General features: G+C 44.9%; 1 protein-coding gene and 2 pseudogenes across 6 annotated transcripts; 2 read left to right on the top strand and 1 right to left on the bottom strand.

Moving 5' to 3' along the window:
• Nucleotides 1-166,793: 166,793 nt before the first annotated feature.
• Nucleotides 166,794-660,831, top strand: EDAR (ectodysplasin A receptor). Of its 6 annotated transcripts, none has more exons than XM_086934280.1 (13): nt 166,794-166,976; nt 168,726-168,770; nt 433,145-433,214; nt 435,475-435,597; nt 458,566-458,747; nt 473,591-473,676; nt 581,248-581,334; nt 599,683-599,811; nt 599,905-599,979; nt 604,349-604,418; nt 610,415-610,574; nt 649,583-649,643; nt 658,381-660,831. In XM_086934280.1, exons 1-13 carry the CDS (start codon nt 166,906-166,908, stop codon nt 658,716-658,718), a joined length of 1,497 nt encoding a protein of 498 aa, XP_086790406.1. In that variant the 5' UTR covers nt 166,794-166,905; the 3' UTR covers nt 658,719-660,831. The 6 variants fall into 6 exon arrangements, with proteins under 6 accessions (XP_086790406.1, XP_086790407.1, XP_086790410.1 ...); XM_086934281.1 differs by having other exon boundaries at nt 599,686-599,811; XM_086934285.1 differs by lacking the exons at nt 166,794-166,976; nt 168,726-168,770 and adding exons at nt 318,012-318,107; nt 412,307-412,369.
• LOC147697211 (metal transporter CNNM2-like) lies at nt 436,622-452,733 on the bottom strand (annotated as a pseudogene).
• Nucleotides 660,832-848,676: 187,845 nt separating the features above from the next.
• Nucleotides 848,677-852,902, top strand: LOC147697212 (uncharacterized; annotated as a pseudogene).
• Nucleotides 852,903-883,831: the final 30,929 nt, after the last annotated feature.

Here is an 883,831-nt window from a genome sequence, read left to right on the forward strand (position 1 = left end):
AAGGTGAGATATAGTGTATAACAGTCTTTTTTTATTGTTTTACCTATTTTTTTAGGTACACTGTACTACACTATATTTGCCCTTAAAACAGACTATGGACCTTATTATGATGCAGCCCAGAAAGGCTGTATCTTGGTTTAATTTCCGACCGCTGCATTATAATGCTGGCAGTCGGAAATTAAACCAGCCAGTCATTCCGGCTGACTTCCGACTGTGAGGGAATGTTTGAAGAAAGAAGGGTGAAGAGCATAGAAAAAATTCTACCTGGTTGAAATGGGGAGGAGGGAGAGTGAAAAGTGTAAATAGTAGCTAAGTGGGAGACATGGGGTAATGTTCGGTTAAGTAGACTTGTTATAGCGGGAGGTAGAAATTATCAGAGCACGGAGTTTAGTAAGATGGTTGCGAAGGAGGATTGGGGGAAAGGTTGACAACGAAGGGAGGGCACTCACGGCGAGATAGTGGGGGAAGAGGGAAGACGCAGAGGAATGGGGAATATGGGGAATATGGAGCCAACAGGGAAAGGAAGGTTCACTTCGATAATGAAAGTTTGATAACTTGCAATGATGTCGATTTAGGAAATGCTGTAATTAAGTATATACATTTGTGCAATCACTGATGAGTATGTTTTAATTAATTTCACAGTTACCCCTGACGAAGGACCCTGTGTGGTCTGAAATGCATTGGGTTTATTAAACTGCTTTTTAATGAACTTTGCCTCAGTACGTGTTATTGGAAAGAGGTTCGGATGGCCCGCGATAACATGAGAAAACCCAGAAAATTGCAGAATCTTGCAGGAGGAGTTAAAAGCATGAGATTGAGAATTTGTGAAGGTTTAAAAGGACGAAAAATAATTTTGAAAAATGGAACAGTAAAAGAAAGTGATGCAATTGCAAAAAGAAAAAAAGCTGTCGCCACCGGTGTTGGGGCGAAAGCAGCCCCAAGTTTTGATGCTGTTGGCTTCCAACTGGCCCAAAGATGCCCAATGACCAGTCGGGGGCCAGCTCGTAATCCCAAAGGGTGGCCTTTCTACCCTTGAGATTACGATACTCGGTCTCCGGCATGCTTTCCATACTGGACTTTCTGACATGGAAAGCTTGTAGGAGAGTGAGTGTGGGGGCCCCTAGCAGTTACCCCTTGCCTCTGCTGCCTCCGGTTAGGGGCCGAGGGAGCACCTATGGTGCCTCCCTGTTCATCCCTTTACACGGTATATGGATGAACACTGACTACCATTCCTCTATGGTAGGTTGCGTTATGGGCAGTTTATGACTGTAACACAAGCTCCAATAGGGGAATGGGAGTATGAGACAGAGCACTGTTCAGTCGCATAGTAATCAGGTGCTCAGGACGGCCAACAAAAGGTCGGTCAGTCCCGTTTCCATGCCAGGCGTACTTCGTAATCATCCCCATAGTGTAAAATAAAAAATAATAATTTTAAAATGTTATTTTTTCCATATTAAATTTTTTAGGTCGAGTAATTTATTACTCGAAACTATTGTGTTGAAACCAACTCTTAAAACCAAGGGCTTTGGGAGACGGATAACGCACAGTGCGTGTGCCCGTGCACGCGCTTTTCTCCCGAGCCTCGGCATCACACTTCAAAGGAATTCCTTCCGCTCCTTATCTCCTCAGGCACTTAGCGTCTATGTGTGTCTCCCAGGCTCCTCACAGTGCCATATGTCCTCAGGGCATCACACTTCTAACGTGAACGACCGTCTTCTCCTTGGAATGCTGGCATGGTTGCCCAGTGCTGCCTGATCTTCTTCAAAGGCAGCTTGTAACTAACCATGGGTGAATTTTGCGAATCTCGCGTTCGTGAATTTTGCGGATTTGCAAACTCGCAATCTGCAAAATCCGCGAATTCTTGCGAATTTGCGGCTTTTTTTTTTGTGTTCGCAAGGATTTCTGCCAGTTCGCGAGGGTTTCGTACCAGTTCGCAATTGCGAACTTACATTTCGGCGCGCAACGGTCGCGATTAGGTTGTTTCTACGTCTGGTTCATCATCACAGGTTCCCAGCACCCTCTGTTTCACCACTGCAACCCTCTGTTACATCAATGCCACCCTCTGGTTCATCATTACTGTAGATTATGGGGGGGAAAAGCAAGCACACCAGCCCTGCTTCAACTGAGATGAATTAATTTGGGGTTAGTTTATTAATGTGTCACTGTTTTAAAATTCCAGTCTGGCACCTGCTTCCTTATCTGTAATTTTGCTTTCTGTTGCAGTGCATTTTTTTTCCCTAGGACCTTTGTGGCCTACTTGTAGCTATTCTATGAGCCTGCTGTGAGGGGGGTCAGAGCAGGGTCATACAATTGTTGCAACTAGTAACTGAATTCTGGAGGGGCCCCAGTCAGGAAGCACTACAGGGAATTGTTACTAATGATGAGTTTGAACTCTTGCCCCTGCCGAGTGCTTTCAGTTTTGAAAAACTCGTTTTTCTGCAATTTCACGGGGTTCGCGGGGCGCGAACACGCGCAAGATCGGATTCGGAAGCCGCAAATTTGTGCGAATATGCAATTTGTTTTTTTTGCGGCGTGTTAGTTGGCAAGGTTTTGTGCGTTTTTGCGAGCCGCTCGTAGCGCAAGGCGCGAAGTTACCCTCGCGGTCGTTCAAGGGCGCAGCCATCTTGTTTGCCTGACGTATTTCCGTTTCCGGGCGCGAAGTGTAATCTCGCAAAGTCTGCAGCTTGCCAGTACAGTTTCGCGCGTGTTCGCAAGGAAAATCTCGCGCGAACTTACCCGCGCGGTCGTGAACGGGCGCGGCCATCTTGTTTCTCATTCATTGCTATGGTTCTGGGCATGGTCTTTGTATCCTCTGTCAATCTCTGCCATCCTTTGCTTGTTTGAAGTTTTTTTTAATCTATTTTACTTATTATCTATCCCTCTATTTTTCTAGCCCTATATGTTTGTGTTTACTGCTACTTTTGGTTAATTTTAAACTACTTTTGTAAACTCTTTTCTTTTCTTCTCTTCCCTATTCTATTTTCTTTATTCCTTTCTGCCCAGACCATGGTGAAGGGAGCCGGGAAGCATCCCGAGAAGGGGAAGGGTCCCGCACCCCGTGTCAGGCTCCCGTGCGGGCGTTTTGAGGGGGGAGCTAGTGATGCCACGGGAGATCTTTACCCCGGAGGAGGTGGGCCAACTCGTTTTTTATGTTCAGCGCCGCCTCCCCAGGACCATCATGGGAGGCGGCAAGATCAGTGCCGGGTACGGGGCCCGGGAGCGCCGGAAGCGGTGGCAGAAGGTGTGCCAGGCCATTTACCACCACTCTCGGGTCTGGCGCACCTATAACCAGGCCACCCACCGCTGGACGGATGTCCTGACCCGTGAGCGAGATCTGCTCGACCTCCTTGGCCTTGAGATCCCCAGGCTTGGTGAGTAGTAGTAGCTATTTCTTTACTACTATGTTTTCTCCTGCTGTGTTATTATATTGCAAATTTTTGTTTTTTACCAAGAGCAATAATGCTGCTCATTACATTGTAGGTAAATTATATTTCAAAATCTTCTGTGCATTTCAGGTACACTGCTCTCCTTCTTCTCAGTAGTGTTTCTACTATGCTTATTTGTTTTAGATTTTGTGTTCATTTCATTGGCCTGTGAAATTATGTATGAGTGTAGTTTAAAGAACTGCGTAATGCTACACACTAAGGTTCAGATTTTTAATTACCGGCGCATCCCTGCAAAGTAGCAGGGATGCGCCAGTAATTGTGTGTCACGCCACCATCACCCATGGTGCGCCGTATTTACAATGCGGCACACCATGGGCCCAAACGTCACCAAAGCGTTACGCATCTGTGCCGTAAAGGCGGCGCATTGCTGGAGTTGCGTCGCAACGATGGTGCAGCTCCATCAATGCTCTGGGGTGCCCTATCTCCCCAATGCTGCGTCAAGCCGTACGTGTGCTTCAAGCAGGCGCAGGGTTTGAGTCACGCATCATTGTCCTCAAAGTGACTGATTGAAATCTTGTAGATTTCCCTCAGCCACTTTTAGGATGCGTTCCTGCTGTGTTATTATATTGCAAATTTTTGTTTTTTACCAAGAGCAATAATGCTGCTCATTACATTGTAGGTAAATTATATTTCAAAATCTTCTGTGCATTTCAGGTACACTGCTCTCCTTCTTCTCAGTAGTGTTGCTACTATGCTTATTTGTTTTAGATTTTGTGTTCATTTCATTGGCCTGTGAAATTATGTATGAGTGTAGTTTAAAGAACTGCGTAATGCTACACACTAAGGTTCAGATTTTTAATTACCGGCGCATCCCTGCAAAGTAGCAGGGATGCGCCAGTAATTGTGTGTCACGCCACCATCACCCATGGTGCGCCGTATTTACAATGCGGCGCACCATGGGCCCAAACGTCACCAAAGCGTTACGCATCTGTGCCGTAAAGGCGGCGCATTGCTGGAGTTGCGTCGCAACGATGGTGCAGCTCCATCAATGCTCTGGGGTGCCCTATCTCCCCAATGCTGCGTCAAGCCGTACGTGTGCTTCAAGCAGGCGCAGGGTTTGAGTCACGCATCATTGTCCTCAAAGTGACTGATTGAAATCTTGTAGATTTCCCTCAGCCACTTTTAGGATGCGTTCCTGCTGTGTTATTATATTGCAAATTTTTGTTTTTTACCAAGAGCAATAATGCTGCTCATTACATTGTAGGTAAATTATATTTCAAAATCTTCTGTGCATTTCAGGTACACTGCTCTCCTTCTTCTCAGTAGTGTTGCTACTATGCTTATTTGTTTTAGATTTTGTGTTCATTTCATTGGCCTGTGAAATTATGTATGAGTGTAGTTTAAAGAACTGCGTAATGCTACACACTAAGGTTCATATTTTTAATTACCGGCGCATCCCTGCAAAGTAGCAGGGATGCGCCAGTAATTGTGTGTCACGCCACCATCACCCATGGTGCGCCGTATTTACAAAGCGGCACACCATGGGCCCAAAACGTCACCAAAACGTTACGCATCTGTGCCGTAAAGGCGGCGCATTGCTGGAGTTGCGTCGCAACGATGGTGCAGCTCCATCAATGCTCTGGGGTGCCCTATCTCCCCAATGCTGCGTCAAGCCGTACGTGTGCTTCAAGCAGGCGCAGGGTTTGAGTCACGCATCATTGTCCTCAAAGTGACTGATTGAAATCTTGTAGATTTCCCTCAGCCACTTTTAGGATGCGTTCCTGCGCAGGAACGCCCTCCCTTGCGCCGGAACGCCCCCTATTGGCGCAGGGCTTTACAACGTGATGCATCTCCCATATGCGTCACGTTGTTAATATACGCCGCACCATTGCGCCTCTTTTGTGCTGTCGCTGCGTCACAAAAGTCACGCAACAATGGAGCAAAAGAGCCGCAAGGGGCTTCTAAATCAGCCCCTACAGACTCAAGTCCAGTCCTTCCTTTGTATACATGGCGATAAGAAGAAATAGTGGTGGTGGATTAATAGTTTGAGTATTTTAATGACTGGTTAATGTAGTAGGAAACTTTAGTGTTGTCGCTGATCTTCAATCACGATGGACTTTGGCTGTCACTTTGCGTGCTGCGGACTGCTGCCTGCCAATCCTAGGCAAACCTTTTTAGTACTTTGTTTAGTGAGTTACATAGGGTAGTTTCCAATTCGACGGTCCGCAAATCAAGCAATACTAAAGTAATGACGTAGTCGACCACATGAGATTGGTCAATAATATATCCCGTGGAGTCGTTCCCTCTTTGCTATTTCGCAAAAATATTTTGTTAGTTCTTTTGAAATGTTTGATTTGGTTGAGAAATATCATCCATGTTTTCTGTTTTTCTTTCTTTCATGTTGTACATCAGCTTCCTCGGCGGAGATGGGTAGGTGTTTCCACGCGGTCACGGGCTGATTAAGCTAAACCTGAAGGCTTAACCCCGAAGTACTGACCCGCCGACCACTCATGTGGCTCTTAGACCCTGACCATTAGGCATAGGACTTTCCACAGAGGTAAAATATACCTACACCACATACATGACACTGGCATGTTATTGAGTTCATTTATTTATTATTTTTTCACTCCTATAAGGTCCTGATGAATCGCAGGTGATTTACCCAATTGCGAGAAACATGTTGACCAATTGTTCTTCAAGGCTCTTCTAGGGTCACTCTACCTAACGTGGTGACACCTAGCGAGCCATTTTCACGGTTTTAATTGTAGTAGGGGGACCTCCAGAATAAAGTGGTTTCCGGCACCCCCTGCTGCATTTTAATCACTACACCAGGCAAACCTGCTATCCCGCCCACACACCCGCACTTCACTACAAGGCAGTTGGATACAAAAGATCTCCGCCAAAGAGCCCCTCTTTGAGGTGAGCCCGTCGGGGATTGCACCGCCTCCCCGACGAGGAGCAACCGCCAATGATGAAGCATGACACCCTTTTGGGTGTGTGAGGCAAATACATCCAAAAAAATGGATGCCCAAAGGTGCAATACTCACACCTTCGGTCACGCCAGCTTTACCTAACTTTCCCCTTCTTTTAGGAACAGTTCAGCACTCCTCTTGTTGAAGTACATCAGCTTCCCCCAGGGGCAAGAGGAGGACACAGGAGGAGGAGGAGGAGGGTGCTGTTGACGATGCAGGCCAGGACCGGGCAGGCGAGGGCTCCTTTGCTGGCCCCAGTAAGTTTTAATTTTATTATAGAGTACTTATTTTTTCCTAGTGTTCCTCATTCGATTTTTTCTAAATCGTCTTTGATCTTCTTGTAGACAGGATCTAAATTCTTATCCTGCCTCGACTATGACTCCGTGTGGTATTACTAGATTATTCTTATTAGTCTGTCTGTGTAGCTAACTAAGATTGCACATTTGGCATTTCCATTGGACTCCCATTCTAGTCAGCAATAGCTCTATGCACTGAGTGCAGTCCTCTGGGATTGTCCATAATGTCTTTTCAAGTATTCTAAATGTTTATGCTTTGACCATTGCCAACAATAAAAAGGTGAATGACCACCAAGAAAGAATAAGATACTACTTTACTTTTGGTTTGGATAGGAGGACAATCCATTCTACTACTGTTGCAGGGACAAATCTGCACAAACAGAACTATGGACACTAAATAATGCATTGCTTAGCTTATCAATTATAATAGGTGCTGTTAGACTTTCCACATACCTCAGTGATAACAGACTTTGTAGTTGAACCCCCAATCTCCTTACTGACTAGATAGTGTGGCAGAGTCATTTAGCTCCCAAAGTCACCGATGGCAGAGGCACGGACTCATGCTCATCCACTCTAGTCTGGAGGACTAAAAACCACAGAGTCTATTTAAGTTTAAAAGCTTTATTAAAAGTAAACACATTTATTAAAATCAAGTTTGTCATAAAAGTGAACGTGTAACTGAAAATGGAAAAGTGCTTAGTGCTGACGATTAATTGGACACATTTCTTGTGGTCGAGCCAAGCTCTCACCTGGTTTGAACTTGATCCTGCTCGTGTTCTTAGAAGTCAAGCTTCTGTCTGTTAGGAGAAAAAGTGGTGCGTGTTAAAAAGTAAAAAGCAAACATTCATCAGTTGTGCCAAAAAGTGCAGCAAGACAACAGCCTTCCCTGGAAAAAGGGACATTTTTACTCTAGAGTACACAGTCATAAATTATTAAATTGTATACTGTTTTTTTCACATTTCTTTCTTCCTCCTAGACCAAATATTATATAGTAGTGAGTGGTGTATTCTAACATTATTAAATGTACTTTGTAGGTGGAACATCTGGAGACGGGGCCAGCGCGGAGGTGGTGGTGGCATTGGACGAGGAGGACAACTCTGGGGAGGAGGCGGTGCAAGTGCCGGACAAGGACATGCCTGTTAGGGTTCACACGGTGGTGGCGGGCAGAGGTAAGCTATACATTCCTTAGTCATTGAGATTGAAGACTGCAGAGTGTGCTTTCTGCACGGGTGTATTATAAATAAACCAGGTAGTAGCCTCCTCTAAATGTACTTCGACTTAGCTGTGAAGTTTTTGGCGAGAAGAATCCCAATCAGATCTGAGGTGAACTTGATGGATGGGATGAACGAAAAGCGAAAGAAGGGTGTAAGTAAGTGTGGAAGCACGAGAAATGTAATGATGACTGGCAAAGAAGAATGATATGTGTTTGCTTGGTCCCCGAGGTGGCTGGGAAGGAAAGAAAATGGTATGGTGCATGGCTGGGTGAATGATGAAGCAAGGATGGGTGGAAGGAGAACAGCCTGGGTGGGTGAGACAGAAACTGTATGTGTGCATATACTTTGAATGGATGGATGCCTGGATCATTCATGGTACTATCTGACTCTTAGATAGCATATGTGTATCTAGAGAGAGTAGACGGTCACTGGATGAACTAAGTGTTACTTTGAAGAGCATGTAACACCGCACCCGCACGTCCGTTCCAGTGTAGGAAAGGCAAGGAAAAGAAGTTGTAACGTTGTCCAAATACTACCATGAATAGTAGCAGTAGTTTGTATTGCAACTGCAAGCACAGCATATATCAGGTTATTACGGTGGACACTCCCTACCTCTCTTAATAACTTTAGTTTAGTAGTAGTACGTCATTCATGTGTGGGGGTATCACTGTTCACTCAATAATAAGCAAAGCACCTAAAGTCATCCCATATGTCATCAAATACATCCCATGTGAAGTGATAGATAATCAGATAATTTAGCTTCTTCATTTTCCTTTTCTAATACTCATTTGCACTGTAGGGTGAAAGCTAAATAATTAAGCAGTACCCCTTTTAACAGAGTATTCTCAGTGCCACCCATAATAGAAAAGTAAGAGCTTCACCACCTGCATGTACTGGACCGGTACAGTAACGCAAGTCTGTCTCACTCACCATGGTGTGCGTCTGGTTTTCTCGGGTGCAAGTTCACTGCGCTGGCATTATGCCGGCTTGCATAAGATAACGTACCAATTTTCCTAAACAAGAGAGAAGAAGAAGAATAAGAGTGGTGTACTGTCATAGTCGACTGTAATGGAAGTCCATAGTGCTCGTAGAATTTGTTACTGAAACTCCCACTAATGTTAGAGCAAGGATGAAGAAGTCGGAGGTTACATAGATACTGTCCTCAATAGTTATGTACTGTGCTTTCAATTTGCTACTTGTACTGTGACAACTTTCTGCTCAATCATTTTGTGTTAATCTTAAGGAGCATTGGTTACAGACTATGTCTTTCTTTTTTCATGTAGTTGCTCCTTCCAAATCCAAGACACCATCAAGGAGGAAGGAGCTGGCTCGAATGGCCCGGCAACGGAGGCTGGATGCCACTGTCGCTGAATATCGGCGGCTGGTGGCCCTGGAGGAGGAGGAGACGCAGTCTGGTACAACAACAACGTCCACTGGGACAGCTGCATCCTCCTCCGTACGGGCTGCCAGCCAGCGCAGTGCTCCAGCGGTACGGAGCCGGGCTACCAAAGCCAAACGCCACCGCCGAGCAGCAAAGAAAGCAGCTGCCCCTCACAGGATTTGCAAGGCACACCGGCGCCCCTTATCCCTCAGACTGTCCTACCTGGAGCAGGAGGTCCATAACTATAAGAACTTGGTGGAGGGCCTCCGCTTCGAACTTGCCACCCTCCGCAAGGAGCATGATGCCCTGGCTGCTAATTCCAACAGCACACTGCCATAGTGTCCCTTGCCCCTTTTTTAGAGACTTTTGGGGGGTGGGAATTGGGAGTTGGGATTTTTGGGGACTTTTGAAGGACAATCGTTGGGGTTAGGGAGGGTCTTGCGGGAGATTCTTTTGTTAGGGCTATAAAAATATACTTTTTGAAACTTTATCTGACCATACCTGTTTTTTACTGCTTTTGAGTCTGGTGGGTGGGGGTTTAACAGTAAGTTTGTTTTCCTGAATAGTCCTAGGACTTTAGTAGTACTACCGTCAATCCAATCTCTCGTCTCTCCTAATACTCCATTATACTACCTCCAACCAAACGCCTATCTTACCTGTAATTTCTGTTTGCAAGTAGGGCTAGGCCCAGGGCTGGCTCCACGGGAAACAGCGAATAAGGTTGGCAATCCTGGGCGGATAAAATTTCCTCATAGCGGTGGTACTAGTGGTGTGACACAGTGGCAGTTGCATGCCTATGAAAAAAAAGAAAATGAAATCTGGTTTGTCCTCCTGAGCAATACAACAGTACAATAGAGAATATAGCAGGTGACAGAAGTACACTAGAACAGTGCCACATTGTAGCCTAACAAATGTTAAAGTATAACTAATTCGGTTGAAGTTCTTTGACATTAGCCATGGGTCTTTGTCAAGCAGAGTAAGAATATATCCTCGGATTTCTTCACCAGCCTGTTGCTATCACCTTATCCTCCCCAGCAAGTGTGTGGATTTATTGCTATAATTTAGTCACACATCAATGAAAACCACACAGCCCGGGGGAAGAGGGTTAGGGTTTGAAAAATTGATGGGTACGGGGGTTTTTGGGAAAGGTTTTGGGAGACAAGAAAAAATAGCACAGCATGGACAAACAATTATGAACATAAACAAATCTTTGGGTACAAACCTATCCATCAATCTTTGAAAGTGCATGCACTACTGCATGCATGTCAGTGAAAAGTAAGTAGTACTTTCGACAACTGTGGAAGAAAGAATGCGACAGTACAGGGCGTGTGTGGAATTATTGATAACTATATTCAATTTAAGGTCTCTGTTGCCAGATACCTGAGAGCCTTGCTGGTCACTATAAATCCATTCACAACACTCAATGGGTTGGTCTGGAAGGTATAGTAGATAGAAAAGGAGAAATTGCTATTTTTCTAGGTGTCCCCTCACTCACCAGGGTTGCCCCTTGGTGACATGCTTCATCATTGGGGCCATCCCAGTCCTCTACGGGCTGGGACGTGCTGCGACTTGCGAATTACGTAGGAGCACTTACAAATGACTATGTGTGGTGCAGATGGGATAGTGGAGTGGCCTAAGTGATGTGTTAAGGGATCAATTTAGAAGCAGAGAGAGATCCAAGAAATGCAGTCACAGTCTGAGAAAAAGACAAACGATACTGTATCTGTATGTTGTTGTAGTTGTCCTGTTGAATTTGGTAAGTAAGTTGCCTGCAGAAAAAAAATCCTCTTATTAGCGGCACTCCTCCATTGCAGCTGACGCTTCGTCCATCGATGTTGGTGACCAGAAGACACCCTGTCCACTGCCTGCCTGATGCTGAATTGTGGCTCGCTAATGTGAAGCCTGACTCCATCCTTTTTTCCCCATTGCACAGACTGAAACCCGGCCTGTAATTATTCAACGAAAAACAGGAAGTGATATAATATTACAACACCACTGATAAATAAATATAAGGGGCCTTATTTATGAAGGACTTGCGCCGCCGATGCGTCACTTTTTCCCATGTTAAAAGTGACGCACCGGTGGCGCAAGGCCTTCATAAATAAGGCCCAAGGTATGTAGGCTGTGGAGTGCAAAAAGTCACACTTTGATTTTCCTAGTAGACAGTACAATATTTTTGAAAGTGCGTACTCTGTCAGAGTCACCTTTTGAAGGATAAATAAGTATGGGCAAATTAATGTAGCGGATCTTTCCCCTCAAGCTAGGTGTCCTGTAAACTGTGTTTTAGAACAAAATTAGATCTTCCCAGCAGTGCTCCCATCCAGACCCTTACTAAAGCCAGTCGCAAAAATGTAGAAGACCCCCAATCAAATCTCAAAAAACTAGGCCTAGCAGAAAACTGGTGACAAAACGTACTTTGAAAGTAAAAGTAGGCCCAAGTACCCCCTTACCCACCGTGGATTGCATTCAAACCACTTGCAAGCAACCAAGCAAAAGTATCCATAGCCAGCATCGCTCCAAGACTCGAAAACCCCCCCACCCAAACACATGCAATAGAAATACTGCTAACCCTAATGAACCCTAAGTTAAGAACAGTGGCAAAGGCTTTCTTTAACTATGCCAAATCCCCCCTTTCCCACCATGGATTTTCTTCAAATGACTTGCAACCAAAATTACACATTCTCACGAGTGCTCTAAGACCCCAGAACTCAGTTGCAAAAATCTAGAACACCCCGAATCACATGCAATCCTGCTGCTAGGGCTAACCCTAACGAACCCTAAGTTACAAAAAGTGCCAAAAGGCTTTTCCGCGAGGATTTTGTCCCAACCACTTCTACCCGGTATTAGACCTTCCCAGGAATGCCCCAAGACCCGCCAACCCACCCGCCAAGAAGCATAACACCCCCAAACCGGCCAAAAGCAAAATCTCATACTTGCAATATTTCTCGGCCTTCGGTCCAAACGCGCTGCGTAGCTAGGCCATAAGTCGGGGTTGCCACCACGGATTTCCTGAAAAGCAAATGCAATCAAGATTAGAGTGTCCCAGCAGTGCTCCCAGACCCCGAAACTCACCCACAAACACCAGGAAGCCCCCCAAACAGGTCCCCGAAAACGCTACATTGAGCAAAATGTCAGAAATAGCAAAAAAGAAATCGGCCTGGATTTTGTCCCAACCACTTCTACCCGGTATTAGACCTTCCCAGGAATGCCCCAAGACCCGCCAACCCACCCGCCAAGAAGCATAACACCCCCAAACAGGCCAAAAGCAAAATCTCATACTTGCAATATTTCTCGGCCTTCGGTCCAAACGCGCTGCGTGGCTAGGCCATAAGTCGGGGTTGCCACCACGGATTTCCTGAAAAGCAAATGCAATCAAGATTAGAGTGTCCCAGCAGTGCTCCCAGTCCCCGAAACTCACCCACAAACACCAGGAAGCCCCCCAAACAGGCCCCCGAAAACGCTACATTGAGCAAAATGTCAGAAATAGCACAAAAAAAATCGGCCTGGATTTTGTCCCAACCACTTCTACCCGGTATTAGACCTTCCCAGGAATGCCCCAAGACCCGCCAACCCACCCGCCAAGAAGCATAACACCCCCAAACCGGCCAAAAGCAAAATCTCATACTTGCAATATTTCTCGGCCTTCGGTCCAAACGCGCTGCATAGCTAGGCCATAAGTCGGGGTTGCCACCACGGATTTCCTGAAGAGCAAATGCAATCAAGATTAGAGTGTCCCAGCAGTGCTCCCAGACCCCGAAACTCACCCACAAACACCAGGAAGCCCCCGAAAACGCTACATTGAGCAAAATGTCAGAAATAGCACAAAAAAATCGGCCTGGATTTTGTCCCAACCACTCCTACCCGGTATTAGACCTTCCCAGGAATGCCCCAAGACCCGCCAACCCACCCGCCAAGAAGCATAACACCCCCAAACAGGCCAAAAGCAAAATCTCATACTTGCAATATTTCTCGGCCTTCAGTCCAAACGCGCTGCGTAGCTAGGCCATAAGTCGGGGTTGCCACCACGGATTTCCTGAAAAGCAAATGCAATCAAGATTAGAGTGTCCCAGCAGTGCTCCCAGACCCCGAAACTCACCCACAAACACCAGGAAGCTCCCCAAACAGGCCCCCGAAAACACTACATTGAGCAAAATGTCAGAAATAGCAAAAAAATAATCGGCGTGGATTTTGTCCCAACCACTTTTATCCGGTATTAGAGCTTCCCAGCAATGGCCCCAGAGCCGTCAACCCAGGAGAAAACGAGTAGAAGACCCCCAAACAGCCAAAGAGCAAAAGTAAAAAAATGGGGACTTAGTCATTTTTTTCCAAATTTCCCAAATCACTCCGCGCGCGCTCTGCAGCTAGGCCCTAACTCCCCTCTGCCACCATGGATTTGCTTCAAACCTCTTGCAAAGTAAAGTATATATAGCCAGCAGTGCGCCCAGACCCCCAAACCCACCCACAAACACCAGGAAGCCCCCCAAACAGGCCCCCGAAAACGCTACATAGAGCAAAATGTCAGAAATAGCAACAACAAAAAATCGGCCTGGATTTTGTCCCAACCACTTCTACCCGGTATTAGACCTTCCCAGGAATGCCCCAAGACCCGCCAACCCACCCGCCAAGAAGCATAACACCCCCAAACAGGCCAAAAGCAAAATCTCATACTTGCAATATTTCTCGGCCTTCGGTCCAAACGCGCTGCGTAGCTGGGCCATAAGTCGGGGTTGCCACCACGGATTTCCTGAAAAGCAAATGCAATCAAGATTAGAGTGTCCCAGCAGTGCTCCCAGACCCCGAAACTCACCCACAAACAGACGGAACCCCCCCTTACAGCACCTCAAAGGCAAGCAAGTCAGCAAAAACACTAAAAAATGTGCGCCTCGGATTTGGTCCAAACCACTTTTATCCGGTATTAGAGCTTCCCAACAATGGTCCCAGAGCCGTCAACTCACCTGCAAAGAGGTAGAACAACACCCCCACAAGTGCTGAGTCTTTCTTCATTGGGCGTAAACCAGCCCTCTGGTTTGATGGAAATAGGAGTCTGGAGGAGGAGGATAGAGGAGCATGTTCTTCTGAACTTGTGAACCTGAGGAATGCAGACTGCGGCAACTTCAAATCAATTAGCAAACCAGTGAAGACAGTTCTGCTGATGGGCTTGTTTTTGTGATTATCTGATTAAAGTTTGAAATATATTAACTGTGCACAACAAAGAAAGACAGACACACAGGAATAAAAGTGAATAAGGACGAAAAAGAAAGTTATTGATTCGTTGTCTCATTTTCAGGGCTCGGTATCACGGTCCAGGAATGAGAATAAGGCTTCGTCATCATACTCTGCGAATTCAGGCAGGGTGAGCTCAGTGTCACCTGACAGAGTAGAAATTCCCTCATCTATGTTGCTGGCCACCTCGTCTTCATCCGGCGCGCTTTCTCGTACTCTGAAATCTGGTGGTATGAGGTGCTGATTCATCTTGATCATTGTTAACCTCTCCACATTTTTGGGCGAGAGGCGGCTCCGTTTGGGAGTTACAATGCCACCAGCAGCACTGAAAACACGTTCAGAAGACACGCTTGCGAGTGGGCAAGACAAGTAGTTTAAAGCCAGGTTGGTGAGCTGTGGCCACAATTCTTTTTTCCCATGCCAATACGCCAATGGGTCAGAATTAACATAGACCTCTGTTGAGTCATTCAGATATCCTTCACCATCGACTCAAGGTCCTCATCCAAGGTTCCTCCACTTTGCTTAGCTGTTGCTGTGCCTCTGACCTTTTGAGAACCAAACCCACGCAGAGCTAGCCAATCCTCTTCAGCCTCCAATGTTTCTGTTGTGTGTGATGCAGATGATCCGGTTGCCGGTGTCTTTAACAGCTGAGAGGTCACTTGTGCCACAGCCACAGGTGCAGAAGTGGATTGTTTTGACTGGGGATGGCCTGCTGATGTACTGCCATTTCCTTCAATTTTCTGCCGTTCTCTTTCAAACCTCTTGGCTGACAAGGCTAGCCAACGTTTGTACTTTGGAACATGTTCATCATCAAAAGGAAAGAATGCTTGGCCTGCCAGCGCCTTTTTGTAGCGTGGATCCAGAATAGTAGCACAAATGTAATGCTCTTCTGAGTGGATCATTTTAAGACGTTCATCACCTTGTAGGAGCTCTAATAATTTCTCAGCCAGAACAAAAGAGTCTTGGTTTTTTACATCTTTTTCAAACACAGAACACACCTCCTTCAGTTGGTGCTCCAGCATGTACAACAATGGTATAGCTTTTCCCAAATTACAGTCCTCCTTGCTGACTGCACGCGTGAAGAACTCAAAAGGACGAAGCATGCGTGTCAGGCTTTGAACTATGTTCCATTGCACCGCACCCATCCTCAGGTCATCCTGAGCTGTACCCTCTGTTAAGAAATATTAATCGAGTACCGTATACTGCTCATACAGACGCTCAAGCATGTAGAAGGTTGAGTTCCAACGTGTTACCACCTCCTGGATGAGTGCTTTCACTGGCATTTGACGTTGATATAGCAGGCTCCTCAGCTGCTTCCGGGCCTTAAAAGAATGGCTGAAATGGTTGCACATTTTTCCGCAGGTGTCCAATACTCTGTACGCTGCACTGCCTTTATTACCCAAGAATTTTTGGACAACCAGGTTTATACAGTGCGCCAAACACGGCACTCTGAAATAGTTACCCAGCCTCATGGCCTTAACTATATTGGCGCCATTGTCCGTGGAAACATAACCAACCTGGCGTTTTTTGGGGGACAGCCAGTTAAGGACCTTTGTGTTAAAGACTTCCAAAATGTTTTTTGCTGTGTGACGTTTCTCCAAACCAAACATGGCTAGTGTTGCATGTTTCCGAGCAGCTTTAAAAACAATGTCCGGGTCAACACCTGTGTTTAGCTTTGCTTTAGCCCCTGAAAAAGAGACCCAGTGTGCAGTGATGCACATGTAATCAGCGCCTGCGCCACTGGTCCACATGTCTGTTGTCAGATGTATAGTGTGAACAGCACTCTTCTGCAAAGCTGCCCCAATCACCTTCAGAACATCTTCATGTAGTGCTGGAACCGCAACTCGGGCAAAATAGAACCGGCTAGGAACCTGCCACTAATTCTAGAAAACCAACCCCTTCTACAAAAGAAAAAGGGAGAAGGTCCAGAGCTAGCATTTTAGCCATCTTAGTGTTATACAGACGCGTCAGTGAGTGGTTGCGTTCATATTGCGCTTCTGTAAACAACATCTTTTTAATGTTGCCCTGGACCAAGGATTTACGGGATGATGATGATATCTTCGACCCAGTTACGCTCGCTGATGAACTTTTCCGCATTGATGTCTCACTCTCTCCCACACTCTTAGTGTGCCTCACATGGGGTGTGCTGCTGACAGGGGTACTGGGTGTAAGTGAAGTGTTTGAATCGTCTTCTTCCTCCTCGTCATCATCAGATGAAAAATCAACGTTTTCATTACGTGCAATTCGGGCTTCCTTGACCGCCTCTAGGTGCGCAAACCATTGGACAGGGTGCACTCTCCTAAGATGACCTCTCTGGCCTCCGGTACCATAGTTGGTACCAAACTTACCACGACTAACTCGAAGCTTACACATGCTACAAATGGCTACGTTTTCCATTCTTGGGCAAACACTAAAGAAGTCCCAAACTGGAGACTTGAAATGTCTTTGTGGGCCGGAGGAGGCGGCAATACTGGTGGTGGTGGTCCTGCTGCTAATGCCAGATGAAGTGGAGGATGTGGATTGCCGAACTTCAGTACGTTTTGCACTTTCACCACCACGACTTGAGGTCGAGGTGGATGGAGGTCCCTTCTTGCGAGAAAGAAATATGGAAGCGGTAGGTGTTGGTGTACTAGTTAACTCCAAATCTAATGATTGTTGTGTTTCCATTTCCATTGCCTCCTCGTCGACATCATCATCACGCTCAGCAGCTTCTCGGGATAGGGTCAAAATGTCTCTTTGCTGCATGCCCGCTGGGGCTGCAGTGACCTTTATGATGACTGGCTCGTCGTCATCGTGAGAGGCTTCACCAGCAGCAGTATGCGTCACTTCTTGGTGTGCCTCATCACACTCCATAGCTATGAGTTTTTCGACGACCTTCCTTTTACGCTTAGGTATCTTTGTCAGATCATGGTGTGCCTCACTCTCAGGCTGCCGTGGTGGTACCCATTCGTCATCCAGATCATCAGAAGGGCGGTGGGCTTGAAGAAGATGTAGACACCAACCTTGATCTTTTCCTTGCTAGGGATGTGGAAGACCATGAATAATCATCAGGAGGAGTGGCTTCCAATGATACCTCGGCTTGATTGTCGATTTCCTGATGTGCCCCTACTTCGGGAGGGACAACTATTGTGGGAACTTGTTGTGACCCTCCATGCACCTCTGCTTGCGCATCTCCTTGCGCTGCCTCTCCTTCCACATGTACTTGGGCTTGTACTACTTGCACATGTTGTTGTTGCGGCTGTGGTTGTTCAACACTTGTCAGATGAGTTACAACAACCTGTGTTGATTCAGGGACATTGCTGCTACTTTCTTGCGATGAGCCAACATCACTGGTCGATGGTGATTGGAGAAGTACACTGACTGCCTCTGAAGCACTCAAGGGCTTTGACTTAAGTTGGCGTGGTGGTGGAGGCACTGAACCCAATGGAGCGGGGGTGCTGCTCCCAGCTTGGTCCCCAGCAGATCCTGCTGCTGCAGGCGTACTTTTTTTTTTGCTCCCAAAAAACGTGGCGGTTGGCACACCAGCCTCCTTGGTAACTTGCTTCTTCTGCTCCTTACTAGCAACTTTCTTGCTAGAGGAACTACGGAGACCTTTTTTTGGGGCCATCTTCTTCAGAGCAGGTCAGACAGCAGGCCGCAGTTGCACGAATTGTAGAGTTGTCTGAGGCCAGACGTGACGTCGCGTGACGTTATGCTGCACACACACACCGCTGCAGGACTTCTTCCTGGCACTGGTGGTTCTCTTGAGTCTTGTGCACCTAAAAACAATGGAAGACAGAGGAACATCAGTTCAGTTATACACCCCAAAAACATCGAAAAAAAACCAGAAAAATCAGCACAATCCCATTCCATCCATGCCCTCCATGATGTTTAAGTTCAAGACACCCCACAGAAAGACTAGGCCCATGCAAGACTCAATACCCCTGGTAAAAAGGCCACAAGTACAGCCCCAAAAAACGAAAATCACTGAAAAATCAGCACAATCCCATTCCATCCATGCCCTCCATGATGTTTAAGTTCAAGACACCCCACGGAAAGACTAGGCCCATGCAAGACTCAATACCCCTGGTGAAAAGGCCACAAGTACAGCCCCAAAAAACGAAAATCACTGAAAAATCAGGACAATCCCATTCCACCCATGCCCTCCATGATGTTTAAGTTCAAGACACCCCACAGAAAGACTAGGCCCATGCTAGACTCAAATACCCCTGGTGAAAAGGCCACAAGTCCAGCCCCAAAAAACGAAAATCACTCAAAAATCAGCACAATCCCATTCCATCCATGCCCTCCATGATGTTTAAGTTCAAGACACCCCACAGAAAGACTAGGCCCATGCTAGACTCAAATTCCCCTGGTGAAAAGGCCACAAGTACAGCCCCCAAAAACGAAAATCACTGAAAAATCAGCACAATCCCATTCCATCCATGCCCTCCATGATGTTTAAATTCAAGACAACCCACAGAAAGACTAGACCCATGCAAGACTCACTACCCCTGGGCATAAAGGTTGAAAAGTAGGCAAAATGGCTGCAGGCCTAACAACAATGCCTACATTCAAAATGGCCACTTGCCTCCCAGCACATGGCCAGGGCCTGTAGCAGCACTCAAAATGGCCCCCAGCCACATGGCCTGTCCCTCCCCATGAACACCCCCAAAAATCGAAAAACGCTGCTAAATCAGCACAATCCCATTCCATCCATGCCCTCCATGATGTTTAAGTTCAAGACACCCCACAGAAAGACTAGGCTCATGCAAGACTCAATACCCCTGGTGAAAAGGCCACAAGTACAGCCCCCAAAAACGAAAATCACTGAAAAATCAGCACAATCCCATTCCATCCATGCCCTCCATGATGTTTAAGTTCAAGACACCCCACAGAAAGACTAGGCCCATGCAAGACTCAATACCCCTGGTGAAAAGGCCACAAGTACAGCCCCAAAAAACGAAAATCACTGAAAAATCAGCACAATCCCATTCCATCCATGCCCTCCATGATGTTTAAGTTCAAGACACCCCACAGAAAGACTAGGCCCATGCTAGACTCAAATACCCCTGGTGAAAAGGCCACAAGTACAGCCCCCAAAAACGAAAATCACTGAAAAATCAGCACAATCCCATTCCATCCATGCCCTCCATGATGTTTAAATTCAAGACAACCCACAGAAAGACTAGGCCCATGCAAGACTCACTACCCCTGGGCATAAAGGTTGAAAAGTAGGCAAAATGGTTGCAGGCCTAACAACAATGCCTACATTCAAAATGGCCACTTGCCTCCCTGCACATGGCCAGGGCCTGTAGCAGCACTCAAAATGGCCCTCAGCCACATGGCCTGTCCCTCCCCATGAACACCCCCAAAAATCGAAAATCACTGAAAAATCAGCACAATCCCATTCCATCCATGCCCTCCATGATGTTTAAGTTCAAGACACCCCACAAAAACACTAGGCCCATGCTAGACTCAATACCCCCTGGTGAAAAGGCCACAAGTACAGCCCCAAAAAACGAAAATCACTGAAAAATCAGCACAATCCCATTCCATCCATGCCCTCCATGATGTTTAAGTTCAAGACACCACACAGAAAGACTAGGCCCATGCTAGACTCAAATACCCCTGGTGAAAAGGCCACAAGTACAGCCCCAAAAAACGAAAATCACTGAAAAATCAGCACAATCCCAATCCATCCATGCCCTCCATGATGTTTAAGTTCAAGACAACCCACAGAAAGACTCAGTCCACCCACCACTGAGTACCCCTGGGCAAAAGGGCCCAAAACAGCCCAAAAATCGAAAATTCCAAAATTGTAGTTGCAGCAACTGTAATGCCCCAAACAAACTTACTTGTAAAATTTCTAATCCAACAGTGATCCAAAGAAAGTCAAAAAGGCCTCAAATCCAAATATCCAGCAGCATCCACAAAAAGTAATCCTTCCAGCTCCAGATCCAAATGAAAAGTGACCAGGAGATGGACAAAGCACTGAGAGGAGCCTGCTGGACAGGAACAGGAAGTTGAAGACTGTGGGGCACTTCCTTCCTCCCACCCCCCTCCCCCCCTCCCCAAAATGGACTCCTCGCTAAAAAAGTGCAGGCAAATGTCAACCTAAGGAGTTATTCAGATAAAAATCATCATTTCAAGAAGGTTTATGCTGCTTGCTGGTGGATTTCTTGTTCAGAATTGCAAATTTTATATTTTCGCTTGTGCGAGATTGTTGCTGCTCGCCACATCTCAAATCTCGCAATTGCGAAGTACCGCGAGACGTGATCTCGCCGTACTCGCGTTGACAAACTCTCGCTGTGCAAGTTGGCAAGCCGCGATGACGTAATCGCGCTCGCCAAATTCCCGCGGGATCACACAGCAAGATCCAAAATGGCGCAGCACTTGCAAAATATCGAGAAAAACAACTCGGCAAACGAGGATAAACGCCGCGCGCCGCAAAAATTGTATCACCATCGTCGCGCGCCGCAAAATTGTATCAGCAAGAAAAAAAATATCCGCTGCGTGCGAATTTGCGGATTTTGCGGGAAATTCGCAAATCTCGCGGATTGCGAATTTACCGAAAACCTGCAAAATCCGCGAGCGTAACGGATTTTCCGCCCATACTTACTTGTAACCCGAGCTGCCCTCTGCCTTTGCATTCTGAACTCTTTCTTGGATTTCACACACAGTCCATAGCGCTTCCTTCTACCTTTCACCAGGCACACACACACACCACCAGCCATCAGTGCACGCTTTCACCAGGCGCGCACACACACACACCACCAGCCATCAGTGCACGCATTCACCAGGCATACACACCACCGGCCGTCAGTGCACTCTCTCACCAGGCACACACACACACACACACACCACCAGCCATCAGTGCACGCATTCACCAGGCATACACACCACCAGCCGTCAGTGCACGCTTTCTCCAGGCACACACACACCACCAGCCATCAGTGCACGCTTTCACCAGGCATACACACCACGGCCCTCAGTGCACACTCTCACCAGGCACAGACACCATCAGCCATCAGTGCTGGCATTCACCAGGCATACACACCACCGCCGTCAGTGCACGCTTTCACCAGGCACACATACCACCAGCCGTCAGTTCACGCTTTCACCAGGCACACACCACCAGCTGTCAGTGCACGCTTTCACCAGAGACACACACTACCAGCCATCAGTGCACGCTTCCACCAGGCACACACACCACAAGCCGGACAGGCACACACACACCACAAGCCATCATTGCATGCTTTCAACCAACACACACACACCCCCAGCCATCAGTGCACGCTTTCACCAGGCATACACACTACCGGCCGTCGGTGCACACTTTCACCGGGCACAGACACCATCAGTCATCAGTGCACGCTTCCACCAGGCATACACCACCAGCCGTCAGTGCACGCTTTCACCAGGCACACACACACACCGCCAGCCATCAGTACACGTTTTCACCAGGCATACACACCACCGGCCATCAGTGCACACTTTCACCAGGCACACACACACACACACCACCAGCCATCAGTGCACGCTTTCACCAGGCATACACACCACCAGGCGTCAGTGCACGCTTTCACCAGGCACACACACACACCACCAGCCATCAGTGCACACTTTCGCCAGGCATACATACCACCGGCCGTCAGTGCACGCTTTCACCAGGCACACAGACACACCACCCGCCATCAGTGCACGCTTTCACCAGACATACACACCACCGGCCGTCAGTGCACACTCTCACCAGGCACAGGCGCTATCAGTGCACACATTCACCAGGCATACACACCACCGGCCATCAGAGGCACACACACACCACGAGCCATCAGTGCATGCTTTCACCAGGCACACACACATCACCAGCCATCAGTGCATGCTTTCACCAGGCACACACACACACCACCAGACATCAGTGCACGCTTTCACCAGGAATACACACACACCACCAGCCATCAGTGCACCCTTTCACCAGGCACACACACACACACCACCAGCCATCAGTGCACGCTTACACCAGACACACACACACACACACACCACCAGCCATCAGTGCACGCTTTCACCAGGCATACACACCACCGGCCATCAGTGCACGCATTCACCAGGCACACACACCACCGGCCGTCAGTGCACGCTTTCACCAGGCACACACACCACCAGCCATCAGTGCACGCTTTCACCAGGCACACACACCACCGGCCGTCAGTGCACGCTTTCACCAGGCACACACACAAACACCACCAGCCATCAGTGCACGCTTTCACCAGGCATACACACCACCGCCCGTCAGTGCACGCTTTCACCTGGCACACACACCACCAGTCGTCAGTGCACGATTTCACCAGGCATACACACCACTGGCCGTCAGTGCACACTCTCACCAGGTACAGACACCATCAGTCATCAGTGCACGCATTCACTAGGCATACACGCCACCGGCCGTCAGTGCATGCTTTCACCAGGCACACACACACACCACCAACCATCAGTGCACGCTTCCACCAGGGATACACACCAACGGCCCTAAGTGCACACTCTCACCAGGCACAGACACCATCAGCCATCAGTGCACACATTCACCAGGCATACACACCACCGCCGCCAGTGCACAGTTTCTCCAGGCACACACACACACACCACCAGCCATCAGTGCACGCTTTCACCAGGCATACACACCACCGGCCATCAGTGGACAATCTCAACAGGCACAGACACCATCAGTCATCAGTGCACGCTTTCACTGGGCACAAACACTACCAGCCATCAGTACACGATTCCACCAGGCACACACACCACCAAACGGCAGTGCACGCTTTCACCAGGCACACACACCACCAGCCGTCAGTGCACGCTTTCACCAGGCACACACCACCAGCTGTCAGTGCACGCTATCACCAGGCACACACACACAGCACCAGCCATCAGTGCTCGTTTCAGCAGGCATACACACCACCGGCCGTCAGTGCACGCTTTCACCAGGCACACACGCACACCACCAGCCATCAGTGCATGCTTTCACCAGGCATACACACCACCGGCCGTCAGTGCACACTCTCAACAGGCACAGACACCATCAGTCATCAGTGCACGCTTTCACGGGGCACAAACACCACCAGCCGTCAGTACACGCTTCCGCCGGGCACACACACCACCAAACAGCAGTGGAAGCTTTCACTAGGCACACACACCACCAGCCATCAGTGCACGCTTTCACCAGGCACACATCACCAAACAGCAGTGGAAGCTTTCACTAGGCACACACACCACCAGCCATCAGTGCACGCTTTCACCAAGCATGCACACCACCGGCCATCAGTGCACACTCTCAATAGGTACAGACACCATCAGTCATCAGTGCACGCTTTCACTGGGCACAAAAACCACCAGCCGTCAGTACACGCTTCCGCCAGGCACACACACCACCAAACGGCAGTGCAAGCTTTCACTAGGCACACACACCACCAGCCATCAGTGCACGCTTTCACCAGGCACACACCACCAGCTGTCAGTGCACGCTTTCAGCAAGCATACACACCGCTGGCCGTCAGTGCATGCTTTCACCAGGCACATACACACACACCACCAGCCATCAGTGCACGCTTTCACCAGGCATACACACCACCGGCCGTCAGTTCACGCTTTCACCAGGCACACACCACCAGCCATCAGTGCACGCTTTCACCAGGCATACACACCACCGGCCGTCAGTGCACACTCTCACCAGGCACAGACACCATCAGTCAACAGTGCACGCTTTCACCGGGCACACACCACCAGCCGCCAGTGCACACTTTCACCAGGCACACACACACACACCACCAGCCATCAGTGCACGCTTTCACCAGGCATACACACCACCGGCCGTCAGTGCACGCTTTCACCAGGCACACACACACACATCACCAGTCATCAGTGCACCCTTTCACCGGGCACAAACACCACCAGCCGTCAGTGCACGCTTTCACCAGGCAAAAACACCACCAGCCGTCAGTGCACGATTCCTCCAGGCACACACCACCAGATGTCAGTGGACGCTTTAAGCAGGCACACACACCACCAGCCGTCAGTGCGCTCTTTCACCAGGCACACATCACCAGCCATCAGTGCATGCTTCCACCAGGCACAGGCACACACACCGCCAGTCATCAGTGCATGCTTTCACCAGGCACACACACCACCAGCCGTCAGTGCACGCTTTCACCAGGCACACACACCACCAGCCATCAGTGCACGCTTCCACCAGGCACACACCCCACCAGCCGGCCAGGCCCACACACACCACCAGCCGTCAGTGCACGCTTTCACCAGGCACACACACCACCAGCCATCAGTGCACCATTTCTACAGGCACACACACCACCAGCCATCAGTGCACACATCAATTGTTAACGCATCCACAATTAACTATTGTAGCAATCGCAGTATGGCACACTTTACTTTTAAACATATTCATCTAAAGCGCAGCATGCCACCATTCCCTCACACTCAGCACCCTCACACACTCTGCAATGGAACATACACTCCAAATACCACTCAGTGCCACATAATTGCACGCTACATAATTACACTGCACTCAATGCAACATACACTTCAAATACCACTCAGTGCCACATAATTTCACTCCACATAATTACACTGCACTCAATGCAACATACACTCCAAATACCACTCAGTGCCCCATAATTACACACCACATAATTACACTCTACTGAATGCAACATACACTCCACACAATACCACTCAGTGCTACATAATTATATGCTGCATAATTACACTGCACTCATGCAACATACACTCCAAACAATACCACTCAGTGCCACATAATTTCACTCCACGTAATTACACTGCACTCAATGCAACATACATTCCATATACCACTCAGTGCCACATAGTTATATGCAACATAATTACACTGCACACAATGCAACATACACTCCAAATACCACTCAGTGCCACATAATTACACGTCACACAATTACACTCTACTGAATACAACATACACTCCCCACACAATACCACTCAGTGCCACATAATTATATGCTTCTTAATTACACTGCGCTCACCGCAACATACACTCCAAATACCACTCAGTGCCACATAATTACACGCCACATAATTACACTGCACTCAATGCAACATACACTCCAAATACCACTCAGTACCACATAATTACACGCCACATAATTACACTCTACTGAATGCAACACACACTCCACACAATACCACTCAGTGCCACATAATTATATGCTACATAATTACACTGCACTCAATGCAACATACACTCCAAATTCCACTCAGTGCCACATAATTAAACACCACATAATTACACTCTACTGAATGCAACACACACTCCACACAATACCACTCAGTGCCACATAATTATATGCTACATAATTACACAGCACTCAATGCAACATACACTCCAAATACCTCTCAGTGTCACATAGTTATATGCAACATAATTACACTGCACACAATGCAACAAACACTCAAAATACCATTCAGTGCCACATAATTACACACCACATAATTACACTCTACTGAATACAACAAACACTCCACATAATACCACTCAGTGCCACATAATTATATGGTACATAATTACACTGCACTCAACGCAACATACACTCCAAATACCACTCAGTGCCACATAATTACACGCCACATAATTACACTGCACTCAATGCAACGTACATTCCAAATACTACTCAGTGCCACATAATTACACGCCACATATTTACACTGCACTTAATGCAACATACACTCCAAATACCACTCAGTGCCACATAATTACACGCCACATAATTACACTGCTCTCAATGCAACAGACACTCCACACAATACCACTCAGTGCCACATAATTATATGCTTCATAATTACACTGTGCTCAACGCAACATACTCTCCAAATACCACTCAGTGCCACATAATTACACGCCACATAATTACACTGCACTCAATGCAATATACACTCCAAATAACACTCAGTGCCACATAGTTACGAGCCAAATAATTACACTGCACTCAATGCAACATACACTCCAAATACCACTCAGTACCACATAAATACACGCCTCATAATTACACTCTACTGAATACAACATACACTCCCCACACAATACCACTCAGTGCCACATAATTATATGCTTCTTAATTACACTGCGCTCACCGCAACATACACTCCAAATACCACTCAGTGCCACATAATTAAACGCCACATAATTACACTGCACTCAATGCAACATACACTCCAAATACCACTCAGTACCACATAATTACACGCCACATAATTACACTCTACTGAATGCAACACACACTCCACACAATACCACTCAGTGCCACATAATTATATGCTACATAATTACACAGCACTCAATGCAACATACACTCCAAATACCTCTCAGTGTCACATAGTTATATGCAACATAATTACACTGCACACAATGCAACAAACACTCAAAATACCACTCAGTGCCACATAATTACACACCACATAATTACACTCTACTGAATACAACAAACACTCCACATAATACCACTCAGTGCCACATAATTATATGCTACATAATTACACTGCACTCAACGCAACATACACTCCAAATACCACTCAGTGCCACATAATTACACGCCACATAATTACACTGCACTCAATGCAACGTACATTCCAAATACTACTCAGTGCCACATAATTACACGCCACATATTTACACTGCACTTAATGCAACATACACTCCAAATACCACTCAGTGCCACATAATTACACGCCACATAATTACACTGCTCTCAATGCAACAGACACTCCACACAATACCACTCAGTGCCACATAATTATATGCTACATAATTACACTGCACTCAACGCAACATACACTCCAAATACCACTCAGTGCCACATAATTACACGCCACATAATTACACTGCACTCAATGCAACGTACATTCCAAATACTACTCAGTGCCACATAATTACACGCCACATATTTACACTGCACTTAATGCAACATACACTCCAAATACCACTCAGTGCCACATAATTACACGCCACATAATTACACTGCTCTCAATGCAACAGACACTCCACACAATACCACTCAGTGCCACATAATTATATGCTTCATAATTACACTGCGCTCAACGCAACATACTCTCCAAATACCACTCAGTGCCACATAATTACACGCCACATAATTACACTGCACTCAATGCAATATACACTCCAAATAACACTCAGTGCCACATAGTTACGAGCCAAATAATTACACTGCACTCAATGCAACATACACTCCAAATACCACTCAGTACCACATAAATACACGCCTCATAATTACACTCTACTGAATACAACATACACTCCACACAATATCACTCAGTGCCACATAATTATATGCTACATAATTACACTGCACTCAACGCAATATACACTCCAAATACCACTCAGTGCCACATAATTACACGCCACATAATTACACTGCACTCAATGCAACATACACTCCAAATACCACTCAGTGCCACATAATTAAACTCCACATAATTACTCTGCACTCAATGCAAAGTACATTCCAAATACCACTCAGTGCCACATAATTACACGCCACATATTTACACTGCACTTAATGCAACATACACTTCAAATACCACTCAGTGCCACATAATTACACGCCACATAATTACACTGCACTCAATGCAACAGACACTCCACACAATACCACTCAGTGCCACATAATTATATGCTACATAATTACACTGCACTCAATGCAACATACACTCCAAATTCCACTCAGAGCCACATAATTAAACACCACATAATTACACTCTACTGAATGCAACACACACTCCACACAATATCACTCAGTGCCACATAATTATATGATACATAATCACACTGCACTCAATGCAACATACACTCCTAATTCCACTCAGAGCCACATAATTAAACACCACATAATTACACTCTACTGAATGCAACACACACTCCACACAATACCACTCAGTGCCACATAATTATATGCTACATAATTACACAGCACTCAATGCAACATACACTCCAAATACCTCTCAGTGCCACATAGTTATATGCAACATAATTACACTCTACACAATGCAACATACACTCCAAATACCACTCAGTGCCACATAATTACACACCACATAATTACACTCTACTGAATACAACACACACTCCACACAATACCACTCAGTGCCACATAATTATATGCTACATAATTACACTGCACTCAATGCAACATACACTCCAAATACCACTCAGTGCCACATAATTACACGGCACACAATTACACTCTACTGAATACAATATAGACTGCCCATATTACCACTCAGTGCCATATAATTACATGCCTCACACTTACAAATGCTATAGGTGTCACATTTGCGAAAGTTAAAACTATTGGCATTGTAAATGACAAAGCTATTCAATTCACTATTTTCCAAACCAACACATAAATAAAAAAATTGTCATTTACAATACCAATAGCTCAAACTTTCCTAATGCGAGACCTATTGCATTGCAAATGCTTGTTTAAAGTAGTGAGGTAATTTTTACGGTAGTACCAAAGGGAAACAGTCGGAACACTGCAGCCTCAGCCATGCGTGTTCCAACTATGCAAGCGCTACCATGCTTGCCTTAACTACACATATGCCTTAACCACACATATGCATGGTTATGGCAGTGTGCGGTCTAGCTGGAAGCAGGAAGCAGCCAAGCGGCACAAAGGATCGGGAGAGGACGCAACGCAGTAAGGTAACTGGGGCTGGGTTTTGCGGGGTAGTTTGTATGGTTGGATGTAGGCTCGAGTTAGTTTTCAGGGCTGGGGTTTGGGGAAGTTTTCAGGGGTGGGGTGTTCAGGGTAGTTTTCAGGGTGGGGGTTTGGGGTACTTTTCAGGACTAGGGGGTTTGGGGTACTTTTCAGGGCTGGAGGCGGTTTGGGGGTCGTTTTCAGGGTTTGTGGTAGTTTTCAGGGCTGGGGGTTCAGGGTAGCTTTCAGGGCTGGGGGGTTTGGGATAGGTGTCAAGATTGGGGAAGTTCAGGTTTTTTGTCAGGGCTGGGTGGGTCGAGGTAGTTTTCAGGGCCAGGGGGTCGTTTTCATGGCTGTTGGAGGGGTTGTTTTGTAGGAAGGAGGGGTCGTTTTAGGGGTCAGGTCGGGGCTTGGGTCGTAATACTTTTTAAGGTTTAGGGGGTAGGGTAGTTTTTTGGGCTTGGGGGGTTGGGTCGGGCTGGAGACAGGGATGTTTCTAGGGCTCAGGTGAAGGGTTTGGTTTTCATGAGGGAGGGGGTAGTGTTAGGTCTCAGGGCGGGAGCAGTGGTCAGGGGATGAAGACTTACCTGGCAAGTCTTAACCACGGATATGTGTTTACCATACATGCCTTATCAACGCATATTTCATTGCAAAGACATGCGTTATAAAGGCATATTCGTAGTTAAGACTTGAGTTGTAGAGACTGCGTGGAACTGACATGCGCGGTAAAAGCATGCGTGGTTCCATCCCACAACCAGTACCAAGTACTGCATGATTTCCTTTTTATTAAATATGTAAAAAAACAAAAAACCCTATAGTAAAAAGCACTATAGTACACTATCTTTGTAAAGTAGTGTATTTTGATGTTTTTTTTTTACATATAATCTTTTTTTAGCATTTTTTCAGTTCTGCAGTACTCCATAAACTTTTTTTAAATATAAAGGAAAATATAAATAATTTTCCCTACCTATTACAACTTTAATAAAGTGGTAATAGGTAGGGAAAAACGATAAAACCTACTGATTACCTATATGTAAGGCCCTAACCCAGAGCACAGCTTAAACTCTGTAAAAACAACATGACTGTCTTTTTCTTTGGGGCGTGACCAAGAGGCAGATGGGACCAGAAGCGTGAGCGACGAGCTCCGCGCCGACGCCGACCCTGATCCTGCAGAGGGGCTATGAAAGAAGCCCCTCCTAATTACATGTGGTGGGAGATAAAGGTCCCTGGAAGCCCCGGCGAGGGAAATTAGGCGGCCGCTGGACGCTGCGGCAGAGAGAACGGTGGTAAAACCTGCGCTGCGGACCGAGCCTAAGATGGCGGCGAGGGGGCCCTGAGCTCCGGTGGGCTGTGGGAGCTGTGCGGCCCATGAGGATTGCGGGGAGCCCGAAGCCGTGGGGCTAGTCTGGCACTGGTGGCAATCGAGCCAGGTACCGGAGGTGAGGCAATGGCGGGGCGCCGAGGGCCAGGGAACCCGACGGCTCTGGCGGCCTTCTATACATAACATGGCGGCCGCTTTGACTGGACCAGGGCCTACGGCGGTGAGATCCTGGAGCAGACGGCGGGGCTGAGAGACCTGCATACCGCTGTGGTGCCCAGGCGACTGACGGGAGGTCTGCGCAGGCGGCACGGTTCAAGAAGTGAGAGGGGCTCGGCAGCGGGTGGCCCATCCCCCCCTTTACTCTTCACACTGGGAGCGGCAGTAGAGGCGCTGAGAGGGACCGTGAGGCCAGACACTGCTGGCGCTGACAGGGAGCTGAGATAAGTGTGGGTCTGCTCGCGGATCCCCTCCAGGACTTTGCCTGCATTTCGGAGGGCCCTCCAGAGGGGGGGGGGGTTGTAGTGGCCACTGAGAGAACTGCCTGGGACCAGGCTCTGGGACATGTGGCAAAACTGAATTGCTGTGGGCACGGTAGAGGTTCCCTGTTCAAGGGGTCGAGGACCAACAAGGGGACAGCAGAGAGCAAGAAGTAGCTGTACCGGTGCTGGGAGCGCCTGGCGACTCCACTGTTGAATTTGAGGCCCGGGAAGGGGCATAACTGCGGAGCCAATGGAACTCTGGGTGACCCTTTGGAGTGTGCGGGGGGGCTAACGGGCCTCCTGCGAAGCAGCCTGACCGCTGGACAGTGGGGCCTTGGAGGGCAGCTCGGCCACGCGGGATTTATGGGAAGTGCAGTGACTGGAATCCTGCGCACAGTTGGCTGCTACTACTAGAATGTTCCTGTGCCCTCCCCATCTTGGAGCCTTCGCAGACAACAGCGTTGTAACGGGCAGGAGGGAGGAGGGGGGGCGCCTAGCGGGTCAGTGGAGCACTGCAGAGGGGCACAGCGGACCCATAGCCGGGAGAAGGTGAGAGGGCGGCCCTCAGTAAGAGACCTCGGTGAGGAGTGGGCCGAGTGGCGCTGCTACTGAAGGGGACACTAGCTGGAACAGGCAGGGATAGGCGCAACCTAGCGGCTCACACAGACGTGGAGTGGGGCTGCCTCCATAAACAGTGGGTGAGACGCAAACGAGAAGAGCACGATCACCACTGATATATGAGGAGGAGCCTCGCTGGACCCTGCAAGGAGGGGGGACGCGGTGTCTACAGATGGTAAGCCTTGAGTGGGCCGCTCTTCCGGGCAGGAGCCTTGGAGGCCCGGCTGGGACTCGGCCTGGGCTGAAGGCTGGACCGGGGGCAGTGACGGAATCTGGCAGAGAGCAGAGAGTGCGACTCCAACCGAGGTGTGCCCCTGGAGGGGGCATTGAGCATCAAGGGGCAGGCGAGCTGTCGCGCTGGCCTTAGCTGGAGAGCGGGGACCCGCTGAAGGATTGTGACGTGGAGTGGGGACTCCCCTGGAGACGTGCGGGATTAACGACCTGTGAAGCATGGGTAAGCCAAGAGGGAAGCAGGTGGGAGCGCCAGTGGAGCAGGAGGAGGAGTCAGCGACTGGGGAGGCCTCAAAGGGACTGCAAGTGCAGCCAGAGGGGATGCACCAGCAGCAGGTCGATCAAATACTAAAAGCCACAACGGATACCAGGGAGGCTCTGCAGTTGGACATTGCGCATGTGACGCAGGGACTGGGGCTGCTTCGGGCGGACCATGCCAAGCTGGCAGATAGGGTTAAACAAACGGAAACAGCTGTGGAAAGCCTGGGTCCTGCTCAGAAGTCCGTGGAGGCGAGGGTGTCGGAAATTCAAGCCCGGCTGCAGACGCTGGAGAGGCAGGCAGAGGATGCACAATGCAGGAACCGGAGAAATAATATTTGTGTGGTGGGGCTGCCTGAAGGAGCAGAGGGGGCCAACATGGTAGACTTTCTGGAGGAGTGGCTGAAGGGAACTGTTGCACCGGAGGGCCTGTCATCTTTCTTTACATTGGAGAGGGCTCACAGAGTGCCGGTCAAGCCCTTGGCCCCTGGGAGACCGCCGAGGCCGGTGGTGGCCAGATTGCTCCATTATAAAGGCAGGGATCTCCTACTGAACAGAGCAAGGACGGCGGGCCCCTACACAGTGGACAATAGCAAGTTAACTCGGTTCCCGGACTATACACTCGAGTTTCAGCGCCACAGGGTGTCTTTTGTGGCAGTTAAACGAGCGCTACGGGATGAAGGTATTCAATACTCTCTGATCTACCCGGCGCGCTTAAAGATCATGGTGGATGGCAAGGTGTCCTTTCATAATAGCTCGGAGGGGGACTGGACTGGTTGGAGTTGTACAAAGGGGGTATCAGAGAACCAGGAAGTGGTGTGAGAGCTGAGGCAGAGGGGCCTCGCCCTCGCAGAGTGAGGCGCAATCGGAGACGTCAGCCAGCGGCCCAGAGACCGACAGAGACTCAAACGGAAAAGGAGAGGGCGGAGGCGTTGCAGACTGTTACGGCCATCTCACAGATGAAGGGGCACCCCCCGGCAAGGTCGGAGTCGGACGGAGGATCACTGGGCGAGGACGACAAGCTTTCGGAGGCTGGGAGCTTGAAGTTGCCTCAAGTGACTGCTGGAAAATCGGGTGAGATCGTAGATGGGTGATGTAGACTCTGGCTGGACATGTGGGGGCTCCGGTTGGGAGGGGAGGGCAGGGAGGGGGGCTAATAGGAGGAGGGGCTGGCACAAACTGGTTTGCTGAGGTCCGAGACATGTTGGGGGGCGGCAGAAAATGTGTTGTAAAAGACTGGAAGATATGTGGTCCCAAAGGGGGCTGGTGTATTCTACTGGGGATTGAGCGCGGGCTGGAGGTCTATAAGGCGTCCGGTTCTCTCAAGCTGAGGGCTCACCTCCCGTAAGTTTGGGTGGGAGTAGCTCCCTGAGAGTATCAGGGGAGTGTTTGAGTGGTAGTTTGGATGGGTTTTAATGTTGTAGCGCCTGTTCTGGGGGGAGGGAACTGAGGGGGATGGGTTAGGTTTGCGGGCAGTTAGGACTACTGGTGTGCTCTTTGATAGAGGGTGTGTGCGGGGAATGGTCTGCTCGACTCATGGGGACGCTGCATGATTTGAAATGTATAACTTGGAATGGGCGGGGGCTTCACTCCATGCAGAAGCGCCACAAGGTGCATGCCTACCTAGTAAGGCGGGGAGTGCAGGTGGCGCTCCTCCAGCAAACGCATATTAGCCGTTCCGAGGGGATAGCACTGAGGAAGAGAGGGCAGGTATTTTGCACCAACGCAGCAGCTTATTGACCCAGAGGGGAGTTTTGTGGCAGTGATGGGGAGGCTAAATAGCATGGATGGTACCCTGTGTAGTGTGTACGCCCCGAATGTTGACCAGCCGTCCTTTTTTGAGAGTTTATCGGGGAGCTTGGCACCATATCTGACCAGGGCGACTACACTGGGGGGGGATTTTAACTCCATAGCAGTGGTGGATAAAGACAGGTCCCACCCTCCGCTCTCAGGTGTACCAGAATATCGGAACTCTAAGGCGAGGAGAAAGTGGCATTCTAATTGGGGACTTATCGACACTTGGCGGGCAAAGCACTTGGAGGAGAAGGACTACTCTTACTACTCTAGTATGCATGACCTACATGTGCAACTAGATGCCATATTGTGCACCCCGGACGTCCATGCTAAGGTGATGGATGGTGAGTACTTAGCGAGGACAATCTCTGACCATAATCCACTGTTAGTGCAGATACAATGGAGCCGGGAGATATCGCTTATACCGACCTGGCGGCTCCGCCCGGAGGCATTGGAAGATCCGGTCTTTGGTGAAGAATTGATATTTTGAGGAGAACAGGGGTCGGCGACATTGGCGGCAATGGGATGGGATGCATTTAAGGTTGTGGTCAGGGGAGTGTGCATTGGCAAGGTGGTGGGGGTCAGGAAAACGTTACTAGTAGACCTAGAAACATTGCAGGGCAGACTGAGGGGAGCGGAGAGGGACCGACCTGGGAGACCCGGGGCAGGCACTGAGGTGCTTGTAGCCAAGGAAGCAGTTGCGGTGCAGTTGGAGAGATTGCGCTAGTTCAATTACAAGAATTATAGGGCATGGATACACGCTTAGGGGGATAAATCGAGCACTCTGCTGGCATGGCTGGCCAACCCACTACCAAGGGGTGAACCGATCTTAGGCTTGAGGGCGGCCTCAGGGCAGATGCTGCACACGCAGAAAGGGATTAATGGGCGGTTCCTAGAGTATTGTGCAGATTTATATTGCACTCAGCTGGCCGTGAATGCAGAGGGCATAGAGGGGTATCTGGAAGGACTTGCGATGCTGAGCTTGAGTAAGGAGCTGGGAGATTTACTGAGTGGTGAGATCACAGTGGGCGAGATCAGATGCGCGATTAAGGACATGGCCCATAACAAGACACCTGGGGTGGATGATTTGCCTATTGAATTTTATTCCACGTATGTGGACTCTCTGGCTCCGCGACTGCAAGAAGTCTATAAGGAGGCATTCACAGTGGGGAGACTGCCTGGGTCCACCAATGCAAACTCTTGTTTGCATTGGCAATTGAGCCACTAGCGGTGCAGGCCAGGTCGGGGAAATATTACCCTGGGATAGAGGTCTGTGGGGAGGTACATTATATATCGTTTTACGCGGATGACCTAGTGCTGTTTCTGGCCGAACCCGCTGATGTAGGCACGGGGGCAACGGAGCTCTTGCGGACGTTTGGGGAGGTGTCAGGGTTATGTGGGAACTGGGAGAAGACTTGCCGTTTCCCGGCGTGCAGGACAATGGTAGCTCTCGCAGGACTGGAGAGGCCGAGATGGGAACCTAGTTGCCTACAGTACTTGGAAACTAACGTCTATCATGAACAGGCGGACATGTTGGAGGGCAATGTGAATAGAGCGGTTCGAGGGATGAAGGGGAGTATGGCGTTTTGGGGCACTCTGCCTCTCTCGGTTGCGGGTCGAGTGGCGCTGCTGAAGATGGTAGCACAGCCTAGACTTTTATATTACTTCAGGACGCTGCCGGTCGATGATTAGGCCTAGGGGTGCAGGAGGATGGGCGGTTCCGGACTTGGAAGGGTATTATTTGGCGGCTCAGCTGCAGTGGCTTACGCAAGCAGTGGCTAGAGAATTTAGGGGGCTGGATGGACCAAAGGACAGGTGGCCGCTGAGGCACATTCTCTCATTTGTGGTGTTAGCACAACGATTGCGACTCGATTCCTTGACAAGTGAAGAGAAAACGCTCAGGGCAAGTTTTGAACAGATACACGCGTAAGTGTGGCGTACCACGCCCGTATGCGCCTGGGCCTTCCCGCATGGGGGGGACTGGTCTGCATTGGCGGAGTGGTAAGATCTAGGACTACAGATGATTGGGGACTTATATGAGGAGGGGGTCCTCCTGCATTTCCAGGCGCTGCAGGATAGGTATGACCTGCCTAGGGGTGGCTATTTGTTACATGCAGCTCTGCTGGCCGTGATTCAGAAATATTGGTGAACGGGGCTGCTGGAGCCACAGACGTCCTTGACGTGTCAATATGTAGTGATGGCAGCGGGGACGGTGAAAGTAGTGACATGTCTATACAGGCGAATGGTGGAGGAGGGGCTTCAGCCACTGATGCAGCTGCGCGAAAAATGGGAAACGGACCTGGGAAAGAATATTCCTGAGATGGCATGGACCAAAATAGTGGAAAGGGCATGGAAGGGTATGCGGAATGCCAGGTTTCAGCTCATTCATTTCTACGTTGTACATAGGGCCTACTTAACCGCCGAGCGGATAGCTACGTATTTTCACGTAGACACGGCGTGTTGTCCCAGGTGCAGCACAAGAGCGGCGGATTTCCTACATATGATGTGGAGTTACCCGCAGCGGGGAACGTATTGGGAGGAGGTGATGGAGGTCCTGTGCGGGGTAACGGACAGTCAGGTAGAGCCCGACATGGGGGCGTGCATATTGCACTGGTTTCCACACACAAAGCGCACTAAGATCACAAGCAAGTTTATATGCACGGAGATCTTCCCCTCCTTGTCAGAGATCTCTACATAGAAAAGAAATGAGACACAAATTGTAGTTCTCCACTGAAAGGTTTGTAAATAGCATAATACAGTATGTGCTTAGTACTACTTTTTTTTACTACTTCACATACTACAAAATGCAGTTTGTGAATAGGCCCCTTAATATTCAAGCATTTATTCATCCGCCACCTTTTGTCATCTGTGTGTTACTTACAATCTGACTTTAACTCTCATCTAACCAATCAGAGGACATATAGATGAAGTAATAGTCTGTGAAGCTAGAGGACAGTCTTTAAGACTGAGACAGTCTTTAAGACTGTAACAGTATGAAAAATCTTTGACAAAGCCAATAAGTCCTGCCTTTATGGCTTTGCCAATGCTTGTTTGTAAAGCATTATAAAAACAAAAGTAAAATAGGGAAAACATTCAAACATACGGAAAGAAAAGAAAACACATATATTTTTGTATCTTGTAACTCAACTTTGAATTTAATATTTTCACTCGTTATAAATAGATTTGTGTATGTTTTTAATACTTTCAATCAGCAAATTATAAACAGAATTGTAAGAACCTGCTGCTCTTGATCCAATTTAAACATAAAACAGAGGACTAATTGTAGGTACTTAAAAATACATAATAGTAGTCTGAGGCCAAAAATAAGAAATATTGGAATTTAATATAAAATGTTTGCCAATGCCTAATTTTCTTTCCATGTGACTCAGAACTAGAATAAATGCTCTGTCTATGTGGTCCTCTGTAGCAGCCTGGGAAGTGGATTTATGGGCCTTTGGAGAAGAAAGATCTCTTTTCGAGTCATGTTGAGTACTCTTTCTGCCTCAAACATAAGTTGAGTGGGGGCAGCACCCCCCTCCAAGCGCCATAATGTTGCCTTAGTGTGCCAATGTCTATTCTTTCATACAGTATGTGGAATGGAGTCTTGGCTTTTGTCACACTGTGGCAACAATCTACCTATGGCTGTACTTTTACAGACAAGCTGGTATGCCCTAGGGAGCAGTACAGAGCGTGGGAGGGGCAGCACACCGCAGAGACTGGAGTGCTGAATGAAAAAGAAAAAAAATAGTTTCATGATGTGAGCTGTGAAAGGTTACCACATGCAACACTAGCACAGAATAAACACGGAATGCTGCAAAAAAAGGAATGGTGCGTCCATTGATACAAAATGCTGAGGGTGCAGCATTGCAGATGGTGTGCTTTCCCTGTTGTGGTTTGTAGTGTACTTTTTGGTGGTATGTGTCTGTGTCCTAGGGTGACCAACTGGCATTGGTGCAAATTCAGGACGGTGAGTGTAAAAATTCAGGACAAAGGGTCAAAATTCAGGACACAAATTAGGACAGGAAGTCAAAATTCAGGACAAAACTTCAGGACAATTGGATAAGTTTTACAGACACATCAGAGTCGCACAATAGTATATAAGTAATCCCAGCCATATCCAAACATATTCAACTATTTGCAAACCTATCCATCATGTATCCTTCCATCTGTCATTTCACTCATCCATCCCTTCATCCATCCTTTCACTCATCCATCCATTATCCGTCCATCCACCCTTTCCCCTATCCATCTGTACACTCATCCATCCACTCTTCTAACCATCCATCCCTTCACTCATCCATCCAGCCATTTACGCTTTCACCCATCCAGCCATCATTCACTTACTCATCCATCCACCCAGTCACTCATACTTCCACCCATCCACCCTTTCAGTCATCCATCCATCCTCCCTTTCTCTCTCCATCGACCCTTTTACTTAGCAATCCTTCCTCCCATCCATCCACCCACCCATCCATCTACTCATCCACTCATGAATCCATCCATTGACCCTATCACTCATCCATCCTTTCTCTCATCCATTTATCCTTTCACTCCTTCACTCATCTATTCATCCTTTTGTCCATCTACCCTCCCTTTCACTCACTCATCCATCCTTACATCCACCCTTTCACTCATCCATCCATCCATTCACCCTTGCACTTATCAATTCATCAATCCATCCATCATTTCACTCATCCATCCACCCACTCACTCACTCATTATCCACCTTTTCACTCATCCATCCACCCTTTTACCCATCCAGCTACCCTTCCACCCATACATCCAGCTATTTACCTTTTCTCTCTTCCATCCTTCCACTCACTCATCAATCCATCCATCCTCTCTCATTATCCATCTATTCAATCTTTCATTCATCCATTCACCCTTCAATCAATCAATCAATCACATACCTTGTAAAGTGCACTACTTACCCGTGAGGGTTCCAAGGCGCTGGGAGGTGGGGGGGGGGGAGTTACTGCTGCTATTAGTCGAAGAGCCAGGTCTGGAGTTGTCTCCTGAAGGTCAGCAGGTCATCGGTTTGTCGCAGATAGAGGGGGAGGGTGTTCCAGGTCCTGGCGGTGCGATTAGGAGAAGGATCTGCCTCCGGAAGTAGTTCTCCAGATGCGTGGGACCGTGGCGAAGGCGTGGTCGGCGGAGCTGAGTTTCCTGTTGGGTACGTAGAAGGAGAGTTGACTGTTGAGATAGGCTGGGCTGGTTTTGTGGAGTGCCTTGTGTGCGAGGATCAGGAGCTTGAAGGAGATTCTTTTGTCAACGGAGAGCCAGTGTAGGTTCCTCAGGTGGGGGGTGATGTGGTCGCGGCGCAGGATGTCGAGGATAAGGCGTGCAGAGGCATTCTGGATTCTCTGTAGTCTGCTGATGAGCCTGGACGAGGCTCTGGCATAGAGGGCGTTTCCGTAGTCGAGTCTAATGCTGACTAGGGCCTGGATGACTGTTTTCCTCTTGTTTGTCGGGATCCATCTGTAGATCTTGTGGAGAATGCGGAGGGTGTTGAAACAGGTGGAGGAGACTGCGTTGACTTGTGTGGTCATGGAGAGTTTAGAGTCGAGGATGACTCCCAGGTTGCGTGCGTGGTCGGTGGGGGCTGGGGGTACCCCAGTGACGTGGGCCACCAAGAGTCGTCCCATGTGGAGGGGTTGGACCCGAGGATGAGGATTTCCATCTTGCCTGTGTTCAGTTTGAGGCAGCTGTCCTCCATCCAGTCTGTGACGGCCTTCATTCCCTGGTGGAGGCTGGATTTGGCGGTGCAGGAGTCCTTGGTGAGGGAGAGGATCAGCTGAGTGTCGTCGGCGTAGGAGATTATGTTGAGGTCATGCTGTCGGGCGTTGCGTGCTCGTTCCTCGCCGGAAAAACCCAGAGAGTCTGCCTCACCCCGTTTAGATCCGAGGCCACCCAAGTCATCTGCGGCGTACCACAAGGATCATCACTCAGCCCAACCCTCTTCAACGTCTACATGAGCCCTCTCGCAGCCATCGCACGCCAACAACACCTCAACATCATCTCCTACGCCGACGACACCCAGCTGATCCTCTCCCTCACCAACGACCCCGCCACCGCCAGAGCCAACCTACACGAAGGGATGAAAGACGTCGCCGAGTGGATGAAGAACAGCCGCCTGAAACTGAACTCAGACAAGACGGAAGTCCTCATCCTGGGATCGTCACCCTCTGCCTGGGACGACTCCTGGTGGCCCCCTGCCCTGGGCACTACTCCCAAACCAACGGCCACGCACGCAACCTGGGCTTCATCCTGGACTCCTCCCTCTCGATGACCAGACAAGTCAACGCCGTCTCATCATCGTTCTTCAACACCCTGCGCATGCTCCGTAAGATCTTCCAATGGATCTCCACCGAAACCAGGAAGACGGTCACCCAGGCGCTCGTCACCAGTCGACTGGACTACGGAAACACCCTCTACGCCGGAACCACAGCCAAACTACAGAAAAGACTCCAGCGCATACAGAACGCCTCCGCACGACTCGTACTGGACATCCCCCGACACAGCCACATCTCCAGCCACCTGAGAGACCTGCACTGGCTCCCCGTCAGCAAGAGGATCACGTTCAAACTCCTCCCCCGCGTAGACAAGTCTCTCCATGACCTGGGCCCTAAGTACCTCAACAACCGCCTGACTTTCTACACGCCCACCCGCCAGCTACGATCGACCAGCCTCGCCCTCGCCACCGTACCACGCATTCGTAGAGTCACCACCGGAGGAAGATCCTTCTCCTACCAGGCGGCTAAGACATGGAACTCCCTCCCCATCCACCTTCGGCTGACCCAGGACCATCTCTCCTTCAGGAAGCAACTCAAGACCTGGCTTTTCGAGCAGTAACGGACCCCACCCCCCCAGCGCCTTGAGACCCTACCGGGTGAGTAGTGCGCTATACAAATTCTGTGATTGATTGATTGATTTAGAGACGTTGAACAGCGTCGGGCTGAGGGAAGATCCTTGAGGGATGCCGCAGATGATCTCGGAGGCATCTGATCGGAACGGGGGGCGGCGGACTCTCTGAGTTCTGCTGGAGAGGAAGGAGGTGGTCCAGTCCAGGGCCTTGTCTCGGATCCCTGCGTCATGGAGGCGTGTGCATAGTGTGTGATGGCAGACGGTGTCGAAGGCGGCGGAGAGGTCCAGGAGGATGAGGGCGCGGTCTTGCCGTTGTCTAGTAGGATCCTGATGTCGTCTGCGGCGACGATGAAGGCGGTCTCGTTGCTGTGGTTGCTGTGGAAACCTGATTGGGACGGGTCCAGGATGTTGTTGTCTTCGATGGGTGAGCTGGATGTTTACTATCTTCTTGATTACCTTTGCTGGGAACGGAAGCAGGGAGATGGGACAGAAGTTCTGGAGGTCGCTCGAATCCGCCTTGGGTTTCTTCAGTAAGGCGTTGATCTCTGCGTGCTTCCAGTTCTCAGGGAAGGTGGCGGTCTCGAAGGAGAGGTTGATGATTTTGTGCAGGTGGGGTGCGATGGAATTGCTGGCTTTGTTGACGATGTGGTGCGGGAGAGGGTCGGATGGGGAACCGGAGTGGATTGTTCCCATGGTCTTGATTGTTTCCTCGATGCTCAAGTTGGCCCAGGTTGTCAGGGTTTCGTAGGCGGTGAGGTGAGGGGGGTTCGGTGCGGTGTGGTCGGCAGGGGGTCGTCCGGGGTCTGAAACCATCATGGATGTTGGTGATCTTCCGATGAAAGAAGGTGGCGAGGGAGTCGCACAGGGCTTGCGATGGTGGGATTGGCATTGGAGCTGGGTTTGGAGAGTTCCTTCATGGTGAAGAGTTCCTTGCTGTTGTGTGCGTTGTTGTCAAGGCGGTTAGTGAAGGAGGTTCTTTTGGCAGTCCTGATGAGGTGGTGGTGGTTGCGGACAGCGTCTTTGTGGGCAGTGCAGCTGTCTGGCGTCTTGTCGCTGTGCCATATGTTTTCCAGTTTCCGGCAGGTGCGTTTTGAGTCTAGGAGTTCCGGGGTGAACCAGCTGACACTTCTGCTGGTGTTTCTGCGGGTGGTGTTTTTCAGCAGGGCGACTGTGTTGGCGCAGTAGTTAATCCAGCGTTCGAGGGTGAGTGCACCTTCATCTGGATTGGTGGGGATTGTCGATCAGGGTGGAGGAGTTACTCTCGTTGTTCTCCAGGTGAAAGTTCAGGTCTCCGAGGAGGATGTAGTCGGTGGAGGTCAGCACGTGCGTGCTGATGAGGTCGGTGATGGAGTCGCAGAATTGGGGCCAGGGTCCTGGTGTTCTTTAGACGAGGGTGCCTCTTAGGGTGGTCTTGGGGTCCATGTGGATCTGGAAGTGCATGTGTTCAGCGGTGCTGAGGGTGTCGTTGGTGTTTGTTGATACCCTGATGGTGGTTTTTGTGGACAATGGCGATTCCCCCTCAGGCCCTATTGATGCGGTCTCTGTGGGTGATCTTGTACCTGTCTGGGATGGCTATGGCGATGTCTGGCGAGGAGGTTTCGTTCATCCAGGTCTCGGTCAGGAAGGCGACATCCGGTGATGTGGTTTCGAGTAGGTCCCAGAGTTCGACGGTGTGTTTGTGTGCGGAGCGGGTGTTGATCAGGATGCATCTAAGCCGGTTGGGCTCCGGCGTGGCAGGCGTCTTCGCGCTTTCGAGGCAGGAGAAGTTGCAGTTCCGGCAGGTGAAGGGGCCGTGGTTGCGCTTCGGGCGGCCTTGCAGCAGGTGTGGGTTCTTCCTGGGTTGAGAGCGACGAGGGTGCTGGCGTCGTAATGGAGGCGGTCTTCGTGGCTGGTGCGGGGGCCAGGGGTTCTGGCGCTGGGTGCAGTCCAGGAGTGGACGGGCGCAGACGGGCTTGCCTTAGGCGCGCCTTTGGCGCGCCAGCGGTGTGGCCTCACAGCGGCCGCCATATATGAGGAGGTGGGGAGGGAGGAGCAACTGAGAGGCGGGAGGCAAGGGACGGGAGAACGAATGGGTGTGGCCGGGCCACAGGGGAGGCTGCGGTGGGGATGGGGGACAGGAGACCGGCGAGGGGCACATAAGAGAAAAAGGGGCCAAAATCAAGGGGCACAGAGGCACACGTCAGCACAGAGGTACAAAATAAAAGGGGCACAGAATCAGAGCTACGAGCGGGGGGCAGGGGGCACAGACAGTTACAAAGCAGGCACAAAGCAACAGGCAGCAAGTGAAGCATACCTAAGGCCACCACTGGCCACCAGGGATGAGGCGCAGGTGGAGACTGAGGGTGGTGGAGGGCCTCGATACACCGGCGGCAGCATGAGACAGCAGAGTGACTGCGGAGCTGCAGCAGGTGGGAGCGACCTACCAGGATGGTCAAGGGCCACTCTATACACCGCGCAGCGGCCGCCATATATGGGGAGGTGGGGAGGGAGGAGCAGCTGGGAGGTGGGAGGCGAGAGACGGGGGAACGAATGGGTGCGGAGGGGGCGGGCCACCGGGGAGGCAGCAGTTGGGACGGGGGACAGGAGACTGGCGCGGGGCACAGAAGAGAAAAAGGTGACAAAATCAAGGGGCAGAGAGGCAGAAGTCAGCACAGGGGTACAAAGAATGGCAAGGGGTACAGAATAAAAGGGTGCACAGAATCAGAGCGCCGGGTGGGGGGCTGGGGGCACAGACAGTTACAAAGCAGGCACAAAGCAACAGGCAGCAAGCAAAGCGTACCTAAGGCCACCACTGGCCACCAGGGATGAGGCGTAGGTGGAGCCTGCGGGTGGTGGAGGGCCTCGATACACCGGCGGCAGCAGGAGTCAGCGGGGTGACGGCGGAGCTGTAGCGGGGAGGAGCGACCTACCAGGAAGGTCAAGGGTTGCTCCTTTCACTAATTCATCCAGCCATCCCTTCACTTACTCACTCGCCCAATTTTTCATATTAATTTTGAGTTGAGCCTTTTTGAGAAGAGGCCCATCAAGAACTTCACCCTTGCTGCAGGAGCCATTCCAGGACTGGGACAGAAGCCACCCAGGATATCCACCACAGGGTGGGACAGGAGCCATCACAGGTGGGGGGGGCAGGAGCCACCACATGGGGGGACAGGAGCCATCACTAGGGGGGGCAGGAACCATCACAGGAGGAGGGGGAACAGGATCCACCAAGGTGGGCACAGGGGGGCATGCAGTATTCTAGTATCATCCTGGTCTCTTCCAGGGTGGGATATGTCTTCTCAAACCCTCCTGGACAAGACAACGAGAAGACAGGCTATCTTTCCAAAATTTTAGTTTTGCCATCCCTCACTGTGATGTACAGCACTTGAAGGAGATACTCCAAGAGAACTGATTTAACTGATTGTCCTCCATACTCTGTTAATCAGTGTGGGTGTGATTTTGCCATTTCTTTATTTTATGACATTATAGACTGCATGTTTGTAAACAAACCTTGGTTTTTCAATTTAGTGACAGTAATTAAGCTCTGTGAAGAGAAGCACGTGCTGCCTCGGTGTAATCAGGGCCGGTTCTAGGGTGTTTGGGGCCCTGGGCAGAAAGGGAATGTGCTAGGCCCCTCTAAATTGCAGAGACATGATGCATTCAGAGCAGTTTTCATCTGAATAGATGTCCCTGCTCCTGAAGCTGCAGCCCCTCCCTCTCAGTCACCTTCAAGCACCTATTAACAGCTCATCAAGGGCTGGAGGTGTGAGGGTTGCTATCCCGCTGTGCCTCTCCAGTGCTGCTGGTTATCTCTGCTTTGGTACTGCCTCAGAGTCTGTTACACCCGACCTCAACAAAGAATCGGAGTCAAGAAGGGAGGTGGGTGGAGATGTGCAGCTTTAGGGTGGTGCGACCAGTTAAAATTACGGACAAATGGCGTCCGCTAAAGAACCCTTAACGGACAACGGACAGACGTCCAAAATTACAGACTGCGCTTGCCCGAGGCCACGCAGTGGCCATCAAGAGGGCGGGCTCCTTGTCACGGAGGGCTGCCCCCGCCCACCTTGTGGCCAGCCACTCCTCATCTGGGCAGGTATTGCCCAGTCGGAGGTAGGCGAGTCGCTGACGCACGTCCGGGGCGGCTGGGAGGAGCCTCAGGGGGTACATTACCCCCTTGCACCATTGTGGAGTCCTCTTTGCCGCTCCGGACGTCGCGCTACAGCTTCGGGACACTCTTTTGTCCTCGTCTTTCTGGCTTGGGTGGTCGCGTCGAGGAGTTGCCGTGATATTAGGACGTCGGGTCCCGGGTCTGTCTCGTGCATGTGGTGAGTGGCGGGGCATCCCAGCCTCCTCCCGTCGTCCCCCGTTCGTGGGGACATGGGAGGAGTGGGCCGGTGTTGTACGGTCTTTTTGGTTAAATGTGGGCCGTTTTTTGCGCTTCATTGGCATTGGGGGCATTTGGGTGCCCGTCCGGTTTCTCGCATGCTTTGGAGCAATAGAGAGTGTTTTGGCAGAGGGAACGGAACGGTTTGGTTGGGGCACTGTGCCCTCGGCGGTTGCAGGGAGAAGTGTGGCTCATGGGTTAGAGCAGCTGACTCTGAAACAGTGAATGGGCCTGGGGCCAGGGTTCGAGTCCCGGCGCGGCAGGGATAATTCTCGCCTCGGCGCCTACTCTTCAAGACTGGCAGATTAAAATTGTTGAAATGGCATATACGACGAACACTTTAGGTGTTCGCTAGTTTGAAAATAGGTGGGTTCCGGCGTCCATGCTGTTGATTTCGAGCGGATCGCTTGTGCACATGGCTTTAAGGGTTAAGCAAGGCTAGTTCTGGAGCTGTTTACTGTTGCTTAAGTAAGCCGGATCTTGCGTCGGGGAAAGTTAGAGAATACAGCACACTGTGTGGTACTACGCGACCTAGTGCCTGGCCAGATAGCATTTACGGATGAACGTTTTGGAGGCACTCGGCAGTTATCTGTAATATATGGTATGTTTACAGCGGATCAGTGAGCGTTGCTTTTCTTTCAGTATTGCCCGCCTTGCACACAGCTCACAAAAAACGGTCCTCCGAGGCGTGTATCTCCACGTGTCCAATTCTTAAGTGTATGATTTTATAGGGTGATCTTGTTAGCTATGCCCCAGCGTGAGGTTGTTTCTCCTAGTATGGCGACAAGTAGTTCCTGGAAGGGTAAGGACTAGGAATTAGCCGTATGTGATGGCCTGAACACCTTGGAACACTGCGGAACATTAGCAGCTCAATCCGTCCGGGCACGTGTTTGGGTAGTTGTGTGAGTGCTGGTGCGGGTTCATGGGAGGACTCTGAGGGGCAGATGCTGCTTTCCACCGTTGTGGGAGCGTAAGATCGCATCTCCGAAGTTGCGGTGCCTTTCAGCCCGGGTGGTCATCCGGTTCGCGGCCTCCGTATGTCGGGGGCTGGCGGGGCATGAGTATTTTAGATTTGAGGGACTTTGGTCTGGTTACACTGGAAAGGCTACTGTAGTTCGGAGCGGCTTGTCTTTCTCCGGAGTCGCGCGCATAAGTATTGTCCTATCCCCGTTAGTACAACTGGGGGGTGACTTTGCCCCGGAGCGGTTTTTCCCTTGGCAAAACATATTTAGACCGCCGGTAGGAACGCTTCTAGCTTAGGCCCGCGGTGCCTGAGTTACGAGTAGCCATGTCCCCGCTTCGCGGGCAGACTTGCAGCGCTCCGATGGCGCGTCGGTGAACAGGGCAGGGGAGTCACGGGCATCGCTGAGCTGCAGTTTTGCCGCACGCTACACGGGGTGTCGACGTGGTTGGTTAACGAGTTGCGCCTTGTTATTGGGGGTACCTGTCATTCACAGGGTGAAGCGGATGTAGAAAACGGTGTTAGTGATGGTGTTCATCCACCGTTCGTTTAGTTTAACTATGTTCATTGGGGCAGTGTTGTGTTTTATCCACAGGGTGGCACTGCCTCAACTACGACCACCGCACACGCCAAATGTTAACTTTGATATGTTGGGATGTTTTCTCCAGCTTCTCACCAACAGCACGGTATACAGTACTCATAGCTAGGCATGCCTTCTCCCTAGTGGCCTGGCGCAAGATGCGCGGGTCATTGTCGGCTCCTTTACACGTTTCTGGTGCACCCAGGGGATACATCGCACATTTTGTTTCTCATGTAGTGCGGCTTGCGACACATTGCCAAACTTGGAACAAACTAGAAGAGGTAGCACATTGTTGGTGGTAGGCCGGGCTTGGCTTGGGTGTCACACTTTTGACTGCCCTGGCTACACGTTGGTTCTGTGTTTTCTCTGTTCACGGGAGCCAGATGTCCCTCAGCACCCGCCCCTCATGTTTCTCTGGTGGCATGCAATAACGGCAGCGGGCAGCCATGTTTTGTGACCGGAATGATAAGAGTGATACCCCACCGTCGGGCTCTGTGATGCATGCCCATTGTGTACCAGGTCGCGGTAGCTGGTCAGGGCGCAGGATTATCTTCACAGTTTCTGGGGAGGGGGGTTCTAGGCGCACTGGGACAGGGCCGAGGCCGACTTCCCCTCCCCTTCCTAGCGCAAACACCACCCCAAGATGCCCGGGGCGCCTGAGACACAGAGGCCTGGTTCTACCGCTCCGGAGACATCTGGGCCTTCTGAAAAGGCAAACACTTTTATCTCCCGCTGGCCATCCATGAGCACAACCTTTTAGAGGCCATGCATGCGCCCAAGCAAATCATTCTTTCTATCTTGGGGTCAGTGAGGTCGGCGCCGCGCTCCTACAGCTAGATATGCAGCGCCCCTCTGAGGCCGTTTGACTGAAGAGCTAGGGGTTCCCTCTTCTACCCTGGGTTCGGCAGAAGCCGTTTATGGACCACGCTGTACCCCAACACGTTTGGAAATGGTTTTCCGTGCCACTTTTTCGTTAGCTAATTGGTCATCTACTTTGAACCAATCTGCTTTCCACTGTATTTAAGAAAGACCGAGCGAGGTCACTAGCGATTTAGTACCTATTACCGGGGGCCGCAATGCACTTGCAATGGCTCCACGGGGGCAGGTGTATCTGCCCATGTCCTACATTTTGCTTATGCGCCCAATGCCTCTGGAACACTAGTTACATTAGCAGGGTCATCTGTAACACACTGCTTCACACCCTGAGCCCCTTTTCTTAAGCTCTCTTACATGGGTTTCGTCAGGTCTTGCCCTTTAGCAGCAGCAGTCATAACTGTAGCAGAACAATCATTCTCCCGACATCTCAACTACTAGGGGTAAGCGTATTAAGGTTATTAAATTGCAGATGAGGAACTAAACTACTAATGCACCAAGTTCCAGTTGCGAACGAATGCTTTCCTAATCCATTTCTCCACAACATTATACTTATGTTAGGTAATACTGGTTTGCTGAAATAACTTTTTCTGGTTATTGTTCCCATGTACCTGTGTTATGAAAATGACAAGCTATTTATAAAGAAAGGCACAATACGATTTTGAATGAGGGATGACAGAGCACTACTGATCTTATTGGGAGGGTCAGCTGTGACTGTGCTAATCCTTAATACCTGTTACTTCTTTATAGTCTCACCCCACAACGGTTGTGCCTTCCTTTCTCCACAACATTATACTTATGTTAGGTAATACTGGTTTGCTGAAATAACTTTTTCTGGTTATTGTTCCCATGTACCTGTGTTATGAAAATGACAAGCTATTTATAAAGAAAGGCACAATACGATTTTGAATGAGGGATGACAGAGCACTACTGATCTTATTGGGAGGGTCAGCTGTGACTGTGCTAATCCTTAATACCTGTTACTTCTTTATAGTCTCACCCCACAACGGTTGTGCCTTCCTTTCAAGTCTCCAGGAACAGGTGCGAGTGCACAAGCCTTAAAACGTCACCAGTATTGTTCATTTTGTAGGATGTGTTGTTATGAATTTTTTCAAATTCATTGTCTCCTGTACGCCAATTTGCTCCTGTTTGGGAGCACGGCATAGTGGGAATTTGACGTTAATGTGCGACATCCTGTCCCACTGGTATCTTGCTATAAGTTGTCCAACCATTACACTACAATGTGAGGCATTTAGGTGGCAAATGACATGCCGACGATCATATTATCCAAGATAAATATTGGATATTCTTCCAGCTTCATCAGGAGTTTAGCAGAACAGTTACACTGTCTGCGATGGAGGGTGCGAGTGGTTCATTATAGACTTATATTGAAAGCGATCCTTTCTTCGATCCCTGCTTCTATTACTAATAATCTTTTACTTTAAGTCTCTATGTCCTATCCTGTACCCTGAATATTGTCATACCCTCCAGCTTTACAGAGTATTAGTTTGATCCTCTTATTACAAGCCCGCGAGTTAAGGAGTGCACTAGCACGGCTCACTTGCATACCCTTGCTATAGTCTTCCAATTTTGTACCACATATAGGTTTGTCGATGGCATCATATTCTTTCAGCAAGTTTTTTCGCATCTGTAGCATAGTGTCAATTTAGAAATGGGTAATATAATCCTGGTTGGCATCCTCATCTTTTTACTACACACCAGTAATTCCTCGTTTCAAAGTGTTTGAGGTCGCTGATAGGTATGATAGGCCCAGCGCTCCTTTATGTATATATGCTTTTGGTGACCATCAGTATACATGGCTGACTTCCAGCCCAACAAGAGAATTATTTGAGTTCTCTTACCAGCTGTTGAATCACTTCTTGAGTAATTTTATATTGGGAGTCTTCTAGGGACCTTCTTCTTCAGGTATTTCATTGGCAGTACAGGCTCAGGCTGAGGTTTCAACAGTTCCTCCACTTTTAAGTGAAATGAGCGTAACATTGCAGGTTGTAGACCCTACATTCCACTGAGCAGCAGGTGCTCCTAAACTGATGGCACAGCAGTTGGCTGCCTTCCAGATTCCAGAGCCTTGGATAAGCAGACAGACAACAACAGTATTGTGGAAGAGCAAATTGACTATTGTCATGTGACCTTTTCTTCTCATAGGTTAAATTAACATCAGTGCAGGTCCCGGGCTTGTCCATATAACAAGTTTTTAACTGCACCTCGTGTTTAAGGCCCCAGGAGATTGACATGCGTATGGGGTTATTTTGGATCCTATTAGCAAAGGGTAAGACCTTGAATTTGCCTAATTATCCTAATTTTAGCACAGCCTAAGACGGACTTCCATACAGTCAATCCTTCGCCATGACAGCACAGTCAAGCTAATACCCTATAGAACTGAGTTCATACAGAATAGCTACGTTAGCTACCTGGGCCAGGCTGCACCAGGGAGTATCGCAGGGATGGGGGATATAACTTAGCGCACTGTGTGATGGGGTATGCCCCCTTTTACTTGTCTAAGAGTAGTCTTTGCATACAAGTTGCTATTTTTCCCAAGCACATGTCCTGGCAGGCTCCACTTGTGCATCCACGGCGCTCGGCCACTTTTCTCTCCTCACTTCTCCAGCCTATAAGCAGCGCTTTGGCCTTTTCCTGTGTCTGCACCTATGAGCATTGACATCTGAAAGGTACCGAACATATGCTATTGATGAGCCCAGTGAGAACAGCCTTTGGATGTTTATCACGTGTTGTTGGCCGGGAAAGTGGGCCAACAAGTTGCTATTTTTCCCAAGCACATGTCCTGGCAGGCTCCACTTGTGCATCCACGGCGTTCGGCCACTTTTCTCTCCTCACTTCTCCAGCCTATAAGCAGCGCTTTGGCCTTTTCCTGTGTCTGCACCTATGAGCATTAACATCTGAAAGGTACCGAACATATGCTATTGATGAGCCCAGTGAGAACAGCCTTTGGATGTTTATCACGTGTTGTTGGCCGGGAAAGTGGGCCACTTCTCCGAGGGGCCCCGGGGCCACATGGTGGTCCCAACCCTCCCTGCTGGTAGACAGGCCTACCCAGGAATGAATGGTTATGCAGGCGTTAGTGTCACTGGTGCTTGTCAGGTAACCAATCGTTGCTTTAGTAGCACATAGTGGTTACAAGAGGTTAGTATAAGTGCATGTCACTACGAGTTATTCCTGGTAGGAGATCACTTGACAGTTGTCAGACTCTCCTCAACACGATCGCACTGGGAAGACACTTCCACACTCTAGGCAAGTAGAATTACTAGAAGTGTAGGTCCGCCACCAATTATGGGAAAGGGCATGTAGTATCAGTGGAAGTGTCTCTTTTTGGGGAAATCTTGTCTGTCAGTTTGAAAGCCCACGCCTTCACCTTTCTTATGCAGTAGGCGCTGTAGGCACTCAAGCTCTTGTCCACTGTGACTTAGAGTTAGTGACGCGTGCTTGTTGGTAGAGAGAGAGTATTCTCTGTACCTGGCAGACTCTTTCCTTGGGTTAACAATGGGAGGCCTCTTAGTAAAGGAGATCTCTTCCATCATTTAGGTCCTCTTCAGATGAGAGAGGGCCTGTAGTTTTGGGAGGTGTCTTTAAGGCGTAGAACCTTTTTTGTGCCACACCCTACTCCTTCTTCCAGGTGGGGGCGACTTAGTGCTCGGGCCGTACACCTAATCTGACCTCTGTCGCGTGGGGGCGGTATCGGCGGCCTGTGTCCTTTATGTTAGTAGACAGTGTGGCCTGTCTCAGTTGCCCCCTTTCCTGGGCTTTGAGATCTCCCCCCTGACTGTACTGCAGCTGGTCTGCATGGGCTTGCACAGTGATTGGGCACCTGTATCCATGGCATCCTGCGAGGCAGCTAGGATACAAAAGTATATTGAGTATAGCGACATCCCATTACTCCAGGAATCACGCACAGCGTTGTTTAACACCTTGGCTGCTAGAGGACTTTAAATTCCTTTATACCCCTCCCAAAGTGAGAGGCTGGCCTGACGTTTGATGTCGTCAACCTGTGCCCCCCCCCCCCCTTGGTTCAGTTTATCATCCCTTAGGGGGGTCGTAAGTCAACCTTAAAGACAAGCTATCCTCGAGGTAGCATGGACTTGCAGCCTTCAGGCTAAACTAGGGGGCATGTGATTCCGGCTGTTACCTTGGCAATCCTGTATATCACATGTAAGTCCACCTCGCAAGTTTTATACCAATAGATGCTTTGCGCACTGCAGTAGACTTATGTATTCTTCGTGAGTTTAGTTGCACAAGCGTAAACATAGCAGTTACAGTTGAATTTTGAGAACTGCGCTTCGGCAGAAGTCGTACATCATTGGGTGTAGTTTGCTGATGCTTTGTGTGAAGGTGTGTAGTGTGTCTCAGTGACATGCGCTGGTTCCCCTATTGTATGGTTAGGGAGGGATACCAGCAGGGGAGGCCCCCTCATCACCTGGTCTCTTGCCAGGGGTATGACCTCACGTACCTGGGATAGTCTACACTATTGCTGTAAAGGGATTGTACCCGGGTGGATATGCTGTTTAGTGTCAGAGTGGCATTGGTTTCTACAGGCGGGTCTTTATGCAGGTCAGGAGCTTAAGGGGCACTTGGTTTCAGTCACAGCTATCCCTTGGTGGTGGTCATAAGTCAACCTACAGACTAGCTAACTTAGTGGTAGCATGGCCTAAGCTGCTTCCAGACTAAAACCCAAGAGGGCAGGTGATGCCTGCTGTAATTCCTGTTAAATCCTGTATTTAGCTTACGATGGGACTTCGCCCAAGTTATATAGTCTATTATGTATTGATCCCCCCCAATTCCCCTGTGCTCTTTTGAGGATAGCAGCACAAGCGTTCAACGTAAGCACACTTTCATGATGATTGTGCAGAGGATGGGGTTGCAGCAGTAGCTGTAACTTCACCTGGGTGTAGTCTTCTTACGCTTTGTGTGAGGTGTGGGGTTGAGTTCCAGTGGCATGTGCTGGACAGCCTATTTATGATACGAAGGGCATTCAGCAGTAGGGGCCCTCCTCTCCCTTGGTCTTTTCCTGGTAGTATGGCCTCAGGAACTGGGGATGGTTACTCTAATTTGGTGAAAGGACCCGGGGGGATCTGCAGATTAGTGGCAGAGGGGCCTTTCATTCCTTCAGGCATGTAATGTTCATGTCAGGAGCTATAGTCTCTTTGGGGTGGAGAGGGTCCCCGCACCTGTCGTTTGGTCTTGTTCCCTGGACTGACGAGAAGCTCTGCTGAGCTAAGGTTGGAGGTCAGGGGTTATTTGTGGCAGATGGTGTTCATCTCACGCCTGTAGGCTTAGACCTGTTCCGCCTCTATCTGAAGGAAGCACTTGTGAGCAAAGGTTGCAGGTAAAGAGTAGTAGCAGTGGTGGGGGGCCCGTGCGGCAGCGGGAACCACCGCACGGGCTGTGGCGGAGTTACTGGGCGATCTGGAAGAAGAGAGGTGCAAACACTGTACTTCAGCTGGCACATAGGGGTGTCAGAGCCTAACCTGTAACTTCATGGGAGGTGCAGGAACTCGTGTCGGCGCCCCAGTAGTCCTTCGGGCGGTTGTGGGCCTGTGCAGCCGGGGTTTGCAAAGTCACGCCCTGCAAGGGGCGTGTGTAGTATAATTATAATAATTGTGCAGCAGTTGGGTGGTTCGCCACTGTGCTGATTGGCTCAACAAGCGGGCCCGTGGCGAGAATGCGGCCTGCCCTTGGATCGCCCGTAAGATAACCCACCATCCTTACATATGTTGTATGTAATAAACCTGCAACATTTTTTCCCAAACTTAACACTTGTGTCTGTGTGTTATTCGCGGGTTTGGGCATCACGGGGCGGGGGGTTCTGTGGCCCTGATGTGACTATGCGCTTGCCCGAGGCCACGCAGTGGCCATCAAGAGGGCGGGCTCCTAGTCACGGAGGGCTGCCCCAGCCCACCTTGTGGCCAGCCACTCCTCACCTGGGCAGGTATCGCCCAGTAGGAGGTAGGCGGGTCGCTGACGCACGTCCGGGGCGGCTGGGAGGAGCCTCAGGGGGTACATTACCCCCTTGCACCATTGTGGAGGCCTCTTTGCCGCTCCGGACGTCGCTCTACAGCTTCTGGACACTCTTTTCCCGCCCTTCCTCGAGCCCAGAGTGTCTGCTTGAGGTGGGCTCCGGGGGGAGCTTTAATGTGTTCCTTTTTCATTGCAGGCGGAGTTACTGGGTGATCCGGAAGAAGAGAGGTGCAAACACTGTACTTCAGCGGGCACATAGGGGTGCCAGAGCCTAACCTGTAACCTCATGGGAGGTGCAGGAACTCGTGTTGGCGCCCCAGTAGTCCTTCGGGCGGTTGTGGGCCTGTGCAGCCGGGGGTTTGCCAAGTCACGCCCTGCAAGGGGCGTGTGTAGTATAATTATAATAATTGTGCAGCAGTTGGGTGGTTCGCCACTGTGCTGATTGGCTCAACAGGCGGGCAGGTGGCGAGAATGCGGCCTGCCCTTGGATCGCCCGTAAGATAACCCACCATCATTACATATGTTGTATGTAATAAACCTGCAGCATTTTTTCCCAAACTTAACACTTGTGTCTGTGTGTTATTTGCGGGTTTGGGCATCACGGGGGCGGGGGTTCTGTGGCCCTGATGTGACTATGTCCGTGAAATGTACGGACGGTTGGTCACCCTACTGTGTCCTGTGCCTCCCTTCCTTATATTTGCGTGGGGCCCATTCTTGTGACTTTGCCGAGAGTGATGACGTATCCTTTCATCTACAAAGTGTTAAGGGTTTTTTTTTATGGTGGACAACAGCTGCTCGATCGTCGTTGTCACCTTTTTATATAAACCCCATGGTGGTGACTACTATGCATATACTGGCAACATTATTACGTCTTGCTGGCAACATATGTGCTTGCGTGATTTACTTAGCCCCTTATTTCAGACAGTGGGGTAACCTCTGAACTGCTGAGATTTAAATAGAAAGCACCGTTATAAATATTGCTAGACCAATAGAACCATTACATTTTAAATTACAGTACTGAAACGATTCAAAATTAAATCTATGAGATGTTTGCCCTCTTGTTGTGCGGCATATACATTATGAGTTAAAAGCTGCACGTATGTCTTGAACAGTAACATAATTATCCACAACCCGAGGTCTTATTTTAATACGGAACTATAGTTCAAGGAAGACCGTGGGCGTATTTGGGAATATAGTTATACAGAGCCCAGAATAAATAAATACATTTAAAAATAAATAAATGGCAGAGCGTGGGTAGAACAGCCAATCACAAGTGGAGCAAAACAACGGAAATAATTAACATTTTAAAATATTTTTTAAAAGGACCGAAACAGACAGATAGAACGAAAAGCACTTAGCACGCGCGTTTGAATCAACAGACCATGCTGCCAAAGCGCGCGCCTGCGTCCTTAGCAAGACGTCACTGCGACAGGAAGGGGCTATTGTTCAGCAGAATTAATTGCTTGCTCCAGTCAACCATGTTTCTAGCTCCCTGTCTTTCAGTTTGGTCAGTCACTTTGGTAAGCATACTGTGTTCGTGTTATGTAATTAATCGTGTACTTCTCGAGCCGACCAGGAGGTCAGACACATCTAATAATGTTTTTAAAAATGTTTTATGAAACTAGACTCTGGCTAGTCATTGTCCCCAGATCATGAAAAGACCCGTAAATCCTGCTGTCAGTCATACCGGTGGAAGCCTGCGTGAACCTTGCCACCTGCCGTTGGTGAATTTAACAGCTGAGTCCTGCTTGCATCGCGCTGATTGGTCCCGAGGGACTGAGCGCGCCAGTAGCAGATGTTAATCAAATCTGGCCTCTTTGATGCTGAAATGTCATTTATATAGTAGGAAATAAGTAATGCGTCTCCCCAGAGGACTTAAACACACACGTATTTCCTGTTCGTTATCCTTGAATTACAAGGGTAATTTTTTTTTAGAAAACAGTAGGCCCTACTGTCTCACTTTTGGTTGATCCTACCAAAAGTTGTGTTTGTACTCTCCATAAAGAATAGATAGACTGTTGTTGCTTTACCTATTAAGTGGCATTTCTTTTTTTAAACACTGAAAATTCCAGGATTATAATAAATTGAGAAGGCGGTGCCAAAGAGACAGTGTGGCTTAAATTAAATATTAATGATTGTGGCGTGTTCAGCACAAAATTGATAAATGTGGCAGGTGATGTTAAATAGCATTTCTTTCTTTTTTTTACATTGCAAAAAAAGGATTATAATATTTAAAAGGGCATGCCTGTAGGACTGTGTGATATAAATGAGATACCACTGAAAGCGACTGGCTCAACACAAATTTGATAAATGTGGTGGATCATGTAAATTTGAGTCATGCTGTCTGGCACATAACAGGAAGGGTAGCAGGTGGCACGTCTAGACATAGCGAGTGGCTGAGAACTCTGCTGCATCTTCTGCTGCAGTGGTCGTTGCTGCAGCTGCTCTTCACGTCCCTGCTGGCGCGAATGAGCGATCTTACTCTTCAAGGATTTGGGTGCATCGCCTTGACAGCTGCAGAAAGAGCCATCAGCAGGAGACGATACAATCCTGTCCATGACCGACGCGTGATACGCTTGTGCATTTGGACATTGGGAAGAGCCAACGCCTGGAGGAATGGCTTTTTCACTCCTATTGTTTACTTGGACACTGCTGGTCACAACCTGTGCCCCTTCCGCTCAGGAGTTCTCTTCCGGGCATCCTCGGTTCACCAACTGCAGATCACCAGAACTTGAAACATTTACCTGTCGATGGACCTACGGCGATTTCCACAACTTGACTGGTGCTGCAAAAGTGATTTTTATGGTGAGGAATGATTTGATAATGAGAGAGTGTCCTGATTATGAATCTGCTGGCGAAAACAGCTGTTTCTTCAACTCTTCCTACACCTCCACAGGGCCTGGATATTGTCTCAGGCTTGTACACGAGAACACCACTCTTGATGAATACTGCTTCACAGTTGAAGACATATTTCAACCAGATCCCCCCATTGGCCTTAACTGGACTTTATTGAATCACAGTATAGTAGGGGCTTATTCACTTCTCCAAGTAAGATGGAAACCACCAGCTTCCTTTGTCCGCCACGATTGGATAGATCTTGTTTATGAACTCCAGTACAAAGACGTAAACAAGACGGAATGGAACAAACTGGATATTGTCAATGCCACCAGTATCGATGTGGACTTTTTAAGGGTGGACCGAGAATATGAATTCAGAGTGAGGTGCCGTGGAACTTACTCTGATAACTTTGGGGAATTTAGCAAAATACGCTACTTATCCATGGCTCAATTTTCCTCAGGGCGTTTGCTCGACGAACAAGAATTTCCTTGGCCTCTTTTCATCATCTTTGGAACACTTGGTGGTGCAGGGGTGTTGCTTTTAATTCGGTTCACGAAGCAGAGAGGGTTCCGACCGTGCACAAAGCGAAAATTTGTGCAAAGAGGCGCAGGAACATATGCATGAAGGAAATAGCGCCAACTTTGGAGAACACATTTCCCCATCTTCCTCCTCCCCTCCAACCTTTAGTGCTAGGCATGGGCTTTATTCTGTGTTTTAAATAAGCAAGCACTACACTTTTCAATAGGAATACTATGCATTTAACATTTCTAGTGCATCCTATAAGCACAGCCCATTTCAGACTCTGCCCTAAATTCCAACCATGCTTTTCCCATGGGAAATTGTTAGCAGTGAGCATGTCAAACATGCACCATTCCTTCCATCGTCAATTTAAAATGTGCTATTTGAGGGATCGAATTATTTTTACATTTCTTGACTTGTACTGCATGTGAGGACTGAAAACGCCATCTGTGAACGTTTTCACAAGTGACACAATCCCGTATGTCAAGTATGTTTTTAATTTGCTGTTTTCTTGTATATTTTCAGTGCGGAGAGCATAATACATTTCTCTTTCAGCGCTCGGAATTTTTTTGCAGCACCTGGCCCTCGGCCGTGGTGTTTTTGTTGTTTACCGTGGAAAAATATGTGTCGTCGTGATTGCTAGCACTTGTAACCTATGAACATATACAATAAATTAGGCATGTTTCATGACTTTACATTTGAATGTTCGAGATATCGGTTGTTTATCATTGTAGGGCACTTTAAAAATAGAAAGAAAGCGATATTGCTGTGATGGGCTATGTCTGATGTATAAAAATACCGTATTTCTCAAATACCGTATTCTCTAGTATGAGCAACAAAAAAGACCTCGCCCCCTGTACTCTGGAAATTAAGTAACCATAGACAATTAACTATATCGGGGTATATGCGATGTAACACGGGGCATATTTTGAGGAAAATGGCAGGTAACATAACACCGGAAATGGACGGTTTTAAAACAATACCGAAACGGTTTATGAGTCTTCGGACAATAACAGCTCTTTGAGTGGTTTTGAGCATATGCATAACAGTTGTCTCAGCTACAATTGGCATGTCTAGCTTCTTTCAAGCCAACAGACAGAGAACGCCCACCTTCTTCTAATGAATATCTTGTTTTCATTCCCCTCTCTGCCCTCTCAAGACTAGATAAGGATTTCTCCCTTCTCCACACTTATGATGTGATGTGTGTCGGTGTGGAGAAAGAGTGAGAAGGAACATTTGTGCATGCCTCTACGTCACAGGGAACAAAGTCTTATCTGTGTACCGAATTTGTAAACCTTTGGTTTGATCAGTACCTAAGAAAGATATGTCTATTTCTATCGACGATTAATTCATTTTAATACTGTACTTCTGCCCAGTAAATGAGACCCGAGCTAGGGACAGTGTAGTAAAGTTCAGTTACTCCACCTCACAATCAAGCTGCACAATTTCATACCTTGATCTCGCGACTTACCATTTCCACTACCCACAAGAACACGTGTAACACTCAGTTGTATAGATAATTGATGAGGTCACAGGTGTGCTGGGCCATATATTCGAATGAATCTAATTGCATTAACTGTGTGTTGTAAGTCGTTGGTTGCATATGCAATGCTCTCTATATCTGAATGACTCCTGAACATTACAAACCACACCACAAGTGTGGATGTGGTTTCTCACGCTACACCTCTCAACATGACAGTACAACATCACCAGGCTTATTGATGCTCTCGGCTTTGATTTGAGTTTATTCACACGCCCCTTTGTGATTCCTTGGAATAGCACATTAGGAACTAGTATACCTGACAATGTTGAGAACTGTCTTACTTAACTTGGTCAATTTGGGAAATGATCAATAAGTATGCAGTTGGCCACCTTCATCTGAACTCTATCTTCGGTGCTGTTTGACAGCGATATTTTATACATACCCATAATAAAGCAAAGATGCTTTTTAAAAACTAGCATTGGAAAAGGCAATATATCTCACCTCTAAAAGGCGTTAGCTGACGTATTGGATTTGCCAATGCTTGTTATCGATGGTGAACATAAATGGAAACAAAAAACATATTATTTTGTCTTTCCCCAATGTTGTTCAGCCCCAGGGAGTGGGCGGAAGGAGGGAGGGGAGAAAAGGTCCCATCCCAGTGTGTTGTATTTGCATGCATGCGTTATCGCGCATGTGCCCATTAAGCATCAATGATGCTGATGTGGCCAATTGTTTTTTTTTTTTAATGTGGTCAGACCGTTGAAATGTAGCCAGGCTTCACGCATCACATATGCATCACCCTGAGACTGGCGTTTTTTTGTTGTTTACCTTGCATTTACTTTTCTAATATTTTGGATGCCAAACTTGGAGCAATACATTTAAAAAACGTTGGCAAAAACAGTAAGAACCAGTCTGGTAACAAACTGCAACTGAGAAAAAGAAAAATGTTAAATTAAAACAATTAGAAAGTGATATTTGAAGGTAGGATGTAGCTTGGGTTTACTTCACAGCATGGCTGTAAATTGAATGGGGCAACTAGTGTAGAGAAATTGTTCAAATACAGGCCACAGTGGCATATCTAATATATACAGACAAAGCAAATAGGGCCTGATTACGAGTTTAGCTGTGCGGGAGTAGGGCGGCAGGCCACCGCCCCGCTCCCGCACTGCCAAAATCGACCGCCGGCCGACCGCTAGATTACGAGTTCTCTTGTTGTCTGGCGGGCAGTCTTTTGGCGTTCCCACAGTAGTGCCTTTGAAAAAGGCACCACAATGGGAACTCCAAAATCCTTTCCTGCACGGCGTGGACTGGGAAGTCCATGCCGTGCAGGAAAGGGGGTGCAAGCAGGCACGGCCCGTGCCGGGCGTATACTGGGGCGGTGACGTCAGGCAGGGGAGGGTCAGGGTGGGGGGTTGTAAAATGCGGGATATGGACCATTAGAGGTAAGTACCGAAAAAAGAAAAGAAAACAAATTTCGTTGCCCAGGCTGCATCACATTTGGCGATGCATCGTGGGCAACAAAATTAGTTTTATATATTTTTTTCGGTACTTACCGCTAATGGTCCATATCTCGCATTTTACAACCTCCCACCCTGACCCTCCCCTGTCTGACATCACCGCCCCAGTATAACGCCCGGCACGGGCCGTGCCTGGGTGCATGCACCCAAGGGGGCACACCATGTGCCCCCCTGCGTGCCCCCAATGGCCCAGAGGCAACACAGAGCCCTTTAGGGCCTCTTTTGTTTCCTCACCACCAGAACTTCATGGCGTGAACACCGCCATGAAATTCTGGAGGTGAGGAAAACTCACAATTTGCTTGGCAGTGCTGTAGTGGCACCACCAGCATGTTGCGTGCCTCTGACCGCCACGCCACAGCCAGGAAACGCGGTTCCCTGGCAGTTGTAGCGGTCCCATGGCGGTTCAACCCCCATAGTTGTAACATAGCAGTTGGACCACTGTTGCGGCGGTCCCCGACCGCCACTGCACATTCACTACGGGTTCATGCCGACCTCGTAATCAGGCCCAAAGTGTTAGCATAAAAATTCACACATATTCAATATTTACATGCACGTATGGGTCAGGCCCACCCACTGGCCAAGCACCATTTACATAAGAAATAATCATGCAAGGACATGACCTTCTGGTGAATACAGAGTAGTGTATTTACAAACCCATACCCGGGAAACCACGTCTTGCACCAACCCTGCTCGTGGCATCATGTGACCAACATTGATCACACTTTGTAAAAGATCATACTGTGGGTAACCTGGTAGATAGGACTAAAAGGTCTGAATCATCAACAGGCGATCCAACCTTTAACCAGCTGCCCCATACCAAATTAAGACTCTCATGAAGAGGGTTGAGATACATCAAAGGAAGGGGTTTGAGCTCCTAAAAAGTTATTTTTTTGGCATGTTTATTGCCACTATGCCTAACAGGCTGTTGTGTAAGCAGTGGGTCTGGGTGGGTAGGTATTCATGTAGCCAGGTACAGCCTTGGGTGGGGCGGGGGGACAAAAGAGGGTTACCTGGGCAGTTGTATAGGCTTTTAACCCCTTACCATTCTCATATGATGCTAAACACTTCTAGCTGAAAGCAATGCCTTTCAAGAAGTGACTGCCTGAAGAAGAAAAGATGTTTGTGCACAGGGGTAGTCAAGCACCCTCTACCTTCCATCTTTGAAGCATGACTAATGAGCTTGTCTGCAATCCGCAGAGGTGCTTGCAACAGTATACGTACATGAGCAGTGTCCTGGACTCACATCCCTCACCAAGTTAGAAAACAAGCATTGGCAAAGTCAATAAGCCTCACCCATAAGAGCTATTGACTTTGGCAATGTTTTGTAGCCATGCGGTACAGGTGCACGTATGTTTTGCAGTGTGGTTAAACTCGTTTTTAAAAGTGCTATGACATAGCCAGGAATAATACCCTTTTTTTACAATGCATTTGCTCTACATACATCATAGTCCATTTTTATTATTATTTTTAGCCATGCTGCACAGCAGCCACGGTGCTATACATCACGGCTACACATCATTTCCAAACTCAGCAATGCCCATGCTGTACAGCAGGAGCAAAAGGCAATGAAAGAGTCAATCATCTCTAAGGCAAGATCCATTGGCTTTGCCAATGCTTGCTAAGTCTCGACACAACACCCCTGTGATTCTTAGCAAATCAGTTCACATCCCCTTGTGTGAATAGGAAATAAAATATGACAGCTGGCAAAAAATTCTATTACAAAAAGAAAATAATTACCCCCCTGTCCATGTCCTAGTTAATATACATTTGGAAGCAGATAACGTCTGTTGTAACAATAAAAGCAGATAACATTGGTGGCAAAGGAAACATTTATTTCAAAGGAGAAAAAGGCTTCTTTTAAGTGTGTGGCATAGTAAAAAAATATCTACAAATGGCTAGAGGTTCATCAAGAACAACAGAGAAAAATAAAAAATAAAAGTAGTACCTCAATCACAGCACGATGAGCGGAGGTAGAGCAATCAAGCTAAACCAATCAGTACTTGGAACATGATCCAGCTAGAAAAAGAGGAAGTGGAGCCGGAACATGATCCAGCTAGAAAAAGAGGAAGTGAAGCCAGCACACACTGGCCTATTAGAAGACAGCAAATAAGACTGACACTGAAGCCATTGAATGTTAAAGCAATGGGCAGGCGGCAAAGAACCTTGTTCTAAACAGTATATCTTGCAAACGAGAACGTATGCCACGCATGCGCTGTCGCAGGCAATACCTAACAGGAGGCTGGCAAGTTTGTGGTATTCAATTGTATGACATAATTTAAATATTACATCACAACATAATGTTAAATGTATGGTACAAGTAGTACAGATTGGTTTTTGACATAAAGACACAGAGTAACAAATCATACACAGCACGACAAAACAAATAGTGTCTCATTCACAAAGGTAAACTTACACCTCTGAAATGTGCATCAGACACTGGACAAGTCAGAGGTAGCAGACTTAAAAGGGCAGAAGTCATGGTTGCCAGAGTCAAGCTATGTTTAGATTTTGAAACACAACTGTGCTTCTTTAACACAGCTTTTGGTGGTTGTACCTATTTACAGGAATGGAATCCGCACACTTTTGTTGCTGCTTGTCATGCTATGCTTTAAGGGGTGTTCCAACATATGACCAGAATGTGAACATTGGAAAATTAGCCGGCGTGCAAGGTTATGTATCTTTGAAAACTATCATTAAAAAAGGGTAAAAATGAGGAAAAAATTAGGGAATACTCTACTACAGTGTTTTCCAAACTGGGGTCCGCGAACCCCAGGGGTCCGTGACACATTCCCTGGGGGTCCGTAGGCAACCGTTTTAAAAGCACAGAAAAGTTTCTTGTATAAATAGCAGCTTTCCAGCAACAATAAAAGTGTCGAGATCATGCCAGTGATTAATGTGCCTGCTGGAGCGTGAGGAGAGTTTTGTTCAGTGGCAGCTTTGACTTAACTAATGTAGCACAGAGGGTTAATGTGCCTACTGCAAAGAACATTTAACATGCTGTGCATAGGTTCGTGGTTACTACTTTTGTCACAGAGATTTCTTCGTTACTGTGCACTTCACAAGTGACAATTGTAATGTAGCGGAGGGACCTATAAATTGTCATCAAAGAGCTGCTTGCAAACTGCATGGTACCAGTTAGTAACTTATGTTTTTCCCCAGTTATTCATTATCCTGATGCTGCTAAAAAGGTTTATTTGGGTGGAAATACATTTTTAATGTTACAGTCAGTGCTAGCCACCGTGTTATGTTCTGAATCCTGAGTTTGTGCTTTTCCAGACCAAGCACTCTTTAAACATTTTATATACACACTGATTTACATGTATGATTCAATGTCTCTATATGTGTGTGATGTAAAGTGTTCTGGCATCCTACAATGGTATGAGAGATGCTATAAAACAAATGAAATGCATGTGACAGAGGGGCTATTACTTCAATATAAAATACTAAGGACCAGATGTATGATCCGTTTTTATATGTGCGAGCGGGTTCGCGAACCCGTTTGCGCATGCAAAAACTTATTCGGCCATGTACATTGCCTATTTTGCAAGTCGCAATTTTTTTGCTACTCGCTAAAAACGTTTTGCAACTTGCTATTTGGAAGGGGCATTTCCTTCCAAATAGCGAGTCTCAAAACCATGTACAAATATTGGGCAGGCATTGGTCCCAGGAACCTCTGCCTGCTCTTAGACAATGAAACGAAAATGTTTCATTTCCTTTTTCTTTAAATGCATGGTAAATAGGCTGCATTTTCTTTTTAAAACTGCTTTATTTAAAAGCAGTCCCAGACGTGGTTGCCTGCAGAGCCCAGCAGGCCACCATACCTGGGAGGGCTGGCATTCCTGATGGGCTCTCAAATTGCTAGAGGCTCATTAATATTAATGAACCTTGCAATTTGCGACCCCATTGGGAATCCCAAACAGTGTTAAACACACTGTTGTACTTTTCATGGAGCGACTCGCAATTTACCACTTGCCATGTGTCGCCAATTGCGAGGCACTAAATGAAATGGTCGTACATCTGTCCCCAAAATCCTTAGTACTTTGAGTATTTAAAAAAAGTAGAAAACAAAACCTGATTTGGAGGCGTGGTGGAGCAAAGGGAGAGCAGAAGGAGGATGTTAATGCCGCAGATAAGTGGCTGTTAGAAGGAGGGGGCAGAGGAGGAGCCCAGGGGGTAATATAAGAAAATTAAAGAGTGATTTGTTTTGCTGTTGCCATTAATGATGTAAAAACAAAAATTGATGGACAGAATGCAGAACAATGTCATACATTCACCTCAGTACAGAGATCTGGGCCTAAATCCATCGTTTTTTTCCACTCCACACCACCCCAGTTCAGACATGGCCATATGCAAATCAGCCTTGACCCTGTGCCTCATGGGAACAGTCCAGCCCGAACTGCCAAGCCATGTCTTTCCTGGACCGGAGTCAAGCATCCTAGGACCGGTTTCTGGCTATCAGCCGTCTTCAGCCAGGATAGCTTGACTCCAGTGGTGTGGAGAGCATGGGACTCACGCAAAAACAACTATTGATGGACAGAATGCAGAACAACGTCATACATTCACCTCAGTACAGAGATCTGGGCCTAAATCCATCGTTTTTTTCCACTCCACACCACCCCAGTTCAGACATGACCATATGCAAATCAGCCTTGACCCTGTGCCTCATGGGAACAGTCCAGCCCTAACTGCCAGGCCGTTTCTTTCCTGGACCGGAGTCAAGCATCCTAGGACCGGTTTCTGGCTATCAGCCGTCTTCCGCCAGCATAGCTTGACTTCAGTGGTGTGGAGAGCATGGGACTCACGTCTGAGCATACCCATCCCACTCGGGGTGACAAATGCAAAAACAACAATTGATGGACGGAATGCAGAACAATGTCATACATTCACCCCAGTACAGAGATCAGTGCCTAAATCCATCGTTTTTTTGCACTCCACACCACCCCAGTTCAGACATGGCCATTTGCAAATCAGCCTTGACCCTGTGCCTCATGGGAGCAGTCCAGCCCGAACTGCCAAGACGGCTGATAGCCAGAAACCGGTCCTAGGATGCTTGAAATAAAAATTTGTATACATTTTTTACAAAAACCATCTGGGATTAGCCTTGTTCCTTGATCTGTGTTGCGAGCAACAATAACGTTAAACCTGTGGGTATCTATAGCACCTTTACAGTATTGATATACCAGAACTTCTTTGCCTTTTACCTTTTTTCCATACCCTAACATCACAAGATAGGCCTGTCTTGTGCCCTGAGGTTTGATACATCTAATTGTTTAGACAGTGGCCCTTTTGCTTAGCTCTTGGGCCTGTAAAGTGGGACACCCCGTGATTTTTTCATTTATTTTCCCCCTGGTCCCAGACAAACCCAAAGAGGGGGCTTCCTTACTTTTTTTAATAGGTCCTGGGCTGCTCCTTCAGATCAAATTAGGGCCCAGATTTCCAAATGTTTTGTGTCGGGGTTGCGCCACTTTTGTTGTACAGCCCCAACGTAAAATCCATGTTGTTCCAAAATCAGAATTTGTGTGCTTTCAGTGTAATTTTATCCCAAAAGTAACACAAGGCAATAATTGGGGGGGGGGGGGGGGGGCATCAAAAGTAGTCCTTGGCAAGCGGGCCTGGGAAGGCAAGCCGGACCGGATGGGGGTCCACAGGTAACCCCTGCCAGCAGCAAGTACCCGGGAAGTACTGCAGGCATGCCCGTGAAAAAAGACGCATTTGATTGGATGCATTTTTTAAAATACAGGAATTGCCCAATGGAAACAGGAGGGCGGGGAGGCCAAGGATGTCATAAGAGGGCATGGGGATCCCTTCTTGGCCATAGCTGAACTCACCCCCTTTCAACATCGGAATCCACCGACCCACACCAGAAAGAAGGTGGCATTCGCAGCCGCAGGGGGCATGGGAAAGGGGCAGGCAGAGGCAGCACAGAAAGAGACCCAAAATGAGGAGGAACCTAGGTAGAAAAGAAGCTCAAACAGTGTCCCTGGGATGCTTCAAGGCAGAGACACGGGGAGCAGATGGCAGCACACAATGACAGCAAGAATAGATGAGCTGCTCAACTATTGTGCTTGGGGTGTCCTTGGGGTGTCACACAGCAGGGGCAGCACTTGCAGCCCAGGCCAGGACTGGAAGCCACCCACAAGGTCGGTAGCAAGGTAAGCCTAGAACCCGCAAAACCTGAGACACCTGCAAAGGGGCACAGTGCAAGGTCAGTGCTGTCAGCCAGTAATGGATAGAAAACATAGGGACAATGTATAAGCAAGAATTGGAATATGTAACAAACAAACATGGGTCACGAATAACCAACCAGGAAGTTGCGATATGTTTGATCCATGTTGTGTAATGAACTGCAACCTTTATGCACCACAAACTGCGTCCCCTGAATATTTGAAGTGGGGGATGATGCTTGATACGACCATAAGGCAGGGGTGAATTTATATGCTTGGGAGGGGTTATCATTACGATCCCCTTTCACCGTCCACTGAACCATCTCAATTTATCCTCCGGACACAAAATTGTTCTTAAAGGGGTTACTCAGAATCCCGATTGAGGCACAAACTTCTATTTATGCCTTAATTGGGATTTACACAGAGGTACAAATGAGACCCTTTATTCCTAATGGTTTTACTGTGTGTGGACAAGCGCATGCCATACTTCCTAAATGGGGTAAAAACCTCACAAGCACTAAGCGGGCTTCTTAATATTAGGTTGAGTGGAGGAAGAGTGATGGGGCCGAAGAGTGAGGCAGGGTATGTCTTCTGTGGAAGAAAACAGACAGCGCGTGTACAATGCAAACAAAGATCCTTCCCCATCCCCTTCCACGTGCAACAAATCCTGACACCCTAGCGACAAAGAGCTACATACTATGGGATCATCACCAGCAGAGATGTTTTAAAGCATTGGCAAAGTGGGACCTGGCCCAGGGCCCCAGCCTCTCAGGGGGGCCCTGATAGAGCAAGCTATGTACTACAGGGAGTCTTGCCCTGATGACCTTGAATAATTTTAAAACAGATTGTTGTACATAATGTTATTCTATCATTTAGTTTTAATGTGTGAAAGTCTATTACAGGCATTTCGCAGACAAAATGTGTTTATGTTTCATACAACATCCATGTAAAAAGTTTCTTTTAGAACAATACAGTACCTCACTTAGGAGAAATGGGAGGATGTGACGGAACTTATTCGCAGTAATTTTTAGTGAGCTGCTGCTGTGTTACAATACTGAAAACACAGATCACTATCCCTGAATATCAGATGTACACACATTTAGTATTTGACCAAAGAAGGCATGAAAGAGCTGAAACTGGATAATAAAATAAAAGCTGTTCCAAACAGGGGCCCCCAAAATACATTTGGCCCAGGGCACCCAAAATCCTTAAAACGTCCAAGCTTGCCTTTTTTTTTACGGAGTTTTATATAGTGCGAACTTGAACCGAATCGGGTATCAGAGCACTTTACATAGCACCAGTTACGTTACATGAGGACAACACATTCATTTTTGTTAGGCACGGGGAGATTAAGTGATTTGCCCAGAATCACAGGATGTCCAACGCCATTGCCGATACTCGAGCCCAGTTCCCCGGATTCAAGGTCGACCGCCCTAGCCGTTAGGCCAACTCCATTACAATTCACATTCTCAGGTGTGTCTTTTATATATCAAGTAGGGAATATCGTGGGAAGTTAATATAGTAGGCGGAATATTGAGGGACAAGATATCAAAAGGTAAGTATGTATACATTATCCAAACCTAACTCCACATATATGTACCTTGAAAATATGTATACTATAAATCTTCAAGGCATTCAGATGTGGATTTAAGAACAGTAAATATATACTTGCTCTATATGCACTTACCTTTCAATGTTTTCAGTGCTTGAAACGGAAAAATAGAAGTGCGGGTACTCTGTACCAGAATGCTTGCTTGTTTCTAAGTAGTGCCTGTATTCCATGGGCGGCCGGCAGGGCTCGTGGGTGGGGTGGGCAAGCGCGGGGGCTCGCAGGCTGCTTAAATTTTTTTTATAATAATAACAAATTAAAAATTACCTTGCCGTTGCCGCTGGGTCCCTTGTCTTCTCTCCTGCTGGCCTGTATTTGACTCTAGGTCGGAACAGAAACCAGGCATTAGCCTGCCACACCTAAGCCAATCATAACACTCCGATGGAGCGTTGTGATTGGTCTGAGTGCCGTGACCCGGTGCTCAGCCAGAGGCTGTAGGGGTGGGCGTGTTCTCCATGCAGGCTGTAATACAGCCTGCATGGAGAACATGGGAGTGCGCATGACTGTTTTGGGCTGCCCGAGAGGGCTGACCAAACAGTCATTGCGCACAGGAGTATTCTACCAGTCCTCCCCTGCACCTCCTCCTGCCCCCTCATGCACTGATGCAGCAGGAGGAACAAACAAAATGATAATAACATTTAGTTATTATCATTCTATGTTTTCCTTTCTTTGCTGATCCTGGCGGTGGGGCTACGCTCCTGCGCCTTAGCGGAGGAGCCAACACTGCGGTATTCTCCAATTAAAAGCATTGGGCCTGATTCATAGAATGAACTTAAGACTCAATCCTAAACTTACTACTATTTTGGTATTCACAGAATGCACTTACTACTTTTGGCATTCACAGAATGAACTTACTACTTTTGGTATTCACAGAAGTTAGGATTTTGTCTTAAGTTTCTCTTAAGACAGACTTAAGACAGACTTAGGACAGACTTAAGACAAAATCCTAACCTAAGTCTGTCTTAAGTCTGTCTTAAGTTTGTCAAGTTTGTCTTAAGACAGACTTAAGACAGACTTAAGACAGACTTAGGACAGACTTAAGACAAAATCCTAACCTAAGTCTGTCTTAAGTCTGTCTTAAGTTTGTCTTAAGTTTGTCTTAAGACAAACTTAAGACAAAATCCTAACTTCTGTGAATACCAAAAGTAGTAAGTGCATTCTGTGAATGCCAAAAGAAGTAAGTGCATTCTGTGAATGCCAAAAGTAGTAAGTGCATTCTGTGAATACCAAAATAGTAGTAAGTTTAGGATTGAGTCTTAAGTTCATTCTGTGAATCGGGCCCATTATGTCTCTCTTGAGAAGCGCAGGTACTCTCCCTCTCAAAATAAAAAAGCGCCATTACAAAGTACCGGATAGTACCGGCCCTCTTAAAGCTCTGGATGCAGGTGCGGCCAGTACTGGTAAGAGCGACGGGGCGGGGGAAGTTGGCATACTACGGGACAGGGAAAATAAAATAAATAACATGGCTTACCATGCGCTCACTGTATCCCGACTCGCCGATGCGGAGAGCGCAAGGTAAGTGGATACTTCGATCGTCCTATGCTCAATATTCCCTGGTGTGATCTAGTCTCAGAATCCAAAGTGCTGTTGGCTAAAAAGTCAGGACGGGGTGGCATTGCCAGGTGGGTGCTATTAAACACTTCCGGAAATCCTGCACTTAAGATGGCGATCCTTGGCACCCTTAACCAGGGACCTATCTGCTCCTTCACTTTCTTCTCTTGCCAGATCATAAGGGTTTCGGGAATAGGGGAGAAGTACCTACGGCGTTTGTGGGAATGTGTGGGAGTGAAATATACGCTGCTTCCAGCCCCTTTGTTATTTTAATTACATGACTTTGAAAAAAATATGAATATTTTGATGTGTGAGAGATTAAAGGGAGACACGGCGGATTTTTGTGTTGGTTCTCGAGGCACACGAGCAAGCAGCTGCAGCATGTAACTCTTCATTTTCACATATACTTCGGTTTTTCCAATCACGAATTCATATCTCCGGGCGGTTTTGTGTTATTTAGGTAGAAATTAATTAAAATCAAAAGCCACGAACAGGGACTGACTTTCCTTTCCCCCTTTCCGCTCACCCCTTGGCGAAGCCAGCAGTTACTGTTTGTTTACATCATCTGAGCGGGTCGCCGGAGGCTCGCTTTTGCCTCAACCCCGGCCTAGTTTACAGCTAAAATGATATAAAACGGCCTTGAACTGCAAAACGAAGAGATTAAATATGAATGGACACACGCCACTTATAGCAGGAGCCCTACAGTGCGGGCTGGGAGGCGTCCTTCACAAAAATAGGACACACATCCCATCCAGTTCAGGGACATATTCCCTGGCTATATAAACTGGTGAAATGAACGAATAAATTAAATTAGCGTTTGTGAAGTACTGGAGCGGGCGTGGGAGGGCTCAGTGCATGCTCGGCTGAGGTAGTTTCTCATTTCGCTAGGCCTGCGGCCTACTTACTGGAGCTTTTGTAGCACATCTCTCTCCCTCGACAATTATATTCCGCGTGAAATGACCCCTGGCCGTGTGTTCCTGTTCCCTTGCAGAAAAAAATAAGGCTGCAGTGAGCCATCTTGTCACTACTTACTGGTAAGCCTACTCCATACTGCCAACTTGAAGAACAATCTCACAGTGTGAGGAGGGGGTGGGGCCCTGAAGGGTGGCGGCCTCGTGTCCAGAAGTACCTAGGGCCTTATTTATGAAGGCCTTGCGCCGCCGGTGCGTCACTTTTAACATGGGAAATAGTAACGCAACGGTGGCGCAAGGCTTTCATAAATGAGGCCCCTGGGAGGTACTTTTGAACCCCACCCTGCCCACAAGCTCTGTCCTCCCCCAAAAAAAGCTTACCAAGGCTGGTGCTGATGAAGTGGGGTGTTTTCACACCCCATTATGGATGCTGGCAGTTCAAAGCCTGTTGAAAACGAGCTGGAAAACCACTATTTACAGTGGTTTTCAGCTTGTTTTCCCTGCCACAGTGTGATATCTGCTCCACACCAGGTGACTGTGTCATGGGAGCCGATATCGTGAGTCACAAGTTGGCAGGTATGCTACTCTATTCCGGAACCACCACTTCATGTGTTCATTAATGCGCCCCATGCGGCGCACTGCGTAGGACCCTCCCATGATCGATACGTAATGTCAAGTTTTCAGACTGCATATGTGTGAAATATCCCTGCGTTCAGTGTGCCTATGAGTGACATTCTACTGTCAACTGTGGGAAACTTTGAGTTAAACTTTCTCATGAGAAAATGAAAGAAAGCAATGACCAGTCGGGGTTCTCCTCTGTTAGTTTTCTATTATGGTTTCAATCCAAATAATAAACTCACATGAACACCGCTCAAATTAATTTCAAATCCTCCTGTACTAATTTACCATTAATCCTTTTTGGGTTCAGGAGAAGCGGGCTACTTGCTGAAAAGCATTCGACTCTTCATCAGGGGTAGTAAGCGCTATATAAATTTAATTACAATTGTAATTACATATACCACAACAATCAACATACCCGTAAGGAAACCAGATCTATGGCTGTTGCCAGTGCTTGTTTCCAGTATCAGATAAATCAGTAATAGCCGTGATTTTGCTGTGAATAGTTGTAATTGAAAATGTTTCACTTTTGAAAATATGAGAATGTGAGTTAAACATTGGGGAAGAGGGCAGCAGCACAGACCACTGACAACAGGTTTGTGTGGAAAGGCCGGTTTATTGAAAAAGGTGCATATCACAAAAACAACCTTTGCCTTACAAAACTACACCTTCACTATGCAAAGTTACTCACCTATGTTACGCTACACCAACCTCTAAAGAATCCCTTCTCCCTCACCACAACTTACTCCAACAATATCGGTCAACTGCAAAAGATACCTTTAAAATCCCTTCTCTCTTTACTCCATCTATTAACTTATTAACCAATTAAACTTCCTACAGCACCTTAAACTTACTGGCTCATCCAGGCTTGAAAATTGGTCCCTGACTAATTTGGCTTGAGATAAATAAAATTTCAGTTAATATGTGTTGTGTAAAAAGCTACAACCCTGGTAGTCAATACCTAGAACAACCTCTTCCATATATGCAGCCAATACCTTGTTTATGCATTTGCTGAAAGTGAAAGTTTCAGAGATACCACACAAGAAGAAAGAGCCACAGAAACCTGATACCATTTGCATCACATTTATTACTTCAATGAAACACAACTTCGGAGTCTATCGAGCAGCAACGGAGCACAGCGGTTTAACTAGTACAAGGAAAGTGATTTTTCACTCGAATCTTGTCAAAAACATAAGTTGGAGGATATTGGAATCCCTGCTAACCGCGGATCCCAGTTGTTTTGGCGAATTTCAGCCAACATTGATCCCTTATTGATTCTTCCTACGATCCTGAGTAGCCAGTCCTGGCACCAGGAATAGGTTGCCAATTCCTGTCCTGATGAAGACTCACAGCTGAGGTCCAAATTTCCCTCATTGCATTAGTCGAGTCGAAACGTCAACGCTCTTCACCATCCAAGACCTGTACCAGTTTCCCACCTGACATATCTTGAAAGTGCATTGATGCATGTTTGCAAACTACAGAATCAAGTGTATACTATGTTTCAATAACGGACAGGTCTTCCTAAACTGGTCTGTTTACCAATAATTACCGAACAAATTAAATTGTTTTACCTTCACTTCTATGACTTTTACTCTCAATACCCATCACTACCACTACCCCAACTCTCCATTTCTTCCCCTCGTGCAACCTATTATCAGTTTATCAACTGAAGTTGTGTTTCATTGAAGTAATAAATGTGATGCAAATGATATCAGGTTTCTGTGGCGCTTTCTTCTTGTGTGGTATCTCTGAAACTTTCACTTTCAGCAAATACATTCATAAACAAGGTATTGACTGCATATATGGAAGTGGTTGTTCTATGTATTGACTACCAGTGTTGTAGCTTTTTACACAACACATATTAACTGAAATTGAATTTATCTCATGCCAAATTAGTCACGGACCAATTTTGAATTCCCGTACTGCACGCAGGTCCGTTGACTTGTTGCGTTACCCCATTTTTTCATAATGATCATCCAGGCTTGAGCTTGCCTACCCGTTCCCTTTCAGCCTGAACTACAGCTGACAACAACAGTAAGCTTCGGTAAACCATGGCAACTTCTCTGTAAACTGCCTATGCACCTGCTTCAAAGTGACAAATCTAACAACATAACCCCTTTGTACACCTGTATTCCACAAAGCTTGCCCAACCCGAAACCTAAGAATTGGGATGGGAGGGTGGTACAAAATTGCTATCTACCAGGTACCATTCACCATATCACCAAGACAAAATGGTGGTTGGTACCTCAAAATAGCAGTATATATACTCCTGGGCTACAAGGTAGCCTAAAAATAGCCCAAACCCTGAGGAGTCGTCCAACTGATCCACTTCCCCAAAATATCCGGGGGGCAGACCTCCCTATGGTCGGCTGCCCCCCCACATCCCCCTTACTAAGGCCTGTGGTCTTCGGGGTGCCTTAATCACTCACATTGTGGGCTGAATAGAGTGCATTTTCAGCTCTTGTTTGGTGCCTGTGCACAGCTGACATCAATTACATAGGGTAAAAATATCCCAGGACGTCAGCGACACACTGAGAAGCTTTTCTTTTGGTGGGGTTAGAAATTCCTCACAAGCTGTGCTAAAAAAAATCTCCTCTAAGGCCCCACTCTCTCCTCACATAGTGAAAAATGTTCAGAAGCTAGCACATCTGATGCTATGCAATGTGGGCTGAGGGTACAGGGTCCCTGGATAAGTGTGCAAGTGTTCTGCTTAGTCATTGAGAGAGATGTCAGAATTAGGCCTACCTACCCACACGATCCTGCCGTGTGATACATAGTTTAACAACTCCTCCCAGTGCAGCCCATGTGATACACAGTTTCACACCTCATCTCACAGCCACCTAGTAAAGAGGCAGTATCAGATGGTGAGTTGGAAACGCTTTCATAGAATAAGTACCCAGCCCATTGAGCATGCTTTCCACAGCGGACTCAATTTAAGATATCAACAAGATATGGAAGATAGCTCCAGAGGATTCAGCAGAGCAGGTCGTCCAAAGCCCCTCTCGCCATATCCATGCCCCCTTGCTTCGGCTACAGGGCCAGACTGGCCGCAGCGGGTACCAGGAATTTCCCCGGTGTGCCGGAAGGGTGGGGCCGGTCTTGGACCGGTGGGGGCTGTTTTTGTATGGGGGCTGGTTTTGCAGCAGTGCTGCAATATCAGCCCCCTGTACCAAAAGCAGCAGCAGCTGTGCTTCCCACCAGCACCACCGCCGCCCCTCCCCAGTGGCGGGTCCGATTTAATTGCTACGGCCGGTTTGCGTTCCTAGCCCGGCCCTGCCTAACGGCCACACACCTTTTCTGTACGATCACACTGTGAAACTTATCTCATAGTTAGTGGGTATACATTTTCTCAAGGTAGGCGCTTTTTGAATGATTTTATGTGCATGTGTGTGCCGGAGGAGAGACAGAGAGGGAGGTGCGAGTTGGCTGCCGAGTTGGTCATTTGAAAGATATGGATGCAGAAGAGTTTGTCAGATTTAAGAGTGAAGTGAAGATCGAAGGACTCCATTTGGTATTATACTCGCTTTATCAGAAGGCCCTTGGGCACCTCTCCCATATGCTCAGCAACGGGATCTGCAGGTTTCTGTTTTTCATATTGTGTTGCTACTCATTTTTGTCACTAACTTCATTTCAGAGAATATTTACTCTATACCAAGTTTTCCAATTATTTCAATGATGCTTTAATTACTATTTTCGGTATTTTTTAAAGTTTACAATACTTTTCCAAATGGATTGAGGTTACTATGATCAACAGGTTCTTGCGCCACAGTTGCAGTTCAAAGGTCTTAAAAGAGCACAATCACTGTAATGGTGGTTTAGATTTGTGGGACGTTTTTTTAGGTACAAGTGGTTCTGATAATTTTTAGGTCTCACCTACACAGCGCACATGTGCTGGCTAGGAAGAGACCTTTAGTAATCGATTCCCTTTTTCTGCCAAAAACGTGCACGCTTTGCATTGCTTTGAATGGCAACGCTTGCACGTTTGGCGATTCCCTTGCAGGAGCGAGCTTTGAAACCATCTGTTTGTAATTAACAGATGGTTCTAGCTCGCTCCCGCAAGGGAAACAGGCGCAGGCTCCCTCCTCTCTCCCCTCCCCCTGCTGCCTCCTTCTCCCCTCGTCAAGTAACTTTTTTGTTTTTTTCAGCGTGAGGCGCGTACGCTTGTTTTTCGTAGGCACGGGGACATAAAGTGATTGGCCCACAATCACAGAAAGTTGTGCCGACGCCGAGACTCGTACTTGGTTACTTCACGCCAAAGTCAGCAGCTCCGGTCGTTAGGCCACATCCCAAAGCCACGCGCGATCTGAGGACCGATAAGTATACACTTCCATTGAGGATACCACGAAACAAGCACCTAATTTTCTACAAACTGGATTTTACTTCCCGTGACATTTATAAGAAATAAAAGGCATTCTTCTGCAGGTGTTAAGTTATTTCTGGGGATTCTGGAAGCGGCGAGGTGGATAAAGTGTCTCCTCCTTCAGAGGCCTGTTGCCCAGCAACCAGCGTTCCTAGGGAGAGACCTCGTGGAGAGATGCCTCGGTTCAACCCGCTGCAGTCCTTAGAGGCTCGAGCCGCACGCTGCAATGCTTCATGCTGCTGCACGCCGCTGCACATGAGAGGCATACCAAGAAGCCCTCGAGCCGGCAGTGGGACAGGCCGCGCTCCAGCAGACAGCTTCTCGTGGAGACATCTAGTCCTTTCTGGAAAGCTTCAGCTTCAGAGGTAAATTAGGCAATACGAGGTTTTAGTAGTGCATTATTACTTCATGCGAAGGACGGCTTGCTAGGTAAAACTTAAACATGGTGTCTGACTCCTCGTGCACACAAATCAAGAATAATTTCAATTTTTTTAGGAATACTTTGTCCATTCGTGTATTTGTAGTTTTGCACATGTATGTTCGTACTAGTTTTATTTCTAAAGCACACCAATGCCAGATGACAGTTCACAATCAAGGTGTATGCAGATACAACTACAAACAACCTACAAAACACCGTAAAGACCAATGAGTAGAATCACCTACAAAAACACACTCTCAAGACAATGACATCAAATAACATCAGGACCTACATAAACTTTTAGTAACAACTGCCACAACTAATGGGCGCAGAGCCCCAGGCCTAGAAACATTAAAAGTCGGACTGCATAAACATTGCATTAGTTCAAATATTCAATAAATGCTTTGTAGAAATTGTTTGTTGGTTCCATAGCTAAGACAATTTGGCAAAACTAGGCCGAAATTACATAAACTTAATCTTTTGCGCTGTTTCTACTGGAGCAAACAGATTTGCACTTGACCATTTTGCAAAAATAAATTCGTAACAAGGCCAAATTGAAAAAGGAATGCGAAACCATTACAAACAAGTTAAAAAAAAAAGCAAGTCACATATCATTTTAATAGAGCAGTGCAGATGCTTAAGATGTACTTAAAACAGGTGCAGATTACCCTTTTTAGTTTTTATGCACCTCAGAAAAATATGATCCTTACTGGTGTTAAGGAAAGGTGTTCTTGGCTTTAAATTATTGCAACATACATGAATAGTTTAAACACACAAGAATGAAAAGAATAAAAAATAAGATAAATAATTAAAAGAAAAGAGCATTGGTAAAGTTAGTAAAGGCCCACCAGACCTGGCACTGAAGTGCACTTCTTTTTATGTGGATGTGCACTCATACCTCAGCCAGAAGAAGGATAGCATCTTGATGCTTTGGCAAACAAAGATAGGTAATGATAAAGTGGACATTTTCTATCTCTCTAACTCATGTGCTTCGCTATCCTCCAAATACCTGACAACCCAGCTCCATGTTGCTCTCCTCCTCATGTGCTATTCCGTCTCATGTGCTTCTCCCCCAACACATTGTTCTTTGCTGTTCTCTCCTTTATGTGCTGCTTTACTCCTCCCATCACCCATGTTTTTCATTTATCTCCACTCCCCCACTCCCAGTTGCTTCCCCCATCTACTCCTTCCTTGCTCCATCACTCCTCACAGGTATTTAGCAAGCATAGGCATAGCTAATAGGTCTAGCCTTTGGGACCTTATAAGTGTTTAGTTATCCAGCACAATATCCTTGGTTCAACAACTTCAACTGTTTTATGGATAAACACTATAAGGTCCCAAAAGCGAGACCTATTGGCTATGCCAATGCTTGTTTGTGTTCTTATTGAACTTGCCTGCGGATCCACCTTGCAGGTCTGCAGGCCTAAAAGCCTTTCCTGTGTATTGTTCGGGGGCATGAGGGCATGATCTGTGCATTTGATGGATGCATTACAAAATATTTGTGGTTCCACTAACACATCTGATAACCGTGAGATTGCAGGCCCTGTACATGAGACAGAAGAGATAAATAGATAGATACCACCATATGCAGCTCTGAACCATCACCTCACTTCTGAAATACCAAAGGGCCCTCAAGTCCAGGCTGTTCGAATGAGCCGTCCATGACCGGTAAGCACCTGGATACCCTATCGGGTGATTAGCAGTGCTTTATAAATCTAGATAGATAGATAACATACCGATTGTGCTAAGGAAATAGATAGAACTATAGAGAACGTATAGATAGACAGACAGACAGGCAGGCAGATAGACGGATGGATAGATAGATAGATAGATAGATAGATAGATAGATAGATAGATAGACAGACAGACAGACAGACAGACAGACAGACAGACAGACAGACAGACAGACAGACAGACAGACAGACAGACAGACAGACAGACAGACAGACAGACAGACAGACAGACAGACAGACAGACAGACAGACAGACAGACAGACAGACAGACAGACAGACAGACAGACGGACAGACAGACAGACGGACAGATGGACGGATAGATGGACGGATAGATGGATGGATAGATAGATAACATAGAGATTACCTTGTCCCAGCTATCCACTTAGCTTTTGGTCCCTCAAACAGCCTCCCAATGCTCTCTGCCAATAGCTGCTGCCACCGTTCCACATTTCATGGCCCCCTTCTATCCTCCACTCCTGTTTGCCTTATTCAACTTTTGCCTTTTTCCGTCTTTTACTCCTCTGTTTGAGGCTTTTTGCTTTTCTGCCCTTTTCTGTCCTCTACTCCTGTTGGCCTTATTTGCCTCTTGCCTTTTTCTGTCCTTTACTCCTGTGTTTGCCGCTTATTTCCGCTGCCTTCCCACTCTTGTCCACCTTTGTGCTCCCCTGTTGCCACTCCTGCCTAGATTTTTGCCTCCGCTAACCCTGCCACCCAGTGCCACTCCCACCTCCCATTCCCAGGACCTACTTAATGGAGGCACCAGTGTGACCCCTTTGAGCAGATCCCCTGGCCCAGTTTTCCACATAGCTGTTGGGCCCCCAAACAGCCGCCCATGGCCCTTTGCCAGCTGCCACTCCTACTATTCCTTGACTCCTTCTCTCGTCTACTCCTCTGTTGGCCTTATTGACTTTTTGGCCTTTTTCTGTCCTCTACTCCTCTGTTTCCCTTATTGATCTCTTGCCTATTTCTGTCCTTTACTCCTCTGTTTGCTGTTTTTTTCTGTCTCTACTCATCAGTCTGCCTTGTTTGCCTTTTTCTGTCCTTTACTCCTCTGTTTGCTGTTTTTTGCCTTTTTCTGACTTTTACTCCTCTGTTTGCCACTTGTTTCTGCTGCCTTCCCATTCTTTCCCACACTCACACTCACCTGCTGCAACTCCCACCTAGTTTCCTGCCTCTGGCTAACTCTGTCCTTAGCGACCCAGAGTTCCGCCCACCTCCCATGACCTACTAATTGAAGCCAGAGCGTGGGCATGCAGCCGGAGCGCCAAAGGCTAGCCCCTTGGTCTGTGTTGGCCCCTAGACCATGCCCAGGACCAGGATCCCTGGCTCCCGGCCCACCCACAGGTACTATGAAGGCATCCTCCACACACTGGACACCAGATGCTCCAGTAAACACTGCTACCATGCAGCACCGCACTCTACCATTCTCGTGAACCGGATGCACCTTATCCTGCACCAGCACAAACAACGTCACTTCACAAAACACCATGCCCACTGCTCGCCACACCTCTACAGACGCGACCCACTGTCTCCTATGCATACTCCTCAACACACACTCCATTTGCAAACACTCCACAGAGCTATGGGACCTCATCACCACCCTCACGCCCGACATCGGCTTCCTCACGAGACCTGGCTCAACCCTGCATCTGCCCCTGACATTGCAACAGTGATTCCTGATGGATATAAAATCACTCACCAGGACCAAGAAACAAACAGGGCGAAGGAATAGCTATCATCCACAAAGGGGCCATGCAGTGCACCACCACCATCGACAATACCACCACCACCACCTTGGAACACCCCGACCACAAGCCCCACACAGACAACAAAACAATCATCAGAGGCACCCTTGCATATCGGCCCGCAGGCCTGTGCCACAACTTCTGCAACACGATTGCAGACTTCATTGAGTCCTGGACTCTAATGCCTACATCTTCCTCTATGATCTCAACTTTCACCTCGATGACCGCAATGACAACAACTACACCCCCTTCTCGACAGTATGAGCAGCCCTGGACCAACCTAGATAATCTGCGACCCCATGCACAGAGCAGGACACATGCTGGACCCCATCTTTACCTCCAGCCACTGTGTTGTATACATACATGTCACAGAAATTACATTGAGTGATCACTCCTTAGTCCACTTCAGCATCTCCAGCCCCAGCACTGCTACCCCTAAGTTGACCAGTGCACCCCACCACAACTGGAGCAAAATTTCAGAGATCAGCTGGATAAGCACCCTGAACACCTCCTAGCCAGCCACCGCCACCAGCTGAGAACAAGGAATCGAGAACTTAAACTCCTAGATCACCAATAGTGCTGACAGCATTGCCCCCAGCAGGAGAAACAATCACAGAAGATCCTCCAAAAAGGCCAGATGGTACACCTAAGAACTCAGAACAACAAAGCGCGAAAACAAACAGTGGGAAAGGAGATGGCACACAAGCAAAGACACCACTGACAGGGCTGCTTTCAAGACCTCCCTCAAACTCTATCACCTCCTGGTAAGGGCAATTAAGAAGACAGTCCTAACTGCATGCATCTAAACTAGCGCAACAACAGCAAGGAATTTTTGAACATCGTTAATGAGTTCTCCAACTCGGCTGCCAGCGAAAACAACATCACACCCTCACAGGAGTTGTACGACAGCCTCGCCGACTACTTCCATGAAAAGATCGCAACCATGTACAGAAACATCGCACCCACACCCATGAACTTCATTGACCCATACACTCACACAGCAACCAACACTAACTACAACCTGACCACCTGGAACCAGCTCTCCACCCTCAACACCACCTTCATCATCTTCGAATCCATCCACTCTGGAGCCCCCACAGACCCATGCCTGCACCATATTTTCAACCCCGGAAGTCAAAGATTGACCAGGAACTCACCGCCCTACTCAACACTTCAATCACCACCTCAACTTTTCCCGACACCTGGAAACACACCGAAGTCAGACCACTACTTAAAACACCCTCCGTCAACCCCAATGAACTCAAGAACAACAGGCCAATCTCCCTGCTACCTTTCCCAGCCAAGGTGCGGGAAAAGACTGGCAACTCACTACACTCCTGGAGCAGACTAGACACTCGACTCCTCCAGATCTGGTTTTCGCAGCAACCGCACCACCCAAACAGCCCTGATCGCACCCACGGATGACATCTGAACTCTCCTCGAGCAAGGAGAATCAGTGCTCCTGATCCTCCTCGACCTCTTGGCCAGCCTCAGTACTGTATCCCACTATACACTGATCAAAAGACTCCACCACATCGGCATCCAAGGGAACGCTCTCAGATGGATCACCTCCTACCTCACCGAAAGAACACAGCCAACTTTCACCTCAGAACCCAAGGAAATTATCTGCGGTATCACCCCGGGCCCATCCCTCAGCCCTACATTCTTCTATGCACCCAGGACCCCACTGGCCAGCATTGTTAGATCCCATGGTCTCAACATACTATCCTACACAGACAAAGCCCAACTCATCCTTTCCAATTATCCTACCAGGACCAACTTCCTCAGATGCATGACAAGCTTTGCCAATTGGATGAAGAACAACTGCCTGAAGCTAAACACGGAGAAGATGGAAGTATTAATCTACCGTAACAACAACAACCCCTGGGATGGCTCCTGTTGGCCCTCAGACCTGGTACCTGCACCCTCACCGGCAGACAACACCAGAAACCTGGGAATCATCATTAAAAACAAGCTCAGCATTAAATCACAGCTCAGCGTCATCTCCTCCACCTGCTTCCTCACTCTAAGCATGATACGCAAGAGCTTTAAGTGTCTTTCCTTGCCCAACGTGACACAGGCCCTCATCACCAGGGGACAGGACTTTGGCAACGCTCTCTACATAGGAATCACCAAACATCCCTTACTAGAGATTTTAAAACCTTACAGAACGCTGTAGTCAGATTCATCCTTTACCTCCCCCATTGAACCCACATCAACCGGCCCCCACTAACAATAACCAGCCCCACCAGTCCAAAACAGCCCTCACCCTTCTGGCCCACCGGGGAAACGCCCAGTGCCTGCTAAGGCCAGTCCAGACATGTAACAACCAAGGACCCACCTACATCAACCACCACCTGAGCTTCCACCTACCATCGAGAAAACTACCTTCTGCCTCCCTATCCCTGGCCTGCACTGCTGACATCTACCGAAACAGAAGTGGGGGATGCTCCTTCTCCTACCACCATATGTAGCTCCGAACCATTACCTCACTTCCGAAATTCCGAAGGGCCCTCAAGTCCAGGCTGTTCGAATGAGCCGTCCATGACCGGTAAGCACCTGGATACCCTATCGGGTGATTAGCAGTGTTTTATAAATCTAGATAGATAACATACCGATTGTGCTAGGGAAATAGATAGAACGATAGAGACTGGCTTTCGGGCTCGTACCATTACTATCGATCAGATATTTTGATTCATTTTGCTATATTAGAAGACTGTGGTCTTAGACAAGGGCAGCTTGTATGCTGCCTTTGTGGACTTTAAGTCAGCTTTTGAGCTCGTCTCCCATAGCATTTTATGAGTAGTACTTCAAGGGTTGGGAATGTCTTCCGAGTTGTTATCTCTTATTGCTAGACTCCATGAGGACAATTATGCCCCCTTTCGGTGGGGCATATAGGGTAACGTTACGAATCCTTTCACTTTAGAAAAAGGCAGGCGCCAAAGTTGCGTAATGACACCAACACTATTTTCCTTGTTTATTAACGGGATTGCAAAATTCCTGGAGTCTACTCCTACTGATGCCCCAGCCCTAGCCGGTGTTAAAATCCCCATGTTAATGCTTAATTATCGCAAAAACGCTGAGTGGTCTCCAACAAGCTCTGCTACTTTTTCAGGAGTTCTGTCAACCACGGCCTTGGAAATTAACGTGTCAAAAACGAAATTCATGTCTTTTAACCCTCATAGAGCATTTGGAGGAGGCATAGTACTAAACAAGCGGCCCTTAGAACAAGTCACTGATTTTACATATCTAGGGGTCCTTATGCAGAGGAATATGAGGTGGAACCGGCAGATTGCTATGGCTTAATTGAAGCACCGGAAACTGGTTGGAACCCTCCAAACTGAGTTTAACACCTCTCTCACCAAACCAGTTAGTCCAGTGCTTCAAATATATAGCATGAAAGTTGTCAATTCCGCCTTATATGGGGCCAAGCTTTGGCGGTACGAGAACCTCTCTAAGTTAACTGCAGCAGAAAATAGGTTCTTCCGTAAGATCAATAGCCTCCTGCAAATCACCCCAGTACGCCCACTGCTTTACGATTTAGGCAGGAAGGCATTGGCCGATGTAGTAAGGCTGCGCCCCCTACTGTATTGGCGGAGACTCTGGTCTACAACAGACCTGGCATCCTATGCGGCAGGCCTTAAGGACCTAATTAGGGCTGACCTCTTTAACAAAAGAAAATGACTGCAGGAGGTTAGAGTCTCCCTAACAAGTATTGGTATGGTAGTACTTTGGGAGAATCCAACAAGTACACCGTTCCCCTCTAAGGCGATGGTAAAATAAAAATACTGGGACTGGGTGATCCAAAACACTTATCGGAATAGTGACACCTCTTCACTTATGGGAAGTTTCCTAGAAGTTAAATCATCCCTTAGGTTGGAACATTACTGGGATACCATAACCAAGCCGCATGATCGGAAGTTTTACTTCCAATTCAGGGTAGGTTCATTACCAATAAGATCGTTCACAGCAAGATGGGGCATTCTTGGTGATGAATTTTGTCCCATATGTCACACCCAATTGGAGTCACTGGCCCATCTGTTGTTTGTTTGTCCAGCTTATGCAGCCCCCCCCCCCCGTCGAGTGTGGCTGTCACCAATTTGCAGAACATTGGGCACCAGAAAGAATGATGTCGCGCTGAGATTGTTGCACTCGGAAACTTTAACTCCTATCGTCATTGCATTGGCAAAATCTTTGGGCTTGACATGGGCTATTAGATCACAGGCACTTCCCGTAGGTTATAGGCTTGTATCTGTACTATTCTTTTGCATAAGAATTTATGGCCTTGGATACTCGCATGCTAGATACAGTGGTATAGTTCTGGTATGATCGGGCACGTTAGTGATGTAACGATTTGCGACCCTTCAAAATTGTATAATACCTAGGATTTTAAAGTATTAATTCTTTGGAAGTTTTAAAGTGTTTTATTGTATTTTTATCATCTTTGAGGATAGATTTTTAATTTATTTGATAAACGTGCGTGGGGTTTCAAAAATGTGTTTGATATGAGTTGTAAGAACTAACTCTTGTACCATGCTTTGATGATATATTTATCGAATAAAGCTTATTTGTTGCTGTTGATAGATATAGATATTGCTAGAGAGATAGAACTATTGGGAACAGATAGATAGATAGATGGAAAGCTTTGGGATTGCTAGATAGAAGATAGATAGATAGATAGATAGAGATAGATAGATAGATAGATAGATAGATAGATAGATAGATAGATAGATAGATAGATAGATAGATAGATAGATAGATAGATAGACAGACAGACAGATAGAATAGAGATTGCTAGATAGATGAAAGATAGATAGATATGGAACAGATAGAATGACAGATTGATAGATAGAATATAGATAGATAGATAGATAGATAGATAGATAGATAGATAGAAAGATAGATAGATAGCTGTATATGAAGAAGATAGATATTGCTAGAGAGATAGAAAGTTAGGGAATGAATAGATAGATAGATAGATAGATAGATAGATAGATAGATAGATAGATAGATAGATAGATAGATAGATAGATAGATAGATAGATAGATAGATAGATAGATAGATAGATAGATAGATAGATAGATAGATAGATAGATAGATAGATAGATAGATAATGGTAGATAAAAGAAAGATAGATACATAGATATACAGATAGATAGCTACATAGATAGATCTAGATTGCTGGAGAGATAGAAAGATAGGGGACAGATTGAGATTCCTAGATAGTAGATAGATAGATAGATAGATAGATAGATAGATAGATAGATAGATAGATAGATAGATAGATAGATAGATAGATAGATAGATAAATAGACAGACAGATAGATGACAGATGCATTTGTTAAAAGAATGCCCATGAAGCCACCTACACGACATAAGTAAAGATGCTTTGATTAATAAATGAATGTAAGGCAGAAAACAACACGATAACAGATGTGGCTGCCAGCACCGGCTGTGCTGCAGTGTGGGCTCCGCATTGTACTCGGCTTGTGTCAAGGACTGCGCTCGAATCTGTTCCCTGCTGCCTGCACAGACACGCTGTACTGCATAATTAAAGAATACAGTGTCACAGGGCATTGATTGCGCATTCATGTCGCAGAGCCTCTGCTTTCACACTCCATCCCTTCAGAGAAAACATGCACGCATTTGTTTTCCTATTGAGACACGAATATCCTGAAAGTTATATCTAACATGTGCAAATTCACTGGCTAGCTGTGTGTTGCTCTATCACATTTAAGAGCATATCAACACCCTGGAATGAGCAGCGACACTGATAATACTTGTGAAGCTATAAATAGTCCAGTCTTACCAGTAAACGTGCCCTACTTCCCTGTAGTCCCACTAGAGGCAAGGGAACACTTGCTCGAACATGGATTTTCCTATTACATTTTAATGTCTTCACACCCATCTCAGGTTATGCTTCCAGTTCAAATGCTATGCTTGACAGCACACACACCCCTTTGCACCATGGTGCAATGGTTGTGCGCTAGCATCAGTGAGTAGCGTCAGGCAGCGGCGTAGTGTGGATTGCCAGGGGCAACATTTTAAAAGAAAGTATTGGGCCCCCTAACCCATGTAGCGTTAGTTTCAGGAAGTGCTAATTGTCCACGGGTTACGGGGCGCAATGCTTTCTTTTAACATTTTGCGCCCCCTAAGAGTTTTGCACCCGGCGCAACTGCCCCTGTGGATCACGCTTCGCCACTGGCGGCAGGTCACATTTATTAATATAGCTCTGTGCTACTTTCTCCCCTTTGCACAACACAGCACAGCAACTTTGTCTGCTACCCTGACTTGGACTAAAAATTAATCTGCCCCTTTGTGTGCATGCCTGGCCTGCCCGGCCTTAACCCCCACACTTAGGGTTACTGTGTCATTTCTCTCGCCTTACTTCACCTCATCTTATCTTCCATAATCATGCCTCTTGACCCCTCCCTCTCTCCACTTTCCCATGTACCACCCTCCTCTCTCAATCCCTGCTCTCTTTACCGCACCTTTGCCCACTGCACATCTCTCTCTATTTACCTAAAATACCTTACTTGGCTTGGCTTCAGTTCTACCTCTCTCTCATGACCTTGCATGCTCCTCTCTCTAGCACTCTATGGGGCATATGTTATGTTATTTACATGTAATATTGCGCACAGCTCACCCATGGGCATCTTGGCGCTGGGCCAGTTTTGCAAGTATCAGTAGGGAGATGAGATAGGGAATTCGAATAGGGAGGCTTTCAGCAATTTCCTAAATTTGCAGTAATTAGCACAAGTTTGAACGTTTATCGGAAGCTTGTTCCTATAAAAGGGGGCAAGGTATGGAGAAGCTCTACCCCCACATCTCGTAAGGCGAGTGCGGGGGATGTACAACAGGGCCGTATCACATGATCGTACGGTTCTGCTAGGTGTATATGGATTGATTTTTAATTGAAGGTATCTGGGTGCTGTGCCTTGTAACGCGTTATAAGTAAGAGAGCAGAGCTTAACAATGCACATTTTTTTCACTGTCAGCCATTGCAGTTCCCTTAACATGGGGGCAGAGGAGATACCGGAAGGGAGGTTGAAAATGAGCCTGGTTGCAGTGTTTTGAACTACCTGTAATTTGGCTACCAGTGTTTCATTAGCTGCTGCCAAGAGAGCATTGCCATAGTCTATTCTGATCACTACTAGGGCTTTGACTGACGTTTTTCTGGCGGATGTAGGAAGATATGGAAATATGCTGCACAGAAGGCGCATGTTCTGGTAACATAGTCCGGAAGTGGTCAGAATGTGAACTTTCATTGTAAGAGCTTGATCAATTTTCATCCCAAGATTCTTAATAGATTGTTCTGGGGTAGGCGTAGGCCCCAATTGGAATGGCCACCACTCATCAGGAGCGACCCTTGACCTTCCTGGTATGTCGCTTCCCCCGCTGCAGCTCCGCCATCACCCCGCTGTCTCCTGATTCCGCCGGTGTATCGAGGCCCTCCACCACCCGCAGGCTCCACCTGCGCCTCATCCCTGGTGCCCAGTGGTGGCCTTAGGTACGCTTCGCTTGCTGACTGTTGCTTTGTGCCTGCTTTGTAACTGTCCGTGTCCCCTGCCCCCGCTCACCGCTCTGATTCTGTGCCCCCTTTTATTCTGTACCCCTCTCCGTTCTTTGTACCACTGTGCTGACTTGTGCCTCTGTGCCCCTTGATTTTGTCTCCTTTTTCTCTTCTGTGCCCCGCGCCGGTCTCCTGTCCCCCGTCCCCGCCGCTGCCTCCCCTGCAGCCCCATCCCCTCCGCGCCCATTCGTTCACCCGTCCCTCGCCTCCCGCCTCCCAGCTGCTCCTCCCTTCCCACCTCCCCATATATGGCAGGCGCGCCTAAAGCAAACCCGTCCGCGCCTGGACCGTGCTCAGCGCCAGAACCCCTGGCCCCCGCACCAGCCACGAAGACTGCCTCCGTTACGATGCCAGCACCCGCGTTGCTTTCAACCCAGGAAGAACCCACACCTGCTGCAAGGCTGCCCGAAGCGCACCCACTGCCCCTTCACCTGCCGGAACTGCAGCTTCTCCTTCCTCGAAAGCGCCAAGACGCATGCCACGCCGGAACCCAACCAGCTTAGATGCATCCTGATCAACACCCGCTCAGCACACAAACACGCCGTCGAACTCTGGGACGTACATCACCGGACGCCGCCTTCCTGACCGAGACCTGGATGAACGAAACCTCCTTGCCAGTCATCGCCATAGCCATCCCAGACGGGTACAAGATCACCCGCAGAGACCGCACCAACAGGGCCGGAGGAGGATTCGCCATCGTCCTCAAAAACACCATCAGGGTATAAAGAAATACCAACAATACCCTCAGCACCGCCGAACACATGCACTTCCAGATCCACATGGACCCCAAGACCACCCTAAGAGGCACCCTCGTCTACAGACCACCAGGACCCCAGCCCCAATTCTGCGACTCTATCGCCGACCTCATCAGAACGCACACGCTAACCTCCACCGACTACATCCTCCTCGGAGACCTGAACTTTCACCTGGAGAACAACAACAACAGCAACTCCTCCACCCTGACCGACAATCTCGCCAACCTCGGACTGAAACAGCTCGTCACAACGCCGACCCACAGCACTGGCCGCATGCTAGACGCCATCTTCTCCTCAAGCCCCCACGTCACCTTCAGCCACGCCTCCGAACTCACCTGGACAGACCACCACTGCATCCACTTCTCCTTCCGAAAACCCCTCACACACCACCGCACACTACAGACCCCCCCGCCGCTACTGGGGCAAAGTCACTGAAGAACAACTACAGACAAGCCTTGCACTCAACCCTCCGACGAACCCCACCAACCCAGATGAAGGTGCGCTCACCCTCGAACGCTGGATGAACGACTGCGCCAACACTGTCGCCCCGCTGAAAAACCTCACCAGCAGAAACACCAACAGAAGAGTCAGCTGGTTCACCCCAGAACTCGACTCAAAAACGCACCTGCTGGAAACTGGAAAACATATGGCACAGCGACAAGACGCCAGACAGCCGCACTGCCCACAAAGACGCCATCCGCAACCTCCACCACCTCATCAGGACTGCCAAAAGAACCTCCTTCACAACCGCCTTGACAACAACGCACACAACAGCAAGGAGCTCTTCACCATCGTGAAGGAACTCTCCAACCCCAGCTCCAACGCCAACGACATCCCACCATCGCAAGCCCTGTGCGACTCCCTCGCCACCTTCTTTCATCAGAAGATCACGAACATCCATGACAGCTTCAGACCCCGTACGACCGCTGCTGACCACACCGCACCGAACCTCCCGCACCCCACCGTCCACGACACCCTGACAACCTGGGCCAACGTGAGCATCAAGGACACAATCAAGACCATGGGAACAATCCGCTCCGGTTCCCCATCCGACCCTCTCCCGCACCACATCTTCAACAAAGCCAGCAATTCCATCGCACCCCACCTGCACATAATCATCACCCTCTCCTTCGAGACCGCCACCTTCCCTGAGAACTGGAAGCACGCAGAGATCAACGCCCTACTGAAGAAACCCAAGGCGGATCCGAGCGACCTCAAGAACTTCCGTCCCATCTCCCTGCTTCCGTTCCCAGCAAAGTTCATCGAGAAGATAGTAAACACCCAGCTCACCCATCACCTTGAAGACAACAACATCCTGGACCCGTCCCAATCAGGTTTCTGCCGCAACCACAGCACCAAGACCGCCCTCATCGCCGCCAAAGACGATATCAGGATCCTACTAGACAACGGCGAGACGGCGGCCATCATCCTCCTGGAACTCTCTGCCGCCTTCAACACCATCTTCCATCACACACTACGCACATGCCTCCACGACACAGGAATCCGAGACAAGGCCCTGGACTGGACCTCCTCCTTCCTCTCTGGCAGAACCCAGAGAGTCCGCCTCCCCCCGTTCCGATCCGATGCCTCCGAGATCATCTGCGGCGTCCCTCAAGGTTCTTCCCTCAGCCCGATGCTGTTCAACATCTACATGACTCCACTAGCACGCATCGCCCGACAGCACGGCCTCAATATAATCTCCTACGCCGACGACACTCAGCTGATCCTCTCCCTCACCAAGGACCCCCGCACCGACAAATCCAACCTCCGCCAGGGAATGAAGGCCGTCGCAGACTGGATGGAGGACAGCCGCCTCCAACTGAACCCAGACAAGATGTAAATCCTCATCCTCGGGTCCAACCCCTCCGCATGGGATGACTCTTGGTGGCCCACGTCACTGGGGTCCCCCCCCAACCCCCACCGACCACGCACGCAACCTGCGAGTCATCCTCGACTCGAAACTCTCCATGACCAAACAAGTCAACGCGGTTTCCTCCACCTGTTTCAACACCCTCCGCATGCTCTGCAAGATCTACAGATGGATCCCGACAAACACGAGGAAAACAGTCACCCAGGCCCTAGTCAGCAGCAGACTCGACTACGGAAACACCCTCTACGCCGGAGCCTCGTCCAAGCTTATCAGCAGACTACAGAGAATCCAGAATGCCTCTGCACGCCTGATCCTCGTCATCCCGTGCCGCAACCACATCACCCCCCACCTGAGGAACCTGCACTGGCTCTCCGTCGACAAAAGAATCTCCTTCAAGCTTCTGATCCACGCACACAAGGCACTCCACAAAACCGGCCCAGCCTATCTCAACAGTCGGCTCTCATTCTACGTACCCAACAGGAAACTCCGCTCCGCCGACCATGCCCTGGCCCGGTCCCACGCATCCGGAGAACTACTTCCGGAGGCAGATCCTTCTCCCATCGTGCCGCCAGGACCTGGAACACCCTCCCCCTCTATCTGCGACAAGCCAAAGACCTGCTGACCTTCAGGAGACAACTCAAGACCTGGCTCTTCGACCAATAGCAGCAGCACCCCCCCCCTCCCTCCAGCGCCTTGGAACCCTCACGGGTATGTAGTGCGCTTTACAAGTTATATGATTGATTGAATGATTGATCTGTCAGACAGAGGAGGCCTTGCCAAATAGCATGATCTCCGTCTTGTCTGCATTTATTTGGAGATCATTGTCATTCATCCAGTTGGAGATGGCCAGCATACCCATGGCAAGACGCTTTTCGGTAGTGGCTAGGTCTTATTTCAATTTAAACATCCGCAGAGAATCATCGGCATAGGAGACTATCTCAAATCCAAAAGGCTCTACGATCTTAGCAAGGGAGGACACAAAAATATTAAACAGAGTGGGGCTCAAACAAGATCCCTGTGGGACACCCCTGTCTAGTTGCATTTTGCGAGCTGTATATGGGTCACGGATGACAGTTTGATATCTGTCTTGCAAAAAATAGCAGAACAACTTAAGCACAAGGCCTTTTATCCCAATCTCTTGCAGCCTCTCAGTCATCCTGACATGGGAGATCGTGTTGAATGCCGCTGAGAGGTCTAATAGCACGAGCATGGCCGAGTTACCTGCATCAAATGTGAGTCGCAGGGAGCCAATCACTGCCAAAAGCGCAGTTTCTGTGCTACGGCCTGATCGAAAGCCGAATTGCAAAGAATCTAGGAATTTATTTGATTCCAGGTAGGCTGTTAATTGTTTATTAATTAAACCTCCAAGCAGTTTGCCTAAAAAAAGCAGTAGCAATATGGGGCAGTAGTTTGCCAGGACCTTTTGGTCCAGAGTAGGTTTTTTTCAGTATAGGTAGTACACAGGCAGCCTTCCATTCAGAAGGGATGGTGCCAGTTTCCACTGAGGAATTAAATATCTCTAAGATAGCCAGGGCAGGACAGTTGGATAACAATGCCAAGACTTTGGGGGCTGGGGAGGGGGCAAATGTCCACCATAGAGCCTGATTTGGCAGTAGCCAGTGTTCTACTAACTTCCTCTAAGGCAACGGGTTCAAATCTATCTAAGAAATAAGTCCTATCTATTATCAGACCAGCTTCACTGCTGATATTTTTAGCTATAGTGGGAAGTGAAGTATTACATTTTAGATATATATTGGAGGTTTTCTCCTGTAAGAAATTAGCCAGTGAGTCACAAAGTTCTTGGGACCCTATAGAGAGTTGTGTACGTTCCCGGGGAGAAGTTAAGTCTTGCACAATTTAATAAAGCATTGCCAGAGAATTATCTGCCGGTTCAATTTGCTTAGTGATAAAAGTTTGTTTCGAAATTTTGATGTTTTGATGATATTGAGATAATGCCTGTTTGCAGAAATCCCTATCATAAGGCTTTTTGGTTCCGTGCCATCATCTCTGTAAATTCTTGCACACTGATTTTTCCTGTTTTAGCTCAGGGGTAAACCAAGGTGCCGACGGCTTCCGTGTGGCAGACCAACATTTTTTGTAGGGTACGGTAGAGCCCAGAGCTTCTGTTAAAGCAGAGTTAAACATGTGCAGAGTGGTATTGAGCTCTGAAAATTTGTCCACCAAGCTGAAGTGAAAAGTTTCATTAAAAACTTCAGGAGAGCGCAGGTGCCAAGGTCTGCTCAGATTTTTTGCCTTATTGCCACTTCCATTCAAAGTAGCAATTGAAATGACTGAGCATAGAAAGGAATTAAAAAAATATCAGTCCAGATTAGAGACATAGGAGCCTCACATATAATGTGTTCGGAATTAGTGAATAGTAGATCCGGCAAGTGCCCTTTTATATGAGTAGGGTCGCTTATTCGCAGAGACAAACCAATCGTTTTCTGGTCTTTTGTTAACTTCGCCATTTCTGTGTTGGTATGGTCTTCCCCATAGTAATTAAAATCACCCAGGAGAAGAAAAGTGTTAGTAGCTAAAACATGGGGGGCAATTTCTTCCACCAGTCGTTGGCTGAAACCAGGCTTAGGTCCAGGGAGACGGTAAATCAAGGCTCCTTTCCATCTGTCCACGGCTGACAGATTTATTTTAAAAGTGCCTAGTTCCATGGAGTTTTTGATATTGGTCATAACCCATGTCACATTGAGAGAGTTTTTAAAGATTATTGCAATGCCACCCCCTGTTTTCAAACTTCTATCTAGCTTGATTAGTTTATAGTTATCAGGAATGGCTAACATAATGGCTGGGAGATTTGAAGCATTCAGCCAAGTTTCCATCAAAAAAACAGATATCAGGTGACTTTGTGGTAATTAAATCCCATATTTCGGTCTTGTGCATATGTACAAGGAGTTTAAGCCACCAGAACACCGCTTATTTCGAAATTCTGGTGCCGTTAACTCCTTCGCTTTATTTACACGGCGGCTTTAACCCACTTAACGTGGCTTAACCCCGCCTTGTAAATAATGCCCCGATTCACGCAGCACTTAGCGTGAAAGGGGCGTGCAATGGGTGCTGCAGTGGGAGTTCCGCCACAACACTCATTGCTTTTTGACATTTGCCCCATATCTACAAGGTATAAGGCAGCACCAAAAATAAGACCATAAAATACCTTGTCTTAAACAGGCGATACAAGGAGAAATGTTTTGTTTCTCTTAGTAATTTGCAAATCGCTTGTTAAGATTGTGTATGTGCAGTAAGGGACACCTCATGTGTCCCTTCCTGCACATAAACAATCACCCCTGAGCACAGACACCCTAGCAAAATAGTGCTAGGGTGCCTGCGCTGGTGCCAAGCAGCTTTTTTCACGCTAGGGGAAATGCAGGGCTGAGCCGTAGTTTTGTAAATACAGCGCATCCCTGCATTTTAAAACTGTCGGAGCGCGGCGTTACCAATCTCCGCCAGTTTATTGTAAATATGCCCCTATGCTTATATTTACATCTATCACTTTTGATCCACACTCTACCTCAACTCTTTCTACCCTAACCCTTTCTGTTTACCTCTCTTCACTTTTTCACTCTGACCTCCGTGCTTCTCTAACCCATATAATTAATTTATCACACAATCTCAATTTTATATACAAAAAAGCACATAGAGAGGCAACATACATTTTTCAAGAATGCTTAAATGCAAAATAGGTAACTGTTAGAACTGGGGGTCTCTAGTTGGCAGAGGTAGGTGCCACTGTCCAAATAGGGACCCTTGCTTCTAGTCAGGGTAAGGAGGAAATCCTCTGAGATAACCCCCGCTAACCCCCTTGGTAGCTTGGCACGAGCAGTCAAGGCTTATCAAAGGCAATGTGTAAAGTATTTGTACCAACACTCACAGTAACACAGTGAAAACACCACAAACTGACTCCACTACAGTTTAGAAAAATAAAGGTATTTAATCTAAACTACACAAGACCAAAACGACAAAAATCCAACATACACAGTTCAAGAATATGGTTTCAAAAAGAGTTCTTAAAGTTGCGATCAATAATCCACAGTTGCGTGAAAAGTTCACAGTTGCGTCACGTTTAGCCAACAGTACCTCTAAATGCGACAAAGTTCCAAAACAGAAGCTGGTGCGGTGGAAAATAAGCGATGCGTCACTCCTGACACCTTGGGGAGGCGATGCGACAACCCCGCTGGATGTGGCGGGCGTGTTGCGGTGACTCCGGTCTGTATGGGGAGGGAGGTGATACCTTGTATGGATTCCGGTGCGGAGGTTCCGTAGTGAAAAAGCTCGCAAAGGCATGATGCGATGACCTTTAGGGCTGCGACGATCTCCGGGGCAACGATGAGCGGTCCAGCGGCGATCTTCCTCTCACAGCTCCTCGATGCGATGGCTCTGCCACGACACTCTCAGCGACCTGATGCGGTCCGCAAGCAAGCGGTGCGACGATCTCACCCAGTGACGACAGGCTCTGCGACGATACTTGCAGCAATGGTAATCTTCCCGCACCGGACTGGTGCGTCCAACAAATGAAGGATGCGATGACTCTGGAAACGGCAACAGTCGCTGCGACGATCTCAGCCTTCATAGCGGCGTGAATTTCCTCGCACTGACGGGGAAGTGCTCCGCAAGCGAGCGATGCGACAATACTTGCAGAAAGTCTTTAAAATCTTGGTTTCCAGCTTCCCAACACAGGTACAACTTCCAGAGGCCCCACAACTGGCCCAAGCACTCTAGGACGGACAGAACTCTCTCAGTAGAGTTCAGGGAAGCTGGGGGTGAAGTCCTTTTGTTCCTGGGACTTCTTAATAGGGAACCAGCTCTTCTCAGGCCCTTGGAGATTCCTTCAATCAAGGGGACACAGCACAAAGCAAAGTCCTTCCCCTCTCCTTGGCAGCAAAGCAACAGCAGGTCAGTCCAGCAGAGCAACAGCAGGACAGTCTTCCTTCTTCAGTTTCAGCTTTTTCCTTGGCAGAGGTTCCTTCTTGATTCCAGGTTGATCTAATTTTCTGTAGTCAGGGGTCCTGTACTTATACCCCTAAAAGTCTTTAATCCCTTTGTGCAGGAGGGCTCTGAGCCCGGTCTGAACCAGTTCTGGGTGTTCCTTGAGCACTTTGTTTTCCTGGCCTCTGCTTTCCTTTCAGGGAGAGGGGCAGGGTCGTCAGCCGCCCAGCAGGAGGTGGAGCCAGCATTTTGGAAGGCAGGCACAGCCCTATTCAGGCCCAGGTGCTATCCCCTCCCACCACTCAAGATGCAGATGCAGTCATTCAGCCTAGAGCTGACTCAGCCAGCCTCCTGTGGGCTCCCAGCCTCTGTCACTCTCAAACCAGACAGTCAATTCACAAACATGCCAAGGCACACAGAAAGGTCAGACAAGAGAACAGCAACTTTCTAAAAGTGCTGTTCTCAAACACAGGATTTAAAAACAGCCTTTCCTAAAAGATGTGTTATTAAATTCTGAGTTCAGGGATACCAGACTTGTATGTCCAATCTTGCTCATATGGGAAGATATGCTGGTAGCCACTGTAGCCAGCATTCCCCATGATAGCCTATGGGGCGAGATAGCCTTACAATAGTGAAAAATAAAAATGGCTGTTATTCACTACCAGAGCATGTCACCTGCACAAGTACATGCTCCACCTTTCACATACACTGCACCCTGCCCAAGGGGGTACCCTGGGCCTTCCCGAGGGGTTACCAATGTGTACAGAAAGGGAAGGGTTAGGCCTGGTCAGTGGGGACACTGGCCAGGAGGACATGGCAGTTCACAGACTGCACACAGGCACTGCGGTGGCAGGCCTGAGACACCATTTTAGGCCTACTCATGTGGGTGGCACAATCAGTACTGCAGGCCCACTAGTAGCATTTGTTATCACCAGCCCTGGCACACTCGGTGCACTTTACTAGGGACTTCTTGGTGACACAAATATGCCAATCATGGATAACCAATCACAATAACAATGTACACAGGGAGCACTTGCACTTTGACACTGAACAGCAGTGGCAAAGTGCCCAAAGCATCCAAACTAGCAAAAACGAAATCCAGCACAGCATCAAAAATACAGGAGGTAGAGGCAAAAAGATAGGGGGAAACCATGCCAAAGATGCAAGGTCTAACAGTAACAAAATCCTTCAATTATGTGAAATATGATCTCTTTAATGAATCCTTGAGATATTCATGATGTAAGATGGTCAAGCACAACAGCCGCAATACAGCCAACGTGTTTCGCTCCAATGGGGCTTCCTCAGGGCATAGAACTAAGTCCACCAACGTTATGGTGATCTCTAATGTACCAGGTCACTGTATTTTGGACTTTATGTAGAGAATGGTCTGTGTTTCGTGTTGGGCTGTCGGCGGGTCGAAAGACGAGGCGTCTTACCGGGGCCAGTGAAGAGGTAACACTTTCAATATATGAAGTGTCACATATCACACCCCCTTTTGTAAATCGACATATCACAGTGAACACCAGTGATTTGAGGGACGTCATACAGTTCGAGAACTTTAAGTGTTGAAGCAACTGTGAACTTGTCCGTTTATAGTGTGTGTTATATTGGATATCATCTGGCATTATTACTACATTCTCTACATAAAGGCCAAAATACAGTGACCTGGTACATCAGAGATCACCATAACATTGGTGGACTTAGTTCTATGCCCTGAGGAAGCCCCATTGGGGTGAAACGCGTTGGCTGTATTGCGGCTGTTGTGCTTGACCATCTTACATCGTGAATATCTCAAGGATTCATTAAAGAGATCATATTTCACATCATTGAAGGATATTGTTACCTATTTTGCATTTAAGCATTCTTGAAAAATGTATGTTGCCTCTCTATGTGCTTTTTTGTATATTAAATGTGTATGGTCTTGTGGCAGTGGACCAAAGAGGTGGGCAACTGTAGCTGAATGATATATTTAGAAATTGTATATAGCAAGGTGGTGCAACTTGCTTTTCCCTTACTGTCTATTTCTATGTTCTTACAACCTCAATTGTATCTTTACCTCACCTATCTCTCTCTCCATGTCTCTACTATCTTACCTCTCTCTGTCTCTCTCAGCCCTTTCTCTATCTCACTACTCCCCCACTTCTCCATCTAAACTCTCTGTCTTCTCACACCTCTGTCACTACCTCTTCTCCCTATAACCTATTGTGCTCTCTCTCACTACTTACCCTCTCAATGTACCTCACTATTAGTTTGCTACGTCACTTCTCCACCTCCCCTTTCTCCCATTCTACCTCTGTTCCCTTTGCACACCTCGAAAGAACATAATCATTTCTGGCTATCTCTATTTCTCTAACTTTTATTCTCGATAATGATAATCAGCTCATTTGACTCTCCCTTTCTCTTTCTCTCTCTCACACACTTGTATCTCTCTCTCTGGACCTCATTCTCCAGCTCAACTCACCCTCTGCTCCATAGCTATCTCTCTCAACCTCTTACTCTAACCCTCACCATAACTTCCCCTTCTTCTGTCTAACAGCTCTCTACCTTTTTATAAGCCTCTCATTTCTTTCTCTACTTTACGTATTTCTCTCAGCTTCCTTTTTGTGCTCTACTGCAAATTTATCATTTGATCCTTTAGCTGTCTCTTCAATTTTCTCTCTTCCCCAGTGCCCTATTTACCAGAATCATGTTTGTAAACTACTTTTCCTTTTACTCTCTATATTTCGTCACTTTTTTACCTGTACGTCTCTCTGTCAACATCTACCTCTCACTGCCTTTAATTCTCTCTAATTCACCTTTCTGCACATTATCTCTCTCTTTACCTACCCTCTTGGAGTGCTGTGCTCCTCTGACTCTTTCTACATTTTATTCTAACTATATCACTGTACCTCACTCTTAAAACTTACCTATTTTTCTGCATCTGTTTCTCTACCTTAATCTTCCTCTTTCTACCTCTCTTTATCTTTCCTTTTAACTACCTCATCTTTCTTTCTTTAGTTATACTTATTTCCCCTACCTCTTATATCTCTCTATAACATCTCTATATCTACCCCTTCCACCTCTACTTTACTTCCCTCCCTATATTGTTCTTTTATGTCCCTCTACATTTTGTATTCTGACCCATTCCCTTTAGTTACTCAGCAGGGTCACATGTAACTGCCTAGCCCGAGAAGTGCACACATATGAAGGGGAGAAGATGGACAAGGCAGGGGAAGATAAATTAGGGGAAAGTTATTAGATGCTTACCAATGGAATGATGCAATCCTCAGATCAATGTTTTGATTCTAACAGTTGCAGAAAGAATTCCATGAGTGAAGGGTAATATATTTGTGATTGCAAATTTTCAACAATTACAGCTACAATTCCAAGCGCTATGTGCATATGTCTTACTTTAATACTAAGCACTAGTCCACTAAACCTCTAACAGGTCACCCTTAACGTGCTTTTCCTACAAAATAACTAAGAAGTAGGTTGGACACCGGACTGCACATAAAATGTTGCAGTCGAAATGGCAAAAATCCGAATCGAAACTAAAAGAGAAATGGCTTTGACAATGCTTCTATCAGCTTTATTTGCTGCCACTGGGCTGCAGGGCACCAGGCAACTTGAGCTTTTGACTGATTTTACGTGCACCCATTTGTGAAGGTTTAACATATAATTCAATATAGTTTTTCCTTGCCAGGGCTTGAATGAGACAAAATAGGGTGTTAAATTCAAAGTTGCTTCAAACAGGGGACCCAAGGCCTCCCTAAAAGGGCTCACAGTTCAAAATGACAGGTGAACCAAACATACATTTTCAGCGTATACAGTTGTAGCACCTTGTATATTGGCTGCCATGAAACAGACATTACTTGCATAGGGTATACATGGTCAGGGAAGGCATAAGCCCATCCAGCTAGCAGAATCCGTGGGGACGACACTACAACTCAATTCATCCAGAGGAGAGAACATGCCTATGATAAGGTAGTGAGTGAATAAGTAGGATTTCATAGGGGACCATACATCTCTGGGTTAGGATGCAGGTGTCAAATGCTCCGCGCATAGGTCGAATAAGGCACTACACTACGCAAAGGATCCCAGTCAAGTCTTACATTTTGGATGTTTCACTTTCTCCCTGCATCAGTGTCAGAGTTTTGAATTTCTTGTGGGTGGTGAGGATACCCCCCAACCAAGCAGGGCTATCTTGGGGTCCGTCTGCACCACACATCCAATCATGTCAGTCAACATGGAAATAGCTTCACCCCAGAAGGTCTGGAAAGGCAGCATCTCCGGGCCAGGTGCAGGAAGTGTGCCGCAGAAGTACCGTATTTGCTACAGCTCGAGTACGTCCGGAGTCCATATTTCCATAGGGTCATGGGTGTGTAATATGGTCTGTGCAAAAATTGAAAATGGATAGTGCTAGGCCTGCTGCTTGGGGGGAGAAGGCCAGTCTCTCATGTGATACATTGTTATGACTGTATAACGGCCAGCAACATTTGGGAATTTCCTCACTAGTAGGTGACTTCTGCAGCCTCAAAAATCTGCAAACCCATATATTTTTCAGTAATGATGCAAAAATATGCACATGTTAAGCTTATTCCTGAAATAATCAACGGGACATGAGGTTAGGCATCTACTGTCAGCTTTCTGCTTGAGAAAATATTGTGGTCTGGGATTGACAGATTGCTTTAAGCTCAATTCACAAAGATCTGTTACCAGAACTCGTTCATCTACTATCCCATCCAATCTGTGGGATGTGTTCTTTCAGGCCTTACTCTAGAAACAGTTATTCAAAGTTATTTGGTAGTAACCTTCTTTCGAGGGTGAATGTCCACATTGGCTACCATGGCTGCTGTGCCCGATAAGCTCCACAAGAAACAAGGGACTCATTACTATTCCTGAGTCAAGCCGTGTGTGCTTCGTTATGTACCTCCCCTTTACCATGTGAAGGGGGATTACATCCAGCTTGGGACAATGGACCAGCCTTGTTGCTAGAAAACAATGTATAGACACAGACATGTGCCAGGATCAAACAATTAAAACAGGCGGCCAATGGTAGTTGGTGATTAAAAAAAAAAAAGTCAATGGATGGTAAGAAAAGCATTGGTGAGATCCAAAAAAGTACATACAATGGACATGTTTAATGGGAGTAGAGTTCCCTGTCTTGCTGTTTGCCAAGTTTTTTGCTTCTTCACAAACATTTTACTAATACACAAACCATATTTAGATATAAGAGAATCATGTAGGAGGAGGAATGTGAAATGGTTGCCTTTTTAAAAAATATTTTTCTTCAATCATTGCGATCGCTTAGCTCAGAATTTAAAAATAAAATGGAATGCAACAGAGTAAACAAAATTCTTCATTAAGTGTATATGATTTCTAAAACTTAAATCAACTCATTACTGATGCTGCAAAAATGAAGGCCTATTTTTAGAATGCATCCTGGGTATGAACCAATAATTTAAAAATCAGAATAATTGCTTCTCAAAACACATTACCATAGCGTTAGAGGAGCGGTTACTCACTAATGTCAAATAAAATGTTCCATGCAAGCATCTGCAGATGTCTCTAATTGGGCGTATTATTTTAATGAAAAATGTATGGTCTGCCACATTATGGTTTCTGCTGCTGAAAAAAGCATGGCAAACGCTAATAAAGGTGTTCTTTAAGCAAACTACTAAGTCTTAACACATTAAAAAAATCGCTAAAGGGTTTTTTATAAAAAATAATTAGACTAAGGGGCTTCCGCCAAGAAGTCAAATATTCATTTACACCTTCGCCAACAGATTCAGAGATATTAAAAAGAGCCACTAATGGGCAAGAACTCCGCATGGCATTATGGGTAAATATAGCGGAAAAAGTGTAAATCTTTGCGGAAAAATGTTACAGCTGTACACAAGTGTTCCAAATATTGACTTAATTTCAAAGTGTGTTTCAATAAAAACAGGAATTAACAGTTAATGAGTCAGTAAATTAAAGTGGAGTGTTGTGGAGACGTGAAATAACAATCACTTTCAATTAGTTTATTACATGAAACCATAAATGACAGTGCAAAGGATACATACTGCTAAATTATTACTTGTTTGCTTAGACACATCTAGTTCCTGACAGATACAGAGTTCCTATTGTCGCAGGTGTATCAGTAGTTTTTACAAAAAGTTGGCAGGACACATTTTAACATGCCAACAGGATAATTTATGCTTTGGAATTTTATGTCACTGCAGGGATTCAATACATGTGCCTCAGGTTTTCCTACAAAGGGCTCGATTACGATGCGGTTCGGAAATCATTCCGACCGAATCAGTTTGGGAATGGTTTCCGACTGACTCGGTTCAGGAGAGTCCGACTGACCGATTATGATGCATCCGGATGCTTCCAGATACGATTCGGTCACTGACTTCAATGGGAGCCTATGTTCCGACCGACTGCATAGGCTCCCATTGAAGAAAGGGGTGGCTGGGGAAAATCAGACACCCTTTGGCGGGCACCCCCTGTTGCTTGCCATACTGTGCATGGCTGGGGGACCCATGGGTACCCACACAGGCCCGACTGGGAAGACTCGGGTGCAGGGGGGCCCACTACAGGCCCCCCAAAGTCTGATTCCGACTGCCGATTTGAGTTGGACGGCACAATTCGGAAAAGCCGTCTGACATTCAGCATCGTAATCGGATGTTAAGAAACATGGCACGTAGATTTGTACGAGTCTGCTCCGTACGGCTCGGTATTTCCGAATGCCAGGGCAGGCCAAAGAGTGCAGTGCTTAATTTGAGCTCAGCACCGGCACTTAATTGTCATGACCAGCACTAATGGCAGTCTGCCACATGGTGGCGCTGTCTGTCTAATTTAGAAATGAGCACAACTGTTGTATATTAATTCAATATACATTAAAAATGGCTAATGCCTGCCGCCGAGCCAATCTTTTAGCTTTGGGGGCCAGAAATAATCTGGATTGTCGCACTTGTAAGAGTATAATGATTGTAATCAGGGAAGGCAGGTATATATATATATAATCACTCCAGGGCGACAAGATCTGTGATCCCAAATACGGGAAGAGAAAATCCATATGACTGCAAAGTTGGAACGACTGGCCAGAATCAGTCGGTGTGTACTCTCTTGTCAGTGGAATCAGGACATTCTGGAGTGATTATATATATATGTACCTGCCTTCCCTGATAGACAAGGCGCTGCTTAAAACTAAGCCAAATAATTCAGTAACGGAAGCATATCATACTTTGACCACTCTTCTTGCTCTTTGGACCACTTTCAACATTTACAAGGGTACAACTTTATTGCGCACTGAAGAAGTCCTTTTGTAAAGGACGAAACGTGTCAGCTGTGTTTTGATCATCTTGATCGTGTTTTAAACCTCATTGAAATAAAAGAAGAAATTTGGAAGAATACTTATGGACTCGGATTCTAAAAAAGTCTTTGTCTAAGTCTATTGGTGGTGCATCTGTGTTTTTTGTTTAAATTGCTTTGTAGTTGTGTTGGTACTGTCATTGGCATCGCTGGAAGGGTCAATGGGTAGTGCAAGCTGCAGTGGGATCCTGATGAGGGTTCTGGTACATATATATTTTTTTTACAAATTATGTACTGGGTGAGTGTACGTGGAAGGGGAGATGCTAAGTCACGATGGCTCTATGACTGTGTGGGGGTGCAACAGCAGCCACTGTGTCTGCACACTCCACAAGTAGCTGTGCTCCTCTGCTTGTTTTTCTGGAGGAGGTCTTCTTCATTGTGGTGGTAATGAATGAAGTGGCCCAATCCGAGTCACCCGGGTCACTTACGACCACCTATATGCCTTTTCAATAAATGAAGAGTTAGCAAGACAGTAGAGAATACAAACCAGTTTGTCTATTGGCAAAACGATGCAGCGGAGCCCAGTCTGACCAGTCTCCTGAGATGACTTCTAAGGGGTCTGATCTCCCTCCACACAGTGACACAAATTATACAATTCTAACACCTCCAGAGTCCCGCACAAACTGGAATTTTCCAGCTCAGGCCACGGTGAACAAAGAAGGCACATAAGATGGGCAGTGCCACTTGGACAGCAGCTCGCCAGCTCTCTATCATGTAAAGCTGTGGTAACGAGTGTATCTAACGGTAAAGGTATGCAACAATGAATAGTACATTCATTAGTTGTCAGATCTGTCAGAGTTGATGCTCTTCTTCCAAAAGCACAGGAGCCGAATGTCATAAGTTCCCAATGTCTCACCCAGACCTCTCGGCAACAAACACTGATAGCATGAATGCCAAGGAGGCCTGGGAGGGAAAGGGGATGGGATAGCGAAGAGACTGTCACACTGCGTCTGATTCTTTCTTCAGCTTCAGATGTAGTCTTTTTCTTGTCTTCTTATGCTAACTGGCTTGTACTCAGCTGTACAAGAACTTACTGGTTAACACATTAAAGACCTTTCTTTTTCAGGTTCTGTATTATTGCGACCCCTCTGTGTACCTACCCAGTCTTGACCTGTACTTCTCTTCTATCACAGTTTGTTAGCTTCCAGTGCTGTAAACAAAATGTATAGGTTTATTAGTCCTTATTATGTGTTTCTTCCTAATATAATCTTTCTCTTTAATGTATTTCAGGTTTACTCACCTATTAACTTCACTGCTGCTGTGTTAAATGGATTCTGGAAAGGTGAGTATTCCTTTTAAAAAAAAATATTTTTATTAAGTTTGTTTAGCTCACATAGCACAACACAAAAGCACCACAAAACAAAATCAAGAAAACGGAACAAAGACAATAATCACAATACTTTACAAGATACTTTACAAACCAAAGAAATGTCTGTCCTGGTTTAGGCAGGGAATACATATACCCGACCTACTCCCTGCGAAAAGGAAATACAGTATCATCTTTCCCTCATCCTCTCCTTCCACCCATGAATTGGCTCCCAAATGTTTCTCCCTAGCCCCTTGCTCTTCTGCCCTTCCTGGCATAGATGCCTTTTTCTAAATTGAAGACCCCCATAAGCGTAGCCAACCACTGCTGCAACACCGGGGGTGCTTTGTCCAGCCAAGCCCTAGTGATCACCAATCTGTAAGCCGGCATTGCCACAAACAAAAATTATCCATGCTCACTGAACCCTTCCCCCCCACCCCCAATAAAATCAAGGGAGGCGTTAGAGTGACATTCAAACTGAGTGATCGAACCAAGAAGTCCTCCATGCCTTTAAGAAGAGTGTGGAGTTGAGGGCAGGTAGCGAAGATATGTATACTGTCTGCCTCCAACCCACTGCAGCATGGACAAGTAATCCCCGCGGTCCCCCCCTGCGCAATTCGTGCCGGGGTATAATAAAGTGAGTAGAGTGTCTTGTAATGCTGTGATTGTAGTGAGGCAGAGCAAAGAACTGAACACCCTAGCTCTAAAGACTCGAGGAAATAGCTTGCGTCAATTTCTAACTTTGTAGCCCACTTACTTGCGTGCTTTTCCATGTCATCCAGCTTAAACCCTGCCAGGGCAGCATAAAAACTGCGGATAGAACACTCCCCACCCCCTTCTGTAGCTTCCAAGATGTTATTTTTGGCAAATCCTGCAAATCCGCCTTTCTTATTGCCTAGGAAGCTCCTAACCTGCAAATATTTGAAGAAACTCCATCTGCAAATATGAAATCTTGTCTCCAGGGTGGAGAATTTCACTAATCCCCCATCCGGGCCCAATAAATCCCCTATCTTGACAATCCCCTTCCTTGCCCAATCAGCCATAGTTGCATCAGCGAAAATTGAAGGGGGTAGAGACCTATTTTTGTACAACCGGGTATACCTGTAGAACCTCCCCAAGCCACATTTCTTTAAAAAAGCCGACCAGATGTTATGGGCTGCCATGACCGTCTTAATCCTTGTCCGTTTAAAATAGGAGGAGTCAGTGCAACTAAGAAATGCATTCTCGGTTCCAGAGCCCAAAATAGTTCTATACACCCTAGTCGAGGATGCAGTAATTTTCTGGTCTACCCCACCACCGCCAATCAATCAATCCCTGCATATACTGGAGAGCAGAAGCCCAGTAATAGAATCTAAAATCAGGAACCCCCCACCCTCCCCTTGCCCTAGGTAATGTCATAAACTTATAAGCCCTCCTGGTCTTCCTGTGTGCCCAAATGAATTTATTCAAGATTGCCTCTATCTTATTAAACCAGGAAGCCTCAAATAACAAGGGAATTGTCCTGAAAAAATAGAGAAACTTAGGGAGTATTAACATCTTAATATCACTGATGCATCCTACCAGTGAAAGCCGCAGGTTGTTCATCCTAACCAGGTCCAGGCTAATTTTTGACAGTAGCGGGGTCATATTTCGCTCTACAACCATCCCTAATTCAGCCGCAATCTCTACCCCCAGATAGACTGCTGCTGGGACCACCCGTAAATCGTTACAAATGACATGGGAATTCTTAACTATTAGCCTTTTGTTGCTGTTAAGCCTATATCCTGAAATCCTGCCGAAGCTGAGGGCCTCCCGCTCTACTTCACCTATTGCAATGGACAGGTTAGGAGAGATTTCAGCTATGTCGTCCGCATAGGCCAAAACTTTAATCTGTAACCCATTAATGCTAAGGGCGGGAATTCTAGGGTTATTAATCAGACGCGCAAGAAAGGGTCCATATACAACGCAAACAGAAGGGGAGATTATGGGCAGCCCTGTCTCGTTCCCCTTTTTATCTGCACCACTGAGGTGAGCCCCCTATTAATCCTAATCCTAGCAGATGAAGCATTATACAATACCTGAACCGCTCTGATATAGCCCCCTCCGATTCCAAACGGCCCCATCACCTCCCAAAGATACACCCAGGCGACCCTATCAAACGCCTTCTCCACACCGAGAAAAAGGGCTGCTATAGGGTCGCCTGGGATCTCCATGGCATCAAACGAGGTGATTACCTGCCTAACATGCTCGGTGGTACCCTTCCCCGGAATGAATCCGTGCTGCACCGAAGAAACCATATTCTCAATAATCTTGGCTAATCTCGTTGCTAGAATTTTAGAATATAATTTGGCACCTGAGTTCATTAACGTGATAGGCCTACAGGACCCGGGGACTGTAGGGGGTTTACCTTTCTTCAGAATCCCTATCACTTCCGCACCCCCCCAAGAGTCTATAATTGAGAGCCCCCGCTGTGCTTGAATAACTATGTCTAGCAGTTCTACCCTGAGGGCTTCCTGGAATGTCTTATAAAATTCAACCGGAATCTGATCTGGTCCTGCGGCTTTTGCTGATGGGAGATCCGCGAGAGCTACGGCCAATTCTTCGAGGGTAATTGTGGATTCTAGTCTTTCTTTCTCCTCCATAGGTAGATCTGCAGGATCAAAATGATCTAGATACTCCCTAATGTCATTGCTCTCCCCTTGGTGAGTATTCCTTATTTACATTTCACTCTCTTGCTTCAGCTAAACATTTTCACTTGTGTCTTCTTTTCTGTTTGAATCTTTGTTTTGTCTATACATACATTGTCCTAAGAGTTGCTTCACTCCTATTAATACAATACTATTGACAAGCATAGGCGGCCTGACTTTGTTTGCTTCATAATTGTCTTCTACTTGAGTTTTCTACTCTCTCCTTCTTTAACTTGTGCTGTCTCTGAATTATTTGCCTACTGCTCGCAACTTGCACCGCTAAAGAGCATGCCCAGAAATGTGTCCACTACTCCGATGCACATGACTAGGAACAGAACTTCTCCTCAGAAATAATTATGCGCATGCTCCAACACCACAAATACATTGGAACCGTCTTACTTTGTTTTCAGGCTCCTTCCGTACTCCACTGCAACTAGAAAGGACACCTTTATTTTAAACGCAACACATTTTCCCTGTCTAAGCTTTGCGGCAATTCTCAGGAACGCCCGTTACTCCTCCGGATTCAGGTGAAGTGCTCCACAGCGCGGACTCGACACCTGGTTCCTCGTTATTGAAGTCAAGCACTAAAGCGCTCACTTGCTGTTCGAACATTTCTCTCTTGGCGGCCATCTTTGATTCCTGACTCGCCCTAGGTTTGCCTTATCTATACCTTTTGCACTGTGGTGTCTTGAAGTTTATTGTACTGATCCTGTGCTTCTTGCCATTACGTGACCTGATAGCCCTGACATTAGTACGGCAAAGCTTCAACTTTGAGAAGTACAAGCTGGAGGAGCAGGGCAGCCTTTCTGCAGCATTTATGAGAGAGACACTCGATCTCTGTTACAAAACAACATGGCGTCAATAAAGATGGCGCCATGCATGCTACGTTTACGAGGATAGGGGTTTGAACATAGCAAATTAATCATGTGTATTACGGAAATAACATTTCAAATCTAACGAAACCTCCTTTTAACATGCATGTTAAGAAGCTTTATTGGCGCCATCAAGTTAGGGTCTTAACAATTCTAGATCTGAGAGAAAAAGAGAATATGCATACCTGCAATCAGTATTCGAAGATCCCTTTATCTACATTTAATAAATCCTGGATACCTTGCATCATCATTACTCATGCATTAGAATTTTGCCGCGGGGGATTGGGACGCAGCTTGAACAGTGATGCACAACATGCACCACAAGTAGAGAGACAGTGTATACAAAGGCAACATGTCAGAATCACACCAGCTATAGCAATGAGGAAAGTAAGGATCTTCCACCCCCAAGTGGCAAAAAAAACCAGAACCACCCCGTGAATGACCAGTGTTAAAAATGGGATTCCTGGTTGGCTAAGGTTTGCACCAAAGCCAGGCAGAAACCACCACTCTAGTCAGGATAAGGGAGTTACACTCCTAAAATATCCCCTACTCACCCCCTTGGTAGCTTGGCACGAGCAGTCAGGCTTATCTTAAAGTATTTGCATAAAACCAACAGTAATACAATGTAAGCACTACAAAAGGACACCACACAAGTTTAGAAAAATATCCAATATTTTTATATACTTAAACAAGACCAAATAAGATAAAAAAAATCCACAATACAGTACTTTAAACATAGTTACTTCACCAGATGTCTTTAACTTGCAAAGTTAAGTTGAAAGCACAGTCTGTACGAGTCGGTAAGTCTGTCCAAGTCTACCTTGATGCTGAAAACAACAGGGTCTCACAGTCCTAGCTGACCGCGTCGGTACGGGCCAGCAACAGCGGGACAGACTTGTTTACAGTACCTTTCTTAGGGTGGCTCACACGGAGGTGCGAGTCGGTCTTGGCATCCGTCGCGGTTGCGATATAAAGTGGCAGCGGTGCGCGGTGCGGTGTCCCTCGATGCTGTGCGAGCAGCGGCTCGGTGACGGTCGTCCAGACGGCTTCGGTGAGACCAAGGCGGGCGTGCAGGGTGAGACGGTGCTCGATGCGGTGTTGGCAAGTTGCGGTGCAGGCAACAGAGCCGGTTGGCAAGAATTGGTGCGGGCCAAGCTGAACAGCTGTACGTGACGAGGTGATCATGGGTGTCGAGCCAGCAGCTACTGTGTCGGTGAGCCCAGGCCAGCAAAGTGAAGCGAGGTGATGTAGGATGCGGTGCGAGCAGTGGCTCTGTGACGGTTGTCCAGGATGGCGTCAGTGAGACCAAGGCGGGCGGTGCAGGGCGAGAAGGTGCTTCGATGCAGTCCCTTTAGGACACAAGGCCAGTGGCAGAGTCAGTTGACAGTCGGTCCCGGTTCCCTCTCCTCTGTGGCAACTGAAACAACGGTTCCAGAAGCAGTACCCAGAGGGTGGTGAAGTCTTTGCAGTCCCTGAGACTTCTTAACAGGAGGCCAGCTCGGTTCCAGGTCCTTGGAGATACTCAGCACAATTAGAGAAAGTTCAGTATAGTACTTTCACTGCCCAAGGCAGAAGCAGCAGCTGCAGGCCAACCCAACAAAGCAACAACACAGCAAAGGGGCAGTCCTCCTCCTGGCAGCTCTTCCAGCTCTTCTTCTTGGCAGGTTCCTTGATTCCAGCGAGATCTAAAGTCTTGGGGTCTGGGCCCCAATATTTATACCAGCAAATCCTGAAGGCAGAGGGGCCTGGGCCTAGTTCAAACCAGCTCGGGGTACATTCTTCTAGGGTGTGTCAGGGACCTCAGACGCACCAGGAACCATTATCTTGGTGTATCTCTGAGGCTATCTTATGCAGCTTCTGTATGACAGTGCATGCAGTGGGGACGTGGTGAGGGATATATACACAACAGCTACTACCAATGACGTGGTAGGCCCCACCCTGGTCAGCCAGGATAATGTCTAAAATCATACGGTTTTGAAGAGCAACAAGTCTCGTAGCCTGGACCTCTGCTGTGATGTTGGTAAGTATCCCTGCAGTCATATTAATGACTCCTTCCACCACCCTCGTAAGCCGTCTAATATTGACACTATTGGCTATGGGGCCACAAATGAGTATGATGCCCTTCATGGCATCCGTGAACTGCTGTAACAGGTGTCTGTCTGATCAATGTCATCTGTGTTAACCATTCTCTTAATCCGGGGTACCTTGGCCTCTCTTCCTGGCAAACAATGATCCTTATGATAATAAGGAGGAACTATATACACAGGTGGCAGAAGGTAGGAAAGGTAGCACCTCCCTGACCACCCTCCAGGGAGCCAAACATAACCATGGTGCACACAAACAAAATAAACACTACGTGGAGGGATCAAGAGTGGACTTCTCTTTAGTCTCAAATTATATGTAACATTGTATCTGCTCTCCCCCACCTCTACAGTTCCTACCCCCTAAACACAGAAAGGGGCCATAACATCCACCACTGACAAGGGTATTGGTTTGTCCTCAGTAACATTGAGGGCCTGGAAAGACTGGTAATTTTCCGATGAATTGAATTGTAGGATATTATCTCTCTCTACCTGAGACCAATTCCCGCCTCTCACTCCCATGTATGCCTGCATGCAAGAGCTCAGAAACAACCTGCCAAACAGCTCTCGGCCTGCGGGGACACCAGAGGAAACCCTACGCTGGAAACGCACATTCTGTGTTTAGGCATAGGAACTGGTACTCTTTCGTTCCAATGTGTCAATCTGAGGAAAAGAAGTGACCATGCTCAGTAAAGCAAACCATCCCTCACAGCTATTAACATATGACAAGGGCATGGATAACAAATTCTCACTTTTATGTGTTACAGAAGGCAGTAGTCCACATACCCAATACTTTGTTGTGTTGTAAGCAGCTTGCGCCTGATGCAACGTTTAAATGAAGAAATTATATTTATAAGACTTTCTATGTTCGTCCTTGTGAGGAGACAAAGTAACAAAGATATGCTCAGGGGGATAGGCATAGTGTAAAATGCGAGCCCATATTACTATCGATGGGCTGCTGGCGCAAGTCGCCTCTTAGTTCCCATTCTGAATAGTTACCAAATAAAGAGACAGGCGCTGGAAGCAGGAATCACAAGAACAGGATTTATTACTCATGAGGAGAGCCTGTCATTTCGGACACGAAACACAGTGTCTGTCGGGAGGTGCTCTAACAAAATGAGCTGAGATACCGTCTTTTATACTTTACAGAACACTTGGCATTACAATCAGGACATTGTGACACAAAGAAAAGACATCCCCATAATCCTCGTGTCAATCCTACCCCACATATGTTTACAATAGAGACCCTTGAACTGCCGATAAGAGAAGGGGCAATGACGCAGCTGAGTGTTCCGCTGATTATTAGGATATGTGCGCCTGATCGGATCCCAAGGGGTGGGGAGGCCAGAATCAATAATGGGTTCTTTGAAGAGGAGTGATTCCATACAATAAGGGGCAATAAACAGTATCTTCCGGCTTAGGCGATGGCCTCGGACATGTGTGGACAGTCCATCGCGGAGGGAGGGTTTACCAACAGAGGGGTTATTCATGAAAGGAAAGGAGGTGCTGGTCAGGTGCGGCCGTGACTCCCAAGGACGGGGCCTTGCAGAAGAAGGAGGTTTATGACTTGTCCACGCGAGGGAGGAGGGGAGAGCCAGGGTGCGCACAGGGACAGAGTCGCACAGAGAGAGAGAGATCTTATGACCCGCACATGAGAGAACGGGGGCAGTCAGATACAGCTGGGGGGGTTATGTCAGCTGAGGCAAGGGATGCTTCTTCAAGAAGGAATGGGGGACCTTGCGTGGGTCGAGCAGGAGGGTTGCTTTTCGTAGCAGGGTCGCGCAGAGGGAGAGGGTTTCATGATCTATACATGTGAGTGGGGGGGTTCAAATACGCGCAGGAGGGAAGCCGGGGATTCCGATGAGCGGGCAAGGGGGCCATGGTGTCTAAAATGGCTATCAGGTATATGTAGGCATGGGCTTTTACTGGTGGAGCGGTATGGTTAACATACGGGGAAGGGAATGGGAAAGGGCAAATGAACACTGCTTATGTACATCACGTTTCCTAATTTTCCACAGTCGCCGCTTTTTACATAACAGAGTTCATTTTCCTAGTCTATCTTGTTAATGAGTGTCCATATAAACATGTGTGGTTGATGAATTAGCATTTGTCAATACTAACATATGGCATATAATCATGGACAGTTGATGTGATTGGCAGAATGCAGCATATAGGAAATTGCATTTTGTTGAGTTCCTAACATTTAAACGCACTACATAGCATAAATGCTTTCTGACTTTCTTAAAAATGTGACCAATGAATACTCTGATCAAATAGTCGAGGGAGGAATTCAGTCCGATAAGATCTCTTCGTCACAGTGTCTTTTTAGCAGTGAGCCATCACTGGTAGGCTCTAGTCCATGTCCCTTTCGTTGGCGCTGTTGAGCACCGGCGGTGGAGCTATAGGTCCGGCTCAGATCCATCCTTACGTGTTGCAGGGTGTGGTCAGTCCTCTGCTGTTAGACCACAGTCCTGTTCCCAAAACAATCCTTTTAGTGGTGCCTTATGTTTGGCACCTATATTCCTGTGGCGTAACCCCATTTCCATCTAAATGCTGTTCCTCCTTTCGGCAAAAAGTCACGTGGAAAAGGGGGTATGGTTCAGTAGTCGATGGGAGAGAGAAGGCGGAGTGGGGTCAGATTTCCTGGGACACACCAAAGGGACCAAGGGAGCAAAGGATAATCAGGCAAGCAGGCCCATCAAGCGGGCTTAAAAAGGGGGACGGAGACTTCAGGCATGCATGGATAGGTGGACAAAAGGGCTTCAGGACAGCCTTTCATCCTTTCATTTACCACATTTGAGAGTGCTGCCTCGTCCCGTATTCCTGTTGTGCTGTGGCTCCACCTTTGGTCGAGGTCACATGTGTCTCAAGATCTGCAGCCAGGCTGTGCGTCACGTCCGAACCTTCTCCTCCAGTGATCATATATCTTTGAATAGGTACAAAACAAGCTTTAGAGAACTGGCAGGAGAAGACATTTATGCATGTGAATTCCTCCCTCAATCCTACACACCTGGGCAAATAGTTCATCGGTCACAGTCAGAAGTTTATTATCAAGCAGTGCATATGTCGGCATTTCCTACTGAGCTCATGCCAGGCTTATTCATCGCCTATTCATGACATAAAAATAGATAGAAATTTGACTCCTATCAACTGCGCATTTCGTTACATTCATCCTTCCGGAACCTCCAGCGGAGATTTGTCTTTCAAACCCGGGCCTTAACAGATCTAACATTTCCCTCCAAAGCTGGCTATCTCTTTCAAAACTGTGGTGGGGGCGTTATCGTCGGAGGTCAGGGTAAAAACAACGTTTTCCTGGGGGACAACAGTTACTCATGGTCACTATGTATGTGTCGGGGACAGCAGCTGGGGTCAATCAAGTGGGGTGGGGATGCTATGGGCATTCGCGCTTGGGTGCAAAGGGGGTGGGGCAATCTGGGCGTTGGGGGTCAATCTAGGCGTTGGCGCTTGTCTCTAACGAACTGAAAAATAAGGTGCCATTGACATATAGTTCCCCTATATAGGGCCAGATTTGGGGACCGTAGTCGTCTTACCTGTCCTTTCTTTCTTAGCCAATTCGAGTTCATTCATTTTGCAGAAAGGAGAGGTAGTAGCATGGCGAGATACAATCATTTTAGTTCTGTCAATTTCGCTGAACATCTTCGCGTTCAATAAGTATCCAATCAGACTGGTGCCAGCGAGGCACAATTTTATATACAAAAAGGAAGTTGGAACAGGGGGACTCTCGTAGAGAGTGAGAGTCGTCCGCAACCTAAACGAGCTATTCAGTACACATATGACATGTAGAGAGAGAGAGAGAGAGAGAGAGAGAGAGAGATAGAGAGAAAGAGAGAGATAGAGGGAGAGAGAGATAGAGGGGGGAGAGAGAGAGAGAGACGTGTACGGTAATAGGTCATTTTTAGTGCGCTCACAACACAGAACGACAGGGGTCAGGTAACACGCAAACACAGACAGAGGGAAGACATAAACCCGTACATTACATACACACAAACTCAGACAAGGGAAGACAGTACATGTGTCACATACAAAAGTGTTCACGACAAAACATAAAACAGTCGTTGGCCAAACAAAAATCTCCTTGCGCATGCTGCGCATTTTTAATATCCTATTTATCCATGGGCTGAGCTCTTTTTACCTTTCCTCCTTTTCTTCTCGTTTGCTATTTTTGCGAGCGCTCCCAATTGCCAATACTTATACCTCGGTCAGCCGGTCAGAAATTAACCTGGTCAGGCTATTGCCCATAGGTGGACCTTAAACCACTTTTGAGTTTCTTCTCTTGGTTGGAAGTTCTCCAGGCTGAGGCAACAGAGGGTATTGATCAGGAGAACAGTCAGACAGCTTGGTTATAACTACAAGAGGGTGAGAAGGAGGTGGTACATTTTCGAACATCAACAACGTTTCTAACTTCCAGACGGGTGGTGCCTGGGAATCCTTACCCCAGGACTCTCCTTTGTCCTTTCCCTATCTAGTTAATCGTCATAGTTATATTATCTACGTGCTAATTTGAGTCAATTTCCGTCATACAGTATTTCCGTCATACAGTACCCGTCAAGTTTCTATGTCAGTCCATTCTCCCAGTCGCTACGTTCTAAGGAGGAACAGTCATCTCTAAGTCTAGCATAGGTACTATGCTCAAATCCCCTCCTTCCCTTTCCGTTGGTTTGTTCGATCGTCACTCCTCCATACTTCAGCTGACGTTCCGACGTTACCTGCAGAAGGGAGGAGAAGGAAGGGGGTGGGGCAACATTCAAAATTCATCAACTTGCATAAATCCGAAAATGTTTTTACCTACCACATACTCGACCTATCTCCACGGGCCGCATTCTCTACCATCTCGGCATTTAAGCCCAGAGGGATCAGTAGTATCAGATAGATAATCATCGATGGTCTGTGTATCTACATGGATCACACGATTGTGACCTTATAGGTCGTGTGCAAGGGTGGCGGTCAGGTGGTATTTCCGTGGTATCGCTCAAGGGCGTCTAAAAACACTTTTCCAGCTGTCCGTGACACATAATGTAGCTGCTAAGTAAAGTATCGGACCCTTTTAACCTTCACCCTTAGCCATACTGCATGTGTTTTACTTATGTCGGTGACAATAGCCATATATTTCAATAACATTCATAAATACAAACACTGTGAAAATATTTGCGTTTTCAAAAACTTTAATAAAAAGGGTTGGCGCACAAATACGGGCCTACAACCCAGTGGGCCGGCTACGGAGCAGACTGGAACTGGGCATGAGGAGCGAAGTCGGTGGCCATTTATTTCATAAAGTGCAGTAGTGCAATGAAAATCATATCGAACTTTCTTAAGCGGCAAGTATAAGGCGTGTCAAGCGTTCAATAATATCATCTCATTATCATACTATTTACTCAATACCTAACGGATATCAATTCATTGTTCAAATGCCCAATCAGTGCCTACTTCATACAAATTAATTTCTTCCCACTCATAATTAGTACCCACTCTAAATCAGTTCATCGTCCCAGCGCATAATCAATATCCATCTTATATCGCTTTCTGTTCCAAGCACATACTCAATATCCATCTTATCTACTTTTCATTGTCCAAAAACTGCATACATATCTTGGGGCATCATAAGCTGAGCAACCAGGGTGCAACAATTATTTTTAAAGTCTCATTTCGTATCGGCGCCATTTTGGGCGAGGTCAGGCAAGTCCCAGTATAGTCAGATTGCCTCCACTGACTCGTAGTAGGACCAGAACCTTCCGTTGGTGGTTTCAAAAGTTCTCGCAATGGGTTAACAGTCTGGCAATATGGACCATCAGTCAAAAGAGTGGGGCGGTAACAATTTTCCTACCGGGTCATTCTGGTGTTCTACCGGAACTGAACAAGTCTGTACCTTTGCTGTCTTTTAGCCATTTCCAAACTGAGGCTGGTGCCGGCAGGAGGGCGTCGACGTTGTGGTTCCCAGTGAGGGGGACGGGGGCGCCCATGCGGAGGGGTCGGGGCCCCCCCGGCTCTCATAGAATCTTCAAAGTTGAGGAGAGAAGGCATGGGGCGTGTGGCCGTCCCGGGCAAAAGACCTCTTTTCGATGTGGACCCTCTTTAAGCAAGAGCGTTGGGGTGTCGCTGGAAGCCTCCACCTGGAGGGAGGTGGGGGAGGCTCGTTCGCGCCGCCTCCCCCTTCCAGCGACCCCGCGCCGTTCTTCGGCTCCAGCGCTTCGGTATTGGCCGTGCCAGCTATTGAAGATGGGGGGGGGGTCGGTGGCTGAGGCAAGACATCCCCCCCTTGACATGTGGCGGGACTACCTGCAACTGTCCAGGCGTTGCCGTGTGGCTGGACTACCTGTCACTCTCAGGCGTCGACATGTGGCGGGACTACCTGTAATTTTCAGGCGTGGTCATGTGGCAGAACTACCTGCAACTCTCAGGGTTGTCCGACCTCGCCTTGGCTCCGGTCCTCGTCGATGGCCAGATCAGGCAAGAGAGGGGGAGAGAGAGAGGGGGGGGGGGTGGTCGGTGGCTGAGGCAAGACAGCCCCCCCGTGGCCTGCGGGGCAGCAGAAGAGGGGAAAAGGAGAGACCTCCACGATTCCTCGGGCCGTCCGCCCTACAGCCTCCCCTTCCGATGGCGGCCAGCCAGGCCCTGCTCTGCACACGCTGAGGCCTCGCCTTCCGGATGGGCGTAATTACGGACCTGTTGCACTTCGGGAGCTTCCGGAATGGGGGTAGGTACCTATTGGTTTGTTCCTATTTCATGTGACCGTTATTTGGGCGTGGTGGGCAATGAGGCAGACATGTTGGGAGCAGGAATAGGCAGTGGAGCCTAGCTACCTCGTGGCTGTCTTGCTGTCAAACTTTTCGCCATTTTATATTTCTCATTACGAACTATTCCTAATGTTTCTTATTTTTGGTGAAGTCGGAAGCTCATCAGGGGGTTACTGACTTAGCCCGATTTCTTTTTATTTTTCCTTCTTTTCCTTAGCGTGTTTCGAGCTAAAGTTTTCTGTTAGTAGGGTACGGTGATCACTTCATTTTTATATGTCCTTCCATTAGGGGTACTCCTGGACGGACCAGATGAGTTACCTCCAATAAATGGTCCGGGTGGAACTAGATTATCAATCAGAGGGGAACACATATCCTTCGTTAGGGTATCATCCTGGACGGACCAAATGATGTACCTCCACTTACTAGGGTAGCCTCCTGGACGGACCAGATGGGTTACTTCCAATAAATGGCCAACAAGTGGGGGCATGTGTCCTCCATTAGGGTAGTCTCCTGGACGGACCAGGTGAGCTACCCCCCAAATAATAGTCAATCAGTGGGGAGTGGGTAGGACTGACGGATTACAACGGGGACAAAAGTCTGCATCACCTACCCTTCTCTATCTGCAAAGACTAGACAGAATATTTCTAGTCCACGTTGTTTGCAAACAGAAAATACCTCAAACAAACAATTCCTTGGACAACAATGTCCAGTCAATCAATCAATCAGTGGGGAGAAAAACAGGCATGACGGATTACAACGGGGACAAACGTCTGCATTACCTGCCCTTCGCTATCTGCAAAGGAAGACAGAATATTTCTATTTGTCTCCGTTTGTGGACAGGGAAGATCTCAAAGAGCAACAATCGATTACTAATCGATATCAAACAATCAGTGGGGAGAAAGGTAGGCATGACGGATTACAACGGGGACAAAAGTCTGCATTACCTACCCTTCTCTATCTGCAAAGAGAGACGAGCGTTCCTATTCGCCGCTGTTTGCAAACAGAGAATGTCTCGTCCTCAAGAAGAGAACCAATATTTCAAGTAGCATCCAAAGCTAAATGAACCAATAACCAAACAATATCAGTATTTAAATACCGATTTCCAATACAATCAATCAAACAATCAGATGGATAAAACCATCCTACCAATCAGGCGTAAAACGCCCTACTTAATCTTACCCGGACCGGACCACATGGATAGTTCTTTATCTTCCTCCTCCAGCGCCCGATCGTTCTCTTACTCCATGTAGCATTCCTGTGGGATTCCAGTCAGGACAATAGGTCACTCGAGAGAGGTCCGTTCAGAATCGGTGCCCTCTCAAGGCATACTCCAATCATTTAGATGTTCACTTCTTCGTCTGGATCTCTCTTACTGGACCTTATGTCACTGATGGACCCCGCGTTGGGACGCCAATTGTAAAATGCGAGCCCATATTACTATCGATGCCCGGGCTGCTGGCGCAAGTCGCCTCTTAGTTCCCATTCTGAATAGTTACCAAATAAAGAGACAGGCGCTGGAAGCAGGAATCACAAGAACAGGATTTATTACTCATGAGGAGAGCCTGTCATTTCGGACACGAAACACAGTGTCTGTCGGGAGGTGCTCTAACAAAATGAGCTGAGATACCGTCTTTTATACTTTACAGAACACTTGGCATTACAATCAGGACATTGTGACACAAAGAAAAGACATCCCCATAATCCTCGTGTCAATCCTACCCCACATATGTTTACAATAGAGACCCTTGAACTGCCGATAAGAGAAGGGGCAATGACGCAGCTGAGTGTTCCGCTGATTATTAGGATATGTGCGCCTGATCGGATCCCAAGGGGTGGGGAGGCCAGAATCAATAATGGGTTCTTTGAAGAGGAGTGATTCCATACAATAAGGGGCAATAAACAGTATCTTCCGGCTTAGGCGATGGCCTCGGACATGTGTGGACAGTCCATCGCGGAGGGAGGGTTTACCAACAGAGGGGTTATTCATGAAAGGAAAGGAGGTGCTGGTCAGGTGCGGCCGTGACTCCCAAGGACGGGGCCTTGCAGAAGAAGGAGGTTTATGACTTGTCCACGCGAGGGAGGAGGGGAGAGCCAGGGTGCGCACAGGGACAGAGTCGCACAGAGAGAGAGAGATCTTATGACCCGCACATGAGAGAACGGGGGCAGTCAGATACAGCTGGGGGGGTTATGTCAGCTGAGGCAAGGGATGCTTCTTCAAGAAGGAATGGGGGACCTTGCGTGGGTCGAGCAGGAGGGTTGCTTTTCGTAGCAGGGTCGCGCAGAGGGAGAGGGTTTCATGATCTATACATGTGAGTGGGGGGGTTCAAATACGCGCAGGAGGGAAGCCGGGGATTCCGATGAGCGGGCAAGGGGGCCATGGTGTCTAAAATGGCTATCAGGTATATGTAGGCACGGGCTTTTACTGGTGGAGCGGTATGGTTAACATACGGGGAAGGGAATGGGAAAGGGCAAATGAACACTGCTTATGTACATCACGTTTCCTAATTTTCCACAATAGTACCCATCAAAACACATGCAGGATATTTCTCCTCAAGGTAGTATATCACCCCAAGTACCAGTATCAAAGAGCTCAAGATATTCAGTATGAACACAACCTTCCTTTTAACAGACAAAGTGGGCCAAACTGGCCCATTTTGCTCAGGACACGGAGCTGCGAAAGGCTGCTCCTACTCCTGAATGGGGCGCCCGAAGGGATACATGTATTATGCTATATTCACACAAAAACAACGGAAGAGTCTTATACTTGGAGCTAAGCTGGAATGAAAAGGAAAGACAAAAAAAAACATTAAAAGGAAACCAAGGCAGTCTATTGTTCATTAATCGTTGATACTTTTGAGCACCGGCGGTGGAACTGTTCATGCAGCTTGAATATGGATCTCGCGTTGCAGGGCAGAACAACTTCTGCTCGGAAATACAGTCCCCTTGCCCGGTTCGGTGACTCTTCAAGTACCACTCCAATTACTCTGTCCCTAAACTATTGTTGGTACCACAAGCACGGTAGACGCACTCTATTCTTCAGCACTGCAGTCCATCCCTACTAACCTGACTGACCCTCTGGTGCACTGTTCCGTTTATGGGGACACAAATTGTAGGTCAACACTCCAAGCACAGTAGGGTCGGAAAACAAGGGGTCAGGCTCAAGGGGACCACAAGGCAAAGGGACAGACTCAGGTGGATTAGCAGATTGGGTCTCTACAGGACCTGTCTTAATCAAAGGTGTGCCAACAGGCTGGGGCTACTGGATGGCCTTAATTTCAGGTAATTAAACAACAGGGGGTGGTGATGGACAGAGTTTCTGAATTAAGCAGAATACTCTCACCCAGTCAAGAGATAAGGGCTTAATCCAACACCGTTTTTTAGCTCACTGCACCATCCCAGCTCAGAACCTGGCTATATGCAAATTAGTCTGTCCCTGGCCCAGTGTATCATGGGAACAGGGCAAACCAAACTACCAAGCCAATTCTTTCACTGGGAAGGAAATAAGCTACCGGGGACCGGTTTCTGGCATTTCAGCCGTCTTCGGCCCGGCTTGCTTGAATCCTGATGGTGCAATGAGCAAGGGACTCATGTCTGAGTATACCCTTCAACGCTTATGGTGGACAAAATAATTAAACAACAGGGGGTGTGATGGACAGAGTTTCTGAATTAAGCAGAATACTCTCACCCAGTCAAGAGATCAGGGCTTAATCCAACACCGTTTTTTAGCTCACTGCACCATCCCAGCTCAGAACCTGGCTATATGCAAATTAGTCTGTCCCTGGCCCAGTGTATCATGGGAACAGGGCAAACCAAACTACCAAGCCAATTCTTTCACTGGGAAGGAAACAAGCTACCGGGGACCGGTTTCTGGCATTTCAGCCGTCTTCGGCCCGGCTTGCTTGAATCCTGATGGTGCAATGAGCAAGGGACTCACGTCTGAGTATACCCTTCCACGCTTATGGTGGACAAAATAATTAAACAACAGGAGGTGGTGATGGACAGAGTTTCTGAATTAAGCAGAATACTCTCACCAAGTCAAGAGATCCGGGCTTAATCCAACACCGTTTTTTAGCTCACTGCACCATTCCAGCTCAGAACCTGGCTATATGCAAATTAGTCTGTCCCTGGCCCAGTGTATCGTGGGAACAGGGCAAACCATACTACCAAACCAATTTTTCACTGGGAAGGAAACAAGCTACCGGGGACCGGTTTTTGGCATTTCAGCCGTCTTCGGCCCGGCTTGCTTGAATCCTGATGGTGCAATGAGCAAGGGACTCACGTCTGAGTATACCCTTCCACGCTTATGGTGGAAAAAAAAATTAAACAACAGGGGGTGGTGATGGACAGAGTTTCTGAATTAAGCAGAATACTCTCACCCAGTCAAGAGATCAGGGCTTAATCCAACACCGTTTTTTAGCTCACTGCACCATCCCAGCTCAGATCCTGGCTATATGCAAATTAGTCTGTCCCTGGCCCAGTGTATCATGGGAACAGGGCAAACCAAACTACCAAGCCAATTCTTTCACTGGGAAGGAAACAAGCTACCGGGGACCGGTTTCTGGCATTTCACCCGTCTTCGGCCCTGCTTGCTTGAATCCGGATGGTGCAATGAGCAAGGGACTCACGTCTGAGTATACCCTTCCACGCTTACGGTGGACAAAATATTTAACAACAAGGGGTGGTGATGGACAGAGTTTCTGAATTAAGCATCAATCCATCAGGATTCAAGCAAGCCGGGCTGACGACGGAAGGGTATACTCAGATGTGATGATTCCTTCCCATTGTAAGAATTGGCTTGGTAGTTTGGTTTGCCCTATTCCCATCATGCACTGGGACAGGAATAGACTGATTTGCATATAGCCAGGTTCTGAGCTGGGATGGTGCAGTGAGCTAAATAACGGTGATGGATCAAGCCCTGATCTTTGGACTGGGTAAGAGTGGTCTGCTTAATTCAGACACTCTGTTCATCACCACCCCCTTTTCTGAATCGTTTTTGTCCACTATAGGTGTGGCAGGGTATACTCAGACATGAGTCCCTTGCTCACTGCACCATCATGATTCAAGCAAGCCGGGCCGACGACGGCTGAAATGCCAGAAACCGGTCCCCGGTAGCTTGTCTCCTTTCTGGTGAAGAATTGGCTTGGTAGTTTAGTCTGCCCTGTTCCCATGATGCACTGGGCCAGGGACAGACTGATTTGCATATAGCCAGGTTCTGAGCTGGGATGGTGCAGTGAGCTAAATAACGGTGATGGATCAACCCCCGATCTTTGGACTGGGTAAGAGTGGTCTGCTTAATTCAGACACTCTGTTCATCACCACCCCCTTTCTGAATCGTTTTTGGCCACTATAGGTGTGGCAGGGTATACTCAGACATGAGTCCCTTGCTCACTGCACCATCAGGATTCAAGCAAGCCGGGCCGACGACGGCTGAAATGCCAGAAACCGGTCCCCGGTAGCTTGTCTCCTTTCTGGTGAAGAATTGGCTTGTTAGTTTAGACTGCCCTGTTCCCATGATGCACTGGGCCAGTGACAGACTGATTTGCATATAGCCAGGTTCTGAGCTGGGATGGTGCAGTGAGCTAAATAACGGTGATGGATCAAGCCCTGATCTTTGGACTGGGTAAGAGTGGTCTGCTTAATTCAGACACTCTGTTCATCACCACCCCCTTTTCTGAATCGTTTTTGGCCACTATAGGTGTGGCAGGGTATACTCAGACATGAGTCCCTTGCTCACTGCACCATCAGGGTTCAAGCAAGCCGGGCCGACGACGGCTGAAAAGCCAGAAACCGGTCCCCGGTAGCTTGTCTCCTTTCTGGTGAAGAATTGGCTTGGTAGTTTAGTCTGCCCTGTTCCCATGATGCACTGGGCCAGGGACAGACTGATTTGCATATAACCAGGTTCTGAGCTGGGATGGTGCAGTGAGCTAAATAACGGTGATGGATCAAGCCCTGATCTTTGGACTGGGTAAGAGTTGTCTGCTTAATTCAGACACTCTGTTCATCACCACCCCCTTTTCTGAATCGTTTTTGGCCACTATAGGTGTGGCAGGGTATACTCAGACATGAGTCCCTTGCTCACTGCACCATCAGGATTCAAGCAAGCCGGGCCGACGACGGCTGAAATGCCAGAAACCGGTCCCCGGTAGCTTGTCTCCTTTCTGGTGAAGAATTGGCTTGGTAGTTTAGTCTGCCCTGTTCCCATGATGCACTGGGCCAGGGACAGACTGATTTGCATATAGCCAGGTTCTGAGCTGGGATGGTGCAGTGAGCTAAATAACGGTGATGGATCAAGCCCTGATCTTTGGACTGGGTAAGAGTGGTCTGCTTAATTCAGATACTCTGTTCATCACCACCCCCTTTTCTGAATCGTTTTTGTCCACTATAGGTGTGGCAGGGTATACTCAGACATGAGTCCCTTGCTCACTGCACCATCATGATTCAAGCAAGCCGGGCCGACGACGGCTGAAATGCCAGAAACCGGTCCCCGGTAGCTTGTCTCCTTTCTGGTGAAGAATTGGCTTGGTAGTTTAGTCTGCCCTGTTCCCATGATGCACTGGGCCAGGGACAGACTGATTTGCATATAGCCAGGTTCTGAGCTGGGATGGTGCAGTGAGCTAAATAACGGTGATGGATCAACCCCCGATCTTTGGACTGGGTAAGAGTGGTCTGCTTAATTCAGACACTCTGTTCATCACCACCCCCTTTCTGAATCGTTTTTGGCCACTATAGGTGTGGCAGGGTATACTCAGACATGAGTCCCTTGCTCACTGCACCATCAGGATTCAAGCAAGCCGGGCCGACGACGGCTGAAATGCCAGAAACCGGTCCCCGGTAGCTTGTCTCCTTTCTGGTGAAGAATTGGCTTGTTAGTTTAGACTGCCCTGTTCCCATGATGCACTGGGCCAGTGACAGACTGATTTGCATATAGCCAGGTTCTGAGCTGGGATGGTGCAGTGAGCTAAATAACGGTGATGGATCAAGCCCTGATCTTTGGACTGGGTAAGAGTGGTCTGCTTAATTCAGACACTCTGTTCATCACCACCCCCTTTTCTGAATCGTTTTTGGCCACTATAGGTGTGGCAGGGTATACTCAGACATGAGTCCCTTGCTCACTGCACCATCAGGGTTCAAGCAAGCCGGGCCGACGACGGCTGAAAAGCCAGAAACCGGTCCCCGGTAGCTTGTCTCCTTTCTGGTGAAGAATTGGCTTGGTAGTTTAGTCTGCCCTGTTCCCATGATGCACTGGGCCAGGGACAGACTGATTTGCATATAACCAGGTTCTGAGCTGGGATGGTGCAGTGAGCTAAATAACGGTGATGGATCAAGCCCTGATCTTTGGACTGGGTAAGAGTTGTCTGCTTAATTCAGACACTCTGTTCATCACCACCCCCTTTTCTGAATCGTTTTTGGCCACTATAGGTGTGGCAGGGTATACTCAGACATGAGTCCCTTGCTCACTGCACCATCAGGATTCAAGCAAGCCGGGCCGACGACGGCTGAAATGCCAGAAACCGGTCCCCGGTAGCTTGTCTCCTTTCTGGTGAAGAATTGGCTTGGTAGTTTAGTCTGCCCTGTTCCCATGATGCACTGGGCCAGGGACAGACTGATTTGCATATAGCCAGGTTCTGAGCTGGCATGGTGCAGTGAGCTAAATAACGGTGATGGATCAAGCCCTGATCTTTGGACTGGGTAAGAGTGGTCTGCTTAATTCAGATACTCTGTTCATCACCACCCTCTTTTCTGAATCTTTTTTGGCCACTATAGGTGTGGCAGGGTATACTCAGACATGAGTCCCTTGCTCACTGCACCATCAGGATTCAAGCAAGCCGGGCCGACGACGGCTGAAATGCCAGAAACCGGTCCCCGGTAGCTTGTCTCCTTTCTGGTGAAGAATTGGCTTGGTAGTTTAGTCTTCCCTGTTCCCATGATGCACTGGGCCAGGGACAGACTGATTTGCATATAGCCAGGTTCTGAGCTGGGATGGTGCAGTGAGCTAAATAACGGTGATGGATCAAGCCCTGATCTTTGGACTGGGTAAGAGTGGTCTGCTTAATTCAGACACTCTGTTCATCACCACCCCCTTTTCTGAATCGTTTTTGGCCACTATAGGTGTGGCAGGGTATACTCAGACATGAGTCCCTTGCTCACTGCACCATCAGGATTCAAGCAAGCCGGGCCGACGACGGCTGAAATGCCAGAAACCGGTCCCCGGTAGCTTGTCTCCTTTCTGGTGAAGAATTGGCTTGGTAGTTTAGTCTGCCCTATTCCCATGATGCACTGGGCCAGGGACAGACTGATTTGCATATAGCCAGGTTCTGAGCTGGGATGGTGCAGTGAGCTAAATAATGGTGATGGATCAAGCCCTGATCTTTGGACTGGGTAAAGGTGGTCTGCTTAATTCAGACACTCTGTTCATCACCACCCCCTTTTCTGAATCATTTTTGGCCACTATAGGTGTGGCAGGGTATACTCAGACATAAGTCCCTTGCTCACTGCGCCATCAGGATTCAAGCAAGCCGGGCCGACGACGGCTGAAATGCCAGAAACCGGTCCCCGGTAGCTTGTCTCCTTTCTGGTGAAGAATTGGCTTGGTAGTTTAGTCCGCCCTGTTCCCATGATGCACTGGGCCAAGTACAGACTGATTTGAATATAGCCAGGTTCTGAGCTGGGATGGTGCAGTGAGCTAAAAAACGGTGATGGATCAAGCCCTGATCTTTGGACTGGGTAAGAGTGGTCTGCTTAATTCAGACACTCTGTTCATCACCACCCCCTTTTCTGAATCGTTTTTGGCCACTATATGTGTGGCAGGGTATACTCAGACGTGAGTCCCTTGCTCACTGCACCATCAGGATTCAAGCAAGGCGGGCCGACGACGGCTAAAATGCCAGAAACCGGTCCCCGGTAGCTTGTCTCCTTTCTGGTGAAGAATTGGCTTGGTAGTTTAGTCTGCCCAGTTCCCATGATGCACTGGGCCAGGGACAGACTGATTTGCATATAGCCAGGTTCTGAGCTGGGATGATGCAGTGAGCTAAATAACGGTGATGGATCAAGCCCTGATCTTTGGACTGGGTAAGAGTGGTCTGCTTAATTCAGAAACTCTGTTCATCACCACCCCCTTTTCTGAATCGTTTTTGGCCACTATAGGTGTGGCAGGGTATACTCAGACATGAGTCGCTTGCTCACTGCACCATCAGGATTCAAGCAAGCCGGGCCGACGACTGCTGAAATGCCAGAAACCGGTCCCCGGTAGCTTGTCTCCTTTCAGGTGAAGAATTGGCTTGGTAGTTTAGTCTGCCCTGTTCCCATGATGCACTGGGCCAGGGACAGACTGATTTGCATATAGCCAGGTTCTGAGCTGGGATGGTGCAGTGAGCTAAATAACGGTGATGGATCAAGCCCTGATCTTTGGACTGGGTAAGAGTGGTCTGCTTAATTCAGACACTCTGTTCATCACCACCCCATTTTCTGAATCGTTTTTGGCCACTATAGGTGTGGCAGGGTATACTCAGACATGAGTCCCTTGCTCACTGAACCATCAGGATTCAAGCAAGCCGGGCCGACGACGGCTGAAATGCCAGAAACCGGTCCCCGGTAGCTTGTCTCCTTTCTGGTGAAGAATTGGCGTGGTAGTTTAGTCTGCCCTGTTCCCATGATGCACTGGGCCAGGGACAGACTGATTTGCATATAGCCAGGTTCTGAGCTGGGATGGTGCAGTGAGCTAAATAACGGTGATGGATCATGCCCTGATCTTTGGACTGGGTAAGAGTGGTCTGCTTAATTCAGACACTCTGTTCATCACCACCCCCTTTTCTGAATCTTTTTTGGCCACTATAGGTGTGGCAGGGTATACTCAGACATGAGTCCCTTGCTCACTGCACCATCAGGATTCAAGCAAGCCGGGCCGACGACGGCTGAAATGCCAGAAACCGGTCCCCGGTAGCTTGTCTCCTTTCTGGTGAAGAGTTGGCTTGGTAGCTTAGTCTGCCCTGTTCCCATGATGCACTGAGCCAGGGACAGACTGATTTGCATATAGCCAGGTTCTGAGCTGGGATGGTGCAGTGAGCTAAATAACGGTGCTGGATCAAGCCCTGATCTTTGGACTGGGTAAGAGTGGTCTACTTAATTCAGACACTCTGTTCATCACCACTCCATTTTCTGAATCGTTTTTGGCCACTATAGGTGTGGCAGGGTGTAGTATTGAAGTAGGCTGGACAACAGGTTAGCTTGTAGATCAGGTTTATTCAGCTTAGGAGAAGCACAGCGACAGGGAGCAGACAAAGCTATCAACTGCCAGAAGGCAACATTCTACTACAAAGCCATAGAACATAAGAACACAGGGGTTCTAACTACAGGTGCCAGGAAGGCACAAAACAGTGAATACTACATTATCCTCTTTTCTGTAAAACAAAAGAAGAAGCGTTCGTACTTGGAGAAGGAGGGGAGAAAAGAAAAGAAAAGAAAAGAAGAAGAAAAAGAAAAGAGAAGAGAAGTAACCAGAAAATTAGAATGAAAGCAAGAGGAAAAGGAAAGCACAACTGGTAGTGAAGGAGAAAGATAGAAGCAAAAGGTTATCTGAACCTGGCAGGAATCTTACACACTCTATGGCTCCTGCGAGGTCCTGGAACAGAAGCATCAACAACATTTCTGCCATTTCCGTTAATAGCAACAGTACTGAAACGTTTGTCACTTGAAACAGAGCTGGGATTGGGCTGAGAAACACCAGTGAAAGCATCATCACTACCTACTTTAACAATTTTACAGATGTTCCACCAATCCTTATTATTCACACGTACAGCATTTCCACAGACCTTGTCAACTACAAGTGGCTGAGAGAATTTGCTCCTACCCTTAGTGACATGAACAGGATTTTTAATCCGAACCACATCACCAGCACAGATGTCATGGGCAGCAGATCTCTTCCTTTCATCAAAGTAGGTTTTCTGCTTCTTTTGAGCTTCAGAAACATTGTCTCTGACAAAATCATCAATTCCATCCATAACATTCATTTTTACCCACTTGGACATCCAACCTGGACAAATTTTGGTAGAGGGTTTCCTACCCCTCAGGAGCTCAAAGGGAGAAACCCCAGTAGAAGAATGAGCTGTTGTACGATAAAACCATAACATGGAACGCACAGCATTCTCAACCACACACTTGCTGGCAATGGCCCACTGGATACAGTTGTTGAGAACGCGGTTCATCCTCTCAACGAGGCCATTGGCCTGGGGGTGGTAAAGGGAACTTTTCTTATGTGCCACACCACCTTGTTTGAGGAAAGATTCAAATTCACAACTGACAAATTGGACACCATTGTCAGTCATGACAACTGAAGGAAACCCCTCTCTCAAGAAGATGTCTTTCAAAAAGGAAATTACACTGGCAGAGGAGGCTTCACTGACGAAACGAATTTCCGGCCATTTGGAGTAGTAATCAATGGCAACAATGGCAAAACGGGAACAAGAGGGTAAAAGGTAAAAAGGACCAACCAGATCAACCCCAATCTTTTCCCACGCCCTTTCCGGAAGTTGAACGGGCTCCATAGGGGGAGACCTAACCTTATGACTTTTGTCTGAGGACTTGCAAATGACACAGTTGTCAACCAGAGAATCAACACACACATCCATCTGCGGCCACCAGAACACATCTCTCAACCTACGTTTGGTGAAAGTCTTCCCTAAATGCCCTTCATGTGCACCATCCACCAGACGCTTCCGCAAGCTCTCAGGGGGAATAAGCCTGCCACACCGCATGAGAATGCCATCTTCAACAGTGAGTTCATCAGCAACCTTGACAAAAGTTTGGAAAAGACCAGAAACATTCTTTTCTTTGGGCCACCCAGACTTCAGATAGTTGACAACCTGTAGGAGAACCACATCCTTCAATAACTCCTTTTTCCACTCAACCTCACTGATAGCACACATACCTTCAAGATCCAAAGCCGCAACGAAACAATCCTCTAGATCTTCATCTTTTTCAACTTCGGAGTCATTATCAGTTAAAGGAAAACGAGAAAAATAGTCGGCTCTGACATTCTTAGAGCCCGGAAGATAAACAACCTCAAAGTCATACTGAAGAAGCTTAGTGGACAGCCTTGCAATTCTAGGGGTATGCTCCTTAATCTTTTCCCCGGACAAAATAGAGACTAGGGGACTGTGATCTGTGCGAATAGTGAAATGACTACCCCAGAGATAAGGATTAAACTTCCTGACCGCCCACCAACAAGCCAAGAGCTCTTTCTCAATAACAGAGAAGTTAACCTCTGCCCCACGCAGGACCCTTGAGGCATATGCGATGGTGTTGTCAACTTGTCCATTCCTCTGAGTGAGAACAGCCCCAAGTCCAAACCCACTCGCATCCACAGTCACAACACACTCCTTGTTGGGATCGAAGGGTTTGAGAATACTTTCCCCAACAAGCTGTAATTTGATCCACTTGAAAATTTCTTGACAATTTTCATCCCAAACAAAAGGCACACTTTTCTTTAACATGTTAGTCAAAGGTTGAACTTTTGACGCATAGTCTTTGATAAACCTTGAGTAAAATTCACTGAGTCCAATGAAAGATTTTAACCCAGATTTGTCGGCAGGTGGAGGAGCATGAACAATGGCTTTCACTAAGCCAGGACGTGGTTCCACTCCTGCATGAGAAACAACATGCCCCAGAAACTCCATCTTTTCTTTCAAGAAAACACATTTCTCTCTCTTTAATACAATTCCCTTTTCTTGCATGATTTCCAGGACCTGATTCAAGGAAAAGTCATGATCCGCCTTGTTCTCGCCAAAAATGAAAACATCATCCTGGAAGACAATTACTCCAGGGGTGTCTCTAAACATCTGACTCATCAACCTTTGGAAAACAGCAGCCGCTGACGCAAGGCCAAACGGCATCCTACAGGACTGAAAACTGCCAAAGGGAGAGACGAACGCAGTCAGATGTCTAGAAGATTGACTCAACACCACCTGGTGGTAAGCGGAGGCCAAGTCCAGCTTTGTGTACCACCTTGCCCCCCTGGTAAGGGACAACAAATCTGTGATTTTTGGTAAGGGGTGTGAATCAATCCAGATGTTCTTATTGAGACTGCGCAAATCCACACAGACGCGCAAATCCCCATTCCTTTTTCTGGCGACAACAAGAGGAGACAACCACAAGGACGACTCAATGGGTTCTATGACTCCTTTTCTGCATAAACCCATCAACTCCTTTTCTAAATCATCCCTCACGCTGAAAGGAACACTCCTCACCTTATGTTTTACGGGGATGGCACCATCCTTTACTCTAATTTCGTGGTTGAAACCCTTAATGATGCCAAGGCTATTTCCGAAGACTCTGGGGAATTTGGAAATTAAACTCTCAATATTGTCACCTGAAACAATAACAGCTAAACTCTCTATATTATCGCAAGATTCCTCAATACTGATCTGTTCTTTGGACCCTGGTCTAAGGATCATCTTGAATAAACCCTGGTGGAACCAACCCAAAATGTTTAGGCCCTTCAATGAAACGTATACTTTACCAAAGATCCTCCTTCCCCTGAACTGAATAATGTCTTCAAAAAACCCAAGAAGAGCAATTCTACGCCCTTCATAAGAAACAGGAGTCCTGTCAGGTGGTAGGAGGTTCCTTTCAGGCCAAGTTACATCAAACAATTTTTGTGTAATCATAGTTACTCTAGCCCAGAGTCTACTAAAAGGGTAATTATCTTGTCACCCACACCAAAGTCTTCGAGAGGATCAACACAATCAGACGGATCTCCAATAATGACCCCATCGTCTCGTACAACTACGACCATGTCTCTAAGGTCATCTTGGATGCCATTCATAGAGTCGGAGTCATCATCAGTATTTCCATATGACTCTGAGACATTCCCAATAGTGTTGACGGTACTCAGACCCTGGGACTTGTTGCTGAAAGTAGGATTTCCCTGTTTAGAGACTTGGCAAATTTTTGCGAAATGCCCAAACTTCCCACAGTTCCGACATGTAGAGTTCCTGGCAGGGCAAAACTTGTTGTTTTTGTTATGGGAAGGATTTCCACATCTGTAACAAATGTCATTTCTTGAAAAAGCATTTCTCTCAAAACGCTGAGAACCAGGAGTGTTGTTTCTATCAAAATGTTGACTGCCAACCACTTTACTGTCTTTGTTCTCCTTGGTTCTAACTATTGAAACTCCCTCATCACATTTCTTTTCAAGTTCCTTTACTTCTTTTTTTGACAGTTCTATACTCTTGGCCATACGAATAGTCTCTTCAAGTGTGGGATTGCCCAAAGTTAGAAGCTTCTGCTGAATAGACTTATCGGAGCACTTACAAACATATTGATCCCTAATTAATTGCTCTCGAAAGCCTTCAAATTCACATTCAGCACTTAACTGTCTTAGACAAGAAACATACGTCTCAACATTCTCCCCAGGTAGTTGTTCTCTTTTGAAAAATTTGTGTCTTATAACGACAAGACTTGGCTTGACATCAAAACGTAACTCAAGCCTTAATCTTGTCTCTGTGTATTCATCTACATCTTCTTCAGCGTTGTTTCTTACTAAGGGAGGTAAATGCTTGAAGATTTCTCTTCCCTCGAAACCCAAAGAATGCAGTAGAAGACACTTCTTCCTTTCTGCGCGATACCTGGACGCGCCTATAGCCCCCAAATAAGTCTCAAAGGCATCAAACCATTTTCTCCAGATTATGGGAGGATTGCCTGGGGTCTCGAGAAAAGGGGGAGGAGGAGAAACAGATTGCATACTGGAAAAGATTGGAGATTTCCCTCTTTAATGACTCTGTCGCTGTGGAAATGAAGTTCAGTATGCAAAAAAAATGGATTTTCCTTAAGAAAGGACCATGTGATAATTTTTCCACCACTAGATGGCACCAACGTGTAGATTTTAAAGTCAAACGAACACCTTTCCTTTAGAAAAAGCAATGTCTGTGTAACTATAGATCAATGACACTTTTCCATATGTTCAGGTGTTTTTATTTCCGATGGAACCAGCATGTGGATGGCGAAGACCGCTTTCCAAGACTCCTGAATGGCAAAGCGCGAACAGGCTCAGAGACGCGTTGTCGGGGAGACGCGTCTGGTTGGAGGAGCGCACGTCAGGCGATTGTTATGTATTGCCATGGAGACGCGTCGGACTTGAGAAGCGCGTGTTAGGTGGTTGCGTTAGCAACAAAGCCTCGCGCTGATACTTATGACGTGGCGCGCTCGCGCTGGGAATGACGCTGCAGCTTCCTCGTTTGACAATCTCGCGCTGACACCAATGACGTTGCGCACTCGTAAATTAAGCTGATTGAAGTGCTTAAAGTTAATTAAACTCGCGCAGAAGGAAAACGGACCACTTATCTCACTGATGATCTTCACCAGAGAGTCGAACAGCTGCTCTTCAAGTACACTCGATCCACAGTGTACTCTCCACAGGAATACGAGGAGAAACGAGGTAAGGCAGGTTCTTTTACCTTCTCCTAAGCAGCATCGTCGCCAACAAATTTGTAGTATTGAAGTAGGCTGGACAACAGGTTAGCTTGTAGATCAGGTTTATTCAGCTTAGGAGAAGCACAGCGACAGGGAGCAGACAAAGCTATCAACTGCCAGAAGGCAACATTCTACTACAAAGCCATAGAACATAAGAACACAGGGGTTCAAACTACAGGTGCCAGGAAGGCACAAAACAGTGAATACTACACAGGGTATACTCAGACATGAGTCCCTTGCTCACGGCACCATCAGGATTCAAGCAAGCCGGGCCGACGACGGCTGAAATGCCAGAAACCGGTCCCCGGTAGCTTGTCTCCTTTCTGGTGAAGAATTGGCTTGGTAGTTTAGTCTGCCCTGTTCCCATGATGCCCTGGGCCAGGGACAGACTGATTTGCATATAGCCAGGTTCTGAGCTGGGATGGTGCAGTGAGCTAAATAACGGTGATGGATCAAGCCCTGATCTTTGGACTGGTTAAGGGTGGTCTGCTTAATTCAGACACTCTGTTCATCACCACCCCCTTTTCTGAATCGTTTTTGGCCACTATAGGTGTGGCAGGGTATACTCAGACATAAGTCCCTTGCTCACTGCACCATCAGGATTCAAGCAAGCCGGGCCGACGACGGCTGAAATGCCAGAAACCGGTCCCCGGTAGCTTGTCTCCTTTCTGGTGAAGAATTGGCTTGGTAGTTTAGTCTGCCCTATTCCCATGATGCACTTGGCCAGGGACAGACTGATTTGCATATAGCCAGGTTCTGAGCTGGGATGGTGCAGTGAGCTAAATAACGGTGATGGATCAAGCCCTGATCTTTGGACTGGTTAAGGGTGGTCTGCTTAATTCAGACACTCTGTTCATCACCACCCCCTTTTCTGAATCGTTTTTGGCCACTATAGGTGTGGCAGGGTATACTCAGACATGAGTCCCTTGCTCACTGCGCCATCAGGATTCAAGCAAGCCGGGCCGACGACGGCTGAAATGCCAGAAACCGGTCCCCGGTAGCTTGTCTCCTTTCTGGTGAAGAATTGGCTTGGTAGTTTAGTCCGCCCTGTTCCCATGATGCACTGGGCCAAGTACAGACTGATTTGCATATAGCCAGGTTCTGAGCTGGGATGATGCAGTGAGCTAAATAACGGTGATGGATCAAGCCCTGATCTTTGGACTGGGTAAGAGTGGTCTGCTTAATTCAGACACTCTGTTCATCACCACCCCCTTTTCTGAATCGTTTTTGGCCACTATAGGTGTGGCAGGGTATACTCAGACGTGAGTCCCTTGCTCACTGCACGATCAGGATTCAAGCAAGCCGGGCCGACGACGGCTGAAATGCCAGAAACCGGTCCCCGGTAGCTTGTCTCCTTTCTGGTGAAGTATTGGCTTGGTAGTTTAGTCTGCCCTGTTCCCATGATGCACTGGGCCAGGGACAGACTGATTTGCATATAGCCAGGTTCTGAGCTGGGATGATGCAGTGAGCTAAATAACGGTGATGGATCAAGCCCTGATCTTTGGACTGGGTAAGAGTGGTCTGCTTAATTCAGACACTCTGTTCATCACCACCCCCTTTTCTGAATCGTTTTTGGCCACTGTTAGACCTGTCTGCTTCTGGGGAGACTCAAACCACTATGATTTATTTTTGTCCCCCTTAGCCTCCCAGAGTTTCTATTTTTATTTTTACATGTGTCCATCAGGAATTTTTAATGCTGTCAGGGGGCTAGGTGTTCCTTGGCGATGACGCCATTTTTCCCTCATAACTTGTGAGGCCTAGTCACCCCCTTGAAAATCTAGGGATCTCCAGAGACCTAAAATGGTCTCCACCAACTGCCATAACGGACACTGCTGGAGGACAGGTCCATAGGATAACATTAGGGAACTTTCTGGAATTAACTAGAGACTTCTGCAGGTCTCAGGCCACCCTATATAAGGCCAGTGACCAGCAGCCATTTTGTGCTGACCCCAGAGTAGAGGAGTGAGGCAGTGGTGAGAGGAGGTGGACACACTGAGAGCAGCTAGTTTGTCTCTGAGGCTGACAGTTTCTTCAGAGGATTGTTCCCCCTTCAACCTTTGACCGATCCCTCTCTCAAAACAACAATTGCTGATAAGAACAATAAGCTACTTGAGGAAGAAGATCCTTCTGCACTGGAGCCCCAGTGAATCCTCTCAGGACACCCTTAACTGAGGGTATCCCTGACTTCCCACACCCAGCGCTGCGCTTACCGGTGCTGTGGAGCAGCTGTAGTGAAGGCGGGTGTCTGTGGCACCCTAGCGACCTGAGGAGCGAGGGCGCCGTGTGTGCACATCCTTCCTGAGAGGCCGGAGTGAGAAGCGACTGACCAGGAGCAGCGGCGCTGCTAAGATCGGCTGTGGGACCCCGGGGGCACCAGCCGCGTCGATCCGAGAAGGGAGCGCTGCCGCGCATGCCTTAAGCGCGAACGCTTCCGTGGAGGCAGGAGGGGCCTAGGATCGGGCAGGCCCGGGAGAGCAGCGTCACCGGAAGACCAGCGTCCTCCCTTTGAGTGAGTGCGGAGGCGGGAGAAGAGCGAGCGCTTCCGCGCATGCCCAGCGGAGTAGTGCGCCTGAGGAGAGCCGATCGCGTCAACAAGGAAGCCGTCCGCGTCGGAGCTTCAGGTATTCGTCCCCCCTCCTGAGGAGGCAGAAGCGCCACAGCGGACGTTGCAGTACGGAGCCTTGGGGCCAAGAAAGCTTCTAGTGACCTTCCCCAGCAGCCGTCTGCTGCCAGGCTTCAGCGCGAGTGGAGGAAACACCCGCGACACGCCCACAACCCTTCAAGTAAGCCGGGTAGTGTGGGGACGGGAGGCAGCAGCACCGGGTGAAGGAAACAAGACAGTGGGGCTGCGACTAAGAGCATAAACTGAACTGCCCAGGGAAGCCTGACTGGGGAAAGCGGGCTAGTATACTGCCTAACTCTGATTAAAACATCCCATAAGTGGCACGGAGGAAAGAGAAGGAAGTTGTGTAGGGAATCACAGGGTTCCTGGGTAAAAACCCTTGCAGTATATTGATAATTGAAGAAGTAGATCCTCTACTAGATAGGTGTGCCTGTCAATCAGAGGGAGGGGAACCTTGCTAATATTATTGTGTCTCCCCTTTTAGTACATATCTGGTGGGTTATGCAGTGAAGATCCACAACCAGGTCATTCTGTTGAATTGAGCAGGTGCTTAAGAGCTGTGGGGAAATGTACCTGCTAATGAGTCTTTAAAAACGTATTGCACTGTCAGATTGTATTTTCCTTTCTGTAAATTTATTAGTGAAGTGTATTGTGACCTGAATAACTACAGACCTTAAATGTACCTTTGATTCTCAAATTCTGACCAGGAAAAATATTGAAGTGTGATCTGAATTTCATGTACAAGGTGTAATTTGATTGTCTTTTATCCCTGACTAAAAAGTATAACAAGAAAAGCATATTATTTTTATAAAAGGTAACGGTATTTTTCCAAACAGTGGTGTTGTGTCTTTATTTTAGTGGTTCATCACTGAGTTACTGTGAGTGAGACTTGTAAGTACTTAACCAACGCCTTGAGTTAGCTGTAGCCACTACTGTGCCAAGCTACCTTATGTAGACTTGGGTAATCTAGGTCCAACATAATTGGTGTTTCAGCGGTGGGATAACGGATTTGTACTTACACTCACTTATTAGTAACGCAGTGCCAACCACGAGACCTCCCCTGGAGTTTTCTCCCTGCGGCCCTCCTAATTTAACTTTTGATTTTTCTAAATTGACTTCTGGCGGTGGGTGGAGGTTGACCTCAGGTCACTTTGTGGATTTCTCCTGTGTAGCAGTTTATACTCCAAATAGAAATGGAGATAAATGTGGAAGAGCTAGAAAATTATACTGTGACCCAATTGAAGGAATGGTGTCAGCAGCAGGGGGTGTTTTTCAAGAAAGGCGCCAGAAAAGTTGAGCTGCTGACCAGTATCCGGCCATGGGTAGAGGCTCATTCCGGGGAGGAGGTAGATCCTGAGGAGAGTGACAAGGACACTGTCCTGGAGACCGCAACACTGTACCAGGCGGGAGGGGAGAACCTTGTAACAGGTCCTAGAACACCTTCCAGAGTGGGCAGTAGTGTGTCAGAGAGGGGCCTGACCGACGCCGAGTTAGAAGATAGGAGGGAGGAGAGGAGGATGAGAATAGAACTAGCCAGGATGGACATGGTGAGGGAGGAAAAGAGGTTGGAGCATGAGCGGACCATCAAAGAGATGGATTTGCAAGCCCTAAATTTACGAACCCCCAAACCAGAGAATGGTGGCAGCGATATTCAGACCAACCCCAGGGAACCTAGACCGTACCTACCAAAAGATATTATGGCTTGCTATGTACCCAGTGACGACATTGCTAAATGGCTAGCCGCCTACGAGGTCTCGCTGAGGGCCCATGGGATTCTGGAAGTCCACTGGGGAGGTGGGTTATACAAATACATGCCCCCCACTGGCAGGGATACTTTGTTGGCCCTTGATCAGAGTGAACAGACCTACTACCCGGCTATGAAGTCAGCGCTGCTCAGGAAGTTTGGGTTGACCCCTGAGAAATATAGGCAAAAGTTCCGGGGCAGCTACAAGCTGGGCACGCAAAACTGGGTAGATTTTTTGGACTACTCCAGGAAGGCCCTGGAGGGTTGGGTAAGAGGCAGCGAAGTAGGAGACTATGAGGGACTATATGACCTCATACTCAAGGAGCACCTACTCGAGAAGTGTCTTCCGAACTAAGACAGCATCTGGTGGACAGCAAGCTGACCAGCCCCAGGAAGCTTGCTGAGGAGGCGGACATCTGGGTTAGTACCCGGGTGTCGACTAAGGGGACTGGAGGGAATTCCCAGAAGCAAGGACAGGGCGCCCCCCAGAAGAAAGAGGGAGGGGAAACTAAGAGGGAGTTCTCAAAAGGGCCACAAAATACTTCGCAAGGAAGGGGCAGAGGATTCATCCCCAAGAGTAACCCCCCTCGCAACCCTACCCCTGGCCAAAGCCAGCAGCCAAGGGTTGTTCATTGTTTTGAGTGTGGTGGTGTGGGACACTATAAAGGAGATGTGAGATGCCCAAAAAGACCACCCCCTCCCACTGGAGGAAAAACCCCGGGAATCACTAGTGTAGTGCTCGGGGAGGAGATGCCTTTGGTTAATGGAGGGGAGCGGGCGGGTGTCACTTTAGTGTCCCTGGGAGATAAGGAGATGGTTCCAAAGACCCAACTGCCCTCTAATACTACTAAGTATGAGCAGTGGGTCACCATCAATGGCCGTAGAGGGGAGGCTCTGAGAGACACAGGAGCCAGCATGACTATGGTAAGGAGTCAGCTGGTGTCTCCAGAGCAGGTCATCCCAGATGTACTCCATTCCGCCGTAATGGCTGACGGCAGATTGGGCCACTACCCTGTGGCTGAGGTTCCCTTTGAGTGGGGGGGGGTTGCAGGTCCACTTCGAGTTGCCGTAAGCCCTGCCGTGCCTGTTGACTGCATGTTAGGGAATGATATGGAGCACAATGCTTGGAGGAGGGTGGAGTACCAGACTCACTCTGAGATGCTGGGACCCCCTGACTGGACTTGTGTCAGCACAAGGTCAGCGACTGCCCGAAGGGGGAGTTTACTTACGCTGGAGCCTGGAACAATGGCCCAGCCGGCTGCCAGAGAGGAGAAGGACAGGAGGCCGGAGGACCCTGCCTCGACATCTCCACCTCGTGAGACAGATGGACCACCTGCGGAGGTGGATCTGGAGTCCACAGGGGAGAATGTTGCTTCCTTGGAAAACCTACCCATCCCTACCGAATGGCATGTGGAGGGAGGTCCTTCCCGGGAAGAATTCTGTGAAGCTCAGAAAGAGTGTCCTACTCTCGAGGGGCTGCGGCAACAGGCCAATGCCCAGGCAGCAGGAAACATTGCAGGGAGCTACCGGATTTACTGGGAGGATGGACTCCTCTACAGTGAGCCCAAGGCACCTGGCCATGGTTCAGCCAGAGCCTTGGTGGTCCCTCAATGCTTTAGAGCCTTTCTACTGGAACTGGCTCATGAGATACCATTGGCAGGACATCTAGGACAGGACAAGACCTTTGCCCGGCTTGTCCCCCACTTCTACTGGCCTCGAATGAAAGTGGCGTCTGATACATATTGTCGGACGTGTGTGTCCTGCCAAGCTAGTGGGAAAATAGGAGTGAAGCTTAAAGCTCCCCTGGAACCACTACCTGTCGTTAGCACCCCCTTTGAGAGGGTGGGCATCGACATTGTGGGGCCATTGGATCCACCAACTTCAGCTGGTCACCGGTTCATATTGGTTTTGGTGGATCATGCCACACGGTACCCAGAGGCAATACCTCTGAGGACCATCACTGCACCTGTGGTGGCAAGGGCCCTGATGGGGATCTTCACCCGAGTGGGTTTCCCCAAGGAGGTTGTGTCCGACAGGGGGACTAACTTCCTTTCAGCGTACATGCGGGCTATGTGGAAGGAGTGCGGAGTTTCCTATCGGTTTACCACTCCTTATCACCCACAAACCAATGGTCTTGTGGAAAGGTTTAACAAAACCTTGAAAGGTATGATACGGAGTCTACCTGAGAGCCTGCGGAGGAAATAGGACATCCTCCTACCCTGTCTCTTGTTTTCTTACAGGGAAGTGCCGCAAAAGGGAGTGGGCTTCAGCCCCTTCGAACTTTTGTACGGGCACCCTGTACGGGGACCTCTCAGCCTGGTGAAAGACGGATGGGAACGGACTCCCAGGAAGCTTCCCCAGGACGTGGTGAGCTACATGCTGGCCTTCCGGAGCCAAATGGCTAAGTTGTGGAAGCAAGCTTCAGACAACTTGGAGGCCAGCCAAGCAGTTATGAAAGAGTGGTATGACCACAACGCTCACCCAGTGGAACTGGAGCCTGGACAGAAGGTGTGGGTGATGGAACCTGGAGAGCTAAATGCCCTCCAGGACCGTTGGACAGGCCCCTTTGAGGTTTTGGAGAAAAAGGGGAAGTCTACCTACTTGGTGGATCTTAAGACCCCGAGGCAGCCCCACAGGGTGCTGCATGCCAATCGCCTCAAGCCACATCATGAGAGGCCCGAGGTTGTCTTGATGATGGTAACCGATGGAGCAGAGGAAGAAGAAAGCGAACCTCTCCCTGATCTACTCTCGTCCCAAGAAAAGGATGGGTCGGTGGAGGGAGTAATTCTCTCGCCATCCCTAACTCCTGAACAGCAGAGTGATTGCCGCCAGATCCTGGAGCAATTTTCTTCTCTGTTCTCCCTTGTCCCGGGTAGGACCCACCTGTGTACCCATGACTTGGACACAGGAGACAGCCCACCTGTGAAGTCTAAAATCTACCGGCTGTCGGACAAGGTGAAGGCCAGCATCAAGAGTGAAGTCGCCAAGATGCTGGAGCTGGGAGTGATTGAACCTTCTGGAAGCCCTTGGTCTAGCCCGGTGGTTTTGGTACCAAAAGCTGCCCCCCCAGGCACCACACCTGAATTGAGATTCTGTGTGGACTACCGAGGCTTGAACTCAGTAACCAAAACTGATGCACATCCCATCCCACGGGCGGATGAGCTTATTGACCGGCTGGGAGCTGCTCAATACCTAAGTACCTTTGACCTAACTTCAGGGTACTGGCAGATTTCCCTTACCGAGGAGGCGAAGGAAAGGTCAGCCTTCTCTACACCTCAGGGACACTACCAATTTCGTGTGATGCCCTATGGGCTCAAGAATGCCCCTGCCACTTTTCAGCGGCTGGTGAACAGGGTCCTTTCTGGAATGGAAGCTTTTTCTGCTGCATACCTGGACGACATTGCTGTCTTCAGTAGCAGCTGGGAGGACCATTTGCAGCACCTGCAAGCTGTTCTTCATGCCCTGCAACAGGCTGGCTTGACAATCAAGGCCAGCAAGTGTCAGATCGGACAGGGGTCGGTGGTGTACCTAGGTCACTTGGTGGGCAGAGGGACGGTGCAGCCCCTCCAGGCAAAGATTGAGGCTATCATCGCCTGGGAGCCCCCCAAGACTCAAACAGAGGTCCGAGCCTTCCTGGGCCTCACTGGATACTACCGTCGCTTCGTGAAGGGGTATGGCACTATCGTGGCACCCCTCACTGAACTTACTTCCAAGAAGCAACCCCGACGGGTAGTCTGGACGGAGGCTTGCCAGCGAGCCTTCATGACCTTGAAACAAGCATTGTGTTCCGCTCCCATTCTCAAGGCCCCTGATTTTGCTAGAGAATTCATTGTCCAAACAGATGCGTCAGAACATGGCATTGGGGCAGTGTTATCGCAGCTAAATGATGAGGGCTTGGATCAACCCGTGGTCTTCCTGTCCAGAAGGCTACTCCCCAGGGAAAGGAGGTGGAGTACAATTGAGAGAGAAGCCTTTGCGGTGGTTTGGGCTCTGAAGAAGCTGCGGCCATACTTGTTTGGCTCGCACTTCCTGGTTCAGACTGACCATCGCCCCCTTCGTTGGCTGATGCAAATGAAGGGGGAGAATCCCAAGTTGCTGAGGTGGTCCATCTCCCTACAGGGAATGGACTTTAGGGTGGAACACCGACCTGGGGCGGACCATGCCAACGCAGACGGTCTATCCAGGTATTTCCGCCTTAGTGATGAGGACTCCCAAGGGGTTGGGTAGTTCTCCCCACTTTCAGCTGGGGGGGACGCGTGTTAGACCTGTCTGCTTCTGGGGAGACTCTAACCACTATGATTTATTTTTGTCCCCCTTAGCCTCCCAGAGTTTCTATTTTTATTTTTACATGTGTCCATCAGGAATTTTTAATGCTGTCAGGGGGCTAGGTGTTCCTTGGCGATGACGCCATTTTTCCCTCATAACTTGTGAGGCCTAGTCACCCCCTTGAAAATCTAGGGATCTCCAGAGACCTAAAATGGTGTCCACCAACTGCCATAACGGACACTACTGGAGGACAGGTCCATAGGATAACATTAGGGAACTTTCTGGAATTAACTAGAGACTTCTGCAGGTCTCAGGCCACCCTATATAAGGCCAGTGACCAGCAGCCATTTTGTGCTGACCCCAGAGTAGAGGAGTGAGGCAGTGGTGAGAGGAGGTGGACACACTGAGAGCAGCTAGTTTGTCTCTGAGGCTGACAGTTTCTTCAGAGGATTGTTCCCCCTTCAACCTTTGACCGATCCCTCTCTCAAAACAACAATTGCTGATAAGAACAATAAGCTACTTGAGGAAGAAGATCCTTCTGCACTGGAGCCCCAGTGAATCCTCTCAGGACACCCTTAACTGAGGGTATCCCTGACTTCCCACACCCAGCGCTGCGCTTACCGGTGCTGTGGAGCAGCTGTAGTGAAGGCGGGTGTCTGTGGCACCCTAGCGACCTGAGGAGCGAGGGCGCCGTGTGTGCACATCCTTCCTGAGAGGCCGGAGTGAGAAGCGACTGACCAGGAGCAGCGGCGCTGCTAAGATCGGCTGTGGGACCCCGGGGGCACCAGCCGCGTCGATCCGAGAAGGGAGCGCTGCCGCGCATGCCTTAAGCGCGAACGCTTCCGTGGAGGCAGGAGGGGCCTAGGATCGGGCAGGCCCGGGAGAGCAGCGTCACCGGAAGACCAGCGTCCTCCCTTTGAGTGAGTGCGGAGGCGGGAGAAGAGCGAGCGCTTCCGCGCATGCCCAGCGGAGTAGTGCGCCTGAGGAGAGCCGATCGCGTCAACAAGGAAGCCGTCCGCGTCGGAGCTTCAGGTATTCGTCCCCCCTCCTGAGGAGGCAGAAGCGCCACAGCGGACGTTGCAGTAAGGAGCCTTGGGGCCAAGAAAGCTTCTAGTGACCTTCCCCAGCAGCCGTCTGCTGCCAGGCTTCAGCGCGAGTGGAGGAAACACCCGCGACACGCCCACAACCCTTCAAGTAAGCCGGGTAGTGTGGGGACGGGAGGCAGCAGCACCGGGTGAAGGAAACAAGACAGTGGGGCTGCGACTAAGAGCATAAACTGAACTGCCCAGGGAAGCCTGACTGGGGAAAGCGGGCTAGTATACTGCCTAACTCTGATTAAAACATCCCATAAGTGGCACGGAGGAAAGAGAAGGAAGTTGTGTAGGGAATCACAGGGTTCCTGGGTAAAAACCCTTGCAGTATATTGATAATTGAAGAAGTAGATCCTCTACTAGATAGGTGTGCCTGTCAATCAGAGGGAGGGGAACCTTGCTAATATTATTGTGTCTCCCCTTTTAGTACATATCTGGTGGGTTATGCAGTGAAGATCCACAACCAGGTCATTCTGTTGAATTGAGCAGGTGCTTAAGAGCTGTGGGGAAATGTACCTGCTAATGAGTCTTTAAAAACGTATTGCACTGTCAGATTGTATTTTCCTTTCTGTAAATTTATTAGTGAAGTGTATTGTGACCTGAATAACTACAGACCTTAAATGTACCTTTGATTCTCAAATTCTGACCAGGAAAAATATTGAAGTGTGATCTGAATTTCATGTACAAGGTGTAATTTGATTGTCTTTTATCCCTGACTAAAAAGTATAACAAGAAAAGCATATTATTTTTATAAAAGGTAACGGTATTTTTCCAAACAGTGGTGTTGTGTCTTTATTTTAGTGGTTCATCACTGAGTTACTGTGAGTGAGACTTGTAAGTACTTAACCAACGCCTTGAGTTAGCTGTAGCCACTACTGTGCCAAGCTACCTTATGTAGACTTGGGTAATCTAGGTCCAACAGCCACTATAGGTGTGGCAGGGTATACTCAGACATGAGTCGCTTGCTCTCTGCACCATCAGGATTCAAGCAAGCCGGGCCGACGACGGCTGAAATGCCAGAAACCGGTCCCCGGTAGCTTGTCTCCTTTCAGGTGAAGAATTGGCTTGGTAGTTTAGTCTGCCCTGTTCCCATGATGCACTGGGCCAGGGACAGACTGATTTGCATATAGCCAGGTTCTGAGCTGGGATGGTGCAGTGAGCTAAATAACGGTGATGGATCAAGACCTGATCTTTGGACTGGGTAAGAGTGGTCTGCTTAATTCAGACACTCTGTTCATCACCACCCCATTTTCTGAATCGTTTTTGGCCACTATAGGTGTGGCAGGGTATACTCAGACATGAGTCCCTTGCTCACTGAACCATCAGGATTCAAGCAAGCCGGGCCGACGACGGCTGAAATGCCAGAAACCGGTCCCCGGTAGCTTGTCTCCTTTCTGGTGAAGAATTGGCTTGGTAGTTTAGTCTGCCCTGTTCCCATGATGCACTGGGCCAGGGACAGACTGATTTGCATATAGCCAGGTTCTGAGCTGGGATGGTGCAGTGAGCTAAATAACGGTGATGGATCAAGCCCTGATCTTTGGACTGGGTAAGAGTGGTCTGCTTAATTCAGACACTCTGTTCATCACCACCCCCTTTTCTGAATCGTTTTTGGCCACTATAGGTGTGGCAGGGTATACTCAGACATGAGTCCCTTCCTCACTGCACCATCAGGATTCAAGCAAGCCGGGCCGACGACGGCTGAAATGCCAGAAACCGGTCCCCGGTAGCTTGTCTCCTTTCTGGTGAAGAATTGGCTTGGTAGTTTAGTCTGCCCTCTTCCCATGATGCACTGGGCCAGGGACAGACTGATTTGCATATAGCCAGGTTCTGAGCTGGGATGGTGCAGTGAGCTAAATAACGGTGATGGATCAAGCCCTGATCTTTGGACTGGGTAAGAGTGGTCTGCTTAATTCAGACACTCTGTTCATCCCCACCCCCTTTTCTGAATCTTTTTTGGCCACTATAGGTGTGGCAGGGTATACTCAGACATGAGTCCCTTGCTCACTGCACCATCAGGATTCAAGCAAGCCAGGCCGACAACGGCTGAAATGCCAGAAACCGGTCCCCGGTAGCTTGTCTCCTTTCTGGTGAAGAGTTGGCTTGGTAGCTAAGTCTGCCCTGTTCCCATGATGCACTGAGCCAGGGACAGACTGATTTGCATATAGCCAGGTTCTGAGCTGGGATGGTGCAGTGAGCTAAATAACGGTGATGGATCAAGCCCTGATCTTTGGACTGGGTAAGAGTGGTCTGCTTAATTCAGACACTCTGTTCATCACCACCCCGTTTTCTGAATCGTTTTTGGCCACTATAGGTGTGGCAGGGTATACTCAGACATGAGTCCCTTGCTCACTGCACCATCAGGATTCAAGCAAGCCGGGCCGACGACGGCTGAAATGCCAGAAACCGGTCCCCGGTAGCTTGTCTCCTTTCTGGTGAAGAATTGGCTTGGTAGTTTAGTCTGCCCTGTTCCCATGATGCACTGGGCCAGGGACAGACTGATTTGCATATAGCCAGGTTCTGAGCTGGGATGGTGCAGTGAGCTAAATAACGGTGATGGATCAAGCCCTGATCTTTGGACTGGGTAAGAGTGGTCTGCTTAATTCAGACACTCTGTTCATCACCACCCCCTTTTCTGAATCGTTTTTGGCCACTATAGGTGTGGCAGGGTATACTCAGACATGAGTCCCTTGCTCACGGCACCATCAGGATTCAAGCAAGCCGGGCCGACGACGGCTGAAATGCCAGAAACCGGTGCCCGGTAGCTTGTCTCCTTTCTGGTGAAGAATTGGCTTGGTAGTTTAGTCTGCCCTGTTCCCATGATGCACTGGGCCAGGGACAGACTGATTTGCATATAGCCAGGTTCTGAGCTGGGATGGTGCAGTGAGCTAAATAATGGTGATGGATCAAGCCCTGATCTTTGGACTGGGCAAGAGTGGTCTGCTTAATTCAGACACTCTGTTCATCACCACCCCCTTTTCTGAATCTTTTTTGGCCACTATAGGTGTGGCATGGTATACTCAGACATGAGTCCCTTGCTCGCTGCACCATCAGGATTCAAGCAAGCCTGCCCGACGATGGCTGAAATGCCAGAAACCGGTCCCCGGTAGCTTGTCTCCTTTCTGGTGAAGAATTGGCTTGGTAGTTTAGTCTGCCCTGTTCCCATGATGCACTGGGCCAGGGACAGACTGATTTGCATATAGCCAGGTTCTGAGCTGGGATGGTGCAGTGAGCTAAATAACGGTGATGGATCAAGCCCTGATCTTTGGACTGGGTAAGAGTGGTCTGCTTAATTCAGACACTCTGTTCATCACCACCCCATTTTCTGAATCGTTTTTGGCCACTATAAGTGTGGCATGGTATACTCAGACATGAGTCCCTTGCTCACTGAACCATCAGGATTCAAGCAAGCCGGGCTGACGACGGCTGAAATGCCAGAAACCGGCCCCCAGTAGCTTGTCTCCGTTTTTGGTGAAGAATTGGCTTGGTAGTTTAGTCTGCCCTGTTCCCATGATGCACTGGGCCAGGGACAGACTGATTTGCATATAGCCAGGTTCTGAGCTGGGATGGTGCAGTGAGCTAAGCATCGGTGATGGATCAAGCCCTGATCTTTGGACTGGGTAAGAGTGGTCTGCTTAATTCAGACACTCTGTTCATCACCACCCCCTTTTCTGAATCGTTTTTGGCCACTATAGGTGTGGCAGGGTATACTCAGACATGAGTCCCTTGCTCACTGCACCATCAGGATTCAAGCAAGCCGGGCCGACGACGGCTGAAATGCCAGAAACCGGTCCCCGGTAGCTTGTCTCCTCTCTGGTGAAGAATTGGCTTGGTAGTTTAACCTGCCCTGTTCCCATGATGCACTGGGCCAGGGACAGACTGATTTGCATATAGCCAGGTTCTGAGCTGGGATGGTGCAGTGAGCTAAATAACGGTGATGGATCAAGCCCTGATCTTTCGACTGGGTAAGAGTGGTCTGCTTAATTCAGACACTCTGTTCATCACCACCCCCTTTTCTGAATCGTTTTTGGCCACTATAGGTGTGGCAGGGTATACTCAGACATGAGTCCCTTGCTCACTGCACCATCAGGATTCAAGCAAGCCGGGCCGACGACGGCTGAAATGCCAGAAACCGTTCCCCGGTAGCTTATCTCCTTTCTGGTGAAGAATTGGCTTGGTAGTTTAGTCTGCCCTGTTCCCCTGATGCACTGGGCCAGGGACAGACTGATTTGCCTATAGCCAGGTTCTGAGCTGGGATGGTGCAGTGAGCTAAATAACGGTGATGGATCAAGCCCTGATCTTTGGACTGGGTAAGAGTGGTCTGCTTAATTCAGACACTTTGTTCATCACCACCCCCTTTTCTGAATCGTTTTTGGCCACTATAGGTGTGGCAGGGTGTACTCAGACATGAGTCCCTTGCTCACTGCACCATCAGGATTCAAGCAAGCCGGGCCGACGATGGCTGAAATGCCAGAAACCGGTCCCCGGTAGCTTGTCTCCTTTCTGGTGAAGAATTGGCTTGGTAGTTTAGTCTGCCCTGTTCCCATGATGCACTGGGCCAGTGACAGACTGATTTGCATATAGCCAGGTTCTGAGCTGGGATGGTGCTGTGAGCTAAATAACGGTGATGGATCAAGCCCTGATCTTTGGACTGGGTAAGAGTGGTCTGCTTAATTCAGACACTCTGTTCATCACCACCCCCTTTTCTGAATCGTTTTTGGCCACTATAGGTGTGGCAGGGTATACTCAGACATGAGTCCCTTGCTCACTGCACCATCAGGATTCAAGCAAGCCGGGTTGACGATGGCTGAAATGCCAGAAACCGGTCCCCGGTAGCTTGTCTCCTTTCGGGTGAAGAATTGGCTTGGTAGTTTAGTCTGCCCTGTTCCCATGATGCACTGGGCCAGGGACAGACTGATTTGCATATAGCCAGGTTCTGAACTGGGATGGTGCAGTGAGCTAAATAACGGTGATGGATCAAGCCCTGATCTTTGGACTGGGTAAGAGTGGTCTGCTTAATTCAGACACTCTGTTCATCACCACCCCCTTTTCTGAATCCCCTGTTCAAACAGGCACCTTAGAAGCATCTTTCCGGTCTGCATTTTCAAGGCTCCCGACAGATCCTGAAGAATCTGCGACACAGGACATGGACTTCCAGACATCTCCAAGGCTGACACGAGTCCCCAGTGAAACTGAGACCTGTAGCTATCACGAGAGACATGAGACCAGAACGCCTGGATATCCTGCACATTTGCTAGTGCATCGACTTACCGAGCTTTCTCGAAGTTGTGCATAGGGCTACTTGTAGTCCAAGCCCTGAGCCTCTTTTGCATTGAAGATTGTGGGCCTACACTCCACGAGTGTTCTGTGGGCCCGCTTTCACTATTTCAGCTCAAAGCGCCTTTGCAATCCCAATCCGTTGGCTAGTGGGTCCCCACGAAGGAATCTACTTTGTTTCTAGAGCTTTTATGGTTGCTCCTGATGTGCCCTGACTCCCCTCCAAAGGGTGAGTCCCTCAAACCTTGCTGGTCTGCGCCAAAGCCAATCTTGTCATCTTGCGTGGTTTGCTGTTGCCAAGGCTTGTTGGGTCCAATCCGGATACCAACACTGCAGCACTTGACATCCATCGTGGCACAGCTCGAATCCAGCTCCTGGTTGTCGCCGATGCCTCCTGGACCTCGTGGCTGAAGAGTCAAGCTTCACCTACTGCACCTTAAAGCACCTGACATCGGCTGGAATCTTCTTGTCGCCAGCCTGGTCACTGGCTAGTGACCCAGACTCTATCCCCTCTGCTTTCAGATTCTTCAGATCTCCGATCCACCCTTGGATCCATCCGGACACTCTTCACCTGGACGCTTGCAGCACTTCTTTGCAGCTCTCCATTGAAATCGAAGACGAAACCTGACACAAAAAGACACCTATGCACCTGGCTTCCCTGGTTGAGGTAACATGAGTACTTCAGTGCTCCTGAGGGTCTTGACTCTGGAAGTGTCCAGTACTGAAAGGGTTTTACAGTAGTCACTCCTAAGTGTCCTTAAACTTTAAAACTGTAACTTAAACTTTCTCCATAGAAGTCAATGGTGATTTGCGGCTGTGTTTAAACACTGCACGCGTCCCCCATGGGTCTCCTGCATCCATACCTTGGGTGGTTCCTGGTTGCCCCAGCGGTTCTACAGGCTTTAGGCCTGGTCTCTGTGTTGAGAGCGGTACTTATACCACTTTCTTAGTATATGGTTTGTGAGGCCCCTAGGGCAAAACTTATACTGTGCTAAATTACTGTGTGCTATTTAAGTTCTTGTATTGCACTATTACCTCTAGCCTCATGAAGAGACTAGAGGGGTGTGTTTTAGAATAAATACATGTATTTTATATATATACCTGGTGTGGTGCTCTTTCATTTGATCATTCAAGAGATTATAGACTGGTAAAACAAGCTGCTTTACATTCCTTTAAGACTTAGCCTGAAGGCTGCTCTCCACAGCTACCACTAGGATAGCTTTCTATAAAGGTTGTCTTAAACCTACCATCAATAAGGGTCGTTTGGACTGGTGCAAGGTGCCCACTAGAATAGCAGACATCATATGCCAGGACAACTTCCCACATTGGTGTGCAGCGTGTGGGATTTCAGCTTGCATTGTTTTACCAGATAATCTTGAGAATATCATTTGAAAAACCACTAAAGGTACCACAGGTACATTTAATGCAAGCTTATAATACAGTAAGTTCTGCTTAGAATAGTGGACATCATATGCCAGTCCAACTTCTCACAGACCCTGTGTGAGTAGAATGGGAAAAGGGTGTGTGTTAAAAATGACTAATGGGATCCTAAGACTATTTTTAATATTGGATCTCTTTGTCGTGGATAAAAACGTGGATTGAGCATATGATAGATGTAATGGTCTATCTTACCTACAGTTAGTGTGAGTCGAGGGTGATAGTCTCCACTTTGTAAAGCTTGCTGAACAAAAATGTTTTCCATTCCGGATGTACATTAAGTGGCGAATGTAGAATGGCACTTTTGTTTGACGTTAGACAAACTGGGTGGGACCAGGACTGTGCGCTCAGATTGCTTATAAGCAAACCAATATATTGAAGCTAGCATCACACATTGAACACAATCCATGTTGTCAATGCACTTTTTCACTCCAGGGCTGTTAAGATAAAATATCTTGTTTTCTTGCCATTTACAAGATGCCATCTATAAACAGTTTACAAGATTTGCATGAGATAAAAACATTTTCCAGTTCTTGTCTCTGTTTTCATCAGAAATCTTTTTCACCAAGGATCATGAATCTCACTGCTTTTATTAGCATGGGTTTTAAAAATGTGTGGGAAATGACTTTTGGAAGCTGGGAAACCAACTGGCTTTTTCAATTCACTCAGTTTCATATGAGTCAGTACCTTATGCATAGTGACACAACCAAGAGCTGCATAGTTTTGATACCTTGGTGGGCAGGTTTTTCAGCCATAATGGGCACAAGCTGAAGTGTACATCATATGCCTCTGAGTTAGGGGACAACATTGTGAAGATCATAAGGTCATTTTGCTAGAGTTAGTGAGGACATCTTTCACAAACTATGTGCCCACAAGCTCATTAAGTGCCGAGCTAGGCTGGTATTGAGATCACGCACAATGTTCTTGGGTGCATTCTATATGAAACAGTATTTAATTTTCAGTTTTGGTATGTGGATGTCTTCTATGATATATAACCTAGGATTCCAAAAAAATCCATTCATTTGACGCTGTTTATGTCACCCCTTTGCAATCATCAGTGACCCTCCCATATTGAAAATTACAAAAAACAATTTGATGGACAGAATGTAGATCAATGTCTTACATTCACCCCAGTACAAGGATCTGGGCCTAAATCCATCGTTTTTTGCACTCCACACCACCCTGGGTCAGATAATGGCTTTATGCAAATCAGCTCTGACCCTGTGCCCCATGGGAACAGTCCAGTCCGAACTACAACAGCCATATCTTTCCCAGACCGGAATCAAGCATCCGAGGACCGGACCGGTTTCGAGGTAACACCTCTCATCAGCCCGGCTAGCTTGACTCCAGTGGTGTGGAGGCTCTGGGACCCACGTCTGAGCTACCCCAGTACACTCAGGGAGAAAATTACAAAAAACAATTTGATGGACAGAATGTAGATCAATGTCTTACATTCACCCCAGTACAAGGATCTGGGCCTAAATCCATCGTTTTTTGCACTCCACACCACCCTGGGTCAGATAATGGCTTTATGCAAATCAGCTCTGACCCTGTGCCCCATGGGAACAGTCCAGTCCGAACTACAACAGCCATATCTTTCCCAGACCGGAATCAAGCATCCGAGGACCGGACCGGTTTCGAGGTAACACCTCTCATCAGCCCGGCTAGCTTGACTCCAGTGGTGTGGAGGCTCTGGGACCCACGTCTGAGCTACCCCAGTACACTCAGGGAGAAAATTACAAAAAACAATTTGATGGACAGAATGTAGATCAATGTCTTACATTCACCCCAGTACAAGGATCTGGGCCTAAATCCATCGTTTTTTGCACTCCACACCACCCTGGGTCAGATAATGGCTTTATGCAAATCAGCTCTGACCCTGTGCCCCATGGGAACAGTCCAGTCCGAACTACAACAGCCATATCTTTCCCAGACCGGAATCAAGCATCCGAGGACCGGACCGGTTTCGAGGTAACACCTCTCATCAGCCCGGCTAGCTTGACTCCAGTGGTGTGGAGGCTCTGGGACCCACGTCTGAGCTACCCCAGTACACTCAGGGAGAAAATTACAAAAAACAATTTGATGGACAGAATGTAGATCAATGTCTTACATTCACCCCAGTACAAGGATCTGGGCCTAAATCCATCGTTTTTTGCACTCCACACCACCCTGGGTCAGATATTGGCTTTATGCAAATCAGCTCTGACCCTGTGCCCCATGGGAACAGTCCAGTCCGAACTACAACAGCCATATCTTTCCCAGACCGGAATCAAGCATCCGAGGACCGGACCGGTTTCGAGGTAACACCTCTCATCAGCCCGGCTAGCTTGACTCCAGTGGTGTGGAGGCTCTGGGACCCACGTCTGAGCTACCCCAGTACACTCAGGGAGAAAATTACAAAAAACAATTTGATGGACAGAATGTAGATCAATGTCTTACATTCACCCCAGTACAAGGATCTGGGCCTAAATCCATCGTTTTTTGCACTCCACACCACCCTGGGTAAGATAATGGCTTTATGCAAATCAGCTCTGACCCTGTGCCCCATGGGAACAGTCCAGTCCGAACTACAACAGCCATATCTTTCCCAGTCCGGAATCAAGCATCCGAGGACCGGACCGGTTTCGAGGTAACACCTCTCATCAGCCCGGCTAGCTTGACTCCAGTGGTGTGGAGGCTCTGGGACCCACGTCTGAGCTACCCCAGTACACTCAGGGAGAAAATTACAAAAAACAATTTGATGGACAGAATGTAGATCAATGTCTTACATTCACCCCAGTACAAGGATCTGGGCCTAAATCCATCGTTTTTTGTACTCCACACCACCCTGGGTCAGATAATGGCTTTATGCAAATCAGCTCTGACCCTGTGCCCCATGGGAACAGTCCAGTCCGAACTACAACAGTCATATCTTTCCCAGACCGGAATCAAGCATCCGAGGACCGGACCGGTTTCGAGGTAACACCTCTCATCAGCCCGGCTAGCTTGACTCCAGTGGTGTGGAGGCTCTGGGACCCACGTCTGAGCTACCCCAGTACACTCAGGGAGAAAATTACAAAAAACAATTTGATGGACAGAATGTAGATCAATGTCTTACATTCACCCCAGTACAAGGATCTGGGCCTAAATCCATCGTTTTTTGCACTCCACACCACCCTGGGTCAGATAATGGCTTTATGCAAATCAGCTCTGACCCTGTGCCCCATGGGAACAGTCCAGTCCGAACAACAACAGCCATATCTTTCCCAGACCGGAATCAAGCATCCGAGGACCGGACCGGTTTCGAGGTAACACCTCTCATCAGCCCGGCTAGCTTGACTCCAGTGGTGTGGAGGCTCTGGGACCAACGTCTGAGCTACCCCAGTACACTCAGGGAGAAAATTACAAAAAACAATTTGATGGACAGAATGTAGATCAATGTCTTACATTCACCCCAGTACAAGGATCTGGGCCTAAATCCATCGTTTTTTGCACTCCACACCACCCTGGGTCAGATAATGGCTTTATGCAAATCAGCTCTGACCCTGTGCCCCATGGGAACAGTCCAGTCCGAACTACAACAGCCATATCTTTCCCAGACCGGAATCAAGCATCCGAGGACCGGACCGGTTTCGAGGTAACACCTCTCATCAGCCCGGCTAGCTTGACTCCAGTGGTGTGGAGGCTCTGGGATCCACGTCTGAGCTACCCCAGTACACTCAGGGAGAAAATTACAAAAAACAATTTGATGGACAGAATGTAGATCAATGTCTTACATTCACCCCAGTACAAGGATCTGGGCCTAAATCCATCGTTTTTTGCACTCCACACCACCCTGGGTCAGATAATGGCTTTATGCAAATCAGCTCTGACCCTGTGCCCCATGGGAACAGTCCAGTCCGAACTACAACAGCCATATCTTTCCCAGACCGGAATCAAGCATCCGAGGACCGGACCGGTTTCGAGGTAACACCTCTCATCAGCCCGGCTGGAGTCAAGCTAGCCGGGCTGATGAGAGGTGTTACCTCGAAACCGGTCCGGTCCTCGGATGCTTGATTCCGTTCTGGGAAGGACATGGCTTTTGTAGTTCGGACTGGACTGTTCCCATGGGGCACAGGTTCAGAGCTGATTTGCATATCGCCATTGTCTAACCCGGGGTGGTGTGGAGTGCAAAAAAACGATGGATTAGGGCCCAGATCTTTGGACTGGGTTGAGTGTGTGACATTGATCCACATTCGGTCCATCACCTGTTGTGTTTGCATATTCCGCCCTAAGTGCGCTGGGGATGCCCAGACGTGGGTCCCAGGCACGCCACACCACTGGAGTCAAGCTAGCCGGGCTGATGAGAGGTGTTACCTCGAAACCGGTCCGGTTCTCGGATGCTTGATTCCGTTCTGGGAAGGACATGGCTTATGTAGTTCGGACTGGACTGTTCCCATGGGGCACAGGTTCAGAGCTGATTTGCATATCGCCATTGTCTAACCCGGGGTGGTGTGTAGTGCAAAAAAACGATGGATTAGGGCCCAGATCTTTGGACTGGGTTGAGTGTGTGACATTGATCCACATTCGGTCCATCACCTGTTGTGTTTGCATATTCCGCCCTAAGTGCGCTGGGGATGCCCAGACGTGGGTCCCAGGCACTCCACACCACTGGAGTCAAGCTAGCCGGGCTGATGAGAGGTGTTACCTCGAAACCGGTCCGGTCCTCGGATGCTTGATTCCGTTCTGGGAAGGACATGGCTTTTGTAGTTCGGACTGGACTGTTCCCATGGGGCACAGGTTCAGAGCTGATTTGCATATCGCCATTGTCTAACCCGGGGTGGTGTTGAAGGACTGGGTTCTTTGGACCCAGCGGTGCCAGGGCACAACACCTGAAACCTTCGTGGGTAACCTGCTCCGGCGTACAAATCACAGAGACACGGGACACTTCCTTCGGCGTCAAAGAGTCAAGGTTTATTTACTGCAGGGAACACAGAAGTCACAAGAAGTACATCGAGTGTAGTTCGGGGAGACTGCTTCAAATTGTATTTGTGGATCGCTCCTTTTATACAGTTTCTACCCATAGGATAACATGATACACAATAGTTTACAACCTGGTTCCCACAAGTCGCTCTCAGAGGGGTCGCTTAGATCACTTTGAAACACACAAGATCCGGAACATAAGTGCGGAAACATTTGGCGGTTCCCAACTGTAAAAACCCATCTTCCCACCATTAGTAAATTCCAATCAGCAGTAAAGTAGATCGAAACAGGAACGAAGACAGGTGCAGAGGAAGACGGGGACAGTGGGGAGATCGGAAAGGGTGTAAAAGGGAAGTGTCGAGAAGCACGAGATACAGGCATCAAAGGGACGTGCCTAATGAGATGCACAACTGAGACAATAAGCCCGTGCGGCAAGATGAGCCTCGAGCGGCGCCATCTGCCTTACAGTAGCATCCCCCTTGTCATAAAGACACTTTCAAAGAACATGTGTCTTCCGCAAACATCTTGGGAGTCCCAGGGTCGCGAAGCGGACAGCGTCCGTTCGCTGGCTACTTGAGGGCAAGAGACAAAATGGATGCCGTATCTAAGATGGAACCCGTGGGTACAGATGACAAACCCACATAACAAACGAACGGTTTAAGTTAGCACAGCGAAACTGCGCACACTTGCTAAACTCGTCATTTGCGGTTCATAGATACTAGACTCGACCATATTCGTGTGAGTCGAAAACACCACTTACAATTGTCACGGAACCTCAGACGCTCCTTTTGCCCTCATGTAGGCAAGCACTAGTCGGAATCATACTCGATATTCATCAGACCATCAAGATGTCGTTGTAGCATAGCTCTGTCCAACCGAGTCCCCTTGGTAACAGATAGTTGTCTCATACACGTTGTAGCACAGAGGCCACATAAGGCAGGACCACACTGCACACAAAGGCAACACGTGAACAGGAACACTACCACAACCCCGATGATCGTCAGAATCTTCCAACCCCAAGTCGACACCAGGCCCCAAAACCAACCAAGTAGCGTCCAATCCCCTACATCCACGTGTATGGATTCGGAGATCTTGTGCAACTTCGAGATGGCTTGATAGACAGTAGGAGCATTATCTGGAATGAAAATGCAACAGCTCGAATGGATCACTTTACATACCCCACCGCGATCTGCTAAGACAACATCTAAAACCATACGGTTTTGTAATGTCATAAGTCTCTCCGCCTGAAGTTCTGTGGTGATATTACCAAGGGCACTGGCAGTAATGTTAGCTGTCGATTCTACCACTCGAGTCAAATGTCTCAGGTTCCTACTATTAACCATAGGTCCCCAAAACGGGAGGAAACCCTTGAAAAAGTCTCCTGCCTCTTGACCGGCAGTATCCTCTTCACTAATTACGCCTCGTACAACTCTAGTCTTATGATAATCGGCATCTACAGTAAACGTCGGAGGCAACAGATTTGCAACAAAACATGAGCCCATGAAGTCTGCGGGCAACCATGTGTATGCACGATCATGACAGATGAAGTACGTACCCTTGGCAGCCAGAAGCACAGGGATCGGGGACATTGACAGAACGTAACTTTCAGTGCAAGCACTTACTCCAAGTGAGGCTTGCGAGCCACGACCCACAAGACAAAGATTACCAGTGTGGGGTACGACCCATATTGGAGACGAGCTTTTAAGCTGCTTTTCATTAGTGAACGTACTATATTCCCCTTTATTCGGTGCCCTATAGGCTTGTACCTCTGCCTTAGGGATGAGATAAGCATCATAGATCTCATCTTCCAAATCCTGTATTATCATCGATACCACCCACTGCCATGAGGTAGGACCCGGTTTGGGGGAACGTTCTGGAGAGGGGTGGAAACCTAGTGCGCTTCGAAGCATTGTTTGGTATGCTCGAGCTGACCCTTGGGAACTATACGGTAACACCAGATATGGAATTCCCTTACCCGTAGTATGTGGCATCAACCCACACACCCAACAATTAGTAGTGTTAACCACTAACTGATGCTGATGGAGGAGCTGGATAAAGGAATTGTTGCGGAATTCTACACGTCTAGCCTGTTCGTGTTCTGGTAACATATGAAAGGAATGAGGAGAAGCAGTAGAAGTAATGTTAGGGTAAGGAGTAGGAGTAGGGGTAGGAAGTAAGAAGTAAGACATAGTGTAATACACCCCACCCGCCAAAAATGCGGAAGCAGTTAAAAACAATACAAACAATTGGGATACAAAACATTTCGTACGACTAAGTTTCTGCAGCTTGACTCTATATGCCTGAGCTCCTTCCAAATCATTCAGCTTCAAAAATGCCATTTCCCTACGACCGTCCGCAACGTTTCTTGACGCACTTCGTTCTGTGCAGCAATAGTCAATTCCCAGGAGTTCCTAGGAACCGACGGCCTTTAACCTAGCGTCAAGACCTACTGTCCAGAAGGAGGTACGCGCGCGGCCCTACGGCCCTCAATACACAATATGTATTTATTTAGCACAATAATTCAGCTGTGGAAGGAAAAAGATACAAGGAAGAAGCTTGATATATATATATATACAAAACAATTTTCAATGATACGAATGTTCAAAGTTGATCATGGGAAACGAAGATATTGCAGTTATCAATTTCAGCAAAGCAAGCAAAAAAATTTTTATTTGTCCTTAGTGTGAGATCGCAAAGAATATCGATGTTTCCCGGGACGTGTCTGCACGTCGAACAAAGGATCTGTCGAAGAGACAGCGTCCTGTTGATCAGTTTGCTGATTTGGTCTTGAGTCTTTTGCTGACAATGTTCCAACAATGGCTTTCTGCTGCACTGAGTGTTCACCAACAAGTTGTGCGTCACTGAAAGGTACAAACGCCGGCAATGTCGCTGCTTCTGTTGACGCAATGCCTTTCCTCACCCACGGGTCTGCCGGCAAAGGAATAGGGACTCGCTTACAATGGGTAGCATGTACCCAGTTCTTCCGTCCCTCAAGACGAACGGCAGTCCTCGTGGCCAAAAGCACCTGGTGAGGTCCAACAAAGCGGGGGTCCAGATTCTTCTTGCGCGAAAAATTTCGGGTGACAACCCAATCACCAGGCTGGAGCTGGTGGCCTGGACCCTCCGTCTGCGTCGGCAAGGCGTCGTAAACCTGTTGATGAATTAACCTCAGTTTAGCAGTCAAGTCATGTAAGTAGTCAATCAACATCGGGTACTCAAGATCAACGAATATACCTGGCCTAGGAACCCCCCACACATTCGCAGGACGGCCGAACACTATTTCATAGGGACTAAGCCCTATTCGGGAGTGTACAGTCGCCCTAGTTGACAGTAATGCTAGAGGCAAAGCGTCAGGCCACGAAAGTCCAGTCGTAGCCTGGATCTTCGCTAATTTTAGTTTAAGGGTGCCATTGTACCCTTCAACCAATCCAGCTGACTGGGGATGATTGGCGCTATGGAATTTCTGATTAATTCCAAGGCCCTTACACACACTCCTCATCACACTTCCAACAAACTCACTTCCGTTATCTGACCACACGACTCTAGGCATTCCATACCGAGGAAAGTATTCCTTCAGTAGGATTTTCGCAGTAGACAAGGCAGTATTATCTTTGAGGGGATAGGCCTCGATCCATCGGGAGAATGCGCAAACCACAACCAAAACGTATTTCAGGTTATTGCATCGCTCCATATGGATGAAGTCCAATTGGATCACCTCAAAGGGATACGAAGGAGGAGCAAAACTGCCAGGGGGAGTTGGGGTTCCTTTGCCAGGATTGTACATTATACACACCATACAATTCTTCACCAAACGTTCAGCACACTTAGTAATTCCATCATTCTTCCACACATCAGCCAACAACTTGCAAATACCTTTCGCGCTAATATGTGCTAACCCATGTGCCATTTGCACAACGGCCAGTACATACGCATCAGGCAACATCCATCTTTTCTGATCTGACAAATCAATCCAGCAACCATTCACATCCAACCTTCCCGTACTTTCTTTCCACTTCATCTTTTCAGTGTCGGTGGCCTCATTCTGAATTGCTTTCACACTCTCTATAGTATTCTCACACATACTTGATTCTGTAGGCCACCTAACCGAATTCGTCACATACATTCGAGTGCTAAGGTTCCGGGCAGTCTCCTTAGCAATCTCATCTGCAAACGCATTACCACGACCAACATCATCCGTCACCTTACGATGCGCACTACATTTAACAATTGCAACTTGAGCAGGCAAAGTCAATGCATCCAAAAGATCGTTCACAAGCTGGCCATGCTGTATTTTCGTGCCATGTGACGTCAAGAAACCACGTTCTCGCCACAATCGTCCGAAACTATGCGCTACACCGAAAGCATACTGACTATCGGTGTACACATTCACACGTTTACCTTTTGCTAATACACATGCTCTAGTAAGAGCGATCAGCTCTGCAGCTTGGGCAGAATTCTGATTCAATCTCGCAGTCTCAACAACAGTATTCAATGTCACCACAGCATAAGCAGTAGTCACATCACCATTCGGCAATTTAAAACATGACCCATCCACATACAGGATGCCATCCGGGTCTTCCAATGGGGTGTTTTTAAGGTCCACACGACCTTTTGTTTCCTCCTCTGTCCGCAAGTAACAGTCATGTTCTGTTACTGCATCTGACTCTGCACTAATTGGTAACAAAGTTGCCGGATTTAGGACATTACAACGTTTTATCTGAATGTGGCTTGCCAAGAGCGTCAATTCGTACCCAGATAACCTCGCACTCGTCAAGTGCTGAGTTTTCGTACGGTTCAAAAGAGTATCGACTGCATGCGGAACCATCACCGTAAGCATATTATCCATGACCAATCCTGCTGATTGTCGGATGGAGACCGCAGCTGCCGCAGTTGCTCTCAAACAACTCGGCAATGCTCTAGCTACTGGGTCTAAGGTCGAGGAAAAATATGCACATGGACGTTGCTTACCACCAAAAGGTTGCGTTAAGACGCTTAAAGCACAACCTTCCCTCTCGTGAACATATAACGTGAACGGCTTGCTGTAATCAGGGGTACCTAACACAGGGGCCGAACACAATGAATCACGTAATTCAGAAAAACGTTTCTGACATTCTTCCGTCCATGGTAAAGGAGTCGAAACATCCTTGCACGTAAGAGCCACCAATGGTTTCGCTAGCAATGAAAAATTAGGAATCCACTGCCTGCAGTACGATGTGATACCTAGAAAGGCACGCACATCTCTTTGGGTTTGTGGCACAGCCATGCGCGCAATCGCTGCAATTCTCTCTGGGGTCAATCTCCTTCCCTCCTTTGACAATAAGTGACCTATATAGGTTACTTCTTGACAACAATATTGGAGTTTAGAAGGTGACACCTTGTGATTTAACTCACAGAGATGTTGCAGCAACGACACTGTAGCAATTTTGCAAATGTCCTGAGTATCAGCAGCCACCAATAAGTCGTCGACGTATTGTATTAAAGCCGCACCAACCGGCAACCTAAACGCATCTAGTTGACCCTTCAAAGCTTGACTGTAAATCGATGGACTTTCACAGTAGCCCTGAGGAGCGCGTTTGAACCGGAAGCTACGTCCACCAAGAGAGAAACCGAAAAGGTCCCTGCTCTCTTCGGCAATCGGGATGCTGAAAAACGCATTTTTCAAATCAATCACCGAAAACCATGAAGCCGTAGCTGGAATCAGAGTCAGTAGCGCCGTAATGTCAGGCACAACAGGGAATTGAGGAACCACAATTTTATTCACCTCCCGTAAATCAATAACAAAACGATAAACAGGCGGTTTGGTAGGATCAGTACGTTTAAGAATGGGCAGTACAGGACTATTGCACACGTTTCCCCGAGTTTCTTCAATGACATCTTTCTCGATCAAATCATAGATGATCGCTAACAAAGCTCGTTCACCATCCAGGGAGATACGATATTGGGGAATACGTGGCAATCGCACATTCGATTTCAACTGAACAACATAAGGGGAGATATCAAGTAGGCCCACGTCGTTTGGACCCGTCGCCCACAAAGATGCAGGAAGAGAACTCAATTCCGGTGGAAGCTTATCGAGGGACAAGTACATGGGAGAGACTACCCTCTCTCCTAACGTAAGCTTTATACCCGCAGGAGAACAATACAAAGTCGCATACAAGCGTTTAAGCAAATCCAGACCCAAAAGATTTTCACCACAACCAGTGGTTAAAATCAACGGAGCTTCGAGCTCACGAGGCCCAATTTTAAGGGGCAAAGGGCGCGAAACTGGATTGCTAACGGGGGCGCCAGAGAATCCAACAGATACATTTGTTAAGCCAGACAAAGGTGCGCCAGGGAGTTTCGAATGCATGATAGAACTTTTCGCTGCACCAGTGTCCAACAGAAAAGGCTCAACGACGCCCGATGTAGCAACTGCGACGTAAGGCCCTCTCTGATCAACCGGAACTGATACCACTCCCTCTCCTTGTCTTTGGCTGTCCTAGTAATTACTATCGTCAGTTCCCTGATCGACGTAATAATCGTCTACATTGTACTGCGCAGATCGTCCTTGCGATGATCCACGTTGGTCGAAACAATTATTAGAATTTGACGAGTTATCAGAACAGTCGTTCTGAGCACCACGACCTCTACCACGTGATGCGTGCTGTGCACCACCACGACCTCCTCTAGACGAATTACCACCACTACGGTCATTTAAAGCAGGACAATTGAATTTAATGTGTCCCTCCTGTCTACAATAAGCACATTGGTTGTACCCCAACGAAGATCTCTGAAAAGATGAATCATTACGCGGCTGCGATCGATTTGATTGCGACTGCGATCTATTCTGCTGAGGCGCATTCTGATTAGAACGCGGCGGATATGCTTGTTGTAACAACACTTTAGTTTTCAGCTCTTTCGTCTTTTTATCGGCACGGTCATTTTCCTCTTTTTCTCTATTTTCGTAATATTGTGCCGTAGCCAGAATCTGAGCTGAGGTAGAAACGGCCCATGAACTTTCTGAATTTTTCAATTTATTGCACAAGTCGGGCAATAAGTTCGATACAAATTTATCCACAAACAACCTCTGTCCACCCTCAGTACCCATATCCTGCCCACTATGATCGACGAATGTTTCCTCGAACCTCGTAAAGAAGTCTGAAACACTCTCATCTTTCTTCTGCTTACAGGCTGACAACTTGTCCCAATTTACCCTCATAGCTGGCATAAGCGTTTTCATTAACGTAATGATTCGCTGGGGAAGAAGTTCAATCAACTGATCGGGTTTAGTAGCAGCCACTTGTCCAGCGTCTGCCGCTGTAATGGCAACCCAATCACCACCTAATTCATTCGCGTGATCTTGGTGACGAATCTTGGCCCATACCGGTTACGGTACGACATTGCCAAACAACATGTCGATATCGGCCAGATTCATTATCGTAGCGTCTACGAGCTGCGATAATTCTTTGTAATACCCCGCAGGATTTTTGCGAGGATCAGGCAAAGTTTGTTTCACCTGAAGCACTTCCGATCGTTTCCAAGGGAGGTGTATCCACACTCTCTGGAAATGTGCTGGTATTGGAGCATTAGCATTAGTATTATCAGCGGGTACCCAAACTGGCGGAACTTCTCGCATAGGATATTGGCCAGACCCATCTCGTTGTTCAATGTCCTCAACGAACAATGCATGAGGAATAGGAGCGGGACGAAGAGATAGCAACCGTTCAATAGCACGTCGGACATTAGTGTCGACTATCAGTCCAGTTGCGAACTGAAGCCGGAGTTCAGACAGGGCGGTCAGCACCTCGTCAGGCGCATTGTCCGCTATCTGATCATGTAAGAACTTGCACATTTCATCAAACACATATCTCTGAGTAGGTATGTTGAATTGATCAAACGTTTCGAGGACAACACGAGGTGGATTTCTAACAGGGTTTATCATCCAACCCATCGCCATATTGTATAGCGCAACACGTTCTCTATTACCAGGAAGCTGGCTACGTCTCTGTGGACCATCAGAACCTGCAGACCCAAAAACAGGTCCGAGCGACTGAAAGAAGTTTGTCGCAAGGGGAGAATCACGATTACGAGTAGAGGGAGAAGAGTAAGACACAGGACTAACAAGAGAAGGAGTAGAGACGTTAGCAGCAACAGGGGTTAACAACACAGGAGCAGTAGCGTGAGCAGTAGCGGGAACAGGAGTATGTGGAAGCGGAGGAGCAGTAGGAATAGAAAGAGGCAAAGGAGCAGGAACAGTCGGAAGAGCAAGTGCAGGTTGAGGAACTGGTGGAACAGGTACGGCAGGGACCACAGGAGCTGCGGTACCCTGTACGTACGGAGGTGGCGACTTCATAAGATAGGACATTAAAGAATCCTCAACTGCCTCTTCCTTCTTATCCGACTCCGTAGACAAAACAGGATAGCATTTGTCTATGGACATACGCTGTAATCTCTCAAACACTTCCTTATCCTTATCCTCCTTATCACGCTGAAACTGCTCAGCTTTCTTCACTATAGTAGCAACAGTATCTCGCTGACTACGTTTATTTTGTCTGATCTCTTTCTGTCGGGCTTCTTTGCGCCAGAACCGAAAGGCATCAAACATGGCCGGCCTTGATTTACGTTCGAACAACTTTATTTCCAAATTATCTAAGATCGACGCTTCGAAGCTACCGTGAGGTGGCCAACGAAGATCGCCGTCTTTCTTTGTATATTTGATCCAATAATCGTTAAAAGCAATCGGGCCTAGCCCATGTTTGCTATATAAGTCATATGTAGGAGTTCCAACCGGAGGTATCGGACACGAGTCCTCCAGCAGGGAATCCGCACCACAAGGTCTAAAGCAACTGAACAAAGTACTGCGACCAGGCATCTTGCACACTAGCCGAGTTTCACAAACTTCAAGGGTTACGGGATTTCGGGATTTACCAAGTCCCAGCAAAGAACTAAACCCTCGGTCTTTGGCGGCTGCAGTCGTCAAACAAATACAACAACAACAAAGTACGCTAGCAAAGTGTCACCGACAAAAACACTCACACAGCGTGTACAACAAAGACACCCGCTAAAGTGTCTACAACAAAAACACTCGCTAAAGTGTTTACAACAAAGACACTCGCTAAAGTGTCTACAACAAAGACACTCGCTAAAGTGTCTACAACCAAGAACTCTGGGAGCGACCCACAAATACTTAACTCAAAGATCAATGGCGTCCTCAGGAAGGCCCGTCAATCGTCTCGCTATACCAAGGTCTACGCCAGGCGCCAAAACAGGTCCACAGTCAGGGTAGCAGTCCGTCGCAGCCGTTAGGAGGCGGGAATCTTCGCGGGAAAAGTCTTCGGGCCACTTATTTCGACAACAGGATCGATGAAGCGGGGTGCACCTTCCCTCGGAGATTTCACACGAAGTTCCTCACGATCGTCAGGCTTGGACCGGTACCACTGATGCAGCCCCACGTTGGGCGCCAACTGAAGGACTGGGTTCTTTGGACCCAGCGGTGCCAGGGCACAACACCTGAAACCTTCGTGGGTAACCTGCTCCGGCGTACAAATCACAGAGACACGGGACACTTCCTTCGGCGTCAAAGAGTCAAGGTTTATTTACTGCAGGGAACACAGAAGTCACAAGAAGTACATCGAGTGTAGTTCGGGGAGACTGCTTCAAATTGTATTTGTGGATCGCTCCTTTTATACAGTTTCTACCCATAGGATAACATGATACACAATAGTTTACAACCTGGTTCCCACAAGTCGCTCTCAGAGGGGTCGCTTAGATCACTTTGAAACACACAAGATCCGGAACATAAGTGCGGAAACATTTGGCGGTTCCCAACTGTAAAAACCCATCTTCCCACCATTAGTAAATTCCAATCAGCAGTAAAGTAGATCGAAACAGGAACGAAGACAGGTGCAGAGGAAGACGGGGACAGTGGGGAGATCGGAAAGGGTGTAAAAGGGAAGTGTCGAGAAGCACGAGATACAGGCATCAAAGGGACGTGCCTAATGAGATGCACAACTGAGACAATAAGCCCGTGCGGCAAGATGAGCCTCGAGCGGCGCCATCTGCCTTACAGTAGCATCCCCCTTGTCATAAAGACACTTTCAAAGAACATGTGTCTTCCGCAAACATCTTGGGAGTCCCAGGGTCGCGAAGCGGACAGCGTCCGTTCGCTGGCTACTTGAGGGCAAGAGACAAAATGGATGCCGTATCTAAGATGGAACCCGTGGGTACAGATGACAAACCCACATAACAAACGAACGGTTTAAGTTAGCACAGCGAAACTGCGCACACTTGCTAAACTCGTCATTTGCGGTTCATAGATACTAGACTCGACCATATTCGTGTGAGTCGAAAACACCACTTACAATTGTCACGGAACCTCAGTGTGGAGTGCAAAAAAACGATGGATTAGGGCCCAGATCTTTGGACTGGTTTGAGTGTGTGACATTGATCAACATTCGGTCCATCACCTGTTGTGTTTGCATATTCCGCCCTAAGTGCGCTGGGGATGCCCAGACGTGGGTCCCAGGCACTCCACACCACTGGAGTCAAGCTAGCCGGGTTGATGAGAGGTGTTACCTCGAAACCGGTCCGGTCCTCGGATGCTTGATTCCGTTCTGGGAAGGACATGGCTTTTGTAGTTCGGACTGGACTGTTCCCATGGGGCACAGGTTCAGAGCTGATTTGCATATCGCCATTGTCTAACCCGGGGTGGTGTGGAGTGCAAAAAAACGATGGATTAGGGCCCAGATCTTTGGACTGGGTTGAGTGTGTGACATTGATCCACATTCGGTCCATCACCTGTTGTGTTTGCATATTCCGCCCTAAGTGCGCTGGGGATGCCCAGACGTGGGTCCCAGGCACTCCACACCACTGGAGTCAAGCTAGCCGGGCTGATGAGAGGTGTTACCTCGAAACCGGTCCGGTCCTCGGATGCTTGATTCCGTTCTGGGAAGGACATGGCTTTTGTAGTTCGGACTGGACTGTTCCTATGGGGCACAGGTTCAGAGCTGATTTGCATATCGCCATTGTCTAACCCGGGGTGGTGTGGAGTGCAAAAAAACGATGGATTAGGGCCCAGATCTTTGGACTGGGTTGAGTGTGTGACATTGATCCACATTCGGTCCATCACCTGTTGTGTTTGCATATTCCGCCCTAAGTGCGCTGGGGATGCCCAGACGTGGGTCCCAGGCACTCCACACCACTGGAGTCAAGCTAGCCGGGCTGATGAGAGGTGTTACCTCGAAACCGGTCCGGTCCTCGGATGCTTGATTCCGTTCTGGGAAGGACATGGCTTTTGTAGTTCGGACTGGACTGTTCCCATGGGGCACAGGTTCAGAGCTGATTTGCATATCGCCATTGTCTAACCCGGGGTGGTGTGGAGTGCAAAAAAACGATGGATTAGGGCCCAGATCTTTGGACTGGGTTAAGTGTGTGACATTGATCCACATTCGGTCCATCACCTGTTGTGTTTGCATATTCCGCCCTAAGTGCGCTGGGGATGCCCAGACGTGGGTCCCAGGCACTCCACACCACTGGAGTCAAGCTAGCCGGGCTGATGAGAGGTGTTACCTCGAAACCGGTCCGGTCCTCGGATGCTTGATTCCGTTCTGGGAAGAACATGGCTTTTGTAGTTCGGACTGGACTGTTCCCATGGGGCACAGGTTCAGAGCTGATTTGCATATCGCCATTGTCTAACCCGGGGTGGTGTGGAGTGCAAAAAAACAATGGATTAGGGCCCAGATCTTTGGACTGGGTTGAGTGTGTGACATTGATCCACATTCGGTCCATCACCTGTTGTGTTTGCATATTCCGCCCTAAGTGCGCTGGGGATGCCCAGACGTGGGTCCCAGGCACTCCACACCACTGGAGTCAAGCTAGCCGGGCTGATGAGAGGTGTTACCTCGAAACCGGTCCGGTCCTCGGATGCTTGATTCCGTTCTGGGAAGGACATGGCTTTTGTAGTTCGGACTGGACTGTTCCCATGGGGCACCCGTTCAGAGCTGATTTGCATATCGCCATTGTCTAACCCGGGGTGGTGTGGAGTGCAAAAAAACGATGGATTAGGGCCCAGATCTTTGGACTGGGTTGAGTGTGTGACATTGATCCACATTCGGTCCATCACCTGTTGTGTTTGCATATTCCGCCCTAAGTGCGCTGGGGATGCCCAGACCTGGGTCCCAGGCACTCCTCACCACTGGAGTCAAGCTAGCCGGGTTGATGAGAGGTGTTACCTCGAAACCGGTCCGGTCCTCGGATGCTTGATTCCGTTCTGGGAAGGATATGGCTTTTGTAGTTCGGACTGGACTGTTCCCATGGGGCACAGGTTCAGAGCTGATTTGCATATCGCCATTGTCTAACCCGGGGTGGTGTGGAGTGCAAAAAAACGATGGATTAGGGCCCAGATCTTTGGACTGGGTTGAGTGTGTGACATTGATCCACATTCGGTCCATCACCTGTTGTGTTTGCATATTCCGCCCTAAGTGCGCTGGGGATGCCCAGACGTGGGTCCCAGGCACTCCACACCACTGGAGTCAAGCTAGCCGGGCTGATGAGAGGTGTTACCTCGAAACCGGTCCGGTCCTCGGATGCTTGATTCCGTTCTGGGAAGGACATGGCTTTTGTAGTTCGGACTGGACTGTTCCCATGGGGCACAGGTTCAGAGCTGATTTGCATATCGCCATTGTCTAACCCGGGGTGGTGTGGAGTGCAAAAAAACGATGGATTAGGGCCCAGATCTTTGGACTGGGTTGAGTGTGTGACATTGATCCACATTCGGTCCATCACCTGTTGTGTTTGCATATTCCCCCCTAAGTGCGCTGGGGATGCCCAGACGTGGGTCCCAAGCACTCCACACCACTGGAGTCAAGCTAGCCGGGCTGATGAGAGGTGTTACCTCGAAACCGGTCCGGTCCTCGGATGCTTGATTCCGTTCTGGGAAGGACATGGCTTTTGTAGTTCGGACTGGACTGTTCCCATGGGGCACAGGTTCAGAGCTGATTTGCATATCGCCATTGTCTAACCCGGGGTGGTGTGGAGTGCAAAAAAACGATGGATTAGGGCCCAGATCTTTGGACTGGGTTGAGTGTGTGACATTGATCCACATTCGGTCCATCACCTGTTGTGTTTGCATATTCCGCCCTAAGTGCGCTGGGGATGCCCAGACGTGGGTCCCAGGCACTCCACACCACTGGAGTCAAGCTAGCCGGGCTGATGAGAGGTGTTACCTCGAAACCGGTCCGGTCCTCGGATGCTTGATTCCGTTCTGGGAAGGACATGGCTTTTGTAGTTCGGACTGGACTGTTCCCATGGGGCACAGGTTCAGAGCTGATTTGCATATCGCCATTGTCTAACCCGGGGTGGTGTGGAGTGCAAAAAAACGATGGATTAGGGCCCAGATCTTTGGACTGGGTTGAGTGTGTGACATTGATCCACATTCGGTCCATCACCTGTTGTGTTTGCATATTCCGCCCTAAGTGCGCTGGGGATGCCCAGACGTGGGTCCCAGGCACTCCACACCACTGGAGTCAAGCTAGCCGGGCTGATGAGAGGTGTTACCTCGAAACCGGTCCGGTCCTCGGATGCTTGATTCCGTTCTGGGAAGGACATGGCTTTTGTAGTTCGGACTGGACTGTTCCCATGGGGCACAGGTTCAGAGCTGATTTGCATATCGCCATTGTCTAACCCGGGGTGGTGTGGAGTGCAAAAAAACGATGGATTAGGGCCCAGATCTTTGGACTGGGTTGAGTGTGTGACATTGATCCACATTCGGTCCATCACCTGTTGTGTTTGCATATTCCGCCCTAAGTGCGCTGGGGATGCCCAGACGTGGGTCCCAGGCACTCCACACCACTGGAGTCAAGCTAGCCGGGCTGATGAGAGGTGTTTCCTCGAAACCGGTCCGGTCCTCGGATGCTTGATTCCGTTCTGGGAAGGACATGGCTTTTGTAGTTCGGACTGGACTGTTCCCATGGGGCACAGGTTCAGAGCTGATTTGCATATCGCCATTGTCTAACCCGGGGTGGTGTGGAGTGCAAAAAAACGATGGATTAGGGCCCAGATCTTTGGACTGGGTTGAGTGTGTGACATTGATCCACATTCGGTCCATCACCTGTTGTGTTTGCACCTCCCATATTGAAAACACTCTTTTTGGGGGATGCTTTAAATCAGCTCGATGTTTACAATGTCGCTGTGTTTCGTTAGCAACGGTATAGATTACATTGTGTACATTTTTCTTTGCGAGTCAGTGTGACTACTCTACTGACCGTCTAAAACATTTTGCAGTGCGTTGCACATAGACAAACAGCCTTTGCATTGTTAAAATGACCACAACATGCTTCGCTCTTAAAAACCCTTTCAACTTTATTAAGCAGTAAAAATAGCTTTTATGTTCTCTTGAGTCAGGAAGCAGAACTGGAGGCATTACTTACCCCTAGAAGCCACACAAGCATGGGGGTGATACTCCAAAACAGCTCCCACTGACTTTCTTTCAGTGACAGAAATGCTGGAAGTCATTGCAGAGCGGTGTGTTTGTCAGGACAGTGTGTATGGTGAGAATGTGTGCAGGGGCGGCTCCTCCGCAATGGCGGAGGAGCATCGCCTCACCGGCTCAGAGCCAGCAGCTGAAAAATAAAGCAATATTTTATCATTGTTTAATTTTCACCTGCTGGCTCAGCCACCGTGTGCAGGAAGGGGCAGGGCTGGGGCCATGGGAGGGGGCAGGAGGACTGGTTGGTGCACTTCTAAATGTGCATGTGTGTTTGGCCCTCCGTCTTAGATTTCTCCAACCCAGCAGTATTGCACAGCCAGGTTGGAGAAACAGCACAGACTCCCTGTTCCTGAGTGAACATTAAACCAGCCCGCTCAAGCCAATCCCCATGCTGCTCTCATAACAAGAGAGCAGCACGGGGATTGCACAGGGAGTCTGTTATGCTGTCCTATTGTCTGCTGGGACCAGGAATCACAGGAAGACCGAGGCGTGAGGCAGCCATCAGCTTAAGGTAAGTCTCCTCTTTTTTTATTATCAAACCTACCCCCTGCGCTCCCACCCCGCACTCCCCCTACCACGCTCTCCCACACCCCTTCCCCCTCCCCACCACTTTTTGTTTGTGACGGCCGTCCCTGATGTGTAACACAGCAGCATTCCGAGCAGACACTTCCATCTTGGCTACCTGGGTATAAATTCCCTCGTGGTCCATAGTCAGATGTTAGGTAGTTGTGATAGTTGGTTCAGCCAGGACCGTGCTCCATTGAGCTCATATTTACCTGCCAATAGCAATTGCTTTGCTATGGACTTGTATTGAAGAAAATTTGAAATACAGAGACATATTCAGAAAGCCATCTTGTACTTTGAAAAATGTGCTGAACATTTTTATAATTCATCTAATACTGGAAGTTTTTACATTTCCTAAGGGTTATTCCATGACGGTACAGGAAAGATTCTTGATGTGCACTTTGTGGCTCATGTAATGTATGAATATCAAGTACAAGGTTTTACATTCTAGTACCAACAAATAAATTGCCAAGACTAGGGAACAGCAGACTATTAACTTTGTTGGGTACCTTCCAGTTTTGCAAGAGTCAACTAGAAACTATATCTTATCTTCCACAGGGAATGCATAGTGACTGAGTTTGGGGTAGACACTCACGTAGTAAGCAGAAGTGTTAATGAATTTATATTTAAGGTACTTATTATTTGTGAGTTTAGTATTAAGAAGTTACAAAGTTCTACTTCAAAATAAAGAAAGTTGGTTACGCTAAGGTCTATCGATTTACTAATACAGTAAAGGATACAACCTACCTTGACAAGCAGCCGTGGCCCGTGCAGGTAAGAGTGGTAGGGCAGTGGGGCCGTCTGGGGAGGAATTTCAATTTACTATGACGAGGCAAAATTAATTCATAATTAATTTTCCCTTGTCATCGTCTTTCGAAATCCCCAACCCCCCACCCCACCCCACCTGGTCGGGAAACAACCTTTACAGCGCAACTTTTACACCGCACTACCATTACAACGAAACTTTTACAACGCAACATCCATTACAATGCATGCATTTACAACGCAACCATTACAACGCATGACACTACAACGCACACCACTACAACGCATGCCATTACAACGCAGTCATTACAATGCATACCATTACAACGCATAGCATTACAACACATAGTACCCTTACACTATCCAACACATACCCTACTGTTGCACCCCCTGGAGTTAGAATAGTAATTTTTACCCCTACACTATCCAACACTTACCCTACTGTTGCACCCCCTGGAGTTAGAATAGTAATTTCTACCCCTACACTATCCAATACTTACCTTACATGCAATGTAATGTTATGCGTTGTAATGGTATGCGTTGTAAATGTAGTATGCGTTGTAGTGGAATGTGTTGTAAAGGTAGTTTCAAAGAATTAGTTGTAATGGCATGTGTTGTAATGGTATGCGTTGTAATGGATGTTGCGGTGTAAAAATTGCGTTGTAAAGGTAGGCATTGTAAAAGTATGCGTTGTAACGTCATACACCCCACCTGGCCCCGCCACTCTTACCTGCACAGGCCAGGGCTGATAACAAGGTATTTCTTTGCTGGTAGATATCTGCCACAGTCTGCAGTCATCCTTGATCAGGAGAAGTGACAAGTCAAAGTGATGGAATATAGTGTCCCTCTTTTCTTTCTTATCCCTTCCCTCTTTCACCTTTTCTATCCCTGGCCCTTATATTCCTGTGTGTGTGGTCATTGGTGGAGGCAGTGAGAGACAGAAGAGTCATCATTCCCATTGGATTCCACGAACAAGGTTAGTGCATCCTGACATCCTGCTGGTTGCAAAAGAAAGATGTTTGTACTATAGTGATTAAAGTAACCAACATTGCTATTCACAATGACTTCACGGTAAAGAGTTCTCTTTAAGATCTTATCAATGCTTCCCTCTTTCATGCTAACAGTGCAAGGGCACTATTCTTAACTCAAAGAAAACTGTGATTTCTGCTTCCATTTACAACAGTTTCACAAAATGTTCCAAAACATATTCCACACCGTCAAATAAATCTCTTACTGATCTTTAAATAAAGAGCTATTAAAACCTTTATTTTTTTTAAAGGATTTGTAAAAAATCATTTGGTTCCACATCATAATATTGGCGGTCTATAAAAAACTGTACGTTTGGTGAATAGCTACAAGTTTGCCCCTTCTATGTTTTGTATCTGTAGACAGCCTTTCCTTTACGTGCCATACATTATGGGGTGCACTGAGCTTGGCAGAAGCATGAGCTATAGTGTGCATTGTGTATTGCACAACACAGCTGGCAAATTTCTGGGCTTTGAGGGGCAGATTTACAATTACTGGCGCATCCCTGCATATCGACAGGGATGCACCAGTAATTGTACGCCGCAGCTCCGCCACCCATGATGCGCCGCATTTACAATGCGGCGCACCATGGGGCAAAAAAGTGACGCATTGCTGGAGTTGCGTCGCAAGCGTGACGCAGCTCCAGCAATGATCAGGGGGGCCCTATGTGCACAATGCTGCGTCAATCCTTACGCCTGCTTCAAGCAGGCGCAGGGTTTTGACGCAGCATGGGCCCAAAAGTGGCTGAGTGAAATCTTGTAGATTTCACTCAGTCACTTTTGGGAGGCGTTCCTGCGCCGGAACGCCTTCCCCTGCGATGGTACGCCTCTTCTGACACAGGGCTTTACAACGTGACGCATCTGGGAGATGCGTCACGTTGAAAATACCCCGCACCATGGCGCATCTTTTGCGCCGCTGCTGGGTCACAAAAGTGACGCAACAGCGGCGTAAAAGCGGCGCAAGGGGCTTGTAAATCTGCTCCTTAGTTTTGTCCTCATTGAACCATAACTAACATTTCACTGTGTTTCATTCGATTTTGTGATGCACTGCATTTACCTGCCATGTACCCATTCTGTGCTGTGATTGGCCTCAGCCTTGCCCCGCGCCCAATCCCATTCAGCCCTGCACAGCGGGAGTTGGACACAGGGCCACACCTCGCGCTGGGCTTAATTTAGTAACTGTCAAATGTCACGCTGAGTCATGAAACAGCACCCAAATTATTTATGAATTACATTTTGATTGCCTTTCAATTATCTTTGCCCCTCCCCAGTGGATCAGCTTCAAACGTGACATAACCAACAGAAAGCTAAATGTCTGCCAAATTTCAAGCAGATTTAGCCAAAGGTGCCAAACGTATTAGCAATGGAAGACTTAGTTTAGCCGCTTGTAAAACAGCCCTACATGATGAAGCTGCATGAGAAACTAAGAACAGGATTAACATGTTTCTGCCAAATTTCATGGATATCTATCAAACTGTGCCAAAGTTATCAGTAAATCAAAAATGTTTTGATCCCGTTAACTCTGTACCTTGCTCGGTGGATCAGCACAACTTGCAAAATTCCCCTAACATTTGGTGCAGATGTAGCAAACTGAGCTAGCATTTTAAGCAAATAAAAAGGTAATTCCCGTCTTCCTTACCAGGTTTATTAGTAAGTGATCTACCATCCTTTCTTTTTAATTCCTTCCCTGCCGCTATGGATCTGCAATAATCTGAAACTACCAAGAGTAGTGTGAAAATATTAAATGTCTGCCAAATTTTATATATATTTGTAAAACGAAGCAAATTAGCAAATGGATTTTCAACTGGCAAGATGTCCAAAAGTGACCCTTTCAATCGTTTACAGCATCTTTTAATAACACCAATATCTCAAACAACTAATGAGTGGATTTTCAACAAATCATAAAAAATATGCTTCCAGAGTAAAGTACTACTTTCATGTCAAGTTTGGTGTTAATCCGTTAAGTACTTTCTGCTGTAGCTGTGATCAAAAATTCCTATAGGAACTTAAATGGGAAAACCTACCTTTATTGACCCCCCCTTACCTTTATTCACCTTGGAGGCAGTGCACGAAAGTGGCATGTCAGAACTTAGCTACACATGCTAAGCAATTGCCAAATATAGTGTAGCTCTGTCCATGGGCATCAAATGTTATGGGCAAATCAAAACATGCCTTTTCAATAGAATGTGTAGCTGAAGCATAACTACAGAGCGAGACTGTGTAGTATCTATCTATCTATCTATCTATCTATCTATCTATCTATCTATCTATATTTCTTTTATCTATCTATCTATCTATCTATCTATCTATCTATCTATCTATCTATCTATCTATCTATCTATCTATCTATCTATCTATCTGTCTGTCTATCTATCTATCTATCTATCTATCTATCTATCTATCTATCTATCTATCTATCTGTCTATCTATCTATCTATCTATCTATCTATCTACCTTTCTATCTATCTATCTATCTATCTATCTATCTATCTATCTATCTATATATCTATCTATCTATCTATCTATCTATCTATCTATCTATCTATCTATCTATCTATCTATCTATCTATCTATCTATCTATCTGTCTGTCTGTCTGTCTGTCTGTCTGTCTGTCTGTCTGTCTGATTGTCTGTCTGTCTATCTATCTATTAATTTGTTTAGAGGCACAAGGGTCATGAATCATGTAGGTCCTACACTTCTTCAGCAGTGTTAAGAGTAGTATCAATGTTGTGGCTAGCCAATCAGATCATCTCAGTACCGTGCTACCAGTACCATGGTACCGAAATGGCTCATAAGATTAAAAAAAAAACTCCCTCAACTATTCAGCTCAGTGTGTATTTTTAATTTTGGTACATCAGATGTCGCACGGGACCAACAGCTAAAATATCTCTAACTTTTCCTGAGAGTTAACCCCTTGCATGCCTAACCCAAGCTCCTCTTTAAATTCTTATTATCAAAAACAGCTGAACGGATTTACACCAAATCACAAAAAACATGCTTTCTGAGCAAGGTTCTAACTGGATGGACACCTGCAACAATAGAAACCACCTTAAAATGTTTCAATAGAGAAATCATTGATATTTAGACTAAGGTCTCTCTTCCTTAGTCTGGAGTAAGGGTACCAAATTGTCATGATAACTGTGCTGTTTGAAATGCTGTAAGACCAATATGGTCTCTATCTCCTTCTTCTTTATCTCCTCTCTCTCCTCGCTATTATTGGTTTCTCTCACCTTTGTCCTAATTCTTCTCCTACTTATTAAGTTATTATCGAACTATGATGTATAAATAAAACTGGAAGCGTGTTATCGTAGAAAACCCTATTTTGATAGGCAGCACTGTTTCTATACTTGGAGGATTGTTTGCCTAGCCAGCTGAAGTGCTTCCTATGGTCACCCCCACTTTTTGCTGTGATTCTCTGGTTTTTCGGCTTTAGTGTGGCTGTGGGCCTGCTAATCAGACCCACAGCCCAGCTGTTCTCTCTCTAAATTAATATCAAGTACTTTAGGTACATACCTAATTAGGAATTGGGTCACCTTTGTGAGGCCCTGTATAGTGTACCATAGGTACCCAAGGCATAGGTGCATCCAAGGCCTACCAGGGGCTGCAGCATGTATTATGCCACCCCTGGCTGGCCATCCAAACTGACACCACAGGCTGATCACTCAGCTTGGGCAAGGTGGTGTGATCACCCCTTGCTTAGATATAGTAGACCTATATCTACTCTTATATATAGACACATATATACCTATAAGCCACTCCTATCAGGCCTTGACAATCCTGAAGGCAGAGTGCTTGGTTTTATGTGAGAGGGTGCTCTAGCATGAGCTGAGCCCTTCTGCAGCTTTCGGAACCATCTCCTTATAGCTGTATATTTTTTCTAGAAGAATCAAGATTAAGGGACAGCGTGTCACTGTGATCAATCCAACGGTTCACATACTGGACGCACCAGTTTCTATCGCCCGGAAGAAGTCCCCAGGAGGGACGAAACGCGTTGGGTGTACTGTCCATTGAATAAAGAAACCAAAATTAAGGAACATCTCTTATGTTCTTATTTAAATTGGAAATTTATTTTTGCCTTTGACATTTGTGTGGTGCACCTGTGCTTTTTGTATACTGTTATGTTCCTTTGGAACTAGCACTGTCTTGGTGGGTGCCAATCGGTGTGCACACATATCCCCGCTCTTGATCTAAGGGGTATTCTACGAATGGAGTTATTATAGGTTAGGTGCTGCTCTTGAGAAGGTTCCACTATCTTCTTGTTTTCAACATCTCCTTTTAGCTGTTCTATGATATAGCCATACCATATACTCTTAAGTGCATTATAATCCTCACAATTAATGCTAACAACTTTGGTTTGGCTTTATCAAAACATGTTGTGTAAGGTGTCAAACACTTTGGAATACTGCCCCCCGCAAGTCCTGGCGGCGGGGGTAGCATTACACCCTTCTAGAGGGAGAAGACATGTAGTTACTGCTTTACCCAGTTAAAGTTAAACAGAGCCTCAGCATCACAAAATGGATGCTGGTGCCACAGACACGAGTCTGACCTCCTGCTGCTGGATGAAACTCTGGCAAGGGAGGCCTGGACAATAGGTTTCCTGTTAGGGGAGGTGCTAGCACCTCCCCAGACAGCCTGTAGTGTATTGGGGCAGGGTGGGTTGAATGGAAAGATGCTTTTCCAGACACTGCCTGGGGCACACAAAGTGCTCCATGCATAGCCCTGTTCAAACCAGTTGCTGGGGCACTCCAGCCCCGTTCTGGCGCAAAACTGGACAAAGGGAAAGGGGTGTAACCACCCCCTTCTCAGGGTCCACGCATAGGAGGGACATAGCAGGTAATCCAGCCCCTAAAATCAGTATAAAGATAGGAGCTGTGTCTAGAGACTTTAGATTAATCCTGGAAGAAACTTTGATATGAACTCTTGGACCTTCGACGTTCTATATCGACTAGAAGACTGAAGACATCTCCATTGTGGTCAAGGAGTGACCACCCTGTGCAAACAGGCACTACCAGTAACTTGCCAGTTTGCTTTGTCCACGCTCCTATGGGAACCCGAAGACCCAGCTACTCAGGAACTGGACTTCCAGACTTCTCCGACTCCAACCCACATCCACAGCAAAGCTGAGACCCGTGGCGGACACGAGAGACGTAGGACCGGACACCCTGGACATCCTGCACTTTGCTAACAGTGCAACTACTGAGGCACCCTCGAAGTTGTGCATTGGGGTTTGAGAAGCCCCAGACCCGAGCGCCATTTGCACCAAAGCTCAGCCCTCCACACTCCATGAGTGCCGCGTGGGGCCTGCTCCTGCATTTCAGCTTGACGGGTCTTCCCGGTTGCTAGCCCGTTGGCTCATGAGCCCTCTGAAGATGAACCTCTAACACTAAACTGCTTTCCTGCTTGCTCCAGGCTTGCTTCAGCTTCCCTCCAAAGGAGAAGCTCCCCAGACCTTGCTGGTTTGACTCAAAGCCCATCTTCACTTCCTGCGTGGATTGCGGTTACCAAGGCTTGTTGGGTCCAGTCCGGATACTGACACCGTACTCAACTATATCCTACACGAAACAGCTGGAATACAGCTCCTGGTTGTCGTCAACGCCTCCTGGTCCTCGTGGCTGCAGAGACAAGCTTCACCTCTTCACCTGAATCAACTCGTCATCCCCTGGTTCCTTCCTGGTCACTGGCTAGTGACCCAGACTCTGTCCCCTCTGATTTCAGGTTCTTCCCATCTCTGATCCACCCTTGGATCCACCTGGTCACTTTTCCTCTGGTCGCCTGCAGCACTTCTTCGCAGATCTCCATTGAAAACATCTACGAAACCCGACCCGAAAAGACACCTATGCACCCGGCTTCCCTGGGTGAGGTAACTCAATTACTCCGGTGCTCCCGTGGGTGTTGACTCTTGAAGTGTCCTAGTTCAAAGGGGTTTTACCTTAGTCCATCCGGAAGTGTCTTAAAACTGCAACTTTGTAACTTCTACGTTCTCCATTGTAAGTCAATGGTAACTTGCGACTGTGTTTAGACACTGTACGCGTCTCCCGTAGGTCTCCTACTTCCTAACCTTTGGTTGTCTAGTGTAGCCCCAGCGATTCCCTAGGCCCTAGGCCTACTCCCTATTCCTGAAGTGGTTCTTATACCACTTACTTAGTATATGGTTTGTAAGGCCCCTAGAGCAGAACTGTGTTTGTGCAACTTATAGTATGCTTAATGAGTAACTTGTGATGTATTTCGATCTCTGACCTCATAAAGAGTTCAGAGGGGTTGTGTTAGAAATAAATACATATATATTTGATATATATATATTGTGTGGTGTCCTTTCATTTGGTACTCAAGGGATTATAATTGGTAAAACAGCTGTCTTCACATGCTCTCTGAGGTTTTAGCCTAAGACTGCTGGTCCATGCTACCACTAGGATAGCTTGTCTATAAGGTTGACTTTACAACCACCATCAATAAGGGTCGTTTAGACTGGTGTAAGGTGCCCACTAGAATAGTGGACATCATATGCCAGGCTAACTTCTCACAGTCAACACAAAGAAAGAGGGGAGATCCATCAAGGCCGCAAAAGGTACTTACATTCAGGGAAAAGTGTGAAATGTGTGAGGGAACTACATTTTATTTCTTTTCAGTGTTTTGCTAATTTTATTTCTTCACTGTTTGTCATTAGAGGTTCTATTCTCCATGGCAGAGGTTCAGAGTGGCTCTTCCTGTTACTTTTGTTATTACATGTTCTATTCCCAGAGATTCCAGTCTAAGCCTTTCTCCTTGACTTTGTACTAGATTTCCGATTTATGTAATGATCAGAGTCAAGATCATAGCTGGTTGGGAACGAGTATTTAACTATATTATGCAGGGCATTAAGATTGCAAGTAACCATTCAGTTATCAGAACTGCAGTGCTCCTAGTCTTTATTAGTGTTACTGGCTCTATAAGCTTTAAAATGCTTAATTTACTAAACGTTTCTCTACAAATGTGACCTCTGAGAGTAACTAAACAGTGTTTCATGAAAGGGCACGCCCCGGGAATGTGGGCCACTTTTTTTTGGCAGTGCCCGGGCCAAATTGTGATCACAATCTGACCCTGCCCCCCAGCCTCACAAGGGGGCAGCAAGACATCCCCACCTCAGGCAAAGTGCGAGAGGATAAGGTAGTCACAGACACTGCAACCGAACCAGGAGGAGACGCCCATCGACAGGCAGGTCCACCCAGCAGGGATGGGCCCCAGCAGGGTGACAGCAGGCAGGAAGGAGAGGGCAGCAGGGATGCGCCCCCCAGGCAGTCGAAGCTGCAACGATCAGGAGACCAGAAGCCAGCTGCGTTATGGGAGGAAAGCACATTTGTGATGACGAAGCCCCCCGATAGTCACACACATGAGGGGGTTCCACCCATAAGTGATGTGCGCCATCAGCGCCCTCTCAAGTCGAGCAAGAATCTGGGGTGGCAGGCGCTATGCAGTATCAAAAGTGTTACGAACAACACAAGTCACGAGAAGCAGCATTAACCCCCAGATGCATCAAGCATCCATTTTGTGATTCCTTAGTAGCGAAAAATAACGATTCGCTAATAAGGAATAGCAAAATGCTAAGGAAGAAGAACTCGCTTAAAGAATAGCGATTTCTTAAAATTCCTTAATTGCGACTCGCAAATTGCGAGTCGCAATTAAGGAATACCTCTCCATTCATTCCTATGGGCCTAGAGGCCCATAGGAATGAATGGGAAGACAATCTCAATTTGCGGTTCTCAATTAGAGAATCGCAAATTGAGATTGCAATTTCAAGGGTGCCAGGGTGTCAAAAGGACAACCTGTAGCACTTCTGAAATCTGCATATGGGTACATCTTGCACACACACATGGCCTAAGTGCATGTTTGTGTGTAAAATAGAACTTTGAAAAATGCACTTTAGTGCATTTTTCAAAGTTTTTGCAAATTACCATGAAGTTCAACTTCATGGTAATTTGCAACCCCTATTAGCGAAATCGCAATTTCTTTTTACTGTAATGCATTGCATTTAAGGAATCTCAATTTGATATTCCTTAAATGCAAGTAATTGCTATTTTGGGATTTATTAAAGTGCGATTTTTGCATTTGTGATGATGCATCCCAAATGCAAAAATACCGGTCACAAAGGGGCAGATTCTGAGAATCTTCCCCTTTGCGAGCGGATTTCAGCTTGATGCATCTGTGCCTAGGTCTGCTGTACAGAAAACATCATACATAGCGACAATAAAAGATTGATAAAAAAGGATTTCATGAATGCAAGTCAGTGTTTAATGAAGTTCAAAGGATATCGTCCGCCATCTGGGGGGTCACACTATGCAGCGTGGCGGAACAAAGCCTGAGTGGTTAGGATGTTGAGGAGCCGTCGTCACTGATGGACCTAGAACCATTGCCCTCTGAGTTGGAGGGATGGGTTCAGACTTGAAACGTTACAGCCACCTGCAGTGGCTGTCTCTGTATAATCTGCTCCCGGTCGGGTGAATGCGGCGTCAGGGAAACGTATGCTGAACGGCTGCCCGCCAGTGGCACCATCCATCTAGGGTGACCAACCGTCCGTAAATTTCACGGACAGTCCGTAATTTTGGCTGTCTGTCCGTTGTCCGTGAAGGATTCTTTAACGGACGCCATTTGTCCGTAATTTTAACCGGGCACAGCTTGCCCCCACCTCCCTTCTTGACTCTGATGCTGTATGAAAGCTCAGACCCCCAGCAGCATTGAAGCGTCACAGCGGGATGGCAACCCTCACACCTCCAGCCCTTGATGAGCTGTTAAGAGGGGCTTGAAGGTGACTGAGAGGGAGGGGCTGCAGGTTCAGGAGCAGGGGGCATCCATTCACATGCAAACAGCCCTGAATTCGTCTTGTATCTGCTATTTAGAGGGGGGGCTCACACATTCCATTTCTACCCAGGGCCCCAAACATCCTAGACTAGGCCAGATTACACCCCTGATTACAGCGAGGCAGCACCTGCTTCTCTTCACCGAGCTTAATTACTGTCACTAATTTGTAAGCAAACCTCTGTTCTTCAAACATGCATAATGTAATACAATAAAGAAATGGCACAATCGCACCCACACTGATTAACAAAGTATGGAGGACAATCAGTTCTCTTAGAGTAAGTATCTCCTGTAAGTACTGTATATCACAGTGGGGGATGGCATTTTGGACAGAGAGCCTGTCTTCTCGTTGTCTTGGGCAGGAGGGGGCGAGAAGTCCAAGATGATACTAGAATACTGCATGCCCACCCCTGTGCCCACCCTGGTGGATCACGTTCCCTCTCCTGTGATGACTCCTGCTCCTGTCCCCCCATGTGGTGGCTCCAGTCCACCCCCGCCCTGGGTGGCTTCTGTCCCAGTCCTGGAACGGCGCCTGCAGCGAGGGTGAAGTTCTTGATGGGCCTCTTCTCAAAGGGGCTCAGCTCAAAATTAATATGGAAAGGTGGGCGAGTAAGTAAGTAAAGGGATGTGTGAATGGCTGGATGAATTAGTGAAAGGGTGAATGGATGAATGAAAGATTGAATAAATGGATAATGAGAGAGGATAGATGGATTGATGAGTGAGGGGAAGGATGGAGAGAAAATGTAAATAGCTGGATGTATGGGTGGAAGGGTAGCTGGATGATTGATGAGGGGAAAGATGGACGAGGGGAAGGATGATGGATGGAGGGGAAGGATGGATGGATGGATGAAGGGAAGGATAAATGGATGGGATGGATGGATGGGTGAGGGAAAGGATGGATGAAAGGAAGGATGGATGAAAGGAAGGATGGATGAGGGGAAGGATGATGGATGGAGGGGAAGGATGGATGGATGAGGGGAAGGATGGATGGATGAGGGGAAGGATGGATGGAGGGGAAGGATGGATGGATGAGGGGCAGGATAAATGGATGGGATGGATGGGTGAAGGGAAGGATGGATGAAAGGAAGGATGGATGAAAGGAAGGATGGATGAAAGGAAGGATGGATGAGGGGAAGGATGATGGATGGATGGATGGAGGGGAAGGATGGAGGGGAAGGATGGATGGATGAGGGGCAGGATAAATGGATGGGATGGATGGATGGGTGAGGGGAAGGATGATGGATGAGGAGAAGGATGGATGGATGGATGGATGGAGGGGAAGGATGCATGGATGAGGTGCAGGATAAATGGATGGGATGGATGGATGAGGGGGGAAGGATGGATGGATGGATGGATGATGAGGGGTGGGTGAAAGGATGGATGATGAGGGGAAGGGTGGATGGATGATGAGGGGGTGGGTGAAAGGATGGATGGATGGATGATGAGGGGGGGTGAAAGGATGGATGGATGATGAGGGGAAGGATGGATGGATGATGAGGGGAAGGATGGATGGATGGATGGATGATGAGGGAAAAGGATGGATGGATGATGAGGGGAAGGATGGATGGATGATGAGGGGAGGACAGATGGATGGATGGATGGATGGATGATGAGGGAAAAGGATGGATGGATGATGAGGGGAAGAGTGGATGGATGAGGGGAAGGATGGATGGATGATGAGGGAAAAGGATGGATGGATGATGAGGGGAAGGATGGATGGATGATGAGGGGAAGGATGGATGGATGATGAGGGGATGGATGGATGGATGATGAGGGGAAGGACAGATGGATGGATGGATGGATGATGGGTGGGTGAAAGAATGGATGGATGGAGAGTGGGTGAAAGGATGGATGGATAAGTGGGTGGGTGAAAGGATGGATGGATGGATGATGAGTGGGTGGGTGAAAGGATGGATGGATGAGTGGGTGGGTGGATGGTGGGTGGGTGAAAGGATGGATCAGTGGATTGGATGGTGGGTGGGTGAAAGGATGGATTAGTGGGTGGGTGGATGGTGGGTGGGTGGATGATGGGGGGTAGGTGGATGAGTGAAATGATGGATGGATTGATGGATTGATAAGTGCAAGGGTGAATGAATGGAGATATGAGTGAAAGGGTGGGTGTAAGGATGGATGAGTGAGTGAAAGGGAGGGTAGATGGTCAAAAGGATGAATAGATGTGTGAAAGAGTGAAATGATAGATGGATGAGTGATAGGGGCAATGGATGGATTCATGAGTGGATGAGTAGATGGATGGATGGGTGGGTGAGTGGATGGATGGATGGATGGAAGGAAGGCTAAGGGTCGATGGAGAGAGAGAAAGGGAGGATGGATAGATGACTAAAAGAGTGGATGGGTGGAAGGATTAGTAAGTGAAAGGATGGCTGGATTGGTGAAAGGGTAAATGGCTGAATGGATGAGTGAATGGATGGATGGGATGAAGAATGGATGGATAAGTGTACAGATGGATAGGGTGAAAGGGTGGATGGGTGGATGGATAATGGAGGATGAGTGAAAGGATGGATGAGGGGATGCATGAAGGGATGGATGAGTGAAATGATAGATGGAAGGATACATGATGGATAGGTTTGCAAATGGTTGAATATGTTTGGAAATGGCTGGGCTTACTTATATACTATTGCGCGACCTCTGATGTGTCTGTAAAAAGTACCTATTGTCCTGAAGTTTTGTCCTGAATTTTGACCTCCTGTCCTGAATTTGTGTCCTGAATTTTGACCCTTTGTCCTGAATTTTTACACTCACCGTCCTGAATTTGCACCAATGCCAGTTGGTCACCCTACATCCATCACCCGCATCCCTTGAGTCTGAATCTAGTCTGCGCAATGAGGCACAATACCCAAGTCCACAGCGACCATCAAAAAGTGGGTCTTGCCCTCCGCCAGGACTCCAAGCCGGCTGGAAATAGGAGTGAGTACCTAATGTTTGAGTCACAGAGCAAATGCTTGACAGCAAGGAACGAACTCCGCTGGCTCTGCACCGCCAGTGTGTAAACTGGAAAGAACATTATTTTTGCGTTGTCCACAGTCATATTGTCAAGTTTCCAGACCTCAATCAAGATGAGGTCACAATTTTTGTAGTGCAGATGGCAAACCATAAGTGCAGCACCAGGAGATCCTCGTTGTCGGCACTTGATGCACCCATTTAATAGAGAAGAATGGAAACAGTGCAGAGAAGGGGACAATGCTATGGACCCATGACTCCAGGTAGGACACAGCACCTTGCCCCTCCATGTTCTCAGGCAGGTCCAATACTCAAACATTGGGCCTGCAGGAGCAGCCCTTAGCATCTTCTGCTCCCACCTCCAGCACATGAACGCGATTGCACAATGCATTTAGTTGGGTCTATGTGTCCTGTGCCTGCAGCAGAATGGTGGCCAATGACTGTTCCACAGTGTGGACTCTGTCAGTCAGTTTTCTATGGTTGTCATGCAGCAGGGTGAGTTTGGTTGTGACTGTGTCAATTTTAGTCTCTTTTGGGATTCAGGATTGTTTTATGGCTGCCAGGACACTGTCTAATTTGTCATCTATGGATAGGGACCCCCTGGGGCAGCTCAAAGAGTCGATGGCTTTCGAGGTCAGTGTCGGTGGCTCTGATGAGTGTGGGGCCACTGGATGAGTCTGGAGCCCATTGTCACCAGAGGTCCCAACTCGCATACAGAAGAAAAAGTTACACTTCAGTAGGTGAGGGCTCACTTGTGAGTGGCAAGATCCAATGCAGCATCTCACAGCACGAGCAGCCCAGTAGGTGAAGCGATCTGTGACCCCTCGTGATGTCAAGCTCAGAAATTGCGGGTCAAACTGGGAGGCCCAAGGAGCAGGAAGGAGGTATCCAAGTGTTGGCTGGGGTTATGACGCCAGGTGGGATTAAAGAAGGTCATGTCTGCTACTTCATACCTGGTTGCAGGCACTCTGAGTCAGTGCAGCGAGTTGTAGCACAAGCAGCTTGGTATGTAGTGTGGAATGTAGATCAGCTCCTGTGGCAGCAGAGAGACCTAAGGTCATCAGTGTGTTCTGCCTAGAGTGAGGTTCCCTGGCAGGACCTCATGGCATAACCCATCAGCGATGCCCGCAGCCTCAGTTACACTCTGGAGAGGCTGTGTGTCACAGTCGCTGTCCACTCCACTAGCATCCATCAACAAGTCCTGTGACAGAGGTCTAGTTGTATGGCAGTGCCAGATAGTAGCTCTCCTAAGTCCTCTTCTGCAGTCCACAGTATATGCACTTTGTTGCACCGGGCCCTGTACCTCCACAATTAGGGCACCGGTGGCCCCTGCCGCCAAAGTCAAGGTTCCTGTCTCCACCACTCCATTGATTGCATGGCTGCTGCACCACCTTACGCTCCCCCAGTCCAATAAGGCTTGTAGCTGGCCACAGCCACCCACGTGGTGACTTAGAGGGCCAGACCAGCATTCTTCTGCGTGGTGCCCATCCCGGGCGCAGGTCCCCAGCAAATTATGGCCACTGTCGGGGAGGCCCCAGGAAGCTCAGTTTCTCCTCCTCCAGTCCCCTTTGTTATGTTATGCTATGTTATCAGAAGCTTATAAAGTGCACGGTCACCGAAGGTTTCATGGCGCAGATTTGTTTGATTGCGTTGCGTACAGATTGTTAGTAAGCTTGTTTAAACAGCCAGGTTTTCAAGGCCTTTCTGAAGCACAGTAAATTTTCACCCTATGTTCATCGGTGCGGGCCCCGTCGTGTCTGTCCTCAGGAGTGGGAGCCCCACGTAGTGAGAAAAGGCACTCACGCCTCTCCCAACAGCGGAGCTGCTGGCATGCCGCTGGTGTGGCTGCTGCAAGAGGGCCCGCCCCCCGCACGTCCAGTGGGGATTGACTCAGGCACTGAGCCAGGCCAGACCCCAGTGCACCACGACCAGCAGCAGTCTAGGCCTCAGACCGCATGCCTTTCCCCAGGCGCCCACCCTGACAGCGCCATCAATACTGGGCCACAACCACCAAGGCAATCAGCCCCCGTCAACCCATGTGGTCCATGGCGACCAGCCTCAGACGATTATAGCCGGATGATAGGATTCAATGTGGAGCTCTTTCAGAGAGCGTCCGCCATGTTGGCTGCTGAAGCCACGCCCCCCTTCGCTGCCTTCATTAGCAAAAAAGAATAGTAAGCAGTAAGGTTGAGACAGGGTCATTGCACACTAGCAGAAAGGTATCAGAGTATTGTTTGGACATTACCAGCTCAATTGGAAGTAAATGAAGAAAGCAACTAAAATTGTTTCACTGATGGTTCATCTTCCTGTCTAGCAACTGGGTTCATCACAGATCTTGTCAAATACCGGCATCAGGTTCTAGCTCTGTGCTCACAAATTCAATTTTCACAACTACCCTAATACAATTTCACTATTAAAATACTTGTATATATTTCTTTAACCTGTGCTTGATTGGAATTAATTTACTTAAGGGCAGGGTCACTGCCCTGGAGGACCAAATTATGTAGCATGGTTAGCTAAATTATGTGTCAAGAAAAGGCAAATTATGCAGCATAATGGGGCACATTTTGTGATAATATTGCTTCCGCATGTTGTTACTTTTACACTGGTTAGCACTGTCTGGACATATCTTTCACTTCCTTAGTACCAGTAACACCCAAATACACAATAATCAACAGAAAGGGGAATCACCTTTTGCAAATGGCTTTCTCCACTGCACAGCAACGTATCACTGCAATTTGAGTAACTTTTGATTTGTTTGAGCTAGAAACAAAATGATTTTTTTATTGAAATCTGCAGAATATGCAGCAGATGATGGATTATGGGGCAGCTGCGCCAAATCAATAGTTATGCAGAAAACGCTGTGGCCTTAAAAACCACATAATTCCAGTGGTCCTGCTCTCTTTAGCTTCTCACTAATACATAAGGAGAGATAGTATTTACGAGCAACCTTGCATTCACAATATTTTAAAATATATTTTTGAGGACAGTAAAGATATGCACTTGATTATGTTACAGACTAATATACAGTAATGACAACAGCTGTTCTTTTGTTAATAGTAAAAAAGGTATTTTGCAGTTGTATATCCTGTAATTTTGTGACTCACGCTTATTGCAGCCACAAAATACCTTTGTACATTAAGGCCCAAGGGCCTGATGTACAAAAGGGATTTGCCATTCAGTGTCTATGGGAAAATGTGGTAGTACATATGGGCCAAATCTTGGTAGTTGTGATTTCTTTCTATGTTTAAAAAGGAAAAAATATAAACAGGAATCAGGAAAAGAAATTATATTTTCTGTATTTATTCAAAGGTGAAATTCCATCCTCAGCACTCCCACATAGTATTGTGCTACCCATCTGCGAATGCATTCCAGCGCCATGTCAGGGGTATTGAGCACTAAATTAATGCAACTGCAATACTATACAATGTATAACAGTACATTTTTGGCGACTTTTGGTTTTGTGTGAGTGCCCATTTCTAAATAGAATAATACAGCATTCTGTAAAGTTGTTGAAGGTCAGCCTATTTCACCCTAGAAACAAATTTGCTTAATATCAGTAGAATTTCTAACATCGGGGTAGCCCCAAGCAGTTCCCTTCCTACTTGGGAAATATTTGCTAATTACGGACCCTAATCAGACTAGCAAAATTGGGATCCTTGTCTTGTGGGATTTACTGCAGACTTGGGTTGATGCCCATTTATCAGTAAGTGATTAATAGTTGATCAGGCCAATATGCTTTTTCCAGCTCACGCCTCAAAGGAGGTGGGGCAGATAACCACATGGGGGCAGGACAACCCCAATTAAGATACTACATCTGGTAATTCACTGCTTTGACATAGCAATAGTTAACAATAATATTTGTTACCTACTGTTGCTACTTCCAGGCCAGGCTGGCAAGGCTCTCTGAGGGCTTGTCAGCACAGCACTGCTTGTCTTCTTTGACTGAAAGCAAAAATACAGGTGAAGGAAGGGTAAGAAGGCAGGGACGGTGGTGGGGGTTAGTTAAGGATATTAGATACTTTTTTCACATACTGTACAGGTAGGGGAGACCATATTATGTATGCCCCCCAATACTCCTCTGTGTCAGCCTAGCAGTTATAAGTGTAGCATGATCATTTTGGGGCCATAAATATCATGAAGTTATAGATGGGTAACTGTGAGTTGCAGGGATGTTTTTCACTTCTTGGTTTAGAATGAGATCATGGAAATCTCGCGCTTAGCTCCCGTTGTCTACATGATGTCACGCAGAACCCCTTTGTGAAAACAGCCCGCACCGCACAGTTGCCCGTTTATAATTCTATTTATTGATAGCCCTGAATTCAATACTAACCAACAACTGCTGCCTGATTGCACAGTGTCTACCAGAACACCACCTTAGTTGGGCAAACTGTGACACATGCTTCTTTCAGTAAATAGTGAGGTATTACTGTAGAAGGACAACTCCTGCCACAAAAGGGCTTCATTGACACATATTTTTTGCTTCATAGATATCTTTGCTGAAAGACGAGAAACTAGTTAAGTGAAAATCTACAAAGCCACATGTTTAAAGAAAATATTTTAGAGGCAGATGGAGCCATAAACCGTGCTTTGTGTGATGTGCTCAATCAAGATGAGATTTCTAGTCTGGCTGTTAACCTAGGGCTTTGACCTTCAATATCAACAGGACAGATTGCAAAATAAAGAAGTTACTATTTAAAATCTTGTAGAAGAATGTAATCTTTTAGAAACTCAAGTTTATGAGGCAAATTCAGGCAGAGGTTGGTAAGTGTAGAAGGTTTTGAGAAAAGCAAATGAATTAACATGAAAAATCATTAATCTAGTAGTTGAATGTGCAAGGATAAAAATAAAACGTATTGAAGAAAAGACACATGTTTGAAATGTGCTGGTTTACAATAGGCAGTCATAGTTACCCATGTAGGCCATAGAAGAGCTCTGAAACAAGTTTTCTTTTACTAGAAGCGAACCTAACATTGCTGATATGTGCACAATACGAATTCGAAACTTGACGCTAAAATTGAATGCTTAGAAATACGCTAGCACTGCTTGCTTCATCCAGTGTCCCATTCTGCCCATTTCCACAGAGGGGAAAAAACCTAATCCCTTGTTGCAACAACCAAAAGACTTATGCACTCCATTTTCCATACTATCGAGGCATGCATGATTCATTCCAGCAAACTGACAAAATTGAAAAACTCAATACTGAGTCTGTGCTCTTCTTTCAAAAGGATTTTAAATATACATTTTAGGGTTGCGCTCAATAACACCACTTCTATGTCTATCATTACTTTTGGGACAACATCAATCAATATCACATCTTTTTATGAAAGAGGGGAAACCGTTGGGCCTCTTTTTATTGCTAATCGTTGAGATCCGAGAAGCACTGCTTCATTATGTCATCAATAAAAAAATGTCTAGCAACAAAGAATTTTCAATTCTATTAAGGACACAGTGGCGAGGATTATGCTTTTCTTTGCTTTACTGCAAAAACACAGCAGCCAATAAACAAACTTTAAACATAGCATACCCCCGGAAGTACAACCACCTCCATGGTATGCACAAATCACCTTCAGTCCAATACTGTATATAGTCTGTAAAGAGCTTATCACTCCCTCTTTCTTTGCAACAAACTTTAACACAGTCCACAACTCGACTGCCGAAAACTGGACCTCCGATTCCTTCATCGACGAGAGTCCAAACTTGAACACGAAATTTCCTCCTCCGAAGTTGAGCTGAAGTCACCTACACCTTATGCCGGCTTGTTCTATTCTCCTGAAACGAGAATAGATGTTGTAATATACCATTCACTAGACATATGTAAACAACATAATGGGCGGGATGAATCCCAATATAAAGGCACACAGTCAACATCATTATTCACAAAATGATCAAAGTCAACCAAATATTTCAAAACACAGTTTCATGGGTGGGATAATCCTCGCCTCTGTATCCTTAATAGAATTGAAAATTCTTTGTCACGATAGCTAGAATTTTTTTTATTCTATGTCAGTCCACGGAGGCTCAGATTATGCTAGTTTAAAATTGACCTACCGCATCTACAATTGGCTTGTGATAAAACGTTTTGAATGTAGAATCAGAAGACCAATCCGCCGTAGTTATAATATCCTCTAAACGGGAACCTGTAGCCAGAGCCTAAGAAGCCATAGCTCCCCTCACTGAATGAGCGCCAAAGGCCGAAGTATCAATGCCTGCCAGCTTCAACAATCAGGAGACCTACCTGGCCAGAGTCGCGGCAGAGACTGGGCGGAAAGGTTTCTGTAAAGAAATCAACAACTGTCCTGCCACATCCGTCCTAAACTCTCGAGTGCAACCTCATAACACTTCAAACATTGAACAACACATAGTTCACTGTGATGTGGAAAAGCAGGGTAAGAAATACAATTATAATAAGTCTTAGTACATTTGGAAATAGTAAACGACACCCCCGAAGGAGTGAAAACTCTACCTGCTATGTCCAGAGCACGAACATCAGAGACACGTCTACATGAGATTAAACATAACAAAAGAGTCAATTTGGCCGATAACTGCTTGTGCGAAAGACCTTCATTCGCCGGCCAATTCCTAAGGAAACGTAACACCACATTCACATCCCACAACTGAGAATATCAGGGTGCGGGGGGATTGACCAATCTGATTCCAGGCACCACTTTACAGACCAGTGGATGCTCTCCCACTGGTTTGCCATCCACATGAGGATGACCCGCTGAAAATGCTGATCTGAAATTGAGGATTGTCCTATACTCTAAACCCGTACTTGCCATCTCTGATAAGAAATTAGCAATCATAAGGATACCGTATCCCAAGGGATCCCCTTGCCGTGCAGTACACCAACCAACCTATTTGCGCCAAGCAGACTTATATCGCTTATGTGTAGAAGGCTCCCAAGACTGGGACAAAAAGTACAAAGTGTCCTCCAAAACTCCCGGCATTTGCCAGCGTCTCCGGAAAGTCTCCAGGCCATGAGGGACAGCAGACCCAAAAGGACCAGTGGATGAGATTGACCCACCGGGTCGGTTAGAATCTCTGGAAACGATTGTAGTCGCACTGGGAAGGCACATGACAGGGCCAGCGCTGCTGGGGACTACGCCTGTGCTCTCCAAAGTTACCTCCGCACTCTTTCTGCGGATCAGTGCCAGCGTTCTCTGAATCATGGCAAACGGGGGAAACGCATAAGGCATACCCGTCGTCCATGATTGAAGAAAGGCGTCAGAGTTGCTCGCTTGAGGGTCCGGCCGCCAACTGTAAAACTGGGGCAGTTGTGCATTGAGCCTGGAGGCAAAAAGATCCACTGTACAAGGGCCCCACTTGGCATTGAGTTGATGAAAAACCCTGGGATGAAGGCGCCAATCACTGGAATCCCGCAGGAAGCGGGAGTTCCAGTCCACTACCTCGTTGGTGCAGCCCGGGATGTACTCCGCTGTTACCGATATGTGATTCTGCAGGCAATAATGCCAGAAGTCTTTGGCTATTTCCACCAGTAAACGTGACCTCCTGCCACCCAGACGATTGATATAAAGTACTGCTGAGACATTGTCCATTCGAAGCAGTATGCAACAACTCGCTTTGTGTGGAGACAAGTTTTGAATCGCAAAAGAACCCGCCAAGAGTTTCAGACAATTTATGTGGAGTTCAGCTCCTCCTGGGACCAACGTCCCCCGGTCTATACCGAGCCACATCGGGCTCCCAGCCCCATCTGGTGGCATCCGATTCGATCACTATTTCCTGGGCTTGACGAAAAAATGGCTCTGCCATTCCACGTGTTCATGTGCTCTAACCACCATGAGATCTTTGTCCTCGCCTCCTGCGTTATCAAAATCTGTTCCGTATAACTGAGTCCCTTGCGGAGGTGTAACATTTTCAACCTCTGGAGTGCCCTGTAATGAAGGGGACCAGGAAAAATTGCCTGAATGGATGAGGCTAGCAGACTCACCAGTCTGGCCAAGATCCTCAATGATATAGTCTGAGCAGACAAGGCTTTCCTCAACTCCTTCTTGATGGCAATTCATTTCTTGAGAGGCAACAACAGTTGAGCAGAGACTGAGTCCACCTGGAACCCCAGGAACTCCATCAACTGAGATGGTGTCATGTCAGATTTGTCCGCATTGATGACGAACCCCAACTCCTGAAGGAGTTGCGTCATCAAGGCCAGATGAGGAAGAGCTGTAGTGATACTCTGAGCCATTACCAGGATATTGTCTAAGTAGATGATAAGCCTGACCCCCAGCTCACTGAGATACTGCACTACCATCACTATTTCCGGGCTTGACGAAAAAATGGCTCTGCCATTCCACGTGTCCACGTGTCCATTTGCTCTAACCACCATGAGATCCTCGTCCTCGCCTCCTGCGTTATCAAAATCTGTTCCGTATAACTGAGTCCCTTGGGGAGGTGTAACATTTTCAACCTCTGGAGTGCCCTGTAATGAAGGGGACCAGGAAAAATTGCCTGAATGGATGAGGCTAGCAGACTCATCAGACTGAGTCCACCTGGAACCCCAGGAACTCCATCAACTGAGATGGTGTCATGTCAGATTTGTCTGCATTAATGACGAACCCCAACTCCTGAAGGAGTTGCGTCATCAAGGCCAGATGATGAAGAGCTGTAGTGATACTCTGAGCCATTATCAGGATATTGTCTAAGTAGATGATACGCCTGACCCCCAGCTCACTCAGATACTGCACTACCAGCCTGAGGAGCTTGGTGAAACACCAAGGGGCGGAAGAAAGTCCGAATGGCAGAGCGGCGTATTCGTACCAAATGCCTTCCCACTGAAATTGCAGAAACCACCTGTGGGGTGGAAAAATAGGAACTGCCAAGTAGGCGTCTTTTAGATCGAGACGCACCATTCAATCCCCCTCTAGGAGCAGATCTCGGAGTAAGTGTATGCCCTCCATCTTGAAGTGGCCAAACACTACCCAAGAATTGAACTCTTTTAGATTCAACACCAGAAAATAAAACACAAAAAACACCGTGCTGGTGAAGCAGTGGGCATGCGGTGTAGTTTGCACAATAGCCCCTTTCTGTATCAGAGATGCGACTTCGTCATCTATGAAAGACCTCTCTAAATGGGTAAAATGAAGTGTGTGTGGCACGTGAGTCTGTCTGGGTATGTTGTAAAACTCTATCTGAAAACCTTGAACTGTCTGTAATATCCAAGGGTCGGTTGTCAGGGATCTCCTCCTGTGGAGAAACCCAGCAATTCGACCCCCCACTTTTACCACTCCCCCTTGCAGTAAATGTACCTGAATAAGAGGTGTCTCTGTCATTGTTGTGACCTCTGCATCCTCCTTACTGGGCTCTGCCTCTACCCCCACGATTCCTGGTGGTCTAAAAGTTGGAGCTGTGGGAGCCCCCATGTCCGCTTTGCTCTGAGCCTCTTGAGATCTGATTGAACCCACGACTGGGCGCCCGACCCCTGGAGAGACCGGCCCTGGTAAAAATGCCAGCGTGGAAGACTTTCTGATGTTACTCTGTACCTTGTCGAGAGCTGAGAAGGTGGAGATGTACTTCCCTAATTCCTTCACAAACTTATCTCCGAAGAGCAAGCCATTAGACATGATGCCCGCCTCCGTAGAGGTCATGTCTTCCAGTTGAGGGTCGATATGCATGAGAAACGAATGCCGCAGTTCCATAGACACGGCACAGTTGGCATTACCTAGAAAACAGAGAGCCTTCTGCGCCCATTCCAAGACCTCTGTCGTATCTAGTGGTGTATTGGACTTCTTGGCCTGCACCGCCACGTACAATATTTTCGTGAGGGGTCACACGTCGAGGAGTTTGTCCTGACAGCCCCTCCATGCCCTGTCCAATCCTTTTTTGGGGTCTTTATAGAATTTTTTGAGGAACGTGGCCATATTAGGGTCAAACTCAGGGGTCTCCGTCACCTTGCCCAGTATGGCCAGCCTGGGGCATTCAGATCTCAGAACAGTGCGCAACTTGCGTTCAAAGCCTTGCCTTATATTACCCTGGACATAATGTGCCTCCTCAACACATGGCACCCACTCGGTGGATCTAGGATGAATAATGTTAATGGGATTGAAGAGCAAATTCCTGCTGGGAGAAAGGGAATTTTTGGGGCACAACTTGCGCTTCTTCGTTGCCTTTTTTAGGTGCCTCCGACTGGTCGGAGTCAGAAGTGTCTGGGAGCGAGGAGGAATGGTCATCGTTGTTCCCCTGATACTGCAAGGATGCGCTAGAAGATGGACGAGAGCTCTCATAGCCCCCATGGTCATTAAGGACATTTTCCGCCAAATTGGCAAGCACCTCAGAGGAGTGATGATGTGATGGTCCACCATGGGAAGACTTAAACTTACGCTTACCATAGTTTTGCAGGGGTTGTATAAGAGGTTTTAGGGCATTAATTAATGCCTTATTCACAGAACCCTGGACGTGGGAATCGAGGGCTTCCACCAATTGTTCCTCCAGCTGGTGCTCGTAAGGCACCTCATCATGCTCCACATCATCTGTATACTCTGCCCACTGGTCTGCCTCCTCTGCGAAGTAGGCCATCAGTGCAATCTAGGAGGGTGGAGGAACTTCGGGATGGGGGGAAACCCAGGGGTGACACGGGCAGGCTGTAGCAAACACCAAGAAACAATCAACTTAGTCCAAAAACCTGCCTCAGTCTACTAATAAATAGTTGTGGAGGGAGCCACCCCTATTTCCCCTAAGGGAGAGCCTTCTAACGCTTATGCGCCCCGTCGGGCATTCAGAAGGACTGAGGGTAGAGGCAGCAGCGGTCTGCGAGGCGCGAAAACCTGATAGGCAGTGAAAACCCGATGCGGGAGTTTGCGCATGCGCGGACCGCGTGGCCACCAAAAGACATGTCCCCTCAAGTGCGCAGCACGCGTCTGCCCCGCTCCCACTCCCGATCCACCAAGATGAACTGTTGCCTGCAAAACACCGGAGCGTTATGACCAAAACAAAATCTGAACGCGCGACCCATGCGGAAAACCTCAAAGCGCCGAAGCGCGAACAATATAACAAAAGCAATAAATTAAACGCACACCGCACACACTACACCATCAAAGCACCGAAGCCGAAATACAGGTAGCAATCGCGCAACACTCGCGCCCTGCTAAATACACAATATTATATCAATACAGTTAAAATAGACAAAAAAAGACACTGAACTCTCTGCTGCAGCAGCAAAGAAAGAGGAAGTGATAAGCTCTTTAGAGACTATCAGCCTGATTCATCATTGGGGGGTTTTGCGAGTCTGAAATAGCGATTCATAAGGAATCGCTATTCCAGACTCGAAAAATGGGATACATGTAGGAATCGCTAAAAAAATTGCGATTCCTGCACATTCCTTATTTGCGATTAGCAATAATCGCAAATAAGGAATAACTCCCCATTCATTCCTATGGGCCAAAAGGCCCAAATGAATGAATGGGGAGTATTCCTTATTTGCGATTAGCAATTTGCTAATCGCAAATAAGATAGCGATTTTAAGGGTGCCATGGGTGTCCAAAGGACACCCTGTAGCACCCCTTAAATGCAAATAGAAACAGGTGTTGCGCACACACATGTCCAAAGGACATGTGTGTGTGCAACATGCAACTTAGAAAAATGCTTTTAAAAGCATTTTTCTAAGTTTTCGCTATTTACCACGAGGTTTGACCTCGCGGTAAATAGCGGGCCGAAATTGCGAATTCGCAATTTTTAAATGGATGCTGAATTGCATTCAAGGAATCTCAAATAGAGATTCCTTAAATGTAATTCCTCGCAAAATAGCGAAATCGCTATTACCGATTTTTGCATTTGGGATGATGAATCCGAAAGGGCAAAGGGCCAGATTCTCAGAATCTGGCCCTTTGCGAGCCGATTTCGGCTTGATGAATCAGGCTGTATATACAGTATTGGACTGATGGTGATTGGTGCATACCATGGAGGGGGTTGTACTTCCGGGGGTATGCTATCTATAAAGTTTGTTTATTGGCTGCTGTGTTTTTGCAGTAAAGCAAAGAGAAGCATAATCGGAGCCTCCTGGACTGACATAGAATTAACCAATTTGTCGGTGGCTTCATATACCGCAATGTTTCGCAGTATGTCCTTGATCCAGGATGTGTGAGAATGATTTAGGCCAGCAAACCAAAGACCAAACTTAACCAAGAAAGTTATATAGCAGTTACAGCGTTTCCTCTTTGCCGGTTCTGTTCCCCGTGCCCACTTAATCTAGCTTCCATGCCCTAAAGAGGCCTTTTTTTGTAAAACCATTCCACCTGAGTGTCCTTTCATTGCCAACGTGTTTTAAAACTTTTTCCATTGTAAATGTAAATACAATGACAGAGTTCCATGTACAAATTAGTTCCCTTCCTATATCTGTCCACACTCCTGAGGCGATTGAGCATTCTCTGTGCCACTGAAGTGCCTTTTTTATGAGTAATATTTCATTTTTAATGCCATATCACTCCCCACTTAGATATTTTCTGAAAAGTGTCCCCATTTCAAATACTGGGTCACCTGTCATTCAACATGATAACAAAAAATGCTTATTGTAGTCTCTTTAATGAAAGACACACATTATACCTATACAAAATACCCTTTCAACCAGGTGATCCTTCAGACAATGACACGTCCTAGTTGCTAACAAGGTGCATACGCATTTTAATGTCCAGAATCTTCCAACGTCAGACCCCCAACAATGGATCTGCTCCTTCCTCACCGGCCGAACACAGAGAGTCAGACTACCTCCGTTTCACTCTGAACCCACAAAGATCAGCTGCAGAGTTCCTCAGGGCTCCTCCCTGAGCCCCACTCTCATCGACAACTACATGGCCCATTTGAGGTCAATGTCAGGAATCACAGACTCAACATTGCCTCCTACACCAATGATATCTAGCTGATCCTCTCCCTTACCAACGAACTCACAACTGCCATGAACAATTTCCATGACAGGATGAAGGTTGTCGCTACCTGGATAACGGAAAGCTGCCAAATTCTCTCTAAGAGCTTTTAAGGTACAAGCTCCTCCTCCCTACCCCCTACCCCACCCTTGTTTCCTTTCGCCTTCGGCGGTTGGGATGTCTTTTAACCTGGTTTTTATAGAGATTTTGTGTTCACAAGTAACTTGTGCAGGAATGCCTGGTTCACTCATCACACATTTTCAACCCCGCCTAGAGGTATGTTATGTTGCATGCAAATTAATGCCTGTCTTTCCTCCTCACTTTTTATCCCTCAATTCTTCTATATCTTTTTCCATAACACTTTGCAGGCTCAATGCACACTTGCATAATAACTATACCAGAGATGCATGAGTAAATCAAACTAGAAGAGAGGTATCTGACTACCATAGGTAAGGTCCTGATGAAGGCCTGCACCCGTTAGGACAACGAAGGGTGAAACATGTACAAATAACACGTCTGAACAACATCACCACTTTACCTTTTAACCTCATCCCTATACTCTTCACCCACAGTAACTTCTTATTAAAGGAATAGGAAGTAATTTTATATTCCACTGCACAGATCTCATCAGTACCCTCCTTCAGACGGAGGCAGCACTCACCTGGTGAAGCAAGTACCCAGGTGTGAAACCCAACATTGACATCTCCCAATAAGATTACCTAGTGCTGATCACTTACACCACAAGTGCAATTACTGGTTGAAGTTTTCAGTCCAATACTCAAGGGACCTGGCCCGCAAACACCAGTGTAGTTCACTTTCCTTTGATTAATAAAAGAAGCTTAGAATTGTTGTCATAACTGCAGAATGTTCTGGTTTAACACAAACATTCTCTCATAAGCAATACTCTATTATTTAAATGTCATGAACTTCCTATTTTCTAATGTTTTATATAATGTTTGAATAGGATAACTTGTGTAATTTAAAAAATATTGCTTGAAAAAGGAATGCATTACATAACAGTAAAGACTGACTGTAGCTAACCACATGATAAAGTGTACAAGCCTCATGTATTTTCGTGGGAACAGAGGAGCTGAACCTGCTTACCGAAGAATGCTGCTATCATATTGGTCCATGGAGGAAGAAGCCTGAGACAATGTTTAAACATGTTTTCCTGACAACATTCCAAGATCCATCCAGAAGATAAAGAGCCAAGTCATGAAGCCTTACAATTTGGTTTAAAATCTCCTCTGGCACTCCTTGCTGGTGTATGGTTTTTCCATAAAAGATCTCTTGGGATTGAATCAAATGCTGCTTTCAAATCAATGAAATAAAGAACTGAACAATTGCCAATACTGATACCTTACTCCTGCTCATTCAATTTCGAGAGGTAATGTTGAAAGTCCAACAACATACACCATAGACCACCTTTTTCGTCTGAAATAAATCCTTTTCTTTAATTTGTTTTTACATCTCAAAAATATACATTCTATGAATCATCAAATCATTATATATTGCATCTATAAACAATAATTTAAATTTTTTTACTCATCCGACATTCCATTTCATACATTCATACTCTATTCCCATTCATAATCTATTCTCATTCACTCAACACATCAACATCAATCATCCTATACAAATTAGTTCCTATTTCTTACATACAACCTTTCAAATACATGTACTCATATACGAAAAACGGTGAGGGTGACTAAATCAGCACAGACAAAAACTAAATTCCTGCATACAATAATTGAGAAAATATTAATGATACACTGTCTGCTCAACACCTCATCTGGATCCACCGATAAAATCCAGTAAAGTCCATATTGTATACAAAAGAGATTGAGGGAGCAACCAAATTCCACCACGTAATCAAACGGTTCACAAATGTGAATTCCAAAAAATGTTCTTTTATTTGATGGTATTCAACAGAGATGATGTAAATCTTCATTATTTCATAAGTCAATATACATAACAAACAGCCGACGCTTTTCGTCCACAGATGGACATCATCAGGGCTGTAATTACCAAAAACATAGAAAAAGGAAAAAAATAATAAACTGTGCATACATTAATAAAAAATAATACATCAAATATTACAAATTTATGATCATTGTCTATCAGTGATATATATTAAGACACCTGCCTATATAACAATCTACAAAAATGAAAAAATGGGCATATTAATAATGAACATTTAAACACATTCCCTAGAACTCGCCATGAGAATAACTATTAATAGTGTAAACGTGTTCAGCCTACCTCCTGTTTATATGCACTTTTCAAAAGCGAAATCCGGTCTCAGTATTCGAACAATCCAACTGCAGTACAACCTAATTAGAAATTATTGACAAGCTTAACACATAATATTGATTCAAATAGATCCTAAACATCATACGTACTAATTAATACATAAATTTCTTGTGAATATAGAGTGTCTATATCACTGATAGACAATGATCGTAAATTTGTAATATTTGATGTATTATTTTTTATTAATGTATGCACAGTTTATTAATTTTTTCCTTTTTCTATGTTTTTGGTAATTACAGCCCTGATGATGTCCATCTGTGGACGAAACGCGTTGGCTGTTTGTTATGTATATTGACTTATGAAATAATGAAGATTTACTACTGATCTGATCGTCATCATCTCTGTTGAATACCATCAAATAAAAGAACATTTTCTGGAATTCACATTTGTGAACCGTTTGATTACGTGGTGGAATTTGGTCACTCCCTCAATCTCTTTTGTATACACTTTCAAATACATGCCATAGAAAACAAATTGTAACAAAAATGTACTAAGTTGAAAATATTTGAGTTTGTACACAATTTTTATGGCAGAAAAACAGGTCTACGCGTTTCAAACTCCTTCAATTCTTGGAGTTCTCATCAGGACCTAAATGCTTCACTTTAACCAGAACCTTCAATCTACCTGGCCCAAGAGATGTTACATTAGTGTCTCTAAAGGCCTTCCTCAAGTTCGAAATCGACAGTTCTCAGCCAAAAAATCTCGGGCGTTGGGTTCGTGTCAACTCCACTTGCCCTTGAATATATACTTGATACTGGTCTTTACTTGGGGGGGGCGGCGAGCCTCCTTCGTTTTGGGATCGGGAGCCGCTAAGTATTCTGCGGTCGCGTAATCAGTGTTGTTTTTTGCGAGGTGAGGCGAGTCTCCTCCGTTGCAGGCCAAGTGATGAGGCAAGATATAGGAGGATGTCGTCTGCGTAAAGTGAGATTTGATTTTCCCACCTTTTAGCCCATTTGAGTCCCCTGATGGAGGAATCCCTCCATATCCAGGCCGCAAGCGGCTCGGGGGATAGGGCGAAAAGCAGGGGCGAGAAGGGGCATCCCTGCCGCGCCCCCCTGCCGAGAGCAAATACTTCAGAGATTTTGTTGTTTACTACCACCTGGCCCAGTGGTTCCGTGTATAGGAGCCACACCCATCCGATTAAATTTTGGCTGAAGCCCAACTTTTTAAGGACCACCATCAGATATGCCCATTCAATCATATCGAATGCCATTGTTTCGTTTAACAAAACCACTATTGCATCTTCTTGGATGGTGGCGCGGCGCCCCAAAACTCTATTGAGTCGTCGCAACATTCATCACTATTCAATCATTTATCTTGACCATGATTTGTTTAGCATAGACTTTTTGCAGAATATCTATCAGGCTTATGGGCCTGTAATTTGCGAGGTCACCACTTCTGCCCTTTTTATAAATGGGAACTATCTCTGCCCCCTTCCAGGATTCTGGAATGCGCTCTCCCCTGGCTAATGCAATACACAGCAAATTCACATATGGCACCTACACTTCTGGGGCATGTTTCAGAAGGTCCCGTGGTATCTTATCTGGGCTGGGCGCCTTTGTTGACCTCATGGTAGCTATAGCTAGTGCAGTCTCTTATGCAGATGAGGCTGCGCTTTTATGCGCAATGTAAACGCCTTTCCCTCGTCGGCAGCAACAGGAAGGAATCAGGATGCACCCTGGGACTTGTGGTCCCACCAGGGTGTGCGACGATCTGTCTGGCAGCGAGGAAAACAGCAGATGTGATGGCCTGGGACAGCCGTCCCACCAGGCTGGTCCGGTAAGATGTGCAGTGCCACCACAACACAGGTAAAGAATGACAATTATGAATTATTGACAAATAAAGGGAAAAATTATGTGAGACAAAGCAACCACCTAGACCCACCCAATTTGAAGCGTTAGGCATGTAGGAAAAGGCTGCAAGAGACAGAGAGAAAAATACCATAAAAAGGCAAAGAGAGCAATGCATAATTAGATCCTTGTTGGGTTGAGGAACAGCATAGATGGGGGGAAGTCATAGTAGAAGGCACTAGATTATAGCCAGCAATTTCTGCTGAAATGCCAGAAAAAAGAAAGAAGAAAAATCCTAAAGAAAAAGACAAGGAGGAAAAAGAAGATGAAAATGAGCCAGTGATTCAGGAGGTGATGTATTGGAGGAGATGTTAGCTGCATGACCCCCGCCTAATGCAACTACAACTTATAGCCCTGGAAGTAGTGCCACCGCAAGCAGTACAGTTGTGACAGCTCATATCCCCCATGAATTGAGGAAGCTGTAGGTATTAAAAAAGACAGAAAGCACAGTGCAAGGAATTAGCCAAGAAGCTGAGAGGGGCCAGGGCATGTTGGGACTTAGAATTTTTGGGAACGTATCAAGAAACGTATCAAGAAAAATAAATAAATAATACATAATTTACCTATGTAAAGAAATAACACGAAGAGCAGCAAAAACACATGAGAAATTGGTTGAATTGGCCCAGAAATATGATATTGATATTCCAAAAAGCTCTCCTTAGAGTTATAGGGTACAATTACTTGATGTAGCAATTGAAAAACATGCGTTCTACAGGAATGTGAATACACATTTCCAAATTAGTAAAATATAATAATAAATGGAGCGATTTTGAAAGGTTAGAGAACAAATGGACAAAGAAACAAGAGAAGAAAAGGAAACAGCCAGAAATAGGAAAGGAAAACAAGGACCCAGATGAGAAAGGAGCTTCAGCTTATCCACTTAGGGAAATAGCAGGAGGAGTGTATGTTCATGTGCCTTGGCGGAGAGGTGATGTTGGAGCTTTTCCGAACAAGTTCCCAAAATTAAGAAAGTGCAGTGGTACACACAAGTTGATAGATTTGTGAACATTTCAAAGGTGTTGATGACAGATTTGGAAATAATATTTGATATTGCGGTGCCAAGTGATGTATGGGCTGAGTGTAAGACTACTGTACAATGGCCACATGATGAGCCACCAAGAGATTCAAGCACAAATGCACCATCTCCTGTAGTTATGGAGAAATATGAAGCAGTGATTACCTTTCTGAAAGGCAGAGTGCCTCCAAAGGATTTAGATTGATTGAAAATCAATTGAACCACCCAAGAAGCAAAAGAAGCAGTTCATGAATATTATGAGCGTTTATTGCAGGTGTTTCAAGAACACAGTAAAATACCCTGAAGAAAAGGACATATGGATTTTTGTATCCCAGTTTGTTTTGAGATTAAGACCAGAGATTACTTCCCACAAAACACAAAGTGTAATTTGTTTGCAGAATAAGTCACTTGCTGAGATTCTGTGGTATGCAAAGCATTGCAACAACAAATTGGAAATGAAGTAGAAAAAGGTTAAAGAGAAATTTATGTTGACTTAAAAAGGTTTCCAGAATTCTTCTTTTGCAGGAAATCAAGGAGGTATGCAAAGTGTTGTTGTTCCCAGGGTGGTTTCCAAGGAAATTTGGTATTTCACATGTTAGAGGTAGAGCTGCACCTATAGATCCAGGTTCAGGAATTAAGGTTTCAGCATTAAAGAAACAGATCCCTCACAAGTTCGGCATTGGAAGAGGGAGTGTATATTTAGTCCTGATAATGCAAACGGAAATGTGCCTATGCAGAGGAGAGTTCATATGCAAAATATGCAGTACAGCAGATGCAAGTAGCCAATGCAAAAAGAAGTTGCGGGTGATACAATTCCCACAGGCTCAAATGATCCCATAAAATATGGGAAACCCGAAACTGAATGTGAGCCAGATGCCAAAAGCAAATGCAAATTCCTTCCAGGATTTACATGAAACTGCATTCCAACTGTTCCCTAATGCAGGTCAGAATCCTTTTAGCAATTTCCTGTTTTCAAGAGTGATGGCTCAGACACCTCTCAATGACAGTGCCTGAGAGGGGAGGAAGAATGCATGCTTGGCGCAGTCTTATAGGTAGACCAGAGTGGTCCATTTGTAGCTGGTGAAGTAAATGACCACCCCTTTTCATTTTGGATAGATACTGGTGCTACCAGATCTATCCCTCTTGGGAAAGAAGATGTGAGTTGTAAGAGTTTCAAATAAACAGATTACCAATCCAACTTCTGAGAAGGTCCCAGTAAAATAGGCTCCTTTTGAGGAAAATCATCAATTTGTCATTTGTGACACAATTCCCGTCAATTGCATAGGGAGAGATTTATTGTGCAAGTTAAATTGTACCATTTATTGCACACCACATTGTGTGGAATTACAGTCACATGATGAAGATGAATGATTCAAAATTATTCAACAAAAGACAGCTGTAGGTTTTTTCCCATCAATAATAATTGAAGAATTACCTGCTTACTTGGGAGAAACTGTGAACCCAGAAGTGTGGGATGTCACAATAAACACATAGGGTTGATTAAAGGAGTATAACCAGTCCAGATTACTGTAAAGGCAAATGCGGTATTTCCAAGAACACCGCCATATCATCTGTCCTCAAAAACAATTGCAGGAATTTCACCTGCAATAGAAGACATGATACAAAAAGGAATTTTGAGGAAGCTAATTGGGAGTCTATGTACTCTCTGATCATGGGTTTGCAGAAATTCAATGGGAAAAATTGGATTGTGCAGGACCTGAGGAAAAGGAATGAGATAGTTGTCCCAGGTTATCCCATAGTACTGAATGCAGCCATAATATTGTTTCAAATTCCTTGTACTGCAAATGGTTTACAATCATTGATCTCTGTCTGTCATTTCTTCTCAGTGCCATTGCATGAAGACAGCCGGTTCTTTTTTTAGGTCTCGCCTGAGCCAGCGAATGCGCTGCTCTGGCAAGACTTTTAGTAAGTGGGCTTCAAAAAGCTTACCACACGCTTTTGCTTGTGGCCTAAAGCTTGCGGTTATGCACACAGTAACGCGCACAGGCGCCATCTGGCTTTCCTCTCAGGGCAATTAGACATCGCTCTTCCAGGCGCACGCGCGTGCACCACTCGCAGGCTCACCTCCTGCTCCTCCTCTCAGTTAATAGTTAACTTTCGTGGCCGCAGGGCTGGGCTTATGTTTTAGCGCTTGTTATTTATTAATGGCGCTCGCGTGCTTCAAAATTCTTTCTTGCCTTTCGTCCAAGGCAGTCCCCTCCCACCTCCGAAACAGCATGGTTGAGCGCCTTCATTTATTTAATAACAGCGCCGCTTGCAGACCCCTCCCACTTCCTGACACAGCATGACAGTGAGCCTTTATTTATGTATTAACGGCGCCCATGTACTTCAAAATTATTTCTTGCCTTTCCTCCAAAGCAGCCCCCTCCCACCTCAAAAACAGAATCGCTGAGCCTTTATTTATGTAATAACAGTGCCGCTTTCACTTTGGGGTCGTCTGCTTGGAGTACTGTTTATTGGATTGCCTCAAAAGCACACCCCTCCCACCTCCCAATGCAGAACGCACCTTTATATATTTATCAACAGCCCCACTTTTACTTTACATTTAAGGGATAGAGCTGAGAGCTGCACTTGTCCCTGGAGAAATTTGAATTTAGAGCATTTCCATCAGCTACTGATGAAATACCATCCTTCACCTCCTACTGAAGTCTCCCGGGGCTATGATACTTTCTGCGAATGGCTCAATCAATCCTTAGATATGCTCATTCCGGCCAAGTGGAGCAAGACCAGATCGAGTCCTTCAAGCCCTTGGTACGATGAATCCCTTAAAGCCCTTAAAGTCTCCTGTAAAAAAGCAGAACGCGCTTGGCGTAAAGCGTATGATACTGACCTCAAGGCGGCCTATCGGGCTTGCACTAGAGTGTATCATCGGGCCATATGTACTGCTAGGGCTGCTTTTTACGCTCAGGAGATCAAGAATAGTACTAACCCCTCTAAGGTCATCTTCAGGGTGTGTAAGGACCTTACAAGCAAGAGGACGGACATTGCTACTATTGAGCCCTCCTTGGCACACTGCGAGGATCTAGCCTCGTTTTTTGTTGAAAAGGTGGAGGCCATCTACAGGTCATTTTCTCAGCTTCCCATCAGGGAGGAAATGTCTACATCTTTGGCTCCTAAATCATTGCTAACCATTTCCAGTCCGACCTGGGATGAGTTCTTAGCTTTGACAACAAAAGTCAAATCCGGTTCTCCGGATGATCCCTTGCGACCCGCTCAATTCCGGGAACTTGCTGAATGTTGCTATCCTGCCCTTCACGATCTCATCAATCTGTCTTTTAGTTCGGGCAGTGTTCCCAAGGCCTGGAAACAGGCGATGGTCATTCCGATCCTTAAGAAATCTACCCTCGATCCGACTAAGCCAGAACACTACCGGCCCATTTCCCTTCTTCCCTGGCCAGCCAAGCTAGCGGAAGCACATGCTAACCGTATTCTATCTGCTTACCTGCAAGAAATGAATCTACTGGACATTTCCCAGAACGGATTCCGTGCAGGTCATAGCACCGAAACAGCTCTCTTGGCTGTGGTGGAACATATTAGGAAGATGTTGGATCAGGGTCAGACGGCGGCACTGATCCTTTTGGATCTCAGTGCCGCCTTTGACACGGTGTCCCATCAGATTTTATTACATCGTCTGATGGAGGCTGGAGTCGGAGAGACGGCACTCGAGTGGTTTCGTTCTTTTCTTAAGGATCGAGGTTTCAAAGTGTCCACTCCTCCTTTTGTTTCTGCTTCTCGTCCTATTCTTCAGGGTGTTCCCCAAGGTTCGGCTCTCAGCCCCACTTTATTTAATTTGTATGTTCAGCCTTTGGCGGAGGTAGCCCACAGTTTTGGTCTTTCCTTAGTGTCATACGCCGATGACACGCAGCTGGCGGTGGCACTAAATGGCGACTCAAACATGGACGCCTCCACCTTCCAGTCAGCGTTAAAAGCTGTTTCTGGCTGGATGGCGGACAACCGGCTTCAACTAAATGCCTCTAAGACCGAGGTCATTATTTTCGGTAAGGAAAGTGGTCTATGGGGAGATCAATGGTGGCCTACTGATCTTGGCCCTGTGCCTACCCCTGTGAGTGAAGTCAGAAATCTCGGGGTGTGGTTTGATGACAAGCTTTCATTTATCTCCCATACCAAACGCGTGGCTGGCGTATGTTTTGGTACTTTGCACTGTCTGAGACCCATTTTTAAATTTTTTGATGCTGAGACAAGACAGATTATGGTCCAGGCTCTGGTTCTTACCAGACTGGACTATGCCAATTCTCTGTTTTTGGGTCTAAATCAGGCCGAACTGTCCCGGCTTCAGAGGGTTCAGAACGCGGCTGCTAGGATGCTTGTCGGCCTCCCGAAATTTGTCTCAGCTCGCCAAACCATCCGGAATCTTCATTGGCTTCCGATTGAGCAAAGAGTTAAGTTTAAAGCCCTCTGCTTAACTTTTAAAATTCTTAAACTAGCCTCTCCCCCGATCCTTTCACAGACTATTCTGCACTATGTTCCTGCTAGAGCTCTTCGCTCTGCTGGATTGAACCTCGCCACAGTGCCCCGCTTTAAACGTCTAGAATGGGTGGTCGCTCGTTCTCAGTGCTGGCGGCTGCCCTTTGGAACTCTCTTCCAGCTCCACTCCGTTCAATCCCAGACCTGTTTCTTTTTAGGAAGACCTTGAAGACCTTCCTCTTCTCCACAGTTTAGTCTGTTTTTCTGTCTTTGCCTTCTCATTCGTGTTGTGTTATTCAGATCTCCAAGCGCCGGGACGCCTCTTAGCTGCGGCATCCGTGCGCTATATAAAAAATTAATAACATAACATAATAACATAACATAACTTCAAAACACAGCTTTATTTCTCCACAGCGACACGCAACTCCTTCCTTGGTTGCTTTCCCTCTAGCTCTCACTACAGAGGGGCAGGGGCTGCTGAGTTCCATCTGCTCCTTAATTGTTCTTGTTGATACATTCTAAAGATTCAATGGGTGGCCTGATATGGCGTCCCCCCGCCAGCATCCTGTGCAAACAAACTGCAGCCTGGAACTCTGCCTACTGCTGCTCTGCGCACAGCACATAGGGACTGGAGCAGGGCTGCTGCTGCATTTCACAGCTACCAGTAAGTGCAGGACATCTTAACTACCACGTACTCCATAGCCCCAGTCTACCATCCCACCTCTGTGTGCGTAAAGTGTGCATCCCAGCAGTGCTGTCTCAGAGTCTCAGACTGCAAACCCCGTCAGCCCTGTGTTGTGCCCTCAGTATTAACACAGGCATCCTCGCACATCCAACCCCATAAAATATTGCCATTCAGGGTGGCGTCAATAGCTCTAATTCCCATTGTTATTCAACTAGACCCCATCCATGATGTTTTCGTAGCAAACATACAAACGCAGCAGCAATCTGTCTTTGCCTCCTGCTTCCTGATTTTGAAACATTTCCTCAATGTTTCCGTTAAATTTTCAAACTAATATATTTCGGTGTGTCTATGCCATAGCTTTCATCCCCGGACTCAGTCATAATCACACCGGTCTCCTTTTAAACCACTTTTAATCCCCCGAAGGATGCTTATCTCACTGCCATGTACATACTTAAGCTTTGCCTGAGGGAGACACATTACAAGCTCAAAAACACTGTGTTAAAAAGATCTCAACTGCAGGACCGAGGCATGCTCTCAGTAAGACTTTCAATTCAGTTCCAAAGTCAGCTGATTTACCTGTTACATTACTGCACTGCAATAAAAACAAGTATGTGCAATGCAATAGGTCTCGCATTTACACACGTTTAAGCTATTGGCATTGTAAATAACAATGCATTTTATTTATGTTTCAAAAAACAAAACATAAATAAAAGACATTGTCATTTACAATTCCAATAGCTCAAACTAATGTAAATGCAAGACCTGTTGCATTGCAAATGCTTGTTTCATTTGTGTTTCAGTAGAGGGTTTTGGCATGGTGCTGAATTCCTCAAGGGTATACAGAGAGTTCATCAGTTTTTAACCAGAGCTTGAAAAAGACTCTAGAGTCATTACAGATACCTTATAGATCAGTTCTTGTGCACTATATATTGATGACTACTTGTGGCATCAGAGACACGAGAATCTTGTAAACAAGCTATCATTGCTTTGTTAAATTACCTGGCTGAGAACGGATATAAAGTGTCTCCAGGTAAACTGCAGTACTGTCAGAAAGAAGTTCAATATCTGGAACATATAATTGAAAAGGGATCTAGAAAGTTGTAACCAGAGAGATTGGAACCAATTCTTCAGATGAATCCACCTCCAACTAAGAATTTGTTTCTGGGAATGGTTGGCTACTGTAAGCAGTGAATACCAAACTTTTCCCAACTGGCTAACCCTTTACTGAGGTTGACACATAGGGATGTGTCTGATTCGCTTTCTTGGGAGAACAAACGTTTAAAAGCCTTCATAGAGCTGAAAGAAATTCTTTGTTGTGACCTAGCACTAGGAATGCTAGAGTACAGTAAATAATTATTTCTATTTTGAAGTGAGAGGGAGGGTTGCGCTCTCAGTGCTAAGAAACCGGTGACTTATTTTTGAACCACCCTTGACCCTGTCGCCACAGGTTTGCTAGGCTGATTTAAAGCTGCTGCGGCCGTGAGCAATTGTCTGTAAAAGAGTTAGAGCATAGTGATGGGATATCCAGTAACTGTAATGGTCTCTCACTCTCTGGAGCTTCTATTGAAGAACAAAAACGCAGCACATGACCCATAATCGTTTGACAAAATTTGAGCAGAGAATTTTATCTTCAGAAAATGTTGTAATTAAAAGATGTTAGAATTTAAATCCTGCTACATTGCTTCCTGTAAATGATGATGTGTGTGACAAAACTGAACATAATTGTCAAGATGTCACGTATTTATGCACAAAGCCTTGACCCAATCTCGGAGATAAACCCCTGATTGAGCCTGATCATGTAATTTTTGTGGATGTCTCATTCCTGAGAAATAATGTAGGTACCCTGAGAGCAGATTATGCCATATGTACAATAAATTATGCTATTGAAGCTTCATGGCTACAAAGGGTCACCTCAGCACAAGTTGCAGATTTGATTGCCCTTACCAGAGCATGTAGTTTAACCGCTCAAATAAGAGTGACCATATTTACGGACAGTTAGTATGGCTTTGGTGTTGTCCATGATTTTGGGCACTGATGGTCACAAAAAAGTTTCATGACTTCCTCAAGAGCCCCAATTAGAATGGGGTGCAGGTGAAAGATTTTCTGGCAGTCTAAATTGCAGTTGTTAAATGTGCAGCTCATCAGAATGGGAATGACTACATAGACATGGGAAACAGATATGCCGGCTCAGTAACACGGTATTGTGCTTTGTTGACCTGGCACATTTTTTAATGAAGCTTTCACATGTGAGTCTGAGAAAGACACTTCATTTTCTATGTTAATGAAATTGATGGACACTTGGGATGAGTTGAAAAAGGTAATGCTCCAGAAGCAGAACAACAAAGTTGGATTAAAGCAGATTGTGTGAAAAACGTCAAAGACATTTAAATGCCAGCTGATGGGGACTAGTATAACCTGATAGTTTGTTGTTCCCAATGAGTCGGTATTCATATGGATGCATACATTTTAGTAGGGATGCCATGACTAGACTTTTTCGCCAGAACTGGTTTAATCCCAGATTCAGAATGCTAGCAGAAGCAGTATGTCAAAGATGTGTGACATGTCAACAAATGAATGCACGAAAAAGAACACACGTCACACTGAGTCATATAGGGAGAACAGGTGGTCCTTTCAACAGAATGCAGATGGACTTGGTTGACATGCCTGGTTGTAATGGAATAAGATATGTCCTAGACATTGTAGGCGTCTTCTTATGATGGGTGGAAGCCTACCCAACCAGAAGAAATGACAGTCTCATGGTAGCAAAACTGTTATTGTGAGAATTGATTCCCAGATATGGCATGCTGGTTTATTTGGTCTCAGATTGGGGCACCTTCTTCAATAATGAGGTCTTGATTATGATTTGCATAGCATTACAAATTGAGCAAAGACTACTTTGCAGCTACTGACCTGAAGCTTCTGGCATAGTTGAACAGATGAATGGGACTATCAAGTCTCATTTAGCAACAGTTTGTGCTTCAACGTCACTGAAATGGCAGGATGCTTTATCATTGGTGCCAATGGGTATTCAAAGTATCCCTGATAGAAATACTGCCCTGTGAAATACTGATGGGACGGGCAATGAGATTGCCTGCTGTACATACACATGCAATATTGAATATCACAGATGATATGACACTCGACTACTGCAAAGGATTGGCTGATGTTCTGCATTCTGTTTCTTACCAGGTTGTAGCTGCCACTAAAGATCCACACCAAGAACAGTGCCATAACTCAATCCTGGGGATTGTGTTGTAATCAAGAAACACGTTCAGAAGAATTGTTTGGAGCCAAGGTGGAATGGCCCCTTCTAGGTTATTCTAATGACCAAACCTGCTGTGAAATGAGACTGAGTTCCCAACAAGATGCATGCTTCGAACACCAAAAAAGTGAGTAATCCTAAAGAAGAAATTGTACTCTTTCGTCTTGAACCAATAGCATTGATGACTGTACCACTGCAAGCTGTGAGACCGAATCGAGCAGTGGTACCAGGATCACACCAGCAGCAAGAAGAAAGGAGTGAAGAACTGCAATCAGTAGCCCCAATTCAAATACCTATCAATGCACCATAAGCAAGAAGATACAGGTGAAAAAACAAGCGCTTAACTGAGAAGAGTCACCCATAAAGCTGAATGGCCTCAGACTTGTACTCAATGAAGACTGAAACAAAGCTTGTTAATTGATCGAATTCCATCAACAAAACCAGAAGAAACCAAGACTAGTGATGAAAGTGATGCAGTAAAAAATCAACAAAAGTTGAGAAGATCAAAAAGAGTTAGAGTACCTTGTCGAAGGTATTCAGCACCTGAGTGGTCTTACTATCCAGGCAGAGTAATTAATATCACAATTGATGATCTGTGTGAGGTGAGATCTGAACTGTTCGAACCTCCATGGCATCCTCACAATAAATCTTGCTGGCTAAAAAATATTTGATAAAAACAAACTGTGCATTTTTTTTTTTTAAATCTGTTTATTAGCATAGTAATTGGAGCAGTTACATACATACTCGGGCATAGCAATAATCCGTACGTCATATTCATATGCCTGCTTAATATTCACAAGCGTGTAGTAACCTTGATTTTCCATTTTCGGCTGTAATCACAGCAACTGAACAATCCCCTAACATACCCATTCCCTCCCCCACCCGCTAAAATCCCTCCCGGCACTCCCCCCACATGCGAGTAAATGTGCCATCTACATCCTGGTCACCTGTTGCTCCATAAAGTACAGTGATTCTGACTATTCCTCTTTTCTCCCCACACACAGTGGCCGGCGGCCATAGCATTGTCAATGGTACAGGGTTCCCCGCACCCCAGCACAGTGCATCTTACTTCATGAATGAATGTCCCACGGGGCCGGACCCCATCATCCCGCCTGTATCGAGTCGTCTGTGTCCTCCCCTTCCTCCGCCCCCCCAGTTTCGAAGGCCCCCAGCACCGTGTACCAGTCCAGGGAGATCAGTGTTTTCCTGAGACCTCTGTGCTCTTCTCGTTGTAAAGCTTCGCCCTCTGCCTTGCCCCATCTAATCACCTCTGTTTTCCATAAATCCGGGTCAGGGGGTCTGGGGGACTTCCACCTCATCGTGATTGCTCGTTTTGCTAGTAGTAAGGCCAGGTCCGTGAAACGTGTCGCCACGGTCCTTGTGCGTGTCGATGGACCTAGCCCCAGTAGTGTGTGTTCTATAGTGAGCGATCGGGACAGGGTTCCGGCACTCTCAAGCGAATCAGCTATGGTGGCCCAGTAATGACCCAACTTGGGGCATTGCCAGAGCATGTGTATTAGTGATGCGTCGTCAGCGTCGCACCGGGGGCAGTTGCTGCTTGTGTCGGGGAACATCATATGCAGGCGATGTGGGGTCAAGTGGGCCCTATGCAACAGCATCAGCTGGATAAACTTGTATTTGGGGTTTCTGGCCACCTTAATAATAAATAATAATAATAGAACATTTATTAAGCGCATGGCTGCACAACTGTGTATCCCCGCGCTAATTGCTTTAAACTCTCATCCGAGAATCAAGTTAAAGGGAAGAGTGAGGCAGAATTATTGAGGGAAAAGGTGGGTTTTCAAGTTAGCTCTGAAAAGAGTTTCAGAGGGTTCCATTCTTAGATGAATCGGGAGAGCGTTCCAGAGTTTCACTCCTAGATAACGAAAGGAGCGGCCACCGATTTTTGCTTTGTGAACACGGGGTAGTTTAAAAAGGGACATTCCTGCGGACCTCAGATGACGAGTGGGGCGATGAATGGTCATGAGGCTTCTTAAGTAGGTGGGGCCCTTGTTGTGGGCTATCCTGTGGACATAGCAGAGGCTTTTGAATTTTATTCTTTCCCTTACGGGGAGCCAGTGCAGTTTGGACAGTGCTGTCTTGGCAGAGGTTCTTTTCGGAAGGCCTAATACCAGTCGGGCTGCTGCATTTTGTACACACTGCAGCTGGTGAAGAAGTTTTTGGTTGATGCCCAGAAGAAGGGCATTCCCGTAGTCCAGGTGCGGAGTTATAAGAGCATGCACGATGGTTTTCCTGGCTTTGATAGGTATCAGGTCAATGATTTTTCTAAGAATTCTTAATGTTCCGATGCATTTACCAATGATCTTGTGAAGTTGGGATTTTCCTGAAAGATCGGAGTCGATCATGATCCCGAGGTTCTTGACTTCTTGACCTTCTTGGGGAACTGGAGGATACGTTCCCATTCTTTGTCCCTCAGTGGCCTACCTATGTCTCCTTCCCATGCCGACCTGAGAGTTGTTAGAGGGACCGCCCTCCCCGCCTTTATGTTAGCAGTGAGCCATTTGGTTAGGTGGCTGCCCGTGCCCATGAGGTATTGCATCGTTATCAGGGGGTTGGTGGCTGGCTCCTGTCCCTCAGGCGCCCAGGTGTGTGTTATATAGTGTCTAAGGCCTGCATGTAATAGGAATGAGCCTCTGGGGACGTTATGCACAGCCCTGTAGTCTGTAAAGGACAGCAGGCGTCCCTCTGCGAACAGGTCTCCCACATGGGTCACCCCCGCGTCCTGCAATTGTGTTAGTCTGTTTGTTGTCAGTGTACCCGAGCCCAGTGGGATGCCCAGTAGCGGGATCGTGGGGGCATAAGATGTTGTGGGGGAAGTGTATTTCACTGCCTTCCGCCAGTATGACACCGCTAGTCGGAGGAGTGGCGGGGCATGTCTCGGTATGTCCGAATGGGGGAGGAGCAACTTGTGTATGTCCCCTCTTGCATGTTCCCTCTCTGTCATATTGAGCTCGTGGAGGTTGCGGCCCGCCACCCAGTAGGCCAGCCATTGTAGTTGGCACGCATAGTTGTACGCCCTAAAGTCTGGGAGGCCCATACCACTGGAAGTTGAGGGGAGCTGCAGTTTGGCTAGACCTATACGTCTGCGCCCGTGTCCCCACACAAGTTCTGTAAGCAGTGTGTCGAGATGTTGAAACGTCGCGGCCGGGATCAGGAATGGCAGGTTGGTGAAGTGGTAGACTAGGCGAGGGAGCATTACCATCTTGGAGATGGCCACTCTGCCAGCAACAGAGAGGGGCAGTGTCAGCCAAAACTGAATTTGCGCTTTCAGCGCTCTCATGGCCCTGCCAAGGTTGCCGTCAATCATCATGTCAGCTTCCCTGTAGATGTGTATCCCTAGATACCGGAAGGTGGTACCCGATATTTGGAATTCGTGTGGAGCGAAGGGTAGGGGAGTGGAAGAGTCAGTAGTCCTGAAAGTGCACCCGTACGACTTGGGTTCACTTATAGCAAGGCCTGAGATCTCCCTGAAGTCCTCAAACAATTGGGGTATAGGGCCCATATCTCCTCGTATGTCTCGAAGGTACAGTATAATGTCGTCGGCATAGGCGGACACAATGTTCGTCGTCCCATGTCTCCGGATGCCATAGTGGGGGGCCTTCGCCCTGAGGCTGCACAGCAAAGGTTCGAGGGCAAGGATAAATAGGAGAGGGGAAAGCGGGCAGCCCTTTCGGGTGCCCCCCGCTATAGCTATAGGACCCGAAATATGTCTAGAAGTGCGCACTCTCGCCGTGGGGAGAGTGTACAGAAGCCTGACCCAGGCAACGAATTCGGGCGGTATCCCGAATCTTAAGAGTGTGGCAAACATGTAGTCCCATCTAAGGGAGTCGAACGCCTGTCTCAGGTCTAGCGTGATGCAGCCCTCCTGGCTCGCCCCTCCCGTGTCTCCCAACATCAGTTGGGCCAAGCGTCTGAGATTCATGGCCGTGCTCCGGCCCGGCACAAAACCACATTGGTCCGGATGGATCAACTGGGGTATATACTGAATTAGTCTCGTCGCCAGCACTTTACTCAAGATCTTCGAGTCAGTGTTCAGGAGGGACAGGGGTCTGTAGTCGGCCAGCTGGAGCCCTTCTTTACCCGGTTTTAAGAGAGATGTGATCAATGCCTGCATGGACGATTGCGGCAGGGAGGCAGTTCGGAAGGCTTCCATATAGAGAGTATGTAAACGTGGGGCCAATCGATCTATGAACGTTGTGTAGAATTCGGCCGGGAGGCCGTCGGTCCCCGGGACCTTGTTCCTAGGGAGGGCTCGTATCGCTTGTCTGATTTCCGCTAGTGAGATGTTGCGCTGTAGGGCTTTGCTTTGCATGTCGGTAAGCCGGGGTAGGAACAGGTCCCCCATAAAGGCCTCATAAGCGAACTCCGCTTGGGGCGGGGGGGGGCTATATAGTGCGGTGTAATAATCCCTGAACGCCGTATTAATCCCTATTTGTGTGGTAGCAGGAGTGCCTGTTTGGTCCACAACTTCCAAGATTGGGTGGCATGGCGGGGCATCCCGTAGTATCAGGGCCAGAAGGGTACCAGCTCGGTCTGCCTGCGTATGCTGCCTATTTGTGTGTTCTCTGTAATCCAGGAGTCTCAGGTCTTCTAGAAGCTCTGCGTGTCTGATGTGGGCCTCCTGTAGTGGGGTGAAATGTGCATTAGTGCCCGCTGCCTCACTCTCCAGGGACGCTAGGGAACCCTCCACTTCCTTCAATTGGCTGACGACCTCTTTCTTTCTGCCCACTCGCGCGGCCATCGCCTCTCCCCTTAGGCAGACCTTAAATGCGTCCCATTCGATCTGACGGGTGCTGGCTGTGTTCGCGTTCGTGGTGAAGTATGTGTCTATAGTGTCGGAAAGGGACGATCTAAAAACAGTGTCTTCAAGCAGGTCAGGGGGTAAGCGCCATGTCGGGATTGGGGGCGTCAACTTGCCCCAGTGCCAGGTGAGTTCAACGGGGTTGTGGTCTGACAGGGTTTTTCCCATGTGTTGGGCCTGTACAATTGAGGTCATCAGGGAGCGGGAGCAGAAGACATGGTCGATTTTCGTATGGAGCTGGTGGGGCAGGGAGAAAAAGGTATATTCCCTCTCCTGTGCGTGTGTGCTGCGCCATGCGTCTGCCAAGTCCCAGCCTTCAGCCCAACGTGCCAGGGCTTCCGCCTGCTTTCTGCTCTCAGTGGCCAACAGGGGGGGGTGTGACCTATCCAGTGTAAGATCGAGTACGGCATTGAAATCCCCCCCTATAATCCACTGGTGGTCAGCCCAGTCAGCCAGCATCCCGTTTAGTGTAAGCAAGAATTCAGATTGGCCTGTGTTTGGGGAGTACACACATCCTAACACAATAGCATCCCCATCTAGTGAACCCTGCACAAACACATATCGTCCCTCCTTATCAATCTTTTGTTCTAATGCCTTGAAGGGGACAGAGTTGCGAAGCCAGATCGCCGCCCCCCTTGAGAACGCAGAGTAGGAGGTAGCAAAGAGCTGTTCTCTCCATTTTTTGCGTAACTTCACAGTCTCAGCACTGTTCAAATGTGTCTCTTGCAGACAAGCTATCTGTGTCCCTCTACGGTTAAGTTGGGCCAAGATTCTGTGGCGTTTGTGTATCGAGCCCAGTCCCCGTACATTCCAGGTGCACAAACGATATACATTAAGAGGTTCCATAGCCATCTGTGTGTGGTAGTGGAGTGAAGCTTGCAAGTGACCATGTTAGGTTCGTCGTGGTGCCAGGTAAGAGTGCCTTGTAAACATAAAACCCCTGAACTGAAAGGTTCCCAGGCCAACGGGCTCGGGAGCCAAACAAGGGTGCCCAACGTGGGCACAAGTCAGTGTGTTCCATGTTCAAAACGGGGGAAGAAGGCCTCTGTTGACTGTCTCTTGATGGCCTGCTTTGGCATGGTAGCCCTGAATAGGGTGAGCCCTCCTGCAACCCACCATGTATGAGGAAGAGGGGCCAGTTACACTTTACCACCTGGAGAGGATCAGTCATGCCGGTAGTCAGAACTCCTCTGCCATCTGGGCCGTGATCTTGGGGAACAGCTGTAGGCTGTCCACCGACCCGGAAACCTCAGTGTGGGTGTCGGTGGTGACGGTGCCCCCGTCCACGGTTGCTCCCGCGTCGTGGGCGGCCAGCGCCTCCTCTGTTAATCGCATCCGTGCTGTTGAAGTTGAAGTAGGACCCGCTGTTTGGTCCCCGGGTGATCGAGCGTTCATCTGTGCGCCTCGCGTGGGGTGGTGTCCGGAAGTGGAAGGAGTGCTTCGTCGCCCCTGTGATGCTTTGTGTCCCCCACTGTGGTCATCTGCGAATGGGTCTTGCGAGGCCGGAGGGGTGAGTGTGACTTCCATCCATTCCTCCGCCTCCTCCGGCGAGTCGAAGAAGTGGGATTTATTGCCGTGTAGTATCTTGAGTCTTGCAGGGAATAACAGCGCATATTTCATGTCTCTGTCTCTGAGTTTGCGCTTCACCCCCAGGAAAGTGGACCGGGCTCTCTGTACCGTTGGCGTGAAGTCGGGGTACACTGATATGGTTTTGTCTTCGAAGCGTATAGGTGCCTTCTCCCTTGCCGCTCTTAAAACTGTGTCCCGGTCTCTGAAATGGAGTAGGCGCGCAATCAATGGTCGAGGGGGCGATCCCGGTTGTGGGGGGCGCGATGGCATCCTGTGTGCCTGCTCCACGCTGTACAAGGCCATAAGGTCGTCTTGGCCCACCAGTTTCCGCAGCCAGTCCTCGACGAATCGTGTGGGGTCCCTCCCCTCGCTTCGCTCCGGAATACCTAGGATGCGGACGTTGTTGCGGCGGGCACGTCCCTCCGCATCGTCCACTCTGTCCCATAGCTGTTTGAGCTGCTTCTCCACGGCCTCCAGTTTCGAGGAATGCTCCGTCTGTTGGGGTATGAGGTCATTTAGTGCAAGCTTCTGCTCCGAGACCCGCTCCGCCAGCTTGTTGTGGTCAGCCCGCAGTAGGGATAGGCCGGTCGCCATGCTATCAATGCGTGATTCCAACGCTTCGCGCGTGGCGCGTATTTCGTTGAGGATTAGGTCTAACTTGGCGTCTTGAGATCCTTTCCCCGTCGGCGGTATAATGTCCGCGTTCGAAGAGGCCAGTGGGTCTTCTGAGCCCGTGGACTGCATATCTGCCGGGGCGCCTAAGTCCTGGTTCCTGCCCCTGTGTCTACCCATTGACCTGGTAAGCAGGGCGACGCTGGAGTATTCGTGGCCGCCGGTCTCCCCTATGCAAGTGCTCACGCAAGGGCGTCAGGCTTGAAAGCGGGGTATCCAGATTCCGCTGAGTGCAGGGGATTGCGGCGCAGCCCTCGGGCAGTCGGGAGTGTTTCAGGCCAGTCCGTGTCCGGGTGACGGCGGTCAGTGGGTCGCGGCGCCGTCACAAGGCGGAGTGGGGCTCCGCTGGTGTTCTTGTGAGCCGGTAAGTGCCTGGTTGTGCAGGGTACAGGGGGGAGTCCACAGGCCGGGGAAGGCGATGAGTAGGGGCAGCGTCAACGGCTAGTATCGCGGCAGGCGCTAGGTGTGTAGTGCGATGTCAGGGCTTCACAGGGCGAGTCTTCTTTCCCCCACGTGTGCTTGATGCCCCCCGCTCCAGTCTGTGAGGTCGCAGGTATGTCGCTATGCCAGTAGGTACCAACCTTGGGAGTGGACAGCCTCCCGCACTCCCCCCGCAGAATGTCCGCCTGCACCGGCGTCCGGGTGTGCCAATTGCTGGGATCAAGTTCCCAATGTCCTGGACCCCTCTCCGGGGTGCAACCAAAATGGCGCCTGTAGTACCTTCTTGTTGCCGGGCTTCCCTTCGCCTCCCGGTGCGTTGTGCCGTGAGCAGACCACGCGTGTGCAGTGCCGATGTCGGGCCTCGCCTCTCACAGAACACGTACCACACTCCAGCAGGGGGTCCGGGCTCAGGCGCCGTAGCTCCGTGGCGAGTCTGCTATGTCGGGTCTAGAGTCCCGGCCGGCCAGAGGGTCCCGCAGTAGGGGAGATCAGTGAGTGTCCGGTGGGCCGATGTGGGAGGCAGTGAGGTCACAGGCGGCGCGGGGGGGGCCCCGCAGCATGTCTCGAGGTCGCGGTAAAGCGTCCGCCGATTTTCCAGGCCGAGGTCCCTCTCACAGCCAGTCGATGACCTAGGGTGGGCCTGGGCAGTCCACAAATCGAGGCTGAGGCTTCACTTCGCAGCACAGGCCGCAGCAGCACCACGGTCCCGGCGCCCTCCCGGTGCAAGCTTTGGAGGAGCAGCGCCCGTCCGCTGTATGCCGATCGCCCCCGGGTCTTCTGGGCACCGAGTGCAGGTGGGCTGCAGGTTAGGATAGCAGGATAATCAGCTTATATCACAGGCTAAGGACGGAGCTCCGGAGCTACACGTCCACCATGATCGGCACTTGGCCACGCCAAAACAAACTATGCATTTACAGAAAGATTTTGGAAAGTTTAAAAGAAAGACGAACAAGATACTGAAACTGGCACTGATTGATTTCTATTGTTATTTTACAGAAGATCAACCTAGGCCCAAGTCTGCAGGAGAAGAGTAGAGATAACATTAATAGAAGAACACAGAGTAGAGTTAAGGATTGTCTAAAACTGTTGTGCTGAAGACTAATCATTGAAAGAAGCTGTTTGCAAAGTCTGCATATTGAACTTTAACTGGCCTACATTTAATCTGCGTCTAGAGAAAACATGTGTTGCCTTAGAGACAGATGTAAATATATTATGTGCACAATCTTTGTAATAAAATTAATTATGATTACCATAGTGCTAGTAGGATTTTATTTAAAACCTGAGAATTTTTTTGGAAACACAAATATATTTGAATGATGAAGAGCAAATGAAAGCTTTATTTTTCGCCTAGAACAGAGAGGATTACTCAAATTTTTTTTACACTAGATTAGTACAGGAATATACACAGGCCATGGGAGCCAAGGACTGTTATATCTGCGCTAATTTACCATCATCACATGAGGAGGAAGCACTGGGTTACATTAAATGAAATGTAACCAAAAATATACTGTGTGCAAGTGCTCGTGAAGTTTGTTGACGATGCAAGTGACACGTGAGTGGATATATACAGCGATTGTGGTGGGCGCAACAAAGGGTAAGTGAACATAAAAAGTCTTTACACAATTTGAGATACCCAAACAATTAATGCTACATGGATACAAAGAAGTAAGGTAGGGCATCCACAATGGTAAGGCACCAGGAATTCCGCTGCGGAAGTCGAAGGCGTTTCTGGCCAGTAGACAAGTCAGGCCATCATCAGGACTCGGTTACATAAATATGATAGCAGTGTCACGGAACAAATCCGGCCTGCATCCTATGGGACACGGAATGTCCAATGGCTTGAATGAGGCGCGTGTGATTTGTTCTGCCTCTAATGCAGTCAACTGATGACTAGAAATAGCTTGTGGGAATCCTGAAATTGCCTGATATCCCGCACCACCCTCTGCTCTTTCATTCAAGCGTTGGACATTTACCATCATCAGCATCAGAAGAAGCCACATATGGGAGTGTGGCTTCGGAGCCTTAGGAAATGGCCGCTGTTCCCGGGAGCTGAGGCAAAGAGACAGCTCCAGGCCGCTATTCCTATTCGCAGACCCTGAAATCGCATGAGATAGCTGTCGGAACCTGAGCTTCATTGAATGCGACCACTGGGGGAGCACAGGGTGAGACCAGTGCCTACATTTTAATATATTTACTGGCCGCGACTCAGTGCATCGTTGCGGCTGCCATTTTCTTTTTCGGCGCTGCTGCAATTTCCCGCCTCAAGCTGTGAGATGTTATTTCCTCACAGAAAAACACACACTCTTCGTTATGCCAGCATATTTCTTCCATTTTTGACCACCATTTCGCTCATTTGACCCCCCAATACTTATTTATTTATTCATGCTGCTGACTCCTGGATTAAAGTAGTCTGTTTTCCAACTCATTCACTGACCAGTTTGTCTCTAGTGGTTCTAATTTTTCTTCATATCACATAAGGTGATTCACCTCTCGCTGCTCTTCATGGCAATGCCTCGCACTAACCGTAGTGGAACTCTTCACTCCAACAAAGCGGTTTTAGAGGATTATAACCTGTTTATCGTCCTACAAGATCCCATGGAAGAAAATATCAATAACTCTGTTGGTTCCAAGGGCTCTGCTCCATCTAATCCTTGTCTAGGTGCAAAGCAAGGTTCCAAAATACCCTCTGCGTCGAGGTCTGCATCTGGCAAACGAGTGAAAGTGAATCCACCTTCCCCTACTAATTCGTCATCCTTAATAACCATGGAGCTCATCCTTGATGAAATTTGTGCTCTTAAGCCGCATATGGAGGAAACCAATACCTGACTGCAGAATCTGGAAGCTAACTGGTTGCTCACTGAACAGAGAGTTGGGGACCTAGAAAAGTGTGTTGATTCTGTGCAAGGACTTACAAATTAAGTTCCCCATATATCCAAAGAGATAGAGCAACCTAAGCAGCAGATTGAAAATTTGGAAAACCGCTACAGGCGCAATAATTTACACATTTATGGCCTAGTTAAAGGCCTTGAAGCCTGTAATCCAATATCCTTTTTCAAACTTTCTTGTCAACCCTTCTGGGTCTTCCTGACAGCCCATCTTTGAATATCCAAAATGCGCATCGGCTATGTCAGATCTCTTGTTCTCCATCATCTTCTACGAAACCTAGAGGAGTTATTTTGTATTTTCTAGAGTACACAGATTTGCTCAAGGTCCGCCATGCTGCCAAACAACACAGAAAAATCTCTTGGAATGGTTCTAATCTCTTTTTTGCCCACGACTACGCCAAGATAACTGCGGAACTTCGGAAAAGATTCTTGGAGATGTGACCTGCGTTACGCACCCTGAATGTTAGATATGGCTTGTTCCATCCTTGCCTCTTCAAAGTGACTCGTAATAACAAAACAACTAATTATGAAGATCCTGCGCTCCTCCAACAATTTATGAACAGTTGTAGAGTGTAATCCATGGAAGTACCTTGGCCATGAAAGACTCTTACATCTCAACATGATTCTGTTTGTTATTTGTTTTGTTCTAATTAGTGATCCATCTGCCTCCTTTTGTATTATGTGACATTTTGTGTATTGATATGATCCTTGTTAACTTCTCTCTTTTTTCCATTTACCAGGTAGCGTTCTTGTGGTCCCTCGTCGTTTTCTGCTCTCTTCAATTTTCCTGGAAGCTGTTCCCCTCCTTGCCATCTCATCCTGGGGTCTTCTGATCCAGTGGCGGGTGGTGACATTTGAAAGTAGTGGGGCGTAAAAGTTCAGGATGAGTGTCACCAATTTTGTATTGTGTCTCTATCAATAAGCTGGTGTCTGATGCACACTGGAGCAGCTTTACGCTTGCCCGACCTGCTATATCACTCATAACTGCCCCCGTGGGTCACGCTGCTTGAGGCTTGGACCACAACAGGCACGGGTCTATCATCACAATCGAGATTCCATTAGATGTATATTTAATTAAAGACACAGAAACGTAACAAATAGAAATAAAGAAATGCATAGTCAACTAAACTACTGTAAAACTACACAACACAACAGTGCCACATTACTTATCTTTCCTAAACTACAAAACTTTAAAGATAAATCAGTGTGAGGACCAGCTGCACTTGATACATGTACCGGGTACACGGAGCATGTATCATCAGAGCACTTTACATGCGACGTCGAAGGATACATGTTTTATGGCGCATATGTACAAATGCACAAGCTATCTGTTACTGCAATCCTTTCTGTATGTTCTTCCCATAACAAAATGGCTGCTAAACTGTATTAGAATGAACGTCTTTCATTGAGGCACCACAGTCTACTCAATTAATTGCATACTATTGCTGTGTATGTATGTATGTATGTATGTATAAACCATTTTATAACGCGCTCTGTTACTTGGGAGTATCCTGGCGCGATGGGAACCAGCAGAGAAAGGACCAACGGAAATCAACTTATGCCACACTCCTGAATAGATGAGTTTTCAGATTTTTCTTAAATTGGGCAATGCTTTGAGTGGAGCGCAGGTGGAGGTGGAGAGCATTCCAGGCTCGGGCAGCCACAACAACTATGGACTGGCCCCCTAGTCTAGTTTGCTTAAAGCGAGGGAGAGTCATCTTGAATAAAGAGGATGATCTGAGGGCTCGTGTGGGGGCGTAGAGAACAAATCTCTTCTTCAGGTAGGCAGGTCCCTGATCATGGGTTGCTCTGAACGAGAGCACCAAAGATTTGAACAGGATGCGCTGAGACACTGGCAGCCAATGAAGGCTACACAGCTGGGAGCGAACGCTCTGCCATCTCGGGACATTGAATAAAAGACGGGCAGCGGCGTTCTGGATCACCTGCAAACGTTTAACTAAATACGCGGGGATGCCGCTAAACAGAGCGTTCGCATAATCCAGCCTTGCTAGAATGAGAGCTCGGGCAACAGTCTCCCTTGCTTCTCTAGGAAGCAATGGAAAGAATCTACGTAGCTCTCTCAGAGTAGCAAAGCATGTCCCCGAAAGTTTCTTTATGTGGTCCTCAAATCTTATGTCCTCTCCAAACCATATGCCAAGATTTTTTGCAGGGCCACCCATCGCCTTAGGACAGGGAATATTCGGGGGCCACAGCGAGTCTTTGAAGTCGGAAGGGAAAGAACCATAAAAGAGGACCTCGGATTTGTCCTCATTACATTTCAACTGTGCCATAGTTAGCCAGCGAAAGACTGAGGACAAACATAGCTGGACTACAGAAGTATCCAGATGATCATCAGGCCAGGTGAACAACAGCTGCGTATCATCCGCATACCCTATAATCTTAGCCCCGTACTGTTCCGCTAGATATATCAGGGGAGTGATATAAATGTTGAACAGTAGGGGACTAAGAGTGGATCCCCGTGGGACCCCAGTGATAAGTGGTTTGGGCTGTGAGGCATGAGGCGGCATCCAGACCTGTTGTGTTCTGTCCGCTAAAAAGGACGACAGCCAGGCCAGGGCACCACCACCAATGCCAATAGCAGACAGCCTGGCGAGGAGGAGCTCGTGGGGGACGGTATCGAATGCGGCAGATAGGTCCAGTAAAATAAGGACCGCTCTGCTGCCTCTGTCCAAGCACTCCCGAACCGACTCCGCCATCTCAGCCAGTGCCGTCTCTGTGCTATAGGCCGCTCTAAAGCCTGATTGAGCTGGATGTAGAGCATTGGAGGTCTCCACAAAGCTCTCCAATTGACGGAAGACCACTTTCTCACATATTTTGGCCAGCGCTGGCAAGAGGGATATTGGACGGTAATTCCCAAGGGTATTAACATCTAGCCCAGATTTTTTCAGAAGTGGCAAAAGCTTTGCCTGCTTCCAGCTTAGAGGAACCTCTGCCGAAGATAGAGAGAGATTCACTGTCTGGGTGACCTCACTGCAGACAATACTCGCAACCTCCGAGAGCACCCGAGCAGGGCAGGGGTCAGCAGGAGAGCCCGATTTAAGGGACTGAAAAAGAGGCAGTATGTCGCATTCTTCGGCTGGCGAAAAGCCCGTAAACTGTTGGATATTACTATGGCATGATGAAGAGAAAGGACCAGCCGCTGAACTAACCGCTGGTAACGCAGAAAGTAAGTCCTGCTGAATCTTAGCTATTTTATTAACAAAGAAATTAGATAGGTCCTTGCACCATTGCACAGATGAAGGGAGAGTGGTAGTATCAGCAACGGGGGATACAAAACTTTTCACAATAGAGAAAATCTCTCTGCTGTTATTTTCGGCTTTAGCAATTCTCCCAGCATAGTAGATCCCTTTGACTGTCTTTATAGCGGCATAGTAGTCTTTCTGGCTGCGCGTAGGGCAGACTTTGTTTGTGCAAAACACTCTTCAGCAAAATAGAAAATCTGTTGTATCATCAAGAAGAGGGTGCATTTCCCCGAAGTGCACGGAAGACACAAACGTCTTCCAGACAGTGCATCCCTCTGCAGAAAACCGGCGGCCGCTAGACACGGCGGTGCCTCGCGCCCCTCGGTTACATTGCTTCGCAGCAGCAATCATGATGGTTTAATGAACCGTTTTTATATTTATCTAATGTCACTGTTTGCCTGAACTGTACCCGCGCTGTCCAGCAAAGCCCATTATCTCTATTAGCCTGCCAATAGCAAATCAGCAAAATTGCTTGTTCCTTAATTTTGAGAGAACACGCTCCTCCACCCCTGATAGATTACCCTAGACTAACAGCTGTGAGACCTTCGACGATAATAAATAATAAAATATAATAAAACTTACTTTGGTTTTAGTTCCTGCTTTTCTCCCGAGACTGCAGACTCCCGAATCCCGCCGTCCTGGATTTTGAAAACATCTGGGCTCTCGTCAACAGGAAGGCTGCAGGCAGCCTCCCTCCCCTCCACAGCAGCTAGCGACTTGATTGGTTCAGCCGGCTGCCCTACCTACGTCATTTCTCTCTGTATGCTGCAGCATACAGAGAGCAGGGAGAGTGGGAGGGGTTTCTCGAGGGCAGGGGGGAGCGGCTTGCCCACTGTTCTTAATACTGTCTGTTTGGCAGCCTCTTAGGCTGCCCAAACAGACAGTATTAATAACAGTGGGCAAGCCTCTCCCCCCTGCCCTCGAGTAACAGCGCCGACTCTAACTTCTGCTTTATCGCCGTGCGAGAAGGCAGAAACAAATGGTAGTTATTACGGTAATAACTACCATGTGTTTATGCCTTCTCACTCGGCGAGAAAGCAGTCGGGCGGCGCCCAAACGCCCCCATGGACGAGCCGCCACTGTTCTGTTCAGTGTTCCATCTCCCTTATGTGGCACCACCATCCCCGTTCCTATTGTCTTCCTGTGGTATGTCTTTTGTTAAAGTATTTTTTCATCCAATGTTTCTTATGTTTTGTTCTTTTGTTTTGTGTTATGTTCTTACCTTCTCTCTCTTTCTGTATCCTCTTGCCTTTCACTCAATTTTTCAGTCCTTTCTCTATTTCTTATATTCTTCTCACCCCCTACCTCAATTTCTCTATTTTACTAATTTCTACTATTTCATACTTCTCTGCTTTATTCCGACATTTTTTCTCTATTTCAAGCTTCAATCTCATAAGTTACCATACAATATTTTATTCTTTACTCATGTATATAATTGATCTTCTCAAAGTTTTTAGATACTATTTAGATTTTTAAATGTCATTAAATATAGTATCTTGGAATGTTAAATGTTTGGGTTCTTCCGTTAAGCGACAACGAGTCCTGTCTCATCTAGCAAATTTAAAAGGTGACATTGTGTTATTGCAAGAAATTCATATAAAAGATTTGAAATTACTAAATTAGGTCTTAATTGGGTAGGCCATGTTTTTGCGTCTCCTGGCTCAGGGAAGCGTAAAGGTGTTGCTATTCTCTGCCATAAACGATTAGATATCCAACTCATAAATCAAGATAAGGATTCTGATGGCAGATGGGTTGCAGTCTCTTTGTTGAATAATAAAATTCCTTTAACTATTTTTAATTTGTATGCTCCCACTTTACAAGACAGATTATTTTGGCCCCAGATCCTCTCTTCACTGATGCAATATACTGATGATTATCTCATTTTAGGTGGTGATTGTAACATGATTATGGATACTATTTTAGATAGAAGGTCCAATTCTTGATTCTCACTCTCTCCCATACACCCTCAATTTACCTCTACTATATCTCAAAGATCTCTTCTTGACTCCTGGAGACTTTACCCCCCCTCCCCCCAACGCTACAAGAATACATGTATTATTCACCTGCTCATTCATCCCAATCCCAGATAGATTGTCTCTTTATTTCCAAAGCCTTGACCCAACACATTATCCACTCTGACATAGGCACTATTTTAATCTCTGATCATGCCCCAGTTTCCTTAAGTCTAGATTTACTCCCTCCCATAAAGGGTACTAGGAGGTGGAGGTTTAATAACTCTCTCCTTTTGGATACCAAATTCATATCAGCTTTCCTTGATTTTGCATCCCTGTTTTTACATACAATGAATCTCCTCAGATATCCCCTCAACTGTTATGGGACACTTTTAAAGCTGCTTCTAGAGATTTCATTATTTCATTTGTTGCCCAAAAAAGACGCAAGTGCGCTCAATCCATACAATTAGTTAATACACAAACTAAACAATTGGAGCATTCTTATTACTTAACTAAGAATCAATCTGACTTGGATAAGCTTCTTATGGCCAAATTCTCTTTCAATAAACTTTCTGCAGAATCTGCGAATTTATATTTACTTTAATCTAGTGCTAAATATCACAGCGCGCAAAATAAAGCTGGCAACCTTCTTGCCAATTATCTCAAAGTTAAAAAAGAACACACAAAAATGTAATCTATTGTAACCTCTTCTAACATTACAATCCATAAAGATGAGGATATTCTGACAGAATTCACTGACTTTTATCAAAAACTTTATACTCCGGAATCCCCCCTCTATTATCAAACACTAATCATTATTGGTCCTCCATCCCCTCACCTTCTTTGCCAGAAGTAAATTTCTCCTCATTAGATGCTGATATAAACCCTAAAGATATTCTGGAGTCCATTCAGGTACTTAAAAAAGGAAAATCCCCTGCGCCAGATGGCTTTACTGTAGAATTCTGATTGTGGCTAACCATGTGATAAAGTATATAAACTGCGTGTATTTTTGTGGAAACGGAGGAGGTGAACCTACCTACCGAAGAATGCTGTCATCTTATTGATCCATGGAGAAAGAAGCCTGATACAATGTTTTAACATGTTTTCCTGACTTTTATATTAGTTTGTGTTGCTAGGAAGAGGCAACGCTTTTTAGGCTTTTCCTGTGCCCTAGCCCGACCCATGATGGTTGTGGCTACTACTGCTACTGTTTCTCCATTCTACCTCAATTTGCTACTTGATTTTTAACAGATGCTACTGCAACTGTCTGATAATTTACTTGGATTTATTGAGACTCAGCTGAGTCCTCTGAACTACTCTTAATGGGAAGTTTGTTGTTCTAATTTTATTTTGAAGCTTTATGTTCCTCTGATCTCACTCTTTTCGTTTGAACATAAACTCTTCATGGGTTCTACAAATCTAAAATTCGGATCCTGATCTTACAATAGGGGATTATTCCTTTATGAAACACGCTTAATGCAATATATACTTGATGCTATGTTCTAACCATTTTTTTGATGAGATTTCTGTAAACGTATATGATTTATGGACTAATCAAAATGAAAGCAACAAAAAGAAAAATAGTTTACTAATCTCTTAATGAAAATAAAGGGTTTAGAAAATCATCTCAACTCTCATCATTGATTGAACTTAAAATTGTTGATGCTATTTAAATTTGAGTTGTTGAATTTGCTCCTTAACTCCTAATATAACATTCTAAGATCCATCAGGAGGAAGAAGAAGCCCCTAGCGCAGAATACGGGGCTTAACCCTGTAGATGATAGCAATCTGTGATAGTACTAAACTTATAATTGAAAAGGATTAGGGCCTAGTCTGCATTATCAGTGTATTTAGATCATACCTAGGAATGTACATATATATATGCGTATGGCATTGTGTGCAGTTAATATTATAGGACACGCTTTTTGCAGTGGCGTAGCTACAGCTTTAGATGCCAAGGGAGATCCCTTAGTTTGCCGCCTAGTGCCGTAAGAGGGGGGTGTGATGTGTGGGGGGTGCGGGTGACAGACGAGAACGAGGGGGAGTTGCTGACGTGAATAAGGAAAATACAAAACTTTACCCTCTGCTTACGACTCTCTGTCGCACCCAAAAAAGTGAAGCCTGGGGAGGTCCGCCCCCCCTAGTTACGCCACTGGCTTCGTGTATAGATTAAACTCCCCAATTACTGGGCCTCTTAGTATTTTGGTGCAGAGCTTGTCTGTAATTGTTGGTTCTTCCCACAGGACAGGTCTTCATGCGGGAGGAGGGAATATGTTGTGGATATACCAAGACCCAATCTGCATTAATAAGTATGGTGAGGAATGAGTAGGTGAAGGTGGGTGTGGACCTAGAGGCTTACCATCCAAACCCATGTAGAGTTGATATGTTTTTGTATTGTCTCTGCTTCATATATTGCATTGGTGGTCTTCTGACGGATGTATGACGTTACAACGCATACTTTTACCACGCATGCCTTTACAACGCGGTATTTACAATGAATACCATTACAACGCATAGTGCTTTGGGGTGCTGGATAGTGAATAGTTTAATTTACTATTCCAACTCCAGTCCCTGTGGACACTAGGGAAGGTGTTGGATAGTAAATTAAACTTATTCCCTATCCTAGAGCGCCCCCCAGCGCAATGCGTTGTAATGGTTGTCGTTGTAAATACCACGTTGTAAAGGCACTGTGTTGTAAAAGTTGCGTCGTAAAGGATGTTTCCCTCTTCTGACCTTCTGCCTAGCCAGAGTCAGATGTGGAAGTGTCGCTCACAGATTTTAGACTGACTGCGCACCCCCATACAGCCATTCCTAAGTGATGGTGAGTAACTGTGCTGGTGGGGGGTTACTTTGATCTTTTCTAAAAAGTATTCTGCATGACCCCATGCCCCCAGTTAACGTCTTTTATGTGCATGTGTTCGCTCTTTGTATCTCAATGGCCCTGTTTTATTTCTTGTGGCAGTAGTGGGCCACTGCAAGATAAAGTAGAAACAAATTGCCTTTTCCAAAACTATCATAGGGAATTGCCTTACAACATAATTAAGATTAAAAAAGACACAAAAGGCCAGCAGCCGGCGATGGCGGCAGCTTAGGAGGAGAGCTCCGTAACTGAAGCGGCTCCCAGAGAAATCCGATCATTTATCCTTCCATAAAAATTCCCAGGCGGGAAGGCGACGAAGCCCAGGACCGGGCGGCAGAGATCCAGACCAGCGGGACTTCAATCCGAGGTCGGGAAGAGCAGTTTTGACCGCACCCCGTGTGGGCCTGCGTGAAACATCTGGGCCGGGGAGCAGATTGCGCTGCTGACCTGGCAGGAAGCGGACTGTCCCGGGCAGAGAGACACCGGAAGTGCCCGGCCGCGGCCAGCGACGGCGGAGAGGAAACCGGAGCGTCCAGCTATCGGCACCGGACTTCAGGAGCCCGTAGTGAGTGCCCGAGCGCCCGTCCAAGGTGAGGAGGAGAACGACCCGGACAGCCTGCAGGGACGGGTAAAGGCGCGCAGTGCGGCGACATCGGGACTGGTGTCCGCCATCTTGAGCCGCATTAAAGCCCTGCTTCAGCCGCTGCAGACCCGGCGCGGCAGACAGAGCACTGGGACGGGCGGCGGAAGAACTCGCGCTGCCAAATTGACCGCAGTGTAGCTCCGGGGCCCCTCCGCTGAACAAGGGCGCAGTGCGTGGCGGGGAGCCCGGGCGCGCAAAAGACCTGATTGCGCCTCCTCCCAGTGCGGACCCCGAGAGCAGAAGTGCGTCCACGCGGGACGCTTACCTTAAATCCGGACAGATTGACCTGACGGTGTCACGGGCCCCACAATACCATCAGGGGTACCAGACGGGAGATCCGACGGCCGCAGGACAAGGGCGGCACACGAGGGATTGGAGGGGAGCAGCGGACGCTCTTCCAGGGGGAAAATAGGTTATAGAATGCCCCACGAAGGGGTCTGAGTCTCAGCTGGCAACTTCACCCCACCGTCCCCACTGGAAATTGTAAGAGCACCACCAGACTACGGGGATCCTGCAATACCTGCTGTCGTCACTGGCCGCAGGGGTCACGAACAACTCTCAGGGGCCACGCATAACCTCTGAACGCAGCGTGGGCCCTTGGACTGTGTCCGGTAGCTGTCTGAGGAAGGTACGCTTGGGTCGGCCCCAGAGGAACCTGGTGTAAACACGAACGAAAAGTTAGACCGGCTCAGGAGACTGGGACACTGGCTACATTCACCTTTGGCGAGACCCGCAGCTAGGATGGCCGGCAAGGGGCCGAAAAACGTGGCGGCGCAGTCGCGCCTGGACCGGTTTGCATACGAAAAGCCCGGCTCTCCCTCACCAGACGCCAAATCACAATCGGGCAAGACTGCCGAAGCAGCTGGTGGCAAGAAGGCGACCATAGACGACGTCATGCGGGCCCTCACACAGGTGCAAGCCACGGTGGGGTCGATCTCAGCCGAAATCACACTTATAAGGGCGGACTTTCATAAGATGACGGAGAAGGTGAATAATATGGAGGTGGTGACCAAATCCCTGGTTGAAGACGTATCGGAGCTGCAGATTAGTATGGAACGCATCTCCAAGGAAAATAAGGAACTGCGCGACAAGCTCGATGACCAGGAAGGGCGCTCGAGGTGGAACAACATCCGTATAATAGGTGTGCCGGAATCGGAAGACACGAGGGCGATGGACCTATACGTGGAGAACCTAATCACGCAGACCCTAAAGCCCAAAGGACTCTCCGCCTTCTTCACAGTGGAAAGGGCACACCGGGTCCCGGGGGGACGCCATAAGACGGGCGCTAACCCTAGACCGATCGTGGCGAGGCTCTTCAATTTCAGGCATCGGGACGCCATCCTGCCGGCGGCAAGGAACTCACCCCCTATTAAGATCCAGAACGCCACACTGGCCTTCTTTCCGGACTACACAGCCGAGGTTGCACGGAGGAGGAGAACCTTTTTCAAAGTCAAAAAGGAACTGAGAGCCAGGGAAATCCCGTATTCAATGCTTTTTCCGGCCAAGCTTCGGGTCGTGGCAGACAACAAAACTTGGTTTTTTGATTCCCCGGAGGTGGCGCAGGAATGGCTGGAGGGGTGGAGGACGGCGGGCCTCCCTCGTCGCTCCAACAGGCAGAACAAACACCGTAATGCTGGATCCCGACAGGGCTCACAAGCCAACGACGAGGATGCGGAGATACATTCCCCCTTGACTGATCTTCAAGAGGAGAGCGCTGATGGGGAACAGTGAGTCACTGCTAATGTCTGGCTGAATTGATGACAACGACGACCGGCAGTGCCGCCTTGGACACTGGGCTGAGGGGCCTCCGCGGCCGAGGAAGGGGGCCGCTGACTACGGAGAGTCCTCCACCCCAGCGAGCAAGTACTATGTTTTGGGTTGGGGTCAGGCACTCTGCTGAGTTGGGGGGGGCGGGCAGTTTTGAGTCCGTTGAGCAGGGGGGCAGGGAGGGGGGGAGTTGGGGGTAGGATGTGGTTTTGGTTTTTAGTTTGTACACAGGGTCTAGGAAGATACCATGGGGCACACAAGCGTAGAATGGTAGTGTCGCGGCACAGCACACAGGCTCACTTCACAGGCTGCCTAGTCCTCCATGCGCACAAATTATCCTTCCGCTTATCCACACATGATGGGGGGGGCACTAATATGGGGCAAGCATCCTCGCTAAGCCTTGTGTCCTGGAACGTGAAGGGTCTGGGAGACAAAATTAAACGTGGGCTGGTCCTACAGAGTATAAAAAGGTTGAATCCCGCCCTGGTCCTACTACAGGAAACACACCTCACTGGCACAGCCACACGGGCCCTAGATAGGAAAGGCTACAGCATGGTTGTCCACTCTGAGTTTACAAAAGGGTCCCGGGGTACAGGGATATTAATGCATCGCTCGTCCAGGTTCATAACCCAATCAGTTAGCATTGACACTCAGGGGCGCTTTGCGGCGATACATGGGCAGTGGGAGGGAAAGCCGCTCAACGTGGTCTCGGTGTATATCCCGCCGGCACTGTACACTATAGCTCTCCCAGAACTGGGGAAATTTTTGTTAGACCTTCCAGAAGGGGATCTCATCGTGGGAGGTGATTTCAATGCAGTGGCACACCACTCCCTGGACCGCCACCCAGTGCGTACACAAACACCAGGGCCCTCCAGATTGCATGACTTCATGGAAGCACAGGGTTTAATAGATATATGGAGGCGTTTCCACCCAGAAGACCGGCAATACACATACTATTCGGCAGTTCACGACAGCCTATCACGGATTGACTATTTCCTTACGTTGGGAGGGGGCCTCCTCAATTTCACTGACTCTCAGATCAGACCGCGAGGGGTCTCCGATCACTCCCCGCTGACACTGACTTTGTCCAGTCAGGAACGAACCCACAGACGCGTCTACCCTATCTACCCGGGATACCTCAGGGAACCGGGTATAGCCAGGGCTTTGAAGAGAGGTACGCGATCGTACCTCACCGAAAATGCAGTTTCGGTGGCGTCACATACCATCCTGTGGGAGGCCTACAAGACGGTCCTTCGCGGGCAGGCAATCTCAGTTATCACGCAGCACAAGCGCACACAGCGTCAAGAATTGGTAGAGCTAGAAGAACAACTTGACAAGGCAACACAGGACCACGAGAGGAACCCGACTGGGGTTACCCAACACACGCTCCGACTGTGCCAACAGCGTCATACCGACCATGTACGCCGCAGGGTAATGGACAGTATGGCAGCAACAACGAGTAGGGTGTATGACATAAGAGATAAAGCAGGGAAACTCCTGGCGTGGCTGGAGAAGACACGGGGAGGGCAGAGGGCCATACTGCAACTGAAAGACCCGGCTGGTGAGATACATACCAGTCCGGCGCGAATAGTAGAACTCCTGGCAGACCATTTTCACTCCGTATACTCCCCTGAGTACGTGGTCACGCGGGAGATGACAGAAGGTTCTCTCATAGGGGTACCTACCCGTACTCTCCCACAAGACAAACGGGACGAGCTTGACTCCGACCTGACGGCCGAAGAAATACAGATAGCTATAGCTGCGTTACACCCAGGGAAAGCGCTGGGCCCCAATGGAGTGCCGATAGAATGGTACAAACTCATGTCCGAAACGCTGTCCACACCATTGCTCCATATGTTCAGGGAGTGCCAGGAGCGGGGGCGATTGCCTCCTGATCAGCGCACGGCCACAATCATCGCAATACCACAGCCCGGCAAACCCCCTGAAGAGTGCGGATCATACCGCCCGATCTCCCTCCTCAACGCCGAGAGTAAAATTTTGGAAAAACTATTGGCCACCAGTCTGCTGCCCCATCTGGCACACCTGATACATCCGGACCAGTCGGGCTTTATGCCACACCGGAGTACGGCGCTGAATTTGCGACGGCTGCACTGGGTGCTAGCACGAGCCCCACAGTTGGAGGAGCCGGCAGCGGTGCTGTCATTAGATGCCAAGATGGCGTTTGACATGGTGGAGTGGCGCTATCTCTTTGCGGTCCTGGAACACATGGGTATTGGCTCGAAATTCATATCATGGGTCAGGTTACTGTACACCGAACCCGTGGCAAGGGTGACTGCAAATGGACATATCTCGAGGGAGCTTCCGCTGGCAAGGGGCACGAGACAAGGGTGCCCGCTCTCACCGCTGTTATTCGCCTTAGTGCTGGAACCCCTGGCCACGATTATCAGAACCACCCAGCTGCTGAAAGGCATACAGTGGGGAGGTGGATGGGAAGATAGGGTTTCCCTGTATGCCGACGACATGCTCGTCTACCTCACGGACCTCACAAACGGTATCCCGGTCCTACTGGCACTGTGTGAGAGGCACGGTGCAGCTTCAGGCTATAAACTTAACTGGTCCAAGTCCATAATCTATATGGTGCAGGGCGACCCTCCGGTCCTACCTACGGATTGCCATTTGCTCGTAGAACCCATCTCCTTTAAGTACCTAGGGATTCAAATTACGAGGGAACATACAACCTTTCTAGACCTGAACCTTAAGCCCCAGCTGGACAGGCTGAAGGCAGACGTGCGCCACTGGAAGAATCTCCCCTTGACACTTCTAGGTAGGGCGGCGCTCTTTAAAATGATGGCGTTGCCTCGCTTCCTATATGTCCTGGAAAACACGCCGGCGATGGTCCCCGTATCATTCTTCCGCCACGTGTCGGCGCAATTGTCAGGCCTCCTGTGGGGAGGCAAACCGGCCAGGGTAGCGCAGTTGAAATTAACTAGAGACTGGTACAGCGGGGGGATAGCCCTCCCCAACCTTGAATTGTACTATTGGGCAGCTCACCTTAAGGTGATCAACCAATGGATCCATAGTGCACAAGATGACCCGGCTTACATGGCGGATAGACGCCAACTGGGCACGACCACCCTCCTGGCCCCACTCTACAACAAAGGAATGGTGAGGAAGCTGGAAGGACCTACCAAACACACTGTATCTCTATGGCATAAAGCTCAGAGGCGGCTTGCATGGGAGGGAGTAATCACTAAACTCACACCACTATGGGATACCAAGGCCCTCGGTAACTTGCGCAGTTCTAAAGGGTTTGACCAGTGGGATAACATCGGAATCTCCACGGTGGGCGATCTATGGACGAGAGAGGGCGTGCTCTCCTTTGCGACCCTGAGGGAGCAGTATGACCTTGGGGTAACTGAAACATACAGATACGTACAAATTAGGCACGCACTCATGTCTGTGTTGGAGCCGGGTGTGACAGTTCCGGAGTCGGCTCCGTTAGAGGACCGACTGCTTACAGACTATATGGAGGCAAGTGCAACCTCCCTCACTTACCGCAAACTACTGAACAACCTACCGGATCCACTGGGGAAGCTGAAGGAATATTGGGAGGACGAGATAGGGGACCCGGATGAGGCGGACTGGAATGCAGCTCTGGCATCACCCAGGGAGGCAGGTATATCCACCCGATTCAGATTGGTCCAATTTAAAGTATTACATAGGGTTTACTACACCCGCACGACACTATATAGAATACACAGGGCAGAACACCCATATTGCCTGAGGAATTGTGGGGAGGAGGGTACACTGTTCCACACTGTGTGGACCTGTCCTAATATATAAGAATACTGGAGGCGTGTAACACGCACGATAAGCCAGACCCTACAGAACCCGTTCACGCCTGACCCTAGGGTTTGCCTATTGAATGTATGGGGCCCAACAGACATGTCACTGCATGCGAAACGATGGGTGATCATTGGTGTGATGCTGGCAAAGCGGGACATCGCAAAAAATTGGGGGCACTGGAGACACCGACACTGGCGCAGTGGTGCAGGAACATGGATATGCTTATGGTGACAGAGAGGGCGGTGTACCAACAGAGGCTTAATCCACGCAAATGGAACAACATCTGGACACCCTGGAACACATACAGAGGGGACATTTTTGAGCCTCTGCCTGAAGAGGAAGATGGGGACAGCTCAGGAGAAGACGAGGATATGGAGTAGTGGGTGGGAGCGAGGAGTAGGTATCAGAAGCAGCGCACGACACGAGGCCCTGGGAATTGTAAGTGCAGGCGAGCTTGTTTTTATCAGTAACTGTGTAAAATTCCGTTAGATGCTTCTAGACACGCCAATTGTTATAATGGATTTCTGACACGGATCGTGTACCTTGACCCTTGGAATAGTAAGTTTAAAGTTGGGGGGGTAAAATTTAAAAAGTTGCTCTATTGATTGAAGGCAGCTGAATGTTGACGCTGCACTGAAGAATGATTCACCATTACTGTGTACCATGTGATAGCAACAATAAAAACAAATTTTAAAAAAAAGACACAAAAGCAAAACATGAGAAAGTGCAGAAGTTGCAACACTCAAGTAGTAGAGGTTGAGGTGGCTTGTGAAGGCAATGGAGAAGTTTCAGTAAAATAAGCCTTCCCTTACTGCAATAACTATGAATGGGACAGCATAGCTAAGGAAAATCTGAACTAGCCTAACCAATAAATCACCTAAGAAGCATTGAACAAGAGAAGACAGGCTGCAATGATGTTCTTTTAGAGTACAACATTACTAAACCTGATTTATACTCAATAACAGTTGATGAAAATAGAAAAGTGCAATGTTGAGCTCCATTGTTTGTGAAATGATCAAGTGATCAGAGAGCAAAAAGGTATGCCTTTCAAATCCAAGCACTCCAGACAGAGGGACAAGAGTTATTGCCAAAGTAAATGCTGTAAGAAAGTTGGTTAATAATGTGGGAGGGGTATACCCCTAATAAGGTAATAAGCATACCCTAGTTAGGTTACAACACAGTTCTAAGAGAAACCATGATTTAACCCCTTGCAGGTGTGGCACAAGCAGACATCAATTCCCCGAGGAAATGCTTGTTAAGTTCAAACAACACCAGCAATTTTAGCCCAAGAAAACAACACAGTAAAATGCTGAAATCAGCTCAGGAAAATAAAAAAATGTAATAAGCAAAAAATATCAAAACAAAAAAGGAGAGTCGTAGTCATGATTTAAAAAAACTTTTAAGGTCAAAAGCCCAAGATAACACAAAGCACTAATCAAGTTAATTTCTACCTGACAGCAACAGACTGAGGTTGGTATGGAAAGCAGGTTTCTCCCGTTAACGGTTTTACCTTATCACTTAGTCGACTTTTTGGAGGTCAAAGTTGAAACTTGCAAGGGTCCCTAAAAGTCAGATACATCGTAATCCTGCTTACGCAGAAGCTGTTGGTTTTGGCACCAAAAACGTAAAGCAGGGCAATGCTAAATTCAGCAGCCTCTGAGGTTGTGTCGCTACTTGGTATAGATTTTCCACTTGCCCAAGAATAAAGTTTAGCCTTTGGACTTAGTCACTTTTGGTTCCCAAAGCTCACAAGTAGAGCAAGTCTGGAAGCTGTAACCTGGCAGGACTCCCTGATGTCTGATATATTTACTGCAAGGTCTGGCTGAACCAGTACTCAGAGCTGCACAAAGCTCCAAGGCAGTCAAATATGGTTTTCTTGCTTGCAGGGGGAGCACCCTTCTTGAGAAATCCTCAGCATCTTGCCCCAGTCCTTCAGAGGTGGAGAACATGCAAGTTTTGCTTTTCTCCAACTACTGGGAAAGTTTTTCCAGGTCACTCCTGCAACCCTGGGGTACTCAGTGCAGGGTTAAAGGTTTGCTGTTTCTCTTGAGTCAGGGATCCAGCTGAATTCAGTCCTCAGTGGTCATCTGGGCCTTTACAGTGTCATGAGTTCTTCTTCTTGTGTCCCTGCAGCAGTAACAGACAGTCAACCGTTAGACCCCAGGAGAGCGGCTCCAGTCCCTGAACTGGAACTGCTGGAGGTTGTCCCTCTTGCTGGGTTTGGAAAAAAGTAAGTCTATGATTGCTCTAGGAATAAATGATTGAGGTTCCTGACAGTTCCATAATGAATGTACAAGTAAAGGGAAGACCTGTGAAAAGGCTGCCCTTTATTCTGCCACCTCATCCTGTCCTGCTCCAATATGGCTAGTACTTCCTAAAGGACAACTTGCTGACACTAATCATGCCTTCCTGCTGCCAGAGGGGGTCATTAACACGTCAACAAAGGATGACAATTCAGTCTCTGGAGTAGGGCTGAGAGTCATCCCTGTTCTAAAGTGGTTTACTCGGAGTCAGCAAAAAGTGAATTTTCCAACGTAAAATTGTAACTAAAGTTATTAAACATCTTCTTCTACCAATATATTGTATGTATAAAACTAAGTAGAAAATACTTTTTAATTACCACTTGTAGGCAGCTTGCTGATGTATAGACTCACTGAAAAACCTCAATGTCCCTGAACTACTCTGAGAACAATTAATGGAGACTATTTACTAATGGCATCAAATCAGGGCAATATGGGAAAGAGCGAGAAAGAGAAACACTGGACTGGAGTTCACTCTCAAGCTCGACTGTGCTGGAATCTGGAGCTCTCAGGCTGGACTATGCTGGGATCTGGATCAGTAATAAAGTCCTGGCTGGTAGGAGTGTGGGAATTTGTGGTAGTGGCTGCAATGAAGCAAGAAACCAGAGTATGGGGTATTTTTCTGTGAATATAGCACTAGTGCAACCAATACTAAGGGTTAAAGGTTTCAGTGTTGAATGTTGCTGTGATAAACCCTCTACAGACCAGCATGCCAGGAAGTGGTCCCTCGGCGCCACCACAAACCGAACAGGACAGGAGCAGAATAAGCAAGCAAGAGAAAGAAGAGACCCAGAGGTATCATGAACTTAGGGCAGAGGAAGGGAATCTAAGGTACAGATATTGAAAGGGGAAGCAAACAAACCAGAGAGATGCGATAATGGGTGCCAACGAGTATGACATGAAGAGCTACAATAATTGACAACAAGTTGCCAGGCGTCGTCCCCATGTTTGTTAGTATCTTAAATACCGACCCTACCTCTTTTGTGCCAGCAATGTCTTGAAACAATAAAGTGAGAAAAATTTGTAAGCCAACGACAAGGCTAGTAGTCTAGTGTTTTGAGTACCCACAGTTTTGATTGCAAAGTTTTTCAGAGTCTCCAATCTTGAATCATCTTACGCCTGATCCCATTTTTCCATTGAAACAAAATCCTGAAAGATGCTCCCCTCAATCTCCCCCCAAAGAATGTTCCCTTCCCCTGAGACAAGAGGCTGGTCTTGGTTTTGAGGGGACTGGTTGGGAAGGAAATCTTGCCTGCATTGTAAACAGGCATGTACCCCTGTAATGAGTGTTCAACTGCATGCAAAATTGGTATCCTGACTTTGTTAGGCCCTGTCATCACGCCAGTACAGTGTGTACCCCGTAGCATTGGCCTGTGTCTGGTAATGTGAGGGAATCTGTTCTGTGACCTGGGGGGTTGGGTAGGTGCATGTTCTGGGTGTATCACATAAAGTGGTGGTGGCAGCGTACCATGTTTTAGAATCAGTAGTATGACTAGACATTTTTGTATGTGTCAAGGAGTTGGATTTCTCTCATGTAAAGGTCAGCTGTTATGTGAAACCCAGAAACGTGCACTGACATTCAGTCCACGTGTTGAGTACGTGTTTGTGCAGAGAGTGTGAAGCACAAGTATGGTAATTTGACGGTGTGTTATGAAAGTTATGAGAGTCTGAGCACTTGTCAGGATTTTAAAAGGCTTGTAAGTAGCTCTGGATGCAGGCATTAATCCTACTCTATCCCTATGATGGTAATGGTCTGTGCTTGGTAATCTAGAAATAGGACTACTCTTAGGAGGGAAAAGGGGCATCGACAGAGAGAGAAACAATTCTGGATTCAGTGGAGGGTCCCTCTGGAGCTTCAAAATTTTAGAAAGAATGGAGCATATTTCATGAGTACAGGCAGCCTAAAGTAGGAAGACAAGATAAATTACAGATAGGAATGGGATTCCACTAGCACCTATATGTGTACATTTAAATGCACACATGTGCCTGCCAAAACAGTGTGTGTCTCTGTAACTAGTCCCTAGCTACCTGGAATCAGCCAGAGAATCAAACAGTAAGAAAGATGCCAGTATTTGGAAACCTCGAACCAGAATCCCGTTGTTGAGCTGCCAAACCGAAGGAGAAGGGAAAGAGAATCCAGTATCTACAATAACAAACTAACCAGTTATCTGCAGGTTTGAAGGAATAATTGAAGGCATGGAACCGCAGCAGGGTGAACTAAAGAAGCATGCAGGGGCTGCCAAAGGCTATGGGATATAAGTTCTTAACCTGGAACGTGGGGAAGCTGGGCACATGTACCAAGAGACACAGAGTCCAGTCCTTTCTCCGACGACACAGAGTCTCCATTGCGTGCCTGCAGGAGACCCATCTGAATGATGAGGGAGCCCAAAAATTATGCAAAAAATGGTGGGGTCAGGTGTTTTACTCCTCCTTCTCCACATATGCAAGGGGGGTTCTAATATGGGTGGCCCCAGGAGTTCCTTCGCCATCCAGTATGTGGAGGCGGATATTAATGGTAGGTACCTGCTTCTGCGGGTGAAGTTGGACGGGAGGGATCTATCGATACTGAATTTGTACGTGCCCAATGTAGACGACCCTGACTTCTACTCCCATCTCCAGGAGGTCCTGTTCCGGACCTGGACGCCCCCCTACTTTGGTTTGGGGACTTCAATTGTGTGTTGGACCCCGAGCTGGATAGGTACCCGCCCCGTACGGGCACAATACCACGCATGACAGCGCGACTCCGGGAGGTGATGCAAAACTTGGGAGTCGATGACGTGTGGCGACTGGGTAACCCGACGCAGAAATTGTACACATGTTTTTCCCCCACTCACAACACGCATAGCCAGCTGGACAGGGTTCTTGCTGCTAATGTTGACGTGTCTCTTGTGTTGACGGTCGCGCATCAGGCCCGCTTCCTGTCCGACAATTCACCGGTGGCATGCGTTGCACAATGGGAACACCGACCCGCCCGCCCTTGAGATTGGAGGATGCTGGTGGACCTCTTGCAGGATCAGGTGGGGTGGGACCATGTGGCAACCGCTCTGGCTAACTACTTAGATTTGAACTAGGAGGGGGGTGACATGGCCTTCTCTACCAAATGGGATGCTCTGAAAGCGGTGATAAGCGGCAAATGTATGGGCCTCACTTATGGGGTCTGGAAACAACTACTTGGGGAACTACGGGAGGCGGAAGATGATCTTCTGCGCCGACAACTGTTGTCGGATCCTGATGACTCGGATCTGAATCGGAGCGGGCAGCCCGAGCGTCGGAGCATGATGTATTAAATCGCCTGGACAAATACGCCCTTGGCCAATATCGGCAGCATCTCCATCGAGACGGGGACAAGTCAGGCCGGCTGTTGGCCTGGATTCTTAAGCGAGAGTCTACCCTGGAGAGGATAGTTGCTCTGAGGGGACCTACGGGTGGCATGGTACACTTGGATGCGGGTATTCTCCGAGTCCTCCAGTCCCACCTGCAGACGGCCTATGCCGTGGATCCTTCAGTCACGGAGGCTTCCTACCTGCCTTATCTCCGGGAGATGACCCTCCAGACCCTACCGAGAGAAGCCGCAGAGGAATTGGATGCGGTTTTGTCGCTCCGAGAGGTAAGGATAGCGATGGCCGGCCTGCCGAGGGCTAAGTCCCCGGGGAGCGACGGCTTCCCCTCTGAATTTTGCCAAGCATTCGGGGATGTCCTTCCCCCCCTCCTCCTACAGGTTTACCTAGAGGCGTTTGAATTTGACACCCTTCCACCTACGATGAACCAGAGCAAAATCTGTATGATCCTAAAGCCGGGTGGGGACGGCGGCGACCTCGCGGCAGTCCGGCCCATAACTATGATTAACACAGACGTCAAAATCCTGACTAAGTTGTTGGCCACCCGACTGGTGCCACATATGGCCCGTCTAGTGCACCAAGACCAATGTGGGTTTATCCCGGGCCGAAATACCGCCACGAACCTAAGGAGATTAAACCATATTATCCATGAGGTACGTGGCATGGAGGAGCAACTGGTCCTGGTGTCGATTGGCCTTGCTAAGGAGTTCGACACCGTTGACTGGGGGTACCTGTTGGAGGTCCTGCGGTTGGTGGGGTTGGGCCCCGTCTTCTGCCGCTGGGTCCGGACCCTGTGCAAAGCTCCTCGGGCCAGAGTTAGGCTTGGGTCAGCGCGATCGGAGGAGTGGTCATTGGGCAGGGGCACTCAGCAGGGGTGCCCTCTCTTGCCGCTCCTTTTTGCCCATGCGATTGAGCCTTTGGCGGTCTCTGTCCGCTCAGACATGGCACAGTGGGGGATCACGGTGGGAGACACGGAGAACGTGGTCTCCTTGTATGCGGACGATGCCCTCTTCTACTTGGCAACCCCGATGGAATCATTACCCATTTTGCTCCGGCATTTGGACCGCTTTGGGGCAGCTTCGGGTCTATGAATTAATTCCGGGAAGTCCCTGATCTTCCCCTTAGCGCGTTACGACGCGGGCCCACAGATGGACCTGCCGAACCCAGGGCTGCGATGGGAGCTGGAGGCCTTCCGGTATCTGGGAATCCAGGTGGCTCCATCCGATGCGCAGTCATTGACCCGTAATATTGATAGGGTGCTCCGATCCCTGCATCAGTCTGTGTCCTTCTGGAACTCCATGCCCCTCTCCCTTATGGTTCAGAAAAGGGGGGTGGTGATGGACAGAGTCTTTGAATTAAGCAGAACACTCCTACCCAGTCAACAGATCAGGGCTTGATCCATCACCGTTTTTTAGCTCACTGCACCATCCCAAGCTCAGAACCTGGCTACATGCAAATTAGTCTGTCCCTGGCCCAGTGCATCATGGGAACAGGGCAGACCAAACTACCAAGCCAATTCTATTACTGGAAAGGAAACAAGCTTCCGGTGACCGGTTTCTGGCATTACAGCCGTCTTCGGCCCGGCTTGCTTGAATCCTGATGGTGCAGTGAGCAAGGGACTCACATCTGAGCATACCCTTCCACGCTTATGGTGGACAAAACGATTCAGAAAAGGGGGGTGGTGATGGACAGAGTCTCTGAATTAGGCAGAACACTCCTACCCAGTCAACAGATCAGGGCTTGATCCATCACCGTTTTTTAGCTCACTGCACCATCCCAGCTCAGAACCTGGCTACATGCAAATTAGTCTGTCCCTGGCCCAGTGCATTATGGGAACAGGGCAGACCGAACTACCAAGCCAATTCTTTTACTGGAAAGGAAACCAGCTTCCGGGGACCGGTTTCTGGCATTACAGCCGTCTTCGGCCCGGCTTGCTTGAATCCTGATGGTGCAGTGAGCAAGGGACTCACATCTGAGCTTACCCTTCCACGCTTATGGTGGACAAAACGATTCAGAAAAGGGGGGTGGTGATGGACAGAGTCTCTGAATTAAGCAGAACACTCCTACCCAGTCAACAGATCAGGGCTTGATCCATCACCGTTTTTTAGCTCACTGCACCATCCCAGCTCAGAACCTGGCTACATGCAAATTAGTCTGTCCCTGGCCCAGTGCATCATGGGAACAGCGCATACCAAACTACTAAGCCAATTATTTTACTGGAAAAGAAACAAGCTTCCGGGGACCGGTTTCTGGCATTACAGCCGTCTTCGGCCCGGCTTGCTTGAATCCTGATGGTGCAGTGAGCATGGGACTCACATCTGATTATACCCTTCCACGCTTATGGTGGACAAAACGATTCATAAAAGGGGGGTGGTGATGGACAGAGTCTCTGAATTAAGCAGAACACTCCTACCCAGTCAACAGATTAGGGCTTGATCCATCACCGTTTTTTAGCTCACTGCACCATCCCAGCTCAGAACCTGGCTACATGCAAATTAGTCTGTCCCTGGCCCAGTGCATCATGGGAACAGGGCAGACCAAACTACCAAGCCAATTCTTTTACTGGAAAGGAAACAAGCTTCCGGGGACCGGTTTCTGGCATTACAGCCGTCTTCGGCCCGGCTTGCTTGAATCCTGATGGTGCAGTGAGCAAGGGACTCACATCTGAGCATACCCTTCCACGCTTATGGTGGACAAAACGATTCAGAAAAGGGGGGTGGTGATGGACAGAGTCTCTGAATTAAGCAGAACACTCCTACCCAGTCAACAGATCAGGGCTTGATCCAACACCGTTTTTTAGCTCACTGCACCATCCAAGCTCAGAACCTGGCTACATGCAAATTAGTCTGTCCCTGGCCCAGTGCACCATCAGGATTCAAGCAAGCCGGGCCGAAGACGGCTGTAATGCCAGAAACCGGTCCCCGGAAGCTTGTTTCCTTCCCAGTAAAAGAATTGGCTTGGTAGTTTGGTCTGCCCTGTTCCCATGATGCACTGGGCCAAGGACAGACTAATTTGCATGTGGCCAGGTTCTGAGCTGGGATGGTGCAGTGAGCTAAAAAACGGTGATGGATCAAGCCCTGATCTGTTGACTGGGTACGAGTGTTCTGCTTAATTCAGATACTCTGTCCATCACCACCCCCTTTTCTGACTCTCCCTTATGGGGCGGCTAGCTGTCACTAAGATGGTGATGCTCCCGAGGACGTTAAACATCCTGCAAAATTCTTTGTGCCCGATTCCCCCGTGAGTATTTTGCACGCTTAACTCGCTGCTTACTTCTTTACTCTGGGCAGACCGACGCAGCCGGGTTGCCCTCCACACCACTGTTCAGAGCTGGGAGGAAGGGGGGCTGGAGGCGCCGAGGTTTGACCTGTACTACTATGCGGCACAGCTACTGCCGGCTGCTCGGTGGTTCGCGGGCACAGATAATTGGGAGATGAGACTCCTAGCCGGCAGAGCGGACGGGCGAGCATTGCAGGAGGCCTTGATGCATGGACGGGGGCAGACGAAGCCCTACCGTATGTGGTACACCACAAGGCAGGGGTCTGGCAGCGGTTCGTGGAGAAAATATGGGGGCGAGCCCCCTTTCATAGGGAGTTGCCGATGTGGATCTTGGCCCCCATAGTGGCCATGGAAAAACACATGTCCTTCCGGGACTGGTGAGCGGGAGGTTGTGAGATGTGGACACCAGTTGTATTCTGCAGCTTGTCATTAAATATACTTCTGTTTTCAAAGTTTATTGTGGACATCCAATCTTTTCCACTACAACATTTTGGCGATTTTTTTTTTTAAACCTTTATTATACCTTCACATCCTTACACAGCATGTCGCCAACAACCCCGAAGGGCCGGCCGCTAATCTTGAGAATCACATCGGAACGACAGCCTTAAGTAAATATAGTGCACATGCTGAAGAAGTCATTTCAGTAAGGGTCGCCGGAAGAAGTAATGAAGGACAGAAGCAAATGTTCCAAACAGAGTAAATGAGGTTCTCATTTTCTATTTTTAAAACAAACTAAAAGAACAACCGAACATCGGGAAATCACAGTGCGATCATTGACAACGTACATTGCTAGATAGATACGGGAGTATACCTGGAATAAGACAAAGCCTTTTTCATCCTGGAAGTAACGTAGGGCGTAAAGAAAACATCGCCTCCCCCAATCCCTCCTGAAGGACCCCACCCCACAGCCAACCACCCTCACTCCAACCCATCATCATCATCCGAGTCCATTGGGTCCTCTTCTGGCAGTGGGTCGCAAATGTCGCCCCGATAGGTGTTCCACGGGGACCAGACCTTGTTCCACTTGCCAGGACAGGTATACCGCTCTTTCTGTAACCATCGTTCTGTCCATGTTTGTACACCATTGTGATGCTGTCGGGAGGTCCGCCACCCCCCAACGCTGCGCAATGTCTCGCTTTGCTACCATCATTCCCAGTGTCACCCAGAGGCGGCCGTACTGGGACAAATCTGTTGGTTCCCATACATTAAGGAGGCACCGTCGTGGCTCCGGCAGCACCGAGACCTCCAGCACCTGAGATATAGTACGCAGGACCTGACGCCAATAGTTGTGTATGCGTGGGCAATCCCAGAATGTATGGAAGAAGGTGCCCTCCTCCCCGCAGCCTCGTAAGCAAAAGGGGTTTGGGGTTCGGTGTATGCGGTGTAGCAGTGTTCTAGTGTAGTATGTTCTGTGGAGGACTTTGAGCTGAACTAGCCTCATCCTGGCCGATATGCCCGCTTCCTTAGGGGAAGCCAGTGCCTCATTCCACTCATGCTCATCAAGCGCGCCCACCTCTTGCTCCCACCTTTCCTTGAGGGGCATCAGCGGATCTGGAGAGTTATTGAGGAGCTTCCGGTATGTGAGGGAGGTTGCCTTCTCTACCATATAATCTGTCAGGAGGCGATCCTCCAGCGGGGAGGACTCAGGAAGAGTCGATCCAGCCGGGATGGCCGAGAGTAAGGCGTGGCGGATTTGTATGTATCGGTATGTCTCGTGCGGTCCCAGGTCATAAATCTCTTTCAAACGGGCGAAGGTGATGACCTCCCCACTCTCCCACATGTCCCCCACCGTGGAAATTCCGATGGAATCCCATCGGGAGAACCCCTTACTGAACCGAAGATTGCCCAGTGCACGCGCGTCCCAGAGCGGAGTGAGTTTAGTGAGCGTGCCTTTCCATCCCAGTGCAGCGGTGGCTGCATGCCAAGTGGCTACAGTGAGCCTAGTGGGGCCCACAAGCGGTCTAAGCTTCCTCCGATCATAAAGTGGGGCTAGTATGCTATTGGCGCCCAACTGAGCCCTGTCTGCTTGGAACGCCGGGTCGGATTGCGGTGCATGTAACCACTGGTTAATGGGCCTGAACTGTGCTGCCCAATAATATAGATGCAAGTTCGGGAGTGCAATGCCACCCTCGTACCAGCTTCTGCAGAGTTTGGCTTGGGCTATGCGCGCAGGGCGATTGCCCCATAACAATCCGGAGACCACTGCTGCAACCTTCCTGAAGTATCCCGTTGTCACCGGGAATGGTGTGTTATCCAGGATGTACAGGAAACGGGGTAGGGACTTCATTTTGAACAAAGCAGCTCTCCCCAGCATTGTTAATGGCAACCCCGCCCAGAAGCCTGCGTCTTGTTTGAGCCGATCCAGTGGTGGTAAGAGGTTTAGCCTCTTGTATTCGGAAGGGTCTCTCGTGATGTGAATGCCTAAATATTTAAATGAGGAACCGGCCAGCCGTAGAGGGCAGTCCGGCCCAAGTGTTGGGGGGTCTCCTGCCAGCACATACAACTCCGATTTGTTCCAGTTGATGGTGTAGCCTGAAACTTCGCCGTGGTCATTACAGAGGCGCAAAAGAGCTGGTACGCCATGCTCGGGATCCGTTAGGTACACCAGCATGTCGTCTGCATAGAGAGATATGCGGTCCTCCCACCCCTCCCTCCATTGAATCCCCTTGAGTAGGGGAGTAGTTCTGATGTGAATAGCCAGGGGTTCTAGGGAGAGTGCAAAGAGCAGGGGGGAAAGAGGGCAGCCTTGCCGGGTGCCACGGCCAAGCGGAAACGTGCGTGAGATGTGGCCATTCGCCACCACGTGTGCCACTGGCGCTGTGTAAAGTAACTTTATCCACGAGATGAAGTTTGGGCCAACTCCCATGTGTGAGAGGACTTCAAAGAGGTAGGCCCACTCCACCAGGTCAAAAGCCATCTTCGCGTCCAAAGCCAGTATAGCTGCACTCTGGCCAATGCAATCCGCCCTCGCCAGCACCCCGTGTAACCTTCTAAGATTGAGCGCGGTGTTTCTGTTGGGCATGAATCCTGACTGGTCTGGGTGGATAAGGTCGGCATTAGGCGGTTAGCCAGGAGTTTTGCTAAGATTTTACTTTCCGCATTTAGCAGAGAGATAGGGCGGTAGGATGAGCACTCCTCTGGGGGTTTACCGGGCTTAGGGATAGCCACAATTGTGGCCGTCCGTTGGTCCAGTGGGAGCATCCCTTTTTCTCGACATTCCACATACATTTTAAGTAAGTGCGGGCAAAGAGCGTCAGTGCGCGCCTGGAACCACTCAACCGGAATGCCATTTGGCCCAAGTGCCTTGCCGGTTCGGAGGGCCCCAATGGCTATCCGAAGTTCATCGGTGGTAAACGGTGCCTCCAGATCGGCTACGGCCTCCGGCTGCAGCGAGGGGATGTCTATATTGCTTAATGCACATTGGGCCGCAATCATGGTCACTTCTCGTTCGGGGGTATACACTTTTTCAAAGTGGGATGCCAACGCCTCCACCACTCGATCGGGGTCAGTTAGTATCCTGCCATCGCCATCCTTCATCTGCTGAATCCCCCTGGAGCTACCCCCTCTTCTATCGAGCCAGGCCAGCATCTTCCCTGCCTTGTCCCCCACATCGTATACCCGGTTCTGTGTGTCGGTTATATGTCCCTGTGTCGTGAGGCGTGTATGGTCTGCGTACAGTTGCTGGTGAAGTGTAAGGGTGTGTGCCGTATCTTCCGTGGGGTCGGCTTCGTGGGCATTAGTGGCTTCGCGCAGTCGGAGCTCGAGGGCAGAGTGTTCAGCTGTCTGTTCCTTTCTGTGTGTCGCTATAGAGCCTATCGCCTGTCCCCGCAGCACTGTTTTATAGGCCTCCCAGAGAATTTCAGCAGAGGCCGTAGTTGGGTCATTTTCTGTGAAGTAGTGCTCTGTGGTCTTTTGAAGGGCCTTCCTGATCTTCGGGACTTTAAGGTAGGAGGCATGAATGGGGTATATGCGGCGACGGGACCGTGTCCGTGAGGTAATAGTGAGAGTCAGTGGTGAGTGGTCGAAGATGCCTCGAGGGTGTATATCTACCTCATCTACGCGCTGTAGCCCATCCCCTAAAGCCAAGAAGTAATCAGTGCGAGATAGGCTGTTGTGAACTGTGGAGTGGAACGTGTACTGCCGGACCATCGGGTGAACGTGGCGCCAAACATCCACCAGCCCCAGTGCCTCTAGGAATCGCCGAAACCGGGAGGGGCCCCCCGGTAGGGCGGTCGCCGGAAACTTGTCGAGCTGCGGGTCTGCAGCCGCGTTGAAGTCCCCACCTATAAGCATGTCCCCCTCCGGGAGGGACAGCAGGAAGTCTCCCAGGGCCGGTAGCATCACCGAGTGTAGGGAAGGTGGGATGTATACTGAAACCACTGTTAATGGGCGACCGTCCCACTGCCCTGCCACCGCCGCAAAACAACCCTGAGTGTCGGTTTTAGTACTAAGGGTAATGAAGTGGGAGGATTTTTTGATCAATATGCCCGTGCCCCGTGAGCCAGTAGAAAATTCAGAGTGGACCAGCATTCTATACCCCCTTCTGTCCAAGGCCTTGGTAGCTCCACCCACCAAGTGGGTCTCCTGCAGGAGTATCAAGTCTGGTTTGTAGCGCTTTACCTCGGACAAAACAAGGCCGCATTTTACCTTATCACCCAGGCCTCGCACATTCCAAGCGAGAAGCCAGAGAGTGGAGCCGCCTGTCTGCGTCTCATCCACCCTCGCGGCATTGAGCTGTTCACCCGCCATCAGTATTGATCAGACACACATTTTGTCTATGTAAACTCAATCGCACTAGCAACAGTACATTAACAGTCAAAGCACACTGTACAGTTCGAGATCGACTTTGTGAATTTTCCATGAAAAAGAACCACCCCCCCCTCATCCCTTCCCACCCTGTCTCCCTGCCAGACGGACCTGCAACTGCCCGCCACCCCAACTCAGCAGAGCGCTTATCCCATTCCAAAAACAGAGTACTTGCGCGTCAGGGGAGAGTGTCCCCCAAAGCAGGCGGTCCCTCTGCCGCCCTCGGGATGTCCAGGCCAGCGTCCATGAACGACGAGAACAACCATCCTATAGGAGAAAGCCAGAGTCCAACCAGTCTACCACGTGCGGGTTTCATTCGCCCCCAGCGGCCCCAGAGCGTTCCTGTGATGGCGACTCGCTCGCACTTCCCCTAGCTGAAGACTGTGAGCCCGGTCGGCCGTCGTCTTCAGGCCTGTTGCGTCGACGATTAGAAGTGCGATCCACCGTGCGCCATCCCTCCAGCCAGTCTCTCGCTGACTCGCTGACTCCGCAGAGTCGAAAAACCAGACCTTCTTGTCGGCCACCACTCTCAGTCGGGCCGGGAACAACATGGAGTATGGCAATTCCTGCTCGCGAAGCGTTTTCTTCACCTCCAAGAAAGTTCTCCTCCAGCGGGTGACCTCCGAAGGATACACGAGAGTTCTGAATATGGATAGGTGGTGCCACCCTGGCTGCTTGGAGAATAGTGTCTCGATCTCTAAAATTGAAAAGTCTTGCCAGGATGGGACGCGGGGCAGCCCCCGGCGTGGGTGTCCCGCCGGGCACCCGATGAGCACGCTCCACTGTAAAGAAGTTGGAGAGCCCCTTCGGGGCCAGTTGGGTCTTTATTAGGTCTTCTACGTACAAGTCCATGGCCCCTTTCGTCTCCGATTCCGGGACCCCCAAAATGCGGACGTTGTTGCGTCTGGAGCGTCCCTCATGATCATCCAACTTGCTTTTCAGGAGTTTATTGTCTGCTTGCAGTTTTTCCATAGCCACCTGTAGGTCAGAGACGTCCTCTATGAGCGATTTAGACACTACCTCCACTTGTTTCACTCTTTCACCCATCTTCTGGAGGTCGGCTCTTATGAGGGTCACCTCGGTAGCAGTCGAGCCCACTGTTGCCTGAACTTGTTCCAGAGCACGTAGGACATCATCCAGAGTAGCCTTTTTTGCACCTTCATTGTCCGTGCCCTTGCCAATGGATTTGCGCTGCTCAGGCTGAGTGGGTGCCTGGTTGTCGTAGGCGAATTTGCCGAGTTTTGCCTGAGCGGCGGTTTGCCGTGGCCCTTTCCCCGCCATTTTGGCTCTACGGCGAGACACTTTCTGTGGCAAGGTAAGCAGATCGTCCGTAGACGATCGAGCCGAGGCGGCCGTTCAAGAGGTTTCGTTCGGGAACAGGCCAGTGGTCGCCGTCGATGTTTCCGGCAGCAGCGGACCCGATCCAGCCTCGGCATGCCAGAGCAAGATGGCGGTTGTTGCGCAGTAAGTTACGGGTCTTGGGCGAGTGCCGTTGTGGGGTACTGCCTTGCAGCGCCACTGTATAGGTAACGCTGAAGATCAAGTGTTCGAAGGGGAACCGCCGGTTCGGTGTTTCGCTGGTGTCGAGCGCTGTCGTCAGCGGGCACTTCCGGTCGATCGTGCCGAGGAGGGTCTACTTCCACCCGGCCAAGGGCTCAGCTCGACACCGCGGCTGCACTCGTGTCACTAGGCCCCTCGCCAGTGAAGGACTAAGTTGATGTTTCGTCCTGTTTCCGGGGTCTGAGAGCTCCCAATTTTCTCCTGCGGTTGCCGTTCGGTCGCCGCACCCAGGACACCCCTTCTGGGACGATTAGTGAACGGATAGGCATGCGGATTGTTGCAGGAAGCCGCCTTGCTACGGGAGCCTCTCTAGGTTGCTGCCGCCATCATCGGCTGCTAGCCACGCCCCCTCATTTTGGCGATTTTTGGCTAGCAGAAGATGAAAGAAAACAGAAGGAAAAGCTGAGAAGAAATAACAGATGATGAAAGAAAACAAAGGAAATGCAACAAAAAAAATTATCAAGTGGTGAAGAGAACCACGCGTGATTTGGAAATTTGCTGGAGGAATTGACAGTGAAGTTCAACTATTTCAACTTAGTGCGCTGTAACCGTGTAACTGATGGACAGTTTTGGGAATCAAATGGATTTTAAAAGGTTATGGAAAGTGTCATTAAGAAGCCTTCGTGAAGAACTATACAATGAAACCTACATACATGCGTGAGTAAAGTCTGCGTGTGAATTTATATTCTTTTGGAAATTTATTATTTTCCGATAACGCAGCAGGGCGAGTTACTCAGTGTGCGACATTTAAAAACGGAGTTAACGCTTACCACGAGACTCCGTCTCTCAGAACACTGCCATTGCTATTGTTTCTTGAAGACGCATCGAGTTATGACTCGCCTCGTCACGTCCTAACGTAGTGACGTCTCTGCGTCCAACGTAGTGGCGGCCATTTTGTAAACAAATGGTTGCTGAGCAAAACGCCGAAGGAAACTTGGTGTGAAACGCTGAAGAAAAGCCGGTGTGAAACGCGGCGTAATACTGAGGAAGAAACAAGCTGGGCATTTCGTTTTCGTTCAAAACTGTAATGTTTTCATTTTAAAACTTATTTGAGCAAGAGAAAAGATTATTTTTTTTATTGGGAAAGCTGGTCATTGCGTGTACGAGCATTGAAATTTCCTGCATTCCTACCAAGTGCATGTATTACTGCAAGAATCTGTAACGTTTTTATTTAAAAGCTTTGCTGAGTGAGAGTAAAGAGTAATTTACAGTGGAAATCGAGGTGTGTACTACTACAAGGAAGACAAGGTACACCCTATTAACAAAAATGGATAGCAACAGTGTGGTAATGCCACCATTATTTTTGCAACAAAGCGGCGATCCTCCCATAGAGTGGGAGGAATGGATTGAAGTTTTTGAGAACTATATTGAGGCTATTAATGGAAAAGATTTTAGCGCTACAAGGAAACGAGCATTGCTATTGAGCACTTTGGGGAAAGAGGGCCAGCATGCTTTCAAGTTTTTATCTCCTGGGACAAATGCAAAAGGGAGAGTTATAACTAATGTGTATTTGGAGGCGAAAGCACGTCTAAAAAAAAGATATTCGAAGTAAGTGAATATTGTCATGGCAAGGCACAAGTTCTATACACAACCTCAGCAACAAGATGAAAGTGTTGATCAGTTTGTTACTCGACTACGTGAATTGTCCTTGAAGTGTAATTTTGGAAATATCAGGGATGAAATGATAAGAGACCAACTTATTGTCCGATGCAAGAACAAGAAGATGCAAGAAAAACTGTGGGCAGCAAAGAACCCCTCTTTGCAGAATGCAATTGACATTGCAAAAGTTGTTGAAGAGTCGGGTGCATGCATGAAGGAGATGGAACGCAAGGACAATATGAAGGAGAATGTATCGTGTATTGATTCCTTGGAGGAAGTGGGTGCTGTTGGTAGTAAGAAATCCTATGAAAGGAAAGAGAAGAATGTGGGGAAAAGGTTTAATAATACCTATGGTAGTAATGAATCATACAGAAATAGAGAAAAGATGTGTTCAAGGTGCGGTAGTACATACCATACTGCTGAATACAAAAAATATTTTGCGTTAGACAAGGATTGTATGAAATGTGGGAAGCGGGGACACTTTTCAAGAATGTGCAAGTCTTTGGGAAGAGGAAAGATTGCTGTTGTCCAACAAGAACCGGTGGATGTGGCAACGATTGTTGGCGTAGAGGGAGCTGACAAGATTTTGTGTGTGAGTGATGAGGAGTTAGAGATGAATCCCAGGAGGAAGATGAGACCCAAAGCTATGTTTGTGATTGATAGTGAGCAGGTTGAGTTGATGGTTGATTCTGGGTCATTCTGGACCATCATTCCTTGTTGTTTATTTAGTATGAAGTGGCCTAAGGTTGAGTTAGAACCAAAGGATATCAATCCTGGTGGGTTTCAAGGTGAAAAGATTGATATAATTGGATTTATGTCCGCCAACATTTCATTCAAGGGCAGATCAGTTAGGGGCAAGGTGTATGTTGCTCAATCGGGTCCACCTATATTAGGCTGGGGACATCAGTATGATTTGCATATTGTGTTGAATCCGAGAGCGAAAGACCAGGTGATGGTGGTGGATGAGGTACATACACAGTCGAATGTTGATGGATTGCCTGAGTTGTTTAAGGAAGAGATTGGTGAGTTGAAAGGTTATGCACACAAGATCATGCGGAAACCGGATGCTGTTCCAATGCAACATGAAGTTAGGAAAGTACCCATTGTAGCTAGGTGCGAAGTCAAGAAGATGTTGGGTGAAATGTTGGAACAGGGGATTATCGAGCAGATTGAAACCTCAAGCTGGATTTCGCCAGTTGTGATCACGACCAAATCGGATGGCTAGTACAGATTCTGTGTTGACTTGTGCACATTAAATCGCAACATTATTGTAGATAGTTTTCCCCTTCCGAATATTAATGAGCTGGTACTATTATTAAAGGGAGGGAAGTTTTTCTCCAAATTAGACTTGCGTAGTGCCTACCATCAGATCAAATTGCATGGTGAGTCGAAACATCTTACGGCGTTTATCACATCTGAGGGCATTTTTCAGTTCACAAGGATGCCGTTCGGGTTGGCATCGGCAGCAGGAGTGTTCCAGCGAATGATGGGTTCTGTGTTGAAAGGGGTGAATAATGTGGTACATTTTCAAGACGATGTGTTGCTTTTTGGGAAGACGAAGGAGGAGCATGATGTGATCTTGAAGGAGGTGTTGGACAGGATGGAGTCTGCAGGTTTGACATTGAGGAAGGATAAATGTATGTTTTCTGTGGAAGAGGTAGAGTATTTGGGTTATACCTTGTCAGCTGAGGGAGTGAGACCTAAGCGCGATTTGTTGGAATCTATAAGGAAAGCGCCGGCGCCTGTTGATAGAGATCAGTTGAGGTCATTTTTGGGCCTTATAGAATATTATGCGAAATTTGTCCGGAATTTTGCGGACAAAACAGAAAATAAGAGAGTTACTCAGGAAGGGTTGCAAGTTCAGTTGGAGTGAAGAGCAACAGAGGGCGTTTGAGGGGATTAAAAAAGAGATTTGTGATGCTGGTATTTTAACAACTTTTTATACTAAATTAGAGTCTGTTTTGACTGTGGATGCAAGTGGTGTTGGGTTGGGCGCTGTGCTGGCACAGGTTCACCCTTCAGGAGAAAAGACTGTAGCGTTTGCATCTAGGTCCCTTACCATTTCTGAGAGGAACTACTCTATTATAGAGAGAGAGGCACTTGCCGCTGCATGGGGTTGTGAATACTTCAGGATGGATGTACTTGTGGGGTTTTCATTTCAGATTGCAGACTGATCACAAGCCATTAGTACGGATATTGTCGCCTGGTGGTGCTGGGAAAGGCTCGGCGAGGTTGGCAAGACTGGCGGCAATGCTACAGGAGTTCTTGTACAGAGTGGATTATATCCCTGGTTGGAAGAATAACCAAGCGGATGGTTTGTCGAGACTTCCGTTACCATGGGAGGAAGTTGATCGGTCTGGTGTTGAGTCATTTTTGAGTGAGGGTTCAGTGGCTCCTGTGGGTGATATTGTGGAATTTTGTTCAGGTGCTGTTGGAAAGGTGGAATGGGATGAGAGTATGGCTAGGGATGGTGTGTTGGGTAAAGTAAAGGAATTGATTGTGAAGGGTGTCAGACGTGAGAGTACTCTTGAGAGTGCTGTAAGACCTTTTTTGAAAGTGATTGATGAGTTATCTATTTTGGATAAGGAGGAGAATATACTGATGAAGGGTGTTAAGTTCATACCACCATTGGAATTGAGGTTTACATTATTCAAATTGGCTCACGAAGGCCATTTAGGACAGTCTCTCATGGAAAAAAGGTTAAGGGAATATTTTTGGTGGCTGACAATGGATCAACGGGTGTCTGATTGGGTAGAGAGGTGTTCTGATTGTTTTGAGAGTGAGAAGAGGTTAAAACTTGGCAGTCTTCGCATGGTACTATTGAAGATCCCCATGCTCCTTGGCATTCTGTATGTATGGATTTTATTGGTCCCTTTAATTGTTTGAATGTGGATTTGAGGTTTGCCCTTGTGATGATTGATGTGTACTCTAGATGGTTGATTGTGAAGTTTTGCAAGGAAATAACCACTAAGACGACTATTCACTTATTGACTGAAATCTTTATAGAAGAAGGGTTTCCAATGAAATTGATAACCGACAATGGCACTCAGTTGACCTCAGAAGATATGGGAAAATTCTTGACTGCTTGTGGAATTGTACACTGTAGGACTTCCTTGTACAACCCACAGGGGAACTGCATGGTTGAGAGAGCAAACCGCATGGTCAAGGGTGCAATTCAGATGGCTCTTACCACTGGTAGTGCGGTGAAATGCTTGGTGGATGATTTACTTTGGGCATATCGCACAACAGAGAATTATTCATCTGGCATGATTCCATTTACTGTGATGAGGGGACGCACTGCTGGTACTAAGTTAATTCCAGCCTGGATGAAAGAGTGCATGGGTTTGGGTACTCAAGGTGGTGAAAAGAAGGTGGTGGAAGTGGTGCGTGTTGACACACCAAAAATCAGGGCGAATGATTGGGTCAAAGTGAAACCCGGTCGAATTTGTGGTGGTTTGACGAAGTTTAGGGGGCCATTCCAAGTTAAATCTGTCCATGATAAGTTTGTAACTTTACGTAATGGTGAACATTGGAACCTTAGAAGGGTGGCTCTTTACAAGAAAAATCAAAGTGATGGTGTGAGTGGTGCGATTGTAAGGGGGAAGGATGCGGTTGATGTTTCGACTGAAGTGGGTAGGAGCTTAGCAAGAAGGGTTAGGAAACCCCCTTCTTACTTACGTGACTATTACTGTGATGATTCTTAGTTTGCTTCCTTTCATTTGTTTTTTTTTCTTTCTTCTTCTTTTCTTCCTTCTCTCTTTTTGCATTAAGTGAAGGAAAGAGGATATGTTGTATCTTGATTTACTTATTTAGCACTGTTTCTTTAACCTGTGAATTCTTCATTATCTTTGTGTTCTTTCTCCTTGCTTTGTGAAGGCAGTTGCCTGCTAGCCTGGAGAGGGACACCAGTTGTATTCTGCAGCTTGTCATTAAATATACTTCTGTTTTATAAGTTTATTGTGGACATCCAATCTTTTCCACTACAACATGAGACTTTAGCAGACCTATACCCCGACGACTCCTTTGTGTCAATTGAACAGGCCACAGAGGCCTTCGGGCTGGGAGGAGGGCAGTACCTGCACTACAGGGGCCTTCAAGAGGTGGCGAGAGCGGCTTGGCCCCAGTTCCCAGAGGCGCCCCCGCTGTCCCACACCCTAAACATCCTTATTTCCTGTGGTAGAGGGCGGAGGCTGATATCTTTACTGTACTCTGCCATGAGTCGGGACTCCACCCCGCCGGTTCCACCTTCCTGGGAGGCTTGGGAGACGGACCTTGGGGCTGCCCTAGACCCGGGGCAATGCAAATGTATAGGAACCCTTACGCGCAAGGTGTCGTGCAATGCAAGGTTTAAGCTGATTCATTTTAATTTTATGCATCGTACTTACCTGACCCCGGTCTCCTTACGGCGTATTTCGGAAACCAGGGGGGACAACTGCCCCAGATGTGGAGTGGAGGGAGCGGGGTTCCTGCACCTGGCCTGGGACTGCCCATTGGTCGGGAGCTTTTGGAAGGCAGTGGTTGATCATATACGTGCCGTCACTGGCCTCCGGATTGACTTGACCCCGCCTCATTGCCTATTAGCCTTGGTCCCGAAGCCTAAGCAGAGAAACCTTTCTTATAAAATGTTGCAGCTATTGCTGCTGTTGGCGAGGCGGAGGGTAGCAATTACCTGGATGGGGCAGAGGGCTCCTGAGGTATCGGCCTGGCTTAGGGATGTCAGAGAGTGGTCTTTGGCCAAGGGGACGCACATGCAACGCACGCGCAGAGACGAGAAACTGCAGGAGGATTTGCTTGCATGGCGAGTTATGTGTGCTACGGGGTTGTCAAACAGTGATTCGGATGGCACGAGTGCTGAGCTATATTACATCTGAGGGGTCGGGTCTGATGGAGAGGGAGGTGGGAGCGGGTGGTTGAGTCCGTTCTGGGATAGTGCCCTGTTGGATCCGCACTTATACTTCCGGATGTTATTAAGAATTGCTTTGCTACTGGAAGACGCAGCACAAACTGTGATGTCTGTACCCAAGTGTGCCATAATGAGGTGAACAAACAGTATACACGTATTGTATTATTGATGCCAATTGCGGGGGGGATTGTTTTGCTGTTGCAATAAAAAACTAAAATAACGTTTTTTTTTTAAAAAGAAGCATGCAGGGATGCAGAACGGGTACAAACTCATCAGTGATGGAAAAACCACCAATTATTGTTGTCAGGTGTGAAACCCATGCAGATGAGGCTTTGTATCCTGTCCCTCCTCTTCTTGCCCAAAACATATTCTTGGTCTAACCCAGATATAACTAGATCCATCTCCCTGTGGAGCCGCCCAGCACTGAGCACTAATGTGCTAACCTCACTGCTCCACAACCACCATGATGGAATCTTCCACTTTTTCTGTGTAACTTGCGATGGGAAGTGTGCAGTGACTTGGATTTTGACATCCTGGCAGTAGTAGGGCCAATAAGGTCCATTTTGAATGCCCTTACATTACCATGACACAATATGAAGGATGGACATACTTCCCAAGGACAATGAAAGTGGGGTGCATGCACTCCAGTGGCTGGAGGGTGGACATTCTGGCAAAGAGTTGAGGAAGATTCCTAGAAGGTCCTGCTCTTTTGTTTATTCCAGAGCACTGCTTTAGGGAGGCAGATGACAGCCAGGGTCAGAAACTGCACATTGTATTGTGGTCTTGTTAGGATACACCTTGAAGACAGCCCCATTGCTACCTTCCGTGAGAGCCGTCACCTTGCTCAAAGACATATCCATGATCCAGTTCTAAAGCCTTAGAGAGTAAATCTACGTCCCCTGTCCGGGAAAATGTATATTAAAGTTAGATCCAAAAAGCACTGATCCACAATCTCTATGAATTTTATAGTAGAGCTGCCCAGATTCTTTTGATATATGTATAGTTACTAGTGGTGGACTATTACAGTAAGCTAAAATATTTTGTTACACTACAAAAATTGCCAACAGCTATTGAACTTGCATACAGCTTCCTGGAAAATATTCTTGTCTCTATGGCCTACCAGACCATTTCATCACAGACTGTAGATCTCAGTTTGTGGCTACATTATGGAAAGAACAAATAAAGAGAATAGGTACAGTTCATAACAAGTCTACCAGTTACCATCCGCAGAGAGACAGAGCAATGGTATCAATCCTTATAACAATACATCAGACGTTTTCTCATTAATCATCCTACACAATTGAGCAAAATTGTTCCTTTGCTAAATTGGCATATAGTTGCTAAACAGTTCAATAAGTACTTATCCCTTCTTCTATTCTCACCCACGTATGCTGCTTTTGACCTCTTCGCCTTCCAAACTACCTTCAGCTTATCAACTCTTAAAGACGATCTGAAGTATCAGACAGCATATTTTATATCTTTGGAAAGTCAAAGGGGACTACAAGAAGACAGTGGATGCTCATCTACAAGCAGCCCCCCTCATACAGACGGGCAATAGGGTTTGGCACGTCATACATCATCTGTTCATCCCAGGGACCCATCCTTAATTCACCCCTACATTTACTGTTGAGCCCTTTGAGATTATAGAGCTGGTAGGAGATGCAGGAGTGAGGTTACAATTGCCTGACAAATAGGACCCCCCCCCCTGTTGGAGCACATTTCAAGGGTGAGATCTACTGCGTCGGTGTACGGTACCTATGTTAGTTGATGAGGCCCCAGAATATGAAGTTGAATCCATCCTAGATTCAAGAATGCATCCTGGGCATTTGCAATATTTGATTGATTGAAATGAATATGATGTGGAACTGCAGAAATGTACACCCTACCTTCTAAATATAAGTTATGTGCATTTACATGTAACCTATATATTCAATGTGTATTTACCTTCATTAGCCTGTTGATTTAACCTTAATAAGATGTGTAGTAGGCCATCACTTTTGAGCATGTTAAGAAGAGAGATGCAGCAATTTTGATTTGAAATATAATCAATGTAACCGCATTATACTCTAATAATAATCATTAGATCATTGCAGATTAATAATGTCGCAATGCGCTTCCGCTTTGATTATCGAGTTAACTAGTTTGACTTTTGGCCTTAGCTGAATATTGCACACTGTTTTCTTTCCTCTGTTGGTGTTTTAGCGGGTTCCTTGTTAGTTAGAGAAAACAATTATTGTTATGTATTAGACTGAGAGTCAGATCTGGGAAGATAAAGTGGCAATGGGCATCGAGGGATGACGGTAAAATGAGCCTCCTGTGTCCAGTGTCCAAGGATTACACAACTCTCAAGGACAAGCAGATGTATACCTAACTGTGTGAGGATGGGAATTTAAGGGGTTTTCCCACTCGCAGCAAATGCCATCATGGCCTTGGCTCCGGACCATGGGAGTGTGATATGGATCTTCTGGAACTTTACATACTACTTTTATTTGGTGTTCTATAGTTAGTTAGAGCAGAACTGTATCCCTACTAGAAAAGAGCAGATCTCTCTGTTGGGTTTCCCCCTCAAGTGGAAAGCTTCATGATAGATACTATTTTGTTTCCTCTGAACTTCTAATCAGGTTTGCATTATGCAGACACCTTCCTCTCTTCCTCTTTGGAAAACTCCAACTCTCTTACAATACTTAGTTCAGACAGAGTAATTCTCTTTATGGATTACCTAATTTGGATATTTTGCCTTCCTTTCATATTGGTTGTTACTATTGTACAATACTTAAATTTAGAGAATGTGAACATCTTAGTATTCTGGTTTTATTGATATATTTTCATAATAATTTCCAATTTGCTGATTGATGTTTTGATTGATGTTTGGAAAATAATCCTTTATGGTTGAATACCATCCTCTCTGTCGTTATTGTGAAACCACATTGGTTTCACAGAATTTGAAATGTATTTCCGATGTTAGCTTTCTCTCAATGCTTCAAGTCGACAACCAAAGTTCCATACGATCAGTGGGGGGTTCTCTTTGATGATTTTACCAAGTGATTGAGATTAAATAACTTCCAGCTCTATCAGATGCATCAAACAGCTCTTGGGAACTAGTCTCCGTGATCCATACAGCCTTTCATGCTCAGTAGCCTGAGAATCGTATATGTAACAACACATTTTGAAAAGGGAGTTGTCCGGGGCAAAAGCAGGAATGGCCAAGATTCAGAGTAGAAAACATGCAAGAGATGGGAAGAAATAGACTTCTTTGAACTTCCCCTGCAGGTTTACATCAATAGACAAAGGAAGGAGTGGAGACTGGAGCACTGTGCAGTGGTGAATATAGGAAGGAAAAGACTAGGCCGCTGATTATTTGGGAATCAGTCACTTCCAAGTTGGGCATTCACTTAAGGGGTTGACTATGGCAGTGCAAGTATCTAAACCCTTCAGATTGCTCACAATCTCTTATCTGTTGCAGTTTGCTTATTCTTTTATCTCAACAGGATCACTTTCAGTAATACTTTTCAAATTATGATTTATTCTAGAAGTTCTGGTGTATAAACACAAATTCAAACTCAAATTCCAATGAGATGGAAAGAGTTTGGAGTTTCTTTCGGCCCATAACTAAGCTTGAAACTTGTTATGCCCATGGACAGAACTTGGCCTGTTCTGTGACTGCAATTGAAAATAAATGTATTGATGGATTTGAAGATAGAAATGGGGTGATTAAGCAAATAAAGTATGGCGTCTCTGCTTGCTGACAAGTTTGTCACCTCGTCCAATCATCCCTCCACATTGTTATTATCTTTCCTTTAATTCCCTTGGTTCCATTTTTACAGAGTCTGTGTCTATCTCTCTATTTTTGTGTGCGTCTTGATATTCTGTTTTTATCACTAGTTTCTGCATTACAGCTCCTTTGTATCCTGGGGTTCTCAGCTAATTCCCAGTTGATGATTGCGCTCACTAAAACATCATCCTTGAGGGAGTATGACAAGTGGTTCAAATTCTCTTTTATTTATGCTGTTACTCACCAATATCTCTAATTAATGCTTGGTCCCTTTCTCCTCTGCTTGCAACTTTACACTGGAGGCCCTGTGTGCCCAAAGGCCATGTGACTGAACCATCTCACCCTGTTGGCCAGTGTCTGTGCCTCTTTCCCTTCTTCTACATTTCCCTCGCCTCTGCTTACGGTAGGCTATTATCAGTGATATTTGATTGCTGTAGATCAGGTTTGAGGACTGAGATTCTTTGCTGATCCATCTCCTTCTGTCATGCTTTAAACCTGTAGGTACACTTTCACGTTGACTACTAAATAAAGATCGTTTTTTACACATGACCAAAACACTTTCCTTGCCATTTGACATTGCAGTGCTTTTAAACTGCAGCTCAGTCACAGAACAATGGTGCTTTCTAGAGTGATATATTTTCTGTCACATATTTATGAGGTGTAAATACATAAATGCAGCTTGTTTACGACATTTGGGGCCTTATTATGAGTTTGGCAGTCCGACTGTTGTGAGCTCAGCGGTCCGACTGCCATAATACGAGTTGGGCGGATTGCCTTGGCGAATATCAAGGCTGATCCACCAGGAGACTGCCAACCACTGGGGTCGCGATTGGGGAAAGGCAGCTACCATAGGGTGGTACAGGGGAGCTGCACCACCGTACGTAAGGCCACCGTACATAAGTTGCCTTTTCCATGAGCTGACTACAGCGGTCTGAGCACCTGCTTCAAGGTGGCAGAAACTAAGGATTTGGGGTCCCTTTCTTGTTATTCTAGGTAGAGTCCGACGTGAATCCCTTTCTTCAGGTCCCCCCTTCACAGCAGGATCTTCACCCCCAGGATTACATCCCTGTTTGCAGCGATCTACAGGTAAGCCCTTTTTGTACCATGTACCCATAGCCAGGACTGGCCACATATGGGCCAACTCCCGCAATGAGCAGATGGCATTTTTCCACATGTATCATGCATATGTGTCCATCCGACATGTATGCAGTCAAAATGCACACACAGGCATTGATATATTTGGAGAAAGTACTCACCACAGCCGAAAGATCTCCGCATCCACACACTGCCAGCACCATGGTCAACTTGTAATACATCAGTCTCTAGATTGCCAGCTCTGTGGGCTACTGGCGGGCGCGAATGAGGTTCTTGGGCAGTTGGACCGCCAAACTCGTAATCAAACCTTTAACTACCATGCCACATGTGCATTTCATGTACACTCTAACATGGCCTTACAGGAAAGTTAAATAAGCCAATTAGGTGAAACCAATACACAGTACTGTTTTTAGGGGAAAAGTAGATGTGCTATACCACTGTTTAGCAGTGGTATAACACAAAATGTTCTAAGAACTGCAAAGCCAGTCAAGAGAAAATAGGAGGAGCACAATAAACCAGATGTTCTTCCATAAAAATACTCTACAGTTTGAGATTTGCAGCCATAAAATGAAGTAAAGCATCATCAGAGAATGTTAGAGGACGGTTTTCTGCCATAAAACTAAACCCATACAACTGAGAAAGATTCAAATCACCAGTTACAGGGTGACTGTGAGAGTAAGTCAACAACAACAGTCCTAGTTCTCGTGGCAATTTTCCACTGTAACATTGTAAAACATCTCTGGCCCACGTGCCTAGTCCAAGGGATTTCTTTTAATCTTAAGGAAATCCTATGATGCTTCAATGTATTGCCTTTTAAAACAACAACCTCTCTGATTAAAACAAACAGGACAGCACAAACAAAAATGTGTGAAAAAGCGAGATGGCACCTCACGGGCGCACCACCAATGGGGCCCCTGATTGGTACTCACCATCCTGGTGAGTACCAATCAGGGGCCCCATTGGTGGTGCGCCCGTGAGGTGCCATCTCGCTTTTTCACACATTTTTGTTTGTGCTGTCCTGTTTGTTTTAATCAGAGAGGTTGTTGTTTTAAAAGGCAATACATTGAAGCATCATAGGATTTCCTTAAGATTAAAAGAAATCCCTTGGACTAGGCACGTGGGCCAGAGATGTTTTACAATGTTACAGTGGAAAATTGCCACGAGAACTAGGACTGTTGTTGTTGACTAGCTTTCAGAGTGGAGGGCGTCCTAGTTCGTTTTGTCTTTCCCTCTAGACTCCCATTTTGTGTAGTGACTGTGAGAGTAGACAGAAAACTCTGGAATCTCCACTTACTAAAATTGAAGGACCTCCTCTTTTGTTACTGTACAATTAACATTGTCATCCCGCCTGGTCCTATGATATTATCAACACCTCCTCTGGATAAATGGAAAGAGAATCTACTGATAATTCTTCATAAGAACCACGGCGGACTGACCTAAAGAGCACTCAGACAGTACTTGATGGGCTGGTCTTAATGGTCAATATGGGTATGTGCTTTTTTGGCTGTTATTGGGCCTGTTTTATGGTCTGCTTGGCCAGTTTTTACTATTAATTTCACAAATATAAAAACAAATATTGCCTGCAGCAAGCTCAAATCTATGCTGTCTTCCATACCTTGCAAAAACGTATTCAGCTATTTTTTACAAGTTCAAAGCTGCCCCAATTTGCAAACGAGGGTCACTTTTTGCAGAAATCTTACTAATTAATGGGGGACTCTTTTATTTTGGTACCCAAACCTATTTTCTGTCCCAGCCCCACCCTGATCAGAACTTAGCACAGTGATAAGACCCTGACAATATTTGTCAAATCCAGAGTTAAATATTAATTACTGATATTAAGTTCGAGAAAGGTATCTTTCTGCAATGATGTCCTCTACGGTCGGCTGTGATTAAGATTTTAAATGTTTTAGATGTGGCCTCGGCTAACAGAGTTAGCTAACAGAGATCCCCATCTGCTATGTTTTTACTAATGCAATTCAGGGCTACTAATGTGATTGGCATTTGACCGCACTACAGACTCTTGAAGGAAGTAAGGCTGAATACTCCAATGAATTGTGATGCCTCTGCCCAATTGTTATTCTACTGCCTAAACAAACTGGTGAACAGAATTAAATGCTTCCATCTTTAAAATCTATTAGACTGAACATCTAATCGACAAAAGATGGTATTAGCAATAACTATATTATATTTAACCCCTTGCATGCGCGGCGAATTTTCGCGCTGTGCAGCCGTTTTAAAGAGTGGGCGGGATCATGACGGCCCCCAGCCGTCATCAGCACATGCCCACCGTGATGCATGACGGCCTGGGGCCGTCGTCACCATGGAAGGGGTTAATATAAACTATGAAATCTGATTAAGATCACATGGCAATTATCAAAACAATTTATAAGAAGAGTGGTGGAATAGCACACCTGTATTTATATGAACTTGTGTGTATTTAATCAATGCTATGTATGTTTAGTGTGCTCGATGGTAAGAAGGAGCGTGCCCCGCCCCCCGATTAGAAAAGATACCTAGTACGAGCTCAGGGAAAACCCTGGGCTACCAAGGGCACAACTATAAGGGGCCAAATGGCCTCACCAAGTTAATCAAATTGTGAAATCTATCTTTCTCCAAATTTGAACCAATGGTTTATTTACATTAGTATATTCATCGCATGAGTGACAATATTATTATAACTCAATATATATACATCTCCATACAATTTGTATTTGTACATATGTTGAAAGTTTCAAAAAACGTATTGTCTGTAAGTGCAAAGTAAAAACATTCAAATCAATAGATATATGTTTATATCACATGTATTCAATTTCAGACGTGGTTTCCCAATGCATTTCGGGTTCATGCAGAACCCTTCGTCAGAGGAATATCAAAAAACATGTAAAACAAGTCAATGAATGTTCTGGTGACTGTATTTACACAATCAATATCGAGGTCACTGTGTTCAGAGGTACGGTGTAGCAGGACCTACGAGGCAACAATGATGTACATGTTATGTAAACACATGTCTTTATTTAAATTCAAGATTTACACGCAAGCATGAAGTGAAACGAAGCTTAGGAGTGACGCTGTACCAGTGCTCACCGGGAGGATTTAAGAAACCAGACCAAAACATAATAAGGAAATGGAAAACTAAAGAGGAAAGTCACCAAAGGCTTAGAGGTAAAAACTCCTCTGAGTGATATAGTGGTGAACAAAAATGTGAGTATATTACCAATGCATGTGTGTGACATGCTATATACAGAGTGGTGGTCCTTGGAAGGTGTGCAAGGTTCATAAATAAAAGTCACGACATGCGGACCATAAGGGCCCATGGATACTGAAGTGTCAAAGACTCCCAAGGAAAGAGTAAGTGAAGGTGAAATGTCTCACCGGTCCGGGTCCCCTCGGGGGAACTCGGTGGAAGAGGCTGTGTTTCAAATGGATCAAAACATATCTAAAAATAGAACCAGATGGTCAGCTGAGACTGAGACAGAGACACGAATTCGAGTCTTTAAAAAGTGTGCATATCTGAAGTGGTATCATTACCTGAATATAAACGATAACACCGTCCTTTACAAAAGAGGGTATCTCATCCAAAAACTGTATCTGACAGGTAGAAGCGAGTGGACCCCAGACCAACACTTAACAAGCCTGTAGAGATACGAACAGGCACAGTACTAGATTAATGTCTGCTTTGGAATCAGAAACTCGAACTTAGCCAGAAAAGGAAAACAAAACTTACCCCCACGTGGAGGGTGGTGGCGCTTGTCTGAGTTAGGAACTGGTCACTGGAAACATAAAGGTTTCCGTTAGTACTGGCTCAAGAAGCAAAGTGATTCGCTATGAAAACGACCGGGAAAGTAAAGAACTTACCGGTCTCACTCTGGCTGCACCGTTAATCGAAAGGTAACGCGACTCCGCCCACCTAATCACATGGTGCGGAAGTCGAAAGGGAAATAAATACACGGAGCTGACTGAAAGTGAAAACAGACTGAGGTGTCCCCGTGTTTGGAGAACAGATTCAAACTCCAAATATATTGCATATATCGGGAAACTAAACTATATGCTGTCGCAGCTAACCAGGATAATACAAAATAATTATCTTGTCTGTAATGACACCCTGTGTGTGGAGGAAACGCGATTCCGCCCACGTAATCACGTGGTGTGGATTTTGTGTATGAAGTAAAGGTACTAAAGCTAAAATAAGGACTCGGGCGTCTCCATGTGAGGGAAAAGAAATAAAGACATACTTGGGTACTACACTGATTGAGTGTAACAGTAAAAGGTGAGGGGAATCACGGAAGTCTCGTGCGAAAAGAAAGGGAGAAAAAAAGGAAAGGGACAGTAATACTAATAATGAAGAATAATGACAGAATAAAGAAACCAAATGACAGGACAGACAGCAGAAACCTGCTGGGCTGCGTTATTACCCTGAAACCCCAATCGGGGTCACAGTATCAATAGGTTCAACTCTAATGTGAAAGGAGGAAAACATAGTATAAGGAGGTATGATGGGTAGTGTTTAAATGATCTAAACCATGACAGTGAGAAAGAGGAACAGCGTGCTCCCGTACAATCTATATGTATTGATACAAAATGAGACTCATTTATAGGAAACATAGCAATTCATAATGGTCATTAAGACCTCCTGGACTGACTGTCCCAAGAAATTTTATCCAGTGTGTTTCCCTTCTCGCTAGAGAAGTGTTAAACTCCATGCCGGCTACCTTTTGAACCTTTTCCAAGATTGTGTACCGCAATTGTGGTATGGTGTGTTTTCGCTGCTACCCAGTATCTGGCTAAGGGGGAATGAGTGTTTTGATTTCTAATTCGACTTTTGTGCTCCACTATGCGGGTTTTTACTGCTCTAATTGTCCTGCCTACATATACTAGTCCGCAGGGGCATTTTATAGCGTATATAACGCCTTCAGTGGTACAGTCAGCTTTGTGTTTCAGGAGTATTCCTACTCCAGTATGTGGGTGCATAAATACATTGCCCATGATAACATTGCCACATTGGCCACAGTTGTAGCACTTCATCATTCCCTTTTCTTTGATTCTAGGAAGCAACTTCTTGGGTTTTAGAATTTCCCGTAAATTTTTCGTTCTGGTGTGGGCAAACAGTGGTAAGCCATGGAATACTTCGGCGAAATCTGGTTAATTGGTGATTAATTCCCATCGGTTTCTGATGATAGTCTTAATTCTAGATGCTTGAGCTGAATTCTTTATCACGAATACTTCTCGTTTAAGAGGAATTTTGATTTTCTGAGTTAAAAGTTCTTCACGTGTTTTCTGTGCAACGACAATATTGGCGTGGTTCAGTATCTCCTCAGGGTATCCTCGTTCTTTGTATTCTGCGATCTGTCTGACAATCATTTCTTGACATCGATTAACATCAGAGGTAATTCTCTTCGTACGCATCAGTTGCGAAATAGGAAGGTGTTTCTTCAAACTGTGAGGATGTGCACTTGAGAACCACAAAGAGTTATTCACGTCAGTAGGTTTCCTGTACATTGCTGTTTCCAATCCTGCAGAGGTTCTCTTAATTTCAATATCAAGGAAGTGTACTGTTTCCTTATCAATGACATGGGAGAATTTTATTCGAGGGTTACACGTGTTGAGTGTGCGTCTACTCTCTTCCAACTCATCCCTGGTTCCAGTCCAGAGTACCAAAATGTCATCTATATAACGGAGAAATAGTGCTGCATTAGTTTGCCAAATCGGATTGGATACAATGAATTGTTCTTCAAAATGGGACATAAAGATATTAGCATACGAAGGCGCTCCCAGAAAACCCATAGAGGTTCCGGTGCGCTGGATGTAATATTTCTCTTGCCAAATGAAGTAGCTGTGGTACAGGGCAAAGTGTAACAGTTCCAAAAGGAATATACCTTTGTCATGATCAATCTCCGAGTTCAGTAATCGCCATTCTACCGCTTCTAGACCCTCTTTGTGTGCAATTGAGGTATATAAAGATACCACATCAATAGTGCAGAGCCAAATGTCATCTAGAAAAAGGTGGCGTATGGTTTCCAATTTCTTGAGGCAGTCAGTTGTGTCCTTTACATAAGATGTCCATGTCTGTACCAATGGTTGTAAATGGTGATCCAAGTAATATCCCAATGGTTCGTGGATCGAGCCACACCCGGCCACTATGGGTCGGAATGGAGGTGAAGTCCTGTGTTTATGCACTTTTGGTAACATGTATATGGTGGGAACCTTAGGTGTTGTATTCAGAAGAAACTTCATTGTGTTGTCATCTATGACACCTGCATCCAACGCTTTATGTACAAGGGTGTTTAAGGCTACCATTAATTCCATAGTAGGGTCGTGCTCCATGGGTATGTATGTGTTTTCATCTTGTACATGTTGATTGACATTCATGTTGTAAAAATCTGTGTGTAGTACTACAAGGGCTCCTCCTTTGTCAGCTGGAAGGAACGTGATTGAAGTATCTTGTTTCAGTTTATTAAGTGTCCTCCGCTCTTTGGTGGTAAGATTCAAGTGTGTAGTGGAATCATATTTTATGCTCTCAAGATCATTCTTGACTAGCGTCTCAAATGTGTCCAATGTCTTGTGAGAAATAGGTGCTAAGAATTTACTCTTGGGTCTGAATTTTCGTTGTTCCTCTGTTAAATCCGTGACCCTGGGGTTGATGGTAAAGAACCACCTTAGTCTCATTTTTCTCATGAATTTGAAGAGGGCGACCTCTGTATCAAGTGCATTGGATATATATGTTGGAACGAATGAAATCCCCTTATTAAATACTGATTCTTCCTCTCTACTGAGAGTTCTGTTAGAAATGTTGATGACAAGAGTGTTCATTTCTTCGTTGTTCGTTGTGGTCTGCCAGCTCTGTGGGCTACTGGCGGGCGCAAATGAGGTTCTTGGGCAGTTGGACCGCCAAACTCGTGATCAAACCTTTAACTACCATGGCACATGTGCATTTCATGTGTACTCTAACATGGCCTTACTGGAAAGTTAAATAAGCCAATTAGGTGAAACCAATACACAGTACTGGTTTTCGGGGAAAAGTAGATGTGCTATACCACTGTTTAGCAGTGGTATAACACAAAATGTTCTAAGAACAGCAAAACCAGTCAAGAGGAAATAGGAGGAGCACGACAAACCAGATGTGCTTCCATAAAAATACTCTACAGTTTGAGATTTGCAGCCAGAAAATGAAGTAAAGCATCATCAGAGAATGTTAGAGGACGGTTTTCTGCCTTAAAGCTAAACCCATACAACTGAGAAAGATTCAAATCATCAGTTAGAGGGTGACTGTGAGAGTAGACAGAAAACTCTGGAATCTCCACCTACTAAAATGAAGGACCTCCTCTTTTGTTACCGCACATTTAACATTGTCATCCCACCTGGTCCTATGATATTATCAACACCTCCTCTGGATAAATGGAAAGAGAATCTACTGATAATTCTTCATAAGAACCACGGCGGACTGACCTATAGAGCACTCAGACAGTACCTGATGGGCTGGTCTTAATGGTCAATATGGGTATGTGCTTTTTTGGCTGTTATTGGGCCTGTTTTATGGTCTGCTTGGCCAGTTTTTACTGTTAATTTCACAAATATAAAAACAAATATTGCCTGCAGCAAGCTCAAATCTATGCTGCCTTCCATACCTTGCAAAAACTTATTCAGCTATTTTTTACAAGTTCAAAGCTGCCCCAATTTGCAAACAAGGGCCACTTTTTGCAGAAATCTTACTAATTAATGGGGGACTCTTTTATTTTGGTACCCAAACCTATTTTCTGTCCCAGCCCCACCCTGATCAGAACTTAACACAGTGATAAGACCCTGACAATATTTGTCAAATCCAGAGTTAAATATTAATTACTGATATTAAGTTCGAGAAAGGTATCTTTCTGCAATGATGTCCTCTACGGTCGGCTGTGATTAAGATTTTAAATGTTTTAGATGTGGCCTCGGCTAACAGAGTTAGCTAACAGAGATCCCCATCTGCTACGTTTTTACTAATGCAATTCAGGGCTACTAATGTGATTGGCATTTGACCGCACTATAGACTCTTAAAGGAAGTAAGGCTGAATGCTCCAATGAATTGTGATGCCTCTGCCCAATTGTTATTCTACTGCCTAAACAAACTGGTGAACAGATTTAAATGCTTCCATCTTTAAAATCTATTAGACTGAACATCCAATCGACACAAGATGGTATTAGCAATAACTATATTATATTTAACCCCTTGCATGCGTGGCGAATTTTCGCGCTGTGCAGCCGTTTTAAAGAGTGGGCGGGATCATGACGGCCCCCAGCCGTCATCAGCACACGCCCAACGTGATGCATGACAGCCGGGGCCGTCGTCACCATGGAAGGGGTTAATATAAACTATGAAATCTGATTAAGATCACATGGCAATTATCAAAACAAGGCGGACATGTCACTTAGATGAAGGAGCTGCATTAGTTCACGGTAAATAACCTTTGTCTCTGTCAGAAGCTAAAATCAATGGACTCCATCAAGCATGGTTGTGAGAGTTTCCCCTCTCTTGAAAAGTTCCTTTTCTAGAGCAATTTTGACTTCAATAGTATGCTGGTTGCGAGTGATCAAGACAGAATGCCAAGCCACCACAATAACTTGCATCATAGGAATAATAATCCACCATATTGAGTGGCACCCTACGGGAACTTTCCCATCACTCATATTATAGGTCAGTGTCTGTTGAGTGATGACATGATCAAACCATCATAAACTATTCATGAGTAGTTTATTCCCAAACATTGACATTAAATCTGCATTGTGATCCCTAACATTGTGTGTGTGTGTGTGTGTGTGTGCGTGCGTGTGTGTGTGTGGGGCGGGGATATTTGTGTGCATGCGCGTGTGTGTGTTGGGGGTGTGTATATATACACAAGGGATGTTTAATAAACTCCTAGTGGGTAACACTCTGATATACAGGTTTTCAGAAAACGAGAAATGATTAAGCAATACACTAGGAAATGTTGTGGATTCTCTTTTATTTAGCTTAATAGATCTGGGGCTTTTGAATTTTGCTCCCCTGTGTGAAGGGTTAATTAATTGTTAAAAATAAATGTACCTTGCTGTCCTGCTTCGGTTCCATGTCTGCCTGGTAGGTCCAGAGAGTGTACCACCCAGGTCCAGGCACAATCCTGGGTGTGAGACTAGATTGTGTCACGTACAGTCTGCATGTACGTTGTGCAGTAGGATACTACCAATTTGCCAGCGCTGCCAAACGTGGTGAGATCAATCAACCCACCGGAGATTGTTTTTTGTCAGAGCGTTGCTATGCTTTGTAACGGCCGGGGACACCTAGTGGGTAGGGTCCTCCATGCCTGCTGCAGAGAGAGGGAGACGATCGCTCCATGACGCCATGGTCCATACAAAGATGTTCGCGCAGAACGTGGAGCTGCCTTCACTCTTACTCTGTGAAGTTCTTTCTGAAGTCTCGCAGTACAGCGTCCTTTGCACCAAAGCTGCAATCTGTGCAAAAAACGGTCATGTATTTCATCAAAATTTCCTTTTTTGTTCTGATGCAGCAGTCATCACTACAGCTGAAAGGGTAGGAGGATATAGTTTTTTTTGCAGATTTATATAGAACAAACTTGACCTGAAGGTTACGTTACCGTAAGGACACATTCATTTTTGGTAGGCACAGGGAGATTAAGTGATTTGCCCTGAAACACAGGATATTGAGCTGAAGACTCGCACCTGGTTCTCCAGCACAAAGTTTCGGCAGCGCTAGCGGTTAGGCCGTATCCTCTCCAGAGTTGATATTGCTATCAACCCAGGCGTACCTAAAAATTAATCAATCAATCAATCATAGACATTTATAGAGCGCTCTACTTACCCGGAGGGTCTCAAGGCGCTAGGGGGGGGGGGGCTGCTACTGCCCGAACAGCCAGGTCTTGAGCTTCTTCCTGAAGGCGAGGTGGTCTTGGGTCAGGCGCAGGTCGGTCGGGAGGGAGTTCCAGGTCTTGGCGGCCAGGTAGGAGAAGGACCTTCCTCCTGTTGTCGTTCTTCGGATGCGGGGGACGGCGGCGAGGGCGTGACTGGCTGATCGGATGTGTCGTTTGGGAGCGTAGAAGTTGATGCGGTTGTTGAGGTAGCTCGGGCCTTGATTGTGTAGGGCTTTGTGTGCGTGGGTGAGGAGACGGAAGGTGATTCTCTTGTTGACCGGGAGCCAGTGCAGGTCTCTTAGGTGTCCGGAGATGTGGCTGTGTCGTGGGATGTCGAGGATGAGTCTGGCTGAGGCGTTCTGGATCCGTTGGAGTCTCTTCTGGAGCTTGGTGGTGGTTCCGGCGTAGAGGGCGTTGCCGTAGTCCAGTCGGCTGGTGACGAGGGCCTGGGTGACAGTCTTCCTGGTCTCGGTGGGGATCCACCGGAAGATTTTCCGTAGCATGCGCAGGATGTTGAAGCACGACGAGGAGACTGCATTGACTTGCTTGGTCATGGAGAGGGAGGAGTCCAGGATGAAGCCCAGGTTGCGTGCGTGGTCTGTCGGTTTGGGTGCAGTTCCCAGGGCGGGGGGCCACCAGGAGTCGTCCCAGGCGGAGGGCGAGGATCCCAGGATGAGGACTTCCGTCTTGTCCGAGTTCAGCTTCAGGCGGCTGGTCGACATCCACTCGGCTACTTCTTTCATTCCTTCGTGAAGGTTGGCTCTGGCGGCGGCGGGGTCGTTGGTAAGGGAGAGGATCAGCTGGGTATCGTCGGCGTAGGAGATGATGTTCAGGTTGTGTTGGCATGCGATGGCCGCGAGGGGGCTCATGTAGACGTTGAAGAGGGTTGGGCTCAGCGAGGATCCTTGGGGTACGCCGCAGATGACTTCGGTGGCCTTTGATTTGTACGGTGGTAGGCGGACTCTCTGGGTTCTTCCGTCGAGGAAGGAGATGATCCATTCCAGTGCCTTCTCCTGGATTCCGACGTTGTAGAGGCGCTGCACTAGGGTGCGGTGGCAGACGGTGTCGAAGGCCGCGGAGAGGTCTAGGAGGATGAGGGCCGCTGTTTCTCCGTTATCCATCAGGGTTCGGATGTCATCGGTGGCAGCGATGAGGGCGGTCTCGGTGCTGTGGTTGGCTCGGAAGCCAGACTGTGAGGGGTCGAGGGATCCGTTCGTCTCGAGGAAGGCGGCCAGTTGCTTGTTGACGGTCTTCTCGATGACTTTGGCTGGAAACGGGAGGAGCGAGATGGGGCGGTAATTCTTGAGTTCGGTGGGGTCCGCTGTTGGTTTCTTGAGTAGAGCGCTGAGTTCGGCGTGCTTCCAGCTCTCAGGGAAGGTGGCGGTGTCGAATGAGGTGTTGATGATGTCCCGCAGGTGGGGTGCGATGACAGCGTCGGCCTTGTTGAAGACGTGGTGAGGACAGGGGTCGGTCGGAGATCCGGAGTGGATGGAGTTCATTATGCGGACGGTGTCTTCGGTGCTGATAGGAGTCCAGGCGCGGAGGGTGGTGGTGGGGGGCGGTGGTTCGGTTGAGTCGGACGTGGCGTTTGTCGGTTGGGTGTTGAAGCTGTTGTGTATGTCCGCGATCTTGTTATGGAAGTAGGAGGCGAGGGAGTTGCAGAGTTCTTGCGATGGGGTGATGTCGTTGTTTCCGGCGTTGGGGTTGGAGAGCTCTTTCACGATGTTGAAGAGTTCCTTGCAGTTGTGTGCGTTGTTGTCCAGTCGGTCCTTGAATGCAGTTTTCTTGGTGTCGCGGATCAGCTGGTGGTGCTTCCGGGTGGCAAGCTTGAGGGTGGTCATGTTGTCCGGTGTTGGCTCCCTTCTCCAGGCTTTCTCAAGGGCTCGGCAGTTCTTCTTGGAGCTCTTGAGTTCGTCGGTGAACCATGGGGCCTTCTTGCTGCCGGGTCTGCTGGGCGGGGTCTTCAGTGGGGCGAGTTCGTCCGCGCAGTTGCTGATCCACTTCGTGAGGTTGTCGGCGGCCTGGCTGGGGTTCGCTGAGCTGGCGGGAGGGTGCTGGCTCAGGGTAGCGGCGAGCTGGTCGACTGTGATCTTGCTCCAGTTTCTGCGGGCGACCTGTTGCTGGTGGTGGTGGATTGTCGTTCTTCTGAAGGTGAAGTGGACGCAGCTGTGGTCCGTCCAGTGGAGTCCTGTGGCGTGGCTGAAGGCGATGTCTTTGCTGGATGAGAAGACGGCGTCGAGTGTGTGTCCGGCGAGGTGGGTGGGGGTGGTCACCAGCTGCTTGAGTCCGAGGTTGGCGAGGTTGTCGAGTAGGGTGGTGGTGTTGCGGTCGTTGTTGTTCTCCAGGTGGAAGTTGAGGTCCCCCAAGAGGATGTAGTCAGCGGAGGGGAGGGCATGCGGGCTGACGAAGTCGGCGATGTCCTCGCTGAATTGTGTGCGTGGTCCCGGGGGTCGGTAGATCAGGGTGCCTCTGAGGGTGGTCTTCGGGTCGGTGTGGATCTGGAAGTGTAGGTGTTCGGCGGTAGTCAGGATGTTGCCGGTGTAGGTCGTGATGCGGATGGTGTCCCTGTGGATGATGGCGATGCCTCCTCCCATCTGGTTGGCGGTGCGGTCCCTCAGGGTGATCTTGTAGCCCTCTGGGATGGCGATGTCGGGCGCTGAAGAGGCGTTCATCCAGGTCTCCGTGAGGAAGGCAACGTCAGGAGCTGTGGTGTCGATGAGGTTCCAGAGTTCGATGGCGTGTCTGTGGACTGAGCGGGTGTTGAGCAGGATGCACTTGAGGTGGTTGCTGCTGGTGTTCGTCTTGGCGGGTGCTGGTGCGAGGCAGGTCCGGATGCAGGTGAACCTGCAGGAGCGCCTCGGGGTAGCACGGTAGCATCCCGGGACTCGTCCGTCGTTGAGTGCGATGAGGGTGGCGGCGTCGTACGTCTGGCGGGTGGGCTGGGATCTGCGGGGGCCAGGGGTCCTGGCATTGGGCGCGGTCCAGGCACGGACGGGCGCAGACGGGCTTACCTTTGGCGCACCTTCGGCGCTCAATCGGTGCTCCCGCTGCGCGCGTCCGCTGCGCGCGACCGCTACGCGGTCGCTGAGGGGGCGTCATAAGAAGGGATCCGGGAGGGCGGGTCAGGTGGGAGGCGGGGAGCGCGTGGGCCTATCGGCAGGCGGGGGCGGGGTCGCGTCAAAAATCGGCGCGAAAATCCAGGCGGCCGGCCCTGCGGCGGCTGGGGCGCCGGGCTGGATCGGCGATCGAGGCGGGCGGCCCTGCGGCGGCTGGGGCGCCGGGATGGATCGGCAGCAGGCAGGCAGCAGGTAAGAGGCAGGCAGGAGGCGGGGAGCGAGGGGGCAACCAGGCCGAGGATATTATCACAAAAATGAAGGTAAAATGAGAATGTCACTTCTTCCAACAATGTACACCCATTGTGAACATTTTTACAGTCTACAAACTTTTTAAGAAGGCTCCGAATGCCATAATTCTTTATTGTATTTGGCCACAACCTACCACTGATTTGTAATAGGCAGTTTTTTTGTTGTTTTTTTTAATGACTGGTGCATTTTAATGTCAAAACTGTTTTCATTTGTGACGTTAAATTCCTAAGCATTTCATCAGTGTATTTAATCAGTTTACCAGGCGTGTATTGTAGCGCAGCTCCATGGTTGCAAGGATCTGCTGTTTTATGACGTCCAAGTTACCTAAATGACAAAAGTGAGTGATTGAACATGTCAGACAAAACACCGAGCCTCCCAGCTGCACTCAACTTGATACTCACAGTTAGTACTTGTACAAATGATGGGAGAAGCCTTGAGTTTTATGAAGGACAGATCAGTAACATTATAAGGGTTTTGCGGTCAGTGCAGGTAAGAGTGGTGGAGGCTTGTGGCCCACTGGGGGGGGATTTCAACAGACAATGATGAGGAAAATTAAATAAATAATAATTTTCCCTCTTCATAATCCGTCGAAATCCACCTCCACCGCGCCCCACCGCTCTTACCTGCATGGGCTCCGGCTGGTCCCTGGGCCAAACTAATTTTGTGGGACCCTGTTCAGAAGAGGTTTAAATTTATGATCCAGTTTCAGCTCTTTCATGCCCTCCTTGGCAAAGTCACTGACAGTGCACAGGCATACTCTCCAAATTCTAAATGTGTTTTCATCTAATATTCAGGGATAGTGAGGTATGTTTTATACAGAATATATATATATATATATTCACTGAAAAAAACAGAGGTTTCACACCAGTTATAGTTAGGAATTAGCATTTAAAAAACCTATTAAATTCACTGAAAAAACCAGAGGTTTCACACCAGTTATAGTTAGCTGGAAATTTTACTGACATAGAACCATTGAAATTCCCACGTTATAGTTAGTCGGACTCACTATAACTTGCGCGTGCAATCCACTGCTGATGACATCACATATTACATCACTCATGACATGGTCAGTGACATCACTCATGACATCACTGATGACACCATCCAGTGAATGTGTGTCTTTCTGAAAAATAAATATGTTTTATATATGTATATGTAAAGGTCGATGGAAGAATAAATGTTTAAATTATTGTCTTAATTAATGTTTTTTTTTTATTGATTGGTTAACTGGCTTATTAAGTGTATCTTAGTGAATACATATATTGGCGAGTAATATTTAAATATTTAAATATATGTATCAGTGTTTCACTTTGTGTATAAGTGGCTGTATGGGTTGATGAGTAGCTACATGTGTGTGTATATGGGTTATTATATGTTTTTTAGTATCAGTATGAGTGTCTGTATAGTTTGGGGGGGGGTGTTACTTAGCACATAGATGTATCAATGACTGACTCACTGTTTGTATGTTTTTTGAAAACTGCATATGTGCAGGACTGTATGAGTGGATGAGTGTGTATATGTGTGTGTTAGTGATTGAATGCCTGTCTCACTAGTGTGTTTATCAGTAACAAGATATATTTTAATCTAGTATATGTGAGTATTGATTTATATAAGTCAGTATATGTGAAAGTGAGAGATTGTAAGAGTTCCTGTTTAAATAAGTATGAGTTTCTATAAGTGATTGTTTAAGAGAGTACATATGTGTAAGTTTCTTAGAAGTAAGGTGGTAGTGTGTGTAAATCTGTATATGCAAATAAATGGATGTTTATTAGTTTATTTGCATGTGTGAGTATATGTGTGAGTAACTTTTTGATGACTGTCGGTGTGTAACAGGATGAATAGGGGTATCACTACATATGATGAGTGAGTATATGTATGAGTGAATATATAAAACTGTTGGTGAATGTGTGAATTTGTATATAGATGGTGAAATTACTGAATTGGTTGTTGTAACTGGTATGGGTATATCCACTTTTTTGAAAATGTTAGTTTCTATTTTTGAATATGTGTTTCAAAGGTTACTTTAGAGTGAGAGGAGGTCTGTCACTGTGTCACAAGGATGGTGTCATCAGTGATGTCATGAGTGATGTCACTGACCATGTCATGAGTGATGTAATATGTGATGTCATCAGTAGTGCATTGCACGCGCAAGTTATAGTGAGTCCGACTAACTATAACGTGGGAATTTCAATGGTTTTATGTCAGTAAAATTTCCAGCTAACTATAACTGGTGTGAAACCTCTGTTTTTTTCAGTGAATTTAATAGGTTTTTTAAATGCTAATTCCTAACTATAACTGGTGTGAAACCTCTGTTTTTTTCAGTGAATTTCAAAGGTTTTTTAAATGCTAATTCCTAACTATAACTGGTGTGAAACCTCTGGTTTTTTCAGTGAATTTCATAGGTTTTTTTAATGCTAATTTCTAACTATAACTGGTGTGAAACCTTTGGTTTTTTCAGTGAATTTCATATGTTTTTTAATGCTAATTTCTAACTATAACTGGTGTGAAACCTCTGGTTTTTTCAGTGAATTTCATAGGTTTTTTTAATGCTAATTTGTACCTTTTTATAGGGCTTCATACCTATGTACTTTTTAGTAAATTTCTAAGCTTATTTTTTCAAAAATGTCTATAGCTGAGAAAGGTATGTTTTTATAAAAATGAACACTATAATGTATATTATAATATTAGTTTTTGTTTTAAAATAGTATTTTTTTTTATATATATTCGTCTCTGGAGCGCTCCTGGTGCGCGCACCGGTGAACGCCCCGGTGCGCGTACCGGTGCGCGTCCCGTCAGCGCACCAACAAAAAAAAAAGAAAAAAAAAGTATGAAGGAGTGACTACGAGGAATGGGGACAGAGAGAGTGGTGTTAAGAGAAAGAGAGCTAGAGGGAGGAACACAGAGGGACTGTGTAATAGATAGTAAAACAGAGAAAAAGTGTAAGAGGAAGTAACTGAGAAAAAGAAAAAGAATAAGGGAGCAAAAGAAGAGAAGAAATAGGAAGAAGACTAAAGCAGAGGTTCTGGGAGAATGTGAATGGATGATGAAAGTAAAAGGAAGGAGAGTTAAGTATGGGGAATGACAGATAGTGACGGAACCAGAGAAAAGGAACAGCGGTGACGGAGGGAAAGAAAATAGCAGTGAGTGTAAGTAAAGAGGAGTGAAAGAAGGTACATATAAGTGAATAAGGGTAAGACATGGGGAGCAACAGAGAGAAAGAAGAGAGAGAATAAAGGAAGGAGTGTCACAAAGGGACTAAGTGAACCAGTAAAAAAGGTAAGTGAAGGAGTGTGGATAAGCAGAGGTACTGAAAGAAGTTGAATGTGGTAGGAAGTAAACATGGAGGATAAGAATAAGTGAGGGAAGCAAAGTAAGGAAACAGGGGTGAGGTAGGGTGAGAGAAAAATAGTGAAAATAAAACAAAAGGTGATAACAAAAAACATTTTGTAAACACACTTACCATATAATTAATGAAAACTTGTATCTGTGAAAGATAAAAGAAAAAACACGTTATAATTACTTAAAAATATATAATAAAATAGAAGAAACAGTTCATGAGGTTTAAAAATCTACAAAAGTTTACAAAGAAATGAAGCAATAGTGAAGGATACAAAAACAGAAAGAAAGTAAAGTAGAAAGAGAAAAAAGAAGGAAAAAGAAATAGAAAGAGAACAAATTCCTAAAGGTAAGTAAGATACTAAAAGAATGTAAGATTTCAAAACAAAATCAGTAAAGATAAGAAAGTAAAAGGAAAATGAGTGAAAAGGAGAGGAGTCTGAATGAGAAACTATTAATAAAAAAGAGGAATAGCAGATGACTGAGAGTGAGTGAAGTGGAGTCACAGAGTGAAGGGATGAAAGGAATGAGGTTATTATAGAACGATGGATAAAACAGGAGTGAGAGAGTAAGTACACAGAAAAACAAAAGGAAGAACAAAGTGAACTACAGTACAATGAGTGCGAAAGAAAAAAAAAGGAGAAAAAGAAAGAGAGGGTAAGAAAACTAAAGCAGTGGTACTGAGAGACTATGAAAAAGATAAAAAGTGGTGGAAGGAAGAGAGGAAATGCAGACAGTTCCAATTAGATTGAGAAGTTGTGAATGAAGTGCAGTAAAGAAACAGCGATGAAAAAAGAGTGTAAATTAGTAAAGAGAGGTAAATAAGGGTGAAAAAGGAAAATGAGTGTGAGACAATGTGAACACAATATAAATTACACAATGCAAACTACACAATAACTTCTACAATATGTTACATTATTTATTATTGCTGTTCTCAGAATATATTGAATTTCACTTAAATTAGTGAGTTCAAAGTCTTCATCATATAACAGCGGGAAAAAAAACACAATCTAAAAGATTGTGTTTAAAAAAAACCATTCAAACATACATCTCATATATGTACACTAATCTTTGATTCACTTACTTTTCCGTGAGGCCAAATAGAAGATAGTGAAGGTCCTTTTGGTGGAAAAAAAGTCTGCTGTGCTCTATAACTTCCAATTCATCGACTTCCTATGAAAAAAGATCTAAGAACATCATACCTTACACTTTCCTCACGGCCAATTTGTGTCAGATATATCAGTATTTTTTACTTTGAGATCCACTTAAAGTAACTACATGAGATAAATAATTTAAAATATTAGATTAACTAACTAACTAACTAACTTTTAGTATCTATTCCCGACTTCAAAGGCCAATTCCCTTTACTAAAACTTTGGTTTTAAAAACACTAGATAAGAATTTGTAGAGTCATAAGGCAAACGTTGTTTATAAGTTAAATGAGAATCATTGCAGTAACTCCATCCTTTTTCAGATTTTAAGTAGCATGTATAATGTCCTGAGGTTGTCGAAGAACCGTCATGATAAATAATAGCTTCAGTTGTAAAGGTTCTTCCTGAAATTGATAACTGAGAAGCCACAACATTTTTAATAGAAGTTGTTAATTTAGTTCCATCAGGTCTACATTGTTGGAAAACTAAAATTATATACTGCCCATAACTTTGTATAAATAGTGTGGACAGCATTGTACAGTTGCATTGGGTACACACCATATTATGATCTGCTGCTTTAACTAGATTTTTAAATGACACTGATTTACAGTCAGGTAAAGTCAAATATATAAATCTTTCAGTGTCTATTCTTGTAGTACTTGATGAACTACAATTGTGGCAGTCATGCTGCCATTGATAAGAAAGGCTGAAAAGATTATCTACATCTACACCTTCATCTTCCAAAACACCAAACATATACATTAAAAATTCCTGACAATCCTGCTGAATGTTCTGTGAAAATGTATCTTGACCAGAACACATATCTAAAATATTTCGAATTTCTGTTACACTTTCTATTTCTGCTGTATCACTGCTACATTTCTCAAACACAGAATTCAATAAACCACACAATCTTTGATCCCGATTTTCAACAATCTGTTCTTGTAAACTTTTAAGAAAAAAAACAACATTAACCACTACATTAGCATAGCAGTTGACACCAGAACTATTTTCAAACTGAAATCCAACAACATTTTCTTCACAATTCTTTTTCTTCCTGTTTTCAATTACAGTTTTCTCTATTTTTTGTCTTTTTGCAACTACCTCACTGCAATTATCCTCATTTTTTCTTTTTCGGCCTACCACACGTTTTTCAAACAGAGGATATTGAGGCAAATGTGGAGCATAGTCTCTTCTTAACCTATTGTATTCTTTAACACAATCTAGATCTGCACAAATTTTTGTCTCATCACACTCATTCAAGTACAATCCTGATAAGGTTCTGACTCTGGATAATGCCACATATGCCATACCCTCTTTAAACACAGATCTTCCAATGTTCACCAAAGCATTATCTACACTTAAACCTTGAGATTTATGAATTGTTACTGCATATGCCAAACAAACAGGAAACTGTTTTCGGCGAACATATAAGTCTTTTACAAGTAAAAATCTAGCAGAACCACGACTTATTTGTTGTACTTGTTCAATGCCATCAAATTTTATTTTTAAAAATTCAATTCCATCTCTATTTCTGTAATTCACAAAATCAACAACATAACCCATTGCTCCATTTACCAGACCTCTTTCAACATTTAAATTCTTTCTCAAAATGATACGACAATTTAAACACACATTCAGAGTCTTTTCAAAACCAGCTGTTTTAGAAATACTTTTCTCTAATGAATCCAATTTAGTTTTCAAATTTTCAGACAAAACAATTGTTGCACCCATATGCTCTATTTTATCTATTGCTTCCAGTTTCACAATCTCTTCATTTTCTAACTCTAACATTTTGTTGTTGAAGATGGAACATTCTTGCAGAGTTGGCATCAAACATATCCCAGATTTCTTCTCAGTCATTTTTTTAAAAATATTCTCTGGAAGAATGTTTTCATTTGGATACAAATCTGAAATTAATCGACCATGTAAAGCTTTTTTCCCAAGCTCGCTTACTTTTCCAATTCTTAAATCTTGTAGAATATTTTTATAATCTTCATCCTTTGCCTGTCGCATATTTTGAAGCAGTTCAGCATATTTAAAATTTAACCATATATTAACGTTTCCAATGCTTCCAAGGGACTTCCTGGTATCTTCATGTGTGAGCATTTTAAACACTGGTTGTCCTTTTACTGGAGTCAACTGCAATAGATCTCCAAAAACAATAATGTGTTTTCCTCCAAATAACACATCATACTCTGTTCTAAGAATTTCTTGCATTCTCAAATGCACAAAAGCAAGCATTAGATTTGAGACCATGCTTACTTCATCAATGATAAGAAGTTTCATTTTCTTCAAGACTCTTGAAACTTCAGAACACGCATCTCCAGATAACTTGTTGTAATGCAATTTATTATCATGCTCAACTGGCAGCATCAGTAAACGATGTAGAGTAATCCCTTTAATATTATGTGCAGCCAGACCAGTTGGAGCAGTTACAACACAAGACAGCGGTGAATCAGTCCTTTTCTGCAGATAACTTGCAATGGCTTTAATTAGAAAACTTTTTCCTGTCCCCGCTTCTCCACTTACGTACAGTCGGACAGGGTCAAATGATGTACATGAGCACTCTTTTTTCTCATGTCTGAATCCATGTTCAATCTGCTCTGTGACTTCATCATATATCTTTTTCTGCTCAACGTTTAGTTGCTTTACCAAATCTTCTAAGTTAACTCCATCCTCTTGAGCTTGTTTCATAGCTCTTTCCACCTCATCCATGGCAGTGGCAGCTTCATTTTGGATAATAGGTCCTCCTAGTGGATCCTGACACAATGAAGTAGAACTCTGACTATCTTGAGAACTGTCTCTAGCTATCTCTTCAGCAATTGTGGTTTCTTGCTCCATTTCTTCATTCAACATTTGCAGATAATTTAGAAAAATAGGACATTCTATGGTATCCTTAGTTGCATTAAAAGAGTCTTCATAACAGAGAAAATCTCCAAGTAGTTCCTCTTCTGTACGCCATGGCTTAAAGAGTTGCTAAATAGTAAAATTCTCTTTTGTCTGGAGCTTCACAACTCAATTTTCGATGATTAATCAAATGGCCTTTTTTCTGCTTCACTAGACATCCTTCATAGCCAATGACTGCATATTTTCCATTATTGATATCTTCTGTGATGTTCCTCTTATAACTGTAGTTTTGCAGAACTTCATACAAACAAGTGTTCTCAAGGTGAGTACTTCTATTTGGATAGTATGTATCCAACATATTTGTCTTCAAAATATCTGTACTGTTTGGTTCTTTCTCCGCCAAATATTCAATTTCTTATACAGATTTCAAAACTCGGTTTCGTGTTGCAGCAAGACCTAGACTCACCCAAATGATTGTTCTTGATTTGGCATAGAGACTTGCTGATGATAACCGATCAGAACATTCATATGCTCCAATTTCTCGATGCGACAACATCTTCAGACTGAAACTATATAATTTTTTGCTTAGACTCTTTTCATGTGAAATGTCCTCCCACATTTCCTTCAGTTCTGTCTTTTCTTTTTTGGTGATGTAAGATGTCACATATCGAGCCACAGCAATAGAGTTGTCAGCAACGAACTGAATATCCATGTTAGCATTCCACATGGACAAAATCACTGGGTTGTAATCGTTGATGTACTTAGATTCTTCATTTCTTTTCAAATTGTATGTATTTTTGGGAGATTTCCTCGTCACAGTATGTCGTAGAGATGACATCAAATTATTTACTCTTCCCTTAGAAATCACTGGTCGTGGAAATGCAAAACGGCATTTCGTGTAGTACTTTTCCTTGTTTTTAAATTTTCGACGACAGTACTTTCCACAATGATGAGATTGAAAACATAAAACTTGTTGCCTTAAACTGTTTTCTACAGTAGATTTTGGAACAGCACATGTTGAATACTCTTCAATGAAACTCATCACTGTTTCATCTGAATCTGATCCAAATTTGGGTGCATCTTTAATCCACAACAACATATGTATATGAGGAGCACCTCTCGCTTGATATTCCTTCCTCCAAAAGAAATCCAAAACCTCTCCAAGGGGAGGATTTTTTTTGTTGGTAATAAAAGACATCATAGCTTCAAATCTATGATTAAAATATCTGCAAACATTCACTGGATCCAAAGAACACAGTTCTCCAGGTGTTTTCAATTCTATATTTGGTATGTTTCCATTTGCCTCTCGTAGAAATTCAAGTAAGTCGTCCCATGCATACTCAGCTCAGCTAAGAGTGAGGAACCATGTAGGAGTTCCTAAGTTTCTTAGCATACATTTCAATTCTCCATGACGACGGAACCAATACTCATTGGTTCCACGTTGACATGCCATGAGATTGATTAGCTGAGATTCCAAAATACTATCTTGCAGATTAACTTTCTCCATAAAGTCCCTTGCAGAAACATTTTGCAAATGAGCTCCACTTTTTAGTATATGATTAACTGCATAAGAAAGCCCAGACAAATCGCTTTCAAACAGTAGATGAAACAAATATGGAATGCATTGACGAAACCTTGGATCTTCAGCATATAATCTTAGAGTCCGGTATTCAGCTGCAGGAATTTGAACTGGTCGATCATCATATCGTCCACCACGACCTGTTGGAAATAATTGTGGAAAACAACGAGCTTCCAAACTTTCTTCCCATACACTAATGGGACTTCCTTTTGCTGCTTTCATTTGAAACAAGTCAATTGCATTTCCCATTACTTCTTTGGAATGCAATGGATGAACAGTATAATGTTCATATATTTCTTCACTTCTAGACACATCAACTTTTTCAATTTGACCAACTGAACAATCACTGTCTTCTTCTGTAGCTGTTTCCTCTGCTCCAACACTTACATCTTTGTAGTACTCATTGTTTTTGACCAAATACAACGTTGCCTTTTGACTTTTCTAACATCCACTAAATCTTGCCAGATTTTCTTACTCTTTGTCGGAACCCCATTAACTAGAATAACTAGAGGATCCTCTTCTACTCTTTCTACACCAATTGTATCAATATTTTTCTTTACATCTAGAGGCAAATAAACAACTCTTCCCTTTAATCCTCTCTGTAAATCTGATGGAGGCAATTTCCCTGTCTTAAGCTCCATGCGTACAATAGCCTGAAAAGGATGGACACATTGAATCAAAATAGATTCATAAGTATTTAGATCCATCAATGCAGAAGGAATATCTATCAACTGAAGATTATTAGGAACTGCTCTAGCAGGCATTCTATTTTCATTTAATTTTTTTAAACAATAATTACAAATACGCTGATCAAAACTCAAATCAAAAGAATTCTCCACCAACAAATAACTTACAAAATCCTTCCATTCACTATTATTTTCCAATTCACTTTTTGCATATAAATCAACTAACCTAGTCTGAATCTTATAATGAGTTCGTCGACAACACACACAAGTTAAATTAGGCCTTTCACTTGATTTCACCTTAAACTTGGTAATTTCCTCGTCAAACTTTTCTATACTTGAAATCTGTCCATTATCTTCCACATTACCATCCATTACTATATCTATTTCTACACTGTCCTCTTTGTACCCAAAATAACAAAACTCAATTTCTTCACAAATAGTCTTCACATCCACTTCAGATCCATGCAAAAGAGCACTGTTTAACTGTTTAAGCTTAAGTGCTGGACTTTTTGCATAATACAACTTTCTCACTAATTTCCTCACCTTATTATGATGCACTGCTAACATCCTAAAATGATGAAAAACACTCTGACATACTTTTCTAGAAAGACAAGCTAGTGAATGCCCATGCAAACCTGTGCTTTCTCTCACTCTGCAAGGATCTAACTCTTGCAAGATCTTCATTTTTTGTTTGAGACTTTTCTTACTATATGTACGTAAGAAATTTCGAAGCAAATCGATTGAATCCTGTCGCACACTACAAATACTACTGCACTTCCATGTGTACACTGGACCCTTAGTATGTCTCCCTAAAACTTCATCAGCTAACACCTCTTCTGCATCTCTAGATACAAGTTTCTCTTTTTCCATCACACAACCATCTTTGACCTCATATGCTCGACCACTGGTGTCAACTGCATGCACCAAATCATTTTCCTGAAAGTAACTCTCCTCATTGAAAAACGGCTCAGAACTTGAACTATGCATCCATTCACCAGAAAATACTTCACAAAAATTACTCCGATTAATAATTCTTTTCCATCTACTGTTCGATTTGAAAACATCAATTGCCTTATTAAGTATCCTAATTCTATTGATTACTAAAATAAATAATTTTTTCTTAACTTCAAAAGCCTGATCAACAATCTTTTCTACACTTTTCTTTTTTTTGTAAAAAGCAGCTCTCAGTTTACTTTTCTTATCATTTTTTAGCAAATTTAAAACTACCCTATTGCGAAACATTCGCCTACGAATGTCCCTAAATTGATTTACCCTTCTATTGCTATCCATTCTCTTCTCTCCTGCTCCAATCGAGACATTTTTTGTGGGCTTCTCCTTCCTTTTTAGATTTGTTGACTTTTTCTGAATATTCACATTAGCAATATCATTTCTTTTTCTATGACATATGTTGCGAAGAAAAGACTTAATTGGCTTACCAGAAGCTTTTCTGGTGTTTTTTAAAGTAGTTGTTGTAGAGGATTCCATAAATTCTGTTGTTGATGTTCTCCTTTTCCGTATGGTATTTTTGATAATTCTTTGCCTTGAAGGCATTTTTGCTTGCTTTTCAGAAGTTGATTTGAATCTGTTGTTCTGAAAAAAAAAAACAAATGAAAGACCACTATTAGCAAACAACAAAGTAATGTCAAAAAGCAAACAATATAAACAATAAATTGCAACATATTTAAGTTTATACAACAGCACCTCAGGGCCTTATTTATGAAGGCCTTGCACCACAAGTGCAACCCATATTAAAAGTGACATACCGGCGCCACAAGACAATCATAAATAAGACCCACATAAAAATACCAATCAATTGCACCCAAAAATCGTTTTTTGAATAACATTTAAGAAACACTGCGCAGAACCTATGTACAACCACTCAATATCAGCAAACAAAGTCAGGGCCTTATTTATGAAGGTCTTGCGCCACAAGAGTATCACTTATTTCCCATGTATAAAGTGATGCACCAGTTGCATAAGGCAATCATAAATAAGGGCCAAATGAAAATACCATTCATTTGCACCCAAAATCGTTTTTTGAATAACATTTAAAAAACACTGCGCAGAACCTATGTACAAGCACAGAATATCACTGTTGAAACGTCACTGTTTCCCCAAATACAAATCCTCTATCTTTAAAATGTTGATATCAAGCATTATCAAAAATCCAAAAACAAATCAACAGCAAACAAAGTCAGGGCCTTATTTATGAAGGCCTTGCGCCACCAGTGCGTCACTTATTTCCCATGTTTAAAGTGATGCATCAGCTGCACAAGGCAATCATAAAAAAGGGCCAAATGCAAATACCAATCAATTGCACCCAAAAATCGTTTTTTGAATAACATTTAAGAAACACTGCGCAGAACCTATGTACAACCACTCAATATCAGCAAACAAAGTCAGGGCCTTATTTATGAAGGTCTTGCGCCGCAAGAGTGTCACTTATTTCCCATGTATAAAGTGATACACCAGTTGCATAAGGCAATCATAAATAAGGGCCAAATGAAAATACTATTCATTTGCACCCAAAATCGTTTTTTGAATAACATTTGAAAAACACTGCGCAGAACCTATGTACAAGCACAGAATATCACTTTTGAAACATCACTGTTTCCCAAAATACAAATCCTCTATCTTTCAAATGTTGATATCAAGCATTATCAAAAATCCAAAAACGAATCAACAGCAAACAAAGTCAGGGCCTTATTTATGAAGGCCTTGCGCCACCAGTGCGTCACTTATTACCCATGTTTAAAGTGATGCATCAGCTGCACAAGGCATTCATAAAAAAGGGCCAAATGCAAATACCAATCAATTGCACCCAAAAATCGTTTTTTGAATAATATTTAAGAAACACTGCGCAGAACCTATATACAACCACTCAATATCAGCAAACAAAGTCAGGGCCTTATTTATGAAGGTCTTGCGCCACAAGAGTATCACTTATTTCCCATGTATAAAGTGATGCACCAGTTGCATAAGGCAATCATAAATAAGGGCCAAATGAAAATACCATTCATTTGCACCCAAAATCGTTTTTTGAATAACATTTAAAAAACACTGCGCAGAACCTATGTACAAGCACAGAATATCACTTTTGAAACGTCACTGTTTCCCCAAATACAAATCCTCTATCTTTCAAATGTTGATATCAAGCATTATCAAAAATCCAAAAACAAATCAACAGCAAACAAAGTCAGGGCCTTATTTATGAAGGCCTTGCGCCACCAGTGCGTCACTTATTACCCATGTTTAAAGTGATGCATCAGCTGCACAAGGCAATCATAAAAAAGGGCCAAATGCAAATACAAATCAATTGCACCCAAAAATCGTTTTTTGAATAACATTTAAGAAACACTGCGCAGAACCTATGTACAACCACTCAATATCAGCAAACAAAGTCAGGGCCTTATTTATGAAGGTATTGCGCCACAAGAGTGTCACTTATTTCCCATGTATAAAGTGATGCACCAGTTGCATAAGGCAACCATAAATAAGGGCCAAATGAAAATACCATTCATTTGCACCCAAAATCGTTTTTTGAATAACATTTAAAAAACACTGCGCAGAACCTACGTACAAGCACAGAATATCACTTTTGAAACGCCACTGTTTCCCAAAATACAAATCCTCTATCTTTCAAATGTTGATATCAAGCATTATCAAAAATCCAAAAACAAATCAACAGCAAACAAAGTCAGGGCCTTATTTATGAAGGCCTTGCGCCACCAGTGCGTAACTTATTACCCATGATTAAAGTGATGCATCAGCTGCACAAGACAATCATAAAAAAGGGCCAAATGCAAATACCAATCAATTGCACCCAAAAATCGTTTTTTGAATAACATTTAAGAAACACTGCGCAGAACCTATGTACAACCACTCAATATCAGCAAACAAAGTCAGGGCCTTATTTATGAAGGCCTTGCGCCACAAGAGTGTCACTTATTTCCCATGTATAAAGTGATGCACCAGTTGCATAAGGCAATCATAAATGAGGGCCAAATGAAAATGCCATTCATTTGCACCCATAATCGTTTTTTGAATAACATTTAAAAAACACTGCGCAGAACCTATGTACAAGCACAGAATATCACTTTTGAAACGTCACTGTTTCCCCAAATACAAATCCTCTATCTTTCAAATGTTGATATCAAGCATTATCAAAAATCCAAAAACAAATCAACAGCAAACAAAGTCAGGGCCTTATTTATGAAGGCCTTGCGCCACCAGTGCGTCACTTAATTCCCATGTTTAAAGTGATGCATCAGCAGCACAAGGCAATCATAAAAAAGGGCCAAATGCAAATACCAATCAATTGCACCCAAAAATCGTTTTTTGAATAACATTTAAGAAACACTGCGCAGAACCTATGTACAACCACTCAATATGAGCAAACAAAGTCAGGGCCTTATTTATGAAGGTCTTGCGCCACAAGAGTGTCACTTATTTCCCATGTGTAAAGTGATGCACCAGTTGCATAAGGCAATCATAAATAAGGGCCAAATGAAAATACCATTCATTTGCACCCAAAATCGTTTTTTGAATAACATTTAAAAAACACTGCGCAGAACCTATGTACAAGCACAGAATATCACTTTTGAAACGTCACTGTTTCCCAAAATACAAATCCTCTATCTTGCAAATGTTGATATCAAGCATTATCAAAAATCCAAAAACAAATGAACAGCAAACAAAGTCAGGGCCTTATTTATGAAGGCCTTGCGCCACCAGTGCGTCACTTATTACCCATGATTAAAGTGATGCATCAGCTGCACAAGACAATCATAAAAAAGGGCCAAATGAAAATACCAATCAATTGAACCCAAAAATCGTTTTTTGAATCACATTTAAGAAACACTGCGCAGAACCTATGTACAACCACTCAATATCAGCAAACAAAGTCAGGGCCTTATTTATGAAGGCCTTGCGCCACAAGAGTGTCACTTATTTCCCATGATTAAAGTGATGCACCAGTTGCATAAGGCAATCATAAATAAGGGCCAAATGAAAATACCATTCATTTGCACCCAAAATCGTTTTTTGAATAACATTTAAAAAACACTGCGCAGAACCTATGTACAAGCACAGAATATCACTTTTGAAACGTCACTGTTTCCCCAAATACAAATCCTCTATCTTTCAAATGTTGATATCAAGCATTATCAAAAATCCAAAAACAAATCAACAGCAAACAAAGTCAGGGCCTTATTTATGAAGGCCTTGCGCCACAAGAGTGTCACTTATTTCCCATGTACAAAGTGATGCACCAGTTGCACAAGGCAACCATAAAAAAGGGCCAAATGAAAATACCATTCATTTGCACCCAAAATCGTTTTTTGAATAACATTTAAGAAACACTGCGCAGAACCTATGTACAACCACTCAATATCAGCAAACAAAGTCAGGGCCTTATTTATGAAGGTCTTGCGCCACAAGAGTGTCACTTATTTCCCATGTATAAAGTGATGCACCAGTTGCATAAGGCAATCATAAATAAGGGCCAAATGAAAATACCATTCATTTGCACCCAAAATCGTTTTTTGAATAACATTTAAAAAACACTGCGCAGAACCTATGTACAAGCACAGAATATCACTTTTGAAATGTCACTGTTTCCCAAAATACAAATCCTCTATCTTGCAAATGTTGATATCAAGCATTATCAAAAATCCAAAAACAAATGAACAGCAAACAAAGTCAGGGCCTTATTTATGAAGGCCTTGCGCCACCAGTGCGTCACTTATTACCCATGATTAAAGTGATGCATCAGCTGCACAAGACAATCATAAAAAAGGGCCAAATGAAAATACCAATCAATTGCACCCAAAAATCGTTTTTTGAATCACATTTAAGAAACACTGCGCAGAACCTATGTACAACCACTCAATATCAGCAAACAAAGTCAGGGCCTTATTTATGAAGGCCTTGCGCCACAAGAGTGTCACTTATTTCCCATGATTAAAGTGATGCACCAGTTGCATAAGGCAATCATAAATAAGGGCCAAATGAAAATACCATTCATTTGCACCCAAAATCGTTTTTTGAATAACATTTAAAAAACACTGCGCAGAACCTATGTACAAGCACAGAATATCACTTTTGAAACGTCACTGTTTCCCCAAATACAAATCCTCTATCTTTCAAATGTTGATATCAAGCATTATCAAAAATCCAAAAACAAATCAACAGCAAACAAAGTCAGGGCCTTATTTATGAAGGCCTTGCGCCACAAGAGTGTCACTTATTTCCCATGTACAAAGTGATGCACCAGTTGCACAAGGCAATCATAAAAAAGGGTCAAATGAAAATACCATTCATTTGCACCCAAAATCGTTTTTTGTATAACATTTTAGAAACACAACACAGGACTTATATACTAGCATACAATCTCTAACTTTGTACACATATGCCTTAATTCAACCAATCAAAAGTCTTCCCTCACTATTTTCAAACCAACACCCTTCCCCCTCTCAGATCTTTCTATCTGTTACCATAGCAACTCCCTCCTAACTGAACTCTCAGGTTCAAAAGTTTATTGTACAATGTTGCAAATTAACTCAGCAAGGATGTTTGACCTCTCAATACACCAGCTTATCCAGGGTATTTTTGCTTTTAGTGACTTTTTTTAACCATTCAAATTGCTTCTTTCACACAACACAACCATGCACCCTAACTTTCAGTTTTCAACTATCTGAATCCACCAATCATTGCTTGTGATTCAAGAGCAGTGAAACTCCACAATTATTTTTTTGTAAACTCCTACTGTTCCAACTGCCATTTCATTCCTACACTTCATCTGACTGCACCAGAACCTTCTCTCACCATGTATTCTGTATGGATTATAGGACATAGCTACATCCACTGGGCTCAAAGGTATGCAGCAAGCAGAAATTATCACAACCTTGATTTATCAAATGTGCAAATTAAGTGGATTGGCAAGAGAGGATTGAGATGTCATCAATTGATAGAATTGGTGAAAACCTTTTTACATCTGCCAAACCCTGACCTCTTAATAGTGCACTGTGGTGGAAATGATTTGGGCACTATGACTGTGGTTGGTCTGGAAATGCTCTTAAAGGACACCTTTGATCAATTGATGACACTTTTTCCACAAACTGCCTTGGTATATTCAAATATATGCCAAAGACAGAAATGGAACTGGTCCAACCAATTTTGTCCACAATTTGAGAAAGCACGGAAACATGTGAATAAATCTGTTTCTGCTTACATGAGAGACTGTGGAATGGGTTCAATATACAATAACAACTTGCGTTACAACATGCAAGACATCTACAGAGGAGATGGTGTGCACTTCTCAGATGAGGGAAATAGAATATTCCTCCTGAATTTAAGACTGTGCATTGGAACCTACTTGTAGGTACCTAACTCAACCACAGAACCCAAAAGCTCTTTTCAGAGCTACCCTACCTCTGATCATTCAAAATGTTTATCTTTTTCTAACTTTCTTCACTATTTTTCACCAAAGTACGCTTCCCGGTACGCTTACCGGTGCGCGTACCGGGCGCTTCCCCCGCGAAAAATTAAAGATTTTTTGTTTTTTTACGTTTATAAGCCTCCTAAGCCCCCCTCAGAATACCTAGAGGGTCAAGAAGTCTCTACTGTGCCCCCTTCTAGCCATACCGAACATTGTTTGCCCTCCATCTTGTGTCTCGATTGTACCGAAACACAAAATGGAGGATTCCCGTTACGCTGCCGGTGCGCGTACCGGAGCCCGCACCGGTAAGCGCTCCATAAAAAAAGGTGGGAAAGTAATTTTCAGAAAAACCACTGGAGACACTTTCATCAAATATAGAATAAGCCTTACTACATAGCAGTCCCTACCATTTGCCCAAATTTAGTGGAATTCCATTGAGACATTTAGGCTACAGGCCTGTCTAAATATCCTGAGGTAAATTACATGACAAAAACACATATGAAATGTTAGAATTTACAACCAATTAAAAAGTTTCTTTAATTTTCTACGATTATTTCCTGACATTTGATTGGTTATGTACAAAAATATATATAAAAGAAGAGAGGGAAACACAGCCATTTTGACTACTGCTTCCAGAAGTACATTTGAAAACAAATAACACTGACAACTTCAACTGATTTCTCCAAGGTAAGTTGTTATTTTGGAAAGTGAAGTATGTTGTGCACTTTAAGTTAATTTGAGAAAAAATATTCTGTTAGTTATATACTATCCCTCTGTAATAGTTATAGATTGAGATAGACTTCTCTGTAATAGTTATGGATTGAGTTAGGCTTCTCTGGTATAATTATGAATTTACTTAGGCTTAATCACATGCACTTTTTAATAACTCTACTTCCTGCCTGAAACCATACACTGCCCAAAAATGACTTGACTGTTAAAAACTCAAAAGTACCTGTCTAAACTTAAACCCAACAGTACCCTAACTCTACTAATATAGTTCATTTTTATGCAATTTTCAGAAAGAAAATGGAAGGAGAAAAACAAGCAAATGTTACTTCTATCGAAGTAAAGGTGGAAAATCCAGAAGAGCAAAAAGATAAAGTTGATTTCATGGATGACTCTTTGGATCAACAGTTTATAGAATGTTTGGAACAAATGGAATCATGTACTTATAATTATGAAGAAATACCGGACAATATTATGTTACAAGTTTTATTAAATTATGAAAAATAATCAGAGGAATAAATTTATATTTAATAATTTTAAATTGTTTGAGACAATATTCATTTTTATATGTAATTCATGAAGTATTACCAAAATAATTATATTATAAAATGAGACTTATAGTATACTGTGCAACTTTTTTTCTGTTACATAGTAAGTTTACTCATAGTTACTACCTTTCTCCCACTATATTATCTCCTATGTATATTTTACACCTCTTTTTCATCATAAGGGATCAGGATAGACTACCCATGATCCCCTAGAAATTCTCAGGGAGTGCTTAAAAGATCTGTTTCTGCTTTCCTGACAGACTATGTTATGGATTCCATATACCACAAAAACTTCAATAACAATTTGCAAGATATCTACAGAGGAGATGGTTTACATTAAATTTAAGTCTCTGCATTGGTACCTACATGTAGGTACTTACATAAAATAAAAAAAACAAAAAAAAACAATTTATAAACATAAAAATTTTTAAAGTGATTTTTTTCCCATAATACGCTCCCGGTGCACTCCCCGGTGCGCGTACCGGGCGCTTCCCCCGCGAAAATCAAAAAAAAAAAAAGTTGAGACCCCGCGGGGCCCTTTAATGGCCCCCACATCAAACCTAGGGGGACAGGGGGTGTCTACTCTGCCCCCTTATGGTCTTTTACCCCTTTGTTTTGGCCACCTCTTGTGTCTCGATTTTACCAAGACACAAGATGGCGGCCACTCCAGACTGTTTAGAATGTTTACAGACACCCAAGAGCCAATCAACTTTCTGCGCGCAAGTCGCGTGGCGGGCCCGGTGCGCTCCCCGGTGGGCGTACCAGAGCGCGCCTATAGATATATATATTTTTTTTAACCTAAATTACTCAAAATCCACTGGAGCACATATCTTGAGACATAGCAAAGGCACATCGGGCTACCAGTCCCTACAATTTTGCCAAGTTTGGTGTAAATCCATTCAGCCGTTCGGGCTAAAAGTGAAATCGACCGTCCTATGGAAATTAACATGGGGAAAAGGCGTTTTGGGACCCCCCTTTTATCTCGGCCCCCGCTTTACATATCCCCCCCAAACTTTCAGAGAAGGACCGGGGCGCCACAAGGCCATTTTCAGGAACTTTTCAGGCAGTTTCGTCAACAGGCGCCAAAGTTATTCCAAATAGAATTTTGAGATTTAACATTGAAAAAAATCCTAACTGTAACTACCTACTGGCGACCGCCAGTAGGTAATAATATATATATATATATATATATATATATATATATATATATATATATATATATATATATATATATATATATATATATATATATATATATATATATATATATATATATATATATATATATATATTGTTTCCAACTCCTGCAACTCGGCCTTGGATACCAACGTTGACACAGGTACAGACCACGAAATACATATATATATATATATATATTTTCACTGAAAAAAACATAGGTTTCAGCCACGCTATAGTTAGGAATTAGCATTTAAAAAAACCTTAGAAATTCACTGAAAAAAACCATAGGTTTCACACATGTTATAGTTAGGAATTAGCATTTAAAAAACCTTAGAAATTAATTGAAAAAATCATAGGTTTCATACATGTTATAGTTAGCTGAACATTTCACTCATACAAAACCATTGAAATTCCCCCGTTATAGTTAGTCCAGCTAACTATAACTCGCGCGCCCGCAATGCACTGCTGATGACGTCACATATTACATTCCTCATGACATGGTCAGTGACATCACTCATGACATCACTGATGACATCTCAAATTCCTAACTATAACATGTGTGAAGTCTATGGTTTTTCAATGAATTTCTAAGGTTTTTTTAAATGCTAATTCCTAACTATAACATGTGTGAAACCTCTCGTCAGGACCAGTCCCATAAATTCCTCAGTAGAGCTCCAGTTCCTACCTGTGGGGTGTAGGGGGTAGCTATTTTCGCTCAGAGAGGAGGCTCCCAAATGGTTGGTCTTCGCTAGTGTTCGTCTATAAGGACAAATCCTTGTCGGCGGACTTTCAAGATGGCCACCGGTGAGGTTTTCAAGGTTGGTGGTCTAGTCTGCAACCTTCATTCTGTGCGCAGCTGTGCTCGCGGATTGAATAGCGGCAAGCTGCACACTTCAACTGACGAATTTTGAGAGACGATCGCTGGGCTTCATGCGGCGCTCTCATAACTCTTCTGTCTTCTGTCTTCTGTCATTTGAGATGTCATCAGTGATGTCATCAGTGATGTCACTGACCATGTCATGAATGATGTAATATGTGATATCATCAGCAGTGGATTGTGGGCGCGCGAGTTATAGTGAGTCCAACTAACTATAACGTGGGAATTTCAATGGTTTTGTGTGATTAAAATGTTCAGCTAACTATAACTGGTGTGAAACCTATGGTTTTTTCTGTGAATTTCAAAGTTTTTAAAATGCAAATTCCTAACTATAACGATTGTGAAACCTATGGTTTTTTTTCTGTGAATTTCTATGGTTTTTTAAAAGCTAATTCCTAACTATAACATGTGTGAGGGAAGGAGTGAGGATGTAAAAGGACAGACGGAGTAAGAGAAGGACTGTTTTTCCCCGTGGTGCACTCAGGGTGCGCGTACCGGTAAGCGCTCATGTGCGCGCACCCTGAGCTTACTCCGCGAAATTTAAAAAAAAAAAAATGTTTTTTGCTCTTCGGAGTCAACCTAGGCCCCACTGATAAAACATAAGGGGGGCAGGGTGTCTCTACCCTGCCCCCTATCAACGTTTTCCACTTTTATTTTTCACCTCTTGTGTCTCTGTTCTTCAGAGTCACAAGATGGCGGACTTTGCAGACCATTTAGAATGTTTACAGACACCCAAGAGCCAATTAGCTTTTGAAATTTAGAACCAATTAAAATGTTTCTTTGGTTTTGAATTTGTGTGTGATGAAGTTTCGTTGGTTTTCTACATTAATATACATGAAAAATGAGAGGGAAACAGCCATTTTGTGATAGTACTCTTTGAGGTACATTTGTGAGGAATTTTTGGTGTTCTATTTCTGGTGTGAAATTTACACAGTAATAACTCTTCTACTGCTTTCTAAAAGGTGAGTTGTTAATTTGTAAGGGGAATTTAATACTTGATAAAGCTAGTTTTATATTGTCTATTACTAAAAACAATAAATTAAAGTGATTTTTTTTCTGCAATTTACAGCAAGAAATTTGTAAAGAATATGGATCTGAATGAGAACACCGTTGATAATAATTTTGAAATTTCTGCGACTTTTGTTGAGGCGAGTTTTATTGAGGTCTTGAATGATCCTGTTGATAACACTATCCATGAAGAAGACCTTTTTTTTAGAGGAGATGGAATTGGGGATTTTAATGATGAGACTTTGGATTCTGAATTAATTGAATGTTTGGACTATATTGAGTTCCAGGACTCATGTATGGAGACTTCTGATGAGGAAATTCCTGATCAGTTAATGTTAGAAGTTCTTTTAAATTATGAAAATTCTGAAGAATACATTTATATTTAAAAATTATAAATAGTTTGAGACATTTTTTATTATTCTATTTGTAATTTATGAGATAGTAGCGAAATGATTGTGGTATAAAGTGAGACTTATAGTATAGAGTGCAACATTTACTTCCCTTCTCCCAAAAAGAGTGAAATGTAATACTTCAAAACTTGGAAAGGGAGCAGGGTAGAGTGCCCCTCACCCCCTAGACCTTCTCAGGAGGTCCCAAAAGGATCTGTTTCTGCTTTCCTGAGAGACTATGGTTTGATTTGAATATACCACAATAACTTGCATTACAACATGCAAGATATCTACAGAGGAAACAATATACATTTCTCAGATGAGGAAAACAGAGTTTTGCTCTTCAATTGTAGACTCTGCATCAGTACCTACTTATAGGTACTGAAATCACCCACATAACACAACAGCTCTTTTTAGAGCTACCCTACCTCTAAGCAATTCAAATTATTATTAAAAACTATTTTCTTTTACTGTTTTTCCCCGTGGTGCGCTCAGGGTGCGCGTACCAGAGAGCATACCCAGGAATGCACCCAGCACTTACCCCGCGAAAATGTTAAAAAAAAAAGAATCCTTCTAGGCCCCCCTCAGAAAACCTAGGGGGTCAGGGGGTGTCTACTCTGCCCCCTTTTAATTATTTCCCCATTTCTTTTTCACCTCTTGTGTCTCGATTCTACCGAGACACAAGATGGCGGCTCTCCGGACTGTTTAGAATGTTGACAGACACCCGACAGCCAATCAGCTTTCTGCTCGTGCATTCGTGTAGCTCGCCGGGTGCGCTCCCCGGTACGCGTACCTGTAAGCGCTCGAAGCGCGCATATAGATATATATGTGTTTTTGAAGTTAATTTTAAAAAAAAACACTGGAGCAATTTTCAGCAAATATAGCAAAGGCACATCTGCGTACCAAAGCCTTGTGTGGCTGAAACGCGTCAGTGGGGTGAAGCGCTGATTAAAAGGCTTCAGTAAAATATCCGGTTGTGCCGCCTCTTTTGTGTTAAAAAAAAAAATATATATATATATATATATATAAATACTTACCAACAGTTCAAGCTTCAATAAAAGAACATCATCTATGAGTTTCCAGTGAAGTTCTTCGTTTTCATATGATCTAGGAAAGAAGATACAAAAACTTAGTCAACAGTCAGCCAGGTATTGGAGAAAACCATAAAGGGTAGGAGGGAGGCATAGGGAATCTTAGAAGAGAAATAAGTGTTAACCATAGATTTGTGTTATTATTATTTAGTCAGATAATACCACTGATTGAAGAAGCAAGACAAGACTGCAATATAAGAGACAGATAGCCACATTGCTTGGACAGGTAATCAATGTTTGAATAGAGAATTGCAGTTGATAGAATATTATAGAAATTGCTAAAATTGCTCTTTTGCAGGCAGAATCAGCAGTGAAGTAGCTGAGCCATCCAGCAAGAAGATGTGGTGTGTCTCTTTCTCTCCCAATCCACTTTTCCCCCTCTTTATTGCCATAGTTATATATGACTGTGGTAATGGAGTTTGGGATTTGAGGAACAGTCGTCAACTCCTGCGGAAACTAGAGATTCTGGAAAAGTATTCGACACCTATGGTTTTTTCAGTGAATTTCTAAAGTTTCTAAGGTTTTTTTAAATGCTAATTCCTAACTATAACGTGGCTGAAACCTATGTTTTTTTCAGTGAATTTCAAAGGTTTTGTAAATGAAAATTTTTAAATGTATTAATTGTTATATTTTTTTATACTGATTTACTACATTGTTTTAAACTATTTATTTTTAGATATTTTTTTTAATTACCTTACATATTTTTAATATAAATTGAAAAAAGTGTTTAAAAATATTAAAATTTTATTTTTTTTAATTTTATTTTATATATTTTTTAATGTATATATATTTTATATAGCAGGTAATGATATCCTATAAAAGGACATTCAAGTTACTGGTAAGTACGGTTAAAATTACTTTTCAGGATCAGTACAGGGCTGAAAGATGCAGCACTGAGGTCTCTCCTGATAACAGGTGAGTAAATCGGAATTCGTAGTTTGGCTAATTTTAGAGGATTTTTTTAAGTTCCAAAAACTCCACACTTAGAAGAATTTCCAACTGAAACCAGTCAATGTTAGCCTATGGAAGGAAATTCAAGTTACTGTAAGTATGGTTAGAATTATTTTTCAGGATCAGTAGTGGGCTGAAAGATGCAGCACTGAGGTCTCTCCTGGTAGCAGGTGAGTAAATTGGAATTTGTAGTTCGCCTGATTTTAGAGGAATATTTTGCTCAATAGTGAAGGAAGGGCCTGAGGTGACATGTGTGCAAACACGCCCTGTGGAGCGTTTAAAGTTGGGGAATTCATTCTTCTTCAATCCTGTAGTCCCCTGTGGGCCACCTAGCCCACCAGGTACCTCCAGTATGCACCAGGGAGCTGCGTTGCAGAGAGATGTTCAGAGGCAACTCCCCCTTTTTACAACACTCTGCAACGCAGCTCTGTGGCGCTTACTGGAGGTACCTGGTGGATTAGTTGGCCCTTAGGGGACCTCTAGATTGAAGAGGAATTGAGCCCCCAACTTAAAACGTGCCACAGGGCATGTTTGCACACATATCACCTCAAGCCCTGCCCCTACCTTCACCACTGTGCAAACGCGTCCCATAGCGCATTCTTAGGTGGGGGATTAAGTCCCCTTGCATACTGGGGGTCCCTGGGGGCCAACTAGCCCACCAGGAACCTCCAATATGCACCAGGGGGCTGCGTTGCAGAGAGGTGTAAAAAGGGGCGTGGCCTCTTTACACGTCTCTGCAAGGTAGCCCCCTGGCGCGTTTGCAGAGGGGGAACTAATTCCCCTTGAATACAGGGGGTCCCTGGGGGCCAACTAGCCCACCAGGAACCTCCAGTTTGTGCCAGGGGGCTGGGTTGCAGAGAGGTATAAAAAGGGGCGTGGCCTCTTTACACGTCTCTGCAAGGCAGCCCCCTGGCGCATACTGGAGGTTCCTGGTGGGCTACTTGGCCCTCAGGGACCCCCAGTGTTCAAGGGGAATTATTTCCCCCTCTGCAACTTGCCCACCAGGAACCTCCAGTATGCTCCAGGGGGCTGCGTTGCAGAGAGGTGTAAAAAGGGGTGTGGCCTCTTTACACACCTCTGCAAGCAGCCCCCTGGTGCATACTGGAGGTTCCTGGTGGGCTACTTGGCCCCCAGGGACCCCCAGTATTCAAGGGATATTATTTCCCCCTCTGCAAACGCGCCAGGGGGCGCGTTTGCAGAGTGGTGCCTTAATTTTTTGGGGGGGATCGACATACCCTACGCGTATCCCGCGATTTAAAAAAATAATAATAATCATTTTTTGGGCCTTGGGGGTCCTTGTGGGACCCCCTGAGCAGGCCTAGGTGGTCAGGGTCTTTCTATCCTGCCCCCTTTGCATCTTTTGCGCACTTGTTTATCAATTGAGGCACAAGATGGCTGCAAACACTTCCTGGTTTGGAGTGTTGACAGACAGTTTTCAGCCAATTAGCATGCAGCTCGTGCTCGTAATGGTACGCGTACTGTCCTCGGACGGTACGCGTATGGTACAACTTTGCAAATATATCTATGATTTTACTTTTGATTTTCTAAGGAACTACTGAAGGGATGTACACCATTTAACAAAAAGCGTAATCTGCAAAACAAACTCTACCTTTTTGCAAAATTTGGTGTAATTCTGTTTAGCAGTTCGGGCTGTAGCCTCACTTAAAGGTCCCTATGGAAAATTGCATGGGGAAAACACGTTTTGGGAGCCCCTTTTTTCTCGGCCCCCACTTGACAAATCACCCCGAAACTTTCAGGATAGGAGCGGAGCGGACCGCCCCATCTTCTTGGAGAATTTTGAGAAGATTCGTCGATCGGCGCCAAAGTTATTCCAAATAGAATGTTGCGGAATTAATCTTGGTGACCCTTTCCTTTTTTGAATATGTGAGGTCTTGTTTCACTTTATGGATGCTGCATGGTGCGTATGATCAAAGTTTTGCAGGGCCAAGGGCCACATGATTAATCCCTCTGGTAAAGGTCTTGAAGCCAGTGTGGTAAAGTTCCCAGTGGAAGGATTACGCTCTGTCCGAGTTGTAAAGAGCCTGACATGTGGCAAATGTATGTGTGGTAAAGCCACTAAGTTAATATGATCCTGCGTTGCGATTGTGTGTTAAACTGCCAAGTACTGTGTATTAAAAATATGTCTTGTGTGACGCATGGTTCCTTCCATGTGATAAATATTCATGTGGATGAATCGTCCCCCTTAAGCTGTAGGGTACCACTTGGTAAAAGTGTGTTTCAAGTGTTGTGAAGTGTGACTTACTGTCCACCAGACAGACTGATATCGGAGCACTACATGCACCTATCTGTGCAGTGAAATTACATCTGGCTTTTAGCAGTGCCAGTTGAGGATGTGTGAGGAGCCAATAGAGTAAGTCTTGGAGCAAATGGAGGAAGTGGGTGGGCTTGGGGGAAGTGGGTGAAGTGAGATGAAGCTGCAAGGAAGTTAGCAGCTGAAAGGGGCTCGAGAGCTACAGCGGTAGGATCCAAGTGCAGAGAGTGCACAACCTGCAGGGAGGCAACACCAAGAATCAGACATACGTTTCCAATATCAGTATTTACAGCACCCATAAAGTGACCTGCTGCTTCTAGTTGAAGAAGGGCAAAAACTCATAAATATATATCAAGGAATTCACAGAAATACCAGCACCGGCTGCACCAACTAATGGTGAACACTTTGGGCCTCATTACCATGTTGACCGGAAAGCATACTAACCAACTCAGTGTCTGAATGGTTTCCGATCCAATCGAATTCGGGGAGTCCGACTCACCGATTACGATATTTCCGAACACCGTTCAGTCAGACTCCCATTGACTTCAATGGGAGCCTGTGTTCCCACCGACAACACATGCTCCCATTGAAAAAAGGGAAGGTTGCGGAAAACCTTGCAGCCTGTGAGGGGCATCTCTTGGGGCCTGCCACACCATGCATGGTTAGAAAGAGGGGACCCATGGGTACCCCCACGGGCCCCAACCGTAGGAATCTGGCTGAAGGGGGGCCTGCTACGGCCCCCAAAATTCTGATTCTGACAGCAGATTTGTGTCCGACAAACCAATTCGGAACGGCTCTCCGAATACAACATCATAATTGCTCGGTGGAAAGCGCGATCCGTAGAGCCGTAGGCGTGCGAGTCGGCTCCCACCGACTCAGTTTCTTTGAATGCCGGTTGGAACCGAGTGAGATGGGCCAAACAGTTACCTAACACCGTAATCGGTCGGTTGGAAATGCTTCAGAGTTGGTGGGTTTCGAATCAGATTTGGACAAACCGAATGCCGTTTGGATCCTTTCCGACTGACATCTTAAACGGCCCCTTTGTTGTAAGCAACTAAGCACAGCCCCTGGAATTATTTGATTTTTCCACTGTACAGCTTTCATCTTAATTATGGAATTGCCAAGTTTGCCACAAAATCCATCATCTGCTGCACAATCTGCAGATTTCAGCAAAAAACGTTTTCAGCTCAAATGGATTAAAAGTTACTAAAAGCGGAGCAACATGTATTGCCATACAATAGAAGGCCCTTTGGAAAGGCAGAGCAGTAATCTTTTTGTTGCTTATTTCTGTATTTGGGTGTCAAAGTGGTACTTTTGAAGTGAAATCTGTACCCAGAAAGTGTCAGCATATGTTAAAATGCCAAAGTAAGAAGGTAATACTAACACAAAATAAGCTGCATTGTGTCACCTTATTTACCTTTTCTTGCTCTGTAAGTTGGTCATTAATGTCGCAAAATGTAGCCCTCCCCAGCCGAACTGCAGGTCTAACAGAAAGAACTAAAGGGAGCTCTCAGTTCAGAAGATGCAGGAATGCCAGGAGCTAAAGGATCCCTCAGCTGAGGATCTGCAGGAGAGCTAGGAACTAAATGGCGGTCTCAGTTAAGGAGTTGGGTGGATGTTTGGAGCTACAGGTACCCTCTGCTAAGTAGCTGCAGGAATTAAAGGAACTAAAGGCATCCCAGAGCCCAGGAGCCACAGGGATGCTAGGAATTAAAGGGAGGTCTCGTTCAGGAGTTGCTTGGATCTTTGAAGCGACAGGAACAATCTGCTCAGGAGCTGCAGGAATTAAAGGAACTAAAGGGATCCCAGAGCCAAGTAGCCGCAGGGATGCTAGGAACTAGAGGGAGGTCTCAGTTCAGGAGTTGCATGGATGTTTGGAGCTACAGGAACCCTCTGCTAAGGAACGGCAGGAAATAAAGGAACCAAAGGGATCCCAAAGCCCAGGAGCCGCAGGGATGCTAGGAATTAAAGGGAGGTCTCAGTTCAGAAGTTGCATGGATGTCTAGACCTGGCCTAGCAGTTCGGGCTGGACTGTTCCCATTGGGTGCAGGGTCAAGACTTATTTGCATATGGCTAGGTCCAAACTGGAATGGTATGGTGAGCAAAAAAAATGGATTTAGGCCCAGATCTCAGTACTGGGGTGAATGTATGACATTGTTCTGCATTCTGTCCATCAATTGTTCTTTTTGCATTTGTCACCCCGAGTGGGTCGCGTATGCTTAGACGTGGGCCTCATGCTCTCCATGCCACTGGAGTCAAGATATCCTGGCTGATGAGGGTTGATAGCACAAAACCGGTCCTTGGATGCTTGTTTCCAGTCCAGGGAGGACCTGGCCTGGCAGTTTGGGCTGGACTGTTCCCATTGGGTGCAGTGTCAAGACTAATTTGCACATGGCTGGGTCCAAACTGGAATGGCATGGTGAACAAAAAAACTATGGATTTAGGCCCAGATCTCTGCACTTGGGTGAATGTATGTCATTGTTCTGCATTCTGTCCATCAATTGTTCTTTTTGCATTTGCCAACCGGAGTGGGTCGGGTATGCCCAGACAAGGGTTCCATGCTCTCCATGCCACTGGAGTCAAGCTATCCCGGCTGATGAGGGTTGATAGCCCGAAACTGGTCCTAAGATGCTTGTTTCCAGTCCAGGGAGGACCTGGCCTGGCAGATCGGACTGGACTGCTCCCATCGGGTGCAGGGTCAGGACTGATTTGCATATGGCTGGGTCCAAACTGAAATGGCATGGTGAGCAAAAAACTATGGATTTAGGCCCAGATCTCTGTACTGGGGTGAATGTATGACATTGTTCTGCATTCTGCACATCAATTGTTCTTTTTGCATTTGTGACCCATGAGTGGGTCAGGTATGCCCAGACGTGGGTCCCGTGCTCTCCATGCCACTGGAGTCTAGCGATTCTGGCTGATGAGGGCTGATAGCCCGAAACCGGTCCTAGGATGCTTGTTTCCAGTCCAGGGAGGACCTGGTCTGGCTATTCGGGCTGGACTGTACCCATTGGGGGCAGGGTCAAGATTGATTTGCACATGGCTGGGTCTAAACTGGAATGGCATGGTGAGCAAAAAAAACGATTGATTTAGGCCTAGATCTCTGTACTGGGGTGAATGTATGACATTGTTCTGCATTCTGTCGATCAATTGTTCTTTTTGCATTTATCACTGTTGGCACCTTGGCAAGGGTCTCCCTTCCATTTTGTCTGTTGCCTCGTGTGTTTTTGCTGGTGTTAAATGCTTTGGTCACTGTGCCACAGTGCAAGTGCTCCCTATTGTAAATTAATGTATGGATTAGTGATTCCATGATTGGCTGGTTTCGTTTATCTGTCAGACCCAAGTACAGTGCACCAGGAGTGCCCAGGGCTTGTAAACCAAATGCTGTTGGTGGGCTTGCAGCACTGATTGTGCCACCCACAGATGCAACCTGTAAAAATGCGTCTAAGGCTTGTCATTGCAGAGCCTGTGTGCAATCTGGTACTGCCATGTTGATTGAGCACTGCACCCACTTGCCAGTCCCTAAACCTTCCCTTTTCTTCATATCAGACACCCCTATGGTAGGCCCAAGGGCAGAGTGCATTGTAAGTATAAGGTAGGACAAGCCCTGATGTGTGTGCATGTCCTAATAGTGAATTACAGCCATTTTCGTTTTTCACTATTGCAAGGTTACCTATTTCCCATAGACCAGAATGGGCAGTTAGATTGTTACATCTTAAAAACCTAACTGACTCAGGGAACATGGTAGAAATCCGAGTTTAGTATGCCTGAACTCACGTGATAAAATACATCTTTTAGTGAAGTTGATTTTAACATTCTGTGTTTGAAAATACCACTTTTAGAAAGTAGGTATTTTCTTGTCTAACTATCCAAGCCTGCATCTGCTAGGTTGTGTATTTCTTGTCTGGAGTTTGAGTGACAGGGGCTGGGGAATTCCAGGAGACAGGGTGAGTCAGGCCAGTGGTGTATAGAGAGATCTGCAACTAGATGGGAGGGAGGAGTTGCACCTGAGACCTGAATAGGGCTATGCCTTCCCTCCACAATGCTGGCTCCACCTCCTGTGGTGCGTCTGATGTCTCTGCCCTGCACTGAGAAAAGAAAGAAGGAGTCATGTCAACAGAGTGCTCCAGGGCTGTGCCTTCCATCCACAATGCTGACTCCGCCTCCTGTGGGGTGTCTGATGCCTCTGCCCTGCACTGTGAAAGGAAAGAAGGAGTCATGTCAACAGAGTACTCCAGGACTTACCAAAACTGGTTTGGATTAGGCAAAGGCCTCTCTGCCTTCAGAGAACAAAGAGAAACTGGGTATAAAAGAGGGGTCCCAAACCCCAGAGAATTAGATCGCTTTTGGGACAACAACAAGAAATCTTTGCTGAGGAGTGGAACCAGAGAGACTATCCCTAAGCTGAAGTGTTGCTTGGGGGATTGGCCTGCAGTGGTTGCCTGACTGCCAAAGAAAGGAGAGAGGAACTATGTGTGTACTTTCATCAACTTTTGTAAGAATCTCCAAGGGTTTGGAACAGAGCTTGCCTCCTGCTGAAGTCTCAGGGACAACACACTTCACCCACCAGCTCCCCAAGAGTTCTCATGAAGTGCCTGTAGTTGTGATGGACTTTTTGAGGACTTGCGTGTCGCAAGGAGCTGGAAGCGCGACTCAAGATCAAGAATCGTGTCGCCGAACTGCTGCTGCCGCATCACAACACGAAGGGCCTCGCATCATCGGAGAAGAGGATCGACGTCGCAGCAGACGCCGCCGCATCACCGGGAAGGGTATCACAGGAGAAGAGGATCGACAGGGCATCAGACTCCGCCGCATCTCCGAGAAGCGTGTCACAGGGCCTGTCGTGGCTGATCCCCGGAGAAGAGGCTCGACGTCACAGCAGACGCCGCCGCATTACCGGGAAGAGTGTTGCATGGCCTCTCGCGGTTCGCATTGTTGTGCAAGCAACTCGCATCACAAGGTGCAAGGATCGACGTCGCAGTAGACGCCGCCGCATCACTGGGAAGCCTGTCGCAGGGTCTGTCATGGCTCACATCGTGTAAAGCATCTTGCATCGCTGGAGAAGAGGATCGACGTCGCAGCAGACGCCACCGCATCACTGGGAAGCGTGTCGCATCAAGGAGAAAGGGCCATCTTTGTTTCTTTGCACCAGATCTTCAACGCATCACCGTCCTTGCGTGTAGGGGACTACCGCATCACCTTTCCTGCAACACTTTTGTTGCCCTGCGTGTCTCATCTTAAGGTACATTGACTCAAAGTGTCGCATTTTAAGATTTAAAGAGAACTAATCCATTTCTACCATTTTAAAGTACAGTATTGTGGATTTTTGTCGTTTGTGGCCTTGTGATGAGTCTATATAAAGAATACTTTTTTTTATATAAAACCTGTGTGGTGTCCATCTGTAGTGTTGTCACTTGATTACTGTATGTGTTCACAAATGCTTTACACACTGCCTCTGAGATAAGCCTGTCTGCTCATGCCAAGGGGGTGAGCATGGGTTATTTTAGGAGTGTACCCCGATACCCTGACTAGAGGCATGGGTCCCTATTTGTCACAAGTACCGACCTGTGCCAACTAGAGACCTCCAAATCTAACAGTCACCCCGAGTGGGTCAGGTATGCCCAGACGTGGGTCACTCCCTTGCTCTCCATGCCACTGGAGTCAAGCTATCCTGGCTGATGAGGGCTGATAGCCTAAACCGGTCCTAGGATGCTTGTTTCCTGTCCAGGGAGGAGCTGAACTGGCAGTTCGGGCTGGACTGTTCCTATTGGGTGCAGGGTCAAGACTGATTTACATATGGCTGTGTCCAAGTTGGAATGGCATGGTGAGCAAAAAAACAATGGATTTAGGCCCAGATCTCTGTACTGGGGTGAATGTATGACATTGTTCTGCATTCGGTCCATCAATTGTTCTTTTTAGGTATGCCTGAGGCAGCGCATGCGCTGCTCTGGTGAGACTTTTAGTAATCGGGCTTCAGGAAATGCCACCACAGCTTTTTGAGTGGCATACTGTGTGCCATTACGCGCACAGGCACGATCAGAGGTGCCATCTGGCTTTCCTCTCGCTCTCCCAAGTGTGTGCGCCTCGCTCCACCTCTATGTCTTCCTTGCACTTCACCGCCCCTCCCCCATCCCCACCACAGAGCGCGTCTCGCGGTCTTGTGGCTCCTTCTTTCTGGCTCCCTTAGTTAGCAGTGGAAGACGGTACTTGAAAGCGCGCTTGTTCCTCTTCTCTCCCGCTTACCTCACTCGTTGTCTTTCCTCTTCTTTTCTTGAAATTTCTCTACTCTTTTCTCTATCAGTTTTCTTCCCTTCCCCCCCCCCGACCCCCCGCACTTCTGAACATTGGCTGATATGAAAGCTGACAGCGTGAAGTAACACTTTTACACAGCTGTACTGCGCTATCAATGCTCCGGTGACATCATGTACGGGCTTCCCCCTTTCCGGCACCGGAGACCACGGCGAGGCACCATATCTGGGAGGGTGCTTAATAGCACTCCCTCTGCTTCCTGCGATGAGATTAAAGTAGATTTTGGATTCATTCAAGGTATTTATCCATTTATTCTGCGTCAGAGTATGTTTCCTCCTTCCTAATTCTCCGCCTCTGTTGCACTTCCCGCCCGTCTCTGGCTCCCTTACTTGGCAGTGGAAGACAATACTTGAAAGCGCGCTTGTTCTGTTGGTGAATGAACACACCCATTAAAGTGTCATGGTGCAATAGACAAATTACATTCTTGCTATCCCTGGCTAGCAGAGGTAGATTAGCTGTAGGTCAGTTACAGTGCTGACCACAAAGAGGTGCACATTAAACAGGCTCTGTGGTGTAACATCGCTCAAGGAAACAGACAGAAGAGCAAGTATGCAACATAATGATAGCATAATGTGCTCTGGAATGTCTGCAGTTGTGCAGTATCCCATCTGTAAAGACAGGCCTTATACTCCCTGCCCAAGATGCATCTATCCCTTAAAATAAATGAGGAGTGAACTAAAGCCAGCTGACTGTATTTATGCTTTTAGAAATGCCAAAGCGGGAAAAAAGAACGGGCTTCTAAACAATTTGATTATAGTTACTGTCAGGTGAATTGATCTGATAAATTACTTATACAGTCCAAACAAACTTATGACTCTTTGAAGTCTGTCATTAGGTCAGCAATGGAAATAAGGAGCGCTGCGCTCTTTTAAATGTCATTTTTAGTTGCGGAAATTGCAAATGTTCCTTACAAACTCTCGAAAGTGGCACCATGTTTAATCTGCAATCGACCAGGCAAGCAATCTTTTTTCCCTGATCGATACTTCTCAGCTGGTAACTCTGCCTTTTGGCGGGAGGAGAGCATAAATGTGCATAACAATACCTTTTAAAGGCAGTTTTATCAACTACTTGAGTCCGGCTATTGTATACTACAGAGGCTTACCCGACAGTGGCTTGATGGAGATTTTACTTACAAAAAACTGTGCAGTTCAGATCATATTCACATGTTGATATTCTTGACACGTACTATGCAAATAAAAAGCGGCATCGCTTGTGGATGAATCACATCTGCCTGTATAAATAATTAAAACTATTGGTGTAAAGTACCGGAGCTGTGCAAAATACAAAACTACCTTTCTAAATGTTACTGCCAAAACAAATCTCAAATATCAGAAAACGAAAACACTTTCTTCGTCTGCAGTTTCGCAACGTGTGTTTTTTGGTCTTTGGCTGATAAAAAATAATTATCCTACTCCGACCCAGCACAAGCGTCATTATCTGCAGACGGATGAGCTAGAAGTCTAATCAAACACTGGGAGGGGACCTGCCCGCAATATTTTTAGTGAATGGCCTTGGAGAGGTCCTTTGTATTATAGAAATTGCCCTGAACCCAAGCACATCATATAACACATTGAATTTTATCAAAATTTATTTTTTTATTTTTAAGAATTCATTTTCATTGTATATAGATATAAATAGTTTAGCATCAAAATAAATAAGCATCTTCACAACAATTAAATAGTGGTTCTATCTCCATACTTGCATACCATTAACACTCATACAAAAAAGAACATTCACACTTCATACATCATACAACACTAGGCAAAGATGAATTTAGATGACAAGGGGACCGATGATCAAATGTCCGGGTTGGTTCAGTGGGTTCCTAAATAGGAACAGACGCCAACGCGCGTTTCGGTGTATGGCCCCGTCCGGGGCAGCACCTTCATCAGGGCAAAGTGGGGTAGAGAAGGAGGAACCACAAGTGTACAAAAATTCTGTATGGGAAAACATATTAAAAACATATATTTAGAAAGCATACTTGCGTGGGTTCAAGGCAAAATAAGGTATAATAACTACGATACTCATAAAAATAATGACTAACAGTTTGTCCCGACTAGACTAGGCCCAGAGACACCAATTGTACAGTGAGAACACCACATCAATATATTAACATTTTAGATGAAAAGGGGAAAAGGACAAACACTTAAACACATGAGAGGGGATATCGACAAGAGGCATCTCCAATTGATAGGTACAAAATGCGTTTGGCTCGACATAAAAGAAGTGCTGTATTAGATTTTACCTATTAATAGCAAGTGGGGCTGATGTAAAATAAACGCAGTAGATGGCGATTAGATAGTGCCAAGAGGAGATCGCGTTGCCTTAGGAAGTATCAGGTCCCAGTTATAAGTGGCGGAATCCACCCCGCGGGGGGTAGCGCATGGATGGTTAAGAGAAGAGTATCCCTGAGGTGGAAGAAAAGGCACATCAGTATACTTATCTTGCCTGGGGCTGGTCTTGCCTAAGAGTAGAAAGGCGAGGTAAAGGGTCATAGTTTTAGAGGGCGTACCTTCAGATCTGAGGGTAGATACCATAGAGGATTCTAGATCGATGCTGACCTTGTCTGTTATCGGCACAAAAATGAATAAACCTGAAACGTAGGAGATAGCGGCTTACTTAAGCGATAACTGCAATATCGTCCTGACTCAATACCAAAATACATTATAACAACAAAGGGAGTTATTCCGGGGGTACCTTTTCAGCGGTGAAAGGAAAGCCACGAATTGGATTCTGGTCAGTGCTGGGGCCGCCGACTGGGGGTATAGGTAATGCTAATCTACAACAGGAAAAGGAGGTTTGATAGGATGAAGGGAGGTTAAGTTGTGGAAAGAGCCGGCTAAAAGAAAACATCAGGAAGAGAAACTACCTACCAATGAGAATGTCTTTGGTAGTCAGTCAGTTCTGCCGTTGGGTTGTTTTCAAATTTGGTCGGGTCCCTCCTGGAAGGAACCTAGTGGGCGACAGACGTGTATTACCACAATGCGGGAGTCGTGCAGAAGTGGGGGTTATAGGCTAGAGATGAGACTACTCGATTTGGTCTGCAGAGTTAGCTTACCTGGCGTATTAGAAGGGGGCAGTCTCCAGTCGGCGGTCCAGATCGCACGCACGGGGACAGGCTATGCGTACTGTGTTGGGTCCGTCTATATATCCGGAAGGCGGGTGCCGTTATTCGATTCAGGTGTAGCGGCGTTGGGGAATCCTAGCGTCCAAGCGACATAAAAGACGGGTCTAAAAAGGTGCTGACCCGTACATTGCAATAGCGGCGGCCATCTTATAATGGGGAACCTTCATTAAACAACAAAGGTTCGAGATGGGATCTCATCGACAATAATGAGACATAATAGGATGGTCGTCCAGGGGTACGATAATCAAATTGAGGGTATTCGTTCTAAATGGAATCCAGCTATTAGCATAAAGATGTAATCAAAAAATACGGTCAAAAATTACGGCCACGTCTCGGCTTACTGTAAGTGGCAATGGTATACTTAACCTGCGCTATATATGGAGATAGAGCCCCCCTGCGATATGTTAATTGTGGAAGGACAGGGCAGGTGTTAAAAATGGAGAGGAGAAAAAGAATAAAAGAAAATAGAAAAATGAAATAATACAGAGTTTTAGGATGCTTTAAAGCGATCGGCAGGCCGGAAGGGTACAAAGAGCAGAGAGCAGGGCTCAGCGTTACCGAAGTTTATAATAAGGCATTCGCCCATGGGCATTCCTCATTCAGGCCCTTTTCCATGCTGTTGAGAAAGAAGATCCAAAAGACCTCACGTTTTTTTCTCAGCAATGTGGGATTGGTGCCTGCCGGGGTTTGAATTTTTTCCAATATGGACCATCTGAGGTCGATTTCGGAATGCCCCTTAGATGCCCAGTGCTCAACTAGAGGGGCTCCTCTCTTGCCAGTGCGGATGTTTGATTTGTGCTCTCCGATGCGCAGCCTAATCTCCCTTCCTGTTTCACCAACATAGGGTATTTTGCATGGGCATATGATGATGTAAATACAGTTGGAGGACCTACAGTTGCTCATTTTAGAGAGGTAGATGGTACGAGTGGGAGTCACTATTTCCTTTCCCACTATTGCATTCGGGCATGCCTGGCATTTCCCGCATTTATGGTCCCGCATTTATAGTATTCATGGGCAGACAAAAGGATGTTCATCTTCTCTATGTAGGTAGGTGTGTCAAAAATGACGATGCCCCCACCCTTATCACAGGGTTTTATAGTGAGGGAGTCATTTGTTTCGAGGGATTTTAGGGTTTCTTCCTCAATGCTACTTAGATTTTTGGGTCCCTTAGGGACAAATTTCAGAATTTTGTTAATTTTGAGAGTAACCGTTTTTTCAAATGTTCCTACCTCATGGCCAATTTCTTCCAAGACCAAAGTGCACTACCAAAACCCATCTTTGCATTTAAACGCAACAAAAATTTCAAAAATCACTTAGTGAAAGGTAAAATGCGAGGACCGGAACCCTTAACTCAGAGCTCCATCATTGGGACTGGTCCGGTGACGGGCAACCATAAATGCGGGAAATGCCAGGCATGCCCGAATGCAATAGTGGGAAAGGAAATAGTGACTCCCACTCGTACCATCTACCTCTCTAAAATGAGCAACTGTAGGTCCTCCAACTGTATTTACATCATCATATGCCCATGCAAAATACCCTATGTTGGTGAAACAGGAAGGGAGATTAGGCTGCGCATCGGAGAGCACAAATCAAACATCCGCACTGGCAAGAGAGGAGCCCCTCTAGTTGAGCACTGGGCATCTAAGGGGCATTCCGAAATCGACCTCAGATGGTCCATATTGGAAAAAATTCAAACCCCGGCAGGCACCAATCCCACATTGCTGAGAAAAAAACGTGAGGTCTTTTGGATCTTCTTTCTCAACAGCATGGAAAAGGGCCTGAATGAGGAATGCCCATGGGCGAATGCCTTATTATAAACTTCGGTAACGCTGAGCCCTGCTCTCTGCTCTTTGTACCCTTCCGGCCTGCCGATCGCTTTAAAGCATCCTAAAACTCTGTATTATTTCATTTTTCTATTTTCTTTTATTCTTTTTCTCCTCTCCATTTTTAACACCTGCCCTGTCCTTCCACAATTAACATATCGCAGGGGGGCTCTATCTCCATATATAGCGCAGGTTAAGTATACCATTGCCACTTACAGTAAGCCGAGACGTGGCCGTAATTTTTGACCGTATTTTTTGATTACATCTTTATGCTAATAGCTGGATTCCATTTAGAACGAATACCCTCAATTTGATTATCGTACCCCTGGACGACCATCCTATTATGTCTCATTATTGTCGATGAGATCCCATCTCGAACCTTTGTTGTTTAATGAAGGTTCCCCATTATAAGATGGCCGCCGCTATTGCAATGTACGGGTCAGCACCTTTTTAGACCCGTCTTTTATGTCGCTTGGACGCTAGGATTCCCCAACGCCGCTACACCTGAATCGAATAACGGCACCCGCCTTCCGGATATATAGACGGACCCAACACAGTACGCATAGCCTGTCCCCGTGCGTGCGATCTGGACCGCCGACTGGAGACTGCCCCCTTCTAATACGCCAGGTAAGCTAACTCTGCAGACCAAATCGAGTAGTCTCATCTCTAGCCTATAACCCCCACTTCTGCACGACTCCCGCATTGTGGTAATACACGTCTGTCGCCCACTAGGTTCCTTCCAGGAGGGACCCGACCAAATTTGAAAACAACCCAACGGCAGAACTGACTGACTACCAAAGACATTCTCATTGGTAGGTAGTTTCTCTTCCTGATGTTTTCTTTTAGCCGGCTCTTTCCACAACTTAACCTCCCTTCATCCTATCAAACCTCCTTTTCCTGTTGTAGATTAGCATTACCTATACCCCCAGTCGGCGGCCCCAGCACTGACCAGAATCCAATTCGTGGCTTTCCTTTCACCGCTGAAAAGGTACCCCCGGAATAACTCCCTTTGTTGTTATAATGTATTTTGGTATTGAGTCAGGACGATATTGCAGTTATCGCTTAAGTAAGCCGCTATCTCCTACGTTTCAGGTTTATTCATTTTTGTGCCGATAACAGACAAGGTCAGCATCGATCTAGAATCCTCTATGGTATCTACCCTCAGATCTGAAGGTACGCCCTCTAAAACTATGACCCTTTACCTCGCCTTTCTACTCTTAGGCAAGACCAGCCCCAGGCAAGATAAGTATACTGATGTGCCTTTTCTTCCACCTCAGGGATACTCTTCTCTTAACCATCCATGCGCTACCCCCGCGGGGTGGATTCCGCCACGTATAACTGGGACCTGATACTTCCTAAGGCAACGCGATCTCCTCTTGGCACTATCTAATCGCCATCTACTGCGTTTATTTTACATCAGCCCCACTTGCTATTAATAGGTAAAATCTAATACAGCACTTCTTTTATGTCGAGCCAAACGCATTTTGTACCTATCAATTGGAGATGCCTCTTGTCGATATCCCCTCTCATGTGTTTAAGTGTTTGTCCTTTTCCCCTTTTCATCTAAAATGTTAATATATTGATGTGGTGTTCTCACTGTACAATTGGTGTCTCTGGGCCTAGTCTAGTCGGGACAAACTGTTAGTCATTATTTTTATGAGTATCGTAGTTATTATACCTTATTTTGCCTTGAACCCACGCAAGTATGCTTTCTAAATATATGTTTTTAATATGTTTTCCCATACAGAATTTTTGTACACTTGTGGTTCCTCCTTCTCTACCCCACTTTGCCCTGATGAAGGTGCTGCCCCGGACGGGGCCATACACCGAAACGCGCGTTGGCGTCTGTTCCTATTTAGGAACCCACTGAACCAACCCGGACATTTGATCATCGGTCCCCTTGTCATCTAAATTCATCTTTGCCTAGTGTTGTATGATGTATGAAGTGTGAATGTTCTTTTTTGTATGAGTGTTAATGGTATGCAAGTATGGAGATAGAACCACTATTTAATTGTTGTGAAGATGCTTATTTATTTTGATGCTAAACTATTTATATCTATATACAATGAAAATGAATTCTTAAAAATAAAAAAATAAATTTTGATAAAATTCAATGTGTTATATGATGTGCTTGGGTTCAGGGCAATTTCTATAATACAAAGGACCTCTCCAAGGCCATTCACTAAAAATATTGCGGGCAGGTCCCCTCCCAGTGTTTGATTGTTGCTTTCCCCATCGACCTGCCTAAATTGATGTGGGGTCCCCCTCCGATTTGGAGCTAGAAGTCTAAACCTGGGGACCTGCTATTGACGGTGAGCAGACACATTGCCCATTTCAAACTAATATTTTATGTTTTTATGTCATTTTATCCATTTGATTAAGCGTGACCCTGGTCCAAAGGCATGGAGAGAATTATAAATAAATGCATGGCTTGCATCGCTAATAAACGGTAAAATGTGAGAAAAACAATTAAAAATATGATGAGAAACAGGTAACAGAAAAGAGAGCTAAACTATTCACCCTTCCACAATCACCAAAGCACTAAAAACATGACGGAATGCAGCAGTCCAAAAGAAAGATTTAAAAGTATAAGCACTGGCAAATCCGATATATCTGGGCGTTGCCAATCCTTGTTTCTGAATGCATGAAAGCGCAAAGTGAAGACGCACATAGGGCTGCCAATGTTGTATCTTTTAAACAGACAAGTGTTGTGACTCATGCGCCATGAGTCTTGTTTGTGCCTCCAATGCATGGGTATGCGATGGGTAAGGCTTCCAGTTTTCCGATTTTACAGATTTTTACAGATAAGTGCAGACAGAAAACAATCTACTTCCTGTCTGAATTTATTTTTAAAAGCAAAAAAAACAAGCATTTAGCATGCAATAAGTCTCGCATTTTACGCGAGTTTGAGCTATTGACATTGCAAACGACAATGCCTTTTATTTTTTTTATTTTTCAAAACATAAATAAAAGGCATTGTCATTTACAATGACAATAGCTTAAACTCGCGTAAATGCGAGACCTATTGCATTGCAAATGCTTGTTGCATTTGTCACCCCGAGTGGGTCGGGTATGCCCAGACATGGGTCCCGTGCTCTCCATGCCACTGGAGTCAAACTATCCTGGCTGATGTGGGCTGATAGCCTGAATCTAGTCCTAGGATGCTTGTTTCCAGTCCAGGGAGGACCTGCCCTGGCAGTTCGGACTGGACTGTTCGCATTGGGTGCAGGGTCAAGACTTATTTGCATATGGCTCGGTCCAAACTGGAATAGCATGGTGAGCAAAAAACTATGGATTTAGGCCCAGATCTCTGTACTGGGGTGAATGTGTGACATTGTTCTGCATTCTGACCATCAATTGTTCTTTTTGCATTTATCACCCGAGTGGGTCGGGTATGCCCGGACGTGGGTCTCGTGCTCTCCATGCCACTGGAGTCAAGCTATCCTGGCTGATGAGGGCTGATAGCCTGAAACCGGTCCTAGGATGCTTGTTTCCAGTCCAGAAAGGACCTGGCCTGGCAGTTCGGGCTGGACTGTTCCCATTGGGTGCAGGGTCAAGACTGATTTGCATATGGCTGGGTCCAAACTGGAAGGCATGGTGAGCAAAAAAACTATGGATTTAGGCCCGAATCTCTGTACTGGGGTGAATGTATGACATTGTTTTGCAATCTGTCCATCAATTGTTCTTTTTGCATTTGTCACTGTCCCTAGGATGCTTGTTTCCAGTCCAGAGAGAACCTGGCCTGGCAGTTCGGACTGGACTTTTCCCATTGGGTGCAGGGTCAAGACTGATTTGCATATGTCTGGGTCCAAACTGGAATGGCATGGGAAGCTAAAAAACATGGATTGAGACTCAGGTCTCTGTACTGGGGTGCATGTATGGCATTGTTCTCCATTCTGTCCATCAATTGTACTTTTGCACCCAGTTTTACAATTTCTAAGGCAAATCCGTGATTCCATAACCAGGTGCAAACACGATTCCAGGTGGAAACACTATTCCAGGTGCAAACACTATTTGCACCTGGTTTTACAATTTGTAAGGCAAATCCGTCACTCCATAACCAGGTGCAAACACAATTCCAAGCGGAAACCCTATTCCAGGTGCAAACGCCATTTGCACCCGATTTGACAATTTCTGTGGTACTCCAAATATACTATTGGTGGTGTTTTCCGGCTCACAGTAGTTTATGGGTGCCACGACTAAAACCCCTTACCATTCCCACTGCATAAGGTGCAAGAGGGCTCCACTCGCCAGGGGGCACCCGTTCAACGAAGAGCATCTGTGCATCACATTCTGCAGGGAGAGACTTCTCACCAGCCCTCACATTCGGTTCAATCTTTGCATCTAAACCGAAATTAATATTATAAACGAGGAAAAACTGTTCAAAGCTAGGACGCCTACAGAGGCCCATTCCGACGCAGTTCAAAGCCGGCTGGATGATAAACGCGCTGTCCCTCAGGTGAAAAACCTTAAGGAAGAACAGCTCACTGTTAGGAACTTAATTACACCGCGAGACGTGTGCGCGCAGTTAAAAGAGAAACGAGCCACAATCATTTTTGTCAACGTGCTGAGCGGAAAATCCCTGTGGAGCCGGTGCCAAGCTTCTGAGCCGACCTCTCGAGGCTACGATTACAAAGGGGCCGCTGACAGCGGGTGCACCTTGGAGGTGGGACGCGCGCGCTGAAAGCCGGCGTTCCATCGCCGCCGACGGGCCTCCAGGTGGCACGCGCGGGTTTCCAGAGGGCGCACGCCGCCGCGCGGCACCCGGGAGCGCGTGAGCATCACCGGAGAGGACAGGAGGGGGCAGCCAAAGGTGGGACGGGGAGAGGGGAGTCTTCGGGCGGAGCGTGGAGCGGGAGGACGGCTGCCTGCCTGCCGGCGGCGGCGGCGCTCTGCGTGCAGCATGAAGTAGGGACCCGCCGGCAACCACTGCAGCTGCGTCCGGTGCCGCTCTGGGGCGCGCTGACTGACGCTGCCCGGGCCGCGGGGCGGCGCTGTCCACTCTCCACCAGCTGGTCTGTTGGACGAGGTAAGTGGTCCGTGTTTACTTTCCCAGAGCGTGGCGCCAACCACGTGTAGCTTCAGGGGTGTCATGCAGTGCTTTACGCACCAGTATATTGGTACCAGTGCCACCAGTGGGCAGCATCTGGGTACCTGCACTTTTTTAAATTTATTTTTTAGCTGAAGTGGGCCAGTGACCAGGATAAGCACAGGGGTGTGCTGTTTTTAATGGGATAGTGCCAGCACTCCTCTTTAGGAGGCAGGAACTGTACTTTCAAAAGTACCCGTATTTACTAATTTATGTCTGTGTGTTTTTTGCCCTAAAGGGACAGTTTTTGTTACACACAATCATGGGCAGTTTTAATTCATCAAGCAATAACGTCTGCATTATAATGTTGGACTTTCAGTCTAAACAATGTGTACAACAGCATCAAAAGGCAAACAAAAATATCAGTGCAATTTCCACTTCACATTATAGTTGCACTGTTGCTTAAAACTGTGTTTCTCTACTAATCATAGATGCGAGTGGTGAGACTATAGGTATGGATAAAATACTCGCCTTACTGTCTTTGGGAGTCGATGCTTTTTTTTAGACTGTGTGCTGTGATTTTGATGCACAAAGTGTTGTTTTTATTTTGCATGTAGGGTGCTGTGAGCATAGGAGTGTGCATCCCAGAGCAGCCCGGGGACTGCAGCCTGGGGGGTGTGTTTCTTTCTTCCACACAAGCGCATGCCTTTTAGCCAGAATTTGATTGATATGTGTGTGCACAATTACATGTTGGTGGTTTGCTTAGCCAGGGCTGCTGTATGCAGTAAGGGAGTACAGGCATGGGAACGGTTTCTGCAATGATGCAGGAATAGTGTTCAGGGTGTCGTCGACACATGACATTAAGGTAGGTCCTTGCCCTGTTCCCCTGACTTTTGCATAAAGGAGAAACTATGGAACATAACTCGGGGACTGTAGAGTAAATTAGAACCACTTGCTAATTACAATTATGTTTTGCACGCTTTTCTCTCTCAAGTCACCTTCTCCATCGCACTGCTCAGTGCTCCCCACGATAATATAAGAGTACATCTCTGATCACTCACGTGCAACAACTAAATCATTCCCCCACTGGATCACAATAAATGTGACACGCTGCCACCAATGAACTCTCCCACAGTGTATCATGCTACCCTCATGAAAAAGTGCTTCTGCACCCCACAAATAGGGTATGACGCGCTTTATACCTTTTACATTACACTACTTTCGTGCAGAACTCAAAGGCATACAGAGTCCAGCGGGTGCAGGCATGAAAACCACATTTCCCGGAAGTTAGTGTCTGTTTTATGGATAAACCACAATCGGAATGCACACCAATTTGCTGAGAATCGTGCTGCTTCGCTGTATTATGGCATTAGACGTTAATGTTCACAAGGAAGATGGGTAAAAAATATGACGTTAGCAATGCCCCCTTCCAGGGTAAAGTTGTTTGTCAGCTGGGAGATTTTCAGCATCGCAAACTGTTTTCCTGTGAGGAAAGAAAGGCATGTGTGTTTTTTTATATAGTGATGTGCAAGAGAGGGCTCTAATGATACTTCATTTAAAATGTTCCTGAATATAACCCACTCCCTACACTCGTCACCACCAACAGAGTAAGTTAGTGACGTAGAAAGAGGGCCATGGGCCCTAATGATACCAAGGAATATGCCCCACTGCCCTCCACCCCACCAGCTACTTAGTAAAAGACAGCCATGAGTTGAGAACAGTGGGCCGCTCACACACCTGGGCCCTGGTGCCATTGCACCTGCTGCACTATCAATAGCTATGCTCCTAGTCATAGAATTGCAGTCGATGCCACTCAATTTATTTCGCAGAGTAGCATATGTTATGTGTACTGAGATTGCATTTCACAATGATTCATTCCATTCTTTTGACAGTCCCCATCAAGGTATACCACAAGGCGGAGATGGCCTGAAAGGGAAGGGAATCTTTGGCCCACTGTTACATATTGAAACTTAAAGGTAGCAAGGGCACATGCACACCCCAAAGAAAACTATAGACACAACATGGAAAAACATCTTCAAGGAACTTGGGACGAGTGATCCTAGTACATGTTGTAGCACGTATTATTTCTCAAATTTGTAGAGCACACAAAAATCTGTAAAAGAGTCCTGGTGGCAGGACGATAACAGAGTAGATGTCTGGAATTAGGCAGTCGTGTTTTGGTTAAACCGTGACACAGACTTTGGTTAAGATATCCATAGAAGATGTCCTTTAGTTGGCAAGGAATCGAGAAACTTGAATTTTAGACGTGGGTTCCACACTTTGTCAAATTTTGGGATCCCGGGTGAGTCACTTTTTCTGTGTGGTTTCTCTCATCTGCCCAAAGTGAGGAGACTAGAAACAAGTTTAGCCCGATTCGTCCACTTTCAATGCGAAGCGCTATTCACAATTGACGCGTGCTGCATTTCTTATGTATCCGTACATGGAACAAACAGCACTATGTTTAATCTTTTGATTTGTCCACATCAAACATTTGTTTCTTTCTCTACTGTTATACTGTTGAATATTGACCTGACCCATGATTGGAGTGCCTTCTACTGAAGAATATCGTGGTACAACAATATTAAGAACAAAATGTCAAGGGACAAAATATCAAAAGATAAGTGCATATGGAGAGATGTAGATTTACTATTCCTAACTCCACATCTACAGAGCTTGAAGATGCATATTGTAAAGGTGCATATATGCAGAGTTTGGTATAGAAAAACTAGACTTACTCACCTGTCGATATTGTGTTCTTGATATTGTGTGCCATTGATATTCTGGTGTTGGTATTTGTTTTGTACACCATTTTCAACCACATTAGTTGAAATGTTAAGTATGATGTTGACTATTCATAACCCTTCGTAAAACTGCTATCAGCTTTCAGAACTTGCAGGCAAAGGATAGAGTAAAGCAAATATATTGCACCATATGTGTAGCTCCTCATGCACCTAATGAGGCCCTGAGCGCTTCTGGAGGATGTGTAAGGGACTACATAATTTGTTGCGTGTGGTTGGCAGAGTGTGGGAATACTGAGTGACCCATGTGGGTAAGGTAATGTCACATGTGAGGTCAAGAGTGAAGCTCAAGATGTGCAAACTTGTGGCTGCGGATTATCATGGACTGAAGATATGAGGTGTCAGACGTGTACAGTCACATTTTAGTGTTCTTACCATCTTCGAATACCAGGCTACACCGTTAATTATGCATGGTTAGTACTTTAGTGTAGGTACCATAAGCACATAGTAAGTTAAATGAAATGTTTTAGCAGTAGAAATGTGGGGCTTCCAAGTATCTCTGTAAAAATCATGAAGTATTTTGATGTCTACATGTGTATCCGGGCCAATTGGATTATCCAATTCTGCTGCTGTGGTGTTGGCCACATATTATTGTTTTGCTGTATTTCCCACAGAATCTATTATTTGTTCCATTATTCACAGGTTTTAACCAAGAATCCAGTTTCTGGCTCACACAGATCAAAAGTTACTAAAAACATGGTGGCCTGTGTTGCATGCAGTGGAAGGGGTAGCACAATAATTAACTGGTCACCCTTCACTTGCTTTTTGCTGTATTTGGGAGTTAAGATGATTAAACTATAATAAGGAGGTGAAACCTTTGTCCCAACAGTATTAATGTAAATATTCTCACCCCCCCCCCTTATTTTCACACACAGAGTTTGGTTTGTTTCAAAAGTCAACATCTCTGTATAAAAGTTATTTTAAAAATGTATAATTCCAATGGTGCTGGTAACTGCGGTTACTGGACCCGTTGGAATTAAGAGGCCACTCGCTCTGAGAAGCTATATATGCTAAAATGTGCATAGTTATATGATACCACAATCAATATACGGTTGCCTTTTCCTCTTTAAATACGCGCTGACACCTTGTTGGGTGGAGTTTGAGCTATATAAGACAATAACTGACAGAGTAGGATGGTCTCAATTGTCATCCCCCACACACATACCCCACCCCTCTCATACACATATGGGCAGACACAAGAGGCGCCTCCTGAGCCCGTGCTGCAGAAGATGCGCTTTGATGTGCTGCAGCAGGGATCAGTGCCTCGACTGCGAGCTGTGAACGCTGCCTCTGCCCAGTGTCAGGGGATACCCCGGAGAGGTAACCATTTTGTTTCTTCCAACACTGGGCACCCATCAGTGCTTAGAAATGTGTTTTTGATCGCTCTTAGGCTGTTGACCTGCTTCTCTCACCCCCCTGGTGTCCAGTGACTGGCAACGCTGCGGGCAGTGCTGGGCAAGAGACAAGTCAGGGCAGTCCAGCAGAGATTCCCTTGCAGCGGAATTGGTGTGGCTGCTGTCAGTGTTCATATTACGCTGGTGGTTGTAGGTGGAGGTCACTGGCTTTCCTTTTTGGGGACCGGAAATTAATTTTTCTAGTCAAGAGAGAGAAAGGCCGGAAAGGGAGAAAGGAGAAGGAAAAGAAACATAGAAAAACAGTAAGGCAGTACAAAGCAGGGATAAACAAGAAACTTCAAAGGTGAGATAAAGATTGTGGAATAAAGAGGTGGAATCAAAACTAGGCTGGTTTGGTATTGGGTAGCATTAGAACGGGATTCTAAGAATAACTTTGGGTCCTTGTATGTCTTTTTTTTTTGGCTGTTTTTTTGTGTGTGTTTGTTTTTTTGTTTACAAATTAAACAATGGCTGCGGTTTATCAGACTTAACATCACTGAAGAGCGAGCATCTAACCCAGTCGACTAGTTTCTAGTTTCAAGGCAGCCCCAGCCCTCTTATGTAAACACTCCCCCCCCCCCCATGTTTCTTTTATCTTAATCTTTAAAACGTGCTTTGGGATCATTTGTCATGCTTTTTACCCAGTGCTGTGCCGTTATCCACAACTATGGTAACTGTACTCCCACCCCTGAAAATTGCGCATCGCAGATTCATGAATATGTGTTCAAGGAATAAATGTGAACAAATAATGACCGGTTTGAAATTACTTTCCAAAAACATGCATGGACCATGATGACCTTGCATGCGCGGTTGAAGCAGACGTTGACCAAATAACGATATTATATGCATTTCCTCGAATTGTAAATAGATTATTAATTTTAGTTCTTTTTTTTAACTAAATTCCCTAATCTTTTAATTTCTTACATTACAGAGGGGGTAATTCGCATTATTTTGTAAACGGTGCCCTACATAGGGACCTTTGTATATTAAAGTGCTTTTAAAATATTGATGAATAAAGGGGCGTTTGTTCATGAGTGCTACAGTGTTTACAGTTACAGTAATCAGCTGCTGGAATGATTTGCCAAGGATTACACAGTTTTGTCATTTCGGGAAATCTGGATTAGCGCCCAGCCTCCGAAATCCAAATCCAGTTTTAACCCTTGTGCACACCTGCTATTTCAAAATTATACCCGTGTCAAAACCTGCGTTTACCTGTGAAGTCTGACATTAAACTAAATAGGTGTAACTAGCAAGATACCTTGGCGATTTAGACGCTCGCTGCTGACATCTGTTGTGGGTTACAAATCACGAATTTGAATCCAGCAAGGCCAAATCATCCTTCCATTCTTACGAGGTCGGTAAATCAAGTACGAGTGAATTAGAGAAAAGTGATAGCGTTTACTTACAGTGAGCAGAAACGGCAGAAGTGAAGCATGAAGGTCTAGACTGAACTAAGTTACTCTCCTCTGTACACATGTATGAAGATCCAGCCAGTCACATAGCAGGTCCGGTGACCCGATGCGTGTGATATCCTGTAGCACATTCAAGCCCAGTGTGTGAAATAACGTTTTCCCATTGCTTTGAAAGAATGTGAAGTCATCAAACCACCTGTGCTCTACCAGCAAAGGTGGCACGCGCCACAGGCCTTATAAGCAGAGGTTGAGACATAAAGGAAGTGTATTACGCAACATAACTCTTTAAATCTCAAAAGTTATTCAACAGTGCATATAGAGAAGGATAAATGTACTATTCTTAACTCCATATCAATGTACCTTGAAGATATATGTACCACATAGTTACATATATGTGAAGTTAGGTATATACAATCTAGACCTACTTACCTCTTGATATTTTCTTCCTATATTCTGTCCTCAATATTGTATCCCATCAATTTTATGGTTTCGATATTCAGGGGCATACTATGAGATGAACCCTTGACTAGGAAGCCATGCTGTTTTCAACCCTGGCATTTGGAAGCGGTCAGAAAATGGACAGAATAACCAAGACCGTCACAATTGGGGGCAACCAAGTCAAACTGTCCAAGGGCCTGCTCTTTTCAGGGCCATGCCCTCTAAATTGAAAATGAATTTCTATATCTCCAACGTAAGTTTTGCCTGCTTTTGTGATATATTCAGATAATCTAGTTAATTGTAGCAGCCACTAGATGGTGCCAGAATGCATAGGTCACTCCCATATGTTCCCCAGCCATTGTTTCTGTTTTGAAGGGTGCTTTTTTTGAGGCGACACAGTTTGTGCCTCGGGCCCCACAAAGGCTTCTGACAAGCCTGCCATTGACCCCGGTGTCCGTATCTGCAACGCTATCTGTTTATAAACATGACATCCTTAAGTGTTTTACAATGTGTTCTTGGGTGCTGATGAACAGCCTCCTGCAGCACACCGTAGATCTGTTGGGGTCTCCAGCAGTTCCTGAAGGGACGAGTCCACGACAGAATTTCAGGATATACATTGTATATGTGAATAAATTACATGTAGGTTCACTCTATTCAGGGACACTGGAATTATGCGGCAGGTGAGATCAAATTGCACACCAAGGTTGCATATATTATGGAACCAGAAAAGGCACATTATGCAGCATAATGTGGCAAATTTTATGATTGTGTTACTTTATGATTTTTACTCATGTTAACACAGTATGTGCAAAGGGTTCACCTCATTAGTGTCGGTTTAACACCCTAACAAAAGAATAAGGAACTGAAAGGTGACCACTTAATCTTTTTGAAGGGCCTCCCACTGCTTTGCAACACCTGTTGCTACATTTTATAGTAACCTTTGATCTGGTTGAGCTATATTTTTATATTTTATTTTTTGATAACATCTGCAGATTATGCAGTGGATTAGGGACTATGTGGCAAATACAGCAACACCATAACTATGCAGAAATCACGACTGAATCGCATAATCCCAGTGTCCTTGACTATATACAAATATATCTCTTTTAGATACCATGGAATCTTCCCATGATCTAGCCCTCTTGGACCTAAATTGGATACCTCTGCTACGGTATCCGTATATAATGTCTCTCATCGATCGAGTATACACGGACCTAACTCCAAGCTAAATGCACTGGACAGTGGCCACTGTGGCCTGGTCCAACTGAGAGTCCACTCACTGTTCCAAACAGGACAACACCCTCCACAAACAGGTACAAAATAAACATGAGGCCCTATAGCACTGATTACATGATGTTCAACTGTTGCTTATATTCGCTTAGGATGATTGTGGGAGGCACCGAAGAGAGATTCCTGCGTATATTTGGAATACACATGTTCTTCGAAGACTGGGCACTTCCAAAGCTGAGTGCTCCAGCGGGTGCATTATGCAGTTTAATCACAGGGGGCGCTCTTGGTTTCCAGATCTCCAGCGCAAGCGGCTCTGCGGTCTCTGAAACTGTTTTCCTGCTTAATTCAATTTCACGCTCTTGCCAAATGCCCATCCGCCTGGAAAATGATACAAGATTCTGTCTCTGTAGGCAGCTTTTCCGTGATCCCTGCCCTGTGGACTCAGTTCACAAAGATTAGTGTATGTGGCCTAATCACATAGTATCTTTTCTTACTCCTGAGATTCAAAAGTAAACAAGGAGTATTACTGGCGTACTCCTGTAATCATGGAGTACTACAGGAGTAAATCACAACAAAATCTTTGTAGATTGGGCCCTTTTTTGGGGGGCGGGTGGAGGGGGGGGGGGGGTGGTGGCAGAGGTACCACTCCTGGTAATGCATTAAACTGCTGACCGACAGACTGGATGCATATTTACAATGACACATGCAATTAAGATTCGAGTAATCAAATGCAAAAATTACAGAGATAAATCTGTACAGGAATAGTTGAAAATCAAGCTGCTGTGAGTTAGTGGTGTGAGGTCACAAAAGCAGCAGTAAAATGCATTGCCAATCATTAAAGGCTCTTTAATAAGGACCAGTTCCAGCAAAAATAACTTCTGTTTAGACATTGAAAAATGTTGAACTAAGATTACGGGTTTTATTAGGGAAGAGAAGTAACAGAGGATGTGCCAACAACGGCCGAGTGCCGGTCTGCTCCTCTGGCGCTATACACACCTTCTTTAGAGGACCAGAAGTCGATTCCTACCCTTCACCAAGGCCCAGGGTTAATGTATCCAAACAGGCTCTACCTACCAATGTAAGGTGACTGGACCTCCACGATAGCTGGCAGAGTTGATTCTGTAAACAACTTCCATGGAACTAGAGGGGAACAAACGGAAATGCTATGGATCGTGTCACTAACATGCTGGGGACGGCTCCAGTGTACGAGGGCGACCAGTATGTGGACAAAAAATACCCATTGAAGTTTTTCTCAATCAAAAATCTACTTCCAGGGTGAATGCAGGCACTTTGGTGGAGAGATCTCAGCCACCTTCACAAGCAACTCCATAACCAGTGGTTTTTCCATCTTGGCAGATGTTGCAAGTCCATCAACATGTCATATACAAGATATGCCAGCCAAACTCTACATCAGGATGTAATCCTATTGTTTATGCTCACCTTCTGTTGGATTCTTCTCAGAGCCACTGTAGTTTTGTTTTTTATTTGTATTGTATGGGTAATGGTGTGTTTGTGTGTGTGCGCATAGGCATATGTCTCTTCCTGTATGTCATGTTTCTCTGATGAATCAGCATGTCTTATGCACAAAACAATAAATTACCCCCTATGTCATTATTCTTACCTTTAAAGGAAAAATACTGATTGATTTCTGAACAATGGATGTAAAACACATTAAGGAAATCTTTGTCAGCGATATATTGTCTTACTTATATTTGCCGCCCTTAAGAGAGTTGGCTATTTCCAGGATGTTGTCCCTTTGTATTTTTGTTCGTGTAGCATTAGTACAGACTTCAACTGAGTCACCTCCAGATGTTTATAACGGGCTACGATAGAGAGCTCCAGAGGTGAGGCTGAAGGCACTGCAGGTTTCTGACAGTGCCTGTCAGCAGTGGCGTAGCTGGAGAGGGGGAGTGGGAGGGCAGTCCGCCGCTGTCGGCACGAGTTTTGAGTTCGACGGCCACCCCCCAGCTCTTACCTGCCGTCTCAGGGTGGCAATCACCAGCACCACCGCCCCTGCTTTTTAAAGAGACCGCCACGGGGTGGCAAACGCAGGGACCGACCTGAGCGGTCTAAGGTCTAGCTACGCCACTGCCTATCAGAGGGTCAAAAAGTGTTCAGTTCAGTTTGAGTTTGAGTTTTAAATTATTTATAAAGCGCACGTACACCTGAACGGTTTCATGGCCCTACAGTATGCTAAGTCCCTGAGGAACACGAGTCATGGGGAGGGGGCTGAGGAGGATTTATGAGGGGAAAACTTTTGAGAATAGAAAGGTTTTTAAGGCCTTTCTGAAGAGCTGGTATTGGGTAGAGGATCTAAGTTGAATAGGAAGGGAGTTCCAGAAAATGGGGGCAAGAGTGGAAAATTTAGACCCTCCCCATTTTTTTCGACGAAAACGGGGGACAGTCAGTAGGTGATGAGAAGAGGAGCGAAGTTCCCTGGAGGGGGCATAAGGTTTGATCTCAGAGGAGATAAAAGCAGGGGACAGGCCTAACTGGGCCTGGAAGGCGAGACAGCCCACTTTGAAAAGGGAGCGTTCGCGCATAGGGAGCCAGTGCAAGGATTTTAGAAGGGGAGTAATGTGATGGGATTTCGTGAGGTTGTAGACCAGACGGGCCGCTTGGTTCTGGACCAGCTGAAGTCGTCGTACATTGTAGGCTGGCATGCCGTGGTAAAGGGCATTGGCATAATCCAAGCGGGACATGACCATGGCAAGTACGATGAGTTTCAGGGCCGTGAAGGAGAAGAAGCGGGAAACCTTGCGTATAGTGCGGAGGGATAGAAAAGAGGAGGAGACCACTGAGCTCACCTGGGAGTGCAGAGTGAGTTGGTCATTAATTTTTATGCCGAGTGTTTTGACAGAAGAGGAAGGAGGTGGGGGGGGACCAAGGGAAGAAGGCCAGAAGAGAGGGGACCAGGGACTGGAGCAACCACCTGTCAGAACAAGCTTGGTCTTATCTGGGTTTAGATTCAGGTGGTTGTGATTCATCCAGTCCCGGATGAAGAGCATTGTGGATTGGAAGTTAGATTTAGAATCAGGGGAGTGAGAGAGAGAAAATATGAGCTGGAGGTCGTCCGCATAGTTATATACGGAGACCTCCATTTGTTGAAGAGCGAATATGAGGGGAGCTATATACAGGTTGAACAATAGAGGGGAAAGAGAGGAGCCCTGGGGGACCCCACATACCACCTTCCGAGGTTCAGCCGAGAAGTCGCCTAGGCGAACTGCCTGGGTGCGATCACTTAGAAAGGAGGACAGCCAGACCAAGGCGGTGCCGCCGATCCCTGCCGCTCCGACACGGGAGAGTAAGATGGAATGGTCCACTGTGTCGAAGGCGGCAGAAAGATCGAGTAGCACCAAGGCCTGGGGGATGTTAGTGTCCATTCCCTCTCTAAGGTTGTCAAGTACTGAGAGCACAACCGACTCGGTGGAATGAGCCGGGCGAAAGCCGGCTTGGCAGGGAGCCAGGACTCGGTTTGCTTCCACGTAGGTGGATAGTACTTTGGTGACATGTCGCTCCAGGACTTTCCCTAGGAAAGGGAGCAGAGAGATGGGGCGGTAGTTGGCGGGGACAGAGAGGTCTGTGCCAGGTTTTTTTTAGGATGGGGAGGATTATAGCAGATATGAGAACAGGGGTAACCACGCCCTGGGACAGGGAGCAGTTAAGAAAAGTGAGAGGGGGTAGCGGACAGTTTGTGAAGATGTGGCCAAGAATGTGAGCGGGACAAGGGTCGAGTGGGGAACCGGATTTAACTAGAGGGAGGAGGGAGAGAAAAGATTCTACTGTTAAGGGAGGGAGTGAGTCGAGTCGAGCCTCTATGGGGGGGCAGGAAGGGATGAGGAAGGAGGGAGAGGGGGGGAGGATATTGGCTCTGATTGTTGCAATTTTATCTAAAAAGTAAGAATTCAGGGAGTCACAAAGAGGTTGAGAGGGGGAGGGTTTGAGGGTGGTTCTGTCGGAGTAAGCAAGTTTGTTGATGATAGAGAAAATTTCTCTGGATTTGTTCTCCGCGACTAGAATTTTGGAGGAAAAGTAGTCTTTTTTTGGTGGACAAAATAGATTTCTTATATTGCTGCAAGAGGGAGGTGTACTGCGTTTTGAGAATGGGGCAGTACTGTCGTCTCCAAGCTCGTTCAGCATGACGGACCGCAAGTTTTAGTGCCTTCAGTTCGTTATTGAACCAGTGGTTGGAGTCGTTTGTCCGTTTAGAGGAGACTCGCCTTAGGGGGGCGATGGAGTCGCAGGCTGAGAGTAGCCAAGAGTTGATGGATTTGGCTTGTTCTGATGAGGACAGACCGGACAGGTCAGGGCTGGAGGATGAGAGAGAGGAGGCTAACAAAGCCACATCTACCCGACCCCAAGAGCGGGCCCAGATGTTTTTAGGGCGCGTGGGCTTGGTGAGCGGTCCAAGTTGAGAGGAAAAGGAGATCAATGAGTGATCAGACCAGGGACAAGGGAAAATGGACAAGGACGCGATGGGGCAGTTCAGAGACCAGATCTGGTCAAGGGTGTGCCCTTGAATGTGAGTGGAGGAGTGGACATGCGAGGTGAAGTTAAGAGAACGTAACGTTTCGGAGAATTCCTTGGAAGTGGAGAATTCGGCTGGGTCGGAGGGCCAAAAGTTGAAGTCGCCTAGCACCAAGACGGATGAATTTTTGACTGCTAGGGTGGCCACCAGTTCTTAAAACCCATCCAGGAAGGATTGGGAGGGTTGGGGGGGACGGTACATAAGTAGGCAAGTGAGGGGTATATTCTAAAATAGAGAACGAACGACTAAAAAGTCGGAAGTGCCTATCGGGGGAAAGCTGAGAGGTTGAAAAGGAAGATCCTTTCTGGCGATCAGGGCGACGCCCCCGCCGGATTTACCGGTTGGGCGGTCAGCCCGGAGAGCGTAATAGGTAGCAGGGAGAGAGGCTAAGAGAATGGGGAGGGAGCTGTCACAGAACCAGGTCTCCGTGAGGAATAGGAGATCTGGTTTATGGAGATCGAGCAAAACAGAAAGTTTGTGGCAGTGCTTAACCGCAGAGCGCGTATTAAGGTAGTAGATGGAGAGGGGGGCCTGTCTGGGTCCAGCCGGAGGGTTAGGGGGGGGACAGGGAAAGCAGGTGGGTCGGGGTGTGAGGAACGGGAGGAGTGGCAGCGGCTGTGAGGCCCCGATTATTGATGTGGGTGGTCAGAGAAGCTTCAATGGGCCAACGGACATGAAGAGCGAGTAGTTGCGCCGATGAATATTGTAATGATCCAGGATAGTGAGGTGGCCTAGGCCCTAGGCGCGTTTGGTCGCGGACGGGCGCAGACGGGCTTGCCTTAGGCGCGCCTTCGGCGCACAATCCTCGCGCCCGCTGCGCGTCCGGTGGTGGCACATGATTTATAGGAGCAGAGGGAGGAAAAGGGGGCGTGGCCTCGGTGAGGGGGCGTGGCCTCAGCGCTCGCCAAAGTGGCGTGAGGGAGTGGAAAAGATCGGTAACCTCCCGCCGCAGCGATGAATCGGCTGCGCGGGGAACCGGAATCAGCAAGTGAGTAAGTAGGTTTAAAAAACAGGTACACAGAGTAATTCACACAATTTCACATAGTAATCAAGTTAAAATTGCTTAGGATCCGCTCCCGGCTTCCGCCTCAGGAGGACTCGCAAGACTGGGCAGGACGCTAGTAAGCAGCGTCTATATAGAGTCCATGGTCGTCCAAAACGCGGCCTCTCTGTAGAGTGCACAGAGAAATGGTGACGTATTCTTATTGCAATTGTGATTTTGTGCAAATGGGTGTGAAGCAGGTGCACAGCTGTCAAAATAGTGATAAGGCAAAAGTAGAAGAAAATGCAGTGCTCACAGGTGAGAGGCTGCATTGTGTGCTTGTGGGGTGAGGAATTGAGGAGCTGCAGGAAGTGCGTTCAGGAGAGGGCGAAAAGAGGGTGCTGAAGAGGAAAGAGATGCGGTGTAAGATATGCAGACGGATGCGATGTGGATCGAAAATGGCTGTACATGTCTAAGATGGAGCGAACATAGCAGTGATTGAGAGACTCTTAAGAGCACTAATCCGTACACACGCCTTAGTAAAGTTTTTCCACAATCTCATAATTTGAGAACTGAAACATCTTCAATATTAGTAATTTACAACAAAATCATTGCTGTTACTCATTTATCGTAAACAGATAATAACTGTTGACAAAGCCAATAGTATTGGCTGATTGTAGGTGTATGTCAGTTCTTGTATTATATATCGTGATGCAATTACAGAAAGTTCAGAGTGGAACCAAAATACAGGTCGGGTATGGGAATCAGAAATTTAGTTTACATATTTAAGCCACACCTTTCGTTCTATAGGCCATCCCCCATTTAGAGGCCCTCACTCTCCCATAAACCTTTTCCCAACACACGTAAAGCCCTGACATGAAGACTTTCCTTTTCAGGTAATACTTCATGACTCCCTGATCTTCTTGTGGTTCGTCTTCCATTCTGCGCCTGCCTCTTCTCTGTACCCTCTGGATGTGTTTCTAGAACCCATTTCCTCTTTGAACTCCTTTGCAGTGTCATCTTAAGGATTTTTGGGGCCAGGGGTAAGACATATATTCTGACCTCTTTGTTGAGAAGAACTTTACATTCAAGATAATACTGAATTATACATTAAATATACAAATAATGAGGTGCCGAAATATGTTTTCTCTGGAACCTCAAAATCTTCAAGTTGACAGGGGATAGAGAATGATAGAATCTAAAGTCGAAAAAAGCAGAGAGAGGGAAAGAGAAACCGAGTTCATATAGAGAGGAAAAACACTTTCCTACTTTCCTACAGGGCCTATTGGAAGATGGGGGCCCTGGGCAATTGCTCATTTTGCCCATACCTTAAAACGTCTCTACCGGCCTCGTCTCTTTGTCTCTGCTGTCAATACTACTGGCAAATACTTCAAAGAAGCATCCAGCAACACAACTTTCATCAAGTTTATTCTTTGATGTTCTCTCCCCTTACTTCTTGGTTACTTCCCTCAGAAGCGAGACCTAAGACTGTGCATTACCCCTTAATAATCTCCTGCCGGTATACTTCTATGTCAGTGTGTGCAAGCGCTTGCATGTGCGTGTTTACGCTCAAGTGTGATGTGTGCCTTTTTGCATGTGTGCACACATGCAGAGACATACATTAATATATTGCTATATATGAGGTACGCATTGCTATATATGCGTACCTCATGGCAGGGACACACATTATCTTTATTTTGAAAGGTCATTAACAAGTGATAAGATCACAGCTTGAGAAAGTTAAGAAGCCCAATCCCTCCCACAAACCTGCTACTCCACCGTTGTCCTCAATTAGTGTAGATAATCAGGTGGATTCTCAAGAACGATCACAAGAGTAAAGACTTTGATGTTCTAAAATGTGGGTGTCAAACGTAGGTCCAAGAGAGCCGGATCATGCTATGTTTTCAAGATAACCACAGAGGATGTAATGAGTTCCATGTAGATTAACTTATGTACATGTATCTGTTTAACCATACTGTAAATTGGCATGGATCATGGACGACCATGATCTGAGGGTTGCTGGATCCTGCAGTGTTCCCAGTGCTTACAGGCATTATCACAGAGGTATTGGAGCCACTGACCACAGTTTGGTGAGGCTATTTGTCCTTGCACATGCCAGACATAGAGAAGTGAACTTTTTGGTTTGAATGAAGAGGATCTCCTTCGGTGTTCCTTTGCGGGTGATGAGTTGACTTCTCCTTGAACTCCAGACAGGACGAAACACCCAATTGGGTTTTGCCTCACCTACGGGATGCCCAGTTACCTGAGCTCTCTGTAGCCATTGTGCAACTGGCTGTTCATACATGTATTAAACATAACTGATGTTGAACATGTGACTAGGTTGCACATTTTCTGGAATGGATGGAGTTCCATCAGAGACTGCAAGCTTTTTGTGTTTGGCACACGCCTTACTTTGTTGGTGGCGCTGCCTTCTGAAAAGGGAATATGATTTGGGAGGAAACACGCCTATTCAAAGTATTGAACCATAAAGGGACACATAGTGCCCACACCGCCAGCGCTCACTCCACCTTGAGCCCCATACAACTTTCATACCAAGGAGACTCATGAGACATAAATGTGGAAAACGGTGGTGCAGGTTTATTTTGCACAACAAGTAGCAGATAAGGTGGGTCATCTTACAGGCGATCCAATGCGGCAGCCCCTCGCTGACCCGCATGCCTAATTAGCCATCTTGCACGGTAAGTCGATGCTCTTGACGGTGCAATACGTTAATACTTTAATTCGGTCTACTCCCGCCCCCCCTGTCAGGGCGGAGCGATGAGGCACACCCCCGGTCGGTTCAGGCCCCCCGACCGCCCGAAGGACTAACGGGGCACCGACGCTGTTTCCTGGACCCCCTCGGCTCCAGGTTCTTGGCTCAGGCACCCCTACTGTGCCAGGCAGAGGTATTGACTGTATCCTTCTGCCGCAGAGGTACCCTTACTGTCCATCTGCTTCCAGATCGCCCTGTACTCCGCCACAGCTCTGGAGGAGGCCCCCGTCGATGACAGAGCCCCCCCACCACCTAGTTACCTTGCTACCTAGTGCCCTCAAGATCATTGGCACCCTGCAGCTGCCAGAGCTTCCTGTAAATCAAGGAGGAAAACATCCATCCCAATCCCAGACAAGTGAACCCCATCTCTTTCATAGTAACCCACAGTCCTGTCCTGTATCAGCGCATGCCTAATAAACCCCAGGCCCCTCTTCTCCATGAATTTTTGCATAGCCCTGTTCACCCTCCTCCTGCCTTGCTCGATGGCAAGGGGTGACCGCGCTCCTCTCCAGGCCCTGCGGGGAACAACCTCCGACCATATAAATTCAGTGGCCCCCAGTTCATTCGTTATCGCAGTTACATCCCGCTGCATGGCATCCACTAATGCTCTTCTCCCCATTGTCACCAGATCATTCCCTCCCAGGTGTATCACGAGGATATTGGGAGGCCCCCCCCGTACCGACAAACATTGGTCCAGTCTGCGCCTCAGCTGACACCATCTCATTCCCGGGGAGCCCATCCACACTATTCGTGTCCTTGCAAAGGCCAAATCCCACTTCCTGTATGACGCCCACTGTTCCAGTCTGGTAACATACGAATGGCCCATCACCCACACGCAACAGTCAACTGCAAGAAAAGACACAGTTGGCATTATTGTTTTATTTATAATAACCTGCACAGCAAACGAAAATTCAAACAGTATCCCATCCAGAAAAGTGACATTACATAAAACGACACACAAATGAATCTCTGGCCACGGCCTGCCGCACAATGGCTCCTCCTACCCATTCTGCCATCTTCATATTCATGGGCGGACATATCTCTGGTAACAAGAGGACGACCACCTCCCCACACGCTTGACCCCTTCTTCACCCAGCCCCGCCCTGTATGCTGCAGTAGCTGCCCCTATTCTAAAGGAATGACTGGAAAAAAAAATTCCTTCCCCAGCCACTGACAAGCCCGCCTTGGCCAATACCCTCTCCATCACTCGCTCAAATTGAAACTTGGTCAATGGCATGCCGTCCGCGTGAATCAGGAAGGGGCCCGCCAGCAGGGGTCTGATTTTTAAGTATTCCCTGACCAAAGTCACCGGGCAGTATCTAGGGTCCTCGAATGCATGCAATGTTATGGCCACACCTTTCCCAGCCTGATCAGTTTTAGATTTGCGCAGCCACAGAACCAGCGAATCCCTGGCACACACGTCTATCATGTCCAGGGCTCTCCCAGACCTATCCGTTTTGGATTTCACCACCAACTCGCTGGCCCGAAAGGCTCCAAAGAAAGCTAGGCAGAAGGCTGTTGCAAAGAGTTGCGCCTCAAATGCCGAATTGGCCACAGCCGGCACTGTGTCCACCATGCACTTCAGGGCGGGGAACTCTATTCCTGCTCTCTTATCCGGGATCCTGACCTCGTCCCGTGCCCACCCTTTCAGTGCCGCCCTGATCCTGAACGCCCCCGTAGGGTCGTCCTCGCCATTTAGCCGAGTTTCGTGCTTGAGCGCAGCCAAGTGGCTGCACACCCAAGAATGGGACTTGCCCGTCTCATTAGCCCACACGACAAAACTCTCCACTTGCTCCTTCGAGCTTAAAGCTGCTGCCCCAATGGACTGTGTCACAGCTCGGAAAGTGTTCAGTTGGGCCGCATATCTTCTCCTGGTTGACTGTGCCAAGGAACGTTGGCCCATCCTTTTCAACCGTTCCCCCACCGAAGGAGTCGCCAAAGTGCTGCCAGGAACGGTGTCATCTCCTCCCCTGCCTACGGCCATGCCTCCCGGAATCGTGACAGCTGAAAGCGAGAGAGAGCGTCAGCTGCCACATTCTTGACACCTTCTACATGCCTAGCCCTGAACTCGATGTTGTGACGTAAACCCGCCCTGACTAGCTCTCTCAGCAGACTCAGCACTAACGGGCAGTTCGCGCTCAGGCCGTTGATCGCCTGGACCACAGCAAGGTTGTCAGACCAGAACACCACCTTTTTGTTGCCCAACCCCTCCGGCCATAGGTGCAGCGCCACTACGATGGGAAACAGCTCCAGAACTGTGATATTGGCCGTCACCCCTTTCTTGCGCCACGCATCAGGCCATTTCATAGCACACCACTTCTCTCTAAATATTATCCCGAAACCTACTCTCCCGGATGCATCAGAAAAGAGACACAAGCCTTGGCTGCTTTCCCAGGGGGCCCTCCATATCACTGTACCATTGAAATTTTTTAAGAACTCATCCCACATGCTCAGGTCTGCTCTCAGTCCTGGTCCCAGACGCACCAGGTGATGCTTCTTCTCAACCCCAGCCGTAGCCTTAGCCAACCTGCGGGAGAACACTTTACCAGCTGGGATGACTCTTGCGGCAAAGTTCAGCTTGCCCAACAGACTCTGCACTAGCTCCAGGGTTGCGCTGCCCTTTCCCATCATTGCGCTAATCTCTTGTCTCAGTTCACACACCTTCTCCGCCGGGAGTCTGGATTGCCCTTTGATCGTATCTAGTTCAATACCCAGGAATGTTAGCACCTGCGAAGGCCCTTCCGTTTTCCCCGATGCCAGAGGAACACCCAGATGGTCCGACAAGACCTCAAAGGCCTGCAAGGCTTCAGCGCACTCCTGAGAACCGTCCCTGCCAAAGAAGAGGAAGTCGTCCAGGTAGTGGGTGACTTGTGAAATGCCATGCCTGTTCATGAGGGCCCACTGTAGGAAGGAGCTGAATGCCTCGAAAAAGGCGCACGAGACCGCGCAACCCATCGGCATGCAGCGATCGAAAAAAAATGCCCCCTCCCACCTGAAACCCAACAAGTGCTGACTGTCAGGGTGAACAGGCAGGAGGCGGAACGCTGATTCGATGTCTGCCTTTGCCAACCACGCTCCCTTGCCCGTTCTCCTTACCATATCGATGGCCATGTCTAGTGAGCAGTAAGAGACTGAACACGCACCCTCCTCCAACCAGTGGTTGACCGAGTTGCCCTTTGGGTATGACAGGTGATGGATCAGTCTGTAAGACCCCTGCTGCTTCTTTGGGACCACACCTAGCGGGGAAACTAAGAAATTCGGAAGCGGGGCGAAGGATATGGCCCGGCCACTCTCCCCAAGTCAACCTCCTTCCTGATCTTTCACTGACCACTTGATGTAATTCCCTAGCTGACTTCAAATTCAGTCAATACATGTAATGGGGTGACCCTGTAGCCCTCAGAACCTGGGTGGGTAATAAATAAAGTAATAATGGTTCAGTCGGACAGAAATACACACTGTTTTAGTATTTCAATGTTTCCTTTCTTCAGTCTCGTACCTAACCAGGATATCAAGACAGGTGTACTAATACATTCACAAACAAAACTCACTGACCATAAAGAAAAATGAAAGCAAATTTTACTCAAATACTTTCACATGTGAACACAAAATACTTCAATCACTGTCCCTAACGAACATTTAAAACATATAAGGCACAAAAACTTTGTGCTAGAGTAGTACTAAAAACAACAAGTAAAATGTGTTACTTCATATACTTTTGGGTTAAACAACTATACATATACAATCATCCTGTAGACACATCAATTAGATCTTGGATCCTACAGGATTTTGAATAGTTTGTTCACGCCAAAGGAGAGGATTGCGTCGACGTTTCGACCCTAGGGGGGGGCGATGCGGTGTTTTCACGCATCAGGTGCGGGTCTTCATCAGGACTGTATATATATATGGGACAGCCTCTTGCAGACCTAGCTCCGCATGGAGTCCTGGTCTCTTCCTCTTGATGTCAGCATGAACGGAAAGTGAAGGAGGCGACCCGCACGTGTTAGAAATACAAAGGAGCAAGTTTACAACCATCTGTATAGACTATATCAATACAGAGGTGTAATGAACATTTAGCCGGCCTGATTAACACGGACCGACAATACGATTCAAGAGGAAGAGACCAGGACTCCATGCGGAGCTAGGTCTGCAAGAGGCTGTCCCATATATATATACAGTCCTGATGAAGACCCGCACCTGATGCGTGAAAACACCGCATCGCCCCCCCCTAGGGTCGAAACGTCGACGCAATCCTCTCCTTTGGCGTGAACAAACTATTCAAAATCCTGTAGGATCCAAGATCTAATTGATGTGTCTACAGGATGATTGTATATGTATAGTTGTTTAACCCAAAAGTATATGAAGTAACACATTTTACTTGTTGTTTTTAGTACTACTCTAGCACAAAGTTTTTGTGCCTTATATGTTTTAAATGTTCGTTAGGGACAGTGATTGAAGTATTTTGTGTTCACATGTGAAAGTATTTGAGTAAAATTTGCTTTCATTTTTCTTTATGGTCAGTGAGTTTTGTTTGTGAATGTATTAGTACACCTGTCTTGATATCCTGGTTAGGTACGAGACTGAAGAAAGGAAACATTGAAATACTAAAACAGTGTGTATTTCTGTCCGACAGAACCATTATTACTTTATTTATGACTTCAAATTCAGGGCATCCCTGTGACCCAAGGGCCCCTTGTACGGAATCTTGAAACCATCCACAAAACCGTCAATCAATAGCTCCCGCTCCTTCCTAAGCGGATACACCCTGAGCAATGGCAAGATGTTTTGCAGCACAATAGGGGAAGGACCCTTGGAATGCTCCATCCCACCACCCAGCTGGGGGATTCCAACATCACGGTCCCTCATTTCCTCGCCATGCTCTATCCGTCCTGTCTGCCCTTCAATCATCCTATTGTCTAGCGCCCTCTGATCCCTGTGTAGCTGTAGGGGGCGCGTTCTGTCCATTGGTGCAAGAGATTGCTGCGTGTTGTGAACCACACTTGCTGCACTCGTGGGCAAACTTACACGCCCTCCCCCATGTGCATGCCCCATTGTTAAACAGCCTACAGGTCCCTGAGTTGAAGCGCCTAGGTCCCGCTCCGTAACCCCTCCCCCGCCCTCCCCGAAAGGGCTGCTGGAAGGACCGCCTTGGGTACTGTTCCCACTTTCGCTCCTGCTCCCACCTCTTGGCATCATTGCCCTCGCTCTGTGTCCTGTGAGATGTGTCCCTTTTGCCGTTCCCAGACCTGCACATGTGCTTAAACCAAAGCTGGATGTCAGTGTGATCCCACCCTATTTCCGGGCAACTGGCCATGGTCTTTCTGAACTCCTGATCATATGAAAACCAGCCCATCCCTCCAGACTCTCTTGCCCCTTGTTGGATGGAATTGGCATACTCCATTAGGGCCTCGCTCTGATATGGGTCCTTCTGCACAATTATAGCTGCCAGAATGTTGAAAGCTTCAGTCCAATTCTCAATGGTCTTCTCAGGCCACCGCTGGAACCGAACCTTGTCTTCCTCCTTCTTTCCCATCCTCCTAGTGTCAGCCCCTGTATTGTCGTGCATTAGTAAGGTCAGGATGTCTATATACTCCCTCCTCCATATACCTTCCTTCGCAGCTTGAGGTACCTGCCTGGGCAATGAACAGCCACCTTTTGACTTACCGCCTGGTTTCCCTGCACCGGATGGCTGACCTACCCCAGAAGGAACTGAAACGGCCCCGACCGTTGACCCGCCCGTGCCCAACCCTGAGCCTGATGTACCTTCGATGGCCGATGCCCGGCCTGTAGCTTGTGTGCCCGAGGTGGCGCCCGGCTGAGGCACGACAGGGGGGGTACCCACAGGTATAATGGGGGGCCCACTCTGAGGGATAATGGAGGCCATATTTTGCTGACCGACTGCTGACACACTCTGTGAATTAAGGGCATTGACAATCTGAGGAGCTACAGTTAGAGGAAACCCGTGGGCCATACTTTGCTGAACCGCGGGAACACTAATCTGCTGAGCGACTGCCGATACACTCTGGGAATTGATGGCATTCACAATCTGCGGGGTTACCGTGAGAGTTGGGGGGACTGCTTGAGAAACATTGTTGACAGCACACTGCTCGCGCGGCATGTGGCACTAAGACGCTGTCTCGCGTTATCTCCCCTTCGCGTCGCGCGGCCAGCGGCATTGCGGGGGGGCCTCCTCTTTATGATGGAATTATGAGCACAATGGAGTTCCCACAGATCTGCTTTTTTTTCTCAAGGAGATTTCAGAAACCAAAATGGTGATGAAAATCAGGGTAAAAATGAAGGCTTGGTTGCTTTTTAAACGCACATTGTGCCAGGAGTGCGTTGGTTATCTGTATCACTTGCACTCCCTGGCAAAGGCCCAAAAGTTTCCAAGGATTGTCTTAAGCATCAAGTTCACCCTGGTTATATTACAACATCTCTGCAAAGTCCAACTCCATGCTATTTACAGTCTATTTTTTAGACAGCTGGAGAGCGCAGATGCTTGTCTTCTCAGGCCTAGAGTACCACACCCATCATTCAGTGTATGGGCTTTCTCCTTTATAGCTCCTGCAATATGGAATTCACTCCCTCTAGATCTTAGGTGCTCAGCAAGTGTCCCAATATTTCCTCTGGGATGCTTATTCTCCAATGTGAGTAGGTTTTGTAAGTGCATAGGGAGCAGATTCTCAAACTTGAATTAAAAAAGGAGAAAGCCAAAAATCATACGTACAATTAATAGCGTTTTAAATATTGTTTAAATATACCCAAAGGTAATCTAAAAAATAATTACCTGCTGTGCTCATGCTTGAATTAAAGTAGTCAAATTAATAGGTGGCATCAGAAACATCCTAGCAAACAACTATTGTAAGAATGGAGCTTTGCTTTTAATAAAGCAAGTCTCTATCACTACTCGTGTTTGGGTCAGACCATGTGGTGAAAATAATTTCATCCATTAAGAAAAGCTTACTCTGTGTGCAATCAGTAAATACAGGGGCTCTTTGTCCTTTGGCTGGCCCCAGATCTCGGAACCTCTTCTTCAACCGCACAAAAGGTCATGAACCTGAAGATACTGTTTGGCTCTCAACTTTTATTAGACCTCCCAATTCAACGTAGTAGCCATTCTACAACTCTCCGTGATTCACAAAATTCTCCCACTTCTGAAAACCGACCATAAGGTCAAGTTGAGGAGAGCCATTGCCAAGGCTCTCATGGCCTACTTCAACATCTTGTACAAAGGTCTCCCCAAAAAATTAATTGCCAGATTGCAAAGACTACAAAACCAGGATTCCAGATTGTGCCCAGATCTCGCAAATTTAAGCCAGGCCTGAACTTTCTCCACTGGCTTCCAAGACCAAAATCAATACTCTGTGTTCTAACCTCAGAGCCTTCAGGGGCAACAGTTCAGACTATCTGGAGAAACTTGCTGTACAGTGGACTGATGCAAGGAACCTCCAATCAACCCCCATCCACCCGATCCACCACTGATTATTCAAGAGGCTGAAAAAAGGATGCAGATCTCTGGGAGTTCAGGGCCACAGCCTTTGAAACGCCTATAACCCCACCTTCAGATCCAAACCCAACCATTTCTGATTCCAGAAACTCCCGAAGACCAAACTCTTCAGACGAGTTTTCTCACTGCATGTGTATAAGGGTAACTCTCAATGAATATCAGTTACGAGCTCTGCCCCGCTACTTGGAACCTAACTTCCTTTGGTTCCACAAATCTTTATAATCCTGTCTTTTCTAGTACTCTGAAGTAACCGAAAGGTCATAGGCAGCACTTTATAAAACGTATAGACTAAATAAATAACAAATAAACAGCTGATTATTGTAACTGGTTTGAATTGCTGTTCTGAGCCCTAAAATATGCAGAGTGGGAATATATTGAAAATCTTTGTATCCATCCCCTGATTTCCTACATTGTGATACAGTTCTATTTAAAACATATCAAAATAATCCCTTAAGAATATCATATTATCTGCACATGTGCATAGGAAAGGCTTAAATAGGTAGCCCACTGCACATGTCTTCATGCATGTTTTTTTGTGGGGCTATAACCAGGTATGTCTTATGAACTAGTGTGGAGAGATGTAGGTTTCCAGAGGAAGAGGAGCTGGAGGTGGCCACATTCTTTTGAGCAATTTTAAAATGTGGAAATGGCAGCTACTTTTCTCATTGAATTTATTTCCGTTTTTGGAAATCATGAAATAATCAATCACTTGTGAGTCTGGTTTACCTCTGTTACCTCCCTTGATCATGTATTTGCCAATCTTGTTTCTCGAGGTGTCCTTAAAGCCATACTGTAGCTAATTGCTAAGTAAATTGAATGGAATTATTCACAGAGATTCATCAACTTTTCATTTGAGTCATAACAACACTTATTTTCCTAATAGGTGTTCAAAAAGTTACGTAGACCTTAACGGAAGATATTTTAGCAGACTAAGGGCCTGATTTAGTGTTTGATGGACGTGGCACACTGTCACATTACTACGATACAAACACAATGCATCTTAGCACATTCCTGTTGGAAACGCTTGTTAGACCTATTGCTGACTGTCACAAAGTACTTCCGCTTTTAGCCCTGAAGGCTGTCTATGGCGATACAGTATGAGGAAGTTTGTAAGGGATTACATTACCTCAAGCTAATCGCTATTCTGAAGCCAAGACAACCCCCCTCCTCTTTACTTGTATTTCCTTCCGTTATGACGTCAGGAGGTGACAGGTTCCAAACCTTGTTGGAGGATACTCCGCCTTATGCCCTTCTGAGGATGATCCAATAGATGCCATTGAGTTGCTGAATTAAAATACCTATTATTTAAGGGCCAGCAAATAGTTTATTCTGTGGTAGGCTACGCAACAAGTCACATGCAGGCAGGACTAGTATTGTGAAGATTGTACGGATTAGCAGTGTTTGAAGACTGTGTTCCATGGGAACAGTTTTGGATGTATCCAAATGTTGCAGTATTTCTGCCATGCCCTTTTCACCTCTAGTTGCTTCATTAAATTTATTTTTGGTTCTCACTACATTTTAAGACAAATGTTATGCCAGGTCTAAATTTGACCTGTATGCCTCTATACATTTAACTCAGTCCATGAAGCTTGCTTTGTTCTGCTCATTGCCGTTCAGGTAGATGACATTCCATTGAGGTACTTCTTTTGAGTCTAACTGATGCTATTCATATTCTTCCTTTCTTGAGGATCAGGCCATGAGTACCCCAATCACCCCCTCCAAGGTTGGTTCTGCAAGGCAAAAGTCTTTTTCCTGAGTACTTATTCTCTAGTCTTCTGGGTTCCCTACAGAACAGTCATGACAGTCACTGTTCCATTGATCTGTAATCGAGATCTTCATTCTTTATTATGCGCCATAGGTGTGATTGATCACTTATTTACAGATCTTACAATGTGCACCTGGCCTCTTGAACTTTACATTTCTGAATAATAAAGCATCCAAAAAAGCACAGGCACAGACAATCGGTTTGATGTTGATTTGGCATGCAAATCTGGCATTAGCACACCACACAAACCTGAAACCCACTGACTTTTCCAATGCTTGTTTGCCCAGCAGCACTGGAGCGCAAGCACATACAAAACAAATCTGAAAATAATGACACTGCAGAAAATAAAGTAACACTTTTTTCTGTAGCATCTAGTTTTCCGATCAGTTGTTTTTGCCAGCACTCACTTAGGGAAATTGTTCCTTTTTGTGACCAGTGTAAAACTTTGCATGGAATTATAATTCTCTGCTTTTTGTAATCAAAATGTCAAATACATTAATTATTGCTTCTGTTCGGGTGTGCGCTGTAAAAATCATTTGTAGGACTGCAGCCACGGCCGTAGAGTTCATTTGACATGTCTCGATGTTGTGTTGACAGTTTTTGGCAAGCTGAGTGTGGGATTTGATCTTATCACTGATAGTTTTTCCCTTCGGAATCAATGCTGTTCCTCTTCAGTGACCTTCTTAAGTGTTCAGGTCAAAACTAAAACCATTTATCACCCAGAGGCTGTCTCTCTCACAGCAAGCATGAAAGGACTTCTATTTAAGCCTTCTAATTCTTTAGGTTTGGACTGATTTTCAGCAGAGCACCTATTGCTAGTGGTTCCTTGTGAGCGCATATGATAATCACTAGTTTTCATTTAATTACACCCTGCATTGGCTCGAGATGAAGAGCTCGACTTTTATTAAAGCCCCATACAGAGGATAAATCTCTCCTGGAAGTAGGGGGTGTCGTCTGTTGACTTGCTCAACAATTATACAAGATTACCTGCTGCTTTTCTTTTCTTGCAAATCTGGACTTGATTAGGACGCGCACGCAATTTACTGTGGAAGGTTGTATTTACTACTGAGAGACATTGAATCAGTCTCTACATGGTGGGTTAGAGTAAATATGTACTGAGCCGAACATTAATGAAGTAATCTGGCCCTTTGCCGCTGTTTGTATAATAGAGATCAAATTGATAGGGTTCGAGCCAGAAAGATTTTGCTGTGAGTAGGAGTGACTTACTCGTGCAGCACGCCTCGCATACTCCTGGAATTCAAAAGCAAGCAAGGAGCACTACTAGAGCAAGCCTTCTTGAATCGAGCCTAATAGGTTTACAGATGTAGCGCCTAATTTATATTTAAGTGGTAACAAAATATAGTCCAATTACTGGCATAAGGGTTAATTCCTGAGTAGAGTCTATCCACATAAATCCTTACACCCAAGTGACAGCATGGGGAAGGAAATTCCGCTGGTGGATTCTGTCTAGATTTAACATCTACTCCACAAATCAAAGAATTTTCCTGTTACCACCAAGTTATTATTAACGCTCTCAGTGTGTGGACCTGGCTCCTAACTTTTTTATAATTAGCTTTATGTATTTCTTGAAGATGGACACAGACATGGTAGCCAGCAAACAGTGGTCACGGCTCTTGTAATGTCGAGGCTGGACTACTGCAACAGTCTTTATTTAAATGTTCAACAAAGATTCTTGAACAAACGTCAACTGCTGCAGAATGCAGCTGCCAGACTGCTTACTGGCACGTCCAGGTTTTCTCCCTTATCTAAGAAAATAAAAAAAACTGCACTGGCTCCCTGTAAGGAACCCATTGCGTTTTAAAGCCCTCTGTTTGGTTTTTAAAGCGATTCAAGGTACAGGACCAGACTACTCAAAACGGCAGTTCCATTGGTACATACCGAAAAGAACACTTCGCTCACTGGGTGCCAAGTTGGTCTCAGTGCCACACACAAAAAAAGCTTGGTGGGGTGGTATAAGTTTCGCTCACTGTGCGGCAAAAGCCTGGAACGACTTGCCGTTTCACCTGAGAAATACCACGGTTCTTTTAACTTTTAGGAAAGGCTTAAAAACCGGGCTCTTTGCCCAATACATTTTTTTCTTCCGTATCTAGCCTAATGGAGATGTAACTAGCGCCAGGACACCCCCGGGTAACTGCTGCACTTTAAAAATATCATTAACATCAATAACATGCACAATGTGTGTGAAGACACAACATGTTCTGGTTTCTGGCTGTTCCAAGCATTTTTGTGGATCTCCCCCAACATTTAATTAACCACCCCTTTTCTTTCACCCCAGTCCAAAACCTACTACTGTGGAAAGTCCTTAATACTTGCAGATGTTCCCCAGCACTAAGTGGAATGTACTGTGAGTAAAACACACAGATCGAGAGAATCAAGATTTGCAATCTCAAACAGCAAATTTGACGTTTTAGGCACCTTGCTTGAACATATGCATCCAAAGCTGTCTACAAAGGACTCCTGAAAAATATATTTGAGTTTCATATAAAGTCATTTATTGCATCTGTTGTGTCACTGCATTGTAAGTGGGGCCTGTGGGAGTAAAAATTAAAAGAATTGGGGTACAGTCGTGGAGCCTGTAGTAGTGGTACTAAGGAGCATGGGTCCCGGCCCTTGAGGTCACTGGACAGTGGTCAACTACACTGTGTTGAGGCAGAGAAGGATGTGTGTGCTTCTGAAGTTCATTTTAAATAGGGGCTTCCTTTGGGGGTCCCAGGAGGTTAGGCATTTGCCTGATACTGGTCATGGGGGAGTTCCAGAGGAGATGGGAGCTAACTTGTAGGATCAGCCTCCATGTCGGTTCAGTTTATGCTACAGAATGGATAATGGCATGACTAATGAGGATCTGGGTGGTCAGTGGTTGCCCATTCTTGTCTTATGGACCAGGTGAGATAGTTTCTGAAGTTAGAGCTTTGTATATGATAATATATGTAATTATTTGACTTTGACCCAAAGACAAGAGCGCAGATTGACCTAAGAAGCATATAAAATGTTCACTGAATGGAAGTGATAAATGTACAAACTGTCCTATGCAAGGATACTAATGACTTTGAATTCTGGAGTTGCATTGTGCTGGATATAGGATATGGCTATAACTGAACATATCTTCCCATCATCAGCTTCGTTTTCAAATGTCTGCTACAGACACCTTTAGCTGTCTGTTGGCCAAACCTATTGTTTCTCTTACAGAAATAGTATAATTGGGAGCTGGTCTAAATTATAGGCTTCCAGGTCCTGTCCTACAGGGTCAATATTTTCACTCAATGGTTTTTAGGTAAAAGGGGATAAAATATCCCTATACAAGATACACATATCTTAAATAACTGATGTCTGAACCATATGTGTTTCACATTATTTTCTTCATTTAGAATCCCGGTCTGTTTTGTCAGCACCCTTCCGTCTTCATGGCTTCTAGTGCCCTCTTCTCCGTCTACATGTCCCCACTATCTCACCAGAGAGGGCTTGGTTATACATTGGATGTACCGCAGGTTGAATATACAGACCTAGAAGGAAATTCGTTTTTACATGTGTCACACAGACAATATGAGAAGATGAATAGTGTATTAGTAGCTGAGGGCTGCAACAGAATTCCATCTAAGATGACATAATTCCATAATGAAAGCAGGGTACCAGAGGAGGACTCTCCGAAGCAGAGGATCTTGCTGATGGCCCGAGGAAAATACAGATTTGTGATTTCAGCATAACCAATTAATATAGATATGTCCCATTCTGGTCAACTGTATGTTAATGAACCTCTTGAATATTCATTGTGGTAATTCTAAATGCCGGATTGGCTTCAGCTTTTGATTGTCAATGCTCAACGGGAGGTATGAGTGAACAAAAAACTGAATTAAGATTAAAGAAATGTTATAAACTGGTCATAATTCCAGAGAGCATGAAGACACCTGCCTGACCTGTTTTGTCCCCTGTTGCAGTCTATGTCTCAGACAAGACTAGACAGCTCAGTTATTGACTCTTGGTCAGTATTTAGGCTTTGTTAAAATGGTTCTGACGTCCTTGGCTGTTTTGCAGAGTAGGACTGCAGTATTCCCTTCACCTCACTGATATGTATAACATAGAAGTTGTGGAAGACGCTTTCTAGTCATGGAAAAGATCTAAAGATGGGACCCATCAGGGATGCTCCGGAACCCAGGAACCAAATTGTATACAAACATATAACGTGGGTCCCGGAAGAAAAATGGAATCTGTAAACTAGTGTCAATAAATTAGCTCTTAATCATATTCTCAAGATCAAAGCTGATGTCAACTAAACATAAAAAGACCGGAAATAGATCATAAAGAAAAACAGAAAATGTTTCCAGAGACCAGAGAAGCTGCACGTGTTTTGCCAAAACCAGGATATCCTCAAATAGAGAAAAATGCAACACCTCTCTTACCTGACCATGCAGATCAGTGATACACCAGAGTAATTGTTCTGGTAGATGTACCCTCAATTTTCCTCTGCGGAAACATCCACAAATGACTAATTGCTTCCACTCTAGACGCCCACATTTCTGATCACATAGCCATTGTGTTCTTGCCCTTTTGATTTAGTGTAGGGTTCATAAAGAAAGTGGCCACTGCTCTTCAGGCATTTGCTAGGCTGTTCCCTGCTCCTGGCTGTCTAGTGAGCACAAACAGTACCTGCAGGTACAGTCGCTCCACTTTTCCAGGCACTGTAGCCCTGCGCAAAGACATGCCTCTAGTACTGCAGCCAGCGTGTGCCATCTTGGTTAATTCACATCTGTTTCCCTGCTTGCTTTCAGACGCCTGTGATCCAAATGAAACCAGCTTGGATAGCTTCCACCCCGCACCCTCACAATGCCCTATGGCCAAGCCTGGTACGAAGGGCCTCAAAAGCCTTGGCACTGGCCAGCTCTAGGCACTGAACCTCCTCAAGCCAAGAAAGCAAGGTCTCACTTCTTTACAATCCTGTGACAAAAAAAATGGCCCAGAATGCACCATTTCAGACAGTCATTGATTGTAGAAGGTCCAGTAAGATATTAGAATCTGAGGCATTGAGCATCCACTTAAGAGAACAAGACCAATGCACAAGCATGACCTTGGGCCCCGCCCATATCCTACACAGTGTAGTGTGCTACCCATGTATGCAAGCGCTTCAGCGCCCCACATAGGGGTAGTAAGTGCTATATAAATGTTGCAATGCAATACAATACAATAGATCACCATTGATACATGCTATAGCTGCCCCATCACCTATTCAGTGGTGAATTTTGACTGAGTGCAAACCAGGGCACCACATAGGGCTGAGCATAAACACTCTGATCATATTGCTGTCCAACTGACCAGTTTTAATTTTACAAATGTATGAAATGTCACTTCCACATGCACACGTGCGCCCTCATATTGCATTCAAGCGGTTAGTATAGGCATTGGATTTTTATAACACAGCTCCACAGTTGTCTTTGGTAACCCTCGGGCATAGACAAGTGTGGGATATTGGTGGAAATCTGATACAAGTGCGGCTCCTTTGTACTTTTGAAGGAGAGGAGCTGCGAGCCAATCTCGCAGTTTGTAAAACTCTACTGGTAGACCGCCACTTCGAGGGGTTTTTCCCAAGTTCAGATTCCAAATTGTTAACTTTATAACCTGAAGTGTAAATCCCGCCTAAAGGCCTTCAACATCTGTATATTCCAGCGTTTTAAAATTGTAATAAGACAGGAATGTGCCTTAGTAGTACCCATAGGCCGTGCTCAATTTGTTTTAAAAAAAAACAAAAAGAGCAAACATTTTCAGGAGCCTGCTGCAGACACGGCCTAGTCGCGCTTCCACCTCATGCCTCTTCCTTCCACCGCCTTCAACTTCCTGTGACGTCATCTCACTCTTGCACATGTTTTTTTCATGCTGCCTTCTCCCTTTGTCAATGTTTTTCTATCTTTCCTTTCCTCCCCATATCTCCCATTTCTGCCTTTCTCTACTTTGTTCTGATTCAAAGCCTAAGGATGAAAAATAAGTCCCTCAAAACGAATGCTGGTGCCCACCTCCTGTAAACACTGGAACAAATTAAGCACGGTCTCTAGGCTTCCCAGCTGGCTATATATTGTAATATACAATCGTTTGAAACTTGTACTCAGTTACCTGAGTGTGTAGGTATGTGGCTCCCACGCCCCCCCCCCCCAACCAGGGCACAAGTCTTAAAAAAAGAAGTGGTGGGGGGGGACGCTGTCACCGGAAGTGACTTCACGACAGGAAGTGACGTCACGAAAGGTGCCGAGCTCCTCCTCCCAGAGAGGCCAAAGAGTTAAGTCCAGCTGTTTGGCAGGTGGGACGGCGTCCCCCCCGGTAAAATAAGTGGGGGGACGCCGTCCACCCACATGGTACCCCAACTCGATCCCTGCCCCCCACCCGCCCATATTCTCGCTGATCGAATAATATTTATGGTTTATAGAACTAACTCTGATGGCCTTATTTTTATTTGGGCGGTAAAGGGAAATACTCAGATTAATGGAACAAGGGCTAACCCAGAGGACAATCCACTTATGAATTTCCTCCATTACACAGTCTCTTTCCTGGAGTAAATTCCGCTGTTCAGATTTTCTCCTGGTTTGGCACTCCTTCTAAAAATGTCATTACTAGTCAAATTTAAATAATGTTCTTAAACGTGATACCATTACACCATGCAATACTGAACATTTTATTGACATCAGAAAGATGAAGGTTTGAAGGGAGTTCCTACTAGTCAAACTCTATGATTATTACTATAGCATATTAGCCCACTGCAGAGGCCCGCATCCAGCGTTAAAAGCTGCAGTTGAGGGCCAATAAGACTTCCTTGCACCTGCATGCTATTGGCAAGCTGTGCTATAAACTTCACAGTTCTGCCTCTATATATTATTGATAGTTAATTGGAGCTATTCGGTGATATTGCTCCCTGGGTATGTTTCTAAAGACTCCCTGTTTCTTGTCTCCACGTGTTTTTTCAGCACCTTGGTATGTTTAGTGATTATCTAATAAATCACGGGTGTCCCACCTCATTCCAAGAAGGGGCAAATAACGCCAGATTCTTCGGATAACCACTGGCTAAATTTCTTTAACTTCGATGTAGTATGTAATTTATCCTATGTGGATATCCTTAAAATGCTGCCTGGATCTGGCCACCTGAAATTATGTTGGACAACACTGGTCTAATCCATTTCTAGCGCTCTAATTTCATATTAAATCTTGTATTTTAGTTATCTTCGGTATGTCTGCCATAGCTATGCATTTATCCTTGCATCCATTTGGAAATTTCCCACACTCCATTAACGTTTTGTTCCTTCTAAATATACTATTAACCCCAGTGTATTAGTTCCTTGAATACCAAGTGAGTTTAAGAGACAGCCTGAAGTTACCACATTTGGAATGATGGAAATGTCAGTGCTGATTTGCTCTATGGCCCTCAACCCCGGAACATTATCTGTCGAGGTGCTGAATGTATGAACTACAGTACATTAACAGCATTTCACGCAACCTCAAGAATAAGTCAGCCAATGTGAAAAAATTCAGATTAGTAAGAAATGTTTTACTTGACCTGTTAGGCGTATTCTTTTTTGTGTGTGGCGTACTTGAAGTTGTCCTTTCAAACACTTTGTGGATGTTTGTGTTGTGCTTTTAGAGGCAGAGCATATCAGCTTTGACATCTAAGAAAATGTTATGGTCCCTTCTCCATAGTAGGGTCCTAGACTTATGTTCATCGTATTTTTCCGTTGTTAATTCCATCACTGACTGGTCATCTGTGTATTTCCACTCCGATGGTATCCAGCAGCAGTGCACTCCTGGCCCTTCTTATATTTTGAATAGAGCATAATCAACACAGATGCACGCGTATCTGGTTTCCCAAATACTTCACAAGCCAATCACAGCATCTGCACCTTGAAACACATAACAAAACCACTCCAGAATAGCTATTCATGTGTGCGCATACATGCGCAGGTCGTCATCTTAAAATGTTTTTTGACAATGTAAACGAAAACCATTACAAGATGACTGCTGATGCATCCACACAAATGTGGCCACGCACACCCACCTTTTAATGTTTCTGTTAAAGTTTTCTTAAAAACATTTAAAGAAAAAAGTATTGCCAAGGCTGGCCAGTAGCGTGTCAGACTGTGCCAGAGCTGTTAGGTTTGCTCATGATTGTTTTCTATATTCCCCGGGGAAAAGGTGCCTCCTTTTATGGGCTGAATAGGGATGTGGTGTTTGATTCAGTCACACCCATTTTTATTTGGCATCGGTGGTGAATTTCCTGGATATGCCACAAGTAATTAACTAATATCATCATGCATCTGATATTATCACTTTATTAATGATACTGGAAAACAAGTTGTATACAACTGTACAAAATGTCATCATGTTGCAAATTGTCAATGATGTCTATTGTATGCCATCAAAATTATCAGGATCAGGTTAAAGTTGGCAAGGGTTTCGCCTGTTACTTCTCAGGTGTATGACTTGATGCTATAAAATGATCTGCGGCCTATTATTGGTCTTTCAGTGTGTGTATCTTCACTACACTTTTTTTTTCAGCCCCCATATATGGAATATACCAAATTGAGGGTGAGAGGAGCGTGAGAATAATGTGGTGGGATTTTAGAATAATTTTCACACGCTAAAAAATGAGGGGAGAAATTATATTTTCATTAGTTTTCAATTGGCAAAGTTTCCTACCAATGTGGGGCGGTCGCTTGTTTCATCAAAATGGAGTCTAGAAAGTATCAAATGAGTTCCACACATCTAAACCAGAAGTACAATTATTATCTGATAGCTCTTTGATGGAAGATGTGCCTTCAAGGTGGAAACCACAGATGCGTGTGCAAACTGTAAAGTTGTTTTTTCTTGTGTCCCCGAGTGCTAAGAAAAAGCAAACATTGAGCTTAGAGAACAATTCCTTCACGATTGAACCACTTCTCGTGAATTGACTTGAAAACGATACTCCATGTTCGAGTGACAGCGCAGTAGCCCACACCACCGCCTGCAGCCATGCATGTAAGTAGATATTGCAGATCAGGGACTTAGTCTTCAGGGGGACTTTTGTCAGCTGACAATGGCACTTAATACAAAACAAAAAGCCTCCATATAATACATCACTGCCTGCCATGTGGTCCCTGACAGACCCATGTGTACTCCTTTGAACAACCGAGATTGATAGGAAACATCACTTTCTTTGAGAAGTTAATGCACAGTTTGAAAATTTGATAGGCACTACTAGGTATTGTGTTATCAAAAATGTAAAGCCTCAGCCTACGCAGTCTTACTTGAAACATAAGATGGCAGCTTCCAGCTTTGCTTTTGAGGCACAGGAGATTTTTGATGGAAATAGACACTGCATATTTGTGTGCCCCTTGGGGTGCCTCATCAAAAGTTATGAAAGCAATTGATGGTCGTGTTTGTAATATGTTGCACCCAATTATAGTATGAAAAACATTTGTGATGCATTGGTGTCTAATTTTTATGAATGGCGTTTGCCAGGACCTTTTGGTTTTACTAAAATTATATGCTTAATATACTTGGAGGGTTTTCAGCAGACACTCACAATCCATTTGTTGGCATTCACACCTTTCTTCCACCCATTATAGGTTGGGCAGTAGGTCAGCCCATTTCAGCCATTGGCGAACTTCACTGTGAGTGAGGACATGATTCCCTTTCACAAGGAGCAAATCCACACCCAAAGTAATCCCCTTTTGCTAGTGACCACTATAACAATGTGTACTTTTTGAGACAATTTATTTTGTTGCTTTTAGCCATTTTTCTTTTACTGGTGATGGCCCAGCAGCTTTCCCAACAATGTTTTGCAAAAACCATGCCAAAATAAACATTGACAAAGCCTAAAGGCTGGCAGCCAATGCCAGAACTGCTGGTGTTGACAATGTTTGGCTTAAATATATTGTCAGCATTAAAATAAAGGCATGCCAAAAAACAGGTGCTGGCTGTTCTGTGAATTCTACATTTTGAACTTTACACAAAACGTGAAAATGGCATGGATCAAGCTTCTATGATCTGGCAAAAGGATTGGCTCAAATGACTTCAGCACAGGTTTTCTTCAGAGATTAACTGTCCCGTGATCTAGTAGCAGGACAGTGCTATTGAGAGTCAACAGTGGCGTAGTTTGGGGGGGTCCACAGGGGCGGTTGCCCAGGGCACACAATTCTAAGGGGGCACAAAACTTTAAAATAAAGTATTGCACCCCCTAACCTATGGACCAATAGCACTTCTTGAGCTAACGGTCATTGGGTTAGGGGGGCACAATACTTTCTTTTAAAATGTTGCCCCGTCTGCTGGCAACCCACGCTATGCTGCTGAGAGGAAGTTAGGCTTATGGCAGAATAAGTTACATGTCACAATAGTGTGCCATGTGGCTGACCCAGTCCCCTTAGTCCCATTCGTTCCGTGGCAAAAGTCTATTGCAACTTTATCACTACAGGGCCATCTAGTCTTCTTATGAACGTAAGAATAGACAGATTGTGTTCAACATATTCCCATACTTTGTGAAAAATGAAGTGAGGAACACAAAGTTTTTCTTAGGCTATTGTCACTAGTGCTGCCAAATGCCAGGATTGTCGAATACCAATGCTGCCTAGTCTTGATTGTACTTCACGCCTCTTTAGTTCACCACCCTATAGGTTCTGTCTCATGCAGGTCATTTCAAATTCTGTTTTCTCTCTTCGTACTTGTTTTCCTATCATTCATTTCCTTCTTCCTCCACTCTTTGATCCCTTTACCCCTCTGAAGATGATCAATAAGTCCAAAAAGTGAGTGCGGATGGCCACCACCAGCAACCGCATGTCTAAATTGAGCACTGATAATGGAAGCAGTAGAATATAGCGACGGTCATAAAACATGATTTTGAATCTAGGTCAAAATCTTACATTATGGGCACTACACTGTGAATTCTTTTATGCCAAAAGACAATTTCTGGAAAACATTCCCTAAATATCTTTTAATTCCTTAGGGAAGCAGAGCTCCCTTGCTCTATGGAATTACATTCTGCAGCATGAATGGCAGATGTGTTGTCTATTAACATGAAAGTGCCCAGATCCTCCTCTTATGACCCTATGACCTTCAGTGTCCATCTTGTGTGCTGGGATGAAGGCCAGAAGGGGTCAGGTTTGAATTAAGATGTGATCACTCAAGGAATGTGCACCAGACACCAGGGAAGCAGGAAGGACCGAGTAAGATTAAACACATACAAACATGATTTGGGGGTTCCATAGTCTGGCCTCTTCAGTGTCAATACATGAAAGGAGATGTGTCAGAGAACAGTAGTCATAGTCTGACTGATGAATACCAGACCATATTTTGAGGATTTAAGGTGATGAAAACATTAAGAAAATGAACGTTGTATGTAATGCGCAGTAGTGTTGGTCTATTTTTTGGGGCGAAAAGAGGGATAGGTTCAACACGCAAACTGTTAGGTTATCGAAGACGGGAACAAACTTTATGGAAGGTGCCACATATTGATTATTGCAGTGTACACCATTTTTCGAGAGTGTTAACCGACCCATGTGTATGAAAACGTGTGGATATTCCCCTGAAGAAGCGCAGGAGCACGAAACGTATTGGGACTAAATTCACTTTTCTGGGGGATGGGGAATTTGATCGATTGAACAAATTCATGATTAAAAGAATTGATTTGCATTTGATCTTATGCCTTTAATTCCTATATATTGGCATGAGTGCTTAAAACAAGTATTTTGTAGCATGTGAATAAATAAGAGACGCAACATGTCTTCCTCAGTTCCAAACTACATAGTGGACCCCTCAAACCAGAAGACCTTGATTGATTCATTTGACATTGATCAATGTACACTTAAAACTGTCTCCCTCTTTCCACGAACAAAATATGATTATTTTCTAAAACAAAATGCGTCATTTATTCTAAAAAATATCATATATGAAATCAGTTACACTCAAATAGATACTTGACCAGTTGTGATTTTTCAAGAGATGGATAATATACACAGTCCCGTAAAAAACGATATGATGATGATTAATTGTGCCCCTAGACGCCTAGACGCTCCAGGGCAATCGTGCGCTATATAAACCCCAAAATCAATCAATCAATCATAGTGTGGTAGGTGCCATAAATTATAACACCGTGGTTACTAGATACAGCTTCACTTCTCCACACTCTAACTATGGACATCAGGGACATTGCTTTCATTGGTGCAGCAGGTGCAGTAGCACAGGGGCCCAGAGGCGCCCAGTGAACCCTGATTAGTGCTGCATTTTATAATTTGATTAGCGTTCGGCGGCTTCCATTCCTGATTGAAACACCCGAGCCTTGTGGCCTGTTCAGATACTTTTATTTTGAAATAAACAGTTTACTGCCGTGCAGAAACCACCAATTGAATGCTCATTTTGTGCAAAAAGAAAATCCATTCAAGAAAACAATGTGTTGAACTTAGGGTTTACAACTAGCCCGTTCACCAAGTTAACCGCAGTGGATATGTGTCTGAGAAGACTGACAGGGGAAAACATATGCCATCAAAGTCTCTATTTCACGAACACCCCGGGCAAGTGGATTGGCCGTGTAACATGTCGGAACAGCCAAGGCAGGCAGTTGGGAACTCCCTCTGCAGATGTTGTGTGCCTTTTAAACTTGATTTCATAAATCACAGCAGTTTGTGTAGAATGCTTTTCATGCCGCATGTTAGAAACAGTTACAACTATCCCAGAAACTTTACAGATCCCCGCATTTCAGGACCCTAAGGTGGCCAGCCTGTGCTTGTTGTCACAATATCGAGTACAAAAACATATAGACCGAGGTCAGAATATTTATAAATAGATCATTACAGTAATGATCCATAAATCATAAAAGCAACTAGCCCGAAATAGAAAGGGGCAGAAAGCTGACTGGCCACTCACCTTATCCTGCTTTTTTATTGGTCTCATCTGGGAAGTATGTGTGCTTTCACTTGTTAAAAATCCTTCAAAGAGAGGTTTTCCTAATATGACACCTTAGTTATTTGCTGATTAATTGCTGTGCATCATGGCTAAAAGCATTGACAAGGCCCATAGCTCACCTATGCAAGAAGTATATGCTTTAACAAGGCTTGTTATATTTATACCGAGGCTGGGCCAGATAAATATGTTGAATGTTCATAGAGGTAATGTGGGATAATTCACACTCTTAGGGCTCCATTGAGTGTTACTAAGAAGGCACTAGTCTTATGTGGATTGCAGGGGGGATCCACCGACTTGTGGCATTGCTCAATTTGTTGAAATGTGTTACTTTAAATTGTACAAGGGTTTTGCGTCTCGGCTTTCTGTGCTAGGTTAAAAGGAAGCTACCCAAGGGGTTAGAGTATTGGTGTTTCGTGGTCAGATAGTGTGCTGCTTCGAGATGGGGGCCATCAGCGAGAGGCGCATATCCTGAATTTTTAGGTAAAAGCCTACCAAACAGCACAGCAGTCTGGTTTGCTAACGACATCTTGAGGACATTCTGAAAGCTTCCAAGGGAATGCATTCAGCCTATTGCTTACCATTGGCTTCGTGTTTTGAAACTCACATTTGCTTGCTTTCTATTTGCTGGCTTTATTTTTTAAGGCTGTCCAGCTTGAGTTTGTCCTTTCAGTGGAGCATAGCCTATATACCATATTCTTACAGTGCTCACTCTCTGTTCTGTAAAAAAGCCTTTAAATGTTGTTCTTATCTTATCCGCATTTGCTCTGTATTCAAAGACAGAGGTCAAATGTCAGACTTTGTCTCTGAGGGAACTTGGTGTTTCCTTTTTATTTTCTGACTTCAGTTAAAGGATTTATGTGACAGTCTTACTGGGAAAGAAAAGGCTTTTTCTAGCACACAACAACATTTAAATGCCCGTAAATGAACTGTGCAGATAATCCAGAATATATCAGAATTAGGAAAGCACAAATTAAGCACATTTTTTTGTAATTCTGAAGTGTGGTGGAAACAAATATTTTAATACAATCAAAACAAAACAATACACTAGGTGGTGACATTTCCACACGTTCTCGTTTGTGTGCTGTATACTTTTATGGGTAAGTTATTTCATTTGAAAATGTGTTGTCTGTAATGGCAGTGTGCTACCAAATCATGCACACAGCACAACTCCACTCTACACCACTCCAGTCCACAACACTCTACTACATTCTGTGACCCTCTAATGTATGCCACTCTTCGACATGCCACTCCATTGTATGACAAGCCACTCTGCTCAACAACACACAATTCTGCTCTATGGGACTCCATTCCACGTCACTCCACTCAACGCCACTCTATGACACATCCCTCCACTTTACGACACGCCGCTCCACTCTACGGCACACTGCCCCACTCTACTACATGCACTCCACTATACTCTATGGCACACTACTCTACTATACTCCACTACACCACTCTACACCACTCCACTCTGCGTCACTCTATGCCAGTGCACTCTACAACATTCTTCACCACTCCACGCTATACCACTTCACTCCACTCTACGACTCTCCATTCTGACACTTCACTCTACAACACTCCACTTTGCAACACTCCACTCTGCAGCACTCCACTTCATTCTATGCCACTTCACTCTGACATTTTACTCTGCTCTATGCCACTCTAAACAACTCTACTCCACAACACTCCACTCCATTTTAGTCTACGCAACTCCCTATAGGCAGCTCCATGACACTTTACTCCACTCTACATCACTCCACTCTACTTCACTCCACTCTACACCATTCTATGACACTCAATGCCACTCTACTCCACCCTGTGCCCCTCCACCCCTCCACTCTATGACCCTCCACTCTACTTCGCTATGGCACTCTACTCCTTCCACAACACTCTTGCCACTCTACTCTACAACACTCTGCTCCATTCTATGCCACTCCACTCTAAAACACTCTATGCCATTCCACTCCACTGCACTCCACTCTACAACACTCTGACACTCCATGCCACTCCATGACACTTTACTCCACTCTATGCCCCTCCACTCTATGCCAATCCCCTCTACGCCCCTCTACCCTACTCAGCTATGCCACTCTACTCCTTTCACAACACTCTACACCACTCTACTCTACAACAATCCACTCCATTTCAGTCCTCGCAACTCCCTTTAGGCAGCTCCATGACACTTTACTCCACTCTACATCACTCCACTGTACTTCACTCCACTCTACAACACTCTATGACATGTCACTCCATGACACTATATTCCACTCTATGCCCCTCCACTCTATGACCCTTTACTCTACACCTCTCCACTCTACTCAAATATGACACTCTACTCCTTCCACGATACTCTATGCCACTCTACTCTACAACACTCTACTCCACTCTATTCCACTCCTTTCTACTCCACTCTATGCCATTCCACGCTACAACACTCCATGCCACTCCACTGTACGACACTCTACTCCACTCTACATCCCTCCACTCTACTCTAAGTTCCTCCACTCTTCTCCAGTCCACTCCCTCCACGACAGTTGATGCCACTTCGTTCTGCACCACTCCATTCTACCCCACTCCATGACACTCTATACCACTCCAGTCTACTCTACTCTATTCCACTCTACTCTACTCCACTCCACGACACTCTATGCTACTCCACTCTGTCACTCCACTGTATGGCAATCAAATGCACTCTACACCACTATACTCTACGCCACTGTACAAAATCCCCACTACTCCACTCTCTGCCACTCCACTCTACTCTACCACACTCTACTCCACTCTGTGCCACTCTATGCCACTCAACTCTACTACACTCTATGACACTCTACTACACCACTCTACACCAAAGTCTTTATTATTGGAGAGGACCACTGTTTTCTTTGGGACAAGTGCAGAATGACTTCAGAAGCTGGCCCTGTTTTGTTCTCTTTTGAAGATTTAACAAAGTATGAATAAAAACTCAGATTGACTTGGATAAGACATTGAAATGTCTGATGTATTCTGTGCAATGCAATACAAATGGTGAAGGATGTCGTATGAGTGATGCATTGCTATCTGACAGTGCAGCATGGCCAATGTGAGGATTCTTTTTCTCCGTAGGTGGTGACACTGTACTGGCCTTCACCACACCGTTCTTTGCTGCTTACATGGCCAATCTGGCTCACTTACTGGTGGTGCCCTGTCTTGCCGTTCCCTACAGCGAGTCATACTTGAGGTCTCCTGCTAGTCTGCAATGGAAATAGTGGCTCCTATCCATTAAGACGTGGCTATTTGGGAGATAAAAGTTCAGAACCCATGCACCTCATGTCATAAAATCTGTAGGACAGCTCTCCTCTGGTGGCATCTCTCCCACTCTGGTGCCATTTATTATATCACTAGGCTTTATAATTGACTAAAAATTAACTTACATTTCACTTCTATAAAAACTGCCTCCTTCAAACTGCTACCACTCAGAAGGCTCAAAACCACTATTACTCCAGAGCAAGCTTTGGGGCTCTCAGACCTAGGCATGGCAATGCGACTCTAGGTATTGTTCTCTAATTTACCCAAGACCCACTTAGGCCATCCTCGATGCATCAGCTTGCCTTTTCAAAGTTTCTAAGAAATCAAAACATATCACCCTCATCCCCTGAAAGAAAAAATCAACTTCAATGCCATATACCAAGTACAAAGCATTATATTACAAGCTATCCTGACATCTGAAGAATAGACTTTGCACCACCAGAGATAGAGAGAAATTGCAGTTAAAGGCTTTCTTCTCCTCAGAATCCTAAAAGCAAAAATGTCAGAAAACCTGAACGAGGCCTTGTCCAGTCAAGTTACAAGAATCTAGAACCATTCACCTGAGAAAATCTATACTGCCCTTCATTCTAAAATTTCAGAAAGACCTTAGATCCTATCTATTTAGAATGAACCTGAAATACTGTCTATGCCTGTAGCTACACCACCCATCACAATAATGTTACTGTACTGTGTTATATCACTTGTTACAGGTAAAGGGGTACACTACACACGCGACTAGACCTGCAGTGCAGAAGGATAATTACTAATACAATGTGGAAGTCATTTCCTGCCTAAATATGAGCTTCACAGGGCAACTGCAACAGTATGCAGTGCCACAATAAATGCATACATGATGCAATCAACGGCCACATCACAGCAATTACCCACTGCATCATTCATTTACCAAAGCTCCCCACAGGGCATCAGGCACTGTACTCAAGCATACCAAATTGAGCAGTACATTACTGACCTTCTTAGACTACATCTCACCTTATGACATCTGTTTTAAATTGCTCATCAGAAGCTCTGAATGCTATGCTATGCCACTATATGGCCCCAGCATACCACCACCAATTGGGCTCGAATCATCCCTCTCTTTAATCTTAAAAAACTTCAGTCCCGTTCTGACATCACTTCAATCCAGTTATTTATAAAGTGCTTCATACCACAATCTGGGGCGCCAAAGCTAATTTTCAGACTGACAGCACGTTACACTGTGGGGAACCGTTTGGTTGGGTGTCAGAGTGTTGTATGTGTTTTGACCCCACTATCCGAAGGATTTTGCTGTCCCGCGTGACTGAGTGGGGAGGTGCATCCATCTTGTCTTGGAGAAACAGGTGTGAGAGATTTGAGCATGAAATATGATTTGAGTTAGGACTTAAACATATAGGGGACAATTATCAACCCCGATAAATTTCGAACACCTCAGGGTCAGATTTTGTTGGATGCGAGAATTATCACATATGACACTGGACACTTGTAATGAGGACCATGGGCTGCTAAACAGTACCAACCTAGTCAAGGGAGTGTAGTATTGTGGGATGCAGTCTAGTGGTTGCAGGGTGGAGTCAGAGGGAGGAGCAGGAACAGGAGGAGCCGGGGACAGGAACCAGGGAACAGTTAGAGTAGGGACAGGGACATGTGCAGATGTATGAATAAAGAGCTCCTCGATATACAAGTCGGTGTCCGTGTGTGATTGACATAGGACATGACAGCTGGCGACGAGGGTGGGATGGGCATGACCTTAGCCCACGGAACCCCCCAAGAGAGCCCTGTCCCCAGGCAGCCTCGAGGAGAAGACACGCTGCCTAAAGGAGACGAAGTTGCTGCCTGAGGCAAGAAACCAGCAGCAGGTGACCCTGTTTCCCCCAACAGGTGAGAGGGATCTAAGAGGGAGCCGAGACACTGAGCGTTAAAACGCTCGAAGAAGAAGAGAGCCCTTCGCGCCAAAAAGCGCCTCACGCTGGAAGCGTGTGCCCCGGGTGAAGAGCCCGTGTGCAGGAATCGGGAGCCCACTCCGACCCTGTGGAGTGCCCAGAGAGGTAAAAGAAGTGCCCCAGAGTTGTGGAAGGCGTCCTTAACGTGCCGACAGCAAGCGCTGCTGAGAGCGCTGCAGTTCGAGACTGGGCGCCATCGGACGTTAGAAAACCTCACGCCTAATGCGTGAGGTCCGGCAGGTCACTGGCGAAAGAGAGAGCGGGAATTCAAGAATCGAGTTGGGAGCCCACCCCAACCCGATCTGGTGACTGTGGTGGCCAAGAGACACATAAATCAAGGGGTGGATCGCCCCACGAAGGCCTGCTGTCGCACGCTGCTGAGCGCGCAATGACTGAAGCCTGGACTCCGATGTCGGAGAATCTCACGCCGGATGCGTGAGGATCGACCTGTCGCCGCCGAGGACTCTGCAAGGGAAGGCGGGAGCCCACCCCAACCTCACCTGACAGCAGTGGTGACCAGAGGGAGTCGAATTGGAAGGATCCTGCTCCTGGAAATGACTGCCGGTGAGTCCCGAGTGAAGAGGAGGGCTGAATGAAGAGAAAGAAAGTAGTGCCTGCAGATAACCACGGCGGCCATCTTTGAGTCAGGCAACTGTTGGGACATCCTCCCTGTGCAGACTGTAGGCGGCCATCTTTAAGTCAGGCGAGCAGTGGGAATAAGCATTGGTAAAGGAAAATAAACAAACATTGGCAAAGACCAAACAATCATTGGCAAGGGCAAGAGGCATACAAACAAGCCTTGGCGAATGCAAGTGAAGAGTAAACAAACATTGGCAACCGTAAGTGAAGCAAGCATTGGTGACTGTAACAAAACAAACATTGACGCATGCAAACAAGCATTGGCGAATGCAAGTGAAAAATAAACAAACATTGGCAGCTGTAAGTAAAGCAAACATTGGTGACTGCAACAAAACAAACACTGACGCATGCAAACAGGCGTTGGCGAATGCAAGTGAAGAATAACAAAGCGCTGAAAAGACGACAAACAAGCCCATGCAAATGCAAGAAGCAATCTAAGAAGACAAACATTGATGCATGCAAATCAACAAGCATTGGTACATGCAAAGACAAAGTACTGGCCAAGAGTAAACAAGCATTGGTACATGCAGATAAACAAGCAGTGATACATGCAACTAGACAAACATCGATACGTGCAAATCAACAAGCACTGGTACGTACAAAGGAACGAGCATTGATCCCTGCAGAGAGACACAAGCATCGATACACGCAAACCAATGAGCATTGGATAAATCGCAGCCAAGAAAGAAAACACGTATTGCTGAAAACCAAACAAGCACTGGTGGACATAACAGAATCAAGCGTCAGCAAACAACCAAGCGAGCACTGGCGAAGGCCAAACAAGCATTGCTAACGTCCCAGCGCATGACCAGACCACAGGCTTCAACCAAATACAGATCAATTACGAAGACGAGAAGACAAGTGAACAGCCGGTGCTCTGCGAGCATGATTCATCAAAATCCTACGCTTATGGCGGGGGAAGAAATCGCACAACGGTTCAATCCCTGTTTTGAAGCACCACCCCCAGGGATGCAGACGGAAACTTGGAGTTTGTGTCTCAAACGGAACCAATGGCTGGCCACATTGAGTGACTTCCTGGATGCCCATGGAGAACAAAGAGAGAGGAAGTGTCTAATGCTGCTCCTCCATTTGGTGGGTCCAGAGGGCCGATGCCCAATCGAAACATTTTCTGAAGAAGACACAGACATCTATAAAAGACTCCAAGAGAAGCTATGTGCCCGTCTCTCCGCACAAACGGAAGTGGATCGAGAGCGCATCGCTTTCAACACAGCTCGGCAGGAACCAGGTGAACCACTGCCAACCTTCATCACTCGGTTAAAAAACCTGGTACAAGGCTGCCACTTCAACACCTTCACGAATGAGGACGCAGTCCGACTCCGGATAATTGAAGGCTGCGCAAGCCCCGACACGAAACTCAAGATCTTGCGAGGAAAGTGGTCACTGGAAGAAATCATCAGGAAGGCTGAAATTGGACTGCACGTCAATGTAAGAGACAAATCAAAGGCCCCGAATCTGAAAGCAAATTATCAAGACGCCCGGACAGATAACCCTCCGAAAACAAACAGAACTGAAAGGAGAGAGAGGGAAGACAGACCAGCAAAAAGACCACGGGAAAGACACGGTGACAAAGAAAATAACACGGATCACTCAGAGTCGGATTACTCAGCATCCGACTACTCAAGGTCAACCAAGGACTGCTCGGAGTCAGATGACCCAGAGTCAACCATCCAAAAGACAATTCCAAAAAGTTACTCACCCCCCAGGAGTTCCTCAAAGAGTCATTCAAAGGAGGAAGAAAGAGCATCAAGTGGGACAGATCGCACTCCTGGACAAGAAGGCATCCCACACAGCAAGTGGGAGAGAAAGACTAACCATAGAAGAAAGGGTCACACTGGTCAACACCGAAAGTCGGCGCAGGGACATCAGTCGACAAGCAGTGAAGACGAGTCCAAGGAAACATCTGGCCGGAGAACACATAAACCCCAAGTCAGAGGTGTTGGAACATCAAGCAATTGGGAAGGAGAACCAGATAACACAACATGGACTGGTCCCTCACAACAACAACAACCAGCAAGAAAAGATCCATGCCTTCATGGGCCCCAAAGCATCCATGGGCCCCACGAAAACGATGAAACAGAGCATAGATGGGTAACATCAGACGAGAAGGACGAAGAGGCGAAAGCTTGGGATCAAGGAACAAGCACGGAATCTTCAAACAATCTCCCAAATGAGACAGCGTTGAAGATATTCCAACAAAGACACATGGAGAAGCTTTTCAAACACAATTCCGAAGGGGAAAGCAGCTCGTCACGGACTACCAGGTTCCGAAGACCACCTAGTAGGACATTCCCAAATGAACACTCACAGAGGGAACTGACGGAACACCCCTCTGATTCAGAAAGCACGTCGGTCCGATCTTTTGAGTCGGCAGAGTCATGGTCCCGACAACGACCACGTGCAACACTCTTAAAGAAACATTCTCAGAGAGAAGTGAGGGAGAACTCCTCTGATTCAGACAACATGTCGGTCCGATCTTTTGAGTCGGCAGAGTCATGGTCCCGACAACGACCACGTTCAACATTCTTAAAGAAACATTCTCAGAGGGAAGCGAGGGAGAACTCCTCTGATTGGGACAGCATTTCGGTCCGATCCTCTGAGTCGACAGAGTCATGGCCCCGACACCGGCCATGGCGCCAAGCACCTGAACACATCAGCAAACCAAGGGATACTCCTCACGTCGAGAGCGAAGTGTCCCACACCAATGTCAATGCACACTCGATCACTCCACCAGACAACCTGTCGCATCGAGCACAGGTGCATCGTGACACCAATACCACACCGTCACCCCGGGTAGGGGCAGCAAGGTTGACTCGAAGGCCCTGGTCCTGGTCCTATAAAACGGAGGTCGGCCTCGTGGCCAATGGCACCCAAATAAAAATGGACCAACCAGTCAATCAGCAAAAGAAGCCAGACACGTCAGGAGAACTAAGTCATCATCGGAGGAGAACAAGACACGCCAACCTTCAGCTGACCCCAGGGTCTGCCTGTTCCACGCGCGAGCAGGCGTGGGAGAGACAATCCGAGACAGCAAATCAATCCCCAAACCATACCAAACTGACCTCCGCCGTTCATACCTCACCGGCCGGCACCCCAGACCCGAAACAGGAAGACAGTGTTGTTCTTGACCTGACGAAGCAAACGGCAGTAAAAATAAATGCAGTGAATGAATTACTGAACCAAGCCAAGACAGTCTCGTCCGATAGCACCATACCGTCTGGCATACATGACCTGGAACCGGAGGACAGCGTTGTCTTCAACCGGACAAGACAAACGGAGGCCAAAGTGGATGTGGGTACTCGGAAGAGGACCAGAACACTATCCACCCACGAAAGGGATCGAGCACCTGAACCAACAGTAGTTACACCACTGGAAAGAGACATGCTGACTGCGGAATGTGAGAGCAAACAGTCCACACGTAACGTGATCAAGGATGCCCTGATCAAGACAACAGAAAGATTGACCAAAGTCAAGCCCACCGTGGATTCGACACTACTGAGGTTTGAAGAACAGGCTGTCCGCCAACCTGTGTGGCGGATTGAAGAACTGCGAACACTGGGGACATTAAGCTCATTTTGTTAAGAAAGGGGGAGATGTAGTATTGTGGGATGCAGTCTAGTGGTTGCAGGGTGGAGTCAGAGGGAGGAGCAGGAACAGGAGGAGCCGGGGACAGGAACCAGGGAACAGTTAGAGTAGGGACAGGGACATGTGCAGATGTATGAATAAAGAGCTCCTCGATATACAAGTCGGTGTCCGTGTGTGATTGACATAGGACATGACAGGGAGCAACTAGGTACTGTCTGCGTTTAAACTGCAAAGGGGGGGGGGTATTTAGAGAAGGCCCAGTGTGCCATAGGGGAAAATGCGCAAGGCAGAGAGACAGGGCCGGACTGGCTACCGGGCAGTTTGGAATGCTGCTGAGCTGGGTGCTGATTTCGTTGATGGGGACCTGCGTGTACTAAACAAAATTTGTTTTGCTTTCATTATTTCGAAGCACACGCAGGTCTCCATGAACGAAATCAGCCCCCACTGCAATTAAATCAGCCCCAGCTAGGCACCATTCCAAACTGCCCGGTAGTTAGTCCGGTCCTGCAGAGAGATGCTGTGAAATGAATACAGTGATGCCACATGGCTAAGAATTGGACTTGATGACATGTCCAGTAGCCAGGCCCCTTATCAAAGGCAGGAATACCCCCTACTACTGTAGAATACACCTCAGCACCTCAGGAGGGAGGGTGAAATAGGCCAAAATAACGAGTTCCGCTCTCTGTTCTTCTCGTCCTTTTTACTTTGTGGGTGCGTTTGGGATGAATAAAACTCATGCTTTCATTCACATCTGCCTCACTCCATTTCCTCAACTCTTGAGCTACTGAGCACAGGGTCCGAGTCTCCCCCTCCCTCGCCTTCCTTTTCCCAGGATGTCATGCACACGCTGTTTACGTGGTCTGTCATCACTTCCTGCGATTAGGGGACATTACCATCTAGCACCGGATTACTCACAAGGAGTCACAGAGTTATTGTGCAGCAAAACCCGCTAAGCTCGTAAAACATTACTGAAAGGGCTGAAGTAATGCTCTGTCTGTGTTTAAATAGAAGTCTGCCTTTCCCTCTTTCATGGACGGATCTTTGTGGGATAAATGTCGGCTCCGGCGAGATACTGTGTAAATAAATTCAACGAGAGGGTTGAAAACATTGTAAACTACGGTGTGGCCTTTATGCAACTGCTACTTTGTGTACTTCTTGGTGAAGGAGGGGTGCTTAAGGTACAGCAAGACGAATAAGCAAGCCGTGCTTTTGTTGAGAAAGTTTTGGGGACAGCCTGTTTACGTCATGAGACAAAAAAGGCTTCTAGTTGCCAAAATAGGTAGGAACATAGCCAAATCCGATGGGATCAGTTGTCTTCTGTGAAAGGATAGAGAAATCCAGCGTTCAATAGCTTCCTGGATTCCTGAAACATACATATGTAACTCAAAATAATTATATAAATCTCTGAATTGAAGACTTGGCACATTGCATAGGGTTAAATGTCGCAGCCTATTTTTTTTATATTTACAAAGATCGTTTAAAGTCAAGTGATTATGATACTAATCAAATATTGGTTTGAAATTAATAGTTTATCACTAGAAATGGAGACTGTCTTTAAATTAATTGATCTATACTGTGTACAGAGTGTGTGTTTGTACAAATGTCTGATATTGGTGGGGTTTGTCAGCCTATGAATACTTTATTTTAATACCCAGCCACGTAATGGTGATCAGCATTTTTCCTGGCATGTATCACTTATGTATCGTATCGTTTGAGATGTCATCAGTGATGTCATATAACATGTCATGAGTGATGTCATGTGTAAGGTCATAAGCAGTGCATGACGGGGGCATAGGTTATAGCTAGTACTTCTAACTATAACTGCTGAATTTCAGTGTATTTTTTTTAGTTCAAAACGCTAACATTGTCACTGAGAAATAAACCTAACTATAACGTTACTTTAACCTTTGTTTATTTCAGCGAATTTCTAAGGTTTTATTTAAATCAAAAACTCATATTAATATTATACCTAAACATAATGTTACTGTAACCTTTGTTTTTTTTCATTGAATTTCTAGAATGTTTTTAAAATGAAAAATATATTTAAAATATACAGACACAACCTACTCCAAAAATGTTTACGCTGAGAATGTTCAACTTCTTTATTTTTTTAATTCACATATACAAAAATATTCCCAGTATAGTTTTCATAGTTTTTGTATGTATCTTCACATAAACCTCATATTTATATTTAAAAAAGATACTGATCAGTTTTTCCTTTACTATAAAGTATGTGTTTTCACTATGTACATCTATTGTAAGGTGTTTGATCACTCTCGAGGAAGTCTCGCGAAATCGCAGAGTTATAGATTTTGTTCCAATCTGTTGTACAGTTGCTTTTCACCTGGTCAGTTATTATTAAATGGTAATGTTTAATAATTAAAGTCAGTACAGTATGTATATTGTATTATTTTTTTAAACACTTACTGCTTTCACGAGATGATCGCAGGAGTCGAACACGCAACCCCTGAGTGGACTATGATAGGGCTGTACTTCCTGTCCGGCTCTTGCGATCCGCTCGCAATATCGTATATTTGGAATTAAGTTCGTAACACTTTATTTTTGCAGTCCTGAAGAAAGTAGGACATTGGAAGCGTTGTTTAAAGTAGACAAACACTTGATGCATTTGAGATATTAAGAATGTTCTCTTTTTTTAATGATTTTGAGGGCCGTTCACGAGGAACCCATGAGACGCCCTGTAGAGGAAAGACATCCCAAGGAAAGATTGTGATTGGTTCATATGGATGTCTTTATTTAGCAAAGAAAGAGTATTTTCTTGTTGCATCATTTGCCTATTGGTTTCTTCTGTTATTACACCGTTTTGGCTATATCTCTGACTTTGCTGATTTTCTGTGAACAGAATGGCATCACCTGATTCAGATGAGAACCCTACTCCTATTCCTGCAAGTCAGCCACCCAGGAAGTCCTTGATCTGGCAGTTTTTTTAGATGAGGCCTGGTGGAAAGAAAGTGTCTTGAAATTATGTAATTTGTATCATATGCAAAACATTTTTAACAGGGGAAGTCGGAACAAGCAATATTACATGAGTACCATTGGTATGTGGCGACATCGGAGAGCTATGCACAATTAACGCCTTGCTTGAGCTGAGTTAGCCCATGCTGCAGAGCTTGACAGCTCAGGAGCATCCACATATTTTCAAACTGGGGACACTGTGCCTGACCAGATACTCATCGTTCAAGCAGATATCAACTCTGCTTATCCAATAAAAGCCCTTTTTTTGCTGCTTATGCAAGCAGATTATTTATTCTTCTGGGACAAGCAGGGCTGCACAGAACAGGCTTGTCCAGGAACATAAATGTCCACCTTAGCATTAGTTTTTTTTGTTCCCAACATTTTCTTTTCTATATTTTTCTCCTGTTTGTTTTTTTACACCAATTTTGTTTTTGTTCTATCCCTTTTTAAAAAGAAAATATTTTTAAAAAAACACTGTTGTTTAAAGCTTTTCTTGAAAAAGATGTTTTCAGGCCTACTCTATACTTTCATTATGTATGTTGTTTCTAGTATGTATCCCTTTTTTTCCTTCTTGGTGCCTCTCACAAGACATTTTGAAGAGCCATGAGGCTCCCATACATTACGTGGGGGATTTTTGAAAGCACCTGTCAAGAGTCAGGTGTGTGCGTTCGCGAGCGTCTCGCCAGACCGTATTTTTTTGATTTCACAAGACTTTCGCGAGAACGTAAAGCTTTTTAAAGTCACATATCTGCACTATCCTTCATTACAGTACGTACAACTTTTACTTCCTTCTCATTCGATTTTAGGAAAAAGTAACCACTCCAGTCCCATATTTCCACAGTATGGCAGCAGTATATATTGGGGAGGGAGGAGAGACTGGACTCTTCAAAACACCTCACCGGAGGATAACCACTCTACATAGTAGGTTATAATTAAGGCTCCCTGTTTTCCGTTTTTACGGATTTTTACAGATAAATACAGACATGAAATAATCTCTTTTCTGTCTGCATTTATTTTAAAAAGTGGATAAATACAGAAAATTGTGATGCTTTTAAGTGACTCTCTGTGATGTCTTTCATGAATTATAGCCCAACAGCTGAGCAGAAGGATGGCAGTGGGAAATTAAAAAACAGGATGAAATTTCTTTAAATAGCGACATGTTAATATACATTTGTGGTATAATGTTAATATTTACCAGTGAATGTATGGTTATATAATATTTCGCAGCTTAAATAGCTAAAACACGACAGACATCAAAGTATGAGTATATGTCTATCAGTTAAGTAAATATGGAAATGTACAGTTTTACAACTTCTATTATAAGCAAAACACAAAATAAATGTGGATAAATACAGATAAAATGGTCCAAAAATAAATATAAATAAATATAGACGGAAATGTTTATTTATTTTTTTTGTTTTGTTTTTTAAACCGGGAGCCCTTGTCATAATAGGGACTGGCCATTCCACTAGGACCTCTCCCCAGGACAATAAGGATGCGCAATACAGTGTGGGGAAGGGCTGGCCTAAACACTTAGAACTATTTCTTGGATAAAGAGGATGTGTAATGAGGTGTAGGAAGAAACTGACCTCTATACTGAGACCTCTCTCAGATCAAAATGTGTGTCGTAAACTTGATCTGTCACCCACTGTGCACCATGTGTTTCTTGCATGTGATCCTATTGTATATTGCTGCTCTCCACGTCCTAAAATAAAAACAAGTTAAAAAAAAAGGTGTGCATCGTAGGGTATGGGGAGGTTATGGCCCCTTTGCTGAGACCTCTCTCTGGGATGGCGGGTACATATAGTAGGGTGTGAAGAGGGACTGGCCCCTATCCTTAGATCACTTTTTTGGATGATGGATATGCATAGTAGGGTGTTTGTAGGGACTGGCCTATCTGCTGAGAGATCTCAGTTGACAGGTCTACAACTAGGGTGTGGGGAAGAAATGAGCTCTATATTGAGAAGTTTATCTTGGATGACCAGCATACAGACTAGGTTATAGAGAGACTGCTGTGTCAGCTCAAACATCTCTCCAGAGTAACACATGTGCAAATAGGCTGTGTGTAGACACTGCTATCCCTGCTCATACTTCTCTCCATAGTAATGAATGTCATTCGTAGAGGATAAAATGAGTATCCTCTGTGTTTGCAAGTGTGTCTTGGACAACCATTGTTTATTTTGGAATGTAAGGACACTCTCGCCTTTCTCTCAGGCACCGCCTTATGGGGACTCGCCTCTCTCTCAGGCACCTCCTTATGGGGACAGGCATGTGTAGTAAGGTGTACACAGAGACAGACCTCTGTCTTGAAACTTCTCTCCAGAGTGAGAACCATATATACTAAGATGTGCAAAAGAACTAGCCTGTTTAATATCTATGTTGGCGGAGATTGCTGAGGGGTTTGGGATAAGGGTTGTATCCTATGCCGATGACACACAGCTGGTGGTCTTCCTAACCCAGGCACCGGAGTCAGCTGCCTCCTGCTTCAGGGCATGCATGCAAGAATTGCCTGCATGGATGGCTGATAACTGCCTGAGGCTAAATGGCGACAAGACGGAGGTGCTGGTGGTGGGGCGGGCACTAACTGTGTGGTCGTCGGCATGGTGGCCCCAGGACCTGGGGGTGACACCTACGCCATGTGCACAGGCAAAAAACCTGGGAGTCTGGCTGGATCCTAGCCTTTCTTTTGACTACCAAACTAGGTGGGTGGCAGGTACTTGCTTCGGGATTTTGAAGGTCCTGCGAAAAACCTTGGACCTACTACCCATGGTGGCTAGGAAGACGCTGGTCCATGCGTTGGTGACTTCACGCCTAGATTATGGTAACATTCTGTATCTAGGCGCACCAGCCAGATGCTTGCTGCAACTGCAGGGAGTGCAGAATGCAGCCGCCGCCTCATTCTGAGGCGCCCGAGAAGGTCATCTGCCAGGGCAGCTCGGGCAGCGCTTCACTGGCTCCCGATTAAAGAAAGAGTCGCCTTTAAAGCGCTCTGCGGCTGCCACCGGATTCTGCAGGGAAAGGCCCCATTGTACCTAGATGAACTCGTGTCCCCGCATATTCCTTCACGTCAGCTGAGGTTGGGTGGGGTAGGTTTGGTATGTGCCCCTGCTATTAAAAAGACCAGGATGGGTGGCCGGTCCTTTCGACTACTGGCGGCTAAACAATGGAATGCCCTCCCGATGGAGCTCCGGATGGAGACCCAGGAGAGATGCTTTAGGAAAAAATTAAAAACATTTCTCTTTCCCCAAGGATAGGTCGGGTATGTCTTGGGCTTTGATTTCTGGCTGACTTTACCGCAGCGCGGGGACACACTGGCATTAGTGTAACCATGGCGCTTTACAAATGGACTTATATATATATATACATATATATATAACTGCCATCTCCACCAGCTCACAGCAGTGTGTAGTATACTATGATAATGCATTTGTCTCTGTGCCAAAACCTCTCTTGTATAAAAATATTTATACTCCAAGGGGAAGAAGCAACAATCTCTCTATAGTACCTTATACATACGTATACATCAAGCAACACAGTTACAGTTCTTGAAAATTGAACTGACACTTTAAATCAATTTTGCAAGACTGCAATAATATTAAAATCTTTAAAAGCTATTAAGGAAAGAAATCAGTAGAAACGTTACATTTCTTATTACAAAAAACAATTTAACAACATTACAAACAACAACTACATTAACAAACTACAACAACAACAACTGTAAATGAACAAAACAACAAGCTTAACTAATTTATAATTTTTTTATTCCTTATTCCGTTTACCAGGCACCAGCACCTCCGTCCCTCTTGTTTCATTTGTCTGCTGGTTTTTGATGTACATAGATCTTATTTTCCTTTGTTATAGCCACTTTAGCCAGGCAAACAATATCTGCTTCAATAGTCTTTTTCTGGAAAGCTAGATGGCAAAAGACTCTCTTCAAATAAAATCAAATTTAAAGAAAGGTGTTCAGCTGGGAAATTAGAAACAACCTGTGTGTTACACCATAACATGACTCTACACCTGCTCAAGCAGATAACCACCTTCCCTATCTAAATAATGCACTTTTTGCTTTTCATGCAAGCAGATCATTTTGTCATCAAAAACAAGTAGAGCTACACAGAAAAAGCTTCTTCTAGGGTACATATGTCACCGTAGGCAGTAATAACAACATCAGTTGTGCAATTCTTTTTTTCCCCTGGCGTTCCACATTGTTGCTGTTCCCTCTTCCAAAGTGAACAATGTTTGTGATTCTCCTCCATATTTTTTGTAACATGATACTTCTGTTTTTTCAAAGCTTCTGTTTTCTATTTTTCACCTAAAAAGGAATGAAAATCAATACATTTAAAGTTAAATACTGATCAATAACTGATAACAGTGATATATCACTATATACTGTAAAGTTTTCTACATTTTTCATCCACATAGTTTTTTTTCCTAAACACTACTTTCATACTCCTTTCTCAGGATGAATTCAACACCCTCAACTAGTGCTTTTTTCACAATTAAATTATAACATGTCAACAAACTTGGTTCCATCACAATTTGTAAAATAACAAATTTCTCTTTACACACCCCTAACAGTGAGCACCATGTTTTACTCTAGAAATGGCAATATCTCCACTCCACTTACTGGCCAGACCTGATTGGCAGACAGGTTCAATGGCTTTAAACTGAGGGTGATACATTTTCCACTCCCAGGGCTATCGCTCACCGGCGCGGGCCACCAAGCAACCAGGGGAGGGTTTGAGTTCTGAGAATGCGAATAACATGTGTCTCGAATACCTAGACCTTTTGACCTCAGTATAGTTATGGTGGGATTATAAGGTGTCTAGTCCTTGATTCCCACTTTTCACTCTTCATTTGCACGTTCCTGATGAAGCGCACAGGGATCCATTAGGGACCTAGTGCAGCGGGAAACAAACCTGTCCCTCCCTTTTATTTGTTTGAGGATAGTCTCCAACTCTGCATAGTTTTTAGCCTTACCTGGAAGACCCCTTATTAAAACTCATTAGGGTACTAACAGGTCATTTTAACCCACACTCTATTCACTCACTTGGCCCACACACCCACATGCACAAGTGCCGCACCTCCTTAAAAGATCTCCGCTAAAGAGCCCTCTTGTGGGGCCGGTGAGGGGCTGCAGCGCCACCCCCATGAGGAGCATAGCCCGATAATAATGCTTTACACTCGCGAGGGTGTGTGAGGGCACAAGTACACACAAGGAGGAGTCTTCCCCATTCACGCACAATCAATCTTTTGCTGGAGATGGCCTGTAGGTCACTCACAAACCGTATAGGGTTGTAGAGTGTGTTTCCTCTCACTTATCTTTTCTCTTCCTTAGGAACTGTTACCACTTAGTGTTTAGAATATCTCCACTCAAACGTCTCAGAGGGATAAAATATGTGCACAGTAGGATTCATAAGCACACTAGGGGGCCTATTTCAATGTCAGTCTCCAACCAACATCTACGGTTTCACTTCCGACCGCTTAATTACAATCTAGGCAGTCAAAAGTGAAGCCGGACGGTCATTCTGGCTGGATTCCGATGGGCTGAAGGAGCCCGTCAGCCAGTCGGAACCAGTACGTAAGCTCAATAGGATGGTGTTTCCGCCGTCAGGATTACAATGCCGCTTTTCGACAGGCTTTCCATGCCGGACTTTCGGACATGGAAAGCCTGTCAGAAAGCATCTTTGGTGGCCCCTAGCAGGACCCCCTTCTCCCTCCGGCTTCTGGTTCGGGCCGAGGGGGCACCTATGGGGCCTCCCTGTTAATCTTTACACCACGTAGCAGGCACCTCATGAGGTGCAGAGATTAACAAAATCTCCCATTTCTCCATGGGAGCTTGTGCTACGGCCGGTTTACGGCCGTAGCACAAGCTTCCATAAAGAAATGGGAGTATGAGACTGCACCATGTACAGTCGCATTGTAATTGCGGTGTCATGACCGGAGGTCGGTCAGTCCTGAGACCGCAACGGTGTCAGTCGGATTTCATAATCGGGCTCTAGGCCTTGTATTAACAGGTTGCAGATGCTTTGTTTTATCATTTCAGAAATAGTGTCTCTTTTACTTACCACTACTTACAGCTTGAAATGTTTTTTTTTAACATGATGTTGAATACTTGGTGATATCTCTCCACATTCTAAAATCTACCTCTCTAAAGCTATATTAATAAACATGCACCTCTACAAGAAGCTTTTGACTCACTAAACCTTGTATAGAATAAGTGTACCAACAATAAAGCACTTGCTGACTGTTCTCAACACAGTTCATAAAGTATACTTCTAATTGCCTGAACTTAGAGCAGTTTCTTATATACAATTGAATACGCCAGTCTGTCTCAGTTCCAAATTGAGTCACCTCTGCTGAGCACAACTCCAACAGGCTTCATTCCCCTCCAAATCACCAAGAACAATCTGAGCTGTCCCTGATTCTGCGCCCAATCACATCACATTGGCAGAAATTTCTTTGAGAAGCAACTATTTCAAATTTGAAAATGAATTTTTTATTCAGATCAAAGGGACAGCCATGGGTTGTCCCTATGCGCCGGAAATGGCGGTACTGTACATGGCCCAGTACGAAGAAAAATTCATTTATCAAAATAACCCCTACAGTAATAATATCAAACAGTGGGCACGGTATATTGATGACATCTGGCTACTGTGGCAGGGTAGCCAGATGGAGCTGGACAATTTCTATCACTGGGTGAATGCAAGACACCCAGACATAAAATTCTCAATTGATTCTAGCAATAAGAAAATGACCTTTCTGGATGTGGAAGTAGGCATTGAAGGGGACAGGTTCTCAACCTCATTATTCAAAAAACAGACAGACAAAAACACCATTTTACATTATAACAGTGCGCATCCCCAAGGTCTTAAACAAAATTTACCATATGGCCAATTACTAAGGATTAGACGAAACTGTTCTGAAATAACCAACTTTGAGACACATGCAGCTACATTCTGCGATGAAATGATCAAGAGAGGCTACCCCAAAAAATTGCTAAAGCATTCCGCGAAAAGAGCGAGATATACCCCTAGGGAAGAGCTCCTTCAAATAAAACCAAAAAAGGAACTGAACAAATTGGTTTGTGTCACCACATTTGGGGCCCATACCAATAAATTCAGACAAATAATACTGCGAAATTGGCACCTACTTGAGGGTTTGGAAAACCCCCTGGAAAAACCAATCTTCGCGATGAGAAAAAATCCAAGTATTGGCCAACAAATTATCCGAGCGGACAGTTATGTCGCTAAGCCAAAGAGTGATCTTATATCACAGTGGAAATTAAAACCCATAACTGGACACCACAAATGCGGTACGTGTGCCTCCTGTAGTAGCACCGTAGAAGGAAATGAATTCAGTCACAGCGGCATCAAATGGAGACATGAGATGCATACAAACTGTAAAAGCAAGAACGTAGTTTACGCAATAATGTGTGCCTGCGATAAAATATATATTGGTAAAACCTGCCAACAAGTGAATGCCAGAATTACACAACACCGATCACGACTAAAGAAAAGAGTCCCGAATGCCCCAATGGTTGGCCATTTCGCGGCCCTTGAACACAAGGAGTCCGATTTCACTTGGACAGTGCTATCAAGCGTTGACCCTAAACATAGGTCACCTGATGTTGAACAAGCGCTGTTACGTAAGGAAGCATACCTTATCATGAAGTTTGACAGCATCAACAAAGGATTAAATTCAATGAGTGAATTGAATAGACTATGAATATTGCCTCATTCACTACAACTCCCAGAAGGCACCTTTCTGGTGCTCTCGCAATACTCCCCTCCTATTGGTCCAAAAAGTTTTAAGAACCCGACAGGTTACAGCCGGTCTAAACAACACTGAAGATTCAGACTGAGGATTGTAGCGAGAGGAGATGCAAGCAGAGAAATAGGTAAGCGGACACCTCCAGAACGCTTAAACTAGTTTAGAATCACAAATCCAAGCACAGCGCCCTTGAACTGTTCCTTTTAATGTTGCAGATTAAGGAAAACTGCACGAGTATTGAAATACAAGAAGGATCGAAGATAACACCTAAAGCGTGAGAAGAATCGCGGTGAGTGGCTCAGTGGCTCACTACCCAGAGCGATTAAAAGTAATGTTTTCCCCCCTCCGTTTCTAAATATAGGCAGAAACTATAATGGCATTTCGGTCACTTATTTTCACAGAAACACGTGAGAAGAGTGGTTCCGTGTAACCGTAATTAAGACAGAAGGAAAATAACAAATAATATTGACCCTTCAGGACACATTCAGAAAGGTAAAAACACTCTGTTTTGGCTTCGCATAACGGCTGACTATCAGCATTGAATGATGTTGGATAGTTTTATCTAACATGAACCAATAATTTTTATATTTCTAGAAGCACGCACACAACTTTAATCTAAAGATTCAAGTGTGACCTTCACCTCTACAACTCAGAGGTAAGGCGCCTTGTTTTTTTACCAATTCTAAAAAATTGAAAACCCAAGGAAGGGGTTCTAATAAGCATACATATGTTTTTTTATCATTAGGATAAGGATTGGAAAAAGATTCACTCAGCCCTGATGAGAGTGTGGGCACAGGATACCCACACTTGAAACGCGTCGGCATAAAGGACTAAACCCCACAAGTCTGATATAAAGGATTAAATCCTAAATTGCTGAAAAAGTCTGTTGTTGACAAAGGGGACTGAACCTTATCGATTTAAAATATCTGTTGGCACTTTAGTATTTTTGAAATGATCGCATGTATGCATTGATGTCTATTGAATAATAAGTTGGACATCGTATTTGATTTCACTGTTCTTTTTTCCACCTGTTTGTTTTAAACTCACGTCATATCATGAAATGAAATGTATTGACTGTTTGTTTTTCTATGTTTGCACATATGTTGTTGTAGAAGTCACTTACTAAAACGTGTGGCTATGTTTGTGGAGAACTCCTTTTTCTCTTTCTAAAAAATATCGCTTTTTTTGTAAAATAACGAATAAAAGGCATAAATAATTGCCGAGATGAACATGATAAAGTTGGTTCATTTCTTGCTCTAAATAAGTTGAGATTAAACAATTGGAAGTGTGGGTACTTTCTTCTTTTTCTAACAATCACATCACAGCATTTCTTCAACCATGCTATAAGAATGGTAACAATTGGTTGAGCCTTGACCCTTTTTAAAAATGTTCCCCCATACAATCTCCCGAGACTCTCGGAGGATCGTTAACACCTCGTGGCAGGCTCAGTAATTTTCCCTCGTGTCTCACGAGCCTCTTGCGAGATTGCACGTGTCTACACAGTGAGCTTTACTCCCTGCAGCTTGTGGGGTTTTCTCACAAGAGACTTGCGGAATAGCAACCAAATTGGAGGGAAATAGTAGTATGTGGGACAGAGTATCCTCTCCACTGTGACCTATCTCTATCATGATGGATGTGTACTGTAGGGTATGTGGAGAGACTGGGTTCTCCATCAGACCTCTGTCTCAGATAACAAGTGTACATAGTAGTGTGTTAAGGGACTGGCCTCTCTGGTGAGACCTCTCTCTGTAATGATGGGTGTGTGTAGTAGGGTATAAAGAGGGACTGCCCTCTCCTTTCATATCTCTCTGATATGATGGCTGTGCGTAGAAGGGTGTGTGGGGGGACTGGCCTCTCTGCTGAGACCTTGCTCTGTAATTGTGGGTGTGCGTAGTAGGGTGTGGGGAGTAACTGGGCTTTCCTTTCAGACCTTTACTTCAGATGATGGGTGTGCTTATTTGGGTGTTTGGATGAGCCTTAACTCTACTCACAACTCTTATCAAACCAATGACCATTAATAGTAGAGTATGATAAAAAACATCTCCAGTAAGACTCCATCATACAGTAAGAAGTGTACATACCAGAGTGTATTCAAAGATCACCAACCCCTTCCTACTTTTCACAATCTCGCGAGAGTCTAGCAAGATCGTTTCTTTAAATAAAAAAGTAAACTTCTAACCATCACAGCACATATCTCTTACGCACTTCCTCTGAAAAACAATGACCACAATATTCATTCCTACGAATGGAGTGTATTGAGAACTCATCTACTCCTTTTTACTATTCGTGATCCTGCGAGAGTCCTGCGAGATCAGAAAAATGAATTAAAATAATATAATTTTTTTTCTTCACTGTAGCTAACCCTTAGACACCTCACATCCTCTCTAAATCTAGAGGGACAGCATGCATTCAAGCTGCCCCCTTATATAACTTTTTTATTTTATTTCCACAACGCCTCAAATGTTTCACAGTAAACCATAATGGCGGCCATTTTGATTTCTAACATTCAAACAGCCAGCCAATCAGAGCGCTCGCTCTCACAAGAGTGGCTGGAGCCTCTTGGGAGAGCGTGAAGGCTCACGGGAAAAACAGGCCTCTCAACCAATCACAAGGCTCAATTTTTGAGCCCGACTCCCAAAACAAAACATACAATTATTTTTGACCACTAATTTCTCAAAAACTACTGAACTGATTTACACCAAATCACAAAAAGCACAATCTGTGACCAAGATCTAACTTCCTGCCAAATTAAGTGTAATTCCGTTCAGCAGTTTCTGCTAAAATCTGCCTTAAAGAAGTCTATGGAAAATGCCTGGAGATTTTATGTTTTGAGACTCCTTTTTTCTCAGCCCTGCTGGACGAACCACCCTGAAACTTTCCAGGAAGGCGCTAAGGTGGCTGAACTTTTTTTGGGAGAGTTTCATGAAGATTAATCAAATGGGGCCAAAGTTATTAGCAAACCAAAAAAAGCTCTGTCTATGGAGAAGCAGACCTAACTATAACTACCCACTGGCGACTGCCAGTAGGTTATATATGTAGATATATATAATACCCATATGGTCACTCCTGATTGCAACTATCTATATTGTTATATGTGATTTGAGGTATAATATAAAATCTAGTACAGGTTTTATCATTTTCTCTTGACTTAAAATGGCTATGTTTTTTTTGCTAGGTTTCCTTATTTTGGGGTCTCAATTGATGTTGGAGATGAGGAGGATGATGGAGGATGAGGTTGCATTTCCTGCTTGTTTTATCATCTGGTACAAGGAATTTGTACCCATAAGGTCAATGAAGGGGTAGCTGATTTTACTATTGGTTGGGATGCTAATTGGTGTTACTTCCTTGGAGGATAAGAGTGGACTGTGGTACTGTAGTGGTACATGGTTTTTTATTCAATTTCTAAACTTGGAGACTATGTCTTATTTTTGTAGCTCCAGGAAAGGAAGCTTAACTTGATGGTTGAGTGTGGAACAAAGCTGTTGACTTTATTATCAGTTTGGATTAATTTTCAGCTCCTATTCGTGATGGGCTAGAAGCGGCGGTGACAAAGTTAGAGGGGTTCTCCTATCAAGGGCAGCTGAAAGAGTGCACCTGAGGATCATTGTCCAGTCAAAGATGGGAGGGGGTAATCAATATGTTTATTTTGCCTGTGTTTGTGTTGGGCAGGTGCCTTGAAACCCTCTGGGTATGTAGTGCGCTATATAAATTCTATGACTTGACTTGACTTGACTTGATCTGATTGCTATGAGTGTCCCAACCGGAAGGGATGGGCGGTTTGTTTTGAGCTTGTGTTGGGCAGGTGTGATCTGATTGCTTTAAGTGTCCCATCAGGAAGGCATGACAGTTTTGTATTGAGCTTGCGTTAGGCAGGTGTGATTTGATTGTTTTGAGTGTCCCAATGAGAAGGGATGGCCGGTTTGTATTGAGCTTGCGTTAGGCAGGTGTGATTTGATTGTTTTAAGTGACCCAACAAGAAGGAATGGCCGGTTTGTATTTACACTGTGTCAGTGGGTGTGATTTGATTGCTTTTTGTGTCCCGACAGGAAGGGGTGGCCAGTTTGTATGAGCCTGTGTTGGACGGATGTGATCTGATTGCTTTGAGTGTCCCAACAGGACGGGATGTCCAGTTTGCATTCAACAGTGACTTGTTATAATTGTACTTCCTGTCTGACTAGATGCGTGTGGATTGTGGAGTGAGCACTATAATGCTGAGCATAATTTAATATATCCATTGGAGTGGGAAAGGAGTTTTTAAGAGAGGATCCACTGCTTTGTGGGGTGGAGGAAACAGAAACCGCAAAGATACAAAGCAGGCCAGCTGCCCAATGACAGTGGCTGTGCAGTCCACTTGAATTTAAATCATGAAAAGTTAGTGGTTTCAAGCTTGAAAAAGTTCAACTAAATATTATTTTTCCAATCAATTTAAACACATTTCTCAATGAGTGTTACTGGCTATAAATAACAGCTGGAATCATGGAAGAACGAGGCAGGCCAGCCAAAGATCGTAAGAGGGAGGAATGGGAATGTTAATTGTGATGTCGATGTGAAAAATACTTAGGAAATCTAAAGTCTTTAAAATAACATAAGAACTGAGCAGTCGAAAGCTTCGTGTAACCTCTTGAGATGGCATAAGGGCAATGTGTGTGACAGGAAGGATGCTTTCTAACAAACAGATCGTGACTGATATTGGTGCAATACTAATGCATGTAATTTGCAAGATGTTTGCCTTTAAACCTCGAGGGACCTTGGAGCGAGCACTGGAGACATGGAACATGAAAGACTGTGGCATTAACCACATCACAGACTGCATTTAATCACATTTTACTTAATTAAAGGAGCAGTAAAGATTACAATCCACATTAAGAAAAGAAAGCTCTTGACAAAGAAATGAATCCCCCCCCCCCCCCCCCCCGCATCACCTCCTCCTTTATATAGTGAACACTGATTGTTGCAACCCTACGTTTTTTGTGGGGGCAGGGGGCCCTTTGATAGTTGCATTTCTACAGGACCTAGGCCAGCTGGCATGAAAGATACTGGACCGGTGCCAATCTGAGAAAAGGGTCTGCCCTTTGATCCTGTTTCCTGTTCACTAATTAGTCCGAGAATGATTGCTGGGCGAGTTCACAGGAAATGACCATTACAATATAGAACGGATGAGACTGATGAGAATCCGATGCAGACATCATGGCTTGGGGCAAGGAAGACCCGTCCACTAAGAAAGCATGTAGGAGAGCCAATGTGGGTCACATAAATGATCTGGGTGCAGGGGGAAGGGGGTGCTGATTAGAAATGACTTGAAATTCCATCATTTGGGAGGCATTGGGCATCAAGGACAATAGAGGACTCTTTGCCCTCGTACTCCTACGTAAAGATCTCCCTGTAGGGCAGGCTGTTGTGTTGACGTCGTTTGTATACAAACGTCTCAAGGTTATCAAGAGCTTATGCCTGTTTGATCAACCACAATGTGATTTTTAGGAAAGGCGATTAATTTCCTTTGGGCTTCATCACAAGCAGGGTGCCTGGTATCTCTAAGTAGTGATATGGTTTCATTATTTATTTGTTTTACAATTTTCTGGCGCTCAGCTCGTTCTTTTCTACAGGTGATCTGATGTCACTAGTCACTGTCACTAGTATTGCTTCCCTCTACTCAGTACTTTATTTATGTGTTTGTGATTTATCAGGTGCTGTGTGCCACTTATCAATTGCCCCTCAGCAGCATTAAAGAATCGACATTGTGGTCACCCAATTCATCTAAAACAGATATCTGTCACACACTTGTATGTGAAGAACAGCTTACTGTTTCTGCCACCCTGTCTTCCTGTGTGTAATAAAATACATTTTGCTGAACTTTAGAACATGAGGAATATAACAAAGTGATTGCTAGAATGCCTAAATTAATCTCAGCCACTTGTAATTGCCCATGGCCCCATCCCAATACATTGTTTTTTGCTTGCCATAAAACCTCAGATTAGAGCCAGCCATGTGCCAATCAGCCGGTCGCTTGCTCCAGTAGGAACAGTCCTGGCCTAACGGCAAAGCCAGGTCCTCTCTTAACTGAGCACAAGCACCCCAAAACTGGTTTTGGCCAATTTGGGAATCTTCAGTCGGAAGCAGCTTGGTTCTGTGAACACTGGGCCCATGTCTGGGCATACGCCTTGAACTTCGGTCATCACAATGAAATATACAAAAACACTTTAGAGCATGGTCCCCATTTAAATATATGCTTACAATTGAACTATATTATTTTTTCTACTAGTATACAAATTACAGAGTAAATATGGCATAAATGTAATGTTTAACTGTAATCCACACCTTTGACTATGCTTAATTGCTATTTAGAAACTAGCTTCTCTTCACATGCCTAACTCCTTTTATCAGTTTAAATTACAGTCCCTCTGCTCTGCTATTCTACCACGGTGCTGTCCATAGGCTTCACTTCCTTGTTCCCTATGAGTTTTGTCACCAGATGTCCCCAGACTACAACACAACTTCTTTATAGGATAGGCCAATATGGCAGCATCCATTATAAGCGGGAAACCCCCAGTGAAGATAGAATGCTGAAAGAAACTTTAGAAAAATATGTACGTTTTTGTATTTGCCAGTTTTAGTCAACAACAAGCTCCTTGCCTGGCTCATGATTGTACTCTCTGGTACCACTCCTGACACTTAACAATACACACAAGCGATTAGGCAGAACATACACTCGCTAGACTAGCTGCTGATAGACCATAAACTATCTTACGCCTCTGTGCTTCTCAGACACTCAAATGAGTAAACATTATGTTCAGTGGCAGCCCCAGCAAAAGGAAAGTGGGGGGAGGGGAGAAAGGGAATTTAGGGGAAAACATTTTTTTTTTTAAACGGACCTGTCGCTGTCTCCAAAGGCCGCCTCAGTGCTTCTCTCCCGGCAGTCACTGGTAAAGCATTGGCTCCCCACCCAATCTTTCTATGAGAACAGTGCCAGGATTGGTCTGAGTGGCCAGTATGCTGTTCAGACAGTGCCTGGGAGCCTGCTGCTTTTCAAACCTCGCTGTGCAACACAGCTGGGTTGGAGGAGTAGAAATGTGCATGTTTGTTTGGCCGGCCTAAGACGGCCGGCCAAACTGACATGCACACTTACAAGTCCCCACCACTCCTCTCTGTCATGGCCCGATCGGCCCCACCCTACACACGCATGCCTAAGCCACAGCCAGTCACAGAAAAATAAAATTATATTATTGTTTCATTATCATTTTATTTTTCTGTGACTGAATCTGACCAGTGGGGCAACGCTCCTGCACTATTACGGAGGAGCCGCCCCCATTATGTTGCCTTTTCCTAAAGCCTGCAGCCTAAAGTTGTACATTTAATTAAAAAGATTGCTGCTTCTATTCACAATTTCAATGTGTGCGAGTAACTGGTACATCGTGTGTCTTTCTGTCTTCCATGACAAATCAATCTCCTTGTGCCCCCCAGTTCTCCTTCATTCACTATGACCTATGTGGAGACGTTATCCGGAGATAGTGACACTTCTGCCAGATTTCAACAAAGCACTCTACGATCATGCCGGTGGGTTCAACTGCATAGGGGAGGTAAAGACTTCTAACCTCAAAGTGCTGTGATTAATCTATACTATTGAAACGGGGGAGGACAAGAGGTGCTGATTGGTGGTGTGGCCAGGGCACTTTAAGCCTGGTGTCCCACTCACTTGCATGGGCCTGAACTTCCTTGAAGTTCCAATAGGTTTTTGGCTTTCTTCCAGCTGACAAAAGTAGCCTTTTCTTATGTGGTGCAGTTGGGTGCATGTTAATGTACTGGACTTTAGATTTATGCCACACCTCATGTGGGTCTCGACCACAAATGGCTGGAGTTGTGCACAACTTGGCCAGAAATTCATGCAAATTGGAGCACTTCCTAACCCTGTTGAGGGCACGAAGCACTATATAAATGCTGCAACAAAGTGCAAGAGGCACCCATCTCCTTGAATGACTTGGCATGGACGCACCAGGCAGTATGACTGATGCCCTCAGATTTGCAATGTCCCTGCATTGGCTGAAGGTGTGTAGAACAAGAAACCACTTCCACAGGGTACAATCCCAGAACAGCACTAGGTACATTTCCCCACACAATGCCTTCCACTATCACTTGGAAATGAAATAGGAAGTACATCTGAGCCAAGCCAGGTCTACACTGCTCTATTTTTAGGCCGCATATCATCGTGCTACAGCAGGGATTTAAAGAAAAAAATCAGATGCCCTGGAGTCATCAATAGGTGAAGCAGAGCTCAACGCGGAAAATCCCAGATTTCACTTGGAATCGATTCAATCGCAAGGTTTAGCCACCAGATTCTATCTTTGAAGAAACAGCTCACCTGGAGATAAAAGAGAGGGAGGGAAGGAGAAAACAAATAAAACTACACTGACAGTGCAAGAAAAAAAAGCAAGTTGACTTATAGGCGTGAGGCAGCTAAAGGAAGTGAAGACTTGTGAAAAGCGAGTTTAAGTCATAGGAACCCCCATTTTAGTAAGGAGGCCGCCTTTTAAACTGTCTTGGGAATTAAAAAATGTTCCTTTAATCTAAAACCCCACACTGAGGCCGTAGTTGTCATCCTGAACATATACTATACTTGTGCAGCAATGATCTATGAAAGCACCTACAAGGTAGTCGTCATACTTACTTAAAAATAAGAAGCATTTTTTAAGATGTGGTTGATATTGTTTAATACAACTGAAAAGGGATGTAACCAGCCAATATCGAGCAGTAGAAAGAAAGATAATTATACCTAATCATTCAAACCCCATTGCATGCTCCAAGATATGCATTGGTCCTCACCAGTGCTTAAAATGTAAAAATAGAAGTGCAGGTAGTCTGTACCAGAGTACCTGCTTGTTTTCTGAGGCGTGTCGGTACTCTCCAATTAAAAGTAATACATTTCTCTTGAGAAGTGCTGGCACTCTCCCCCTCAAAATAAAAAAGTGCATGTACTCAGTACCTCACAGTACCGGACCATTTAAAGCACTGCCCTCACAAATGTTTCATAAACTCTTCTTCCTCGTAATATAATTCTAAAATATATCGCAGTCTGTCTCACCATTTTGAATAAATTATCATCATCAGTTGGTCAGCAGTAGTTAGTAAAAATTGTTCTTCAGGTCTGTTGTGAAAATAATTTTCCAACTGTTTGCTCCTTAGGGATGGGAAACAGGGCCGGACTGGGAACCAAAACTGGCCCTGGCAAAGAGCTCGGCAGGCCCCCCTGGGAGCGGCCGAGCTGTTTGCCAGGGCCAGTTTCGGCCGATTCGTCTTCCACTCCCTTTGGCTACAATGAGGATGTTAGTTTCTTATAACCTAAGAATAACTGGGCTCATGAGTGACTGGTCATTGAGCAGCAGGCGGATTGACTCCTCGGATTACCTCCTATACAGTATTTGCCAGTCGTGGCTACTTCTCTTCAGGGCAAGCCTGTAGGAGAGGAACCTACCCAACATCCTTCAGTGGGGCAGAAACCCTTACATCCACAGCAGTATTCTGAGATGTTTTGTATCCCTCCACAATGTTCCCTGGGTAAATTTCATGTCAGGTCAAATTTGGTAGGTCAAAATTTGCGAAATTTACGGTATGAAATGGTGTGGTCAATAGTTAAAGATGCTGAATTCAGTGCCTCAATTGCCACATCTGCTGCAATTTACCACAGGTATTTTTCAGCAGAAATGTACCAGTGAGTATGTGTGGCAAACATTCTGTCAGCAGTATTCAGTGCGCTAAGCACCAAATTCTGCTCGTCTTCACCCATTTTTCAGGAGAAAACTCAGGTTGGGAGATATTGACCGTATCCGGTCAATCCCACACCCCCCATGTATCGATATCTACTGGGTTTTGTAAACTACTCATCCTTATCAGGCCCACTCATATTCGGGCAATAGAGTTCAAACTACAACAAGACATCTTCACGTTCAATTGTACATGCTTTTTCTTCTGTATTCAGCTAACAAGTGATTTATGATATTCTGTCCGGTAAACATCGTTTACAACAAAGTTGATACAACGCATGCCGTTACAACGCGGTCATTACAATGACTGCATTATTTCATCGCATACCAATACAACGCAAGTCGTTACAATGACTTGCTGTTGGGGGCAGAAGGTGTTGGATTTTAAATCCAACACCTTCCCTACTGTTGCACAGACTGGAGTTGGATTAGTAAATTATACTATTTCAAACTCCAGCGGCCCCCCGTAGCAAGTCATTGTAATGACTTGCGTTGTAATGGTATGCAGCGTAAGAACGCGGTTGTTGTAATGGCTGCGTTGTAATGGCACGCGTTGTAACGTGTCATATTCATTCTGTCACAAGTTAAAAGTGAGATGTTCTTGTTTTGTCAGAAAACTAGTTATCTATATCAGAGTCCCATCTGTTTTGGGATATGAACAGTCTTCACAAACAGTAAAATCATTTTCCCTACTGAGGACTTTGCAACTAACACTCTTCCTATTGCCCTCCTTCTCTCTCCTCTCACCCGCCATCAAAGAACAATATACAAAAGAAAAAACAAAATGGCCACTGTTTCATGACCCTTGCATATGTATACATCCACACACTTTTTTTTGCCGATGCTGTTTAGGATCGGCCATACCCGTTTTGTTTCTTTTTGCCAATTTTTTACAGCATCGCCAAAAAGGATTGGCATAGCCAATAGGTCTGTATTGGCAAAGCGAAAAGGTGAGACTTATTTATTTATTTATTTAAAAGGTTTTATATAGCGCTACTGGACCCAAGAGTATCAGAGCGCTTTACAGGATACTTAACACATCATGAAAAAGAAAATCAATAAACAGCATATTTTTAACATATACTAAGAGATAGAGTCCTCCAAGTGTAAAAGGAAAAGAAGGACTAACTTTTAGAGAGCAAGAAATGGAGAAGAGAGCTGTTGAAAAAGAAAATAAGGGGTAAAGTATTTTGTTAGAGGTAGAAAGAAGGAGGGCGAGAGTAGGAAGAATAGTAGGAAGAGAGAATGTAGAGGGATGCCACAAGTAAATGGGCAGATAGTTCAATAGGAATTAGGGCCCCCAAAATTTGTTAAGAAGCAGCAGCTTGAGGTAGTTCTTGAGAAGCGAGAGTAGGAAAGGAAGAGTAAGGGAGAATGTATAGGACAGCACAGAGTAAATGGACCGATAGTTCAATAAGAATTAAGGGCCCCAATATTTGTTGAGCAGCAGCAGCTTGATGTTTTTCTTGAAAACGGGGTAGGAAGGGTTGCATTCCCTTTGCAAAGCTTTTTGGCAAACACATTTGCTCTGGAGGAAGGCGCCCATTGGGCAGCTGTTCCCTCCTACTTGCTGATCTTATCTGCCCCCACCAAATCCCATTTTCCTCCTTGTCACTTTCAAATGGGAGCAGATTGCAATATTGGTGTTTAACCTCAAGTCACTTGTTTTAGCGGATATGAGGTAATTTGCATTGACTCATTAGAGACATAGGTCGTTTTCCACCAAGTTTAATGTTTTCACTGCTTTTTGGTCATTCCGCTAAGCTTGATCATTTTTGCATTTATTTTTGTATGCAGTGCAACAGTTATGTGGTTGACGATTTTTTTTTACATTCCTAAGCATTCGCACTCTGATGTAAACCATGGACTTCACAAGGACAACTGTGTGGTCCAGGTCACTCGAGGTAAGGTTGAATTAGGAGTCGTTCTTAAGCTTAAATCGCGATTTCAACCCTGACAGCCTAATGCCCCAGAGCCTTAGTTACTGAAGTACAAACACTTGGGAGCCAGTTTAGGGATCTGTAAAACAGTAAATGCAAGTTCACTGATCCATTAGCAGATAAGGCCACTTTATGACACCTGGAAGGGTTCCCACTGCTACATTTTATTCTTGACAAATCGCATGCAGGCATCAGGCTCTGCTGGCATTGAGCAGGTTTGTGGGACCATGAACGAAGCGTTGTAGGGGCTGCTTCTAGCTGGGGGCTGCATATCTCACCCCGAGAGATACTGCAACAGACTATTTCACTGTGACATCGTTGTATTATCCCTTTATTATTGCTGATATAGGAGGAGAACTCGTTTGCAGGGGCGGCTGGTGACATTTGAAAGTGGTGAGTCGTAAACTAATTTGCATATTGCACCGCAGCGATCGAGCGCAGCGAGCGAGCCCGAACCACCTTGCATCCATCCATACATCATTCATGCATCCACCCATCTATCCACACACCCACCCTGCATCCATACATCATTCATTCATGCATCCACCAATCCATCCATCATGCATCCACCCATCATGCATGCATGCATCCATACATCCTTCATACATCCACCCATACATCCACCCACCCATCCTGCATCCATACATCATTCATTCATGCACCCACCCATCCACCCATCCATCCATCATGCATCCACCCATCATGCATGCATCCATGCATCCACCCATCCATCCACCCACCCACCCTGCATACATCATTCATTCATGCATCCATCCATACATCATTCATGCATCCACCCATTTATCCACCCAACCATCCTGCATCCATACATCCTTCATTCATGCACCCACCCATCCATCCATCCACCCATCCATCCATCATGCATCCACCCATCATGCATGCATCCATCCATACATCATTCATGCATCCACCCATCTCAGCCACCCACCCATCCTGCATCTATACATCATTCATTCATGCACCCACCCATCCAGCCATCCACCCATCCATCCATACATCATGCATCCACCCATCATGCAAGCATCCATCCATACATCATTCATGCATCCATCCATCCATCCACCCATCCATCCATCATTCATGCACCCAACCATCCATCCATCATGCATCCACCCATCATGCATGCATCCATGCATACATCCATACATCATTCATGGCAGCAGCTCTCTGGAATTCCCTGCCTGCCTCTCTTCGCTCCATTCCTGATCTGCTCCCGTTCAGAAAAGCCTTGAAGACCTTTTTATTTTCTACTGCTTAGTCTTTTCTAACCACTAGCTTCCGTGTTGTGTTTTTTACCTTCTCCTAAGCGCCGGGACGCCTCTTGGCTGCGGCATCCGTGCGCTTTACAAAATAAAATAACATAACATGACATAACATGCATCCACCCATCCATCCACCCACCCTGCATCCATACATCATTCATTCCTGCATCCACCCATCCATCCATCATGCATCCACCCATCATGCATGCATCCATCCATACATCATTCATGCATCCACCCAACCATCCTGGATCCATACATCATTCATTCATGCACCCACCCATCTATCCATCCACCCATCCATCCATCATGCATCCACCCATCATGCATGTATCCATCCATACATCATTCATGCATCCACCCATCCATCCACCCACCCATCCTGCATCCATACATCATTCATTCATGCACCCACCCATCCATCCATCCACCCATCCATCCATCCATCATGCATCCACCCATCATGCATGCATCCATCCATACATCATTCATGCATCCATCCATACATCCACCCATCCATCCATCATGCATCCACCCATCATGCATGCATCCACCCATCCATCCACCCATCCTGCATCCATACATCATTCATTCATGCATCCACCCATCCACCCACCCATCCATCCTGCATCCATCATTCATGCATCCATCCACCCATCATGCATGCATCCATTCATGCACCCATCCACCCACCCATCCACCGAACAATCATTAATGCACCCACCCTGCATCCATTCATCATTCATGTATTTTTATGACCATATAAAATTAAATAATGGACTCTAACAAGCCTTTAGGATCGATGTTGAAGGATGTGCCAGTTTACATATTACATCACCCCTACCTTTTTATGCTGGAAACCTTCTACCGCCCATGTATTTGCCATCCTGTAAGCCCTAGGTATGTACTATACAAATTCACATACAAACATACACCAACATGCATGCAATAATAAATGCATATATCATGCTATTCCGCATCTACCGTTTGTTAACATTTTGAAATTTTATAACCTTAGTTCAAAGAGTACATTATACTTGTGGTGACAGTTGTTAACTCATTTTCTGGAAAATGTTTATAAAATGAAATCTGTTGAAGGCTGTTGTTGCAACTATCAAAAAAGAAATTCTGAGAATTTTTACATTTCCAAAACCCCATGCCGTGAAATAAACGGGTGACCTGGAATAGACGCACACATTTCTGCAGCAGATGCTTTAACACATTGAACTATCGCAAGTGATTTGTGCGATTGTATGACGTTACAACGAAATCCGTTGCAACGCATGCCTTTACCACGCATGCGTTACAACGGAATTCGTTTTCCACGCATAACTTTTACCTCTAATACTTGCGTGGTTACGTCATACGTCGTTAAGAGGAAGCAGAAGTTCTCTCAAACGACGCTGATTATCTGCGTTTCCTGACGTGACTTCTGGTGAGTTTTTATTTGGGGGGGAAAACCCCCCCAAGCCCTCCTTTTTTTACTTTTTACCTTTACCACATATGCCTTTACTACAAACCTCGTAGTAAGGGTATGCGTGGTAAAGGCTTTCGTGTTAACCACGCATGCGTTGTACTGCATGCGTGGTTAAGGATTTCGTGGAAACGGCTTCGTTGTAGTGGCCGTTTCCCGATTTGTGCAAGCTAGTTTACTGGAACACCGAAAAACACACACTCTTACCTTGCTGCCGGTCCCGCACACGTCACAGGCTCACAGTGCCCCAGGCCAATCCTGGCGCCAGGGGCACAGGTACCCTCTCGCCCGCAGCACGCCCATTAGGGCTCCTGATGGGCATGCGCAACGCCGCCAAAACACAAGTGCGCATGCGTGGGCACGGGTAAAAATTCACCCTCCGTCCCCACGCATGCGTACTTGTGTTGCCGTCTGTACAATCATGTCAATGAATCAACATGACGCCCACCCGGCGGTCTGACATCATGTTGATTCATTGACATGATTGTCATGAGGGAGCTGCGGGCGGCGTCGGGCAGGGCGGGCTACGCCCCCACGCCCCAGTGGACGAACCGCGCCTGCTCGTTTGTGTTCTCGTGTTGACAGTACTAAATGGAACAGCTTGAAGCTGGGTTTTTTAGCCATCTCTTTTGATGTCAGTGCAGTTTGTTTTGTTGGACTCCTTTGTGGCCGGGAAGTCGTGACTGGCAAGGTTGTTCTGTGAGTTAAAGGCTCCCCGCTGAATTCGAGTGGTGGCCAGGCCAACTCTGCCTTCATCCTTCCAAAGTAGGTACATTCAGTACCATTAAATTGAGTAGAAGTGGCACTTGTTTCTTACAGCGCCTGGAAATGTGAGATATGAAGCGCTATATAAAACAATATGTAAGCTGTATCAAAGCAGCACCACTTCCCAATTGTATACAATCAAAGAATTTTTTATCCAGTTCGTTTGGAAAAAATAAGGTTCTTTCTTTCTTTTTTTTTTCTTAAAAGAGCCACAGCCAACGCATTACGTTCTGCGAACAGAACTTCTTCAGGGCATTCTTAAATTCTGCGATACCATTAGGTAGTTGATGTGTGAGGTAGTAGTCTCTCACTTCGAATTATCCTTTAGAGAATATACTCCTATATCTCATCCGTATATCTCGACGTTGCTTCTAAACAAGTCATCATTATTCATTCTGGACGGATTTTAAAACTAAGAGTTTCTTACTGCTTTTGGCATTTGTATAGCGCCTTTATTACCACTTGTATAGCTGAAAGCACTGTTAGTTTTTGGGGGGACCTTTCTAAATTGTTCAGAGGCGTTCGTCACTGGCAAGAATAGTAGTCAGGCCCTATTGCTGCATATTATGATCTCTGCCTTGTAGCTTATATGGTGTTAGATGCTGGGATTAGATAACAGAACATCATCTGTTCAACCTGACGGAAACTTGACGCTGAAAGGACCCACATTTATGGCAAAACTCACAGATAGCATATGTGGCTTTTATTTGCCTAAAATTCAACCGGTGCTGTTTTCTTTTGCAGAAATACCAGTATGATTGAAATATATAGTGATTCATGGAGCTTGGTCCAGGCCGCCAATGTAAATGGGTCTGTTAGTCGTTATGATAGCCTTTTTACCTGCATTGCCTATAACTAAGGCTCCCAGTTTTCCGTTTTGTACTGATTTTTACAGATAAATACAAATAGAAAACAATGTGTTTCCTGTCTGTATTAATTTTTTTAAAGTGGAAAAATACATAAAATTGTGCTTCTTGTGACTGACTCTCCATGCTGTACTTCATGGATTCCAGGCCAACCGCTCAGCAGATATACAGCATGGGGAGTTAAAAAAACAGGGTGGTATTTCCGTAACTATAGGCATATTTTAACATATATTTGTATACAATGCTAATATTTACTTGTCGGTGTAGTGTTTTGTTATATTTGGCTGCTTCATTTGCTACAAGCAGCAATGTATGAGTGCATGTTTCGCTGTTAAATAAATATGGAAATATACAATTTTATGCCTCCATTTATTCTCAAAGCATAAAATAAATATGGATAAATACCAATAAGATGGCCAAAAAATAAATATGGATAAATACAAACGGAAATGTTAAAAACAATAAAAACCATAAAACCGGGAGCCCTACCTATGAATAACTCTTCAATTTGAACCTGGGAGTAACAGGTCATGCACACATCCCTGATGATGTGTTATGTTATTAACTGTAGTCTCGGCTTGAATGAGTAATGAGGGTGAGGGGCTGTGGAGGAGCGTGGGGTAGTTGGAATGCACCCCATTACTTACTACGCATGCCACTCTACAGCTGTTTCCTTATCCAGTTTCGCCAACTGGAATCGGAAAAGGTGACAATAATCATCCCTTCTCCGGACTCTCTTTAAACTGATAGACACCGACCAGATATTTTGCAGCGATAAAGGCATATGGTGGGGTTTTGTCGATGTTGCATGGCCACCTTGGGATACCTTACTTGTTGCAACAGGTCCCAAGAGCCATGAATGGATTTTCAGCACTATACCTTTATGCCACATACTTTTCACAACCGTAGAGCTAAGTTGACACAATACCTGTCTGCTCCCTGGAGCCTATTCCTGTTCTCCATCCTTGCACTAGGAGAGGGTTGTTGAACCTTGTTCAACGACTGGCCGGGGCCCTGCCAGTTTTTTGGGATAGCCAAATAGGATATATTCATATATGGTGAATCTACCTCGAATCCATTCCTATTGTCAGTAATCATTAGGGAATCTGGCACAGCTCTATCTCTCAAGGATCAGTGACCGACAGCTCTGCATTAGGACACACCGTCACCAGGCAGTCAAAATATGCACAGTTCAACCATAAATGTTCACGATATGGTCTTACAAAGAACGAGGATGGTGAGTCTTAACTCATGCATGCTTCCATTTTGTTAAGTCTTTCGTTAACCAAGACAAGACCTTTTGACGTTACAAAAATGATATATATAGTTTCAGCCAGCCCTCCTTATCCATTGGTGTGTTGTGTCACTCTCATTTTTCTTCCGCCCACTCCAGCACACAAAAACAGCTAACGGGCCAGTCCACTATAACTATTGGTTGCCTCCATTATGAGTGACCGCATTCTGCTCTTTCACAAGGAGCACATCTGTTCACAAAGTAGTTCCCTTCAGTGTCAGTGACTACCATGTCAGTGTGTGCTTTTTGTGACAAAAATAGTTTTTTGCATCTGGTAGATTTTTTTTATATTGGTGATGGCCTGGCAGCTCCTTCAACAAAAATAAAGTTTTACTAAATCCATGTAAAACAAAACAACCATTAATAAAACTAAAATGCTGGCAGGAAATGCCAGACCTATCTGCTTTTCCAGTGCTTGTTTTTTTGCCTTGTCAACACATTTCCTTATGACAGAACATCTTACTTTGTAGTCTTCTCAATTTATGAGCATGATGTGCTTTATAGGAAGATTCCCTAACTTTGCAGTGTTTCTTTTTTTGATTTATTAAGACCCAGCAGGCCCCTGGCCATTTAATGTTACTGCACATTGGTCTGATTTGGTTCTTTTTTTTGTTCTGTTCCTTTTTATTATTTGATAACTACCCTCTTAAAGATTGTAGTACGAGGATGGTAACATAGCATATCTCTTATCCTTTTTTGGGTTTCTTGATGAGAAGTTTTGCTAATGTTCACAGTCTCTGACCCTACTTTCCTTTTCCTTAGCACTAATGAATGCCTCTCTCGTACACTGATCAGCGACGTTTATACCTTTTACTTTGGATATATATTGTATCTGTTGTCTACTAGTTAGGATATTGCTTGACACTTTAGTCTGTATCACATAAAGGGAACACTGGGAGTAGGTCAAAGGTCAAAAGGTAACTTTATTTCGATTGAATTTACAATCATAAAAAGTACATTTAAAAACGTATGTTTACAACATTATAAAAATTCAATTTGCTCATTGATTACTAAAGAAGGCAGGGCATTATTGCTTCGAAACAGTAAAAAAAATCGTTCAAGTTCAAGTAAACACTGACACTCTATGCACAAGTATAATATCACAGTAGTCAATTGCGTAAAGATAAAATCTTAGGGAGCGATGGCCAATAGTTGGGAATGAGTTTTCAAGCAGGCTTTGAGGTAGCAGGCTACAGTTTTGGCAACATACGGGGTATCTAAGTATTGAAGTGTCAGAAGAGCCGGTCTGCATCTTCTTAGGCCTAAGTGCCGGAGAAGTGGGACCAGCCATCGTTTCCGCAGGGACTCGTAAAGACTGCAGAAAAAGGTTACATGCAGGGTTGACTGGCGAGTATGGCCATCACATGGACAGTTTGTTATTTCCCGTGACCAGTCTGAGGGCACAGGCAGTGAGACAAGGCGATAAAATACATCAAACCGAAATCTGGTTAAAACATATCTCTCATAATTTGACAGAAAAAAGACAGATAAGGTTGGATGCCATAGGAGGATTGAATCATCGTTAAGTGTACATTTGACTTTTTACCGAGTTCTGAACACAAACGTAAATCGCTTAAGTGGGCGGCACAAAGGTTTTTCAAAGTTTTTCTAGGTATATCCAGTAGAGATACAGGGTCAGTGAAATATGCAGGGCAATTCAAATCAGTCAAAAATTTAGAAACATATAACAGCCAAGGAATCTTTTTCCAGTGGGACAAGGTGAGACAGTCAGATATTAGTGACCTAGTTAGATGGCATTGCTCCTGGGTCCATATTCGATGCCATAGTAGAATCGGCTGGTATCTAATGATGTCAGTTAGATACTCCCAACCGAGCTCCACATGGGTACCGTAAGTAGGAGCACTACGGGGGAGGGCTTATATATATTTCAGAAAATCATTTTCTATAGTTTGAAGCTCATCTGCAGACGCATAGCCCCAAACACCAGCCCCGTATGTAGCCACGCTCATGCATTTAGCTTGGTAGATCTTCAGAATCACAGTAGGGGCAGGCTTGCCCAGTTTCCTAGAAAATGAAGTCAACGCTGATGTTGTGCGTTGAAACTGCAATTTCTTGCTGGATATGGCAGGTTTCCAGGACAGATGTTTATCAATAAGAATACCTAGATAAGGGTAGGTGTTGGCAGTTTCTAACCTGGTCTTCTCAATAAAAAGAGATTTGCACTTTTGGGCTTTCTTGCCAATGATCATAACGAAAGTCTTGGACTTATTAACTTTGAGTCCAAGAGAAAGCATGAATTTGCAGTATTTATCTAATTGAGTCTGAAGTTGGTTAGGTGTCCTTGCTAGGATGACTGAATCGTCTGCATATAATAATGCAGGGATTGGGCGGGAGTTTATGCAGGGGAGATCTTTACTATCAGCTAGCATCGCTTGCTCCAGTTCATTGGTATGGATGTTAAATAGGAATGGAGCAAGGACGCATCCCTGCCTTACGCCTTTTGCAATGTTGAAGGATTCAGTATGCTCCCCTTTGGTGCCGTATCTCACACAAGCTTTTGCATCCGAGTATAGCTCTCGGAGGAAATTCAGCAGTGCAGGATCTATGCCCAATTTACTCAAGATCGCCCATAACTTGGAATGAATTATGCAATCAAATGCGGAACTCAAGTCCACATAGACTAGGTAAAGATTACCGCCTTTGGCCCCGGCGTATTTGCCCATAAGCAGAGTCAGGTTTAAGGCCTGTTCCACAGTGCCCAGACCCTCCTGGAACCCAAACTGTAAGTCGGTTAAGATCTTATTCTCTGTGGCCCAGTCCCGTAGTCGCTCCAGAATTAGTCTACCGGCGACCTTGCCCAGAGAGGTACTAATTTAAGACAGGTCTGTGCCACAGTTTGGGCTGATTGCTCTCTGAAATAGTGAAGAGCTGGAGCAGCGCTGTTTTAACACCTTAGATTGTGAACAAATGTTTTTCACTCGAAATTTAAAGGAATGCACACTTTTTGTACTCAACTTGTTTTCACTTCTGTGTTTTGTAACACACGTTGGTGCCTTTTATAGGCTATATACAACTGCAAAAATAAATAATATCCCTATGATAGTGCTGCAAAACAGTTTCACTTCACAATTAAGTCTTAAAAATTGCTTCTTAGGAAATAGAGCATAACGCCCACAACAGACATTATCACAATATCCCGATCCCATGAACTAGTCCTGAATAAAGTATTTTTCAATGAGCTGTTGTACAGATATTTTTTTTAATCCACAATTTGAGTAGGCTAATATTAGTGCATATGGATGCGCTCAGCCTTCTATTTGCGAGGGCATTGTAGTGTTGAAAGTGCCAGACGTGGAATCCATCTGAAAACCTGCTCATCATTTTATCTTTCCTGCAGGCACAGTATGTTTTCTTCTGCAGTAGACCTGTGTCACAATTCTCTTAAGTGTTTACATGATTTTAGTATGTTGCTTACAAATATAGACGCTATTGGGTCTTAGGGGCCCAGCCAAATGGGCAGTCCTTTTGACATGCATGACCAGCACATAGCACTGCTAATAAGAATGTCAGCTCAAATTAGCACTGGGGCACACGCCTTTTTAATTGAACCTCAGAGAAGGGGACTGCCTAGTGGCTGTCCCTTCTAAGACTGTGTAATATGTTTTGTCTTGCCCCCTCTTTATTTCACTCTGGTATGCATGAGAGTGCTTAAATGCATGAGATGTTGGTTACCTATGTTAAGGTCACCCCTGCATGTATGTAGTCCTTCAGGTTGTTGATACCCCTTAGGTTTCAATGGTGGTCTGTTCTGCTGTACTCCTCTCTCTCTCTGAATGACCCCTGCACCTTTCCCTCTAGAATTCATTGTAAAGCCAAGTGGAACTGTTTGGTTTGAATCACTACCCCAGATAAAGGAGGAGGAGCCTTTGAGGCTCCTTGGGCCTTGACCAGGCCAGTTCCTTCAAGTCAGCAAGTGACGTGATCAGAGCAGCATCTGACAAAGGAATGTCTCAAAGGTAGGGCCAAGACTGCACACCTGTTAAAGGGAGGCCAGGATACATGATTAAGACCCTCATTCCATGCTTTGTGATGGTGGGAGGAGAGAGTCTGAAAGCAATACTCAGACTGGGAGTAACAGTTTCACCTGGCAATAATTGATATTGAACTGCTTCACACTGAAAGAGTTTGGATAGTTTGAACTGAACCAACTAAGTCAGGACTTGGTATATGCTGCTGTATAGCTACAGTTTTATTCTCCCTTTCAGAAAATCTTGCACATCTTTGTAGAAAAAAGGGAGGACCAGAAATGGAATTTCGGGGTGTCTAGGTTTGAGAAATAAGGACTATACCCCTAGGACTAAGGAGAAAACCTAGGCTGCTGAGCCTCTGCTGAAGGAGGAGGTTGTCTCCCTGGTGTGCTAAGAATCTGCCTCATACTGCCAAAGCCTAAGATACAACTGTACCACTATCACTGGAAGGCGTTTAACGCTGTTGTCAGATCAAGACCAGTGTGCTATAGAGCAAGAATGCTTGCAAATGTGACAGTAGCTTGTGAAATATCATTATGGCGTCCTCAAGTTGGCCACCCATCATCACTGTGACCCCTTCACTCAGAACTTGAAGCTCAACCCCACTGACAATCTGCAGATACAAGACTGCGACGTGTGATCCAGCTGTGGTACCCCTAGTTGGCACCACATCACTTACATGAACTCCTACTCCTGACGAGAGCTGCTAACCATTTCTCCCAGGAACCTGCCATGACAACCACAATCTACCAGAGAAGACGTCATCCATTCAAGGTTTCTGCGAACATCCCAGAGATCAGTAGAGCATAGGAGAACTGAATGCTGCAACGGTCACGTTTTTGGTCTTGTGGTTCATCTTCAGAAGGTTGTTCTTCATCCAGTGAGCGATGTCAGTCTTGTCGGTGAGGGAGAGAATGAGTTGTGTATCATCTGCCTATGAGAGGGCATTGATGACGAGACAGTGGATGATTCTCAATAGAGGGATCATGTATACATTGAAAACAGTCGGGCTCAGGGAGTATCTTTGTAGAACTCCGCAGATGAGCTTACAATTGTTCAAGGTGTACGGTGCCAGGCTGACTGACTGGATCCTTCCAGTTTGGATGGGGCAGATCTAGTGGAGTGTGTCCTTGAATTACGGTGTTGCGTAGGCATTGGATGAGGTTTGAGTGGGAGACTGTATCAAACGCTGTAGTGATCCAATAGAAAAAGAACCTCCATTTCTCCTCCATCGAGTCAAGCAGATGTCATCCATGGTGGCGATGAGGGCAGTATCTGTGATGTGGTTGGGTCTGAAATCAGACTGAATGGTGTTGCAAAGTTGGTGGCTGTTGAGGTATTCAGTGAGGTGTCTCTTGATGATTTTCTCTAAGATCTTGGCCAGGAATGGTAGCCGGAAATCGGTCAGTAGTTGACGAGCATCGAAGAGTACACAGAGGCACCTGTACATTTGAAATTTAAAGAGCAATCACTAAATAGTGCAAGAGGCATTACACCACCCACCCACTTCTGACTGGATGGATTATTACCAAAGATTCATATCTACAAAAGAAAAATGTATGTGCCATGATTTAAATAGAGCTTGCTTACATAGAGAGGTTTATTCTAAAAATCTAGCCCAGGAATGGCCATTCTGTGCTGCCTTTGGAGAGACGCATTGCAGAAGCAACACATGCCTAGGGTTGGCAACTGCTTAGTAACAGGCAAGCTTATATCACAGGCGAGGTAAAGCCATTTTCAGCATATTTGGGTGCAGGACTTTTGCTCATTGCCAGACTTGACAGACAAGTGTGCTGGAAATCCGGAAGTTTGTCACATCTCTACGACGTGCGATTTATTGCCTAAACCCCGAGAAGTGTCTTGTTGTATTGTTCACTGTTCCAGGGAGGAAACAGTTTGTATAATAAATGAGGTTGGCAAAGATGATGCCCCGTGGATTTATCTGAGATTCTGCCGCGAGGGAGGCCGTCTGCGGTTGACTCGAGCTGATAGTAAAAGGCGAGTCTCGACAGTTCGCTTCCAGAGAGGTGTCAGGCCTAAATCTTCCCTTCAAACAGCCAGGGTGCATTCCGCACTTCAGAAACTTCTATTTGTGTCATCTTTTTTCAGTGGGCCTGGAAGGGGATGAAAGCAGAGGGCCGTGCTAATTTTTTTAGAGTGATAGTGGGAGTGAGGCTCTCGGGCACAGTCATTTGGCAGTATCTTGATTTCCTGTTACAGTTTAAATCCTTTTTTTCCAAAGACTGCTTGAAGACAAACTACGTGCGCGCACGTGTGGGTACGTGCGCGTTCTCCTCAAGCGTACGTCAGTGTATGTGCTTGTGCGTAGGTCTGAAAATGTTCTGTTTACTATTGTATGTGAGACAGCTGTAATTAACTTTGTTTATGTTTAAATTCTTTGCAGTGCTAGGCTTTCTTGAAGATTACAAATACAACACATAGTTATCTTAAAGTAGTGGCTACAGTGTATGTGGCATCTGAGATAATTAGAAAGTGGCCAGCGTGGAGACGGCGGTGGGAACGTACAACTCATCTCCTTTCTATGGGTTAACCATTTAACAGGTACTACTTCAAAGACAATCTCCATAAGATACATATTGTAATGAAAAGTCACAGGAATGAAAAGTCACAAAAGGAAATAGTCATAAATTGAGGTGTACAGGCGGAGAATAAAAACACAAACATGAGCAGAGCCAATGGATTTGGTTTTCCTGTGCCAAAGTATGCAAACAAAGACATACCAATTGCTTCTTGCATGTGTTGCATGCACAAGCAAATGCTCCTTATGCTGAAGCCAAAGCACACTAAATGTATGTTTTAAGAGTTGGTACCAGTACGTCTTGCAGAATGCTGCGCACTCAAGCCAGACCAAAAAAAAGTCAATCTCTAACCAAAAGACAGTAGTTACACCCTAGTGGTCTATAGTCACAGGGGCGGGCCCCCTTCAAAAGTAAGCCCAGTCAGAAGATAGCACTTAAACTGCACACCCCATGAAAAGACTGCTTGCCGTCACGGTCTTCGAAGGTCAGATAGATATCTTAGTAGAACACACCATGGATCAATTGGTTTCCGAAAGATTTTTAGCTGAGTCCCGGGACGCTGGTCACTGTCCTGAGAATGGTCCAGGCCACTCTAAGTTTTGAGTAATAGCGGTGGTGAGTGATTATTTGGGGGGCTGTGTTGTTTTCAGTACAGAAACTTGCTTCTAGGTGGGTATTCAAGAAAACAAGCTCTGATATACAATAAACAGTTGTTCTTCTGGTGACAGTTGTATTTTTAATTACTCTATATGGATCTGAGTAGAATTTTTAATTATTCAGTTAAAAGTTTGTCAATTGACCAGAGACCGCTAGAACCCATTCTCCGAACCTCAGGCCTCTCCTCAACATCTCCCGTATAGGAAATACTGCATTCAACATTCCTCCACTTTGGTCTGACTGGTTACTTCCCAAGAGCCCTGTATGATATGATACAGTATCACTTCCGTCTCCTTATGCAAGATTTGTGCATTTGCATGCATCGGAGTGAGGTTATTAAAGTCATGATTTTCATTCCCACTACATAAACACCTTGTGATCATGTTAGCTTTTAAGAAGTTAAGAGTTATATTGGTTCCTCCTCTAGTTTGAGAAAGTCCCACAAATGAAGCATTGATTAACGGACAGCAGTAGAAACCCACATGGTTTTGTAAATGCATTTTTCAACAAACACATAATTCGATTTACGTGCCATTGAACACAGCTGGAAAAGGAGTACCTTTATCTTCTGTCACCCTCAATAACTCTTTGGTCTGCTGAATTATTGTGCACTTTAATCCTGGAACGAATCTCGTGTGAACACATGCCTTCTCCTTGGGGCCCCGACTGCAATTTTCAGCAGTGGCTCTGGCCACCAGATGTGCCAAGCCTTTTCGCCATATCTCCACGTCCAGGATACCTGACTAATCTGAGCACACCTGCTTGTCCAAGGAGTTCAAAACCGAAATAAAAATAAAGGGTCTGATAAAAAATACACAAAGGATTCTAAACAAAACACAGCAAGTGGGCAACCAAACTGTCTGAGAAGATCCAGATGTACGTCTGGCAACTTGCATATGTCCCTTCAGTGGTTCTAATCAAAAGGTCCCCATGAATGGGGCTCCATTAAGACGCTGAGAAAATCTGCTTGAGCACCTCCAAAGTCACCTAACTTTGTAAACCTTCATCTGTGCCTCTATTGCATTCACAGGGAATGGATGGTGCCCAGGTCTCCAATTGAGTCGATTTGCTTCACTTGTACTGGAATCCCATTCAGATCACCCATGTTGGTCTCTAGAGGACATTCTTGCACGTTGCTATTACCGCTCATTAAGCCCAGACGTTATTCTCTCCCTATGGGAGAAGTACATGTCCGGCAATCAAGCCCTTCCAGATATGCGGTTTCACGTGGTAATATTACCCTTATAAACACATGATTGGTGACATGCAGCGCTCATTTATAAAATGCCTTCTCCATTTTGTTTCATAATTTTGCTGAATATGTCTGACAGCTACCATACATGTCAGGCGTGTTCGATAATTGCCGGCCTAACCCTGGCATCAGTTGGGCAGAGTTTGGCGCACTCAGGGTACATGCACAAATTGAACGTCTCAGTGAGCAAACACAATGGTGGCATATTTAATAAAGAGTTGCATTGCCATTGTACCACGCAACGGGGTGCAAGAGCGATGCAACCTTAAGTTAGATTTATCAAGCCATGCAAGGCCACCTTGCTTGACCTTGCATGGTTTGATAAATCTAGTGTAACGAACAAGGCGACAATCTCTGCGTTCCATTACTCTTCCCCAGGGAGGCATTCCATGGGTGGAGGGTGGGTGTTACCACGCATCCACCCATGGATTTTTGCACATTCCCAGATCCACCACTACTGGTAGACCAGGGAATGCGTCAAAATGCTACGCCTCCCCTGGTGAGGTATAACAAGGAGAAATATATTTATTTCTCCTCGTTGCTTCCTCTTTCTATGTGTGCCGCAGAATAGCAGAAAATGCCTCAGAGGATTGTTTTTGTGCAGGAAGGTGTCTCTTCCTGCACAAAAACAATCCTGCGTTCAACACAGGCACCCTTGTGCCATGGTGCAAGGGTGCCTGTGTTGGCGCCAGGCAGCACATTGTACAACAGCGCAGGGAAAAGACAGGAATGGACTGTATTACGTTAAATATAGCACATTACTGCCCTTTTCCTACAGCGCAACACAGCAAGGTGGCTTGCTGTGCTGCGGGATTATTTCACAAATATGTCCCCACAATGTTTCTGCTCCAGTGAGTCATTAGTGCTAAACACGCCCCCTCCAGGCTGTTGCAGCTCGCCAAGTTCAGTAAGACACATATGCCATGAATAATACAGTAGGCAGTAGAATGGGTGATAATCACTGCCATGTCTTTCACTTATTTACCCTTGACTTACTAGTGTTTGCCTTTGGTAATATAATAGGGCAGATCTCCATTTTCACCCGTAGGCATCCGAGAGGCTCTCTCTGTACTGCACTGTTGGCACTGGTGCCAATATTATGCTGTGTACAGACAGCCTGCATACAAAGCAATGTGCTCTAAACCAAGCTGCAACATTCATGTTACTATAAATTAAGGATGTCCCAGTGAATATCATTATAATTAAAGTCGACATTCCTGTCTAGTGCAGTTTTATATTACAAAAGGTGCCACCGCGTAATGCAGTCTTAAGCTCTTTGACTCATTGAGTCATCGTATTTTATTTTTAGCCACAATTCAGTATTTTTGGATTTTAGTTTCACAGGCATTCTAAAACCGAAACTGAACTATTGCGGTGAATACAGTTAAAAGTGGCGGAATGCAAAGTGAACAGTACACGAGCTGTGCAATTCAGTGGGTAGGCATATGGCAGGTAATGCATTGTATTAAAACAAGCATTGGTAATGTCAACAGGCCTGGCTTTCATTTTTAATGCTGATTAAAACGTTTAAATGGGCCAGCAGTAGCGAAAAAAGATAACAAAAACGATTGTTTTCTGCTTCCAATACTTATGTGAGATAAAGAATATAAATGTGATGATTAAGTACACTTTTCTTTACAGGTGTACTTGTTCCGCATGCAAGGCAAAGCAAGCACTTCATAAGTGGTGGAACGATAGATACACCAAACAATAGCCTAAGCCCACTGTGTGTATATTTTAAAGAATTTGTAGCAATAGGTCATAAAGGCATCTGTACTGTCAAACCAAACCTAAACCACAGCACATGAGTTGATGAATATCACATTTGGTACTGTCTCGACTTTACCCTGGTCTATAAAGTTACAGGCCCCTTGGTCTCCTTTGGAATGTTGGACCTCCAATGTCTTCTTGTCTTCTTGTCTCATAGACTCCTCGGTATAGCTTGCTCAAGCAGACATAGCCCAATTCATGGGAGTTAATGCCAAGAATGAGATTATAGGCTGCAGATATCATAATTACAACCACAATAAAAATGACTTGTTGGCCCAGGATTATTACTTTGAAAAATATATAGTACATGAACCTTGAAATTATCACACAGTAAAAAGAAAACCAACAAATGGTAAGAAATCACAAATCATCTACAGTAAATACTGTTAAATCATAATGCCAAAATACTGCTATGGTGTTCGTCAGCACTATGCATTACACAAACCAACGTTCACAAAATGTACGGATTGTGAACCTCTCTATGAGGTTTCAGCACCATGGACAGTTTTGGAGATGGTCTCGGTGGTGCAGATACTGACTTTATAGGTGTCCTGTCGAACTGACTACTGACTCTCTTTCCAAACTGTAGTCAAGGTTGTGTTTTTAGGGTGCTTGGCATTCTGGGACCAATATTTTGAGATTTACCAGCTGCGAGTGAAAAAAGTTCATCTTTAGTGGGCTAGGGGTCTTGGGCTCATCAATGGCCCGGATTGGCAAAACCAAGTGTTTAAACTCCTACTTTTGAAATTGGTTGTCATAGCAATAAAATGTTCATGCAGACCAGGACCATCTCCCAGTTAAGGGTTATATTCTTTTGAGATAGATTGATCTATAGCGATCAATAGTTCTGTTAACAAATGTTATGGCTACAATAGGTCAATGAACTTATTACCAGGAGAAACCAATATGTTATTGCACATGAAGGTCAGGATGGACTCTTCCACTTTTGATTTTCTGCAGCAGAGACTATGAAGCCAACATTTGAACATAACTTTCTGTCAGCAGCCTGTATAAGCACCAGAGGGAGGAAGAAGGTCAACCCCGTATTACACATTTGCACCTCTCAAAAGCTAAGAAACATCTGAAGAGGGTGGTGGGGTTCTTGTTATTCACGACAAAAGTATTGAGAGAGCGTGCACCATACAATTTAAGAAAGCTTGCAAGTTCAAAACCAGCACTGATCTAATTTGAGAGGGTTTCTGTATATCCTAAATGTGTTACTTATTGAGCCTATTTTGTGTATAATAGGTGGGTGATCGACTGGCTATTTGACCCTCAAGGCTAAACTAATAGTATATTGATAGTTCACTGCTTATAAGTAGCTTAGTTGTCTTTTAATATTCAACATTATAGCGTCTCCGGTGAGTCAAGTCATGTAATGCGTTTGTTATTTTATTGTGGTTTTATAATTGAATGGAACGCAGCATACTGCATCCTGTGGAATGGAATGAAAACGTTAATAAAAAAGAAAAAAAAGAAACTGCCCTGTAGAGGGAAATTAATCAGAAAAAAAACCTTCAAGGGGTGGAAGGATTAACAAACATGCTTTTGCTGAATAGATTTTAGCATAATACGTTCTTTGTATATTTTTCCTCGATGTATTACTTACTCCTTGTGCCATTGCATTTTTCTATCTGCTTTGTAGTCCTTTTTCTGTTTCCTTTGGTTTCTTCTAGACTAGAGTGATGTCACATTCGTTCTGGTTATCTTGCATGATTCTCTTCGTAGAATTTCGTCATTTTTCTATGAAATATGGAATATTCAGGAGCCAGATTGTTAGTTGGTGCTTGGTCTTGATATGGAGAGATTGTTAAATTGTTTTGGTGGGTCTTCTGCAGCTTCCATTACTGATCCTTTTCAACCTTCCGTCTAAATTGATCTCCACAACAAAGCACTAAAAGATTTGGTGGCACAACTTCTACACAGCCTCTTTCCCACCTCTCTGTCAACAGAATGTACAAGTATCAGTTTTTGTTGTACTCGTGTTCATATCAGGATGAACCACCCTTGGAGTTTGTTCTCTCTCTGATCTTCAGTCAATGGAGGAGATTGTGTTTCTTTTTCCTGGAATTCGTGGCATATGCCTATTATGATGCCCCAAACCATTAAGACTCGTGTGTGTAAAGAGATACAGTTGATAGTTTGGTCAATGCTTGACTGGAACTCCGATTTCAGAGAATGTTCCGAGGATTAATGTCCTGTGTAGAGAAAACCCTTGCGGATGCGCCTATGCCTCCTGGACAAGCACATGCAGCAATACACGCACTTAAAGGCAACTCTTTGTGAATGTAATTTCAATTAGTGGAGCAGGAGCAAGGTGGGCTTAGATCAGCCTGGGATCCTTTCACAGCAGTGTTCTGGTTCAAGTAGTTTCAAAGAGCTCAAAAATATCGAAAGAAATATCGCAAATACTGATAGCTTCCAAGTGAATTAATGGCTTTCTAGGTAGGTAGGTGTCAGGCAATGGATTATAAGATTTTGAAGAGAGTTGTGTAATGAACTGGAAGCTAGTTCCTATACATTAGCATAGACCTACCTCCAGGAATAATTCATTGCCTAAAGAATCACAGTTATTGATGAAAAAATGCAGCTTCTTTGTGTATCCCTTCACATAGGATTACTAAGCGCCTCCAATGATTGGCTGATAAGGAAACCGTGGCACATGGAAATGTTTTTTGTTGTTGTTGTTGTATAAATCACATCATTTAGTCAACATAGAATGCCTTTACCAGAACCCTGATATCCATGTTCTGCTCTAGATAGTTTCGTCCAAAATACAGACAATGCTTATCTGTTCATTGGACAACCAACATCACATTGGGCACCAATGAGAAATTTCCAGGGTTAAGAACATGAAAGGCTCATGTAAAGGCTTCTTAGCGACCAGATCAGTCACCCTAAATGCATTCCAAAACATGTAAGAATCTATTCAGATGGTTTATCACAGAAATCAGTATCACACGGCCGGAGTCCCTTACATGAAAAACTAAAACATCACCACAGTTCTGCCTGTATTGTGTGAATCCAAACCACCACTTTATTCCACAGTCTGAATCTGGTTGCCCCTTGGGAATAAGTCAGATTTCCAGAGTTGACAAAGGCATGGACAGTCCTTCAAGGCCATATTCACCACTAAGAACTATTTGTATGACGCCCAGGGATATCAGTGACCAGTGGTCTCTGTACTGCTTTTTCTAGTGAATCATGATGGATTCAACCCAGATCTGTGACTGGGGGTAAGTGTCTGAAAAGTTTCAGTGCTCCGTCCATCATCTTCTTGTGTTTGCTTTGTTTGCCCAAAGTTGGCAGGTAATGCCCAGACGCGGGCCCCCTGCTCACTTTGCCACTGGATTCAAGCTAGCCTGGCTGATGAGGGGTGTCACCCTGCAAGCAGTCCCAGGATGCTTGTTTCCGGTCCAAGGAAGACCTGCCTTGGCAATTTGGGATGGACTGTTCCCATGAGGCACAGGATCAAGACTGATTTGCATATAAGTGTCTCTGAACTGGGGTGGTGAAGTTAGCCAAAGAACGATGATGGATTCAACCCAGATCTGTGACTCGGGGTGAGTGTCTGAAAAGTTTTAGCGTTCCGTCCATATCTCCTTGTGTTTGCCGTCTGGTGAGACAGCATGGCGTTTTTAGTGTCCGATCACATATCGCCTCTCTCAAGTTTGCCTCCCCACTCTGCTCTCGTCTCCTAAAATGGATTTCCAGGGAATCATAATTCAAGCATGACTGCTTTCATTACCTATAAAGTTCACCACATGAGCAATCCCAAGCACCTATTGCAAAAACTGAAAATATAGGGTGGCATAAGAGATTTGAGAAGCAAATTGCTTCTACACATTAAAGCCCTTCCATTTAAAACAAAGTTTAGTCTGACATGCTCTTTCTCTGGCAGTACCCAAAAAATCTGCAGTGTCCTATACAGTCATATGGAACTTACTCCAAAAGTATCTTACGACCTTCTTACTGGTTAGAAAAAACTTGGAGTTTTTTTAACCTTTTGTAAGATCTACTTGCTCGATCTATGTCCTATGTGTCTGCCCTCTCAAAAACGCTCCCAATCTGCTCTTTTAAATGTGTATGTATTCCCTCTGTGATTACAGACCTTGGGTTATCAGTCGCTGTTACTTCATCATTCTAACCTTTTCTAGATAATATTATTGTTTCCCCTTGTCTTGTGTATGTCATTCCTTGCACTTTTGCCTTCATTGTCTCGAACATGACAGACACGGGTTGAAGCAACACAAACTTTATTCACATAGCTCACGATCAGCTACAGGCTGTAATAAACGGGGAATCATGAAAACTCTGGCTTACACTGAACCTGAATGGCAACATGGAAGAGGAAAGAACACTGGTCGCTGCACCTGGTTCTGCTGTGCCTTATCCCACCTTTCAACCTGCAGACCAGCAGAACACATGTACACAATAACTGCCAGCCTATCTGCGTCCCAGGTGATACACTGTCCAGGCATCACTGCAGGCAAGGTTCAGCACTAAACAAGGATTAGAAATAAATAGTGCCTCAATTTGGAGACCAGGAACAAAGAGACAATATACATTTGTGGGAGATGCTAGGGTGAGATATGCAAGTCTTTTTATCAACAAGAAGGGCTATAATGGTGTCCAAGAGATACCCAAAGGGATGGTCCTACAGATCTTTGGGTATTATTTCCAGCTCTGATATACCAGTCAGTCTGTTGGTTCCACTGTCAGACTGCGACTGAAAATAGACCTGGGCACCACAATAATAGTGGCCCCCATTAGTAGATTTGATACCTAAAAAGTGGCCCATGTTTGCAAATTAGGGTACTTTTGAGCTTCTAATGACATGCTGTATAAGTCTTTTCAAGGTATGGAAGACTGTATGTATTTGAGCTTGCTGCAAGCTCTGTTTGTTTTAATATCAGGGAAATAAACTGTAAAAACCCTCCCAGCAAACAATAAAACAGGCCTACACTGATTGGCTCTTGAGCAAGGGGTAGAACAAGGGTATAGTAATGCAGGTTTGCAAAGAGGGTGATGCTAAAGAAGTCAGTGGGGGGTATTTTGAGTTTCAGGAGGACGTCTATCTTTGAACAGATAGTGACACCCTCCAAACGATGGTGAGCTGGAATGTATGCCTAGGTGTCTTCCGTGACTTGGTAGTCTTTAAATAATAGGTTAGCCCCTACAACTTTTCTGAACAAGACCTATTGCACTTTATGTTTTTTGTGTGTTTTTTTTACAGAGCTGCGAGTTAAATATATCCTACAACTGTTAAGAGATTGCCAATTTGCACAAGTTAGGCCAGCGTTGATTTACTTACAAATTATTTCCTCCCCACTTGTTTATTTTTTTATTTATTTTATTTAAGAAGTTTTCTATAGCGCTGGCTAGACCCGGAGGTATCGGAGCGCTTTACAGCAGGAGGGAGAGAAATCAAATACAGGGTAAGAGTAGAGTAAACGGAATCATAAGTGTTCAAAAGTTACAATTGTGTTGAGCGTCCGAGGTGCGCCATTGAGGTAGAGAGGTCTAGGGGTCCGAGGTGCACCATTGAGGTAGGGAGGTCTAAAGGTAATCTCGATGCATGGACAAAGTTTAAGGCTGAGACTTTTCTCCAAGCGGAGGTGAACCAAGGTGATGGGTTGGGGAGAGGGGATGAGGTAGGCAGTGGATGCACATTGCCAGGTGACTGTCGGGTGGAGGCTTGAGAGTCACGGATTTCAGTTCGGGAAGGCACGGTTGAGGTAGAGGACTTTTAGGAGACTTTTGAATTTTGCAAAGGAAGGGATAGTTCTGATGTCAACAGGGATGGAGTTCTTGGTTTTGGGTGCGTTTCCTGCAAAGGAGCGGGCTGCGGTTTTTTGTTTGCGTGTTTTCAGTGGAATGAGTAAGAGGGAGTTGGAACTCCTGAGGCTTCTAGACTGGCCGGCTTTCTTAAGTTTAGAAGCTAGGTATTCTGGCTTCCCTCTGTGCAGGGCTTTGTGCGTGAGCAGGCAGTTCTGAAGCTGGCACGCAATTCCACTGGGAACCATTTTAGTTCTCTGAGTGCGGGAGAAATGTGGTCGTATTTTTTTACTCCGGTGACCATTCTGGCAGCTGCATTGAGGGTTGTCTTGAGTGGAGCTAGGTGGAAGAGAGCTGTACCGGTAAGGACTGCGTTCCCATAGTCCAGTCTGGACAACACAAGAGATTGGATGACTTGTTTGAGGTCAATGGGTGGAATGTGGGGTTTGATTTTATTGATAAGCTTTAGATTGAGGAAGGCACTTTTTGCGAAGTTCTTGATGTGGTTTATCATGGTCAGCTTGGATCAAGGGTGATTCCAAGTGATTTTACAAAGTTTGCCATGGCGAGGTTACCTTTGAGAGCATCGATTGCTTTCAGCCATTCAATGATTTGCGGGTTTTCTTCCTTGTTGGAGATGAGGAGGAATTCGGTTTTGCCCTGATTGGGTTTAAGGTGGTTTGCTGATAACCATTCTTGAACTTCTCTGAGAGTATTGTTGAGTCTTAGAATGTCATTAAAGGAGGAGGTTTCCAAGTAGATCTGGGTGTCATCTGCATATAGATGGAAGGGGATGTTAGCTTTTTTCAGAATGGTGGTGAGGGGTTCCATATAAATGTTGCTGGGAGAGAACGGATACTTGAGGGACACCTATGTTAACGGGTAGAAGGTCGGACGAAAAGGATTTGATTTTTACCCTTTGGGAGTAATTTTGAAAGAAGGAGAAGAACCATTGGAGGACCACCTACACGGTCTTTGAGAGCTTTGATGAGAAGACTGTGATCCACTGTGTTAAAGGCTGCTGACAGGTATAGGAGGATGAGGAGGCAGCAATGGTCCGAGTCAAGGGAGTTGAGGATGTCATCCACGATGTGGAGGATTGCAGTTTCGGTGCTACAGCCTTTTCTGAAGCCTGATTGGTGTTGGTCTAGCAGATTAATATTGTCGATGTGTTGGTTCAGTTGTCGGAGAACGCATTTTTCGAGGATTTTGTCTAGGAAGGGAAGATTGGAGACCATTCTGAAGTTGTTCAAGTCGTTTGGGTCTAAGCCTGGTTTCTTCAGAAGTGGTGTGGCTTGGCCGACTTTGAGGCAATCTGGTATGATGCTGGTTTTTAGGGAGCTGTTTATGATTTCACACAAAAGTGGTGCAAGGGAGAGTTTCAGTTTTTTGGCCATATGAAAGGGTAAAGGGTCAAGGATGTGGGATGAGGGCTTGGAGGAGGAGATTAAATTGAGAATCTCAGCTTCAGGTATGGGGTCGTAGGAACTCCAGGTTCTATTGGGTCGTTCCCTAGAGGTAGTTTAGATTGCTGGGGAACAGTATTTGCCAGCAGGATGGAGGTTGATGTCAAGTGATAGTTCAATCTTGGTGATTTTTTCGTTAAAGAAGTTGGCAAAGCTGTCACAAGTCTTTGGAGGCCGGGACGTGGATAGTGGAGGGCTTGGATGTTTGTTTTTTGATGATGTTAAAGAACTCTTTTGGTCCGTTGCAGAAAAAGATGTTTTTTTCATTATTGATATTTTTTTGTACTTGTTTATTATGGGGTTGCATGTTTCTTATCAGGGGCAATTTGTAAAAGAAACAATATGGGGGGCTATTAATTATGACCCGGGTTCTTAGAACATGTCTTTTATCATGAAATTATTTAAATATTGTGTATTTTAATCTAAAATGTATGTTTTTTTGATGTAAAATGTACTTTTATGTCCAGAACATGGACGAATAAAGTTTTTATTGACTTGACTTGACTTGGTAGTCTTTAAATAATAGGTTAGCCCCTACTGTGCAATACCATAAGAACAATACCTTTTCTGTTAGTATTCTCCAATGTTTTTCCTTTTACGCTTTCTAACGTTCAATAACAAGGAAGCAAGCTAATAAATGTACACATCCGGGGGAGGGAAAATCGCACGTGTGGAAGACTTTCAGTTGAGACAGCTGCAGACTTGTCCTTGTGGCTTCAACCCACTCACTCTCTTCTTCCGTTGCTCACAGTAATAATCATCTTCCTCGATGTCTGGACAATTATCTTGAGGAAACAATCATATAATTACTCACCTGACGGGTGATGAAGGATTCTTATAGTAGGAGCAACTATATAGTGACAGAACACCTCCATGTGGGAATAAGCCTTGATCCACTGATGTGGTGCAACTTACTTTAAACTAACCGGCCCATTTCCTGTTCACACTTGAGCATGCGCCATAGGGCTGTACCACTATTGAAGAAAGCAAAGGGGTGTTTGTTTTCCTGAACCGCTGGCGGCCATCGAGGGGCAGCACCTGCGGCATGTGCTCCACTTGGTCAACCCTGAGTACATCAAATTGGTAGAATAAGCACTCACTAAATTCGCACAAGTCCCCAGTGATGGTTTGAGAGGAGGAGGTGACAGTGTTTGTTTTCTTTCCGTTGTGTCTCTTGACACATATAACTATCTTGTTTCAATAAATAAGGTCCTATTAGCATGCATCTTTCCCAAGGGGTGTTAGTTAGCTCATTAGCAGGAGATGTTTGCATTAACATCTGAAAGGCTATCTCTGCCCTCTCGGGCACTAGGTTGTTTAACCATGAGTGCCTGCAAGAAAAACGGGCAGACAGCCAAGAACTACATTTAATTTTGCATTTCACAACTCTGCGCTTTGGCACTACGACATAGGATCCCATCATCTGTTTTTGTGTTTTTTCAACCAACAGCATGTCGCACGGAGGAGGTTGAATTTTTTTATTTTAACAGTTTCATTATGAGCTCCTTGCCCCAGTATGCAAAGTGCTGTAGGCTAAAATTCGAAACTGGCTGGCGGTTTTATAGATGATATGGAGCCACTTGGCAGCTCAGTTTTACAAAAAGTTTAATTTTACAAAGTCACCTGCTCTGTTTCAAAAACTCCTTGTTTCATTTGTAAAATCAAAAGAAATCATTTCTCACAAATTTTGGTAAGTTTCACTCTTTCACACAAATCATGCATTAAAACAAGCATCAACAATGTGGATCGTTTTTTCTTCTGTGTACTTTTGTACCGAGCTTCACAACACAATAAAGTTACAACATGGCCAACCGCAGCCCAACCTTTCTTCCTTGTGTCCCTAAACACAAATAATAAGTTATAGACCGGAGGCAGTAACAGAAGGCACATCACAGGGTGGCAAGGACATCCAGAGGTACGTCATGATCCAGTCCCCACGCTCCCTGAAGCGAATGACGCGGTTCTGATGCCACGCACACTCAACGCGCTTCACCTTCTGATAGAAGGATAAAGGTTAATATCAAGAAGTCGTTTGTAATTATTGACGGGCGCCCTTTTCAATAAAGAAAGGCTTTAGCATTCAGGGCGTTGACTTAAAACAAACACACACGTTTTCTTACCTAAGCGTTATTTTTAATTCCAGAGGAACTTTAAGGCATCAGGTAGCTAGGAGTTGTGATCAATTTGCCAGAGCAGTCTTAATTCACTTGTATTCCCTTCTCATCTAAACTGGGTTTAAAGCCACTAAAGGAATAGTGCTAAGGGCGAAGTATATATTGGTAGCAGCATACAGGTTTGGTCTTTGGGGACAGGCAACGTGAGGAAATTAATTATACAAGACAATACATGCCTCAAGCGATTATTATTAGTGCCTACAAGCTGCATGCCAGACTTATGCCACGTTAAATTAGGGCTGTCACACATAGAAGATCTCACCACAGTAAAACCCTCACTCCTAAGGCATGGTAAAAGGAACAAACCAGAGGTATGGCTTAAACAGGAGAGTGCTAGCAGACTGCTTATTACTCGAGTGGGCACTAGAAATGCCCTGGCTAAAGAATTTTAAGAACTTACGCCTTAGGATGAATAGGTAAAATTGTTTCTGACCCTGAATCACTGCTGGATGTTAGTAAGGCAGAGCTCAAAATATGCGTTTTCAACTTTTTGAGCATGAGAGCTTATCAGACCTTTGACATAAAATAAGTTTTAAAGCATACTGTGAGTTGACAACATCTAATTTATCCTAATTCGCCGCTGGTTGGAGGCGTTCCAACCGACATCCCTGGTTTGACTTCCGACCGTTGTACTACAATTACGGCGGTCGGAATTCAAACCGGCTGGTCAATCCGGCTGACTTCTGATGGGCTTGAGGAGTCCATGGGCCCGTTGAAACGGCCTCATAATCCCGTGAGGAAGGTGTTTCTGCCTTCAGGATTATAATGGCACTTTCTTAAAGCAAATCCATGTTGGCTTTCCGACATGAATTTGCTGTTGGAAAGTGCCTTTGGGGGCTCCTAGCAGGGCCCCCTGATCCTTCGGTTGGGGTCTTGAATGGCACCTATGGTGCCCCTCTGTAAATCCTTGCACAGAGTGGCAGGCACCTTGTGGTGCCTGCCACTCAGTGCAGGGATTTACACAGGCTCCCATTTCTCAATGGGCGCTTGTGCTATGGCCGGTTTACGGCTGCAGCATAAGCTCCCATAGAGAAATGGGAGTATATGACCGCACCATGTGCGGTCACATTGTAATTGCGGTGTCGGGGCTGTCGACCGGAGGTCAGTCGGTTGGTCTCGAGACCGCAACAGTGTCGCCCGACATCGTAATCATGCCCACAGTGTTGATATTTTCGAATACGTTTTAGGCTCATTATGGTGTATCATATTGCTATTTTTCAACACGTATCAACAATTGGTCAAGCACCTTGGCCAAATGCTTCAGTGATGAGCGCTCTACTGAATGTATGGTACATTTTACACTGTTTTGTGGGTTTTATAAGGTTTGAAGGTTATATATCTGAGACCCATTCTCAAACAGCATAACATGAGATCCAGCAGGATGGCCCAAATTTTCTTACAACAATTGCAATCCTCTATAATATGGGCCTCTGTTTCATCCTATTTATGACATGCCTTGCTAATTAGGAAATGTATGGGGACCAATGGACTGGCAGTTGGTGATGAAGTGATACGGTCATTAAGATCGATTTTTTTAATTTATGGAATGCTTTACAAATTCATGAATCTATGATTTTAGTATTTTCATGGGATCAATAGTTCAAATGTATGTAATAGATGATGGAGGGATTCTGTCTTTAAGTTATTAATAATAATGAATTGTATGCTTAACCGCTTAACTGCTATCGAACGTCCAGCTCCAGTGCTGGACGTTCCATTGCACAGGTGCAGTTCGAACGTTCAACGGCCGATGGCAGCACTACGGAGGTAGTGGTGCCGTCGGCCTGTGAACGTGTGCAGCACTTAAGGGGTTAATGCCCCCTCTCTGGGCATTTGTAAATAGCATTCTAATGGTGTTGTTTGTTTAACATACTGTTATACCTATGGCATGCTGTATGAATTAGTTAATTTATGGGGGATTAATTGTATGAATATGTGCAATAGGTATTGAAGTGACACTATTTTTAGGGGTTTTAAGTGCAGTGATGATGGTTTTATTGGGTCTATTTGTAGTGAACTGGATGTTGTTCATGTTTTTTTAATGTATATACATAAACTGTCCTTTTATGGCTTAATTATCAAGCAAAATAAAGATTGATAATGACGATAAGTGATAAGTGACAAGGGGCCATATGTATCATACTATCGTTTTGCGAATTCCAAATAGCGAATTTTAAGGAATCGCTATTTGGAAATCGCAAAACGGTATGTATGTAAATAATCGCTATTTTTTAGCGATTTCCAATAATTCCTTATTTGCAAATTCGCAAGTTGCGAATTCGCAAATAAGGAATACATCCCATTCATTTCTAAGGGCCTCTTGGCCCATAGAAATGAAAGGCAAAATTGTGATTAGCAATTTGCTAATCGCAAATTTAGCGAATTTTCCAGGGTGCAGGGGTGTCTCAAGAACACCCTGCTGCACCCCTGAAAATGACATGTGTGCGCATATGGCGCACATACATGCCCTTGAGCGTCACATGGCACCTTTTGTTTTAAAAAAAATGCTTTTTTAAAAGAATTCGCAATTTACCACCAACTACAAGTTGGTGGTAATTTGCGACATCTTATTCCAAAATCGCAATTTTTTAATATTTCATACATATCATTTAGGAAATCGCATTTTGCGATTTCCTAAATGCTTGTGCAATGTTAAGGAATCGCAACATTTGCGATTCCTTAACATTTGCGATGCGATAATTTCATACATCGCATTTCACGTTTTTCTTGTCGCAAACGCTGCGAATTTCCGATTCGCAGCGTTTGCGACAAGAAAAACGCTTCATACATATGGCCCTTATATATTCGTTCTGGCACCATTTTCACATAAGTGATATCCCACCTCACCACCCTGAAAATATATATATTTTTTTAAACATTTTTTATTGTGCAGAGTAAAAAGCAAAAACATAAAAGGAATATTAAAAAGGAATACTGATACAGATAACCAAATTCATACTTGTACAATCGTTTCCATTAGAAAATACTCTCACAACAGACATATTACATTGTCAAAAACGATTTCTTAGATAATAAAGTGCAAGCGCTAAAGTGACGATTTTTCCAAACTTCCTCCTTCCGTATATTATCCAGATATACTTTCCAATACATTCGTCTATTACATTGACTTAGCTTCTATGCTGTATTTACCAAAGTGCAAATGTGTTTACATGGATTGCTATAGAATCAACTGGGTGAGCTTACCCTTGGAGATCATTTTCCATCTGATCCAAATACTTCCATATTGAGATAAATATTTTAGTAGCTCCTACCATTTTCGTATAAGCTTCTTCATATATTTTCACTCGGCTCATGTTTTTTAGACCATTCTAAAAAATGTCCGTACTTTGGTTTTTTTCCAGTTCTGGAGGATCAACGAACACGCCACCAAGGAAGAAATTGATAAAAACATTTCCCTCCCTCTGGTTAGTAACTGGGTACGATTTTGTTTTAATAAACCTAAAAGTGCTAACTTTGGCTCGGGTTCTACCCTACTCAAGAGAGCACGGCTAAGTTCAAGACAAACTTTCTCCCAGAACTGGCTCAGCCTTGAACATATAAAACAGACATGCAACCAGCAACCTTCTCCCATCTGTTGACACCAGGAACATTTATTCTCCACCTCCACCTCAGGATACATCTTATGGAGTGCTTTCGGGGTGTAATAAGCCATCCAGCGAGATAAAAACGCCATTCTTTTAAAATTTGCCGCTCTTAATGCCTAACTGCCATGTTGTGAAATGGTTTGCCACTCCCCATCTGAAAATTGGCAAAGTGTTTCTTGTTTTATCTTTTCAAGAAAATTGGTAACCATTTTGGGCACTCCTTGATTTCGGAATAATCAATACCAATTCCCTACTCCTCGCAATTTAGTTCTAAACAGAGCGGCTAAAACCGGAGGGATATCTGCATTGGCTTGAAGAAGATATTTGTTTAATAGTAGTTTAATCTGTAGATAGCTAAAAACAAGCATTTGCAATGCAATAGGTCTCGCATTAATTACTTTTGAGCTATTTTCATTGCTAAATATTGCAACACCAATTGCAACAAAAGTCTATAAATTGTAGGACAAAAAAATGTGTATTTATTTTTGTAGCAATGGTGGCATGCTGCACTTTAGATTAATATATTTAAAAGTAAAGTGTGCCATACTGCGATTGCTACATTAGTTAATTGTGGATACGTTAACAATTGATGTGTGCACTGATGGCTGGTGGTATGTGTGCCTGTAGAAATTGTGCACTGATGGCTGGTGGTGTGTGTGCCTGGTGGAAGAGTGCACTGCCAGCTGGTGGTTTGTGTTCCTGGTGGAAGCGTGCAGTGACGGCTGGTGGTGTGTGCCTGGTGAAAGCGCGCACTGACGGCTAGTGATGAATGTGTGCCTGGTGAAAGCGTGCACTGACGGCTGGTGGTGTGTGTGTGCCTAGTGAAAGCGTGCACTGACGTCTGGTGGTGTGTGCCTGGTGGAAGCGTGCACTGACGGCTGGTGGTGTTTGAGCCCGGTGAAAGCATGCACTGACATCTGGTGGTGTGTGCTGGTGGAAGCGTGCACTGACGGCTGGTGGTGTGTGGCTCACTGGTTAGAGGCGGCAGACCCGAGAGCAGAGGACGGCCCGGGACCAGGGTTCGATTCCCGGCGCGGCAGGTTTCTGGACCAGGGTCAGCGGACTCGATAATTCTCTCGCCTCGGTGCCCACTCTGATCAGCGATCACACTCGGCAACTCTGGGCATTAGCTTGCCTCATCTTCACTAACGGCCCCGCCAGACCGCCGGGGATGCCTGGTCTCACCCTGGGGATACCCATTAAGGGACCATCTCTCAGGGAAGCCAGGAAGGGTTTCGCAGCGGTCGAAGCGCCTTGGGACCCTACGGGTAAGTAGTGCGCTATATAAATGCCTATACATACATACATTTGTGCCCGGTGAAAGCGTGCTCTGACTACTGATGGTGTCTGTGCCTGGTGAAAGTGTGCACTAACAATGTGGTTGTGTGTGTGTGTCGTTGTATGTGTGTTTGTATGTGTGGTGTGGTTGTGTATGTGGTTGTGTGTGGTTGTGTGTATGTGTTTGTGTGTGTGGTTGTATGTATGGTTGTGTGTGTGTGGTTGTGTGTGTGGTTGTGTGTGTGGTTGTGTGTGCGTGTGGTTGTGTGTATGGGTGTGGTTAGGTGTGTGTGTTTGTGTGTGGTTGTGTGTGTGGTTGTGTGTGCGGTGGTGTGTGTGGTTGTGTGTGTGTATGTGGTTGCATGTGTGTGTGTGGTTGTGTGTGTGTGGTTGTGTGTGTGGTTGTGTGTGTTTATGTGTGTGGTTGTTTGTGTGGTTGTGTGTTGTTTTGGTTGTGTGTGTGGTTGTGTGGGTGTGGTTGTGGTTGTGTGGTTGTGTGTGTGTGTGGTTGTGGGTGTGGTTGTGTGTGTGGTTGTGTGTGTGGTTGTACTTGTGTGTGTGTGGTGTGTGTGGGGTTGTGTGTCTGGTTGTGTGTGTGGCTGTGTGTGTGGGGTTGTGTGTGTGTGTGTGGTTGTGTGTGTGGTTGTGTGTGTGTAGTTGTATGTGTGTGTGGTTGGTTGTGTGTGTGGTTGTGTGTGTGTGTGGTTGTGTGTGTGTGTGTGGTGGTGTCTGTGGCGCTGTTCTAGGCTCTGCCTAAAAAGGTGAGCTTACTCATCCACACAGGTAATCTTTGAGAATGGCTCTGATTTTCTTATAATCAGACCAACTTGTAAAGCATAATATAATTATAGGACCATGAGTAAAACCAACAAGACCTATTGGCTATGCCAATGCTTGTTTTAAATTGCTGATTCTCTGTACATGAATGTGTACATGTACGCCCCATGCAAGCAGTGACTGCTCCCCGGGACTTAAACATACTTCTTTTACTCCTCGCCTCCCCCCTCATTCCTTCTACAGCACCCTGAAGCCCGGACGGCAGGAGGCTGTGCGCTAGAAAAATATATATAAATAAACATGCCCCAGCAAAGAGGGGTGCAGACAAACATGGGTGTATTCTTCGCTTTGAAGCCCTTGAACCCAGAGCAGTTACCCAGATATCAGCCCAGAGCAAGGTACCGCCGCGAAGCATAAAACTTCCAGCACCTTTGGGAATGTTTGCAGAGGACGTCACAGACCTGTGCCTTTAGCCACAGTGTATTCTGCACATATGTCTATGCACCACTAAAAAGTGAAAGTTGTAGGCTTATGTAAGTCAGTGAAAATGTGTGAGCGCCTAAACACACGTGCATTTTAAGAGCTCTTTAGCATCCTCAGAAGCTTCCATTGTTTAAGTGGGTCCCTCCCTCAGCACACTTAAGTTACAGGAGGTGCAGTCTTAACTCGGAAGAAGCCCCGATTTTATCATTCTCAGGCATGAGGGGTCAGAGGAGTCTTTCTATGTGGTAACAAATGGCCAGGATGGGGGCAGGCTCACAGCGCACGTCACTACCCCAAGGTACCAGCTGATGTTTATTGCACACTGCTCCGTGACAATTGAGACAAGGAGGACAGAGCCTGAAGGAGGGTGTGCTCGGGCGCATTAATAACCCTGGGATCAAATGGCGAGGAGGCGGGGTGCACGCGTCGCGCCAATGGCAGGCTCTGCATTACAGTAGTTCTCAATGGCCTCTCTTCAGGAGTCCGGACTGGCATTCTGTCGCCTCGGCTTAGACTGGGCAGAACTCGCGGCTTTCTCCTGCTAGCTGTCTCTCCTGGACGTAGAAATCAACGCGCACTTCCAATTTTAGATGACGTGGCGGGTCTCTCTGTTGTGGGTATATCTGCCCACACAACACCCAGTGCTGAACTGAATGATGCGAAGTGAGACACAATCACAGCCAGCAGTACACAAAGGGGGAGGACGGATCTGTGCAAGAATGAGTGTGTCCTCTGTGTCAACACTACGCTTTCACACATCTCAGCAGTAATTCGCTTCTAGGGGCGTAGGTACCATTGGTGTAGTAGGTGCAGTGACACCGGGGCATACTGAACCCCGATAATTGCTGCATTTTACTACCACAACAGCAGTAAAAGGGGCTATTTTCCTTGTTTGCCCGGTGGGGAGAAGCAAAGGAGGAGTGGGCAGGAGCATAAAACAAAGATGGATGGGGAGGAGAGGAAAAGCAGCATATGAGGGAGAGAGAGCAGCACGCGGGGAATGAATAAAAAGGAGACAGTGACATGGAGCACCGGAGGTGTGGAGGAAAAGCACAGGGGTGACAGAGAGCAAAAACAGAGTGTGGTCAGGAAAGTTAAGCTAACTAAGCAGCATATGAGGGAGAGAGAGCAGCACGCGGGGAAAGAACACAAAGGAGACAGTGACGTGGAGCACCGGAGGTGTGGAGGAAAAGCACAGGTGTGACAAAGAGCAAAAAAACAGAGTGTGGTCAGGAAAGAGAAGCAAACGAGGGAGGTGATCACTTTCGCGGCCGCTTTGATGTTCTCAGTGGCCGCGCGGCTCACTGAGAACATCAAAGCGGTCGCGAAAGCCCTCCCAAAGGCTGCAGGCGGACAAATGGTGCTCGGGCTCGGCGCACAGGCTCTGTGTCCGATCCGCCTGCAGACTTCGGGAGCATCTATGAGAGCCCTTACTTAGCTCTCGCAATGCTCAGCGAAAAGGAACCTACTCTGATTTCCACAACTAGCTTGAGCCTCCTCCCAATTAATAGATCTCCCTCCAGTTAAGAAGTGGCCTAATTCCTTGAATCCCTTTGATTCCCAAAATTTATGTGACTATTCTATAAGCCGAAGATATTCATAGCCTGAGGACTGAGCCTTTAAAGAGTAAAATTTCTGGAGTCCACTATTAAACACCTGGAGCGTCTTGTATCTTGTTTTCTTTGGAAGTTTTGATGTTTTTATAAAAACAGGAAGCTGTGACCCAGCTTCCTGAACCAAAAAATGCTGCTTCATAGTAGATACAAATATGAGGAAGTACCAGCCCACCCCAGCTAGTATCAAGTTGGAGTATAGATAGTTTTATCATTGATGCTTTTTTATTCCATATGAATGGACAAAAGATTTTTTCCAATTCTTTAAAATATTTTGTATTGATTTTAATCGGAATGTCAGGAAAGAGAAATATTAATAATGGTAATATCAACATCTTTATGAATGCTATGTGGCCAATCAAGGTAAGGGGAAGGAGTATCCATTTATCCAGTAAATCTTTAATTTTTCTCAACATGGCTTTGTAATTTAACCTTAATAAACTGCAAATTGATTTGAAACATATATCCCGAGATGTTGTTTCGGCTCAAGAGAAAGAGCTTGTTGTTTTAAATTATCTGGGAGAAAGTTGCTATAGACATTTAGGGCCAGGACTTCAGTTTTTTAATGATTAATGTTGTAACCTCCAATTGCCTCAAACTCTGTGAATTCTCTTAAAATTGATTTAATGTTTTGCCTCACTGCTTTCAGGTACAATATAATATCGTCTGCAATAATTTTAGTTTTGTCATTCCCTTTAGTGGAGTTTTTATTTCTATTTTGTCTCAAATCCTAACCGCCAAGGGTTCTATAAAAAAAAGTAAACAAGACTGGAGACAAGCGGCACCCCTTACGGATTCCCCGTCTTATATCTATTGTACCTGCCAGTGTCGTAACGATAATTGAGGGGGCCCCCCTGCCAGGTACGTGGAGGGGCCCCCTCCGGACTCTATTAGGAGCTCTCAGGCCGAAGTGCAGTGCTGAGGGGGCCCCCTTGAGCTTGAGGGCCCCCCCGCACTGCGGGGGATGCGTGGGCCTGTGTTACAACCCTGGTACCTGCCAGGTTAGAGTTTATCCTAACCTGTGCCTGAGCCCCTTGATATATATTCTGAGGCATAGCGATAGTCTGGGGGGGGGAACCAAACCTTTCAAGACCAAAAAATAGAACACATCAGTTTACCAAGTCAAACACATTCTCAGACCATCGTTATCAAGGCGGGTGTTTGATTAGTATTAAAAAAGTTGACCTCTTGGACTAAATAACCCGTCTTAGAAGGCATTGACCTGCCGGCTGTGAATCTAGTTTGATCTGTATGTATCGCATACTGGGCTAACACCACCTTAAAATCATGTTGTTGTCACTCAAAGCCCTGCTTTTTGGGTTAATTCTTTGGTTTTCCACATATTGAGCAATCGCAGTAACCTTTGTACATCACTGTTATTTGGAGTAGCAAATGATGAAATGGTGAACGCTATGCAATCCCTGCCTCGGTGCTGTACCTTTTAAAAATGTTGTGGGCTTCCAGTGCCACTGCAGGTCTGATTCTGACCTTATACTGACTGCAATCGTTTTAGATGACTCATTTTGGTGATATTTTGAGCTCAGCTTTTCATTCCATGCCCACAAATCGTGGCCAGTGTAATTGGGCAACACTCACTCTGCATTGATTCCGTGCAGCCAGGGGGCATCCAAAGCCGAATGCACGTGTAAAACATGATGCACATGATGAAGTAGATTAGTGAACCCACAAACATGGCAGATGCCACCCTCCAGAATTGTCAGCACGTCGCAGCTGCCAAGATGGCTTAATGGTTGTCACTTTTCCCAGATAAAAAACACCAGCCACGTGTTCACATATTACGATTCTGCAAGGGCCTGGACACGATACTTGAGTAGAACTTTCTATGAAATCGTCTCTATCAGGGCCGGACTAGCCCTACCGGGCATCAGGTGTTTTCCCATGAGGCTGGAAGGGTGGGAGCCAGTTTTTCAGCTGTGGGGGGACGGTTTTTTGTTACTGGGGAGCGGTTTTGCAGCGGTGCTGCAATATCAGGCCCCAGTAACAAAAGGAGCAGAGCTTTACACCTGCACCCCCACCACAGCCCCTTCCCCCGAGGGTGGATAGCCCTACAAAATTGCCAGGGCTGCTTTGGGTTCCCAGTCCAGTCCTGGCCTCTTCATTTTTAACAGGGGTTTTCTGTCTTTGTTTACTTTAAATATTACTCATGGATCGTTGGGGCAGCTGCAAAACACAATTTTAAGTTTTTTCAACTTACATTTACTGTTAAAAGAATGTACAGATAAGGGGGGGAAATACCAGCTTCAGGTGAATTTTCTATTTTTTACACTGGCAGGGACATTAAAACACTGGCCATGCCGGTATAAAACTGGCCAGGTGGCAACCCCAGATGGAGCTGCCATCATGGCACATCTATGTCCCCCCCCCTTCTCTGGAGCAACCCTTTGATGGCCACATCCTTTTTAGAGGTTGTTAAATCATCAAAAAATACGTTTCCTTTAGTACTATGGTCCAACAGAAAGGAAGGAGCTCCTGCTGCGTCTGTGATTGTGACTCACACGCTCCTTTCCACTCTCCCTCTTTTTTCTCACCGTCATGAGCTGCTTTTCTACTTCTCTCTCGTGCTTCTTTCTTTTATTTCTCTCTCTCATTGTCTAGCGTTCTTTTATCCCTCCCACAGCTCTCTCTTTCTCACTTCACAGCGCTCTCTTCATCTATCGCTTTCTCACTCTTGCCCTTTATCTGTCTTTCTCTACTTTAGATCTTTCTCTCTCACTCTCTTCTTTCCTTTCTCACTCCCCTTGCTCATTCACGCTGTCCTAACCCAGCTTTTCTTTTTACGACCTGTCTTTTCTGCCTTTGCGACTTTCTATTTCCAACCCCTCTTTCTTGTTGTGTCTACCTTTTTTTCACTCTCTGCCGTCTCTCCCTTTCTCTTTTCTTTCTCCCTCGCTATCTCTTGCCACCAGCCTTTCTTCATAACCCATCATTGGCTGATCAAGTTCTGTCTTCTTCCTCCTCCATTCTCTCCCATTCCTCCCATCTTTCTCTCTCCCCTTTCAGTGCCGCTTCATCGCTATGATATTTCCTTATTTCTCTCTCTCCTCCTTTCTCTCTTCCCTTCCACCCTCGCACTCTCTCTCCTCTCTTCTTGCCTCTCACTCACTCATGGTTTCTCTCTCCTCTCTTTGGTTGTCCCACCCTCTCTCCCTCACTGTCATATGATTCTTCAACCATAACTCTGTATAAAGTAAAGTGGATTAGACAGGCATTTTTATTGAAGGATGTAAAGCTTAGGCCCTCTCCATTGTTTATCATCTCTTTCAATATCCTCGTCCATGGTATAAATTTAGTGCTCCATTACATCACGCGCACTGCATTGTTTGCTTGCAGCATATACATCTTCTGTGCCACCCAAATCTTTGTACATCTGTTACCTGCTTTTGAAAACTCTGCAACGTCCAACTCAAGGACACACAAACAGGCTAGGGAGAACACGCCACTGTGTCTAACCATGGAACGTACCTCCACCCATGGCCACAGGCCACGAACCACCAGGGGCATAGCTACCATTGGTGCAGTGCGCAGTAGGTGCAGTGGCACCAGGCCATGATCTCCACATGGCCCGACCTCTGATGATTGATGTATTTTACTCCCCCATCAACAGTCAAAGGGACCATTTTCCTTGTTTGCACCAGAGCCCATGGCATCCTTGCTACCCTACTGCACATCCCTCGTGGAGTGGCAGCATTTATGGAGCTGGCGACCTTCTCAAGATAATGTATATGGCAAGGACCCCCTGAACAATGACGTCCATGTGGCCCTTTTTATATCTAAAGAATAATCATTACATGGTTTATCTGGCGTTAACTTTGCAATTCTTTTACTGTTTCTAAGTGCTACAACTGCTGTACTCTTACAAAAAAATAATTTAACTCAGTTTATCAAGCTCATGAGAGTAAACAGTGAATGGTTGAGAGGGCCCTAGCACCATCCAAAAAAAAGATCTGCAGTACACTCCGATGTCAGCAGCCAGTGTTTAACTTGCTGAGCCGTATTGCCAGTTTGAGCACCACACATTCCATGCAGACAAACATACCTCATAAAAGCTGTACAGTTGGCTAAGTGTTGGCACCTCAACAGCTATACCCGTCACTAATCTGCATATCAACCATCCAGAAGAAATTAACTTAACTGTACCAAATTCACATGCACTCAACATTGCATCAAAGAAAAGATTTGGCTAATTATGCCTCCTAACTCAAGAACCACCATATGGTGAATAATGGACAGCTGAGCATCACAACCAAATGAAACCACTGGCAAGGTCCTTGGCACGTACACATCCATACCCACAATGAAAGAGACAGATACATGGTAATCTAGCAAGCTACTATTCAATAAAATTATTTACTAAACAGGACCGAACACTGTGTCCACAAACCACAATGTCCACAGTCTCCGGTCCAGGAGAATCCCTGACAAATAACGTGTTTCAAGACTCCGAAAACTCTTCAGGGCCATACAAATGTTAAACCTGTGCCATGCAAATTCTCAAAACTAATTGTAAGTGACCTATCAAGGAAAGCCTTCTCTCCGCTGATCATTGTGTGTTGAGGATTCCAAGTTATGCATCATCAGTGAGATTTCAAGCAGTGCTTAATGTGTAAAAAATGAAGTGCCAGGCCCTCATCAGGAGGCCACTGCAGCCTACACCACCCATTGCCCTTGCTAGCACTACCAATGACTGCACCAAACCAGCTACTAACCATCACACTTCTCCTACAAGTGTGACAATTCAGGCCACTGCAGGACCCCAAAGCTATAAGAATGGCTTGGGCAGCAGGCATTAGTCATTGTTAACATATATTGAACTAGTTAACAACTGTTGTTGTGCTCACTTTAAATCAGACAAACAGCTCACCATGTGGCAGACTGTCATAAGTGCTGATGCCGAGTACCGGAAACCATCAGCTCAAATTTAGCACTGGTTTCAAGAAGTCTTCCAAGTCGAACTTTTCTCCTTCAGAAATCCACCTTTCTCTGCATGACCATCTCTCTCTCTCTCTCTCTCTCTCTCTCTCTCTCTCTCTCTCTCTCTCTCTCTCTCTCTCTCTCTCTACTTATATATATATAGGAAGATGAAGAGCTAAAGTTGATATTTGGGGTGGAGGGAATTGATTGGTTCAAAAGGAAGACCATTTGAATCACTACAATGGATCACAGGTGTAAGCAAAGTGGTTACTGGAGCCGGTTGTTGTTGAATACCTGGAGGAAAACTGAACCCCAGAATCAACATTGGGGCCTCTCCAGCTCTTATAATTTTCGGACCAGCCCACCACTGGGTATTATCAATCTAGAAATTGATAGAACATAATGTACAATGCATTAATGAAGAGGTTGACTAGACCCATACTGTTATAGGGATCTGTTATGATGGCCTCTTCTTATACAGTGTTTTCCTATAAGTGTCTAAGTGGCAGGGTATTAAAAGAAATCCCATCTGTGGTTGCTGAGGCCTTCCACAAAGTGGAGGCTCCAGTGGAGTTCAGTGGTGGCTTAGGCAGTCTGATGGCCTTCGGGTGTTAGTGTGCGTATCCACATCTCACCCCGCACGTTTCCGCAGCACACCTGAGGTAGAGAGCCCTCGGGGAGTATCCTCTTCCACAGTGGGTTGTGTTACAGTGCATTGTATTAAAATCATAAAGGGTGATACTGTTTAAGAAGTCAGTTGGGCAATCAGAGGCTTGACATTTTTTTTATAAAATGGGATCTAAACAATGGGTCTGTGTTCGTTTTTATCACAAATGCGTGTGGTGTATTCTTGGATAAATCCTTTTTCTCATCTTCCTAAACCTTGCGCGAGGAAATTCAAGACAGGGTTTATTGCACTGACCTGCAACTTTTATTTACACAACAGATTGCTAGAAACATACCTTCCTGTACTATGTGGCAGATTAACACTAGCCATGAAGGTGAGCCATTGGTTTGCGCACCTCCTGCTGGCCTTTGAATGGAATTTGTAGGTCACAAGTTAGACCCAGATTGCTATAACTAAACAAGGGTGTCTGCTTTTGCAGCAAGCGAAACCCCAAATGAATGTCTACATCATTTGCGATAATTGTGTTGGTGAAAATCAGAGGATGTCTGTCCATTTAGGAAAACTAGGCTGTCACCAAGGTCACCGAGTTAAGTAGGGCTCCAGTTCGCGAATAAAAATATATTCTAAAAAATCTGTGTGATAGCTGTATGCTCGTTTAACGTTCCAGTTACTGTTAGCTCCTGTAAAACAATCCTTGGGGAATTTGTGACACAAGCTGCAACACCATGATGTTACAAAATGATCTAGGGCACAAATATGTGTAAAAGTGCACATTAATATAGAGAAAATATACACCTCACTTTCTGGTTTGTTGTGAGTAATGGGTGAATTAATAGGTTTTCTTCAATCGCACACACACAGTATGACATTCTACTCCTGTCACATCAGTTTGTATTGGCCTGGAACTGACAGGTCTGAAAAGCGACCAACCATAATTGGTCTTAAAAACTTAAACCAGGTTAGCAATACCGTTTGTCCATGCATTTTCCTTTAATGTTATGGTAGTTAAATGTTTAATCTTTGAAAAATCGAATGATTTGGGATTATCTTCTTAGATATATGTTCATATGGAACTTTTTGTGTGTTGAGCTTGTGCTTGTTTCGTGTTTGAGCTTAGTAGGATGTCTAAGCGCCTCAAAAGTTCCTACAGTTGGCTTCGGATCTTTAAAGAAATAAATAAACACTCACATCTTATTATTCAACCTAACTTCAGATTGCGCTGAACGCTAAGGCACTTGATTGTGAATTCCATGTCCGACAGCTTAGAGGTTTGAATCTTAGCAGGGTTTCTAATCATTCGCCCCACAAAAGTTGTTAAAATGAGTACTACACCTGTGATTCAAAGCACAGAAATCCACAAAATTGAGGCAGTGGGGGTTACACAACAAACGAGCATTGGCAAAGCTGATAGTTCTTGCCTACACAAGATCTATTGGTTTTGTCAATGTTTTTTTTCAGCAATGTTGTACGCAGGCAGCATGATTGCAAGTAAAGTGGCCAGCGCTTTCTTTTCTTTACTTTTAGCCATGCTGCACAGCAGCTACGCAGTTGTACAACATAGCTATGGCACATTGACAAAGCAGATAGCTCTCATATAGGCGAGACCTATTGGTTTTGCCAATGTTTGTTTTTTTAGGACCGAGGGCGGCGTGAAAAAAAGAAACTTTTTAATTGGTTGCTTAAATGCATCGCGGGTTAAAGAGATTCAACAGCGATGAAAGGCAAACTCTGCCTTTCATGCAAGAATCAAGAAGCTGCTTCTTATAAATTAACATAACACAGTTTATGATAATGTGTAAAATAGTATGTGCTATGGAAACACACATATTGTAATAACGCGCTATGTGGTGCACGTAACCAACACATAACATAGTTCTGCTTGTATGTAAGTATAAAAACACAATACAAGTTATATGTGAACACACCAAATACTATAAATTTTACCCATAAAATATTACACATTCAATATTATATGTAAAACGCATACATATATATTATAACACGCATTAAACTAACAATTCAATACACTCTTGTTGTCGACCAAGTGCTACTATTAATAGAAGCAACAAAAAAGCAGTATATAATTCTTGCCAAAAACATATTTTAAGACTCGGCAAATGGGATACGTTACACGCTGCTATAGCAGTATGTATCATAATGATAACCATCAATGGCATAAATTGTAATTTACATCTAAAAATGCATGGGGTTTTCATTTCAGACATGCTACAGAGTAACAATCCTGCTGAAGAGCTTACTTTAAATTGTCAAAAAGAGAAATACAAACCCAATCAAATTTGCATCTGTGATTAATATTGAGTAGTACAGGGATGACACCAAACTCAAGGACGGAAAAGACCAAGAGGACATGGCTTAAGAGGCTTAGTACAAGCAGTTGGAAATAAATATATTTGGGGGTTTGCAAAGAACCACGAAAAAGCACTCTGGGAGTTGTAGTAAGTAAGGAAATGAATGTGGTGACATCAGGAAACCATACACTAGGGCTAGAGACCGAATGGAGGGCTGGGTCTGGCTTCATGGTAGTTAAAGTGAATGATAATATGGGGTGGGGGAACTCACAGAGATTCACTCCATGGAGTTATATGAAAACTCTGCCAGGTTCCGTGGAGTTCCACGAAAAGGTGGAAATCGGCACGTCGTGCTGCTCGTGCTGAGTTTAAGAGATGGGAGCTTTTTCTGCGCTGCAAAATCAGTGCAAATGGCACCATGCAGCACGCCTCTTCTATGCTGTTGCTCATGTAGATTTTCTACTCTAGCGGTAGCTTTCTCTCCGCGAACGGGCGCAACTGCCCACATAGAGAAAATCTTGGCGGGTTCCCTGCTGACATCTGAAAATCGCACTAGGGGACAAAAATTCTCGCTCCCACTCACCAACTTACCGCTGCCTAGCCATACACAAGAAAAAACACTGCTGTGCGATGGTTGGCAGAGTTTGGCCGGAACTCCACATTACAAGCGTAAAGCAGTGTGGCCAAAACTCTGCGAACTCTTCCAGCGGAGAAGAATTTATCGCCCACCCCCAATGATAATCTATGTGGTATTTTTTTTTACAAACTTTGCCTCCAAGGACACTGGCAATAGGGAAAAGAACAGAGAAATGGACAGAAGGGGCAAAGGCCACCGGGACGGATGTTCAAGGCCCCACAGAGAGTTGGCAAAGGCAAAATGGAGAAGTGTGGCTCACTGGTTAGAGCGGTAGACTCTTAAGCAGAGATCAGGCCCGGGACCAGGGTTCAAGTCCTGACGCGGCAGGGTCGTGGGCTCAATGTCTGCGGACTCGATAATTCTCGCCTCAGCGCCTACTCTAATCATGGGTCCCACGCTGCAACTCTGGGCAATAGCTTGCTTAATCTCCACAACGGCACCAACAACACTGGGATGCCCGGCTTCACCTTGGGGTGCCCAGGAGGAGCATCTCACAGGGAGAGCCAGGAACGGTTCCGCAGCATTATACAGTGCCGGGACGTCCCGTTGCTGGGGCAGCTGTGCGCTTTACAAGTATACTACATTTACATTTACAAAATGTACGCAGGATGAAAGGGAGGGAGCAGAGGTAAAACAGATGACGGCTGGAAAAAACGGGCAAAGATGGAGGGTGGAAAGGAGGATGGAAATGCAAGATGGTCGTATGGAGCGGGACGGGAATAGATGGATTGGAAACATGCACTCTTACGGTGTGCTGGCACTAAACATTTTTAAATAGTACTTCTGGAAGCACGCGAGCTTCAGAAGGACACTAATCATGCAATTAATCAGTACTTGGCCCATGCTTCATCGAAGGGGCAAAGACGCAAAGAAGAAAGTGGAATCAGCACTTGCCTACCATAGAGAAGCAAGTAAATCAGAGTGACAATGAAGCGAACCAATCATATGTAATAGGGTTCTAAGCCCTTTTTTATTAAAGAGTTTTTGTTTTGTTAGCAAAAGATCTTGGAATCAACAGTGTATTCTTGCCCAGGTGAGACCTATTACAGGGTTGTTAGTTAGTTGTTTTCAGCAAAGCTTACAGAGGTGCTATGAGAATTGCTTTACTCAAGAGTTGTCTACACAGAGTTGAGAGTTTCCAATTCGAAAGCACTTTAATGGCCCTACTGATTGGTCCTAAGGGAAGATAATTAATTTTACGTCTTCTCTTCTGGGAGGCCTCCAAGGAAAAGATGGCTTTCTTGGAAAGGCTCGGCAGTCAACTGAAGTCCGGGAGCATGCTATTGAGTAAATTAGTTTTCAGAAATTAATAATAGTGCTAGGCTTTGTAAACACTCGCGAAAAACGAACCGTAAATTATGAAACACGGAAACACGGACTTCGGCTCACGGCAGAAAATGAGCGTGCTTGGGTTTTCTGTTTGCGGTTTTCCCAGGAGAAATTGTTAGAACAAAAGGGCTCAATATTTACTTAAGACCTGAATAAACTTGCGGAATTGCTCCGAGGTATATTTGAAAGTGAGGTCACTGTTTTGTTGAGCCCTTAATCCGCGTGTTCTGTAAAAAAAAATTCAATAGACGCTGCCCCCATATTTTTATTCATCCTTGCATGATTGGCTCCTTACTAATGAATGACAGAATCATGCCATTAGCCGAAATGGAAGTGAACGTCGATAGGGTTTGGAGCATCCAAATTTTAGACCGCCTTGTAGCCCAACTAACCAAAAAGCAACATTAGACAAACTCAAATACCAACTTCTTTCTCCCTTGTCTCAGGCAGCTTGCATATCACCCATATCCTGATGGAACTTCATTGGCTCCGTTTGCCGGACAATATAAATACACAAGGATGGGGACACTGTTCCTAGGGAGGTGAGACAGGGAAAGGAAATAGGGATCCTAGGCCTTGGACTCAATAGAAAAAGGAAAGAACAAGTCTTATTCCTTGTTGCCCTCACACACCCCGAAGGATGTCATGCTTTATCATCGGGTAGTTGCTTGTCGTTGGGCCGGCGCTGCAATTCCCTTCGGGTCCCCCGAAGGGTCCCTTTGTCGGAGATCTTCTGCGAACTGCCGTTTGGTGCATGCAGGTGTGCAGGGGAGTCCTAAGTGAGAAGTGCGTGCAGTGATTAAAATTGACTAAGGGTTACCAGAAATATATGTTTTAATATGGCGGTACCCTTGCCAAAGTAAAAACCCCGTAGGTCAAGTGTTACCCACAAAGCATAATGTGCCTGGGTAACTCAAAAGGTCATTAGAAGCATCAAAAGGTCGACATGTTTCGCGCCCATAAGGTCCTGTAGGATCCGCTGCGCTTCTTCCGGACCAGGTGAGCGTGAAGTGTGGTCTAGTGCTGGTGATAGGAGATAATACACAAAATAGAAAGAAAATACATTTGTAGGAAAATACATTTGTACAGAGGATTTAGTCACCCTCTTAGGGGATCAAGGCAGGCCCAGACCTGTGACTACTACTGATAAGCTACAACTGAATATTTGAGACTGCTTCCTGATCAACGGTCTAGTATGTGGGGGAGTAGTACTCCATGGGCTAGAAACGTGGGCTGCCCGCACCTTACCAGAAAATAAACTCAGGTGCCGGCTCGTCAGCACCTACCCATTCCACACATCTGCCGGCCCACACCATCTCCAAAACCAGCTGCATCATTTACAAAGCGATCATGACCAGCAACCCTGCTTATTTTGCAGTCAAACTCACCATTTCTGATGATGGTTGGCACACCCACAGCCAGGACTCCATCAGACAAAAACAGACAACTAATATGTTTAAAAAAGGAAACAATGCAGCAGGCCGTTTCTATCTATACACCCTGGACCTGGAGCAACTTTCTCCATCTATCAAAACAGTCCCAATGCTGCTCCAATGTAGGAAAGGTCTGAAGACACCTTTTTAAAGAACACTGCATCTCTATGCATTAACCATCCATAACCGTGTCCAATCAATCATTCACTTAATGCTCGCCTTCGACCCTGTACAGCACACTGATACCTTTTGGCTAGGTTTGCACTATAGAAATACTATGTAAATACATACACACATACTTATCCAAATAGTGCACTGGGTAAAAAGTAGAGAGAGGTTTTGAGCAAACCCTCCAATTCTCAGTACTGTCTCCTCAACAGTCTTTCCACACCCTCTCATCATGAACTCTATAAGAAAAACTTGGAATGCAAGTGGAATTAAGGTTGTTGCTGCTCTATAATTGCTCCACTGCAACATGAAAAATATGCATAAACTACTGTGGCAATCTCAAAATAATGTTGACTTTTTGCAAAAGATGCTAAAGAGCACCTGAGATTTCTGCAATCCAATCACCTCTTAAAGGCCCTCCTCTGGTTTAATGATAGTGTGGCTCTGGAATGCTCCCAGTTTCTGGTACCATGGGGAGGGAGTGAGGAGTCAGGACTGCTAGGGTGTTATGGTGCCATGCACTGCAGGGCTGCAGGTACTTAGACTCTGTAGCCAGGCTCCATCCATCATGAAAATGGCAGCCAGACCAGAGTGACTCAAGATTTTGAAATGACATACCCTCCTTTCTTGAATAGTCCATAGACCCTGGTTTCCTTTTAGGGAGCAATCATACATGCTGTAACATATTTGATTTATTATCCTATCCATTTTAGATTCAGCACTGACCTTAGTGCTGGAGTTTCTAGAAATGCAAGATAAACAGAAATGAGTATGTTATCACATGCAATATTTGGTGCCACTTCAACTTTGGTGGTTTGATGCGAACACCTCATTTTCCAGCCACATATTGTTTCCTCACTACTGATACTCTAAAGGCATTTTAGATGATTGTATGGACTTCTGCTAACAATTAGGTGATCAGCTCACGCTCGCTTTAGTTAAATATTACATTCTGTAAAATTACAAAACTGAAAAGTTTAAAGTTGCTGTTAAGGTTTTGAGAAAGTAGAGCCAGTTCGTCGTCAGCTGGGCACTGCAAAATGGTGTACCAGACTTCTCAAAAATGCATTCAAGATCGTCGCCATACTAGAAAGTCTGGGATGTGGTAAAATGTCACTTCACCTATAATGTTGGCTGAGAGACATACTTAATAAATACCAAACGCAACACACCTCTTAGAATTTCCACACTATCTATCACAGCATCTTAAATCGGAACATATGACTTATGCAGGCAGGGCGGAAATATTTTCAGAATACCGGTTGAAGTGTAGTTTGGGCCCATAGTGGGGTGGGGAGGGGCAGCACATACCACAGACCAGCTTGTTGGTGTGTAAAAGGCCGCTTTATTGGAAACAGGTGCACCTTCCAAATACATAACCTTGGCCTGTGCCGAATAAAACTAAACCTCACTAAATATATACTTCCTAACATACCCCTCTCCCCCACCCCTAAAATTGGATCCCCCTGAACAATTATAAACACCAACTTGCAATTTTCAACATTCCTACCTACCTACTATATAACTTCTTATATCTACCCAACTGTAAACCCAGACCTCAGGAACTCCCCCCTGCACTTTTTAGGAAAAACGCCACCAAAAAGGCCTACAAAAAACACACCTGTCCAGCGACGAAAACCCCCATACAACATAACCCCCGATGCACCTGATCCCAACAAGACTACCTCGAAAAAACCTCTCCTGCACAACCCTACAACCCAGTACCAACCCCCCCAGATGAAAAGAAACCCAGGGCGGGCGGGAGGGAAAAACAGAGAAACACCGCAGATCGCCTACAACCGGCTGCTGGGTCACTACCACCAAAATGGTGGGTAGTTTCCCAAAATATCCAGCTAAATATGTACCCAGCCCAAAGGTAGCCCAAGAAAACCCAACCAGCCCAAAAGGAGCCCACAAAGCCCAACCTATGTACCCAGCCCAAAGGTAGCCCAAGAACAGTCCAACCAGCCCAAAGGGAGCCCACTGAGCCCAACCAGCCCAACTGAGGTGCTGGCTGCCCCCCCCCCCCCATCCCCCTTGGCAAAAAGTCCCCGGGAGGGCCAGGCCTCCCGCTGGTCGGCTGCCCCTAGCAAGGCCCTATTGGTCACATTCTCTTACCTCACGCTCTTATCTGTGAAATATAGGGTGGAAGCCTTGGGGCAGAATATGGACCCATCCTTGAGTTGCACACATTATGTCTTTAAGAGGTCACTTCTGTTGTAAATTTTGGAAAAGTGGTTGTTAACCAAGTGGACGCTCATCTCTGAAATCGAGCCTTTTCAATCTGTAAACTGGAAACATCCTGTCTAATCTTCGAAAAAGGAAATTTATGTTTTTACTCAGTTAATCCATTAAAAGTGCCCAAACAGGAAATGACATTATGAGGGTCATTGATGACATCCCTCAAAATGATATCCATAATCTTAGTCTGTTTCACCTTTAATGACATCAGTAACTACATTAGATATAGGAAGCACATTAAGGGACACAAATAACCACTATTTAGTCACTGAACAAACTGTGCATTTTGGCAGAGCACCTGACATTGTTCTGTTACCATTCATAATACATATTGAGTTATACAGAACATCCCTCTGGGGCTATAATGATGAATGCTGGGCTATAACCCAGTATTAGGTGATTTGAGAGACAGCACCTCCAAGATGTTAGTAATGCAGTTAAGCAGATTCTGTCATTTCTCTGACCAGCCATTTATGGAATCTCTAATGCTCACTAAGGGCCAGGCAATCTATAGAACACATAGTAAAATGTGTAATCTATTGTCTTTGCTCCCAGACGTTTGCTGTAGGTCATAACAGTGGGAGCACAAAAAACAAAATTAGCATCCTGCTACTAAAGGTCCCATTTTAAATGGGCTGGAAAATGTCCCAGTGCCCCCTCTCAAAACTACCACTAACGTGTGTAATGGTATTTTTGGGGTACAGGCAATGGCAATACTATTATTTAGTTGTTTTTGGGGAATAATGCAATGACAACCATATTTCCGCTCCAATTTCTGCATTTTTTGCCCCATTTTGGCTTAGTGATTCATCTGTACATTTCTCATGCTTTGAGCAGGTGAAATGTCTAGGCGAGAATGTCCAGAACTGTGGTGTTCAGCAGATCTTTGAATTGGCAATGGGACCAGTAACTACCATTACCGGCTGAAGTGAGAATTACGAGGCACTCGCAATGAGGTCCATTGCACCGACCAGCATGTGAGGCAACAGATAAAATCTTAGAACACCTAATTTAGTAATGATTGAAGATTTTCATAAATGCTTTATTTTCCCCAGGAATATCAGGTAATATATAGGGCCTTATTTAGAGTTTGGAGGGTAGAAATATCCTGTCGGCCATATTATAAGTGCTTTAAGCTATAATGCACGTGTAACACAGTGGGATTTCTGCCACATTTATGACAAACTATCACGTCCTCCCAAACTCTGAAAAAGGCAATTAGATCTCCTTTTGTTGAAATCTTAACCCCCAATTTGAAACGCAATGCCAAGTATTTGTTCCATTCTTGAGGTTGAGGTGCAGTGGCAGTCGGGGACCTCCGAACCAGTGGACCAACTGCCGTATTACAACTATGGCGGTCGGACCACCATAGGACCGCCTTAACCGCTGGTGATCCTCGATCCCTCTGCGGTGTAGCGGTGGTCTGGGGTAACAATATGCTGGTGATGCTTCTGCTGCACTGCCAAATATATTACAACTTTCCTGACCTCCACACGTTTCATGGCGGTAATCCCGCCATGAAGTGTGATGGTCAGAAAAGTAAAAGGGCCCCTTCAGGGCCCCATGGTGCCCATGTGTATGGGGGTGCATGCAGAGGGGCATATGGTGTGCCCTTCTGTGTGCATGCACCCCAGTTCCGTTGGTACCGTAGTTCAAAGGCTCACATATGAGCCTTAGAACTGCACCACCGTAGGACCGCAACATTGCCCACCAGACCACAAAATGACTCGTTATCTGGCGGGCAGCAGGCGGTTGACTTTGGTGGTGTGGGAGTGGGGTTCTGGCATGGCGGCCCCCTCCTACACCACCAAAGTCATAATCAGGCCCTATTTCACTAGATAATTCTCCTTTTCTCTGCCTCGCAACATTGTGTCGATTTTAATGTTCTAACTTTTATGGTTTTTATTAACCGAAATAAAGATATTTGACTGACTGACTAACTTTTAATCAATTTTCATATTTTGGTGGGGATGCCCAAGCATTTTGCATCTGTCTTCAGACAAGGTGATTCCTTCACACTATTCAAAAAACACAACTCTTCACTAAATGATTACTTCCCAAATGTATTCTAATCAAGTGAATTTAGTATAACTTATGTCCTCTAAATCTAATGTCCCTAAAATGAACCCTTAACACTGTGGATCGAAACGCCATCAAACTTTGATTCAATTGGACTTTTTTTCTGAATTGATTTTTCTACTGTGGAGATACTTTAAGCAGTACAAGCAACAATGAAACAGTTATTGTTCCATTGCCGCTTGCATTATACACATTCTCAAGTTTCTTTGAGCTCTACTGCTCTGTATAATCACTTGAGCACTGAGCAAAGCCTTCATGCATTAAATGTTATGTATTCAAAAAGCTTTTTTATGGCTTCTTATCTTCTTGTCTAATTCTATACGTATATCTGAGTATTTATCATTGCATTTCCCACAAGGGCTTGTTTCACATGAGGTCTTTGTCCCTGGTTCCAGGTGGTTTATGGGTTGCCCCTGTTGCATATTACCATTCCCAAAGAGCCAATGTTCAAATCAAAAACGCAGTTAGCAGCACTAACCCCATCCTGTCCATGCACTCTGATTGACCAGATCGAGTGCAACCTTATGGGTTTTCTTTGCCAGATTGCAGGGATTGAACTGGTACTTACATTTTGGGAACCAGTGGGTGTGCAGGTCTCAATGCCATGATGCTATATGAGATGTAGGAATTTCCAAGCGACAACTGAATTTGGCTGTTATGTGCATACTAACTCTCCCTATCTTTACAGGTCAAAGTGCCAGAAGGATATGGCCCAGGAGGAGGAGCACAGACGGGTCCGTGTTTTCCGACTCCTCATGGTAAGCCTTCATCGTTGTATGTAGAAAATAGAGGCACCTCATTACAATCTACCTGTGTTATGTTAACCTAAATCTGTGTAGGAAACATTCTTCCAAAAGCATTGTTACTTAGTGCTTTTGCCCACCCCTTGAACTTCCACATAGTCCCAGGGTAACTATTGTAAACCAGAGTCTGATTTAGCTTGTGATGAAGTGTTACTGGTATTGTCTTAAGGTCATATTTTCTGCCTACAGACGTTTATAAAGGGGTTTGCACCAGAATCAGGGCAAATCTGGAGTTTTGTGTTTGAAACAATATTTTATGTCTTCCAAATAATAGGATGCAGGGAGCTGTGCCCTTTTTGTGATGCTCAGGTGTTGTATCCTGGTCTTGGCACATTCCAGTGGCATTTTCAATGGATAGCTGGCTTGACTGTCGAGACCTAGCAGAACGTCTGTAATGTAAATATACAGGAAATTTGGGGATGATAAAGTATTTTTAGCTTTTAAAATGAAAGTTTAATACTTTGCAGAAACTGAAAAAATAATTGAAACAAAATGCAATTTTTACACAAAATGAAGTACATTTTTTGCTTGGTACAATCTAAGCTAAAAGTTAGACGAGATTTACACTTCCAATTGGTCAACGTCTCAAAAATGAAGTAACATAGGTTTCTTTTTAGCATCTTATACATCATAGCAACGTATGGCCCAAATATCACCAAGGTTATCTTGCAGAGGGCATCTTTTTGCCAAAGGAGAGATTGTTATTTCCTTTAGATTGTACAAAAATTTATATTTTGTCAGTCCTCACCTGCTGTGGTTTGAAATTTAGTGATGGGGTGGTTTGAGAATCTTTACAATTAATCTAAGGGGTAATATAAGATTTGAGTTTCAGCTTGTGAGTTAGGTAAGGGACTGTATACGGTCTAGGGCTTTGATGGAATGACTTCAGTGGGACACTAAGAAAGAATTATTGTAATAGAGGGCATCTGGAAAGACCGGCCTACTTGTAATGGCTAGGGAGACAAGAAATACACAGTTTTAGATATGTGTGCCTTTTCAGTTCACATAGATAATTTGTCCATTATCTGCTAGAACCAATGCCTTGCGTATCTGAAAATGTGAATTTCTTTAAGTGCTATTCGAGCAAGACCATTATCATTGGGGAATTGTGTATACTCTTAAAGGCAGAAGCTGCTTTGGAACCAGGAGAACTAAGTTCTAAGCATTCAGTTAGCATTGTACAAAGAAAACATAGAAATATTTTTTTTTAAAGAAAATAGACTTCTTTGTACCATTATTCTTTTTGACAAACTTTTAAACTATAATAACATGTGCCAATATCCCCTCTAGTTTGTAATGGCACACCATCTTGCAAAAAAGAATGATGTGTACGGAAAAGAATAAAAAAGGCGCTGCCACTTTAAAAATATTAGTATTATGTTGAACACTCAATTATGAAGTTGAATCAAAAGTTGTATCTTAGCAAATGCAAGGTAAAACACAGGACCTGAAGGGCAGGCAGGACCCATCCCTCAACTTGACTCACTACATGACCAAAGAAACATAATAACATTAAAATGTAACCTTAACATTGCCTTTGCAAAGATTTATTTGCACAAATGTAAATTGCGTAATATACAGGAGCGCCCATGTCTCAAGTGTCCAAAAGCATTGGCTTTGACCATTATGCCAAAATGGGGTTTGGGCTGACGGCATCTAGAGACATACATATTCACATCTTCACCTTAACTCTCCTGCGCTCTACATTCTCCTCCTTCTAATCTTCTTCACTTAAACCTATTTTCAAGTAATTGCTAGGGTCAGATACCTGATTTGTAAATTGCTCCGAACTCTTGATGAATCAATCATCTTTATTGTCACATAAACTATATGTATAGTTCCAAAACGCTGTAAACATGTATATAACTCCTCGCAAAGCTATGAGTATGTCAGAAATTTCTACATCAACCTTGCAGAAAAAAAGTTTTCTCTGGGAATAAATTCGAGATTTTTGTTTTCAGTTTTTTATAGAAAGGTATTTTGACTTCGTTGTCAATTATCTGTCCTTTGGACTGAGTGGCAAGAATAAAAACTTGGTAGTTTGCTCTGACCAATAACCTGTGCCATTTTTCTCTTCGTGACATTTAAAGGATAAAAGTAACTTTGGACAAATGAAGAATTATTGATCAAAAAACACAAGGTCTCAGTGCTGTCTTGGGGTTTATTAGAAGTTCCACCAAGAAGTTACATTAATTCGTCTTTTCTTTGGTCACAGATATCGCTGGTATACTCTGTCCACGCTGAGTACTCCAACTGTGGTGAAAACGAGTATTATAACCAGACCACGGGGCTGTGCCAGAGCTGCCCAGACTGTGAACCAGGGGAAGAGCCCTACATGGTAAGTCTTCAATCTCGTTATAGGCCTATTGTGTCTATTGTGAGTTGATGCGTCATAAAACCACACACTTCACAACATTCTCTTCTGTACTGAAGACCAAAAGGATTAGTCAGATAGTCCTTGTTCCAGGCAGTCTTGAACTGTATGTGGTTAACCATAAACAAAAGCAATGTGTTTCCCGGGGGATGTTTGGTGTTCCATTGTGTGACCGCAGCTCGTGTCATCTTTGGCAACTCAGAACCATGTGCTGGATGATAACACCTGGGCGCTCAAGGCAAAGTCCTTCAAAAGTCTGTATTGTCTAAGCTGAAATCTTCCTGTTTCTCCAATGCATCCCTTCTGCCCACTTAAAAGAAGTGCTTCTGATGAGGAGAGGAGAATGGGAAACTTATGCATACCCTAAAATATACTTTGTGTCCCACCACGCGCCATCTCACTCTTGCCTCTCAAAGTCAGATTCCTGGTGTCCTGGTTATCCTACCCCATCTTGCTTACAGACGTCTCCAAACACAAACTAAGCCCCCGCTGCTCCCAAGAGTAGTGCCAGGCTGTGCACTAGCTCAGTCTGAGAGTGTTGCTGCAGTATGTACTCGCTCGACACTCTTTTGCTGCCCTTCTGTTGATCCGATCCAGGGAAGTTGATGGTGGCGCAGGTGGTGGATTACAACATAGGGTCAGAGGCAATAGTGAGGCTGCAGCGCCTGTTTCTTTTAAGGTGGCAATTTCATATTTTCCACCACTTTGACACGAAGTTGATGCACAACTGCGTCTATAGTCTACTTGTTTCACTCCACCGCAAAGAGTATTGGCTGTCACATTCCATTGCTACCTCCTTCCACTACCAGGAATGATATCTCTGTTAGCAATATTTTGTTCTAAATATAATTTGTCAGACAATATTTTTTCTAACAATATTCAGACAAACAGGTCAGAACCCTAGACAGAACCCTAAATATGCCTCTGTTCTTCCTCCTGTTGTGATTTCTCTCCTCATAAAAGTACAATTTACTATTTCTTCCATCTGTCAGATGGTGTAAGGCACCTTGTTGGCTACATATTTTGTACTGGATGTCCAGAGCTTGTGGGACACTAGTTTTCTCCAATACTCGCTGCACAGGCCTAAAGTAGCACATACAAAACACATAATAGAGCAGAACAGGTCTGGGAATGGTGTGTAACTGAACCAGTGACTATGAAACAACAGGATGCATAAGTGAACCAATGCTGTTGGAAAATATTGGAAACCAAAAGGCTAGTACAAAACCCATCAGCCCACCCTTACGGTGGAGTTTACGTCACGTGGGAATTGCTGATCAAACCAAACCACACCCAGCCATTCAGTGCCGGTGTGGGAATGGATGTCAGAAATCTAGCCATGATGTTTACCATGAAGTGGACTTAATAATGTGCAGTGCTTAGGTGGTAGTGATGAATAAAATTGGCTACATAGATACTGAAGGAACGTGTATACAGAAATCTATGTGTCAAGGTTTAAAAACACGCCTGGTAGTAAGACTACCTCATGGCGCTGTGCAGATTGGTCGACATGTTTCAGCTTGCGGGGAATTACCCCAGCTTTCTTCAGGACCTTAGGTATAGACTAGCTACTGCAACTATGACTACTAGGTGGTATATTAAGTGAAAAACGACAATAAGTATTACTAATAGATAGATTCATAGATACATATCTACCAGGAACCTCAGTGCTTGAACGTCCACTGGCGGGAAAGAAGCATGTCTTCTTCCTATCAAAAAACAAAGATAATTGTACAACAACACTAGTTCACGCATACACCACCATTATCGTCCACAGAGACCGTAAAGAAAAACACACCTGCATGAATAATTGACATTCTGCATATATAGAAGAAGCATAATAGCTTAATCACTTAGAGGCATTTCCTCCCAGTGATACTCACCCAGCCTTGTGTGGGTGAAGACCTCACCTCACCCGGCAACCGCTCGGGAGTATGAGGCCCCGCTCTACGGTGTAGAAAAAAGGGAACAGTGAGAAACTCTACCATGCCCAAGCCAATTGCTCTACACACATAACCCAAAGAACGTATGGAGGAGCCCGTCTGTCAAGGCAACAACCACACACACCATCCTGTATGACACATTATAAATAGCATGTTTAATATCTAACCTCACACGACATAGTCTGGATACTTAAGAGTGCAGGCAAATAAGAGTGCCTCTAGGTAGTCTTATGTAAGGTTTTCATTCAGTTATATGGACCATGGGCTACTATACAACCCAGTCAAAGGAGGGGCATAGGTGGGAGGAATAATTGACTTCCAAAGAATGCTAGACAACAGAGTCCCCTCTCGTAACACGACGTGTCAAGATAAAAGACCCATCCAAGCTGCCTCTGATGGTGTGTAGTCAGCACAAGCTGACTGGTATTGCCAAATCTAACGAAACTGCTGAAAAGAGGAGAGTCCAATTGGACACTCACCTGTCCGTCGGTGCCCCTGATCGTTAGCCAAGCGGAAGTGGAGGTGATAGTGAAACCGCCCTTCATGCTTAAGTAACCGCCGATAGATAGACAGTGAGGTAGAAGGGGCGTTCACTCTACAGAAATCTCGGAACAGACGCGGAAGGAGACACTACTATGCCGCGCATGCGCAATTATTTAGACAATCCCGGTGCTGGTTTGAACACAGTTCATTGTTTTTAAAAAAGGAGTTTGTTATGATTAAACGCTGATGTAGATAAAGTATTGTACGCCTGCTATTAGAATGGTGCTTATATTTGAACTAGTATCTGCCTCTGAGCTCGCGCGCATAGCCACACCTGGAGACACTAATCCCATGAGCATGCACTAAAGTAGCACATGGCAACTTTTTTTTCGTAGGAAACAACTCCACTAGATTTAAATTTGCGGTGAGGAAAAAACACCATCCAGATCTGGTTGAACAGGAGGTCAGAATCAGAACGTGGCAGATACCTTCAAATCATACATCCCACAACAAAATGTGAAGACCTATTCAAAGGTGTGCCACAAGCAAAGGGAGTAAGAATGGTTGGGTACAGCTAGCACCTGCCCTTAGCAAGTATACAGGTGGTGTTCCATTGTTACCTTCTAATCATTGCACTGATACAAAAATCATTTCCTTGTATCCTACCAGCCTCACAGACCACCCTCTCTATTTCCTTTCCTTGATCTTTACCTCCAAACTCAGAACTCCATAGCTGGTGTTCTTCTACTCTCCCCCATCCACTCTATACAATACCCTCATTCCAATCCAATACAAACAAGCATTGGCATAGTCAATAGGTCTCGCATTTGGGACCTTATAAGTTTAGCCATGCATTTTTGACATTGCAAATAACAATGCCTTTTATTTTTGTTTTCATTTTTAAAACATAAATAAAAGGCATTGTCATTTATAATGCCAATAGCATAAACTTGCGTAAATGCGAGACCTATTGCATTGCAAGTGTTTGTTCTTTCTGGTAGGGGTTGAGGTGATAGACAAGCAATAGTAGGAGAAGACAGGATTTTCTGGTCGTTAAGGTAACAACAATAAAAACATCACACGGGGTCAAAAGTCACATATTCCAGCTCAGGCATACTTAATGCATAGCTGCTTTTGTTACGCATGGTTTGCGTTTTTGGGGCTACTCACGTGCACAAATCTTAATCTGAGACGTTTTGGAAAGATCCCTTTGCTATGCACAAAATGCGAGGTGAAATGAGCAACGTTGGGCTTTTTCTGCTAAATTCAATTAGCATGTTCGGGACCATTTTCTGCATGTTTAATGTGCATAACTATAAACAGAAAGATCTTCATAGAAAACTCTAGATAGCGCATGAAATTATACACTGCAGGCTTTATTGCAACCATCATTAGATGTATGCTTTTGGGAATTACTTTTTATTGGATTAAAAAAGCTAAACGAGACAATTCCAGGAAAAAAGGCTATAATATGAAAAGGTCAGAATGAATGGCTTGCTGCAGATTGTTTATTGAAGAGTAGCTATTCAGATAACCGTCTTCTTCATTCAAAGATGGTGACCGGTATGTTTTGTGTGATGAGTATGCTCAAACACGGAAGTCAGCTTCTGAGAAAGCTTTGAATTGTGCGTTCATTGCACAATTTATGGTTAAAGGCAGCTGTCCTGAGCATTTTGTATTTCGCTAAGGATTACGGCTATTTATAGATTCTGAATTTTACTGAGGAGGATTACCATTCCGTCAAACTCAAACTACACAGTGCAATGAATCCCATCAGGTCTGACCTCATTGGCAGGGCTTAAAAACGAATATAAATATGCTCACTGCATCACTACTTTAGACCCCAGGCTCAAACTTTTAAAAAGTTTGATAGATTCAGCCAACGCAGAATCACCTGAAAATGTGCGCTTTTTAGAGTTCATCAAAAACAATCAGCTCAGGCCTAGTTCCAAAGAGCACAAAGGAGAAGAACAGAAAGTAGAATCCCACCTTTCTTAAACTCCTCCAGCATGGCATCAGGCTTGGTGTCACTGAAGACGAAGTGCAGTGGGTGGTTGTAGAAGCGGGTGATCGTCTTGAGTGGTGTGCAGTCATCGGAGTCCACAAATGCCAAGTCCTTGACAAAGAGCTGGTCCACAACATTGGAACGTTCGGCCTCGTAGACCGGGATGCGAGTGTAGCGGCTCTCCATAATTTTCAGACATGGCATTGAAGTCGAGTACGCCATCTCCAGCAATCATAAAGCAGTCACGGAGAGGAGTCATAACATCCTCATAACACCCTCTACTGTCTTGGCACACAACATTTCCAGCAACTTCTCACGGTTGTACACTGTGCCAATCTCCTGGCCTAGCACACAGTCCAGCAGTTTGCTGACAGGGTAAGAGGCCGGAAAAGTCATGATCATAAAGAACTTTGTTAAGAAGATTGTGTTTGCTCCAACTGTCAGATCATGCTGCGAGCAGATGGCCTGTGGCACAATCTCGCCAAAGATGACAATGCCAATGGTGGAGACCACCACAGCCACCAGACCCAAGTCAGCAATGTCAACAAGCAGGATGGTGAGAGTAGTGTTGACCAGCACGTTGCCCAGAAGAAGAGAGCAGAGCAGGTAGTTGTTCTGTCGGCGCTCTGGCTCAATACACTTGGCATAGTTATTTTCCTTTTCAGTGCCACATTTCTGTACAATGCGCAACTCCATGGAGCCCAGAGCCATAAGGACCAGGTTCAAGCCGCTAAACATCCCTGAGAGCAGCAGTAGCAATCCAATGGAAATAACCTGAAGCCAGAAGGGTAGTAAGGACTTCTCCTCGCCCAGGATCACTTTGGTGTCCTCGCCATCATGGTACACCCAAATGGTTTCTATCCAGGTGAGGAAATATACATTTTATGGTCAAGTTGTGTTCCCTAGCGCGTACCCCACCGTCTCCATGTACCAGCTTAAAGTGCATGTAACTTCCCTCCTGTGCCAGCTATGAAGACGCAAATACATTTGCGTCCAACGTTAACTTGTCCTCTTTCAGATCCACCCTGAATGGATTAAATAGTCCGTTCCTAAGTATGTTATGCCAACGTCTTTTTGTAGTGTACCTTACATGTTTTTCAGCTCTGGCAAGGTAGGCCCTGAATTTCTGCCATCGAGCCTCTTTTCTGGCTTCTGACTCTGACAGCCTCAGCCCAGGCTGCCTCTGTACCCGTGAACTCTGACTTACTTCCAGCGCGGCCCACCGCGCTCAGCTCAGCCTGCTGCCTGCCAAGACTGACTATAACCTTCGAGTTATCTGTTCCGCTCCTCGAAAATGCATTCCTGCCTACTAGCTTCAGTAAACATCCCCCTCAGCTACGGGGCCAAAGGGCCGACCTGTCTCCGTGCAAGTAATTCACAGCTTCTGTTACCATGCTCCCATGGAAGGCCCCATGCCCCACGCTTCTCATGCAGACGCTCAGGCGCTTACACACGCATCCATAGTCAGTATAGAGTAGCTTCTGCCCCAGAGACCTTTCCGTCCAGATAATATGGTTCCCAAACATCAGATATCAGATATGATAGAAGTACAAGTTGATCTGACATGCCAGACTTCTGTCTCTTTCCGTCAGTGTAAATGTCAAGTCCCCTGCACCCTTCAGTTTCACGTCAAACACACGTCATGCAGCTGCGCGCGCATCCAAGCTTCCGATTTCTGCTGACATTGCAACATTTCTGTTTGGTGCCACCCCCTAGTGACACCTACCTGTGACGTTTCTAGCACACACCTCCAGTTCACGCCTAGTCCACGCCTTCTGATTACGTACTAGTAACACGTGTATACTGTTATCTTGTCTTCTCTCAGCTGTTACGCCTACTGTACTGTTTTCTATGACATGAATTAAGTATATAAGCTATGTACTGTCAATAAAATGTAGCGCTCTATCCCTTCTTCCACCCCTGCGGTGGGAAGAACATGATATTCTGGTCTTGACCATTCCTTTTTGAGGAATAAAACCCCTAAGAACTCTAACACCACGGACTCTGGTTTTTTCTTTCCGATCTGAGTTATTATTGATTAAGTACTTACCTGCATAGAAATTAAGACGGTAAATTATATATTTACATCATTTTGGCGCCCGAACAGGGACCCCTCCCCCACCTCACGCGCCGGTTGGTGCGTTGCAAGCTCTGTCCCCTGCCATCAGTTAGACGGAAACTACGCGTACCGGCAGGATTTCCTGCATCTCCCTCTGGCCCACGGAGGTGACGAAGACTGCGATCAGTACCCAGACGAGGCGGTGAGGAGTGCGGAGGATCCCGACCAGAGCCTAGCCGAAAGAAGCAAGGTCCGAGGTGTCAAGAGGCCCACCAGTCTTCCGAAGTTTTCCGAAGTCGAGCCGAGTCCAGTCCAGTCCAGTCGAGTTTTCCGAGGCCTTCTGTTTCCGTGCTTCCCGGTGAGTACCATTGCTGGGACGTATCTAGATGGGTTTGGGTACACAAGTCCGGTCTGCACTGTTTTTAGACAGTGTATCTGTACTGTTTAGCAGTACATCCGTTATATAGGGTAGTGATATATGTCTTAAATGTCTTTTCGTATGATTAATGTCGTGGTATGAATGTGACCGTTCTTAAATGTGCATTATTGTGTTCTTGTATAGCTAGTTATATTCAGTATTAAGTAGTAAGGATTGAGTATTCAGTATTAAGTAAACAAGATGCCGTTTTTCGATAAATTAAAGCAGATAGGAACTAGGAAAGGGATACTAGAGGAAGCAATCCCTATCCCCCCTAGGGACACTCCAGGAAACTTCATGTACCACAAGCATGGCATAGATGCCATATTATTTCTAGAGTTATGGGCCGACTATACTAAGCACCTAGACGAAAGACACAGATGGCCTGTTAACGGAACATGGGATGCTGAGTGCATCATGAAGGTGGAGGAAGTACTATGGAAAAAGAAAGCCAGACAATCTCAGAAAGACGCCATAGAGTTTTGGCGTAAGGAATCGCATAAGCGTGCTGAAAAAGCACTACGTAGAGAAGACAGACTTAAAGAATCAGAAAAGGCCCAAGAAAACGAGTTAGTTACCGAGGGGATTCGAGTAAAAACAGAACAAGTAGACCGCGCACGAAATAACCTCGTGAACGGTATGTATCTCGCGGCTGAGGGTTCGCCTGAGGCCATTTCTGAAATACCGAAAAACCTACCGCCACCATTAGTTCCAACTAAAGTAATGCATAAGACTACTAAAGACATATTCCTGAATTCCTATCTAGAGGATGTAGCACCCGCTTACACCAATCTGCCTGTCCGCGCCCTGCCTAACGACAGGGACGGGGGTGGTAACCCGCCCCAAGATCAAATTCCGCCAGTACCACAACAGAAACCTCCTGTTCCACCACCTCCACCACTTCCCGCACTTAAAATTGATCTACCGAAACCACTTCTACCTGATCCTACTAAAAGACAAGCTCAAGTTCAGATACAGACTCCGCCGAGAGATGATGCCCAAGTTTCCGCCTCAGGGGGTGCGGAGGGGGGTCTACACACCCCGCCATTGACACGCAGGTTACAGCTCAGGGACTTTCGGAGTCCTTTTACATTCAAGTCTCCCAGCCTTGATGTATTCAAGGAAAACCTTTCAGTTTGCAGATATGATCCAGTACCTGGTAAAGACAATGTAATGATGATGGCATCACTACGGTTAAGATCTGCTACTGATTTCCTGCTATGCTATGCAGGAATGAGGGAGCGCCTAGATAGAATATATGAGTTTATTCAGACAGGGAAAGACCCTGACAGTATTCAGGAGGCCATGGAGCGACAGAAAGTTGACGTTCAAGCACAGATACTACGTTTTTTCATAAATTGCCTAATAAGAGAGCGAGACAGGCCTGGGACAGATCAGAGTGAATTAGATGCACTAAACAAGTGGGGTCAAAATATATCTGAAGGAAAACACGATAGAGGAACTTGCATAGCCAGTATGTACAAGAAAATTAGAAAGGCAATAATAGATGTACACCAAAAAGAGAAAGAAAAGGCTTCCTCCGAGGAGGAAGAAGAGCTTGAAGAACCAGAAAAGACTACAGATACTATAGCGTATGTAGGTAAGGGAACTTACCTTAGGAAAGGTATCCGTCCAGAAAGCAAGAGAGTTTTCCTCTCTGCCTTAACAAATCCGAATTCTTCTGAACACCAGTTCCAGGAGACTGATAAAAGACTCCGAGACCGAGTGGGGTACCACATACTCAATTCGATGGATGAACAAGAACTAGCCCGGTCAGCCATATTATGGGCTGAAAATCCGGATATGTATAATGATGATACATTAGCGCAGACATTTCTGAACCTCTCCCCAGACGAACAGAAACTAGCAGGGGTATACATGATTCAGCACCTCCTCACGAAATACAGAAACCAACATTCTGATCCAGGTCCCTTACACGAAACATTAGAAGCACTACTCATGGATAGATGGAGAGGTTTAAGTACCAAGTTAATACAAATAATTCTAGAACAACGACATAGATATAACACTTTCATAAGCTCTGAATATGTTCCTGCTCCGCCCCCAGAAAGGAAAACGTATCACATGCAATGCCTGAGTGGCATTGAAAGTCAGAACCCCTTACGAGAAGTACACCCAGTTATGGGTGAGGATCATCTCTTGAAACGTGTGTATGTACACACGCCACTGACTAAGTTAGTACTGTTAGAAATGAAGAAACTAGTCCCGAGCCATGATAAAGACCCTGCAGGTTTTCACAGAGAGCTTAAAGACATGTTATTGATGGGGGATTACACATATGATGATATCATGAAAATGTTAAAGGTACTACTGCCCACGGGCATCTACGAGAAACTAAAGGAAAAGGAATGGGAGGTGGGAGAGAAAAAGATTGTATGGGCAGAAATAGAAGACGAAGAGAATAAACGAGTCCCAGGGGTAGGCCTTGGGGACAAAACTAAAGCATTACCAGGTTTAATAGTACAGGTTCTGCCAAGATTATTGGCAACTAGAAAAGAAGACTGGGATGCAATCTCAGCATGTAAACAGAAGCCCGACGAAGATACTAGTGACTTTTATTCAAGATTCGAGAAATGTTTTATTATTAATAGTGGTCTTAAACCAAGTAGCGAATCGTGCCCGCATCTTTTTGTATCAAAGTTGGTTGAGAATTCCCTGTTAGCAGTTAAAAATCGTGTATACAAGGTTGAGAGTACATGGCAAGCAAATACGCCATCCCAGATGTTACAAATGTTACAATACCATCAGAATAGAATTAGAGAAGAACAGGATCAAGAACAGAAACGTATGAAAGACACGAAAATGAAAATGTTGGTAGCCCAGTCGGTCCATACCGACCGAAACAGAAAGGGTACGAACCAGACAGGTCACGTCGCAGGTCCCGTTAAAGGGACGTGCAACTATTGCAAGCAGCCAGGTCACTACGTACATGAATGTCCAGTTCTGAAACATAACATAGCGACAGGTAAAACTAAAGAGAGACCGCATCCACCTAGACAAGATCAGGTTCAGCAACAGACTTCACAGAATGTACAGCCCATACAAAACACACAGCCTATGCATGCTTCATCGCATACAGCACAGACAGTAGCGGTACCGCAGCCCACGGCCACGACTCAACAAGTTTCTCAACAGATGTACCAGTATGCCCAATCCGCTTACCCTGAGTATCAACGATACACATGAAACAGCCTAGAGAGGGAATTTGGCTTGCCTCTTATTGAAATTCCTGTAGATCAAGAAGGTCCTTATGTACACAGTCAAGTATTGGGAAAAGACAGAAAGTTTTTAATTGACACAGGGGCAAGCCGCACCACAATCAGCCATAATGAAGTCCCAGGGGCACCCCTCTCAGGCTCACAGAATGTTTCCCTTGGTTTTTCAGGACAGCCCATTGTAAATGAAGTATCGGAACCAGTACCCTTGGCTGTGGGTCCATTATCACGAGTTACAGACTTGTTACTTACGAACTCATGCCCAGAAAATCTGTTAGGAATTAAAACATTGAAGGCTCTAGGAGCTATAATCTGCTGTTCCCCGGAGGGAGTTAGACTCTTTCTACGGGATTTCAAGGGTCATTATGTGTTGCGAGAATTCGATGTCAGATTGAGAAATGTACCAGATCACCTGTGGGCAAAAGGCCCAACTGATGTGGGTTGTATGCATATCACACCATACCGTGTTACACTCAAGACAGGAGTTGTACTACCACGAATCAGACAATACAAGTTACCACCCGATGCTGTAGTGGCTTTACTGGAAATCATTGAAGAGCTCATAGCACAAGGAGTGGTCGTAGAGACTGACTCCAATATCTGTAATTCACCTATCATTCCAATTCTTAAACGTACCGACCCCAATGCACCGCCAGTATATCGGCTGGTGATTGATCTTCGAGAACTGAACAAATGTATTGTACCACAGTACCCTGTGGTCCCCGATATCTCTTCCCTATTGACTGCTATTGATTCAGAAGCAACGTTCTTTACTGTAATTGATATCAAGAACGCCTTCTTTAGTGTACCTATTGATCCAGAGAGCCAATATCTCTTCGGATTCAGTTTAAATGGACGAAGTTTCAAATTTTCCCGCGCACCTCAAGGATTCACAGAAAGCCCCAGCATCTATAGTCAAGCACTGAAAAGACAACTAGATTGTATCCAAATGCCAGTTAACACCGCTTTACTGCAATACGTCGATGATCTGCTGATCACCGCACAAAGTGAGCCCGAATGTGAACAAGCATCACTGACAGTTTTACATTTCCTGGCAGACAAGGGACACAAGGTGTCCCCTTCGAAGCTACAATTCTGTGTTCAGCAAGTTGTGTACTTGGGTCACTTGCTGTCCAAAGTGGGGAGACAGCTCACTCCCGATCGCATTCAGTTAATTGTAAATATGCCACGACCCCAGACACAAAAGGAAGTGCGGGCCTTTATAGGCCTCACCTCGTACTGCAGACAATGGATTCCTCAATATGCATTTCTAGCTAAACCACTCATTCAGTTAACAACGCAGGAGGCAGCAACTTCGACTGCCCTCCCTTGGACTCAGGAACATACACAAGCCTTTGAGGAATTAAAGAAAGCATTATGTCAAGCACCAGTTTTAGCGACACCATGTTACAGCAAACCGTTTACCCTTTTTGTTACAGAACGTGATGGTACAGCATTGTCTGTCCTCACTCAAGATCAAGCAGGCTCACATAAGCCTTGCGCTTATTTTTCTAGTACATTGGACTCAGTAGCCCAGGCACTCCCTGCGTGCTTAAAGTCAGTAGCAGCAACAGCGTTAGCAATAAGACAGAGCGACTCAATTGTTTTAGGCCATCAGTTAACAGTACAAGTTCCACATTCTGTAGAGGTTCTTTTAAACAGAACCCAGACTCAGCACTTAACTATAGCACGACTGACAGGTTACGAATTAACGCTATTCCAGCCACACATAGAGATCAGACGCTGCAGCATTCTGAACCCCGCAACACTGTTACCTACAATTATGACAGATCCAGCCCCGCATGATTGCATAGAGATCATTAATGCAGTAACAAAGCCCCGACGAGACTTAACAGATGTTCCATTGACAAATCCAGACCTGACACTTTATGTGGATGGTTCATGTATGCGAACAAGTACAGGAGAATTAGTGGCCGCATATGCAGTGACCACTGAAACTGAAGTTAAAGAAATACATCGTATTGACACACTGTCAGCTCAAGCAGCAGAGCTTATTGCTCTGACCCGAGCCTGTATACTAGCCAAGAACAGAAATGTCAACATATACACTGATTCCCGTTATGCGTTCGGAGTTGTACACGACTTCGGTATGTTATGGCAAGAACGAGGTTTTCTGACCTCTCACGGTGCCAAGATCCAACATGGTCCCCTCATTCAAGCACTGTTAGAAGCAATACATCTGCCTTCAGGAATATCCGTCATGAAGTGTAAAGCACATACTAAAGTCACAGATTCTGTTTCCCAAGGTAACGACCTGGCAGACCAGACAGCAAAACATACAGCATTGACTCACACTCAGACAACTGACATGACCAAGACAATAGGACCGACACATTGTATGACAGTCAGGGATCCCACACTAGATGTTATCGATATTCAGACACATGCTACCCCAGAAGAAATGAAGAAATGGATTGAACTAGGAGGGATCCAGACAGATCAAGGTTGGATGACGAAGGGAAAATCTACATGGTTTCTCCCTGACTCTATGGTTCAAGTCATGATTAACACAGCACATAGTCCAGCACATCTAGGAGAAAAAGCGATGCTAGACAGTTTACAAAATCTTTGGAACAATAAACACTTACGAGCAGCAGCAAAACAGAAAGTGCGTACTTGCATGATCTGTTGTCAGTTCAATCCAGGTAAAAGCGTCCCTGTAGAGCAAGGTGGATTTCATCCTCCCGATCACCCTTTTGAAGTCCTCCAGATGGATTATATCCAGATGGACCGTTGTCGAGGTTTTAAATATGTTCTCGTAATTGTTTGTGCTCTGTCCCGTTGGACCGAAGCATACCCAGTCCCAGATTACACTGCTCCGACCACTGCCAGGCAGTTGGTTCGTGAATTCTTCCCACGGTACGGCTTGCCTCGTGTCGTGTACTCAGATAACGGTCAGCCATTCTCATCCGAATTAATGAAAGAAGTTTCTTTATTGCTAGGATACCAGTGGAAATTCCATTGTGTCCGACATCCCGAAGCCGCAGGCCTTGTAGAAAGGCATAATCAGACATTAAAGACACAACTTGCTAAAATATGTAAAGAGAAAGGGGTCGACTGGATAGTCGCCCTGCCAGTGGCACTGTTCTATATGAGGATGGTTGCCCATTCGAGATCAGGACTATCCCCGTACGAAGTGGTCTTTGGTAGACCACCGAATATGTGGGGGACGCCCATTCCGAAAAGAATTACTGATGTTGATTGCAATATGTTGACAGATTACCTTGCCTCCTTGATGTCTGCACTCCAATCATGTCGTTCACAGGTTGCCGCAGCTTTCCCTGACAACACTGATGTAAAGCCACATGATGTCCGTCCAGGTGATCTGATACTCATAAGAAACTTCGACCGGAAAAGTCCGTTGGAGCCCCGCTGGAAATCGCCGAAGACCGTTCTACTTACTACGAGGACAGCGGTGAAGGTTGAGGGCAGGAAGGGGTGGGTCCATATGAGCCATGTTAAACTGTGTAATGAACTGAAATCCGACCCAGGCTCATCCACCCCTTCCAAAGACTGTATCAAGCCCAGTGACTTTAAAATTTCCGAACGAGAAAAAACTCCCCAAGAGGAATACAGACTCAAGCTCCGATCTAGCAAGTCAGACAGTTTAATTGTTTAAGTCCTCCCCTAGGTGAATCGGTTAAATAGTTTCTGACATGTATCCCCTAGATCGAGATAGAGAGAGAGAGAGAGAATTCAAGAAACGTACATACTGTAAATCACTGCGTAGTCACTGTATAGTGACATTGTTAATAATGTTTTTTCTAAGTCTTCTGATAATAGTTGCAAGTATTCTTCTCCCTATCTACTACCCTATTTTCAAGCGTGAACAATCTGCTTACAATGCCTCTGCTGAACACACTTTTAGCGAGTTACCTCCACATGAACTCTCCTACAGACTTGCGCTGCGCAACAACACGTTCATTAGTATGTTACACCATTCCCATCAAACTAACAATGCTACAGACTGCTGGATATGTGGCCGACTCCCTCCCTACCAGAATTACAAGGGAGCTCTGCCCCTCTTTCCGTACCCGTTCACTCACAATGGTTCCTGTGGTGCATGGTTTAAAATAATTAATTCCTTAGATCCTGATATTGCTGTTTTCGACGGGGGCTGGGTTTGGGGAAACTTGAACTTGGTCCTGCTCGACGTCTGTTACCCTGATAAGGAGGGACTCCCCACTAGAATAGGAACTGATCTAGAAAATGAAGTATATGGATTAGGTAACTACACAATTAGCCTTATGATTCTTTCTGTTGAATCCGAAGCCGCACCAGTTCTACCCGTTATGTCAGTATTACCAGTCACTGGTGAATTATGTATCAGGAAGAAAGGTTCAGTACACTTAGGTCATAGTAAATGCACTACTGTGGTCGAATTCAGTGATCATGGTAAATCGTCCTTTAAAGCTATTCGTCATTCTTATTTTGTTTGTGGTCATACCGCATACATACGCCTACCTCCAGATTGGGATGGTACCTGTTACATTGCATTCCTTCTGCCACTTGTTTTCCTAGCTCCTCCTGATTACCACAGAAATACAAATCTAGTAAAGAATAGACCCAGAAGAGATATCACACTTGTCGACTACACAGAAACGGCATGGGAACAGTACACCGATTTTAATAAAGGATTCTTTTTCTTTTTAGGACCTGTTCAAAATAGTAAACTAATACGCAGATTAACTAGAACACTTGAAGCAGTAGTGAATGAAACTGCCTCCGCCCTAGGTAATTTAACAGAAGAGCAATCCGCCATGCGGGTTGTTGTCCTTCAGAATCGTCTTGTTATTGACGTCATCTTGGCAGATAGAGGCGGAGCCTGTAAGGTCATCGGGTCAAGTTGCTGTGTTTTCATTCCACAAAACGCACCATCTGTATATCAAGCTATTACACGTCTCCATAAAATTGCAAATCAGATACATCAGAATCCAGGCACCTGGACATGGTCCGGTTGGTTCTGGACAACGTTAACCGCTTGGGGATGGAAGATCCTATCCTTCCTAGGCATTGGCCTAGTCCTAGTATTCAGTTGCTGCCTGTGCCTGCAGTGCGGGCCAGCGATTTGTGGACTGTGTGCCACCTCTTGTATTGAACATTCCAGTTTTCTCTCAAAGCGTAAAAGAAAGAAAGAAGAGCAAATGATGTTACAAGAACAAACTGATCGATTCATGAGGATCGATATATCATGAAGGGTCCGTAGGGAACAAGGAGGGAATGAGGAAATATAAATTTTATGGTCAAGTTGTGTTCCCTAGCGCGTACCCCACCGTCTCCATGTACCAGCTTAAAGTGCATGTAACTTCCCTCCTGTGCCAGCTATGAAGACGCAAATACATTTGCGTCCAACGTTAACTTGTCCTCTTTCAGATCCACCCTGAATGGATTAAATAGTCCGTTCCTAAGTATGTTATGCCAACGTCTTTTTGTAGTGTACCTTACATGTTTTTCAGCTCTGGCAAGGTAGGCCCTGAATTTCTGCCATCGAGCCTCTTTTCTGGCTTCTGACTCTGACAGCCTCAGCCCAGGCTGCCTCTGTACCCGTGAACTCTGACTTACTTCCAGCGCGGCCCACCGCGCTCAGCTCAGCCTGCTGCCTGCCAAGACTGACTATAACCTTCGAGTTATCTGTTCCGCTCCTCGAAAATGCATTCCTGCCTACTAGCTTCAGTAAACATCCCCCTCAGCTACGGGGCCAAAGGGCCGACCTGTCTCCGTGCAAGTAATTCACAGCTTCTGTTACCATGCTCCCATGGAAGGCCCCATGCCCCACGCTTCTCATGCAGACGCTCAGGCGCTTACACACGCATCCATAGTCAGTATAGAGTAGCTTCTGCCCCAGAGACCTTTCCGTCCAGATAATATGGTTCCCAAACATCAGATATCAGATATGATAGAAGTACAAGTTGATCTGACATGCCAGACTTCTGTCTCTTTCCGTCAGTGTAAATGTCAAGTCCCCTGCACCCTTCAGTTTCACGTCAAACACACGTCATGCAGCTGCGCGCGCATCCAAGCTTCCGATTTCTGCTGACATTGCAACATTTCTGTTTGGTGCCACCCCCTAGTGACACCTACCGGTGACGTTTCTAGCACACACCTCCAGTTCACGCCTAGTCCACGCCTTCTGATTACGTACTAGTAACACGTGTATACTGTTATCTTGTCTTCTCTCAGCTGTTACGCCTACTGTACTGTTTTCTATGACATGAATTAAGTATATAAGCTATGTACTGTCAATAAAATGTAGCGCTCTATCCCTTCTTCCACCCCTGCGGTGGGAAGAACATGATATTCTGGTCTTGACCATTCCTTTTTGAGGAATAAAACCCCTAAGAACTCTAACACCACGGACTCTGGTTTTTTCTTTCCGATCTGAGTTATTATTGATTAAGTACTTACCTGCATAGAAATTAAGACGGTAAATTATATATTTACATCACAGGGCTGGGGTCTGGGTCCCGTCGCTGCCCCCGGCGGGCAGTGAGTGAAGTACACAAATATAAGACTTGCTCTTCTCAGTTTTGCGCAGGGGCTTTTTGTCGATCTCCACGATGCCCGAGGTGCTACGGTGAAACACGATGGAGGGCAGGATGATGATGTCCGAGGTGCGGATGCCGCAGGGCTGCAGAACCGCTTCGCCCACCCGAGGGCCGGAGCCTGCTGGCCAGCTCCTCTCGTGCTCGGTGAAGGCTATGCGGGGCCATGTCTGTTTGTTGATGTTGAATGTTGAGCCCGTATATGCGCAGCTTCACCTGAGTGCACTCGCTCACCCTCGACGCACCGTTCTCCATGTACGACACGTTGTCGGTGTCCTCCAGCCGGAGTCCGATGATAACGGTCTCCGGGCTGCTGCTACCGCTGCTGTTCTCTTCCCCGCCGTGGGCCAAGCTGGCCAGGCAGGCGAGCAGGAGCAGTGACAGCGCCGCCATGTTCAAAGCGGGCAGCGGTACAGTGGCAACTAGTTCCCATCACAGGGAATGACCTAGCGACAGCGCGCACGTTACAGGAGTGCAGGGGAGCACTCGTGCGGGGCTCATGCAGCCTACTCCGCTGACAGCCGGTTCTCAGATTGACAGGTGGGTTCGGCTGATTATGCATCCCGATTGGTCGAGGCTGCCGCAAATGGGCGAGGCTAATGAGAGTGGGACGAAAGGTGAAGCTTGAAAGTATCTGAGGCGAGAAGCTAGCTACATGTTTTAAGTTAACTTTAAGGAATAGTGTTGGTCTTCAGCAATTTTCACATTTAAAAAGCTGGGGAATAATCCTTGTAGAAATCCCTCCTGCATGCTTCGCGGCACCTACTATTAAAACCAGCGCGGCCATGCAGCCGTAAAAGTTAAAGAGTACTCGTGCATGCAGGGCGTTTGCCTTGCGGGAGCGGGCAGCGGCAGGCGCAATAATTGCTAATAGATTGCGCCGCTGCTCACTCCCCCAAGGCAAACTCTCTGCATGCACGAGTACTCATTGGAAACAGTTCAAAACATGCACGAGTTTCCAAGAAAGTACAGAGCGATGCCAAGAGGTCCCTCCTAAGTAGCGTTTACGCACTGCATAGGCGAGACCTAAAAACTACCCATCTGGGTTTCTGCCACCCTTCTCAACCATCATTTGCACCACCTCACCTCACTCTTCCCAAGCCTCCGTCTCCGCTCGCACACTGAGCGTAGAACCACCCCAACACCACGCTAACAGCAGCTCTGTGAGAGTTGCTTGCCAGGGATGTATATTTTTTTCCTAATAAAAAGATCAGCAGAGACCTGCAGCTGACTGGCAATGAGTCAGTCGGTGGCGAAAGATCTTGGGTGTCTCGAGACCCGGGCGAGGCAGGAGAACACCTGGGAGGCAAGCGCTTCCCTTTATGGCATGGCAACAGGGTGAAAAGGAATTATCTCACTTTTGTGTCTCACTCTTGCTGTGTTGCTGTGAATAACCAGATTTAGAAAACTCGGAGCGCAATATATAATGCCATTATTCTCAATCATGTGAAAGTGTGTAATCAACAACTCTTGGAGTACTTGTGGCCTCATTATTTGACTAAATGTCGTTTCATGGCATCCATTCATTTCATTCAAAATGTTTGGTCCTTACGTACTATTTATAAAGAATTTTTAAGGATGACATGCAAAATAAAAGGAGGGGTGAAGATGTTTACATTAGGTGGTAGAAAGTACGATGAAAGAACCTCTGACTCCACCCTTTGGTTTTCTATTTTGGTTAATTTAATGTGTTTTGTTTATTTTCGGGATACATATATATTCATCCAAATAACACTTTCAATTGACTTTAAGGTATGTTAAAGATCAAATACTTTAATAATTTCGAGCAAAAAAAGAAATTAAAAACTTTTTTACTAAACCTTTACACCCTTCTACGTCCAATTGAAATAGCTCATGAAGTATTATTTTTAACATTGAGTTGCCAGTTGCTCAGCGTTATGTGATCAAGCCAATTCATGATGTGCAACTCGCCAAGTGATGTATGTTTTTGTGAGGTCAGAATAGAACAGTATATTGACAGAGGTGTTTGAGCACATACTCTTTAACTCACGTAGGTGATACTTTGAACTTCTTGGTTTGTTTTTTTACCTTGGATGTTGCATGCAGAGGATTGGAGAAAAACTATCAAGGTCCCAAGACAAGCTCCCGTCTGTATGGAATAAAAAGTGCTCACAGTTTTGGTTTGATTTCAGTCTGTCTCCATTTCTGAGGTGTACGGTGTTAGACCTGGCATCCTTGACATGGTTTCCCTGTCTTTTTGCCTATACCTCCTGTATTTTTGGACTGTGTGCTTGATTTTGTTTTTGCTGGTTTAGGTACTCTGGGCACTTTGCCATGGATTATCAGTCCCAAAGTGCAAGGGTTCCCTTGTTAAATTGTGATTCAGATTGGCTATCCATGATTGGCATTTGATTTACTGGTAAGCCCCTAGTAAAGTGCACAGTGTGTGCCCAGGGCCTGTAAATCAAATGCTACAAGTGGCCCTGAAGCACTGATTGTGCCATCCACACCAGTAGCCTTTCAAATGAGTCTAAGACCTGCCACTGCAGTGTCTGCGTACAGTTTTCTAACTGCCATGTCTAACTGCAAGTTCCCCCACTTGCCAGACCTTAACCTCTCCCTTTATTACATGTAAGGCAGCCCTAAGGTAGGCCTAAGGTACCCTCATGGGCAGGGTGCTCTGTATGTTGAAGGCAGGACATGTGCTTGTGTATTTTACATGTCCTGGTAGTAAAATATTGTGCCATTCGTTTTTCACTATTGAAAGGCTGTCTGTCCCATAGGTTAACATGGGAGCTGTCATGTAATATCTTAGAAGTGTAGCTTTCCATTGGGAAAAGATAGAGATTTGGAGTTTAGGCTCTCTGAATTCAGAATTTAATAACACACCTTTTAGTGAAGGTGGTTTTTAGATTGTATGTTTGAAAATGCCACTTTTAAAAGGTGGGCATTTTCTTGTTTAACCATATTGTGTGCCTCTGCCTGTTTGTGTATTCACCAATTGGTTTTGGAGTGACAGGAGCTGGGGATGTGCATCTAAGCAGTCACAAGGGGGGTTGAGGTGTGAGCCTCTGGATAAAGATGGCTACCTACCAACACCAGAAAGACAGTCACTCAGGCCATCGTCACCAGTCGCCTCAACTAAAGCTTCGCCCTTTATGCTGGCATCTTCATCCAGCTCCTTAGAAGACTCCAGAACATATAGAAAGCTGCGGCCAGATTTATCCTGGACCTCTCTAAATGAAAACCACATCGCTCCCCACCTGAGAAACCTCCACTGGCTTCCCATTCAGAAAAGATGTAAGTTCAAGAAAATCGCACACGCATACAAAGCATTCCACGACCTAGGACCTTAACTATAGACTTAACTTCCACCGACCCGCTAGATGCCTACGCTCCTCTTCACTCACCCTCGCACACATACCCTGCATTCATCACACCCTTAGCTGTGGCAGCTCCTTCTTCTACATCGAAGCCTAGACCTGGAACAACCTCCCCTTCCAGCTCCTTATGGCCTCCCTCACTCACAGACTTCAGAAAGAGACTCAGAACATGGCTCTTCGACAAAGATACATCACCCAGATACCCCTAGGGATGATGAGTTGTGCTTTACAAATGCTTATTGATTGATTGATTGATTGGAAGTTGTTCCTCTTGATGGGAGATAAAACAAATTGAAGAAACCAAGAAAATCAATGCATCGCTCTTGCAGAGCCTGTTTTTCCAACGTCACACCGCCGTGTGGGCAAAATGTCCACGCACAGCCACCGTGTGGCCATATAATCAATGCAGCACCTGAAAAATCCACTACACACCAAGTCCTGTGGACCGATCTCCTAAATCCAAGATCACCACACTAACTCCAATGCAGGCCCTGCTGGGCGGCTGAAAGAATCGACGCATCGTGGAACCGCGGCTGGAGAAATCGACGCAGTGCCTGTTTGCCACCACCGCATCAACTTCTAGCACATGACAGATTTCCACACATCGCACCTGTGTGGCACGTTTTCCGGTCCATCACTCGCAGACCAGAACCACCCTGGAATTGATGCATCACTTCCCCCTACAGTTCGGATTCTATGCATCACTTCGCCTTCGTGCAGCAGAACTGTTGCATCACCTCCCCAAGGACTCGGGAACTGATGCATCACTGTGTTTTTCTACGCTTCCCTTCTCTGCAGCTGTTTGGCCTTGTGAATTTTGACGTATCTAAAGGTACATTGTGTAAAATCACGCATCAATAGATTTCAATGGACAGAGTTGCTCAAAACCTTTTAAAAGTCATATTTTGAATTGTGTCTGTTGGATTTTTGTCGTAATGGTTTTGTTTTGTTTGGATATAGATACTTTATTCTTCTAAACTGGTGTGGTATCTATTTGTAGAGTTGTTACTGTGTTTCTGTTTGTCTGGGGGCAAATATTTATTTATATATATATGCATACCTCTGCCAACTAGAGACCCCGATTTCTAACATACAGTTCCAATCAACTTGGTAGCAATCAAATTATGTAACCCACAATAATGTTATTGACCGACGCATTCCAGTTGAACATGGCTGTTTTTCCAGTTGGCATAGCTGACAGCATAACCTTTACCCTACCTTCAACACAGGACACATTGGATTGAACTCCAATGTTTTTGATCTCATTTGCTCTAATAAAGAAAATCTGAAAAGGAGTTTTTCAATATATCTTAATTATAAAGACCTATGAATGGGGTGGCCAGATTTTGGAAAATAAAAACCGGGGCTTTTCCTAAACCTAGATAAAAGACTACAATTTTGTATCGACCTAGGAGAGCAGTATGACTTATTTAATATTCCTCAATGACGTTGGAAGCACAGAAAACAAGTATTTGCAAAGCCATTAGTTCTTGCTTATGAGAGCTCTATTGTCTTGTAAACTATTTTTCTGGGCCATTTTGAACAGCAGCGCAGCTAAAAGTAGAAAATTAAAGCACTACTAACCTGAACTTCTTTAACGCTATATTTTTCTTTTCTCTGAGTCATGTTGCACAGCAGACTTGATGTGCAACATGTGCAATCAAACACTGACAAAGTCAATAGATCTAGCATAGGTGAGACCTATTGGCTTTGCCAATGCTTGTTGTTTATTAAGCTATTGCTCGCTGTCAATAATTAGTAACGGATCCTTCACATTTAAAACCAGATTATAAAGTTGTGCGAAGAACAAGGAAGGCCGCTGTCGATCTGAGCAGATCTTATCAAACAGATTGACTCTTTGCATTACAGCATGGTGTGGGAAAGGGCTGCTCCTCCATGTGGGCAGAGGACCATCCCCCCATTGCTTTCTTGCAGCTCGATAAGCAGAAACATAAAATGGTATAAGTACTATTTTATGTTTCTGCTTCTCGCACTGCTAGAAAGCAGAAGGGTTTGCTTGGGGCGGGCGAGCGGGCTGGACGGGGATGAGTGGCTAGCCCAATGTTGTGGGTGCTGACTGTTTGGTCGGCCTCAGGACCAGTGGAAGCATCAAGTATAGTCCAGTTGTTACTAGTAACGAATGCAGACCAATATTAGCCACAGAGAGGAAAGCCTTTTCGAAGGACATGCAAAGAATAAAATTAAAGTGATGGGCAGGCTGTAAGCCTACAGAGTAGATACAGCATGTCTCAAAGAGACAGCACATGCACTGGCTAGGCAAGACCTAACGAGGCAATAAAGGGAATTAAGTGCATCTTTTACACACACTGTCACCTGTGTTAACTGAACTGCTTTTTGGTCTGGTAAGTAATTCTGCACTGCAACACATGATAAAGTGGCGCCCTCTGTGTTCAGGCTACCCTACCTGAAAAGCTGGACAAGTGATACATTTACTCACATTTGTTGGACAGGAGGTGAAAAATAAAGTGTCCCTTTATATCTGAGATGCCTACTCACCCTGCATTGGATGCAAAAGTGAAGAATCTCCTGCTTTGGTTTTATGCGTCTTGTTTGTAGTCTTCTGTCCCTATGTTCGCATCCAGAATTCTGGGACTGCTCATGCCATAGAAAACACAGGCACCACTATAGCACAACTTTTAAGATTACACACATGTAACAGTCATTGACCCTGACACAAAAGAGCTGTATTTGATTTTCTGTGTAGTTAGTTTGGCTCCGGAGAGCTGCTTCAGTTTGAAATTGTGTGTTGAGTAAAATGGGCCACTAAGAGTTGAGTGGCATATTACCCCCTTGTGTTCCTTCAATTAATAACTTTAAACCAATGTAAATGTTGTATTCTAAAACTTCCCTGTAATTACAGACGTGTGGGTATGGCACAAAAGATGACGACTACGGATGTACACCTTGTCCAGGTGGCAAGTATTCAAGAGGAGGCTACCAGATGTGTAGACGTCACAAGGATTGTGAAGGCTTCTATCGTGCCACCGTTCTGACTTATGGCAATGCAGAGAAGGACTCTGAGTGCGGCCCTTGCCTTCCTGGGTAATGCTTGCTTTGGTTCCATCTACAGCGCGACACTTTGTTCATAGTAATGTGTTTTCTAATTGTAGAACTTGTATAGTCAAATATGTTGAGTGAAAATGTATATAGTACATGGAGAAAAGTTACAAATGACTACGCAAAAGTCTACTATACAAAGCAAACTATGAAGGTCTTGTAGAAGTGACTGGGCATTCATAATAGACCCCATTTCAAAAGCACATCTGCAATGCATTATGCCACCTCGTGACTCTACAGCAGGGGACACGTTTTTTGAAGGTAGGCTTTCACACGTCATACTCTCCACTGCTTTACAGCACATTAAAAAAACATAAGCCACAGCCCACAAGCCGGTATTGAGCTGTTTAATGAACTCAGGATCACACTTATTTTGCATCAAAGATAATTCTATCTTTCACATTTAAACTGTAAATTAGTTGTTTAATTTGTGCCTTATATGATGTGGCCCTGTCAGTTTTGGTGGAATTCCCTTTTCCTCGAGTATACATATTATCACTGCTTTAATTGGAAATATAGAAGTGCACTTACTCATTCTTTAGAGTACCTGTTTGCTCCCCAGAACGGCCTGTACTCTCCCATTAAATGTATTGCAGCAGTGCTGATAAGTGCAGGTACGCTCCCCTTCAAATTAAAGAAGTGCAGGTAATCTGTACCAGAGAGTCCACCCCCCATTTAAAGCACTGCATATTATGCAAAACAATTGGCTACTTTCCCCCTCAAGCTCTATGGCTCTTGGAATACACAGAGACAGAAATTACAAGAGATTTACATTCTGAATTTCAGTTCCATAGTTGAAAATCAGTCTTTGCAGCAGGGTACCTCTGAGGATACACTATTGCCCACCTATGTTCTGATTACTTACCGGTAATCCTCATTACTCTTAATCCTACTCGTCCTCAACCCAGTCATAAAACATGAGGTAATATTCACTGACAGGAAACAAAACAGGAAATGCTTGCTAACTCCACCCACCCTCCTGTCAGGGACTATAATACTATAGCCAGAGCAAAGCACTTCCTGACATACCAAGCACAACAAAGGCCTGACACAGGGAGAGCGGGTGGGAAAGATGACTAGGTCAAGGACGAGTAGCACTAAGAGTAATGAGGATTACCAGTAAGTAATCAGGACATTACCTCTATGTCCCTCGTGCTGGACCCAGTCATAAAACTTAAAGCATACCATAGCAGACCAAAACAGACCCCTCCAATGTGAAGGGTGTTGGCGCACCAGCAAAAAAAAATTCAGACCACACACAGGAGGGAAACGCACCTCCGTGAACTTTAATGTCATATATATAGTTCCGTGAGGAACATGAGGCTCCACAGTACGCAAAACAGCACACTAAAAATTCAAACGGTTACCCAGAGTGCGATTCAACCTGTAATTTTTTGTTTTTGGAAGTCCTCATTCACCTTAGAATCAAGCTATCGGGCTCTCCTTTTCTAGCACCTACCAGGGCTATTTATTTATACCAAGGATCATAATTTATTTATTTATTTTATTTATTTTTTCCATTTGTAAAGCGCTACAGCTACCCAGAAAGGGTTTCCCGGCGCCGAGACACAGCATAAGGATGTCAAGAGAGATTTCTGGCTATTCAAGGTATTGCGCCAATAGCCAGGTCTTAACGTGCTTTCTGAACTTGACATGATTTTCCTCCTTTCGAATGAAGGGAGGGAGTGTGTTCCAGAGGGATGGTCCAAGGTGGGAGAAGGATCTGCCTCCCATTTTTGCCAGTTTAAATCTTGGTACACAGAAATTGGCAGCAGATTGCGAACGAAGATTACGCTTGGGAGTATAGGGGTGAGCCAGAGCTAGGAGGTATTTGGGAGCAGTACCTGCCTTGATTCTGAACATGTAGTTCAGGGCTTTGAAACGGATTCTGCTTTCAATCCTGAGCCAGTGGAGTTTGCAACGATAGCTCGAGACTCCAGTATTTTTGGGGATTTTGTGCAGTAGTCGAACTGTAGCGTTCTGGACAAGTTGTAGTCGACTGACTACCGCTTTGTTTGAGCCAAGGTACAGAATGTTGCCGTAGTCAAGCCGTGATGTAATGAGGGCATTGACTACGGTCTTTTGCGTGGAAGAGGGCAGCATCCAAATAATTTTCCTCAGCCATTTGATGATGGTAAGGCAAAGGCCAACAACTTTGTTGGCCTGTTGGCTCATGGAGAGGGAGCTATCCAAGATGACTCCTAGATTACGAACTTGAGTCACTGGGGTAGGAAAGTTGCCCATCTGGTTTGGCCAGTGTGAAGGATTCCAAAGATCTTGACGTTTTCCTAAGAGAAGAATCTCTGTCTTGTCTCCATTGAGATTTAATTGGTTTCTTGTCATCCAATTAAGGATGTTTTGTAGCCCTGATTTGAGGAGAGAAGGGGATGTCGGACAGGATTCAGATAGGGAGAAAATAATTTGGGCATCGTCGGCGTAGGTCATGAGGGTAAGTCCAGATTTTTCGGCTAAGTCTGCTAGGGGTCGGAGGTAAAGGTTAAAAAACAGGGGACTCAGTATAGATCCCTGTGGCACGCCGTGGGGGGCCTTGAAGGTGTCAGAGCAGGCCAGTGAGGAAGTTATTTGGAAGGACCATAATGTCCAATAAACTTCTCCCTCAGTTTTCTACCCTGGCCAACCAGCTGAACTGCAGTTCACACAAGAGGAGTAGGAGACCAAAAAGAGAGAAAGCATAAATCTTGGACCTGTCCCTTGCCTTAACCGCCTCCATTCATTTGAGATCTAACCAATTTAGAGCTGTAGGACAGGATTTTTTCCTGTGATTAAAAGATTCTGGGGCGATGTAAGTAGATGTATTTCATCTATATTGGACACAGAACTCCAGGTAAGTCTGCCTCTCGTACTTTTGGGTTACCAGTGCTGCATCACTAATGAGGTAAAACGTCTGTTTTTTTTTACCTGATTCTCTTGGCTCAAAGAGAGATCTGTAAAAATGGGATCAGTAACTTACCACCCACAGAAGTAGACTGGGTAAAGTCTAATAAATATACAATCAGCCTGGATAGGGCATCATTGAGAAAAAGAAACCAATTCAACCTATAATGTCGCATAAAGGTGGACTCAGAAGCCCAAGTCCCAGAATGACAGATCTCATCCAAAGCCACCACATGAAAGGCAGCCCAGGAAGCCGAGACTCCTCCAAGTGGACCAGACCAGGACCCCTGAAGGAAACAGCAAACCAGAGCCCTGATAAGCCACAGAAATAGCGGACTTGATCCAACAACCCAGGGTCAGCTGAGAGGCAGCTTTACCACGGCCAGCCAGATCAAAAGTCACAAACAGAATGTCAGAAGCACGAAAGACAGCAGACCTGTCCACATACACAGAGCAAGCACACTTCACATCCAGAGAGTGCAACAAGTGTTCCTCAGGAGAAGAAGATGAAGAGTAGAAAGAAGGCAACACCAACTCCTGAGATGTTTGAAATTTAGAACAAATTTTCGGAACAAAACCAGGATCCAAACGCAAAATCACAGCATCCTCCACAAATCTAAAAAAATGGACAGAACAACACAAAGCAGAAAGTTCTCCCAACCTCCGAGCTGAAATGATTGCCACCAGGAAAGCCACCTTAAAAGACAAGAACTTGACATCCATAGTCAACAAAGGCTCAAACGAAGAGGACTGAAGAGAATGCAGGACCGAAGACCGGACCGCAGCAGAGGAGAGAGAAAAGCTTCGGAACACCAACAGACCATCCTCCAAGGACAAAGAAGCTCTGACAGCCGCCCACTCACCTTTCAGGGTAGACAGAGTAAAACCCTATGGAACCTGTCTTAAAAGAATTGAAGAATGTCAGAGACAGAACAAGAAGTAGAGAACAGACCACCAGCTGTCGAATGAAGACCAATGCTTAGAATAGGAAAACAAAGTGGACGTGAACCCTGCATCACAGAATTGATGTGGTCAGGCTAACCCCTCCCACCTAGCGACAGCTGCTCAACCTCCAGACCGCTAAGGTGAGCAGACCAGCAGGGGAGGAGAGAAAGGCCTCAGAGGAGACAGATACTGCTGCAACATCCAAGGAGGACCCTCTGCCACACTCAACAACAGCAGGAACCAAGACCTCCGGGGCTGGTGTGGTTACACAGCCACCACATGTGCCCCCACCCTTTGGACCTTCAGCTGGAATGCAGGAATGAGGGGAAAAGGAGGGAAAGCATGTAGCAACCAAGGAGGCCACATGAAGGACAAGACCTCCACACCCCACACTCCCTGCTCCGGAATTCATAAACAAAAGAGAGGCAGGAGGCATTGGTCCTGGAAGCAAACAAGTCCAACCTGGGAGCCCCAAACCTCCGCGGAACACCCTGGGAGACAGCACCACATCAGAGAGGAGGGAAACCTGTGACTCAGGGCATCCGCTACCACATTGTTTGTGCCCCTGATGTGTTGACATGAAATGGCCTGGAGATGCAGCACCATCCAACTCGCTATAGTACAGGCCACAAGATTCAAAGAATGACTGTGAGTACTGCCCTGATGATTCACGTAAGCCACAGTCACAATGTTGTTGGACCGCACCAGGACTTTGCAACCCAACAGAGGAGCCTGGAAGTATCGAAGGGCCCTCTTCACAGCCGACAGCTCCTTCAAGTTGGAAGAGCGCCGGGTTTCTGACCCCAGTTAACAAGCCTGCACAATCCACCTACCCAGAGTCGCACTCCATCCCCGGACACTGGCATCCATCATCAAAACCACTGGTGGCGCCGGATGCAACCATATACCCCGGGAGAGGTTGGATGCGTCCATCCACCACTGCAGGCTGTGCACCACATCCAGAGGGACCAGGACCACCAAGGACAAATCCTGAACAGGAAAACAAAGAGGTGAAGATGGCACAGCAAGGAACAAAGACGCAACCTGGCTAATAGCACCGTGAACATTGAGGCCTCCATGTGCCCCTGCACCTCCATCCAATGAAGCAGCAGGCCGAGAGTCGAGATAACAGAGTCCTCAACAAAGACGGCAGATGCTATATCAGAGAGGGAGGCAGGAACACTTTGCCCAGAACAGAGTCGAAGTCCGCCCCTATAAAAGACCTCCTGGTGGCAGGTTGAAGGGGGCACTTCGGAAAATTCTGGAGGAATCTGTGACTCTCGAGCATACTTATGGTCAAAGACAGATGATGAAACATCACCAGGTAAGAGAGGCATGCAGCAGCCAGTCGTCCAGGTACAGAAACACAGAGACCCCCTGGAAGTGCACGTGAGCCACAAGGCGAGCCACCACCTTGGTTAAGACCCTGGGAGAGGAGTGGAGGCCTCAAAGGAGGACACAAAACTGCCAATAGCGACCTTGCAGGGAGAACTGCAGAAACTTCTGGAACCCTAATGCCACAGGCACATGCAGATACGCATCCTAAAGATCCAAAGTAGACATTACACAGCTGGCTTAAATCAACAGGATCATACGTTGTAGGGTCTTCATCCTAAAGGGGATCCTCCGGACAATCCTGTTCAGGTGTCTGAGGCTGATCCCAATTCAGAAACCTCCTGTAATCTTCGGGACCAGGAAGACGAATGGATAAGTGCCCCAACCCCATTCCAACCTCAGAACAGGGATGATTGCTTCTTCAGGAACAGAAGTTGAACCCCTTCCAATAGAGCCCTCTGACGGGAAATATCCTCTGGAACTGGAGTACGAATGGTGCCAGACTCTGGGAGGGGTGTGGGGACAGGAACTTGATCTGGTAACCCCTCTCCAGCACACTCAGCACCAACTGGGCAGCAGTCATGAGTCTCTAGGCAGCCAGGAATTTGTGCAGTCTCCCACCAACCTCAGATAGACCACCAGCAGGACCGTGAAAGGCGACATAGTCCGGAACGCTGACTCCCAGGACCGGCATCCGGATGAGGCTTCCTCTAAAATATTCCCTGGAAACCTTTTCCTGGGCCTTCAGGTTCCTGAAGTTACTCCTCTGCTGGCGAGAAGGCTGATAAAAAGACTTCGCTGAGGAAAAAAAAGCCTCCTTGTGCCACAGATGCCGCTAAAATGAAAAGGAATGCTTCAGCTCCTAATAAACCTTATGCAACTTCTTCTCAAGGCCTTTATCAAAAAGCAGAGGACCAGTAAATGGCTGCCTCAAAGCCATGGAACACTGAGCACCATCCGTGTTCCAACCCTTCAGCAGCAAATTATGAAGGGATGCAATGGAAGCACCACAGGATAAAGCTGACACCCTAACAGAGTCAAACACAATGTCAGAAAGAACTCAGACTGACGTTCCATGGACTCCAACAACTCAGGACACTGCCCTCGCATCTGGATCATGGAGAACAATATTTTGAAGTCGGACAATAAAGACTGGGCCACATACGCACCACATTCCCCTGAACAAATGGCAAGATGGTATCCCTCGTAAGAGAGGAATCAACCTTTTTATCCACACCATCCTTCAGGACAATCTCCTTAGCCATGGGTGGACGCCCCACCAGACTGACCACAATAGAGTCCACAGGAACCCACTCCGATATATTATCCTCCATGCCTCTCAAGGGACAAAATGTATACATGAATCAAGGTATCATGATGCAATCAAGGTCCTTCCATTCCTTCAAAAGAACATCCATCACAAACGGATGAATGGGCAAGGCTTTGGTAGGCAGCTTCTGAAAATGGTGCAAAACCATGTCCTTTGAGGTGCTGGCTATCGCCACATCTGGGAAACCCATATTGTCACTCACACGGGAAAGAAGATCTGGTAACACATTCTTAGAGATATATTTCCGCTTAAGGTCCACAGCACTCAAGGAGGACTCATCAGAAGAATCCAAAATGGAAATGTCCGAGTAGATGTTGTGCCCCCCTCCAGAGGGATCACCAGTTGGCTTTTTTACTTGCTTCATAGCAGACAAGGTCCCCAAAATTAAGTGCCTCAGCCTGTCATCATCACCCTCTTTACTCTTTCTCAAGGGAGGGGCCGAATTATAACTCCCCCAGGAGGAGAAGGAAGAAGAAAGTGGAGAGCAATGTCTGCGTTTAGAAGAATGCTTCCCCATACTGTCTCAGACACATGACAGCAGAACCACCCTGGAGAGCAGTAATAAATATAGGTGAACCAGAGACAGAGAAAACTGCTCCCAACCAGACCCCCCACACATGTACAGCAATCAGCAATAAACTAGCTGAAAATGCAGCCAGGAATACTTACAGAATGCAGGGGAAGATCCACCACATACTGCTCCAGCCACCTCTAGCAGCCTTCCCGCACGGCAGCCGTTGATCCATGCATCCACCGCAGGGCACTTCCAAACGTCAGGCAGCATGTGGAGAGGCTCCACGCAGAAAAGAATGCTATCTCTGTTATCACACCCCGGGAGAAAAGCAGAGAATCACCCCTTCAGACCACACTGGCTCCCAACCGTGCTGCACACTGAGGCAGCTCAAGCCACGACTGGCAGTCTGTAACACGACTAAGTATGGGTGGAAAATTTGTTCCGCTCGCAGAATTTGCGAATTTTTGGCAATTTTGCGATCAGCGATTCGCGCAAAATTGCCCAAAAATGCACAATTTGCGAGTTGGCGGATTTTTTTTCTCCTTTTTTTTGTTTGCGCTTCAAAAATACAATCTTGCGCGCGCGGCATTGACTTGCCATGATTCTGCGTTCGCTGATGATCTTTCCAAGCTTGCGGAATTTGGCGGATTTTTGCAAATCGCGATTACGAATTTGTGTGAATTCACGTATCGCAAATTCGCAAATTCCGCCCATGCATAAACATGACCCACTCCCAGCACCGCAGGGAAACAAAGCTAAAGACCCCTGCAGGAGCTGAGACCGTGCAGCGGCAACAGTCAAGGCGGCCCCCAACCAGCATCAGTGAAGCAACAACAGTAACCAGAAAACGCTGACTGGGAGTCCAACCAAGCCAGCAAGCACGACTCCCGGCAGTGAAGCATACTCATGGGTTGCAGGGGACCAACCCCGCGTCCCGACCACCAAGAGCTCCCACGCACGAGGGTCCCCAGGCACTCCTAGAGGCCAGCAAAAGGAGAGGCCCAGAAACAACACAACGAAGGAGGTAGAAGCCCAGCAGTTTCCTCAGCGTCCCCGTTCAAATCCACTGACAGGAAATTTAACAAGTAGTGCTTTGCTTTGGCTATACTATTATACTCCCTGGCAGGAGGGTGGGTGGAGTTAGCAAGCGTTTCCTGTCAGTGAATATTACCTCATGTTTTATGACTGGGTCGAGGACGAGGGACGTAGAGGTAATGCAGTTTTTGAGATACCATGGTAGCTGAAGACTGATGTTGGTGGTACCCTATTGCACAGTTCTTGAATGGTCTTGGGTAGAATGGCGCATGGAAATCTGACACTTGAACTGCACTATAGTGCTTACTATTGCTATCACTACTCTCTAGTTTGCTTATCTGTAAGGGACATGATGAAAAGAAAGGAAAAGCAAGATCGCTGTGGCGAATGAAAGCCGTTCCCCATTTTTGTTGCCTTCACTTGCGCCCTCGGGCAGTATGGGCTCGGATTGGCCCACGTTTCCTTTACTCCCATTGGACGCAGGTCTGGCAAGCCTTAGCTTGGGAGGTAGGCCGTTTTATATAGCATTGATGGTGATCCAATGGAAACGTTGAGTACACGGGGGCGCTCAAGGAAACAAAAGGGAGGAAAGGGTTAAGGGTGGATGGGAAACTCAACTCACTGAGGGAAACGGAGACAAAACCCCAAATAATGCCAATTGTTGTGGCGAGAGGATGTGGCATAGCATCCAAAGCTGCCGACTTTAGAACTGTGGAACCGGGTTCGAGTCTCCGCATCCGCTATCCCCGTGCTTACATTAAAAAAATGCAGAGACCTGCCGGTGAGAAAAGTTTAAATAAAACAATGCAAAAGCCAACAACATACTGTTTGTAAACTAAATAGGGACTGAAAATGACAAATGCTTATCGGTAATGTATTAATACTATGGCAAGTGGGATGGTGAACAAGTACAGGAAGAGAAGCAGACATTTCAAAAACACAGGCAGAAACAAGAACAAGGCGAAAATAACATCACTCGGTGGTGTGTAGAGATGTCAAGCACTGGGTCCCAACTGCGTTTGGAATGGAAGGCTGCTGAGCTGGCATAATTCCATCCTCCACTTAAACAGTCAGAAGGAAGGAAGGCACAGGTCCCTATTCCAGACCAGAAGCGAAGAAAGTAATACAAGTAGTCCAGTGTTAACTAGTGCTGGTTCAGGAGGCGAGTATCCAAGGAGGAACAATGGCTATGTAGATGAGTTACATTTTGATTTATTGTAGGTAAAACGAATCTAATGTGGATTCCGTGAAATTCTGGCTTGGATTAACAATCGTAGACGTATGCCAGACACCCATTCACTTTCCAGTAATGTATGGTGAGGTAACCATTAACCTTCACTTATAAGGAGTGAATTTTCTAAGGTTTAGAAACACTCTTATTATGTTGATGATCAAATATTTTGTTAGGTTTGTGGTGAGAGATGTTTATCATTCCCTGCTGCACAGTAGCTAGTAGTTGCTCCCCCTCGAATACGCTCTACTTAAATTAATAAGTCGCTCAGTATATCTGGCCTTTTACGTTCATTTGTGGTTTGGCAGTGACTGTGTTTATTCAGTGTGGGTGTCTCCACAGTGCCGTCCTTTGTTGAATATGAACACTGTGTGCATCAAAGGATTCCAAGGACATACGAGGACTGGAATTTGAACTGCAGAAGCACGGCAGGCATGCATAGTGAAGCTCACAGTGCAGGGGACAGGGGGAGGAGGAGGGTGGTGAGAGATATGTGGTTTGGGACTAGAAAAGTTGGCTTAGTGAATCAAACACCGGTGTGGTAGATCAACAAATAAATGTTCAGGGCATATGTTTTCTAGGGAAACCCTGACAGGAGGAAAAACATATTACAACCACCCATGTTTAGACAAGTGAGAAAAAAACAACCCAGGAATAGCACTAGTCACTCAGATGTGCACTAGAACAGGGAATGTGACATGCGTGGAGAGCATCAGAACAACTAGCTCAAACAGAGAAACAAGCCAGATGGGAAACCCACTGGCAAATTGGGGGAGCCTGTAAAAAAACAGTGCATGAGGAGGAAGACATTTAATGCCTACGGCCAAAGAAAGTAAGATGGTGCAAATCATTGAAAAGGTTGTGTTTCTGCATCAATGTTTTACATCAGTGGTTTCAAATAAAGAACCACCAGTATTCAATGGTTGAGGTCCCAACCAATCTAATGGGACACTTGAACAGATTGGTCCCAAATGTTGATACCGCAATTCTACCTTCTGTATTGAGAAACACTCCCGCTATTATCCAGCAAAACAGGACAAAAGAAATTGGCATATCTTGTGTTCTTGCCATTATTTTGCTACATGCTTACTTTAGTTTTTAAAGGTCCAAGGGCCCGATTCACAGAATGAACTTAAGACTCAATCCTAAACTTACTACTATTTGGGTATTCACAGAATGCACTTACTACTTTTGGCATTCACAGAATGAACTTACTACTTTTGATATTCACAGAAGTTAGGATTTTGTCTTAAGTTTGTCTTAAGACAAACTTAAGACAGACTTAAGACAGACTTAAGACAAAATCCTAACTTCTGTGAATATCAAAAGTAGTAAGTTCATTCTGTGAATGCCACAAGTAGTAAGTGCATTCTGTGAATACCAAAATAGTAGTAAGTTTAGGATTGAGTCTTAAGTTCATTCTGTGAATCGGGCCCCAAGTAAAGAACCAGGAGGAAGAAGGGATCCATGGTGTCAAGAATAGGTAGGGAAAAAGTAGACAGAGAGGCTTTTGCTATTGATCTTTTCACAAATAATAGCAGCCATGCCCACTCATTTTTTGGGCATTTATTTTTATTCGAACAGAAAATTCACATCATGCCCATATTTGGGAAAACAAGCGGTGGCAAATCCAATATGTCCTGCTATGGAAGGCGATTGCCAAGCTATTGCCATTGTCAGTGCTTTTTTGCTTTAGGATTGGCAAATAGAGAAAATGCCCCCAGTGCCCCCAGTGCATTATGATGCATTTGCATCCCTGCTCATGCATGGGTCACCGTTCTTGAATGGTTTTGCTAATAAATAAATCCAGTCTAATATGGCTGCTGATGCATGTCTATGCGTGCACATGCACCATAAAGCTACGGCATTCATTTTAGCTTTCTTTTTTAACTTTGATTTGCCATTCCAAAATGGCATTTGTGACTAGTAAATTGAAAATAAAGCATGCATGTGATTCCGCACAAAAATAAAGAAGTAAACGTCATGGTAGCAGTCTGCAGCTGCCAGACAGTAAAGTGCATGATGGACAGAGAGTAATGGACATGTAGGGACGAGAATGGCCAGATAGCAGTGTTCCCTCAAAAAATCAATCATCAAAAAATAAATGAAGCAAGGGCAGGGAGGGCCAGGGAGCAACAGATAAGCAGTGGGTAGACAGTTGGCAGTCAGCGGACAGTGAGCTAGAGAGAGGAAAGCCATGCACTCCCATGGAGTGCTCAAAGACAAGTGAGAAAAGAATTCCTTGATGTCAGCAGTGGTAAGATATACCTCATCTGATCAAAACAATGGTAAAGGAACTATGGTCCAGGAACAGGGCAGAAAATAGAATAGGGTGAAAACCAATTATAATAAGGAACACAGCGTTGATCTGAGATATCATGATCTATCCAGTTCTGAGCAAGGGACTAACTCAAACCCTCTCTATGAATTGCATATAATAGGTCTTCCACAACAAACAACTATGATAGTTTGTAGGCGATACCATAGAGATTGTGAACATAACAGTGAGAGGAGGGTCCAAGGGGATATTTAACGACCTTGCACAGCTACAGCCCCCAGAAAAGACAGTTTGAGCAAACAGAAAGTAACTGTGGGTCAACACAACAATCTGTCGACTAACTATGCATCTAACAACAGGATAGAAAAGTGAAGGATATATAAAGGAATGTGATATAAAGTCAACAGGATACCTTCCAGATGTGAAAAATACCCATCAGTTATCGACCGATACCGCCCTTGTCATCATCTGGGACCCTTCACACCGGGAAGGGTAGACACTGCAGCCACTTATGAGTATAGTCATCATGTGGGTGCCCCAGTGGGCTGTGGGTATATTGGCGTGTAGTGATAACTGAAAAGCAGTGCGTGAATCAAAGTGAGTGTGGAAAAAGGTGCAAACAAGGCTACAATTGGAGAGTTAAGAGGAAAATAAGTTTAATAAGTACCCCTCAGCTTCCAAATGAATAAAATCAGGGCGAATAATATAGTAGTCTCAACAAATAGCTACTCTGGGCCGACCTCCCCGAGACGGCCCAGAGGGACGCCCGGAGTACCGACGGTCAGAGCGGTGCTCTGTTTACCTGCGCCGCAGCCAGGTGAGGCGGAGCATTTCTCTCCTACCAAATAGTTAGGAGAATGATTACACCTAAGATACCCAGGTGACAAATATATTTTGTTTATTCACTATTTTATAAGCAGTAGCGATCTCTGGTTCTGAAGAAAGCAGAGGATACCTACTTGGGTCCAAAAGACTGCAGAAACATGTTGACCTATCATTATACATAGTAGCTATTTGTTGAGACTACTATATTATTTGAACTGATTTTATTCATTTGGAAGCTGAGGGATACTTATTAAACTTATTTTCCTCTTAACTCTCCAATTTTAGCCTTGTTTGCACTTTTCCCACACTCACTTTGATTCACGCACTGCTTTTCAGTTATCACTACACGCCAATATATCCACAGCCCAATGGGGCACCCACATTCTGACTATACTCATAAGTGGCTGCAGTGTCTACCCTTCCCGGTGTGAAGGGTCCCAGATGATGACAAGGGCGGTATCGGTCGATAACTGATGGGTATTTTTCACATCTGGAAAGTATCCTGTTGACTTTATATCACATTCCTTTAGATACCATAGTGATTACTTATGCCATCAGGCTGTACCATCAGCAAGGACACTGCCTTTCTATCTTTTTAACTTTCCAACTTTTAATAAGAGCCACATGAGGCTGTTTCCACCACTTCCATAACGCTGTACTTGTATCTTCATTCAATAAGTATATTGTCCGTTTTATGTCTCTAAACTGGATTTATCTACTTTTTTGTTGTTGTCCACGAGTTCATTTCAGGCCGCCATGGTGCAGCACCCCAATTAGCAGCTGAAATGGCTTCCAGTAGCACGAATAAAGACAGTCGAATCTTACAAGTGGGATGTCAGTGTGCACCAGGAATGCATATTGTGTCTGTTGATCGCACTGACTAAAAGGGTGACAAACAAAATGATATTACTACATTAGCTACCACTCTAATAGATCCACCTTAATGTACTGTGAATGTGGTACTGTCTGCCATTCTTGACATCTCCTGCCCTAAGATAAGTAGTTTTGTAGCTGTGTAGTCCTCCCCATTGAAGTACCATCACTTTACACCGTCATCACGGTCCCTGTGCCTTGTTTTATTATTTTTTAATCCCCAATTCAAATAGTTGAGACCCATACAGGGCACAATGGAGGTGGCCAAATGTTGTCTTCATATAACAATATCGGCTTTATTTCAAACGTCCGTGCAGGGGTTCCAGTGTCTTGTACTATTTGTTGGTTACAATGCAAACCCATATAATCACATCCAATGAAAATTATTCGTTGATGTGGCAATGAAAACTAGTTTCAGAAAAGCGTATAATTAACTCAGCCATTTTATATGATAAATTGTCAGAATGTCAACACGTCTTGCAAATCATTTGTTCACAGAGCACTATTTTATAGTTTTGAGAACTAAATGTACAAGTAATGTAAGTGGAGTTTACATAGTGATCAAATCTAGGAATTCCTGCAGTCCCAGTAAAGAGCCTATTTATCCTTTATTTGCACAATTAAACAGCTCTGGCCAGATTCACAAAGAAAGCTGTAAATCCCTGGATACGTGGAGTTCTCATGTGTATTAGATGCATGTATTTAAGTCTAACTTATAAATGCTAGCAGGATATATTATGCATATACCTATTTATGGGTGTATGTGTCTCACATACCTTCCTGCAATATGCAAGTTTCTCCAATCCCACCTGTTAATATACTCCAAGTTATGGAGAATCTGTAAATAGTTTGTTGGGAAATTAGGGAAATACTGAAAGTTAAGAAAATGGGAATGTTTGTGACTGTCCATGCTTTCTGAACCACTTACACGTAAATGAAATAGGTGCACGATCATAAATTCGGATCAGTATGTGCAAGAATTTAAACTCCAATGAGTGTGGTAACTGCATTGACAATATTTGTGAATATTCCCAGTGTTATGACTTTTTGGGTGTTGGTGTTCAGCTCAATTTCACTGACCAGCCGTCTGGCACTAACGAGAGAACACCCAGTACCATTTTTTGGATAGCTCTCAAGAAGGCACTGAGCACAACATTACCACTGCATGTGTTCCCTCTCATTTTTGTTGCATTAGCTTGACTACTTCTTTGACAATACCCGTATGAAAAGCAGGCAGTAGACATGTACATTATTCTGAGGAATTGAATAGGATATTTCAAATTAAGTTTCTAATGATATCAAAGCCCAAAAGACCATCTCCTTGCAAAGCCTTCTGCTAAAATCACAGTATTTGTATGTGATGCCCTATCCTCTGTGTCCTTGTTTATAAACAAGGTCTATTGATTATTCTGCTAAACACTCCCAGCTGAAGATTAGAAACTGAAGCATGGAGAGGTACACTGAGTTTTGTAAACACAGTTTTAAAAGATCACACTTTCATACTTATGAGTAAATGTTCACCCAATCAGCTGTCTTCTGATCTGTCTTGTCTTGCCTCCTATTTCAGGTATTATATGCTAGAGAACCGGCCGAGAAATAGCTATATGATGGTTTGCTACTCGTGTTTACTGGCACCACCAAATATCAAGGAATGTAAGTGTTTTTATTTTAAGATATGATTCACAGAACATTAAGCTTTATCCTATTTGTATCTATGGTATGAATTTAGGCTGTAAAGTTTGAAATGGTCTGATGTAGTTTTCAGTAAAATAAAGCATATCCAGCCAAGACCATGGGCCAGGTTTTATGGATCTGGCTTGAGAACCAAGAGGCCCAGCCAACCTGGCAGCAATAGAATCGATAGAGCTTTGAAACCTTAATGCACTCTTCTCGTTTGTTTGAGAGTTTTCTTAAAACACTGCTTTACACAGTGCAAAAACGTACCTTATAAACAGTGCGCTTAAAGAAAACGTCACTTATTCTCTTAAAAAAACCCCTCAGTTTCTGACTCATTTGAATTCTATGTTGGTAGTGGAGCTGGAATACGGATTAAATAAAAAAACACTCGTGAGCTACTAGTAAAGTGAAGTCCTTCAATATACTTCACTATAAAAAGTACCTGCAATCTAACTTTTTTAAACTCATGTTAATCTATGTTTGTACAATGGAGACATACTATGCCGGGAACCACTAAGAGTTAAACGTGTTTAAAGAACATGGTGCAGGGCTACTGATGGACAGGCAATTAGTGATTTGCTGAAATCACAAGAACATTGTGATAAAACGCTATCTGGCTTCAAACATGTTAATAGCCTGAGGGTGAGCAGTCACACCTCACTAACAGACAAATCAATTTATATCTCAACAAACACTGTTATGTCTTTCCAGTTTCTTGTCAAGCTTTTCTTTGCATTACCTTATTCTCTTTTTAGGGTTGATTGTCCTACTTCTAGCTGCCTTATCTTCTTTCTCCGCCCTCCCTTTTATCATGTACTTGACATTTGTTTTTCATCTATGAAAAGATCATATGCTTTGTTTTCTTAGACCTCCCTCCGGGCAGTAATCTAGCCTTTAGGGTGTACCTACCAGATGTCCAAAAAGCAATGGATACGGTTGACCATGCAGGTCCATACACCTATGTAATTTCTCAAACAAATCATTCCATCATTACCAGTTTGACTTTGCTTTTGCAAGATATGATTACCTGTACGCAAGTCAGTCTTATCTTTCCTCCCAAAAAGCAGTTTGGCCCAAATGGCTGTGGGATAATACCTGCATGGATTACAAAGCAATATCAGACACATAATATTCAGTGGCGGCTGCCACAAACAAAGGGTGGTGACCAGGTGGAGGGAACGCAGGAGGAGTTGCATCGCGTGTGGGGGGGGGGGGGGGGGGGTAGTAATAATATATTAATTATAAAAAACTTTATCTGAAACCGTCGTCCGCCTCCTATGTCGTGTCGCGTCTTCACTCCTCTTGCTGGTCCCAGCAGCCCCTGGGACAGACTCCCATCCAATTACCGTGCTGCAGAGCAGCACAGGGATTGGCCTGAGCAGGCTACAAAGACTCCGCTCAGGTCAGGAGTCTGTGGGGCCTAAACCGAAGTGGGCATTTGTGTTTTTGGCCGGCCAGAGACGGCGGGCCAAAACAAATATGAGCACTTAGGAAGTGCAGATAGCACTTCTCTCCCCCTCCCATGCCTCGGCCCGCAGCTTCCTACAGCGATGGCTCAGAGCCGGCAATGAAAAAACAATGCTGGAACATTATTTGTCATTTGCTGGCTCTGAGCCAGGCAGTGGGGCGATGCTCCTCCCCTGTTGCAGAGGAGCCGTCACTGATCATTTTGTACGTCATGCATCAAAGACTTGAAATGTCGGTCATTGGGCTCAAATGTTTTGAGTTGTACTATCTTGATCCCTGTGGGGATGAAGAGCTATGGTGAGAATCAGACATATCACAGCATGTTTGACGACGGTGTCAGCCACCTTTACCCTATTGCCCAAGAATAATAAACACATCACTGGTAGAATACTCCAGACTGAACAGTTTCAGCAGCTAGCTAAGAACCGAAGATCCACTCCCCGTAGGATAACATTGTCTGTAAGACCCAATGTTATTTTGAACTGTAGTTCCTGGTGTCTTTTTGGAAACACCTACATTCCTGGCATGTCATACGCGTTGCCTAAAGGGCTTGAGTATCACTAGTCACCAACTCAGGTTATCTTTCGTAAGTCCTACGTTCTTCAGCAATGGAAACGCGAAGCATTGAAATCAGTGATTGCCTGTAGCCAATATGAATTCCTTAGGGTTTTTTTGCATCTTGTCACTGCCACAAAAGGAGCAGTTACGACTTAGCTACTTGCTTATGGAAGACTGCACGGGAGTACTTGCAACCACAGGTAAGTGGAGCTTCAGTGCCCAAGTGCAACATGCTCTGAACCCCTATCTGGGCCTAGCACTTCAAATTATGAAGACTGATCCAGACCATCACCTAGTGGTAAGTGGCGCTGTCTTAAACATGTTAGTGGTGCTGAATTCTTTTCTGTCAGCTAATTTGCGCACATCACATAGAAACCAGGCGTTGCTTCCCCCTAAATGGGAAAGGTTAATAGATGGATGGTTAATGTATTTTGGTCCCAATCATGAAAGGTTATATAATATAATATTAATCCAAAAAATATTGTGGTACAAATCTATTGTTGTTAAAATATCCACACCCAAAATATCAACTTTACATACATGTAATGTAAAAGTACAAGAATAACTACAAATAACGAACCAAAATATCAATATTACATTGGTAAATAACCTATATACGTGGAATTAAAGTTTATTGTAATTAAAAAGCACATTCTTTTGTCAAATTAATAGTTTTTAAAACTATACAGAGCACATAAAGAACTTATTAACAATAATTGAAGTTTTAAAGAATATAATTCGCAAATGCAACGTTAAAATGTTATATCTGAAACATTCTCTAAAATACTGCTGACCTACTGGCTAAAAATGTCTACAGTTCCAAAAACTGTTTGTGAGATGTTAGTACACTTATCCTCGCCGAAATCTAGCAGGGCAATTTGAGTGGGTTTTGTATGCGCCCAGCACTTCTGCTTTTCCCCAGGAAGATTACAACAAAAGGTGGGTTGTATCACTTAAATTTTTACATATGTTTCTGCTTGCATCCAACATCCTCTAATTTCTGCTGGTCCTATTAAACCGTACTTCCCCAGTCCACACCTATATTGTATAGCATATATTGCATGAGAAAAGCCACAGTGATCATCATGAAAAATACCTATTCAAAATCCAAAATTAAATAATTGGCCTTTACCAGCTGGAACATGAGAAAAGTCAATCCCAACTGGTTACCCCAAAGTCCAGTTTGAAAGCCAAACTTAAAGGGGGAAGCTTTAACTCTTTACCTGAGCTTCAAAGCTGTTTTTTTTAGTTTTTGGAATAACCAAACCCCATAAAATATCTGTCAATCATTTTTTATCTGGCAGCATATAGTTATATTTCTCTTTATTTATTTTGTATTTTATTTATTGAGTTTTAGGTAGCGCAAACTTGACCTGAGGGCATCAGAGCGCTTCACGGAGTTAGCAGCGAATACTTGAGATACATTTGGGGTAAATGCAGATACATAATGACAGAGAGCAACGAGGTATACGTTTCATGGTTCGTTTAACATGCTCCATCCATCCAACTAATTGTGTGTAGACCAAAAGCATTTTACAGTTTACCATATATATTTTATCCTACAAATATTCTTAACTGTTTCTACCGTGTGATGTGCCTTATTTTTATACTCGCCTGAACTCCAGGCCTGTTTTGCCAATAAGATCGCCTATGATATTATGAGATTTATCAACTACAAAAACCAGTCCTTCTGGATCACATCAGGTAACTGAGCATTACTTGGAAGCTTAAACCTATGCCACCCTTAAAACTATTACATACCACAGTAGTGCAATCCTGCAATCCCTCAGGAGACAGGGTAAATATAATCCAGGACACAAAAGCTCCCAAACGAATCATTCAATAGTAGAATAAACAAATCATTGGAATTACCTGTATAAAAAGGAGTACACTTTTTATAAAGTAACAAATACAAAAATATTTACTGAATTTTTCAAAACTAAAAAGGGAGAACAGAACTAATTGGAGCACTAAGATCAAAACATAAACAAAATGTGAAATAAAATAATAGGCGAACAAATAAAACTGTGACACATAAATGCAAAATTCTTCTAATACATGAAAGGGTTAGGGCTCATACAATCCTGCATTAAATGTTCAATTGGCAATTTCCAATTGACCAAAGTGATGTGGAACAGGCTCACATTTTCAGATGCCAGTTTTCACTGTTCTTCAATTTTCTCCAAACGCTGTTGTCACCACAAGGGAATCCTTTATAGCTCATATCAACTTTTCGATCTGTATATCGTGTCTTACATTTTATTCCGGAAAATGAATTGATCTCCCCCAGCCATTTAAAGATATGTTTCACATGAGAAGGAGCCGATTCTCAAACTTTCTTGCGCACCCCAGAACTACTTATACATTTCATGTGTGCAAAAGTAAATCTTTGTGAGGGCAGATTCCCATTTCTGATTTACAGAATAAAGAATAGTGGAATTTTACCCAGGAAAATAGATGAAAATAGATTTACTCTTACCAACAGAATGGGTAAGATAGGGGTGGAAGGGGGTGGAAGCGCGTGGCCTGGCAAGATGGGCAACAAGACGTAGTTGCCGGCGGCTCCAGCCACGACGGACCTAATCCTGCATAATCCTGGTGCCCCACTGCTGCATAACGGTAGCGGCACAGAGAATTTAGCGTAGCACTGGGCCCCCTGATGGATGTGGGCTGCCGAAATCGTGGGAGCAGAGGCTGTATTCGACAAAGACAGGGTGTGGGGCTGGGTCAACCATTCTGTGGCCTGGCACGGCCTAGCTGAGCCATGGTGCTGAGAGTAAACCTGTCGGCAGCCCTCTTGTGTGGAGGCGGGGGACTGAAACAGAGACTGCAGTGGTCAGCTGCTGGCCTCCCGATGGCAGAGCAGGCTCTGCTGGCCTGGAGGGTGCAGCTCTGGGGTCTTCCCCACGAAGAGGCTGGAGAGGGAGTGCCCTGCAAAGGACATGGGCCGGTTGCGAGGCCACTGAGTAGAAGGAGGCCAGGAGGTGGCATGAGCAATCGCGGCGCCCAGGCGAGGGTAAGTGAATGTGTACTGGTCCTGATTGCAGACCCTGGGCCCGGGTAAACTGAGGTGGTCCTGGGCATGTGTGTGGGGGCAAGTGGGATTTGAACCCTGGCGGGCCTGTGGAGCAAGGATCCTGAAAGTGAAAGAGGGTTGTGGGACAGTCACCCGCTGAACTCCTGTGTTGAGGCCGGACAGGTCGGATGGAGAGCCAGTGAGGACTGAGTTCTGGGGCCCTGTGGACTTAGCTGGGGAGGCTGCTGGACCTTAGTGAGACATCACCAGCCACAGGTGGGAAGTCTGGGAGACAGCCACAGGGGCATCCAGGGATCCCGCCTGGGGGGAACATATAAGTGCTGTGATGTGATGTGATGTAGAGATTGGGAGGAGTGCCCTGGTGACTGGCTACGGCTCCTGAACTGCATGCCCATAACTGTGCAGAGACTGGCCTGGTGGGTGATGGATGGGAGCCCTGGCTGGTGTGGGCCAGATAACCGCAGTTGTGCATGAACTTCATTGCCCTGCTTGTGCTCTGGGGACCCCTGCTGTGTTTGCCTCACACCTTGGTGGTCCCTGGTGATACCTTGGAGCAGTGTGCCGGGGCACATGATGCCTGCTGGGGCTGATCCTTGCAGGAACAGAAGCTTATTCTAGCCCATTGGTAGCAGAGCACTTGTGAGGGCCAAGCTGTGGCTCTTAGGGCAGTGAACCATGGGGAAAGAGAAGCCTGAATGATCGCACTCCAGAAACGCTATCATGCAGTACAGGGTGTGGAATTGAATAAAATATCTACTTGCACATGGAGAAAGTTCCTTCATAAATCTACTTGTCTTGTAACAAAATCCACTTGTCCCTTTTGTACCATGTGATGCGGCAACAAATTATGTCAGCAATCTCATTAAAGAAGAGCTCTGATATAGCCTCTCTGATTACGCCAGGGCTGATATCATAGTAGTGTTTGAATACTAGCAATTCCCTTATGTTGCCACGTTTTTGCAGATCTACATACTGGGGCTGAAGGTAGTAAGCAATAGTTCCAGGGCTGGAATGCCATTTTGAGTCTGTGCAAACCCGCTAACTAGCATGTTTTAAGGGTTTTCACCTACTCTTCTCTAACCTTTTCCCACACTGAGAAAGGTTGGAGATTTACTCTGGAGAATGGCAGACATCAAACTTCTTCCAGGGTTGGGAAAAAAGTGGTTGGATGGAAAGTGAACTTACAAAACACTCAGGTTTTTGCATGAGCAAATCTGCACATGTGTATTTTCTCATGCTAAAATGCAGTTCACAAATATTTTCTAGAATTACTATTCCTTGACCTACTTTTGTAAATTCTTGAGAATTCATGAGAGCTGTATATCTGTACTTAACGCAAAGACATGTACCATTGCTGCACTTTTGAGACTTTCTTTAATAATTGGGCCCCATAGTAGGTCCGGCATTAACCATGACCTTTTGTGCGGCATTAACCATGACCTTTTGTGTTTAGTAAAATTCTGTCCCTCTATCGGCTGGCTGCACTGTGAGTGATAGCATTTCGCTGTTTCACAATGAGCATATTGGCACACAAAGTAATTTTGTTCAGTACCAGGAACTACTTTGGCAATGTGTGTTTTTTGAGACCAAAAACTAATTTTGCTTTTGCCAATGTTTATTATGGTGAGAGCTTAGCAGCTCCCACCAAAACTATGCCATAAAAAGTCACACACTGAAAAAACCAAAAGGCTGACCACCAATTTCAGAGCTACTCTATTTGCCAATGCTTGTTTATTTCTGTTTTCTATAATCGTATAGAAACTGGCTACATTGATTTTCCATTATGAATAGTTTTAGGAAATACTAGCATACATCAACATATGTTACTAAATGATGCTGCAAAGAAATAGTACCTTAACGTTTACAGCAGTTTAGGTAAATGTTTTTTTCCTACTTGCATTTTTTTGGGAACATTTTGAATCCTCAATCTTGCTTTCAAGCTTCTGTAAATATTTGCATCTAATCAGAGAGCATTGTGGGAGCATTATACATAGACACATGTTGCTGAACTTTGAAATCGTTTGTGTGTGTGTACACAATTTATACTAGAAGCACTGTCAGTAGTGCAGTCTGAATTAACAACATTTACATAGAGTGCTCACCCTAATAGTGAAGGCTTTGCATTAATGAACCATAAATACAAGTGTGAACAGAATTAAGATGGATTCAAATATTGCCTTAACTGCAGACAATGCTCTCACTTGATCCATAATGTGGTATTGTAAACTGGCACCCAAAGGGTTTGTGCTATAGAGGTCTGGGCCTACTCGTCCCTAGGACAAAATACACTCGAAAACGCTATAGGAATTCCACATCCCTGCCCAGGCAACGATCGGTTTGCTGGGTGCACAAAAGAAGGATCGTTCTCCAGCTGAATTGTTGGCAGCTATCCAGGGCTCACAGACTGCTTGAACGAAAAATGGAGACTATGTCGATAGATGTCAACTTACTTAGGTCTGACCTGCTGCTGGAGATGACAGCAGCGCAAAGCAGTATTGACAGTCTGCAGGGGAATGTTAGGTTGCAATAACATTCAACTGGAACGATGGGTGCAACAGCAGCTCCGGCCACAGGCCTCTTGGATTTCTTCATGGTGGAGAGGGCTCACTAGTGCGCTGGTGCTGACCCCTCCACCGGTTGCCCCGAGGGCCATCATCACTAACAGCCTGATTCATCAAGCTGAATTGAGCTCGCAAAGGGCCAGATTCTGAGAATCTGGCCCTTTGCGAGTGCGATTTTTGCATTTGGGATTCATCATCCCAAATGCAAAAATCGATAATAGCGATTTCGCTATTTTGCGTGGAATTACATTTAAGGAATCTCTATTTGAGATTCCTTAAATGCAATTCATCATCCATTTTTAAAATTGCGAATTCACAATTTCGTCCCGCTATTTACTGCGAGGTGAAAGCTCGTGGTAAATAGCGAAAACTTAGAAAAATGCTTTCGGACATGTGTGAGCGCAACATCTGTTTAAATTTACATTTAAGGGGTGCTACAGGGTGTCCTTTGGACACCCCTGGCACCCTTTAAATCGCTATCTTATTTGCGATTAGCTAATTGCTAATCGCAAATAAGGAATACTCCCCATTCATTCCTATGGGCCTTTTGGCCCATAGGAATGAATGGGGAGTTATTCCTTATTTGCGATTAGCAATTTGCTAATCGCAAATAAGGAATATGTAGGAATCGCATTTTTATTTGCGATTCCTACATGAAACCCGTTTTGCGAGCCTGTAATAGCGATTCCTTATGAATCGCTATTAAAGACTCGCAAAACGGGTCTTTCATGAATCAGGCTGATAGATTCTGAATTATCGGGAAAGGGATAGCGAGGTGCTAGAGCTGAGGAGGTGCCAATGTTTGACAGCAGTAAAATAGCCATTTCACCTTTACCATACTCTGTAGGTGCATGAACAGTGAAAGTCTTTACTTGCTTGAAACCAAAAACTGTGTGGTCTACAGTTGAAATATATGCTGCTGTACTCTCCAAACTGAAAGTCATTTCTCAGAGAAAAGGGCACTTATTCGAGCATTGGAATGAGGTCTGGGAGTGGTTGCAGCTGTGGGACAAACCTCCGGCTCACAAGTTAGGGGAGTGCAGCAGCTCAAGGTTAGGCACTGGACCTTTCTGTGGTTCTTGAGGGGCCTCTTCAGGGGGGTGGGGCGTCTGAGGGTGCCTGGCCAGTTTTACCTCGAGTCACAATCCAGGAGAATGGCACCATGAAGGTGTTGGTTACTGAAGTCCCCCAGTCACTTGAGGGGGTGCCTTCCGTTTCCCCCAGCTGGTTTGGTCCCTGACACCCCATCTGTCACAGCAGACATTGTGCCAGACACAATGTTAACTGTTTAATGCCAGGCTAGTCCCATTAGCGTGCTCTTGCGCACCTTTGATATATGAACTTAGACTTGGGGACGGGGACGAACTGTCCTGGCTCCTTGACTGCATCCCTATGGTTCAGAAGCCTAGGAGGGACGTATGGGGGTGTATTCTTGCATAATTTGGCTTTTTGATGTGCATAATTGTTTATGTGAGAGTATCGCTGAATGGATTCTCCTCTATGGGCCTTCATGTCTTCATTGTGGTGGGTTGGTACAGGTGCAGCCTATCTGGGGCACACATGTTCTCATTGCAGAGGTCGGTTTGGATAAGAGTTGTGTGTTGGGGGATCTTTCCCTTTTGGACAGGTAGGGGATGCTGTGTTGGTCCTGGCACATACTTGGGGTGGGCACACGTAGAAACTATGTTTTACTATGTTTGTCCGGGTGTGGGGTGTTCCCCATTGTGATAGCATTGATACAGAGTACGTTGTTGCAGCTAAGTTGGGTTGTTAGAGTACTGCAGGGCATGGGAGGGATCCCACATCCCTGAACTCTGCATATGGGACATGAGTACAGACTCTTGACACGGAATGTCTGCAGGTTGGGGTCATACGTTAAGCCATATAGGGTGCACTCCTTCCCGAGGAGTCACATAATTAGCATAGCCTGCATACAGGAGATGCATTTGGATGTTCCTGAGGCTGAAAAGGTAGCGAAGAAGTGGAAGGGGAAGTTATATCACACATTATACTCTACATATAGCAGGGGAGTGCTGGTCTGGGTGGCCCCAGGAATGCCATTCTCTCTTATGCGGAGGCTAATGTCAAAGGTAGATATACACTACTTCGGGATATGCTAGATGGTAAGGCCATATCTCTGATCCACACGTATGCACCGAATGTGGAAGATCCACACTTTTACTTTTTTTTACAAAATGCAAGATCTGATTAGTCAGGATGTGGATGTGCCTCTGCTTTGGTTGGTAGACTTCAATGTGTAGATTGGGAACCATACTGGCTGTCCTTGCGATTGAACACAAAACCTCAAATGACATCAGCCTTGTGGATGATGACGCATAATTTGGGGCTTTTAGATGCCTTGTGTTCACTCCGAATGCTGCACAAAGCGTACACCTGCCACTCTCTTACACATAATACTTTCAGTAGACTGGATGGAGTATTGGTAGCCAGGATTTCCCTTGACAAGCAGGCACGTGTGTCACATTTGGCTAGGTTCTTGTCTAATCACACCCCTGTATGTTGCATGTTGAAGTGAGGGAGGTGGGCAGCAGAGAGACGAGTGTGGCGATTTCCAGTGGATGTCTTGGAGTACGTGGTGGGTAGAGAGGCACTGTTGCAGGCATTGGCCAACTACATGGGGCATAATGGGTGCACAACGCCTTGTAGCACCACCAAATGGGAAGCCATGAAGGCTGTGTTGAAAGGGCATTGTATGGGGCTGACTTGTGGGGTTTGGTCACAATTGTAGAAAGCACAGCACACAGATGAGGATGCCCTGGCTGCTCTGAGGAGACTTGTGTGCGCAGTCACATTGCGGACATGTGGTATAGCTTGGATAGATACACATTAAAATGGCACAGACAGAGGCTCCGCAATGAGGGCGATAAGTCGGGCAGGCTTTTGACTAGGATTTTGTATAGGGATTCATTATCCCTATCTCCCATTCAATTGATGCGAATGGTGTGATGGTGACTTCACAGACTGCCGTTGTGGCCATTTTTCAGCACCACCTGGTGGGTTCTATAGGGCAATGGTGAGCTGTTTAAGCCACAGTTCCCACTCCATATCCCTCTGGAGGAGGTTCTTCAGGCTATAAATAAGAGTGCGGAAGGGAAGGCACCTGGTCCAGATGGGGTACCAGTGGACACGTTTAAAGCCATGTGGGAGTTCTGAGGTCTTATCTTGACTAGGGTACTTAACACAACTGTTAAGGGTTCGTTTCAAACCTCGTGGGCCATTTCAATCATAGTTTCAATATTTAAGAACGGGAATAAGTCCAACCTGAAATGTCATCACCCTATTTCCTTCCTAGACTCTTCAGTCAAACTGATGGGTAAGGTCCTGTTGCAGAGACTGGAGGACTGGGCTGAGACTAATTCCACCATATCAGAGGCACAATTCGGGTTTAGGAAAGGTCGGGGGACAGGGGAGCAATATATAAACTTTGATTTGCTCCTATGGAAATACACCAAAGCTAAGGTTGGGTCCCATTATTTATGTTTCGCTGGCCTAAATAGTGCCTTTGACTTCGTCAACGACTCAATACCTTGGTCTACTCTGACTTCTCAGTGGGTTCTGTCGAACATAATCAGTTTCCTAGCACGCCTATATGAAAATCTATCTGCCACAGTGCGGTATGTACCAACTGGAGAATGTTCCTCTTTATTTAAGATCAAGAGGGGAATTAGGTAGAGGTGTGTGTTTCCACCATTACTGTTCTCTCCATTTATTAACAGTGTGGATGGTATTCTCCAGAATCTACATGCCAACACACCTATTGTTGGCGGATGCTTGGTCTCAGTTTTAATGTAAGCTGACAATGCTGTCCTTCTATCATGAGGCACAGGGTCAAGACTGAGAGGGGTGAGTGTCTGAAAAGTTTCAGCGCTCCGGCCATCATCGCCTTGTGTTTGCTTTGTTTGCCCTAAGTTGGCAGGATTCAAGCTAGCCTGGCCGATCAGGGGTGTTACCTCGGAACCAGTCCCAGGATGCTTGTTTCCGGTCCAGGGAAGACCTGTATTGGCAGTTCGGTCTGGACTGTTCCCATGAGGCACAGGGTCAAGACTTGATTTGCATATGGCTGGGTCTGAACTGTGGTGGTGAAGTGAGCTAAAGAACGATGATGGATTCAACCCAGATCTGTGACTGGGGGTGAGTGTTTGTAACGTTTTAGCGCTCCGTCCATCATCTCCTTGTGTTTACTTTGTCCTTCTATGAAGTACACATGTCAAACTACAAAAAATGATTGACACCTTTGGGAATTTTATGGCATCCATGAAATTGAATATTAATAAGGCAAAAGCTTTTACGAAGGTCCATGGGAAAAAAGGACAGAAATGTATGACCTTTTATATTTAGGGTATACCGATTCTAAGCAATAAAACCTTTTGTTATTTAGAGTTTTTTTTCACGAATAATGGATCTTGGGGCGAACAGGTTTTAAATATCCAACTGAAAATGAGCAGAATATGCGAGGGAGTATTTTGGTTCTCCCATATTATTAGCAGCCATGCAGTTGAGGAAATGGTTGAAATATATAAAGCCAGAGGTTTATCAGTCGCTACTTACTGGGGAGGACTATGGGGCTATATGTTTAGCAAACCCCTTCAGATGGAGGTGACCCGCTTCCTAAAGCGTCTGCTGTGTGTACCTGGATCCGCTTCATCCTTTATAGTTCACAAGGTGAACTGGGCTGCACTTTCTGGAGGACACATTAGCACTAAAACCCCTGCTACGTTGGCAGTCCAACTGGGAAAACACGGAAACCAGTTTTACTAAGTCCATCATCTCAGATTGCCTAGACCTAAACATGAATTTAAAATCTCTTGGTTGTCTTACATTAATTACTTCTAAAGTCTATTGATTGACTCACCAGTCTTGAGTGATCCCGGAAGTAGCCTCTCAAGAGAAAAGTGTAATTAAGGCTTCCTTTATGAACTACAGACATTAGTATAGAATGTGTGAAGAATTTAGGAAGCATACAGCTGCCTCATATATATCGTATGATTTGCACGAGGGTTGCCAATTCTTCATCTAGGTGAATCTGGACATCGCTTTGTTTTAAGCAGATTGCGGTTGGGCACTGCCAACCATCTAGTTGCCTTCCCCGACATGAAGAAATGCCCAACAGCTACGACTTCTTGCCCTTGTGATAGTATGTTGACAGAAAGCACACAGCACGTTATTTAATTTTGCATTTTTTTATAAGTGTTTGAGGAGACGTTACCTAAAAACATTTTTTTTTAAATTATTTTTTTTTCAGAGAGATTTGATAGTCATCAAACGGAATTCTCCAGGCCCTGTACACCATTCTCTGTAAAGCCATAACTATCATAGTCAGTCTTCGATAAGTAAAACCGGGCAACACACTGCTTGGCGTAACTTTCAGCTCCCCCTCTCCAATACCAAAACTCCCCCCCAAACTCGCTCCCCCCCACCCCCAACCTGGCCAGACAGTCCCTTGTCCCTCCCCCCCTCTTCCCCCCTGTAATCTCCCATAACAATCCCCAAACTGGCCCCACTTGGGACCATGTGAGCTAATAGCACTAGGGCAGAGGTTACCAGAAAAAATAAAATGCTTCAGCATTGTACGTTTCAAAACCGCCCCTGCACCCATACCCCTTTAGTGTCTATCAACATGAGTCAACATCTTTACTCCATGATTCTTCAGAGGGCATCTCCCCATTATCTCTACAATCCACCTAGTATTATTGAAGTTCACCCATTATTTGCATTAGAGTATCTTCTGCAGCCAAGTACGCTGACAGATAATCAATTTAACATGTCAATTGGGGAACACAAATAGAATGAAATGATCTCACCCAGTCGTAGCAGTACAGTCTCTGTACGGGCCCCCTCAGGGTCCATAATTCGATGTTGAACAGCTCTCAGGGTTCACTGCAGTAGGGGTCCCTGTACATACCCCCATGTTCAGCCTCAACCGTCAAACAGTGAGAAAGCCTGAGTTGTCGCAGCTTTACTAGTCCTGCTCATCCAATTGGGTGGCCTCGCCTTGTTCTCCATTTTGGCCTCTTGGGTTTTTCCTCTGTTCATTAGACCATTCCTTTAAGGATTTCTGGAGTTCTCTGGGGTCCCTGAAATAATGTGAGTGACCTTGTCTATTAATCCGCAGCTTCGCCGGGTACATCATCGCGTAGTCCAGCCCTAGTTCACAAAGTTGCTTCTTGTACGGTTCGAAGTGCCGTCTTTCCTCTTGAACTTTCGCAGTAAAGTCAGGATATAAGGAGATGTCCATACCTTCGAACTGCAGCTTCCCTTTGTCTCTAGCCACCCGCAACGCTGCATCCCTGTCCCTGTAGTTCAATAGTTTTGCTATTATCGGTCTTGGGGGTGCCCCTGGACGTGGACGAGTTCCCAGCGTGCGGTGAGCTCTTTCCACAATAAACATTGGTGAGAAGACGTCCTCTCCCAAGAGAGTAATTAGGAGTTTCTCCACAAAGAGTTCCATTTTTCCAGTTTGCGTCGTCTCCGCAACCCCCCTAATGCGAATGTTCGAGCGCCGCGAGCGGGCTTCCAAGTCCTCCGACTTATCCAGGAGGACCTGGAGTAGTCTACCAAACTGTTTGCGGTCTTTGTCCCATTCTGTTTGGGCTTCTTCCACTTCAGTGAGACGCCTCACGGACAGGTCGAGGCGTTCCGCGGGCTTGTCCACCCGCTCTGACATACGATCCATACGGTACGTGAGGGCATCAATTTTGGAGCCAATTGACGCCATGCTGTCCTGCAGTCCTTTCTCCATGGACACCAGCATTTCTCTGATATCCGCACACATTGAGCTCTCAGGGGTCCTGCCCCGTGGTGATGATTCAGGCGCCTGGGGTTCCGGCCCCTTCGCGCACCGTTGGTCGAATGCCAGCTTGGTCTGGGTCTTGTCGCCCTTGCCCATGGCGAACAGACAGGTCGTCAAAAAACACTGGCCTCACCGCACTCGGACGAAAACCAATTCTGAGGGGGTACTCCAGCCAACAATCCCGCGCCAGACCGCTCCTGCGAACCAGTGTGGACTCCACTCTACAGCTCCCTCCTGGCCTGATGACTAGTGTATTGAGAGGCCTTGGCGCAATGGTGCTCGAGGTATGCCTCCTTCTGCCCTCCCGGTCGCGCTGCTCAATGGTGTAGTTGCGGTGTCAGGTGCAAGTGCAATGGGCCCCGTCCGCTGCGGCCGCAAACACAACTATTCTACAAACCCCCTTGCCTGGTGTGGTCACGCTCTCTGAGGCAGCAAGACTTAGTGTGCAAGCACAGCCCGATCAGGCATCCATCATTCGCTGTTGGGCTCAGCAGCTCTCTGCGCTCCTCCGCAGTAGAAGTCGTGCTGGTGGGAGGCCTAGTGTCCTGTTACTGCCTCGCAAGATGGCGGGGAGGGGGGAGGGGCAGGGCTCCAATGATTTCAACATACACCTCCTTTCCTCAGTCCCGGGTCCTCGCCTCTTGCCCGCTTGGTAGCCTGCACTCATGTCAGCCCTCCTGTATCTGGGCTTTCGCTGACTCTGGTCGTTGTGGAGGTGAGAGGCCGAGGGTACTCGCCTGGGAGGGCCCACCCTCTGCAGCGGCAGCCACGCGCGTTTCCAGCCAGCATACGCGGTCATGGCGGAGGATCTCAGTCGTAGGGAGTGTGACCGGATCCAAGTCTGGGGTCAATCCTGTCTATAGCGCGGCAGCCCCGGGGAGTCGTCTAGTAAGGTAAGCGGTGTGTTCCCAGCCTAGCGTACCGCCAAAACTAGGCCCTCGCCAGATCTCCTACAGTTATTGGGCGTCACGAGGGATAATGCACCCAATCTCGCTCTGCGTTGCAGCAGCTCTCACCGCCTATGGCCTCCGCTGTCGGCTCCTGTCTGTAGCGTCCTCCTCTTTGTTAGGGTTCCGGCAGGACCGGGCCCGTTACCGCCCATCCAGCCGCACGCACAGTGACGCAGACCGGGCAGCCCTCCAGGAGAGTCTGGGGATTGCGGCCTGGTCCGCGATGATGCAGCGTCGTAGCGTAACTTCGTCTCCGGCTATCGTTTGTCACCGGGAGACGCCTCAGTTTCTGTCGCTGAGCTTCAAGGGGCGATACCTCCTCCGGGTACCGTCTGACTCCGTTAATCAATGATATTGAGCAGGATCGGAATGGGTAATGGTGCGGAGCTCTGCACCTAGACGTCCGCCATCGACGCTGGCAAGCTCCGCCCCCCCACCTAAAAACTATTTTCTATTGCACAAAACATCAGAGATTATAAAGCTGCTATTCGCTATATATTTACACCTGAGAATCCTTTTGTATGTTTTGATACTGCAATATACGTATGGGGAGCTATACATCTTAGGAACAATATTGTACTGTAGTGTACTTTAACAGGGATAACTTGATTATTTTTTATCCTTTTTATGTAGCTGTCTTTTATAATCTGTATTTACTGATGATGTATTTTTATGAACTTTTATTGCCATTGTAATTGTGCCAAATAAAGATTTTGAATCGAATCGAATGATACCAAAGCAAGGTGGCGATATATCAGACCCAGCACCATACCATCCGCCCACAATGATTCACATAGATGTGAACATTTTATATAAACTTTTGGCTAACGGCCTGAGTCCTTTAGTGGGGAGCTTGCTGCATGAGGACCAGTGTTGGTTTATCCTCAGTCACAACATGAGGATGCATCTGAGATGATTCATGCATGTGCTACATGGACAAGGAAATGATGAAGGTTTCAAGTGACATAGAGAAAGCGTTTAATACTATGAACTGGGGGTATTTGCATGCAGTATTGCAGGTCCTGGTATTTGGGCCCCACTTTTGGGGGAAGGTGGATGTTGGTCGGACAGCTGGGAATTGGGGAGAGGGATCAGGCAGGGTTACCCACTGTCACCCCTTTTGCTTCCCTTGGCATTCGAGCCCATGTCTATATGAGCCCGCAGGGTCATTTGTTACTTTGGTATAGAGATGGGGGCTGCGCTGCATATTCTGTTGTGTGCGGACGATGCTCTGTTCTATTCAGGGCCCCCAAGGAGTCACTTGGGGTCTTGTTGCGACTCTTGGACACGTTTGGTGAGGTGTTCAGACTGTGGATCAATCAAAAAAAGATGTTACTGTTTCTGTTAATGGCTTTGGTGGGGCCCCAGGGGTATGCTCACCTGAAATTGGGCTGAGGTGAAAACTTGACCATTTTTGATACTTGAGCATGATTGTTACGTATACTAAAAAAAAAGCAGATGCGGCACAACATTGGAAGGCTGCTGGACTTGTTGCATTCCTTGGTGGCTTTTTGGAACACTTTGGAGTCTATTAGGATGGCGGACGGGTGGCCCGCCGCCGGGCTGGCGGTGGTAACCGCCGGGCCGGTGGCGGACATCCGTCCTCGATCGCAACCCGAAAAACTGCCGGTCCCATTAGCATGGCGGTGATGACCGCGGTGGTGAGAAAATCCACCCGCCACTTTTCCTCCGGTAACAGTCTGCACGCCTGCCTGGCAGGCGGAACTGGACCGCTACATTGGGGCCGGTGCAGGGCCAGGCTCTGCCAGCATGATTATGATGCCGGTGGTAGCCAGCCTTTCTGCGGCGGAGGAACCGCCATGGAAAAGCATACAGAGAATGTCTCCAGGGGCCCATTGCTGGTCTCCAAAGTGGTTGGGGGTTTGGGTGCACTGGGGGGGTACCCCCCTACATGTCCCTGTACCACGTGGCAGGCACCTTGCAGTGCCTGTCATGCAGTGCAGGGATATGCATGACATGCTCCTTTTCAAATCGCGGCGGTGCTGCTGGCAGCAGCAACTGCCACAATTTTAATGCCTGCGATCGTTCCACCAAGGTCAGATTTCGACTGCGGAGCATACTAATTGGACCAGCGCTTGTGCCGCGGTCCTTGCGGTTGGCCTTTTCCTGCTGCCATAGCGGTCGGGGTGATTTTCCAACCGCCATCCTAATAGACCTCTTTGCCTCTTGCGCTTATTGGTAGAGTAGCCATCTCTAAGGTGGTGCTTCTTCCACGCTGTCTTTATACTATTCAGAACTCGCTGTGCACCTTGCCTTACAGCATGTTGCAGTAGCTAGACTCATTTCTTACCTCCCCTCTCTAGGCAGGCCAAGGAAATAGGGTGGCATGGGTTACATTGACAAGGAGTTATGAAGAGGAAGGGCTGGAAGTGCAGCAGCTGGAGTATTATTAACTTGCAACCCATATGAAGCATGCTGCCAGATAGATGGCTAAAGGTGATAACTGGGAAAAATGGGTGCTGGCAGGATTGGTTGAGGGGGCCCAGCTTCTGGCGCCACTGCTGATGGAGGGGTCTAGTATATCAATGGAACTACCCTATGTGATTCTTCAGACTGTGTGCGTGTAGCAGAGATTGGTGACTAAGAGGGCACCCTTGCACCAGGAACTACCAATATGGATTCTTGCATGAATCCGGCCTATGGTAGACAATATGTCTTTCCAGGCATGGCAAGATGGGGCTTGTGACTTGCTTAGGGATCTATATCCTAATGAGCACTTTATCTCCTTCGAGGATGTGCAGACTGAGCTTGGGGTAGGACCCGGTCACTTTTTCATTATGCGGGCCCGGCAGAGCTCGCTAGGCACACCTGCATGGCTTTCCTTGCGGTGCTGAAGGTGTCCAGTAGGCAGTGGCTCTTGTTGATTTGTAGCACGGGACAGCACTTTGTGTTGTTGCTGTATAAGGCTGTGGTGGTGGATGTCCTCCATTGGCCTCAGGTGTGGGATACTGATCTGGGAGACCCGGTCTCGGACGCAGATTAGGCACATCTTTGCACCCTGATGGTGTCTTTCTTCAGCATTGCTCGCTTTAAACTGACCCATTTCAGTTTTCTTCACCTTACTTATGTGACACTCCTGGCTTTAATCCTGATATCCTGAGATTGTTCTGCTACCTATCCTCATTGTAGCTTCTTGGAAGCTTATTTTTTGCACATGGCCTAAGCTTTCCCATTGTTGCAGTCTTTCTGGACTCTGGTGTTGATAGACTGGCTCTCACTGTACCCGCACACCACAGTTCTGTCTTCTGGGTAACATTTGCTGGCCAAAGAGGCGAAAGATGGCTTACAAATTTCTGCAGTTGGCCTTGGTGTTCACCAGGAGGAGAGTGGCTATTACCTGAATGAGGCAGAGAGCCCCATCAGAAGGAACATTGAAACAGGAATGTGGCAGAGTGGTCCCTGGCAGAGTAGCTACATATGAAGTGCAGCGGGAGGGATGAACAACTTTAGGATGACCTGGTTGCTTGGGTGGCCTTGTGTAACAGATGTTTGCACCCTGACGATATATACTTAAGTGACACTGAATTGTACCTGTGCCAACATTGGTCATGTATTTGAATGTGATTGACCGTATCCCTGTCATGATCCAAGGTGCTGATCCCCTGAGGATGGCTATTGATATAACAATGGAATTTCGTATTTGCAGTGGTGGCCAGCAGGGATCGGGGGAGGGGAAGCAGGGAAGGTGTGGAGAGGAGGTCAAAATAATGGAAAAAACGTACCTGATTACCGGTTCTCTCCTCTGCTGTCCGTCCGTCGTCTCTCCAGCTTGAACAGGGAAGCAGAAAACACCCAGCAACTAGGCTCCCCTAAGCCAATCACAATGCTGCAATGCAGCATTGTGATTGGTCTGAGCGAAGGAGCCGCCACTGCGTATTTGTTGCTTATATAGTAGTGTAACCTTTGGTGAAATGCTGCATGGTTAGTTGTTGTTGATGGTATAAAAATGAATTTCAAAAGTTGGGGGATTTGGGGTTATTTTCAAGATGGAAGTGGGAAGAAAACACCCCAAAATGTATGTGTGTGTATAGGAAGAGATCTCTTTGTGGGGAAAATGATTTCTCTGTGGAAAAAAAACATTTTAAGTGCAAATGCAATTTTATATCTATGTGCTGCCTTTCACACCTCGTGCAGTTCAACATTCAAAAATACACACTGACATACTAAAGGAGGTACACGACTTCCATAAATGCCTAGAGGTACTCTTGGAACTCTTTCAGAATTCCTCCCAAAATTATTTAATCTATGTGCATTAGTAAACATGAAGGAGCAAGAATCAAGCCCGTAACTCTACTCGTTTTAGGTAAGGCCCAGAGACAACTTTAGCCTGCTTAGTTAAAAAAATAAATTACATACATATACACATATATAGAGGGGCTTTCGGTCAATACTCATCATCCATTTTGTCTGTCCAAATAGCATTTACATTTTGCTACTATCAGCCACACCATAGCATGTGGTCAATAGGTCTTCCCACTTCAACCATTGCTCTCTTTCACTGCGAGTGACAGCACTTTGCCTGATCACAATTGTCCATCTGCCCTAAAATAAGTGCACTTCACTTCCGGGGTTGGTGGGCAATTCTTTAATTTGCAAGTGATTTTTGTTTACATTATTTTACCTGTTGAATGTATTTATTCATCCATGTGTGTTTAAATTATGTCTTCGGGTTACAGTACATCAAAGCCAATAGTACTTTGTCTTTGAGCTAATAAGAGTTATATTTACCTGTAATGTGCATTAAAATGAAAAAGGTTTCTATACCTGTTCTAAAAACACTTGCCTGCTATTAAAATTCTATTAAAATTATATGCAACAATTGTTTTACTTTTAAACTAAACGTGTTTATAGCAAGCATGTGGCCAACATGTTAAGGCAGGGCCACATTTTCCTTTGTTTCCTTATTCTAATGTTTTGCGGCACAAGCGTGCAATACAAGATACAAATAATCACTATTACACAAGCTTGCTACGGCCAAACCTATTGACTTTGCCAAAACTAGTTTTCCTTTTGAAATAACTCGTATAAGGTTGGCCCCACCTTTTCCAAAGCATAGTCTCCATGTGTCTTTTCTTCTTGACGGAAGCCCCTTAATCGTCAAACCAGTTGCTTTAAGTTGACTTAAATGGGCCTTATCTTGTGCATGACCCTATCACTCAAGTCTGAACTTGACTAAGATTTATTGTACTTGAAGGCTGTTTTTTTTTCACTCTTTACAGTCCTTTAAAACTGCTTTGAAGCACACGTTTTATTTGTTCGTCTTCCAGGTCAGATCGCCCGGACCCCTAGGGCCACGTTTTCATCACCAAGTTTGCTCATTTTATTTTCTGCTCCTTTCTTCGCCGCCTGCCCATTAGAGTTCTTGGCAGGATCCTTCTATGGAGATGCAGCAGCTGATTAAAACTGCTCGTGCACGTTTCGCTCTGTTTCCCAACAATGCTAAACTGTTCTTCTTGCACAGATTGAAAATCCTCGGCAGCTTCGCGATGCCTGTCCTGGCAAGCCATTCGTTGCGCGTTCTTTGTGTAAAAGGTACTTCATCAGAAGCAGGCATCGCTTGCGAGCTCCCTGTAGGTGGCGCTGTACCCTAAACACAGGTGTTGCCCTGTCTGCTCTACTATTAATCTTTGTTTCGTTCTCCTGTGACCTGCATATGTTTGACTGATTTCGTTTTTTTAATTCATCTCCCGCTGCCCACGTGCAACATAGAGAACCAGAGGTCCTCTTTTGACAGAAACTGGGCTCTCAGCTCCCTTCTAGCCTGTCTCTTCAATGAGAAAGCAAAAAGGAAGCTGATGTAAGTGCTTCAGCCAAAGCTGTCTAATGCTGGAAATACCTCTGGAGAGCTATCCAAACACCGTTTTTTTTTTAGGTCTCGGCTAGCGTAGGCTGTGTACATGCGCAGTCTCGCTGGCGAGATTTAACGTTTTTTAGAGTAGGTTTCACTAGCGAGGGTTAAGCCCCTCTCCTCTTTTCCATTGGCTTGCGTCACCGTTTAGGGTAAACGGTGGACAGCCATTGGAAAAGAGCATCCTCTGGCGTACACTTTTCTCTTTGTAGTCCGTCCCATTTGGACGGACTTCCCCGACTTACTGCTGGCGTAAAAGGTTTCTTATCTTCTTTATGGGTCCAAACAGATGGCCCCATAAAGAAGATAATAAACCTTTTACGCCAGCAGGAAGTCTGGCCGAGGCCATCCAAGTGGGATGGCAGACAAAGAGAAAAGTCTGTGGTGAGCGCTGGTTACTTAAAGTGTTTCAATGGGGCTGCGTTAGGCAGGATGTTTGTTACCTGGGGCAAACAATGAGCGTCAGGAGGAAGAAGAGGAAGTGACACAACAAGGGTACGAGAAGTGTACATGAGGCAGCAGGTGTGTGCGTGGGACAGTTCTGGTACGAATGTGTGAGTAGAGGGGCGGGACCGCGTTATGTCCCCTCATGCCCTTCGCAATTTCCGCCAACACTCACTCACCCATTTAGGCTTAGGGTGACCCCTGTGCAAAGTTTCCCTGGACAGTCAGTTATATGAGAACAAAACCCGTTGCCAAAAACTACTTCTTTAACGGACGTCTTATGTCCCGTAATTATGGCGAGCCGAATCAGGACTTGCGGAGCCGAAAGTGCTCGCCACCAATCAGATAAGTGGATACATACTCAACGATGTGGTGGATAAGTGTAACCATCTTGTATTGGTTATGTGGAATCACATTCGTAAGATTGGCTTGTGGTCTTCATGTCAGACGTTTTATTGGCTGAGGAAGCACGCCAATGCCACAGTTTACGATTGGCTAAGGAAACTATGAAAAATTATTCATTTGATGCGAGGCCCCGTAAAGTGCACATGGTTTTGTCTCGTTTTTTTAGCTGCTGCACGACAGACGCAGACACCGCTACAGACACCACTACAGCCCATCTCGGGTCATCACTGATGACAGAGCAGGGCAACGCTCCCAGAGCTGTCCAAAAGTAGACGCAATGAACGTTGCAAAGAAGCTTCTCGATATTTTCATCTCAAGACTTAAAGTCCGCCTTTTCATCTGTGACCACAGCAAACCTTTGAACGCGAGTCAGCTGCGGTGCGGCAGCGAGCTGAGCCGCCCAATAGCACTGCAGAGTCCTCTCTGACGTTAGAAGCCGTGACTGCAGCACGTCTTTGTAGGGGATTCAGAAACCGTACTTAGAAAAATGAGATTTAGGACAGGAGGGCGGCATCACTGCCTAGTTTTGATTACAGATGCTCTCCCACAACAAAGTCAGGCGGACACCTACTGCAAAGCTGAGCAGTGGCTACATCAGCTCTCCTACAGTACAGGGATGGGGACACCCACAGCAGTGCCCACCGCTGGCTGTAACAGCTCTCCCGCTCACCCACAGCACTGCCCACCGCTGGCTGCAGCAGCTCTCCCACAGCTGCAGGCGCAGTGACGAAGGCACCCACAGCACTGACCAGTGCTGACCGCAGCAGCTCTCCCACGCACCCACGGCACTGCCCAGCGCTGACCGCAGCAGCTGTCCCACAGCACAGGCTGGGGGAAAAAGTGCCTCTTAGGTGTTTCTTGGCACCAAACCCCACCCCCTCCTCACATGGTCAAGTTTTAATTCAAGTTGGCAACCCCATCAATTCCACTCCTGCCCATTCTCAGCAAATTACCAAAACCAGGTGTCCCGGTAACTCTAGGTCAAGCAGAGTTAATGGGGATCACAAATTGACCCCTGTGGTTCTCCTGACGAATGAGAAATTAAATGGGAAACAGTAATTGATGGGTCAGTGATTGTGTTACAGTCCCTATCAAGAAAGGTTGTATGATAAAAGATAAATCAAAAATAGTTGCAGTGCAAATAAAAAACTGTCAAAATATTTACAGCCAAAATATCAACTTTACCTATGTCTTGAGGAATATTAACAAGAAAAATATTGAGAATCAAAATATCAACATTGCATTGGTAAGTATACATATGTAAACAGAATTAACATTATTGTAATTTAAAAAGGAATACATTTTCAAAATAAACATAACCTATAAATGACAAACACTTTATAAGTATTTAAAAATGTAGATCCTAAAAATGAATGCAACTTTAAAATAAATTTACAAATAAAACTAAACCTAATATTAAATTATACATTCAAATAAAAAGTAGTGTAGTACTAAATTTAAAATATAATTAATTCATATTAAATAATAAAAACCATTAAAGATATTTGTAATTATCCTTTAATAAACATTTAGAAACATATTTATGTTTAATAAACCATTAATGATTCTATAAATATGTAACAAAAGACTATGACCCAGATGCATGAAGCTAAAAACCGCTCGCAAAGGGGCAGATTCTCAGAATCTTCGCCTTTGCGACCGGTATTTTTGCATTTGGGATGCATCATCCCAAATGCAAAAATCGCTAATTGAGAATTCGCTAAATTGCGATTACTTGAATTTAAGGAATCTCAAATTGAGATTCCTTAAATGCAATACATTTAAGTTTAAAAAATAGCGATTTTGCTAATAGGGCTCGCAAATTACCATGAAGTACAACTTCATGGTAATTTGCAAAAACTTTGAAAAATGCACTAAAGTGCATTTTTCAAAGTTTCATGTTGCGCACACACATGCCCTAAGGGCATGTGTGTGCGCAACATATGTTCACAGATCAATTTCAGGGGTGCAACAGGGTGTCCTTTGGACACACCTGCACCCTTGAAGTCGCATTCTCATTTTGCAATTCGCTAATTGCGATTCGCAAATTGAAAATTCTTCCCATTCATTCCTATGGGCCTCTAGGCCAATAGGAATGAATAGGGAGGTATTCCTTAATTGCGACTCGCAATTTGCGAATCGCATTTAAGGAATTTTAAGAAATTGCTATTTTTAAAGTGATTTCTTCTTGCATAGCATTTTGCTCTTCCTTATTAGCGATTCCTTATTTTTCGCTAATAAGGAATCGCAAAATGGATGCTTGATGCATCTGGGGGTAAGTTTTAAAAAAATGAAATCACATAAATACAGGAAAGAATTTAAAAAAGAAAACAATCAGACTTACTTAAAATAAATTATTTTACAACTTTATCCCTTAAAGGAACTACTCACAAAATATCTTATAAAATTCCATACTGAAGCAAAACAAGTATAGTAAACTAACTCCAATGGAAACCATTATAAAATAAATGGATAGAAATTAATTCAAATACACTTATGTAACTGTAATCCTACAAACACTGGGGGAAATGCATACCTTGTTAAGCGGGGAGGTCATATTTACTCCTGTAACTTCAATCTATCAAAAGTTGAGGAAATGCATACATTGGAGTGGGTCTAATTTACTATTCAATGCCAAGTTAACACATTTTTGGGGAAATGGCAAATATTTGGTGGGACAGATTCACTACACCCAAAACACGTTGGGCAATAAAATCCATAACTGTACATAACAACTTGTAATTTGTACAAATGAAAAAGAATTTTACATCAGTTTACCACAACAATCGTTAACCATGTAAATTATGACGAGCTTTGTAAGTGGTGGAAAAGGATTCAACTTGAATGTAAGCTTCACAATCACAAGTCAGCCAATGTAGGTGTTTCAGCTTTGTTAGTAAACATGTCACTGCTAGGATGTCTGTGCATGCCAGTGCATGATATTTTATCATGTTTTTGCCCAAGATCTGGTCAAAGACATACTGGAGAGGCACTTCAGTCGCTTTTTGTCTGTGTGCCTGTGATGTATACATGCATCTTAAGGTGCCATGGGGACATTTTTTATGGTAATTATTGTCAATACTACACTCAATTGGTTAAATTGAATAGGAACCTTCTTAATTTACTTTGAATGATCTGAAAGATGTAAGGCAAATATAGGGGAGTTGATATAGTGAAGCCTAGATAGTTTGACTCCTGTGACCAAAGAGGCCTAAAATGACAAGGCAGATATGGTGTGTAAAACTTCTGAAAAGGGAGAGCTAGTAGTTTCCTGGTGTAATTAGATGATTTATTTGTGTTTTGTAGATTTAGTTGTTATGAAACCTGTTATCGAAGTTTCAAGCAGCAAAATTGGAGTCTTTTTCACTGAATTTGTGTTTAAAAGGCATAGGTTAAAGTTTCTAAAATGCGAGAATTATTGCATTGCAAATGCTTGTTGTTTACAAGCGCCCCATGCTGCGCTTTCATGTTAATAGAGGCCACACCCTTTCTTTAGACGAGCCATGTCTAAAGAAAGGTCCACCGCTGCTATTAAAGTGAAAGGGCAGTATGAGGCGCTTTTACCCAAAAAAGCATTTGTTTGTCAAGTTGACAAACAAATGCTTTTTTTTGTAAAAGCACCCTGTGAAAGCGTGCAAAGCGTGCTGAATGCGCTGAATGTTGCAGTAAAGCATGTAGTGCCTGCAGTAAGAGAAACGCATTAAAGAAAACAGTGCTTACAGACTAAAATAAGACGTACTGTGTAAAAACCAAAGTAAAAGGGCCAGTCCTCATGGGAGGTTACAAATGAAGACAAAGCGGTACTAAGGACGGACTAACAAGCCTATTAATGAATCAGGAGCCAGCATTTACGAAGGACTATGACACAAGCCAATGACAAATATGGGTGGGGCTTCAATTCCATACACCAATACAGAATGCCTCGAAGAGCAGCGCATGCGCTGCCCAGGCTCAAACTAAAAAGTATTGTATTCTTCAAAGCTTACACAGGTGGGTTCCAGCAAAATGACTGTAATAATGTGGTCGAACTCATTTCTTTTGGCTAAGTAGCAGCACCATCAAACTGCTCTCTCTTCAGGAGTATCACATGGCTTTTAACAACACCGGTATCCATTTAACACATTCTATGGGCATTCTACGCTCGTCATATTAATGGTCAAGGCAAGAGATACCGAATTATAGATGGTTAAACATTAATAACAGGATTGCTTGTCACCGAGAGATTCTGAGGGACGTCAACAAGACAAAGAGAGTGAAGCTCAAGTTGTCTGTAATGTCACTTCGAACCTCCAGCTGTAAAGTTCATAGTTATTGATAGTTATTCATAGTATTATTTTCTATTACATGTTAAGTGAAGTCGTAGGGAGCAACACACAAATGCCCTTCCTACTCCCCTTTTCCAAATCTTTCAGCCTCTCCCATTCTCCTTCTTCCTAGAAATCTCAGCAGTTGTGCCAACCAAATATCCATCTTGCTACCCCTCCACCACCACCCAAACACCCTCCCTTGCCCAAATTGTAAAATAAATATATATGTATATATATTTTTTTAAAGACCTGTTGTCTAGTTACTTTCCCGAACCACTCTAAGCAGCATGCTCCCTTATTCTGCCCAAATATTTGAAATAATATAACCTGCACCCTGACACTCCCTTCTGCCAACCTTAGTATAATTCCCACACTAATAGAGCAGTGGTGGCTGTTCCACTAAGGCGGGGGAGCATCGCCTCACTGCTCATTGAGCAGTGCAAAAGACAAATTAAAATGATAACAACATGAAGTTATTATAATTTTATTTGTCTGTGCCACTCAAAACCATGTTAAGTGCGGGGCGGGGTGGAGCGGGGCTGGGCTCCACAACGTCAGAGGGAGCAGGAGTGGTTTGCACTCACTAAGGGGCAGATTTATGAAGGCCTTGCGCCGCCGGTGCGTCATTTTTAACATGGGAAAAAGTGACGCACCGGCGGCGCAAGGCCTTCATAAATCTGCCCCTAAGTGCGCATGATGGCGTGTCCGGCCCTCTGGGTCCGGCCAAACAGTCATGGCACTTAGCATGTTCCCGACTGGGCCGTGTTGCACTGCCCGGTGGAAAACATGCCCAGCCTCCCAGGTACTGCATGAGTGGCCAAACAGGCCGCTCAGACCATTCACAACATTGCTAATGCAGCGTTATGATTGGCTGCAAGAGTCCAAGAGCCTGGGTGCTTCCGGTGCTGCAGAGTGAGGACGGAGGAGAGACGTGCGGCGGCGGCAAAGAAGAAGGTACATTTATTTTATTTTTTTCAACCCCCTCATCCCACCAGCCCGTTCTGAGGCAGCCACCACTGTATTAGAGGCTGGTGTGGGAAGAGCGCCACCTTTATTCCCAGGACTTCTTCATGTCTGTGGAGCCACAGGAGAGGGAGAGGAGAGGGCAGGCCATCATCCGCCATTGTACCACTTTGCTCGGGTCTCTGCAGACCTCACCAGGAAAGAAAACAGTTCCCTTGATAACATCACAGCAGTGATAAACTTAATTTTCAGCCATTTTGGAAAACGTTAATGTCAATGTCAATTGTGCTGAAATGTTTATTAGGGCATTCCTAAGCTACCACGTCTGTCATTAAATTATATATTGATATAAAACGAATGGCCAGTACTGGCTAACACAGCATAGCAATGCCATGACAAGCAATAAACCGTGCAGAAAGCTTTGGTGTGGGACGTGTCGATTACCACAAATAGATGCTTTTAATTCTTATGAGCCGCATTTAAGTTTAATTTCTCCTTAGAAAAATATCCACATTAAATGACTTAACCTGCCTGGTGGTTTTATGAATGATTACAAGCAAACTGAAAAGGTTTTAATTGACAACATCTTTTCATTACAGCTTAATGGCAACCAGTCAAAACCTGCACCAGCTTAACTGGGAACCATCCAATCCTTTGTTCAAATAAATAGCAACGGGATCCCCATTTACTGGACCAAACCCACAACTTAATATGTATCATTCTTCTTTCCAGCATGCGCTGAAGAACAACAGTGCAATCTAAAAACAATATACAGAAAGACTGGCAAATACATGCTCAAATCTTAGTTTGTAAAATCCAAACAGCAAAGACGACAATTTAAACCTAGCTGAAGAAAGCACACATAGCTCTCTATGGTGAAACCTGTTGGGGAAGTATGTAAAGAGCATAAGATGGCTGTAGGTAGGAGGTGACCATCTCTTGACAAAAGGGCGACATCTAGAATATTATGCCTATTACATATCATTTGATGCTCTCCCTTGTGTATATAAAAGGTGAATCTAGGCATTCGAGTGGGTGCCTGGCAAATGAGGCTTTACCTCAGCTGTATTGAATGGTAGTGCTGCCTGGATATATGGGACCTCTACTTTGTAGGTTATATAAACTATATATAAAATATTTCTATTTCAGTTTGAAATTGCTGTAAAGAGCAGAACAGTTGGGTTCATACGCAAAAAGACCTATTTATTGTGGCCAAATATCATCGCCTGGCAAAGCAAAAAGCACTTCACTCTCTTCCCCCTGGCCCTGTCCAAGAGCATACATTTAAGAAACACATTTCCCTAACCTTGTATAGTGTCCGACCCGACTACCTTCTATTTATATGACCCTACCTTCCCAATACTAGTGGGTTTGTTTTTCTTAGCTCTCCATCCCTTCCTCGGGGCTAGAGAGGAGCCGTTAGTACCCACCTGCCTTCCCAATTTTTTTCGGGGGCAGGGGGAAGATTTTCCCAAAATAATGTTGTTATCCTCTAGCCCTGCTGAATGACTGGCCAGGATCTTTATCAATCCTTCCACCCACCTTGACCAATGGCTGATGGAAATAAGATGTATTTTTTTTAGGTATCCACACACCTCTTGCCCATGGGGAAAGGGTATAGTGACTATGTTTTTCTGCTCCCCGCCTTGCCCAACAGTTGGAGTGTAGTTGTTCCATTAAAAAGTATGACAATCTGTTCCCTGTTTGCAATTGTGAAGTGGGTACATAGAGAATTGTTGACTGTCCCAGTTTTCTTTAGTACTCATAATGCAAAGGATGAGGAGTATCAGGGTTGGTGACAGCTGCAGCTGGTGCGGGAGCCCTTGAACAGCTGGCAGCTGGTCCTATGCCCGTTTGCTATTGCAAGCCCGGCACCAGGGCAGTCTTGATCAGCACAATAAATTCTTTTGCTTGACCCTCCAAAGGTAAAATTTTTTACATCTCCTCTGCTGTTTGCAAGATATGTACACAATAACTGACCCTTCAAGGAGAAGATGTAATGTTGTCCTCTCCCTCACCTAACAACCGGCTCAGCTAACAGCTGCATTGGTGTCCTGTTCCTGATTCTGAACAGGGCACCGAGGTGACTGCTGACCCAGTCCTATTTCATGATCAAAAGAATGTGGGTGATGGCGGATTGGGATGGCTGCTGCAGCGCCATTTTGTCAATTGCCAAGTGGGCATAGGAGCAGCTGTTAGCTGTCCTGTATCTTTGACACCTTCATTTTTTAGGTTGGAGGATGCCCGAGACAGGTGACAGCTGCCAACATGAAAATTGATCGAAGGAATGCTTGATTTAATCTCATCCACTAGTGATCGCTCAGGCTGCATTCCGGTCTATCCCTTCGGAAGCAGGGAATCAGGACAGCAGAGAGCTGGGAATGATTCTTTGGGTAGACCAATCAAAATCCACCCTCTCAATGTTCAGCAGGGCCTGCCTTTAGGTAAAGTGAGGCACAAATCTCCATGCACTTGGGCATGTCAGAGGGCAAGAAATACACCCCCGTTCTAGCCCTTGAATAAGGTGGCATAAAAACCTTCTCTTGGGGCAGGAAACAGCATCCTACTCTTGGGCGAAACATGGTGACCCCAATATTAGGTACTACAGCCATACTTGTGCCCTTTGATAAATGTCTGAAGTGTGTCACATCCTAGGGATCAAAGAGACAAAGTGCATTTAATGAATAAGAAATAACCACATTGGTAAAAACAAAAACAAATTAAAAATAGTACCTGAGTAAAAGATATTAATAGATCTAAAATGATTGAATGAATGAGAGTTTTTTTCATCCAATCGTTAAGCTCCACAAAGTCCTTCACTTTGCCTTCATAGCAGAATCTCCGCCCTCATAGCAGAATCTCAGCCCTGCGGTGCTCAGTGTGGAAATTCCATACCGAGTGCGACGATTCCGCCACGAGCGCGGAGTATCCCCACTCGTACATTTATGAGTTGTAAGTCCCTTTGTGAATTTGGCCCTGAGTGTTCCTTATGCGGGCCCTGATGACACACACATTCATTGTCGATTAATATGATCACAAAGTGTTGTAATACAATTAAAAAGAAGATGCTTGGTAGGCAGTAATCAGGTAGACAAGTCAAGTCAAAAACTTTATTCGGAAACATGTAAATCATGTCCATAAAAGTACATAACAATACATACACCACATATTAAACGAAAAATACACTTGGCAATCGCAATCTGCTAAAAATACAGTAAGATACATATATATGTCAGATAATAAAAACGGTTCCAATAAATAAATTACTTTAAAATTGTGAATTTAAAAAATCATGCTTTTCCTAGAGCCGATAGCCCTGAGTATATAACTAGCCGTATAAAAACAGATGTCAGGGTGATGTAGATTAAAAAGTAACTTCATTGCCGCTTTAATAGTTCTTGCTCCATATTTAATAAATAAAGGTTTTAAAAAGAATTTTCGGTATTCTCTGTACAGGTTACATACAAGTAGAAAGTGCTCTGTGCTTTGTTCTGAAAAGTTGTCACACCGACATGGACCTGTAGGGCGCATCTTAATCTCAGGAAATGCAACCAATAGGTGGGCCGTACCCATCCTCATCCTGGTGAGGACAAACCGATGTTGCCCTTTGGTCACCTGGGGGAGGTAGGGATGTAGGCCCACGAATTCGTTCAATTGATTATAACGTATACAGGTGGAGAGTTTGAGATCATCCATATCTCGTTTTTCTGCACAATGATTTAAAAAGATTGATTTCAGACTCTCTTTAGAGAGGTCCGAGGCAGAACAGTGATCTAGTGTAACGTTTAATCCAAACACCTTGGAAAAGGATTCAATTGTGTACTTAATCCATGGGATTTTAAGAAAAAAGTCTAGACGTAGACAATCCTCAATAATAGCCCTGTTAAATGAGGTTTCGTCTTTCATCCAGACCGAGCGCCATAACATCAGAGGTCTCAACAGTAATAGATCATTTAGATGTTGTAATCCTAATTCTTTGTGGACCAGACTATTAGCAGTGGATGTCAGGAGACACAGTAATTTTTTCAGAAAAATATTCTCTTCTACCTGTAAAGGTTCTACCCTGCATACCCCCCAAACCCCTGCTCCGTAAAGAGCAGCCGAGAGACACCTGGCTTCAAAAATCTTAAGCATTACCTTGGGCCTTCTACTACCTAGTTTACTTGCGAAAGCAAATATTCCGTTGGCGCTCCTGGTCATTTTATCACGCATCACCTTGTGCTCAACATCCCAGCACCCATTTTTAGAAAAGGTAACCCCCAGGTAACAGAAATTTTCCACACATTGCACCACCTGGCCATCAATGTGATACCTATAGGGCTTTTTAGTTTTAACATTGCTAGCACCACACTCCATCACATATGTCTTGCTCTTGTTAATGACCAACTTTCTTTTTTCTATAAAGGCCACAAATTTGTCCATCAAGAGCTGTAGACCCCGGGGGGTCCTAGAAAGCAACACAGCGTCGTCCGCATAAAGTAACACGGGGATGGTACTTGTGTTTACTCTAGGGGCGTCCGCTGGTGCTTTCTTGAGGATCGAGTCTACTTCGTTAATAAAAAGAGTGAAAAGCAGGGGTGCCAGAACGCACCCTTGTCTAATACCTCTCCTAACCCGAAATTTATCTGTACATTCGCCCGAAGGCCCATATCGGACACTCGAGCTGAGTCTCTCGTACAGGCGGGCCAGGAAATATATAATTTCCCTAGGTGCTCCCATTTCTAGCAAGGTAGTCCATAGTATGGCGTGATCCACCAGATCGAAGGCGCTGCTCAAATCAGCAAAACAGAGGTAGAGTGACCCATTTTTTGCACGGGTGTATTTCCCTATCAGGAGTTCCAGGTTTAAACATTGTTCAATGCAACCTCTTCCTTTCCTGAACCCGTATTGGCAGTCTGTCATTATCTGATTAGACTCTGCCCATTCTTCTAGTCGGGCGAGGAGTACACGGCTCATAATCTTGACGGACGAATCCAGCAAAGAGATTGGCCGGTAATTTTTGACGTTTCCTCGGTCCCCTTTTTTATGAATCGGAACTATTATAGATTCAGACCAGGTACAAGGAATAGTACAGTGAACAGCAGCATTAAAAACTTTGACTAGTACTGGCCCCCAGGTCTCAGGTGCAAATTTGTATACATCCACTGGGACACCGTCGGGTCCCTGGGCCTTTCCACCCTTACTTGCCTGAATACTACTTAGGACCTCCTGTAAGGTAATATCTATGTTAAGTACTGGCCAGGAGCAACTTATCGGCAACATTTCAGTTTTAGGATTAAAAATGCCAGAGAAATGCTGGACCCATGATTCCTTACCAACGTTTGAGGTCAACACGGGGAGTTTGTCATCCTTTAAAAAGGGGCTGTTAACTGCTGCCCAGAAGAGAGTACAGTTGTTTGAAACAGCCGCTTGATCAAAACGCTCCCAAGCTTCCTCACGTAATTCAGCTTTCCTTTGCTTAAGAGCTGAGTTATAGTCAGATCTAAGCTTAGCTACAGCTGATTTATCTCAAATCAGGTAGACAAATCATGTAGATTATATATTGTAGTTTAATAAAGAAGGTGCCGCATATGTTACAGGTTATCAATGCCTCACCAGAAGCAGTATCCTCACTGCTCAGCCCTCACTCTCCAACTGATCTCCCCAAGCACTCATAAACAGACCATGACATCACACACAAAATGGCTGAGTAGCAGGGAACAGGGAAAGTATGGAGAATGCATTGCTCTTAACATTCAGATATAAAACAAGGACAGAGGTCCACATGGGACAACAGGCAGCCATCACTGGACTTCACATCATAAAAAGACAGTGGTCTGAATGGGAGCTTTATTTCACCTGGCGATGCAGTTCATAGTATTCAATCAGTGGATGAAGGTGCAGCCTGCCTACTTGCTCCAGAAGGTGGCGGATGCCCACCACTGGACATTTCCAGCTTGGTATGAGTTTACTCTTTCTTTCGAGAGGTGCAATCAATGGTTGGATTTTGAGCCTGTGGGTGCAGTCACGGTCAGTTAGTAACAGTAGCTGAGGTTTCAACTTCTTGCTCCCAATAATGCTGGGTAATGAACATCAATAATTCTGTTTATAATATGCTTGGCAATTTGAGACTCACACATAGACTATATAAATTGCAGGTGGGTTGACCCACAGTACTATGCTTCGATACTATGCTTTGTTCATCACTGTTTTCTCCTATTTTCTTATGCTCACCGAACTTCAAATGTTAGAAAACCTGAAGTTTTAGATTGAGGCCCTCTAATTCTGATTTTTATAACATCCTGCACACCTCAGAGAGGGCATAAATGTGCATATTACCTTAATATCTTATCACTTACATTTTAAGATGTGCCTTCGCATTTGATCACTGAATCTGGGCAAATGCGCCTGTATCTCCAATTTAAATATGTCTGATCTTTTTGGTGGCAGTACATGCTCATTAGAGGCTGCACTAGGCGTAGGATGCTAGTACCTAAACATTCAAGGCTGTACATAGGAATTGATGGCTATTATACTGCGCAAAAGGCATATGAGGTGATATCTAGGCCTATGAGGCAGTAAATGTTATAGCAACACTGTTCCAGGGCATGTGATATATGATTTGTTTACCTGACCTATGGTGGCTGCATCTGGCAATATGGTACCTGTAGCTAGACATATGAGACTGCCCATGGTATTGTATTGGCACATGACAGTGGCATCCTGCATATGAAAGCTGCTCGTGATATTATGGCACCACATGGTTTATCATGGACATACTTGCCATATGGTGGGTGCAGGGCATACAAAGATTGTTCACAACTCACATCAAGTATGCAATGGGATTGTGAAAACCAAAGCTAGCATAATATTTTACCAAATAGGATTGTAAGTGGCATATGATAGCTTCACTTTGCCTATAAGGCTGCACCTGCCCATGTCAGTTGTATAGCTAGTCATAGAAAGGTGCAAGTGGTATAAGATAAAGTCAGACCTTTTTTATAATTGCCAATGATTCTATACCAAAAATGTTGTATATTACAATGCATGCCTTTACCTCGTAGATACCTTTACCACATCCAGCAAGTATATTTAATGTAAGTAAAATGTATATATATTTATATATCAAAACAATACCCTTTCAGGCTTAGAGTGCCAAATAAATTGTGCCAAATAGGAAGCGTAGAACTCTGGGTAGTTCTCAAATTTAGGTGGAGAGCAGCTTCTATATAACGAACCATGCAACACCAGCGACACTCTGAATCTGCTCACCTCAAATATCTGTTTTTCTAGCAAAGTTTTTAAGCATAGGATTAGCACAGTGCCATCCACGCGAAGCTAGAAAGGGACAAAGCCTTTTGCCAATTGCCAGGTCGAAATGGGAGTTTAAAACTGCACTACTGGCTGCAGTGACAGACCTGAGACATGTTTTATAAGGCTTCTTTAGTGGGTGGCACAATGAGTGCTGCAGCCACACTAGTAGCATTTACAGGCCCTGGGTACATGAAGTACCGTCTACAAAGTACTCACAAAGTAAATTAAATATGACAATTACGTGTAATGTCAACTTTATCATGTTTTAAGGAGAGAGCACATGCTTTAGTACTGGTTATCAGTGAGAAAGTACACAGAGTCCTACTGCCAACAAAAAAATTAAGCAACAGATGGCAACAATCTGGGTGTGACCCTACAAAAAGAGTCTGATCCAACATGACCCCCTCCAGTCAAATATTAAAGTAGATTAACGGCCTTCCCCGTATGGGCGATAGAACTGACAAGTGCCTCTACAAAAGATGGCAATTGTCCAAGTTCTGTGTCCATCCAAGCCTGACTGTATCCCCCTGGTATTATCCTATTCTGTCACTGCACTAGCCCATGGAGAACCTTTCTTCCCATCAGTGGATCCCATCTGTAAAGCTTCGGGACTAAACTTGCTCAGAGATGCATCCCAGTAGGGTAGGTGCCCTACTTCCACCCTCGTTCTCACAGGTCCAGGCCTCTTAACTCAAGGTCTGTAACTGGGGCTGAACAGGTTTCTTGCATGTCAGGACTTCCCGGGGAAACCATGACCACCCTCAAGGGTGACACATTCTTCCTGTGTTATGCAGGGGCCTGCCTGGTGCAGGTTTCCTGTTTGCTGTCTCTGTGAGAGCACAGGCAGTACCTCCAGGTCAGAAATGGCCTCGCCAGGGCCAGTCTTGGGGTGCTCCTGGTTCATTGGTCCTCCAACTGTGGACTGTCTCCACCTTCTGGTCTGCCTTCTGGACCATTGTACTTCTCTTTTGGGAGCTGTACCCCAGAAGCCAGAACTTTCAGGGTGCCCCAGGCGGCCACTCCTCCCAACTCTGCTAATACCTGTGGTAACTAATTTCCCAGAATGCAGTCAATGGGCATCTGAGGACTAACCGTGACCCACCCCATTCCAGGGGTACCACAGCCATAGGAGGATAAAGCCCAGCCCCTGGGCATGGGTACCCTATACAACTGTCCAGTAAACTGACTTGGGGAAACCAACCCTTCCATCATCATGGTCTGGCTGGCACTGGTATCCCTCGGAGCAGTGACCGGGATCCGATTCCCTGTAATCTGATGAAAAGAATGACTCCCATTCTTAGGGATCGCAAGCTACCCTCTGGGTCTATCTCCCAACGTAAGGAGACTAGGGCAGTATTATACCCTCTGCTCTTGGCCACTACTTCCCCCTAAAGCCACATTGGCCACCAGTAGGTGGTGTCTTGGGACAGACAGACTCCCCCTGCTTGTGTCCTAACTGGGAAAACTCAAAGCAACAAGGTTGGAAATGGGGTGCCCTGAGCCACCATCCACGAAACCACCCCCCCCCCCCTCTTTCTCAGAAGGGGCATGGGATCCCTTTTCCCCACCTTACTCTGGGAATTGTCTATGTCACCTTTGACCTCCTGCTCACTGTGCTGGGGAAGACTTGAACCTTCCTTCTTGGAGTCACGCCTAGGTACCTTCTAGAACTCTCCTTTGCAAGCTCTCTGGATGAAGTGAACTTGCTATCAATCCGGTGTTGACACAACTCTGTAAAGCAAGTACTGAGTGTGTGCTCTCTCAGAATCAGATCATACAGCCCACTAAAATCACTCACTTTACTGCCCCTCAACCAACCATTCAGTGCGTCACTGCAGTAATCAAGGAAATCCACCCAAGATTGTTTTGGCAGTTTCTGGCTGTCCCCAAATCGCATGCAGTACTACTCTGAGGTGAGCCCAAACTTAGTGATAAGAATGCCTTTTATGGCACCATACCTTATTTGGTCCCTTACCTCTAGTGTAAACAGGTGATCCCTTGCCACTGTAGGCATGTGTTCCCAGAGGCTGGCCTCAAGTCCTCCCCTGGGACCATGTGCATCCTTCGTGCAACCTCATAGACTGGAAACAATTTATCAATGTCATTCATCCACCACATACCTAAGCACCAGGTCTTGGAGAATGCGGACCCTCACTGAACTATTGCTGCCACCTTTATTGCTGGACTCTTTTTGCTGATTGGCCTTTAGGTCCAGCTCTAAGACTTTCATGAGCCAGAAAGATATTTTTCTCCTCTAAAGCCTTTACAATCTCCTCTACCAGCCCTTCTTCTAGGGCCAAACTCCTCCTCTCCAAGGCCCTCTTAGTAGCTGCTTCTTCCTTGGCAGACTCTAATTTGAAGTTGGTCAGTTACAGCTTGAGCTCCCTCTCAGCCTTCCTGTCCTCTAGTTCATCAGGGGACAGGTTGCGAAAGGCACACTGCTCTCTGCCCCGGTATAGGGCCTCACTCATGTGGCCAAGTTGTAATCCACCTCCTCAGGGTGCTGGCATCTCCTTCCTCCTCATTCTCCTCCACCTCCCCATCCCCAGGGTCATTCTCCTCTTGCTCCTTTGGGGTTGCCTACATCCTCCTGACTTCCTCTAAGGCTCTGAGGGCCATTTGGAGGTGACCCGTCGTGGCCTTCCTTCCCACATTCAGCCCTCTCTTTGCAGAGCCTCTTCAGCTCTACCTTGCTGAGGTTGTCAACGCTGCTCAGCTCCATTTAAATTGTAGGAAAAAGGAAGTGAGGTAAGGCTTAGTTTTTGATTTAATCTATTGTTTCCATTTTCCAAATTTGAGCAGAGTTTAGAAAAAATATCCATGGATGTCATATTATTTATATGAGATTTTAGTGCTAAGCAAAGTCATTGAGCGCCACTGCACAAACACAAGTACTGAATCCCACCACTGAACACCAATGTAAGACATTGGGTTATTGATTGAGGGGGCGAAAACCCTATTCAAGCAACAACCATCATCCTTGTCAGGGTGAACCACAAAAGTCACTACATTAACTCGTGCTTAAACCTCTGGTAGACTTGTCTCAAAAATGTAAGAAAATCTGGCAGTCATGGCTAAGATATTGTACTCTAGAGATGGAGGGGGATGGGATTGATAATGTGCACCCCAACACACAGGATCCATAAATTGTTGGTGGACTACATCATTCTCTAAGACTGTGCAACCAGAGTGGTCCATACCTAATCTCGAGAGAGGGAGTGGGGAGGATCACTGGAGGTGGAACCCCCATTGTGCAATTTTTGTGTTCCTGAAAGAAACAACTGGTTGTAACAATGTCAGACTTGCTGTGTAGAAGACTCACCTGCTAATGTGTAAAAATAAAAAACAGTTTAAAAAAAACTCTGGTAGTCTGGCAGAAAAGCAGGCAGGTTTAATTTAGAGGCACTGTGCAAAGTATTTATACAGCACTTAAACATTATAAAATTAAATAGACAGCATAAGACAAATCCCAAACCCATTTAGAAAATATGAGAAAAGTGTAATAAATAAAATGGCACCAATACAAATTAAATCCAACCAGTTGAACTGGAATTTTGAATTTCTAAAAGTTTTTAGTGTAAAATAGCACTTAGAAGAACAACGTGCCAACTGTGGGCATCTGCTGCTTTTTCTCACAATATCATCTACTTTTCTAGGACAATTTTTTGCTGAGTTAACACTGCCTTGCCAAGACATGTTTTTTTTATAAGACCTGCAATGGGTTCAAGGCCAGAATGGTTCTTCTTCGAAGGGTGACCGTTTTAGATAACTTCTAATGCTTTGAGAGATTCTTTTTCTTCTCTCCATTCTTTCGTGAACCCTTCTGTCCTTCTATCTTTTTAGTTTGGAATATACACCAATTACATTCACCAATGTGTAAATGCTTGTAATGGTGAGCACTCTGTGAAAGGTCAGACTGTCGCCACTCCTAAGGACTACACTGGAATGTTTTGAGGAGGCCAAAAAATCAAAGCACTACTTCAAACTTACACATAAACCTACCTACGTGAGTGTTAGCCATCTGAAATATCCATTGCTTATCGTGAACTCCACCAGATTCACTGTAAATTACTGCAAAGGTTCAGTCCACGTTGTTGAAAGATAAAGGAATTAAAGAATACCATGTTAGTTCCAAACATATGTGATTACTATACCAAAGTTATGACTATAAAGGATCCAAACACTCAGCGTGATTACCTGTCAATGGAAATCAAGATTTTTGCTCCGCAGTTACCATTACTTCGCATGCAGATATTAGTACCAGAATTACCTCATTAGTAAAAGTGTGCAACTCATTACACTGTCACGTGTAATAATACATACAAGTCAACATCAAAGACACTGCTTTTAAATGCTGTCCATATGAAATAACCTGGAAATTCCCTTAGACAGATCCACTAATGCAAATCATGCCCTAAATAGTCTTTTGTGCTCACAAAGTCTGCAAAACGTCACCCATCTGCATTAGGCTTTCAAAGTTCACAACTGGCTTTGAGATTAGTTGGATCTTCACTTTATCTTACACATCTTTGATCAGGCACCACTAATGAGCAGGTATTTTCCTAATGGTTCTCTAGAAACCTCAATTATTTTACCATGATATACCTGGCAGTGACAGACAGCAAAAGAAAAAGACATCTGACCGCCCACTCTAAAATGGACAGATGACCCCCTACTCCCTCAATTCTTCGGAGAAAGATTTAAATTGACTGAGTAAGTTTTACTCTGTCGGCAAAAACCTGGCATTTCTTCCATCCTAAATCGTGCAGACCGAAAGCCTGGCATAGAGGGTCCCCATATCTGTTGCAACAGAGTACTTACCCTCTCTGCCAAGCTCTAAATCAGCCTCTCAGTTGGCCCATCATCATGACAAAATCAACTCTGCCTTTCATCCTTATGAGGTCGATTTACTCAGCACTATTAAATAGGATGATGCAAAACTTAGTTATAGAGTACTTAGGAGTGGCTAAAACTGTGATTTTGAGTGCTATTTAAAATGAATTATTATTGTGAAATATGGGCCAGAATAAGCAACATTAATTATTTTATTTATTTATTTATTTATTTATGTATTTGTTTATTTATTTATTTATGTATTTTGTTGGCGAGTACATCAGGAAGGTTTAAGTTAGAAACATATGATATGATATCATTTTAAAAACATTTTTATTTTTCATTGCATAAACAAGAACAAGCATGTCCCATCCCGGAATCCTGCCACCACCCTCCTCATCCTAGGACCCTTAACATGTATATATGATATCATTTTAAGTCTTAAATCAGCAGAATACGACAAGCCAACAGCCATCTTTTGTGAGGTATCAAAGAACTGAAAACAAAGTAGGGTCCTCAATAAATTAGAAGCAGGAAATTTACGAGATTCGGATCTCCAGGATGAGGTGACATGTCGTGGTACCGTGGGCCTCATTTTTACATCAAAAAAGGAAATCTACGTCATGTCATCTCCCATCCATGGGTGCCGATTTCCCAATTTTAGAAATTCAAAACCTTTCCAAAAGTACTCATGGAATCTCTTGAGAGTCGTAGGTTTCCAGTCCTACTCCTAGAAGGGTTGTGCAAATTCCTACCTATGTGCATAGGAAGGTCTTTCTGCAGATGTGTAAATGTACATGGAATGCTATTGTGCATTTAAACATACCTTTACATATCTGTAATTGCTTGTTTCTTTGTTCTTTTCTCTAAGGGGAAAATGTTTTCCCCCCAGGGGGAATCCTTTCCTCTACACCCCTACTAAATTTGGGGATGTTTCCTGCTCATTTCCCACTCTGTTAAGGGATTTACTCCTGCCCTAGATAGGAGTAAATCTCACTATTTCCGGAGTGGGACCTGGTTGAAAAAAACACCCACAAACACATATGTTTTTGAGTGTGCCCAAACTGTTAGGACCTTCTTGCCCTGCAACGCTGACGTCCAGGACCAGTCAGTAGATTTACTCCTTCAAAAGGTTTTGAATGTTAATCTATTTTTATATGTAAAACGTCTAAGTATCAGAAGTGGTTTTATACTTGTAATACGGCTGTTTGCTCACTGAGATAACATACGTGTGCAAAACAGCTGTGGGAATTGGGCCATATGAGTACAAGACACAAATGTTGGTGCTGTATATTAGCAAAGATGCAGTAGAATGGTTGGTAACATATTTAATATCCGTTTTAGATATTGGGAGCGTGAGTAAGTAGTGTGCCCCAGTTCACAAAGGTAACATTTCAGTGATGGTGTGTTGTATTTGGCATACAGTGGCTATAACAGATTGAAAAAGCCAGACTTGGTACACTAATCACTAGTGTTAAAGTCCCTGGAAATAGTTTTACAGCAATATACGTTTTCTAACGAAATGGGAACATATGACATGGGAAATACATTCAGAAGAAAAAGAAACATTCATGAGTAAGGATAGATAAAAAAAAAAAAAACATAAGCCCTGTATTGCAACTTTTCCTGCAAATAGAAGGGTTCAAGTAGCTGCATCTCTCACACCGCCACAATTGCTGTATTTTTCTTATAAGGGATCCCTTCTCCTACACCCTGTGTAGGAAGGTAGGATTTGACCACATGGTTACCCCCACTTTTTTCCTGGTGTTTTGCTGGTTTTTGACTAGTCTGACTGGGATACTGCTATCCAGGACCCCAGTCTATCTGCTTTCTCCCTTAAATTGCAATGTATGTACTTTAGGTACACTCCAGATTGGATACTGCGGTACCCTTATCAGTCCCCAGTATATGGTACACCATGTACCCAGGGCATAGGTACCCCAGAGGTCTCCAATGGGCTGCAGCATGTATTATGCCACCCCTGAGAGGCCATTCAAAATTGCACGGCAGGCCTGCTACAGCAGACTGTATAAGATGGTGCTTGCACCACTTACTGAGATATAGGTTCACTATATCCATTTACATCACTGCTCTTGAATACCTATCAGTCATCCCTATGGCAGGCCTTATCAATCCTAAAGGCAAGGTACTGGGTTTTACATGAGAGGGCGCCCCTACATGAGCAGAGCCCCTCTGCAGCCTTTGGCGACCATTCCCTGGGGTTGTCTGTGATGCAGCCAGACATATATGTTTAAGTGCATTATAACCTCGCGGTAAATGCGAACTTTAAAACGGCTGCTTAGAAACATGTAGTGTTTGGTGTCAAACACCTTGGAATCATACCTCCCTACCAGTAACTGGTGTGGGAGGTATGATTCCACCCTTCTAGAACCACTACTGTGGGTCACGGGTCTACCCGGTGCCCACTTTCTCGACCTGGGCAGCACAAAATGGATGCTGCCAGCCACAGACAGAGCTCTGCCCTCCTGCTGCTGAGCCAAGCTCGTGCAGAAGAAGGCATGACAATAGGCATCCTGTCACATTGAGGTGTAACCACCTCCCAGACAGGATTTAGTGTATTGGTGCTGGGTGGATGCACTCTCTGAGTGCCAGAAAGCCTGCACTGGGGGCACATTTGGTGTCCCTGTGCATAGTCCTGTTCAAAACCAGTTCAGAGAGCCATTGGCTCCTGCTCTGGCGCGAAACTGGAGAAAGGACATGGGTGTAGCCACCGCTCTGATCTGCCCCTCCACTAGTAGGGTCCACAGAATCTTTTCAACCCCTATCCATTGGTATAACGTGGGTTTCCTGGCTACAGGACTGTAGATTTTACCTGGACAAGATTCTCATAAGAAGAAACTAAGTACTTCGACTGCCTGCACTATGACTGCATGACTGAGCAATTTCCCTTGGAGTAAAGGAGTTACTCCCCTGCAGAAGCAGGCACCTAAACGCATCTGACCGGTTTCCTTCTCCCGAGCTCCTGATGACTCAGAAGACTTCAGCAACATAAGAGGTGGGTTCCCAAAGGTCCCTGAGGCCGATCTGCCCTCTCATAAACTCTGAGACCAGTATCCCTCGTGGGGACCGTGCAACTCGAGCCCCAGTGCAGAGGCGTACATTTGCAGTTGCATATGCTTAGTAACAATTCCTGAGCCTGTGCTTCGGACTCCCTGTAGTCCCGACCCCGAGCAGTATTTGCACTGAAGATTTCTGGCCTTCACTCCACAAGTGACCTGTGGGCTGGTACTTAGCAAACTCGCTTGAGGTCTCCTCATGATCCCTGGTCTCTTTGGCCTGTGGGTCCTGGCGAGGGTCACCTTGTTAATTCTTGGGCTTACCTTGTTGCTCCAAATGTGCCCTGACTCCATATTGCTTGGAGAGTCTCCTGGACCTTGCTGGTCCACACCGTAACCTGTTTTCTCTGACTGCTTGGGTTGCAGTTGCCAAGGCTTGTTGGTGTTCCAGCACAACATAGACCCCTCATCTTTCAACATCCTTTGTAGGACAGCTCACCTCTGGATTCTGGTTGTCCTAGACATCTCCTGGTCCCCGTGGCGGCAAAGTCAAACAACCCTTCTTCTCACCTGAAGCACCCGACATCGGTGGACAGTCGACTACCGAGCCCCTGGTCACCAGAAGTGACCCATACTGTGTCCCCCTCTGCTTTCAGGTTCTTCTCACCTTGAATCCAGGCTTGGATTCCATCGGACACTCTTCGGCTTCTTGGCAGCAGTACTTCTTTGCAGCTCTCCATTGAAAACAACAAAGGTTTGCGATACCAATTGACACCTATTCACCCTGCTCCTCTGGGATAGGTAACGCCGGTACCTCGGTACTCATGGGTGGGTTGGCCTTAGAACCTCCTAAGTTCCAAAGGGTTTGCTTGAAGTCCTCTTAGAAGTGTCCTTAACTTGTACACTTCCAACAGCGACTTTCCCATAGAGTTGTACGGAGCACCTGTGTTTCCTCACTGCACCCATCCTCCGTGGGCTCTCTGTGTCACTCCTCTGGGTGGTTTCTCGGGTTTCTAGTGATACTGCGTGCTCTAGCCACTGGGTCTAGTCAAGTCATTATTGTTATACCATTTTTTTGTATATGGTTCAGCCTCCCCCTAGAGCCCGCTGTGTATTGCGCTATTTACGAATGTTCTATTGATTCAGTATTGTGTGCTTTGTACCCTAGTCACACATGGAGACTAGTAGAGAGTGTTATATTAATAAATACATATATTTATATAAACACTGTGTGGTTCTCCTTTCATTTAGTCATTTAGGAGATGATATTCTGGTAAAACAAGCTGCTTTACATTCCTTAAAGATTAAGCCTGAAGGCTGTTCTCCATAGCTACCACTAGGATAGCTTTCAATAAGGTTATCTTTGATCTCATACATCATAAGGGTCGTGTGGACTGGTACAAAGTGCCCACTTTAATTAGTGGACAGCATATACCAACCCACCTTCTCACACCCTGCTATTGGAATGATTCTGTAATCTCACTCTTGAAACTCACTCCCTCCTGCCCATGGTAGAAACACACTTGGGTATGTTTCCACATTGGGAAACTACCTTGAAATTGTTGGTGAATGCCAATAAGCAGACGGGTTAGTGGGTGCACCTCAACTTTACAGGAAGACTCACCAGGGAACATCCACAAACCTGTCCTCACAACAAAGTGCGTTAATATGGAGCTCCATCTCAGCAGGCAGAATTTCTGCATTCACAATTACACTTTTCTCGAAGAATAGTTTAGCAATATCTCGAGTGGGAAATTTCAATGTCCAAAGTAGACCTTTTGCACTCCAAAAATGAACTTAGTTTGCAAAAAAAGGCTGAAAAGATCTGACCCATTTTTTGTATCTACATCTTTCTATTAGCGTTTAACACCGTTCCATAAAAGTAAACAATTGTCCTGACTTACATCTCTAAGTTTACCAATAGGTGTTGCTCACAAGATGCAGACTTTTATTTGTATTAGCATAATACTGATGTCTCTCTATTTCAAGCCCACATCTTGCTCCCGGCATCTGTCGTCTGCTCTACAGGCCAACCAATGTATGTATAATGAAGGGTTTTACGCTACATAACAGATAATAATGTTTTATTGTAATGTGCTTGATCTTCCACCCTCTTCACCTTTGGGTTCATTCTGCCCGGTTTACCCCAGTTGATGTTTGATTAAGGAGACACTTAGATCTGTACATACTCAAGCTTGTTAGTTTATATTTCATTCTCCGAGTCATTGTGTAAACCATAGGAGTGTTTATAATATGGACAGAGAATCACTGTATTGATGAGAGGTGTGTCTGAGCGCCTTAAGGACCAAGCAATCTGGCCCACAATGGCAAACTTGTTCTATGAGGAATCTCCAAAGGACCCTTGGCAGCTTATAACAAGCAGCTTGGTTTTCCACAAAGAATATGCATGTGGTATATGCACACCAACTAGCCACCCAATAATATAGCAGAAAAAGGTAAAGGGTCCTCACCAAGTTAGTTAATAAATACATATAACACAAAAGAAAATGAAAAATCAAACATAGAGATCAAATCTTATGAAGAAAGCAACAAATAACCATAGGCATTCACTGGAGAACAGAATTCATTCTAACTTTAAAAAAATGAGGAAATAATGTCAATTTGTCTTCTATGAGGTTGATTGATGTCTTGGCACAGACTCTGGAAAAGTCACAAGTGACTAATGTTGGGCAAAAACTGTTAGTTGGACTCACTGAAAACTTTTACGTTTTGACTTTTTGAGAAGATTGAAAATATTCAGTTGGGTCACCCTGAAAGCTGTGGCCAGACAGGTCAGATGCCTAGGTTGCGTGCTCCTGCCCTAGCTTGAACTTTCCACCAAAAAGCTGCAAGCAGGAGAATATTTAAGACTGAGTTGCCGAATAAGCGTCTGTTTTGAGTAGCAATTACACTTTGTCCTGCAGAGAAATACAGCCTTGCAGTCAATGTTCTGATAGGGAGGGCTGCTACCTTGTAGAAATTCATCAAATCTTCAGGATTTGCTCCTCAGACCCCAGCTCCGAGTTTCCAGATACAGAAGACTTTATACAGTTTCCTTTTAGGACCTCATGAAATGTTCAGTTTAACCTGCTTCACTCAAATTCTTCCATTTCCAGCAACAGCTGTTCCTGTGATTAGGACCTTCAGCAGGCTCTGCCCAAAGGAGATAGGTTCTACAGGGCAAGGACGAATGTCCTTTGCCACTGGTTCACTTGATTTCTTCCAGAAAGGCATTCTCAGGAGCTGCTCCGCTCTCCGGCTACATGAAGGAAGATCTGCAGATAGAACCATGTTTCTCTGACAGAGCTAGGACCCATTTCAAACCAAGGGTTAGTAGGAGGTTACTGTAACTACCATGGAAAAAAGCAGAAACAAAAAGCAGAGAGTTTGACAAATCTAACTCCTCAGGTACACAGGCAAGCAAGAATTCTTCTGTGTGGCAGCCTAGTTTCCCTTTACAGAGTGTGAAGAATTATATTTTAAAAGAGTCGGTGGTAGTGTTCCCCTAAAAAGGAGAAACGTCCGCACATTCAGTAACAATTCTCTAACATCTATGTAATACGTGACTTCTATAAACTTATCATATGTATTGACCAAGAAGACACAGGTGCTTAAATAGCCTGATACACACTTACCACCGGAAGTGTTACCTAGCACACAAGGTTCATACCATACTAAACAAAGAAAAGGCTTGGTCAGCACACCAACTTGCGGTCATAAATATGTCAATTCTAGACAGTACTAGATCTCCATTAAGGAAAAAAAGGAATCAAAAACCATTCAATGAGGATGCCAAGGTCAAATAAGAACAATGTCCAATTCTTGTCTCCCAGAGATATCCTTCATACCATTATGCCTCTTGCATGGCCCGTCCCTGTAAATTGTATCACAGGAGTGAGAGAGTTGTTATTCCAGACAGAAAGGCCCTTGGGAATTCACGTCAGCTGAACTCAGGTCTGATAAATGTCATATTCTAGTTCGAACAATAAGAGTTAGAATTTAACTTTACCACTGCTCGTTTTATGCCAGATTAACTCTTCACTGCAAATTTGTTCTGAGAGTACTTTTCTAGCAAGCATCACAGGCTTTAGTGCATATTGCAAAGTAAGGACATGTCATGTAGCAGTCATTTAATTTAGAAAAAGCCTGTCATCTAAAATCACTTGTTATGTTTTAGAAGTAGGTGTGTGTGTGTCTCTTTTATCGCGTATCTATAGTCTGTCCAACTGTGGATGTGCCCTGTGCACAAAAAGTTGTTTGAGCAGAGCAGTACGTATGGCAGATTGGAAATAAAAACAGTTTCAAGGTTTCAAGGCAAAATTGGGACATATTTATAGGGCCACAGCCATGGCAAAGTGAAAAACACGAAATGTGAAGGTCAAACATATAGGAAACAAAGCACTTTCCAATATGCAGCTACTACATACTAGACAGCAAGAACAAGTTATGAAAGTCAATTCACCAACCTGGAAGACCCTAGATATGCATCCTCTACTAGAAACTAAGAAGATTATCGCTGGGTTCCTCTTGGACCACACACCCTAATTTCTCCTACACTGTTTATCTGGTGATCTAATGTGTCTGGAGCAATTCAACTGTATGTACAGGAAGGGAGATCATCCTTACATTTACACCAACAAAACTCTGCATTATCCCCTAAAGTATGTCACCCAAAGGGGGATCAAGTGCCCCCAACAGAATACTTTATATGGGTACATTTTATGCAGCAGAAACATGGATTATTTCTCTGACATTTACCACATTATATTTATGTCTCTCTTTCATATTTTTATTACCCAAAAACAGTTGGAATCAGTCCATTCTTCAATTTACAAAAATCAAACAGACTCCTCAGACCCCAAGAAGCCTATTTTGGGACCTGCAGAGCATAGTCAATTATCCTCAGTTCAAGGAATTTGAGGATTGACTATGCTCTGTAAATTCCAAATGTATGTTTTAATATTACAATGGGTAACCAGAATAAACGTATGCATAGTTTCCCTAGAGGTAATTTTAATATTGTATGTTAAGGATCTCAGGGAATGCACATAAAAATCCTAAAAAGATCTCCAACAAGAGATCCTAGTTGATGGAGCCCATTTGTACTACCAGCAATGGAGTCCGGATGTGGAACAACTTAGTAATGAAGCATGCACCTAGGTAGGTGGTTGAGGGTTTGTGTCCTTTTAATAGAGATACTTGGGCAGTCTTTTTTTCAATCATTCTAATAACTCTTTCAGAATTCTTAGGGCCAGAAGTGTTTGTTGGATTTCTGAAGCCCTAATATAATCTGTAAAATGTATATTTGATTCACCCGCTAAGACTCAGTGCATCATTGAAAGGAGAGTCTATATACCACTTGCTTAAAATTTCACATTTCAGATTCTATTAGAATGTTTTTGGCTACCTTCTCCGTTGCTTAATGAATAAGCTGCTACCTTATCTGTGTATATCAAAGCCTTTCACATTTATATAGTCCAAAATAGTTCTTAAATTTCATAAAACATTTTATGACCTTTTGTGAATATATGATTTCAAATTGACATCCACCCTCTCCCAGCATCTTCAACTCCCTGTCCCTTGCTAATGTACATACAGCGGCTGATCTGTGTTTGGAGAGACGTTCTTGCAAAGCCACTTTTAATGGTGACTTGCTCCCAACATCATGCAACCCAGGGGTGTCCGACATAGGTCCAGGAGAGCCAGATCAATTCCAGATTTTCAGGATTTCCACATAAGATAGACTTGCATACTGTTGTGCCCTTACACAGGTTGACACAGGTAACCAGGAAGAGTTTGAAGAATTCTTTATTGGTTCCAATTAAATATGTACATCAGTCCACATTCCAGATGCCAGCCCTTATTCCAGCGCCACCAGGAGCAGCATCCCTGCTGCTCAGCCCATCTCCAACTGTCACAACTCATCCACACAGGCGCCCAGACATTCCATTCATCACAGTCACACCAACATTCCGATACCATCTCTCACTGTGGCTGAGCAGCTAGGAGACAGCTAGGCTGGGTAGCATTAAATATCACAGTGAGGATATAATACATACAATGAAACCCAATGCCGTAAATTTCAAGCTAACATAGTTTCAACCCTTTTTTATCCCGCACCACAGGTTGTCAATCGCCTGTAAATTATACTTGTCATAGCCTTTATAGGCAAATACATTAAATGTTGCACCAACTTTCCTTTTCATAAGGGGCACAACTAGGAAAGCCTCCTTGTTCACCCATCTATGTACGACCCCACACTGAGTTCCTGAGAGTCTTGCAATAATAGACAACAACTCAATTTACTATAATTCTTAGTAAGGACAAAAACTGGGATGAAATGCCCTAATGCAATGCAATCTCTCCTATGAGCTTCAGAATATTATTAAGTGTGTGCATACATTTAGTCTGAGCTTCCAGGAATCTAGATCCTGTCCCAATACAAGTAACATCAAAATGGAGGCAATTTTCAGGAAGTTGGAATTAATGTTTGCGGTACAGCTTGGTTTGGGTATACATAAGCAAGACCTAAAATGGTAACTAGGCTACTCTGAGATTTCATAATCTTGTAAGAAAGTTTGCACTTTGCAGTTACCCATTCTAACCAGTGTTCCAGATTAGTTCAGCAGTAATCACCGCCCCCTCACTTACAGAACTTACAATTTACTTTTATTATCCATATCTTACAATCATAGTTTACTTATACCCTGCCTATCGCCTCTCTAAATTTTAGATATAGGTTTATCTAAATGGGTGTGCTCCAGTGCTTAATTTGTAAAAGATTAAGTGTCAGAGCTCTCGTCAGGAGGTCACTGCAGTTTGCACCATACATTGTCCCTGCCATGCTGCCAATGGCAGTAACAACACAACTACTAACCATCACAATCCTACAAGTGTGACAATTCAGACTATTTAAGGCCCCAAAGCTAAAAGAATGGCTTGGGCCGCAGGCAACAGTTACTGTTAATTTATATTGAATAAATAATTTACTGTTGTTGTGGTCATCTCTAGATGAGACAGATAGCACCACCTTGTGGCAGTCTGTCACTAGTGCTGGTGTTGACAATTAGGTGCTGGTGCCAAGCACCGGAAACCACCGGCTAAAATTAAGCACTGGTTTGCTCCGTCATTAGGTAAGCTTGGCTCATGGTGTCAACGAACCCCATTGTTCTTGGATGTAACTGTCCTGACCAAAATCTCTAAATAGTGCCCCAAGAGATATAAGCAATCACCTTCAACCCCCAGGAACCAGTCCCAACTACTCCCGCCCCCTCTTGTGCCTCCAGATGTATTTTGTTTCCCTATAAAGGTTCTCCGAGTCCCACATGAGGATGTAATTCAGTAAAATTGATACGATCCTTAGAACCAACCTCATAGTTCCCTAACTCATCCACCAATCACTGTGAATCCTGGGGCTTAAAGACAATTTTTTTTCTCAAAGGGGTGAAACTGACATCACAGTTTTCCTTCAGACTATGGATCAATTTCTATTTCGCTCCTTCATTTCAAGCTTAGACCTGAGTAGCCATGTTCTTTCTCCCTTACATGTTTCCACTTTACTTTTCGTTACATGGCCACAAACCCAATGCTATTGTCTTCTCTCTCTTTCTTTCAACACATAATAAAGGATTCTAGGATCTTTGTTCAGGGTTGGTACTCCAAACATTTTCTTCCTCAAAGTCAAATTAGAAGTAAACATTTTGGTTCAGTGGAATTTCACCCATTTCTCTTGTGCTTGTTGCTTACCACTTTGAGAACCTGCTTATTCTGAAGAGTGATCTGAGATCGGTGTTTGCAGAGTTGATGCCTGTTCCCTGATTTGAAATGGTGGAGCATTACTATTTCTTTTGTTGCGTAGGAACACAGTTTGCCCAATTCATTCCCCAGCTTATTTTCCATGTTTGGCATAGCTTGCCTATCCCTATGTTCTCGGTCACTTATAATTCCTTCTCTATTTAGGGTCAAATAATAAGCTGTGTGGCTCATCCCCTGAAAAAGAGTAGAACATGGCCTTCCATTCCATATATTTATTGTCTGATGCTTGTGGTCTTTACTCTACTTTAATTGTTGAGGTGGTCACAACAAGAATATGCAGCTCTTCTATGTACTGCTAGCAACTTCCCTTTATCTCTGCCCATCTGCAGAGCGTTTATAATTTGTGGCATGGCTTGCTCGGATACTTTAGGAGGCGGCAGACCCGGAGGCTGAGAACGGCCCGGGACCAGGGTTCGATTCCCGACGCGGCAGGGTCGAGGACCAGGGTCAGCGGACTGATAATTCTCGCCTCGGTGCCCACTTTGGGCAGTGATCACACTCGGTAACTCTGGGCATTAAGCTTGCCTCATCGCTACAACGGCCCCCCACAGACGCCGGGGATGCCTGGCTTCACCTTGGGGATACCCAGCATGGGACCATCTCACAGGGAAAGCCAGGACGGGTTCCCCAGCGGTCATTCGCGCCAGGATACTCCGGTAGTAATTGAGCGCGCTACAAAACACCTTACATTTACATTTACATTTACTTTCATGCTGTTTTTCTGCTAAGCCATGACAGTCTTGAGGCCAGATATATTTTACTCCAGTTCTTTTTATAAGTCCTCTATTTCCTTCTTTAGCTCCTACTCCAACTTTGCCTGATAGTCCTTTCGGTACAGCAGAATGCTTTTTGTTGCACACACGCTGGGGGTTCTGCTCCCTCTGTAGTATACAGTTAGGAATCCTGTGCATAGAAGGAACTATTTGGTGTTCTCAACTGGCTTGACAAAATAATTTAATTCCTACTGCATCCTTGTTCTTGCACTGCACCGTCATGTAGTCTCTTTGCATTCTTTCACATCCTGTCTATAACTATGTCTCTATATTAATTAACCAACTATGATACCCTTAATAATTCTCTGGCAACCTGTCGGCTCTCACAGTAAGACAGCCCTATGTTTGAAATTAGTTGACCTGATCCCGCTAGCTGATATGTTAGCCACAGGCGATCAGTATTTGCTCCACTAGTCAATATGAGTTGGGAAAATCCAGATTTTGCATTGATTTGCTAATCAGGTCTTCATAAATAATTACAGAAGCTCTAGAAGATCCAACAGCCGCACCCATCATGTTCATTCTCTTATCATGTTTAAAGTCATTCAGCAGTGAAATTCAGCCCCTCAGCAAGTAGGTGGGGAGTTCCCTAAGTCACATCTGATAAATTGATATATCGCATGACAATAATATCATATCTTACCACTACATTAGAAGGTATTTAGAAAATTTCCTATTCTTTATTCTACTTCTACTTCTCTCCCTATGTAAGTATGGGTGGACTTAAAAATCGTACTAGATACGATAATACTGTTGGTCGATATAATGTCCTTGATCTAGTGTCATACCACCACAAATTCCTATTTCCCTTAAAGGACTTTCAGCAGTACATACTGACTTTTGTTCTAAACTGTGATGTTGCTGTCCTTATTTCATTTTACTGTTTATCTGTATTGTACCTCACACAAAATATTGCCCCTTATCATCTTTAGGATGGGAAAGTGCAAGGGACTTAGATTTCCTTTAGATATGACCCAAAATATTTTACTCCTCACTCAAGGCTCCCTAAATCAAAGGGTTTCCTGTCAACTGGTCGCACCGAATATCCCACAGAAATGGCAGCCCCAGCCACCAAAAGAGCACCCCACTCACTGCAGACTTTATCCACTCACACCCTGCAACTTAAGGCAAATGCAGATCCACATAAGACCTGCGAATACGATGGAAAGTCATCCCACTCCTCTTATGCTGTTCTTTCCAACTGGCTCACCATTTGTGACATATATCACCTGGTAGATTCTTCTAGTGATTGCTCGCTGCTCTCTTCCACCCAATCTAGAACCGTTCTAGATTGAAGAGCTTAGGGTCTGCTGCTGCAAGACAGAGACAGTAGCACACAGTGGACAAGAGATGTAAAAGAAAATCAAATTGAGCTAAATGTAAAGTCTGAGCATTTCATTCTAACACGAAAATCTTCTCCAAATGTCTCTAAAATATAATGTAATGTTTAAATTATCTTTCTGAACAGGCAGGTTACCCCACTGTTAAGCTGCTTTTGTTACATTGTCGAATGCTGCTCGATAAGCTCTTGATGGTGCAAACCTATGCGTGATATTGGCTCAGGTAGTAGTTGAAATGTTTTTAATCAGAAGCAAAAGACTGACATTGCTGTGGGCTCATGATTTGTTTATACCAATCATGGCCCAGTTAACACTCTGAACACTCCCCTGGGTAGAGTTCAGGATGGACCGCCCAAGCCTAGTGGTGAAAGTGAAATCTATGACCCTCCTTTCAAGTTTGGTGGACTGGATACTCTATCAAAAATGTGGCAGGTTTCTCATCTGTCAAACTCGTGGTTTCTCCACTTTATTTAGAGTTGGGAGAACCCCATGTTACCAACAGAGGAGCCTATGCTGGCCCTGCCGGCAGAGACCTTTGACAATACTGTGTCACATGTTGAGCCATTGGTCAAATTAACTCAGACTGTCCGGCCTATTTAGAATGGGCATTCCAAGGTACTCTTTCCTGTATTCCCAAACAAGAAACTAAAGAAATGGACCCCGCATACTGGGAGAAACCCTTATTTTTATTTTTAATAACAAACTCCTGCTTTAACCCATTCGATGCTCATGACGGAACAGTTCCGTCATGAGCATCGGTTGAGCTGTGCTCATGAAGGAACCGTTCCGTCATGACCACACCCATTAATATTGGGCCCCAGCACTGGCGGTAAATCGGGGCAGCACGGATGAGGTTAAGAGTTTGTTTTGGAGAAAAAATGCGTTGCTGAGTGACTGCATCAAACATGGCAGCCGCTCAGCAAAGTTTCAGTGCCTTCAGTGGAGCTAGTGGACCTGCAGCTCTGGTGAAGGAATAGAGACTCTCTGCATACCTGGTGGATATTTCTAAGTAGAGCTGAAGGTCCTCTCTAGAGCTGCCATACTGTAAATGAGGGCATATGTTCAGTTTCCTGTTATCACTGGGCAAATTATTGTTACTGTCTCTTTTCTGTTGGAAGGTAAGCCTGTCTTGAAAAAAGGGACACATTGGAATGGTTTTGAATATCCAGGGGGATTATCAAGCAATAACAACTAATTTTTAAACATTTTCCAGAATAAATTATTAAAAATACCTTGTGCCATTTTGCCCTGCATCACTTTCATGTGGAGTAGTTATCTGGTGATGGAGGGTAGATGTATTACTTTACCTTCTTTCCTTTGATAGAAGTGCATAAGGTTTCATGAGTAATCTTTACATACTGTTGCAAACACCATCAACATGTAGAGGGTAACAAAAACAAAGGGCCCGATTCACAGAATGAACTTAAGACTCAATCCTAAACTTACTACTGTTTTGGTATTCACAGATTGCACTTACTACTTTTGGTATTCACAGAATGAACTTACTACTTTTGGCATTCACAGAATGCACTTACTACTTTTGGTATTTACAGAATGAACTTACTCATTTCGGTATTCACAGAAGTTAGGACTACTAACTTTAGGACTCCTAATGCCTTCTGTGAATACCGAAAGTCTTAAAATTAGGATTTTTCTCAATTTAGTAGTAGTAAAGTTAGGACTACTAACTTTAGGACTCCTAAATGCCTTCTGTGAATACCGAAAGTCCTAAAATTACGATTATTCTCAATTTAGTAGTAGTAAAGTTAAGACTACTAACTTTAGGACTCCTAAATGCCTTCTGTGATTGCCGAAAGTCTTAAAATTATGATTTTTCTCAATTTAGTAGTAAAAAAGTTAGGACTCCTAACTTTACTACTACTAAATTGAGAAAAATCCTAATTGTAAGACTTTTGGTATTCACAGAAGGCATTTACGCGTCCTAAAGTTAGTAGTCCTAACTTTACTACTCCTAAATTGAGAATAATCGTAATTTTAGGACTTTCTGTATTCACAGAAGGCATTTAGGAGTTCTAAAGTTAGGAGTCCTAACTTTACTACTACTAAATAGAGAAAAATCCTAATTTTAAGACTTTCGGTATTCACAGAATGCATTTAGGAGTCCTAAAGTTAGGAGTCCTAACTTCTGTGAATACCGAAATGAGTAAGTTTATTCTGTGAATACCAAAAGTATTAAGTGCATTCTGTGAATGCCAAAAGTAGTAAGTGCAATCTGTGAATACCAAAACAGTAGTAAGTTTAGGATTGAGTCTTAAATTCATTCTGTGAATCGGGCCCCCAATCACATAAACACACCAAATGTAGCTCAAAAAGGCAAGTGAAACTACTAAGTCTAACAAAGTACACAGATTACATCTTAATCAGTCAAGTCACTGGCCACAAACACTCCAAGTCAGAAGTACTTCACTTGCGTACAGCAATTTAGGACACTGTGCCTACTTACTAAATAAAAGTCTACTTTCATCAGTTGAATTTAATACATGGTATAACCCAGACCAAAGTTTGTTCCTTCCTCAAACTAAATAACCTAGACCTAAAATCCTCCCCAACCCCTCACCTCCCACCTTACACATTCCACACTACCTCACTGCATGTATTTTTTCTCTTCCCCCAGGTTCCAAAGGAAAGAAAAAAGCTCGAAAGCGAAAAATGTGCATTGATTGAGAGCGACTAAGAATCGGATTAATTTGTGGATAATTCCCCAAAACACTCATCTTAACAACTTTATGGCTCCTGGGCACCCTACGTACCGTCATTGTGATCCTATTTCCAATTAAATACTATATATTTAACCCTACTACCTATCAGTCAAAATAAAGTATCAGTATTTATGTGCTAATTTTATATAGTGTCACTACCAAATGACTCACATTAATGTTTCTAAAAAAACATTGTATAAGTTCACACAATAAAATATTGTTTTGCTTTTCCATATTGTAGTCCAGTGCATTTTTTAAAGTGAAGGATAGTTGATATAAGAGCCCTCATTCTTAACTAATCGAAAGTGATTAAAATTAGATCCTTCTCCCTTGGTGCAAGCCAAACAATGCGTCTTCACCTTTCAACTATGGTTTCTCCCTTTTCTGATAAAAATAGTGCTACTTGCTTCTTCCTCCCATAACCTAGAGTGTACAAAAAGTGATGTAGCATTGTCAATTTCAGCTTCTTTTTGGAGGGGCACTGCTTTATTATTATTTTTTATTCTGAAATATTAATTTTGGTAGGTGATAAACCAGATGTACAATAATGAAGAACATAAAAAAGACATATGGTTTCGCCACATCCTACCTCTCTTTAAGCTCCAGACAATAGCACTTACCAGACGTAATTCCCTCCATGTTCCAAACATCACGTTTATGCTTTATATTGTGTAAATAGCTACATTTTTCATTTGAGTTTCTTTCCGACAACAGGCACTTTCCATCACTCAAATCCCCTTCAAACCATGCAGTAGCTGCATGAGGTTGACATTCATTCATACATAACATTTTGCTATGAAATGGAAGCTCGATTTCCAACAAAAAAACGTGCATTATTTCATCAAAAACACTATTTCTGTGCTGTAATTCTAGCAGTTAATTTTTAGTAACTATATATTTAGTGCACAAATATCAGTTTGTCATTTTCCTTGACTATCCTCTTTCCGATTGCCACACTTGGCAAGCTTCTGCTTTAAAAGACTATGTATCAACATCTCAAGTCATGAATGCCCACAATATTCCATGAATTTCCACCAATATTCCAGGGTCAGCATTATATTACTGCCGAGCGCCATCAATCCTTGGGTGCACACGGCATGCCAAACATTACAGTGAATATGTCAGATTGAGCATTATACTATGGGTGAGCACATCTCAGATCCACCTTTATATATACACATGTATGGACACATTTGCCACACCTCCTCCCCAAGATTGCAGGGGCAGCTCCTCTGCTAAGGTGGAGGAGTGCCACCCCACTGTTCTAAGAGCAGAGTAAAGTAAAAAATAAAATGATAATAACAGGACGTTATTATAATATTATTTTTAGTCTGCCTTTAAGCTCCATCTTAGGGATGGGCGGGGATTGAGTGATGCCTGCAGAGGTAGGAGTGGTGCCTGCACCATAAGTGCGCATGACAGTTTGGCCAAACCATCATGCGTGCTGTGCATGTTCTTACCCGCTGTATTGTACTGTATTTGCGATCCCTGACCTCGGAGGTGGCAAAATCAGTGGCAAGAACACAGGGGTGCCTCGCACTATCAGTCAGGCTTTAATCTCGTTTCTTGCTCATTGTTATTCCATTAACAATTAATAATTGCTTTTTACTCACTATTAGTATAATAAAAAGTGGAGCAGCAAGATTTGGACCTTCACTGGTCTCTTAGATAAGAAAAATAAAGAAGGTTTTAATGTATGCTGTGTGCGTGCATGTGGGTGAGAGTGAGTTTGGGCGAGAGAGATTGTAAATGTGTGAGCATGCATGTTTGTATATGGGATCGTGGATGTGTATGTCAAAATGAGTGAGTAAGTACAAATGAGTAAGAGTGAGTGAGATAGTGCGGTTGAGTGATTCAAGGTGGGAGTGAGTGCACAAGAGTAGGTGAAAATGAATGAGTGCAAGTCAGTGCTAATGATAGAATAAATGTGAATAAGTGAATGTGAGTGAGCATGTGCTGTTATGCTTGCAGATCTGCAGTTTGACCTGGCATGCTTCTTGGCTTATAGAAGGACGCTTGCCAACATTTTGACACTAGAAAACTGGAGGAAATACTATGGGATACCCTCAGCAAAACACTACTACTGGCACTCTGAAAGTACATTTTGGCATGGAGCACTCATGAAAAAATGCCAGCGCTAGCCTCCGGGACGATATTCTTGGCATAGTTGGCACCTGTGGCAAATTTCTTGTAGTGGTACATTGGAGGAAATTATTGGCATATGGGAAGACGATTATGGCAAGGTCATGGGACCATCCATGACAAAATGTGGTCCTAGACATTTTAGAGATAACTGTTGACATAAGAGACCTCCATAGTGCAAGAGAAGCAGTATTAAGAAAATTCTGGCATGGGCACATTGTATGTAATGTTTGGGCAAAAGGGGCTGCCATGGCAAAATGCTGGTCCTAGCAATGGAGGTAATTTTTGACATAAGGGGCACCCATAGTACATTTTAAAAACATAATTGGGTGAGCTCATGGGGACTGTCAGATTTCAGTAGCTTGGCAAACCATTAAGGGACTTGAATATTTTGTAAGTGTTTTTTAGAGCCTATGGCTTTTTAGAAAATGTATGTGAAAATTGTGCATTAAAATGCACTAGTAAAGCCCAATTCTTTTCAACCTTTTTGCAGGGAAGAGAAATCCCCAGCCTTTGTTCTCCTCTAGAAGAATATATAATATTAATTATGCAATTATGTACCTTCAGCAATGTTAATTATTGTGATGTCATCAGGATTAAGGTTATGTGACTGCACTTCTTGGGACGATGCAGGGTCAAAGATCATATAATGTCACTTCCTGTGACATCATTAAGGTCAAGGGTCCATGTGTATTTGCGATATAGGGGTGAGGGGAAGAAATGTGATGCTATCACAATCTATACCAGTGCTATGTTTGTTGAATTTATTTGTGTTGCAATAGCAGAGAATTCTGAAAAAGAGAAATTGCTATTTTTGGTAGGCCTAAGATAGATATCAGTTAAATAAACAGAGTGACCCAACATGTTTAAAAACCTTAACTTGGATATTAAGTTTTAATCACATATTTTGTTTACAAAAATACATGAAGCTCAAAACTGGGTGTAAATTTGGCAAAATGAAAAATACATTTGTTAATGTAGACAGTCAAGTAGAATATGCGGACCACTGGTTTGGAAGCCGGTAATTCAAGGCGTTAGTCATGTCAAAATCCCATGAGAAACCCCTGGCAGGTCCCCAAAGTTTACCCAAATACATTGCAGTGTGGGGGGATTCAGAGTGATTCCTAGGCCTTTGACAGCCCATAATCCCTCCTCCCCCACGCTGTGCTCCACCCAAGAGTGCTGCTAGGCTGCCTAACAGCATTGACATCAGCACTGCAGTAGCTCTATTGACAACCTGATGTCCACCGCAGCCCTATCGTGGACCAGTACCTCCATATTTAAGGGAGATGGTTGATGGTGGTTGCTGATCTTCTACTTGGATCCCAACAGTGTTCCTACTGAGATTGAACTCTATTACTCCTAAACCGTCCCAAGTGGTCCCAAATATGGACAAATTCATCCTATTTGAGCCATTGCTCACTTCTATGCTGGTTCTCAGCTGATGTAATACCTCCCTAATGCCATGGCGACTCTAGAGTCCAGTGGCATAGCCGCTTCCCGCGTTACAGTTCTAGGTGCTTTCTCAACACCATGGTGCAAGTAAGAGGAAAATGTTAACCTCTGTATTTTTTTAAGACCGCACCACAATTATGACTGTCTTGTGCTACCCAACAGTGGTCGGGGAGGAACTGTAGGGTCCTATTTTCGTTGTTTTCATTAACGCCCAGGGCAGGCTCTATGCCACTGCAGTCACTGGCTCTGACAGCACAGGTTTTTATACACAGAAATCATTTTGGAGCAGCACATCATTGAGTACCTTGCCACCTAATACACCCCCAGCCCCACTGCTCCTCTACATTTAACATCAAAATATCCTTTCCCTTCTTTACAAAACGTATAGTGGTCTAACTATGCAGCTCCTCAAGGGGCACATCTTGGGATCGCAGAGATGTTTTATGGCAGGACTGGGCATCTTTAGAATGAAATGAAAAGAATGATATGCTGTAGGCTGGATATGAGAGCTGGAGGCTGAAAGGTTGTCCTTTCTATTCAGTCAAAAGTACATAAGAATGTGATACCTTGGTATATTACAAACACTTGCTTTGCTAAATGCTTACAGCGAATTTAAAATATGTGCATTTGAAGGTAAACCTGGTCAGAGTGTAGCGCGATCATTTCACCTTACATGTTCATGTACGCCTGTATAATATAGGTGTCTGATCCATTAAATATGTGATCCAATGTAAGACCACCAGGGATTATCAGTACATTATGGCCTTCTTTTAAATACCACCTCCACTACCCCAGTGTCATTTCATCCGCTTTGGATGTCAGCGGTAGCGGCCGTTAATTTTATGAGGAACCAGTATGTGGCATGAGAACGTTGTTGCTGTGGCAGTCACCAGAATGGCAGTGTCAGCACCCCCTTGCACATGTCCCCATTCTGCCTGACAGCCCTCGTCCACCATGCGGACACAGGGGCTGGAGAAGGCCACAGGGATTTGTATACATTCCTATGTATTACCATGATCCAGAGTCCTAAAGGTACCTTGATAATCACAATCCAAATCCTTTTTTGGGGTGCTTATGCGCCCCTGAGAAGGTAATTGTTAAAAATAACACAGAGCATTAGGAGGCCGGGGCTCAGAGAATCCCCAGAGGTTCTCGGAGTCCCATTGAGAGTTAACAAAGGGCTAAGCTTGCATGTCCCATGGCCCGGGGTCACCACACTACCATCCTTCTACCCCACCACACCATGTAAATATCAGGTGGCAAATACTGTCATCCGATTCTTACATTCAGTGGTTTGGCGACAGGCTGGCTAGTGTCATTTGATTTGTGCTGTCCTAGTCACTGCCTTATAATTGGTGGCTGGGTTGTGGTACCCTGGCAGAAGGAGGCACAATCGTTCCTCCACCAAGGTCTAAATAGAGGCATATGTGGCTAAAAGTTGGGCCATGTGTTTTTTAACCTCAGTCATTATCCCTGGCCTGACTCCCCACATTTATGCACACCAAAGTCTAACATGGAGGTGTAAAAAATAAAAATATATTTGAGACCAAATGACAGATCATAATTCACAGCATCGTTATATGCACATATGTATGGCCACGTGTGGAACTTCGTGCTACTCAAAATCTCCTAGTATGGTGCATTTTTTGCACAGCCAAGGTCAGGAGAAGGGGCAGATGTATGACATGAGTGTTCCATGGCGAATGGCAAAGGGCTGGCCGTAGGGAAGGTCTGGAAATGTGCACTAAGTTGTAACTTTGTGGTATTCATACACATTCACTAATTGTTCATTCACACCAAGAAGGCATGTGCACGGGACGCTATCCTGCAGGCCTCGAGGAGAGGTGGGCCGTTAAAGTTTCAGAACGCTGATATTAACTTTTTCCCGGACTTCACCCAAGCAGTGCAAAACCGTAGGCAAAGTTTCATGGGTGTGAAGCGTAGGTTGAGAGAGTTGGGGATGAAGTACTCTATGCTATTCCCAGCGAAACTGCGGATTGAACATGACGGCCGGGCAGTGTTCTTTGACATGCCGGAAGCTGCTGGGGACTGGCTGGACACTTTGCCCCAACGACGGAGTACGCCCGAGGAACAGTCGGAAGGGGCGTCGGGCGGCCCTGATCTTCAGGAGTGAGTGCACTCTTTCGGACCGCCTTCGGTGGATGGGCCTGCACATGCAGTCAGTCGCGGACTATTGTTCTTTGTTATTGTTCTTTTTCAGGAAACGGGGGACACGGGGGGGGATAGGCTGACTCCTTTCTCCTCTGGGGGCTTTTCGTAGATTAGTTTTCGGGGCGACAGGCACACTGCTAGTTGGGGGGGCTTTTTAGTCTAATGCAGGGGTGCAGGGTGGGGGGTGGTTGGGCTGACTTTTTCTTTTGTGTTTTCTTTTTCCCTTCTTTTCTATGGCAAGGTGACTACTCTTCTGTTGACTATGTAGCGGTGACTGTTCCCTGGGGGGGTGGCGGGGGCCCGTACATTGATGATGGGGGGTAAGAAGTTAAATGTACTGAGTTGGAATATGAATGGGCTGGGTGATATCATAAAGCGGGGGGTTGTGTTGCAAATGTTTAAAAGATGTGTACCCGATGTCATTTTGCTACAAGAAACTCATCTCATTGGCAATACATGCCACGCACTCAACAGGAAAGGGTTTAAAATGGTGGCACACTCGGGGTTCTCTTCGGGGTCCCGAGGGGCGGGGATCATGGTGCGCATGTCTCTCCCGTTTGAGGTGGAGACTAGTGTGATTGACGATAGGGGACGTTACGTCGCAGTCACGGGCAGATGGGAGGGGCGTACCCTGGTTTTGGTTTCTGTTTATGTCCCCCCTGGCCTACAAACGACGACTTTTCAAGATCTCGAGGCGCCATTTTGGGCCTGCCGGAGGGCTTGCTTATAGTTGGTGGGGACTTCAATGCAGTTGGATCAGGGACCCTAGACCACTTTCCATCCAGAGATCTTCGTAGTGCGCAGTCTTGGCTTCCTGACTTCTTGAACACCATGGGGCTTATTGACTGCTGGAGGCTTCTCCATCCCGTCCAGCGGCAATACTCCTTTCACTCGGGTGCTGTAATGGCTGGATTTTCTGAGTAGGTGGGATCAGCCCCCAGGGGCCCCTCCAACCCAGCCAGAACGTACTCACCTTCCCTCCTCAGGACCACCTATCCAGGCACCTGGTACCTACCTGAGGATGGGGAACTCGCAATATACAAGCTCATATTATTAAGAACACCACTAAATCTATAGGGATACTAAGAATACTCACTGATTACTAGGGATATCCATACCCTACACCACACTTATTCACATCAGTTGGTCTCGCGGCCACCCTGACCCAGACCGTTCTACCCTAGGGCAGATATGACACACAATCCGGTGCGTCTACACACGGGCCTGCAGAACCCAATGCTCCCTTTTCCAAACTGTTCGCAATCCTGCGAAACTACACACTAGTTCAACCTCCTAGTGTTCTCACTTATTCAAGCCACAATCCAGTGGGTATACACACTGATCTCATACTCAGTGCTCTCACTAACGCCGCATATCAACGACGACCACATTCCTATGAACACCTATACATATATATATATATATATTGGGAAGTCTCTTCACTAAGGGTCTGCTACTACAATAATATTATGGGATGGTGTACTAACTTAGTCCCTTGGTTGCAAGTCTCCTCTCTCCCTCACTATTACTTACCTGATCAGGGGTAGCATCTGTTCAAACAGTAATAACTACCAGGAGTGATTACCCTCACTGTATGGGGATAAAGATATACACACTATGTGACTGAGTTATTTCTTGATTTAAGCGCTCCTACCCCCCTTTTTGATCCATCAGTGGCTCAACAGCAACTGGCTTGAAGCCAGGATAACTTTATCATAAAAGAACTCATGCACACTAATTCACTAATTAATGGGGTCATTTATTATTAGTACAATATAAACCTTTACACAGAACTGACAAAGACTATAGGTAGAACACACCGCTTGAAAGAGAAGGATTAAACATAACAGGAACACTCCGCTAAAAGGGAAAAGATTAGACATAAAGTGTAAGTGTAACTAATGTGATGAAAACAATATCACCTGATTAGTGTGAAGTCTTGTTCTAGCTGTCATCTGGGTTCCTCTCTCGTCTGTGCCTTGGCTCATCTCAGACTCTCTCTCTCTCCTGCACTCTTGGGTACACCTCTGCGCTGATCGCTCTGTCTCTGGACTCCTCTCCCCCACACGGACTGTCTCCACCTTCTATCTTCAATCTTAATGGTTCCTGCCGCTCTGATCACCTTCCCTTCCACTAGCTTATTCACTCTGTCTCTGCGCCAATGTCCAATTAACTCCATCTGCTCCCATAGGTTAGTCCACGATCTCTCCTCCGTCTCTTCTAAAAGGCATTACTTCAGACTCCAGCTATTCACACCTCCTCCTGATAAGCAACTGCTTCTGACTGCTTCCTTCAGTTCCAGCTCACTATTCAACTCAGCTCTTCTCCAGCTTGAACCCTCTCTCTCTCTCTGCCAACTCCACTCCACTGCTGGACTCTCTGCTGGACTGACCCTCTGCTTGACTGACTGACTCCGCCTCTGCACTTCACTGATATAGAATGCTGTTTCCTCATGGAAAGTTCCAGCCAGCAGCTTCCTCCCACCAATCCCATGCACCAGGCTCCTTGCGCTAGACGCTCCCACAGTGGCACAGTCTGCTTGTTTCGTCTAGAGACCTGAGCCCGGGAACAATTCCTGATTAGATTCAGCTCTGGCCGGTTCTCTCCGGTCCGCTTAGGGCGAACAACAGTTATAACTATAAACTTTGCCTTTGCCCTGAAAAGCCTCTCAGCTTCATCAAGATGGAGTCCCTCTAGCTCTAGGCCTGTAGGCCTGAAAAGGGTGAAATGCTCCTTAGCTCTGTCAGAATACCTACATAAACCATACCAATGTGTCTAATATGTCAAAGCCAATAGGCAATAGACAGGTTAAAGTCAAGAATAAAGGCATATTAAGCAGCTATCCTCTTCTAGGTCTGGAAAAAGGGCTTAAAAGGGCCAACACAGGCTAAGAATACCTATACTAGATGCGAGCAAGATTAATGATCTATATCACTGCTAAATAAAGCCAAAAACTCTGCCATAACATTCCACCCTTAGATCCTTATCTTGCGAGCATCAATAAACAACAACAACCATCTAAACAAACATCAACATAATCTATCCAACATGGGCTAAGAATACCTATCCTAGATGTGAGCAAGATTAAGATCTATATCACTGCTAAATATCTCTGCCATCCACCCTTAGATCCTTATCTTGCGAACATCTTATAAACAATAACATCTAGATAAACAAACATCAACACAATCTATCAACAAATCAAAACCTAAAAAACTCCCTAAAAACAATGACAACTCAAGGAAATTCCACCTGAAACTCAATTGTAGGGAATAGAAACCTAAAAACAAATCAAAGCACCCTTGACTTGAATGCTGAAATTGGATCTGATAACAACAGAAACTAACCAAAGCATCCTCAAACTAAATGTGCCTCAACTTCTAATGATAACTGGTGAAATCTAGTGATATAGGGACTTATGTGTTGAATGAAAACAGCAAGGGGCCTAAATGGGGCCTACTTCGGACAACTTAAGCCTAAATGAGGCCTACCTACTAATGTCAACTTAAGAACTAAATGTGTTTCAACTCCTAATGAGAAAACAAGAAAGGGCCTAAATGAGCCCTACGTACTATAGGCAACTTAAGCTAATGATGACTCATGAAATCTATTGGTGTAGGGGCATGTTTGTGGGATGAAAATAACAATGGGCCTAAATGAGGCCTACCTACTTTAGGTAACTTAAGCTAACATTTTGGTGAAATCTGGGAAGTAGACATGACAAACTGTGTCAAGGTTTGGGCAAACATTAATACATAATCATACTAAAAGACACACCACCCAGAACAATCCAAATTTTAAGGTAACCACCCTTTGATCAATCAAGGTGAAAATGTAAGAACAGTAAAAAAAAAAGCAACCCCATTTCTACAAGATAGCTGGTGTAACACCAGGCCAAGAACATCCATTTTAAATCACATTGTGGAACACATGTGGGCACCACCATTCAAAAAAAAAGTCCTTCATTGGCAAAAACTGTTTCGAAGAAAACAGAAAAACTATAATAGGTGACATGTTTTTTTGCTTTAAAAGTGGGGCCTGCTTGTCCAAGGGATCATTCATCAAATCCTTTTAAAATTCTGTAACAAATAAAACAAGGTTGTGGGTTTTATTTTTTTTTTTTAAAGTGGGGCCTGCTCGTAGTGATGTCAAGAAAAAATTGCAGGCCAAGTAATTATGTCCAAATTCTTCAGTGTAGGCCACCACCCTGCATCCTCGGTATCCGGACACTTCCTCCAATGCGGCCATCCATCACCCTTCCGGTCTGGTCTGGTCTGGTCTGGTTCCATCATCCATAAATAATAAACTAAAATAAAAACATGAAAGTAAAAAGCTAAAACAAAAAAAAAGAAGTGGAAGGGGGAGGGACCCACGCACAACCACAACTTCAGCAATCCTAGGAACAAGAGAACAAGTATCATTATTCTTGCAAAATAAAAATTTCTATTTAAAAAGCACCCCGGGTGCCTTTCATTATTGAAAAGAAAATATCCTAATTAATTAAAAACATTCAAAATTTAACTTTTAATAACATTAGCAGGGCCTAACATACCCTAATCCTTACTAAGCCAGCCCCTCCCTTCAGAGCAGGAGCCACGCTACAGTGTGAAGCTACTTTGAAATACCGCCAAGTGATGAGCCTCTCTAAACCAGCCCCTCCCTTAAATAAACAAGCCATCCGCGGAAGAAAATTGGATTGTAGCCAATCATAACGAACAGGGACGTGATCGAAACTTGCAGAATGAAGGAAAAAAAACTCGTCTGCACAAACCAGCTGGTCTGCCAAGGTCGACAAACAAATTCCTTGCCTGTTCTCATGCCTTATTTTCTAACTAACGGAAGCTAGCATTTAAAAAAAAACAATTCTGTTACAGTGTACTGCCAATTAAAAAAGCTCCAGTTTTTAAAAAGACTTTTGTCCAACTAATTCAGCTAAAGGCAAGACACCTAAAATATGGGCACTTATTTAGAAAGGGGCAACTACCTTTTGCACACAAGATTATACATTCTGCATTTGGGAAAAAAAACGAATTAACATGGTCCATTTGTCAGCTGCTGAAAAGAGAAATAATTTGTAAAACAACATAAAATGCAGATACATTTCAACATTGTATTTAATTTAAGGTTTTGCTGACACATTTATAAAAGCATACATTTTAATTTACATTTGGGAAAATAATAATGTTACATTTTAACATTTTTTTTTCTTTCAAAGGCACATGGTTGCCTTCCACTAATTAAAAGCACATGTTACCATGCACTGTCGGGCAATATTTATTATTCTCAACCTATCATTATTGCAACCAGCACATTCCTGTCTAGATGGAAACCCCTCACAGAAATAATTAATGAAAACAGCTCCGTAGCGTGCACTCTAACGGGCCATCTTTTTAACATTTCACTCATTTTAAAAGAACACAGCTTCCTCCGTAATCCGACTGGTTGATTTATAACCACATCAGTTCCAAGGCAAACCCACACAAAAATTCGTAGACGCATTTCAAAAAGAATGTGAAATGAACAGAACCCTTCGCAAAACACAAGATGGTACCTTTCCGTCAAGAAACTGACAAAACACATAGGCAGACCAAGGAATCAAAAAAAAGTCAAAATCAAACCATCAAATAATCCTTAAAATAATCCACTGACTTTTATAGTCAGCCCAGATAACCATGCATGTTGACAGCATGTAAAAAAAAAAATAAAGACTGCCATCTCAACTCAAGATATTAACCCTTTGGCAGCTCAAGCAGAATCATTTCCCAACGTCCATTGATACATGGGAAAATCATGATCACATTTCTTCACGTTTACAGATGACACGTACACATATTTTCAAAAACGTTATCCCCAAGCACCCGAGAGAGATCCAGCTCTCTCCTGCCAAACGTAATGATAACATGCCCTGTCCAAGCCATGACCACATGGCGCTATTCACAAGCCATATTTACAAGACAAGCCTTTCACAAACAACATTTCCAAGGCGCAATGCACAAGGAACACAATAGATCAACATGAGAACCTGCACCTCACAAGCCACATTAATATGGCGCTATTCACAAGTCATATTTACAAGGAGCTATATTCAAAGAACTTCACAAATCATAGAACAATGAACACATTTCACATTGCACAGCATAAGCAGATGCAGCAAGCAATTTAATGGGCAATTTAAAAGCATTTTTTACACACATTTATACAATTGGACCATCACATAGATGTAACTGGCTTCCTCATGTAATGCCATCCTTCAACTCTGACAGTTTAAACACCAAGATGAAAACCATTCCTTCCACCCTGAATAAACCAAATGCCATGATGTAATGCAATCTCCTCACGCTGCAACTGTTCAAGCCCATAGGTCTAACAGGCTACATAAACTGCAACATTACGCCAGATGGAACCGGCGTTCAGGGCACTCCCTCAGAACACATGGGAAACAATCTAAGCACATGGCCAGGTCACACAGGTTTCGTAAACTGTTCGTAGACGCCAGATGTTATGGCTGGATTTTCTGAGTAGGTGGGATCAGCCCCCAGGGGCCCCTCCAACCCAGCCAGAACGTACTCACCTTCCCTCCTCAGGACCACCTATCCAGGCACCTGGTACCTACCTGAGGATGGGGAACTCGCAATATACAAGCTCATATTATTAAGAACACCACTAAATCTATAGGGATACTAAGAATACTCACTGATTACTAGGGATATCCATACCCTACACCACACTTATTCACATCAGTTGGTCTCGCGGCCACCCTGACCCAGACCGTTCTACCCTAGGGCAGATATGACACACAATCCGGTGCGTCTACACACGGGCCTGCAGAACCCAATGCTCCCTTTTCCAAACTGTTCGCAATCCTGCGAAACTACACACTAGTTCAACCTCCTAGTGTTCTCACTTATTCAAGCCACAATCCAGTGGGTATACACACTGATCTCATACTCAGTGCTCTCACTAACGCCGCATATCAACGACGACCACATTCCTATGAACACCTATACATATATATATATATATATTGGGAAGTCTCTTCACTAAGGGTCTGCTACTACAATAATATTATGGGATGGTGTACTAACTTAGTCCCTTGGTTGCAAGTCTCCTCTCTCCCTCACTATTACTTACCTGATCAGGGGTAGCATCTGTTCAAACAGTAATAACTACCAGGAGTGATTACCCTCACTGTATGGGGATAAAGATATACACACTATGTGACTGAGTTATTTCTTGATTTAAGCGCTCCTACCCCCCTTTTTGATCCATCAGTGGCTCAACAGCAACTGGCTTGAAGCCAGGATAACTTTATCATAAAAGAACTCATGCACACTAATTCACTAATTAATGGGGTCATTTATTATTAGTACAATATAAACCTTTACACAGAACTGACAAAGACTATAGGTAGAACACACCGCTTGAAAGAGAAGGATTAAACATAACAGGAACACTCCGCTGAAAGGGAAAAGATTAGACATAAAGTGTAAGTGTAACTAATGTGATGAAAACAATATCACCTGATTAGTGTGAAGTCTTGTTCTAGCTGTCATCTGGGTTCCTCTCTCGTCTGTGCCTTGGCTCATCTCAGACTCTCTCTCTCTCCTGCACTCTTGGGTACACCTCTGCGCTGATCGCTCTGTCTCTGGACTCCTCTCCCCCACACGGACTGTCTCCACCTTCTATCTTCAATCTTAATGGTTCCTGCCGCTCTGATCACCTTCCCTTCCACTAGCTTATTCACTCTGTCTCTGCGCCAATGTCCAATTAACTCCATCTGCTCCCATAGGTTAGTCCACGATCTCTCCTCCGTCTCTTCTAAAAGGCATTACTTCAGACTCCAGCTATTCACACCTCCTCCTGATAAGCAACTGCTTCTGACTGCTTCCTTCAGTTCCAGCTCACTATTCAACTCAGCTCTTCTCCAGCTTGAACCCTCTCTCTCTCTCTGCCAACTCCACTCCACTGCTGGACTCTCTGCTGGACTGACCCTCTGCTTGACTGACTGACTCCGCCTCTGCACTTCACTGATATAGAATGCTGTTTCCTCATGGAAAGTTCCAGCCAGCAGCTTCCTCCCACCAATCCCATGCACCAGGCTCCTTGCGCTAGACGCTCCCACAGTGGCACAGTCTGCTTGTTTCGTCTAGAGACCTGAGCCCGGGAACAATTCCTGATTAGATTCAGCTCTGGCCGGTTCTCTCCGGTCCGCTTAGGGCGAACAACAGTTATAACTATAAACTTTGCCTTTGCCCTGAAAAGCCTCTCAGCTTCATCAAGATGGAGTCCCTCTAGCTCTAGGCCTGTAGGCCTGAAAAGGGTGAAATGCTCCTTAGCTCTGTCAGAATACCTACATAAACCATACCAATGTGTCTAATATGTCAAAGCCAATAGGCAATAGACAGGTTAAAGTCAAGAATAAAGGCATATTAAGCAGCTATCCTCTTCTAGGTCTGGAAAAAGGGCTTAAAAGGGCCAACACAGGCTAAGAATACCTATACTAGATGCGAGCAAGATTAATGATCTATATCACTGCTAAATAAAGCCAAAAACTCTGCCATAACAGGTGCGCACGGCAGCCTCTCCAGGATTAACTACGTTTTGGCTCTGGCTGCCCAGGTTTCAGCCGTCTCCGAGGCCCGCATGATGGCCAGAGGCATATCGGACCATTCTCCGGTCTGGGTGTCCTTTGATTTTGATATCGTGGCAGCCTCCAGAGTAGCGCCGGTCAATCCATGGTACTTCCGTAACCCTAAAACTCGTGACCTCCTGGCTACAGCCATTGACCTATATTTCTCCGAAAATACAGGCTCAGTGACGTCGGCCTTGTCCCTATGGGAGGATTTCAAAACTGTTCTGAGAGGAGAAGCTTTCTCCTTAATAGCCGAGGTGCGCAGATGCAGAGATGAGGATGTGTTGCAGCTGGAGTCAGAGATTGAGGACCTTGATTCTCAACTGGAGACCGATCCAGCGCCTGCCCTGTTACATGCTCTCTCTCTCAAGCAGGCGGAGTATCGAGCCACTGCTACTGACGCAGCCAAGGTGATGGGCAGAGACCAGCAGGGGAGGATCTACGATGCAGGGGATAAGGCGGGCAAGCTTATTGCTTGGCTAGATAAGAAGGAGATGGCTTCCCGAGTGGTACCCGAGGTACTGGGTGACGATGGAGTGGTAGTCACTGACAACAGCGCTATAGTCACGGCCTTTGCCGACTATTTTGAGTCTGTCTACACGTCGGTCTCTGCTATGACTGAGGCGGATTCGGCTTCTCTTCTTGAAGGGATTGAGCTTCCTTGCTTGTCGGATGCTGAACGCGACGACATGGACAGAAGCTGACGAGGTGGCGCTTGCGATACGCTCCTTAAGATCTGGCAAAGCTCCCGGCCCCAACGGTCTTCCGGTAGAGCTTTACAAGATTAAGGCTGACACCATTCCAGTACCCTTGCGACATATGTTCCTGGAGGCGCGCGAGGCGGGTGAGCTCCCTCTGGATCAGCGACTGGCCACTATTGTGGTTATTCACAAGGACGGGAAGCCTAGAGACCTTTGTAGGTCGTATCGCCCAATCTCCCTGTTGAATGCCGAGCCTAAAATACTGGCTAAGTTATTAGCCAACCGGCTGGTGGGTGTGTACCGCTCTCCCTGCTTGGACGCGCGGCATTGTTTAAGGTGATGTCCCTGCCCAGATTCTTGTGCGCGCTCCAGAATACACAGGACCCTGTCCCCTCCAGATACTTTAGGGAGGTTGAAGGTTTGCAGCGGACCCTCCTGTGGGAGGGGAGGCCGCGTATTGCTGTTGCAAAATTGACGATCCCTTGGTACGATGGCGGTATCGCTTTGCCTGATATCCGGAGGTACTACTGGGCCTCTCAACTGGCCGCTCTTAACCATGGCTTCTATGGACCGGCTGACAGTCCGGGGTATGCCATGGATCGGTGGCTCCTGGACGATGGGAAGTACTATAGAGCACTGTACTCAGGATCTCTGGATGGAAGAATGACGGGTCCCACCAGGACCGCTGTGCACATTTGGAGGGCCATTACGAAAGCGCAGGGGTGGCAGGGTAGGCTTACTTTGGCTACTCCACTTTACGACTCTGACTTGCTGGGCAGGATGTGGCATACGAAGGGGTTTGACCGGTGGGACCTTATTGGAATCTCCAAAGTAGACGATATGATGGCCAGGGGCGAGATAAAGTCTTTTGACGCTTTGCAAACGGAGTTCCAGTTGGGAGCCACTGAATACTTTAGATATGCCCAACTGCGGCATGCCCTTGTGGCTGTATTGCCGGATGGAGAGAAGGTCCCTGAATCGTCCCCGTTGGAAGACAGGGTACTGGATGGCCACATGCCAGACAGTGCCATCTCCCTGATCTATAAAAAATTGATCAACGTTCGCACGGATCTTCTGTTGGGTGTGAGGGACCAGTGGGTGCGTGATGGTGTCGAACTGGACGATGAGGACTGGCAGTGCGCGGTGTCTTCCCCTAAGGAGGTGGCAATTTCAGCCAGATTGCGTCTGGTTCAATTGAAGATTCTCCACAGAGTCTATGTGACTGGCCCCAGGCTGATTCATATGGGACTCTCGGTGGACGGTCTTTGTAGGCGTGGTTGTGGGGAACTGGCCACATTCTTGCACATCATCTGGGAGTGCCATGCTGTAGCCTCTTACTGGAGACGAGTACATGCGGTGATGCGTGAGGTGACTGGTGTGGACTTGCCGGCGGAGGCCCGGCGCTGCCTGTTGAATGTGTGGGGCCCCACTGACTACAATAATGCCCAAACCCAATGGGTCACCTTGGGGAATATGGTGGCGAAGCGGGACATCGCCCAGAAGTGGGGGGCCCCATCACCCCCCTCTGTGGAATTATGGAAGACCAACATGGATTGGTGCATGCTCCGTGAGAAGACAGTGTATGTGGCCAGGGGTAAGCCCAGGAGGTGGAGAACGGTCTGGGGGGCCTGGAATGAATACAGGGGCGACATTTGTTTACCTCCCGATGCTGACCCGCTAGAGGTTCGTCTTTCTCCCTAGCCCTCCCTTCCAACCAACTTATTATTTTGCTGGTATCCTGATTCTTTCCCCCCCGTTATAGTTTGATTTATACAGTATAGCTGCACTTTGTGGGCACTTGGCCCTGCCTACCTCCCGGAACTAGGTGTTGTCGCTTTTGCATTATTCCTTGCCTCTTTACCTTTTCTTAGTGTTCTTTTCGTTAGTTATCTTTTAGGTTTATTGTTACCATATTATAAAATTAAACCTGACACTTTTCTTCAATCTGTATTGTGTGCACCGTATATCCGTTCTCTATAATGCTGCCTAGCCTCTGGGATGTAAGGCTAAATAGCTGTGTGCTTTGGATCTTAAATAAAGGTTTTCCCAAAAAAAAAAAAGAAGGCATGTGCAAATGGGGTTGAAAAGTCGGAAAGTTCACCACACACCGCCATATTCCATGGGTCTATAGGAAAAATGATTCTGTCGCCCTGCAAATGTTTTTCCTGTTGGGGGAAAAAAGAACATGCTTAATTTGCTAATACACATTTCCAGTACTCTGCTCTTAGGTCAATCCTAATAGCTCAGTGTAGATATCTGGTGTAGGCATGGGACTCTACATCCAGGGCCAGAAGAAATATTATCACACCACCCCCAACCTGATGGAACTCCATTTGCTCCACTTGCCACCCCACACCATCATCATAATCAGCAATACCATTAACAAAGTCATCATAATCAGCATAAACACTTAACTTGCGGACAAGCTCACCACCTCTGGTGGCTCTGAGGACACCCGCAGCTAGGACACGATCACAATAGAGACTAAGAAATATAAAAAAGAAAAACTAAGGCAAAAGGCCTTTTCCATCTATGCAGCCAGGATCTTAAACAATATTCTCCTATCCATAAGGACTGCCCCATTGCTGCTCCAATTTAGGAAAGACACACCTTTTTAACAAATACTATATCACAATGCAATAACAGCCCAACAACCAGCTCCCTTGTTTATCGATCATTGGCTGTATGCTTGTCTTAGACCCTATTCAGTGTTCCACAGCCTTTTTGGGTAAGTTTGTACTGTACAAATACTACATACATACACATGTTCGTACATACATACATGCATACTGCCTAGATATCCATGACTACTCCTGAGGATTTTGTGAATTTCCAGAATATATTCGAATATACTCAAATCACAGGTGTTAAAAAATATTGTGAGTCAGCTGTATACATCAGAATAATCACAGGAGGATTTGTGATGGTATGCGTGCTCCTCTGGGTCCAAGTGAAGGCATATCTCTACCATCTGGTGCACCTGGATGGAAACTTGAGACTTATCCAGTGATTTCAAATTATTTTAGTACTCTCTCTGATCGCGTAAACAGTATCACTTTGAAGTTGCTCCATGCAGTTCTTGCCAGGGTACGGTGGCAAACTGTGGACCCACTGTACAGCAAGCTGCTGCTTGTAAGCACAAACATTGGACTGCAATTCGTTCTGGCTTTTACTTGAGGTTCTGGGCACAGTCAAGGGATGCTCGAACACAACAATGCACAGAGGGTTTTCTGTTTGTCTCACATTCACCCAAAGACCATCAACAAAGTGGCTCCTGCATCCAGAGCTTTTCTTTGGAAGCAGTAATTAGTACATACATGTGGTTTACCGCTCACAGGGGCGTGAAGCTGGTGTTTTAAATTCAAGGCTCCCATTGTTCATTGGGACAAGATAAGACAGAGAAACATGCAAGGCTACACATTTCCTTCATTCCAGAGAAGATGATCTTGCTAGAATTGCACCCAAAAAAACAAAAAGTAAAAACTATGAACTTCATTGTTCCATAATCAAGTGCCAAATCCAACGTTTTTTGGTGCCAGAGTTTATAAATATCATGGGTGGGTCATCCTAATTTAAGAGTGTCAATCTTGGAATTGGCAAAGAGTGTGCTCCAAAGTGCAGGTCAATCAGAGCTGTAGAGTAAACAAGAAAGCGTATCGCAATAAGTCTTCCATACAGAATGGAAGTCGTTTTCTGTTGTAGAATAAGAGGATGGATCACAAAGGCCTGAGAACCGATTGTGCATCGCAGATCTGCTCCTTGGTCTCTGCTTGCGCATGTGACTTATTCACAGAGGAAACATGGGTAAGTTATGAAGAAAGCAGAAGGGTCAGGCAGGGAGCTCAACTGCTGAGTGTAAATCAAAGGAGAGAGTAAGGGAGATTACACAGGCTATGTGTAGTGGGAACTCCTGGTCCCCGGGAAAAGTTTTTAACAACAATGGAGGAGTACCCCCTAGATGAAAAATATACAGTGCAGGAATTTCCTCTGTATCTAGAGCATAAGGCTCAGGTTAGCAATAAGTGCCCCAACCCTTAACCGGACAATAGTTGTCCTTTTGAGAAGACCCCTCACTCACCAACCTGGTTGGTGACATGCTTCATCATTGGGGTCCCACCCCATAGGCCGAGTGCCCATAGGGTGTGCTGCGACACCTGGTTACAGTGGAGCGGGTTCTTTTATTTTTTTTTATATGTGAAAAAAATAACAGTGAAAAGTGTATTAAAAAGGGACAAGACTACTCACAACAAGACTTTATTCTTGAGTGCTTTGTCCCTATTAAAAACATATAGTGTGGCACCAGTGCCTATTTAGGAAGGCTGTGGTGTCTCAAGACGTGTAATAAATCTAAAAATAGCGTAGTGTGCTATGTGTGTTAGTTAAAATTTAGGTCTACATGTTTCAACCATTTTCAAAAAAATTCTACTGGTTTTCGTCAGGACCGTGTTTTTTGAGCGGGGTGGTCCGCACACGCTAAGGCGCGTCCAGCCCTCGTTCAAAGTAGAGACCACAAATTATGGTCTTGTGTAAAAGTGTGCTTTTATCCTGGATCAGGAAAAAACACGTGAAGCGGTAAATTTGTGCTTCATGGGCAGCGAGTGTTCCAAGACGGCAAGTATCCGTCACTTGCGGCTTCTGCTCGTCTATCCTTAAAACCTACTTGGTTTCCACTCTGTACTGCCCCGTGGAGTGAATGACTCCGGATTACTCCACGGGGCAGTACAGAGTGGAAACCAAATGGTTGAAACATGTAGACCTAAATTTTAACTAACACACATAGCACACTACGCTATTTTTAGATTTATTACACGTCTTGAGACACCACAGCCTTCCTAAATAGGCACTGGTGCCACACTATATGTTTTTAATAGGGACAAAGCACTCAAGAATAAAGTCTTGTTGTGAGTAGTCTTGTCCCTTTTTAATACACTTTTCACTGTTATTTTTTTCACATATAAAAAAAATAAAAGAACCCGCTCCACGGTAACCAGGTGTCGCAGCACACCCTATGGGCACTCGGCCTATGGGGTGGGACCCCAATGATGAAGCATGTCACCAACCAGGTTGGTGAGTGAGGGGTCTTCTCAAAAGGACAACTATTGTCCGGTTAAGGGTTGGGGCACTTATTGCTAACCTGAGCCTTATGCTCTAGATACAGAGGAAATTCCTGCACTGTATATTTTTCATCTAGGGGGTACTCCTCCATTGTTGTTAAAAAGCTCAACTGCTGAGCCAGCCAGCATACTATGGGTGTGTAAATATCAGCTTATGCATATAGATTTGAACTGAAATTGAAATTACATTTATATATTGCTTACTAACCCCTGACGATGCATTAAAGTGCTTTATGACAAGTAGCATGCCACTTCAGAACACAAATGTAGTCGCTGTTCAGTGGTTATTGAGAATAGTCTTGTGTCGCAAGGAAACCATTCCACAAATCCATACTCCAGTTTCTTTGTGTTACATTAATAAGCTAGGTATGATCTTTAGTGGGGCTGTGTAAAAACCAAATAGGTGAAGTAATGCATAGATATGTTGTTAGTTTTCAGGGCTATGGTTTCAAAGAAAGATTATTTAAGGGAGACAGGCATGCTCAGGAAGTGTGCAGAGGTTGGAAGGGAAGGAAAGGGTCATTCAAAAGAAATAAATGAGGGAGAAATTGAAAATGAAAGTCAAGGGGAATTTTCATGCGGGGTTTTACGAATATAGCGGGAGGGGTTTTCTGAGATAACATGCTATCTGTCAATTTAAACCTGCAAAGAAACAACAAATTATCTGCTGCAAGATCCCGCTGCAATTTTAAATGCTGCTCTAAAAGAATGTGGCTATTGGCAGTCTCTCTAGAAACACTTTAACTTTCAAAGAGATGGCTAAAAACAAGTAACATCAGTGCTTGTGCGGAGAACCGTTTTCAAGCTACCAACAAGCAGCTCCCAGTACCTTTTAACATTAATAACAAACAAAATCCATGCCTGGCTATGAAATATATGGGCACACACAGTGATATATCAAAACTAATGCTGAATCACAGAATATGCGATTGTTTTCACAAGTGAATGTAGTCTTGGGTGAACAAGTAGTCTTTTTAGGTTTCGCGACCTGCGTTGCACTGCCCACAGTGCACGCACAGGCGAGAGTCCTTTTGTCCGGGGTTCAGAAATGGACCCTGGAATCGCACACGCTCGTGCGTGTGTTTTTTGTCTGCTCTTATGTGATTGGGCTTTGAGTGCGTGTATTTTGTTAACAGAGCCCGCAATAGGCTAAAGGCTGGTGAATTGCTCCGCCCACGGCCTATTGGTGTCTGTTACGCGCACCAAAGCCCATATGCTTTCAATTACCGTGCCCAGACATGGGCACGGTAATTGAAAACCTATGCCTCGCAGTGGTGCGCGACCACTCACAGGCGTTTTATTTTTTTTCTGCTGTGACGGAATAAAGTTATTTTTTTTATTGTATTTGTTTCCTTTACGATAGGCAATGACTGGCTTGTTTTTAAAAGGAATGATAATGATCTAAACACATTAAAGACAGCAGTGTGGGAATTACTACAAAAAGAGAAAAGGACCTTTTGAAAACAAGTGAAACTGAGGCAGAGTTACGCTTTCATCTCGTGTCAATCTGCACAGATGGCACTTTCGGAAGGGCTGATTGAGGGTACCCCAGGTTCCATGAGGGAAGGCGCACCGTACGCCTCAGCCGCTGCCGAGAATGCAGGACTTTTTGAAAACAAGTGAAACTGAAGCAGAGTTACGCTTTCAACTCGTGTCAATCTGCACAGATGGCACTTTCGGAAGGGCTGCCTGAGGGTACCCCAGGTTCCATGAGGGAAGGTGCGCTGCACGCCTCAGCCGCTGCAGAGAATGCGGCACTTCAGTCGCGCTCGCTCAGGTGTGAGACTGCATCAGAGAAAATCAAAATCTCCTGTGGCACCAGATTACATCAAATGCCATCGTGACATCAGAGCAAAGTAATAGGACAAGTGACTCGTACTTTCAGAGCAGAGGTTTATGAAAACAACAGCGGTCCCATGCAATATAGGATGTAGCAGACAAATAAATACAGACACAATGGATTCTGTATAGAACTGACTTATCCAGCCGGATAGAGGTCAGAATGTATTTACTTATATCAAGAGATAAACACAAAATATCCTTCAACAAACTCACGTTGTGGGGCACAAGCCTGTACCTCATTTAAACACAAAAACACTTTAGTTCAATCAAAGTGAAAAGAAGTGAAAAAAGGGCTTTTAGGCAATAAAGCTCAAGTTGTTCTACAAATCACAATGTGAACAGGTATTTTCATTTATGCCTTTACAGTCAACATTGGTACAATATATACACACACTGTATAAAGCACATCAATTGGTCGACGGCGTTTCGATCCCACTATTAAATCAAAGGGATCATCATCAGGACATTTAAGTACATGCCTAATAATTGCAAGCCTCTAAAAACCCAAAAAAGGGGAGTAAAAAAAGGGAGAATATCAAAGCATTATAAAGCAGACACTTATGAGTGGGCTTCAATTCGTGAAGGTAAGTGCTAAATAGTGTCGAAAGCAGGCAGTGACTGGCACGGGATTCAAAAGACTGTAGTCTTGTCAGAAGTAGGTCGACATGTGAACACAGTGACTAACACAGGTTCCCGTGAGTAGGATCCTGATATTGCGAAGAAGGTTTGACTAAAAACTGTTAATTCCACGTGAAAGAGGAATTAGCGTGCATTTACGTTTAGCAAAATCAGAGCACTGCCTATATGGTTGTATAAATTGCGGCAGTCATGAGGCAATTTCAAGGTGATCATGCCGTGCTAGACATGTGGACATAGTGACTGACACTGGCTCCCTCTGGTAGGAACCTGATAATGCGAAGGAGGTTGACTAAAAAATAATAATTCAGCGTGAATGAGGAATTAGCGTGCTTTTAGGTTTACCAATGTCAGAGAACCGCCCATATGGTAATATAATGTAGGGCAGCCACGAGGCAATTCCAAGGTAATCATGCCGTGCTAGACAACGGATCAAAAGGTGTATGGACGACGAATAAGGATATTTTGCGTTTATCTCTTGATATAAGTAAATACATTCTGACCTCTATCCGGCTGGATAAGTTAGTTCTATACAGAATCCATTGTGTCTGTATTTATTTGTCTGCTACATCCTATATTGCATGGGACAGCTGTTGTTTTCATAAATATTGCTCCCCGAGGTCCTGTGCTGACTAGTCTTGGGGTCCCTTGTTGTTTGCTAAACTTCAGAGCAGAGGTGACACCCAGAAAAATACGTAAATGTGACGACACTGCGGGTTCGGAGTGATACAAAAAACTAACAAACATAGTCCGATAAAGCAGAAATGGAAACACTACCCTATATCATCAGTAAACTACAGAGTAGGAACTCAATTTGTGCCGATGACGCAAAGTAGAACAGAATAGCGGCTCTGTGGTGGAAGATTGAAAGGGAAAGGGTAAAGTAAAACATCTCATTGCAGCATCACATTGAAACAAAATGTGAAAATAAAACACTCTGACGTCAAAGCAGGTCAACCATTTATCATTGCGACCCCATTGAAAAAGCAAGCACACAGGGAAAGCTTATTGTTGTGACGTCAGAATAATACAGAAAACATACTATTGTGCCCGCAGTGAAAAGAGGAATATGTCATGTTGAGGTCAAAGCAAAGACGTGCTACCACAACAGTGGAGAAATGCAAGTGCACCTCACTATGTCCTCAGTGAAGGGAGAATAATAATGGCAATATCTCTATGACAATCAAATAACAGGAGAGTAAGGGTATAAGTGTTCACTCTCTTACCCCTAATATTAGTATCAATAAACAACAGAAGAGTGAAACAACAAAAAAGAACAGAAAACCTCAATAGGATCATGTGAAGGACAGACTAAAAGGATTGGGGAAGCAAAACCACACAGAATAATAGTTTTAAAGTTATAAAGAACCCTCACTCACCAACCTAGTGGTGACATGCTTCATCATTGGGTTCCCACTGGAAGGACCTAGCGTCCTTCCAGTGTTCTACAAGGCCTGATTACAGCGGAGCTGGTTCTTGTGTGTGTTGAAGTGGTGGAATTAACCCAATTGTGCTAAGTAAGTGCAAAAAAAGGCGAAGTTAAAAAATGCTAAGTTGTGACTGTTAACTATTTAATTAATAGTCCAACCAGCACTAGTTAAAAACAGGTGATGAGTAGACTCATAAGTTAAGTCTCATTTATTGGAGACCCCTAGTCCTCAATAAATTTAATCAAATTTGGTCGGCATGTTTCTGCTTAGAGAGCCCGAGTCGCTCAGCATTCTTCAGGACCAGTAATGTGATCCCCCGGCAGTATGCACGCGCTAAGGTGCACCCAACCGTGAAGATATTAGTGTAAAAAAGGTAAAATTATTATTACGTATACTCAGGGCAGTCGCCGTTGAGGCACACGCAGCTATCTGCTGGGGGCCAGTTACAAGAGGCGTTTGTTACCGCGCTGCATGGGCTGACACGGCAGGGGGTTGTCTTCACGCCGCGTTATTGACACGCTGACGACTCCCCGCAGGCTACCTAGCCTGTCACCACCGCTGCCCGAATGAATATCTCTATGACGTCAGAGGAAAACAAGCGCACCCGATTACATTATCTGTGAAAAGAGAGTACTCGCTGGGAAATCTCCTTGTGACGTAAGAGGAAAGCAACACACACGTCCGCACGTTCCTAATGAATAGAAAGCAGTGTGTGAATATATGATCGTGACGCCAAAGTAATGCAAACATTGAAAAAAAGTATTTACGTCTCAGTGAGAAGTAGTTAGGTATGAGACTGTCATGGTGCTTTACCTGAGCAGCGCGGGTACCAATAGAAATATCTGTTCATGACGTCAGACAATAGCAAATGAGTAAAGATTGTCATTGTGATATTATAGCAAACAACAAAGGCCTCACTGTGTCAGGGCTGAAAAAGAACGCACACAGTAGCTCTCTTTGTAAAGTCACAGCAAAGTGACGTACGAGAACTTGACATTCCGCTATCAGTCCCAGTGTGACATCACCTGTACAAACTGCCAATGAAAAATCTCCAACCTAGAAGCGAAGGCCTTATTCTATTGTATTTTGAACACAGACTGCGTGTCACAAAATTACACAACATGGATTTGCAGTGTCATCATGGAAGTGATCTCATGTTCGTTTACACGTTTCACACCCCATGCCCCACCCTCCACCACCCCAAGACCCTAGGAAGAAACTCTATAGTTTTACATCCACCAAGGGATCGAATCAGACCGCGGGCGCGCGCCTGCTCTGGCCAAGGGCTTTTCCGACCATCAAACATTTTCAAATGCAGACAGGATTCATTCTTTTTACTCCTTTCCCCCTTTTTTTCCAAGGCCCGCTTTCAAAGGCTCCCCGGGCCTCTGATGCAATTGGAATCGCCCTTTGAAAACACAGTCCGTTAATATTAACCACAGCCGTGTGTGTGGTTGTGGTTGTGTGTGTGTGTGTGGTTGTGTGTGTTGTGTTTGTGGTTGTGTGTGCATATGGTTGTGGGTGGTGTGTGTGGTTGTGTGTGGTTGTGGTTGTGTGTGTGGTTGTGTGTGCTTGTGGTTGTGTGTGTGGTTGTGTGTTTGTGTGTGTGTGTGGTTATGTGTGTATGTGGTTGTGTGGTTGTGTGTGTGTGGTTGTGTGTGTGTGTGTGGTTGTGCTCGCGCAGGCGAGAGTCCTTTTGTCTGGGGTTCAGAAATGGACCCTGGAATCACACACGTGTCAACCACACATACAACCACACATACAACCACACACACATAACCACACACACACAACCACACACAGCCACACCGACAGTGCACACTGTCACCAGGCACAGACACCATCAGTCGTCAGTGCATGCTTTCACCGGGCACAAACACCACCAGCTGTCAGTACACGCTTTCACCGGGCACAAACCCCACCAGCCGTCAGTGCACGCTTCCAACAGACACACACCACCAGCCGTCAGTGCACGCTTTTACCAGGCACACACACACACCACCAGCCGTCAGTGCACGCTTTCACCAGGCACACACATACCATCGGCCATCAGTGCACGCTTTCACCAGGCACACACGACCAGAAGTAAGTGCACGCTTTTGCCAGGCACACACACCACCAGCCGTCAGTACACGCTTCCACCAGGCACACACACCACCAGCCGGTAGTGCACACTTCCACCAGGCACACACACCACCAGCCATCAGTGCACAATTTCTACAGGCACACACATCACCAGCCATCAGTGCACACATCAATTGTTAATACATCCACAATTAACTATTGTAGCAATCGCAGTATGGCACACTTTACTTTACTTTTAAACATATTCATCTAAAGCGCAGCATGCCAACATTGCTACAAAAATAAATACAAATTTTTTTGGCCTACAATTTATAGACTTTTGTTACAATTGGTGTTGCAAGATTTAGCAATGCCAATAGCTCAAACGTAAGTAATGCGAGACCTATTGCATTGCAAATGCTTGTTTAAGTAGGGGCAAGACTAATTGCATACAGTAGAGTAAAAAAAACAAAAAATAGAGTGCAATGCTCCTATAGTTATTACCAGAGATCAAGTTTAATCCAGACATTTACATCCATACTTTTTATGTCCCACACCACCCGTGTTCCCTGGCCAAACCTATGTCATATATCCAAAATGTCATCGTTATATTTGGCATACACACGTTTATTTTTGAGTTTTCTCTTTATCTGTGATATATTGCAACACACTTTGAAGATGTTACAAAGGTGGAAATAAAAACAGCTGTCGTTGTCCAATATAGGGGAAATCACAATGTGTGACCTCATCAACATGACCCATGCACCTGATAAGCGGTCCACACGTTAACCGTGACCTCGGGTCAAACCGCGACACTTCCGAAGTCTGCCAATCCTTCAAAAAAACAAAGAGAAAGGGCTTTAGTTTCACGGCCGTAAAAGCAGACAAGACACAGTGATTCAGCGTGAATGAGAGCAATGTATGAAAAGAATTAGTCATGCCTTGCTTGCAACCTGCCTGAGAGAGAGAGAGAGAGAGACGCGGGTGACGTAACAGCAGACAGCGTGCCTCCTGCCATTTTCCTGTCCATTAAAGCTGAAGATTTATTGGCTCAAGTGAGCCTGTTTTAGCATGCTGCAGCTGTGCTCCTTATGAGCGGTAGTGCTTGTGCGTGCACGCAGGGCAACGGGTCAGCGAAAGGTGGCGCCTGTCAAGCTAACCAGCTTTCTTTCATGATGTAATGTGTGAACTAAGTGAAATATAGGAAGCATATTCAAGCTCTGCGGGAACTCGAGGTTTGTAGTCTGGGGTAGCTACTGTGAAGTCGGGAGGTCAAAGGCAAAGGGCTGAGGCAGGCAAGAGTTAAACCGAGAGCGCTTACAAGAGAAGTGACGACTGGTTTACTAATCATAACATGTTTTTCCTTTAGGTACTCACTATACTGGCCTGTCGTTTTTAGTGTTGTCAAAAAACAGATGCTATCGTTACCCTATTTATGGTAATCCCTCCACCGACCTTAGAAGGATGGAAGACCGAGTCTGCCTTGCCAGGTTTCATCCCCCAGAACACTGCATCTGGCAGCCAAGCATTCTATTCAGCCTGCCATTCTGTCAGCTAAAATACTCCGAGCTGTAGGTGGCCTTGGATGCAACATCGGTATATTTAAGAGTACATTTTTGAATTGTTTATTCAAAATATTTTTAAGCATAGGACCCTTCTAATAAATGGTTCCCATTCCATTGTGCTGAGGGGAAAGAGCCATCTCAGAAAGACTGGGGCGTATGACATAGAGGTCAAATCTCTGCACTTGGGGCAAGATATAGAAAAAAAATTCAGATCATAAATATTAGTATAAAAATCTAATAATCCTAGAACCCTATGCCGCAAGACATATCACGATCCATCTCATTCAATGGAGAATGTGATCTCTGCTGATTTCTGAAATCCAAAATGGTTAACAAAAATTAAACTCCCCACAACTAGTTGGCTTACATAGGTACAACACGAAAACCATTTTGGAAATTAGTAACCAAACGAGACAAGATAATGCCACTTAAACAGTAGTTGTTGTTCGAAGTGCTTGGAAAATGTGATGTATTTTTACTTCGTGCTTTTCATAAGAAAACACGTGTAATCTGCCTACAATTTTATGCTTTTACGGCTAAGTCTAAAGAAAGGTGTTGACCCTAAACAATCTTGTTGGAGTACTTCCGCATCTCAAATTCTCATATTGTTTATCTATCCTGCCACTGGCGGTAGCAGTTCTGTAGCTCAAGTCCCTCCAATGGGTTGAAAAGCAGGGCTTCGTTTGGACTGAGGAGCCTGGTGCAGGTATACCCATTTAGCCCTGAGGGTGCGAGCATTGATACACGGCCTTCTCATTGGAAAGTTGCTTGGGGAGGAGCACACAGGCTTGAAACCAGATCTTGGATTTTCCTTGGCAGAGTGTCCTGCTACTGTTTAGTCACAGGGTTCTTCTGTTAGTATGACATTTCAAAAAGCACAAGGCACAGAAACTCAATTTCTACGGTCTGCAATTAGCGTAATCAATGGAATCCACACACAGAGCTATTGTTCCTTCTTCAGGGGTTAGCTGCTTACTCCTGTTTGTACTTCCTGTCAGTATGGTGTCGTCCCTTACTTTGGTTCCGCCACATGGAAGGCAGTGGCGGCCGCCGCAACACGAAGGTGGGGGGACACGCGGGCAGGACATCATGTTTTTTTAAACTTGCCTTTCATTGCAGCCTCCGACGGCTGTCTCGGGGCTCTCTCAGCAGTCTCTGAGAAGGCACAGCCTGCTCAGCCAATCCTGGCGCTGCTCTCCTGTCGGGAGAGCAGATCCAGGATTGGTCTGAGCGGCCTGCTCTGCCGCTTGGACACTGGTGTGTAGGCTGCGGCTTTTCTCCAACCCTGCTGCGATTACAGCTGGGTTGGAGTTATAGAAGTGTGCATGCATGTTTGGCCCCACCACCTGCCAGTCATGGCCCAGCCACACCCTGCCCTGCACACGTCTGAGCCAGTCACAGAAAAATAAAATGGTATTGTTGCATTATAATTTTATTTTTCTGTTACTAACTCTGGCGAGTGGGGCGATGCTCCTCCACCATTACGGAGGAGCCGCCCCTGAAGGCGGTGGGTCTAGAAGAAACGTTGCATTTCTTCAGGACTCCACATGCATGATCATTTTAACTCGAATAACATAAAAACAACCTCTTTGTTTGCATCCAATGGATCAATGAACAAATAGAGTGCATTAGTAATGCAGTAGGGGTAAGATCAAACGGAGAGCCCAAGAGCTCTTCCATTAATGCCATCATCAACTCTGCTAAGATGGGCGCAGGGAAGCGGCGTACAGCTCACTTGAAGGCGAGGCAAGCTCCAGCTTGTTGGCTAATCTCAAACCAGACAAAACAGCACTTTATTTGTGACTATTAATTAAAAGCGTTCTGGAAAAAAAAGCTATTGTTGACATGCTAAAGCCTGTTTCAGTTGTTTGGCATCCTCCAATGGTTGTTTAATAAATGACGGGGGGTTGGAGTGACGCTCAGGGGCGCACAAGTAAACATGCTCTGGTCAGGACATCACCATACTTTCTAAAACAGCAGCCACCTTAATAGAGCATATCAGTGCAGAGTAATGACAAACAGAGATATGGAACATGACAAGTACACAAGCGTAAGAGCCACCGACATGGAGCATCAGGTAGTGTAAAGTGGTAAAAGACAATTACACAGGTTGTAACAGCGGTGTAAACAAGTGACAAGCAGGGACACGGAGCATGGCACAGTACAAAGTAACAGCAGCCAGTGACACCGAGCAAGACCAAGCTACAAAGGAGTAACAAGCAGTGGCATGGAGCAGGACACAGTACAACAGAGTAAGACTTAGTCGGTGACATGAAGCATGACACAGGGACACATGAGTAACCATCAGTGGCATGGAGCATTGTGCAGTACAAAAGAATAAGGGTCAGCGGCATGGAGCATGAGGGGTACCAAGGAGTAACAGGCCCTGCCATGGAGCATGACAAGTGCAAGGGAGTAACAAGCAGTGATATGGAGCCTGACACAGTATCAAGTAGTAATAGGCAGTGCCAAGGAGCATGGCAGAGGTACAAAGATTTACAAGTAGCAAACTTGACTATGATGCAGTACAGATGAGTAAGTGAGTGACATGAAGGACGACACAGTAGAAAGTAGCAGGCAGTGACATGGAGCATGATGCGGTATAGAGTATTAAAATTCAGGGACACAGAGAAGAACACCACAAAAAATAACAAGCACTAACACAGAACCCAAGACCCGTTTGGGCTCGAACCTTTAGCGCAAGGTCACTCTGCACAATGTTGCTGCAGATTGATTATCAAGCTACCACTCTGCCTCATTTTAAGAACTTTCTCCCCCTCCTTACTAAGTACACAGGACTGGACTGTGTTGAGAAGTCAGTAATGTGCAACCACAGGCTTACTCCTATTTTTGGGGCAGATTTACAACTTTTTAGCAAGTCCCAAAGGATCCCAGGAGCACTAGTAGGAATAAATCTAGGAGAGTTATAGATTTCCTGGAGTAATCCAATCTGTAACCTTTACTCATGTGGAATTTACCCCCCTGGAAAATTCCACTTATGTAACTATGATGGCAGTTCGGCTTTGCGCATATAGCTAATGTAAAGTGCTTTGACTTCCTATCAATCAATCAATCAATCAGTGATTTATAAAGCGTGCTACTCACCTGTGAGGGTCTCAAGGCGCTGGGGGAGAGAAACAGCTCCGGGTCAGTCGAAGAGCCAGGTCTTGAGGTCCTTCCTGAACGAGTGGAGGATTGGGGAGCGTCTGATGCCGATCGGGAGTTCGTTCCAGATTTTCGCTGAGATGTAGGAGAAAGCTCCCCCACCGGCTCTGCTTCTGCAGATGCGGGAGACCTCTGCCAGGGCGAGATCGGCGGAGCAGAGGTTTCTCTTGGGAACGTGGAGACATACTCGTCGTTGACGTATTTGGGTCCGATGTTGTTGAGGGATTTGTAGGTGTGGGTGAGGAGCTTGAAAGTGATCCTCTTCTCGACGGGGAGCCAGTGGAGGCTTCGAAGGTGTTCATATGTTCGTGGCACGGAGTCCCAAGGATGAGCCTGGCTGCGGCGTTCTGGACGGTTTGGAGCTTGCGTAGAAGAGTTTTGTTGAGTTGAGTGTGTGGGTGACGGTCTTCCTGCAATTGGATCGGATCCATTTGAAGGTCTTATGGAGGATGCGGAGGCAGTTGAAACTGGTGGAGGCGACGGCGTTGATCTGGCGGTTTATGGAGAGGGAGGAGTGGAGGATGATGCTGAGGTTCCGAGCGTAGTCAGTCAGGGTGGGCGGGCTCCCGAGGGTGGAGGGCCACCAGGTGTTGTCCCAGGTGGAGGTGCCGGGCCCGAAGATGAGGACCTCGGTCTTCTCTGAGTTGAGCTTCAGACAGCTCTCCTTTATCCAGGCTGCTACGTTTCTCATTCCTTCTTGGAAGCTGAGTCTAGTGATTTCTGGGTTCTTGGTGAGGGAGGGGTTGAGTGGAGTGTCGTCGGCGTAGGATACGATGCTAAGCCCTTGCTGTCTGACGATGGCGGCAATGGGGGCCATGTAGATGTTGAAGAGCGTCGGGCTTAGTGAAGATCCTAGGATACTCCGCAGATGATGTCAGTGGGGTTGTAGAGGAAGGGAAGGAGTCTTATCCTCTGGGATCTGCCGGAGAGGAAGGATCGGATCCAGTTGTGGGCGGATCCCTATATTCCTGCGTTATGGAGTCTGGCGGCTACCGTGCGATGTGAGACGTTGTCGAAAGCTGCGGAGAGGTCAAGGAGGATGAGGGCAGCGGTATGTCCCTGGTCTAGCAGCATGCAGATGCCGTCGGTGGCTGCAAGGAGGGCGGTCTCGGTGCTGTGGTTGCTGCAGAAGCCAAACTGGGAAGGGTCTAGGATGCAGTTTTCTTCGATGAAGGTGGTCAGCTGGGCGTTCACGAGTCTTTCGGTGACTTTGGCGGCGAAGGGGAGGAGAGAGATGGGCCAGTAGTTCTTCAGGCCGGTAGGGTCGGCCGTTGGTTTCTAGAGGAGGGGTTTCACCTCTGCACGCTTCCAGTTGTCTGGGCAGATACCGGATAAGAGGGAGGAGTTAATTGTTCATTCTAGTTCGGGTGCAATGGCTGCGGCGGCCCTGTGGAAGATGTGAGGGGGGAAGGTGTCGATAGGGGCTCCTGAGTGTGTCTTATTCATGGTTGAGGTTGACTGAGGCGGGGTCCCAGGAGGTGATAGTTGGCTTCTCGGCGGCAGTGGGAGGGGTGGTGCTGTCTCCTGCTGGCTCGATGAAGTTGTAATAGAGGGCCTTGATCTTCAGGTGGAAGTAGGAGCTAAGTTTGTCGCAGAGTTCCTGGGAGTGTGTGATGTCTGTAGAATCGCAGGTGGGTTTTGCAAACTGCTAAATGACGTTGGACAGCTCATTGGTGTTGGATGCGTTGATCTTGACTTTGTCTCTGATGAAGGTCCTTTTGGTGTCTCTTATACGCTGGTGGTAGTCCTTAAGGGTAGTATTGTGGTTGTTCCATGCTTCCGTGGTCTTCTGGTTCCTCTTCTGGCTTCTTGGAGTTCGGTGGTGAACCAGGTTGCCTTCAACGGGCGTTGGTTGGCGGTGCGGTGGAGAGGTGCCAGCTTGTCAGCGCAGCATGACAGCTATGGAATTCCCTGGCTGTTGAGTTGGTGTCGGTCGTGGCCTTGGGGGGGTCTTGGAGGAGGGCGGAGTTCAGGTGCTTCTTGGTGACCTTACTCCAGTTCCGATGCGGTGGGCGTGAAATGAAGATGAAATGGACGCAGTGGTGGTCCGTCCAGGGATGCTGGGTGGTGTGGCTGAAACGGATGTGTTAGATCCTCGAAGATGGGGTCGAGGGTGTGGCCTGGTCTGTGGGTGGGGATGCTGATGAGCTGTTTCCATCCTAGGTTGGTGAGGTTCTCGAGGAGTGTGGCGCGGTCGGGTACTGGCTGTTTTCGAGGTGGAAGTTCAGGTCCTCGAGCAGGATGTAGTTAGTGGAGGCGATAAGTGATCAGGAGCGGCAGGAAAAATAAAACCAAGGCAGAAGCGCTAAGAGTGCCTAACCTAGTGATATACGTGCCACCAGTGACAACATTACTACTTATCAACACACACTACAAATATGACATTTCAGACTATTTCAGACCCCAAAGCTTCAATAATGTCTTGGGTAGCAGATATGAGTCATTTTTAATGTTCATTGAAATAATGAACAACTGTTATTGTGTTAATCTCTAATTTAGATAAGTGCTGGTGTTGACAATTAAGTTCCAGTAATAAGCACCAGAAACCACTGGCTCAAATTAAGCACTGGCCGACTAGAGCTTGCTGATATCCATGTGCTTTAAAAAAAATGACCACAATTGTGACCAGAGGAGGCCAGGAGGATCCCCTTGGGTGGGGGATCAATATTTTAAAAAGGTGACCGCAACGGGGACTTGTTACGTGGGGTACAACTCAAAGTGCATCACTCTGCCCCTCGTGGTCAGTGCTCATCGAAGGCTCCTAGTGGATATGCCTGCTGGTTGAACTTCTACCAGTTCATATAAGCCATAGCCTAGTGGGGGATGGGAATCCCCACCTAGCAGGTGCTGCCGCCCTCTCGTTAAGGCAGGTTGATTAGTTTCAGGTAGCAGGCAGAGGGTTTGAAACCAGAAAAGGAATTGAGAACCGCAGTTTTACCTCTACTAACAATATTCACTAGATGATTGAAAGGATAATAGTGCGTGTTTTAACTTAGAGTTCAACGAAAATGAACACTTGGGTATTAAACCAATGGGCCACTTTTAGGCACAACGATAAAGCTTGGTTCCACACATTTAGCAGAACACGCACTGTCATATATTGACTGAGAATGTAAATATAATTATAGAATATATTGTAATAAAAAGATGCCAATCACCCGATTTGGCCAAGAAGCTGATTTGAGGTCATTGCAAGATGGTCTAAACTTAAAAAAACCTGTTCTATAAATGCCATTGTGTTATTTCATTGAAAATCATGGTGATGGTTCCTTGACGACAGCGAGTGAAAGCATTCTAGTTTTGCAGTGTAAAGTAATAACCTAGCATGCAGTATCACTTGTCATGAATAAGGATCCTTCTAGTCACAGCCAGTATGAAGGAACATGCTGTAATCCATCTGAATGCCAACTCTCAGCGCACAACCTTGATTGAAACCGATAAGTTTCTTAAATAAATCATTCCAAGTAGTAGTCAAAGATTAAATCAAGTTCATCATTGATCATCCATGTTTAATTTCACATGTATTGTTTGTTCAAATCAATGAGATAAACATGTCATGCATGTATCCGATTTCACAAAGTATGAATGCACATTATTTCCCAATGCATTTCGGATACTAGATCCTTCATCAGGGGAATCCTAAAAACAAAATGAATAAACTCAGTATGATCCTCGACGGTGGAACAATATGTACAAACATTTATGTGCCAAAAGATAAATGTGAAAAGATAATCACTGTGAAAGAAATCCAGTTAGATAGGTGCGCGAAAACGTAAGTGAAACGGTGACAAAACGATACCAGAAACAAACGTATTCATACATGCAAAGATGGGAGATTAGCGCTGTAAGATGAAAGCGAGAAATTATGGTGCTCGGGAAACATAATGTGTAAGAAAATAGTTACTCGCAAATACACCAGCGTCATGCAAACACATAGATAACGAGTCCAAAATCTCCCCAAAGTGAAAAAGTTAAGCTTGCCCGACTGGCGTGAGTGTTAACCCGATTTAGAGTGCACTTACGGAAAGTTGCAGGCAAGAACGCGCGTCCTGCCGTTTGCGCTCTTCGCCATCAGCTGAGAAGCGTGGTGTTTGGTAAAAGCGGAAGTATAACGAAAATACCGAGTGAACATAGAGAAAGGACCAATAGTGTGGCGGCCATGTTAGAGTGGTAAAATAGGACGCAAGCCTCGAAAATAAAGGGTTTGTGAAGAAAAACAAGAGTGAGCAGGTATAAACGTGACCAATGTTAAGAGAATGAATATGAAAAAGCAAATGGAAGCTGTATTAAATGTCAATTGGACATGAACAAACAAATGAAAAATTAAAAAATAATAACAAATAGTACACAGGTGAATGTTAAGTATCACATCAGTTGAAGAAGTTGCACTATAGATAACATTGGAACTCCATCCGATCATTCAGACCAGATGGTTTCATGGTCTGAAGAAATTTGATCCAGTGATTTTCACGTTGTAACAAGAAATTGTTGTTGTCTCTGTCGTCTCGCCTATTCACCACTTCTACTGCAGCGAACCTCAATTGACTGATGTTGTGTCTGTGTTCTTTGAAGTGTACTGCCAGATTAGATTTAGTATTCGCTGTCCTTATATTGCTCTTGTGCTCGTTGATTCTTACTTTGAGCTTGCGTGTAGTTTTGCCGGTGTACATCAGTCCACACGGACATTTGATGATGTATATGACATTTTCAGTGTCGCAAGTGGCATTCAATCTGAGTCTCACATCTGTGCCCTTCATGGGATGTTTCAATACAGGGCCCTTGATCAAGTTATTACAATTCTGACAATTCAAACAAGGTTGGTTACCTTTGTAGTTGACGCTAGGAGACGTCAAAATAAACCACCAAGGTCCAATACCAATACTGCCACAGAGACTTCATCCTCAGAGGATGACACACGACCTCGACCACGACCTACCAATCTACAAACACCCTCAACCAGTGCAGAATCCTCCACCCTCTCTACGGTTCCTTTTTTAGGAGAAGGCCCGGCAGAAAACGACGACCCAGGAGGAGCAAGGTCAAAAGAAAGGGAGAAAGAAAGGGAGAAGGAGAAGGAGAGAGAATTGAGAAGCACCACACTGAACCAGAGGGTGGACAAACCAAAGAAGAAGACAACCTAGTCATCAACATATCATCCCACAGATTGTCTGATCAAGAGATCAATGTACTACAGAAGGGCACCTCATTCATACCAACCAGTCACACCAATGAGTTAGAACTTGAGGTTAGTTTATTCAAATTCATGCGTAGTTTGCGCTTAAGACATTTCTTTGACAATGTTTTACCTCCTCAAGACACCAACAGAGAAGATCAATTGAGAGGACTACGTGCCAAGAGCTCATTCATGGCACCCATCAGCCACAAATCATTTGACATTTTTGAAAATTTGGTTAGAAATGACATTAGCAAAATCAATTTCTCCAAAAGGACGAGACACACCAACTTAACAAAAAAGGAATATTCACTGTTGATCAACTTGGCTAACAGGAAGGAAATCACATATCAAACTGCTGACAAAGGGGGTGCATTGGTACTCATGGACACTTCATTTTATAATGAACAAGTTCATTCACATTTGTCTGATACTAACACGTATGGTCCCATTCACTACAACCCAACGAAACAATATGGGGAAGTCTTGATCCACATACTGACTACTGCCGAAGAACATGGAATTATAGACAGCAAAACCAAGAAGTTTTTAACACCTGTCAACTCCAGCACTCCTAGCATTTACATGCTACCGAAGGTTCACAAGAGCATCACGCAACCTCCATTCAGACCCATTGTGTCCACACGCGGCAGTATCCATGAGAACACAGGCAAATTCATTGATCGTTACCTTCAACCTCTCATTCAACAATCCCGGACCTACGTCAGGGACACCACACATTTCCTACAGAAGATCATTGATATTCGATTTGAAGAAGACACCACCATCTATCTTTGTTCCATTGATGTCAAATCGCTATACACAAGCATCCCGCATGATCTAGGGATGGAAGCAATGGAGAATATTTTGCTACAATCTGACCTTTCTAACGATTTTCAAATTTTTTTGATGCAACTGATGCACTTCACTCTCTACCAGAGTTATTTCTCTTGGAATGATCAATGCTATGCACAATTGTCCGGGACCTCCATGGGCAATTGCGCTGCTCCGGTTTACGCAAATGCATTCATGATATACTTCGAGGAGACTCATATCTTGAATCGGACACCTTGGGTACAACATGCCATGTCATTCTTGAGATATATAGATGACATTTTCGTACTATGGAAAGGTGATCATGAATCCTTAACGAAAGCGGTAGAAGATCTAAATCACATCAGTGATCGAATACAATTCACTCATGAAATCAGTCTGAACACCATCACATTTCTCGATGTACGAGTAACAAGGGTGCGAGATCATTTGGAGACGGACCTGTACAGGAAAGACACTGACAAGAATAACACTCTTCATTATCACTCATATCATCAAAGATCACTCAAAAACCATCTTCCATATTCACAATTATTACGGGTGAAAAGGATTGCATCTGACAGTCATAAATACGAAGAACAAGCCTCTGATATGTTGAAACGATTTGCCAAAAGGGGATACCCTAAACCTATTTTGACTCACGCCAAAGAACGTTGTGATAAGATCAAACGAGAGGAAGCGTTAGCTACCCAAAAAAAGAGCCAAAATACTAGACCTGTCATTGTATCCAAATTTTCCGAGGCATCAAGAGCTTACAAATCCTCTATCCTAAAACATTGGGCTATTGTCAGTCAAGAACAGGATTTCAATGGCATCTTCAGCGAACAACCCCTGTTTGCGTACAAAAGGGGAAACAACCTAAAGGAACTCATAAAAAACCCAAAAACCACACAAAACGTCAACTACAAAGGTAACCAACCTTGTTTGAATTGTCAGAATTGTAATAACTTGACCAAGGGCCCTGTATTGAAACATCCCATGAAGGGCACAGATGTGAGACTCAGATTGAATGCCACTTGCGACACTGAAAATGTCATATACATCATCAAATGTCCGTGTGGACTGATGTACACCGGCAAAACTACACGCAAGCTCAAAGTAAGAATCAACGAGCACAAGAGCAATATAAGGACAGCGAATACTAAATCTAATCTGGCAGTACACTTCAAAGAACACAGACACAACATCAGTCAATTGAGGTTCGCTGCAGTAGAAGTGGTGAATAGGCGAGACGACAGAGACAACAACAATTTCTTGTTACAACGTGAAAATCACTGGATCAAATTTCTTCAGACCATGAAACCATCTGGTCTGAATGATCGGATGGAGTTCCAATGTTATCTATAGTGCAACTTCTTCAACTGATGTGATACTTAACATTCACCTGTGTACTATTTGTTATTATTTTTTAATTTTTCATTTGTTTGTTCATGTCCAATTGACATTTAATACAGCTTCCATTTGCTTTTTCATATTCATTCTCTTAACATTGGTCACGTTTATACCTGCTCACTCTTGTTTTTCTTCACAAACCCTTTATTTTCGAGGCTTGCGTCCTATTTTACCACTCTAACATGGCCGCCACACTATTGGTCCTTTCTCTATGTTCACTCGGTATTTTCGTTATACTTCCGCTTTTACCAAACACCACGCTTCTCAGCTGATGGCGAAGAGCGCAAACGGCAGGACGCGCGTTCTTGCCTGCAACTTTCCGTAAGTGCACTCTAAATCGGGTTAACACTCACGCCAGTCGGGCAAGCTTAACTTTTTCACTTTGGGGAGATTTTGGACTCGTTATCTATGTGTTTGCATGACGCTGGTGTATTTGCGAGTAACTATTTTCTTACACATTATGTTTCCCGAGCACCATAATTTCTCGCTTTCATCTTACAGCGCTAATCTCCCATCTTTGCATGTATGAATACGTTTGTTTCTGGTATCGTTTTGTCACCGTTTCACTTACGTTTTCGCGCACCTATCTAACTGGATTTCTTTCACAGTGATTATCTTTTCACATTTATCTTTTGGCACATAAATGTTTGTACATATTGTTCCACCGTCGAGGATCATACTGAGTTTATTCATTTTGTTTTTAGGATTCCCCTGATGAAGGATCTAGTATCCGAAATGCATTGGGAAATAATGTGCATTCATACTTTGTGATATCGGATACATGCATGACATGTTTATCTCATTGATTTGAACAAACAATACATGTGAAATTAAACATGGATGATCAATGATGAACTTGATTTAATCTTTGACTACTACTTGGAATGATTTATTTAAGAAACTTATCGGTTTCAATCAAGGTTGTGCGCTGAGAGTTGGCATCTACATTAGGTGCCACCAACCATAAGTGATTTCCACACCTTCTTGTCGGGGGGTGATATCTCCGCAGCACACCACAGAATATCAATTTTGATACATCGAGGAGTGCGTGACCCACACCTTTCTCTTCTGTAATCCATCTGAATACACAAAACCTAAACAGAATAGCAACCCCAATTTTGGTCCCACACTGTATAAAAAGAAAATGACAACATTGAGGCCTATTTGAAGTATTCCTTCATAGTCAGACAATGCAATGAGCTACCATTTTCTACCAGCTGCTGCTACCAAAGACACAAGGATATTGCCAGTCGGGCCTTTCCCGTGTTGGTGGGAGTGGCATTCTTAGTTCTACTTTGGTGGGTGCTATATACTCATGAGATATTTTATCTGAAAATCTTGGGACCACAGAGGATCACAGAGGTCCTAAGAAAAACATTGTTATGGCCTTTGTGACTCCTGATAATCCCTAAAGTATATCCCTAGTCAATCTGTCTGCTACTGCCTGATGTTTGGTATTGCCCCCCTCCCGCTTGTAATTTTTGTGGGAGATCGACATTGGGGTTTTCTTCTCATCACAACCTATTTCCTTACAACATTGGCAGCAAAGTTAACTTCTTTTGAATTAGCAGTACAATTTCTCATTCTGTGAAGCAGATTTTGCAAGAGTGTTGACAATGGTGACCCATCATGATCAGGTGGACATTATTGGTAATCTATGCCAGTCCCCATTTGGATGGTGGGGGAACATAGAGCAGACAAGGCTATTGAGTCTCAGCCATGGTGGTTTAAGTTGTTTGCCATGGCCTCCTGAGGTCTGTAACACAACAGCTTTGTAAAATGGGCCAATTACACATTTTTCGATCTTCACAGTCAGGGTACCTAGGGCAAGCAGTCACAGACTTCTCTAGGAAGTAGTGTGTAGGGGTACAAGCCCAGAACTCTACAATCAACCAACATATGCAATAAGTTCAATGTCCAGATCAGTGCTTGCCTTTCGGAAAAAGACTGTACTTTTCATTTAAATAGTAGCGCTCAATACTACACAATTCAATCCAGCGTACATGGTGTTACAGCTGATCACAATTCCCTTTTACGCACTACACCCTTCACTCTCACCCCGTGTGCTCTCTGAAACCCAGGGATCCCCTTGTTCAATTTGTCCCTCAGCATAACTATCATGGAAGCATGAACAATGCTCAGGTGCGGTTAACGTTTCCCCCAAGACAAATGCGCACTAAGTCACTGTTTACTGAGGTTCTTAGTTCAGGTGTCATATTGGGTTGAAAATCATTTTGAGACTTTTGTGCTTCCTTCAGCTTGAACTAAATGTCTCACTCCAGGCACGGAAGCTATACGTAATCAGGCACAGCTTCTGTGGCGGTGACAGAGGGTGTCGGGCAGGCCACCCTGGATGGTTTGGTATTGTTGTGTAGACCCGTAAACGACTGTACACGTGCTCCAGACAGTCGTAGTCCACTTCTGAGCGTATGTGGATGCTTGTCAGGGTCCCTGCAGCCCGATCCTAGCTAAATCGTATGGCGGATTAGTTACAGCACACCCAGTGTGCCAATACACACACAGTCATGCAGTTATAATCTGATCTGGGCCAGAACACATGACACTGATGCAGCTCTTACCATGAACAATACAAACAGTAAGGTAGACCTGACCTGGGCTGATACACAGGGGAAGGCAGATGCAACCTGGGCTTACCTGCACAGCAAAGCAGCTGCAGCCCACCTTGACTGTTGTGCGGATGTGTGTAGACTTGTGTAGTTTTTGCTGGGAACCACAGAGAGATCGGGAGACCATCTGCAGCATCGGTCGGTCCTGGCTTCACTGGCTCAGACAGGCCACTCTTTCTCAGTTCAGGAACTCCCAGGGCTTCCTCTCCTGGCCAGTCTCTACTCCTGCAGGGTCAGGCATACCCTTTCCCTCTCAGCAAGCAGGGAGGCTTCTAGGCCATAGGCAGGTCCGCAGATCCTCCAGTAGAAAGTGAAGACTTAGGTGATTACCCCTCACCTCAGGTCAGACTGTCTGTCATGCGGACACCTGCTCTGGTCAGTCTTTCAAATACTCTGCACAGCACTCCTCTCCTTGGTCATGAAGTACTTGGATGTGGAAGAAAGTGGGGGGTTTCGGTCCCAATTTTTGTTTGAACACCCTTTCTAGACAGGTGATTTAGATACATCATCTCAAACATCAGAACCAATTTTGGGTGGTCCTTGAGGTTCTCTTTCAAGTGTCCTCTCTGGCTTCTCTCTAGACACGGCCTTTCTGCAAGCAGGTAGCACTGGGGCCGGATCTAAAGTGAAGAATCCACAACATAAGCAAAACAAAGTTTGATGAGTCTGCAAGTGGCTGTCATCGACTTCGTTGAAGCAGTAATTAGGGACAAACAAATGGGCACTCATGACCTAGAAACTTCCTCACCTTGCACAACAGAAACGCCAATGCCACTCTTCACCCCTACCATCAACTAAATGGCAGTATTCCGAAATAACTAATCAGCACTCCCTTGCTAACAAAGTCTCCATGGAATTTCTAGAGATAACACTCTCTCCATCCTACCACTTAAGAGACTAACGGTCACATGCATCATTGTTGCCGTTTGCGATTTCTTAATTGCGAAAATTAAGGAATTGCAATTAAGAAATCGCAAACGGCTTTGCACCAAGAAATCGCATTTTTTTTGTGATTTCTTAAATTTCCTTAATTGCGATTCACAATTTGAGAATCGCAATTAAGGAATCCCTTCCCAGTGATTCCTATGGGCCTAAAGGCCCATAGGAATGAATGGGAAGTCATTTTCAATTTGCGATTACCCCCCCTGCACCCCTGAAATATAACTTTAAGTGCATTTTCTCACACACACATGCCCCAAGGGCATGTGTGTGTGTAAAATGAAACTTTAAGAAATGCACTTTTGTGCATTTTCGAAAGTTTCGAAAGTTTTCGCTAATTACCATGAAGGTCAACTTCATGGTAATTTACCTCTCCCTATTTGCGAATTCGCAAATTTAAAATGTTCATGCATTGCATTTAAGAAATCTCAAATTGCGATTTCTTAAATGCAATCGCAATTTTAGAAATCGCAACGTGATTGCGATTTCTAAAATTGCGAAAAACATGATGCATCCCAATTTTGTCAATTGCATTCGCAAACGGCCGAAAATTGCGATTTGCACCGTTTGCGAATGCAATTGACAATGATGCATGTGCCTGTAAATCTCCATCCTCCAGCCACTGGAATACAGACAATACAACTCTACTGTCTGTGGAAGATGTTGTCATCCCACATCTTGTGGCAAGGTAAACCAGGTGCACTCAACATGGATTCCACTGGTTTCAATACTAAGGCTGATGCATTCATAGAGTTCCATGACTACACGTGTCTTACATACACACCATACAAACATTTGACCTGGATGCAGGCTGTCAGTGTAAGGTTCTGTGTACTCTCATTAAACAGCAGAACTTTACACAAAATAGGCCAGTAGGCCACACTGCCACTGACACTGACAAAAAGTTTAGTCAGCTACATAGCATCCCAAAACAAGGTATGCTGCCACCACTGCCTGAATTGCTAAACTAAAGATTGGGACAGTAGTTCTCTGTCCACTCGTTAAGGGTACACTCGGTGCACCCCTTCATATCATAAGACAAGTCCTAGATCTTGCATTGCTAGGGGCAAGCCAAGGCCTCTGAGCACACACTGGATTAGCGTGATCTCATTACCAAAAATAAAAGCCAGGACGCGAGATACATGTACAGTCGAGCACTCAGGACAGGTCATTTTGCATTAGAAGCAGGATTCAGCTAGAAGGTTTCCACTGGAAACCTGATATCCTGCACCTTCATCTTCTTCTATGAACCAGAGATTTACAAATGAATCATGGAGTAACATTAGGCATGATCAATCGAATGCTTCCATGCGGCTCATACCTTTCTCCTTGTCAGAACTACTGTAAAAAACAACCCTGTGCACATGGAGTGTTTGTTCTTGTCGCTGGTGGTTAAAGGGCTATTTCAACTCATTTTCCTCTTTTCTTAACTAAACAGTGAGGATAAGTTGTGAGGAACATGGGCAACATAACCATCAGACCAGAGTGGCAGAGTATTAATATTCTGGTGATATATGGCGACACTGCTCTGCATGATCAGTATGATGTGTCTCTTCCACCAATTCATTATCCAATGGCTTTGGACATTTCTTTTTGGGTTACACCACTCCATTGGAGTATGTGCTGCTGCTATGCCTGCTAAGAGTGCCCATTTTTTGCTGCTATTATCATAACTTGGACCTCAAGATAGCTACTGGTGCTGTCAGAGCCACGCTCAGAATATACGGCTTCCATTTGATTGCTCTGCTGATTGAAAAAGCGTATCTAGAGCCACAATATCTATGAACTACTCTAGACATCAAGTTTCAAGGCTTAAACCATGAGCACCATCACACGATCTGTCCCTGCTGGATCCCCAGCTGCACTCATCACCTCAAGTACCTCTGACACATTTTAACATATTAGAGGCCTGTAACACTGCCTGTCAAATGTCTCCTTAATCAAACTGCTGTCACAAAATTAACATTACTGAGGGTTTGAAATCATGCTATTAAAATGTACATTTTTGTGTTGGAAATTTGGACAAAAAAGATGACTAATTTGCATTTTCACTTGCTGGTAAATTTCTCTCTAGCTGACTCAGTGCCATCTCTATGGCACATGTGCTTATTAATTCTAGGATGTCAACTGTGTGGTTAGCCTCAAGACATTCAGTGACAGAGTTCTTTGTTAGCAAGTCTTCCCTCTTAATAGAGACATTTCTAATATTCGCTGTCACTTCTCTCTACCACAAGATGAGTTCATTCTGGGAGGACTCTAACAAAAGACGCCGTAAGCAAGGCAGGTCAGTGTTAACAAATGCAATTTTTTTACTTGCACGCCCACGTTTTACTATTGTTTTTGGGTGTAAAATACTTGAGACAACCAACATCCATTCAACCAGAGCCTCTCCTTCATTCCTTGAAGCAGGGAGCAAATTCATGGAAGGGAAAGTAGAGGTGGGGCAGACCGGGGATCACATGGCGAGCGAGACATTAAGCAGAGAGTTGGTTATAGGACCCGGATCCCCAAGTATGCTCTCCGCTCCCTCCAGATAACCTGGCAACCCACATTAGAATCGAGCCTCTCCTTCATTCCTTGAAGCAGGGAGCAAATTCATGGAAGAGAAAGTAGAGGTGAGGCAGACCGGGGATCACATTGAGAGCGAGACATTAAGCGGAGAGTTGGTTATATAACACTGCGTCTAAGAGTTTTGCATAGAGTTGGCAACCAAAACCTTAAGGATTTAGAAGGCAAGTCTTAATAGATGATGTTCAATTTCCCATGGTATTGAAGATGGCTATACTTTTCTCTTACTTTAGGAGTCCTTGAACAGCAAATTGACAGCCTCCAAGTCATTACTTCAAGTATCTGCATCGAAGCAATAAGCGAAACAAAGTGATTTTAATCTTAGGTTTCTTCTGGGAATATAGCTGATAATTCCATGTTACCGGCATATGGGGCTCCACATTTTGGAAAAGTTTGTGAGTGATACAGGGAACTTTGAGTTTGACATGAGACTCAACAGACAAGCAGGTCAACAAATTTATGGTGAGTTTGTTGAGAACAAACAACATGAGTTTAAAAATAAATCTGGCTTCCTCAATCGTTAGACGCCGAGGCATGCGTATAGTAATCCTTTGTGAAGGTGCTGCTTCGATCAAACAGACTTGAAGGGAGGAAAGTGGTGGGTTCCAGCCTTATTAAAGCTTATCATTGCCTTCTCATGGAAGTACGTCAATAGCAGAACCTGCGGGGCTCCCTCAGAAAGCAGGCTGCATCTAGCTAAATGTGATAAACAGAAGTTATTACTTTTGGATATTCATTATTTTGAATTTCACTATCTATGAAAGTGTCCCCCCCCCCCCCCCCCCCCAAAAGGACTTTTGTAAAAAAGTGGGAAAATTCGATCCTGACTTCTGTATCTGCCACGCTTGACAAGAAAAGCAAGAATTCCACTATTTAATTTACATTCACACTGGGTGACATTGCCTGGAGCTGTTGATACAAAAGTTTAAACGTGGTATTTGCTCAATGAGAATATGGATATCCCTTTTCTCGACTTTTGTTTGGGATTTCTTGGTGTTTTTTATGTTCCTCTTAAAGATCAGTGGCCGCAGGGGGGAATTTGGTGGAAAAAATCATACAGCATGCTGCTCTGACGCACCTAACATGTTGTTAATATATTACATTTGTAAACTATCATTACTAACAAGATCTCAGTGAAGAGGTTTGGAAAAGGGCACTGAATCTGTAGAGAAATACCATAATGTAAAGTGATGCTTGTGCAAGATTGACAAGGGGTGAATGTCTGGTACTGGTTCCAAAAAAAGAACACGCTGTGCAGCTGCAGAAGAAGTACAGGATACATAACATGGCCTCCCATTGGGTCTTGCGATGTGACTTGCAGTGTTTCTAGTTCACTGTTGTAAAGCCTTTGAAGGTGTCTGTACGTGTTTGATTTGTAGCCTGCTATAAGTTGGGCCATATATGTTCTTGGAGCAATAACATTTTCCACATAAATCTACGAACAGTTTCATGCTTTATTAGGCTATATTTTCCAAACTCACGACAGACTTCATTGGAAAAAGATGTTTTTTGAAACATTGATAAGTTAAATTATATTTTCTTAGCCTTCCGGGCCATTTACTTTTCCTGTATAACCTGTTTTGGGGTTTTAACGACATCCTGCACTGCATCAAATGACAGGGCTGGGGAAAGAGCCAATCAGTGGTGTTTTGGCAGGTCCCAAGATCTGTGTGTGTAACCGAGTGTGAAGGTCAAGTCGCCCATCAGTGTCATCCATTGACATTTTTCATGCCTGTTTTTAATACGCCAGTATAATCAAAACTGGACAACCATGGCATTGGCAGTAGGTTTCGCCTTTAGAATGTGAGTGACAAGCAGCTGGCTTTGCCAATGCTTATACATTACTGTTTAAAATAAGTAAAAGAAAAAAAAAAACACTGGAGGAAAAGCAAACATATTAAATGATATCTCAAAATGGCAGAATGAATTAAGTGTTTTCAATTTTTATTAACTGTATGGTGTAGTTTACTCGGGAAATGCAAATAATTTAGAAGAATAAGAAAGTGTCCTAATAGAGAGGAAACTGCTCCCTAGGCCTAACATACTTTCCACAGGATTCAGTCATTTTCTTCTCTGCACTAGCCCAGAGAGCAGATATATACATCTTCAGGCAAAGTACCCCTTTGCCTGAGATGGCTGCTGAGTGAATGCAACAGACGGCCCTTCCCTCACTACCATGAAAGCCTTTGTGTGCCAAACTGGTACAGCCATGTAATATGGGTAATGAAGGAAAAGAACAGGAACAACTCTAAAAGTCTGCATTTTAGCCATACCCCAGCATCTATATCCCTGTTGCTGTTCTTCTACAGACTATCTGGGAGGGGTGGGGAGCAACACAGAACCAGGGAAGAGGTATGTGCTCACAGAAGTAGCACAAGAGAGAAAGACGCAGTGAACCTCCACACACTGATTGCTGAATGAAAAAGAAAAAAGTAGTTCCTCAACTGTGAGTTGTGGAAGGATACAGGGCAGCCAATCAAAAGATTCATAATGAGGCTATGAAAGGAAAGTACAAGAAGAGGAAGGCACACTGTCAAATAAAGAGCAAGCAAATGGGAGTGACAATAAATTAACCAGTGGGTGGGCTGTAAGTCCAGTGTAAACTCACAATAGATCCTTGGCAACCAGACAGTTTGCACTGTCTGGTAGGCACGACCTAAAATGATGAAGGCATTTTATAATTTTAAGCACAGCATTCCATCACTGCATTGGTTTAATACACTCCAAGTAAACCAAAAATATGCAAAATCATCTCCTGAAACATGTTTAACTCTTATTACAGCTTGTCAGAGAAATAAATACTTTGTCCAACTACAAAGGGGTACTTGTTTGAAAGTCAAAAATAAAAATTCTGCAATCTTAAGATTCCACATAATAACGCAAACCACCAGCATAGAAAGCACAGTTGCTAATTCTATTGTTAAAAATTTTGCTGGAAATTGTTACTTTCTGGCTCAGCATAGATAGCAGTGGAGCTAATCCTATGCTTTAAATTGCTGCTTGAAACACAAACATTTGAGGTAGGCAGATTTAGAGTGTTGTTGGTTTTGTAGATGCACTCCATGAAAAAGAGCAGCTCTTCACTCAAAGAGGGGAACTACCCAGAATGTCCTAGCTAGTACTTTGCAAAAACAAGTTGTTATTTTCAAGTCCTACTTATGCATGACATTCATTTTTACAGAATTTTTAATGTCTTGCTGCTCAAAATATTGTACCAGAAATGCTGACGATCAAAGTTCTGAAACCACAAGTATACATTGGTAAGTAGAAAGATATCATAAAGGCATATATATGTCGAGTTAAGTAAATATTTACTTGTATATCCTTAGCTTTTGGGCATTTTAGTCCATTGATATCGTGGTAGCACGATACTTAAAACTCAATATTCTGGTTTCATACCAAGTGAAATCATGCACCCTTTAACACCCTGATAACATTATATGTTGATCACATAGTCCCACCCAAAGCCTATCCAAAGTGTATTTATTGCTGTTGAGGAATTAAGGAAAGGGCTAGGATTGGTAACTACACAACCTAAAATATGTGCTCTTTGCAGGGTCGGCTTTCGCGCTTGTGGCGCCCAATGCAACTATACTTGTTAGTGCCCCCAGTGACCTCATTCTCCATGAATTCCCTCAATACCACCCTTTAACGGTGACCCTCAATTCTCCATAACCTCTCTCCCTCACATGCGTTTCTTTTGGTTTATAGCATTACTCATACCAGTATATGGTGCCAGAGCACTTTACATCACACACAAGCTACACAGAGACAGTAAATCGCAAGTGTGTAAATCAGTGAATAGGAAATGTCACATCAGAAAGAGGACTACAGAGTATAGGAGTCACATGTCATCCATACTGATAGGAGGCAGTATACTTAAAGAGTGCTTGATCTGGAGAAGCACAGACTCAGAATTTAAAACGTACCACCATGGTTGGGGGTAGTCTTTACTAATAAGAATTGATTTCTACCCAAATGAACCCTTTTTGCAACATTGGGATAATGAAAGAAGGGGGCTGACCTATACTTCGCAGTTTCCAAGCACCTCTTTGATGACATGTAATAGCTCACTGTTCTATATTAGGATTTAATTTATAAATTGAAAGTAAGAAAAGGATCTCTCCGACAAAATCAGTAACCCACTGAACTTTTTACAATATACGCACTTGTGTGGTCTGCATGGTACACTAAGCTTTGCAGCAGGCATATTCATCCTCTGCACTACTTTATGAAGAGTCAAAACTTCCACTAGACAAAACTCGATCTGTCTCCAGCAGGTCGATTAATCACCATTGGCGTCTTGACATTTGTATTGCTGCCTAAAACCTTCTGGAGGCAAGGTATGCTTCAGCAAGTGCTTTTAAATGCACAATATATTTCACAACAGAGCGACCCCTGAAGTCAGCGCCTGGTGTGTTGGTTCTTAACACCATGCTTTATTTCTCGTTCTGTCCCTGCTTTCATGATCTCTGAAACTGGCTTAGGAAGGGCAGTGCTAGGGGTAGTAGCTGATGCCCCTGGCTACCCAAAATCGAAGTTCATGGATCTTTGCTTCAGCCCTCTCCACGATAGGCTGCAATATTGAATATGAATTCCCTACCCTGACAGTTTTTAAATGTTATGCAATGTGTTGTCTTTGGCAGAACTGGGTCTCTTACTTTTTCAGCTTGCGGCTGGTTGTGACCAGACTGCCAAAGAAAACACCCAGCAAAACATTTTCAACCTAATATCGGAGAGTAATAATTTATTGCTCCATGCACAGTATGAATCTGGGGAAACATTACAGGTGAGTGTTTTCTGCATCAGAGCCAATATGTCTTTCAGGCTTGTTAACCATTCCAAGCATCCCATATAAACGCTAAATGAATCTTTCTCCGTATTATTTCCATGGTGCTGCTACAATTACAAAGCAATCTTTGTTTTAAGAGAAACTACAAGTTGTCTGGGAAAAGAAGAAAGCTTTTTTAGACTAACATGAATTTTGTTTGCAAGGTTTTAGACCACAGATGTTCCCAACTCAGCCAGTCATTTTTAATATTAACCACATGGCTGCTGCGGGGATTTTTGCGCTGTGCTGCAAATTGCCATTTTGCTGGTGTCATGACGAGCTCAGCTCGTCATCAGCACACAACACCCGTGGGTGATGACGAGCTGAGCTCGTCATCAGCATCGAAAGGGTTAAACCACAATCACTTTACAAAGTCCTGTGGGGATGACTTACCAACACACGATGCTCACATATATAGAAGCTACCATCTGCAAGAAATGGCAAATAAGTGTGCTTTGTGCCAGTGCTAGTAGAGGAGAATGTGCATTGCATTGTTAGGATGGCATTGTCTAAAAGCAATTCAAGCATACCCTTAGGGTCCTTTAGAAGCATATTTGAGGATTGCCAGCACACTTTTATCACAGAACTTAGAGCCGGATTTATAGTTTTAGGAAGAAATTCTGTGTCATTAACATAATCGATATCCCATCTGCTGCATTACAAGAGCCATAGGGTACAATTCACTTGTAGCAAACAGGATATCTATCACCCTTGAGATGGAGCATCCCATGGGCCAAACTCTAAATCAGCCCTTTAGTGTGTAATGTACTCAGAAGTATATATCAAATGATTTAATTTTTCTGTCTAACAGTTTTTAGTATGTCATGCCAATTTAAACACATCTTTTATTGTTTTCATTATTAAGCTTAAGCATTGAAGTATATAAATATTGTTTTCACTATGTGACTTTATTCGTTCAATTTATATCATATTAGAAATGATCAGAATGGAATGGAATTATTTCATGATGGGGCATATGTTTTTCATCACATCTTACATTTGCAGTATATATCATTTAGCTGTCTCTGAATATATCAGTTCTGTTATCTGAATTACACACCTTATTCTATTTTCTATTTATTTCAATACGTGATGTATAATAATAACTTATTTACTGACCATGAAAGAATGGAAGGCTGAGTATGGCTTCCCTGAAAGCAAAATCGTGACTTTCAGATTACGTCAGATGTCTATAGCAAGCATTAACTTGCTGAGCCATCTTTCCAAATGCATCAGTATGTACACTGATATACAATATTAACTTTTCAGTATATAGTTTACTGGAGTCGGTGATGCGGCAAATGCATTGGTAACTCTGATATCTATCCCTAGCTGCCCCTCAGATGTAGCTCTTGCTCAGAGGATGGAAAATCTTTCTTTGTTGATGCTTAATATGTCCTAATGCAACTTGAATACAATGTCAACATAACATTCACCAGTCAGCCATATCAAGTTGTATACTTTTAAAACAGTTGTGTATGAAAACCTAAATATTTAACATTTAGTAAATTCATCCATCATGGGACAGATTAGACCAGGATTGAAGAACAGCTTATGCAAGAAAAGACAACTATATAAACCAATAATTGTTGACAAATGTTCATTTGCTCCTGCTGAAGAGGGGAAAGAGGACCGCTTTCTTCAAAAATACATCTGCTTTCATCCTATTCTGTTGACTCCCTTTCTAGATTGCCGGAAAAAAGGCCAATGGATCCCAATAGCCACTGTTCCAACATCCACAGAATCCTACACACAGAGGTGTCTATAATAGGGTCTCATATGAGAAAAAGATCCCACAACAGGGAAAATAAACCTTGCCAATCTTATACATTTTGATAGAAAATGAGTAATAAAGAGAATGAAAAAGGCAACAAACTCCTACTGAGGAACAGGAGGGAGAAAAGAGCCAGGTCAAATTTGAGAAATAAGATCCAGTAGAAAATTCCAGCAGCAAGGAGCAAAAATCAGGGACAAAAATGGAAGCAATGGGCCAATGAAAATGCAAAAAATAAGGGAACTAAATGCACTGCAACACATTTATCACTCCTCATTCTTCTTATATATGGTTGTAACATAAACTGCCATCAAAATATAAAGATCTAACTTCATGTTGGATGGGGATCCTCAGATAACATCCTATAGAATGACCACTATCTTGGAAAGAAACCGTATTCTGAAACTCTGTGTTGCGCTTGTGGGATAGGCTACTTCAACAGAATCTTTGACTACAACGATTTGAGAATATGAACTTCGGCATACATTGTACCAATATTTTTAGGATGCTTTGGTCTCTAGACTCAAAAAACAAATGCATAAATCTATCTGTTGCATGATCAAATGTTTGATTACTACTCTTATTAAGGGATTCACTTGTCATATTTTGCATTATGGTATAGTCTGGTGCATTTCTGAATGTCATTAGTCTGTCTGTCAGCTGTGGCATGTGGTAAAATACTGGCACAAATAGATTAAAATCGACTACTGTAAAAGGTGATGCTAAGTAGCTTGCTATGGCAGAATAACGAGGAATAAATTGTCACTCAGACGCCTTTGTCTGAGCATAATGCCAGATAAGGAACCCACATTGGCTACTCCTTACCATTAGAGGACTGAGTACAATAATAATGTCAAATAGGCCCACTTGATCTTCCTGTGCCTGGGAATAGATTACACCAACTGTGCCAAACAATACAAATTCTCCCTTGGAGGACACTGATGCCTGATAACCGTAAGAAACCATGAATCATTTTCTTGTGGAAAAGACAATTCCACTGGTGTGATGAAGAAGCCCCCTCTCTAGACGAATGTACTCCTCAGGATTAGTGCACTAAATATATTCTCTACTAAGACACATCCGTGCACGTTTATTGATTGATCAGATGTGAGTCTCTAAATGCTATTCTATACAAGGTAATTCGTGTTTGTTTAATGTAAATGTTTCTTGTTTTGAGTTATGAAACACACGTTTGAGTGCATATATACCTACCATAAACTTTTTATAGCTCCTTTTTGTAAAGTGTCTTTGTTTGCCATCCTGCATAGGCCATGTCCTTGTTTCCTTGTGCATCTGCCTCAGTAATCAAGGTTTTCCTTCCATTTCAGGTATGGCAGCCTCCTCAGTCCTCTCAGCCAGTGCCACCACTAGCACCACCACCAACACACTACCACCCCTCCATCATGCACAGAAAGGTAAGACCTTTTTACCAAAGCCTGAGGGAGCACCTAATAAACACTGCTGACCTGCCTGCTGCTGGGTACTGCTGATCTCCTGCTAAAATGCTGCCAAACTACAGGCGAACTACTGCTGAGATTCTATTGTGCGACTGCCCAACTACTGCTCAGCTACTACTAAACTGCTACAAAACTGCAGCTTGACCCTTGCTTACATACTGTTCAAGTATTTTCTGAAGTATGGACTGAGCTCTTGTTATATATAGAAATGTACAACCTTACTTCTGTTTGAGGACACACTCAAGACCTTTTTGTCAGCTATAAACAAATACTATGTAATAGATACAAATTGAAGCAATATTTATAGGCAAAATAGCCATTAAGGTGAATTATAAAAAGTAGACTTGCTACATATGGCTCAAATATGTGGCCAGGATCCATAAGCATCACATATATTTCATAAATATACAGATCTTAAAGTTCAACTGGATGTGATATTGAAAGAACCAATTACTTAAAGTAGGAGGAGCTATCACATATGTATGAATCTAATCCAAATATTGGGTGAGTTCTAGTCATATGAGCTCAATTTCAAGAAGCAATTAAATATTGATGGAAATCTACTTTGAATTAAAGATTAGAGCAATAAATGATTTGATTTTCACTGGTATTATCAGTCACTTCACACATAAGATGGGGATCTGGGTTATGAGCATTTTAAAGCATGCTTAAGAAGTCTTAACCTCAGGTTGATAAGCTCCAGCTTCCCATGCCGACTGAGGCAGAAGCACGCATTATTAACCATCTGCCTAACATGTAGGCACTGGTGGCCAATGGTTTTCCGGGAGTTTTCTACAAATGAGTTTCGAAACAAATGGTGCCTATTATATTAAAGGTCATAACAGAATGTACCTGAGGTGGGTCATCTCCAGCGTCATTGGATCATGCAATAATTGTGGTATTTCCTAAAAAGATGTACCTGAAACACTATGCCCCTTGTATTGATCTAATTTGCCTCTGGCACGCGTGGAAAATTTTGCAATAAACATGTGAAGGTTATATCAAAACTAGTATGTCTGGAACAACATGACTTTATACCTTGAGGGAGCACGTTGAACCCTCTTGATTTAGCTGTTGCAGTATTGGATGTGAGGCTTGCACAACACAGAATCGAAGCATTCAGCTTTTTATATTTAGATACGGGCTTCAATTGGGGTCGAACATAACACAGTAAGTGTCCTGCAGCTACAAAAGTTCTATATTAATGGGAGCAGTATGTGCTTCTTTGTGGTATACGTTAGATATCAAATTTTCATCAATTTTGACAGGCAAAAACGGCTGTATGATTGGAAACCTGGACCTAATTTAACTATAACTCTGTCCCTGAGTTATTTGTTTTCACAGTAAACCTTTGGATTACATCGGAAGTATGTATTTGTGCTATTGACCTGTCAGCTCAACCTAGCTGAATAATTGTCAATGAAAATAGGTGATGACACTTCTAAAGCAAGGAGGAGGCATGCTTGTGTTTATAATCAATCAATTATGTCAGTCAGGTGAAAAATGCAATGTTGAAAACCAGCATCATCAATTCACAAGCAGCAGTTATAAGCAGCTTCGAATTGTACTAATTGTAGCACACGCCAGTGCTTAATTTGTAAAAGAAAAACTGCTGAGGCCCAGAAGTCCATGGCCAGTGCTATTGTATGTCAGTATGCCTCAAACCAAGGCTGCGTAATCTCGATTCCACCTTATTCCTCTTTCACCTACCATCAGACACGTGCTGAATACTAAGGCGGGGTAATCTCGATTCCACCACATTCCTCTTTAATCCACCACCCTGCCTCTTTAGCTCACTCCTCCCCATCTTGCTCTGTGTCAGTGTGAAGAGGAAAACAAGTGCCGGTCCTACGAATGAGTACCAGTGGGCAGCACCTGCAATTAGGCTCAATAATAGGCACTGGGCACACCTATGACAATTGAATTCATATGCTAGGGGGTGATTATAGATGAATCTTTACAATTAATCTTTCATAGGCACAGCAGTATCTTTGACTCCTGGGATTACAGTAGGAAACTTGCACCTAGCTAACCTTGATTAGGTATCAGCAAAGGGCTATTGACTCTGTGTTCAATGAGATACTCCTCTGGGATTATACTGATGGCATAATATTTTTAATTTTCAACCGTTTTACAATTATTTTTCTTGTAAAACAAGCAAATTATTCAAAAGAACTTCCACTGAATGCAACCACCAACCTTCAATTCCCATTCCCTCTCTTAAATTCTCACCGCCCTCCACACCAGACCACTAATGGGCTTTGAAGGGAAGTTCTTCATTTATCAGTTTTCCAGGATCACATAAGATCCAAAAAGATCTGATCAATCCAGAAGCTCTCAAGGTTTGTGGGTACGTCCGGCCTCTGTAGTCTTTGTTTAAGTATGTGAGAACTGGGCGCCACATTTTAGTGAAAAGCCCAGATTTGTCTTCAAGGTTGTATACTATTTTCTCGTGCCCCAAGAGACCAGAGTTCATACGTTGGCTTCACAGGTTTCCCCCAGGGAGAAAGGATAGAGTTTAGCTGCCAGAAGGAGATGGGATATCCTCTTACCCACAGTGGAGTGTACGGGAAGAAGCCCGCTGATGGTCTACCATGTAGAGCTATTTCAAGAAGCTTATCTATGTCCTGATCATGGATCTGTGAAATGGCAGAGAAAATCTCATCACAATAGTCACCTAAGTGTGGGCAAAACCACAATATGAGCATTAGGGAGCCCGTCTCTCCACAACCTTGCCAGCAAGTGTCAGGAATGATAGGGTTAATGAGGTGACCGGGGTAAGGTACCCACAAAATAGTATTTTCTGTAGGCTATCTCTACCTCAAGCATGGTGAGCAAAAATGTGAGTACGAAGGACTATCACATGAAATTACATGGTGTTAAGTATTGTGTTAAAGTCTTTCTCCCACTGTAGTTGAGAAGAGGGTTTGTTTGCAATCATTGGGGAATTGAGTATGCTATAGATTTGAGAGACCAGGTGTTTGGGCGATGTGAGGCATTGGAGGAACTTTTCAAAAGGTGTAAGCATTCTGGTGGTACTTAGTTTGATGCAGCTCTGTGTGACCCGTGTCAGATGTGAATATAGTGAAAGTACTCGCTCTTGGTTATTCCAAATTGACATATTTTTAAAAGAATGACCCTGCAAATAATGTTCAATGGATCTCGAAAGCCAAGTTGGCATCATCAAACCACTGAACATTCTGAAATGGCTATTGTTTGTGGATATTAGCAATGCAGGACTGTGTAAACAGAACTGTCTTTTCCCTTTACACTGGATGGCCCCTTTGAGATGAGGCGTATAGCTAGATTTCTCAATATATTGCAGCTCTTAAGTTCCTTTTTTGCAAAAGTAATTAAATATGTTTTTGAGGCCAATTTTGTAGCTTACTGAGAAAGTTTTGTTTATAATTCTTTTTTGCATCCATAGAATATAAGTCTAAATTGCTTTATGCAATGTTTTATCAGTGATCTGAAAAAACCTTATTTATAAAGGCAATCTGAGATAAAGGTCTAACTTTACAACTTTTGGTATTCACAGAGGTTATTTATGAGTCGTATCTTTATGTCTGCAGTCGGACTGGAATCTACTCACCCGGGGCGGAATCTCCGCACCCGGGCGGAATCTCCGGCTCGGGCCGGAACACAATTTTTACAAAATGGACCATTAGGAACTTGAGATAAATGTAATTGGAGGTCATGAAAATCCGTTTGGACAGGGAAATGGGTGTGGGTCACATAATCTATTTTTTACATCTTCATTTACAAGAGAATCCAGCCTATTATCACAGTTATCATAAAAACCCTCCCAATCATAACTGCATTTCAAAAACTTGTTCCACACAACTGACCTATAAAGAACCCCACATCATTAATATGTCATTCAATTTAATTTCGATCCACCTACCTCAATTCAATAAACCATAAAAATAAGTGGAAGTCCAGGGCAGCAGATTTGTCACATTCTGTCTGCAATGTTGTTTCAGCTCAAAGTTGTGCAGCGGCTTTCATCACCACACTGAGAAAAATGATGGACAACTCAATCCTTAAAGTTCACACAGCGGCCTATAGGTTTGAATTAGCTTTGTGACATCATCACAAAATTAAGATGTTTAAAATGGAAAAATGCTTAATCAATGCAAATATACAACAACTTAAAACTCAGTCACTAAAATGTATTTGAGCAATTAGCAATGCTTTTTGGGGCAGGAAGAGATAGTATGATGGAATGGTAGTTAATCCTGCATTTTGCCGACCGGTTTAGATGCCTGTGATGCAGATTCTTTCAGCCCTGTGCCCCACAATACATTTTCAGTTCTATCTCCTACATAGTCAGTCGTGCATTATTTTGGAACCATTAATTTAAAGACATAAAAATGGTTCTTCGATGAAAAGAGTATGCCAGTGAGAGAAGAACAATAGATGGCATCTTTAGCAGCTGATGATGCCAAGCAGATAGAGTTCAAGAGTTGAAGAATGCAAGTCCTTTTTTGGGATTAAAGACAAACAGTGCTGTGGGAAGGTTAGCTTTCTGAGCAGAAATGTGACTGGGTGCAGCATACAACAATTAACATCTAAATCCGTGATTTAGCTGAAATGGGATATTGTTAGGGATCCTGTAGAATCACCTGTAAAATAATTGTATTTATACAAAATTAATCGCCTTAAATTGAGTTAATATGGCACAAGTTGTAGGCATAAGGTAAAATACAAGGAGACAATGGGAAGGGGTCCCCTCGAACCTTTTATGAGCTGAAGAAGGCTCATTTCAAGAAGTCTTTTTTAGACCTCGTTTTATAAATTATAGATGTTTCTTGTTACAGAAGTTTCATGGGTAGTATATTTATTTAGTTAGTTAGTTATTATGAAGTTACACAAAATGCTTTGTGTCCCATTTCAGTTACTTCAGAACATTTGACAGACGTTTGGAACTGTGTATTAATATAGGAGGGAGACATGTTTTTATGACTGCAGAGACTCCGCACATAACAAGATAGGACAGGCCTATCTTTTTATGTGCGGAGTCTCTCCAGTCATAAAATTACTATTAGAAGAATTAAACTCGGAGTTTGTGAATACCAAAGAAATAGTAAACTTACAGAAACATGAAATTTTACATTTGTGAATCAAGCCCTGGTTTAGTAAAATGACTTGTTGAGAGTAGTTACAGAGAACAGGAATTGAAAAGCAAAGTATTCAAGTCAGCACAATAACATGAGTTATATGATTTACAAAAGCTCTAAAGATCTATATCCCTCCCAGCTGTACATAGACAAGTCATTTATAGTTTGGTGGTAATCGGCGATTTTCCCATCTTGCCAAACTCAAGGTCACCCAACTCATATAGAGGTGCTGCTACCAATGGAGCCACCACTGTTGGCCAGTGAGATGCGGCAGCTCATCAGCCACAGGGACAAACGTGTCGTGCATCAGGAGGTCTGAGTTATTTACTGCGGTCCTCCAGATGCAAATTTTCTCTATCTGGCTCGGTTCTGTGAGAAGTGAAAGACCCTGGCTGGGAAAACAAATCCTATCCCCGTGTACTGGGCCAAAACTCACTAAGCCCCAGTGTCATCAATTTTATTTTTATTTTTTTAAGGGTGAAAAAACAAAAAATTAAGCATACCAGCCCTATGGTGGTTTGTTTCTACAGAACAACGTGTTAAACTTATATTGTGAAAGTAAGTTAGGTCAGGATATAAAACTACCTTGCATGATTTGGCAGCTGTGAAACGATGGTCTTGGATTACTGCATGTAGTGTTGCTGACAGTGGGGTGTACCACTGCAGCACACGCCCCCTCCCACTGTTCATGAATAATTTACCCCTAGAGCGTAAGGGGTCTGTGGTACAGTCCAGGCGTAAGCGTGGACACGCAAGTTAAGTAATAAAAGGCCCAGGGCTCTGGGCGTGGTCAGGTTAGTTACTGCCACCAACAGCACCACACGTGTCTTGTGTCCGTCTATCCATAGGCCCGGACTGGGACACTACACTGCATTACAATTGCATCTGAAATTTGATATTACGGTAAATAACACAGGGGCTGGAAGTACGGATGCAGGGGCTGCTGCAGAAAAATATCCTTGCTGGGGTTCAGAAAGTGAATGTGAAATAAAGATGCATTTAATTTTGTTTTTATCATGTCACATTTTCTGTGCTTTAGAAAAGGTCAAATGATAGGCTACATCTTCTGAACAACTGCTGCTTACTCTTTTAACATCGAGATTGGTGTTTACTTTTCCTTCTCTGACTGCAAAGTTAGAGGGTTTTCTATTGTGACCTATCTGACAATCTTGCTGGAGTACAGGGAGTGTGAAAAGAAAGGCTGCGGGATATCAGTTTTTTCTAACACACAACATAATTTAAATACCTGTAAATGAACTGTACAAATATTTCAAAATATATCAGCAGTTAGGAAAGAACAAATGAAACACTTTTTTTAAATTCTGAAATGTGATCGAAACAAAGATTTTTAGTAGGATCAAAGCAAATCAAGACCCATTACTTATTGGTAGACCACAATAAATATTTGCGAAAACCCAATTTCCACACTTTATTATTGTGCAATTTATAGTTTACCACTAAAACATTAAATCAGTGCGAATTTTTTGAACATATCAATGGGAAATATATGTCTGTACATGACAGTGCGCTTCTACACCATGCTTTAGTAATATACGTACGAGAGTGTGCCCCAAACTGTACCACCAGGTACATACTATACTCGTACCACTCTTCTGCTGACGTGGCTCAGTTGCGACACTTGTTCTATGTGTGACGCTTTGAATTTGTACAAACCCTATGACTACATTGGCGTACCATTGATGGCAGCGCCCCCACACTGACAATTGTTCAAGTACCACTGGTGCATACGGAATGATAACCCTGTCTGCAGTGTATAGGTTTTGCCTTTTTGAGGGGTGGCACAAAATCAAATGCACTGATTATTTTTCTGTATTATTGGTCTTTATGGTATTTTTGCAGTTCATTGTATAGCTGATGGAACAACGTTGAAATGCTGCTGTTGGAACAGTTGTGTTACACAGCCATATCTTCTTTCATCATTACCAAGCACAATAGAAAGGTGTAAAATAAAAAAATTGCACACTTACAAGGTTTGCTCCCTTCTAGTGTGGCAGTCTGTAGTGTGACACTAGTTGGAGGGAGCACATGGTCTGGCATTTTACAGAGCTTCTTGGAATTGACAGAGAAGGAGAAGTAGATCAGAGACTAATCATTGCTTCTGTGAACCTGAGGATGATAGTTAACAGTAGGGTGGGGTGGTGATAGGTCTCTGGCATCTTCTGGTAAGAGTATGTGAGTGATGTGTCCTTTGGCTCTAGTTTTTTTTCATGTTCCCCGTGCCACAATTTGCCATATGCACTCAGACATAAGCCTTGCTGAGAGGTGTTCCTCCTCTGTCTCGTTTGCTCACAAGCCTCTTCCTGTTGTTCCCTGGCTAACTTCCCCAACATCCGCATAGTTAATTTGCATGTATATTCTGTCTATGTAGTAAATCAGAGCAATGGAATCCATGCACTGTCCTTCATTAACTTGGTTTCTCTTTCATCTGTGTGGTGCAGACTTTCAGCAGTCATTTGTGCTTTTCCTATATCCTTTACTGCTCTGTGTTATTGGCCACTCACAGTGCAGTATTGCGTATTTATGTCTAGTCATTTGGCAGAAACAAAAAACGCTGTTTTCGGTGAAATGCTGTGACACAGAATCAATATTAATCTTTATCACCACAAAACTGTTAGGTGCCTGAGCGAGTTATAGTGTCAACTTTGCCCCAGTAACAAAGTTCCTTTTAGATTCTTTGTTCTGTAACATTACTGCCCTTTCAGTACCAAATAACATACATTTGATGAGGTTACCGTCAGCAGATAGTTTGCCACAAAATAATTGTGTATATATATATATATATATATATATATATATTCACTGAAAAAACCATAGGTTATAGACCATATATAGTTAGGAATTTGCATTTACAAAACCTTGAAAATTCACTGAAAAAACCATAGGTTAGAGACCATATATAGTTAGCTGGACATTTTATTGACATAAAACCAATGAAATTCCATATATAGTTAGTTGCACTAACTATATATCGCGCACCCGCAATCCACTGCTGATGATGTCACATATTACATCATTCATGACATGGTCAGTGACATCACTGATGACATCACTGATGACATCTCAAATGACATCACTGATGACATCTCAAATGACATCACTGATGACATCATCTAGTGTCTGTGTGTTTTTGTAAAGTTTAAATATGTTTTACATATTGAAGAATGAGTGGATGTATGGAAGACTGAGTGTGTGTGTGGCTGGCTGGGAGGTGTGTGACTCTGTGCATATCAATGTGTACTTGTATCAGTGATTGTATAAGAGAGTAAGTATGTGTTAGTATATGTGTGAAAAGTATGGTGTTCTGTGTTTAACTGTATAGATGAGGAAATCGAAGTGTGATTGATTCTTCACAGGACTGACTAGGTGTATGAGTGCATATGATAGTCTTGTAATAATGAGTGACTGTATGTATGAGTGATTGTATGGGTGAATGAGTGAATGTGTGTGTAGACGTAGGAATCAGTGAGTGCGTATGTAGTAACTGGTATTGGTGTGTCATGATGTCATCAGTGATGTCATTTGAGATGTCATCAGTGATATCATTTGAGATGTCATCAGTGATGTCATCAGTGATGTCACTGAAGTATGGTGTTCTGTGTTTAACTGTATAGATGAGGAAATGGAAGTGTGATTGATTCTTTACAGGACTGACTAGATGTGTGAGTAACTCCATGGATGAGTGGCAGTGTGTGAGTGTCTGCATAGGTGTATGAGTGCATATGATAGTGTTGTAATAATGAGTGACTGTATGTATGAGCGATTGTATGGGTGAATGAGTGAATGTGAGTGTAGACGTAGGAATCAGTGAGTGCGTATGTAGTAACTGGTATTGGTGTGTCATGATGTCATCAGTGATGTCATTTGAGATGTCATCAGTGATGTCATCAGTGATGTCATTTGAGATGTCATCAGTGATGTCATCAGTGATGTCACTGACCATGTCATGAATGATGTAATATGTGACATCATCAGCAGTGGATTGCGGGTGCGCGATATATAGTTAGTGCAACTAACTATATATGGAATTTCATTGGTTTTATGTCAATAAAATGTCCAGCTAACTATATATGGTCTCTAACCTATGGTTTTTTCAGTGAATTTTCAAGGTTTTGTAAATGCAAATTCCTAACTATATATGGTCTATAACCTATGGTTTTTTCAGTGAATTTCATTGGTTTTTAAAAGCTAATATCTATAGCTGTAAAATATATTCTTTATTACGTGACGTATCACGTAGCCACGTGAGACGCCTCATGACGCGTCGCATAACCGTGACGTATCGGCTCTGCAGCGCAAACAAAACCCGTAACGTAAGCGTGCCGGAGCACGCTTACAGATATATATATTTTTTTTAACCTTAATTAGACAAAATCCACACGTGCACATATCTTGAGGCCTTGCAAAGGCACATCAAACAAACAGTCCCTACAATTTTGTCAAGTTTGCTGGAAATCTATTCCCTTAATTTTTTTTTTACTGTTTCTCTTGGTTTTCCCCTTGTTACGCTTACCGGGACGCTACCCGGTACGCGAACCGGACGCTCCAAAAACACAAGATGGCGGACTCCCGTTACGCTGCCGGTTAGCTGCCCGGTTCGCGTACCGGGAAGCGCCTCTACTGCGAAAAATCGCGGGGGACTTTAATATCCCCCTCATCAATCCTAGGGGGTCAGGAGGGGTTTACCTTGCCCCCTTTCCTTCATTTCCCCCTTCTTTTTTCACCACATCTTGTCTCTCGAACCTACCGAGAGACAAGATGGCGGCCGCTCCGGACTGTTTACAATGTTGAAAGCTACGCTGCCGGTTAGCTGCCCGGTTAGCTGCCCGGTGAGCTGCCCGGTTCGCGTACCGGGACGCTCCTCTACGGCGTAAAATTGCAAAAAAATTATTTATTTTTTTTTGCCCCGCGGGGCACTTTAATATCCCCCTCATCAATCATAGGGGGTCAGGAGTGGTCTACCTTGCCCCCTTTCCTTCATTTCCCCCTTCGTTTTTCACCACATCTTGTCTCTCGATCGTACCGCGAGACAAGATGGCGGCCGCTCCGGACTGTTTAGAATGTTGACAGACACCGGAGAGCCAATCAGCTTCGCTTCGCGAAGTTCCGTTACGCGTCAGGTACGCAAACCGGGGCGCTAACCGGAGCGCTGTCACAGATATATCTTTTTTTTAAACGTTAATTTCTCAAAATCCACTGGAGCACATATATTGAGACATAGCAAAGGCACGTCGGGCAAACCATATCTACAATTTTGCCAAGTTTCATGTAAATCTATTCAGCCGTTCGAGCTAAAAGTGAGTCCAACCGCCCTATGGAAAAATTAATGGGAAAAACGTGTTTTGGGACCCCCCTTGTTTCTCGGCTCCCCCCTTGACGAAACCCCCCCAAATTTTCAGGGGCTGTTCAGAAACGAAATGTGCCATTTTCCTGAAAATTTCAGCCAATTCCGTCCACAAACGCCAAAGTTATTAGACATAGAATTTTCAGAAATCCCATAGAGAAAAAATCCTAACTATATATACCCACTGGCTATCGCCAGTAGGTAATATACATATATAAACATATATAATCTGCATATCTATATAAATATAAATGCATGCATACATATACATATATGCATACATATGCATGTTATTTACATGAAAGTTTTAAAAACACTAATAAAAGCAAAGCTAAAAAGCCACCTCATTACAAACAGAATGGCTTTAACTTAAACGAGGGCGAGATCTATTGCATTTTCAATGCTTGTTTACTTTGGTTCTATCAAGAAGGCATTCAGATGTTTCACACATTTGCCATAAATTCTGAATGTTAGCACTCTAGTTGCTCATTAGATCACTGTAGTAAAGCTAGTGCTCACCAGGGAAGTCTGCTGCTAATCATGGTTTGCAGCCATTTTCCCGCATTTTTTATCCCGCAGACTTTCAGTCCGCATACCATTATCCCGCAAGGTCATTGACCTCGCATACCATTATCCCGCATTTTTTCAAAACGCATGTGCATTTATCGCGCATGCCTTTACAAAGAATTACGTTTTAAAGGCATGTATGGTAAATGCATTTGCGTTGTGAAAACCACGATGACGAGAGAGGTAAGTGGGTTTGTGTTAATTTTTTCGTGGGTTAGTGATTGTGTAGTGTAGTGTAGTGTTGTGTAGTGTAGTGTTGTGTTAGTGTAGTGTAGAGTTGTGGTGGTTGTTTAGTGTAGGGTCATGCTGGGGGTAGTGTTTTAGGGTTTAGGGTTGTGTTGTAGTGTTTGCGTAGTGTAGGGTCATGCTGGGGGTAGTGTTTTAGGGTTTAGGGTAGTGTTGTAGTGTTTGCGTAGTGTAGGGTCATGCTGGGGGTAGTGTTTTAGGGTTTAGGGTTGTGTTGTAGTGTTTGCGTAGTGTAGGGTCATGCTGGGGCTAGTGTTTTAGGGTTTAGGGTAGTGTTGTAGTGTTTGCGTAGTGTAGGGTCATGCTGGGCGTAGTGTTTTAGGGTTTAGGATAGTGTTGTAGTGTTTGCGTAGTGTAGGGTCATGCTGGGGTGTAGTATTTTAGGGTTTAGGGTAGTGTTGTAGTGTTTGTGTAGTGTAGGGTCATGCTGGGGGTAGTGTTTTAGGGTTTTGGGTAGTGTTGTAGTGTTTGCGTAGTGTAGGGTCATGCTGGGGGTAGTGTTTTAGGGTTTTGGGTAGTGTTGTAGTGTTTGCGTAGTGTAGGGTCATGCTGGGGTGTAGTGTTTTAGGGTTTTGGGTAGTGTTGTAGTGTTTGCGTAGGGTCATGCTGGGGTGTAGTGTTTTAGGGTTTTGGGTAGTGTTGTAGTGTTTGCGTAGTGAAGGGTCATGCTGGGGGTAGTGTTTTAGGGTTTTGGGTAGTGTTGTAGTGTTTGCGTAATGAAGGGTCATGCTGGGGGTAGTGTTTTAGGGTTTTGGGTAGTGTTGTAGTGTTTGCGTAGTGTAGGGTCATGCTGGGGGGTAGTGTTTTAGGGTTTTGGGTAGTGTTGTAGTGTTTGCGTAGTGTAGGGTCATGCTGGGGGTAGTGTTTTACGGTTTAGGGTAGTGTTGTAGTGTTTGCGTAGTGTAGGGTCATGCTGGGGGTAGTGTTTTAGGGTTTAGGGTAGTGTTGTAGTGTTTGCGTAGTGTAGGGTCATGCTGGGGGTAGTGTTTTAGGGTTTAGGGTAGTGTTGTAGTGTTTGTGTAGTGTAGGGTCATGCTGGGGGTAGTGTTTTAGGGTTTAGGGTAGTGTTGTAGTGTTTGCGTAGTGTAGGGTCATGCTGGGGTGTAGTGTTTTAGGGTTTTGGGTAGTGTTGTAGTGTTTGCGTAGTGTAGGGTCATGCTGGGGGTAGTGTTTTAGGGTTTAGGGTAGTGTTGTAGTGTTTGCGTAGTGTAGGGTCATGCTGGGGGTAGTGTTTTAGGGTTTAGGGTTGTGTTGTAGTGTTTGCGTAGTGTAGGGTCATGCTGGGGGTAGTGTTTTAGGGTTTAGGGTTGTGTTGTAGTGTTTGTGTAGTGTAGGGTCATGCTGGGGGTAGTGTTTTAGGGTTTAGGGTAGTGTTGTAGTGTTTGCGTAGTGTAGGGTCATGCTGGGGGTAGTGTTTTAGGGTTTAGGGTAGTGTTGTACTGTTTGTGTAGTGTAGGGTCATGCTGGGGGTAGTGTTTTAGGGTTTAGGGTAGTTTAGTTGTTTAGTGTATGCTAAAGGCATATTCGTTCTAAAAGTTTTCGTTATTTTAATTTGCGGCCTAATAGTACATGCGGGATTTTTTTTGCGGACTGATGGTATGCGGGATTTCGTCATATATTCGCTAATCATACTTTCTATGGCAAAATGAACCCCCTCATTTTGTTCCTTTTTAAATTAAATGTTTTAAGAGTTTCCACTTTATTCCAATCAAGATGGCTTCAGGTGTGCCATACCTTTGTAATAAGTAGGACTGTTAGCACTCTAGTTGTTCTTTAGAACACTCTGGGACATTCTGTCATTGGGCAATAGTTGGGCTACATCTGGCTGATATTTGGGCTACATTTGTTTTTTTTGTCTCTGGTGGCCATCTTTGGGCTACATTGGGCTACATTGGGCTACATTGGGCTACATTTGGGCTCCAACATATATATAGACCAATGTAGCCCAATATATATTTTTCAAAGTTAATTTTCGTAAAAACCACTGGAGCCTATATCTTGAGACATAGCAAAGGCACATCGGGCTACCAGTCCCTACAATTTTGCCAAGTTTGGTGTAAATCCATTCAGCCGTTCAGGCTAAAAGTGAGGCCAACCGCCCTATGGAAAATTGCAAGGGAAAAACACGTTTTGGGACCCCCCTTTTTTCTCGGCCCCCCCTTGACGAAACCCCCCCAAATTTTCAGGGGCTGCTCAGAAACAAAATGTTCCATTTTCCTGGAAATTTCAGCCAATTCTGTCCTCAAACGCCAAAGTTATTCGACATAGAATTTTCAAAAATCCCATAGGAAAAAAATCCTAACTATATATACCTACTGGCTATCGCCAGTAGGTAATATATATATATATATATATATATACATATATATATATATATATATATATATATATATATATATATATATATATATATATGCCAAGAACTTCGTTGCTTACACCAGGAAACTGGACTGGAGATAAAATAACGAACCGGACCCAACCAGGTATTTTCAGCGCATATTTTTATTTATTGTGCAACCTCTTGTCCGCCATGACGCGTTTCGGGCCCTGGAGCCCTTGATCACATGACATGGTCGTGATTCACCTCGTGATTTTAAAGTACAGGAAACGATCACATGATCCCAGGCCTATAGAAATAAACAACATACTTCTGCCTAATCCAAAGCTTTCAACCGTCATCTGTATGTTATAGAATTTTTACATTAACATTTTCATTATTTTACGGTATCTTTGTTGACTTCTCCCTCGTTATTGAAACTCCAGACACATGTGCAAAATTCACAATAAATAGATAAAATATGTAAAATATATATAAATATGTGCAAAGTTGCAGATATAAAACATTAAACAATCTCCATTTTAGCAGCAATGACACTTATATACACCAACAATATTTCATTGTATATACACACGTATTTACGTTATTATCGGAATTTCTGAACACATATGTATAATACATTGAATTCATAATTATTACACTAGATAAAAACGGTTTTATTGTGTGCAAAGTTGGCAAATAAAGTGCAAATATTGGCCACTAAACTCTATTCGGTCTGGACTTGGGTATATCATAAGGGAGAGTGGTTTGTACATTGCCCAAGTGGGCTTTAGTGACTTATGGATTACTGCTACTACACTGCCTGGGAAATCAATATTAATCCTGTACCTATGTTAAAGAAAAAGTTGTGTAGTGTACCATAGTGGCAAATTAAACTAAAATGTGTTAAAACAAGGCAGTACTTGATGTTTGTTAGTTTGATGACCTCACTTGCCCGAATTTCCATTGGGCATATGTATCTCTGGACAGCTCTATAACAAATGTCATTTTATGATTGTTACTTATAGACATGTGTACAAATCTTCCGTCGCATTGAGGCCATTTGGTGTCTTGGTGTCCAGCTCCAGAATGTATTGGGTTTCAAGTAGTCTTAAATAAGCTTCCCTGTTGCCCCCTCTACGTAGTGGCGGCACCATATCTATTGCGTAATACTTGAGGCAGTTCACATCTCCTCTGTGGCATAGGTTCACATGTCTTGCCACAGGGTAAGCTTCATCTTTATTAATTACCGCTCTCATGTGCTGTAGTATGCGCTTGTGCACTTGTAGCTTAGTGCTACCCACGTAACACAGCCCACAACCGCATTCCAGTACATAAATAACATGATCCGATTTGCATGTTATCTTTTTAGTAATTGGAATCTCAGCTTCACTAAATGGGGACCTATATGATGTTTTATTTTTTCCTATGGTACATGCCTTACACACTGCGCATTTTAAGAAACCCTTGCTTTTTCTGAGCCAGTTATCCTTAATTGATACTTCTGGGCTGCTCTTTACCAGCATGTCGTTCATGGATCTGGCACGACTATAAGTTATCGCTGGATAAATCGCCACCGTTTTTCCTATCACAGGATCCCCTGTGATTATAGGCCAGTTCTTTCTGACAATGTTCTGTAATTGCCTATGTTGGCGACTATACTCAGTAATGAGTCTAGGTTGGCTACCAGCGTTTTTTGTCGCTATATTTTCTACCTCCACATTTGCTTCTGTGGTGGGAATAATATTAGCTTTGTTGGCCCTTTCCATTGCCTTTTGCACCAAACTCTCTGCATAGCCTCTTTGTAGGAACCTTGTTTTGCTATCATTCTGTGCTATTGAACAGGCAGCATCTGTGCTACAAATTCTTCTAATCCTCAGCATCTCCCCATACGGGATGCTTCGGATTAGATGGTTGGGGTGCTGACTAGACGCGTGGAGGACTGTGTTACCTGCAGTTTCCTTACGATGTAATTTGGTCTGCAGTTCTCCTCCTTCTACGTATACTTCTACGTCTAAGAAATTGACCTTGTTGTCACTTATTGTACCTGTGAAGTTCAAATTCAGTTCATTGTTATTAATGTCTTCAATGAATTGTTCAGCTTCACTAGACGACCCCTTCCATATTATAAAGAGATCGTCTATGAATCTGTACCATGCTGTCACTTTGTTGGACATAACCTCTGCAAAGGCTTTACCCAGGACCTGCTCCTCCCACAGCCCCATGTGTAAACATGAGTAACTGGGGGAGAAGCAGGCCCCCATTGCCACTCCTCTCAACTGTTGGAACATTTGGTTTTGGAAAAGAAAATAATTATTATTCAAACACATTTCCAACATCTCAATCAACATTTTGTTATGCTCCAACATACACACTGGTCTTTTGCTGAGAAAGTATTTGACTGCCCCCAGACCATCAACATGGTTAATACTTGTGTAGAGAGAAGTTACATCTAGTGTGATTAAAAGATATTCAGTTTTCCACACTATTGTCTTAATTTTCTGCAAAAAGTCCATAGTGTCTTTGATATAGGATGGCAAGGATTTTACAAAGTCTTGAAGGAAATGATCAATGTAGCGGGACACGTTTTCAAATGTCCCACCCCGGGCCGATATAATGGGCCTTCCCGGTGGTTTAATACTATCCTTATGGATCTTTGGAATTAGATAGAACACCGGGATTATCGGATGATTCGTTTTTAAAAATTTCAATTCATCTCCACTCAAGAGTCCTTGGCCTCTCCATGAGTATAGCTTGGTATTGAGCTTTTCCCATGACAATTTAAATGTTTGTCCATCACTTCTACTATAGTATATATATATATATATATATATATATATATATATATATATACGTTAGAAGGGGTCCCCCACACAGTAAAGTCCCAGGAAACACAGAAGACTCGCACTCCAGGGTCCGTTAATTGGCGACACGTTTCGACCATGCGGTCATCTTCGTTAGCCAGCCACATAAACACACAGTCACCATTTTAAAGTGCACTAGGGGAGTAGTGGAAACTGACATAGGACCACAACCCAATTAGAACTACAATAGTCGTGAAGACTACAAATGAAGTGAAAGAAAGACTCAGTGGTGCAAAGGCCTGCATAACATTGGTGCTTGAAATTAAATGTAAGTGACATTGTCATGTTTAAATAAATAAACAAGCAATTGTAAATTAAATATTTACACTAAACAAATAAATTCAATTGTGTTACAGCTAAGTGGCCAAATTCTAAGCACTAGATCAGGTGTCTACATATTTGCACCACATCGAGTCCAAATGTACAACAATATAAAAAACATCAAACTTGGAGGTCAAGTGGCCGTTTGTTGTCTCTTGGCAAGAAGAATCTATTACATATCTGACATTTGGTCAGTACATTTAATCATGAGAAAGGTGGGAAAAGAAATTGAGTTTACACACAGGACAAATTCTATGTCACGGCCAGGTGGCCAATCTTTCTATATAACTTAACAAACTGCCAAGAGAATATATCCGAAATCGTATGTCCTATGGGATGGGGCTAGGTCATAGGGAGTGAGGGGGTAGCCCGGCTTAAAAAGCCAATCCAGGGAAATGGCTAGATGTAAACAAAAGGTGCTAAAATCAATCTTTTAGCACTGTGAATAGTGCAGGAGGTGAACCCTATATTATCTGTTCAGAGCCTAACAGGACCTACAACAAAGGTATAAATTTGGGTGTGATTGTGCAGTTAAAACGTGGGGTAAGGTAGTGTGCAAACGAGGGAATGAGGGAAATTTTAGCCAAAGTGAGGTAGTGATGGGTTGCTCATCAGGTGTGAGCTACCCCATGTGCTTGAACTTGTTGGTCGTGATGGGGTCGTCTAGTCAAAGCTCTAATGTGAAGCTCCTAACTCCACATCTATCGACAGAGAGAGCCCTCTCTGAAGGAAGGTGTGAGTTGGACGTTGCAAACACAACAGCTGGAAAAAGGGTAGAGATGAGGGTCAGGTGCAAGGGTTAGGTAAACTGTGAAGGCCTAACATAGGGTTTTCAGCCAATATGCACATGTAACTCCTCATCCTCATTCAGGCCAAAGGGGTTTCTTGAATCCCGACGAATGATGTACTGGGATTCCAGGACACGTAGCTGCTTAAGTCTGTTGCCCCCTCTCGGGTTCGCAGGAATTCTGTCAATGCCAAAGAAGGAAAATTGATTAACATCGCTGTTATGGAAGCGTAACCAGTGGCGCGCAGTATATATATGAAAACGTCAACCTTCTTCAAATCGTGCTTGAACCTTTTTACCACTGCTTTGTATTCTCTGTATTTTTAGAAAAATAGATTTTACGAATAGACACTTGCACTTTAAAATCAATCAATCAAGTGATTTGAAAAGCGCAACTACTCACCTGTAGTGCAAGGTGCTTTAAGGTTTCTCATTGCACACTAAGGCCGTATCACACTTTTAGACACTATATTTTATTTGCTTTGAAGCAACATACGCACTTGCCATTTTAAATGGGTTTTAACAGATCGTATTATTATGAAAATATGAGTTGATTTTATCTGTTTTGAAAAGGTGTTTTATTATGATTTACATTGCAGAGGTTTTCATTAATCATGCAATAAATATGTACTTACTTACTCACTGCCTTGTACTGAGCATACCACCATAATTGGATTTGACTAAAAACTAAGGTCAGATGACTCTAATCTTTGTCTTCTTAGCAGAGCTTCCCGGACAGGGGCACCTGGCCAATGCTCTCATTATTGCCATGTCGACAATATTCATCATGGCCGTGGCGATCGTACTCATCATCATGTTCTACATCGTGAAGGCCAAGCCATCTTCTCAAGGTAACCGCTACAGTGCTGTCCTTCACACTGCTAGATGTTGCATGCAGGTTAAGGGCCTGAGCCATTTTTTGACCCCTTCTCCTTCTCTTTTAGCATGCTGTACCCTCCAGTCAGTCAAAACAGTGGAAGCCCAGACAAATAAACCTGAAGAAAAAAAGGAAGCTCAAGGTTTGAAAATCTGCTTAACAAGGTTTTTAGTTGGTGGGATATTCTTATAGATGGTTTTTAAATGAGAACTAAAGGACGCTAAAAGTCAAAAATATGTTTGTCCACTCCCTCCAATATGGTCCAAGTAACCTAACTTGGTTACTGTTGACCAAGTCAGCCCTGGCTAGTCTGCATCTTTGCTTCTTGCGGTTGTGCAGACAAGTGCAATAAGTACAGGGAGAGAGGACAACTGTAGTGCCAACAAGGTGGTGAGAGTCCACACTAGGCATGAGGGGCTCCTTAAAAGTAGTTTTCTTAACCAACTTCTTATTTGCGCCCAGCATTTGGTAGAGGGGAGAGCACCACCCTGAGACTTACAAAGAAATGTTTTACTATGACTCAGCCCAGGATCCCAGAGTGTTGGCTTTCACGGATCTGGTTGTTTTGTTTCAGAGTTTTATATAAGAGAAAAACAATGGTTCCGTTGGGAGTCACGCTTACTTAGTTTAACCGTACTTACTCAGAGATTTATATAGCGCAAACTTGACCCGAATCGGGTATCAGAGCGCTTTACATAGCACCAGTTGCATTACATGAGGACACATTAATTCCTCTGCCTTTTGTTGGCACTATATTATCAGATAATCTAAAGATAAAGCGCCATCTCAGGAATGAGGCAGTGATGTGCTCAAAACAGTATAAGGAAATATGCCCCACCATAGGTTACATTTCGGTTGGCAAATCAAGCAACATAATTAATCAAATAACCCACCTTGAGACAGGACCGAATAGAAACCATAAAGGTGTATTAAGTGTATAAGTATATTACAGAAGGCAAAATAGGGTTAGTCTGAATATATATATATATATATATATATATATATATATATATATATATATATTTGTGAACAAGGCACAAAGAGATTAAGGATTGGACTGTATATATATATATATATATATATATATATATATATATATATATGTGTATGTATATATATATATATATATGTATGTATGTATGTATGTATGTATGTATATATATATATATATATATATATATATATATATATATATATATATATATATATATATATATATATATATATATATATATATATAGATAGATAGATAGATAGATATCAGGTATTCCGCTTTCGAATGCGCTGAACCAGAATTTCGCCAGCCAACAAAGAAACTCGGACATAGATATATATAGATATATATATATATATAGATATCTATATAATATATATAGTGAATTAGCATAAAGTTTAGTAAACTGCAGAAATCAGTTGCTAAGACGAGGCTGGGATTTAAGCTAATAGATGCAGCATCAGACATACGGTCTCCCTCAAATAAAATAGGCAAATCATTCTAAGTGTAGTAAATCAATATGAGTCTGTCCTCTAAGAAAGAGAAAAGCAGCATCAAGGCTCAAGACAAAAAGTTTAGGCTGACTCAGAGTCCAGACCAAAGTCTGGCTCACCTCCAGAATGAGCCTTTTTTCTAATAAATTTTACAGTGAAAATCGATAATTTAGCATACGGTTAGCAAAATGTTACATGGCCTCAAAAAATCACATAAAAAGTTAAAAACCTCATCACCAAACACTATCCCAACAACATCCTTTAAATGAATATTCAATTACTACTCTTCTGAACTAACGTCATCGGATGCGATAGTACAAATCTAGCTACATGCAAAACAATGACAGCCTTATTAGTGCATATTTCGCTGCATGCAGAGTCAGTAAGAGATGAAAACTAGATCATGTTTGAAATTCAAGATGACGTCAGTTTTACCTAGTCGGGCCGATCCCACGAAAACCTAGTTCTGTAAAGTGCAGTGTTGTCGTTTTTAATTCAAAACACTCAGTACACCAAGCAAACATTTTAATTAATCAAAATATTTCCTACAATTTCCTTAACCCACTTAAGGGAGCATCCCCTCATTCCTGAGAGAAAGAGCTGTCCTCAAAACAAAATAAACATAAAATCCTTGCCATGTTAAAGACGCATTCTTCCATCTAGAAATGTGTGTAATATTTACATCTTCACTAGATTTCTGAAGATGATGTGAATCTGAGCTGTGACCCCTCAAAACTGATATTTATTGTATACATTCTTTATTTGACACTAAATGTAATACATAAATAAATAGACTAATACAATCATCCCAGCATGAGCAGCAAATTTACATACAAAATATATGCAAGTCAAGCTACAATAGAACCAGGATCACTGGACTGCATATATTTACATCTTAATCCCCACATACAAAACAGAAATCGTGAGACTGCAAACGCTGTAGATTTCCTTGTATCTGTTCTCAATATCCTAGTTGCTGTTGTATAATCTTGTATGCCCAGAAGCCGACAAAGTCGGCATAGCTATTCAAGTGGAATTTGCAAGGAGAGTAATAGTTCGAATTTACAGAGATCAATGCAATCAGATTTATTTACATTTTGGATGCTAAGCATGGTAAAGGAGCACTTTCTAAGGGTGAAATTTCCAATGGCTAAGAAATGGATGTTTACATGGGTCCTGGACAGCGAGAGCGCCCTGCCAGATTTGGCTTCAGTTTATGTAAATGTATGTGCTCTTTAGCCTAGGAATATCAGGAGAAGCCACAAGCAAGCCTCTGGGCTGTGGGCTGCCGCAGGGCTCATCACTGAGCCCTACGCTATTCAATGCATATATGAGACCGCTGGCTGGGATCGTCCGTCCGCATGGTATTAAGATCATTACCTATGCGGACGACACTCAGCTAGTGGTCTCCCTTGCGCGAAAGACTGGCCACCAACCACAGACCAGCCTGACAACATGCTTAGAACAGGTCAAGAGCTGGATGACGAAGTCCTGCTTGAAGCTCAACGGAGATAAAACTGAGCTTATGCTCCTTGGCCCATCAGCCCCCTCCACCGTGGAGCTGTTATGGCCCATGAGCTTGGGCGTACCCCCCACTCCCAAAGACAACATAGAAAGTCTTGGGGTGTAGTTGGACAAATCATTGACCTTCAATACGCAAGCAACTAAATTGTCAGCGACCTGCTTTGGCCTCATTAGGATGATGGAAAAAATCCTCCTGCTTCTTCCTTTTGAGGCCAAGCAGATAGTAATGCAAGGCCTAATCCAATCCCACCTTGACTTCAGTAATGCCCTGTACCTTGGGGCGCCCGAGTACAGTCTGCAAAAACTTCAGCGGATTCAGAATTGTGCAGCACGCACACTGCTTGGAATTCCACGTAGAATCCCGATAAAGCCTGGGCTGAGAGCTTTACGCTGGCTCCCTGTCAGGGAAAGAGTCAAATTTAAATCTATGTGCATTGCCCACCAAGCATATTGGAAATCTGGTCCAGAAATCAGTCACTCTCTGATCTCTCCCTACCAACCCAACAAACAACTCTGCTCATCCCACGCCTTTTTGGCGAAAGTCCCCCGGATCCGGAGATCTAGAGCTGGAGGCCGGTCTTTTTCCTACTATGCATCCAAACTATGGAACACACTCCCCCTCTACTTAAGACCTAATCCCAGTCTGCTGAGTTTCCGTAAACAGCTCAAAACCTTTCTTTTTAACTAAGCTAGATTAATCTCCGGACCGACTCACTGGAAGGTATTACCCTAGTTCCTAGCGCCTGGACACCTCAGGGCAGCTGCTGCGCTTAATAAAATCCCTTTTCCTTTCATTTCATCTAATGTGGGTATTCTAAACATATGGTGTCTTCTGTGACTTAAGTCAGACTCTCCTGTTTTAGAAAAAGCAAAATGTACCATTACTTCACACATTAAGGAAATATTTATTGAAATCAGTGGTTGATCCAAGCCTGAGTTGTCAAAATAGATTGGAAAGTTTGGAAAGGTTTACCCAGTCTGTGACAAAAAACCTTTCGCTTTACAAAGGGTGCTTCAGAGTTGCTTACACGAGGGTGACTAGTGACACTTGGCAACCATGTGTATCGTAGGGATACATCAGATGTATTTACATAGCATGTAATTATATTCTATTAGCTATTTATATAATGCTTTCATACCACTTGCAAAGCGCTGTATAAAAACCAATACATTTGATTTCTGAAATGGTGAATACGGTGTAGAAGTAGTCCCTCGCCCATGTCAACATCATAGGTGTTAGCATCTCATGGTTTTTCCACATGCTTCAAAACTATATGAAGCTAAATACACATATTAAATACAAAATAAAAATAAATGCATCAGATAAAAAGACCCAATGGAGCAAATGCCTCTCGACTGCTTTTTCAAAGCCTTTACTCTATTAGATGCTCTTACCAAAAACCTACAATTCTTGAACTCAGACTTCAAGTGAGAAAAAGTTTAGGAGAGATTGTTTAATATTGTTACACAGTCTAAATACACTTTTTTTTTCACTGCAGAAAACGTGATATATACAGAGAAGGAAGAATTTGAAAAACATCCAGAAACACCCGTAAAGACGGAGAAAAAGTGAGTACAAAAAGAACAGTTTTGGAAATACAAATGCCTTGCATGGAAACATCACCAAAAAATGTGAAATACAACTCATGTCAAAAAATCAAACATTTTGCTGCAATGATGGAGAATCACTCATTAAGATTTTAACTGGCACAACAAATAATCAATGACAAATCCAATAGACCTTGTTGAGCCACTGGTTTTGCCAATGCTTTTTTGAAATAATATTCAGCATCGGCAATAAACACACCCAAAAACCGTCAAAAAAGGTGTGGCCGCTGCTGGCAGGTGTGATAATGCAGTATTTAACATGTGTCCCCTTGTAGAAGTGTTTCACATCCATACATTTCAACAAGATTGCACTGATGAAACATTGACAAGGTGATTTAGACTGAAGCAATAGATTTGAAATTGATGTAAATGCCTTTTATGCATGTTTTATCACTAGCGCCTAGCATGACATGAGTCAAGTGCAAGCAGTGCTGGATCCAGTTTTAGCCAAGCGACCCACACCAGCAATAGTCGGTGGTAACTATCTGGGTTAAAAGTAAAAAATAGGCCATAATGCATATCAAATAAGAGCTAAAAACAGTTGCATGCGTCATTCCCCTTTATTTACTAAAGAAGTATAAATCAATTTCAAACACAGACATAGCGTCTGGTGTCAATGTTTTTGTGACAAGGTGTTTTTTGCGCTCAGTTAAATTTGTTTTATTTCACCCAGTAATCTTATGTTAAATAACTTAATTGATAAAACAATATTTTCTACATGCCACAGGTATTGACTATAGTGAAGGTATGTCTACAGGAAACCTTTCTAAATTTGGAAGCATCTCAGTCCACTAGTGCTGGGGCAGAGCAATCATTACTACAGCAAGTGCAGTGTCACCGTGGTCAAAGGACGTGAGGGGCACCGCCACCCCGGTTATCATGACCTTTCTCTTACCTAGATAGGTGCAGTAGAGCCTGTTTTACCTTCTTGCAATCGGGTGCGTTGAATCTTTGCATCATCAATGCAAAAGTGTGAATACAGTACGAATAATAAAAGATCAAATTGATCAACTTATCATATTAGATAAAAGAACCTGTTTGGATTTATCAAAGGACCTATGTTGGTGTGAATTTAAAAGAAAAAAGACCAGAGAGTGATTGTTTAGAAATACCAAACATATCCTCCAAATCATAGACAGTGTTAGGAAATTGAGGAATACAGCCCTCCCCTTATCAGTCAATGCAGAAAAAACATTTGGCTGGGTACATTGGACATTTCTTGTGAAGGCACTGGGATCATATACCTTCGACCCAACGTTTTGCACAATGGTCCTCAGTATCTAAAGGGATCTAATTGCATGGGTCGCAGTTAATGAAGTCACTACGGACATGTTTCATATTACAAAGGGCACAAGATTGGGCTGCCCCTTGTCACCCCTTCTTTTTGCCTTGTACATGGATTCCCTGGGAAACTGAGTTAGATCCAATGAGATCACTGGATAAGAACAGGGAATCAGATGCACACAACCAATATGTATACTGATGATGTCCTGGTGCCTCTTACAGATCCAGTCCGTTCACTATTACCCCTCACGGAAGAGCAAGTTACGTTTGGCTCGGCATCTGGCTTCAAAAATTAACCTGCAAAAATCTGAGATCCCCCAAACTGGGGGCAATAATTTGCTTAGCAAGAGGCAGAATGCAAGAGGGTGGGAAATTTCTTCGATAGGGAGGGCATAAAATTCTTCAAACTCCTGCTCCACTCAATTTGCGGTTCTTCCACTCAATTCAGACTTTGGGGAAGTGCTAGGTTTCCAGCAGTGAAGCTTCTGCTGGCTCCACTGTCGAAAATTGTGAATATGCCTCCTTACTACGTATGCTTTTTTCCTGCAGGCAATTACAACGTGGTTGTTACAACAACGCATACCATTACCCCACAAATGGTAACAACGACTTGCTCTAAGGGGGGGTGCTGGATATTAGAATAGTATAATTTACTATTCCAACTCCGGTATTTGCAACAGTAGGTAAGGTGTTCGATTTTAAATCCAACACCTTCCGTCCCCTCCACAAGTCGTTGTTCAGACTTGCGGAGTAATGGTATGCGTTGTTACAACGCAGTCGTTGTAGCGATCACATTGTAATTGCTTGTGGGGAAACGGATTTGTGGTAAACGATGTTTATGAAACATTTCTGGCCCATCTGCCAGAGGTCTGACAGGTCACACAACCATCAGCTTGTCCTATTTAGGGTCAGGTGCCCATCACTAGATTTCCCTGCCAAAATGGGCGTGGAAGACATGGTGGTCATAGACATGGAAATCACATAATGGCACCCATGTAATGGGGGAAACCTCTGTGTGCATTGGGGTCATTGAGTTTTTGATTTTTAAGAATACACTCCTGATTTGTGAGTTTATTCTTGAAAAACAAAAAGTTTGCCGAGCTAGTAGATCACATCTGGCACCAGTTTGGCAAAGCTTCAGTGACTTCAGTGGATATTTCACCCCAACAGCTCCAGTGAAAGCAGAGAGATCCTTGCCTTCCTGACAGAAATCTCTAAGTATAGCGGACAGTTATCCTCCGGCCTCTGCCGATCTGGAGGCTTGGAAGGCCATCCACCGCACGACCATCCGCTGTACGACCATCCGCCATACGACCATCCGCTATACGACCATCCGCTATACAACCACCTGTCGTACTCTATATCACCCCCCTCTTCTGATCATGGCTGCTAGGAAACCATGTTTGCCAGTGTCATAACTGTTGAAGCTCCCCAGTTGACCCTTGATTACCAGAAGTAGTAGCACTTCTATGCTTCCAATGAAAATTGACTATTTGAGGAAAGGATGATTCACTATTCCCATGTCAGTCCTCAAATATTTAGGGAAATTCCCGTTTATTCGCAGGCATGCAGCACATTCACCTTAAAAGGACGAGTTATGGGGCATGGGCCAAGGGGGGGTTTCAACAGACTGAAATCTGCCCATGGGGGTGCCTCCCTGCCTGCCTGGCGTCACCCTGCATCTGGTATGTCCTCAGGTTATGTTATGTGCTAGATGGCCAGAGCAGGAGGGTGCACTAGAGGAACTATAGCCCCTACACTCAGCCTGCACCTGACTTTTTTGGGAGTGTGCCTGCACCAGAAACACGCCAGTTAGACTCCACCTGCAGGGGCGGCCTTAGGCATGTGCAAGCTGCGCACCTGCACAGGGCCACCAAACCCCAGGGGCCACCACTCCAATATATATCCCTAATATAATAATCCTCTGAGGGTGGATACATATTTGCGTGGCAGCCCCTAGCAGGGTTCTGGCAGCCTCCGGCTCTGTTCCACTTCCAAACACCCTGACCACCCCCCCCCCCCTCTTCACTGGCCTCTGTGCTCCACCATGACCCCCTCTTCCGGGGCCCCCTACCTTCGCTCCCTGCCCAGGGCCGCCATGAGCCTAGAGCCGCCCCTGCCACCTGCCATTGTGTTTCCTTCCGTGTTCATTGCAGCTTTCAAATGGTTCTTTCTCCATCTCAACCTCTGAAACCATATGGAAATTATTCCCAGGCGGAGCATGAGTATGTGGGCAGGAATTATTTTAGTTAAATAGATAAATAAAATGCACATATGTTTTTGATAGAATTGGAATAATTGACACCAGAAACAGCCGAATAAGCCAGCAGTAGTGAAAGCATGCTGATGCCGCTGAGGTATATGCTGTACATGGAGAACGCCTGTGAATATTTAAAGTGACTGACATCTGTTTATGGTATGTTTTACATGAGTTCCTGCTATTTTATATAATAGTAAATCTTGCTATGATTAAATGTATGCCCGTGTCAGGGTACTCCTAGTATGCTCGGCTACAGCCTGAAGATTTTCGTGGCCACGAGCAAGACATGCTTTGGAGCACCTGATCAGAACACAGTTGAAATTATGACCAGTTTTCAGCTCTGCCAATAAACCCTATTTAGGCGGCAGGCTCCTGATTTTCTAAACCAAAAATCGCTTTATTTTGGCTGTCTCCTGCCTGAAATTGACTCTGCTTCAATACGATGCATTCTCACGATTATTTATTTTAAATCTCTCACTTTCTTCTTCTAAAACTGATGGGATGTATGTTAACACCCTCCTGATATAAACTAAATTCAAAATATATGTTAATCTTTCCGAAATCGGAGCAAACAAAAATAGCCAAATGTTCACTCAGTCTGCATCCAACAGTCAATTAGTACCAAATGAAAGCTTGAATAAACATTCATAACACGATTTTGCAACTGGATCTAGATTTCTTGTTGTGCTAAAAACATATTAATTCAAAATCAGTGTGTAGCCAACCTGTTCTTCGTTTATAGGAGAGACACAAAGGGGGTGAATAGGTGAATGGTTAAATGGACTGGTTGTAATGTTTAGTGGACTAGTATGTACTATTAAAGACATAAAGACATAGGCTAGATCCATTCTTTAGGCAAATGTGTTTTTTATGACATGTGGCTTCAGATGTGTTTAATAAGTTTATAAGTTACTCCCCGCAGCAGGCAAATCTTGTGTGTCCTTCTGTGTGGGCTGTTCAGATACAACACTTATTTTTTTGAGACTAAGTCTTACATTTCTTCATCAGGCTTCGGCCCTGATAAAGAGAAATGAAGGCAGAAAAGGCAAAAGGAAGAGAATGATACGACAGTAGTAACTCGGGGAGAAAGAAGGAGTGCAAAAAAACCTGCAAGATTGAGATAGAGAGACCAAAAATGTAGGGTGGTGAAAGAAAGAGGTGTGGGGTCGAATCCAGGCTAGGCAGCCATGTGATTTGACCTTTCTGGAAATTGGCAGAGGACCCCTAAGAAAAACTGTGGAACCTGCACTTATATTTATTTTTATTTTTAACAAACTAAGAACTGAGCTGAACAACCTTGCATTGGATAAGTGAAATTTGATTGAAAATTGAGGGAGCATGGGACTGGCCTCCATATCACACTTGATGCGCAACTTTGTTTCCTTTGTGCTGCGGATGTTCTCGTCCTCTTTCCTCTACAAAAACTAAGGGCTTGATTACGACTTTGGGGCAGTTGCCCTGGATCTATGCCAACACAGCTGCACCAAAGCCGAGCAGGGACCACCCGCCTTATTATGAGTTGAACTCGTGGAAGGCGGACGGTCATTCGCCTTTCCCATGGTGATGCCTGGAAAACAGGCACCACAATGGGGACGGGAAAAAAAGAGGCAGCATGGCATGGTCGGCGACATCTGTGCAGTGCTGCAATTTTGGTGAAATACAGACAGGGGGCACATGTGCATATCCCCATTGGGGGGTGCGGGGGGGTATGTCCCCTGTAGGTCCCCCTTTGTTCCTCCACCATCATCCTTTTCATGGCGGGGTTCCTGCCATGAAATGGCTTTCGGTGGCGGAACTCGTAATATGCTAAGCGGGACTGCGCCATTCCTGCTCAGCATGTTACATTGTGGTGCAGCTGCACCAGGGAATGACTGTTCCCTGGCACAGCAGGTGGTCCTCCGCCGGACCACTTTTGAAGTTGTAATGCGGCAGACAGACCACCACCACCACAAGTCTGGCGGTCTTACGACTGCCAGACTAATAAAAGGGTTCCAAAATTCTCCACCAACTCTCTCGGTTGCTGCTTTCCAAGTTTGCTTTCTCTCTCTAAAAACACAAGGTCTTTCCGTACTTATGCTTCCGTTTTTAGTTTTCCTCCCTCCACCATGCTGTCCATTGATTGGATCTCATTGCTTGTGCACACTACACTCTCATGGCTCATTCCCCCACAGGGGCGTGCTGATTGCTACAAGATCTCTGTCCTCCTATGCACATGAGTTATTTTCACCCCTCCCCTCTGCGCATATGGCATTTTATAAGTTGTCTCTAGCTATGCACACTACACGTCCACTGCAGTTTTACCGCATGCTCGCTGTACTGACAACTGCCCTTGATACTGGAATGATTTATAAACTGCTGCATTGAGATTACTTGAAATTAAAGACTTTTCTGTATCCTTTCCATTTCTTTCCAGTGAAAATGATGCATCATCAGAGAATGAACAACTTTTAAGCCGCAGCATCGACAGCGACGAGGAGGCTGCCTTTGAGAAGCAGATAGCCACAGACCTATGTCTTTTATCCCTGGTTCACTTGGCCAAGGAGAAAAATTCTACGCACAGCAAACTAACAGTGGTAAGGCACACATCACCCTAGCACACAAGCTGAAGCATTTTCGGGTTTGGGAGACAGAAGGGCAAGTTAAAGCATATGTTTCTTACAACTGAGCCTGTGGTATGAAAGCACAATTGCATTAAGTATACAATGGTGATGACCGAAATACAGCAACATTCAGAACTGGGGTGTAAAAACACCTGCAATAAAAATCTTTATATATTTTAATTTCAAGGTGAGAAATAGCGCACCTGCGGTGAAAACAGGTCTGTACCTCAGCATTTAGCCACCCAGAACTAACACCTTATGCTGCGGAGGCGAGTAATAGGTGGTGCCCATTTTAAGATCAACTCGGAGTTTATCTTATTTTGGGCAGTAAATGATATCCTCTTTGGGCAGTTTTTTGTGGTGAGGATCATGTTTATGTTTTGTTAATCAGAATATTAGGGTAGGTTATATTGGGGTCATATGAGTGCAACATTTGTCTTAGCCCCAAGCAGTGCTTTGATGCTTTGACCATGACACTCTCAGTGATCAGAACCCATGAAATCATGTGCACATTAGATGCAGCAGTTGCTGAAATGGGTTTATGGTGAGCAGAGAATGCAGTAGGGAAGCCTAATAAATTTTATTACTGACATCTGTGAGTTGTGCATTTACTTGGACCTGACACTGAATGTTTTTGTCACCGTTGGAGGTTGACCCCTCACTCTTTGGACACCAGAGGTTTGAGTATACTACTTCTGTAGCCTTCCTGATTCGTGAGGCCGTGTGAGATTGAAGAATTGAACTCTGGGCTCATGGGGAGTTATTATTAGCATCGCCATCGCAACCTGAGGCATGGAAGATATTAGGAGGATATCTTATAGGATGTATGTCATTACAATGCATACTTTTACAACGCATACCTTTACAATGCATTTTTTACACCGCAACATCCATAGCAATGCATTCCATTACAACGCATGCCATTACAACAAAATCTTTGAAACTTCCATTACACTGCATTCCACTACAACGCATACTACATTTACAACGCATACCATTACAACGCATACCATTACATTGCATGTATGGTAAGTATTGGATAGTGTAGGTGTAAAAATTACTATTCTAACTCCAGGGGGTGCAACAGTAGGGTAAGTGTTGGATAGTGTAGGGGTAAAAATTACTATTCTAACTCCAGGGGGTGCATCAGTAGGGTAAGTGTTGGATAGTGTAGATATGTGTTGTAATGGTATGCGTTGTAATGACTGCGTTGTAAAGGTATGCGTTGTAGTGGTATGCATTGTAGTGACATGCATTGTAAGGTTTGCGTTGTAATGGCATGCGTTGTAATGGATGTTGCGTTGTAAATGTTTTGTTGTAAAGGTAGTGCGTTGTAAAAGTTGTGTTGTAAGTGTTGTTTCCCTATCTTATAAAGTGTTTGAGGTCTCTTGTTTGTAGTGCAGAAGGATGCTTAAATATATGTATTTAGTAGTACTGAGATTGAAAGGTCTCACTGTGGAGCTCATGAGCCACCTTAGGTGTTTACTTTTTCTAAGTACCCTTACCTTGTGAACAGTATGGCTGTTGTAAACCTCCATGCTTCTCTGGTATTTAAGATTTATGAATAATTTCCCAAATTCTATCCTTAAAACCAGGATCCCTTCAGACTCCACCCCTCCTGTCCTGTCCTATAGTTTCCAATCTATCCATTATATTTATACCTTCTCTGCCCCTTCCTTATGGGGTCCTTACTTTCCAGCCAGTGGCAGCAGCAGAAGCATTACACTTTACTATCTAATGAAAGCGGTGCACAGTAGCACCTCTTTTATCCCTAATGCATAAGAAGATGAGGAGAAAAAGGCCCTCTGTTAGTACTTCTTATGTGGCCAGTTCAATAGCAGACTTTACTGAGCTGAATGAAGGCAATACACCAGTGTAATTAATTTAACTTTTTCTAGAAAACAAATATTGTTCAAGAATTGAAAATGCAGAGAGGGATATGAAAATATTTGCAAAATTTACTTTTAAATACTAAGAAGACATTTAAAAGCAGACAGGTGAAAGTTAGAAAGCTATGTATATATATATATATATATATATATATATATATACATATACATATATATATATATATATATATACATATATATATATATATATATATATATATATATATATATATATATATATATATATAGATAGATAGATTGAAATATATATATATATATATATACATATATATATATATATATATATATATATATATATATATATATATATATATATATATATATATATATATATATATACATATATATATACTTTTAAAGGTGTGCAACCATTCAAATAAATATGCATGCAAGTAAAAAGATTATTAATAACTCGTCATTTGCTTTTGAGTATACGATGTACTCTTTTCTATATTGTATGTACGAAACCAAGTTTACTAAGATTTGAAACATTTGCCAATTATTTTCAAGGCTTTCTATTTAGAAGTATTTCACCTGGAAGATGTAAGCAATCCGTCAGAATCAAAGTCTTTCACATCTGTTTGTCGGCCATTAAACCTATGGATTCCATAGATATGAAGTATCAAGAAAAGGTACAGGGTATTTCTTATTTTGACGTGAATGCTACAAGATGTATGGTTAAGTACATTAAATAATGGCAGATGAAAGTAAAAGTGCATTGTTATAGACAGGAGTTGGAAAGCCAAGCCTGTCAAGATCCCACAGCATAGTAGGAAGCACAGAGACCAGTTTCCCAACATAACAGAGGTGGATTGTTCAGCTCTGAGATAAGGATTTCTTGTGACATGCCAAAGCTCATAAGACCTGCAGCTGCCCTTACCTTGTATAACCATAAAACTGCAAGCCTTGTTGATATAACAGAAGACTGCTAGGCTGGGATGACAGGCAGATGTGCTATTCAACAAGGAGCCAGCTTTCCAGGATACAGTCACTGGTAAATAACAACTGGACTGTAATTGGGGTAATCGTGTCAAAGTGACACTCATGCACAGGGTCCTTGTGTAACGTGAGCATTAGATCTAAGGGACCAATAGATGTCTGAGCTGTGGCTACCGTCATCCCGTGTAGTAAAGCAAGAGATGTCTGCAGTTTTGGGGCTGTCTCCTCTGCATGTAAATACCAGACTTCTCACCCTAGCAAATATTTCTTGCATGTGATACAAAGTGGTAGAGGAGAACGTGCTTTGGAGGTGGTGTAGCGGTAGAGAGGGGGTAGGATGTGGAGCAACAGTAATGCCTAGGTAATTAAGAAGCCACCCCTACCATCGACAACAAAGCCACCAGTGGCTGCTTCCCTTGTCACTCAGAGGGAGACTCCAACAGTGAAGATTCTCTTCTAGTCTGCCTAGATGTAAAGGGTCCAGCATATTTTACTGTTCACTGTATGAACATGCCTCTTAACTATGTGACGACAGTAGAACCATGTGAGTTAGCAGACCCGAAGTACACTTTTGTTATCTATTAAAAGGGTATTATATTTTAAGTAGGGTTTGTATTGATAGAGTGCCTCTGCAGGGACTGCCTTACCCATACCCTACTTTTCCATCTAAGGATGGTCTGTGGCCCGCCAGCCGTTTACAATAACTCCGCTTTTCTCTGCTGAGGTTTAACAGTGGAGGACCAGGAGTGATGGAGATGCATCTTCTTGCAAGATCAGGGGCACACATCCATTCCAATTCAACTATCTGGTCTGGGGGAGGAAGTATCCTTGACGGTTGGTCCCTTTTCACGTTCGGTTAGATGAGACCATGAACAGGAACCTTCCAGTGAACTATTGAGACCTTTGTGAGAGATGTGAATAAACGGGTCCACGTCCGCTTCAAGGAGGTTTGCAACAGCGTAGAAAAGAAAAATAATGGTGCCCGATAAAGAAATAGAAGGAGACAAAAGAGGCTAAAAAAATAACAGAAGAGCAAAACAGAAAGTAGAGATAGGTTAAAAGAGAATGTGTGAGAGAAACGGGAGAGAGAGAGTGAGAAGGCGCTATGGCGTGGCACTGAGACAAGTTAATAAACGTGAGGCAGGTAAATTAAAGAAGTCATGACAGGATAGATTTGGTGAAGTTAAAGATCATTCCCTGCTTCGGATGTCAGTATTTTGAAGCTAAGAATTGAGTAGTTATATGAGGTGAAGAAGGTGAACATCAACCACAGAGAGAAGGGACTGTGGTTTTTAGGTCTATGCACCAGCCTTGTCTAATAAAACCAATTACAAATAAAGAAATCATGCATATATGCTACATGGAGGTGTTTTGAGTCAGCCCGCTTCATCCATTGGTATTAAACTGTCTATCACATTTTGCTACGAACCTCATAGCAAGGGGAAATTAGCCCACTTCTGCCATTGTATCCCAAATACTGTGAGTGACAGCAGTTTCAGTGATTATTTCTGCATAGAATGAACTGCATGTCTGTGCCAGGGAGGATGGGCCAATATTTACTTAATTGGTGCTTTTTCTTTTAATTATTTATCTTTTTCATTTTTTGAGTAACTCTTTTATGTTTAAACCAGGTCTTGAAGTTACAGGAAATATTTCCAATACCTGTTCTAAGTACACCTGCCTGCTGAGAGGCATCACTACTGGTCTATTAAAATTATATGCTATGATTATTTTATTTATTTTATTTTTTCATAAAAAAAATGTTATTGCAAGAATATGGCTGCCATGTTTACGTGATGGCATGCTTTTTTTCTTCTTTTATATCTCTTTCTTTTTATCCATGTACTTGCAGTAAAACATTTAAAAATGTAAACCATAATACCAGCTTGTCAAAGCCAGGGTTTTGGGCTGCCTGCTGCTTTTCTGCTCACTTACAAGGACATAGTTCACATCCCAACCTCTATCAGTATTATTCACTGTATGACTTACCACACCCCGATCACTGATGCACTGTGCCTTCTGCCCTGCTGGGGGTCTTTGACTAATTTTCTTAACTTACTGTCCTCAAGTTTAACAACTCGAGCCAATTCTGCTTAGCAGAAGTTCAGTGGTTCTGCTGTAGTCTTCCCGGGTGCAGTTTCCTCACAACAGCTCTGTTCAAGTGCAGCCTAAAGATGCTCCCAAATTGTCAATCCTCCACAGAAAAGGTTTCTTTTCTTCTATTTTCATGTTCTATCCATCCGATTTCTACAATTGATTTATGGATTTCTTTGCACAGTGCTCTTCAATAGCCTCAGTTTAAGTCAGGAGTACTTCAAGAGTAAGTCACACCTAGCCACAAAGCTACAGTGAGATTTGATGTGCTTAAGTAATCTGAAATACAGCTTTATGTTGAGATTTGAAGCAAATCAATAGATCCCATTGTCATCTCATAGATACACTATGCTATGATTTATTGCGATAAACCCTGGGGCAAAACTAGACACATCTTAGAGATGGTTGTCTATGAATAGAGTTTAATAAATTTGATGAGGTGCATCCTGGAGTTATATTAAACAGTTCAAAGATGCTCCAGGCAACACCATATTTGCTTCAATGCAAACCATACATAATACGTTAACGTACGTATCGTGTAAATATGGAATCTTCCAGACTTCTAATTTCCTTCGGAGCCAATTTTTTGGAATCTGGCCAAGTGAGAGCAGTTGTTGCCAGGAATATAGCTTCCTGAAACTTTGATACTCTTTGGACTCACACTTCATGTATGTGTTGTGGTGATTTATAAAGCGCCAATATCGCACCTTTCGACACCTTAGAGTGCCATTTGATTCGAATAAGCTGCATGTGGATGTATTTTGGCAGCTGAAAACTACATGTGAGAGTTATTTATTTGTCAGAGCAGTTGTTTAAACCGTACGTTGGTGGCTACTGAAACTTCCAGTTACATGTTTAAAATAATTCTACATTCTTGCTTGGGGCTATTTCTATATTTATTTACTTGTTGTAACATTACAACTACACATCTGACAGAATAAAGTTGCTCCACTACTGTTGACTGTACTTTGACTCTCTGTTCACTCCCCTTATCCATTGTCTTTTAAGACCTAGTAGTGATTTTTCCTCCACTGCCCCATGCCTTCACAATCCTTTCTGTGTACAGGGATTTCCATAGGTTGCGTACTATAGACTTCATCCATTTCCTCCCAGATGGACTTATGCTGTTCCTTGTCTCTTGGGACAAAGACATTAAATTGTATTCTCTGAACTAAATATATATTTCTATCATTGTTTCGCTAATATGCAAACTTCGCTGAACAAGCTTCAGCGGCATCTTGTAGAGTAGATTATAGTGGCTAGTCATGGATTTGCTTCAAACAATATGATTGGGGAAGGATTACGGAATGGTATGAAGTCCATGGACACCAGTAATACCTAGTGCTTCCTGGGTTGCATACGGTTGGCATTCGTGCAACTCCTGCGTGATATTGCAGGAAGGAGGTTTGCTTTATTACATGGTATGATATGGCCTTTGGCAAAAGAGCTACTAGTTTGCAAATTGCTTATAGCGCTCTCTTTGTTTTGGTTTTTTGGCTGTATTCTAAAGCATTATTAGCTCCTCAGTGAAACACATTAGCTATTTCACTGTTGGCTGTTCGGTTGCCTCTGTTTAGCCAGAAGCGTCTCAACTACACGGCTGTCATTGTGAGTTGCCAATTTTCACATAATTGAGTTTTGATTCGCAGAAACGTGTCGAAAAAAATTCAGTTTGGGACACAATGCCTTTTGTTGATCGTGCATGGTTTGAGGCCATTCAAATGCGCATGAATAAAAATGGAAATAAAAACATTTGCAGAGATTCCACAACCAATATATTGATTCACAGAAAGGGGTGTTCCTGATGAATACACTAGAATCTGCCCAAAAATTGCAAGAGGTACTGCAGTCCCCGAGACCCCCCCTCACAATAAGAATGTCTTGTAATTGAGAAACAATTTATGGTTACATAATGAGCAAGCACTTAATTAGCGTTCCAAACGTATTTATTATTATTTATTTAGTTATCTTTTATATTTTTAGTTAGTTTTTTATTATGCACAGAGAGTGTCTTCCTTCGTTGCAGCCGATGTCAATACTTCTAATGATTCAGTGCATTTTTATATTTCAGGAGCATACATTAGATAACTAGGTTTTCATTGAATTACAGTGTATTTAATTATAGTTGTTTGTTATTGTGGTGTTGGGTGGATTGAGATCTTGGTACATAAGTGGGCAAAGTCTTTAGCAGGAGGACACAATTGCAGATGTGAGGGACTAAGATGGGATGGGTGGTCTACATAGAGTGGGGGGAATGGGAGATCTATTTTAGATGTTAAGGATATCCACAAATTATACAATTACAAGCTGTTAGTATAAATTGCAGTAATTGACATAATAACAGCGGCGGCTCCTCCACTAAGGTGGAGAAGCGTCACCCCACTGCTTTCTGAACAGTGCAAAGGAAAAATAAAATTATAATAACGTAACGTTATCGTTTTATTTTTAATATGGAGCCAGGTTAGGAGGGGGTGGGCCCGCGTCAGAGGGAGGAGCAGGGGTTGGCCCACCATAAGGCCAAACCGTCATGCGCACTTAGCATATTCTCTACCCAGCTTTATTTGACAGCCTAGGTGGAGAACATGCAAAGGTTCCTACTCCCTGTCTGAGCACCGAACCAGGCCGCTCAGACCAATCACGGCGCTGCTGTCATGTTGGTGACAGAAGCATTGTGATTGGCTATGGGAGTCTGGGATCCAAGAAAACAGGGAGGAGAAAGAAGAGGCAACGACTGGCGTCCAGCGACCAGCAGATAAAACTTTCTTTCCCCTACCCCGGCCCGACCTCTGCTCCCTACGAGCCGCAACTGCATAATAAGTGCTTAAACCATTAGGTGTAGGTCTGGCCCTCCAGGACCTTGATTTACTTTTTGACTAGGATGGTTTTAATTCTTGTATTTAACACTAATAGGTACTCTTTTCAATATTTATCTAACAGATATTATATTCATATTTATGGTTTTCCAGAGGGAGGTGGGGGCTTAGGATATAGAAAGAGATGCTGCCCAATTGTAGATTTGGGAGTTCAGGATAGCAAGGAAGAACGCTAACAACATGGATCTGTCTTAATTAATCAAATCTAGCCATGGCATAGTAGCCAATATGCCAAATGTCATTAAGCACCGAAGAATTGGAATTGCGTTTAATGGGGCTGAGTCAGATTGTAATCATTCTGGCTCTCTATTTATCAGAAACTCAAAGCCATTTCAGGTGCCAATGTAAACTCTGACCCAGGAGCAGACCTCTAAGGGACGCAGTGAAATGTCAGCCAGAGTATGAGCTTAGACACTATTATGTTCTCTGATTCTTTGGGTGCAAGTACCGTTTTTGCACAGAAATGGAGATTAGAAGGTCTCCTTTCACCGCCCCTTACATTTGCAGATTAGACCTTTAACCACATCGCTGCGGCGGCTATTCTGCCGCAGCGCTAAGTGGGCGGGGCGGCCGCTCGGCGGCCGCATGCTGATGTCGGAACCGCTCCGTCATCAGCCGCGGTTAGGCTGTGCTGATGACGGAGCGGTTCCGTCATCAGCACGGAAAGGGTTAAGATAAAAAAGATAACTCACCTTAAAGAAGTATATCTTTGCCTGAATAGGGCAACTGAGAGATGTCAGACTATGTGAGGACTCTTTGATGACTGGATGTATTCACTGTAACGAACATAATTGTACAACCAAATGCGTAATGACTTCTTTAGTCTGGAAAACTCATCATGTGCTACCATCTCATATAACAGCTTGTTTTCAGCATTGTACAGCCTAGAGATTTACTATATGCACCCTTCCAGTTTCTGGCCAATCAAAATAGATAAATACATTTTTTTTAAAAAGTCTAAATATCTTCAATTTCAGTCCTCCATCCCAAATCACACCATGTACAAACCTCTGCCCATAACTATTCCCAACATTATCCTCAACGATGCATGCATGTTATTGAAAATATATCTATCTTCCTGCAATGTTCTTCCTGGACCAAATCCTTGACTCAATAGTCAACCACAGTTCCTTTAAAGCAGTCTGAATTACCCTTCATAGTGTCTTCAATAACTTAAGCTGATTTGAAAATAATCATGACGAGATTATGGCTAGATGTGAGGTCCAATAATATTTTCCTGGTACGCTTAACTACTTTCATTTTACAGTAGTTTTAAGGACCTTTAATATTAAAATAGGCATTATAGCCTTTTACAGTATGGATCAACACTATAATGTGATTAATTTGAGAAGATGCTTATGTATTACAAACTTGAAAGTGAACTGCCTGGTAGCTAATTGGTAGTTAAGCCGGACATACTACAGTAACAAATTAGTCCTCACCATGTTGACAGGATTTATAAATATGCATACACCAGCAACACCACTCTGATAGACATTACCAAATACAGACGAAAGAAGATGGGAAAAGTAAGAGTTCAGGGATTGCACACTGGAACTCCATTAACTGCCTCTATGAGCCCTGAGCACTTAGCATCCTTAAAAAAACACTGAGGGCAACATTTTCTAATAAACCCATGACACATAAGCTCAATCGGTGGCAGTGCGCTCAATAAATATTTTTTAACATAACATAACATAACATAGTCAGTTGTGTCCACTCCAGGACACCGTATATGTGTGCATGCATGTGTGTCCTTGTGAGGACACCGTACTGCTGCTTGTCCTCACCAGCTGTCCATTGATGTTTGTCAGCTGACAGCTGGAGATCCTTTTACCAGCTGCCTGTACCTTGCTCTCCGCGTTCGGATCCCGTGTTGGTGAACACTAATAAAGAACTTTCTTCTATCAAGCTGTACCTTGGAGTTCTTTACAAGTGGTGACGAGTACCAAAACCGGAACCCACCGTCCAGATTGGATCTTAACAAAAGAAACTAAAGATAAAACGACATATCACCTGACTGACAATAATTCAACAAAAAGAATATATATGTACATGAAAAAAGAGCACTGTAAAAATAACCATCAGCTAAACGATCGCAAAGGACTACAGAACAAAAGGTTTGTGAATTTAAAATTTAATACATGCACGTAGAGAGTTAAAAAGAATAAAAGCGAGTGAACAATTTAAGATGCTCAATGGTACAGCAAAACCCAAAATACTACTAGCAAGAATGTAATGATATGCACTTCTAACTGTAACCAAGTGTTCAGCATTGCTAAGTATCCATAAACGCGCACAACAAATACAACAAAGGATAATCTCCACAGAAGGCAAGTGACAGTTCAACAAACTTCCCAACTGCCAGCTGTAGTGTAACGTCACTAACAGATGGAAGCTACTGCGTGACGCACAACGCAGGAACATGGAGGCCATCTTAGGTGAATTAAAGTCAGCAGTCAAGCTCAATTGATGAAGTATCACGAAATATTACTTGCGGCCATTTTGAACTTTCAAGAAAAGTAAACAAATCAGTCAATTTGAGTCTCCTACACACCGCGCGAACGCGCAGTACAGCCAAACAGAATCTCACTGAAAATGACAACAAAATTAAAAGATCGGAAGAAAACGTAAACATAAAGGTACGGCGCAAGTTGTGTGGGCACATTACTACAAAAAATATATAATATAAGGAGAATAAACTATAACGCATGTGATCGATGCAAAGATACTGAGAAATGGGAGAAACACTTTCAAAATGCATGTTTAGTCTCTGACCGTCAAACCAATTACTATACTGTCTACAATTGATTGAGATTCTATAGAAATTATAGGGGCCATTTGTTCAAAAACATATAAAAAAACAAAGCATTAAAACATAGTTACACTTTCCCTCTTTACAGCGCCATACATTAACGCTACCCAAAAAAATAAAAAAATTAATATGGCATCTGGTTACTTATGGAATCTCTCCCCCCCCCCCACAGTCATTCCTACCAGGTGCGGGTGAACCCTTACTCAAATGGGAAGAATGGAGGGAGTATTTCAACAATTACATATTACAATTTGAGGATGACGATGAGTTTACCTCTAAAAAAAAAAATACAAACTCTTATTGAATTGTCTTGGGGCTGGTGGAATCAAAGTTTATAACAACATAAACAAAAAAACAAGAGGGGAAAGTGAGGATGATGTTTACGGAAACGCAATTGATGACCTAAATACATACTACAAGCCAAATGTGTTCGCGGGTGTGGAGAGATAAAAATTCTTCTGCAGGAAGCAGGGAAAAGAAGAGTTCCGTTGATGATTATGTGTGCGCATTCAAAAACTTTCCATTGAACTGTCGTTTTGGCACCTTGCATGACGAATTCATCAGATACCATATTGTAATCCAAGGGTCAAATGCAAACATCCAGGACAACTTATGGGCAAAACGGGAGTACCCTCTCCTAAACATTAGACATTGCTAGAAAAGCGGAACTACCTGATCGTTGCACAAAAACAGTCATTTCAGAATGCAATGAGAAAAAGGAGAGTAGTACACAAGTTAAGCGCACACCAAAACAAACATGGGGCAACAAAACAACCAAACCAGTATAAAACAAACAAATAAACAATGAAAAGAAACTTTGCTATAGGTGCGGCGACTTATCACATTGGGCAGATGACAAGAAATGTCCTGCTAGAGAAGTGAAATGCATGTACTGCGGAGTCATAGGACATTTCCAAAAGGCATGCAGGAGGAGAAATATACAATCTGTCAAAACTTGTCAACGATGTAGGCGTATGCCACCAAGAAACATCAGATGATGAAGACATTAGATTGTGTGTCCTCAGTATAGAAGACGAGCAGCGAAACGAAGTCAGTGCAAGCAAGACCACACAAACTAAGAAACCTGTCCGTGATAGGACAATCGGGGTGTAAAAATCAGGATTGTCGCCGATTCAGGCTCGCCTTACACAATAGTAAATTGAAGGGTTTGGGAAGAAAAATTCTCACCTTGCATAGGAAACCACCTAGAAAAGGCTGGCATATCTATAAAGTCATTCTCAGGTGAACCTATTAGGTTTTGTGGATTCAGGAAGCTTAACTTTACATATAAACGGAGGGAGTCAGATGGAACTGTACCTATCCACAGTTGGTCCCTCAGTACTGGGATGGATGGATCAGGGTAATTTAGGCATTATCCTTGACCCCAGCCAGTCTGACTCTGTCCTAGCTGAACAAAACCCAGACGACTACAGCAAGGCCCTATTGGAAATGTACCCCAAGGTGTTCAATGGCAAGATTGGAGCCTTGAAGGGGTACCAACACAAGATCCAAGTAAAACCATAAGCCATTTCTGTTGTACATAAGACAAGAAACCTACAGTTTACAGTTAAGGATGAGGTCAAAACACAATTAGAGAAACTGCTAAAGGAAGGCATCATAGAACAAGTGGACGCCACGGAATGGGTTGCGCCTTTGGTCGTGGCAAAACGCCCCATCGGCAAACTGAGGTTATGTGTCAACCTGCATGACCTCAACAAAAACATAGTCGTCAAACAATTTCCCCTTCCCAAAATAAGTGAAATGCTGGCTACAACAAAAGGGGTCAAATGGTTTTCGACTATCGACTTAAAGTCGGCGTACCACCAGGTTCCACTACATCGTGACAGCAAAAATGTCACTGCTTTCATCACACCCTTTGAGTGTTTCCAGTTCACAAGGGTGCCATTCGGACTAACATCAGCGGCAGCAATGTTTCAGAGACTTATGAGCAATATCTTCAAGGGAGTTACAGGTATATTGATGTTCCAAGATGACATCCTCGTAATGGGAAAGACCAGGGAAGAGCACGAGAAAATACAACAAGTACTGGAAATATTGGAGGCAAAGGGACTCACAGCAGAATACAGTAAATGCAAATTTGCGCGTGAATCTGTGAATTACCTGGGACACGAAATCAACAGTAAGGGAATCAGCCCAAAGAAAGACTTACTCGAAGCTATAAAGAACTCTCCAGTACCCAAAAACAAGGAAGAGATGAGGTCTTTCCTGGGTCTTGTAGAATTTTACACAAAATGAATCAAGAACTTTTCAACTAAAACCTACGATCTACGACAATTTCTAAAAATTAAAAGCAAATTTGACAAAATGCATTTGACACACTGAAATGGAATTGTGCAACACAATGCCCTTGCAGGATTCGATCCTTTGCTCAATAATACCATCACCACAGATGCAAATACAAAGGGACTTGGGTCAGTTCTAACCCAAAAGGACAACAATGGAGCTGATTGTACTATTGCATTTGCATCACGGTCCTTGACCCCAATGGAGGAAAAATTATCTGTCATCGAACGTGAGGCATTGGCATGCGTTTGGGCATTGGAACACTTCCGCAATTCCGTGTGGGGAAACAAAGTCACCCTATGCACTGATCATAAGCCTCTCACCAAGGTGTTCACAACGAAAGGCCTGTATAACGCATACCCCAGGTTAGCTCGCTTATCCATGCTCCTTTTTGATTACAACTACAGCATTCCCTATGTTCCAGGGGTGAAAAATGTAGTAGCAGACTTTCTGAGCAGGATGCCCGTGGATACTGCAGAACTTGACTCTCCAAATGAAATTGAAGAGTATTGTATAGCCAGCCTGGAAGAATGTTTCCAGGAAATCCAAAGGAAGAGTGGCAAACAGAACAAGAAAAGGACGAAGGCATTTGTCAAGTAATCAAAATGTTAGCAGGAGGATGGACACACAAAATATCTGAAACTCAGTGATACGTTTATGAAGTCAGGAACGAACTGTCCCACGAGAAAGGTTTACTGTTAAGAGGTGGTAGAGTAGTTCCTCCCACCACACTAAGAAAGAGAATTCTGCATTTATGCCACTAAGGACATTTAGGCATAGTAAAATGCAAAAACAGGGTGAAGGAAAATGACTGGTGGCCAGGTGTAAGCATTGAAATAGAAAGGATGGTTAGAGAATGCAGCATGTGTCTGCACTCAGACAAAACCCAGGTAACTCTTAGACCACCTCTTCACCCCATCACTTGCCCCGCCATGCCTTGGGAAAGGGTGGGGGTGGACATTATGGGCCCTGTACAGGAACATGAAGAATAGTGGTCCATAATCGTGATCATAAACCATTTTACGAAAGGGCCTGAGCCTAAATTTACCACCAGAGCTGATTCGAAGACTGTGGTAGAATTCTTAGATAGCGTGTTCATACGGGAAGGGCTCCCAAAACAAATTATCAGCGACAATGGGCCACAGTTCATATCCAATGCTTTCAGCACATACACTTCTAGAAACCAAATTGAGCATAAAACCACATTGGTGTACCACCCAGCCGGCAATAGCGCAGTGGAATGCTTCAACAGAGTCCTCAAGGGTATCATACAGCTGGCCAACAGCAATAAGCTAAGCTGGAAAAAAGAGATCCTTAAAACCTTGTGGGCCTACAGAGTACACAAATGGGCTATGATACTACTTGTCATAGCCCATTGTGCTCATGCGAGGTAGGACACCCCATACTAATGACAACGTGGGGTGGACATTAGCCGCTAAAAGAATGCACTGCTCTACTGACCAAGTGAGGAAAAGAGTTGAGCAAGTACAGCACAATTGCAAAACCCGGTATGATATTAAAACAATTGCAAACTGGTGCAACTCTCTGTTGGAGACATGGTAAAGGTTAAGAAGAGTGAGCACATAGAGAAAGGGCAGGACAAGTACTCCCCACCCCTGTCTGTAAGAAAGGTGTATTGTAACTCTGCTCTTTTGAGCAATGGAAGGGTGTGGCACTTCTCTGTCCTCTCAGTGTGCAAACCTTCCTCAGTGAACCCGGACATTACACCCCTTAAAGAATCTGGCAGTGAACAAACCTGCGCTAGTAAGCGCAACAATGCCCTGTCAGATTCTTCTAACTGTGAGTCTGACCTCGATCCTGTCACCTCAAGAGCTGAGACACCCAACACGGCAGCACCTACCACAGCTGACAACGCGCGTGCCACCACCCAGAGCACCAACACAAGTAGGGTAGTCAGGTTATTGCCCCCCACTCCTGGACACCATCAGTCACCCCTTGTCAGTACCAGCGGAAGTGATAAGAGAGTGTTACTACCGGTGAAACTCGGTGACTATGTTTGTGATTGAGCCCTTATGCTAAGCGATGCAACGTTTTGTTTATATCTCTCTCTCTCTTCTACCGCCTTCTCTCCTTCCTTTTCCCCCTTCCTTCTCTTCCATTGTTCCTTCTGGGGAGGATGTGTTATGTATAGTCAGTTGTGTCCGCTCCAGGACACCGTATATGTGTGCATGCGTGTGTGTCCCTGCGAAAACACCCTACTGCTACTTGTCCTCACCAGCTGTCCGTTGACAGTTGACAGCTGTTAGCAGCTGCTGTACCTTGCGCTCCGCGTTCAGAGCCCTTGTTGGTGAAACCAATAAAGAACTTTCTTCTATCAAGCTGTACCTTGGAGTTCTTTACACTGACTACCAGAATTTGTTTGGAAAGGTCCGGGGCCCCATCACATTGTACGAGATTGTCATGTGTTAGATCCTCTCATTTTAGCTTACCACCGTGTCACTTTGCTTCATTACATGCCTCACAGGGGCAGAACACAGGTCCCTGCATCCCTCCAGCTGCAGGGAGCCCCCTCAGCATAGTACTCAGGTCTGAGCTCTCTGGATAAAACCGGAGAGGGGGCCACTCCGTGTACATTTCTCGGGGCCCCTTAAACTTTCAATACGCCTCTAACGACTCATTACCTTGCATCTGTTGATTTACTGTATTTTGTTGTTCCACCCTTTCCTACTTGCACTGAGGATTTGCCTAGAGGACAGGTTGGCACACTGCAAATAAAAGAAATAACTGAATAAGCACACATACGCAAGGTTACAAACAGACATACAGCAATATGAGGTGGAATGAGATGTACTGATACAGAGAGCCATGGGAGGGAGGGGCATTGTTATTTTGAGAAGCTGTGATCTGCATGTACCACTTGAGGTTTTTAGCAAGGAACACAATCCACACCTTCCATATGTAATTATAAAAGTATTAGTAGTGATAACTATCAAAGCACAAAAACGTCTATCTAATGGAATGCTTTTGAAAGTGATCCTTCTTAGTTCTGTTTGTTGGGAACACTAAGAGCTTCAAAGGCGGGCCCCTTTTGGGAGCCATGTAAAAAGCTAGCCTGAAAATATTATAATGCAGTATCATCTACTTCAAAATAAAGTGATCTAACGACTCAACCTCAGATAACTATCTCCCGACTCACATTTTTACTTGTCATAAATTCATAAATCCAGCCAAACTCACTTTCTACCTATCCCAGGTCTTGGTTCCTTTATCATTCATACTTCAGTCTTAGCGTATTTGAGGACAAGTGTTTTTTTTTTTTGATATACTGAAGAGATTTATTACTAACTGATCAAAATCCATGTGAATAAGAGGCACTGTATTCCGTTCAACATTTTTTACAATAATATTCCCCGGAACAAATTGGGGTAGTTGTAAAAAAAACTGGGTAATGATTTTAAATTATTGCACAATGACAATTCCAAGGATGTATTTTTATTTCGAGGGGGGGGGGGGGATTTTGACTATGCTTTATGTCCAAATGCTGCTGATAAACTATGTGGATTCACAAATGAAGACGGGACTAGTGATACTCATTTTTGACACTCAGAATAGGGGGAATTGTATAAAGAAGTGTTGTTTGGCCTTGACTTAGGGTTTACAAATGAGTTATGTGTTACGCCTGCCCTGATGAGTCACACTTTTAATAGTAGAGGTTCCCATACCACCATAGACTACATACTACTGTCAATTAGTCATGCAAGTAAGGGCAAGTACTTTATATTGTGTTAGGGTGCATGCCAACATTCTTCCAGGGATATATTTATGTGTGGTCCAGATTTTAGCAGTCTATATTTTTTAACTGATGTCTTTGTTTATATTGTTCTGATTTCCAAAGCTCCTACTATGGGTATTGTTACATCTTGCTTATGTCTTGCATTTCCCTTGCTTAGTTTTCCCCATTCCCTAGCCACTGTATCTGGTAGAATGTTTGATGACACCTTAGAATGTTGGGTACCTGACTGATCTGTGGAGAGGCAGTTGATGGCAGGCAGGCTGAGCGACAGAAGATCTGCTCCTGGTGGGAACTTATATTTACATCTACTTATATCTTTATTATTATTTTAACCTGGAACTAAGCTTCAATAAATCAGACTTATTTATACATACTGGATTCAAGAACTTTATTTGTTACAGGTATGCTCTAATCTTTTGAAACAAATCGGACCTATTTGGAATATACAAAGACTTCTAGGAGAAGTCTTGGAAATCTGTGGCGTTTGCAGATATATAAAAGAGCTCATAGCTGAACCTGACTGAAGAGACCCAATTAGGCTAAAACCGGTCTTAAGTTACTTCTGTTCCGGTTCAGAGTAGACTAGCTTGCTAGTTCTGGCCATACTGTTCCTATCGGAACAGGACCAAGGCCCATTTACATATGGCTGGGTCTACTCTGAAGTGGTGTGGTGGGCAGAAAAATGATGGACTGGGACACCGCCCGAGTAATTATCAGTGGCTGAGAATAATTCTAGTGTTCCATCCATCACTTTTGTGTATTCTTCATTAAAAAGGAAGCTATAAACCAAAACAATAATTTAGAGTTAGCTTAAAAATGATGGCGCCAATTAACAAAGGTATTTATGAGTGGGTTAAGGAGTGCTACAGGAGTACTACTTCACTTACTTATAAATGGTTTTGTAAATTGGCTCCCTGTTTTTTTACACCCCATGAAAGTGATCCAGCACACTTGTCTATGCCTCTAGGCACTGGTGCAGTCGTCAAACAAGTTGCACCACTGGTCCTGTCGACCTTTAGATATTGACTGGAAGTGTATTGTGGGAGCTAGCATAAATCAGCACCAAAATCCAATTGTAGAGCAAACAATTTGGATCCACAAAAACAAGAGGATAGTTTCCAAACCATAAAGGTTTACAAATTAATCAGTTACATGCTTCATTAATTCAGTAAATGCATTTTTCAAAGAATCATAGAAATTTAGGTGATTAATAAATCTGAGAATGCATACCAGGTAGACAGCAAAGCAAATCACTATAAGATACAAACTGCATAACAGAGGAAGTATCGGATAGTTCCATAAAAATACTTCCCTGAACTAAATAAAGCATCAAATGATGAGGGGCAATCCTAAGTGGAAAGTGTCAGTCTTTAGTGAAACAAGTGTTCGGGCAAAGGGTAGGCATAGACGTTCAAGAGTTAAGCTCAAGAACCATGAATAAAGAGAATCAGTAAAGCTGGGGAAATAACAGGGGGGCATAATCCCTAGAAGTGCGTTAGAAAATGCACAACGCACATTCCCATATCGCCGGCTATCGCTGGATTTTTTCACTGTGATAGCGCGCAATTATCAATCCGCATCACGTAGGCGAAATGAAATCCTGCGATAGTCGGCGATATGGCACATTAGCGCATGAAAACAAACGTTGTTTTCATGCGCTAAAGTGTGCATTGGTAATATGGGGGGATGGAATCAGCGTTATGATCCACACCCCCATGTTATCAATGCCCTAACACCTGGTCAGAGCAGGCGTTGGGAGACCTGCGATAAACGAGTTTAGCGCAGGTCTGCCTCTCCCAACGCCTGCCTTGGTAATAGGGTGTTCCCACCTCCAACCACATTTTACATGTGGTTGGACGTGGGAACGCCCACTTTGCATGTCATTAGCGATGTTTGTCGCCGACATGCAAAGTGGGCTTGAGCCAGATGTTAAAATGCCCTTGTGGATAGGGCTCTAGAAGTATCGCCGCTTTCTCCTCACAATTCGCCGAAAAAGCAGCGATACTTTCCCTTGCTTATATGTCCCAGGATCTCTTAAACTATTCTAAAACACAGAATCTAATACACAAATTCGTCTACAGTTTATTCCCACCACCTCCCTAAAGAAGGGGCCAATCAGGTTACACCATCTTCTAAGAGCAGGTAAACTCCCCTCATTCCCATCACCGAACAAAGGCGCGCAACTGCACAGCCTTGAGTGCATCAGCGGTAAGCATGGGCGGATTTTGCGGATCCACGATCCGCGGATTTTGCGGATTTGCGGATCGTGGATCCGCAAAATCCACGGATTTTGCGGATTTGCGGATCCGCGGATTTGGGGCGGGGCTTCCATGCAAGTGCAGTCACTCTATTTGAGCATCAACTAGTTCGAGCGACCATGTGTGTGTTACTATGCAATCGCCCCGAAGGGCACAGGGGTCCCTTGAGTGAGCTGTCCATCATAGTGGGTGAATGGCGGGCAGACGGTGCAAACCGCGAGTGTGTGGGCGGGGCCAAACGGGCAGGGCTACCATGCGAGTTCACACATGCTTCTTGTGTGTATAAAAGGTCAGAGAAAGATCAGTTCAGCAGATGAAGAGAAATAAGCTCCTGGTCACAGAAACAGCACGGGTATTGCGCTCGTGAAAGTCAAGGATGCAAAAGCCTCTATCCAGCATCACAGCTGATTTTCCACGGTAGATTTGTGAAGAAGGCACACCTGCCTCGACGACGCTCACGATTGTTTTTGGGCTCACAGGAAGGGCATGTTGTAACTATTTTAGGATGGCGCCGGCAAGCTGCCAGCGCCATCCTAAAATACTTACTAAATTAGCTTCAACAGGAAGCTCTAATAGATAAAATAAAGCAGGTGCGAGCACCTGCTTTATTTTATCTATTAGAGCTTCCTGTTGAAGCTAACTTAGTAACTATTTTAGGATGGCGCTGGCAGCTTGCCGGCGCCATCCTAAAATAGTTACAAGTTGACAGGCCAGCCAGGCTTCAGCTGTTGCCCCCGGAATCCGCCGCTCGCGGATTTGCAAATTCGCGGGAGTTCGCGGATCGCGAATTTACCGGAAATTCGCAAAATCCGCAAGCGGAACGGATTTTGCGCTCATACTTAATCAGCGGTCCAGCCTGCCTAGTACAGAAAAATCTTTCTGATCCCCGTGCACGGTGTAAAAAGAAACAAACTATCAATTATCCTAACTGAGCTTTCAATTTTAAAACCTAAACAATGTACTAATCTTCTTAACTAATGTAGATTATCAAGCACCTGCAACAAGAAGGAAAATTTGAAAGCAAATTTGAAACCAACATTATGTTAACAGTGAAATACCTTGAGTGGCTGCAGCCTACTCTCGGTTAGTCTAATGTTAAGAAAATGCAAGTGAATAAACAAGAACACACTTTAAGCTGATGAACATTTTACAATTAAACAACAGTGTGGTTTCTTTTTATTAGTGTATATAGCAGCCCGTCCCGACCTTGTCCGGGAGCATTCAGGCTTCCCCTACCCCCGCCTGCCCCGACATTGGCAAGCAGCCCGTGCCCCCGCCTGCCCCGTCCCCCGCCTGCCCCGACCCCCGCCTGACCCGACATTGCCTTTCCTCAGCCGATCTGTTTTCCCGCCTGGCCCGACAACCCCGCCTGGCCTGAGTCAATGGAGGTCGGACAGTACTACCTGCAAAATGTTCCACCCGTCACCTTGTTAGTTCCTGTCCCCCATCTGCCCCGACCCCCGCCTGCCCTGACATTGCCTTTCCTCAGCCGATCTGTGTTGTTGTAACTCCCCGTCCCCCGCCTGGCCCGACACCCACCCCGGAGCCTTACCTCAGCCGCCGCTCCTCAGTTTACCGCTCCTCGCCGCTCTGCTCCTCACCGCCAGTCCGCCGCCGCTCCTCCCCTGCGCCATGTCCGCCTCTCCGCTGCTCGCACCGCCACTGGCCTGTCCGCTGCTCCTCAGGTCACCGCTCCTCCCCCGCGCCATGTCCGCCGCTCCTCGGACGCCGCTCCTCCCAGTGCTCCTGACGTGAGCATGCATGTCTCGGCCGGCACTACTTTGGAGGGACTACTTTTTTTTTAATATAAATTTTGCAAATAACGTCTATTTTTTAAATTTATATAGCCTATGTCCTTCTGCTTGCCCTGACGTTTTCTAACATGTATTGGGTGTTTGGATTGGTGGTGTACTTTTCGTGTTTACCTGGCTCAAAGGACACAGTTCTCTCTTTATAATATTAGTATAGATGCCACACATTGACATGTGGATTCGAAAATTAACACACAGATGAACATGATTAGTAATGATAATGGAGTCTTGATTTCCACGGCTCCAAAAGGAAGGTGATTATACAATAAAGATGGGGCATAGCAGCAACAATGGTGAAAAGAGGCCCATGAGAAAAAAAGTGGCTTCTGAAGTCTTTGCTTCTCCTGGTTGATGTCCGAAGCCATGACAGGAGTGACTTGTTGATTTACCCCTACTATAAAAATCCGTAATCTGAAATAGTATGTGCATTTATTTATCTGTGCCTTTTTTGTGGCTCCCTTGGATGCAATCAATCGTTTACAGGATGAAAACTGACTTAGAATAAAATTAGAAGCAAACTAAGTTTGCTAGTTAGAAATCCTCTGAGAAACAATATTTTTTAAAATATCTCATTTGAAAAGCTGGTTAAAATACACACATCAGTCTAGAATACCGAAGCACTGATTAGGATTAGCATGGTCTGTTTAGGAAAAAAAAAGGTTTCGCATATCGCATGCTAAGGCGCATTGTTAAAAGCCCACCTGTGCTTGGCACTGGTTGATTTTATGTGAATGCCTGCCGGCACTTGTACTCTTCCACAGAAGAGGTATCTGTATGACCATGTTGGGGTATGCTATTGAGCCAGGTTGTGATAAAAAGAAAAGTCAATAATCACAATTTGCACAACACCTAAGGTTATAGATTTGCTACAGTGATTAAGAGAGCCAGAAGTTGGTTCTGAATGCCCCACTCTGTAATGTTTGGAAACAACTGCTTGAATCACTTCCAGGAAAGAATATTTAAACACAACTTCACATTGTTGTAGTCACACTGTAGGCAGTTTCGCTGGTTGCTTGGTAGCCAAAACTTTGCGCTTAGGAATGTAGTCTTGGTTTTTCAGGACCTCACAAATGCCATGGAGTGGCACATTGATTATTAACCATTCACCATTCTCCAGGGATTCAATTAGGAGATTCTACAGTTACTTTTATAACAATAAGCTATCAATTCCCTGAATAAGGTTCTCTGAACTGGTAGGCCACACTAATCCTGCAGGTATTCCCTGCACGCTCCTTTCCTGTTCCCTTTTGCAAAGCTCTGCTGACTTCAGTTTTATGACAAACTTATTGTAGATCCATAGGACAGAAAGAAATCCATAAATAAAGAGCATGTCAATCGCTCTAATACACTGAGACTGTCTCTGGCAACAGTCTGCCTGGCGAATTGCTGAGAAATAAAACAATTAATACGATTTTCATAAGCATTTCAAATGAGAGAAGTCAGATTCTGGTTGGATGGTGTTTGGACATCAATTTAATCGACACAATCCAATTTGAAGATAATGTGAAGCAATGAGGCAAAAGTAGATTTCGTCCTACGGATCTCACAATCCAGATTGATATAAAGCAATGATCTTCCTGCAAGTATTTTGAAAACACAGCATTTCTGGTGCTTCTCGAAACACCAAAGAGTACCCGATGCTTAACTTAACTTGTCTAATTTATCTGAAACAGGCCTGGCTGCCCAATGTTCAGATTTTGGTTTAGGGTAAATGGGCCTTTTAACATTTTCCACCACATTTTCTTCATTCAGAAAACGATTTTCTGTTAATAAATCAATATCTCATTGAATAAATGTGAGTTTTTAGGCCACTTTCCACACTGATTGCATAACTTACACCAACTTGAAGTATGGGTAAACGTAGATGTGCAATAGGTAAGGGAAATGACATTGCAACTATTGTGAACAGTTAGAAGTCTGCAACACTGTGGGTGTTCATCACATTAGCATTACCACGTGCCTAGGCTCTTATAAGGTACACCCATTTTCACCTTCCTGCAGATTCAACTGTGGAGAGTCCTCCCACGTGGCAGATTTTTCACATTCATAAGTGCATCTGTGAACAGAAAATTCTACAGATCCTGCTTCCAAAAACAATGATCTGTGATTTCCAGGCACAGATGATATTTTTGCACAGGCATTCATCAATAACATTAGAAAAGTAGGGACAGGTATCTCTGCCTATGCCTGCATGCACTTTTACGCCTTTGTTATTCACAAACATTCCCAGGAGCATGCTGTGCTTGATACAGGTTGACAGGCTTACACTTGCGAAGGTCATGTGACTTTCTCTGTGGGATTCTATTCCTGCTGTATGGATCTCTCCATAGTGGAGAACTCCACACAGGAAAATAGTGCAAGTGCACATTTTTTTTCCCTGTGCGAGGAATGTATTTTTTCCCGTGCAGAAACTCATCCCCCTGCATCCACTCAAACCTGGGCATGAATTAATCCCCTTATCATGGTGCAAGGAAATTATTGCCACAAACATACTTATTAGTGGCATTCACAAACTTTCTATGCAAACCATGCCTCGGAAATCCCATTTCACCTCCTGATTGGGATGTAGAAGTGCAGAGAACTCTGAACTCGTGCATTAATGAGTTTACACCTGTCAGGAATCCTTTTCACCTGCCAGGAATCCCTTTTGCTTCCTGGCAGCTCTTACAAATGTAAATCAGTCATAGACTCACATTTGCAGGTGAATTTACATTTGTGAAAAGTGCCCTAAGGGATTGCCCATACGTAGTGTTTTCAAGTGGACTTGTGGTACAAAGACTTTGGGTTTCGATGCATTAGCTTGCCCTTTCATGTTTTATCATGACACCATTTTGTGAATACACATGAATTGAGGTACTGCTGAAGATTGTATGTGTGGTGAATCAATGCTTCAAACGTGTGTGTGTGGTCGGGCTATATAAAACTTTATAAATAAATTATGAAAAAACAAGTATTTCCGAACAAATGTACAAGAGCAAATCTTATGAACGAGCATTCCCTACCTTCCTCTGGACGGGGTCCAGTCACTCAAAATAAATCTCAGAGCTTCCTTTGGCTCAAAAGGTGAAAGCAGTGCTTGTATGGTGTTTTTCTCAAAGGCTCTCATTGCCTGTAGTTTCATTATTTTACCGCGGAGTTACCAATGGCCTGGGACACAGATTCCGTCTGGCTTCCCTGCCCCAAAATGCAGAGGTTATAGGGTATTTACCTTAGAATGGGGAATAACACACACACCAGACATATTAGAACCACATTAGACACATCCGAAAAAGAGCATGCATAGTTCCTTTGTAGCTGGCTTGGTGTCCTACCAAAGACAGAGAATGTAGCCCATGTCAATCCGCCAAACAATAAATGTTTTTCCTGCCAAGTAGTTAGTGCTGTAATCCTACCCTCATCAGTAATCTTGTGACTCAGTCAGGCTCTTTAGTTGGTTTAAGCATCTCACTTTGTCACACAATGATGTAATTATATTTCAAATTTGTATGATACAAATTGTCTCTTCTGTAGAGATAAAGGGTAATGTTGCACAGTGGTTCATGTAAATCCAAAATTCGCAACTGTCTAAATCCTCAATTAAGTGTGTTTAATTGTGCCCTTGTTTTCAAACACACACAATGCACCACAGAGCATTTTCAGAAAAGGTGGAGCCACATAGATGAGCACTGGTGATATATTTTAGCTGAGAAGACTGCAAGTTGTGGGCGAGATAGTAAAAGGGCTTCTTGCCACTTTATGTAAACTTTGCTTAGTTGCCGGCATAGGGGTTTGTCGTCTTCTGCTGGATGTTCATGCCATGAGAAAAAAAATAGTGGTGGAAAATTAGATAGAAGTTGAAGGAGAGCGATTCTTCTAACAGATTTCTGAAGGTAATTCCATCAATGCTAGTAGTGTAGTGGCAAATTGAGAACATTATCATTATTTGTTGGATGAGGGTATGGAAAAAGAGTCGATCGGATAAAGGAACAAAAGGAGAAGAGAAGTTCACGCTAAAGAAATCTTAAGAAGAGTTGATACCAATGTAGAAGAAAGAAATCACACTGAAAAGAAATGAACAGTGTATATTGTTTTTGTGCATATCCATGCAGCATACCATACAGTCAACAGTAAATATCTATTCCCAATAGTTGTTGAGCTACAGGCTCCCAGGGTCACACGTGGGAATTTCAGTAAGAAGGGAGAGTTTATTCATACAGTGAACCATGGCACCTATACTTCCGAGCAAACAGTTATTTTATACAATGTCTGCTGATTCGCCTTTACCACGGATATATCTCTGCTCGTAGTCTGAGGACAAGGAGAAATTACAATGAAAAGAGCTCTATGTGAAATGGCTCTGTCCCTGTATATTTTCATAGGGCACAGAATACCAGGGCCCATCACAATATCCTACATATGTGTGAAATAGGAGCAAACTTTGCTGTCAATTTGTAACTTACAAGCACCGTGAGGAGGGGACTAGTTGGAAATAACCCCCGCCAGAATACAGTAGCTTTTAGTGGATGCCAGGGTGGTTTAAGACCAGGAGTCTGCAGGGGTGCAGTATGCTTAGGTTCAATGGATCTTGCTAAGTATTGACTTTGAAGGCACCCTTTATCTCCACACCCTTACATGTAGTAAGTACCCTATTCAGATTGTGAATGCCCTTCAGTATGTGCTTGAAGTGGGCAAATGTTTTCTCACTTGCTGGTGAAAAAAGCACATTAGGAGGATAAGATAAATATTTTCTCACGTGCTGGTGAAAAACGGAGCACCGTAGAAGGAACATATATCTGTCACATGTCTAGGCAAGAGGAAGTGCATGTGAAAAATACCATGCTGGGTCCTTCGATATAACATATGATGTAAATTTAAGTTACACCTTCCTTGGGTACTTTTTCAGGTGTCCCAAAGCAGTTAGAGGTTACTGTGTTAAAATTGTGTAACAATGGAAGCGTGTTACCACTGGTGTTACCCAGCTCTCCTTTACTACTGAGCCCAAACCTGAACACTAAGAAAACCCCTTTACAACTTGTCCCTCAGGCTAGAGAAATCAAGTGCCAAGCCTTACTCTGGGAGATGTTGTGGGGGGTTGAGGTTCACAACTCAATGAAATATCTATTACCAACCAATAAATGAATGCCCACCCAGGGCTTTGATACAAAGTGAAAAAATAAATTACTCCAGTCTCACAACACTATACATAAAACATTAGAGGACAAGACAAAATGCATTATTTCATAGTAATGTAGCATTCATGTAGCGGTTACTACCCCTGTGTGGGGAGCTGAAGCACTTACACACACTACACCGTGCGGGGTGTATAGTTAGAAGTGTGCCGGGCGTATGTGAGAAGGGTTTTCGTGTTGTGCATGGGTGACTTGAGAGGTGCTGTCATCTTGCCTTGGGACACTGCACTTAGCTATGTGATGAATAAACTGGTGTGAAGCAGTGTGCTGGCATTAGCTTCAGCTGTTCAGTTCCCATTATTATGTTTAAGATTTATTTATATTCCCGGCATGAATTTATATGCGAAAGGTAGATGAAGGTCACCCACTCTGATATCTTATGGATGTGGGAGGGAGCTGCAGCATAACGATGGAGGTGAGAGACAGAAATTGGGCAGAATTTACTAGGTTACTGCTATCCTTTATATGATTGTTATTAAAGGTTCTCAACTATAAGATGTCAAGTAATGATCTCAAATATGTGATGTTAGGGATCTGCAAGAGCCAGGACTCAACAGTGGGCAGTAGTGCAGAGGATCTCTTTAGATATCAAAATTGTGTCCAATTAGTATGAGTGGTTACTTATAGTGGGCTGGTTAGTTATTTCCCACTCATATGGGCGAGCATAGTTGCATAGGTACAGGTGGTGAATTGCTATAGTTATTGAATAGTTAGGAGAGGACATGGTGTTTCCATTTCTGATGGGATACCTGTTTTTGTCATCGTGTTATTAGCAGCTGGCTGGGGTCTATATGCCAGAAGGTTGATCTTGAAGGCACCGACATGATGGTCACTCCATAATCACTGAGGAATGACCATTTATTTATTTATTTATTTATTTATTTATTGCATTTGTAAGGCGCACAGATACCCACAAAGGGTTTCCCGGCGCCAGGCCTATGGAACCAGAGCTGTACAAAAGCAGAAACGACTAGAGACCAGATTATTTATTGAAAAGCATAAGGTTAGAAAATTACATCTAGGGCACCATCACAAGTTGCCCAGAGCAGTATTCCTACTATGGGGAGGAGATGTGGAATACCACTCTGGGCACTTGTGTGTGGGTCCCAAACTCAGGACCTGATATTTCTGGGCCTGGAGACATGGATCACAGACGTCCGTGCAGAGCTGGATGGGCTGCAGGCAGCTGCTGCACCTGGTCCATGCCCACTCAAATATTTCAGGATGGGGCTAGTAGAAGAGCTCTCAGCAGCTAAAGTAAAAGAAGACCCACCCTACTGCCATCTTCACCCCAATCAATTCCCCGAAGCCCAGAAAAAAAGCCCCAAGAACATTTACCACCTGCTTCAACCAAGTGGTAAATCTATGCAGATTTTGGCCTGTTATTTCACATGGAAGGTAAAAAACACATGGAATTGACCTCAGTATTCCCAGGTCCATTTTGTAATCCCTGTTATCTCAAGGGCAGACACTGCCCAGTTTTGTCAATTTTGTCTGCGGTATCTCCACCTGGAGTTAACCAGGAACTTTTAATGGACTCTTAGTATGTGGCCAGGGCAATGAGTTGGTTGAGATACAATTTGTCAGATGTTGAGAGCCTCATAGTTTGATGCGATGTATACTATTGTTGTAGATGTTGGTTGTCAAAGCAGATCATAATGTCCCCTAGGATGTTCTGGTTGGGGTGATTTAGCAGAGTTTTTGTCAATGCATCCAGTAAAGCAAACTTACATTTTCCATTGCTACGAAGTGGCCGATGGATCAGGAGAAAGGACAGGCAAAGGCTGTGGCTAGGTAGTACCTTACTAGATTGGATTCCCTGTCAGCTACGACAAATTCCTAGATATGTATGATTTTCAAGGTCTTCTTAAAGGTGACCGCTGAGCCTCCTCCTGTCTTGTTTGTCTTGCCTGTTGGTGTCAGTTGATTATGCCCTATCAAGACCTGGCTCTTTGAGCAGTAGCGGCACGCCCTCCGTTCAGCGCCTTGAGACCCTCACTGGTATGTAGCGCGCTTTACAAGTACTTTGATTGATTGATTGATCTATGTGGAATGGTTTCATGACATGTGGTGGTGTCCTCGTTACTGAGCCAGTTTCTGTGAGGATCGTGAGGTCTGGTGTTGCTACCAAGAGTTGGTCAAATATGTTCACACGACAAAGGAAATCAGCAAAGGCAAATGTTTTTTCTGTGCTTAGGCAGCACAAACTATTTTAAGTTTAAACTAGACCATGGTATTTCCTGGCATACTGGTGACTATAGGTCTTGTGGTCCTTCATTCTGGATTCTCACTCCTTCCTGAAATATGGCTAGGTTTGTGCTAAACTATGTCCATTTCTACAGTCATAGATCCCTTAATGTCTTTCTTTTGCACTGTACCTTAGTGTTTATAGTCCTTGGTAGATCTATCTGGCCTTGCAGGCTGTGGGTGGGGACTACAAGGTTCCTGGTGGTGTGCGACCCTGCATGGACCACCAAGAGCATGTGCACTGGCTCTGCCCCGGCCCTACTGATGCTCTTGGGGTTTCCAGCTTTGTGACAAGTGTGCAGTTGCATTCTCCAGGGAAGAAGTACTGTTCAGATTTGGGTAGATCCTCCTTGGTGGTTCTTCCTCAGGCCCAAATACAAGTCTTTCATCCAAACAAATTGTAGATCCCATCCCAGAGGCAGGTATACTCCAGCAAAGGTCAGTGACAGGCTGTCAAATGCATGTTGTGATCTTGTAGTTGAAGCCACTCTCTTAAGGTGCTTTGATTTCTGCTGAGTTTGCTGCGGACTTGGAATCTCAACTCTTCAGGCACCCCTACAGACACAGACGCCTCGTTTCACTATGGTTAGACCGTGAGATACAATGGTGCTTTCCATGAGTGCCTAGCCATTCAGAGGCACTTTAATTTCTAGGCATGCTGCAGGGCAACAGTGTCAAGGCCTCACCACATGGTCTGGCCGTGAAGATCCTTTTGTGGTTTGTAGTGGGCCATGTTCTGCTCCTCCTGCCTCAACTTCTTGCAGTCCTTCTTTTCAAGACAGCATTTTCTTTGTGCATGGGCACCTCCAGCACTCTCCTCAACAGTATGTTAGCTACTTCCCTTGAGGAAGACCTCAGACAGCTTCTGGCAGTTGTTTTGCAAAACATCCAGATTCCTGTTCCCAAATGTGGCAGGAGAGTTGTCAGTCAGTGACCCAAACCTAGCAGCACAGAAGAGTTTCCTGGACACCCTTGTGTGGGAACCGTGGTTCTGAAGAATCTTGTCACCTTGACTGGATGTTTCTACCCCATAATTATCCTACGATTGCATACATGCAGACAGAGATTTGTGTATTTCACTAGTCCATTCTGGGACTGGTTACAGGCAGTTTCTGACTTTTGCTCATTGGTCCCAAACTGTTGTACACACTCATGTCATCTACGTCCCACAAGAATGAAGGAAAGGGCCTGGTTGCACAGGACTGACAGATTAATTTTAAGGATGAGAGACACAAGTAGACATCTTTTCCTGAGAGGTGACAGGTAACGCAAGCTGCACTGCCACTAGGATCTGCTGCTGCCATTACCCACTATTGTAAGCCTGTCGGACTAATTGTAATCATCCTCAAAATAGGAGTGCGCCCTTAGAGTCTCTCTCTCTTGACCACTAAACACAAATCTGGCTCCTGTTCTAGGTCAAAGAACCCTTATCAAGCATGCATGGTTGTCATGTGTGCTGAGATTAACAATCAAGAAAGTAGTAACTTTCTGCAAGGAGTTCGAGGAAGGGACACGCACTCTCAGAGCTCTGCAGGAGACGTGTACTGACACTTGCCTGTGAGCCTAAACATCTTCGTGAGCATTTATGCCCTAGGCCTTTTGGGACTGTCATCGGTTACCCAAGCTTTCTTCATAATTCTTTTTTCCTCATTTTTCCCTTTCCACCTTCACTGTGGCTGTTGTCCACTGCCGGAGTAAGTTACTGCTAAAGCCCAACTTTCTACCCTAACACACCCTCAGTACATCCCCCTCAAGATGGATGCCATAGGTAGAAGTTATAATATCATCTAAAATGTGATTCCATGGACACCTTGGCGTACCAGCAGTAAGCAGACACGGACAGCACAAATGTGACCTTATCAATTATTTTACGCCACAGTAACGTGTTTTCTTCACTGGTGCAGCTAGTTGAAGGGTCCACTTTCCTTACTTGCATTATGGCATTTGGCGACCTTGCTTCGCCACTGACTGAAGGCTGCTTAAGATATAGTACTGATGCTTTAGCCAATTCCATTCTGGTCAAATAAGGTCCTGGACGAACGTTTCCTTCCACTCTTTTCGCACCACTTTTCAAGAAGGCACCTTTTGCATCAACTTGCTAAGCAAGATTAATCCCTAGAGTGTAAACGGACGTTTGGAGGCAGTGAAATTTCCGCCGTGGGACGTCGAATTCAGTGGTGACTTCATATACACAATTCCGATAGAGATATAAACACACAGCTGCTCCAAATTTTCACCGTCTTCCAACTCAGCGGCACCGGGTCTGTTTTTGCTTGCTTAACCTCCGCTCTAATCGACCATTATTTGTTTTGAGTTTAGGAAAGCCTGATTTTAATGAGAAGGGGTCCAGAGGAGTTCTTTAACAGTGCAGACACGGGTTTGCGCAGATAATTAACTCCAAGCAGTTCTCAGAAAATGTGAAGGGTCATAACACACTCGCTGCTATGGGGACCAACAGACGCCATTGTAAGCCTTCATTGTTTCCAGAAACATCTGCCCACCTTTTCCAAGTGAGCTTTATGTAATGCACACGTGGCCCAGGTGGGCAGGAAGCAACACGGCTGCACTGTTGAGAGCTAGAATGTCTAGAGATTAATTGGGACAGTGTAAATAATCAGACGGGAAGTGCAATGGAACAAACTCAATTTGGAACACTTAGAAACACAACCAACATCAAGTACAAATCTGGAAACAATAAATTCTGTTCAAAATCTATATGAGTGGCTACAGGAAGCTTTTGACATCCTGACACCACTCAAAACCACACAACAGAACAAAAGACATAAAACAACAAATTAGAAACCTGCAACGTACCTGGCTAAAAACAAACGCCAAATAAGACAAACTTCACCTACAGAAAATTAGAAGATTATACAGGTCGGCTCTCAAAAAAGCTAAGAAAAGGCACTATTCAAAGCTAAATGTGCAAATAAAGAATTCTATAAAATACTTAATGAATTTCGCAAACCACATTGCCTAGAAGGAACTCATCCTGTTACTTAAGATTTCACAGACAAACCGGCAAATCATTACATGGACAAAGCAGACACGTTGGACTCGTACTTAAAACAGAAACAAAGCACCAGCACTAACCCTTGTACAAAACATCAATCCAAGAATTCTCTAATCAAGCCTCTCTGTTCCTTCCAACACATCTCACACAATGAATTTATGGACCTGATCAAAGCAAGCAGGCCTGCCAGCAGCCCTTCTGACCCCTGTCCACCACAAACTTTCAAGACATTTCTTTTAACAACCTCTGCTGCCACTCCAGTGAAAAGAATCATCAACGATTCCTTCACTATGGAATATTTTCAGAAGGACTCAAAAAATCACACATACGCCCTTTACTGAAAAAAAAAAACTTGGACCCGCTGAACCCTGACAACTACAGACCCATTACAAATGGACCTTTCCTGGGCAAACTGATAGAAAGAGCAGCGTTCAGATGTCACAATTCATTGAAGAGAATGACATACTTTCATACTTCCAAACAGGATTCCATCCAGGAAGAGGCACTGAATCTGCCCTCCTTGCCATCTGGGATGACCTGAAGAATACAGTTGAACGCAACTGGGTTGCTGCGCTACTCCTCTTGGACCTCTCAGCTGCCTTTGATACTGTTGACCATGACACTCTGAAACAAGGACTCTATGAAGTCGGCATACAGGGAACTGCTTTAGACTGGATCACGCCCTACATTCGAAACAAAACTAATGTCATCCATACCCCACCTTTCTCGTCCAAACCATACTCCACAAAAGCAGGGGTCCCTCAAGGTTTTATCATCTCGCCCATGCTTTTAAACATCTACATCTACATGAAGTCATTACCAGTACTGATCAATACATTTTACCTCACGTGCTATAACTATGCAGATGACACGCAAATACTCCTTCAACTGAAATGCCCCAAAGACATTGGAAAATCACCAATTTGCAGCTGTCTCAGAGCCGTAGATCAGTGGATGACTTGGAGCCATCTCAAATTGAATGCTGCAAAAATGGAAATACTCATGTGTGGTGATTGAAAACATTACAACCCGCTTGCCCCATGGCCTAATAAACTGGGATTACCACCTAAAGTATCGAAGGAAGTAAGAAACCTCAGAATGACCATGGACTCCAAGCTGTCGATAAATGCCCAAGTGACCAAACTAGCATGATCAAGCTTTGTCACTATAAAAACGCTGCGATTATTTTTCCCTCATTTAGGATTTCAACACAAGGTCCAAGCTACCATCTTCCTTGTTCTGTCCAAACTCGATTACGCCAATAGCCTCTACCACGGATCACCTTTAACAGCCATGAAAAGACTACAACGGATTCAGAACTCGGCTGCCAGACTAATCTTGCATATCAAATCGTGAGACCACATCTCCCCTGCCTTGAAAGCCTTGAATTGGTTACCGGTTGCCAGAAGATCCACGTTCAAGCTGCTTTGTATCACCCACAAAGCAATACATGGCATGGGACCGTTCTTCATCAGCAATAAAATGACCAAACACATTCAACAGAGGCGCCTACACACTAAAGGAGCATTCACCCTCAAAATCCTAAGATACTAGAAAAAAACCATGGGTGGCACATCCTTCTCTGTTCAAGCAGCCAAACTATGGAACTCTTTACCCCCCAACATAAGATCCACCGACAACCACCTAATCTTCAGAAAACTACTCAAGAATTGGCTCTTCCCCACACAAGCACAATACGCAAACAGAAATTTACAGCAAATCCCTCTATACAAGCATTTATTTTCACTATAGATATGTACCTATCTTTGTGAATTGCTTTGTATAAACATGTAGAATAATTACGTTGTGGAGAAAAAAATAATAATATTAAATAAATAAAAATCATCTTTGGTCTACAAATAATCCCCCCACCCTTCTTCAAGCGCCTTGAGACCCTCTGGGTATGTAGTGCGCTATATAAATCATTTGACTTGACTTGACTTGACTACATGTACTTACTTCCATTGTTCATCTATGTACCTTCCATGTACTTGGATCTGTGTATCTGTTACTTTTCTCCTGAAAAAGCATATCCAATGCACTACACTATTTCTCATCCTGTACCTCTATCAATATCTTTAACCTACATATACTTACCTCCTTTATGTATCTATATACTTTCAATGTACTTATGGATCTATATATTTATCACTTTCTTCTGATTTAGCATTTCCGATGCTCTACCCTATTTCTCAGCCTATACTTCTCTCAATATATCTTCTAGCCCAGCCTTCTGATTCATCTCAAACTTCTTTCTACTACTCTTTTCAATGCACTACCCTATCTCTAATCCTATACATCTATCAATATATCCTCTACATCCACTCTCTCATTTATCCCAAACCCCATACCACTACTATGATCCCCAAAATAACCCATTCAAGACTCTCTCCTACTCTACCCCTTCTTGCATCATCTGACACCTCTTTAACTATAGTGATACCCTAAAACAAACCTTTCTAAACTCTTCCATCTGACTCCTCCCCTCCAAAACTCATTTTACTCATCCAAAAGCCTCCTCCTACATCTAAGACCTAGAAAAAAAATCCTTTACTCTTTTTATCCCTCCTCTATTCTTTTCAATCAAAATAACAGGCTGACATGTTCACAGCTCAAATTCCATATTCAACTATACTAATTCACCACTAATCCTTTATGGGTTCCAGAGTAGCGTGCTACTCGCCAATAAACCATCTCAACACCACATCAGGGTTACAAGCGCTATATAAATGCAAACCTTTTCCCTTTTCTACCCCTCCCCAACCCTTCTCAATCCATATAACTAACGAACATATCCACCACTAAAATTACTTTGATGTTTCATCATACTAATTCAACACTAATCCTTATGGGTTCCAGTGTACCGTGCTACTTGAGCTTTAAAACCCCATCAGGGGAAGCAAGCGCTACATAAATACAAAACTCTTTTCCTCTTCTATCCCGCCACCTACCCTTCTCTAACCAAATAACTGAATAACATATCCACTACTCAAATGACTTCATATTTTACTATACTAATTTTCAACACTAATCCTTTATGGATTCCGGAGGGGCGTGCTACTCACCAGAAAAGCGCTTCAAACACAAATCAGGGGTAACAAGTGCTATATGAATGCAAACCTTTTTTCCCCTGTTAACCCGCCGCTAACCTTCTCACTCCAAATAACTGACTAATGTCTACCACTGAAATTACTTTCATATTTCACCATATTAATTCACCACTAATCCTTTATAGGCTTCCTGAATAGCGTGAGTCAACAAGCGCTATATAAATACAAACCTTTGTCCTCCTCTATCCTTCTGCTATCATTCCAAATCCAAATAACTGACTAGCCTATCCACCACTGAAAATGTACTCGCATGTTTCACTATACTAATTCAACACTAATCGTCTATGGGTCCCGGAGTAGCATGCTACTCACCGAAAAATCGCTCCGACGCCTCGTCAGGGGTAGTAAGCACTATATAAATGCAATTACATTACAATACAATACAATACAATTAATGTTGTTGGCCATTACAGGAAAAGGTTAATGTTATTCAAAATCCATGCAGAACAGAAAGACACATAAGATATCTCCCAGTAGTTTGCAGGTGAAACCTTTACTTCCCACCCATCAAAAGACCTCCTTTCGTCCTTTTGAGGTCAGTAAAACGAATACCTTTTATGGCAATGTTTTGGTGCTTTTATTGTACAAAATGGAGGGGTATATAAACCTATATTTCACAAGGAAATTAAGAAAATATTTCACACTTCCCAGTTAAATACAGATTTCAACACCATAATGAAAGCTCTCAAACCACTCTTCAAAGTTTTAACATTATCAGAGCTATTAAGTTTGTGCAGCATGGTGGACCAAATTATGCTACAAGTTTATCTAAATTATGCAGCAAAAATGCAAATTATTTAAAAAAAGATGTTCTATCACCTATTGTCCCCACCCTAGAGTTTGTTTAACTGTGAAGGACCTCAGGAATGACTTGGAGGCGCCCCGCAATTCACATTGGTGAATCCACTTGTCAGTGTGTAGCGCCTAGACGCCTCCGGGCATTTGTTTGCGCTTTATAAAAATCAAACCAATCAATCACTATTGCTTTTAACCATTTGAGATAGAAAAAAACATGTTGAGGGATAGATAATATGCCCATTTTGCAAACTACGTGGAAACTGCATTAAGTACTTAATTATGGGGCAAACACTGGAACCACAGAATCGTCTATATCCACTGACCCTCACCATTGCCCAATTTAATTCAAGAAAGATAAACAAAGGCTAAACGCCCTCATTCCAATCAGTGCCCATTGTTAGCTACTCTTTAAAGAAAAGTGCTATCACAAGCTTTTTCAAGCTAACTATCCCCAAAATCGACATGTAATATAAAAACTACATGTCCGGTACCATGAGTAATATGGTGTTTAATTGCCACCTCGGAGTTTGGTGATATTTGCAGACAATTTGTGGAAAGGAAAACAAATGTATTACAACTCTTTGCTTGAGGCTTTTTGAAATAGTTTTCAGAGTTTTAACGCCCTTGTTTACATTCTATTCTCATTGCTCTTTCCAAGGTCTCCACCTGACCTTTATTCTTTTTTCAATCACAAATTTTAAATGGGAAATTTTGAACAACTTGCATTACTTCATACATCAAAATAATATATATACAAATATAAATCCACTAATCCACAGTTAACTCCCCATATTCAATAAATGTTCAGAAAAGTTTGATAAATTCTGAACTGCAAATAAGAGCTACAAACTTAAGGAAAATCCTATCGGTAGCTAAAGGTGAAAACCAGTTCACTCTTTTCCTCCTTACTTTAATCTTGTAATAATAAAATATTCTATGCACTTTTTCAAAGAGTTTGCAACGTAAAGAAAATATGAGTAGAAAGTCCACCCAATATGCTATATGGGCAGTGGCAGACGCCTTGACTAACCAGAAGTCTCAATACAGCACTGTCATATACAGTGGTAAAATCAGGGTTAATCACATCTTCATAAATTTCCGTTACTCTTTTGACCAACTTTGGGGAGTTTCATGGATTTAGTGTATGTATATGAAGAACATCATAATTTTAAGATGGAGACCCTCAACCTACAGAAACATTTAATGTCCCCAGACCCGAACCTCAACTGAAATATGTGTACTCTGCTACTATATATTAATCCTAAAACGAGGTTGTTTTATTTATCTACTACTAAGCTCTTCTTGGCCATGCAAGCCATCCCATTAGCCTTGATTTAGTGATTCCTGGTGCTGCCTCCACGTTGAGTCTCATTGAGCAAAGAAAATCTGAAGCAAAAGTGAAACTTATTGCATCAGGGCTGGACTGGGGACCAAAAGCAGTTCTAGCAAACATTTTCACACCAGCATGGTTCCTCTCTTTCTTTCCATCCATTTATTCCATGTTGGTCTCTGCTCTCACTTTCTCTCTCTTTTTCTCTCTCCTCTCTAACTTCTCCACCTCTCTATGACCCCCACTCCGTCCCTATCTCTTCCTGCTGTGCTCTCTACAATAAACCCTTGGAGCTGAAGAGAGAGGCAGAGTTGTAAGAAGAAGCATGGGCCTTCAAAACATGGTCTCCAATGGCTCTCTTCCCCCTTGGAAATGCCCAGTGGAATACATGGCCTATCCAGCCCTGAGTGCAACTTTGCTCTCTTTGACACTACCCATGCACAAGATTCTCTACACCTCAAGCACACCGTATAAGTAAATTATCCATTTATTTGTCAGGCCCTCAACACATCTCTTTCCTTCTCTCAAGCTGCTTCTGCTCTTCTCCTGATCCACTTCAAACCTCTTTGGCTCGGGCAGCTTTGAAAGACTTGAGAAATACTGGGTATTTCTGCTGTAATAACTTGGCCACCACAGGTGGGCATGCAAAGATCAGATCTGGCATAATAGTTTGGAAATGAAAGAAACAAATACTCCATTACTTTGTAGCATTCCATCTCAAATCATGGTAGAACAATCAGGAACACAACGAACCTGCATGAGGGAGTGCATGGCGAGCCCAGAAATCAAACAGACAATTGAAGAGAGACAGCCAGCAAGAGGTGGAAAAGTTTAAATAGAAAGAAAAGAGGGAGAAAGTTAAACTGCCACAACAAGGAAATAATACAATGAAAAGACTGCCTGGTGAACTAATTGAAACAGGGTATGAGGGAAGTTCAAACCCGAAGAGCCTTTTATTTTACTGAGGTCCATATGAGGAGTAGTTTAAATTGGGAAATATTAATTGCGTATTGCAACATGGAAATATTGTGCTGTGTGGCCACAAGCTCTAATCATTGGAGACGACCCACTGCCTGAAGTTTCTCATGTTGTTTCCCTTTCTCCAGTAAATGTCCACTGCAGCAGGACCCATCCACACCAGAGATGGTAACTCCTGCTGCAGCATTCATTCATTCATTGACAACCGCCCTGGTGGGTTGACTGGGGATGGTTACTCCTCCTCGTCATCTCCCATTGTCACAAAATGAAAGTTTGAGTCAAAGCCGATCCTGCCCGCAAGCCCAACTCCTGTTCAGTCATTTTGTGACAGCGGAATCCAAAAGGAGGAGAGGTAACTCACAACCTGCGTTTTGGGGTTAAACTGTATCCCCCTTGATCTTGCTCTAATAGTATCAGTGATGTGGACAAGAGACATCATCATATAGATAGTAGTCTTCGCCTTCTTTCGTGGCACTCACCTTCAGTTGGCCATCCCTATTCACGTTGCAGGCAATTGTCACATGATAATGCCTGTGGATCTGGTCACTAATTCTATATCAAAATGTTGTATGTAAATCACTTTTGATAAAGAGAAGTGCGAGCACCGTATTACTATGGATCATTGATACTTTATTTTGGGGCACTGTGTGTACTCTAAGACGTTAGGGGCAAGCATGTAAAAGTCTGTTATTGTTTTGTTTATTCAATCATTTGATAGAAACAGCAGTATGGTATAGAGAGTCTGTTGCACTCAATGGCTATTGTCTACTTGCAAAGTGAACCCAGGGTGGTCTTGTCCAAAAAGACTGCGCGTCTCCCTCGACACAGTACAAGAAGTGTAGGTGTTAGGTTTTTGGGGAATAGGTTGATTTTGTGTTTGCACCTTGTGAAATGTACAGTAGTGCTCAAACTTAGGGGCAGTACTTCACACCCTGTGGTATCACAAAAAGACACAAAGCCTTAAGTGGGAATATTTTGACCAGGGCACTCCTAAACGTTTTATGGCATGTAGCCCAAGATCAGTTTAGACAAAAAGTTAGGGATATAGTGGCACGTTTCTTTTAATAATGGGTTTATGATATAGTCCACAACATAGCTCCACAGAAAAAAAGTGTTTGAGGCTTTGGTTATCTGAAGCAGACATGATGTTAAAATAAAGTTTGTGGTGTTGCAATATTGGTGAATCTTGATGTTGTTATCAGTGAGTAGAGACCCAATGTTGTTGAAGGTGATGAGGGACAAGGTGCAGCCCTCTGGGACTCCACCGATGAGAAGAATTTTCTAGGAAGTGGAAGTGATATATTTTTGGAACTTACAGTAATACAAAGATAAAAAGAGGTACAGTATAGGTCTGGTAGGGGGACAGGTCCACCTTCCCATTAAAATATATGTAGAGAGTTGTTAGTAGGAACACAGAAAAACCCATCAACAACAGGAGATGGTAGCCCTCAAAATCATGACTTCCCCTCCTAAGGATGTTACTTGTGGAATGTAAATATGTTTCCAGAGAATTTGCATAGTAAATGTGAATTTAAATCATTAACAAAACCAGTAATAATATATTTCTTCTGGCCCACAGATTCAAAGTCGAAGGAAAAAGATTCTGAATCTCTATGCTAATGCATGTGGTGTTGCTGAAGGTAAGGATTACTGGCTTAACTTTAAAAACCATGTAAAATTAACTTGTATTGTTTGCATTTAGCAGTGAAGTGACTCTTCAAAACAAACCTATGTGCTACAACATTAACATATTAATATTAGCTACATTTTGAACAGAGCCCCTTTCCTTCCAACCCTTGTTAGAACATTCAGACCTCATCCAACAACTGGTAATACTACCAAAGATCTATTGTGGTTGAAGGCAAGTACAGGTCTCAGGAAGGAGAGAAGATGGCATTTTTCTCTCCTTCCTGAGGGAGGGAATCCAAGGAATCGAATCTTTTGAGAAAGCATTGTGCATGTAGTAATGAACAATGCTGGTAAGTAATTGTGACATTTTTGCATCTTGTATAAATCTTTTTGTACTAATACACTGTTTCATGTACCCTAACCAACAGCTGAATTGGTTGTTTTCTTTTTTCACAATTCAACAATATCCAAGAAATATGGGGCCTGATTCACAAAGTACACTTTGTAGTATGTTTTGTAGTACCAAAAAACATACAGATTGCAATTCACAAACTACATGCAGAATTTTACGCCTCCTTTTTATTTATGTGTGCAGAGTTCACTGCCATGACTGCTAGCCCCCGACTTCAGAGTTTTCACACACTTAAGTATACGTTTTAGTAGTAAATGTGAGTTGGACTTGAGGGAGTTAGTGGGAAAAGAGGCAGACTTACTACAAAAGGGGATGTGATAAGGGAGGAGTAAGAGGGGTTAGGGAGGGACGTCACCACCCACCTAAGAGTAAGCCTATTGCATTACTCTAGTGGTGGAGGCATATAACATTCACTTTTGTAGTACGTTTACACTTTTGTGAATACCAAAAGTAGTAAACTTAGTCCAAAGTGTTACTTATGCAAAAGTTTACGTTACCTTAGTGGATCAGGCACAAAATGTCCATTTTATTATGGTGTGCCCTCCCCCCAATCTTTTTTGTCAAAGCTATGAAGTGGGTTTTATATGTCCTTCTCTGATTGCTGTTCAGACATATTGCCCCCTATATTTTGCCTATTTCGGATTCCTTACGATATGACTTGCCCTCATTAAAATTGCTGCCCATGCCCTGAAGTCCTAACAAACACTTCACATGGGTTTGATTTCCTTCCTCTTTTGGTCCTTTTCTTGGTCCATGCCTGGCAATCTGTGAGGTGTCCTGAGTCATTTATCACTTATGTTTGCGACATCCACAATCGCTGTTCGGTCTGATTGACTAAACAATTGAATCATAACTGTTGCTCCTCCAAGACTATATTTTTTTGATTTTCCCCCTCATATTTTAAGATGGTTAAATTTGACTTTTACCACTTGTGGGTCTTCTTGGTGTAGGTTCTCCTTCAACCAGAATGTTCCAAAGTATTTTAGACAGGGTCCCTTTACTCTACATAGAACGCCTTTTTTCCAGTTTCTCTGGCCACTTATTTAGAGCTCCAGTCTTTAGTGGTGCACACTTCTATATATGATGGTGAATGGTTACCAAACAGACAGAAAATAGTGTGACCAAAAGGTGGCATGTGCCTCTATATAAAACGAAAAAATATTTTTTCTTTATCGGCACCACAAAACTTTGAACACTCAAAAAAGCTTCAACAATACATGTACAATTTTTCCTTCTCAAGCACTAATTTGGTACCCAAACGACTTTTGGTACTGTCTGTGGAATAGTGTATTTAATTTAGATATGCTTGAGGCAAACGACCAGCCTAATTTCTCATTTGACAGTCCAACTAAATAGGTGTCACAGAAACTTGGAACTGTTGCAGTAAAACAGAAGACATTAATTTACAATGTTTTTGGAGCTTGTTTATGCGGATCTGGAAGCAGGTCCTCATAATACCAGATCTCTTCATCTTCAGCAATGTGCTTCTAGAGCTGTGAAGAGAAATAAAACAAACACTGAAGCCGCCAATAGGTTTGGCTTTGGCTGCAGACCTATTGGCTTTGGCCATGCTTGTTTCTTTTCCTATAGTTTATTATTTGTGTGAAGATCCATGAAAGCTAGACTTTGATCATCTTGGAATGTTATAAGGGTAAGAAAAAGCATTCTAAGATGGCCGCCCATGCAGAAGCATGCATGTAGATGTACAATGGGATAATCTTGTAATCGTTTTTGTTATACTTTGACAAAAAAACATGGTAAAATGGCCAGCAGTGCGTGTCATGCCTGCGCGTGCCTGAGTGGCGTCTTGGAATGGTTCTCGTTATAAAGTATAACAAAATCCAAAGATGGCTGGCAATTCAGTGGCAATCCTAGAATTGTCTTTAATACAGTGTTTTTTTAATGACAAAATGGCTGCCTATGCAGCCACATGCAAAGGTGACCATCTCTGATTGATTTTTAATAAAGCATTTTAAAGACATTAAAAGATGGCCGTGCTCATGCATGAGCACACATACACATTTGCAGGATGCCATCTTGCAATGAATTCAAACCCATTTAATCAAGGGCAGCACTACTAGGGCCCTTGCGGGATGTAGCACACTTCAAGCACCAGTGAGGAGGGTCTGGTAGAAAAAGTGTCTTGAAAGCTTCTGGGAATGTTTTTTGTTTTAATAAAGGGCACTGTAACCCAGCAGTCAGAACCTGACACTGAAGGGGACTACTTTTGAGGCAAATCTGTACATTGGGCACAAGAAAAATTCTGTCACTTGCACTGCGAATAGCTAGTGTATTAAGTGTGCTGGTCTATTGCTGTATGCTACCATGGACGGAAGCAAAATATGCATGACCCTATAACACACCTATAAACGAAGAAGACTGACTGTAGGGAAAAGGAAAAGGTCTTGGCTAAGACCAAAGACAAAAAATGTCCAATCCTGCCAAATAGGCCTAGCTACAGCCAAACTGTTTTATGTTATTTGACTATTTCTCCTGTGTTGATATTATGAGTTTCTTTGTCAGGAAACAGTGTTATATACATGCTCTCAGAGATGAAATTCAATCGCATTGCTGTTTTCTGAGTTACTCAGGAAATAATCGGGTATGACATGCATATGCAAGAGTGCCATCTGCACAATTAAGACAATGTACCAAGTATATATTAAGAAAATGCACACCATTTAACATATAAGGGGAGTGTTAATTTCTCTTGCTAGGCCGTAGTACAAGCTTTATTATTTGTAGTGTGACAATAACGACCGACCTCCTACTCCAACTCATTGATTTTACAATTGTTTGTGCTGTACTGTTCTCATAGCTAACACCTACCTTGGTGCTGATCCTGACAAAGTCTCCTCTGCTAAATTGGGCCATGGGACACCTAGGAGTGCACAGAACCCACAGAGATTCTGAGGAGTTACATAAAAAATCAGCAAGATCCTGTGGAGTTCCGCGAGAGGGCTGAATTCGGCACATCGTGCTGCTTGTGTGGATTTATAGCAGCAGGAGCTTGTTGTGTGGTGTAAAATCACATGCATCGCTCCGGAGGGTGCTGCTTCGTTCTGCCGCTTTCTGAATGCGAACAGTAGCGACCTGCTGCAATCTTTCCTGGAAGCCTTCTAGCACCCAAAAATCATGCTCAGGACGCAAATTCTCGCTTGAGCTCACCAACTTCATGCTGGCGAAGCACACCCGAGAAAAAATCCACCACGCAGCGGTTGGAAGAGTTTTGCCAGAACTCTGTGTTCAAGCAGAATGTGGAGTGGGCAAAACTTTGCGAACTCTGCCAGTGAAGCGGAATTATTCCCCCACCCCTACAAAATGCCCCGCGCGAACTATGGGACCATCCCATGGTGTCATCTCCCAAACCCCCAAACGTGTTCCTCTGGCCATAATATGATAAGACCATTAAAGCTGAGAATCCTGTTAATCAAGTTCAGGACACCCCAGTGCACACCACCACAGGGGACTCACGGGAGGATTAGCTCTGCTAATGAGATTACCAGAAAACTGAATTTACCACTGCCACCAGGTGGCTTCTACAATGATTCCGATGCTCCCTATACCATGTGCTAGCACTATCTTTTTCTGGTACAACTTGTCCTAAGGTATTTAATAAATTCTGAACTATGTCAAATTCTCATTTAGCTCCACATGGGTAGCACACCTATTTATGTAAACTCCTTGTTGAAAAAAGTGATGTAGACTTGCTCCAGGGCCCATAGTGTGCAAACTGGCTGTGTTCTCGCGGTGTACAGGAAGGACCTAAACTAGCTGCTTCAACATATGGAAAACTGATAGGGCTGGCATTTTTCAATGGTTCCAACCACATTCAGCGACTAAAGCTGGGGCTGTAGCCCTCCTCCTTCCATATCTCTGTTTCCATACTTTTGAGTCTGCTAAAATGGCGTCTGCTGCTACACAGCTTTTAGGTTAGGAAGAGGAATGTAATCCTACTAATTGTCTCGCTGTACTTTTGATTGGGAAAATGAGGGCTGTCAGTCCAAGAGATAACTTTGGATAAAATCAGGCCATGGGCGGGGGGTAGTAATATTAGAAAGTCAAGCCTCAAAGGGGCCTTCACGTGAATGTCTCAATAGATTTCAAAGCCAAAGCTGGCGTCGTCAAGCGAAGCAGCATTATAGAATGCCTATTGCTGGTGATTGTTAGCAATGTAAGACTGGTTTAAGAGATTTGCATTTTCTCTACACTGGTTGGTCCCTTTAAAACCTGATTTGGAGGAATGAGCATCAGCCATTTCGAGGGAGAGGCTAGATAAGTGCTAGGAAGAGTGACACACCGTTTAGGTTCTGGTATGGCCCAACAAGAGATAAAACAAGGCATGAAGTGAATGACCAAACAGAGCCAGGCCACAGGTGTGACTTAAGTACAGCTCAGTAGCCATGCAAGTCATATTTAGGGTCGTAAAGAGGCCCAAAGGCCCTAGAAAGACCCTGGCGTCAGATGGTTCAGCTAGAGAAAGAGAGGGAGAGACTAAGTGCTTCAAACTCTCCTAGAGATGAGACACAGGATTGGTTTCAGAAGCTGTCCAGTAGACCAAGATGCACACAAGCTGGACTGAGGCAAGCTCTGTAAAGGGCACACTAGCCCAAACAGTGCACTCAAGAACTCCCTTAAGAGCAGCCTTTTTTCTGAGAAGGACATAGAGGCCATGATGGTCTAGCATTGACGAAATGCTGCAGGATCAAACATGGGTTACAGGTGGAAATGATTGGGTATCATCGGCCTGGTGTATTCAGTGCCCTGTAGTTGAAGTTATACCAATCATCTTTCTTGCATGACTTACAAGAAGAGGGAAAAATATGTTGCAAGACTATGATGTCCCCTTTTTTTTTTGATAATCAATTTTATTAGCATATTGAAAGACAATCGAATAAAATGACAGCCCACAGCTTACACGGTAAGTCAGAAGCCATCCCATCTCCAACAGACAGTAGAATCCACAATCACGGTAGAAGTGTTCAAGCACATCCCCCAGCTGAGAAGCAGTGCATTATTACATGGGAGAGCCAGTGCAAGTCGATTAAAACAGTAGATTCAACCATTTGCCCCAAACCTTGTGGAACTTCGCTGGACAGCCACAAGCCTCGAAGAGGGATTCCTCCTGGGCCGTGCACCAGTCCACTCCTCGGCGCCACTTTCGCAGGGTAGGGGGGTTTGCCTGAGCCCAGGCCACTGCAATATCTCGCTTGGCCACCGCAACCGCCGTACCCAGAAGGGGTTTGTCTGCCCTAGAGCCATCCAAGCCATCAAACACGCCCAGAAGAAGACACAGGGCTTTGTGGGGGACCTGCCAACCCAGGGTCTGCATGAGCTCGGATTCCACCTCAGACCAGAATGGGGCAAGGCTCTAGCAAACCAGACCATGTGGTAAAAGTCAGCCAGAGCCCGGCCACATCGTGTGCAGTCCGGTCCGGGGATCAGTCCCGCCCTGTGTGGGTGCTCGGGAGTAAGATAGGCTGTGTGAAAGTAATAGAGTTGAATGAGGCGGAGTTTGGAGGAGGTTGTAAGGCTTTTGGGAGCCATAAGGGCATCGCGCCAATCCACCTCCTCTAGGGGGCCCAGCCATCCATCCCAGCGGATCCGCAGTGAGTCTAAAGTGGTGGGGCCATTGTTCACTAGGGAGCGGTATATCTGGGACACTACTCCCCTTCCCGAATTTCCCATCATGACCTGTGCTTCCAAAGGGCTAAACTCGGGCAGTGACGTACCTAATGGGATATACACAGTGAGGGCGTGACTGAGCTGTAAGTACTTATAGAATTGGGAGGTGTGAAGGGTATAGCTCTGCTGTAGGTCAGAAAATGCCCTGATGTGATTCCCCCACCCACACATCCCCAAGGAGGGAGATCCCGACGTGATCCCACTGCCGGAAGCCTGAGAGTGTCGACGCCTCATGCAACCACGTGCCCTGGCACAGAGGTGTGTGTTGAGTGAGTCGCTTGTCCCAGCGCGTGTATTGCACAGCAGAGCGCCAGGCCACCAGGACCACTCTGGTGATTGGTGGCATCGCCTGTGGTATAGGAGCCCGTATAAGTAGGCTTGAATTCATAAGAAGTCCGTGTCTCTAAGTTCGGTCTGATAGGCCGGGTCAGACCACCACCCAGTAAACCAGTCATGGCTGTGGATGACGAGGAGTCAGGTAGCCAGGTAGTAGAGGTGGAGATTCATCACACCCAAGCCTCCATCAAAGGGCAGGATCCTGCAACAGGCCAGGGCGATGCGCTGCCTCCCCTCCCACAGAAACCTTGTGATCACCCCATCAAATTCTCAGAACCAACTTCCCGGGAAGTGAAAGGGGGTATTCAGAATGATGTATTGGAAGCGGGGAAAGATCATCATTTTAAAAAGAGCCCCTCTTCCAGGGGGTTAAGTAGTAGGGTTTGCCAGCGCTTGAGGTTGTTTTCGGCTTTCGTGACCAGGTGGGATGATGTCCCCTTTTATTGGGGAGAATGCACAACCATGTTTTGGTGCTTGGTCCCCAGCTAATATTTGTAGGCAAGAGATGCACGCTGGAGCATGCTGCTTGTATCTGTCTTCAGGATGCTCCCCATCCTGTATTACATATGAGGCACTTCCCCGACTAGCACTATAGGATTAGTAAGGTTCCCCTATGTAGACCATGGGTGACCAGAAGTTAGAGAGTGTTACAACAGGTTCCACATTCTGCTAAGGAATGTGTCAATCATTCCCTCCAACCCTTAAATGCATAGTCCCTTCCCGCCCAAATCTGTTACCTTGTGGTGACATGGACATCTGCAGTAAAAAAAATATGGCTGCTAGGACACAGCAGATATTTTAGATAGCACTCCAGAGAATGGATCGGGGTAAGTTTTACAAATTGGGCTAAAGCATATGGAACGACAGAGAAAACATTGGTCCAATTTGTGACTCACCTTGTCCACAATGTTATAAACTGCTACATAATATGGCAATGCACACTTAAAAAATCACTGCTTTTTTTCGAGTATCATCCCACAAAACACGTGCTACAGTACACCTAAAATTAAAAAATGTTTTACACATTTGAATACATGCAGCAAAAGGTGCAAAACCTTAATTAAATGTTTGGTAAATAGAGGCTTCGGTCTTCTAGGCAACAGGGAGTGGTTAATGGCCGCAATGGCCGCAAAACGTTTGACATCAATTGAACTATTTAGAGCATACATTTCAGCCAGCACTGTCTGTCTGAGCTGTTTATGCAGTGGACATAAAACTACAAAACTGGACAGCAATTTGCTTGCTATTCTTACATTAACCCCATTTATTAATTAACCTATTGGTTTGCGTTAATTTATTAATAAAGACAGCTAGCATCTCTATGCCTAAAGTCCCTCACCTGAGCTTGAAGTATAATATTCTATAATCAATCAGGCGGGGCAAAGGCCGACCCATCTTTCTACCACAAGGTGTATCTTCACTTTTAGATGACCTTTACACCAAAGCACTATTAGAAGTAGGGTTAATCCTTTGATCACGGTATTAGGTTAGGTAGACTAGCTTAAGTTATGAACCAAGAACTGCCCAGTAGTCCCTTCGTTTGAGAATGTCCATTGTGGGCCCAGGAGGCACAGAGCCAAGCCAGATATTCAAAATATTCAAGTAAGATCGAACTAATGTAGATGGTATGTGGTTATCCTTTCATTTTTGCATAGATCTGGCCCTCGTTTGCACACGATGGGCAACCGTGGTCGGTGGTTTCTAGCACTAGATTGAAAGGGTGAATAATATATTCCTAGGGTATGTTCTCATTATTCTGCTGTCGCAAATGTTATATACCGTAGTACCCTGGCACACAGGGACACAATGTCCAGGGAAATGGCAGACTAAAAGGAGGGCTTAATAGCGATTGTTGCAAAAATGATCAAGCGCTAACTCATAAACAATAGCGATGCAATAAAATGTATCCTATCTGTCTCTGGCCATGTGAAGAGATCCTATTTTATGTCAAAGTTACGCTGTTTTGTTGGCTCCTGTTGGCTAGCTTATAACCTGGATTGTGTGCAAATATTATGTCTCTCTAGATCAGGGGCATAGCCATCATTAGCAAAGCAGTTGTTATGGCCCTGAGTCCCAGAGGTGTGAGAGGCCCTCTGCACCCCAATAATGGCTACCTTTTAATACCCCACCATGCTCTATGGGGAGGGGAATTTTCCTTATTTGCATTAGGGACCACAACACCCTGGTTCCACCAATGATTTAGATATTACACACATATACTACGAATTAAATAGCTTGTCTACTCAATTCTTTATTTTGCTGATTTATATTGTTTGAACAATTTCTGGTTCTAATTTTAATATATCTTCTTGTAGGCCTGAGCCCCACAGAACTTCCCTTTGACTGCTTGGAGAAGACCAGTAGGATGCTCAGTGCTACGTACAACACAGAAAAGGCTGTTGTCAAAACATGGCGACACCTCGCCGAGAGCTTTGGACTCAAGAGGGACGAAATTGGGGGAATGACGGACGGACTGCAACTGTTCGATCGGATCAGTACTGCTGGCTATAGCATTCCGGACCTTCTGACGAGGCTGGTACAAATCGAGCGACTCGATGCTGTTGAGTCCTTGTGCGGAGACATTTTGGAGTGGGCCCAGAGCACACCTCCTACGCCAGAACCAACTCTCCCATCCAGATGCCAAAGCGTATGACCTACACCTTAGTTGCCATACCAGGGAGGATCTCATGTTCTTTTGCTCTGCACAGGAGTTGAGAGGATCTTGTAGCATTCCTAACAAATGGGAATCAAGGAGCTACAAACAGAGGCTAATCCAAAAGACAGCAAGATTCTTACAAAAGAACGGACTGGAGGTCTTTGTTGTCATTACAAGGCGGAGATGACAAAGGAAGGCATTTTAAATAAAGAAACAGGGTACATAACACACAATGTCTTCCTTACCAAAAGCACCTGATGTGCCTTTGTGACTATCTCCGATTAAGACTGGTTTTCCCAGCCAGCTCCCGCAAAGACAATCTTATATCCATCGAGGATACTTTGTACAAATGAGACTTTTTCTAAACTTATTTAATAGCTGGAGGAAACCAAGTTTGCCCTACCTGCACTTGGTTCTGAATATGTGAAGGGATCAAAAAACTATGCGCAAGTAATTTTTACTGCATTTCTGTGTTGTTAATTTGTTAATCTGAATTTTAACATATGAAGTTTTGTTGTATTTTTTTCTTGAGCAGATGAAACAATCCTACATTTCAATGTATGCATGGATCACCATTGGAATCAAAACAAATGGCATAAGTTTAAATTATATAGTGAAGTAGTGTGGCTCACTGGTTAGAGGCGGCAGACCCGAGAGCAGAGGACGGCCCGGGACCAGGGTTCGATTCCCGACGCGGCAGGTTTCTGGACCAGGGTCAGCGGACTCGATAATTCTCTCACCTCGGTGCCCACTCTGATCAGCGATCGCACTCGGCTACTCTGGGCATTAGCTTGCCTCATCTTCACTAACGGCCCCACCAGACCGCCGGGGATGCCTGGTCTCACCCTGGAGATACCCATTAAGGGACCATCTCTCAGGGAAGCCAGGAAGGGTTTCGCAGCGGTCGAAGCGCGGAGATACTCCTCTGGGAGTCGATCCTAGCGCTATATGAACTTGCAATTAATTAATTAATTAATTAATATACTGTGTGCTGTAGAAGATGAAGACAAACTTGCCAAATCCCCTTGAGAGTCGCTTCTCAAAAGGTAGTAGGCAGCATTATGGAAGCAGCTGCGGGGTTCTCCTGATATTGACTGGTTTATGTAAACAACTCTAAATGTATGAAGTTCAGTACTGTCAGCTCTCACAAAATGTCAAAAAAAGCTTTGGAATGGATCAAACTACTGCGTAAGAATGGAACAAAAGCAATGTCCATCTATTCTTCCAATCGCCAAGTGATCATGTAAACACAATTGGTGTTGCTTATCACTGCATGTGGGTTTTAGGCAGGTGATTAGTGAGAGAGTCTGCACAGAAAATAGAAAGGTAACTTGAGCAAGTTAATTTTAAAATCAGGTAGAGTCTCTAGCAGTAGTATACCTTCCAGATTCATCCAAATGTTCCAATGTAGAGTTGTCCATCTGGGTGGTTCAGGAAGGCTGGTGGTGCCATGCCAGATTGTCATGATAACCATTAGGTAAATGAAATTCATTCAATTTAGTTTCACTCTATGTACATTTATCCCATGTTGATAGTATGGACATTGGACAGAGATCCTGACCTCCTGTACTACGTCATATGTGAGTGGCAGGGAGTTCCTTGCCAACAATTAATGCTATGATCCTGTGAAAAGTGTTTCTCGCGCAAGTCATTTTGTGCACTTTAACATGCACAGATAATTGAGACCTGGCAGACCAATGAATAATGGAGGGCTAGTGTGGAATTCATTTGGTATTCTTCTCTGCAATTGATTTTAACATTGTGATCAAGGCACTGAGTAAAACTTTGAAAAGTATGGCCCTTTTTAATGTAGCTGTTCCAGTGTGTACTCGAGATGTGAGAAGTCGTCAAGAGACTGCTGATTTGAGAAAGTTCCAAATGTTCTAAGAAAGTTCAAAACGGTGTAGCACTGTTTGGACTATCATGAGCTGTATGTGTTATGTCTTCGCGATAACCTGTTGCTAAATTATTGTTTATCAACAAAAAAATCGCATGTTTCATTTTTTTGAAACTAACGGTTTTCACCAATCAAAATGTTGAAGATTCTCTGGTAGGTTTTAAAACAGGTGCTATGGTTGTGTTATGTCATGTTTGCAGCTGCCCTAGTAAATGGATGTTATTTTGATAAAAAAAACACCTGCGTAGTTCGACTCTGAATTCCTGATGTCGTAATTTGTTTGTCTGGTGATTGTCTGTCATCCACCCCGTTTTGTGTTCATGAACAAACTGTGGGCAGCCATTCTCTATACATGGCCCATCATATAATTATACAACATTGTTCCTGACTGCACATTCAGGTATTTTCATTTTTTTAGCCAACAGACGAAACGCCTTTGCACATACATTCACATTTTGTCCTCATAAGTAAACAAGCATTCTTAGGTTCATCAGGTATTTTGTAGGAAATCTGATTGTATGAATTCCACCTTTCTGCGTGGTTGCCCTGAATTTTTCACCTCCACTGGACTCTATTATTGTTACTGGCTTTAGAATTCTGTGCTCTTTACCCCCACTTAACCAGTCATAAAGTGCCTATACTCTCCCTTTACACTTGATTGAACTGACATAATCCTAATTGGCATATGAAACATGACTATAAATCCCTAATATATGGTACAAAGTGTACCTAGGGCCTTAAAGTTAAATGCCACTAGTAGAGCACAGTTCCTATTGTGTCATCCACTACAGTGGAAGTGCAAACATGACTTCAGAGCTACCACTGTAGTCTCACAATAGCAGTGGAAAAACTGAAATTCTATCTGTCAAAATAAACCATTTTGTCAGGTCAATACCTCCCTTTTAAATATTAATAGGCCAACCATGTGTAGGGCTTGTAGCCCACAAGGCAGGGTAAATGGTAATTAAAAGTAGAACATGTAGAAATGTATTGGTAACAAATACTTAGTGAATGGCACCCAAAAGCAATTTTTACTATAGGAAGGATGGGCTTACCCAAAATGTAGAGCCTGGCACCGAAAGTAGGCGAAATGGGGGTGTAACTTTTGATGGAAGTGTTACTATAAGATTAGCCCTCCTCTTGCGCCCTTTGAGGCATCCCTAGTCCATATCCCAAATAGCGCCCAGACAATTTCAGATTGGTTTGTATGTATAGCATGTATGAATGTGGGAATGCCACAGCGAATATTATACACAAATGTTGTTCGCAACTTTAAGAATATAAAAATGAGAAATCTTTCGCCAGTCTTGATGAAAGCTGTATCACTCATCTTGGCATGAACAATGAATAAGTGGAGAAGGCGAAACTTGCTCTAAATAGTTGAAAGACTCTGGACCAAATGAATTCCCTTGAAAATATTATTGGAAGTATTAAGACCTGTGGCTCCACATCTCCAAGCGGTATACCAAGAGGCATGCGGTACTGGGGAGTTCCCTACAGAGATGGACTCCAAGATCATCGGGGTCATCCCAAAATCCTCCAACCATAACCCCAGATGTGAAGCCTTCCACCCCATCTCCCTGTTAAATACAGAATTTAAAATCTTTGTCAAGCTCCTTGCCCTTACACTCACTCCAGTCCTGGACACACTTATCCACCCTGACCAATGTGGCTTTATGCCGGGCTGCCAAACGTGACACAGTATTAGATGGGCGCACATGGCACTGGCCAGGAAGCTCCGAGTCCCATGCAACCTTCTACTCTTGTACTTCAAGAATGCATTTTATTCTATAGACTGGACATTCCTTGATGGAGTCCTCCATCGCCTGGGCTTTGGTCCTTGCTTCTGTTCATGTGTGGCTCCTGTGCACTCACCTGACGGTGCAAGTGCAAGTCAAAAGAGTCCTTTCTGAACCCTTCCCAATCCAACGAGGAAACTGCCAGAGTTGCCCACTCTCTCTACACTCCTTTTTGCCCTTTCCATCAAACCACTGACTAGACTGATCTGCTACGATGCCCAGATTATGGGCTGGGATTGGGGGAACAGTTTCAAAGATAGGATTGCCCTATATGCAGATGATGTCCTGCTGTACTTAACAAACCCCCTCCAATTGGGACCAGTTGCTTGAAACTACTAGCCCTTTATGAGGAAGCTTCAGGGCTCTAACTTAATAAAGCTGAATCCCTCCTCATCCCAATACACAGAGAAACAACTTCAGTCTCCTGGCAGGAAGATATACCGATCCAACGGCTGTGTTTTAAGTACTTGCATGTAACAAAGGTTCTTGAACTCGAGCTCACATGGAGCCTGATCCTCAATCCTTTAGTCAATAGGATGAAAACCGATCTTGCACACTGGGCCTCTCTACCACTCAATATCCTACAACAGGTTGCTTTATTAAAAATTATCATCCTCCCGGTTTCCAATACACCCTCCAAAACTTCCCTTAAAGGATCCCCAACACCTGGTTTATGAAACTGACCGCAGACATCCATTCCTTCCTATGGGCCAAACCCCCGTAGGTCCATGGTCAAATGCTGACTCTTGACATTCAACGGTGGGATGGGAATGGCCAACATACAACACTACCAAGCCTCCCATCTCCTAGTGATTAATGACTGGTGGTGTGGGGGCTGGAGTGGTCCCGCATACCGCTCAGAAATCTCTATTCTGGCAGTAGATAAGGTGATGTGACTGCTATGTGGGGATCCGATTCCCGGAACCCTCGCTGACATGACACAACTAGTGTTCTTAACCTGGAGAGAGGCACTGTGCTCCACAGGATGGCAGGGTAGACTGGCCCTCCAGACTCCCCTATTGCATGTACGCCTCCTTACTCGCACCTCACAGCTGGAGGGGTTCACCAAATGGGACAGAATTAGGATTTCCACTCTTGGAGACCTTTGGGGATGAGGTGGTCTACACCACTTTCAGCAATTACAGACCCAGTTCCACCTTTCTAAAACCCAGTTTCATAAATACCTCCAGCTCTGGCAAATACTCACAGAACACAAAACAGCGTTGGCGGACCTGCCTGAGTAGCCCCCAAGAGGCCAAACCCCTTATGGGGACTCTTGGAGGGAAAGGGGGTTCCCAAATATGCCAAACCTTAATACTCAACGCCAGCAATCCTCAGGGCCCCTTGGACCCAAATGGGAGGAGTGGGTGGGCCCTCTTGAAGACATCGACTGGCATGAGGTCGGCATGACCACCCGCAAATTGAGGATCTCCTCCGGCCTCTGGATGATCCAAATGAACTCCCTTCACAGCACATATCTTATGCCCCAATGCCAATGGCTACCGAGTCAGGCTCTGACCTCGACCTGCCCACTCTGCTACCAAACCAGCACAGATTTCTATCACATGACCAGGCTGTGTCCCCTTATTGCTCACATTTGGAGCAGGGTTGGCGAAGCTTTGTCCTGAGTACTAGAATATCAAATCGCACTAATTCCGGAAGGTGCTTTACTGGCAATCCTTCATTACCTGAGTGACACCAGAGTGGAAAAACAAGATGGTGGGTATGGCCACCCTTAGTGACAAAAAGAGTTATATCTCGATTATGGGATCTACACCCACCTACACTGACCGTGTGGCACAAGGGGATGTACTGGTGTACCCAACAAGAATCCTCTATAAACGCGGCGAGGAGCTTCCCACGAAAACATACCAAGAGCTGGGATATATGGTGGGAATACTATGGATTAGATCTCGTAATGCTGACTGTTTCCTGATGACTAACACCAATAGCAGTAAAGAGAATGCTGTACGTTGCTCAGGGTGGCAGGTCCCGTATCAGCTTTATTTGTCTGTTTATCCTATTTGCTATAAGTGTATAAAATCCCCCCAAAAATTAGTATCAAACCGAAAATATGCTTTGGAAAAATATACATTTTTATTCAATTCAACCTGCTGAAAATAGTACGAGGAAGGCAAGTCAAAAACGCAAAATCGACTCAGCCTTTTCGTTTCCATTTTTTAATAAGTTGCAACCAGGATATATAGGTCCTTTTTGGCTGAAATACTCAATTACCTCATCTCACAAATCAGCATTGGAGAAGCAAAATGAAGGGCCCATGATTTCAGAGTTATATTTCTAAGCTAAGTAGTCGGAAAGATGGCCGAATTAATGCTGCTTTATGTACTCGCGGAACTGTATGGCTGGATTCTAATGTGGAAATCCTGAGGTCATCTCCATGTACTGTGACTGCATTTTCATTGCCAAGACACGTGAAACGGATCAGTCTAGTATCTACCTGCATTTTGGTGCTTGGGGGCTCAACATTAAAGTCAATCAGCCCAGAGACAATACTGTCTTGTGTCCCTAGAAACAGGAAAGTCTGACAACAGGCTCCCATATATAAAGGGGCATATTTACAAGCCCCTTGCGCCGCTTTTACGCTGCCGTTGCGTCAATTTTGTGACGCAGCAGAGGCGCAAAAGATCCGCCATGTTGCGGGATATTTACAACGTGACGCATCTCCCAGATGCGTCACGATGTAAAGCCCTGCGCCAGAAGAGGCGTACCATCGCAGGGTGGGGGGGGGGGGGCCTTCTAGCCCAGGAACGCATCCCAAAAATGGCTGAGTGAAATCTACAAGATTTCACTCAGTCACCTTTGGGCCCAAGCTGCGTCAAAACCATGCGCCTGCTTGAAGCAGGCGTAAGGATTGACGCAGCATTGTGCACATAGGCCCCCCTCATCATTGCTGGAGCTGCGTCGCGCTTGCGACGCAACTCCAGCAATGCGCCGCTTTTACGGCACAGATGCGTGACGCTTCTGTGCCGTTTTTACCCCATGGTGCGCCTTATTGCAAAATGCGGCGCATCAAGGGTGGCGGAGCTGCGGCGCACAATTACTGGCGCATCCCTGCCGATATGCAGGGATGCGCCAGTAATTGTAAATCTGCCCCAAAGTGACTAGACTGAGGGGTTCCATATAATGCACATGTTGCTGCTTTCATTCCCCCCCCCCCCCCCCCCCATGCCAAAGTGCTTCAAAGTTATCCAAATTGAGTCCCAGTTAACTCGGTCAAAGGACTTGGTAGTGTCCAGTTTAAAAACTGACAAGGGGATTCAGTCACTTCTAAATCAGTAGAACCAATTCACTTTTGAGTAAGGACTCTGAGCTTTCTAATTGGAATAAAACCTTTTTTTTCTCATGAATTAAACATTATATCGGTTCAGTCATCCGGAAAAGCTACCTGAGAAACCTTTATAAACAGTATTTAGAAGAGAGATGGGCCTCCTGGTCTTTCACCATTGAGACACTTCTCAAGCGTCAGGACTATGGCCTGATTTATAGTTTAGCAGGGGGCCCGCGTTTGTTAAGGTGGCGGAGGACATTACGTCCACCACTCGGACAAGTCTAGTGGTCACTCCAAATTTGGTGTTTGTAAGTCGCAGGCCAAACCTATTTACTATTCAGAAACAAACTCTCCGTGAGGGAGTTCATTAATGAGAAACAAAAAAACGAATTACCCCATTACAGAATGTGGGGTCAGTTTTCATATATTTCTGTTGGGTGACGGACAGAAAAAAAGTACTAAATCGGGCAAGCAGTTAAATGTGTTTACTCCGACATTCCCAACTCCATCAAGCTATCGGATTAAGCTTTACAATGACGGAGTAAGAAGGGACACCGCTGTCAGAACGATAACTGTCTGCATGTCCTACAGTAGAGTGGGCAGTCCTAGGGTTTGATGGACGGGGTACTCCGCCACATTCGTGATGCAGTACTTTGTCCCCCAAAGACCAGAGCCCAGGTCGGTGGTAGCTTGTTACTTAGGTTACTTAGGTTTGGAGCATTAAATAGGTTCACCAGGATCTGGGACCTCATCTGTCAACATTTTAAATACCTCCAGAAGAACCCTCTTGCAAATATGTTACGCCTATCTCTGACTTGCTCCTCTGAAATGCATTCCTCCCACTCAGCTTGTTGCCCTGATGATGGTTGTATGTCAGAATATCATGTACTAAATATTGCTCTACAACAATATCGTAGAAAAAATATGGGCAACCAAAATATCAGAGAGGTAAACATATATCGGTAAGTAGAAATTTACTGTTCATATCTCTATATCTGCCTACTGCTTATGCCATTATTATGACATTACCCATGACTTAAAATTATGTATTTGATGACATCATGGTGACATCTCAAATGAAATCATTGATGACATCACTGATGGTATAATCCAATGAATGTGACACTTTTGTATATGTCTAGCATACTGGAAGGAATTCTGCAAGCCACGTCTATATATAATTGTCTATAGACTCTTTACGGCTAACGGGTGACGTTTTTTGCAACATGCTTGGCTTGCTAATGGGTGCAGGGTGTGTGTAGGGGGTGAGCTCACTGTGAATAGTTGTTGACAGGTACCGAGATGAGCAACATGGAAAAAAGCTCTCACAACCAATCAGATAACTCTATTTTTAGGTCGATCCTGTAACAGCGCGCATGCGCTGTTCTGGCGAAAGAGCCATGTAGGGGCTTCTAAAACGAACCTAACGCTCATGCGTGTGCTTTTCGTTTTGCCCCACGCTATTGACCTTTGCGGGCTTCTTGTTAACAAAGACAGCACGCAATTGGCCAAAGGCGGGTGCATTGCTGCGGCCACGGCCTATTGGTGTCGGTTACCAGCAGGCCCGACATCTGTTCAGCATTATCGTGCCCGATAATGCAAAACAGATGTCTTGCTGTGCCGCGTGCACCACTTGCGTGGTTGTTCTGCTTACAGAGGCTTCACGACGTGCGCAGCCGGGACAGGGGCTTTGTTAATGGCGGCTTTTACCTCCTGTTCCACTTATTTTCTATTTTTCTGCCCCCCTCCCGCCCTTACCATTGCACAAGCTGGTTAAGTCAAGGGCAGGGAGTAGTTGGGTGAGTAATGCAACGAGGGCGGAGCTCTGATCTCGAGGCCCTGCCCGCTCCACGGGAGCTCAGACAGCCCTGCTGCTCAGTGAGGCGGTAGCAGTACCAGCATGAGACACGGCCGGGAGCAGCGGGGTGGTGGGGCTTCAGAACCGCGACTGCGGGAGCTACAGCTGGGGAAGTTGGCCGCGGCTCATGGACCCGAGCCATGCAACACGGCGCACAAGACCCTGCCAGCTAAGGGGCAGGACAGGCAGAGTGACACGCGTGGGTGCCTCCTGGTCACTGATGTACTAGATCCCACAGGACAGGAGCATGCGTGGGGCCTCAGTGCCTCGGCAGGCCTGTGCTATCCGGGGTACCAGCATGCTATTGGGGACCCTTAAGCAACCCGGGATGTGTCGCTTCCTGCTCTCCATGAAAGATACCCCAGTGGCTTCTCCTACCCATGTAGTCCGAACAGGGTGCAACCCTAGACTTCTAGGGATGTTTGAACTTGCCTGGTCCTTCAGCGTCCATTTTGCATGTCCTAGTTGTGAGTATACCCCCGTCTGTAGCATGGGGTGTTGAGTGTTTATTATAGTGCATTTAGTATAGTTAGGAGTTTCAGCCTCGGTCCCCTCCTCTCCAAAACTCTGAGTGAACAGTGTACTCTTGGGCAGGGCTCACATGCCAGTTTCGGTTTTGCACGACAGTTTATGTTCACTGTGCTTTAATGGAGTGATATATTGTAATGTTTTTATTTACATGCTAATGCATGATGTTGCCCTCGCCTTCCCACCTTTCCTCTGCCCTCAGCCCTCCTTCGTCCCGCTCTCCCTCAGCTGTGCTGGGTCATGGCTGCTCGCAGAGGCTGCTTCATGCTTACGACGGCCGTGGGGGTGCCCTGAGTGAAGCCTGGAGGTGGAGTCCAGCAGGGACATGTTCACCTTCACCCAGAGTACCCCAGAGAGAGGTGAGAGAGGGCGGATGGCTCATCGGAGCATCAAGTGCGAGTAGTGGCAACTGGTGGTTGGGGGGCCCTGGTGCATTAATGAGATGTTGATGTATAAGTGCACGTATGGGGCACGCATTAGACCGATGCACAGGAGCGGGGGCTGCAGCCGTGCAGGCATTTAATCGATGCACCTTGGAAGGACTGCTGCAGCTTCGTAGGCCGTGGCTGGTACCAGTCACATAGTGCCAATATCGGCAATACTCTCATACAGCAACATACATAAATAAGCCACAAGACACCTTGTTAGTGGAGAAAATTGCTGCAGGTTTATTTGCATAACAAATATGCCAACATGGTGGTTTATCTTACGGGGGATCCGAGGGCAGGCCAGCCCCTGTGCCGGAAGCCCGCCTGATGAGACAAATTACACCGTGGCCGTCGCCAATCGATGGTTACCAATTTTGGGAGGGGCCACCCCTCCCAGCAGTAGACCGCCAGTCCACGCACTTACTCACGCCCCCCAGAAGGGGGGTGGAGCGTTCCAGACTGCCCTCGGTTGCTCAGGCCCACAACCCCCCGTAGGACAAACGGGTTTCCGTCGTACTTCCAGGGGACCCGCTAAGAAATCCCTGGGTATCCTTGGCTTAGCACACTTAATGTGCTGCTGCATGTAGTACTCTTCTGTACCTTGCAGACTCTTGATCGCCCTGTAACTCCTCCTGCAACACAAAACAATAAGTTAGATTCTTCCACTCCCCTTACCACCCTCTGGCCGTCTGCAGGGTAAGCGGTAGGGCGGGAAACAGCGAGACAGGCAGCAGACAAGAGGCTGCATCGTGGGTGGGGGAAGGTATTTGTACCCTTGACCTCCCCCACCACGGCTGGAAGTGACATGGCCGACTGACCCCCTGGTCCCTAGACCTGGGGCACTAGTGGGCTGACTAGTGTGCCTTCCTATGGCACTAAGGTGACTGCCCTGTTGGAGGGTCCCTTACGTGGCTCCCTGGGCAGCCTTGACACAGCCATGAGGGGAACTGTGCAGTTCGTGAGAACTAGTGCAACACTGGGTGCACTAGAGCAGCGGTGTGTGAGCTGGTGCAGCTCGGGAGAGGAAGCCATTGGCGGCACGAGGGGTTGCTGGCGCCCGTTGGGTATTATTACTGTTGCAGCTGTGGAGAGCTGGTGCACTCCAGGTGAACAGTACTGCACACATGGGGTGTCGTGCAGTTGAAGAACACTGGTGCTCCTGCAGGGTGAGATGGCTAATACAGTTGTCTTTGGTGCTTTGTAACATTTTAATGGTGACACAGCTGCACATGTGTTGTAGTGCTGGATTGATGTGTAGTGGAGGTCTGATGCACCCTTGGGAACACTGTTGGTGCAGAGATCATGGGCGCTGGTGCAATAACGGACTGGTGTGGATGTGGGAGAGGCTGTGACGGGCACCAATGCTGCATAGTGCGGTCATCGAGTTATAGGGACCCTGGTGTAACAGTCAAGGTGCACAGGCACTGTGGGGGCACTTCATGGATGCAGTAGCATGCAAGCTTAGGTAATTGTGAATAATTGTGCAGTACTAATGTGACTGTGTCGGTTGAGGGTCATTTGGGGAGCTGCAGTGGGTCCCTGGTGCAGCTGTTGTTGAGGGTAGTGCATAGGGCTCACACAGCATATGCACTAGTTTACACAGACGGATTGATGGTGCAGCTTGAGCGGTGGATAAGCATTAATGCAGTTGTGCAAGTCACTGGTTGTGCGGGGGTGGGGGGAGGTTCATTAGCGAAGTTGCGAGAGGGTTGGTGGTGACTAGTACCGCTGTCGGGGGTGGGTGGACACTGGTGCAACTGGGCAGACTTGGTATTCACTAGTACCGCTGTTGTGGGGCGGGAGTCGGTGGGGCTGGCACAGTTGTGTATCTGCTTTGGAGCTGGCTGATCACGAGTGCATCCGTGAGTTTGTGGTGGATCACTGGTGCAACACGGAGGGATTGGCCTTCACTCCTGCAGCTGCGGGAAGCTGAGTTTGACATGAAAAGCTGTGAGTGAACTGGCTATTTCACTTTTCAGTGGATGAATGGTTTACTAGAGCTGCTGCAATGCACTAGTGCAGAGGGGAGCCAGAGGTGTTCACTTACTCATCTTCGAGGAATGGAGCGTGTTCACTGGTGCCGGTTAAGGCTTCGTTAGTGCAGTTGTTCCTCAGGTTAAGAACCCACTGGTGCAGCTGTGAGGTAATAGGTCGAGCCCTGGCGCTGGCGCTGTTGCGGGCTGCATGTGGGGTATATTGGGATTCACCGGTGCAGCTGCGAGTAGGAATGTGGTTCACCAGTGCTGTAGTGGGAATTGGTGGTGCAGCTGCGCAACGCTTGCAGGGACTGCAGCCTCTTCTGGGCTGCACATTGGACACTGGTGCAACTTTGGGGTATTCTATTTGCATTCACCTATACAGCTGCCGCGAGGGTGGGCCTTTCAAGCATGCAGCTTTTGGGGTCGGTGCAAGGCAACATTTTATTTTTCTTTGCTAAGGGGCACTTGCTTTCTGGGCATCTGTAATAAGCAGGGGCAGTTGGGCATTTATAATATAACTCCAGCCGATAATTGTAAGATGTTCTTCTTAAAGCGCCCTGGTAGGGAGAGCATGGTGTATGAGAGAGACAGCAGTGTGAGAGAGACAGCAGTTTATGAGAGACAGCAGTGTGAGAGAGACAGCAGTGTGAGAGAGACAGCAGTGTGAGAGAAATATGCAGAAAAGTTCTCCAAAGTGTTGTATTAAAAAAGGCACTACAGTTACTGTTTTTATTCCTCTCAGATCCCACTTCACCCACAACGTACTGGGAATTCAGTGCTTAATTTGTAAATAAAAAAGTGCCAGGGCCCAAGGCATTGCTTACCAGGCCACTGCAGGGGACGCCTTTCCTTTCCATTGTGCAATATAAGTGTGTTTGTGTGCCTGAATCTTTTCCGTGTTTAGGCTGAGTCTCGTCAGGTTGGGGATATCAAAGGGCCATAGCAATGTGGCTGTAGTTGTTTTTTAATCAGACACCCTCATGTTGGTAGCTTCCAAAATGGCTGGGGTTCGACAATTTGTTGCTGTTTATGCCCGGCTGTAACAAGCATTTGCAACACAACGCGTCTTGCATTTACGCGAGTTTAAGCTTTTGTCATTGTAAATGACAATGCCTTTTATTTATGTTTTGGTTTTTGAAACATAAATAAAACGCATTGTTATTTTCAATGTCAATAGCTTAAACTCGTGTAAATACGAGACCTATTCCATTGCAAATGCAATAGATCTCGCATTTGCAAGAGATTAAGTTATTGGCATTGTAAATGACAATGACATTTATTTATCTGTTTTCAAAATCAACACATAAATAAAAAGTTTGCCATTTACAATGCCAATAGCTCTAACTTTTGCAAATGCGAGACCTATTGCATTGTAAATGCTTGTTTAACTTGTAAGGATAAGGATAATAAGGCACTTATATAGCGCACGACTACCCGTAGGCATCTCTGCGCTTGTACGAATACCACCGAGGAACCTTTCCTGGCCTTTCCGTGTGAGTAGCCCACTCCTGGGCCCCCCAAGGTGAAGTCAGGCATCCTCGGCACCGTTGTAGAGATTAAGCAAGCTATTTCCCAGAGGTGGGCTCCTCATGATCAGAATAGGCACAGAGGCGAGAATTATCAGGTCCGAGGAAATTGAGCCTGAGACCCGCCAAGCCGGGAACTGAACCCTGGTCCTGGCCAGACTCCTGCATCAGGGTCTGCCGCTCTAACCATTGAGCCACACTTCTCTCCTGCAGGACTATGCAGATCCCAAAATCCATATAGCTATATTTTTTAACCTTAATTTCTCAAAAACTGCTGAATGGATTTACAACAAATCACAGAAAGCACACTTTCTGGATCAGTATCTAGCTGAGATCAAATTTGGTGTAATTCCACTCAGCCAAATGGGAAATTACATGAGGAAAATGTGTTTTGAGACCCCCTTTTTTTCATGGCCCCACCTGATGGAGTACCCCAAAACTTTCTAGGAAAGAACTGAGTTGGCTTAACATTTTTATAGGAAGTTTTGTGAAGATTCGTCAAATGGCGCCGAAGTTATTAGCAAACCAAAAAAACTATTTCCTATGGAAACCCGATCCGAACTATAACTACACAGTGGCAATCACCTCTGAGTAATATGTATGTTAGGCTAGGCACATATATGTGCATTTAAGTAGTAAAACTATATGAACCAATATATCCTTCTCCTGCCTATAGTTTTGCAATGGTATTATTGTAGCAGGCTATTTTGTGATATTTTGTAATCAAGCCCTTTGCATATTTGTAGCTGCCCAATCAGCTAATTAACTTGCTCACAACTGGCAATAATTATTCCTGAAACATGGCCCAACACTGCAGGGAAGCTGTGTCAATCTCTTCCCTGACATCAGTTTTTATACTGTTGGACAGACTATTACCGGAATATAATTGCTTCCCAAATCTGCTAAACAAGATTCCTCATATTCAAAATGTTGTAGTTTGGTCTTCCATTTTTTTCTTTGCTCATCTCAATGAACATGTGCACGAACTTCATTTGCAGCTCACCAATTTTCTTCTCTTCCTCATCAGTTTGTGCCATTATCATACCCCTCAAGCATGCATTATGAGAATCACAAATGGTCTGCTAATTGACCATGCCAAGATTATAGGGACATTTTTTTTATTATTTGGATTGTGATTTGTCCCATGAAGGAGGTTACTACCAAGAGATACCATGTAGTAATTTCATCCATCCATGGTCCGATAAATGGATGGGAAGGTGTAAGCATTTCCTCCACTGAGCTACTTAAGGACTCTTGTATAAGGAACTAGCACAACCTTGAAAAGTGAATATATTTTTGGAATAAAAAGTGTGTCCCAACAGTTGAATCCTTTTATATGTTAGACAACTACAAGGCTGAGATCTTGAACTATAATATGCCAGACTGCCTGTAACCAATTATTCCTATTGTATGACAAGGAAGTAGAATGCTGTCATTAGTTATAATACTAAAATTGCCCTCAGTCACATATGGGGATGCACTGAGAGTTATTGATATCAGCCAGATTGTGGCCAGAGTATGAAATCCTAAAAGATCCTTCCTGTGTTATCAGCTCTGTTCTAGCCTATGTTAGCCCTGGCTGGGACTAATGTTAATATTTCTCCACCCTTGGTAGTGCTGGACTGTGTAGAGAAAATACCACTTCCAAGTCACCTAACCAAATAATACTACTACCTTTCTATCTTGTGGGAATGTTCCTCTTGGAGTAGCATGATATCAAACGTTTCTTCTTACGAATAATCTCAATGATTAGATCTCCTCAGTAACCTGTTCACGTCCACAAAGGAAACTTTATTAGGGTTAATATCACCATGCATATATTAACTTTACTCTCAGACGTCATCAATTCTCTTACTAAAACACAGAGCATTAAAAATTATAATTAAGTAATTTTAAGAAAACAAATTATCACTAAGTGCATTTTTTCCCACCTCTGCGTTTGTTCATGGCTCTTTAAACTAGTACATAATGAGGGCCACTCAGAAATTTCAGAAGTCATGGAGGCAGTCATGACTGGCCTCCATGACATGGAAGTCATGGAGGCCAGTAAAACTTCAAATGACCCCATATCTGGGTTAGTCCCTTAGAAATTGCTGGCGCCAAAGCTAAATCTTGCATGCTCCCTTCTTGGCCAGGACATTTAAGGAAGAACGGCACACATGGGGTATTGTTGATATTTAACTTAGTTTGTGGACCTAAACATACCTCTCTCCTACTTGCAGGATGCAAAGCTTGGAGGAAAAGCAAGGGGCCCCTTAACTAGAACCCTCCAGGCCCTAACCCTCACAATAGTATCCCTTGCTTCCAGTCTTGAACCATACCTGTTTCTGTGTCTTACCTCTCAAATGGTTAACAAACTGTGGAGAGGACAGTTAGAGGTAATATTCTTTTTTACGTAGGTTAGTAAGAGATTTCCTCCTGTGCTTAATTTTCACATAGAATGTTCTCCTTGCCATCACTCACTTGACTCTTAACTTAAGCCCTCTCTCTCAGGAAATAACTATGAATCTCTGAAGCCCAGGGGAATTCTCTGATCATGACTATCACCTCTATCAGTGGCATCAGCCCTTCTATGTCGTTCAGGACCCTTGGGTAACTTAAGTAGGCTCCTTTGAAAAGTGGTTTCGGAATCACTTACCAATCCGCTCTGTAAGCCCCTTTGCTAAGTTCCTTAGATTCATGTGAGCTCCAATGTGGTGCCAAATGTCTACCCACTTGGGTAAGAAAATCCAAATCATCCCAGGCTAACCATGCTGCCTTCCTGTTGCATTGCTGCTCCAATCAGTACAGAAAATCCATTTCCCCACGATTAAGGGCCATAAGTGCAGGCCCTGAAATGATGCCAGTTCGAGGCCTGGCCCATGAATCTCTGACCAGCAGTCCACTTTGGGTGATACTGCAGCTCATGTGCTCAGGGACCACCGGAAAAAACACATTGCCTTATTATGAGGGAACAACTGTCTATTAACTTACCACTCGTCCATGAAAAAAAGACCAGGGGATGAATCACAAAACATGTTTGACTAATGGACATGATGACTATGTGGATGACACACAAATACTCCTTAAACTGGAAAACCCAAAAGACATTTAAAACTCACAAATTTTCAGTTGCCTCAGAGCCGTTTGTCAGTGGATGAAATGGAGCCATCTCAAATTGAATGCTTCCAAAACGGAAATACTGACATGTGGTGATTGGAAAAATGATGACCCACTCGCCGCCTGACCTCAGATCTGAGAATGCCACCTAAAGTATCTAAGCAAGTAAGAAACCTCAGAATTACTATGGACTCCAGGCTATCAATGGATGCCCAGGTGGACAAACTAGCAAGATCAAGCTTCATTACAATAATAACGCTGACGCATTTTCCCCCACCTGATATTTCCACACAAGGTCAAGGCTACTATATCTCTTGTTCTGTCTAAATTCGAGTATGCCAATATCTTCTACCACAGATCATCTTTAGCAACTATGAAACCACTAGAAAGGATTCAGAACTACCAGACTACTCTTACAAATAAAGTCACAAGCCCATATCTCCTCTGCCTTGCAGGCCCTACATTGGTTACCGGTTGCCAGAAGAGCCACATTCAAGCTGCTTTGTATCACATGCAAAGCGATGCATGTAACATCTACCGCCACTCTCTGACTTATCCCTGCCCCAATTCTACTACTATGATCCCCAAAATGACCCTTTCTAGGGTCTTCCCTTCTCTACCACTCCTTGCATCATCTCAAACCTCCTTTACTATTCAGATCTCCCAAACAAGCCTCTCTAAACTCTTCCCTCTGACTCTTCCCCCCTCCACATTCCTTAAAAAATCCATTGACAAGCAACCATTTATCACTGTATATGTTGAACAATTGCGCTGCTTCCAAGTCTTCACTGTGGCAGACATTGACTTAACCTGGTGCTCCCAGTGCTCCCTTTATGTGAAACAGCCCCAAAACACCAGCTGGAAAAGATTATAGAGAGCATTACTGTAAGAAATTGGGTTATTGGTTCAGAGGGTTGGGAGCCCTAATCAAGCAACAACCACAACCCTTGTCAGAGTGAACCAGAAAAGTTGCTAAATTAACCTGTGTTTAACCCTCCAGTAGCTTGGCAGAAAGCAGTCAGGCTTAACTTAGAGGCAAAGTGTAAATTAATTATACAGCACACAAGCAGTAATAAAGTGGAAACACCAAACAAGACCAATCCCATACCAATTACAAAAGAGTGTATTTTAATAAATAGACTGATACCAGAACTACAAAAATCCAATTTGTAAAACCGAAGATGTTATATTTTAACCCCTCCCATGCTCATGACGAGCTCTGCTCGTCATGAGCCACGGTTGCGCTGTGCTCATGATGAGCTGAGCCCGCCATGACCTCCGTAGCGCTCACACGCGGGAATAATTCCCCTGCTGTGCTGAACGTTCCACGAAAACGGGTGTGGTCATGACAGCGCCACCGTGCTGCATGACGAGCTGAGCTCGTCATGAGCACCGGGGCGCTGCGCGCCCCCCTCCCCCCAGCACAGCGGGGGAATTACCCCTGCGCCGAAGGGGTTAAAGTTTTTTGTGAAAATAGCGTCCTAGAAGCACTAAGCACCCCAAGAGGTCATCTGATCGCACTGTACCGAGGTAAAGTCACTAGTTCAGGCGGACCGTGATGGAGTGTTGGTCGATACGGGGACCAGGTTAGTCCCACCGATCTAAGTCTGTTGTAAAGAGTTTCATTCACATTGAAGAAGGCCACGAGGAGCAGACTGAGCGTCACAGATGGTTGTTGCTATAGCAGGAAGAATTGGCTGAGCATCGTGGACAGTCATCCCTGTAGTGTGAAGAGCTGGAGGGGCGATGCAGATGTGGTTCCTGTAGTTTATCGTTGGCGGTTGTCACAGGCTGTCAGTATAGTCAGTCAGCATTTGTATAGCGCAGCACTATCACGTCTAGGGGTATCTGGGCACTGAAGGCGTTGTGTCTTTTTATCAGAGAGCCAGGTCTTCAGCTTCTTCCTGAAGTCCTCCAGGGATTGTGTTGTTCGGAGGTGGAGTGGCAAGTCGTTTCACATCTTGGTAGCAATGTAGGAGAAGGAACTGTAATCTGCCTTGTGTAATTCTGACAAATTCCTAATCCTTGTATAAATAAATTGATTTTTCTCAATATTTAAACTAATTGTGGTGCTTGTGATTCAGTGACTACTCTGTCTAGAGCTGTGGATATTGTAGATCGATTTGGGAGGTTTGGGCATAAGTGTATCAATGTGTCTTAATGCAGTCACATAGCTTTTTCTTGAGAGAAAATACAAATTATGAGGAAAAGTATTGAATAAAATTTACAAGACAATTAATAGGTACACCTACTAGATTTAAAATTAAATCACAACTTGTGAGTCAGGAATATTTCCAAGGATGCAAATCAACTATATAGTTTGTTAAAATGGATTGTCAGTGTTTATATTGTGCATAAATACATAACCTTACATTTTGGGATCATGGCTGGACCAGATGGCTGCAGGGACGTGCTTGTCCAGTGCTCCGACGGGCCTCACTGTTATCCAATGATATCTTGAGTTCGAACAAAGAAAGGACCAAGACACCTCTAAATTGACACCAAAGCTGTAGCTTGCTAAGAGCTCAAGGACAAAACAACAACCCCGATGGGCACCTGGCGGTGCCGCACCACAGCTGGACCAAGATGGCAGACCTAGGAGCCGACCGCGGTACAGCCTGCAACTGGTAGCATCCTGAACCGCGGGGGTCCGGCTGAGGTAGTGTGGTTACATACTGTGGTGATCACGACAGGGCATTTGCCCAAGGTGAGAGCGATCCCACAATGGAGGCTGGAACACAGAGTAGACAGAGGCTAAACCCAAATGCAACTGGGTTAGAGTGTTGATGAGGCGTGCCAGTAGCAGAGGGGATCAACTCTGGGGTCAAGTAGGGGGTCGCGGGTGAGTGGCCCAAGTGGGCAAACAACGGACCCCAATGACGCAGTGAGTGAGCTACAAGCCAGGAGCAACAAGGAAGCGGACCCTGAAAGGGTGAGTTGGAAGCCCACTCAACCCTGGGAGACAAACAAGTGGTGCAAGTTAGTGCACTCTGCATAGAAGCACCCACAAGTGTGAGAAGGCCACCCAGGAGTGGTGATGCCTGAACCATCATGGAGGTGAGAGGCAGAGCTGAGAGGGAGTACTTTGCCTTGCAGCACATGCAGAGGAGCATGGCCTCTCAGACTGCAGCACAGTGCTTGATTTTCCTTTTGGATATCTCGTTTACTTATCTTGTTTATTTGATAATTCCTTAAGGGTAGCCACAACCGAAGAAATAGTATCTTCATAGCTTGTATGAGGTCCTCTACATTTGTGAAAGGATCTAATTGCGAAGAGATAATTGCAATATTCATTTTGCAATTACTTTAGAATTCCAATTTATCCACCCATTTTTTGATTCTGCTACGGCAATACAATTCATTGAAGTTAAAGACCACGGGACGGTAGATTTCATAACAACTTCTATTCCCAAAAACAGAATTGCGTGATCACTTTCTTCTGTACTTTTAATATTCAGTGATTGAACTTTGCCGAATAGATCCAGCCTACAAATTATGTAGTCTAGAATTGATGAGCTGAAGGTACCTTTTCTCGTAAAGGCAGCAGGAATATCACCTTCTACTCTTCCATTTAGAATGACTCCATTCATTGCGGTAACTGAAGTAAGGAGTAATTTCCCCAGTTTATCAGCTTTTACCTTTGTTAGAAATAAAGGTAATGGGATAGACAAAGCTGCCTCTTGTGCATTAATACCCCAATTGGCCCACAGTGCTTTTGAGATTTTCAAATTAAATTCCCCTGCTGTTATTACCAGAGGATACCCTTTAGATGCTATATCTGATTCTATTTTCTCAAAGGTTTTTATCATTAAAGAATCACATAAGGATCCTGGTGAGATGTATACGTTAAAAAGTAGTAAACCAATGGTGGTGTCCAGACTTCCTTTCCAATGCTTGATTTTAATGCATTGGACATGCAAGAGGAACATGTTAACTACTTCCAAATCCCAATGAATTTCTTCCCTTAGGAAAATTGCAAGACCTCCTTTTGCGTGGCCCCTTCTCTTTGCCTCTTCTGGGATATCATACACAAAATAATCTTTTTGTACAAAGGTTTCTAAGCCCATGTTTCTTGCAAGATACTATCACCAGAGAGTTTTCCAGGATAAGGGCTAACTTTTCCGAGTCTTTCCCAGCGATGTTCCAAAACACCGTTTTCAGACTTCTGCTAAAAATAAAGTTTTTTTGCTTTTACCTGTTTGTTACTATTCAGATTGCTGGAAATACAAGAGTTTTCCTTTAGTTGTGTCTCTGCTTTTTTTGAAGTGTAATCCCAAATTCGTCGTACACCATCTTTGATCGAGATTGTTAAAGTTCCTTCAGTTACATTATTTGAGCTATAGGACCACAAAATATTTGATTATAATGAGAGATCTTGCTCTCGTTCTCCTCCTTTGGGTTTTTGTGCTGTACTTCATTTTCTTTTCCTTCTCCTACATCAAATCCATTTTTATTGAGGATGTCACTCTCTTTTAGGGTAATGGAAGGGATCACATTCGACCAAAACTCAATAGGTGCCACAACAAGTTGGGATTTATTCAGGAAGGCTACTAATTTCATTTCTGAAGTTGTTAGTGAGTGAAGTAAATGGATCTTATGCAAAAGATTTACTATTCTTCAACGGTTTAGAAGATTTTTTCCGATGGGGAATAAATCAGTTATTTCTAAAATAAAAGAGTCGGTCTGCTCACCTTTTCCAATAATGTTCCCAGAAGAAGATATAATTTATTTTCTGGGTTAATCGAGAGCTGATGATCTTTTACACACTTTATGGAAAAGTTTGGCGCCAATGGATTTAGTTCTTTCTGATCTTCTTTGATTTTGTGTTGTGGTAAATGCTGATTTATATTTTGGGTAGATTCTGGGTCCTACAAGGTTTGTACATTTGGCGAGACTTTTTTTGTCGTTCATTTCGAGAATCTGCATTTTGCTCTTTTCTTATTGTTTTTCCCCTTAATAGTTTTTCTCTTTTCCTTTTGCTTTGGCATGACCTCAGACTCCCTTATAGTCGGTGTACCAGAGGAAACATTTTCTTCTTTTATTATTAGCTGGTTTGATGGCTCTTGATGTCTTTTCTGATCAAAAACTGGAAAAAATGAAATAACATCTTGTGAATTGCTTTCACTTATGGGATCCATACATAATTTGTTAAGAGAGTATATTTTATCATAATTAATGACCTCATTTTTCACTTTTTTTTAGAGGTTCTACCTGTTTGGGTCGCCATTTGTAGTTTTACTGGAGGATGGTTATCAAAAACCGTTGGAAGTTTAAGACACTGTTCTTTTTCTCCATCTATTTTCTATAATTTTCTTGTTGGAGTTTGAAGATTTTGGTTAAGTTGTTTTTTCCTTTTTTATCCACTAAATATTGGAATATTCCCGTTTGCATTTCTAGAATCTGATCAGAGTTTTTTATATAATTTTCTAAAAGAGTCAGTATTGATTCCAAAATGCTCTGCAAAGTAAAAAAAAGTAAGCATGGGGGAATTTTGCGAATTTGCGATTCGCGAATTTGCGTATTCATGAATTCGCAATCCGCAAAATCCGTGAACTTTCGCAAATTTGCGGATTTGTTCTTTTTTTGTGTTCGCAAGGGTTTCTGCCAGTTCGCGAGTGTTTTTTACCAGTTCGCAAACGCGAACTTACTTGTTGGGTCGCAATGGTCGCGACCATGTTGTTTCTACGTCTGGTTCATCACAGCACCCTCTGTTTCACCACTGCCACCCTCTGTCTCACCCATGCCACCCTCTGGTACATCACTGCCACCCTCTGGTTCATCACTGTAGATTATGCGGGGAAAAGCACACCTGCCCTGCCTCAACTGACGTGAATTAATTTGGGGCTGATTAATGTGTCCCTGAATTTGAGCTGGCACCTGCCTCCTTAGCTGTAAGTACTTCCTGATTAATGATGAGATTGAACTTTTGCACCTGCTAAGTGCTTTCAGTTTTGCAAAATTCGTTAGCACACCTGCCCTGCCTCAACTGACATGAATGAATTAGGGGTTGATTAATGTGTCACTGAATTTGAACTTCCAGTCTGGCACCTGCTTCCTTATCTGTAATTGTTTTCTTTTGCAGTGTAATTTTTTTTCACAGGACCTTTGTGGCATACTTGTCTGAGCCTGCTGTGAGGGTCAGAGCAAGGTCATAGAATAGAATAGACGGGGCCCTCAGGAAGCACTACAGGGAATGGTTACTAATGATGAGCTTGAACTTTTGCACCTGCTGAGTGTTTTCAGTTTGACAAAAATCGTTTTTCTGCAATTTCGCGTGTTTCGAGGGGCGCGAATTTGCGCGAGATCGAATTCGGAAGCCACGAATTCGTGCGAATATGCGATTTGTTTTTTTGCGGCGTGTTAGTTCATGTGTTTTTTTTGCATTTTTGCAAGCCGCTGGTAGCGCAACGAGGCGAAGTTACCCTAGCGGTCGTACATGGGCGCGGCCATCTTGTTTGCGTGACATATTTACGTTTCCGGGCGCTATGTGTAATCTCGCAAAGTGTGCGGCTCGCTAGTACAAGTTTGTGTGTGATCGCTGTGGAAATCTCGCGCAAACTTACCCACGCGGTCGTGAACAGGCACGGCCATCTTGTTTTTCATTCATTGCTATGGTTCTGGGCATGCTTTGTGTATCCTCTCTCAATCTCTGCCATCCTTTGCTTGTTTGAAGTTTTTTTTTTAATCTGTTTTACTTATTATCTATCCCTCTATTATTCTAACTCTATATTTTTGTGTTGTCTGCTACTTTTAGTTAATTTTAATCTACTTTTTTAAACTCTTTTCTTTTCTTCTTCCCTATTCTATTTCTTATTTCTTATTTACCTTCCTTTCTGCTCAGACCATGGTAAAGGGAGCCAGGAAGCAGCCCAAGAAGGGGAAGGGTCCTGCACCTCGTGCCCGGCTCCCGTGCGGGCGTTTGAGGGGGGAGCTAGTGATGCCACCGGAGATCTTCAGCGTGGAGGAGGTGGCCCCACTAGTGTTCTATGTACAGCGCCGCCTCCCCAGGACCATCATGGCAGGCAGCAAGATCGCAAGCGGCTCCGGGCTCCGGGAGCGCCGGAAGCGGTGGGAGAAGGTGTGCCGGGCCATGTATTCTCACTCTCAGGTCCGGCGCACCTACAACCAGGCCACCCACCGTTGGACGGATCTCCTGGACCGGGAACGCGACTTGCTCGACCTGCTCGGCATCGAGATCCCCAGGCTTGGTGAGTAGTAGTAGCTATTTCATCACTACTCTGTTTTCTCCTGCTCTTTGTGTTATTATATTGCACATTTTTGTTTTTTACCAAGAGCAATAATGCTGCTGATTACATTGTAGGTAAATTATATTTCAAAATCTTCTGTGCATTTCAGGTGCACTGCTCTCCTTCTCAGTAGCGTTGCTACTATGCTTATTTGTTTTCGATTTTGTGTTCATTTCATTGGCCTGAGAAATTATGTGTGAGTGTAGTTTACAGAACTGCGTAATGCTAGACACTAAGGGGCAGATTTGCAATTACCGGCGCATCCCTGCAAAGTAGCAGGGATGCGCCAGTAATTGTGCGCCACGCCACCACCACACATGGTGCGCCGTATTTACAATGCGGCGCACCATGAGCCCAAAACGTCACCAAAGCATTACGCATCTGTGCCGTAAAGGCGGCGCATTGCTGGTGTTGCGTCGCAACGATGGCGCAGCTCAAGCAATGCTCTGGGGTGCCCTATCTCCCCAATGCTGCATCAAGCTGTATGTCTGCTTCAAGCAGGCGCAGGGTTTGAGTGACACATCATTGTCCTAAAAGTGACTGATTGAAATCTTGTAGATTTCCCTCAGCCACTTTTAGGATGCGTTCCTGCTCAGGAACGCCCTCCCTTGCGCCGGAACGCCCCCTGATGGCGCAGGGCTTTACAACGTGATGCATCTCCCGCAAGGCGCTTGTAAATCTGCCCCTACAGACTCAAGTCCAGTCCTTCCTTTGTACACCTGGCAATAAGAAGAAATAGTGGTGGTGGATTGATAGTTTGAGTATTTTAATGACTGGTTAATGTAGTAGGAAACTTTTTAGTGTTGTCACTGATCTGCAATCACAATGGAGTTTGTCTGTCACTTCGCGTGCTGCGGACTGTTGTCTGCCAGTACTAGGCGAACCTTTTTTGTAGTTTGTTTAGTGAGTTACATAACTTTCCAAGTCGACGGTCCGCAAATCAAGCAATACTAATATCGTACTAGACCACATGAGATAGGTCAATATATCCCATGGAATAGTTGTCTATTTGCTATTTCGCCAAAATATTTTGTTATTGTTCTTTTGAAATGTTTCATTTGGTTGACAACAATCATCCATGTTTTCGGGTCTTTCTTTCTTTCATGTTGTACATCAGCTCCCCCCAGGGGCAAGAGGACAGAGGAGGTGGGGGTATTGGCTGCTGCTGCTGTACAAGGCCAGGATCGGTCAGGCGAGGGTTCCTTTGCTGGCCCCGGTAAGTTTTAATTTTAATAGAGTACCTATTTTTTCCTAGGGTTCCTCATTCGATTTTTTCTAAATCGTCTTTGATCTTCTTGTAGACTGTATCTAAATTCTTATCCTGCCTCTACTATGACTCCCTGTGGTGTTACTAGATTATTCTTATTAGTCTGTCTGTGTAGCTAACCAAGATTGCACATTTGGCAAAAGGTGTTAAACGAAACTCCCAATCTAGTCAGCAATAGCTCTATGCACTGAGTGCAGTCCTCTGGGATTGTCTATAATGTCTTTTCAAGTCTTCTAAATGTTTATGCTTTGACAATTACCAACAATAAAATGTGAATGACCACCAAGAAGTAATACGATACTACTTTACTTTTGGTTTGGATAGGAGGACAATCCATATTACTACTGTTGCAGGGACAAATCTGCACAAACAGAACTATGGACACTAAATAGTGCATTGTTTATCAATTATAATAGGCGCAGGTAGACTTTCCACATACCTCAGTGATATGAGACTTTGAAGAACCCCCAATCTCCTTACTGACAATATAGTGTAGCAGAGCCATTTAGCTCCCGAATTCATCGATGATTGATCCCCAATGATGATTATCCAATGCAGGACAAGAGTACGGAGTCAGAGTCCAGAAGTGTCAGAGGCACGGACTCATGCTTGCAAATTGCAAAACCTTTTGCTCTGTCACTCTTGACCAAAAACCGCAGAGTCTATTTAAGTTTTAAAGCTTTATTAAAAGTAAAAACATTTATTAAAATCAAGCTTGTCATAAAACATAAATGGTTGATTAAAAATGGAAAAGTGCTTACTGATTTATTTCACACATTTATTGTGGGCGAGCCGAGCCCTCACCTGGTTTGAACTTTAATTTTTCTTTTTGGTGCTGAATCGTTGGTCACTCCGTCCTAGTGATGATGATCTGATCTTGCTCTTGTTCTTAGAAGTGAAGCTTCTGTCTGTTATGAGAAAAATGGTGCGTGTTAAAAAGCAAGCATTCATCAGTTGTGCCAAAAAGTGCAGCAAGACAACACCCTTCCCTGGAAAAAGGGACATTTTCACTTTAGAGTAGACAGTCACAAATTATTAGATTGGTTTCTGTATTCACATTTCTTAATTTCTAGACAAAATACTAGTGAGTGGTGTATGTCTATGACATCTAACATTCGTAAATGTACTTTGTAGGTAGAACATCTGGTGCCGGGGCCTGCGCGGAGGTGGAGGAGGACACTTCTGGGGAGGAGGCAGTGCAAGTGCCGGAGAAAACTGCTGTGCGGGTTGCCACGGTAGTGGCGGGCAGTGGTAAGCTCTTATATTCCTTATTGAGATTGCAGACTGCAGAGTGTGCTCTCTGCACGGGTGTAGTATATATGTTCTACAGTTAAGTTACTATACTGTTAAGCAGACTTTCAAATTTAGAACAAAGTTTTTATCAACCAGGTAGTAGCCTCCTCTAAATTTACTTCAACTCAGCGGTGATTTTTTTTTCTAGAATCCAAATCAGATCTGAGATGAACTTGATGGATGGGATGAACAAAAAGCGAAAGAAGGGTGTAAGTAAGTGTGGAAGGACGAGCAAGTTAAAAGTAATGATGACTGACAAAGAAGAATGATACGTGTTTGATTGGTGTCCGAGGTGGCTGGGAAGGAATATGATGCATGGCTGGGTGAAGGATGAAGCAAGGATGGGTGGAAGGAGAACAGCCTGGGTGGGTGAAACAGAAACTGTATGTGTGCGCAATATATGCTTTGGTTGAAATTCAAATGCAAGTCAAGCACAGATGTATGGCTTGCGGTTTCCCAAATAAAATGAAAAGGTTGTTTTCCCATGAGAAAACGTAAGGTTTGTCCAGATGAGAGACATGAAGAAGAATGATTGACATATAGTTTGAATGGATGGATGCCTGGATCATGGTACTATCTGACTCTTAGATAGCATATGTGTATCTAGAGAGAGTAGACGGTCACTGAATGAACTAAGTGCTACTTTGAAGAGCATGTAACACCGCACCCGCACGTCCGTCCCAGTGTAGGAGAGGCAAGGAAAAGAAGTTGTAATTTTGTCCGAATACTACCATGAATAGTAGCAGTAGTTTGTATTGCAAGCACAGCATATATCCAGCTATTACGATGGCCACTCACTACCTCTGTTAATAAGTTTAATAGAACTCGGTCATTCATGTGTGGAAGTATCACTGTTCACTGAATAAAAAGCAAAGCACCTAAAGTCATCCCATATGTAAGCAAATACATACCATGTGCAGTGATAGATAATCAGATTATTTATCTTCTTCATTTTCCTTTTCTAGTATTCATTGGCACTGTAGGGTGAAAGTTAAATTAATTAAGCAGTAGCCCTTGTAACAGAGTATTCTCAGTGCCACCCGTAATAGAAAAGTAACAGCATCACCACCTGCATGTACTGGACTGGTACAGTAACGCAAGTCGGTCTCACTCATCATGGCGGGCGTCTGTTTTTCTCAGGTGCAAGTTGACTGTGCTGGCATTATGCCGGATTTCAGAAGTTAACGTACCAATTTTGGTAAGCAAGAGAGAAGAAGAAGAACAAGACTGGTGTACTGTCATAGTCGACTTTAATGGAGTGAGTCCATAGTGCTCGTAGAATTGATTCCTTAAACTCCCACTAATGTTAGAGCAAGGATGAAGAAGTGGGAGGTTAGATAATGGCCACAATAGTTATGTACTGCGCTTGCAAGTTGCTAGTTCTACTGTGACACAACTTTCTGCTGAATCATTTTGTGTTAATCTTAAAGAGCATTGGTTACAGACTATGTCTTTCTTTTTTCATATAGATGCTCCTTCCAAACCAACACCGAAGGAGCTGGCTTAAAGGGCCCGGCAAAGGAGGCTGGAGACGACTGTCGCCGAATATCGGCGGCTGGTGGCCCAGGAGGAGGGGGACACGCAGTCGACCACAACATCGACCGGGACAGCTACATCCTCCTCCGCGCTCCCTGGGTCAGCCAGTCAGCGCAGCAGGTCTCCAGCGGTACGGAGCCGGGGTACCACAGCCACCCGCCACCGCCGAGCAGCAAACAAATCAGCTGCCCCCCACAGCAGTACCAAGAAAAGGTTGCACCGCCTTTCACTTAGGGTGTCCTACCTTGAGCAGGAGCTGTTAAACACCAAAACCCTGCTCAAGACCCTCCGCAAGGAGCATGCCGACCTGGCCCGAAAAGTCAACAGCAGCCAGCAGTAGGAGGAGACTGACCCTTGCCCCTTTTTTTAAAGACTTCTGGGGGTGGGAATATGGAGTTGGGTTTTTTGGACTTTTCACGGACATTCGTTGGGGTTAGGGATGGGGGGTGGGTTAGGTCTTGCGGGAGATTATTTATGTTAGGGATATAAATATACTTTAAATTTTATCTTAGCATACGTGTTTTTTTTTTACTGCTTTTGAGGCTGGTGGGTGGGGGATTAACAGTAAGTTTGTTTTCCTGAAACGTAAGTGGCATCTTGATTCAAGTTGTGTAATTAATTACTAATTACCCAAATGTTTTCAAAACTAAGTGCCACACAGAGTAAGTAAATTCAATAGTCCTAGGACTGTACTAGTACAACCGTCAGTCTCTCGTCTCTCCTAATACTCCATTATACTACCGCCCCCCAAAAGCTTATCTTACCTGTAATTTGTGTTTGGAAATAGGGCTAGGCACAGGCTTGGCTACACGAGAAATGGCGATTAAGGTTGGCAATCCTGGGCGGATGAAATGTCATAATTGCGGTGGTACTAGTGGTGTTACACAGTGGCAGTTGCAGCATATGAAAAAAAAGAAAATGAAAGCTTGTTTGTCCTTACCGTAGCATTAGAACGGTACGATAGAGAATATAGCAGGTGACAGTACACTAGAACAGTGCCACAATCTAGCCTAACAAATGGTAAAGTATTGAAAGTATAACTAGTACTTGCGTTGAATTTCTTTGACATTGGCTACTACTACAAGAAATAGTACTGAAGGTGAAGGACACAGCAGCGTAATAATTTGCCACGTCTAGGAGGAGGATGTTCTTGATGACCAATCAAGTTGATGTCGAACATGAAAATCTGCTTTCATTTGCCAATAGTGACTCTGTGTCAAGCTAAGTAAGAATATATCCTCGGATTCCTTCACCAGCCTGTTGCTATGACCTTATCCTCCCCAGCAAGTGTGTGGAATTATTGCTGTCATTTAGTTACACATCAATCAAAACCACACAGCTCAGGGGAAGAGGGTTAGGGTTTGGAAAATGGATGGGAATGGGGGTTTTTGGGAAAGTTTTGTTGAGAGAAGAAAACAAAAGCACAGCATGGACAAACAATAATTGAAGATAAACAAATCTTTGGGTACAAAGCTATCCATAAATCTTTTAAGTGACATAAAGGAAGTGCATGCACCACTGCATGCATGGTTACTGAAAATTAAGTAGTACTTTCGACAACCGTGAATGAAAGAATGCAACAGTACAGGGCTGCAGTAATAATTATGCGTTTTCACTTGCCTATCTCTGCACTCAGAGAAACACTTCATACATTAAATTAGGTTTAAAAAATAGCAGAAGTAAAACCTATACAATGGCTGTAGGGATTAATTTAGAAGCAGAGATCAAAGAAATGCAGAGTCACACTCATAGAAGTTCACAGCAATAACATTACTTAAAAGATAATTAGAAAAGAACGGATACTGTATCTGTATGTTGTTGTAGTTGTCCTGTTGAATTTGGTAAGTTGCATGCATCCAACCATTCCTCTTATTAGCGGGACTCCTCCATTCCATCTGACGCTCCGTCCATCAATGTTGGTGACCAGAAGACACCCTGTCCACTGCCTGCCTGGCGGATGCTGAATTGCGGCTCGCTAATGTGAAGCCTGACTTCATCCTTTTTTCCCATTGCACAGGCTGAAACCCGGCCTGTAATTATTGATGGAAAAACAGGAAGTGATATTAGAACACCACTGACAAATAAATATAAGGTATGTACGCTGTGTAGGGCGAATTAATTTAGCGGATCTTTCCCCTCAGGCTAGGTGTACTGTAAACTGTGTTTTAGAACAAAATTAGACCTTCCCAGCAGTGCTCCCAGACCCTTACTAAACCCAGTCGCAAAAATGTAGAAGACCCCCAATCAGATCTCCAAAAACGAGGCCTAGTAGAAAATGGTGACAAAACATACTTTGAAAGTAAAGTAGGCCCAAACCCCCCCTTACCCACCATGGATTGTATTCAAACCACCTGCAAGCAACGAAAAGTATCCATACCCAGCATTGCTCCAAGACTCGCAAACCCCCCCACAAACACCAGGAACCCCCACGAACAGCCCCCCGAAAACGGTAGAGTGAGCGAAATCTCAGAAAATGAAAAAACTTTTTCCCCAGGGATTGTCTCCAAAACACTTTATTTCGGGTATTAGACCTTCCCAGCAATGGCCCCAGAACTGTCAACCTGGGCGAAAACAAGTTTAACCCCCCCAACAAGCCAAAAGGCAAAACCCGGGAAAAGCCACACTTAGAAAACTTTGGGCCTACCTGGAATTCAGTCCAAATGCGCTCTGCAGCTAGGCCCCAACTCCCCTTTTCCACCATGGATTTCCTGAAAAACAAATGCATTCAACATTAGACTGTGCCAGCAGTGCTCCCAGACCCCAAAACCCACCCACAAAAACCTGGAAGCCCCCCAAACAGCACCCCAAAGACAGGCAAGTGAGTAAAAACGCAAAAACTATTTCTCCATGGATTCGGTCCAAAACAATTGATTCCAATATTAAATCTTCTGAGCTATGCCCCCAGACCCCTGCAGCCACCCGCAAAAAAGCAGAACACCCCCAAACAGGCAAAAAGCAAAAATGGGCCTACCTTCAATTCAGTCTAAATACGCTGTGCAGCTAGGCCCTAACTCCCCTTTTACACCATGGATTTCCTGAAAAACAAATGCAATCAACATTAGACTGTGCCAGCAGTGCTCCCAGACCCCAAAACCCACCCACAAAAACCTGGAAGCCCCCCAAACAGCACCCCAAAGACAGGCAAGTGAGCAAAAACGCAAAAACTTTTTCACCATGGATTTGGTCCAAAACACTTGATTCCAATATTACACCTTCCGAGCTATGCCCCCAGACCCCTGCAGCCACCCACAAAAAAGCAGAACAGCCCCAAACAGGCAAAAAGCAAAAATGGGCCTACCATCAATTCAGTCCAAATACGCTGTGCAGCTAGGCCCTAACTCCCCTTTTCCACCATGGATTTTCTGAAATACAAATGCAATCAACATTAGACTGTGCCAGCAGTGCTCCCAGACCCCAAAACCCACCCCAACAACCTAAAAGCCCGCCAAACAGCACCCCAAAGACAGGTTATTATAGAACACCCCCTCAAGTGCACAGTCTTTCTTCATTAGGCGTAATCCAGCCATCTGCTTAGAGGGAAATAGGAGTCTGGAGGAGGAGGATAGAGGAGCATGTTCTTGTGAACTTGTGAACCTGAGGAATGCAGACTGCGGCCCCTTCAAATCAATAAGCAAATAAGTGAAGACAGTTCTGCTGATGGGTTTGTTTTTGTGATTAGGTGATTAAAGTTTTTTTTATATAGATTTTGCAAAACAAAGAAAGACAGACACACAGGAATAAAAGTGAATAAGGACGAAAAAGAAAGTTAGTGATTCATTGACTCATTTTCAGGGCTCGGTGTCAGGGAAGAAGAGCTCGTCCTCAAACTCTGCGAATTCAGACGGAAGAAGGTCAGTTAACGGAGAAGAACTTCCCTCATCTAAGTTGGTGTCCTCCTCATCTTCTTTCTGCGTGCATTCTCGTATTTTGTAATCTGGTGGTATGAGGTGCTGATTCATCTTGATCATTGTTAACCTCTCCACATTTTTGGGCGAGAGGCGGTTCCTTTTGGAAGTTACAATGCCACCCGCAGCACTGAAAACATGTTCAGAAGACACGCTTGCGAGTGGGCAAGACAAGTAATTTATAGCAAGGTTGGTGATCTCTGGCCACACATCTCTTTTCCCATGCCAATACGCCAATGGGTCATCATGAACATAGACCTCTGTTAAGTCATTCAGATAGTCCTGCACCATCGACTCAAGGTTCTCCAGGGTTCCTCCACTTTGCTTACTTTTTTCTGGGACCTTTTGAGAAGCAAACCCAAGCTGAGTTAGCCAATCCTCTTCTTCACACAATGTTACTGTTGTGTCTGGTGCAGATGATACGGTTGCTGGTGTCTTTAACGGCTGAGAGGGAAAATCACTCACTTCTGCCACAGCCACAGATGCAGAAGTGGATTTTTTTGACTCCGGATGGCCTGCTGATGCTGATGTACTGCCTTTTCCTTCAATTTCCTGGCGTTCTCTTTCAAACCGACTGGCTGACACAGCTAGCCAATGTTTGTACTTTGTAACATCTGCGTCATCAAAAGGAAAGAATACTCTGCCTGCCACTGCCTTTTTGTACCGTGGATCCAGAATAGTAGCACAAATGTAATGCTGTTCTGTGTGGATCTTTTGAAGACGTTCATCGCAAAGTAGGCGCTGTAATAACTTCTCCGCCAACTCGAATGCTTCTTGCTTTCCATCTTCTTGAAACGTAGGAGACACCGCCTTCAGTTGGTGCTCTAGCATGCGCAACAATGGGATAGCTTTTCCCAAATTACAGTCCTCCCTGCTGACTGCATGCGTGAAGACTTCAAAAGGACGAAGCATGTCTGTCTGGTTTTTAACTAGCTGCCATTGCTCCACCTGTATCCTCAGGTCAATCATAGGTGTACCCAGTTTAAAGAAATACTGATCGACTACCGCATACTGCTCATACAGACGCTCAAGCATGTAGAAGGTTGAGTTCCAACGTGTTACCAGCTCCTGGATGAGTGCTTTCACTGGCGGTTTACGTTCATGTTGCAGGCACCTCAGCTGCTTCCGGGCCTTAAAAAAATGGTTGAAATGTGTGCACATTCTTCGGCAGGTGGTCAGTAACTCGCACACTGGACTTTCTTCACTCAAGAATTTTTTAACAACCAGGTTTATACAGTGCGCCAAACACGGCACTCTGAAATAGTTACCCTTATCCATGGCCTTAACTACATTGGCGCCATTATCCGTGGAAACATAACCAATCATGCCTTTTCTTGGGGACAGCCATTGAAAGACCTTTGTGTTAAACTCATGCAAAATGTTTTCTCTTGTATGATTTTTCTCCATGGCAAACATGGCTAGTGTTGCATGTTTCTGAGCAGCTTTAAAATCTTTGTCCGGGTCAACACCTGCCTTCAGCTTTGCTTTAACCCCTGAAAAAGAGACCCAGTGTGCAGTGATGCACATGTAATCAACGGCTTGGCAACTGGTCCACATGTCTGTAGTCGAATGTATAGTGTGAACAGCACTCTTCTGCAAAGCTGCCCCATTCACCTCCAGCACATCTTCATGTAGTGCTGGAACCGCAACTCTGGCAAAATAGAACCGGCTAGGAACCTTCCATTTAGGGCAGAGCGTTGCCACTAATTCAAGAAAACCCACCCCTTCCACAAAAGAAAAAGGGAGAAGGTCCAGCGCTAGCATTTTAGCCAGCTTAGTGTTATACAGACGCGCCGTTGGGTGGTTGCGTTCAAATGGCGCATCTGAAAACAACATGCTTCTAATGGCGGGCTGGACCATTTTACGGGATGATGATGACTTCTTCGACCCAGTTACGCTCGGTGATGATGAACTTTTTCGCATTGGTGTCTCACTCTCTCCCACACTCTTAGTGTGGCTCATATATCTTGCAGGGGTGTGCTGCTGACAGGGGTACTGGGTGTAAGTGAAGAAATGTTTGACGCTTCTTCCTACTTCGGGAGGAACAACTATTGTAGGCACTTGTGCCGCTCCATGCACCTCTGCTTGAGCATCTCCTTGCGCCGCCTCTCCTTCCACATGTACTTGGGCTTGTACTTGCACATGTGGTTGTTGTTGCTGCTGTGGTTGTTGAACACTCGTCAGATGAGTTACAGCAACCTGTGTTGATTGAGGGATGCTGCTACTTTCTTGCGATGAGCCAACCTCACTGGTCGATGGTGATTGAACAACTATACTGGCTGCCTCTGCAGCACTCAAGGGCTTGGACTTAAGTTGGCGTGGTGGTGGTGGCACTGAGCCCAATGGAGCGGAGGTGCTGCTCCCAGCTTGGTCCCCAACAGACCCCGCTTCTGCTGCAGGCATACTTTTTTTCCCCAAAAAATGCGGCGGTCGGCACACCAGTCTCCTTGGTAAGTCGCGCCCCTTGCTTCTTCTGCTCCTTATTGGCAACTTTCTTGCTAGAGGAGCTACAGGCAACTTTTTTTGGGGCCATCTTCTTCAGATGTCAGAACAGCAGGCCGCAGTTGCTCAAGTTGCAGATTTGTCTGTGGCCACACGTAACGTTGTGCTGCACACACCGCAGCAGGACTTGTTCCTGGCACTGATGAGGAACGATGAGGCTGATGATTCATCTTTCTGCACCTAAAAGCAAACGAAGCCAGAGGAACATCAGTTAAATAAATGTTGCATATGTAACGCTTCAATTAATAGTTTGCAAGTAAGCATTTTTATTATACCCACCCCCCAAAATGGAAAGACCAATAAAATGCACCACTGACAGAGTACCCCTGGGCATAATGGATGAAAGCATGGCAGACTGGGTGCAGGCCTATGGTACAACAAAGCACACTGCCTGGCTTCAAAATGGCCCCTAGACCCCCACCCACATGGCCAGGCCTTGCCTGGACCAGTCCTCAAAATGGCCCCCACCTACATGGACAGGCCCCAACATCACCCCAAAAAATCAAAAAACACACAAAAATCACCACAATCCAATGCCATCCATGCCCTCAATTATGTTCATATTCAAGACACCCCTAAGAAAGACTAGGCCCATGCACCACTGAGTACCCCTGGGCATAACGGATGAAAGCATGGCAGACTGGGTGCAGGCCTATGGCACAACAAAGCACACTTCCTGGATTCAAAATGGCAACTAGACCCCCACCACATGGCCAGGCCCTGCCTGTACCGGTCCTCAAAATGGGCCCCACCCACATGGACAGGCCCCATCAACACCCCAAAAAATCGAAAAACACACAAACATCACCACAATCCAATGCCATCCATGCCCTCCATGATGTTTAAATTCAAGACACCCCACAGAAAGACTCAGTCCATGCACCACTGAGTACCCCTGGGCAAAAGGCCCCAACAACAGCCCAAAAATCGAAAAAGGACGGCCCGGGACCAGGGTTCGATTCCCGGCGCGGCAGGTTTCTGGACCAGGGTCAGCGGACTCGATAATTCTCTCGCCTCGGTGCCCACTCTGATCAGCGATCACACTCTGCAACTCTGGGCATTAGCTTGCCTCATCTTCACTAACGGCCCCACCAGACCGCCGGGAATGCCTGGTCTCACCCTGGAGATACCCATTAAGGGACCATCTCTCAGGGAAGCCAGGAAGGGTTTCGCAGTGGTCGAAGCGCCTTGGGACCCTCCGGGTAAGTAGTGCGCTATACAAATGCCTATACATTTACATACATTTACATCCATGCCCTAAATCATGTTGAAATTCAACAAAACAGTTGTATCATGCACCCATAACTAACCCTGGTCCTACTGGACATTGTGGCTACCCACAATATATGTTATTGAATGTTCTGAAAAAGTTCCAAAATTGTAGTTGCAGCAACTGTAATGCCCCAAACAAACTTACTTATGAAATTTCTAATCCAAAAGTGATCCAAAGAAAGTCAAAAAGGCCTCAAATCCAAATATCTAGCAGCATCCACAAAAAGTAATCCTTCCAGGTCAAGATCCAAATCAAAGTGACCAGGACATGAACAAAGCACTGGGAGGAGCCTGCTGGACAGGAAGAGGAAGTTGGAGACTGTGGGGCACTTCCTTCCTCCCCCCCCCCCAAAATGGACTCCTTGCAAAAAAGACAGTGCAGGCAAATGTCAACCTGAGGAGTTATTCTGATAAAAATCATCATTTTCAGAAGGTTTATGCTGCCTGCTGGTGGATTTTTTGTGCAGAATTGCAAATCTTGCAATTTCGTGAGTGTGAGATTGTTGCTGCCCGCCGCATCTATGTGTTCGCAATTGTTTACTCCCGCGATGCGTGGTCACGGGCCTTTATGACGTACGCCGCGCGCCGCAATATTGTATCACCAAGCAAAAAAATCCGCTGCGTGCGAATTTGCAAATTTTCGGTAAATTCGCGAGAATTCGCGGATTGCGAATTTGCCGAAAATCCGCAAATTCCGCGAACGGAACGGATTTTACGCCCATACTTTAAAAAAAGCACTTGATACGGGATCTTGCCTTTTGAGGGATTGCAAAGTATTGAATTTCGGAAATTCTGGAGACTGCGAAAAGGTTACCACTAGATCAGAGATATTACTTGGTGTACTATTGAATAAATGAAGTGTCTCTTTTATTGTTTTAGATACCTCTGAAATAAAACCTGGATTATAGTTTATGTCTGGCATAGTAAAATCAGTATCTGCTATTAAAAATAGTGCCTCTTCTGTTTTTTGGGGCATGGGTTCCTTAGACTCCCAATGCTCTACAGTTTTTGAATATTCAATTGCCTGTTTTCTTTCTTGTTCTTCGTCAAGTTGCAAATTATTATTGTCCTTTAATTTTTCAAAATCTAGATTCACGTCATTATTTTGTTCCTGTGACTTTCTGTGTTCAACTATTGCTGTTGAATTTGTCGTTTTTGGAATATTGAGAAAAGAATCCTTATTTCTGCACTTCCCGACACTACTCCAGTATCGGCTGCTTTACACTTACTCTTTCTTAAGGATTAATCCGTGCCCAATATTTTCATATGGATTGTTCGGGTTCTGAGCTTTTTATATGACATGATGTACCGGCAGTGCGAGAGCCAGGAATCACCTGGCTTTATTGTTGGTCGCTATGGAGAACTTACTTAGTTCCCCCAGCTCCTGCAGAGTTGCTGCGTTCTTCTGCTGGTAAATTGCAAGCAAATCCTCAGGATGCCCCCAGCTCTGGCAGGTGGCGACGAAAGGGAACAGAGGTGCGGAAAGGGCCATGGCGACAAACTGTCTACCTCGCTAAAACTGTGAACTGGTAATCCCTGCCAAGAGACAACATCTATGAGGTAGGACTAAAACATTAGATATCAATTTCTTGAGTAAAATGAACGACAACAACAGGAGTGAGTGGGAACTACAGGGCGTGGAGACGGGCCTAGCCCCTTTAACATCCCTCACCTTTTTTCTGGTGATACTGGACTGCTGAGCGGCCAACCACCGTAAGGCAGCCCATCAGCCCCTGAAGCCCGAAGGTGCCACACCTCCCTTTCTATGTAAGGACTAGAAAAAAAGTGATTAACCCGACTGTTATGTGTTTTATCGTTAAACTGTAGTAGGGGAAGCCCCTATGTTTCCGATATTTGACTCTCTCCTCTCGGACCTTATCTGGGGAAAGGGGCGAGAACATTGAGCCTGGCCAAGATGCAATTGAGGCCAGACGAGGGAGGGCTAGGAGTCCTGGATTTTCAGGCATTCTGCTTAGCTAACCAATTACAATGGCTGTTATATTGGCTGGCAGGCCGCATTCTATACCAAATCGATTACATAACACAATCACTGGGCCAGGGCACTCATCACACCTTGATATTACCCAGGAATAAGATCCCCTCTGGCTTCCACCTTCTGCTCCAGAGTGCTCATCTATTGGAAAAGGGCCTTACACTACACCAGGCAAAACCTCCCACATGCACCTAACATTCCCTTCCTCGGGATTCCCACTGCAAACGGGCTAGTCACTAGGCATAGTCTCTCCCACTGGACACGAGAAGGGGCATCCACCATTGGAGTGCTCTTCAGTGACGGTACACTAGTGGACCTTGAGAACTCTGCTTGTAGCCAAGGAGTCCCCCACTCCATGGTTATATTATATGCTACCATCACCCGCTACGTTAAAAAGTACTGGTCCCCAGATGGGAGTGAGCCCTCTAGGCAAGAATTAACGCATGTCGTATATCTGATGGGTGAAGGATGCCACTGAATCAGATGGCTATATAGGGGCGTCCAGGCACATGCAGGGTCCTCTCTCATGGCTCTACGAGAGAAATGGGCTAGGGATCTTGGAAGAGACCTAACTGACAACGAATGGTCCTCTCTCCTGGAATTCCCTAAAAAGGGGTCTCGTAATGCCAAATTCAAACTTATACAATATATGATCCTACACAAGGCAAACCTTACCCCACATTGCCTTAATTGCATATACTCCGAGGCACAAGTCTGCTACCCTAGATGCCGAACGGCGGACATGGGCATGTTGCACATGTTTTGGGCATGCCCCCTCATGGGTGGGTTTTTGTTCATAGTTGGGCAAAATAGTGAGAGAAATAACGGGCACCTCTGGCTGGGACACGACAGCGAACTGCCTGCTTAGAATACGGCATCGCCCGAAATCTCAGAAAGTACAATTCCGTTACACAGATACGCCTATCCTCATAGCAAACGCGCTATTACCATGAGATGGAAATCAGCCTTCCCCCCCTACACTAGTCACTTGGCACAAAGAGATGGTACGATGGGGTGGAGCAGAGAGTGCTGTCATCAGGAGAGAGGAACTCAGAGGGGTAAGTAAAACACCCATCTTCATGGAATGGGATCAGATGTTAGAGTCACTCAAGGCCACTGACTCCTCTATGCCTCACGATATACATAACATGCCACCCCCCTCACCCCCTGCGGAGAGACAATATAGTTATTCCACATAGATCGGCTCCGACTATGAGGTTGTCCAGCTCGAATGCCATTTCTTAAACATACTGACCCCCATGGGACATTTCTAAGAACGAAAGGTACAGCCCTGGTCCGAAATACATGATCTAGGGGTCAGCCAGCTGAGTGGGTGGGGATTGGGTAGTTGTGAAATGTTACGTACTTTATTAGAATTTTTGGAAAGTATATAATTGTAACAGCTAATGCTAATGCTAGATCTCATGAAGCAAATGCCCGACAAAGGCTGCCGCAGATATGTATGGATTATCTCAAACGGCAGGGCATTGCTGAAACTGTTTATACACAAAGTCTGAAATAATGCAATAATGTAAAACACACAAGATGATGGACGGAATGTTGCAAAATGGCAAAACATTCACCCCAGTCACAGATCTGGGTTTGATCCATCGTTATTTTGCTCATCAAGCAACCCCAGTTCAGACATGGCCATATGCAAATCAGCCTTGACCCTGTGCCTCATGGGAACAGTCCAGCCCGAACTGCCAAGCCATGTCTTCCCTGGACCGGAATCAAGCATCCTAGGACCGGTTTCTGACTATCAGCCATCTTCAGCCAGGATAGCTTGACTCCAGTGGCTTAGTGAGCATGGGACCAACGTCTGGGCATGCCCTTCCCACATAGGGTGAACAGCAAAACACACAAGATGATGGACAGAATGTTGTACAATGGGAAAACATTCACCCCCAGTCACAGATCTGGGTTTAATCCATTGTTATTTTGCTCACCAAGTCACCCCAGTTCAGACATGGCCATATGCAAATCAGTCTTGACCCTGTGCCTCATGGGAACAGTCCAGACCCAACTGCCAAGCCATGTCTTCCCTGGACCGGAATCAAGCACCCTAGGACCAGTTTCTGGCTATCAGCCTTCATCAGTCAGGATAGCTTGACTCCAGTGGCTTAGTGAGCAGGGACCCACATCTGGGTCCCTGCTCACTAAAACACCAAAACAAAGGTATGATTTTGATGTCATGTGTACCTTCCTTCATCAGGAGTGGGAAGAAAATGAGTTGGGTTCAATTCCACTGGAATTGCTTAATGTTCAGTCTGAATTTGCTAGAGGGATGATAGTGGGTTCCGATGTTGAGGAAGCAGTAGAGACACTACTTACTTTTAGGTCTAGACTTCCACCTCAGTCATTGTTCGAACCTGACCCTTCTGTTAGGAGAAAAGTGAAGAAGTATCCTATGAGAGAGGTTCCCCCTGTATGGAGAGAGGCAGTTGTGGCTGATGCCGCTCATGGTATTGCGACAGCACCGGCTCATTTTCAGCGAGTGTGGGTGCATGTCCCTTGGAAGAGAGCTGAGGTCCTGGCTCTTAAGCAGACCTTGCCTGACCCTGTAAAAATCCTGCTGGTTATTACAAGGAGTTGTCTCAGACAGTTGATGCGTGTGTTATAAATTTAGCTGACATAGATACGTTGATGGGTAATGTAGTTCCTCAACCCTTGTGGGCGAAGATCCGTCACGAGGATCACGCGCCAGAGTTAGGAGATACGTGGGTTAATATTACTGCTGCAGATGGTCGTCAGGTAGGAGGTGACACACTGAACCCTCAGTTGCAGAACTACCTGGTAGGATTATTAATTTAATGAAAACTATGATGCCTCCTCTGCGGGTGAATTGGCACAAGTTAGCAGCATGCAAACAAAAGAAAGACAAGAGTGTGTCTGATTTCTTCACTAGGTTTGTGGAAACATTCATTGATCATAGTGGTCAGGACATGAGTACAGAAGGTGGTCAGAGGTTGTTTGTAGATAAGTTTGTTTTTAATTTACTTCCTGAACTTTCTAATAAGTTAAAGGACTCTGAGAGTTTATGGGCTGTTTCTTCTTCGGCCCAGATATTGGCTACTGCACAATACTATGAGAATAGAGATAAATATGAGAAGGATAAAGTAGAGAAGAAGACTAGAGAATTAAAAACGAAAGTTCTTCTGCAGCAGGCTTATCCGCCTCGCCCTAATCAGCGTCAGTTTCAGCAACCCCCACAGTTTCAGAAACTGTTGCAGAAGTCTGAGTCTTTTGCTTCGCGACTCCCGCTAGGCCCTAATCAGTGTGCTTATTGTAAAGAAGAAGGTCACTTCAAGAATAGTTTCCCGATCTTGCTACAGCGTGCGAATGGTATGTCTGGTCTGAGAGGTCGTGGTGGTTTCCAACAAGTAGGTAGGGGACGTGGTACATTTCCCCAGAATAAACGTTCCTTTTCCCCTCAGAATTCTATGAATTATTTTGACCAACAGAATGTTCCGACCATCCAGTCCGCTTAGTACTACACTGATGATTATTATGTTGGAAGTGAGAGTGCTGGTTTTAATGATAGTTAGGACAGCCATGGACAAAGGGAGGGAGTAGTGTCAGTTCCAGTAGGCCAGAGTGGACCTTATGTTGAAGTGATTACATCAGGTGTGGCAGAACCTCTTTTTTTTTGGATACTGGTGCAGCAAAGAGTTCTATCATGCACACTAAACTCCCCGGTGCACCTTTGTCTGGCTTGACCAATGTTTCAGTAGGATTTTCTGGCGCCCCAGTTCGTAACCCAGTTTCTTGTCCTTTGCCCCTTTCTATTGGTCCCTGTGAATTGGAGGCTCCCCTTATTCTAACGACTGGCTGTGGCGAGAATCTGTTGGGTTTGGACTTGTTGAAAAGATTGCATGCGACATTACATTGTTCTCCTTCGGGAGTACATCTTACGGTGGGTAAGAAAGTGATTTCCCCGATGTATCTGTCTAAGGATCGCCTTCCACTGGAACTGCGTTCTCTTCCTGATACACTTTGGGCTACAGGTCCCAATGATGTTGGTCTCTTGCAGGTTCCACCCTACGTTGTTACCCTTAAGTCGAATGCTAAACTACCTCGCATTCCTCAGTACAAAATTTCCAGTGATGGCGAAAGCGCTCTTTTAGCGATTATCTATGATTTGGTTGAGAAAGGTGTGGTTGAAGAAACGAGAGGTAATGTGTGTAACAGTCCTGTTCTGCCTGTCCTTAAGCATACCGACTCTTCTCAGCCACCTGTGTATCGGTTTGTGATCGACCTTCGAGAGGTCAATAAGATCGTTGTGCCACAGTTTCCTGTTGTCCCAGACATTACTGCTTTATTGATTATGATCCCTGCCTCAGCTGTTTCGTTTTCTGTTATTGATCTGAAGAATGCTTTCTTCAGTATTCCGATTGCTGAGGAAAGTAGGGATATTTTTGGCTTCTCTTTAGGAGGCCGCAGTTTCCGGTTTAAGCGCGCTCCTCAAGGTTATTGTGAGAGTCCCTCCATTTATAGTCAGGCTTTGAAAACTCAGCTTGATACTCTTGCATTGCCTTCTAGTGCTACTCTTATCCAGTATGTTGATGATCTGTTGGTTGCTGCTGATGATGAAGAGATTTGTAAAGAAGTTACTCTTTCTTTGTTGCGAATCCTGTCTGACCTTCATCATAAAGTGTCACCTTTGAAGTTGCAGTATTGCCGCCAAGAAGTGACCTACTTAGGTCATCTCTTGTCGAAGGAGGGAAGACGATTGACTCAAGAGCGTATTCAAGCGATTGCCCAAATGACTGTGCCATGCACACAGAGAGAGGTGCGTACCTTCTTAGGTATCACCTCCTATTGTAGACAGTGGATTCCGAATTTTTCTTTGCTCGCGAAACCTTTGTTGGCACTTACTCTTAAGGACACACCACACCCTCTTCCTTGGTCTGACGAATGTCAGAAGAGTTTTTCTGAATTGCGTGATGGATTGTGTTCTGCTCCGGTGTTGGGTACCCCCGACTATAGTAAACCTTTTACACTTTATGTACACGAGAGAGAAGGTTGTGCATTGTCAGTGTTAACGCAACAATTTGAAAACAAGCAGCGCCCATGTGCGGATTTTTCAGCTACTTTAGATCCGGTAGCTAGGGCATTGCCTAGTTGTCTAAGAGCTACAGCGGCAGCGGCTGTTTCTATCCGACAGTCTGCTGGTTTGGTATTGGATAATACATTGATTGTGATGGTCCCACATGCAGTGGATACCCTATTGAATAGAACGAAGACTCAACATCTTACTAGTGCGCGTTTGTCAGGTTATGATTTGACACTTTTGGCTAGCCATGTACACATCAAGCGGTGCAACACATTGAATCCAGCTACATTGTTGCCGATTTTTGTAGAGATAGATGCTCAGGAACAGCATGACTGTTTTCTCTGGACAGAGGAGGAAACGAAGGGTAGAGTTGATCTGAAAGACACTCCTCTTTCGAATCCTGATGGTACCCTATGGGTAGATGGTTCGTGCTTTAAGCTTCCGAATGGAGAGACGACTGCAGCATATGCTGTCACAACTTTGCACACGATTGTTGAAACAGCACGTATTGCACAGAATTCAGCGCAAGCAGCGGAGTTGATAGCATTGACTAGAGCGTGTGTGTTGTCAAAAGGAAAGAGAGTGAATGTTTATACTGATAACCAATACGCGTTTGGCGTGGCTCACAGTTTTGGTCGCTTGTGGAAAGAGAGAGGATTTCTTACTTCCCATGGTACGAAAATTCAGCATGGACAATTAGTGAGTGAACTTCTTGAATCACTTACTTTGCCGACCCAAATTGCGATAGTGAAGTGTAGTGGGCATAAGAAGGTTACGGATGATGTGGGTCGAGCGAATGCGTTTGCAGAGGAAGTAGTGAGAGAAACGGCTAAAGATGTGACGAGTCGGATGTATGTTGCAGGTCCTGCCAGATGGTTTGTGGAAGGAGGAATGTGTGAAGATACAACTGAAAGTGTGAAGATGATTCAGGCAGAAGCTACTGAGAAAGAATTGAGTATGTGGAGAGAGAGTATGGGAATGTTGGATTCAACAGGCTGTTGGGTTGAGTTGTCAGAGCACCAGCGATGGTTGTTACCGGATGCATATGTGCTTCCGGTGGTTACTATGGCTCATGGGTTGGCTCACATTAGTTCAAAAGGGATATGTAAGTTGTTGGCTCCGGTATGGCAGAATGGTGGAATTCCTAGGTGTGCTGACAATTTGGTTAAACACAGCATGATTTCCTTGATGCATAATCCTGGAAAGGGAACCTCAACTCCAGCGGGTCATTTTGCTCCTCCAACGTATCCATTCGAGGTGCTGCAGATAGACTACATTCATATGGAAAGATGCAATAACTTGAAGTATGTCCTTGTGGTTGTTTGTGCCTTTTCCAGATGGATAGAGGCCTACCCCTAAAGGATAATACTGCCTTGTCTACAGCCAAGGTTTTGCTCGAAGAATTCTTTCCCAGATATGGCTTGCCGAGGATGGTATGGAGAGATAATGGAAGTGAATTTGTGGGTCAGATTATGAAGAAAGTATGTGCGGGTCTGGGTATTAAACAGAAATTTCACGCTGCGAATCACCCCCAGTCAGCAGGCCTGGTCGAGTGCTATAATGGCAATCTGAAGCTGAAAGTGGCCAAGGTACAAGCAAGCTCTGGTCTTACATGGCCCGATGCCTTACCATTGGCACTTTTGTCCACAAGAACGACAGTACATTCTCGCGTGGGACTTAGCCCATACGATATTGTTTTTGGGCGTCCGGCGAATGTCTGGGGTGTGCCGAGGCCTAAGAAGTGATATCGAGTACCCTATGTTGGTTGACTACTTACATGATTTGACTGCTAAATTGCATGTTCTTCACCAACAGGTCCATGACACTTTGCCTTCAGTTTTTTAGACGCAGGCCACACAATTCAACCTGGTGACTGGATTCTAATCAGGATTTTCCAGAGGTCAAAGAACTTGGAACCAAGATGGACCGGTCCATACCAAGTCCTGTTATCAACTCGGACTGCTATTAAGGTGTTCGGCAAGAAAAACTGGGTACATGGTACCCATTGCAAAAAGATACCTTTGCCCTTACCGTGCGATAAGTGGGTCTGGGAAGGTGTTGCCGATTCCGAGAGTGAAAGGGTTCCGAGATTTGTACCTTTTAGCGATGCACATCTGGAATGGACTCAGTCAGAACGTGCGGATGATGAAGTCTTGCAAGAAGCTGTGCCGCCGTGTTTGAGACTTGATACTACGCACCCAGAGACACTCTTTCAGGATCAAACTGTGCCTGGTAAAGAACGCTACAACTTAAGGTCTAAAAAGGACAAATAAAATCTGAATTTTTTTGTGAATTACACCCTTTTAGACAAGAGACTATCAGCTACATGCATCAGTGTAGGAATTTGCGATTCCTAAATTGCGAAAATTAAGGAATCGCAATTTAGGAATCGCAAATTCCTATGCATCAAAAAATCGCAATTTTTTTTGCGATTCGCTTATTTTCCTTATTTGCGATTCCTTAATTGCGAATCGCAAATAAGGAAAGGCTTGACATTGATTCCTATGGGCCTAGAGGCCCATATGAATCAATGGGAAGGCATTCTCATTTTGCGAATTCGCAATTAAGGAATCGCAAAATGAGAATGCAATTTCAAGGGTGCAGGGGGGTCCAAAGGACCCCCCCATGCACCCCTGGAATGTCATGTAAGTACATTTTACTCACACACATGTACCAAGGGCATGTGTGTGTGTAAAATGTAAGTTTCAAAAATGCATTTATTTGCATTTTTGAAACTTTTCACAAATTACCATGAAGGTGTACTTCATGGTAATTTTTCCCTTTAAAATTGCGAATTCGCAAAAATAAATAAATCATGCATAGCATTTAGGAAATCGCAAAATTTTCGATTTCTTAAATGCTATAGCAATTTGAGAAATCGCAAAAAATTGCGATTTCTTAAATTGCGAGAAATAGGAAATGAATGATGCATCCCAAAAAGTGATTTTGGAATCGCAAACGGCCGAATTTTGCGATTCACACCGTTTGCGATTCCAAAATCGATTGATGCATTTTTCTTTTTCGAACCACCATCCGGGTTCAGCTGCAGGGTCGCGGTATAAGACTTAAGGGGAGGCCCGCGTATTGACGAAAGGTCTGCGGTTCTAGGGACCTCTAGGACGCCTGGACGCACACTTGAGTGAAGAAGGAAAATTGCCGCGAGCAGCACGTTAGAGGATGGAGTCTGTTGTAACTGAAAGAGATGTTGAGAGAATAGATCTTAAGACAAGATTTTGTACATTGGTACATAGCAAATGTTTTATAATGTTGTGCTTTTTGATGTTTTTAAGTATCACGTTAGCTTGTGTGGGTTGGACTGTCTATGCTACACAACAGACATCTGCACCCACCTCCCAACCTATGCTTTCTTTCACTACTGTTTCTTTGCACCAGTTTTATACGTTGCCTGAACATTAACAGACAAGGAGATCAGAATTTGTCAACAACTCGTTCATACAGTTGTTGCATCAGCATCAGTTAGTAGTAAATACCACTAATTGTTGGGTTTGTGGTCTTATGCCTCATACGACAGATAAAGGTATGTCATATTTGGTTTTGCCTTTTTCTTTTAATGGGTCTGTATGGACTTTTCAGACCATGTTTATCTATGCAAATGAGGTACGCCCCTTACGTTCCCTTAAAGATAACTCGAGGAATAGTGCCTTGATAAGGGGAATAGTAGCTATGATCCGAGATATTGATGCATATAATGCTACCCCTAAGGATGAGGTGCGGGCTTACATTGGTTAGAATGTAAATGTAAATGTAAATGTAAATGTAAATGTATAGGCATTTATATAGCGCACTACTTACCCGTAGGGTCCCAAGGCGCTTCGACCGCTGCGAAACCCTTCCTGGCTTCCCTGAGAGATAGTCCCTTAATGGGTATCTCCAGGGTGAGACCAGGCATCCCCGGCGGTCTGGTGGGGCCGTTAGTGAAGATAAGGCAAGCTAATGCCCAGAGTTGCCGAGTGTGATCGCTGATCAGAGTGGGCACCGAGGCGAGAGAATTATCGAGTCCGCTGACCCTGGTCCAGAAACCTGCCGCGCCGGGAATCGAACCCTGGTCCCGGGCCGTCCTCTGCTCTCGGGTCTGCCGCCTCTAACCAGTGAGCCACACTACTTCACAATGTGACTGGATATAGTGCCTAAGGTGAGGAAGAGCTGACCGCGGTGTGCGCAAAGGAGAGCGGTAGCTGGGGGAGACCCCCGGGGCGGTGAGCGGTGAGAGACAGAGAAGGAGAGACGAAAAAGGTCTCCCCCTTTTTGGATTGTACCCCACCGAGGCCATTTTTGTTTGCAAGGTAATGGTCGGATTCCGAAAGCTCAGCTAGGTAAGAGCGCGTGTGCTCAAACCTATGTCTGTTTATCTCGGACTTCTCCACCGTTTGTGCCAGCTAAAGGCACATATTTTGTTTGTCATGACAGAGCCTACACATGGTTGCCACCTGATTTTTCAGGAACGTGATGTGTGGCATTTCTGCTTCCCCCTACATACACTACTGCTTCAGACTATCATAGAACGAGATATGGTAGAGGTGTCTTCAATCAGGAAGATACTGCAGCACACGAAGTAGGGGATTTCTTCAAGGGCTTCCTGCCCTTTTGGGGTCCTATGATCAATAGTAGGCATATTCGACAGCTTGTCCGCATTGTTGAAGCTACTATTAATGAGACAGCAGGTGCTCTTAGTAATGTTACAGCTGAGCTTCAAGCGGACCGTCTTATGACTTTGTAGAACCGTATGGTATTAGACATCATACTTGCAGATCGAGGAGGAGTATTTAAATTGATTGGATCCAGTTGCTGTGTTTACATACCAGATAATGCCCCTACAGTGTACCAAGCCATCTCTAGGTTGTATAAAATCTCTGAGTCTATCCATGTAGACGAAGGAGACTGGTCATTGACGGGATGGTTTTGGGGACTGCTGTCCAAATGGGGATGGAAGACTCTAACATTCCTTGGTGTGGTTTTAACCATCCTTTTCTCTTGTTGTCTTTGCATCCAGTGTGGTCCCGCCATTTGTAGTTTTTGTGCTACTATGTGTGTTCGGAGACCTGTCCTGAGAGAAGTAGAGAATAATAAGATGATGCTACAGCAACACCTTGATGACCTAATGAATATCGATATAGACCTAGATTCAGATTAACATGAGTCTTAGGGTATTGCCTACGTAATAGCAAAAGGAGGGTCTAAGGTTTTGTAATTCTCAAGTCTGACTCCATTTTGTTCTGTACCACCATTTTGTGTTGCCCTCACGTAGGCCTGTGAAGGTAGCCTGGCGAACAAAGTGGCCTGGCCTTCTAAGTTCATGTATACATTAACTAGGTTTCTTTTTGACTCTGAAATGAACTGTAAGAAACTGACCTCTTCACTTGAAACTGACCTCGCAAAGCCAATTTCCCTGATCGATCTTTGTCTGAGATTGCCAATCAATGTTTAGTTTCCTTGCACATGCCTTATCTTGTTCAGCATCTGTTACTGTTTCTTTTTTCATGTTTCTTCATTACATGGGTTATGCTTTCAATGATAGGTTTGTCCGACTTGTGGAGATTGAATTTGGGACATTCCTAATAATTAACTTTTGGGTTGGGATACTGTAAATTGAGTTTTTGTTATGTGATACTTTGTTTGAAAATGTACCTTATTGGCTAGAATTTTATGCAGTGGGTGTAAATTTATAATGTGAATATTGGGTATAAAAGGAGACGTCTCGCCTTAGTAAAATGAGCAGTCTCCTGAGAATTGTGATGTATTTCTAGGATCACTGTTACTAGCTGCAGCTAATAAACTTGGTCTCTGATGCCATCCAGAAGTATTCCGTGTCTCTGTATACCAAGACAGGTGAACTTGAAGATCTTAGGCGTGCCCCTGACGCTGCTGGGTTAAACCCCGGTTCTTCACTACTTGCTACTAAGCTTGCTTTCTCACAGAACCTTTTTTCTGCCCCCAATTTTGGAATTCCCTTGGTAAGCGCTGAGATGCCCCCGGTGAGTCAAGTGCTATACAAGAAATCATAACATAACATAACAACTACGGGCAGAGCTGCATACTCAGGTGGATAAATTAGGCGAAATGCTTGCCTGGCTGTTGAAAAGGGAAAGGCCACCTCCCACGCTCCTCATCCTAGTAAACACAAACAGAACAAGACTGGTAACCCAGCAGGCTATTAACGAGGCCCTAGGACGGTATCTGTGAGAGGTGTATCGGGGGACCACAGGCACCATAGACTGAGGAAATATGTGACTTTCAGGAGGGTGTCACAATACAGAGACTCTCAAGGGCTCAGGCACTGGAACTAGATAGAGATTTACATTCAGAAGAGCTGTTGGAGGTTGTACAGGGTATGTCGCAGGGAAATACACTGGGAACAGATGGGTTCCTGGCAGAGTTGTAGGCCATACGCCAGAGTAAATTGGTTGAGTGGCTCTTTGAGGACTACAGTAAGGCCAGACGGATAATCAGACTACTCAATGAGGGAGTTTACAATCATAATGCTCCTAAAACCAGATAGAGACCCAGTGGCCTAGAGACCCCTTGCCATTACTAACGTTGACACCAAAATACTGGTGAAATCTCTCCCCAATAGACTAAACTGAGTGGTGCAGACACTGGTACCTGAAAATAAATGTGGTTTCATCCCAGGGCACGCCACCCATATGAACCTACGACGGTTCAGCCATGTGTTACATGAGACCACTGGTGAGGATAAGGTAAGGAGGGTACAGTGGTTGCCCTTGACCTAGAAAAGGCATTCAACACCCTGGACTAGGTGTTTATGTTTGCAGTGGTGAAGAAGATTGTTGTTGGACCACAGTTTTGGTCCTGGGTTAGCCTGTTGTACACTGAGCCTACGGTCAAGAGGCGGCCTGGCGGCATAATGTCCTGCAGTTGGTCAATGGAAAGGGGCACGAGGCAGGGATTCTCACTTTTACCATCACTGTTTGCCCTGGTGGTCGAACCACTAGTGGCGTGATTGCAGGACATGCTAAGGCCCTGGGGAATTAAGCTGGGAGCAACAAACCATGTGGTATCAATTTATGCAGATGACACCCTGGTGTATCTGACACGACCCGCACTCTAGTACTGGTAATACATAGGGCTTTGAAATTGACCCTTTGTTTGACCAGGAACCAGTGAAGCCCCAGTAGAGCTGGTTTACCTGATTGGAATTTGGGGAATTCGGACAAAAGCCTACCAGCAGCATTCTGAAGGGACTGCAAATTGTTTAGATACTGCACCAGTATGTTTAGATACAGCCTGTTGCAGTAATCAAGTTTTGACAGTATTAATGCTTCTACTACTGTTCTTTGCAGAAAAGATAGAATGTATGGAAGAATCTTTTTCATTAGCTCAAGAATATCGAAAGTGGTCGAGATAGTGGCGCTGACCATGGTTTGTTGTCCTTAATGACGCCAAGATTTCTTGCCTTTTTAACAGGAGATGGTAGCTGCCCTAGATTTTGTGGCCAGCCGCAGGGTGTCCAAAAGGTAGTTTCCTTGAAAAAAAGGAGGACCTCAGTCTTGCTGGAATTCAGTTTAAGACAATTTTTGTCCATCCAATCCTCTCTGGCCAACATGCAATAATGGTGTCTAAGTAGTGTGTTGTCAGAGGAATCAGAGAAGGACACCACAATCTGCGTGTCATCGGAATATGAAACCAGGGAGAAACCAAACGATCTGATCAGATCCACAAGAGGCGTAACATACACATTTAGCAGTGTCAGGCTCAATGAGGACCCCCTATACATATAGAAATTCAGCAGTTACAGTTATCTCAAGTAACTATAACTCGCACCCTCGCCATGCACTGCTAGTTACCCCACATATTACATCATTCATTACATCTTTGATGAAATCATTGATAATATTACTGCAACATCGGCAGTGAAATTATTGATGAGAAAACTGTGCATGGCTGGGGCACGAGTTATAGTTGCCTTAGGGCATGAGTTATAGTTACTTGCGATAACTGTAACTATAATTGCTGAATTTCTATGGTTTTGTGTGTGTAAATGTGAAACTAACGATAACATCACTGTAACGTTTGTTTTATCCAGTGAATTTCAAAGGATTTTTTCAATTCTATTTCCTAACTATAACGTCCCCGTAACCTTTGTTTTTTTCAGTGAAAAAAATAATAATATATCGAAGAAGAGTCAGGTAAGCTGTATGCCGAATTAAACTTTCTTTACAGTCTCCTGTAAAAGGCACACATTGAAGAGTAAGGGCGAGGTGAGGGGTGTTTGTCATTATTAATTTCCATACGGAGACCGGGACCGGCACTCCAAGACTAAACAAACTAATGTTTAGTAATGCAGCACGTGAAGAAGTGGCCGCCGGAATGTTTAAAAAGAAAATGGGTGGACCAACACGCACCACTGCAGGCAGCAGTACTAAGATCGCAGACCCAATGGCTCAAAAATACTTGAAACTTGAAAGACTCTTTGAAAGAGAAACAGATCCCTCCTGAGGCGGAAAGCCGGGAGTTGCGAGATAGCATTGTTTTTTTTAAATTGTTGTGATTATTCTTGATTTTAAAAAAAACCTCACTTACCCCTCTGAGCACCATTCACTTTGAGCAGCCTCACCCCCTGCACAGCAGATCTAACGCTGGTGAGGGCGATTGATCGTATTTTCGCCGCCATTCAGAGCCACGAGACACGCCTCTCGGACAGGCCACGCCCCCTCCTGACCAGCTACAGATAAAAGCGCGCTGATCCCTAGCGCTCAGACAGGAAACAGATCCCTCCTGAGGCGGAAAGCCGGGAGTTGCGAGATAGCATTGTTTTTTTAAATTGTTGTGATTATTCTTGATTTTAAAAAGAACCTCACTTACCCCTCTGAGCACCATTCACTTTGAGCAGCCTCACCCCCTGCACAGCAGATCTAACGCTGGTGCGGGCGATTGATCGTATTTTCGCCGCCATTCAGAGCCACGAGACACGCCTCTCGGACAGGCCACGCCCCCTCCTGACCAGCTACAGATAAAATCGCGCTGATCCCTAGCCCTCAGACAGGAAACAGATCCCTCCTGAGGCGGAAAGCCGGGAGTTGCGAGATAGCATTGTTTTTTTAAACTGTTGTGATTATTCTTGATTTTAAAAAGAACCTCACTTACCCCTCTGAGCACCATTCACTTTGAGCCGCCTCACCCCCTGCACAGCGGATCTAACGCTGGTGCGGGCGATTGATCGTATTTTCGCCGCCATTCAGAGCCACGAGACACGCCTCTCGGACAGGCCACGCCCCTACCCTACACCCCTCCCTCTTCCATAAAACATGTGCTTTCACAGGAAGCGCAGCGGGCGCGCCGCTTGCGCGCCAAAGGCGCGCTTAATGCAAGCTCGTCTGCGCTCGTCCGCGCCCGGCCGGGCCCAGGGGCCATGTCCCCTGGCACCAATGGAGATGGCAGATTTGTATATAGCCCGAGCCTCTTACATCAGCTACGTCCACCGATATCTCCCAGTTGTGGTACCCCGAAGCACACCCTGGAGATCTCGCATCATTGCATGCAGTGTAAAGCCGAACTACTCACCAAAACCACCAAAGCCAGAGCTGAGGCAGTGGATTACTCTATGCTTCTACTCAACTGCAGGTCTTTAGTGAAACACTGCCTAGAAATCGCCCTCCTTCTAGATGAGTACTCACCAGACGTAGTCTTTTTGACCGAGACTTGGCTGAATGAAGACTCTCAGCCGGACCTGGCACAAGCCATCACTCCGGGATATCAAATAGCGCGGGCTGATCGACCACTGGGCAGAGGTGGCGGCCTCGCGATCATCTACAAAGAAAGCTATGTCTGCCGCCATTCAGTGGAAGACATTGAGGACTGTGAAAATCTCTCCTTCTCTATCGAGTTTTCCCCCAATACCTGCCACACCGGTATTCTAATCTACCGCCCCCCGGTCCTACAGGACAATTTAACACCTCTCTATTATCGGTGGCTTCCCAGTTGGCTGTCTCTCCCTCCAATTTCACCTTACTGGGAGACTTTAACATCCACTTTGACAACCGGCTAGACCCCACGGCATCAGAGACACAGTCAAGCCTGGCTGCCATTCAACTAGAGCAACTAGTCCCCTCTGCCACACATGAAAAGGGACACTTGTTAGACCCGATTTTCAGCAACTGTGACCAGCTCAAAGTTGGCACTATTAGCAGACTCCCATGGTCAGACCACTTCCTGATAGCCTTCACCTGGACCACGAGCAAACCACCTCCTTCCTCATTCACATCTAGGAAAACCCGCAACTGGTCAAAACTTCCCATTGACAAATGGATGCACGCTCTTAGCACCACTAGACCCATTCTCTCCCAAGATCCAATGTCAAACAACACAAAATATGATGAGTGGATAACCGCCTCCCTTGACTCAGTCCTTCTGTTATATCCATCAAGATCTAAGAGACACAGCAAATCAGCCCCATGGTTTTCGGAAGACCTTAGAAACCAAAAACGTCTCTGCAAGAGAGGAAATGGCGCATATCCTATAACCCTGAAGAAAAAGTCACCTATAGGGAAATGATCAGGAACTACAAGCTGGCCATAAAAACCTTGCAAGCTGCCTACTACAACCTTAAAATAACTACAGCTAAATCTAAACCAAAAGAAATATACTGCATAGTGAACTCCCTGATCAAACCTCCCCCACTTACCACAGATCATAATAATTCTCCGTCCAAATGCAATGATCTGGTGGAATTTTTCTTTCAAAAAGTTAACAAAATGTATCTCTCCTTCCCCAACCCACCCACCGACCCGCCTCTGCAATGTTCGCACTCAGCTTCTAACCTGAACAAACAGCTGGAGTCATTCCCATTGTTAACATTGGAAACTCTAGAGAAGCTGGCTCAACACATAAAAACTGGTTCACCATGTGACCCTGCCCCTCCAGGCTCGCTGAGACTGGCCAGCAAAACCATCCTCCACACCCTCCTGGAACTACTGAACTCCTCCTTAGTGAGTAGCACAGTACCCACGACCTGGAAGCACGCAATGGTACAGGCTTTACTAAAAAAAACCCTCCCTTGACCCAGCTAACCCCAGCAACTATCGCCCGATCTCTCTGCTCCCGTGGGCGTCCAAGATCTTAGAGAAGCACGTCAACACCATTCTAACGTCTTTCCTCGAGGATAACCACCTCCTCGATGCTTCCCAAACGGGCTTCCGCCCTAAACACGGGACAGAAACCGCCCTCCTGGCCGTAACTGAGGAGGCAAGACGGATCCTGGATCGAGGGGGGTCAGTGGCAGTGATCCTCCTCGATCTGAGTGCCGCGTTTGACACGGTACACCACAAAATCTTGTTGAACCGCCTTGCCGACTTAGGAGTGTCCGGAGACGCCCTGACATGGCTCGAATCCTTTCTTTCAGACAGAACCTTTCAGGTCTTCGACGGTACATCCCGCTCATCCAGTAAACCTCTGGGATATGGAGTCCCACAGGGCTCATCCTTAAGCCCTATGCTCTTTAATGCATACATGAGGCCACTAGCTGGAATTGTTCGTCCGCATGGTGTTAATATCATCTCCTATGCGGACGACACCCAGCTGGTGGTCTCCCTTGCACAAAAGAGCGGCCTCCAATCCCCACCGGATCTAGCGGCCTGTCTGGAGGATGTAAAGAGCTGGATGATGAGCTCATGCCTTAAGCTCAATGATGACAAAACTGAGCTCATGCTCTTGGGCCCGGCGGCCCCCTCCACCATAGAGCTGATCTGGCCTTCAAGCATGGGTATGGCCCCACCCCCCAGAGACAACATCAAAAGCCTGGAAGTCTGGCTCGACAAATCCCTGAGCCTTAACACACAGGCCACTAAAGTATCAGCCACTTTTTCGGCCTCCTTAGGGTGATTAAGAAAGTCCTTCCCCTCCTCCGATTTGAGGCCAGACAAATAATTATACAGGGCCTTATCCAATCCCGCCTGGATTTTAATAATGCCCTTTATCTGGGAGCACCAGACTACACCCTACAAAAGCTTCAACGCACCCATAACTGCGCTGCCCGGGCGCTGCAAGGAGTCCCTCGGAGGACTTCAATAAAAACTGGCCTAAAAACCTTACACTGGCTGCCTGTTAGGGACAGAGTAAAGTTTAAAGCGCTCTGCATTGCCCACCAGACATTCTGGAAAATGGGCCCAGATATTAACTGCTCCCTGATCTCTCCATACAAACCCAACAAGACTCTTCGCTCCTCAACGGCATTCTTAGCCAAAATTCCCAGAATCTGCAGAGCCAGAGCAGGAGGACGCTCATTCTCCTACAATGTATCCAAACTCTGGAACACCCTCCCCCTGCAGATGAGAAATAACCCCAACCTAACCAGCTTCCGTAAACAGCTAAAAACCCTCCTCTTTAACAAATAATAACCTTGAGGGCATCATTCTGGTTTTTTTTTCAGCGCCTGGACGCCTCAGGGCATCTGCAGCGCTCTACAAATCCCATTTTCATTTTTATTTCATTTCATTTCATTTCAAAGGGAAACACGCAAATGGTGGGAGGCTACTTCTCTCGAAAATTATATCAAAGTAGAGAGAGTCCCACGAGGACTACGAGTATACACCATCCCCGCCTACGAAAATCCAGATCCCCAGCTCCTTGAGGAGTGGCATGTACACACCGCACAATTTTGTAAAGGTAGTCTCCAACTGTTGGTAAAATTTGCATGGAGTGATCGGGCGAAGGCATTGGATGAGATCAAGAAGTTGGAGGAGGAACTTGAGAATAGTCCTGATAATAGTCAACATCAGGAACTAATGGTCGAAATGAAGAAGAGACTGGAGAAATATGAAATCAAAATTTACCAAAGAAAAGAGGAGAAATTTGATAGGGACGAAAGGGATTATTCAATGGGCAGAATCCTGACCTTTGCCAAAAAGTTCGACGGCCCACGAAAAGAACTAATCCGGAAAAAACAGAATCCTGTACAACCAACTGAGACTATAGAAACCTCAGAGTCAGAGATCACTGGTTCTGAGGGAGAAGAACTAGCAGGTCCCTTAAAATCTTCCAAGACAACTCCTTTTCACGAGGAATTCGACCTACTACGACTAGCATGGCTCAGAGGGGGAAAGGTCAAACCCCCGGAACAGGACACCGGAAAACAAGGAGGGGAGGTCGGAAGAGAAAAAGGACGAGGCAGAGGCAGAGGGAACAATCAAACGAAAGCAGCGAAAGCCAAGAGGGGGGGGAAAGGGTAAATACAGCCGATACCCTGACTATTGTGAACTTGAGCCCAAAAAAACTCAGCAAAGATGAAGAATCAGTATTAAAACTGGGTTTCTCTTTCTGCCCACAAACTAATCTCGAGTACACCCAAACAAGAATCGACCTCTTCAAATTTACGAGAAAATTAAAACTACACAAATATTTCAAGATCAAACCTAATATACATGAAACCAGACATCTACAAAACAAAATCAAGGAAACAGATTTCATTCAGTTAGGGGATCTATCGACTCTGGAGATTTTGGAGGAAATGAGATCTGAAACTCCAATTACGGAACTAGACGAATACAGTGTCACTCAGAGAAGCAGACGGGTCGGTATAGACCAAGAGACTCCTTGCAGCCCTTTCAAAGCCACTTTTGTTTTCTTGCCCCAAATGGCGCAGGATGCCATCGACATCTTTTCAGAGGCCATGTCAAGGGACTTGGTGAAATTTCGAACTAAAATGAACACCAAGAAATCTACGAAAAATCCCCTGACACAAAGACAAAGGGAAGCACTGAAAAACCTACAAGCTGATCCCGAAGTAATCTACAAACCATCAGATAAAGGCGGCAACGTCGTTATAATGGCTAAAGATCTCTATGTCAAGGAAGCCCAAAGGCAGTTAATGAACCAACGGCACTATGAGCGCACCACCATGACAAAATATCAAGAAAGTGTGTATGAGTATGGCAAACTGATCCAGAAGTGGCACAATAAGAACATGCTCAATACCGATGAATACATGCTTCTACGAACCAATCATCCAGTCATCCCGACTTTTTACCATCTGCCTAAGATACATAAAGACCGCAATGTACCACCGGGCCGGCCCATTGTATCTTCAATGGGCAGCCTAACTGAGAATCTGTCGACCTTTATCGACCACTTCTTGTTCCAATCAGTTTTGACTTTGTCCTCTTACATCAGAAACACTAAGGATTTCATCATACATCTGAAAGAACTGGTTTGGGATCCAACATATGTCTTGATTGTTATGGACATTACCAGTTTATATAAATGCATCGAACATTCTCAGGGTCTTAAAGCAATTGAATATTTTATGAGCAAAAGACCTTTAAAATTTGCCGGACATAGTACTATGATTATGGAACTAACAGAGTTCTGTCTACTCAACAACATTTTTCTTTTTCAGGGGGACCTATTCAAACAAATCTCCGGGACCGCGATGGGCACCTGCTTCGCCCCCAGCTACGCAAATGTATTCGTTAGCTGGTGGGAGGAGCAGGTGGCCTGGTCTGATGACAATCGGATGTGGACCGAGAATGTCATAACATGGCATAGACACATTGACGATCTCTTGCTAGTACGGAAGGGGTCGGTGGAAAGTGCCAAAAATTACATCACTCACCTGAATAACAACAATGTCAATTTACAATTTACAGGCAAAGTTAGCTCAGTGGCAGTGAGCTATCTCGACCTCCAGATAGTAATAAAGGACAATCAGGTATCCACATCTCTGTATCGAAAGCCTACCGCTGGTAACAGCATTTTACATGCTGACAGCAGACATCCTGAAAACCTAAAGCGAAGCATTCCCTATGGGGAGCTGCTGCGTCTTAAGCGCAACTGCTCCAGAGAGGAAGACTTCCAAAAAGCAGCAAGAGACAGTATTGCCAGATTCAAAGTGAGGGGCTACAGTCCGTCTCACCTGAGTCAGAAAATGGCGAAGGTCGCCAGGATACCAAGAGATGAGTTTTTGAGGCAGGATAAAGGCAAAAAGAGTGAGAACGGAAAATTCCGCCTAATTACCACCCTTTCTAATGATGCCAATTTCTTGAAAGCTACCTTACACAAGAACTGGCACATTTTGAAGACCAACCCGATCATCGGGATGGACATCCCGAGTGGTCCTATGGTGACTTTCAAGAAAACCAAATCTCTTAAGGATCTCTTAGTACACAGTCATCTAGAAACACCTAAGAAAAAAACTAACACTATGGCAGAAATGAAAGGCTTTTTCCCATGCGGGAAGTGTAAAGCCTGTGCTTTTAGCAAAAGGGTTTTAGGCTATGATATACCAGGCCTGAAAAACCGTAGATCTATCACTTCATTCATTACCTGTCAAACACCTTATGTAGTGTACTGCTTGATGTGCCCCTGCAAGCTAAAATACATAGGGAGCACCATCAAAAGTGTGAAACTAAGAATCCTAGAGCACATGCGTGCTATAGCCAACAGGGATATAACGTCACCAGTAGCCAAACATTTTGCGATCAAACATCACAGCAACAGGGACTTGTTACAATACTTTGGGGTCGATCAGATACCAGAACATGAAAGGGGAGGTAATAGACTTGCCAAACTCAGACGCCTAGAATCCCGCTATATTATTGACCTGCAAACAAAAATCCCCACAGGTCTTAACAGTGGGGAAGAATTGATTGTCCACCTCGGAAAGTAAGCTATGAAGACATTACTGAGGCCACCTTATCATTCTCATGGGAAATCGTATTGTAAACTTTGACAATACATAAAGGTATTTTCTGCGATTCCTATTGATAGGAATCGCCATAGCCGATCCACGGCAAGATCTTAATTTGGAGATGTGTTACATATTAGGCCATGTAATCACATTGTTACTGAAAGCTTTAGAGGCATGCATAGGTGTGAAAAAGCATTCAATGGTAAAGTTTGAAATATCAATTTTAGAAATGTCATTTGAAAATGTACTCTGAATATTATTATAGAGTGTAATAAATGTTGCAGATCCACGGCATTATTAAGTAATGCACTTCAGAGTTCCAAATAGAGGAACCTGAATAGCCAATCCACGGCGATATATATGCATGGTTGGCATTTTGGTATCGTTGTTTGTGCACACCGATTGTAATCATGAAATGTATGTATAGCATTTTGCCTAATTTGCACATTCCAAGATGGCGCTCGTACCTTTTTGCGAGCTGTCCTACCTTGATTTCCACTATGAAAATGCACGCTGCACATTAAAATGAGCTTCCGTGCAACACTCGTGTTGACACATTGATAAAGGGCTTCACCCGAAACGCGTTTGTGAGAAGCAAAATAAAAATTTGGAACACTTTGACAAACACCCCGCGAGTGCTGCCTTTTCTTTCCTGGCTGGGGAGGAGAGTTGGAGCGATATATATATATATATAAATATATATATATAGATTACCTACTGGCAGTCGCCAGTAGGTAATTATAGTTAGGACCAAGTTTCCATAGGAAGGGTATTTCTTGTTTTGCTTATAACTTTGGAGTAGTTTCATGAATCTTCATGACATTTTCAAAACAAATTCATTGTTTATATCAGCTCCTATGTTGAAAGTTCGGGGGTGATTGGTCAACGGGGGCCGCGATAAAAGGGGGTCCCAAAATGTGTTTTCTCCATGTTACTTTCCATAGGAAACTTTAGACAAGGCTACAGGTCGAATGGGTGAACGGAATTACCCCAAATTTGGCACGAAGAAGGGTATTGGTCTAGAAACCACAATTTTGTTCATTAGGTGTAAATCCGTTAAGTAGTTTTGGAGAAATATCAAAATGTACAGATATCGATATTTGGAAATTCTGCCATCTGATTGGCTGAGGCGTGATGAGCTCGAGCTTGCTGCTTTTTGGTTGCCAGTGCTGGAAGCGGTTGAAACTAGGAAGTGTTGGCCACCATTTTGTGATTCCTTTGAAGTAAGGGGAAAAAAGGGCGAAAAAAGTATGAAAGGAGGGTAGGAGCGCTGTAACCTCTGTGGGGAGTGCGAAGCGAAGTAGTCACTCCTACCGGTCTGAAAGTGCAGTGTTGCTCAGACTGACATGGTGCTGAGATGATATGCTGCTACACTCGTGTATGAAACCGAAAGCCTAAACCGTGAGCTCATTGCTGTCAAGTGATGTGCTCTGGTCTTTGTAGCATACATGTGCAAGTAGTGTTAGTAGGCGTTTATACCATACAGGGAGTGGGAAGGGAAGTACTGATCGCTATTGTGCGTTTATACTATACCGGAAGCGGGAAGCGAAGTACTCACGCCTACCAATGTGAAGACTTGGAGATCAAACCGAGGTGATTGCTGTAAAGGGATGAGCTCTGGGCGCTGTAGTATACATGTGTAAGTAGTGTTAGTAGGTGTTTATACCATACAGGGAGTGGGAAGAGAACTACTGCCCGCTACCATGTGTTTATACTATACCGGAAGCAGGAAGCGAAGTACTCTCGCCTAACGGTGTGAAGACTCGGGGATGAAACCAAGCTGTTTGTTGTAAAGTGATGGGTTCTGGGCGCTGTGGGATACTAGCCGCTGTAGTATAACTGTGTAAGTAGTGTTAGTATTCGTTTATAGTATATAAGGAGTGGATAGCGAACTACTTTCTCCTACTGGTCTGAAGACTCGGGTGTTAAACCGTGAGCCTAAATCGTGAGCTCGTTGCTGTAAAGTGATGTGCTCTGGGCGCTGTAGTATACCTGTGGAAGTACTGTTAGTTTGCATTTATATAATACAGGGAGTGAGAAGCGAACTACTCACCTCTACCGATCTCAAGACTCCTGGATGAAACCATGAGCTCATTGCTGTAAAGTCATGTGCTCTGTGTAGTATTCCAATGTAAGTCATAGTAGAATGTTAGTATGTAATTCTAATAGAAAGTAAGTATGCAATGTTAGAATATAGGGCTGTCATGAGGGGAACCTTGGGGAGTTTGTACACGGTGTTGGAGAAGACGGTTGCCTTGATGTCTGCTCCTGTTGGTGGGTGTTTAAGGTGTCTTGTTTTCCTGCAATAAATCTACTTATCAGATCCACTGCTGTCTGCCTCTTCACTACATAAATTTGGTGACGAGCAGGAGAAGGTAAAAAGAAGGCATCCCTCACCAATATTTCAAAGTTGCTTGCGTTGTGCTGAAGACCCGTTTTCTTCGTGTAGCTGTTTCTACTCATCCCAGGGTCGTCGGCTCATTGAACTATGTCATCCGACTTCTGGTAGGATTTATATTTTTAGATTTTGCGCTTCCTCTGCCTCTTCACTACACGTGTGTAAGTAGTGTCAGTATGCATTTATACTAACCAATACATCATGGTCCTTGGGAGCGTGACCTCCCAGGCGCAGCTCATACAATGTCCCGGGGTGTGCATTCGCGGGACATTTATGTTTGCTATTAGAGGGTTTCCACCCTGTGATATCAAATCCTTATTTGACTAGTTGAAGCGAGAGGAGGAAAACCTCGTATCGCTTTATTAGAGCAGATACGGATGGTAAAAATGCATTTAAAAGAGGCCCCTGGTGTTTAATGTTCCGTGGCGAATCCTATTATTATATTGCGGGATCTCTGTAGGACTGGGGATCTAAATGTCACATGTAAATTAGGTGCAAGAGGGCACAGAGACATTTCGCAGCCTAGGGGATCGCCGCCTTACTGGGTATTGTTAACTAATTGTTCGGGGGGGCTTGGAGGCCAACTGAAGTCCGGGGATCGCCACCCTCCCGGGCTTTACTTAAATATGCAGGGTGGGCCTCAGCAGTTCCTGAAGGCTCTGTGGTCCTAGGCAGTGCCATATTGGTTCTATATTCACATGGGCAGTACTCATGGTGTTATAAAGTGATACACTCATAGAACCTTTGCAGTTGTAGAATTATGCAGGCTTCATTTATGTAATAGTCTGTTGGTTTATATTTGGTAGGTGCACCACAAAATTGCAAATGTTTTCCCTCATAAACTCCTCTAAACAGCCGATTTTCACAATAGACTACAGACAAGTGTTGTCAGAAAAAGAAGACCCATACACTCACTTATTGATTGGCAAAAAAAATAACCTTTATTAAAACAACACAAATAAACGGAAACACAACTTTATTCGAACAAACAAGTGTATAACATGAAATAAGTGGGTGGGACAGAAGCAGTGTACAAAACCTGCAAGACAAGCATGAAACATAAGTATGCGTGCCATGTGGAAGAGGAAAAGAAAGGTAGTCCAAATGAAAGGAGGATAGTGAGAATGGGAGGGAGAGGGATTGAATGGAGGGAGAGGGAGTGAATGGAAGGGAGAAGGGGAGGGAGAGTCAAAAGAATAGAGGAAGGAGGAGACAGAGCGTCAGCCTACTGCACCCAGCCCTCAGTGTTTACCTCCCGCCACCCATTTGTCTAGAGCGCTGGGGCCCGCGAGAAAGAGTGTGGTCCAGCAAGTCCTTAAAATGAAACATATGAATGAGGCCAGAGATTACATTATTAGCTATAGGAACATCGCTTGCCTGTACCTGTGCACCCCAGCACCTTCCCCCGCACTGTGCTCAATTGTATGTCCTGCGCATCGAGGCTTCACTGCTCACCTGCCACCATCGGTGTGTCTTATATTATGATAAATATATTTTCTCAAAATCGTGTTGGGTGCGGCCTTCTTGCACGCTCGGTACGCGATTGCCATGTGACCTTAAAAAAAGCATTTGATTGCTTCATAACATTTCCCATTGTAACAGTTTTTGACCCCACCCATTTTAATCATTCTCTCTACAGCGTTTGATGAGAAACACCTCTTCTGCTTAGAGAGCTTTTTAAAAAGGTTTTTTGCTGTATACACATATCCTATACTACACACAACATGCAACACTCATCTTGATCAATATTCATGGTCTGTACATTAGCCTTCCACATGTGATGGCCATGCATCTCAAACATTACACCAAAAATCAAATGTGTGTTACACGATGTCCCTGGTGTCTGTGTGTGTGTGCACATTATTGTGCTGCCTTTTGGCCTGGGTCAAAGAATTATCATCAGCCACGGGCAGAGTGCAGATCCTAGATCACATGTGACAAACAGTAAACAGTAATGTGTAGATTTGTATTGCTGTACACTCTGTTGTCAGGCTTTACCAATATAGTAGTGTGTTATATGTGAGACTTTCAGATTCACGTTTAACATACATTGCTTGACTGTAATGAGCGTTACCACTGTGTATGATGTAGCCTTACTGCTGTTCCTCTCCCCATCTGAGCACATTCACATGTGTAAGCTTCGCGATAGCAACACTTTCAATAATACCACACATCATTGACATGCGTGTCTGCGCATATCCACAACCTTTACAACGACATGTGATGTTCGCCATTCAATCTTTTCAAACAGCATCTCATTAGCGATTGTTGCAGCCCTCCTGATACATGCTACATTAATGTAAATTGCGCATTCTGCGACGTCAAAACTGCAAAAGAAACACACATAAGTACACTTCCTGGCCAGGCAGGAACTGAACAACGCCCAGATCCCTGGAACAATTATTCACACCCCTACGCTAGCCTGACGTACACAAGCCCAGCCCACTTTGCGTACGTATAAATAGGATAACGACAACGCCACATGTCCCAGTTTTTCCACACTGCCTCAGGTGATATGGCCGCATCCACCTCGCATATCACAATGCGCAATAAAAAAAGAGATCCATGAGGTGTTTACCATCCTGGCAATCAACACTGGCTCTAAATTGTGAACCCTACTGCCCGTTGTGTTTCGAACGGGATCAATGAGGTGTACACCATCCTACAATGAACATTGCAACTGAATTGTGAACACTGCTGCCCATAGTGTTTGCACACACAACAATGACAGCAGGTGAGCAGTGGGGCCTGGGTGCACAGTGGCTCCAATTGAGCACAGTGTTACGGGAGGGGTGGGCTGCATCAGCCTGAGTGCGCAGGTGCGAACAAGCGAAATTGCAGTGCGTAATGAAGTGATCTCTGACCTCATTCAGTCACATCTCTGTCTCATTTTAAAGACCTGCTGGACTGTACTGTAGGCCTGAGCCAACGGGCAGCGCTGCCCTATAGACATGTGTTGAGCACAGTGCTGCGGGAGGGGTGGAGTGCATCAGCCTGAGTGCGCAGGTGCGAACAAGCAATGTTGCTGTGCGTAATGATGTGATCTCTGAACTCATTCAGTCACATGTCTGTCTCATTTTAGGGACCTGTTGGACCGTACTGTAGGCCTCAACCAGCGGGCAGCGCTGCCCTACAGACACGTGTTGAGCGCAGTGCTGCGGGAGAGGTGGGGTGCATCAGCCTGGGTGCGCAGGTGCGAACATGCGATGTTGCTGTGTGTAATGATGTTATCTCTGACCTCATTCAGTCACATGTCTGTCTCATTTTAAGGACCTGCTGGACCGTACTCTGGGCCTGAGCCAGCGGGCAGCGCTGCCCTGCACACACGTTAATTTGGCTTTTAGGGCACTGTACTGAGCTCAATACTAAGTGTACATGCACAGAGGCTTTTGCCACTACAGTACACGTGCACATTATGCTTCTAGCATGCGCTCTGTTCCTTTGTATGTGAACGTTGGTATAACATATTATTATTTAACCTTGTGTATTGTTGTGCACTCCAACTCCTCTTTGAACCACGATTACCACTAACAGTTGGTAGATCGTACTTCAAAAACGAAGGATTCACTCAACTGGTGTTTTCTATTAAGCTTGAAATAAACCTTCATTTACCTCCAGACGTTTCCACCATTAAATTATTTCTCCCTTTTCAGACACTGAATTGAAATATATAAATGTTTAAAATATTTTAGATTATCGCTTGCTCTCATATACTGATTAAAGTTATTTAGATATACTTTTGAGACAAAAATAAAAGAGAGAATGGCGTACCCGGTGGGACCAAAAAAGAATTCCTTTCTGTGTATTTGAATTTAGGTGCTAGTATATGTCATATACAATACCGGTGGGACACCATACGTCTGTGAATTAACACAGGGCCACGCAAAGTGCAGCGGGCACGACCCCATATGTTAATGACATAACACGTAGCTTGGTACTGCGTATCCGTTGATACCAAAGTAGCAGCTGGGGCGACTTCTTGCGTATGATGTTACGCCGGACGCGGTGCCACGAACCCGTCGGATACGAAATGCGCTTCATTTACGAGTTTAGCAATATGGTGGATTGGGTTCACGTGGTGATGGAGCTTGGTACGCTACCGGTATGGGGGTGCAGTTTTCTCAACAACAAAAAAAAGAGATACATATTTTTGGGGGAAGATATAAAACATTACATAATTTTTAAAGTTAAAAAAAGAAGTATAATAGAGTTCCAAAATATTTTTAAAAATATAGGTTTTATAAACCTTAAAATATGAAATTAACATTTAAAAAACCTTTGAAATTCACTGAAAAAAACATAGGTTTTACAGATGTTATAGTTAGGAATTAGCATTTAAAAAACCTTAGATATTCACTGAAAAACCATAGGTTTCAGGGACGTTATAGTTAGTTGAACATGTGACTCATATAAAACCAGAGAAGTTTGCCTGTTATAGTTAGTTGAGCTAACTATAACTTGCGCACCCGTAATGCACTGGTGATGACGTCACATATTACATCACTCATGACACGGTCAGTGATATCACTGATGATGATTACACATACACAGCACACTTGCACTTACCTTAAATATACTTACCTTACATTGTCAAGGCATACATGGTAAAGGCATATTTGTAGTAAAGCTGTGCGTTCTACAGGCAATATGTGGTAAAAGCATTACGTGGTAATTGATGTGTGATAAACATTTTATGGTTCTGACCACATGGTAAAGGCTGTTTATCCCATTTAAAGTGCTATTTAAGTGGGTGGCACAATGAGTGCTGCAGGCCCACTAGTAGAATTTAATCTACAGGTCGTTGGTACATGTAGTACTGCTTTTCTAGAAACTTATAAGTAAATTAAAGGTGCCAATTGGATGAAAGCCAATGTTAATATGTGCTAGGGGGTGAGCAATCTCACTCTAGCACTAATTAGTAGTGGTAAAGTGAACAGACCTCAGGTGAACAAAATCGAGATCAGCAAAAATGGAGGAGTAAGCCAAAAAGTTTGGTGAAAAACCACCCTAAGGGTTACAGGTCTAACAGTAACCGTTGCCTTGTGCTGCTGTCAGACCACCACAGGACCGTCCTCCAGACAAGGATTGAAGTCCTGATCTGATCTAGCAGCAGCACCATGGCTTTGGCTGCCCTACAATTCAAAAAGCCTAATGTTATACTGAGATCTCCTGTAAAGCTGCAGGAAAGTGTAACAGTGGCAGAGTTTTTTTCAAAAATATTAAGGAATCAATCACCACATACGCATGTAACCCTTCTGTGCATATTAAACCCCCAGCAAATGCATCTGCTTTTCATGACTTGGGTTTATTTTTGGACCAGGTATGCATTATGAATATAATTCAATATTTGCATATGTTGGTTTAAATGGTTACTGCTCAAACCGACTTTACGCACTTGGGCATTTGGTTGGCGACATCTAATGCTAAAACGAATACCCCTAACTATAAATTGTTCATGGATCAAACTACCAAGGCATTGTCTGATTGGTCCCGCCTCAACCTGGCATGGTATGGACGGTTGGCGACAGTGAAAATGACTGTGCTCCCGCGTATCCTTTATCTTTTTCAGATGCTCTCAGTGTGCCCTCCACCAGGCACCCTGCGGAAGTTAGAGGGGCTTCTTAAATTTTTGTGGGGCAATAAAAAGCCGTGGCTCGCATTATCACTTGTCACTTCACCGAAAGCGGGGGGGGGGCTTCCCGCTAGTGGGGGCTTATTATCAAGCGTCCTGTCTCCGCTATATCATGGAATGGAACAGGCCTTTGTCCAGCAAACATTGGAACTTTATGCATCAAACAGTGGCTGGTTGTAACATCTGGCGTGAACTTTGGCTTCCGCACAAACACAGGGCATGGGGCCTTTACTCCTCTTTGGTGACCTCGCGGACTCTTATGGGATCAGTTAGCGCAACACCGAGGCTGGACTACGTTTCCCTTCCCCATGATGCCTATCGTGGACAACCCCGATTTCCCGCCAGGGGTCGCTTCTCCAGTCTTTCACCGTTGGAGGGAGGAGGGCTGTAAAAAGGTGGCTTCCCTATTTGATTTAGATGGCCTGATTCCCTTCCCTCAACTGTGTAAGGATTATTATGATCTGCCAGAGTTGGACGCTTTCCATTACTCAAAGCTTGCACACTGGGTGACCCAACCCTCCAATTTCGCTCTTCTGTCCCGCCCCTTGACCACCTTTGGAAAGTGGCTGGTCTGCAAAAAGGATGACCGTAAGCTCATATCTGAATTGTATTTGATGATCATGGCGCGCCCCAAGAAGCAGCGTACGAAGGCGCAGGTCCGCTGGGAGACTGAATTAGGGCGCCCTTTAACACCCAAAGAATGGGAGCACATCTTTTACTGGGCACACCCCACTCCCTCCAATACTGTGGGTGCGGAATCTGCCTATAAGGTGGCAACTTATGGGTATTATACCCCAGCGCACATTAAATCATGGGATGGATCTAAGCCAGGCCTCTGCTGGCAGGGGTGTGGTCTTCCTGGCACCTTGGTACATTTACTGTGGCATTGCTCGAAATTGGTACGATACTGGTCAGCGGTTCTTTATGATCTGGATGTTGCATTTCAGATTACATTCCCATGGGCACCTGAGCACACGTTGTTGGGACTCCCCCATCCCAAGTCCTTCCCTTTGCGCTTGTTGAAGGGTAAGCAGATAGCCCTAGCATTGCTGGCAGCACAACAGGTTCTTCTAGTGCACTGGGGTTCCTCGGCCACCCCTGACCCACGGGACTGGATTCATAGGCTTTGGCACCTTTTGGCGATGGAGCGCCTCTCGCTTAGCAGCGATGGGAAGGGTTTGGAATATGTGAAGCTGGGGGCCCCAATCCTGCAACTCCTTACCAAAGCAACGAGGGAAGTCATGTGCCCGAAATACCTACAAATCCTGAAACTCATCCCTCTGGAGCCGCCAGGAGCCACAAAAGTTTAGCCTGAATATCCCTGGCCTGTGACCAGTTGTTACGGGGAGTAGGAGTATTGATTAGAGGCTGATGCAGAGAGGGGTGGGGGTGGGGGCTTGGTGGTGGAGGTTTTGGGTGTTTGTCTATTTTCATGTTCCTTTTGTTTTATAAAAGTGGTATCTTAGCCAGTTGCCTTGTCTGTGTGCTGTGGTCTGAATATTTTTGCGGGGTCGCCCACCGGGCTGTACACCTACACGCTGTGTATTGACCATAACATAACGCTCTGCCGGCACCTGGATTTAGGCAGTTAAGCTGTGTATAAAAATCCTCTACCACGCAATAAAGTATGATTGATTCTAACTGGTTATTGCTTTTTGAAGCTTTGGCTTGGCTGTTCCTTCTTTCAAGAACTAGGCAATTGACTTAGCAGAAAAGGTTTTCTGTCATCATTGATATCAAGCTGGCTGTTATAATCAATTTAGGGAGAATGATTTTCTTCTTGAGAAAACATGACAGCATTCCAATTTTGAAAACATAGATTATTTTCCTTTGAATTACCAGGTCAAATCGGCACATATATAGCATCTCTGGCCTACTCTTTGTGGCCACTGGTTTCAGATCCAAGGCTTCTCCATAAAATGGCTTCTCCATTATCCATTCAACACATGACCTGTCTGTAAAAAAGAATGCTGACTACTATTGCATATTGCAAAAGCAACAAGGTGATGGAAGGAATGCTTGAATTATTCTTAGCCACTGGTGATCGCTCTGAGCCACATTCCAGACCATAGTTTTTCACCCACTGTCACAATTATTGACAAAGACCTTCCTTATGCAAACCAGTCTTGAGTATGCTCCAATAGGAACAGTCCAACCTGAACTGCCAGGCCAGGTCTCCTACAAATGGGAACACTTGCAACCTCAGACTAGTTTCAGACTACTTAGATCCCCTTAGCCAAGTATAGTTTGAGGCTTATGGCACAGAGAGTGCGGGACCCATGTCTAGGTATACTGTGGTACTTAGGATGTCTACTGCAAAAATAATTAGATGATGGACAGAATGCTTGAATTAATCTCAGCCATTGGTGATCGCTCTTAGCCGCATCCCAAACCATGGCTTTTCACCCACTGTGCCATTCTAAAAAAAGACCTGCTTAATGCAAATCAGGCTATAAGAACAGTCCAGCCTGGTTTTTGGTTGCTTGTGTTCGGTACAGAGAGGACCTGGCAATACTGTTCAGGCCGGACTGTTCCTATTCAGGAAGGGTCAACACTGATTTGCAAATGGCTGGGTCCAAACAGAGGTGGCATGGTGGGCATAAGAACGATGGGTTGGAATGCTACCCTGAGCTATTGCCCATCTTTAGACGCATTACAAGCATTGCTCCCATCATCTTTTGTGTTTGATGTACTGCCCTAAATGGCAAGGAAATGCATAGACATCAGTGCTGTACTCACTGTGCCAGTGGAAACAAGCCACACCAGACTGACAGGCCAGATCAAGATGCAACTGATGTTGGGTTGCTTTTATTTCGGTTCAGAGAGGATCTTGCCTGGCAGTTTGGGTTGGAATGTTCCTACTGGAGCAGGGTCAAGACTAATCTGCATATGACTGGGTCCAAACTGAGGTGGCATGGTGAGCAAAAGAACGGTGGGTTGGAATGCTACCTCGAGTGATTGCCAGTGGTTAGACTTAGTGGAAGCATTCCTCCCATCAACTTTTGTATGTTTACTATTGCTTAATGTAACACCCACACCATAGATAGTAAAGTATAACATACACCTATCAAAGCAGAATAATTAAAGCAGGGCAATGTATGAAACATACTCATAGGGAAAAGCAATGATCAGTCAGAGTTCCCTCAAAGCACTAGCACAATACCCAGAAATATATGAATACTATATGAAAATCTGAAATCCACTCAAAGTAAAGAAAGGAGCATTGGAAAGGGAATAAGATATTTACTTTTTTTTAAAACTTTTTATACCGCGCAAAACTTAGCCCCAAGGGGCATCAAGGTAATCCAGTCTCATGGCCTAATGTGTCTGTCAGCACATCTAGGACTCTAAGGCAACACTTTAGAAGCCTAAGGGAAAAATCATAAGGCGAAAATACATCAAGGTGAAGACAGCACGATGTACCAGAGGGGATAACCAGGCTGGGAAAACCACTGACACCACAACATTACTTTTAGGCAAACCTCATCCCCATCATTACTTAAGAAGCAAAAAGATAGTGTTTAAAGTTTTCATTAAAAGTATATAAAAAGTTAAACTAACAAAAAAGTAGAGAAAAAAGAAGAAAATTAAAAATAAGACTGGAAAAAAAAGAAGTAGTGAAAAGAATTCAAGAATTAGGGATGGGGTTAGGGAAACGTTTAGGATTTAGTTCAGATTATGTTTAGGGTAAGATTAGAGTATGGTATGCGGTGTGAGGGAAAATGTAAGAGAGGTTGTATTGGTTTCGCTCAGAGTGGAGGTACTGAGTCATGCTAGAATTGGGGTAAGATTAGAGTATGGTATGCGGTGTGAGGTAAGATGTAAGAGAGGTTGTATAGGTTTCGCTGAGAGTGGAGGTACTGAGTCATGCTAGAATTGGGGTAGAACTTAGACTTGGGTAAGTGTTTGGGTTTAGGTTTTTAACTTTTGGGGCTGGTTTAGAGTTAGGCTTAAAGTATGAGGTGATGTTAGGCAAATTGATAGGGAAGGTGTTATGGTTAGGTTTGGAGTTACAGGGTTTCTGTACTTGATTAAAATTATGTAAAGGTAAGTATATAGATTAGGGTTACTTGAAATATGGTAGAAAATTGATATTTATAATGCCATCAAGATTGAGGGCCAGATGTAGAAAGCCTAATACCGGTCGGTAATGGCCGAAATTACCGAATTTCGTCCGTTGCCGACCGGTATTAGGCTTTTGAGACGTAGGGGCCTAATTTAAGGATTCGGTAATTTACCGAATCGGTAATTTAAGGAATCTGTAAATTACCGAATTCTTAAATACCAATTCGGTAAATTACCGAATCCTTAATGTAGGAAGCACTCAAGAGAGTGCTTTTCACTTGTAAGGATTCATTATTTACCACCAACTACAAGTTGGTGGTAAATAACGAAAACCGTTAAAAAAGCAATTTTGTGCTTTTTTAACAGTGCCATGTGGTAGACATACATGGCATGTATGTGTGCCACATGTGCACTCATTCACTATTCAGGAGTGCAACAGGGTGTCAATGTGACACGCTGCCACCCTTGTAGGTCTTCCCCCTCTTACCGATTCGGTTTTTACAAATTTGGTATTCCCCATTCATTCCTATGGCAGGCCCATAGGAATGAATGGGGAATACCAAATCGGTAAATACCGAATCGGTATTTACCAAATTTTACCGATTCGGTAAAAATTACCGAATGAATACCTACATACCATTTACCCATTCTAAAATACCGAATCGGTAAAATTCTGTATTTTAGAATCGGTAAATGGGATTTACCTACATCTGGCCCTGAGTCTGTTACACTGTGTACCAGCAATATCTGCTTATGGAAGAAAGGAAATATAAGCAATCTGCCCTGAGCTTCTATTGGGAGAAAATGCAAAAATAAATTAACCCAGGGGTGAAAAAGAATCTGTAAGAGGGAATCATTTGAGATCTATTTGTTATTAAGGACACTTAGAAACCGAAAATAAATTCAGTACATTTGTATGGCTTCCATACATCAAGCCGAACATTCATGCCATGCCATGGAAGGCTTTTGAGCCTGGGGAAATGATACTCTGCTGCAGGGAGGCAGTGTTAATAAAGTCATGTGCTGGAAGGAAGATGAATCTATTAATTACCTAGAAAGTGGATATTTTTCTTTTTGTTAAGCAGGCATCACAAAGAATGGTTATTATAATTGGCACAATGCATCTCTATTCATCTGTAAGGGAACAGCCTTCAGGGCTTGCTATGCTCGTGTGCTGCTTAAGCACGTGCAGAAGGGGACAGTGATAGAGAGAGGCACTTAGAATTTTTCAGGTCAAACACTAGTTTGCAGGGATGCCACGAGGATGGGGGTCCTTGTCACGCATCCGAACCCCTCTTGAATTTGCCCCTCCCCCAGGAAAGTGGCATTAACTAATCAACAGAATGCAGCGCAGTCATTGTTTTTTTGCTGCCTGTGTTAGGACACGCTTTCTCCCACTTTGGGTACAATCCTGGGGGCACACGTGCTGGATTGTGTATGCTAAACAAAATATCCTACTCCCCCTCCCTTGCTCTCTCACTCTTCTGTTCACACACTCTTGCACCCGCCCACTCACTCAGTCATTTTATTTTATTATTTTTACAGGATTACTCCGGCGTGGACTTAGCCACATGGCCAGCATAACACTTTGGGGCAGATTTATGTTGGTAATGCGCCACGTTTGCGTCACGCAACTGCGGCGTAAACGTGGCGCATCCCTACGACCAATTTACAACGTGACGCATCTAGGCAGATGCGTCACGTTGTAAAGCCCTGCGCTACATGTGGGCGTTCCGGCGCAGAGTGGGCGTTCCGGGGCAGGTGCGCCTTGCAAAAGTGGCTGAGTGAAATCTATAAGATTTCACTCAGTCACTTACAGGCCAATGCTACGTCAAAACCCTGCGCCTGATGAAGCAGGCGTAAGGCTTGAGGCAGCATTGGACAGATAGGGCACCCCCGAGCCTTGCTGGAGCTACGTCGGGCTTGCGACGCAACTCCAGCAATGTGCCACCTTTACGGCACAGATGCGTCACGCATCTGTGCCGTTTTTGCACCATGGTGCGCCGCATTGTAAATGCGGCACACCATGGGTGGCGGAGCTGCGGCAGAAAATAACTGCCGCATCCCTGGGGATGCGCCAGTTATCATAAATCTGCCCCATTATATATAACCGTAGGTACAAAAATACATTGTGTAATGAAACAGAACAACGGGTGGCGGGGTCTTGGCTTGGATCTTTGAAGTCAGTCATTTTAAATCAGGTGGGAAGACTAGTCTTTCTTGCAAATTTGGAAGAGGAAATTCTTCAGGCCTGTCTTTAGTATGATCAGAAAGACCATTACATACTTTTAGTGCTAAATATGGGAAGGCTTGGTTGAGTGTTTTAGAATTTTTGCCATTGGGGACTGCTAGGAGAAGTGTTTTTTTCACCTTTTGTATTTGTTTTCTCTACTGTTGTTCATAGTTTCTCCTTTAGGTAGGTTGCTTGGCCATAAATAATTGATTTGTGTGTGATACAAGCAATCTTGAAGGTGATTCTGGCTTCGCAAAGAAGCTAATGGAGATCACGCAGGAGGGGGTTGATGCAGTCTGATTGTTTCGTTCCTAAAATGAGTCAAGCAGGCCTGAGCAGGATGACCTTAGAAGTAACTAGAGTAAACTTAGGGAGGGAAGCCAGCACCATGTTGCTATTGTCTAGGTAGGCGAGTACCAATGCTTGTACTGTTATCCTGAAGGCTGTGGAAGGGATATGAAGACTGAAGGTTGCAGATATTCCAGTTTAGCAACGTGTGGAATCAGAGTTAAGTTTTGATCAATGACGAGTTATACCAATTTTACTTGAGGGAAGAGATAGTGTCTAATGCTCAGTTGAAACAGTGTTTAAAGCTAGCTTTAAACGGTGAGGGGGGAGTCAAAAGAGTAATTAAAAAGGAATCCAGTCTTCATAGGGTTCAATTTGAGGAAGGTGCTCATCTAGTTCATTCATTTTTTAGAAAGATGTTTAATGTGAAAGTTTTGGATGGATATCCTTCTTTTAGTTATAGTTGCGTTTCATCCGTAGATTAGTGAATGCTGACATCTTTATCGCCTAGCTTGAATTACAGTGGTTACATGTACAGGTTAAAAAGGTGTGAGGATTGATCTTTGCTGCACATTACATTCTATTGGGATTTGTTTGGAAGAGATTCCCCCCACCAGTCGGCTCCCCAGGGGCCGGAAAGCCAGGGAGAGACAAAAAATGGGGATTGGGGTGGGCCAAACAAACATCGGGCCATGCTCCACCCCAAAACTGCCCCAACAGTCTTTCACCCCCTCCCACGGGGTATCAGAAAGCCCACTAGACACCAGGGAAAATAATAAATAACAAGAACAAGTAGGGTGTCCTCAACCCATAATGGAGCCCCTTCCGGGGGTGCAGATTGAGGGGTAGAAATCTCACTTGACACCATGAAAAGTGGTTAAAATAAAAGGGGTAAGGGCAGCCCCCACTGCATATTTGTTCAAACTGTTTTTCTGCCCCCCCCCCCGGTGGCAGATTGGGGGTTTATCCCCAACATGAGTTCTGAGGGGGCGGGGGGGGTGCAGGTGCAGATTACTTCAGATAAGAATGGACTAAAAAGGGAACCATGTGAAAAACACATTGACTTCATAAGGTTGCACTTTTCATATGTTGCTGTTGTGGGTTACAGGCTTGGCCAAAAAAGTAGCATCATTTTTATTGAAATAAGTTAAAGAATGCTAGGTGGTCTGTGGTTTGCTGGACATACTGGGTGATGGGATCCACACAAGTCACACATCCCTGGCTTCTTTTGAGTGTCTAGTTTTCATAAGTGTCTACATTTAGTAGGTTTCCCTGGGTGGGAGCCGAGCACGGGCCCAAATATCACAGCTACCCAAATCATCGAAATGGGTCAATTTTCAGGACGAAAACATAATCTCTCCACTTTGCCGTTTGGGGCCTATTGTGTCACAGGTGATAGGTCCAGCCACACAGGTGATGTACCATTTTCATTTGAAGAAGCGTGAGGAGTGGGTGGTAGGAATTTTGTAGATCTCTGGAGATTCCGGAATTTTCCCTCACAAAACTGTGAGGAAAATGCATTAGTTTAGTCAGAATTTCAGGTTTACATAGTTAGAAAACATTGTGGGAAACGCAAAGTCACACCGAGCTTAACTCCCCTGTTTGTCTAGTTTTCAGAAATGTATGGGCTTAGTACATTTTCCTTGATTATACCCGAGCATGGGCTAAATATTCCAACTACCCTGTGATGCCGTTATGGGTCTGTTTGCAAGAAAATAATTTGATTTATCCATATTGGGGCTTACCTGCCATGGGTGATGGGCACATCACACAAGTGGGGTACCATTTTTATTGTGAAGTGTGTGAACACAGAATAGTCGAACAAATATCATTATCAATTGAATTTCTCTCTATTTTTAGCTTCTAAATTGTAAGCTTATGTGCAAGAAAGAACACACTTTGCAAAATACCAGTTGAATCCCAGGATATTAAAGATAATATCAAATTTAGAGGTGAACAAATAACCACCGTTTCTGAATTCGGTATCTTGGGTACATTTAAAAAAATAAATAGTTTTTCTACGTACCATTCAAAGTACTACATTGTCGGACCAAGGTGAAAAATCATTGTAAGCTTTACCTCAGTTGTTGGCAATGCATATTGTGTACATTTTGGACAACCAACTAACCCAATATATTCAATCAGACCAGAACATTGTCATAGATGCAGCAGTATATTAGTTTGTAAATCGGTATTACAAATTAAAAATTACAAATGAAACGTTATTACCTATTTCTATTTTTTACTACTTTTTTCCTTTTTATGTTTTTATTTCAACAATTAGTTTCTTTGAGAAAACCATGAGCGAGCCACAAACATGACCTCTTGTGGAATTTTTTCTCAACTTTTCTGAAATGTACAGCTTTCCAGTTTACCCATGGGTTTCACACATGTTTCTGCAATAAACTGCAAGTGTAAAGAAAGTACATTTTATTGTAGTTAATAAAAACCATACACACTACAATGAGATACAAAGATCTTCATTCATAAATCTACAAGATCCATCCGTTGGAAACCAGACATGTGATGTTGATTAAAATAACGCTTCATACCAGTCCGAAAATACATTTTCAATCAAAGGCAACCAATAAACGACCTGTAAGCTGCTATACTCCCTTTGATCTAAGGGCCAGATGTAGGTCGCCTAATACCGGTCGGTAACGGCCGAAATTTCCGAATTTCGGCCGTTACCGACCGGTATTAGGCTACTGAGATGTAGGTGGCCTCAATTACAAATTCGGTAATTTACCGGTTCGTTATTTCAAGGAAATTCCTTAAAATACCGAATCGGTAAATTACCAAATTTGCAATGTGGGGGGCACTCAAATGCGTGCATTCCATAGGTAAGGATTCGGTATTTACCACCAACTACAAGTTGGTGGTAAATATCGAAAAAAACATACACACTACAATGAGATACAAATATCTTCATTCATAAATCTACAAGAATCATCCGTTGGAAACCAACTACAAGTTGGTGGTAAATATCGAAAACCTTTGCAAAAACAATTATTTTGCTTTTACAACAGTGCGATATGGCAGACATATATGCCCCGAGGGCATGTATGTCTGCCACATGTGCACCCATGCACTATTCAGGGGTGCATCAGGGTGTCAATGTGACATCCTGCCACCCTTGAATAAGTTCCCCATTTTACCGAAACGGTATTTACCGAATCAGTAATTCCAATTCATTCCTATGGGCCTGAAGGCCCATAGGAATGAATGGGAATTACCGAATCGGTAAATACCGATTCGGTAATACTTAACAAATATTTACCTACATAGCATTTACCAATTCTAAAATACCGAATCTGTAAAATTCGGTATTTTAGAATCGGTAAATCAAGATTACCAACAACTGGCCCTTACTCCCTATAATATTAAATGTCAGTGACATTCCTTTTAAAACGGCAAATTTGAAACTCTTTAAATAGAAAGTGCCAATACTAATGTTCAGTAGTTCAGGCCAGCATCACTAAAATGTCAAGTGGCAAATGTCATATTAAGCAAATAGTACTAAAATGCAGAGTGACCAAACCACCCTTAAAACCATCTTGATAATGGATCACTGACATAATATAGAATGACAAAATATAGACTCACCAAAATATAGTCACCAAAATATAGAATGCCAAAATATCGAATTCCTATCTACAAACAGGTAAGTACAAAAATATTGAATCCAAAATATAGTCTGTAAAAAATATAGTCAGTCAAAATATCGAATTTTTTTAAATGTCTTAAAAGTAATTAAAATTAATGAAATAATAAATATAATTAACTAAAACTTACTTAAAAATACTCAAATAGCCTTAACATTAGGATATAATTAATTTAAGTTATTAATAAAAAATGTACAATATTTTACCGTAGGATAGCAGGAGGGTAACATTTAATATTACCACTCCAGTGAGTGCAACAGTAGGGAAAGCGTTGGATAGCGTAGGGGTAAAAAATACTATTCCCACTCCAGTGAGTGCAACAGTAGGGAAAGCGTTGGATAGCGTAGGGGTAAAAATTACTATTCCCACTCCAGAGAGTGCAACAGTAGGGAAAGCGTTGGATAGCATAAGGGTAAAAATTACTATTCCCACTCCAGAGAGTGCAACAGTAGGGAAAGCGTTGGATAGCGGGAGGGTAATAATTACTATTCCAACTCCAGAGCGTGCAACAGTAGGGAAAGCGTTGGATAGCGTAGGGGTAAGAATTATTATTCCCACTCCAGAGAGTGCAACAGTAGGGAAAGCGTTGGATATTGGAAGGGTAAAAATTACTATTTCCACTCCAGAGAGTACAACAGTAGGGAAAGCATTGGATAGTGTAGGGGTAAAAATTACTATTCCCACTCCAGAGAGTGCAACAGTAGGGAAAGCGTTGGATAGCGTAGGGGTTAAAAATACTATTCCCACTCCAGAGGGTGCAACAGTAGGGAAAGCGTTGGATAGCGGGAGTGTGAAAATTACTATTCCCACTCCAGATAGTGAACAGTAGGGAAAGCTTTGGATAGCGTAGGGGTAAAAATTACTATTCCCACTCCAGAGAGTGCAACAGTAGGGAAAGCGTTGGATAGCGTAGGGGTAAAAAATACTATTCCCACTCCAGAGAGTGCAACAGTAGGGAAAGCGTTGGATAGCGGGAGGGTGAAAATTACTATTCCCACTCCAGTGAGTTTAACAGTAGGGAAAGTAATGATTTAATATATTATTAAAAATAAATTAAATATCAATACCAATAGAACAATAATTGAAATTAATAACCAATTTATTATTATGTAATAATTAATTAGAAATACAACTACATATTAGTTATTACAAATTAATAACCTATTCATAATTATTTAACAACTAATTAATTTTCAATAACAAAAACTAATTAATAATAAAAATAAATACCAATTAAAAATTAACAGTAAATTAATTATCAATACACAAAAAGTATTTTTAATATGCAATTAATTACAATTACATTACTTCCCACCCTATTCCCCGATAAACCCAAATCCCAGTACAGAAAATACATTAATACAATTATCATAATTATCAAATATTTAATTAATACAAAATAATTACCAATTAATAAAAATGAATTGCCAATTAATAGAAATTAATTACCAATTAAAAATTATTTACCAATAAATTTAAAATCAATACCAATAAATGAAAAAAAGTATTTACTTAATTACAATTAAATTACTTCCCACCCTATTCCCCTATAAACTCACAACCCGCTACAGAAAATAAATTTAGAAAATTAACATAATTAACAATTAATCAATTAATACAAATTAATTGGCAATTAATGAAAATAAATTACAAATTAAAAAATAACAATAAATTCAAAATGAATACCAATAAATAAATAAAAATATTTAATTAATTACAATTAAATTACTTCCCACCCTATTCCCCTATAAACCCACAACCCGCTACAGAATTAAATTACGCAAAAATTAAATAACATAAAATTCATTACTTAAAATACATTAAACATACATTACAAAAATTAATATACACTTTTCACACATATACTAACATACAAAACACTTTTAAAAAATTGATATTATTAAAAAATCGATATATTTAATGCCTATATTGTATACTTCGATATTTTGACTTCTATATTTTGAAAATCGATATTACTTACCTTAAATTCGATATTTTTAACCAATATATTGTGTCCATTCGATATTTTGTCCATTCTATATTTTTACTTCGATATTATGTCCATTCTATATTTTGGAATCTATATTATGACTGTTTACCCTTGATAATCTATACTAATATAATAAAGAGAGAGCCCAAACGTAATCTTAAGAACCACAGCACCAATCACAACACCCAATACAGCGTTGGAAAGAGCAGTTGCAGCAGAAGGACATAGGCTATGCAGACGCCCACCATATACATTTAAAAGGTAAAAGAACCGTGCCAGCAAAGTAGTCCCTTGTGGGCGTGTCTGCGTTTTGGTTCCTAATCCGGCCCTGACAGCGCGTAATGTATGCTTGCCGCTCTGGGGGACAGGGCACTGAAAGCAGCGCAGCAGACACTCATTCAGATAGAGAAGCAATATCTCCACGGGAGATCGCCCCTTACAAATGGGCATCATGTAATAACAATGTTATTTACATTAGGTGGCATAACGTATGCAATTTTTTTTGTTATTATGTATAGAACAATGTAAATGTTCCTACTGAGAATGTTTGTTTCCCCTATGTATTTCTTATTCCATAACGTGAAAGTGATTAATAAAAGGTATATAAAGGAAATGTATGTTGTTCAATATAACGTAGTCCCTGTTGTTTCCATGCAATTGTCAGCCTTTAATTTGATGGATGTGACAATTGAAAATCAAGGGCACAGGCATGATAAAATAATAATACGTCATGGGAAGATGTAAATATAAACTTGCACTTCTGTGTATGTCTGAAATCTGAAACGTGAAACCGATGTAAAGCCTTTTTAAGCAGGTATTTTGAAAGTAAATCCCAGAATTATAAGTAATGTTGCACTGGCAAATCATTGCATTTATTTGTACCCTGGTTTTCTGGTGAAACATTTTTAATTTTTAACAGGGGAGAGGATGTGACCTTACAGCTAGAGCGGTCAACCTCAACGCTGGGAAACCAGGTCTGAGCCTCGGCAGGGACACTCAACATCCTGGGATTCTGGGCAGATCACTTAATCTCCCTGTGTATAACAGAAAAAAATGAATGTATCTGTCTGTAACACAAGTGGTGCTCATGTAAAGAACCCTTGTACCTTCAGGTCTAGTTCGCACTATATAAAACTATAGAGAATTAAAATTGTGACTGCACCCAATGCAGAATGTATTTACGACTACTAACTTTACGTCCGCACTCGGGCCGGAGATTCCGGCCTGGAGGCGGAGATTCCTGCCCATAGGCGGAGATTCCGGCCGGTAGGTGGGACTTCCGGACGGGAGGTGGGACTTCCGGCCCGGAGGTAGGGATTCCGGCCAGTGGCGGAGATTGAGCCATGGCCGAAATCTCCACCTCCAGGCCAGAAGTCCCACCTCCGGGCTGGACGTCCCACCTACGAACCGGAATCTCCGCATACCGGCCAGAATCTCCGGCCCAAGTGCGGATGTAAAGTTAGTAGTCATAAATCCATTCTGTCAATACCACAAGTAGTAAGTGCATTATGTGAATACCAAAAGAAGTAAGGATTTTGTCTTAAGTTAATTCTGTGAATCAGGCCCAGTATGTTGAAATAATTTAACTTTGATTTGCCATTGCAGCACTACATTTAATTATGAAGGTGTGTGAATAACATTTACAACATACGCTTAAATGAATGCTGTGCATCGCTTGATTTTGTTCGTAAGCATGCAGCCAAATAAAGTCTTCAAATTGAAGTGATAGAAGTGTGATTTAGCCACATGCTTTGAAAGTCTATCAAGGGCACACAGAATGACAAGTACATCATACCGATGCCGGACCTGAGTGTTAACATACACCATTCATGTGTAAAATAGCTAAACAGGTTCTATCAGAAAACAACGTTTGGCATTTTTCTTATTTTACAGAATTTTATCTAGCGCGAGCTTGACCTGAATCGGGTATCAGAGCGCTTTACATAGCTCCAGTTGCGTTACATGAGGACAGATTCATTTTTTTTGCTAGGCACGGGGAGATTATGATTTGCCAAGAATCACAGGATGTTCAGCGTCATTGCTGAGACTCGAACCCAGTACCACAGATTCGAGGTCAACCGCCCTAGCCATTAGGCCAACTCCTCTCCTCATTCACCTCGGTCTTTGAATTCACAGCAAATGTGACAAGATAAGAAAAATATTTACAGGTGTGTTTACAGAGGAGCTTGGAGCAGTGAGTGAAAACACAAGCCCTCGTGTTAAGTGCTGTTTAACATGTTTTTCCTGAAATAGATCCTAAAATGGAAGCAGTGGAGAGATAGTGTAATTGGATGGAGTCAGCAAATGGGAAGCCTATGGGAGGGTTGAAGCCCACAAAGTATATAAAGCTGTCTCTTTGAGACCATGCATGCACTGTCTAGCCGAGACCTAAAAATAGCATGTGTGCCAATGTGGGCCCATTATTTCTTGGGGAGGTGGAAAGACAAAAGGACTTGGAAAAGGTATTCCCAGGCCCTCTTGTTTTTTCAGGGTCCAATGGCAATAACTTGTGTGGGCATAGTAACATTTAGATTATCTGCATGATATTGGCCCCTATCTGACTCAACCCCAAGCTTAGAGATCTTTTTTAATGAAGTTCACTATAGAAAGTGATGGGAACTGCAAACCCAGCATGGTGTGAGCAAAAGTATCATAATTTCAACAAATCACATTACAATATTCTAAAACATCATCTAACCCTGCCATCCTAGCACTAACCCGCTACATGAATATTGGTTCATCTTTTGACCTAATGTCATCTGGATGTGTCTGATCATATAGTTACACAAACAACAGAAAACAATCATGAATAAATGCAAAAGAGTATGCTAGCACAAAGTGTTTCGGAAGTAGCAAAATGGCTTCCTCAAGAGAGTTATTTGAGAGCAGTATGTCACACTAAATAAACAGTGCAAATCTTGCTGCAGGTGGTATCAAATAAAAACATATAAACACACAAGGCCTGATTCACAAAGGGCCTCCGCACTCGTGGTGGAGACCCCGTAGTCGTGGCGGAGGGCCTTCACTCGTGGCCGGACCTCCTCAATGAGAAACAGCAGTCTAGGCCTAACTAAGGCCTTGTTCTAAGCCAGAAAAACACATTAAAAAGCACATCATAGCGATTTTTTAGCTTACATTGCAACAGCTTTATGTCACTACACTACAGATGTGCCTTTCCTCTTGCTATCTCTAGAAAACCTACAGCTAGATATTGATTCAGAAATACCAGAAGTATATAAACTGATTGATGCTTTTTAAATGTTAGGGATCTCAGGGCCTCATTTACAAGGCCAATGTGCCGCAGGTGTCACTCATGTGGATAAACTGGCGGTGCAGTGTGCCTGCCCATGTTTACAAGGCCATGTAAAGTCACCCTGTGTGACTTTTCATGACCTTGTAAATATGGGTCCCTTTCACGCATTACTCTTCATGAAGTGTGCATGCTCATATTTACAAGTCCATGTAAAGTCACCCTGCGCAACTTTTTCATGACCTTGTAAATATGGTCCCTTTCACGCATTACGTTTTATGGGTGTTGATGTGGGTGTTCCAACGCAACATTCATGGAACTTGACACATTCCCAAATTTACAAAGTTTTGTAAAGCTGGGAATGCGTCAGAATACCACGCCTTCCCAGAAGGGGTGTAGAAGTGGCACAACCAGGAGAAATACTTTTATTTCTCCTTGTTTTATCCTCTTTCTTTGCGTGCTGCATTCTGCACAGTGCCTAGAAAAAGGAAAATGCCATCAATTATTGTTTTTTTGCAAGAAGGTGGCCCTTCCTGCACAAAACAATCATCCCCGCCACGCATGCACCCTTGCAACATGATGCAAGGGTGCCTGCACTTGCACATGCAGTCAATTGTGCGCCAATGCAGAGAAAAGTGCAGGGATGTGTCTTATTGTTGTTAATACGACGAATCCCTGTGCTTTTAAAATAACTCAACACAGCGCAGCAAAATGGCTTGCGGCATTGCATTGCGTAATTTTTTGGTAAAAGAGGTCCTCAGTATAAAAAAATTGTATTATCATTTGTGCATTAAGCAAACAACAATTGTATCTGTTAATTCAAGGCATTTCAATTGCTAACCAATGAAGGTCTCTTATTTCACAGTCTAAAATATTACAGGGCTGGAGCAGAGTCATCTATATCTTGGGTGAAAGTCAACGTGTTGCCATTTAAAGCTCATGAGGCCTGGGCTAGGCAGCTGAAGTGTTATGGCTGACTGACCAACAACAATGGCCTTTAAGATGCATTTACCCACTGTGCAAATTGAGCAGATTTTTCCTGCGGGCGGAGTGCCCATCAATGGCTGAATGGATGGGCTAGATGAATGTAATTATCTTAAAAATCTGGCATGGATCTGGCCCTCCAGGACCGACTTTGGAGAACCCTGGCTTTGAGGGAGTCAGTACTTGGCTTCTGGGGTATGTGTGCCTCTCGATTGGTGTGTGGTCGAGACTTAAGTATCTGAGAATACAGAGATGACGATTAGTTACATTTGTTTTCATTTGAATCTCTGGGGCTCGTGATCTGGGGCTAAGCCGTGTACCAGGGGGAAGGAACTTTAATAATTAATTTAAATTATGTTCCTCAACGAATACATTGTATTTTGTCTGCCCAACCATGACTTCATTTATATTCTCTGTGTGCAGGCAGACAAAGAAAGATGAGTTATTTTAATGATAAGCAAAAATGTATCAATATGATTAAAATGGTTTCTAAAAGATAAGATTCTGATCTTACAGGAGAGCATCAGTGGCTCACAGCCTGAAATCAAACGCTCTGAATTCTTTGGAAGACATAAAATGCAGCATGATGAAACAGATGCCATCAGTATCAATCGCCAAAAAGCCCATAGTCCTAGATATCTATGCAAGACAAGGGGATTCTATAACACTTCCGGACGCAGTTGCGGTAAAGACACTCTTTGGTGATTTAAGAGATTCCAAGGGAATTTTCAAGAAGACTTAAAGTAAAACGTAGCTGTAGTAGAAGAGGTAACATGTCCTATTCAAAGATGGGGTCGTGGATGAGGAAAAGAGCAACTTTTTACCACAATCTCTGCATTCTGGTGATGATTACGTGGCCTGCTGTGATCTCTGGAGGGAATGAATAAGAAAGGAAAATTAAATTTAAAAAAGGGTAGGTCTAGTCTAGTCTAGTCTGGATATTTATATTGCGCAAACATATCACATCCCGGAGGGAGTCTCATGGCGCATGCGGACAATCCCAGAAAAAAAAAGCGAATGATCCTGGAAATGGAAGCTTAACTAAAGAGCCATGTTTTCAACTTCTTTCAAAAACTCACGAGTTCGATGGTTGTACGTATGTTTAGGGGGAGTTTGTTCCATAGGGATGGTGCCATATGGGAGGTTGTCACTTTTGATGACTATTCTACACTTCACCTTGCGCACGTGATTGGATTTGTGACTGGACAAGCGGAAATCACATTGCAGCAGATGGTAACTGTAGCAGGACAAATATGTTCCATATTTTCGCCAAAGCAATAGAAATCAAACCAAAATTGCATTAAAAGCAAGACCAGTATCAGCAACAGGCAGCATATAAACAACTCTCTGGACCCATATTTAATGAGCAGGCAGTTTTCTTTTTAGGCTCCTATTTCTGTTGTTTACAGCAGAAGCACAACCAGAGCTCCAAGTGACTTTGAGGCTGTCAAAATTACATGGGATTTGTTTTTTACCCCTCACAATAACTCTGAACAATCTGCACAAACTGCAATAAAGCCGTGCATTGTAAGAAACCAGGTACACTTTATAACATGGTTAGACCAAAGACATCACTTAAAAAGAATTATAAATGGAAGCTCATGAACATCAAAAGAAGTGGTGGCTGCTGGTTCCTCTGTATCCTGAGTCTTTGAAAAAGATGATGGTGCTATTGGAACTGTACCCTAGATCCGTTGTATAATGTCAGGACACCCACCAATCCCAATATTGACATTGCAATGCTACCCCTACTCTTTCCTGATGCTCAAGTGTCGCGGTGGCCACAACAATGAGTGGCCACCTCCACAGCCACCCCACATTTGTTCTCCAAAGTCTAAACTGGATTTATGGCTCATTACATCAATAATACAAAGTCTATTCTAAAACCATACATTTGTATATTTTTTAAGAATGGGAAGTTTGCCAAAATGTTGCCACTTGACCTCCTTTAATATTCTTTTGTGGAAGAAGAAATGTTCTCAAGTAAGCTGAAATTCTTTATCCACAATGGAAGCTATCGGGCCAGATACACTTCACTATTGCTGTGCTGCAGCCTCACCATAATTGCTAAACACAAAATGGTGCTAGTAGTGCACAATATTTACCCAACAATGAGAATGAGAAGCAGGGCTTTTGACTACATGTAGGCTATGTAAAGGTTTTGTACTGTGCGTACTTCACAAAACATAAGGGCAATCTTTGCCTTCACAGCAAAGTATGAATCCACATGCTACTATTGCTGTGTTGCACATTGTATTGTATTGTATTGTAATTGCATTTATATATCGCTTTCTACCCCTGTCGGGGCATCAAAGAGCTTTTTTGGCGAGTAGCTCTCTACTCATAAAGGATTAGTGTTGAATTAGTATAGTGAAACATGCAAGTAAATTTTAAGTGGTGGATAGGTTAGTCAGTTATTTGGTTTCAGAAGGATAGCGGAGAGATAGATGAGGGAAAAAGGTTTGCATTTATATAGCGCTTGTTACCCCTTATGGGATGTTGAAGTGCTTTTTTCGGCGAGTAGCATGCTACTCTGGAACCCATAATTGCAATCAATTGTCAACATCTTGATGAAATGTAAGTCTTCCCTTGAGGAATGTAAGTCTTCCCTTGAGGAATGTAAGTCTGAACCTCAAAAGATTTGGCTGCTGTGTATTTTATGTCCAACAATGGCAGATACGTTGTGCAGGTATTGGCTGGCAGAGGTACGTTGCATCAATCTGATTGGGCAGGGCCTCATTAAATGTAAAACAGGGCTCCTGAAGATAATGTTCATATGTTACAAAAGGTATGTGCATTTCAGATATATCTTTAAAGTTGATAGAGCAGAGATTTCATCCAACAAACTCTATGACAAAGGAAATGATTATGACAACATTTACACAAATGATGACCACGTTTTTGAAAATGACATACAATTTCGATTCAGACACTTCATCATAAAAGTATGTTGATGGGAAATAGTTTGAGAGATATTATGTGCACAATTTCAATGGAATGGGTTGTTAATCAAATACTAATGGGTTTTATTCTCACGATTATGAATGTGGTATTAATAGGACTAAGAAAATAAATGTGTAATAGATTGGTTTTCATGTGAAAAGTATGAAATAGTTATTTCATGTTATAAGGTATGCATTGAAAATGACAAAAGAAAAGTAGGTGCTACACGAAATGTGCTTAAAGGGATCTTTGTGAAACTTCTTCTGACATAGGTTTGATATATGAAATTATTGAATAGCACTCAAACGATAAGATTAATATGCATTTTCTCATATGTGTAAGGATGACACTTGCAAAAAATGTTTCTGAGTACCCTGTAGTTACATGAATTAATTATGATCAGATTGAACGTTTATTAATGAGATTTCTCTGAAAATATGTTAGTCTCCCTATTAATGTGTGATTCACAATTTAACTTAATTTTGTTGTATACTAGCCACATTTCATGCAGGCCTCATTTGCACTTTCTCTCTTCTAGTGAATCCATAGACTAAATATTCCGAAGCGTTACAGAATATTCAGTAAACTTGCATATCGTATTTGAAATGATAACTGTTTCTTTTGACAATCTTTGGACTGAACAGTGTGATTGTAACAAATATTGTAACATTCTAGAACAGCTGCTTGAAAAACGCACTGCTGAACCTGGGGGCATATTACCAAGCAATAGCGATAATTATCGCTATTGTTTGGTTAGAGACAAAAATTTACAGCTGAGCTGCGGCAATTTTTATCGCAAATAAACCTTGGTATTACCAAGGTTTATCGCAAATGCGATAAAAATCGGCCGCAATGCATGAATATCGCTGAAAAGCCAGCGATATTCATGCATTACCGAGCTAATGCTCTTAGCCATGTTATCCACCTCCCATTGGATAACATGGCTAAGAACTGCTCAGGGCAGGTGTTAGCTTTTGGAGATATTCGCGCTTAGCACGAATATCTCCAAAAGTTGGTAATAGGAGATAGCGATTTTAGCGACTGTGTACAGTCGCTAACATCTTGGCACGCCCACTTTGCATGTCATTAGTGATAAATATCACTGACATGCAAAGTGGGGCCCAAGATGGTCGCTATCTCCTACTAGCTGTCGCTAAGTGGTGTTAGTGACAGCTAGGTAATAGGGAGATAATTTTATCTCCGCTTTCTTGGCTTTTAAAGCCAAAAAAGTGGGGATAAACCCCCTTGATAATATGCCCCTTAAACATTTTCTTTAAAAAATGTCCCATTGTTTGACGCATCTTATGCCTAAATGACTTAAGGAAGCTGCCTAATTGATTTACTTAATATTTCCAGATTCTATCTTCTTTCCTGCTACAACACTCTCATCTCCTTTTGTACTGACCCATGGAACTTAGTGGTCTGACATTTTTGGTGATGCCAGGGGGTGTCACCCCAGAAACCTATGGAGTATAATTGCTCACATCTTGGAGGGGTAGGGGGCGACTGAAGCTTGGACATCCGAGGACAGAAGCAATCTGGGATGTAGAACTGCGATTTCCTCCCGACCGGTGTGCTAGCGCAAATTGAACCTTCTCAGCTGAGGGTTTCACGTCAAGCGGCTGTGACTTTGCTGTTACCGCAACAGACTGAGATAGGCTGCTGCCTTGATGAACTGGAACTGGCTACTTGGAACTTTGCTGAACTCTCCTGAGGTTCTGAATAAGGCTCATCTGGTTTACTATCTCCTAATCGATACATGGGAGCCTTTCTAAACACTTACCTCTGACTCTTCCCCCTGCCTACATATTGTTTACTAGAATATCACCCTATCGAAGTTAATGATAGAAAAATCTACACTCACTGAGACATCTTTATTTCATGATTATGACACATGTTTATGTCATATATATGATATGCTGACATAAAAGCTAAAAAACTCACAAATCCATCAGGGCTTGCACAGAAGTTTTTTAGCATAAGTACCTTTTGGAGCCTACAGAGTGGGAGGCCAATCTTATGTCACCGCTTTCACAGTACTCCCAGAGCAACCCTGAAGTTCACCAATTTGGAGCTAGAGGGGTCATTCTAGATTTGAGGCCCTAAATCTATTGCCAAAAAGCAAAAGCAATTTAATTGTTCATGGACAGAGGAAAACGGTGAGCATTGCACTGATGTGTGTGACTTAATGGAAAACGTAAAATGAGAAACCACATTGGAGGAAACCAAATCATGGGAAACCAATTTTGAGGAAAGACAATTTTAAGAAAAAACAAAAAAATGAAAATTAAAGGAAGCATTGTAAAGGAAAGACAATGTTAAGGAAAAATCTAAAATGACATTAAACTTTGGTGGAGTTTAGGAATATTGTGGGGGTTTGGGTTAATAGATAGGAACTGTTTAGGGTTTTTTAGGGGTCAAGAATAACTGAAGTGTGGACATAGAGAGGGGTTTTAGGGTTCAGAGATGGGTGTAGTGTAGGGATATTGAGGGTTTTTATGTTTCCCGGATGAATGGTGTTTAGGTGTTTGAAGTGTTTTTAGGTTTCAGGGATGGGTGAAGAGTAACAGTGTAGAGGGGTTTTTGGGTTCCTGCATGGGCATAGTTTAGGGCTGGTGAGGGATTTTAAGGTTCTGTTATGGGTAGGGGCTGGAGTGGTGAAGAGTTCAGGGAGGGGTGGAGTTTAGTGTGTAAAGGGGTTTTAAGAATTCAGGGATGGGTGGAGATTAGATTTAGAAAGGGATTTTTAGGGTGATGGAGTTCTTATCGGTCATGGGTGGCTGGTGTTTAAGGGCGGCGACGGGCTTTTAGGGTTAAGGGATGGGTGGGGTTTGGGTGTCCTGAGTTGTTTTAAGGGGTCTGGGATGGGTGGGGTTTAGGCGTAAAAAGGGGTGTTTAGTGTTCAGGAATGGGTGGAGTTAGGGGTAGTGAGTTATTTTATGGTTCAGGGATGGTCGTTTTCTGGGGTAGAAAGGGCCTTTAGGCTTCAAGAATGAGTGTAGTTTAGGTGTAGTATGGTGTGGGGCTGTAGGGGTCAGGGATTGAAGATGTTTAGGGGTTGTGAGCAGTCAGTGATGGATGGTGTTTATTGGTGGGGATATGTCAACAAATTAAAATAAGCTGAATAAATTGTTTGACAATTTAAAAGATATACATTTGAATAATGTGCCCTGAGTAAAAGCATTGAAATACATATGTCCACAAAACTGTTCTGACAGTGAGACCTGCAGCCATTGCATTTACACTTAAAAAACACACATTAAATGCCAATTTTGACCAAAAAGACATTCCATGAATGTGACTATGAAAATATAAATATCATTCATTCTGAAAATTTCCTTTGAACAGTTTTGATGAAATTGTTTCTCAATAATGATATTCCATGAATTTGTTTTTCTATGAAATCACATACAGCCACATGGCACGCCAGCATAGTTTGTTGATTTTCCTTGTTTTACACATTCAAACATCAAAAGCAAAATAATGGCACATGGATCACACAGAGGAGGCCTAAACAGGGCAAAACTGGTTGATAATAGTTGAGAACTCTTTAATGTGTTTATTTTTCAAAGATAAAGTATCCATAAGGTGGCATTGTCTCTAAATCATACCGTTGTCCTTAGCTTTTCGAATTTTCCACCATGAAAAATGCACATACTTAGGGTAAATAAAAGTGAAAGTAAAGGTGGGAGATCTTAGTGTAAAAGTGCAATTTGCACATCCTTATTATATTTTTTTGTGTGTTGTTTCTCCCCAGGGAAGTTATTTTCCCCAAGTAGAAATGTCTGCTTTAATGGGAGAAAGTACCCACAAAGGCTTCATTAATAGCTACAAAGTACAACCTTGTGAGTGGATATAAAAGTATGGATATGATACCTGCAAAGACATCCACTTCACACTTCAGGTGGGGAAGCCACTGAAACCTTGAGCCAGACTCAAGTCTGAAGCCTAGCTCTGTCTCAGCTCAAGGTCCTGTTCAAACCTTGAGCCCTTAACAAGTAGAGCTTTCATGTGGTTTCTGTCTGCCAAAATCACTGTAGCCATCATGCAAAGTTGTAAAATCAAAGCATTACCATTTGAGGTAAAATAGAGAGAGACCATTGATATCCATTTAGTGGCGGATTTGCACAAAGTGAAACCAGAAAACGTAGATTAATCACTGCTTCTTCTCTTAAACAAACTTCGTGAACTTAGGCAAATATTTTATTTCACCTATCCTCTGTAATTTAATTATTTCATTTGAAAGCACTTAATAAGTGAGTTGTACAAAAACCTTTTATGTGCTTTATAAGAATCTGGGCCAAATACAGGGTTGGCATGAAAACGGACAATTCTTAGTTCACAAACGGCACTGTCACAAGTGTGGGGCAGGTGCGAGAATGGTTCTAAGCTCATCTTTAAAAACTATCACTTTTAATAAGTACTTCTGTGTGCAGTGCTATAATCTGACATAATAATGTTGAAGCTTCCACATGTTAAAGCAGTACACTTTAATTTTGAAGGGACTTTATCATATATTACTTGATGTTTGTTATATTGTCATATGTCACATGTAGGCCCATTATCGTTTCCCCTATGTCAGCATGAGCACATTGCAGACTGCTCTCTGCTTTGCACACATTACTTCATCAACTTATTTTGCGTTGTGCCATACTGTACTTTCACACAGAACTTGCTGTTGTTTCCGCATTCTGTTCTTTCCTGGGATTTAGTTTGAACACCGTAGACAAGGTCAAACAACAATGCCCCTTTTAATTGTGTTCTGGTCAGGCCCTCGCACCTAGATAACACATGCAGAGGCAGTTGTTGTTTGGAAACACATACTTTTGTCATATAGATATGCACAGATAGGTAACACACACTTGGAGTGGGATCTTTCCAGGGAAAAGATCGTGACAGCACTTGAGATATAGAACTTTCATCTGTGTATGCTAAGGTAGAGGGTCTGCTGCTAACACCCAGAGATCTTCTGATATATAATCATTTTGCTTCTGTAGAAGGGGAGGGAGGGTAGGTGACTCTGTCTTACAGAAAGACTGCTCCTTTTATGATTTCTAGACTACTTACTATGCTGACCATTTGTGTGTTAGGCATTTTCTTACTTATTGTGGCACGTTTACTGCATACTAGAGCACAATACTCAAAATAACCATTTTAAAATGTCCTTATGTCTGTCAGAACCTTTTGTGGACTAGTATGAGCATGAGAGTGAATGAGTGTGTCCTGAAACTGTGATTCCTGAGAGAGTCTGGAGTGTTGTGTTCGGGGGTGTCTAATCACTTGTTCCTGTGTGAGTGAGTACGAGGGCAAGTGAAACACTATAGCTAGTCTGACCCAAGCTCATGGGTACTCCGGTGGTATGATGACTCAGTCCCTGTCTACTATGGTTCTATATTCCCCAGCATAGTTCTGTGACTCTGCAAAATTCCTGAAACAATTTGATTTACATGGCAATCATTTTCAAGGCTTTGCTTGTGCCCAGGCTCTAAGTGCCAAGCCAGACCCTTGGCTCGGCTCTCCCAGTAAATATTTTGTCTCACCCACCTCTACTGCACTCGTCCTATTTTCTGAAACAGGACTTTTAGGCCTGAGTAAGTACAATTCTTGTTGGAAAATCTAATTGTGTGACACACCATTTCCAATTTAGAACACAAGTGCCTGCCAGTTTTCAAACCCAGCACTTTACACACTGAGACACTCCAACTCTCATGGTGCCACCATGTGTCACCATGTGTCACACGATATCAGTTCCCATCACACCATCACTCGGAAAGGAGCCAATATCACATGCAGTGCATTGAAATAGCTGCACATCTATGTATAGAGCAGGTTTCTTATTGTTGGGTGGTTCTGTACAGCAAATGTCCATTGTGGGGTGTGAAACTTTCCCAGAACATTAGCGGCAGCCTTAGAAGCTTTGTTTTTTGTTGTTTGATGGTGAATTTCAAGTACATCGGGCTGTAAGACCTCTCTCTTTAAGGGGGCGCCCGTCCTTGTACAGGGAAACATTTCCGTAAGTTAGCAGGGCTGCATGCTTTCGCTGGGCTTGCAACTCAAGGGATACACAGTTTCACACGTCATCGCAGAGGGACTCGCTGTAGAGCGAGGCCCTATCAAACAGTGAGATGGAAGCCCTTTCATGGAATAGGTTTCCAGTTCACGTGTAAATATTTTTCACGTTGGGGCTCTACTTTAAACCTCCCCAGGACATGGATGGTGGCACCAGAAGATTGAATTTTTGCTGGGGTTTTGAAGGAGAGGTTGTGATGCAGTGTCACCATCATTTATTTGCGCTTAATGATATCTTAACTTGTAACCTGCATAACTATTGTTTACATGTGTGCACAAATTATTTTACACTTTATTTTATGTTAGATTTATGTTTTAATTTAGTAAACTAAATGAACTTCATGTTGTTGGTTAATTTTAGTTAGAATGTACCACTTTCCGTCACTGCAGGGGTTCCCTCGGAAAAGGCTGAATTCCATTTGTCATCTACAGGAAAAGCAGGTATTGCGCCTGGTAGCCAAAGGGTCCTAGTAACAACTGGGGCACGCGCAAAACTAGACAAACCCTTGCAAGGTGCGAAGCAACTATCAAGGCGGATTCAGGTGACTCAGCCAGCAAGTTTTACTCCATGTCGGATCTTTCTAATGCTTCTGACATCAAGAGTGTTGAAGGGGACTGGCACAGCATTTACCAACTGGCTGAGTCAGGTGACTCAGCCAGCAAGTTTTACTCCATGTCGGATCTTTCTAATGCTTCTGACATCAAGAGTGTTGAAGGGGACTGGCACAGCATTTACCAAATGTTGGCTACTATTTGCACTCAAAAAACACAACTGTACTATTCTTTGCCCCACTACCCCACTACCCCACCTTCCCACCCTAACCTTCCTACCCCGAAAAACCCCCTCACCCACCCATACACCCAGAAGCCTGACTAGCTCAGCGCCTCTGGAGGATGATGAAAATAGTTTGTTAACTGGGGAGGAAAAGAGCACTGTGCGCAAAGCTAAAGAAGCAAGGGACTTGCTTAATCCTCCTCCCAGAGAAGGCCATGAGAATGACGGAGCCCCTATATTGGGTCACTCTTCGGTGGAACTAGAATCCTGTGTAATAACTAAGGCCTGGGGTGCCTATGGAGACACTTGCTCGGAAGAACATATAGAGAGCGAGATCACTTTAGCAACTATTTATCAATCCATCATGTCACACCGTGAAGAAACAAAGGCAGAAAGTTTGCGGATGCAAGGGGTGGTTCGCAAGCTCCAAAATACGGTGTGTCGGGTTGTTAAGACCTGTAAAGAGATGGCAGCCAGGATCGGGGAGGCAGAAGGTAGAATCACCTCAATCGAAGATGAAATGGCACAGCAGAAAACGGATGTCTCCTCTTTGAACGCTCTTCGAGAAGACATTAATTGGAAGCTAATTGAAATTGAGAACAGATCCAGGAGAAACAACATGCGAGTCCTAGGTATCTCGGAAGGGGCCGAAAGCAGTGATATTTGCCAATTTCTCATCGGGCTGTTCTCAGAAGCCTTCCCTGAACTGACCCAATGGAAATGGGAAGTGGAACTACAAAAGGTGCAACGATTCCCCTTCCATAAGCAGAATGGTACTAGGCCATCTGATGAGAAACCCAGAGCGATATTGATTTGTTAAAACAATTTTTTTTGTCACAGGAAGCTTTATATGATTTAGCAAGGCCTGATGGCAAGAGAAAGGGGAAGGGGGTTGAATTTTTCGTACGCCCAGATTATTGCCAGGCCACGGTACAGCAGAGATGGCATTTGCGTCAACTTATACCATTGTTTCAAGCTAAAAGTGCACAGGCATATTTACTTAGCCCCTCCAAGCTTAACATTATATACTAAGTAGAAAACGCAATTCTTTATGTCTGAGATTTCTGCTAAGGATTTCTTAGGTACAATTTAGTGTGGCGACATAAGTTTAGAACACTATATAGATTCATTTTTATTGCGTTTTCAACTTTTTGTTTTATGCTAGGAGGACAGGGCTGACCAGTGAAGCGCATCCAGCCTTTCTCTCCATCACTAAGGGGGACTATTCAGTCCCCTTGCCTCATTTGGGTGGGTGTATGGGTGGGTGAGGGGGTTTTTCGGGGTAGGATGGTTAGGGTGGGAAGGTGGGGTAGTGGGGTAGTGGGGCAAAGAATAGTACAGTTGTGTTTTTTGAGTGCAAATAGTAGCCAACATTTGGTAAATAAAGATTCTAAAAGTGCATATCCTGTTCTAGTTGTTTTAAGTGTCGTGGCAAGGTATTGTGTTTTCGTCTGTGTAAAACACCTTTATCGTGAGCATGAGTAAATTTAAGGTCTGCTCCTGGAATATCTGTGGGCTGAATGATAAAAAGAAAAGAGGGATAATGGCCCAAACTCTTAATTCTATGAGGGTCAATTTACTGTGTGTACAGGAGACCTACATCACATGGAATAATTGGTGCTGGCTCAAAGACCTGAGTATGGAATTAGTGGGATATACACGCCAAGGCACAACAACAAGAGGGGTGCCTATATTGAAAAGATTTGGCTGGGGGACATGTCAACAGGTGAAAGAAGATTCTTTCGGTCAGTGGGTAATCTGTGAGCTTTCCTTGGAAGGTCTTTCTTGGACCATTTGCTCAAGTTATGGTCCTAACTTAGATGACCCAGATGGATGGGAAGGTAGACATAACCGGTGACTATATCTATAAAGGAAAGAAAAACAAAGTTTACAATGCCACCAGAGGAGTTATTAAAGAATTTGGGTTAGTTGATGTAGGGTATGTGAAAGGACTGGGAGCCCCAGGGAGCACTTTTTACTCTGCTCCTCACCAAAAACATGTACGATTAGATTATTTTTTTGTTACTGCCGGATATGTTAATAATGCCAGGTTCGATATCCTGCCTAAAATAATTTCTGACCATAACCCCGTTATTTTAAAACTAGACATTAGCTTCAGCACTCCTTTTAGGGCCAGGACTTTTGAGCGTAAATATTAGTTGATCCACTTTATGTTGAACAAATGGAGAAGTGGATAGTAGAATTCTTTAGAACTAATCTTGGATCCGCTTCTGCTAATATGGTGTGGGATGCTTTTAAGGCAGGGGTACGGGGAGAAATTATTCACTTAATAAACAACGGAAAACACGAGAAGCGTTAGCGGCTGAGACTAAGAAACTTCAAGAGATGGAAGCTCAACTTATGGTGGCTGTTAGTTCCGGTCAGGATACTGGCCAAATTTTGACCAAATTTTGAGTGAATTAGCCGTTCAAAAATCGAGGTTGTGTCAGAACTATGCTACAAAGCTAGCCGCACAAACTGCAGAATACAGATCAGAGATCTATGAGGTGGGAGAAAATGCAGGCCGCATACTGGCTAAAAGGTTACGTCAGAAGGAGGTTGCCAAAAGGATAGACAGTATTCAGGACGAGTCAGGGCAAAGTCATGATAAACCAGCAGAAGTTTTAGAAGTTTTCTGTAAATTTTACAGCAAACTATACATGGAGGAAATATCATGTGGTGATGAAGGAAATGTATTGGACATTAGGGCTAATACCAAAATCTCCACAATAACACCTAGTCAGACTGAAGAATTAGATAGAGATATCACATTGGTAGAAGTGGTAGAAGTGGAGGCAGCCGTACTATCATTGGCGGCTGGTAAGGTGGTGGACCCCAATGGCATCCCCCTTGAGTTTTTTAGGATCTTTCGGCAGGTTCTGAAGAAAGACATGATGGTAGTTTTTCTGGAAGCACAGAAGGGGAATGTACCTTTGTCCTGGCGGAAATCCATAATTACAGTTTTCTTAACCCCTTCAGCGCGGCGCGAATTTTCACGCTGTGCTGAAGGTTCTAATGAGCCTATCGGCTCATGACGGAACGGTTCCATCAACCGACGCTCATGGCGGAACCGTTCCGTTATGAGCATGGAAGGGGTTAAAAAAAGATAAACCACCTCTGATGCCCTCTTCATATCTGCCTATTTCGGTCATCAACGCCGATAGCAAAATCTACTCAAAGATCTTAGCATCGCGGTTATCTAGCATAATTCAATCTCTTGTTTCAAAATTTCAGCACAGATTTATTTCTGAACGTGATACAACGGATCATGTTCGGCGTTTGAGCGTTCTTATGGATTGGGCACAGGCAACTAATTCTACAATGCGGGTAACCCTGTTGGATGCCGAAAAGGCATTCGACAGGGTCGCCTGGCCATATTTGTGGGATGTTTTAAGTTTGAAGGGATTTTGCCCTAACATGCAGTCAGCACTGAAGGCTCTTTATTTCTGTCCAATTGCTTGTATCCGTCTAGCTGGCCAGGAGTCCCCATTTTTCTCAATTTTTCGTGGAACACGGCATGGGTGTCCGTGCTCGCCGCTTTTATTTGCCTTATACATAGATCTTTTTTTAAATAAGTTGAATCAGGCTGAGAATATTAAACCTGTTCAGTTGTGTCATACAGATTATAGAGTCCTTGCCTATGCGGACGATATCGTAGTTATCACCAGGGATATCGGTAATGCAGGGCCAGCTATTGATGAACTGGCAGCTCAGTTTGGATCGTTCTCGGGTTATAAGCTAAACATCTCCAAGACCCAGATTCTTTTTGTTGGTGAAGATCCTCTGGAAAATGTAAATACTGTTTCAGAAGTCACCTATTTAGGAATTTAAATCTTGCTTCCAGTCTCTAATATCCCCGAGTTAAACATGAATTCTGTTTTGATTAAAGTAAACTCAATGCTGGAGAGATTAGACCATTTGCATCTATCTCTACACGGAAGATCAAGGGGCAGATTTATGTTGGACTTGCGCCACGTTTGCGTCACGCAATGGTGGCGTAAACGTGGCGCATCCCTGCGACCCATTTACAACGTGACGCATCTAGGCAGATGCGTCACGTTAGAAAGCCCTGCGCCACATGTGGGCGTTCCGGCGCAGGGTGGGCGTTCCGGGGCAGGTGCGCCTCGCAAAAGTGGCTGAGTGAAATCTACAAGATTTCACTCAGTCACTTTTAGGCCAATGCTGCGTCAAAACCCTGCGTCTGCTTGAAGCAGGCGTAAGGCTTGACGCAGCATTGGACAGATAGGGCACCCCCGAGCCTTGCTGGAGCTGCGTCGCGCTTGCGACGCAATTCCAGCAATGCGCCACTTTACGGCACAGATGCGTCACGCATCTGTGCCGTTTTTGCCCCATGGTGCGCCGCATTGTAAATGGGTGGCGGAGCTGCGGCACACAATAACTGGCGCATCCCTGGGGATGCGCCAGGTATTGTAAATCTGCCCCCAAATGTTTTAAAAATGCTGGTACTACCTAAGTTTTTGAATTCCCAGCTAGTTATTTTAAGATATTAGGGAGGATTTCCTCTAGTTTTTTGTGGGGATATAAGCGGCAAAGATGGGCATATGAAAAGATGGTGCTGACGAAAGATCATGGTGGTTGGGGTATTCCTTATTTTACATTTTATTATCTTGCGGCCGTGCTGCAATTCATTAGCCCATTGGTAGTGGGGAATAGGGCCCGAATTGTGCTTTGCCATGCACCTTCAATTTATGAACTTGGGTTGGGTGAGGTGATTAGGGCTGTTTGGTTAAAATTGTAGAACCTAGCTACTTCAAAAAAACAAAATTTAAAATTCTTAAAGCAGCTCATACGGCATGGAGACTTGTTAAGCGACAATTGGGGGTCCTGAAGGTTAATGCGTACACTCCGTTTGCAGCGTCTGAGATACTACCCATTATCTTTCAGGGTCAAATTGCCAACAGATGGTGCTCCAAAGGAATTCAGTGTTTAGGTGATTTGCTGCAAGATGGACATTTAGCATCATTCACTGACCTACAAAGGAAGTTTGGTTCGGCTAAACACGATTTTGCAGCTATTTGAACAAGTTAGGCCCCGAGATGGAACACCAAATGAGGAAATTTCCCTTTATTGAGAGTATGGAGAAAAAAACACTGATAGGGCAATTTTACACCTATCTTATTTCAGAACTGCCAGACGATCTTGAGAACTGCCAAAATAGATGGGCTACTAAGCTAAGTATAGAGGGAGTTAATATTTCTGAATCATTAAGTCTAGCGAATCGGATTTTGATGACAGGGAGGATGCGCACGCAGAATTACATGGCCTTATATGATTTGCATTACACTCGAAGAAAGATATCTAAATGGGGTACTGCTGCGAGGACTAAATGTAACAGATGTGGTCAATTTGCCGCTGACCCTGTTCATATGGTTTTTTCTTGTCCCAAATTATCTGAATTATTTTCCTCTATTGAACAATTTTTAGGATTAATAATGGGCTTACCAATAATCATAACTGGGGAATTGGTTTTGATAGGTGTGAGCTCAGACACATCTGTTCACATAAGATCTAAGACTACGAAATATTTTGTATTTATCTGTATGGATGTAACTCGTGCATGTATCACGAACGATTGGATCAGTCTGGATCCTCCTTCTTTTTTTAGTTGGCGTGCGAGGTTATTAGCAATGTATAATTCGGAATTGGCTATATATAAGACCAAAGGCAGAAGAAAGACGGCCATGGGAGTTAAGATTTGGGCTGCTATAACTGACTGGATTTAATGGAGCTCGTTCCTATTTGAAACTTTGTCTATGTCGTGTTTTTTTCTTTTTTCTTCGTCTTCTTCCTTTTCTTGCTTTTTTATGTGTCATTAAGTTACAGGATATATGTTTGCTGCTCGCTGTATTATTCCATGTTCATGTGCTACATATTCTTCTAGTATATTTGCCGGATTTATTTATTATTTATTATGTATGTTTGAATTCTACATTCCTTGTATAAAATGGTGAAAAAGCTAATACAAATATATATTTTAAAAAAGAATGTACCCCTTTCCACTGATATGAGTGGGCCTATGTGCTCAATTCCATATTAAAGTAAATGGTGTACTTTTGCTTTCTGTGCATAACACTCTCTCTTTCAGGCACCAGAGTCCCCATGTTCTCATTAAAAATGTTATTCTGGGAGCATGGCTTTGGTGCCCGCAAAGATGGGCATGTTCCATCAAGAGGAGCCTTTGCACGCTATGTCACTGTATTCAGACAACGGCTGGCGGGTGTTGGACAGCCTGGAGAGGAGGAAGGTTTCATTTTTATAACTGCTACCAGCACCTGTTATTGGTTAGCACGGCCTCTCTGTCCTCCTCAGGAATGTTGCGCTAGTGCCTGCCAGTTTCCACCCCCATGAAGATGAGAGCGTGGATCTCATGAAAGAGTCCAGATGCTCTCTTACAGTGGCAATATTAAGGGAGCTGTAGACAGACATGGTCCTAATGCTTTACTAAACTAACACTTTTACTTTTTGGGGGGATTGTGACTTCAGTTTGAGCACCCTGCTTTTCTGATAGATTTGCCTGAGGAGAGGTCTCTCTGACATTTCTGTTATTCTTCTAAAGAATAGTTAATACTTCTAGAGTACAGCAATCCTTTTTAGTCCTCTCTGTATGGCAATTTACTTCATGGGTTGCACTAGTAAGATAAAGGATGTTAATAAAAACCTCTTCCTTTTGCTTTACAACTCCTGGATCGGTGCCTCTTAATAAACAAACACCTAATAAAGTGAGGTCTGATACCACAGTTGGGAACATGGAAAACAGCAATATTCCTAAGTCTCGCAATGCTAATGGAGTCATCCCTAAAAGAAATCTCTGTGTCTGCCGAAAGAACTAATATCGATTTGGAATCACCCTCAAAGTCTCCTACTCCTTTAACACTGGAAGATGTATAAAAGGAGTTAAAGGCCCTTAAACCTTTTATTGCAAACAGTAATGCTACTTTGTAGAGGCTGGAAGAAAAATGGTTTTCTTTGGATCATAGAGTTACTAAGGTAGAGCAACGGATAAGTTAAAAAAAAAGATGATATTGACAAATTTAAGGATATGTCACAGGAAAGTGATTCCCTGAAAACACTTATGGAAGACCTAGAAAACATGATTATGAGGAATAAATCTATGCATTTATGGAATTCCAAAATATTTGGAGGGCTCCAGCATGTTATCCTATCATAAATGTCCGCTCCTTGAATTGTTAGAGATCACTGGATCAACACCATTCAGTATTCAAAGAGCTCATAGACTGGGTCCACGATCACTAGTTGCTTTAACTCATGCTCAGCGATGAGCCATCATTGTCTATTTTCTGCAATATACTGATTTGGTGACAGTCCTTGAGGTGACTAAAAAGAAAAAAAGGTTACATTGGAGAAATAACTTTATTTCACAAGATGTTTCAAAGGCTACGGCTATCAGGTAAAAAATTATTTTAAGATCATGCCCACATCTCAAACAGATGAATGCTCACTATGGCCGCATTCATCTTTGTATCATCAGGGTCACATATAGGTATAGAACCTATTCTTTAGAAGACCCGAGAAAGTTTAAAGAGTTTATCTTGAATCACAAGCCTCATGCAAAGGACCTCAGTCATGGTTCTGTGTCTAGATTTTATCATCTTGCCGTTCTCTTGTATTTAGTTTACTAAGATTTTTATTAGTTTATTGTTGCTAAAGATACTAGGTATGTTTCTTGATATAATATTATAGTTATTCACATTTCCTGATATCCTTTGGTTTCATATATATCTTTGTTCTTGATTCCAGGTTACAACCTATGTGCCATGAGTCTGTTCCCTTGTCTGTACTTTAATATGTTCCATGTCTGCGGATTACCCATTTGTGGATATGGTAAGCTCCTGCTCCTATAGTTCTTTGTTTATCATTGCTCCTGTTATGTATTGTATAAAAATTTATATTGTTTGTGAAGTTATTGGCAGTTACATGCTTGTCCATTTGTATTAGGTAGAGGGCAGCCCATCTTTAATTGTCTGGCATCCATCATCCCCAGTTCTCTTAGGTCTGATGTTAGTCTTTTTAGTCTTATCCATGGCTGTGTAATTCTGGCACGTATCATCTTTTTTCTCTGCTATCTATTATCTCTGTCTCCATGGGGTTCATGGCTAGTTGTTTTTTTCACACATTCTTTTTTTTTTACTGTTTCTTGCTTTTCTTTTTTTAAATGGTGTGTCGGGACAGTTCTCAAAAATCTGCTATTTGGATGATACCTCTAATAGTATTTTGTTTTCATGTCTGCACTTTGGATTATAACATGGAAGTTGAAAGATCTTAAAAACACAGTCAAGAGCTAACAGGTGTTAACACATCTTGTTAGGCTTGAATCCCAATTGGTATTCCTACAAGAAACCCATCTCATAGCGGATGATATTGGGAAACTGAAAAAAGCAACTAGTTGGGTAGGTTTTGTGTTCCTGAGCCACCAATAACAAAAATGGAGAAGCTATTTTGTTCCATTAAAATCTCCATCTAGAGATTCTCTCTCCATAATCATAAAATGAGGGAAGATTGACTTTTACCGACTTAAAATTAATAATACCCTTTTTTTTGCTAATGAATTTGTATGGTCCTAATAATTATAGTACTATTTTTTGGAAAACAGGGTTGTCAAAACTAATGTTGTAGTCTGATGATAGAGTTGTGGTAGCAGGGGATTGTGACTAGATTCTAGATCCCCATAAGGATAGAAACTCACTTTCAAGATATGTCCCTAGTTCAGCTAAAAAGGTATTGAAAAGGGTTTTTTCACAGAGGGATTTATCGGATGCTTGGAAAAATGCTTAATTCAGAATGCAAAGAATATTTTATTTTTTTCTCCTGTGCATCAAATGCAATCCAAACTTGATTTTTTTTTTTAAGTAAAGACTTTTTTCCAGCAGTGGCAAATGCAGAAATTGGGTTATACTAATCTCAGATAATGCTCTAATCATCATTGAGCTCAATATTCTGCCAGGTAAAAAGAAATCAAATTGATGGCTTTTTAATAACTCAGTCACATCTGATCAGATTTTCTTATCTAAATTTGATACGTTTATAACAGAATTTTTTGAGTTGCATTCCTATGAAGATTCTGCCATTACATATTTATGAGATTCTTTCAAGGTAACTGCTAGACGTTTTATTATTAATTATGTGGCTGGGAAAAAGAAGGAGGCCCATCAATTACAATGTTAGCAGATATTAAAAATACTGAACATGCTTATTACACCACTAAAAAAATAAAGACTGCCCAGTTAAGTTAATTCATGAAAACAAAATTGTCTGATAAAGCCTCTATGGAAGGGGCGTGTGTTTATTTACTAAAAGTCGATGCCAGATTCTACGGAGGTAAAAATAAAATGAATAAATTACTGTCCAATTATCTTAAGATCAAAAAAGAAAGATCCTAAATTAACTGTGTAGTTAATGGCGAAAGTCTAATAGTGTTTGACAATAAGGAAATATCTGATTGCTGTGTAGGCAACTGTAAAAATATATATTCCTCTGATGCCACCTACTCTGAAACCAAATAAACAAACTTTTTTAAATCTACCACATAACAAACAATCAACAATTGATTTCTCTAATGTTGAGAATAGGCTAGATATTACTGAAATTCAAACAGCTCTTACTAGACTTCCCAAAGATAAGGCCATGGGACCTGATGGTTTAACAGTGGAATCTTTTTTTTGCGGTTCTCTAAGCTATTAATTATCTATTAGTTTGCCCATTATAGCCACTTTCTTTCATAAGGGAAGACAGAGGGCATATTCACGGAGTATATGCTACGTTTAGTCCCGAGAATAGATAAAGACCCCTCATATTGTAAAAATAATCAAATCTTTGGCGTTCCATATTGTGAAAGTTCTGCTTGGGATAATCGGTGCAAAACAAACAAGCTTTGCCAATGGCCAAGTAATTTCTGATAATTTAAAAAAAAAAATGTTACAAATTGTACTTCTAGGAGGAAAGATTTATTGCCAGGATTATCCATTGATGCTGGAAAGCATTTAATCAAGTTAACTGGGACTTTATGTTTTAAGCTCTTCAATAGTATAGTTTTGGTCCCAGTATTTTAAGTTATATTTCTTCATTATACTCCTCTCCCAAGTCTAGTGTTCTAGTAAATGGTATTATAATTTCCTATTTCCAGTTGCATAGAGACACAAGAGAGGGTGTCCCTCTATCTCCTTTGTTATTTGTCTTTACTTTGGAAACTTTTCTTGAACACATCAGGCAGAATATAATTCACATATAACTCCAACCAACTTAAATTTACAGCCTATCCCGATGAGCTTTTATTGAATATCTTCAATCCAGAGATTACTTTGGCAGCCTTTTTACTGGAATTGTTGATGTTTTCAGCCATATCTAATTATAAATTGAACATAGATATAGCTAAGGTTTTACCACTTATAGAATAATGTTTTAAACATTGTGGTATCGTTGGAGATACCTGATAGAATGTTGGAAGTAGAATGTTGGTAAGGTCCAGATTAGAAAGGAAGGGACCAATGTTCCATGGTAGCCAGTTGATGATGGATCTGGAGAGTGTCAGACCTGTGGATGGGATGTTCATGAATAAAGGATCTACTACATTCTCTATTGTGGATTTGTGCGCTATTACACTGGCGATGAGGATGGGACATTGTGGCTTATAGAGGAAGCACTTGGCATAATTGTTTTCCTCTACTCTTCATACTATGAATCTTTTCTATATTGTGTAAATATCATATGTAGGTTGTGTAGAATTAAATGTTTTGTATTGAAAAACGTTTTCTTTACTGTTTTACATCTTTGTTTATAAAGGAGGGGGTATGTGGTATCTTAGGAGATACCTGGTAGACTGTTGGAAGTAGAATGTTGGTAAGTTTCAGATTAGTGATGTAGTGACCAATGTTCCATGTTATTCAGCACATTTCTGTGGTTCACTTGGGATAGCATTGACCCAGAGCAGTAATGCTATGTCATTAAATTACAACACATATCAGAAAGAACACAATCAACTAATAAAGCCTAACACACGAAAAAGCACCCAAAGGAGATTATTAAATAAACAAATCATAAAATGTCAATGCTTCATTCCATTAGTCCCAACAGATTAGTTACTAGCCGCACAGGTTTACTTATGAGATGTCAGAATTTGGTCAGACATAACAAATTTTAATCAAAGCAAGTGATTATGACACATATAATGCTAATACCCAGTATACAGAATGAATGGCTACTACTGATTCAACAGTGACACACAGGGAGTTGAATCTGAGAGTAAAACAGTGGAAGGAAAGCAATTACAACATAAATTTATGACAGTTCATATTGAATTAAATAGAAGTTGACGTTTCATCCCAACGGTAGAATTGACCAGGGTCATCATCAGGACAAAAGTGTTGCATTGCATATAGCCAGAAGTCAGTTTGCTGTATAATGATTATCAAGGTAAGAAGGGTAATGATACTTTTCAACACTCATAACCAAGACTGGCTAGGTCCAGGTACAAATAAGCCAGTTTCTGATCAAAATCGGAACACTGGTGGAGCCACTGAGGAAAAGCAAACTCTTCCAGGGACACAGAATGACAAGCAGACAGGAACAAGTTACAGATGCACCGATAGAACAGTCATATATCTGTGTGCTCAGGAGGTTACATAGTGAGCAACGAATGCACAATAGCAAGTAATTGCTGGTAACGGAGAGTACCCTCGAAACCAAGCAGACAGTAAATGCCCAAACCTTGTGAGACTTACAACATATGGAGCTCTAGCTACATTGTAACAAATATGTCTGCGATTCACATTGACCGGGTAACTTATTCCATCATTTATTAAATATCATCAAGCCTTAAGTTTAAAACAGATATGAGATCTCCAGTTTTTGACTTCCGCTCTTCAAGATAAGATCTGGTTTTTGATAGAACATACTACTTTTCAAAACGTAACATATAAAGAGTTACTCTTTATTACTCAACTTCTGAAAATATTTTAAACAACCTACTATGTCAATGACCTGTAACTTGCTTAGTCCTCTTCTGGTTCTTTCCCTCTCCCTCAAAAATAGGTTTCTTTCTAGTACACTGTGGTGCAATAAAACCATTACAATAAATGACAAAACTATATTTTGAAAGGTCTGGAAAGACTGTTGTATTAATACTGCATTTCAACTTTTTTCAGGAATCTACACGAATACCTTTCCCTCAGCTAGCTGACATTTATAAGCTACCCAGGTCCTACCAAAAGCAATAGGATGTATTTCTCAAGTTTCTTAATGAAGGACTTCAAGAACCTTTTGTACTTCCTGATGAGTCTACAATGGCTCTGTTAAATGTGAGGAGGTCAGGTGGTAGGGAGGCCTTCATTGTATATATATGGCTTGTTATGCCCATATATGTCGCAGGGGGAAAAAATGACAGAAATGAAACGGAAAATGGACTTGGGACCTAAATTTTCCTATGGTTTATGGGATAACATTGAGGCTAAAATGCATTCCACATACTGCTCTGTTAGTAATATTCTGACCCTATTTTTATTCAAGATTGTTCTATTCTATTCTATTCTATTCTATTCTATTCTCTCTCTCTCTCTCTCTCTCTCTCTCTCTCTCTTTCTCTCTCTCTCTCCCTCTCTCTCTCTCTCTCTCTCACTCTCTCTCTCCACCCCCTTTCCCCAACCCCCCCTCCCATGCTTCTTATGTTTCTGTTTATAGACTTACTTTGTAGAGCAAGTACACGTCTCCTTTAATTGATTGTAACCTTCATTTAGTTCTGTTTAAGATTTGATATCCTCCCCTGATGCCTGCTTGTTGTGAATTCCCCAACTTTAACTGCCACTTCTAGTTAGCAAAGGGTATTTCTCATAAGGGGAACTGAATATTCTTGTAATTCAATTTTGCCTTTAAATTACTGAACTTGTATTGCTTATTTGACTTTCTTGGCTGATTTATAACTGTGTTGTGCTCAGGTGATTATTGATTTATGATTGAATTTACTGATTGGAGATTGTAACTTATTTGTTACTAGACCTTTTGTCATATAGATATACATTGCCTATATGCTGTGTTAAGTTAGCATGAGCTTATTAAGAGTTTAAACGCCATTTTACCTTTCTGCTGCTTCTGCACACTACACATAGCTGTTGCTTTAGCTTTGACCCTAGTAGAATGTTTTGATTCATGCGAGAATAATATGTTGTTACTCTGATATCAACCTTGCTTGGTGAGCTGTGTCTGTACAGTGAGTGCAGAAACCTTCAAGGATATCTCAACACAGTGGTTGTTGTGAGGTCTGATCTTCGCACGTTCCTAGACATAACATACATGCAGCTGCGGCCAAGTTCTGGCTTTAGGCGCGTTTTATATTGCTTTGCACAAGAGCATGGAAACACACTTGATGGTGCTTCGCATGCAGAGAGCTGGTAGAAGATGATGTGATCCCTTACTACTAGGATCTTGAGGTATTGGGCCGCCCTGCTAAAACCCAAAGAGACCTTCTTAGATATAATATAATATACTCGCTAGGGAGGGTGGGAATTAGGTGTTACTGAACCCTATTCGTTTTAGCATAATACCATGCTTTCACCTTTTGTGTTCTACGGACTAGTGACTATGCTGATTACTTTGTTTCTTATAATATGTTTGCTTGTATTAGCTAAGATACTGCGTTTGAGAACACTGCATTAGTGAATAAATATTTCAAATATGCACGTGTCCTCTTTTACTCCTTGTTCTGGATTGGAATGATTGTATAATGAAAGAGTGTTCATGTGTTCCACGCTACCTGAGGTGTACTAAGTCCATGTTCTGGTTTGTCTAAGCATTGGGAGTTTGTGATAACCAATGAGACACTGTAGCTAGTCTGGTAGGGGATTTTGGGTACTAAGGTGATTTTTGGCACACCCTAATTCACTGAGGTTCCAAGTCTCTATGCACAGTTCTGTATGAGAACGGAATCCCTGCGACACTTTATGGATTATACATTTACTCCTCTCTGTCTTTACTATGGAGCAACAAATGCTTCATTGTGATTGAAATGTTCAAATTGTGATTCGAACAAAATAGGCTTCTTTGTGATTGAATTCTCAATTCGAAATCAAGGTCCATCTTAATCAGTGCAGTGCAGACTGGCGACTGCTCTTAGTTTGCGCAGTGCAAATACCATTTTTATCTATGCACGCTATAAAAATCTGAAAGCAGAAGATGGTTTTCACTGAAGCATAGATTTTGCCCTAAAATCTGTCTGAATCTGCCCCTGCCCTATCCACATCCCTGTGCTTCCAATGGAATTTCCATCGATCATGTCAAACGTTCTTTTCCATTCCATTGCAAGAGGATAGCCAGCTCCTTTCATGTTTCAGTTCCAAAATAAAGTTCTGGCATGGTGCCGAGTTCCTCATGGGTATACAGAAACCCCCTTGATCATCAACCAGATCTTGAAAAAGAATCGGTAGGCCCTAAAGCTGCCATGTAACTTAGTCCTGATTCAATATATCGATGACCCATTTGTGGCATCAATAACCCAAGATACCATGGCTCTGTTGAATGATCCAAGCTGAAAATGGACATAAAGTGTCCTAAACTAAGCCGCAGTACTGTCAGAAAGTGGTCCCATATCTAGGATGTCACATTGAGAAAGAAGAAAAAAGGTGTCTTAAGAGAGAATCTCTGCCATATTGCAGATGAACCCTCCCAAAAAGCAGAGATAATTCTGGATGGTTTTAGGTATGGTGGGCTACGGCGTCAGTGGATTCCCAAATTTCCCTAGTGGCCAGGCCTCTACAGAAGCTTACACACAAGAATGTGTCAGATCCACTACCATGGGAAAATGATTATAGAAAGCCCTCCTCAAGCTGAGGTAAAATTGTGCCATTCCCAGTCTCTAGAAATGCCTGTTTATGAGAAGCCTTTTATCCTTTACTGATCTGAGAGGCAAGGGTGCTCCTTGTCAGCACTGACTCAGATGCATATAACTTCGAAACACTGAGTTGCCTATTTCTCAACCACTCTTGACCCGGTAGCCCGAGCGTTACTTAAAAGTTGGTGTTACACTTGGCAGGCTCACCGCAGTAAAAAGGGCGGTAGAGAGGTAACACCTAATATGCTTGGTGGTGCCGCAGCGGCACCATCAAGCATATCAGTGCTCCTGATCACTGTGCAACGACCTCAGGATCTTTGATAAAATCGATATCCTTTAAAAATGATGGAAAAGTGTCTTTTATAACCCATAAAGAGTTCCAAATCGAGAGGTGAAAGCATAAAGCTTTAAGCAATTCAAATAACACTTATCATGAAGAGACATTATGCAAATTTAGTGGAGTCTAAGAAATATAGCATAGAATTCTGCTCAAAGCACAAAGCTACAGAGTGTAGAGAGTCTGGGTCTTCAAAGGAAGCTCAAAGCACTAACAGAGTGAGCGGCAAGCGAATGAATAAAGAAGACTGTGTCTAGTCAAAGAACACGCTCTAATATAACATTTTGATATCTCCGAAAGGAAAACAAATGTTGCAACAATCCATTCTTCCAAACAATAGGAGCAGGATGTCTTCATGGGAACGGAATTCTTCCACCATCTACGTTGTCTTGAATCAAAGACTTACAAATATTAAATGTTATATGTAACATTACGGACAACATTGTACAAGTCGTGGTTTGGTTCCCACTGTCTTTTCTTCCACAAAACAAAAGAGTTCAAAGCTAGATCTGCCATTCCACAAATTAAATTATCTCTCTCTCACATTTTCTAACTTACACATCTTATGCATGAAGAAACATTTAAGTAAAATCTAACTACATTATTTAATACCCTATTGTATGCTATAAAAATATATCTATGGGAAAGTCAAAAACAAATCTTTTTCCATTAAATCATGTTGGTTCAGTACATTTTATCATTGAACTCATCACGTTTTCACAGTACTAAGAATGTTGGCCTAAGTTCAATAAGAATAGAAAAAGAAAAATGCATTCATAAGCATTTCTGACTTAACATGAGCAGATATGTGAGTCTAGTGCTCCCATTTACCTTTTTTTTTAATTGTGACTTCTCGTTTTTGGCCTACATATTATTCCTACACATTAATTAGCGTTTACAAAAATCGCTCTATCAAACCTTAGAAGCCTCCTGTTTGTGCAATGGAACCTAAATGGCTAAATTGATTGCTCTTACTAGAGCCTATTGAGTTTTCGACAATTTAGGAGTCACCATCTACACTTATATGCAATTTGGGTTTTGTGTGGTCCACGACTTTGGACAGTTGTGGTCCCTATGGGTTTTATAACTTCATCTGGCTCTCCAACCCATAATGGGAAACATGTTGTGGATCTTCTTGATGCTTTGCAACAGCCCATTCGAATAACCATTTTAAAATGTATAGTACACAAGAGCGAAAACGATTATGTGACCCCTGGCAACTGCTATGCAGATGAAATATTGGGTTTTGAGCCTTCAATGGGGATTTTTCAGATTAATCGGAGTGTGACAAGTCTGTGAGCCTTTTGCTGACCATTGCTGCAGCATGGGAAGAGGTAAAAGACAGATAGAGCAGGGTGTCCTATGTACAAGGATACAAAGATAAAGTTTGGGTCTCTGTGGATGTTATCCTGTGGTTCCCAATTCAATGTTTCCCCCCCCCCCCCTCCCGGCACTTTATTTCTATGGTGCTACCTACATAGACCGAGACACGATGGTCTGTCTCTTTTACACATATTGCTTTAACTCCAGGTTCCATGTAATTGCAGTTAAGTTATGTCACAGTTGCACCATGTGCCAACAGCTGAATGCAGGAAGGAGAACTCTATTCCTCACCAGTCAGATAAGAAGACCAGGTAGTTACCCTTTAATCACATGAAGCTCTACTTCTTCGAGATGCCTGTTTGTAATGGGTTGTGTTATATTTTAGCGGTGGTTGTCTCTTTTCCCGATAGGTGGAGGCATACCATACAAGGGGGAATGATGGTCTTACTGTGGACAAATGAATGCTGAGAGAGTTGATCCATTGCTTTGGGACCCTGCTTTCTCTGCAATCAGACTGTGGCAGTCACTTTAAGAATTAGGTGATGAAACCTTTATGTGCAGATTTACAGGTGGACCGTCGGTTCCACTATATTTACCAACCTGAGGCTCAGGCAAAGTGAAACAGATTAACAGGATGCTGAAGTTCTGTTTTGCTGAAGTGTGTGCATCCTCATCTCTACAATGGCCTGATGCCATTCCATTGGTATGGCCCTTCCATTGGTACTGATGAGTCTGAGGAGTATTACGGATTGGAGGAAAGAATTTCCTGCGAATTATATTCTCATGGGCAGACCCATGAGACTTCCTCCTGTGCCTACACCTGCACTTGTGAATATTACGGATGACAAAGGTCTTAGCTACCGTAAAGGCCTGGCTGATGTGATGCAGTCTGTCACTCATCAGGTTGAATTGGTGTCTCGCCTGCTAAGGCAAGAGCAGTGCCATGGTCTCAGTCCTGGTGATTGGGTCGTGGTGAAGAAGCATGTGAGAAAATCGTGCCTGGATCCCAGATGGTGTGGCCTCTACCAAATCATTCTGGTCACAAACACTGCTGTTAAATGTGGAGGCCTTCCAAACTGGATTCATGTGTCACAAACACGGATAGTACGACAAGCTGAAGAAGAAGTGGTGAAGGCCACTACTGAGTTGCACAGGCTGAATTTGGTGCAACATGAAGGCTCAGAGGGAGTAAAAGAGCGTGCACAAGTGTCTCAAAGTGAACTCGAGGTAAGAGTAGGGCCTGCGGTGAATGAGCCACCAGGAGTCACAGTGATCGAACCTAAAGAAGCTGAAGCATAAATTCTGAGCTCATAAATTCTGAGCTTAGAGAAGGGACAAGCAGTGTGACCGGGGGGGGGATGGAGGGCGAAGAAACGAAAGGTGGCCAAGGAGTGAAGAAAGATGGAAAGTTTCTTTGTCTGAAGAACGAATTTCAGATATCTTCAACAAGGAGACAGAGAGCAGTGAGCTAATCAACAGTGACATCGAACAGCCAGTAGTTAGAAGGCCTAAGAGAACACAGGGGTGCCTAGTCAAAAGTACTGAGCTCCTGAATGGACATACTTTGCTGAAAGCAAAGCTGACCTGAGAATACATGAGATTGATGACCAACAGACTGTTCATGAGAAAGCTCAATGATCAAACCTGCCACATTCTGACGGACAGAATTTGATATTGACTCAACTAAAGTTAACAGACGCTTCTGAATGGATGAACTTTACACTAAGCTTTGTGATTACTTTAGGGCCCTTGCTCCTGCAAAAAGTAGTAGGGTTTGTCATTTTAGTAGAAGAATGGCGTAGGGATAGGAATTGACTTTGAAGCAGCCAAACATGACATTCATTGTAAACAAGTTAACAGTTTGTCACAATCTGGGCAGATAAGAAGACACCTATAGACTGTTTGCTTATATTATTTTTGAGTCTTGCTTTTTTCTTCTTTTTGTGATTCACGAAAAACCAAGTTGATCCTTTTACTAACCCAACATACAGCAATAGTGGTCATAGTATCAGTCATTTCTGGCACTTTGTTGATATGCTTGTTAATAAGTCTGAATTCTCACGCAGAGCTAGTTGCCGCTGCTCCTGTAGACTAGAGACAAGTTTAAATGATGTAGATTAGCAGTGTTAGACATGTGAGCCTTAGGGTGGTCCTCCTCTCAACTTGTTGCCTTCTTCCTCAATTTTTTCTGATCTCCTTTTTGCTGGCATTAGGACTCTGCACACTATACCACTGCTAACCAGTGCTAAAGTGCCTGTGCTCACTCCTTAAATCAAGATAGTTCTGGCTTAACCCCAATTGGCATATTTAATTGACTTATACATCCCTAGTAAAGTGGTACTATATGTACTCAGGGTCTGTCAATTAAATGCTACTAGTGGGCCTGCAGCACTGATTGTGCCACATACTTAAGTATCCCTTTAAACATGTCTCAGGCCTGCCATTGCAGAGCCTGTGTGTGCAGTTTTAAACTGCCATATCAACCTGGCAAAATAAACCTTTTTTCCAGGCCCAAACCTTCCTGTTTTATACATATAAGTCACCCCTAGGGTAGGCCCTGGACAGACTAGAGGGCAGGGGGGCGTGTATTTAAAAGGTAGGACATGAATTTTTAAGTTGTACATGTACCGGTATTGAAAAACTTCTATATGTATTTTTCACTACTATCTCTCCTATATGATAACTTTGGAAAATTCAGTTAAAATCCTAACCTATGGTGAAGTCAGATTTTAAATAACAATTCTGGAAATGCCACTTGTAGAAAGTTATTCCGTCATGAGAATGGGATGCACTCCAGGTATTCCACACTTTTCAATTTTTGTCCCAATATTCAAAGAATGCATGCAGAATGGTAGTGTGGCAAGCCCAAATGCCACTAATATAACAACAACTGAATGAAGTTGGCAACATCTTGCACCTGACCAGATGCACAGCTGAATGCCATTTTTACAGAATAAACACTGCCTGTGATGAACTATGCATTTATCGTATTTTTACAAGAGACACGGATGGGCACAGTTTTAATACTAGAAACTTGAAAAAAGTCAGCTCGTGGATTTGAAACCAAAGAAAATGAAAAATGGTTTAAAGATGAGGAAAATGTGTTTTAAATTAATATTATGATTAAATTGAAAGTATATATGATTGCCTAGTTCAGGACACAAACCCCGCGCCGCACGGCCACCAGCTGCTGCGTGTGCCTCCCCGCCTACCTGCCTCTCTGCTCCGACTGCCGCCACGTGACCACGCCCCCTGCCATCGAGCGGCGTGGTCTGTGCTCGCTTTCCTGCATTGTGCCACTGTTTTTGTATAAATTGTTTTTTGTTGCAAATTGTATTGTTGTCCCCCCTATTGCCTGTTTGCCTGTTATTTTGTTGGTTGCCCCGTCTCATCCCTCCCCGCTCCCCGCCTCCCGCCACCGCCGCTAACCCCGCCCCTTTCTTCATTCTGTACCCTCCCCGCTCCCGCCTCCCAGCTGCTCCGCCCCCCCTCGCACTTGGCCATATATGGCGACCGTGCGACGCAGGTGAGTGTGACCTAGTTCAGGACACAAACCCCGCGCCGCACGGCCACCAGCTGCTGCGTGTGCCTCCCCGCCTACCTGCCTCTCTGCTCCGACTGCCACCACGTGACCACGCCCCCTGCCATCGAGCGGCGTGGTCTGTGCTCGCTTTCCTGCATTGTGCCACTGTTTTTGTATAAATTGTTTTTTGTTGCAAATTGTATTGTTGTCCCCCCTATTGCCTGTTTGCCTGTTAATTTGTTGGTTGCCCCGTCTCATCCCTCCCCGCTCCGCGCTTCCCGCCACCGCCGCTAACCCCGCCCCTTTCTTCATTCTGTACAAGTCAAGTCAAGTCAAGTCAGAGAATTTATATAGCGCACTACATACCCAGAGGGTCTCAAGGCGCTTGAGGAGGGGTGGGGAATTACTTGTCAAATATCCACGTTTTAAGTTGCTTTCTGAATGCTAGGTGGTTCTGGGTAAGGCGAAGGTAAGTGGGAAGTGAGTTCCAGGTTTTAGCTGCCAGGTAGGAGAAGGATCTACCTCCCATGGTGGTTTTGTTGATGCGAGGTACAGTGGCAAGGGCTTGGTTGGATGATCGTAGTTGGCGGGAGGGGGTGTAGAAGGACAGTCGTGTGTTTAGGCATTTTGGTCCGATTTCGTAGAGTGCTTTGTGTGCGTGGGTTAGGAGCCGGAAAGTGATCCTCTTATTGACGGGAAGCCAGTGGAGGTTTTTCAGGTGACTAGAGATATGTTCTTTACGCGGGATGTCTAATATGAGCCTGGCTGAGGCGTTTTGGATTTGTTGGAGTTTTTTCTGGAGTTTGGCGGTAGTACCGGCGTAGAGGGTGTTTCCATAGTCCAGTCGGCTCGTGACCAGAGCGTGGGTGACCGTTTTCCTAGTTTCGGAGGGGATCCAACGAAATTTTTTTTTGAGCATGCGAAGAATGTTGAAGCAGGATGAGGAGACGGCGTTGACTTGTCTGTTCATTGAAAGTGAGGAATCCAGGATGACGCCCAGGTTCCGTGCGTGGTCTGTCGGGATGGGTGCTTTTCCAAGGGCTTCTGGCCACCAAGAGTCGTCCCATGCGGAGGGGGAGGTACCTAAAATGAGGACTTCTGTTTTATCTGAGTTCAGTTTCAGACGGCTGTGTTTCATCCATTCGGCTACTTCTTTCATTCCTTCGTGTAGGTTAGTTTTGGCGGTGCTAGGGTCATTGGTGAGTGATAGTATCAGTTGAGTGTCATCCGCGTAGGAGATGATGTTGAGGTTGTGTTGGCGGGCGATGGCCGCGAGGGGGCTCATGTATACGTTGAAAAGGGTGGGGCTGAGCGAAGATCCTTGTGGTACGCCGCAGAGGACTTCAGTGGCCACTGACTTGAATGGTGGAAGGCGGACTCTCTGGGTTCTTCCGGTGAGGAACGAGGTGATCCATTCTAGTGCTTTTCCTTGGATTCCGATGTTTCTGAGGCGCTGTAGAAGGGTGCTATGGCAGACTGTGTCGAAGGCTGCGGAGAGGTTGAGGAGGATGAGGGCGACTGTGTCTCCATTGTCCAGTAGAGTTCGAATGTCATCTGTTGCTGCGATGAGGGCGGTCTCAGTGCTGTGTTTTGCTCGGAAGCCGGACTGTGAGGAGTCGAGGGATTTGTTGGCTTCGAGGAAGGCGGCGAGCTGGTTGTTGACAGCTTTCTCGATGACTTTGGCCGGGAATGGAAGGAGCGAGATGGGGCGGTAATTTTTGAGTTCGGTGGGGTCCGCTGTGGGTTTTTTCAGAAGGGCGCTGAGTTCAGCGTGTTTCCAGCTTTCCGGGAAGGTGGCGGAGTTGAAGGAGCAGTTGATGACGTCTCGGAGGTGCGGTGCTATAATGGAGTCTGCTTTGTTGAAGATGTGGTGAGGGCATGGGTCTGTGGGGGATCCTGAGTGGATGGAGTTCATCAGGCGGATGGTGTCCTCAGTGGAGATTGGGTTCCAGTCATTAAGGATGTTCGAGGGGGGTGAAGGTCCAGCAGATGGTTGGGTGGGTTGGTCTCCGGGTTGGTTGTCGAAGCTGTTGTGCCGCCACCCTCAACGCACTCAACACCGGCCGAATCCCAGGATGCTACCGAGCCACCCCACGACGCACCCACGGACCCTTCAGCTGCCACGCCTGCAAGTTCACCTGCATCCGGACCTGCCCTGCACCAGCACCCGCCAAGCCGAACCCCAGCAGCAACCACCTCAAGTGCATCCTGCTCAACACCCGCTCCATCCACAGGCACGCCATCGAACTCTGGAACCTCCTCGACACCACAGCCCCTGACGTTGCCTTCCTCACGGAGACCTGGATGAACGCCTCTTCAGCGCCCGACATCGCCATCGCCATCCCAGAGGGATACAAGATCACCCGGAGGGACCGCTCCGCCAACCAGATGGGAGGAGACATCGCCGTCATCCACAGGGACATCATCCGCATCACGACCTACACCGACGACACCCTGACAACCGCCGAACACCTGCACTTCCAGATCCGCACCGACCCGAAGACCACTCTCAGAGGCACCCTGATCTACCGACCCCCGGGACCACGCACACAATTCAGCGAGGACATCGCCGACTTCATCAGCCCGCACGCCCTCCCCTCCGCTGACTACATCCTCCTGGGGGACCTCAACTTCCACCTGGAGAACAACAGCGACCGCAACACCATCACCCTGCTCGACAACCTTGCCAACCTCGGACTCAAGCAACTGGTTTCCACCCCCACCCACCTCGCCGGTCACACACTCGACGCCATCTTCTCATCCAGCAAAGACATCGCCTTCAGCCACGCCACAGGACTCCACTGGACGGACCACAGCTGCGTCCACTTCACCTTTAAAAGAACGACGATCCACCACCACCAGCAACAGGTTGCCCGAAGAAGCTGGAACAAGATCACAGCCGACCAGCTCGCCGCTTCCCTGAGCCAGCACCCTCCTGCCAGCTCAGCGAACCCCAGCCAGGCCGCCGACAACCTCACGAAGTGGATCAGCAACTGCGCGGACGATCTCGCCCCTCTGAGGACCCCGCCCAGCAGACCCGCCAGCAAGAAAGCCCCATGGTTCACCGACGAACTCAAGAGCTCCAAGAAGAACTGCCGAGCCCTCGAGAAAGTCTGGAGAAGGGAACCAACACCGGACAACATGACCACCCTCAAGCATGCCACCCGGAAGCACCACCAACTGATCCGCGCCGCCAAGAAAACTGCATTCAAAGACCGGCTGGACAACAACGCACACAACTGCAAGGAACTCTTCAACATCGTGAAAGAGCTCTCCAACCCCAACGCCGGAAACAACGACATCACCCCATCACAAGACCTCTGCAACTCCCTCGCCTCCTACTTCCACAACAAGATCACGGACATACACAACAGCTTCAGCATTCAACCGACGCACGCCACGACCACAGCAACGCCGCCCACCACCACCCTCCGCACCTGGACTCCGATCAGCACCGAAGACACCGTCCGCATGATGAACTCCGTCCACTCCGGATCTCCGACCGACCCCTGCCCTCACCACGTCTTCAACAAGGCCGACGCTGTCATCGCACCCCACCTGCGGGACATTATCAACACCTCCTTCGACACCGCCACCTTCCCTGAGAGCTGGAAGCACGCCGAACTCAGCGCTCTACTCAAGAAACCTACAGCAGACCCCACCGAACTCAAGAATTACCGCCCCATCTCGCTCCTCCCGTTTCCAGCCAAAGTCATCGAGAAGACCGTCAACAAACAGCTGGCCGCCTTCCTCGAGACGAACGGATCCCTCGACCCCTCACAGTCTGGCTTCCGAGCCAACCACAGCACCGAGACCGCCCTCATCGCCGCCACCGACGACATCCGAGCCCTGATGGACAACGGAGAAACAGCGGCCCTGATCCTCCTAGATCTCTCCGCGGCATTCGACACTGTCTGCCACCGCACCCTAGTGCAACGCCTCGGCAACGTCGGAATCCAGGAGAAGGCACTGGAATGGATCGTCTCCTTCCTCGACGGAAGAACACAGAGAGTCCGCCTACCACCGTACAAGTCAGAAGCCACCGAAGTCATCTGCGGCGTCCCTCAAGGATCCTCGCTGAGCCCCACCCTCTTCAACGTCTACATGAGCCCCCTCGCGGCCATCGCACGCCAACACAACCTCAACATAATCTCCTACGCCGACGACACCCAGCTGATCTTCTCCCTGACCAACGACCCCACCGCCGCCAGAGCCAACCTGCACGAAGGGATGAAAGATGTAGCCGAGTGGATGACGACCAGCCGCCTGAAACTGAACTCAGACAAGACGGAGGTCCTCATCCTGGGCTCCTCGCCCTCCGCCTGGGACGACTCCTGGTGGCCCCCCGCCCTGGGCACCGCACCCAAACCGACGGACCACGCACGCAACCTGGGCTTCATCCTGGACTCCTCCCTCTCCATGAACAGACAAGTCAACGCCGTCTCCTCGTCGTGCTTCAACATCCTGCGCATGCTACGGAAGATCTTCTAGTGGATCCCCACCGAGACCAGGAAGACCGTCACCCAGGCCCTCGTCACCAGCCGACTGGACTACGGCAACGCCCTCTACGCCGGAACCACCGCCAAGCTCCAGAAGAGACTCCAGCGGATCCAGAACGCCTCAGCCAGACTCATCCTCGACATCCCGCGAAACAGCCACATCTCCGGACACCTGAGAGACCTGGATTGGCTCCCCGTCAACAAAAGAATCACCTTCCGTCTCCTCACCCACGCACACAAAGCCCTACACGACCAAGGCCCGAGCTACCTCAACAACCGAATCAACTTCTACGCTCCCAAACGCCACCTCCGATCAGCCAGCCACGCCCTCGCCGCCGTTCCCCGCATCCGAAGAGCGACAACAGGAGGAAGGTCCTTCTCCTACCTGGCCGCCAAGACCTGGAACTCCCTCCCGGCCGACCTGCGCTTGACCCAAGACCACCTCTCCTTCAGGAAGAAGCTCAAGACCTGGCTGTTCGAGCAGTAACGGCACCCCCCTCCCCCCAAGCGCCTTGAGACCCTACGGGTAAGTAGTGCGCTCTATAAATGTCTTTGATTGATTGATTGATTGCCAAGAAGGATGGCATTCAGCTGTGCGTCTCGTCAGGGGCAAGATGTTGCCCCACTTCATTCACTTGTAGAAAGTTAGCATTTTCTTGCCATAGCCATTTGGTGCCTGGACACATGACTAGGTGAAGAAATCAGTTTGGCTTTTTGTAATCCTCCTAGACAGTCACACACAATGAGAGCTTAGTTGTGACTGGATGGGTCATCACTGGCAGGATGGGAGGGAAGAGTTGGGGGTCAGCCTCACTTACACCTGTGGATCCTGTCTCCACACAATAGGCTAAAAGACCCTGAATTGTCACATCAGCCGGCTTTGAGCCAGATCAGGAAATGTACTTCAAAGACACTGTCTAGAAGCTGCCCCTACCGTCCAGAACCTGGGCACCAATGTATAAATGAAAAACCTCAGACAACACACTTCAGTACACTTCTGGACCTGTGGGTAGGCCAGGAAGAAGACCTGGTGTGCTGCTGAAAGGACTGCCACAATGCTGGACTGCTACTCTGAATGAGCTACAGCCTTGCTTGCTGTCCTCTTGCCTGGGGAAGAAGTACTGGACCTACAACTCCATCATGACCCCAGAACCCCTAGGTGACTCAAGGGCTAGTCTCCTGGTCTCCTTATGTGAGCTTCAGGGAAATAACAGGCTTCCCACAACTCCTGGACCCCCAAGCAGGGCCGGACCGGCCATAGAGGGCACCGGGTGTTTCCCAGGTTGGCCACTAGGGTGGAGGCCAGTGTTGGGCCACTGGAGTGGTGAGTTTGTTACCAGGGGGCCAGCAATATCGGCTCCCTGTAACAAAATCGGCCGAAACTAACCTTAGCAAACAGCTCGACCGCACCCCGTCCCCCCCGGATGGGGGGCGGCCGAGCAGTTTGCCAGGGCCGGTTTCGGTTCTCAGTCCGGCTCTGTCCCGAAGAGGTTGCTCTCAGGTTCTGGACCCTTGGCGTGACTCTTGAGCTATGAAATTCAAGCTTTTTGGGTCTTTGCCAGCCTGAATGGCCCCGTTCACACTGGAACAGCGCCACTCGGACTGAAAACTGCATGAGCCGCCACCAGCCATCTCTTCACACAGCAGCATAGACCGCTCTAGGGGACAGCAAGTGCAAAGCACCAGCCAACCCTCCTGCGATGCCCAGCCTACTCCATGCACCATGCTGATCACCGCTTGCGACAATCTCTTTGCGATCCCCTTCAATGTAAATGGGATTCTTGACGCAAAACTTGCGTATGTAAACTACCAGCAGGAATATTCTGGGACTGTGCTCCATCGTCGCCGGCTTGAATGATTGACTTTGACCCAGTCCAGTGCCACCAGATAGTTGTGGTTGTCGTTTTTTATGCTTTTAGGCGCTGTATTGAAGTTTATTCTTTGAAAATTCATACCTCCAGTTCTACTAATTGGATTTTTGTTGTTTTGGTCTTGTTTTATTTGTTAAATTCTGCCCTATTTCACTAACCTGGTGTGAGATATTTTTGTATGGTGTGTCCACTATTTTACTGTTTGAAGTGTTGCACAAATACTTTACATATTCCTTCTAAGTTAAGTCTGACTGCTCTGTGCCAAGCTACCAGGGGATGAGCACCAGTTCTTTTGGAGTTTGCTTGAGCCTCACCCTGACTAGGATTGTGATTGCAGCTTGACCAGGGCTCACACCCCAGTCACTACTTTACACATTGCCTCCAAATTAAGCCTGACTGTTAATTTGCCAAGCTTCCAGGGAGTGGAGCACAGGTTAATTTGGAGTTTGCTTGTGCCTTACCTGACTAGGATTGTAGTTGCTGCTTCACCAGGTCCAACACCCTAGTCAACCAGTAACTCAATTTCTAACAAGCATCATAAGTTTGACTTACCAGTTCTGCACAGAAATGGGTTTGAGAGTAATTGTTCAAATAACATTTTCTTCAAGCTGTTGCATGGTTACTCACAAATTGTAGATGGTAAAGGGTGTTTTGTGTGTATTTATTTGCCGGTGGTATGAACTATCACCACATTCCACTAACTTATCCTAATATTTAGTATTATCACCAGTTTGTTTTATAAACATAGTAGTTTAGGTTAGCATTTTTTGACTGTTGACAAACCCATACATGGGATGCTCATTTGTAGAGGGCGGCTAAATCCCTATTCTGCAGTTGGAGCTGTAAGGGAAATAGGATACATTTTCAGTGGTGATATACCACTGTTATAATAAAGGGAATCTAACTTTGATTTAAGATGAACAGGGACGGAAAGGATATTCTGGAAGAATTGGAGGCAAGAAGGGAACAAATTGCAACTGACTCAGCAAATAGCAAGACTACTAGTTAGGAAAAGGGAGAACAGGAATTAAGAGATGCAGGAATTAATACACCCTAGATTGAGTCTGGATATGGAAACTGAGGGGAAGTTATATTTTATAAGATTGAAATGATAAGTTAAGAATAAACTAGAGGTAGGATGGAGTAAGTGTGTACAAGGAGTAGAGGTTCAAAATTAATATATTCTACATGTAAGAGACCCTGTGATCCCTGGAGTGTATTATATATGCGGCACCAATGCTTATTTCCAGCTCCCTTCAAATTGAATGGGTAGTTGTTATACACAAGTAATATTTCCAAAAGTATATCATGTAAGTAAATTGGAAAACAAGAGTAATGCCACTCATGGGTGATGTGTTTGCAAAGCGCAACAACTAATGGATGATATTTTTGGTGCTTTTTTCTTTCAGTTTATGTGAGACTTTGAATGATTTGAAAATTAGAAAGCTGTCCACCTTGGTTCACAGGCTGGCAGCTGATACCACAGATGCATTAGGTGCCATGTAGTCAGAATCCAAAACAACAGTTGATGGACAGAATTCAGAACAATGTCATACATTCACCCCAGTACAGAGATCTGGGCCTAAATCCATCGGTTTTTTGCACTCCACACCACCCCAGTTCAGACATGGCCATATGCAAATCAGCCTTGACCCTGTGCCTCATGGGAACAGTCCAGCCCGAACTGCCAAGCCATGTCTTTCCTGGACCGGAATCAAGCATCCTAGGACCGGTTTCTGGCTATCAGCCGTCTTCAGCCAGGATAGCTTGACTCCAGTGGTGTGGAGAGCATGGGACTCACGTCTGAGCATACCCATCCCACTCGGGGTGACAAAATGCAAAACAACAGTTGATGGACAGAATGCAGAACAATGTCATATATTCACCCCAGTACAGAGATCTGGGCCTAAATCCATCGTTTTTGTGCACTCCACACCACCCCAGTTCAGACATGGCCATATGCAAATCAGCGTTGACCCTGTGCCTCATGGGAACAGTCCAGCCCGAACTGCCAAGCCAGGTCTTTCCTGGACCGGAATCAAGCATCCTAGGACCGGTTTCTGGCTATCAGCCGTCTTCAGCCAGGATAGCTTGACTCCAGTGGTGTGGAGCCATGTCTGAACTGGGGTGGTGTGGAGTGCAAAAAAACGATGGATTTAGGCCCAGATCTCTGTACTGGGGTGAATGTATGACATTGTTCTGCATTCTGTCCATCAACTGTTGTTTTGCATTTTGTCACCCCGAGTGGGATGGGTATGCTCAGACGTGAGTCCCATGCTCTCCACCCCACTGGATTCAAGCAAGCCGGGCTGAAGACGGCTGGAATGCCAGAAACCGGTCCTCGGAAGCTTGTTTCCGGTCCAGGGAAGGCATGGCTTGGCAGTTCAGGCTGGACTGTTCCCATGAGGAACAGGGTCAGACTGATTTGCATATAGCCATGTCTGAACTGGGGTGGTGTGGAGTACAAAAAAACGATGGATTTAGCCCCAGATCTCTGTACTGGGGTGAATGTATGACATTGTTCTGCATTTTGTCCATCAACTGTGGGTTTTTGCATTTGTCACCCCGAGTGGGATGGGTATGCTCAGACGTGAGTCCCATGCTCTCCACACCAGTGGATTCAAGCAAGCCGGGCTGAAGACGGCTGGAATGCCAGAAACCGGTCCTCGGAAGCTTTTTTCCGGTCCAGGAAAGGCATGGCTTGGCAGTTCGGGCTGGACTGGTCCCATGAGGCACAGGGTCAGACTGATTTGCATATAGCCATGTCTGCATTGGGGTGGTGTGGAGTGCAAAAAAACGATGGATTTAGGCCCAGATCTCTGTACTAGGGTGAATGTATGACATTGTTCTGCATTCTGTCCATCAACTGTGGTTTTTGCATTTGTCACCCGAGTGGGATGGGTGTGCTCAGACGTGAGTCCCATGCTCTCCGCACCACTGGATTCAAGCAAGCCGGGCTGAAGATGGCTGGAATGCCAGAAACCGGTCCTCGGAAGCTTGTTTCCGGTCCAGGGAAGGCATGGCTTGGCAGTTCGGGTTGGACTGTTCCCATGAGGCACAGGGTCAGACTGATTTGCATATAGCCATGTCTGAACTGGGGTGGTGTGGAGTGGAAAAAAACGATGGATTTAGGCCCAGATCTCTGTACTGGGGTGAATGTATGACATTGTTCTGCCTTCTGTCCATCAACTGTGGTTTTTGCATTTGTCACCCCGAGTGGGATGGGTATGCTCAGACGTGAGTCCCATGCTCTCCACACCAGTGGATTCAAGCAAGCCGGGCTGAAGACGGCTGGAATGCCAGAAACCGGTCCTCGGAAGCTTGTTTCCGGTCCAGGGAAGGCATGGCTCGGCAGTTCGGGCTGGACTGTTCCCATGAGGCACAGGGTCAGACTGATTTGCATATAGCCATGTCTGAACTGGGGTGGTGTGGAGTGCAAAAAAACGATGGATTTAGGCCCAGATCTCTGTACTGGGGTGAATGTATGACATTGTTCTGCATTCTGTCCATCAACTGTGGTTTTTGCATTTGTCACCCCGAGTGGGATGGGTATGCTCAGACGTGAGTCTCTTGCTCTCCACACCACTGGATTCAAGCAAGCCGGGCCGAAGACGGCTGGAATGCCAGAAACCGGTCCTCGGAAGCTTGTTTCCGGTCCAGGGAAGGCATGGCTTGGCAGTTCGGGCTGGACTCTTCCCATGAGGCACAGGGTCAGACTGATTTGCATATAGCCATGTTTGAACTGGGGTGGTGTGGAGTGCAAAAAAACGATGGATTTAGGCCCAGATCTCTGTACTGGGGTGAATGTATGACATTGATCTGCATTCTGTCCATCAACTGTGGTTTTTGCATTTGTCACCCGAGTGGGATGAGTGTGCTCAGACGTGAGTCCCATGCTCTCCGCACCACTGGATTCAAGCAAGCCGGGCTGAAGACGGCTGGAATGCCAGAAACCGGTCCTCGGAAGCTTGTTTACGGTCCAGGGAAGGCATGGCTTGGCAGTTCGGGCTGGACTGTTCCCATGAGGCACAGGGTCAGACTGATTTGCATATAGCCATGTCTGAACTGGGGTGGTGTGGAGTGCAAAAAAACGATGGATTTAGGCCCAGATCTCTGTACTGGGGTGAATGTATGACATTGTTCTGCATTCTGTCCATCAACTGTGGTTTTTGCATTTGTCACCCCGAGTGGGATGGGTATGCTCAGACGTGAGTCCCATGCTCTCCACACCAGTGGATTCAAGCAAGCCGGGCTGAAGACGGCTGGAATGCCAGAAACCGGTCCTCGGAAGCTTGTTTCCGGTCCAGGGAAGGCATGGCTTGGCAGTTTGGGCTGGACTGTTCCCATGAGGCACAGGGTCAGACTGATTTGCATATAGCCATGTCTGAACTGGGGTGGTGTGGAGTGCAAAAAAACGATGGATTTAGGCCCAGATCTCTGTACTGGGGTGAATGTATGACATTGTTCTGCATTCTGTCCATCAACTGTGGTTTTTGCATTTGTCACCCCGAGTGGGATGGGTATGCTCAGACGTAAGTCCCTTGCTCTCCACACCACTGGATTCAAGCAAGCCGGGCCGAAGACGGCTGGAATGCCAGAAACCGGTCCTCAGAAGCTTGTTTCCGGTCCAGGGAAGGCATGGCTTGGCAGTTCGGGCTGGACTCTTCCCATGAGGCACAGGGTCAGACTGATTTGCATATAGCCATGTCTGAACTGGGGTGGTGTGGAGTGCAAAAAAAACGATGGATTTAGGCCCAGATCTCTGTACTGGGGTGAATGTATGACATTGTTCTGCATTCTGTCCATCAACTGTGGTTTTTGCATATAGTCAGAATCGGTTGCAATGAGAGCCATTGTTCCTCAAAGTAGATGAGCTTTGGATCTTTTGTTCGCAACAGAGGGTTGTGTGTGCAATGTTTTATGTGTCCATCAATGCCTCACGTATGTGCCGGATAAGAACAAGGACACCTACAAGTATGTAAAGAATATTACATGTGTATCTAAATACTTGAAGAAGTTGGAAGAAACAGACACGTAGGAAGCAATTGGTGAGGGATATTCTGTTGTAGACAAATGGCTTAGTGAACCTGGTGGTGGACTTTTATGTGCTTTATGAAGGAATAGATTGATTATTGGAGTTTGTGTGATTTGTTTGTTCCTGATGATAAAGGGATTTAAACTGATGAAAAAGGGAAATGAATGCAGAACAGAAAGGTGGAGAGAAATCCACTGAAGGATTGAAAAGAAAGAGAGAAGAAATAGAATTTGAAGGGATATTTTTTTTTCTGTGATTAGCTGGGTTTTGCGTCATCCTTGCGACCCACAAGGGGGCGCAAGGGCGATGCAAAACCTATGGGAGATTTATTAAGCCGCGCAAAGTCATCTTGCGTCCCCCAGAGTGGCTTGATAAATTTGGAGTATTGCAAGGCAGCGCAAATGGTTGCTCCTCCTCAGGGAGATGTTTTATGGGTGGCGAGTTGATGTTCCCACACCTATACCCATGGATATTGGCTCATTCCCAGATTGACCAACACTGATGAACCTGGGAATGCATCAATCTGCTACGCCTTCCCAGGGGAGGCGCAATGAGGAGAAATATCTTTCTTTTATTTGTGCAGGAAGGAGTCCCTTGCTGCTGTCTATGTTGCCGCAAGGAAGCACATTGTGTGCCAGCGCAAGGAAAGGCCAGCAATGGTCTGTATCATGGTAAATACTGCACATTCCTGCCCTTTTCCTTTCATGCAGCTCAGCGCAGCAAGGTATCTTGCTGCGTTGCATTGTGTTGCGTGAAACTTTGGTGTATCTGCCCCTTACTTTATAGAGGAAGCCCACTTCTCCTTTACTTGATTGGAACTTTAATTTGGTTCTATGTGAGATTCTGTGTATGCTGACACCTGACGCTTATTATTTCTCTGCCATTAACATATTAGCATAGTGTATTTCCCTTAAGGAGAACTAAAGTTTGATGTAATTCACTTCTGCCTTTAGATAACTGAACTTGTATTGCTTATTTGACTTGCCTGGCTGATTTATTACTGTGTTGTAACCAGGTAATGATTGAATTTACTGATTTGAGATTGTAACTTTAGTAATTTGTTAAAAAACCTTTTATGGTTCACAAATGTATTCCTCTCTGCCTTTACTGTGGATCAAAATATGCTTCTCTATGATTAAATGCCCAAATAGATGACTGTACGCCTCAGTTCGAGATAACGGAGGGGAAGGTTGGGGCTTGTTTAAGCACAGCAGGGTGTCCTAGCCACTCTCACCATGTGTGGGCCCGCCCACTTGGAAAGGCCATGCACATATTTCTATACGATCATGCTGTGAAACGTATCTTAAGGTTGGCAGGTCTGCTTTCAGAATGATTCCCAGTGTGTGCCATTCACCTAATAGGCCACATCTGGTAGTGCAGTGACTACGGTATCCACACCGGGGGGCGTATCATGAACCAATATTCTGCACTGCAGCGGCACAGATAGGATCTGTGTGTACTTTTTTTGTGTAATAACAGCGCATCCATTAACCCCTTGCATGCTGATGACGACCCCTAGCTGTCATGCACTACGGCGTTCGTGTGCTGATGACGGCTGGGGGCCGTCATAAACCCGCCCACTTGCGATTTTGCCGCACAGGCGCAGAATCGCGGCTGCATGCAAGGGGTTAACTCATTCATTTCTCAGAGTTAGTGCAAGTTTTGCTAACAGCAGAGCTCGGAAACACAAAGAAGCAATAACTGTACTATATTTTTGATCTCTACTGCCAGCTGCACATGCATTACCATACACTAAGATTTTTGAGTAAATGTTTGTGCTGAAGTCATTGTAACAGGGTTGAATCCCAGTGTGTCGGCTTAGCCTTTCATCCTTCTAACATCAATAAACTTAGTACAATTGAGTTTGGCAAAAAGTAGATATATATTTTATTATTATTTAGTGCCAAGACTCCAAAGGAGTGAATCAGAGGTTGCACGTGGCTGTTGACCGTCCCCAATAACAAAGCAGTTTTAAACTGCTAGTGGTTTTCACGTCTTTTTCAAGGCACACCTCCTTTGACCGCACTGCAGTCTACTCTACAGAAAACTAGGATTGTTCTGCGTGCCAACCGTAGTACCCAGTGAGGCCTTGTGTTCCTCCAGACCCAGGGCACAAGTCAAGGGTACAGCGAGTAGACGACGTCTACCCACTCTTTTCACAGGGTGGACGTGGTCTACCCTGCCGTGAGGTTGGGCCCCACAGAAATATGCTAAACTTGTCCCTGTGTAATTTTCAGACACCGGGACACCTTCAGCAGCGCCTGCAGTTGTCTGCTTTCAATTCAAGCAGGAACGTGCAGGCGGGCAAAAAGCTTATCAGATTCCAGCCGGGCCCATAACAAAGACCAAAGTTAAGGGGCCATCAGGCCTCCTTTTGTTGGAGTATGCTGGCTGGGAGCTATTGGGAGCCCCACACCAAAATGCAATGGAGAGGAAACAAAGGCACTGGGCTTACCACTTCACATGTACTTAAGAGAGAGGCATGCTTTTGACTTTGTTCAGCCCCTGTATATAAGAAATATGCATGCACTGTAATAATGTCAGATGTGTCGGTCTGTCCCAGTATTTACACAAATAACAACTTAAATACCACTATTTTGTTTTATTTCTATTATAGCACTGTAGCGGTTCTCATCCCAATGCAGAGTGTCAGAGCGCTTTACAACACGCGTACACATTATACATTGACAATAAATCCTATGTGTGCAAATTAATGTGTAGGATGTTACAGAAGACAGTGAGGGTTGCAAGGTGTAGGAGCCACCTATCCTTCAAAGCTCACTGTGCTACATTGGATTACAATGCATGAACTGCAAGTAACAAAAGATTCTCTGTGTGTGTTAAAGGCAGCAGCCCACTTATCCAGTTAAATAAAAACATAATGTGCTTTGCAGCAGGCATGTTAAACCTCTATGATACTTTGATTCAAACCTGGGACTAGACAAAAACCAGATCTCTCCAGCAAATACAAATGTGCTAACCTTCAGAGTTATTTTACCAGTATTATTATTCCCTGAGATTTGGTTGACACACGAAGATCTCTGCAGCAGGTGCCTTAACCCCATAGGATATTTTAAAATACAGATTTGCTACCAATTAAGCAGAACAGGTGTACTGCTCCTTGCTGCCAATTTCTGTGAGGCGGAGTTTTAAAAAATAAATGTATATGTTGAAACCCAGATTTAGCGTCGGGTTGCGTCACTTTTTTTAGCACAACCCCCACACAAATTCTAATTCGTTAAATATTGTAATGCGCTCAAATGTACTCATGATAGACCTCCTAAACATATGTGGGAGGTCTTAAGATCTGATGTCACTTCTTGTGATGTCACTTCCTGTGAGGTCATAGGCTGTGCTGCCACTTCCTGTGATTCCACGTGCGATGTCACGCTCCGTGGCGTCACATTCATACTGCCTAACTTGGCTAGTCCCGGCACTTCTGTATTTTAGGACGTGTGCCCTGCTCCAGACCCACAGAAGGACCCTCAAGAAGTCCACAAACTGTTGCCGAGGAGGCGGCCTGAATGGCTTCCATTAAACTTCTGAACGCTCCAGTTGCTCCAAGCTGAAAGGCCCCGTCATATCCACTTTGGTTTACGTCTCCCGCCTGCGCCGCATTCAGATTCACTCAAACAGATCAAAATACGCTATTCCATAATTAAGGGATTTGGGAATAAAAGCCCTGCGCGCAGAATAACAGCTCATTGTTTTTAAACTGCTATCGACCGAAGGATACACCACAGACAAGACAGGATGAAAGGACGCGGGGCTGCAAAAGGATTTCCACGTAAATAGCAGGCCTTCATTTTATTATCCTACATAAGCCGTGATCTTCTTACTTGAGGTTTAGAGGCCACGCCCTCCTTTCAGATGTGGTGCAATACTACCCCCTCTGTCTTTAAAATGCCTGCCTTTTAGCCCATTGAGTATTTGAACTTTAATACGTTAATTGACACTGTTCATAACGCGAGCATATGTGGCATTTGCACCTTGGTATACGATACACTACAACATTTCGCCAGTCCCTTTTTCGTGCATTCCATTTTCAACACAATGTTGAACACACAGTGAAAGGTAGTTTGAGAAGTCGTTATTTTAAACTTTTTTTCTCTTCAGTGGGTTGCTACTACATGGTACATAGTTGACTTAAACAGCCAATATTTTGGTATGTAACCACAATTCATCTAAATACTTTTCTGAAGCATAGTAATGGCACAGTACCACCATCTAAAGGATAGGTGTTATGTTATGTTATTTGTATTCACCCGTGAGGGTGTCCTGGCGCTGAGCACGTCAGTGTGCCTAGCCCTGCCTATGGAGGTTTTGTTTAATTGAAAGCCAGGTCTTGTGGGGTTCAAGAAGAGAAGAGAAGGCTCTGATGTGCGGTGGGAGGCCATTCCTCACCGTAGGAGCGATGTAGGGGAATGCCTGTGCTCTTGGTCTTCTTATGTGTATGTGTGGTATGTCTGCAAGTAGGAGTCTTGCAAAGGGGACGTGTATGGGTGATTGGTGCAACAAAATGTGTCTGTTTCTATAGGTGGAGCCTAAGTTGTGTAGCGCCTTGAATGTGTGTGAGGAGTTTAAAATCAGCGTGTTTGTGTCCTGGGAGAAAGTGGGTGATGTGATCTGAGTTCTGTGTGGGAGATTGAGGATGAGTCTGGCTGGCAAGTTCTAAATGATTTGTTGTTTTCCAGTGAGTTGTTTGGTGATCCCTGCATTGACGCTATTTCCGTAGTGCAACTTGCTAGAAACAGTTTTTCTAGGTTTGCTTGAGAGCCATTTGAAGACCTTTCTCAGCTTCTTCAGGGTATGGAAGCAAGATGCAGTGAGGGCATTGACTCGTGTGCTCATGTCCAGGTTGCTGACAATGATTATTCAGAGGTTCCTGGAGAGTGTGGTAGGTGGTGGGTGTGGTTGTCAGTCCAAGTTCGGCCAGCCACCTGTTTGGGGTCACATGGTGAGGTGTTCTTGCTAAAATCACTACTTCTGTCTTGGTGTTGAGCTTGTGGCGGTTGACTTTCATCGAGTTAGCGACCTCGGTCATACAGGTGGGGACCTTCTTTCTTGTGTTGGTGGTCTTGTCTGAAATGGAGAGTATGAGTTGCGTGTCGTTGGAGTGGATGCTGATGTGTGGGCAGAAGATGATGCCCAGAAGGATCATGTTTGTGTTGAAGAGGGTGGGGCTGAGCGATGACCCTTGTGGCACTCTGCAGATGAGTTTGCAGGCTTCTGAGAAATAGGGTGCAGGCTGACCACTTGTGTTCTATCTGTTAAGAAGAAGCAGATCCAGAAAAGAATGGGTCCTGAGCTGCCAATCTTGTGCAGGCACCTGATGGGGTGTGAGACCTTGTCAAATGCTACAAAAAGGTCCAGGACAAACAACGAGGGCTGCCATGAGGGGTCGGGCACCATCCTCCTTTACTCTAGACATGCTGTCACGGTCCCGCCCATTTCCTAGCATAAAAGGAAGTGCGCCGAGCGGACGCGCAGCGGATCCCCAGAAACCCAACGAGAGACAACTAAGGCAGGTGAGAATGAAAATTGACGCTGCAGAATCCTTTTTTTAAAAAAGAATTGGTTTTAACTGCTCGCTTTTACTTACTTGCGTCTTGTGCTCCCCTAGTCCGCAGCGGCTTGTGCCATTTGAGTGGAGGGGTCAGACACCATCCTCATTTCTTCCCAACGTTAGTCACTTCCCCTGAAGCAGGTCAGTGCTCCAGTCATGCTGTCGCAGCCCGCCCACTTCCTAGCATACAAGGAAGTGCGCCGAGCGGACGCGCAGCAGATCCCCAGAAACCTAACGAGAGACAACTAAGGCAGGTCAGAATCAGAATTGACGCTGCAGAATCTTTTTTTTAAAAACTAATTGGTTTTAACTGCTCGCTTTTACTTACTTGCGTCTTGTGCTCCCCTGGTCCGCTGCAGCTTGTGCCAGTTGAACGAAGCGGTCAGGCACCATCCTCATTTCCTCAGCACGTTAGTCACTTCCCCTGAAGCAGGTCAGCGATCCAGTCACGCTGTTGCGGTCCCGCCCACTTCCTAGCGTAAAAGGAAGTGCGCCGAGCGGATGCACAGCTGATCCCCAGAACCTAACGAGAGACAACTAAAGCAGGTTAGAATCAGAATTGACGCTGCAGAATCCTTTTTTAAAAAACTAACTTTTTAACTGCTCAATTTTACCTACTTGCCGCTTGTGCTCCCCTAGTTTGCAGCGCCTTGTGCCATTTGAGCGGAGGGGTCAGGCACCATCCTCTTTCCTCCCCACGTTAGTCACTCCCCCTGAAGCAGGTCAGCGCTCCAGTCAGTCTGTCGCGGTCCCGCCCACTTCCTAGCATAAAAGGAAGTGCGCCAAGCGGACTCGCAACGGATCCCCAGAAACCTAACGAGAGACAACTAAGGCAGGTCAGAATCAGAATTGACGCTGCAGAATCCCTTTAAAAAAAAAAAATTGTTTTTAACTGCTCGCTTTTACCTACTTGCCTCTTGTGCTCCTCAGGTCCGCCGCGGCTTGTGCCGTTTGAGCGGAGGGGTCAGGCACCATCCTCCTTTCCTCCCCACGTTAGTCACTCCCCCTGAAGCAGGTCAGCGCTCCAGTCACGCTGTCGCAGCCCGCCCACTTCCTAGCATACAAGGAAGTGCGCCGAGCGGACGCGCAGCAGATCCCCAGAAACCTAACGAGAGACAACTAAGGCAGGTCAGAATCAGAATTGACGCTGCAGAATCTTTTTTTTAAAAACTAATTGGTTTTAACTGCTCGCTTTTACTTACTTGCGTCTTGTGCTCCCCTGGTCCGCTGCAGCTTGTGCCAGTTGAACGAAGCGGTCAGGCACCATCCTCATTTCCTCAGCACGTTAGTCACTTCCCCTGAAGCAGGTCAGCGATCCAGTCACGCTGTTGCGGTCCCGCCCACTTCCTAGCGTAAAAGGAAGTGCGCCGAGCGGATGCACAGCTGATCCCCAGAACCTAACGAGAGACAACTAAAGCAGGTTAGAATCAGAATTGACGCTGCAGAATCCTTTTTTAAAAAACTAACTTTTTAACTGCTCAATTTTACCTACTTGCCGCTTGTGCTCCCCTAGTTTGCAGCGCCTTGTGCCATTTGAGCGGAGGGGTCAGGCACCATCCTCCTTTCCTCCCCACGTTAGTCACTCCCCCTGAAGCAGGTCAGCGCTCCAGTCACGCTGTCGCAGCCCGCCCACTTCCTAGCATACAAGGAAGTGCGCCGAGCGGACGCGCAGCAGATCCCCAGAAACCTAACGAGAGACAACTAAGGCAGGTCAGAATCAGAATTGACGCTGCAGAATCTTTTTTTAAAAAACTAATTGGTTTTAACTGCTCGCTTTTACTTACTTGCGTCTTGTGCTCCCCTGGTCCGCTGCAGCTTGTGCCAGTTGAACGAAGCGGTCAGGCACCATCCTCATTTCCTCAGCACGTTAGTCACTTCCCCTGAAGCAGGTCAGCGATCCAGTCACGCTGTTGCGGTCCCGCCCACTTCCTAGCGTAAAAGGAAGTGCGCCGAGCGGATGCACAGCTGATCCCCAGAACCTAACGAGAGACAACTAAAGCAGGTTAGAATCAGAATTGACGCTGCAGAATCCTTTTTTAAAAAACTAACTTTTTAACTGCTCAATTTTACCTACTTGCCGCTTGTGCTCCCCTAGTTTGCAGCGCCTTGTGCCATTTGAGCGGAGGGGTCAGGCACCATCCTCTTTCCTCCCCACGTTAGTCACTCCCCCTGAAGCAGGTCAGCGCTCCAGTCAGTCTGTCGCGGTCCCGCCCACTTCCTAGCATAAAAGGAAGTGCGCCAAGCGGACTCGCAACGGATCCCCAGAAACCTAACGAGAGACAACTAAGGCAGGTCAGAATCAGAATTGACGCTGCAGAATCCCTTTAAAAAAAAAAAATTGTTTTTAACTGCTCGCTTTTACCTACTTGCCTCTTGTGCTCCTCAGGTCCGCCGCGGCTTGTGCCGTTTGAGCGGAGGGGTCAGGCACCATCCTCCTTTCCTCCCCACGTTAGTCACTCCCCCTGAAGCAGGTCAGCGCTCCAGTCACGCTGTCGCAGCCCGCCCACTTCCTAGCATACAAGGAAGTGCGCCGAGCGGACGCGCAGCAGATCCCCAGAAACCTAACGAGAGACAACTAAGGCAGGTCAGAATCAGAATTGACGCTGCAGAATCTTTTTTTTAAAAACTAATTGGTTTTAACTGCTCGCTTTTACTTACTTGCGTCTTGTGCTCCCCTGGTCCGCTGCAGCTTGTGCCAGTTGAACGAAGCGGTCAGGCACCATCCTCATTTCCTCAGCACGTTAGTCACTTCCCCTGAAGCAGGTCAGCGATCCAGTCACGCTGTTGCGGTCCCGCCCACTTCCTAGCGTAAAAGGAAGTGCGCCGAGCGGATGCACAGCTGATCCCCAGAACCTAACGAGAGACAACTAAAGCAGGTTAGAATCAGAATTGACGCTGCAGAATCCTTTTTTAAAAAACTAACTTTTTAACTGCTCAATTTTACCTACTTGCCGCTTGTGCTCCCCTAGTTTGCAGCGCCTTGTGCCATTTGAGCGGAGGGGTCAGGCACCATCCTCTTTCCTCCCCACGTTAGTCACTCCCCCTGAAGCAGGTCAGCGCTCCAGTCAGTCTGTCGCGGTCCCGCCCACTTCCTAGCATAAAAGGAAGTGCGCCAAGCGGACTCGCAACGGATCCCCAGAAACCTAACGAGAGACAACTAAGGCAGGTCAGAATCAGAATTGACGCTGCAGAATCCCTTTAAAAAAAAAAAATTGTTTTTAACTGCTCGCTTTTACCTACTTGCCTCTTGTGCTCCTCAGGTCCGCCGCGGCTTGTGCCGTTTGAGCGGAGGGGTCAGGCACCATCCTCCTTTCCTCCCCACGTTAGTCACTCCCCCTGAAGCAGGTCAGCGCTCCAGTCACGCTGTCGCCTTCCACACACACTTCCTAGCATAAAAGGAAGTGCGCCGAGTGGACGCGCAGCTGATCCCCAGAAACCTAACAAGAGACAACTAAGGAAGGTCAGAATCAGAAGTGACGCTGCAGAATCCTTTTTTAAAAAACAAATTGTTTTTAACTGCTCGCTTTTACCTACTTGCGCCTTGTGCTCCCCTGGTCCGCCGCGGCTTGTGCCGTTTGAGCGGAGGGGTCAGGCACCATCCTCATTTCCTTCCCACGTTAGTCACTCCCCCTGTAGCAGCTCCAGCCACGCTGTTGCGGTCCCGCCCACTCCCTAGCATAAAAGGAAGTGTGCTGAGCAGACGCGCAGCGGACGAGCACAGTGGTGCACCGAAGGCGTGCCAAAGGCAAGCCCGTCTGCGCCTGTCCACACCTGACGGACACCAGACGCCAGACACTATGCCCTTTTTATTTTCTATTTTCTTTCATCCGCTAGTCTCTCTTTAGTACAGGATGGCTATTTTAAAATACACCAGCCATGAACTCCACCTTCTTAAGAAAGCTCCCCTTGGGAAACCTGACAGCACCTCCACTCAGCCAATATCAACAAGTCAAGCTGCGCACGAGAACCGCTCACCAAGCAAAAAAAAAGAATAAATCCCACAGTGGCAACAAAAGCCCACTAATAAATTACTTAACCATGCCCAATCACCTGACCAGTCTATACTGCAACGCGCGCTCTTTGCTAAAACACGCACTAGAAATCTAGTCCTTATTGGACTCAGAAAAACTAGATTTATTCTTCATTGCAGAAACATGGTTACAGGATTCTTCCCTACCAGATGTCGCAATAGCACTTCCACCTGGCTACAAGCTGATAAGACAAGATAGGAAAGACAAAAGAGGCGGTGGAATAGCGATCGCCTTCAAAGCAAACATCAAAACTCACATTGTAGAATCCCATTAGGCAGACTGGGGCGAAATATGTATCTTTAACACAGAGCACGCTAACAAGGAATCCTGGAAAGGCCCCCTCCTCTACCCACCGCCTGGTAACAAAGCTCACTTTATCAATAATCTAACAGAAATAATCGCGCCACACATTCTGGCCACCGATAAATTCGTCCTACTAGGGGATTTTAATTACCATGCTGAACTCTCGTCGGATCCCCACACAATAGACCTTATCACCAGTCTTAGTACACTGGGCCTAGAGCAACTGGTGAAGGGCCCCACCCACATCGCCAGCCCCTCCCTGGATCTTCTATTCACTAATTCCCCCAAAGTCGTGATCGACCATCATATAATATGATTTTTAGTCCATAAGATGCAGACCAATCCTCACCCCAAGCGAGAATCGAAGCTAAGTAGATCTTGGAACAAGATAAACACAGAATCTTTCTCAACTCACTTCACTCTCCCTTTCCCGTCTGAGATCACCCTCATTGACAAGGCTGCCAGAGATTTGGTACTCACCATCAGTAAGATCTTGGACATAATCGCTCCAAAAAAGGCTACTCGGTGCCCGGCTAAACTCCCTTGTGCCAAGAATGAGTCGACACCCTCTCATCTTTCTTTGTAGATAAAATAGATGATATCTACAGACAATTCCCAATAGACACCCCACCTAATCAGGAGGACAACAAAGCTCCTCCCTCACACACCCCCTCGCTCAAACAATTTTGCACCATCACAGAGGAAGAAGTGGCCCTCACCCTAAATAAAATAAAATACGGATCTCCAGATGACCCAGCATCCTCTCAGATCTTATCTAAAATTGGACCAGTTCTCATCCAATATCTAAAGGAAAAATGTTAACCTCTCATTGTCACAATCTATTGTTCCCTCACACTGGAAGGAGGCTACAAATCGACCAATCCTGAAAAAACCAGCACCGAAACTGCCCTGCTCGAGATTGTCGGCCACATCAGGCTCTCTCTTGATGCAAGACAATCTGCTATCTTGATCTTGCTTGATTTATCTGCGGCCTTTGACACCATCTCTCATGACGTCCTTTTGGAACGCCTGTTGGAGTTTGGTGTCGAGGGCCCAGCATTAAGCTGGATCAACAGCTACCTGACAGACAGGTCCTCCAAGGTTCAAATATGCGTCTTCTCCTCCAAAAAGCAGAACATTAACAAGGGAGTCCCTGAAGGATCCATATTGAGCCCCACGCTCTTCAATCTATATGTGTCACCACTGGCTAAAATATTCAGAGCACACAGGTTTGACACAGTGTCATATGCCGATGACACGCAGCTGCTGATCACACTCGGAGCAGACCCTAAGGACACCAAATCCAGATTTAAACAGTGAATGTCATCCATTAATGACTGGATAGCGAGTAATCTCTTATTACTCAACGCAAGCAAAACCGGAATCCTGCTTTTTGGCAATGCTCAGAAAATATAGACAGCTGACTGGTGGGCACTGTCCTTGGGACCCTGCCCTCCACCCAAATCCTTAGCGCGAAATCTGGGTATAATAATAAATGACAAACTCTCCATGGCTGACCAAATAAACACTGTGGTACGCACCAGCTACAGCCTAATGAGAACCCTTAGAAAAATCTTCAAGTGGATTTCCCTATCATCCCTTATGCCGCTAGTACAGGGACTCATCATTAGCCGCTTAGATTTCGGAAATGCGCTACTGGCTTCCATCAATGAGGAGCAGCTGTCAAAACTTCAAGTCCTACAAAACACTGCGGCCAGACTGGTTCTATGCTTCCCTCCCCACACCCCTTCCGCTCCTAGCCTGAAGACCCTCCATTGGCTCCCCATAAAAAAAGAGGATCAATTTCAAAATATGCTGCTTGGTCCACAAGACCTTAAATGGCAAGGGGCTTGAATATCTAGCCAAAAAACTAATAAAATACCAACCAGCCAGACTTCTACGCTCGACCAGCAAACTACTCCTAGCAGTACCTAAAGTGCGTACAGTAAGGAATGGAGGCATAGCCTTCTCCAAAATAGGCACTGAAACCTGGAATGCCCTACCCTTATATCTTCGTAAGGAACACGATCACAAGAGGTTTAGCAAATCTCTTAAAACCTGGCTTTTCCAGTTCTGAAGAGAGAGCTACCACGGTTATCTGAGTATCTGCTGGCGCTGCGAAACCTACTGGTGATACATGTCTCCTGTGTCAGGGTGTCAAGTGGATGTCATCTTTGGTGGCGATGAGTGCTGTTTCTGTACTTTGGTTGGACAAAAGCAAAAGGTAAAAATGATGGACAGAGTGCTGAACAATGCAAACATTCACCCCCAATCACAAAGACCTGGGTTTAATCCAACGTTCTTTTTCTCACCACTCCACCCCAGTTTGGACCCATCCATATACAAATCAGTCTTGACGCTGCACCTCAAGGGAAAAGTCCAGCCCGAACTGCCAACTGGAATGCATGGCATCGAGGAGCTGGTGGTTGCTGAGGTGGTCGATGAGGCATCATTAGTTTTTCTAAACCCTTTGCCGGGTATGGTAGGAGAGAGATGGTTCTGCAGTTGAAAAGTGTGGCTGGATCAGCGGATGACATCTTGAGAAGGTGCATGATGAAGGCATGTTTCCAGGTGACCAGGAATGCGGCTGAGTCAATGGAGACATTGAGGAAGGTTGTTAGTGCTTCACTTATCAGTAGTAGTCCTTTGGTGAAAGCGTGGTGGGGGCAAGGGTCAGATGTGGCTCCCGAGTGTATGGTCTTCATGGTCATAGTGATTTTGCTGGTTGTAACACCAGACCACAAGGTCAGGGTTCGTTCTTCAACTGTGATGGGAAACAGTGGTGTTACGAAGCTTGAGGGGCCCCCCTGCAAAGTACATTGAGGGGAACCTCACACTTTGGACCCATTCAGGAGCTTTCATGCCAGGAGCTCACTGTCCGTACACAGGGCCAGACGGGGGGGCCCTGGAGCTCGGGCCCCCCACACCACAGGGGCTGCAAGGGCTATTGTTACTCAACTGATGGGAAGTTGAGTTGCAATGGTGATGGGGTCTTGTTGAGGATCAACATTCATATATATGGAAGGGATTTTGATACAAAAGTATTCAGAGAACTTGTGAGGGGGTGATGTTGCTGGAGGCGGCAGGAGACGTAGTGAGGTCTTTGAGGATTGGACAACATTTTTCCTTGCTGTTGTTAGGGCCAGCAACAATGCAATTTGCAAGAGCTGTGTGCCTGCTGTAATTTATCCGTTGTTCTGCAAAGACACCTGAAGTTGCTGTGGAAATAAAAGAAGTACACTAAATTATGCTTCAATGATTAGTGCATGAGCAAAATGATTTCTCCATTCCAAAAATGCAGTTTGTATATTTCCTACACCAGCCAATAGGATTAGAATTCACTTTATTGCTTGTTTCAGTTCCAGTGACAGTGCAAAATGGCTGAAGAACAGTTCGTCCATTCTGATTGCCCAAAACAAACCACATATATGGCCAGATCATAGAATAGGGCATGTCTCACTTCGTATTACTTTCCATGCTCTGTGGGTGGTGGAACACTAAGGGCCAGATGTATGAAGCATTTTTGCTTCATACAAATGTACAAAACTAAATTGAGATTCAGTAAAAAGTGACTGAATCGAGAGTTAGGTTTGCGACCAAATACCTATTCAGTAGTTGGAAAGGGTGTGTTTAGGGCATCCCTTTCAAATACCAAATCTGATTGGCACGTATTAATGTTTTGCAACTAAATTCAGGTCACAAAACATTAACCTTTTATCAACTACTGAAAGGTAGTGGTAATGATCTCACAAACAAGAAGGTGTCCCCAAGGGACTGTTTCCTCTTAGAGAATGTTGAAAAAATATTTTTTTTAGGAATAGTGGTTCCATGGACTGCTGCCTACTCTTAAAAAATGTTACTTAAACTTTTTCTTTTCAAAAAATACATCCCATGTTTCTTTATGGAAACGAGTTGCATTTAAACAAAAAAAATAGCTTTCATTAAAAGTACTCGAAGACATGGTGCTCTCCTGACCTCAGCAAGCCATCATTCCAGTGATGGCTGCGATTAACAGTGGGTCTCAATTTGCGACCTACTTCATTACTATTCAAGAGGTTGGTCGAAATGCAACCCACTAGGTACTGGTAATTTGCAAACCGACCTATTAGGACATAGGTCAGTTCACAAATGAACAACCTTGTCGTAAAAATACTGGTCTCAAATAGCGTCCAGTATTTTGTGACCACTGCATCATCAGGATTCAAGCAAGCCGGGCCGACGACGGCTAAAATGCCAGAAACCGGTCCCCGGAAGCTTGTCTCCTTTCTGGTGAAGAATTGGCTTGGTAGTTTAGTCTGCCCTGTTCCCATGATGCACTGGGCCAGGGACAGACTGATTTGCATATAGCCAGGTTCTGAGCTGGGATGGTGCAGTGAGCTAAATAACGGTGATGGATCAATCCCTGATCTTTGGACTGGGTAAGAGTGGTCTGCTTAATTCAGACACTCTGTTCATCACCACCCCCTTTTCTGAATCGTTTTTGGCCACTATAGGTGTGGCAGGGTATACTTAGACATGAGTCCCTTGCTCACTGCATCATCAGGATTCAAGCAAGCCGGGCCGGCGACGGCTGAAATGCCAGAAACCGGTCCCCGGAAGCTTGTCTCCTTTCTGGTGAAGAATTGGCTTGGTAGTTTAGTCTGCCCTGTTCCCATGATGCACTGGGCCAGGGACAGACTGATTTGCATATAGCCAGGTTCTGAGCTGGGATGGTGCAGTGAGCTAAATAACGGTGATGGATCAATCCCTGATCTTTGGACTGGGTAAGAGTGGTCTGCTTAATTCAGACACTCTGTTCATCACCACCCCCTTTTCTGAATCGTTTTTGGCCACTATAGGTGTGGCAGGGTATACTTAGACATGAGTCCCTTGCTCACTGCATCATCAGGATTCAAGCAAGCCGGGCCGACGACGGCTGAAATGCCAGAAACCGGTCCCCGGAAGCTTGTCTCCTTTCTGGTGAAGAATTGGCTTGGTAGTTTAGTCTGCCCTGTTCCCATGATGCACTGGGCCAGGGACAGACTGATTTGCATATAGCCAGGTTCTGAGCTGGGATGGTGCAGTGAGCTAAATAACGGTGATGGATCAATCCCTGATCTTTGGACTGGGTAAGAGTGGTCTGCTTAATTCAGACACTCTGTTCATCACCACCCCCTTTTCTGAATCGTTTTTGGCCACTATAGGTGTGGCAGGGTATACTTAGACATGAGTCCCTTGCTCACTGCATCATCAGGATTCAAGCAAGCCGGGCCGACGACGGCTGAAATGCCAGAAACCGGTCCCCGGAAGCTTGTCTCCTTTCTGGTGAAGAATTGGCTTGGTAGTTTAGTCTGCCCTGTTCCCATGAGGCACTGGGCCAGGGACAGACTGATTTGCATATAGCCAGGTTCTGAGCTGGGATGGTGCAGTGAGCTAAATAACGGTGATGGATCAATCCCTGATCTTTGGACTGGGTAAGAGTGGTCTGCTTAATTCAGACACTCTGTTCATCACCACCCCCTTTTCTGAATCGTTTTTGGCCACTATAGGTGTGGCAGGGTATACTTAGACATGAGTCCCTTGCTCACTGCATCATCAGGATTCAAGCAAGCCGGGCCGACGACGGCTGAAATGCCAGAAACCGGTCCCCGGAAGCTTGTCTCCTTTCTGGTGAAGAATTGGCTTGGTAGTTTAGTCTGCCCTGTTCCCATGATGCACTGGGCCAGGGACAGACTGATTTGCATATAGCCAGGTTCTGAGCTGGGATGGTGCAGTGAGCTAAATAACGGTGATGGATCAATCCCTGATCTTTGGACTGGGTAAGAGTGGTCTGCTTAATTCAGACACTCTGTTCATCACCACCCCCTTTTCTGAATCGTTTTTGGCCACTATAGGTGTGGCAGGGTATACTTAGACATGAGTCCCTTGCTCACTGCATCATCAGGATTCAAGCAAGCCGGGCCGACGACGGCTGAAATGCCAGAAACCGGTCCCCGGAAGCTTGTCTCCTTTCTGGTGAAGAATTGGCTTGGTAGTTTAGTCTGCCCTGTTCCCATGATGCACTGGGCCAGGGACAGACTGATTTGCATATAGCCAGGTTCTGAGCTGGGATGGTGCAGTGAGCTAAATAACGGTGATGGATCAATCCCTGATCTTTGGACTGGGTAAGAGTGGTCTGCTTAATTCAGACACTCTGTTCATCACCACCCCCTTTTCTGAATCGTTTTTGGCCACTATAGGTGTGGCAGGGTATACTTAGACATGAGTCCCTTGCTCACTGCATCATCAGGATTCAAGCAAGCCGGGCCGACGACGGCTGAAATGCCAGAAACCGGTCCCCGGAAGCTTGTCTCCTTTCTGGTGAAGAATTGGCTTGGTAGTTTAGTCTGCCCTGTTCCCATGATGCACTGGGCCAGGGACAGACTGATTTGCATATAGCCAGGTTCTGAGCTGGGATGGTGCAGTGAGCTAAATAACGGTGATGGATCAATCCCTGATCTTTGGACTGGGTAAGAGTGGTCTGCTTAATTCAGACACTCTGTTCATCACCACCCCCTTTTCTGAATCGTTTTTGGCCACTATAGGTGTGGCAGGGTATACTTAGACATGAGTCCCTTGCTCACTGCATCATCAGGATTCAAGCAAGCCGGGCCGACGACGGCTGAAATGCCAGAAACCGGTCCCCGGAAGCTTGTCTCCTTTCTGGTGAAGAATTGGCTTGGTAGTTTAGTCTGCCCTGTTCCCATGATGCACTGGGCCAGGGACAGACTGATTTGCATATAGCCAGGTTCTGAGCTGGGATGGTGCAGTGAGCTAAATAACGGTGATGGATCAATCCCTGATCTTTGGACTGGGTAAGAGTGGTCTGCTTAATTCAGACACTCTGTTCATCACCACCCCCTTTTCTGAATCGTTTTTGGCCACTATAGGTGTGGCAGGGTATACTTAGACATGAGTCCCTTGCTCACTGCATCATCAGGATTCAAGCAAGCCGGGCCGACGACGGCTGAAATGCCAGAAACCGGTCCCCGGAAGCTTGTCTCCTTTCTGGTGAAGAATTGGCTTGGTAGTTTAGTCTGCCCTGTTCCCATGATGCACTGGGCCAGGGACAGACTGATTTGCATATAGCCAGGTTCTGAGCTGGGATGGTGCAGTGAGCTAAATAACGGTGATGGATCAATCCCTGATCTTTGGACTGGGTAAGAGTGGTCTGCTTAATTCAGACACTCTGTTCATCACCACCCCCTTTTCTGAATCGTTTTTGGCCACTATAGGTGTGGCAGGGTATACTTAGACATGAGTCCCTTGCTCACTGCATCATCAGGATTCAAGCAAGCCGGGCCGACGACGGCTGAAATGCCAGAAACCGGTCCCCGGAAGCTTGTCTCCTTTCTGGTGAAGAATTGGCTTGGTAGTTTAGTCTGCCCTGTTCCCATGATGCACTGGGCCAGGGACAGACTGATTTGCATATAGCCAGGTTCTGAGCTGGGATGGTGCAGTGAGCTAAATAACGGTGATGGATCAATCCCTGATCTTTGGACTGGGTAAGAGTGGTCTGCTTAATTCAGACACTCTGTTCATCACCACCCCCTTTTCTGAATCGCTCTCCTGACCTCAGCAAGCCATCATTCCAGTGATGGCTGCGATTAACAGTGGGTCTCAATTTGCGACCTACTTCATTACTATTCAAGAGGTTGGTCGAAATGCAACCCACTAGGTACTGGTAATTTGCAAACCGACCTATTAGGACATAGGTCAGTTCACAAATGAACAACCTTGTCGTAAAAATACTGGTCTCAAATAGCGTCCAGTATTTTGTGACCAGTGCTACGTGCATCTGGCCCTGCATTATTTTGCCCAGAAATTGGAGAACTATAGTGTCAGAAATCCTAACAGAGGTGCATTTAACAAACAGATAAGGTCATCAGAAGCAGACTACGCTTGAAAATCAAGTCTGTGATCTTTGATTTCATTCACCAGTCATACCTGACCCCCAAGACAACCGAGCAAAATTTACAACTGAGTATCAGACCACTGTCCCATATGCAAGACAGTAGATTCTGTTTTCTACCTCCATGGATATGCTCGGTTCTCCAGTCATCATGGATGGTAGTAATAGTGTGCTGTTCTCGTTGACTGGCAGTATGGTTGAGTGCAAGATTTAAGTATGTTTGTTGTACTCGATGCCAAGGTCCAGAATATATCATCAGAGAAAAAAATGCATTGATTTTTCCGTCCTGTTGGAAAAAGGATTGCCATTTCTTGGCAATGGCTAGTTGATCTAAGTTAAATAGATGACTGATTGATAAGAGTAAATGGGTTGACCCTGAATGCACCACATTGAGAACTGTGAGAGGGAACTAGATATGAGTTGCAAATATTTCTGACCAGAAAGCTGCGCTACTTGAGCTGAAAAAGAGGGCAAATTCTGGACCACCCTCATATTACATGGGATATGCACAACAAGAAAATATTGCGGCAGATTGGAAGAGAAAAGGGAAGGGGATTACTAATCTACACGTACATGTGTCTGATGCTGCCTCTGGCAAATTGCCCCCGATTGAAAAAGCCAATCAAAATGGTGTTAATATTTTAAAAAACGAAATATTTTATATTCCAAACTTCTCATGAACTACCCTAAAGTTTGAGTTAGGCAGTCAATTGCTTCTCACCACTCAACTACTTATTTATGTATGTGAGTGAAGTAGTTATCTAAAAAGCATGTGCTAATACAGAAACATTCACTTGTTAAATTGTATAACACAAAAAAATGTTCTGGTTAAAGGATGTAAATCTGGTTGATGAGCCACTAATGATAAGCTTTGTCGTGTCACCATGACAGCGATAACTAGGCAGTGGCTGAACACCGGCGAGCATGCCATTGAGGCTTGCATATGTTCAGTCCACAGTATTTTGCGTCCAGAGAACTTCCACAAAGAGAATAGAAGTTTGATAATGTTGGAGTGTCTGCTCTAGCATTGCAACCAACAAATGCGTTTTAGTGGCAAACATACAATCGTTGTAGACTATTCCATCACCTTTAACGTGGGCGTCTTTCTAAACTGAAACTTATAGGAGTTCTTGGTATATTACATCAAAGTGGGGTAACTCACAATCAAGCAACTGCCCATTTTGTCCGGACATGACTGAAACACTAGGTCAAATCTGTAGAGGGAAATGCAAGAAATAAGCAAGATGTAACAACATCTTTTTCGTCTGTCCCATTTACAACAAACCTAGATCTAGATGGTTGAAACCCACTTGTGCCAATTTGGGCACAAGGTCCTGCGTAGAGGCTCTCAGAACCCTTAAATCGTCAGTAGCAGGGCCGGTTGTGATTGCAGTAGCTAAGTATCTGGGTTGGGTATGGGTACTCCGCTGGAAAGAGAAGAGCCAGCGGCATCGGTCCACTTTTGATAGGCTCGTTGTATTTTGAACTATTTATTATGTACAGCCCTATATTGACATTATCTTCTCTCTGTTATTACAGGACCCCTATTTTAGGTCTTCGCCGTGATTGTGTTTTAATGTTTTATATATATTTATTAACATTTTTATAATAGGCATTTCAGGTACTCGACTGGACATTTTGTATAATTTCTGTTCTGTCTTTTCACAACCATAATGAGTAGCCCAACTATCCTTTTATTTTTTTTACTGTTGTTATGTATATGTTGTTTTAACTTTTGTGATTTCTATGTAAATCGAAATAAAGTTATAAATAGAAATGGTATATTATCTTGATAATGGAGTCATGTTGATCAAAGGTGAATCTGCAATGCGCAAAATAGGATAACCCAATCTACTCTATGAAGGTATTGTCCCTAATAACTATTCACATCAAGATAAATCTCTGCAAGGATGTTAGAAAGCCTAACCGCAATTAAATGTAATTTTGATTGCTTCTGTTCTTTTTTTTCTCTGTGGGCCTGAGGACAAAACAGGATTTGAGCATCCACAGCTTGCATTACACAATATAACATGCTATACAACTACAGACCCCAGAATCACAATGTACAAAAATGATTTTGCGACCATTGCGATTCAGAAGGTAGAGGGGATGTGAAGGGGCATCTCATCCCACTTTGCTACCATTGCGATTCAGAAGGTAGAGGGGATATGAAGGGGCATCTCATCCCATTTTGCATATGCAATGGAATTTTAGCTATTGTTTGCGACCACACCATCAATCAGCTAACAACTACCAAAAGGGGGTAATATCCATATTCAAAGCATAATGTAATCTCTGAGGGACAGCCATGTTTGGGTGGACTTGAGAGTGGTGTTAAGCAGATTAATGTCATCAAGGGTGTTGGTCTTGAGGTTCAGTTGAGTATCGTCAGCGTACATGTGAAATTGCACATTGGAGGCTTGTAGTAGATCAGTGAGTAGTTCCATGAATAAGTTAAAGAGTGTAGGGGATAGTGAGGAACCTTGTGGGACTCCTAGCGTAACTGGAACAAATTTGGAAAGTGTGTTGTTGACTTTGAATTTTTGAGTCCGGTTTTGCAGAAAAGAAGTAAACCAGTTGAGCACTGATCCTGATAGCCCCATTCTGTGCTTTAACAGGTCAATCAGGTTCTTGTGTTTGACCGTGTCGAACGCTGAGGAGAGGTCTAGTAGGATGAGAAGGCACACTTCGTTTTGATACAGTATTTGCTGAGCATCATCAATGATGGGGTCATGGCTGATTCTGTGCTGTGGTTTGCCCGGAAGCCGGATTGGTGATTATTGAGAAGGTTGAAGTGATCAATATGGTTTGTCAGTTGATGGTGAACTCATTTTTCCAGAAGTTTGGCCAGGGTGGGAATATTGGAGATAGGGCGATAGTTGTTTAGGTCCGAGGGGTCAGCTGTGGGTTTCTTAAGGATGGGAGAAACCTACTCCACCTTTAGGGAGTCAGGGATGCACCCTTGTAGAAGAGAACGGTTCATGATTTTGGTCCAGAGAGGTAGTAGCAACGGGGTAAGATCTTTAACCGCATTTGCGGGGAGGGGGTCACTGAGGTGATTGGAAGGCTTCAGGGCACTGAGAAATTTGCCAATAGCATCTTCAGAATAGGAGTAAAAATATGACCATGCTGCGTCATTTTTAGAGCAAATTTTGACGGGATTTGTTGTGTTGAGATAGTGGGTAGAGAATGTTTGGTGAGCAGGCAGGCGTGAGAGTTTAGATCATTGATGAGATCTTTCTTGATGTTCTCTGTCTTAGTATTGAAGTGATTAGAAAAGTCTTCACATGTGGGTTGAGGTTGAGTTAGAACTTGTGGGCGTTGAGGTTGGTCCTTAGATTGAGTTTTGATTAATTCAAAGAGTTTTTTTGGACTTTTTTTGCCTGGTCAAGTTGTGGCTGAAGAAGACTGCTTTGGTTCGCTTGACCTTTCGATAGTAGGAATTTCTCTTTCTTTTTAGAGTCATGAGGAGCTTGGCGGATGGAACCAATCTCCAGTTGCGTTCAGCAGTTCTAAGAGAGCGTCTGTCCTCATTAAGAAGATCATTGAACCAGGGTTTAGAGACTTTAGTTAAAACTCTTTTTAGTTGCAGAGGAGCAAATTCGGTAATAATCGAGGTCATAGAGTTGAGGTAGTGGTTGGTGAGATCATGTACATTGGAGGACCCAGTGGGGGGTAGAAGTAGGTTCTGGCTTGAAGTAGGTAACGTGTTTGGGTTGAGTTTTTTCCAGTCTCGTTTCCATACTTTAGGTTTTGTGGATTGGGCCGCATTAAATTATAAATATGATTGTTATCATTTATAGACAATTAGACAAGTCTCTTTTGATTTGATTAGCCTTTATAGACCTGTCTTCAGCTTTCAATCATGCTAATATATCAAAGCTCTGGCAGATGATGCCCTCTATTGGCATTGTCAGGGACATTGTTTTGTTTCTAAGGGACCTCCACGGAGACTCCAAAGCGGTTGTCCGCTACTCAAAAGATCTTAAGGTAACCTTCAAGTTTGATATTAGGAGAGGGGTGTTCCAGGGGTGTATCCTGGCACCCTTCCTTTTTAATTTATATATTAACTCTTTGGAGAAGGCCCTCCTGGAGGCACGAGTTGACTGCCCACAGGTGGGCAAGTGCAGCCTGCCGGTGCTCCTATATGCAGATGATGCTGTCCTCATGGTGAGGAAAAGTCAAGGGGGCTACAACTTCTGTTGAACTCCTTCGTCCACTTCATAGAGGACCTGGATCTGCTGGATAATCACAGCAAATCAGTTTAACTTTTCTTACCTGGGAGTAGTGTTTGATGACGCTCTGAGTTGGTCCTCCCTGATTACCCAGAAGAAGGGGGATCTGGTCAGAGCGACCCGCGCTGCTTTTAACTTTGCTTCAGCATGGGGGGAAACCGATAGGGGTCTTCTTGAAGATTTACAGAGCCAAATGTATCTCAAAGGCTAGTTTTGGGAGTGCGATATTGGGCCATACTGGGCTGGAGGCTCTACATGTTGTAGATAACACTTCCCTGAGATGGGTACTATCATTACTGCAGAGTGTCCCATCCTATGTCATGCACCATGCACCAAGAGCTGTGGATGGCTTTTCTCTCAGACAAATGGCATTTCATCCATTAGCACTGTGATTAAAGATTTGGGCCAAGAAAGAAAACGCCTTTGGGAAGGATATTCTAAAGGATTGTCTTTCCCTTGAGGATGTTGATTGCATCATTTGGCTAAAGTATGTAAGAGATGGCCTCCGCAGCCTGGGAAGGGTGAATCTATTTGACTACCCAGATGGTGTATGTAACAGGGATTTTACTTGCATAAAAGAGTGTTTTCTTACAAGGTTTAAGAAGTAACAGAGCTGAGCAAGCCCAATGTACGTAGGTACATTGAATTAAAAACTGTGCCAACTAATGAACCAAATCTTTTAGGGATCAAAAGCAACTATGATCACTTCCTATTGATCAGATTTAGGCTCGACCTCTTCCACTACCTCCTGGCCCAACCCTGAGGTGCTCACAGAGGTCAGTGTCTCATGCCCTGTGGCTGCGATGGTCAGTCTCCCCAGGACATGATTCACTTTTTAATGAGGTTCCTAGAAAGTCGTTTATCATTGCTATTCTTAAAAAGGCTTGTGTTAGAAGGGTGAGGCCTGCTTTTATCTTTTTACAACTTCTTTCAAACAATGCCGTACTGTATACGCTCAGCTTTTGAAGGGCCGCCATCTGACTTAGCACAAGCTGTGATTACCTTTGATAGTGGGATTTATTTTTGAACTGTAATTAGATCACACTGGCCACCTTGTTTGGTTATTCTGTACATATGTGGAGTTTTATTGATTTATGCATGACTTTTATGGTTTTATCTGGAAAAAAATGAATAAAGTTTGATTTGATTTGAAATGAATGCAAAGGTATTAAATACCAATCGCCTTCAAACTTAATTCAATCTGTAAAACTCTAACTGATCTGCAATTTTCACATGGGAAGATACTGATGCAATCTGTTCAATCTGTTGTTTCATCAAGGATGCATTATTTTAATTGCATTTATTCACATATCACTCAGCAGTTGTCCAAAACCAGTCAATTAAATACAATTATTGAAAAAGAAAGTTTTTAAACTGATCACTGAGGTAAAAAAAATTAGCACACATGCTATTAATGAGATTCATTGGTTGTCTTTAGTAGATTGAATGGATTTCAAGGTAGAATATCTCTTATAGCCTTATAGCCCTCTGCCGAGGGCTATATTGGTTGTTAAAATATGTATTTTAAAAAATAGGCCTAACATAGCTTGTCACTAGTGTTAAACATTCTAGTCCTCCTGCCTTTTGCCTATAGCTTTTGATCACAGCAGCAGGAAAATTGAAAAGAAAAAATACAGTGTTGTAAAAATATATAGGTGTATTAATTAGCAGTAGCACCTTTGGTTGATAATTGAGTATTAGAAATGTCTTGGCTTTCAGGACGAGAGAGAATATACTTTAAGAATTTAGACTTGGAAGACATTGTGAGGTTTGTATGTGTTGCTGGGGTTTATTATTCCGATTTCACTGCTTTATTTTACACAATTCATAGAAATATATAACTTAGTGCTCGGTTATATTACCGATAGTTCACGAGTGATGTGCCTTACTGCGTTTGTATCATTTCTGGATGTGAAATTTTATTGTATGATGATAAGTTGCTATCATTCTTACGTAACTACACTTTTGGACATTTTCTGCTTTTTATTGATTGTTCTTTAAAACCTAATTAATTGTGTAAAATAAAGTATAAGGACTTGAGTAAACACTTAGGTCCTGGTAACACTTAAATCCTGGTAATTCCTGGCCTCAAAAAGGCCAAACTAACATCTCCATGCAAGAAATCAGACCTTCCATGGCTAGCACCTCTAGCACAGAGATGCTAGTTCAGCCATCTTTAGGTCAGAACCTAAGTAAATCTAAGCATGTCAAATTTCTCAAAGTATATTCTCCCTCGCCCTGGAAACCCAGAAATGTCTATTACCTCAATTATCAGCCAAAGGTACTACTGCTAACAACCACAACTTTATCTATTTACACCATTGGACTTTTTCTCTTTTCCTCTTGTAGGTCTGGAGCATTTTTAGGCAGCATGATCAGGGCATCACTAAATATTTATCATATAGATTTAATATTTGGGCCTGATGCTTCTGTAGTTACTGGAGAGAGATCTGAGGTGAAGTTTCTGCAAGGGACGTGGATAACCTCTATTGATTTTAGCAATGAAGTTATGATTCCAGGCCCTAATGTGTGTGTGTGTGTGTGTGTGATTGTGAATATGCTCGGGTGTGGTTCAGTGGTTTTTAAATGTTTACAGCCCCTCAAACCTTTTTCACTTTTTGCTTATGAACGCCTTTGAATTCCAAGAATTTTAATGAGGATTTTATCTACATAACATACTACCGATTTAAAAATGAAAGAAACATATAGCAAACATGCAAATCTGAAATTTCGATACAATTAGTGCTCCTTGTCTAGGACCAGTGATGGTAGCCACTAAAATGCAGATCCTAGAGTCTGCTGTGTAACTGAAGTACTATAGTATAAAAGTATACTAATAAAATATAGTTTTTTTTTAAAGAACTGAAATATCATAATTGGATAGGTCTCCACCCCCCCTGGGTAAATTCTAGGTGGGAACATACTTGGCAGCCATTACAGCTGTCCTTCTGTTGGGATGAGTCTTCACCAGCCTTGCACGCCAAGACTTGGAAGTATTCCACCATTTTCTTTTGCCAAACTTTTCAAGCTCTGCCAAGTTCCTGAAGGAGTGTTGATGCACAGCAATCTTCAAATCGTGCCGCAAATTTTCAATTAGATTTAGATTGGGGTTCTGACAAGACCACTCAACGATATGTGTCTATTTTGTTCCTTAGCCATTCCGTCTAGTTTTGGCTGTGTTCTTTGTTTATTGGCACTCTGAAAGGTGAATATTCCTACTATTAGCAGCTTTCTAGCTCAGGGAAGCCTCAAGGACTTTTCTGTAATTTGGTCCCCTATTTTTTTTGTTTGAATCCGTTTTATAATTAAAGCTTAAACAGGGGTAAGGAGCTGACATGTCAGGACAAGTTACATTGCCAAAGCATACATCAATACCGTACGTAAAACACTCAGGAGCAGTATTAAGCCACAAAATGTGTAGTGCATAGTAGTTTTACATGTAACAATGAAACAGGCATGTAGTCGTACGCAAAGGTCAGAGGGTGTAGACGCCTCAGTGCAATGGGATCGCTACTGAGCGTTCATGGTCGGCCTACTGCAGGGTCCACGGCATGTGGTGTTGGCAGAGGTGCAAATGCTTTATAATATCATCAACAAAGGGGGAAATCAGGAAAAAGACAAAATGGCCCAATGTAGGTCTCCTCAGCCCTCCCCCACCCCCAATCCCTTGAATGCATCAGCAATACACAAGTTTCCAAATAACTAACCAAGCAAATCTTAATTGTGATATGGGATGGGCATGGGGGTATCAACCATGGCCTTGCGTGCCCGTTACGAAGTAGTAAGTCAGATCTCCACAACTGCCTTGACCACTCGCGCTGAAGTGCCAGGGATGTGGGTGCATCTCGTTTTGAAAGTCATGCTCTATAGTGTCCCCGTTTGCACCTTAGGGGACTTACGCAACCCTAAAGTATCCTCTTTGTGTAATGCAATGCTCTCAGCTTGGGCCCACACCAGAAGTATTTGTCCCCAGGCCACCAGAGGAGGAGGCTCACGCAACTTCCAGCATTTCGCGATGAAGCGCTTAGTTGCCGGCATAGCCAGATCAAGAAAGTAGGAAGTGACCTTCTGTCTCTAATCTCTGTGAAAGAGACCCAAGATAAACCTTTCCGTAATTTGATCCACTAATATTTCCTTTTAGCCCAATGAAGGTCCAAGTCCCTCCTGAAGATGAGTATCTCCCCTAACATGGTGCTGCTCAAAATGATTACCAGTAAGGATAGTGTTCTTTGGGTGTTGTGATTTGTTGGGCCGTGCAACATGTAATGCTTTGCATTTCATCCGAAATATTAGATCATGATAACATTACTCTTCTGCAACGTATATACACAGTACAGATTCTCATAAGTGCTTTTTGCACATTACTAAAAGGTATCAAGGTGGGGTTTCTTTATATATCCTGAGGCAAAAGGGCGTTTGCACCAGCCACTCCATTCTCTTTAATGGATCTCCCAATATTCCAAAATTCAAATATAGCATTATAGATCAATGCTGAGGCTATACTGGTTTTTAAAGGCCTTTGACCTGAGGTATAGGCCTGAGTTGCAGGTGAGGGCCCATAACGTGTTTAGCCCAAGGCAAAAGGACTATAATAAGCGTATGCAATTTTGTGGCGTTTTTGCATAATCGTGGATTTGCCTCATTGTCCACATAATCCATCATCTACTGCATAATTTACAGATTTTATCATAAAACATTTTGTTTGTAGCTCAAACGGATCAAACCTTACCAGAAATTCACCAACATGTTACAGGGCAGTGTAAGGCTTGATTGTTGCTGAACTCGTTTTTGTTGGCATTAGGACGCTGTGTCCTTTACCACTGTTAACCAGTGCTAAAGTGTGTGTGTCCTAAAACATGGTAACATTGGCTTACACCCAATTGTCACATTGAATTTATTAATAAGTCCCTAGTAAAATGGTATCACATGTACCCATGGCATGTGAAATTAATGCTACTAGTGCTCTAGCACCACTTATTGTGCCGTCCACTTAAGTAGCCCTTTAAATTTGTCTCAGGCAAGCCTGCGTGTGCAGTTTTAAACTGCTATTTCGACCTGGCCAGAAAAACATTGTGCCAGGCCTAAACCTTCCTCTTTAATACAGATATGTCACCCATAGTGTAGGCCCTACACAGCCCAAAGGACAGGATGCAGTGTATTTAAAAAAATTACTTTTAGCTTTTTTCATGTCCTGATAGTGAAAAACTCTTGAATTCATATTTCCCTACTGCAAGGCATGCTTCTCTCATAGGATAACATTGGGTTGCCTTATTACATTTAATAAGAGATAACTTTAAATTGAGAGAAGGTAGGGAATTTGGGTTTGGGGTCTAAAGAATTTAATTGAAAATCCTCATTAATGGGAAAGTCAGATTCTAAAACACAATTCTGAAAATGCAGCTTTTAGAAAGTTGGCCTTTTTTGTCCTACCCATTTGGTGCCCGCATCCTGTGTCCTGTGACCAGGTGAAGCTGGCAGTTGATCTTTCTGTATCGCTCCCAGTGACACAAATGGGTAATCTGAGTTTTACAGGAAGATCCATCTCTAACTTGATAGGGGGGAGTTATCACCTATTACACTTGCACATATCAAAGACTCTGCCTCAGCACACTCGCAAAGGATTTCACACTAGTCTATAGTGCCCCCAGACAAGCTAGGGTTAGGGCAGGGAGGCAAGAAATTCCAAACACCTCTGGGGGTGGAAACATCCAGAATCTTCCCCTACTTCTAAACTGGCAACACATATATATAAATATTGGACCCTCAGACCCAACTCTTCAGTACACCTCGAGACATGTGGAAGTCTCAGAAGGGCTGCTGTGCAGCTCTGCTAATAGAAGGATTGCTACTGATCAGAGCCCCTGAAACAAAAAAGGTTCGAACCATCTTGCACCCAGCACCTGGACTTGACCTGCTATGAGTCTTGCCCCCAAGTGGTGCCAGCCCAGACCTACACTCTTGGAAGTGGGCCTAAAGGTAATCTGCCTGCCCAACTGCTGTTTCTTGGGCAGAACCGACACAGCGCTACACTTCTCCTTGCAGCTCCACAGTGGAACCACGGATGCATGAGGCACCCTAACGCAGGACCTCGCATCGCAGCCCGCAGCTTCTCAGAACCGCCGCTGCTCTACCCAATTCAGGACTTCGCATCAGAATCCTTGGTCGACAATATCCTCAACTACGGCACAGGACCTCACATCAAAGCCCTGTTAGAGGCTTCCTTGGAACTGCTGCTTTGTGGCGCATCGTCTACGCAGGGCCTCGCATCTCCATCCACAGCCCCTCAGAACCATCACTGCGCGACTCATCCTTGATGCAGGATCTGGCAACGCTCCACAACCAGGATTTAAGACACTTTATGACAGATTTTTCTAACTTTCACGCTGCACAACGAAGCAAGCCACCTTGCTGGAATGCACTGTGTGAAAGAGAAAGGGCAGGAATACACTGCATTTAACATTTTACAGCGCATTCCCGTTCTCTGCCTGAGCTGGCGTGCAATGTGCTACCCAGTGCCAATGCAGGCACCCTTGCACCATGGTGAAAGGGTGCCTGTGTTGTAGGCAGGATGTTTTTGTGCAGAAAGGGACTCCTTACGGCACAATAACAATCCTCAAAGGCATTTTCCTCTCTCTACATGTGCCGGTCAATGCAGCACATGTAGAAAGAGGAAACAATGAGGAGAAATGAAGATATTTCTCCTAGTTACACCTATAGTGGGGAGGCGTACAAGTCTGACGCATTCCCAGGTCGACCAATGTTGGTAAATCTGGGAATGTGTCAGAATCCATGGGTGGATGCATGGTAAACAATCATGCTCCCTGGTTTACTGAAGCTTTAACCCCTTCCATGCTCATGACAAGGTCAGCTCGTCATGGGTGTTACCTGCGCTGTGCGTTTGACGAGTTGACCTTGTCATGAACAATGGGGATCATGCATATCCAGCACAGGAGGGGAAAACCCCCTAGCAGCCAAGGTGTTAAGGCATGAAAAACAAGCCTGCACAAGGCAAAAAAGGTTTTGGAGGAGAAATTACGATGAGCAGGAGAGACTGGCAAACAAGAGCACATTAGCCACAAATAAAGAACTTATCACCAAGGTAAAAAGTTATTATTTTACCTGATTAATAGATAATGCCTCTAACTCCTCTTAAGAACTATTTCGAGTTGTTAAGAAACTTACTACCATCTCCAACAAGAACAACTCCTCCCACAGCCAGTCTTTTTGTAATGCCCTGGCAAATGCATTTAAAGAGAAAGTTAATGGGATCTTTGAAGATTTTGATAGTGACAACCCCCAACTCCCAGAATTGTTCAAGCAGAGAGAACAGGGTGACTGTTTGTTTTCCAATTTTTCTGTTACAACATCAGATTAAGAGAGCTCTTTCCTTTTTCCAAAGTAAATCTGGTTCCCCTTATGACCCCTGTCCGGTGTTGATCTTGAAATTGGCTCCAGACATTATTGCGAGGAACCTATCAAACATCTTTAATATCATGTTCTCTACTGGCAATTTCCCTTCCATCTGGAAACAGGCTTCTATCCTTCCTCTCTTATAAAAATCCAATCTAATCAGTACTGACACCGCAAATTACCGCCCGATCGCATGCCTGTCTCTCCCCACTACAATTTGTGAAAAGATAATGAATACTGAGCTATCTAAATATAGTCAAGATAGCCAGCTTCTAGATACCTCTCAGTTTGTCTTTCGACCAGGGCATAGTACAGAAACTGCCCTGGTCAAAACAACGAGAGAGGTGAGAAAGGCAATGGATAATGGAGGCTCAGCAGTCATGATTCTTTTAGACTTATCTGCTGCCTTCGATGCAGCAGATCATACAACTCTCAACCAATGACTAGAGTAAATAGGAGTAAAGGGTGTTGGGCTGGATTTATTTACATCCTTTCTCAGAGATAGATCACAGACAGTAACGTTAGGGAAATTTAATTCTACACTATTCGCCTAACCTTGTGGAGTCCCTCAAGGGTCATCTCTGAGCCCATTGCTGTTTAATATTTATGTAGCGGGCTGGCCCTTCTCATTAAAAGCATCAACTTGAAGGTAACATCCCATGCCAATGATACCTAGTTGATAATTGCAGCAGCCAACAACAATACATCTGGCCTTTCAAAACGTCGAAACTGGGGGGGCGTGGTCTGACCGGCGATGCAGTGAGACGTGTCTTTGGGAGCTCCGGCGATCCACTGCTTTTATTAGCCATTATAGCAGAGCCGGGGGGTTCTGACCGCTGATCTAGGGGTGGCTGCTGACCACTTTGCTCCGGGACATCTGTGGAGGGGCAGCGCCTTACCTGACGGCGATTTTCAGGCGTCAGACGAGGGAACTCCGCAGGCCCGGAGGGGTGACCTGCCATCTTGTGAGAGCCCTTGGGAGGCCCGTCCTGCTGTCCCCCGGCTCTGCAGAGGCCCAGTCCACCAGGAACACTGAGACCCCTGGAGATCTGGTGGAGGCGAAGCGAACTGGGCCAGTAGCGGCACCCATACCGGCCGCGGTAGAGAAGCCTGTGCCGCAGCGGGAGAAGGAGTGAGGAGATCGTGGGGCCTAGCGGGGCCTGCCCTGCTCTGCTTGCTGTGAGGAGGTGGCCGCTGCCACTGGTGCAGGCGGCGGACAAGGGGCCTGTGAAGAGTCTTCATGCGACCCGGCGACTTCTGAGGGTGCAGGGTGCGGCCCTGGGCTGGCGACCTGGCGGGGTGAGCCGCCATCTCTTGGAGGTCCTGGAGGGGGCCCCCCTACACCTTGGGGAGGCCCCGGAGCTCTACACCATCAAGATCTGGGCTAATTGGTGGAAGTGGGCTATCCGGAACGAGCGTCCTGGCCCACCAGCGGAGATAGAGGCGGACGGATGGGCAGCCCACCGGTGGACGCTCTACCGAGGCATATACCAGGGCGGACAGTTGGAGCGGAGGTGTGGCCTGGCGGATCTTTGAGGAGCGGGCCCTGCAGCAGGTAGAGAGGGGCTGAGGTCTGGGACTGTGGGAGTGCGACACAGCGGAAAGCGCGCTCCCCCGCCATTTTGAGTCGCACATAAATGGCAGTCCTGAACCGCCGGGCCATACGAGCTGCTGCACCTCGGGGGCCCGTGCTCTGAACATTGCCAAAACCCCCCTGCACCACTACCTGGGGGGGAAGTCAGGGACTAGCTGGCAAACGGGCACACGGCGACGGCGGGGACATTGCACGGGGGAACGCCCGATGCACGCCGAAGATACCGCCATTTTGTAATTGGTGAGCGGCCTAGAAACACTGGGTGGCTTGCCCTAGTAACACGGGGACCCACGGCAGATATCACGCAGGTTGGCGAGGTTAAGAGGGCGGCTGAGGCATCTACGTTGAGGTCGGTGGACGGCTGGGGGCAGAGCAGAGGGGCGCAGGCTGCCGAGAGCTGGGACTGCGGGAGAGTGGCACAACAGGACGCGCGCTCCCCCCACCATTTTGGGTCTCCCACACCGGGTAACCCTAAATCGACGGATCATACGCGCTGCTACATCTGGGGAGACAGAGCCCTGAATATAGCCCCAGCCCCCCTGTGCCACTACTCGGGGAAGAGCCCAGGGGCTAGCTGGCAAGCGGACACGCAGCGACGGATGGGACACTGCCGGGAGGGACCCTGGTGTGTGCTGGAGGTACCGCCATTTTGTGGCTGGTGAGCGGCCCGGAGGCAATGGGTGGATTGCTTTAGTATTGCAGAGGCACATCGCGGGTAGCACGCCGGTTGGACTCTGTGCTCTGTTGCCCCCGGAGATTGGTGCCACAACTGGGGCCCCCGGGAGAACCTGTTGGTGAATACACGACATTGACCGGGAGCCCGACGCAAAAGTGGACATTCTTCTTCCCTGCGCAGCTATGTGAGTCACTGGCACGGGGGGAGACGCACTGCTTTGGAGGGACGCCGCGTGGAGGTGAGGGGAGGCTGCTTGGCGGCTGAGCGGACCCACAGGACATGCAGCTGTTCCCTGTCCTTCGCTGGTGGCACTTTTGAGGTCGCCTGCATCGCAACCATGACGCTCACTGGCAGAGGCAAGGATGCCCCAGCTCCGGCTTCCAAGGACACCACGGTACCCGAGCTGTGGGGCAAGGCGGGGTCCTCTGCCTCCGCGGGGGGAACCCACAGGCTGAAGTAGACTCACCCCCTGGTGACACAGGCATTCATGGACACCTGTATGTCCGAATTGAAATCCGAAATTGGCTCTTTGCGTACTGAAGTACACTCTTGCGTTCGCGAACTTCGGAAAGAGGTCACGGACCTGGGCGAGTGAGTAGATGGCCTGGAAAAGATGGTGGATGCCCGCACGGAGGACCAGGAGCAAGTATGGCAGCATCTGGCCACCTTCGAAGGCCAACATATTGAGCTGCAGATGAAGCAAGAAGATTTGGAGAACCGCAGCCGCCGGAATAACTTCTGCATCCGAGGGGTTCCTCTTGGGGCCGAAGGGACAGACATCATGACATATGTGGCGCAGCTGCTTCACAAGGTCTGAGGGGACGACGACGCCTCCCCGCTGGCTTTGGACTGAGCGCACCGTGTCCCCGGGCCCGCGGGGCGGCCGGGTCTCCTCCCAGACATTTTAACCAGAGTCCACTTCACAGAAAATGAGGCTATTCTCCGGGCGGCAAGAGCCACGCAGGATCTTACATATGATGGACATAAGATACAAATCTTTCAAGACCTCGCACCTAACACCCTACGGCGCAGTTGTGCCTTCAAGCCGGTGACAGACAAGTTGCGGAGCCTGGACATCTCCAATCAGTGGGGCCATCCTTTCGCTCTCATCTTCACCTGGGAATCAAAGCGAAGAATGGTCAGATCCTACCACGAAGCGGCACAGCTGCTGCGACTGTCGCCATCTCACTCTGCCAGCCCCACCCGTCCCTCACCGCCCGCAAGAATACCTGCCAGACCGTCCTGGTCCACTGTGCGTCGGCACAGGCGCTCTCTACCCCTGGATGCCCAAACAGCTTCGCAGGCTAAGCAAGATATTATTGACCATATCAAATCCTTGGAAGGGGATCAGTCAGAAGCATGCCTGGACCCCCCCCTCCACCCCCTGAATGGGAGTTATGGAGCCTGTATTGAAACCTAAACTGGAATTTGGGAGGTATGGTCCCCATTTGGCTGAACTCACTGCCCATGGCGGCACGCTGGGCGCCACCCCGGCCTTTGTCCTGCAAGGTAGCGGGAGCTGGACACCCCCGACTGGGTTGATCCTGAGAGCAGCGAAAAGACTTACCCCCATATGTTCCTGAGAGAGTGACGTCTCTAGGCTCACCAAACCCGAGGGTGTAGGCTAGCTCACAACAGGAATAGGACATTGTGGCCCGGTTGGCCAATACTGCCTGTTCTTCTTTTTCTCTTTTTTCCTACTGTTTTTCTGCTCTCCTCTCTTACCCTTTCCCAGCTCTTGTGGTGCGGTGGGGGTGTCTGGGAGGCTACTAGGGGCGATGGCGCGTAGGGGGGGTCCCCCTTTACTACCCTCTTTTTGGGCCCATCGATGGACATGTGGGAGTTTTAGCGCTCTAACCAGTGACCTGCAGTGTTAATGGCTCTTACTGACCCTTTAAAGATCCTTTGCCTCAATGTTAAGGGGCTTAATTCCCCCAATAAACGTCAGCAGGTGTGGCGCTACATCCTACTGCACGGTCCAGACATTGTTTTCCTTCAGGAAACCCATCTGCTTAAGAACGAGACCCTGCGCATGGCACATCCTAAATACCCCCTTCAGTTCTGAGCAGCTGCAGACACCAAAACGGCTGGAGTGGCTATCCTCTGCAGATGGGGCATCGGGCGGGGGACCTTAAAGGCCTTCTGTAGCGCAGATGGGCGCTTCATCAGGGTGGGAGTGGTGGTTGGCAGACGCTTGCTCACGGTATGTAACGTGTATGCGCAAAACCATATGCAGGACTCCTAGCTCCGAACACTCTTTAGGGAACAGGTGCCACAGGGTGACACCTCTCTCATTGTGGGAGGGGATTTTAACTTGGTGTGGGACCCTGCGTTGGACCGTAGTGAAGCCTCCTCGAACGGATCGGGTACCATGTCCTCTGCCCTTTGGTACCAGATAACGGACCTCTGCCTTATAGATTCTTGGCGTTATCACTCCCCGGAGGTGCGGGTCTACTCGTACTACTCGCATGTGCACCGCTCGTATTCGTGCATCGACCATTTATTTATCTTGCATGCCCTCATAGGGGATATGCTAACGGCGGCTATGTTGGACATCTCGATATCTGACCACGCTCATGTCGAGCTTCTCCTGCAAGGCCCGGCCTCTGGCCCTGCCCATCCAATGCGGTGGTGCTTAACGCCGTATATTCTGCGGGACCCGGATGCTGTGAAATCTTTACGGACTGCCATAGACTCTTATTTTGCAAACAACGACCTCCCTGAGACCCATTCCCCGTAGTGTGGTACGCCTTCAAGGCGACGATGCAAGGCCACATCACGTCTCTGGAGACTGCGCGTTCACGGGAGGCCGCAAACTATAAGATGGCTTCTCCGCGGACATAAAGAAGCTAGAGATGCAAGATCGGGAGCACTCTTCCCTCGTATCCCGGCAGAAACTTGCAAACCTTAGGGGTCAGCTTCGTTGTCTGCGGATTAACAAAGCCGAACGCTCTCTGTTGGCCTTGAAGCAACGGTACTTCTAGGGGGGACAAAGTGGGGCGGTTGTTAGCGCGGCGCCTGCAGGTCCAGGCAGCGAAGGCACACATCGCGAAAATTCAGGTGCCTGGGGGAGGGCGGGTCACGGCGGAGCGGACGAAATGCGAGGCCTTTAGGGTGTATTACACTGCCCTCTACAAGGCTGACACGCCCTCTCAAACCCATATTGACGAGGTGCTGGACCACTGCCCGTGGACCCCAATACACCCACATCATGCAGCCCAGCTGGAGGGCCCTCTTTTTCCGGGGGAACTGACTGCAGCGCTGAAAGACCTTCCCCTCGGCAAGACGCCAGGCCCGGATGGCTTGCCGGTAGCCTTTTATCGTATGTTCATATCGCAGCTCCAGCCCCACTTGCTGCGTCTATATAACTCCTTCTCGGACACGGAGGGGCCGTCGTCTTCTTTGGGCGTGGCTGAAATAGCTGTCATCCCCAAGCCGGGAAAGGACCCCACCCTATGTGCCTCTTACCGCCCCAGAGCATTATTGAATAAGGATCTCAAGCTCTATACCAAAATGTTAGCCAAACGCCTGGAACCTCACATGTCGGGACTTGTGGCGCCTGATCAAGTTGGCTTCATTCGCAAAAGGCAGGGGGCAGCTAACGTGCACAGAATTGTTTATTTGGTAGGGAAAGCGCATCATTGGGATATACCGGCTTGCCTTCTCTCGTTTGACGTGGAGAAGGCCTTCGACCGGGTGGAATGGGGCTTTCTTTGCTCGGTTCTACACAAGGTCGGTCTGGGACACAACACAGTCTCGAGAATTATGGCACCTTATCTCTCCCCCCAGGTGCGGGTCCATGTTAACGGACAGCTCTCGGAACCCTTCTATATACACAGGGGCACTCGGCAGGGCTGCCTCCTATCACCTCTGCTTTTTGCTTTGGTAGTGGAGCCCCTGGCAGAAATGATTAGGCAACATGAGGACATCCATGGCCTAAATTTTGGAGGTCGCCAGAATAAAGTGGCGTTATTTGCGGATGATCTTATTCGTACTTTGTCGCGCCCACACACTTCCCTTCCGGCGCACCATGCCCTCCTGTAGAACTTTGAAAGGGCATCCGGCCTTAAAATCAACCATGCCAAGTCCTGGGCCTTAAACCTCACGATCCCGAAGGAGGAGTTTCCAGCCTTGGAAGCGTTAGCTCCGTACCGGTGGACTGCAGACCATGTTCGTTATTTGGGCCTGAAGCTGACCCCCTCCCTAGCCACGTGGACTCAGGTAAATTGGCGTGAATGCCAGGCAGCTGTTCGGGAGGACATGAGGAGGTTGAAGTCCCTGACTATCTCCTGGCTCGGCAGGCTTCACGCTGTCAAAATGACTATCCTCCCAAAAATGTTGTATCTGTTTCAATTTCTCCCCACTCCCATACCTCAACAACCGATACTGGACCTTCAGAACGAGAGCACCAAGTTTATCTGGGGTGGCCGTCGACCATGGTTCTCCCACAAGATCCTTAAGTTGCCCAGAGATAGGGGGGGTCTGGCGTGCCCTTATCTCCTGGACTATTACTGGGCTTCACACCTTCGTATTGTCTCAGAATGGACAACTACGGAAAGCGAAAAGGTGTGGTTCCATATGGACCGGATGGTAACGGGCCGCACTATCTGGGACCTCACATGGCTCAACCGGACGGCGCGGTCCCGCAGCGCCTATATGGCAGTGCCTACCAAAAGAGTTCTTGATATATGGGACAAAATAGCCGTACGCAAAGGGCTGACGACATTCCCTTCACCCCACACCCCGATAGCAGACAATCCGCTCTTCCCACCAGCCTGCCACACACAAGCCTTCGCCAAATGGATACAGGGAGGGTGCAGAGTCATTGGGGATATGTTTGAGGGGGGACTCTTAAAGACGTTCGCCCAGTGCAGGGATGAATTTCGTCTCCCAACAGCACTGAGTTTACAATATGCGCAGTTGCGGCACTGGGTATCGTTGCCCGCTTTGTGGCAGGCGGCTACCCGTCCCTACAGCCCCTTCAAGCGGCTGGTCCGCTCCTTCGATGATTTGAGGGGCCTTATCTCACGGACATACCAGATCCTTCAACACCCGCCTACATTGAGGCTACACCCGTATCAACGTCAATGGCACCTGGCGTCGGGAATGGACATCACACCTGGACAGTGGAATCTTTTCTGGTGCGACATTCCTAGAGTCTTTCTCAGCATCCCACAGAGAGAAAATGCGTATAAAATTATGACGCAATGGTACTATACACCGGTCTGGCTACATCAAATGTTCCCTGCCACGTCCCCTTTGTGTTGGAGATGTTCGACTGCATCTGGTAACTTCATTCACATCTGGTGGGCCTGCCCGCTCCTGACCCTGCTATGGAAGGAAGTCCTTAGTCACATCAAGGAGGTGTTAGGGTTTCCCCTGCCCGATTCCACAGCCACGATCCTCCTGGGCATCAAACCTGCCACTTTGAAAGCACTTACGAACAGCGTTTGGACTATAGCCTTGCATATGCTGGGGGCGGCCAAACAACTCATTGCACTTTATTGGAAAAGGCCAGAGGCGCCTCCGATCGCTGCCTGGTTTGTTCGACTGTGGCACGTTTTCACTATGGAGCTCTTCACAGCGCGATTGCAATTGCGAGAAACTCGCTTTAATACTGTGTGGCGTCCCCTGGTTGAACACCTCTGTAAAATAGAACATGCACGATTCCTACCTGTTAAGCTTAGAGCGCTGCGTCTCTTTGAGGATGCCCTGGTCCCGCCAAATCCTACTAAACTTATACCATGTCCAGACTAATTATAGTCACCCAGCCCTCAGCGTGCTCACTGTGACCCCACAGTGCCTCCGGTTAGCCATTGCTGTGCGTCACCCATGACCTGCTCACTCGCTTACCCAGATAGCTGTCTCTGACCAACATCTTTCCCTTCCACATCTATACCTGTTTTGCTTCTGTCTGTCTCTCGCTATCCACTTTATAGGGGCATCTCGCCCGTGTTCGCAATGTTATTGTTCTTCTTTTAATAGGGCCTGCAATGTAATACGACTTGTAATTATTGACACATCTACTGGTATACGCAGTTGGCCCACCACGAGTAGTAGGCGACACGCCTTTTCATCATGGGTTCCTTGTTGCCTGGGCCCCACGGTGAAACCTTTGTAATTAACGCGGCCGGCCCTGCATGGGTTGTAGGCTTATCGCTGTGTATATAGAGACCTGAGTTGCACTCTTCAGAACGTTGTTGTTTCTAGACAGGCCTCAAGAAACCCCACAATAAGCTGTTATTGCGGCACATCCTAGACCACGCGGCCGGCCCTGCGAGGGTTGTAGGCGACATGCTATGTCTAAATTGACCTTTTACAGTCTTTTTCTTTCTGGTAAACAATGATTGCAAAAGTCTGCGGCCAGCCCTGAATGGGTTGTAGGCCTAATGCTGTGTATCCATGGCCCTTTCTTTCTTTCTTGTTTTTGAAATAAAACAGATTTCAAACTAAAACGTCGAATCTGCATTAAGGCAGTCAGTGGCTGGATGAGTGGACACTGCCTGAATTTTGGTAAAACCGAGATCATTGTCTTTGGGAACCCTTCTCCAGCTTGGTCCCTTAATTGGTGGCCTGAGAATTTGCCTCATCCTCCCATTACTGTCACCAAAGCTAAGAATTTAGGAGTTGTTATTGATGACATCCTCAGTATGAGTGCCCAAATATCGGCTATAACCTCCTCAGCTTATTACATCTTAAAACTGATCAGGAAGATCTTGCCATTTATTCCAGATAGCCATAGGAAAACCCTGATCACCTCTCTAGTCCTACCCATATTGGACTACTGTAATAGTCTCTATCTAAACATCTTAGAAAACATATGCGAAGGCTTCGGTCAGTCCAAACTGCTGCAGCTACAATGAGCCTAAAACTTTCCAAGTTTCACTCTATCTCCCAGGGATTTTGCAAGCTACATTGGCTTCCCATGCGTAGTCGTGCAAAATTTAAAGCCCTTTGCCCTGCTCACAAGGGAATGCATAATTCGGGGCCTGGTTTTCTGAGAGCAGCATTCATACAATACATGCCTAACAGAGAACTTCGATCTGCTAAAGCTAACCTCCTAGTTGTCCCCAAATTTAAAAAAAAGCAATGGGGTGGCAGAAGTGTTATCTACAACACAACCAAACTTTGGAACAGCCTCCCACCACATATTAGAGGAATCCCCTCTCTTACAGTGTTTAGGAAGTAGATAAAAACCTGGCTATTTAACCATTGAAATTGCCTTTAACTTGCTTTCAGCTAGCGCGAAGGCACCCGTGGGTAATCGCGCGCTTCAAAAATTCCTAACATAACATAACATGTACTGCTGCATAATTCCAGTTGCCCTGACTATAATACTATAGAACCTCCCATCTGTTGAAGTAAGAAAAATCTAAATTAATAAGGGAAATACAGGAAGTCAAACATTGAATGTTCCGGGAGAATCCATACCCGCGATATTGGCCTTGGAACACTTCATTGTTTACGATAGCATTTCCAGTGTTCTAATTAACCCCTTAGCTGAGGCGGCTATTCCGCCGCAGTGCTACGGGGGGCTGGCCGCGCGGCGCTCACATACTCATGACGGAACCGCTCCGTCACGAGCCTCGTGGGCTGTGCTTGTGATGGACCGGTTCCGTCATGGCCCCGCCCACCTAATAGAACGCTCAGCGCAGGCGTGGAATTCGCGCCGCCCAGGCGTGGCGAGCGGGCCGTGACGGAACCGTTCCGTCACCAGCACAGCCCACCCGAGGCTCGTGACGGAATGGTTCTGTTACGAGCACGCAAGGGGTTAAGCAATATTATACTATACAGCGGGAGCTCCGAGGCAGTTCTTGGCCAAGATGGCGGCAGAGGGTCAAGGTGAAGCTGAGTCCCTTCCTCCACCCAAGTCAATAACAACCTTGGAAAGGCCTCCCTCTGCACAACATAGTTATAGTAAATCAAACCCTTAAAACTCAGGATGAGATACAAAGAAGTGTTTTTAGATGGTGTGTTTTTCATGGTACTATTTAGGTGAAGGGTTAAGAGCACAGCTGTTTTATGTGATAAAGCTGTAGCATTTTGTCAGATTCGAATACATTGCAGTGAAATACCTGGCTTTGATAGTCACAAAAAGGAGCATAAAGAAACCGTGAAAGCCACAATACGGGACATTTACAACTGGTGACATAATTTTGGGAACTGTCGTGAGTACCAAGCTGATCTCACTCTTCGAAAAATACTAATCCTCAGCTGGGATTTTACGAACCATCTTGACAAGAAAACAACTTTCACACATGATTTTCTCTTGGGAATAGTGGGTAGTGAATTTTTTTGAATGAACACATTTCTTACTCGTCCACGTGAGTTAAGGTCTGACATGCTGAGTAAAACATGCACCCCCAACAGCACTCTGTCTGCTGTTCCCCAGTGTTCTACTGCAGTTTCTCCAGCGAGAGCAAAAGAACCACTATAGCGCTAATATTTTACATTCTATATTCAAGAAGCAGAGCTCTCCTGACAACCATGTTGCTTGAATAGGAGCTGTTTAATGTAAAGCTTTTTCTAGAACAGGCGGAAGTAAATGAGCGCTGCGGGTGTTAATGTAGATATGAAACCAGCTATTTCAAAAAACAAATGTGAAGGAAAGTGTGGGTTTTAGTCATTTTTGGTATAATATATTTTTAAAGGTTTAAAATTAGGCAACAAGAGCGAGATATTTACCTACAAACAGCATGCCATTTCCACATCTATTTCCAATAATGATCTGCTTTCTCTGTCACTTAAAATGGCTTTCATTTTAAAACAGAAACATTTCAGTGTACAGGGTTTTTTAAATCTTCCATTTAAATGCATGGGACGAATATCGCTATGTTGGTCTAGCGGCGATATTTTTATCGCCGAGCTGCGGCGATTTTTATCGCTTAGGAAGCTTGCTATTATCAAGGTTTATCTCCTAAGCGATAAAAATCGGCCGAAATGCATGAATATCGCTGAAAAGTCCGCGATATTCATGCATTACCAAGCTAATGCTCTTAGCCATGTTATCCACCTTCCTTTGGATAACATGGCTAAGAACTGCTCAGGGGCAGGTGTTAGCTTTTGGAGATATTCGCGCTTAGCGCGAATATCTCCAAAAGTTGGTAATAGGAGATAGCGATGTTAACGACTGTTTCCAGTCGCTAACATCTTGGCACGCCCACTTTGCATGTCATCAGTGATAAATATCACTGATCAATCAATCATAACATTTGTATAGCGCACTACTCACCCGGCAAGGTCTCAAGGCGCTTGGGGGAAGGGGTCCGCTATTGCTCGAACAGCCAGGTCTTAAGTTGTCTCCTGAAGGCGAAATGGTCCTGGGTCAGCTGAAGATGGATGGGGAGGGAGTTCCATGTCTTGGCCGCCAGGTAGGAGAAGGATCTACCTCCGCCGGTGGCTCTTCGGATGCGTGGTACGGCGGCGAGGGCAAGGGCGAGGCTTGTAGAACGTAGCTGGCAGGTGGGCGTGTAGAAGGTCAAGCGGTCGTTGAAGTACTTGGGGCCCAGGTCGTGGAGAGACTTGTGTGCGTGGGTGAGAAGCCTGAACGTGATCCTCTTGCTGACGGGGAGCCAGTGCAGGTCCTTCAGGTGGGTGGCCGGAGATGTGGCTGTGTCGGGGGATGTTCAGGATGAGTCGGGCGGCGGCGTTCTGGATGCGTTGGAGTCTTTTCTGTAGCTTGGCTGTGGTTCCAGCGTAGAGGGTGTTTCCGTAGTCCAGTCGGCTGGTGACGAGTGCTTGGGTGACCGTCTTCCTGGTTTCGGTCGGGATCCATCGGAAGATCTTGCGGAGCATGCGTAGGGTGTTGAAGCATGATGAGGAGACGGCGTTCACTTGTCTGGTCATTGAGAGGGAGGAGTCCAAGATGAAGCCCAGGTTGCGTGCAAAGCAGGGCCCAAGATGGTCGCTATCTCCTACTAGCTGTCGCTAACTGGTGTTAGCGACAGCTAGGTAATAGGGTTATAATTTTATCTCCGCTTTCTTGGCTTTTAGAGCCAAAAAAGCGGAGATAAACCCCCTTGATAATATGCCTCTCAGTTCTTTAACGATGCAGGAAGCTATTTAAAATATTTAAAAAAGCCCTGATGTAGTCCACACCAGTTGGACCAAACCTGTCGGATGTTTGGCTGCCTTTTGTTGTATAAGAAGAATAAAGGAATAAGCTTTTGTTGGCATCAACAGTGCATGGATATAACTATTTCTGGAACTGGTGGTGCATTCCACATTTGTGGGAAATTTGACGTTGGTTTTGGTGACTGCTCCTTGGAAACAGTGGGAGCGGTGAAGATGCACACTGTAATGAAGTACAATTGAAGAAGATAAGAAGATTTGTAGACTCTTTTATTTCAAGTACAGGAGTAAGCAGAGAAGCGTCCCAACCACAGGCAATCCAGCAGCAACTGGCGCGCAGGTGAACACTGTAGCTAGGTTACCAAGCTTTGTTAATTCCAGCAATATACAAGGCATGGTAGGTGAATACCACCCACATCCCCCAAACACAACCATAAGAACAAAACACGATAAACTTTACTTGCAGACATAGTCAAGCAATTTAGCAGGAACAGAACAGGCCCGAGACCTCCTACACAGAGAAGAAACATGTTGAAAAGGTGGAGATAGTTTAGCATGGGGGTTCAAAGAGGTAAGGGAACGTGTGGGAGTAATCCTATTGAGATTCCAAATGCGCCCATCATCAAGTTTAACTGCATTCTGATACAACTTAACCACCTTCCGAGGACCAGAGATCTTATTTCCCCCCCTTTTTTATGGAGATTCAACTCTCACAAAATCACCTACATTGACTAACGTATGAGCAACAGCATCCCTGGTGTCAAAGTTGGATATATGATGTTACAACGCATACTTTTAGCACGCATACCATTACCACGGATTTTTTACAACGCAGGTCATTTTACAACGGATACCTTTACAACGCAATACACTACAACGCAGATACTATTACAACGCATACCATTACAACGTAAGTATAGGTAAGTATATAATATTAATATATATTTTAAATAATTATTTTTGTAATATTTAATTTAATTATTCATTATTTAATTAATAAATAATTATATTAATGAAATTAATTTTAATTTTATTATTTGTAAATATATATTAAAAATACCCCTGAACCCCAAAACCCAAACCCAGCCCAAAAACCTAAAAATACCCCTGTACCCCAAAACCCAAACCCATCCCTAAAACCTAAAAATACCCCTGTACCCCAAAACCCAAACCCAGCCCTAAAACCTAAAAATACCCCTGTACCCCAAAACCCAAACCCAGCCCTAAAACCTAAAAATACCCCTGTACCCCAAAACCCAAACCCAGCCCTAAAACCTAAAAATACCCCTGTACCCCAAAACCCAAACGCAGCCCTAAAACCTAAAAATACCCCTGTACCCCAAAACCCAAACCCAGCCCTAAAACCTAAAAATACCCCTGTACCCCAAAACCCAAACCCAGCCCTAAAACCTAAAAATACCCCTGTACCCCAAAACCCAAACCCAGCCCTAAAACCTAAAAATACCCCTGTACCCCAAAACCCAAACCCAGCCCTAAAACCTAAAAATACCCCTGTACCCCAAAATCCAAACCCTGTACCCCAAAACCCATACCCAGCCCTAAAACCTAAAAATACCCCTGTACCCCATAACCAAATACCACTAAAAAATGTTAAACTTACCTATAATAATACTTACGTTGTAATGGTATGCGTTGTAATAGTATGTGCGTTGTAGTGTATTGCGTTGTGAAGGTATGCGTTGTAAAATGACCTGCGTTGTAAATGTATGCGTGGTAATGGTATGCGTTGTAAAAAATCTGTGGTAACAGTTACATACCGTCAAAGTTTGCTTTCATCTTTTCATGCTTAGCATTCTGACGAATCCTCCACTGAGGATTCTCAGGAACACTAATGTCAGCTCCGTACCCTCTCATCCAGGATTGAAATAAGAGGGTGTTAGGTGTATGTCCCCTGAACATTTCAAAAGGATTTTTTTCAGTCTAAATTAACCAATATATATAGTCAAAACGAGAGACACGATAGCCCAAAATGAATTTGCTTTTGCCATGTAATGTCAACAAGGCCCAGGATGGAAGAAGCAAGATAAGAGAGAGGAACACAGAAATGGGAGAGGGAGAGTAGTGAGAGAGGAAAGAGAAAAAGTACAAGGAGAAAATGATGAGGAGGAAAAGACAATGAGGGAAACGAGATAGGAAAGTGAAGATGGGGAGAGACAAACCAATGACAGAACAGTGAAAAGGTAAGAGGCTGGAACAGAAACTGAAGGGAACAGTGAGCCAAAAGAGAAGGCTGAATTTCATTGAGAGAGGAACAAACAATGCACTGGAAGAGATAATGGCACAAACAAGATTACTAAAGTTTGAAGAGAGCAATGGGCGAGGGAGAGAAAACATCTAAGTGTGGAGGGATATTGATGAGATAAAAAGAGGGAACTATAAAAGGATAGAGAAAGGCTGCAATTGGAGGACAGGAAAGGAGATGATGGAGAAAAGGAAGAGAGGAGAGAGGGAAAAACAAGAGACAGGAAAGAAAATAAAAACCTAGAGGAAGGAGGAAAACACAGATAGGGATACAGAGATGGAAAAAGGGAGAGAGGAAGGAAAGAGAAAAGTCTGAGAAAGAGGAAACAATAGAAGGGGAAGCTGGTGGTGAGAGGACAGATAGAGTGACTGGGGAGAGGGATAAAGCGAAAGACATGGTGAGAGGGAGGGTGAAGGGATGAAGGTGAGACGTGAAAGTTAAGAAAAGTGAGACGGCAAAGGAAGAGTGTATGGTAAAGTGAAGGATGGAGAGGGCTAAGGAGGGGGAGAGGGTGTCAGGAGTTCCGTGGTCTGTAGCCACAAAGAAAGGATGACTATGGCTTTACAGGCACAAATGTATTTTTACAGAGTTTTATATACGGCTTTGACGTCACCTTGCTCACATCTGAGAACTATCTGAGATTCCCTGGGTTCTAGCAGACTAAGGGCCTGATTTAGATCTCAGTGGACGGGTTACTCCGTCACAACGGTGAAGGATATGCAGTCCGACAAAATTTAAATCCCATAGAATAGAGTGGGATTTATATTCCGACAGACGGGATATCCGTCACCATCAAGCCCTTTGTCTGCTTTCAAGGTGGGTGGTGATGGTGAACCTCCCGGCTCCTGGTGGAGTTGATGATTTAGGGCAATGTGTCTTTCACACTAGGGATAGTATGGTTTGCAGGTACGGGTAAGATTTTCCTTCAGTTTTGGCACTTCCTCCTGGAGTTTTTCTGTTGCACTCAGCTGTAAATAAGGTTCTGGGCCTGCCCACTGCGAGAGGAAAAGCAAGGCATCTTCACTTCCCTAGCTGACCTTTGGAAGCGCGTAGAGCTCATGGTACTCACAACACATAGACCCCAAAGCAGTGAAAGTCTATGGAGGATGTGCCACATCTACAAATGTCTGGGGATGTGCATGTTTATTTTTGGCAGGATACGACTGACAGACGCTGTCCTGATCTAAAATATTCCACCAACGCAGGACAGATAGGTTAGAACATTGAGGCACCACAACTGCTATATCATATTTAGAAAGAGATATCCTAGCATAAGCACTTCAGGTAGTGCAGCTGTTTCAAAGCAGTTTCTAAAACATTATAGCCCAAAGAATTGATCATGTCTATTATTTCTCTCAATCCAACTCACTATAAAGTGTCACTCAATTTGTAACTCTTACAGCTTTGTAATATCATACATTAAGTACTGTCAAGATAGAAATGTCACACACAAGCAAAGTGAAATCTTGGCAGCTATGTTTTTATTCTCCCTTTAAGACCCTCTCTGATCAGTCTTCGCCATGCATCTTCATCTGTTTTATTTGGATGTCCTGATGGACGCTGTGTCTTGGTGGTTTTATACTCCTTTCAGTTATTAAGTGATGATAGTTTAGCACATATTTAAAGACTATAATAAAATGAATACCAATTTTCTGATTTGTGTCTTTCAATGATTTTTTCAAATTTCTTGTTTGCAATCTGCATGGTGAAAATGTCTATGAGTTTGTTTTGAGAGACAGTGCCTAGCAGATGAACCATACAGGAACTATGTTTTTTTTCTTATTATTACATTTCTTGTCACTTGCACTTACATGTAACCAATAAACATGAATTGAAACTTAAGTGAGCTGGCCTGCCTCTAGATCAGACCTGCCAACTCACAGGGTGCTAGCATCACACTATATCAGTTTTCTTCACAGATGCTCCTGATGAAGAGCCAATATCACATGGTAGGAGACAAATTGAGCTGGAAATCACTGACTAAAGGGGGTTTCCAGCTAATATGTTGAGGCTCTGCCATCAGGGGTTTTGCACCCCATCCAGTACATTAGTGGTGTGTGGCCTTGCCAGCAACCACCATGGCCTCATAAACATGGAGCTCCGCCAGACGAGGGAAAGCGGCTCTGAGAAACAAATATGCTCCCATCAATCCATCCACGGTTCTAACACCGGGACCAAAAAACATTTGTGGAACACTGATGTTTCCTCCATAAACTTGAGCCACATTGCAGTGGGAAGTCATGAACAAGATGGCAGCTGCAACATTAGAGGTGTAGCAAACCTCAGAGGTAGCAAGTCGGCCAGGCGCTGGACTAGGAGCCTATTGGATGTAAATGCCTGCATGAACAATGTAAGCTCCACATGTGAAGTGAATGTGACTGCAGGCTACGAGGCAAGAGAGACACAGAGCTGCATGATAAGCAGATGGTGGTTTGAGGAAGACTGACTGAGATACTGTGAGGGGGCATCCTGAGAAAACTTGGGCCACACAGCAGGCTGGCTGAAAAGCCAACAAAACTTTTCCCAAACACACGTAAGAGAGAGCTGACAAACACTGTGGACACGCTGGGCCGTTGGGGCCGCTGCTGCTTGTCAGGGATTTGATCCTGGACCTCAGGTAGACGCACTACTGTTAGGAGACTGCTTGTGCCCACGTGGTGGTGGGTGTTTAGAGGCTCCACAGCTCTTTTTGGCCTGCGGATTGCAGGCGGAGGAAGGCTTGTACTGTGGGAACTCAGACCACAGCGACTCGCACTGAAATTATAAGCAATGCCTTGGGAGAGAATACATATAGTAGGGGAGAATTTGTGAAAGGAGAGGAGTGTATGAAGGTGGATACCTGACTATGGTTACCCAAGATTTTTTGCCTAGTGTTTAGCTGGTTTTCGACTTAGTTGGCCTGGGATCCTGCTAATCAGGGCCCCAGGCTATCTGCTCTCTGTGTAAAATGGACTCCATGTACCTTAGGTACATCTCCAATTGGATATTGGGTCACCTTATGAGCCCCTGTACAGTGTACTATAGGTACCCAGGCCATAGGTGCATCCAAGGCCTACCAGGGGCTGCAGCATATCTTTTGCCACCCCTGACTGGCCATCCAAACTGACACAACTGGCTGATCACTCAGCTGGGGCAAGGTCTTGTAACACACCTTGCTTAGATATAGTATACCTATGTCTAAACCTATATCTGGACACATATGCACCTATAAATCACTCCTATGACAGGCCTTAACAATCCTGGAGGCAGAGTGCTTGGTTATATGCGAGATGGTGCTCTAGCATGAGCTGAGCCTGTCTGCAGCTTTCGGAACCATGTCCTTATAGCTGTTCTAGGATATTGCCATACCATATACTCTTAAGTGCATTATAATCCTCGCAGTTAGATGCTATCTTTGGTTTGGCTTTATCAAAACATGTCGTGTAAGGTGTCATATGCTTTGGAATACTACCCCCTCGCCAGTCCTGGCGACGGGGGTAGCATTCCACCCTTCTAGAGGGAGAAGACATGTTACTTTCCTTAAACGCGGTTAAAATCAACCAGAGCCTCAGCATCACAAAATGGATGCTGCTGCCACAGACACAAGTCTGGCCTCCTGCTGCTGACCGAAACTCCAGCAGGGGAGGCCTGGACAAAAGGTTTCCTGTCACAGGGAGGTGCTAGCACCACCCAGATAGGAGATAGTGGATCGGGGCAGGGAGGGCTGAATGAAACTAGACACTGCCTGGGGCACACAAGGTGTCTCATGCATAGCCCAGTTCAAACCGGTGCTGGGGCACTCCAGCCCTAGCTCTGGCGCGAAACTGGACAAAGGGAAAGGGGTGTAACCACCCCCTCCTGGGTCCCACCCATAGGAGGGACCTAGCAGGTGATCCAGCCCCTTGATTTGGAATAAAGGTAGGAGCTGTGCACTTAGACTTTAGATCATCCTGACTGAAACTTTGATACAAAACTCTGGACCCTTCGACATCCTACTCGACGTAGAAGACTGAAGAATCTCCCTTGTGGTCAAGGAGTGACCACCCTGCACAAGCAGGCACCATCAGCGCTCATAGGTTTTCTTTGTCGTTGCTCCCGCTGGAGTTCGAGCAACAGAGACCAACAAGACCTGGACTCACAGACATCCAACAGCCCGATCCACAGTCACAGCAAAGCAGAGACCCGTGGAGGCGACATGAGACGTGGGACCGGCCATCTTGGAAAGCCAGAAAAGTGCTTCCTGTGCAGCTCCTGAGGCACCCTCGAAGCTGTGCATTGGGGATTGAGAAGCTCCAGCCCCGAGCAGCTTTTGCACCAAAGATCACCTCTCCACACTCACCGAGTGCTGCGTGGGGCCCTTTTTTCATTTTTCTGCTCTACTCATCTGTCCGTTCACTTGCCCATTGGCTAGTGGCCTCTGTGATGACGAACCTACACATTTTTACTGCTGGTCTGGTTGCTCCAGACTGGCCCTTGCTCCCCTGAGGGGAGCAGCCCATCAGACCTTGCTGGTCTGATCCAGAAGCCATCTCCGATTCCTGCGTGGGTTGCATTTGCCAAGGCCTGTTGACTTCGAATCAAGAACCGACACCGCCGACAGTGAGAGCCTTTGTGGTACAGCCCGTGTCCACCTTCTGGTCATCGTTGATACTTCCTGGTCCATGTGGCAGCGGAGACAAACTTCATGACAGCACCTGATCGCAACCCGACATCGCCTGGTTCCTTCCTGGTCACTGGCTAGTGACCCAGACTCTGTCCCCTCTGCTTTCAGGTACTCTACATCTTCGATCCACCCTTGGATCCAACCGCACTCTTCTCTCCTGGCCGCCTGCAGCATCTATTCATCAAGGCTCCATAGAACTCCACGACGAAACCCGACGCACTTTGACACGTATACACCCGCTTTCTGTGGGTGAGGTAACGAGGGTACTCCGGTGCTCCTGTACAGATTTACATCCCTAGTGTCCTAGTTTTAAGTGGTTAAATTCTAGTCCAGTCGGAAGACGTCCAAATCTGCAACTTTCTAACTTTTACGCACCATTGACTTCTATTGGTGAACGCGTGTGCCTATAGACACTGCACCCGCATCCTGTGGGCCTCCCCCGACCTACCTTCTCTTAGTCCAGTGTAGCCCCAGCGATTCTCAAGGCCCTAGGCCTTACCATTGTTCGTGACGTGGTTCTTATACCACTATTTTTGTATATGGTTTGAGTGACCACCAATGCCTATTCATATTTGTGCAACTTTTGTATGTTATATGAAGTTCTTTGTTTAACGCTTGTGCTTCTGCTCTCAAAGAGTACAGAGGATTATTCTAGTAATAAATACATATATTTTATAGCGAGAGAGTTTGCAGAACAGCTCAACCAAAATAGTTTAAACTTGAAATTTACCTGCGAAACAAATAAAAGTGGGATAAATTTCTTAGACTTGGAACTGTTGGTCGTAGCTAATGAAATACAAACCAACACCTATCGCAAACCAACTGCAGGAAACACTATCTTGCATGCCTCCAGCTTTCACCCTCCAAATCTAATTGATAGCATACCATATGCAGAATGTCTCCGAATGAAAAGAAATTGTAGCACAACCACAAGCTACAGAAATTCGAAGACCAAATTGTTCAGCAGGTTAAAACTTAGAGGCTACCCAGAACATGTACTGAAAACGGCGGAACAGAAATGTGACCTTAAGGACAGAAAAGATCTATTGTTCTCCGCCAAGACTGAAAACCCCAAATCAGAACAAAACACAGGGACCCCACGCCTTGTCATAGGGTACAATGCATACCACAAACAAGTGAGAAATATAATTTACAGACATTGGCCCATAGTTCGGAATGATCCGATAATAGGCAAAAGTTGTAATAAAATCCCACAACTCACTTTCAGAAAAGCCAAAAGTATGAGGGAAGAGTTGGTAGACAATGCCCCAGTGTTAAAAAAGAAAGAGCCGCCATGGTTAAAAACTAAAAATGGTTTTTTTAAATGTACAAAATGCAAAGCGTGTCAGTATGGTACCAATGTTACCAAGGTAAATGTTCCATACAGAAAAACCCCGCTAGAGATACGAGCAAATTACACATGTAAAACAGACTTCGCAGTCTATGTTCTACAGTGTAGTTGCAACAAAAGATACGTGGGGAGTACAATACACCCGGTCCACGTTAGAGTGCTCCAGCATCTCAGGGCCATAAAAAACAATGACCCAACGTATCCAGTGGCGAGGCATATAAATATGACACATGAGGGCAATGCAGACAACATCAAATACTTCGTCATAGACCATGTGAAAAAAAGCATCAGAGGGGGAAACAGACAACTAGCCCTCCGAATATTAGAGTCGAGATATATTATTCTCCTAGATAGCAAGGCGCCACAAGGTCTGAATGCAGACGAAGCTCTTAGTGTACATTTATGAGTTCTATACAACTTAACACCAATTAATTCTATAAGTTCTCAAACCATCCCTCCGAAAACAAAGTCCTAGATAATTTTAATGTAATAGATATATGTCATCTATCTGAAATAGCAGTATACATGCTCACAGAACCCCCTTTTTTATGGTTTCCTCTAAATACAATGACGTCTTATTGTTAAGAAATTACAGAGTGTAATTAATGAATTATGCAGCGTAGAAAATAATTGGTTTTGACAAATCTTTTTGCGATGTGTTACCTTTGCCCACTTGGGCTCAATTCAAAAATATTCAGAAATAATCAAATGTGGTCTCATAGAATGAACCGCACAATGTCAAAGGGTTCAAGATTATTAATTGGGCACTAGACCCTATATGACAAAAGTATAACTCTTGAAGAGGTGGTACTTAAAATGCAGATTTACCTGTTTTATTTTCTAACACATTGCGATAACTGAATGCATATGTAAACGCTTGCTAAATTTATAAAAATGTGAAATGCTCTAATTTGCTTTATTTTAATTTTAATAATCGACAATGGCATTAATTGTCTTTTATTCAATGTAAAATGAAAAATGTGTAGTTAACATTAAGAGTGTTGATATAAATTAACAATAGTTGTACCACATAGAAAACGCTATGAATTTCCAGTGAGTTTTAAACTGGTAGTCATGACTACGGGGAAACCATTCAGAGATCCAATCACACGTTGACATGTTAAAAGTAATGACGAAATGTTGCTCTGTGTTGTGAGCAAGGTGGCTGTGACCGTCGAAACGCGTCAATCCAAGCACTAAGAAAATAAAATCTTGTTTCTGAAACGAGACCCCACGGAGTCAGCGCCTGATTTCTTGAAACTGATTGTCAGGATTGGAGAAAATATATTTTATAATATATAACTTGTGTGGTGTCCTTTCATTTGGTATTAAAAGGATTGCATATGGTAAAACAGCTGGCTTCACATGCCCTCTTGAGTTTAGCCTAAGACTGCTTTTGTCCATGCTGCCCCTAGGATAGCTGGTCTATAAGGTTGACTTATAACCAATCACCATAAGGGTCATTTGGACTGGTGCAAGGTGCTCACTAGAATAGTGATCATCATATACCAGGCCAACTTCTCACATTGGTGTGCAGCGGTTGGGATTTAAGGTTGCTGTTGTTTTACCAATTGTAATCTTTGACAATATCATTTGAAAGATCACATCAAGTACCATAGGTACATATAAACAAAGCTTAAATACTTAAGTTCTACTGAACTTAGTGGTTGTAGACCAAAGGGCTTAGCACACCCTGACTACAACTCCTAGAGAGGTTCTAGTAGGTAAATACTTAGTGTAGGTAGATGCACACACCACACCTCACTAGTCATGGCTGGCACAGGTGAACCACTCAGTTCTCTACCTGTGGAAAGAGACCCTCCCAGGGCACCCTCCAGCTATGAAAAACTCAGCTTCAGAGAATTGAGTGCCTTGTGCACCTCAAGGAGGCTGAAAAGGGGTCACAACCCTACCATCCCAATCCTGTTACATGTCCTAGAGACAGCTGATCTTGAGAAATGTTCTGGAGCAGGCCCCTCAGGTACTACAGGAGAAGGAGTAACCCCCATAGATAATGATTCCCTTACCCCAGAAGTTGAGACTGAAGAGGTAGAAGAAGGTGATGAGTCGGATGATCAGGGGGATGGTCAAGTTCAAGTCAGGAGACTTAGCAAGGCTAACCTAGGTTTGCTTGGGCATGGAGAAGGGTTGCACCTTTCAAGACCTAATAGTAGACTTAACCCAGGCAATAGAAGGGAAAGATCTCCTTCCAGGGAGTCTATCCTCTCTAAGGCCTCAAGGCGTTCTCAAAGGGGAATGACTTCCCCTCAGAGAAAAGAGCATGAGGCTAGGATGAGAGATGCCCAACTTCAGATAGAGAAAGAGGAAACAGCCCTGGCCCAAGCTAAACTTGCTTTAGCAAAGGAACAACGATTAAGTGGATTAGATTCCACTGGTGGCAGCACTATCTCTAAGGATAAAGACAGGTCTTATGATCATAGAACCTGAGTAAGATTGTGATGACATCCACAAATGGATGACTGCTCTGGAGAGAGCCTGCATGATACAGCAGGTTCCCCAAGATCAGTGGGCAGCAATCTTGTGGCTCTCCTTCTCAGAGAAAGGAAGAGACAAACTCCTCACTGTTAGCCCTGAGGATGCTAAAAACTACACTGTCCTGAAGAGTGCTCTTATTGATGGGTTTGGCCTAACCACTGAGCAATACAGGTTGTTGTTCAGAGATACCCAAAAAGCTCAGACTCCGGACTGGACAGATTTTGTAGACTGTGCTACTAAGGCTCTGGAAGGTTGGTTACTAGGCAGCAAAGTACATGACTATACAGGATTGTATGTTTTGATTATGAGGGAGCAGATCCTTAGTAATTGTCAAAACCAGCTTTTACACCAGCACCTGGTGGACTCAGATCTGACCTCTCCACAAGAATTGGGTAAGAGGGCAGACAAATGGGTCAGAACCAGGATTAGGCCTAGAAATCAGGGTAATGACCAGAAGAAAGATTCTACCAAGCCTCAAGAGAAAGGTGGGGATAAATCGAAAGACGAGACTTCCCCAGGGCCCCAAAATTCCAATGATGGGGGTGGGTCCCAAAATCCTTCCTCTACAGTTAAGAAACCTTATTGCCATGCTTGTAAAAAGCCTGGCCACTGGAAGACTGACAGCAGCTGCCCCAAGGCCAGCAATAAGGAGAATATTCCTCCAAGTAATACTCCAACACCTCCTGTTACTACTAGTAGTAATCCCCCAGGTGGTGGGAGTGCCCCCAAGAAGTTGGCTGGGTTTACTTGGGGAACTCAGGTGGAATCTGGCCTAACCAGGTCCCCTACCACAGCTACTCCTGTCAGTGAAAATGGCATGGGGGTTGCCAACTTCACTGCTTTTCCCAACACTTTTGGAAAGTACAGACAGGAACCCCACGTCAATGGCCAGAAAGTTGAAGCCTACAGAGACACATGGGCTAGCATCACTTTGGTAACTGACAGTCTAGTTCCCTCAGGACAACTTTTAACTGGGTTCACCTATCAGGTGATCAACATTGATGGAGTGCAGAAAGATCATCCCATGGCAGTAGTAAATCTCAGCTGGGGAGGTGTCATTGGCCCCAAGAGAGTGGCAGTGTCATCAAACTTGCCTGTAGATTGTCTACTGGGGAATGATCTAGAGATCTCAGCCTGGGCTGAGGTAGAACAAGAAACCCATTCTAGAATTGTAGGCCTTCCAGTAAAGGTTAGTGGGGCTGTGATGGCCACAGCCCCAGCCCAGGCAGAATTCCTTCCTAAAGAGGTTGGAAGGGCTGTGATGGTCACAGCCCAAGCTCAGGCAGACTTCCCTGAAAAGGTTGGCAGGGCTGTGATGACCACAGCCCACACCCAAACTGAGTTCCTTCCTGAAAAGGTTGGTAGGGCTGTGATGGTCACAGCCCAAACTCAAACAGGTTTTAGTATTGTGAAGCCTGAAACTATGGATCACTCCACTCAAACAGAGAGCATTGGGGAGGAAGAAAAGTCTCCCTCCCACCAGACATTAGGTGAGAGTCAGCCTCTTCAGGGAACTGACCTACCCCTTGTGAAGGAACTGCCCCAGAGGTAGTCAGGCCTAGCCTGGCAGAGCCTCTGATGTCAGTGGACCCTTCCAAGGTGAGACCCAGTCTGGAGCAGGTAACCTGCCCCTCTCTACCCTGCCTCAGTCAGCCCAGGGCTGTAGAGGTCAGAGAGGCCAGTGGTGGGACCCAAAGGGCCCCCTGTCCACAAGAACCACCCCATCAGCAGATTAGGGGCACCAAAGCTAGCAGCCCTAGCAAGGTGAAAAAGTCAAAAACTCGTGAGGGATCTCCCTTACACTTAGTTAGGAGCCTCCCCCAGATGGATTCTGTTAGGCACAGCCAAACATGGGACCCAAAGGCCCCAAACCTGACCTGTCCCTCCAGTAAGCCAACAAAAAGGACCCAGCCTCCAGCTGTAGGCAGCCAGAGGTTGACCCTGAGAGCACAGTGCCACTCAGTCATGGAAAGAAAGGCATCCATGGTGGATAGTGATTGGAGGAAGCTGAGCCCTACATTAGTGGAGCCTCACTTCAGTACTCCATCTCAACACCAGCCTTTTACTTTGCCAAAACACACCAGAGGTACAGATTTTCTATGGTGGAGACCCTCTGATACCCCTAGGGTGAGGGATTGCTTAGTGGAACATGAGACAGGGGGTAACCATGCTAGTGCAGGTACTTCCTTATATGGCCACTTAGGCAATATAGGCTTACCTGTTCAAGGATAGCCTTATCTCCTTTTGTTTGGGGGGGGGGGGGGTTGTGTAGGAAGGTGGATACCTGATTATGGTTACCCAAGATTTTTTGCCTAGTGTTTAGCTGGTTTTCGACTTAGTTGGCCTGGGATCCTGCTAATCAGGGCCCCAGGCTATCTGCTCTCTCTGTAAAATGGACTCCATGTACCTTAGGTACATCTCCAATTGGATATTGGGTCACCTTATGAGCCCCTGTACAGTGTACTATAGGTACCCAGGGCATAGGTGCATCCAAGGCCTACCAGGGGCTGCAGCATATATTTTGCCACCCCTGACTGGCCATCCAAACTGACACAACTGGCTGATCACTCAGCTGGGGCAAGGTCGTGTAAACACCCCTTGCTTAGATATAGTATACCTATGTCTAAACCTATATCTGGACACATATGCACCTATAAGTCACTCCTATGGCAGGACTTAACAATCCAGGAGGCAGAGTGCTTGGTTTTATGTGAGATGGTGCGCTAGCATGAGCTGAGCCTATCTGCAGCTTTCGGAACCATGTCCTTATAGCTGTTCTAGGATATTGCCATCCCATATACTCTTAAGTGCATTATAATCCTAGTGGTTAGATGCTATCTTTGGGTTGGATTTATCAAAACATGTTGTGTAAGGTGTCATACCCTTTGGAATACTACCCCCTCGCCAGTCCTGGCGACGGGGGTAGTATTCCACCCTTCTAGAGGGAGAAGACATGTTACTTTCCTTAAACGCGGTTAAAATCAACCAGAACCTCAGCATCACAAAATGGATGCTGCTGCCACAGACACAAGTCTGGCCTCCTGCTGCTGACCGAAACTCCGGCAGGGAAGGCCTGGGCAAAAGGTTTCCTGTCACAGGGAGGTGCTAGTACCACCCAGACAGGAGATAGTGGATTGGGGCAGGGAGGGCTGAATGAAACTAGACACTGCCTGGGGCACACAAGGTGTCCCATGCATAGCCCAGTTCAAATCGGTGCTGGGGCACTCCAGCCCCAGCTCTGGCGCGAAACTGGACAATGGGAAAGGGGTGTAACCACCCCCTTCCTGGGTCCCGCCCATAGGAGGGACCCAGCAGGTGATCCAGCTCCTTGATTTGGAATAAAGGTAGGAGCTGTACCCTTAGACTTTAGATCATCCTGACTGAAACTTTGATGCAGCATCTTTTCATCAAGGCTCCATAGAACTCCACCACGAAACCTGACGTACTTTGACACCTATGCACCCGCTTCCTGTGGGTGAGGTAACGAGGGTACTCCGGTGCTCCTGTACAGATTTACATCCCTAGTGTCCTAGTTTTAAGTTATTAAGTTCTAGTCCAGTCGGAAGACTTCCAAATCTGCAACTTTCTAACTTTTACGCACCATTGACTTCTATTGGTGAACGTGTGTGCCTATAGACACTGCATCCACATCCTGTGGGCCTCCCCCACCTAACTTCTGTTAGTCCAGTGTAGCCCCAGCGATTCTCAAGGCCCTAGGACTTACCATTGTTCGTGACGTGGTTCTTATACCACTATTTTAGTATATGGTTTATGTGGCCACCAGGACCTATCCATATTTGTGCAACTTTTGTATGTTATATGAAGTTCTTTGTTTAACGCTTGTGCTTCTGCCCTCATAAAGAGTACAGAGGATTATTCTAGTAATAAATACATATATTTTATAATATATTACTTGGGTGGTGTCCTTTCATTTGGTATTAAAAGGATTGCATATGGTAAAACAGCTGGCTTCACATGCCCTCTTGAGTTTAGCCTAAGACTGCTTTTGTCCATGCTACCCCTAGGATAGCTGGTCTATAAGGTTGACTTACAACCAATCACCACAAGGGTCGTTTGAACTGGTGCAAGGTGCTCACTAGAATAGTGATCATCATATACCAGGCCAACTTCTCACAAGGAGTAACTGGCAAAGAGGCAACCATGATGAAAAGAAACAACCACAAGCAGTCATGGATACCCTTCACATCAAAACCTGCTAGCAGAGCACCGGGTCTGGAACATGAACAGAGAGCAGCAGGAGCACCCGGCGAACCTATCATAGATTCAGATGTAAAGACGCTACTGTCAACAGACGAGTCGATAGTGTGACACTAGATAAACACAACTCTCGTCTGAATAAGGTGGAGCAGAGAGTTTTTAACACTAAAGACTGACAAAATTGTGACAAACAAAAACTGCTCCATATGGAAAAGGTACTTATCAAAAATAAAAATGAAGACTTTGAGGCCAGGTCCCGAAGAAATAACATAAGAAATCTTGGAATCCCAGAAATGAAAACACATGTGGAAGATCTACTAGCTACACTATTGGGCACTGAGAACTTCTCAACACTGTTTGTAGTAGAAAGAGGACACAGGTTGTTGGCAGCACACCCGCCACCAGGGACACCGCCTAAGCCCATCTTTGCCAGGTAGCTATATTTCAGAGATCATGACCATGTCTTCCAGCTTGCCATTGAGAAGGGAGACCTGCAGCACAATGGATCGAGGATATCACTCCATCCTGACTTGACTATAGTGGTACAGGAAGCGGACAGAGCCTATACAAGGGTGAAAAAAACAAACACAACTAAACATCTCATATGCGATGCTTGACACCACTCGATTAAAGATCACACACAGACATAAACCAGTGATATTTAACAGACTGCAGCAAACAACAGACTACATAAAACAAATACAGCTGGAGCAAAAAGGGAAAAACACTAAGCACCACCTCAAAACTCTGATGAAGACTTGGAATGAACGTATTGGAGGGTGCACCGGATGAACTCAGTAGCAACTGTTTGCTGATCCTGAAGGTATCTAACTACATAACACCTCTACAGAGGTCACCGCTGGTGAATGGGACTTGGAGGCTCGGGACGGCTGGGACTTGCATGTGGCGATCATGAAGGTGAAACACATCTATATACATTTCCTCTAAAGGACCAACACCTTGGCTGGGACTGTAAACAAAGACACCACGGCTCAGAGCCTGAGTCTCCCGGATGGTACACTCTGGTTTTCTTCATTGAGATAGAAGTATTACCAATAATTATAAGATGGCTTGGTTTATTATCTGTTATGATTATTATAGGAAGGTGGGGGGGGGGGGTCAATATTCACCACCAAGTTCAGAGAGTGGTATGGAAGATGGAAGGGATGTAGAAATGGACACACATATTAATCAATCAGTGCACCATAGAGAGTGAGCACCAAAGCTAGATTACATGCCTAATGACACAGAAATGAGAGCATCGTACATCACATAGATGCAACTCCACAAGAATCTAGCCACATGATCACAAAGAGTAATAGAGAGCAGACACTGGCGTTCCTCACTTGGAATGTGAGAGGCCTCAACAATCCTTGTAAGAAAAGACAGGTTATGGCATACATACAAAGACAGGGAACAGACGTGGCCTTTCTGCAAGAGACGGACATAGCAGGACAACAAGGCACAGCCCTTTTTAGGTCTTGGCCTCCGCAACACGCATGCACTGCAGAGGAAAGAGACCTGTAGCCAGCGGCACAGCTTTCCCATCAAAAACGTGCACGCATTGCATTGCTTCCAATGGCAACGCGTGCCCGTCTGGCTATTCAGTCACGGGAGCGAGCAGCTGGAGTCAAATGTTATCAATTATCGGGGCGCCAGCCCCTTGCTCCCGCGAGGGAATCACGCCGGCCCCCTCCTCTCTCCCCTCCCCCTGCTGACATCGAAAGCGGCACACGCTTATGCTTTTTTATAATATTAAACGGTGTTGTGTGTACGCCGTCGCTGGCACAAAAGCAACGCAAGGAGCTGCCTTAGAATCCTGCTTTCTTTTGCTGTGATGTGACTTTTAGGGGAGCCCAGAGACACTTGATCCAAACAGGGGTAGACGGGCCCTTGCAACGAGTGCACCAAACTTTTGGACTGTTGGTTATGAGGGTCAGTTACTTAAGCTGAGTTCAAAGCCCCACCTGCTTTAATCTAATTTATATAGTTCCCCCAGTCTCCACCACGGGCAGTTGCGCTACTCAAAACTAGATATGTGTGGGGTGAGGGCTGCGCGAGCAGGCACAAAAAACACTGCCAATTTTAATAAAGGAAGCAATCGAATATGTCCGCTGTGGGGGAAGCAAGTGCGAGCAGGGTTGGCAGCACAGGCAGTGCTGGCAACCCTGCTCGCACTTGCTTCCCTCACAGCGGACATATTCGATTGCTTCCTTTATTAAATTTTTTTTTTTTTGGGTCAGTAACCCTCCCCCATTCATGTTTGATGTTTGGAATATAGTGAGGGTAACTGTTTTGTTAATGTGAAATTTGCTTGTTAAACAGAAACCTCTCACAGTGCGTATTAAATTAATCTTGGAAGCGAGTGTTAAACAAGCATTGGAAATGCAATAGGTCTCGCATTAGAAAAGTTTGAGCTATTGGTCTTATAAATTACTTTTTTTTATGTGTTGTTTTTTAAAATAGCTAAAATAATAGCTTTGTCATTTACAATGCCAATAGTTATAACTTTCGCAAATGTGACACCTATAGCATTTATAATGCAACATGTATTGTATTTACGTGACTTAGATATATTGGTATTACAAATAACAATGGCTTTTAATTTTTTGAAATAATTAATACTTAAATAATTTATTTAATTTGTAATGTCAATAGCTTTAAGTTTTGTAAATACATTTTGTGAAGATTATGTTCAGTGTTTTTTATTGTGTCGAAAATCCAAGAACAGAAGTGAAAAATTAACATATTTTTGAGATTTGTAATAAAGCTTGTAAGCTTGAAAACTACTTGAAACATTGAAAGAACATATTTGAACCAGTGATGCTGTGGTGGTGCTGAGTGATGCTGTGGTTGCGCTGAGTGATGCTGTTGTTACGCTGAGTGATGCTGTGGTTGCGCTGAGTGATGCTGTGGTTGCCCTGAGTGATGCTGTGGTGGTGCTGAGTGATGCTGGGGTGGTGTTGAGTGGTGCTGTGGAGGTGCTGAGTGATGCTGCGGTGGAGCTGAGTGATAATGTGGTGGTGCTGAGTAATAATGTGGTGGTGCTGAGTGATGCTGGGGTGGCGTTGAGTGATGCTGTGGTGTTGCTGAGTGATGCTGTGGTGGTGCTGAGTGATGCTGGGGTGGTGCTGTGTGATGCTGTGGTGTTGCTGAGTGATGCTGTGGTGGTGCAGAGTGGTGCTGTGGTGGTGCAGAGTGGTGCTGTGGTGGTGCAGTGTGGTGCTGTGGTGGTTCTGTGGTGGCGCTGAGTGGTGCTGAGTGATGCTGTGGTGGTGCTGAGTGATGCTGTGGTGGTGCTGAGTGGTGCTGTGGTGGTGCTGAGTGGTGCTGTGGTGATGCTGTGGTGGTGCTGAGTGATGCTGTGGTGGTGCTGAGTGATGCTGTAGTGGTGCTGAGTGGGAGATGGGGAGAGGGAGAAAAGGAGAGCAGGGAGAGGGAGAGGGTAAAGAGAGGGAGAGAGGAGAGAGTCTGAGAGAGGAGGGTGAGAGAGGAGAGAGAGGGTGAGAGAGGAGAGAGAGAGGGGGAGAGAGTAGAGAGAGACGGAGATGGGGAGAGAGGAGAGGGAAGAGAGGGAAACGGAGAGAGGGAAAGGGAGAGAGGGTAGAGGGAGAGAGGGAGGGTAAGAAGAGAGGGGGAGGATGAGAGCGAAGGACGGAGGGGAGAGAGAGGGGAGGGAGAGCGGGAGAGATTGAGGAGAGCAGGCAGAGGGGGAGATGGGGAGAGGGAGAAACAAGCTCACAAAAACAATAACGCAATTCACATTCGTAGGCAATATTTCACGATAGTAAAGTACTTGAAAGGTAAACATCGGTGGTGGTAGAGAAAGCAGCTTGGGTCTGGAAGTGATGTGACCCCATGATCTAAACTACCGTGAGCCCTTCCGTGTAGCTCCTGCACGAAATAGGTAAAGTATAAAACGTATATCTGCACATAAGCCATCTATGTTACAGGTATAGGGAGAGGGGCAAAATGATGGACATGAAAACAGGGAAGGGGCGAGGGAAAAGGAGTGAAAGCAAGAGGCACAGATGGGAAGAGAAATATTAAAGTAGAGAGGTAAATCTAAAGCAAGAAAAGGAGTAATAAAGAAGGGGAGAGAAAGTGGAAGTAGGGAAGAAAAGATGGCGAGAAAGATGGTCAGAAAAAGCAAATTAAGGGAAGACAGAGAAGGGAAGACAGAGAAAGTAAGAAAGAAAGTGAGACAAAAGGAATTCAGTACGAGGAGACGAAAAGAACAAGTAAAAAAAAAAATGTTAAAATAAAAGGAGACACGGCCCGGCGGCCGTGAAAGTTAAAGTACGGCCGGCCGGCCGTGAATAATTAGGGGAGGAGAAATGCCTGAGGCAGAGCGCAGGGGGCGGAGCGGAGCGGATACCTTCGAAGAGCTGCTGGAGGCACCACGCTGGGGAACAGATGCTGTTTACAGACTTAAGATTTGATCTCATCTATAGGGAAGTGTGTAAACACTGCCGATTCCTAATAATAATACATATAACTCAAGCCACACGAAAACAAGATGACCTGGGTACTGAAATATTAATTATACCAGGGGTGTATACATTATTAGTAATTGTATAGTCTGATTTCTTTAAAGTCTCTGTTAAATAAACACCTCGGTCTTCAGCATATAACCCAGTTGACATAGCAAGGGGTGCCATTGGCCACACCACAATAACATTTAATGTCTATTTTTCCTGGACGTGTACCAAAGCACAGCCATAATATGTGTGGTGTTTTTTTTGGGGGGGGGTCCACCGGCACCCATACCACTGATGCAAATCGCACTGTAGCTGCTGCACTCACTAATCGTGTTTCCTGAACCTACTGCACCTAAGTAAAGAGAGTATTACACATGTAAGGTGTGAAGCCGAATATACATCGAAACGTCCAAAAGTGTGAGTGTGGCTGCCTGGCCACGCACATGAACAGCGCTGTCACCCCGAGCTCACAAAAACAATAACGCAATTCACATTCGTAGGCAATATTTCACGATAGTAAAGTACTTGAACGGTAAACATCGGTGGTGGAAGAGAAAGCAGCTTGAGTCTGGAAGTGATGTGACCCCATGATCTCAACTACTGTGTGCCCTTTCGTGTAGCTCCTACACGAAATAGGTAAAGTATAAAACGTATATATCTGCACATTATTATTATTATTATTATGTTTCTTATATAGCGCCTGAATCGACCCCCGAAGGGGTATCTCCGCACTTGCCTTGGGAACCCGTCCTGGCTTTTCCCTGTGAGATAGCCCCTACAGGGCATCCCCAAGGTGAAAGCCAGGCATCCCGCCGCGGGGGGCCGTTGTGGAGATTAAGCAAGCTTAATGCCCAGAGTTGCAGAGTGTGAACCCATGATTAGGTCAGGCACCGAAGCGAGAATTATTGAGTCCATGGACATTTGAGCTCAAGACCCTGCCGCGTCGGGAATTGAACCCTGGTCCCGGGTCTGACCTCTGCTTCAGGGTCTGCCTGCTCTAACCAGTGAGCCACACTTCTCCACATAAACTGTCTATGTTACGGGTATAGGGAGAGGGGCAAAATGATGGACATGAAAACAGGGAAGGGGCGAGGGAAAAGGAGTGAAAGCAAGAGGCACAGATGGGAAGAGAAAGATTAAATTAGAGAGGTAAATGTAAAGCAAGAAAATTAAAACGAGACACGGCCACCAGCAGGAATGTCCAAAGCTTACGTCCGGCTGGGGCTATCGGAAAAGGTCAGCTCAAGAAGCAGCAGCAGTCCTGGGAGGGCGGAGGACTAAATCAAGTTCCCAATCCTGTTACATGAACAGAAAATACGAGCGCTGAGAGTAATAAGGCTCGCTGCTTCTAGACTCCAGACAATGAGTGCGTGTTAAGGGGCCATGTTGGGAGAAGAGAAAACCGAGTTGATTGGTGCAAATGCAGAAGGCATGACTAACTCAACAAGCAATGAGAAAACGAGTCTAATAGGGGCAGAAAGGCACAACAAGTTAAAACGAGGCACGACCTGGCGGCTGTGAAACAGAAAGTGCGGCCGAGTGAATAATTAGGGGAGGAGCGGATACGAGTCTAATAGGGGCAGAAAGGCACAGCAAGTTAAAACGAGACACGGCCTGGCGGCCGTGAAACTGAAAGTACGGCTGAGTGAATAATTAGGGGAGGAGCGGATACCTTTCAAGAGCTGCTGGCGGCACCAAGCTGGGGAACAGATGGCAGGCTTTGATGTGCACGCATATTTTAGGTCAATGCGCTTGCGCATGAAGCTGGCTTTTCACGGGCACAGCGTCAAATCGCCGTTTTGGTTAAGCTCTCGATCAGCCCCTATATCTCTCGCAAGCGCATTGACAGGCGAGACCTAAAAAAAGAGTTTCCCATCGCCCATATCAAGGCAGCATCACTTTGTCAAACGCCAATTCACTGTTATAAACGCTCGCAGGAAAAAAATACGTTTAGGTTTCCGGGTGGAGCTGTTAGTTCGCGACATAAACAAGCAGTGTGCATGTTGAGGACATTTAATTCTATCATTTGGGGAATTTTATAATCCTAGTTCCCGCAGCTGTGCACGTAAAACATGCATCGGAGGTAGGCTAACTTGTAATGTATTATTAGTTCCTTGATAAGTGTCTTTTTTCAAATTCAGTTAAAAAGTAAATTATTTTGTAAACAGTTACGAATGTTTTTGTAACCGGTTATATATTATTAGCCAGTTCATATAGGAGAATTACAATTCAGCAGAGACAAGTCAAGCAGGCTAATGTTTGTGACTTGGTTCATCTTGCAATGTCCTTGTTGTTGTCGTCAAGCCTATAAAGCCACCTTTAAACGCTTCGACAGGTCCAGACCCAATTTAAAAAGGAAGGACTTCATCTACTGGTCAGCAGGGCAGCGAGAATTTGTCTCAGCTGCTTGCAAGGTCTGATGGAATGTTTCAAAGGAGTTGTACTCGAAGGACGAGGTTATTTTTAATGCCTGTAGGTTGTGAAGGCGTACCATTTCCTCCCTTTCGAAAGCAATCTTTTTCTGACGCACTGAACAGCTGCCGAGAAGCGTGCACAAGAACTTGCCTGTTTAACACCTTGGCTGCTGGAGCAATTCCTGCTGGGTGCTGAAATATTCAGATTCCCATTCTTCATGACGAGCTCAGCTCGTCATAAGCACACGACCAGTGTACTGCATGACGAGCTCAGCTCGTCATGAGCATCGAAGGGGTTAAGAATGTAACTTTAAAATGAATGCAAGAACATACTCTAACGTATTTTAACATCAGACTGGGGTGTTCTGGGTTTTTTAGGCGGTACAAATCGAAACAATTCTGGAACTTTTTGTGGTGATTTTTTTTGCGTGCATATATAGCACGTGCAAATTTATATAGCGCGAACTCGACACAAAGGTATTGGAGCGCTTTAGATGAGCACTAGTTACATTACACAAAGACACATTCATATTTTTGGTAGGCACGGGGAGATTAAGTTGCCCAGATCACAGGATGTGGAGTCGACCCAAGGCTCGAACCTTGGTTTCCCATTTCCAAAGTGGGTAGTCTAGAAGTCAGCCCACATCCTCTCCCCAATTTACAATCCAAAATAATTTCTTAGTTGAGTTATTGTTTAAAGATAAAGACCCTCAAAAATAGAAAAAAATGTGATCAGATATTTAAGTCAGAGATAACAAATGGCTACGTCGCTGTTGAATTTAAAAAAATAAATGTTAACTCAATACAAAAAAATCTCCAGTCGCATCTTTTCTACATCATGACAAATATAGCGAATGTAACAATACACGCAAACAACCAATTAGCCATCGATCCCTTATAAGTAGAATTCTTTCATTACAAATGAAGAGTACGAACTAGAATTCAGGCAACCGTTAATCTAGTTTCGTCACTTTTAAATTGACGTTTTGATATTTTAAATCATTGTCATAGACTAATTAACAAGTAAGAAGGAAATCATACTAAAAAGCGAATGGTATAGATGGGCCTGCACTATGAAGGCCATAATTCATGGAAATTCTTGAAGTTCTGATGAAATGCCACATATGGGACCAGTGTCCAAAGTTTCCTGGTCAGCCTTAGTCTGTTTCCCAGTGTTCACACGTTATGACGTATATATATATATTTTCCACACTTCGAGAAATGTTGGAAAGATAGCTGTCTCTGCCTTCACCCTGCCCCTTTATTCAATTTATTTATAGTAATTAAAGTAAGTTCCCGGCTGGGTAACTTTTTTGCACTTTATATTTAGCACTTTAGCACACGCACTTTGACTGTCATCTTTAAGGGTATAGCATACATATATATCTTTCCAAGATGGTTTCTACAATGTTAATGTACTGCCATATTCACTGATTAAAGATGCCTAGACAGCAATGGATATAATTTCCCCCAGTTTTAAAATATAATTGGGTTATGCAAGCCTAACCACTAAATTAAAACCAATGGAACATTGTATTTGAACAGTTAGTAATCAGCGACTCACTATTCAGAGTTAAAGCACAAGGAATAACATCAACAAATGCATTGATTTCTTTTTTTTCAAACAACGGGAATGTTATTAATTGAAATGTGCAATTCAATAAATGTGCTTTGTACTTTAATTTTATGTCAAGAACGGAGGCTCCTATTATGCCTTCTTTTCTTGCTTTATTTTGAATAGCAGCAAGATAAGCAACAAACTACAGATACCCAGAAGACACAGCAGGAAACTACTGGCCAATGGGGTTAGAGTAAACAAACAAAGGACCAATCACAACCAGGATAGTATAAATGGCCAGCTCTGACCACACGAAGTCCTCTTTTCCTGCTGCTACGCAGTCAGATAAGTCGCATATTCTATTTACTCTTCTGAATTAATTGTTTTTCTGTGTTTCTTTCATTGTTTATTGCATGGTTATTGCCTATTTACTGCTTGACAGGTACCATTCTCGTATATTGTTTTGAGCGCGTTCGCGCTCCATTTCCGGGCTTTCTCCGGTCCTGTTGCAGGTTCGGCCCCCCCCCTCGCGCGCTGCAGCGTGTGGTTCTTACCGCTGCGCTCGCTTCCCGCTCCCGTTCTCTGCTCTTCACCGGCAGTTCGTCTGTGCTCTGTGCCTTCCTGCTGTTCGACTGCCTCTCGCTGTTTCCTCACGCGGTGCCCGCCCCCAGGGGAGTGTCTCTCTGCCATTCCGGCCTGTTCACGCCCCTTTGCCTTCCCTGGTCCTATTAACCCCTTATTTACAGTTTTTCTTGTCATGGAGATTCCAAGCTCTCCCTAATTGGACACTGAAGAAAACGAGGCTTTCAAGACTGACCTCAGTCATTTTATTAATAATTCTGTGGAGACTGCTGTCGAGGCTTCAATGACTCGTGTTTCTAAACACATGGAGAATTCCCTTTTAAGCCTCATGACCAAAGCTTTGGCCCATTCTGCGGGGGATAGCAGAAAACGCAAACTGGTTCCTTCCACTTCCCTTGCCAAAAATGTGTCACTTTTGGGTCGCGAGTCCTCCTCGCATTTGACTGAGGACGTGGTTCCTCCCAGGCCTCCCACCAAGGAGGGGATAAAGATTTCTATGTCTAAAAGCAAAACTAAGACAAAAAACGTAGAGGTTCCTAAGAAGCTGGTCATTAATACTATTCCTGACACTGATGATGACGATGATTTAGGTGACACTGATGATTTGGCAGATTTCTTTCAGTTGGTTGATCCTCCTTCCCCTAAGAAAGCGAGATTGGATGCTTTTGCATCTCAGCCTGTGTTGGATTCGGAGGGCAATCCTATGTTTGACCCCGCTTCTATCAGACATCCTAACTCTACAGAGTGGTTTCCCACTCCACATGTGGGGGAGTACATTGCCTCCAAGCTCCGTCTGCCTTTGGACAAGTCTGTTCATGCTAAACTCAAATCTGAGTGTCCCAAACCTTCCCTCCCTGCCATGTTACTGTTACTCCTTCTATAGATCAGCCACTTCTTACCTTCTTCTCGAAGTTTGGCAAAGATCCTCGCAGAGGTGTGGATAAGGCCTTGTCCACTTGCCAGGACAAGCTTTTGGATGTCGTGGGACCTTTGGCCTGGGTTTTGGATATGGCGGACACAGCCCGCTTGGACGGTTCGGACCTTAATCCGGAAGAAATCTCTTTATGGCTCCAGAGATCCTTTTGCCTGTTAGGTAACGCCAATGCGGCAATTATTCATGAGCGCCGTAAGGGCCTGTTGATCAAATTGGACCCGAAGTTGGCCAACTTGGCTACCCAGGATCCGGGAGTCAAGGCTGACGGTCTGCTGTTTGGCGATTCCCTCGTCAAGGATCTGAGCCGTTACGTGTCCACTTTTGCTTCCTTGGACAAGGCCCAATTATCCATCAAATAAGTGTTTGCCCCTTGGGTTTTTGGCAGGGCCGGCAGAGGCAGGAACCGCTCTTCCGGCCGCGGTTATCCGAACCAAGGTTCCAGAGGAGCAGCCAATTCCGGCTATCAAGAGTTCAAGCCGCAGTTTTACCCCCAAAGAGGACGTGGCTTCCGGGGCCGAGGACAGAAAGGTTTCTGTGCCAACAACAACAACGTCAACAACCAAGGTGAGCCCTCCCCCTCCTATCGGAGGTCGTCTTGCTCTATTTCTCCACAGGTGGCGCGCGCTCACTGCAGACCCCTGGGTCCTCAATTCCGTACAAGGCTATCTCATAGAGTTTTACGCTCAGCCTTCCCAGTCTATTTTTCCTCCTCCGTTTGTTTTTTCCGCAGACGTAGCTCTGCTCGCTCCCAAGAGGTTCAAAATCTTCTCCAAAAACAAGCCATTCTTGCCGCTCCCTTCGATCCCTCAGGTTTTCTAAGCTCACTCTTTTTGATTCGCAAAAAGAACAAAAAAGTTCGTCCAGTCATCAATCTCAAGTGGTTCAACCAGTTTGTGGTTTATCGCCACTTCAAGATGGAGACCATTCTCCATCTCAGGGATACCTTGCGCCAATCCGATTGGATGGTCAGACTCGATCTTCAAGATGCATATCTTTCAATTCCTATGCACGAGTCCCACACGAAATATCTACAATTTCAGTGGTCCGGTGTCACTTACCCGTTTTGTTCGCTTACTTTCAGTCTTTCTTCCGCTCCTTGGTGCTTCACCAAGGTAATGAAGCCTGTGGTATCCTATCTGCGCTCTCTGGGTATTCGTCTCATCATTTATCTGGACAACATCTTGATCATGCACTCAGACAAGCAGACTCTTCTTTCCCATCTCGATGTCGCTCAGTCTCTCCTCCTGGATCTGGGTTTCCTCATCAATTCCGAGAAATCCATGTTAGTCCCTTCTCAGAGTGTAGAATTTCCTGGTTACCGCGTGGACTCTTCCACTGCATCTCTTTATCTTCCAAAATCCAAGATTTCAGCCATTCGGTCAGAGTTATGTCAAATTCTTCGCCTTTCCGAGGTGTCTCTACGTTCTCTTGCAAGAGTCGTAGGTCTTTTGTCAGCCTCCATCCAAGCGATTTTTCCTGGGCCCCTACACCATCGAGCCCTGCAGCGCTTAAAGATTCGTCATCTTCGCCAAGGCTTGGCGTATTCAGATCTTATCCAGTTAGACCTGGAGTCCTGTCTCGAACCACAAAAGTGGATAGACCATTTAGATGTGTGGAACGGGAGGACGATCTTTGCAACGGCCCCAGATTTTGTATTAGAATCAGATGCCAGCCTGTCGGGTTGGGGCGCCCGTTGTGGTTCAATCTCGACTGGAGGTACATGGTCTCCAGAGGAGTCATCATTGCACATAAACTGTTTAGAGATGCTGGCAGGCTCCTTTGCAAGCTGCAGTCTGGCAAAGATCAAGGCAAGTTGTTCCATTCTCCTTCGGATGGACAATGTTTCTGCGGTCCGCTACATAAACAATCTAGGTGGCACAAAGTCAAAACCTCTAGCGGAACTAGCAAAGAGTCTTTGGGAATTCTGTCTTCAACACAAGCTATCTCTTTGAGCGGAATATCTTCCGGGCAGTCTCAATGCCATAGCAGATTGGCACTCTCGATACCTTCGAGATTCAAGCGATTGGAAGCTGCTTCCCTCCGTCTTTCTTTCTCTCTCCCAGAAATGGGGTCCCTTTTCTATCGACCTTTTTGCTTCCCGTCTCAATTCCCAACTTCCCGTTTTCTTCAGCTGGAGACCGGACCCACTTGCTCTCGCAACAGATGCCTTCCTACAGGACTGGTCCCTGCATCTCAACTATGTGTTTCCTCCGTTCCTGATGATCAGCAGGGTTTTGGCCCAGGTTTGTTGTCAGTCAACATCCTTGGTTCTCCTGGCTCCTTTCTGGCAGGTTCAAATCTGGTTCCCCTCTCTCTTGGAACTGGCAGTGGATTTTCCGGTACTTCTTCCCTTCAGCGAGGATCTCCTGCTGGACCCGCAGGGTCTTCCCCACGCCATGGTTCTAGACAGATCTCTGGTTCTGTCAGCTTGGAAAATTTCCGGACTTCCCCGTCTGACGTCATTATTTCACAGGAGGCTTCAATCTTTATCAGCAGAGCTTGGGCCCCTGGCACTTCCAGAGCCTACAAGTCTGCTTGGTCTTTATGGGCAAGCTGGTGTATGAAACGGTCTGTCGATCCCTTTTCAGCTCCTTTAAGCCTCGTGGTTAACTTCTTGGCTTCCGAAGCCAGTGCGGGTAAATCCTATCGCACTGTTAATCTGTACAGATCTGCTATCTCTTTGAATCATTGTCCTATTGACAATAAGCCTGTTGGTTCTCATCCTTTAGTGTGTCGACTGCTTCGTGGAGTTCGATTCTCAAAACCTCCGTTGGCTAAGTATTCCTTTTTGTGGGATGTTAATTTGGTGTTCAAATTGGTTATTTCATGGCCTGACAATGATGCTCTATCTCTAAAAATGCTTACAGCCAAACTCACCATGTTGTTATGTTTAATTTCAATCAAACGTGTCTCTGATGTCAAGGCTTTGGATTTGTCTTTCAGACAGTTTTCACCTTCTGGTGTTTTGTTTCAGGTTCACAGGCGTACCAAAACTAATTTACAATCTGTGTTTTATCCTTATTTTCCTTCGCATCCTGAACTTTGTGTTGGACAATGTTTAAAGAGTTACGAACAAAAAACTGCTGATCTCAGGTCTTCCTCTCATTCGCAATTGCTCATTTCTTTTCGCAAACCCCATCATCCTGTGTCCTCTGCCACCTTAGCCCGTTGGGTGAGGTGGATCATGTCCCTTGCGGACATTGATGTTACTGCTTTTGGAGCGCACTCCGCCAGGGGTGCTATGGCCTCTAAAGCCTTTTGGGCAGGCTCTCGTTTGGAGGATATCCTGAAATCAGCAGATTGGTCTAATGATGCTATTTTCATAACGTTTTATTGCAAACCTGTTGTTACTGCTTCTTCTGTAGTTGTTGATATGCTTTGAACAAGCATAATAGGAGCCTCCGTTCTTGACATAAAATGTAGGTTTTCCTAGTATTTATGACGGAAAGTCTTAATTTTATTAAAGACACGGAGGCGAGTATTATCCCACCTCTACTCTACTAATTTTCTCTGTTTTCCCACCCTTAGGAACTCTGGCTTTACCACCAGCCTCCAACTAATCCTGCATCTGTTACCGTGGATGGACTTCCTTCATCTGGCTCTTCACTTCGTTACAATAGGAGCTTCCTCCAGTGTTATCCTGCAGTCCTGGGTTTCCTACAGGATCTCCTGGCTTGGATTATGACTTTTTGCATTTTACTGTCTATATTTCCTTTGTTTATGCATTCTCTTTGACTTCTCGCACAAGAAAAGAGGACTTCGTGTGGTCAGAGCTGGCCATTTATACTATCCTGGTTGTGATTGGTCCTTTGTTTGTTTACTCTAACCCCATTGGCCAGTAGTTTCCTGCTGTGCCTTCTGGGTATCTCTAGTTTGTTGCTTATCTTGCTGCTATTCAAAATAAATCTAGAAAAGAAGGCCTAATACTCGCCTCCGTGTCTTTAATAAAATTAAGACTTTCCGTCATAAATACTAGGAAAATCTACATTTACAGCGTAATTGGGAAGAGATAAAATAGCCATCTATTTTGCGAATTGCTGATAGTCTTTTTTCCCGTAATATGTAGAATGATGCAGATAGTCTGCTTTCCATTTTGCTTAATGGTCAGATGACAGTCTATGCACATGATTGGTCAATGGTGTTTTAAAAATGTTAATGGGGTGTTCAGCACTTTTATCCGGTGATCAAGGCGACCATGTTTGCCGAAACGCGTCTGGTGTCTTTTCTGCACATGCAATGCACTTTTGAGAAAAGAAAATAAATATTACCTGCAACTGAAAGCTGAGGCAAGTGTCCGTTTCTCCGTTTTTGCTGGATGGCATCGTGGAGCTTTGTTTGATATATATATATAACTTGTTTTCACTTATTGTAGGATTGATTTACAGCGCCCAGAGAGGGTAGACAACAGATGTATGGAGAATTGGTGATAGCTTCCAGGGTAGGTTATGGGCTCACTGGAGCCTTATGAAATGACAGAGTCAACATTAGTATTGATTTACATTGTATCGGAAGGATAAAGTGTTTCTATTTTTAGCAACACCAGAAAACAATTTATTGCATTACAGGGTATACATATATAATATTAGATGTATTGATTTATATAATACTATATTTTTGATATTTATATTTATTTGTAAATACTTGAAATGTATATATGTATATATGATATGAAATATATTTATTTTGATTACCCCTGATGTGACCCAATGAAATGGACACTATGTCCTTTATGCATTCTGATTGAACTTCCAGATACACTAATGTACAATAATGCTATGTTCACTTTAAGACCATGGAGGCTCAGCCTTTCGCGCATTTTTCGTTGACATAAATACCCTCCTTTGTTTCATTGACACGTCATGTGATCAAGCCTCGGCTTAGAGGTGAAACGCGTCATGGCGGATGGCTGGCTGCAAGATTGCACAACAAAGCACTGAGATTTGCACAAATTATTGGGCTTACTCTGCGTTGTTTTCTTACTGTGGGAGGAAGATTTGGAATGACGGTTCCCGTTATATATATACTAAGTGGCCGTGCAACTATTGGAAATGTTTGAATTGTTGCCGAGGGGTCGGAGGATTGTACGGCCCGCCACTTAAGCCTCGGAGGAACAGCAAGCAGCTGGGAACATCGGGCGCATACAGTGCAGAGTGACGCTGTCACTGGGATTGAGCCGTCAGCTGTGATACCTTGGGTTAAGTGGCAGAAAGTATGGGACTCGAGCAGCCACACGGAATATGAATTTAGTGAAACCCAATCACCCTGAAAATGTTTGCGAGCCCGTTGAACTCTGGGACTGGTAGTCCTGAATAGAGACACGAGCAGAAGCAATCCCTTTCAGGTGAGCCCGCCACCACTGGGAAGGAGGAGCTATAAAGGAGTTAACGTGAGAGGGCTTTCACAGCTTAAGGACTATGGCGTATGATGAAGGCACGAGCCGAAACCGGTTATGCCACAAGCTTCCTAATTAAATTAACTGCAAAGAGCCTTTGTTGTCCCTTGGAGTCTTCTGTATGAAGGAGAGAGAGAATTGTATGTATATATATACACTAAGGCTAATAAAGAGGAGGATGACTCTAATATCACTAGAGTAATTCTAACTTACAATGGGAACTCGAAACAAATACATAAAAGTCTAGTTAAAAACTGGAATTTACTGACATCCGATCCCATAATTGGAGACAGTTTACCCAAACGCCCAAGTATAACATACAAAAGAGGACCCACTCTGAGGGACTTATTAGTACACAATGATATAAGTACGAAAACCTTCCCCAGAGGTATCGACTTACAGGGTTTCTACCCATGTGGCCATTGCAAAGCTTGTGCTAATAGCCACATGAAAAAAGAATTCTGGAACCCTAGTATCAATAAGATGCAACAGATCAAACAATTCCTCACATGTACTACCCCGTTTGTGATCTATGCCTTAACCTGTCCGTGCGAATTGATATATATAGGGAGTACGACACACATGGCCAAAAAAAGAGTACTAGAACATACTCGAGCTATCAGCAACTTAGATCAACAATACCCTATAGCACGCCATTTTGAGAGCCATCACTTCTCTGATCCCAAAAAACTCACCTATTATATACTGGAGCAAGTGAATATTGGCCCGAGAGGAGGTAACCGTCTTTTGAAACTAAGACAAAAAGAATCTAAATATATTATAAGTTTATGCACTCGTTATCCGAAAGGTCATAATATGGACGAGGAATACAATGTACATCTGCAAGAATGAATTTGAGATTGTTGCTCTAACTGTGTATTTTAACATGCATGTGGTAAATATATTTTACCGTATAGTTTTTCCATATAATTAATAAGACATAAGGATAGCTCAATCAAATGAGAGGCAGAGTCCGTGGTATCTGAGTCATACGGGCTTTAATGAAATGCTTCGAAGCATGGGACATCGGGTTCCATCACCACTCAGGTTCAGGAAGGGACATTCAACATTTTATTAACATCACACATTATATATAGTAAAACAGTTATAAATGAAATGAATACAGTAGGCGTAACAGGTGAAAAGATAGAGAGATAAGAACACATGTGCGTAACAGGAGGCGTGTAAAAAGGCGTACACATGGGCGTGTACTTGACATGTCAGAGAATCGTCACATGAAACGTCACAAGTGGGTGGATGCATAGAGAAAGTTTGCAGAATCAGCAGAAACCTATGACCTGGATGCGCGCGCAACTGAGCATGGCTGGGGGAGCTGGGGCTTTGACTTCTGCACGAGTAGAGGAGACTAATGTCTGGGATGTCAGAACGACCTGTACATACAGCATATCTGATATCGTATGTTTTGAGGATGTAGTGTCTGGAGTAAAAGGTCTCTCGGGCAGAGGCTGTTCATCACTGAATGCTAGTGCGTGCATATGGATCTTCATGTAGAGTGCGGGGGCCATGGGCCTACCATGGTAACGGGAGCAGTAAATTACTTGCATGGAGACAGGAAGGCAGGGCCCTTTGCTCTGCAGCCGGGAATATGTTTACCTATTTCACTAGACTGGAATGTGTTTTCGAGGAGGCTGAGCAGATAACTTGTAGGTCTTGGCAGGCAAGCAGGCCGAGCCGGGCACCGCTCGTCTGTGCAGGATGTAAGGCAGAGGTCAGGGATGCATACCTAAACGGCAGCTTTCAGAGGCAGGAAAGTACTTGGAGCCTCGTTTAAGGATCTGGCTCGACTAGGCCAGAAAACATGAAGAAAACGTGAAAGTGTACCATGTAAAGACGTTGGCACCATAGGCCTAGAAGCCCTATTAACAGGATGTTTATGCATGACTGGATAGCTGACATGTTAACGTTGGACGCAAATGTATTTGCGTCTTTCTATCATGAACAGGGAAGAAGTTACACGACATACAAGGAACATGGTGCAGGGATAGGGTGCGAGTGAGGGGACACATTGGCTACCTGAAAATTTCTATTACCTCATTCCCTCCTTGGCCCCTACTACACCCATTAGGATATATCTATATTCATGAGACCATCTATCTGTTCATATAACATCATTTGTTCATCTTTTATTATTCGGGAACGGGAACTTGGACCTGGAATACAAGCTGTGGTGCACAAGCCGCAAATCGCTGGCCCACATTGCAGACATAGACAACAACTGAATAGGATAAGCAGTATTATTCCTAGGAATGACAATACTTTCCATCCCCAGGCAGATATCACACTCCAGAGCCAACCGGATCAAGTCCAGGAGCCTGGATTCTGGTGTATCAGATGAGCAATTTCGTGAAACCGTGTTATGGCCTTATACACGGACGGCGCGTTATTAGGAATAAACACGCAACAACTGGATCCGATGACTCTACAAGCCCCGCCCCTATCGGCCAGGATGACGTCAAGGACAAGGCGATTTTGAAGAACAACAATTCTCATAGCAGATTGCTCTTCGGTCAGGTTGCCTAAAGCAGAAGTAGTTTCGTTCACTACCGCTTCCAAAGTTCTAGTTAATTTGCATATTATTTTACTGTTCTGGACAGGACCTATGAACCAGAAGTATCCTTTAACATAATCCCATGCAGATCCAGAATCATCAATAACAGGAGGAAGGTCTCTTCGGTGTCGTACATGCATAAGACGTGAATTCCTATGATAATCAGGTGGGGCTAGAAAAACAGGTGGTAATAGGAACGCAATGTAACACGTTCCATCCCAATCGGGGGGCAGATGTACATAAGCGGTGTGACCACAAATGAAATAAGAATGGCGAGAGGCTTTAAAAGTAGACTTTCCTTTGTCACTGAATTCGACCACAGTATTACAATCACTGTGTCCTAGATGTATTGAACCATTCTTTCTAACACATAATTCGCCTTTCACTGGCAAAACTGTTATAAACGGCAAGTTCGAATTAGTCTCGGACTGGACGTTCAAAATCATGAGATTGAGGGAAAAATTACCTAATTCATACACTTCATTTTCTAGATCGGTTCCTATCCTTTGGGGAAGACCGTCTGCGTCTGGGAAACATGCTTTATTCATGACTGTATTCAAGTTCCCCCAAATCCAATTGCCTTGGGAAACTTTGGACATACTGTCTAAGGAAGACATTAAAGCAAACCATGCACCACATGAACCATTATGTGTAAACGGGTAAGGAAAGAGGGGCAGAACTCCCTTGTATTTCTGATAAGGTGGGAGTCGGCCACATACCCAGCAATTGGTGGCATTGCTGGTCTGGTGAGTGTGGTGTAACATGCGAATGAATGTATTGTTGCGCATTGCTAATCGATAGGACAGTTCGTGGGGGGGCAGGTGGCTGAAAGTGTGCTCTACAGTGTTATTAGGGGAAGCATGTACATGAAAATCAAGAGGGAAAAAACATGTAACATTAAACTTATGCATATGATCGCAAGACTCAGAAGAAACATGAAAATTAAGGTAATGATGCATCGACTGTGCAAATTTTTACAATATTGTTCTCTTTTCTTGATACGCCTATCTCTCTGGCTACTTGGGTCTATCTTATACATGTCAGAAACCTGTCTAACCGCTTCACCCGAGGGGGACTTAAACAATTAAACGCTGTCTGACTTACTAGACCTTAACTTGGTACGATACTCCTCTTGGGGAGTTTTTTCTAACAGGGGAAGTTTAGAGTCAGTGTCCAAAAGGGGGCAGTCCTTAGTCTCTGGACACAGTCCGTGAACTTTTTTAATATGGCTGGAATGCAGCCATCCCTTGCGTCCCTCTAATTTAACGGCGGTCCTCGTCGTCATCAACACCAACTTTGGCTGTTTCCACCTCGGCTCCAGCGGACTTGTTCTGTCGAAGTTGCGAACGAACACATATTCTCCCGGAAGGACTTCATGCGGTCTGACTTGGGTGTTGTCCGAGAAGGCAGCCGCAACCTGTGAACGACAAGATTGTAGTGCAGACATCAAGGAAGCTAGGTAATCTGTCAACATAGTACTATCAACATCTGTTATCTTGCGGGGCATAGGCGTACCCCACATATTGGGAGGCCGCCCGAAAACCACCTCATAAGGAGATAGTCCGGTCCTGGAATGAGCAACCATACGCATATAGAAAAGGGCAACTGGCAAGGCAACTATCCAATCTACACCCTTCTCTGCACAAATTTTGGCTAATCGTGTTTTCAGAGTTTGATTGTGTCTCTCGACAAGACCTGCTGCTTCGGGGTGTCGTACGCAGTGGAACTTCCACTGGTAACCTAACAGGAGTGATACCTGTTTCATAAGCTCGGACGAGAATGGCTGTCCATTATCAGAGTACACGACACGAGGCAAGCCGTATCGCGGGAAGAATTCACGAACCAACTGCTTGGCAGTGGTCGCGGCAGTGTAATCTGGGACTGGATATGCTTCTGTCCATCTGGAAAGAGCACATACAACTACGAGGACATACTTAAAACCTCTACATCTGTCCATCTGGATATAATCCATCTGGAGGACTTCAAAAGGATGGTCAGGAGGATGAAATCCACCTTGTTCCACAGGAACACCTTTGCCTGGATTGAACTGACAACAGATCATACAGGTACGCACTTTCTGTTTTGCTGCTGCTCGTAAATGCTTATTGAACCATAGATTCTGAATGCTGTCTAACATGGCTTTTTCTCCTAAGTGTGCTGGACTATGTGCTGTGTTAATAATTACTTGAACCATAGAGTCGGGGAGAAACCATGTGGCTCTTCCCTTCGTCATCCATCCCTGATCTGTCTGGATCCCTCCTTGTTCAGTCCATTTCTTGATTTCGTCTGGAGTTGCATGTGTCTGTATATCGAGTACATCTAGTGTGGGATCCTTTACTGTCATACAATGTGTCTGTGATGATACTTCAGTCTTCGTTGTGTCCATTGGAATGTCTGTTTGAGTCTGAGCTGTGAAATTAGCTGTTCGATCTGCCAGGTCATTACCCTGGGAAATGGTGTTTGTGACTTTCATATGTGCTTTGCACTTCATGATGGCAATGGATGCAGGTAAGTGTATTGCTTCTAACAGAGCTTGAATGAGAGGACCATGCTGTATCTTGGCGCCATGAGAAGTCAAAAAACCTCTTTCTTGCCAGAGGATACCGAAGTCGTGGACAACTCTGAATGCATACTGTGAATCTGTATATATGTTTACTTTCAAGTTCTTGGCTCGGATACAGGCTTGGGTCAGAGCAATGAGTTCTGCCGCTTGAGCAGACAGTGTGTCAATACGATGTGTTTCTATGACTTCAGTTTCAGTGGTCACTGCATAGGCGGCCACTAACTCTCCTGTACTTGTTCTCATACATGAACCATCCACGTAAAGTGTCAGGTCTGGGTCGGGTAATGCAATGTCTGTCAAGTCTTGTCTGTGTTTCGTTACAGTATTGATGACTTCTACGCAGTCATGTGGTGTCGGGTCAATTGTGCTCGAGGGTAACAATGTGGCAGGGTTTAATGTGTTGCATCGTCTGATTTCTATGTGTGGCTGAAACAATGTCAATTCGTAGCCTGTCAGTCGTGCTATAGTCAAGTGTTGAGTCTGGGTTCGGTTCAGGAGAACTTCCACTGAGTGTGGAACTTGTACTGTCAGAGGATGTCCTAACACTATAGAATCGCTTTGTCTGATTGCTAAAGCTGTCGCTGCAACTGATTTGAGGCACGCAGGCAGAGCCTGGGCTACTGGATCCAATGTACTAGAAAAATAAGCACAAGGCTTGTGGCGTCCTGCTTGATCTTGTGTGAGTACAGATAATGCTGTGCCATCGCGTTCTGTGACAAAAAGTGTAAAAGATTTGCTATAACATGGTGTCGCTAAAACAGGTGCTTGACATAAGGCTTTCTTTAATTCGTCAAAAGCTTGTGTGTGTTCCTGAGTCCAAGGGAGGACAGTCAAAGTCGCTGCCTCCTGTGTTGTCAACTGAATGAGTGGTTTAGCCAGATATGCATACTGAGGAATCCATTGTCTGCAGTACGAGGTGAGGCCAATGAAGGCCCGTACCTCTATTTGTGTCTTGGGTTGTGGCAGATGTGCAATTAACTGGATGCGGTCTGGTGTCAGCTGTCTCCCCCATTTGGACAGCAAGTGCCCAAGATATACCACTTGCTGGGCACAGAATTGTAGCTTCGAAGGGGACACTTTATGCCCCTTTTTGGCCAAGAAATACAAGACAGTCAGTGACGCGCGCTCGCAGTCACGTTCGGTCCGTGCTGTGATTAATAAGTCGTCGACATATTGCAGTAGGGCAGTGTCAGTAGGCATGTGGATACTGTCTAGTTGTCGTTTCAGGGCTTGACTATAAATACTAGGACTTTCTGTGAATCCTTGAGGTGCACGTGCAAATTTGAAGCTTCGGCCATTTAAAGAGAATCCGAACAAATACTGGCTTTCCGGATGAATGGGGACACTAAAGAAAGCGTTCTTGAGGTCAATTACAGTAAAGAACGCTGCTTCGGAATCAATGGCAGTCAATAGCAATGAAATATCTGGGACTACTGGGTACTGTGGAACAATACATTTATTAAGCTCTCGAAGGTCAATCACCAATCGGTAGACTGGTGGTGCATTTGGGTCAGTTCGTTTAAGAATTGGAATGATTGGAGAATTACATACATTGGAGTCAGTTTCTACAACTACCCCTTGAGCAATCAGTTCGTCAATAATTTTCAGTAAGGCTATTACAGCTTCGGGTGGCAATTTGTATTGTCGGATTCTAGGCAGTACAACTCCTTGCTTGAGTGTAACACGATAAGGTGTAATATGCATACAACCTACATCAGTTGGACCTTGTGCCCATAAATGCGCTGGTACATTTTGCAATCTTGGATCAAAATCTCGTAACACATAATGTCCCTTAAAGTCACGTAAAAACAATCTCACTCCTTCCGGAGAACAACATATTACAGCTCCTAATGCTTTCAACGTTTTAACACCAAGCAGATTTTCAGGACATGCTTTCGTAAGTAACAAGTCTGTGGTACGGGACAATGGACCAACTGTAAGGGGAACTGGCTTTGACACTTCATTAATAATAGGCTTTCCTGAAAAACCCAGGGAAACATTCTGTGAGCCTGAGAGGGGAGCCCCTGGAACCTCGTCATGACTGATGGTAGTTCTGCTCGCCCCTGTGTCAATCAAAAACTTTCTGTCTTTCCCTAATACCTGACTATGTACATAGGGACCATCTTGATCTACAGGAACCTCGATAAGAGGCAAGCCAACCTCCCTCTCTAGGCTGTTTCATGAGTACTGCTGATAATCAGGGTAATCTGACTGTGCATACTGGTACATTTGCTGTGTGACATGTTGCGTGGCAGCAATAGGTTGGGGTTGGGGTACAGCAACTGTTTGCTGTGTATTCTGTGGAGGTTGCACATTCTGTGGAACATGCTCTAGTCTAGGAGGACGCGGTCTCTCTTTCGTTTTGCCTGTAGCAATATTGTGTTTCAGAACCAAACATTCATTTATATAGTGACCTGGCTGCTTACAATAGTTGCAGTTCCCTTTAACAGGAGCTGCAGGATGACTAGTCTGTGTGGTACCCCTCTTCTGACCATCTGCTGGGACGGACTGGGCAACTAGTACTTTCATTTTCGTATCTTTCATACGTCTCTGTTCATGATCATGTTCTTCTCTAATTCGGTTCTGGTGGTACTGTAACATTTGTAACATTTGGGAAGGGGTATTTGCTTGCCAGGTGCTTTCAACTTTCAATACTCTATTTTTAACTTGTGGTAAGGAATTCTCGACTAATTTAGTTACAAAAAGGTGTGGATATGATTTGCTACTTGTTTTCAGGCCACTATTAATAATGAAACATTTCTCGAATCTGGAATAAAAATCACTAGTGTCTTCGTCTTGTTTCTGTTTGCAGGCTGAGATAGCATCCCAGTCTTCTTTTTTAATTGCCAATAACCTCGGCAAGACCTGTACTAATAATCCTGGTAGTGCTTTAGCTTTATCCCCAAGACCCGTACCTGGGACTCGTCCATTTTCTTCTGTTTCTAATTCAGTCCAATTAATCTTTGTATCTCCCACCTCCCATTCTTTCTCTTTCAGTTTTTCGTAAATATCGGCTGGCAACAATACTTTTAACATTTTAAGAATATCAGAATATGTATAATCTCCCATGAGTAACATGTCTTTTAATTCACGGTGGAAACCTGCTGGATCTTTATCATGACAGGGCACTATTTTCTTCATTTCCAATAGTTCCATTTTGCTTAAGGGAGTGTATACGAATACTCGCTGTAGCTCACCCCCTGTGGTCTGGACGGGATGAACTTCTCGTAAGGGATTCTGTCTGTCTATGTATAATGGTTGTCTTACTGGAGGTGGAACAGGAACGAAATGTGGATTCAGGAAAGTTCTGTATTTATGCCGTTGTTCTAGTATGGGATTGATTAAATCGGTACCTAGGCCTCTCCATCTTTTTAGGAGTAATTCTTCCAGTATATTATATAGGGGACCTGGATCAGAATGCTGACTCTCATACAGCGTGATGAGATGCTGGATCATGTACATACCAGCCAATCGCTGTTCGTCTGGGGAAAGGGTCAAAAACGTTTGCGCTACTGAATCGTCTCTATATTTACTATCATTTCCAGCCCATTGGACTGCTGACCGTGCTAATTCCTGATCTCGCATTGTACTAAGTTCATGGTAACCTATTCTCTCTTTCAGTATTTTATCAGTGTCTTGGAATACCTGTTCAAGAGAACATTGTTCTGGTATGGGAGAAAGGAAACGTTTCTTGTTTTCTAGACGAATGGGTCTGTCAAAAGGTCTGTCAAAAGAGTGCTGTTTAGGAAGTCTCGCTCTCCCTACATACGCTATGGTCCCTGGCGTTTCCTCTGTATCTAATAAATCGTCCTCCTCCTCTGTGGTATCGTCTCTCTCAGCTTCCCTAGCATTTTCCCTTTCGTGTATTCTTACAATTTCTTTGCGGATTTTTCTGTACATGGCTTCTATACAACCTTGTGTGTTATGTTTGCCGTCGGCTATATTGTTACTCCACTTTAACAGTACATCCATTTCTTCTATGCTTGTACCTGGCCGATCTCGTTCTCTTATTAAACAATTTATCAGAAACTGTAAAATCATTCTTTGTGTCTCAACCTTTTGATGTGCCATGGCCTCTTGAATGGATTCTGGTCTATCTCCTGTTCTAATGAAATTATATATGTTATCTAGATACGATTCCATATGTGGCAGAAGAACTAAATAATTCGCAACTCGCCTTAAACGTAATGAGTGTAGTACCATCCCGTCTTCACCGGGTACTGGGTCATATCTGCAATCTGTAACATATTCTTTAAGGGCTGCGAATGACGCTGCCCTGGGTGTAGTAGTAATGCTAGATCTCTAAGCGTGGTTCGTTTTACTTGTGGCGGGGTGTGGGGGAGACCTCCTGTTGCGCCTCCTGTAGCGGAAGCTAAAGCATGAACTGGCTGTGTCATCGGTGGCAATATTGGAGCTGGTCGGATAGGTGAAGTAGTAATAGGAGCAGGCAATGTATGTGGCAGCGCAAGGCGGCCAAAAGTATTACCAGGGCCAATGGCAGGAGGGACAGCAGCAGGATGAGTGGGAAGGGTCGTGTCAACCTGAACAGACTGTTGAGGAACATTATCAGCAGGAGCATTATTAGCAGGTGCAGGTGGTACACGTACATTGGTGTACGCCGGAGCTACATCGTCTAAATAAGAGGAAAGGAAAATATCTGCTGCGGTCTGTTTATGACGGAGTTGAGTCGGGACCAATGGTGGTGGCAAGTTACGGGGTGCTTCCGGGGTTGCCATAGGCAAGCCCTCGGCAAGAACTGGATACAGTCCTGTAATAAGTGCATTTCTTTGTCTGTCTTGTTGTTCTATTCTGACTCGTTCTCCTTCTTCTAGTAACTCCTTTTCTCTAGCTTTTTCGGATTCTTCTCTACTTCTCTCTGCTTTTCTGAGTTCTTTTTCCGTTCTTCTATGGGCTTCTTTACGCCATAGTTCTATGGCATCTTTCTGGGATTGTCTGGCTTTCTTTTTCCATAATGCTTCTTCTACTCTCATGATGCAATCGGCATCCCATGTCCCTGAGACAGGCCATCTATACTTTTCTTCCAGACCCTTGGTATAGTCCACCCACAAATCTAGATACAGTATGGCCTCTAAGCCATGCTTATTATACATAAAATGTCCAGGAGTGTCCCTAGGTGGGACGGGAACTGCTTCTTCGAGTATCCCTTTCCTAGTTCCTATCTGACGTAACTTTGAGAACAGTGGCATTATCGGATTACTTTAAACGTGGACACAGTAAACACAATAATGAATATCAAAAACAGTCATTCATACCACGACATTAAAACCACATGGAAACATTTCAGACTGATATTACCTGATACATAGAATACACATAAATACTGACATCTCGAGTTGCAATACTAGAATACTGAATCACTGAATTACTAGATTACTAGATGCACTGCTAAAACAGTACAGACCGGTCCCATAAAGAGACACGTCATACCGTGTCCACCTAAATGAACACGTCCGGACCAGGTCTGTGTACCCAGACCTGTCTTGACCGGGCACGAATTATTGTACCCGTCTAGATGCGTTCCCAACAACGGTACTCACCGGGAAGCAAGAACTGAAGGCCTCGGAATCTGGACTGGACTGGACTCTGGACTGCTACGACATCTGGCTGCTACTACGCTTGCGCTTCGGAACAGGTGGGCCTCCGGATACCTCGGACCTTGCTCTCTCGACTAGGGGCTCTGGTCGGGATCCTCCGCATTCCTCACCGCCTCGTCTGGATGCCGGACCGCAGTCTCCGTCTCCTCCGTGGGCCCAAGGGAGATAGCAGGAAAACCCGCAGGTGTGCACGGAGTCCGTCGCAGCTGTAGAAGGATCAAGGCCTGCGTAACATCGCCGGCGAGTGGGGAAGGGGGGGTACCTGTTCGGGCGCCAAATTATGTGGTAAATATATTTTACCGTATAGTTTTTCCATATAATTAATAAGACATAAGGATAGCTCAATCAAATGAGAGGCAGAGTCCGTGGTATCTGAGTCATACGGGCTTTAATGAAATGCTTCGAAGCATGGGACATCGGGTTCCATCACCACTCAGGTTCAGGAAGGGACATTCAACATTTTATTAACATCACACATTATATATAGTAAAACAGTTATAATTGAAATGAATACAGTAGGCGTAACAGGTGAAAAGAGAGAGATAAGAACACATGTGCGTAACAGGAGGCGTGTAAAAAGGCGTACACATGGGCGTGTACTTGACATGTCAGAGAATCGTCACATGAAACGTCACAAGTGGGTGGATGCATAGAGAAAGTTTGCAGAATCAGCAGAAACTTATGACCTGGATGCGCGCGCAACTGAGCATGGCTGGGGGAGCTGGGGCTTTGACTTCTGCACGAGTAGAGGAGACTAATGTCTGGGATGTCAGAACGACCTGTACATACAGCATATCTGATATCGTATGTTTTGAGGATGTAGTGTCTGGAGTAAAAGGTCTCTCGGGCAGAGGCTGTTCATCACTGAATGGTAGTGCGTGCATATGGATCTTCATGTAGAGTGCGGGGGCCATGGGCCTACCATGGTAACGGGAGCAGTAAATTACTTGCATGGAGACAGGAAGGCAGGGCCCTTTGCTCTGCAGCCGGGAATATGTTTACCTATTTCACTAGACTGGAATGTGTTTTCGAGGAGGCTGAGCAGATAACTTGTAGGTCTTGGCAGGCAAGCAGGCCGAGCCGGGCACCGCTCGTCTGTGCAGGATGTAAGGCAGAGGTCAGGGATGCATACCTAAACGGCAGCTTTCAGAGGCAGGAAAGTACTTGGAGCCTCGTTTAAGGATCTGGCTCGACTAGGCCAGAAAACATGAAGAAAACGTGAAAGTGTACCATGTAAAGACGTTGGCACCATAGGCCTAGAAGCCCTATTAACAGGATGTTTATGCATGACTGGATAGCTGACATGTTAACGTTGGACGCAAATGTATTTGCGTCTTTCTATCATGAACAGGGAAGAAGTTACACGACATACAAGGAACATGGTGCAGGGATAGGGTGCGAGTGGGGGGACACATTGGCTACCTGAAAATTTCTATTACCTCAGTACGTGTATAATTCCTCGTAGTGTATACATATCAGCTACATTTCTAACTGTGACTCCTTTTTCTCTCTCTCTCTCCCATTTCTTCTCTCCCGCAGGTACAAAAAGGGAGGGATGTGTCTAAGATAGAATGACACGATCACCCTAAACCTTTCACTGTGGTCTCCTCTTCTTGCATCCATCTGAAACGAAAGTACCAACCTTTTTTAATTTTATATTTTATACACTTTATGTCTCATTTATGTAAAAAAATTGCACTTGATTACTATACCTTGAATTTCAAAATGGTAGATGTGTACATAGACGGTTTTGTGTCTTTGTTATCTTGTCAGCATCTTGAGTCACATTCCACTAACCAGGATCGATACCTGAGATGCCTTGCCCCCTTTCTTTTATACTTTGAGAAGATACGGGTTATTTAGCAATGAGTGTCTTAGCCGTTTCTCACTAACAGGAGAGCAGGCTCATTTCCCCCCTTTCGTTACCCCTCACCAGCCGATCGAGATCCTCCACTAATTAGGATAGATCCCTTCTAATTTGGGTCCCGGGGTAACTACAACAGACCCGTGTAACCTTGACTACGCATAACGTAACATGACTCACTCTAGGGGCGGAGCCACGACTCACGATGCAGGTCGGCCGCCTCCCCCCCTGACACTCGATCACGAATTTAGTTCTGTACTTAACTCCCTTTTAATACTCCTCTGCAATTGGGCTACTTGACTCAGAGTCACATTACCTAACTATGTACACCCAATTTTGAATTAATTCGCTAGTACAATTGGACTCTAGAAGATTGTAACACTGACATTTCAGTATAATCGCTTCAATTTTGACTACTTGAATACCTACGTATTTACGTTTGGCTAATTAACTAGAATGTTTAGTATATATATATAATTTGGTAACAACAGTTTTGTTACACCATTACAAAATGGCGACATGTTTGAATAATTGACTTAAGCCATTCGAGTCAGAAGTCCTTGTCTTATGTCTACTGCACTGTATGGATGTAAACATAAAATATGTGTAGATTCTGGTGCAATTTGTGTGATCAACCACTCCGTGGAGTGCGAAACGCGTCACGTAGATTTATGAAGCAATAAATCTTACTTTCTTTGGATTGACGAGTGGATTGTGTTTTGTTCGTCGCTAACCTGAGTGCTCGTGAGGAACACCGTTGTGTTGGGAATATATATATATATATATTCGGCAAGGCCAACTCAGCCTTCTAATCTTCAGAGAATAGCTACTTTTAAATCGGGTAATAGTGGTACACACCATTTACAATAAAAAGCGGAAGCGTGGTTTGAAATCTATACTACTATTATAAAGAGAGAACTGTGTCCTTTGAGCCAGTTAAACTAGAAAAGTACACCACCAATCGCAACATCGAATACAGCGTTGGAAAGGGGCGGTCCTGTAGATGGACATAGGCTACAAAAAGAATAAAAATAAACGTTATTTAAAAAATAAACAATAAAAAAAAGTAGTCCCGAAGAAGTAGCGCCGGCCCTGTGCGCTAACAACGTGGATGTGCGTGCTGACATTATCTATCGCGGGGTGGAGCGGCGGACAGCAGCGGTGAAGTCGGGCTAAGATACATGAACGCGGGGAGGAGCGGAATGTGTGCGGCTCAGAGAAGCGATGGGAGGAGGTGGAACGAGGAGCGGTGAAGTCGGGCTGAGGTAGGTGAAGCACTGGAGCGCTGGGAGGAGGCGGCACGTGTGCGGTTGAGTGAAGTGCGGGGAGGAGTGGAAATGTCGTGGCGGGCGGGGGCCGGGGTGGGAGTGTACGCAGGCCTGAAATGCTGCCCCCAGCCCCCTTCTGCCCCGGGCAACGCTGGGGCGGGCTGCTAGTACTATATAAAACGCACTTCGCTGTCATCAAATATGGATGAAACGTACCTATTGTTTGGATTTAAATAATTAATGCTTGTTCAGCTTCTTAGGAGTCCTTGATAAAAGTATTTTGAAGAACTAACGCCAGGGCCATGCGTACGTCGTTACGTTGCATCGGTCCCGACTGCACGGATCAGACTGCAGCAGACAGGCCGATCCCATGGTCGTTGTGTACTTCCAGTGCTCCAGGAGCCCACCTCATGGGTGTTTCAGAAGGCAGCCCCAGACAACAATGGCGGCTGCGACCTATTATAACTGCTCTGTGCTACCCAGCCCGGGGCTGCATTTAAGTTTGGGCGGTTAGTAACTGGCGCACGCGGGTTCACCCGGCACCCAGCAGATTGTTGCACTGGTGTACTAAACATACATTATCTATATACACAAAACGGCGGAGTGGAAATGGTGCGGGATCCCTCGGGTCTCTCATCCTCAGTCCCACTTTGTCACCCGGTTCCCTCTCAGCGTTGGTGATTCACATGTGTAGAAGCTGGAGCGACGCTGAAACGTCTAAGGAATATTTATATTTACTGGTTTTAAGGAACCCGATTTTTACCATATAACTGAAGAAGGACATTTCAGGGGCAGGTGGTCAGGCTCGGACATGTTCTGTAAACTCAATTGCTTTGGACAGAGCGAAAGTGTGATCTTAACAGCAATACCATATAATGAAGGTTTCATGGTTCAATCGTACAGGTAAGGTCTGAAATGGGTAAGGAAGTCAAATCTCTAAACTATGATGTCAAACCGAACAACTTACGGCATGTGTTGGGGTACAAAATAGGCAAAAAAAAAGCAGAAAGAGAAAGTGGTTACTCATAAACGTGGGAGTGTCCCCACTCCACATTCCTATTCATTTCGAACAAACAGTCAACCGATTCCACGGGCCTCCTTCACGCACGCACGACTTTCCTTTCATGACTGGTATCAATCAAAACATTGATGTAGAAACCTCTCAATGGTGCCACGGTTGCTGAAACTCGAGCGCTCTCCGGTCAACTGCACACAGTCCGCCGGAAAGGTCATCCTCGACTAACGAGTCACTGGATGGCAGACAGACCAGCAGTGGACAGAACAAAGGACTTTTGTTTGCCATGTGAAATCTGTGTGCCTAACACATTCAGTAAACAAACAGGTTTCGGCGTGATTACTTTTTGTGGGGTAATGTATATAAAGCCAATAGTGGGGTGGGTGAAGAAATGATGGAGATGGAGCTAAACTTTTACAACAGGCCTCTTGTTGAAAAACGAGAGTAGCAATACATCTAGTCCCCTCCCCCCAGAGACAGAGGGCGGAGGACTAACTGCGTGACAAAAGCCAGGCCCGCACTGCTTTATTTTCTTGCCATTATTTCCCCCCCATTTGCCTTATAATGCAGCTCCTATGCCTCACGAGATCGCTTTTGTCAGTGTCTCTGTGTGGCTTTCTTCTCATCAGGTAGCTGGTCTAAGCATTGCCTTTTGGTCATAGTTATGTATCCCTTGCGAGGTAAACAAAACCCGAGCCACTCTCTAGTGCCATTGCATAATACAACACACTTCTGACATAATTCACGGTTGTTTTTCAAGTCACTGTCACAAAAAATCATTACCCACGCATAAAAAGCAGACTAAGTTGGGTGACGATGTTGCGCGTATGTTGATATCACAGACAATATCTGGGGCAGTCTGTCATCCTTCTACTGTTCTTCACAAATAAAGTCTACGGGGCCTGCACTTTGGCATGCACAGCTAGGTGATATGTCTGCTGTGCGTTCGTATTGAATGGGCAGGATGCCTCTTTTCTATCTATGTTAACTGAGACTCTACCATTTTTTGGTCTCGCTGAGCGAACACCCATGCGTTCTCAGCAGGACTTAAGTAAGGGCTCTCAAAAATGCTCCCAAAGGCGGATTGCCTACAGTGCATGTGTGCGGGCGCGTACACATCGCACACTATTTGCCTCTCTCCTCACTCATGCTGGTTTGCTTGCAGCCGGTATCAGACTTCAAAGGAATCCGCTCCCCCGACCCCGCCGTTTCTGGCTTTGCTCGCTGAAGGTCACACCCAATTAAACAGCTGAGGTAATGCGCCCATAAATTATATTGTTGCTTCCTGCTACTTAGGTGTTGTGGTGGTGAGCCTCAGCAAGGCCTACCAGTGCTAGAGGTTCGCCCTTCCCTGCACAGAGTCCTCAGACCATAGAATAGAAGTTGGCACAGAAACTGGAATAGAAAATACAAGATTTATTAAACCTCATGGGGTGGAACTACATTCACACTCACCCTTCGGTGATGTATGAAGTAGCACACGGAATGGAAGGAGCTTGGTCCTTTTATACCCACACATGGGCTCAAAAGAAGGCGGTACAAGTACAAGAAGGAGGTTTTAGGTACATATTAGGTCATACAGAAAATGCACAGTCAACAAGTGGGAGGAGTTAACAGTTGTTAATTCTGGTAAACACATCCTGACAGTTACAGACTAGTAACAGCTGCAAGGACAGCTGCAAGCTCAACTGAGCATGTGCGAAGCAGAAGAAGCTAAATATATTTTATCTCCAGGCAGATTTCAGAGGCGAACAACAGCAAGGTAGGACAGAGCACATGGCACGCACACCCTGCTCCCACCATGCTCTCCTTCAGACGCCCAGGTTTAGGCGCAAAAAGCACGGTGGCCTCAGATTCTCTTTTTTGGCCCCCTCATTCTGGAACTCTCTCCCACTGGAACTCAGACTCTCCTCCTCCTACCTTCACTTTAGGTCTCTCTTAAAAACTCACCTCTTCCGCTGTGCTTACACATAAGCTACCTCCCCCTCCGTCCTCTGTCTCCTCTTGATTTAGTGAACAGCGCCAAGAAACCGTCCGGTGTATGTTGCGCTCTATAAATTCTTTTTACATTACATTACATTACGCACATGGTAGCACATGGCAAACAAGATGGCTGCCAGAAATACAAAACTGATTTCATAAAACTAAATATAGTCTCTAAACACAGGATGGCTTCTGCTACTGCTAACTCAATCGCTGCAAAATGACAACAGACGACCCATTTAGCGTTCGCTGAAGACATTTGTTTATCTGCGGTAGTCTAGATACGCATCCTGTACATCTATGCCCATCAGTTCAGTGACCTCTTTATTTAGCATTTGTTGGGCTTTCATATCTGCAACATTCTTCTTGGCAGGTGTACTAGCAGTGAAGCAAATAGAGCAAAGCATAGGACAACAATGTATACATATACAGCATGTAAACAGTATCACCAGTAGTATACATAAGATAGTCAGTAGCTTTCAGCCCCAAGTAATAAAGAGTGTCCATATCCAGTTCGAAAATGTCCATGTACCAGTCTCTGGATGAATCTCTGCAGCGATCTTATGCAGTTTAGAGATTGCATCATATACTGAAGGCGAGTGATCCAGAATGAAAACACAACAGCTGCTGCCAATGATGCGACATGCACCACCTCGATCAGCCAAGATCACATCAAGCACCATTCTGTTTTGGAGTGCTACAATCCTCGCAACTTGCAGCTCCTCTGTAATGTTCCCAAGTGCCATAGCTGTCTGATTGGCAACAGCTTCCACAACATGAGTCAATCGCCTTATCTTTCTGCTGTTCAATGCAGTACCCACAAAGAAAAACAATCCTAAATTGAAATCAACATATTTTTGCAGGGTGGTGTCAGTCTGGTCCACTTCATCCAAACTTATTGTTCTCTTATTTCTGTTTTTCAAAATGTCATTGTACAATCGGACATCACGATAATATGATGCAGGTGCCAAGAACACGGGGGTCGATAGGAAAGATACATAGCAAACCCCTGACCACCGACAGGTAATTGATAGTACCCTTTATTACCACACACAAAGTAGGTAATATGCAATGTGATAAAGCTGCTGTTATTGGGACCTTCAATCATCAGAATCACAGTACATTCAATTCTCCCTACTGCAATTCTCCCAACACTGCTAATACATAGGTCTGCTTTAGCTCTAGTCACAGAAATTATGAAATGTCCATTGTTCTTAATAGTTCTTATACTCGTGAAGACATATGGTGTCGAAATATTGTCAGGTTGATACTCATCCCATTCCCATTTAGTTCCTTTAGCTTGAGGATAGCCATCTTTATCTTGATAGCATACTTTATAGAGGCGGAAGTTGATCCCACCTACTGAAGGCTTTCCAGAAGCAAACAACAGCGCAAACCAGGCTTGACAAGAACCATTGTGTGAAAATGGAAGAGGAATGAAAGGTGTTCCTCCCTTATTCTGGGGAGCAGGTATCATCCCACACACCCAACAGTTGGTAGTATTTGTAGCATTATACGTATAATGCAACATCTGGATGAAGATATTATTTAAGTAAGATTCCCGATGCTTCTGCTCATGGTACGGAAGCGTAAAGTAGTGGTGTTCCACTGGCACTGGAGTAGTGGCAACAAAAAGCTGTCGAACAGGAGCCACCTTCTCAACGTACCATGTAATTGTAGCCATAATCACCATAGCACCAACAAACCCTACAGCACAAAGTATCTTCTTAGTGTAAATCTAAGCAAATGTCGATCTTTCGACAGACATGATCACTGCGTTGTCAAAAACAAAAAAACAAAAAAAAACGTTGGAGCTCTTATCCCTGGGCAGCCATTGGTTTCTTCGCCGAGGATCAACACAGGTGTCACTACACTGTGCAGGGCTGATCCCCCCCCCCCTTGCCACATCGGCACTCCGTTTCACTAACCCAGGTCGGTAGCTCAATCAGTCCTCTTCAACAGCGCAGGCTCTTTCCTTGGTCTCAGTTGATAACGCGATGCTCTAGAAATCGTGTGGTCCGGGAAGACCTCCTCAGATTCGTTAGGTGGGATGGCTTGGTATTTCTCCATGTCCAGAATCTCTCGATGATCTATCAGCGCAGCAGGTTCCACCAAGGTAGGCAACACTCTTTTGCAATGAGTGCTGTGTATCCAGTTCCTTCTGTTCGTCACTCGAACTGCTGTCCTCGTAGCCAGAAGGACTTGCTCTGGACCTCGCCACCTTGGCTCCAAGCTGTTCGACCTCTCAAAAATCTTGACCATCACATGGTCACCAGGCGGAGATTGTGAGCCTCACCTGCAGATCTGTCAGGAAGAGCTTCTCGAACCTGCTGATGAATAGATATCAAACTGTCGGTTAACTGTGCTAAATAATCATTCATCAGAACACAAGGTACATCATGTGTGGGGCGTGGCTCAGGAACTCCCCAAATGTTTATCAATCTCTCAAATACCACCTCATAGGGTGTGAGCCCGGATCGTGAATGTGGCACCGATCTTATGAACAATAGTGCCAGAGGTAGTGCATCTGGCCAATTTAGGGAGGTAGAAGCCAGTATTTTCGCCAAATTAGTTTCAAAGTAGAGTTGTACCTTTCCACTAATCCTGCTGATTGTGGGTGGAAGACTGCATGAAATTTCTGTTTGATCCCTAATCTTTTCAGGGTATGCTCAACAACTTGCCCAATAAAATGAGGTCCATTGTCACTCCACAAACAGTTTACAAACACCATATCTAGGGAAAAACTCCTTTAAAAGCACCTTAGCTGTAGTGAGAGCTGTATTATCCTTTGTAGGGTATGCCTCTATCCATTTACTGAAGGCACATACCACCACTAGGACATATTTCAGATTATTGCAGCGTTCAAGTTGGATGTAATCCATCTGCAAAACTTCAAAAGGTGCAGTCGGTGTAGCAAACCCTCCTGTAGGAGTCCGTGTCCCTTTACCAGATTATACTGCCAACAGATCAAACAGGACTGTACTACTCTCTTAGCTGTGCTGGCAATTTCAGGATGCTCCCAAACTCGTGTAAGCAATTTCGTTATTGCTAGAGCTCCAACATGTGCCAGCCCATGTGCCATTTTAACCATAGGTTGTAAATAGGCTGCAGGTAGTTTCCATTTATCCATGTCTTTGTTGCACCAACAACCCTCATCGTCCAATATTCCTTCTTTAGCCCATTGCTCAAGTTCTGCTACAGAAGCAGATCTCTGTACATCTAACACTTCCTGTCTAGCATCATGCCATCGCTCAGCTTGAGACTTCACTACATTCACCTCAAGTGCATCCTGCTCAACACCTGCTCCCATCCACAGACACGCCGTGGAACTCTGGAACCTCCTCGACACAACATCACCAGACATTGCCTTCCTCACGGAAACCTGGATGAACGTCTCCTCAGCCTCCGACATCGCCATCGCCATCCCAGACGGGTACAAGATCATCAGGAGGGACCGCGTCAACCAGACCGGAGGAGGCATCGCCATTGTCCACAAGCACACCATCCGCATCACGACCGACTCCAACGACACCTTCGCCGCCGCCAAGCACCTCCACTTCCAGATTCACACCGACCCAAAGACAACCCTCAGAGGCACCCTCATCTACAGACCCCCGGGACCACGCACACAATTCAGCAAAGATATCACGGACTTCATCAGCCCACACGCCCTCCCCTCCGCCGACTACATCCTCCTAGGGGACCTCAACTTCCACCTGGAGAACAACAAGGACCGCAACACCGCCGCCCTGCTGGACAACCTCGCCAACCTCGGACTCAAGCAACTGGTCAACACCCCCACCCACTACGCTGGCCACACGCTTGATCCCATCTTCTCATCCAGCAAGCACATCACCTTCAGCCACTCCACTGGACTCCACTGGAACGACCACAGCTGCGTCCACTTCAGCTTCAGAAGCTGGAGCAAGATCACCGCCGACCAGCTCACCACCTCCCTCAGCCAGAACCCACCCACCAGCACAACGGACCCCAACGAAGCAGCCCACAACTTCACGCAGTGGCTGACCGCCTGCGCCAACGACCTCGCACCACTGAAGAACCCTCCCAGCAGACCCAGAAGCAAGAAGGCCTCCTGGTTCACCGACGAACTCAAGGACTCCAAGAAGACCTGCCGCACCCTCGAGAAAGCCTGGCTCCTCGACCAGACCACTGACAACATGGCCGCCCTCAAACACGCCACCCGCAAGCACCACCAGCTCATCCGCACCACCAAGAAGAAATCACTGAAGGAACGACTGGACAACAACGCCCACGACAGCAAGAAACTCTTCAGCATCGTCAAGGAGTTCCCCAACCCCAGCACCGGCAACAAAGACATCACTCCCTCACAAGATCTCTGCGACTCTCTTGCCTTGTTCTTCCACCGGAAGATCGCAACAGCTTCGGCGCACCATCCACGCACCCAACTGTTGAACCAACACCCCCCACCGCCACCCTCCGCACCTGGACCACGGTGACCACCGAAGACACAGCCCGCACGATGAACACCATCCACTCCGGATCTCCACCCGACCCCTGCCCCCACCACGTCTTCAACAAGGCCAAATCCACCATCGCACCCCAACTCCGGAACATCATCAACACCTCCTTCAACACCGCCACCTTCCCGGAGAGCTGGAAGCATGCAGAGCTCAGCGCCCTACTGAAGAAACTAACAGCGGACCCCACCGACCTCAAAAACTTCCGAACCATCTCGTCCTCCCTTTTCCTGCCAAAGTCATCGAGAAGATCGTCAACAGACAGCTTGCCGCCTTCCTCGAGATGAACAGATCCCTCGACCCCTCACAGTCCGGTTTCAGAGCCAACCACAGCACCGAGACCGCCCTCATCGCAGCCACCGATGACATCCGAGCCCTGCTCGACAATGGGGAAACAGCGGCACTCATCCTCCTGGACCTCTCTGCAGCGTTCGACACTGTCTGCCACCGCACCCTAGTTCAACGCCTCAGCAACATCGGCATCCATGAGAAGGCACTGGAGTGGATCATCTCGTTCCTCGCCGGAAGAACACAGAGAGACCGCCTCCCCCCGTTTCAATCCAAGGCCACCAAAGTCATCTGCGGCGTACTGCAAGGATCTTCACTCAGCCCCAGCCTCTTCAAAGTCTACATGAGACCTCATGCAGCCATCGCACGCCAACACAACCTCAACATCATCTCCTACGCCGACGACACCCAGCTGATCCTCTCCCTCACCAGAGAACCCGACACCGCCAGAACCAGCCTACACGAAGGGATGAAAGACATCGCCGAATGGATGAAGAACAGCCGCCTGAAACTGAACTCAGACAAGACGGAAGTCCTCATCCTGGGACCATCGCCCTCCGCCTGGGACGACTCCTGGTGGCATCAGCCCTGGGCACCACTCCCAAGCCAACTGACCACGCACGCAACCTGGGCTTCATCCTGGACTCCTCCCTCTCGATGACCAGACAAGTCAACGCCGTCTCCTCATCATGCTTTCACACCCTACGCATGCTTCGCAAGATCTTCCGATGGATACCGACCAAAACCAGGAAGACGGTCACCCAGGCCCTCGTCACCAGCCGACTGGACTACGGAAGCACCCTCTACGCTGGAACTACAGCCAAGCTACAGAAAAGACTCCAACGCATCCAGAACGCCTCCGCCCGACTCATCCTGGACATCCCCCGACGCAGCCACATCTCCGGCCACCTGAGGGACCTGCACTGGCTCTCCGTCAACATGAGGATCACGTTCAGGCTCCTCACCCACGCACACAAGTCTGTCCACGACCTGGGCCCCAAGTACCTCAACGACCCCCTGACCTTCTACACGCCCACCCGCCAGCTACGGTCTACTAGCCTCGCCCTCGCCGCCGTACCTCGCATCCGAAGAGCCACCGCTGGAGGCAGATCCTTCTCCGACCTGGCGGCCAAGACATGGAACTCCCTCCCCATCCACCTTCGGCAGACCCAGGACCATCTCGCCTTCAGGAGACAACTCAAGACCTGGCTGTTCGAGCAGTAGCGGATCCCTTCCCCCAAGCGCCTTGAGACCCTTCCGGGTGAGTAGTGCGCTATACAAGTGTTATGATTGATTGATTGATTAAGTAGTGCTTTGTTGCATTGCAGTCTCACGAGGTACGTGATCTGCAAAGGCATTGCTTTGTCCTGTCTTATCAGTTACTTTCTTGTGTGCACTACACTTTACAATAGCTATCTTCTTTGGATATGTTAGTGCAGTTAAGAGATTATGCACTAACTCTCCGTGCATTATCTGCATCCCGTGGGACGTAAGAAAGCCGCTTTCCTTCCAAAGCAGGCCAAAATCATGGGCCACTCCAAAAGCGTAGCAGCTGTCTGTGTAGATATTCACACGTAAGTCAGTGCTAATTTCACACGCTCTTGTTAAAGCTATTAGTTCAGCTGCTTGAGCCGACTTCTGTAGTATGCAAGCTGTTTCCACTACTGTCTGAAGTATCGTAATTTCATATGCAGCTGAAGTCGTACCATCTGGCAACTTCAAACAGGACCCATCAATCCACAGTACCCCATCTACATCTGAAAGGGGTGTATCTTGCAAGTCAATGCAACCCTTTGTCTGTTCTTCAGTAAGGAATATACAATCATGAGGCTCCTTTGACTGAGACTGAGTCACAGGATATGGCAACAAAGTGGCTGGGTTTAGTGTCGCACATCTCTTCAAGGTAATATGAGGTGCTAACAGTGTCAATTCATATCCTATCAAGCGGGCACTAGTTAAGTGTTGTGTCTTGGTCTGATTCAAAAGGGCATCTACTGCATGGGGTACTAGCACCAACAGTTTATGTGACAGAACTATCCCTTCACTCTGATGTATGGACACAGCTGTTGCTGCAACTGAATGAAAGCACCCAGGTAATGCATGAGCAATATGATCAAGGACAGCTGAAAAGTATGCGCAGGGACGCTGCTTATCACCATGTGTCTGTACTAAAACTGACAATGCGCATCCATCTTTCTCATGTACATAGAGTGTAAACACCTTTGTGTAATCTGGAGTGCCTACCACTGGTGCAGAACGAAGAGCTTGACGTAACTGATGAAAATCATTCTGACATTCATCTGTCCATGGAAGGGGCACTGGAGTGTCTTTCATCAGAAGCTCTAGCAGAGGTTTAACAATGGGTGAAAATCCTAATATCCATTGCCTACAAAACGAAGTCAAACCAATAAAAGCACAAACATCTTTCTGAGTAGAAGGTACTGGTATGTCTAAAATTGCTTGAATGTGATCTGGTGTCAGTGCACAGCCCTCCTTAGACAGAAAGTGACCTAAGTAGGTTACCTTCGTTCTACAATATTGCAAATTCTTTCGTGACACTTTATGATGGTGTGTAGCAAGAAAAGAAAGCAAAGACAAAGTGCACTCTTCACATAGTTCAGTCGTATCGGCTGCCAACAAGATGTCATCGACATATTGTATGAGAGCCACTTCTTTAGGCAAAATGAAAGAATCAAGCTGTCTCTTCAATGCTTGACTGTAAATATTAGGACTCTCAGTATAGCCTTGAGGAACTCTACAAAATCTATACAATCGATTATTCAAAGTGAAACCAAACAAATATCGGCTATCAGGATGAATAGGGATCGAAAAGAAAGCGTGCTTCAAGTCTATCACGGAGAATTTAGTTGCTGTGGGAGGAACCAAAGTAAGTAGTGTTGTTATGTCAGAAACCACAGGATGTTGCGGTACTACAATCTTGTTAACTTCTCGCAAATCAATAATGAATCTGTAAATCCTAGTGTCAGTATCTTTTTTCAAAATAGGAAGAATAGGATTGTTGCCAACATTGTAAATCCTAGTGTCAGTATCTTTTTTTAAAATAGGAAGAATAGGACTGTTGCCAACATTGTAAGGGACTTTCTCCACAACCCCCACTTTAATCAAATCATGGACAATGTGAATAAGTGCTTCTTCGCCTTCCTGAGAAATTTTATATTGAGGCAAGCGCTGCAATGGAGCGCCCTCCTTGACACTAATATGCACTGGTGGAATAACCATTTGTCCTACATCAGTGTCTGAAGTAGCCCACAAAGCACTAGGGAGTGAAGCTAATGCAGTATCTTCTTTAACCAAACAAGATCTCTCAGTCATGGGATAGTCGTCATTCAAAATAACACGCACTCCTTCAGGAGAACATCGAATCGTAGCCCTGCAATACTTGAGCATATCAAGACCCACAATATTGTCTGGTATGTTCGGAGAAAGCAAAAATGTACATGGAGAAGTAAACGTATCAACATGGAATGCAAGTGGTGGTGACAGTGGGCTAAGGGAAGGCCTTCCATCGAACCCTATTGATGTAATGGTTGAGCCAGACAGGGGAGCCCATGTAACCAATTGTTTGGATAAGGCGCTATGAGTAGCTCCTGTATCAACCAGAAGCTGATCAGTAGAACCCAAACATGTGCTGTAACATAGGGACCCCTCTGATCTACTGGAACTTCAACTTATTCCTTACCCCATCCTAGGCAATCCTATGCATAAGCAGAATCTTGAAAATCAGATGGCACATAGTCTGGCATTTGATATTGGTTCCGTCTATCAAAATTGTTAAACCCATCCTGTCCACGTGTTTTAGCATCAAACCTGGCACGATCATTTGTGCTTCCTCTATGCCCTGAATATCCTGAACGATTTCTCATTTGTCCCCGGCCACGTGGGCACTGCTGAGCAAGTAGTACTGGACAATCAGAAATCCAATGTCCAAACTTCTTGCAATACGCACACTGGTCAACAGACAAATTCGAACGAGTATAGGAAGGAAAAGATGAACCATAAGATCCACGTCCACCTCTATCATTACCTCTAGAAGGCGGCCCATAAGCCTGAGCCAACATAACCTTCGTTTTGAACTCTTTAGTCTTTTTATCCTCATTACCCTTTGCCTTCTAATTCCTGGCATTCATAATACTGAGCCATAGTCAAAAGAGAAACCGGAGAAGAGGTAGTCCATGAACTCTCACTGGCCTTTAGGCGACTAGCTATTCCTGGTAACAGGTTTGCGACATATTTATCGATGAACAGGTGCCTGCCTGTGTCATCTGTCAATGACTGGCCACTAAAATCGTGGAATGCCTCCTCAAAGCGTGTAAAGAAATCTGAAACTGATTCATCTGCCTTTTGCTTACACGACGCTAACACAGTCCAATCTATCTTTTTAGGGGGAATTAATCATCTTTAACTTAACTAATATAGCTGTAGGGAGATGTAAAATTAATTTACACTGTTTCTGTGCAGGCTCCCACTCAACATCGATTAGTTCTAACTCTTTCCATAATGCCCCAAAAGTTGCACAATCATCAACTTTACGCACAGTTCTCCACATGTCAGGTGACAATATCAATCCAAAAAACAAATCAATATCAGGCAAAGTCATGGTACAAGAGCTAATAGCACCCTCAACTTCCTCATAAAAAGCTACTGAATTTTTGTGCGGATCAGGCAATGCATTTTTAAGGGCCATAACATCCGCTCTATTCCAAGGAGTGTAAACCCAATTATAAATAAAGTAACCCTTTGCATCAATAGAAGTCTTATCATCACTCGTACCCGCTCCTTTAGGAGAAACATACAAAGGTGCGGCTTCCCGCATAGGTTTTGCATGAACTATCATAGTCTTATCTGCTCCGAAGATAGAAGCTTGTGCCACGCCGGTCTGAGATGTTTGTGCAGCTGCGTATGCTGCCTTTTTCTCCTCTCGCAAACGGACTGCTTCAACACGTAATTTAACCAAACACCTGATTGAATCAGCCACCTGAGAAAAGACAAAAAGACCATCACGCATTTGTTTACAATCCTGTGCTACATCATCGGGCTCCAATTCATCAGAATGTTTCCTAAACCGCTCAACGACCTCTGTGGCAAATACCTCAGTAAAATTTGTTCCCTTTCCTGCCAATTTTTCATCTCCTCTAAAAGCTCAGAAGCAGGGGCGATACTGTGAAGGGCTTTGCGGGCAGCAGATCTAAGTTCAGACGAACGCTGGGCGGGCAGCATAGAACAACTTTCTCGCGCTTTCTCCTGCTCTGTAGGAGAATCCTCATCTGACTCACAAGGAGCAGAAGAAAAAATATACAGAGATGGAGAACGATCTAATAACAATAAATCATCTTGCGGTTTATTAAGGATGGGATAAAGGGGTTGCCTAACAGCACATTGGCCAGTTACCTGTAAATGGCGCTCCCTATCCTCTCTCTCTTTTAATTCTTTTATTTCCTTGTTTTTTAACCTGCCAGCTACGGTCTACTAGCCTCGCCCTCGCCGCCGTACCTCGCATCCGAAGAGCCACCGCTGGAGGCAGATCCTTCTCCGACCTGGCGGCCAAGACATGGAACTCCCTCCCCATCCACCTTCGGCAGACCCAGGACCATCTCGCCTTCAGGAGACAACTCAAGACCTGGCTGTTCGAGCAGTAGCGGATCCCTTCCCCCAAGCGCCTTGAGACCCTTCCGGGTGAGTAGTGCGCTATACAAGTGTTATGATTGATTGATTGATTAAGTAGTGCTTTGTTGCATTGCAGTCTCACGAGGTACGTGATCTGCAAAGGCATTGCTTTGTCCTGTCTTATCAGTTACTTTCTTGTGTGCACTACACTTTACAATAGCTATCTTCTTTGGATATGTTAGTGCAGTTAAGAGATTATGCACTAACTCTCCGTGCATTATCTGCATCCCGTGGGACGTAAGAAAGCCGCTTTCCTTCCAAAGCAGGCCAAAATCATGGGCCACTCCAAAAGCGTAGCAGCTGTCTGTGTAGATATTCACACGTAAGTCAGTGCTAATTTCACACGCTCTTGTTAAAGCTATTAGTTCAGCTGCTTGAGCCGACTTCTGTAGTATGCAAGCTGTTTCCACTACTGTCTGAAGTATCGTAATTTCATATGCAGCTGAAGTCGTACCATCTGGCAACTTCAAACAGGACCCATCAATCCACAGTACCCCATCTACATCTGAAAGGGGTGTATCTTGCAAGTCAATGCAACCCTTTGTCTGTTCTTCAGTAAGGAATATACAATCCTGAGGCTCCTTTGACTGAGACTGAGTCACAGGATATGGCAATGGACTGGTTTTGCATGAACTATCATAGTCTTATCTGCTCCGAAGATAGAAGCTTGTGCCACGCCGGTCTGAGATGTTTGTGCAGCTGCGTATGCTGCCTTTTTCTCCTCTCGCAAACGGACTGCTTCAACACGTAATTTAACCAAACACCTGATTGAATCAGCCACCTGAGAAAAGACAAAAAGACCATCACGCATTTGTTTACAATCCTGTGCTACATCATCGGGCTCCAATTCATCAGAATGTTTCCTAAACCGCTCAACGACCTCTGTGGCAAATACCTCAGTAAAATTTGTTCCCTTTCCTGCCAATTTTTCATCTCCTCTAAAAGCTCAGAAGCAGGGGCGATACTGTGAAGGGCTTTGCGGGCAGCAGATCTAAGTTCAGACGAACGCTGGGCGGGCAGCATAGAACAACTTTCTCGCGCTTTCTCCTGCTCTGTAGGAGAATCCTCATCTGACTCACAAGGAGCAGAAGAAAAAATATACAGAGATGGAGAACGATCTAATAACAATAAATCATCTTGCGGTTTATTAAGGATGGGATAAAGGGGTTGCCTAACAGCACATTGGCCAGTTACCTGTAAATGGCGCTCCCTATCCTCTCTCTCTTTTAATTCTTTTATTTCCTTGTTTTTTAACTCTAATGCTTTCGCATAAATGTTCTTTCACTGTTCTTTTACAATCAAGGCTTGCTCACGCTTCATTCATTCACGCATTTCTTTCTCCCACATTCGCACACAGTCAAACATATCTTGCCTAGTCTTTCGCTTAAACATACATTGTTCCACATACTGAATCTTTCGCAAATCAAATGACCCATGCTTAGGCCAACGCAACTCAGGATCCTTACAAGTATATTTATTCCATAACATGATGTACATTATAGAAGAAATACCATACTTAATATACATGTCCCTATTAGGCATCCCCTCCGGGGGGGCCAGTTGTGTTTCAGCGAGTCTCAAACTGGAACCACTACAAAAGCAACACATCCTACGAAGTGTGCTAGAAACAGGCATGCCAAAAATAGTGCAGAATATGCAGTGTTATAACCAAAGTAGCGCTTAAGGTACTCTTCATACGTTGCGCCGTTCAAATCAATTCAAAACAGAGAAAAATCTCCTCATTACTG

Source organism: Lissotriton vulgaris, chromosome 8, assembly GCF_964263255.1.
Source record: "Lissotriton vulgaris chromosome 8, aLisVul1.2, whole genome shotgun sequence".
In the NCBI taxonomy this organism is placed as follows: Eukaryota; Metazoa; Chordata; class Amphibia; order Caudata; family Salamandridae; genus Lissotriton; species Lissotriton vulgaris.

What these genes read in the sequence shown, in the direction of transcription:
- EDAR (XM_086934280.1), top strand. Translation starts at nt 166,906, where the DNA reads ATGCTGTCCTATTGTCTGCTGGGACCAGGAATCACAGGAAGACCGAGG. An exon ending in GTGTTTTCCGACTCCTCATG is followed by an intron (nt 433,215 to 435,474) that starts GTAAGCCTTCAT and finishes CTTTGGTCACAG; the next exon opens with ATATCGCTGGTATACTCTGT. An exon ending in TGCGGCCCTTGCCTTCCTGG is followed by an intron (nt 458,748 to 473,590) that starts GTAATGCTTGCT and finishes CTCCTATTTCAG; the next exon opens with GTATTATATGCTAGAGAACC.